Source organism: Drosophila pseudoobscura, chromosome X (genome assembly GCF_009870125.1).
Source record: "Drosophila pseudoobscura strain MV-25-SWS-2005 chromosome X, UCI_Dpse_MV25, whole genome shotgun sequence".
NCBI classification, from domain to species: Eukaryota; Metazoa; Arthropoda; class Insecta; order Diptera; family Drosophilidae; genus Drosophila; species Drosophila pseudoobscura.
The window spans coordinates 50,246,126-51,376,798 of record NC_046683.1 but is presented as its reverse complement, the minus strand read 5'-3'; the positions used below and the strand labels follow the sequence as shown (position 1 = coordinate 51,376,798).

General features: G+C 45.8%; 81 protein-coding genes, 3 long non-coding RNA genes and 5 other non-coding genes across 175 annotated transcripts; 46 read left to right on the top strand and 43 right to left on the bottom strand.

Annotated features, from left to right (window-relative positions):
- Positions 1-25,984: 25,984 nt before the first annotated feature.
- Positions 25,985-59,439, bottom strand: LOC26532124 (uncharacterized). Of its 2 annotated transcripts, none has more exons than XM_033383090.1 (3): positions 58,651-59,439; positions 38,810-38,861; positions 25,985-27,004 (listed from the first exon to the last, which is right to left on the bottom strand). In XM_033383090.1, the coding sequence occupies exons 1-3, from the start codon at positions 58,660-58,662 to the stop codon at positions 26,709-26,711; spliced, it is 360 nt and encodes a 119-aa protein (XP_033238981.1). In that variant the 5' UTR covers positions 58,663-59,439; the 3' UTR covers positions 25,985-26,708. The 2 variants fall into 2 exon arrangements, with proteins under 2 accessions (XP_033238981.1, XP_033238982.1); XM_033383091.1 differs by lacking the exon at positions 58,651-59,439 and adding an exon at positions 53,700-53,798.
- Positions 59,440-112,908: 53,469 nt separating this feature from the next.
- Or67d (Odorant receptor 67d) lies at positions 112,909-114,454 on the bottom strand. 2 transcript variants are annotated; one of them, XM_001353734.4, is made up of 3 exons: positions 113,531-114,412; positions 113,279-113,468; positions 112,909-113,223 (listed from the first exon to the last, which is right to left on the bottom strand). In XM_001353734.4, exons 1-3 carry the CDS (start codon positions 114,289-114,291, stop codon positions 113,002-113,004), a joined length of 1,173 nt encoding a protein of 390 aa, XP_001353770.3. In that variant the 5' UTR covers positions 114,292-114,412; the 3' UTR covers positions 112,909-113,001. The 2 variants fall into 2 exon arrangements, with proteins under 2 accessions (XP_001353770.3, XP_015043125.2); XM_015187639.2 differs by having other exon boundaries at positions 113,279-114,454.
- A 23,885-nt stretch (positions 114,455-138,339) lies between these two features.
- Or67c (Odorant receptor 67c) lies at positions 138,340-140,382 on the top strand. The gene is made up of 4 exons (XM_001353733.4): positions 138,340-139,306; positions 139,374-139,572; positions 139,630-139,785; positions 139,850-140,382. Exons 1-4 carry the CDS (start codon positions 138,501-138,503, stop codon positions 139,907-139,909), a joined length of 1,221 nt encoding a protein of 406 aa, XP_001353769.3. The 5' UTR covers positions 138,340-138,500; the 3' UTR covers positions 139,910-140,382.
- Positions 140,383-160,652: 20,270 nt separating this feature from the next.
- Positions 160,653-164,668, top strand: LOC4813862 (phospholipid scramblase 1-like). Of its 3 annotated transcripts, none has more exons than XM_001353732.4 (5): positions 160,653-161,022; positions 161,472-161,763; positions 163,111-163,601; positions 163,672-163,830; positions 164,109-164,668. In XM_001353732.4, exons 1-5 carry the CDS (start codon positions 160,852-160,854, stop codon positions 164,166-164,168), a joined length of 1,173 nt encoding a protein of 390 aa, XP_001353768.3. In that variant the 5' UTR covers positions 160,653-160,851; the 3' UTR covers positions 164,169-164,668. The 3 variants fall into 3 exon arrangements, with proteins under 3 accessions (XP_001353768.3, XP_015043123.2, XP_015043124.1); XM_015187637.2 differs by lacking the exon at positions 160,653-161,022 and adding an exon at positions 161,262-161,408; XM_015187638.2 differs by lacking the exons at positions 160,653-161,022; positions 161,472-161,763 and adding an exon at positions 162,309-162,679.
- A 200-nt stretch (positions 164,669-164,868) lies between these two features.
- On the top strand, positions 164,869-166,511 carry LOC117184413 (phospholipid scramblase 1-like). Its single transcript, XM_033381633.1, has 3 exons — positions 164,869-165,444; positions 165,515-165,673; positions 165,952-166,511. The coding sequence occupies exons 1-3, from the start codon at positions 164,884-164,886 to the stop codon at positions 166,009-166,011; spliced, it is 780 nt and encodes a 259-aa protein (XP_033237524.1). The 5' UTR covers positions 164,869-164,883; the 3' UTR covers positions 166,012-166,511.
- Positions 166,512-166,644: 133 nt separating this feature from the next.
- On the top strand, positions 166,645-167,797 carry LOC6900669 (phospholipid scramblase 1-like). The gene is made up of 3 exons (XM_002134999.3): positions 166,645-167,287; positions 167,350-167,508; positions 167,564-167,797. The coding sequence occupies exons 1-3, from the start codon at positions 166,727-166,729 to the stop codon at positions 167,585-167,587; spliced, it is 744 nt and encodes a 247-aa protein (XP_002135035.1). The 5' UTR covers positions 166,645-166,726; the 3' UTR covers positions 167,588-167,797.
- A 1,137-nt stretch (positions 167,798-168,934) lies between these two features.
- Positions 168,935-170,928, top strand: LOC4813861 (insulin-like growth factor-binding protein complex acid labile subunit). The gene is made up of 2 exons (XM_001353731.4): positions 168,935-169,822; positions 169,900-170,928. The coding sequence occupies exons 1-2, from the start codon at positions 169,046-169,048 to the stop codon at positions 170,887-170,889; spliced, it is 1,767 nt and encodes a 588-aa protein (XP_001353767.3). The 5' UTR covers positions 168,935-169,045; the 3' UTR covers positions 170,890-170,928.
- Positions 170,929-185,622: 14,694 nt separating this feature from the next.
- On the top strand, positions 185,623-197,642 carry ect (ectodermal). Of its 8 annotated transcripts, none has more exons than XM_001353730.4 (8): positions 185,623-185,810; positions 191,047-191,300; positions 191,505-191,678; positions 191,738-192,007; positions 192,485-192,583; positions 196,005-196,233; positions 196,504-197,206; positions 197,297-197,642. In XM_001353730.4, exons 2-8 carry the CDS (start codon positions 191,072-191,074, stop codon positions 197,444-197,446), a joined length of 1,854 nt encoding a protein of 617 aa, XP_001353766.4. In that variant the 5' UTR covers positions 185,623-185,810; positions 191,047-191,071; the 3' UTR covers positions 197,447-197,642. The 8 variants fall into 8 exon arrangements, with proteins under 8 accessions (XP_001353766.4, XP_033237518.1, XP_033237520.1 ...); XM_033381627.1 differs by having other exon boundaries at positions 185,624-185,810; positions 191,529-191,678; XM_033381623.1 differs by lacking the exon at positions 185,623-185,810 and adding an exon at positions 185,861-186,036.
- Positions 197,643-202,765: 5,123 nt separating this feature from the next.
- dpr10 (defective proboscis extension response 10) lies at positions 202,766-245,199 on the top strand. 4 transcript variants are annotated; one of them, XM_001353727.4, is made up of 8 exons: positions 202,766-202,930; positions 207,347-207,531; positions 235,757-235,980; positions 237,490-237,700; positions 238,643-238,780; positions 241,653-241,780; positions 242,374-242,542; positions 242,938-245,199. In XM_001353727.4, exons 2-8 carry the CDS (start codon positions 207,492-207,494, stop codon positions 243,273-243,275), a joined length of 1,248 nt encoding a protein of 415 aa, XP_001353763.4. In that variant the 5' UTR covers positions 202,766-202,930; positions 207,347-207,491; the 3' UTR covers positions 243,276-245,199. The 4 variants fall into 4 exon arrangements, with proteins under 4 accessions (XP_001353763.4, XP_015043120.2, XP_015043121.2 ...); XM_015187635.2 differs by lacking the exon at positions 202,766-202,930 and adding an exon at positions 203,011-203,027; XM_015187634.2 differs by lacking the exon at positions 238,643-238,780 and having other exon boundaries at positions 202,773-202,930.
- LOC4812795 (antigen 5 like allergen Cul n 1) lies at positions 223,527-225,068 on the top strand. Its single transcript, XM_001353729.4, has 3 exons — positions 223,527-223,729; positions 223,788-224,200; positions 224,258-225,068. The coding sequence occupies exons 1-3, from the start codon at positions 223,553-223,555 to the stop codon at positions 224,526-224,528; spliced, it is 861 nt and encodes a 286-aa protein (XP_001353765.3). The 5' UTR covers positions 223,527-223,552; the 3' UTR covers positions 224,529-225,068.
- On the bottom strand, positions 239,429-240,548 carry LOC4813362 (venom allergen 3 homolog). The gene is made up of 2 exons (XM_001353728.4): positions 240,177-240,548; positions 239,429-240,116 (listed from the first exon to the last, which is right to left on the bottom strand). Exons 1-2 carry the CDS (start codon positions 240,300-240,302, stop codon positions 239,502-239,504), a joined length of 741 nt encoding a protein of 246 aa, XP_001353764.3. The 5' UTR covers positions 240,303-240,548; the 3' UTR covers positions 239,429-239,501.
- Positions 245,200-246,353: 1,154 nt separating the features above from the next.
- LOC6900668 (uncharacterized) lies at positions 246,354-247,543 on the bottom strand. The gene is made up of 2 exons (XM_002134998.3): positions 247,352-247,543; positions 246,354-247,292 (listed from the first exon to the last, which is right to left on the bottom strand). Exon 2 carries the CDS (start codon positions 247,280-247,282, stop codon positions 246,458-246,460), a length of 825 nt encoding a protein of 274 aa, XP_002135034.2. The 5' UTR covers positions 247,283-247,292; positions 247,352-247,543; the 3' UTR covers positions 246,354-246,457.
- A 262-nt stretch (positions 247,544-247,805) lies between these two features.
- Positions 247,806-248,744, top strand: LOC6900667 (ubiquitin-conjugating enzyme E2-22 kDa-like). The gene is made up of 3 exons (XM_002134997.3): positions 247,806-248,059; positions 248,125-248,280; positions 248,346-248,744. The coding sequence occupies exons 1-3, from the start codon at positions 247,997-247,999 to the stop codon at positions 248,733-248,735; spliced, it is 609 nt and encodes a 202-aa protein (XP_002135033.2). The 5' UTR covers positions 247,806-247,996; the 3' UTR covers positions 248,736-248,744.
- Positions 248,745-269,089: 20,345 nt separating this feature from the next.
- LOC6900639 (antigen 5 like allergen Cul n 1-like) lies at positions 269,090-270,215 on the bottom strand. Its single transcript, XM_002134976.3, has 3 exons — positions 269,979-270,215; positions 269,499-269,917; positions 269,090-269,416 (listed from the first exon to the last, which is right to left on the bottom strand). The coding sequence occupies exons 1-3, from the start codon at positions 270,198-270,200 to the stop codon at positions 269,191-269,193; spliced, it is 867 nt and encodes a 288-aa protein (XP_002135012.2). The 5' UTR covers positions 270,201-270,215; the 3' UTR covers positions 269,090-269,190.
- Positions 270,216-298,203: 27,988 nt separating this feature from the next.
- LOC6900640 (uncharacterized) lies at positions 298,204-300,359 on the top strand. Its single transcript, XM_002134977.3, has 2 exons — positions 298,204-298,637; positions 298,735-300,359. Exons 1-2 carry the CDS (start codon positions 298,341-298,343, stop codon positions 299,854-299,856), a joined length of 1,419 nt encoding a protein of 472 aa, XP_002135013.2. The 5' UTR covers positions 298,204-298,340; the 3' UTR covers positions 299,857-300,359.
- A 124-nt stretch (positions 300,360-300,483) lies between these two features.
- LOC6900641 (uncharacterized) lies at positions 300,484-302,627 on the top strand. Its single transcript, XM_002134978.3, has 3 exons — positions 300,484-300,905; positions 301,133-301,305; positions 301,370-302,627. Exons 1-3 carry the CDS (start codon positions 300,524-300,526, stop codon positions 302,498-302,500), a joined length of 1,686 nt encoding a protein of 561 aa, XP_002135014.2. The 5' UTR covers positions 300,484-300,523; the 3' UTR covers positions 302,501-302,627.
- Positions 302,628-302,760: 133 nt separating this feature from the next.
- LOC4813121 (uncharacterized) lies at positions 302,761-305,201 on the top strand. 2 transcript variants are annotated; one of them, XM_001353670.4, is made up of 3 exons: positions 302,761-303,302; positions 303,572-303,744; positions 303,812-305,201. In XM_001353670.4, exons 1-3 carry the CDS (start codon positions 303,146-303,148, stop codon positions 304,952-304,954), a joined length of 1,473 nt encoding a protein of 490 aa, XP_001353706.2. In that variant the 5' UTR covers positions 302,761-303,145; the 3' UTR covers positions 304,955-305,201. The 2 variants fall into 2 exon arrangements, with proteins under 2 accessions (XP_001353706.2, XP_015043061.2); XM_015187575.2 differs by lacking the exon at positions 302,761-303,302 and adding an exon at positions 303,321-303,497.
- A 140-nt stretch (positions 305,202-305,341) lies between these two features.
- LOC6900642 (ATP-binding cassette sub-family A member 3) lies at positions 305,342-311,092 on the bottom strand. The gene is made up of 2 exons (XM_002134979.3): positions 305,532-311,092; positions 305,342-305,478 (listed from the first exon to the last, which is right to left on the bottom strand). Exons 1-2 carry the CDS (start codon positions 310,690-310,692, stop codon positions 305,453-305,455), a joined length of 5,187 nt encoding a protein of 1,728 aa, XP_002135015.3. The 5' UTR covers positions 310,693-311,092; the 3' UTR covers positions 305,342-305,452.
- A 171-nt stretch (positions 311,093-311,263) lies between these two features.
- Positions 311,264-314,089, top strand: LOC4813848 (uncharacterized). Its single transcript, XM_001353671.4, has 3 exons — positions 311,264-311,743; positions 311,814-311,995; positions 312,518-314,089. The coding sequence occupies exons 1-3, from the start codon at positions 311,650-311,652 to the stop codon at positions 313,685-313,687; spliced, it is 1,446 nt and encodes a 481-aa protein (XP_001353707.2). The 5' UTR covers positions 311,264-311,649; the 3' UTR covers positions 313,688-314,089.
- Positions 314,090-368,809: 54,720 nt separating this feature from the next.
- dpr6 (defective proboscis extension response 6) lies at positions 368,810-473,035 on the bottom strand. Of its 6 annotated transcripts, none has more exons than XR_004470601.1 (10): positions 471,439-473,035; positions 439,720-440,311; positions 409,046-409,287; positions 405,692-405,902; positions 405,021-405,148; positions 400,395-400,563; positions 375,558-375,987; positions 370,757-370,835; positions 369,399-370,503; positions 368,810-369,338 (listed from the first exon to the last, which is right to left on the bottom strand). XR_004470601.1 is itself a non-coding variant. In XM_033384889.1 (7 exons), the coding sequence occupies exons 2-7, from the start codon at positions 439,787-439,789 to the stop codon at positions 375,689-375,691; spliced, it is 1,119 nt and encodes a 372-aa protein (XP_033240780.1). In that variant the 5' UTR covers positions 439,790-440,311; positions 471,439-473,035; the 3' UTR covers positions 374,179-375,688. The 6 variants fall into 6 exon arrangements, 2 of the variants coding, with proteins under 2 accessions (XP_033240780.1, XP_002135016.2); XR_004470602.1 differs by having other exon boundaries at positions 375,562-375,987; XR_001453175.2 differs by lacking the exons at positions 368,810-369,338; positions 369,399-370,503; positions 370,757-370,835 and adding an exon at positions 374,179-375,057.
- A 601-nt stretch (positions 473,036-473,636) lies between these two features.
- On the bottom strand, positions 473,637-475,348 carry vnc (GNAT family N-acetyltransferase vnc). The gene is made up of 2 exons (XM_015187582.2): positions 475,246-475,348; positions 473,637-474,588 (listed from the first exon to the last, which is right to left on the bottom strand). Exon 2 carries the CDS (start codon positions 474,367-474,369, stop codon positions 473,764-473,766), a length of 606 nt encoding a protein of 201 aa, XP_015043068.1. The 5' UTR covers positions 474,370-474,588; positions 475,246-475,348; the 3' UTR covers positions 473,637-473,763.
- On the bottom strand, positions 473,652-474,973 carry LOC4813911 (small integral membrane protein 13). Its single transcript, XM_015187583.2, has 2 exons — positions 474,703-474,973; positions 473,652-474,588 (listed from the first exon to the last, which is right to left on the bottom strand). Exons 1-2 carry the CDS (start codon positions 474,779-474,781, stop codon positions 474,443-474,445), a joined length of 225 nt encoding a protein of 74 aa, XP_015043069.1. The 5' UTR covers positions 474,782-474,973; the 3' UTR covers positions 473,652-474,442.
- On the top strand, positions 475,300-476,322 carry LOC4812800 (uncharacterized). Of its 2 annotated transcripts, none has more exons than XM_001353673.4 (3): positions 475,300-475,386; positions 475,447-475,764; positions 475,828-476,322. In XM_001353673.4, exons 2-3 carry the CDS (start codon positions 475,456-475,458, stop codon positions 476,230-476,232), a joined length of 714 nt encoding a protein of 237 aa, XP_001353709.2. In that variant the 5' UTR covers positions 475,300-475,386; positions 475,447-475,455; the 3' UTR covers positions 476,233-476,322. The 2 variants fall into 2 exon arrangements, with proteins under 2 accessions (XP_001353709.2, XP_033240781.1); XM_033384890.1 differs by having other exon boundaries at positions 475,342-475,391.
- Positions 476,323-476,334: 12 nt separating this feature from the next.
- Dronc (Death regulator Nedd2-like caspase) lies at positions 476,335-478,561 on the bottom strand. The gene is made up of 2 exons (XM_001353674.4): positions 477,681-478,561; positions 476,335-477,618 (listed from the first exon to the last, which is right to left on the bottom strand). The coding sequence occupies exons 1-2, from the start codon at positions 478,140-478,142 to the stop codon at positions 476,707-476,709; spliced, it is 1,374 nt and encodes a 457-aa protein (XP_001353710.1). The 5' UTR covers positions 478,143-478,561; the 3' UTR covers positions 476,335-476,706.
- A 78-nt stretch (positions 478,562-478,639) lies between these two features.
- LOC4813383 (uncharacterized) lies at positions 478,640-479,909 on the top strand. 3 transcript variants are annotated; one of them, XM_001353675.4, is made up of 4 exons: positions 478,640-479,052; positions 479,120-479,330; positions 479,388-479,481; positions 479,539-479,865. In XM_001353675.4, the coding sequence occupies exons 1-4, from the start codon at positions 478,881-478,883 to the stop codon at positions 479,677-479,679; spliced, it is 618 nt and encodes a 205-aa protein (XP_001353711.4). In that variant the 5' UTR covers positions 478,640-478,880; the 3' UTR covers positions 479,680-479,865. The 3 variants fall into 3 exon arrangements, with proteins under 3 accessions (XP_001353711.4, XP_033240779.1, XP_015043070.2); XM_015187584.2 differs by having other exon boundaries at positions 478,643-479,052; positions 479,542-479,909; XM_033384888.1 differs by lacking the exon at positions 479,539-479,865 and having other exon boundaries at positions 479,120-479,334.
- bma (SCY1-like protein bma) lies at positions 479,699-536,963 on the bottom strand. 12 transcript variants are annotated; one of them, XM_033384883.1, is made up of 20 exons: positions 536,810-536,963; positions 511,801-511,883; positions 500,604-501,732; positions 500,402-500,527; positions 500,228-500,326; positions 498,867-499,031; positions 498,684-498,804; positions 498,463-498,558; positions 498,259-498,404; positions 497,703-497,833; positions 495,337-495,451; positions 494,682-494,827; positions 493,433-493,586; positions 493,010-493,186; positions 492,840-492,912; positions 492,363-492,499; positions 492,087-492,300; positions 490,425-490,678; positions 489,509-489,571; positions 479,780-486,206 (listed from the first exon to the last, which is right to left on the bottom strand). In XM_033384883.1, the coding sequence occupies exons 3-20, from the start codon at positions 500,784-500,786 to the stop codon at positions 485,889-485,891; spliced, it is 2,718 nt and encodes a 905-aa protein (XP_033240774.1). In that variant the 5' UTR covers positions 500,787-501,732; positions 511,801-511,883; positions 536,810-536,963; the 3' UTR covers positions 479,780-485,888. The 12 variants fall into 12 exon arrangements, with proteins under 12 accessions (XP_015043077.1, XP_015043073.1, XP_015043079.1 ...); XM_033384884.1 differs by lacking the exon at positions 536,810-536,963 and adding an exon at positions 533,238-533,440; XM_033384882.1 differs by lacking the exon at positions 536,810-536,963 and adding an exon at positions 512,325-512,506.
- A 1,853-nt stretch (positions 536,964-538,816) lies between these two features.
- Positions 538,817-541,592, bottom strand: nudE (Nuclear distribution protein nudE). 2 transcript variants are annotated; one of them, XM_033384376.1, is made up of 6 exons: positions 541,457-541,592; positions 541,236-541,389; positions 540,882-541,155; positions 540,555-540,818; positions 540,058-540,149; positions 538,817-539,429 (listed from the first exon to the last, which is right to left on the bottom strand). In XM_033384376.1, exons 1-6 carry the CDS (start codon positions 541,534-541,536, stop codon positions 539,301-539,303), a joined length of 993 nt encoding a protein of 330 aa, XP_033240267.1. In that variant the 5' UTR covers positions 541,537-541,592; the 3' UTR covers positions 538,817-539,300. The 2 variants fall into 2 exon arrangements, with proteins under 2 accessions (XP_033240267.1, XP_033240266.1); XM_033384375.1 differs by lacking the exon at positions 538,817-539,429 and adding an exon at positions 539,512-539,895.
- On the bottom strand, positions 541,578-542,901 carry LOC4813586 (uncharacterized). The gene is made up of 2 exons (XM_033384377.1): positions 542,182-542,901; positions 541,578-541,757 (listed from the first exon to the last, which is right to left on the bottom strand). The coding sequence occupies exon 1, from the start codon at positions 542,820-542,822 to the stop codon at positions 542,388-542,390; it is 435 nt and encodes a 144-aa protein (XP_033240268.1). The 5' UTR covers positions 542,823-542,901; the 3' UTR covers positions 541,578-541,757; positions 542,182-542,387.
- A 112-nt stretch (positions 542,902-543,013) lies between these two features.
- Positions 543,014-546,648, top strand: LOC4813276 (type 1 phosphatidylinositol 4,5-bisphosphate 4-phosphatase). Of its 4 annotated transcripts, none has more exons than XM_015187597.2 (6): positions 543,014-543,155; positions 543,489-543,753; positions 544,885-545,066; positions 545,129-545,338; positions 545,409-545,573; positions 545,644-546,648. In XM_015187597.2, the coding sequence occupies exons 2-6, from the start codon at positions 543,627-543,629 to the stop codon at positions 545,758-545,760; spliced, it is 801 nt and encodes a 266-aa protein (XP_015043083.1). In that variant the 5' UTR covers positions 543,014-543,155; positions 543,489-543,626; the 3' UTR covers positions 545,761-546,648. The 4 variants fall into 4 exon arrangements, with proteins under 4 accessions (XP_015043083.1, XP_015043082.1, XP_015043084.1 ...); XM_015187596.2 differs by lacking the exon at positions 543,014-543,155 and adding an exon at positions 543,227-543,331; XM_015187598.2 differs by lacking the exon at positions 543,014-543,155 and adding an exon at positions 543,343-543,358.
- Positions 546,649-546,921: 273 nt separating this feature from the next.
- Positions 546,922-547,941, top strand: LOC4813140 (uncharacterized). Its single transcript, XM_001353680.4, has 3 exons — positions 546,922-547,461; positions 547,521-547,657; positions 547,710-547,941. Exons 1-3 carry the CDS (start codon positions 547,390-547,392, stop codon positions 547,852-547,854), a joined length of 354 nt encoding a protein of 117 aa, XP_001353716.1. The 5' UTR covers positions 546,922-547,389; the 3' UTR covers positions 547,855-547,941.
- CalpB (Calpain-B) lies at positions 547,932-551,986 on the bottom strand. The gene is made up of 2 exons (XM_001353681.4): positions 550,552-551,986; positions 547,932-550,487 (listed from the first exon to the last, which is right to left on the bottom strand). Exons 1-2 carry the CDS (start codon positions 551,783-551,785, stop codon positions 548,926-548,928), a joined length of 2,796 nt encoding a protein of 931 aa, XP_001353717.2. The 5' UTR covers positions 551,786-551,986; the 3' UTR covers positions 547,932-548,925.
- Positions 551,987-552,527: 541 nt separating this feature from the next.
- On the top strand, positions 552,528-556,675 carry Taf2 (TATA-box binding protein associated factor 2). Its single transcript, XM_033384373.1, has 6 exons — positions 552,528-552,694; positions 552,758-552,812; positions 552,868-554,633; positions 554,690-555,102; positions 555,153-555,363; positions 555,419-556,675. Exons 1-6 carry the CDS (start codon positions 552,645-552,647, stop codon positions 556,575-556,577), a joined length of 3,654 nt encoding a protein of 1,217 aa, XP_033240264.1. The 5' UTR covers positions 552,528-552,644; the 3' UTR covers positions 556,578-556,675.
- Positions 556,676-556,778: 103 nt separating this feature from the next.
- On the bottom strand, positions 556,779-562,616 carry LOC4812759 (mediator of RNA polymerase II transcription subunit 15). The gene is made up of 4 exons (XM_015187599.2): positions 562,085-562,616; positions 561,500-561,792; positions 560,370-560,731; positions 556,779-558,929 (listed from the first exon to the last, which is right to left on the bottom strand). The coding sequence occupies exons 2-4, from the start codon at positions 561,534-561,536 to the stop codon at positions 556,812-556,814; spliced, it is 2,517 nt and encodes an 838-aa protein (XP_015043085.2). The 5' UTR covers positions 561,537-561,792; positions 562,085-562,616; the 3' UTR covers positions 556,779-556,811.
- A 6,753-nt stretch (positions 562,617-569,369) lies between these two features.
- Positions 569,370-574,455, bottom strand: Ciz1 (Ciz1 zinc finger protein). Its single transcript, XM_033382380.1, has 8 exons — positions 574,283-574,455; positions 573,769-574,074; positions 573,632-573,682; positions 572,290-572,714; positions 571,122-571,788; positions 570,716-571,039; positions 570,021-570,649; positions 569,370-569,958 (listed from the first exon to the last, which is right to left on the bottom strand). The coding sequence occupies exons 2-8, from the start codon at positions 574,066-574,068 to the stop codon at positions 569,601-569,603; spliced, it is 2,754 nt and encodes a 917-aa protein (XP_033238271.1). The 5' UTR covers positions 574,069-574,074; positions 574,283-574,455; the 3' UTR covers positions 569,370-569,600.
- Positions 574,456-575,651: 1,196 nt separating this feature from the next.
- Positions 575,652-576,958, bottom strand: LOC4813009 (uncharacterized Golgi apparatus membrane protein-like protein CG5021). 4 transcript variants are annotated; one of them, XM_015187600.2, is made up of 4 exons: positions 576,802-576,958; positions 576,576-576,658; positions 576,281-576,515; positions 575,652-576,232 (listed from the first exon to the last, which is right to left on the bottom strand). In XM_015187600.2, exons 1-4 carry the CDS (start codon positions 576,814-576,816, stop codon positions 575,903-575,905), a joined length of 663 nt encoding a protein of 220 aa, XP_015043086.1. In that variant the 5' UTR covers positions 576,817-576,958; the 3' UTR covers positions 575,652-575,902. The 4 variants fall into 4 exon arrangements, with proteins under 4 accessions (XP_015043086.1, XP_001353721.1, XP_015043087.1 ...); XM_001353685.3 differs by having other exon boundaries at positions 575,652-576,217; XM_015187601.2 differs by having other exon boundaries at positions 576,793-576,953.
- A 123-nt stretch (positions 576,959-577,081) lies between these two features.
- LOC4812871 (spermine oxidase-like) lies at positions 577,082-579,202 on the top strand. The gene has a single exon (XM_001353686.4). It carries the CDS (start codon positions 577,733-577,735, stop codon positions 579,146-579,148), a length of 1,416 nt encoding a protein of 471 aa, XP_001353722.3. The 5' UTR covers positions 577,082-577,732; the 3' UTR covers positions 579,149-579,202.
- A 229-nt stretch (positions 579,203-579,431) lies between these two features.
- Positions 579,432-580,265, top strand: LOC4812872 (transmembrane protein 60). 2 transcript variants are annotated; one of them, XM_015187603.2, is made up of 2 exons: positions 579,432-579,522; positions 579,748-580,265. In XM_015187603.2, the coding sequence occupies exon 2, from the start codon at positions 579,797-579,799 to the stop codon at positions 580,190-580,192; it is 396 nt and encodes a 131-aa protein (XP_015043089.1). In that variant the 5' UTR covers positions 579,432-579,522; positions 579,748-579,796; the 3' UTR covers positions 580,193-580,265. The 2 variants fall into 2 exon arrangements, with proteins under 2 accessions (XP_015043089.1, XP_001353723.2); XM_001353687.4 differs by having other exon boundaries at positions 579,475-579,683.
- LOC4813511 (proline-rich protein PRCC) lies at positions 580,201-581,798 on the bottom strand. Its single transcript, XM_001353688.4, has one exon. The coding sequence runs from the start codon at positions 581,691-581,693 to the stop codon at positions 580,254-580,256; it is 1,440 nt and encodes a 479-aa protein (XP_001353724.2). The 5' UTR covers positions 581,694-581,798; the 3' UTR covers positions 580,201-580,253.
- A 117-nt stretch (positions 581,799-581,915) lies between these two features.
- On the top strand, positions 581,916-582,856 carry Bro (Brother). The gene is made up of 2 exons (XM_002134984.3): positions 581,916-582,010; positions 582,066-582,856. The coding sequence occupies exon 2, from the start codon at positions 582,083-582,085 to the stop codon at positions 582,722-582,724; it is 642 nt and encodes a 213-aa protein (XP_002135020.2). The 5' UTR covers positions 581,916-582,010; positions 582,066-582,082; the 3' UTR covers positions 582,725-582,856.
- A 158-nt stretch (positions 582,857-583,014) lies between these two features.
- LOC4813444 (transmembrane protein 35A) lies at positions 583,015-585,920 on the top strand. Its single transcript, XM_033382708.1, has 3 exons — positions 583,015-583,752; positions 584,978-585,116; positions 585,178-585,920. The coding sequence occupies exons 1-3, from the start codon at positions 583,633-583,635 to the stop codon at positions 585,396-585,398; spliced, it is 480 nt and encodes a 159-aa protein (XP_033238599.1). The 5' UTR covers positions 583,015-583,632; the 3' UTR covers positions 585,399-585,920.
- Vta1 (vesicle trafficking 1) lies at positions 585,916-587,335 on the bottom strand. Its single transcript, XM_001353690.4, has 4 exons — positions 587,122-587,335; positions 587,000-587,061; positions 586,773-586,923; positions 585,916-586,711 (listed from the first exon to the last, which is right to left on the bottom strand). Exons 1-4 carry the CDS (start codon positions 587,229-587,231, stop codon positions 586,072-586,074), a joined length of 963 nt encoding a protein of 320 aa, XP_001353726.1. The 5' UTR covers positions 587,232-587,335; the 3' UTR covers positions 585,916-586,071.
- A 237-nt stretch (positions 587,336-587,572) lies between these two features.
- LOC4813016 (peroxisomal membrane protein 2) lies at positions 587,573-588,956 on the top strand. Of its 2 annotated transcripts, none has more exons than XM_001353691.3 (4): positions 587,573-587,721; positions 587,838-587,943; positions 588,027-588,285; positions 588,342-588,956. In XM_001353691.3, the coding sequence occupies exons 2-4, from the start codon at positions 587,855-587,857 to the stop codon at positions 588,564-588,566; spliced, it is 573 nt and encodes a 190-aa protein (XP_001353727.1). In that variant the 5' UTR covers positions 587,573-587,721; positions 587,838-587,854; the 3' UTR covers positions 588,567-588,956. The 2 variants fall into 2 exon arrangements, with proteins under 2 accessions (XP_001353727.1, XP_015043091.1); XM_015187605.2 differs by having other exon boundaries at positions 587,590-587,664.
- Srrm234 (Serine-arginine repetitive matrix 2/3/4) lies at positions 588,952-600,855 on the bottom strand. Of its 8 annotated transcripts, none has more exons than XM_015187609.2 (11): positions 600,677-600,855; positions 600,282-600,589; positions 599,539-599,639; positions 597,197-597,935; positions 596,717-597,094; positions 596,579-596,641; positions 595,101-595,263; positions 593,485-593,555; positions 590,353-593,424; positions 590,075-590,284; positions 588,952-589,512 (listed from the first exon to the last, which is right to left on the bottom strand). In XM_015187609.2, exons 2-11 carry the CDS (start codon positions 600,518-600,520, stop codon positions 589,332-589,334), a joined length of 5,217 nt encoding a protein of 1,738 aa, XP_015043095.2. In that variant the 5' UTR covers positions 600,521-600,589; positions 600,677-600,855; the 3' UTR covers positions 588,952-589,331. The 8 variants fall into 8 exon arrangements, with proteins under 8 accessions (XP_015043095.2, XP_015043093.2, XP_002135021.3 ...); XM_015187607.2 differs by lacking the exon at positions 597,197-597,935 and adding an exon at positions 593,851-593,880 and having other exon boundaries at positions 599,538-599,639; positions 600,677-600,854; XM_002134985.3 differs by lacking the exon at positions 597,197-597,935 and having other exon boundaries at positions 590,353-590,546; positions 591,594-593,424; positions 599,538-599,639; positions 600,677-600,853.
- Positions 600,856-601,144: 289 nt separating this feature from the next.
- On the top strand, positions 601,145-602,539 carry LOC4813762 (telomere length and silencing protein 1 homolog). Its single transcript, XM_001353692.4, has 3 exons — positions 601,145-601,382; positions 601,435-602,048; positions 602,107-602,539. Exons 1-3 carry the CDS (start codon positions 601,261-601,263, stop codon positions 602,259-602,261), a joined length of 891 nt encoding a protein of 296 aa, XP_001353728.1. The 5' UTR covers positions 601,145-601,260; the 3' UTR covers positions 602,262-602,539.
- On the bottom strand, positions 602,424-602,519 carry LOC6900650 (small nucleolar RNA Me28S-Am2634). Its single transcript, XR_053228.2, has one exon. It is a non-coding gene; the product is annotated as a small nucleolar RNA Me28S-Am2634 (small nucleolar RNA).
- A 116-nt stretch (positions 602,540-602,655) lies between the features above and the next one.
- On the bottom strand, positions 602,656-602,751 carry LOC6900651 (small nucleolar RNA Me28S-Am2634). The gene has a single exon (XR_053229.2). It is a non-coding gene; the product is annotated as a small nucleolar RNA Me28S-Am2634 (small nucleolar RNA).
- Positions 602,752-602,880: 129 nt separating this feature from the next.
- Positions 602,881-602,976, bottom strand: LOC6900652 (small nucleolar RNA Me28S-Am2634). Its single transcript, XR_053230.2, has one exon. It is a non-coding gene; the product is annotated as a small nucleolar RNA Me28S-Am2634 (small nucleolar RNA).
- Positions 602,977-603,197: 221 nt separating this feature from the next.
- Positions 603,198-604,696, bottom strand: RpL23A (ribosomal protein L23A). The gene is made up of 3 exons (XM_001353693.4): positions 604,564-604,696; positions 603,809-604,188; positions 603,198-603,735 (listed from the first exon to the last, which is right to left on the bottom strand). Exons 1-3 carry the CDS (start codon positions 604,592-604,594, stop codon positions 603,346-603,348), a joined length of 801 nt encoding a protein of 266 aa, XP_001353729.2. The 5' UTR covers positions 604,595-604,696; the 3' UTR covers positions 603,198-603,345.
- A 432-nt stretch (positions 604,697-605,128) lies between these two features.
- RabX5 (RAS oncogene family member RabX5) lies at positions 605,129-606,456 on the bottom strand. Its single transcript, XM_001353694.4, has 6 exons — positions 606,039-606,456; positions 605,876-605,977; positions 605,753-605,817; positions 605,568-605,701; positions 605,281-605,506; positions 605,129-605,225 (listed from the first exon to the last, which is right to left on the bottom strand). The coding sequence occupies exons 1-6, from the start codon at positions 606,314-606,316 to the stop codon at positions 605,167-605,169; spliced, it is 864 nt and encodes a 287-aa protein (XP_001353730.3). The 5' UTR covers positions 606,317-606,456; the 3' UTR covers positions 605,129-605,166.
- A 78-nt stretch (positions 606,457-606,534) lies between these two features.
- LOC4813751 (WD repeat-containing protein 78) lies at positions 606,535-609,212 on the bottom strand. The gene is made up of 5 exons (XM_001353695.4): positions 609,062-609,212; positions 608,616-608,915; positions 607,115-608,565; positions 606,842-607,057; positions 606,535-606,781 (listed from the first exon to the last, which is right to left on the bottom strand). The coding sequence occupies exons 2-5, from the start codon at positions 608,796-608,798 to the stop codon at positions 606,556-606,558; spliced, it is 2,076 nt and encodes a 691-aa protein (XP_001353731.3). The 5' UTR covers positions 608,799-608,915; positions 609,062-609,212; the 3' UTR covers positions 606,535-606,555.
- Positions 609,213-609,241: 29 nt separating this feature from the next.
- LOC4813165 (uncharacterized) lies at positions 609,242-656,854 on the top strand. 2 transcript variants are annotated; one of them, XR_001453181.2, is made up of 6 exons: positions 609,242-609,459; positions 609,552-609,886; positions 609,966-610,489; positions 610,548-610,652; positions 639,027-639,083; positions 653,709-653,785. XR_001453181.2 is itself a non-coding variant. In XM_001353698.4 (4 exons), exons 1-4 carry the CDS (start codon positions 611,868-611,870, stop codon positions 656,454-656,456), a joined length of 2,931 nt encoding a protein of 976 aa, XP_001353734.4. In that variant the 5' UTR covers positions 611,075-611,867; the 3' UTR covers positions 656,457-656,854. The 2 variants fall into 2 exon arrangements, 1 of the variants encoding a protein (XP_001353734.4); XM_001353698.4 differs by lacking the exons at positions 609,242-609,459; positions 609,552-609,886; positions 609,966-610,489; positions 610,548-610,652 and adding exons at positions 611,075-612,060; positions 654,286-656,854 and having other exon boundaries at positions 653,709-654,218.
- LOC4813914 (uncharacterized) lies at positions 634,699-636,663 on the top strand. Its single transcript, XM_001353696.4, has 2 exons — positions 634,699-634,863; positions 634,936-636,663. Exons 1-2 carry the CDS (start codon positions 634,714-634,716, stop codon positions 636,496-636,498), a joined length of 1,713 nt encoding a protein of 570 aa, XP_001353732.3. The 5' UTR covers positions 634,699-634,713; the 3' UTR covers positions 636,499-636,663.
- On the bottom strand, positions 642,211-643,226 carry LOC4813164 (glycine-rich cell wall structural protein 1.8). The gene is made up of 2 exons (XM_001353697.4): positions 642,973-643,226; positions 642,211-642,794 (listed from the first exon to the last, which is right to left on the bottom strand). The coding sequence occupies exons 1-2, from the start codon at positions 642,979-642,981 to the stop codon at positions 642,243-642,245; spliced, it is 561 nt and encodes a 186-aa protein (XP_001353733.3). The 5' UTR covers positions 642,982-643,226; the 3' UTR covers positions 642,211-642,242.
- Positions 656,855-666,441: 9,587 nt separating the features above from the next.
- sif (still life) lies at positions 666,442-761,835 on the bottom strand. Of its 17 annotated transcripts, XM_033383700.1 has the most exons (34): positions 761,704-761,835; positions 760,931-761,124; positions 760,738-760,856; positions 758,762-758,785; positions 755,968-756,166; positions 755,456-755,617; positions 755,074-755,381; positions 754,635-755,002; positions 754,103-754,566; positions 753,363-753,419; positions 753,009-753,177; positions 752,699-752,950; positions 752,503-752,632; positions 717,203-717,348; positions 716,066-716,345; positions 714,771-714,902; positions 702,620-702,802; positions 701,214-701,414; positions 697,683-697,910; positions 696,137-696,323; positions 691,611-691,725; positions 689,662-689,813; positions 685,396-685,586; positions 681,896-682,066; positions 680,743-680,937; positions 680,565-680,673; positions 678,417-678,596; positions 678,191-678,328; positions 677,963-678,120; positions 677,522-677,905; positions 677,227-677,446; positions 676,826-677,114; positions 676,591-676,694; positions 666,442-669,672 (listed from the first exon to the last, which is right to left on the bottom strand). In XM_033383700.1, the coding sequence occupies exons 1-34, from the start codon at positions 761,808-761,810 to the stop codon at positions 669,587-669,589; spliced, it is 6,402 nt and encodes a 2,133-aa protein (XP_033239591.1). In that variant the 5' UTR covers positions 761,811-761,835; the 3' UTR covers positions 666,442-669,586. The 17 variants fall into 17 exon arrangements, with proteins under 17 accessions (XP_033239591.1, XP_033239592.1, XP_033239593.1 ...); XM_033383701.1 differs by lacking the exon at positions 753,363-753,419; XM_033383702.1 differs by lacking the exon at positions 753,363-753,419 and having other exon boundaries at positions 681,896-682,039.
- Positions 761,836-761,909: 74 nt separating this feature from the next.
- LOC26534338 (uncharacterized) lies at positions 761,910-766,087 on the bottom strand. Its single transcript, XM_015187615.2, has 3 exons — positions 765,863-766,087; positions 763,789-764,778; positions 761,910-762,026 (listed from the first exon to the last, which is right to left on the bottom strand). The coding sequence occupies exons 2-3, from the start codon at positions 763,852-763,854 to the stop codon at positions 761,928-761,930; spliced, it is 165 nt and encodes a 54-aa protein (XP_015043101.1). The 5' UTR covers positions 763,855-764,778; positions 765,863-766,087; the 3' UTR covers positions 761,910-761,927.
- Positions 766,088-768,408: 2,321 nt separating this feature from the next.
- Sse (extra spindle pole bodies like 1, separase) lies at positions 768,409-771,023 on the top strand. Its single transcript, XM_001353701.4, has 7 exons — positions 768,409-768,613; positions 768,684-768,879; positions 768,939-769,410; positions 769,463-769,822; positions 769,895-770,193; positions 770,254-770,579; positions 770,651-771,023. Exons 1-7 carry the CDS (start codon positions 768,541-768,543, stop codon positions 770,836-770,838), a joined length of 1,914 nt encoding a protein of 637 aa, XP_001353737.3. The 5' UTR covers positions 768,409-768,540; the 3' UTR covers positions 770,839-771,023.
- A 2,528-nt stretch (positions 771,024-773,551) lies between these two features.
- Positions 773,552-776,572, bottom strand: lin-28 (protein lin-28 homolog). Its single transcript, XM_001353702.4, has 5 exons — positions 776,110-776,572; positions 774,503-774,621; positions 774,293-774,441; positions 774,060-774,210; positions 773,552-773,987 (listed from the first exon to the last, which is right to left on the bottom strand). Exons 1-5 carry the CDS (start codon positions 776,210-776,212, stop codon positions 773,931-773,933), a joined length of 579 nt encoding a protein of 192 aa, XP_001353738.3. The 5' UTR covers positions 776,213-776,572; the 3' UTR covers positions 773,552-773,930.
- A 5,218-nt stretch (positions 776,573-781,790) lies between these two features.
- On the bottom strand, positions 781,791-802,825 carry Blimp-1 (PR domain zinc finger protein 1). 5 transcript variants are annotated; one of them, XM_033383708.1, is made up of 6 exons: positions 802,216-802,825; positions 787,392-787,948; positions 787,195-787,311; positions 786,810-786,848; positions 783,831-786,483; positions 781,791-783,761 (listed from the first exon to the last, which is right to left on the bottom strand). In XM_033383708.1, the coding sequence occupies exons 2-6, from the start codon at positions 787,827-787,829 to the stop codon at positions 783,265-783,267; spliced, it is 3,744 nt and encodes a 1,247-aa protein (XP_033239599.1). In that variant the 5' UTR covers positions 787,830-787,948; positions 802,216-802,825; the 3' UTR covers positions 781,791-783,264. The 5 variants fall into 5 exon arrangements, with proteins under 5 accessions (XP_033239599.1, XP_033239600.1, XP_015043107.2 ...); XM_033383709.1 differs by lacking the exon at positions 802,216-802,825 and adding an exon at positions 796,676-797,262; XM_015187621.2 differs by lacking the exon at positions 802,216-802,825 and adding an exon at positions 788,278-788,295.
- On the top strand, positions 789,197-789,572 carry LOC117184799 (uncharacterized). Its single transcript, XR_004470273.1, has 2 exons — positions 789,197-789,313; positions 789,426-789,572. It is a non-coding gene; the product is annotated as an uncharacterized lncRNA (long non-coding RNA).
- A 714-nt stretch (positions 802,826-803,539) lies between the features above and the next one.
- Positions 803,540-829,892, bottom strand: LOC117184502 (uncharacterized). Its single transcript, XR_004469900.1, has 4 exons — positions 829,765-829,892; positions 821,809-821,940; positions 804,285-804,327; positions 803,540-804,134 (listed from the first exon to the last, which is right to left on the bottom strand). It is a non-coding gene; the product is annotated as an uncharacterized lncRNA (long non-coding RNA).
- A 53-nt stretch (positions 829,893-829,945) lies between these two features.
- On the top strand, positions 829,946-831,142 carry Eaf6 (chromatin modification-related protein EAF6/MEAF6). Of its 2 annotated transcripts, none has more exons than XM_001353703.4 (4): positions 829,946-830,220; positions 830,280-830,493; positions 830,550-830,681; positions 830,843-831,142. In XM_001353703.4, exons 1-4 carry the CDS (start codon positions 830,074-830,076, stop codon positions 831,037-831,039), a joined length of 690 nt encoding a protein of 229 aa, XP_001353739.1. In that variant the 5' UTR covers positions 829,946-830,073; the 3' UTR covers positions 831,040-831,142. The 2 variants fall into 2 exon arrangements, with proteins under 2 accessions (XP_001353739.1, XP_033238344.1); XM_033382453.1 differs by having other exon boundaries at positions 829,947-830,220; positions 830,550-830,778; positions 830,843-830,931.
- A 762-nt stretch (positions 831,143-831,904) lies between these two features.
- Positions 831,905-835,033, top strand: TM9SF3 (transmembrane 9 superfamily protein member 3). Its single transcript, XM_001353704.4, has 5 exons — positions 831,905-832,216; positions 832,291-832,848; positions 832,906-833,639; positions 833,706-833,936; positions 833,997-835,033. Exons 1-5 carry the CDS (start codon positions 832,109-832,111, stop codon positions 834,139-834,141), a joined length of 1,776 nt encoding a protein of 591 aa, XP_001353740.2. The 5' UTR covers positions 831,905-832,108; the 3' UTR covers positions 834,142-835,033.
- Positions 835,034-836,136: 1,103 nt separating this feature from the next.
- Positions 836,137-837,300, top strand: LOC4813329 (collagen alpha-2(I) chain). The gene is made up of 2 exons (XM_001353705.4): positions 836,137-836,248; positions 836,317-837,300. Exons 1-2 carry the CDS (start codon positions 836,149-836,151, stop codon positions 837,237-837,239), a joined length of 1,023 nt encoding a protein of 340 aa, XP_001353741.3. The 5' UTR covers positions 836,137-836,148; the 3' UTR covers positions 837,240-837,300.
- Positions 837,301-838,292: 992 nt separating this feature from the next.
- On the bottom strand, positions 838,293-840,194 carry Alp9 (Alkaline phosphatase 9). The gene has a single exon (XM_001353706.4). The coding sequence runs from the start codon at positions 840,076-840,078 to the stop codon at positions 838,510-838,512; it is 1,569 nt and encodes a 522-aa protein (XP_001353742.3). The 5' UTR covers positions 840,079-840,194; the 3' UTR covers positions 838,293-838,509.
- A 212-nt stretch (positions 840,195-840,406) lies between these two features.
- On the top strand, positions 840,407-842,973 carry Alp10 (Alkaline phosphatase 10). Its single transcript, XM_001353707.3, has 3 exons — positions 840,407-840,559; positions 841,251-842,401; positions 842,474-842,973. Exons 1-3 carry the CDS (start codon positions 840,442-840,444, stop codon positions 842,816-842,818), a joined length of 1,614 nt encoding a protein of 537 aa, XP_001353743.2. The 5' UTR covers positions 840,407-840,441; the 3' UTR covers positions 842,819-842,973.
- Positions 842,974-843,265: 292 nt separating this feature from the next.
- Positions 843,266-845,221, top strand: spo (spook). The gene has a single exon (XM_001353708.3). The coding sequence runs from the start codon at positions 843,277-843,279 to the stop codon at positions 844,903-844,905; it is 1,629 nt and encodes a 542-aa protein (XP_001353744.3). The 5' UTR covers positions 843,266-843,276; the 3' UTR covers positions 844,906-845,221.
- A 147-nt stretch (positions 845,222-845,368) lies between these two features.
- l(3)psg2 (lethal (3) persistent salivary gland 2) lies at positions 845,369-852,023 on the bottom strand. The gene is made up of 3 exons (XM_002134991.3): positions 850,897-852,023; positions 846,903-850,835; positions 845,369-846,794 (listed from the first exon to the last, which is right to left on the bottom strand). Exons 1-3 carry the CDS (start codon positions 851,706-851,708, stop codon positions 845,762-845,764), a joined length of 5,778 nt encoding a protein of 1,925 aa, XP_002135027.2. The 5' UTR covers positions 851,709-852,023; the 3' UTR covers positions 845,369-845,761.
- An 8,207-nt stretch (positions 852,024-860,230) lies between these two features.
- Msr-110 lies at positions 860,231-871,519 on the top strand. 2 transcript variants are annotated; one of them, XM_001353709.4, is made up of 7 exons: positions 860,231-860,489; positions 860,680-860,785; positions 862,606-862,632; positions 863,868-864,065; positions 869,204-869,451; positions 869,519-870,813; positions 870,891-871,519. In XM_001353709.4, the coding sequence occupies exons 2-7, from the start codon at positions 860,690-860,692 to the stop codon at positions 870,911-870,913; spliced, it is 1,887 nt and encodes a 628-aa protein (XP_001353745.3). In that variant the 5' UTR covers positions 860,231-860,489; positions 860,680-860,689; the 3' UTR covers positions 870,914-871,519. The 2 variants fall into 2 exon arrangements, with proteins under 2 accessions (XP_001353745.3, XP_015043108.2); XM_015187622.2 differs by lacking the exon at positions 862,606-862,632 and having other exon boundaries at positions 870,891-871,004.
- Positions 871,520-873,065: 1,546 nt separating this feature from the next.
- bc10 (BLCAP apoptosis inducing factor bc10) lies at positions 873,066-874,682 on the bottom strand. The gene is made up of 2 exons (XM_001353710.4): positions 874,480-874,682; positions 873,066-874,352 (listed from the first exon to the last, which is right to left on the bottom strand). The coding sequence occupies exon 2, from the start codon at positions 874,239-874,241 to the stop codon at positions 874,002-874,004; it is 240 nt and encodes a 79-aa protein (XP_001353746.1). The 5' UTR covers positions 874,242-874,352; positions 874,480-874,682; the 3' UTR covers positions 873,066-874,001.
- A 460-nt stretch (positions 874,683-875,142) lies between these two features.
- On the bottom strand, positions 875,143-876,432 carry Sras (Ras converting CAAX endopeptidase Sras). Its single transcript, XM_001353711.4, has 2 exons — positions 875,917-876,432; positions 875,143-875,855 (listed from the first exon to the last, which is right to left on the bottom strand). Exons 1-2 carry the CDS (start codon positions 876,332-876,334, stop codon positions 875,353-875,355), a joined length of 921 nt encoding a protein of 306 aa, XP_001353747.4. The 5' UTR covers positions 876,335-876,432; the 3' UTR covers positions 875,143-875,352.
- A 65-nt stretch (positions 876,433-876,497) lies between these two features.
- ScsbetaG (Succinyl-coenzyme A synthetase beta subunit, GDP-forming) lies at positions 876,498-878,277 on the top strand. The gene is made up of 4 exons (XM_001353712.3): positions 876,498-876,691; positions 876,776-876,923; positions 876,992-877,091; positions 877,191-878,277. Exons 1-4 carry the CDS (start codon positions 876,641-876,643, stop codon positions 878,158-878,160), a joined length of 1,269 nt encoding a protein of 422 aa, XP_001353748.1. The 5' UTR covers positions 876,498-876,640; the 3' UTR covers positions 878,161-878,277.
- Positions 878,278-878,477: 200 nt separating this feature from the next.
- sinu (claudin family member sinuous) lies at positions 878,478-880,223 on the top strand. The gene is made up of 2 exons (XM_001353713.4): positions 878,478-879,327; positions 879,396-880,223. The coding sequence occupies exon 1, from the start codon at positions 878,578-878,580 to the stop codon at positions 879,319-879,321; it is 744 nt and encodes a 247-aa protein (XP_001353749.2). The 5' UTR covers positions 878,478-878,577; the 3' UTR covers positions 879,322-879,327; positions 879,396-880,223.
- A 10,315-nt stretch (positions 880,224-890,538) lies between these two features.
- frm (farmer) lies at positions 890,539-903,955 on the top strand. Of its 10 annotated transcripts, none has more exons than XM_033382979.1 (14): positions 890,549-890,637; positions 890,876-891,021; positions 897,255-897,387; positions 898,699-899,030; positions 899,105-899,333; positions 899,396-899,989; positions 901,104-901,109; positions 901,273-901,422; positions 901,489-901,542; positions 901,629-901,670; positions 901,731-901,841; positions 901,910-902,107; positions 902,404-902,458; positions 902,805-902,872. In XM_033382979.1, the coding sequence occupies exons 2-13, from the start codon at positions 890,998-891,000 to the stop codon at positions 902,427-902,429; spliced, it is 1,899 nt and encodes a 632-aa protein (XP_033238870.1). In that variant the 5' UTR covers positions 890,549-890,637; positions 890,876-890,997; the 3' UTR covers positions 902,430-902,458; positions 902,805-902,872. The 10 variants fall into 10 exon arrangements, with proteins under 10 accessions (XP_033238863.1, XP_033238870.1, XP_015043109.1 ...); XM_001353714.4 differs by having other exon boundaries at positions 890,566-890,665; positions 901,104-901,142; positions 901,216-901,422; XM_033382975.1 differs by having other exon boundaries at positions 890,567-890,665; positions 901,104-901,142; positions 901,216-901,422; positions 901,910-902,458; positions 902,805-903,098.
- LOC117184602 (uncharacterized) lies at positions 891,316-960,678 on the bottom strand. Its single transcript, XR_004470008.1, has 4 exons — positions 960,443-960,678; positions 959,328-959,350; positions 959,145-959,198; positions 891,316-891,372 (listed from the first exon to the last, which is right to left on the bottom strand). It is a non-coding gene; the product is annotated as an uncharacterized lncRNA (long non-coding RNA).
- Positions 907,708-909,418, top strand: LOC26532264 (prisilkin-39). 2 transcript variants are annotated; one of them, XM_015187626.2, is made up of 4 exons: positions 907,708-907,886; positions 907,955-908,066; positions 908,134-908,436; positions 908,996-909,418. In XM_015187626.2, the coding sequence occupies exons 1-4, from the start codon at positions 907,863-907,865 to the stop codon at positions 909,016-909,018; spliced, it is 462 nt and encodes a 153-aa protein (XP_015043112.1). In that variant the 5' UTR covers positions 907,708-907,862; the 3' UTR covers positions 909,019-909,418. The 2 variants fall into 2 exon arrangements, with proteins under 2 accessions (XP_015043112.1, XP_015043111.2); XM_015187625.2 differs by lacking the exon at positions 908,996-909,418 and having other exon boundaries at positions 908,134-908,739.
- On the top strand, positions 915,689-934,891 carry Lkr (Leucokinin receptor). Its single transcript, XM_002134992.4, is given in 8 exon segments — positions 915,689-915,870; positions 928,120-928,358; positions 928,833-929,035; positions 931,261-931,409; positions 931,482-931,603; positions 931,678-931,904; positions 932,011-932,202; positions 933,855-934,891. Coding segments are annotated over 7 exon segments (1,650 nt in total). The 5' UTR covers positions 915,689-915,870; positions 928,120-928,285; the 3' UTR covers positions 934,539-934,891.
- LOC4813293 (fatty acyl-CoA reductase wat) lies at positions 937,986-948,050 on the top strand. 2 transcript variants are annotated; one of them, XM_015187627.2, is made up of 11 exons: positions 937,986-938,063; positions 938,135-938,604; positions 938,759-938,887; positions 940,744-940,863; positions 941,816-941,914; positions 942,446-942,602; positions 943,653-943,842; positions 945,309-945,452; positions 945,931-946,050; positions 947,396-947,659; positions 947,873-948,050. In XM_015187627.2, the coding sequence occupies exons 1-11, from the start codon at positions 938,039-938,041 to the stop codon at positions 947,982-947,984; spliced, it is 1,830 nt and encodes a 609-aa protein (XP_015043113.2). In that variant the 5' UTR covers positions 937,986-938,038; the 3' UTR covers positions 947,985-948,050. The 2 variants fall into 2 exon arrangements, with proteins under 2 accessions (XP_015043113.2, XP_033238871.1); XM_033382980.1 differs by lacking the exons at positions 937,986-938,063; positions 938,135-938,604; positions 938,759-938,887 and adding an exon at positions 939,479-939,620 and having other exon boundaries at positions 947,873-948,046.
- Positions 960,679-971,950: 11,272 nt separating the features above from the next.
- On the bottom strand, positions 971,951-976,109 carry LOC4813711 (mucin-5AC). Of its 2 annotated transcripts, XM_033384107.1 has the most exons (3): positions 976,022-976,109; positions 972,509-975,962; positions 971,951-972,457 (listed from the first exon to the last, which is right to left on the bottom strand). In XM_033384107.1, the coding sequence occupies exons 1-3, from the start codon at positions 976,026-976,028 to the stop codon at positions 971,998-972,000; spliced, it is 3,921 nt and encodes a 1,306-aa protein (XP_033239998.1). In that variant the 5' UTR covers positions 976,029-976,109; the 3' UTR covers positions 971,951-971,997. The 2 variants fall into 2 exon arrangements, with proteins under 2 accessions (XP_033239998.1, XP_033239997.1); XM_033384106.1 differs by having other exon boundaries at positions 971,951-975,962.
- Positions 976,110-1,017,571: 41,462 nt separating this feature from the next.
- DIP-delta (Dpr-interacting protein delta) lies at positions 1,017,572-1,036,185 on the bottom strand. The gene is made up of 12 exons (XM_002134996.3): positions 1,036,113-1,036,185; positions 1,029,193-1,029,349; positions 1,027,207-1,027,313; positions 1,025,731-1,025,935; positions 1,025,500-1,025,661; positions 1,025,219-1,025,347; positions 1,023,108-1,023,198; positions 1,022,163-1,022,246; positions 1,021,750-1,021,859; positions 1,019,426-1,019,488; positions 1,018,022-1,018,318; positions 1,017,572-1,017,908 (listed from the first exon to the last, which is right to left on the bottom strand). The coding sequence occupies exons 2-12, from the start codon at positions 1,029,305-1,029,307 to the stop codon at positions 1,017,832-1,017,834; spliced, it is 1,440 nt and encodes a 479-aa protein (XP_002135032.2). The 5' UTR covers positions 1,029,308-1,029,349; positions 1,036,113-1,036,185; the 3' UTR covers positions 1,017,572-1,017,831.
- A 30,971-nt stretch (positions 1,036,186-1,067,156) lies between these two features.
- Positions 1,067,157-1,067,817, top strand: LOC6900662 (uncharacterized). The gene has a single exon (XM_002134994.3). The coding sequence runs from the start codon at positions 1,067,254-1,067,256 to the stop codon at positions 1,067,767-1,067,769; it is 516 nt and encodes a 171-aa protein (XP_002135030.2). The 5' UTR covers positions 1,067,157-1,067,253; the 3' UTR covers positions 1,067,770-1,067,817.
- A 2,837-nt stretch (positions 1,067,818-1,070,654) lies between these two features.
- Positions 1,070,655-1,074,107, bottom strand: Ir64a (Ionotropic receptor 64a). Its single transcript, XM_001353717.4, has 7 exons — positions 1,073,520-1,074,107; positions 1,073,139-1,073,398; positions 1,072,602-1,072,758; positions 1,071,259-1,072,531; positions 1,071,040-1,071,202; positions 1,070,881-1,070,983; positions 1,070,655-1,070,823 (listed from the first exon to the last, which is right to left on the bottom strand). The coding sequence occupies exons 1-7, from the start codon at positions 1,074,105-1,074,107 to the stop codon at positions 1,070,695-1,070,697; spliced, it is 2,673 nt and encodes an 890-aa protein (XP_001353753.3). The 3' UTR covers positions 1,070,655-1,070,694.
- Positions 1,074,108-1,104,517: 30,410 nt separating this feature from the next.
- Pfdn4 (prefoldin subunit 4) lies at positions 1,104,518-1,105,307 on the top strand. The gene is made up of 2 exons (XM_001353718.4): positions 1,104,518-1,104,740; positions 1,104,850-1,105,307. Exons 1-2 carry the CDS (start codon positions 1,104,696-1,104,698, stop codon positions 1,105,219-1,105,221), a joined length of 417 nt encoding a protein of 138 aa, XP_001353754.1. The 5' UTR covers positions 1,104,518-1,104,695; the 3' UTR covers positions 1,105,222-1,105,307.
- Positions 1,105,267-1,106,215, bottom strand: Membrin (golgi SNAP receptor complex member 2). The gene is made up of 2 exons (XM_001353719.4): positions 1,105,916-1,106,215; positions 1,105,267-1,105,856 (listed from the first exon to the last, which is right to left on the bottom strand). The coding sequence occupies exons 1-2, from the start codon at positions 1,106,050-1,106,052 to the stop codon at positions 1,105,343-1,105,345; spliced, it is 651 nt and encodes a 216-aa protein (XP_001353755.1). The 5' UTR covers positions 1,106,053-1,106,215; the 3' UTR covers positions 1,105,267-1,105,342.
- A 527-nt stretch (positions 1,106,216-1,106,742) lies between these two features.
- Positions 1,106,743-1,109,640, top strand: Uev1A (Ubiquitin-conjugating enzyme variant 1A). The gene is made up of 4 exons (XM_001353720.4): positions 1,106,743-1,106,890; positions 1,107,956-1,108,098; positions 1,108,947-1,109,072; positions 1,109,164-1,109,640. The coding sequence occupies exons 1-4, from the start codon at positions 1,106,803-1,106,805 to the stop codon at positions 1,109,302-1,109,304; spliced, it is 498 nt and encodes a 165-aa protein (XP_001353756.2). The 5' UTR covers positions 1,106,743-1,106,802; the 3' UTR covers positions 1,109,305-1,109,640.
- A 1,654-nt stretch (positions 1,109,641-1,111,294) lies between these two features.
- Cyt-c1 (Cytochrome c1) lies at positions 1,111,295-1,113,229 on the bottom strand. Its single transcript, XM_001353721.4, has 6 exons — positions 1,113,032-1,113,229; positions 1,112,672-1,112,719; positions 1,112,407-1,112,555; positions 1,112,183-1,112,315; positions 1,111,811-1,112,104; positions 1,111,295-1,111,735 (listed from the first exon to the last, which is right to left on the bottom strand). Exons 1-6 carry the CDS (start codon positions 1,113,101-1,113,103, stop codon positions 1,111,508-1,111,510), a joined length of 924 nt encoding a protein of 307 aa, XP_001353757.2. The 5' UTR covers positions 1,113,104-1,113,229; the 3' UTR covers positions 1,111,295-1,111,507.
- A 1,261-nt stretch (positions 1,113,230-1,114,490) lies between these two features.
- Klp64D (kinesin-like protein 64D) lies at positions 1,114,491-1,117,092 on the top strand. Its single transcript, XM_001353722.4, has one exon. It carries the CDS (start codon positions 1,114,670-1,114,672, stop codon positions 1,116,710-1,116,712), a length of 2,043 nt encoding a protein of 680 aa, XP_001353758.2. The 5' UTR covers positions 1,114,491-1,114,669; the 3' UTR covers positions 1,116,713-1,117,092.
- Positions 1,117,093-1,117,559: 467 nt separating this feature from the next.
- Positions 1,117,560-1,117,632, top strand: TRNAV-UAC (transfer RNA valine (anticodon UAC)). The gene has a single exon. It is a non-coding gene; the product is annotated as a tRNA-Val (tRNA).
- Positions 1,117,633-1,117,850: 218 nt separating this feature from the next.
- On the bottom strand, positions 1,117,851-1,117,923 carry TRNAV-UAC (transfer RNA valine (anticodon UAC)). Its single transcript has one exon. It is a non-coding gene; the product is annotated as a tRNA-Val (tRNA).
- Positions 1,117,924-1,119,310: 1,387 nt separating this feature from the next.
- On the top strand, positions 1,119,311-1,130,364 carry lama (lamina ancestor). 2 transcript variants are annotated; one of them, XM_015187629.2, is made up of 5 exons: positions 1,119,311-1,120,022; positions 1,126,115-1,126,171; positions 1,127,419-1,128,091; positions 1,128,154-1,128,270; positions 1,128,332-1,130,364. In XM_015187629.2, the coding sequence occupies exons 3-5, from the start codon at positions 1,127,832-1,127,834 to the stop codon at positions 1,129,941-1,129,943; spliced, it is 1,989 nt and encodes a 662-aa protein (XP_015043115.2). In that variant the 5' UTR covers positions 1,119,311-1,120,022; positions 1,126,115-1,126,171; positions 1,127,419-1,127,831; the 3' UTR covers positions 1,129,944-1,130,364. The 2 variants fall into 2 exon arrangements, with proteins under 2 accessions (XP_015043115.2, XP_001353759.3); XM_001353723.4 differs by lacking the exon at positions 1,119,311-1,120,022 and adding an exon at positions 1,122,559-1,122,805.
- Positions 1,130,365-1,130,673: the final 309 nt, after the last annotated feature.

Genomic DNA, 1,130,673 nt, shown 5'->3' with positions numbered 1-1,130,673 from the left:
TTAAATTTTTCTATACAAATTATAATCGTTACGGTCCCTGCTATAGTATATTATATTTATTATTATTATTATATTATTTTATTATATATTATCTTACATATGTACATATATTATAACAAAAAGGCTTGGAATCGGAAAGCGAGTGAGCCATTGGTTGGTAGTGAGCTTATTATATACTATGTACTACATATGTATTTTGTATTATATTATATATTTTGAATATGTTGAGTTTTGTTTTAATTTATTTTTTTTTTCTTTTTTATTATGCGGGACTGTTACTATAGTAAGTTTGAATTTTATTTTAAATTTTTTAACTAAAATAAAATAAAAATAATATAAAATTCTTAAATTTCATTTCTATTGAAATAATTAAAAATCAGCAAACAAAAAATTGTATTATTATTTTACAAAGCCTTTAATAATTGAAAAAATAAAAAATTATAGCTGTTATTTCCCATTTATTAAGAAAAAGAAAATCAGAAATAATTGTTATTTTTGATTTTTTCAATAAAAATTGGGAAACAGATGTTTTTGTTTTTTTTTTCTGATATTTCTAAAAATTAAATGAATTAAAATATAAATTTTGGTGCCGTAGCAGGCTCGTACTTCCATCAGAATAATTTATTTAGGCACATTTTGCGGTCCCTGTTGTTGTGGAATAATGTGGATGGATAATAGATCGCCTTTTTCTTCGAAAACATAAAGAAAATGCCGACCTTCTTTGAACATTAAATCTTTAAACCTTAAGGCCAAACAGAATGTCTTTTAATCGGAATTTCCTGTGTCGCGGGGTGTTTCTTCCTTCGATTCTCCCAAAATTCGACTTGAACTTTTTTTTTGCCCTGTGGGCGTTTTTGTTGCATTAATCAACATTATCCGACTGTTTTTGTTTTGTTTTTGTTTTTGTTGTATTTTCTCGATAGCAAAAACAACGCACAAAAAAACTCTTTGTCCCCAAACAAAAAAAAGGCGATTTCTTATGGCCTACGGCTGCTGTTTCTGATGTTGTTTTGGCCAAAATTAAAACAGCAATTAAATGGCCAAAAGCCAAACCAACAACAACAACAACAGCCGCACGGCAATCAATGTGCTGTGCCACCCCGCGCACCCCGCGCACCCCGCGTACCCCCCGCACCCCGCGCCCCGGCCGCATGGGCAAATGAGTTGCAACTCGAAATTCAATTAGCTAACAAAATTCCATTTCGGACCACAGCCTGGACACGGGACACACGGAGCACCCCCCCTCTCTGCTGGTCCCCCCCTTGGCAGACACAGAAACAACAACCAAAAACTTATAAACACTTTGTTGCTCCTTCCAATCCCCCCCCTGTAATCTGCTGTGTGCGTGGCTGCCACTGATCCTGGCCCAGGGGCAACCCTTTCACAGGAGGGGGGGTGGGGGTGGGGAGCGGGGCATCAACGCAGTTGCGTCAACAGAATTTTGGGGTTTTCGCAAAATTGAATTAGATGCAGCAGACCGTGTGTTTGGTCGAGGGAACGAGGGAGACCGAGAGAGACATTCTCTCTCTCACTCACTCTCTCTCTATCGCTCTCTCCGCCCAGAGCTGCTGTCAATATTAACTGCATTATTGAGCATTGCGGCATGCCACAAACATGTAATTGAATTTCACCCTTGCACCTCTGTCTCTTCCTGGCCAAGGGGTCGGGTCGGGGGCGGATGTCCAGTGTCCACTTCCCATCCCCCTCCCCCCCACACTTCCGTCTGTTCATCACTCATCGTGCGACTGGGCTCCATGTTTTTCTTGTTCAGCCCCTGAAGGGGGGTGTGGTGTGGGGGGGGCCTTATAAATATGAAGCTTCTGCATACGCACAATTTAATTGCTCATTGCATGCATATTTGCCTGTGGTTTTTCACGCTAAATTTCGAGCAAATTTCCCTTGGAAACCCCAGCTAGAGAGAGGGGGGGGGGGGGGGAGGTTTGAGGAGGACCATGTGGAGTGCTGGTTACTTTCGGTTTTGATGGAAAGAAAGAAATCAAAGAAAACATGGAACAAATGAAGGCCAAAGGAAGGAAGAGCCATCCAAAAATGCTACAAATTGAAGGGAAATCTGGGAATATATTAGGGACACTAAGGAAGGAAAAGAAGGTCCTCTAGAAGGCATTTAAAAAACAGGGAAATAGAGGAATATATTGGGGATTCTAATGGAGGAGCAATCCGAAAAGAAGGCTCTCAAAAAGCATTCAAAAACCATGGAAATGGAGGAATAAATAGGGGAAAAGAAGGCTCTCTAGAAAGCATTTAAAACCCACGAAAATAGAGGAATATCTTGGGGAAAAGAAGGCTATCTAGAAAGCATTTAAAACCCACGAAAATAGAGGAATAAATCGGGTATATAATGGAGGAAAAGATGGCTCTCTAGAAGGCATACAAAAACCATGAAAATAGAGGAATATATTGGGGTTTCTAATGGAGGAGCAATCGGGAAAGGAAGTTCTCTAGAAGGCATACAAAAACCATGGAAATGGAGGAATAAATAAGAGATTCTAAGGGATTAGCAATCCGAAGAGAAAGCTCTATAAAAAACCATGGAAATAGAGGAATAAATCGGGGATATAATGGGGGAAAAGAAGGCTCTCTAGAAAGCATTTAAAACCCATGAAAGTAGATGAATAAATCGGGGATTCTGATGGAGGAGCATTCCGAAAAGGAGGCTCTGTGGAAGTCATTCAAACCCCATGAAAATAGAGGTAAAAATCGGGGAATAAATAGGCGAAAAGAAGGCGGAAAACCCACGAAAAAGGAGCGCTCCATCGATGATCTAATGGGGGTTTCCCTTGGCCTAGTCCCGCCTGTAACCCAAAACCAGAATAAAATCCTTCCCTTTTAGACTTGTGCATTGCATTTCTGTGGATCTCTGAGCGCCTTTCCTTCGGCTATCAAGAGTGCGCTTATCAGTGGCTGACTGCCAGGGGGGTGGGGGAGGGGGAGGGGGACTGGGGGTACTGCTGGCTGCCTCATTGTTGATTTTATTATAATGATTGGCATTGCAATTGTTTCGAGTCTTTGCAGTCCATTAAGTCATCAATTAAAATATATAGAAAATTAAAACAACAACAAAAAAAAAGAATGAATAAATGTTGAATGCATTTTGTTTTTCTTAAATGTGTCACTGCCACACACACAGAGGGGGGGTGGAGAGGGGGGGGGAGGGCAGGCAATTGATAAGCACGTGTTGGGGGTTCAAATTGTGGGGTCAATGAGGAAGTCATCTTGAAATCTATCTGTCGTCGGATTCTATTGTTTGGAAGGCAGCTGCAAAATGCAAGGCCAAAGCGTAATTTATATTTGCCGATAATGCAACGACGGCTCTCCATTTGACAGACTTAATGACTTAATTTTAATTTGCAGCAGGCAAATAATCAATTTGGCAACTGTTTGTGCAATGTCTGAGGCTTGATGACGGACGACTGGCTCTCTCGTGTGTCACTACTGTTTGCGGACAGCAGGGGGGCGGTTGGGGGGCAGAAAAAGAAACGAAAAGTGAGCTTGCAACAAATGTTGCTCAAGTAAAGTGTTTGCTTTTGCCCCAACCCCGCGCCAGGGCCCGCTCCAGGGCCCGTTCTAAGTGCAAAGGCACAGACACGCCCTGGGGCCTGCCACACAACTGTACGGCCGTATGTGCCGCTGATAGCAAAACGCATCGATAACAGCCGAGAGAGAGAGAGAGACAGAGGCAGGGGAGGAGGCGGAGGAGGAGGCAGAGGAGGAGGCAGAGGCGGAGGCGGAGGCACAGGAGGAGGCAGAGGCAGCGACAGAGCCAGAGACAGAGGCCATTGGACTGCTGCTGGATGACGATGATGTTGTCGAAGCCATTCCACACACACTGATAACATTTGGCAAATGCAAACGTCCGAATGGCAAACGTCGAACCTCGAACCTCGAACGTCGAACGGCAGCAAACGCGTATTAAAAATGCCCAAAGAGCATTGCCCAACGGCCCATCAGCTGGGGGTGCAATGCCCCCGAGAGATCTGTCTCCCTTGCAGCATGTTGCATGAACAGTGTACACTGTCCATTCATTTGGCCTGGCAAACATTTGCATTGGCCCATTCTCGGTCAATATAGACAGATTTCCATGCAAATTTAATACGCAAACATTTCGGGACGGGGGCACCGGGGAGGGGGGCGGGGCGTTGCCAGCAAAATCTCATCTGTGCTATTGATGATACCCATAAGGATGGCAGAGGGGAGGGGGGAGTAGCCTGCTTCCACCTGCTGCATGCTGCCTGCTGTTACTTGCGCATTTCGCTCTGAAGCTGCCCCTGGATGCGGCTGCCGGTGGAGCCAATCGGTTAGGCAATCAATTATTGGCCCGTAAGCGGGCTGTCCCCTCCCCATGCCCCCCGCCCCCCTCTCTAATCTTGCATCTCGCTAACGGATGTGCAAAAGCGCGCTGCCAATTTAAAATACAAACAACTTTAGCTTTTGGCTTTGGCTTTGGCTTTGGCTATGCATCCGTTTCCGCTGCCACAGCAAGGAGTGGGTATTCTCTAGAGACTAGCAGAGGGGGAGGGAGGGAGGGAGAGAGGGGTCGGAATCTCTGCTTTGTTGCCCGATCTAGAGACGTTTTTGGGGCTCAACTTTTTCGGAGTTTCCCCCGCGGTTTCATGAGCCTACAAATCCCTGGTGTTTCGCCCTGTATTCTAGGCCCTGGTTAAACGGCTAGTGGAAGATTGTGCATTGATCTGAGCTTCATTTCGGCCCTTAATAGCAGGGCCAAGGTGCAGCTTCCCTGCTGCTGGGACGTGGCCTTGCTGCCTGTCCATGGATAGCCAGATTTCGCCCACTGGCTGTGCCTCCAGGCCTTCCTATCTGCCTGCCTCCCCAATCAAGCCCTTGCCGTTGGAGCCTGGCACCTGTCCCTGCCCCCTAGAGCTGGTCAAGGACCTCAGAATGGATCAGATGAGACCTTGGACGACGGTCAATAGCCAGAAGAAAATGTAACTGCCAAGGGAAGTGGCGCCAAGATTTTTGTATATTTTTATTGTATTTTATTTGAATTTATTTGCTGGAAATTTTGATTCGTCCCTGCATAAAAGAGTCAATTGGCTGCAATGCCAGGCCTCGGCTTCGGCTGCCATTTATGCGATCGCATGAGTTAGTAATCAGAGATCAGTCGGCGGCCAGGACGGTGTCTGGGCCATGCCCTTGGAGGCCAAAATAGGAGGCCACCGATAGAGAAAGGCACGGCTTTGGCCTGTATCTGAAAATGGAGACTTGTTCTCGATCGAAAAACCTTGCCAGCACAGAATTTTCATATAAATTGAACAACTTTCAAGCAACAAATGATTGAAAACTCTTGCCACAGGCGATGGTTGTAGGGACTGGCCTGTTGGGCACCACTTAAAGGACTATTAGCCAACTGTTTCCTCTGGAACGAAGGCCCTCCATTCGACCGAAAATCAATTAACGCATTTCATTTGGCTCGAATGCCTAACGAGAGACGAACACCAGGTCCAGGACCAGCTCCAGGTCGAGGTCCTGCCTACACCCTCTCTCCCTCTCTCTCTCACACGCATTTAAATAATGTTTCGTGTGAACATTAAAAAAAATTTGAGAAAATACTGGAAAAAACAAAAAAAAAACGAGTGGAGACGGAGGAAAAACGGTTACAGGGACCAGCCCCTACTTGACACCAGACGAGACGAGACGAAACGAGAGGAAACGAAATGAAAGGATCCCTGGGACCACCGCAGAGCGTTTGCCAACTTCCGGAGTGGCATGTCCGGGTCCTGGCGTCCCCGTCGTCCCCGACGTCCCGTACTCTGCAAATTAAATGCAATGACAAATGCACTCCGTCAAATTGAAAAGGGATTTCTCTTATTAATTATGACGCCGCCGCAGAGGCAGCCACAGCCGCAGCAGCAGCAGCAGCAACAGCAACAGCAGCGAAAGGGTTGATGACAACATGTCGCGAAAGGGTGACAGGGGAATGGGATGGGGCAGGGGCAGGGGCAGTGGCAGGGGCAGGGGCAGGGGCAGTGGCAGGGGCAGGGGCAGGGGCCCAGCCAACTGTCGATTTTAACTGCCCAAAGGGATGAGGGGATGGCTCTCTCTCTCTCTCTCTCTGTGTGTGTGTGTGCGCCGCAATGCACATTTAAATACAAAAAAAAAAAACGACAAAAAAATAATAATAACTCTGCGGTTGGCCGCAACATGGCCGCCTTTTGTTTTTTGTATTCCTTCTTGTTTTATGCATTTTTATTATTATTTTTTTTTTAATATTTTTCTTCTTCTTTTTATTCTTGCAAGCGCCTGCGCGAATTGCTTAACCAAAAGCACACGCCTCTCCCCGCCCCCTTTAATTAAGTCAAAGAGAATTAACAGTGGGGGGCGGCAGGAGGGGCATCGATCAGGCACCCCCCCGTGAAGAGCAGAAATGTGGTCCTCGATTTTTATTTTAATTTCCAACTTTTTCCAAATTTTTGCCATCGAAATGGGGACAAAACTTCACGAAAAGACGATTATTTGAGGGCATTTAATTATTTAAAACATTTTCATTTCTTTGAAACGATTAAAGCAAAACCAAACGATGTTCTGGCCAAAGCCTTAGCCTCCAATGGCTCCAGCCAACCCCAAAAAAACCTTCCATGGATGACCTTTGGGGGAGCTTAAGGCAAAAGATTGCTTGGCTATAGCCAAAAAAGCGATCATTGTATCAATGAATCAATTGATTCAACAATTTGCTGCGGCAACACTGGTGGATTCCATAGGCAGACACCAAAAATCATGGAATCTCTTGGAATTCGAAACTAAAGAATGATTTTTCCTTGCTCTAATACTACAAATATTTAAAATAAATTTAAATCGAAATTATGCAATTTAAAAAAAAGGTGACCAAGGACAATTTTAAGGCCTAAAAAAGTTTTAAAATTATAAAATCAAAATAATATAGATTAAACAACAAAATACAATGAAAAATTGTATAAAAATTATTTTTTTTTAAATTGTAAATCCTCAAAAAATTAATGTAATGTAAATCAAAATAATGAAACTTAAAAAAAAGTTCAAAGAATAAAAATTGAAAAAAAAAATTAAATTAAATTTATGAAACCCCAAAAAATAGTTCAAAGATAAAAAATTAAATAAAAAAATTTGAAAGCCTAACATATTTATTAAATTATATAGTTAAATCCAAATTATGAAACTTAAAAAAAAAACCTTCACTAAAGAAAAATTTGAAAAAATTTTAAGTCTATCGTTTAGTACTTTTTTGCATTCCTTAAAATATTTAAATCAAAATCACAAAACTTAAAAAAAAATTTCACTAAACAAAATTTGGAAAAAACAAGAAAATAATGCTCTATGTTTATTTTTGATTTGTATTTTTTTTGAGAGTTTGTGAACAAAATGTTGTATGTACATATTTCCGTATCTTATGGAACGAAATTCTGATAGAAGTGTACATTCTGCTTTTTTGGCTATTTTGAATATTCCCAGAAAGGATAAAATATAATTTCAATATACATATTTTTTGTATTTAAGAATAAAATTTAGAAGAAAACAAATTAGAAATGCAAGTCCGAAAAAAAGGAGTGTACCAATAATAATAGAATAAAGACATGGGAAATATGCGAAGCGCTCTTCTATATTGTATATTCCATGTCATGGAAGATCTCTGGATGCCTCTGGATAAGCCCCAACTGTCAGTAGATACATTTTTCTAGCTGCAGCGCTGTAGATTTTTGGGTTTCACTTGAGTTTTTCAATCTCCAGCGAAGAGCAAAGTCGTACGAATAATGTTTGCTGCATTTTGAATGCCACTTGATCTTCACAGATACACAGATGCACAGATGCACAGATACACAGATACATAGATACACAGATACACATTTTATTTGCCACTCTGTCAGAGATGTCATGTCAAATGTAATTAAGCGATTATACATTCGAATTTATTTTCGTTTTTCTTGGACCTTGGGGCCCCTCCCCTCCCCTCCCCTCCCGTCCCGTCTCTGCCTCCTGCCTCTGGTCTCTGGTGAAAGATGAAAGTCTTTTTTAAGCCACTTTGACAGCATAATTAAGCTACCCATCTCGCTCTGGCACTGTTATCTTTCCTCTTTGTGGAAAATGCCTTTTCGTTGAATTTCTTCTCCAAAATTATCCAAATGAAGCTCTGATCTCAATGGAAAAACCCTCAAAACCATTTCCACCAACGAAATGGCCTGTCCGAGGATCCATCAAGACTTTATCGGGGTTTTCAACACGTCCCTGCCCTCCAGCCCTCCTGCCCTTCTGCCCCCTACGATAATTATGCTAATTTTTGGTTGGTTGCCACGTTTTTCGCTCAGTGCATAATTGCTATATTAGCAAAAGGCAGCAGACCAGGCAGCACCTACCTTCTCCCTCCCTCCCTCGCTCTCCCTCTCCCCCCTCCCTCCCTCCCTCGCTCTCCCCTCTCCCCCTGCGGTTGTCCAAAAGTACATTTTGTTGCCGTGTTTTTGCCACTGTGTCGTGCCTGTGTTCCGTCCGTTCGTTGAGTGCCAGTGCCCACAGACCTCGTCCATGTCCATTTTCATTTCCATTTCCATCCACTTCAAAATGTTTTGGGTGTCAAATTGATAATCGCGTGAGTTGTTATCACAACAACACAAACACACACACGAGGGGCAGGGTGCAGGGGGGCAGGGGGGGCAAAAGTGCATTAGCTACACGTCGGCACATTTTCGAAGAAGGCAGCAGGAAGCCCAGAGGTAGAGCTTATTGGGGTTGCTGACCAGGCGGGACCAGCCAGGATGAAGGACCCCCGGTTCTTGTAAGTGCCCGAAAAATATAGTTATTGCAAAAGAGAGGCCGAGGCAAGGGGCAGGGGGCAGGGTGCAGGGGGCAGGGGGCAGGAGGTACTTATGTTTACCGTTTGTTCGCATAATTTGATATCAGAGAATGTATATCGGAACCCATTGAAGCGCACCCCGAAATGTTGTGGCACGTTGAAGGTGCAAACAAGCCAGCCAGCCAGCCAGCCGTAGGGATGATGGATCGAAAACTGTAGATAAAGCGCAATTACATGCGATTATCATGAAATATGTAGCGAAAATTATGAAATGTATAATTTACAGTTAGCCCAAAAACAACCCACACACACACACACACACATCGTGCACCATGCACCATGCCCCATGCAACGAGGCGATGCACTTTCCGCCGTAAGCCCTGTGCTGTCGTTCGGTTGCTTGTTTTCTTTGTTTGTTTGTTTGTTTGTTTGTTTGTTTGCTTGTCGCCGTGTCTTGGGGTGTGTGCCAAACCATAAAAATGTTGTTAAACACACCGATGGAGAGACGAGAACCCGATGGAGAATGGAGTGCCTTTGGGGGGCGGGGCGGGGGGCGGTGGGGCGGAAGGAAAGTGGCCTGGCCCCGTGCGTGTATGTCGTGTCGTTCTCTCTACCTCTAGCTCTCCCTCTCTCCCTCTCTCTCTGCATAAAAAGCAAACAAAATTGATTTGAAAATTGCACGAGACAGTGCATGCACTCACTCACGTCTTCTCTCTCTCTCTCTCCCTCTCCCTCTCCCTCTCTCTCTGCACTCGCTGGACAACATGTCAAAGCTTTGGCGATGATGTCACAGCTAGTATATACCCTGCAGTGGGCTGTGCTTAGACTTGGGGCACAATTGGAGCTGGGAATCAAACGAAATCCATAGAAATCAACCCAAAGATGCACTGGCAAGGCCCCCAAAAGGGCTTCATTCTGCCTCCAAGATGCCTTTCGGGCTGTTCTGTCGCTTAGCACATCATACCCTCGCCCCCTGTCGCCGCAAATACCACGGTATCCGAGCATTGAGCACACATAATGACAACGACAGGCGACAAGAGCCACACAACATTTTTTGGGGGGGCGACTCGAACCACCTATGAAAACTATGAAACATGCGCGAAAATCACTAGTTGCAATTACTCCACACCTCCACCCCCCCCCCATACCTGCCCCGCCCACAGCTTTTACCGCCTTTCTTTGCCACACTTTATGATTCTGTCGTTCGTCGCTCGTTGTATGTTGATTTTTTGGCTTAAATGTTTTGGCCGTTGTAAAAATGTAAACTAAAGTGCAAATAACGGCAGTGCCCTCGGTAACGGCAGCAATCTATCATGTGATAATAAGCACCCCCCCTAGACCTAGCCCTGAGTGGCGGGGGGGCAGAAGTTCGGTCAAGATATGGGGGCTAGAACACTGGAGACTCTGTTGTGGCCATCTGAGCGCATCTATCGAGGAGATCCAACGAAATCATAAAACAAAATGTCTGAGAAGTCTCGCTACCCATTCATGCCCGCCTCTCTCTCTCTGCCTGTCTCCCTCTCTCATCCAGTGAACTGCCAATGATCTGGTAATCTAAGCAACATTGTTGCCTTACACAGCTATTTATAGAAGGAGAGAGGGAGAGAGGGAGAGCGGGAGAGAGCCCTGGAGAGCGGGATCTTCTGCTGGAGCTCGTATTGCACTCATTTTATTGATATTTGATAACATTGTCATGCCATTGCCTGTCTCTCTCTCTCTGTCTGTCTCTCTCTCTCTCGCTCTCTGTCATTCCCTTGACTTGGAATTCGATGCGCTAATCGGCTTAAGGGGCACAGCTCTCTGGCTCTGTCTCTGGCTGCTAAATGGATTTGAGTGTTTTAATTAGCAAAAGAAAATGCTGCAAATTGTCGGGCATTGCATTCCATTCCGACTGTCCGACAGTTTAATGGTCTTCCATTCCATTCTTTAAGCTCTGACCGAACGCTTTTGGATACATTTTTTGGCTCAACATTTTTTTACCCGGCGACCCCCTGTTAATGCATTTTCCTTTTTGGCATTGCCGTTGGGAAATAAATCATGAGAGAGAAACAACAAAAAAAACACAAGAACAGTGTGTGCCCCTGTGCCCTGGGGCAAATAAATCATTTGTGGACTTTTTATGTGATTATTATATAAAACATAAAACATTTAGAACCGTTCCGATGTTATCAACAGCTGCCCAAGGGGCACGGCACGTATTCATATTCATATTCACATTCACATTGTGTTTAGTTTTTTTTATTTCAAAATTTCATTTATATACGTGACATTCTTGGCCAAAACTAAGAAGCAACAGCTGCAACGACGCCTCGTCTTGGAACTATTAAGCCAAACAGCCACCAAAGATACATAATTTCATAATATGTATCCACGAAATGATATTCGTTGAGCTCCCGAACTGCCAAATGACATGTTCAATAAAAGTTGATGCCAGACACAAATCTTATACGCTCAGAGATCTGTTTTCTGAGTGCTTGAATCATCAAAGGCCATCGTCATTTCAGAAAGGAATCCATACTCTCTCTCTCTCTCTGTCTCTCCCCATCTCTGAGGCTGCCCCGCATTTCCTTTTGGAAAATCTGTGTAAATGAATTTTTGGCTTGATAATAAAATTTTCATTTTTTTTCTGTGATTAATTGTGTTTTAAAATACAAAATGCAATTTAAAAAAAAAAAACAAAATTCTGATTATTTTAATTTGTTAATTCATTTTATTTGAATTGATTTTATAATAATATAATTTTATATTATTATAAATTTTATTATATAAATATTATTATTATATACATAAATACAATATATTTTATATATAATTTTATTTATTTCCGCTGCGATATGATAGAATTAAGGCCTAAAAAATGTTTAATTATTCTTTTTTTTTTCTAGTTGTAGTTTTTTTTTTGTTTTAGAAATCTGGTATTTCTTCAAAGGTTTTTTCTTTTTTTTACCCAATTTAAGTATGTTGCATCTGGTTGCATTTCTGTGATTATCTTTAATTATTTTAATATTTTACTTATTTTTATTTAAAATATTTTAATTTTTTATTTTTAATCTATCTGTGAATTGAACCGACTTTTTATGATAGATTTGAGACCTTAAAAATGTTAAATCATTCTTTTTTTTCTAGGTGTAGTTTTTCTTTTTTTTTTAAATCTGTTATTTTTTTTAAAGGTGTTGGTTCCCTTTTTTTACTTAATTTAATCATCTTACATCTGGTTGCATATCTGTGATAATTTGTATTTTAAAATGTATCTTAACAAAAAGTCTCTGTTTATTTCAACTTTTTAGTTCATTTTATTTTAAATATTTTTTTAATTTATTAAATCTTTTTTCTTTCTTTTTAAAACATTTTTATTCTAAAATTTATCATAAAAAAACAACCTCTGATTATTTTAATTTTTTTTAGTTATTTTATTTTAAATATTTTTTTAATCTAAAAGATTACACATCTAAAATATTACACAAACCCACGATTTATGATAGATTTGGATCTTTAAAAATTATGAATAATTCTTCTTTTTTTTCTAGGCGTAGTTTCTTTTTTTAATATTTAAAATCAGGTATTTTTTTACAGGTTTTTTATAATTTTAATTTTTTATTTTTTTATTTTTTCAATCTGTGAATTGAACCGACTTTTTAAGCCTTAACACTGTTAAATTTTTGTTTCTAGGTGTAGTTTTTTTATGTTGTTTTAAAAATCTGGTATATTTTTACAGGTTTTTCTTTTTTTCTTACATTTATTTGTATTGAACTCTCTCTCCCCTATCACAGATTGTCGCTTTCTGCTTTCACTCCTTCTATAGATCATCTCTAATCTAACGAAAACATTCGTCCGAACTTCGAGTAGAAATGTTTCATCCATTAAACATTATTTTTTTTGTTTGTGTGTCAAATAATTTGAACCTGACCTTCATGATGATTTCACAGCCTCTCATTTGTAGAGTTAGCTTGTAAAATGGTCTATTAAATATACATTAAAAAGCAGCCGTCCACCCGTACCCCCGTCCACCCGTCCACACTCGTATATGGGACGTACGATCATGTCGTGGTTGAGTGCGGGGGCAGGCTTAAAAGTTTGCCAAAAACAAAAAAAAAAGAGGCAGCGAGAGACCCCAAGGCGAATGCGACTGCCTTGAACAGCCAAACAAACACACAACACAAACAAAAAAGAAGCTCTACAACGAGTAAAAAAAAGAGTGACTAATTTTGTTGGTCCAATGATTGATGGAAGTCCCCCACTCCGCTGCTCCACCGCTCCACCCGCTCTCTTTGCGTTGATTGAGCTTGCTTTGTGGACGAATAGATGGAAACATTTGAGCTATTTTCGGTGGGGTTTTTGGATCCTGCAGGTAATCCTTGAGAGTGGCCAAGAAGTGGAACACCTGGCCTCTGGGGCCACGAGTGCAATGTTTTTGGGGGGCGGAGGGGGGGTGGGGAGGGGCTGCATAAGCAGATCACGTTCCGTACACTGTGCTTTGTTGTGGCGTGTCTTTGGCTTGACAGGTTTCTCGACTGGTTTTCGGTATTGTACGGGTATCTGTCCGTTTCTGTGCGAACATGTCAAGGTATCTCATCGCATCGCATCGCATCCTCATTATGCACACACACACACAGAGATACACACACAAGCACAGCCATAAATCATAATTGTTTGAATCAGACATTTTTTGTTGTCAATCTTCTGGCAGTAGCGTCATAATTTATAATCAATTTGCCTTTAAAAAAAAATAAAAAATAAAATTTAAAAAAATAACTAACTCTCTTGTCGTCGCCTCTACATACTCGTACATACATATATTTATTAAATTCGTTTTTATATATAATTCTTTTTTCTTTTTTGTTTTTTTTGTTTTCTTCCTTTTGCTGTCTTTATAGACATTTCAATGAATAATGTTTTCGTTTGTTGGCGAATTTATTTCGCTGTTTTCTGTTGTTGTTGTTGTTGTCTGTTTGCTATATTTCTTGGCTGTTCAAATTCAATTTTTTGTTGTTTTTTTTTGTTTTTTCTTTTTTTGCTTTTTGTTGAAGTGTTCATTTTGTTGTCATGTTGTTTCTATGCGCCTTGCTGAAGTGATTTAGTGCGTTCATATTGCCAACAAAATCTTCCGGTTATATTTTAGGATGGGGGCAAATCCACACACACACAGAAAGCAGTGGAGTGGAGCCAGAGGAGGAGTAGGGGGGGAGACTCTCAATTCGAAAAGAGTTAAGATTTTCAGCTGAAGAAAGAAAAGTGAGGAAATAGCAATGAAAATTCTCAAATGCGATGATATTCTGGATTCCGAATGAATATTTCGCACTTATTCGATCTCAATTCCATTCCATGGCTGTTCTACTTCCGCCAGAGCTTCAAAGCTTGAGGGCCTTCCCCCCGTAAAGATCTGCATAAACTTTTGCCTCTTTGAATACCTGGCTTTCACCCTGGAAATTCTCTCTTTCGCTGGCAGGCCTTACCTCATCTCGAGTCCCACACTAGAACCCCTCCCAGTGCCCCACTGTTACCAGGTGCCGTAGGCTCCCTGCCTACCAAAATTAGCCAACGCCAGTCATAAATTAAACGAAACCCACCAACAAATCGAATGAATAAAACACAAAAACAACAACAAACACAAAAACACAATCGCAAGTGTTTGCTATTTTATTAATTTCTTTTTTTTGAAATATTTCTTTGTGAAATGTCTTTATAGTCGAGTGTTATCTGATTGAACAATTAATTAGTATGGATTTCCACACCCCTCCCAGCCCCCTCCTCCCCCCCATACTTAGTCACATTTTTTTTAACATAGATAAGGATCTAAAGCCTTCAACTTGAAATTAATTCGAAATTTTTCAATATAAAAATTGTGAACATCTTTTTTTTTTTTTTTTTTGGTGGGGGGGGGGGGGGGTGCGATGATGCGAACAGCAGGCACTATATCAGCGACAGTGAACTTTTCCAGACACGTGTCTAGATAGAAACTAAGAAAAAATATATATATAGAACAGAAATATACAAAAATTTGAAACTGGAAACATTAAGTCATCGATTGCTCTCTGTTTCGTTGTGTTATACTGCTAAGTGGTCCAACAACTTGTCAATTTGATATCAAATTAAATACTCAACAAAAATGCTAATCAGTGAGGGTTTCTTGTAGGGGAAAATTGTAGGGCACAGAGCTGTTTGCCACATAAGAAAATATAATGAGGCAGCCAACAAAAAAAAACTCTAAAGGAAAGAATAAACAACAAACATGGTAGTAGGCGCAAAAAAAAAAAACAACTATAGAAAAAAAAGACCAAAATTTTCGTTAGGTGTGGCATTTCAAATGGTTCGACGCCTCTCAAAAGCGTTTGCCGCTTGGCTGGCTCTGCCTTCCCCCCTCTGGCCGTCCCTCTGGCCCCTTTGGAGGAGGAGAGTCTCTCCATCTCCATCTCCATCTCAGACTTCAACTTAAGGAAAGACTTGGATTATGAACGACTGAAATATGCAAATTTATCTACAAGTCTCCTCCACATATGAGAGGCCCCTCGTTTTATAGAAATTTATACAGCATATATATATTCTCTGTGTGTGTGTGTGTTGAATTTGCATAAAAAGGGTTGAGTAGCTGAAGATTAACTGGCAAACGACAACAACTGCAGAGGGGGGTAACAAGGGGGGGGGGAGGGGGGACCATTAACTTATCTTCAAAATACAAATCCAACGAAAGTATTAATTATTAATGGTAGAATTAATTATACAAAAGTAACAAAAACAAAAACAACGGCAATAAGAACTGTAAATGTGTGTTGTTTTTTTTTTTTTTTTTTAAATTTGAGTATTTAAAATAAATGCCACAACTAATTATAATACAAGTTCCAAACGATGGAGGGAAAGACAGATGATGGGGCCACAAGACGAACGCCATAAAAGGCCAAAGGAAAGACATACCCAGCGAGATCAAGGGCCAGAGGGGGATCCTCTGTCCCCTCATTAAAACTAGAATGTATCTATCGTAGCTGCCCTCCAGAGGGCAACCAGCCACAAATGCCCTTATGGATATTACTCTATAGATTCCTGATCGCTCTGTCCAGCGACAAGGAGAGAGCGGGAGAATCTCGTCCAGACCACAGACATCGAGGGCCCACACACCTGTTGTTGTGCAGGACTTTACTTCCTGGTTCTCGGTCGCTCGGGGGTTCATTGGCATTTGAGGAGTCACATGTGGCTCACGTCCTGCCTGGCGGTCCCTGCTGCCGCAGGAGGGGCGGGGGGGGGGGCTCCTCTTCTCTCGCTTAGCCAGAGACAAAAGACGTTTGAGGTTGATGACACCATAGAGGTTGGCCGTTTTACAGTTGCCTGAACTAGTTGCTGCGGCACGTGGCCAGAACCGAAAAAAAAGGGGCGCAACTCTGGGCGAGTCTCTGGGCAGCTGGCCAGGTCTCCTTCTCGTCGCCTCGTTTGCCAAATCATAAAAATATTTATGTAAATTAATCATTTAAACGCAAGCCACTGGAGACTGGAGACTCGAGACTGGAGACTAGAGACTCGAGACTGGAGACTGTAGACTCTTCTGCTGCTTGGGAATGCTCAACACGCGCTCTCCTCGCCTTGCCAAATGGCCAAAAACCACACTATACTACAAAATACAAATTATGGCTCATGGGATTAGCATAAATTGTTGCCGGGGGGCCTGGAGGGGGCTTCGAGGGGCTGTGTTTTTATTTTCTTGCCTGTCCAACGTCTAACGTCTATCGTCTATGGTTTTGTCGTCAGTTTGGCTGCCAATCCAACGAATTCGGATCGGATCGGTGGCTTATATGGTCTCCGGCTCTGGCTCTGTCTCTGTCTCTGATAAGCTCTCCTTTTGGCCATGCCAAACATGGCCGGCAGCAGCACGCATTCCAGCCTCATATTTATGTCAAAATCCATCAAAGCTTATGTCCACCGTATCTATGGGTGGAGACGGGGGACGGAGGGGGGGACACCAAACAATGCCACGCAAATCCGACAGTGAAATAACTCAAAGAAATAAGCACAGATACAAAGATACAAAGATACAATGTTGCGACTTAAGAACTGAACTCAAAAATTAATACATTTCAATGAATAACAAATGATTTAAATGATTTGTTTAGAGTGTCGTTCCGCTCTACAGCATACACTCGCCTTTCCATGTGTGTGTGTGTGTGTAGGTGTGTAGGTGTGTGTGTGTGTGTGTGGGTTGTGGGGTGAAAAACTTGTTTCTAGATCGTGTGGCAACCAGCAGCATTTCCTGCTGCCGCTGCCGCTGTAACGATCTTCGATGTGAGTCAACTTCCGACGTGACAAGAGTCACGGGCCCCACGGCACTCGCATACACACTAGAACTAACTTAATCGATTGCAAAAAATTGTTTCTTGTAAATAATTTCCACGGTTGACGTCAGCGTTAATTGTACAACAAATCTATGGCACGACTCTGCCTCCATCTCCATCTCCACCTCCATCTCCATCTCCATCGCCGACTCTGAATCACTCGCGAATGCACGTGGCTGATTTATTAGATTTTTGTATCTATCTATCTATCTATCTGTATTTTATCTGTGTGTTCTGTATGTGGTATATGACCATAAATGACAGAGCTATACCTTAAACCCATAGAAGGGTGCGGGTTGGGGTCTAACCTTTAGTTCTCCAGGCCTTGACCGCCGCCGAGAGTGCTGAGAGCCGTACGGAGACAACCCTCTTGATAATTAGCATATTTTGCACCGATATGGGTCAGCCTCGAGAACTGGGTTGGGTCTACAGGGCTGGGGGAGAGGTGCCACCGGGTGCCTCATATCAAATGAGATCATCCCACGGGGACGGGGACGGGGTTCCGGGCATGGACAGAAGTGTTCTACCTTCTCTGGAAGGATCTACCTGTGGAGAAATCATAGATCGCACAAGGCCCTTGAATTGCTCTCCTCTCCATCTTGTGTCTATCCCTCGTTTATCAATCTATTTGGAAGCCCAGGCCCAAAAGGTGCCCCTATAGATACTGCCCTGGAACCTACAGTTGTCTCTGTCTATCGGAATCGTTGTCAGAGTGGTCCGAGTGGGCACCCCCCTCCCTCCCCAGCCCCCCTTCCCCCCCATCGACGGCTTAGTCAGCAGTTTGGAGTCGTGTCAATGCGATTGGCATTTAACGAGCTTCATAGCTTATAGGGTTAACATTTTGGCATAAGTACATTTAGTACACACCCAGTTTCCAGCAGTTTTCCTATGGCTACGGCTACGGCTACGGCTAGCTGTGTGTGTGTGTGTGTGTGTATCTGTGTCGCCCATCTCTTGGCTGGGCCTGGGCCTGGGTCTGGGCTCACTGGCTATCCCCTGGCTATCGTATCTCTCACTATTGTGAGGTACTTGTCATTTAGTTTACTATTTACTGTCACGCTTTTGAGTGCCCCCCCTCTGCCCCTCTCCCCCACCCCCCTGGTACTGGCGACTGTTTTCGGGGCTTGGCCAACCTGGGAAGGGCCCCCAACGGGAGCGGGGGGTTTGGGCAGAGAATTCAACCATCAATCAATGCATAAATTAAGGCTTTCTGCCAAGAAAATTTATACCTCAACTGCTTCCATTTTCTACATAATTAAAAGCAAACAAAAGAACTTTTTTTAACCCAAAAAAAAAAAAAAGCATTTGGGATTTGTTTCGTTTTATTAACACAAATAATAACATTTTTCAATCTATTTTAACAGAGTTTTCGCTGTGTGTTGTTTTTGTGCCAAAATACATACAAAAGTATTCCATAAATAATACATATATTTCTATAAATATAAATTAAACCTTAAAACAAGTGTTTCATAACATTTCCATGAGAAAATAAATAAATAAATACAAATATTGTGTGTTTGCATCGCAAACAAAATTGTGCGCGTCTGCCACGCGTTTCTGGGGCGATTTGAGTGCGTTTTAAAACGCACTTGGTGATAAATGTTTCTTCTTTTTTTTGTAGAATTACAGATATTTAACTGTAGGTTGTATCTGTATCTGTAGACCTGACAGTACAGCCTTGGAGGTGGTTTCTGGGGCGATTTGAGTGCGTTTTAAAACGCACTTGGTGTTTTAATGATGATTTTTGTTGTTGTAGAATTATAGATATCTATCTGTAGGTTGTATCTGTATCTGTAGACCTGGCAGTACAGCCTTGGAGGTGGTTTCTTCTTTGAAAGTCTCGGAGTTTAGAGATTTTCTTTAGTGGATTTCTCCTCTGCTTTCTCTGTTGATTTGCGTTTGTTTTTCTTGTCTTACCAAATCCCTAACATTATTATTTCCTGCCCAGCAATTGGCCAAAATGTACATTGTGGCACCCCCCATATTTTCTGGCCATTGTTTGTCAAACATCCAGGCCTCGTTGTCTGCCCCACGCCCCTGCCCCACGCCCCTGCCGCTGTTGCTGCCGCCAACAGTGTCAGTTCCAGTTGTCCATTTTCCCCTTGGCCTGGGAGTCTGTTCGGTTCGGCTGGCGACAAAAACAGCGCGTCAAAAGCAAACATTTTGCGCGGCACAGTTTTGATTTATGAGCTGAAATTAAATTAACTGCAACAGAGGCAACAGTGGCAGTGGCAGTGTTGGAACCGAAAGGAATTTAAAGCGTTGAAATGTGTAGAGCCACAGAATAATGCAATGTCCAAGACCTGAAATGCTGTCCCGCATGTGGCAGGCCGTTTGGGCCACCGGCAAGAGGCAAATGCTCGTCTGCAGCACATTTGTCGGGCCATAAGGAAGCCCTTCGCTCCACTCCACTGGGCGCTCCTCTGGGCGCTCCATTCGATTCCATTCCAGTCCATTCCACTCCCCATTTCGCACGATAAAGTAAATATATATTTAATTTTTGTTGTTCCCCCCGTCTGCTCTCTCCTCTGAAGCTGCTGATAAAATTATCATTGTGGCGCGATGTGGTGTGTGTCAGGCGTTATTATTTTTTATATTCGCCCTCCGCTTATCGGCCATAGCAAAGAAATAAAAAAAATTGTATGCACTTCTTCTACTATCAGGCGCGGCCGCAACAACACCCATCCAGAGCGAGAGAGAGAGCAGGAGAGAGCGTGAGAGAGAGAGAGAAGAGACCTCGGAATTGGTTTCGGTTCCACACAGTTTGGCATTTTGTGCAATGGCAGTACGCGAGTATATTGTATCTATATGGGTCTCCGTATCTACTCCTCGCTGCAGATATCTCTTGTCCAGAGTGCGTGCCCCTGCAACAATTGGGGGGTGTGGAAGGTCTGGCTGCTGTCCACGATGATGATGATGATGATTATATAGGAGGTACGAGTAGGTTGTGTGCATCGAGCTGGCAGTTGTTTTCGGGCTTTCGTTTGTCTGCGGAATGTCAGATTCTTCCACGAAAAAAGGCCCCAAAACAGTTGAAGGTCTTTCGGCTTTAAGAAGAATGCTCTTTCGAATGGTTTTCCCTGCCTCTAACCCAAAACTGGTCCGAAAAACTCTACAAATTATCAGATCTTTTCAGGTACTTTTAGGTACTCTCTAAAATGTGGAATATTTGAGGCTATTTTCCTTTCAGAAAGATGGAAAACATATCGTACTCTGGCCAGTTAGTTCTGGAATATCTTGTTAGTGGATAAATCATTTAGCTACCGATTATCCCAGCCTCTAACTTTGCCAATTAAAACCTCAGCCAATCGGAATCGCCATTTGCCATTCGCGAGAGGCCAATTACCAGAGCCCGTCCAAGGGTTAGGGTTTCAAATACACACACAGATACACACACACACAGATACTCACACACACAGATACAGATACGCTGCGAGCGCTATCTGCACTTGTGGCAATTAATTGAAATTGATGTTTTAGTTAAGATTAGCGTTTAACATTCGTTAATTTATGACAAATACTCCTCAAGTGGCTCCGTGGCACCTCGGCCCCTCGGCCCGTCCCCATTCCCAGGAACCCCATGCTTCCATATCTTATCGGGTAATGTATCTGTATCTGATGCTTGGCTTTTGGTCAGCTATTTATTTTTTTGGTGTATTTCTCTTGGAAAAGTCGAACACGATATCTGTAAAATTCTTCTTCGATTGCTGAGGCACGTAATTTCTGTATAAAAAAAAAATACAAAAAACAACAAAGATTTCCCAACGTTGACTACCGTTTCTCGCGCGTTTCTGGCGCGTTTTTGGCCGTTCTACGCGTTTCTGGCGCGTTTTTGGCCGCTCGACGCGTTTCTGGCGCGTTTTTTTGCCTTTCGACGCGTTTCTGGCGCGTTTTTGGCCGCTCGACGCGTTTCTGGCGCGTCTTTACTGCTTTTTAAACAGCACTTGATGAAAAAATATCACAAATAAAAAAATATCTCCGATTGGACATTTTTAACGATTCTCAAGGATTTTTTTAGCCTTTATTTAGTCATTTAGGATTTATACATGGATATTTCTCGTTCACTTTTATCAATTTTTGTGTGCAGCGTTTGCAGGCGTTTTAAAACGCCTTTTGTTTGTTTTTCGTTGTCTTTTGGTCTTCCAAGAGCACGGTATGAAGTTCCTACGAGTTTATAATATGAACGTAGGAACTCTATACCTCGCTGATGGCAAAAACCAGGTAAAAAAATACACACATCTTCTCCTCCGTTCGCCGTGCTCCGCCCTTGCCGCCCCCCCAAAAGGGACGGCGCGCAAAAAAAAACTTGAAACGCGGCAGAAACAGCAAAAAAAAGAGAGAATATTTAAAAAAAAAAAACCACGCCACATACCAGCTTCAAAAATTCCAACTCTTTTTTTTCGTTTGTTTTGTTGTTTTCGGGGAGACTTCTGGGCAGCAGCGGGGCCTGGCGCGGGGGGCAACTCTAGCCGCGGGGCAACTCTAGATGATTGTTGATGATGATCGTTTGCGCGGCTGTCACCGTCTGCTGCCTTGTCAGCGTTTTCTCTGCGGTTTTTATTCTCTATCTTTTTATTTGTTTGTTTTTTTGTTGTAAGCGCGTTTTTTGCGCGATTTTATTGAATTGAAGTAATTTTCATTATCAAAAAAAAATATTCAAAAAAAATTTCCATGGAAATTATTGAATTTTCTTGTATTCTTTGGCTTTTTCAAAGGGTTTTCAAACTGATTTTAGAAAAAACAAAAAAAATATTTATTTTCGATTTTTCGTAATGTTTATTTCATGTGATTTTTCAATTTTTCCTTCGTTATGTTTTGCTTATTTTTTTTGAACACGAAAATTGTTTTCCATTTAGCACAGGAAGGCGCAAATTTTAAAACAATTTGCAATTTACGAATTGTTTGTGTTTAAGTCACGCGAAGCACACGGAGCGTTTATAAACGCTAGTAGCGGCGCGCTGGAGCTAATACAACGGACTAATTCAACGGACTTTTTTGAATTGAGAAGAAAATTCGACGAGCTGATGTTGTTGACGGTTCCGCGGCCGAGTTCAGTTTGTGAGATACATCGCTCAATGTGTGGAGATACATTTCGGTCGGCTACTGCATTCAGGTCTGGCCGCCTCATGTTGCCGGCGAACATGTTGCCGGGCCACAGGCCACAGGCCAAGGCGGCGCAGCCAATGCCAGCAGCGCATCCGAAGGTGGTGAAATCCACCCCGATTCTCAACATGCCGTGAATGTTGCCGGCGGCCTGGCAACATCCATGGCATATTGTTGATCGACAACGCTGAGGTGAGGCGCTTGGTGTCTGGAAATGTTGCCGGGGCCGTTGTTTCTTGTGCTTGTGGCCGTGGTGGGTTTCGTTCGGTGGTGGGTTTTGTCGTTTTTTGTGGCTTTGTCGCCCTGTCACCCGGCCAGAGCGAGCGGTGAAAGCTGTTTCTGCCGCCGCGCTGCTCTGCTGACGCTCTTGCACTCTGCGTGGGCGCCGCTGCCGCTGCTGTTGCCGCTGCCGCGTTGCCAACTCAATTAATATCACAAACAAAAAAGTGGCTTTTAATTAATGAAACAATTAAAAAGTTGACCAAAAAACAAAAACAACAACAACAACAAGAAAAAACGGATCATTTCAAGGCCAAAACAGCAACAACGCCTGCTCGTCGTCGGAGCAGCGAAGTTCGATGATCTGTTTACGGCGTGATGTATCTCTCAGATAGTATTGTATTTATCTAGTAAAGCGCGCTTTTGTTGTTGTTCTTTGCCGTGTATTTACCGTAAGACGACGACTGAAGGCCGTCTTTTGAAGAAGAGCCAGAGGAAACACACAAAAGAAGCGACGAAAAGCAGCAATAAACGTAGGGAAAGAACAAGATTCTCGGCAACACTGAAAGCAGGATAGGAAGAACAGCGAAAGAGCATGAAAAAAGAAAAAAAAACAGGAGAACAGAATAGAACCAGAAAATACCAGAAATCAAAGTGAACAAAGAAGGAAATGCAACTGAAAGCAGAATCCAAAAGCAAAGAGAAATACAAGTTTACCAACCCCCCCACCCCACCCCCCACGCCCGTGCCCTAAACGTAGATCTTTGAAATATACACGTATGAGGGGATCTCTGAGGTTACCATCCATCGATAAGACGGAATGAATTCCATTCATATTCGTATTCGTATTCGTCATCGTTTCGCCCCAATATCCATTTCGGTTTCTGATTAGAACTTTGGCGCGACAACCGACACATATTTGGCGTTCGTTTTTGTTTTTATAGCTTGTCGTGTGATTAGTACCTGAAAACGCGCTACCCTGCCCTGCCCTGCCCTGCCCTGCCCTGCCCTCTTTCGTTGGCGATTTGTGGCACGTGCAGGGTCAAAAATCTACCAAAATGTTACTCAGATCTCAGGGTATAAGGGGGGGCCCCCCCCTCATATCTGTGCTGCACCTGATGGATCCCTTGGCATTCCGCAACTTGTTTATGCATCGCTTTGTTCATAAATAATCGCCAAGTGCAATCGAATATCAAATTTGTGTTTATTTTGGGGCCATACGAAAGGCTCTTGACTCTGTTGGGGCTTTGTGTGGCTTTCCGCTTGAAAAAAGGCATCATAAAACGTTAACAATAACAAAAGGCGGCCAACAAAAGCGTCCGACAGGGACGGCAACAACCTGTTTCCAAGCAGCTTCTGCTTCTGCTTCTGCTTTTGTTAATGTTTTTTTTTCTCTCTCTCTCTCTCTCTCTCTCTCTCTCTCCCTCTCTCTGATTTTCGCTTGGTTGAGTTGCCATTTGATTTCGGTGCGTTTTTTGAAGGTCAGCTTTTGGTTTATTTTGTGTTTTTTTTGTGTGCTTTTTTTCATGCATTCTCTCTCTCTCTCTCTCTCTCTGTGTGTGTGTGTGTGTGTGTGTGTGGGGTTTAATGAGCCATTCGCATGGGAAGATGCTTAACGGTTTGAGCCCAGAATTGTATCTGCATACAAAACGTGTGTGTAGCCGAGCGCCCGAGCGCCCGAGCGGATCGAAAAGTACAAAAACATGTCCAACAAATGCCGCAACAAGCAACAGAACAGGAAAATATTGAAACATGCCATGGGAAGGGCAGTAGAAACAAATATTTTGCGGCCAAAAGACCTCAGAAATACCCCTTACCTAAATGGTTTTCAAAAGAGCTGAGCGTTGATTAGAAAGTGATGATTTTTGGGCCAAAACCAATGCGATTTTAGCGAATTTTTTGTTCACACTTCACATACAATCTATCTCTCTATACCCCCAAAGTACAGGGTATTTCAAAGTAAAAAAAAAGAAAGAAAATTCATAAGAAAAATGTGTCAAAGACCAAAGACAAAGACAAATGCGGCATGTCCATGTCGGTACATGAGCAGCGATTAGCAGCGACAACAACAGAGCGATTTCTGCGCAGTCATAGCCAGGAGAGGAGCCACAGCTTTGGGGAACGATGGACACAAGAAGAGCCGAAGATAAGAGAGGGACGGACGGACGGACGGACGGATGGATGACAAAGAGAGGCGATGATGCAATCGGCATTTAATTAACAAGCAACAAAGTTCTTGCTTTGGCTCGGTGTACCCCGCCTTTTGTGGCAGGTTCTCTTGACCAAAAGCCAACGGGCAGAGAGATGAACATAAATTTCAAATTTATGACTGCCACTTGAGAGCCACACACACACACAAACACACACGGAACGTACACCTTGACAGGGCCCATAGATTTACGGAGAGGCCCCCCTCCCCTCCCCCCGCACCACGACACATCAACAGTTTTTTTTTTCTTTAAAAATTATAATTTTTCCCTTCGTTTCATTCAAATAAATCTTCTTTTTTTTTTTTTGGGCCTACACACATGCCACGCCCTGTGGCATGGGCTAGATATATGTATGTATTTCTACGTTTTATCCATGAATTTCAATGATATTTCTGTCTATAAATCAGTGGAAACCTAGCCCTGATTTGGTTGGGGGGTGCGGGGGGGCACGGGGGGGGGGGGGGGCAGCATTCATATTCATATTCACACTTGCCACGCATTCACCTTATCTTTCGCTGAAAGATGTGTGTCAGCAGCCCCAGCAACTTTTTGGGGCTGCCACGAAACTTTTTGGCACAGTTTTCTCTCTTTTTTTTTTTTACTCCCCTGTGTGTTTTTTTTTGGGGTGCCGCCCGCCACACACGGCGACGCCTACAATCATGTGTGTGTGAAGGACAAACATGGCTGTCCTGAGAACCACCACAGGGCCAGGACACAGACATGTGGGAGAGAAAAGTTATGAACTACCCAGAAAACAACAAAAAGCGGAAAACGGAACAGCCACACACACACACACACACACGTACATACCAGTGGTTGAGTGAGAGAGAGAGAGAGAGAGAGAGCGGGGTGACTCTTTCGCTTTCGCTCTTCTTTCCTGTTGGTTTTTTTTTTGTACTTATTGATTATTGTTTTCGTGGCGAGCGTCATGAATGGGCTAAAATACGCGGAAAACTGGCTAGTGCCAAGAGTGATTAAGCCACAAAGGGGGGGCAGGGGGGTGGGCAGGGGGCAGGGGGGCACTAAGTCTCAATTCCAATGAATTCAGCGGGAGAGAAAGGTTTTATAAGCTAATGGGAGGGGGGAAATCTTTGTGCCTACTAACTAAACTGAGGAGGCATTCCGCCCCGCCCCTGCCCCTGCCCCCGCCCCCGCCCCGCCATGCGTGGCTGACTTTCCACATTGCGTGCCTACTTAACATTCAGATGTTTTGTTGGGGGTTTGTTGTTCGCCTTTGCAGAGGGAAATGTCTCATAAATATGATTTATACGAAAATATATATTATATATCTGTATATATTTCTAATTGCGTGTTTTGTGTAAATCCGATATAGAAAGAGGATTTTTTCTTGTTTTTTTTCGCTTTGAAGAGGTGTCTCTTCGCCGCCGCCACTCGAAATCGTGGAGCCCAAGTGCAGTATTAACAAAACTGCAAAGCCAACGTAAACACTTGCCACCAAAAAAAAGAGTCCCCCCCCACCCCCCGCTCGCCCTTCTGCCCGGCCAGGCCCGCGCCCAATGGATTTGTGGATCAATCGAGCATGTCAATCATACGACGGGGACGGACAAAAGGCAGATTGAAAATAAATTCATTTGTCAGAGAGCGGGGAGAAAAAAGGGGTTTGGTTTTGCCTCCACCTCCTCCTCCACCTCCTCCTCTGCCGCTGCTCTGTTTGCTTTGCAATTGAAAGTCAATTGAGCAGAGTTTTTGGAGGTATGGCAGGGCTTTTTTTGGAGCGGGGGGGCGAGGGGGGTAGGTCTGAGGCTGCTTCCTTTGAGTCTCAGTCTGAGTCTGAGTCTGGGGTACCGTTCCGTTCCGTTCCGTTTCGTTTCGTTTCGTTCCTTCATGTAAATGCAAATTCACGCAGTGCCTGGCGGCGGCCACAAGGCAACAGCTGCCCCAACCCTTTGGCTGCTGCTGCTGTTGCATTTCCCCTCTTCCTTTTGTTGCTGTCATGCATTTTAGCAATTTGCAAATTTACAAGTTCTACATATGAGCGAAAGAGAGGGGGATAGAGAGAGGGGGACAGAGAGAAGGAGAAGCGCGTGCATGTTTAATATCAAATTATGAAGCGGCTTTTACCCTCTTCCGCTTTGGAGGCAGGGGCCGTGCCACATCTCTGGCAGCGCGATTTGTGATTGTGCAGTGCACTCCCCTACCCCCCTCCCTCCCTCCCTCTCTCTCCCGCTCTGTGAAGTGCCTTGGCAACATTTGTATGCAAATTGCTTTTGGCGAGTGCATGTGCAACATGTTGCCTTTGTGCCTGCCTTCCTCCAGTCTTCCTGCCGCCTGCCGCTTGCCGCCTGCTGCCTGCTGCCTGCCTCCGGCTCTCTGTCTGACTTCCATTTGGTTTCGACTGCCTGCAAATAAAGAACGCATTGAGTTTTTATTAGTTTTTGATGATGCTCATAAAACGACGCGACGGCCAAACGATGATAAAAATCAGTTTGCTAAGTAAAGTGAGGCATTTACAGAGAGAGAGAGAGGGAGGGAAAGAGAGAGTGCGGGTTGGGTGTGGTTCGCTCTGTGTGGGGGAGGGGGGGGGACGGGGGTCTGTGCCACAAGAGGAAGAGTTGAATTGATTGTTCAAATGTAAGCGTTGCTAAAATGCAATAAAAATAAAGTGAGGCAAACTGCTGAGCCGCTGCTCCACCTCCTTGTTGCCCCCTCCAGCCTCCTGCCTCCTGCCTCCTGCCGCCTGCCCCTTGCCTCCTGCCTCTTGCCATTTGATGGCGTTGACAAGTGGCGTGGATGGAGATGCGGGGATTTTATTGGCTCTGGGGAGTTTATCTTTTGTGAGTCGATGAACCTGTAGCCTTGTGTGTGTGTGTGTGTGTGTGTGTGTGTGTGTGTGTGTGTGTGTATCGGGGGCCCAATACCTGGCAGGGGGCCTCGCTGGTCTTCCCGGTTCAAAGCCAACTGACCCCCAGAGCCCATAAAAACAACACAAAAAACAGAAAACCAACCCGAAATGCATTCCTTGGGAATCGAACTTTTGATTAGGCAAATCATTCCCCCCCCTACGCCCCCCTACGCCCCCTCCTCTACATAATGATAATGACTCGCCAGGCAGGATCCAGACGTGGACTGCATGTCACACATCATAATAATTACGACTATTGATGGAGAGAGAGAGAGAGAGGGAGAGAGGGAGGGATAGAGAGGAGGCCTCTTTCCCGGCAAACAATTACGTTAATAGTTGCCGCCGTAAGAACTATAACATTTAATGGACTTTTAGCTAAATTAACAAAACCAACAAAACAAAAAAAAAGGGCCTGGAACTGGCCTGGAACTTGCCTGGAACTGGCCTGGAACTGGCCTGGAATCGCCAGCAGAGGGCTAATCGCTGACCAGACGCGCCCCTCATCTGTCCGTCTAATGACACAACATTTCATTAAAAAACAACAAAAAATAGTAATAATAAAAAAAAAAAGCGAAACCCCAAACGAACAGTTGTAGATACTGTATCTGGCGTAGTGGCGCAGTTTTGTTGTCGCGCTTGTTACCACATTTAGTGGCAGCTTGTTGGGGGCTTTCGATTGTCGATCGTCGCTTATCGGCCGGTGGGATCTCGCTGTTAAAAACGTATTTAATTTTTCTATCGCACATTGAACGAAGTCTGGGATACACTTTAGGTGGGGGATTTCGGGGCATCCAAAGGGTATTTCCCCCCCTCCCCCCGTCCCGCATCGTACTCGATCTCTTGTGCAGATCTCTTATCAAAAATTGTGTGTGTTTTTAGAGCAATTTTCCCACCAAATTGAAACCCGTTTGGCTGCCCCCCACCCCACCCCCTGTTGTGTGTATCTGGCAGATACAATTTTAGCCAGTTTGTGCCGTCAATCATGTGTCAAATGGCGAAGCCATCAACAATATTGAATTTCTAGCCGCAAGGAAAACTAATTAAATTACGGCCAACGAAGCGATTTTCCAACAGCCACTAAAAGTAGCTCTGCTAATTATGATGATGCTGATGATGATGATGAGGTTGTTGCAGTTGCAGTTGCAAGCTAATTTTAAACAAGTTGAAGTTTTGTCCGTGTGCCGCTGTGTAATATATTTTAATTTATGCTCCGTTGCCAATACTTTTGGCTCTGCGCCGCTCTGTGGCTCTGTGGCTCTGTGGCATGCTGCAAAATTGCGCGTAAATAAACATTAATTTTGATTTAATGAATTAAATACGCTGAGGGTTCGGCGGTGCATGCCCCAACACTTTGAGTGCATTTTCCACATATAAAGACATCAGCTTCGGTGGGACAGAGACAGCGACAGCGACAAGCGCCCCACCGAATACTTGGGCCCCCCCCACTGACAGAAAATCGGGTATTGAAATGCGAAAAAATTTTAACACCAAAGAAGTAGGGCCTTTGGGTTTTCTCCCAGTGTAATGACTCATCGCGGCACTAGTGCTTTTACGCTTTTTGCTCATTTTGCGGTTTGTGTGTCCGTGTGTGCGTGTGTGTGTGTGTGTGTGTGCTGCCTTGGCACAATAAATAAATATGTAAGAGGTTTCCTTGGTCGATTATGCGCATAGTGCAAGTGTTTGCCACACACTCACGGGCATTGCTCGACTCGTTGCCCATACATATGTATATGTACATACAATGTATCTATATCTATATCTATATATATACCTATATCTATAGATACAATGCATTACAAAAGTGCAAAATGCACAGAAATGCACAACCAGAAAGTTGTTTGTCATTCATAGAAAGTCCCATTGCAGTTCCATTGAGAAATTGAGCTGAAAATTGCACAGATAGCCGCACAATGTATCTCACAGATGCACACACACACATATGTAGGAGTGCTGGTGGAGACAGCTGGAAAACTGATTCCTTTTTCACATATTAAATATGGGTTTTTTTTTTATTTTATAATTATTATTATTTTTTTTTAAATTTATTTTATTGCTTTTTTATTTTTATCATTAATTTATTTGTTCTCTTTATTTTAATATTTCTTTATTATTATTCTTTAGGTTATATTCATTTGTTATTATTTTTGATTTTTATTTATCATTTGTTTATATTTTTTATTTTTATTTATCAATTATTATTATTTTTTCTCTCTTTAATAATTCATTTTTTTTTTTAATTTTTTATTATTAGATATTCTTTTATTTAACTTACTAGTAATTTTCTTATTTGTATTACTCATTTATTATTATTTATTTTTATTGTTCATTTATTATTATTTTTGATTTTTTAGGATTCATTTATTATTATTTTTATAATTCTTTTATTATTTTTTTTTTTTGTATTTAATTTATTCAAATTTTTTAATTTTTTTAGTATATTTATTTCTATTTTGTTTTATAATCATTGGCTATTTTATTTTTATTTTTATAATTCATTTATTTTTTTTTTTTTTTTTTGAGAATTCATTTATTATTATTTCTTTATTTTTATAGTAAATTAATTATTATTTTTATTTTTATAATCCATTTATTAAAATTTTTTTTATTTTTCATTATTGTCTTTGTATTTTTCTAATTCATTTATTACTATTTCCTAACTTTTCTAATTAACTTATTATTCTTTATTTTAATAGTTTATTTTTAATTTTTTTTGTATTTTTGTAATTTAGTTATTATTGGATTATGCCTTGGCCCAGCGGTACATGCATTTACAGCTGTTAAGCAGTGGCTTTCGGTCTAGAAAGCAGTGCACTAAGCTGTAAATTATTTGGTTTATTTATTTAGAAAGCAGTGCCTGAATCTACATAGGCTTAGGCTCAAAAGCAGTGCTCTAATCTCCACAACAGTGCATTCTGAGAGGCAGTAATAATCGCCCTCTGCCTCTCCCTCTGCCTCTGCCTAAGCTCTTTTTCCCTAAGCTCCCTTTGATGAATCGCTCAAGCGAGCAGACTTTCGAATGACATTAAGATTTGATAAGCACATAACAGGGAAAACACTCCACACACCACACTCCATGCTCCATGCTCTGCTCTGAAAAGTGTTCCAGCAGTCTGCTCATTAAACCCAGTGTGGCAGCAGCGGCAGCAGGAGCCCCAACCTGCCACATAATTGAATATGCAACCGAAAACTATGTACAATTAAATTAAGCCGAGCTTTGTTGTTATGGCTGCTGCTGCCGGTGCTGCTGTTGCTGCTGTTTGTGGGCTTATCGGGCCATGCATCGCCTGTTGCCACTGGCTGGTGCCTGTTGCACTTGCTGGCTCTGCTGCTTGCAGGTATTTCCTGTCAGAGTGAGATTTTGCATAAATAATTTTTGATAATCAAAGTTTGCGACGGGCACATAAATTTAATTAGCGGCATATGTTGCATTTAATTAAGCAGTAAGCACGGTGAGTGGCAGCAGAGGCGGAGGCAGAGGCGGAGGCGGGAGGGCGGGAGAGCCCGGAGAGTGCGTCTCTAACTTTTGTTTGTATCTGTAGCCGTGGCCGTATCTGTATCTGTGTGGCTTTAATTAAAATTCACACGATGTGAAATGCTCATTTCGTAGGCCAACTGCGTGCCTCGGTGCCTCCGTTGACTCCGCTGACTCCGCTGCATTGCCATTATTGCAACGCTCTCGTACGGATACGTACGTACTCGCATTTGTATCTTTTGCCTCTCATTTTATTTTGTTGCTGCATTATTATTATAATTTTTGTTCGTTTCGTTGTTGCTGCGCGTTGCATTGGATTGCATAAGCAGCTGCAGCCTGTTGCTGGCCTTTTTTTTATTTTTCTTTATATATTTTTTTTCTAATGCAAACGCATCGCAGGCGCTGCCTATGTGGCATGCATAATTAGCAGGCCGCTGCCGCTGCATTGGGAATGTTTCATTTTCATTTTTATTCATATTACCCCACAATAAATTTGTAATCAAAAGATACAAACGGATGGGGCCCCTCCATCTCGTTCTTCTTGCCGCTTTAATGAGCCATTAAGCTTTAGATTTCTGTGTTTAGATACGCCCCCCACCCCTCGGCCGCTGCACATTTCCACGAATCGAATTAAGTTATTAGTTATGCTTTGGGTCTGGCTGGGGCTGGGGCAGGGGCAGGGGCACAGAACAGAAAGATACGGCGATTAGATCAAAGATACATTTCTGAAATGATTTCCTTGTAGTTTCAACCCAAAAGATGGCTATCTGTGACTCCCGAAAGCTAAAAGATACTCTACCAAAATGTATCTGTATCTGGTAGGCATTTTTTTAGTAGATATTTTCATACCAAAAACTTCATTGAAGCAGATTTAACCGCTACCCCATTTAGATACAATATCTGACTGGCCCTAGGAACTCCCCCCCCCCCCCCCCCCCCCCCAATCTGTCAATCAGTCGCGAGAACTCCATTAAAATTTTTTTTGGGCGGCTAATTTCTATGCGCTGGAAAGTTTGTTGTTGCATGTGGCAAGGTTTGGATAATAAAATCATCAAACGACAAAACATGAATGGTTTAACAAATATCAGTTAGACGAAAAGTCAACAAACAAACTGTGGAGCAGCGAGAGAGAGAGAGAGAGACCCGGGCAGACGGTTAGACGGCTACTGACGTTGCCATATGTGACGTTGTAGCTGTATCTGTATCTGTATCTGTATCTGTATCTGTATCTGTGAGTGTGGAAAGTCATGCAAACTAACTGAGTGACAGACAGACAGACAGACAGGCAGATAGACAGACTGGCTGACTGATAGATAGACGGACAGAACCAGAGCAGAGGCAGAGGCAGAGGCAGAGGCAGAGGCAGAGGCAGAGGCAGAGGCAGTGACAGAGGCAGTGGCAGGCCGAGAGAGATAGTGATAGCCAGAGAGAGGCAGGAGCGGCCGAGGAGGGGCACTTTCCACAGACAACAGACAAACAAATAATAATAAAATAATAATTGTTTGTCAACATTCGTTTAGCATGTGGTCGGAGGGCGGGGGGCGAGTGCGAGAGAAGAGAAGAGAACCCGAACAAAACAACAAGAAAAAAGAGATACTAAACATACAAAAGGGGAGGAGGAGGAGAAGGGAGGAAGGTAGGGCGGGGGGTAAATGGGAAAAAGGGGTGTGTAGTTGTTACAATTGACAATTGTCTACAATTTTGGCATGAAATGTCATATAGAAAAGAACCAAGAGGGGGGGGGGGCCAGGGAGGGGCAGGGGGGCACGGAATAGTTTCCATTTAAACTGCGTTTTGTGGTTAGGGCCAGTGTGGAGGTGAATGCCACATGGAATGTTGAACGGTTGTACGGCATGGGCCGGACGAGGCTTCGTTTCTTTTGGGATCCGTCATGTTGGACATTTTTTTTTAGCTTGCAACTGGCATTCAGCACGTCATTTGCTTATTCAATTTCATGACACGATGTCGTCACACACACGTACACACGTACACACGTACACACGCACACACATCATGCAACATGCTCGTGCATCGTGTGTCTCTGTGTGTTGCGTGCCTCACACGGCAAACCACCGCACTCGCAGCGTAATCATTCCTCAACCTACAACCCCACGACGACTCCACCGAATACTCTGCGATAATTGATGATAAATGTTGTATAATTTGACAGCGCAGAGAGAGAGAGAGGGAGGGCGAGCGGGGAAAGCGGGAAAACCCAAAGGAAAGGACAACAAAAAAAAAAAAGAAAGAAAAACACCAACTAGTGCCATGCCAGCAATTATCGCTTTAAAAGCATTTCCGACAAAAAAAAAGGAAGAAAATAAATGTGGAAAATAGTATCCCTAGTTGAAGGCACATTTCGATTTCGATTCTGCATATTAGAAGGCATTTCAGGGGCGTGGCCGGGTCGGTTTGGGGCGTAATGATGGGAATAATATGCATATGCGATGGGCGGTGGCAGGGGCAGGGCGAGGGGCAGGGGCAGGACCAGGGGCCAGGGGCAGGGCCACACAGAGACAGTGCGTTACTGTATACCCAAGCCGCGTGGAAGTCGATATTTTTTAATTTTATAACATAATAATTTATAAAAAAAAAATAAATATAATAATAAAAAAAAAAATCTTATTATATAATTTAATTTTATAATTAAACCTTATTTTGTTTTTTTTTGCGTGGAAAATTTGATTTTTTCGTTGCTTATAATAAATTATAAAACAAAATAAAATAAATTATTTCACATAGTTTGTAATTTAATTATTATTTTGGTTTTTTTTTGGTGGGAAATTCAATTAATTCCTTGCATGTATTATTTTTCATGCTTAATATAATAAATTATGAAAAATAAATTAAATTAAATTATAATATAATAAGGTTTAATAAATAAAATTTTTTTTATTTTTTGTTTCCCATATATTTTTTTTTCGTAATATTATAAAATATATAAAAAACAAAAAATTCTAAAATAACATATTTTTATAATTAAGCACTGTTCTGTTGTTTTTGGTGCGAAATGTTCTGTTTTGCTTACATTTCTTTTTCGCTTAATATAAAATAAAATAAATTATATTATAACATTTTTTTTTTATAATTAAACACTATTTTGTTGTTTTTGGTGTTGCTTTCAAATGATTTTTCATGAATTTTCAATCGAAAAAACTTGAAAACCTTGCGATTCCCCCACTTGACAGTTCCGAAACGCACTGTCCGCTGGCGGGGTTTGGGTCAAGGGGTTGGGGGAGGAGAATACGAAGAAGAAGAAGAAGAAGGAGCTCCCCCTATCAATGAGTTATTATTAAAATTACGCATACGCGATGTTCCATTGATTCAATTTTGCTTTTTGTTTCTGGTTCTGTTTTTTTTTTCTTTCTATTCAAATTTAAAAATACTTTTTTCGTGGCAAGCAGAGAGTGAGAGGGAGAGAGGGAGAGAGGGAGAGCAAGTGTCGATGAGTAATTGCCTCATAAAAATTATGTGGAAATTAATTTTTCAGTGTTTTATTTTCTATGCAACGTGCCTATGCGTGCCTCTCCCACTTGTATCTGTATCTCCACGCTGTATCTTTTCGCTTTCCCGCTGTATCTGTTGGCTCCCCTTCTGTTCTGTGGGGGGCTATATTTAAATGTGGCCTACCCGAAAATATTGAAATATGAATGCAGCAGTCCGCGTCCACTGCAGAAGGCACTTGTCGTTGCCTTTCCACCTGCCAAAAAATGCTCGCTTGACACTTTTAGCCCTGCCTCCCCCCGCCCACCCCGCGCATACTCCCCCTGAATCCCCCTCGCCACCGCTAATGGTATTTTTGGATCTGTTGGGGATCTCTCTGCCTCCCTCTCTCTCCCTCCCTCTCTTTCTCTGCCTTCAAAGTCGTCCGCGTGTTATGTATTAAAATTAGTATGCAATATTTTTGTGTTTTAAAATAAAACGAAGCAACGAAGCAAGCAAATGTCGTGCTGATCGAAGTGTGGGATACCCTGGAGGAGGCTGGAGGGTCTGTGCCGCCATGGAGGTGGTTGTCGGTGTTTTTTGTTGGTGTTTGAAGAATCATTGGACCCCCAAATGCCAGGGTATGCGCACAAACAGGCGAGAAATTCATGTTGCGCTTTTGCCCCCTTTCAGAGCACCCCCCACACCCCCTCCCCACCCCACCAGCAAGAGGCTGTGTGTGTGTGTGTGCTTTGAGTTTATTTTTGAAGTGTTGAAAATAAACCGTAAATAATCGCGTCGCTCGGTCGGACGAAGGCAGCAGCTTTACAATCAATTCACTTGCACACAGAACACTCTCTCATCCAGATATACATATACCCTCACCCATACCCTCACCCTCACCCATACCCTCACCCATATCTATATCTGTATATATATGGCTGTATACAGGCTCATAAGTATCCAAAGTTTATATTTATAACAAGTTGCTTGCACCCGTTCCAACGCAGCAGCAGTGGCAAAGGCGAGGCAACAAATTTCAAAATTATTGGTAATAAAAATCCACCTTCCACATGCTCTGGGTGCTGCCATCCCGCCCCCCTGCCATTCCCTGCCATTCCCCCCCCTGCAGTACGTGTATGCATCATAAAATCTGAATATTAGAGAAATGAATGAATTATAAGTATAAATATGCACGGGTTTTGGTTGTTGGCGTTTAAGTGATCACAAAACAGACATTTAAATGGCTCATCTGGTTCTGGTTGTGGCTTCCCACCACGGGGGGGTACCTGCTGCTGCCCATAAACGTTGGCTCTGGACGATTAAACCCAAAGATGGGCTTTAAATTCTTGTAATTAGGCCTCCATTAAGTCGCCCAAGTGGATGCAAAGCATTAACAATCGAAAGAGCTAATGAGAGCCATCGGGGGGAAATGCCTTCCAACTACTAAAATGAACTTAAAGATCGTAGAAAGATCTGCCAAATGGAATTGGTGACCCCGAAGATTGGCTGGTGACCCCGACACCCACCAGAGACCCTTTCGTGCGCTGTCCCTGAGGCACAGAGCCATGACGTTTTCAAGAACTGCCAACCCATTTGGATTCTGGAGTGTTTCCCCCCGCCCCCCTCCCCCCTACAGCTCTACAGCTCTGTACACATGTACAGTTGGCCGGTTTTTGGTTGGGCCTTGGCTTTGGCTTTGGGCATTCATTTGTTGTTCTTTTTTTCTTTTATGACAAATTGTCACGAGTGCATTGATGCAAAAAACTTAAATGAAGCGACATGCTGTTGAAATGTCTGAATCCGCCCCTGGGCCGGGCACAGTCCGAGCAGATACGGGATACGGGAGGGACACAGGCACATTGCGTGCACTTGCAGATACTTGAGCAGTGTCTGTCTCTGTATCTGTATCTTTTGTCTGCTGCTGAAAACTAATATGGTTTTTTTTTGTTTTTTTTTTGGGACCTCTTTCTGTGTGTCCTTAAGCCCGCATCAAGGCCTAATATAACCCCCGAGAGAGGGGTGGGGGGCTGCTGCCACTGCTCCTCTCGGATTACCAGAAAGCAATTGAAAACCGAGAGCTTCTGCTGTGTGTTTCGGTTTATAAATTGTCCCCAAAAAACGAGAACCTGGGTTCTTCTTTTTTTTTTTTGTATTTTGTTATACCGTTAGAATGGAGTCTTGTGCTCTTTTGTCTGGCCTGGCATTTGTGGGTCTTCCTGGAAACGTAAGCAATATGCTGCCAGAGGAGGGGGGGGGGGGCATGTGGCATGGCTGGCAATTAAATGTGCAACGAAAACTAGAAGCAAACGAGAGGCAAAACGCAAAACTCTTTGTTGCAAATAATTCAATTAGCACTCTTTCGGCTTTCGGCTTTCGTTTTGAGTTTCATTTCGTTTCGTTTCGTTTCATAAATGTATTACTTGTATCTGTAATTTTCCTTCCCCCCCCCCCCACACTCCTCCAACTTTCTGTGTGTATATATATTTTTTTTTTAATTAATGTGCAGTTATCATGCAACGCGATTAACAGTCAAGTGTTGTGTGGCAGGAGAGGCAGAGAGAGAGGCACAGAGGGAGAGCGGTTGCAACTTGTTTGTCGGGGGCCCCCCCTCCCCCCGCTCCCCACTCCTGCCTGTCACTGACTCTGTTCTTGTTGTTGTTATCTGCCAGGAATGCTAATTATAAGATTAGCGCCGCGGCCCAATCTATGCTCTACAGTGCAGAGTATATTATATGTATTTTCCCTGCCACACTGCCACTGCCACACTGCCACTGCCGCACTGCCACTGGCACACAGTGATGTTGATGTTGATGTTGTTATTGCCCCCATGCCCCTGGCCAGAGTATCTGTATCTTTGTATCTCCATCAGCGGCACTTGGGGTGATAGCGGACACGCACACGACAACGGACACACTTGACAACATTGTCATTGGGTGGAGTGTGTGAAACGTGTGGAGCGGAGTGCAGTGCAGTGGAGGCTGCACTAGATGCAAATGTAGATTATTTTTGTTTTTTTTTGGTATTTGTGGATGTGTTTTTCCAACTCCAAACCAAAGATGATCGAAGTTTTAGAGATTTCCTTAAAGTTGTCGATTTTTGGATATAAAAACTATGCATTGTGGCTCTTGGAACACCTGATTTGCTGTGGGGTCTTATTGGTAGTCTGAATTATGGGATTTATGCATAGATTTCTTGGCTTTTTCTTGGTTTCTTTGCGTTTACTGCTGTTGAAAAGCCACGTCACGAAATGTTACCAGTGCAGCCGTTAGCAGAGGCCTGTTAACTTAACAGCCGAACGCTAACAGTGATCGTCCGTCGCGACGTGATTAAGCGACGAAGTCGTGCAGAAACGAAGGTGGGCCGATCCGCAAGCTGTGCCGACGTTGCGCTGCTGCTGCTGCTGCGCTACACCCCCCCGCACCCCGCCAGGTTTCCTTGGCTTGGTCTGCAAGCAGTGCCAGGCTCTAAGCAGTGCCACTCCAAGGCGTTTATTCCTAGTGAAAAAAGCGATTAAATCATCTAGCTACCGTTCGTCATTTCTATCTATAGACCTTCACCTCGCATCTTCATCAAACACACTGCATTTTGTTTCTAAAAACAAATAGTTTTTAATATTTTTAGCCTTTGTTATCAGCAGCAGCAGCAGCAGCATCGTGAGCATTGCTTAAGGTCTACATCATCATCAGAAGCAAAAGCAGCAGCTCAGGCCGCAAAAAACTATGCGTCAGACACACAGATACACACACACACACACAGGCACAGTGGAGAGAGCCGCCACCACACTCGGTGGCTGGCGTATCTGTCGTGTGCATCTCTTGAACTATCAATTTAAATGTCAGTTTAATTTTTGTAGAATTTTTCATTTCGTGGACTTCGTGCATGAAAACTATAAAAATGTTTTCATTGTTTTTTTTTTGTTGTTGTTCCCTTCCCCTACCCCTACCCCGTTGCCCTTGCCCTTTTCAGGAGCATAGACCCTGCCGCTGCCATAAGGTGTACGACATAAGCATATATTCTATAGTCGTGTGTGTGTTTTCGGGGCTAAGGCCTAGGGCTAAGGGGGGTCTAAGGCCTGGTTCTGGTTTTTGGTTTTTGGTTTTCGGTTCTGATTCCAACTTCAATTCTCCTTTCGAGTCGTGTTTTTGTTGGGGCTATGGGGCTGCCTTTCAACATTTGACAGCAGCTGTCAAAAAACGAAACTTGAAAGCGAACCGACCCAAAGACCCTGAGCCCAGGCCCAGGCCCAGGCCCAAAACCGAAGACCCAAGACCAATCTGGAGCCCAGTCCTCAAAAGATTCAAAGTAAAAGTTGCAATATGTTTGTTTTTCAAGTAGTTTCTGTTTCTGTTTCGGGATTGGGGTTTGGGGTTTGCCTTTTTTGGCCAAGTTTTCAAAGTTGCTTACCCGTTCCCCTCGCGCTTGCTGCCGCCTCGTTTGCCGCCTCGTTTTGCCCCTCCTGCAAAATATAGAGAAAGAAGTGAAAACATTGAGATATGTACAATCCAAGACACAATTATAATTTAAGTTTTTGTTTTTGTTTTTGTTTTTGGTAGTAATTGCATTGCCACCGTTTTTGCAGGGGCTCGAAAATCGCGAATCGATGCGATAATTGGTTGTGATGGGCCGCACAATGGCTGAGTATTAACTTGTTTACAATTAAAGTGTCATTAAGTCATTATCTATTGTGCGAAAACGGAGACCCCCTACCCCTACCCTCTGGTAGGAGTTTTTTTGCGACACGAGTCGGGGCGCGGGGCTGCGGGGTCCTGTATCCTCTCTTCAAATGTGGCAAAAGTCAATATGGGTGTGTGCGAAAGCAACCCTTGTCTTGGGCACCGTTCCTGCCTGCAGTTGTTGCTGTTGCTGTTGCTGTTGCCATTTCAAATTGCCAATTATCGATGAATTTGCAGAAAACCCAAACAGACAGAGCCACAGAGGGGTGCGGCATCAGCTTAAGCGGCTCTCGTGTCTGCTGTGTGTCCTGTGCTCCCTCCTCGTCCTCCTCTGGGACTCGATATATTTCGCTAGTTCTTTGTATTCGCATTAGGGTGGGGTCTGCTCTGGTCTGTGTGTGTGTGCAACATTATGCAAATCAAATGTGCCACATATCCATGTCGATTGCATTATTATTGCTGCAATTCAGCAGGCACTTTGCCCTGTCATTTGGCTGTTTGAACACCTGGAACACACCGAAATCCTTCTCTATTTTTTTTGTTTTTGGTGAAGATCTACAGATTGCTTTTTGGGAAAACAAGTTTTTCCCTCTACGGCAGCTGTCGCTGTCGTCCCGAGCGAGGGCCACGCCCTAAGATTTACATATGACTGCGCCTGTCAAAAGCAGAGAGAGACTCCCGAAATAATCAAAGAAAACCCGTGATAAGAAAAGGAGAAAAAAATTATTGAAATCTTTTTCTTAATAGATTTTTGCTTGAAAGGGCAGCAAAGGGAAGCGAATTGAAAGGGAAGGGACCAGGACCAGGACCAGGACCCAGACCCTAAGCAAACAGGCGGCAAATCCTTTCGATTTTTTCGTTTTTTTTTTTTTTTTTAGAAATTAATTCAGCAGTAAATACAATTTACAGAGAGAGCGGAGCCGGCTGCTATTTAACATTCAAATTACAAATCCCAGAAAGGGTTCGCAGGGAACAAATGACCCCCCACCACCACCAAAGGGAGCGCCCCTTCGCTCATTGACTTCAGCCGCTCGAGCTGCCACCGCTGCTGCCTCTGAAGAGGACGATGATGAGGATGACGAGGATGAGGTCCTGTCTGTGCTGTGTTCTCCGTTTGGGTTGCATCCCATTTGCATATCGGTAGGGACGTGTATCTTTCGCGGATGCGTGAGAAAATCGAGTCGATGATTATCAACAGTTATGCGCATATTTAATCGCCCGAACGGAATGTCCTGTTGGCTAAGTCGCGGCTAAGTTCAACGGCAAATAACCAACCAAATGGAGATTCTATTTTTCGATTCTGTTTAAATATTTGTACAGCTTTTCGAGTGAGTGACAAGCCGCAAGGTTCACGTTTCCCCGACACAGCTGCCTGTGACCTCCTTTGACCCCCCCCCTGATTAGATGTGGCACGTAATTAGGCGTGGCAGCCTTAGCCCATTAAAAACACAGCACAACAGACAAAAAACCAAGAAAAAAGAAAAGGATCAAATGGTCTGGTCCCTGCCTGGCATCTAATTTTGGTTTTCCCGCTGTGTGGTGCCCCCATCCCTGCCCTTTGGGGCGTTGTGCATGCCCCAACGCGTTGATGAATGTGGCACAGAACATGGGGAAAACCTCAGCGAAGCCCGAGCTGGATTCCAGACCAAAAGTTGCCTCGTTTGCCTGTGCTTGTGGCATGTTTTGGCTTGTATTTTGGCGTTGCTCTTAGCCCTGGCATTAATCAGGCTGGTGGTGCGTCTGACACTGTCATACGACCAGCACGGGGGGGGGGGGGGGGGGGGGGGGGGGCAGAGGGATCTACTTATTATTTCACTGTAATTAATAAAGATTAAACGCTGTGACACGACGCTCCACAGACGGCAAACTGAAAAGGGGCAAGCCCCCCCACCCCCACCCCCCTCTGCTAGTGCAACTTGTGTCTAGTTTCTGCTGTGTAATTTTGCTCCTGCCTCTAGCCAAGATTAATGGCTTACTCTGTGGAAAGTTTCAAGAAAATTTCAATGAAAATATTTGCCTTTTGTTGGGGCCATCCCCCCTCTTTGCCATCCCCCCCCCCTCTGGAAATCGAAAAATCAAGACAATCGACACCAGATGATCCTCCAAATGGAACTAAACATCAACATCAAATCGTATTATGTTCTTTCTGTTTTGGGGATCGGTTTCCAGTGGCTTGTCGCCGCGTAGCATTTGCATAAACAGACTAATAAACATAAACTATGATTAATGCATGCCATATATCACTCAATGAATGCCAGAATTTGGGTCATTCGAGTATCACAGTGCACTTGTGTGCGTGTGCGTCGAGAGGGTGCATCGGCGAAGGCCTGGCCTGGCCTGGATCTCGTACTTATGGTTAATTGCACTGGTAATTAATAATGTTATTTATTAGACAAACATACAGACGGACGGACAGACGGACGGATGGACGCCTTGGATGACCTCACACGAAAAGACTTCTGTGCTGGTGCCTCCTCCTCCTCCCCACTGGATGTGTGTGTGTGTCATTAAGTAAATTAAGCAAATAAACATATGCCCCGGACCCAAAATGACAGACGACAGGCTACGGGAGGGGGGGTTGGGGAAAGAGTCAAACAAATAGAGAGTGGAGAGCGAGCGAGAGGGGTGGAGAGACTTTTCGGGCATAATTAATTGCCCGTCCAGCCGTTAGCCTTGTTGAAGCTACCCCCGGGTCTAAAGTCGGACCAAAACAGACAGCTGCTGGCCCAACCCGGCCCGTCCTTTTATCTGTATCTGAAAGCGCGTTAGTTTTTGCGCCCTTTAACTTCTGGCTAAGTGAGTGACCAGCCCGGCCCCCGACCGAGTGGCTCTCTCTCTTCCTTTCGGCCGGGCCATCGTTTTGTGCATTTCAACGCCTTCATTTGCATGCGTTTTATGGCTTAATAGGCCCCTTTGCTGGCCTTTGCCGGCCTTTGCCTTTGCCTCTTATCTGTGGCAAATTTTCAGTCAATAGATTCCCTGATAAGCCCCCGTACAACATTTGCATTTCATTTGCGCCCCAAGGTGCGGCGGCCAAAAGCCGGCCAAGGGTCTGGCGGCTCTCCGAAAAAAACCAAAAAAACAAAAACCAAAAAACCAGTTGGAAATTCTTGAATTTTTGGCCTGGAGGGCCAGAGCACACAGCACCACAAAAAGGTAGAAAGTTGTGTGTCTCTTGTTGCTTGTGTGGCAGAAGTGGCAGCTTCCGCGTATCCGTCCTGGGGGCATGTCTGTAGCGGCACCTCATCAAGGGGATCGCGACCACGTTCAGTGCCCCGCAAATTGAGACACAACGCAGCGTCGTCGTCCGAGAACACACATTTAATTTACTTTTATTGAACTATCACGATTTATTGAAAATTGTACACCGATTGTTCTTTTTCCTGCCCCTCTCTTTACGCTCTTCTCGGGCTGTGGGCCATACCCAGTACCAAGAATGCTGCCAGGGGTATGCAGCGGTCCGAAGGAGGCATAAAAAGCCTGCATATATCTTCAGGATTCTTCAGGGAGGAAGAAAGCGGAAGTGCGGAAGCAAGTGGGATTGCAATCGAATCATTTTGATGGCCAAAACTTATTTGAACACCTGGCTTTCAGCCCAATAGCCTCGGATCTCAATCGTTGCCACATTTTAAACATATTTCGTTGTTATTTCTATCAATTGAGGCAGTACCTTTTTTTTACACCCTAGGGATATATTTTTTTATGACCATTTTTGAGGAAAAATGCCTTCCGTTTCGAATTTTCTCGAACAACTTTTTAAAATTTAATTTTATATTTTGTTTTTTTTTCTATTTTTTTAATAAAATTAAATTTCATAATTATTTCTATCAATTGGAGCAGTATTTATTTTTTTACTCCCTAGGGATATTTTTTTGTTTATCAATTAGGCTAGAAAAATGACTTCTGTTTCGAAATTTCTTGATAAAACTTTTTTAAATTTAATTTTATAATTTAAATTTTATAAATATTTCTATCAGTTTGATCAGTATTTATTTTTTTACTCATTAGGGATATTCTTTGTATAACAATTTAATTAGAAAAATTGCATCTGCTTAGAATTTTCTTGATACATTTTTTTAAATTTAATTTTATTAAATTATATTTCATAATTATTTCCATTAATTGGGTCATTATTTATTTTTTTACTCCGTAGGGATATTTTTTTTTATAACAATTTAAGTTGAAAAAAATGCCTTCCGTTTCGAATTTTCTCGAACAATTAAAAAAAAAAATGAATTTTGTAGTCCCTTTCTAGGGTATTCCCCGGGTCCAGGCCAGCCGCTTTCTTCTGTTTGGCACTTGTTCGCTTTCGAACTGGTTTCGAAAAACCATTATTATTTATTGAACTTTTGTGCCTCGCTCAAAAGCGAAATTAATTCGAAAATTTTAATACAATTAAAGGAATTTATTTTCGGGGTGATCTTAACTTCCCGAACGATCAGTAATGGCCATAAAAATCATAAAAAATAATCGATTCGCCACAGTCATAACCAGAGACCAGAGACCAGTCCCATATGCACTTGGCCGTTAACAGGCTTTTGGTTTTTATGGCCTTAGTGGCATTTCAGCAACAGAAAAAAAAAACAAACTCATTACCAATTATGCTAATCAGTGGAGAGAGAGAGGGAGGGACACAACAGGTTGCAGAGCGATCTGTGGCGATCGATCAAAGAATAAATGGAATTACTCGATGGATAGATCTGCGAGATATGTATCTCAGCAATCGCAATCGCATTCGCATTCGAAAGAGTTTTTCTGTAATCGATACTGTTTTGCATATTTATAAGCATTTTCTATATGGCCACACGATCCGATCCACGATCTGTTCAGCGCTCACTGTCTACAGTTTATGTTAATTGCATTCGCATTCGCAAACGCCATCGCTCTATGAAATTAATACATTTTATCGCCTGCTCAATCGCCGCGAACTTGTAGCTCACATGTTGGCTGTAAATTAAGTTGACAACTTGGCCAGAGAGCCAGAGCCAGAGCCAGAGCTCCCAGATGGGAATATCTACCCCCTTTCAAATGTATCTAAATGCAGAAGAAACTCTTCGGGCTGGCAGTGGCTTTCAAAGCCAGGCCGCGGCCCTCCGTCAAGTGGGGGGACGCCCAATGCCTATAGATACACCCATCCATATCCATATCCATATCCCTACTCGTATCGTATGTGTGTGGATATGTTTGCTTTCTGTCCGTCACTTGGGTACACTTTACAGCGCAAATAGTGGGGGGGGGACAAAAGCAAAGCCACTGCCATTAGCTTTTGGGGCAACTCCCCACTCCCCACTCCCCCCGCGTTTTGCCAGTGTTTACGCCAGAGTCTTCTCTATTATTTAGCAAATATTTAGAATATTTGAGCAACGGCTAGGCAGCGGTCCAACCACTTGACCACTTTGGCTACTGCCACGCGCTTTGGCAAACAGAAAATCATGTTTGGCGTTGGCTAAGAGGTACACACGAGTGGATATCCAACGGATCTATGGATCCAGGGCGGGGTAGTAGTGGGGGATGGCCTGCATGTCAAAGTTTTTCCTTTCAAAGTTTCTTGTGTGTGTGTGTGGCACAACTTTCTATAAATATGGACATGACTTTGGCCAACAGTTTTTGACCAACATCATCATCATCATCGTCATCGTCATGATCATCATCATGGTCATGATAGCGGTCGTTAAAGCCACCTGCTGTCCGCCAGGTCTGTCTGGGCTGCCGTTTTGGCCTTTAACCTCTACGAAAGGGGGCGGAAGGGGGGTTGGCTGGGGCATCGTCTTGAATTTTTTTGGCTGCTATCTGCATACACAGCCGATGCGCCGACTGTTGTTAACAAGCTTGTTAATAAATTACCAACAAAATGGCCATAAAATGTGCCAGGCATAAATCATGGCCTCCGCAATCTGTTCCTGCTCCCCTCCCACCCCTTGCTACCTCCCCCCCGCATACATAAATAAATAATAGCACAAGTGTGGACACAGCGACAGCCCCAGCCAAACGAAATTAGCAACCACAGATACAGATACTCGGATACATATTGGAAAAAATACAAAAAAATCAAATCTGAAATTGAATGCCGCACACAAAATTTTTTTTTTTTTTTTTAGAAAAAATTCAAATGAATCAAAAAGGCACTCCAAAAAGCCACAGCAAACGCCAGAAGCAGTCGCTGCATAAATCAGCTCAATTAGTGGGGTATTATATAAAGCTGATCCACCAACGACAGGGGGGGGGGGGGGGAGAATGGCGACTGGGAGGCTGGGAAATGAAGGGTTCTCTAGTCGAGGAGGAGACAGAGCAGGTGCCAGATCACTCGAGGGATATATCTATTATAAAAGGCCCATTGAAAGGCTGAAAGAACTTCCTGGTGATGGGCTGCCCTTCCTCGAAAGCTACAGAAGAACCCCCCACTCTCTCTCTCTCTCTCTCTCTTCCTCCTGAACGATCCGTGGTGGAGAGGGCACCCCAGAAGGCATCGGCATCGGCATCGACACAGCACATCATTATGGTGGCATGGCTTGGTCTTGGGCTTTGGCTTTTGGCTCAATTTTATGGCTGCGGCTCATTTCGTGTCATAAAAAAGCATTTTCAACACATTTTTTAACGACAAGTGCCCCGGCCCCCCTTCCCCAGTCCAGGCAAGAATAATGGTGTGTGTGGGGGGGGGGGGAAACATTTGCAGCTTTTGTGGCCCAAAGGCGTTGGCGTTTGCCATAAACCAGAAGAAAGAAAAAGCGGGGCAGCAGAGCTGCGCATAGGGGACGTGGCTGAGGGCTGGTGGCGCAGGGGGGGAGGGGCAGCAGCAACATAATGAACAAATTATAATAATCATATGGGGGGATATACATACAAGAAAAAAAAGCGATCGCAACAATTCAAATGTCACAGAGTCAACGATCAACGATCAACGATCAACGATCAACGCTATATAGACGGCTATATACACATCTGATTTGGCTAGTTGGCTGTGCTTAAATTAGTGAAAATTACTTTTGAATTTATAATGCCGCGATGTGAGGCAACAACCAGCGGAACACCGAAACGCCAGAAACGCCAGAAACGCCAGAAACGCCAGAAACACCGAAAACACAAAACAGACGCCATGTCATGTCAGATCATTAAGAAAATATGGTCAAAAATGTTTCAATTAAAAGCGAAAAAAAAAAACCAAAACCAAAACCAAAACGAAACGATATAGAAACAGCAGCCAGCAAAACTCAAACTGAAAGGAAACTCAACAAAAATTGTAGGCGGACAAGTTTCGTTTTTCGTTTTGGCCATAAATTGTGTGTAGGCCACTTTACTGTCAAGTCATTAACGGCAATGGCCATAGCAATAGCAACAATCAGGCATGTGAATCATTAGCAACAAAAGTCAAGAGTATAAACCATAGAAAACACTGCGGATCTCAACAACTTGTTGTAGAGTTTTTTTTTCTCTCTTTCTCTCTATTTTTTATAGCCTTAAATCGGTTTGGTACGAGTACTCTTCGTTGGGGATCGATCTATTCCTTCATTTAATGACTTGTCGTTTATGATTACCATTTAATATAACATATAATTTATTTAAAAAATATATAAATTTCTTTAAAAATAAAAAAAATTGTATTTTTCTTTCAGAATATGCTGTAAAATATATATCAATGGTAAGTGCAACAAATAACTCATTTTTGGAATTAAATTTGATTTGAATTTCATATATTTAAATTTTAAAATGAGGGCTTTCGCATGATTTAGTTCGAGGCGGTTTAAGTCGCCTCACAGTGATTCAACTTGGTTGGAAATCGCTTCAAATTTGCTACCAGGCTGTGGAAATCGCTTCAAATTTGCTACCAGGCTGTGGAAATCGCTTTAAATTTGCTACCAGTCTGTGGAAATCGCTTTAAATTTGCTACCAGGCTGTGGAAATCGCTTCAAATTTGCTACCAGCCTGTGGAAATCGCTTGAAATTCGCTGCCAAGCTGTTAAAATCGCTTCATATCTGTTGGCAAGCTGTTAAAATCGCTTCAAATCTGTTGCCAAGCTGTTAAAATCGCTTCAACTCTGTTGCCAAGCTGTTAAAATCGCTTAAAATTTGCTACCAGGCTGTTGAAATCGCTTGAAATGTTCTGCCAAGCTGTTGAAATCGCTTGAAATTCGCCTAGGCGCGCGGCCAAAGCCGCTCCAAATGTGGTTTGGCTGGCGGCAAAAGTCGCTCGAGAGTTTCTTCAAGGTTAGACCTGTAATTGACTTATCAACCCACACGTTCTTTATTCGTTTTTTATTCAACTGCTCAAACATTTTTCTCTTTTTTATGCACGCTGCTAAAACGGCTTAAAAACAATGTTTAAGGCGATGCTAAAACCGCTTAAATGGCAGCTGTTAAAACCGCTTTTGTAGAGTGCGGATTGCAGCACAATCGCGTTATGTAAGCTCAAATGCGAGTCTATGATCTGACCAATACTTTGTATGGCCCATTCCCATTCCCAATTCCCAATTCCATTCCCATTCATTCCTTCCCGAACTGAAGTCAAAAACCGCGCGCGCTGTTAAAACCGCCTGCAAAGGCAGCCCGTTGGCCCCCCATCAAAAAGTTTTTGTTTGCTCTGTTGCTTTGTGGCCCCGTCATGGCCCAATGGCTTGTATGAGGGCATCCGACACCCACAACGATGCCAGAGAGCTATGGCCATAATGGAAAAATAAATCTTCAATCTTTGGGGCACACACAGCAACAGCAACAGCAGAAGTTACAAAGCGATGGAGAACCGCGTTTGAAAAGGCGTTAGATTCGTTGCGGGCGCGCGCGATCTGTTGTATATCTGTATATCTGTTGTTGTTGGTGTTGTCTTTTCTGTTCAGTTGCGCACATCAAAGCGTCAAAAGCCGCTAAACAAAATGCCCACAACAGAAAGAGGCACAGAAAAAAAAGAGGCACACATAACAAATGCCTAATTGTCTTGGCGGCACTCGTAAAACCTACAAAATTATTACGGGCTCTGCAGAGAACTCAGACAGACAGACAGACAGACAGTCGTAGAAGTACGCAGAAAAGAAACAAACGCGCCACTTCACAGGTTCCTCTAGCACTCCTCAACAACTGTTTTTTTTTCTTTCTGTTGGCCCGAAAGGGAACTTGGGTTGGGGATTGCGATTGGTATTTTTATTCGGCTGTGGATGGCCATTCACGATGACGGCGACAAAAGTGCCAAAGGGTAAAACTAATGACAGTTTAATTTACTCCCATTGCGATTGCGATGAAGTGTAACGACTCTCAAAACTCAATTAGGTTTTTAAGGCGGCCTACTTTTCTCTATCTTCCACTCTTCCACTCCATCTCCGTCTCCACTCCACTCCATCTCCATCTCTATCTGGTTCAGGTAGTTTTGTCTTGGCCAAATGCTGCTCTAATACCGAAATAGACTAGGCCGTAGATGTGGTCCGTGCAGGTGCAACATATATGGGACTTAAAAACGCATAATTTGTAGGCTTTATGAGCCGTTCTATCAGTGTATCTCCTCTACTCTCTCCCTCTCTCTCGCCCTCTCTCTGTCTCTCAATTAATTCGCTTAGTTTATGTTTATGACATCGGCTCTACGCATATTTCTGGGCAATAATTTATGATAAGCCCGGGTCCGGGTAGGCCTGCGAAACTCCTTTTTGGGGCCGCCTCGCTGTTCACCGCTTATTCTTTATTATAATGAACTTTTACGCAATGCGTATCTCATAGATACAAGCGACTGGCTAAAGGTTAGCCCTCTCACTCCTTTTCGACACGGAATTTATGTTATTAGCCTCGTAATTTCATCGGATATTATTGCATTGCATTTATGTTTTCGTAGGCGATGCGCCTAATGAGTTTTTCGCTTCTTGCGCGCTGCGCGCTCTTCATCTTCCGCCAAAACACTGTTTGGGTTGTTCTTCTTGAAATTTATGCATTGCCATTGTTTTCTCTCCACCGCACAAGAGAGCTCCAGAGCAGAGCAGATTGGTGTGCGCCAGTGGGCGTGCAGCGGAATCGGCTTTTGGCTGCAACGCCCAGCGCACACACAGTTTGTTGTCAATTGTGTGGGCCGTCGAGGCAAGTGCCTCGCTAGAAGGCTTGGGCACCAGCTGAAGGATGCCTTTTGCGCTGTGAGCAAGCTAATTGGGCTGTGGGGTACAGCCAACGCTGTGCAAGATGCAATCCAGAGTAGATGCTGCAGTGGGAGATGCAGTGTGGAGTAGAAGATACAGCTGGGAAGGGAATATAGAGTGAAAGATACAGCTGGTAGCTCAATGTGGAGTAGAAGATACAGCTAGAGATTCAGCGTATGCTATGTGGAGTAGAAGATACAACTGGGAAGGGAATATAGAGTGAAAGATACAGCTGGAAGTTCAATGTGTAGTAGAAGATACAGCTAGAGCTTCAATGTATGCAATGTGGAGTAGAAGATACAACTGCGAAGGGAATATAGAGCGAAAGATATAGCTGGAAGTTCAATGTGGAGTAGAAGATACAGCTAGAGATTCAGGGTATGCTATGTGGAGTAGAAGATACAACTGGGATGGAAATAAAGACTGAAAGATACTGCTGGAAGTTCAATGTGGAGTAGAAGATACAGCTAGAGATTCAGGGTATGCAATGCTGAGTAGAAGATACAACTGGGAAGGGAATATAGAGTGAAAGATACAGCTGGAAGTTCAATTTGGAGTAGAAGATACAGCTAGAGATTCAGGGTATTTACTGCAGAGTAGAAGATACAACTGGGAAGGGAATATAGAGTGAAAGATACAGCTGGAAGTTCAATGTGGAGTAGAAGATACAGCTAGAGATTCAGGGTATTTACTGCAGAGTAGAAGATACAACTGGGAAGGGAATATAGAGTGGAAGATACAGCTGGAAGTTCAATGTGGAGTAGAAGATACAGCAATAGAGGCAATATGCAGTAAAAGATACATCTAGAAGTCGTTGAGTGAAGGATACAACTGGAAATGCAATATATACTAAAAGATACAACTAGAAAAGTGAATAAACAGTGTAAGATACACTTGAAAAATACAATAGAAACAATCCACAGAAGGAAATAGACATTCTGCGGGTGTGTCCACCACAAGATACAGTATCTTTTAAGTGCTAAACCACTCGCGATAGCTGAAACCATCTTCCCCTAGCGCACATCGACCGCAAGCCCCTAACTATCCTTTCACTATCCATCAACCGCGATCCTCAAAAGTCAACCACAAAAGCAACACCAATCCATCAAAAGCCTCAAACTCGAGGCTCAGGCTGCAACGAGGCTGTCATGCTCCAATTTTGAATGCTTTTCAATGGCACCTTGATAGACAGAGAGGTGGAGCGAGCGAGAGCGAGGGACAGCGAGAGGCACACTCTAAGGATCGCTCCTTTGAGTTGTTCAAAGGCAGCGCCGGCGGCAGCGGCAGCGGCGACTCCTGGCCCGCTGCCTTTCACCTTGAATGGCTCTGGCCGTGGCCCTGGCCAGACAATGGGCAACGGCGTGGTGTCGTGGTGCAAAGCGATTCGAAATTCAATTAGAAGAGGCACAAACGACAGACAAAGGCTCCAGCCGAACCGATACGATACGATCCGATGGCATTCTAACTAAATAGCATTCACCTGTCCGAACGGAATAACTTCACACACAAAAAGATACTCGTCAGATACAAAGATACAAAGAGTATATGCATGGAGCAGCAGCTGTCAATATGTTGGCGCCAAACAAGAATTTCTGTTTTGTGGCTCTCTGTGGCTCTGTGGCTCTGCGGCTCTGTGGCTGTTGTGTGGAGAGAAGAGCCGGAGATCCATGGCCATCCATTAAATGCCTACCGTCAAATCATAATTCATTTTTCCCCCCTACCCAGCCCTGCCTCTCGGAGACCCGATATTCTTCAGCTATTAGGCGGCGGCCACTCCTAGACACGCAGCCGCAGGGCAGAGACCATAAAAGAGGGTCTTCTTCTGTCAAAAGGGAGGGGCAAAGGCAGAGGCCGAGGCAGTGGCCGAGGCAGTGGCAGCTGTGGGTAGAGGCTAGGCACAGGTAGGACTGGCTGGCTGCGGCAATCTCGGGTCTCTGGGAATTTGCACCTTGCGCAACGGATCCTCACTTATTCGGTTGCACAGCCCCCAGCTATGGGAATACCTCTACGGCCGCCTCTCTTGGCATCTTCTGGAGTTCATTGATACTTTGTTGCCGGGTGCTGCGGCTCAGGTGCTCAGGTGCTCGGGTGCTCGGGTGCTCAATCAAATGCAATTAACAGCAGAAATCTGTAGGGAGCGGTAGATGGGATGCCCCGTAGATACTCGAACGGAACGGAACGGAAGTTCGTTGCTTGTTGTGGCTATTGAAATGTCAGCCTCGGTTACTTTCGTGTATCTTTTCGCTATGTCTCATATGATTTGCATGGGCCAAATTGGCATTGCCAGATTCAGATACAGCCACATGCTACAGATACGTTGCAAATGCCAAAAAAAGAGAGACAGAGACAGAGAGAGGGCTAAAACCTGCACGAATATGCCAAAAACTTTATTAGCCCGTTGACGCAAATTAACGGCGACGGCTTCCATTTCGCATTCGCATTCGCATTCGCAAAGCGTCAAAACGGTCGTTCGCTGATGTGGTGGTGCCACAGATGCAGATGCAGATAGAAAATGCTGCCAGCTAAATAATTTGTAAATGTCAGAGCATTTTGACAGTTTGCGGTGATGTTTTTCAAATTACAAAATTTACAAAAACAGCAGCAGCAAAAAAAACACCACACACACACACACACACACACAGAAAATCCACATTTTAGATACATTTTTATACCCAAATCAGTAACATTTTAGCCGCAAGCCTGAGGATTATTTTCTCTGCTTTTTTTGGTTTTTGCCAAAGGCTTTGAAATTTTTTTTTTTTGAAGGTTTAATTAAAAATGAAGTTTTTCTCCTTTTTTATTTTGGGAATTTTTTTTGGCAAATATTTTGCAGGAAGAAAATTGTATATTTTTGTTTATTTTTATGGTCCGACTTTATGGCTGCCGTCCCGGAGGCAGGGATCGCCGTCGAAAACGTGAACGACTTACGGGGCACATAAAGAGGCCTCCAAACTCCCAGCCAGGTGGGGTTTTAACGATCCACAGACAGGTGGGGGGGACAGGGGGGCAGAGGAGGGGAGATTCTGCGGTCACTTTCACCCGACAAGCGACCAGGCCAGAGCTTGGGCTTTTAATTTAATTAGCCAATCAAATGGTGGTCGGGTGTGGCCCTAAACGAGCGGCTGAAACTAGACTAGACCTGGCTTACAGCCGGCACACAGGCAGGCGTGTGGGCGAAAATTGACTTTCGATGGTGGCGATTAGAGGGCGAGAGAGAGAGAAGGGTTGCCAAATGGCTAACAAATGCGATAATAGTTGGCCAAGAGTCAATGGCTAGACAGACGGTAAAAAAAAAAAAAAAAACAACAAACCCCAATCCAAACAGATACATGGAAGAGGAACAGATACAGATACAGATACAACAAAACAAACTGAAATTGGAAGAAAATTACACTAAATTGGCTTCAATTATTGTATTAATTTGGGTTCCGTGTTTCTTTCCGGCTTATCCCTTGCCCGGCCTCGGCCTCTTCCTCTGCCTCTTCCTCCTGCTCTTCTTGGCCTCTTCATTTTCGGGCCATGTTGCAGTTTCTCTGTTGTTTGGCTTTGGCTTTGGTTTTGGTTTTCGTTTCGGTTTCAGTTTCTGGTTTTCTTGCCTTTTCTGGCCCTGACAGCTCTGATGTCCATCCATCCGTCCATCCGTCCATCCGTCCGTCTGTCTGATCTGCGAGCAAACATTTTGTTTTTCTAACTTGCTTTTGGCATCTTGATGAGCCACTTCTCTTGGCCACGTTTGCTTAGTTGAGTTATTTCAAAATGAAATTATATTAGACAGAGTCCAGTCCTCAAAAGGTACGCCATTCGCCTGCTCCCCTGCTCCCCTGCTCCCCTCTCCCCTGCTCCCCTGTCCATTGTCCACTTTAATTTTGCTGCTGCTGTTGTTGTCGTGCAGGAAACCTCTACTTGGGCTCTTGGCCAAAAGGAAACTGACGATTATAGTTCGTAAACCTCGTAGATCTACGAGTACGAGTACGAGTACTCGCATGTGGCAGCGTTTGGGACTGGGTCTGGGACTGGGACTGGGATTGGGATTGGGCTCTAGGGCTGGCGCATGTGTGGATGAAGTTTTGCAGCAGCCGGAAGAACATTCAACGCTTCTTGGGAGACAGCAGCTGCTTCTCCTATCATTAACATTATTATTACTATTTTTATTATATTTATCGTTGGGGTCTAGAACTGGCCTTGGAAAGCTACTTCTTCTTGTGAATATCTCACTGAATTCTCTGCCCAAAAAAAAAAACCTCAACTCATCGCCAAATATCGCCCTGAAATGCCTACAAATTTTCCCCAAAACTAAAACTAAAATATTCTTCTTTTTTCCGCATATTTTATTGTATGTTTCAAATTTTTGTTTGATCTTCAAATATATATAAAAGAACAAAGACATTTTTTTTTTTAAATATACAAAAATTTCTGTTCCTAAAAACATATAATATTTTGTATATTTCGTGGTAAATTTTCTTGGCTTTCTTAACATTTTCCTGCTTATTTTCCCGCAATTAAAAATTAAAAACTCACCCAGAAATAAAGGCCGCAGCACCAGTACGAACAAACACACACACACACTGAGCTTTTCCACTGGCGGAAAATCGTTTTTCATTTAGCTAAATTTTCTTCTCTAATTTTTTCTGTTGTTGTTTTTGTTTTTTGGGCTTCACTGTTTGTTAAAAAAAAAAAACAAAACTGTTTTTTGCCGTCGCTAGTGGAAAATGTTTTTTTTTTTTAAATTTTTTTGCGCGTTTCTCCAAAGAATCTCTTGGGTGGAGGGGAGGGGAAAAAGATTCCTGTTGCAAGTACTGTTTCTTGTTTGGTTTTTTTTTTTTGTTTTTTTGTTGTTGGTGGGGGCAACCCGTGCGGCACAGAGGCCGAAATGCGAATGCCGCAATTGGCAAACTGGCGGCTGAAAAAGCCACTCGACTCGACGCGACGCGCCGCGACTCCGGCACTCGGCAAAAGCGGCAAAAGCGGAAAAAGCGGCAGCAGCGGCATCGGCATCGGCAGCTTTGTAGGCCTTGTATTTTTGCAGTCGGCTGCTCCCTCTCTCTCTCTCTCTCTCTCTCTCTGGGGTTCGCCCTCTCTCTTTTTCTGGTGTGCAATTTTTGTGCCGAGCCAAGCAGCTGCTGTTGCAGTCAACATGTTGCTGCGCTGCGCTGCTCTGCGGTGCTGCGGTGTGGTGTGTGCTTTTTGTGGCTTTGTAGCCCACCACTGAAGAAAACCCACCACACCTACGCCGCTCTGTGTGTGTGTGCACGTGTTTTGGCCAAGGATTTCCAGGCAGGCCCTAGAACGGTCTGCTGTGGGCTTGTCCCCTGACTGACATTTCCTTTTGGATGCGCCTACGTGCCACCACACACGGGCATATGGGAGGGGGGGGTGCTTGGAGGTGATCGAACGTGACATTTTGCCCCACTCAAGTTTTTGCGCATGACAGAACATGCAAAAGCAGCAACGGAGGGGCACAATGGCGGGGAAACCGAGCCGAGCCGAACCGAGTCGTCATTTGAGTGAGTTTTTCCCCCCCTCCCACACCCTCCCCGCCCCCTTCGAGTGCGAATCGTGTGGCTTTCCCACAATTGTTTCGTGTGGGTGTGGGTATGGGAATATGCAACAATTTGTGTGCTGCCGCAGCCATCAAAAGTGATTGTCAATCAGCTTGGAAAAACACCTGAAGATCGTCGGCCAGCGGCGGCAGGTAAAAACGGGATGCCCGGAAGGGATTGCGGCTCTAACAAGCCAAAAGGTCACGCCCTCTAATCGCAGGGCTCACACGGCAAACACTTGTTCGATTCCCGCTTATCTTTATGACATAATCCAACAGCTGACCACAGAATATCCTATCGGGTACGGTTTTCATTACGATTTCCCCTCCCCCCCAACAGATTTTTCCCACTCAACTCGAGGGGCAATTTAGGGACACATGTTCCACAACAGAAGGGGGGCAAGTGGCAGAGACAGACAGATGCAGATACCACAGATACAAGATACAGCGAGGAAGGGTAAGGGCTGCTTCGGCTGCTGCTGGCAGCATATTTATTACATCATAAGAAGCTGAAGAAGAAAGAAATAAAGAAAAAAAAGGGTAAAGCAGCAATCAGAGAATCAGAGAATCACAGAAGGAACTCTCTCAGCGGTTGCCGGCAAAAACCGAAAGTGCCAAGGGGCCCTCCTGCTGCCAGAAGGCAGCCAGTAGCGTAGCCTATAGACCTACATATCCACACACAGGGTCAACCGATAACAACAGGATAAGAAGGAGGGCAGAGGCAGGGCAGGGGCAGAGGCAGAGGCAGGGGCAGAGGCAGGGGCAGAGGCAGAGGCAGGGGCAGGGGCAGAGGCAGGAAAGTAGACGGGGGCAAGGGCTCGTCATTGTTTCGCTTTCATTCAGATTCAGATTCGGATTGGGATTCAGAGATTCCCCAGATACGAAAGGAAGCCAGGGGCAGGCAGCAGCAATAAATCAAAGACACATAAAGTTGAATGCACCAAACGAGGCTTCAGTCCCCAGTCCCCGGCAGAGGCATCGGCAGAGGTAAAGGCGGATGCAAAAGTCGTCACCATTTCGGTTCTTTGGCTGAGACGACAGCGCGGACCTTGAGAACCCCTTTGGCTTTGGTCCTACCTCAATGCTGAGATCTTGAAAAACAAATCTGTATCTGCAAAAGGAAATGGCCAAAAGGGTAGCACAGCGGCCGGTGGGGGAGCGGACCCCACCGCACAGACAAAGACAAAATGCTGCTTAAGTTTTTTGTTTCCCCCTTTTTCGGCCAGGGACTATCATCAGCCAAGCCATAAGGGTAAGTTCTCAGCCAGCAGTTGGACAAGAGGAAGCTGTAAAAAGGGTTTTTTTCAGGGGCAGGGGCAGGGGCAGGAGTGGGGCAGGAGTGGGGGGGAATACTGGGCATAATTTGCTTAAGAAAACTTTTCCAATTTATAAATGACAAACACAAAAACGACACAAAAAAAAAGAGTGCTCGGGCATAATGAGGAAAACTTGGAAATGAACGGCATGGGGGGGGGGGATGGAGGGGTGGGGGAAAAGTATTTTCTCTTTTTCTAATTAAAGTGCTGAAGATTTGCATAAAAGGAGCTTGGCCGAAAGGACGAGGCAAACGTTTAAGCATTAATCAAAAAATCAGCTGAAAATTAAAAGCAAAAGACGGAGCACAAAGCAAGCAGCAAAGGACCAAAGGACCCAAGGACCAGAGGACCAAAAAAGGATGAAAATTTGCTGATGAAGCGATGTCCGAACTGAAAGGATTGTCTGGAGCACCAGGGAGAAGGTGGGCGTTAAAGCCCAAAAAAGGAGCCAAGGCAAGGGGGTAGCAGAGAGAGAGAGAGAGAGGCTTTGGTGGCTATCCTTGGAGAAGATACAACCTCCCTGCAGCACCATAAATATACTCGTACTCGTGCACCGCCTGCAACGCATTTCACTTGTTGTTTATACACGAAATGAACATTTCATTCCCTCAGTTATTTGCCTGGTTTTCTCTCTGTTTTTTCTTCTTTTTTTTGGTCGGTTGTGTTTTAATGATGAAACATTTCATTTGCCCGGGGAGTGGAGGGGGTAGGGGGGGGGGCCGTCAGTCCAGTTTCCAGAATCAACAGCGTGTCGTGTCGAAGCTGCCAATCTGCACTTCAGTCCTCGCTGTCTGCCACAGCCACAGCCGCAGCCACAGCCACAGCCACAAGGCACCACAACCGCACGTAGATCTCCACTGACAATGACTGAGAAGGAAGGAGGAGGAGTTGGGGAGAATGGGGATGCGGAAAGGAGGTCTCTTTCTCCCTCTGTCTCTGTCTCTGTCTCTGTTGATGATGTGAATGCGGAATTCTCTCAGTGGGTCGGCGGTTGTTTAAGTGGTCCTTGATAAGCGTCTGCCAGCTTAAAACCATAATGCGCTTTACCAACAGCCCTGCCAGATACACAGATACACAGCCCCGCCTCTGTGCGCCCCACACACACACATCTCTGATGAAATATCAATATTGAAGCACTGCCAGAGGGAAATTTTAATTCGATATTCGTGAGAGAGGCGCTGTGGCGGTGTGGCGGTGTGGGGGCCTTTGCATTTACTGTTATTTCAGTTAGTGGAAGCGTTAAAAATGCCACTGATTTCTTTTTGAAATATATGAGACAGGTGCAAGAGATTGTCGGAACGTTTTGTTGCGCGATAAAAAAAAAATAATCAAATAAAATAATTTGCAAATGCGTAAACCGATATATATGTACCGATATATATGCACACACACACACCGCCCCACATTAATTACAAAATTATATTTATTTTATGAGCTCTTAACGTTATGATTCAATTAAGCAGCATTCAGGAGCCGTCGTCCAGTGCCGTATAGATTTCATAAAGAACTTCAACTTTAATGGAAATACACTTTTTACGCCACTGGAAATCAGTTTTTTTTGTTTTATGGCCCATTCGATCGAGTGTCTATATGGAATTATTATAATTGCACTCCCACACGCTTACGGCAGGCGAATAAATTTAATTACGATTATTAATTAAATCAGATCATAACAAAAAAAAGGCACAAAAAACAATCAAGAGATATTTGTTCTTGTGGTGCGACAGAGGGGGTTTCTGTGGGGTCTATGACTATTTTATGGACGTCTATGGATGGAAGCCATGAAGTGTACAATTTTTTTGGGTTCATAAAAGTCTTTAGGGAATATTGAAATATTTATTTATTTCATTTTAATTATTTAAATAGTGGAAATGGTTGGAAGCCATGAATTGTAGAATTTTTTTGGGTTTTTGGGGAATATTCAAATATTTATTTATTTCATTTTAATTATTTAATTTAATTTAATTAAAATTTTTAATTAAAAAATGGATTGAGTTTTGCAAATGAATGGAAGCCATGAATTGTGGAATTTTGTTGGGCTCATGAAAGTCTTAAGGGAATATTCAGATATTTATTTGTTTAATATTAATTAATTAATTTAATTTAATTTAAATTTTAAATAATGATTTAGTTTTCGAAATAGATGGGAGCCATCAATTGTGGAATTTTTTTGGGTTCATGAAAGACTTAAGGGAATATTGAAATATGTATTTATTTTATATTAATTATTTAATTTAATTCAATTAAAATTTTAAATAATGGAAAGTGTTTCTGTTGGATCTAAAACTGTTTTATGGAAAAGCATGGAAGCCATGCATCATAAAAGTCTTAAAGAAATATTCAATTATTTTTTTTTGTTAAATTAAATATTTAATTTGATTTAATTAAAATTCTAAATAATTTTAAAACCTTTTCTAGGCGTGCAATAATTAAAAAAAAAATACTTAAATCTAGCACTAGGACTTTTTTGATGGCAATTTTCAAAATTGTATGATATTCGGGCTGTTTGAACACCTGGCCTTCGGTAAAGCGGGTTTTGAAATACCCAAAAACCATACATTTCCGTACATTTATTATTTGCAGTGCGTTTAAATATGAAAAGAGCAGAACTTACTTGTTGAAGCATCTCGAAATTTGTCCAGTTGATTATTTATTTAGTTGGGTGTTGTTTTTGTTCGTGGTCCAAAGAGAAAGTTGTTTCCGTTGTTGGTTTTGATATTTATATTGTGTGTTTTAAACGTATATTTATAACGATATAACTACAAAAAAAATGCCACTTCCACACACAAGAGTGGAAAAGTGGAAAACTTCATGACACACGTTAAAAAAAAAACAACAACAACCAACACAGAGGCACTTTGGACTGTTTACAGTTAGCAGCTAACAAGTTGGATCTCTCTCTCGCTCTCACTCGCTCTCTCAGACACAGCACACAGTCCGCTGTCCGCAGTCCGCTGTCCGCAGTCCCCAGTCCCCAGTGGCCAGTCGCCAGTCGGAGCTGCAGTCCCCAGTTCCAGTCCACAGGCAGACAATAAAATTTGCGCCATAAATCAATTTCAAGTTGCAAAGTCGTCGTCGTTCCACCTCTGACTGGACAACCGGGAACCGACGACGAGAACTGGACCTGGGAACCACAACAGAACAGACAACAGACTGAACAGAACCAAACAGAAACAGAAACAGAACTCAGAACTCAGATCTGATCCACTGGCTGGGCCAGTCTGCCGATGACTAAGATTTATTTTGTGGGCAACTGCTGGGAGCTGGGAGCTGGGAGCTTTGGGTTCTGGCAACAGCGGCTGCTGGCGTGATACTGCACAAGGCCGGCTGGCAGGATGAACCACGGAGCCTGGCGCTGGCACTGGCACTGGCACTGGCACTGCCAGTGGGCACTGCCTCTCCTCCCTTGTCCTTTGTCCTGGCCAGAGATGGACCGTGCCACACACACAAAAAGGGGGTGGCATTGGCCATGGCAGTGGCACACACAAACGCACACATACCCACCCCCCTCAGACATACATATGCAAATTAACGGGAGTTGAAAATAAAAATGGAGCAGCCAGCAGCATCAACCGCAGCAGCGGAGCAGCGGGGCAGAGGAGCAGCGGAGCAGCGACAGCGAAGCCAGCGCCAACAGCGACTGCAATTTTTTCTAATGAAGCGCGGTTGTTTTTTTTTCCCTAAAGCGGGGAAATGCTTTTTGGAGTTTTCTCTGTTGTAATTTCGAAATGGAGTCGAAAATTGAGCAAATCCTCCACGCAAACCGCAGAGTGGAAAAAAAAGGAGAGATACACCTAGCAACAGCAGGGAAAACCACCCTCACACCAGATAGACCCCCCTCCCCTTCCTTCCCCCCCTTCGCGCTTAGAGGCACAACCGTCTACCCCTATGGCAAGAGGCACAGCCCCTACCCCTCCTCCAGCCTATATACAATTTATGTGCGCAAATCGCGAGGCGCAAAAAAAAATCAAGAGAAAAATCAACGTTTTGTGATGTGCCGCATGCCACATGCCACATGCCACCCCCTGCAAAATGAGGGTGAAACGTGGATGCGACTCCCCACAGAAACCGCCGGCATTTGAGGGCTAAAATACAACAACAACAACAACAACAACAAAGAAGCGGCAGAAGAAGAAGCGGAAACAGCGACTGAAGCAGCGGCAGCGGCGGCGGTGGCAGCGGCAGCAAAAAAAAAATGCTGCTAAAAATCCAATATGGCTACAATTTGCTGAGCAACAGACAGAGACAGCCACAGGGGGAGAGCCAGCTAGCGAGCGAGCGAGAGCGAGAGAGAGAGAGCGAGCCAGTGCGAGCGGGAAAAAAGTTGTGTTCTTTTTTTTTCCGCCTGGCAACGCAGCGAAACGAACTAAGTAGTGGGCGGGGATGGGCGGGGATGGGCCGGGAGGGTGGCTGGCTGGCTGAGTGGGTGTCGTGTCGTGTCGTGTCGGTGTCGGTGGGTAGAAAAGAAAGAAAAAAAAAACTCCGCCCCCTTTTCAAGACAAGCGTCTGCGCGCGAAGGTGTAGGCAGAGGCAGAGGCAGTGGCAGTGGCAGAGGCAGAGCCAGACGCTGGCAGAGCGCCAGGCAGGGCAGATTTTGCTCTCACTCAGCGGGCGCCTTCTCTCTCTCTCTCTCTCTCTTTCTGACTATTAGTCATACCTCTCTTTCTCTCTCTCTATCTCTCTCTCTCTCTCTCTATAGCTGTCTCTCTCGCTCGCTCTCTTTGGCCGGGCAGAATGAGTAATTAAATGCTTATTAACGGTTCGCTGAGCTTTTTTCCATCGATATAATTAAACTCAGATTCTGAGTGCAAAATACCAACCCACTCAACCACTCTTTCCCCCCCACCGCCACCCCCCCCAGGGCTTCTATGCGATGCATTTTCCAGTTGTTTTTGCTGCGGCTTTTATCTGTGCAGTTTTTCCCGTCATTAAGGCATTCATTTTCTTTTTTACATCTACACATCTTCTTCTTGCTTTCCCAGTGTGTGTGTGTTGCACATTTTTTTGACGCCATTTTGGAAAATGCAATTGTGTTTTGCCCGGGTAGGGGAGGGGATAGGGGTTAAGGTGTGGTGTCATGCCCTGCAGCAGAATTTTGATGGGCCACGCTTTGATTAATTGGCTTCCAACTTGGCCTTATGTCGGTGGGCGGCTACACCCTCGAAGCCCTCGAAACCCTCGAAAGTTCGACAAACTAAAGGCCCCCCCAAAAACGATAAACATTTTATAGCCAGACCCCAAAAAAAAAAAAAAAAAACTATCTTTTGGTCTTTAATTTCAGGCAATTAAAATTCGTTTCGATTTTTATTGTCACAGACATTCGGACAAAATGTAATAATTAACCAAACCGAATAGTTTTCTGCAGCAATTCAAATCGATTTATAACGCTTCAAAAACGAGCAAAAACAAAACGCATAAAACGTTTTTTTGGGCCGAAAATTGAATGCACGCCCATTTTGGCGGCTCATTAAAATGTGATTAAATTGGATGTCTTTTGTCTCGTATTGGAAATAGTTTTAATTTAATTTTTTTGGCAGGGCGCTAAGCCCTATCAGTGCTCATTAATTGAGTAATACAATTTAAAGGGCCAAAATGTATACAGTATTTATCCTCGACTCACCTTGAAACCTTTTTGCCATGCCGCAGGATCCTTCGGGCTGGAACAGAGCACTTAATTTGGCCAAAAGAATGCCGCCTCATTGAGGGCAACAAAAAACAACAAAAAAAAAACCAACAAAAAAACGTGACTCATTTTCAATTGTACTTTTTGGCCCAAATGGCATTGCCACTGCACACGGATTTACATTAAAACGCACACAAACAAAAAGATACTCGTAAACACAAGCCCCAGGACGGAGATTCAGATACATTTTGAGAGATTGGGTGGGGTGGGTGGCATGTCAGCGATACCCAGAATTAAGGCATCCTTTCGGTCCGTGTCCCGGTGGCAATCCTTTCAATGACGCACCACACGCACCGCACACCGCCACCGCACACCCCCCAGTCTCCCCCTCTCCGCCGCTGGCGGGCTTCCTCTCCTCTGTTCGGGGCAAGCGACACGCGGCAACTGTCGATGGCGTCGCGGAAAACGCATCAATTCTGACCAAGGCCCGGGACCCGGACTCGGACTCAGACCCGGACCCAGGCCCGGGACCCGCACCGGAACCGAGACTTGAAGGGAAACAAGACAAAAGCCGAAAGCTGCGTGCCATAATTCTGCTGCTGCCTCCCTGCCTCGGCGGAAACTTGTTCAATTTGGTTAGACGAAAGGGTTGAGAGAGACAGAGAGAGAGAGTGAGAGTTTGAGTGAGTGGACAGCGAAAGAGAGAGCGGAGCGGAGTGGCGTGGCGTGGCGTGCGAGAGAGAGTGAGCGTGTTGCCTGTTACGCAGTTTGTTTGGCGGGGCGGGGGGGAGGTTGTGTGTGCTGTCGAGGCACTTCCAAAACACAAACACAAAACGCGCCACGCACAACAGCAACAAAGAAACACACACTGAGAGAAATGCTTAAAGGGTTCCACACGGGGCAAGGCGGAGAAGGTCCCAGGGGCTCCATCGAGAGATGAATGCTGATCAAAAGACGGCCTAAAAGATCTGCCTAATGCTTTTCACATCAAAATTGTATGTGGATAGCCCGTATGTAAGCTCTAAACTATTTTCCAGGCCTTATGGCAGATATCTTTTAATAAAATATGATAATTCTATAATTCTTTTTATTATTATTATTATTATTTGAATTATTATTATTATTTGTATTATTATTATTATTATTTGTATTATTATTATTATTATTATTTGTATTTTTATTAATATTATTATTATTTGTATTATTATTATTATTTATATTATTATTATTACTATTTTTATTATTATCAGGTATCTTTTAACAAAATATGATTAAACTATAATTCTTTTTATTATTTGTATTATTAGTATTTGTATTATTATTATATGTATTTATTTATTATTTATTTATTTATTACTTATATTATTATTATTATTTGTATTATTATTATTATTATTCATATTATTATTATTTATATTATACTTTTTATTATTATTATACTATATTATATTGTACTTTATTATATTATATTTTAAAATATTTTATATGCCCATTTTCGACGATAAATCACAATTTTTTATGATCTTTTTGCTTTTCCCGAAGAAAAATGCCTACCAAAAATTGCCGAAAATTCTCTCTTTTTTTATAATTATTATTTTCATATGCATTTTCTTGGCGTGTAGCACTTTGAGCTTTGTTTTTGTGTTTGAGGCTCGCTGTAAAAGTGCGTCATGCCCGGCCAAAGAGTACTCTTCGTGGCTAATGTGTCTGTGTGTGTGTGTGTGCGTGTGTGTGTGTGTTCTTGAGTGTGTTCTAGTGTGAGTGAGTGGAGTGTGGTCAGCCTAGAAGTGTCAAACGTTTAAAGGGGTTACAAAAGGTAAGGGTTGTTAGAGAGAGAGAGAGTGGGGAGGGGGGGGAGGAAACTAGAAGAGGAAACACCAAAGTGCCAGGCAGATGGATAGATGACTGGATGAATGGTTGGACAGCCGACAGCCGACAGCGCAGTCAACTGTATCAAAACTCGATCAAGTTTTTAGATAGCAACCGAAAAACAAAAAAAAAACACAGAAAGGAGATGGAACGATGATCGGTGTTTAGGGGATACCTCTAAATGGTTTGGTTTGGTAGTTCTCTGAAGCTCTATAGAAATGATCTGCCTCGTGTCATGGCCCCCTCTAAACATACCCCCCCTCCCCATTTTCGGAGTCCATAAACAGGAACGGAACCCGTTCTGCGAGCAAGACACCATTTCTGGCAGGGTTTGGTCAACCATTCCAAGGGTTAACTAAGCTAAGGGTTGGGTTTTTGGCTTAGCGGCTAAGGGGGTGTTCTGGGCCTGGGCATTCGACTAGAAAGGTGGTCGTGGTTGTTGTGAGGTCAGCACAGGCCTCGTTTCCCGCCGCCCTCCCCTCCAACGCGAACGCAAGCACGAGCAACGAGCACGAACACGAACGCAAAAAGCGGGGCAATGCTTCGGCCTTTCACTCAATTGGCGATGTTTACGCTCAGGTGCGCTCTCATTGTTCCATGGGCCGTGGCTCCGCCCACATTTCGTATTGTGCCTGCGCTGTGCGATGTTTCGAGTGAGCCGACGGCCGCCTGAGTGGAATCGTCGTTGCCCCTCGCCGGCGATGTGGCGATGTTTCCCCTTGGCGGCTGTTCCCAGGTCCTTTTTTGCCTGCGATTGCATTAGAAGATGCGATGAAAAGTGGATAAAATCTCCGCTAAGGCAGTGATTTTGTTGTTGTTGTTGTTGGGTTGCTGTCCACGCTAAGGAAATCGCCATCAACCCCTCCATGATTAAACGTATAAATATCACTTTAAGCATTTGTCTTTATTATCTGGAAAACAGGCAATAACCCTGATATCCCCCCACCCCCCTTCCCAGTCAAACCCCAACACGTCGCGGCCATAAAACTGTCCGAAGGCGTCTTAAAATCTCAGACAGCGGGGCCTCCTGGCTGGGCGCATAGTTTAATTTGAAAACTGCTTTGTAATTGCTGTGCAAAATTAACATAATTGATGTGCGTGCCCCGTGCCCCATAGACAGACATCAGCGATGCTAATCCCATTCCTGCCCATTCCACGGCTAACCGTAAAAGTATCTTCTCTGTCTGGATACATTGATTGGCGTACAAAGACGCAGCAGGTGGCAGATACAAGACCTAGACGCGGAGCCGCAGAGCCGCAGAGCCACAGTTGCCGCAGGAGCAGACTCGCGTCGAGTCTCATTGATTTTCATTTACTTTCGCAATCCTCTCGCTGCGGATGCCCCTGCCGCTTGTTTATTTTTCAGCTGCCAAATCCAATAAACATTCTACAAATCGCAGCATTTTCGAATCTGCAGCATCATTGCCGTTTAATTGATTTTCATTTGCCGCGTGCCCCCTGCCCCCTGACCCCTGCCACAGCCCAAACAAATTGGAATTGCAACGGGGGATTCCGATTGGAATTTAACCGGCGGCAGGCTGCAGGCAACCCCCAAAAAGGATTTTTTCCACCCAAGTAGCGACATCTATAAGGCCCGTCCTTCGCCTCCTGGCGGCCAAAATTCTCAAATTATGATTTATATTTGAAGGACATTAGAATGCGGTGGCATATGGTTCGGATCTTGGCTAGGGAAAGCACCGTGGTGCAAAAGTTGAGATACTTTTTCAATAAAAACATATTTTTCGTGTTGTGCTTTTTATACGTTTTATTTTTTTGTTTATTTTGAATAGCTTTAGGAGTGAATATTTATAGGTTATACAAATTTTGTTTAAGGCTAGTTGTTGTATTTATTTTCTTCACTACATAATTGTATCTTTTATGTGATAATTTATAAAAAACAAATTTATTTTATTACAACAAAAAAAAAAATATTAAAATAATTCCCAATTTTTTTTCTATACATTAAATATCTGTTATTCTATAATTTAAATATTTCTATTAAATTTATAATCACTAAAAAAAGAGGTTAAAAACAAATTAAAGTAATTCTAATATTGTATCTATAGATTTCGTTTAAAATTTCTCAGTAAAAGAAGGCCTCAAGGAGCTTTGGCAGTGGATTTATGTGGCTTATTGGCAGTCTCCCAGAACGAGGCGGCATTTAACAAATTAGTTTTGAGGTCTTTAATTTTAAAATACAAAAGTATCTTATTTAAAAAAAAAGAAATTAAAATAGTTCACAATTTTTTTCTATTCCATAATTAAAACATTTTTTCTCTATGGATTTGGTATTCAATTTCTCGGTAAAAAAGGCTTCAAGGAGCGTTGGCAGTCCCCCAGAAAGGGGGGCATTCAACAAATTAATTTTGAAATAATTTCTCTTAAATTTAAAATCAATAAAGACAGAAGTCTTTTCGTTTAAAATACAAATTTATCTTACAAAAAAAAAATTGTGATAATTTTATTATTATAAATTAAATTTATCTTATTATATAGTTAAATATATTTTCTCCATGGATTTGGTATTTAATTTCTCAGTAAGTTTTAAAATAAAATATCTATTTAGATACAATAATAATTTAATAATAATTCAAATATATTTTCTCCATGGATTTCGTACACAATTTCTCAGTAAAAGAGTCCTCAAGGAGCACCACAGAGCGGGGCGGCATTAAACGAATTAATTTTGCAAAAATGTCTCTTAAGTTTAAAATAACACAGAGAGGTCTCTGCTGTACGGGCTTTAGTTTATTTGGAAAAGTCTTTAATATGAATAATTATAAAACTGTTTTTTTTTTGTCTATTGAACTCTGGCAGGCATCGGATCCTGTTGATCCTGTTAACCCCTCCCCCCCTCCGCCCAACGCCCTTAAATATGAGCATATTCTGCATCTGGTTATTCATAACTTAACGGTTCATTGCCACAAAATGCGCGCTCCCTCTTTTTCCCTTTTGTTTTCCTACCCCCCACCCCTCTGCCGGGGCCGTGGCTTTTGCATTTACCGTTAATCAAGTTGATGCGAAAATCCGCCAAGAACAAATGAACCGTTATCAATTACGTAACGGGCCGCACATCCTTCGGGAGCGCACAGTTTCGCAATTAAAAACTCGCAATGCAAATGCCAGGCGATGCTCGCAGATAGACAGCCACGAAGGGGGTTGAAGTACAGCGTGGGGAGTGGGCCAGAGCCAGAGCCAGGGCCAGGGCCAGGAAGGTCCTCTCTAAGATGCAGGCAAAGAGGTTGTTGAACCTCCGTGCGGGCTGGGAAGGGTCCCTTCTCAAAGGGTTCCTCTAGGGTAGGAATTCGATCTGCTCTGCGACTGTTTCGTGGGGTTGTAAGACGCATCCCGGCCACATCTGCACTTAAGATACACTCTTTAAAGATACACTGTTTGACGTTCGTTGATGGACAGCCCTCCAAGAGCACGGTATTAAGTTCCTACGACTTTGGATACGGCACGTAGGAACTCTATACCTCGCTGATGGTAAAGAGGCTTCGCTTTAGATACTTTTCGCACTGCACTTCCTGGTTGTTCGACTTAAGCTGCAATTAGAGCCATAAACGGATTATGTTTTGCCCACAGATTATTGGCCATGGCTCAATGATGAAATTGGTTTTTGCCAATACTTTGGGCAAATATCCCCAAAAAGGAGCGTCTGGCTGGCTGGCTGGCTGGCTGTCTGGCTGGCGCTCCTTCCTCTCGCCGGTAGTCTTAAAATTTTATGTTTGCACATTAGCTGGCGCCCGTCGTGGGGTTCTGCAGAAAAAAAGGGAAAGGCCAGGGCCAGGGCAAGGAAGAGTGTTAGTAGAAGTGGCAGATACTTAGATACTTACTTGCATTAGCCCGAAATGAAGACAATTTTGCAGCATTCAGCAGCCTTGAGAGATACTTGTACGTGTATCTGAAGCCTGTGCCATAGATACTTGGTCACACCCTACGTGCACGGCCTGCGGCACGCTAATTACCGCACTAGAACGCTGAAAAACTAATCAACTTGATTGATTTATCTGACAGAACGGCAAAGGTTGACATTCGAGGGGGGAGGCGGCAGCGAAGGCGACTCTTTCACGCCCACAAAAAACCACTTGACTGCACACAAATTATCATTTGAATTATATGCAAAATAAATGCATTTGATTGCCGTTGCTGTGGCTGTGTATCTGTTGGATACAGATACAGCCAGCACCATGATTTGCATTTCGGTTTTAGACTTTTGTTTGTTTCTACCCCCCCGCCTCCTCTCTCTCTTGGCTGCCATTTGCCATTTGTCTGGCTGAGACGTAAATCAATTTGGTTTTGCCTTTGCCTGTGTGTGTGTCCGTGTGTGTGTGTGTGTGTGTGTGTGTGTGTGTCTAAGGTAGCAGCAGCACCGCTCTCTAGAGGGAAATGTTTGCCCGCCCGCTGTGCCAACAGCAAAAGATATTCAATATGTTTGCCTTAGCCTTACCCCCGCCGCCCCCCCCCGCACCCCACCTGAAGCTCCCTGGCTTCCCTTTTGGACTGCAGCTGCTGCTGTGGCTGGCTGGCTGCCTCCTTGGCCATAATGGCGCCATAACTTTGGGCCCAGCGTCCGTCCAGTACATAAACTGCCCAGAGTCCTGAGCTGATTAGCATCGCCAGAGCTACTGCCACCGGCCAGCAGTCCTCAGACCTCAGTCGTCAGTCCTCAGTCGTCAGTCCTCAATCCTCAGTCCTCAGTCGTCAGTCCTCAGTCGAGTCTTTGATTGACAGTTTGCATATATAGTCGTACACAAAAGCCAAAAGCAAACGAAAACTCGCACATAAATCGCTGGCAACTTTCGGCCGCAGAACTGCACAACTGCAGGCCCAGGGAGCATCGTCTCTCTCTCTGGGTTTTATGCTCTTCGTGGGGATTGACAGTTTTATCGCTGGCTCTGAAGTGTTGACATTCGGCCAGGCCTAATGGTGATCATGATTAGCCGAGTGGTTTATGAGCTGGCATAAACGGAGGAGAGAGCTTAATGAAATCGAGAATTTATTAGCAAATCCATAAAAGATTGATCTTCAGCTTTGAGCTGAACATTCCCCCCCCCCAGGGCAGATTGCCACCCACCCAGCCACCCAACCACCCAACCACCCACCCACCCAACCACCCACCCACCTTGTGGTGCAATTTCTCACTTAGCAAAGAATTAATTAAAACGACTGTAGAAATCTCCAGCGCCGCAACGAAAAATTAATTAAAGCAACTAAATTAAAATGTATCAAGTTTTCGGAGGGACCACGCCCAGCCAGCGGCAAATGTGTGACGCCCCTTTTTGGAATGGCTTTCGAGGAACGTGAAGTGAAATTTTGATGCAATTTTCAAGGGGGCTTGCAAGGGGGGCGGGGTGGGGTTGGGGCAGTGAAGATCGGTGGGAATACAATGTATATATAATTTAATTGTTATTGTTGTTGCTGTTGTTGTTGTTGCTGTTGCTGTTTCGGATGTCCAGTCGAGTTTTTGGGCCCGGGTCCTCCTGTGGACCAGTTTTGTCGCTGCCCACGTCTCTGGGGAGGGGACTGGATGATGGATGTGCGCCCGGCTGCCGGACAGATAAGCTCTGTGTGGAGGGAGGGAGAGGGGTTGGAGAGGGGGGGAAACTTAATTAATTCATATGCATTGAACTTTAATCAAGCGCCAGACGCCTGCCTGCCAGCCTGCCTGCCTGCCTGCCTGCCAACTGGCCACGGACTCGCAAAAAAAAGTGAAGGCCTGACCATGGAGGCGCCAGAGCCAGTCCACACGCTTCAGATACAGATACTCGCTGCCACAGCTCACCTGCTGCGAGTTTTAGATACCTGTGCTATTAGTGTAAACGTGCAGTTTTATGTTATGGCAAATTGCCGTTGACAGTGGCCAGCCAGCCAGCCAGCCAGCCGGCCAGCCAGCCGCAAGAGTTATATGTCTGCTGGCCAACCAATCTGTGAGATACATTCTATAATTGTTTTTCTTTTTCGGGGCTCTCTCTCGCTCTCTAGGTGATGCAATGATGTCCCACAGAGGCCCCTTTCCATTCGAGATACACCTGCATATGCATACACAACCATGGATGTATCTGTAGATGCATGTATCTTTCGCACATCTCTCAAAATTGTAGACATTTTCATTACGTGGTCATTACCCCGTTGCAGGCCATTACTATTATGTTGGATTTTATTGCTTTATAAGCGCATTTTAATTTTTGCCTTTCGCCGCAAAAGCCACAAAATTTATATGTATCTCGGGCCGGCTCAGAGAGCCTAGAGCCTCCGACTCGGACTCGGACTCGGACTGGTCGGGTCGTAAAAAATGCATGGCACATACGATGCGAGATGATGACCGAACACTGGCCGCAAAAGGGGAGTGGATGGGCGGCGGAGGGGGGGACTGTGGGGACAGCTCGTATCATGTGCCATGTCCGTTGTCAACGCCATCGTCCGAGACGTCGACATTCGATGTCTGGTGTCTCTTGGCCACGTCAAATGTGTCTTTTGTGAAAGGCAACCAAATTACGACGATGCAGATACATTTGTATCTGAATGGATATGGATGATGCTCTCTTGCCACGTTTGCAATTTGCAATGAAAGGAAAGGCAACGCTGCACTATGTGGCTCTGTCCAGCAATTATTAGCAGCCTCCTTGGCTACCGTCTCTCCCCGCTCCCCTCTCCCCTCTCGCCACTCGTCTCGGCCTGCCTTTGACGCTGATTGATTGCGTTGGTAACTAATCTGTACATTTATTGAGTTATCTGCTTGGAATTTTTAATTTTTCACCACCAGGGCACCCCCCTTCCCCCCCCCTGAACGGCTGTTCCGCGCTTTTGCCAATTAAAAGCAAACGGTTTTCTGCAACGCAATTAAATGGCATTTAACGGCCAGAGCCAAATCGCTTCCTCATAGGCAGAGTGCCAGCCCCAGCCTCAGTTCCAGCCCCAGCCTCAGTTCCAGTCCCATTCCAATCCCAAAAACATAAATACTCTCGCACTGATTCCTCCTCCTCGATGGCCGAGGGTCTAACCCGTTTTTTCTTATTTTTTTTTCGCGGTTTCGGTTTCGGTTTTCGGTTCCGGTTCGGAACATGTTGTGGCAGCATTTGGACACTGAACATGGCCACGCAGCACGCAGCTTATCAATCGTGCCACTGGCATTCAGGTCCTACAAGTTTGCTATTAATTTGTGGCACTCTCCCTCCCCAACGTCGTCGTGCCGTGCCCCATCTGCTTTGCATTTCAGCAGCTGCCTTGTTGAGCTGTCAGCCGTGGCTGGAAGCGCCTTACCGACTGGTTGGCTCTCTCTCTCTAGAGCCGGGACTGGCACTGGCACTGCCTCTTTCGGCGCTTGGTTATTAATGAAGTCAATCAGCAATTTTGACAGAAATTTATCTATAAGCGTCGGCATTCTGCCAGGCAACATGTTGCACGGCTCGTCTCTCACTCGCTTTAGAGCCTGCAACTGCAGGCCTGCATGTTGCTAATTTTGTGCGGCACGGCACGGCACGGCACCCCAACCCCACCCCACTCGGGGACGTGTTTGGCCAGCGTCTAACTGTAGTTTGTTTATCTTATTTATTTAATTTTTTGCCTAATGTTAATTCGGAACCTGTTTAATTACCCAACTAGAAGTTGCTGCCACAATTTCAATTAAAGTGCGCCGCATGTGGGGCCAGGGCACAGGCGAACCAAGCGTAAATATCACTAGATAGTATTTCCACTGATTTTAGATACTTTTTCAAGCAGGTCCTATCGGTTATGCCATGAATTTTATGCGTAATAGTATCTAAAGATAGTTTTGTATATATTTAGATAGTTTTCGAAGGAGATTTGGGTATGGGATGGCATTTTGTATAGCTATAGATACTTTTTGAAGGAAACCTATAAGAAATAGTATCTACAGATGGTTCTTTATATATTTAGATACTTTTTGAAAGAGATTTGGATATGGGATGGCATTTTGTATAGCTATAGATACTTTTTGAAGGAAACCTGTATGAAATAGTATCTACAGATAGTTTTGTATATGATTAGATACTTTTCGAAGGAAATTTGAATATGAGATGGCATTTTGTATAGCTATAGATACTTTTTGAAGGAAACCTATTAAAAATAGTATCTACAGATAGTTCTGTATATATTTAGATACTTTTTAAAGGCGATTTAGATATGAGATGGCATTTCGTATCATTACATATACTTTTTACAGGAAACCTATAAGAAATAGTATCTACAGATGGTTTTTTATATATTTAGATACTTTTCAAAGCAGATTGGGATATGGGATGGCATTTCGTATATTTATAGATACTTTTTGAAGGAAACTTACAAGAAATAGTATCTACAGATACCCAAGTATTGATTAAAAGATGCAGATAGGTCTTTAGATACTTTTTGAAGAAGAATCAAGGTATTCCATACATCTTTAGATACTTTTTCCATTTCTATGAATGATGTGCAAAAGTATCTCAAGCAGTGTACTTACACATTGTTCGTAGCACCTTTAGATACTTTGGCCACTGGCCATGTGTAGATACCCCATTTGAAAGCTGAGTATCTGCAAGATTCTTTCCAGTTTCCGCTTAATTGAAATTTTTTGCATATTCTTTTTTGTGGATTCCCGCAATTTGTATCTTTCTCTGCGGCTGCTTCTAACTGTTCATTTAACTATTGCCATTTGTTCCCCTCTCCCCAAGCCCCTCCTTCCCCCCCTTCCCCCCCTTTTAATGAGCTAAATCAATTAACAGTTCACTTTTCTCCCCACTTGCTGGCCAAATTAATATTGATATCTTTTTGGTGGCCAAGGAAGTTGTTTGTGGCCATCGCCAATCGAGTTTGAATAATTAATTGCGACTGGCTCTCGCCTCTTGACTGGGCTTACAATGTTGCCAGCTCGCCGAGAAGCAACAACAAGAAAGAGAGTGAGAATTATCGGCACTTAATTGATGGCTAAATGAATGCAAACGGAGTGGCAGTTGCCCGATGGCCACGATAGGGAGATCTAGATCTAGCAGACTGGACCATTGATCACAGAGATGGCTGATCTGTTATCTACTGGGCGTAGATTCGGGCAGATACTTGGCTCCTATGATCACCGATTAGTCAAGGCAAATATCTGTTCTCTGTGATAGATACATTTCCCAGATACTGCCAGCAACAGGCATCCCTCCTCTCTCTCTCTCTCTCTCTCTCTCAGCATTTGTTTTGCTTTTCCTTCGACTCTGACCTTCCTCTTTTTTGCACCCACTAATTTTACGCCGTACCCCCCCGCCACCCAGAAAAAGTTTGCTTTTCTGCTTCCTAATTTCACTTTTCACAGGCAACGCGTTTTTTTTTTCATTTTCCTTTGCTTTTCTTTTGATTTTTCTTCGAGGGAGCAGCAGCCCAGGGAAACTTTTTAATGTCGCGCGCGGCTGCTGGATGCCACTGGATGCCACTGGATGCTGCAGCTAATTTAGCCCCAAGGAGTGGAGTGCGAGAAAGGGTCGGGCGGGGCCGGCGGGGGCGGGGTGGCAGCTTGGGCGCTCAGACATGGCCTGGCAGTGTCTTTGGCTTCATTTTCGCGCGAAAACCTCCTTGAGGTTTTTCCGTTCTCCTCCGCCTTCAACGTTCGTTCATTTCCTTTTGCAATGAAATTAAAAACAGCAAGGAGTCGTCCTTGCACACACACACACACACACAGGGAGAGAGAGCCGGAGAGCGACTGCCAGACGAGCAGGCGATGCCGGCAAAAGTTTTGCCGGGGAACCTAAATGAAAATGAGTAAAGTTCTCTCACCCACAGAGCCGCACGGAGGACCTCCTCTGGCGTCTCTCGTTGTTGATTATGCACTTCGTCCTCATCGTCATCATCGTCGTCTGCCTTTTGCTTATTAACCCACTTTCGTCTGCTCTCTCTCTCTCTCTCTCTATCCCTCTCTGTCTTTTGGCCTGGCCCACAGCTGCCGGCTGTTTCTATTTCACATCTTGCTCTCGCTCCCTCTCTTTCTCTCTCTCTCTCTCTGTGTGTGTGTGTGGGGGGGCTATGACGCTTTTTTTTGTGTCCTTGTTTTAATTTTAATTTTTGTTTGGTTCGCTTTTCCTTGTTCATGTCTGGGACTGGGTCTGGCTCTGGCTCTGGCCGTGGCTCTGGGACTGGGACTGGGTCTGTGGCTTCTTGGCCTTTTTGGTGACGTCGTCGTCGTCGTCGCTCTTCCTCCTACACTTTTGGTGTCGTCATCGTTTTTTTGTGCCTGTGCCTGTGCCTTTGTTTCTAGGTCAAGAACACAACTTTTTCTGCTTCCTTTAGGCCTCTGTGGAAAGGAAGAAGGCGTTTGACATTGAAATTTTAATTGAAATCAAAAGGGAAACAGGAATGCCATGCAAAACCATTGAATCTTCAGGGGTTATGGTGTTAATTGAGGGCAAAGGATCTATCTGGTGGAGGTATACAGAAGGAAAGTATCTGGAATGGTGAGTACAACGCCCCAGAAGCGAAGCGAGCACATAAGATGGCGGCTAGATATAGATATACATGGAAGAACGAACCGCTTAGATGCGCAGATACGCGGATACGCAGATACGTAGATACTTTTGTGCTTAGCTGCCGCCTCTGGTGGATGCCTCCTGCGGATGCCCAACTGTCATGCAAATGACATCACGCACTATAGTCATCAATTTTGCTGAACATCAGAGGGAGCAGGGGGGCGGGGGGGAAGGGGGCAGGGGGGCAGAGTGGCAGTGTGGCAGAAAGCTGCAAAGCAAATCCCTCGAAGCCCAAAAAAAGTGGGAAAGCGTCGAGGAAAACCCCCAAAGCTCCAGCATGGGGGGATAGAGGGGATAGAGGGGTTGGGGGGGGGGGGGGGGGATGTCTGTGTCGTGTGTTTGAGAGTTTGAAATATTCGCAATTGCGAATCCTGTCGTATTTGTCACAGGATATAGTACATATATATATACTCTAGATATATATATATACTCTCTAAAGGGGGGGGGGGGGGGTGGGAGGGGAGGCAAAGGCAGCCAGGAGACATTATTATGATGGAATCCTATTTGTTACAAAGCATGCACGGTGCCGAGCCGCCGCCTCCTTCGAGTCAGTGCCAATGACAGACAGCCAGAGACAGTTCGGTATATCTCATCCCCAGGACGAGAGTGTCCTGGCGCAGAGTAAATTATGCTAATGTCAAAATAATGCATATTCAATGGGGATGTGGGGCCGCTATGTGTGTGGGTGGAAAGTTTGATTTCTTCAGCCATCTTTAGATTGATTTTTCCACTGGATTTTCCCTGTCTCTGTGTGTGTGTGTGTGTGTGCAAGGGAAAATCTTTATAAATCACATTTATGCTCCAGCTTCAAGTGCCAAAACTAATGATGGAAATAAATTCAGGAAAGCGCAGGACCAGAACAAGGACAATGCCGACTGCCACAACCAGAAGCTGAACCCGAACCAGAGCCAGAGTCAGCCGCCGTCTCGCGTCTCGCTCTCTCTCGCGGAAATTGTGTACACAGGAAGGGGGGGAAAGTGGGGGAGGGGGGCGGGGGGCATGGGTGTTAAGGAGCACTCTGGTTGGGGCTGTGGTTCGCCGGGGACGCACTCAACTGTGTGCGCGGGCAATTTTTGGCTGCTTTTGACGCCAGGCCAATATGCAGTAAATCTGCCAGAATGTGCCTCTAGATTTTGGCATCAGCGTCAGTGCCCCCCTCCCCCCCACCCCTGCTCCTTGGTTCCGTGCCACGAAATGGGTTACATATTTTATGCTTAATATTTTGCATTTTATTCCGCTGATGGAGAGCGGGTACTGTACTTGAGATGGAGCCAGAGCCGGCAATGGAGCCCTTGTAATGTTTCCTTTGTGTAAAAATTGAAAATTCTTTTCCTTTGGCCAACAACAATTGTTTGTTATAGTTTTTTTTTCCGGTGCCTCTCGGAGTGCACTCCCCGGATGGAGGATTAGGTATTTGTGGCATTGCTTTGCTTTGCCTTTTCGATGAGATCTCTGGGAAAGCTTTGCTTTCACCGCTAGAATTAGAAAATCAATAATACAATTTTCTTCTCTCTATTTTTGGCTTATCAACCCTCCCCACACACACACACGCACACACACGCACACCCAGAGAGAAACCCATGTGCTGCTGCAACCCTAACTTGCAACAGAACTTGAGGTTAATTTGCATATTGTGTGTCCTCCCTTGGCTCCGTGCCCCTGCCCCCCCCCTGCCCCTCACTGGACCCGTTTTCAGTGGATGCAAAAATTGCAAAATTGCAGAATGTAAAAATGTAAAATGTCGAATGCGTTGCAGAACTAATAAAAGGCAAAAAAGGATGCGGGAAAGCAGTGACTGCGACTGCGACTGGTAGGGGGAAGGGGGGGCTGGGTGGAAATTTATGCAAATTTTCTTATTTGGTCCAACACTCTCCGGCACGAAACGAAACGAATCCGATCCGAACAGTGCCCTGCCACTGACTCGATGCTTGTTATTGATTTGCAAAAATAAAAACTTGTCCGACGTTAATTTGCATAATCTGTACCCGTACCCCGTACCCTGTGCCCCCCTCCAGCCCTGCCGCTGGGTCCCTGGGTACTGGCTTGTTAAAGGATTTGCCAAAACCTTTCACTCTCTACCTCCCTCCCTCCTTCCCCTCCCTCCCTCTCTGTCTCTCTCTGAATGCATTGTTGACTTTGACAGACAGACACATCTCTCCATCTATCTGTGGCCGTGTGTGTGTGTGTGTATCTGTGTGTTTAGTCAAGCAAATATTTTGCCAATGAGTGGAGTCTCTCTGAGAAAAGGAAAAACCAAGTGAAAATATTTGAAAATTGGTTTTGTCGGGGCGCACCTGACAAAGGAAAACATTCAACGAGCTCCTCTCGCCAGCCTCTCGCCAAGGTGTGGCAGACGTGGCCACGTCCTCTTCGAGGAGTATCTCCATGGATGTGTGTCTGTGTCTATCTGTCTGGCTATAATTCAATTCCCTTCAAAATCCACGACAGTTGAACAGAAACATGCGATGAACGGGGGGTTGTGGGGGGGATGGGTGTCTTCTGTCCTCTTGTCAGTTATTTTCCAACATTTTGATATGTACTTTTCCTGAAAAGGATTACCAAGGAGCCCAGAAAAGAAAGCAGAAACCAGCGACAGCCGCAGATACAATATTTGGTTTATTTCTCTGTCTCTCAGTTTTCTTCCTTTTTGGGAGTTTTTTTTTTTTGCACATGCCAATATGGAAACGCCATGGCCAGGACTCACCCTCACACTCAGCCACCACCCCACGCGCTGCAGCCCACCCCACAGCTCCCCCGTGTGTGTGTCCCACGCTCACCCTCACCCTCGCTGTGTGTGTGTGTGTATCTGTGCTGTTGTTTGTATATGTATTTGTATTTGTACAGCAACCATCAAACATTTGCTCATGTGTCTCTCGCCCGTCGAGCAGGCGAAAACCTGCCAAAAAAAAAAAAATTTAAGCATGTGTGTGCAAAAGAAAATGGCAGTCCACACACATGGACCCTCTGTGTGTGTGTGTGTGTGTGTGTGTGCGGTTTCTGGGGTGTAGATAGATGGTAGATGGTGGCAATTTCTCCATTTAGATGCAGCGGCAAAAAACGTTTTAGATTTTGAACTATGGTACAAACCCAACCCCCACCCACACACCCACCCCCAACACAACCCCCCCTGGTATGTGTGTGTCATAAATGGCTTTGGCTGTGTCCTTGTTTTTTGTGGGCCTTATCTAAAACGATTTCACATCGCGATTGATGTCGAAATGCGTGGCAGACAAATCGATTGGTGGATTGGGGGATATTTCAAAGGAATTTCTAGATGAAAGCAGCCAGAATTGCAATGAAGCCTAGAGGACTCTGTAGAGGGGAATTCCCCACCCCCCTCCCCCCTGAAAGCCCCGTCTTGTTAGTAAGTGTTTCCGCTACTGAGCTCATAATTGGCAACCGGTAGACACCCCTTGCCCCTCGAGCACTCAAACAATCCTCCAGATTCCGTGCTCGAATCAATTCCCTAATTGACAGCCGAGCTGTTTTGCTGTTTTGCTGTTTTGCCGCCGTGTGCAACATGATTTGCAAATAATGCACTTGAATTTGCATAAAGAATTTGCCAAAAAAAAAAGAAAAATATGCAAATTAGCCGCTGCGCCGTGATCGATGGGCATTGCAATTAAATCCAATCATGCAGCTGCCAGCAGCTAAAAAAAAGGAGTACCCCTCAGGTAAGAGCCCGTAAAAAAAGAAAAAAAAGCTCATTTGCATGAAAAAAGGAGAAACGAGATCATAGAAAGCGAAAGGGGTTCCCTACCCTCAGATACTCATTAGCATAAACACCCGAAAAAAAACACACACACACACACACACACACAGGCAGAGACAGAGACCGAGAAGAGCGAATTGTGATGCTGTTCTAACAGCTGCCGGCCGGCTCCAGGTTCAACGAACCGCCAGGACACGGCGCCCATTTGTCTCACTAACCCAAATTAAAATTATGTTAATGAATGGCAGGACGAGCACGGAGAGCCAGAGGCAGCGGCCAAATCACGGCCAAGGACAACCACGGCGCGTCCTGCGCTTCTCATTTGAGTAATGAGCGAAACAGGAAGCAGCAGCAGCATCGTATCGTGGTACTTGCTTTTCTGCTGCTCTGTCGTCCTGCTGCTCCTGTTACTTCGCCTTCGTCCTTCACCGCTCATTAATTTTGTGCCCCCTCGTCCTCGCAATATTTCTTTTTTTTTTTTGCATATTTCCGCTGCCGCGCGCTCTGCGCTCTGCCTTCATTTCCGCAGCACAAATTTTTGCTGGATTCCTCTTGGGGGTTTAATTTTCATCGTCTCGCCGTGCGCTGTGTTTCATTTTTCATTTTGGACCGCGCTCATTTGATGACGTCACAAGAGTGGAGAGAGCAGAGACAGAGAGAGACGGCGAGAGAGAGACGGCGAGAGAGCGACTGAAGAGAGAGCGAGAAATCTGGCCGATGAGAGACCGTCGAGAGACTCTCTGGGGCATGCCTCTTGGCATAATTAAGTTTTTAATTTATGCAATTATTTTGCCGGCTGTGTGTCCTTTTCCTCTGTTGTTTTCGTAATGTAGGCCAGGATTCTCTACTGCCGGATGTGATGTTATTTTGGCGCGTCGCCTCTGCGGAAACGGTTGTGTGTGCGGCGGCAGGACGATCGAGGCTTAAATAGGATCCTTAAAATACCATCTACAGAGCAGCCCCTTATCGTTCACTGTTTTCCCCCAATAACTCGACTCGGTGACACTTTTTTTTCTTTCTTTTTTGTATGCCCGTGCTGTGATTTCGTATATAAAACATTCAAACTTCGAGTTTTCTTATGGAAAGTCATTGAATCACTCGCAAAAAATTGCTGGGAACTGCTGGAAAAAGCCGCGTTTTATAGAAAGCCAAAAGTAACCGTTTAAAAAAAAAAAGGAGCCAAAATATATTATATCTGAGTTTCTGTGATCCACAAAAGATATCTAAGAATGTGCCAGACAAAACCAGATATTTTAATTGAATAAAGAAAGAATTCAAGAAAATAATCAACTAGAAAATAACATAAACTTTTGAATGTAATATAAAATTCGTTGGAAGAAAAAATTCAATTTTAATATTGAAATAAATATTTGAAAGAAAGAATTCATTTTAAATATTAAAATAGATATTTGGACGAAAAGAGAAACTTCATTTTCAATGTTAAAATAATAAATCCACGGAAGAAAAAATACATTTTTAATATTGAAATAAATATTTCGAAAAAATAAATAATTTTCAGTACTGTAGAAAATATATTTAGAAGAAAAATTGCATTTTCAATATTAAAATATATATTTGGAAGAAATAATTAATTTTCAGCATTACAAAAATAAATATTTGGAAGGAAAAATTCAAATGGAAAAATTCCAAATAGAAGAATCAATTCATTTTCAATATTAAAACAATAAATAAATCAATGAAATAATTCATTTCTTATATTAAAATAAATATTTGGAAGAACAAATTCATTTTCGATATTAAAACAATAAATAAATTACAGAAAAAATGCATTTTCATTATTAAAACAACAACAATTTCAACAATAAATAAATGGAAGAAAAAATTCATTTTGAATATTCAAACAAATATTTGGAATATTTACATATGAAAAAATAAATAAGTGTAAGAAAAATTAATTTTCAATATTAAAACCAATGCTGGCTCTTCACAGAAAAAAAACAATCCACAAGAGGTGTTTTTTTTTCTGCGATCCACAAAAACCACAAACAAAAATTACACCAGATTTTTAAATTTAATAAAGAAAACGCTTTTAACTCCTCAGGAAAGAACATAGATTCTATTTTAATAATTGAGTTACTTCTGGCTTTTAAATTCCAGCATTTTTCCAGTTGAACAAAGGGCTTAAAACCCCCCAAGTTGGGGCCACAGTATCAAAAAAAAATAGCACAAAAAAGATAACTGATTTGAAATCTCAGTAAAGTATAAAAATGTCCATAACTTTCGAAACAAAACTTGAAAAAACTTGCAAAAAAAATACTTGATTATTTCACAGAAATTTGAGTTGTTCTTTTTCGTAGAAGTTTGTTCGTTTTTACTCACTTTTGATCACTTTATTCAAACACTTACCTCAAGGAGTTGTTTATAGGAAAGAAGACAAAAAAAAAAATATATATATGTTCAACATTTCATTGGCTGCACAGTCGGATCGCATTTATGATTGTTTGATTGGATCTCTTTTGGTTCAAGTTCACTTTTTTGATGGCAAAAAATAGAAAAAATAATAGATGTTTGGAGCTGGATGGCTGGATGGCTGGATGGATCCATTGGCGCACAACCGCACCGAGACGCGTCACGTTAAGGAATGATTTCGACTTTGACTCCAATAAGATACTTTGGCTTCAAGTTCCGTTCCGTTCGGTTCTGTTCTGAGTTCGCGATTCGCTTTCTTATCACACGCGCGCACGAATTGGAGTAATCAGGAGGCCGCAGTGGCAGTGGCAGTGGCAGTGGCAGCGACAGTGGCAGCGGCAGCAGCGCAAGAGCAGAGCCAAGACAAAGTCCATGTCCAAGTGCAAGTCGAAGACCCGAAGAGGGCCAAGACCGTGTGGAAGGCCAGAAGGCGAGGACGCACCAGCCACCAGCCGGGCGCACGGCCCAACTGCTACTGCCCACAAAGTTCTTTGCTGGCAGTTGTTTTTGTGGTCCGTTCAAGACACACACCCTCACACACACACTGGCATGTACGTTGCACGTCCATTGGAAGCACTCGAGTGGAAATGCCACCCCCAAATGGTCGACAACGACGTCAAGTGCTGGCAGCAGCGGCGGCAGCAGCAGCGGCGGCAGCAGCAGCGGCAGCGGCAGCAGAGCGGCAGTCCTGTCCCTTTTTGCCTGAAGTTCAAGTTGCGGCGCCTGCGCACTTGTGCCCGCTCTGCACTCGCTCTCTCTTTCTCTCGCTGTCTCTCTCTCGCTCGGTATGGCCCTCTCATTCGTGCAGAGTCTCTCTGGGTTCTGTCTATCTCTTTCTATCAATTGCTACCCTCAGGTGTTGGGCGGGCGATGGGGGGACGGGGGGCGAGGGGTGCCCAAACGATTGCAGTCTGCTTCCAGGCGTGTCAGCCATGGGAATAGCGGAATACCAAAGGAGGAAAAGTGCGTAAAATGTGCTACACCTCGTCGTCGGGGAGGGGTGGGGTGGTGAGGGGGGTGAGGGGGGGAGGGGATACTCTTGGCCATTTGTTGAGCAGCACTGCCTTTAAGGCCTTCTCAATAGTTGCAGAGATGCCTCATCGTTGGCCTTATCAGGCAGCTGCCAGCCACGCATTTTGTCAAACACAACGCGGGGGGGGGGGGGGGGGGGCAGAGAGCAGCAGGGGGTTGGGGCAGGGAGTGGGGGGTGGCAGCGACTCAAGTAGAAATGCTTATACGCTGGGGATTTGAGCTTTACAAGCGTAACAAAATATGTAAAAAGAAATAAAGAAAATCCCCCCCTGGCAGGAGGGAGGAGGAGCCGCAACCCCCCACCCCCTCCCCCCACACACACCCACACCCACACCCACACACACATATACGTATTAGATAAATGTATCTGTGTGCTGTGCTGGCGTATCTATGAAGTTCCTTCCGTTTGCCGCAGACATTTGCGCAGCCCAAGTGTTTCCCCCCCCCACTCGTCCTCCCCCCCTCGTTCCCCCCTCTGTTATTCCCGTTGTTGATGAATGATAGATGGATTATGATTTTGTTTGGCGTAAATTGAATTTCGCTTATTTTTCAAACCCATACTGAGAGGCACAACACCCGCTAGCCGGTAGCCCTTAGCCCCGCTCCTGATTCCTGGCCAAATATTTAACTACAACTTTAAACAGTTTCCAGCGGAGGGAGGTTTGGTCCTGGTTGTGGTGCTGGTTCTGGTCCTGGCCTCCTGGCTTCAAGCTCTCTCGAACTTTTTGTGCGATTCGTTTCGTTTCTGCATTCATTTGGCAGCGGAAATCAAGTTAACGAAGTAAAAATGTAAAATGCAGCATCGACATGCCAACAAGGAAATGTCCTCTGGCAAAGGCGTAGGGCAGGCGCAGGGGGGTGTCAAGCCCAAATCGATAATGGAGACATCTGCAGCAGCAGCGGCAGCGGCAATAACAAACAAACCAATCATCGAGGCAAAAGCCAAAAGAGTTGAAGGCTTTAACAGGAGAGATGAGTGGTCCAGGGGGGAGGGGGGGGGAGGGGGGGCCGAGACAATCTATCCATAATTTCTGTTCAACAACAGACAGCCTTTACATTTGTCCTTGCCTGGCCAGAGTCCTTCAGCTGCAGCTTGAATCCTTTAGCCGTGCAACTTTTGAACCTTTAAACAGAGCAGAAAATTCAATCTCTGACCAGACGCTGGCCCCTCCAGTCCCCCCTCCCCCCCCCCCGGTTACCGCCGCTGCATGCAACATATTTTCATGGATCAGCTGCAGCTTCAATTCAAAGAGAAAGAGAGAGAGGGCTGTGATTTGGCTGCCATGGCTGTCAGAGCCTCCTCGCCTGCTGCCATGCTTATGGCCAAAGCTTTTGTTATGCCGCACACACACACACACACACATACAGCTGCATGCCACATGCCACATGCCACATATCCGAACAACTACTTGTACAGCCACTATATAAAAAAGTTGAAAATCTGCCAGGGGGTTGGGACTTTTATAAGCAGCAAATTTTTATACCCCCCTCGCCCCGCCCCCTCCGCCGCCGCCCCTCATCCGTTGGCTTACAATTCGCATGCGTCATAACTCAATAACCAGGCAGGGCCAGGGCCAAGGGGGGGGAGGGGGTGAGTGGAAGGAGGAGGATTTAAGGCGGTGGAGTGGGGGGGAGGGAGGGATTCGGGGGTTCTTAGCAAAACTGTAAGCTAACTGTAATCCTAATGAAACTACAACACATTGAAGCGCACACACACACACACACACACACACACAGGGACACACACAGGGACACACATAATGTGTGGCAGTCTGCATTTGCATGCAACAATTTGGCCAAAAGAAAATCGGGCAAAAGAGAAACGAGAGACAGAGAGAGACAGAGCCAGAACGAAGCTCAAGATACACTTTCAGAATCGAAAAATATAAATCTTTGTAGCCCCAGACGCTGGCTGGTGTCAGGCGGCGGTGCATGCCCCACGCAAAGGGCATCAAAAACTACAGAGAAAAGCGAGTGGCGGTGGGGAGGGGCGGGCTATGAGGAAAACTTCTGCCGAGAGTTGAAGGCAATCCTTGTCGTTTCTCGTCATCCTCAACTCGTCTGTCCGTACTGGAATTTATTATAAGATCCTTTTCTTCATATATGAATGCAGGAAAACTTGTAGTTGCCTCCGAATGTTGTTGCCTGCCTGCCTGGCAGCAACATGAATATTTTCTACAACATCAAGAACGGCATTTCAAGTTATTTGGCTTTCTGCAAAATATACGAGCATGTATATATTTTTTATTATAATTTTCCCTGCTAGTTGGCTCCCACACATGCTCCAAAGGGGGGGGTGCGGAGGGGCACGGGTTGCCAAAGGAATTTTCATAAAGGCAGAAGCAGCGGTAGAGGCAGCGGCAGCATTCCTCCTGAGCAGCGACTAATGACCATCGCAAAAAGCTAATCAAAGTGGAAAGGGGGGGCAGGGGGACTGGGGGAGGGGCTGGGGCACTTCCCCTGTCATTAATCTGCCACACTTGCGGCGGCAGCGGCGGCAGGCGTACCCCCAAAAAAGGTAACATTAATTTCCTCTGCTTAGGAGGCCGATGAGGCTGATCCGATAGCTTTAGCTGATTGCACATAAATGACAAAAAAAAAAAACCAAACCGCGCGCCTCCCAAAAAAAAAAAAAAAAACATATAATACTCTTCGATTCCTTCTGCATTACGCATACGCCGCGTGGGGCTAAGCGTGGGGGGGGCTCTGCTCTGTTTGATGTCATACGGATACGCATGGAATCTATGTTTGTGTGTGTGTGTGTTGCTTTATGATGACATGCCCCAAACATTTATGAAAAATGCTAATTTAAATCCAAGTCTTGAGCGCTCGCTACAGTGGTGTGAGTATATCGGGGAGCGGGGGGAGCGGGGAGCGGGGAAAGGACTTTAAACCAAGCTAGATCTACCTCAAGAATCGAGCTTGTAAGACATTAAAGAGCCACTTCGTGGCCCCCCCTTCGTTCATTCGGCTGTTGAACGACTTTTGCACCACTGTGTGGTGGTGTGTAAACGCCTCTTCATCAGCATAACTCCGCCATGCATGACACAGAACCATGTTTCTGCTCAAAGATATTCTCAGACCAGGCTGAATGACCAGCCAAGGGGCTGGTGGGGCGGGGCGGGGGGGCCACACCTTTAATGCATGTCCATGGACGTCGACGTCGACGTGGACTTTGGAAAATGGCTACAGAACAGGAAATTAACCAGTGGAAAGCCGAATGGATCTCAATCTTCTCCTAACTGTTGCCCAGAATCTTGCAAAGGGGAAATTAGCTGCGAAACGATGCTTAACGAATGCCCAAAATTGGAAATTGAAATGTGATTGGAGCTAGAGGAAGGGAGGGGGAGGGGGAGGGCTGGCAGAGGCCCTTTATTGTAATTTGCTAAAGTATTTGTGGAATATGAATTGCGAGCATTTGCATAAACGAAATGTGTATGTAAATGTCCTCGAATGGGGGGCAGATATACTCGTATTCGTATTCGTATTCGTATTCCTATTCGTACGCGTAATGCCAATCAATCACCCCAAAAAAAAAACGAGAAGAAGAAGACGAAACCCACACATACACATACGGCAGCTCCTCCCACACACACACACGCACACACAAAACCAATAAACTAAATTCGCAGAAGAACCAAAAAAAAAAAAAAAAAAAGGAAGAACGCAAAAAGAAAGCAGAAATCGTCAACAACATACATGATGTCGAAGCACTAAGGGTAAGGGGTGTGTGTGTGTGTCTGTGTGTGTGTGTGTGTTCCAACCCTTATCCTTGGCAGGATATTACATGCTTCAACAATGTTGTAGCATTCCCAATAACAGCAACAAAAGCAACAAGAACAAGAACAAGACCAAGAACAGAGGCAGGGAGGCAAGGAGGGCAAGGAGGCAGGGCGGGCGGCAGGGGGGCGACCGAGGCAGAGCTCTGCTGAGCATTCCTGCCGAAAATGAAATTCTGTTTTGCATTTTATGTCGACATCTCCTGAACCCAAAAACGAAAAACGAAAAAACGAAAAACGAAAAACAACCAACGATGGCTGCGACGATTAAGATACCCTCAAGGATGCGTTATCCTTTATTTGTGGCCGGCTATGTGCGGCTCTGTGCGGCGCAGAGGCAAGCTACCTCCTGGCGAAAGGGTATCCAAAAGAAGCAGCAGCCACAAGGACACACACACACACACACACAGGCACCGAAAAAAAAGGAGAAGAAAAAAAACAAAAATGAAATCTAAACAAAATGCGTTCGAGCGTGTGTGTTCAATTACAATGTGTGTGATTGCTTGGCTGGCGGGGAGCGGGGGGAGGGGGGAGCGAGGGGGCACAGAACCTCGCCCCCACACACACACACACACACACACACACGCGTTGGCATAAAAATTTACAATGCGAAATAAGCAAGCGAAACGAACACAAAACGCTTTTTATTCCTTCCTTTTTGGGCATGCTGGCTCCAGGACCTCCAGGACCTTAGCAAAGGGGCATCCTTATGCAAATACAAGCCAGAGCCAGAGCCAGAGGGTCGAGGGTCGTTGTCGCTGTCGCCTGTCGCTCTGTCGTCCTCTCGACACTGGAACATAAAAATAAAAAATAATAACAATACAATATTTTTTGATGACAGCCGCTGCCGCCTTCGCCTCCCCTCGGTCCGGTCTGGTTTTTGGGCCCCATAAAAGAAAGGTTTAATCGATGAGAGATGGAACTCTCATTTTTAAGTGTAAATTGTGGGGACTTGCCCCTCCCCCCCTCTGGAGTTTATGGTGGGGCGTGCTTTATGGATTGGGGATTATATGGTGATGGGATATAAATATGATGGCAGAGCTGTAAGTGGCTAAAAGTTCCAATCAAAAACCCAGTCGAAATGTCCATAGAATTTCGTGATTTGTCGAAAAAAAACCTCTAAAAAAATTCAATAAATTAAAAACCAAAAAAAAAAGAATTCCCTAGAAATGAAATTCTTTCTCTTTCCCCAAAAATGCAACAATATAAATAATTATTTTTGCATACAGAATGTAAAGCAAACAACACACACACAGGCAGCGGAAAAAGGTGAAAGGTGAAAGGTGAAAGGGGAAAGGAGGTTGCGATGCACGGCGAATGCCAGAAGAATAAGAAACGATTCACATTTGAATAACAATCATCATCATGCGAGGTATTTCAATTGACTATAACATAAGCAGTGGGTGGAGGGGTAGGGGTAGGTAGGGGGGTAGGGGGTACGGGGTAGGGGCTGATATTGAGAGGAGAAATCACAAAGAATTCATAATAAGCATCATTGTCAGTGACAGCGAGCGGGAAATGAATAAAAATCAAAGTACTACCAAGGAGCCCCAGACAAAAGGTGAAAGGGGTGAAAGAAAGGGGGGGTGGCGCTGAGGGGGAGTACATGTATATGCTGGAATGTCGCACAGGATGCGTGTTTATTCTATGGCTATATATGTGCGCACGTAAAAGGGAGTGCCTGCCATCTGCATGCGAGGATGCGAGGATGCGAGGATACGAGGATGAATTTTGAATGACAATTTCCAAGCAGCCCGGGCCCAGGATCCACTCTCAAGCCCCACCATTCATTGTTCGCTTATTGAAGAGAAATTTCCCGTGCAGCGGGAAACGGAACGAGCCACTTGAAGCCGCCAGGCAGGCAGGCAGGCAGGCAGGCAGGCGGGCAGGCAGGATGTGCTTCAGTGCGACACAAGGACCTATAGTTGTGATGCGCCTTTGACAAATTGTGGCAGGCAGCCGGCACCCGGCACCCGTCATCCATTGGCATTTCATTTTCTGTCGCCCTGCCACCAGTTGCTGCTCATAATTGATTTCATTTAACGGGAGGCAACAAGTTGCCAAAAAAAACACCGAAGAAGACCTCCCTCGAACACACACAGAGAGAGAGAGAGAGAGAGAGAGTACCCCCCCCCCCCCCATGCCCCCCTGCTCGACTGAAAGTAAAAACAAATTAAGCTCTCGACGTCGACAGCGAAATAATTGGGGGAATTCCCCACAAAACGCCCCAGACAGCAGCAGCAGACACTTTGACATAATTTCCCGCAGCAGCAGCAGACGGTGGGGGCAGGGGGGGGAGGGGCGCCCAGGCACAAGGACACGACCATAACCAACCCCAACAAAGTTTTAATTAATTGCGCTCGACACACACACAGACACACACACACACAAGGAAAAGCGGGAAAACCCAAGGCAAATGAAAATGAGTCAAGTTGGGAAAAGTTGGCAGCACCCACACGAAAAAAAAGAAAAGCAGGGAAAAAAAACAACACACAGAAATTGTTCATTTTCACGTACACAAATTGGGGTGCTTGCGCGGGGAGGGGGGGGGGGGCATGGGAGGACTGGCAAAGACACAGAACCCAAGAGAGAGAGAGAGAGAGCGGGTGGGTGGCTGCTAAATGGTGGGTCCTTGGGTGTACAGGGGCTTGGGGCTCCCGTGAACAATGCGGCTTAATTTCATTATGCGGCTGCCTCTTACTTGTGGCGCCTCCCGAGGTTGTACTGGCATTTAAAGGGTCTTCAATTGGAGATCTTTCACACGACGAGGTCAAAAGGTGGCATAATTGTTGCTTCCTTTTAAGGCAGAAAGTCCTTCCTGAGGAGAGGATCAGTTACCTCCAATTTGGTGGGGAAGAAGTGGGGAAAATCAGAGGCCTTGGAGGGTTTTCTTAACCTGCCCTTCCACAAGATCATCTATGGCACAGGTATGGCTATTTTTTGGGGTCAAAAGGTGGCATAATTGTTGCTTCCTTTAAGGCATAAAGTCTTTCCTTCGAAAGACTTAAAACCCGCCCTTAACCATGCCCTTCCACACGACCATCTATGGCCAAAAGGTGCCATAATTGTCGGGCATAAAGTCTTTCCTGAAGATAGAATCACACAATCCAATACACCCCCAATTTGGTATGGAAAAATGGGGACCCTTGAAGGGTTTTCTTAACCTGCCCTTTCACACGATCTATGGCACAGGTATGGCTATTGTTTCTGGTCAAAAGGTGCCATAATTGTAGGGCATAACGTCTTTCCTGAGTCACCAAATACACCTCAAATACACCTTTTGTGGGAAAATCACAGGCCTTGGGGGCCCCCCCTCTCTTCGGGGCTTCTGTGAAGTGCATTTCCATAAACTTTTACCTCCGCACACTTTCACTTTTTGGGCGAAAAAACTTTTGGCGTAACCGAAAAAGAAAACGCAATCGAGAGGGATTTTCTTGGGGTTCAGAACTTCCAGCAGCCGTTCAATTATCGAATGTAAGGCATAAAATCCTCAATCAAATTCATGATGCGTGAAGACAAAGGACAGAAAGCGTTTCGAATTCGCTTCAGGTAGCCAAGGAAATGATATCATACTGATAGATAGATGGATAGATGGATGGATGGATGGGTCGGAGGGACTGAAGCGGATGCGGATGCGGGCCCGAGATTTTTGTATGCAGATGAGAGCAGAGATCCCACATCAGCAATTTGAGCATGAAATGTGTATTGAAAGTTTCTCGCCATCGCTCTCTCTCTCTCTCTCCCTCTCTCTCTCTCTCTCTCTCTCGATAAAGTCTAATTAAGTGCAACCCAGAAACAGGAGCAGGCCACACCGCAAAAAAAACACTCGAAGCACAAAGTTGAATGTTTGTTCAACGGAAAGTCAGGTATTCCCCTACCCCCCCTCCTCCCTAGAGGAGATACACGGAGATCTACCCCTATTGTCAGAGTGTAAGCAAACACAGGACACAACCGGAGTGGAGGATGTGCTCTCGAAAACCCTTTATGCCTCATTGTCTGCTGTGGCATCCGAAGGCGATTTATTGCCGATTTGCCTTTGCCCCTTTTTTTTGGGAATATGGAAAGTGCTCTTTGGCCAAAGCATTTATCTGTGATCTCTAACCCTTTGTGTGTGTGTGACCCTCCTTGCTGGCTTTCTGGGTATTATTATAAATTTGCCTTTTAATTTACGTTACGCCGATTTCAGACAATACAATGCCCCAGGCTCTATGAATATTCATAATGCCCGAAAAAACCGACTGACAATCCGCATGTTAATGGGCTGGCATATGTTTCCCCCTTCCCCTTCCCCCTCTTCTATGATCCCTTTATAAATCTAGGGGTTAGAGTGCACTCCTATCTTTTTCAATTGCATAAAAATTGTTGATTTATGCGAATTTGTGACTTGGTTTTTACGAGTGTTTAGAATGCCAATATATCTTTATGTCGCACAACACATTTACATGCTGTTACGATGGCTATGGCTATGGCAGGGGGTTAAAGCAACAAGGTTGCCCCAGGATATGCCAAATAGATCTTGAAGTGCCTAGATCTTTTGTGGGCTGCAGTCCTGGTCCCAAGACCCTGAGCAATATTCCAAGCCCTTAAGCTAACGGCCAGGCAGCGCCCATCAATCAAACGACAGAAAGGTATTTGCAAATTTGTCACTTGGATAAGCCTTGAGGCCGAAACTTGCGAAGCCAGAGGCGGTGGCGCAGTCCAGGAGGATGCAGAAGGCTCCGTGTGGCACGATTGATGTGGGCATTACGTGACCAGCCGGCGAAAAGGGGTATGTATATATGTATGTACCTCTTGCTGGGTAATTTATGCGCCGGCGTAAACGCCTCAACGAGGGGCAACCCGGCAACCCGTCGCCAGGGAGGAGGCTGCTCGACGAGGTATCGGAGTACCTGGCAGACAACCCTCTCGCCGTCTCCGTCTCTCTGCTGATCTGGGCTGAATAAATTACAATTTATGCGCGATTTGCATGACTGTTACTCCCAGCTGTTGTCCCAGGATCCTCCGCCTCAGTTTGTGCGTGAAGCTCGAGCGTGCGGGTCGCTGGTAGACTCATAGATGGCCACCGAGTGCCACTCGTCAGATATGAAGATATGGGAAAGTGAATTCATGTGCGTTTTTCTTCGTTTTTTTTGGGGCACGCATGCGTGACTTCTTTACGGTCAAGTGGCTGCAGTTCTGGGGGGGGATGGGGGGTGGTGGCCACTTCACATGTGAGCCCCTCTCGAGCTCAAGTTAATAATACGAAAGAAATCACTTTGCCGCTTTTGTGCATTGTTAAAAGTTTTTAAGCCGCGCCTCAAACACACAGTGAGGGGCTCTCCGGTTCTCCGGTTCTCCGGCTCTCCATGCACCTCCTCATGTGTGGCAAACAAAGTTATTTGTGGTAGCGCTTTTGTGGTGCTATCCCCCCCGCACCACGTACCCCCCCTCTGAAGAGGTAGCTCCTCTGTTCTGGGCGCCTGCAAACTTTGCTGTTTGCAAAAAAGTTTTCTTTTTTTTTTTTTCCTTGCATTTTTCTTTCTTTGTTGGATCAGCGGTGGGGCAAAGGAGGGGCGAAGGGGGAAGGGGGGAACAGCCGCCGCCGTTGCGTAAAACTTTTCACTTTGACTCGACTTTATTGTATTTCTAATACTTTGCTTTTCAGCCAAGTTAGTGGCTCCGCACAGAAGCAGCTCCGGCAGCAGGCAGCCGCCAGTCGGCAGTCGGCAGCATGTGAACAATGTAAGCGGCCAACGGTTGCCAAACTGTAAGCGTCCATAAAAATGTTTGGTCTTTGGCTACTTGAAGAGATCTCTCCCCCCTCCTCCCCCCGCCAGTTCACTGGAGTTCAAGTGGAGGGAACCCCCCCTTCGCCCGCCCCGGCAGATTGTAGACAATTGAAAATTTTACATTTTATGACGCTGCGCAATTTGTGGCATGGCTGATGCAAAGACTTTGGCAAATTCTTGATGCCAGTCGATGGGTGGGAGCAAAACAAAAAAAGTTTCCAAAGGGGCGGTGGGGCGGTGGGGCGTGGGGGGGGTCGGCATCTATAGGTAAAAACATGACAAGCTAAAAATGATAGTTGTATGGTTATTGGTGGTCTCAAGTTTGCCAACAGTTGGGCATCAAATTTATGGCTGGGGCCCCCCACCGACGTTCTCATCGAACATCCTGTGCCCAAAAGACAGACAAAGACAGACTCCCTGACAGAAATTACCTTGTTTATGGGCTTAGGAGTAAGTTCTTCGCCCAGATCCCGCCCCCCCCCCCCCCCCCCCCCCGCCGGAAGGACAAAGCTCATTTGGAAAGCCTTTTGTCGCAGGAGCCCATTAAATGTTGGGGCCAGCAATTTGCCAAGCAGAAAACAGAAACAGAAGCCCGAAACCCCGAAAGCCCAAAGCCCGAACCAGTAACAGAAATAGGATGTGCTCTGCTGTCGTGTCCTGGCTGCTGGTGCCTGGTGCCTGGTGCTTGGTTCCTGCAGACTGCCAAATAAAATGTGATGAATTGTATGTAATTTGGATGGAGAACGAATGGCATTTGCATGCGAGAACCCCCCCTCCCCCTTTTTGAGGCAAGGACAAAATGGCAAACTGTCAGTTTGGAGTTTTTTCCCTCTTCTTGCCCCTGGCCCTGCCTCTGCCCCTGCCACTGGCTCTGCTGAAACTGTGTGTGCGGCACTCACATCTCATTAATTTGTGATTGATACGGTGACTCTCCCCATCCCCATCCCCACCCTCTGAAAGCTCTGACAGTGTGTTTGTGCGTAAAGCGTCACAAATGAAATTGAAGTGTGTTTGTGATCCCATTACAAATAAGTAAAGGGAGCCTTCTGCCTTCTGCTGGCAGGCAATGGGATGGGGTTGGGGTTGGGGTTGGGGGGATGGCAGGGGGGAGTACACATTTGATGGATTTGCATGTGCTGTGACACAAGTCACTAAAATATCTTATTACACTCACACACACACACACACACACACACACACACACACACAGAGAGAGAGAGAGAGAGATACGAGTGATGGCGGCTACACATGTGTGCACTCCAAAAAATACAACCAACAAAAAAATGAGAATCGAATGGAAATAACACACAAAACAGATCAAAAGATTTATTCGTATAATATCAATGGGGTTTTAAAGACAAATAACAACTTAAGGGAATACTTCCGAATACTGAGCCGGAACCGGGATCTACTAATACACCTACACCTACACTCAATACTGTTTTTAAATGTTTTAAATTTCAAATGTTTCAAGTTTTAAATGTTTTTAATTGTTTTAAATTTAAAAAAGTTTTAAATTTTGAATGTTTTAATTTTAAATGTTTTTAATCGTTTTAAATTTTAAATGTTTCAAGTTTCAAATGTTTTTAATTGGTTTAAGTTTTAAATGTTTTTAATTGTTTTTAATCGTTTTAAATTTCAAATGTTTTAACTTTTAAATGTTTTTAATTGTTTTAAATTGTAAGTGTTTTAATTTTAAATGTTTTAAGCTTTAAATGTTGTTAGTTGTTTTAAATTTTAAACGCTTTAATTTTAAATGTTTTTAATTGTTTTACATTTAAAAGTTTTAAGTTTTAAATGTTTTTAATTCTCTTAAATTTCAAATGTTTTTAATTGTTTTAAATTTTAAATGTTTTCAATTGTTTTAAATTTAAAAAAGTTTTAAATTTTGAATGCTTTAAATTTAAATGTTTTAAGTCTTAAATGTTTTAAATTTCAAATGTTTTAAATTTAAAATGTTTTTAATTGTTTTAAATTTAAAATTTTTTCAATTTTTTTACACGATTTTGAAATAACGCGGTTTGAAAAACAAATATTTTAAATTTTTTTGTACAATTTTAATTCATTTAACATGAATCAAAATCCCAAAATGCAAATAAAAACTATAAGAAACAAAAAAAATGTTTGAAGCCAGATTTCTACTGCTTTAGTGCTAAGCCACGCTGTGAGAGAGTGTGTGTAAAAGGACACGAATATTCGACGTCTGCTCCATTACCCTCCGACTTCTGTAGCTGTGTGTTTTCTCTCAGTGTAGTTGCTTCTGGGTTTTGGCAGCCATTTTTTATTGAGAAAAAAAAAGAAAAACACACCCGTGTACGTATGTAGGCCGCATAAACAAACAGGACCATGGGCATGGACTTTTCTCGTACCCCCGCCCCCCGCCCCCCGCCCCCGCCCCGCGCCCTGTGGCCTGCCCTTCTGGTCCCCCTAGATTTTGCCCTCTGACGAAATTGTCTTCCATTTATTTTTCAACTTCGATTTTTGGCTGTCGCGCTTTTCGTTTCGTTTTTTTTTTTGCAAATTGACACCCTCACACACACACGACACACACACACGACACACACACACATGTGGGAGAGCTTGTTAGTGTTGTTGTTGTTGTTGTTATGTCTATCCGACTGTCAAGCTGCGGCGACGGCGACGGCGACTCTGACTCCTTCAGCAGCTTCATCAATGCCGCGGCGACCTACGTCGTCGCATACGCCGGAAGCGTGAAAATCTACAGCAACAACAAAAAGAGAAAGGAAAACGGGCAAAAGTTCACAAATGGAAAATTACGGGTGCACACGTGCACGCACACACACACGCACACACACGCATGCCGGGGAAAAGCCCACCCCCTGACCAACGATTTCCCAAAAAAAAAACCCCACCCGTCATTCCCTCGTTTGTCATTTCAGGTTGTTTTATTCAATTTCAAGGCAAAAGAAAATTCGCCAAAAAAAAAGAGAGAGGGCGGGAAAGAGAGGGGTGGCATGGAGTGAAGGGAGGACGAGAGAGAGAGAGAAAAAAAAACTCTTTGAAAATACAACGCACGCTGAATGTCATGTGATATGTCACACATGTAGCACGAACGACTGCCACTGCCACGCCTTCCCACCCCCCTCCCCCCCAGCAACCACTACCTTATCGGCTGCCATATTAATGTACTGGAAATTTGCCATTTTTCCTTATTTTTTTCGGTGCTGGTTGGGGTGGGGGCGGGGAGAGGAGGAGGATGCCCCAAAGAAGCTTTTCATTTAGTTGTCGAATGTTCTTTAATCTCATTTAGAGCGAAGAGACGGCTTCCAGGGAAATAAAACCCATTAGGCATAAATATCAGTTGAAATATATATATAGGAGGGGGGAGGGGTGGGGCACCGACACTCGTGAAACCTTAAGCCATTCAATGCCAACGATGCGTGTCCTTTACAGTCGATTCTAATCAGGCAGCAAAAAGGCAACAAAACGAAGAGAAGAATTTTCATTCCCGTTCGAAGATTTGATGCACTTGAATGAGTTTCATTCACCAGCTCCGGCCCCCCTGCCCCCTCCCCCCTTGGAGTCAAGGGTCAATGGCGGTGGGCGGGTCCTTTTGTCATTGGCCTTTTTTTTCTTGGTTCGAATTTTTGTGCTTTGACTTTTTGGGGCTCTCTGCGAGATTGAATGGAATGCATTGTCCTGGTTTTGGTTAAGACGATTGATTGTCCTTATCGGGGCTGAGGCGGCAGCAAATATCAAGATATTTAAGTAATTAAATGAGCAGCCATGTGTGGCAAGAGCCCGTCGGAGGAGATTTCAGTGATGGGAGAGCTAAAGCGCCTCTTTTGGGGCTTGAAACAACACAAAAAAGGGGCTCCCCCCTTTCCCTTAATCCCGGCCACCCTCCCGCACGTAGCCCCATTAATTTCTTTTGCCATTTTAATTTCGCTTTCATTTTGGGCGACGCTGCAAGGCCAAATGCAACAGCAATAGGTGGGGGCCACAGGGAGAAGCAGATGGTAGAGAGAAAATGAGAAAAGAAAGAAGAAAACTGTTGCATTAAAAGCGTGGGGGTGGGGGAGGGGGGGGAGGCGTCACCCGGCTACGTCATGGCTGCGGCGCCCCCGTGATGCTGCCGCCGCCACTGCCGCGATGTGAAAATGAGGCAAGTTCGTAGTTAGTCCGTCATCGTTCGCTGCTCCTTGCTGCTGGGCTCCGCTTGTTTCATTTCATTTATTTCAGCCTGGAACCGGCGCTCTTCCCACCTCCCCCTACCCCACCCCCTCCGCCTCCTGTTGCGGGGGGCCCGGCTGGGACTATAATTTCCATTCGCCCATTAAAAATGCTCCTCTTCGGCATTGGCATCCTCGTCGTTGGCGCGGCATTCGTTTAGTCTGTGTTTTTTTTGTTGTTTTTTGGGGAGCCGCAAGAGAGCGCGCCAGCGATGCCACCGACGCGCCAAATGAATGGGAATGAATGAAACTGAAAATGAAAATGAATAAATGATAATGAGAGCCGTTCGCAGCAGCAGCAGCAGCAGCAGCAGCTGATGAGAGGCAGAGAGGGAGACCGAGAGCAAGAGAGAGAGAGAAAGAGAGAGAAAGGAGAGGCTGTGCTGCTGCTGCTGCTGCGCTGCTTCGCTGATGAGATAATGGCTGCGGTGTCTCTGTGTTTTTACTTTTCCTCTGCTTTTCCTCCCACTCCCCCACCCCCCACCCCCCCACGCGCTAACGAGGCAAATGTTTTAAATGTGGGTTTCAAGGTCAAGGTCTGCTCTGCCGCTGTCTCTCTCTCTCTCTCTCTCTCTCTATCGCTGCGTTCATTAAGCGCCTGTCGGGCAGAGGCTGTGGCGCGGCTGCTGATTAGCATAATGAAGGGGGTCGGGTCGGTCATTGAACCCAGGACGAAACAGGACGAGACAGGACGTTCGAGAGGCTGTGGAGCCACAGGTGGCTCTTTGTCGGTATTTTTAATCACTTTTTCGTGGCTCTTTGCCTTTGCCTACTTCCAGGCGCATTTTTCAGTCGGAATTCTCGAAGGAAACATTTGATAAAATTGCAAAACGAAGCACCCAGAGACGGGGGGGTGGGTGTGGGGGAGAGGTGTGGCGCGGGGCGGGGTAGGACAGTCACTGAGTGGCAGCGTCGAACGTCGAACGACGACGCACATCAAAATATGCAAATTGGAATTTCAGAAATACAGCAATATTGTTGAAGCTCCCTCCAGCCCCAAAACCCACCCCCACCCCCACTCCACCCCCCCCTGGATACACACACACATAAAATACATATATATTTCTATATAGTTAACCCGATTTTGGGGCCCTGCGGCAGCTGACTGCGACGTCAACGTCAACGTCACCGTCGTAGTGTCTGCCATTATTCGCCTTTAGTCCTGTGCACGCTGCTTCGCTGCCTGCCGCTGCCTGCTGCTGCCTGCAGAGACGTCGACCAGTGCGCATGCGTCGCCAGGCTGCCGTCTCGCTTGCACTTGTGCCCGCCCGCCTGGAGTGCCGCCTCTCGCTGCCGCCGAAAGAGAGAGAGGAGAGCCCGCCTGCCTGCCTGCCCGCCTTTCAACCCCCATTCGGAGTAGCAGCGCAATGGCTGTTCCATTCCCGGCCGTTCCCTGCCCTGCACTGGATAATTGAGTAGCGACGGGGGAACGTTTTGGCATTTGGTACGGCGAAATTAACGCCCGGAAAATGAAAATGAGAAAACAAAGACACACGAAAAATTACCCAAAATGAAGTTTTCCAGGCAGCGACGCGGCGACGGCGACGGCGGCGGCAGCAGCAGGTTCGGGGGTTCAATGGCAGTGCCGGGCTGCTCTCGGAATATTTAATGACGTAATGCGACGTCGGCGTCGGCGTCGCTGCCAGCAATTAAGCAACAGTTAAATTAAACGGGTTTCTAGTTCAAGGACACGACCCAGCGACGACGACGACGTGCCGGCATAACAACAAAAGCAGCAACAACGGCGGGAGGCAGGAGGCAGGAGGCAGGCGGCTGTGGGTGGGTTGGGCTGCTCTGCTTTTAATTGTGGTGCTTCCTGGGGTGGGGAGGGGAGGGGGGCAGCCCTGTCTGTCCTTGAGAATGGTTTGCATGGGCTGCAGCTTGGGGCAGGTTGGGGTGGATTTATCTCAAAGATTGGGCGATACACAATTATTGCAGCTCCTTCAGGAGTGGCTTATAGAAGTTCTTAAACGATTTCGTATGTGATTTGGGTTCTTCAAGGGGTTCTGGGAGCTTGGGAGGTTGCTCAAAGGGTAGTTCTATAAAAACTAAGCCCTTTGAAAGCCGAAAACCCTAAGAAGCAGCCCTTAACTGCTGTTTTTATATGAAAATTGAAGGAAAGAACGACCTAAAGTAAAACCAAATTATATGGAAATATATTTAACGTTTTTGTTTACCAATAAAATATACAATTAAACAACAAAATAGAGCCAAAACTTGTTTCAAATTATTCCAACAACACTTTCCAGTCGCCCCGCCCCCCTGGCCCCCTTCCGTGCATTGGCTTTCCCACAACAATTAGCTCAGTCCAGTGGCATTCGCTCTCTTCGCTCTCTCTCTCTCTCTCTCCACTCATTCATTCTCTTTCGCTCAATTTGCGAGCCGGCAACACGTGCTTTGGGCCGGCAACGTCATGACGCTCATTTTCATTTGCGCGATTTTCATTTTCATTCATTGCGGCCCCCACACCAGCACAGAACACGGCACAGCTGTCTCCACCCGCCCCCGCACCCCCGCCCCCCCTCTCTCACTCTCTGTCTCTCTTTCTCTTGCCAGGTCTCTGCCCACTCTCTGCTGGCTAATGACGATGGAAAAACAGCAACAGCTGATGTTGTCGCCTGTACATTTTTCTTTTTAATTTTTGCGCCAATTTTGGTTTTGCGCGCTTTTCCTTGGCAGCTTCGCGGGCGCTAAAAGTGTGCAGTTTTCCCGCTTAATTGTGGCGATGGCAGGACAGAAGGACTATCGATTGAAAGGAAAGGAGTAGCAGCGGCAGGGGGAGTGGCAGGGGGGGGAGTGGTGGTGGCAGTGGAAGCCCCACTGTGGAAGGCCCTGAACAATCGCAACATAAAAACGTAAAAACGTATAAGTATGCATAAAGGAATTTTCCTTTTCTAAGACATTTTTTTCCCGGGCAGGGGGGCAGGGGGCAGGGGTGGGGTGGGGATTGGGGTAGAGAATGTCTTACATATATTTTTATGAGATAAAATAGAAAATTTTGTTATCAGGCAGCAGCGGCAAAAGGGATATAAAGCAGCAGAAGCACACAGATACACACACACACACATGAGTACAAAGGCCCCACTTGAAATGGCAGCCATCCAGGCAGCCCCCCTGTCCCCCATCCCCCCTGTCCCCCTTGAACCACACTGGAGTTGCCAGTGCCAACGGAAAATGTCTTCGGGTTGAGTGCTTTTCCGGAGAAAATGTAATTTTCTCATGGCAGGCAACGGCAACGGCAGCGGCAGCGGCAGCTCGTTTTCCTTTCGCCTTTCACTCTGTCTCTCTGTCTCTGCGCCTCTCTCTCTCTGTGCCTCTCTCTCTCTCCTCGCTTTCTGTTCGTTCCTCGTCGAACGTGGCACGATTGAAGTGTCGGTTGGGTACCTAGGCGAAAAAGGAAACTTAAAGGATGCTCCCCACCGTCACACAGCAGCTTTCCTTCTCCCCCCCCTCTGGTGCTCTGCTCTCTCCGTCTTGACAGTTTCCTGTTGCCCTTTTTCGCCAGCGCCTTGCAAATTGCTCACGCTTGCCAAGTGTGTGTGTGTGGGTGTGGGTGTGCACTGAGAGAAATTTCACTGAACAATAGAGAACACAGTTCCCTGTGGTGCCAGCCCCCTGGCTCCAGGAAGGCTCCTGATACCTCTCGTCTTTCGCTCAGTGTACAAGTGTCTACATGGCATTGTCCTGACTGCTGGCTGGCTGGCTGGCTGGCTGGCTGGCTGCTGTTCCTGCTGATGCTGATGCTGATGCTGCCGTTGCTGTTACTGTCTTTGTCATTATCCTTTTGGGGTATTGCGACGTGTCAAAGCAACAACATCAGAAGGGAGCACCAGCTAAAGCTCCAGCTCCCGGCGCCCCACCTCTCGACCGTGTATGCAGTAGCATCCATCAATTTGATGGATAAATATATGCAAATTGTGTATTAGCTGTCCTTGTTGGTTGTTCTTGTTGCTGTAGCCGCTGCTGTTGTTATCCTTTAGCAAACAGACACACACACACACACACACACACACCCACGGACACATCAATAGTCGTCGTTGGCCCCCACGCCCCGCCCCACGCCCCACGGGGATGGCATGGAAATGAATTTGGCACACGTGTAGTTGAGCACTTCTCTCGCAGCCCACACCTTTCCCCCCCTCACCACCCCCCCTGCCCTGTGTGTGTGTGCATTTGAGTTGTGCTCCCCCCCGCCCTGCCCTGCATCTCGAATGCTGGATGCTGGTTCAATAAATCATCCTAACTGCCTGTCGAAATGGAATTTCTCAAGAGCAACTCAAAGGCAGGCGGCGGGGGGTGGGGAGGGCCAAAAGAGATCCAAGGTACTGTCAGCCTTCAGTCGTCCTTCCTTCCCGTGGAAACTTCACGCTAATTGAATTACCCTGCAGCCGCCTCGGGGGACATTCACACGATCTGGAAAATGGGAAAACGCAGCCAGCCCTTTCACTTTTTTTTTCACCTTTTTCCTGCCAGCGCTCGGGCTATGCAAATTCCTTGAGAGGGTTGCAAAAGGGTTCGTTTCCTCGAAAGGAACTTGTGATTTATATGCAAAAATCATCGAGGACAATGCAGCCGAGGATCGCCGGAGAGTGGGGCATCGACAAAAAAAAAAAAAACAAAAAACGATCAAATGTCGCGGCTCGCTGTTGTTGTCATTGTTGCCTCATTTGCATTCGAATGCCGCCGCATGGGAAGCCGAGCCGAGCCGAGCCGAGAACCTGAATCCTGAGTCCTGAATCCTGAGGCTGTGTGTGGCAGAAACCTGGTGGCAGATGCAGCCCGAATCTGCGACACGTCAAACTGTGAAAATTAATATTTTTGCTCGTTTCGGGCCACGCCGCCGATGACGTTGCGCAAAAATTATGCAAATTTATTTTCGCACCACAAAAGATGACACAAAAGAAGTTGTAACAGTTTTTCCTGCAAGGTGTGAAAGGGGTTTTTCTTTTGTTTAATTAACAGACAAAGAAAGGGCGGCCGGGGAAGGTCCTCCACGTATCGATCGATCATCAAGGGTGCGAAATGCTGAATTATGCGCCACAGAAAGCGAGAGCTGACGGATATGAAACTCTACAGTGAATACAAGTGTGAATGCGGAATGAATGAAACGGGATTTTAAATGTGGAATATGTCTCTCAAGGACAGCCACTAGATCTGAAATTCTCGAATTCCTGAGACCAGTATAAAGTATATATTTTCAAGATTTTTTTTATTTATTTTTTATTTCTAAAATTATCTAAGATTTAATTAATAATATATAATCGTATCTATAAAAATATGCACCTTTTGGATCTATCCTATCAGTATCCCTTTTCAGTAAATAAAATTAATTTTTTATTATGTATTTATTTAAAAAATTAATTAAATTATTTCAAATTACAAACAATATGATTGTGCGGACTAAGCCCTAATTTAAAGTGTGTACTAGCTCCATCTCTGTACCTCCTTTGCGGTCACTTCATTGTCCATCCTTAGGGTACGGAATGTTCCCAATCTATTATTTTTGTCTCCAGATTGGCTCGCTTGCCGCCAAATATTTAATTGCTAAGCATCTTCGGCCACCCTCCCACATACAATACAATTTATGGCGTATTTTAAACGTAATATTAAACAATTTTGGGCAGCGAAAAAGCTCTTTGTTTCAGCGCCATTCAAAATATTTTAGTGCGTAATTTCTCTCTATTATTCTCTCTAATACTCGAAAACGTATTACCCTAAGTTTTTATGTATAATAAAATGGAAAATTGAATAAAATATGCAACAAAAAATCGACTAAAATGTTGCCCTTTCAAATGGAATTCACAGGCGCCATCTATGGCGCAACTAGCGAACCGCCAAGACGCCCCTGCTAATGCCAAGCAGTGCTCTGCAGGATGCTGCAGTGCGCAAGCAGTGCTCAAGCAGTACCGCCACGAAAAGGAGGGATGAAATGGAATAAATGTGCAAATACCACGCTAAATATTTAATGTAAACCATTCGGGCAATTATCATTTTGAATTTATGAAAGCGAAATATCAGATAATACAAAAATTAATTTCAATAAATTGCCAGCCAGCGGCAGGGTGGAGCAGGGGGATGCGAACTCTGTGATAAATTGTGCGAATACCTTGCGAACATATTTCAATTCTGTACTGGCGGCAATTATTAAAAAGCAATTAATAAACGTGCGACGGCAGCAAGTAGCACTCTGCACTGTGCAACTGCAACTGGGCCCCCAAAATGCCTATTCATAATTATGTGGCAGGAAGCAGAGGCAGTGCCGAGTGCCCAGTGCCCAGTGCCAGCGACAGCGACTCTTTGCCTCTCTGCCAATGAATTATGTTGTAAATGCCGGGAATAGCCAGCTGACCAGAGTCCAGGCCCAGTCCCGGGCCCAGTCCCAGTCCCAGGCCCAGTGTGGACCCGGGGTCCGTTGTAATTTCAATGGTTAATGAGAGAATACCGCAAACTTGGGGCAGCTGCTACCGCATTTGCGCTTGGCCAGAGCTGCGCATTAATTTCGAAATAAACGCTCTTAATGCCAGGCACTGCACGGGGAAGGCACCGGCCTGTATCGTTCGATATTGGCTTCGATTTGATGATGGCTCGTTAATTTGCGTTAACGATCGCCGGGCCTCTCCTGCAGCAAAACAAACAACGAAAGCATCGAATGGTTCGGATCGGATCGGATCGGATCGGATAGGCTTTGGCTTCGGTCTTTCAGTCTTTCAGTCCTTCAGTCCGGTCCAACAAATTATCTCCTCTTTTATGGCTATGGATCGGGGGTACTCCAACGGGATAATCGCCAGTGTAAACACGCATCAGTTTGCGTGCCAAAGACACGAAACCTTCAATCAGCCCCTCTGATCCGATCAACTGACCAACTGGCTGACTTGAGGCCAGAGCCAGGGCCAGGGCCAGAGCCAGGGTTAGGGACAGGGCCAGGAGCCGGCGTTAGGATTCGCACTGTTAAGCAAACAAAGTGGACGGATGGATGGATGGAAACCCTCTGACAGGGAGGGTAACACTTGCAGAATGCTGTTCTGTTCTCTCCTCGATTCCAGCATTCATTCGCCTCAAATTAAATGTAATTATTGTGGAGGCTCTTGCCTGGGCTTTTATGTACTTGGCGCTTCTTTGGCCGCACTGCGCAAAAGTGAAAGTCCCCTATCGAGAACTGGTTCTCAGAGCAGGTTCTGTGGCCCCAAACCAGGGTTCTTGAATGTAACTTCTTCCCAGAGATGGCCAGGGCGTTGCTCTGCATGTCCCCAGCGAATTAGCATCGTAATACCCATCGAGTATCCCTACTTTAATGGCCGCACATTGTTGTGTTCGGGTTCTAATTACAATGCTTACACACACACACACACACACACACGCGCGGCATATCGTTATGTCTTCATAAAGATGCCAATCATGGCTAAAAGCAGGCCTGTGAGCCATGCCATGCCATGTAAACTGGGCCAACACCAGCCCCGCCATTAACTAGCGCTAATAACAGCGCACTGGCCCCCCAAAATAAAACAAAAAACAAAAAACAAACCGAAACAGCCAGCCACCATGTAATGCATGTGATTATAATTATTTTTAAATATATTGTGCACTGGCGACACTTTGCATGATTTTCTGCTCGACTGAATGATTAAGTCGGTGGATGGGAGGGGTAGGGGTAGGGCTATGGGGATTGTGTGTGCACTCAATGGCCCTCGATGCAGACGTCGCTGGGCCAAACGATCTGTTAATAAACACCTTCCCAGGCTCAGTGGAAGTCCCATTCCCGAACCCAAACCCGAACCTGAATGGATGCATTCATTTGAGTGCCGCCGCCGCCGCCGCTGCAACTTCCACTTGGGGTCTCTGTGGGTCTCTCTGCTCTGCTCTGCTCTGCCCACATACTTCAGATGTATATGCATTATTTTAATGACAGGGCCCCGCTCTCTACTTGTGACGCACGCCTCAGACATTAAGCACGACAACGAGGACGACAACGGCAACGACAACGACAACGATGATGACAGGCAGCAGCAGCAGGAGAAAACAACTCTGAGTCGCCGCCGAATATGTGAAGGACAACATCGCTGGGGTAATTGCAGGGCGACATTCACAATTCACCAACGATAAGGGCAGGGGATGGGGCATGGGGATGGGGTATGGGTATGGGGAGGCCTGCTGCAACCTCAAGAAGGAGCCTGATCGAAAATGAGGCAGGCTGCAAAGCAAGAGCCCATGCAAATTACACTTGCAACCGGCAGTTGTTGATTTTTGCTTAATGAGTTTGTAGTTGAGTGTAATAAGGGGTTGAGAGCAGGCACCCCCCCCCCTTCCCCTCTTCCCTCCCCGCTTTGGCCTATATACATTACACCTCGAATTATCGAAAGAAAAAGGGTTTTGGGCTGTACAGTTTGAGAGCAACTGTGGCCACCGAACGCCAGGGGGCGCTGCCTTAGGGGTTGCTTGCCAGCGATTGGAAGATCAATAGCTGATTGGAAACTCACGGGGTGGCAATCAAATCGAAGGCAGAGCTCCTTTAATTGATAGACTATCTGTCTGACCCCTGACCTCATACAATTTCATGCCTCAATTGGGTCCAGACAGAGAGTCCCCGCCCCCACCCCCCCCCCGCGTGGAAGCTCCCATTTCGAAAAGCCATTAAATCGCCTCACAGCCCCCCACACGCCACACGAGTGAACAAACAAAAACTAACCAGCGCCAGAACCAGTAACCCCGACGACCCCCGACGACCCCTCGGGCCAAGGGACAACCCTTTCTTTGCACACGGGCCAGAGCCGAGTCCCTCATCCCCCCCCACCCCTTGTGCGCTCTGTTCTCCTGTCAAATCGTCATGATTTAATGAAAAAATCAAGTGAAAAAAAACTTATTTGCATAGGGATATAATTTAGCATTAAACGGGCTGTGGAGGAAAAAAACCAAAAAAAAAAAAAAGGATTTTCAAGCGAGATTTTGCTTTTTTTTTACTCTCCTTTATTATTCCTGTTTGTGTGTGTGTGTGTGTGTGATAGGAAATGGCTCATTCCTATCTCTGTTTGTCTGAGATTAATATGCCGTGCATCTGTCGGTTTGTTTCTGTGTCGTCTGTCGTTTGGAACCGGAGCCAGAGCCAGAGCCAGAGCCATAGGCAGAGCCAGAGCCAGAGCTAGAGCTAGAGCTGGAGGGGATTGTCCCATAGATCTCTCTTCCTCTTACCCCCTCTCTATCTATCTGTTTGGCCTGTCAGTTGGTTTTCTGTTTATCGCTTTCCGCTGCTGCCTTCTTTTTTTTTTCCTCGTTTCTCGGGTTTTTTGTTTTTTGAATGATGGTTGAAAATTAGCATGGATACGATTTCACTTTTTCTCTGTGGCTCATTCGCTCGTTTTTTCCCCCTTTTTTGTGTTTTTTGTTGGATTTTGGGTTAGTTGTTTGCTGTAATCGATAGGATTGGGTTTCGCGCGGGTTAACGAAGCGCAAAAGTGCTTTTTTGGCTGGTTAGATGCGAGATCTCTATGAGGACGGCAGGCGGGCAGCAGGAGCAAATACTATCGGGGTTATAGTTAGGGCTCCAAGATGGATTGAAAGTGTATTTGGAGCTGTGCCAGAAGATACATATGTGTTGAGACCTTAAAAGAATTCCAGGCCTTGTATGTGATCTTACAAGGAGGTAGGAGGCACAAAATTGTGTGCTAGACCCAGGCAAAGGATACATCGTGGCGATTTCACATCAGGGTTTTTTTCGGGTATATATTGGTTAAATGTTTCTCCCATTTGTGTGTTGGAATCGTGCTTTGTTTACATCAGAGAATGTGTACAATAATGTGTTATATGTGGAAATTGGAAATTTGTATACAGATATTATATTCTCCTCTAAAACTTCGGTATTTATGCCACTTTATGTCTTAATCATGTTCATAAGGTAACAGAATTTATAGTAGATCTATGAATGCCTCATTAAACTCGGAGAAAGAAGCCTTGAAATTCGAGTTTAAAATGTATGCGAATAGATTTCCATCCAGATAGAAAATGTTGATACATATAAAAGTGCTTTGAGTATTTGTATTTGAAAGAATTTAATATACATGTACAAATGTAAATATAAATATATTAAATTATTATAATTAAGTAAACAAGTAGAGAGCGGGGCCCTGTCATTAAAATTATAATAAATTATAAATAAATAAATGTATTTATTAATAAATGAATAAAATTAATATGAATATAAAATATTGAATATATAAATATGAATATATAATAATTTAATATAATATAATATATATAAATAAATACATATATCATATTTAAATTAAGTATTTTCCCATCCAGATGAATTAATATTATTATTATTTTGAAAAAATGATAATAGCTAGTTAAAACAAAATATTAACTAAAGCTGGAGCTATAGCTACTGAGGCCCTAAGCTCTCTAGGGTTAGATTGTGTTTATAAAATTTGAAAATGGGTTATAGATTGTGAACGATCTTTGCGGTTACATATAAATGTTTCCCACAAATTTAAGTTTATATTTTTATTTTAAAACGTTTTATATTTTAATTAAATATGGGCCGCATTAATAAGACTTTTTAATACATTTATATTTAAATCAAAGTGAATTCTATTTGATTTCATTTTAGATTTTTATTTAAAAAGTACATATAATTAATTTCAGTAAATTTTTCCATATTTTGATTAAATATTTGCTTATCAAAATTATATATAAATATTTCCCACAAATTTATTATTATTATTTATTATTTGTTTATATTAAATAAAAATACTTTAATAAATTTATATTTAAATCAAAGTGAATTCAATTTTATTTCATATGAGATGTTTATTTAAAAATTGAATTTTTTAATTTGAGTATATTTTGTATTACAAAACTGCCTATTTAAACATAATAGAGGTGTGTTTCTTTTCGCTATGCCATTTTTTACTGCGTTTGGGTATACATATTATACGCAACAAATTTCTAAACCTAATCTTTCAATTTTGTCATTTAAGGGGGCTCCTTTTGCCCCTGAATTTATTTATTATATACATACCCTTGAGATTAGTTACCAGGCCTTTTTCTCGTTTCCAATCAATTCCCATTGTCCATTTCTATGGCCACAAATCTGCTCTAAACCTCGACTCCAAAGTTCCATTTTATCTAGAAGCCGTGGAAGGCATTGGCAAGCCTAAGCCGCCGACTGATGTATTTATTACCAACTTAAATTGCCTTCTAATTACAGATGACGCCTTTACATTAGCATTTCCAAGGGGGCCCTTATCTCACCTGTCGAAGCGGGGCAACCACCCTCTGGGCAGTCCTCCCCCCGCACGGCGCACAGCGCACAGCGCACCCCCATCTTCGTTTTGGGGTAAAAATAACATGAAATGGCCTGGCATTTACATAAGAAATTGGCTTGTAAAATTAATCCGCAATAAGCTTCTTTCTCAGACGAGTTTTTCAGTTCAGAAATTACCGTATTAGAAAGCAATTAGCTTTTGAATATCTCGCGCCCACTCAAGACAATGGGCCTGGGCGTGGGGGCGTGACGGGATACCCAGAGAGAGAGATAGAGACAGAGAGAGAGAGAGAGAGGGAGCGACTCTGTCTGCTGCTGCTGCCCTGCTCTGGAGACTGGAAATTAAATTTCCGTCAAGGCGACGACGCTGACGTTTTGCCGCCGATTGGAAATTAAATTTGCCGAGGCTCTGGGCCAAATCAAATATGGCCAAATCAGCAGCGATGTTGGCTGATAAACAAACGCGCTCGGAAGCCATTAAAAATTATCATTTGCGCATATTGATTAGGGACCCCAGAGCCAGTCCCCAGTCCCAGTCCCCAGTCCCAGTGCCAGTCCCCAGTCCCAGTCGAAGCTCCTGAGACATTGGATTAGGCCCAGCATCGATGAGGCCCAGGCGGTGGAGTGTGGGCTGTGGGGTGGTAGGTTGGTCCGGTGGCAGTTGTTTTTTTCCCGTTTATAGAAAACAAATATCGATTCCATCCCTTAAGCTTTGGCACCCACATCGCCTTACCCTCAATGGCGGCCAAACAAAGGAAATGAACACGCAAAAAAAAAAAAGAAAAAAAAAACCACCCACCCACAGAGGCAAAGATTCCACCCCTCGAGCAGGCTGTGCCGTGCCGTGGCGTCTCCCCTGCCGCCTGACAGCGCCAGACGATGACGATGACAAGGAGAAGTTGACTCTGGCAGGACTTGGTCTCTTGGCTATGGCTGTGCTCATCCAGGCGGCGGGCGGCGGGCGGAGGGCGGAGAGCAACCATTAAAATTTCGAAAATCCATCATTGGAAAAATGGTCGAAAAAAAAGCACCGTACACATCGGGAAAAGCAACAACAGCAACAACCACTTCCGTGGCCATGTTTTTTTTTTTGGTTTTTTTTTTTTGGGTGCTTTGTTGAGGGTGTACGAGGGCGAGAGTGTTCGATGCTCGATGCTCCGATGCTCGATGCTTCGATGTCGATTTAATTTTTCAATATTCATAAATTTTTGTGTGTGCCCTGCTTAAAGCTAATGTGGCACGTTGCTTGGGCCGCCGATTGTGTGGCACCATGTGGAAAACCGTCGGTGGAAAATCCACGGTGTAGCAGGCGATTTGCCGTCGGCGTGTGGGGTCCGGCCAAAAAAGTGATTTGATTTTCTAATTTGCAACGAATTTGGGTGCCCCCCACCCCGGCCACATGTCTGGGCCCACTCTCGTCTCATCTCCGGCCCTGGGGGAGAGGGGGGGGGGGGGGGGGGGGGGGGGGGGGGGGGGCAGCGAGCGATTCCGGCTAGAGGGCAGCCATGTAAACACAAATCCAATCAAATAAACGAAATTAAGTGCCACGTTGATTGGAGGCAAATCTGTTTTTTCTCTCTCTTTTTTTTTCTTCAGCCTCAATGATGACAATCAAGCGCGCAAATCAAAATCAAAATCAAAATCCAAGCCAAAAAATTACAGACGGAACCCCCAACCCCCGCCCCCTGAGCCGTGCAGAAATATTTCTGCAAATGCTGCAAAAGCGAAGAGACGGATCGAAATGAATATTACTTTTCGTTTCTTTTTTCCATCCAACGAAAAGTAAGAAAAATGCCACACAAATTTGCATTAGGCACCTGTAATTTCCCGAGTCCTGCGGGAGATCCTGGCCTCCCCCAGGCACCGCGGCATAGTCTTATCCCCAAAGGCAACGCCAGATGTAAGAGGGGGTGGTGGAGGGGAGGGGGGGGGGGGGAGTATTTTGATTGTTATTTGTGGGGACAGTAAAAAAGCCAACAATGTGCGGTGCCTGGCCAACTGTTGTTGTGGCCAAGAGCCCACGCAAAGAGGCGGCCACAGGCAGGGGAGGGGCGGGCAGGGAACTGCGGCTTTTATTATAAGTTTGAAGGTAGCCCACGGAGAGATACCAATCCAAGGAGAACTGTGCTCGTGTGGGGGCCAGATTGAAATGTGAAATATTTTTAAAAACCAATTTCGCTGAGCCTCTCGTGAAGCCCCGTTTTGCCCGTTTTTTTTGCCATAAAGAAAATTGTTTTTATGAAAACAAAAGGCACCCCAAAGAGATTCCCGTGGCAACCCACAAATGAAATGAAATGAAATGAAAGAAATTTCCAAATAATTGTTTGCCTTTCTCTAACCTCCCCCTTCCCCCCCCCTGCAAACCAGTCATCAGTCATTAGGAGAGAGTGAGTGCGGCTTAGTCCTGCTGCTGTCATAACTTCACCTCATAATTAGAAGGGGGGAGGGGAGGGGGGCGAGGGAATTGGCACACTTTTTGGCCAAACGCAACCCTCGACCCAGCCCCGATTGCCAGACAAAAGAAAGGCGAAAGGTGAAAGTGAAATGGCAAACAGCTCGGCAAACAACAAAGGGAATTAGCAAACATGACAGTGATAATGCAGCAGTGACAAAAGACACCGAGACAACGAGAGAGAGAACAAGAGAGAATAAGAGAACGACCCCTGAAAATCGATTCGATTTTGCGACTTAATTGCTTTGACATTTGACTCTGGCAATTTTTGTGCAGATTTGAGGATGGCAAATCGATAGGGGGTTGATCGGATCGGTTCGGATCGGATCGGATTGGCAGGGTGTTTAGGGGGATAATAGTTTGAGGGTTTTTTGGCAAATTGTCTGGGCGTTGATTGATTCCAAATTGATGGAAGACCCAGGAAAAACCTGTTGATGCTTTTGTGCAAAAAAATTCTCCATACTGGATGCTTGCTGTGGTGCGGCACCAGCTGCCAGTCGAAGGATCCTCCGGGTACTCGGAGACTATAATTTTCAGCCTGGGAGTTTCTCACGGGCCTTTTCACTTGCATTATGCATGAGATTTCAGGGACACAGAGAGAGGAAGAACGTGCCTCTAGCGGCAGTGTCGCGTCTTTTGTGTCCTCCTCGAAGAGCCTGCGTGACAGGAAGCAAATGTCCTGTTGTGTCACTCATATGCAAATTGCCAGAGCAGGGCAGAGCAGGGCATCCTTTTTTCTTTTTCTTTTTTGTTACCCTCTCGGCATCATCATCTGCGTCTTATTAATTAGAATAATAATTAATAAGGCAACTCCTCGACGGCGCTGCACGTGCAACGTGCCAAAGGAACAGGAAAAACGTCTCGCAGAGTGGCCTCAACCTCAACGGGCAGCAGGAGGACGGAAGGAAGGATGGAAGGATGGCATAAATTAGTTCAAGGGATACGTGGCAGGAGTACCTGTGTGCCCGAGAGCCGAGAGCCGAGAGCCAAACCAATTAAATTACAAGCAAAACAGCAAATGATGCGTACTTAAACACGTCGACGTGATGTGAATCGGGAAAGAGGAACAGCCAGGAACAGGACTCGAACAGGACTCGAAAGTGTAACCAAATATGATTTTCCACGACGGGCCCAGCGGCGAGTCAAGGGGTTAATGGAAAACTCAATTTGAATTTGCATATAATTTCTATTTAATTTTAAGAGTTTTTCTACCACTGCCACTCGTACGGCCACTGCCACTGCCTGGGGTGGCACGGGGCAGCTGTCGAGTCACGAGTCACCTCTCTGTCTTTGAGTTCCAGCTTTTTGGCCAATTAATAGACAACATTTTTACTTTGACTACAATGCTTTTTTCCACCAAAAAAAAAAACCGAGAGTGAAAGAGGAAAAAAAGAGAAAACCTTTCAGTGTGCACACTTCCTGGACAGACAACCACAACAGCAACAAAAAGGACGCATCCGCATCCTGTTCCAGCTGCCGATACTCCTGCCACAGCCGCTGCCACAGTCACTGCCACTGCCACTGCCACAGCCACTGCCGCTGCCACTGCCGCGCTGCGTATGCAAATTTTGTCGGTTCTAACCTTTTTTTGTCCAATGTTTTTTTTGTTGTTGTTTCTTTCCCTGCTTTCCCTGCTTTCCCCTGGTGCTGGCGTTTTGTTGTCTCCGACAATATGTAACTGACACTTGAAGGGGTGTTAGAGCACCGTTTCGATGTCGAAGCCACGATAAAAACCCAGAAATCCAGTCAATGGGAAACAATCTCTAATGTAAAAACTCCATTAGGCAGTTCCTGTATGCCGCTGCCAAAAGTTGTCGCCCGTTTGATGATTCTGCTCAATGTAAGCCCCTGATTTATGATCTCCCCGGCACATTCAGGCCGCAAAAATATACACTACAAAGCTCTTCTCAAAAAATAAAACCCAAACACACAAATTTTCTTCCAAAAAATATAGATAAAAAAAAACGAAACGAAACGCAACGAAAGTAAAGAAAAGGAAAGAAATCATCAGCACGTGGCTGAGCCAAATTGATATGCGCCATTAGGGTGGCTGGAGAAAGTGATTAGAGTGGGAGCCATAGAGAAATGTGCTGGGAGAAAGAGAGACAGCGCGAGAGAAATGCTGAGTGAGTGGGTGGCAAAAAGAAAAGCCTGTTCTGGACTTGAGACACGTGTGTGTGTGTGTGTGTTTAAAAACTGTACAAAAATTTAGAAAACAAAAAAAAAAACGTTTTGCTTACAACGAATTTCGATTGCACTGCAATTTGGCTGAAAATTCAATCAAAAAATTATTTCCTCAATCAAAAATATTTTGCATTTTCTAATTTTGCACCTTTTTACCGTTTCAGATCGATCCCAAAAAGGGTAAGTAAATCTCATGTTTACACCATTTCCTGTTGAATGAAGCCCCCAGAACAGGAGGTCCTTCGAGAAAGGACGACTCATGCCGACTTTCTTGAGAGGTTTCGAGAGGCTGGACTCTGGGCTGTGGGCTGTGGGCTGTGGGCGGAGGCACCTTATCCATAAGCAATGATGAATAACGGTGCTTACGCTTCGGACATTTGATTAATGATGCGTTTACCGACCTCCAGCCCGTCTCCGCCTTCGGCTCTGCCTCCCCAGCCATAGTCCTGCGTCCTGCGCCCGCGCACTCAATTTTCAACGCCATTTTTTTGTGGATTCTTGGGAGATGAATACCAGAGGAGGGCGGAGGAGGGCGGTGTGGCGGCAAGACACTATTTCGGAGAATTTCCAGTGCGTTTCAGCGGTGCGCGCGAGAGGTTTTTCTTTTTGTTCTTTATGTCCTTCCCACAGCCCCCTCCTCCCCCCTCGGCCACCCGGACATAACTTTATTTTATTAGCACTACGTGGCAATCTGCTGGATTTGTGCGGCATTAAAAGACGATTTTTACAACTTACCAGCGATGCTTTTTCATACGCTTTTTCCCTCATTTACTTGGGGCTCTGGTCCTTTACTATCCCATCCTTCATAGAGTCTGCGGCGGGAGGAGCCATCATCATTTTTTTTTTTTGTGGTGCCATAAAGAGCCGGCTGTTTATTAAATTCTTGCTGAGAAGTTCATTAGACAAAAAGCAAAAATTAATCAGCGGCTTTTGCACGGTCCAGGGGAAGCCTGAGGGTTGGGCGGCTGCATGGTCTGCAGAGGGGCACTGCTTCGGGTATCCACAGGATCTGTGTAATCTATTTTCTGGCCTCCAATCAAAGCATCTATTAATAGTCTTAACAGTAGGGCAGGGCATTATTTTTCCTTAAATACAAATTTATTAAAAAAAAGGGATTTTTCAAAAGGTTTTATTTTGTTTAAAAACAAATAATTTTAAACGAACTAAAAAAAAAAGAACCAATATTCCAGAGATTTTTTACAGCGTTTTATTTGTAATTTTTTTTTCTTTAAAAATGAACAATCATATTATTTGCTTAATACAACCTATGACCTCAGGGAGAGTGCATTTAATAAACGATTTAAGAGCTGCCACGGCTCCTGCTTGGTCCAGGGGCAGCATGTGGGTTTGGGGCTCTATAGATGCTGTGGCAGGCAGCCTTTTTTCTGCAAACCAAGCGGCATGGACGCGGCATGGACTGCAGAGGACTGTGCCTCCAATCAAAGCATCAATAAATATTCATAACAGTACAGGGCATAATTTTTTCAAAAATACAAATTTATCTTAAAATATAACAAAAATAAATACAATTTTCCTGAGATTTCTCAAAGGGTTTTAATTTATTTTCATTATTTCTTAAAAAATGAATAATTACCGACATAATTTTGTCTAAAATTCAAATTTATCTTTTCTAAAAAAAAGAACAAAGGGCTTTATTTTATTTTAATTTTTTTTTTAACAATGAATAATCATACGTTAATATGAATTTTTCTAAAATTCTAATTTATCTTATAAAAAAAAAAACTATATTCCTGAGATTTTTCAAAGAGCTTTATTTTATTTTAATTTCTTAATGAAATATGAATAATCACATTAACGACATAATTTTTTCTAAAAATCAAATTATCTTTTCTAAAAAAAAAAATATTCCAGAGTTTTTTCAAAAGGATTTTATTTTATTTTAATTTCTTTTAAAATTAATACCCATATTAACAACCTTTTTCTAATTTTTCTAAAATACAAAGTTATCTTTTCTAAAAAAAAAAAGAAAAATTTACAAAGATTTTTCAAAAGGATTTTATTTTATTATATTTTAATTTCTTTAACAATGAATAATAATATAATTTGCTGCCTATAACCTATGACCTCAGAGAGGGTGCATTTAAGTCCCAAAACGGACCGCTTTCCATGAAATTTGTCCAGCCAAACATCTCGTTGTGCCTCGAATCTAGCTCTCGTAGCCGAGATACGTGATCAGCATCATGCTGAAGCTGTAGATGCCTTTGGTCAGCTGCAGGGCCGTGCTCATGGACAGCGGCATCACGTCGGCGGCGGTGAGGGAGATCTCGTGCTGCGACTTGGCCAGCATGAGGATGACCAGCCTCTGCTCCTTGACGGGCAGCTCGTACCACAGACAGTTTGCGTAGATCTCCTTGCTGAAGTCCTCGTTCTGCCAGCAGAATAAAGTTCGAATCGAGGTCGGAAAGGGGGTCGGAGCCACTCACCGAAGTCTCCACGATGGTGCCGAGGCCACAGAAGGAGTACATGACTATGAAGGAGTACACCAGATAGATGGGGGCTGCGGGCCAGGCGCCAATGAAGATGCAGGATATGGTGCAGAGGATACTCACGCAGTTGGTGGACAGCTGGACGAACAAAACGATCCTGTAGATGCGCTCCGTGTCCCGCAGAATGCTAGACGGGAAGGGGGAACGAGTTGAGGGAGAATGCAGCCAAAAAGTGTGACCCAGACCCACCTCACGTACTGCTGATGCCAGGCGAGCAGATCCCACAGGAGTGTGCGCATCCTTTGGTAGTCCTGGCGCTGCACAGCCACCTCGTTGAACTCCCTGAGCTTCGCGCTGAAGATGTCCTTCAGCGTGGGCACGTTGCTGATGAACAGGAACAGAAACATGTCGCCGCCAAAGTTGCCGAATCCGCCCATCGACAAGAGCATCACGTGTATCGAGATGAGCACCAGATAGCCCCCGTCCGTGCTCTCGTCGATCCACGGCACCCGGAACTGCATCACCAGCAGCTTCTTGTGGTGGAGGATCAGATGGAAGAACGGGTAGGCGATCAGCCCGCCCACCAGCACGACGTACACCCACATGAAGGACATGAGCATGTGCCACGTGGTCTTGATGCGCCTCTCCAGGCACCTGCCGTAGTCGCCGCCCCGCCGCGCGTACTCCCTGTAGATGGCCTCGTACGTGGCCTGGATTTGGCGCACCACCGACGCCATCCGGGCGGTGACCAGCAGCTTGGCGAGGCCCTGCACGGCGGACCCCACCAGGGCGAAGGCCTGCAGTATGACGGTGAGGTCGCCGTCCAGCACAACGCCCACGTACACCGTGTACCCGGTGCAGCCGAAGAAGAACAGTATCGCCCCGATCACCGCGTACGTGAGCCACCACATGCGATAGTCCTCGGCAATGACGTCGTTGCCGCACAGGCCCACGCAGAAGCGAATGGCCCGGTTGATCTTGCAGTAGCGCTCGAAGGGTCCCTCGGACATGGTCTCTCCAAAGAGTTTTCCTTTCTAACAGACTGGTGCTGGGATTATGGGACTTCTCTCGAGGAAACCACCTTTTATAGGCCATCATTTATGACGGTTTTGACAACTTAATGAAGACAATTAGCCAAGCAATCGATTCATCGATTGAAGGCCATACGTGATGTGTGTCTCTCATCCCGCCCCCGCCCCCCCTCCCCTCTGGCGCTTCTTCCATCAGTTTCGAGCGACTTTATGCATGAACACATCTGACACACCCCCCGCCCCCCCTGAGTTGGAAAATCTCCACGCAATTGATTTAATATAAAATTTTTTAATAAAAAAGAACCCAAAAAACAAAAAAAACGAATGAAAAACAAAGAATGTAAACGAGAAAAGCGAGTGGCAGAGACAGAGAGAAGAGAAAAATTTATATCTATTTACAGAGCGCACGGGGCCCGGACCCGGAGTCCTTGTGTCCGTGTCCTTAGCGCGGAAATTTCGGAGCAGGAAGCAGGAAGTGCCCGTGGGAGAGTGCAGGGGGGCGGCAGGGGGGGCGGCTGAAGCGATGTGTAAGCGCCTAAGCTTTGGGCCAACAACTAATAAAGGCCATCAACAACAGTTCAAACAGCAACGGCAGCGGCAGCGGCGGGGAACAATGGGCCCAAACATCAGAAAAATAAAGAAAAACGAACGCGCACTCAAGTGAATATTTTTTCCCATTTTCCTCCTTGCATTTTCGGTTGAGTTTTTCGCTTTGAAGTTTTGACATTTCATAAAGCAGCCAGAAATTTCCTCCACATTCGAGGCCTTTATTTTATTTTATTTCGGATTTTTTTATACGCATTTTTTTTTTTTTTCGATCGAAAATCCAGGCAAACAAAAAGTAGAAAGCCCACCCCTGAAGGAAGGTGTGGCCTGTGGAAGGACGAAAAAAAAAAAACGACCCTCACAGGCCTACCCCTGAGACGGAGACGGAGCCACCCCGCCTGCGAGGCGGCTTCCCAGGGAAAAACGGCGGCTTAAAGTAGCCAAGGCAACGATTTAAAGACGCTGCCGGGGAGTACCCCCGGACGGGAGCACGGACACGGGCATTAGCTGGCCCACAAAATTACTTGCTCGTTAGTTTTCCAGGTGGCCCGCCTCTCGCTCCTCGCTCTCTCCCTCTCTCCCTGGTTCAACCCCCATGGCCCAGCCCTGCTCTCTCCCTCTGGCCGAGCAGAGAGAGAAAGAGACAGAGACAGAGAAGGTGGGCCGTCCGCAGGCCTCCGCAGGCTTCCAGTGGAACTTCCAGTGGAAGGAAAGTGCGTAAACGTTATGCAGCCGCCGAGCGGCAGGCGGCGCCACCGTGCCCCGTCCGTGGCTCCTTTTCTTGTTTGTCTCTAATTATATTTTAATTTGCACAATCTTCTGTTCCTGTTATTATTTCTGTTCACGGCAATTGCCTCAAAGTGTTTGCACTTCTCATCCGCTGCGCTCCACGACGCTCCACGCCGCTCCTCTGCCCCGCTCCACTCCGCTCCACTCCACTCCGGAAAAGTGCCAGGCGAACATTTTAATTGCAATTATTCCAAGGAGGGGCTGGGGGGGCGGCTACGTCCTTGCCGCAGGGCGTTGTGTTTGGCACGTAGCCGGGCCGCAGCTCCCTTTTGAATGGACACTAATTATTCCCGGCCGTGCCACGAGAAATTCATGTCAAATCTTGGCCCACGACTTTCGGGTAGGTAATTACATCTGGGGTTTGGAATGGAAGGAAATTGAGCGAGTGCACAAATTTGGAATTTTAAACAGTCCACAGGACACGGGACACAGTCCACAGGACACGGGACACACGGATACGGACCCGGACAAGGCTTCGGGTCAGCTTAAAGACTCTCTGGTGGCCGTACCCCGTTCTGAAGGAAGCCGGAGGATGCCGGCCAACGAAAACAAGTCACGTACAGCCCAGCTCATTTCCTGTGCCACAAAAGGTGTCAAACGGATGTAGGCAACGTGCCGCGTATGCTCAATGTCCTGCCCGGAGCCGGAATGGCCACGGCAATGGGAATGGGAATGGGCTCCTTCCTGCCCCGAATTTTGGATGCGTTATCAAAAAAGGGCAAGCCGCGCCCCAATTTCAAGCGAACTTTAAACGTTTCTTAATTGTTAAACCGCCTCGGGGTGGCCGCCCACCGCCCAGACGAAACACACAAAAAAAAATACTGCCAAAAGACAAGAAAAACAAGGACCAGAAGGACCAGAAGGAAAACACACAGAGAGAGAGAGCTCTGGGAAATGCGCTGGAAGCAAACGCACGCCATGTTAATTAATTTGCCAGGACAGGACATCCGCCAGGAGCAGGCAGTGGGCATGGGGCACAGGGGCACTGGGGAGTGGGGAGTGGGGAGCATGTTTATTTTATGCCGTCGCGCTTAAGTGGTAAGCCCCATTAACAACTGCCTGTCGTTTGCCCGGAAAATAATGGCGTTAGATCATCATCGTCGCCGTCGCCGTTGCCGTCGCCTTGGCCCAGACTTTTTTTTTGTTCCTGGTCCCCCCTCCCCGTCTCCGTTCTGGTCGTCATTTGAGCGGAGAAAGCTTTCAGCGTAAATTGTTGGAAATTAAGAAATGCTCTCTCCCCCCGCCACTCTGACCCCCCCCCCCCCCCTCGTTTTGTCCACCCACCAGGATGTTTTCTTGCGTTTCGTTTCCTTCCTTCTCATATTTCATGGCTGTAGCCGGGGTTCTGTTCTCTGTTGTTTTATGGCCGCCATTTGCTGGTGGTCCTGGCCGTGGTCCTGGTCCTGGCCATTGTTAATGTCCTGGCAACCGCAAATGGCGCCACCCATGTCCTGGGTGTCCTGTTTTTCCTGCCTCTGTTTTCCTTTAATTTAGTGAACGTCGTAGCCGGAGTCCAACAATAATTAGATGTAACGGATATTGTAATTGGTGTTAAATTGCGTCAGAGGCCGTGTTAATGTTTGTCATGCCTCTGGCCCCCACAATTGGGGCGGACGGGAGGCGGGGGGGACCTCTGCGATTACTGTGTGGGCGATGCCGGTTTGTTTTCCCATCACGGATTTGCCCGTCGTTTGGCAGAGAGAACTTCACACGGCAAGGACTCAAGACGAACTGCGAGTCCTACCTGGGGATCCTGCGAGAGAAAGAAAGACCCTGTGCCTTGCGCCCAATTAGCATGACAATGGAACGATCTGAGCGAGGGCTGCCAAGGCGAAAGGGTTAACGCAAAAGCACAAGATCCAGTTTCCTGGCAGGATATGATGATTGAAACGCTTATGCCACAGATTTGATTTGAATATGAAAAGCAGGTCTCAAAAGAGCAGCAACAGCAGCGGCAGCGGCAGCGGGCATCGCGTGTGAAACTATTTTTGGGAAAAATTCAATTTACGGCCAGACAGGGGCCACAAAGGAGCTGAAAGTTGGGTCCTGGCCACGACCGCCGCTTTACACTCTCCGAAGCAAATTCCTGGCCATAAATCACATGAGATAATTTGCATAAGTTGGCAGCACTGCACAGACAGAGCCAGAGTTTATGGCCTTTTCGCTTGGTCCGCTCCAGAGCCCCGCCCCCGGCCCTGGCCCTGCCCCGCCCCTCGGGTGGGTCTCTAATCAAATTAGCAACAGTTAACCCGGAAGTGCGAAAATCCGCAAGCACTTTTCCAACCTCCTTGTTGATGTTTTGCTCCCCCGTGCGGCATTGTTTGCCGTGTTTTGTTTATTTGTTGGCTTTGTTGCAACATCCCGGGGATCTCTGCCGCTGCATTGTGCGCTGCGGTGCGGTGCATTTATTTCGATTTGATTGTTGCGATCACACAGCGGGAACACAGTCCCCCCCTGCCCCCCCCCCCTCCCCGTCGTCGGTGGGATTTTTGCATTTCGGATAATTTTGCATTTTGCATTTTTGAAATTTGCATTTGAATGATGCTCGCGTGTGCGTTGCATGAATCATTCATGCTGCCTCTTCGGCCTCCGCCTCTGCCTCTGTCTCTGCCTCCGCCTCTGCCTTGATGATGATTCAAGTATCGATTTGCATTGATTTGCATTTCAATTGCAGTTTTTCGACACTTTACAATGGATTATGCTGCTGCGGCCGCTGCTGCAATGTGATTTATTTATGGGCCGGGGACGGGGAGGGGGAGGGGGTCCAGGCCAGGCATTACATATCAAGTGATTTGGCTTCTCTTCCATTTGTTGTCAATTGTTGCTGTTTTGATAATGAAGCTTTGTTTTTCATAGTCCTTGAGCCAGAAGCCTGCCTTAAAGCTGTCCCCAAAACCCCCTCCCTCCCCTCTACCCCCCGTTTCGAGTGCAATAAATCATCGCGGAAATTACAAAACAATATGCAGCACACACACAAAATCTGCTGCAACATTTTGTGCGCTTTGGCTGCGGGTTGGTCCTGTCGTATATTCATTTTTTTATTTTTTTATGCCAGACTCTTTCGAGCATATTGCTGGGAAAATTCCCAAAACGCATCCGCGGGTCCACCCAGCCAGCATACAATTCCACTAACAAGTGGCTGCAACAAAAACCGAGGAAAATAAAATAGGGAAATTCAGCTGCCAGAGCCACGACCTTTGGCATACCCTTTGGAGGGTTCCAAAGGGGGTTTTGGAGCGCTTTAAAGGGGGGTCTCTGGGGTCCCTCAAAGAGGGGGACTAGCAGGCTGGAAGACACCAAAATCTAAGGACCTTGCCCCTGAATGTGGCACCTCCAGGTGTGCAGGGCCCTCTCCTAGGGTACACATACTCGTCTGCACAATAAATAGAGAATTTCTAAAACGGTTAGAAGGGCATGGACCGACCCACAGCAAATCCGTTGAATATTGGGTATGCAAATACATTTTTTTCCTTACCTACAGAGCCACCCTGTCCGTGCCCCGTGCCCCCTGTCCCTACCCTCACCCGCGTTACCCTCATATGATGCTGTGCCAGCATTTTGTTGCAGATCAGCGCTCGGCGACGGCGACGCGTCATGTCAGGATGAGTTCCGATGCGCCTCGAGCCGAGGAAAAACTGCGCCAGAGAGAGAGAAAAATTACAATGGAGGCACAAAAATGTTGAGCTGGCATTGCAAACCCACCTTAAAGGACACTAAAGGACCCTCTAAACGTGGCCATAGAGCTATGGGCTTACAATTAGTGACCTCCAAACGCATCGAAAGAGGCTAAAAACAGAGTAATTTATGAAATGGGGATAATGGTGAGGGATCAGCATTTCGTATGATAAATATAAAAAGATATCCCCTGCCCCCCTGGCAAACCCTCAGGAGGAGGGCGAACGAATGGTAGTAAAAAAAAAAATTTGACAGTTTCCGAAAAAAGAAAAAAAAGAAAAACACTGCCCTGGCCACGTGTACAGCTGGCCAGAGGACTCCCCCAAGAGATCCTGGACCGACCACGAACATTTACAAAAGGCGTGCAAAATTTATAGAGGCACGCATTAAAAAATCCGCCGGGGCACGCTCGACTAACTGCTGGCAAACGCGCCCACGGCGCTGCCCCAGCCCCCCACCCCCCAAGACCGCAGTGTCCTGCCAGTGTCCCCCCCCCCACAGCTATGAATAAGCGACAGGACAATATATTTACGCAACTTCTTATGCTGCTGGCTGCTGGCTGCTGGCCTTCCTGGGTGGTTGGTTGCCGGGTTGTTGCTTTTTCGAAAACAGAACTCAAGTGCTGTCGTTGTCCTCCTCCCCCCCCCCCCCCGCTCACCCCTCCCTTCTCGCTCTGTTTGCAGCATCTTGCCCCATTCGTTTGTGGCAGTTATCTTTTGGGTTCCTGCTGGGGCGAAAAGAAATGAAATTGTTTACTCCACTGTCATATGCACGTGAGGCAATGTTGGTGGCGGCAGGGTCCCAGTTCCCAGCTCCCTGTCCTCCTCCTCCTCCTCCTCTCCTGTGGCTATCAAAAAATGAGAACTTTTTCCAGCTTTCTCTCTGTGTGTGTGTGGGTTTTCTTTTCGGGCGAAAAACTCAACGTAATAATTCTTTTCCGCTTGGATAAGACGCGGAGGGCGGCACTGGGGCGGCACTGGGGGATCCTTGCCTCGTAATTGTGCGCAATTTCAGTCGGACATGTCCTCTGTCTTGAGTCCTTGAGCTTAACTGTCGCTCTGTCTCTCTCTCTCTCTCTCTCTCTCTCTCTCTCTGTGTGCAGCGCCATTTTCTGTTTTGGTCTCTCCCCCGCCCCACACACATGCCACACATGCCCACACTGGCCCGCCCTCTGGTGCCACCATCATTCATGGGGCTTATTAAGGGACCAAGTAAAAATAAACATCACAGTCCATTTAACCGATTTTCAGGGCCCACAGCGGATCATAAAATAAATATTTATATTCATAACAATGTCCTTCGGACGCTGTGCGAGAACCATCTTGATGATGAGCAAACAAACGAAAAGCGTGAGCATTTTTAATTTTACAAAAACCCTCCATCGAAGGGGGGAGGAGGCCACGAGGGGGAGGGTACTCCGACACAGTCGCTCATTAAACCTAAACCGCGTATTAGCAGGCCGTAAATACAGGATGTGTGTGCCCTCGGATGGGATCTGTGGCTGGTTCTTAAATATGATAAATGCCGCGTATTGCCTTACAATTGGATTTAGGCCAGAGACAGAGACAGAGACAGAGCTCCCCCCAAAGACAATAAATTAGTGGCGGACACACAACGATAATTGCACACATGCAGCGCTGCACAACAGCACAAAGGCCGAGACCCCATAATTATTGGCCAGAGGGACACGGGGGGACACGGGGGAGAAAAGTTTTTGCCAAATTTATACAAATTCCTGGCTGGAAGGGGTTAGGGGAGTGGGGCTGGCGCAGCTAGTGGAACGTGTTTCCAGACCAATTACTACGGGGGGCGAGGGGGGGCGGGGGGCGAGGGGCTCTGCATCATTATTATGGGCAGCGTGGCACCGCAATTATGTCGTCCAATTAATATCAACACAGCGGGAATCGGGAGTCCACTTCGAGTCCACTTGGAGTCCACTCGGAGAGTCCAGTGAATGCATTTTATGCATAAGCTATTTATGAAATTTATTGTCTTAAATGTTCAACCCCCCTGTTCCCCCCCCCCACGCGACCACCCCGGGGGGGCTAGGCCTGCTGCCAGTTCAAATCGATTTCGATTTCGCTGGCTAAAGAGACACCAGGGCGGTGCCCCAGAGAGAGAGACAAACATCCATCAAGCTGTCAATATGGCCATACATATGCAATTGGAGCCCAATGCCGATCGCCGATCGCCGGCCACAAGGTGTCTGCATAATTATGAGCCGTAACTGCGGGCCAGCCAAAAACTTGCTAAATTTATTATAATTTCCACACTTTCGGGCCACCGTTTTTTAGGCCCCGGTCACGTCTTGTGTGTCAGTGTCATTACATTGATAGACCTGGCAACGCAGCTGCCACTGCCGCAGGACCAGCACCAGCAGCAGGACCTCTGCTCGAAGCTCGAACTCGAGCCTTTTAATTAACAATAAAGTTGAAATTTTTATTACGCAAATGCAGCTCTTTAATCCCGCTGGGGCCCGTGGCTGGGGGAGGGGGGGGGGGGGGGGGCAACTAGTTTTTCCATCGAGTCGTGACGTTTTATTAAATTACGCATTCAGCTCGTTTCGCACACAATGAATCTGCAGCTGCAACTGCAACTGTGCCACAGATCGCAGCCGGGATAAGCTTATCCTAGGCTCCCGTTCTGCGGCTTTTGTGGCTGCCACTTATCGCCGTCCCCCCCCGGTCCCCCCTGTCCCCTAATTGAATTTACAAGTAACCGAAAATGGGTGGAGTGCAGACACAGACACTCGCTGGCCTTTCTCTCATCTTATTAACATGTTAAGCCGCACATTGTAATTCATATTTATATAAAATACCTGGCTATAGTACATACAGAGGGTTCCTTGGCATGGTCCTGGTCCTTGGCACAGCCCTCGGGTGTCAACGGCGACATCCTGATGGATTACAGGCAAATTACTGCCAGCTTTGCCATAAATTTCGATGGGCTTTTAATGAATTTAATGGGCCGCGACATGCGGCAGGATCTGCAGCGTTGAAAGGATCGGATCGGAGCTGGTTAGCCAGATCGCCAAAGATATACACTCGTGGCCGGTACTGTACCCGCCTCAACCGGAAAGCCTCGGCCATTAACAATGATAGATTTTGCTTTTAGTTGTGGCCCTGTTCTTGTTTTTTTGTGTTTTTTTTGTGTTTTTGCATTCGAAAACCCGTGATAATTATGCCTGAAAATGCATTTAGCATTAAGTTAATTATTTTCCATTCCATTCGAAGCCCCAGAAGCGGGTCTGGGGACTGACTTTATGGCCGGCTTGCACGCACTTGTCGGGGCGGCCAGATAGTGGCCGTTGATAAGGGCGAAAGCCCTCAAAGTGCTCTCGTATCTAGTTTGATAGCAGTGCCAGTGGCAGCGGCAGCGGCAGCGGCAGTTGCAACAATGTTGCATGTCCGGATAGGTTCTGGCTGTATCGCCTAATTATGGGCGGACTATCGCTCATCAAATATGCAGTTGGCAGAACAGCAACAGAAAGATATACGATTGCAAATCATGAAACGAGAATGGGAGTGGGGACGAGGGGGGACGGGGGGTGGAGGGGTGCCCTGCAATTAGCACGTTGTATTCCCGATCGGATAAATTGAATTTGCTAACCGACTGCCCCCCAGACCCCTCACCGCCCCCCCCACGCAAGCGAAAACCCAACACGAGGTGAGTTTTCTTCACCTGTGCCGCTCGCTCTCGCTCTCGCCCTCTCTCGCTCTCGCCAACAAATCGATATGCGGGGCACATCCACATCCACATCTATGCAGCGTCCCCATCCTCTGGCCTCTGATAGCATGACGACATGGCAAGGCGCACAGGAAACCGAGCATGGGGCAGGCCAGACGCGACACCGACGAAGACCCATAACCATAACCAGGACCAGGACCAGGACCACGACCACGACCAGGACTGGGCCGAAACCCAAACCCAAACCCAGTCTCAGAGCCAGAGCCAGTCCAATCCCCAACTGCGGGGCACACACTGGCGGCAGCAACTGCTGACTGGCAACGTTAAAACCGGTAAATCTTCATAGAGTTTGCTGCGTGTGTTGCCCTGCCCGGCCCTGCCCTGTCCTGTCCTGCCTTGTCCTGTCCTGCCTTGTCCTGCGATGTTTTCGCTCTGCCATGTCGCAAGAAGGAGAGCCAGCGGCCACGTTGGTTCTTCGATGGGGTTTGTGCCTTTTCAAAGGACAAGGCAAGGGACACATGTGGCAGTCGATCCATGAAATGGGGGAGAATGCTGGGAGAATCCTCGAAGTTGAGATGGAAGTATATTTGCGGTATTTAAGGGTATTTTTGATACATTTTCTGGTATATTCCGATATCAGGTTAGTATTAAAAATGAGCTCAGAGCAAGGCATCATTGTGGGACGTGCTGCACCATCGAGTGCCCCCTGTGGCACCACCAGAAGGCTGTTACGCGGGGATCCCAGGCAAAACGCAGCCCTCCTGCCGCCCCAACCACCGTGGGGCGTGTCTCGCAGGCAGATTCCAACAAAATCCACCCAAGAAATAGATATTGGGGCTTTTATATGCAAGACAAGGCCTAGATTCTGAAGAGAGCGCCTCAGAATGGGCCCCAGGCAGGCGCCCACAGCAAACCAAAGATCTCGGGACCTTCGATCCTGTTTTGTTTGGGATCTCCTTGGTGTTGTATATCGCATTCTCTCGCCCCGTTGTAGGGCATCCGAAGTGTCCTGGCAATTCAGTGTGGCTTTGCTTCTTGTTTGCCATCGCAGGCAGACAACATTGCCGCTGCCATGTGCCGACGATGAGGGTTTATTTCATGCTTACTTTGGCTTTCTTTGCCAGCCCCAGCCCCCCTCAATGCTAAGCCCAGATCCTCAAAACATCCCCCACCTTAAAACCACCCCCCATACCATTCGTTAAGGGAGGGGCAGGGAGGGGTTGGGGGGGATTCTCTGGTTTGCTACTTTTGCACATTCTTTTCAATTTCAGCGGCGACTTTCGGGGGGGAAGGAGGGGTGGTTAGGGGAGAGGAGGGTTGGCCGAGGCATTTTCTTTTGCAAAACTTTTGCAATTTTCTATTAAAGCAATACACACATGGATGTGTGTGTGTGTGTGGTGGTGGTGGTTTGTTCTTTCTATATATATGTGTGTGCGTGTGTGTGTGTGTGTGTGTGCGTGGGTTTTTCCTATTTTCCATATAAAATGGTAAATTTTCTTTATGTGGCCTTTGTTAGTTTTTCCACCCATGCGAAATGCTTTCATACCGTCATTCCCCTGCACCCCCCCGCACCCCCGCACCCCGGCACCCCCTTCCTCCCTTTCAACTCTCGCATTTATTCAGGAAATTCTGCAAATGTATTTACAAGGAGCTCTTCTACGGCCGTGCCGCCGCCATGTTTGTTCGTTCGCAACCTCAAAACTTTCTATACGCATTTTCCCCAAATTGCGTGGCATTTTCATCTTTTCGAAAAACCGACAAGTTTTTTGGCTTTTGAAAGGCATTCGAAGAGATAGCACTGGCTCTCTCTCTCTCTCTCTCTCTCTCGCTCGCTTTTTGCTGTGGCATTTGCTTTTAGCTGAATTTCCCAATTGGTTTCCGCCACTGGATCTTAAAGCTTTAACTCCAGGACGGGATGGCTGGCTGGACGGGATGGCTGGCGCCTGTGCGCTCGCCCGTTGGCGTGTGCCTAATCAGGCAGCGTGTCCAAAGCTCGTTCATGCCTCAATGATGACATAAGCTTAACACTTGAGCGCCGCACGCAGCAGCAATCGGTGGAGGGGGGTGGGGGGCGAACAACACTTCAAAGGTTCGATGCACCCGCCGGCGGGTGGGGGAGGGGGGTGGAATGGGGCCAATCGAGTGCATCAAAATGTGTAAAAATATACTCGTGTTCTTGAAATCATCGATCCCGAACAGCAGGCCATCAATCCTCATTGTTTTCCAGACATTTCCTGGAATATTTTCTACTCCAGTTTCCCATTTCCCCCGTCTAAGCCTTGGACCCCGTCGTGCAACCTTTTGTGGCCATCAATCTTATCTATATCGTATCTTTAGCCAAAACCACATCCTATCTCCAGCCCAAAGCCCTCTTTAGCAGCTTTTGTCTTTCCATTCTCTCTCTCTCTCTGTCTCTCTCTGGCCCCACATTTGGGGCACACACAGGTGGAGCGTTGGAGACAATGTTGGGCGGCACAGGACTCTAATGTGCAGCCCGTTTCGAGCCATTTTCTATTTTTATGTGCGCACAAAACTGTAAAAACAGAGTCTGGGCAAAATAAAAACTGGGAAAAGTTGGTTGCCCCGTGGGGGGAGGGGGAGGGATGGTGGGGCACCATAACGGTGGCCATAACAACACGGGGGCCAGAACGAGGGCCAGCGAGACCAACGAACGACCAAGTTAACTGCATTTTAACGCGCTTTTCAATTTGGAACGGATATAATTTATAGACGACTGACTGGCGCGCCCCGCTTATGTGTCCCGGCTCCGAGTCCCGGGTCCCGGGTCCGAGGCGGATGCGGAGACGGCAGTCTGTTTGCTTGAAAATTGAACCTTGCGCTTGACTGCCTCCACTGAGGGATCCTCACAGCCTCGCTGGGGCTCTATCTGCCCTGGCATATTTATCTAGATTTTGTTTTGGCCTCCAACCCCGGCCCCGGCCCCGCCCCCGCCCCGGCCCCGCCTGCCAGGCTGTTAATGTGCAAAATTTAATAATAACGGCGGCGGTTAAAGAGTTTAATGCAAATGCAATTTAATGCAAGTTTTCCTGTGCCCCATTTGGACAGGTCCTCCTGTCGCTCCTCCCTGGAGTCTGTTCTTAAAGGCACTCCTGTGAGGGCGGGGGAGAGGGCGGGGGCGGGGGCAACGGCGACTATTTTCTGGCCAAATTTGTCTATGACTGCAAGTGACTGCCTGTCTGCCACTCGTCTTCGTCTTGGTCCAACCGTTGCTGCCACCGTTCCAGCCCCTTGCTGTCCCCTTGCTGTCCCTTTCCTGCCCCTTTCTAGCCCCGTTCCTGGCCCTTTCTAGCCACCTTGCTGCCCCCTTTCCAGCCCCTTTGCTGTCCCCTTGCTGTCCCTTTCCTGCCCCTTTCTAGCCCCGTTCCTGGCCCTTTCTAGCCACCTTGCTGCCCCCTTTCCAGCCCCTTTGCCTGTCCCCTTGCTGTCCCCTTTCCTGCCCTCTTCCTGCCCCTTTCTACCCCCTTTCTAGCCCCCTTCCTGCCCCTTTCTAGCCCCCTTCCTGGCCCTTTCCAGCCCCTTTGCTGTCCCCTTGCTGCACCTTTCCTGCCTCTTTCTAGCCCCCTTGCTGCCCCCTTTCCAGCCCCTTTCTAGCCCCCTTCCTGCCTCTTTCTAGCCCCCATTGCTGTCCCCTTTCCTGCCCTTTTCCAGCCCCTTTCTAGCCCCCTGTCCTGCCCCCCTTGCCATCCTCTGCTGATGTTGAACTTTTTCCACGCTTTTCTGGCGTTCCTTGGTTGTTTTTTTTTCGGCTGTCCTGTCCAGCAACGCGAACATTTTCCACTCCTTTGCAGCCACTGTCTGCGTGCTTAAATTGAACAATAACCCTAAGTTGTCGTCCTCGAAATAATATTTTCTGTGCTCTCCCATGTTGATTTCTCTCATACAAAATGTGCGTCTGCCTCGCTCGCTCTCTCTCCCTGCTGCTCTGTCTGTCTCTTTCTCTTTCTCTACCTTTCTTATTCACTCGGCGAACAACAGCGAAAATCGCAAAGCAATCAAATAAAATTTGAATAAAAGATTTTTGTCTGCCGTTGATTTGCGAAAATCTACGAACAACAACGCGACTGGCGGGGGGGAGGGGGAGGAGATGGGAGGCGTTACAACTGAAAATGAGGGGCGGCAACTTGTGAGTTCTTCCCTTTGAGGGGGGGCGGGGGGGGGGGGGGGGGGGGGGGGGGGGGGGGGGGTGCCTCATATATGTGTGTCTGGCAGGTTTTTACCAGGAAAATGTGAGTACAGTTTTGGCCAAATTTTATTCAAATAAAGGCCAAGGAAAGCGTCTTCCGAAGGCGTTCAAGAGGCGGGCAGGGGAAGCCTTGAATGAAGTTTTATTTATAGTTTTCGCTGGACTTTAGTTAGGAGCCCAATTGGTGGCTAATTCCGTTCCCTTTTATTGGAATAAAGTGCACTGAAAAATACTCTTTTTTCCACTTTTTAAAGCAAATTCTTTTAGCCACCAGTTGCCGTCCCCCGAATTTGTGGCCGAAACATGACCCTGAACCGAGGCGGAATTTATGTTGACATTGACCTTGACCAAAATATACTTGAAATGCAAATTAGTGGAGACCCAGAGACCCAGACCCAGACCCAGTCCCAGTCCCAGACCCGAACCCAGTCCCGAACCCAAATAAAAAACAAAAACTCATTATAAAGCGACCCAAAACAGAAGACACCGAACCCCGGCCGCACCCCGCCCCTGGGAAACCCCTGGGAACTTTGGTCTAATTTCATTTCATACCAAATTACACCCCCTCCCCCCCCTCACCCTCCTACTGCCCCCAAAACGATGACGTCACCAAGGCGAAGAAGAAATACGGAAGCCAGGAGCCAAAACCTAATTAGCCACTTGCTGTCGTCGCCCTCCTCTCCCCCCCCGCCGCCCTGCCATCATTTTCAGTGTCACCCCCCCCACCCCCCAGCCAAGGCTGACCCAAAGAAGGGACCAACTGTCCTTTGGCCAAAAGGAAAAGGCGGCGAAGAGAAAAAAAGTTTATTAACACGCGAAAAAGGCCACAAAGAGAGAGAGAGAGGGAGGGAGAGGGGGGATATTTACGCATTGCGCAGAGGAGGAGGATGGTGGGTGTGTGGGGGGGGGTGTGGGGAGGGGGGATGACCTCGTTACGAAAGTGTTGAAAATGCCGCTGACCGCAAATTGAGGCTGCGATGCGCTGCGGCCCGGGGGTCAAAGTTTGCTGCAAGTGTCGGCCGCTAATATAATTAACACTCTCTCCCTCTCTCTCTTTCTCTCTCTCTCTCTCTGTGGCACTCTCTTTGCCAACCGCTCTCTTGCTCTCCCTCTCTCTCTCTCTCTCTCTCTCTCTGTGTGTGCCTCTCTCGTTCTCTCTTTCTCGCCACCGTGGAGGCAGAGCAATTTGCCGTCACTTGGAACAGGCGCCCAGCAAACGCCAGAAGAAGGCAAAAGTTTTTAATTAAATTCTGCTGCCGAGGCTGGAGGCGTGGCTAGACGTGGCTGTGTGGCTGTGTATCTGTGTGCGCTGTCCTTGCCCCTGAGCCGGGCTGTAGGTGTGAATGGGCCACAGAGTTGGCTGCCAAGAAGGTGGCAGGCGAACAGGAACCGAACCTGGAAATTATCCAAGGAGAAGGCAAGGGCCTGCGAGAGAGAGAGAGAGAGACCTCTTGAGAGCTCCTGAGATGGATCATCTCTCTGTAGATGGACAGCCCAAAGGCGTTTCAAGGAGCAAAAAGTACAGACTTAATCCACACACGTCTCTGGGCATCAATTACAAGAGCAACAGTGGCCGTAAACCCCATAATAATCCGCCACTTGACTCGGGACGCTTCTGTAACACGCAATTACCATTCATACGAGAGGGAGAGGGGTGGGGAGAGGGGCAGGGGCAGGGCAGGGCAGGGCTGCAATTAAAATGGCAAAATGGCAATCCCTCCAGGCAGGCCTGACACACGGACAATGCAAATTAGCACTTATGCCGTTCGATTATTGCCAATTGCCAATTGCCAATTGCCAATCGATTGGCGGCGGCAGGGGCCACACAAAACCGATGTCCTGTGCGGCAGGAGGCCCGTCCTTGGGCCCTACCCTCTCGAGGGTATCTGTTGCGAGGCATTTGCATAATTTGCATATAATTCTCTGTCGCACAGTTAGAAAAATATCCGCATGACAAAAGGCAGGACTGGAGGACAGCGAAAGGGTTCGCTCTTGCGGCGTGTGAAAATTTCAAGACAGCTGCCACGAATGCCGCTCCTTCACACACCTTCGGAGCCCAACCTTCGATTATCCTTCGACTGCAGTCTATAAATATCCAGGCCCTGGCATTGACAGGCTCCGCTGCGGCGGTTAAAACTTTTCCACGCGGTCAAAGTTTTCACGCAGCGACAGCTTAAAACAATAAAAAGTAGTCCCCCCCTGGAAAAACAGGGCAAGGGGCAAGGGGCAGGAAGCAAGGGGCAGGGGGACCGGGGGCAATGGGGCAAACAAAGTTAGCGAATCATTTGGCATTTTGCGACAACTTGCCGAAGCATTTAAAGTTTTGGCTGCCACGCAAAATGAACTCCGTGGCGGAAAATGACACCCAAGACGGTCCGAAACGGGTCAAAGGGGGATATGGCCAGGTCTAGGGACCAGAAGTGATCCCCAATGAGTGGAAAGCAGCTTTAGAAAGGAGAAGAACGGGCCTGGACTGGCTGAAGAAAGCCTTTGGGCTAGCTCGGGGCCGCCACAGCTGGAAGCCGCAGCCAGAGGCAACCTGTAGGCCCCAACCGCTGCACCACTGCACCGCTGCACCACAGTTGAGCAAATTTCAATTTCAGGCATCATAAACTCGCGTCGAGAATTGCCGAAATTGAAATGGGCCCGAGACAAAGGCACATATCGGTTGGTTGGCTCGCCGATTCGGATGCCAATTAACACGCCATAAAACCGGGAGTCGACTCGAGTGGACTCGAGTGGAGTGGAGCTACGGCAAACGGTAGCGCATTGCAATTAGCCAGGCTAATTAAGTCGCGCCCATGAATAGGTAGGAGCCGAAAACGTGGCTTATAATGAGCCAATTTGCATGTTTAAGAGCCGCATTAAGGCATTAAGGCATTAAGCATTAAGGCATTAAGGCATTCAGTGCCTCTTCCACTGTCAAACAGCCTTCCATTGCATTCCAGGGCCCCCCCTCCAGGGATGGCCTATAAATTTCGGCACTCGGCCATGTCCAAATATGTGGCTGCCACATGCAACCCCCATGTGAGGGACGATTCCTTTCCCTTGCAGACATTCGTTTGGCCAAAACGAAAGCAGGGGTCGAGGGGCAGGGGGCAGGGGGGCAGGGACCAGTCACATTTGGGCCAGTGGCTATTTGGCCAGCCATTTGTCTGCCGCAGACACAGCGATGACGACGGGGCGTGCATTTTGTTTGCCGAGAAACCCAAAAAAAAAAGGGAAACGGCAATGGTTTTTGGGGGGGGGGGGGGGGGGGAGGGGGAAGCCAACTTATGATTAATTGCCCCTTGCAGGCGCCGGTCCAACCTCCATTTGAAGACCCAACCTCCAAGACCCAAGAACTTCACTTGTTAATGCAACAAAAAAATTAACGCAAATTATTTCAACGCATGCTGCAAATGATGGCCTCCCCGGGGGCGTGACGGTGGGGCAAAGAACCGTATTTAGTTGGTAATTAAAATTGATGCCAGAGAGGGGAAAGCGAACAACAAAAAAAGAGAAGAGGTCTTTAAAGACGATCAGCAGATTAAATGCTTAAAAGCTGAAAAGCCACAACGCAAGATGCCTCAAATGATTGGCTCCCCCGTGCCCCCCCGTGCCCCACGTGCCCCCCCGTTCGGTGGCCAATTGAATCATCATTATTGGAACCATTGAGGGCCTCGCTCCCACTTCAGATCGCTGAATGGACCTGCACTTCAGTCGGCAAGCTGGTTACTAATTCTTTTGCAATTGTATCTACGGGATATCCCATCCAGAGCTGCCACTTGTAGTTGTATCTATGCTTGAAGCAGCGGCAGCTCCCAATCAACCGCACTAATGAAGCCCATTCAAAGTGCAATGATATACTATACTCGTATCTAACCAGCAGCCCCCCCAGCACCCCCCCTACTAAGGCTTGGCGTCGATTTTAATGGGCGCGAATATTAATGACATTTCCATTGCATTTGGCCAGGCCAAAAGAAGCAGCAAGGGGGAGAGAGAGAGAGCGAGAGAGAGCTGGAATACTCTTGTCAGCATAATTATGAGCCAGCCCCTCCCTCCGCCCCCCTCCGCCCCCCCCTTCTGGCGATGAATGTCTATCCAGCCAGCCATCCATCTATCTATCTATCTCCTGCTGCTGCGATTTTTCTGTAATTATTTGAATACCCTGGAGGGAGGGAGGGGGGGGGGGGGGGCTGAGGGGTGCCAAGGCTCCTTCGAACAGGGTATCAAATGTGGCCAGGTTTGTTTTCCATATTTTCAATATGGTGGGGGCGTGGCAGCGGCCATGCGAAACCCTCTTTTGGGCAGCGTTTCGCGCCAAAGTTAAAGTGCAGCTGTGGCTGTGGCAGGGGCTGTGGCTGTGGCAGTGGCTGCCTCTGTGTTGCATGCTTCAATGCATATCCACTTGCCGAGCAACCAACCAAGAGCTCGAGGGGCAGTGGCAAAATGGAGTTGTTGTTGCTGCCGCGGCCGCCGCTGCCGCTGTTGTGGCAATACCTTGAAGTACGAGAATTATTTTCGCTTTTCTTTATTTCCATGTTGCCATAATTGCGTCGTCGTCCCCCCAGTCCCCTCTCCCTGCCCCTCTCCCTGCCCTTAGCCTGCTGCAATTCTTTCATCAAAGTGCGCCTCATCAGCGTGGAAAAAAAACTGCTCCCCATCTGAGAGGGGGGTGGGGGGCGCAGAGGGAAACCTCTTCATACACTTCTCTCTCTCCCACCCTCTCTCCCTCTCTCTTTCTGGCTCGCTTTTCCGCGCGGTAATTAAAGCAAACTGTGAATTTTTTTCGGCGCTTTTCAGAGCTGTAATTAAAAATGGCAAAAGTTTTGTTTTTGTTTTTGTTTTTTTGCTTTTTTTTCCCTCGCCTTTTGTTGCATGCAACAGCGGCAGCCAGCGCCCTGTGTGTGTGTGTGTGTGTGGGAAAAAAACCGCGTCAAAAGCAACGGAAATGCAATGGAACGGACTCTCGACCCCCCTGCCCCCCCCCCGGAGTCCTTTGCTCCAGGGCCCTTGTCTGAGGAGGGGCCTTGGCTGGGTTTTCCATCTCCACTTGCTTCACATTTGTGCAGTTTCTCTCCCTGGCATTGATATGGCAAAAGTTGTTGGATTGCTGTTGTTTCATTGGCGCTATGGGATTGGGTGGGGTTCCGTCTAGTTATGACCGCAAAATCAGCTTAAAGCCAAAGGGGGGGCCCACAAGGGCTTGAAGCGGGCGACTTTAAGGCAAGACAATAGAGGCCTCCCAGGCCGCATCAATCAATACCCTTTCGCCATCATTTACATCCAATCAGTCGGTGTGGCGACACTTGTTAAGAAACCTCTCACCTCCCAGGAGTCAAACGAAGCCAGAGCCCAAAAAGCCAAACCGTCAATCAGCGGAGCCCAAAAGGAAAACGGCTCTGACTGCCAACTAGCCATAAATATGAGTGCGAGTGCGGGTTCGGGCCGAAATACAAATTAAATTAAGCAACGAGGAAGCGGGAGAGGGGAGATGGGTGAGGGGAGATGGGAGACGGGAGACAGAAGACTGGAGACTGGAGACAAAAGGCAGACGCAGACGCAGACTTGCAGCAATTTACAGAAAAACTGCCAACAAATCAAATTGCCATAAAACCCAGGAAAAAGGAGCGGCAGGAGATCTCAATGCTCTCTGGCCAGGCCAATTCCCGCGTTGACAATTGCGGTGGCGGTGGAGGAGGCGGCGGTGGCGATGGCGGTTGGCGGTTGGCTGCTGAGTAAATAATTTCGTCTTGGCCATAAAAAGGCTGACAAAGAGCCAGGAGGGGGAGGGGGAGGGGGGGAGCAGGGAGCAGGCCAGTGGATCAGGCCTGTCAATTGCTTGGGAGATTGATGCCCCTGGATAATAGCGACGCGAACAATTTGCGGACGACAACACGCCACAATCTCAGAGCCAGAGGCTCAGCGGCTCAGCGGCTCAGAGGCAGACTCCAGCGGTGGTCCCTGCCACAGAGAAAAAGAGACAACTGAATGACAACTCTTTAGCCTGTCTCCACCGGAGAGAGACGACTCTCCCCGCCACTCTCCTTGGCGACGCGGTAACGGGATTTCTTGAGCAAGTTATTTGCCCAAAAATGGTCAACGACCGGCGGCAAAACGGACGAAGTGTTGACGTGGCTCAGACGGGTGACAACGGCGCATGCGTGACACCCCCAGAGACAGGGAGACCGCCAGAGGTGTGGGGGGGGGGGGGGGGGGCAATTACAGAGAGACGCAGCAGCCACAGATGGAGCTGGGGCAAAGGAACAATTGGGGAATGTTGTCGTGTCGCTGGAACTGATATGGTAAACAATCCAATGGCAATCCTCCTGGACTCCTCGACTCCGACTTGGACTTGGACTTGCGACAAATTTCCCATCTGTCCCCAGCTCAATTAGCCATCAAGATCGGGGGCTGGCTGGCTGGCTCCATCGTCTCTTCGGTGTGGAACAGCTGCAGCTAGACAGACCTAGACAAAGGCCGCATTGTTCTTGCCACAGGATGCAATAAAACGCAGTCAAAGCAGGTGCATGCCCCATTCCCATTCCCATCTGTAGCTTGAACTCTTGCCCCATCCTTCTCTCCCGTCTCTCACCCCCCCCCATTTCCCATCAAATGCTGGGGCCAGGGCCAGGGCGTTCTCTCAACATGTTGCCAAGTCATTAACTTGAGCCTGTTTCTGGCTCCTTTGTTGCCTGTTTGTGATTGCACCAGGGCTATGGCGGGGGGGCGGCAACAAAAGGCGGCCAGGACATGGACATGGACATGGATATGTCGCTGCTGTTGCCTGTTGTTGCGCCTTGAGCGTTTAGGCCATTTGAAAATTGCAGCAACAGCAGCAGGGTTGCAAGCCGTGGAGCCACCACTTTGGCCAGCCCTCTTGCCTCATACCATCTCTGTCCCTGTCCCTGTCTCTGTCCCTCTCGCCGTCTCGTTCTGTTCGTGCCACCAGCGGCAGCGCCATTGTCTCGTCTCTGTATGCGTTTCTTGCTCATGTGCGAATTTTTTATGGCTTAAAGAAAACAACCCCCAAGTGGCACCCCGAGTGGCAGACACACACACGTGTGTGTGTGTGTGTGTGTGTGTGTGTGTGTGTGTGTGGCAATGTCAACTGGGGCGTCTACAAGCTGCTAAGTGCACTTGCCCAGCATTTCTTTTTCTTTGCCACATCTAATGGGCGTGTGTGGGGGGTGGGGCATGGGGGAGGCGGGGATTGAATGAATACATAATGCCCTGCACTTGAGGCGGACGTCGTCTCCGACTCTTCTTTCCCTTTTGCGACAAAAGCAAGCGGCTAATTCAGATGCCAGCCCCCCCCCCCCATGCCTCTGAATCCCCTCCTCCAGGGCCCGTGTCCGTCAGATAAATGCATTCTCTAAATGTTGCAAAAACCCAGGCCACTCTCACTCTCTTACGTGCAACCCTTCTACTCCTCCTTGGGGTGCTTGTCCTTGTGCGTGTGTGTGTGTGTGTGTGTGTGTGCCTTCCGTTGCCAGTCGGCCGGAAAGTAATTAAAATCTGCGCTTAAGTGCAGCTCTTCAAAATGCAGGCTGCAACAAAAAAACACAAAAATTCACAAGAAATGGAAACAGTAGAAGGAAAGCCAGTGGTTGGGTGGGGAGGGGGTGTGGTGGGCTGGTGGGTGGTAGGGGGGGGTGCAGCGCTTTCTTAAATCCGCCAGAAAATAGTGAATAATTTTGAACGAACTAAAGCCCTGCCACTGGGGAGGCGACCTCTGGAGTCTAGGAAATCTAAACGCCGAAAATAGAAAACATAGACAATAGAGAACATCGAAAATATCCTTGATAGTCTTTCAGCGGCCCACCAGCGCCATCTGTGCGGCCGAAAAACCGTTCCCACCGCCTTAGCACGGACACACCTCCACTGGGAACAGTCCGTGGGAACATCGCACCACCACCACAAACCAGGGGCGATGGAGTGCTCGTCGCATGCGATGAGAACATCGCATGAGTGGCGGCTCAAGTGCTACCCCTGCGGAGTGAAACTCAAGTGCTACCCCTCCCGAAAAGAACTCAACTCAAGAGCGAACGGAGGGGCAACACCGAACAGCCCTGCGCCTCAGTCCTTGCCGTGGCACTGAGGCCGTCTATGTATTAGCCATCCTGACAGCTGTGCTAATTAATCGAAAAGTTGCAATTGAACAGAGGAATAAATGAATAAAGAATTGCCATTGTGCGGGGGTGGGGGGAGTACATAGGAAGTGCGCAGGAGAGTGTCCCGTCCCCCCCCAAAGGGAACTTGTTCTGCCTTCAGACTGTATTCAAAATTGAATAATACAGATTTTATAGCCTTATTACACGTCAAGTGCAAGGGAAAATGATAATAATATTGTATATAATATTATGATATTAGGATTTTCATGGGAACATCTTAAAAGATGTGAACTTCAGGAACAGGTTAAGGTCCAGATCAGGGCCGATGAGCAAGCCCCTCAATGGTTCAGCTGGTGTCTGACCCCTGATCGAATTTTAGCGCATGATAATGGGGCTTTTCTTTGTCCATAGCACCAATCAGCACTTTCGGATGAGCGGACTATTCGACTGAGAGACGAGACAAAGTAGATCAAAACATTCTTGATTTTGTTTACATTTTCTATGGGATATTTGGACAATATTTGGTCTTAAAAAAAAACTAAAAGCCCGACTAAAAAATGGCGGGTAGTGGCAGGAATATGAAAAATACTTCACCACCATTTCGCTTACATACTAAATATACAAAAATAATTATATATGTATAAATTGGACGAGCCGTTTTGGGAGGAGTTCCAACACATCCACCGTGACACGAGATTTCTATATATTAAAATATTAAGATATCATTTAATAACTTTAGCCAAAGATTTATTTAATTTATTTTGTATTCATTCCCAGCGCTACAGCTTAAACTTTGAATCATTATATATTATAATTATTATTTTATTATATATTAAAATGATTTACTTAAATCAAAGACTTGGCCATAAATATTTAACATTTTTATGATATATTTTCAAAAGTTTACATTACATTCCTGCTAATTTAAATTTCTTTTATTGGGGTTTTCCATTTTTAGAAATTATTTTCTAATATTATTTGTATTGATTTGAGTTCTAGGCCATAAGTTCTTGTTGCTGCCAGGTAAATCGTTTCTAATATTTGCAATATTTATTTAATTTATTTTTATTCATTTATTTTTTAATTATTATAATTATTATTATTATTATTTTATTATATATTAAAATTATTTACTTAAATCAAAGACTTGGCCATAAATATTTAACATTTTTATGATATATTATTGACCTGCTAATTTAAATTTCTTTTATTGGGTTTTTTAATTTTTTGTAATTTTTAGAAATTATTTTCTAATATTATTTGTACTGAATTCTTAAAAATGTTTGCTCCCGAGCAAATCCTTTGAGTCCTGGATTTTCGCTGCCAGGTAAATCGTTTCTAAACGTTGAAAAATTTATTTAATTTATTATTTGTTCATTTATTTATTATTTATTATAATTATTATTATTAATAATACATTCAAATTACTAACTTAAATCAAAGACTCAGCCCATAACATTTAAAATTTTTTATGATATATTTTTACAAGCTTACATAATATTTCTGCTATTTTACATTTCTTTTATTGGGTTTTTTTTAATTTTTTGTAATGCTTAGAAATTATTTTCTAATATTATTTGTATTGATTTCTTAAAAACTCTTTCCTCCGAGCAAACCCTTTGAGTCCTGGGCCATAAGTTGTTTTTGCTGCCAGGTAAATCGTTTCTAATCTTTGAAATATTTATTTAATCTATTTTTATTCATTTATTTTTTATTTATTATAATTATTATTATTAATAATACATTCAAACTATTTACTTAAATTAAAGACTCAGTCATTATCATTTAAAATTTGTATGATATATTTCTATAAGCTTACATTATATTCCTGCTATTTTACATTTCTTTTATTGGGTTTTTCAATATTTTGTAATTTCTATAAATTATTTTCTAATATTATTTGTATTGATTTCTGAAAAACTCTTTTCTCCCGAGCAAATTCTTTGAGTCCGTTTTTTTTGCTGCCAGGTAAATCGTTTCAAAACTTTGAAAAATCATTGAAAGAAATCACAAAACCCTAAAATATGAATTCCAACTTTCTTTACATAATTCAAGCGTTTGAAGCGACAAATTATTGTAATGCCCGTGGACCTGTGGATATCTGGATTAATTTCAATTTTATTTCCTTGGCGAAGGCGAAGTGCTCCCTCGGCGGAGAAATGCCAAAGAGTTTTCAATATGTTGCAAACATTTTCTACATTTCCAAAAAGTTTTTCCTGCCAGCCGCACGCCGCAGCTGGCGGGGGCAAAAGTTGCCAGTGGCAAGAACGAAAAAAAAACCCCAACCGAGCCCAGAGAAAATCTTCACCATCGTCCGTATCCGTATCCCGTATCCCGTATCCTGCATTCGCTTCGGGCACAAGCTCAATTCTCAAATGCAAGCTGCAAATGAGCAAAAAATTGTCAGTCCACCAGGAGGGGGGGAGCCGGGGGACTGGGGAAAACTGGGGGAAAACTGTGAAAATTGAAATGAAAATTACCCATTGTGGCAGAAGCAACAGCAGCAGCGGCAGCGGCAGCGGCATTTCAATTTGAGCTGCCATTTTGCACGTGCCCCGAGAAGGATTCCTTGGCTTCCTTGCTTCCTTCGCCTCTTCCTTGTCCGGTCCTGCCGGGCTGCCTAGGCACTGCCCCACCCCCCACCCATAATCTTGGCCAAATGCCGTCGTCGACGTCTTGCACTTTATTCATGGCCCTGGTCCACGTCCGACTTTATTAGTTATTTTCCGCTCAATTTGTGTTCTCTGGGAGGCAGGATAACAAGAAAAATTATTTTCATTTCATTCAACACATTCATGATGGCCCCCAAGAATGTCCTTCGCGGAGCTACCACCACACCTTTTGCCGCCTTTAGCGCCCGGACAGAGACATCTTTTGTTGCAATTCACGTTGATTAGCGCCCGATGAAGGTCGCAGTCCGTGCACGCCACCTCCTCCGCCTCCAATCCCGGCCTGGGAACCCACTCAGCTGCCGGCTGGGATTGGAAAAGTTGACGGCTAATTACATTGGCAGTCGGTAGCTGTTTGAAAAGTTTACGCACAATTATCAACACTCTTCGAGGCGCCGCATGATGGGGCACAAAAACTTAACAGACACGCCCCAAAAGTCCCAGCCATATAAATGGAGCCGACGGCGCGTAACCACAAATAGTTCCTGACCAGCTTTTAACGTGGAAAACTTCACCGAAAAGATGACCGGCCAAGAACAGGAGCCGGACACGGCCCGAACCTTTAAGGACATGATGAGGGTGCCGGTTCAGTTTTACCGGACCATTGGCGAGGACATCTACGCCCATCGGTCGACCAGTGCGTGGAGATCGCTGCTGCTCAAGGTCTACCTGTACGGGGGCTTCATCAACTTCAATCTGCTGGTGATCGGGGAGCTGGTGTTCTTCTACAAGTCCATACAGGACTTCGAGACCGTCCGCCTGGCCATTGCCGTGGCGCCGTGCATCGGCTTCTCCCTGGTGTCCGACTTCAAGCAGTTCGCGATGGCCTACTACAAGGGCACCCTGGTGCGGCTGCTCGACGAGCTGGAGGAGATGCACCCGAAGACCCTCGAGCGGCAGCGCGCCTACCGGATGCCCGACTTTGAGCGCACCATGAAGCGGGTGATCAGCATCTTCACGTTCCTGTGCCTGGCCTACACCACCACCTTCTCGTTCTACCCGGCCCTCAAGGCCTCCGTGAAGTTCAACCTGCTCGGCTACGAGACCTTCGACCGCAACTTCGGCTTCCTCATCTGGTTCCCCTTCGACGCGACCAGCAGCAATCTGGTCTACTGGATCGTCTACTGGGACATTGCCCACGGGGCGTACCTGGCCGGCATCGCCTTCCTCTGCGCCGATCTGCTGCTGATCGTGGTCATCACCCAGATCTGCATGCACTTCGACTACGTCTCCAGGCGGCTGGAGGAGCACCCCTGCGAGCCGGGCAGGGACAGGGAGAACATCGAGTTCCTCGTCTGGATCGTCCGCTACCACAACAAGTGCCTCACGTGAGTGTGCCCCCCTTCCCCCCAATGGTCCTGCGTCCTCTGATTATCCCTGACTATCGCCGGACAGCCTCTGCGAGCACGTGAACAATCTGTACAGCTTCTCGCTGCTGCTCAACTTCCTGATGGCCTCCATGCAGATCTGCTTCATTGCCTTTCAGGTCACCGAGTCCACCGTCGAGGTGATCATCATCTACTGCATATTCCTGATGACCTCGATGGTGCAGGTGTTTCTGGTCTGCTACTACGGCGACACCTTGATCGCAACGGTGGGCTCTGCTCCTCGTGGTCTTGCCTTCCCTCGGTACTGATCCTCTTCTTTCTAGAGCCTGCGAGTGGGCGACGCTGCCTACAATCAGAGGTGGTTTCAGTGCAGCAAAACCTACTGCCAAATGCTCAAGATGCTGATCATGCGCAGCCAGAGGCCGGCCTCGATCAGGCCGCCCACATTCCCCCCCATCTCTCTGGTCACCTACATGAAGGTGAGGCCGTGAGGCTTATGGCTTATGCACATCAGTTTTGTGAGCTCTTCTTGGTTCTATTTAGGTCATCAGCATGTCGTATCAGTTCTTTGCCCTGCTGAGGACCACCTACAATGCCAATTGAAGGGCGGCGACCTGCCGGACCCCCGGAGCCCTGGAGCCCCACCTGCCCTTCGTCAATCGGTCAGATCACAGCAAGATTCGAACGTAATGATGCCCTTCGACACGCTTTGATAATATTTAATTAAAAATCGCATTTAAAATTAATAAGCTTAAATGGAAACCAATAGCGCCTGGCCGAGCACAAACCGAATGCCGGCAAATCCCGCACAGCACGGACTCCAGGTTTTTTTCAAAAGGAATATTACATCACCAACAACAAAATCAACAAAAAATCAACCAAAAAACTGTTATGCAAAGGACCTCCCCCCACCCCGCCATAGAGCCTCCATCCATCTGGTGGTGCTCCATTGGCCTCTCCCCAAGAGCGACCTGGTAATAAAAGGAACAACATAAAACGCAATCACAATCATCGACAATAATCTGGCAGCAGCAACAACCAAAAAAATCAAAAAAAAAAATACAAAAAAAACATGAAAAAGCATGAGAAAAAAAAAGCAGAGAAATGCTTATTATAAAATTTCACAGTTTTTCAATGAGCAAAAATGAAGGCAAACACAGGAGGAGATTCCAGTGGGAGTGTGGGCGTGTGGGGGGGAGGGGGGCGGGGCGGGGCGGCTGAGGGTGGTGTGTGCTGTGCTGTGGTGTGGCAGGAATGGCAATGGCTTTTCAAAATCATAATGGCAGCTAGTAACAAGAGTTTTGTGTACAAACAGATGGGGAGGGGGGAGGGGGGTGGTACAAAAAATATTCCACCGATCGTTGGGGAGAGGGGGAGCAGAGGAGTCCTCGGGAGCTGGCAAATACCACGTCAGCAGGGGCTCTGGCCCGGTCCCCTCCCCCCCCTCCTAGGACTCCGATGTGCACGTCACGCGCGACCACTTATAAAAACCTTGGCCACCCAGCACAGCCCCCCTCACCCTCACCCCACGCCCATCCGGAGCTGGCCCCCGCTCTCTGGCTCGTTGCATTTTCCCTTAACAGGCCGTTAGTCGTTATTATTTTGGTCCATTGACGCTGCGGGCCAGGGCTATATACACAAGTAGCAGAAGGAGCAGGAGCCGTGGCAGTGGCAGTGGCAGGAGGCACGTGGAACGAGTCCTGTTCACTATGTACATAATAATGGCTCCTGCATATATAGAAGAGCAGAGCAGAGCAGAGCAGAACAAGGCCAGAACAGGGAAGGCCAGTGCCAGGCAGTGCCAGGCAGAGTCCACATTATGTACGAGTGCCACCCCCGAGAAGCAGTGCCAGGAGGAGGGAGCAGGGACCAGGGAGCAGGCAGCAGGCAGTCGTAGTCGTAGCCATAGCCGGACCCGGGCACAGCCACCCTCATTGACGTTGATGTCCCGTATTGGAATCGCGTTCGTTTCGTTTCGTTTCGTCCTGGTCCTTGTCCTCATCATCATCAGGATGCTGGCCGGAGGAGGAGGAGGACGAGGAGGAGGAGGAGGTGGAGGGGGAGGGGCTTTTCAGTGGAAGCGCACTCTCGACAAGGCACCACCGGGAGGGCAATTTTTATAATTTTAGTCTCGTTTGCTTTGAATTTATTTTTTATTTTCCTTTTTTCTCCCATTCCCATTGCCATTCCCATTTTCCTCTTCTTCTTCGGTGGGACAGACTCCTCCCCCTTTTGTACGGGCCACTGGCTGGGGGGTGGATTGGATGCTGTTTTTTTCTTCTTTTTTTTTGCCCTGTTTTTGCGCTGTTTCTTCTACGGCTGCTGCTGCTGCTGCCTGTTTCTTTTCTAACATTTCTTCTCAGCGAGAGAGAGAAAGAGAGAGCGTAATGGAAAGTGTGACAGGCAGAGGGAGAAGGAGAGCTGCTCAGGTTCACACAGATTTATTTATGGCCTTTGTATTGGTTTTAGTTGACGCTTTTCCTACCCCCTCGCCCACACACACACACACACACACACGCACACACACTACCAATACAAAATGGCGTTGACGGTATTGATTTTTGATTTATGGCCGATTTGCTTTATTTATGCACAGAATGTGCCCCCCCCTGTAAAGGACTAATGGAATGAGCCAATGATTAGTTACAGTCAGAGGCAACTGTACTTATGTAGGCCCGTGCCTCCAACTCCGTAGTCCTGCCTGAAGCCATAGCAACATTCACGCCTCCTCAAAGGCTTTCGATCATTAGGAATCCCTCCTTCAGGCAGGCACGGATCACCTCGATGACTCAAAACATAACAAGGAGCTCGTAAGCCTTCCACTGCGCACTTTTGGGTTTTTTTTGCACTGAAAAAAATTATTTATAGTCATTTTTTTCAGTGTAAATCAAGAAGATGGCGAAGCAAAACACCAGCAGATTTTTTGTATTTCTTTCTAGTTTTTTCTACCAGAAAAATCAAATAAAGAATGAGCGCGAGAAAAAACCAAAATTACGGATCCGAGACGGCTTCGTTCCGATTCCAATCGATCGAAGCGGCCCATGGACTCGATTTGGTAAGTGGATCTGCCAGCGCCGCGATAAAAAAATGCCTTTTATTCTTAGAATGTAGCGAAAATTCTTGAATTTTAATCACGGAATAAATGGAATTTTCTTTGCCTTGCGAAACGCCTCTTTTCCACAGTAGCCCATCGTCGGTGTTTTATCGAATCTGTTGTCGAATCGGCGTCCACTCCATTTGCTGCTCATATTTCCTGTCGCATTTTACTCCGAGTCCGGGTCCGGGTCCGGGTCCGGGTCGGTCCCCGGGCAAACATTTCGTTCCGCTCGTTTTCGGGATTGGCCGAGAAGGAGGCGGCAAAAAATGCCGTGGGCACACGAACAACGCAAAATACGTGAAGAAATCTTTTTATTTCGCCCATCATTTGCGCTCATCAGCTTTTAATTTTATGCTCTTCCTTGCGACGGAGGGTCCTGGACCTTCCACATAGCTGTCTCGTAAGATGGCGTGGTCGAGCTGCAGTCCCCCCTGTCCCCTCCAGTCCTCTGACTCTGACTCTGGCCCCCGTGGCAACCAACGCTAATGAGATCCAAGCGGAGAGCTCAGGCAACTTTCCATTACGTCGAGTTTTTCCAGGATTTTTCTTTTATTTTTTCCTTTTTCTTTTTTTTTGTGTTTTGTTCTTGCTGTTTCGCTTTTTCTTCTTCTTGTGTTTCATTTTGAAGCTTTGTGCGATGGCTGGCCCTCCTCCTGGCCGTGCCCCTGCCCCTGCCCCTGCCCCTGAGGGACAACAAATGTCCTTTTGGCTTGTTAAGAAAATGTCGCTCTCTAATGCCCGGGACAAGGAGTGGCTGGCTCGGCAGAGGCCCACAAGGAATGGGGAATGGGGAATGGACGCCACGACTGACTAGTCGTCGTCGTCGTCGTCGTCGTTGGCGTTGATGTTGCCGCTGCCGTCGCGCTCTTAAATTAGAAAAATGTAAATTTATTTTAATTAAGATAAATAAGTAACAAAATGTTTTATGGAAATTACGTTAGCGGAGCGTAGACAAGAGGGCGGCGGTCGGCGTGCGGACTGGGGATTCGTTTTGGCCATTACTGGCCAAGAGGCGACACACTCCAGCAGGACGCAGGACAACTGCTTTAGCATGCAAATACACATAATCAGCAGGCAGCAGGCAGCGGGCAGGAGGCAGGAGGCAGGAGGCAGCAGGCAAACAACCACAGCCCTGGCGATTGTTAGAGGTCCTTCGCAGGACTCTGCCACTTGAAATGAAAGCACCAGCACCGCCATCTTTTTTTTTTTTATGGCTCTGCTGCAAAAGTTCGCCTGCTGTTTGCTGTTTTTATTAACCCCCAATCGATGACTGATTCTCCATTATTTGCATTGATTAAAATGTACACATACTTCTGACCGCCACTGTTATCGGGCTCGGGCTCGGGTCGATGTTGAAACTTTTAATTGAACGAACCCCAAACCCCCCGCCATCCCCCGCCCCAGCTCGAAAGCTCAACAATTAATAAAATATTTTTTGCCCTGTTGTTGGGCAAATTAATCAGTGAAAAATATATGGAAATTTATAGTGGAAAAAGTTTGAAAAATGGCCCTTAAAGCAGGGCCTTCGAGCCCCGATCCACATCATTAGGGCCTTTGGGCCTGGCTTTATACTTTCTTGGACATTCGGACTCGCGTCTCGGTCTTTCTCTTAGCTTAATGGTTTAAATATTTACTCGTAATTAAAATTCAGCTCCATGCACATCACATCAAGTGCATAATCACAGGGCAGAGCAGAGCAGAGCCCAAGCCGGGCAAGGCCATTGAGACAAGTTGGGCTGCTGCCACGTGCAGGAGGAGGAGGAGGAGAGGAGAAGCAGGAGTTGGAGCTGAAGCTGAAGCTGAAGCTGGCATTAGCCGTGGGGCAGAGTAAGCAACTGAAGATTATGTCGCCCCCAAAGTAAATGAAACTTATGCACAAATTACACAAGTCAGTTGACGGGCATCCACAAGGCTCGCAGCGCCAGGCCCCCCCCCCCCCTGCCCCCTCTGTGGCTGTAACGACTATATACACTCGAGGCGCCGTCATCGTCGTCGTCATCGCTGGGGCTCACTCTGCTCATAATTAAAACTCGTGCTGAATGAAATCCCATAAAATGAATTAAACATTTTAAGGCTATTTAGGGCGAGGGGGACGGTAGGTGTAAGCGCCAGTGGGTGGGTCAGTGGGGGGGGGGGGGTTATATTGAGGGATATGGCTCTTGGGACAATTGCAGCGTTAAATGAAATATTAATGGCATGACTGTCGGCAGGGATCTGAGAAGCAGACGGCCACCTTCTTTGGCTCTAATAAAGCGTTGCCTCCCTGTGAATCCTGGCGGCTGGGGTGCCCCACCCCCCACCCTCCTGCTGCTGCTGCAGGTGGAGAAGCAGGGGGCAGCTTTTAATGATATACTCTTTTTTTCTCCTTTTTTCTCCTTTTTTTGTGTTGTGTTGTGCAACTTGTGCCCGCACACACACACACACACGAAAGAGTTTTTCAAGTGCATCATTATTTGTTGCAAATGGAGGCTGGCACAACCAAGTGGGTGGTGGCTCCGTTACGAGGGGTGCCAGGGGGGGGTCCTGTGCAAATTCAATGCGCTGCATTTTTAATCCCAACGCAAGGTTTTTCTCTCCTTTTCAATGCCTCAACTCAAGTGGATGCCACACCCACCGCTGCTGCAGTCGCCCGCCTCTCTGTTCTGCACTTCATATGCAAACATTTATGATGACGGTGGCCTGGCAGGGGGGAGGGGGGGGCAGCGACTGTACAAAGGTAGTCCGCCCAGCCTTTGTTTCCACTGGCTGCATGTGTGTGAGTGTGAGTGTGTGTTTGTGCCGCTTGTCGAGTGCAGGCCGCATAATGGGATGTCTGATGAAGCTCTTAGTCGGCATAATTACTTTTTTTCCACATTTTTACAGCTTGCTTTTTTTTTGAGAGTCAGCAAAGCAAATGATACTCTCTCGCCAGACCACCCAAAAGCCGCAGAACCGGCAGAACCGACTGAAATGATGGGATATCAATCGGTATATGGCTAGAACGGAACCGACGATGGACTAGGTCAAAGGTGTCGGGCGGAGGGGCTTTCCTCGAAGAGATCTCCAGCTGGATCTCGAGGAACGATTGGGCAACAGCAGGCGGTGCCCGACCACCACTTGAATGCCAATTAAAAAATGTGTAAATAATTTCTACAACAATTACGGGGCCAAACAAAAGGTCTGAAAGGGGCCTTCGAATGGCACGAATGTAAGGCAAACCTGTAGCCAGGACGCGGAGCGGAGCGACACGAATTTATGGCCACTGCATTAGCATATCAGGGTTAAGGATTGTCGAGTGCCCAGACCCGAGAATCCCGAGAACGTCTCTCAGAGTAAGAAAAAACGACAAGAGGCTCGAAGGCAATCATAAGCATAAATCGTGGGAAACAACGGCGGGCAATATTCAAATTAGATGGAATGTCACTGCACAGGACACAACATCCCGAACTCGAACTCGAACCCGAACCTTAGCGGAGCTCCGGCACAGGCACAGGATAATGCGGCATTAGAAACTAAGGCAACAGTTTTGTCAACGCATTTCCCTCAAAAAAAAAGGGTGAAAGATGAATGTGGAATAATGAATGCTGAATGGGAGAATGGTAGAATAGAATGGGAGAATGGAGAGAATGGTGTATGATGATTGTGTTCTCACAATGTGGCGATCATCTCTCTGTTTTTGTGATTTTGAGGGTCCACGATCGGGCCAAGGATGATGCTGCGGCTCGTCTTTTCATGCTATCCCGCCAGACCCCTTTCCTTACCTTCCCTTTACCCTATTTCCACCCAATTTTAATTGAATTTTTACCTGAATTTACCCGAAACTTGTCTGTAATTTGCCGAGCTTGCCAGCTGCATCCCAATTCCAATCCCAATCCCAAGCCCATCGCGGATCTAATTTATATGCATTCCCGTTGGCTCTCTCTATGGATATTTATATTTCAAATGGTTTAAATATTTTCATAAAAAATACCACAATATTTCGCTGAGGAAACTGGTTTAACCGGTTCCCTATCATTTACGCTTAGCCCTTTCCTATGGGAATCTTCATAGACGCGTATTGGGTGAAATATTACTAAAAATGAGCCCAGCAACAAAAGGAGATGGTTACGTTGGGAAATTGAAAGGACTAGGACTAGGACTAGGACTGGGACTGGGACTGGGACTAGGACTAGGACTAGGACTAGGACTAGGACTAGGACTAGGACTGGGACTAGGACAAGGACTGGGACTAGGACTGAGCGTGTATTGGGAGGACATATAGCGGCTGTTAGAGGCATGTCCTGGACCTCTACATGGAATACAAAGCCTCTCTACATCTGAACCTTCTGCCCAGCCATAGAATATCTAGCTTCTAACTTTTCTAGCAGATATTTTTGCAGCCCCTAAAGTCCAGGGAAACTTTTTTCCATCTCAAGCGAAACTTTCTCGGCGGCAGCTGTGCGCAGGACGAGGACGAGGACGACCATTTTTCGAGCAACTTAATTTACGCTGAAATCCATTTGACTTTATCTGACATTCCAATCAAGTCGTCTAAAAATTTGTTACAAAAAAAAGAAAAAAAAAAAACGAAAACAAAGAATATTATAATAAAATGCTGGAGAGAAAAAAAAAAGGAGAACAGAAACTTCCCAACAGTCACGTCGTACAACTTTTGCTACAAATTTTTTCTAGATTTTTTTTAATTTTTTTTTTTTTTTTTTTGGTTTTTGTTGAGGCGTTGATGAGGAGTGCCCTAACTGGGATGCTGATGATGATCGTGGGGTGGCACTCTGCTAATGGGCAATGGACCACCCCTCGCCTGGCCTCGCCTCGCCGCTGCCACGTACAAAAATAATTCAATTGTTCGTGCCACACAGAAAGCGACGCGGAAAAATTAAAATAGTGTGGCAGCGCCAGAACGACACAGCCAAAAGATACAAAAAAAAAAAAACAAAAAAAACAACAGAAAATGCCGAAAAAAAAAACGCGCTCCCTGACAACAATATTGTGTTGCGTATTATGGTCTATATGGATGGGTATTTCTGTGTGTGTGCAGTCAAAGCGAGCGTTATATGCTGCCGGAATTGGGTTTCCTTCTGCTCTTCTCCCCCCTCCCCCTCGTCCCCGTCCCCGTCCCCGTCCATTCGGCATCCTCGTTACGCACATAATTTCCGGTGAGTTTTTATTAAAACTTTTTTTGTTTTTTTTTTTTTTTTTGGCTCTTTGGAATCACATGCTGACATATTCTCTTTCAACAATGAAGGACCCAAAAAATGAAGCAAAAAATTTGTAATTTTATAGTCAAACTGTAACATTTTTTTTGGATGGTACTGTTCCCTGGCAACAAAATGAAATTAAAATAAAAAAAAAAATAAAAAAAAAAACGCACTCTCGCTTCATGCTCTATAAATTTTAATGTAAATGGATTTTCCTTTGTTGCTGTTTTGCTTAAAAGCGCATTGCCACTGACAAGCTGTCGGTTGCATTTAGTGTTATAAATTTTAACTCAACGAAATAACCGGAAGAAAAAAAAACACTGATTTTTCATGCTTGAGTTTGTCGAGTGGCATTCGGGCTTAGGGGAATATCCACGAAAGAGCGTGCACCAGGCCAGTCGGGATCATGGGAGAGGAGCAATCATAAGTAAGCTGTTACTTTGAGGCTTAGAGGGCAAATGGGAGGAGATCTTGTTGAGTTCTGTACAGTCCTCCAAGCTCCTAGGCTCTGTCCGACGCTTCCCCTTCATCTCTTTTCGTGTCTAGAAGTCCGCTCTTGATAACAGAGCTTCCAGAGGGAAGCCTAACCCTTTGAAGTGTGTGTCTAAGGCAAGGCAGTCTCTTAAAGATCAATATCTAAAGGAAATTGGTAATATCAAAGCTGTTCTTAGTATTTTATTGATAGAGGGGACCCCCCCACTACGCCCACTATTAAGATCTCTACACCTTTACACCTCTCCCACTGCACAGACCTCATTTGTTTACCCAATATTCGGCTGATTAATGAACCTGGGGCACGCCAATTTTCCAGACGAATTCGTTCTCGTAGAACGAACAACTTCATCAGCATCTATCAAAACTTTCCACTAACTTAAAACCGCATTAATCTCTCGCTTGTTGCCATCTGATGAGGGAACATCAATCAAATAGATCCGTAAAACAGGCCACCGGCAACAGGCAGCAGCAACTCTCTCTGTGCAACAGACAACAGACGGAATCCCTGTGTTTTTTTTTTTTTTGCAAATTTATTGACATACAAATGGGATTTTGACGGTACCGTCAAGAGTCAATAAAGCAGAATCCGAACGAGAGAATCCTCAACGAGCCACAACCGAAAATTGTCAGATTCAAGTGCTTGAGCAAATTTCACAATAAATAAAAGTCGAGTCACCGAGTGGACGGACGACAAAAAAGTAAGCCTATTAACCTTTTTCTCCTCCACCCGGGGGGAACAATGGGATAACAAAGGTCGAAAGGCATACAACAGGAGAAAAAAAACTGTGAGGGGTTGCACCCCTGCTGACGTTCACCCCTCACAAAGGACCCAGGAACCAGGGAACCAGAGCCAGGACGGGACGGGATGGGACTCGGGATCGATCAATGCTCACTTTGCTGGTGTTGTTCGTGCTCCGGTTACGGCCACAGTTGCTGCTGATCGATTGTGCGGTTGTCATTGATTGGGATATTGATTGTTGATACTCTCATTATGGCACCGCCGGAGAAAGGCGTTCATTGAGCGGGGTTAATGAGAGGGGTTCTCGCCCCGAGGGAAGCGCCTCAATTTGCTGCACATAATTGCATTGTCTGTGTCTGTGTGTGTGTCTGTGTTGCATACCCAACCGCTTCCCCAAGTAATTATTTTAATACTTTAATTTGCCACCTGAGTTCATTGGCGCCTCTTAGGGGGCTTCCTTCTGCCGCTGTTGACCCTTTTGTGTGGCTCCCCAGACGCGAATGCTAAATGGAAATGCCGCAGACGCAGCCAAACCAACCAGAAGAAGTTCGTTTCGGCCAGAAAGCTCCAATGGGGGGAGGCCAAAACCAAGCAGAGAAAAAACACAAAAAAAACCTGGAAATAAAAGTACAGTCACCAAAGAGCCCGTCCTCCTGCGCTGTGGCCCACGGCTGGGCCACCTCGCTTCCACCTCCGCCTTGGTCCATTTCATCTGTGGCTCATCCGTGAGTCCTGGTGGCAGTCTCCGTTTCAGGGATTTCATTAAAAAATGCCTCAGCACTTCCATTTGCCATTGCCACATTTGCAAAAACCGCAGAGAAACGCCGAGAAGGCGAGAGAAGCACGGAATGGAAGCACAGCGACAGATCCCATGGCAATGCCTTTAAACTGAATGTTAAATTCCATTTGGCTTTCCCTCGCACTAATATTTCTTCATTATGCTTCATATTTGAGGGCGGCGAAAATATTTTCCAGTTAATAAAATTATTTGACGCCTTCTCCCCCCTCCCGTCTCCATCTCCGAGCTCCATCACCAACCGCCGGCGGCCAATCCAGTGTCCGCTTAGAAAACTATTATTTTTCACACAAAGTACAATATGGACTCGCCAGGGTTTCCTTATTAAATTTTCTATGCCCCACCCCACCCATCCGGGCGGCAGGACCTGGTAGGAATCCGCGTCACGCCATGCCACGCCATGCCACGCCATACCGTGCCACGCTCGTGTAATTCCTTCAAGGGAAATCTTTTCAATTACAATTCGTGCAGATGGTTGCGTTTCCTTGGCATTCCTTTTATTTTTTATTTTTTTTCCCCCTTTTCCCCCTTTTTCCTTCCATTTTTTGTCTCCTCTTTTTCCCTGCATTTTCCTACGTTTTTTCCTTTTCTTTGCTTATTTTTTTTGTTGTTGCTGGTTTGCTTTTTACGCCTCGCAGCAAAAGAGTCAGAGAGGCGCAGAGTCGCCGAGTCGCCGAGTCGCAGAGCCGCACAGTCGGGAGGAGGCAGCATCAGACAGTGGCAATTTCTTTTCATTTCGTGTGTCTCCTGTTGACAAACTGCTGTGCCGTTGCCGCTGGGGTCCCTCGAGTGGCGCTGCGACATTATAAGGATGCTTAAAGCTTGGTCCCTGCCATGCCCTGAACCCCCCCCCCCCCTCCCCTCTCCTGCATTTGCTTACTTCAAAAGGTGAGGCTGCCACAGGGCGGTGCCTTGTAGTTAATTAGTGTGTGGTGCGCACTTCTAATTGCATGTGACAGATGCTGCTGACTTCCACTCTGCCCCATCCAACCGACGCAGAGCCGACCCGACGCTACGCAGAGCGGGGCAAACAGTCGTCTCGGGCTCTTTACGACTTCATAAACCAGGTCCATGCCACCATGCCACCATGCCACCATGCCCGGCCAGAGCGATCCACAAAGAGCTCTCAGCACTCTCCCATCCATAATTCGATTGCAGATTGCCGTTGCGAGTGGAACTCCAACTGGAAACCCTGCCACGGTGGCCGGATCTGGAGCGGCCTGCCCTGGTCTGGTGCCGCAAGGTGCCTCGTAAGTTATGCCAATGGCTACAAATTGGAAAGCCATTTCAGCGCTAATGAAGATCCACCCATTGCTTGTAGCGCCATCGGGTATATAAAAAAGAAGAGGAAGGCCCAGGAATGCGCAGGGACTCCTCGATGGAGCTGCCAGGAGGCTGTCCGCTGATTACAAAGGGATCATAAGTTAAAGAAACATCCGACTTATATCCAAGCCAAGCCAAGCCCCTCCCCCCTTCTGAACCCCCTCCAACAGGCAGGCAATTAAAAATTTGTTTATTGCCGACATTGATTGAACAGATTCCCTAATGGAAGCGGCCCGTCCCGGCCGCCTTGGATCCACTTTGTCTAGCCCCCTCTGCCACACCCACTGTGGGGAAACGCCCACCGCTTATCGATTGGCTGGGGCCACACGCCTTCGATTCTGGGGGGGAAATATTTTCACATGATTTGTGCATCGATTAACATTTTGTGAGCATTCGAAATGGCATAAACAAAAACAAACAAAAAAGGAGGGAATGAGTTGCCCGATTTTGTCATGTTTGCTGACAAATTACAGATGAAAATTTATTTACAAGCGAGACCCCTGCAAAGCCCCCGACATAATCCGCTTAAATGTGTTGCAGGGTAGAGCTTTGGCCATAAATTCCAGTGCATTGTTTCATGTCACTAAATCATATCAACAGCAACAATTTATGCAAACCCACACAGAGATCGCAGCGGATCGTATCGGATCGGATTGGATCGGTGGGGGCCCAGAACAACGTTCCCCAATCGTTTGGGTGGACCAATTAAAATGCAAGAATTGTTAATGCGCGACATTAAAATTCATTATTATTACATACGTTTATTACATGCCAAGCCACTGTGGCCTTCTACCCCTCCCCGGGCCCCCGCCCGCCCCCGTCTGCAACTCATCTGACTGTGGCAGCCACATGCAAATGCCTGGCGAAAACGCTTTGAGCCATTTAGGCAGCTCAGACGTGATTGCAGAGGCGCGAAGGAGTGCTTGGGAGAGGCAAAGGTGTTGAGTGGCCCAGAGGCGTCTACCCAAAAGGGGGTGCCACATCGGCTTCCCTTGGACTACGAACCACGGACCCCTGGACACCCCTGGACCGATCAGCACCTGAATGCGAGAATAGAGAACGTCACACGCCTGCCTTCTATTTATGGTCCAACTCCTACCGTCTGTCAAACGCGTCAAAGACCAGCCCCAGCACAGTTTGTAATTAATTGACAATAATTTCAGTTATTTCTTGTGTCAGTTCTATGGATATATCTCTGTGCTCTGTGCTCCGTGGCTGCTGGGGCTGCTGGGCAAGAGTTCTAACTGAGGCATGTCGTCGTCTACCTTCATTTAGTGTCATTAAAATTGAAAAATGCCCCAACATGTCTGGCCGCATGTTTGTTCATGCCCACCAACCCGGCTGGCCAGCAAACCAAAGCCAAAACCAAACCGTACCAAAGACAACTCGTTATAATTTATGGACAGACGGAATCTTGCGGCAACTTTTTCTGCAATTGTTAGTCGTATTATGCTTATTGAGTTGTTAACAAAAGTTGTTTTTGCCGGCCAGCTGTCGGTCGACCACGGCCATGCTGAGGCGCGATAGTCTGTGAAAACCCCAGAAGGGCACGGCAGATCGATCAACCCTAACTAAGCAAAGCTGACCCCTGACCCCCCTGTGCGGATTGCGAGATGGCGATAGGAGAGACTAGATAGCGACAGCTGCACCCTCAGCCTCAGCCTCACGTTCGCGGACCGGACCAGGACGAGGACCAGGACCACGACCAGGACCTTACAGTTGGTTGCACAACAAAAGCTGCTGCCCGGTGTGGGCCTTAACCCTTTTGCCACTGATCTCCTACCTTCCTTAACCCCTACCCCTAGCCCTAGCCCTTGCCCTACCCCTTGCCCTGGCCCTCTACCCTCACTCTGGCTGGACCAGAGACCAGAGAGCAGGCAGCAGGCAGCCGAAAATTTCAACTGAAAACATTTTTAATATGCACGCATGGTGGCCCCGTGGTTCCCAGTACCCCCACCCCCAATCCCCCCCACCCCGTTTGATTTGCAGTTCATTCCGAGATGCTGCTCGTACTGGTCCGCGTCCTCGTCCTCGTCCCGGTCCTCGTCCCTGTCCTCGTCCCCGTCCTCGTCCGGCTAGACAGCTGCCCCGTCCGGATGGCTACTCAACCGCCCTTCCCCGGCCGGTTCCCTCTCTCATCCAGTAATTACACAGGGCATTTGGTTTTGCTTTTGTTTCGCGTTGGTTTTTTTTTTTTTTTTTGGTATTTCAGCATGCACATCCTGGCATCCATCCCGTAAAAGGATGAAGGCGCGCACTTAAATAAGCAATTACCGTGTAGCGGCGACCAGCCATCAGCCACCAGCCACCAGCAGCATCCTGTCAAAGTCCTGCCCAAAGTCCTGCCAAAGGGTTGAGCCTCAGCCACTCGGCGCGGACAAAGCGCCGAAAAACAAGGGGGTTCGACGAAATAAACCAAACCGAAAACGCAACCGAAACCGAAACCGAAAGAAAGAGGCACAGAAAAAAATAAAAATATAGCCCAGCCCCGAGCCCAGCACCAGTTCCGGTGCCGCTGTCGGCTCTGATTTAAATCTTTGGCCCTGACATGTGGCGTCCAGACAAGGTCCCGCCAAACCCGTTCGTGGCTCTTCTGGCAGCGCGAAAATCGATAAGAGTTCTCTTTAAAAACGGTCAGACATCCCGACATCCAGACATCCCGACAAGTTCAAGTTCAACACTTGATAATTAATTTGCCAGCAGCCCCGAGACGGAGACGGCGACGGCGACGGAGAGCCGCCCTGAGCGAAGTGCGTGCCTGAGTCATTAGCATAAGCCCCACTCCACCCCACTCCAACCCCACTCCAACCCCACTCCACGTCCTGTTCTGGCCGAAAGGGTCACCAGGACCCGGGCACGGGCCCGGGCCCGAGTCGGGGTCATTGTGCTTTTAATTAGAAAACGTTTCACAGAGCAAGCGGTGGCAAGCGGTGGCCAGCGGGGAGGTAGAAAAGGCCAAATGAAAACTCATTAAGATTTTTGTATATAACCCTTTTTCTTCCTCTTGTTGACCCAGTTTTTCCAGGAGCAGGTCTGACCTTCTTTCCGCCGGCCGCTGCCCGGCCAGTGTCCGGGCAGATCGTAATTAAGCAATTAAGCTAGAAAACACTTTCACCCTTTTGTCCACGCCTGCCCCACTCCCCCCCATCGCCGCTTCGCCGCTTCGGAGTCGGTGTCACGCAGCCGTTACTGACCCACGGCAAGGTGAAGTAGCTTGGGGAATCATCACGCATTCAGGATTTGGGTTCGAGTTTGATTCTGTGGCAGGTGGTATGTTGTGCCTCTACCTCTCGACCACTGCCACTGCAGTCGTATCTGTGTCTGGTTCTGTTGCTGAATTTCCTGTCATTCGTTTTGGGTAATCACGACATCGTGATTGCATTTGGCATATGCACACATGGACACTGAAGTCCCAGCTCCCCTTCCGTTCTGCGTGCACTCTGTACGCGAGGGTCATCCATCTGGTCAATCGGTCCCCAACTGGTCATTGACCAAATGCAGTCGCAGTCGCAGTCGCAGTCGCTGTTGCAGGCTGCAGGTTGCAGGTTGCACGTTGCCCCAGGCTGCTTCTTGACACATTTTTTTTGTTGTTTTTTGTTGTCTGCTGCTGGGGTTGGGGTTGGGGCTGGGCATGGGTTCCCACGCCTCACTGACCCGACGTAATGGGGATTTTGTTGAGGGGATTTCGTATGTGGAGACCGACCGAATCCAGATGCCAAATACATTTTAAGCTCAAATAAGCTGAATGCTTGCTAGTAATAATTTTGTAAATAATAAGAGTAAATAGGGAACATAAAATATAGAAATACCTAGCAATAATAGTGGAAAAGGCGGGCGGTAATCAGCCATTACATATGTGAGCTTATGATTTATGATGATTTTTTTCTTCTTTTTTCACACACCTACGCAACATCAGCTGTTATACCCAGCTCTCCTCCTTCAGAGCGGAGCACACTGCACGAGGAAGGGTGCGTGTGTGTGAGAGAGAGAGAGAGAGGGATAGAGCTGCATTTGTTCATTCTGGCTACAATAATGATTCGATCTGATCCAGATTTAGCCATCTGTTAGACATGGTCTTTCTCCATGATTCTGTGATTTTGGTGGCCGCAGATTTTCGTTCTTTGTGGGGTCGAAAAGGGGTTTGATATCACACGAGTCTGGATACAAAGTCTTCTAGTCTCTGAGAACTAGACGAACTATATAGAACTATAGACATAGCTATATCGACTCTCCTCTTGAGGCTGATAAATAATACTTTGTGGGTTTAAACCCTAGAAAATTCTGGTATTCTCTAGTGCTTTGCCACCTGCCGAACAACAGGAAGCCTATCCCAGTGAATATCCCTCCGAATTTTTGTTTATAACATTCACCAATCGTCGAATTTGTATTCTTTAATGGTTCCATCAACTTTCTTGATCCGAAAGACCGTCGATCAGAGGCATGCGATTTCTTTCCGACTTAGTTTTATTTAGCTTCTTTTCGTTATTCGTAGCCCCTACTAATACCATCGACTGATGGCTCTATTGCCAGCCTGTTCATGGACCCCGAAAAGAGCAGATGTTTTCATGTCGTTGGCCGCGTGCCAAAGGGGTTTTGATCGATCGGGACATTAGATGGAATCTTGAAAACTTGATTTATTGTCGCCGTTCGCACACATCGGCGATAGCTGCCTGGCCTCAGCCGAGGGACAAGCACATAAATTAGATCAGCTCTGCGATAGCCAAAAGCAGCCTTTGGTCCTTTCGTTCCGAAAGGAAGTCTCGGCCCGGCTAATGAGTCAGCAGCCTTCGGTGCGATTCTTCGGTGCGCCGTGGGTAGCCTCTTGAATGATTCATATTGGGAAGCCCCACATGTCTATGTTTGCCGTTGATTTTTGGTGCATTTTTGCCCAAGCCAACACATGGATACACATGTATCTATATGCTCCTTCTCTGCTGGTGGCTTTGTTACAAAGCCATCTAATTGAATGTGCTAAACGTGTGCGCCACCAGCCAGCCAGCCAGCCAGCCATCCTGCTCCCCAGAGATGCATGAATATCGCGTTATATGGCGCATTAGGCGCTCATTTTATCATTCCTTTCCATGACCCTGGAGCGGCTTCAGCGACTTAATCTGCTCCAGGACCTTGCCCAGGTTCAGGGTTGGCGTCCTTTCTGCGGGAGCCCTGCTGATGATTATTCGCCTTGCATTTGTATCGGTAATTACAATAGTGTGTGTGTGTGTGCCTGTGTGTGTGTGTGTGTGTGTGTTTGAGTGAGTGACGTCTGTTGGCTGTCCAGGACCCCGGCTCTGCCACGGGGTGGATTCTGCTCGCAATTTTTTTCTATACACACATTTTTTTTAGCATTTTTTGTGCTGTTCGCCCTCCCTCTCTCTCTCTCTCTCTCTCTGTCGCACTGCCGCAGCAGCAAGAACAGCGTCTCACCCTGGCAGAACACCCGCCCCGCCCTCCGCCAGGGAGTGGATTTTTTTCTCCATATCTGTTTTGCGTTTTGCGTTTTGCGTCGGAAACCGCCATTTTTATGCGCTAACTACGCCGCCCTCTCGCCCTCTCGCCCTCCGCCCGCTAGTTCGCTCTCCCTCGCACTCCCTCCCCGACGCGTTTCACCCAGCCTCACATTAGAAAAAAATGTGGGCTGGTTGTATGTATGTGAGTGTGTGCGTGTGTGTGTGTGGCATACAAAATGGTCTTTTTTTTCTGTCGTGTAAAATATGCTTGAAATTTATTTCCTCTTAATAATACAGGGAAAACCCGAGTTAAACAAGCAAATCATACAAAAGGGTAATGATTAAATAAATAAAATGCATTGTCTTAAAGTGGAAAATACTTTAAACCTTTAGCCTTGCTGTTCCGACAGTTAAAGTCTAGAAAATTACACGCGTTTCTTACATTTTTTTTATATATAATGTGGAGCAGGAATCGGACTTACACTCGGGCATCCTTTTCCTGAACTGGCTGGCTGGCAAAGTCATGTGGGGAAAGCGTAACGTGTGTCCAACCATATAACATATCTGCTGCTGATGCCTGAATATCCTTCCTGAAGCACGTGCAGAGGCCATGCATGATGGATGGCAGCAGCTTGGTCCGTGGTGTATTCGGTTCATTTCGAGAGATAGTTTTAGTAGTATTGATCCTCTGTTTCGAGCCCTGGTAGTTGCCTTTGGTTCAGCATGTTTTTTCTGGTCTCATTTTGATTGTCATTCAGCGGTCGGTTATGGCTAAAGCTGGAAAGCAAGTCTATGTCGAGTCCCAAACGGAAATATGCTGGGGGAGTTGCCTAGTCAAAAATTTAAACAAAAATATGTAATGCTTTCTGGTACGTTTTATATAAGGACATCGAAAAAGATCCAAGGGATTCTATGGTGGTAGGTATGTTATACAACTACACGCAGCCCAATCTACAAGCCAGACTTCTCACTAAAAGGCCAAGAAATAGAAGATTCAAAAGACTGTCTAATAAAATACAGTAGAGTCCGGTTATAATGACACTCGTTATACCCGAATGAAGCTCTAACCGAAAGGAGAACAAAAAAGTTGTATTTCTTTATTTTATGGTTGCCATGTTCGTAATAGGTTTTTAAAAAGAACAAATTAATTTTTTTATTCAAAAAAATGTAACAAATTTAATTAAATAAAATTTTTTGTTTCATAAAAACTTGTATACATATATGTACATAATTCATAATATAATAAGATTAATTTCTGTGTGTGGTAGATATATAATAAAATAAAAACGAGGGGGAACGTTGGGACTTTTATACCCGGTACTCACATATGAGTAGTCTATACATATGTATGTGAGCATTTTTATTTAATATACGATTTAATTTTTTGCCAAACAAAATCTCATAAAAATCTGTCGAGCCGTTTGGGAGATTGTATACAAGATTTTATTGTTTCCATTTTTCTGTACATTTTGTATTTACATCTGTCTCTTATTTTCTATTCTCACACCAATATCAGCCGTTTTATCTCGCCGGAGGGCCCACACTGCACGAGGAAGAGTGCGAGAGAGAGAGAGTGAGAGAGGGAGGACTGGCGCTGGGGATTGCGTAGCCACTGCAATTTTATTTCTTCATTCTGGCTATAATAAAGATCCGATCTGATCCGCGATTAGGCCATTCCCGACGATTCTACGATTGGTTTTCTCGTATCTTCAAATTGTGGATGCAATATATTTCAGTCTTTTGTGCCTTTTCGTTAGTTTGATATCAAAGGTGTCTGGATACAACATTTTGTTGATCCAGCTTTTATAGTCACGGAGAACTAGGCGTCAAACTAGACGGACAGATGGACGGACGGAAAGACGGGCAGACGGAAATGGCTATATCGTCTTGGCTCTTGATGAAGATGAAAAATATATGTACTTTATGGGGCCGGAAAGGCTTCTTCTTCTTTGTGTTAAACACAACCCAATAGTATTAAGACCCGTTAAAAAGCCCCAAAAGCCTAAAATCTTTATTTAAAATTTCAAAACAGCGATTTTGTGTCTTTGCGCACTTACAATACAGCTGATGATTGAATGACGTTTCATAGTATAGGAATGGCTATACCCAAAATTATATCGAGCCAAAGTTAAAGTTTTCTACTATTTTTTATGTTTCTTAAACTTAGAAATTTTTTGTTTTTAAATTTTTGTTGTATTGTGAGTTCTTATTTTGTGACTTTAGTTACCAACAAAATAATAAACAAATCATTAAAGTTTTTGAAAGAATGCCGAAGGTATCTAGCATTAAAATTTTCCAAAGAATGACAGTTTTTTCTATTAAATCACACCATTTTATATTACAATAAGCAATGCTTTTATATACTTGTTGAAAAATTTGGAATTGGTTTATTAACTAACAAAAAATATTCACAATTCCCACAATATCATCGGTTGGACAAAACAGCTTTGATTTGACTTACAAAAATAGCAAAAATACAAAAATAATTGTTTGGAATATTTCGTAACCGTTATACTACATACATATGTATGTATATAAGTGACTATCTAGGCAGCTTACAGCAACAAGGCCATCTAGAGCAGCCTCGCACTAAAAACAGCCAAAAAAGCGATGCCCCGCAGGTACACGCAGGATCAAAATTCGTAAAAAGTGAGCTTTTTTTTGGTTATGTAAAAATTCAATTAAGCTAAAAATGAAATATAAAATGTTTATCTGCAGTGAAATTGACCATTAAAAAAGTTGTATCGATCAAGAAATAAGTCAAGAAATAAGTTCAAATTGTACATTTTACATGGGCAAATATGCAATGGCAACAGAGTTCAAATTTGACAAGGTATAGTAAAGCTTCTAGCCAACCCAGCCCCATGTGCTTGTGCAGTTTAAATTTTGGAAGATTTTCCTTTTAAAGGCGGTTTATTTCATGAAAAAGAATTCATTCGTTCAGAAGTTATAAGTTTAGAAAGCTGAAATGGTCGAATGTCCCACTGTGCGTGGTAGTCGAGGATGTAGAGTTGCCGGACTAGTCGAGTTCGTAAGTGTTGCCAGACCAGCGAGTGATTTGTGGTTGCAGTGGCCATATGACATTAGACTTTAGAACATAACTAGTGGTCTTGGTTCCTTATTCTCCACCTAGGTTTTTCCCATCTTTCATGACAAGTGCGAGCAAAATTCAAAGAGATTGTATTAACTAAAAAATCAATTCGTGCCTTATGACATAAGACTTTGCCGACTGACTAACTCTGAAAACAGAGCGGTAGAAATATATGGCTCTCCAGTACAGCTGGGAGCACTGCTGCCGTTCGATTGTTACATTTTTCAGATCCAATTTTACTAGCTGGCTGGCTGGCTGTGTGTGTTGGAAAACATGATTTTGTCACAAATAGGACCACAGTTCATCGCCTGATAGCCGGAAGAGGTGTCTAGGTGTCTGGCTACGACCACTAATTTTGCGCTCCTTCTCTCATTTCATCTCTCTCTTTGCAGCAAAGTATAATGTCATAACACCATGGGAGGCTGGGCTGCGATCCGGGCTGCCAGACGTATTTGACGCCTAGCGCCATCTATGGGCCAATAGCAACAACATAGCGGCGTCACCTGTTATCCGCGAGCAAAGAGCAAAAAGAATAATCGATAACACAAAATTGCAACCACAGCGGTGCGCGGCAGATTTTAAATTTTGAAGCAGGAAGGCAACATCTCGCTCTCACACTCTTCCTCGTGCAGTGTGTTGTGTGCCATGCCCCTCCCGGCGAAGGAAAGAGAGTTATAACGGCTGGTGTGACAGTGAGAGAGAGAGAGAGATGTTGCGAAAAAAATGGAAAAGATAAAATATTTTAAAATTCTAATAAAATAGGTGGAAACGGGATAAACGGAGTGCAATAATTCCTCTCTTTCTTTCCGTGTTTTTTTTCAGCCGATACATAAGACTGAAAGAGAGAGAGAGTGCGCGATGCGGCAGTCATCGGCTACGATTATCATGTGAAAAAATGATTCATCAATCGGACAAAATTATGTGTTAAGGCCCCTAGCCCTCCTAATTAGCTAATAATACTAAAACGAATATCAAAATCGATGAATTCGATTTCCCGACCAGTGGATATTAAAATACACTCAACGAAAATTAGCAAAGTTCAAGTGAAAGACATATCGTGGATGGAGTACTAATTTTTCGCGGTTTTCGCTGTTCACCAGTTTAAATACAGGGGCAGTTGAGTGGTTATATTTTGGTATATTTTTATCGGTATATTTTGAAAATATACTTTGGTATATTTGACCGATAAATCGACAGGTCGATAATGATAACAACAGCCAGCTGATCGAATAATCTCGCAATTAAAAACGAAGAAAGTGCGTGCAAAACAAAAGCAAAATAAAGCAGCGTTGTTTGCGAATTCGTGTGGGGCGTGGCAAGGAAAACGCCGCAGTCGGGCAGCAAGAACAACGCACAAGGAGAGCATCAGAGGAGACGGAGACAATGCACAGCAACGTGAACCAGGGGGGCTACGTGCCGCCGGGATTCGGGGCTGGATACCAGCCAAACGCACCGCCAGCCGAGGGCTACGGCTATCCTCCGCCAGCGGCCCCGAATCATCCGTACGCACCATCGCCGCACCACCAGCCGCCGGGACAGCCGCCAATGAACTACGTGAGTCATGACACGGGCCGTCCGTCCCCAGAGACCGACTAGGGGGCGTTGCAGCAGCGACAAGTACACATCCATGACGTCATACCTCAGGAATCTTCAGTATCAATCATTGCTTGTCGTTTGTAACTATTAACACAGCTATTAGCCAATCTGCACGGGGCTGGCTTATCAAGCGGAAGCGTTCTACACTTAGTTTTTGTGATTATACAAAAGTTATTGGTCAGAAAGCAGCGGAACGGTGAAGAGAAAGGTTCGAAGTCGAGCCCCAGCAGAAACAAGAAACGGGATTAACACATTTCATTTGCTTTTGTTGATTCCCCCGATCCTAAGCGAATAGAACTTGATAAGCGGAACAAATTATTAATAGATTTTACGAACGGAACAAAGTACTCCGCAGAACGCCCACCCATTGAACATTCCTCACTCGACTCTACTCTTTGTGTTTGCAGGGTTTTGTGCCGGGCCAGCAGCCACAGGGTTACGCTCCAGTGCCACAGATGCCGCCCTACGGAGAGGCACCACCCTATGGGGCAGGACAGCCGCCATATATGGGCGGAGGCGGAGGCGGAGGAGGACCTTCGCCGCAGCAGTCCTTCGGCTATCCCCCCGGGCCGGCGGGACCTCCCCAGCACTTTGGATATCCACCGGGTCCGGCCGGAGCACCGCAGCAGCCGATTGTCACGCAGCCAGGAATGCCGCCCGCTCAGCCGCAGCCGGGCATGGGACCCGGAATGGGCGGAGGCAAGTTATCAATACAGCCGCATCTCTGTTTGTTTACGTGCCGTGTCAATGCACCGCCACTCGCGATACTGTCCAATCAGCTAGAGTAACGTTAACGTTCTCCGGGGCCGCATCCAATGAACCCATCATCCAGAATCGCAGCAGAAAGCCGCTCGTGGATGTTGAGGTGGGGAATCGGGGCAGAACAAAGTGTTCGATCTAACACTAAACTGAAAAACCGAAATATGCCGTGGGTAAATATTTGCCTAGCCCCGAGAGATTCGGCGGGCTCTTGTGCTTATCAGGTCCATAGATGAGATGCGTTTGCCTGCCGTCATTGTCAGAGTGTTCTTTGCTCTTCTGATGTCCGTCCGAAACTCGACGGCTCCGTGCGGAGCCCGACGCTTATCGGGAAGCCTTAATTGGACCAATAAAGTAACACAAAGCGGCATTTAAAACGCTCGACTATGTAGACTACGTTGATTTTCCGCACACACAAACGCACACACAGCCTCGGTAGATGTCAACTTGTGTGCTCGGACGGTGCCAGACGCCTCAGTTCATCTCTGTACAGCTTTGCAAGTGGTCGTCATTCAATCGCGTTCGCCATGTCAACCGCAGGAGAATCAGTCGCAGTCGGAGTCGCAGTCCCTGCCCCAGGTGCTGCCTCAAATTACATTTCCACATTGGATTTGAGCGGCGAGCATGGGGAGCAGAGAGGCGCCGGTGTTAGCGGCGGCTCAAAGGTGATACGCCTCATCTGGCACACGATCTACAGCAAGTACACTCACCTCTGCTCCAGATCGCAGACGCTCAAGCAGCTGGTCTGCCGAGAGGCGAACAAGCCGCTGCCCAAGAAGCTGCGACACACGATGCGTCTGAACAAGTCCGCCAAGCGAAAGGGCTACGACTACTACATAAGCGAAGAGGACAGAAGGTGAGCTGGATGGAACCACCCAGTACAGTACCCAGTACTCCTTCTTTGGGCGACTCTTGGGACCAGAACTAGTTAAAATCAATCAATTAGAACCCATTCAGGCTTCTCGTGCGATGTGTTGCTCTAATGATGAAATTCGAGGTTTAACGGGGGGGAGAGCACATGAGATTTTGCCATAAAGCTTATCTTCTTCGCAGAGATTAGATACAAAAGCCGTGATACGTGCCTTGAAGTCGAACAATGGGCCATGCACTGGGGCTGGGCCCTCCCTCTGAGGCCTTCAATTAGTAAGGCCAGCAATTGTGTGGCGACATTGACCAATTGACACACTGGCAACGAGATAAACAAGATGTGCCTTTTGTGCGCGTTGATTCAATTTAGGACGTAAGATTACGCGAAGACCAACTCTAATTGATTCCGAACTGTTCTAGGCGACTGGATGAGTATACCAGCCGGAATTCCGAACTGTCCGCGCGGATTGGAATACCTTACGACTATCGACCAGCTTTTGGTTAAGCAGAAGGTGGAGCTGCTCGAGGCCTTCACCGGCTTCGAGACCAACAACAAGTTCTCCATCAAGAACGCGCTTGGCCAGAAGGTGTACTACGCGGTGGAGGACAACGACTGCTGCACGCGCAACTGCTGCGGTCCGTCGCGACCCTTCGAAATGAAGGTGTTCGACAACTACCGCCAGGAGGTCATCCACATGCACCGTCCGCTGGCCTGTTCGGCCTGCTGCTTCCCCTGCTGCCTGCAGAGCATTGAGGTCTCGGCGCCGCCCGGTAACGTCATTGGCACCATCGAGCAGGAGTGGTCCATCTGCTCGCCCTCGTTCCGCATCCTCAACCACATCGGGGACACAGTGCTGCGCATTGAGGGCCCCTTGTGCACCTACTCCCTCTGCGGCGACGTGGAGTTCAATGTGGGTTTGATTTTCCATTGGGTTTACTGAACACTTTCTTTACTCGAATTCGAATTGCTCCCCTCCTCAGGTGGTGTCGCTGACTGGCGAGAAAATTGGCAAGATCTCGAAGCAGTGGTCTGGACTGGCGCGTGAGATCTTCACGGATGCCGACTTCTTCGGCATCAGCTTCCCCCTGGACCTGGATGTGCGCATGAAGGCGGTCCTCCTCGGCGCCACATTCTTGATTGTAAGTAGTTCCGTTGCTGACGCTGAGGCTTGCCGCTCTAATCGATGAAATGGGCTTGCCACAACTCAGTTGTACAGCGTTCACTTTTGTCGGCCTAAGATTGCGAAGCGGTTGCGACGCAGGCTTCGTTGGTGCTGAGGTAAGGTCGTTGTGCGCCCAGCCCGATCCAGTCCAAGTCCAGCTTTGTTCGATTAGGCTAGCCCCGCTCCGCTCCGCGTTGCAACCGATCAACCGATCAGACTTACTAATGTGAATCTTTCCCTGCCTTTGCCCCCCAGGATGCAATGTTCTTTGAGAAGTCCGGCAACCGAGAGACCGACGGACCCGGCATGCTCTAACAATCTGAGGCCTGCTGTTGCAGTGGTCTCTGCACCGCGTACTAGTCCGCTGATGGCCAAAGCTGACGACTCTCTACCAAATGCTTAAAAATGAAAATGGAATACAAATACTGGAATCTTTGTTAATGCTAAGGACACGCTCAGGTGTCCTCCGAATGGACATTGCCGGGATGGATATTCGTATCTACTACGCTTAAGTAACACGTTGGCATTTTCGCTCCTTTGCCACAGCCGCAATATTCAACGAATAACTGCTTCCTTTATAAATTTTTTGTACCTCTACAACGATGCACAGTGAAACAGGGAACTCCCACGTGAACCATGTACTTTAATCCGTACACTGAGTGTCTTATACATAATATATCTAACACATAAAACAAACAAGTATGCAATACAATAATCTACCTTGATGTTACGTTTAAGTTTTCAGAAGATATTCATATATTTATGTATTCAAATGTATTACTCGGATTGGTTTAATAAAACAAAACCAAAGTCAACAGAGTGCTACCCTTGGACATAGGATATAGTAGTGCGTGACGTATTCGTGAGAGCGGAAGGCTCGTGGACTGTGTATTGAGTCATTGTCGTATCGCCCTGCCCATAATATCTGCACTTATTTATCGCACTTGTATTATTTTTAAGTCGGACTTGTGTGTCCCGGAACTGTCCAGCAGAACGCAGCCATCAGTAGCCAGCGAGAGGTTGAGGAATCATGTCAAGCACCAGATTTGGACGACCCTACGGATCGGTGGATGCCATCGTCAATCAGCCGGGAATTCTGGAATCGCGACCTGGAAGGAATCCGCAGAACCCCAATGCACCATACGGACTGGACTACCTGACAATTGTGGACCAGCTCTTGGTCAAACAGAAAGTGGAACTAACCGAAGTCTTAACCGGCTTTGAGACCAGCAATAAGTACACCATCCTCAACGCATCCGGCCAGAAGGTGTTCTACGCGGTGGAGGATAGCGACTGCTGCACCCGCAACTGCTGCGCCACCTCGCGGCCCTTCCACCTGAGGATCCTGGACAACTCGCCTCGGGAGATCATCCACATGCACCGTCCGCTGGCCTGTTCGGCCTGCTGCTTCCCCTGCTGCCTGCAGAGCATTGAGGTCTCGGCGCCGCCCGGTAACGTCATTGGCACCATCGAGCAGGAGTGGTCCATCTGCTCGCCCTCGTTCCGCATCCTCAACCACATCGGGGACACAGTGCTGCGCATTGAGGGCCCCTTGTGCACCTACTCCCTCTGCGGCGACGTGGAGTTCAATGTGGGTTTGATTTTCCATTGGGTTTACTGAACACTTTCTTTACTCGAATTCGAATTGCTCCCCTCCTCAGGTGGTGTCGCTGACTGGCGAGAAAATTGGCAAGATCTCGAAGCAGTGGTCTGGACTGGCGCGTGAGATCTTCACGGATGCCGACTTCTTCGGCATCAGCTTCCCCCTGGACTTGGATGTGCGCATGAAGGCGGTCCTCCTCGGCGCCACATTCTTGATTGTAAGTAGTTCCGTTGCTGACGCTGAGGCTTGCCGCTCTAATCGATGAAATGGGCTTGCCACAACTCAGTTGTACAGCGTTCACTTTTGTCGGCCTAAGATTGCAAAGCGGTTGCGACGCAGGCTTCGTTGGTGCTGAGGTAAGGTCGTTGTGCGCCCAGCCCGATCCAGTCCAAGTCCAGCTTTGTTCGATTAGGCTAGCCCCGCTCCGCTCCGCGTTGCAACCGATCAACCGATCAGACTTACTAATGTGAATCTTTCCCTGCCTTTGCCCCCCAGGATGCAATGTTCTTTGAGAAGTCCGGCAACCGAGAGACCGACGGACCCGGCATGCTCTAACAATCTGAGGCCTGCTGTTGCAGTGGTCTCTGCACCGCGTACTAGTCCGCTGATGGCCAAAGCTGACGACTCTCTACCAAATGCTTAAAAATGAAAATGGAATAAAAATACTGGAACCTTTGTTAATGCTAAGGACACGCTCAGGTGTCCTCCGAATGGACATTGCCGGGATGGATATTCGTATCTACTACGCTTAAGTAACACGTTGGCATTTTCGCTCCTTTGCCACAGCCGCAATATTCAACGAATAACTGCTTCCTTTATAAATTTTTTGTACCTCTACAACGATGCACAGTGAAACAGGGAACTCCCACGTGAACCATGTACTTTAATCCGTACACTGAGTGTCTTATACATAATATATCTAACACATAAAACAAACAAGTATGCAATACAATAATCTACCTTGATGTTACGTTTAAGTTTTCAGAAGATATTCATATATTTATGTATTCAAATGTATTACTCGGATTGGTTTAATAAAACAAAACCAAAGTCAACAGAGTGCTACCCTTGGACATAGGATATAGTAGTGCGTGATGTATTCGTAAGAGCGGAAGGCTCGTGGACTGTGTATTGAGTCATTGTCGTATCGCCCTGCCCGTAATATCTGCACTTATTTATCGCACTTGTATTATTTTTAAGTCGGACTTGTGTGTCCCGGAACTGTCCAGCAGAAATCAACCATCAGTAGCCAGCGAGAGGTTGAGGAATCATGTCAAGCAGCAGATTTGGACGACCCTACGGATCGGTGGATGCCATCGTCAATCAGCCGGGAATTCTGGAATCGCGCCCTGGAAGGAATCCGCAGAACCCCAATGCACCATACGGACTGGACTACCTGACAATTGTGGACCAGCTCTTGGTCAAGCAGAAAGTGGAACTAACCGAAGTCTTAACCGGCTTTGAGACCAGCAATAAGTACACCATCCTCAACGCATCCGGCCAGAAGGTGTTCTACGCGGTGGAGGATAGCGACTGCTGCACCCGCAACTGCTGCGCCACCTCACGGCCCTTCCACCTGAGGATCCTGGACAACTCGCCTCGGGAGATCATCCACATGCACCGACCGCTGGCCTGCTCGGCCTGCTGCTTCCCCTGCTGCCTGCAGAGCATTGAGGTCTTTGCGCCGCCCGGTAACGTCATTGGCACCATCGAGCAGGAGTGGTCCGTGGGGTGGCCCTCGTTCCGCATACTCAATCACTTGGGCGAAAAGGTCTACCGCATCGAGGGTCCGCTCTGCACGCGTTCCCTGTGGGGCAACGTGGACTTTCATGTAAGCAGCGACTAGTTGGGGGCACTCTCATTTCATTTTCTACTCATGGCTATGTTCTGCAGGTGGTGTCCCTGACTGGCGCAAAGGTGGGCAGGATCTCCAAGCAGTGGTCGGGTCTGGTGCGTGAGTTCTTCACGGACGCCGACTTCTTCGGCATCAGCTTTCCCAGGGAGCTGGATGTGCGCATGAAGGCGGTCCTCCTCGGCGCCACATTCCTGATTGTGAGTATTAACGTACCCCCAAACGATGTGGTTAACCCATTTTGTTTCTTCACAGGATGCCATGTTCTTTGAACATTAATTGAGAGCCGATAATCGGTTGAGTCAGCTTATCGCCTTTTCAAGGAACAAATCATGAAAAACCCCATAATATTCTTGAAACCCCATTTGTCAGCATGGGGAGAAAATAATCTCAGCTGTGGTCACCATAGGTTTATCTAAGCTTTTGTCCTCCCCTCTTTGCCACTTCTCACTCATGTTGTATAACCCAATAAAACAACGAATGGAAACTGGCTGTTCGTTGGCATCCTGAATGCTCCTGCTGCGAACCGAAACGGGAGCTCATCGCAAGGTAGCCCATGAATCGACCTACAACCTTATAGCGGATTTGGAGCCAAATGCCTTCAAGGGCTTAAGGGCAAATTGAACTGAAGTCGATCGATTCTCATTGCCAGCTAGACTTATAGGAATGCTTATGATAGCCCTTTTGATCGTTGCAGGAACTTGACGATTCCATAGATTTGGCAACGTAGGCGCCTGGCCAGAAGCCACAGCTACGCGGGCCTAGAAACGAATAGAACAGGGCGCCTTAAACGATGCTCTGCTAGACGCCAATGAAGCCTTGCAGAGCGGTCCAGAGCGGCGTCCATGCAGAGCCGTCCAGAGCAGCGCATCCTGTGTTCTGTGGTGCCTTGGCTTCTTGTGATCGGAAGCAAATCCTTGAACACCCCCAGCCATGTGAAGATATTAGTTATTAGTTTTCTACGCTATTTGTGGGTCGATCTAGACATGCGCTGGCTGGCTGTGATCGGAAATATGTTCCTGATTTTATGGATTTATTGCCGCAATTGTGTGAACTTCAATCACGAGAGGCACGAGATGATTGAAATCAAAAACGACAACCAAAAACGCAACCAGGAAACAAAATATTGAATCACGAAATAATTTTGAAGCAAACCTTAAATTTTAATGTCTGTCTTAAGAGGTAGTTCCAATTTCCGAGAGCCTTATTTTGCATACGGTGCGGTCTTTAGTGCTCGACTGACTTCCAGTTTTGGAATTTGTGAGACTTATGGTCTTCATTGGCTTCGAACGACCTACTGCTGTATCTCCTGGGCGGATAGCAGCATCCAGAGTTGCCTTCAGATTAAGGCGTAGCCAGGAGGACAAATCGATCCACTCTAATGTACATATAAGGAAATGACACAAAAATTATTTCTTGGCCTACGTCAGACTTAAAAAATGTATGAAGAGGATCGTGGGGCTCGAAAACCGTGAAAAAGTGTACGTTTATTTTTCTGATGTCAGAAAATAGGAAGATTCTGCCTATCGAAAAGACATGCCACGCCCCGATCGTTAGCTGTATATATTAATTATTGTAAATAAAATAGCTAGAGCGCTAGAACTCCGCCATGCTCATCCGACCTGAGCGGGGCAGGCCTCGTCGCCGTCGGGACGGGAGATGGGAGAATGAGAATGGAATAGAGTCCACTTGCGGATCAGTGACCTCTGGACGGTTGCTCTCTGCTCTCCTCCTTGCATGGGCTGCACTTGCTCGCCAATGGAAACCGGCTTATCGCTGGCATTCTGCCTGGCCCAAACCGAACTGAAACGGGTTTGCGCTGGATGGATTGCAAATAAACACAAAGCCAAGAACTCCGTTCGGAGCAACATCAGTTTAGTACTCAGAATGCCGGCGTTGAAGCTTCTGCTTGCGCTGCTCCTGATTTGCTTCGAGGCGACAGCCAAGGATCTGCAGGAGTGCGAAGATCTAGGGCTGGGCAGTCACATCTGCCGCGAAATCGAAAGCCTCCAACAGCTCAATGGATACGTGCAGGATGATTGGCGGAGCGTAAAGGTGGTCAACGAGCACACCGGCATCGAGGGCGACGATCCCAGGGCATTGCCAGCCCTGTGCCTCTCCAGGCTACTGCACTTGGATCTGTCGGAGTCGGGTGGCCTGACGCTGGGCGAGAGGGGTCTGCGAGATCTCAGGCAGCTGGAACGGCTCAACCTGACCCGCTGCCAGCTGGAAGAGCTCAAGGAGGAGCACTTTCCCAAGAACTCATCGCTGCGCAACTTGGACGTGAGCTTCAACGACATACGGCTCATCACGGGGAAGCTGATGAACCGACTGCCAAATCTGGTGTACGCCAACTTCTCCAACAACCTGATAGCGGAGGTGGAGCCGAATGCCTTCAGGGGCTTGAAGGAGCTGCAGTTTCTCGACCTGACCACCAATGAGCAGGTGAACGTGACCCTGGGGGAGAACGCGAACCTTCGCTACCTCTCCATCGGCAACAACAACGTGAGAGATGTAAGTAGACGCCAAGAACAAAGCACTGCAGAAGCTGTCTGGAGCTGGAGTATCTTTATCGTTTTTCGTTCGTGTAGTTCCTTTGGCGCCGGCTGCGGGGACTGCCCAACCTGGAGGAGCTGCATCTGGACAGCAATTGGCTGGAGAACCTCGACATGGGCCTCTTCCTGGCACTGCCACGGCTGCGCTTGCTCAACGTGTCCAACAACAACCTTTGTGAGATCAAGGGAAGCCTTTTCACGGGTCCCAGCGGACGAGCTCCCCTCGTGCTGCTCGACTATAGCTCCAACAATGTGAGAGTCCTGGAGGATTCAGTGTTCGCCAAGCTGGGCAACCTCAGGACGCTCAATCTGTGGCTAAACCAAATCAGCAAGACCCACCCGAGGGCCTTCCAGGGCCTGAGCGCCCTCGAGTCCCTCCAACTGCAGGGCAACAAAATCTCGGCCCTGCCCGATGAAGTATTCTCGAATCTGACGGCCTTGCAACGACTCGACTTGAGCAGGAATAGCATTAGGCAGCTGGGAGCCAGGGTCTTTGGAGGCTCCCTTTTAGGACGCCTCACCCATCTGGATCTGAGCAGAAATAGTATCGTGGAGCTCCATCCGCTGTCCCTCTCCGCCCTGCCCCATCTGCGAGAGCTGCGCCTCAGCGGCAACAAGCTGACGGCCCTGGACGTGCGCATGTTCGCCCCCCTGCGGCGCCTGCAGGTGCTCGCCATCGGCGAGAATCGACTGGAGCAGATCGAGGAAGACATGCTGGAGACTTTTGAGCACCTCTCCCGCCTGGACATCAACAATAACCGCCTCAGCTTTCTGCCACCGCTCCAGACAGCCCAGTATCTGCTGCGGCTGCGGCACATCAGCATCGAGGGGAATCCCTGGCAGTGCCTGTGCCTGGACGAGATCACCGCCTGGCTGGACAAGCGCCAGGTGAGCTACGCCCGGCCCAGCAGTGCCTACTACAGTGGCCGTAAGCCGCTCTGCGTGGTCACACCCGTCGAGCAGTGCCTCCGGGACTTGAAGGCAGTGCGCGCGCACGGCGTCATCGAGAGCTACGAGCAGATTTGAGCTGCCAAACGGGAGCAGCAATAAATCAATATCACTAAATGTCGCTGGAGTTCTGTTCGGTTGTGGGTTCTGCCTGGCTGCCTTCCTGACGGGTGGGCTTTAGAGGATAGAGGATGGGGGATGGTGGATGGTGGAGAGAAACCTTCGTAAATCACAGACAATTGGATGACCATGAGGGCAAAACTTTAGCTAGCCAAAGTATTTGGCCAACTGTCGTAAAACAATAAAACGGAAGGCGGCCGCAAAGCATCAGAGGGGGGAAGGGGATGGGCAGCAGCGCAGCAGAGCAGCAGAGATTTTCAAATACTTAACACCACTTAAGCGAACAGTTGGACATTGACAATGGGGAGATTGGGAATTCCCAGTGGGGGCGGTGGGGGGCGGTGTGAGGATTAGAGGCTGGTAGCCTGATAGTCCGGGAAAGGTGACCGCTTTGGCCGTGATTGTTGAGCGTAATTTAGCGCAAGAATTTTTATTAAAATTCTCAATTTGTTTGCAGTCAAACTTTTTGTTGCCCGGCCACACGGGCCATGGCTGAATGAATTGATTGATTGATGGACCAAATGGGAGAAATTTGTCCATGCAATGGGAAATAAATAACGATTGGTTGGACAATCAGAGAGAGTTATGAATGCAGTTCGAAGACTAAGAACTTCATTAAACCAAAAGTTTGAAATGCTGAAAGCCGAACGTCACAAATCGGCAAAGCAGCTTAAAGGGCAACAGAAAATCCTCATTCCCTGTATTCTGCCATTCAGGAAATTTGCATTCAGAGGGTGTCTGGGGAATCGCAGCATTCGCAAGCAAATTAGTAGTTCAACTTCTGGGTATTCATGGAGGCAAGTTTATGCCGGCATAGGCATGCCAGGCATTCACACTCGACCAGGTGACAAAGGGCCAGAGACAATGGGCCAAGCCGAGGGGCGCCAGAACATGTGCAGTCAATACGGCAATTACAGCAATACAAGGTAGGACGACGACGGTATGCACAAGCGACCAATTTTCCTGCTCGACAGGCGTAATAAAAGTTCAACTCGGGCAGAAATGAACCAAGTTAAAGGCTGGACTCCATTGGCAGGTAGCCCCAATACAAGAAGAGCTCACATAATTTAATTACATTTTTGGGTTACAATTTTCCCCTGTCCCGTTGTTGTTGTTGTCGATGAATCAGGTTTCCGGTCAAAGGTGAAAGGTGGTCGACAGCTTCTGCCCCTCAGTTGCACGTACGCTGTCCTATGAATTTTGTCATCGACAGTGGGACAGTGGGACAGAGGGACAGCGGGACAGCGGTACAGAGCGTCCCTTCAATTAATTTTGAAACAAACTTTGGCCATGGTCGGGCTTTTGTTTGCTCAATTTGATAACCGAAATGGCAGGAGTTTCTTGCCTGTCCTGTCCTGTGCTGTCCTGTCCCCTGTGTACTCGTATCTGTGTGTGGTCCTGACAAACTTGTTGCTCCGCTCAAACACAGACACGTTGCCGGATCCGTACCCGTACCCGTACCCGGACCTGGCAGACCCTCAAACATTGAACCCTTATCAACATGAAATGACGCGCCGCTGAGGTGTCAAAGACATTCTGGCCATCAATTTTTACCCGTCCCCCCGTCCGCAGTCCCCGAGACCCACCTGGCGTATGCGTGATATTTCAATATACAATACATCAAAATTAAATTTTGATTTCTCAACGCATTCTCTGGTGGTTTTATAATGCCGGAATGCTGCATGGGGCCCAGCACTTTGCATTCCTCATTTTGTTCGGTTAATTACGTTCATGGCTAATTGCATTTCTGTGGTTTAAATGGCCGCAAAATTTGTTAACAAAATATTTGCAGAAAAACACACACATTTTTGCACAATTAGCTCGGTCATTGTATATTTTATTTCGTGCCTGCACTTGTGTGTGCGCTATCTATGCATATTCATTTTTCCCACCAAATCCCCAAAAACTGAACAGAACGGAACGGAACGAGACGAGACAGGATAGGACAGGACAGGACACGATGCGGTTGCGACTGCACTTCAAATTACAACATTTTTGCGGTTCTCTGAATTTGTAATTCCATCTACAGTTGCAGTTGCAGTGGCAGTTGCACTTGCAGTTGCAACTTTAGTTGCTGCCAAATGCAATTAGCAAGAACGAAGAGGTCCTAATTAATGGAGATGTTTCTTGTGGATTGTAGCTCAAAGCTCATACGATGGGAAGGCCATTGCAGATTCGTTCAGATCGGATCGTTTCAGATTCCTGAATCATCACCTCATACAATATGTCCACCAGGTCTGGCCAGAATCGAGGCCATCGGCCTGCTCTTCCGCTGAACTTGACTGGCAGTGCTGGTCGGAGTGCCCGTACAAAGTCAGAGCATGCTACGGGATCGTGCTTAATGAAAATGCCTGCCCAAAACGCCACAAAGTATGCAGCGGCAGCGGCAGCAACAATGTTGCCGCCTGCCATAGAAGATATTGCTCCATCAGCGTGCACACACCTCATATTTGGCCCAGGCCCCAAGGCACAAAATTCCCTGTTGCTAATGATTTTTAATAGCCAAATTGCATGAGCTGACTGCCAGAGACCCGAGGCTGCACCAGGTCACAGCTGCCACAGCTGCCACAGCCGCCAGAGCCGCCACAGCCGGCGAGATGGCTCTTAAAAACGTATTTGTGGCATACTGACATGCTCGTACATACATACCACCCGATGCGGTCAATAAAATATGCAAAGTGAGGATGTTTGGTCCCTGGGCCTCGGGGCCTCGGGGAGTGTCGTGTCCATCGAGCAGGCCTTAAAAAACAAATTAGTGGCGCTTACTCAACAAGATTGAGTGGTTCTTGTATCGCAGTCATCGTCATCGTTTCGCCCATGCGGTGGAGCAGGGCAACCCGTCGAATGATTGGCTCTCCAATACCCCCATCGCATTCTGCGAGACCAACGGCTCTGCTCCTTGATTACGCACTGCAGGAAGGAGAACCTGAACTTAATTAATGAAAGAGCTCCAGGCAGCTGCCTCCTCCACCTTGCTCTGTCTCTGGCTCTGGCTGTGGCACTGGCTTTGGATCTCATCTTACATCTATTTGTAGGGCATAGATACTCGTGCGAGCTGATGAATATTTATGCGAAAAGAAATGGGCAAAAGTATAGAGCAGAATCACCAGAGAATGGCCATTTCATGGCCCCCACCGATGACGCGGCAAATCAACAGCTGAGCATAATTTTTGGTTAATAAAAACGTGTAATAATTTGCTCTGTGGCAGACACATGTGCCACCCACCCCATGTGGTGGGGCGGGGGGAATGGTGTGTGGCAAATGAAATTATGTAAATGTGACAGCAGCAACAGAGCAACCGACGCTAGATGTATCTGCAACTGAATTTTGTATCTTTTGTGGGTGTCGCCGGCGGTTGACCCACGTACACAATGGCATTGGGGGCAGGGCTGGGGCGCGGGCGGTGCCCTGGCCATGCCCAAACATGGCTTAATGTTGATTAGATGCATTAAACATGCGAAAGCCCAAAAACCCGCATGCCACAAACTGTTGCCTGCATTGCGGGGCAGGGCGTACAATAAACGGCAGCATAAAATAGATATTCCCATTGCATATTTACATGTGTGCGACGTGTCCCGTGCCCCGTGCCCCGTTCCCCGTGCCCCATGCGAGGGGCAATGAAATTAGCGCAACGTTTTAACTTTTGCGCGGCAATTGAATAACTTTAATTGGTAATAAAGCCGTGGTCCATGGAGCCGGAAATTGCGGAATTACTGCGCCCAAAACAGCAACTCCCAGAGCCAATCGGCAGCTGGCATTTGGGGAATGGGGAATGGGGAAAACTCTTGCCACTGGGCATGCCCGCTAGCTGTTTACGATCCGTGCACCATCGAGTCGAGGCCAACTTTAATAGTAAATAAGAACAATAACAACCGCCGCAGGAGCAGCTGCGAAGCGCCACAAAGTTTCTGCCACACGCAAAAAAGGACACAAAACAAAAAACATCGCAGTGGCAAGACCAGAAAAGAAAAGTTCGAAAACACTTTACTTTGATGACCGTCCAAGTCTTTGGCTCTCAACGTGGACGCTGTCGCCATGGCTGCCAGTTGCCGGCTGCCGGTTGCCATTCAAATGGCTCGCTTCGCTCTACTCTCACCCGGGGGACAGCGAGAACTTTTTAATGACTCCTGTCCCGGCCTGAAAGGTGAACATATTGTTAACAGCTGGCTGTCTACTGTAGGGCCCATCCGCCATCCGCCATCCGCCATCAGCCATCAGGTGACACGCACATTGCCCCAGGGGCAGACCTACTACTGCCCCTACTACTGGTGACCCCGACCTGTTGTGGTCGCCTGTCGCCTGCAAGGTGAGAAGGCCCATAAACTGAGAATTCTTAATATGTAAGCTCTCTGGAAGAGAAGAGTATTGAGCTGTCTCTATAAATGAAAGACGGCCAAATCATTTTAGAGTCGATGGCTAGGCGAAATCATTATTGATTTCCCGATTGGGTGGCCAGGCTTATCTGCAAAAGGGTGAGCACCGAGTGCCACTTGGGGCGCTTTGACAAAAAGTTTCTTTTGTACATATTATTTATGCCCGGTTCCAGCCTGCGGCTCAGCCTGGAGAGGTCCCTTCAATATGCCTACTTCCTTCCCCCCACCCCCCTTTGGGTTCTGGTCCGATTTTTTTGTGTTGTTATTGCTCTTTTATTTGTAATGGCAGACTTCGTTTCGCTTTCGCTTTGGCTTTGGCTCTGGCTCTGGCCTGTTCTTTATACTTTTTAATTTATGTAACAGCTGTTGCTTCCACGTAAATGTCAAATGCATTCGCGGGGGGGCGGCTGCTGGGCTGGGGGGAGGGGGTGGGAAGTCAAAGCCCAGAACTCATAATGTGTTAAGTTTTCGCTTGTCGAGTGAGTGGCTCGTGCTCGAGTTGTTGGCAAACAGTCTGCCCCAGCCCCCCCCTGCTGCTAGAGCTCTCCCGAATCAACTTCGCCACTTCAAGTGGCACAGAAAGTTTGCACCAAAAGAGGCCAGCAAACTAATTATTTAGTTTCCTTCCGTGCCGTTCCATTCCGTTTTCCGTTTTGGGAAGAAAACCGAACGGCAAACGGCAAACGGCAAAGCGGCAAAACGGCAAACGGTAAATGCCAAACGGCGAACGCCAAACGTCAGCCAAATATCAATAAAAACTCCAATCGAGATCTATTTCAATTAACTTGTTAAAAAACTTTTTAATTAACGGCATTGCAGACTCTGAAGCAGCCTGGCAACGCCACCAGCTCCACCATCTCTCCACCGTCTCTCCGGGCTAGTTTCCTTTCTCCTCCTTTCCGCTTGAATTTATTGCTGCGCCTAATTGGGCAGCAACATCCCCAACCCAACCCAGCGAGGACGAAGGACGTCCCATCCGTGGGGGCTGGGGCCCTGTGATATGTAAATGTTTATAAATCAAGCTGCGACTGTTGTCCGTGACAAGTGGTCGACTGTTTGGACACTTCAAATAAATAAATAAGCAAAGAGCGCCGTGCCGGCGCTATAACATGTTTATGCCGACCTGACCCCATTGTGCGGTTAGTTCAACATTCAACATTCAGCATTCAACAATCCATTTTCCAATTCCCTTTTTCTATTTTCGCCCTCCTTTTTCACCCTTGCCCTGACTATTTGTTTAGCATAGTTTCGTCGGGCCGGCCCCAAAGGCAGCAGGCAGGAGGAAGGAACCCTCATCAAAATTGTCTGAGAGTTTTTCTTGCCCGACACCTTGTGATTTAGAAAGCCGCAACATATGAAACCAAAGCCTTGGACTTGGTGATTTATACGATTCGGTCTGATTTACTGCCACAGAGGCCATTAGAGGAGTGCGGAGGAGCCATCGTCCTCGAGTGGACACTCGATTTGCTGCTGTCGACAATTACATTGTCTAGACCAAGGCGACTGTCAAAACTCGATGCTCTGGCCATACTTTGGCCATTCTTCGGTTTCGGCTGCTGCTGCTGCTGGCTCTGAGGCCCAGTCAATGTCTCCAAGTTGATTATAGAAATGACAAAAGCAGAAAAGCGCCAAAGAAAAGCACCAAAGAAAAGCAAAGCAAAGCAAAACAAAACACAGCAAAACAAATGTCTACGGATCGAGTTTTTTAGCGCTTGATAAATTACTGCGAGGAGCTTAAGGCTATTAATAAGATAAATGAGCGGCAATAAGTGGAGATGGCACTTCGATTCCATGCCGTGCCGTGCCACGCCATGCGCTCTTCCTTCCTTCCGCTGCACAATGCGGCGTATGCGTAATTACCATTTCATATGCATTAAGAGCCGCTTCAATCACACGCCACACGGAGCACGGAGCATGGAGCACCCCCTCCCCCCCGTTCAAGGAGAGTCCTGGAATCGGAGTATGATGAGCAGTAGCTGGGAGCTGCCGCCGGAGGAGCTGGAGGAGCAGTAGGTGGCTCTGGCAAACCAAACCAAATCCGATGGATGTCATTAAGCGCATTTGAAAAATCATCAACAAAGCGTTGACAGTGTTGCCAGCTCGGCCAACGATGGACGCCAAATGGTAATGGAAGCATTGTTAGCGGCAGCAGGCGAGGGTGTGGGAGGGTGTGGGGTAGCGGGCAGCGCGAAGCGGGGATGGATAAAAAATGTACCAATAAATTGAAATACGATCAATAATAATTATGATTGGGGGCCCCAGACAGCGTGAATACACAGAATAATTGCGTTTCCATGCAATTGCTCAATTCCATAAGGAGCAGCTGCCTATCGGGCACAATGGGGCGATTATCGCTAAGTGAACGGAACGGGGCTCCAGAAATAATCATCCAAGAATGGCCCGACACAAAGTGGATTTTGCATTCAAGTGCTCATCGCGGCGATAAGTGGAGGGGAGTGGAGTCTATGACCTTGCTGCCAGCATTTCTCAACACTCAACGATAAGGAAATAGTCAGGAAGCAGCCTGAAGAGGAGCCTTTGGGATTATCTCTTTGCCTGCAATCGATCTATGGAACTCCATAGATAAACTCCTGCTATCGCTATCAATGTTTTAAAGTAATAAACACTGTTTTCAAACAATTACCAACGCTTTCTATTCAAACAATTATCTTTAATGCCCATTTTGTCATAAATCCATTCATCTATTGTTATATCCCACAGAGTGCCGACCGCAAATCCCCATCGATGTTCCCATTGTGCCAGCCCCCAGTCCTTTTCCTGCCACAGCGGCAGCACCTCGTCCTCCCACTGCCGCCGAGAGCCACCGAGAGCCGCCGACAATGGCAGCGTTTAAAAAAACATTAGTTCAACTGGCCAGCAGAAAGTTCAACTGGCATTCATAGGGAAGAAGCTCAAGTTTATGCCTAACGAGAGAGGGAGAGCAGAGGAGAGGAGAGGAAAGGAGTGCCCAGCCCAAGGACTCGGGTCCAAGGTCTCCATCCCTCAGCGCCACAGCGCCTCAGCTCCTCTTTGAGTGAAAGCTATCCTAACCGAGTGACCGACCGCAAATTTCCCCTGCTTGCCGTGCAGTTCGTCACAATGGAAATCCAATTTAATTTTACTGATTCTGCACTTTGCACAAATCGAAGGGCCCCCGACGATGGTCTCATCGTTAAAGATGCGGTCCAGCCGCAGCCGCAGCCGAAGCCGCAAGTCCCCAGCCACAAAGAGGGCTGCACTTCTTGAAGGGACGAGTGGGAGGATTGGGGGCTCCATTTCACAGATGCCGCAGGACATGCATATATGCAGGGATCAGGGCCCGGGCAGGGACATCTAATTATTGTTTACCGTGCTTAAACACCGGGAAAATTCAATTGAATTCAAAATAAAATGCGACGAAAATCGAATTTGCCTCCGGAAGTTTGGGTTCCTTTCAGACATGCCCAAAACCAGACTCCGACTCCCACTCCGACTTCGACTCGGGCTCGGACTCAGGACTCAGGACAGGGAAACAAACAAATCCTCAAAAAGATTTCAGCTTAGCCCCCAGGCAATAAGCAACCAAAGAAGCGTAAAGAAAAAGACCTAAGAAAGACACCAGGTAAAAGAGAATCAAATAGAGTCCTACTCGAATGGAAGGAGCGGGCAGCGCCAGCGTCAGCGTCAGCCCTGACAAGGTTAGGCCGTGTCCTGGCCCGGTTCACCAAACGTCAAGTCAATATGTATTTGACATTTGATTTCCGACATTTGCCTGGGCCAAGACCAAGACCTTTCGCTTCCTCAACGTCTAACTCTGGTTCTGGCTGTGGCTCTGTCGCTGGTTCTGCTTCCACTTTCCCTTCGCTTGGGGAAATGCAGCTGACCAGAACCAGAGTCATCCAATTAGAAGAAAACACCGAAATGAACACAGGCCAAGCAGCTGTCAGTCCCATCGAGCATACATTTGCATTTGCATTTACGAATGCAAATTAAATTTCTCGCTCGAAATAAAAATCTGGCTCGGCTTCGGTCCGGTCCGGTACCCTCTGGTTCTTACCTTTGCCTGTAGGGCCTGTAGGGCTCTGTGTGGGTGTGGCCTCCACCCAAACATTTCTGGGTAAACATTTACCTTATTAACAGCGCGGCACAGCCCGAGGGGCTGGCAGACATCGAGTGGTCTGCCTCTGCCGCCTAAAATAATGCCACAAAAAGCAACTTATGCTAATGCCGCTGTGCCCGCCGCCTGGCTCTTCTCTCGCTGCCCGCTGGGTGTTAATTCAAATGACATTATTTAATGCCCAGCACACGCAAGACCCGAAGCTAAAGCCAGATCCAAAGGCAAACCCAGAGCCACAGCCAGAGCCACAGCCAGAGCCACAGCCAGAGCCACAGCCAGCTTCAAATGTGTCAAAAGAAAGTGACTTTAATTAAACGTGTATGTTTAACGCCTTGCATAATTCAATGGAGCACGACGAATTTCTACCATTGCGCAATGTGCCGACAGCCGAGTCACGTTTTCTCACCGAGATTGTAATTGTAGCATCAACAATGCCCCCAAACTATGGCAATTTTAATGACACCGAGCGTATAGCAATTAAAAGTCCATCAGCGCACATCAACAATGCACTGCCGAAAGGGAAAGGGGCGGAGCCACACGGCAATAGGATGGATAATCGAAAAATTGACATGTTCTCGCACCGAATTTGCATATTTATTAAATTTTCTGATTGAATTTGATAAGCCAGAGCACAGGCTTACGGAGAAAAGGGCCCTGATTTATCGATTCCGGATACCATGCCTCCCCCTAAACTTGTGGTTTCATTAGCAAAAACACAGACGTTCGCATTGATTTGTGTCTGCCACATCGTGACTAAATTGGTTGTTCAAATAAAAACATTAAATTAGTCAGCAAGTTCCACAAGTTTCACATTCCCATGCATTCCGGGGCCGGGACAGTCTGCCTGTCCGTACGTCATGGTGGCTGTCAAATCTGCAACTTTATTTCGAGGGCGCTGTATGACTCAGCGCGGCGGGGGGGGGCTTTTCAGGGGGATTTCCCCGCCAACTTTAATGGCTAGACAGGAGATGACAGATACGAATGAAACTTTTGCCAGCGTTGCTGAAATTATTCCACAGAGGGGGCGGGATATCAATGGATGCCAATCGAATGTTTGTGCAATTAAAGTTTTGGGCGCATCGGATTGTAATTTGGCATGGATTCGTTTTGGCCTCTATCAGAAACGACATTGATTTCCCTCTCTGGGCCTCTAGGCCCATTCGACACGTCTATTTGACAGTTTTATGAGCGTAAATGGTGTTTTGTAAGTGTGGCCACGCCCCTTACTGGCCCCTTACTGGCCGTTCAACGCCTCCTTAAAGTGTCAATTAAGCCAAGAAGAGGCCTCAGTCAATAACCAATACATGAGTGATCTCTGTGCCCCTGTGTCCGTGTGTGTGTTAGCCATAAATAAATTATAAAATTGCTGGGAGGCAACAACAAGAGCAATCGGGTCTATTTGCTATTTGCTCCGAGTGTAGTTGTTGTTCTCTCTATTTGTCGTTGATTTCGTGCTTCCCTTTTCGCTGTTGTTGTTTTTGTTGTTGTTGGTCTTTGAGGCCGCCTCATGCCCCAGGTCTCCCCTCCTTCAACCCAGTACAGTTGTGGCCGTTATCGTCGTCTCAGTGAAAGAAAGAGAAAGTGCCCGAAGCCAGTTTGTTGTTGTTTTTATTGTTTTTTTTTTTTGTTGGTATATTTTTCCATCGTCGTGGTTTTTTTTCTGTTCGAATTGTTTTCGATGTGTTGCCGATGCTGGATGGTGGATCGCCTGCCGGGAGGCGTTGGGGGGGACAGCAAAGAATGTCAATTTCTGGCCATAATGTGCCTCAGACTTTTGCTTTTCTTTGAAGCTGTAAAACGAGGCACACACACACACACACTCGCGTATGAGTGGCAGCTTTCCCTTCCTGTGCGAGAGCCGCTCTCTGCCTGCCACTTGTTTTAGGCCTTGGCTATTGGCCCTAACCAAAGAAGCACACAGACGGTTACGGGGTAAAGACAAGAAATAGAAGCAGAGTTGAAAAGTAAAACTAGGCATAAACAGCTCATTAGATGGCCTTTTAATGAAGCAGCCTAGCCGTTGACAACTTTTTCTTTCTGGTTTGATTTAATTTGAGTTGATTTGGGCCTTGGATAGAACCAGCCTCATCTGCATATCAATGTCTGCTGGCTACAGCCCCGGCATGGGTCTCGGACTCCAGCTCGGACTTTCGCTAATTGAAAGACAAGCGCGGCTGTTCTCTCTGCAGTCGCTCCGTCATTGCAGTGCGACACAATTAAGCCAGGTAGACTCCGCTTGGCCCAACCTCAAAAGCGACGGGGAAAGACTCCATGAAATGGCAGGGAGGGGCTGGCGCAGGGAGGGGCGGGCGGAGGGGCGGGGGGAAAAAAAACTCTTCTTCAGTTGCTGGTCGCGCACTTCGAGTCACAAATTTAGAAAACCTTTTGAGGGCACTTTCATTTACCATTTCTTCTGTTGCTGTCGTTGCTGTTGTTGTTGTTGTTGTTGTTGTTGCTGTTGTGGCTGCCGCTTCTGTTGTTGCTGTTGATTTTTTCGCTTGTATTGAAATTGCTTTGGTTGTCTTGGCTTTCGTTCGATGGATGCGTTCGCCCATTGAATGCGAAATGAGAGTGGAGCCGGACAAAAGGCGGCAGCCAACGGTGGCAGGAACTCGGCCCGAGTCGCAGTCGCAGTCGGTGGCGGAGTCGGTGGCGGAGGCGGAGTCGGGGCTTTAACGGTCAGGAGAGCTGCCTATTGTGTGCGGCCGCTGTACGTGAATGAATTCATAAAGAAATAAAGCCAAAAAGCAGCAGGAGCAGCCGCGGCGCGAGGCAGCATGAAAAATTGAATGTAATGCGGCAAATGAAATTCAACAGCGTCAAACGCAAACGCAAATCCAAATCCCAATCCCAATACCAATACCAACAAACCCCCATGCCGAATCCATATTGGCCTCTGCATTTATTCAGTTTAAACAAAATGAAATTGTCCGCACGCATTTTGCATATAATCAGACGGACGGACACCGGACGGACACCGGACACCGGACGCCACGCCACGGAATTGACGCTGGAGTTGGCACTTACAACAGCAGTGTTAGCGACTAACTATAAGCTGATTTTTGAAAATCGATTAGTTGACGGCCGCCGCACGCAATGAATGCGGAAATGGGGGAGTGGATGTGGCACCTTTCCACTCTGCCGCCCCTCCGCCCCCTCTATCACTGTCATTTTATTGACAGTCGGCGCGTGTGAACAGCAGCCTCCACCCCCACGCCTTCTTCCTCCTCTGGGGCCAAAAAAAAGTGCCTGTCTTGATTATTCCAGGCACACAGAGACGCTTTCATGCATAATCTCACCCACCGACAACAACTACACCAAAAATTACAAGAATAAATACTACAACAATTATACCAACACACACACACACACACACACACACACACCAGCACACACACACCCGCACACATGGAAGGAAAATGGAGAAAAGTCGTAAAGGTTTTGCTGTTACACGTCCATCGTGTGGGTTGTTGTTGTAGTGGCTGAAAACACCCAAAAGAAAAGCGAAATTTTCGTGGAGACATTGACTTGGCAGCGACAAAACGTTGGTAATCAAATAATTTCATGCCTTTAATTGTCTACCTCCGGAAGGGGCAAGGGGGCAGAGAGAGAGAGAGTGCCAGAGGTGCGGCAGAGAGGCGGGGGGGGGAGTTGGGTTAGTGAGGATAATTGGATTGGTTAAATGAGCAGCGGAACAATAATGAGCGTTAAGTGAACAATGTTCGTGCAATGGAAGGTGGAAGGAGCCGGGATGAGGGGCTCTCGAGCGACGAAGGAGCTCCAAGGGCCATACAGATGAACGCCAGTTAACGCGAAATGGAAATGGATATTCGGATAAGGTTAAATGCGAATGGAAATAAGCACGGACTGTGAAATGATGAGTGCCAGGGAAGTGGAAACTCTTTCGAAAATCGAATGAATATCCAGTGATACGAGTACTAACAACGATCCTGAACTTTTCTGTTTCTTTAATGAAACTATATCCCAAGCACCACTTAAACGTTTGACATGCATTATTAATGGCCGAAACGAGCCCCCCCCCCCCTCTGACAGGCGGGAAGAAAACTCTCAATTAGAGTTTGCCAATCGCTGGCAAAGATTTTCAGCGGGTGGCCCATTTAGCAGAGCCAAACAACAACAAGCAACAGCAAGCCAAGGAAAATTAATAAACCGGAAAAACTTTTGGTAGCCCCCCATCCCCCCCACTCCTCCACTAAGTGGTTGCGGGAACAAGTTGAGCAAAAATTAATTAGTCAAATGGAGTAAGGGAAGCAGACTCCTTAGCAGATTTGTTTATGAAAATATTTGGGGGGGGGGGGGAGCGGTGGGGATTCTCATTATTCTGGCAAGAGCGGGGGCATCCCGTCAGTGTCAAGTGTTGATTTGATTGGGTTCTCCCCCCCCCCCGAACTAGTTTTCCACCTGAGTGACCCCCCGGCTGCGCCCCGCCCCGCCCCGCCCCGCCACCGCCACCCAAATGTCAGAGTGTATTAAGCCATTAAAATGCTAAATTATATGCTTTTGTGAACTTGCCTTCGCCCCGGCGCAACTCTTTCATGCCCTTTGACTTTCGACTTTTGCGCTTCAAAAATAGTTAAAGTTTAGCCGAGCGAAGATGTTTGTTTGTTTTGTTGTTGCCTTGAATGAAAGTTTTTTGTTTTTCAGCTTTTTTTTTTGTTTTCGAATCTTTATTTGTTCAGTGAGCAGAGCTTCTTGGTTTTTTGTTGTTTTTTTTGGCACATTACATAAAATTTCGTAACATTCTGCGGCACTATGGCACTATCGCCGAGAGCCGAGACTCTGGAGACTCGGTTTCGGTCTCGGTCTCGGTCTGGGCTCTGCTGTGCTGTGCTGTGCTGGAACTTGAAGAAAACTCCACTGACCTGTTAACAGAAATGCTTTGCAGAGACTTACTTTGTGCCAAAGGCAAAGGCAAAGGCAGAGCCAACAACAACAACAACAACAACTTGCGAAGAAAGTTATAGACAGGCAGCTACACGGCCAAGACAGCTTGACTACAGTAAAAACAACTTTTGCCCAACTGCAAGAAGCAGCAGCAGCGGCAGCACCAGATACAAACGAGTAGAACACGTTTTACTGTTGGAAGCGTCGCTGCCGGCTTCGACATCAGAGTCCGCTGTCAACCAATTTTCATGGGAAAGCTCTGACTTTGACTCCGAGAGCAGTCCAGTGACTGTCAATTTTCTTCGTCCCGGACATTGAAAATGAAACGCCAGTCAGGGCAAATCACATTAACTACGAGTATACCTCAATTTATCAGCGATTATAAAAAACTACCTATTTTCCTGGCTCTTTTTATTGGTCTTTTGTGTCTTTCCGATTGCGATTTCACTTTGATTTGTTGCTGTTCGGTGGCAGCACAGAAATTAGCACTTGGGGAATGCTCACTGGCACACTCGCACACTCGCACACCTGTATCCATCGCATACGTAGCCGCTAATATATTTATGTAAATATATATCCATAATATGCGAATTGAACGGATCGAGGCCAGGAGGCGACTGCGGAATGGGGTTAGGGTGCGGAACGATGACTGAATAAAGTCAATATAGCACATCCAATACGAGTATGTGATGAATTTCAGGTAGAATATACAAAATGTGTACCAGTATTGGTATGGGTTGATATTCCTTCTAGACAGAAGCGGGAAGAACCATCTCCCGACTAGAGTATGCCCCTATACCTAATGAAATGTCACTGGCATATCTTTAAAATGGAGAAATGGAAAATAGCACAGCTTTTCCTCAATCATCCAGTGTGTGGGGGACCTTCCTTGACTCCACTGTAAGTGGCACAAAGCCCAAATAAAACCGAATTAAGTTTATGGCTTACATTATCAAAACGAAATCAATTAGGCTACTGCACTCTTTCCCCATAGACCAGTCCCAGTCCCAGACCCTCCCTGCCATCCCATTCCGTTCATGGGGCTCGGTCGGTCGTCTTAGATCATAATTTATGAGCGCTCGAGAAGTTGTCAGAGAGCCGCTGACATGCCGCTAACTGTTATAGCCGGCCCTGGCCGCTTAGTGTGCCAAATACTTTCCCGCGGACACCGCCTCAAATGAATTGAAGATTCAAGTCAAGAGTGTGAGAAATGGATAGATGGCTGGACAGTTGGAGAGAAGAGTGCCGCAAGAAAGCAATGAAATGTAACTGAAACGAGCTTCGGGCCGAGCTTCAGCTTCTGCTTCAGCTTCAGCTTCGGGCCAAGCTCTGGTGGCGCCTCTGCAAGGCAGTTGGTAAGCGGAGACCGGAGCCAGTGATCAGTTAAAGACGCTCAGTCGTGCGAGACAGTTGTGTGCGCGGCGGTGTGAAAATTGAACGAAGCTCGAGCCCAGAATTCACAATCGAATCGGAGATATACTTCCCCCCATAAAGCCATAAACAGGTAAAGAGCGACTGCGCTGCGGCAGAGCCGTAACAAAAAGAAAGTCTGTCCAAGAATCACGTAGTCGAGGGAGGGCCTCAAAACCATCCAAGAAGCGATCCAACCACGACAGTCTTCATTCGCAACTCGAGGAGTGCGCAACGGTGCAAACTTGCTGTTATCGGTTGTTATCGTGTGTGTGTGTGTGTACCGACTATCGATAGTTTATCGCTTGTACTTAGTCAAGGTTAGCACTTGGATAAAAGCTGGGAGGATACTCGGCAACTGGGATCCATTCCATCCCCACAATTGACTTAGAACTTGGATACAAAACTGAGAGGACCTTTTGGTACCATTATTTTTTTTTTTATGTTGAGGATTTATTTTTTTGTTGTAATTTTTACTGTGAAAGCTGAGATACAAATCAGCCTGTTCGATCTACTCCGTGTGCCCTGTCCCTCGAGGCGGTGCTCCGCCTTTCGTGGTGCTGTCTGTGTGAAATCTAAAATCTTGGATGCAAAGTTTCTATCGCCGGCGAACGGGAATCTCCATCTCCCTTGAAGCGGCCGAACGACCCATAAAGCCTGGCCTAGCCTGGCCTGTCCTGGCCTGGCCTTGCCACGGGAACCAGAAACGTCTTCGGCAAGAACTTTTAATTGATTTTCAACTACAAAAAGCAACTTGCACTTGGAAGCGGACTCTTAACTGGCTTGGTCATAAATTGTATCTGCAGCAATTTAGAGCGCCTTCCATCCATTCCCCGCTTTTTATGTGCTCTATTTTCACATGTGCTGCTGCTGTTCTTGATGTTTGGGGGTTCTGCGGTCAGCAGAGAGCCAAACCAAGCCAAACCAAACCAAACCAAACCGAACTGAACCAAACCGAGCCGAAAGAGAAGCCAGTTGAGTAATCATCTCTCATGGCTCTCAGGTTTCTTCTTCCAAGCTGACCTACATACGGAACGACTCGAAGCAGTTAATTTAAGTGTTTCCTGGCCAGCATCAACAGCAGCAGCAGCAGCAACAACAGCAACAGCAGTGGCAGTGGCAGCGGCAGCAGCAGCAACAGCAGCATCAACCAGTTCCAGCCAAGTTATAGTTTACACTGTTTACACTGGCCAGCACTTTGCTGCCAAACAAAACACACTCAAGGCGGCGGAGTCGGGGACAGGGGAGTCCAGCAAGGACAAGCTATTAACAGAGGAATTCTGCTGTACTCAGAGCAGTACCAGCAGAGCATTGGCTGGCGAAATTTGAGTGGCCCACGACTCCTGCTCCAATTCATTTTCCACTTTTCCACACATTCCTCAACAGTTTTTCTTTTTTTGTGCTTTTTTGTTTTGTTTTGTTTGGTGTTGCATATACCTCAGAAACGGGTATACAAACATTGTCCAGGAGCTTGCATCGGTGAGAAAACGATCTATATATAAACTGGATCCGAAATGCGCAGAAACGATCGATTGAAGCTACGTCCTTGTGAAAATACCCTAGTCCCTGCCAAATTCGCTCAACATGGGACTATATTACCAATCTGCAGGGTATCTCTGTCTTCGGATCCCGTAATTACGCCTCTCTTCCTTATTCTTTTCGTTTGTGGCCCAGAAGCTAGTTCACGACACAAAATGGTGCAGTTTATGCAGCATGTCAGTCATGGCTAGAGCCTGTCCCGTCCATTACCTTTCGCTTTGGAGGGATGGGTGGGTGGTCCCGGTCTCGGTCCCGGTCCCGGTCCCGGCCACAAAGCCTGCTTAGTGGCTGTGCTGCCAGGTGACGGTGACGCGACGATAACAAAGTCCTAATTCATGTGACGTGCGAATGCATGCGAAAGAGGGCCCAAAGCGGGCGCTCGAGGAGAGCCATGCGAAGAAGTTTTGCGTAGACAGTGGAGACACCAACGAAACGAACCAACGAACCACTGCCAAGGGTACGACGCGTCGTCTACTCATGCCGCGATTGAAAATCTCTAGAAAATCTCCTTGCCTTGAAGTCGCTTACTGCATTTTGGCGGCGCTGCAGTGGAGTGTGTGGCACGTGTAAAGCTTATTTTTTCTATTTTACCTCTTGGTGGCATTGTCTTGGAAAATTAACTGCCACGCAGGAGGACATGCAGGAGTTTCAGCAGCCGGCAGTCCCCTCGAAACATATGAGACAATGGCCGGGTGTGGTCTGGTGGTCTGGTGGCCTCGTGGCCACCATGCAAATCCTGTCTGCACGTGTCCTTTTGTTGGGGCCCTGCATATTTATTGATATGACGCTGATATGACAATGCGGATGGAGACGGCCCCACAGATGGGGGCGGGGGGACCTCATCAAGTGGCAGCTGCCTCGCTTCAGGCATTGCCTTCAATAGATTCTCCCCCTATTCCTCTGCCTCTCCATCTCCCTCTCCCGCCCGCTCTTGCCGCTGGCTCTGAGTGGAGCTTAAGTAATTTTTGCTGCCTGTGTGACGTGCAAGTGCACAGCAAACACTCCACAGACCCGTCACACATACACCCTTCTCCAGAGCCCTCTGTTGCCCCGTCTATGGCTCCCAACTTGCAACCTATCATCTCCATCAGCATCACGCACATGAATATTAATGTAAAATGCACACACGGTTAGCTGCGTTTTTCTATGGGGGGCATTCAAATATATAGTGGGAGCAGCGTTCCATATGAGTTAGTCCCTACAATAGACAGCAGCGGTAGCAGCAACAGCAACAGCAGCAACAACGACAAGAGGAGCACAAAGATAAAGGCAGAAGAAGAGAGTAGATATAGAAGAACTAGATGAAGAAGAAGTACGAACAAGTGTGGGGAGTGTGGGGAGAGCCAAGTAGTTGCCAAAGCTAAGGAACAGATAGGTTGCTTGCTCCCCCCCTCTCTATCCCCATCTCCATCCCCATCTCTATCTCTTTCTCTTGCTCTTGCTCCCACTCATGCTTGTCAGAAGTTTTGCATTGCATTGTTGCTCTGTTCCTCTTCCCCACTTTAACTCTTCCTATTCTTCTGGCTCTGCTTACCCCTGCCCACCCCCCTCCCCCCTCTTGTTCTTCCCATTCTTGTTGCTGCGGCATGACGCGTGAAATGCTCAGAGTTCGGTGGGAAAAATGGTAGATAAAAGCGCATTGTAAGGGGTGGTGGGTACTGGTGCTGGAGGTGTCAAGGCGGCGGCAGAGGGCAGCGGGCAGGGTGTGCAGGAGCATAGGAGGAGACTTAGTGGGAAAAAGTAAATGCAATTTCCCCAAGACTTCAATAGGCAGGAGTTTATAAGTACTTCGAAACAGTAGAAGCGAGGAGAGATGGGTGCGGGGGGGCGTCCTACAGTGGATGCAACCAAAGTGATACCAAAACTTTATGAATATGCACAAGAGTGTGTGTGCCTTGTGTGTGTGTGTGTCTGTGTGTGTTTGTGTGGTTGAGGAAAATTGAAAGTGGGAAAACTATTTTGCGTCATTGAGCTAAAAGAACGAAGTTTCACGGCTCCTTATCCTTAATCCCTATTAAAACGAAGCCTTAAGCCCTCCAAGTGGTACCATAAAACAATTCAAGTTAATAAGCGAATATTGGGGAATAATTGGCCTCTCTGTTTCCTGGATTTCCATCACTCATTTGCTCTTGACAACACCCACTGTGCCTGGGTCTGGGTCTGGGTATGGCTTACCAAACGCTTTGCCCAGGTTGTCTATCATCATATTTAGTCTAAGAAGCTTGGCCCACGCCAACTCCCAACTCCCAACTCCCACCTCCTGCCTGCGGCATTGGTATTTAATAAACACCGCTCAAGAGCTGCGCTCCGTAAAACTTTTAATTAAGCAGAGCCCCAGAGTCGGCTCCTCTTCGGCGTGGCATCTTTCATCTGCCGCCTGGCAACCTCCGAGTCTTGGGGCATTGGGGCATTCGGACGCCATAAAACTGCGACTTCGACGGCTTATCAGAGCCAGAGTCATCACCAAGGCCCTAAGACCCGTTAACCAATCCCCACTCGGAGTCGAGGCTGTCAAGTCAGTCAAGTCAGTCAAGTTGCCGCTGTGGATGATGTTGATGATGTTGCCGCTGTGGATGATGTTGCTGCTTGCAGTTGGCCAGTAGGTCACTGGGTTTTCACTTTAGTTTATGGCCACTCTGCCGTTTGCTTATCAGCACCGGACTCGATTTACAGAAAACGTTTTACCCATTTTTCAATAAGCGGCAGCGGCAGCGGCAGCGGCAACAACAGTTGCTGCTGCAACAAATCGTTGCGGCCGGCGAACAAGTTTTGGGAAAACGTGGCGTCGTCGCCACAGTCGGCGTCGCTTTCACTTGGCCAAGAGCTAAGGCTGCAACAGCCACACTTGACACTGCGACAATGGCAACGAAAGCAACAAGCAGCGAATGGGTCGAGGCTGCTGATGCCCTTGCTCGTGTATGGCAGCACCACAGGTCCGTGGTCTTATTGCTTCAATTGACTGTTCCCTTGGCAGTAATCCGATCTCCATGGAACTCATACTACCCTCTGCGCCAGGGTATACAAGCAGCGGCAACAACTACGACAATGGCAACAATTGCTGCTGCTGCCGCTGCCGCTGCTGCTGCGGTTGTTGGTTATAGCCGTTGGCTGTTGGCCGTGCTGATTGTCATGACTAAAAAGCCACCAAAAGCAACAGCAGCAGCAACAATGGCAACAATGAAATCTTCAAGCCGAAACGGGGAATACCCTGCGTGGCTAAGGACTTCCTTTGGCCATTGTTCTGCTGGGGCCAACACCATGGCGAAACGGTGCGGCCCGATCTGGTGTACAGTCGTCGCTGCCTTTACCTGCCACTGTGGCGGCTTCCTCAACGGCGCCTGGAGCTGTACAAAGAGGTGTGGTTGCTGCTGCTGCTGCCGCTGCCGCTGTATGTCAAGTGCCAGAAAATGGACATGTGGACACTGCCGGCGGCAACTTTGAGGCGTAGCTCAAAAACATGTTTACATTCGCACTCCAACTTACACACACACAGATACACACATACACATACAGACGCAGACGCAGAGACTCTCTTTTGTCTGCTTTCTTTGCGGGCTGACTGGCTGACTGGCTGGCTTATTGACTGAATGGCCAACCAACAACTGTCCGCTGTTTGGCAGTTGACTTTGCTCACTAAATATGTAATTTTCGATGGCATGAAAAAGAAAGTGTTGCCTCCTGCAACCAGTTAGTCGTCGATTGGGGTCAGCCGCAGCAAAAGTAAAAGTTCTCCGTTGCAAAGAAAACTGATTTCTCATGCCCATCCATCCGTGTGCTTCGACTCCTTGCAGATTTGAAAAGAAACCCCAAGACAGAATGAAGTTCGTTATATTGCTGTGCGTGCTGAGTGCGCTGCTCCTCCAGATCGAGGCCTCGCCGGTGCAGCTGCTGTCCAGGAGCGAGCGGGCGGTGGCCCGCCAGCAGGCGGTCAACAACGATGTGGCCCCGGCCGCGGCCCCGGCCAGCGACGATGACGACGAAGATGATGACGAGGACGACGATGATGATGAGCCGGATCTAGGAGATCTGATCGATGACGATGACGGTATGTAGAGGATAGAATCAGTTGTGTTTTAAGAAGTACGCACCCAGCACCAGCACCAGCACCACCAACAACAAATGAACCACTGAGCAAATGAAATGCACTCTGAACTGCCACCACCGCATGCAATGTGATGTGATCGATCTTGTCCAGCCCTATTAACGAGAATTTTTTGACTCTTCTGGTCCCTTCCCTTGGGTAACATAGTTCTTTTGATTTCGGGACTTTCAGATGATGATGAGGAGGAGGACGATGACGACGAGGAGGAGGACGACACGCCACAGGGACAGGCTGCCCCAGCGGCCACGGCCAGCGATGATGACGAGGAGGATGACGATGACGATGATTATCTGGACAGGCTGTTCGACGACATCCTGGGAGGTGAGTGTGTGCCCCTCTTGCCCTGTTGACAATCCACATAAGCGCCTGCCCGCCCCCAGATGATGATGATGAGGACGACGATGACGAGGTCGCTCCCGCTGCCAGTGCCCAGCAGAGCTCCGTTGCCGCTTCGCCAGCCCAGGCCTTGGAGGAAGTGGCTCCCGCCGCCTCCTCGGTCAGCTCCGGCATCTCCGATGGCGTCGATCTGCCCGCCGAGTCCGGCAACGCTGTAGAGGCCGCCGCCTCCGGCAACGCCGCCGAGGACATTTCCGCAGCCGCAGCGGCAGCCCCCGCCACGGCAGCCTCCGGCAGCAGCAGCAACAACGAAGGTGAACAAAATGTTTTTTACGATGAAGATGCACTTGTAGATGGTATTAGTGGTGGCACAACTAGTTTAAGTAGCACCCATGCAATTGACGAACAACAGAAACAAACAAACGCACAAGAACTGCAACAGCAACTGCAACAGCAACTGCAACAGCAACAGCAACAGCTGCAACATGCCACACAGTCCGCAGCGATCGGCCAAACATCATCACAGCATCAGCATCACAGTACAAGCACAGTCACGCAGAACACTCTAACCAACAGTATCCATAAAATTAATAACAACCAAATAGTCGCCGGACCAGCGGCCCTGGGGAAGCCCGCACCGGGGGCTGATCCCGGGCCTGTTGCTACCGGCGGCGCCACCGACAACGATGACGACGCTGACGACGCGGACGACGACGACGAGTACGATGAGGACGATGAGGAAGATGATGATGATATTGATGATGGAGTCGATGAAATTGGTGAAATTGCAGGTATAGCCGGCGACGACGACGAGGAGGCCGACGATGATGAGGACGACGACGATGATGATATCATTGGGGACGATATCATCGAGGCCCGGCGCGAAGCACGTGAGTCCAAGCCCAAGTCAGCAACAGCCTCAAAAACAGCCAAAGTCAAGAAATCTACAAGTCCCTCGAAGAAGACCAAAAAAGAGCTCAAGCATTAACAACAACTAAAAACCATTCAAGAATTGCTAAAAAAACCACAAAACAAAACAAAAAACAAAACAAAAACCGAAAACAAAAAACAAATAACAAAAACCAACAACTAAAGACAGGGACCAACAACTACAACAACAACGATGAATGACAATCGAAAGCCCCAACAAGGAAAGTGAATTTTCCAATAATTTCCGGGGTAGGACTCGATCCGGACAACAGATCTTTGCCTGCACTGACTATCCACACGCACACACACGTCCCGTCCCGTCCCGTTCTGTCCCCAGCAATCCCTAGCAAGTCCAACATAATTTCTAATTTATTTAAACTGAGTTAAGTACAGAAACACATCCTCGAAAGGAGATGATTGAGAGTTTGGTGCTAGTCAAACTATCTGCAAAAAGAGAACAAAATGCAAATGCAAATGCAACCTTTTCAAGCTGCACGCTGCACGCTGCACAATTGTCCACACCTCCTATCAAAAGTATATGTACATCCCACACCCACACCGCAATGAAACGCACCTTTTTTTTTGAGTTATTTACGCACGGACTGTTTTCACCTGACTAAGATTTGCAAGAGCAACTGTACCGCACCAAAAACACAACACAACAGCAACATGTTTAATGCCCAAGCACAAAATGGTTGGAAAAGAGAAGACAAAGAAGATGATGATGGAAATGATGATAAGGAAGACGAAGAAGAAGACGAAGAAGATGAAGAAGAAGAAGGAGAAGGCGCTGATGATGAAGAATCCATTGAATCCATTGAATCCATTGAGTCCTGAGAAGAAGCAGAGCAGGAGCAGTAGCAGTAGCCTGGGGGGAGCTGTGGCCACAGAGAGAGACAACCATTAACCATTAAGGGCTGCTCTCAGACCGCTCCTGCTCTCTTTCCCACTCTAACCCTGCCCACATATCTACTATCTATCTCTCTCTCCCACACACACACCCCAAACACACACACCCACACACACACACTTATAGCTAAATTGATGTAAAACAGCAATAAGAATTGTTCACTTAGTGTAATTTATTTATTTTTAGTTGTAATTAAACACCATAATTTCTCAGATTCGATTCGGAATTAATTATCATGATGTCAAACACATATCTATCTCACTCTGTATCCCTCTTACCAATGTCTATCCTTCTCCCTCTCTCTCTCTCTCTCTATCTATCTATCTCTCTCTGTCTCTTGCACACACAAAAACACACAAGCACTATCGCTATCTTGCTTTCACACTTTTTGGCTTACAATTTAATATTTTTGGAACGAAAAAAGTAATTGTAATATTTCTGGCTTTTCCTCGCTCTCTCTTTTTCGGCTCGCATAATTTTCCAAACGTAAATAACGCAAAATTTTTTGTAAAGTAAAAAATTAACAAAAAAAAAAAAGAAAAAAACCAACAGGAAAAAATTGTAGCTAAAAGTTGAACGCTTGAAAGGCAGCGCAAAATTTTACAGAAAAGAAAAGAACCATAGAAAAATGTTAAACTTTGCGTTTTAGGTCATTTAATTTGTAATTTATTATTTATTTATTTATTTATTTATTATTTATTGTAAAAAACAACTCAACAAAAAACCACAAATCAAGCAAGAAGAAGACGAAAGAACACAACACAAAAATTTGCTTAAATAAATTTGCGAAAATGAAATTAATTGTATAATTCTTTTGTGCGGAATCCTTTGGAGGAGAGTACTTTCAAGCGTTACCTTAGGCGAGGCTATCGGTACTGTCACTGTCACTGTCACTGTCTCTGTCACTGTCACTGTCTCTTTCTCTATCTGTATCTGTATCTGTATCTGAATCTGTACCTGTACATGTCCCTCTCTCACACATACACTCCTATCATTAGCCCTGCTGCTGCTCCGTCATTACCGTAATGCTCGGTACTATCTATTCCGCACTTGTATCATCCATCCCGCTTGTCTACCGCTGCTGCTGTAACATTCGCTCTAATTAGTTCGACTCCGTCTCCCTGCTGCTCTCCCTTGTTCTCTCCTCATTGTGCATCCCCACCACCTAACCACCCCATCTGCCCCCATCCGTAAGCCTCTGCTTCGCTTCCACTCACACGGCCTTGCGACACGCCCACAAAATTATCTATTTTAGAAAATGTCGTTTTAAATTTAAAATTTTTGTGCTTCAATTAACAAGCACAGAAAAGGGCAAATGCTGAAACTATATAAGCCACACTCTGTCGCGTGGGCCGAGTGGGTGTGAGGGCGAGTACTTAACAGACTCACTGCTTTGGAGGGGCTGGCACGGAGCCGGTTTGGGGGGGGGGGGGAGGACCAGGGCTAACATGCAAAAAGTACATTAGTACCTCATCATGCCCGACGTTGGTCGAGTTTCCGATTATATCCGCCCGTGGATGGCGGCTCGAGGGATGGTGGCCTTTGTGGAACAGTCATTGCCGGGTGATGGGTCATGCGATAAGCAGGTGAAAGACAAGGATTAGGTCTGCCCTGAGAGGGGATATTTCTGGAATAATTGCATGCCTCCTCGGTGTCACAAATATGAATAGCGGACCCACAGTCTAAAGGAAATGTAGGGAAAGTCTTCATTAAAGAACTACTATATCAACTTCAAACTAAAAATAGTTGCTTCTTGCGGAATTTTCTCTCCAAATCGTATTTCAGAAATGTCTTTTCTTAGATGAAAATGTATGACAAATCCTTAATTAAGGAATGATAAAGTATCCATGATTATTTTCCATTAGGCCGTGCGATGAATTATTATTGGGGGGGAGAATTGCAATCAATCGCTGAGCCCATCCCTGGCAAAGAGCTATAATTATTTTAATCTGGATGGGAGGTGGAGGCCTGCCTGGTTCTGGCTTCAATGTCAATGTTTTTTTTTGTCCCTTTGTACATTATTTGCTAATCCCACCATACTAATAAACACAACCCCCCCACACCACACACACACACACACGAAGTAGTTCCGAATAATCAGTGTCCCTGGGTGTGTCTGTGTGTGTTGCTGTGGTTAGGACAAACATCAGCTTATGCCCACACAGATACACTCACACTCTCGCACTTGAATGTAATTAGAGGCTGAAAACATAATGAAAAGCCTACACACACACACATACACAGAGACACACACAGCATCACTGAAAAGGAAAAACCACAAAAGCTCCCCCTCTTCACAAACGACCTTTGTCCCCGCCCTGTCCTCAAATTGAACTTTCATTGTGTAAGCCGATCCGAACTAATGTGAATTCCTCTCCGCTCCTGCCACCTCCGTACCCCTGCTGACCCCCGCTGACCCCCGCTGACCACCGCTGACCCATGCTGACCCCTGCTGACGCTGGCTGCTGCAGGTGACCTCAAGAACAACGTCATCGACATGTCTACGGATGCGTTCCAGGCGCGGCACAACCACTTCATCGATGCCATCTTCTCGCGTATCAATCGCATTGTATCCGACAATTACGATCCCTTCGTGGTGCGCCTGGCCGGACGCTCGGCCCCGACCACCGCGGGCAGTGCCACAACGGTGAAGGCCACCAACAAGAACAAGGCCAACAAGGCCGGCGGACACAAGAAACTGTAAGTGACAGGCAGAAGAAAACCATCTTAATAGTTACTTCCAAAAAAAAAGTCCCCAGAAATAATATCTGAATCTGATACGAGTATATTTTCCTATATCTTTTCAAAATTTTAACAAAAGTTTGCGAAAAGTCCGGATTGTATCCGCTTAAGTACTTGGGGCAGTTTTAGAAGTAACTCGATTTTCGTAGATTTAAGGAACATTCTCTCGTTTGAGTGCACTCCAGAATCAGAGTGAATTGATGCAAATTTTGTGAAATTTTCTTGCAGCAAGAACACACGCTCCGAGCCAAGGGCCAGCGGCAGCGTCAGAGGCAGTGGAAACAATCAGGCAAAGGAGGAGGACGCCGGCAAATTGCAGGAGCAATTGATGCAATTACAGTCCGAGCTGGCCATCAAAGCCATCGAAAAGAAGCCCGTTGCCTCTGACCAGGCCACAGCCTCTGCTGCCCCTGCCAGTGCCACTGCCACAGCCACAGCCACTGCCACTGATTCCGATTCACCAAAAGCGGAAGTGCGAACCGTGTCCGGAGGCAAAAGCGGCCAAAAGAAGTCCACTTCCACGAACGCGGCAGGCGGCTCCACCCAGAGCCACAAGCACAGTACCAACAAAAAGGCCTCGGGTACGACGGCAGTGAAATCTGGTAACTACAATCAGCCCGCGGGTGCCAGCAAGGCCGGAGATGTCGAGAAGCTGCAGAAGGCCGAGGGCAGTCTCTCGGGGCTGGCCTCCCTCAAGCGGGTGGGAAACGTGAAGGTGATTAGCGATGCGGAGGGACGAAACTCCACGATTAAGGCCAAGTTCACGCTGGGTCCGCTGATCCTGCGCGTGGAGAAGTCCTTCAAGCGCGGCAGCGTGAGGAGCGTGAAGAGCGCCACGGCCAGGACCAACGAGATGATCGGACGCATCAAGTTCAGTGTGGTGGACGATCGGGCCACCCTCATGTCCATCAAGGTGCAGCAGCCCAAGCAGGTGGGTCGCGCAGCGCAGCGCAGCGTCGCATCGCGTCCGCTATGATTGGCCTTTGTCCAATTAACCTTTGACTTCTGCTGTGTGTTCCAGGTGGAGGTGGAGAGCAAGGACAATCACGATAGAACACGCGAGTTCGTGTGGCGCCGCACGCCAAAAATCGCCAAATTGGTCAACGAGAAGCTCAAATTGGCCGCCGAATCGCTGTTTGCGCCGCAGGGCGTTGAGGTTGTACGGCTCTAAAGGACTTAAAGGATAGCGCGATGTGCTCCTTGTCCTTCTTTTACTGCTTTCTTCTCAGCTATCTAAATTGTAATTTTTTTTTGTAATCCTGGTTGGCCGCCGTGGCCAGACACGGATAGACTACGCTCTAGTGTAATGTGCCTAATTTATTTATTTATTTATTTAATTTATTAAACTATCTATTTATCGTCCAGCCTATCGATAATAAAGCAACTCTGACTATGCAAACCTTTGCATTGACTGTACTTGCTGTAAATTTTGGCTGGAAAATCACCCAAAATATTTCTCATCTATTTAGTAGGTATTTATTATTTATCCACTTGCCAGTCTCCACAATCTTTTGAGCCAACTGTTTTTAATTTCGGTTGGAAATTGGAAACTGGAGAAAATTAATGGAAGTCCCCCAAGGAGCGAACAAATTATATTTGTCCAGCTCCCAAAATGACAAACAATCTACTCGAATTATTTCATTATTAACTTTTTGTACCAATTCTCTCTCTCTCTGTCCGATAACAACGTGCAACTCTGTCTACATCTTGCCGCAACTACCTATGTACATACGTACGTACGAGTATACAGCCTGATTTGCCATTTAGGAGAAGCCCTTGCTAACCCATTAAACCCAATTTAGTTGGCAATTATCCAAGATCTGCTGGAGGGGCATGCAACGTAAAAGGAATCTCAGGAATCTCGCTCAGAAAATGACTAAAAATATTGTCCTATTCTGAAAATGCTTTCCCCCAATTGCCTGGCCCAGTAATACCCGATGCCCGCCCCTCTACACCCGGCCCCTCCTCGCCGCATTGTCTGTAAATAAAGGTGCAGCAATGTCGCCCCCCAGTGGCAGCTGCAGCGACAGTCCCGGTCCCGTACCTATCTGTGTCAGGTCGCTTGCAGTTTTCATTAATGTTGCAGGCTGCATGGGGCACGGGTGGGCAGCAGTGAGGGAGTCCGGTTAGAGGGCGGACTGCAACAGGATCCTTCCAACAAAGTAAATATGAGTGCGTTGTATATTGTGTTGCAACCCAAGGCGGAAGGACATGCAATTTGTTGTTGTTTGCCTTTGTTGTTACACTATCTGTCTCCCTCCCTCTCTCGCTCTCTCACTCTCTCTGTCGCTTTCTCTTTCTGGTTATGCCCGCCCTGCATGCTGTTTGTTTTGTCTTGTCCTGTCTGAGGGGAGACTGGGGCTGGGAGCTGGATATGGGGCTCGTTGCTGCTCTTTGTTGCACCTAAATTGACAACAATATCGTTTCATTTGCTCACTGAAGTGAACTCATCAGTGCCCCCAGTCCTATATGGCCGTCCAAACCTGCAACCTACCCTCCCCAAGACACACACCCACACACACACACACCCACACACACACACACCACACTTTGGCACTTGAAGTTTTTGCCAGCTGCCGCTTGATTATATTGGCTAGGACCGAGGACACTCCGGACAATGTGTTCGGATTTTAAGTTTAGACGGATTTACTCCCGATTCCTGATTCCCGCTGCTGATTGCTGATGCATGGACCACTCCACCATGCTCAAAAAAAAAAAAAAAAAAAAAAGAAGAAGAAGAATAAACCAAGTTGCAACAATTTAAACAAATTCAATTGTCCAGGGAGGGAGGGAAGGGGCGGGCAGACTGATTTGCACTTTTGCCTGCTGTTTCCCCAGGCCCAGGCCGAGGCCCAGGCCCAGGCCCAAGCCAAAGCCCGAAAAAACGAATACAAAACTGACAACAAAAAATGTAACAATTTTTGCCAACTGAAAATTCTTGAGCTTAAAATTTGCATTTGTTATTACTTCGTCGGTTTGCAGTTGCAATTGTTGAATATGCAACAATGCCCCAGAACAGAGTCCGCCTCACGGCCCCGAGCGGCGAGCCCCTGCATCAAGGCTATAACTCGGTTACCAGATTTAATTCCAAGCCAGATCCTGATTGTAATACAAAGTGGGCGGAATGACGCCCAACTGTTTAGCCAGGGGAGAAGACAGGAACAGAAATAGAACATTTTCATAAATCATAAAATGTTCACTCAACAAATGAACTACATTTCGTGGAGGTCGCTCAGCTGCGAAGACACGCTTGTGGGGTCCGGCAAGAGGGCCAACCAGAAGATGGATTGTCGATGCATTGGCATTCATTGGTGGGACTTTGACTTGTTTGGGCTCTCCTCCATTTCAGGGGATCAATCATACGAGCTAGACTTTGAATTGAAGTGAAAAACGGAGGAGGAGGAATACACAAATGGCCTGTGCCCGAGTGCTCTAAAAAAAGACTAGAGATAAGGGGTTTTATTAACCCAAAGCAGGCTACAGAAGACCACATTCAGGCACATTCGAGCTCTGTTTATTTGCCGTTGAAATTTCCCATAAGCGAACAGAAGTCAGAGACCATTCTGTTGGAATTCGTACGATGAAAACTCCACCCTTGATGTTCTCAAGTCCACAGCTCTCATCGAGTATTCTTTACATGTTCCCTAGAGTATTCCCAGTTCTGTGCTTTGAAGTAGTAGAAAGATTTCCTGCAACAATATTTTCTATGCCACTAAATTGGAAAGTTTTGGTTTTTGGAATTCCATAAAGTTTCGTATGGCCAGAAAGGCTTTACAGGGCGACTGGCGCTCATTAGACTGGAGCCTGCTCTCACCTAGAACTTGACCCACCACCACCCAACCAGCCAACCAGCCCAACCAGCCCACCAGTGACCTCCACCCTGAAGACCAATACTCTCAGACATACACGCCTCGGACAATATGTGTGGAAAGTTGATAGCTGGGAAAAGGCTGTGTGTGGTGTGGGAGCAGGCTTGATAGGAGCCGTGTGGAAACTTTTCTGCAACACTGTGTGGCGGGTGGGCATTACAAGTGGAGGCTGGGGCCCAAGGTCGGCGGGTGGCTGGACGTACGGTAATCGGCTTGTTTAATTAGCTCTCTAAGCCGCACCTGGATGGGCATTAGCGGGTCTGTCGGAATAAGATTCTCTGATTGAAAGTGTCCTGGTCGCGGCTTGCCACAAAAGCGACAACTAATTGCCACATAATCAACAACAGACCCACCAGCAGTGCCACCAGCCGCGAAGTAACCGCAACAACGAGTGACAACTATTGGGGGAGTACACTGAGAGAAAATGAAATCAATTCTTACTTATAATCTTTTCTCAATACAAATACAAATGCTTCCCTTGATGGTCTAGTTGCCATGACGTTCACAATTTTGGTACATTTTTGGCCAAGTATACGATGGGATAGGGTGATGGGGGAGATGGGGCGGAGATGTAGGAGGCCCTGCCCATCCGATTTTGAGCACTTGCGCTTTTTACCAACTCAATTTACGCTAATTACTGCCTTTCGCTTCAGCGATAACTGCTGTTAGCCGCCCCCCCGCTACTTCCATAACCCATAACCCTCCCTGGGGAGCAGGGAGCAGGGAGCAGGGATACGGGATCTGGGATCTGTTATCTCTGGTTTTTGGAAAACGGAACGAGCCGGAGCGGGAGCGGGAACGGCCAGACCAGCACCCGTCGCCCATCTGCGGCAAATTTCCATACGCCACGAGAATTTATATTGTCATTAGCTCTTTTTATGCAAACTTCTTTCCGCTCGCTGAGTGTATTTTATTGAAATTTCTGCCTGCTGGCCACATTACTGAATTCGCCGTTGAAAGAAACAAAGAGAACAAGAGAATGATTTTCAAATTAAATATATTTTCAGTGCATGCGCGCTCTTCGCTTAAGCTGCCTGCCGGCTCTCTTTGGCACTGACCTAAAGGCGGCCGCTTCGCGTGGGCTAGTGTCTGAGGCAGTGATAAGGTGAGTGTTTATGATTGTTAAGATATTTCTGGTGGTTTGAGCTTTGAGGGAACTAGCTTTACGATGGATATTTCCATCGCCATTACTCCATCGTTTTCCCATTTTCCTTTTCTCACCTTCCAATTCTGTTCATTATTTTCCGATTCCGATTAGTCGCGTCTATAAGGCGTATCTTAAGTGCTTACCATAAACATTAATTTACCCCTTAAGTGGGTATGTCATTAAGTCAATTTTTATTAAGCGCCAAGCTATAATTATACCCCATTAGGTCTTTCTACCTGTCTCCACTAATATATTTATTACCGATTCGTAAAACTATTTCAAACATTTTATTGCTAGACCTTTAATGTTAGACCTTGAAAGAGAGCATTTACAATCTAAATATAAAGAGAACACACAAAAGCAAAAGAGAGGAAAAGGAAGCCATGGGGCATTTATTAAAGGTGAGGACATGTTGCTTCACTCTCATTTTTCTTTTTTTTTTTATTCGAGAGAATGATCAAATTTATGAAAGATTACAAAACGAAACTCGAAAGGATTGCGCACACAACAGTTGAAAGGGGACAAAGAGGAGCCGAAGGGGGAGCAGAAAGAGGAGCCGAAGGAGGAGCAGAAAGAGGAGCAGAAAGAGGAGCCGAAGGAGGAACCGAAGGAGGAACCGAAGGAGCCGAAGGAGGAGCAGAAAGAGGAGAAAAAAGAGGAGCAGAAGGAGGAGTAGAAAGAGGAACGGAAGGAGGAGCAGAAAGAGGAACAAGAAGCTTTCAAAAATTTGACCTTAGAAGGGCTGGGTGCGCACACTGTCGGCTGATTTGAAAGATGATCTGATTGCTATATGTCCGTCTGTTTATTTTAAACTATTCTTTGAGTTATTTTATGACTACATTGGTCGCAATCTGGCGTGTCTATATAACAAGTTGTTTCAAAAAGAACTTCTTTGTTTTGTAAGATAATCACCCCAAATTGGACCACTATGGGTACCATATAGCTGCCACATTATAACATATGTTCGCACTAGCTGATAAAAACAAATATGCTTGATCCATCAAAAACAAAAAACCCAACTAGTCTGGGCGAGTTTTCGATGTTTTCAGCACAGCTAATACGGCAGTGTGCACACTTTTGGTTTGTTCTTTGTTTTTTGTGAGCTTCTAAATCATTTTTCTTCTCCGCCTTCGGCTACAGTACGAGAGCGGGCGGCCGAAGAGTGGAAACGTTACACCTTGCATGAATACACCTTTGAAATATGCTTAGAATGGCAACAAAAGAGAGGCCCCCTCCTCATAGAAACATAAGAGAGGCACTTTACCAGGCAACGAAAGAGAGTGCGGGCCTCACCGGGCGGCGAGCTCGGCAAGAGCTCGGCTCAGTGTTGGCGCTTCGGCATGCCCACTACCAGCCACCCACACGAAGCGGAGCCGAGGCATCTGCTCGGTGCTTTTGATAAAGGCTCGTGTGCGCTCGGTCGCCCCTCCTTCGGCTGGCCGCTGCTGTCGCATTCTTCTGCCTGCTGCTGCTGCTTGGGCCTCCGCCACGGACGAGGGCCCCAAATCAGTTTCAGTTTTAGCGCGACATTCAACGTAGTACGCGGGCGAAGGCGGCGCCCCACAACGCGATAATTATTGAGAATCACGAACCCAACTTCAAGACCGAGGAATTCCCCAACGAAAAAGTTTATGAAAATGTAATGCCCAAAAAACGTGAGACGCGAAAGTATCCAACCATCGCCAGATGTGCATATAAGTGTGATTTTTTTTTTTTTTTTTTGTCTTGTCATAAACGTAATTACTTAAAATATCTACAAATATAAAAAATATGAAAGTATATTGAATATATATACATATTTATATAGGACCAGACTTGCGGGACTCATTGTGTGAATGTGTGTGTGTGTGTGTGTGTGTGTCAGAGAAGGAAGGAGCCCAAAATTGGGTCGTAAATTTTGGAAAACGTGTGAAAACGCAGGAAAAGCCTCGTTGCCTCATTGCCTTATTGCCTTATTGCCGGCAGACCCCCCAAACAACAAAAAATTGAATGACCTTTTGTCGCTTTTGTCGCTGTTTTTGTTCCAGTTATTGTGGCTGTTATTTCTGTCGAGCAGTTAAGTTAAAATGCGCTCAGCACGCGAATACTGTGACTTTATGACATCGTCTCAAAAATTATGTACGATTTCGTTTCGAAAGAAAACCAAGAGAGAAACACCCAAAAATTGGTGCGTGTCAGCTGTGGCAGGCGACAAAAGACCAACAGACCAAGAGACCAAGAGACCAAGAGACCGACAATCAACAGAAGGAGAGCCGCAGCCAAACAAATTATAAAAGTGTTAAACGCCCACACAACGACCTCCAGCCCCGCCCCCTTTCTATCCGACCAACACCCCTCTCATTAGCATGCAGCAAATTAAGTTGTTTTATATTTAGCCAAAAGAAAGAGACGGAGAGCCGGAGAAGCCCCCCAAAACACTCGAAAAAGAACCCAAATATAAATTAACAAATTGGAACAACAAGAAAAACAAGAACCAAAACCAAATCTTTGATCTGTTGGCTCCCCGCCCCCCACCCAGAAAAACACGAAAAGCGCGCGTCAAAACAGAAATTGGTGGCCGTCCCAAATAGTATATCGAACATTAATATATGTATTTTCCCCCCGTGTAATACAATATTTGCCCAACAGAAACGAAAAAAGAATGTGACAAAAATTAATAGAAAACACATAAAATATTAAGGCAATGCACAGTGAGAAAAACTATAGTGATTGTCTGGCAGTGCCCAGACATACAATATACAGTGATTTAAATGAATGCAAAAGCTCTCAAGACTAGAACTTTAGCCGAGTGAAAAGAGTGACTAATGAGCTCAACAGATCCTTGCTCCTCCCTTTATTTTCGTGCCTCTCAAATAAGGTATGGGCTCTCCGCCTTGATACTTGATTGTTTTTTTCTCTGTGCTTAAAAGTGAGCAACGGAAATGGAGGGAAACTTATGTTCTTGCGGGGCTGGAGGTCTGGTGCTGGTGTCTGCCTCTGATGCTGTTTGCCGAGCACACTGCGTATGCGCAATGCGCCAAATGGAAGAACTACAATATTTGTATTCAAAATATCTTCGTGTCTGCCTTTCTAAAGAAAATGAACTTTTGTTTCGACTGGCAAAAAAGGAAAAACTTTCGCTGGTAAAGTTTTCCCCCCCACACACAGTCGGCTGTTGCAGGAAAAACACTTGAGGCAAGGCGAATGAAAATAAGAACAGTGGAAATTGTCAAGTGTCAAGTGCTTTCAAGGCCTTCTTCTTTATCTGTTTGTTTCACAGAAATGCTGAGAAAGTCCTAAGACTGTAATGGGATTTATGTCTTGATAAAAACTTGTTTATAAAGCAGCTGCTTTTTGCTTTCATGGTGGGATTGGATTGGCGTGGCTCAAGGCGGAATCAATGATCAACGAATTCATTTGGATACTGTTTGTCTTAACTCGTTTCTTCAGCCCATTTTGCACATTTGTGGAACAGGAAACCGCATTGAGATTTAGTTGTATCTGTATTTGGATCTCTGATTATTTGCGCCACCTTTGCTATAAATATTGTTTAAGTTTTGCCCCAAAAACCAAACAAAATAACCCGACGCAAACATTTCTCGATGAAATATTCATACCCAAGGAATTTACTGCCACACAATGGGGAAAACAGGAGGAGAGCAGAGGGAATAAGAGCAGAGGGAATGCTATGGGTGAACCCGGAACTTAAGTTGCTTCCTAATCACAGATACTAAGCATTAGAGCAGACACACATACACATACACACTCACACACTGCCTCAAGGACGAGGGCAACAAAGTGCAGACGTTTACAATTAAAGAGAGAGAGGGACACCAGAGGATGCTCGACTTCAGCTCCTGCCTGGAAGCCTAGGGCAGCATTTAGCACACAGAAGAGAGACGGGTGGAAGAAAGAGATAGAGCTATACCAGTTGGATAGAGAAGGGGATAACAAGAGACTGCAGCAGTTGAGTGCGTTAACACTTTTAAGAGACATTGCTGACGTTGCTGGGGAGTCTGGAAATGTGCCTCAACTTCTGTCTTGGAAACCTGCCACTCCTTCACCACCCCTCACCCCTCACCCCTCACCCCACTCTAATTCCATTACGGAAGCAACAGTGACAAGTGGCTGGGGTCCTCGGCCAAGGGCCCGGAGACCAGGACACCAGGACATCAGGAGACCAGGAGACAATCTGTCAGCAGCAGCAACTCCTGATTGAAGCCACACAGGAGATGGCCCTGGCATGGGATTCCACAGGATCTAGAAATTGGACTTTTACCTCTGCTTGCTCCCCCGCTCATTAGTTTCCCCCCTACCCCCTCCCCTACTCTTCAGAGGGGAAGTTTGCAATTAATTAAGTTTTAATTAATTTCCAACAGCCGACGAAGTGGCGCCAGCGGAAAAAGTGTACTGCTGGAAAAAGAATTTTTCCCAGAGGCGTGTGAAAAAGGCGATTCCTCAGCAAATGTTTAACAAATTAGAAGCCAGGGAAATGGTAAAGTTAAACTAAAGTTTTTCCCGTTTTTCCCAGCTACCGGGGGGCGGGCATGGGAATTGGGGGACAGCAAATTGATTGATGCCAAAGTGGTTGGCCCGCTGGATGGATGGATAGATGGATGGACGGATGGATGGATGGAGGTGGGCGTCCAGAAATAGCCAGAGACATAGGTAGAGGCGTGACAGGATATGGCTTGCTGTTGTACATTTTCCCATTTTCCCATTACCCTCTTTTCTTATTCGAGAGCCTCATAATTTTGTCGGAATTTATTTTCGGACCCCCAAAAGCCCAAACAAGGATACATGCGATCTGGACTCATGAAATATGCAGCGGACATGACATGAACCCCGAAACCAATTCCAGTTTATGCATTAAAAATTATGAATTCTATGATGGAAAAAACTTTACTATTTTCCCATTTTTTAGGGTTGAGTCGTAGGCGTTGACCCCGGCCAACCTGCTGTCTAATTTGTAGTGTAAACTTTGGAGCCCAAGGGAGAGCTTGGTGTGGGAAAAGTAGGTGAAGGTGATAGGAAAATTCCTGCAGCTGGCAGAGTACTCAGAGACTGCATTACATCCTTATAGCCACCAAAGCCCATGTCAGCGATAGAAGAATGGGGCATTAATCTCCCACCCTTCAGCCTGCCACTCTAATCTGCCACTCTGCCACTCAATTTTCATTTAATTTTGACACTCTCCTTAGGATGATTTGCCGTCTGAATTGGTCGCAAAATCAACCTGAATAAACACAGACGGAGTCTAAGAAATGCCATACGTTTTCGGGGCCAGAATCTTTCATATATATATATATATGTATGTGTGTATATGGTACATACATATAAAGTCCCTGTAACAAAGATTACAACCTACTCATCAGCCATTCAATCGATAATTGTTGCTTTTGGTTTAGTTTTTGTGGCCTTAAGACGATTTTCCAGGCTTCCTTGAAACAGGAAATTGCATTTCCTGCCCAGAGTTATGTAAGAGCTTTCGTTTTGCAACAAAAGAGGCTGCACATACGATCAGAATCTGGCTTATCAAAACAAATTTAATCAATTTATGTTCCCATAACATGGGAAAATCCCCAGTTAAGGCTCAATGAAAGTCCATTTTTGGGTGGGTTCCAGGCTAAAAAGGAAAAAACGAAAATTCCGGTCAGGCAAATGCGAAATGTAGGGGGAAACAAACAAACAAAAAAATAGTATTCCGGCCTAGGACCGGGGCTGTCCCAGCGAAAAACGAAAAGAGCAAACACAATTGCAACATCAACAGCAACAAGGACACGGGGCATGGCAACGGCAACGGCAGCGGCAGCGGCAGCAAGGACAATACTGCAACAAAAAGTTCAACAAACGAACGTTAAAGGATTAAATTGTCTGCCATTGATATTAAGTGTTTTAAATGTCATTGCAAGTGTTTAATTCATGAGCGAGAAGAAGAGAAAAAAACGAGAGGGACAGAGAGGGAGAAACAGAGGGGCAGATAGGGCCACGCGAAAGAGACAATGCGAGCGTATCGCGGGCTTGTTGTGTGCGAAAAATAGGAATAAAACCCAATATATTGTCGTATCTTCCCCAGAGATTGCCATAGATCAAAACCTGAACAGAAACACAACGAAAGTGCGAATTGATAGCACCACCGAGCAGACCTGATAAAGCGGAATAGAAGAGGAGGCCAGAGCCACAGACTTGAAAGAGAAGAAACATAAAAGGGTCATCGCAAAATGCTGACCCTGTGGACGGCGCTCTTCTGCTGCCTAACGGGTAAGTTGATCTCTCCAAGCACTTTACTTATTTATGAACAAGATTATTAAAAGTATTTAATGCTAAGTTTAAAATGATTTTAACGAGCTCCGACCACTAGATGGTTTCACAATCGCGGATGATGCGGGTTCTGGGAGGTCTGGAGCGTTGCCTTTCGTGTCGTCCCTTCGCCTATGGGAAATTTATACAGCGTAGCGTGGCACCGTTCGACGAATCAGAGTAAATTAAATCGAACGTGCTTAAGGATACTGCGAATACAATTTAAGTTAATTGAAACTGAGATTTCTTTAGGATTACTCTAAGAACAAGGCCTACTCGTGCGCTCGTGCACAAGCCACATCCACCTTTCTGCTGTTGTTCTGCTCGCTTTTGGAGGTGGGATTGGGGAATGGCATAGGTAAAGCGCTCCTCCGTACCTATCCCATATCCTGTTTAAGCATGCATAAGATTATCAGCGATATATGTGTGGGCGTACAGAGGGTATGTTGCCGCAAATCACCCTCCTCAAGGTTATTATTGTTGCTGGCTGGCACAGCGATGAATCCTTTTAAAAACATTTGTGGTTCAGGCTGCGAAAATCCTGATTTATGTTTCTGCCTGCTGCGTTGTCCTTGCAGTCAGTCCTCCTGCTCTGCTCTGCTCTGTTCTGTTCGCAGCAGGAGCAGTAGGGGAGAGGGGGCGAGGGGGAGAAGGAGACTGGAGAGAAAGGAGCCAAAGCAAACAAATGCGGTCGCTGGCTGGCTCGCTTGGGGTCGCCTTTGGGGCATATCGCATAACAGCGGCGGCAGCTCCAATGAGGAATGTGCCCGGCCAGGGGTTGACAGGCCGAGGGTCGTGTCGTGTCACTGCACTTTAAATTTTAAACGGAGCCAAAGCCCAGCACAATACAGCCCACAAATTGCTCTCTACACATAATTATGCATAATTGAAAAGTGTAATTATGGCCGGGACTGGCACTGGCACTGGCACTGGGAGTGGAACTAGAACTGGAACTGGGACCTACTCTCTCTTTCTCTCCTTCTGTGACTTTATGAGCCGCAAACTGTAAGCTCAATCAAGCGAGCCCGCAACAGGCAAAGGAACACAGATCTTGGGGAACCAGACACCGCACCACCGCCCACCCAGCAACCCACTCAAGCGCAATGTTTATGACTCGCAAGTCCTTTTAATTGCCACCGCCTGCTGCAGGCTTGAGTGGAAGCCAAGACCGAAGAAAGAGAGCCAGGCAGGAGTCCAAGAAACAGCGCCGTGGAGGCAATGAGGCCAAGGTAGGGGTAATGCCCTGCCACAGACAGACTTGCTCGAAGGAGTATCTGCAAGGAATTGCCTTGCCCAGTTTACTCGCCTGCAAAATGGCAAAAGAGAACGAATTTTCATTGTCAGAAATAGGCATATCCCCCCCCTCCAATACTCTGAATAATAAACGTCACTTCCTATATTAATTAAATTGCATTCATGAATCCTCAAATTTGTATTAAAAACAGCAATCAACTTTGTACGACTATCTACCCTCAATTAACTATACGATTAATACAATTAATTATCGATATCTCACGCAAATTATCAGATATGCATTTAATGCTAGTAGATTTCATTATAACGATTGCTTCTATACTCTTTTCCAATTTCCAAATGAAAAGGATTGTTCTCATTCAATAGACTATAACTCATCCTTTGATTACAGAAAACTTGCATATACTCGTATGTATCTATCGTCAAGTTTTTCACTCTGCAAAGAAGTTTGGTAATTTTCATAAGAACTTGTCCCTTCTGCTGCCTAGGAGGTCTGCAAATAATTTACAGCATTCACGGCGATAAATTATCGGTGAGGTAATCAACGCTTTCTGTGTAAGCAAAAACGCTATCGAACGTGGGCTACACTGACTTTCAGCTTGTCCTTTCCTTTCTCACTCTCTGGCTGCCATTACACAGAGAGAAACAATTTGTCTTCAGGCCATACAACGAGTGATAAGTCACATTTCAAGAAAATTTTTCGGGCAGCCTATTTTCCATACTTCACTTATTTCAAACCCCAATATTTTACCATTATATACCTAAACACTTGTGTTCCTCTTCTCTCAGTGCAGCCTATTCCAGTGTCCTTTGGTTCTGTGTGTGTGTGTGTGTGTTTTCCTGCCTGCCAGTGCTGCCATGTGTTTTTATTGCATTAATTTTTATGGTCGCTTACTTTTGTTGTTCTTTGTTTCAGGTTGTATTTTGCTGTAGTTGTTGTTGTTGTTGTTGTTGCTGCTGTTGCTGTTGTTTCTCATTCTCGCACAATTGTTGTATTTGTTGTTGTTGGCGCTGGCACTGCTGCTGGCGTTACCGTTGACTGCTTTTGTTTTACTTTGCTGCTGCGTATGCCCCAAAGTAATAAAGCGAATTGGTTTTCTTCAAATAATTTCCATTTTAAATCCAGTTGGCAAATCCAGCACAGTGCCATCCCCATCTCCACGCCCCACGCCCCATGCCCGCGCCCCCGTCCGTCGCTTTTGGGGATTGTTGTTCTTAGTTTTTTTGTTGTTGTGGGCGCTAAGGAAAAGTGGCTTCATTTTCCCGCATAAAATTGTTGCCAGAGAGTTGTGGGCCCCGAGATTTGTTGTCGTTTGCCTAAAAGTGGCATGTGGCATGGGGAATAGGGGGCATGGGCCAAGTGCGGCATTTGCAATTGTTTCTTTTACGCTTATCCTTTGCCTCAGCCTCAGCCTCAGTCTCAGCCTTAGCTTTTCTTCTCCTTATACTTATACTGAGTGATTTCCTGTCCCTCTGCTTGTACTGCTTGATTTCCTCCCCTCCTGCCTAGGCTCCGTGGTTCCTTTCTTGATTTCCTTCCTTCCTCTCTTCTTATTACGCTTGATTTGCTTAGCTGGTGGGGATCCTGGAGCCAGGCTCCTGGCCGACTGTCACTTGTCAAAGTAGGCCTCAAAATTTAATTGAAATTTAGTGTAAACACAATGACAGGCAGTCGATTATCCTGCTTTCGAGATCTCCCTGCCGCTGAATCCTCTCTTTGTTGCTCCGGCTTCCACTTCCTGTTCGAAGCACATCGCCCTGGTATATATTTCCCGGTCTAAATCCTTTTGCGCGCAAATCCTGTCAACTTTTGGCCTGACTTTCCAATTTGCCAGCGTTTCGCCCCTTGTATATGTCAAAAAAATTGGGAGCCCGCTTGCCTCCTGTCCGCCTCTCGCCTCTCGCCGCTCGCCGCCCGCCTCTCGCCGCCCGCCTCTCGCCGCTCGCCTCTCGCCGCCCGCCTCTCGCTTCCTTGCAACAAAACATTTCACACGTGTCACTGAGCATGGAGTTGTTGCCTGTCAAGATGCCACAACCCTAGAATCCCCATATACACCTCTCCCCCTCCGCCTTCCCGATAACCCTGCTGCTGCCAAGACAACCAGCAACAACAGCGCAGTGTTGCCAACGCTGCATTAACAGACACACACACACCACACTACCGCCACCATCCATACCTCATTCCCCCCACAATTTGTTTGCCTATTTGCTTTGTGCATATGGAATTGAAATGGCAAACAGGAACGGGTCTGAAGTGGGGCAGAGAGAGCGAAAGAAAAATTACGTTGACACAGTGAAACACGCATACACACACACACACACGCCCGCCCCCTCCCACACACACACACACACACACTAGTGCCATCAGCGATTGGCCCTAAGCAGCCTCATCATTTCGCTCTGCCCCCCTTTTGGGCTGTCTGTCCCCCTCACACTCTGATGAGTGCAGCAACAGTTTAATGCAATCATTCGTTGTCTCTCTTCGGCGTGATGATTCGCAGGCCATGACCTTTCAACATTGCTTCTGAGCTTTTGCCTTGGAAACGGTGGCCATCTTTTTGCCGGAAGACACTCTAAATGGAGCAGGAGGTTAGCTTTTTACAGACTTACCGATCGGACATTTCAATCGCAGTATTAACATAACATATTATAATTTCTGAAGGCCTGGTCTGAAATACCATCAACAGATAGAAAGGCTTGCACAGCCAGTTTGCAGTGCGAAACCTGAAGGTTTGGTTCGTTTCCTTTGGAAATGATCCCGCAAGCAGTTGCTCGACTAAGCCTGAAGCTCTGGTTCAAGCAGTGCACCGCTGAGACCTGAACGTATGGTTTCTTTTTCATCAAGCAGTGCCGCTTAAACCTGAAGGTTTTGTCCACTTCCCTTGAATCGCTCTGGCAAGCAGTTGATCCACAAAACATAAATATTTGTGTAATGTGCTAGTGTGTAAAACTCAATCAGGTGTGCAAAGCGATGAGTGTATATGTATGTAAATTTAATAGTTTTAATTTTCTGGACTGGAAACTGTGGTGCTCCCATCCTTCTTTCTTCACATTTGGATTTATCCGTATGTTTTCGTATTTTTAGTCGTAAATTATATTGGAAAGCACACTTAAGCTTTCCTGCCAGCCCACATGCTATGTGGTCTGCCGCAGTACAGCCCTAATCCCGAAAATCAATAGAGTATTAAGTGTGATTAAAACGATTTTTGAATAATTTAAATATTAAATAAAAACAATTTCTAGTATTACACTCAACTGAGATTAAAACGTCTAAAGGGTTTTTAAGCCTTGGAAATCCATTTAATTTAGTTAAAACTTTTTCTGGCTGTAGCAAAAACATTACCGTTCGAAAGTACAGAAGCAACTGTTGAAAAAATGAGAACCCGTTTAAGCGAATAGGCTTAACCTTCGGAAAAAAAACCTCGTGAGGGAAAAAACATTTCCATCTGATATGCAACGTGCGCCAACAATTGGTAATTAACGAGCTGGCCACAAGTTTTTCTTGATGCTGGCAATGCTTTCTCGGGTTCCATCTTCTCCCAAGGGGGGCGCCCGCCCTCGGCATGGCCAAGTCGAATTTGTAATCCGAGGCGTTGATTGCCACTTTTAACCCTTTTTTTGTTGCTGAAAAATTCTTGGACTTCTTGTGTTTCCCTTTTGCGGAATGGGGCAGTTCATTTGAATTGTTTTTGTTGGGCTGCCGTTTGGAACCCTTGTAATAGGGTTGCCTATTTTCAATTTCTCTCTGTTCATTTCTTTATTTTGCTTATCAGAGAACATTCTCCACAAAGGCAAAAAACGAAGACATAACAGTGCAGGGGGGAAAAAATAAGAGCAGAACAAATTGTTTACGGATGTGTTTGTGTCCTTCTGCGGGGCACGATTCTGGGGCAAAGGAAACCCCCAAACCGAAAGAGGATGTAGCAGAAATTCATAACAAACTACATTTCATGGCATTGTGTCTCCTTATTCCCTGCATCGGTGTGTATCTGTGTGTGTTGTGCTGAGGAAATTCACTTGACTTTTGGCTACATTTTTTCCCCCTGGTTGGCAAGGCTAAGGCTTCTTCTTGGTCTCCACGTCCTTCTCCTGGTCTTGTTGTGTCTGAGGGCATAAATAAGCTTTGGGCCAGACTTGCTGCAGTTGTCGCCGCTTGGCTGCCGCTTGACTGCGCTTTGGGCCAACAATGGTCGATGTTGCCAATATCCAAACCTACACATCCTCATATATACCCCCATGTACAGACATACATACATACATGCACACTCGTATGTCTGCTTGTCTTTGGTACTTATTTATGGCTATTTGTCGGTGGAGTTGGCCAACATTCTGATGCCATATTTATACGTATGCAACTTCTTGTGCATATCCCGTAAAAAGCTTACAACTTTAAAGTCCACAGATTTTGCGAATAAACAGGCGAAAGTCACGAAAAGAAAACACACAAATTTCCACAACTTTTCACCGGAAGTTTACGTTAGTGAAGTTAACTTTTCCTTTGGCTGCCACTCTTGAAAGTCCATTTCTTTGGGGAGTTTATAATCTTGGAAACTTAACTTAATATGGTGATTAAACCCAAAGTGTTGAATAAATAACCCATTTTTCAATTGCATTCTACATGTACTCGTGCATCTATATGTGTGTATGTATGTGTAGAATTTATTCATATTTGCATATTTTCTGTCGCCACAGTTCGGAGTTTTCTCAATATTGTTTGAGCCTCTTGTGGCCTTGGCCCGTTCAATGGCCACTCAAGTCAATTGTTGACATAATTGCCCAACGGCAGACAGACTTCTGGGAGAGCAGCTTTTCTGCTCAGCTCTGCTCTGCTCTGCTCTGCTCTGATTTCCTCCCTTTAATCTGGCTCAGTTTTATTATTTCGCTAAATTGATTTTGAATTTAGTTCAATGTTTATGGTCAAATGATTTCATTTTTGTGTCACCAATCGAGCGGGTGGGAGGGCAGGGCGCCCACCCTGGCCAGAGGTGAGGCCTTTACTATCCGGATTGGGGCTTCAATTTTTGCCCTTTGTCTAGCTTATAAATCATTTGTGCGGCGATGCGTAAGCGGACACCCCTAAGAGCCTTAAGACCCCTGCCTCCCCTACCGCCCCCCCCCCCCCCCCCCCCTCGAGGAGGATAAGCTGGAGGCCCAAAAATAAATATGTATGTGAAACGAGGTAAAAATGAAAAGCGATGCCCCGAAAGTAATCCCCAATCGATTTTCCGGGAGGCAAAAAAAAAAAAAAAGATGAGAAGCGAGACTCATTGAATGAGTTTCCGTTCGCTCGCTCGCTCGCTCGTTCGTTCGCCATTTGGCGACTTTGAGGAAGGTTCTGTTCCCTTGTCGATTTGCATATGCTTTCAGGGAACGGGATGGGGCGGTCTGGTCTGGTCTGGTCTGGCCTGGTCTGCTCTGGTCTGGTCTCGTGTATATTGTGGAGTGTAAAGTGTCGGTGAATACGTTATACACATACATTTTTTATTTATTTCATATCCATTAAGTTCAAAGCGAAAGATGTGTCCGGACAGGCGGCAATGGCACCGACAACGGAACCGTCTAATGTATTGGCTTCTACTTTGGTTCGGTTCGGGTCTGGGTTCGGAGTCTGTGGTGCCATCCTCTGGGTAACATTCCGCCCCGTCCTCCCATCCCCATTGATTGCCCCACTGTGCCGGAGCCTGGGCCGTGGCCGGGGCCGGGGCCGGAGCGACGTTGAAATTTCAATTACTCAAGCAAAATGATAAATGAACTTGTAGCCGCAAATTTTTGCCCTGCCTTTTGTCTCGGTTCCCCTCTAACCTGCGCACTCTACTCCCCAACAGCCGCAAACTCCTTTTCTAACCAAAAGCCATTATGGGAACAGCCCACTAAGTGTGTGGGCGTGGCAGAGATGTATATATGCATGTACATATGTGTGGCATGTGCAACTTTAGCTAGTTTCTCGACTATTTGACAGTTTTTCTCACTACCCGGACAGGGACAGTGCCCCACAAAACTTTAGCAACACTAAGCCCAAGCAACGCAACGAAATACATAAACTTTCATAATTAGCATAAAGGGCTATTAACTAAATGCTTTGCATAGAAGACTGCGAGGAGAACATATCCTAAACAGCGATCGTAACAGCGTTCCACTAGGAAATTCCTTCTTTCTAAAGATTAAAACCGTAAGTCGGTCCTCTATTTTCCCCATCTTTCTTCTCGCATTCATGTATTTTTGTAACGCACTGTATGCAGAGGCTTGATTCGCTGGGATGGAGTGAAGCGTGAAGAGCGGAGAGCGAGAAGCGTGGAGCGAAGGAGAGAAGTGCTAAGGCCTTGTGTTTGCACTCAAGTTTATTTTAATAATATTCTTTTGGCTTGGAGCTCGAGCTCGAGAGCTGTCGTGCCTGGTCCCGTTACAGCTACAGTTGCACTTAGTTAGCAGCTGAAATGTGGAAATCGTTTCGGATCTCGCAGAATGTGCATAAATACATGCTCGAGGATTGAGTTAATTAAATAGGACGCCCAGAGCCGTCATGACAACTGGTACTAAAACGACTTCATTAGTGCCAAAACACTCACTCTCTCACTCACTACTGGATTGCTCCACTCACATGCACTCACATCCACTCACAATAACACTCCAAACACGCCCTTGGGTACGCATTCTCGTTCTCCTCCATCGGCAACGGTACAGTGCCTGCAACAACAAAAAGCTTGGCGCTCATCAATAATCAGGTGTTGCTTTGTTCGGTGTTTGCTGCCTAGAATGTCAGCCATGCAGAGACGTGTCCGTCCGCCCAGCATGGCACTGTAAACCCGTATCGACATCTGTTTAATTGCATTTCATTCATTGCTAAGCAGAGAGCTGTACGGCAGTGGCGGGGGGTAAGAGCGCGACACTCGTAAAGGGAGACGAGAGAGTGTCGGTAATGCTGTGAAGTTTTATTTCACTTCAATGCCAGCCGTGGCCGCCCTCCAACCGTGGAATTGAAGGGAAAAGTAAAAGAGAAAAACAAAAAATTAACAACGAGGAATGCTGGGGCATTTGTTTCATCTGCGTTTGTCCAGAGTAAGTACATGAAATGAGCGTTTTGAATTGTATTTACATTGGGCATTATGAGAGTATGAAGTTCCCTCTGCATTTTTCACCTTTAAGCTCGTCAGAAAACCAATATACCCCACGAGCACCGCGCACAAAGAGAATAACAGAGAGGCAAAGCCAAAATGCAATGCCAAGTGGCTGTTTGATGGCGAGCGAGAGCGGGCTGATGGTGTGGGAGACTGAAGTGTGGGCGTCAAGAGTGTGGGGAGCAGAGCAGCAGAGAGTGAGATGCTGGCAGAGCAGAGACAGAGAGGAGCGCCCAAACAATGGCTGCAATGAGCGAAACAAGTGGGAAAAAGAACAACTTAAGCCCTTGGCTTTTGTTAGTTTTTGCTTTCGCATTCATTTCGGGGTAAAATAACGAGCATGAAATGAACAGATTCGTATGCAAAAAGTTCGTGCCACGACAAGCAGTGGGCAATGTATCCTTGGTTAAGTAAATTATAGATAGCTTGCTCTACGAATGTTTATTTATTGCTAACAAGTCGTTATCTTCGACCACTGTGCTGGTTTCACTTTACTGCCACTCCACTCCACTCCACTCTCTTGTTTGTTACTCTCTTTACTTTGTTAAGTACTTGGGGCGGGGGGTGGGAGCGATTCCAATCGCTTTCGCCTCTTTGGCCTGCGGTGCCATCGACGCCGTCGGCGATGGTAAAAATTGAGACGTCACCAACCACCGCCAACGCAGCAAACGGCATGGAATGGCACAAAAAAAAGGAGAGAGCGAGGTGGGGAGCGCAAGTTGAAATGGGAAAAAGAGTAAACTCCGTTAATTGAATTGTGCGCTGCACAGCTTCAATTGCAGGCGGAAAAGGGATGGGTAGATTCCAGCTGTCAAATGGAGAGTGCCAGAGGGGACAAAGAGACAGATCCCATTAGGCGGGGGTGGCAGGGGGGTGGAAGGGGGGCAGGGAGCGCCATTTGGAGCTTACGTTTCGGGTTCTATTTTAAGCGTTTTGGTTTTTGGCACGTTTTTCGTTTTATCTTCCTCTACCACAGATACACACACACACACACGCACACACAACACCCTGCATCCGCTTGACTAAATGTGGAATCCAAAAACATGTTATGTAAACACTTATAACCGCACATCTGCTGCTCCCACTGCTGGCGTTCCCTTTACAGGGGCTTTATTAACACAAATATTAATTTTTGCGGCGCTCCATGTGGCATGTTTGTTTACATTGACGCCACTGTTACGCTATACCCTACCTCAGACACCCTTTCCCCCTGTGCTCTTGAATATCATTAGGGCTCCGCACCGCCTGGGCCACCAGAACAACGCACTTGAATTTGCATGAAACAAAGAGAGTGTCCCCTAAAATTATGTTCCCACCCAACACCCAACAGCATTCGTTAACCTTTGTGCACCCCTATTCAGACCTTGACTATGGCTTCATTTCTGGACACCTCCTTTGAATAACTTAGGTCCAAGAACTTTTGAGGCCTCGTCATGAGGGGAGAGGGCGCGTGCACTGCTGAAGGAAGATGAACTATGTCCATCGTATCATCCCATCCCATTCCATTCCATCTCAAAACTGAGATCTGAGATCTGGGCTATTGCACCTGACCTGTAACCCAGTTCTTCAAGGCTTCACGGTACGGCGCGGAACGGAACCGGGCACGGGAACGGGCACGGGCACCGGCATGGGAGCTGGAAAGTGGATGTGGATGTGCGGACTGATGGGAAGCGAAGCTGCCCCAGAGGCTCAAGCGAATATTCGAGAGACCATTCGGGGTGCATTAACTTTGTGGAAAAGTTTGCGGGCGAACAAGCGAAACTATGGAAACTTTTCCCTTTGCGGTCACATTCTGATCTCAAGCGGAATCAAAGGGTTTGTCTTCAATGCGTGGAAAACTTTGGATATAGTGAAATTCTGCTCTAAACTATTTTCATTCCTGCTCGTAAGAGGATTTTTATAGTTTAAGTTAAGCTTCACTTTGTTTTGCGGTCCGGTCCAAGTGTCATGTGAGGCGGAATCAAATCAAAGGTTTCTTTTTGTCTCTGATTTGAGGATAGTTCACGGAATCTCTTACCGCACAGAGGAATCTTTTTATGGTTTAATTCTACAAGAACCCCATCTTAAAATAGTTTCCCAATCACAAATATTTCACACTTCCTGTAGAGTAATGCCACCTTTTGTTGCTAAAGGAAAACCCAAGCTTGTTGGTTAGAGTATACGAGAACGCCACACCACACCACACTGTGGCCACTGTGGCCACTGTGGTCGAGGATATTATGCTCCAGTGACTGCTGTTGGCATTGCGAAGATGTTGATTCTTGAGAATTGTATTGTGCCAGCATCCGCATCCTGGCGGGCGTCCAGGGAGCGGCGGCGGGAAGCAATACAAACTGCAGCAGCAAGTCGTCTCGGCAGACGGAATGCGGCAATTGCACGCCTCGCTGCTGCCAGTGTGGCCGTATTCCGTTCTCCCACCTCAGCCCAATTTCCCCAACCCATCCGAGAGCTGAGCAAATATTTTCTTAATTAGTTGCTGCCGAGGAAGGTTCTGGCTCGCACAAAAAAAACCCAACAGAAACCATGCAAAGGGAGTGCGGAAACCGGGAGGGAAGGGAGTGCTGCCGACTTGGTCAGTTGTCAAGTGTGAAAAATTGCAGCTCAAATTGTGGTACAAAATGGCTGCGAGCTTTCGTTCAGCGCTCGTTAAAAGTCACGCAGGGGTTTACGAGTTTAAACAACAACGGGACCGGGAAAAATGTTTTTAAATTTATGCGTATGAAAACAGAAATTATATTAATTGCAATTGCAGCGGCAAGGACGGTAGCGGGATGAGGGAGGCGTGAGAAGGGAGTAGGGAGTAGGGATTGCTGTGAGTGTTGAGAAACATGAAAATGCAACAACAGCAACAACAGCGTAATCATCATCAGGGGGTTAGGGGCAGGACGTTGATGTTTGCATCGCAAACAGCAACAAAAAAAAAAAAAAATAAAAATTGCAAACAATTTGCATGTCAAAAGTGCGTCTCGAGTTGGCAACACCCGGAACGGCCATTGCGGATGCCTCCTAGGAGCCACACCGCCCCGCCCCACCCCAGAGCAGAGCTCTGCTCTCTCCTATCACCATACCAAAGCTGCCCCTCCCTATTCCCATGCCAGAGCTACTCCTACACTGAGAGCACTCTCCTCCGGCTCTGGCGCTGGCTCTGGCGCTGGCTCTGGCACTGGCTGTGGCCCTCAACAGCGTTGTTTGGCAAGCAATTGGGGAATTTACTTTTGCTCAGCTCTGGTCGCGCACTCTCCACTCTCTCTCCCTGGAAACTTGCAATCAACATAACAATTATGCGAGAAGCGCGGAGGAGGAGTGGGAGGTATTTGCGGGTGTGGCCATGTCGGATTTTATAGTCAAGAATATTTATAAAATATACTCGTACACACAGAGCGGATTTTGCACCCCACAGCCATATGGCGTTTATGGTGCAGACAAATTTAAAGATCACGCAGCTAATTATGTCGGGATCTAGCAGGCGGACACATGTTCGGGGATGGCACTCGCCCGGGAGAGGGGCATATGGGAGGGAGCATTGTCTGGTCGCCCCGACATTCTGCCGAAATCAGATAAGCAGTGGCAGGGCGCTGCGATTGACAAAGCGTATTTAATGAGCAGACTCCTCCCCGGCCCCGCCCCAGCCCCAGCCGCAGTTGCCACCACCTCCGCCCTCGCTGTGGCACCACCCAAGTGGTGGCACAGGGGCTCCTGCGAAAATCACAAAATCAGTTGGCAAGAAATCACAGCAGACACGGTAGACAACCAGAGGAGGGGTGACACAGAGGAGGGGGGGGGGATGCTCTAGGAAAAACCGCGGCGACAACATCAGCAACAACGAGGCAACAACGACAACGAAAACGACAACGACAACGACGACATCATGCTGGCAATGTCTGTTAGGGGATTGTGTTTTTGGGAAGGAGATTGCTGTGTTCGTGTGCGTGTGTGTGTGTGTGTGTGGCATGTTGGAATGGCAACAAGAAGCAGCTTGTGGCATATGCCACCGATGCGTGTCATCAACTGTCTGTCTGTCTGTTTGTTGCATATCGAGGGGGGGGGGGGGGGGGGGGGGGGAGGGGAAGACACAAACACCGAAATTGTTTAGGCTGCTGCCGCTCCTGCTGCTTAAGGTAGGATAATGACATCAATATGCTTGACGACACTCCACACGGATCTTGGGCGACCTTGAACCTAGCTTTCGAGTGGCGTGGGGAGAAAGAAAAACTGATGTCGTGTGCCAGAGTGAAGTGAGGGAGGGAAAAACCGGTAAGTGCTGATGGGGAAATGTCTTCTATCTATTTATTATCCATCCATACGCAGGAGAGGCCTCATTAGCAGTCTTTACCTCTACCCAATGGGTGGGGGCGGAGGCGAAGCAGAGGGCCCTCTTTCAAGTGGTGTTTCGGTGCCCATGCCCATACCTGGCCAAAAATCTCTAGGGAATTCGGACCATTTACGGTTTTGGCACAACTTCACGGCCAAAGTGTCGGTCAGGGGGAAAGAGTAGTTGAAACACTTGCTGCCTGCCGCCTTCAGAGCCGCAACCGCCAGAGTTTTTCATTAGTGCAAGTGCCGCACAGCTGCATGTCACACGAAGGCACACACTCGCACACACACACACACACACACACAGACACACACACATGGCAGAACGACTCCCAGCACGTTTCAGGCATTGCGGAACGTGCCAAAAAGCATTGCATAAGCGCAGGCGGACAACAAAATCAAAAGAGGAAAAAAGAAGCGCAGAAAATGTTGAGGAGGAAAAACAAAAAAACAAAAAAAGCAAAAAAGCTAAAAAAAAATGAAACGTAAATAGAGAAAAGTCGAGGACAATATTTTTGCAAGGCAAGGCAAACAAATCTGAGCCACAATCTCGCATAGAAAATGGCATTGGAAATGCGTTTAGCAATCATCTCACGACTCGGCAGGCAGTCGACAGGACACTCGCCCGCCTTCCAGTGCATTGCGCATACGCCACGTTCACGTTCACGTTCATGTTGCATTTGTCGGTCTGGTTATGGGCAAGGGGCAAGGGGCAAGGGGCAAGGAGCATGGGGACACGGGCATCGGGCATCGGGCATCGGGCATCGGTCTGCCTGCCAGTCTGCCGGGCGTGTGTTAATAATGCGTGACACAAACTGGAGCTCCAAGTGAGACTCCCTTCGATGTGACATTCGAATTGAGTGGAGACGGCACATTTTAAGTGACAGCTTGCAGCATGCCCCAAGTCGAGTCCGAGACTCCGAGAGTGGAGGAGCTGAGAATTGACTTGAGAACTGTCTTTGTCTGTCACTCTACCCCGTCACGAGTGCCGGGCCGGGGAGAAGGGCACATCACCGAGTCGATTGGAGACTATTTATAAGAACTAAATTACCATCCGATTAACGGGTATGCCCTGGTCGAAACCTTTTCGTAGCACACTTGTCATTGTTTTATTGACACGCCGCACACACTCCGAAAAGGGATAACGGGGAGGGGAGCCCTTAACATTTAAATTGCAGCTTAAAATATTCAAAATAAATGTTTCAAAGTGCCAAAAGGAAGGAAAGTTCTGTTCATTCCCCCCCTACCACCCCTTTTTGCAATCTACGTGTGTGTGTGTGTGTGTGTGAAAATTTCAATTTCCTGCTGCGGTGGCAACACTCTCGCACACACAACCCCCCCAGCATGCCACCAATTTCTGCCAATCAAAAGAAACCCCGCAATCGATGGGCGGACTGAATAAATTCTGGTGTGCAAGGAAATTAAACCAAATTGAAATTGTTTCGCACATAAAATTCCCTTTAAGGCGTTCAAGGACCACCTCGTGTTTGGGCTCGGAGCTGGCGCTGGCTCTGGCGCTGGGGGCCTTAAGCCCTGGGAAAGTTTTAATTTGCAATTGACATTTAGCAAGTACTTGGCTGTCGCTTTCTTAAGCCCGGCTCAAACGCAGCAAAAGGGTGCAGCTGGGGTGCAAAATAGGGTACAAAAATAATTACAAAGTGCAATTATTAGCCTCGGATGCGGATGCGGGATGCGGATCTTAAGAAGACAGCACGAACGCTGGCAAGGCAAGGCAAGGCAAATCCAATTAAGTGAAAAGCAAGTGTAAGCCGATACTTTACCTGCTCTGGCATCCCCTTTTTCCTCTCCGTTTCCCAACCCCCCCCCTGTAGTTAACTGTAGCTAGCTGCTGACCTTCTCCTGTTTGTGGCCCCACCACACCACACCCCTCCCCATCCCAGACCCATCCCCTTTGGGCTATTGGATTTAGCCATGCCTCTCGTTCGTTCGAAGGCAGCTGCTCTCCACTCTCCGTGCTCCGTTTGTCTCCTTTCATTTTGCGCTTTTGCCCCTGTCATTTTCTGTCTATTTTCTTCCTCCTTGAGAGCATAAAATGAAATTGGCCAACAAGAGCAGCAACAACGGTAATAGTAATAATAAATAATAATGCTTAAATGTGTTTGCTAAAAGGGAGAAAGAAATCTTTTGTTGGACCAGGATCCAGAGGCCTGCCAGCCGCTTCGACTCGGACTTGGACTCGGACTCGGCTTACTTTTGTCTCCTGTGAACTGTCACTGCGTGTTGCACTCACAATGCGGATGGCAGGAGAGACGAGAAATGGTTGCACTGAAAGAGAATGAGATATTATGAGGGTCAAGGGTTGCTGGAGGAGTGTTTGTCAAGCAAAATGGTAGAGACGTAATCCTTTTCTTCATTCCTCGTCCCTTGAAGGACCCTCTTTTGGTTGCTGCCGCAAGTTTTCATACAGCCCTCGTTTGGGGCTCCGTTCCGCCTGTAATGAAAGTGAAAAACTGTTGCACCACCCACAAAAACAACGCCTGCAACAGCCAACAGTTTGCTGCCGAGGAGAAAACTATTTCAATTGAGGTAGAAAATGAACGGCAAGGACACGGCGGCATTCTCTCCCTCTGGTTTTTCTCGTATTTTCTTTTCTCCTTTCCTTTCCTTTCCTTCCCTTTCCTCTCCATGCCTTTGCTTTTCGTTTTCGTTCACGTTTTTTTTTTGTGCCTGCCTGCCTCCTTTTCTTTTGGATCTCTCTGTGAATAGCTGGAGCCGAGATTCCCCGTCTCTGCTCTCCGGTTTGTTTTCAGTTTAAATTGCACTATGAAAGGAATTTTTCACATTTAAGGATTCGTTTTCATTTGGCTTCTCTCTGCTTTTTTGGATAGAGGATGCGTCTGGGTGTGGGGGCAACTAGGATAATATGTCAAGTGGCATAAGTCTGTGGATGGAAGGAGGACGGACACGACTGTGGGGACGGAGAGGACGGGAGGCTGTGTACGTACCTATTTAGCTGCCAATGGCATTGATAGTCTTTGCAAGCAAGTGTCATCCCAGTCGCCAATCCCATTCGAAATCCCCTCTCCACAATGGATGGCCATTGCTGTGTTTGCTATTTGTGTGCTGTCGGGGCTTAGACCCACTCTCTCTCTCTTTCTCTCTCTCTCTCTCTCTCTAGCTTTTTCTCTCTCCCTGGGTGATTCAGGCTGCTAAAACAGCTGGGCCAAGTGTCCGATTGAAAAGCAGTTGTCCAATCCACTGCCCAATCCCAATATCCGCTCCGTGTATAAAAGGGGAAATCAAGTGGCAAACTGGCAGTCAAAGACTGAGCCAGCAGCATGTCCGTAGCTTTGGGTTTGTCATTTATTCTCTGTGGGCTGTGCCTCCTTCAAGGCGTCCACTCCCAGTCGCAGGCCAACAGCAGCAGCAGCAGCAGCACTGGCAGCACCATCGACTACTGCCAGCCGGGCTTGTGTCCCCAAATGAAGAAGCACATTGCCTGCAGGAACAATGGAGTAAGCCCTATATGCTCCGATGAATCAGGGAAGATCGTCCTCAAAAATCTTCTTTCAGAATTTCGGCAGCCAGTGTCCGATCAACGCCACAGAACTGATCAACATAACCAATTATCAGGGCCTGATCCTCAGCGAGCACAACGCTCTGCGCAATGTGCTCGCCGGCGGAAAGGTCCACGCTCTGCTGCCCATGCCCGATCGCATGGCCTCACTGCAGTGGCACCCCGAGTTGGAGTACCTTGCCACAGTCAGTGTCAAGCATTGTGCCCTGCTCCGCGACCCCTGCATCAACACGAGGCAGTTTCCGCAGGCCGGACAGAATCTGGCCCTGATCCATCTGAACTTCTCCCTTCCGGAGGAGAACCGCACGGATGAGGTGTTGATCAAGGAGTCCATCGCGGAATGGTGGTCGCAGAGTGCCAATGTGACCGCAGACCGAGTCCAGAAGTTCCCCAGGGCCAAACAGGGAGTGTGGGTGATCCCAAAAAACGGATCTTAACTTGGGCTGATACGCTTCCCTTCCCTCAGTTTCATTCGTAACTTCGCTGTGATGGCCCGCGACAACAACACCTTCGTGGGCTGTGCCGCCCTGCGGTTCGTCCGTCGCAAGGTGGAGCCCGACTTCCTGATGGCCTGCAACTATGCCAGCAACTATGCGGTGGATCATCCCATCTACAGGGAGAAGGCCCTCGGCTGCCAGGCGGGCACCGATCCCAAGTACCCCCCTTTGTGCCGCACTGGGGAGCAGTACCTCGAAGCAGCGCCCATGGAGAACACCACCCGCCATTCGTTTGGCTAAAAATATGGGTGGAACGGGATGGATATTGGGGATGGTGTTGTGGTACACACTCACAGTCTATTTAACATGTTGATTTGTGTCAGAGTACGTGGTGGTCATATATCATCACTCTGGCAGACACCTGCACCATCCACCATCCCCCATCCCCCATTCCCGCATCCCCCATGCCTATACCTATGTATATCCATCTGTAGCCATTCGGCAGACCTATCCCCACCACCACGACCATCATCACCATCTTCATCAGCATCTAAAATATGATACGCGTTGTTTGGGGGCACAGCGCACAAGCGATGCGACAAGGAGACAAGTTGGCATCTAATTTTAACGTCAATATACAAAATGTAAGAACGTGTCTTCATCAGCTCGTAATACACCCATCCTGCTGCTGGGCCCCCGCCAGCCGCCCCCACACTCTCTAAGTGCCTATTAATAATGTTGGGCCCCTGCAAAAAAGAAAAAAGAAAAAAAAGAAAATGTATTTTTTTCCCTGCTTTATATATTTTTAGTGGCGTCTCTCTGCTGGTTCTATGCGTTTAATATGCCGTAACTTTGTCAAATCTGAGGCTCATTAAAGCGCCGAAAAGAGAAAAATGGCACCGTTTTTTGCCGCCCGTTGTCGCCATAATTAATTTCATCCTAATGCCGGGCCTCATCCATTGTGACTTAATTAAAACTCAACTGGAATTAGTAACAGTGCAAACGTTTTCCTCTCAAAAATATGCACACCGCCCCATATATATTTATTGCTAATTATGTTTTGTAAATTCCTCTTGTTCATTTTGACACAATATGAAAATCACGTATGAAAATCACTCTTCTCTTGCTGTTGTTGTTGTGGTTTTTGTTGCTGTTGTTTTTGTTGTTGTTGCTGCTGGCCCTCATTAAAAGCGTGTAAAACTAACAGGGCCAACAAATTTTGTGCTGCTCATAAAATCATGAATGCGAGGAGCATAAATAAAGTGAAATATAAAATTATATGAGCTGTGAGAGTCCCATAAATTATGGACATGCCATGGAACATGACCAGGACGTCGACCATTACCAGGAGGGGCAACTTTTTGTTCGCTCCCTGGATGGACGGGTCGCTCTCAGTTTTCGCCGGTTGATTTTTAATTGCAGGGGTTGGGATATTCGGGATAGTTTTGGTAATTGGTTTATTAGAGAATACATTTTAAGCTTGATCCATTGTTGGATATTGTGTCCAGTGCAGTGTCACATGGAAGAGTGCATTTTCATGCGCATGATTTATTTGCAGAGTTATTAATCCAGCCAATGTTTATTTGAATTTCCCAATTTGCCTTTTCTTAAATATTTAATGTATTCCAAATATTTCTCTATAATTTGTCAGTGAAATCACAAATACATTTGTGCAATGAAAAATGTCTTTCTCTGTTCAGTTTTTTCCATTAGCAAATTGTTGAAATTCGTTGAAAGCATCATTAAAAAGTTCAAGCTAGAAATCAACATGATTTAGGACCTTTGAGATATTTTTTCACCAAATATAAAATGGATAAAATATCTAATGAATATTTATATTTAGCTAATTTGTAACTAAAGTACGAAGAGTACTTTATAAATAAACTCTTTTAAGTGCTCTGATATTATGATGTTAATGGCTGTCCATCGGGCTGTGGCTGGGGCTGTGTCCCTGAACGCTTCACAAATTTGATTGTTGAGATGATTGAATGATTTTGCGGCATAGTGAAGCGAAATGTCCAAAATGAATGGCCGAAACATGGAATCTGCGGTTGAATTTTAAACAAGTTAATGCGATATTAGTTGCAAACGAGCATAAATTATGCGGAGCGTGCTCAAAGATATTGCCCCACGGGTGCCAGATTTAGTGTTGGGCCATTCTGAATGTTTAATGAGCACTCAGATGTGTCAACAGGCTAAATGGAAATTTATTTAATTATGATTCATAAGTCACAAAGCGGCTTACAGCTGGCAAAAACATGCGGAATGTGAAAAGTGGCCCCTGTCATGGCCGGCCGTGCTTCTTCTCGGTCTTGGGATTCCTCCATTTCCCCGTTTCCCCGTTGCCCCGTTTCCCTGCCCATTCTTCGTCCCATTCTTCGGCCGAATGTTTGAAGTGGTTCGCTGTGGCATGCAAAAGAGGACTCCGACTCGGACTTGTTCCATGCGTAGGTCTCGGACATGGCCACATCCAAAAAGGCAATCAAAAGTTTGTTGGCAAAACAAAACGGGACTGAAAAACAAAAAAAAAACAAAAAAAATTGACAAAGCAAAACTTTTGATTTATGCAATTTGCGCTAAAAATACAAATCCATTTGATGACATTTGCGTGGATCCCCGGAATGGGGCGGATGGGGAAATAAAATTTGGCCAACAATTCCAATAAAATGGCAAAGTAGGCTTTGATTTATTTGTCCTTGACGCTGGATTGCTGGGGTGGGAAGGGGATGCGATACGCTGCGATATGTTGTGGCACTGAGAATTCCCCGAACACGAGACTTGGCCAGGGCTCTTTGCCAGCAAATGTCAACCTCCATACATGGGAGCATAATAAATGGAGCTTCGGGCAAAACTTTAGCCCGATCCGAGCTTGGGGTCTCGTCTGTCTGTCTGTCTGTCTGTCAACCCAAATGCAAATGACCGACAAATATGCCCCAGCCGAACATCAGATGTAAGCAGATACATACATATATACACATATTCGTATAACCGCAGGCCATGGGCACTTTGGCCGCAAATTTCCACACAATTTATGAATGTTTGCCCCTCCAAGAGAGGGGGGGGGGGGGGGGGGGGGGGGAGCGAGGAGAGATGGCCGAGGCGTCTCCCATTGCCGGATCATTTATTTTATAGTCCGTCGCTTTAAGTTATTTTTCTTCATTATTTTTTATGGGGCCAAGAGTGAGCGGAGTTGGCCAAACAAAACAATTGCCAAAGGCATTTGACAATCAGCGCCCCCGATATGTACATAGAATCGCATATTCCACATCACACATACGTCGCGTTGGCCAGACCAGAACCGAGCAGACCTTAAGTTCATTTCCAGGGACTCGACGGCGCAGTTCATTAGCGATCCTAGAGCCCAGAGCCCAGAGAAACTTGCCTTATTAATCCTCCGATGGGAGATGGGCCTCACCAAAAGACAAAAGGATATGGCTATGGCCCGTTGTCATTAGGGTTCGTCCTGCTCTTTCGGCATAAACACCAAATTAAGTTTTACTGTTTCATTTATTTTTGGCACTATATATAGTATATATACGTATGTGTGTGTGTGTTGGTTTTGGTTTGTTTTTCTTGTGGCACTATTTACTTTTATGGCCTCAGCTATGACGGGACCACGGACCATCCCATAAGCCCTGTGGTCTGTGTAATTTTAGCTGCCTCGTATTGGCATTTGATTGTTTGTAATGAGCTGCTCGGAGCTGCTTATGTGCGGGTCATCAACGGAATGAATAATACATTGATCTCAACAGCCAGATAGCATGAATCACGCCGCAGAGGTTCTCTGTCAGGCCGTCGAGAATATGGGAGTGATTAGGGTTATGCCAGGGGAATCACTAAGAGAATCAGTAAATGACGGTTAGCTGGTATACAATCTCAACTTTAATCTGGCCATAAACTTTATAAACTTTTGATAACACACTTTATTTGCCCCAAAAATGGCAGACTTTCTAACCCAATAAATATTAAAACATTCTTAATGGATTTTTCTCCTGTTTCGTTTTTTGTATGCATATCCCCACATACTAGCATATACGAAACATATTCATTATTTATGTGCTCCAATTGATTATGAATTCATTTCAATTGTACGATGAATTTTCAATCCATATGGCTGGAGCTGGGAAAGCAGGAAAACCGGCTGTGTTGGGGGGTGTCTGATATATTTCGATTAATTCCTGATTTAATTGTTTCTTTTGAAATGCGATTCCACTTGATTTAATTTGTTTGTGTATGTTATTTTATTTGCTGTTTGTGCAGTTCATTTGTGCATGCAATTTTTGTTAATTTTTACCCACAAACCATCCGCACTTCAGTGGGAGGGATGCCTGGGATGTGAGTGGCTTGACAGTGGGTTCCGAGTGGGTCCCGAGGGGGGGTCGGGGCATACTTTTCATCTCTAAGCCAAATAATCAAACAAGTTCAATGCTCGCCTTTACTTTTTCTTTGTTGCACTGCCCCCCACCACACGGCCAATTGTGCGGCAAACATAATTCAATTAACGCCTGACCAATGGATGCTGCCGCAACACACACACAGAAATATCAGGAGGCGATTAATGGGAAGATGGGGCCATGGAGCCATGGAGCCATGGAGCCATGGGGCCGTTGGGCCATGGGGCGATTGGGTGGCAAAGTGGCCGGAAAGTGGTGGTCTACAATTTGTGCAATTTCCGCCTCTGAACAACATCAAACAGAAAAATCTCTCTATGGAAGAGTGAAAAAATGGGAAACTTTTCGCCTCGTTTGATGTGTGAATTGCGCAAATATTTTCACTAAAAAAAAAAAAAAAACCCCCCCCGGAACCCCAGGACCCCCTCTGAACATTTATCATGTTTACATATTCATTTATAAGCGGTTTTTTTATGGGCACTTGTTAAATGAAAAACAAACAGACAATAAACAGACAAAAAACAGCGAATATATTTTCATTTAATGCGATTAGCGGGCCTCAGCTCGGATCGGATACGGATCATCGGCATTTATTAGTCGGCAGTCGACGGTGGACGGTGGACAGTCTACGGTGGACGGTCGACGGTGGTCGGTGGACAGTCGGCAGTCGCCTTAATTGAAAGCGCAACAGTATTTGGCGGGGAACAACATTAATTGACAGTTGATTCGCATGTCGGGGCAGTGTTTCCTTTTCATTTTCATATTCAATTAATTTTCAATTTATGGCCATTTAATAGTTGTCGTCTGGCGCTCGGGCTCGGGCAGAATCTAATTAGCATTTTCAGCCACGCCCCGCATGCAAGCCGGCTGCCTGACATGCCTGAATAGCAATAATTGCTTAAATAAACACCACGACAAATAAACATTAATAAACATCAGCGGGAGTACAGCTGAAATATGAATTATGGCAAGCCCAAGTCTCTGTGGCATGCAACGAAGCGCACACGAATAACACTGCCCCCCCCCACCCTCAAGGAAACAGCAGTCACAGAAGCGCAATGGTGGGGGGGCATTCCCCATTTGCATGTTGGGCTGATGGTCATTCACTTTGCCGTTTGGTTGCTAGAGGCAGTGCGTTTCACAAATATAACAACGAACAAGGCACAGGCGTACAGGCGTACAGACAGCCTTTAGGCCAGTCTTTTGATTGGAGCGAAGAGAAGGCTCAAGTCGTACAGTTGTGCCACGCACTGTAGTGGCCATGTGCGCAAATAGACAATGCGTGACGTTCCGCCGTCCTATTCCGGCGGCGGCTCCTCTTGCGTGGTGGGGTGGGGCCCTCCGTCCGCGTACACCGTACACCGTACAACGGACTTTAACATGGCAATTATGCATTTTTAATCAGATGACAATAATGCTTCCCGGAAAGGCTTATACTATTGATTTTTTGCCATCAACCAATTGACATATATACCAAGGGTGAACCCCGGTGAACTCTCCTTGGGCATCGAGTATTCTAATAAGCCAATTCAAACAGGGCGATGGCGGATAATCAAATCGGACAAATTGTAAAGAATCATTTTCATTTCAGCACCAGCACCAGCTCCAGCACCAGCACCAGCTCCAGTCTCCACTCTCCGGCTACATTTGCATGCAAATTCAGAGACTATATTAAGATCTGAATTCGATATGCCACAATTCAAATACACATACACTCTAATATATGTATATGTATGGGTATAGGTATATACTCGCATAGAAATGCTCCTAACAATATCTGACTGCTCAAGATACTCTCCGACATTGTTGTGTGTGTGTGTGTGTGTGTGGGGCCGTGGGTGGAGTGGAACGGGGGCACAACTTACAGAACTTCTTCAATTACAATTTGATTTGCAAATGACACAGAGGGAAACATGGCAAGAAATTGAAGTGGAAAACTTTCCGAGTCAAGAATTGTCAGAGACGAAGGAAAAACGACATGAAAAAGTTCTTGCAAAATGTGACAAGTTTCAAGCGGAATTAAATGTTTGTTAAAGGTTTCAAACTGATTAAAAATGAGTGAAAGCATTCCGCTGAAATATACAGTATTTTACCAGGAGTCAGACACCAAGTCCACGCGGTCCACCCGGTCCCATAATCATTCCCATCAACAGCTCTCTTCAGGCAATTGAATCCTTTAAGCCGCACAGTTTTTTTTTGTTTTTTTTTTTTATACCGGCAATAAAATGTTGCAACATTAAAAGGGCGGGTGCACATAAATAAAAAAGTTGCTGGGTATACGTAAAAAATTGGGTTAAAAATTAACTACACCAAATTTAAATCAACTTCAGAGGAGGTGGAGCGGGGCCTGGAGGGGCTGAGTGCCTATCAGCGAATCCTTCGGCGGCTGTTCGGCCGTTGGGAGTCGTAAAAAATCGACTCGTTGGGCAGCCTGCCCGGCGACTCCTGTCCGGCGCTGTCCCATCCGGCCGGAGAGGAGCTCTCGATGCCTGCCTGCCAGCCGTAAATAAAGCCCCGCAAACATTAATAACTCCCATTGGGTGTGTTAACAAGCAATGACCAAAGAGGGCCATCCCCTTCCGTCCCGACCGTCTCTTCCGTCCCTGCCGCTCGTACCGCTCCTACCGTGGCAGGGTCTCTGGTCTGGTCTGGGATTTCGGATTCATTTTTGTTGTCGCTGCTTCCCCACACTCTCCGGCTCTCATTCTCTCTTTCTCCTTTGTTGCCAATGTGCATAAATTGCAGTAAAAATGGCGCACAAAATTTTACATTTTGTGGCTGAAAAACGATGTGCAACAAAAGGGAACAAAACGAAAATAAGTAACACGGGAAGGAAAAATTGCGCATACGCCAGGTGCACCCCCGTCCGCTCCGACCAGCAGGCAAACATAAAATGGTTGAATGATGGGAGCCATGGAACAGGGAAACGGGGAAAACGGGGGAAACGGGGAAAACGAGGAAAACTGGTAGCAACCCAGGAAAGAGGGTAATGCATGTAAGACAATCATTTTGACAAGCACTCTCTGCCAGTGTTGCCACCGCGCTGGGCCTGAGCCAGAGCCAGAGCTGAGCCCCTCTTTGCACCATTCTTGCCCTCGGGCTGTGTTACGTTACTCATTGGCCCCGTCGCTCGCCTGGCTGCCTTCTGATTACTATGCACTTTGATACTTATCTTTAATTGAGGTAACATTCTGCATGCAAAAAGCGAAAACGAAAGGCTCTAGCCTGAACAAAAGCGCCTTGTCTTGTCTGCCACGCTCCGCTGGGCACACTTTTCATATCCTCCTCCTGTCTCCTGTCTCCTGTGTGTGTTTGTGTGTGTCTGTCTGTCGGGCAATGGTTTTGGTTAAACTTTGAGTGGGTTTCAGTGTTGGTTGGGCGAAGGTACTGAGTGCTGAATACCGAGTACGGAGAGTGCTTTGTATGGGGGAAACATCAATTACAGGAGATGAGGCAGATTCCGCTAGCTACTGAAAAAAGGATACTCGTGTGTGTGTGTGTGTGTGTGAGTTGGGATCTGGATAAGCAGGAGGGTTTTATTATTTTTGATAGCCAGAAGCCGAAAACGCTTACCCAAAAGATCGTTGAACAATCAAGATGTGACCAATATTTTCATTCCCTCCGTGAGTTCTCTCTTTAGTCTCTTCAGTCTCTGGTGGATCTACTCCTAAGTGGTGGTTTAGCTTCCACACAAAGATCATTTATCCACCAGGGCACTGCCCTCAAGCAGCACTGCCCATTAATCAGCTTTCGTTGCGATACGCATTAATAGCTTGCTCTGGATGGATCCATCGTCTCCCAGTAAGCTCTTAGTCCGTTTTCCAGGGCAATAAAATTATATTCAATTTTCCCCGGGAGCCCAGTGTTTATGCGTTGGTCTCTTCAATATTTAACGACCAGGAACAGGAGCCCGCAGGAGTAGTTCGGCTTGGTTTCAATTAATCGTTAACCCTTTCAGGCTCTGCTCACATCATTGTGGAGTTGTGGAGCTTCTGCGGCTGCCCAGCGTTTGCTTTATAAATATTTAAGACTATTAAGCAGACAACGCAGGCAATGGGAGTCCACAGTCCACACACACACAGAGAGAGAGGAGAGAAGAGGAGAGGAATGGCATGCGTAGTCCTGGCCACATTTAAACATGCAGCCAGCAGTAAGCGTTTTATGGCCATTGTTTCCTCTGAGCTTTGAGCCAAGTCTCTACCTCTCTGTACCGCCCATCAGTGGGGTGGACTGTAATCGTTATCGTAATCGTTATCGTGGGCACCTGGCCCAAGTCCGGGGTCCAATTGTTTTGCCGTTAGAAGCAGCAGCACTGCAGCACTTGTCTGCGGCGGATGCCAAGGCTAATTTTGCGTAAAATGAGAGCAGAAAGCCCCAGAGCCGCCGCAGTACTCGAATCATTCATTATGGGAGGGGGGCGGGCCACGGCCCACAGGACTCGTTGCATGTGCATATGCAAATGAACAATGAGTGGATAGCACTGGCAGGAGGGCGCTATGAGCACTGGGGGTCTGTGTTCTAGGTCCTGTGTCCCGTGTCCCTCGTACCTCGTCCCTCGTCCCGTGTCCTGTGGTGGCTCGGGGCCAGTGCACCCGCAAAGCGAATCAATCATAAATTGTCAACAGCTCCAATCCACTTCCCGGTGCGGTACGGGTCGTATACGTGCTATTGCCAGGCATTGTGGCTGTACCCCAAGGAGCACTAATTGATTTATTGCCCGGAATTAATTCAGTCCCCGAACATTAATATTTATTGCACAAGTGACTTCGATTGTGACCCGGCCAGGGGATTTTCTCTCCATTGCAGCACCTTGACCTTTTAGCGGAATTTGTCATGAATCCCGAACCAATGCCGCACTCTGAATAATTCTCGGATCTCGGATCTCGGTTCAGATTTTGCCTTGGGGGGTTTTTTGTTCGCCTTTAAATTGCTTCTATGAATAAATGAGTTGCCCCCCAGACAGAGGGCCGGCAGAGGGCCAGCACAAAAGCGCCCTGGCTAACGAGTCCGTACAAACAATCTGCACATTGCTCTGTTGGTGGACGGGGGCCGCTGGTCGGGGGGATGGGCGATGGTGGACGGAGGTCTTACCATCAGGTATTTGCAGTTTCAGTTTTATAAAAGCAATACGCATATCGTATGCGCGCCATGCCAATGCTGTGCTGTGCTGGGCTGGGCTGTGCTGTGCTGGGCTGGGCTGGGCTGGGCTGGGCTGGGCTGGGCTGGGCTGTGCTGGTATTTGCATTCACTTTCCTGCATTATTTGCCTCCGACTGGGAAACCCATCAAAGGCGCTTCAGTCGTGCTTCGGGCTGCAGGCTGCCGGCTGCCCCACTGCATCTCCCTTTAAGGTCTCTCTGTGGCAGCCACAACTTCGTTTGGCCAAGCGACATTCCGGTTTGAAACGCAAAATTTGTTGAGTTTCCATCAGCTTCTCGAAATGAGCTTTGAGTAGAGTAAGTAATGCCATTATACGAGTAGGTGGCTATTGAATGCATCCTTCCCGCCCTTCACCCGCTTCCACTCCTGCTCTGTGTGCTGCTGCGGCTTGTGGCATGGATGCTTTTGGCTTTCAGGTTTCTCCGAATACTGCAAATACTTATTTCAATTATAGGAAAATTTGTGGTTATTCTAAAGAATTTTTCCCACATGGAATTGTGGGATGTTTTTTGGCTTTTTTTGTCCCCCCCCCCCCAGGGAACACAGATTTTCCCTGTACGAGTACGTATATGTACGATATATTTCAATAGAATTTCTAAGCTGTTTTTTCTGTGATTTCATTTGTGAATTTTTTTTGGGTTTTTTTTTTGTTTTTCACACACGCACCCAGTATTATTTCAGCTCCAAAAATCGTTGACTGCTAAACAGTTCCCCGTTCCCCGTTCCCCGTTCAACACCCCTCCCCACCCCCTTCATTCATTTTGGTAAATGGCAAAGTTTTATGAACAGCGCCGTTTGGGAGTCAGTTTAGGTTGTTGTTTGTTTTGTTTTGTTTTTGTTTTGGATTTTGTTTCTGCGATTCCTTTTAGGCGGAAATGAAATTTTTGCAGTTTTACAGTTTAACAATTTTGCTGTTGCTGTTGCTGTTGCTGTTGGAAAAAGGGTTTGTGTTCCTTTTATATGGCCACCCACTGACTGGTTTGAGTGTGGGCTATAAAAGCTTTCTGCTTTCTGCCATTCTGCAAATGCTGACGACGACGAAGTCATAGAAAGTCGTCGTCGCGTCGAGTAATTAGAAAATTAACCCCAGCCAGCCGGCCATAAATGAAAATGTAACAACAACTGGCACTGCCACTGCCACAGCCACTAGCACAGCACTGGGGAGTGGGAATGGGAACAACAGAAACAACTAAGGGAACAACCCACCAAGAGCACTGGCAGCCACTCCACATGGTCCACACTCTGCGAATCAGCCAGCCATGGGCCGCTCGAGCAACTCTCCGCGCTCCAGGGTCCGCATTGAATGAAAAGTGTAACTAAAAGACCAAAAAAAAAAGGAAGAAAATATAAGTATGAAGGCTGCCAGAGACAATACGACCCTCAGATACCCTCCATTTGGAGGGAAAGTTTCAAGAAACGATAACCCCAATGATTCTATCCTACTGCCACGAGATTTACTTATAATTAAGGCTTTTATTTTATTAGAAATTTTAATACTCATCGGCATTCGGTAGAAGGGATAGAAGTGCTGCCGTTGCATACTTCTGGAAAACTCCAATATACCCCTTTTTCAGTGGCATTTAGAGGATATAAAAACGAGGGGTATCAACATCTCTCTCTCTCAGACCCCTTTCAGGCCAAGTGCTATGTGGTGTCATCGCTTTAATTAAACTACGTGGAACATGTTAAGGTGCAGTTCGTTGGCATTTTCATTTTTCTGTGCCACATTTGGATTTTTTGCCCTTTCGTAGGTTTTTTTTTTTGTTTTTTTTCGGCCACACTTAAGCTCAGACAAATGTGAGTGAGTGGTGGAGGGTAGGAGGGTAGGAGGGAGGAGAGGGCGGTCCTTGTGGCGTCACCAGCTAGCAAGCAGGTGCTTGCCACATTAGAGCCAGCCATTTGCTATGACTTGTGCTGAGCACTAGCACTTGCCACACACCATTGTGCTCACGCTCCCATTTATCACTCTCTTCTGCAGGACTGGCCCTGTGCTACCAGAGACAATCTGTGAGCAGCAACAACAACAACCACAACCACAACAATGCCGAGTCGAAGCCCACGCACATGCCGCCATCGCATTATCCGCACGGCCACAAGTGGAACGAGCCGTACTTTGATCAGACCATGCCCAGGAACATCACATCGCTGGTGGGCAAGTCCGCATATCTCGGCTGTCGCGTCAAGCATCTGGGCAACAAGACGGTGAGTAGTCCTGCGGAATGGACGGAGACGGAAACGGAAACACTTGGTATTAATAATAATCTTGATTTTTATTTACATTTAATAAACAAAGAGACTCAGTCGGCATCCAAGGGCCAGGGGTCAGGGGTCAGGCGGCCTGGCCACAAGTGTGCCAAATATGCCACCACATATCCACTTAGATGGTCGAGATAGTCGTCGGGAGACTGTCCGACAGACTGGGCGGTCGGAGGGGAGTATGCTTATTAAATTTGGTGCCAGTTTATTATGTAATACGTGACAACAGCAGACAGCAGCTGGCAGGCCTGCCACGCACTCGCCACACATGGGCCACGCATAGGAAGAGGGGGCCATCTCCGATAGCGGTGGCGATGGCGATGGCGTCACTCGATTCGCTTGCCCCAATTAAAGTCTCGTCTTCCAGCCCCAGGGCGCGGCACTTTAAGTTCGGGTGTTGCATTTCAGCAATCGAAATTCAAAAGTGGTTGCCATAACAAACGGGTGGCCGGGGGCAGCCTCCTCCTATATCCTGTTTCAATATGCCGCAGCGCCGGGACAGACACAATGCGGAAATACTTCCAACGCACTTGCCAAATTTTGCCTCCGTCCGGGAGGACGTTTTTTCCACTGGCAGCCCACTACGTGCATGGGATGGGGCATGAGAAAGTTTTCAGGTGTTGGCAAGCCGAAACGCTGTGGCAACGTTGATTACGTTAAGCGATTTAGCTCCAGTCATGGCTGAGGCCGGGTCATAGATTTCCACATAGCCAAATCCGCTTCCGCAATCAGTAAACTACACACGGTCGGCCGGGCAAACGGAGAGTGAACGGAGAGGGGGCTCGGTTTTGGCCAACAGTAAATTTATGGCCAGACTGGGCACAAGTTTGCTCTGCTCCTACTTTTTTGGGTTCCCTATTTTTTTGTGCTGTTATTGCAGAATTAGATAGAGAGACGGACGGACGGACGGACGGACAGACAGACGGTGGCCAGAAGTGGAATGGAACTGCACAGATGGATGCCACAAGGCAACACAGTTGGCTGACTCTCTGACGCAGTCTCTCCCCAGACCCCCCCCACCCCCCTCCGACCGTGTGGTGTGTGCTATTGGTTAGACAGTTAGCCGTATAAACAAGGAAAGGAGCCAAAACCTGGACTCCACCGAAAAAAAGCCAGCAAAAGGAATCCAACTCAAAAATTGTGTACAGGCATAAAATGTAGTGGGGCAATGTCGACTGAATGTCGAAATGAAGAGGCGGCAGCCTCTAAGAGAGGAAACACGCTGCAAGGACACAGAGACAGAGACAGACACAGAGAGTCACCCCGAGTATCATTTTCCGGGTCTGTCATGCGTTTCGCACACTAATTTCAGCTTGTATGAAAATTTCTAGATTGTGAGCTGCATAAATTTTGCGGCTTGGAGCAGCCCGAGAACAAATTATAACAAAAACCGGAGACAGCTTTTGGCCCCGTCCGTATTAATGGGGTTTTTGTTTCATTCTGTTCGGTTCTTAGGTGGCCTGGATACGACATCGGGACCTGCACATACTCACCGTGGGCACCTACACCTATACGACGGATCAGCGCTTCCAGACCTCCTATCATCGGGACATCGACGAGTGGACACTGCAGATCAAGTATGCCCAGCAGAGGGATGTCGGCATCTACGAGTGCCAGATATCGACGCAGCCAGTGCGTAGCTATTCGGTCAACCTGAACATTGTGGGTGAGTACCGTCACAGTCCATCCATCCATCAAGCTCTATACGAGTATACGGCTGTACGGGTGTACGGGTGTACGAGTATATATCCAACCGTTGGAGTGTCGCTTTCGGGTTGAGCCTTCCAGCCTTTGGATCTGCTGCTGCATATTTCAGTTTGGCTTCCGCCAGAGCTGTACACTGCGTATACGTAATATACGAGGATACGAATACAACAATCCATGCCTGTGGCATCGGGTGGGGGGTTCGGTCGGGGGTGGTTTGGGGAATTTCACATATTTGCGAGTATCTCTTTTTTTCGCATATTCATGCAATTTGCAAGAGTGTAAATTATGCAGACCTGGCAATCGTCGAAAAACAGGATACAAAAAATACAACAAAAAAATACAACAAATAAAAAAAATTCAGGCGGACACCATTTGCCCCTCGGAATATGTGGGGAAATTTTCGAAATGCTTTCGGGAAGATTGATGGAGTGAAAGCCGATGCGAAGAGCCAACTGGCTTAAGCCCAGCCACAAATGGATATTGACAGGAATAAAGGAATACCGAAATAAAGGTGGAAAAAGCCATAAATTCATATGGAAAAACATTCTCCTTAATCCTTAGGCCATATTTCTATTTAATTTTATATTGTGCAATAAACACACAATCTGATATATGTTTGAAGCAGGCTTGCAATTATAATTTGATGAAAATAAAACAGAAAAACAACAAAGTACAATTACTGAACTTTCTAGCAATAATTATAATGGACAGTGGGCGAGAGTTCTATTTGTGACTTCGGGCTCCGGTAAAAAATATTTAAGTTAATTAGTTTACCATTTTGTTATAATTTATTCACTGATTTATATTTGTGTTTCTATTTTTATTACACCACCATTTGTTTGTTTGTTTGTTTTCCTTTCGTTTCGTTTGTGCGGATATTTTTGGTTACCGATTGCCCCAGATCTGATTGATGCCGAGACCAGCAACATGATGCAGCAGTACTACAACGACGACGCCTTCTATATAGCCGCCGATCGGGTCTATCAATCCAGCGATGACGAGTTCGCGGGCATGTTTGGGCCCATCCAGACAGTAGCCGGTTTGTTCTGAAAATTCATATTCGCCTACTGACAAAACTCCAACCGTAAGCCAAGCCACGGAGTAAGCCCGGACGCAGACACAGACACGGACACCCACCCGTCGGATAGATGGAGAGATAGACAGCACGGACAGAAAGGAGACCGAAAGTGTGGGGATAAAAAGCGATTCTAAGGGGAGGGGACTGGGAGAGCTTGGAAGTGCTTGAGGGCTGCCATGCATGCATATTATTTTTTAATATTTTACAACATTTTTCGTGCTCAGGTTGTGGGACAGAGTGAAAGTGAAGGAAGCCAGCCGGATTGGTTAGGTGTGGTTCCTGGGAAAACGAGGAAATGGGGAATGGAAGACTGTTTCGGGAACGGGAACGGGCATGAGGATGGGCGATGGGGATGGGCGATGGGGGACGGGGGACGGGGAGTCAAGTGCTGTGTGCGCCTTGAGCGAACATTTTTCTGGCTCATGACGGAACAAATTGCTTTCCAACCAGCTTTTGCCAACTAACTTTTGCCAGCTTGTTACTGCTACTCCTCTTATTATTTTGCACCTTTTTCGCAGTTTTTCCTCACTCTGTTTTTACGTTTTACGGTGTTTTTAGGGTGTTTTTTTTTTTGTTTTTTTTTTCTTTTTGCGAAAACTATTTGCCCACTATTTTGATTGCCCAAGTGGCTGGCACATTTAATTATACTCAGAGCGTTTGCAGTATTTATTCTGGCAGGCTTCTAGTCATTTTTGGGTACCGTGCTGCAGAGGTTCGTGTGGCGGCTGCTCCTGCCACCGGGGCAGCGCCTCTCATTGAAGTGGCCCGTCGCGTAGAGGTTCTGGTGGCGGGGGGGACCCCAGTCGTAGTAGCATATCAGGACGAATCGAACCTGCCGATTGTCGTAGCTCTGGCCAGCGGCACAGCCCATGTAGGCGGCGCGATCGGTGATGATGTTGCGTATCGCCTTGGGCGCCGACTCCGTGTTAATGCTCTTCAGTAGGTAGACCTCGTGCAGCCACTGTTCGGTGAGGAAGGTCATCTGGCGCATGTTCGAGGTGAGGCGCTCGGAACGCGGCTGCAGATCCTCGCCGTAGCTGAATGCGGGCTCGGAGAAGTCGTCGGTGGCCACACACAGGTTGTGCAGCTCCCGCAGGCAGCTCTTCAGATGGTACTCGGCCACCAGCGCCAGATAGATGTCCCACACCATCTCCGGCATGTGCTGGGCCCTTGGCAGCCCGCTCACTTCCCCGCCCGCCACCCTCTGGCGGTACATGTTGTGCATCGCCACCAGATACCGACGGTACATCTCCATGTTGACTACGGTGTGTTCCCGCAGACAGCTTGGATCGAATTTCTGAGTGAGAGAGAGATAGCTGAAAGGCCATAGATTAGACGCCCACCTTGAGCGGCTTACCATGCTGTTGTTGCAGCCCAAATGAGCCATTCCCCGGCAGGCCTCAATCCCGCAGAAGTCTATGGCCAGGCAGCACCTCAGCCAGAGCCCGAGACTCAGGAGAACCAACTGCAACTCTTGCTTCATGGCTTTGCGGCACTGCCAAATGTTTGTAGAGGGCTTGAAACCTACCTGGCTAAATAGGCTTAAAGCATCTGCAACAAGTGGCTTGTGTTGGGTGAAACAGCAGGTATCAGGTGTTGAGTTTTCTGTTCCATGAGCGGAATTTCGGAAGCAGTTTCAAGACGAAACTACGCAACGAAAAACAGGTATTTTGTTGTTTTTTTTTCGTATGAAACAAAAATATACAGATTGCTTAGTGTCGAAAGATTTTAATTGTTGAAATGAGCTGGGATGAGCCTGAGAAATACTTGCGGTTAGAGAGAGCTAGATTTTAAGAGGGCAACATCCAAGAACAGTGTTCTCTTCGCTCAGTTGCTTCTCTTAAATCCTAACATTTAACATCTTTAACATTCGACCTTAACAGAGAAATGGAGTGGGACATGAGTGGGCCAGTTTTGTATGCTCCAAAAATGCACATATTTAAATGAATTCAAACAAAGTTGGACTTAAATAGAAAATACAAAATAAATTGGTGGGAAGTCTATTTAATATTGTACATTTTTAAATCTTTAAGTCCGCACACAGAATAATTTTAGAATTGTAAAGCAAACTTTCTCTATTAACGTCTGACTAACATTTTATGACTTTGGAGGCTCATAACTGTCCAAAGGGTAGTATCCTGTTTGCCCCTATATGAAAGGTCGCTTGATTGGCATTTAAATCAGAAAACTCCTCACGGGGGTAGCACGAATGTTGAACGAGTGTTGAACGAATGTTGAACGAATGTTGAACGAATGTTGGGCGATAAAGAGGAATCACAGAAATGTATTCGTAAACAGAATGGGTGCCCGGCCATTTCCCATTATCCTATCCTCCCACCCACCCATGACGGGGCCCGTAATCGATTATTTAACGTACTGACTTTGACTGGCAGAACATTTCCTCCTCAACTATGAAAATTTCCATGCAACAACTGTGGCCCAGCCAACTGGTCTGCTGATGGGCTGCAGCCTGGAGCGGCACTTGTCACTGGTCAAATGCAGCTCAAACACAGGCTGGGCAATTTCTAGCACTGGCCATGGCATGGCCTTGGGCATGGGCATGGGCTTGGGCATGGGCTTGGGCATGGCCGTGGCAGTGGGCGGGAATTTCACAACTCGTCAGAGGCAAGAGGGGCAACGAGCGAGAGCTGTGAACGGAGCTGATTAGGCAACGTAACCCAATGATTGGCAGAGCTCAAGTGGTAGGCTTTGCCGGCAAAGGGGTCTGCAGGGGCAGCATTCTGATGCAGGGCATAATGAATGGCATAACTGCAAAATGTACGCTAATTTCAATGTTTCGTTTCGTTTCGTCATGCTTCTCTCCCGCACACAGTGCCAACGGCCACCATTCTGGGAGGACCCGATCTGTACGTGGACAAGGGCAGCACCATAAATCTTACATGCATCATCAAGTTCAGCCCAGAGCCGCCGACCCATATCTTTTGGTATCACCAGGACAAGGTAAGTAGCGCCGCCACGCCACTCCACTCCTCGCCACTCATCGCCACACCACAGCAAACCACTCCCTTGAAATCAATTTACAGGGAAAGCGCCCACAGAACGAACGAAAAACCAATTTAAGGTTTTCCTTTTTGGTGCCAAATTATCTTGCAATAATTGAGTTTGGTGCGCCGTAAAAGCGCAAGTACAAGGGCAAGGGCAAGAGGGATCGGGATCGGGATCGAGAAGGACGCCCCGCCCCGCCGTGCCACGCCCAGCCAATTGCTGGGGGATAAACGTTTTAAACTTTTATGAGCTCCGGGCTGGCACCTCTTTGGGGTGTGGATACGGCGCTGGGGGGCGATGGGTGGAGTGCGAGTTTGTTCGCGTTTGTTTACGCGTCGTATACGCAACGTATTTAATTTTGGCTTTTATGATTATGAGAAAACATGCTTTTGCATTTAGGCTATACGCCATACCCCATGCCCCATCGCCACACACTTCCACATTCCCTCATTTCCCCGCTCGCTGCCACACTTTGAAAATAACTTTTCAGCAAGGGAACATTTTGTTTAATATTCTTGCACCTCTCCACCGCTCTATACCGTCCGCAGGTGCTTAGCGAGGAGACTGGCGGAGGACGTCTGAAATTCAAGACCATCAAATCGGAGGAGACCAAATCCATTCTGCTCATTTACGATGCGGACCTGCTCCACTCGGGAAAGTACTCCTGTTATCCATCCAACTCGGAGATAGCCAGCATACGCGTCCATGTCCTGCAGGGTGAGTGTGGGCCACCGTGGGCCGTTTCCGGTTTCAGTTTTTGGTTTCCGGCTCTCTCTCTCTCTCTCGCTCTCTCTCTCAGAGACCGACTTTAAGACCGCCTTAATTTGATGCCAAAGCCTGATAATGTGAATTATTTATTCATGCTTCTGCTTGACCTCGATTTGTATGCATTAAAAGTTGCATCTTTCTCCGGCTCTGGCTCTGGCTCTGGTTCTGGCTCCGGCTTTGGCTCTGGCTCCGTCTCTTCTTGTGGCGAAACTTTATGCAATTTATGAACTAGCCACAAGAGCACGAGAGAACAGGCCTTTTCGACTACAAATTTGTTACTCATTCAAGTTTTATCTTCTCTTCTTTTCTGTTCTTTTCTGTTCTGTTCTGTTCTCTTTGGACAGGCGAACGCCCCGAGGCCATGCAAACGAATGCGGCGCCGGCCGCCGTCGCCCTGGCCTGCTGGTCCTGCCACACGGCCCAGGCCACTCAGGCGGTCAAAGTAATTAGCACAATGGTCGCGGCATTTGTATTGTTGGAGGCATGCTCCTCGCTGCTGCTCCAGGGCGGAGGTGGACCAGGTGCTGCCGGCGGAGGAGGTCGTGCCAAGGAGAGACCCGGCCGCGACCCAGAGTTTCCGAGCACAAGCTGCTGCCCCGCTGGTGCTGGCCAGGAGAATGCCATTCCCATGATGACGCCCGCCGGCGGCCCTGTCAATAGTGGCAGCAGGAATGCACGGTGATAAATTAATGTCGCTCCGTTGGAATTCCACCGCCAATGCAGCAGCGCCCGCCCCTAAATGAGGCAGAGAGCTGCAGCAGAAATGATTTATAGCAGCCACAGCAGGGGCCGGCAGGAGCAGCAGAAGGAGCCGTTTTCCGTTTCCCTCGAAAGTTCTTCAGAGTTGAGCTGCATGTAATACCTTTAAGAACGACACAAAAAACCCCCCCACTAATTATGCTAATGATGAAAAGATGTTGCAACTGCTTCTTCTCCTGCTCCTGCGGCTCCTGCTCCTCCTAAGTTGTAAGTAAGAGTGTTTCTAATTAAGTGTGCAAGGATCTAGTTAGCCGAGCAGGAATTTTTTTTTGGCTGGGCCGCAGCCTTGTACATAAGACCCGGGCAGAAGCTTGGCTAAACGCAGAGACCAGCTTAGACTAGAGCTAGGTTCCGATTCCGGTTCCGGTTCAGGTTCGGGTTCGGACGCGGGTTCAGGTGCAGTTCAGCCCAGTTTGTTCAAGGAATACGAGTACTACACATACTAGACACTAGATACTACCTATACATAGAGACATTATTGCGTAGCGAAAACTTTACTCAGATCGTTGTAAATACTAAAGGGATTTCTTGTGTTTCTTGGGTGTACCCTGTATAGCGTAGACGTAGTCCTTAAGCAGTGTAAATAGTTAGGAATACCATACCATACAATACAATACAATACAATAGAATATTTTTATGTGGACTTTGTCAGAGGTTCCTAAACTACAATTTGTTGTTTTTTTTTTGTTTAGAATTTTCGTAAGTTAGGCAAATGTACGGACACTCGGAGAAGAGTTTTCCGTTTGGGGCATTCTTTGGCTTTTTTAATAATCTATGGGGACATCAAAATTGTATGGGAAATTCCTGCCAAAAGCTAGCTTCACTTTGAAGTAGGACCTTCCGAGGCTAACAATTTATTTAAGAGTTTTCCTACGGCCAAGGATATGCAGGGACTCGTTTGGGGCTAGTGCCAGTCATGTGGGAAGTTCCTGTTCCCGTTACCAATTCCTGCAATGGGTTCCTTGCCCTTCTCCACCGCTCCACCCCTCCCCCCCTCCAGCACTCTCTGTCGTCGTCTTGGCCAACTCCAGCAATATTTAGAGCTTCTATTTCAGCATGTCCGGTTGCATATTCTCAGCCCCTGCCCGAACTGCCGAGTCACTGCCGCCGAGCACTCTTGTCGGTTGAATATTTGCATTTCCATTTCTTGAAGGAGCGAGTAAGTGACTGGCTGAGTGAGTGAGTCCCCTTCATGCCTGTGTATGTGTTGTATGTACGTGTGGCCCACATTTAAAAGTCCACTAAAGGCCACTGTGACACTGCTCGGCCACCGTTCATTGAGGAGTCATGGCCCGAAAAACGGAAACGGGCCCGAATTTATCCGATCAAAATTGTAAATAACATGCATATACCATATATGAATAAACTATAAACCTGTACTCAACAATTTATGTGGTAGTCATACATACACACACAGCAACACACACACTATATATACAGATAATGCATTCATATATAGTACATATATGTAATACGTATATACATATATATGGATATTAATAATGTTAACCGAACGCATGCAAAATTAGTCGCGACATGTAAATGAATGTTTAATGGGTAAAATTAATGTTGCTATAAACGGGACAGCGGAATATACCATACAAAATAATTGCAATTAAGCAAATAAAATAATGTTTAAGCGTAAAACTAGCCAGTAATAAACACACACACACACACAGAAAAACAGAAAATCAGAAAACAAAAAAACAAACTTTGTTGACCTTTGTTGCAAACAAAAATGGCAACGCATTATAAAGGTTATGAAATTGTTTTTAATTTTTAAGCAGCGTAGCTACGCAACTATGGAAATCGGTATGGAAATTTCAATAAAGATTTTTTTTTGGGTATTACCATTTAATGATAAATATGTGTATCACATAGGCATACACAGTGCCCTCCCCCACACCCCCACACAGCCCCACTCCTCCCCCTCTCCGTTTGATGTGCGGTTTGGAATTGGGATGGAGCTCTGCTCTGCTCTGCTCTGCGCCGTGATGGCCTCCCGCCGGGCTGGGAGTCCGGGAAAGATTTATGCAAATATTTTCCATTGCTATTCATGCATTTGGCCAAAAAATTTTAATGGCCCACACAGACAATGGAACGTGAGTGCCTGCCTACTGGGAGATTGCAAGTTTCTCTCTTTTCGGGGGGGCGGCATTTTCCATTTTTCAGCCTAATAAAGCCGCAATGCAAACGGCAAGAAGAAAAGTGTAAGCCAGGAAAGGCAAAGCCAAAGGAATGGAAAGGAATGGGCATTAAGTGCCTGGCAGGATGGCTGTCTGGCCGTCCGGCCGTCTGGCTGTCCTTGCTGATGGGATGGCCTGGCTGGCAGGACTAGGCCATGTGTGCGCTATCCTGTCGCAGGACTCTGTTTGCCGTTTTGGTAAGACATCAAAAGCCGTTAACATAAAAGTTTATTATATGACAAGTAAGTACATATATTTCTCTCTCTCGCCATATCCGAGTATGTGCATATGTTCGCTCTCCCTCTCTCTCCCTCTGTGTTGGCCAAGGCAAATAACGGTAATATCATGCCAAAAAGTTTAATAGCGCACAACGCGTCACCCAGCCCCAGCCCCGGCCCCAGCCCCATTGCTCCATTCCTCCATTCCTCACCTCTTCCCGCCACCCATCAAACCGAATTGAGTGGAAAGCGTAAGAAGCGCATAAGGCGCATAAGGCACATGAGCCGGAAAGTTGTTACCCCCCTTCTGCCGCACAGAGAAGGTATTGCCGTCATCATGAGACGATGACGATGATGATGATGGTGATTGGAACACCCGTATTCTGTGCTGTGTGCAAGATGTATGTACCGCATGCCACCGAGGATCTGTGGAGTCAATGGAGACCCAGAAGAAAGACACTTTTGGTACGAGTGGATCAGAATTGGATTGCTAAATCGGAGGCGGATGTTGCAGGGACCACTCTCAATACCGATTACTAACGTTTTACCGGCTAGCTCTAGCACTACCACCACTACCATCCACTTTTCATCCATAAATAAGCACCGGCCTTGCCAGATTTCAGTTTATTTGGGCCTGCACGGGGATTAGCGTATTGACGGGCAGTAGAGCAACAAATGGGGCAGTGGTCGTGGGCGTGGTCTTACTTGACCAACTTGGAATGTCCTTCTGCCTTCTCACAGCCAGTGGTGTTGTACTTCTCGACCTCGGCCAGGTAGACGGACCAGAAGTCCTTTGGATCCACCTTCTTCTTGGCGCGATCTTGCAGCTTGGGCACCCGGCCGGTCTTCAGGACCTTGCCACCACGACGACGTCCCACGCAGAGGGGCGGTGGCGCTGGGGCGCCGACCGCCGTAGCGACAATGTAGGGAGCGACTGCACTACTCTCCCGGGCGATAGTGCTCTGTTCCTCTTGCATTTTCTTGAAAATATCCAAGAAAGACCCATCGTTGGCGAAGTAGGAGCCGCTCTTCCCCGCCTTGGTGGTGGCCGACATTTTCGGGTCCTTGGCCAAGGTCGACCGCAGCTTCTTCAGCCTCTCCTGTGTCTCCCGATGAATGCGGTCTCGGGCGCACGGAACAGACGACCCGCCTCTGCCTAGTCCAATCCCTGGCTGGCTCTGGGGGTCATCCTGCTGTGCGGCGCTCGGCTGCTGGGAACGGGGCCGCCAACTGATGCTCTGAAGGCGAGGGCCTTCGCCTGGATCTGGCGAATCCGAGCGACGACTCTGGTTGGTGCGTCTGGAGAGGTCACAGTCGCGGTGGTGGTCACGCTCCTTGGAACGATCTCTGGACCTCCCTCTATGGCCGTGACGTCGGAGCTCATCTGATCGTTCCGGGGATCTTCCGGCCCGATTGCGGAAGCTGCTGCCATTATACTGCCATTTGAGGGAGGAGCCGGGTCCGCGCGTGTACAGCACCTGCTGCGCACGCTTTTCCTTCTTGTGCTCAGCGAGGCGACAGGACATTTCGTGGGATCTGGAATGCGAAAAAGTGCCACGCCCTCTCTCTGTGTCTCTAACCCTTCAAGTACTTACAATATTCAGTTCAAAATTTTCAATCAGTCGACGAGGCTCTAGGTTGTTGCTTCTGCACTTATTTGTTTTTCTTGAAAAATAGTCACAAAGACGTGTTTTTCAAAGACTACTGTATTTGGGTTTGGGCACAATTGAACCAAAACCCTTTGTCACGAGATTCGTAAGCACGATTCTCGAGGACTCTAGGGGTGCACCCAGAAGAAAGGCTATCCGTATACATGGATGGATGTACATATCATGATCTCCATTTATAGCCACAGTCTGGGACTCTAGGAGCGAGGCTTAACGGCTGGCGTTGATGTGAGAAGAGTGAGAGCGGGTCAGATGTTGAGGAAACATATGAAATATTATAAAATTCGCATATAATAGATCCTTCGGTGGCAAGGGGCAGTCATTGGCTCCGAGACCGGTCCCGGCGGATAAAATACATACGATATATGCTGAGTCAGAGTATCGGGTAGAACTTAGAGCACATCATGCCCGCCTCCTTGTGCATTCAATTTAACACCAAATCGACAACAAAAGAATAAAACGTCAGTTGTGAAACAGTACAGAAAGTCAGTCACACAATTGTCGTCGGACAAAAATATAAACAAATACAAAATCCTAGAAACTGCGCTGGGAACACATAGATCTACATACATCATGCCGAATAGAGCTGAAACTCGCGTCAGGAAAGAGTTCGAGCAATTTATTGGCTTCGAGGAGGTAAGTGGGGCGATCAGAACATGGAGTCCCATGACCTAACACAATTCCTTGCCTCTCTCGGACAGATCGGCGGCCAGTGCTCGATAAAAATCGAAGTCGTCAACGGGCAGTGGTCATGGCTGCGGGGCGAGATAACCGGGCCCGCCGACACGCCCTACGAGGGCGGGAATTTTGTACTGGACATTAAAGTGCCGAATACATTTCCGTTCAATCCGCCGAAGGTAGGTGTCCCTAAAGCAGCCCTGGGCCGCAGGTAAATGACTAAAACAATCCGCTCTCGTCGCAGGTGCGCTTCCTCACGCGCGTCTGGCACCCGAACGTCTCTTCGGAGACTGGCGCCTTCAGCGAGCGCTTACTCAACGACAGCTGGGGGGTGGCGACCTCGCTGCGCGCCTTTCTGCTGTCCTTGCAGGTGTGGCTGTCCGCTGCCGAGCCGGATTACATAGAGGACAGGGAGGTGGGGCTCCAGTTCAAGGAACACCAGGATGTGTTTCAGCTTACCGCCAAGCACTGGACCAATGCATACGCAGGCGGCTCCCACACCGTTCCCGGCTGTGACGCGAAGATCCAAGACCTCAGGGAGCTGAACACGAGCATCGACGAGCATTGCGCGCGCCTGATCCTCTCTAAGGAGAACTGGGACTTGGAGAAGGCCGCCGATAGCATGTTCGGCTAACACTTCAGTACTGGCACTAACCATACAGTATACTGTATGGTTAGTGGTACTGGCCAGCAAGTCAAGCCATACTTTGGTCATCGGCCAGATGCAACACGACACGACACGAATTGGCAGCAGAAGCGCCGGCACGAAATTGATTTGATATGTTACTTACACCACACCTACAATATTCTGTTCACGCTGTACGCATCAGCCATTAATGAAGCAAATCGATTTCGTCTCATTTCGTTTTTGTTGTGTTTTTGTTTGTTTGAATTGTACAGTTGGTCGCCGTGTCTGCTGCCAGAGCTTGAGCAGCGAGCTAACAGCGGCAGAACAAATTCTCTTACGGCTTAACAGGGGCATGTTAATTTAGCAGCGAGCTAACAGAGAGAGAACACTATGTTGAGAGCAGGGCCTGACCTACATCAACTTTCGCTTTCGTTTCTTGCTGTGAGATAAAGAGAAGAAGTCGAGCCAGCCGATCTGCAAGCTGAGCTTTGACTCTCCTACGCTGCACTGCTGCTGCCCTCTCACGCGCCAACGCATGCTATTTCTACACTACGCTCTATCAGCTTTCGCTCTCATTCTCCGAAGAAGCTTTGAGACGCCCACGCAGCTTCACTCTTATCGCAGCTTTCAGTCCAGTCTGTCCCCCTCGCGCGGCACATTAAAAGCGGTCGTCTAAAAGGCGTGTCTAAGTTTCGCATTATTTTTTCTTTTTCAACAAGTCAGTGAAATCAATCGGTTCTAGATTCCAAACCGCGACATGATCCATCATGTAAGCTCTCGCTAAACGCACCATTTAATTCAGTTTTGTTGCGGTTCTTTTTGTTTTTGTGCGTTTGAATGTTTTTTCGCTAAGAGTGAAAGCGAGAGCGAGAGTGACTGAAAGAGGTGCCAGGCGAAAAGATGCGCAAGGCACAAAGGGCAAAAAGTGAGTGTAAGTGCGAGTGAAAAACGGCCTCAAAGCGAAAGGCAAAAACGACGTCCGATTTCTGGGCAGAGCTTTGGGCCTGCAAGCAAGGCTTAACAAAAAACGAAACAGAAGGTAAGAGTATTTCTTTTTTTCAAGATGCTTAATGCTCAAATGTGGCCCTGTCTTAGACATGTTTTCGAACAATTTTTGAAGCGAAGCTCAACAACCGTCTGAGCCCCCACTTGGGGAAACTGAGTTCCCCGAAAAGTTCATGCCCGCCAGCAATTGTCGAATATTCCCTTTAATTGCGCATTGCTCGGGACACAGCTGTCGTCGGATGAAAGCGAGAATGCCCGAGGAATGTGGCACACGGCTGTGTCCGAGCACCGGGCGGGTCCTGGGGCCGGGGCAATCGAGAAAAGGGAAAATAAATTATCATCATTGGTGACATTTTCATTTGTCAACGTAATTCTCTTTGTGTCGCATTCCTTCCGCTGCCTAAAAACGCCCTACGCGCACCCTGTAGCACCCATCCTTGCAGGACAAACATGATGGAAAAAAAAAACTCCGGCAATTTGGCGAGGAATTTCACTTTTCTTTGACGGGCGAAAAAAGAAAAAGAAAAAAAAACACGCAAAACAGAGACAGAGAATGACACGTTTCGCTTTTATTGGGGATGCCAGGATTGCCTGGCTGCCGTTATGGCCGGGTACATTTTTAATGTGAAAATATGATTTGATTTTGCCCCTCCGCTCCTCCGCTCCGCCTCAGATTGTAGCCTGTACCTTATAGCGGCGGAGCACTGCAATTTATGTATATTTGCCTGGTTCTCTGCTGCTTTCTCTGCTGCTTTCTCCGGTGCTTTCGCGCACTTTGAGTACTCGCATGATTTTGCTCATATTGGGCATAAATCACGCGTCTAAGGCTTCAAATGCAAAATAACCGACACACAAGTACAAGTGTACACGTGTGTACACGTGTGTGCGGACTTGTATCTGTGTGAAAATCCAGTACATAATTTATTGACATGACTGCGACGTCTGGCAGGGCCAAAGCCACGGCAGGTATTGCCGAATTCTGTCCTCCAGCTGCCAAATGGAATACTGTACATTATTTTACCGATTCCTCCCCCCCATACCCTCCCCCATACCGTCCCCCCCATACATGTCACAGACACCTCTCTCTGTCTCTGTCTCTGTCCCTCTCGCAGTCTCTTTTCTCTCCTCCGCTGCGTGCTTGTGACGCTGTCAAAGCGAGTGCCAGTGGGGCCGCTTTGATGGCCAATTTAAATGGCAGCAAAGTGAGTTGTTAAATGCATTCCAGTGCTGCATCTCGCATTGATTGGTGGGCTTTGGTTCGGTCTTAAGTAGCATAGAAATGACAGCGCTCTTTGACAATCGGACGACTTCAAAGAGCGACTTAGTGGCCTGAAACTTCCGAAACAGACACTCGCAGACTCGCTAAATATATTATAGATGCCATTGTTGAGCCATCCTGCCCCTGATCCCCACAAAGAGTTGCAGTTTCTCCCCACCGCCCCCCCCTCATGCAGCGAGAAATAATTGAGTTGAATAATTTCCTCATTTTCCTCATTTTTCTCCGTAACCAGCAAAAGGCAGCATCGAAATTTATTTGCTTTATTATTTACAGATGTAATGAAATTTCTGCGGTTACTCATGCGATCCACCGGGGGGGATGGGGGGTGGGGGGGTGTAGCTATTCCCTTGGAAATTATTTTGGCGCCAATTTTTCAGCCAAATTTCCCCCATTTTTGGCCTTTAAAAATAGCAAATTAATTATATTTCACGCTGGAAAAAAACAACAAAAACAACAGCAATTTTTGTGTGTACTTTGGCTCATAATTAAATTTTCCTCTGGTGCGTGAGGGGGATGCTATCCATGCGTGTGTGTGTGTGTGTGTGTGTGTGCGTGTGGTTTGAGGTTAGGGCAGTAATACGGCTTTGATTATGAAATCGGTTTAAGCGGGTTTCCTGTTGTCTGTTTTTCCTGTATATTGTAAACACATTTTTGTTTTATTTTTTTTTGGGTTTTGTTTTCCCTTTTTAAAAGGGTATTACGAGAGGAGAGTCGATCGGCTGGCTGCCATGGAGAAAGTGTAGCCGAAAAGCCATGCCCGTGTCCCTGCTTCTATGATTGGTGGAGCGCCCTTTGTGCCTTTTGACTATGTGCCACATTGTTGTTTGTTTGCCGGGGCTGGTGCCGGGTCCGGGGCTGGTGCCGGGTCCGGGGCTGGTGCTGTCTTCATAAATGAATATCCAGGACTCGACAAATTTGTTGCTCACTTTTTGCACACTTTGTGCTGTCAGTTTTGTGGTCAACACCACTCCTTCTTCCTTCTTCCCTCTTCCCTCTTCATGTACATACATATATCCGCCTCCACCCCCGCCCCCGCCCCACTCCTGCCCCCGTAATGCAATTTGTCATTTTCAATTTCTGCTCCCTCTGCCTCCTGGCCTTTGTTTCAAATGGAATTTTTGGCATTTCGTTCACATAAATTAGGCATGACTGTCGGGGTCCGTCTGTCCGCCCGTCTGTCCGTCCGTCCGTATGTCCTTTGTTGTTGTTTGCTGTTGCACTCAAATTGCTGTGTAAATAATTATTTTTCCAATTTCGTTTAGATGCAAATTGTTTATTTGTGAAATCTTTTTCAATTCCAGTTGTGTGGCCAGAGCTCGTCCCGGGCAGAGTCCTGTCCTGATTTGAATGTCCTCTCAGACACTTGCAGCTCTCAGACCTCAGCTAGCCGTCAATTTAAGTGGATTTGTCGACTTTGTCGAGTGTCTTGGCCGATAAACCCAGCCCGAAATGACCTCAAATGCAATTACTGGCCTGCAAGTGCTCCCCGCACTCCCCGCACTCCCCGCACTCCCTGCACTCCCCGCACGCCCTGCACTGCCTTCTGCCTCGGATTGCTTAGAGTCCACCTTCCACAACAAACAGTGGAATATTATAGCATGCCCATCAGTTTTAATCAAGGGATTATGCGAGATTTCCGAGCCTCAAACTATATTTATTTTTTGTCCATTCGATGAACGTTGCGTCGTTTGTAAGCCCCAAGGGCCCCCCTCCCCCCGTCCCCCCCTTGGCCCTTTCCCACCCCGTCCTGTGTGCATGCATTTAATGCCATTTAAGCTGGACTCTTTCCAGGTCTCCTCCACTCCTCGTCCGGGGTCCTGGACGGTATCCAATTTCTGGGCACTTAACTGAAATACATTTTTATGGACATTCCCTGGCAGTGGAGGAGGGCTGGGGGGGGCAACTGTGGCCGGCCAAGGTGGGTCCCCATCCTTTTGTCCTTTTTTTTGTCATTGCAAACTCGCGCGCTTCTCCTTCCTTGCGTTGCGACATTTCGCACATCCTTGTGACTGCATAATTTTGCTGTACGTTTGCCGTGCTGAAATATTCTCATCTTTCGTTTGTATTTTGCATGATTTACTCAGATTTCATTCCGCCATTGCTGTCTCTCTCTCTCTCTCTCTATCACCCCCTCTATCTTTCTCCCTTTGTTTCGACAGCCATCTCCAGTATGTGTGTGTGTGTGTGTGTGTGTGCCGACTGCTTTTGTAGTTTTATCACACACTTGACCCATAAATCAAACATGTGTAAATGTTTTCACTTTATATGCGCACTAGTACACACACACACACACACACCACACACACACACACAGACAAACATCAAATACTTTGCACTCTCCCCCACTATCCATAGAATCCTCGAGACGAGACTCTATGCATGGCACTCCATGGATTGAGTAGAGCAAGGTCCTCGTCCTCGTCCTCGTCCTCGGCTTGGTCCTCGGCTTGCCTCCTCCGCCTCGTGCGTGTAAACGAAGTAGAAAAGCGTGTAAAATATGCCTCAAATAGCCCCGACTCCATTCTCACATATTGTCTGCCCCACCGCCTGTCCCCCCCCTTGTCCCCCCTGCCTGGCGTGAATCCCTTTTGATGGGCCACTGACATTTTTTGGCGGCCTGTCATTCCATTTTCTGTGTGAATTTTTATTGGCTTAGTGAAGCAAGATTTCCGCCATAAATTTCGAATGTATTATTTTTTGTATACACACACACACTCGCACACACACACACACACACGCAGAGCATGTGTGGCAGCAAACATTTCAATGTTTTCCCAATGCCAAACGTTTCGATAATTGCTTCAAATGTTTGGCTGTGAAATGACATCAAATTAAATTCTCTCTAATACCCCGACTGGCAGATACCCTATACCCGGGTGTGTTTCTGTCTCATTTTGCCCTGCTGGACGTGTACAGGGTAGCAAAGTGCAAAGTGCACAAATTTTGGACAAAAAAATCGCTCAAGGGCATTTGTTGCATGCCCCAATTTGTTGTTTTTGGCCAATAACATTGATGATGTTTGCGGGAAGGCTGGCAATTGCATTTATCACTCAACTAAATGAAATTACGGCGTGGTTTGAGGCCACGCCCCCCGCCCGCCCCCCGCCTCCAGGGGAATGACAGAAACAAAATGTTTGCATATCAATAATTCGGGGGCAGCTGCCACACATTTTGGTCAGCCACGAGGATAGAATGTTGCCTTCGTTTAAGTGCAAAATTCACACTTTTGCAGTGTCCAGGGCCTGGCCTGGCCTCCCCCTCAGTCCCTGCAGAAGATGACCTCCTTGTGGCAGCAATCGAGAGTGCAACCAGGGGGCAGGGGCAGGGGCAAGGGCGAGAGAGAACTTTTTCCATTTAACGCTTGAAAGCCTTTTTTAAAATGTAATTTTTTGCCTAATTAGCAACAAACAACGAGACAGCCTCTGCCTCCTCTTGGCCATGGCTACCAGTGGCTTCTTCAGGGGTCCCTTTGGCCCTGATCTGTCACTGTTTTGCCGGCTTTGTCTGGCTAGGGCACACGGCTGGCTCAGCCCAAATCTAATTTGCGCCTTAGCAGCTGCTCAGCGACAGACGACAGCGACAGACGACAGACGACCTTGAAGCTGGAGCGCCTTTAGCCGATCCGACGCTGGGCCGGTGGCGGCATTAACGACAATTCGCAGACAGGCTGACGGCCTAAAAGGCGGCTTAAAGCCATTCAGGCTGATGGATTGCAAAGGTTTGGGCCTGCCCCTGCCGCAGTCCCTGCCCCTGCCCCTCTGGCCATGTTTTGCTTTCATCATCCTTTTCTGGGACGGGCTGGGGCTGGGCCTAGGGCTGGGGCTGGGGCAACAACGAAATATAAATGAGAATTTCACATTCGCACGTAAACAACACATTGACTAGGGGGCGTGGCTAATCCACATTCAGCTTGCCGGAGCATGTAGGGCCGCTCTCCTGTAGGTTCTACTGCTACACTGCCAGAAAATACCCCATCGATGTGGGCGACGGCCCCAAGGAGATCCTCCATTCTGCTGGACGTTCGTCCAGTGCAGGGCTCCCTGGTCGCCCCCTGGTTCGGGTCTAATAAAAGTAAACATTTCTTTCCGCGTGACTAAATACCTTTCACTTACTGTCGCCGGGAGAGGCCGCCCCTTCCCCGTGCCCCGCTCCACCGTGCCCCATCGGGCGGCACACTTGACTCGACGCTTGGCCCCTTTTATTAATCGCGTGTCGAGGCGCGTCATGCGTCGGCAATATGGAATAGAATTTTCTTCGTTTCCCCCCCCCCCCCCCCACCCTTCTTTTATTATTGTGCACAAGTTCCGTTTCACCTCTGACCCACCTCCAACCCCCGCCCCCCGCCGCCCCCTGGTGCGCTGTAGCTGCTGCTGAGCTAATTAAAAATTATAATTAATTGCATTTTCTGGGCGCACAAGTCACTTCTGTGCTAGAGAGGGATAGAGATAGAGTGTGTGTGTGTGTCTTGAGGGTGTGCCCAGCATATCTTGGGGAATTCATCTAAGTTCCTGGCAGACGCATTAAGCTTATTAAATTCGTTTAGACCTGGCTAACGCAACGCCAACCGTCAACAACGGCCAGAAACGGAATTTGTTCTTCTCCCCCATACACCCACACACCCCCCCACACGTGTGTGTGTGCCTCTGCATTAAGTTATTAAATGCAAGAAAATAAAAGAGAAGGCAACGAAACGCCATTTAACTTTGTAAGCCAAGATGCTAAGCGGCGATTAGTCGGCGATGTCCTCGTTATGCTAACTGCTTATTAAAAAATATATAATTACAAGCCTGATGAGACGAGACATCCCCACTAGCCCGACCCGGCTGTGCCCTGGATCCCGGCTCTCTTGTAAATTCCCGTAAACATAATTTGTGGCTGCTGCCGCTTTCGCCGGAGCATAACTCATTTTACCTGCCATTCGAGAGGGCGGAGGGCGCAGGGCGGAGGGCGGAGGGCGTAATTAATCGGATATAGCGACAACCGAATTAATGAGTGCCAGCAGCCGGGTCCTGGGCAGGGGGGGGCGGTGCAGGGACAACAAAACCCAGATGCATGGCAGAAAGAATACAAATTCCAGCCAAAGGGTTGCGAAAGTCGCCTCCCCCCACCCCCCTCCCCCCCGCAAGTCGCACTCGCATTAATGTGTGCTGTCAGCATTTAAATAAAATATAACAGCACATAAATGCTGGGCAGAAAAACGTGGCAGTTTGCGAATGATTTATGCCACCGAAGTTTGCTGATCAATGGCAAATAATAAATTAAAACTACTTTAATTGCACATTACTCGTGGCCCGGACACTGCGGTCCCCTGCCCCCTGCCCCCCTGCCCCCATTGAAGCCATTGAAATATATGAGCCGCAATTTACAATACGAAAAGCGACAGATGTCCCCGACAGGACCTGCACGCCGCTAAGACTCGGCCGAGAAACGCTTCTCTATTCCACACGTGGCTGGAGAGGATTACCTGTGATGCCAGAGGGGGATTCATTCCCCCATTCACCTTTGGCGGGGGAAATCGCTGACAAAGGGGCCACCCCCCATCCCCCATCTCCCATCATCGTCTCTGAATCATCATCGTCTCTGGACGAATGGCCAGAAAAGTGCTTACAAAGTTATTTTCCTTTTGCTTCCGTGTTAATTATTTCCGTTGGGGATGTAACTTTTATTTATTGGTGAGAGGGGTGGGGAAGGGGGGGCGGGGGGGGAGTGTCGTAAATTATGCAAGATACTCTTGTTCAAATTTGACACAAATTGTGTTTAATTAAAATTTACAACCCGATGGCTCAAATCGTTGCCGATGCGGACACCTCCAAGGCCGTAACTTTGCCAAAAACTTTCCGAGTCGATCAATCTTTGAGTGGGGGGGTGGGCGTACGGGGGCGTGTCCACATGCTCATAGAAGCCCTCGAGGAAGAACGACTTCCCTTGGAGCACCATCGTGAGCACTTCGTCAATTATTCGGGCATTCTTTTGACGTTGTGTCGCATAAATAAGTGAACGGAAACGATAGGACATTAAATGAGAATTCAAGAGAGAAATCAATTCGACGGACTGACAACAACCTTTGTATATTATTAAAATTTTGAAATGTTTTATTACCTTTTGCCCCCTCTCGGGGTCCTGCCTCTGTGCCTCTTCGTCTGAATAAATCATGAACAGCTGTTGCTCTTGCTGATGCCTGATTGATTTGCTTACAATTTACATTTGGCCAGAATGGGATTTGTTGGCAGTCGAGAAACATCTGAAAGAACAAACAAAATGCTGTGAAATTGCCTTAGCCATTTGCCAACTAATTGACGTTGATCGACAGTTGCCATTTATATAGAAATATATATGTATGTATATGTATATAAATATAATATTTATTCGATTGCTCCCACGGCACGGCCGGCGCCTCCAGCTGACGGCTGCGCCCGGCTCTCGCTCCTTGGCAATCATTTATTCATTCATTAATTTGTGTTTGTTTTATGTTAATTTATTTATTACACTCCACCCCCGCCAGCGCCCGCCAGCCCCCGCCGTCAAATTAAAGGTGAGCCAATTACGAATGCGAGGGCCAGGGCCAGGTCCACAGTCGGAGTCGAAGTCGGACCCGGTTCGAGCCATTCATGTGCGCATAAATAAGTTCCTCGGGGATGGAATGGAATTATGGGCTCTTATGTGCCCCGATATTCATTTGCGGCACTTAACAAGTTGCCTTTTGATTGGCACACGCAATGAATGTATTTTTATTCACAGTTAATTTGCGTAATTATGGCAAAGACAAAGCAGCCCAGAGCCCCCCCTCCGACGACGAAATAAAAGTACTGCTCATTCGCAAGTTATGGAATTTAAGCCGTCAACTTATCACTTGAAGATTTTCTTGTGCTCTGCCGCTGCCACTGCCGCTGCCGCTGCCTCTGCCTCTGCCTGCTCTTTGTATTGTATTTTAATTAAGGCACGTAGACCAGAATGGAGGCTTGGGGCATGCGGCATTCGGCATTCGGCATGGGTTGCATGCAGCAATTAAAGCCAAATAATGGCAACCAGCAATGCATACAAAAAATGGAAACGAATGGCCAACAGCGAGCTAACAAGGCGACAACAGCGACGATGGCCATCGCCATCGCCTGCCGATATTGCGTATACGCCGCATTGTGCCGGCCTGGCGGGGCCCCATCTTTCTCCCATTATATAACACTTTACCTCTGGCCCTCTGGCTGTCCGGCTGTCCCTGTTTTTCGTGCACGACTGGACACGCGCAAAGGTCGCGATTGAGGAAAACGAAAAAGAAACGCAGAAATTTACGCAATTTCTTCGACAGCCTGGCCCTGGCCCTGGTCCTTGTCCTGGTGCCTGGCTCATGAAATGGGAACTCAAGTCGAAGACATTTCTACTGGAATACCGGGAATATTTGACCCACTTTTTGGGTGAGTTTTTGAGAAATTATGACACAAAGGAGGCGGCATTTATTTCCAAATTCAAAGCAGAATTAAGCGGCAGTTCTTTTAATATTTTGTCCTGCAGTTCCCCCAGCTCCCCAGTTTCCCAGTCTATATGGATCCGATATGGTCTCCATGGAGATGGAACTTTCTGGGGCAGAACTTTGATTTGGTTTCTCTCTTCAGGCCAGCCCAAAGGAGTGAGAGTATCTCATCTGTAGCCTTGGTTAATTATGCTAATTTATGCAAACAATCAGGGTGCAATAGGCAGACAAGTGACAGCAGCAGCAACAGCAGCAGCAGCAGTAGCAACACGGCCACACGGCAACGTGGCAACACGGCAACGTGGCACAACGGAGCAGAGGGTGTGCCTCTGGGGCCAAATGGGCACAGATAACATGCAAATAAAGACTTACACAGACACAAAGAGAAAGTGCGACACATGCAGAACAATTGACTTGAGCTAAACAAAAAGATACAAGATACACACGCAGACACACACGCACACACACACGCACACGCACAAAGCAAACACAGACACAGACACAGAGACGGGATACACTTGCAAGGCATTGTTTTACGACTGCCAACAAAAGCTTCAAATTTAACTTCTTTCCCATGCATTCATACGCCGTGTATCTCGTGTGTGTATCTGTATCTGTGTCTGTGTCTGTATCTGTGTCTGTTGTGTGTTGTGTGTTTCTGTTTTGTGTCTGTTTTGTATTGTGTATCTGTTTGTATGTTAAGCGACTTGTTTTACAATGCCAATGATAACACACACACACACATTGAAGTACAGCCCAGCGAACATCTTGATAAGCCCAACACAAGTGCCGTCTCTGCCTCCTACATTGTATCTGCGGCTTGTCTGACATTTTGTAATTGAAATTTTGTTGCAGCCTACTTCCAGGCGTCGGCCCTGCTCTCGTGCTGTCGTGCTGGCGCGCTGCAGCCATTACGCATACGCCACGCTGGGCACTCAAAGAAATTAAACTATTTGCCAGCGCGCCTAAATAACCTGTACAGCCCCCGCCTGTCTGGCCCGCCTCTGGTGTTATTTGGCAAGCACGGTGGCGGAAAGAATCCAAAGCGTCATATTTTAAATAAAAAATATATACATGTACATATATTCTCGTGCACACGCCGAGGCATGACATTGGCTTCATTACACGCCGACAGTGTGCAACAAAAGTCGGGTGCGGGGATGCCAAGGAGATCGCCGAGCCTCTGCCGAGTCTGCCTTCCTTCTGGCAACATAACTTCGTTGGGCCTCGGGTCGGCCGCTGCCCGCTTGCCGTCGATCCCTCAGTCTCTGCTGGACTTTGTGCCGGCCTCTGCCCGCTTGACGCCGACTTCGACCTCTGCTTGACGGCCTCTGCCCGCTTGACTTCGTGCCGGCCACTGTCTCTGCTTGGCTTCGGGTTGGCCTCTGTCCGCTTGACGCCGACTTCGACCTGTGCTTGACTTCGTGACTGCCTCTGCCCGCTGGACTTCGTGCCGGCTACTGTCTCTGCTTGACTTCGTGCCGGCCTCTGCCAGCTTGCCGTCGATGTCTCTGTCTCTGCATGACTTTGTGCCGGCCTCTGCCCGCTTGCCGTCGATCTCTCTGTCTTTGCTTGACTTCGGGTTGGCCTCTGCCCGCTTGCCGTCGATCTCTCTGTCTCTACTTGACTTCGTGCCGGCCTCTGTCTCTGCTTGACTTCGTGCCGGCCTCTGCCAGCTTGCCGTCGATCTCTCTGTCTCTGCTTGACTTCGTGCCGGCCTCTGCCCGCTTAACATGGGTACATGCTAGGCCTCTCTGTCGGCATCTCTTCGCTTCTGAATCTCGGCTTCGCTTTGGTTCGGCCCGCTCTTCGGGGTCCTGCTGTTGCGTCTCTGCTTCGCTGCTGCTGATCCTCTGCCGGCTTGGTCGGTCCCGTTGCCTCGTCGGGGCATGGGCCTGTTCAATTTGTACCCTCTGAGGTCCTCCCACTAATCCCGACTTTGTTGTCCAGTGTGGAATTTGCACAGCCACGTTGTCGGTCGTGTGTGCAGTCTGTTGGCCAGATTTCCAGGCGCACACAAGACAACTTGTTGCCCTGACAGCCCAGTAGACGGGAACATGGTCCGTATGCATGTGTGTGTGTGTGTGTGTGTGTGAGTTTTGAACTCAAGGTCAACAGTGGCGTATACTAAAGTGCAAATTTGTTTTATTTTCCTGGGCAGGCAGCAGGCATGAAAAATAGATGAAGCCGGCCGGTGGAAACGAAAGACAGGCCAAACGGAAAATGGCCCCACAGAGACAGCGACAGAGAGTGGAGACAGAGAGTGGAGACTGGAGACCGAAAACAGCGACAGAGAGAGCAGAGGCCGCAAAGGCCGCAGAGACGGGGAAAATTTCATTGAACCTAATCAGTTTTGAGGCCAAAATAAGGTTCGGCCGTGGCACGTGGCAGCGCAGCGTTGCCGGACGGCCAATGGCCAATGGCCAATGGTCTGAGGCCACTAATCCCATAAATAATGCAAGGACCAGGCAAACCGAGCTGGACAGATGGGAATGGAATGGCAGTGAACGGAGAGGAATGACGACGGCTCGACTCTGGCTCAAAGATGCGGCCGGGCCAATCGTTTCAAGGACATAAATTCACGCAAATGTTTCAATCAATTTTGCGCTGCTCGGGCACAATACTCGAACAAATTCAATTTGACCCACAAATTGCTGGCACAGCCCAAAAGGGCTTCCTCGCAGGAGCAGGCGGAGCAGGAGGAGCCCCAGGAGCAGGAGCAGAAGGTCCCCCTCATGTTGTTATTGAGCCATCTTTATGCGATTACACAAACAACAAAGCAGCGCTGTGGCAGGACGACAGTGCGACAGTAAGAGTACAGTGCACGACATAACTGGATAGCATTGAGCGGGAACGGAACAGGACAGGGCAGAGCAGGACAGGGCGGGACAGGGCGGGACAGTGTCCCAGGATAGAATACACAAAGGACGGGACGAGCCTCGCACTAAAAAGGGACAGCGCAACGGAAATGTCTAACGATTGAACAAAACGGAAGGCAACGAGGCGAAACCGGAAGGGGGGGTTGAATGGAGGGGTCGATGGTGGAGAGGGAGAGCTGGCGGTAATAAATGACATGACAGGCATCGAGGAAAATTCCTTTGAGTAAGCCATAGGGCCATCGACTGACTGGCCCAGGAGCAGTGCACTGGAGACTCCTGCCAGACTCATAAACGCTTACCTAATGCAAATGGGCCATGGCCTGCTCGAAAGGGGGTGCCGTGAGGGGGGAGGGGGCGTGGGTGGAGGCAAGATCTGGATGTGTTGCAGCATTTGCTCATTAAAAACTGACTAAATTGAGTTGTGTGTTTGTGTGTGTGAGCCACGCTTCCCCCGAAAAAAAAGGAAGAACGAGGAAGAACCCACAGCCCAACAGTCTGTGGGGTAATACGCTTAGAAAAGGGGACAAGAGAGGGGCAGCAGGGGACGCAACTGGGATTGGGGGCAGACAATCTACTGGATACAAGTTGCGACTGCCACTTGCAAATGCCTGCCAAGGATTTATAATGTTGTCCTCGTCCTCGAGGCGCGCTCGAGTTGCCGTTAAGTGCACGAGTTAACCTCATTTTATACCGTCTCCTTGGTCTCCTTGGTCTCCTTGGTCCTGCGCTTTCTGTCTCTCCTCCTGCTTGGCCACAAGACAGCGACGGGGACAGCGACAGTCCCAGACGAGAGATGAAAGCCGCTAGAAGGGAATCTGTAGAACCAACTCCTTATGGGATAATCTGCGGGGGAACAAATTATCTGAATATACTTAATGTTCAAGCGATTTGCTAATCAGGCGAGAGGCGAGAGGCCAGAGCCAATCAATTATGATGTACGCCATATTAGCGGGGCTGGCAGGGTATCTGTGGATCGTTGGTGTGGCCTCCAAGTGCTCCCCTTCTTCTGTGACCTAGTGCCAGGGCACAGACAACGGGCTACAGAGGACTACGGACTACGGACTACGGACTGCGGACTACGGACTACAGACTCCACGTGCAGTGCAATTTATTGAATCAACGCGCGTGGCATAAACAATGGCCCAGCCAGGCCCGAGATAATGGGGCGTGCCGCTGCCTAAATATAGAACACAATCGCCGCGTCGCTTCCTTATTGCAGTTGCGGCCCATTGTGCGGGTCCTGGGGAAATCGGGAGCCGCAGCGCCGCCGCAAAGAAGCAAAGACAGTGCAACACATTAGCCGGCCTTTGTCTTTGTTTGAGAAGCTGCAACAATGCAGTGGAGGGAATGCCCTCAAGAGTGGCAGAGGGCAGGGGACGGGGGCCTGCTGCAGCCTGCCGCAAAGCCTTTGTGTGGCAACCATTGTTGCACCTACTCGACGACACCTTCTATCCCTTTCTCGGCCGATGCCAGGACTCATTTCAAATATTTTGTTAAGAGCAATTCGCTCTCGAAGCTCGAACCTCGAACCCTGCTGGCTATTTGCCCCGAATGCAATTAAAAAACTACATTTCCATTGGCATTTTCCATTTAAATGGGGAAAAACTCAATAGCTGCGAGACAGACGACACAGAGAGAAAGAGAGAGAGAGGGAGACAGAGAGGGAGAGATATTAATAAATTGTTCTTTGGCCCTGCAAAATGAGCAATAATCAAACAGAGAGAGGGAGAGGGAGAGCAGCAGTAAAAAATGCATAATTGCCGGCCAAGTAATGGGAGAAGAACAAAGGAAAAGTTTCCTCCTCAGCGGAGTGGAGCGGAGCGAAACGAGTGGAGAGGAGGAAAAAACTGCTATCACTGCGTGTGGACTGGGCGAAAAAAATATATTAAATTTCTCTCTCTCTCTTCTGCTTTTTCAATTAAACTTTTCAAGTATTCCGCGATTCTGTATCTTTGGCCAACAAGCTGATTAAAAGTTGAACCCGGCCCAAGTCCACCCGGAAGACAGGAGCCGTGCCTGCCTTCCACCTGCTGCTGGCCAAAAACCAGTTGCCAATTATCGCCAGATATTGACCGTATTAGAATGGCAATTAGGCGGTGGATTAGGGCGGGGGATAATCTGTCTTAGTTCTGAATTGCTGTTTACTTTGAAGGCCGTAATCATCATTCGAGCTCTGTTTCGATTGCGATTGGAAGTGCTTTCGGTTTTCGGCCAGCCAATCGGATTGTGGGTCGTTTTCTATCAAATTCCCTGCAGCATCTTACGGCTGGCCATCAACAGCTCATCTATCCTGTGGCCTTCGTTCTACGCCAACACTTTCCAGTTGATGGCCCCGCGCTCGCCCTCTGCTCTGGCCCGGCCATTGAATAACCATTTGTGCTGCTGTTTTCGCCAGCATTATGAATTGATTGCTTGCAGGTGCCTGGCCATGCAGCTGACCGCACCAGATATCAATAACTATCTAAGGCAAATCCTCCACTCCTCCATCCTCCACACACGAGAGCCCCACACACACAAGCCATTTTTCATGTTCACTCCTCGACTCTTGCAAGGCTCCTCGCTCCAGCTTCTAGAGATGGCACTGGGACTCGGTGCCAGTCCATGCCGTGAGTGTTCCGTGACAGTCGAGCAGCTGTTTCCCGCCTGCTTCTGGCCGCTGCACTGCTTGCTGGTTATCGTTTTCTTATCCTCCCTGCGTGGCCACGTGCCATCTCCATCCAGCTTTTTCTGTGTTGCTCTGTGTAAATTGTATGTATATCCAAAAACAATATTTATATCTATCTCTTTGGCGTGTGCGTGCCCTGCCCTCCCCTCCCCTCCCCTCCCCTCCCTTCCCGTGCCCTTCCGTTGGGGTGTATGCTTTTTTCTATGCATCATCAAAACTTAGTAAATTAAAATGGTCAGCGAGGCGTTTTTTTTTTGTTTGTTTCGGCAGCATTTATTTTCAATTTGTGTGGCATGCTTTTAGTCGACCACGTTTCAGGTTCCACGCTCCACTCTCCACTCTCCGCTCTCCACTCTCTCCCCGTCCGCACGCTCCCTTTTCGACCCATGTTTTCCATTTAGTTTAGGTTTTAGCCACAATTTTGGATTGGAAACAGTTTGCTGTTCTTGTTTTTTTGTGCCCGTCCGCTGCCTTTGTGTTTGGAATATTGATTAAATTGAGCTGCCGATCAGGAATGCGAGGCGAAAGCGATTGCATTGCATTACAGGCTGATTGCACAAATAAAAGCTTAAACAATTGCCCATTTGGCCGGGGCGAAAGGTTAAACTCCCGGCCATTTATTAACACACACGTGCCGAGAATTTGTTTATCCAGGAGTGGGGGGGGGGCGGTGGCGGTGGCGGTGGCGCTTAGCAATTTGTTCGTTTGGCGGTTCTTCGGTTAATTGAAACAAGTATTCGCCGGGGCTCACAGGAGCCCCAACACTGGCTTAATCATCCGTTTAACCGAAAGCTCTACGGCGTGCGAGAGGTAGGGGGAGGAGGAGGAGGAGGAGGGTGTTCTCATTTATGCTTACCGCTTTCTGGCCCCCCCAGCCAGCCCCCAGCCATCCCCTAAGCCATAGAGCGTTCGCGTTTTGGAAGCTGTGGAAGCGCCTTCCCATTTTGCGGCGTGTCTCGGGTGCTCCATTAAAAATGCATTTATCATTTGGCATTTTTGGAAAAGCTTCCTTCCTTTTCAGGCACAGACACAGACCCGGACCCGGCCCCGTCCCCGTCTTCATCCCCGTCCCAGAGCCGGCAAGCAACTGACACCTTGTATCAGGATGCTCATCCTTTCGGCCGGAGCCCGTCCGTGGGAGAGCACTTTAAGTTGTTTGTTTTTAAAACTGAGCACAAATTGTATTTGTTGCGAGAAACTTTTACTTTGGCCAAGAAATATGCACGAATTTAGTTTTTGCGGCAAAGTGAAAAGCGCACACTATTCGACCATGGCTTGGGGAATGGGGCATGCGGCATGCGGCATGGGGCAGTGCAACTTGGGGCATGTTTAAGCGCTAAACTGTTACTTCCACATGCTCGACTCGACTCGACTCGACTCGAACGAGGATGGAGAATGGAGAATGGGGAAAGAGGTCGCCAAACTGGCTCCAGCTGGCCATCGATGTGTTGGGTTTTAGCCAAGAGCCGAGACAAAAGGCCCGTTCCCAGAGTGTTCATAAAAATCCAACCCGACAGCCTGCCCCTCCCAAGGAACTAGGTCAGCCATAGACACACACACACACAGACACACACACACTCACACACACACATTGTAAAGTGCTGGGAACAACATGGCAGGTGGAAGTTGTCGAGGTGTGAGTGAGAGTGCGAGTGCGAGTGTTCGGCGGGGCTTCCCATTCATGTTTAGCCGCAATGCAGCGCCTGCATAAATTTCATTAGATTTTAGCCCCGGGGCGCACTCCGCTCCACACTCCACTGGGGTCTTTTGTTTCCATCTTCTATGTCAAATCAATTGGCCTTCAGTTCGATGCCATAAAGCGGGGCAAGACCACGGGCGCGGACACGGCGGGGGGCTGGAGGTGGAGGTGGAGGTGGAGGTGGGGCGTGGGACTGGTGCCACATCTGAAGCACATACTCGTAAATGGCTTCCTAATGAAGTCATAAAGTGCCCGGGCAAAAAGGCAGCTAGATGTCCGCCATTAAACGCACCTTGAGCCAAGGCCAAGAGCGGAGGGAGAGCGGAGGGAGAGCGGAGAGAGCGGATGGTGGCTAAAGCCAGTTCGCCGAGAAGTATGCTAATAAACGTAAACCGTGCTCCATTACCAGAACGGGATACGGGATACGGGATGTTGGAGGTAATAAAAATGAAAATAAGTTTGCAAGTGGCCAGCGCCAGGGGCAGCATGGATTTGGGATACCCTGGCACCCTGGCATCGATCGTTTCGAAGGCTGGGATAAAACGTGATAGATATACAGTATACATATATATATTATGATATATTACAAATTATATTTGTGTTTTTTTTTTATGTAAATAAATTTTAAAAATTAAATGAGGTTATTAAAATGAATTAAAAGTATTGAAATTAAAAATTTAATTTTGTGTAAATATTTTCTGTTCAAATAAATTTGAATTCATTAATTAATATTCATTTTAATTATTAATATTAATTATTTGTAATTATTGCCTGCCAGATTGCCAGAATCAATCCAAGAAACCTTCGCTTCTAGGGAACTCTTAGGATAAAGTGATCTCCTTTTTCGTAGTAAATTCCTCCAAGTTCCATTTGTAGACCACAGATACTGCCAATCTTTACCCATCCTCCATGGTGCCTCCAGTCTAAAGGACTCTCTTCTACCTTCTAGCCCATGGCTTTGGGGCATACAAAAAGCAGAGTCGGCATCTACCTTTAGGGATTGAGAAATGCAAAGAGGAACCGCGAGAGCCTGAACACACATACTCGCACATAAATCGAACATGCGAGCAGAACCTTTACGTGCTGACAATGATAATGACTTTGGATATAAGCGATGAGCGAAGAGAAAGCGAGAGAAAGTCCCGCAAGTAATTAGGAAAATCCGACTGAAAGATACCCACTACTCGGGGATTGTCTGCAGGAGACAGGAGCAGTCTCCAAGATCTCCACGATCATTGCACACGGAGGTATGGTATGTACGCGTGTGTGTATCTGTGGAGTGCACGAATAAGATATACCCTGGCGCTCAATGAGAACTGTCTGTCTGGCAGCTCCACTGAAAGAAAGAAGTGCATCGAAAACGCTTTGCACGCTAATGCACCATTATCAGAAGGTCGCCCCCGCACCCCTTCCCACCACCCCTTTCAGAGACCGTAAATCTTCACTTGCATCTGTGGACTTGAAAGGCTTTAATAGATATTTATGGGCGGCGAGGTCGATGATGCATTCACCGTGGAGCCAAACATTTGCTCTAGATCCCCCCAGCCTGGAGAGGGGGTCTCTCCATATGTTTGCATTGATAAATTGTTGCCAGAGTTGTTCTTCAGCCCCCCGAAAAGGGAAAAGGGAAAAGGCTTTAAGTTCAAGTGAAAACAAACGGAAAATGGAGAGCGGAAAAGGAGAGCGCGGAACGCGGAGTTGGACGTTGAACGGTGAACCAAAGCAAAACAAATTGTGGCAAAACAAAAACTGCAAACTACATGAACAATTTGGCATGCAATGCGAGAGGAAAACGACCAAAAAGTAAAACCAGAAAAATACCGCCAGGGACACCGTCTGGATGTATATAGTTTTTTTTTTTTGGGTTTTTTTGTGGGTTTTTTTTTTTGGGGTTCTTGTGTTTTAGCCCGCTTGTTGCATTTTTTTTTTGGGTTACAGGAAACCTTAAAAACGAGCAGCGCTTCAAATTTATGTGCTGCGGAAGTGGCGACTTTTAGTTTTTTGCTCGCCAGGTGTCAGACATGCGAATGGGGAGGGTGGAGAGTGGAGAGCTCCCTCCGGGTGGCGGGGGGGAGGGGCACTAGGATAGGATAGATAGGCACTTGGGTGGAGGGGCATCGCCTCCACTTGGTGGCCGGTTAAATGAAATCCAAGCTGCTGCCGAGTCCAGGGCCAAAGTCGATTTCCCCCGATTTCCCCGGTCTCCTTCGATCCCCCCCCCGATTCGCCATCGCACACAGTCTCATGCATTTCAATCAAATGAAGTCGCATGAAATAATGGAATGGGAAATACCATACAGACGCAGCAGAGACAGAGAGAGTGCTAATCGGATTGCTTTTCAGTGGCATGCAATATGGGAGAGAGAGAGTGGAGAAACCTGCGATTGTTGGCCGGGGGCCGGGGGGGGGGTGCTAATGAATACCATTCTGCTGGCTGTGTGGGGGGGTGGGGGTGGGGTCAAGCTCCCACGTTTTAATTAACTATCTCGCATCAGCTGTCCTGTGTGGCAGCACCTCCAGCATCGAGCATCCGACATCCAGAATCGCGTTAAGAAAACATGTGTTCGCTCTCCTGGATTCCGCTTAACCCCTCGACAAATGCTCCTCCCCCTTCACCGCCTCCAGTGATAGTTAGTTTTTATGTTATTGTACACCAACGGCTTCCACTCGAAGAGGGGCGGACGGGGCATTGGAAGCTGGACTACAACTCGCACATCCAGTGCCGGTTAATGACCCAAACGACACTCGATGGGGCATTAAATACTCGTAGCAATCCGAAACAAGCCATCAAGTTTATGGAGAAATAAAATTAAATTAAATGAGCTTAGACCGGAGTGCCGTAGATGGAGCCGTACCCTTCGCTGTAGCTGGAGGTGGAGCCAGAGACATCCCCTAATCAACTCGTTTACACTCTTGCCAATTTGCAGAGCTGCGGAAACGGAGATCCACTAATGAAGGGGGTTTGCTCGATGCAATGCATAATTTTGCTATTGGAAGAGGATCCGCTGTGTCGCGGATAAATATTGGTTGAGGAATGGCCCTCCCGCGGGTGTTCAGTTCAGTTCTTTGTGTCCTGGCCTGGCCTGGCCCTGTCCTGGCCTGGCCCTGTCCTGGCCCCCGCTTTTGTGCAGGTAATTGCTCTGCCATCAACGCTTCCTGTCCCGCCATCGGAGCCTCGGGGACAGGAAATTTGCAGAAATTCCATTTTGATGGAGCGCGGGCCCCGCTTGAATTTGTGCATGCACCACAGCGCCATAGCTCCATAGCTCCATAGCTCTCCGCCATAACGCATTCGGGGTTGGCAAATGGGAGAGGGGAGTGGGTAGAGGGGAGGGGGGAAATGGTAACTGGCAATGGGACAAAAGGTGTGTTGTTACGATGCGGATATTTATTGGTAGAGGGAGTTAACGATTATTTGTCAGATAAACATGGAACGCCGCCCGGATGGCACGGATGGCAGGGATGGGATTCAAGTGAAGACCTCGTTGGTGGAGCACAGGGCGGGGTACTGCTTGTTGCGGCCCGTGAGGCAGCCTTCGGTGCGGATGCGATAGATCGGCTGGCCGCACACCGGATCCCTGGCGTAGTTGCAGGTCAGCTTGAAGTGGGTCAGGCCCTTGGTCACATACCGGTCGCCAGCGCAGCCCACATGCGAGTTGCTCTCCATGGCCATGACCGCAAAGTGTCGGTGGAGTCTGTCGGAAATATCGGAAAGGAGGCATGAGGAAAGAGGCCAGAGGGCACAGGGCAGAGGGCACAGGCCAGAGGTCCACTTACTGCTGCCGCTTCGGGTCGCACGGATAGTGCTCCATATCCGCTGCGGTCATGTTGGCGTGCTCGCCCCACCAAGTGCGCACCCCGATGCCGAGCAGCTCCGGATACAGCCGCTCGAGCAGCTCATCCTCGACGCGGTGCGTCATGTTGAACACAATGATGTTCTGGCCGGAGCGGGTGAAGTTCTGCGTGTTGCGGCAGTCGTCGTGCTTGGCCTGGCACATGCGCGCATTGTAGCCGGCCAGCGTGGCCAGCTCCTCGTTCCACTGCATCACCACCATGCGGGCGGAGCGCGGCAGCGAGGAGTTCTTCCCGCTGGCCACCCGCTGGCGCTGCTCGTTGTGCAGCCGGAGGATCAGGTCCGCGTGGACGGTGAGGTTCACCATCTTGGGCTCCGCCGTCAGGCAGGATTTGTGATAGGGCTGTGGGGGGTGGATTTGTATTCGGTTCTCCCCCGGAATTAATGCTCCCCCGGCCACTCACCGTGGTGTACTTCTCGCAGGCCACATGGCTCCTGCCGCGCGCACACATCTGCGGCTTGCAGTACGGATTCTCGGGTCCTGTGGGCAGCGCCAGGATCTGATTGTTTCCCGCTGCTGCTGCTCCGGGTAGGGACCCAGGCAGGGACCCGGGCTGGGCCTGCTGGGCCTCGGCGGCCAGAAGAAGGGCAGCCGTAAGGCTGAGTAGCGAAAATAGTCGGTTCATGGTCGATGGCGGACTGTGCTGCAGAGCCCTGAACGGGGCTCCCTTATAACAGAGCGAAGGCCCAGGTAGAATGGACCGCACGGCCGTGGAATTCCTCTAGAACAGCTGGCAGTTGGTTTGCCCCAAAATCGCTAGTCGCTAGTCGCTAATCCAAAATTCTTTCTCTCGCGTGGCATTGAACAGATGTACAATGCTTGGCGAATGCCTCAATGCAAGCCCCTAATTGTCGGTGATATTGCACAGCCAGCCGCTGTGCTTTCCCCCCTTCTACCACCCTTCCGCCACCCCTTCCACCTCCCATTTGTTTATCTACTCAGTTGGCCACAAAATTGGCCACGAAAGTTGTGGCTGCCTGGCAGCCCGGCAGTCTGCTACCAAAAATGGCTGTCATCATCATTGTCGCTGTCGCGTTTAACAGCTGAGTGCCCTCAGCACGCTGACTCACTCTCACTCCCACGCCGGATGGATGGCTGGCTGGCTGGCTGGCTGGCTGGCTGTCTGGCTGTCAATGGCATTCGCATTAGGCCACAATAAGTGGCATTTCATGGGACTCGGCCCCCACAAACGGACTTGAAAAGCCTAATAACTCAATACCGCTCAATTGATTACGGCCAAGACGCTGGCCAGCTGAGACATCTCCTCCTTGGCTGCTAATTGCCTGACAACTGGGGCTCCTCCTGATTTGCGTGTGCGCGTACGTGGGCGATACGTGGCTCATAATTGGCCCGGGAATACACCGAATCCAGTCGAACAGAACTTAATTACAGCTGCCTCTGGTGATGCCGGCTCTGCTGCCGGCGGCTCTGCTGCTGCTCGTTTAAGCCCTCGCCTTTGCTCGCTTTGGTCTAGATCCGAAAGATGAATGCCTGAATTATGCATAATTATTCATGCCATATATCGGGGCAAGTATCGGGGACCAGGGCCCGCGCGCGTGCACATGTCAAGTGGGGAAACTCCAGAGTCCGGAGTCCCGAGTCCGGAGTCCCGAGTCCGCTGTACGGACGTCTGTCTTGTTTAGTAGGTTGTAAATTTTAATGCAAAAGAGCAACATTTTTTGTGATTTATTGTTTTTCCGGAGAGCAGTCCACGAGACCGGGGCCATGCATTAAAGAGCAGACGAGGGGCCAGCCTCTGGCCGGATCGGGACGACTTCCTAGATGTGGCCGACACGCGTGCACCTGTTGCCGGGGCCGGCCGCAAAGTCAGTTTGTTTTGCCGGAAATTTATGGCCCAAGACGTGGCCAAAGCCAAATACTCGTACAACATTTTTTTTCGTGGCCCGCATATAATTTATTTTTAATAGAGAGACAACTTTCTTTTTGGTTTTTTATGGACCGGCCCCATAAATATCCATTTCCCATCAAAGAGGACACGAGAGCACGGCAGCTCGAGAGCACGGAACAGGAACAGGAACAGAAGGAGCTCTGGCCATCAGGATGGAGACCGATTCAATTATGTAAGCACTTTGCACTTAAAATGTCATTATCTGGGGGGCAGAAGGATGCCGCTCGGCTGCACCCCGCGATCCACCAGATCCATTGTGTCCTCCTCGCTGTATCTGTATCTGTATCTGTATCTGAACGAATGCATCTGTGTGCGTGCATTTCCTCTTGGAATTTGCTTTAGCTGCTGTCAGAATTTTGCAATTGAATAATCAAATTGAATGGCCACAATTATCTGTGCCTCCGTGTGTGCCCATGTGTGTGCCCCTGTGTGTGTGTGTGTGTGGGCTAGTTGATTTATTGGCCAGGCCAAAGCCACAGCACAGCTCGCCATAACTCAAATACACGCCGCCCCTTGGACCACAAATATTTGCTAATGAATTTTGAGGCGCCAACAAGCTCGGGCTCCGGGGCTGGACCCGATGCGGGCTCTGGTGCCCATGGAGCCGTGTCAAAGGATTGCCGGCCATCAATATGCGCATAAAGTTCAATATTGCCACGCAATTCGCCCGAATCCCGCCAACAATAATCCTTAATTTTATGCAAATCTCGTCAAAGTACTCGGCTCTTCCTTAAGCAGCTCCAAACCCCCCAAAAACCAGCAACCCCAACCAGCAACCAGCAACCCGCAACCCGCAACCATCAACCCCTACAAGTCGCCAGCTTAGTTTTCGCAATCCTCTCTTTACTTTTTTGTTGGTGAAAAAGGGAAAACTTTTTAAGCGCCAACGTGGAAAACTTGTCCGTGTCTTGCATGCCAAGAAAAATGTGTCAACTGCGCGAAGGAACTCGCCGAAAACTCAATCCCCGAAGCCACGAGTCCGGGCTCGAGGCCGGGCCGTTCCTGTCCGGGCCGCGTCGGTCCGTAGTCGTAAACATAAAATGGAATCCAGCGCATTGCGCTCCCTTATCGCCTCTCAACTGCCAACCCAATTTAAGTTAATTAAGTTGTTACATTTCTGATCTAACACACAAATCGCAAAACAACTGAAATCTAGCTTCTCTGTCTGTCCGCCTGTCCGTCCGTCCATCCGTCCGTCCGTCCGTCCGCCTGCCTGCCCGTCTTTTCTGTCTTAAAGCCATAAAACACTTTCGGAGGCCAAATTCAAAGCAGGAGGAGACTTATTCATTTGCATTGCCGCGAGAATCATAAAAAATTAAATGGGATGCATGTTTCCAGCGAAGCCCAACGAATGTGGAATACCCTTGAGGACCAGGGGAACGATCGAGGGCTCCACAAAAGACTAAACTGTATTTGAATTATTGTCGTAGAACCCAACTCTCTGGCGGGATATCCTTTTGTTTGCACTGAGCTTCCTTGAGGATTATATCCTGTTGGCTGGCCTCAGGATGCCGTCTAGATTTTCGCTTAATTAGCCATCAATTAGCGTTCGAAGTCCTTGAAGAGGGTAAGTCCTCGAACGACTTTTAATTATAACAAAAATTTAACACGAATTCGTTTTAAACTTTTGTTTTGTTACAGGACGGGATGGGGCGGGATGGGATGGGATGGGGCGGCACCCCCCCCACAAGTGCAGCGGAATCAGCATACCCCATTGCCCCCCAGAGTATAATTATGCAAACGTTTTATTATGTTGTGCTCTTGCATATGTATGGGTGTGTGTGTGTGTCCATACACGGGTTTTTTAATTCTTTTGAGTTGGCATTTTTAAAGCCGCACAAAAATATGCAGAATTTTTTTTGCTGGCCGTCTTTGTTGCTGCCAGCGCGCGGCGACGGGGTGTGTGGGCTGGTGTTGCTGTTGCTGTTGGTTGTGCATTGTGTTGACACATAAATTTTAGGCAAACACTGGCTGCACACAGATACACGCGCACACATGCACAGAGCGGTGCACTCGTGGTTTATTTGGGTGAAGGCCACGAGCAACGCGGCAGCAACCCAAAGGCAGCCACAGCAGCAATAACACAACGGCAATGGCAGCGGCAGCGGCAGCGGCACCACAACGGGGCAAATCTCAGAATTAAATGCAATTTAGTGCAGCAAAGTGGCAGCCCACACACACACACACACACACACGCGCACTTGGTTACATGGAGGGGGATGGTGGGGGGGGAGCCAACAGAAATGTGGCAAAAATTTGAGCAAACTTTTTCGCAACTTGTTAAGCATTTGAATGGCAGCAATGCCATCAAAAATTACCCAATTCATTTCTGGCACACTCCACTCGTAACATGTCAATTTGTATTGGGGAAAAGCCCAGCCCAGCCCAGCCCAGCCCAGCCCAGCCCAGCCCAGCCCAGCTCAGGGGAAAGTGAAGGTGAAAGTGGAAACTGGAAAGAAGGTAACCATCGAATGGGGAAGCAATGGGCGATGCTTGAGATTTTGGTGCCTGGAGAGGCACAGAACTTCCAGCGACAAGTAAACAAAATGTCCCCAGCTTAGACGCCACTTACGAATGCCATTAGGCCCAGGGGAAGCACGGAGAGACGGAAAAAAAAGGGCTAGGAATGCCAAATAGAAAATACCAAATACTCGCACCGATGACGATGCCGATGCCGATAAAGCCTTCAAAGATTGGGAATGTCGAGGCAAATGTGTTGTAAGCCCAAAGATTTCTTTTATAAAAATGTTGAATTTGCGAGGCATGGCCTTTGATTTTGTTGCCACATTTGAATGTTAAGTGGGGAGACGATTTGTCAGGGGTGGAAGCCCCTGAACAGCTGAACAAGATGTCTGTCTGTCTGTCTGTCTGTCTGTCTGCCAAGGAAGTTGCCTGGCTTCGGCTTGAGTAATCTGTCTCCCATCCGTCTCCGTCTCCATCTCCATCTCCGTCTCCGTCTCCATCTCTGCTGGAAAGGCAGACCCGAACAGAACAAATTGAAAATGCAAATCTTTGGCAGAAAGAGCTCAAAAGTGCAGAGCAAACAACAACATCATCCGGAGATTGGGAACTTGGCGGAAAGTGCATAAATTGTTGCATACTTAACGGCGCAGCGCCATAATAATTGCAAAGCATTTGTAAGCACCTGGCTAAAACTTTCCCCCAAGAGAGATTTCCTCCTCACTTCTTTTCCTGCTGATGAGCTGTGCAAATTTGCCCCCCCGCCCCCCCTCCACCCGCTACAACGGCAGCTAATTGGCTAAATAAGGCGTCTTAAGCATTGCCGAGCTCCATGGAAATTACGCATACGCCATGGCGACGCAGAGCAACTGTAAAATAATTGTTTATTTATTGCCGAGCTCCCGCTCTGTTCAGTTCCGTTGGCGGCCAGGTCCGGCTCCACGTTCTTTGCGGCTCTTTTGTGTGCGGCCACATTTTTATTGCCTTTTCATCTTCTTGTTTGTTTTGGCTTTCGACTTTAATGCGGCCTAATCTTTGCCGTTTGCCAAAAAATGTTGCCCCAAGGAGCGTTACGCAAATGAATTGCATCATGATTGCCCGGAGCCACAAAGGATGGGGGGCAGGGTGTGGCGGTGCGGGGCGTCTCGGTTAGGTGTGCAGCATAAATTTCAAGAAAATATTGTCAAACCAAAGAAAGTTTTGTTCGGTCGGGGACTGTGGGCCCGGGCAAACTTTCGAAAGTGTTCTGGCAATTGATTTCCTGCCAGATTCGGTTGGGGTTTCCCCTTTTTCGAAAGTGGGCCACATTAAAGTTGATGAAATCCTTTCTGGGAACACCAATGCAATCTCTCTCCCTGGGGCAAACACACACCCACACACACACACACACACACACACATACAGACATTGTTACCTGATGGTTATTAGCCGGAGCATTGTTATGGCCAACATTGTCGCCGGTGTCGTGGCCATAATATCCCCGGCTCGGGCGTGTTGTTTATAATGTGGACTCTGCTGTGGCCTACAGCTGGGTCTGGGCCTCGGCCTGGGCCTGGGCCTGGGTTCCAGGGACTATTAGTTATTTTATGGCCTGCTCGATGCTATCAGGCGGCTTCAATGCATAATTTTGCACTCAATTATAATGGACGCCTTCGCTGAGGGAGTGGGCTGTGCGGAGGCGGCCCGTGCGGGTGTTGGTAGATGAAGTACTTCATTTCTGAGGAGCCGTCGAGCCGTCGAGCCAAAGACGACGACGGAGGCAAAATAGTTTGTCATCTGCTCCAAGGCGGGCACAAAATTATCATTAATTACGTGTAATCAAGGGATCAATCTGCGGATTGCTTTGTGGGTGGCAATCCCACCCCCACACCCGCCACCCCCCACCGCCCAGCCACCGACTGGGTCAAGTGTGTGTCTGTCGGACTCTGAGAGCGTATTGGGGTTAAGTGAGGGCATATTAAAAAACATTTCAAGCGTTTTATTGCCACACCAGAAATGAGCTCAGCAATGACGCTGTGTCGACGATGATGTTGCACGTTAAAGTTGCAACTCCAAAGCTGGCGGTAAAGGTAACTTTTGCCTGCAGCTCGCGCGGATGATTGAAACTTTTTCGATTTCGAGCTCATAACGGACATAACTTTGTGCGGAATTAGCATAATTATTGTGCCATAAAACGGGTATTTGCCAATGGCTGCCAGAATGGCATCCCCCCCATCTCTCCCATCCCCCTCTCCCCCTCACACTTCTCTCTATATGGAAATGTCCCTTTTAGCAGCTGCAGGGGGGAAAATGGAAATTTGTTTCCCGCGTTCGGGGAATTGGATTGATTCCTGGGTGAAATTGGAATTCATTTCGGATCTCTCCGCTCTCCGCTCTCCTCTCACCACTCTCTCGGCGAGCTCCAACCTATGCATTCTGCCACCGCAAAGCCCTCAAAGCAATTTTATTACCCCCACAAGATGGAAAAGAACTTTCGGCTGACATATTAGTTGGAGCTGCTGCTGCAGCCGCAAAGCCGCAGCCGGGCAGGACGGACTGGTCGCTCCCCGCACTGTTTTGTTGCAACACTTCTGTCTAACCGAAATTGTCAGTCTTGCTGCGGCTCCCACTGACTGCTGCTCTCGTTTTTTGGCCGCCCGCCCCAAAGTCCATAAGCCTGGCCAGGAGCATCTGTGTCCTCTAAGCCGCATGTGTGTGTGCGAGTGTGTGTGTGTGTGTGTGTGCGAGAGGCGAGAGCTCTCATAGATTTTAGCGCATCTGGCTGGGCCCTTTTTTATAGCATTAGGACATGGACTGCTGTACAAGTGTCTGCGGCCAGTTGGGACACTTTTATTGCACAGCATGCGACCAGAAGATAGTTTGCGGTGGATTTTGTGGCCTGGAGGGGCCTGAGGGGGGGGGGGGGAGACTCTGGCATGGAGACGCTTTTATCTACTCCTGAGGACGCGGGAATGGGGGGGGGAGTCGTTTGCGTATGACCAAAATGGCCAAAAACCAAAGCATAAGAAACCATGAACCCATGTGCTGAATTGTTAAGCATTAAGGGGCATGCGGCATGCGGCATGTGGCATGTGGAGTGTGGAGAGTGGAATGTGGAATGAAACCATTTCGGAGATTGCGCCGCGACTCACCATAAATGTCAGTCACAGCTTGACCTTGAGCCACCCCGAAGTCATTCCGGATTTGTAACTTGAGCCACGCGACACGCTGGGGCCGTAGTCGGAGCCAGAGCCAGAGCCCGGGCCGGAGTCAGAGTCATCAGCATGCCAGGCAGCCGGAATCCATCAACGAAGCATAAACTATGGGCGAGACTCTGTAGACAAGTGCCAGATAAATGTTGGCAAATAAAGAAAATAGAAAATACGAATACGAGTACGAGCCAGTGGCAGAGTCCTGGAAGTAGTCCTGAGGCGGATACAAAGTGGGGCAAGTGGAGAAAGTGGGGCAAGTGGAGCACTAAAGTTGCGATGATAAAACACTTTGGCCTAGACATTTGGTCTAAATGTTAATTGAATCTCTCGAACAGATTTGCCAGATTATTCGAATCGAGGCCAAATGAAACCCGAGCGAATCCTGGCCAAGCAGAGCTTAGGACCACGTGAATGATTGGGCTGCAAGACCGAACGAATCATGAGTTGAGGTAGCCACATCTAGCCACCACTTGGGGCCAAAGCCCAGGCCTCTGCAGCGCCCGCAAAGCCAAGGACAAGTGCGGCAGCAGCAACTGGAAAAGACAGACCAAGACAGACGGAGTCCTTCGCCCCGTGGCAGTTGCAAGTGGCAGTCTCTGGCGCATGTTTTAAGCTAAACGACTTGGATTTAAAAATAAATTGAGGTCAACTGAGAGACACCAAAAACAATGTTGCTTCGGCATCGTCGCGCCACGGCGTGCTCGAGCCGCCGGAGCTCGTGCTCGTGCAACGCCTTTTTGTTGCTGGATGAAAGGGAATGCGCTTTTAGTGCAGTTGGCTGGAATCGTAAAACGAAATTCGGCGTACATAATGGTAATTGCGTGTTTTTTTCCACTCTAATTACGAGTTATATGCATTCACACTAGCACAATGCCACACACACACACACACACACACAGAGAGAGAGACAGACGGAGTCACATTCGCATCCGTGAGTTGAATGCGGCCCATGAAACGCCAACCTAAATATCCGGGCCTCGACTCCGTTGTCGTCGTCGGTGCAGTCGTTGCAGCCCCATAGTCGCATAAAAAAAGGAATTAAAAGAAAAATGCATATAAAGTGTTGCATTTGGCTCGCACGGCTTTCGTCCCCCCGTCACCCCGTAACCCCCCCGCTCTCTGCTTTTCTTCGCCGACTTTCCTACACTGCTCTTTCAACCTTTTTTTCACACCCAGGCACTGCTCTGCTCTGTGCGCTGTGCTCTGTGCTCTCTGCTCTGCTAATTAAAAACAGCACATAGTGCCATTAAAGCCAAAAGTTCACTTCGTATGCCATTTTTTCCGGGTCAGGATAAGAGACAGACAGATCGCAGAGCAAGACGCTGACACAGAGAGAGGGAGAGGGAGAGCGAGAGAGGGGGAGGGGGAGAAAAGAAAGATGGGGCGCACTGCATATGCGCTATTTGTACGGAGATTATCTCATTATGTTTGCGGTTTTAGTTGCACTGCCACTTTTTGGCCATAGGCTGTACGACATGGCGTATAATTAATTGCGTAATGAGCACGCCTGCCAGCCGCACACTCGGCGGCAGCTGCCTCAAGGATTCTCTGTCTCAGCGCGGCAGGGCTGGGCAGGGCAGGGCAGGACAGGGCGGGGCAGGGCACGGCACGGCACTCAACGCCCACGACGACTCATTGTCCTTTTGGTGCCTCCTTCTACTCGCAGCAGTGCTGCTCCTTTGTCTGCCCTTTGTTTGGGCCCGGCTATCTTAAGCACCTTGTCTGTGGCCTCATAACGGCCAGAACAGCCCGAACAGCCAGAACAGCCGGAACGACACTTCAAAACAAACAATTATCATCAGGCTGCAGTTGTGCACGGGTTCGCTCTCTGTTCGCTCTGTTATTTGTTTCTGTTTTTGTTCTTATTTGCCGCTTATCACGCCGCCATTAAAAAATTGTTTGCTCTTCCTTTGAGCCTCGGCAAACATAACGAACGATTTACACAATTGCAAACAAGCATATTTGCCAGCAACAGTAACCGAGCGGAGAGCGGAGACCGAAGAGCGGAGAGCAGTGAAAATATTTATGGATGGATAAGTTTGTTGCGCAGCCGGAAGGGTGGCTTCGATCCTGCCCCAAATATGCACCATAGGGGGACAGAAGGGGGCCCCAGGGAACACCCAAGAAATTATAGAGCACCGATCGATTGGCCCAGCGATGAAGGGTCCCCTGTTAAGCTCTCCGATTCCCGCAGGGTGTGCCCCCACTACAGGGTATTCCTCGGTGCCAGGCACTCGGCTCTGATCTGCTCGAGGGGATTATTTACAGCATGACAAAATAATTACAAATATACATTTTTTGCGCAGCTGCTTTTATGCTTTTGTGCATGCTGCGATTGAGTGGCACAAAGGTGGAGAGTCCATAAAAAATGTATCAGCTTGCGGCAGGGTGCTTCACTCGGCAAAACCGAGAAAAAAACGCACAGCAATGCCGGAGCACACCATAGACCGAGGCACGTCTCGGGGCCTCGGCTCGCTGCAAAACAGCTCCTTGAGCTCCAGAGCCGCCGCTCGTGGGCCACCCTACTGGGCCAGGCCTGTACTCCCCCGTGTGCAGGCATGTATGCGTTTATCAACACCATACATATCCATACATACACACAAATAGGTGGAAATTAAATTGGTTGCGTGTCAATATTTGCACAGGACACACACACACACACAGCAATGCTTGAATAAATAAAAGCAAAATATTTTATGGCAAATGAATTAATTTCAGTAGTTTGCATTTGCAATGCGTTTTCACACTCGCCTCTTAATTTTCACCCATTTCCTAGCCTTTTTTGCAGGATTCATCTCTTAGGATTTTGCTGGCGAAATCAATGCGAATGGAGCGCTCAGATGCAGCATCTGATTGCTGGTTTTTTGGCTGCCGCCTGTCAGCCGGCCGTAATAAATATAATTATAATTTAAATGTAGTTTTATGTGTGGGAAAAAAACAGAGGAGTCCGCAAACAATGCGGCAAACACGAAGGGGACACTGGCTCAAGCCGTGCCCCGAAATGATTCAGGCCTGAATGGAGCATGGAGCATGGAACAGGGGATACTCGTAGTAAATTATCTTCTGCTTTTTTGTAGGTTTAATTTCGCATATAATATATATGGTTTTATGGCTACAATTCCTATACAACAGGGGCTGCAAAACCACGACCTACATTACGCTGTGGTTCCCCCAGTCGGACCCCCCAGAACCCCAACCGCCAAGACCAAAGCCTGACAATAGTTTATGGCACAAGTGTTAAATATTTTTGTTTGGCACGCCAATGCCCCGAGCGGAACTCACACAAGCTCCCACACCCCGCCCACGCCCCACACCACGCCCCTGCCGCGCAGCCCTCCCTGGCAACAATTACAACAAAGACGGCATCGAAATAAATGTAGAAATGTAGAAATTATTAAATACGAGCCATTCCACCAGCCATTCCTGCCATTCCAGCCGTTCGAATCGATTCCGGCCTATCGATCTAACAGTATTCTTCTCTTGTTTTCGGGGAGCTTGGCTGGCGTTTTACAATAAATAACCCCAGGCCGGACCAGGGCGGGGGGCTGCTCGTAAATTAGAGTCCCTTCATATTGCCAGCCGCTTTAAATGCCCTCAAAGGATTGGGGGGGCGGGGAGGGAGGCCCTCCAACTTGCGAAACGCCTACAATTTAATTCAATTTCAGCAAGTTTTTTTCAACTATTTTTAACTTTTGCACTTGGGCGGCGTCTCTGCCGCGGGAGCACAACAAGGAGTGGCAGGGAGCGGCAGGGAGCGAAGGGTAAAAAACGTGAGGAAAAAGGTAAACCAAATTATAATGCTTAACCTTTAAGCCTGCCTCGGATTGCGTGCTAAGTTCTCTTGGTTACTTAACTTGGCCAAGTTGTTCTTGGTCTACTCCTGCCTCTGCCTCTGCCTCTGCCCCTGTCTCCGCCTCCGTCTCCTCCTCCGCCTGCGCCTGCGGCTCCACTCTGGGGCTCTTATTCGCTCTTGATGCCCTGTAGACGACTTCCTTGCCAGGGGTGTTATTATGTTGTTCGCCTCGAATGCAACACGGAGAAGGGGCGTGGCTACGGCCGGGCCAGACACCAGCCAAGGATTCCTAGGATTACTGCTGAAAAGATAATGACGGTGCGGCGGCTCTTCTTTTGGGTAAACAACAATTATACAATAACAAGGTTTTCGTCAAGATAATTGCGGCTTTTCTCAAGTGGATGTCACTGGATCACTATCCCACGGGTACGAGTATTACTTCTCTCTCGCTTGCTCACTCGTTCCCCTTCCAAGGTACGAGTCTACGCCTGGATTGCCATTCGCTGCCAAGGCCATCGTATCCACATTAGCATATTTCTGATAGCTTGGGGTGCCCTCCAGCCCCGCTCGTCTGCAGCGTATCCCATGGTCGAGGTCAGAGCCAGCTTCCTGCCACAACATCCTCTGCCACTTCAAGCTGTGCGCTTGTTTGCACCTACGCCGACCCGGCCCTGCCCGGCCTTCCAGCGTTTTTTTCTCCGCTCCGTCCTCTCTGTCCCGTTCCGTTGCTCTGCATTTCAGCCGTGGGCCGTTGTTGGCTTAAGCCATGCCAGCTGTTAACGACCTTTGCCGGTTGAAGCTCGTTTGTTGGCCAACTCGTGGGGCGGGACTGGCTCCGCGCCGGAACGGAACGGAAGGGGGAAGCGCGCCCGGAGCGGGGCGTAAAACTGCAATTGCGCTGCGAACTTTATGGAAACGACTCCGGTGAAGAGCCAACCCCGGCAAGGGGGCTGCGGAGTGAGTGTCCTGGGCGCTGTGTGCACACGAGTGTATATAAGTTTTCTAAATTTATTACAATTCGCGCGCAAACTGAAAGCTATAATTTTCGAGCGGTTTCTGGCGACCACGCCTCGAATGTCGAATGTTGAATGTCGAATGTTGAATGTCGATTTTTGATATTTGCGTTTGGCACGCAACACGATTTAAACTTTTTCCGCCGCTCTCTCCGGGCGGACGCCTTGCTAAAAATATCCATAAATCAATTTGAGTTGATTCCCAGAGTCGCGAGGGCTGGGGACAACCTCAGCCCTGATATCCACACCTTCCCCCCGCCACAGCAGGCGTCCCGCTGAGTGTCTCGTTTAAATTGAAAGATGGGTGGAGCGGCACCGTGCCCGTCCCCATCCCGGCATTAGTTTGCATAAATTTCACAGACAGTCCTTGGCTTGCTTGGGATTCGAAAGAGGCTTTGGAGGAGTCCTTCGATATTTGCTTGGTCAATATTTTCCACTGCGGCCCCTGAACACTTGATGCATATGCCTCCCACAATTAATTGCAGTTTTCGAAGCTCCAGTTGAAGCTGCAGCTGCTGCTGCAGTGGCATATCCGGCTCAGTCCGTCTCCATCAGTGTCGCCGTCCTGTCAAAAGATTTAACAGTTTAATGAGGTTTTGTGCAGTGCTCACATCTGCTGGCGAATTCATCTTTCCACATGTGTATTTATTGTATTTACTTGATGCTGTTGCGGTCACCAGTAGCAGCAGGAGCAGCAGCCGGGACCGTGCCCGTGCCCGAGCCCGTGTCCTTTTTGCCAGCCATCCATCCATCGATCCACCCAACCAGCCGTACCATCCATCCATCCATCCATTCATCCTTTGCAACCCGTTGCCGCTCCCTTTCCCGCTCCCCCTCCCGCTCCCGTTCCTGGGTCCATTCCCGTGTCCGTTGCTGAATGCCATCCGTCCTCTGTCGTCCGTCGTCGCATGTCAATGCTGCTGGGCATTGTTGACAATAGGATTTATATTTCAACAGTCTCGTTGTCCACTCTCCCCCACAGGCCCCTCCCCTCCCCCACACATGGCCAACTTTTTCCCATTAACATATTGATTTTTATGGCTCGCAAATTTACGAGTTTCTGCTGGGAATGGGGCACGGGGCACGGGGTACGGGGCATGGCCCTCGGCCGCTTTTTCTCTCTCTCTCGCTGTGTTTTTTTTTTGCCGTTTTCGCTGACGTGTATAAAAGGTTTTAAAAGTAACGCCATTAATTTCTGTAATGCCTCAGGAAACACTCTAACATTAATTTGCAAAAGTTCAGAGGCGAATATATCAAGTGCCCCTTCCAGGGAGAGCAAACATTCCCGATGGAAATTGTTCGAATGCAGGATTTTCACAAACTACAGAAGGACATCTCTGTCCACTGAGCCCACGGAGTTCAAAGCACTCATTCAGGGATAACCCCTGACGGATGTACGCGTATAGTTTCAGGGTATGTCGATTTTTCTAATGAAATTCCCCGCCACGTATGCAAATCAGGCATATTATTTACAGTCGCTTTGCAAGACCAATAAATAGGCAAATAGTTTGATAGAAAGCCGGCAACGACAACAGCCATAATAAATCCATCCGAATAGATAAGTTTGCACAATCCGCCACACACACTCGCACTGCGATGTGCCACAGACTGGCAAATATTGATGTTTTGCTTTGAAATTGAGTCGGGGACACGGCCGCGGGGCGGGCGCGGGACGGGCGCGGCATATAAGCCAGAACTATTGCGTGGAACGCCTGCGAAACTCATCATCCGACAAGCCAACAAATCACCTCAAGAGAGCACATTTGCTTTGATGATAATATTTGATCCGGCCTGCAATTAAAAAAACTACCGAAACCTCAAAATCACCTTGAACTTCGTCTTCGACGGGGGGGGGCGAGTGGGGGCTACTGGGGGCGACTGGGGTCTAGAGCAAATATTTGCCAACAATTATTTGTGCCAGGCGTGAGGCGGGGGCTCTCCCTGAGCTTCTTGGTTTCTGGTTTATTTGGCTCTTAAATAAATTACATGGCAATGCCCTTCAAAATTTTGCGATGATAAACACGTTCAAACCGTTCCGAACCGCATAAAACCTTTACAATTACTTATAAATTTAAGGCATTTATAACATGCTTAATGAATTTCCAGCTGGAGGAGCTGGTCCTGGGTCTGCTCCTGGTCCTTGCTGGTTGCTGCTTGCTGGCTGCTGCTTGCTGGCTGCTGGCTGCTCCTTGCTGGCTTGCTGCCTGCCCTGGCAATGTTTTCGTTGAATTATGATGCTTTTAAAATGTAATTTATTTTTTTAAATAAACACCGAACGCGCTGCTTTCGCCGTCTTGCTGCCGCCTTTCCCTTTCCCTCTTCCGCGCTGATGTTGCTTCCACTTGCTTCCACTTGCTGCTGCTGTGTGCCAGCAATCTGAAATGAATTTAATTTAATTTTATTATTTCAGTCAGAATTGCCTCGACGGCGGCATCTTCGCGCTGCTCAGCTTATAATTTCGTTGATTTTTATTATCCTTTTTTTTGTGATTTGGCCCATAATTTGTTATGGCTTCTTAAGTGGTGGAAAGTGGAAATCGATCAATGGTCCGCCGACAAAGAGAGACGATTGCCGAGTATATACAGTTTTTCATTCAATAAATATCGATGGAATGCATGCTTCAAGTTTTGAATGCAGAAAGAAAGAAGGGAAACTCCCAAAAGTTTGTTTCCCCCCAAACCAATTTATCGATATGGTCATTACCGAAGGCTGAAGTTGGCAACATCTTCACATGTGGAGTGTCTTGGCTGGAATTGCATATGGCCGGAACCAGAACTTTGTGCAATCAAATTGGGCAAACAGGCAAGAGCCGGAGCAACGTCGAAGTCGTACTTCAAGAACTCAAGTCGTGCATATTTATCAAAACATTCTCGATATACATATACCATATACATATACCAGTATATGTATAGGGTGGAGGGGGGTATAGGGGTATGGGAAAAAATTGCACGTGCATGCCAAATGCAAACACGGGGAAATTGCTGGCACTGAAGAGACCCCCACACAGCACACACACACACACACACACTCAGACAGAGTCTTGGCCAAGTTAAGAAGTGAAGGAGAGTTGTGTGGAGGGCCCCTCCATCTGGCGCTGACGTTGCCAGGCGCTTCAGAAATGTGTAAAATATTTTGCACATCACAGAATATGGCACGCGGCAAAGTGCAGCAAACAATATTTATTATAGGAAATATGATGTGAATATACTCCGCCTCGAATCACACATACATATATGTATACATACCATATACATACATACATAAAGAGAGAGAGAGAGAGAGAGCCATCGTCTCCTTGCCGCCTCGCTTTGATTAATGCCTGCAATGGGGACAACATGGCGTATGCGTAATGTGGCAATGAGATACAAATCAAATGATGGCCCAGGCAGCATTAATGGCCAACTATTAAACTAATCGCTTTTGTTGCCTTCCGACTGGCAATTATCCATCCCCCCCTCCCCTTTGCACCCTTAACTGCTTACTCGCAGCCCCCCCGCCCACCGCGAGCCCGAAAATCAAGCCATAAAAGGAAACAAAAGAAACGGAAGCGAAAAAAGTCCTCCCGGCCAAAATGTCGATCTCTCAGCGGAGGAGGGCGGCAAGTGGCAAGTGGCAAGGTCCGGGGCTCAAGCAATTTTACACCTGTCAGCAAATAAAACGTTGATACACAAATAGAAAAATCCGTCTAAGTGGCAAAATTATTGTTGAAGGCACAAAGCGAAAGCGTATAAAAAAGGGACAGCCGGCAAAGAGAAGATCCAACAGAATCGCTGCCCCCTTGTTGCTCCCGCTTTTGGCCTTGTTCAAGACAAATGCCGGCCAACAACAAAGGGCCAACTCATTGTTGTTGCTCTTGATTCACCTTTCTGGCAGTAGCCCTCCCCTATGCCTCTCTCTCGCTCTCTCTCTCGCCCTTTAACACCCTCCTCTTGTCTCTTTCTTTCTCGTTTTTTTTTTTCGTGCTGCTTTGTGCTAAATAAACATTTATAAAAACAGCCAAAAGTTTTATTCGCTGATGCTGCTTCTGTTGCCACTTTTTGGTCCTTTCTGTGTGCTCTCGCCTCTCTTCGCCCCTCAACGCGGGCCCAGAATTTCATTTTGAATTTCCTCTGAACATTTCACGGGACTTTGACGCGTGGCGAAAGTTTATTTCTATATATTTTTATATGGTACCCAGCCAAAAGGTACGCGCACTCCGAGTATATTTGATAAGCGACTGACTTGGTCGCTAAAACAGACTGAAAAGGACTGCCCGGTGAGATTTTGATATCTCAACTAGTCGGGGACGGCTAAAAGGGCTCCACAGTGGTCCTAATTAGTACCATTTTGTGCCAGATATATGTGTACAGATTTGTATCGGGATTTGTCTTGGAAGCGCAGCTTCGTTCCAGGCCGTAGAGGACTGTGGCCTTGATCGGCCTTCCACTCTACTCCTCTCCTCCGGCCTTGGCCTGCGTTTGGGCTCCGTATTTGGTAAATGAATTCCCTAAATATATGAGTACAGGGCATCTGGCAAGCAGCTATAACTCGAGAGCTAACATTTCATTCCCGTTTTAGCTGTGTTCCATTTTAAAATTGTTGCTGCAGCGAGTGCGTGGGCGGGCACTTTGATGGGGCACAAACGGCATGGGGAGTACGAGTACTACCATAAAGCCATAAACCGCCGCAAGTCAAACATCTTGCCAGAGAGAGAGAGGCAGGGTGAGAGGGAGAGAGGGACAGAGAGATCTGTGTCGCTCTGGGATAGATAAGGAATTGCTGTTTAGGCCAGAGACATGCATTCGGGCCCGGTTGATAGATGGCAGCCGCATTGTTTGCTTTAAGACTTGGCTTGGCGATGACTTGGCTCCGATAATGGCTTATGAATGCCCGGGCAATTGCGTCATGTAAACTAGGATGGTGGGCGTGGTGGCCAGACGCGTGACGCCTCCTTCGTCGTTCCTCGTTCGTCGTTCGTCCCTCGTCCCATGTCCTGCCTCTAGCCGCCTGGCGCGCCCTCAACATGTGCCGGAGCGAGCCATCAAGAGGCGATGATACGCCCACTGTGTGTAAGTGCAACGTTGTAGACTGCAGCACGCTGCAAGGCGTTGAACAACATGACGCGCTGCGATAGTACTCGTGTGCTTGTTGTGCCACGTCTGGGCAGTGCTCGGCCCTGTTGGGCAGTGCTGGGCAGTGCTGGGCTTTCCTCGATAAGCATAGGGTGTGTGTGGGGGCATGGGGCTCTCAATGATGTTATTTCTTTACGTGTGTGTGTGTGTGTGTGTGTGTGTGTGTGTGTGGGTGTCTGTACATTCCCAAGTTGATGTCTAATTTAACGCTATCGTAAAGTTGCCAGCGTTTGCTTTCTATCATCCATCTGGCTCTGCTCTCTCTCTACACGCTCCGGCAGTGGCTGTCAATGTGTCAGCCAGTCCAAAATCGAGACTTGTGCGGGCTGAAATGGTTGAAAAACACATGTAACTGCAAATCGGTATCGTCATCGCCATCGTCATCCGTTGTTGTTGCATTTCGTTCTTGTCCTCCCTGTCCTCCCTGTCGTCCCTGCCTTGTGTATCCTGCCAGGACAGGACATTGTTTCGGTAGTTGGTAGATGTGTGAATGGCTGCAGGGGGACGAGTGGTGTGGTGTGAAGAGGAAGTGTAAGTAAAATGTACATACATAATGGTGATCCTGGCTCTGGGTGCAGTGCCAAAGGAGGTCGTATAAATGCTAATTAGTGTGGCAACTCTGTAATCTATCGTTTCATGTTCTGCTTATCGAAGCGTCTGCAAATCGAAAATCCACTCATGGTGCCACTGCAATCATAATGGAGATGGGCAGCGAGAGACTAGAGAAGGCAGGTCCTTTTTATACCCGGTCCCGTATATTCGATTGGGGGTGAAAAAGGATGTGGGCAACAGCCAAAGGCAGAGTCGATACAGCCATAGCGGTTTGTCCGTCTGTCCCAGAGTCTATAAGAGCTAGAGATACGAAATCTTGTAGCCAGACTCCTGTAATATCGGATTGCCCCCTTCCGCACCACAGAACTATAGGAAACACCATACCTACTAGATGGCCAGGATCAGTTCCGATTATGATTATAACCAGAATGAAACATTCTTCCACGCGCCTACCTGTTCCCTCTCCCTCTCTTTCGCAAGCTCTTCCTCGTGCAGTGTGCGCGCTCTGCAGGAGGAGAGCCATGCTGACTGAGTATCGGGTATACCTTTTTCTCTCCTTTTCCCTGCCTTTGGTTCAGCTCTCCTAATGTGATCAGCCTTGCTCTGCCTCAAGCACCAGCTAATGGAAGCCTGCTTCTAGTTGCTTCATCAATCTCTGATCAATCTTCTAGCAATTAAGCCAATAACCAATTACTTTGTGCAATAAATCTTGGCAAACACTCCCAGTCCCAAGAGTTGGGGCATAATGGCCAGTAAAAAACACATCTAGTGACAAAAGGCACTGTTGAGCCGCTCACAATCCGCTTACACTCGTATGAACTGTATCCCAATTGACCCAACTTTCGTGCCAGGGCTGGCAAGTCAATCCATCACTGGGGAAACCTGCTCCTAACCCGCACGAAAGTCCCTCAAAAATGTGTCGCTCCCGCCCCCGTTCCCGGCCCCGCTCCCGGCCCGGGCAACATTTGTCATCAGCTCAATAATTGTCAACAGACAACAGAACGAATTTACATGTGACAATGTTTGAATGCGAGAGAGAGTAGAGCCGTCCCGTGCTCGGACTAATGTGCTGCCAAGTGTCTGGAAATGTTGTTCCATTTATAAAGAAACAAACTCAATTTAATTTGCCATAAAGTTGACAGGGCCTGATACCGGAGTGCAGGGGAGTCGAGGCGTGCGACGTGGCTGCCATTTGAACTGTACGAATAGAAATATACAAAGGCTTAACACTGGGAGAACTGCTAATCTGGCCGACGAACAGGTCCCAACCGACGGGAAGACCAACCCACCGACCCACCGACGCACCGACTGACCCTTTTTCGGACCCAAGTCTCGCTTGACCCTTTTCGGTGCGAATCTGCATATTCCAGTGTTAATCCTACTTGGGAATTTATAAAATAAATTATTTACTTGACGAGGCCTCCATCCAAATGAAGAAAAAATAAATATCCAGCTTAAGGAAGGAATGAAAAATTACCAAAGCACCAGTTCCATCTCCGTCTCCGTCTCCAGATGAAGGATGAAGGATGAAAGGGATGAGGCACACACATAGTTTCCAGCCTATTGTGGCGCTACAACTGTCGCCAGGTGGCTTTAGGGGAGGAGGGGGGAGGGCGTCTGTGTGGGTTTCTGGGTGTGTGGCAGGTCCAGACCCTGCTGACGTGGCACAAAATGAATTGCACTTGATTGTGGCAGCTCGTGGCGAGGCAAGTCGTTGCGCGGGGCGGGTGTGGGGCAACGCAGGTGGAATTGCCAGTGCAAAGTGCATCGTTAGCCAAAATTTACGTGGCACGTTAACACCCGGACTGCCAAAAACAAGCCAGCCCCGGCACAAGGTGTGCTCAACAATCGTCCCTCGTTCCTCGACCTCGTCGTCGCCCTCGTCCTCGCCATCGCCCTTGCCATCGTCCTCTCAGCTCTAGCTCTACTTCCATTTCCACCTGCAGGTCGCTCTTGAAATTTATGCTCGTGAATTATGAATGGAAATGGCGTCTTGGCCCGCACATCTACGAATCCGGGTGTTTTACCAGCCATCCAGCCAGCCAGCCCTTTCTTGTTTTTTTTTTGTTGGAATTTATTTAATAGTCAGCTGCAGAAAATGTTCTCGACGGTTGCTGTTTTGCTTTTATTATTATAAATTCATATGCGTTGTCGATTAATTTTCATTTTTCCCCCATTTCTCATGTGCGCTCCGCTCCCCTCTCTCCCGCCTTGTGTCCCATTACTTATGCTGTTTTTAATTTGCTAGGTTCAATGCACGTGCCACAGCCCGAAACGAATCCTTTGCACACACGAACACGACTACAAACTACAACCCTTTTCCCCATTCCCCACGACTTTTGTTGATTTTATTTAACCTTATCCCAACTCAGGGCCTTGCAAGGGGCGGGGACAGGGACAGGGACAAGGACCGAGGGACAAGCTATCTCGAAATATGATTGCTGTGGAATATACAAATATACATTGTCTGATTGTTTAATGCTCGGCAAAAAGTCTGCCCAGGAGTATCAAAGGGAGCGTTGATGGAGCTCTGATGAGTTCCTTGAAGTGCGAGCACGAAATCTCCTTCAGTGCACAGTGCAAGATGCATGCATCGCTGTTAATGAACGCACTGAGCTGCACTGATGATCAGCCGACTGGTGTGGTATCAGGGAAGGGACCCATTATTCCCCAGAGACCTATCAGTGGCGACACCCCTGAATGATTCTGATTTGCGGGCAAATCGATTTTCAATTGCATTCTATTTCGGGGCCGGGACGCATTGTAAATGATTATACTCGACGAGTATTGCTCTCGGATGGAGGGCAATTTTCCATTTGGCTTTCTGTTTTCATTCGAGCAATCAAATAAAAAGATCCCAATGTAAGCCTTTTTTTGGCAGACAATCCGCATAAGAGGGCGCCTAAATTGGCATTCCCTCTTGGAATACAAAAACAATTTTTGTTTCCTCTTTTATTTCGCTTTCGTTTTTTGTTTTTTCTTTTTTCTCTTTTTGCTCCGAATATTTTCCTTTATTTGAGGAATATTTTCTCTTTGCCTGGGCGAATTGGCTTCTGTTTTGGCAAGCGGATCTTAATATGGTCTTCGACCCCCCACTCCCACTCCCACTCCCCGGAACCCTCTCGCTGTGTCCTCTCCGTTTGCTGTCTGTTGCTGCTGTGGACACGGAATTATGGGATGTCTGATATGGTGATGTGATTCTTCATTAGATTTATCGGACTGCAGACGTGGCTGGTGGATGGCACCGTCTCTGCCGGAAGGATACAGGCATTATCATATTGAGTTCCTTTCACAGCTCGACAGCAAATAAACACGCAACACACAGCAGTCGACAGGCAGCAGGCGGCGGACGAAGGCGGACGGAGGCGGACGGAGGCGGACGGCGGACGGCCCTCCCTGCAGGCTCTTCAAATGAAAAGTCATAAAAAAGCACAAAGGATAATGCGTTTTTAATGGCAATGAGTTTGGCTTTTGTGCTTGTCGGGCATAAAAAACACACAAAGAGAACAAAAAGAAGCCAACTGAAATGAAAATCCTCGTGAAAAATCCTCGAAAAAATGAAACAGAAAATTTGTTTTGGAAATGCACAAAAGTCGGCTGGAAGCCCGAAGTTTATTTAATTAATTTTTTTTCTTTAGCAGTCGACCAAGAAAAAATATTATGCCCGTATGTAGGTGAGTATTTTTTGCATGTGGCAGGAAGCTGGGAGCATCCTTTTTCAGGCCATCCCGGCCCACCCCCACATAGCCCCCACATACCCCCCACATGCTCGCACGCGTACGTGTTGATTAAGCGCATTCACTTGACTTTATTAACGAGGCGAAAAAGGCTGTGGGAAAAGTTGCTGCCGACTTCTGGCTGGATACGGCCCAGGACTGCGCCAGGGAACGGGAACAGGAACAGGAGCAGGACCAGAACAGGGACCGGGACTGGGACTGGGACCGGGACCGGGACCGCTAAGCCGCGTACAGGCCCAGTTTCTGCTACAGTCATTCATCTAGGGAGACAGGCAGGCAGGCAGCAGGCAGGCAGGCAAGCGAGTACACGTTTAATTTTTGTATAATTATTCAAATTTACGTTGAAAACTTGCCGCGCTGTGCCAGCCACAGACTCGCTTCGTAAGAGACAGAGTGGGAGTGGGAGTGGTGCTCCGGCAATAAGTACGTTGGCATCCCGGGAACGTGACTACTCATAAGCCATTAGACAACCAGGCACCGATGACCTGAGACTCAGTTTCGTATCTCCATCTCCCCAGCAGGCCGTAATCCCCAAAGGCGCTCCTGGTGCGTACGAGAGCTGGTTGTCATTCCTTGCAGCTCAGCGGCGGCGGTGACCAGACGCAGATTGTCGCTGGTAATGGTTGACTAATTGAGACCGGCAACGGACAATGGGGCACGGGGCACGGGCCACTGCGAACTGCCGTCGAGATTGAAGGGGGAGCGAGTCGATGTCGACGTCGAGTTCAGGTTCCGTCAAGTCGGGTACCAGTGATTTAGAGCGCGCTTAGCAGTTCGGACATGTGTCGTCCCTGTGGTTGCTAATGAGCTGCAAATCGGGGGGCCTTGTGTACGTGCAGGAGTCCTTTTTGACGCTCACCTTCGGGGCAGCACACACACACACACTCACGCACGGACTGCGCGTAAGGCGGGCCTTGAATGTCCATTGACTGGCTATCGAATCTTAACCCCTCCATGCGCGGGGTCTAGGCTTTGCTTTTGAGTACCCGATGGCTTGGCAATGAACTAAATTATGTAGTGGTTCAAGCTTTAAGCGAAACCTGTTCATAATTCTGTAGCTGAATGGTGAACCAGTTCCGAAAAGGATACTCCCCCACGGAACAATCAACTAAATCACAATTTAAGCCGCACAGCATTTGTAATTTATGAAGCAATTTATGTACAAAATCGTACACACATAAATACGTCCACGAATAGGGATTTGTGCGGGCGTATACGTAATAAATATGCATATCCTCCTCTGAAGTGCTTTCTGTTTAAGCTGGAAGCTTTTTATTCTACCTCACTCAACTAATTAAAAGTTTTATTCAATAATTTAAGCATTTGCGAGGCATTTATGACCGCTCTCATGGCCACACAATTACCAAATGTCTGCAACTATTTAGGGACAATTTTTATTGCCTACCCCCGAAGGGGAGCGGCCGGAGGGAAAGCGGAGGAAAGTGGGGAGCGGAAAGCGAGCGGAAACAGCAAATTAAATCATTCTCTAAAATGTAATTGTGCCAATGGCAATTTAGTTGGGATCTAATTTTAGTTTTTCGGCTACAAACACCGAAAACCCGAAACTGTTGACGGACGACTTTTCGGTGGCCCCATCCGTGCTTTCGGCTTTCGCCTTTCGCATTTGGCATTTCAGTTTTCCCTTTTCCACGCCCGCAGTGGGCGGCATTGGCCAGAGAGCCGCAGACACACAAACACCGCCACCCTCCACCCCCACACCCTCACACCGTTATGCAAATGGAACGCAATGAAAGAAAATCAATTAACTAAAACAAACACGCGGTGATGTAAGCAACAACAATGGCTCAATGGCTCGATGGCTCGATGGCCAGATACCATTCCTCCGATCCTGTCAAACGCTCGATTCGGGTTTGGTTTGAAAATTAATTAAAGCTCATTTGATGCAATCTTTCAGCGGGCCTAATCACTCTGCGTCTCGTTGGCCTTGGCCAAAATTCAGTTTGCCCGACCAGTAATTAGACCCCGTAAACGTCAAGCATCACGGCCCGGCATGGCCCAAACCGAGCCCAAACCGAGCCCAAACCGAACCCAAACCGAAACCGGGCCAGTCCCGTCCCGTCCCGTCCGGAATCCACATGCGTATAAAAATTCCACAGGATGTGTGAAGGGATGATGGGATTGTGGGCTGTATTTCTGTATTTCGGGGGAGAATACAGCTATGTGGGGCATGACTGTCATTTGCTTTATGCACATGCCGAGGAAATATTCATGATTGCAGTTAACAAGGACAATAATGATTGATTTATGTGTGTGGCCTGCTGCCCGCTGCCCACTGCCGCTGCCCGCTGCCGGGCCATGGCCATTAGTGGCGGGGCAGCAGCCAGCCAGCAGCCAGCAGTGCGGGCTGCTGCAGGTTTATGGCAGGTGTGGAGGCGGCTGATCCAGTTAACAGCCCTGGGATAAAAGTTGCTATGATTCCTGCTCGCAGTCATCCCAATCCGGCATAAAACTTTGAGTGGCTCGTTAAAAGTGTAAGCCAACTAAGATGTGCCAAATGAACGCTGCCGAGTGCCTGGCAGGGGGTTTCCGGCGAAAACATAACATTTAATTAGATTACGCATATGAGCGCGTAAAATGCCGCTGGAAACGAAACTCGTTTACATTTTGTACGAGTAAGAGTACAAGTATCTCTGGGTATCTCTGGGTCTCTGGGTCTCTGGGTGTTAAGTTTATCAACCTTTATTGCCGCAAGTTTTGTTATTGCTTATGCAAATTAGTGGTTGGCCGAGGCTTGAGCTTGAGTCGCGTTAATTATACATGGATAGTCCTGGGAGGTTTTATTTAACTAGATCCCGTCTCTATTTCGGTCTGACCCCCATTGACCTCTGCTCAGTGACCAGAAATCCGTCGATAAATATTCATTTATTTGATATTATCTTAATTATTCAAACACAAACTGTTTTCAATTAATAAACGAAAACCTTAGCTTTTTGGTTGCGGAATCGCTTCATAATTAAATCGGACCATGGCCAGAGCCCGATAAAATTGCGATGGCCATCAGGACAGGTGGAATACGAGGCTCAAAAATAGCCCAAAATAAATATCCAGCGTAATGCAATTTTAATTGCACAAAATGTGTCGCTTAGTTGCTTCTCTGCCGCACGATACATATGTGTGTATATAAACAGGACTCATAATTTGCGGCAGGGGGAATGGAATCCTTTTTTGGGGCCTCGTCTGCCCTGCCCTGCCCTGCCCCGGCCTGGTCTGGCCTGCCATGTCGTTTGCCACAATCGATGTCGTTTATCTTCTGATTTGTTGCCAAACGAAGCAAAACAAATCACTTGCTCGAACGGCTGCTCCATCTAACAACTAAATTTCAGACATACCGTAGCGAGAAGGTCCTGCCAAAGAAGCTGCAGCCTGTACTCCTGGGTCCCTGGGTCCCTCTCCCATTCCTCTGGCGACGGGATTTCTCTACCGCTCCTGGGGCCTCGTTCCAGCTGCTGTTGCGAATGAATTGTAGCCATTTTTCAGACATCTTTGGCAGACTCGTGACGTCCGACGTTGCACGGCTCGGCCCAGAAAACAAGCAGGAAAAAAGGAGAATATGGAACCCAGAGAGCTGGGAATTTGTGACGCCTTCGTCGTGTGTTAACAATGAAAGTATGCCGCATGCCATGTCCCGCCCATAAGACAGCGCCTTCCGCCAACAAAAGGTACAAATGTCGCCGGAACGGAATTTATTGGCGTGCATTAACCGACACAAGGACTCCACTCTCCGGGATATGCGCCATATATTAATATAAGAGCCTCGAATGTGTGTACGCACACAGATACTGCCACAATTGTTTTGTCTTTCTGGCTCTCCGGCTCTCCGGCTAAAGTGCACATTTGTTGGCTTTCTTTATGCTCGCATGCCCCAGAAGTTAATCAGGATTTGTGGCCCATCCCCATCCCCATCGCCATCCCCTCCCACGAGCTCTGACTCTGATAAATTAATTTGTGCGTTGACTGGCTTGGCATTTTATTGAAATTTGCATAAACATAATTTCCGAAAGGTTGCCAGTAAATCCTCACAGAACAAACACTGCAAAATAAACTAACAATAGACGGTCCGAGGCACACACTTGATGAGAACAATAAGAGCCGAAGCAACATGCAGTATTGGCCCAAGAAAAACTCTATTATTTCAGTACATTAACTTTGGATTTATTGTTTATGGCAGCAGCAGGAGCGGTGGGGGCACAGACTTGGGCAGTGGCAGTGGCAGGGGCAGGGCTTCAAACGTCGATGGCCTCTAAGTGAAAGTTTGGCGAACAAATATCGAGTGAAAAGTTGGCTAAAACTAACCGAAACCTTCTTCAAGCCAACTGAAACGTGACTCTCTTCAGGGAGGGCCTTGTCCTTGGACGGAGTTTGTCTGCCTCTAAGCATGCAACACTAATTGAAAGAGCTTTGTTTCACGTTTGCATACCGGCCGGTGTGTAACAGTATTTTGAGTGGGTGTGTGGGTGTATGGGTGTGGCGCAGCCACATCATGAGGCTGTCATAATGTGCATTTTAAATTACGTATGCACACGCGGCGTATGCGCAATATGACGAGCACCAGCCGCAAATTTCCTTGCCACATATGTGACACTGAGACGCTTCCCACCGTCTGCCCTGCTCCCCACCCCCCCTTTATTTTATAGAAAGAGCCCCCACTTGGCCTTTGTTTTTGGCCAAGTTTATGTTTGAAAATTTTCGCTGCCATTTTGCCGTTCTTTTCTTATGTTTCGTTCTGCCGCCCCAAGCTCGTAAATCTTTGAGGAAGTGAGCAAAAAGAAGAAGACAAAAAAATGGAAAATTGCCCATTTTGTGTGTTGGTATGTGTGCGGGATGGCTGGTCATAAAATGGAAAAAGATCAATATAACATTTATTTATATTTTCGCTTGAGTGGCCATAAAAATGCCAGCCCCCCCACCCATACCACCACCCACACCCACACCCCATTCAAATGATCATTTCTGGCGGCGCTCTAATTAATATGTGGGTGGAAAGTCGCAAAAACGAAAAGGAAAAATACTTAGGCTGGAAATACTTCAAAGACCGCCCAGGGGATTTATGGCCTGCAGCCGGCAGGCCGGAAGTGTCACTTGGCAACTTTCCTCGGATTGTGTCGAGACAAGCCAACTTCACAGCTCCAAAGGCCCCGAAGGCGTTGAACAAGCTCCAAGCACTTCAACTCCCTGCACCCTGCTCCCTGCTCCCTGCTCCCTGCGTCCTGCGTCGTGCGTCCTGCGACTGTTTGTGTCTGTATTTATGTAGCGATAAAATTAAATTTATTTTAACGCCAGCCGAAGGTGCAGATGGGGAGTGCGGGGCGTGGCATGTGCGCACATAGTCAAACATTATCGCCAACTTGGTTGCAAGTTGGCGAAACTTCGATGCCGACCAGCGTTTGTCTATCCGTCCCCGTCCCCGTCTCCGTCCCCGTCCCCGTCCCTGGGCAGGAAATCGCTGGAATCGGTTGGCCCAAAGTCTGCCACAGGCGGAGACCAGGAAAAGCACCTGCGATAAAAGTTTCTGCGCCATTTTCCACTTTCCCCCCTAACGTTTCTGTATGTGTGTCGGTCTGTGTCTGTGTCTGCGTCTGTGTCTGTGTCTCTGGCTGTGTCTGAGTGTTGTTCGCTGGCATTTTTGGGCATACGCATGAGTCCTTCGCCACACCTAATGCAGACCATAAACAAGCCACCATTTGCAATGCCATTGCCAATGGTCCTGCCACGGGCTTAATCTGCTAACAGAAGTTAATATTGCCCTGCCGCAATGCAGTGGCAGGCGAACGGAGAGTGGTGCCGGCCCAAGTTCCTTCCCCCTTTTTCTGGCCACTCGGCAAATTCTCGTTCTGGCAGACCGTAAACTCAAAAAGGGAAACTGCATGCAAATGCTGGCAGGAGATTGGATCTGGCATGAGAAATATTAATATAAATCCAAGCTCAGCTCCGTGGAGCTCTGCGGAGGGGGGAATCGGTATATAAGCAAAGGATAGCAATATCAGATACAAAATTTAATCGGAAAATCGAATGGAATGCCGACTGCTGAATGCTGAAAATAAACTAATAAAATCGTGTATTCAACTGAAAATATAGAGCAAACATTGTATAGGTTAAAGGTCAACTCTCTTACACGATGGTCAAACTTTAACATTTAACAGTAGATATTGTCGCAGGGGATGCCGAGTTCTGAGTCTGAGAGCCTTCTTTTGGAGTCTCTGGATCTTCTCGCGACTACTGTGGCTAGCTGTGCCCCAAATGGAGTTCCCATAAGTCCATGGATTTGTGGATTAGGGGTTTGACGCGCAGCTTCGAGGTTGATTTATTGCCCAAGAGCCATAGGTATTTTGTTGGATTTGTGTGGCCTCCAGGTGAGTCTTCTGTCAAGCCGCAGTGAGACTGGGGACTTGTGGGGATGCCAATCGGCCTTCCAATGAGTTGGATTCCATGGAGTTTCTCCTATCTGCGGGTATTCAATTAGTTCAAGTGCTCTTGGAGCTTTTATTCGTTTTCCATTTAACCAAATAGTCACAAAATATGCCACTATCTTCCATGGCACACGTAATCTTATCTGATCAATGCGTTTAGATGTTTTACAAGAACCCGTTACCCGTTACCCGTTTCCCGTTACCTGTAACCGAGAACCTGAACCACTCATAGATTGTGTAAGAGAGCAACGAGGCGGAAAAAAAGCCCGAACTTTGATTAGCTATCGCTAAAATAGGGGGTATTTTCGTAGGTAACTTTCGATGATTTATGCCAGCCCAAATCATATTAATTAATACTCTGGGTCTTCGGCGGGGGCGGGGGCGGGTCGAGCATATTGATTTGTGCCATTTCGTTTGATGGGCGCCCCTGCGGATGGGTTTATGGTTATAGCTGTGGTGGGGCTACTGGATATGGTCATGGATACGCGATAAGCTGATAGGCAGGAGGCATTCTCCAGGGATCGTTATAAATAGGAGCCCATGGGTCGGCCGCCTCGTAGACAACTCGAGAATGGCGACGGATAAGTATGCGCCACCGGATCAGCATTCGTGCACAGCTCCGGACAGCAGCTGGCTGAGTCGAGGCCACAAGAACCAGCCGCAGTGGAATGCCCTCGGCGCGGTGTCGTTCATCCTGATTTCGGGGGGCATGAGCCTGGCCTGGGGAGCCGGCTTTGCCGTCCATTCCGCCCATCGCGAAGAGCTGCTGATGACGTCCCACATGGAGGTCTCGTGGTATGCGGCTGCCACCGTTGGGGCAGTACTCGGGGCACTCTGCACCCATCGCCTACCCCTGCAGCCCGTCTATGTGAGTAGATTGGAGCGGATCGAGTGGAGGGAGAAGGAGAATGGGAGTGAGAATGAGAACGAGAATGGGAGAGGAAATCATCTCTCTGACTTCGCAGATATTCGGATCCTGCCTGGTGCTGGTCTCGGGCATACTCTTCCTGGCCTGCCACGAGTGCCCGGCGGCCATCATCACAGCCCGCTACCTGGACGGACTGGCCAATGGGCTGGTGTTTGTCCCAGCCATGGCAACGGTGGGGGAGATCTCTGTGCGCGGCATGCGCGGACTGCTGGCCTCCACGGTGGAGCAGCTGAGCTGCAACACTGGCATCCTGATGCAGCTGCTGTACACGGCCGTGTGGCAGGTCGACTGGAACGTGACGATTGCGGCCGACCAGGTGCACGGAGTGCTCAGCATTGTCTACGGCGTGGTAGCCCTTGCTCTGGCCTCGACGCTGTGCGTAGAGTCTCCGGTCAACCTGCTGCTCCGCTCCGATGAGCAGCAGGCGGTGGCAGCTCTGCGGCACCTCCAACGACCCTACATGGTCACAAGTGAGACCCTGATCCAGCTGGACGAGCACAAGCACTATGTGGCCACCAATCGAGAGATGAGCTGGTGGCAGAGCGTCCGGATGGGACTGCCCCCGCTCCTCAAGCTACTGGCCCTTCGATCCCTCAATGCCCTCTGCCTGACGCTGGTCGTGTGGAGTGCCCTCTACGAGACGGCCGTCCAGGTGGCGACCCACTATCAGGCCTGGCCCTATGTGATATTCGGTGTGATGCGGTGGTGTGGCTGCTTCTGCGTGCTTCTCCTCGTGGACACCACAGGCCGCAAGAAGCCCACGTTGTTTGGCTGCTTTTCCTGCGGTTCCTTCGCCCTCGCCTTTGCCACCCTGTTTGGGCGCACTCCGCACATGATAACGGCCCTCGCGCTGCTGTTCAGCCTGCAGTTCTTTGCTGGATTGGGGCAAACAGCGTCGGCGGTGTATCTCACGGAGGCCTTTCCCCTAGCCGTAAAGCCCCACTATGTGGCCGTGGTCTATGTCATAGAACTCTTCCTGCGACTCATCTTCTGCAGCTTCGCGCCTAGTCCTGCTGGAATTGTTGCCTACTTCTATGTCCTAGGAGGTCTTTCCATAGCATTTTTCTTCCTGAGCATCTTCTGCCTGCCGGAGACGAGGCTCACGACGCTGTCGGAGGCCCAGCACAAGTTTAGCAAGTGGTTTAACAAGGATTTCTAGGATCTAACATATATACTTGCCAAACAAAAATGTGGTTTTATTGGTTAAAGAAAATGCCAAAAATGCTACAAAATAAATAATAATAATAAAAAATAAAATACTACTCCATAGTTTGGTAATAGTGTACAATTATGAATAAATAACATATGAAAATAATAATAATAATACAAATACTAATAATAAGGTCCCATATCCCTTGTGTAAATCACCCAATTGATTAGTTATAGAGTTACCCCGAACCAAATGATTCAGCTGCGATTGTGGATGGCAACAAAAACACAGCTGGGGAAGCACACGATCCGCATCTCGGACGGCCCACCACTTGACGGTGCCGATGGCTTCTCTCCAGCCAACAAAATAGGTGGCATTTGATAGGGGAAAATAGTACAGTACACCATAATTCACGAACACATCGGTAAGAGTGCTTATCGGCCGGCAGAATGGCAGAACGATTCGGTCTCTAATACCGTTTGGGTGTCTTATCAATGCCATTTGAACGATAAGCCCAGGTCCCTCCAACCGACCATCAGTTGGACCAGGCCCAGTCGCAAAAAGCCACAAAAATCACTTGCCCTGGCATTCGGTCAATCAGTTTGGAATCGAGCCCCAACACGGTCGGTTGTATCCTCGAAAAAGAAGCCGAAAAAGAGCCCCACCGAGGAACATAATGCAAAACGATAAGTTCGCGGCTCCGCCAGCAGGCTTTTCCTCGGCCCCGCCGGCAGGATACCCCCCACAGGAATACCCACCACAGGGATACCCACAACAGGGATACCCCCCACAGGGATACCCAGCACAGGGATACCCACAACAGGGATACCCCCCGCAGGGATATCCCCAGCCCGGCTTCATACAGCAGGGAAACCCACCACAGTACTACGGTGCACCACCCGGACAGGGACCACCGCCACCGAACCATCACTATGGCTCGGTGCCGCCCCCGGCTCCAACTCTGCCACCACAGGACGCACCAGCTACTGTTGTGCCCCCCCAGGGCTGCTTCAGTCGCGGCCAAACGAACAAGCCCCAATCGAATGCTGTGGGAGCTGGTGAGTAGCTCTGGGAATTAGTCATCTGCTCTGCAATGGAAATCCGATAAGATAGCCTTGAATGGGGGGCGGGGCCTATATTCATGGAATTGATTAAGAACCAGTGACGTCATCAGGCCAGACAAATTATATCATTTTGATGGGTCTTAATAGATTCCCATCTCATAGTACCTTTTTGTACTAGATAGACATGAAATGTATGCAAAATTCTGTTCTTCCACTTTCAGCTGGTCTGATCTTTGTCTCGGGTGGAATGAACATTGCGTGGTCCATCGGGTTCCGTGGTGCTCTCTTCTACCATGCCACAACTCACGACTATATTGCCTGGTTCATTGCCGCCATTATTGGAGCAGTTATCAGCTGCTTAATCCCCAACAAGGTGCCCAGGAAGTATATCTTGGTAAGTGAATACAACGCCTGCCTCTTGCCAATCTGTCAATCTCCTTGATCCTTTCCACGTGCAGCTAGTCGGGGCGCTTTTGGTGACGGTTGGAGGCATTGAGATGGCCGCCATTCGATCGAATGGCGGTGCAGTTCTAGCCGGCTCCTACCTGGATGGAATAGGCAATGGACTGGTGTTTGCTCCTTTCATGGCCCTGGCCGGTGAGGTGTCCGTTCCGTACATGCGCGGCCTGGTCACGGCGAGCCTCGAGCAGATGTGCTTCGGCATCGGCATCTTTCTGCAGATCATCTATACCAGCACATGGGCCTCATCTGGTTTCTACTATTCGTCCAGTGGCTTTTCGCCCGAGAATCTAAAGGGAATCCTGAGCGCCGTATATGGTGGGCTATCCCTACTCCTGGGCGCATTGCTGTGCATTGAATCGCCGGTCCAGATGCTGGCAAGGGGCGACGAGCCAGGCGCTATCGATACCCTCCGCCGGCTCCAGCGACCCTACACCCTCACGAACGCCACCTACGAACAGCTGGCTGAGCACAAGCGATATCTGGCCGAAAACCGGGACCTATCCATGTCCCAGAGCATTGTCCAGGCCCTGCCCGCCTTCCTCCGACTGACCTATTTGCGCGCCATGAATGCCCTCAGCATATCCAGCATTGTAGTCTTGGTCCTGATCATTGCCATCCTTGCGAACCGAGGATCGTCGACTGGCTGGCTGGTTGGGTTCGCCGTCTGCCGCTGGGCGGGCAACTTTATTTCCACCTTCATCATGGAGAGCGTGGGCCGCAAGAAGCCGCTTCTGCTGGGCTTGCTCGGCTGCAGCTGTCTCGGCTTTGCCATTGGTTCCAAGTACAGCTTCTACTATGGCATGGGCGGAATGGCCGTCATGATGCTGATATTCCAGGTCTTCGCCGGCCTCGCCTTCGTCTCCACCTCGCCCTACCTGTCGGAGGCCTATCCGCTGGCGGTCAAGCAGTACTTCATCGCGTTCACCTTCATCGCTGAGATGCTCGTCTTCATCATCGTCGGGTCGGCTCACTTTAATATCTACGATGGGGGCAACTACTTCTATGCCGTCGGTGGCATGTATCTGTTCGCCTTCCTGGCTGGCATTTTCTGCCTGCCAGAGACCCGATTGACCACGCTGCGCGGCGCTCAGCAGCAGTTCAGCGGATTCATCAATAGGAGTTTCTAACAGAAAACACACACAAGCTGTTTGCTTCTTGATGGGAGATACAGCCAGCGGTTTGCACGATCTTACCTTAGGTATTAGTCGAACCAAAGATAATAAATATTTATAGCCCCTCACGAGCGTACGAGTACTTGCAGCCTTGTGTTTTTTTTTTGTGTGTTTTTTGTGGTTGGCTATCGCAAAACAGATAACATTTCTGGACTGTCAAAACATAGAATTGGACTGTCACAAATGTCATTAATTTATTGAGTGTGAATTGTGTATTTGCCTCTCTTTTTTTTGTACATGTCCATAGAGTGCGTCAAGGAAATTTGTAAAGAAATTTTTACCTGGAAAAGAGAACTGGGAAAACCAAAGCAAACTGCAACACATGCTTCGGTCTCACCCTCGCGCCACGCCGCTCCGCTCCGCTTCGAGCCGAATGCAAACAATCAGCGATAGGAAAATCGCGCTCTGATAGCGATATCAACCACAGCTAACAATCCGAAATTCGAAGCGCTTACTTATCAATCGGTAGACGATAAGATTAGTGTGTCATCGATGGTTAAACCAGACGGAAACAAGCTCAACATACCCACCTGGTAGAACTCGACCCCGGAGCACATAGTCTTGTGCGGACGCGCGGCCACAGCGGTCGACACCATCGTCATGCAGACAGAGAGACCACCGCCAGCAAGTGGCTTTCTGCCCATACCCACGGCCCATAGTCCGGAGGTGAAGCGGGAAGTGATACAGCAGGCAGGACAGGGAACCTGCTGCAACCAGGATCGGCGCAATCAACCACAGGCGAATGCCATTGGAGCTGGTAATCTTACGACTTACGTTACGAATAATTGAACAGCAAGCATAGGCCTTGGCCACCAGTGTGAATCATCTGTGAGTCAGGGTTCAACAGAATGAATACGAGTACTGTGGGGGAAGAGGGACTACTTACCTTGAATGCTAGAAACTCTACAGCACTTTCCACACCCTTTTAGGCCAGGAACTAGTATAGCCACAAGTAACAATACACACGTGCTTATTATTCTATATCGGAAGCTGATTGTTTGTATATATATATACATTATTTTGCAGCTGCCTTGATCTTCCTCTCTGGCGGACTGCACATCGCCTGGAGCATTGGATTCGACAGTCTATTGGAGCTGGAGGTCAGTTCGCACCTGCGCATCAGTTGGTTCATTGCGGCCATTGTCGGAGCCCTGGTGGGTGGCTTCTTTAGCCGCCGATTCACCTACAAGCAGCTCATGGTATGCTAAGAACGATATTCCAGAAGAAAACGCTTACCATTACCAAACGATTCCATTCGCCACACAGCAAACGTGCGCAATGCTTACGGTCATTGGAGGAACTGTGATGGGGGCCAGGCGGTTCAATGTCAGGGCCATGCTCGTGGCGAGATATTTGAACGGATTCGGCAATGGTCTGGCCCTGGCTCCCACACTGGCCATGGCCGGGGAGCTGTCCGTGTACTACAAGCGAGGAACAACGGCCTCGGCCGGCGAGCAATGGCCCACCACTTTGGGGATCTTTGTGCAGATCGTGTGCAGCGCCAGCTGGGACACGGAGAGCGAGTTCACGGTGGAGCAGTTCCAGGGCGTACTCAGCGCCATCCTGGGCGTGATTGCCATATGCATGGCCTGGCTGCTGACAATCGAATCGCCCGTGGATCTGCTGGGCTGGGGTGACGACCAGGGAGCCATCGATGCTTTGAGCCGTCTACATCGTCCCAGAGCCGTCACCGCTGAAACCTATGATCAGATGGACAATCATCACACCTATCTGACCCACAACCAGCCGATGCGAGGGCTAAGAGCCTGGACGGAGGCCCTGCCCGCCCTGCTGCACCTCTGCCTGATGCGGGGACTGTACGCTATTAGCTCCAGCATGCTGGTAGCCTTCACCCTGAGCTGCACAAGCACCATTGTCTATCCCGGTAGCTCGGGGCCCTTTGTGCTCTTCGGCATCCTGCGACTGGTGGGCAGCTTCACGAGCGCCTTCGCCTTGGACACGCTTGGCCGCAAGATCCCCTTGCTGCTGGGCCTGGTAATGGCTGGTGGACTGGCGGTCGGAGTGGCCAGTAGGTTTGTGGGGAGCGAGCTGGTGCGGGTCAAGGACATGAGGATGGCCCTCTGGCTGCTGCTCCTGTACCAGCTGTTTGCGGGCTTTGGCTTTGGCCCGAGCTCGGCCTACCTATCGGAGGCCTTTCCTCGGAGTGTGAAGCGGCAGTGCATTGCCCTGGCCTACGTGGCGGAGATGATCATCCAGCTGGGCATTTGTCGCATCGATCTCAGCAGGCACATCGACAGCATTGACAATATCGCTGCCTTTTTCTTCAGCCTTGCTGCTCTGCTGCTGGCGGAGTTTCTGTGCAGCATCTGGTGCATGCCAGAGACCAAGCTGACGACTCTGCTACAGGCGCAGATAAAGTTCCGGAACTTTGTGGTCTCGCAAGCCTGAAAGTAGGCTACTCTCACACATCACACAATAAGACTACCTACCGCCCACCCCCTAGATATAGCTGAAAATAAATCTGTAATCTATATAGTAAGAACCAGTGGTCGGTCCACACTTGTTCTTGTCTTATCGCCAGCATGAGCTCGCTCTCTCGCTCCCTCGCTCCCTCTCTCTTGCCGACATTCTGTCGATCAGCATGAAGAGCTAATTTTAATTTGATTTCGGGGATCCCACTTGTCAGATAAGCGCAGCGTAGGCAAACGTTTATCTGCGAACTCCAATTAAGTCGGCTATCATATATCTTAGATAAGATTTGGGCTCGTAAAGAAATGTTTGGCTGCAATTTAGATTGAAAACTAAGACTGTCTACCCTCTGGCATTACCGTCATCAATTATAATCATTCTACAATCAACGTTCTCCTAGCAGCTTTAATAGGCTAATATTTACACATGTATAAGCTCACAAAAGTAATTCACAAGAGCGTCAATCAGGTCAACAAATCACTTCTCAGCTTCACCAGAAGTATCTGTAGGATTGAGGGGAGATTTTAGAATATCGATTATCATTTCTCTGCCTCACCATTTGGGGCGCCAGCACCAGGCTGACCTCGTTTCAGTGCAAAATCTAAGAATATTTCCTCCAGTCTCGTCTGTATTATTAAATAGTCCTCTATGTATAGTTTTTCTCTATTATTTTCGATCAGTCGAAATAGATTCGACCACATTAATTTCTTCAGGGGAATATAGTACGTGAGCATCCCACTGCAGGTTTCCTTGAGAACTGCGTCCGGTATTTCTTTTGAAATAAAGCTTTTTAGTTTTAAAATTCGATGGGGCGCATCTGTTTCTTTGATTATGCTAATTTCATCGCTTCTTTTATTATTGCTGTTCGCTATTTCCCGTGCTTCATCGCTTCCATTTGCTGATAGCTCTGAGCTGGACGAGCTTCTGTTGGAAAGCTTCACCTTAATCTTCAGTATGAGTCCCTTTGAGTATCTATTCTTTAGGTTTTGCACAGATCCTATGCACTTAAATTGTCCATCCACCATAATGGCTAGGCGCGTGCACAGCGTTTCGCACTCATCCATACTGTGCGATGTCAATACAATGGACTTTCCCGATGTCCGTATATGCGCTAGTCTCCTCCATATCTGTCGCCGAGCTGCAGGGTCCATGCCACTGGTCGGCTCATCCAAGTACAGTATTGAAGGATTTCCAATGATCGATATTGCAGCACTTAGTTTCCGCTTATTGCCTCCGCTGTAGTGTTTGGCTAATTTGTCTATGTGCTCATGGAACCCGAAGTACACCGCGAGGGACGAACAGATATCTCGAACATGCCGGCGTTGAACGCCTTGCAGTAAGCAATAAATACGCAGTGTCTGGCGGCCGGTCAAATCATCAAACAATGCATCAAACTGCGGACAATAGCCGATTTTTTCGTAGACCCTATGCAATTTTGTGCACAAGTTTCTGCCTTCTACGAAAGCCCTTCCCGCAGTTATTCGCGCATCGCCTGTGAGCATCCGAAATGTTGTGGTCTTTCCAGCACCGTTGATTCCCAGCAGTCCAAAACATTCGGCGTGTGTCACATAGAACGAGAGATCCTTTACAACGAAGTACTTTCCATAGCGCTTGCTAATGCCATCCACCAGAAGAGGCATCTTTTTCCGCTGGGAGAGTGTCATGTTTTTAATAAAGAAATTCTCCTTCTTGACATCCTCGTTATCGAAATTGGATTGGTCTTTCGTTCGTCGACGTTTTCCAATCGAACACAACAATTTAAAGGGCGCACAGCCAGCCCCACAAGTACACATCTTGGCATCAACAATCATAAGTAACAACAGTAGAAACGTAGCTACCGCAGATAGATACACGATCTCCGGCAACACTCCGGGGTGGCGCCAATCAAAGTACCCGGAAATATTACAGCACACTGGAACAGTGCGACAGCGGACGGTTCTCGGTAGCTTACGAACCGCAGCAAAGTTGCATCCACGCCGAATATTAAATCCAATATGAATGTGATGAATAGCACTCGCCAAGCAGTAGTGGGGGAAAACTCGGAAGTACCAGGCCAGTTGGACGGCTATGTGCTTCAGTTGAAATGCGTCAAATGATAGGGCCAGAACTAGCATGAACAAGCCGGTGCCAGTGAGGGTGGTGGCGATGACGGTCCGTGTGAAGCCCGTAGCTCCATCGGAGAAAAAACTGGACAAGGTGTAGCTGAGAGGCAGTGCTGCTAGGCCAAATAATAACAGAACGGAATAGTATAGGCTCAAATCGGAAACTGTTGAATATCCAGGCTCTTGAAAAGCGGCTATTGTGACGATGGCCATTAGAGCAGACACAGCGAATATGGCGTAGTCCCACAGCAACTGGCTAATCCAGTAGGCAAACGCATCCACGCCACTCAGGAATTGCATTAGTTTGGCTCGCGTCTCCCGCTCTTTTATTATCGGAATCACGTAAAGGGCAGTGATGATGCTCATGCATAGACCCAGGTTTATGGCTATTTCGGCACCCAACCGCTGTCCTTTGTTCAGACGCAGGGTCAGTGTTTGATTGTTGTAGGGCAACGGGGCATTGGTTACCCCTGTTTTAGCCTGCTTTCCAAGGAGCTCAACTGCAATCGCATTGTGCAGTAAATTGAGCGTTAATGGCGCCGTATGCAAAGGCTTATTATTTAGCCAGACGGTCAGGCCTTCGTTTCCGATGGTCACCCCTGCCAAGTACTGGAAATCGACTCGACGCATCTGGTTCTTTCCAACTCCCAAAATGTACTCTTCAACGCTTGCACCGCTGGTATTTATCAACTTGTATCCCAGGCCGTAAGTTGACAGGTGCTCCGCATAGGTGGAGGCCAACGATGGCACTGACGATGGTTTATTCGCTTCGCCATGAAATACAACGTAGGCCTTGGGATACTGATGGAGTGAAATTTTCATTTCAGGCAGCTCATAGTAAATACGACCGCCTTTTGAATTCAGTATGGTTAGGGACATGATTAGTACGGGGAGAAACACTTGCATTAGCACTATCCAGTAGTTACGTTTAGTGATTAGGGCCTTTTTCAAAAGGAGTGCCTGCCAGCGCATACAGCAGCGAGTGTGCCAGCGCTCTTCTTTCATTTCCATATCAGAAAACAAGCCATCGAATCCCTCCTCCTTTTGTGGCTGAGCAGCAGGGTCGGAGTCTTCTGCCTGTGGACGCTCCGATATGTTGCTGACTCGCATGAACACGTCTTCTAAAGTGGTTACACTCACGCCATATCCATCCAGTTTCAATTGGTTCGACTGCTGCTCTAGAGCATTCAACAAATCTGGGTATTTTTTGGAGTATTTGCTGGGCAAAAGATACGCTATTTCGCTCCCAAACTCGCTTTCTAGCTCAACGGTTGGCAAATGTTTATTCAGCAGCTGTGTGACCTCTACAACGTTGCAACTCTGTTGCTTCACACAGATTAGCCGGTATCCGATGCCGTAACGTTTCTTGAGAAAAAATGATGTGCCGTAACACTCTAGCTTACCGTCGCAAAGAATGGCAATACGATCTCCCAGCACATCCGCCTCGTCCATATAATGTGTGGTCAGCAGTACAGTGCGGCCAATCTTTTCGGCCTGCAGGAGCTCCCAAAGACTCCGACGTCCGGCTGCGTCGACGCCAGCACTGGCCTCGTCGCACAGCACTATGCTTGTGTTGCCGCAGAGCGCACAGCACAGAGACAGTTTCCGCTTCATGCCACCGGACAGCTTATCGGCGGCAATGCGTGACTTGTCCTCCAACTCCATTAATCGCATGTACTTGCTCACTTCCCAATTAACGGCAGTAGATCCGCGCACACCTTTTAGTTTGCTGAAAAACTTAATGTGGTCTCGCACAGTCATGTTGTTGAAGAGTATATTTTGCTGCGGGCATATGCCCAATGATCTGCGTGCTGATGCCAGTTGGTGGCGAATGTCATAGCCGTTTAGGAATGCTGTTCCATCCGATGGTTGAATTATCCCAGTAAGCATGTGGATTGTTGTAGTTTTTCCCGCACCATTCTGCCCAAGTAATACTGTAATTTCATTCCGATACATTTTCAGATTTAGTCCTTTGACAGCTTTATGTTTCCCGTAGTTTTTCTGGAGGTTGCACAGCTGAATTCCAATATATTTACTTCTCCTACTCAAACTGGTTGGACTTAAAGGTAAAAGACTTGTATTATCCGAGTGACCCAGAAGTTCGGACCAAAACTTTCGCCGAAAGGGATAATACCATCGACGAGCTACCCCAGAGTCTCCAGCGTATATTTGTTCCACATATAGGCAAACTGTCAGATAGATTAGTCCGCCAAGTGTAAGCATAAAAACCACATAAATCAGCGATAGACTGTCATCCAAAGAGACAGGCTGGAACATATTATTCCAGCGAGCTCCCTCCCCTCTGCCTTCCCAGGCCATTATCACATGGAAACCGAATCCCAAAGCTGTATTTGACATCAGGAGGCATAGTATAAGCTTCGTCGCCAGGTTCAAGCGTTCATAGTAGTAGAACGAAAACGAATAAGGTATATAGGTAAGGAACCACAAAATACTGGTAGCTGCTGCCGATGTACTGGCCTTGGAAATGAAAACAGCAATCATAAAACAGAAGCATATGCTCGCAAACACATATGTGTGAAGGAACACCAGCAGGGGAATCCAATGAGAATATGTAAGAATGGCGACTGATTTGTAATACCTTCCAAGGAGCAGGCACATCAGAAGTAGCACCACCACCATGAGCATGACATAACTTTTGACAAACCATGCTAGCCAATGAATCCAGTTGTGGACGCCCATCAGTTTCATGATATCCTTCAGCTGAAGTTCCTTCTCGTTGGTCACTTGCTTCGCCACAAACGAGCAGGGATAAATGAAGCTCAGCAGAATAATAAAGGACAGCAGCTGTTGCAGGCCACTCAAGAGCGGATCGTGGATGTACGATCTGTAAGGAAACCTCTGAAGTTGTATTTGCGGCAGCTCTTCCTCCTTTCGGCCAGTGCTCAGTTGCAGCCACGACATTGTTAGCGCATGCTGCAGTGGTAGGAACCCCTCCACGATATATCCAACGGGCACACCCCCATCGCTGGCGTTAATGTTACGAGGCCCACTCATATCGTAGTTTGGAAACAGGTTGTTGGTCCGCCACGTCTCCACAAATGGCCCATACATGGTGCGCAGCTCGCTGGGAAATCGAATTCTATAATTGAACGAATATGAATATCCCCTGTCATTCTGTGCACTTGTCGTCTCACTCTCGAACTCCACACCAGCCAAGTAGTTGTGCGTTATTAAATCATATTCCATGTGCGAGGCGGTATCATACGATCGCCAGCTCAAAAGCCTTAGCCGCATTGTCGCAGCAGTAATGATGGCCCGATTAACCGAGCTATCTGGAGTATAGCAAAGGATGTTTTTGGGAATATTCAGTGATCCGTTATCGTGCATAATTAGGTTTCCATGTATAACTGATTTCTTAAATAGATTCATATCCGAAATAGATACTGGTGGGTACCTAACCACTGGCATTGATACGGGCTCCACCAGCACACGCAGCGTAACAATGAGGAGGAGAAATAGTACTGGAAGAGCCAGGGCGAACATTAGTTGAATTTTCTGGTTCCATTGAAGAGTCCAATTCTTCCACAGGAGCAGCTTCAGCTTCTGCCAATCTCCAATTGGCTCATTGTTGTAGGAATCTTGTGGTAGGCTCATTGATATTACTTTGAAATTCTACACACACCCAAACTGAAATCAATAATGCCCTGGCATAAATTTCAAAGTAATATTTGTGATCTGAACCCAGAAATGTATGTAGACTTCCATCTGCACGACATCTAACAGCATATAAAATAGTGCGCATTAAATGTACTTTATCCATATGTCCACATATGTATAAACAAGAAGAACATCTCATTGAGACCCCCCCATTTCGTAGCTTCGCAGGCTTCGTTCCATGCCAACTAGTCCCCCACTGCACTGCTTTGAGCTCACCTCACTGTCAATTCATACAAGCCCCTCTCCCGTATCGCAGTCAATAAATTTTATTGACTTTTCTGTCCACCCCAGGCCATAAACCAATACTTTTATGAATAAAAACTCGCAGCAGTAGTATGTACATACATATATGTACATATGTACATATATTCAAATTTAATTAATTTATTTATATCCAGTAATCAAACTGATAAGAGGGCTGACAAAAAGAGTTCTATGCTTGTGCTTATCTTATCAGCCGAACGCGTTCTCCGCCAGCGGCCGCATCGAGCACAGCACCTCGCTCAATGACTGCTCGCCCGATGCTCTTTCATATATCAAGTCGCGTCGGAGCAGTCGGTCAAGTTGTTTGTGCCGTCTCCGTTTTCCGTTCATTGTGCGGTCCGGCCAGAGCGAGACCTCAGACCAACCTCTGGAGTGGCCCCAAGTGATCGACAGAAAAGTGCAGACAGCGAACAGCGGACAACGGACAGCAAAATATAAAAATGAAAATGACAAATTGGTGAAGGCAACAGAGCGGCGATTTCCAATGAAAAGAATGCCAAGTAAACAAATAACAAATCAATCGCAGAACCCTTACAAATAACATATATATAAAAAGAACTCAAGCATTGCGGAACCTCTGAAGAAGTTTTTGATTGTGTTACGTAGAGCCCGCTGTGCTCAAAAGCCACTATGCCAATGCTGCCGACCATCGAGGAGGAGGGAAAGCTGTCCTGGCTGCGCCTCATGTGGCGCTATCGTCTCCAGTTCCAGTCCATGGCTGCGGGTAAAAGCCAAGATAGTCCCAGTCCCATACGAGATCAGTAAATCACACTATATTCGTCTATATCTGACAGCTTCGATTGTTTTTGTGGGCTCTGGCATGCGTCTGGCCTGGTCCATCTTCGACACACCCGCTGGCAAGTTCCTTAACAACAACAACACACAGAATCTGATGATGAGCTGGTTCATTGGCGCCGCCTTGGGGGCCCTGCTGGCCGCCTTCTTTGTGCAGCGTGTCACCAAAAATGTGGCCTATGTGAGTACGGGGACGAATACTACGTATGTACAATGTACTCCCACTTCTACACCAACTCTATTTTCTCTGGTCTGTTGTATCTCCTGCTACTCGTACTGATACTGTAGCCATTAGCACTCTGCCATTAGGCGGCTTATCAATCCAATAAACTGATAAAGTGATCGCGTTCAACCTGCATTGGTCATTAAGTGGCGATAGTCTCAATGCGAGGGCTGATCGATCAATATTTTTGGCTTTTCCCAAATGGAAATTACTGGAAAAAATATAATAATTATAATAAAAGACTTCAAAAATCCCAAAAATGTTCACATAAGCCACTATTACTATGTATGTCTGCTAGATAATATAGTAGTTCCAATGTACTCAACGAGGTTCGGGAATATGAGACTCAGTATGGCCACATACTCGTATGTATCTCTAAAATTTCGCAACAGACAGGCCGACAGACATTTGGGGGGACGGAGGATACAGGACACATCTTAATCAACATCCTCATCCGTTTCCTTTATTTTGTTTCCCCAGACATCCAGTGGCTTCCTGTTGCTCATGGCCGGCGTTCTGAATCTGGCACTGCCTCAGCACTTTGGAGCGGCCTGCTACAGCAGTGTGAGTGTGGGTGCCGCCTACGGGCTGACACAGATACAGGCCCTGGTCACCGGATCGGAGGTGGCCCACAAGTCCATACGCGGCATGCTCCTGAGCTGCGAGCGCATCTTCCTCTGGCTGGGGGTCTGTGTCCAGGTCTTCTACACGCGGGTCTGGTACAATCTGGAGCCGCTCCAGCGCGGGTATGCCATGCACATTGATCAGCTGCACGGCATACTGTTGGGCGCCTTGGGACTGGCGGCCGTCGTACTGGCACTGGCCCATCGGCTGGAGTCGCCGCTGCTGCTGCTGCACCAGGAACGCGACATGGCCGTGGGGGATACCCTGAAGCAGCTGAACGGCCAGTCCGCCACGGAGCTGGTGCGCCTGCGTGAGGACTGCCACCAGCTGCACAATGCCCGCGATTGGGAGCAGTTTGTGGAGGAGCCGGAGGAGATCCCGGGCTGGCATCGCTGCGCGCGGCGCGTGCTGCCGCTTCTAAAGGTGCTGCTACTGCGCTGCTTTGCCACCTTGGCCCTGTCCCTGTCCTTCAACCGGGCTTTCCTGGTCGTGAGCTGGCACGGCCTGGAGTGCGACATGAACTGTCTCTATTGGCTGGCGTTCGCTGGTCTGGTGGGCAGTTTGGGTGGAGCCTTCCTCGTGGACACTCAGGGACGTCGTAAGCTTTGCTCCCTCTCCCTGTTCATAGCTGGCATCATCATTGTCATGGTGGGCGGCGTCTTCGAGCATCTGGAGTCCGTGAAGAAGACCTTCTACGACATCAATCTGCAGGCCATTGCCTTGCTTATGCTTCTCTTCGAGCTGATTGTGTCGGGCGGGGTGGCGGTCCCGGCTCTCATCTATACGGCGGAGGCGTTCAGCATTGCCCACAAGGCGCGCTGCCTGGCCGGCATTCTGGTCTGCGAGCAGCTGCTGCAGTTGGGCCTGCTGCTGGCCGCCTTCCACCATTGTCTGACTGACTCCATCCTGTTCTTCACCATCGGCGCCCTCAGCTTCTTCTTCGGACTGCTCGTGTACATGCTGATGCCCGAGACGAGGCACTTGACGCTCTACGAGTGCCTGCTCAAGTTCAAGAAAGTTCCTTAAACTGAACCCGTATCCTTAAGGGCTTACACCTATTCGTATCCTTATCCCTAAGTGATTCTCTGTTATCTATGTTTATGCCCAATGTGTATGTGTGTGTGCTTGTTCGTGTCTGCATCTGTATCTCTCCCTTTGTATCTCTTAAGTTGCATTAACAGCTATTTATTGTAGCCCCAGGTCCTTTATTCAACTATCAACTACCTTGTATCCGCGAGCCAAGTTCCCAGGGAAGCTCTACTTTAAATTTGAGCTTCTTGCCACAAGCTTGCCAGTGCTTTCGGTGTCGTTTCCTAAGCGAAGCACCTCCCACTTATCACACTCTCTCACAGGATCTACTGATGAGTGGGTGCTTCGTTAGCTGGAACTTATCTTTAATTGTAATAAATTGATGTATTGCATATCTGACTTGATGTTTTTTGAACATTTCAAAAACAGTTCTCTCGCATATAAATTAGCTTCGAAGCTATACTTTCCGTTTTACACAATCTCTCAACCTCCATAGAGTCTACACCTATTCTACACACGACATTTTACTTCTGCCACCACAGATGCCCACTTTGGTTCCAGGAAAAACTAAAGCTTTTCATAAGCTTTTCTGCCATAATCACTGTGGCGCTGTTACCGCTATTTTTCCAGAGCTTTCACTGGAAGGCGGCCCCAAATAACCCATTGTTTCGGCCGGCCGCGTAAACAATGAGTAAAAGCTTTCCTCTCATTCATAAAAGTTCCCACGTTCCTGCAACATTTTAGCCGACAATTTACCCTTTCACGGATTGCCTCCAATGGGGATTCCACACACTCTTAGAGACTGAGAGTGAAATGGATAGAATCATGGGAAGAGAAAACGAGGGAGAGAGAGGGAGAGCTGATTAATATGGTGTGTGATGAATATGCTCCCCAAATCTCCCCGAATCGGGAGGAAGCTACCCGCTGCTTCGAGTCAGCCGCAAAACCAACGCCAACCTAAATTGAGGCAACTCCCCAGCTTGCCATCTAATGATGTGGAAAATCCGCTATGCTCCCTGCCACACAGAAACTTATTGATATGCACTTTTTGTGCTCTAAATTTTTGGCTTAGACAGCCACAGCACTCTGGTCTGCCATATCCCAAAGTGCTGCCTTTGACCGACTACTTACGGAGCTGTGTATTCTGTGTGTGTGTGGGGGCTGTCTCTTGGTTGCTGTGGTTGCTTTGTTACCCAATTGTATTTGACCCACAATTAGCCATCTTCGGGCCAGCTCATGCCGGCCATTCAATAACATGCGGCCGACACGAGGAGCCACATCGTCAACAACACAAGCCGCCACATTGACCCTTGGGGTTGGCCAAATTGGCTAAATGAAGCGGCGTGAATCGAGTTTAAAGTTATTTAATTTTTAATTGAGTTAATTAGTGGGCAAGGGGCACAGAAATTTCTTTGTTTATGCAGCAACAACAGCGAAAATATAATAACAGCAAAAAGAACGGTACGCCCTTTGCCCTCTCTGAGGGCTTGGAACATTTTCCTGCGGTTTCCGTTTCCATGGAAGCCATTGAAAAGTTTACGTTTCAGCTAATTATGAAAACAAAAAATCTCCATAAGGGTCTCTAAAGCATTGATTGCTCTATTCCCAGTTGGTCTCTTCATATCAGATTTGGATCGGAGGCAGATCCGGTTGAAGATGGCTTACTCTCTCTACGATTCCCGGACCAGAAGCTGTCATATCCAATTTAAGATGGTTGAAAAAGGCTTTACTTCCCTGATGATAAATACTTACAATAGTCCCTGCTTAGAGGGTAGTCCCTGCTCAGAAAAAAGCCAACCGACTCCAGCGTTCCTTTGTCATAAGCACCGCTTATCCCCGAAAGTTGTCACTAGAAACAGTTGCACAGTTTCCAGTGCAAAGAAAATGAACTTACTCTCAAAGGAACGAACGCCTTAACAGCAAAAACACGCTTCAAAAACCCAAAAACGTAGCTTTGAGCATTTGAAAGAGAGAAAACACCCAAAGGCCAACGTCTCAGCCACACACTCGTGCTCGCATGTGGAAAGTGTGAAGGGAGTTTGGAGCCAGAGAGGGTCCCTCAAAAGGGAGCACTGTGTCATGGTGTTGTTACCCTTGCCAGCAGTTTCAATTAACTGAAATTGAAAACGACAATCGTAACCATTAACGGCAGTGCGATGCCATGCTGTGAGACCCTTGGGGGCGTGGGAACAACAATTGCAATGCAAATCGCTTTGGTGCAGCAAAGAAAACACGTTGACGAGCAGAAGTCAAGAAACAGAAATTCCACAAGCCAAGAAAAACAGGTTAGGAAAGGGACCGAGAAAGAAAGAGAAGGCAATTTGGGAGACGGAGGGGGGGGGGGGGGGCGCAGGCGGAGGCGGAAGGCACGAGCATGCCGCCGTCGTAAATGAAAAAAGCAAACAAACGTAAAATTTTATTTGTGCGCAATTTTCTATAAATTTTCATCGATTGCCATTGGGATATTGGCGACATTTGCGTTTGGCATTTTGCTGCGTCCTTCACACACACACTCCTTACAGCTCAGAAGGAGCTCCTTTGGCCTTGCCTTTGGGTCCATTCCTCCATCCCTCCATCCCGCCGTCCGTCTGCCATAACTTCGGCTGCACTTGGAATTATGCTATGTTGTTGTGGCCACGCCCACCCCCTCCTCTCCGCACGAAATTGAAAACGCATGTGGGTCCGTGGGTGGATGGGATTACTCGTATAGAAGTTTCCAATCAACAACGAATGAAGTTTCCATAATGGCAAATAAATTATGTTCTTCTCACACTCGGGTCCGGTGGAGTGGAGCCCGGAAATGGCAGCTCCCCGCATCGGAAGACCGGTAAGCAGCTCTAGCTGGCAGGCAGCATCAAATTAATGTCTCAGCTTGCCACAAAATGGCCGACGTGGCGCAATTTATGATGCCAGAAGACAACTCTAAAGTGGCCCCCGCCACAGCCCGCTGGAGTCCGCTGCGGTGTGACAATAAAACGGCTTCAAATTGCCATAAAAACGAGCAACCAGAGAGGGGGAAACCGACAAAACCCAAATCCAAACTGGCCGCCAAGTCAGGGACCACAAAGCAATGTTTCTTTTGGCCATACACATAAACGTATAAAAGTGAAATAATAAATAAGCCCGTAAGCCATCAAAGAAAGAACGACTTTCGGGGAACAGAAACCGTAAAGGGTTGCGATCATAAACACACAAAGTCCGAGCCATTGTCACAGGCCGGGCATCCATTCCATGAGCCACCGCTAATCAATTGGGCCAGTGCGAGTGCGGAGTCAAACTTTGAACCATCATTTCGGGGAAGATCCAAAAGTTGACAAACTAATTGGAAATTAAAGCGAACAACTGACACGAGGCATCTCTGACATATTATTAAATGAAGATTGCCAGAGTCTTCTTTGGATTTCAGCATGTTGTGTTTGTTTCTTACTTGTCAGAAAGTAAATTGACACTTTTTCATTTCATTTGTTGCTGTCTGGGTGGAGTGGAGTGGAGAGGAGTTCTTTGAGCTCTGCGCCGAAAACTTTCTTTGGCCCTAACAAGCCTATAAAGTTTCTTCCTTTCCGGCAGATTTTTCGGGACACAACTTTCTGCTTAAATTGAAAGGCTCAAACCCAAACCCAATCCCAATCCCAAGCCCGAGCCAAACCCCTGCAAAAGTTGATCAAAAATTAAAGAGAACTTTCGGCAGGCAGTTGACTTTGCAGTCGCTCGCTGCAGGCTCCAGGCTCCCGGCTCTCGGCTCCCGGCACCCGGCTCCAAGTACATGCAGATAGACTGGCCCCGGGTAGAGGATGGCCAGGATGATGGCACACAAAGCGCATTAAATTTAATTAGCTCACATAAATTTTTGGTTCGAGGTCTGGCACTGACTCTGATTCGGATTTGGGTTCGGATTCAGATCTGGGATTCTGTGTTCTGGTGTGGCTCACTCGAGCTGACATTTTTAATGCCAGCGGAGCTGGTTGCAGCAGTGGCAGTGGCAAATGAAGTCTTTGCGTCTTTCTCTCTCCCCATTGCTCCTCTGGCAGTCCAGGGCTTTCATGACTTATGCAAGTTTTGACGACAGGTGCACGCGTCTGTGACTCGGTGAGTGTGAGTGTGAGTGTGTGTATGTGTTCGTGTTAAATCAACTGTCGCTTCCTCTTGGAAAAGTTTGTCCTGGCAGGACAGTCCCTGGGCAGGCAGGGAGCCGGGGCAAGAGCCAGTTGAATTCAAGTTATGATAGCTGCTGCCTGCGTTTCAACATTTTACTCAACAGCTAACTGCGCTGAAAATGTCACTGGAGAAAATAAATCGAGAAAGCGTGACGGAAAGAAGCAGAGTACGAGTGAATAGCGAATAGCACACGCATCCGTACATCCGTGTACGAAAACACTCGTACTTTTATAGCAATTACACAGAATGTTTAAAGATACAAAAAACGCAGAGTAAAGCATTTATTGAAACAGAAGTACGAGGATAAGTGTACATATTTATATATGCAGCTATGTATACATGTAGTGGGCTGAAGCGCGTATGGTTATTTCTTTTAATAATCAAAAAGTTCTTTGAATAATCCTGCAGGAATCCCTGATATTCACAATTTCCATGATGCTTTGAGCTAAGGTTTTACGAAGCTCTGACAAAAAAAAAAAAACAAACAAGAATGGATAATTATTTCCAATTTAATGAGGAGGTTTAAGCCTGGAGTTCGATCATAGCCGCTCCCCGCATTCTTTATTTTTGTGTGCGTGCAACTGTTGCTAATTAAATTCTCTTTTTATTTCGCAGATTATTAACGCAGCGAAAAATGGGAGCCAGTGGGAGCGGTTCCCTCCGCCATTTTCTGTTCTGTTATTGCTGCTGCTGCTGCTGCTGGTGAGTATCATTTATGCCGTGCAATTAACGCTATTAAAAATCAGTGAGCGCTAATTAACTGCGGCATATATTTGTGTATTTTGCATGATTGACTTGTGCGTTATTTATGGCTGATTTTTCAACATTCGACTCTTTTTTCTGGCCCACTTGCTCTTGCGGTTGAATGGAGTTCATCAGCGCCTTTGAACCACCTTTGAACCGCCTTTGAAGGCATTTATTCATTTCCATTCTCCTTGAAACAATTGGCTTCCCTTTTGTTGAGCCGAGCTCCAACAGGCTTTGAAATGCGGTTGAGGTTAAGGAAGTTCTGATAGTGTCTGCCAGGCCATTGACAACTGCTGTATGGTGCAACGTGCAACGTGCAACCTGCAGCCTGCAGCCTGCAACCTGCAAGAGCTTCGTGTCTTTTCACCGTTATTTGACTTAACTGACAGCGGAAACGGGGTTTCCCATTTCCGCGAGTGGAGATGGGGCTTCGGTTCCCTTCGGCGTGTTTCTGTTCTGTTTACAAAATAAGCGAAAGCACTGCCTGCACTTAATTTATTTCCAACAAAAGGGCGAAGAAACTTTCACGCAAGTGCAACTCTTCTTTACGCGCTCTCCTTTACCCAAATACCGGTCTCCCTTTCAGTCTTTCAGTCTGCCTGCCTGTGTGTCTGTCTGTCCGTGACTTCTTTCTTTTCTTTTTGTTGCATCTCGCCACTTTGCTTGTTTTCAACACATACTCGAATTCGAGCAGCTTACAACGCGCATTTGGCGACCGCAAACACGAGAGCCGGAAGTTGGGGCAGCCACAAGGGGTTAACAATGGGTTGGGTCGGGTTGGAGGTAGTGGGTGGATTGGGCTGGAAGACTGGCAGATTTGTTTGTGTTATAGCAATGAAATGAAGACATTTGCATATCGGCAACTTCATCAGAGTGGATAGATGATGCGACGCTGAAAAATATCAAAGATTTGCGGAGCTCCTTCACCTGTGTTGGTTACGATACAGAGAACGACCCCTGACATCTCCGGGCCTAAAATGTAATCAAATCAAATGTGTCACCAGCAGAAACTCACACGCCCACGCAGAGGCGGAGAAAGCTGTTTTCAGGGTCTAATTTTGCATAGAAATCGCAGGCAAGAAATAATCAAATGCAAATATGTGCTCAAGAATCAATTTGAGTGCAATCAGCGGAAGGCAAAAGTAGGTGGGCTACAAGTGGATGGATTTCTGGCTGAGGCTGAGGGGTCCAAGAAACTGCCTCCTATCTATCAGACCCATTCATTATTACCAACAATATTTATTTGACCATCTTGTCATTGACTTCTGCTTGCCCATTGACTTGTTGTGGGGCACATATGTACGCCGTGCATATGTATGCATGTGAGGCAGGAATGCCAGAACCCACAGTCCACAGCACGGAGCCCGGAGCCCGGAGCCCAGTGGGGCATCTCGAAATTAGCACCTAAAATGTCCTTAAGTGAATTGAATGAAACTGATTTATGGTCGCACTTAATGTAAATGTGTAGCCATGTGCCCAGAGCCGAGGCCACAGTCAGAATCAGAGTGGGGAATAGCAATCGGAGGCCCCTATGGTACTATCTATCCATGTGTCTATCTATCTATCTATCTATCTATCTTTCTATCTATCTAGTTAGTTGTTTGTTTATGCAGCACGCACATATGCACATATGTATTGTACGATGTATGTGGGAAGCGAGAGTAGGAGAGGGCCCGGGGTGTGCCTGCACCGACATTTGCTTAAGCAGGCGTGTGAAAATGTACCATTAGCAATGCCATATATTCTCCATCCAGCTATGATATAACTTGTTGGCCAGCCTCTTCGGCCGCATGTGCAGCTACGTGTGTTTGTCTGTGTGTGTGTGTGGGTATTTGTGTGATAATTGGTGTAAATGCCACAAAGCAGAATCAGAATCAGAGCCTAGTCGAGCCGAGCCAAGCCGTGCGCCCAACTCGGACGCTCCATATGCAGCTACATAACTTATGGCACTGCCAGCCATTAATTTGAGTGTATGGAGAATTGCCAGTCCAGAGGACAGCGCGCGGAGGGGTAGGATGGGCGGTAGGTGGAAAGGGGGAAGCGTTGCATAGCCACAGGCGCACGTGCGTGACCTGCTCTCTCACTTTTCCATTTGCGTTCGCTCCTACTGTTACTTTTACTGGGCCCCCATATATCGTATTTTATTTTAATTTGTTCAACAAAAGGCAACGGGAAGGCGAAAGTTTGCTGCCATCTTCGTCATCATCACGATCGCTTCATTTGCCTCATTCAATCTGGTACACGTTCCTTTTTGGCCATATTGAGAGAGAGATGGCAAATCACAATGGCCTGACGGCCTGACCAAAACAATATGCAAACAATTTCCACGGTTACATGACCGAAATACACAAAATTTCCTCGTCCAGAGCCGCACTTATGGTCACGTGCGATTATGGGTATACAAAAATATATATATGAATATATATATTTATTCATTTCGATATATGTACATGTATGTACGAATGGCCGATGACCAGACCCTAAAGCCCAGACAAGAAGAAGAACATGAAAAGAAGCTAAAAAAAAGGGGAAAAGGAAATATTCTGGCAAAGGAAACCGGGTAAAAAAGCTCTCGCCATGGCCCTTTTTCAATATGCCAATAGATACATGCACAAATACAGTGAGCACTCAATAGAGTAGAAACCCTAAGGCCCGAAGCTGATTGAATTTAATTCTGTAGATACATACATACATACATGTACATATGCATTAATGCACAATTATGTGAATTAACTTATAAAAACCTGGATACTAAAAAGTGCTGGATACGTACAAATTTGTTATACCCGATACTCAAAATGAGTATAGGGGTATATTAGATTTGCGGTAAAAATGGATGTGTGTAACGTCCAGGAGAAATCGTTTCCGGCCCCATAAAGTATATGATCAAGAATATATCAGCATCAATAGCCGAGTCGAATTTGTGGCATCCACAATTTCAAAGATACGAGAAAACAGAAAATGCAGAATCGTAGAAGATGACTATATCTTCTAGAGAGCAAAATCTGAACCAGATCGTATAATTATTAAAGCCAGAATCAAGAAAACAATTTCATTCTCTCTCGCGCTGTCTCTCTTTAACACACAGGTTTCATGGTCGGCTTTGCCCATTGCAAAATGTGAGTTCAAGGATCTCAGAGACTGTAAGAGCTAGAGAATCCAAATTGGGTATCCACACTCCCTTCTGTGATATCGGACCTTGACAAGTTAGTTTCAAAATTACGACACACCCCCAAAATTTCGCCCCCGCAAAGGACGAAAATCTGGGGCATCCACAAATCTCAGAGACTATTGAGGCTAGAGTATCCAAATTTGGTATTCACACTCCTGTTAGATCTCACTATAAAACGTATATTTCAAAATTTCGTTGCCGTTTACATTTTAAGAGTTTTATTTTAAGCAAAAATATAATAAATGTTTTGATCCAAAAATAATAATTATTCAATAAAAATCAAGAAAAGTAATAATAATAATAATTATTCAATAAAAATCAAAAAAATAATTATTTAATAAAAATTATTATTATTATTATTTTTGATTTGTATTGTATAATAATTATTACACCCAATACTCAAAATGAGTAATATGTCACTACTAAAATTGTCGTGTCCTTTAATATTAGCGGCCTCTGCCGGAGGAGAGCCATACTGACTAAGGTTCGGGTATAAATGTAGAGTTGCGGTCGCCGCAGCAACTCACTTCGTTCCCCCCCGTTTTTTCTGTGGCAAATGCATTATGTTGGTCGCTTAATTTTACAGAGGGCTACAGAAAAGTATCCAGCACTCAGGTATTTTAATTTGTTTGTTGGAAAAAGTTTACCACTCTTTTGGGCAGGAAGGACGCTCCAAGCCCATTTGTGCGCCTAACCCTTTTTTATTGGTCTTGTCTCTGGAGTTGATCGAGGGTTTATTTTCGTTACTTTTCGCCGGCCGGTCAAAAGTAAGTCAAACAGCCAAGAAGTTGTCCGTCACGCTGATGATGGTCGTGTCACCAATAAGTGGCATGTGCGTACGTCGGAGTGTGTGCTGTATGGGACTGGGCCACGTGCGTCTGCGATTCCGTTGGGTTGATTGATGATAGCCATGGGAGATGGCCAAAAAATGCCAAATCTATAAGTTGACAAGACAATTATTTCGTAGTTCGTGGCGTTTCCTTTCGGAAGAACCAAACACGATAGGATACAATCATTTTAGGCAAATTGAGACATTATCTATGCCGATATGAATGTGTGTATATGGTATTAATTCCGACTGAACTCCATTCAGGACCCAATAGAACATTAGACCCATCCGTTTTCAACTTGGAACATTAAATTAAATTTATTCATTTAATTTATCACGTAATTTCTTAAATTTATCATTGTAATCATTGCCCCTTACGCGATTACGTGTACTTCTCCATCCACGTGTTTTTACAAAAGTCCTTGGGTTAAATCTGAATACTTTAAGGAATAAATATATAATTACTACTTCTGTTCTCTTAATGGATATTTGTGCAAAAGCAAACTTGTGTCGAACTTTGTAAGACTCATTTTAAATTAATTCCTATTTCATTTATTCATTCATTTCAGTTTGGAAGCATTCCGGTTATTCAATTTGAAATGAATATGCGCGCCAAAGGAACTTCATTGCCACGAATGGCAACTCCATTTTACTTACACTTGTGTGTGTGACAACCACGGTTGTGTACGACTCGTGATACAATTTTATCGGACTGTGGCAGCCACTGGCTGTCCTGCTGCGGCCATAGCTGTAATACCGCTGCTGTGTCACTGAGTCGACAATGTGGCGTCCCGTCCGCTGCAACAGGGACCCCCGCTGGAAACAATGACTCCGAATCAAACGCTGGGATTTAGCTTCGATACGCGTAAGTGAATCAGATTTATAATTGTGGATATATTTTAAAATCTATCTTCCTTCACAGATGACCTATGTACCATACGCTTTGCCGCAAACCGAGTCGTGTCTGATTTCTCCTGCCATACGGAGTCCTATCAAAGCATCTCAGCCACACAGAATCGTTGTGTGTATCTGTGCAATATTCGAACTCAACAAGCCATCGTCATCCTTCGAACTAGCCATCGACAACAAGGCCTTTGACTATGACAACCAAGGGAGGGACTACGCGGGCTACTAGACTCTAGAAAGGTCTCGTTTCTTTTAAGTTTAAGGATATACGCGTATATATATTTAGATAGTAAATACAAATCTTTTCCACTTGTTTTTTTATTTATACTAAGCTAAGTTTTTATCAATCAAACTATTAAAAAAGAGTCCTTGCTGTGCCCCTTATCCTGGAAACTATCCCGATTATCCCTATCGGTTCACAAATAGCGAAGAAAACTAAATGGTTTTTATCGCGGAAAATGTCCCTGATCCTTGATAAGGACTCCATCAAATCAATTTCGATCAGAGGAAACAGGCTATATGTATATGTAAGGGGAAAATACCCCTGATGCTGGGTCCTTGACAAGGACTCCATCAGATCAGGAACAATTTTCCGAACACAGGAAGCCGTCGCACACCCAGATCTGCCCAAAAATAACGGAGAAAACGTACTGGCCTGTAATTTATTTTTTGAAAATGTAGTTCAAGAAATCGCCGAGGGGCGCCACCGTACAAAAAACAAAAACTCGCGTCAAATGGCAAAATCTGGATGGGATACCAGGCGAAGAGAATCAGCAGCAAGCAACTTTATAAAATGCAAAAAAGTGGTGCATACTTATGGGGGCTACACAATTTTTAAAAAAAATTCAGCGACCTTCTGCTGATTTCTGTTCGCCTGGTATCCCAGCCATTTGACGCGGTCGGCTGCCGCATTGCAGAGATATAGCGTGCTGAAGAAACCAGTATTTGAGTGATATGCAGGTACAAATCTTCGGAAGGCTATATCTCAGGCAAATAGGGCCAGATCGGGGAAGGACCTACTTTGCCAGGACCGCGGGGATCCAGCCTGTCGAACGGCGTCAAAACCTCGACCACGAAAATGAGGCCGATTTTTGGCAAATTGGATGATGTAACCATCATGATTTTTTGCGAAAATCGTGATGGAATGGATGTCCTTTTTTCTGGTGCCAATCGGTAGGCAGGACTCTCGCGGTCGCGAAATGGCATGCCACGCCCCGATCGGCTGCCGCATTGCAGAGATATAGCGTGCTGAAGAAACCAGTATTTGAATAATGTGCAGATACAAATCTTCGGACGGCTATATCTCAGGCAAATAGGGCCAGATCGGGGAAGGACCTACTTTGCCAGGACCGCGGGGATTCGTATCCCGGCAGGGCAGAAGCGGTCCCCTTGAATGATCCGAACACAACAAGCCATCGTCATCCTTCGACCTGGCCATCGACAACAAAGACTTTCCCTATGGCAACCAAGGGAGTGGCTACGCGTGCTACTAGACTCTAGATAGTTTAAATTTAAGGATATACACGTACATATATTTAGATAGTAGATACAAATGTTTTCCACTTGTTTTTTATTTATACTAAGCTAAGTTTTTATCAATAAAACTATTAAAAAATAGTCCTTGCTGTGTTCTTTATCCTGGAAACTATCCCGATTATCCCTATCGGTTCACAAATAGCGGAGAAAACCAAATAGTTTGTATTGCGAAAAATGTCCTTGTTCCTTGATAAGGACTCCATCAAATCAGGGACATCTTTTCGATCACAGAAAACAGGATATATATTTCTGGAGAAAATATCCTTGATCCTTGGTCCTTGATAAGGACTCCATTAAATCGGGGACATTTTTTCGATTACAGAAAGCCGTCGCACGTCCCGATCGGGCCCCAAATAGCCGAGAAAACTAAATATGTATGTTTGGGGTCGTTGGAGTCCTTATCGAAGGATCAAGGACATTTGTCTGATCACGTGGGGCCATGGAAAGCCCCGATCGGGGCACAGATAACGGAGAAAACAAAATATATATGTCTGGAGAAAATATCCTTGATCCTTAGTCCTTGATAAGGACTGCATTAGATCAAGGATGCTATTCCGAACACAGGGAACAATCGCTCGTCCCGATCGGGCCACAAATAAGGGCAAAAACAAATAATATATGCCTGGAGAAAATATCCTTGATCCTTGGTCCTTGATAAGGACTTCAATAGATCAAGGATGTTATTCCGAACGCAGGAAGCCATCGCACGCCCAGATCGGCCCACACATAACGGAGAAAACGAACTGGCCTGTAATATATTTTTGAAAATGTAGTTCAAGAAATCGCCGAACGGGCGCCACCGTACGAACAGAAATCAGCAGCAAGCAACTTTAGAAAATGAAAAAGTGGTGCATACTTATAGGGGCTACAAAATTTTTAAAAAAATTCAGCGACCTTCTACTGATTTCTGTTCGCCTGGTATCCCATCCAGATTTTGGCCATTTGACGCGAGTTTTTCTTTTTTGTACGGTGGCGCCCCTCTCGGCGATGTCTTGAACTACATTTTCAAAAATAAATTACAGGCCAGTTTCGTTTTCTCCGTTATTTGTGGGCCGATCTGGGCGTGCGACGACTTCCTGTGCTCGGAAAAATGTCCCTGATTTAATGGTCCTTTTCAAGGACCAAGGATATCAAGGATCAAAAATACTAATTTTCTTCGCTATTTATGGCCCGATCTGGGCGTGCGACAGCTTCCCGTGTTCGGAAAATTGTTCCTGATGTGATGGAGTCTTTGTGAAGGACCAAGGATCAAGGATATTTTCTCCAGACATATATATCTTGGTTTCTTCCTTACTTGTGGTCCGATTCAGACGTGCGATGGCTTCCAGCTTTCGGAATAACATCCTTGATCTATTGAAGTCCTTATCAAGGACCAAGGATCAAGGATATTTTCTCCAGGCATATATTATTTGTTTTTTCCCTTACTTGTGGCCCGATCGGGTTGAGCGATTGCTCCCTCTGCTTGGAATAGCGTCCTTGATCTAATGCAGTCCTTGTCAAGGACCAAGGATCAAGGATATTTTCTCCAGACATATATATTTTGTTTTCTCCGTTATCTGTGCCCCGATCGGGGCTTTCCATGGCCCCACGTGATCAGACAAATGTCCTTGATCCTTCGATAAGGACTCCAACGACCTCAAACATACATATTTAGTTTTCTCGGCTATTTGGGGCCCGATCGGGACGTGCGACGGCTTTCTGTAGTCGAAAAAATGTCCCCGATTTAATGGAGTCCTTATCAAGGACCAAGGACCAAGGATCAAGGATATTTTCTCCAGAAATATATATCCTGTTTTCTGTGATCGAAAAGATGTCCCTGATTTGATGGAGTCCTTATCAAGGATCAAGGACATTTTCTGCAATACAAACTATTTGGTTTTCTCCGCTATTTGTGAACCGATCGGGATGATCGGGATAGTTTCCAGGATAAAGAACACAGCAAGGACCATTTTTTAATAGTTTTATTGATAAAAACTTAGCTTAGTATAAATAATAAACAAGTGGAAAAGATTTGTATCTACTATCTAAATATACATATGTACGCGTATATCCTTAAACTTAAAAGAAACGATATCTATCTGGAGTCTAGTAGCCCGCGTAGCTCCTCCCTTGATTGCCATAGGGAAAGTCCTTGTTGTCGATGGCCAAGTCGAAGGATGACGATGGCTTGTTGAGTTCGAATATTGCACAGATACACACAACGATTCTGTGTGGCTGAGATGCTTTGATAGGACTCCGTATGGCAGGAGAAATCAGACACGACTCGGTTTGCGGCAAAGCGTATGGTACATAGTAGGTCATCTGTGAAGGAAGATAGATTTTAAAATATATCCACAATTATCAATCTGATTCACTTACGCGTATCGAAGCTAAATCCCAGCGTTTGATTCGGAGTCATTGTTTCCAGCGGGGGTCCCTGTTGCAGCGGACGGGACGCCACATTGTCGACTCAGTGACACAGCAGCGGTATTACAGCTATGGCCGCAGCAGGACAGCCAGTGGCTGCCACAGTCCAGCCAGGCGCACATCCTTTGGAACTCCCGAGAGGACGAGGCAGGTGCCAATCGGTAGGCAGGACTCTCGCGGTCACGAAATGGCATGCCACGCCCCGATCGGCTGCCGCATTGCAGAGATATAGCGTGCTGAAGAAACCAGTATTTGAGTGATATGCAGATACAAATCTTCGGACGGCCATATCTCAGGCAACTAGGGCCAGATCGGGGAAGGACCTACTTTGCCAGGACCGCGGGGATCCAGCCTGTCGAACGGCGTCAAAACCTCGACCACGAAAATGAGGCCGATTTTTGGCAAATTGGATGATGTAACCATCATGATTTTTTGCGAAAATCGTGATGGAATGGATGTCCTTTTTTCTGGTGCCAATCGGTAGGCAGGACTCTCGCGGTCACAAATTGACATGCCACGCCCCGATCGGCTGCCGCATTGCAGAAATATAGCGTGCTGAAGAAACCAGTATTTGAATAATGTGCAGATACAAATCTTCGGACGGCTATATCTCAGGCAAATAGGGCCAGATCGGGGAAGGACCTAGTCTCCCAGGATCGTGGGGATCCAGCCTGTCGATTGGCACCAAAATCTCGACCACGAAAATGAGGCCGATTTTTGGCAAATTGGATGATGTAACCATCATGATTTTTTGCGAAAATCGTGATGGAATGGATGTCCTTTTTTCTGGTGCCAATCGGTAGGCAGGACTCTCGCGGTCACAAATTGACATGCCACGCCCCGATCGGCTGCCGCATTGCAGAAATATAGCGTGCTGAAGAAACCAGTATTTGAATAATGTGCAGATACAAATCTTCGGACGGCTATATCTCAGCTAAATAGGGCCTGATCGGCGAAGGACCTAGTCTCCCAGGATCGTGGGGATCCAGCCTGTCGATTGGTACCAAAATCTCGACCACGAAAATGAGGCCGATTTTTGGCAAATTGGATGATGTAACCATCATGATTTTTTGCGAAAATCGTGATGGAATGGATGTCCTTTTTTCTGGTGCCAATCGGTAGGCAGGACTCTCGCGGTCACGAAATGGCATGCCACGCCCCGATCGGCTGCCGCATTGCAGAGATATAGCGTGCTGAAGAAACCAGTATTTTAAAAAAGTGCAGATACAAATCTTCGGACGGCTATATCTCAGGCAAATAGGGCCAGATCGGGGAAGGACCTACTTTGCCAGGACCGCGGGGATCCAGCCTGTCGAACGGCGTCAAAATCTCGACCACGAAAATGAGGCCGATTTTTGGCAAATTGGATGATGTAACCATCATGATTTTTTGCGAAAATCGTGATGGAATGGATGTCCTTTTTTCTGGTGCCAATCGGTAGGCAGGACTCTCGCGGTCACAAATTGACATGCCACGCCCCGATCGGCTGCCGCATTGCAGAAATATAGCGTGCTGAAGAAACCAGTATTTGAATAATGTGCAGATACAAATCTTCGGACGGCTATATCTCAGGCAAATAGGGCCAGATCGGGGAAGGACCTAGTCTCCCAGGATCGTGGGGATCCAGCCTGTCGATTGGCACCAAAATCTCGACCACGAAAATGAGGCCGATTTTTGGCAAATTGGATGATGTAACCATCATGATTTTTTGCGAAAATCGTGATGGAATGGATGTCCTTTTTTCTGGTGCCAATCGGTAGGCAGGACTCTCGCGGTCACGAAATGGCATGCCACGCCCCGATCGGCTGCCGCATTGCAGAGATATAGCGTGCTGAAGAAACCAGTATTTTAAAAAAGTGCAGATACAAATCTTCGGACGGCTATATCTCAGGCAAATAGGGCCAGATCGGGGAAGGACCTACTTTGCCAGGACCGCGGGGATCCAGCCTGTCGAACGGCGTCAAAATCTCGACCACGAAAATGAGGCCGATTTTTGGCAAATTGGATGATGTAACCATCATGATTTTTTGCGAAAATCGTGATGGAATGGATGTCCTTTTTTCTGGTGCCAATCGGTAGGCAGGACTCTCGCGGTCACGAAATGGCATGCCACGCCCCGATCGGCTGCCGCATTGCAGAGATATAGCGTGCTGAAGAAACCAGTATTTTAATAATGTGCAGATACAAATCTTCGGACGGCTATATCTCAGGCAAATAGGGCCAGATCGGGGAAGGACCTACTTTGCCAGGACCGCGGGGATCCAGCCTGTCGAACGGCGTCAAAATCTCGACCACGAAAATGAGGCCGATTTTTGGCAAATTGGATGATGTAACCATCATGATTTTTTGCGAAAATCGTGATGGAATGGATGTCCTTTTTTCTGGTGCCAATCGGTAGGCAGGACTCTCGCGGTCACAAATTGACATGCCACGCCCCGATCGGCTGCCGCATTGCAGAAATATAGCGTGCTGAAGAAACCAGTATTTGAGTGATATGCAGATACAAATCTTCAGAAGGCTATATCTCAGCTAAATAGGGCCTGATCGGCGAAGGACCTACTTTGCCAGGACCGCGGGGATCCAGCCTGTCGAACGGCGTCAAAATCTCGACCACGAAAATGAGGCCGATTTTTGGCAAATTGGATGATGTAACCATCATGATTTTTTGCGAAAATCGTGATGGAATGGATGTCCTTTTTTCTGGTGCCAATCGGTAGGCAGGACTCTCGTGGTCTCGAAATGGCATGCCACGCCCCGATCGGCTGCCGCATTGCAGAAATATAGCGTGCTGAAGAAACCAGTATTTTAATAATGTGCAGATACAAATCTTCGGACGGCTATATCTCAGGCAAATAGGGCCAGATCGGGGAAGGACCTACTTTGCCAGGACCGCGGGGATCCAGCCTGTCGAACGGCGTCAAAATCTCGACCACGAAAATGAGGCCGATTTTTGGCAAATTGGATGATGTAACCATCATGATTTTTTGCGAAAATCGTGATGGAATGGATGTCCTTTTTTCTGGTGCCAATCGGTAGGCAGGACTCTCGTGGTCACGAAATGGCATGCCACGCCCCGATCGGCTGCCGCATTGCAGAAATATAGCGTGCTGAAGAAACCAGTATTTTAATAATGTGCAGATACAAATCTTCGGACGGCTATATCTCAGGCAAATAGGGCCAGATCGGGGAAGGACCTACTTTGCCAGGACCGCGGGGATCCAGCCTGTCGAACGGCGTCAAAATCTCGACCACGAAAATGAGGCCGATTTTTGGCAAATTGGATGATGTAACCATCATGATTTTTTGCGAAAATCGTGATGGAATGGATGTCCTTTTTTCTGGTGCCAATCGGTAGGCAGGACTCTCGCGGTCACGAAATGGCATGCCACGCCCCGATCGGCTGCCGCATTGCAGAGATATAGCGTGCTGAAGAAACCAGTATTTGAGTGATATGCAGATACAAATCTTCAGAAGGCTATATCTCAGCTAAATAGGGCCTGATCGGCGAAGGACCTACTTTGCCAGGACCGCGGGGATCCAGCCTGTCGAACGGCGTCAAAACCTCGACCACGAAAATGAGGCCGATTTTTGGCAAATTGGATGATGTAACCATCATGATTTTTTGCGAAAATCGTGATGGAATGGATGTCCTTTTTTCTGGTGCCAATCGGTAGGCAGGACTCTCGCGGTCTCGAAATGGCATGCCACGCCCCGATCGGCTGCCGCATTGCAGAGATATAGCGTGCTGAAGAAACCAGTATTTGAATAATGTGCAGATACAAATCTTCGGACGGCTATATCTCAGGCAAATAGGGCCAGATCGGGGAAGGACCTACTTTGCCAGGACCGCGGGGATCCAGCCTGTCGAACGGCGTCAAAATCTCGACCACGAAAATGAGGCCGATTTTTGGCAAATTGGATGATGTAACCATCATGATTTTTTGCGAAAATCGTGATGGAATGGATGTCCTTTTTTCTGGTGCCAATCGGTAGGCAGGACTCTCGCGGTCTCGAAATGGCATGCCACGCCCCGATCGGCTGCCGCATTGCAGAGATATAGCGTGCTGAAGAAACCAGTATTTGAATAATGTGCAGATACAAATCTTCGGACGGCTATATCTCAGGCAAATAGGGCCAGATCGGGGAAGGACCTTCTTTGCCAGGACCGCGGGGATCCAGCCTGTCGAACGGCGTCAAAACCTCGACCACGAAAATGAGGCCGATTTTTGGCAAATTGGATGATGTAACCATCATGATTTTTTGCGAAAATCGTGATGGAATGGATGTCCTTTTTTCTGGTGCCAATCGGTAGGCAGGACTCTCGCGGTCACAAATTGACATGCCACGCCCCGATCGGCTGCCGCATTGCAGAAATATAGCGTGCTGAAGAAACCAGTATTTGAGTGATATGCAGATACAAATCTTCAGAAGGCTATATCTCAGCTAAATAGGGCCTGATCGGCGAAGGACCTACTTTGCCAGGACCGCGGGGATCCAGCCTGTCGAACGGCGTCAAAACCTCGACCACGAAAATGAGGCCGATTTTTGGCAAATTGGATGATGTAACCATCATGATTTTTTGCGAAAATCGTGATGGAATGGATGTCCTTTTTTCTGGTGCCAATCGGTAGGCAGGACTCTCGCGGTCACAAATTGACATGCCACGCCCCGATCGGCTGCCGCATTGCAGAAATATAGCGTGCTGAAGAAACCAGTATTTGAGTGATATGCAGATACAAATCTTCAGAAGGCCATATCTCAGCTAAATAGGGCCTGATCGGCGAAGGACCTACTTTGCCAGGACCGCGGGGATCCAGCCTGTCGAACGGCGTCAAAACCTCGACCACGAAAATGAGGCCGATTTTTGGCAAATTGGATGATGTAACCATCATGATTTTTTGCGAAAATCGTGATGGAATGGATGTCCTTTTTTCTGGTGCCAATCGGTAGGCAGGACTCTCGCGGTCACGAAATGGCATGCCACGCCCCGATCGGCTGCCGCATTGCAGAGATATAGCGTGCTGAAGAAACCAGTATTTGAGTGATATGCAGATACAAATCTTCAGAAGGCCATATCTCAGCTAAATAGGGCCTGATCGGCGAAGGACCTACTTTGCCAGGACCGCGGGGATCCAGCCTGTCGAACGGCGTCAAAACCTCGACCACGAAAATGAGGCCGATTTTTGGCAAATTGGATGATGTAACCATCATGATTTTTTGCGAAAATCGTGATGGAATGGATGTCCTTTTTTCTGGTGCCAATCGGTAGGCAGGACTCTCGCGGTCACAAATTGACATGCCACGCCCCGATCGGCTGCCGCATTGCAGAAATATAGCGTGCTGAAGAAACCAGTATTTGAGTGATATGCAGATACAAATCTTCAGAAGGCCATATCTCAGCTAAATAGGGCCTGATCGGCGAAGGACCTACTTTGCCAGGACCGCGGGGATCCAGCCTGTCGAACGGCGTCAAAACCTCGACCACGAAAATGAGGCCGATTTTTGGCAAATTGGATGATGTAACCATCATGATTTTTTGCGAAAATCGTGATGGAATGGATGTCCTTTTTTCTGGTGCCAATCGGTAGGCAGGACTCTCGCGGTCTCGAAATGGCATGCCACGCCCCGATCGGCTGCCGCATTGCAGAGATATAGCGTGCTGAAGAAACCAGTATTTGAATAATGTGCAGATACAAATCTTCGGACGGCTATATCTCAGGCAAATAGGGCCAGATCGGGGAAGGACCTACTTTGCCAGGTCCGCGGGGATCCAGCCTGTCGAACGGCGTCAAAATCTCGACCACGAAAATGAGGCCGATTTTTGGCAAATTGGATGATGTAACCATCATGATTTTTTGCGAAAATCGTGATGGAATGGATGTCCTTTTTTCTGGTGCCAATCGGTAGGCAGGACTCTCGCGGTCTCGAAATGGCATGCCACGCCCCGATCGGCTGCCGCATTGCAGAGATATAGCGTGCTGAAGAAACCAGTATTTGAATAATGTGCAGATACAAATCTTCGGACGGCTATATCTCAGGCAAATAGGGCCAGATCGGGGAAGGACCTTCTTTGCCAGGACCGCGGGGATCCAGCCTGTCGAACGGCGTCAAAACCTCGACCACGAAAATGAGGCCGATTTTTGGCAAATTGGATGATGTAACCATCATGATTTTTTGCGAAAATCGTGATGGAATGGATGTCCTTTTTTCTGGTGCCAATCGGTAGGCAGGACTCTCGCGGTCACAAATTGACATGCCACGCCCCGATCGGCTGCCGCATTGCAGAAATATAGCGTGCTGAAGAAACCAGTATTTGAGTGATATGCAGATACAAATCTTCAGAAGGCTATATCTCAGCTAAATAGGGCCTGATCGGCGAAGGACCTACTTTGCCAGGACCGCGGGGATCCAGCCTGTCGAACGGCGTCAAAACCTCGACCACGAAAATGAGGCCGATTTTTGGCAAATTGGATGATGTAACCATCATGATTTTTTGCGAAAATCGTGATGGAATGGATGTCCTTTTTTCTGGTGCCAATCGGTAGGCAGGACTCTCGCGGTCACAAATTGACATGCCACGCCCCGATCGGCTGCCGCATTGCAGAAATATAGCGTGCTGAAGAAACCAGTATTTGAGTGATATGCAGATACAAATCTTCAGAAGGCCATATCTCAGCTAAATAGGGCCTGATCGGCGAAGGACCTACTTTGCCAGGACCGCGGGGATCCAGCCTGTCGAACGGCGTCAAAACCTCGACCACGAAAATGAGGCCGATTTTTGGCAAATTGGATGATGTAACCATCATGATTTTTTGCGAAAATCGTGATGGAATGGATGTCCTTTTTTCTGGTGCCAATCGGTAGGCAGGACTCTCGCGGTCACAAATTGACATGCCACGCCCCGATCGGCTGCCGCATTGCAGAAATATAGCGTGCTGAAGAAACCAGTATTTGAGTGATATGCAGATACAAATCTTCAGAAGGCTATATCTCAGCTAAATAGGGCCTGATCGGCGAAGGACCTACTTTGCCAGGACCGCGGGGATCCAGCCTGTCGAACGGCGTCAAAACCTCGACCACGAAAATGAGGCCGATTTTTGGCAAATTGGATGATGTAACCATCATGATTTTTTGCGAAAATCGTGATGGAATGGATGTCCTTTTTTCTGGTGCCAATCGGTAGGCAGGACTCTCGCGGTCACAAATTGACATGCCACGCCCCGATCGGCTGCCGCATTGCAGAAATATAGCGTGCTGAAGAAACCAGTATTTGAGTGATATGCAGATACAAATCTTCAGAAGGCCATATCTCAGCTAAATAGGGCCTGATCGGCGAAGGACCTACTTTGCCAGGACCGCGGGGATCCAGCCTGTCGAACGGCGTCAAAACCTCGACCACGAAAATGAGGCCGATTTTTGGCAAATTGGATGATGTAACCATCATGATTTTTTGCGAAAATCGTGATGGAATGGATGTCCTTTTTTCTGGTGCCAATCGGTAGGCAGGACTCTCGCGGTCTCGAAATGGCATGCCACGCCCCGATCGGCTGCCGCATTGCAGAGATATAGCGTGCTGAAGAAACCAGTATTTGAATAATGTGCAGATACAAATCTTCGGACGGCTATATCTCAGGCAAATAGGGCCAGATCGGGGAAGGACCTACTTTGCCAGGACCGCGGGGATCCAGCCTGTCGAACGGCGTCAAAATCTCGACCACGAAAATGAGGCCGATTTTTGGCAAATTGGATGATGTAACCATCATGATTTTTTGCGAAAATCGTGATGGAATGGATGTCCTTTTTTCTGGTGCCAATCGGTAGGCAGGACTCTCGCGGTCTCGAAATGGCATGCCACGCCCCGATCGGCTGCCGCATTGCAGAGATATAGCGTGCTGAAGAAACCAGTATTTGAATAATGTGCAGATACAAATCTTCGGACGGCTATATCTCAGGCAAATAGGGCCAGATCGGGGAAGGACCTTCTTTGCCAGGACCGCGGGGATCCAGCCTGTCGAACGGCGTCAAAACCTCGACCACGAAAATGAGGCCGATTTTTGGCAAATTGGATGATGTAACCATCATGATTTTTTGCGAAAATCGTGATGGAATGGATGTCCTTTTTTCTGGTGCCAATCGGTAGGCAGGACTCTCGCGGTCACAAATTGACATGCCACGCCCCGATCGGCTGCCGCATTGCAGAAATATAGCGTGCTGAAGAAACCAGTATTTGAGTGATATGCAGATACAAATCTTCAGAAGGCTATATCTCAGCTAAATAGGGCCTGATCGGCGAAGGACCTACTTTGCCAGGACCGCGGGGATCCAGCCTGTCGAACGGCGTCAAAACCTCGACCACGAAAATGAGGCCGATTTTTGGCAAATTGGATGATGTAACCATCATGATTTTTTGCGAAAATCGTGATGGAATGGATGTCCTTTTTTCTGGTGCCAATCGGTAGGCAGGACTCTCGCGGTCACAAATTGACATGCCACGCCCCGATCGGCTGCCGCATTGCAGAAATATAGCGTGCTGAAGAAACCAGTATTTGAGTGATATGCAGATACAAATCTTCAGAAGGCCATATCTCAGCTAAATAGGGCCTGATCGGCGAAGGACCTACTTTGCCAGGACCGCGGGGATCCAGCCTGTCGAACGGCGTCAAAACCTCGACCACGAAAATGAGGCCGATTTTTGGCAAATTGGATGATGTAACCATCATGATTTTTTGCGAAAATCGTGATGGAATGGATGTCCTTTTTTCTGGTGCCAATCGGTAGGCAGGACTCTCGCGGTCACGAAATGGCATGCCACGCCCCGATCGGCTGCCGCATTGCAGAGATATAGCGTGCTGAAGAAACCAGTATTTGAGTGATATGCAGATACAAATCTTCAGAAGGCCATATCTCAGCTAAATAGGGCCTGATCGGCGAAGGACCTACTTTGCCAGGACCGCGGGGATCCAGCCTGTCGAACGGCGTCAAAACCTCGACCACGAAAATGAGGCCGATTTTTGGCAAATTGGATGATGTAACCATCATGATTTTTTGCGAAAATCGTGATGGAATGGATGTCCTTTTTTCTGGTGCCAATCGGTAGGCAGGACTCTCGCGGTCACAAATTGACATGCCACGCCCCGATCGGCTGCCGCATTGCAGAAATATAGCGTGCTGAAGAAACCAGTATTTGAGTGATATGCAGATACAAATCTTCAGAAGGCCATATCTCAGCTAAATAGGGCCTGATCGGCGAAGGACCTACTTTGCCAGGACCGCGGGGATCCAGCCTGTCGAACGGCGTCAAAACCTCGACCACGAAAATGAGGCCGATTTTTGGCAAATTGGATGATGTAACCATCATGATTTTTTGCGAAAATCGTGATGGAATGGATGTCTTTTTTTCTGGTGCCAATCGGTAGGCAGGACTCTCGCGGTCTCGAAATGGCATGCCACGCCCCGATCGGCTGCCGCATTGCAGAGATATAGCGTGCTGAAGAAACCAGTATTTGAATAATGTGCAGATACAAATCTTCAGAAGGCCATATCTCAGCTAAATAGGGCCTGATCGGCGAAGGACCTACTTTGCCAGGACCGCGGGGATCCAGCCTGTCGAACGGCGTCAAAACCTCGACCACGAAAATGAGGCCGATTTTTGGCAAATTGGATGATGTAACCATCATGATTTTTTGCGAAAATCGTGATGGAATGGATGTCCTTTTTTCTGGTGCCAATCGGTAGGCAGGACTCTCGCGGTCACGAAATGGCATGCCACGCCCCGATCGGCTGCCGCATTGCAGAGATATAGCGTGCTGAAGAAACCAGTATTTGAGTGATATGCAGATACAAATCTTCAGAAGGCTATATCTCAGCTAAATAGGGCCTGATCGGCGAAGGACCTACTTTGCCAGGACCGCGGGGATCCAGCCTGTCGAACGGCGTCAAAACCTCGACCACGAAAATGAGGCCGATTTTTGGCAAATTGGATGATGTAACCATCATGATTTTTTGCGAAAATCGTGATGGAATGGATGTCCTTTTTTCTGGTGCCAATCGGTAGGCAGGACTCTCGCGGTCTCGAAATGGCATGCCACGCCCCGATCGGCTGCCGCATTGCAGAGATATAGCGTGCTGAAGAAACCAGTATTTGAATAATGTGCAGATACAAATCTTCGGACGGCTATATCTCAGGCAAATAGGGCCAGATCGGGGAAGGACCTTCTTTGCCAGGACCGCGGGGATCCAGCCTGTCGAACGGCGTCAAAATCTCGACCACGAAAATGAGGCCGATTTTTGGCAAATTGGATGATGTAACCATCATGATTTTTTGCGAAAATCGTGATGGAATGGATGTCCTTTTTTCTGGTGCCAATCGGTAGGCAGGACTCTCGCGGTCACGAAATGGCATGCCACGCCCCGATCGGCTGCCGCATTGCAGAGATATAGCGTGCTGAAGAAACCAGTATTTGAATAATGTGCAGATACAAATCTTCGGACGGCTATATCTCAGGCAAATAGGGCCAGATCGGGGAAGGACCTACTTTGCCAGGACCGCGGGGATCCAGCCTGTCGAACGGCGTCAAAATCTCGACCACGAAAATGAGGCCGATTTTTGGCAAATTGGATGATGTAACCATCATGATTTTTTGCGAAAATCGTGATGGAATGGATGTCCTTTTTTCTGGTGCCAATCGGTAGGCAGGACTCTCGCGGTCACGAAATGGCATGCCACGCCCCGATCGGCTGCCGCATTGCAGAAATATAGCGTGCTGAAGAAACCAGTATTTGAGTGATATGCAGATACAAATCTTCAGAAGGCTATATCTCAGCTAAATAGGGCCTGATCGGCGAAGGACCTACTTTGCCAGGACCGCGGGGATCCAGCCTGTCGAACGGCGTCAAAATCTCGACCACGAAAATGAGGCCGATTTTTGGCAAATTGGATGATGTAACCATCATGATTTTTTGCGAAAATCGTGATGGAATGGATGTCCTTTTTTCTGGTGCCAATCGGTAGGCAGGACTCTCGCGGTCACGAAATGGCATGCCACGCCCCGATCGGCTGCCGCATTGCAGAGATATAGCGTGCTGAAGAAACCAGTATTTGAATAATGTGCAGATACAAATCTTCGGACGGCTATATCTCAGGCAAATAGGGCCAGATCGGGGAAGGACCTACTTTGCCAGGACCGCGGGGATCCAGCCTGTCGAACGGCGTCAAAATCTCGACCACGAAAATGAGGCCGATTTTTGGCAAATTGGATGATGTAACCATCATGATTTTTTGCGAAAATCGTGATGGAATGGATGTCCTTTTTTCTGGTGCCAATCGGTAGGCAGGACTCTCGCGGTCACGAAATGGCATGCCACGCCCCGATCGGCTGCCGCATTGCAGAGATATAGCGTGCTGAAGAAACCAGTATTTGAATAATGTGCAGATACAAATCTTCGGACGGCTATATCTCAGGCAAATAGGGCCAGATCGGGGAAGGACCTACTTTGCCAGGACCGCGGGGATCCAGCCTGTCGAACGGCGTCAAAATCTCGACCACGAAAATGAGGCCGATTTTTGGCAAATTGGATGATGTAACCATCATGATTTTTTGCGAAAATCGTGATGGAATGGATGTCTTTTTTTCTGGTGCCAATCGGTAGGCAGGACTCTCGCGGTCTCGAAATGGCATGACACGCCCCGATCGGCTGCCGCATTGCAGAGATATAGCGTGCTGAAGAAACCAGTATTTGAATAATGTGCAGATACAAATCTTCGGACGGCTATATCTCAGGCAAATAGGGCCAGATCGGGGAAGGACCTTCTTTGCCAGGACCGCGGGGATCCAGCCTGTCGAACGGCGTCAAAACCTCGACCACGAAAATGAGGCCGATTTTTGGCAAATTGGATGATGTAACCATCATGATTTTTTGCGAAAATCGTGATGGAATGGATGTCCTTTTTTCTGGTGCCAATCGGTAGGCAGGACTCTCGCGGTCACAAATTGACATGCCACGCCCCGATCGGCTGCCGCATTGCAGAAATATAGCGTGCTGAAGAAACCAGTATTTGAGTGATATGCAGATACAAATCTTCAGAAGGCTATATCTCAGCTAAATAGGGCCTGATCGGCGAAGGACCTACTTTGCCAGGACCGCGGGGATCCAGCCTGTCGAACGGCGTCAAAACCTCGACCACGAAAATGAGGCCGATTTTTGGCAAATTGGATGATGTAACCATCATGATTTTTTGCGAAAATCGTGATGGAATGGATGTCTTTTTTTCTGGTGCCAATCGGTAGGCAGGACTCTCGCGGTCTCGAAATGGCATGACACGCCCCGATCGGCTGCCGCATTGCAGAGATATAGCGTGCTGAAGAAACCAGTATTTGAATAATGTGCAGATACAAATCTTCGGACGGCTATATCTCAGGCAAATAGGGCCAGATCGGGGAAGGACCTACTTTGCCAGGACCGCGGGGATCCAGCCTGTCGAACGGCGTCAAAATCTCGACCACGAAAATGAGGCCGATTTTTGGCAAATTGGATGATGTAACCATCATGATTTTTTGCGAAAATCGTGATGGAATGGATGTCCTTTTTTCTGGTGCCAATCGGTAGGCAGGACTCTCGCGGTCACGAAATGGCATGCCACGCCCCGATCGGCTGCCGCATTGCAGAGATATAGCGTGCTGAAGAAACCAGTATTTGAATAATGTGCAGATACAAATCTTCGGACGGCTATATCTCAGGCAAATAGGGCCAGATCGGGGAAGGACCTACTTTGCCAGGACCGCGGGGATCCAGCCTGTCGAACGGCGTCAAAATCTCGACCACGAAAATGAGGCCGATTTTTGGCAAATTGGATGATGTAACCATCATGATTTTTTGCGAAAATCGTGATGGAATGGATGTCCTTTTTTCTGGTGCCAATCGGTAGGCAGGACTCTCGCGGTCACAAATTGACATGCCACGCCCCGATCGGCTGCCGCATTGCAGAAATATAGCGTGCTGAAGAAACCAGTATTTGAGTGATATGCAGATACAAATCTTCAGAAGGCTATATCTCAGCTAAATAGGGCCTGATCGGCGAAGGACCTACTTTGCCAGGACCGCGGGGATCCAGCCTGTCGAACGGCGTCAAAACCTCGACCACGAAAATGAGGCCGATTTTTGGCAAATTGGATGATGTAACCATCATGATTTTTTGCGAAAATCGTGATGGAATGGATGTCCTTTTTTCTGGTGCCAATCGGTAGGCAGGACTCTCGCGGTCACAAATTGACATGCCACGCCCCGATCGGCTGCCGCATTGCAGAAATATAGCGTGCTGAAGAAACCAGTATTTGAGTGATATGCAGATACAAATCTTCAGAAGGCTATATCTCAGCTAAATAGGGCCTGATCGGCGAAGGACCTACTTTGCCAGGACCGCGGGGATCCAGCCTGTCGAACGGCGTCAAAACCTCGACCACGAAAATGAGGCCGATTTTTGGCAAATTGGATGATGTAACCATCATGATTTTTTGCGAAAATCGTGATGGAATGGATGTCCTTTTTTCTGGTGCCAATCGGTAGGCAGGACTCTCGCGGTCACGAAATGGCATGCCACGCCCCGATCGGCTGCCGCATTGCAGAGATATAGCGTGCTGAAGAAACCAGTATTTGAGTGATATGCAGATACAAATCTTCAGAAGGCCATATCTCAGCTAAATAGGGCCTGATCGGCGAAGGACCTACTTTGCCAGGACCGCGGGGATCCAGCCTGTCGAACGGCGTCAAAACCTCGACCACGAAAATGAGGCCGATTTTTGGCAAATTGGATGATGTAACCATCATGATTTTTTGCGAAAATCGTGATGGAATGGATGTCCTTTTTTCTGGTGCCAATCGGTAGGCAGGACTCTCGCGGTCACGAAATGGCATGCCACGCCCCGATCGGCTGCCGCATTGCAGAGATATAGCGTGCTGAAGAAACCAGTATTTGAGTGATATGCAGATACAAATCTTCAGAAGGCTATATCTCAGCTAAATAGGGCCTGATCGGCGAAGGACCTACTTTGCCAGGACCGCGGGGATCCAGCCTGTCGAACGGCGTCAAAACCTCGACCACGAAAATGAGGCCGATTTTTGGCAAATTGGATGATGTAACCATCATGATTTTTTGCGAAAATCGTGATGGAATGGATGTCCTTTTTTCTGGTGCCAATCGGTAGGCAGGACTCTCGCGGTCTCGAAATGGCATGCCACGCCCCGATCGGCTGCCGCATTGCAGAGATATAGCGTGCTGAAGAAACCAGTATTTGAATAATGTGCAGATACAAATCTTCGGACGGCTATATCTCAGGCAAATAGGGCCAGATCGGGGAAGGACCTACTTTGCCAGGACCGCGGGGATCCAGCCTGTCGAACGGCGTCAAAATCTCGACCACGAAAATGAGGCCGATTTTTGGCAAATTGGATGATGTAACCATCATGATTTTTTGCGAAAATCGTGATGGAATGGATGTCCTTTTTTCTGGTGCCAATCGGTAGGCAGGACTCTCGCGGTCACGAAATGGCATGCCACGCCCCGATCGGCTGCCGCATTGCAGAAATATAGCGTGCTGAAGAAACCAGTATTTGAGTGATATGCAGATACAAATCTTCAGAAGGCTATATCTCAGCTAAATAGGGCCTGATCGGCGAAGGACCTACTTTGCCAGGACCGCGGGGATCCAGCCTGTCGAACGGCGTCAAAATCTCGACCACGAAAATGAGGCCGATTTTTGGCAAATTGGATGATGTAACCATCATGATTTTTTGCGAAAATCGTGATGGAATGGATGTCCTTTTTTCTGGTGCCAATCGGTAGGCAGGACTCTCGCGGTCACGAAATGGCATGCCACGCCCCGATCGGCTGCCGCATTGCAGAGATATAGCGTGCTGAAGAAACCAGTATTTGAGTGATATGCAGATACAAATCTTCAGAAGGCTATATCTCAGCTAAATAGGGCCTGATCGGCGAGGGACCTACTTTGCCAGGACCGCGGGGATCCAGCCTGTCGAACGGCGTCAAAACCTCGACCACGAAAATGAGGCCGATTTTTGGCAAATTGGATGATGTAACCATCATGATTTTTTGCGAAAATCGTGATGGAATGGATGTCCTTTTTTCTGGTGCCAATCGGTAGGCAGGACTCTCGCGGTCACAAATTGACATGCCACGCCCCGATCGGCTGCCGCATTGCAGAAATATAGCGTGCTGAAGAAACCAGTATTTGAATAATGTGCAGATACAAATCTTCGGACGGCTATATCTCAGGCAAATAGGGCCAGATCGGGGAAGGACCTAGTCTCCCAGGATCGTGGGGATCCAGCCTGTCGATTGGCACCAAAATCTCGACCACGAAAATGAGGCCGATTTTTGGCAAATTGGATGATGTAACCATCATGATTTTTTGCGAAAATCGTGATGGAATGGATGTCTTTTTTTCTGGTGCCAATCGGTAGGCAGGACTCTCGCGGTCTCGAAATGGCATGCCACGCCCCGATCGGCTGCCGCATTGCAGAGATATAGCGTGCTGAAGAAACCAGTATTTGAATAATGTGCAGATACAAATCTTCGGACGGCTATATCTCAGGCAAATAGGGCCAGATCGGGGAAGGACCTACTTTGCCAGGACCGCGGGGATCCAGCCTGTCGAACGGCGTCAAAATCTCGACCACGAAAATGAGGCCGATTTTTGGCAAATTGGATGATGTAACCATCATGATATTTTGCGAAAATCGTGATGGAATGGATGTCCTTTTTTCTGGTGCCAATCGGTAGGCAGGACTCTCGCGGTCACAAATTGACATGCCACGCCCCGATCGGCTGCCGCATTGCAGAAATATAGCGTGCTGAAGAAACCAGTATTTGAGTGATATGCAGATACAAATCTTCAGAAGGCCATATCTCAGCTAAATAGGGCCTGATCGGCGAAGGACCTACTTTGCCAGGACCGCGGGGATCCAGCCTGTCGAACGGCGTCAAAATCTCGACCACGAAAATGAGGCCGATTTTTGGCAAATTGGATGATGTAACCATCATGATTTTTTGCGAAAATCGTGATGGAATGGATGTCCTTTTTTCTGGTGCCAATCGGTAGGCAGGACTCTCGCGGTCTCGAAATGGCATGCCACGCCCCGATCGGCTGCCGCATTGCAGAGATATAGCGTGCTGAAGAAACCAGTATTTGAATAATGTGCAGATACAAATCTTCGGACGGCTATATCTCAGGCAAATAGGGCCAGATCGGGGAAGGACCTAGTCTCCCAGGATCGTGGGGATCCAGCCTGTCGATTGGCACCAAAATCTCGACCACGAAAATGAGGCCGATTTTTGGCAAATTGGATGATGTAACCATCATGATTTTTTGCGAAAATCGTGATGGAATGGATGTCCTTTTTTCTGGTGCCAATCGGTAGGCAGGACTCTCGCGGTCACAAATTGACATGCCACGCCCCGATCGGCTGCCGCATTGCAGAAATATAGCGTGCTGAAGAAACCAGTATTTGAATAATGTGCAGATACAAATCTTCGGACGGCTATATCTCAGGCAAATAGGGCCAGATCGGGGAAGGACCTACTTTGCCAGGACCGCGGGGATCCAGCCTGTCGAACGGCGTCAAAATCTCGACCACGAAAATGAGGCCGATTTTTGGCAAATTGGATGATGTAACCATCATGATTTTTTGCGAAAATCGTGATGGAATGGATGTCCTTTTTTCTGGTGCCAATCGGTAGGCAGGACTCTCGCGGTCTCGAAATGGCATGCCACGCCCCGATCGGCTGCCGCATTGCAGAGATATAGCGTGCTGAAGAAACCAGTATTTGAATAATGTGCAGATACAAATCTTCGGACGGCTATATCTCAGGCAAATAGGGCCAGATCGGGGAAGGACCTACTTTGCCAGGACCGCGGGGATCCAGCCTGTCGAACGGCGTCAAAATCTCGACCACGAAAATGAGGCCGATTTTTGGCAAATTGGATGATGTAACCATCATGATTTTTTGCGAAAATCGTGATGGAATGGATGTCCTTTTTTCTGGTGCCAATCGGTAGGCAGGACTCTCGCGGTCACAAATTGACATGCCACGCCCCGATCGGCTGCCGCATTGCAGAAATATAGCGTGCTGAAGAAACCAGTATTTGAATAATGTGCAGATACAAATCTTCGGACGGCTATATCTCAGGCAAATAGGGCCAGATCGGGGAAGGACCTACTTTGCCAGGACCGCGGGGATCCAGCCTGTCGAACGGCGTCAAAATCTCGACCACGAAAATGAGGCCGATTTTTGGCAAATTGGATGATGTAACCATCATGATTTTTTGCGAAAATCGTGATGGAATGGATGTCCTTTTTTCTGGTGCCAATCGGTAGGCAGGACTCTCGCGGTCTCGAAATGGCATGCCACGCCCCGATCGGCTGCCGCATTGCAGAGATATAGCGTGCTGAAGAAACCAGTATTTGAATAATGTGCAGATACAAATCTTCGGACGGCTATATCTCAGGCAAATAGGGCCAGATCGGGGAAGGACCTACTTTGCCAGGACCGCGGGGATCCAGCCTGTCGAACGGCGTCAAAATCTCGACCACGAAAATGAGGCCGATTTTTGGCAAATTGGATGATGTAACCATCATGATTTTTTGCGAAAATCGTGATGGAATGGATGTCCTTTTTTCTGGTGCCAATCGGTAGGCAGGACTCTCGCGGTCACAAATTGACATGCCACGCCCCGATCGGCTGCCGCATTGCAGAAATATAGCGTGCTGAAGAAACCAGTATTTGAGTGATATGCAGATACAAATCTTCAGAAGGCCATATCTCAGCTAAATAGGGCCTGATCGGCGAAGGACCTACTTTGCCAGGACCGCGGGGATCCAGCCTGTCGAACGGCGTCAAAACCTCGACCACGAAAATGAGGCCGATTTTTGGCAAATTGGATGATGTAACCATCATGATTTTTTGCGAAAATCGTGATGGAATGGATGTCCTTTTTTCTGGTGCCAATCGGTAGGCAGGACTCTCGCGGTCACAAATTGACATGCCACGCCCCGATCGGCTGCCGCATTGCAGAAATATAGCGTGCTGAAGAAACCAGTATTTGAGTGATATGCAGATACAAATCTTCAGAAGGCCATATCTCAGCTAAATAGGGCCTGATCGGCGAAGGACCTACTTTGCCAGGACCGCGGGGATCCAGCCTGTCGAACGGCGTCAAAACCTCGACCACGAAAATGAGGCCGATTTTTGGCAAATTGGATGATGTAACCATCATGATTTTTTGCGAAAATCGTGATGGAATGGATGTCCTTTTTTCTGGTGCCAATCGGTAGGCAGGACTCTCGCGGTCACAAATTGACATGCCACGCCCCGATCGGCTGCCGCATTGCAGAAATATAGCGTGCTGAAGAAACCAGTATTTGAATAATGTGCAGATACAAATCTTCGGACGGCTATATCTCAGGCAAATAGGGCCAGATCGGGGAAGGACCTACTTTGCCAGGACCGCGGGGATCCAGCCTGTCGAACGGCGTCAAAATCTCGACCACGAAAATGAGGCCGATTTTTGGCAAATTGGATGATGTAACCATCATGATTTTTTGCGAAAATCGTGATGGAATGGATGTCCTTTTTTCTGGTGCCAATCGGTAGGCAGGACTCTCGCGGTCTCGAAATGGCATGCCACGCCCCGATCGGCTGCCGCATTGCAGAGATATAGCGTGCTGAAGAAACCAGTATTTGAATAATGTGCAGATACAAATCTTCGGACGGCTATATCTCAGGCAAATAGGGCCAGATCGGGGAAGGACCTACTTTGCCAGGACCGCGGGGATCCAGCCTGTCGAACGGCGTCAAAATCTCGACCACGAAAATGAGGCCGATTTTTGGCAAATTGGATGATGTAACCATCATGATTTTTTGCGAAAATCGTGATGGAATGGATGTCCTTTTTTCTGGTGCCAATCGGTAGGCAGGACTCTCGCGGTCACAAATTGACATGCCACGCCCCGATCGGCTGCCGCATTGCAGAAATATAGCGTGCTGAAGAAACCAGTATTTGAGTGATATGCAGATACAAATCTTCAGAAGGCCATATCTCAGCTAAATAGGGCCTGATCGGCGAAGGACCTACTTTGCCAGGACCGCGGGGATCCAGCCTGTCGAACGGCGTCAAAACCTCGACCACGAAAATGAGGCCGATTTTTGGCAAATTGGATGATGTAACCATCATGATTTTTTGCGAAAATCGTGATGGAATGGATGTCCTTTTTTCTGGTGCCAATCGGTAGGCAGGACTCTCGCGGTCACGAAATGGCATGCCACGCCCCGATCGGCTGCCGCATTGCAGAAATATAGCGTGCTGAAGAAACCAGTATTTGAGTGATATGCAGATACAAATCTTCAGAAGGCTATATCTCAGCTAAATAGGGCCTGATCGGCGAAGGACCTACTTTGCCAGGACCGCGGGGATCCAGCCTGTCGAACGGCGTCAAAATCTCGACCACGAAAATGAGGCCGATTTTTGGCAAATTGGATGATGTAACCATCATGATTTTTTGCGAAAATCGTGATGGAATGGATGTCCTTTTTTCTGGTGCCAATCGGTAGGCAGGACTCTCGCGGTCACAAATTGACATGCCACGCCCCGATCGGCTGCCGCATTGCAGAAATATAGCGTGCTGAAGAAACCAGTATTTGAGTGATATGCAGATACAAATCTTCAGAAGGCCATATCTCAGCTAAATAGGGCCTGATCGGCGAAGGACCTACTTTGCCAGGACCGCGGGGATCCAGCCTGTCGAACGGCGTCAAAACCTCGACCACGAAAATGAGGTCGATTTTTGGCAAATTGGATGATGTAACCATCATGATTTTTTGCGAAAATCGTGATGGAATGGATGTCCTTTTTTCTGGTGCCAATCGGTAGGCAGGACTCTCGCGGTCACAAATTGACATGCCACGCCCCGATCGGCTGCCGCATTGCAGAAATATAGCGTGCTGAAGAAACCAGTATTTGAGTGATATGCAGATACAAATCTTCAGAAGGCTATATCTCAGCTAAATAGGGCCTGATCGGCGAAGGACCTACTTTGCCAGGACCGCGGGGATCCAGCCTGTCGAACGGCGTCAAAACCTCGACCACGAAAATGAGGCCGATTTTTGGCAAATTGGATGATGTAACCATCATGATTTTTTGCGAAAATCGTGATGGAATGGATGTCCTTTTTTCTGGTGCCAATCGGTAGGCAGGACTCTCGCGGTCACGAAATGGCATGCCACGCCCCGATCGGCTGCCGCATTGCAGAAATATAGCGTGCTGAAGAAACCAGTATTTGAGTGATATGCAGATACAAATCTTCAGAAGGCTATATCTCAGCTAAATAGGGCCTGATCGGCGAAGGACCTACTTTGCCAGGACCGCGGGGATCCAGCCTGTCGAACGGCGTCAAAATCTCGACCACGAAAATGAGGCCGATTTTTGGCAAATTGGATGATGTAACCATCATGATTTTTTGCGAAAATCGTGATGGAATGGATGTCCTTTTTTCTGGTGCCAATCGGTAGGCAGGACTCTCGCGGTCACGAAATGGCATGCCACGCCCCGATCGGCTGCCGCATTGCAGAGATATAGCGTGCTGAAGAAACCAGTATTTGAGTGATATGCAGATACAAATCTTCAGAAGGCTATATCTCAGCTAAATAGGGCCTGATCGGCGAAGGACCTACTTTGCCAGGACCGCGGGGATCCAGCCTGTCGAACGGCGTCAAAATCTCGACCACGAAAATGAGGCCGATTTTTAGCAAATTGGATGATGTAACCATCATGATTTTTTGCGAAAATCGTGATGGAATGGATGTCCTTTTTTCTGGTGCCAATCGGTAGGCAGGACTCTCGCGGTCACAAATTGACATGCCACGCCCCGATCGGCTGCCGCATTGCAGAAATATAGCGTGCTGAAGAAACCAGTATTTGAGTGATATGCAGATACAAATCTTCAGAAGGCCATATCTCAGCTAAATAGGGCCTGATCGGCGAAGGACCTACTTTGCCAGGACCGCGGGGATCCAGCCTGTCGAACGGCGTCAAAACCTCGACCACGAAAATGAGGCCGATTTTTGGCAAATTGGATGATGTAACCATCATGATTTTTTGCGAAAATCGTGATGGAATGGATGTCCTTTTTTCTGGTGCCAATCGGTAGGCAGGACTCTCGCGGTCACGAAATGGCATGCCACGCCCCGATCGGCTGCCGCATTGCAGAGATATAGCGTGCTGAAGAAACCAGTATTTGAGTGATATGCAGATACAAATCTTCAGAAGGCTATATCTCAGCTAAATAGGGCCTGATCGGCGAAGGACCTACTTTGCCAGGACCGCGGGGATCCAGCCTGTCGAACGGCGTCAAAACCTCGACCACGAAAATGAGGCCGATTTTTGGCAAATTGGATGATGTAACCATCATGATTTTTTGCGAAAATCGTGATGGAATGGATGTCCTTTTTTCTGGTGCCAATCGGTAGGCAGGACTCTCGCGGTCTCGAAATGGCATGCCACGCCCCGATCGGCTGCCGCATTGCAGAGATATAGCGTGCTGAAGAAACCAGTATTTGAATAATGTGCAGATACAAATCTTCGGACGGCTATATCTCAGGCAAATAGGGCCAGATCGGGGAAGGACCTACTTTGCCAGGACCGCGGGGATCCAGCCTGTCGAACGGCGTCAAAATCTCGACCACGAAAATGAGGCCGATTTTTGGCAAATTGGATGATGTAACCATCATGATTTTTTGCGAAAATCGTGATGGAATGGATGTCCTTTTTTCTGGTGCCAATCGGTAGGCAGGACTCTCGCGGTCACGAAATGGCATGCCACGCCCCGATCGGCTGCCGCATTGCAGAGATATAGCGTGCTGAAGAAACCAGTATTTGAGTGATATGCAGATACAAATCTTCAGAAGGCTATATCTCAGCTAAATAGGGCCTGATCGGCGAAGGACCTACTTTGCCAGGACCGCGGGGATCCAGCCTGTCGAACGGCGTCAAAACCTCGACCACGAAAATGAGGCCGATTTTTGGCAAATTGGATGATGTAACCATCATGATATTTTGCGAAAATCGTGATGGAATGGATGTCCTTTTTTCTGGTGCCAATCGGTTGGCAGGACTCTCGCGGTCACAAATTGACATGCCACGCCCCGATCGGCTGCCGCATTGCAGAAATATAGCGTGCTGAAGAAACCAGTATTTGAATAATGTGCAGATACAAATCTTCGGACGGCTATATCTCAGGCAAATAGGGCCAGATCGGGGAAGGACCTACTTTGCCAGGACCGCGGGGATCCAGCCTGTCGAACGGCGTCAAAATCTCGACCACGAAAATGAGGCCGATTTTTGGCAAATTGGATGATGTAACCATCATGATTTTTTGCGAAAATCGTGATGGAATGGATGTCCTTTTTTCTGATGCCAATCGGTAGGCAGGACTCTCGCGGTCTCGAAATGGCATGCCACGCCCCGATCGGCTGCCGCATTGCAGAGATATAGCGTGCTGAAGAAACCAGTATTTGAATAATGTGCAGATACAAATCTTCGGACGGCTATATCTCAGGCAAATAGGGCCAGATCGGGGAAGGACCTACTTTGCCAGGACCGCGGGGATCCAGCCTGTCGAACGGCGTCAAAATCTCGACCACGAAAATGAGGCCGATTTTTGGCAAATTGGATGATGTAACCATCATGATTTTTTGCGAAAATCGTGATGGAATGGATGTCCTTTTTTCTGGTGCCAATCGGTAGGCAGGACTCTCGCGGTCACAAATTGACATGCCACGCCCCGATCGGCTGCCGCATTGCAGAAATATAGCGTGCTGAAGAAACCAGTATTTGAATAATGTGCAGATACAAATCTTCGGACGGCTATATCTCAGGCAAATAGGGCCAGATCGGGGAAGGACCTACTTTGCCAGGACCGCGGGGATCCAGCCTGTCGAACGGCGTCAAAATCTCGACCACGAAAATGAGGCCGATTTTTGGCAAATTGGATGATGTAACCATCATGATTTTTTGCGAAAATCGTGATGGAATGGATGTCCTTTTTTCTGGTGCCAATCGGTAGGCAGGACTCTCGCGGTCTCGAAATGGCATGCCACGCCCCGATCGGCTGCCGCATTGCAGAGATATAGCGTGCTGAAGAAACCAGTATTTGAATAATGTGCAGATACAAATCTTCGGACGGCTATATCTCAGGCAAATAGGGCCAGATCGGGGAAGGACCTACTTTGCCAGGACCGCGGGGATCCAGCCTGTCGAACGGCGTCAAAATCTCGACCACGAAAATGAGGCCGATTTTTAGCAAATTGGATGATGTAACCATCATGATTTTTTGCGAAAATCGTGATGGAATGGATGTCCTTTTTTCTGGTGCCAATCGGTAGGCAGGACTCTCGCGGTCACAAATTGACATGCCACGCCCCGATCGGCTGCCGCATTGCAGAAATATAGCGTGCTGAAGAAACCAGTATTTGAGTGATATGCAGATACAAATCTTCAGAAGGCCATATCTCAGCTAAATAGGGCCTGATCGGCGAAGGACCTACTTTGCCAGGACCGCGGGGATCCAGCCTGTCGAACGGCGTCAAAACCTCGACCACGAAAATGAGGTCGATTTTTGGCAAATTGGATGATGTAACCATCATGATTTTTTGCGAAAATCGTGATGGAATGGATGTCCTTTTTTCTGGTGCCAATCGGTAGGCAGGACTCTCGCGGTCACAAATTGACATGCCACGCCCCGATCGGCTGCCGCATTGCAGAAATATAGCGTGCTGAAGAAACCAGTATTTGAGTGATATGCAGATACAAATCTTCAGAAGGCTATATCTCAGCTAAATAGGGCCTGATCGGCGAAGGACCTACTTTGCCAGGACCGCGGGGATCCAGCCTGTCGAACGGCGTCAAAACCTCGACCACGAAAATGAGGCCGATTTTTGGCAAATTGGATGATGTAACCATCATGATTTTTTGCGAAAATCGTGATGGAATGGATGTCCTTTTTTCTGGTGCCAATCGGTAGGCAGGACTCTCGCGGTCACGAAATGGCATGCCACGCCCCGATCGGCTGCCGCATTGCAGAGATATAGCGTGCTGAAGAAACCAGTATTTGAGTGATATGCAGATACAAATCTTCAGAAGGCTATATCTCAGCTAAATAGGGCCTGATCGGCGAAGGACCTACTTTGCCAGGACCGCGGGGATCCAGCCTGTCGAACGGCGTCAAAACCTCGACCACGAAAATGAGGCCGATTTTTGGCAAATTGGATGATGTAACCATCATGATTTTTTGCGAAAATCGTGATGGAATGGATGTCCTTTTTTCTGGTGCCAATCGGTAGGCAGGACTCTCGCGGTCTCGAAATGGCATGCCACGCCCCGATCGGCTGCCGCATTGCAGAGATATAGCGTGCTGAAGAAACCAGTATTTGAATAATGTGCAGATACAAATCTTCAGAAGGCTATATCTCAGCTAAATAGGGCCTGATCGGCGAAGGACCTACTTTGCCAGGACCGCGGGGATCCAGCCTGTCGAACGGCGTCAAAACCTCGACCACGAAAATGAGGCCGATTTTTGGCAAATTGGATGATGTAACCATCATGATTTTTTGCGAAAATCGTGATGGAATGGATGTCCTTTTTTCTGGTGCCAATCGGTAGGCAGGACTCTCGCGGTCTCGAAATGGCATGCCACGCCCCGATCGGCTGCCGCATTGCAGAGATATAGCGTGCTGAAGAAACCAGTATTTGAATAATGTGCAGATACAAATCTTCGGACGGCTATATCTCAGGCAAATAGGGCCAGATCGGGGAAGGACCTACTTTGCCAGGACCGCGGGGATCCAGCCTGTCGAACGGCGTCAAAATCTCGACCACGAAAATGAGGCCGATTTTTAGCAAATTGGATGATGTAACCATCATGATTTTTTGCGAAAATCGTGATGGAATGGATGTCCTTTTTTCTGGTGCCAATCGGTAGGCAGGACTCTCGCGGTCACAAATTGACATGCCACGCCCCGATCGGCTGCCGCATTGCAGAAATATAGCGTGCTGAAGAAACCAGTATTTGAGTGATATGCAGATACAAATCTTCAGAAGGCTATATCTCAGCTAAATAGGGCCTGATCGGCGAAGGACCTACTTTGCCAGGACCGCGGGGATCCAGCCTGTCGAACGGCGTCAAAACCTCGACCACGAAAATGAGGCCGATTTTTGGCAAATTGGATGATGTAACCATCATGATTTTTTGCGAAAATCGTGATGGAATGGATGTCCTTTTTTCTGGTGCCAATCGGTAGGCAGGACTCTCGCGGTCACGAAATGGCATGCCACGCCCCGATCGGCTGCCGCATTGCAGAGATATAGCGTGCTGAAGAAACCAGTATTTGAATAATGTGCAGATACAAATCTTCAGAAGGCTATATCTCAGCTAAATAGGGCCTGATCGGCGAAGGACCTACTTTGCCAGGACCGCGGGGATCCAGCCTGTCGAACGGCGTCAAAATCTCGACCACGAAAATGAGGCCGATTTTTGGCAAATTGGATGATGTAACCATCATGATTTTTTGCGAAAATCGTGATGGAATGGATGTCCTTTTTTCTGGTGCCAATCGGTAGGCAGGACTCTCGCGGTCACGAAATGGCATGCCACGCCCCGATCGGCTGCCGCATTGCAGAGATATAGCGTGCTGAAGAAACCAGTATTTGAATAATGTGCAGATACAAATCTTCAGAAGGCTATATCTCAGCTAAATAGGGCCTGATCGGCGAAGGACCTACTTTGCCAGGACCGCGGGGATCCAGCCTGTCGAACGGCGTCAAAATCTCGACCACGAAAATGAGGCCGATTTTTGGCAAATTGGATGATGTAACCATCATGATTTTTTGCGAAAATCGTGATGGAATGGATGTCCTTTTTTCTGGTGCCAATCGGTAGGCAGGACTCTCGCGGTCTCGAAATGGCATGCCACGCCCCGATCGGCTGCCGCATTGCAGAGATATAGCGTGCTGAAGAAACCAGTATTTGAATAATGTGCAGATACAAATCTTCGGACGGCTATATCTCAGGCAAATAGGGCCAGATCGGGGAAGGACCTACTTTGCCAGGACCGCGGGGATCCAGCCTGTCGAACGGCGTCAAAATCTCGACCACGAAAATGAGGCCGATTTTTGGCAAATTGGATGATGTAACCATCATGATTTTTTGCGAAAATCGTGATGGAATGGATGTCCTTTTTTCTGGTGCCAATCGGTAGGCAGGACTCTCGCGGTCACAAATTGACATGCCACGCCCCGATCGGCTGCCGCATTGCAGAAATATAGCGTGCTGAAGAAACCAGTATTTGAATAATGTGCAGATACAAATCTTCGGACGGCTATATCTCAGGCAAATAGGGCCAGATCGGGGAAGGACCTACTTTGCCAGGACCGCGGGGATCCAGCCTGTCGAACGGCGTCAAAATCTCGACCACGAAAATGAGGCCGATTTTTAGCAAATTGGATGATGTAACCATCATGATTTTTTGCGAAAATCGTGATGGAATGGATGTCCTTTTTTCTGGTGCCAATCGGTAGGCAGGACTCTCGCGGTCACAAATTGACATGCCACGCCCCGATCGGCTGCCGCATTGCAGAAATATAGCGTGCTGAAGAAACCAGTATTTGAGTGATATGCAGATACAAATCTTCAGAAGGCCATATCTCAGCTAAACAGGGCCTGATCGGCGAAGGACCTACTTTGCCAGGACCGCGGGGATCCAGCCTGTCGAACGGCGTCAAAACCTCGACCACGAAAATGAGGTCGATTTTTGGCAAATTGGATGATGTAACCATCATGATTTTTTGCGAAAATCGTGATGGAATGGATGTCCTTTTTTCTGGTGCCAATCGGTAGGCAGGACTCTCGCGGTCACAAATTGACATGCCACGCCCCGATCGGCTGCCGCATTGCAGAAATATAGCGTGCTGAAGAAACCAGTATTTGAGTGATATGCAGATACAAATCTTCAGAAGGCTATATCTCAGCTAAATAGGGCCTGATCGGCGAAGGACCTACTTTGCCAGGACCGCGGGGATCCAGCCTGTCGAACGGCGTCAAAACCTCGACCACGAAAATGAGGCCGATTTTTGGCAAATTGGATGATGTAACCATCATGATTTTTTGCGAAAATCGTGATGGAATGGATGTCCTTTTTTCTGGTGCCAATCGGTAGGCAGGACTCTCGCGGTCACGAAATGGCATGCCACGCCCCGATCGGCTGCCGCATTGCAGAAATATAGCGTGCTGAAGAAACCAGTATTTGAGTGATATGCAGATACAAATCTTCAGAAGGCTATATCTCAGCTAAATAGGGCCTGATCGGCGAAGGACCTACTTTGCCAGGACCGCGGGGATCCAGCCTGTCGAACGGCGTCAAAATCTCGACCACGAAAATGAGGCCGATTTTTGGCAAATTGGATGATGTAACCATCATGATTTTTTGCGAAAATCGTGATGGAATGGATGTCCTTTTTTCTGGTGCCAATCGGTAGGCAGGACTCTCGCGGTCACGAAATGGCATGCCACGCCCCGATCGGCTGCCGCATTGCAGAGATATAGCGTGCTGAAGAAACCAGTATTTGAGTGATATGCAGATACAAATCTTCAGAAGGCTATATCTCAGCTAAATAGGGCCTGATCGGCGAAGGACCTACTTTGCCAGGACCGCGGGGATCCAGCCTGTCGAACGGCGTCAAAACCTCGACCACGAAAATGAGGCCGATTTTTGGCAAATTGGATGATGTAACCATCATGATTTTTTGCGAAAATCGTGATGGAATGGATGTCCTTTTTTCTGGTGCCAATCGGTAGGCAGGACTCTCGCGGTCTCGAAATGGCATGCCACGCCCCGATCGGCTGCCGCATTGCAGAGATATAGCGTGCTGAAGAAACCAGTATTTGAATAATGTGCAGATACAAATCTTCAGAAGGCTATATCTCAGCTAAATAGGGCCTGATCGGCGAAGGACCTACTTTGCCAGGACCGCGGGGATCCAGCCTGTCGAACGGCGTCAAAACCTCGACCACGAAAATGAGGCCGATTTTTGGCAAATTGGATGATGTAACCATCATGATTTTTTGCGAAAATCGTGATGGAATGGATGTCCTTTTTTCTGGTGCCAATCGGTAGGCAGGACTCTCGCGGTCTCGAAATGGCATGCCACGCCCCGATCGGCTGCCGCATTGCAGAGATATAGCGTGCTGAAGAAACCAGTATTTGAATAATGTGCAGATACAAATCTTCGGACGGCTATATCTCAGGCAAATAGGGCCAGATCGGGGAAGGACCTACTTTGCCAGGACCGCGGGGATCCAGCCTGTCGAACGGCGTCAAAATCTCGACCACGAAAATGAGGCCGATTTTTAGCAAATTGGATGATGTAACCATCATGATTTTTTGCGAAAATCGTGATGGAATGGATGTCCTTTTTTCTGGTGCCAATCGGTAGGCAGGACTCTCGCGGTCACGAAATGGCATGCCACGCCCCGATCGGCTGCCGCATTGCAGAGATATAGCGTGCTGAAGAAACCAGTATTTGAATAATGTGCAGATACAAATCTTCAGAAGGCTATATCTCAGCTAAATAGGGCCTGATCGGCGAAGGACCTACTTTGCCAGGACCGCGGGGATCCAGCCTGTCGAACGGCGTCAAAACCTCGACCACGAAAATGAGGCCGATTTTTGGCAAATTGGATGATGTAACCATCATGATTTTTTGCGAAAATCGTGATGGAATGGATGTCCTTTTTTCTGGTGCCAATCGGTAGGCAGGACTCTCGCGGTCTCGAAATGGCATGCCACGCCCCGATCGGCTGCCGCATTGCAGAGATATAGCGTGCTGAAGAAACCAGTATTTGAATAATGTGCAGATACAAATCTTCGGACGGCTATATCTCAGGCAAATAGGGCCAGATCGGGGAAGGACCTACTTTGCCAGGACCGCGGGGATCCAGCCTGTCGAACGGCGTCAAAATCTCGACCACGAAAATGAGGCCGATTTTTGGCAAATTGGATGATGTAACCATCATGATTTTTTGCGAAAATCGTGATGGAATGGATGTCCTTTTTTCTGGTGCCAATCGGTAGGCAGGACTCTCGCGGTCACGAAATGGCATGCCACGCCCCGATCGGCTGCCGCATTGCAGAGATATAGCGTGCTGAAGAAACCAGTATTTGAATAATGTGCAGATACAAATCTTCAGAAGGCTATATCTCAGCTAAATAGGGCCTGATCGGCGAAGGACCTACTTTGCCAGGACCGCGGGGATCCAGCCTGTCGAACGGCGTCAAAACCTCGACCACGAAAATGAGGCCGATTTTTGGCAAATTGGATGATGTAACCATCATGATTTTTTGCGAAAATCGTGATGGAATGGATGTCCTTTTTTCTGGTGCCAATCGGTAGGCAGGACTCTCGCGGTCTCGAAATGGCATGCCACGCCCCGATCGGCTGCCGCATTGCAGAGATATAGCGTGCTGAAGAAACCAGTATTTGAATAATGTGCAGATACAAATCTTCGGACGGCTATATCTCAGGCAAATAGGGCCAGATCGGGGAAGGACCTACTTTGCCAGGACCGCGGGGATCCAGCCTGTCGAACGGCGTCAAAATCTCGACCACGAAAATGAGGCCGATTTTTAGCAAATTGGATGATGTAACCATCATGATTTTTTGCGAAAATCGTGATGGAATGGATGTCCTTTTTTCTGGTGCCAATCGGTAGGCAGGACTCTCGCGGTCACGAAATGGCATGCCACGCCCCGATCGGCTGCCGCATTGCAGAGATATAGCGTGCTGAAGAAACCAGTATTTGAATAATGTGCAGATACAAATCTTCAGAAGGCTATATCTCAGCTAAATAGGGCCTGATCGGCGAAGGACCTACTTTGCCAGGACCGCGGGGGATCCAGCCTGTCGAACGGCGTCAAAACCTCGACCACGAAAATGAGGCCGATTTTTGGCAAATTGGATGATGTAACCATCATGATTTTTTGCGAAAATCGTGATGGAATGGATGTCCTTTTTTCTGGTGCCAATCGGTAGGCAGGACTCTCGCGGTCTCGAAATGGCATGCCACGCCCCGATCGGCTGCCGCATTGCAGAGATATAGCGTGCTGAAGAAACCAGTATTTGAATAATGTGCAGATACAAATCTTCGGACGGCTATATCTCAGGCAAATAGGGCCAGATCGGGGAAGGACCTACTTTGCCAGGACCGCGGGGATCCAGCCTGTCGAACGGCGTCAAAATCTCGACCACGAAAATGAGGCCGATTTTTGGCAAATTGGATGATGTAACCATCATGATTTTTTGCGAAAATCGTGATGGAATGGATGTCCTTTTTTCTGGTGCCAATCGGTAGGCAGGACTCTCGCGGTCACAAATTGACATGCCACGCCCCGATCGGCTGCCGCATTGCAGAGATATAGCGTGCTGAAGAAACCAGTATTTGAGTGATATGCAGATACAAATCTTCAGAAGGCTATATCTCAGCTAAATAGGGCCTGATCGGCGAAGGACCTACTTTGCCAGGACCGCGGGGGATCCAGCCTGTCGAACGGCGTCAAAACCTCGACCACGAAAATGAGGCCGATTTTTGGCAAATTGGATGATGTAACCATCATGATTTTTTGCGAAAATCGTGATGGAATGGATGTCCTTTTTTCTGGTGCCAATCGGTAGGCAGGACTCTCGCGGTCTCGAAATGGCATGCCACGCCCCGATCGGCTGCCGCATTGCAGAGATATAGCGTGCTGAAGAAACCAGTATTTGAATAATGTGCAGATACAAATCTTCGGACGGCTATATCTCAGGCAAATAGGGCCAGATCGGGGAAGGACCTACTTTGCCAGGACCGCGGGGATCCAGCCTGTCGAACGGCGTCAAAATCTCGACCACGAAAATGAGGCCGATTTTTGGCAAATTGGATGATGTAACCATCATGATTTTTTGCGAAAATCGTGATGGAATGGATGTCCTTTTTTCTGGTGCCAATCGGTAGGCAGGACTCTCGCGGTCACGAAATGGCATGCCACGCCCCGATCGGCTGCCGCATTGCAGAGATATAGCGTGCTGAAGAAACCAGTATTTGAATAATGTGCAGATACAAATCTTCGGACGGCTATATCTCAGGCAAATAGGGCCAGATCGGGGAAGGACCTACTTTGCCAGGACCGCGGGGATCCAGCCTGTCGAACGGCGTCAAAACCTCGACCACGAAAATGAGGCCGATTTTTGGCAAATTGGATGATGTAACCATCATGATTTTTTGCGAAAATCGTGATGGAATGGATGTCCTTTTTTCTGGTGCCAATCGGTAGGCAGGACTCTCGCGGTCACAAATTGACATGCCACGCCCCGATCGGCTGCCGCATTGCAGAAATATAGCGTGCTGAAGAAACCAGTATTTGAATAATGTGCAGATACAAATCTTCGGACGGCTATATCTCAGCTAAATAGGGCCTGATCGGCGAAGGACCTAGTCTCCCAGGATCGTGGAGATCCAGCCTGTCGATTGGTACCAAAATCTCGACCACGAAAATGAGGCCGATTTTTGGCAAATTGGATGATGTAACCATCATGATTTTTTGCGAAAATCGTGATGGAATGGATGTCCTTTTTTCTGGTGCCAATCGGTAGGCAGGACTCTCGCGGTCACGAAATGGCATGCCACGCTCCGATCGGCTGCCGCATTGCAGAGATATAGCGTGCTGAAGAAACCAGTATTTGAGTGATATGCAGATACAAATCTTCAGAAGGCTATATCTCAGCTAAATAGGGCCTGATCGGCGAAGGACCTACTTTGCCAGGACCGCGGGGATCCAGCCTGTCGAACGGCGTCAAAACCTCGACCACGAAAATGAGGCCGATTTTTGGCAAATTGGATGATGTAACCATCATGATTTTTTGCGAAAATCGTGATGGAATGGATGTCCTTTTTTCTGGTGCCAATCGGTAGGCAGGACTCTCGCGGTCACAAATTGACATGCCACGCCCCGATCGGCTGCCGCATTGCAGAAATATAGCGTGCTGAAGAAACCAGTATTTGAATAATGTGCAGATACAAATCTTCGGACGGCTATATCTCAGCTAAATAGGGCCTGATCGGCGAAGGACCTAGTCTCCCAGGATCGTGGAGATCCAGCCTGTCGATTGGTACCAAAATCTCGACCACGAAAATGAGGCCGATTTTTGGCAAATTGGATGATGTAACCATCATGATTTTTTGCGAAAATCGTGATGGAATGGATGTCCTTTTTTCTGGTGCCAATCGGTAGGCAGGACTCTCGCGGTCACGAAATGGCATGCCACGCTCCGATCGGCTGCCGCATTGCAGAGATATAGCGTGCTGAAGAAACCAGTATTTGAATAATGTGCAGATACAAATCTTCGGACGGCTATATCTCAGCTAAATAGGGCCTGATCGGCGAAGGACCTAGTCTCCCAGGATCGTGGAGATCCAGCCTGTCGATTGGTACCAAAATCTCGACCACGAAAATGAGGCCGATTTTTGGCAAATTGGATGATGTAACCATCATGATTTTTTGCGAAAATCGTGATGGAATGGATGTCCTTTTTTCTGGTGCCAATCGGTAGGCAGGACTCTCGCGGTCACAAATTGACATGCCACGCCCCGATCGGCTGCCGCATTGCAGAAATATAGCGTGCTGAAGAAACCAGTATTTGAGTGATATGCAGATACAAATCTTCAGAAGGCTATATCTCAGCTAAATAGGGCCTGATCGGCGAAGGACCTACTTTGCCAGGACCGCGGGGATCCAGCCTGTCGAACGGCGTCAAAATCTCGACCACGAAAATGAGGCCGATTTTTGGCAAATTGGATGATGTAACCATCATGATTTTTTGCGAAAATCGTGATGGAATGGATGTCCTTTTTTCTGGTGCCAATCGGTAGGCAGGACTCTCGCGGTCACGAAATGGCATGCCACGCTCCGATCGGCTGCCGCATTGCAGAGATATAGCGTGCTGAAGAAACCAGTATTTGAGTGATATGCAGATACAAATCTTCAGAAGGCTATATCTCAGCTAAATAGGGCCTGATCGGCGAAGGACCTACTTTGCCAGGACCGCGGGGATCCAGCCTGTCGAACGGCGTCAAAACCTCGACCACGAAAATGAGGCCGATTTTTGGCAAATTGGATGATGTAACCATCATGATTTTTTGCGAAAATCGTGATGGAATGGATGTCCTTTTTTCTGGTGCCAATCGGTAGGCAGGACTCTCGCGGTCACAAATTGACATGCCACGCCCCGATCGGCTGCCGCATTGCAGAAATATAGCGTGCTGAAGAAACCAGTATTTGAATAATGTGCAGATACAAATCTTCGGACGGCTATATCTCAGCTAAATAGGGCCTGATCGGCGAAGGACCTACTTTGCCAGGACCGCGGGGATCCAGCCTGTCGAACGGCGTCAAAACCTCGACCACGAAAATGAGGCCGATTTTTGGCAAATTGGATGATGTAACCATCATGATTTTTTGCGAAAATCGTGATGGAATGGATGTCCTTTTTTCTGGTGCCAATCGGTAGGCAGGACTCTCGCGGTCACGAAATGGCATGCCACGCCCCGATCGGCTGCCGCATTGCAGAGATATAGCGTGCTGAAGAAACCAGTATTTGAATAATGTGCAGATACAAATCTTCGGACGGCTATATCTCAGGCAAATAGGGCCAGATCGGGGAAGGACCTACTTTGCCAGGACCGCGGGGATCCAGCCTGTCGAACGGCGTCAAAACCTCGACCACGAAAATGAGGCCGATTTTTGGCAAATTGGATGATGTAACCATCATGATTTTTTGCGAAAATCGTGATGGAATGGATGTCCTTTTTTCTGGTGCCAATCGGTAGGCAGGACTCTCGCGGTCACAAATTGACATGCCACGCCCCGATCGGCTGCCGCATTGCAGAAATATAGCGTGCTGAAGAAACCAGTATTTGAATAATGTGCAGATACAAATCTTCGGACGGCTATATCTCAGCTAAATAGGGCCTGATCGGCGAAGGACCTAGTCTCCCAGGATCGTGGAGATCCAGCCTGTCGATTGGTACCAAAATCTCGACCACGAAAATGAGGCCGATTTTTGGCAAATTGGATGATGTAACCATCATGATTTTTTGCGAAAATCGTGATGGAATGGATGTCCTTTTTTCTGGTGCCAATCGGTAGGCAGGACTCTCGCGGTCACGAAATGGCATGCCACGCTCCGATCGGCTGCCGCATTGCAGAGATATAGCGTGCTGAAGAAACCAGTATTTGAGTGATATGCAGATACAAATCTTCAGAAGGCTATATCTCAGCTAAATAGGGCCTGATCGGCGAAGGACCTACTTTGCCAGGACCGCGGGGATCCAGCCTGTCGAACGGCGTCAAAACCTCGACCACGAAAATGAGGCCGATTTTTGGCAAATTGGATGATGTAACCATCATGATTTTTTGCGAAAATCGTGATGGAATGGATGTCCTTTTTTCTGGTGCCAATCGGTAGGCAGGACTCTCGCGGTCACAAATTGACATGCCACGCCCCGATCGGCTGCCGCATTGCAGAAATATAGCGTGCTGAAGAAACCAGTATTTGAGTGATATGCAGATACAAATCTTCAGAAGGCTATATCTCAGCTAAATAGGGCCTGATCGGCGAAGGACCTAGTCTCCCAGGATCGTGGAGATCCAGCCTGTCGATTGGTACCAAAATCTCGACCACGAAAATGAGGCCGATTTTTGGCAAATTGGATGATGTAACCATCATGATTTTTTGCGAAAATCGTGATGGAATGGATGTCCTTTTTTCTGGTGCCAATCGGTAGGCAGGACTCTCGCGGTCACGAAATGGCATGCCACGCTCCGATCGGCTGCCGCATTGCAGAGATATAGCGTGCTGAAGAAACCAGTATTTGAGTGATATGCAGATACAAATCTTCAGAAGGCTATATCTCAGCTAAATAGGGCCTGATCGGCGAAGGACCTACTTTGCCAGGACCGCGGGGATCCAGCCTGTCGAACGGCGTCAAAACCTCGACCACGAAAATGAGGCCGATTTTTGGCAAATTGGATGATGTAACCATCATGATTTTTTGCGAAAATCGTGATGGAATGGATGTCCTTTTTTCTGGTGCCAATCGGTAGGCAGGACTCTCGCGGTCACAAATTGACATGCCACGCCCCGATCGGCTGCCGCATTGCAGAAATATAGCGTGCTGAAGAAACCAGTATTTGAGTGATATGCAGATACAAATCTTCAGAAGGCTATATCTCAGCTAAATAGGGCCTGATCGGCGAAGGACCTACTTTGCCAGGACCGCGGGGATCCAGCCTGTCGAACGGCGTCAAAACCTCGACCACGAAAATGAGGCCGATTTTTGGCAAATTGGATGATGTAACCATCATGATTTTTTGCGAAAATCGTGATGGAATGGATGTCCTTTTTTCTGGTGCCAATCGGTAGGCAGGACTCTCGCGGTCACAAATTGACATGCCACGCCCCGATCGGCTGCCGCATTGCAGAAATATAGCGTGCTGAAGAAACCAGTATTTGAGTGATATGCAGATACAAATCTTCAGAAGGCTATATCTCAGCTAAATAGGGCCTGATCGGCGAAGGACCTACTTTGCCAGGACCGCGGGGATCCAGCCTGTCGAACGGCGTCAAAATCTCGACCACGAAAATGAGGCCGATTTTTGGCAAATTGGATGATGTAACCATCATGATTTTTTGCGAAAATCGTGATGGAATGGATGTCCTTTTTTCTGGTGCCAATCGGTAGGCAGGACTCTCGCGGTCACGAAATGGCATGCCACGCTCCGATCGGCTGCCGCATTGCAGAGATATAGCGTGCTGAAGAAACCAGTATTTGAATAATGTGCAGATACAAATCTTCGGACGGCTATATCTCAGCTAAATAGGGCCTGATCGGCGAAGGACCTAGTCTCCCAGGATCGTGGAGATCCAGCCTGTCGATTGGTACCAAAATCTCGACCACGAAAATGAGGCCGATTTTTGGCAAATTGGATGATGTAACCATCATGATTTTTTGCGAAAATCGTGATGGAATGGATGTCCTTTTTTCTGGTGCCAATCGGTAGGCAGGACTCTCGCGGTCACAAATTGACATGCCACGCCCCGATCGGCTGCCGCATTGCAGAAATATAGCGTGCTGAAGAAACCAGTATTTGAGTGATATGCAGATACAAATCTTCAGAAGGCTATATCTCAGCTAAACAGGGCCTGATCGGCGAAGGACCTACTTTGCCAGGACCGCGGGGATCCAGCCTGTCGAGCGGCGTCAAAATCTCGAGGAGGCCAACAGATGGTCTTATTATTGCCATAGTTGGTCCGTTGGAGCTCAACCACAAAGGGTGCATGGGTCCTTAGGCTCCTTGCAGGCCTACTCAAGCCAAACCTACTAAGCAAGTCAGGGCAGTCTATGTTACCCACTACGAGGTTATAGATTTATACGTAAGCAGAAATGGTCCTTCGATTCTCGAGGGAGGAGAGATGAACGAGGCGAAATCTGCGCACTTTCTGGATTAGATCCCAGGCTCTTCGGCTCTGGCGTTCGGCTTACGCCGCATCATCATGAGCCAGCCATGGCACTCATTAATACGCCGCCGAATCAAACGATGGGCTACAGCTTCAAAACGCGTAAGTGAATTAGTGAATTATATAATTGTGGACACATTTTAAAAAATATCTTCCTTCACAGAGGACTTATTTATGTACCCTTGGCTTTGCCATTAACAGAGTCGTTTCCGACTTCCCACCTCCAAAAGTCGTTCTATTCAAGCATTACCGCGGCGTATTCGAGACAGACCGAGTCCAATCCCAGCCAGACAGAATCGTATCCCGGCAGGGCAGAAGCGGTCCCCTTGAATGATCCGAACACAACAAGCCATCGTCATCCTTCGACCTGGCCATCGACAACAAAGACTTTCCCTATGGCAACCAAGGGAGTGGCTACGCGGGCTACTAGACTCTAGATAGTTTAAGTTTAAGGATATACACGTACATATATTTAGATAGTAGATACGAATCTTTTCCACTTGTTTTTTATTTATACTAAGCTAAGTTTTTATCAATAAAACTATTAAAAAATAGTCCTTGCTGTGTTCTTTATCCTGGAAACTATCCCGATCATCCCGATCGGTTCACAAATAGCGGAGAAAACCAAATAGTTTGTATTGCAGAAAATGTCCTTGATCCTTGATAAGGACTCCATCAAATCAGGGACATCTTTTCGATCACAGAAAACAGGATATATATTTCTGGAGAAAATATCCTTGATCCTTGGTCCTTGATAAGGACTCCATTAAATGGGGGACATTTTTTCGACTACAGAAAGCCGTCGCACGTCCCGATCGGGCCCCAAATAGCCGAGAAAACTAAATATGTATGTTTGAGGTCGTAGGAGTCCTTATCGAAGGATCAAGGACATTTGTCTGATCACGTGGGGCCATGGAAAGCCCCGATCGGGGCACAGATAACGGAGAAAAGAAATATATATGTCTGGAGAAAATAACCTTGATCCTTGGTCCTTGATAAGGACTGCATTAGATCAAGGATGCTATTCCGAGCACAGGGAGCAATCGCTCATCCCGATCGGGCCACAAGTAAGGGAAAAAACAAATAATATATGCCTGGAGAAAATATCCTTGATCCTTGGTCCTTGATAAGGACTTCTATAGATCAAGGATTTTATTCCGAACGCAGGAAGCCATCGCACGCCCAGATCGGCCCACACATAGCGGAGAAAACGAACTGACCTGTAATATATTTTTGAAAATGTAGTTCAAGAAATCGCCGAACGGGCGCCACCGTACAAAAAAGAAAAACTCGCGTCAAATGGCCAAAATCTGGATGGGATACCAGGCGAACAGAAATCAGCAGCAAGCAACTTTAGAAAATGAAAAAAGTGGTGCATACTTATAGGGGCTACAAAATTTTTAAAAAAATTCAGCGACCTTCTACTGATTTCTGTTCGCCTGGTATCCCATCCAGATTTTGGCCATCTGACGCGAGTTTTTCTTTTTTGTACGGTGGCGCCCCTCTCGGCGATGTCTTGAACTACATTTTCAAAAATAAATTACAGGCCAGTTTCGTTTTCTCCGTTATTTGTGGGCCGATCTGGGCGTGCGACGACTTCCTGTGCTCGGAAAAATGTCCCTGATTTAATGGTCCTTTTCAAGGACCAAGGATATCAAGGATCAAAAATACTAATTTTCTTCGCTATTTATGGCCCGATCTGGGCGTGCGACAGCTTCCCGTGTTCGGAAAATTGTTCCTGATGTGATGGAGTCTTTGTGAAGGACCAAGGATCAAGGATATTTTCTCCAGACATATATATCTTGGTTTCTTCCTTACTTGTGGTCCGATTCAGACGTGCGATGGCTTCCAGCTTTCGGAATAACATCCTTGATCTATTGAAGTCCTTATCAAGGACCAAGGATCAAGGATATTTTCTCCAGGCATATATTATTTGTTTTTTCCCTTACTTGTGGCCCGATCGGGTTGAGCGATTGCTCCCTCTGCTTGGAATAGCATCCTTGATCTAATGCAGTCCTTGTCAAGGACCAAGGATCAAGGATATTTTCTCCAGACATATATATTTTGTTTTCTCCGTTATCTGTGCCCCGATCGGGGCTTTCCATGGCCCCACGTGATCAGACAAATGTCCTTGATCCTTCGATAAGGACTCCAACGACCTCAAACATACATATTTAGTTTTCTCGGCTATTTTTGGCCCGATCGGGACGTGCGACGGCTTTCTGTAGTCGAAAAAATGTCCCCGATTTAATGGAGTCCTTATCAAGGACCAAGGACCAAGGATCAAGGATATTTTCTCCAGAAATATATATCCTGTTTTCTGTGATCGAAAAGATGTCCCTGATTTGATGGAGTCCTTATCAAGGATCAAGGACATTTTCTGCAATACAAACTATTTGGTTTTCTCCGCTATTTGTGAACCGATCGGGATGATCGGGATAGTTTCCAGGATAAAGAACACAGCAAGGACCATTTTTTAATAGTTTTATTGATAAAAACTTAGCTTAGTATAAATAAAAAACAAGTGGAAAAGATTTGTATCTACTATCTAAATATACATATGTACGCGTATATCCTTAAACTTAAAAGAAACGATATCTATCTGGAGTCTAGTAGCCCGCGTAGCTCCTCCCTTGATTGCCATAGGGAAAGTCCTTGTTGTCGATGGCCAAGTCGAAGGATGACGATGGCTTGTTGAATTCGAATCTTGCACAGATACACACAACGATTCTGTGTGGCTGAGATAGGACTCCGTATGGCAGGAGAAATCAGACACGACTCGGTTTGCGGCAAAGCGTATGGTACATAGTAGGTCATCTGTGAAGGAAGATAGATTTTAAAATATATCCACAATTATAAATCTGATTCACTTACGCGTATCGAAGCTAAATCCCAGCGTTTGATTCGGAGTCATTGTCTAGGGCGGGCGTGAGCCAACAATTCCGCCGCCGATCACTGGTCCCTGTTGCAGCGGACGGAACGCCACATTGTCGACTCAGTGACACAGCAGCGGTATTACAGCTGTGGCCGCAGCAGGACAGCCAGTGGCTGCCACAGTCCAGCCAGGCGCACATCCTTTGGAACTCCCGAGAGGACGAGGAGCTACGGCGGAATCACGCGCGTAGGAGGTACCGATGGTGAGCGGTCTGGAGAGGCGGAAAATCAGAATGGGCCATGGCAGTAGCAAGATGCAAAGGCCACAGCCTCCCGCGACAGGAATCATGTGCCGAGGGGCGCACAGCATCGTTGTCCCTTGCGCAGGAGCCGGCGGGGAGTTCGCGATGTCGGCCGGTCATCGAGCGCACACTCGCTCATATGAACCAGAAGATCAGAAGGGTGAAGCCGCTGGTAAACGACGGCGGGCGTATCGGTGTCCGCGGGCACGGGAGAGGTATTCCTGGACACCGGAGGTGGCGATCAGCTAAAATGAGAGGAAGAGTTAAATAAAGTAGATGAATAAATAATAGCTTTACAACTTTACCTGGTGGGGTAAGAGGGGGGCGATCGCGGCGTAGCAGTTTGTAGTCAGAGAGGGTCTCGACCAACTGAAGGGAATAAAAAAATAAAAGAAGAAGAACCAAGGATAAATAGTCAATGGAAAAAATTAATAAGGTGGAAGACAAGGAAAACTTACCCGATCAAAGCCGATGAGGTAAAGCATGGTGCAGGAGGGAAGACGATGTCGGTAATGTATGAACATGCGAAGCACGCTCAATACGTCATAAAAAGTACCACCTGATGGGGCGATGCACGCGCTCGTGGATGCAGTATCGATCCGGCAACACCCAAACGGGTAAGGCCCCCGGAGGACGACTGGTTCAAACAGAGGGCGCGCGCGCCAACTTACTCAAAGTGCTAAAAGTCCCTAGAGCGGCGCAGGACACGTAAAAGTGGAGGTTAAAGCCTCGGGCCGCTTATCCGGGGAAATATATCATGAAATATGCTCCCAAAAGGAATAAACAATTGAGTTTGCGACATGATTGGTGTATGAGCTGGCACATCTACATATATACAGTATGGCAAGTCCCACCATGTAGCAAATTTGTAGCAACAAGCGCTTAGCAACATTTGGTTCATTTTCGAAAACTTGCGCAACATTGGTGAACATTTCGCAACATATTGAAAAATATTTTACTCTTTCACCGATATCCCTTTTTTAACACTCTCTTGTGCGCCTGTAGATATCATACGATAAAACTTTTCTCTCTCTTATAAAACCAAAACAACCAAATTATCTTATCCTGCTGGTTCGCACACACAAGTGTATGTAAAATAGAGCTGCCATATCTTGTCATTTTATTCCATTGGCGCCAATATTAATTTCAAATCTAATTCCGAAATATGACCACACGTCACGTTACAAAGAACAGAAGTGGGTTTTCAGGTTGGGGTACAAAATTGCAAGACAGCGAATAGAGTAGGATTATGTGTAGAACATTTATTTCGCATATGTATGTATATATGAAATATTCAGTGTTAGTTTTCCAAGTTAATAATTATAAAAATCTTTCCTGTTTTTTGTATTTAAAGACGATCAGGGATTTGAAGTACTTTACGCTACCAAATTCCGGGCTAATAATTAGCCGAGAATCGGCCAATTTTCGTGGAATGCTTTTCGATAGTTCAATACGTTAGAACAACTTTGAGGAAAAGCTTTTATCATCATTCTTATAGGAGATACAAAAATAACGCTCTGATTTGAATAGGTTCTGTAATCAACGGTAATGAAAACTAAAACTACTTAAACTAAGCTTTCAATATCTGGACAAAAGTATATGGAAGTGACGTTTAAGGTTTTTTGGCATGGTGGACATTTTAGCGGAATTGCCCTTATACAGGGTGTATATCTGGTGTCACCGCGTATGTCTATATGTATATCTTTTCTCTTTCTTTCTCTCTTCTTTCTGTAGTGGATAAGTTTGATACATATAGCTTCGGCTGTATTCGTAGAAACTGAATAAGGTTCAAGGTTTCAGGCTGATTTCATCAGGATGTTGTCGGGAGTAAGCTTCTCGCCACTAGTTGCCGGAAGTGGAAGGAAGTTCATGCTCGCACAAGTCCTGCACATGTGGGACGACCTGCTATCACTGATGCTGCAAGTGGTTGGGCTCCTGTTGTGTCAACGGCGCCGCTTCATTTGGAGACGACAACAAGTGGCTCTCAGACTCGCATTGAAATCATCCATCCGACCAGAGTAAGCCCACTCAACGCTAAGTGCGTTGATTGCTGCTGAAGGCGAGCAAATATGCCATAAGTTCATAGTTCATAGTTCATAGTCATACTTACGAGTCTGGCACTAAGCCTTATTTAGAGAGCGCCATCATTTATCATGCCACGTATCGCATATCTCGTATCATCGCTATACCGCCGTGTCGCCCGTCTCTGCATTATGACGGGCCTGACAACAATAACCACTTGAGAGTCAAACAAAAATTTCCTGCCATCCAAACACTCACTGAATGGGCCACGACCAGGAATGCGACAAGGATTGGGTGCTGGAACCAAGACTATTGAAGCGTGTCGGGGTGCGGGCGAGGTCAGCTCGAGTTGTTTTGTCAAAGTGCTTGAATGGCTTGTGAACATTTTGTGCAGGATTTTCTCGATTGGCGGGTGAGTTTGAGTGCAGCTGGCTGCAGGATTAGATTCCAGTTGGAGTTTAAAGTTTTTGCGACATCTGTTCGGAGTCCAGTCCCCTTTTGCTTTATTCCGCTTTAGTCATGTAATGCACGAAAAGTGCTAGCAAATATTTGCCCCATCTGTCCGTTGCGATTCATAAATTATGGAAACATTGCATTTATCGCCGCTTCAAGGGTCGTCCTGAATGCAGAATGTGTTCATATTGATATCACGCATACGCCGTGTGTTCCATTAGAATTGAGCATCGGCGGGCGCGCCGGTCTGGCAAAATGAAATGCATTCATAACATTGGCGATAATTTTTACAAATTATAGTTGCAATTACAAGTGGCCCACTCACACAAAAGCACAGGCAGCGCTCCCCAGGGCTGCTGGTTGTGGCAATTGTTGCCAGAATTTATTTCTATTGTCGACCTAGCGAAAACAATTATCTGGGAATGGAGTGCAAATATGCAAACAGAAATATTTTGGTTAAATTTTCGAGTATTTCTACTCTCCCTTACTCTACCTCTACCCTTACCCATACCACTACCCTTATTACTTTTTACTTTCTGCTCTCGTGCCACTCCCCACTACGAGTATTTCTGCTTTGTTGGCCGCAAAAGTGGCGAGCATTAAATGAGATTGGCCCAATAAGTGAGCCACATTTTACTTCAACCACCCAGCGCCACTGCTAGTGGCAATGCCAGTGCCATTGCCATTTCTCCGCTCTGTAGTGCACCGCCCACCGCAGCATTGTTGAATTTCTGGTTTGGCTGCAAAGTGATTTACGCAATTAAAATAATTTCATTCAAATGGTCTATAATTCAACTGGCATTTTCTGCGGTCGCTGTAGCGGCCAGTTTATGCCTGGCCTGCCACACTGGCCGTGACCACGCCCTCAGAATGCAAACACCCGTTGACAATGCAGGCACCAGAAAATGCCATTATGTGGATATATGTACATATTGGAGGACATAATGCCTATACGCATTTAGATGCCCTACAAATATAGCATCGAATACATACATAGATCCTATAGCAGCTTCCATCGGTTGATCTCGGTAAATAGGAATCGTTTCTCAGATATACATATGTTGTAATTGCTCTGCAAATAATTAAAAAATGAATCAATATTTCATTTATATAATGCGTTTCGAAAGCAAAGGGTTTATCGTTGATTATACTTATTATAAATCACAAAAGTTTCCATTGAACAATTGATTAATATATATTTGTTATTTATTTGATATATTTACATACATATGTACATATGTATGTATTCCGATGGATTTTTGCAATTTAATAGAGTCGTATGTTGTGAAAAGTCTTTTCCGGATATCCCAATAAATCAGCATGATTTCCATTATATCTTTAATGGAGTTTCTCTACCGCTTATCGTTTTCCTTGGAATCACTCTCTTTATTCGTCAATATCCGGGAAATTTCCGGGAAACGATGCTACTCATTTCCAGCTTGTATTCGTCGGATACAAAACTCATAGCCGTCCGTGCAAGGTTCATACCCAACAGTCTCTTCCCACCCGCTGATGCATGCATTTGTCATTCGAGGAATTCTATGTGGATTACATGTAGATGCCATCTAAATTTACAGTCAAATTAGCGGGAAAATGCTCAAAAAGAATGCGGACGAACGCGTGTGTGTGAAATGTTTTGTCGAATGGAAATGTGAAAGCGAAAATTTGAGGTCTGTGGCACGGTGCGGGATTAAAGTCCATTCAAAACTGACTTTGAATGCTCCGCTGAGCTCAAATCGATATCAAGGACTTCCCCTAGCTTCTGCTCTTTCGGTTTCTGTTGCTGTTCTTGTTCCTGCGGCCTGTGGGGCAGGCAACAAATGTGTCTAATGCCATGCCATTAAGTAGAATCTATCAGGCCAAATTACATGCCCATGTCCGGGTTGGTCCAGGACCAGATCCGGGCATACAACAACAGCTTGGCACTGCGGTTGCTTAGACAACCAAAAATTTGCATACTCGTAAGCAGCGCGCATCAATTTGGACTCAAGCGAGCGTATAAATATTTTTATGCCAACGCAGTGGCAAATGGCCTTCAGGATCAGCCTCCCCGCCTGTGCCTCAACCGCTGTGTCCTCCCGATTCTCAGCCTTGTTCCTTTTCCCATCTAACTTCATAGCAGGTTTCGTTCAATTGGGCTTCTGATTATGATTGGACTGGGTCTTTGTGACCGCAGCGTCGCAATATTGTTATTTTTTCGAATTCGGAGAAAATCTGGGTGTTTGTAGCCCATTATAATAGAACTAAAGTTGCACTCCTGTGTTTAGCAGCAGTCAGCAGCTACCCTGAAAGGCACTTGTTAATTAATGAGCTGAGACCAAAACGCACATCGATTGCCACTTGACTGCGGTTGCGGTGCATGGACTGTCAAAGTTCACAGCTCGCGGAATGGTTGATGAGCTGACAATTTCGATACAGAACGAAACATAAGTAATTAGATATAGGTAGACCCTCAGTGGGTATTAACTGACATATAAACATTTGGGAATGTACACAAGTGGAAACTAATAACTTAAACTAACTAAACCGAAAAGAATGGATCTAAATATGTAGAAAGTATTTGTGGGAACATGAAATGCGTGGAATCATGTGGTATCATGCAAAGAATGTATTTAACAATACAATAAGGAGTGAATTTAAGTTACCTGTGTCCTTTCACTTCATTTGAGCTGAGAGCAATTAGAGACTGAAGTTCTTTGTTTTTATAATACGTCGCAAGGACATCAAATGCAAATTGTTTTATAACTCACATCCGTACAAATACTTACTCTTTCCCTACCCTGCCCATGCCCTATGCCCGGGAGAAATCTGTTCGGGTCGCATAAGCTACGACTGTCCATAGCTGTTCTATGGTTTTTCCTTCTCTTGTTTTAAGCCTTTTCGATTTATTTGCTGACCCAGTTTTCAACGCCTGCCCCAGGACCGGAGTCCCTACATATACTGCTCTTCTGGCGAAGCTGTCCATAATCCGGCGATTACATGTGACACACGCATACGTTGCAGCTTATTTTTCATTTCTTGGAGCTGTCGTTGAGTGTTGGAGCACCAGAATGGAGCATGGGGCATGAGGCATGGGGCATGGAGGAGGCAGATCCACCTTTCCAGAGCCAGCTGTTGTATTCCCTTGTAGTTTGCATAAATAATTCAACAGTTCATAGCGGAGCGAAGCCATAGCCTCACACTTTCAGAGGATCCCATCAGGAGGGGCTAAGCCCCCGAATAAAAACGCCACGATTGGTTTAATTTAAAAAAAAAAATTTAATCGTATCTCATTTCGCTGATGTTCTGTTGGTTGTTGTTTTTTGAGGCCATACAATACTCTGGCGACAAACAACAGTTGTGTTCTTTAGTTATTATTGCTATTTGTTTATTATTGTAATGCTTTGCTATGTTTTTATATGATGTCATACTCGTATATATGTATGTATATGCACGTGCCTGACTTCCTGCACTCGCAAAAACACCCAATCGACTAGTCTGCCGCTTAGTTCAATTCGTAGTTAATTCAACAGTTAAAAGTAGTGGGGTTTATCTTCGTTTTATACAGTTCAATTGCTTTATTAAAACTATTCAACTATGCAGTATGGTATGCCATTGGCTAATGCATAGTTTTCGGCTCTCACTAATTAACTTTAATATACAGGAATTACTTAGTTGACGGCCTATGATTATATAGATTTATGTACTGCACTTGAAATGTTTACGGCAAATGGCTGCGGGCTTATGGCATTACCATTTCTGAATTACAAATTGGCTGGCATATGTATTTATTCACACTTAACTTAAATCTCTATGTATAGCTACATATAGTATGTATGTGTATGCGTATATTTTTGATTGGTTAGCTGCAGCTTCAGATGGATTTGCAAGTCCCTAAAATCTCCAATAGACTCGCTAAATGACACGACAACTGTGATACTTGTAGGATTGTAGAACGGGCTTTGGGCTGGTATTTAAAAATGTATTTCGGGGGTTTTGCTAAGTTCGATTATTGAGGCAGACAAACAGATAGACAGACAGACAGACTGACACGAAAGAAGTCCTGTCAAGTGGAAGATCTGCTCTATTGATCAGTTTTCCTGTGTTCTTTTCCGATAAATCCATCCTGTACATCTGCTTCACTGTCCAGCTGGCATGTGGTTGAATGTACAGAAACATTTTTGATACAATTTGGCCGATTACACACACATAAAATCGGCTTACGACTAACATTATTTTTACAGCTTAACAGAAATTAATATAATTTGTTCTGCCTTTCACCGGCCGCAGAAAACACAATGGAAATGGAAATAATTTGAAATTATGTTTCATTATAAAAAGGACATGGGGGAAATCACATCAGCCGCGTACATTTTAATTGGCCAAACGATCTCATAGGTTTTTATGGGGTCACTTTTGAGTTGGTTATTGCTTGATTTGGCTAACAAATGTTATTTGATTTATCCCCTGTTTGGGGAGGGAAAATGTTGTTTTTTAATTATAGCAATTATGAAAGATATTATATGTCAATTGTGTTTTTATAGAAACTTTTTAATACCACAAATCGAAAATGTTTTTTTTGCACTTTTCACATACAATCAGTTTATGCAATTTGATCGGAGGACCAGGGGATTATTGTTACGCGTAATGGCGTACTTACACACATATATGCCGGCATTTGTGTCATTCAATGTAATTAAATTTTTCGAAAAATATGAAAAATTACTACTAAAAGAATTGTCCTGTCAACGCTATGAGGGGTCGTTTAATAGAGCCATAACAATTTTGCAATTAAAGTTGTGTTTAAAACGAGGAAACGGAAACCAAACTAACTTTTGTGGAAGAAAATATTGGGAATAGAAATATTGACCAACACTCTCATAGATTGAGCTTTTCACCTAAAATCAAATGTTTTTACCTCACTGTGGAGCCTCAATTATTTAATAGTAACACTAAGTGCCGTGGCAATAAGAAATAAATAAATGGTTTATATTTTTATTTTCTTTTGTGGGGGAAAATCGAATTTACATTTGGTTTGGTGGAAAATTGCGCAGTGCAAATATTTGCATGATATTGATATGGCAATCAGTTTGAAAGTTTTATGGCTCGATGCTGCTGCTGCTGCTGCTGCTGTTGCTGTCTGCCGCCAGCTGCCTGGTTACGTTTTTATCTAATTATGGAATGTGGAGCTGCTGCATTATATTTGATTATTCATTAATTTATTAAAAAGAGTCCTCGCCGCTGGCCAAAGAGATTACTCATTCCTATCATATTCGTACTTAGTGATACATTCTGTTTGCCTCTCTGCATTTATGCTGCAATTACGTTTAAGTTTGTTATTTACACACTCGCTATGGTTAGTTTTGATTTCTTTTTTTGTTTAAATATACACATTAAACAGTAATCTATTTGCTTACACACATATTTATATAGACGATTACAATGCTTTACAATGGCGGGGGCAATGGAAAGGGTTGGAATCAATACCATCGTTCGGTTGGCTAATAATATTTTAATTAACAGATTTTAATGAAGGTCGAAACGTATGGGGGAAGTTGGAAGAACGACTTCGGAGCTTTCTCCGGAAGGTGTATGTGCCATGGAATGTAGATTACACTGGCTATCAAACAGGTTTTATAGTTTTCATTACTCCTATGCTCAACCAATCACTACGCCATTGTGCCACATTGTGCAGCAAATACTGAGTGCTGCAGTTACCACTCCCCACATTGAGTACTAGTTTAAAACTGACACACTTATGACTGAATAGCAAACACTCAAATGCCCATTCACTCGGACACTCTCTTATACTCACTCACACACTAACACATTTCATGTGTCTCCTTAAATTACACTAGATAGTTGTGGTTGTTGCTGCTGTCGCATTTACTGCTTCTGCTGCTGCTGCTGTTGTTGCTGCTGTCCGCCTGTGTCGCCTCCATTCGATCATCTGTGACAGTGGCGTTTGACCTGGACCTGGGCCTGGGTGTTGGCGTGGCTTGCGGCTTGGCGGCAGCTGGCGACCGCAGGGCAGCGTTTCCTCGATGTGGCAGTTGTGCTTTCACTGGATGCACTTGCTATTGCTGTTGCTAACCCTGGCAACGGAGATGGCAGTGCGGCTGTGCACTGCTTACTGTAGCACAGGACGAGGCCCAGCAGCAGGACAATTGTCAGCCAATTGACCTGACAACCGGATGAGCCTGTTTGCATTGCCTCCGGATGTTCACCTGAAATTATGGCCCGAACTAATTTCAACTTTATTGCATTGTCTTGAGCTTACATGTTAAATTTGTACTTGAACAATAAGACACATACAGATAAACAGAGAGATACAGAGATGGAGGTAAATAAAAGCTACTTATACACGAGTACGAGTACGAGTACGTGTACGTGTACGACTCCGAGTAGAAGTACGAGTGCGAGCAAGAGTTCAAGGAGGACTCCGAGTACGAGGTTGTTTGAGTCAGCCTCCCGTAACAGACACAGAATTGACCGTCTTCATCTCCATCCTCTCGACCGTCTTTATTTGTTGCGCTCTGTTTGGCTCCTGAACAGGGAACATGTTTGTGCATAAATATTTAATTAATGCTGCAGTGTTTGTTCGATGCTCGAGAGGAGCCAGGGGAAATCCTTAGACATCTGTGATTCCCACAACCCGCCCGCCGCCCATGCTCCACAAAGCCCGGTGTCAGTCGAAGCGTATGAAATATTTAAACATCAAACTGCCGGCCACCAAATAATTAGCTAATTTCTCCGAAGCTCCGAGCTGCTGGTCAGGGGTCATTAATAAATTGATTGCCCGATAGGATGAATAATCTGTCCTGCCATTCGCTATTCCCCATGTATCGGTGTAACACCAGATTGCTTTATTGCTTAATTGCCGAAATCAAGTGGCAATGTTACACACTCTGACGGACAGGACACACTCGTTGAGTGGTCGGTCCATTGGCACTCCGTCTCAACGGTGCTGCACGCGAGCGCGAGGTCAGGCAGACGTATGCCATATAGATCAAACAAAACAGAAAAGAACGGTACAGTCGGGAGTTCCAACTACGAAGTATCCAATATGAGGGATCCTTTGAGTTTTAATTTAATTTATCGCAATGGGAGTGAGGAGACACGGCACAAGCATGGCTATAGATCGGTGGAACCCCTGAACCCTTGAAGCACTTAATACCGCGTTTAAAATGCGAGTAGAGACAATATACCCTGATAAGTGCTCTCCAAGTACCACTACCGTGTACCGTGTAAAACAATTGTGCCACCTCCCACAACACCTTGACGGACCTCAGCACAAGGACGTGTATCAATTACATCTGTATGCACATGCCCTTCTGCCATCTGCCATCCGCCCTGCTGGGTCCTCGTAATTGATTGAGTAGCATTTTTCAAGCAATTAACTTGGGTACTCCACTCGTCACCGCACAATGTGCAAACAAACAGCTTAGATTTAGTGGATGTGTTGATTCCCACTGATGTAATACACGGCGTATGCTGAGAGGGGGTTGCATGTGCTGGGAACTCTGCTGTACATACATATGTATGTATATATGAAAGATGTTAACAGATGGTCTGCTCTCCATTCAAATTGTGTGGCTGCGGTTCGAGATGTTGCACAACAAGATGGCCAATAAATTTGGATGCCGCATTTCTCTATCTCCATCTATCTATCTATATATTTCAGGGGTATTACCATATCGCGCATACGCAATGGGGACCAGCGTGGGAAGCAGCAGCAATAGGCAGTGTGCCAAAAGACAATGTATTTGTTGACAGCACAGGAATTATTAATAACGTACGTGGCCCACATAATTCATCATCATGGGGGACAGACCGTGAAGCTCTCTCGCATGACCCTGGAGGAGTCGGCTCTGCCCTGCTCTACCCTGCCCTGGTGTGCTCTGCTCTACTACCCCCAACGGGTCCATAGCTTAAATATCTTTGTGGGCTAAGGCTGTGAAAACACAAGTCAGAAGCCGGCTTAGCCAAACAAAGGCGAATTAAGTGCACAGACGATGGGCGGAGGAGCAGGAGCAGGAGCAGGCGGTCCGAAAGAAGAAGGAAGTAAAGTGTGTAAGACGGAGGGAGGAATCACAAAAAAAAATGGAAACTGAAATATGCAAAATTAGCGCTGATGGATTTTCAGGAAGGAAACCGGTCATGGGGCTTGGCAAGAGGCGGCCGGAAGAAACTAAGCAACTACCAAGCTCCAGACACACTCCTACACACATACACACACAGAGACGAACAGAGATAGAAAGCAGGAGAGCGTGGGACAAATATAAGCTGATGGAAGAAGGACGAAGCTTGCTTGCTGCAGCAGCCTCTGAGCTTCATGCACGTAGTTTTTGAGTGTTTTTACGAGCAGCTTTGCATACTTTGGCAGTATTTTTACATTTTGTTGAACGCGTTTTGTTTGCGCCGGATGGAGGGCGAGATGGAGAGCTGTGGCAGCCACTTGGTCCGTGCCACTTGCACCCTGGAAGTGCAATTGAAGAGCGACATAAAGCAGCGATTTGACTGCGGCTAAGCGCCATTCAATTAGGCCACAATTGCCTCGCTTCCGGGCTTCCGGGCTTCCATGCATACAGGCTTACAGGCTTCCTGCTTCCTCTCTGACACCGCACTTTAAAAAGACTTCTTTAAGAAGCCCAAATCAATCACACAGTTCATTAACAGCGATTGTTTCGTGCTCAATTGAGCCGGTAAATGTTAAATAATTCCCATTATCAAGTGCAAACAAGTTCGAAGTAGCACAAAAATGTTGATTGCCATTAATTTGTGATTTACTCCCGCTGCTCTGACTCCTCCTCCTCCTGCTGGAGATTGTACTTGAAGTGCGACTCGAGCAACAACATGCCAAGAAGGAGAAAACCAATCCCACTTAACACTAAGAGGTTCTCAAGTGTCCTGAGCTATTTGAATCGATTCTTGGAAAACAGCACCAGCAGGGGAGAGGAAATGTTTGGTACGTGGAAAATGTGGTTGTTCAAGTAAACGAAACCATATTTTAATAATCAAAGGTAGCCTATTCTTAAGATGTTTTTTGAGAAAAGAAGAATCTCTCAAAATCTTCGCAGTGGCATATAGCTTTACTGTGCATTCCTTGACCATCTCTAGCCATTCCTTCCTTTGAAAGCATTCCCTTCTATTCCCCATAAAATGTCTTTGTTCGCTTCTGCATTGCTTCTCCCTAGGAATCAACGTTGACTGGCTTCTTGGTCAAGCAAGAGTTCGACTAATCTATTCAGAAATGTTTATGCCATGGCAGCCAACTCATGGTGCTATATTTTTCAACGAATATTTTCACAGGCGATGCGCTTGTCCGCCCAATGGACTGGTCGGAAATGGGTTAAATGGCCTTGCTGGCCGCGGGTCCGATGCGAGCAGCACTGAACAGCTGAACAGCTCCCCCGTTTGGTCTATTGTTCCACTCTGCGTGCTTTTCAATTATGCATTAAACTATCGCATACACATCGCAGCGGATATAAAAACGCTTTGCCGCTGCTGCTTGACACTGTGCACATCCGGTTGGGCCGTGATAAGCATTTTACGGGCTTTATCGCGGCGCATGCAACGTCCGAAATGGGTTGCCCGAGGGCTGGGGCTGGGAGCTGGGGGCTGGGGGCAAGCAGTCGTCTGCCTGGCTGCCTCGGGCTGCCTCAGGCTGCCTCGGACTGCCTGTCCTGCCTGTTGAGGTGGCACGGCATTCCGAGGAGTCGACCACTTTTTATTTTCCACTTTGCTGCAAGTTTATAAATAAAATGTGCATATGTGACACTCGCGCACGCAATGGTGGCAGTTACAGGGGCTGGAACCAAATACCAGCGCGCGAACAAAAACCGGAAGCCATGCATCGCAGTCGACTCTGCTCCGGCATCATCCACCGCATCCACACCATCCTTCACCCGGCTTTGGTATTGTTTTTGCCACACGTTGCGGCTTGCTAAAAGTTGTGCCTCGCCTTCCACGCTTGTTTTTCATTCCGCGCTGACATTTACGTTGCTGTCATTAATTTTAAGCTGCCTGCTTTTTGGTTTGGGGCTCCAGCCCTTGCACCTGCTCCAGCTCCTGCCCTGTCCAAATTACAAGTTAACCGGCTGAAAGAACTCAAGCTCCAACTTCATATCCAACTCCAACTCCCATTTACATTTGCATTTGCATTCGGCATTCAGGATTCACCTACGCTCTGCCAGCGTGTGGCGGAAAATTGTTGGGAAAATCGAGCAGAAACTTTTCAGCATTTCAGTGTTTTTTATATACAACGCCAGCATTTGGATTAAGGCCCTTGCAGGGAACACTTAAAAGATTTATTCGAGCTCATTTTGGTGATATTTAATTACGGTAAATACGCAAATATAAGGTTCAATGCATACATACGAGACCTGATTACCAGACAAACTCAAAAGTCTATTAACAGCCGCTCTGCTTACCATTCTGTCATATTCGTGCTTTGACATTCTCAAAGATGTTAATGACAGAACGTCAATTAAGAATCCCAACAGATTTATTTATCAACAGCTAAAATACAACTAATTTGATTGAACAAAAGTTGAATATTGAACAACAGTTCGTGCACTTATCATCGACAGTCCTCTGCCAAAAGGAAAGGGCCCTTAAACTATAAGAACATTCACCCGAACTCCTGCAGGTATAAAACATCCTTCTGTTTGCACAAAACTTTCGGTTGAAGCTCTCGCCAAAATCTGGCTTAATCAGTTAGAACGCCTGTCTAAGCCCTATAATAGTCGTCGTCGCCGTCGTCGTAGTCTTCGTCTTCATCGTCGCCGTCGCCGTCGCACAGTGTCGCAGCATTTCGCATTCAAAATGCAATTTAAAAGTTTTCATTTTCATTTTATTAAACATATACAAACAGATATACTTATGTATATATCTGAACCAATTCCCTTTTATTTTTCTTGTACATTTCCTTTTGATTTTATTTGGCACAAAACTATTTGAAAAGTTTTGAATTTAATGCGCAAATACGTATTATGTGCCCCTCCATCTGTCAGGAGATCTCTACGCTCCTCTCCGACTATCTGCCTGTCTGTCTGCCTGTCTGCCCTGACTGTCGTCCGGCATTTGTCTGACTGTAATACATTCTAACAATATTGTCGTTTGTCGCAGAGTCTCGTTTCGTTTGGTTTCGTTTCGTTTCGTTGGCAAAGTTTGTGCACTGCCTGGCTGAAATAATAATTGAATGTCACTTGAACGACAAGTTGTGCTCGGGCGGCTGGTACTGGTACTGGCACTGGTACTGGCTCTGGCACTGGGACTGGGGATCGGGATTTGGTTTGGGCTGAATCTGAGGCTGAGGCTGAGAGCTCGGCCGAGGCAGCCGCCGAGCAAACTACCAAACAATTTTGTCAAAGTGACAAAATGCCGTACGGAGGCTGCCAGCTATCCGGCTATCCTTCTATCCTCCAGCTAGCCAAAAAACTTGTTTTCACAGGCTTAGCCAAGTCTCTATATATGTATTTTATCAGCGGTTTTGCTGGCTTTTTCGACTTTGTTGAGCTGCAAGTGAATTCTCGAAACGGGGTTGGGTGGCGTTTTGGGGGCTGGTTGGGAGGAGTTTTGAGAAATTCAATTGAATTTTGAGCAGCTCAAGGGGAATTTTTAATTGAGCGCAGACAAATCTTTCGCCCAGAGCAGACCGCACACATAGTTTCGTTAGTTGTAGCCAAAATCCAAAGCCAAACCCAAAGCGAAAGCCAATGCCAAAGTCGTAGCCAAAGCCAAAGCCAGAGCCAGAGCCAGGCCAAAAATCTAAGCCGAAGCCAAAAAAGCTGTAACCACATTTTAGGTCCCCGAAAGCGACTCATATAAATCACGAATGAATTAAGTGTGGCCTGACCTGTTACCATACTCTTGGAGCTCCCTTTGTAGCTTTTTGTGTTCGGTGTTTTCCTGCCCGTCTTTTCCTTTCCTTTCCTTTCCATTCCATTCCATTCCTTTTCCTTTGATAAACTTGAGACGTGCGCCCTTGTCCGTGGGTGTGCACACACACTCACACACACACACACATGTGTGTGGGTGTCCGAGTGACTGTTTTCGTAAGTCAGAGCCAACAACATGGGGAGCGGAATAGCTGTGGTTCTGGCCAGGATGCCCTTTGCCGTTCGTCATTTGAGTCATTGCGGTCAAGGCATTCGCCCCATTCGCAGCATTTTTCCCCCACTCTGTCCCTCTGTCCCTCTTTCTCTCTCTGTCTCTGTTTCTGTCTTGGCTTTAATACTCGTCTGTGGCAGTGGCTGTGCTGTTTTAATGCTTTATTTGCACGTGTTGACGTTTATCTCGGTCCACACAGATACAATACTCGCATATCCTTTTGCGAACATTGGATTATCGGGGCCAAAAAAGTTTACCCGCCAAAAGCCGAAATGGAAATGTGGCCTGAACTTGGTGGCCCCAAAGGAGATTACCCAACAAATTGTCCTGCTAATGCGACGCTCGCAAAAGGAGGACAAAATCAAAGAGTGTAAAAATGAATTCCCAAGGAAAACTAGCTTAGAAGGACATTGCACATCCTTCAATGCAAAAGTTTCTCCTATAATGAAATTAATTGAATGTCTCAACCACAACCGATCCCCCGTACTACGTTCTGGCCCACGCAATTTGGCAACTGTTTGCTGATTTGTTGAAACGTTGATGCACATTAGGCCACGTTTCTCTTTCGAACTAAGGGCTGTGGGTGGGTGTGTGTATGTGTGTGTTTGTGTCCTTGACGACGCCTTGCCTTAGTCTTTGCCACTGCCAGAACGACTTGGATTGGGATTGGGATTGGGACGCACACATGTGGCCAGCAAATGAAAGTTTGTCTATGCAGCGCCCCAACGCCTCTTAGCCCAGTCGGTGCGGGCATGTCAGGCTGTGGGATGTGGGGTGTGGGGTGTAGGGTGAGTGTGTGTGTTGACCTATCAGTTTACGTGCCATTTAGCACTCAATTAAATTCGTACAGCGCAAACACACAGGAAACACCCGAGAGGGAGCAACCGAAGCAAGAACATTTAAGTAAATGTGCGCTCATCAGCAGGGTGAGAGAAGAACGGAGAACGTAGCACGGAGCACGGAGCACAAACCCAAGGATATAGAGAGCAGGGCATTGAAGTAAAGAAGGATTTGCAGTGGCAGTCCAATCATTGGCCGCCCTGGCTTCCTTCTCCCTTCTCCCTACTCCCGTCTTCCACTTCCTGTTCCTCTTCCTGTGTGTGCTCTCCTCTCCGACTATTAATCAAAGCACTGAACATTCGTTGAAAGCAATTTATTTCGTTATCGAATGGATGGATGGGCTAAAAATTATGCAAGCAAAGCGAAATAAAGAACTTCTGCAGTACTTTCTGCAGTCTCATGTTGCATCCTCGAGAGTGGTCTCTCAATTCAGCCTTGGACAGGCTTCAGCCTCAGAAGAAGCCGTCTGTCAACCTCAGAGTGTGCTGTTTGCTCTAATTAAATGTGTGAGAATGTGTTCCCTCATCCTGCGCCGGAATCCTTCCTCACATGGAACATAATTCATATTTATCGATCCAGCGACCCACTCAAATATTTTACTATTTAAATTGAGATTGCTGCCAGCTGTTTGCCGACTCTGGCCGGGAAATAAATGAGTTTCGGTTTAGTTTCAATTGGTTTCAATTTTTGTGCAGCCTTAAGATGACACGTGCTGTTAAGTGCTCACACTCTCAGTTACACACTCGACCATTTCCTGATTTATCTGCTCGGTTTTTATCAAACTACGGCCAGACACGGGCCGATTCCAGCCGGGTCCAGCCGAGTCCTCCCTCCGTTTGCACGTCAGGAATTGCGTATACGCAACGCTGTACAGGCTGTACAGGCTGTTCAGGCTGGAGGCACAGTATTTGTATGGGCCTATTGATTTTGCGACGCTTGATTAAACAGCGACAGCAACCGCTCAAATCTGAACGCGCTTTGCAATTGAGTTTCATCCTCGTGGCCATTACGAGTGTAACAAGCAGCCGGCAATCCAATTACGATTCCGTTTCTGGGCCACAAACGTAGGCCGACTCTGGATCCGACTCCTGCTGATTGGCTGTCTGAGTGAGTGACTCACTGACTGACTAACTGATTGGCTGGCTGAGTGCCTTAATGATTGCCAAATTAGCCAAAAGTGCACTTAGCATTAAGTCGGACCGAGCCTCCCTTGTAGGACTCGCCAGATTACCCAATTTGATTTGTTAACTGATTTTCACGCAGATTATAAATATTCTCCCATTCTTTTATCGAATCCAATTTGAATACACCACTGTTCAAGGCCCTCTGCCGTTCATGGGAGGGAACCCGATCCGAGCGACCTCTCATAATGGGACATTTTACAGGAATTTAGAATTCAAGTCCTTGGCCAAGAGCCACCAGCAACGTCCTGGCACTGTGGATTTGCTGCCCACTTAAATTTTGGTTAAAGTTTATGCTGTCAATGTGCGCACCATTGAAACCTGAAACTGTGACAATTTCGGGGCCAAGAACTTTACCGTTTGCCGTAACAATATGTTGTGGGCGGGCCCTCCGTCCTCCGTCTATCCCGTCCTCTATCTCTTCGTCTTCCTCTCTATATGAGAACGTTGTGAAAACTTTGCCAACTGGGAGAAGAGTACGCCCGAACGTACGTACTGTGGATATGCTCGTATCGTGGCTATGTTGAACATGCCGCATGCCGCATGCAGCATTTACCTGTGTGCGTGCAGCCTCAAGTGCTCCATAAGTAGTCCTGTTGTATCCGGTATCTATCTCTAGCCAATCCACCGCCGTACCCAGTCTCCACCACCCCCTCAATGTGCGAGTGCGGGTGCGGGTGCGTTTAGTTACAGGATCTTGTGGTAAGTAAAGCATTGCAGCCTCGAGTCACATGCCACACGCAAACGAACAGGAGTACGTACACACCCACACACACAAACACACACATATAGGTGTGCAAGAAAAAACCAGGCAGCTAACCCACAAGTTGCACAAGTTGCATTCTGGGTCATCTTTGGACTGGCCGCCGCTGGGGAGGAGCCCGTCCTGGTCTTGGTCCTGCTCCTGCTCCTGCTTCTGGTCCTGGCCATGGCCAAACAGCGTGAAAAGGAGAAGGTGGATGTGGCATGGCATACTCATACTCCACACGAGCATCGCTGCGGTGCACCTCAAATATTATTACCAGCATTCTTACTGATATTGCCATGGCCATGTACAAGACTGGAGCACTCTGCACACGGCTCCACCTGCTGCCACTTGCATGCCAACTGGACATGTATTAGGGACAACTTCCACTCGTTATCGTTGGCCAGGCCCCAGCCAAAGTGGTGGTCGGGGCACCACGATTATGGCATCAGGGATTGGAATGTTGTCTGATCAAACTTCTTTCAAGGACTTGCTTATATAATTGAATTGTGTTTTCTGGAAGGAAACTTGTCCTCCGAAAAAGGGTGGCTCAGCTTAAAGAGCTAGCACGATGGAATATCTTCTTCAAAAGTAGTCAAGAAATAGCTTTGGGCTTCATTGGGTATCTGGTATTCAAGGCTTCTGCTTTTCCCCTGAATTCTGTTTGATTTGGACTTCCAAGGATGGAACGGATATTTTCGAATTGATTAAACGATTATAAGGAACCGTAATTTAATCGTAACATTAAATTTCCTTTGTGGGAATACTTTTTGATTCGCCTTGATTCCGACTGGGATTCTTGCTGTTGTCGCTCTCGCAATTATGACATTCAGAAAGCTGGCTACTTATGGCGGTCAAGCAGCGCAAAAGACACACAAAATGGAGAGCACCCGCAGAGCTGATGATGATGACGATGATGATGAGGTTGAAGGAAACGCGTAAAACTGCCAAGAAGGAGAGGAAATTTAATCCAAATTCCAGCAAACGAGTCGAAAATGTGTCCCGCACTTGAGGGTGGAAAGTTCTGTAGTTAAAGTGCCGGTAAAATGATGACATATTTACAGTTGTGGCAACAAATGTGGGCTGGAGGGGGAGGCAAAAATGCAGCAACATAATGAAATATTACGCATACTGGTATGTGTGTGCAATGCAAAATGTTGGAATACAATTACGAACAATAAGTCTGCATATAATGCAATATGCAATCGTAGGAGTGCACGTATATACATATGTACATACGTACATAATTACTTGTATGTGTGGCATAAGGTATTTACTAGTACATATCGCATACACAAAGAAACGTGCACATTTTTATTTAATTTTGTTGCAGCTCCATTTGTTTGTTGTTTTCTGAAGCGCTCTTGAAACTTTGTGCAGCGCACGCAGCCGAGCGCTTAATTTGCAACATTTCTTTGTCACAAGCACAAGAACAAGAACATGCAACAGCAACAGAAACAGCACCAGCAACAACAACAACAGCAGCAGTGGCAGGAACAACGCCAATATGTTGTTGCTGGCACGCCTGGAAGGCGGCAACGGCAGCGGCAGAAGCAGAAGCAGCGGCAATGGCAACGAGGACGACGACAACGACAGCTCGCACATTGTAAATAAGATGTAATAATTTTAAAACGTAAAAACCTAACAAAAAGGAGCAAAATCGTTGGCCAGATGCTGAGGCGGGGGGAGGCAAGGCCTTTTGTATACATGTCTGGGCGCAAAAAAACCCCCAAGAGGAGGAAAAGGTTTGGTCCACGTCGAAGCCACCAATACCCTCTCAGGGAGGTTACCCTCTCCGATATTAGCCACAAAGTAGGCCCAATTTAAGATCACTTTCAGGAATATCATTGACGATATTCTTTCCTAGGGGCACAAATAAATTCTTAAGCTTTTCAAGCATCTTTACTTTCTTCGGACTGTCTGCTCTCTATCCATAGTTAAAGGACTTTTTGCTAGGGTAGGCAAAAGAAAGACAAACCTATTAGGCCACGAGGGGAAGAAGGGCTCGGTGATGGTGTCGTCATCATTGGAACACAAAAACACACACACACATACACAATGCATGTTGCAATTGACAGCAGAATGGCAGGCAGAAGGCGCAGCTGCTCTCGGTTCTCGCCCCCGTGCCACATATACTCGTAGTATAGCAAGAAAAGCAAGGCAAGGCGGTAGCCACTCTTCATTCCCCCATCCCCCGTCACCACTCCCCTCGCATGTCACAGCCCCCGCAGTCAGTCGGAAGAGCAGCGCAGCTGCTGCTCATGCCCAAAAAACCGTTCCGTAATTAAGTGCTGCCGGCAGCTCATGTGTTTGTGTGTGGCAGCGAGAGTGGGTAATGAGAGACCCCCAGAATAGTGGGCGTGGTCATGTGTCCTGACCCACAAGCAAAGATCCTGCTTAGCCATTTGTTCTCCTATTTAGTTGGCGTTTTTCCTCAGCCTCGAGTGCCATATATTTTCAACTTTAAATTGGAAATTCCTTGAGCAAATACTACGACTATTGCCACTACTTCTGCCATGCAGCAGGCAGCTCGTTTCATTATCATCCCAGCTGGATTTTTCTGCTTAAAAAGTGTAAGTAGTATCTTTGCTTTCTCAAATTGAAGGGCCAAAACAAATTGGAATTGCAACTTTGAATGGGCTAAGCCCGCCGGGAAGGCCAACAGGCAGACCAACAGGCTCTCGGTCTCAGTCTCACAGCGAGACCTGCGCTGACATTTCGATACCAGCTGACAGAATCCCGGAGAAAAAGTTGGCCAGTTGGCCAGAAAAGAGAAACGTCTCTGGAAAATAGGGACAAACTTGGCAGCGATAAGCGGCTAAGCGGAAGACAATTGGAATACGGCCAAGAAGCCCCCTTGGCGCTGTCCGGACTTACAAATCGGTTTCACCTTTTCTTGCACACAAATCGCAGCAAACTTTTCGTGTCGCATTCTGTCGGGCATTTTCTCTGTAAAATATTGACAATTGATTCGAGGATAGAAGAAGGACCTTTCATTTGATATCTGCTTCTCTTTCAAATCTCTTAGCACGGTAGCCGTTTTGTGTGTTTCCTTGCACATTGAAAGATAATACTACATTATTCACTCGACAGGATTCCGCCGTAGGGTCAACTTATGAGCTGAAAACACTTTGGGTATATTGGAACCAACCACCACGAATAAATGTGGAGAAACCCGATCAGATCGGAGACGATCAGATGATGAAATTAACAAGAAGGTTAAGGATAGTCTGCCTCGTAGTAAGGAGAACTTTCGCGAGGATCAGCACATGGCCGAGTTGCATGTTAACACACCGTACAGGCGATGCTTTTGATCACTCGGTTCGTTTTGTAAAATAAAGCTGGTCATAGAGTTAGTACGGTTCGTATGGGACCAACGCTGCTATGGCTCTCTGCGATTGTCTTAAAATCTATGCCACACTTTAGCCAAATTAAGCTAAAAGGAAGCTCCGCAAAGTACTCGGCTTATATGTATGTATGTATGTATGCATGTACACTGGCATCCCTGTATGAGTGTGTGTGTGTGTGTGTTCCATTTAGTTGAAAAGTAAGCACCGCCCACGCAGGCACACGGACAAAAGCGAAAGAAATGAACATTTGAACAAACGAGGAAAAAGTGTGCAGAGGTTTTTTAGTTAGTGCCGAGCGTTTATTTTCAATTTGCTAGCGAATTATTCCCCCGCACACCCATACACCCATACACCCACACACTCGCATGCACACACACAGACGTGTGTGGGCCAGGTCCTGCTCTTAGCCATTGTTTTAGCCAGCAGCTATATTTTAAGGTTATTTTCCAGTGGTAAAGCCCGAGTCCTCTTCGCGGCCTTTTCGCTGCTCGCCTGCTCCTTGGCGGGGCGCAACTGGCTGCTGGCGGGGCGTTAAGCAGCTTAGCCGGAGCGCTGCCAGCCGACATAAATTAAAATGGCCGACGTTGCTTTCTGTTTGTTTCCGTTTTCTGCTGCATCCGCATCCGCACAAACGAACGCACAGACACATAGACAGTCACACCTTTGCCCTGGCTTTGTCCCTTTGTCCCCCTGATCCTCCGTCCCTCTTCCATTTGTTCATTTGCGTGGCAAACAAATCGCTCGAGCGGCAACAAATTGAGTTTCTTTATGATGTCCCATTTGTGTGTCGTGTGTCGTGGACCGTGTGCAGGTGTGCGGATCACTCTACCCCAAATACTCGTATGGGTGTGTGTGTTTCGGGACAGTTTCCCAAATGATTTTTCATCTCGCCTTTTTAGCTTAGCGGCGCCCTGTCTGCCGCCTGACTTCTGTTTGCCCGCCCGGCAAATAATTTCTTATATCAATCACAATTAATTATGCAAGTTGGGTGGCGTGGCGCAATGTGATATACCTTTACATGACGTACGCTCCGACATTTTTCCTAATTAGATTATTCCGGACACCCCATCGCCCCCGGGACGCAATGTGTAATTTCACGCTGGCAATAACTGATGCGGTTGGCTCTGCTCCATTCCTAGATGCTATTCCTGATGCTATTACTGTAATGCATGCTAGAGGGCTTTCGGGGTCGGCAACGCATCAGCAACACCCGAGAGTAAATTGTTGCTCTTGCAGGAAGGCGATCCTGGCCAAGGCAGAAAGAGGAGGAATTTCCATTACGTGCGAAAAGGGAATCCAAATAATTAGGGTTTCCATCCGGCAACGAACAGGGGATACCTTGTAAAGTAACTGAAGAAGACGTTTATTTTTGGCCTGCAAGATCTAAGGATTCCACTAACAGTCTGTTTTTAGCTTCCTCTGCGTGGACTTCTTCCAAGACCAATGCCTTAATGTCAATCAATCGATGAGACTATGAAATGCAGTTTACTTTGTAGAACTTCATATACGGAATATCTAGCACTTCAGCTCTAGTGGAGAAGGAATATGTACGTACATGTATCACTCGGCTTCCCACTGCCCGTTGCATGACAGGCGCTCTGGCCAATTACACCCTTGATACCCATTGGGTTTGCATTATAAAAAAGGTACGAAGGATAGCGGCGGCAACATCCAGCGCGTAATGAAGTGAAAATTGTCCTTAAGCATCAATTTGCAGCAGCGACAGCCGTGGCAAGGACGACGGAGGACCACGAGGAGGGCCCTGCTGCTGTTGCGGCTGGCGGTGTACCCTTATAATTTGATGCTTGCCGATGCGCGATAAATATAATTTGTTGCACGTCATGTGTATTAACTTTTTGCAGACACTGTTCTGTCACTTACCCCGAATGACATCAGCGCACACGGGCACAGAGGGCTAGGGATAGTGGTGCTGGCTCTGGCAGTGGCAGTGGCAGTGGCATTGGGGCGTGCCCGCGTTCTGGGACTTGGCGGCGTTTCCATTATGCAGCCATTTGCACACTCTATCGCCTTCCATTTGCCCCCTTGGGCGTGCGAATGTGTGTCTGTGTATGTGTGTGCTGACCACGCCCACAAATTGTAATTAAAATTGCATAGCAAAATTGATTATGTATATAATAGTGCTATTTTTTTTGTGTGTTATGATGCTCCGCAGAGGGGGAGGGCAGGGCAGGAGGAGCGTCGGGTATCTGTACTTGGGCATAAGCAATTTCCAGCTGGTCCCCAAAGTTCGCCAAGTGGAAATTTTTAATTAAAAGCAAATGCTTTTGAGTTTGAGTAAATTTCTGAATCAGAGTCCCGGGACGCTTGCGGCGCAAGATTGCGGCAGAGATTGCTCTGCCTTTTGGACCGGTTTTTTTTCGGCGCTGGGGGCAACCTTCAATTAGGCAAAACTGACCGCCAAAAGTTAGCTATCACCTTGACGATTTTCTGGCTGTGTGTGGATGAGTCTTTGAGGGTGCATCCACTACCACTACCAGCTAGCAGTCATAGAGCTGTCGGATCATGGTTTTCAATCTGGAAAAGACTCCAGTTTGCCGGCGGGCGGAGGCAGCATGATAAGCCAAAAAACATAAGCATTTGTTGGGGCAACGCAACGGTGCAGGCCTGCTTCCCGGGCAGCCCTTTTCATCCTGCCACACGTCATATTCCGTTTCGTGCGAGATGAAAATACACAGCCGAAAAAAATGGAGTGACGCGCCACTCTGCATGTTTCAATTTTGAATGTGCTGCTCGCTCTTCCCCTGGCCATTTTTTCCGACTCAGCAGCAGAAAAAACACCAATGCAGTGCACTGCACTCAAAACGAAATAAATAAAATCCTCTGCTGGCATCAACAAATAAAGGGTGGGGATGGTACGGTAAGGCATGGTATGGCATGGTATGGGGGGAGTGTCAGTCCTGGTAATAGACAGATGAATACGGCCAGTGGGGCAGCATAGGGCTGAATAAATCCGGTAACAACTGCAAGCGTTCACATTTCATTTTGGTTACTTTTTTCAGCGAATCAAAGGGCAAACAATGGACGGCCTGGCCCCTTTTTGATTATAGACAAACAAAGTCGTAATTATGTGCTGTAATAAATTCGTGAAAATTGGCCGGATAAAGCGGTTTCTAAATGAAACCCAGGGTATAATGAGAGAAAATACATATATTCAATGAGAAGCAAACGAAAGTCTGATCTATTATGGCTGATCTAAACTTTGAGAGCATTCGTCACCACAGGAAGCTGGACACAAAAGATGGCATTCTTTGAACAACAAATTGAAATACTAATTTTCAAAGAAAGATACTCAAACAAAAGCCCCCAATTAATAAACGTCACTTAAAGATTAATTCTTATTGTCTTCTTGTCAGTATTATAACTTCAATATTTATCTGTGCTCGGTTTTGCTATTTATTGCCTGCCAAATTGGCCAAACCCCTGGGCATGGTACAAAATATTAAATAAATATCTGTCTGCATGGGGCACAAGGTTTGTTTTCAATAAAAGTGAATATTGGGGAGCGGGCTGATCAGGGTTCCATAATTGAATTGCCGGCATAATTGATGTTTAATTAATAAACCAAATGCAATTTTTGGCACCACCAACCCACAGTACGGAGCAATCATAGGCATGTCTGGCAGCCAAATTGCCATTTAGCTACTACCAGGTACTACTACCTTCATACATAAACGTATGTATGTATGTATGTATGTATGTATGTACATATGATGCACAGACAGAGCGACATAATCCGTACGGACTCTCGCTTCGTTTGAAATAATCAAAGCAACCAACAAATGAATATGTCACCTGGGCCAAAAGCCACACCCCCAAGTCCCCCCTCACACAGCAAGAGAGCAGATGTCTGCGCCCCGGCAGTGGACTTTGAAGACAGTTGGGCAATAAGCCAAAGGCAAGAGGCAAAGGCAAAGCCCACACCGGCAATATCATCATCATGAACTACAGGACACTGCCGTTGGACGACTGGTAGCAAATTGAGGCAACCCCACACGTGGCAACACAACTACATAAACAGCCCAGCACACATACCTGTACGGCACACTCGTAAAGAGGGAATGAAATTAAAGTTTATACCGTGGAACGTTCATGAATTTGCTGTTTATGAAATACCTTTACCTTTATTCCTATTAGTGCCAGGAAATCTCATTAGATATGAACTAAATAGACGTAAGCACCCACTGTGATGGCTTAGCTCTGTTAATACTCTTACTCTCACTCTGTCACTGCCACAGCTGGGGGTTATTATGCTTCCACTGGCACAGAGAGGGAATTTCGTAAAAGAATCGCCGCATAAATGCACACAAACACATCATGGCGGAGCGGGGGAATGGCATATTGAGCAGAGCGCTTAGTGGCCAACGGAAATGCTCTGGCAAGCGGAAGTGGAGGAAGTCCACTGGCCAGGACAGGCCCAGCCCGGGCACAGTCTAGGATTCCGGGAGAATCAACCTGCGGCTCTGGGGCCCCGCATTAGCCAGTCAGACGGCAGTCGAGTCGAGTCGAGTCGAGTCCATGGCAATGACATTTACTATACACTTCAGCTCACTTGATGCTCGACTGAATGATTGATGCCTTTTATTCGTTTTCACAATTTTCGCAAAAACTTGATTTTCAAATCACATTCGTTAAAATCCCCAGAGCGACCCCGGACCACGGCACCACGGCACCACGACCGGGACCGGGACCAGGACCCGTATCCGTACACGAACGATTCAATGGCAATGGCAATGGCAATGGCAAAGGGAATTAGAATGGCAATGGGAATGTCATGGGTATTGGCCAAAGCAAGAGGGAATGGCAATGGAAATGGCACTGGGAATGTGTCGAGGATTCGACATTAATGCCAAAGCCAACATTATGCGAGTGTGCGCCACATAGCTCTAGCTCCCGTCTCACCAGAACCAGTGCCATCATTCCACATCCCCACAGACCCACAGTCAAGTTGACAATCTTGTCGTTGTTGTGGCTCTTGTTGGTCTTGTTGCTGCCTCATGTCATGTGACAAATTTGGAAATGGCAAAATACAGGATGAAAAATGCTCTGACCGAAACGCTTACCCCCCGATAATCGACTTTTTCACCGATTTCGTTCTTTGTTTTTTGGTTCTATCCACCGTCTGAAGCCGGGTCTCAGTTGTCATAATTGAGTTTGTGATGTTCCCAATTGGAATTTGAGTGCACGGTCACCAACATAAAAATACAGACAGAACTCGTCTGCTACTTATACACATCCCACACAATGCAGCACACACACACACACACACACGCAAACACATGTGGGATACACATGGATGCCGCACAGCGGGACACCGACCAGTACTCAGAGACTGGGATTTGGATTCGGAACAGGACAGAACCGAAATTGAAAATGAAAATTTAATTAAATTTTGATATCCGTTTTGGCCATAAATGAGTTCAGCTCTAATTTTTGCAGCCAGTTTGGCGAGTGTCCTCGATCGGTATGGGATCCATGGCCAGTTGGGTCGCATTAAAATTTGATTTCAATTGAAAATTCAAATGGGTTGCAAGGGGTTGCAAGGGCAGAGTGCCACACCACACCAGTAGCAGCAGCAGCAGCAGATGCATTGATAGAAAGCCAATAAGAGTATGCAGGGATGACTTTAGCCTGGCCAGGACACACGGCATCCGCATCCACATCCACATCCTTTGAGATTAGCCAAAGCAGATTGGCAGACGTTGACTATGTTGCTGCTGTTGCTGCTGTATCTGTTGATGTTGTTGTTGTTGTTGCTGTGGCTGTTGCTTTTTCCATGATTATACTTTTGCCCAGTGACCTGTGTGCAGGGCAGGAGTGGTTTGACTTTCGATTAGATACGAGTACTCATATGCTTTGTATGCTTCCCCAACTACTATGTATGTATGTCCTGCCGTATGTTTCATTATCCAGGTTATTTCAGGGCATTGCTGTTAATTGAATCTGTTCAAGTGCAGAAAATGCCTTAACATCCATTTGTATCGCCGCCTTCATCCCTCAGTGGCTTCAGTACTCTACTCGTAAATTTCTATTTCATTTATGGACCTAATCATAGCACAGTCTTTTGCCATATTTTGATGTATTTGCAAAGAGTCTTCGGAGAGCGATTAACATAAATAATTAGATTCGGGTCAAACCGGGCAGCAATAACGAGGCACAGAGGCAGCCAAGTGAACACTTTCAGCTTAATAGTGCAGCGACTTAGGCTGACCCCAAAGTAAACATAAGCCCACTCACACTAGAACAGACATATGTACATGTGTGCCTATAGGCTGGACATGAGGATATATATCCGAACACACCCCTCCAACACCCACACCCACACACCCACACAAAGGGGGAGGAGAACAATACGTTTTTCCATGAAATTAGCTTTTGGCATAAATCTTTCGTAAATATTCGAGGGAGCAGGAGCAGCAGTGGAGGCTCGGGCTTTGGCCAGCAGCAGGATCAGGACCCAGACGCGGCCAGGTGTGTCGCCTTTGTGTGGGTGTCTATCTGTGCGTTTGCGTTTGCGTCTGTGTGTGGGTGTATGTGTATTTGTGAGCTAAGCAGCCGTAGTTTACACGCCTATAGCCATGCTGCCCCCCTCCGTCCCTCCGCTCCGCTGACACTCTTGAGAGTGTGCGTGTGGCCTGCGGTTGTTGCGGCTGCATCTGACCACTGACCCCCACCACCCACTGATATCCACTGCCACACTTTTGTCCCTCCCCCTCTCGGATATTTCTCGGTTCCCGGGCAACGAAATTAATCTCGTAAAATGTGCCAAAGTAAAAATGCAAAAACAAAATGAAGGCAAACAAAGGAACAAAAACAAAGGCATTTGGGCCTAGAGAGGAATCGGAAGTGGCGTTCTTTAGGAGCTCGCGGGGTCGGGCGTGGGGTGTGGTGAGAGTAACTATGGCACCCATATCCCACTACCCCCTCTCACATAAGTATATGTTTTACATATGTACACATATGCACGAGTATGTGTGTCAGGACAAAGTTACGTATGTTGCTGCTGCTGCTGCTCATGTAATTTATCAGTAAATTAAGCAATTTATTTTATTTATTCCATTACGTAAATCATGCAATTTGTACCCGATTTCGTCATAGGTCGAAGGCCACACAACGAATATTTTGTGCCAACGGCAGCGATTTCTGGCCAGGATTTACGAAGCATCATCTCTCCTCTCGCACACATCTCTCCACAATCTCCAATACCCAATCCACAATCTGCAATCCCCAATCCCCGACTTGTTTTTACCTACACGCTTTGGTAATTTTATTAAAATCACTTCGAGTGGCAGCCGGGAGATTTGGGAATTTGGTTTTTGGGGACTCAGGCACGCAGCGCTCCCATAAAAGCAAACATAATGAGCCTCACAAAGCACACAGACACGGGCACGGACACACAGACACTAGTCGTACGAGGCACGCACACACTCCACTAGCAGTGTGCCACATATGCGTCAAAAGTTGGGCTAGAAAATGTATGAATCTAATAAACAAAAGCCGTATATTATTAGCTGCGGATTTGTTTGCTCCTCTGCCCGATCCGCTCCCTCCCCGGCGAAGGTCGTTGCGAAGGAGTTATACCCCGGGCACACTTATGAGCTAGCTCAATGTCCTCCCGGACCCACCGACTGCTCCCTCCTGGCCGGCTTTGGCTTTGGCTTCGGCTTCGCCGCTGGCTTTGCTTGTGGCTAAGTCTGGAATCGTTCGAGGACTGGCTGCTGCCTGTGGTTGGGAGCATCTTCGTCATCGTCCCCGGCTTTGCTTCCTTGTTGAACATGGCACAAATTATGTTAGTCGGCAATCTCTGAGGATTGACTATGCATGAACTGAAGGCAGTGAGAGTGTAAGAGCCACTGCAGGGAAGCGCAGGGGAAGATGTGCGTACACACGGAAATGTTATCATAAGTTATGGCTAAAGTTTTTCCAGGCAATAGTTTTCGGATCTCGAGCACTGGGGGAAACCGTTGGCTAAATAAGCGACGAAGAAACATTAAGAAAACAGAGCCCCAACTCGCCTTTACATTTCTCTTGGTGTACTTTACTGGCGCCTATCAACAGACAGGCATCATTGCCATTTAAATACACACATTTGGCCTGTGCAATTTGCTGTAGCTTGTATTAAATTCTGTAGCCGGAAGACCACACCACACACGAACCAGTGAACCATTGAACCAGCGAGAGAGAGTCGCACAAGCGACACCGACTGCTGGACGACCCAGGACGAAAAAGGAAGTGTTGTACTTGTACCTCTAATGTACAAACTAATGGCACAGGAGCTGGATATGGAGCTAAGGCTGGTGGGTAGGTGGGTAGGTGGCTAGGTGGCCAAGTAGGATGGCCATACGAATAGGTGGACAGTTTGCTGGATACTCCGTGTGCTGGGCACACACCAACGACGACAGTTGTACACGTACACACGATTAGAGGCGCATACCTGAGGGCTGGTCCAGCGAATCGGACCCGGAACAGAAGCTGGACCTAGGATCAGGTGTCCTGCACCCACTCTATCTCTCCCGCTCCCCCACCGGAGCAGCGCACATACAAACGCGCAAACAATGAGACGAAATTTTTGCGCTGCTCCTCCGGCGGGCATCCTTAAGGCGAAATGTAATTTCCTGTGACAAAATACAAAGCTAATCTGCAGCACACACCGTTGCCGGGCGAAGAGGAGCAGAGCGGTGGGGCGGGACGAAACTTGACTATGGGATTTCGGTGTGTTTGTGTGTGCCGGCAGGACATCGCAGCGACTTCGACTTCGACTTCGATGTCAATACGTGCAGCGAGCCAGAGGATTAGGAAGCCATAGATAGAAGCCATAGCCCCATTCTTCCGGAAAGCAGTAAAGCAGGTCAAGGCTTTAACTTCTCACACTTTCCCGTGATCTTCCCTGCGTCCTGCGTCCTGCGACCTGCGACCTGCGACCTGGGACCTGCGTCTCGTTTGCCATTTGATGAGCATCGAGTGGCAGCGAGGCATCGAGTCAGCCACGCCACAGGACACACGAGTGGCAGTACAACAAAAGAGCTACACAAATGGCCAGGGAAACTTCAGCTGACAAAAATAAATCGAAACTAGAACTTTTCAATCCCATCGCCTCTCCGGTGCGGATCAGCTGGCAGGACATTTGTCGTGGCAGGATTCCGTTTGATTTCTCAAGTGTAAACTGCGAAGGATGCGCCGTTGCCGCCGCTCTGCTGCTCTGCCCCGCTGCCGCTCTGCCTGTCGTCCAAATATCACTATGCCCGGCCACGAGTCACCTGCCATCCTTCTCCAGTAGCATCCACCAATAATTGAATGGTGCTTGCTCTAGATGGAAACACGCACCACATTTTGCAAAGTTTCATTACGGCGCCGGCAGCCAGGGTCCTGTTCGCAAACGCATCCAAATCATAGCCAGAAAATAGGGCAAACAACCTCCTTACGCATTCCAGCCAAGCCCTGGCCCTGGCCCAGGCAGAGCCCGGTCCGAGACCTGATTTATCCTATTGTCACCTGATTGACAGTCACATCGAGAACAATGGGCTCCAAAAAGCTCGGGTTTTGGGCATGAACATTCTAATAAGGATGAGTGTCCATTCTGAATTTGCTTTTGACGGCTGTTCGTTACAGCAATTCCCTGATGGCCAACAGACATCTCAAAATATTGGAAACGAGAGAGGGCAACGGAGAGGGATATCTCAGTAATGTAGCAGTGCGTTCCGTTCACCTGATTGGGACCTGCAGACCACTGCACGATACTCGTGCCATCAGGTACTACTATAGCCAACGATGCTATAGATGCGATGCACAACTGGCAGCAGCAACCCACAGCAATGCTGGTGGAAAGCAGGACGAGGAATACCATACATAGCTTGGCACGGACCAGCAATGAGCAATGAGCAATGAGCAGCAATGGACAATTGACGGGCCAACAAGTTGCCCTCCAGCCGCCATGCCCAATCTCCCTCGCTCATCGAGTGTCTGTCTGTCCCAGGCAAATTCCAGGCTGCGTTTGGCCTTGCCTGTCACAACATGGAGGGAGGGAGGCAACATTTTGATGCCCTTGTTTTTGCCATTAAAGCTTCAGTTCAAGTGGCCTCCGACTCCAGTACGGACACATTGTTGCCAAAAACCGAGCGAAGGTCGAATTTTAGTTCGAAATTCAATCCAATCTGTATGGATTAGCTGATTGTTAGCCAGATTTCACTTTGCTAAAGCCGCAGTGTTTCTCGAACAGGACAGGACAGGACACCACATACATGTGTATCCGAAGGACACCGTACCGCAGAAAACCAACAAAAACACAGCTAGCGCCCCTCCCCCCCATTTCAGATTTTTAATCCGCTTTGGCAACAGCTTTTCAATAACCTTAATGGATTTGCCATTATGCTTAAAAGAACAAAAAACGCAACTTTTTAAGGCCAAATTTGTGTTTTAAATACTATTGTTGCACAGAAATAATATTTCGAAGATCAACATTAATCCACGCAATTGAATAATCAGATTTTCAACTAAAAGGAAATATACCGAAAATCTCCGTCTAATCTCAGATCGCTCCCATTTATGTTCTCATATCGTTTGGGGATCGAGCTGCTGTAACTAACGATCTCTTCAAATCAATGGTCCGCTAAGGTACACGGTAATTAAGGTATCTATCGAACAGAGGCCTATCTATCGATGCTCTTATCTGAAACTCTCATTTTAAATGTAAATCCTAGCAATAATAGTATATTCCTTGAAAATCCCAAAAAGTTTAAAGTTTCGATACGCACTTTATACGGCTCCACATTCCTCTCGCGGCTTATCGCTCCCCACCCCCCAGCGTCCGTTTAGAGGATACGGCAGAGTGAAAACTCGTATATTCCGTGACCATTTTGTGTGTTTTTGCAGGGCGTCACGGCCTTTGGTTCGCTGTTGCTTCATTATTTTGTTTGTTAACCTTCTATGGCCTCCATACCCACCAACCCCACCCTGTTTCCTTCTGAAGCACCTGTATGCTGCAGCACCTTTATCTCTCTTCCCTTCTCTTTGTACTCTCCTCTTTGCTGTTTTCTATTTCTATGCATTCATGCATAATGGCGGGCAAACGTTTACAATGGCAACAGCATGGATTTCCGCACGTTACCATTTGCGGTCCATTTGCGGCAGTCGAGAGGGGGGGCTGCAGGCAGCAGGCAACAGGGAACAGGGAGCAAGGGTCACCGAGCTGCTGTTAGCATGATTGAAAAACGTGTCCCCTTCATTTCCGTATCCTGCTGGCTCTGCCGCATGCCACCATTCTCATTCTACTGTTCCACCAGTTCTATCAGAGTTAAAATTGTATAGCGGCTGCTGCTCTTGCTGCTCTCCCTATTGTTGCTGTTGTCCTTCTATCCCTTACAATTACGTAATTTATTTTAACTGTGTCAAATCCACGCCGATCGACAGCGATTATGCTGGCAAATTGCAGCAATTCCTCTGCCTCTGCCAGTGCCGGTGCCAGTGCCAGTGCCACTGCCTCCGGCTGTGCCCACAAGTCCCGCCTGCAATTTGTAAATGTCGCCGGCATCCGTCTTTGTTTGCGCCGAGTGCGTAGTGGGATTGAATGTGGGTCTGGGAGAGAGAAACAGAGAGAGAGAGAGTGGGATCTGAGAGCAGTAGTAGGAGCCCAGGTCTGGTGCCACTCACTTGACTGCAATTAACCGCAGTGTGCTAATTAATTTGCTCATAATTGATGCGATTATGTGTTTCATTTGTGGCCCCAACACGATACAAATGACCCAAAAGCCCCGTGGGTCACATCCAAACTTCAACCGTAAATGGAACAGGAGTTCATTTTAGGAATTGCTGTTCCGACCGAGCGCTGTCCTGGTGGAAATCAAGCGAATCTAAACGGCCCAGTCGAGCGGCAGTTCCTGCACAATTTATTAATGGTAAAAGAGTCACGGGCATCCTGCCTGCAGGCGGAAATGAGCCAAAATTGCAATCGGAAGTGGCTTTCGGCTCGGTTTCGCATCGGTTCGTTTCAGATTCGGATTCGGGTTTTGGGGTTCGCTTTCAGTGGGTCAAGGCGGTGGTGGTCAGTGGTGGATCTGCATTGCATCGAGCCTCGGTCCACTAGCATTTGACTTCATAAACTTTATCCCGCTGGGCAGCATCCTGTCACGGATACATGTATGCAGATGCAGATGGAGATGCAAAAAGGCTGCCAGGACATTTGACAATTTTCCGCAGAGCCCAATCAAAACGGCATCGCAGAGCATAGATGCCTGGCGGACCCATTGGCTTGTTGATTTACGAGGGGAGTGGGGGAAATGTTAACACTGCTACAAAACACACGTACCACTGCATGGTGGCTTGCACTCGTATCTACATATGTTTATACGACAGGCAACACTTTTTGCCCATCAATTTGCGTTACGGAAGAGGTGGGGGCTTGTACTTACCATTTAGGACATGGACACGCACGCTGGCCACATCTGCGTTGGAAGGAGCACAGGAGTATTTGCCCGAATCGGCCAGATCTGCATTCTGTATGAGCAGAAATGAGGTTGTCACATCGCCCTTTTCGGTAATTACCGACACGCCGCCTCTTGATGAATCATAATTAATGACCTGCAAGTGTAAGAGGGGGTTCCATGAGTACGGTATCGGTGGGAGTTCTGTGTACCAGGAGGGGTGTTAGAGGTCTGTATAGGTCTGTGCAATTTCCATGGGAGTACGGGTACACATAATGACAAAACAATGAGGGGGCGACAACAAATTTCTTGCTGCTCGTTAAATGGCAGAACCATCATTCCATTCCCCCTCTGCACATCGCACTCCAATTCACAAATTTCCCAGATCTCAATGCATTTTTTGGAATACTTTAAAGGCAGGTGAAGCCCACTAGGAAAATAACACATCAATTTGAGGGGGAGATATTTCAAGACTGATTCCAAGTGTCGTTTTTCCAATTAGTGCCCAAAAAAATATTGAGTAAAATCGAAAAGAAATCATGGAAAAATGTCATTTAATATCTCTTTGACTTGCGCTCCTCGTTCCTCGCATCAATGTGTAAAATATTAATTTAAATGGCAAAATAATTGATGGTGTAGAAGTTCTTAATACATGAGACACGGCAACAGCTGCCATTGAGTGATGCCACAAATGGGGCTGTTGCAAATTGTGATTTTAATTGGAGTTTGATGACTGCTCTCCTGATTAAAGGTTATCTCTGGGATAGGCCGTGGCATCAAAGAACCTGACGAAGGACAAAATTCATGCAAATCAAGTGGGGCTCGATTCCTGCGACCCATTATGATTATTACTTTCCCTCGTTCGATTATCGATTTGTGCAGATTGGTAGAGCCTGTCAAGGACTGCCGCTAACAGCAGCTGAATGCATATTAAGTTCCGGCAAAACAAATATCAGAATAATTTGCCAATACAGAAGAGCAAGAGCAAGAGCAAGAGCAGGACCCAGAGCACCAGGCAGAGCTCTGCAGAGCAGAGGCCAAAGTTCAGCACGGCAAGGAGCAGGCGGAGAATTGATATTAACACATAATGCCGCTGACAGGGCAAAGACATTGGCAGTACCAAAGAAAATCAGCCAGAACAAGAGAAAGAACTACTACGGAAATGAGATGCCTGACAACCCTTGGCCCCGGGGTATGGTTCAGGCTCTTCTCCTGCTCCTGCTCCTGCTCCTGGCCATGGCCATAGCCATAGCCCTTGCGCAGATTGTCTGCATTGGAGGGGCGCGCATAATTTGCCTTCTAATCTCCACTAATCGACAACATTTGCGATAGCATGAGGCATGAAAGAAAAGTTAGCGTCACTGATAATGATGACGATGGCTAAATAGATATAGACATCAACAACTATGTACGTACATAGAAGAGGAAGTGGGGTAAGCTGTACCGCTTGATACCGATTATTTTTCTAATATTTATATTGGAACAATGCCTGTCTATGGATAGTCTAATTCATGGCAGCTCTGCGCACTCCTTTCCTATTCATCCGTAAGCCATATTCCACTAAAATGGCGGAGCATTCAGACAAGTTTATTCAGATAAATACGGGCCCTGCCTTTTTGATCCCAGAGGCCAGTGTACTCGCTCCCGCACAATGGGTATCAGTCAAGAAAACAATGAAAATGACACAAACTTTGTCGCAGAAACTTTGGCGAGTGAAAAGTTTGCCTATCAGCAGGGACACGATATCCACGATATCCACGATATCCACGATATCCACAATACTAGTGCCCCTCCATTACTGCTGACTCCTGCATAAATATCATATTTGTATTATAATATTTATCCATTCGGCACAAATTAGTTAATGACTGAAGGGCGGTGGGTGGGGGTTGGGGACGAGGGCAGACAGTCAGCGAATCGGAATGAATGCGAATCTGCAGTTTGTCATTTTATAAATTGAAAAAACATTTTGCCACAGAGAGTGCTTTTAAAATTCATGCCGTGCCGTTTGCAATTTTCATGACAACTGCAGCTGGTTCTTCCATGGTGGGATGGGACTGTCGATGGCACTGGGATTGATATTGGGACTGGGATTGGGATTGGATACGACTTGCCAGACCGCCAGACTGCCTCAGCAACGGCAACAACAACAGAGACAGAGATAACACACAAAAGATACACAGAAAGTGGGAAAATGTGCCACAACACAATGGCAAAAAGTGAATAAAATATTTGTGTAAAATGTTTGTAGCTCATTGGAAATGCGCATATATCCGATTTATGTGGCACTTTCAACGCAATAATCGCCCGCATATTTCGAGCATAAAAGCGAACAACAACAGAGGCCTTGCCTTGCCTTGCCGTGCCGTTCCGTGCCGTAAAAGGCCTCAACGCGTGCTGCCCACCAAAAAGTACATAAAAGTCACTTGAAGGCGGCGACTGACATTGAAATGCGAGAGCCGATGGTGAGAGAGAAGATTGAAATTCCACTCGAACGAGAGAATATTGAAACTGAAGAAGCTCTGGGCTGAGGAGGGCTCGTTGGCCCAAGAGCTTGCCAAGTCTGAGCTCAGCCTCGAGTGGATGCCGCCGGTTCCTGCCGGCTGCTAGGGTAACGATGCCAAATATTTCAAGAGATTAGAGACTGTCCAAGTCGTGGGCACATCCAGCACACACACACACATCCGACACGCTGTGCCATGCCACGTATGCCACGATTGGAATTACCTTTCAAAGCGATGCCTTCGTGGCAGGAAGTAGGAAGCAGGACCTGGGCAATGGTGACGGCAATGGCGATAGCGATGGCGATGGCGAAAATATGTAACACGTTAATTACAATTAGCGAGCGGAAGTGCGAGCAAAAAGTATTGCCAACATTTCAGCGGCAAGAAAAACTCTGCGGCCAGCCAGGAGAGCGTGAGCAGGGGGAGGACGGTGAGGGTCCCTGAAAGGTGGACGCAGCAGGGAGACGGAAGCATGCCGCATGGAGTGAAGTGGAGTAGAGTGCAGTGCATCAACTGAGTTTATCCATCCATTAAACTAATTAACAGCAAATTTGCATGGATCGTAAATAATCCGTGTGCAGAGCAGAGCAGAGCAAAGCAGAGCACGGTACGGCACAGCACGGCACGGTACGGTTGAACAGGACTTTACAAAGCCTGCAGCAAGGACGCCACACACAGCGGCAAGGACAGCGAAAGGGACACGGACAGGTGGCCAAGTGCACACGATTGCGGCAGAGCTGCGCTGCAAGGATTTTAATTAGAAAATTCCAGGAATACATTAAAATGCGCCAAGTGGCTGGCAAGAAGAAGTGAGCAGTCCTCGAGGATCCCCAGCAGGAGTGCGAGCAGCGGGATTTGTGCGCTCCGCATTTAGCATGTTGCCACCAAGTTTATACGGGTTTTCCATCTTTTTTTTGCACCTCTGCTCTTCTGCTTTTTTGTTGATATTTTGTTTGGCTTTTGCATTGCAATTAGCGTGTCGTGCAACTGTTACGGACGCGGATGCGGATGCGGATGCGGACTGGAGCTTTGCAATTAGCCGGCAGTGGGATTCTCCTGCTTAACTGAGCTTGGAACAACAGAGCTAATTGGCAGATGCAGATGCTGATGCTGATGCTGATGCAGATGGAAGCCACCGGATGGCAATCGGAAAGGACAATGACAATGAAAATCCTAAGCGCAAAGAGCGATAATGCCGCCACCTGATGATGGCCTGGCCCCAAAATCCTCCGCTTAATTTCTCCCAGCTTAGCGCTCTCTCTCTCTCTCCTCCTTAACCGCTCAGCCTCTTCTTTTTGCTGTCACCCGCGGCGGTAATTTAAACATAACCTGTCCGCCGAAACGCCATTGACCCAGTTCCTTATCCCCATCGCATTTGCATTTGCATGTGTGAAGGACGAGAACGCAGGCAGGACGCCGGATACGCGAGCGATACGCGTTGATTCACTCATTAAAATAACAACAGCTGACGTTTAAATAACGCGGACGGCTCTTGCCGTAAGCCACAGAGAGACCAGCTCTGATGAGGGTCCACACACAAGTGGAGGCAGAAGGCGGCGAGAGGGCTGGGAGGCGAAATTCGGCTGTCACCACATGGCCACCACATATGAGCAATGCAGAGCAAACACAGATTGAAGTTTTCGATTATGGCATTCGTTTGCTTATTGGATTGTAAATTTCCATCGGTGATTGGAACAGCGATTGCATCATCGAAGAGTGATTGAAGGAAAAGATCTATGGAGTACCAAATGGATGGAGCTACCAAAGATACAAAGATATGAGGGGATAAATTGTTTGTTGAATTGTTTAATGATTAGACAAGGTAGACAATAAATAAAGTGGTCTGCATCTCTTCCGTTTTCACGAGCTCGATAATAATTTACTTTACCGATCGACAAGGAAAACCCTGGGAAATGTGTGAAATTTAAAAAGGAAAGATTTTTCTTGTTTGTCAAATGGCTAATTGTTGGCGCGTCCGATAATTATTGTTATCCCCCATGGGGCCATAGGCGTTATTCTGGGGAAGAGAGGACAGAGCCCTCTCAGTATCCATGGAGCACTGAAAGGTAGGGAATGGTGGGAATGGAATGTAACAATAAACTTTAATTACCTCCTCGTGATGATACCAGAAGATGTAGGCCGGTGGTTCGGGGCTGAACTTTACAGTGCAAGTGAGATTTATGGTGCTGCCTTTATCAACGTGAAGGTCAGGTCCTCCCAGGATGGTAGCCGTTGGCACTGTCGGCGCGGAATGGAGACACCGAAAAAAGATAGAGACCGAGAGGTGGAAAGAAAAAAGAGAAAAGAAGTGCATGAAAAACGCTGTTAAAATGGGGAGCAGGAGCGGGGAACAAACAGGAGCAGGAGCTGTAGGAGCGGTAGGAGCTGTTGGAGCTGTGGGAGGTCGACTGGGTTGGCACTGTGGAATAATAAACTACGAGATAAAATGGAATTATTGTCGTATAAAAACCAAGCCCTCGACGTTTCATCGACATCGCCTTGGCCCGTGGCCCCCTGCTCCGTTTGCCGTGCGTGCTGCTCACTCGTTTTCTCTGTGTGTAATTTATTTGTTCAACAACTTCGTTTTTCACTCCCTGTCCTTATGGCCGTCTCTTTTTTTTTCAACGAGTGTCCTTTGTTATTTGCGACGACAAATGGTTGATTTTTTATGAAGCTCTGAGGCTGAGGATGAGCATGAGGTTGAAGTCGAAACCGAAGCTGACACCCAGAGCGCACCATTGGAGAGGTGTCTCCGAAGACATGCCATGCCGCTGTACTTACCGACAACATTCAGACGGACGAAATAACTGCGAACCGGCTGCGTCGATATCTGGCACTCGTACATGCCCGCATCCCGCTTCTGGGCCCACTTTATCTGCAGCGTCCAGTCGTCGGTGTCCTGGTGGTGGGTGGCCTGAAACCGCTGATCGGAGGTGTAGGTGTACGAGCCGACAGTCAGTATATGTATATCGCGGTGCCGTATCCACGATACCTGCAATGGGGAGGGAAGAGAACAGAACGCAGAGAGAGTCATCAAACAGGGGAATCACAGGTGGGGCTATAATCCAAGTATTAAGTGAGACACGAATGCGGAATACCCTCACGGGTAAGGTATGGCAAGGATCGAGCCTGTCGAATCGGGGATAGCTGATGTACTCGTCTTCCCCGGACATTCCCAACAAAAGGCGTCATTAAAAATGCAGCAATTGAAAATAAACAAACTGCCGACGCAGTGTCATCAAAATCGAATAAAATGTCAAGGTTTACAGAGATTAAATCGCGATGCACGAAAAAAGGGTGAACAATAAAAAACGTTTGCATCTGTGGGGGGGAGGGGGAGGGGGCTGTGGGACGCTGGGACTACGTGACGTATGAGCAACGTGCCACGTTCTGCCTGATTCTGAGTCTGTTGGGAATCCTTTCTTTGACTGGCCGAATCTCTGGATACTGACTGAGGAAATCTGTTGCTGCTGTGGATCGTGCTCGAGATGTTTTGGCTTTGCTTAATTATCGCAAACTTTTTAAGTAGTTTGCGGTGCACAGAGAGATAACTTTGTAAGCTGCCACGCAGGCACACCAGACTCTGTGCGGCCACCGCCACGCCCACCTAACGCAGGCTTATGTAAACTTATTAAGTCAAATGTAAATGCAAAATTATCGCACTTGACAGCCACACCAGACCAACCTCCCCACCATACACGTACAGAGGGAGGGAGGGAGGGAGTGGTCTAGGGAAAAGCACCGAAATGATGCGTGTGTGCGTGCGTTTAATTATACGAAATTCTGTTGCATACTTTCAAGGGCCGGCTCCAACAATGACGATGAGACTAGAAAAGGAAGACGGGGCCTGGGCTGGGCTGGGCTGGGGGCAAGTTTTGTGAACTGCATATGGGGTGCACTGAGTACTGGGGGGAGAACGGGGGAGTGCATTCAGTGCAGGGGTACGAGGGGAGTGCATAAAAGTGAGAAAAACATGTCGCTCGCACTTTTGACAACACACAGTCGCTCTCGTGGCGACAACGACAGCCCTGCCATTAAACAAACATTTTACGCAACAAATTAAAGCGTAATTAACAAGTGCACGCTGTGCTGCATGTGGCGATGTAATGGAGCCACCCCTGGGCACTGCAGCACTGCAGCACTGCCATCACTGCCTCCCATTGCATATTAGCAGCCACACTCCTCTGGAGCAATGCCTGGCCATATGAACAGCAACTACGACATCCACAACAGCCATTCCAGCAGTAGGAGTAGGAGAAGCGTAGCAGCAGCAGCAGCAGCAGCAGCAGCAACAACAGCTCGACATTCCGTTTCAAGTTGCAAGTCCATGCCCAGTCGGGGGGTGGCGGGGGGTGGCAGAAGCCACAGAGGAAGTACAGAGGGGTAATGGGAGGTGGCGCCCAACTTTTGGGACCGTGCAACTCGGACTGTGAGCCAAGTGCTGTTGACGCGTGCGGCGAGAGCAATTTCATGAAATTGTTTAAATAATTTCGCGCTCAAATGCAATTGAAAGTGCTGCAGGGCGGCAGCAGAAGGTAGCAGGGCGGCAGCAGAAGGCAGCAGGGCAGTGGCAGTGGCAAAGGAAGGGACGTTGCCGAGCGTTCAAAAAGGCCCGCCCACTTGAGGTTGAACATTTGATGTATGTGTTAGCCACTATGTGTGTGGGTGTGTATGCCACTAGCAGGAGCTGTGAGGACTGCTGCCACTAGTCCCTCTTTTGTTTGGCAAGAAATTAAAAGTTGCGCCTGCAAACGGCATCCTGTAGCGGCTTCCACATCCCCCCTCCACATCCGCCATCCTCCATATCTGCAGCCCCATCTCCAGCAGGATCCACTTCCTGTCCTGCGAGAGCTGCTGCCAGTGCCGCCACTGCTGGTGCATTTGTGTCAAGTACTCGCGAGCGTGTTGAAAGTTTGTTGGTTTTCGGCATTTGAGCAGCGCCGACGCATCCTCCCACTATAACTGGTTTGTTTTTTCAGCGAATAACTAGAGAGAATCTATATGCAAATGGGATTGGACGGGGTCGGGGTCCAGTTCCTGGCAATGGTACTGGTACTGAAGCTGGTCCCTCCTGGGGCCAGGAATGCCGCTATCCCCTCATTAATCGTCTCGGGCTGTCTAATTATTCATAAACCTATCTGTTGGGCATATTAAAAAAGTTAGGCCCCTCCGCCTCCACAGACACTCTTATCGCAATTATACATTTCATTAAACACATTTAGCAGGACGAGAAGGATCCACGATTCTAGAAGTGACACAAATTGCCCTCCCACTGGCATCGGTCCGGGTGTATGCCACATTCCCCCAAATTAAATGCTACCGAATATATACACAAAATTGAAAATGTTTCCCCTTACCCGGAACATATGCAAATATTTGTGATTCCTTCGCCTTCGCCTTCGTCTCTGTCTCTGTCTCTGTTTGTGACAGCGGGAACTGAAGATTAAGCTGAAGGAGCAGCAGGTTGCCTCCGGCTGCCCTTTTGTCTTTGTGCCACACAGAGAGGAGTCCTCCATTCCAGAGACAGTGGGACAGGGCCAGGGCCAGGGGCACGAGCACAATTAAAACAGATAAACAAAGGAAACAATAGCAAAACAACAACAGCCAAAAATTAACAAAAAACAAAAAACCGAAAGAAAAAAAAAAACGAAATTACTAAATTTCCTTCCAACGACAAAAAACAACTTAATGCCAAGTCGAAAGTCGCCTCTCGGCTTGCCCTCGCCGCAAAAGGAAAACAGACACAAAGTGCGGAGCGGCAGGGGATGGGAGCGGTGGAGCGGTGGAGCGGTGGAGCGGCGGAGCGGCGGAGGAGGTTGTAGAACTAATTAAAAATTTCGCCGTCATGCTAGGGGAATTACATTTTTGGTCTACGCGTCTGCGACCAGGTTAGGAAATCAGCCAAGAAATCAACGGACGGAGCAACGGACGGAGCAGCCAGGGAAAAAATTATTCCGCGCATGGAGAATAAACGAAAGTTGGGCACAGCACAAAACTTTAATGGCAAAAGGCGACTCCTCGTTGGCGTCACGCACGACAGCAAACTTTTCGACACGAGTACGCTGTTAACCCCGGCAAACCCCACGTAACCCCTACCCAAGGACACTCGTGGCAATCTTTAAGCCAAAAACTCACCGTTTTGTTGGCCAAATTGCGCACACGGCAGCTGAGATAGGCGTTCTTGCCCATGAGGGCGGTGACATTGCGCGGCGTCGAGGGATCGAAATATGGCTCCATCCATTTGGGATGCGTGTAAGCGACAGTGGGCGCGGTGGGTAGGAGCATGGCTGCCTGGGCCCTGTCTGTCGTTGTCATCATCATCTCTTCCAGCGAGTTGTAGCCCTCGATGGGGCCCTGCACGCCGCCATTTGTCATATCTGCAACGAGGGAGAGAGAGGAAGAAAGAAAGCGAGGAAAACGAAATGAATTTCAGTGTGAAAAAGTCAAAAGCTGCAAATAGACACAAATGCTTCTAAACCCATGAATATGCATAGGGACGGAGATAGGGAAGGGGTTAGGGATAGAGATAGAGATAGAGAGCTTTTATCTTTGTGCGGTGCACCACAAAAAATATTAAAAAGAATCCCCAAAAGTGCAGCTGTTGGAAAGAAATTTTGTGTTGCATGCAACACTCATCCACACACACACACACACACACATACACTTACTGCAAATGCCTGCAAATGGTTGCCCACACACAAAATGACATTTGCATTCATTCAGAATGAGTAACACTCATGGAGGCAGTCGTCATAGCATGGGGTCGATGGTCCATGGCCCATGGTCCATCCATCTACACATCCATCTACCAGCCACGCACAAAATTTTGCTCATGAAGAGCATACTGCGGTCGAAAGGTGAAAGGCGCAAGTGGCCCCTGGCAATGGTATTAGGTTCTTTGTAAGCCTTTACTCTCAATTGGAATGACGGCCAGCCAAGGTCCACGCAAATGCGTTTTTAAGGCCCTGCCACAGTGGAACGGGGCTCTGCTCTGCGAGAGTATGGGAAATGTTCCCTAAATTTTTGCAATACGCAGAGATGGAAACATTTGTGACATTTTAGCTGAAACTTGGCTCTTATTTCCTTATTTCTCTGATGGTATTATGATATTCTTGGGAAGATTTATGAAGCGTTTGGTTTGTCAGCTCATGGAGCACTGTGCGTGGAGGCTGCAGCTGGGGTCTGCCTCTGCTCTGACGCTGCCCCTCGCCTTGGCTGTGGGTCTGCCGGCTCCTGGCCATCGCAACCTTCGAGCGAGTGAAGTGTTTGCGGTTGGCAAGTACAAGTGCATACACACACCACACCACACCACACAGACGTACGCATGGCAGGCGGAATTGTGTCACTGCTCACGCACACAGACACACAGGCAGACGCACACGGCAACCGCAAGTCTCCATTTCTTGCCACAGACCCAACCCTTTTCACTGTCGAGCTCATGGTTATGCAAAATATTTGCACTCAAATCATATTTCAAGGATTAAAACTTGCATTCATTCGAAAACGGTTTTTCCACATGCACGCCCCCCATTAAACCCCCACACACCCACACCGGGGCAGGGCAGGACAAGGCAGGGCAGGGCAGGGCACGCCCACAACTTCAGCTTCATTAAACAAAGGGTCCGTGCCGCCCAGGCACTCCCTTCGTGCCGTGCCCCCTGCTGTAACGCCACGCATTTGCATGCATGAGAGACGGCGGGACAATGAGGGAGGCGGAGAAGGAGAAGGAGAGTCTTAAGCTCAATATGCTTAATGTCGCCTGGAGCTGGGTGCTGGGTGCTGGGAAATTTGAGCGAATGTGGCATTTAATTTAAACTGCTCCAGTGCAATTGGCATCTGCTGCCCCACCAGAGTGACGCACACGACCGACTGTCTGACGGCAACCGTTTGGCGTCCTCACGAGTATGGCTGCATCTATCTGTCTTTGTGGCTCCCCCTCGCTTAGTGGCATGTTAACTGAACCCTGATCGAGTTAATGTCGCTTTTGTTCCCAGGAAAGGAGCTACATTTCCATACGGAATGCGGGATGCAGGATGAAGGATGCAATTTGTGGTGCTTAATGCACGAGAATTATTATTGAGTAAAGACACATTTGAGGTTAAATTTCATTACCTCATTTCCCTTTCTTATATAATTTAACAGTACCTACCCATTTCTTTGGCTTTGCTCTCCTCAAGGGCTTCTTTTTAAATATTTCCTGTACTTTAATGTTTTCCAATTAAAAACCACATCTGAGGCACTCCTTTTAAAGTCACATCAAGGCAACCGATTCTATGGAAAGTCAGCCTTTAAGGACGGCCTATGAAGAAAAACCAATTCAATTGCCGCACACACTGAATGTGCCTCATTTGGGGGCTCATGGGAACACTGCAGCATGTGTGTAGGTGTCCCTTCCTCTGACGCCCAGTGTCTCCATGTGTGTGTGTGTGTGTGTGGAGGCGTGTGGGTTGCTTCTGGCTTAATCATTGGACGGGCTAGGCCCAGGCGGGAGATCCACCATCAACTCCATCTCCTGCAGCCGCTGCTGCCCCCCTTCCACATTCTGCCACACAATGACTTTGCATATTTGCCCTTAATTTTCGACACCGTTGACGAGCCGCGTGGAGCAATTAAGAAAACTTTTGCAATTTTCACGCTTTTGTTTTGGCATTCATTTTTTCCTTCCCCCATTTTTGTTTTTTTCTCTCTTCGTCCATAAAAGGGTGTGGAGCCCCAGGCCTCGTGGCACGGCCCGACTGAAATGATGCGTAATGTGCAACACTTTGAACCGGCAGCTCAATGAATTTCGCTATCCTCCCTGAATCCTTCTGCCGCCCGTAATTGCCTGCTTATTTTGGTTTGCCGTTCAGCGGGGGGTTTAAGTGAGGGGATGGGGTTCCAGAGAGGGGGAAATTGTGTGCCCCAGGGTTACAGAGAGGCGCCCGACGCACTTAATTGTGTTTAATGGCATTGAATTTCATAGTAAATATCGTTACATTTCGTTACATTTCGTTGCCTTCTGCCATGCTCAGTAATTAACAAGAGAGAACGCTTTGGTGGAGTGTCGCGACTATTATATACCTAGTATTCAGTTTTTAGAGATCTTTAGAGGCTCTTCAGAGCCGCTAAGTTGTTTGTTCTTTATTTAAAGAGAACAAAATTGTTACGGTCTCTTCTCTGGCATTCTCAAAGATACAGCTTGGCCCAGTATTTATGTTTTTTCTGAAACTTATTTGCGCCTTCCATACTCCTTCAGTACAGGGTATAAGAATCAACATTGGAAAGGAATTGAGTTACCCTCCATCTCCCCTTCTCTGTATGTCTTTCGCTCTCTCCTTCTATGTTCGTTCGTCTTCACATTTCCACGTCTTTCTGCGTCTTCTTCAACTGCTTTATCCCACCACTCATTTGAGATGACGAGGGCCAATTGGTAGCTGGGTTTTTGGGGTTTTGGACGTGGCCTGCCACTGGCTCCGTGAATAATGATGCCTTTTGACATTGTCTAAGCGATTTAATGCGTGGAATCGTGAGTTGGCTGGAAATCAAATGAGCATTGAGACGATGATGCTCCTCCGCGAATATGCATGTTCCATGGCTGGCTGCCACTCGACCGTCGCTCAACCGCTCAACCACTCAACCACTCAGTCACTCTTTTATTTATGTCGAGAGCATGGGTGCAATTGGGGGGCCGTGCAGCCTGTTTTGTGGCAGCCCCTTGCCTCTTTCACTGCTCCTGGCCGTCATCGCCTGCGGCCGGGGCGTCTTAATTAAGCTTAAATGATGCTGCAAAATTTATTTCATCTCGCACCCCGAACAGGAGGAGCAAAAGCAAAAACCGGACCGGGAGCGGGAGCGGGAGCAGGAGCAGCCGCCAGAAGGATAAAAGCAGAGGCATCTTCTATACGCATGCCATGCATATAAATTATCCACGCAAATTACAGGGCACGAAAATTGAAATTGAGTGTGGAGGTGTGTGTGTTCGTGTGTGTGTGTGTGTGTCTCGGTGGTGGTGCGTGGCAATCGCAGCAACTCCTTGATAACACCGTCATATTTACGCCTCCGCCCCCATCTCCACCTCCACCCCTCCACACATAATAATTTTTAATGCTGTTCATTAATTAGCGTCAATCGAGTGCAGCTTAATTGCTCGCATGATTACACCCGAAGAAGTGAAAGAAATACTCCTACTCGTACTCGTACTGAAACAACTGAAAGTGGAGCATAATGAAAGGCCAGGCCTGGCCTGGCCTGGCCTCGCCACGCCCCGGCGAGAGCTGTGCTTTCCGCATTCTTCAGATGCATATTTATGTACGAGCGGAGTGTGCGTGTCGATCCAATTAATAAGCAATAAGAGATTTACGAGTGGTCCAATTTCTCGTGATTATCATTATGCAAATTACACGGGAAAAAAAAATAAACACCTCTTTGGGGAGCCCATTGTGTTTTTCATGAGCATATGGACGTCTACTTGTGACCATTTTAAGGGTATTCAGGAAGAAAATTGAGTATTAATTCCTGACAATAAAGATAACGCAAAGATTCTATTTATCTTTGTTTTTCACTCTGCCATAATCAGTTTTTTGAAGTCAGAAATTCCAATTTCAATCAAAATTCGCAACTTCCAAAGGGATGCGATTCCCCCCAAAAAAGTATGCTATGAAATTATTGCAAACTTTTCTCATCTCAAAAGAAAATAGTTTTCATATTAGATGGTTACGTTTAATTTGTTTTGTCATATACAAACTATATAATAACACACGGGCTCACACGCACACACACACATACACACACGCACACACACACACACACACACAGATTTGCGGCTGTCGAGGGCAATTTAAGAGCTTAGACTCGTGTTTTGCCTTTGCCGCCTGTTATCTTCAACCTTGATTGACAACATTTTTGTGCAACGCTTTGGCTGTCGTTGTTTTTGTGATTGGCGTTGTTTTCGTTGTTGCTGCTGCTGCTGCTGCTGCCGTTGTTCTCGTTTTCGTTGTTGCTGGGACTTGCTTGTCTTTGCACAGCCACTTCGTCTGACAAAACATGCGATACGACACGACAACAGGAACAGGCGGCAGCAAGAGAGGAAAAGAGCCCCGAAGTTACAGATACCCTAGACGATCCATCGCTCATACGGTAGCTGCCCTTATTTACCGCTTTCGGAAGAAGGGCGGGATTACCTCACTGTAAGCTGTGGAGAGCCTATCCTCTTTGCCGCCCCAAGAAAAAAGAGCGGTCTGCGAAAATGTTAACTCCGAAAGCTGTCCGAGCTGAGGGATTATTGTTGTTGAAAAAGAAACATCTTTATGGGTCTCGAAGTTCCACCTTTTTCTGTTCAAACACCTGCTGGAAACCATCATACCATCTCTTAGGGTACAGCAAACACCAGAACACAAACACACACACATACTAAAGCATAATTCTTGTTATGAAATATTCGTAAAATTTCGTACAAAGTACAAGCAAATGGCATGTGAGTAAGTTAAAAGAGCTATGTCTCTCTCTCTCTCTCTCTCTCACACACTATCCATCTGTCTCCGTCTCCTTTTGCTTCTCTTTCTTATCCCCCTACACGGCCCCCTCACTCTCTGTGTGTGCGCTTGTGTTTTGAGGCATTGAAAGCCAAAAGCATAAAGTGAAGTTTATACAAGGAGTTTGGCTGCTTCGTTGAGTTTTGGGTTGAGTTCGGGCCTGGGATGTGGCTCTGGTACTCGTGCTGGTCCTGGTCCTGGTTCTGGCATGGCTTATCACCTCTGGCATGGGTTGAAGCTTATAATGAAGCATTGTTTGCAGCTCAAAGTTTGGCCAGAGCGAGTAGAACCAACAACAACGGGCATCAGGCATCAGGCATCAGGCATCAACAGAAAGACCTGATCCAGGGAATATGCGAGTATTATCCACAGCCAGGCTGTGCCATGCAGCGGGAGGCCTGAGTAGATATTAAAACAATATTTGCCGTAACCAAAGTTGGACGCATAAATGTATGTCCCTGTCCCTACTTACACACCCAATCTTAGCCAGAACACACTCGGTGAGCAGCACTTATGTACATGGGAATTTGAATGGTAGTTTGGCTCTGCTCTGGTCTTTGGCCTCTGGTCTCGGGTCTCGGGTCCCGGGTCCCGGGTTCTTGGCCAACAATTTGCCTGGTGAGTGCTTGATTAGAGGCAGCCACATTGCCGTCTGTTATTGCTGGCCGTTTTCCACAATGTCGTCTTGATTTTATTAATGATCATCATAGATTTTCCAATCAGAATGTGTAATGCCTTTTCGGCCCTAATGGGGGGCCCACAGCACATGCCCCGAACGGCTGCAGCGGTCCCTTTTTGCTCACCATCTCATCTCTTTCTGAGAGCTCAGTTTTTGGGTTTTCGTGTGAAAGAAATCTATTCAATGACTTGGAAAAAGGGTCAGCCACGGCCTTGGGCCTTTGACTGTGGGTCCTAGACCAAGGGTGTGCTGTGCCTAAGCCTGACTGACAGTCAAAATGTCACTGGGCCATGGATTTCTCTCGATTGAGGGTGCCCCCCGAGCAACGCTGTAGAATTTTAATTGCGTGTGTTAATTTTTGGGTTCGTTCATTCAATTTAAATTTATGGTTCTCACATAAATTGAAGTGGGCCGGCACCGGGCCAGTGGGCCAGTGGGGCAGTGGACCAGACGGCAATTTAAGGCACAATTTATTATCACTGCGGAGGTCGAAGGCAGAGAAAAGTCGCCCCGGCTCCTCCTCATCGATTGGATTGGCCAGGTGTTGTGTGGTCCTCGCATTATACATTCAACTTAATCAATCAGCTGCTGGGCAGCATCTTGATGAATGTCGGTTGAGGATTCTGGGTTTTTTGCTTCGTCCTGGAATCGGGAGCTGGAGCAGGACGCTGCTGCTGCTGCTGCTGCTGCTGTTGCCCCAAACAACCGCAATGTAGAAATTTTAATTGAAGCCATGCAAGTGGCATGTCACAACACTCTGCAAAACCGCAAAAGGCAAACTGTATGGCAATTGCTTTTGTTGCCTTCATTGGTGGCACTACTGCTGCTGCCTGCTGCTGCTGTTGCAGCAATAAAATATTAAATTCAAATGAAAACACAATAGATTTGCTTTGTTCCGGAATTGTTGTTTCTTTTATCGTTTTCACCATTGAATTATTCAGCTAAGAACAGTGGAACCAACAAGACTTACCGACAACTTCCATCCTCCGCACTGGAGCCATTGGAAGTGCAGAAATGTTAGCTTATACACTTGTCCGATGGGATCAGATAGGGTATCAGTGGATGGACTGCTTGAATCTCCGTTTGGGGGTCACTTTTAAGCACATTTCACTCCACTGTTTCGCAGGACAGCTGCTGCACGAGTGCACGAGAGCAGGAGAGCAGGAGAGCACGAGCTGTGCTTCACAACCGCATGGCAAAGTGTAAACACACTTATAATAAATCATTTTTAAATAATTTACAATCTGGGCAAATGGCCGACCAGCAAACATGAGCACCGGCATCAATGTGCAACACCCCCCCGCCCACCACATCAGCCAAAAGGGGAGGGGAGGGGTGGGCTCGGGCCATCCAACCAAAAAGCTATGAAAAAACTGTCGCTTTTTTCTGGTCTTTGGGCCCGAGTAATGGCTCAGCAAAAGCTTCACTTTTGGCCATCACGAATTCGATGGCAGAGCCACAAAACGTGCACTGCACTGTGCGGGTGGATTGGGGCTTTAAGAACTGGCCCAGACAGCCCTTTTTTTTAGCTATTCCGTATGCATGTAAGTGTGGCATGAACGGAAAGAGCTGGGGAAGGGGTTTAGCGCTAGGGCCAGGTCCAGGGCTTGGCGACGGACATGTTTGCCGAACGCGTGTTGCCTGCCAAAGCGAGACAGGAAGGCAGAGAGACAGAGAGACAGAGAGACCGACAGACTGAGCTCTGGCTTCAGCTTCAAGTTTGATTGAGTGCTCCTCTGGCTGATGGCCGCATTTCGAATCGAGTTAAACGTAGCAAATGACTTAAAAGTGCCAACTATGCGATGCTTAGCCATGTCCCTGTCGCTGCCTTCGCCCATCCCCTCCATCCCCCCCCCCCCCATTTCCATCTCCATCTCGAGCTCCAGCTCCGTCATGCTGCATGCCACATGGGACGGGTGGGAGGGGGATCTGTGCAGTGACAGTTATTCACTTACATAGTGGCACTTAGTTATAGACGAATGTATGGCAGCAGGAGGAGGGCCATTGAGCGAACGTGCACAATCATTGCGTCAGTCACGTTTTGAATTGAAGAAAATTCATCAGACAATTTCGAATGCGACTGTGAGACACGAGAACAGGTCCTTCCTGCACCCGCTCCTTCTCCACTCAAACACTCAAACACTCACCGCTCTCAGCTTCTTTTGGGTTTTGGGCTGAAGTGGAGGCCCCTGGCAATTTGTATTCCGTTGAGTGGGTCTTACCTCAGAGATACACCAAATTGATTGAATTAAATTGCGATTTTTATGCGTGCATGATTGCATTGAGGAGCCATTTCTCTTTCTCTTTCTGTATCTGTGCCTGTCTCTGTCTCTCTCCCTTCCTGCGTGCAACACTTTCACTCTTCTGCGGCTCGTCATGTTTTATTGTTTGCAATTTTCAATTTATAGTTCCTGCCATTTTTATATATTTTCCAGATGTTTCTTGATGGTTTATTGTGCGCATCAAATGCATTGAAATGGCAGCTTTTAACCGCTTTATGGGGGTGCTTTTGAGCGCGAATGATTTGCACATACTCGCACGACTCGTTGCCGGCAAATTGAATAGTTTCGAATAATTTATGAACGATTCCTTTATGCGCTATGAATATGCGGAAAAACGCGTGATTCTTGGCCAAAAGGGCGAACAGCTGGTTGCCAACGATCAACGAGCCGGTTGATTAAATCCATTACCAAATGCAATTAATATTTGTAATTAAACGAACCACTACGCCTCGGACGACTATGAAAATGTAATTCTTGAGCTAACAATTACCCAAGAATAACAGAGGACCTGCTCCATCCACGACGCAGGTCTGTGGCTAATTTTCTGCCTGGCTAATTCCGTGTACCCACATGGCACTCATGGCGGTGGAGGTACACGTTCGACGCTCGACTCCAGTGAGGACCCTCTGCCCTCTGCCAGGAGTCCCATCTGCAATCCACACAATCCACGTACAGCTAAGCCACTTTTTCTCTCCCCGGGCGATAAGTCAGCGGCAAACAAGGACTCCTGCTCCTGTCTGATAATATTGTAACTGTAATTCAATCGGAGTCAGGTGCACTGGACTCTCACGGGGAGAAAAAGTTAAAGTGAATGGCAAACAAAGAAAATAAAAGTCCACAATGCAGTGGTAATTACAAGTCAAGTCGAATCGCGTGGCATTGGAGTGGGAGTCGATTCTTATATGCGCTTCCGCTGCCACAGCCACTGGCACTGCCACTTCCACTCCCTCTCAGCCAGTAGTCGGATCTGATACGAGGCGGCTGGCTGCTGGCCATCGATGACGTGGAGCAGCTGTTGGTGCTGCAGTGCCAGGCACGCGCTGGAATAGGGCTTCAGGAGCAGCCAGAACTCTCCTACCATGTGTGTGCATTCACAGTGAGCGGCCCCCGAAATCACAACAGCTCCTCCTCCCTGGGGCCTTGGCATTTAACTGGCTGCCTGGCTGCCAGGCTGCCTGGCTGCCTGGATGGCTGGGCCTGGGCCCTGCCCCGCGGGACATTCTGTAGAGCGAGCACAAGTACGAAAACGAGTATGTGAAATACATTTTTTCCCCCTCAATCCTTTGTTTTCCCTGCCTTTTGGTTCACATTTTTCTTCACCTGACTTCGTGCAGGACTTCCCTTTTGTGTTGTGTGTTATAAATTTTAAAAGTACACACACGTGCTCACGTACGGGTTTTCCTGTACGGAAGATAGCAGGCCCTTGCCGCTGCTGGCTGGCTGCTGCTGCTGTTGCTCGTGGGGCTATCTCCTGGGGGCAACTCAAAGTGGAAATGTTTGCCTTATTAGTACATTCAGCAGTAAAAATGTGTTAATCTATAAACGTGTGTGCGCCTCGCTGCCCAAAAAGGTCTCTATCTCTCTCGCTACCTCTCTGTCGGTGCGGCGTGCGGCGTGCGGCGTGGTGTGGCAGTATCACTATATTATTTTACATGGTCCGCGAGAATAGGAAGCGGCCAGATTTCTGGGGTTCACTCGCTCGCTCGCTTGCTCGCAGTTCTTTAATGAATTTATCGCGTGTCGGGACCACGTTCCACATATGTATGTAGCTGCGCCTCGTATGCCCCGACGGCCGTTAAGCATGCGGCAAGTACAAGGACACGCAGACACTACTGCTCCCCACTCGGAACACCCCACCCCACTACATCATCTACGTCCTGGCTGCTTCATTAAAACTATGTGCTTTTAATGTTTACTGCCTGGGCAGATACGGGAGATGGCTGATACTGCTCCTCTGGCTGTCTGTCTGTGGGTCTCTCTGTCTGGCTGGCTGTCAGTCCCGACAGGTGCCATAGCCATGCCCAGGCTCAGGCTCAGGCAAATGTTGATGATGATGTTGCTGTTGGAGGACAAGGAGCCGCTGCCACTTTGAGCCTCCTGCCATGTAAAACATTAAAATTTGACAGCTTTTAATGGGAAGAGCGGCTGTGGCAGTGGCAGTGGCAGTGGGAGTGCAGAGGCATCACAGCTGGCTGAATATTTCCGCGCTTCCTGCTGATGACGGCTTTTAATCGCTCCCTGCATAACTGATTACCGTGCAGCCCGGCCCTGCTCAGCAATCTGCTCGGATATAAATCATCCTGCAACAAGAAATGCCACTTGGCATGCATCCAACAAGGGGAAGGAGCAGGCGGATCAGGACTAGTGGCAGTGGCAGTGGAACCCCTGGCACTTTGGCAGGCGAATTATTGTTTTCCAATTAATAAATGTCAATTACGTTGGAAGTTCGAAGGGGAGCACAAACAAGGTCAGCGACCAGGCGACCAGGCGACCGGGCGGCCAGGCGACACTTGCAACAAAGCAAACCCTCAAGCCAGCAATCAGGGTTTATGCGAGGCGCAGACTCATGAACTAGCTGAAAATATGGTCACATTTAAAGCGGAGTAATATCCATAACTCATAAGAGTATAAGCCGGAAGAGCCATTTGTTCTCCGAGCTGTAATCAATGGACTCCATAAAATGTGCGAGTATATTCATATTTCTCTGATCCACTGCCTGTAGATACGAGCATGCCCGTGTATGTATCCCATCCATAAACGTACTGTAACTCGCACAGTGACTGCAATATGTTCTGTACACTTGACCGCAACTGGGAGCAGCCTTCGGACCAATGCTTCTCTGTTCTGTTCTGTTCTGCCCTGCTCTGTCCTGTTCTGTTCGGATGCTGCTGCTGCTGCTGCTGCTGTCATCTTAAATAAACGACATGGCTGCCAGGGGCTTAGCCCGAAAGGCTGTGTCCTGCCACTTTCTGCCCATCTGTCCACCCATTCTGGCCCTACCCCCTTCCACCTTCCCCCTTCCCACCTCCCTTGGTGCACCCTATTCGTGTGCCAGTATGTGTGTCAAGCGTGTGCCTCTTGCAATGAAGCATAATGGACGCTGTAATGGCCCCAAAATGTGCGTGTGTGTCTCTGCCTGCCGCATCTGTGTGCGTGTTGATGCAGCATATGTAAATGCAATTTGCAACATTCTTGCACAGTTTTATGAATTGACAATGATTTCATTTTCGGTTTTGTTTGGCAGTCAGGCGGCAGCAAACTTGTCCCCGTTTGTGTCAGTGCGTAAACTTATGCCACCGAGTGTGTGCCTGCCATGCTGTAGCCGTAGAAATTGCGTATTTTTATTTACTTTATACCACCAGCAGGCAGCAGCAGCCACAGCAGCAGCACACATCCATCCATCTATCCATCTATCCAGCCATCCATCCAACCATCCCTGTTCTTGGCCCAATCCTTGGCCATAATTGCATTCTCACAATTTTTGCCATGCTTTTCCTTTGCTTTGATTACAGTTCGGATTCCTATACGTACGAGACGTACGTAGACGTAGGAGCATTCGTGTTCCGTGTCCGTGTCCATGTCCGTGTCTGTGTCCGTGTATTCGTGTATTCGTGTACAGTCGTATTTCGCATCCGTATCCGTGTGCGTGTTGCAATTGCAGTTGCAGTTGCACTTGTTGTAATTGCAATTTACGTTTGTGTTTGTGTACCAGGAGCGGTGGCTTTCGGGGTGCGACGGGTGCGGAGGTGTCCTTTTCTTTCGCTTTTAGCGTTCACTTCGGATTTGGATTTGGTTTACGTGCGGGTCTTGCGCCACAGAGGGAGTGCGAGCTGCTCCTTGAACATTTCCGACTTAAATTATCACCAACTATGAGCCGGCAGCTGCAAATTTGCGAGAATTTGTGGTGCTGTGCAAACTTTTGTGCGGATCCCAAAGCCAAAGGAGTGGGAGTGGGAGTCTGGCAGACAGAAGCAGCCGGAATCCAGAAGCCAGCACGTAGCCACCGCAGCAGCATCAGCATCAGCATCCGAGGGGCATATACGTACACACATAGGGATTTGGTTTTGGCTTCGCTTTCGGGTTTGCTGTTGTGCGTTCCCCACTTTTTGGGGCAGCGCCTTTTCATATGGCACCTACCTCTCCGGTTCCTGCTTCGACTCCCGCTGCCGCCCCTGCCTCTGCAAATGTTATGCAATCACACTAATGTGCAGCTTGTGGCCAACATAGTGCTGCACAAACTTGTTGTAAATATGCCTCTGATACGAATACGAATACGGGTACGAGTACGAGTACAGGTAACCGACAGACGCCGGACAACGACCTGATCCACAGACATCCTAGCGGCCAAACAGCCAGACAAGCAGGCAACGCCAGCCACAGCAAAGATGCACGAGGGCTTTTTATTAACGGTTGCCACAGCAGCAACAACGACCGGCGGGAAACCGCCGTGACCGCGAACAGGGCCTGAGAGCCTGGACCACGCTGCGTATGCGCAGCGACAAACAGTTTATTATCCACTTGCGAAATAATTAATGGCACTAAAACGCGCCGCAATCCACTCTCCTGACCTAAGGAAAATCTTTGATAATTTCATTACTACAAGGATTGGGATGAATTCTTTGGAAAATGAGGAGTGTTTTTGTGGCCTTCCTATGTTCTAATGAAAAAGCAGGAATATGATGAAATTTCCATGAGATTATATTGCATCAAAGTCAAAGAATGAAAAAACAATAGCAAATTTTCCTGGAAAATTCTATCCAGATGCACAAATTTAAAAGACGAGAAACAATGGAGGGCATTACTTTAACAATAGGAATATGGAATACGCATACATAATTAAGCCAGCCAATATCCGTTGATGTGGAAGGCACTCGTACGCCTTTGGGCGTGGCTCGCATATTTTCTTTCAATTATGCGCAATTTGCCTGTTGAGTAAATAAATCTTGGCCATGTGGGTGGCTCAGTGGAGCGTACACACCCGAAAACTTGTCCAATGCCATAGCGCACTCAAGGGAGTGCAGAATTTCCCGGCCTTCATTCGCCCACTTTTCCCCTTTTCCCCATTTCCCCATGCATATGCCATGAAATATATTATATATGTGGCAGGGGGGGGGTATGTGTAGGTATAGGTATGGGTGTGGGCATGCATGTGCACACAGATGACGTCCGTATAGCCTGTTAAATCATCATGAAAATTTTAAAACCTGCACACACTTCATTGGCCAGGCCTTGGAGCAGAAGGGGGACCGATCTGGCCAACTTTTCCGCTTTAAAATGCATGAAACTGTGCCCCAGCCCCCATCTCAGGGAAAGGCAAACAAATGCTGCAACCTTAATGGCCTGCTCCTACTCCTGCCCCACCGACCACCGCCCATCGCCCCTCCCCCAATTCCCATTCCCATTCGCAGCCAATCCACTCCACTCCACTCTCCAGGACCAGGACCAGTATCAGGACTGTCCTGCTCCTCCCCTTCGTCCGCCACCCCCTATGCATTCGACTAAAGGCGTAAGTTATATGCACATTAATTTGCCCCGGCAGCAGCCAAAAGCATTTGTCTTGCCATACGTTAGGATGGGGCCAGCAACGGCAATGGGAGATCTCTCCTAGAGGAGCCTGTAGCCTGTAGCCTGCCCCATCATTGCGGACTGGGGAGGAGGCCGACACGGAGACCGAGACCAAGACCTTCACTAGGTTGTCGCCTGTTCCCCTGTCGCCATTACGCGCACGCACAATGGCGCTAATAAATTAAAAACGAAAGCTAATTTCTGTAATTGCGCACACAACGAGTCAACATCCAGCAAAAACACAATGTCTCTCGGAGAAGCGGCAAATGTTTTTTGCACCATCTACACAGATACAGCTTTGGCCCCATCTCCGGCTCCCAGTCGTGCTCCTGCTCCTGCTCCTGCTCCTATTCTTGCTCTTACTTTTCAGGGCGCAATAATGACGGCAAAATGTCATTGTCAATTGGGGTTAGAAGCTCCTGCTTCTGCTGCCACTTAAGGCACCGAGATTTACGCACTATTGCCGCTTCGCTCCATTTGACAGGGAGTATTTTACCCCCCCTTTCCTGCTGCTCCTTTCCATGCCAGCTGTGATTTTTTCAGTAATTAAATTGTGTTATAGGGCACTGCCACTGCCACTGGCACTGGAACTGCCACTGCCACTGTCTTGTTTCGAGTCTCAAGTTGTTCTCCAACGCGGGCATGGGTAAGCGTAAGCTCCTGCTCGAGTGGCAGCTCCTAAGTAGTTGGATGGGGCATAAGTAACTTACACGTAATTAGCTGCATATTTTATGAAAATTCCATCTCTCGAATGTCCCTCCTTGGTAGCACTCGAATCGGTTGGGTCCTGTCCTTGTCTCTAGCAGCGTTTCTTAACAAATAGCGACAACAAAGGAACTCGAGAAGCTCAGACCCAGAGGGAGAGCAGACCCAAACCCAGACCCCCACCAACACCCCCACCCCCACCCACACCAACACCCACACCCAGTCCTTAGAGCACATGTATCAAATAAATATTTGACTTACATTTCAAGTTTTGCCAACAATTTTCCTTTCGTTCGCAAAATTGCAAAAACTAGGCACTCAAACAAAGAAATATTTGCCTTGTGGTGCGTTTGGAAATTCGTAAATTAAATATTCTCTTTAAATTTAATCAAATTTTGTGCCTTAAATTTGTATAGATACGAGTTTTCCCTTTTGGGGGAGAACAAATTTAAGAATATAAATGGTGAAAACCACATCAATTATCACAGGATAAACGCTTCATTCCGGGTGAATCCAATGTGCCATTGATTGCCGGAGATTTGCCTTAAATCGGACATAAATATGGAGCCAGGAAATAACATATTTCAATATTTTCCGAAAAAACCAACAGCGTTTAGTAAAACATACATCTAAAGCCTCGAAACTCTGAGACTAATACTCGTTGTGTGTATTCCAATTCGAATTCAATTTGGAATTGTGTTTGTGATGAAAATAAATTATATTTGTATGCCATTAGAAAAGGCAAAAGGATTCCATTTTTGTGATTTGACATCTGTGCAAATGTGGATTTTATTCCATTTATTCTAGACTTTTACGTGCCATCCACCTTAATGGCTTGAATCGAATTTAAAGTTGTGCACAACCGAATCTCAATTGTGCTATTCTCGTTGTTATTTCATTAGCAGGGGAGTCAGTAAATAGATAGAGAGACACAACTCCCAGTGCATGTAGATTTGCAGCTTAAGCCAATCATCCAGATACTCCCCCAGGCACCCAGCTCCAGGCTCCAGGATACTCCGCAAACACTTGAATGGGTGCATCGGCTTATCGCAGCCAATGGCAGGCCTGTCTTAACTACGTGGTACAGCTGTCAGCTGCCATAACAAGACCCATTCGGAACACGTGTAATCGCCGCTTAATCAAGATGCATGGCGGGATCGTGCCGTGGCAGGAGGAGTGCGCAACTAATTGCATACAAGGCATACAAGGCATACAAGCCATGCAAGGCTCAGTGCAGCGTGGCAGGCCCGTTCAGTGAGTTATGAAGTTGTAATTGAATATACTAATTATTAACAACTGGAAGGCTGCCGCTGCCGCTGCTGCTGATGCTGCCAGCTTTTGTGGCGTTTATGGGATTCGCATTCCAATTATTCTGCAGTGACTGGACTGCATTGGAATTGTGACCACAACGGAGCAGGATACCACCGCACATTGCTCTGCAGCTACTGCTGCTGGTCAGATCTCCCGTCGGTTGGTTTCGGCTGAGGTTTCGCTTTCGGCATTCGGCATTCGGCTTTGCAATTTTGCTTCCTTCAACAGGCTCGAGTCTCGTAAACATCTCAATTTTCAGGCGTTTTATCTAAGCGCCCACTTAAATGCTGAGAATTAGGCGAGTCCTGGCATCGTATTGCGACTATGAGATACTCGGTACACAGATTCCATAAATTGAAGAGAACTTTATCCTGGCAGAGAAAATATATAGTTTTGGCTGCCTTCTGGGCTCGTTAGATATACCCCTAGACTGCACGTTTGCTGGGTATAAAAATTAGGCATATAAATTTGCTCATTTCACGCTGTTTTGGGGCTCGAGGCAGCTCGTTAACCTCGTACATCCACCTCGCTCCACCTCCTGTTGCAAATAAACAGCCGCAAAAGGCGAAATTCTAAACGAAAGAGCAGTCCAGAACGGAACAGAACGGAACGGAACGATACGGAACGGAACAGACCTGCAAAAAGACCCGGAGGCATGTTTCACTCGTAAATATATAGACCTAGGCAGCGCAGCCCCAAAGAAAACTAATATTCATTAAATATTTGAGCAGCAGCAGAGGAGTGGAAGGGACGGCACGGGACGGGGCGGGGACGGGATGGAATGGCGTGGGCTGGGCTGGGTTCCAGGGTGCAGGCATTTTACGTTTGAGTGCTCCGAGAAATTTATTTGAAAGATTAATATCTGCAAATTGCAGAACAGTTTGCATACAATATTTAGTTGATGCCCCCCCTCCGTGCCGCTGCCACGATGCCTGACTGCCACAACACGCCCTCCCTCAACCGAAAATATGCATTTGCAATTGCAATTGCATTAAATTAAGTTTTCCAGAAATATTCAGCGTAGCCACACTTTTCCTACGGCAGCTGCTGCTGCTCTCCTGCTTATGATTTTTCAGCTACCTGCGGAATGTGAATTTTCCATGAATGCACTTTCCAGGATTACATGCCACAATATACGTATACAAAAATATATGTATTTATGAGGGGAAGTGTAGGGGGAATGGGGATGGGGAATGGGTAAATGGGAATCCCTTCATCAATCTACCCAGAGAGGTGGCAGATCCTGTAGGCGTTCGTCGTTTCACTCACATTTCGTTGCTTTCGCTGCGACCTCGAGGACAACAATTTGATTTGAATGCGTAATCGAAACGTATTGTGAGGATGGCAAATGCGAAGCTCGCGGATGATATGCAAACCACACGCACGCACACAAACAGAGACATGTATATCCCCAACACCACACATACACATAGATACAGATTCCCGTAAACGAATACGAATACGAATACGAATACGCGCACAGAACGCTGACAGCGCGCACGGCTGGCGTGGCAAATATTTTTGCTGCGATTTCGGAACGTGCAAGAATAATCGTTTGAAATTCAATTGATGACATGATTTGGCAGCCGGGGAACAGTCATCGCACAGGTGAACAGTTGAGCAGGTGAACAGGTGAACAGTTGAACAGGTGAGGCCTCGCATCACCTGGCTGCGGCTGCGGCTGGCGCGGCTGCTGCGGCGACGTCGACGGCGACGGCAGAGGCGTGGCTCTGGAAACGTTTTTCATCAATCTTAGTGGAAATTGCAATTTTGTGGCGCATCGCATATTCGATTGCGAAAGCATAAGTGTGTGCGAGAAGAGAGGCGGAGAGGAGAAGTGGCGCCCCAACCCACGCCCCGCCCCCGCCCCCAGCAGGAGGTAAAAACAAAACGGTAGCATCAGCATGCACCATGCACCAGACAGGCAGACAGGCAACCTGGTTGTGTTCGTCATTGGTTCTCCTTGTTTGCCGGTTGCAAAACAAAAACAGTTCTGCCACAAAAGTTTCCTCCTGTCGTCGTTGCATTTAGAATCATCGGCATCTTTGGCCAGTGTACGTCTGTGTACGCCAGTGCCATGTGGCAGAGCATTTTAAATGCTCGAAAACAATTTCAGGGAGTCGAACAGTCGATGAGGTAGAGGCATCCTGTGTCCTATGTTCAAGAACTGATGTCTAATTGAAGGAACGTCTACTCATTACAGGAGATGAAAGCCTGATCCAAAGATGTCTGCCACACACACACACACACACACACATCATGTCCATGCTACCCTGCAATTCGAAAAAAGGCAAGCCACAGCCAACTCACACAAAAAACGAATAGGGAGAATGCAGAGGAGAATGCTCTAAAAATCGACATTCAAAAATGAAACGAAACGTGAGAAGACTGCTGCTTCTCATTCTCTGCCTCACACAGATACTGCACACATCGCCAGAGATATGCATGCAGCTGTGTGTATGTTAGCTATGCGTGTGTGTGTGAGTGTGTGTATGCTCTGCATGAATTGCAATTGTGGTTGAAAGCATTTGCATGTCACTCGTTTGCATTGTGTGCACCTGTATTGGCGTTGTCAACGCGTCCGCGATGCGCCCTCCGTCCCTCCGCCCTTCCTGACCCCACAGCTGGCCCAACCAGCTGCCAGCCACCGCCCATTGTTACCTTTTGAACAGTTTCCAGTGGCACATATTTAATGCTGCTGCATGCTGGCGTTCTATATGCAGGAGAATGTGCCAAGAATATGCCGGAGACCGACCAGCCATGCCGATCGTCCATTGTTGTGTGGCCCAAAAGACGATGCGAAAATGAATTGGCAATGTTGTGAGTGCGGCACCATATTGCGCATACCGTGTGCCACGTGTGTGCCTTTCTTCGCGGCAGCCATAAAAGCCATAGCCGGGAGAGCGATTGATGGCAGTGGGGAGACGAGACCCAAACCTAAGCCCAAGCCCAAGCCCGAGCCCAAGCCCCAGCCCAAACTCAACCGGAAGCTGACATCAACACAGCCACCAGCCAACAGGCAACAAGCAACAGAAGAATTAAGTAAGCAAAAACTTAACCCAAAACGAAACGTGGGGGAGCAGCGGCAGCAGCGGCAGCTGTTCGGAGCAGCTCGCTCGGGCGGAAGGCAAATAAAATACGAGTATAATGCAATAAAATAATATATGGGCAGAGGTAAGACAATATGCCAACGCTCGCAAGTCAAACACTTTCCGGGGAAGAGGAGCTGGAGGGAGCGGTTAAGGTTCAAGTTGTTGCAACACAGAAAATTTGCACATTGCATACGATTTGCATTGCACATCATCCGTTCCGCTCTGGCTGAAAATCACAAGAATATCATGAAGCGACGACCGAGTCGGGAAACGATGTGGGGGGAAAGCGGGAGCACTCCTTCGACAAGTTTTAAATATGGAAATAAGCAACAAAAGTTGCCAGTTTGCCTCATTTTTCCCCTGGTTTTCCCTTGGTTTTCCCTCGGTTTTCCCTAGGTTTTCCCTCGGTTTGCCTCAGTTACGGCAGGGTACGATGACTAAAGTTCCTGGCTCATCCTCATCCAGCGTTCGACAAGTCAACTGAAAGTTAGCCCAACGCCCGAGCTAGCAAAATTGAGCATTTAGTTGGAGTTTAAATTAAGGAATTGTGTAGATTGTGTAGGAGGAGATATTAACCCAAGCTACGGAGCACAAAAAGGCTGTATACCTGGTAGAATTTTTAGCCAAAATACTGTGGCATTTCTCTATGGACATTAAGCAGAAAAGGGAATTCCCCTATTGAAAAATTGCCGATCTAAATCCGTGAGAATATTTCTCAGTTATTTGATGTCACAGCTCGCTGTCGACGCAGTTTCGTATTGCATTTTTCCAATAAACTTTGAATATTGGATCAAATGTCATCAAAATTGTATGTTTGAATGTCAAAGCTAAATGGTATCCGTTTTTTTATTTTCCGTATTCCGCTTTTCCGTTTTCCGCCAACTGCAACGCGAAACATTTTTGGGGCATGCTGCAGCAGCTTTCAAATTGAATTAGAGGCATGATGAAAATACAATGCCCCCACGCGTCACGAGGCAACAGTTGCTCAAGTTTGTTCCGCACAACTTTGAAGCCAGCCTGTGGCCGATGTAGGGAAGAGTTACAAAGAGATCTCAACATCCCATGCCATGCCATGCCATGCCACGCCATGCCATGCTGCTGGCTGGCTGCCACACAAAGCAAAATGCAGTCATCGCGAACTGAAATTAATTAAGAGCATGTCTAAACCCAACTGCCACGGCACTCGTCATCGCCATTGCCATTGCCAGTAGAGGCAGCGCCGGGTAGCATCTCGGGGAGCCCAGAGCGGGAACCATCTCCTGCCAGTGACTCCAGTGCCATCATCGTCGCTCTTCAGGTTTGCGCACTGCTGGATTTGGTTTTCCCGGGAATCGCGAACGCACAAAGACAAAGCCTTCAACACATGTCGGATGCCAAAGCAAATTAGAGGGAACGCTTAAGCCCCAGGACTTGTCTGAGTCCCTGCCCCCCCTGGTTGAACCCTGGGCGGCCAGGCTCCTGCCGTTTGGGGGCGTTGAATTTATGAGACTTTAAACAAAAATCGCTATAGCCATAAAAAATCGTCTCGCCGCACATAATTTTTCAGTAGTTTGCCCCTCGGAATCGCATCGAATCGCCTCGAATCGCTTTCGGTTGTGTATTGGGGGCTCCCCCATCATTTGCGTGTTCTATCTGGGCGATCTTAAATGCAAATAAAGAGACCAGGCAAATTGTATTTATTTATCGCTTATTTTCTTGCAGGTCCTGTGTCCTGCGTCCTGTGTCCTGTGTCCTGCTTTCTTCGAACCGAAAAAAGGGACAAATATTTGCCAATGTCAGAGCGCCGCAAAGTATGCAAAACAGCTTTGACTAACACCTACACAGCAGACCAGCGGCACAGAGCACTGGGCCACGGCTGTTGACATTGCTTTATCTTCGCTCTCACACACACACACACACACACACTGTGATGCACAGCCCTACACCCACACAATGCCCCTCAATGGCACAAGTGTAAAAAAGTGTGCGTGCCTGTATGAGGGTCATGATGATGACAATTGTGCAAAAAGCATTTCACTGGCCAACCAAACAAAGTGGAAAACCAAAAGAAAAATTGCTCAACAACATTCGAGGAGGACGGACGGGAGGACGGACACACGGACAGACGTACGGACGGACAATAAATGCTGCAGACAAATCCAAATCTTATCAACTACACTGACAGTTTGGTTGGCTGTTGTTCCGTTCCCCTTTGGCCGGGGATAAGGTCCCAGGGTCCTCGGGTTCCCCTCTCATGCCAAGACACCATTCAGTATCCAGTCTTTGGCTCTGGTTTTGAGTAGGGATATCTGGCGGATAAGAGAAACAAAGCTCCTGGAAATACACACACAATTTAGTGTTCAATTGTGTCTCCTTGCGACGTTGTCCTGGGTATTAGCTGGGTCTAATCCCTGCTCTCTGCCGCACTTACACTTGTGCGCTCTTCTATTATGCATGTGAAGACAATGCTCAGGCTCGGGCCTTGTTTGCACCGGACATGCATGCATCAGAGCTGCCTCTCATTCACCCGCCCACTCATTCACTCATTCACTCACTCACACACTCATTCAGTCATTCATTCATGCGCTCATTCATTTGCACATTTATATGTTCTGTATGTGAGGCATTTTCATAGAATTGTATTTTCTTTCTTTCGTTTCGTTTCGCCTACCTCGGTCCCGCTTTTGGGATATTTACGCTCCATTGTTTGTCGCTCAGGCGGAAGCATAAAATTGTTTGCTAGATAACAGTGCCAGACATTCAGAGAAAGGGACTCGAACGCCCAGAGATAGAGAGACACAGAGACACAGAGCGAGAGAAACAGAGAGAACGAGAGACATCATTGAGTAAAATGGTTTCCCTATCCCAAGGCCCTGCCACTGCTTTTCCATTGAAACTTATTTTTATAGCAGCAGCAATGTGAAATAATCACGTTCGAATTGTTGCAAGTTCCCCCCCCATGCACCCTTGCAACCCCCGCAGCTAATCCAAAGACGATTGTTGCCGCCAGCAGGTAAACGCTCAGCGCAAATGTAGAATATACATAGTTTCGGGGAAACTTTAAACTTGTTGTTCAGTCTTTGGCTTATTTTCGGGGGTTTATCTCTGCTCTTTTGGCCCTTTTCGCTCTTTACGCTGTCAGATGTCTGACGGTGACGCCGTCGAGTCTGGCTGTGCGGCACTTTCAAATTTATGGTTCATTGAATTCGCATGAAAAACAGTCAGACAGATCGAGGGGCAGTCGGGCGGCGACGGGGGGGATAGTCGGCTAAATGGAAAAACCAAAACAACAACAACAAAAAATAATAAGAATTGATTTTTTTTTGTGCTTTTTCCCGAACAACAGAAACATCAGCAGCAGTCGGGAAATGGGCACTGACATTCGGTGAATCTCTCAACATATTTCAAAGACTCAAATGGCAAACAGCAGTGGCAGTAGCCAGTAGCCAGTAGCCAAGAGAACTTGCATCAACAATAATAAAAAGCCAGAAGCCGCAACAATCAGCGAGAAAGAGAAGCCACTCAATGCCATCCTCCCTGAATGCAGCGGAAAATCATTAAGGTAAGGGAAAATACGCGTCTCAAAGGGAAAACTAGTGCAATAAAGCAGAACGTGTGACAACAACGTTCAAAGCAAACGGCAACAGGCGAAAGGCGAATGGCGAATGGCGAATGGCGAATGAAAATGGAATTTGATATGGCAACAGAAAGCGGAAAATCCGAATAAATAAAGCCAAATGAAGTCTTAAAATAATTGAATCGGGTAAAACGATGCTCAAATCAAAGCCATCAAAGATATACTTGGATAGAGAGGATGGGGAGAGCGCTCCACTTCCAAGAGATGGCCAATGTGTTCGGGTTCCTTAGTAATAATCAGTAGATCTTCTTTATAATTAACATTCTTTGATATTTAAGCGGACCAATCAAAAACAATGAATCTCCAAGTTTTCTGTAATTAAAAGGGAAATTGCGATTTTCCAGCATTTCCTCCCAAACACCTCTACCAATCGAAAATGGAGGAAAAAACAAGCCAAGTTTAGCCAAGGCCAGGATACGGCCAAAATGCGAGTCCTGTCGCCTGCCATTAGCGGAAATGCATTGTTTGTGTGTTGCAACTCGCTAGCAGAGTGTGGGGGGAGGGTGGAGGCAAGTGCTAAGCATTCGAGGCAAAGAACTTGTGGCACAAAGGGCACTCACAGCCCGACAACTCCATTCCCCTGTCAGTTCACGCTGTTGGCTCTTGGCAGCGAGTTTTTCCCGGACACTTTTCTCGCTCCCGCCCATCCGGGCATCCACCCATCGACACGATGTACTCAGAGAGCGCCACGCCGTACAAGGACTTTCTTGGGGCATCAATGCGAAAGGACTGTGCCATAAATTTGGCCCCAACGAAGCAGCACTCGAGCAGCACTGGAGTGCAACAGCAACGATTGACACACAAAGAGTCCAGTTCACAGATCTCGTGAAAATTGTACTCCCGTATTTCCATTTGATTATTTATTTACACTCTACGCAAAATGCGTTTTCCCTTCTTCCTCCCCTGGCCCCCGTTTAGAGGTGCTCCTCGAGTAAGATACTGGCAGCGCAGAAGCTGCCACTTGCAACATCTACCGCTTCGGCCGCTGCCTTTTCTGCAGACAAGTTACAATTACAGGCGCCAGAACGGAACAAATTTCATTATATTTGCAATTTCCACCACCCCCGCCCCCGCCCCCGGCCCCAAAGAGAGTGGCAGAAGTCAGACACAAGAAAAACAATCAACTTTCCCGGGAAGTTTCTTCCCCGGCAGTGATTGACAGGAGAACCTTTGAGCCATTGAGTTTTTTGGGTTGGTTAAATGGAAAATAACGAATTAAGCCCGCGATAGGCAGAGCGAGAGAGAGGGAAAGAGAGAGGATAGAGAGAGAGAGAGACACCTGTGCAAATATTTGCCATTTAATTGAATTTTCCAAATATATAAAAATATCAACTTAAGAAATTCAATTGGAAATGCTGCAGGCAGACTGCCGTCTAGGTCGCCACCTATCTCGTGCCTCTCGATATGTGGGGCACGACGATGTGTGGGGCTGTGTGGCACGTTCTGTATAGATTACATCCTCAAGGCTACGAAAAAGAAATCCACACAAAAATTAATTCAATTTAATTTGAAATTAAATTTACAACATTTTGTAGCAAACACAATTTTGGTCGTTTTTTGTTCTCCGTGCAACTTTTTTCTGGCCATAACTTTTGGGAGCTGAGCTGCAAGTTTGTCAAGTGGGAAGCGGCAAGTGGCAAGTGGCAAGCGGCAAGCGGAACGGAACAGAACGAATAATAGCAGCCCGGCACTCGACATCAAAATTAATAAAGCGAAACTTTATTTGCAACTGCAAATTAAGTAACTAACTCGGCCAAAAGCATTATGGCCAAATTACTTTTTATGAGTTCATTTCCTTTTCAATAGTACGACGGGAAAAAAGCGAACGGACGCAGGATAGCAGGGATATTGGATTGGAAAAGCGATGGCAAAAAATGTGCTTGCCGCTTTCTCTCTCTCTGCCGCACAAATAAAAAGCCACTCACTTCAATGAATCGACAAAACTTCAGAGAGCGAACCAGCGGCCAATACAACTCAGCAAAATGTTGGCCAAAACGCCGGAGATGGCCGGGTGGTTCGTTGCCCTTTGGGGCGTGGGGCGTGGCACAATGGTCAGCAAAATGTGGTCTGCCTCGGCTGTCAAGTACCTGGATGATGTTTAGCTAAGCGCCAAGCGTACGGTGCGTTGCGTTGCGTTGCGATGCTTTGAGTGGTTGCCCCACAGCCACGGCCGCAGTCAGAGTTAGAGCCTGTATCCAGAGCACAGGGCACGGAGCACAGAGCACGGGGCACAGAGCCCGTAGCCCAGAGCCCAGTGCCTCGCCAATGATGAAATTACAACATTAGCAAACTAATCGCAGCCACTTTAGATGCCAGCAACGTTCTCTTCTGCCTGTGCCTCTGCCTCGGCCTCTGCCGCTGCCGCTGCCTCTGCCATGTGTGTGTGTGTGTGTGTGGGGGGGGGAGGGGGCTTGGGCCAACACGAAGCAATATAAATGTCTGGGAAAACAGTACGGGAAAGAACGAATGAAAAGCAAACAGCAACAGAGTTGGTTCAGGCCCTGGTACGGCGGCTGCTCGCTCGAAATAAAAGCAATTTCAAGCGTGCTGCTGGCCGACGCTCGAATGAAATTAAATAAAATGAAATTCATCAATAAATCTACAGAGACTCAGACTCTGGTTCTCCGGTAGGTTGCGGACACGGGCACGGGCACACGCACAGGAGCCACAGGCGGCACAGGAGGCACAGGAGTGCCAGCCATAAATGGCAAGGGCCCGTGAGTCAGTCAGCCACATCATCGAATGTTTTAGTTGCGGAAATTGTTTGTATTGCCACGGAAATTCTTCTCGGTTAACAGGCCTAAATGAGGGGCATCAACTCGGGACTCTGAAACCACTGAAAGTTCAATGAATAAATTCTCAATTGTTGCTGCCGCACAAGTGCGCCTCATGAGGCAGCGTGTAAAGTGCACTCGTGGGAATCCAGACAGCGGCAAAGGATGTTCAGGCCTCGGATTCCACACACACACACGCTCCCCCGCCGCCCCCCGAAAGTTTCCTTGTTGTTTCGGGTGTGTTTTCCTCACGTAGTGGTAGCCCCAAAAGATACACAATATACTCCACCGCCCACCCTCCCCGCCCCACATGAGTGTGTTTGTGCGACGTAATCACTGCTCATCAAATTTACACTGGGGAAAAAGCCATCTATCCATCAGTCCTCCTTCTATTGATTAAATTGATTAGTTTTTTATGTTATTTCGGGCCCTGCCACATTGTTTCCACGAGGGTCCTTTTGTTTTGTTTTTTTATGTGGGCCAACCTTTTTGTTGTTCTTTGGCTCGTTGGTCGGGGGTTTTTTCGGGGATTCAGCAGGAACCCGGCGCCCGTTATGTTTAATTGCTGCTCACCGTAAACTTTAACTAGACCTATAAACGGGGACTAATAGACGCCATCAAGTCGTTTGCATGATTTATGCCCTTCTTCGGGCCACAGCTCCTTGTACGTTTCGCCAGGACGTTAACAATCTATACACAGGATACATAAAAAAAAACTGTAAAAGCCATGGCAGCAGGACTCTCGCCCGTGTGTGGGCCATAAACTGATGCAGTAATTGAGGCGGGACAGTAGAATCCTACTCCGAGTCCCCCGATGGCCGCTTAATCAATACCCAAATCGTAGAAGCGAAAGAGCAATAAGCAAATGGCACTGCAATATATAAATATTTGACGTGTGAGAACGTTTGCCCCATGAATTGGGCCAGAAGGACAAGCACAAGAGGCAGGAGGCACAGGAGGCACAAGAGGCAGGAGGCTGGAGTGGGTCTTTTGGCAGCCAAGTGAGTTGTTTAGCAGGCGACATAACAATTGCAGATTTAGTGAAATTGCTTTTACTTGGAATACGGAGTACGGAGCATGGAGTGGAGTGGAGTGGAGTGTCGCACGGAGTGGAGTGTCGCACGGAGTGTCGTCTTCTACTCGCCATAGATGGATCTCAATGGCTGTTTGCGAAGGATGCGTGTGTCCTCGTCAACGTGTTGTAATCAAATGGAATTTGACGTTGGAATTGCGCAAATTGCGCTTTTATGTAGGCTGTCGATTTGTTCTCACGTTCTCTCTCGCTCTCTGGGCTTTGCCACCTCCACTCTGTACAGTAGAGCCTGCCTAAGCAGTAAGCAGCAAGCAGTATCTATACCTTTGAGTATCTGTTGAATGATGGATGCCGACAAGATTTGATTGGGTTTAATGGCTTGATACACGAAAATAGCAAATGATGAGTATGGTGGGAACAAAGTCCGTGTAGTGGGCTCCACTGTACTGCTCTGCCACGAAACGCCTGTGCAGCACATCTGTCAAATGGTTATTCCGCCTTTGTTCTAGAGGGAGGACCCACTCCTACCCAAAAATTAGCGCCCAGCCTTTCAAATTGAAAACGTGAACCATGCGGTTCATTGGTAATTCATTTATGCGCCACATTTGCTATGCCATGCCCTGCCATGCCACTTGGTCTTATAGTCCTGTGTGTGTGTGTGTGTGTGTATCCTGACGACTGGTCGTAGACCCTGGGACTGGTCTTGGGCTCGTTGTGAGCTGCAGGTGTTTCGCATAAGAAATGGCCCCGATGCCCGTCGATAGCAGGCCCCGGCATTGGATGTAATTTATACTTTTCGCCAGCCGCTCGAAGCTCCGACAGTGGGCCTGGGCACAGGACCCAGGACGAGGACGAGGACCACGCACGACTTGACGTCATGATAATGTATCGAATTCATTTTCCAGCTATTTTGCTTGCTGTAGGTGAGGAGCCTTGTCTGGAGGAGCCGTGGGGCATTTTGTTTGCCAAATATCACAAAACGCTTTCGACACATTCCCCATTCATACTCAATTACCTACGTGGCTCTCCACCGCCAGGGAGACGGAGGACAGAGCTCTGTTTTTATGGCCAGGTGGACGTTGCCAAGTTTCGCTGAGAGTCCTCTGGTAGATCCTCCTCCTGCTGCTGCTGCTCCTGCTGCTGCTCCTGCTGCTGATTCTGTGTGTGTTTTCATGTTCTGTTTGAGTTGTTGGCCCTGCCAGCCGTTCAATGACTTGGCCAGAACGCAAAGTTTGTTGTAAATATTTGACCAGTGGCCAAACGCCATCATTGCTCGGTCCCTCGTTTACCCTGCCGCCCCCCCTCCCCCTTACCCTTTCACTGGCATCCTGCCTGCACTCTTTCGGGCCAATGCATTTATTTATTTGATTTCTTTTTGCAGCAACGCAAACGCAAACGCAGCAGCAAACACAGACCGAAAGTTTTCCCCAAATATTATTCACGAGAGTACAGGCAATTTCTATGCAGAGTCCTGTGTAGAAAATATTCATATTAAAACATGTGAGGCAATGACTTCTGTGAAGTGTTGCCACACTTGCCACCAGCGACTCAACTTTTTTGTATAATTTACAGCGCATCGAAAATGGAAATTGGAATCGGAATTGCGACTGATTTGAAGTGTGGGGCCCCAATGGACCCAATATAGCCAATGTAACCAATGGGCCACGGGTCAAAGCTAAATAAATACTGCGGCCTTTTCCACTAAATCAATCATAATCAATATTTAAATTGGCCAAACATTGAATGCGCGCAAAGGGAAATAATTGATTAGTGGCAACCGTTTCCGGTACATCTCTGCGGAAACGCGCATAGAGAGGCCGTCGGTGGCCATCCCCCCAGTGCCCCCACTAGCAGGTGGCATTCGATGCCACAAAACACGAAAATGCACTTAGAAAGAAATGTCGGGGCGCAGCACCAGCGGCAGCGGCAGCATCAGCGGCAGTTAGCAGGCCTGCAAATTGATTGATTGATTGACGGCTGGAGTGATCGAGCGTGAACCGATTAGTTCGATTCTAATCGAAAGCGATACTGATTTCGCTTGTCGCAGCCCATTGTCCGGATGTCTATTTCGATGCTGCTCCGAGGCCAAATTCTCGCTAAAAATACAAAAGCCATCGCCAAATTGTATCTGAAATGTTAGGCAAGGGTCAACCTCTTGAAGGATTATCCGCATCTATCCAACTATCTGTGTAATCCCAAAGCTTTTCATGAAACAGTGGGATGTTTAGGGAAGGGATGTGGGGCTCCAGAGAAAGCTTTTCCAGCAGATTCTTCCAGCTTCCATCCTTGTCCTTCGGCCTTGGCCCAGTAGTTGAGATCCTTGGTGGACAGACGATACCGCGATTGGTCAACTTATTTTCCATCGACATATCGCCGTAATTCAATTGAAAATATTGTGCATGTCGGATGCAGAAGTCAGCGCCAAATGTCAAGCGACAAAATCACTAAAAAATTGCCACCATTTGGATGTTTGCTTGTGTGGATTTTTTTCCTTTTTTTGCTTGTTATTTGTACACTTCTCTGTGAAAGGGTAGTACCGTTTTGGATCCTGGACATACCATAGCAAATAATTCGACAAGGCTGCTCGTACAGCCCTCAAAATACTGTCTACGGAACACCCATTCCCATAGCTACCCAAAGAACAATCAATATGGAAGGGTATCCCCATGGTCGGTTACTCGTAGCTTCCTCTCTCTAGATTGCGTTGGCTTCTGTGTGCTGTTGTTGTTGCTGTTGTTGGTGCTGTGGCAGGTTTGGTTCGGCATCGCTTTGGCATTGTCGTCAATGTTTATTTGGGCGAGGTTTAATTATTTTTACGCCCACCTGGCAGTGGCACGCCCTGAGCGGAAATTGCATAGTGTCGCTATCGTTGGCTGTCGTCGTTGTTGCTGTCACGAGTTGCCGCCTTTTTGTTTTATTTTAATTGAATTTTGAAATATGTCCTCGCTGTCGATCCTCTTCCTGTCTATCCGCCTGCCACACCACCCACATTTTGCTCCCGTTTTTTTTCCGTTTGTTTTCTTTTTTTAGCCAGTGTTTTTCTTCATTGTTTTTAATTGTATTTTTGCTCATGTTTCATTCGGCTCTTCGGTATGTATTTGCTGCACCAAAAATGCAATTAATTCGAGCACTTTTTGAGCTTTACTATAGACCCTTCCGCTTCCCCTTTCCCTGCCCATCAATGCCTTCCCTTCGCATCTCATCCGCCGACAATTATTTGTTGCCATTGCTGTAATAAATTGTCGACGCTTTAAAAAATAAATCAAATGCATTAAGGGCTCTGTGTCTCCCTTTGACAATTGTTAATTAAATCAGTTTTTGGTTTTGGCAATGGCCATGGCCATGGCAATGGCCTTCAGGCGTGGGAATTAAATAGTGCCATTCCTGTGGCGCACGTGCCGTATACATAATTTGTTTCATTTGCCTTCTGCTGCACAAATATTTATGTTGCATGTTGTCATTGGCCGCAAGTCAAAGCACCATTTCCCCCAAAGGCCCATTAGACAGAAGGCCAGGCCTGCACTTGATGCCGCTACCAAATGTTGAAAGATTTCCGGGCTGCCTCCAGAGGCGAGAGAGAGATAAGCCATTGTGAGGCGTTTGCTGGGAGGACAACTTGTGGAGTGTTTCTCCTTTGGCCCAAAGTGGCTGCTCGTCGAGAAGTAGCATAATATGAAATTGCTTTTAGATGAAACATGTTTTTAGCCACAAAAATAGAACAAAAACACACAAAAAAAAACTACTACCCCATGAAAAGACTGCTCTGCCAGGGTGAAAGTATTTGAAAGGAAAGCCGATTGAAGTTTCCTGCCAAGCTCTTCAACTTTCAACAACAGTTTATTGAGTTTTTCCTCATGCCACACACGCACACACACACACACACACACACACACACACGCAATTGTTCATTTATTTAGCACACACACTTTTGTGTGTGTTCGAGGGCATATTTCGAGGAGAATCCAGCTTTCATTTCGGCCAAGGCTTTCGGCCACACAATATTGTTTCGGGCCATAACTTTTGTGCGGCGAAGAGTTTTGCACAAAACTAATTGTTAATTGAAACAAAATGCAGTCCGGTCCACAAATGCAAACGGGAACGGGAGCGGGAATGGGAATGGGAACGGACAATTATGTGGCATGGAAAGGCAGAGAGGCACAAACAACAGCCAACAATTAACTGCGGCAACAATATAAAGGGGAAACTTTGGTTGGGCAAGCCGAGGCAGATGCCGCTACTTACCGCTCATCACAATAACGACGAGGAGCATCGCCCAGGCCACGCAGATGCTGTGCGCCATGTGGAGTGGCATGGCGATGGCCACGCTTCTGGATGATGGCGGCGACAGGAACAACAAGCGGAAATGCAGTAAGCCTGGACGAAGGCCTGGTCCTGGCCGAAGGCTGCCGATTGGGGGGTGGGCTAGCTTTATTTCTTTTTGTTCTTCTCGTCTCTCGTCTCTCGCTGTGTCTGTGTCTGTGCCTGCGTCTGGCTCTGTGGCTCTGTTTCTGTTGCTGTTTCTGCGTCTGTGTCTGTGTTTTTGTCTATGCCGGCAGCAATAACCAAGTTAGCAGCATCATCATTGGGTTGGAGGCGAAACCAGAGCCAGAACCAGAAGCAGAAGCAGCGGCTGCAGCTGCAGCAACGTCATTATCGGGCCTCCCGGCTCCGGTTTTCTCTATTAACTTGGCCAATTGCCAGGGACCCAGACAGGGCAGACAAAGACTGGATGCTGGATGTTGGATGTTGGATGCTGGATGCTTGTCGTTTGGCTTTTCCTATTTGCCGCCTCTGTTTTATGGCCAGGCTCGTCCTCCGCTGCACGAATTGTGGCCTGTAAAGAGCAGAAAAGAGGGAGAGAACGAGTGCTGTTAGTGGACTGACGCGAAAGTTATGGCAACTGACAAATCTGGCTAAATGAAGGATGGTGGCGGGGCGAACTGCTCGAGAACTGCTTTCTCAAAGTCAAATGCACTCATTGGCTGTCTCCTGCAGCGCCCGTCAACCGTTCGGTGCAACAAAATCCAGAAGCGACAACGGAAAGAACAAAACGATAATGGAGCCATGCCGCCTGCATAATGATGGCCCGTACAGTGGAGCCCGATGGCAGGGACAATGGAGAGACCCAGAGACATCTCTCTGAATGCCTGAAACTGAAGCAACAATCAAATGCAAATACAATGCGCTTGTGGCTCTATATTTTCGTGAGCAAACAGATTTGATTCACAAACGAAATAGAAATCGATTTGCGGGAGGCTTTGTTTTCATCAAGCCAAGCCAATAAATAAAAAACAAAAACACAGAAAATTCAAATAATTCTAAAGTCAAAAGCCTTTAGAATTGTGGAGCAAAGCTTAAAGTGGTTTAAAGATTTTGCCCAAAAAGAATACAACGATTTCCTGTGAACACAATTGAATATCAATCTGCTGATTAAACCTTTCAAAAGTGCAGTTTTTTCTATCCATAATATAAATCCAATATATCTGGTAATAGTTCTCTCTCTCTCTCCACAGCTCATCGCTCCGCCCGGGGCTCCCTTTTTGGTTATAATTTTCAATTTTCCTCAAAATTTCTACTCTACTCCGCCATGTGCTCAATCTCTGGCTGAAACTCTGGGAATTTAATTTGCTAAATATAATTCTTGTTCAGCTTTCGGCTGCCGACTGCCGCCAGCCGCCTGGTGTCTACCGTCTGGCGACTGGTGACGGGGGACTGAAAAGTTTAAACAGTAATTAAGTTAATTGCCTGTCTGCCACTGCCACTGCCACTGGCACTGGCACTGCTCCGCCTGCCACCCTCCTTGACATCCTATTGAATGTGGAAACGCACTATGATGATCGATTCGATAGGCATTTAATGCCAGAATAATGACAGCAGGCGGCACATCTGTATATTGCGCATACGCCGCGTGTGCACACGTGCAGCCAAAAGGAAATTTCGATAAAAATTGTTCCGGCATTCGTTGCCATTATTCCAATGAAGGGATTCATAATTCTAATGCATGGATATTTCTCTTGCTCATGCAAATTACGAGTACAACGGAAAGGAAGAGGAATATACTCGTACACTGCCCTCGGAACGGAAACGGAAGCGAACAGGCAGCAGCAGCAGCCAGACACCCATTTTTTGCTATTATTGTTAGCTATTGGTTACACCCTCTCCTTGCCACACTTCCTGCGGCAGACTTCAGACTTTGGAAAGCAATTTGCCACGCACTGTCAGTGGAGTTGAACGCAGTGTGGAACGTTTCTAATTTTCAGCTACGAGAAGAATTTATGCAATAAAAAAAAAAGAGAAAAAAAGGAACGAAGGCCTTGGCCAAACATTGCCGAAAAAAGCCAGAGAGGGAGAGAGATATCAGGCAGAATTTACATAAATACAGCACACATTCACACGCACACACACACACAGGCACACATACATTCACAGATGGGAGGAGGCATGTAAATGTAAATGTAAATGTAAATGGTATCAAACAAAGATTTGCTTTTACTTTAACGTGTCTCTGGTGCTGCAGTGAAAGTGCTGCTGGTTCGTTCCTTCCGCCATTGCCTTCCATTGCCAGCCTCCCCCGGCCTCGCCGTCAGCAGTCCTTAGCCTCCTTCCCCGTCATCATAATCATTAAAAATGTTTGTGCACAACTCGGAGGATCCTTTGCCAATGCGAATGCAAATGCAAATGAAAACGTATATATGTATGTATCGCGAATACTCGTATTCGTAATAAGCAGAAGGGTCGTTGGAGCAATCTTTTGCGATAACTACTGCTAAATATTAGTATGTATTTCATGAATAAAACAAAAGGCACTTCCGAAGAGGTAGCCAGGCAAGGCAGTGAGGTAGGAGGCAGCGAGGATTCCTCGTTTGCTCGGTAAACACAGCATTCAAGCAAGTTCGAACTCCAGCAACGTGTGAGCCCCAAGCGAATTGTAACCTTTCTCGGTAAGAACTTTTCAATTGCCAAAACAAATAACTGAATGAAGAGAAATATTTCTCGATAGAAAACATTTTGCGGTATACCCACACATACATACAGACATAAATGGCAAACTTTGCTCGAAAATGAATTTCAAAAGATAGTTGGAGGCCATTTGGCATCAATCTGTCTGCTGCATTCAGCAATGTGATTAGATATGCATAAAATATATTTCATTTGTGATGCGTAAATAGCACAAAAACACACCATTTTCAGACATGATTGATTTCACAGGGATATCGCACTCATTAGTTATTCAAAAACGATTCAGTGGAGGAGGCCCCTAGTTCCCACGAGCTCTAGAGGAAGTAATCGTTTTGATTTCTGAACTGTGGGCAATGGAATGCCTAGGAGTTGTCGTTCACTTAATCCATTGGATTAGGAATGCCCCTAAATTATGAATCATTTTTCTTTGCGTCTTTGCGTCTTTGAGTCTTTCCCTCGCTTGTAATTACTGCCAGGCAGGCAACCGCCACAACAAACCTCCACAACCAAACGAAATCGGGACCAAAATGTATATAACATTATAAAGCAATTTGCAGTAAATCACCCAAAGCGACGCGCGTGTTTATAAATCACAAGCAGCTCCCGAGTCCTTGCCGCAAAGTTCCCATCCAGTTATTTTTGTTTGTGTTGTTTTTTTTTTTGGTTTTTGGTTTTTTGGGGGCCTCTCTTTGTATCCCGCTGCTAGCAAACCAAAATCGAAATGAATAATTAATATGTCGCGCCTGCTGCAGAGGACGCAGGCCAGACGCAGACATCTTCCATCACGGGAGCACAGCGAGAGGGCCCAAAACAGCCAACAAATGAGGAGAAAGTCCAGGCGTGAGACTCAGCGGTGGATACTCTTCCAGGGCTCTGTCGTGTCGTTTCAGAAACAAAGGAGTCTCTGGTTCTGTTATGGCCCTCAGCAAAGACTAGAATCTACTGTGGGTTCCACGCTGAAATCTACTACTGAAGTCTACGGCGATTCATAGAACCATCTTTCCCTCATGAAGGGTAAACACTTTTCGTTGGTCTGAAGCTGGCAAAACCACAAAAGCAACAACAGCAAGGACCACACAGTGGCAGCAAAATCAGCTCACATGAGGCCCGGCGGCGTCTGAGGATCCGTATCCGTATTCGTATCCGTGTGGCCAAAGCCAACGACGAGACAGAAGCCGGAGCAAAAACGCTAGCAGAGATTGACAAATTTGCCAGAGCAAATGAAATGCTTGACTCGACTGCGTCTCGAAGACTGCTAAATTTTTCATTTATGACAATGTTTACGTAATTCGACAGCCAAAACAATTTACCCGGCTCTCCCCTCGGGGTAGCCTCCATCTGCTATTCCGCTGCCACTCTCTGGCTCCTCCATTTGGGAGGCCAAGCTCGTACGCAAATGGGCGCTCATTTATTGTCATTCCTCTGGAACGGAACAGAGTTTCCCCTGCCCCAGAGCCCCACAGCCCCACAGCCCGACAGCCCCCTGCCTGGCTGTTGTCTTTTGTGGTAGAATGAGGTGACAGGACAGTGAGGGCAGAGAGTGAGGAGATTCATGCCACCGTGTGGCAGTTACGGGCTGCAGCAATGGCTTTTAAACCGTTTTAAATGGCCAACGATTTGTTTGAATGTTGTGACATAAAACTGCAATCTATGGCCCATTTCTGGGCCGGTTGGCCACAAGGTGAGCGAGCGGAGGGGGGCGGCCTGCTTAAATAGCTGCTCCGTGGAGCTCCGGCAGACTGCCGGTAAGTCTTCAGTCCATTAGGGAAAGTATCCTGCTGAAAGGGAATAAGTGTCGGCAAAGGAAAGGAATGCTCCTGGCCCGGCTCCGGCTCCTCCTCCGGCTCCTGTCTCTCAATAATCAAAGATCTTGGACAAATTGTGACTAACTGCTGGAAGGATTGGGGCTAAAGGGGGGCTGAAATAAGGCACAACGTGCCATTAGAGGATTGCAAAAGTGAAAACAACAAATGGGGGAAATAGCACTTGATTAGAGTTTAGTTGAGGGAAATTAGCCAAAGGAGAAGCACTTTATTTTGTTCATTGAAAAAGAGGTGGCAGGACCTTTGCAGCTGTCTAATGCTTCAAAAGGAAACATCATAAATATAAATAAATAAACAAAAATATAAAAAAAACCCAAAAATAAATACAATATATATTTGATTTGTAGGAAATCAATTTAATTTAAATATGGAAATATTTAATACTGAATATGAAATATATTTCAATCAAATATTTGCATATTAATGCGCAAATGCAGGGGAAAAAATTCCCCACTCTCGGAGCAAATCTTTTTGTATACAATATTTTCTCTAGGTGTATCTGAAATTGTGAGAAAACAAATCACTGCTCAAATCGGTAGCCAAAATCCATCTGAAGGCAATTCCAGGCTTCATTTGCATTCCCATAAAGTAAAATACAGCCTCATCCATCAGATAAAATCCTTGTTTGGGCAATTTCCCACTCGACTGGCGGCTGGCGACTGGCGACTGGCGACTCGTTATCCCTCGTCAAACTTTATGATAATGATAATTATGCAAATGAAGCACTGCTGCTCCTAATTGAAAGCCCAACAGCCGAGAGGGAGAGAGAGACGACCTTGACATCCAGTCATTAGTCAAACCATTGCAACAATTGACCCCCAAAAAAAGAAGAACAAAAGCCAACAAAATATAGTATGAGAAAATTATTGTTTTGTGCAATTGTTTGGAGGCGGATCCTGGAGGCCGAAAAAGCCTTGCGCTTCACGGCATATTAAGCAAAATGAATAAATTACAATTGCAAATAGGCAATTTCCTTCACTTCCTTCCTTTTGACATTTCACTCTGTGCAGCAAACAGTGAAGCAGTGCCTGCTGGCAAATGGGGCGTGGCTGGTCGAGTCCTTATCGTACTTCTGCCTGTTGTTTCCTGCTTGGGCAGGGGGACTGCTGCTGGCTGTCAACTTTTGGCGAATGGAAGTGAGTTTTTGGTCTAATTTGCAATTTTGTTTAATTGTTTTGTGGCTTTCGGATTTTGACATGATTCCACCTCGGCCTCCCTCCCTCTACCACCCACCTTTCCAGTTGGCGTGCGGAAGGATCGTAACTGCTGCCTGCCTTGGCTGTGTGTGTGTGTGTGTTTTGTTTTTGTGCTTTTGTGTATTTTGTGGTTTGGTTTTTAGTTTGGGTCATCGTCAAATGAATGAAATCACGCACCAGCAAGCCACCCCCCACCGCCCCATTTAATCCACCTCTCTCCTGTCCTCTAGCGCCTTCCGCTTTTGGTGGTTTCCGCTCGAGCACATCCAACATCCAGCGACCATGTCTTGCCCGAAATTATAATAAAAGGTTTCCATTGCGACCAGTCCCGTCCAGCGAAAATATGCGGCACTGCCTTTGTCATGCCACTGCCGCTGCCACAGCCGCTGCCCTTGGCTTTTGAGCAATTAAAGTCAACCGAATAGACAAAGGATAGATATCCGCATGCAAATTGCGGCATGACTGAAAGTGATAGTGAAAAGTGGATCCTAATTTGAATACGTGTATGCGCAGCGAATGAAAACGCGCTATGAAATGTTAATTTATCCATTGGAACAAGAGTTGAGAGGCCATGAATGAATTCATCCTTTAAACCTTTAAGAAATCGCCCCTCCCCCCTGCCTACCCCATCTAATGTTCAATATATTTACGTATTCATTTCCAATTAAATGCAGCTTAAAGAGTATCCATTCCAATGCCAAGTGCTGCTCCCAGGCAGACGTCTGACGACAGTCTCTTCGAAGGAGGGAAGTAATCGGGCGAACCGACTTTTGGCCCAGTAATGAGAGCCAGCCAAGCACAAAGTGAACGGCATTGTCGAAGGGCGTGGCGCCCACTCCTCGACTGCTCCACTCCTCCACTCTGGGCCAAATTAGCTGTGCGAAAGCGAGTGCCTTGCACTTACGTTTTGTCTGTGTACTTTTCAAAATTGGCTTTCACACGCCATTTGCATTTAATTGCAGAGGAGAGCCCAGCAGGCCAGATCACAGGAAAGGACATACAAAAAGGAGCAGCAAAAAGGGCCACAGCAGTGGCAGCAGAGGGAGCAGCAGTGGGAGCAGCGAGAGCCTTCTGCCTTTCGTGTTGGCCTTGTTAACAAGCACATTTGCCTAAAACTGCGTACACAAGGCGGGAAATTTAATTTGCCAAATCAAATATTATTGTTAATACCAATCTGCAGTTGTCCTGCGCCGATAAGTGGCAATTTGGCCATAATGGGCATTAAAGTTTACCCCCATTTTCGGGGCTAGGGAAAGTGGCTTAAAGCCATCTGCCATCCGCCATCTATCCTCATCATCTGTGCTCTGTGCTGTGTCCTGAGTGTGGTGGCTTCATCATCATCATCGTCATCATCGTGATGATCATCTCGCGTTCTATTTATTGTCAATAAAGTCTTTGCAAACAACAAAATGCGACACAGAAAATATTGTAAGTGTGCATTGAATGCCATCTAAATGTCTATATGCGATACATTTTATATGTATTTTCTAGATTGAATTGGAAAGTCACATCCCCACCCCCTACCCGCCACATTACCCCACGTCAGGCCATTCTTATTCCCATTCCTCTCTCTCTGTCCCCGTCCCCGTACCCGTCCCCATTCGCATCTCTCTATGCCACTTCAATTGAAAATTGTCTGCGTGGCAAAAGTGAAATGCTTCAACAGAATAGCGGAAAACCAAGAGAAAGAGAGAGAGAGAATCACAGAGAATCGGAATCAGAATCGGAATCGGCAGCGGCGTCTCCTTCAGTGATTGTCCGGGAAGTTCCACTACGATACTCCTTGTGCTGGCTTCTCCTGTGCTCCCAAACTCGATTCCGATTCCAATGTCGATTCCAGTGGCGATGCCGATGCCAATGCCGGTGCCGCTGCCATTGATGTTTTGCTGCGCACTCGAGTGTGTTTTCTTTGGTAATGGAATTTATTAATATTTCATTGTGTGGGCCCGTGAAAGATGGAGGCTTGCTTGCTAGCTCTTGGATGTTGGATGTTGGCTGTTGGATGCCGAAGGATCGAAGCCTTGCTGGCTGGCTTTAAGGAATGTCAACAATTGCCAGCACTTGGAATGCCTCTGTCGCAGCTCCAGCCTCTGTCCCAGCTCCAGCCTCAAACCCAGCCCCAGCCCCAGCCCCAGCCTCAGACCTAGCCCCAGCTTTAGCCGCAAGCAGTCATTCATTCCGAACGCCTCTCTTCACTTGCGAGTATTTCAACATTTTTTTCTTCTCCAAAAACTTGTACGCCGTGTTAAGTACATTTTGAGGTTTCCATTAATGTAACAGAAAAAGAGAGAAAGAGAGAGAGGGATTTGAATGTTCAACAAGAAAGGCCTTTCTATGAAGAGTTTCCCCGATCGAATTTGCATCGAAACTGTTTGCCAGAACACTCTCCTGCACTGTGCACTGTGCCCTGTACTGATTGCATGGTTATTTATCAAAGTTTCAATGCAATTTCTCCATGTCCGATATGTGTTCACGGCTGATTTGCCTAATTGCTGCTCCTGATGCTTCTGCTGCTGATGCTGATGGTAGGGAGGGACATTAGCCATACATTTTCCAAATGACTGGCATTCCAGGGAATGAATGCACAGCCACACGTAGTACAAAAACACTTGAAGCAATCTCTACGCCCGAAGTGGTCTGCTCCGGTCTGCTCCGGTCTGGTCTCAGTCCGGAACTTCAAGTCCGAGTCCGGTGTCAGCCGCAGCCATGCATAATTCATGTGTAGAGTAAAAGTTTCTCCTCCCTTCCGCCGCCCCCCTCCCCCCCTTGAATAGTATTCTTGTTGACCAACAAAGCGCATAATGCAACTTTCCAATGTGCTGTGAGTGGGTCTGGGATGGGGGGCTGTGAGTGGGGGGCTTGGGTGGAAAATGAAGTGGGTGGGGCTTCCCATAATCATTTCAAATTCCACAACAAACAGCAAAAATCAAATTTGAAAACTCGTAAGAAATCTTTGCACGCCATGCACTAAACCAACTCTTCCGTTTCCCACTCCCCTCTGCTTGTGGCACCTCCTCCTGCACCCCACTTTGTGGCAGTTTCTCATCTTCTTGCAGCCATAAACTTTTCAGCCATGGCCAGAACCAAGCACCAAGCAAGCACCAAGAATCAAGAACCCAGAGCCCGGAATGGAATACGAATTTTTTGGCACAAGACACACAAGAAAAAAACGAGAGAAAAAAGAATGAGATATGAAAGGGGAGGGGGAGAGGCAGAGTGGGAGGTGTGGGAGAAAAGAAAAACGAAAAACTCTTGTGATTTCAGCAATCAGAGAAGGGGCGTGGGCGTGGCATCGCAGCAGCATTTCGAACAATATGAAAATAATAAAAAACAGTTACATAAATCAAAAATGATAAGGAAAAACAGTGCATAAAACTTTCGACCAAGAAACGGGACTGCAACGCGAATCGGGGGAGGAGGCATCGACATGCTGCAGCCTTTTCCTTGGCGGAACTCCTGCTTCTGCTCCTTCGAATCCTTCTACGATCCAAAGACTTCCCCCGCACCGCCAAAGTGAAGGAAACGGATTGCGATGCAAAACACCAAGGAGAAAATCGAAAGTTGAGCTCCATCTAAAAGGAGGAAATCAACCCGAACAACAGGAAGCACAGTCCCTCCGTCCCTCAGTCCCTCCGTCCCACAGTCCCTCAAACGCTCAATCGCTCTGTTTTCTCTCTCTCTCTCTCTCTCCCTCTGCTCTTTGCTCTCTCTCTATTTGTTCCCCCTTTTTGATGGAAAAGGTGAAAAATGCGTGTCAATTTTTTCCTATTTACTCAGCTTTCCCATTTCCCCTCCCTCTCGGAAAAATTGCATTGGCAGGAGCTGTATTATTCCGCCTGCAACATGGGCAAAAAAACAAACCGTAAAACGCGTTTTTAGTTGCTACATTTTCCAAGAAGATTTTTCTTGCAATTCTAAAGGTCTACAAATATTGAAATATTTTCTAAAATTTTAAAAAGTCAAATACAAAATATGAAAGACTTTAAATTAAATAAAAAACTACAGTAAAAAAATATATAAAAATAAATAAGAAATACAGTTGTAATCAAACAGAGTTTGGGTATTAAAATTATATAGATTCTTAGAAGTACAGTAGAGTCCGGCTATAACGACTCTGCTTATAGCGTCCGTCCGGTCATAGCGACGAAAATTCAATGACTTGGTTGGTCCCCACACCATCTTATATGAAAGGGCCTTCGCTCAGAAGGTCTCCGATTTTAGCGACAAACCGCCTATACGATAGCGACGATATTTTTCACAATTCAACCGGCTATTGCCACAGCGAAATAATGACAAAAAAATTAAGCATTAAGCGACGCTGTTAGAAATCTGTGTATTTATCAATTATCGGCACCCATTTCAAAAGAAGAACTGGATGAATATGTTCTTATTGACAATGATTTGGCGATTTAGGGCTGCAGAAATTTTGTATAGATTCCATTCAAATTTTAATGACGAGAGCTTAATGCCCAGCTGTGCGCGATTGTTTTTATATATCAAAAACAATCAAAAATTACTGATTATTTAAAATAAGAATAAAAAGAAAAACCCCACATAGAAATTAATCTTGTTATATTATGAATTATGTATTTGCTATTGTTTAAATAAATGTGTTATTGAATTAAATTTGTTACATTTTTTTTTCTTTTTAAAAACCTATTACGAACGTGGCAATCATAGAATAGAGAAGTTAGAGCGTCTTCCGGGTATAACGACGTAAAATCGTCGCTTCCTTGAGTGTCCTTATAACCGGACTCTACTGTAATATATGAAAAGTTCTCCTCCACACAACTCACTTATGTCTGGAATAAGAATTATATCCTTGAAGAGATAATACGTAAGCACATATATCTGCTTATATATTCCGTTGTTGTTCCTTATGGTTTCTCCAAGTGTATCCCATCTTCGTGGCTGCCTTGTCTACTTGACAACTTCTTGTTTGTTTTATTTCATCATTGCGTAGGCGTTTGGGCGTGTCGACTGCATTATTATATCTTGGAACATGCCCCTGGGCGCACCCTGCCCCACTCCCCACTCCCCAATCCGCCACTTGGCAATCTAATATCTCTCGCTTAGGACAGAGATCGAACTGGAGCTGGAAGTGGAAGTGGAAGTGGAACTGCAACTGACACTGCAGGCGGGTCAGAGCGGGGTCCTGGCTTATTTATATTGCAGCGGGGCCACGCCACCCTCTAAGCCGGCCGCAACAACCCACTGGTGTGCTAAGGATCCCCCAGGGCAGGGTGCTAAGAGCAGTGATGGCCCACTCCTTTTTCCAGCACCCCACTGTGGTGGTGCTGGCGGTGCTGAGGATTCAGTGATAGTGATTTGTTGTCCTGCCAGCAGACTGTGCATACAAAATTACTGACGACGTTGTCGTACGGCACATCCCGTTCCGCTCCGTTCGGATGGCAGTTAATGTGAAAAATGTGTTGAAAATCACATTCATGCATAGATTTTTCCACACCCTCTCTGACCCGCTCGCACCCACGCTCACGCCCTCTCCTCACTCTTTGGGTAGCATTTTTCCCCCAAGTAGATTTGTTGGCATCCACATCCACATCCACATCCACTCGCTCTGGCCATATTGATTTAGTTGCCCTTTGACTGTGGAGGGGAATTGGAAATGGGAAAACTGATGGAAATGGAGGGTACTGCTAGGGTACTGCTAGGGACTTGCTAGGGAAATGGTTGGTGGGTAGCAGGGCGGAGGGTTCGGGCGGCTGGCAAAAACAAATCAACATTGGGGGCCTGGTTGACTTAAAGCCGACACAAAGCTGCTGTGAAATGCAATTAAGCCAACGCCTCCGAGTCTGACTGGGCCACAAGCCACAAAGCCAAGTTCCAACGAGAACCGAGAACCGAGTGCCGAGTGCCGAGTGGCGAGTGCCGAGAACCGAGAACCGAGCCCTGGATGAGTGGCTAACCGTTGGCCAAATATTTGCCCAGACTCGGCGGGGCAGGCAATCAGTGTGTGCGAGAAGAAGAAGTGCTTCTGGCACTGGCTCTCGGTCTGTTTCTCTTAATGGACCACATTAGACACAAAATAAGAGCACATTTGTGGCATTCGCAAAAAGGTAAACTAGCTCACACATGGACACACGCATACGTACAAACATATACATACATATGTATGTACATATGCCCGCACTCATAAATGTGCAATTTATGGACAATAATTGCCAATAACAGCCCCACAGCTGTCGTCGAGACGTCGGACCACATTTCGTCCCCGAGTCTCTCTGGCCATAATAAAATCCTCAGCACATATTGAATGAGCTCTACTTTGTCCTGTTTACGATGTGGAATGTGGAGTGTAGAGTGTGGATGCTGCTGCTTTCATTTGCATTGCAACATATATTAGACGCTTTCCTCAATTTGCTGCCCCAAGAGCTCCTACTGAGAACTCTAAGAAGCAGTGTGAGCGGTCCAGAACAGACCGTCTCTCTGCTCTCTGTGAGCATTATTCACTGTGGATTTGGGTCTCGCTTAGACTCTGATTTATTCCTGGAAATTGTTAATATGGATGGGTAGAACATTTGCAACGCATTTCCCGAGTGAAATATCGTGAATCTAGGAATCAAAATCAATTTGAAAGTGCTAAAACTTCTCTGATCGTTTTAAAATTAAGGCCACAGTTGCCAGAGGAAGTTCTCCTTGGTGGCATTGAACCTTTTGGCATTGAGTCTTCCATCTTCTTTCAAAATAACTTTTAAATTGTAAAGACAAGGTGTTTCTGAAGCCGAGTACCGCATGAAAACATCGATAATTACGCTTTAATTCGAATTATTATTCCCGATAATCAAAATGAGGTGAAAACGGATATGTGTAACGTCCAGAAGGAAGCGCTTCCGACCCCATAAAGTGTATATATTCTTGATCAGCATCCATAGCCGAGTCGATTGAGCCATGTCTGTCTGTCCGTCTGTCCGTCCCTATGAGCACCTAGATCTCAAAGACTATAAGAGCTAGAGCAACGACGTTTTGTATCCACACTTCTGTGATATGTCACTGTTACAAGTACATTTCAAAACTTCGCCCCGCCCACTTCCGCCCCACAAAGGGCGAAAATCTATGGCATCCACCATATCAAAGATACGAAAAAATCCAAAAACGCAGAATCGTAGAGAATGATTATATCTTCTAGACTGCAGAATCTGAGCCAGATCGTATTATTATTATAGCCAGAATGAAGAAACCAATTTCATTTTTTCTCGCTCTGTCTCTCTCTAACACACACGTTTCATGGTCGGCTTGGCATATCGCAAAAAGTGAGCACCTAGATCTCAAAGACTATAAGAGCTAGAGCAACCAAATCTGGTATCCACACTGCTGTGATATGGAACCTGCACAAGTGTATTTCAAAATTTCGCCCCACCCCTTTCGGCAACCACAAAGAACGAAAATCCATGGCATCCACAATATTGAAGATACGAGAATTGTAAAAACGCACAACCATAGAGGATGACCGTATCTATGAGATCATTTCGGATCATTCTTATAGCCAAAAGGAAGAAATCAATTTGCAGTGGCTACGCAGCGCCCGATGACATGCTCAGACATGTTCAGACACGTTTTCTTTGTCGTGGTGGTTAATATTAGCGATGTCTGCCGGAGGACTGACTAAGTACCGGGTATAAATGTCCACAACGTCCCCCTCGTCGGCATCTGTAACTAAAACACCATCGGCATTATTTGAAACTGTCTGGCAACTAATTGATTGGCATTTACTGGCCCTCCCATTCTGGGGGAAGCATTCGTATTGATTGCATTTAAATAACTTTCCATTCGCTTAAATTTGCCATCGAAATCGAAGTCGATAAAATATGATCTTTAAGCGTTAAGCATCGAATGCCTTCAATTACCTCGTATTTCTCTTTTGCTTCAATTAATTATTCAAAATCAAAAGCCTGATTAAGTTACGTTTTGATTACCATTTTAGTCCCATTAGCACAGACAACAAGACAGAACCGAACCGAAGAGAACTCTCTGGGGAAGCAAAACTTTATGATTTCCACAGGCCGTAGGTGGAAGGAATCTGGCTAATTAATCTTTCGACGCTCAAATCAAGAGGTCCTCTTCTCCATTACGTTTTGCATTTGCAGGGATTCTGGTAATTGAATTTGGGAGCCACAGCACACCGCCGGCCGCCAGCCTTCTTTTGTGGGTCAAGCGAAAGGGGAAAGTTGAAATCAATCAGCCAGAATGAATTCCAGCAATTTGCAAATGGTTTATTTATGGATACTCGCAACATTTGTATCTGTTCGCTAACCGCAGATGCAACCGCACAAGATTCCGCATCCTCATTCTCATCGCTCTCGCTCTCGCTCTTGATCTCCTTTCCTTTCCTTCGTTTGGGCCCTGCCATGGACGTGTGTGTAATGGCCTTAACGCGTGTGCGGGGGGGGAGGGCACTTTGCAGCGGCTTTAATGGCAATTTAAAATGTCGGAAAGCCGCAAATTTCCGTTATTCATATAAAATTAAACGCAAATACATGCCAGGGAAAGTGGGAGAGTGGGAGGCCATTTGCACAGGCCCTCACACTTGGGCAAACAATGCCCCACACACACACACACATATCGCTGTCGGTCGCTTTCTCCCGTCGCGAGTGGAGGAGAGCGAGGAAATTAATTTCCGACAGAAGTCACACAGCAATGGCATCGAGCAAAGGCACCGTTTCGACCATGATAATTAAGCCCATGCAGGCCCCATCCCCAACCCCAACCCCAGCCCCCTACACCCCCTACCGCCCATATATATTGGCCACACGCCTGACGTCTGGCTGTTTGCCTTGAAGACGGCCACTCACGGCCAGGCGGCCGCATGGCCGCATCGCCACATCGCCGCATCGGGAAAGGATGTCGGCCGCGAGGCATCCACACCAGAAACTGTAGCCGCTGACAAACGTGCCCGACAACGGACAACGGCCAGAGGACCAGGCCTCAACAGACAGCCGACAGCCGACAGCAGACAGCAGACAGAGGACCAGGACGAAGACCAAGACCACGACCAAGCAAGACCAAGGGACCCACCGACAGGAGACAGGAAATGCCTGTGGCCGTGGGCTAACTTGGGGCGCAGCTGTCATCGCGATGCGATAAATTTTGGAGGCCAATGCCGGGCGGCGACATAAATCAGCCCAAAGATTTATGGCGATTTGCGCAGCTCTGGCATCCCCGATAAAGAGCACCCAAGAATGCCTGCCCCCAGCCCCTGCCCCTGGTCCCTGGTCCCTGGTCCACCGAGGCAGCGGAATGATCGGGTAGCGACTGTTGCTCCACCGAATGCCACAGCATAGTTCATAACAAGCGAGAGTTTTTCAGAGCTCAATAGTGGTCATAATGATACCTTGTAGATGGGAGATAATTAGGGGGAAAAGTAGGGAACAGAATGGCAGTCTTGGCACCAAGAAACAAACACATTCTGTTGGGTATTCGATCATCCTTTGTTCATGAGAGAGGCCAACCTTTACAGGGCATTCCGCTAATCCAGACAGCAATACAAAAGGCGACACAAAGTTAACAAGGGACCTGCCAGTCTATCCGCCTGTCTTTCTGTCTACCCGCCTGTCTCAGCCTCTTTAATACTTTCCATTTCCGCATTCTTAGTGATTATCACACTGGGACCCATTTCCCGGCAAAATATCAGGCAAATTGAAAAGGGTAAGAATGTCCAGTCGACTTCATTCCGCTGCTGCGATATCCCATGACATTGCTCGGGAGGGAAGCACCCCGATAAGATGACCAACGCGACGTGGATGTGGGTCAGCAGAGAGCGAGACAAGGAGCCTGGACAAATTCATTAGGCGCCGGAAATCGTTCAGCCGCCCGGCCATCGTAAAAGCCGTGCCGGGACTCCCCTAAAGCCTTCCCGAATGTCTCAATTTACATTTCGAACATATTTTCATTAGCGCTGAGGCCAGATGCGAGTATTGAGGGACTGACCCCGTCTGACCATCTCATTTCATTTAAAAATAAGAAATTTCGTAATATTAAAAGACTGAAGAGAGAGAGGCTCATGCCAATGGCATTCTCTCATTCCCATTCCCATTCTCGCGCTTCCTTGGCGGCCAATATTAAAAATAAAGTCCATCACTTACAGTCGCCTTCATATTTATGCGACCGCCCGTCGACGGGGCCCAATCGAAAGAGAGAGAGAGAGAGAGAGAGAGAGGGGGAAAAAGAGCCTTGGTAACCGCATCTCTGGCCGTCTCTTTGGAGGGCAGGGAATCATAAAAGTTAAGCGGGAGACCAGTGAGTGGCAAATGTTGTGCTGTACACTGTACACAGTGAGGCACACAATAGGGATAGTCATTCACTCTGTCCGCCTTTCATTCATTCAGTCATTCACTCATTCATTCGCTGAGTCAATGGAAGCGTCGAGTCTCTCCGTGGAGGCCTCAAGATGAAAGTGAAAGTTAAGAGGCCCTTTAAAAGTTTTCCTTTTTTTATGACTTATAGCGCGCACTCCTCGTAGGCGATGCGATGCGCCACGAAACAGGAGAAAAACACCAGAGTCCTGTTTTGTGGGTGTGTGCGTGAGGCTATCATTATTATTCTTTTCTGTGTGCCAGAGCATAAATATAAATAGCAACTTTCAAATTCGGCACCGCGCGAGACACTGAGAGAGAGAGAGAGGGAGAGAATGCTTCCTATGCAGGACCGCCCACGGTGCGTATGAGTAATGCCTAGTGAAAGAGTGTCCTCCGCTCTTTGGCCGAGTATATGTTGATGTGTGTCACATTATGGCCATTCCGAGTGGGAGCCAGATCTGATGGTTATGCCCACGGCTGTTGGCTGTTCCTCCTCCTCCCCCTCCACCCCCTCCTCCTCCTCCTTGCTCTGCTGCTGCTCGTAAATCTTTCCGAGAACTGAGAGCCAAAAGCCAGGGGGATATCTTTGGTACAATATTTGCTGACATGACAACCCAGAAAACATACTCTCGGGCGGAGAGAGAGACACAGAGAAGGTGATAATGACAGTTTAGGCATTCATTACACGTGTTGCTGATAAGGCGCCTGGGCACACCACACGGCCAGGTGGGCGGCATCGGGGGCGCCACCCAGAAATAACAGCAACAACAGCGGCGGAGGCAACAAAAATTGACATGACGCCGCTGATAAAAGTCAACAATATAAATTAATAAAGCTGCAAGGCGCAAGGCGCGAGACGCGAGAAGCGAAAAGCGAGAAGCGCGCGAGTGAGAGGCCCCCAGGGATCCTGTTCAATGTCCTGCGTGTTTGCCATAATAATATATTTCATTTCGAATCAACAAGCCAAGACAGGGACAAGGCAGCCAGCAGGCAGGCAGGTAGGCAGGACGCAGGCCACAGGCCGCAGGACCCAGGGACAGCAGCCGAGAAAAGAAAGCAACACGAGCTGCTGGAAGAGATATATTCATATATTTTAAAATATGCACATTATGAGCCGAAAGTAAGCTGATATTTATGCTAATGAACCCGACGACAGTTGCCCCTGGACGAGGCCATTCATTTTCTTGGCCAAGACAGTGCGAGACACACAGAAAGGAACAGCAGCAGCAGCAGCTATCAGCAGCAGCTATCAGCCTCAAAGCAATTACTATAATTGCTTACTCCCCCACACACTCCCGCACACACACACACACACACAGAGAAGACACACACTCACATCAATATTCATTTAATACGCGCACACATGCAAAAACTTTCTTTTTGTTTGACTTTGACTCTGGCTCGAACTTTTTTGCCATCAAATCAGAAAAATCAAAGCAACACGTGTCCTGCCATCCAAGGAGACTCTCAGCGAATCATCAAAGGGCAACATTAATAAGAGCTCAAGAGCTCGAAGAGCCTTCCACCTTCAAGGCGCTTCGCGGTCGCAAATTCTAATTAAAATTTTTCACAAAATACTCGTCTTTTGCACATTTGTAAAATCTGTAAATATCTGCGAGGGGGGCCAGGCCAGGGCCTATTCAATCATCTGTTGATTGCGACAAACGACAAACGAATCAACAGCAGCAAGGAAGTGGAAACTTTGGATGAATCAGAGGAATCTTCGGGATGGGATCTGGAACCCAAAGCAAACTTCCGGCCACGGAAAACTTCGGGGCAGCAGCCAGAAGGAAAACCAAAGTAATCTCCAGGATGGTTCGCAGCCAAATCAGCGGAAAGTAAACTTCATTAACATTTCAATATTTCCCTCATTTTCATTCAGTTTTCTCCCACTCCCCGCACCCCCCACCCCCCAATGTCCTCCAATGCTGTTTCCCATTTTCAATTTTACTGATTTTTCACATTATTTATTCAGATTTTGCGCCTGTTGCTGTCATTGCTCTTTCGGCTGCTCTTCTTTTTTTCTTTTTCTTTTTTTTTTGGTTTTTTTTTTGGGTTCACTCCAGAGTTTTGCTCATTTTCCGTGTACCTGGGCGCACACATTCATTAGGCGAATGACTTCCAGTCAACATCAATTGTGCCACGTGCCACGCCCATCATTACCCCCGAAACCAGACAGAAAACAAAAAAAACACAAAGGAATTACAATTCCAATTGCGATTCCGATTCGAATTCCGATTCGATTCTCATGAACGGCTAAGCACAAATTCTGAGGCAGTAGCTGCCAAAAGGATGTGCCATGTCCTTTGTGGCCGAGTCCTGCCAGAGGGCAAGCAAAATACTTTTAAATACTACAAAAATATACGAGTATATATAAACACATGTGTGGAATATAGCAATAGTAGGAGCTGTCGATGGAGAAAATTTAAGTTTTTACCATAAAAAATTTCCCTAAATAAAATATTAAATTTCGAAATTTATGTAGTAATTTTTGACTGCAGGAATCCCGCAATAGTCTTCCAGAATCTGTAATACCTAGAATAATCTTAGGAACAAAAAGTATAGTTCCATGGCCGGAAATCAGCGTTTAGCAGGCACTAAATGCCAAGAATAAAATGAAATGTTCCACAAACATTAAAGGATGCTCAAGACAATCGGAGTTTTCATTATCATCCCGTGCTTTATTGTAGCCTGCTACCCCCGGCTCTCCCCCCCCGAAAAAACGCGCACAATTAAAGCATAATTCATGGCCAACGGCTGCTTAGTGCTCTTTATGCTCCCCAATGGCTCCCCAGAGAGCATTTGTAGCTGCAGAACAATCACGAGAGCAGGAGAGGAGTAGAGCAGGAGAGCAGTAGAGCAGCAGAGGGACAGAGACAGAGAGGTAAGCAATGGCAAGTCGACTTTAATTTGTGTCGTGTGCTTCCATGGATGAGAGATGCGGAATGAACTGGCGACTGACTCTCTACCTCTCGCTCTCCCTCTCTCCCTCTCCCTCTCTTATGGCATGCAACGCCTTGGGCAATGCCAATCCACAATCCACAGAATCCTCATCATGCTGCATGTGCCCCATTCGGTTGTAACATTTGTGGGAATATAAAAAAATATGATAACTATACGTGTGGCACATACATATATATATATATATATTCGAGAGCTCTGTACATGCAACATTTATATGCGCATTGAAACCGAAGTTGAGTAAAAATGTAAACAAAATTTTTGTTGCTGTGATGGGAACATGTATGGCTTTTTATGAAGAGCAAGCCTTTTGGCCAGAAAGCAGGCCAAATGGCCAGCAGCAGCAGTGCCAGTGCCAGTGCCAAACAAGTAGCCCAATCCGGAATGGGGGGGGGGGGCCTGGGAGCCCGTGTCCGCGTCCGTGTCCGGCAGAACGGCAGACAAATGCACTGGGGTGCCACAAACAGACAGGCAGACGGTAGACGCGCCGACTGACCCACTGACTGGCCAAGGCAGTATCTGTGTTTGTGTGGAACAGCATAACGAGGAGCTTAAATAATTAATATTACTCATACGCAGCGATGTCCGTGGAAAAAAATAACGATAGGGTATGGGGCACGGGGCACAGGGCCTGTTCTTTCTCTTCTGTTTATAGTACGAGTACGAGTACGAGCACGAGTATAAATCATAAAACGTGCACTCAGCGCGCATATTAAATCCATCGGGCTAATGAACACTGAAACTGATTGATGAACGCCTGAGTCGAGACGAGACGAGACGCTGCTACCAGCCGACGCAACTCCTTCTCCGATCTTCTTGCATCTGTATCTGTATCTGTTGCTGTTGGCTGTTGGCTGTTTCGTGTAAACTTCAATTAATAACAGAAAAGCGCGCAAAAGTTTCACTTTGCCATCAGCATTAACATTTTGCATTCATTCATTAGGAGCCAAAGTTTACGCCGATGATAAATTGTGGAAATTTTTGGCGGAAAACTGAAGCCATCACCGGGTGGATGGGAGGGGGAGGGGGGGTAGAGGAAATCAAACTTCTTCACTAATTCATTTTCGTTTCGGGGGAAAATGGAAAATGGAAAAATATGTGAACCTTTTTAAGGGCTCCTCCAAGACCTTTCCTAATCAAGATGAACAGCGGATCCCGAGAACTTTTGGGGGGGTTTACATACGTCACTGCATGGAGACACCCCCCCTCCTGGTGTGGAGGCTTTGAACGATGGTCGTCCGAATTATCCCTTTTTTATCTTCTTTGGGTACAAAATAGTCGGAATCATTGTTAATCAGGGTGAAGCATCAACAGTTTGCAGGCCCGTCTTGCCCTTTCCCCGCCCCTCTGGCATTGCTTGGGTATCAAATAGTCGAACCCCCCCGTTGGGGCACACACTCCGTCTTGTTTTCCAGCCATCTTTTGTTGTTCTTCTCCGGGTCTTTGGGGACAGAACAGAGCATAATTTGAATTATTAATTAGCGCGTAATTAGTCGGGTTTTGATGCCGCATCTTTGTGCCGGTTTTGTCCGTTCTGACCACGTCTTGCGGCCATAATTTTAATGCACGCCCCAAGCCTTTGATCTTCCCGGGGATTCTACGTCTTTTGATTACCTAATTCATTTACCTCTCTGCCCGACACCAAAAGTTGTCCCTCTGTGAAATGCATAGAAATTTATCAGCCAAAAAATAACTCATTATGTGTCAAAAGCGTCCTTGCCCCAGAGCCCGAGCCCAAGCCCAACACCTCCCCCCCCCCTTGACCCAAATTAAGAGCGGAACTCAAATCTGAAAGTTTTGCTTTATATTAGCTGCCACTCCGCCACACTCCTGCATTCGGCCATGGCTCGTTGCAAAGGCCAACAACCGCGCGCGCGTCTGTCCGCGCAATTAAAGCCAAGCCGGCCCCGTCCTGCTGCTCCTGCTCCTGCTCCTGCTCCTCTGCCAGTGGCTTATCAAGTGAAGCCCGAGCACTCGAGTGCCGAGAACTCAAACAACATAAAATGACAGCAGTCTTGTTTATTTTTATTCAACGTTCAGTTCAGTTCAGCTCCGTTCTCTTCTCCTCTGTTCTGTTCAACTGCTGTGCTTAAAATAGTCAAAAAGTTTTAATGACTTTATCCTCGACTAAGCGACAGCAGAGAAATGGAAAAAAGAATTCATAAAATTAGCCACAATCTTTTGAGGACTGCGCGACACATATTGTAAAGCGTAAAATGTAAAATGGAAGCCGAATAAACTCGAAATTGTATACAAATTAAAGGGAAATATGTGTGTGCCACAGCGCGAAAAGTTGTTAAAAGTCAATTCGCATTTTCATAGAATTTTTGATAAGGCCCCTGCCCCACCCAACCACACAGCCCCCTGCCCCTTGCCCCCTGCCCCTTGCCACTGCTAGTTTTTGCCCAAAATCGCATAAAATTACGTCAATAAAAAAAGGTAAGCAAACAGTGTTTCCCATTTATATGCATACACGAGAGGGTCCGCTTACCGCTTAGCACTCACCACTCACCTTTCACCTCTCACGGAAGAATATACTATGTAGATTTGTGGGGGGGTGGTCGAGTGGGGGGTGGGGGGGAGCCCGCCTGCTGGCATTTTATCGAGCAAACTTTTCGACATATAATTCACACCAGCTGCTAATTTAAGCGCCCGAATTAATGACCCGGGCATAAAATCCTGCGAGTCCTACACGAGACTTTGGACCGAAGCAGGTCCCCGCAGGGTGCATGGCTCGTGGGTCAAATGTCAGCCAGATTTAGTCATAAAAATCTTTATAATTGATGGCTCTTCCAGGCACTGTAACCTCGAGTGGTTCAATGACAGTAATTCGGATTCGGGAAGCATTTGTTTTTAGTTTTAGATTCCAATCATGGGCTTATATAATAATCAACTCAAACCCTGAGATCTCTGGTTTAGCCCTGCTTTGCCCTCGAAACTTCTTTGGTAAAATATTATTCCATTTCGAGTCGCATTTTCATTGGGCAAGTTTTTATGCCTTCGCTTAAGTAACTTTTGCCGCATTCGACTGCGGCACAATATCTAAAGTTTCCCCCAATTATGAGTTCAATTATAAGTCCCTCCGGGGAAAAGTCCAAGCCCTCCTGAGAGACGGGGCCGGCGATTGTCCACTTTCAGTTGCCGTTTCGTTTTGCATTAACAAACGGAAACTGTTTAATTTTTGGTCAAAACATTTGCTCCGCTTGATGGCCCTATAAAAGAGCAACCAGAAACGAATTTGTATTTTCACGCTCGCCCCCGCCCCACCATTCTACAGCCTGCCTGGGGGCCCGAGGCTGAAAGAGGGGGCTTTCCCCTCCCCCTTTTGGTGTCCCTTTTATCCACGCGTAACTTTGACGTTTGGTCTGTCAAAGTTTTGTGGAGCACTGGCCACCGACTGGGGCTGTCTTTCCCTGTTCGTCGGATCTCTCTCCGGCCATCGTATGATTAAATCACAGCCCCACAAACTGCATTAAAAAAGTTATAGAAAAAACAACGGATAAGCAAGCGAAATCCCCAGTAAATAAAATTGCATTATGTGTAGTACTTCGTTTATATCGTATTTTTTTATTTTTTATTATTATTTTTTTTTTGTTGTTCGCTTTCGAGCGGCAAATACTGTTGTTTGTCTTTAGTTTTTGACTTAGTTTATTATTGTTTTGTTGCATGGCAATTTTTAATAGTTGTGTGCACGAGTATGTGTTCTGTAAATACAGGCCAAAAAAAAAATAAGAAATAAAAAATAAAAAAATATATCAGCATTCCCTGGGGGGCGAAAAGCGCAAATAAAATTCAAATGAAATTTGTGCTAATAAAATTCAGTTACAAAGTTTTTCGGCAATGGCATAGCAAAAATATGACTTCGAAAAAGCGGACCCGTGGACCGCCGTGAAATGTCCTATTTACACAGTCAAAACACACACACACACACACTAAAGGGGGGAGGGGTGGGGTGTGTAGGGGTGTGTAGGGGTGTGTAGGGGCGTTGCATAAATTAGGACGAACCCCCGCAATACATCGCATTTGACATTTGACCCGCTTGACCGGAGAGCATCAGCCACAAAATTGGCAACTGCCATCCGCAGATGGTTTTTCCCATTCAACCATTTACCCGACCAGGCTGCCATTTTGCCAGTTACGATTTTAACATTTTACCATTTTATACCATTTTGTAGCATTTATCGGTGTGGACGATGGATGCTGGATGCTGGATGCTGGATGGTACTCCCTGTCTAAGTGAATTTTCACGCCGCCATGGCCATTGTCGCCACTGTGTGTGTGTGTGTGTGGGTGTGTGTGTGTGTGTGCCACGTGGCTTAATTGAGAGGATTTAAGCGGTGTCCCACATGCGGAATTCTCCGCCGCTTGCTGGCTGCCACTACACTATTCCAAGGTCTGGCAATCTCTTTATTGAAAAGAATAGAACTTACGGACTTGCAATTAGATAAATCAAGGCAGGTAAACAAGGCAAAAGGGAAGGGGGAGAGTGAAAGCCAATGCCTCTGCCTATTTTCTTATGTTTTTTTCGAGGCTCTTCCCGGATTGGTAGCACTTACTCCACTATTTGTTGGCAGTACTCTTTTTCTTTCATTGGCCATCTATCACTGGCCGATACTTAAACAAGCTTCAATCAATTTAGAGTGTTTCCTTAAATTTCTTGAAGGATACGTGCCAGTTGTGATCCATCGTTGATCCATCTCAAACGCAGATTAGGCAAACATTATGCCACTCGGGCGGGGCCACTCGAATGGCTGCTTGACCCAATGGGTCGTCTAGGCCCCATTAAAAATCTCTAGTGGCGGCGCCGCCTCGAGCGACATTATGTCCATGTTGGGGTACATCTTCTGCCAAGGAGGCACTCGCTTACAGCCGCCGTCTAGGCCGTGGCGTGGCCCCATCTCTCGGCTCTCGCATCCGCATTAATTTGCGCCCATTGTGCGAGTGTTCTAGATCCTTGGTGGCTCCTGCGAGGACTCCTATATCTCTCGCTTTTGTTTTGCATTGTCACGCAAAGTGTTGCTTACAGGGCGGCGGGGGTTCCCCCCCACTCGTCCCCCACTCGTCCCCCACTCGTCACCCACTCGATGTTATCGCGCATCAACAAGGCATAATAAGGAGGGCACGCGCTTACCCACTTGGCTAAGACAAAGATGCTACCCTCTCGCTCTCACACCCTGCCTCCCCCACGGTGCCACGGTGGGGCATTTGCACCCAGCTTGACTTTTTTTAATATCCCTGATATTTGCGCCTGTTATCATTCGATGGGTGCTGCCGCTGCCGCTGCTGCTGTCTGATGCTTGATGCCTCTGGGCTCTGTGCCTCCTGCTGTGTCTAGTTGTTCGGTGCCGCCCCAACTCCTGTGTGGCACGCCCCCTAGCTGCCGCTGCCGCTGCTGCTGCTGCTTCTCTTGTTATTCATGTCGTCATTTCCTATTGTCGTCGTTGCTGTAATTGTTGTTGCCATTCTGGTTTCCATCGCTCGTCCTACATGCGCGCCCAGCAACTTGTTTTCATTTTACGCTTGCCTGCCGCTTTTCAGCCATCCCTTGGTCCTGGTCCTGGTCGTGGTCCTGGTCCTGGTCCTTGCTCCTGCGCCAGCTACTGCTCTGCCACCCAGCTGCTGTTGTCATTTTGTACAATTTTGCGCTCTGATTTTTAAATATAATCCAAAAGCAACGCTTCCTACTGCTGCTCCTCCTCCTCCTCCTGCACCTCCTCCTTCTGCTGCTCGTCCTTCTGCTCCTCCCCCTTCCGTATCCGTATCTGTATCTGTATCTGTGTCTCTGGCTGTGAATTGTTGGGTGGCTCCAAGTCACGCGATATCGCGAAATCCGCTTTAGCGGAAATCTAATTGCACATCATCTCTCTCTCTAGCTTCCTTTCCCTGTGCCCCCCACCCCACTCTTTCCCCCCTCCGCCACCCCCCTCTGGTCTTGGATGCTGGCTGTGGCCGTAGGCTGATTTTAACATAATGCTTTTTTAAATGCAAAGTTACAAAAACACTCGCTTGTTGCCCGCTGCTCCGGCGGCCCCACAGCGACCTGCCACAGTCCACAGTCCACAGTCCTGCCCCTTGCCACTGCCACTGCCCCTTGCCACTGCCCCTTTCTCCTGCTTGCTATGTATTAGCACATTTTATGGCAGCGTCCGCCGCCATCCTCCAGCATCGCATTAGCATAAAGCAGACACAAAAGGCAAAAAAAAAAAAAAACCAAAAAAGGGAAACGAAATAAAACAAGTTGAAATTATTTTGTGTCCTTTGTTGGGGAGGCTCGACTCTGGGATACCCCGCCCACCCCCGAAAAAGCGCACACTATACACCCATCAATCCCTAGGCATAGCCCCACCAAAAACATATATATTTCCCAGCATGTACAAATATATATATATATCTTTGGTACTATTTCCATGTTAATTACAGACTGAATTTTCCTTAATTGCCAGGGGATTATCATTCAAGTGTAATTAAGACTTCATCATCATCATCATCATATTTATTTGGCGAAAACTCTTTGTAAATGTAGAGCAATGACAGCTTAATGCTTAATGGTATTTATTTAATAAACAGCTTGAAAGATTTCCAAGTCCGAAGAGATCTGATTTGTGTGTTTCAAAAGCTTACGGATGATAAAACTGATAAGGGATCTCGCTCTTGGGAGATTTTTCGAACCCTGCTTAAATACGTTAAACAAAAAAAACCCCCCTCTTCAGAGGTTTACAGGGTATTAACGCCCTTGCGAGCACACACAAAGAGAGAAAAATATACTATATATATTTATAAATTAATTTGCGGTCGCGCTGACATTTGACTTTTGCTCATGTGGTGGCCCAAACAGCCGCGTGTCCAGCGGGCAGGCTTTCTTTTAATTAATGAAAATATTTGGGCGGCAGAAAGGACACCCGCAAAACCAGAAGCCAGGCCCGATCCGGCCCAAAGCAAAGCAAAGCTAATGCATTCTCCGGTATGTGGCGCCTACATGACAGGCACTAATGCATGTTGGCCAAATATTTGGCCCTAATCAAATTGCAGTCAATAGCCCGATAAACACTATTGACAACGCATTTCCATAAGCCCAACACACACCTCCCAATCGCACGGACACGTGGATCCAGATTCCGTTTTCATTTACAGATTTCCACCGTGGCCGTGTGGGGTTTTTGTCGTTTGTCGAGCAAACAAATATTCGGACGTCGGCCAACAGAGGCCATCGGAGAGACAGAGAAAACTAAATTTTAATTAACTGCCAGCGGGGGAAAAAGGATTTCGCCCGATGCTTTTCCACTGGCAAAGTGTCAATAAGTCGTGTGTCCACGTCCAAACATCCAAACATCCATCCATTCGCCCCCCAAAAAACAAATACGAGTGCGAATCAGAATCAGAATCAGAATGCGAATGCGAAAGCCCCACAGCGGCGGAACAGAATACGTTTTGATCTCAGGCGCGATTGCGGAGCAATTTACTTTTTCCCGGAAAAGTTGGCAACTTATTTAAGGTTTCGACAGGTTGAAGAACGTCGCTGGAGCGGGGTTGCCACACTTCCTTGCCGCTTCCTTGCCACACCACACACAGCGGGGGGGCTGCCATATGCGCAATATTCTCGCCAATTGAGCATTTGATTTGACTGCCAAAACGGTGCCGCGAACTGCCTTTGACAGCAGGCGGCAGGAGGCAGGAGGCAGGAGGCAAGCCGTAGTTTTGAGAGCTATCGAATAAGGAATAGACACAGGATGAACCAGGATGAGCCAGGAGACGGGAGGCTGTGGCAAAAGAGGCGTCGCTGTAGAAGAAGCGCCAAAAGGAAAAAAAGGTTTCAATGTGGCAGTTTTGTTTTTTGTTTTCTGGCTGCCTCAACGCCATTTCCATTTACGTTGTTTACTCTCTCTCTCTCTCTCTCTCTTTTCAGGTCTGGCCAAGAAGAGGGTTTTGGGCCTGCTGTTGCCAAAAGGCAAACGACACCCGCCGCTTGATAGGATGCGATGTGCGGGTCATATAATGGCCAGAGACACAGACACAGACCCTTTCCCCGCCGTCGCATAGGTGAGAGAGAGAGAGTGCCTGCACGGCGAGAATATCTGCAAAGACGACCAGTATTTCAGTCGATCTCCAGACAAAGATAACGATAATCCTGGAAAACAAATTATTGATTCAAACATGGCATCGGTTTCTGGGAAAAAGCAGCGTTTAATGGGATGTCAGATGGAAAGATTACCCCGAGAGATTGTTCTACACTCAAAGAAAGGGGAGATTGCCTGGAAATATATTTTCTCTTTTGGGTTTCTCTACTTTTTGTTGCCCCTGCACTTCTCTCAGTGTAGTCGAGTGTGGCACCTGTAACGGTGGCGATAACCAAAGCTCTCTGCTTGTTTTGTGCGCGTTGCGTGTTTATTTTTTTCACCTTAGCCGCCCACTACCCCCCTCCCATGTCCATCCCCTTCCCCTCCTCTGTACCCTATCCACTCGTTACATCTTTTTTGTGTCACTTTTTGCCATCTGTGTGGGTGTGAATTTTAGTGTGAGAGTGTATTAAAGAAACATCTGGAGCCCCGTCTCCTCGGGGCAACGCCTTCTTTTGCTTAAATTTAATTTAAAGGATCATAGAGAAGGCCCACTCCCCCGAAGGGAGCGTTGAGCCAATGCAAACAGAATCTGTAAGCTGGCCCATAAATATGGTAGGGCGTGGGCGTGGGCCTGGGCCTGGGCGTGGCTGCTGCAGCGCAACATTGACACAGCATCAAAAATTAGCGTGACGGAGCCTTAATGGTGACCCGAAGTTCGGGGAGGCACAATGGAGGCCAGGCCGTGGGCTTTTGTTGGTCAACAGTCGAGGTTCCTTAGACGGTTAGTCACGAGGAGTAGAGGAGTGGGCTCCCAACTAGGGACTACACCCTTTTGTTGAGCGCCCTCAACCCGCCCCGCCCCGCCCCGCGCCGCCCCGCGCCGCCCCGCGCCGACCTTTGTCACAGATTCGACGACGCGCGACCCTCGGCTATTGAGATTTCACTTGAAATTAACATAATTCCTTCTTTTCAGTTTTCAGTTTTCCATTTTCCATTCCCCATTTCCCATTTTCTATTGCTTTTTTCTATTTCTATTGCTTTCTGGGGTCCCCACGATCGTAATAGAACGTAATGTAATGGTCTTTGTGTGTGTGTGTGTGTGTTTTTGATGATGATTATTATAAGTTTCATTTCGTTTTCATTTTTCCCTTTTTTTTTGTTTTTTATTGCTCAAAAACCTGAGTCCTGGGCGTTCGGACTTTGTCCATTAACCCAAAATGAGGTGCAATTGAAAATAATAATACCGGGGACCCCCAACGGGGATCACACTTTTGTCCATCCCCCTCCCCCCAAAAAACTTTCATTCTTACAGCCGGAGAGAGGCAGGAGCAGGGGCTGGGGCAGAGGCAAGGCCCGTCGCTGATTGTTTCGAAAAGATTTAGATTTCGGGACACCGTACAGGGGATCCCCATTCATTGGGCGGGGGAGGAAGGTGTGGGGGGGGGGAAGGGAAATCATAAATCTTTTTAATTTCATTGATCAACTTTTGGCCGAGAAAAGTTTTTGGGGCCAACACCCGGAGAAAGTTTCTCGCACTTGACTCTGTCCCTCAGGATATACAATATTCCCGACTGACATTTAAATCGATGAGAGATAAATACAAAAACTTAAACTTCCAATTCATTGCGGCCGAAATTATGTGACGCCTTATTTTGGGGGCTCTTTGGGCAACCATTTTTTCTCGATTCGGGCTGGGGCTTGGGCTCGGGCAGGGCCATACAAAATCATATTTAATGGGGAAACAGGAGCAGGCATGGAGCAGGCGGAGGCGCTACGCCACGCACGAGAGCATGTCGGAAGCGGCAAATAAATAAATGCCATTTGGGGATAGTTTTTTGTTTGGGGCCTGCTGCCTGATACACAGATAAGAGAGCTTATAAATTGAAATGGGACTGTGATTGGATGGAAATTAATGAGGCATATGCTACGCGTATGTGTCCCCCTCCAAAAACAGGCGGGGAGAGGGGCGCGGGTGCGGCTTAAAGAGGGCGTCGTGTGCCCTTAAAGAACATTGAACGGTATTCGACTTTAATTAACAGCCAGCTTTCGATTGAAAACTCCACCGGACACAGGACACCGGACACCGGACCTCCGCACTCCGCACGCATTCCCGCCGCGTGTGGCATGCAGCAGATTATAAATTCCCACACCTTGATAGCTTTGTTCATGGAAATGTAAATAAGCTGGCGGGAAACAGTGAGCGCCAACAGTATGCGAGGCTTTTGAATTTGCTGAAATAGTTGCGCGTGGGGCACGTGGAGGAGAGACTGCCCCACGATATTTCCTTGAACATCCTACCAGGATCCTACCTGTCGGTGTGCACTCGGAATGCAATAAATCTGTCAGAGAACGCCTTCATCAAAGGAGAGAAATCCCATTCAATTCGTCCTTTGAGAGATTCGATTTGATAAACACAATACACACAATGCGGGAAGGGACTGTGTTTTTCCAGCCCTTGAAGAAAAGTATTTTGCATTCTGGCATCATCCTCTGCTCTTTGCTCTTTGCCCTCTGCCCTTTGCTCTCTCTCTCTCCTTCTCGAGAGCGACTTGGTCTCGTCTCATTTAAGAGATATTTAATTTCAAGAAAATGAATTATAAATGCAATTTGAAATGGGAGATGATGTTTCGTTTCGCTCTGGCCTTTGCTTATGATGCATATCCCATCCTCTATCTCCTATCCTCTATCCTTTATCATCTCCGCTCTCCGCTCTTCTGGCGCTCTCCTACTCCGATGGCCTATGCAGAAAATTAATTACGCTGCTGAAAACTTCCATTCCTGAAGCTCTTGGTTGCGGATCCGGATGCCGATGGGGAAGCCAATGCGACCACAACACTGACCCAGTTGTTTAATTGAATTGAAGCCATAAACACTTGGATCCAGAGAGCCACAGCCACAGCCACAGCCACAGCCAGAACCAGAACCAGAACCAGCTGCAAAACCATCGCCAAAGCGACCGAGCGACCAAAGGCGAGTGAGAATGAAAAATTGCAATGGCCGATGGACGAATCGCTAAATAACTTTAATTAGTAGTGCGTTTCCGAGGCCATCAATCACTTTTGCCAGCGGATGCGGAAACACAAGGGGAAACGGAAATGCCAGCGGAAATGCCACGTGGCCCAATGCTAAGGAGCACTTTTGACAGCTGCTGCGCCGCCCTGTCCCCCCCTGTCCCCTCCCCTGTCCCGCCTGTCCTGTCCCTGTCGCTTATGCAGTGACACCAAAATTATTGTACACAGAAAAATTAAAGAAAAAGAAGCTGAGAATTAATCAAATTGCACATTTCATCAGAATGAAAACAACAAACAAGCGCAAATGTGCGACGGCCCCTCCGCCCCCCACACCCCCCGCTCCGTGCAATTCTTTGCCGATTTCCAGGGAAAAAAACAAAAAAAAAAGTTGTTGACATTTTCTGAGCCAACACGCAGCATCAACAGAAGCAACAAAAGCAGAGAAAAAGTAGTAAACACTTGACAAGAGGCAACAAAAAAAAGGAACAAAAAAAAAAGAAGACGGAGGAACGGCAGAGTAGAATACACCGACTTTGAGATACCCTACGCTACTTTGAATACAAATTAAGAATTAATAACACACTTGAGAAAGATCTGAACAGCAGAAAATGATTGAAAGGCGGGAATAAGAAGCATTGCTAAATGATTTGAGGAATATCTGGATAAAGAAATCCACCAACTTGGAGCCATATATCATTGAGGACATTGGGCACACCGCAGATGTTTGGTTTGGTTTCCTTTCGTTGGGAACATCCCAAAATCCGCTTCCTTCCGAGTGTTGCAAACATCTGCACAATATTAACATTCCCTTCCGCCTTACGAGTGCCCGGATGGATATACATCTACTCGTACTCGTAAAGACAACTGCAAAGGCAAGAAAGAGCGAGGCAACAGCAGCAAATGTTTGCTTAAAAATGATGCGAGTGCCAGGAGAAGAAGGAATTCGGTGGGTGGACATACATAGCTGCTGATGCTCCTCCTTCAGCTCCTTCTACTTCTGCTTCTGCTTCTGACAGTTGCAAGACGCGTTGACAGTGACAAAGACAATCATGATCCTTGGGCGGACGACGAACACGATGATGATGATGATGATGATGATGAGGATGATGATGACGCGGACGATGGTTATGAATGGCGATGGTGATGGTGCTGCTGATGAGAGGAGGCCAACATTTGGCATAATCCTGCTGACAAAATGTCATTACACCATCTACATAGTGAAGATGCCTTTTGAAGTTCCTTCAAAAACAGAAGGAGCGTCAGGGGCTTCCTCCTCGCAGCAGGGGGGGGGGGGGGGGGGGGGGGGGGCCAACAGAGTGTGGGGGGACACAATGACACCCCTGTGAGTGTATTTCCATATTGAAGAAGAGAAAAGTTTTTCAAGAATATTTATGAACAATTATTTGATTATTTCGAGAAGCCTTCGCTGTAGGAAGACCCTAGAAGATCTTCTATTGTTATATAGTAGTGGTAATGCTTTCACATATCCGTACAAAGGGGTCGTGAACTCTGTACGTGGCCAAACATTTTTACAATATCATAATACCCTTCTGGCCAAAGTGGAGAGGGGGCTTGTGGGGGCGTGGGGCATACAATCATATCACAACAATGTGTATATCATTCCTCTAATGTTGACTTACCGCGCGAGTGGTCCTGTTTTGGAGTAGTCCTTGTCCTGGGAGTCTGTTTCTGTTTCAGCAGTTTATCCACTTCCGCGTGTTTCCCCCTGTAGCCATAGACACAGGACACGGGGCACGGGACACGGATGCGGGCCTTGGATGTCGGATGGAAGTCACGCGAGAAGTCACTCCACACTCCACACAGTCACAGTCATTGACAAATGGCCAAAGAGTGAGTGAGCGAGACAGAGAAAACTTTTCACTTTTGTCTTTATTATATATTGTAGATGTGTGTGTGTGTCTGTGTGTGTGTGTGTGTTGCAGTCTGTTTTTTTTTGGGGGGTACTGGTACTCCCCCTTCTCCACTGCTCTTTCGTCGGTTGAGAATTGCAATGCTCCTCCTCTCCTCTCCCCTCCTCTGCTCTCCTCTGCTCTGCTCTCCTCTGCTCCGTTATGTTCTGCAAGTCTTAGGCTTCCACTGGTCTTTCGTTTCAGACTTCTGGCACTTTTTCTCCGCCTCTGGTCTTGGGCTTGCACTTCTGCTCCTCCCCTGGTTTAGGCTGCTTTCTCGCGTATTGGCCTAGTTTGTCTCGGCTTTCGGTGGGCCTGGGCCTGGGCCTGGGCCTGGACCGGCACTTGTCTAATGCTTTGTCTGCCAGACGGGGCGACGCTCTGTCTTTGCTGCGTCTCTGCCTGCACTTGAGGAACACTTCTCTTCTCCTTTCTCTGTTCTCTGTTCTCTGTGTCGTGTGTGTGTGAGTGTGTGTCTGAATGAGAGTGTGGTTGAATTAGCGGGGGATATAACAGGCCAAGACACGAACTTTTGACCCCGTTCCGACCATCATAGGCAACAATAACAGCTGCTTGCGAGAGGAGGCTTATCGGGGAAAGGGCTTTTACTTTTTTTGCGCGTCTGTGTTTGTGTGTGTGTGTGTGTGTGTGTGTTTTGTACTACTGGCCGGCTTTTGGATTTCCACTTTGTTTGCACATTCACCCAAAAAACAACACGGTACTAGGCTGGCTTACACAGTGTGTGTGCTTACAGTTATGGCGGTGACTTATAGTTTTTGCCTTTGTTTATTGATTACCATTACCCAGCGCCGGCAGCGGGGGGCTGTACGACGCAAATCACAAAAATCAAAGCAATAAACAGTAAGTTTCATGCAAATTGCGGTTTATTTTTATCAGGCTGTCACTTTCACGCACACAGAGCGGGTAACGAAGGCACGAGCTCTTCCAGTGTCGCACGCGCGCTCACACTCTCGCAGTAAAACAGTTTTGGTTTTTGTTTATAAGTTTGATTTCAATATTCTGTCGATTGTTTTTACTGTTTTGCGCACATTTCACAGCATCATCTTACGTTGTTTGCTCCAAGCTTCAGAGATTGCAAAAAAAAAAACACCCGCTGACGATACGTTTTGTTGTAGCGCCTCTCGCTTCACGAAATTGAATGCGTAGCTTCCGAGTGGAGCTGCAGTGGAGCCGGCCGAAACATGTTTCATCGTGTTCTCGAGTTTGGGGGCTAAACATTTTCACATTCACAGCTGTGCCTGGCTCCACGTGCGGCCGCCAGCTGTTGCAGCTCACGCCTGCGCTGTTAACAGAAATGCTAAATTTCTCTGCTCTACATGCAGCTGTTAACTCTGTTGTCTGCTATCTCCATTCTTTTTTGCTTTTAACGTTATTGCTTACAAAATAATGGCCCCCCTTAAGAAGATATTAGAATATCCGAAAAGAGACAGAGTGGAGCTTCAGTACAGCCGAAGGAAACATGTTTCGAAACGCCCGCCTAGAAATGTTGCTGGTGCTGCAAAATGTTGCTCGGTCACATGTGGCCAGAAAACTAGTGTTGCTGAGACAAGAGGCTGTGAATCAGCTGCTCCCAACCCACGCATGCGTTATTAAATTATAGATAAGGGAAATTTACTTGGCTTTCCAAAGCAGGGAAATTTATAAAGCTCTTTTCCGTTATGGCACTGGAAAGTTGGAAGGCCAGTCCTGGAAGAGTTTTTGTGCACCCAAAAGTTGGCGCGAAACTTAACACTTCAAAAAAGGGACGATTTCTTCTGCATGAACGCGGCTAAGGACCAAAGGACGGGTCGCTTTTCAGCCCGCATTCCTAACTTTTCATGTCCCGAAGTTTTTATGGGAAAAATTCCACACACACGACCTTTTTTTCCTCTTTTCAGGATGATCCCAAAAAACAAACTGAAGCGCGATTCTTTGTCATTATCTTTGTTAAATTTTAGTTACGTTTTATGTGTGTGTAGTGTGCTACAATTATTACAAAAACCTAATGCACAAAAATGCAAAAAAAAACTTCAAAACTCAGCAGCCGCACGTTCTTCAGCCACAATGACCATCGTGGCCGCCGTGATGATTGTGGCCTCCAGAGCCGATGGCTTTCAGGTGGGTTTTGTCAACGCCAGTCGTCTCGTCGTTGGCCCCATCCTTGGTGTTGGGCTTGTCGTCGTCGTCCTCGGCGAATTCGCTGAGGTCGCGACGCATGGCATAGGCGTCCTCCCCGTCCGCATAGTACTTGGGCTCCACCTCGATGATCTTGAACTTCAGTGAGTTGGTGTAAAGATTGAGCGCGGCTCGGTTGCTCTTGCGCACATGCAGCGACACGTACTGGGCGTTGAAGCATTCGACCATGGCCTGGGAGGCCTGGTTCATGAGCTTCTGGGCGAGGCCCAGGCGACGGTAGGAGCGCTTGACGGCCAGCGAAGTGATGTGGCCGTGGCGGCTCTCCTCGTTCGGCTCGGGCTCCTCCATTTTGGCCAGAACATAGCCCACAATGCCTCCCTTGTCGTCCTCGGCCACGTAGCTCAGCTGTGGCCAGGTGAGGCCGTGGTAGAAGTAGTACTTCATCTGATAGTTCTCGGGCAGACAGAGCAGGTTACAGTGCTGCATGGTCATCAGGTCCTCGGGCTTTGCACAGCGAATGTTCATGTTGAAGTTGTTGAAGATGTAAAAGGTTCTGGGACTGGAAATGGAACTAAAAGTGGAACTGGAACTGGGCGACTCAATCTCGGCGTGCCTTGCGTGCTCTTCCGTGCTGATGTTGCTGTTCCCAAACTACTTGCTGCTGCTCTTCTGGCTCTTCCTGACCCAGCAGTTCACGCACAAGACGAAATTTGGATAGAAATGCCTTCCAAATCAATAACCAGCCTGCAACGAGAGCAGAACAGGGTATTAGTCACGGTACAGGGTATTTCGAGGGACCCACATTTCCACAAAGTGCGTAATCATCGGCTGCCTGCTACTGCACTTGCTTCTGCTTACCCAACAAAATAATGGAAGCCACAATACTAATAGAAGCTAATACGGTGAGAATACAGCCCAGTGCCGTTTGCAGCGACATTCTTGCATGCAGTGCGCATTAAAAAAAGCAAAAAACTACAGGCTAAACTCCTAGTTCTTCGCGGGAATATTCACGTAAAAAAATGTTTATCACAATAGAAATCAGCTGTCGTGCATGTTGGATCGTTTTGCAGAACTGATGACCAGGGCAGCAACGACTAGTGGCAATAGAAAATATACCAAATTTTTACAAAAATTCAACAAATTTCGCAATAAGCGTTTTAAATGGACACTATTCGTTAAACTGGACTGGATTCGAACGCTTTTACTTTTAGTGCAACTGTTTTTCCAATGTTCTCATATGCCGCCACCTTTCGTTGCCACCAAAAGCCACATGGGGTTAGATTTTCGGCAATGCAAATTATTGGCACTCTCCGAGATTCCCGATAGGATACTCGACACTTTCAACAAAAAGCAGGATGCAGCAAATATATTCCCCTTGTATTAGTTTTATTTTATATCCACCTGACTTATTAATTTAATAAAATTCGCCGAGCACACTTTTGGAGCGCTGAACTACACCGGCACGAAAATATGTAGTGTTGTAAAGTGTAAAAAACTGTGCGTGTGTGTTGGTTTGGATGAACAGCTGTTTTCCGTAATTGGGTAAGGTAACACTTTTTCGCATATTCATTTAATTCACTCAAAACAATTTATTTACGTTAGTTGAGCAAAATGCAAGAGTTTTCGGCCAAGCGCAATGCACTCTTCGCGTGCCTCGACGACGCCAGCAAAGAGCTCAAGGGGACGGCCCTGGATCAGAGCAAGGCCAAGTCGTACACAGTGAATGCCCTCGAACAGCGAGCAGGAGGCGACGCCGGATGTGGACAGGTCATGCACTATCGCCATGGCCGCAGCATTGATTGTGGCACTGAGCCCGAGGTGGGCCAGCTGAAACGCATGAGGGGCAAAGAGAGTATATTCAAGAAGCCGGAAATGCCCATTGGACGCTGCCTGAAGCCCCGCAAGACACCCGACTACCAGGTGAGCAGCGGTCCATGCTCTCTCCATTAAGAGATTTTAACAAGATCGTGGTTCCTTTTCCAGATGAATCCCCACAAGTGGAAAAAGTATTCCCTAGAAGATGTGGACATATCCGATCAAAGCAACTCCAGCGCCGCCTTGTCTTTTCTGCGGCAAATGGATGCCCAACGCCAGACGGAAGCAGGCGACGATGCAGAGATGGACGCTGGAGGCAAGATTGAATTCAAAAAGAAGAGCAAACTGAATCGTAATCTCAAGAAGCTGGAAGCCGAAGAAGTGGCCGATGTGGAGCTGGACAAACCCCGGCTTAGGGGCTCCAAACTGGTGATGCCCGAATACATCATTGGCCAGAAGAAGCCGCAAAAGCAAACAAAATCGAAACCCAGCGACAATAAAATCCGTGCTGCTGGCAAACTGCAGCTGTCCCACTTGGCGGAAGAGGATGGTGATGATGATGATGTGGCTTAGGATTTACGTCAACTGTAGATATAGATTTAAACTTTACTTAATAGTCTTTACGTATAATGTAAATATATAGTATCCCAAACCGATGTCGTATCTAAATTGCGGTTTTGTATCCCAATATCTTCATCAAAAGATATGGGAATCGATCGAATTTTATTATGCAAATGTATGTATAATCAATTGAGGGGAGTGTATATTGCATCTAGAATTGTCATACTTTATGGTAACCACTTTGATCACTAATAACTATCACTAAAATTCCTTATCATACCTCTAAGGAGGTAAATACAAAATGTAAAAAGAGGGCTGAGTATTTGGACAAATAGAGAGACAGGACACAGTATTGAGGGTATTTAGCACACGAGAGCACAAGACACATAATCTAAAATACATAAATGCGACGAAACTTACATAGGATACATACAAGAAATGCAAATATTCAGTCAGGAATGCTTTCATTATATGCAATGGCAGTGGCTATTCCGTGTAGAAGCCGGGATTGAAGTAGAGTTTCTTATTAAAGCCGAGATTATCGAAGGAGCCCGTCTGCATGGAGCCCTTGCTGGTCCTCATGTGGCCCACCAGCTCGTTGGTCTTCTTCAGTATATCCTCCACGGGCGTGTTATGGGCGTGGTCGGCCATCATGTCGCAGAACGTCTGGATATACCAGCTGCCCGACTCGGCGTCACGATGGGTCACATAACCCGGGGTGCTGGCATAGCAGACCAGAGTGTCTGACAGGGATGGGACATTGGTATAGATGGAGGGTCTGCCCTCGGTCTCAACAACAGTCTCCTCCTGACGACTCAGACGGGAAGCCGCAGTGCCTATGGAGTCAAAGTGGTTAATGCGCTGCCCCAGATCGGCTTCTCTGCCCCGACAAAAGGGAAAGATCAACACCTTTGGCTTGTGCACCAAGTACGGGCTCACACTGGCCTGGAAATAGTTCTTGATCTTGTGGACATCCACCACCGAGCCGTCGCCAAACTCCACTTTATCCATTTCCCCGACACGCTCGCCGTGCGTCATCAGCACCATGACAAAGCACTCGGTCTGCTGTGCGTACTTCGACGAAGTGACCTTGCCGAGTGTGTCGAAGAACTGCTCCTGGTTCATGTTGTTGTAGGCGAATATCGTGAAGCCCATTTCCCTGAACAGGTGGATCAGCGAATCGCTGTCTACTTCGGCCCCGTTCCTCTTGCGCTCAGTATCCGGAAAGTCTATGATATTGATCATCAACAGCACGCCCCGATAATGCTGCGACTGCATGTTGTACGTGCCAACCACTTCGTCGGTATGGACTCTGTCCGACTTCTTGACATCACGCTTTTGTCCATCAACGGGCTCCGTGTAGGGGATTAGCGTTCCACCTGCTTCATTGTATTCTCTCTGAAAAGCATGTAAGTAATTGAATATAAGGGTCACAGAACGGGCAGAGTAGAGGAACACACCTTGCTGACACATGCACCATCTCTGTCCGCCGTCGCCGTCGGCGCTGGCGACGGGGTATCCACTATGTCGGCCGACTTGCGGGTGATCTTCCTCTCGTTGATGGATATGAAGGGGGAGCCGGAATTCTGCTCGGAAACATCCTCCAGCAGCTTCACCGCCTGAAGACTCCCCACATTGCGCAGGACAGTAATGAGCTGGTTGTAGGCCGCTGGACCACGCTTGGTTATCTTGATTAGGAGCCGCCTGTGCTGCTCCAGCTGGCTGTCCTCCTTGCTCATGTTAAAACCTGCGCCGCTGAGGTCTTCGACATTGCGCAGCATGTCGGGCGACAACAGGTTTATTCGAACACACTCCTCCCTGATGCGCGTATAGTTGGTGCATTTCACCAGCTCATCGAGGTGCTCGTTGATGTGATCGCGATGCTTTTGGAGCATTCCGATTTCTCGCCTCGAATGCTGCATCTTGGAAGCACTTATATGGAGGCGGTGTGAAGGACAGTGGGGAAAATTGATCGAATTGTTCTGGCAGTTTCAATCTCCAATTGGCAGTGATATTGGCAATGAGTCACCTTCGGAATGAGGAGGTCTTTCCGTCTTTCCGTGACTGGACGACTTTCGGACGAAGTTGCTGTTCTCGTTTCTTTGTCTTCGTATTCGCGCTCGCAGCAGCAAACTTCACAGCAACTCTCTTGCTGGCGTGTTCCTTATTTTTTCAAAAGCAAATTACTTAGCATATATTGAACTAAATTGCACCAATTATTAAAAAAAAAAAGAATACTATGCTATTTAAATAAAATTTCTTTTAAAACAAAAGGAATATGCCTGTGGCAGTAACTGAGCGCGCGATAAAGTGGTGGGGACACCAGAGTGACCGAGTATTTATCGTTAAAATATACCGTCCATCCTCAGAAATATACCAAAAACTACCGTCTCATTTTCAAAATATACCGTAAATATACTGACGAACTCAAGTTCTATTATACACATTCCTCGTTTTTGATATTCCGTCGAATATTATTGGCTATATTGAACATTTAGCTATGCCATCATTATTTTATCCAATTGTTGGATAAATTGTTTACTTGACTGGTTTATTTTAAATACTTTAAATAGGTCAAACAAATTAGTAGCGATTGACAACGCTTCAGCAACAGCTGATAGTGTTTTGATTCGGGAGCTCCGCGGCGCAACAATAATATAATGGAAAAAGATAAACCAAAGCCTCAAATGGAGAAATCTGTGAAGAAAAGAAAGTCCGCATTAACTAATCCCACGAAGCAGCGCGTTCTGAAGTTCTTGGAAAAGAAGGGTTTCTCGCCGGAGAACCTGAAGATGGCCACCGAAAATGTGAAAAATGCCGAGGCCATAATTGGTAAGAGCTTCCCAAACCAATCAAACAGCGCAACATAAGGCGAAAACTAATCCCAAACAAATCCTAGAGTACATGGTCAACAGCTGTCAAGATGCAGAGGCGAAGGTGAAGCACGAATGCGAGTCGCTCAGTTTCAACAACATCAACCAGTGGCTGGAGCTGATGAAGACCACGCAGCTGTCCGGGCGCTGCGAGTACGAAGCAGCCGCCGTTGTCAACTCCATACTACGCAACGAGCGGCTGCCATCGGAGGAAGATATGAATGGCATCGATTTGACGTAGGTACATGCCCAAAAACATATACGTACATTTGTGACTAACGAATGCCTTTATAGTGCGGCCTATAAATTCCTAAGCAATGCACTGATGGGAAAGCCACAGGAGAAAATGAGTGATACAACCAAAGCATTCCTGTCCAGAGAAGTTGAGGTATGACTCTGTCTTCCGTTCATTTAGACCAGATACAAATTAACATACTTCCCTCAGCAGCTGATAGCCGAGGCCAACACAGATGAATCGGACGAGGCGGCCCGAGACATGGGGCGGCGCTTGCACCACGGCATAGAGTACGACTATCAGGCACAGCCCCACAAGTGCAGCCTGGACCCGCTCTTCCAGGACGAATGACAAACATGAACGTTGTTGATTCATTTCCACACATTTATTAAACATTTAAATTCAATTTTTGTTTTATACACGTACACATACTCCTTGCACTTTTGTGGCTCCATTCCATCATTAAATCCATCTATCCCACATGATTATACATATGTATTCCTAACCATTGTACGAGTACGCATAGATATTAGATAATTACACCCATAATTAAGTACTTTACTATAAACAGTTGAAGCACATTTAAAATCTAGAATTCCTTTAGTACACAATTACTTCAAGTAGTGTAAGTACGAGTATATGAAAAAGAGCTGGGTCTTAACATGGCCTCAACATCGGGTCTAGCCAAACATTTATTGTGCATGATTGTTTTCAATTTCAATAAATCTTGTTGCCAATTTGTAAGTTCGTCATAGACTAGAGTTAGAATAGAGTTTTAGTTTTGGTTTTGCTTTTTGTTTTGCTTTGTTTTAAACTTTAAGAGGCATAAAAACAGTTGAGTGCTGCTTGACTCTCATAGCATCACAATAGATCACAAGAGACAGAGTTGGTTTTCCATTATATAGTTTAGAGGATAACCGAAGAGGATGATCATACACACAATCAGAGTTACATTCAAATATACGACAAATACAAATACATATACATATAATACCCTTTAATATTACCATTAGTGTTCTCATTAAACTTATGTATGTATGTATTTTCACACAATCAAATGCAATTCAATATTCAATAATGTACACATAATATAACTCTTAAGTGTTCAGTTCAGTCCAGTTTGAGCTTTTAGTTTTCCCCTTTTTTTTTGGATTGTTTTTGTTTAGTTTAAATTAATTAAAATTAAGTTAATCTAATTTATGTATACATATGATTAAGTCCTAGTAAACCGTAAACCATATCGATATGCCTTGTCTAAGATCCGTAGATCGAACGTTAAAATCAATAAAAATCAAAACTCAGACTCAACAAAAAGCAACAGAGACTTCAAATTCAGGTGCACAAGCTCGAATCCCCCAAAAAAGAGTGGAGGATCGGGCAAACATAACGACAACAACAACATAACAGATGATGGACAACAGAATGATTTGAATTATCAAAATGAAAAGCATGTCGTGTCGGTAGAATTTTGATTGTCCCGTTCCCGTTCGTGTCGTTCAGAGCATAGTAGTACTACATACGAGTATATACGATATAAAGTTATATAAGTTCTAGCGTGTTCTGTGTAGAGTTCGTCTTGGTTACCTTCTCTCTTGTATACATATATAAATTCATATTTGGTTTTCCATCTCGATTCCGCTAAAGCTACCACAACAATGATAATTGTAATGTATTCATTTATGAGTACTATGAAGATTCAAGAGTTTACCATTTACCATTAATATATATATGCACTATACATATTTGTAGTTGCTGATTTATCAATGCCCTGCCCAACGATACAAATTGACTATAGATTTGGGATTCAGACAAAATTTGTTCAGGTTTTGGTTCTGTTTCAGGCTCGGGTTTCGGTTTCATGGTTGTGGCGGAGTGGACATTTCGTATTTTTTTTGTTGTTGTTTTTGTTTTTGTTCTGGATATCGTGTAGTATTTACCTTAGTAGTAGTTTTGGGGTGCGGACAGAGTGTACGAGTATTATGTATTGTATTTTATGGAATTCATGATTTGATGTACAGAGATTCATTACTTGAAAGCGTGAGATAAATTGGGTCACGATTCTGGATTATAAATAAACTCTTCTGTTTCTCCCTTTCCCTTTTAACATGGTTATTTATGCACGTACATATGTATGTATTGTATATTCATTTTGATTGCTTCTGCTGTAAAGCTCTGAGATAAGTTTGATTTTGCTTGTGCCGATTTTTAGGTACACTCCTAGGTACACGATTTATTTTTTATACGAATACGAGTATATATGTATGTATGTACGAGTATGTATGTATTAATATCTGTGAGGTTTTTTATATATGTGTGTATGTATGTATGTATAAGCGATATGACCTGATGTCGCCCTTCAAAAGAGAAGGTCTAAATATACGAAATAATTAAGATCTGAAGGAAATTCTTGGCAATTCTTATGAATAATATTGCATTGGAGAGATTTTGTTTTGGAAAAGCGCATCTCATCGGTGGTCCGAAGTTCCATCTGTCTGAGGCTGAGATGTTGATGCTAAATGATTTGGCTTGATTATTCATGTTCTCTAAATAATTCGAAAAATATTCATATGTTATAGGTATGTAGGTAGTATTTGTATGACACATAAAGGAAGTGGCTAAGTACTTTTGCCTATCATAAACATATTGTATAATAAGTATGATAAATATATCCAAGTATTGTTAGAGTTTCTACGAATTGATTGCATTTGGCATTGTGTTTTTTCTTTGTAGGGGTTCTCTATGGCATCAAAATGTACTCGTGAGTGTGTGTTGTGTTGTGTTTCATTTTGTTTGATTGTGTTTGACACTCATCATTTTTCATTTCATCATTTGGATAAATTATTTTAAAATTGGTTTTCCTTGGTGATATTCTTGGTACGAGTATTTTCGATTATAAGATTACGAGCATTGTTGCGCTCTTTGGTCACATCAAATTGGATTTTGGCTAGTAATAACATTTAGAGTTTCGAGTGAAATACATATTTAAGCTTGCCTTGCTCTTGGTTTACGTTTACAATTTAATATCTGTATAACGCTAATATAAGTTGATTACTGGACCGAAATTGCATTGAAAAGTAATTAGATTCTTTTGAATGGTATTTATCTGTTTCTGTTTTCGTTTCTTTAGTTACGTCCGGAGAATAGTTGATACTGTAATAGAGTTGTTGCAAGATAATTAGGCCATCAATCTGGTTGTTTCACACGATTTTTAAAATACATATTACGGTGCTATTGGTATTTTTATTTGGGGATTATTATCTATCTACGGATACGGATACGTATATGGGTACGAAAACGGGGCAAATACGATTAAGATGGGATCAGTTGCTGCTAGTCTCACATACATACCGATCCGTTAAAGTTACGGATACGGATGCGGATGTTACGATATTACGGGTTTTACGAATTACAGGAAAATACACCAACAAATTGTAGACAGGGAGAGAGAAACTGGGGAGCATTATTACACATATGATAGTTATTATTATATTATTACAATTATATATTTAAAAAAAAAATTTAGATAGACATAGACATCAGTTTTAAGGGATAATTGGAGGGTTGGGTCATGCACTCGATCGGCTCGGGGATCCTTTGCTGGATATCTGGATCTTCTGGGATCTGTTGGGTTAAACTTTTTTCATACGAGTACAATGCAAACTACGGACATCTATCTAAGAGCAGTTTAAACTCTTTTTAGTACTTATGTGTGTGTGTGTGTGTGTATGTTTGCGTGTGTGTGTGTGTTTGGCTCTCACTGGATGGATGGATTAATGGATGGATGTGTTGTGGGTCTGATGAGTGTCTACAGAACTACTACTAAGGTACAATTGTGGATGAGTGTGGGCATTAGTGTGGACTGCAGTGAGCTTTGGAGGGGGCGGGTGGGGTGGGAGTATCTACTGGGGAGACCTTTCCTCCAGGCGACTTACATTCAACCACAAATATGGGTTCGTTTAGTAGTTACTCTTGGCGATCTCTTTTTGTTGATAGTAGATCTTTTTAGATCTTTGTCGCAGACTCAGAAAGCGAGAACTTTTGAACTCTTAAGGCACATTTCGAAGTAATAATAATCATAATTATAAGTACAACTTACAGTAGGAATGAAACAGCGAAAGCAAAATAAAAACCAAAAAAAACAAACTCAAATCTGAAGTGCTAGGTATAGATACAGCGGGTTGGTGGGATTTTTGGGGACGGCGGGGTTGTATTGTTTTTATATATGGGGGAACAACACTGACTGTGCAACAAAGGCGAAGCATTAGCATTAGATATACAATACAATTAACAGTTACAATAAATTCGCAATGTCTTAATAGTAATAGTAGAGTAGTAGTTGAAATACAAATACAAATGCGTATCAACAGCTGGTAAGTCGGTTGATAGATTTGGTATAGATTTATAGATCAGATTCATATAGGTTCGTAGCTTTATAGTTGGTAGCAGCCCTCTAAAGCCTTCAGTGTCAGTCAATCAATCAAGTATATATACAATCAAGTAAATATGTATATATATATATATATATATATATATGTATATATATGTATATCATACAATATCTCTATCTTCAGCTGCTGCTATCTTCAGCTTGGTTCGGTTCGGTTCGGTTTTAGTTGGCTTTTTCAGCTTCGATATTTTCGATAGTTTCTCTCCTTTTGTTGTTGTATTTCCGAAATATTTATTGTGCAGTTCAGATGGGCAGAAAGTAAAATGGCAAGTCAAGTAGTACAAATACAATACACATAGGAGCAGAACACCACAATTATGCAATAGTCATAGCCCCGAGGGACGATCGTCCCCAGGTAAAAGCAGGAACAACCACAAACTGAAAGTACAGATACATATATTCCATATAAATAGCATGCATTTTTAACTGGTCGTTTATTTGTATCTTGACTATCTTTTACTTCAGTTTAAGTTCTAGGATAGTTCTGTATCGCTTCACCAATTATACATATAAAGGTCATACCCGTAGCAAAGGTTCAAGTTTCTCTTCTAGTCTCAGCCATATTTACATATGTACATTGATCTCAGCTCAGTTTTGAATATAGTTTTAGTAGTATCTTGAGTCTTTGCATATGGGCTTGGATTGAGCTTCAAATATTAAATATTTGATCAAATTTGGGCACATTGCCTGGAATCTCCTTAACTACTCAAGTAGGGCGTTATGAAATAAATGGCAAGCAAACAACTCATGCAAAATGCAAAAAAAAAACAATGGAAACTAAACAAAAATAGTATTCAAATACCAAAAGAAAAAGAGGGAAATACTAAAATTAAAAAAATAAATACCGATGTATCCTAATGGAAATCAGCTCTTAAAACTTATTGGTTGGTCCTTAAAGTTGTACGACTATCATATAGTATAACTTTCGCCTTATGAGAATGGCTGACCGGGTGAGTGGGTGAGCGGGTGGGGAGGGCGGGGCGTGTATTTAATTCCAACATTAATCCGATAAATTCATACTTATGGGGACTTATGATCTAATCATCGAAACTGACTATGTGATTTCTTTTCAAATACGTTTACCAGGACGACAATGATAAGGTATACTATTAAAAAAAAAAACATTAACATCACGTTCCGCACATAAAAACTAACATACACACTGTACTTGAATAAATATCGGATATTGGCACTAGTGTGCATGTTTGTTGGTGAGGACTTGGAGCTCTCTCAATTTTTTTTTTAGTTTTTTTCGAACTAAAATAGATAATCGATCTTCGACAGATCGAAATGTCTTTGGAAGATGGTTTTAGGTGTTCTTGTTGTCTTTGTTAAAAAATAAATGTAGAGGTAGAGAGACAGGGACAGGTACAGGTACAGGTAAGAGGTACGATCATATACGATATCATAATCAACAATCAATAGAAATAACAATAATAATAATGATAATATTAAGTTTCCAATTGGGCTATGTGGTACGTATAGATATAACTTTGTTACGACTTCGGATATGTTTCCAACATTAACATTTATGGTACATACAAATATATAGGACTTGAATAAATTCTTCAAAAAAACAGCTTTACTCGTTCTATGTATATATGTATGTATATATATAGAGTATGTAAGTAAATATATAATTGATATAATTATTTTGTTTTGTTTTGTTTTTGGTTTACTTTTAGCATCAACTGTATGTAATTATTACGTATGTATGTCTAGGCCATAGTAGGTCTCATAGTAGTATGGTAGGTACATTCATTCATTAATATTGTAGGTAATGCAATGTAATTTAATTGATTGTTTGCTTCATTTTACCCTCTGCCCCCACTTGCAAATACAACGTTTTATTCGATTTTGCTTTGCTTTCGATCTATAACATTATTTCCATTCAGTTTTCGATTCAGTTCTTAGAGATTCAAAACTTTGGCGGTGGTTTAAGATTAAAATTCATGTTCTGCAGCTGTGCAGCTGTGTAGCGCACATTGTTGAGATTCTGATTGTAATTGTAGCCGTAATGGTAGCTGCTGCTGTTGCTGGCGCTTGGATTGACGTACCCGAATCTGAGCGAATCGGCGGGGGGCTGGGCCCCGCCGATTTCGTTCAGGTTATATTATTGACTGAATGTGATATTGAGTGACGGACACTTTCGGACGTTGGTGTGGCTGTGGCTGATGCTGTTGCGCGCGCCATTCACCCGCAACAGCGGCACCGGACTAACCGTGCCGGATACGGAAGTTAATTGTCTTACCATGCCGGATCCCAGCTGCTGCAGTATGCCCGATCCAGAGCCGAGAGGACCCGATGATAGAACCGTCGACTGTCGGCGCGACCTTATCGACTGCATGCTCGACGACAACAAGAACGGAACACTGCTCGAGGTGTTCGGCATGGAGCCACCCTGTTTTTGGGAGTACAATAAAGGAGATTTCTTTGGAAGATTAGTCAAGGCTTGTCATATGTAATCGTCTATCTGGATTGGATTGGTGGATGCGATTTGGTCATACTTATACATAATTCGGTTATTATTGAATATTTTTTGTGCTATGTACAAAGTATTCGATGTGCGTGGGTGTGTGAGTGTCAGTGTCAGTGTCAGTGTTAGTTTGAGTCTCTCGAACCCAAGGCATTATTCATGAGTGGCTCTGACAGAGAAGAAGTATACATTTAGCTGATTGTGCAACAAACAAACAATCAAACAAACCAACAAACCAACGAAGCAACAAACAACAAAACGAAACGAAAGCAAAGATTTTTGGCAAAGTCGAAAGTCAAACTCGAAACTCAATCAATCGACAGACAGACATGAGAATGTTTTGATCCAAAAAACATTGATACAAACGAATATAAACGAATATAAGCGGTACGAGAATACTTATAGAATGGGTATAGATATATGGACATAGTATGTATGTATGTATTTACATATGCGAATGAATATACATACACTCCAAATTATTCAAGTACTCAAATCAGATTTGGTCTCGTCGTCGAAATGGGGTGGTGGCTTGTGGGGTTTGGAGCTGGGAGTTGGGGGCTGGATAAGGGGCCGCATCAAATGAAATCAAATTACATTAACATAAAATTTAATATCAGCATACTTCTGAGTGTGTGTGTGTGTGAGTATGAGTGTGTGTGTATGTGTGTGTGTGTGTATGTGCGTGTCTAGACCTTAAATAGTTGAAAGGCAGAATAAGAGAGTGTATGCGAAGGAGACCGTGATGGAAAATTCAAAGAAAATTAAATTGAAAATCCGAAATTATGAAACGTGTACTCACGATCATGCTCCGTGCAAGCTGCGAATTTTTTAATTTTATTTTATACGTATAATCGATTTTATTTTATTTTTTTTTGTATTTGTTCGTGTTCGTACATGAAATGAAGAACGGAAAGTACATTCATGAAAAAAACGCAGCCTTTTAACGCATATGTACATATGTATTGATTGTATCTGTATCTGTGCCTGTGTCCGTGTCTGTGCCTGTATCTGTATCTGGGCCTGGGCCTGGAGCGTGTCTGTGTGTGTGTGTTTTTGGCTGGTAAAAGGAACAACCCGGGGTTAAACATGATTCCACTGCGCTGCTGTTCAAAGATTCAGCAACAGCAACAGCAACGAAAATGCACAACAAAAATCTGGCTTTTATTTTCTTTTCGTTTTTATCAAGACATACCAATACACATATGCATATATAATACGTATAGTGTCCATGTGTACATATGTGTGTCTGTGTGTGTCGGTGTACATATCTCTTGAGTTTTTGTTATTTTGTTTTCCTGGATAAAAACGCAACATGAACAGAGGGAAATGGGAAGGAAACCAAATTAACATTGAGCACGATCAGGACATTTAATGAATAAGTAGGTAGGTATACGAGTATTTAGAACAGTATAGTAAAGTATCGCATAATAGATATATGTATAAACATAAGCTGCAGTTGTTTATTCTGTTGTATTGGCTACTGATGGCGGGTCCTCCATTTAGTCTTCATGGCTTCACCGTCGTTTAATGGCCCTTCGATGTTAGCCATAAGAATAGAGACGAGTTAATTAGCTTAACTTTGGTCATTTAAGAGATAGATCCTTTTGAATGAAAGTCCTATCGGATATCAAAGTTGTTTCTCCCCCGAACACTTTATATATATTTGTAATTAATCCATCATCAAAAAAATGCTTTTTCTGAAATTCAATATTCAATTGGACCTCGGTAGCTATGAAATAAACGCTTCTTTCAAGTTTCAAAGTTTCCACGACTTTCAACACATTATTTGTTACGAAGCCCCAGAAATTTCGGCGCTTACATTTTTGCATTGATGATTTTTCCGTTCTCAAATTTGATTAGACTCTCCACTTCATAACATTTACATCTTTGAACATCGATATTCAGATACTTTCCATTACATTTTCGTGTAGGCCTCTCTTTAACACGCACACTTGGAACACAAAATGTAATAAGTAAGTAGGAAAAGAATGTAACATGAACACCAAAAAACAAGAAAAATTGTATAGAATCGACTCTATTATGTACACAATACGGGTTATTAGCATAAGCTTCCATTTGGCCTGGCTGGAGGCGGGGCAAGACCCAGAGATAGAGAGAGATGTACAAAGAGATGCAGACACAGCTCTCAAGAACAGAACTCTTGAATCGCTGTGCAGGAGCAACACAAAAAACAAACCAGAATTTAACGAAAACGATGAAGAACAAGTTAAAGATAGGAGACATAAACAGAAACAGTAACACATACAGTATGTAGCAACAGCGCAGCAAAATGCATAGAAGGGCGAACAAAAATCAAAATGGAGGGAAAATTAAAAACAACATAGGACCACAGAATATGGAAACAAAATCCATTCAAATAACAGCACAAGAACGAGTACGGATACGGATACGAGAACAGCAACGAGAGAGATTCAGACAGCAAGTCAAATTCATATTCAAACTCAATTTTCAGTCTCAAAAAACACATCAAAAGAGACGCAGCGAGTGACGCTTGCGAGTGAGCGAGTAAGCGAACGAGTCGAGTAGGCGAGCAAACGAGTAGAAACTGGTTGGAAACGGTTAGAAACGAAAACGATCCAAGGTGCACCAACTACCTTTGGCATGGATGGAGGGATGGACAGAAACAAGAACGAGAACAAGAACCGTTGCAAGCTTGAACGAGTGTGTATGTTTTTTTGTTGTTGCTTGTAATGTTTGTGTGTCTGTGTGTATTTAGAGAGAGACAGCGGGACAGAGTTGAGTTTTGTTGAGTGCGTTTAGGAGACGACAACGATAACAGTACAACGAGACAGACAACAACGAGACAAGGCAAAGTCAATTTCGATGCTGGCTGGATGCTGCCCACAACTCGCACAAGAACATTATACGATCCGAATACGATTAGGTCTAACCATGTCTAGACTTTGACCTATACCCTTGCAGAGGCTATGCGTTTGGCTTAAGGTATGTAAGGAGAAAGCTGAAATGACTGTTTGATGGGTGAGTCAGTTTATCTTTCATTTATTTTTTAGATGTATCTTTTAAGATATAACATATCATAGGACTTCAGTACTATAGTACTTTAGTGGAACAGATTCCCGTTCAAAAGACATTGCAAAGAAAAATTCGTTATACAACATGAACGGCAATACCCAACAATTTCAAGCCCAGCAAAGGTATAGCATCTTCGACGTGGTCGAAGCGGTGAGTTTTCGACATAGTAGATGACAGATTGCTGTGTTTTTTTGACTTACAACATATACCGAAGTCGAGGGCACCGATAGACTCGATCCAGAGCTACCGCGGGCACCACCGTACTAAATGTTTTAGAGAGTGGAGATCGAATGACCCCGATGAGGAGGACAACGTTATTTTGTTCATTTTGTGTGCCACACGTGTGGTGGGGGGTTTTTTTTTTTTGTTTTTTTGTGTGGGGAGAGTGGAGATAAGAGATAAGAGAGCGTGTGTTAGAGCTTTTGTTGAATGTTGACTTCATAGCGGTGGGGCTTTTGGAGGGTAGTGGGGATAATGAGATAATCAATTACATAACCACATTCATAAAAAATCAAACTGGGAAATGAAACGGAACTGAGAAGGAAACTTAAAAGTGAAACTGAAATGAGAACGGAATGTTTCTTGTCTGGTTTTGTGGCAATGTTTGCTTCAAGCAGCTTGTGGTGGCAACTGTTAACTGTTAACGGTAACTGTAATTGTAGACTGAAATTAAACACGCTAAACGCTACGCTAGGCGCTATAGCTATATGGCTATAAGGCTATATGGCTATATGGCTATGATATCGCTATTTGGATATAGTAGTAGTTATAGTTCAACTGGATATATGATGACACATGGGCTGCTGAAAGAGCCAAACGAAACGAAGGGCGGACTCAAACGAAATTCCAATAAAAGATGATAAAAGTGACTTTGTGTGGCCCTTTGTGGCCGCCGAAAGTCAATTGAAAGGGAAGAGGCCCGAAATGAAACAACGAAAGTGAAAAGCCACAACAAACAATGGCAATGGCGGCCACAAAATGAACGACAAACAAGAATGAAAATTCAAAAAAGGAAAACGGAAAGCAACAAATGAAAACCGAATTTCGAAAACGAACAAAAAACTGGTACTGGATCTGAAGGCTCGCCCAGTGGCGTGGCAGACACAAACAACTTACAGTTGGCGGCGACAAATTGATGGCGGAGCCCCGGCGCTCCTGTGGCCCAATGCTTGAGTGGCGTCGCGTCGGTAGGCCGCTGCCCGGCGTGCCGCCCGGCGATGAGGCGCACGAGGGCGCGATGCGGATCTTGGGTGTCATCAGCGTGTTGTCCGAGAGCCGTCGATTGGGGAACACGTTCCCAACGCGCAGGAAATTGCTATCCGGCGACGATGGCGAGCAGCCGAACCACCAGCCACCCAGCATTCCAGACCCTGCCGCAGAAACAGAGACAAAAGGTAAATTTACATCCACATACATTGAAGGAATAGAGAGAGAGAAAGAGAGAGCGAGAGAGAGGGATAGCACAAGAGAGATATACAATTACGTGTTCGCTGACAGGGCCAGCATTCGGTGTTCTGAGCCCAGCTAATTAAGTCTAATAATGTTCGCGGTCGAGGCCTGAAAACAGAGGCACGTAGCCGTAGCCCCACGCACTCACTACCAAAAAACCACCAAACCCCAGAACGACCCATCATTTCAGAGCTGCTCCACCCATCCACAATCCTTCCGTTGGCTGGTTCTGTCACTGTCAAGGACATTCGCACATTTTGCGGTTGCGGCCGCTGCATATGACTCTTGTTGGCTCCCTAACCAGACCCTGACACCTGGCATCTCCACCCCCGCCCCCCTCCCCGTGCACGTCTCCGTGGCTTCTGGTTATGCCACCAGGCGAGGCACATTTTGTGGCAATACATGGGCGTAAGTTATTAACTTGAATATCAAGTTTATCCATTCACTTTGTAGTTTATTGGGGTGGCTTGTTGCGAAGATGAGTAGAGTTTTCCGCAGTTATAAAGTATATGCAAAATGTTTGTATTCATATTCATAAAGAGTATACTCGTATAGAGCTCTTCTGGCTTTAAGACATAGCTACTGCAAACAGGAGTAACCTGTCTTTAAACATGGATGCCTCATAGTCTTAGGTTTAAGCGTAAACGCTTAGTTACTTATGAATACAAAGAATACCATCTATTCTCAGAAAAATGCAACCATTTGTAAATGTTGGCCCTTTTGTGCTGTCTTTTGAGAACCACAAACGGACTGGCTCTGTTTGTTTGCCAAAGACAGAGACGCCCCCCATAGAGAAGAAGACTCTCAACTTTTCAATACGCAGCAGGCTGACATGTGGACAGCTGACATGGGGGCGGTCAGGGCCAGGGCCAAGCTTACATTTCTGGCAAATTGTTAGTTGCCAAGAAACTGCAGGAAGATGAGTGGAGAGTACAGGGTGGTGCAGGGCCAGGGCCATGGCCAGGGCCAGGGCCGAGTCGTGTCATGTCTACACGCGATTAAGGCCATCATAATAAATCATCATTAGGGCAAAGGTTCATTAGGCGCCTGCACTGCTGATACACCGGATAATACCTGGCCGCGGGCGCAGCTTTTAATTTTCATTTTGGTTATTATAAAATTATCATTTTCCTAATAATACAATTAAAGGCTCCGCACAATGGCCACACAATGGACAGAGAGAGATAGAAATGAGAGAATTAGGGCTTCCGTCACGTTCGATAGGTATCAAATTTGAAATCACGACTAAAATTTCCAATTATAAATGACCGGAGGCCGCATAATTAAGGATGTACATATTACTGGTACTGCCACAGCCCCACCACTTACCGCCAGAGTTCTTACGGGCCATGTCCTCGGCACTAGAGGTCTTGCGCTGATCTATGCGCAGGTTGGGGATGTTGAAGGGCGGCGCGTTCATGTTGTCCGTTGAGAATTGGTGGCGCAGTGTCCGGTGTCGCTCGGGCGAGGCCATCGACAGGTTGTCCAGCTTCAATTTATTCCGCTGCTGTCGATCGATGGCCTCCAGCATCTGCTGCAGTACCTGACATAAGGGAGGAACAGAGTGCTAGTCTGAAAAAATTCTAGAGCATTCAGGGGACTTACTTCAAGCAGATAGCAATAGTGTTCGAAATTGAGTGCCGGATTTACGGTGTGCGGTATGAGCAGAGGCAGCACGTTGGTGGCCATGGTCTCCACGCTCAGGCCGTATGATTTGTCCACAAACAGCTTATGATAGATGCCTGTGGAATCGAAGAGCAACAGAGACTCTTGTGATAAGCTCTTGGCTCTCCAACAGTGCGTTTCAGGATTTGCGGCTTATTCCATTCGCAGTTCCGTACAATCCCGAAACGCACTGTTGGCATATGTTTGCATCCACATATTCGCAATCGCATAGATACAATCGAATATTCATGTATGAGTGTGTTTGTGTGGGTTGTATCTGTGAGAGGCCAGCAAGCTCGCAAATTGAGTTTTATGCAAGTTAATTAGTTTTTGGCTATCGGCGATGGGCAAAAACAATGCGGACTGTTGTTTTTGTCTGTGAAATTGAACGAGAAGGCATTGTCTGGGTCAACTTACGCACAGTACGCATGATGATATCCGGATCGGGTATGCGTATATTGGCCAGCAGCGGTAGGACCTCCTCCATGACCTGCACACAAATTACACAGACGATTTATCGAACTCAGTTGGGGCTTAAAACTGAAAAAAGAAAAACAAAACAAAAAAGGGTGCAGCACAGCACTCACCTGTGCCCGCTCCATGCGGTCCATTACTCGCTCAATGCACATGAGCACATTCTGCACTATCTTCGGATCAGTAATGTTCTTCTCGAATACCAATTTGACCTTGGGCAGGACCATGCGGCGAATGGAGAGCTCATCGATGCTGTCAAAGACATTGGCCACAGCCACAACGGCGGCACTCTAAAGCAGAAAGAAACCACAAAACAACGATATGGAAATTCATGAACATGACTAGCGAACGCCCCCCCAGGCTCTTTCTATGGCCTGAGTCGCAGTTAATTAAGAAATTGCTGGTGTGCTGTGCGAGTGCCTCGTAATTACACAACGAGCTCTGTCAACCCATTTCCATTCTCCGGCAGCCGGCAGCCGTCTGTCTTTCTCTCTGTCAAAACTCATTTGCATAGCCCAAGAAAGCAGAGCACTCACCTGCACTTGTATCGTGGATCCGTCGAAGGAGCAGAATAGCATCGGCATTATGTCTGTGGTAACATCCTCCGGCTTCGTCTTCTCAATAATCAAATGCAAATTCTCAAGTATCGTAACGCTTGCCTGAATGGATTTCGGTGTATTGTAGACGATTCTGAAAGGCGACAGACAGCCAGAGAGACAGAGAGCGATACGCCACAGATGTGATTAGATAAAAGTTGTCCCTGACTTATGGCCGGATTGTAGGAAGAAACGAATTACTAAAAATAAACGCATTAGTCCGTGTCCGTTCCGTGCCGTGTCCTTTGTGGTTGTGTCGTGTGGAAAACTTTTTCGGCAGGGTGTCAATAAGCGCCTTACAAGTGGCCAGAAACTTTGCCAGCAACTTTCCAGCAAAGTGCGAATATAGTGAGCGCGAACCGGAGCTCTCCGGGATCTCCGGGCTTTGTGTGTTTCACTAATTTATGCACGGCTGCCACAAAAGGTGAGAGCACCCTCCCACGGCATAGTAGTTGAGCTGGGAAAGTTTGCAGCTTCCACTTGAGCTCTATAAATTACAATATGAACTGTCGTGTCCTCCCAGCTCCGGCCGCCCTACTGAGCGCAATAAAATGTCATGAAAATTAAATAACAGAAAAAGTGTCCGAAAAGTTTTTCAATTGTTTAAGCAAACAGTTGTGGGAGATCTCCAGGATCCTGGTATACGGAAAGGGAAACCAAGACGAAGACGAAGACGAAAAATGGAGAGAAAGAGAAACTCCGGAAGCTGCCCTAACAATGAGAGCACTACTTACCGCCGGACTTTATATGAATGAATATGAATAGGTGTAATGAATACATTTACGGTTACTCTTATTTGAATGAATGAATCTTCACTTCGATTGGGTACTTATCGGATATAATAAAGGATAATAACAGCGCGTTAGTTGATGAAGAGCTTTCGAAACACGAATTTAATCAGTCCATTCTCTATTTCCCATATCAAGTAATAATTTGTCAGGTTTTTAGTTTAGTTTATAGAACATTTTATATATAAACAGCTAGTTCAAGATAGTTTAAATATTTCCGCCACCATCATGGTGACCCCCTAACATCTAGTCACCGATCTTATACAAATTCCTATTCTACTTTCATCTCTAACCTGCAGCTCAAGTCCCAGTTTCCCATTAGGGTCTGCTCTCAGCTAAATTTCCTTTCCATTCACAAGTTTCAAAACTATTCACTATTACTATACAAAGGTATTACTTACTTCATTGTGGCGGACATCAAAGCATCGTACTCGAAGTGCGTGGCTTCCTGGACAAAGAGCATGACGGGCTGCAGGACTGCGGCCAGGACCTCGTTATTGTTGATCTCCGACTTGAGCATTGGCCAAATGGTCTGCCACCAAAGTTTCTGAAGACGGAGAGAAAGAGAGAGAGAGAAAAAAGGTGCATAAAAGTGAGAGAACAGACACAGTCATTAACTAGTCTATGGCATTTCAATTGCCGATGGTAAGCTGTCATTAACGGTGTCGGACAATGGCCAAAGCCCTTCCACCTTCCGCTTCAGGCTCCATTGTTGTCCGGGTTCCTGTTCCGTGCCTGTTGTTGATGGCTTGACACCCCACGGCCCCGCTCTGTGCTCGGAGCCAGAAAAACAAAAGGACACTCGTTTGCAGCAACATTTTTGTCCAACTGTCATAAAACGGCCCGTAATTCACAAATTGTTTGGCCGTAAAGCGCACAACGTGGCGCCGTGGTAAATGATTAATGCGCTGTCTGTTCCCTACTCCACTGGACTCCTCTTCCCAAACCAAATACCAAAAAGAAGTAAAATATAGAAAACCCAAAAATGGCTGCATCCGTTTCCGGTTAGAGCCCTGAGAGACAGAGACAGACACAGAAACAGTGACGGAGACTTACACGTGGTATCACCGGCATGGCCTCTATCAAGGTGGTCTTGTAGAACTGGGACTTCTGCTGCGTGTCCTTCATGTTGACCACGTCCAGGAACTTGAGAGCATTTATAGCCGGATCGCTGTGGAAGATGCAAAAGAACCTTAAGTCGCAAGTATCGTATCAAATTAAATTAAATTTCACCATCTGCCTGTCAGTTTGGGTAAATATGGTACGAGTGCAAGTACTCTTGAATAAAATCGCACGTATTTCAAACGAATATTTAACGCATTTTATATAATCTCTTTAAAGTGCTTAATTGCAGTTTTTCGCTACGAATTGGATTAGTGGCTAAATGGTAGGCAATTAAATGTAAAACTCGAATATTCAATTCATCAACAGACAAATTAAAACACACCGAATATTAACTAAACGAAATATTTATGTATCTCGGCAGGGACTTCAATTAAAATATTAAGCCCCATTCCGCCCGGTCACACCCTCGGGGCCACGGAGTGCGGTGGCGCTGCCACAACTTTCTGAATACTCAGAATTTTAAATACTCGTACTTTTCATTGTTATGTAAATGCGAATTGCTGAAATTTAATTGCCAAAAAGTGTTTACTTTCGACCACATTCTGTGAATACCAAACCCCTTTATTGGTCTAAGTCTGTTATCTGTGGCGGAGCAGGCCAAGAGGGTCCTTGGCTGGGAAATTGCTCAGAAAATGAGAAATACAGTTGTATTGTTTGCCGCTGAGCAGAAAGTTGCATTGACAAATCCGCACGGTGCGCTTTGATAAACAATGAAACTAATTCGAATTACGTATGCGCCGTGTTGCACGCGGCAACAGATGCTGTCCGGCTTACTTGCCTTCTTGTCGACTTAATCAGCGCAACCAACCAAGCAAAATCATATTTCAAGTATATCCATCTACCTAAGAGTCGGTGAGTCGCGGAGTCTCGGAGCCGCGGAGTCACGGAGTCGGGGCGAAACTCTGTGGCAGAGTAAGTAAGGAAAGTTAGCTTGCCACTGATTGCCAAGACACTCGAGACATTTGCATACGCAGCTAAAAACGCGGAAAATGTTGACAACATTTAAATTAACTTCAAAGTGCTGCCACCAACCTGGCTGACAGACTGACTGCCTGGCCAACAGGGAGGAAGGAGGAAGATGGGGGAATGGGAAGACGCTCGAGATGGGAGAGGCAGTGGCAGAGCGGCACTGGAGATGGTGATGCCGATAGAGCGGAAGAGCCGAAGGGAAAGTGATGGAAGTGGAGCAGCACGCTGTTGCTGTCCCTGTTGCTGCTTCTGTCAGCGTGTTTAGAGTCGCACAAAGATGGGTGTAACGCGAGGTATATCAGACTGAAGGTCTACCATGCAACGTACACTTTCACTGCACTTTAAATATACATATACAAGATATTGTTAGAAACACCAAAACCGTTTCCTTCTTGCAGGTATTTTTTCCAAGGAAAGTGGTTCTATCATAGAGGATTTAGCCTTGATAAAATGTTTCTACTTTGAGGCCACTTCTTTTATTTTCCTTCCTTTCACATTTCCATTATCAAATCTTTATTTTAGATTGTATGCGGTATCCACTCGCTGGGGCGCCTCATGGAATCGTCATCTGTGTTCGCTGTACTGCCATTGCCACTTCAGCTATGCCCCATCTCCCCCAGCGACCAGCATCATCTTTGGCTTTGTTTGTCTAAGCGCGGCACGCCTGCACGGCCGGACTCCTACTCCCTCCGCAGATCTCTCCAGGAGGCAGGAGGCAAACAGCTGCTGTCGTCATAAATCCCAGAGTCAGGCAGGCAGGCAGGCAGGCAGGGAGGCAGCAAGACAGGAAGGCAGGTCCTAGGAGATGCCTCCAACTGCCACTTGAATTCCACTACTAGAGCACAATCAGCTGAAAAGCTTCCACTCCAGCTCTGACCTTCATTCATCTCCCTTTCAGCTCCGCGTAGAACATTCGCCGCGCTACCATTCATCTCTTCCACTTCCGTGTGGGACCTTCTCGGAGCTTCCAGCCTCCATTCACTTTGCATTGTGTATGTCTTTCAGGTCTGATTACCGTTTTCATTTGGCAAACAGACGTAATTAAAGCGTATGTGTGTCTTCGTTGCTTGAATGGTTGATGTTGGTGCAAAAAAAAAGTGAAACCTTCAATTGAATTTCAGCTACAAATTGGCTTAGAGATTGCGTGTCCCACCACCACATCAAACCACACATATTCAGGTAAATGTGTGTGTGTGTGCTTTCAGCAGGTGTCAATTACATTTAAAACTCAACAAAAAAAAACTTTGTGTGAAAAAACTACACAAATTGCTATTACTCTGACGACTGTTGTACGCTTTAGCTGAAAGTTAATTAATTTATCCACTCACATGAAGTACTTGATCAACTGCAGAAGCTGGGCGGTGGGCCGGGCCGTTGCATCCCGACTGGCCATGCGCGAAGTGGCCTCCTGCAGGGCAATGGGCAGACGAGGCATCAACTTGTGGACCATATCATCCAACTGTTAGGGACAGCAGAGGGAAAAGGGGGGAAAAGTATAAGCATAACCGAAATAAACTTGGCCACAACATTAGAAACCACTTGAGGACAAGTCCAATGCCCCAGACAGGACGAAAAGTTTTAATGACAAACGCCTGGGGGGGCTACGGCTACGGCTACAGCTACAGCTACAGCTTCTGTTTGCTCCGCTCCGTCACCTGTCCGCACAAGTGGCAAAATAATTAGAGTTTCAAGTGGACTTTTTGATTACATTTGCATTTGACAAAGCTGCGAATCTAATTACAGCAGGCAAACAAGCCAAACTCGAAAGAGCCCACAGACCAGAATCCACAGCCCAGAAGCAGCCAAGCGGAGCGATTCTGGAAACTTTTTATCCAACCAATTGGCACTTGTCCTTCGATGTAGATCCCTCTGCTATTTACGCACCGTTTCCATTTGCTTGGCATAGTTGGAGGTGGAGTTTCCGGCCTGTATCAGGGGCCTGCCATTGTTGAATACAGCACAGATCACCATTCCCAATGAGAACATATCGCTGAGCAGACTGCACTTGGACGTTGACTGTGTTTCGGGTGCTAAAATATATCACAATATACAAATTATCGAAGATACAAATGAATGATGCGAATTTACCCATAAAATCCAGATTCGGCTGGGCCATCTTTGATACCCTGTTACTCCACGGCGGACACGGAATTGAGCTATTCAAATCAGTCTCATTCATTCTTTCTGCAATGCGAATATGAATACAAATTGCCATTCCGCCCCACACACCCGTCAGTTCAATTCATTTCAATTTGGCCTATGGACAGTGGCCACAATATACTACCACGAGTAGTGGTAGTGGTACTCACCCACATACTCCATGCCAGCTAGCTTCCATATACCGCGTTTAGTTATTAGTACAGAGGATGGACACACATTTCGATGAATTACGTGACCGGAATAGTGAAGATACGCCAGGGCCTCCGTCAGCTGCAGGACAACATACAGCATACAATATCCGAGCGAAGGCCACACTCCCACCTGCCACTCACCTGAAGAAAGCCGTATTTGAGTTCCATGTCCAAGAAGCTGTATTCCTTTGCATGAGCGGGCCGCTGCGGCTGGACGCCCGCCGGCCCCTGTGTCTGGGCCGGACCCACTCCGGCGCCCGCTCCACCAGCAGCTGCCACATTCGCATTGTCATAGGTCTTCGACTCCTGCACGAGCAGACGGATAGACAGACGGGCAATAAAGAGTTAGTGCCTAATCCCGGTCTGAGCTCGTCGTAACGTTGCCTTTTCGTTGGGATCACTCTTTGGAGCCCGACCAAATGGCAACCTTCGAATCATAACTTAAAAATTTCCATTGCATTTGATGATAAGCCACTTAAACTCGCTCTCTCGCTCTCCCCCTCTCTCTCTGTTTGTTTTTTCCAACCTTTGATTTGCTTTTCCAATTTTTCATTGGTTCTGTGAGGGGCAATTTGTTTGTGCTCTGTGTTTTACCTTTGGCAATTTTCAAAGTAATTCAACTGGAATTGACTTTCCTTGAGACTGAAAAACTATTCGAAAGGTACTGTTCTGCTCTTTGGGTAATTGTTTTGTGTTTTGTGCTGTGTGTTGTATGTTGCTGTTTCTGTAAGAAATTTTGTTGTGTGCACCTCAATACACTTTCGAGCAGGAGTACAGGTACAGTGCGTTTCAAAGATATACGAATAACAAAACTATACTGATAGGGGATATTTCTTGACTACTAACTTTATCCTTTTATTGATTAAATTTGTATAAAAACTATACCCAAGCGAATCAACATTATTATATCCCATTATTTAGATACACTTTAGATGATTTCTATATCTATATCTATAACGGAACGTACTGTCCGAGCGTATCAACGTCAGAGCTGGGCGGCCCCAAACCGAAGCTCTTTATTGACTCAATCCTGGCAGCGTAAACTTTCTCATAGACATAGTAACACGCAAACGCACCCAGTGTAATTCGATTTAGTTGTGTGAGTGTGCTGGCTGGCTGGATGGTTGGCTGGCTGGCGTTTGTGTTCCTGTCATGCATACCCAGTAGTTCTGCCTCATTCTCTGGTGAAGAAGGCACTGGGCTGAAAGTCAAACTATGCACTTGACTTTACGCTGCAGAGAAACTTTAACAAAACACTGAAGGGGCCAGGGAAAGAGCCAGGGAAAGAGCTGGGGAAAGAGCCAGGACCAGAGCCACAGCAGAAACAACAATCAACATAGAACAATCTTAGCCGTTCCCTCCCTTGTGGGAGTAGCAGCAGGGAGGAACAGGCAGGACTGACTACCTTTAGGCCTCGATCCAAGCGACAAACACACAAATTGCATGTCCGTGTCGGTGTCAGAAACCCACAACTGAAACCGAAAACTAAAACTCAAACTCACATGGAAGGCCAGCACATTCGAGAGGCTGGCAAAGATGGGCTCCGAGGCGAAGGCCAGGGTGTCCGCACTCTCCTCTACGGTGTGATAGATCTGGAGTATCTGTAGAAAGAGAGTACCAGAAAGGAGACCTTCGAAAAAGTAATTATCGATGGGGGAGACAGGGCCGGCACTCACTCTGGGATGGCGAAAGCGTTCTAGTGTCTTCACCGAGCTCTTGAGCAGCTCGGTTATGGTCTCCTTGCGACGCGGCTTGTGCAGCTTCTCCGCAACCTTTTTCTCGAAAATAAACACCGAGCATTCCTGCCAGAAAGAAACACGGGGAGCATTTCCATTTGTGGCAAGTAGTTTTCGTGCTTTTGGGTATTGGGAAACTCACCTTGTTGTCGCTTTTGCGGTACGCATCGTGTATGCGCCAGGCCAACTCTGGCCCGGCACAAGCCACCGGCTTGCCAATCTCAAAGTACTGCGTAATGGGATTGCCATCGGCGACACTCTGCGACGTGGTGGCTGCGGCCACGTTGGTGCTTTTGAATTTGGCAAACATTGTGCCAGCGGGCATACCATCGATTAGCTTCGAGAATACATTCGAGAAGCTGCCCTGTCGCTTCGGGCCCGGCTGTACGGGCGCGCTGCCGATGGTTGGGGCAGATCCGGCCCCTCCTCCAGCAACTGATGGATCCCCGAGTGTTGCACCTGGTACACTCGCGGGGGATGATGATGATGAAAGAGATGATAGACGTCCGCGTTGTCCAGCTCCAGCTCCTGTTCCTAATCCCACACCTGAGGCAGCGCCCACACCCACACCGCCCACACCGCTACCGATACCGACTCCAACGCCGACGCCCAATGCCACTCCATTAAATGTGTCGCATTTCGTTTGAATCACCGCCGCATCGCCAAGGCCGAGTCCATTCACGACACCACCACCACCGCCGGGGTAGAGAGACCCTCGCTTGAGAAGACTCACGTGCGGAGAGGGCGGGCCCCCGATGGAGGAGACCTTGCTGCGCTCCGCTAGGCTTATGTCGAGCACCGTGCTGGCGCTCCGCTGCCGTGACGCAATCGTTCCCGGTCCCGCTCCCAGACCCACACCGACAGCAGCCACACCTCCGCCCAGACCTCCGCCTCCAAACTGCTGCTGCTGGCCAGCCCTGGCTGGTGAACCCGCTGCCACCGCTGCCGCTGCCACTGCACCTGAACCTGGACCACCACCACCCACTCCAACTCCGACTCCCACACCCCCTCCTACGCCCGCTCCTGGTCCTGGTCCCACTCCTGCCGCTGCACCGCCAGCCGGTGCTATTCCGATAGCGCTGCCACTGCGACCGCGTTGCACCTCCTCGACACTATCCAAACGAGAGAAAATTCTGGCCGCCGTTGTTGCCGTTGTCTTGGATGTCTGCCCAGCCGCCAATCAGGAGTCGCGTTTCCGCTTCCTTTCGCTGGCCTACGTAACAGTCGCTTGGTCGTCTCCTTGGAGCGCTGCTTTCCTTTCAAGTTCGTGGCTGCAATGAGAGCAGGGGGAGCAGAAATATATATAAATTTCACTGTAATTGCGGCCACTTCACAGTACTCATCCGCCAACCGGCTACCGGGTTGTCCCGACAACGGAGTCATGAGCCGGAGCTGGAGCCGGAGCCCGGCTGAAAGCTCGAAACCCTCATTGCACTTAATGCGCTTATGGGCGCCGACTCGACCCGACCTTTGTGTTCCATTCATACGTTCATTAAGTGCCAGCAAAGCGAGGGTTAAACTCGTTTGCTAGAATCCCCCCTAATAGCCAAAAGCCCAACAGTATTATACATTTACTGCGAATCACCTTCAGAAGGGAAATCCCAGATGCATTTTCACAACAATCTCTGTGCTTTAATATAAAAATAAACTAATAGTTGGTGTACATTTAAATTTGGAACTACCTCTCCCCGGGGATCTCAAATCGAAACATTCATTCGATACCATCCGATGTAGAAACTAACGGAGGAAGAAATGGGCGAATACATCAAGAGTTTTGGTAATCAGCTTTTAGTCAGTATTCTAGAATTCTTTAAATAGATACTGACTTTAGCTCGCTTTACTCTCACATACTAGAAGGAGAGATAGTTTACCTCAGCCAATAGTCGTAAATACATATCTCCCAGCTCAACTAAAACCAAGTAGAATTAAATATGGACAATCAGGCAGGCAAAACTTTTCGATTTACTTTTGATAAATTTCCGTGTTTGCCAAACGCAAAACTTTTTTAGTTTTCAAAACGGAAACATTTTCCTGGTCGAAATGAGAAGTAAACGGCTTTTTATGCGAAACAAATCGCAATTTTAAAGGGGAAAAATATCTATAAATAGGACCTATTGACCCAACTTCCCATATTTTTTTGAAATAATTGGACATCACAGACGATTTTTCACTAAATTGTGCGCTTAACAGGACATGTGAAAATGGAAGCACCTGAAAACGGAACGTTTCGGCTGTAAGCGCAGAAATGCGAAAGTCACTGAAAGCCGGAGCCTCCCTGAATGAATAATTTATTTTCAATAAAATTCAATTATTTTCCCCTTCTGCTGCCCTCTGCTGCCTAAATGAATTTAATAATTCATGCTTCCCCCGAAAATCAGAATTCACATGCATAGTATATGCAGAAAATTATAGAAATTTTTGATAATAATGCAAAAACAAACATGATAATAAGGTAATAATTAATTGCCTATTTTAATTTGATTTTTTTTTGTTGTTTCATAGCCTGATAACTCAGATTGAACGTGCGGGAATTTGTGGCAAGGTTTTTGCTTTGTGTGATTAAATGAATATTTAAATATTTAATAAAGCTAATTAAAAAGCACTTAAGGATAGCTAGTAGACATCTTTCCATTAATAATTTAATAATTGTAATACGAATCAAAGGTATATTTATTACTACACAAATATTTAAATCAATACAGTACCCAAATACGAGTAATATCGAGTATCTGTGCTCGTTTTGTTTGTTTTTTATGGCAGCATCCACCAATTAGAAGCTCCATAAGAGACAATGTGTGTGGGTTTTGTTTTTGCTAAAGCTCTTTTATCAAATGGACTGCAGAAATCCTGCAATCAAACGAACACACAGATGGCTGCCCGCAATCGGATAGTTTTTGCAATAAATTGATATCAGAATAATGATTACATGACTCGCTGCACTCAAAGCATTGTTTTAACAGACAGATTTGTTTATAAAGAAAACTTCGTTCTAGCTTGTTATACAATTCTATTGAATTGTTGCCTTGCAACTGAACAATTAAAAAGTTAAATGAGTTTGGGCCCCCAACGCCAGGCCATTCAATACGGATATCTCGGTGTCTGTCTGCTTGTGGGAATGTTTGATCAAAAGAGAGGTGACGGAAACTTTTTATTCATTTATGATAATACACTTAGCACATAATCTCTTTATTAATTACTGCATATAGCGACGGCAGAGAGGCAAATGCTGGGTAAAGAAACAAAAATCTGGCGGAAAATGCTTAAATGAAATTGCATAAATTTGTACTTCTAGACGTACTTCAGCAATTGGCCAAATGGAAACATGATGCAATTTGACTTGCAAAACATGTGTCAAATTCCCTGTTCATGCCACGAGGCACGTCGCATGCTTGCTGCATTTCCCATTCCCCATTCCCCCAGACTCCGTAGGAGTCTGCCTGCTATTTTCGCTTGGTATACATTCTTTGTGCACTGAATTATTCAATGGAGGTAAACATTTTGGCAAGAGGCACCCAACGGTCGGAAAGCCAGCAAATCGACTTGAGACGTCTTACAGTCAGAGTCAAAGGAAGTCTAAGGGATGCGTGGGGGATGGGGCGGACAAACGAGGGTACATACATTTTCCAGTAAACGTAAAACTATTTAGTGAAAACATTTACCTTTTGGCTTTTTCCTGCCTTTTCCCAGACACAGGACAGGGACTAGGGCGACCCAAGGTTCTGGGCAAAGTAGCGTGAAATTTGTACGTTAAATAAATTGTGTTGATGGTAAACAAATAAAATATGAGAGCCGAGAAACTTGGCCGCATTGTGTGCTTAATGGTGTCTGTACTCAAACGGAACAAAGTTCCAACTGTGTAGAGGAGTCGGCAGCAGACGGACGGACTGAAAGACGAATGGCGACACAGGACAGGGACCGATGATGGCTAACAGACAGCCAGAATGGCAGCAAGAAAGCAGCAGGCCGAGGGCACGGTAAAATACCGATTGGCGGTGGCAACTTTCTAGGTCAGCATTTTGCAATCGAGGACAAACAAGCTTAAATATTTAAGACGGTTAAGCGAGGCGAACGAATGCGATTCGGTTTTATGGTATTCCGTTTGTAATCTACTCGCAAAAGTCCAGGGAATTTTATTTTGAATTGAATCATTTAGTGGGTTGGTGGTTGGCTTTCTCAAAAAACTCTAAAAGAAATTTATGCCAGTGGAATCTAGAATTTATTAGGTATGGTATGGTATGTTCTATAAAAACTAGTAAGCATAAATAAATCATTCAATTAACGGAGTTTGCTAACCAATAAAAGGGTGGACAGATCTTGTTTACTTGATTAATACAATATGTTCAATACATAAAATGAATACTAAATAAACAAACAACAAAAAACAACAAGCAAACAAAAGTGTATAAATTCATGTATTATCTCCAGGCATTTAATGAAAACTGAATAAATGTAATTAAATCGCAGCTGCCGAAACAATGGCAAATCCATACATTCTGTCTGTCTGTTGGTGTATCGTGAATGAAATTCATTTAATTTATTCCAACTCGAGAGGATTCCCATTTAAAATGCAGGCTTATAAAATGCGATGAAACTCACATTAAACGAGAAGCTGGCATACCCGTATTGATTCTTCATTATTCCACTTTCGCGCCGTACGAGTCCCCACTTTCATCAGCGGAAAATGCGAGCTTTTAATGGTAGTGGCTTATCCATTGACCTGCTATTAAATTCCTAATAAATTTCATTGAAAAAGTTAGCGGACAAATTCGCTGTTAATTACAATTTGAATTTTATAAAGGCTCGCTCGCACACCTAAGAGCAGGTGGTGGACAGTGCGGGCCTTGGGGTGGAAAGCTGTTAATGCGAGCAGCTCGTGGCCGGGACACGTGGACATGTGGCACGGGCCGGTTTTATTGATCGCGACATGAGCATGAACACGGAGATAAATGCGGATGCGGATGCGGATGAGAAAGTGGACGCGGACACGGAGGAGGATTTAGGGCACGGACTAAAGCATCGAAAATTAATTGATAAAAGTGTGTCGTAAACACAGAGACCATAGAAAACATATATTCGATGGCAGAGACTATAAATACCCTTGCGGTCTCAGTGTTTGTATGATTATTTGATTCAGGCAAAGTAAAGAATTTGATTTAAAAACCAGCTTTTTCGGTGAAATTTTTTTGATTTTAATCAATTTAAGCTGTACAAATTCCTGGAGTTCACAAAAACTTTTCCTACTATGAAATCGATGTGGTTCTGCATATGTACTCGTTATTCCTGCAACAAAACAAACAACTATTCAAAATCGTAATACCCTCTGCATCTCTCCACAAGGAAGACTCCATCGAACGAAGCGAAAGGAAATCTGGGGAATGGCATAGAGCGAGAGAATTATTTTTGGCAACCAAGAAGCAGAGAGATTTGTGTGTTGTTGTTTTTTGTTGAATGTTATATTTTTGACAAAATGTGTCTGTATTTGTGCGCATTTAAGGTTCTGCTGAGCGTTAAATATATTTAGCCCAAAGTCAGACGAAGATGCGGCACAAAGGGCAGAACAAAAGGAAGCAACAGCAACAGCGGCAGCATGTTGCCAAGCAAAGCGCTGATTGAAGACAAATACACAACCACACACACACTCAGATGGAAGGACAGAAAGACAGGCAGGACAGAAACGAACAGACACAGTAGCCAAAACAAACACACGCACACGCACAGGCACAGGCACACAGATGTCTCAATTAGAAAAAAAGATATGACGGTCCCTTTAGCCATGGACAAACACACACACACACATGACAGCGGGGGTTGTGTGTGGCAGTTAGGGCCACTGTGACTGTGCCCCATCTTTTGTTTGCATTCTCCTCGTTTATACATAGTCCGCCTTGCTCGAGAGAGAGGGAGAGGGGGACAAAGGCCAGCGCTACAGATGTGTGTTGGTTGCGTGACACGAAAACAAAAAGACATGAAGCACTCATCGGCCAGACATTTCTGCTTAAAAGCACTGTGAAATAATAACTGTACAAATTTCCATAGCATACTTTCGAGCGTCATGCTGCTGCTCCTCCCACTCCGGCCCGAAAGCACATTTTTGGGATTGCAATCAGCATGGATAAACTGCCATTCGTCGGATGCCTTCGAGCAGGTGCATTTCCATAGTATACATTCGAGAGTGCCTCCTGTTGCAACTGCAGCAGCTGCTTACTTGCTAATTACGCCTCAGGAAGGTGGGTTCTCTCTGTTTCGAAATGGGCTAATAATCTTATACAACTGAGAGCACTCTTAACGGGGAATAGCAGGGACAGGGGGCAGAGTTCAATACTCCTGCCCTGTCATTGGTCTTGGGTCTCATCTCATCCCCCTACTCGGTGGGAATGGCCCCTCGAGCCAAATGCGCACATTTGCATATTACGTATACGGCACGTGAAACGTGCCCAGGGAGCAGAGCTGTTGCTTCTGCTGCGTCTCCTTCTGCGCCCCTGCTACTACTACTGCTGCTGCTGCTGCTGCTGTCACTGAGGCATTATGGGCTGCTTAATTAAATCTTTTGCGTAATTTGTTTAGTTATCCTCCATAGTATCCACTTGAAAATTGAATGGAACTGTGTGTGTGCGTGAGCGGGGCTAAGTGTCTGTCCTTAGTGGGAATGAGATCGAAACAAAAGCTGCTTAAGCATTTGCTTAAGTGTTGCAGACGAGCGATGGTAATTGAATTGTGGCTAACTGCAACTTCAATAGCAGCAGAAGCAGCCACAGCAACAACACAATTGTGGCATAATTATTGTATACAAGAGGCCGCCAAGGACCGTAAACTGTTGCCTCAGAACCCCAAAATCAAGTTATGAAGCTCATTTTAGAACAGCCACAGGCCGCCGAAGCACTAATTAGAAGCATTGTATCTATACGCTGAGGATTGCCAGAAGAAAAAATGAGATTTGGATAGATCCTTCTAACCCTTTCTAATTGGTAGGAAATTACAATTGTGGTTCTGGCTGTAGTACAAATAGCCAAACAGAAGATATCAAGTTGGTCTCGGATGCGTACTGTTGGCACACTTGTACGGACTACCGGGCTGGTATCCATTCGCATTAAGAAGAATGGGCAATTAGTTTGTCTCTGGCGAAGTGTTGCTACTGAGAGGCGATTCCTCTTTTGGTTGCCTTTGTTATTCTTCCGCGTGCGTGAGCACAATATGTTGCCATGTTTGGCTAGGCGGCTTGATTGCCAGGCCAATATGCGTAAAAGTCAGGCCTCACTGCGTTAATATGTTTGTTTGGGGGCCAGTGGCAGCGCCTGGACTGAATGCCTGGCTCCTGAGTAATCAGTTTTCAATAATGCCGCTTCATTCCGGTATTTAACAGCTTAAGCAACAGCAACAGCACCAGCACCCGCACTAGCAGCTCAGCTCTCTAGAACGAGCTGTCGAAGCATGGGCGAAACGCCTGTTTACACGGCGTTGAGACATCGAGCGCCACTCTGCAGATGGCATTCTGGATGGAAATTGAATTTGATTGCTTATTAGTGCACACGCAACATGAATTTTAATATGCCATGCCCCAGCATATGCCTGAAATCGCATTCATTTAGAGTCCAAATTAATTTTATTGTAGCCAGCATTCGCATTCAATGCGAAATTAAATCTAGCCTTTGGCGAACGCTTGGGTTTCGTTTTGTGTCGATATAATTAAAGCATTGACTCAAAAAAGATTTGATTTCATTGGTATTTAATTTGTTAAATTTATGAATAATTGTGGGGTTGAAATGAAGGTATGGCAAGAAGATATCTAGGCAGCAGGAGGTCTACTCAGGATATCAACGAAATTGAGAACTTGATATGCCTCACGATGCTCAGCCTCCAGCAGAATACGGAGCGATCCTTTTGTGAGGTTTGCCGAATAAATGTACGATTTGGAATGTTCTTACGTGTTAAATTGAATATTGAATTTTTATGTAAACCACAAGAGAATATAGAATTTGCTCTTCTACGTTTCCATCATTAGGAAGAAAGACAATTAGAAACGTTCTTTAGAATTCTACGAGTGTAAAATAGCAATATTAAAAAATATTAAACGATAATGAAAGTTTTCAGATGGAGATGAACTTTATGAAGACAAATTTTGCTCAACTTTTTGACACTCCTCGGAACAGACACGTATTCCCCACGCTCCACAAACACACAAAACCCAAAAACCAAATACCACATTTATGGTCGGCACGAGCCTAAAGAGACATTGTTTTTCTGAAAATTGCAATGCAATTTTCCGACTAGTGGCAAACCCCAACCACAGTTCATAATTTTCGCAAATAAATTGGACCAGCAATGCACAGAAATTCGAGGCAGCAGAAATATGTTTGCTAGTGCAAATGGAAGAACCATTTTTGATATTCAATTTTCGCTCCCCAGCCACCCCCATAGAGAGAAGGCAGCCTAATTAATATTGTGAAAACAGAGAGGAGAAGAGTCGTGTGGAGCAGAGGAATCAATCGCATATATTTTCCACAATTTTCCAGGAAAATTATGAATATCAGAAATGCAGTTTGCCAGGCGACAATGAAATGCAAATTGTTTCAGCGAACAATTTTTGGTAAATATATTTCTAGCAGCAACTTTGCGAGGCCATGTGTGCGTCGAAAACTAATCGAGCGGAATTTTCAGGGAAAATTGTGTTATTCGAGAGTAGGAGGAGTTTCTGAAGCTCTCATAGGGCAACATGGTGATTGTGTGTGCTCTTGCAGGAGACTAGCTCTCCTATGATTTTAATATGGTTAAAAACCTAACAAGGACTTTTACGTGACGGAAAAGCAGTCACCTGGGAGCAAGCTAAATGTTAGCTAACTGTTAGGCAAACGGCCTTACTGGCCCCCAGACGAGCAGTTAAATTTATCAATTAGTTAGCATACTTTTAAACTTGAATGAAAATTAAAGCATCAGACCTTGAAATCACATTTACAACGCTTTTTTCCTCAGTGCCTCCTAAAAACTTCCTTTAGAACTATGTTTCTAACCTCTCACCAGGCTAGGAATCATGCAAATTGTTCTTAATGAAGTTTAGAGTGGATTTTGTGAGAATTTTGTGTGTTTTTATTCGCTGTGTGAATAAAAACAAACTTTCTGACAGCAAAACCATTGTAAAAACGATAAACGCAGACGTGTAAAAAGGCCAAAACCGGTAAAAAAAAATGTGTGTGTTATCTTCGTCAACTCTGGCAGCACTCAATTATGTGCATAAATGCAGTACTAAAAAAAACCATGCACCCACAGTCACCCCCATAAATATACGTACACATACCAGACACCGACCTGGAAGCGAACAGCAGAACAGCAGAACACAAGAAGGACGAAAAAAGAACAGCAAACAAAAGCCTGCAGCCCCCGCCCCGCACAAACAACACCGAAAGAAGTATTGTACATGCACACACACATTGAATGCTAAAAGTTTTCCTCCACCACTGCAAGCCCGTCTACAATGCCCTGAATGACTTAATGGCATTTAGGGGGCAAAAGTAGAAATTATTTTAAATTGCAGAGTCCAGAACTGAGAGAACTTGCCGTTTCCCAGAGCAAAACAAATTACAAATTATGTCATTACGCGGGGTTTTCTTGCCGTTTTCTTTTTGTTCAAACAATTGCGTCTAAAAATAAAAACATAATTTAAGTTTCCTGTTGCTGCAGCAGGTATCCAAAATCACTCAAAATTGGCAACATGCTCAAGCTTCTCTCCTTCTCTCCTGCTCGTGCTCGAGCGCTCCAGTGCTCCAGCGCCCCACCGCTTTTTGCGTTCGCGTTCGCTTCTACTTATAACTTTTGATTTCAGGCGAAATTATAAGCCAGAAATTTGCATAAGTTTGAGGAGAAATTTTATGCCAGAGATGGCAACAACAAAACCTACGCCGAGTGGCTGATGCAAAAAATATTGCATTGAGGAAAGTCGTGGGAGGAAGTGGAACACTTTCCAGCAGATTGTTTTTCCTTTGGCACGCTTATTGAGTTGCATAATAATAATAGCACCCTCTTGCGCTTTGACCTAAATATTCCATTGAATGTTGTTGTTTTGAAGGATGCTCAGACTATCAAAGGACCCCTTTTTTTTCTAACCGATTAATTAAACACGAAAATGTTTATTTTGCATTGCTTTGTTGGCTATATTCTGCTTTAATATCTGGAATTCAACACAGCAATATTTGCATCGATGTCGCTCGAAGATTTTTCTATGTCAAAAGACCAAAGTATCATAAAGAAGTCATTGTAAAAATTTCATTCAATTCGATTCCATTTCCTTCTGCGATTCACAATTCTTTTGTTATTTTCTTTCTAACAAAATAATATGATATCAATCGATGCCAGTTCTATTGTGAGTCTATTCATAATACAAAAGTAATGTTTTCTTTCTTAAAAAAATATAGATAAATTATATATAGAAATTTTGTATTAAATTAAATATGAAATTTACTTATTATATATATAAATACATACACATGTACAGATATATCGAAAGAAAAATGCCAACATATTGAAATTATTAAATAAAATTAGTTCATCACAAAAAAAAATTGGATTTATAAGAAAAATGGGAGAAATATAGTCCCTTAATTAATGGAATTGGTCGTCTATGCTTTCATATACAGTTTATTGCAAGATTTTAATGGAAGGCACACACATTCATATAAGAATTTAAAAGTCAAAGTAAACCAAAAACCAAAATCAACAGATTAAAGCACTATTCTTGATATTTGAACTTTCCTTTGCACCAAAATCTTGTATTAAAATGTACCCTTAAGGCAGACAAATTAAAATGTTGTCAAAGAGATGGATTACTTAAAACCAAAGCTTAACAAGCGGAAAACTTAAGACTTTTCCTTTGGTATTACTCACATTTTTTGCTACACTCGGGCAAACTTTATACGTGTGAAAGAAATCTTAAGCAAAGTTTACTTTAAAGAAGGACAGACAAATAAATATTTATTATTCTTGACTTTATGAATTTTTCTTTCTGTATTTACAGAACTCTAAACCAATAGCTTTAAGCCCCTCCACAAGGTCATGGACTCTGCCCTTCAACAACGAAAAATACTGTCCATCAAACATCTGTCCTCGACATTCGCCCCAAAATCACTAATTAATTAACAGAGAGAGCAGCTTAACGATGGACCCACAAAATCCAGCAAATTCCTGCCAATGGTGGTACTTTTTAATTAGTTCCCATTATGGCAGAAGTTATGTGAGCGTTTAATGCATTTTGACAGTCGAAATCAAAAGACAAAAGTCAAAGCGGAATGCTTTCAGAAAATTTAAATGTTTTGAATGCGGTTTTCAGTGGAATTCGAGATTTGTTAACTCACCTGAAATGGCCAGGAATATGCCACACACCACAACAGGAACCACACGGATCACAATCCAAGCCCAGACCGACACCGACACTGAGCTGTGGCATATAAAAAATACATTCTCTCTTTTATGATGACATGGTACACGGTCGAAAGTTTGAAAAAGTTTTAGAAATTTCACATAATAAAGTTCCCAGAAATTTATCCTGCTCGATTTTTGAAGAGATTTATGCTCCACAAATTTGAGGAAAATAAAGTCACTTTTATCAAAAAAACAAAAAAAAGATTGGAATGAAAAGCTGGGAAATCCATTCACATTTTAAGCATACAAAAAATTAACGGCACATTTAACGGTCAACGCTCATGCGACTCTGAATGGCAGGCAGTCCGCCGTTTTTGGGTTCGGCACAAAAAAAAAGCGGCACCACGACAACGGCAGCATTTTCAAAATATTTAAACGCGTTTATAGGCAGCACATCTCCTTCGCTCTTTCACTCTATTCTGGAGTGAGGGGAGTACAGCATATGTGTGTATTATACCTGAAACTTCTCTCTCCTGTGTGCTTATAAGTGTGTGTATTTAGCTGACCGTTGCGATATGCCTTTTGGCTGATTTGTCGATTTCCCACTGAAGCTGAAGCAGAAGCTGAATCTAAATGCTCCCGTTCACAATCCTGGCACGTTCGCACGCCGTGAAGTCCCCAAACAGACTAAGTGCCGTGCCTGACTCCGGCGCGAGGCGATGCGACTTGTGCCGCCGCGAAGCAACAGCTAGAAAAAGTCCCAATCAAACGTAAAAATTTCCCTAAACTGTTGCGCAAAGAGGGGAAGCCCCGAAACCCGAAACCCGTAACCGAAGGACCCCGACCCCAGTAACAGTAGTCCCAGTCCCACAGTTTCAAAGCTAGATAGCCGCGCCGCACTCTCGTACATGTACTAAAAAAGAGGAGGCGGTGGCCAGTGCGCAGCCGCTATAAAGAGGGGCGACTCCAGGCCAAGAACAGCTGAGAAGCAACAGTTTGTTGTGGCAAGGGAAGGCGCGGGAGTCGGATCAGAGACAGGCAGCCAGCCGCCGGTTGCCAGAAGTGGGTCTCTCAGTCAATGTCACACTCGTGGAGTTTAATACTTGGAAGGGCATGTAAATGGGCTTTTCGTAGGGTGGTGGGGGGTGGGGGGAAGGAGCATGGTGGATTTTAGACCAAGACCAGGGCCAGGAGCAGGACGAATACGAGAACCGAGGCCGTTTGGCAGCTGATTTGACTTTCACGCTTGTTGCGCCTTCACCCTAAGCCTTAATGGTGGCTGGCATGCTGGTGGGTGTCGGTTGCCATTTGAAAAGTGCGTTCCGAAGCGGGGCAATTATGCCAAGCAGTCGGTGGCTATGAGCTTTCGCGTTGAAACGGAGCATCATGTGGCGACTGGACCAGGCGCTACCTCTCCTCTGCTGCAATTAGTATGCAGAGCAAGAACATTAACGCAATTTTATTTGCACATTAAGAAGAGCAGTATCAGCAGAAGCAACATCAGCAGCTGCGCCAGCAGGTGACCTCTGACCCGAGGCCCAGACGAACGTCGCGAACGTGACGCACATATATCAGGTGTATTTAATTAGTTGGCAATTTTTATTCCACACATGAACTCCCGCGTCCTGTCGCCAAAGTTTACTTTATCTTTCCGTTCATTGTTTCTCCACCGCCGGCGCGTGGCGGTCGGGACGTTAGTCAACACTGATTACTGTCTGCTTTTTTTGATGGCGATGACAAAGCAATGGGCGATAAATGCACGATCATACCGGGGGAAATCGATAAAGCAGGGCTGCATTTTGCTATTAAGGGTACTTCAATTTGCTGAGGGCACTTCATTTTGTTTGTGGCTTTTTTGTAGAATTGTTATATAGCCTCAAGGTAAGCATTTCATTTCTAAACGTAATTGAAAACTTTCACAGCCTTTCCGCACGGCTGGCCCTAATGAAGCTTAATAATTGAGCAAGCTATTAATAAATATTTGTTCAATTAGCAAAGTACTCACAGATGCACTGAAATTAATGGCAAGGCTAAATCGTAAGGTCATCTGGCAAAAGTGGCACCACCAGCAACAGCAACAGCAAAAGCAACAGCAACAGCAACAGGAGAAGCAACAGCAAAAGCAAAGCGAAACGAAGCGAAAGCACTTGCCACTTGCCCTGGCGCCCTAGCGCCCTGCCGCAGTTGATTGCGACGCTTCTTTATAAATAACGCCCCAGCAAGTATGCAGGATAAAATGTGAGCTGCGGCCCTTGAGTTGCATGCCCCCCACCCCCCACACACACACACACACACAGAGTTGTTTTCTCTCTATGGCATGATGGGTGGTCTGCCAGTCCCGTTCACATTTTCCCGTTCCCATAGCCGTGTGTTTGCTTTCTATGTTTTTCCTATGCTGTTTGCTTTGCGTTACACACAAGCAGCACCGACAGCATCAGCAACAGCTTTTGTGTTTATTCAAAGGCGAAGGAGGGGGCAGCTGGGGGCAGCAGGGGGGCCTGAAAACGGAAAACGGATAAACGGTCGTATGCCAGCGTGCTTCCAGCTTCCAGTTGCATTCGCGATGCCTAATGGCCTGCATCAATGCATCAGCTATTTATTCGCCAGCCATCTAGGCTATCAGACCTACGGGTGGTACCACAGGTGAAATAAATACAAATACATATGCACGACAATAAAGATCTCGTTTCAAAAAAAATAATACGAGTATATGGATATGTTTTGCTGGAAAAGTTCAAGTGCCGTGCCGCTTGATTGTTCGGTTTTTAATTCTGCGGCTTCTGCCGCTGAATTGATGTGAATATTTTATGGCTGCCCCCACAAACCAAATATATACATACATAAAATACAATGTAAGTAATGTGCGGAAATCAAAACTGAAAGCCCTGTCGAGCAGTCATTACATTTGTACGCACAACCACAGCAGCCGCAAAGAACAACAAATCATTTCCGTTTCCGCTTCTGCCTATAAAAACAAGTCAAGTCAGACATTTTTTGAATACATTTTGGTGCGCTCTTGCGGGCAGGGTTTGATTTAAATGATTTTTAAAATATTTACTTTGCCATCACTTTGAGCATTGAATTTTGCTGAAGTTTCATTTTTTGTTTAAGAATTTATGATATTTTCACTATCATCAGTAGGGGTATCAATGCATGAATGTACATTTTAGTTACAGAAGATTCAGCCCCCATTTAACGACCAGAAAGGGAACCTACGCATATGTATATATATGCATTTATGTGTATTGATGTATTGATTGATTTTGGTCCAATTCAAATATGAAGTGAACTAAATTATGCGTTCATACATGTACTGGCTGTGGGCGCTTTGGTTTGTTAGCAAAACAATTTGAAAATTTAGGTTGATTTCTGTGCTCGTACACAAAATTAATTGACCGAGTTTGCTTGGTCGCCCGTTTGTGGGGACAGGACAATTAGGTTTTGGGGCAATTCCATGCCGACATGCCCGACATGCCGGACATGCCGGACATGCACACCGACAGCGTACAGTGACCACAGAAGCCAGCTATGACGATGGACCGTTCTCCACCTCTCTTTTTCTGGTCATTAGTGTGGCATAATAACAATTACAACAGCAACAAGCGGTAGTAACAAAGCCATTTTACACTGGCCTACGCACAACGGCCTACACAATACACACAGATAGGGTAATACAAACATGAAAGTTAATTAAACCGAAAGCAGACTGACATGAATTTATATGGTCTAATAATATGCCACTATCCCGAGGGCGAAGGACCTCGCAGCAACAGCACCAGCATCCTCCCTCCCGTAGCCGCAAGCCACCCACAGATCTCTCCCACCACAGCTCTCCCTCTGTCTCAGCGCTTCTCTTGTCCTAGTAGGTCCTAGTAGATTTACATGGTCCTGTGTGGTGGGGACGGGGGGGGCGGATTACGCTTCGGTTAATAGCAGACAATAATTAAAAGTGACAAGTAAATTAGTTTCTGCCGTCAAACTGATTGTGAAAAGAATACACCGTCGGTCGGTGCAGGGGCTGATGGCAGTGCGTTTAGCAATTTTTATTAGCTACCAAACAACGGCTTCAGCAATCACCGTCTCGCTCCGTACGGCGGAAGCGATACGGCTAAGAGTTTCCGGTTTTGGGGATTCGCACCTGCCCCGGCAGGAGCATGCGTTGTGCGTTCAGCGATGGGCTTTTGGCGATGTTTTATTCATGCGACTATTAACAGATTTTATCACGCTACAAATATGCACTACAGGGCGTATGCATAATAAATTGCAGACACTGCCGGGCATTGTTCTCCACTGCTTCGGCCTCCTGCCTGCCACACTCTGCTTCGCCTTGGTTATTGCTGCAGCAGCTGCTCTCTCTCGCACGCCGCTGAATCTGTGCCGCATTTTGCGGCAATCTTTGGTCTCATTTTATGAGGGGACGCATTTTTATTTTATGACCTTGTTTATGCCTGTCACATGGCCCAAAGTCTTTAAAAACCAACCACAACTTTGATGAACTCGTAAAAACCACCAAAGAAACGAATAAGTGCCCACGAATTAGTTGTGCCCCAGAGGGTTTCGACTAATAGTTACTCAGCGATTGATTGTATGAATAATGAGAAGAAGTGAATAAGAATTGATTGAAATTGTCATAAAAAAAAGGCCTACACAATCATATATTCCCTGCGTTAATTGGTCTTCTATAGAAAAGAAAGAACTCTTAAGTTTCTCTTATATTATATACAGGTAGGCTCCGTTTTTCATTTACTTTTGCGGATTACGTTTTCAGCCAAAACGTTTCGTTTTCGTTTTAAGGTGTATAGAGAGTATAGAGTATAGAGTACTTCCCTGCAACTAAACTTCAATTAAACCGAAGATATTTCTTAGCATTCTCCAATGCTCTTCCATACATCCACCAAATAATATGTACAGACCATCTGAACATCTTACAGAACATCTGAAAATTCTCTGAAATTAATCTAGCACTCCAACAAGTAGCGTGTTCTGGTGGCCCTGCCCTCTGCTCCGAGGGACGTCTGTCTGCTGCTCCTGCTTCTGCTGCTATTCATGGTGCTGCTTCCGATGCCTCTTCATGAATGAGTGAATAAATTCCAAAAATGGATGTCAAAAAAGCGTCACAGAGAAATTAATGATGACTTTTATACGCGAGCAATTCATGGCATTTTTATAATAAACCCACACGCACATACATACAGCCGCACACACACAGATACATACACATCCATACGCACAAGATACCTTTAATTTGATTTCGAACGAAAAAGAAAGCGAACAAAAATGTGGAAAATATTTCTTTATATGAACGCATGAGGGAAATATTCAGAAAAAAATGGGATGACACATACAGGAAAGATGGAGAGAGGGAGAGAGGGAGGAAATGTATCCCAAAATCCTATATGTGCGTGTGTGGGTGTGCGTGTGTGTGTGGGTGAGTGGGTGTGTGAGGATTTTTTGTTGTGAGTTGGCGACTTTTAAAAAAGCTTTTTTATGCTCGTTTGCATATATATCCTGATTTTGATGCCATTCAAAGTCAGTTTAGCAGCCATCATTCGATTTATAAAGCATAATAAGACAATCGGACTAAATTCTACGCTATGCACCGGCTGAGACCTTCTCCTCGGGCCAACTTGTCAGCTTCTGTCGGTTTCTTGGCCAGCAGCAAAGTCTTTCGAAGTATTTGCGACACAAAAGTTTCTTTCTTTCTATCCCTATTTTAAAACTAAAAGCCAAACTAAACAAAAGACCAATGAGAAGTGTCACCCAGCAGCCGGAAATTTCTGTGGGAGAAGGCAGTGGATATAGCGGTCCTTGGTGAAGGTGACGTTGCGGTTGCAAAAGTTGTATTTTATTGGGATTGGAAAATTCCTGGAGTATAAATCATTTCCAAGAAATGCAATATTGCTTAGCAAAGTTTTGTGGTTCAGGTTTGACTAATAAGAAGAGGATTCATCGGGCTAGATTTATAATATCTGCATAAATATTAATAAATATGCTAACAAATATCCCACTTTTTATTGAATTATTCATGGCCTCAAATATTCAGAGCACACAAATGAGGTTATTTATTGGTGGCATTTCATTCATATAAAATTACATATTCGTAAAGAAAATTATCATAAAATAAAAGATAAATTCATTTATCGCTATTCGAGTAAAAATAAAGCAAAAGTTGAATTTATTTATAGCTACTCGTTATTCAATTGATTACATTTCCATTGCGTGGCTAATGAGATGTTTATTATTCACGGGAAATCAATTCAACAACAAGTAATTATTATTTGGCAGGAAAGTGGCAAATACCACTACCTTAAGTGGCTGAAAGTATTTTTCCTGGAATTGTAACTAACTTAGAATAACCATCATCTCTACAATTCATCGTAACTTTCACTGCTGAAACGTTGCATTTCTTTAGAAATAGGTTTTAAAGTCATTGATTACATTTTAGGTCAGATCAATTATCATACTCATGCTCGATGCTCGATGGAATTTCATTAGGCAGTAAGCCCCAGCTTAATAGCCTGCCTCATAATCCTAAATGAATCAACACCATCTACCAAATTTAAAGCCGCAATTGAGTTTAGACGACCAGCTACCGTACCCGTACCGGTACCCGTACCCGTACCCGTACCCGTACCCGTACCCGTATACCCGTAATCAAAGACAATCAATAAACTCATTTAACCTGATTAGATTAAGAACTTTTGTTTTGGTTGACAGACTTGAAAGGAAAGGATCGAAAGGAGAGCCGTCCTTCGTCCCTTTTCTTGTGTCAGTTTTCTATTTGGCCGGTGTCCTTCGAGCCGTGCCGTGCCCTCCTTCCTTGTGGCCAAGAGTGCAATCAATTGCAAATTGAAAATTCAATTTTCGTTAATCCGCTTAAGCTAACGTTGTGCCATACCTCGTCCGTTTCATAATTGAACATTTTCCCAGCAACTCATACATGTATGCCATGCCGTATGAATAGTGTGCATCTATGTGTGTGTGTGTGTGTGTGTGGGTGGGGGGAGGGAATGTGGCACACAAGTTTTCGGTTACCATGACGAGGTTTTTGCGGTTGCTGCTGTTGCAACTGCAAACATTTTTGCAGCCAACCAAAAACCAAAGCAAAGGCAAAAGCAAACGCCAACATATTCTATTCGGTTTCGGTTGTTTCCCCTCGCTGCGCGAAAAAATCTGCTCAGTTCATGTAAATGGAGCCCGAAGCATTTTTGGCAAAGGGTTTTGATCCTGGATGGCGTGGCGGCCATCGGAATTCTAGTGCAAATGTTGACATTAAATTGGCTTCTGTTTTCTGAGAAAAAAGTCAGAAAAATTACTTGGAAGATTAAATCTACAAAGGCATAAAGCTACAGGCGATTTTCTCTGTCCCCTGAGAGCCGTTCTATGCGCCATTCATTTCCTCTCCCTCTCATTCGTTAGAAAGGTACAAAAATTTCAATTTAATTGCAAGTTAAATGTACAAAGGGAGGATACGAATCTAGACAGTAATTCCCTGCTGCCTCCCATCAAGGTCAAGGCTTTTCTGCTTTTGCTGCCTCGAAACTCGTCTGGCGACCTTTCATATCTTACAAGTATATGTATAGAGTCTGAACTTTTAATTAGTCCGCTGGTCGGAACAACAGACCGGAAATTAAGAGAGTGAACTGTTTGTGGGTGAGAGCAGACAGTCACTATATCTGTGTTCCGTGTGGTGTGTCTAATGTCCAGTTTCCAGTGTCCAGTGTCCTGTGTGTTTTTATAAGCCCCCACACACGAGGCTGGGAATCCCGTCCAACACTGATGTCCTTTCCATGCAGGAAATACTTTAATACGAACTTCAATGGTAGAGGCAGGGGCAGAGGCGACGCCTAGCAGCCAGACCAGAACCAGTGCTCAAAAGGTTACCGTACCGCTTGCTCGCTGTTCATTTTGATGAGTGCATGGGGGGCGTTGCCGTGGGGACATCAGCTTTCATATGAAGTACATACTGTCTACTGCATGCGTGGACCGACTATTAATTAGCCTTTGTATTAAAGCAGCGCACAAACTGAAATGCATTTTTCACTGCCTGTTGCATCTCGTTTTCCTGCTGAAGCTGCTGCTGCCTGCTGCCTGCTGCTTGCTCCACGTTCTTGCCCCATGAATGTCCAAACGGATGTTTATCCGTTGAAAAATGCATAAAAACGAGAACTCCGATGCGTGCACGTATGCGAAGTGCATGCAAATGCTCTTGCAGCCAGGGGACGGAATGGGAGTCATTTTTGGGCAGTAAAAGGCATGTGAGAAGTGCTCGAATCGACTGTGCTGCACCGTGTGGTTAGCCAAGGGTTCTCAGAAAAAATTCAGAAATTCATGGACAGAGGAATGTATGTAGAAAATGATCCATGAGGGGCACACGAGATGAATATTTAAATTTGTAACGCAAGTTTTACTGGGGGAAAAACACTTTTTTGACGCACTGTACTCATATGTCAGGAGAGTAGTGGTGCACACACCTGTCGCCGCCATTGGTACTGTCACCCAGTTGCAACCAAATACACTCTCCAAATCCCAGGTGTTCCCTGTATAAAAGCAATAACAACAATATGCATATTGCAAGGATACCATCTGGTGCAGTGCAAGAACGAAAGAGAGAGAGGGAGATAGGAGGAGATGGCGAGAGTGATAGAGTGTGCAACAAGACTCCAGCCGCACAGGAAGCAGCGTAATCGCAGTTTGAGCTGCACTCGAGCAACATTTTGGGTGGTTTTGGCCACATCGTTAGTTCCGCACTTTGCTGTCTGCCACGTGCGGGGGTAGTACATCTGTGTGTGTGTCTGTGCGGGGGTGAGGCGTAGGTGTGGCACGTAGCTTGGATGGCCATGCAACTGCATTATTTGCAAACTTGCTACAGTGGCAGTCAACCATCTCCTGTGCCACAGATGAGCAGGCGGTTGTAAAAACTTCGCTCCGCAATATGCGACCCATCAAAAAGGAGCAGCAGCAGCATCCGTTCTCTGTCTCTGTCGCTGTTTCAACGTCTCTATCTTCCTCGCTTTCTCCGCATACACACACACACACATACATACATGCCTACATACATCCCACCTTTCTGTTCTTTACGCCTCACTTCTCTCTGTGCCACTAATTAGAGTCACGCAATGCGCAACGACATGCCACCGCTGCCTTTTGGGGGTCCTTTTATCTTACGTTTTAACTCGATTTCCGGCTTGATGCGCTTTTATTTGTGTCGATTGTCGGATGGCCGGAAATTAGTTTCGTTTATTCTTTGCTATGCCATATATTTTTGGGGTATATATCCCCTTTATTCCCTCTCTCTCTTTGCGTGTAGGTGTGTGTTTGTGTTTGTGTGTGTGTGTGTAGCCCACCAATTTCGACTATTTGCATGGCTGAAGGAGTTCAAGGAGAGAGTACGGCCTGCAATCAATTTACTGGAACTTGACTACGAATCGAAAGCTCCGCTGGGCCTGGCAGAGATGTGACCCATGGCCAGGCCATTTCCTCATATTTCTTTGGAAACTAGAGCAGACCAGCAGCAAAGCAAAGCCCAGAGCAGCACTTTGGTTAATGAAAACTTACAGCAGCTTCCCCTCACTTGCCTGCAATTACACAACAGAACAGAGCAGAGCAGAACAGAACAGAGTTTCCCTCAAAAGAATGCTGAGAAATGTATCCAAAAGCATTTACACTTTGTGGTCAATAACGAAAACCATTCAATTTAAGTTATTTTTGCGAACTCCAGAGATTTAAAATTTGAGTTGTCTTTGGAAACTTTTTTTATCTACCGCATTTGGAAAGCTGAGAGTGGGTCCCGAATTTACATTGGCATTCGACTCTCGTGCTGTGGCTATGGCAATTTGCGTCAAGCCACAAAAAGCGACGTCGACACTCGTCTTCGCTCTGTATTAAGGAGGAGAAGGACTTCGACGTAGCAGATGAAAGGGGTCGTCGTTGAGTCATCTCTGGGGGCCCACACGCAATGCCAATGGATTGTAAATGGAGGGCTGAGATTCGGTTTCGGCTTGTTAAAGTAGAAATAACAATTCCTAGAATTACAATAAAATTCAACGCAACAGCAACAATGGCAACAGGCTAAGTAGAGGCATTACCCTTTGGAAGCCAGCAGGGGCACCACCTCCGCCATGGCTGGCTGCCACTTGAAGCACTTTAAGCTGTTGCTGTCGTCTCAGTTGTCGGTCTTGGTTTCTGGGTCTTGGGTTCCAGGGTTTCAGCGTTTCTCGGCTCCTGCCGTACCGTACCGTACCGTACCGTGTCGTGTCGCTGCGTGGCCACCTCACACCAGTTCTAATACAACAACGAGATTAAATGTCCTGTCGTAGCGGGCTTAGGCACTAATCCTGGGTCGATTCCATTGAGCGCATGGCATGGCCAGAGATTTGCTGTTGCGAGCCTTCGGGAGCCTTTCCTGTAGCCAAGTGCAAAGTTGAATTGCCTGATGCCTGATGGCTGATGCCTTTATGTCTGTGATGTCTGCTCTCGGGTCTGCTGACTCTGTTTTGTGAATCAGAATAAACATTGGTTTTTGGTTGCCATTGCTGCTTATTGTGGAAGCAAACTGGCTCACTTCCTTGCCACAGTCACAGCCATCGCCATAGCGCCCCCTTGGAGTGTTGACGTCTGCACTTGTCCTCCTTCAGCGTCTGATGTTCCTGCACCCTTTCTCTCCCCTGCCACTGGCCAGCTTTGGAATAAGGCGTAGCTCCTCCTCCGCCTGCTTGCCTCTTGTCTCTCATGTCTGCATGCAATTCAATTTATTTTAGAGCGCCTCATACGATAAATGGAAAGCTCTGTGTTGTACACTCTGCGAAAAATTGTGCCCAAAAGCTGATTTCATTACTCAACTCATCTTGGCGGCAATTCAGGCTAAACGTTAATTTTGCAGAATTCAGCCACTAATAAAATTATATTAAATACGTATGTACATGCGCAGCAGAGTTTTAATTTTGTTTTCAGTAAAGGTTGTACAAAAGCAGTTGATTACATGACTGAGGAGAACCTTCAGACAGAGTAACGACAGGGGAACACCAAGACAGAAGGAACTCAAGGGAACTTTAAACCTAAGCTACGGACGAAGAGTGCAACAACAAAAAGAGGGAGACAGATTTTGACAGAAGTAACACACAACTATCAAATATTCACTATAGTATAATCGCGAAAAATACACCTGTTTAGGTATATTCAAATATTCACTATAGTATAATTGCGAAAAATATACCTGTTTAGGTATGAGCTGTGCAAAAACTGAATAAATTCGAGAACTAGCACCAGCAAGAAGAAGAAAATACTACACATGACTTATAGATTCTTCATTAATATTGTTCCAGCTTTTGTATTGCTACCCGTGAGAAGCGCATTAAACGGCCGTAAAACGTAGACAGAGGTAAATACGAGCATAGGCATCTCAGATAGCCAGAAATGGCCTATATCATTCAGGTTGGCGCCTTATAGAGTGTACTAACTGGTTTGCTAAATTGGAATATATTTGCCCAAGCAATGCATTTTCTCTCAGTGTAAGTCAGAGCAAGATTGAAGAGCCAGCCTCTGTGCTCTGAGCCTCTTTAAATTTCATTAAAGTTCTTTCACGGCCCGAGGTGCTAAGGTGACATAATTAAATTGCAGCCGTGGCCTGGCAATTAATTAAATGCCTCATTTATTAACGCTTTGTTAGGCAATATTTTCACAAATGACTACAAAAGCAAGGCAGAAAGAAAACTCGGAAAATTCAAGCAAAGACGAGGGCACACACAGACAGTGCCATAAAAGCCGCCACAGCACACGTACTCATCCACCCACCCATACACCGATAAAATCACACACACACACACACACACACAGACACAGACACAAACAGACACCCACACATACACAGGTACGCAAAGAGCTTCAGATAAATTTACGCATTACGCATACGCCACGTGGTTGGGCCCTGATTTATTTTTAACCTCAAAGCGTCATTCACAATAAAGATATTTTACGTTTATGACCCACAAAAATGGAAACTTTTACACTGAAAGCCATACGGCCGTCGCCGTTGACATCGCTCGTTGCTGCCACCGACCGCTTATGGTGACACCGCTGCGTATGCGCAACAATTTGCTAGGGGCGTTCACTTGTTGCGGTTGACCGGGCATAAACTCTATGGGACACAGACAGCTACTGCCCGACCCTCGACATGACTTGACACGCCCCCATCTAATCGACCAATTTTTGCGGGCCGTAATTTAATATGCGGTCGCAACTTTAACAGTCACGACACGTTGCCGCGGGCGAGTGCGAGGGCGAGGGCGAGGGCGCGGGTCCCCTATCCAATCTATTTATCCAGGCACACACCTGTGTCAACACGGGAGAGCTACAGTTCTTTAAAGGCCCTTCTTCGGCATCGACGTTGGCGTTGGCGTTGGCGTTGCCGTTGGCATCGGCATCGGGCTCGGCATTGGCATTCGATTCATTTGATTTGGCCACCTGACTACCTGACTGGTCTGCCGACCAGGGCTTATGCAAACAGGCAACAGACACTCGAGCAGCCAAAGCCTTTCAATGCGCGTCAACAATTTACATTGCCATTGCCCTCCCGATTTGTATACACTCGTACCCCCTTGTACCCCCCCGAACAGGTCCTCCGTACCCGTACCCTTACTCGTACACATAAAGATAAAAGACAATAAAGGAAAATCGAAATTACACTGACTGAAGACCGACGCAATCCCCGTATTTGGCCATAAAATCCTCGCAATCCAAAAGGTACGTCGATTTGACTATGGGGGTTAAGAGGCTTTAACATATTGTCAGTTATTGGATTGCTATACGCTTAAGAGAGGATACCTATTATGGGGGTCTAGAATGCAATGCTGGGGCTCGCTCTTTAGTTGTGGGATATATCTTATCAATAAATTGAGGACTAATCTAGATCTTAATCAAGAATCAATCTCTTATCAAAAGGGATTGCAGACCGAGAAAACCCCCTCGTACACTTCAAATTCAATATTCAAATATATTCAAATATTATACGCTGTTCCGAACCACTGTGCAATTGCTGTATACTTTACTTACCCTCCGGTGTACTATCTTTCACTTTTCCCTCACCTTTGTAACCGTCCCTACCTCTGACACAATCAATCAACGCGTCAAGGGTCCCCTTTAGAGCCCTCCGCAAAGCCTACCCCCTCTGGCAGATCCTTGTTGCCCAAGTTTACCTCATTGTCCTCCTGTCCCTGCGCCTTGGCACACAATAAATGCAAAATAAAGGTGTTTGGTCCTCTCGTTACGTGGCCGTTGAGTGGAGTCTGAAGCTGAAGCTGGGGCCAAAGAGGACAAAGCCCGGGTTCGCACAGCGATGAACCCCATTTGGGTGCCGGGGCAGGGCAAGGGGTTGAGTTCAGGTTCAACCAGAGACCTGCATAATATTACGACAAATGCTCAAAACTTTTCCAATAAGCAACAACTTTTCCATTGCAGCTGTATGCCACATACGCGTACCAGAACTAACACTACACATGTCCCAACGGATACATGTATACTATATGTAGATACAGCAGGACAGGACGGTAGCTGGGCGTGAAGCTCAAATAATTTGCATAGTTGTCGGTGAGTGGCACTTCTGCGCTCAGCACTGAAAAATATCATCGCGATATTCTGTGGAAATGGATGAAAGCTGATGTGAATCATCGCGAATTCCATATGAGGAATATACTCATATGCTGATAGAATGCTTTCTTTCAGTGCAGGGGCTTCACTTTCATCTGAAAAATTCATAACCCAATTGGTTGTGGCATACGATGCGTGGAGCGGACTATAAATAATCCGTTGGCGGACTGTCAGCGGGCATGAATATGATGTATCTAATTTGCACACAATTCAGGCCAGCACACACAGCGACAGCGACAGCGGCAGGAAGACAGGGCAGAGTGGTGGCACTTCTGCAGTGGGGGCGTCAATCATAAATAACGTTGGCAGTCATCGCCCTGCCTCATCCGGCATCATGCCACGCCACCAGTTGCAGTTAAAACTCATCCTCCACTGTCTGCTCTGCCTGTCTGTCCGTCTGTCTGTCTGTCTGTCTGTCTGTATGTTTGTCTGTGTGTCTGTGTGTCTGTCTGTCTATCCGTTTGCCTGTCTGCCTGTCATTTTATATCTCCGTCACACTCCAACTGTCGACAGTGCAACTAAAATGATTTGTCAACGCTGAGCTGAACAAAGCTGTCCGTCTGCCCGTCTGTTCTTCCCCTGGGGCTCCCTTGATTGTTATCCCCTTGCGAGTGCCAACAAAAACTTTCAAATGCTTTTGATAAAATATGTGAAAATAAATTTAAAACGTCAACAGAAAGAAATTCAGAGAGACGAAGGGCTGGTTTTAATTAACAAGTCACCTTTTCTGACAGAAAACAAATCATAAAATATTCCCTCTGGCTCAGTTTCGATTTCGTTTCACATATTTTTCAACTAACCAAAAAAAAACTCTAACCAACAGATGTGTAGATGTGCAGACCTCCAAAGGTTTCGATTAAAGAAGTAAAAAAACGATAGAATCATCAATTAAAGGCGAAAGTACACAGCTCTTAAACAATTGAACAACTCAACAATGGACCGCACAAAGCAACGAAGATGGATGATCCTTGTGGATGTGCTCTTTTGAGCATTCAACAGTGCATGCATACATTTTCTACCCACACAAAATGCCCGTAATCCCGAGGATGATACTTTTATTTATGAATGCAACTACTTTCACAGCTGGCAAAGCGTGCGACAGTGCAGTTTTATTGTCTCTTCGCAGAGTTTATTATAAGTGTTTATTTACCTTAGTCATTGATTCTTGTACAAATTCGTGGCAACTGCAATTAGTTGTGCTTGACCTACATATACTACATATAATACCAATATGTATGTTATATGTATGTATGTATATTCAATATTGCCATAGCAATTAATTTTATAAGCTTCTTTCATGCGATTACAGATTGCGGCCGACCTCATCTTGTGGGTGTGTGGTGGCTCAGAAATAGATTTAATATCAATGCAAGCAACCGGTTAACAATTGGACCACAGGCTGGGCAGCAGGAAAATCATTTTTTCCTGGCCACCTGGCCACCTGGCCATCTGGCCAATCCATGCATGCCAGCGAGGCAATTAAGGGTATTTACAGAAATTCTGTTGCCTTATTTATGGAAAATGGGAGGCTTAAGCCGCTGATGGACAGAGATTTCGTTCAACAAGCTCCCCGGCTCTGGTAATTGCAATTGATGGGCCATGCCGATGGCCTTGATGCCTGATTCCTGATGCCTGATGCTGTGGCTGTGGCTGTTGCTGCTGACGATGACGATGACATTATTAAATTGAAGATGTTGATCATTTATAAGGCACCACGTTTGCATATTTTATAATAAATGAAACGTGTGACAGCATGCTTAACTTTGCAGCCAGCGAACCGTTTCCCTTCATCATCTGTGGGTCGTGTCGACTCTGCCTCTGCCTCTCGCTCTCCGCTCTCCGCCTCTGCCTCTGCCACAGCAACAGCAACAGCAAGCAGTCACAGCCACAGCCCTTCATGCAATGCATACTCCCAGACTGTCTAGGGCGTGCATACTCGGGCCAGTACTCCTACAACATGTACTCGTATATGTGCCCCATATACACACATTAGTTTAATGGGACATTGCAACAGGGCACTGGGATGCCTGCCACATCGCAGCCTTGTCTTGTCTGTGGGATTGCGTGTGTCTTCCGCACTGCCTTCAGCCTGGGTGATTGTATGATGTGTCGAGTGTCTCGGAATACTCGGTATACCCTTATACAAATGCATGTAACATATATGTAGGTTAACCACGTTGTTGCTGATAGTCCCACTAGGTGCGAGGACAGGCTGTCTCTGAGGCTTGAATGTTTTTTTTCACTGATGAAAGCCAAAAATAACACAGAGGCAGAAATATGTTTACTTATTCTATTGTCCGAGTATTTATGAACGCAAGTTCTTTTTGATTTCATTTGGAAACGCCAAACACCCGAGTGGCATCCCAAAAAGGCATCAATTAATGATAGAATACAAATCAGTGTATTGATTATGTTTTGATTATTTTGATAGCGTAGGAGATTAGGTATCCCTCATTCGAATACTCAATTTGACACCTCACTAGCGTCCCGTAAACACATACACAAAAGGAGTGTCAGATATGGAGCTAGATTATAGTTTCACACCATCACCGCCCACATCCGGCCACCTCTGACCTCTGGGCGGAGGCCCAGACTCTTCCATCGATGATTAGTGTGCAGCAGTGTCAAGTGATGAGCGGTGACCATCACGTTCCTGTATTAACATGGCCATTGGTTATGATATGACTGTGTGTGTCCTGAGCGAGTACTCCATCCCCATTCAGGCACTGGGCAATGCTTCCACTCCAAGCAGGAAGAGGAATGAAGTCATAAAAGGCATTGGCCTGTGCAAAAGGATCCAATCCGTGCTAGGCGACTCACTCACACACACACACACATATACACAGGACTGAGCACAGGGAAAACAAATAAAAAAGGACACAAATCGTTGCCATATAATCAGGACCGAAAGATCAAAGCAAATGCCGGCGGCCAGGCGCTGCAACATCTGGTCACCCCCCGCCCTCCCCACCTTCCCAAAAAACAACAACAAAAAAACACTGAAGACAACCATAATGATGTTAATGGTAATGATAACGATGATTATGATGATGATGGCAATGGCGATGGCGATGGTGACGGGCAGCCATAATTAGGCTCTCGCCTGTCAGCGAACGAGTTTAAACCGTCAACTAAGCAAACTTTAAAGCCAACTTGGCAGTCCCACGGAAACGTCAGTCGTGGGGTGAAAATGGCGAAAGTGGAATGGTGGAATGGTGGAACGGTAAAACGGTGGGAGCCGGGAGTGTGGTTGGGAATTAGAAAAAGTTTTAATCAGGCAGAGCGATCCCACGGCCAGTTCAGTTAGCCTTGAGGCCCGTGACGAACTTTTTTAATGAGCAACGTTTTGCGGCTAATAAACATTTGCGTGCTCGTGCTCTGGTTCTGCTCTCCTCCTTCTGCTTTTGCTCCTGCTCCTGATCCATCCGTGTGCCGTTAGCAGTTGATGTTGCCATGACGCCATGTTTTTAATTGGCAGCCCAAAGGCCGGAGATGGAGATGGAGACGGGACCGGTCTGGCTCGGTCATTTGCCTTCCCTTGCTGAGCGCAAGTCGGCCAAAAGGCAATTGAATATTTTACTAAATTGCCACACACCCACACAAACACACACACACACACAGCAGCCAGCCAACAACAATGGGCACATTATATTGTGACAACAATTCATTATAAAATGCCGCCAAGGACAGGGCCAAGGACCAAGCGGCAGGCCATTGCCGAAAAGTTATGAGAAGCGTTGCGACCCATTTGACATGACGCATACGGCTGGTCAGCCAAAAAAAAAAACCAACTTTACGTTACTCTAAACAGAAATATACATACATGCACATACAGCTGCTATCTCCGTGTATATACCCTCGTTTGGTAAAGTTCAACACGATTAGCTTTCAGTTTGCCTTTAATTTTAGCAACAAATTGACTTCGATTTCTGCTCGAGCTCAAATCTATTTATATCGCGCATCAAAATAGATTATGTGGGAGGAGAGGGGGCTCACAGGGCAAAGGATTGACACGATAAAGTGCGTCAGCAATGACATTTACATTATGCGATTAGCACTTTGAATTCTGCGTTTTTTCTAAGTAACACAATTTCAAAAACATTTCACATTACCTATTCTATGGTTCATTATTAAGTAGCTTTTGTGAAGCATTTTTTGTTCTTATTCTATGTGCAAAATGTGACAACTATTTCGAATATTATCAAGAATACAGGTGACGTGTGGCATAGCCTGATATCTGCTAACGCTGAATAGCTGATCAAAACCGAAGCGAATCGAGCGTTTCTCGTAGTGGACAATTTTTCAAATTGATTCTTTTAATTTCTCACCTTTTAAGGGCATCAAGCCTGAAGCCTGAAGCCTGATGTGAAACTGAGTTTACTTTTCCCCCACCTTTTGTTGTCGCTAATACAAGTTTTCAGCATTCAAATTCACTTGCAAAAGTTTTCTCCCTTTTTTTTTGCTTGTCTACTTCTTCTTCTTCCTCCTTTTCCGCTTTCCTTTCGTTTTCGGGTGTGCCTTTGTTGGAAGAAACTTTTTCGTAGCATACTTTCCGGGGCGGACAGTCCTTTTTTCGTCTTTTTTTATTTTATTTTGATTTTGCCGCCGTCTCTTTTTGTTGTTGTTTTTCTTGTTGCTGTTGTTGTTGTTGTTGTGATTATTATTGTTACTTTTAGCAGACAGCAAATCAACAAAATTATGATAAACAGCTGCAGGTATAGACCGAACGTTAAACGAAAAACGACCCAAACGCAGAGGACCCAACGGCCGTCCAAGGAGCCCTCGAGAACGGAGCGCAACAGGACAGGAAAAAATGACAGCACGGTTGGCCGCCTGTCCCTTCTGAACCCTGGACCCAGACCGACTCCAAGCACCCACTCCGAGACCCAACAAAAAGCCCACCTCTTGTCTGGCTGTGTTTCTGGCATTAAGGGACTTTTTAGGCTCATCTCCAACGCATACAGTATTACTTTTTTTGTTGTTTCTTTTTTTTTTTTTTTGTATTATTTGTGGCCCGGCGAAGGGGAAATTTGCACGGAACGTACAAAATAAGATGAAAATAAAAATAAAGAATAAAATCAACTGAAATACATATTTGCACATGCTTACGGTGGCGTGTTAAAGCTTTTGATCTTTTCGTTCCTTCTTCACTTGCTGACTGCCTGGCGTTATTAACGCTACCATATACTACATGTATGGGGGGTGGGGGGAGGGGGGAGTTATGCTTATAAGGGTGCGGGACAAGTGGGTGCTGGAGCTCCAAGGTGACAGCTATTCCCCAGGCTGACGGTGGCTGACGGGGCTAACTGGCTGGCAACGGCGGTGCTGCTCCTTTGGAGATTTTGCATATTGCCAGGCAAATCGAGCCCCCCCCCCCGCTCAGTCCCCCACAACACGTCAAATTTCCCAACATTTTCACAGGAAGAGAAGGTGAAAAGCATTTCAGGTGGCAGCCGGGTAAATATTTGCATATTTGATATTTATGTAGCAACAACTTTATACATGATGTAGAGTTTCCATATCGATTTTGTTGCCACATTTTTAGTTATTTTCCTCGCACACACTTGTTGGCCCATGTTTGCACTGCTCTCCACTCTGCCATCCAAAAACAAAAGAAGGCGGATGCGAAGGCGGTTGCGGGGGCGTGCAGCAGGAGCAACAAGAGAGCTAAGTATCCGTTGTCACCGTGCTTGCCAGAGAGACCAAAAGACACCATGCGACTTAATATGCGAGTATATATAGTCTCTGAACTTTCTATAAATACCGAGTGGACTAATGAAATCAATGGGAAAAATACGGAAAATCTCTCGGAGTTGCCGACACAATAAATTTTGACCCGGGGCCAAATCGAAGCATACAAATTGTTGACGCACAATTCATTTGTGGCATGACTCCGAGGCAAGTGACAATTGTGCCACATTGTACACAAATAATTTATTGTTGTCGTTCCACTGTTTACATAAATAAACATGCTTTTGCATACTCGAAAAAGTACAGTGGCAAAAAAAAAACACAAATAAATTCTATTTATTTGCCATTTTGAATGGCATGATAAATGGTTCCAATATGCTCTCAAAGCTCCCATACCCAAGGACATGACATATCTGAGTAAACAGAAATGTACCTCAATGTTTGCTCTTATAATGGGAGTCCTTCAGCTGCCTCCTACGAGGATTTCTGTTTAAAAGCGGCAGGAACAGGGACAGGGACAGGGAGAGGAGACAGCCGCAACTTGCTCGAAGCTCATCTATCTTTCTGGCTTTTAAGCCAATTGACAGTTTCGGGCCATAAATAATTGTGGGCTGCCAGATTTGAAAACATTTGCGTGGCGCATTACCCAAATGTTAAATGTTAAATGTTTACTGCTCAAATATTCTCAATTTAAATGCTTTTAATTGGCTAAATTTCACTGGTATTCACTTGCCCAATCGATCAGCTCTAGCGGATTCTCAGAACTGTGGTCCAAAATAGCCAACGACCATACATGGAATTCTTTTTGTTATATGATGAATCCACAATTATGAATTCCAGGAATAAACGGAAGCACTGGCTTATCGATAGCTCTATATCAAATTCAATGCCAGCGAAATCATAACTTGCCAGCGCTTTCCATATCGCAAGGTAAGTTGAAGTCCTAAAACAAAGCAGAGCACTCGTCGAAGTCAATTAATTAAGTCAAAAGTCAAAGGACCTGCCGCTTCGTAGGGCTTTCCCCATTGTTTACCAGCTTTCCATTCAAATGTGAGCATAGGTGCTGCACTCCCCCGTTGAGCTTCGGCTTGTGCAAATGAAGGGTATGCAAAGATAGAAAAAATAATCTTTATTTGGAATGAGGACTTTCGAGCTGTTGAAAAATTGTGCATTTCGCATTTGCTCACACACTTTCTTTTGCATCTTGCTGACTGAGCCTTCGTCTGCTGTTCAGACCTATCCTTCTGTCAGGCACACTCTATTTAGTTCTATCTACTCTCACTCTCACAAGCGTCCTACGAAAACTGCCATTGTACTGGGTTCGGCTGCTGCTGCTGCTGATGCCTTTTCCTGTAATGTGCTGCTGTGTATCATATGTGCATCGCAAAATGAGTTATAAAAAGAAAAAAGTATTAAATTGAAAATAAGTGTATTCAGAGCAGCTTCTTCTCCTGCGCGCATGCAAATGTGCCTTTGCCAGGGATTGGTATGCTGGATTCAAGGCATTGAAGACGTATTCTAAAAGGTACAGGCACACACACACACACACACGTACACACACGGGAGTCCCTCCACTCATCCTGCAGGGCAACGGAAATGTAAGCGTTGTACACATATTGAATCCATAAATAAATCCTTAAGCAAAAATTGTAAATGTCGGATTAAGTGTATCTCGAGGGCAGATGACAGTATGGGTTATGTGTGTGTTCTCGCATAAATATATACAAAACGTACAAATATCAGAGAGTGGGGAATTACACTAAAAACTAAATGGCAAAAACAGTTTATATTTTCCCCACTGCTCCTCCGGGTGCCCCTCCTGCTCCTCCTGCTCCTGCTCTCCTGTTAAGTCGGATTCAGACGTGATTAGATCGAAACAAAGTTAATTCCCCATAGAGCAGTTTTATGGAATCAGCAAACAAACTCACACCCCCACCGACACCCACACCCACACTTACACCGTTAGTAATTACTGGAAACATTGTAATCCTCTTAACACTAGGATTCACACGTCGTGGCGTACACAAAGCGTGAGGACCCCCGCCAGCCCGCAGAAAAATCATAAAGCAGCGGGGCAATAAATTGTCATACTTACATCTTTTAGCGTGGCTGGAAATTGAAACACTGAACCAGACAGAGCAGAGGCACAAAAAAAAAACAAGACAGAAACTTCGCCAAATATGATATTGGGTATTGGGTGTACACTCTACAGGAGACTCGAATCTCTAAGACTCTCTAAGCTGAACAACACGAAATTCTTTACGTTAGACACGTGCACACACTGCCAAGTCCCCAAGAAGACTGAAGGAGTAGTCTCCGTGAAGCAGGAGCTGGAGCTGGAGAAAACGGTAGACTCACAAACGGAGTTCGGCGGCAGCACGAAGTTGCTCCCACCACCCCCCCATCCCCCAGAGCACCCAGCGGGAGGAGGTGTGATTGGGCGGAATAAAAAGACTGTTGCGCGCAGGGGAAATTCCCTCGATTCTTGTCTGTCTGCCTGTGAGCCTGGGGAAAATGTCCCTGGCGTGTGCTAAAATATCATCCATATCCATCCACCCATTGCCTACCCTGGGAGCCTTCAGAGCAACAGTTTGTTGGGCCATCAGGGTCATCCTTGTACGCATCCCTCGACATCTTGCGACACATGAGTACGCACCACGTACACATGTATGTGCGTATCAATAGCCCAAAAAATATTTGCATGCAATGAGCGGCAGCTGTGGGACGAGAGTTCGTGCACACTGGTGGCGGGTTAGATGCGTTGAAGCGTATGAGGAGCAGCAGTCCTCCCTCCGCCTCCGCCCCTGCCACCGCCACCGCCACCACCACCGCACTTTTGTCAATGTCAAAGTTGGTGGAGGGTTGCCCGACGAATTGGGTATCCAATGGAATGGACGGCTGCGGAGTGGGCAGAGCAACTAGTGGTTCTCATATTTCCACAGTAACAAATTTGTTTACGCTTAATTGGTCTACGCTTACATTGGATCAGGGACACCGGCCGCGCTTCCATCATCATCATCCATGGTCCCATCCGCCCCCATGGTCTCAAGGCTGCCAAACGGGCAGGCAGCAGTCAGGCTCCCGTTTATATACCCGTAAAAAGTTTTTCGTTATTCAAAAATTGGCTCTCAGCAGCCCCCGAAATGTATGGTTTATGATGCAGAGTATCATATAAAGTGAATTATGATTCAGTTTTGCATGAGGAGCGTCCTTGCTTTATACACTGAGAAGATCTAAATCTAGACACAGGGAGCAGGCTTTCATGACTAAGAAATATTGTAATATTTCCCTTATGAAATACAAATCTTGGGAATAACAGCATGATTGAAGATTTTTCCGAGAACTAGATCCAAAAACTACATTGAAGTTGCACATTTTACCTCGGCGTGTATTCAGTAAAAATGTCAGAATATCGATGCAAGATATTCTCCATCAATTGTCATGGCCTTTTGTACTGGAGAAATGAAACATTTGCATGATTTATATGAGCCCCCAACTGGTGGGCATTAAGGTAACGAAACCCGAAACCAGGTCGAGTTGTAAAAATGGACCTCAGAGATTTCGAGAGCACAGGCGTACTATGTCATATTCGAGCCTGTTCCCTTTTTTGTGCATGTGTGTGTGTGTGTGGGAGCATAAATCAGAATGGGAGCCGCCGCAGACAATGGCCATTTGGCCATTTGGCTTACTCTAAACAGACGCAGAGAGCGGCACAAAGGTGTCATGCCATGCATGGATGGCAGGATGGGCGGGTGTATTCTTTGGGTACGCATCTCGACGGTGTCATAAAAAACAGTTTACACATGGGTTCTGGCACATTTCGCTGGCCATTTTATAAGGCCACAGACAGCAATTCATTGAGCGCAACAACGAAATATATATGTGCCTCATATGTAGGTACATATCTACGAGTAGAAAACATACAAGTGATGGAAGGTGAAGGTGAAGGTGGAACACAAAGGTGATTCAATTAATTTAAGTGCAGGCCACTCAAATGCACCATTTAGTCATAGATCTAGAAGGAAACTTTCCATATTTATTATCTGAACCTAATTAAAAGTACATAAGCGCTGTTGGAACCAGACGCCACATCACAGAAGCAATCGGAAACCAAAGGGGATTCTATGCCATCAAACGAATCGAACGGCTAAAGGTCAATCGAATCCAATTCGACTCGATTTAATTAAATCTCTAAATGTGTCCTAATGATGTGCACTTGAGCTGCGGTCGGGGTCCGCAGATGGAGAAGAGGATGCGTGGAGGACCATAGTCAGTGCTAATTAAAAGCGCAGCTGATTGATGATTCGGCTTCAGTGCAGCACACAGATCCCTTCCAGTGCAATTCCTCGTATCGGGGGGGGGGCAATCAGGGGATAATCAAGTGAATTTCATTACCGCTCACACTTCAAATCGAGACCAAATTATTTATAGCAAATGTTCAATATAATGGCAACCGGAAGATGGCAACAGGAAGACGGCAACGGCAACGGCAACGGCAACAGCAACAGCAACGACAGCGACGGGAAGACAGTTCCTAACAAGCATCGACACGACCCTTAGGACATTTGGCCAGAAGTATGTGTGTGCTTCCTTTCTGTACATATACATATACCATACATATTTATTCCTGTCTTGAAGCAAATTGTTGATTTTTCTATACCCTTACATTACAAAATATTTTCTTTTGGGAATTGATCAGAATTTAACAAGAAAGCTTTGCTTAACCTTTTGGGAGACTAATTTACAGGCAGTAGAACTAAAAACTTAAAGAACGAATCCTGAAAAATCAAAGATCCGTTCGGTTTCCTTTCCTCCATTGTTATCTGGCCTTGGTGTTTATTTAAAGCTCATCCACAATTCAACCTCATAGCCAAAGATAGACAGACCATCTCCATCCGCTTACTGTTGCAGCCATCCAGGAGCTAGTGGAAGCCCCGGCAGGGTCCAGGTCCCTATTTGCTCATCCTCTGCAGATAGACAAACTCATTACTAAAAATGAGCCTCCTGCGGCGTTCAAACAAAGCAAGGACCAAACCTGTAAACGGGCCCCCTGGCTAGGTTTACGTACGTCTACTGCGAGTATGTGTGCGTCTGGTGGGGCCCCGCTTGTTGCTTGTTTATGCCAAAAATCATATACTCGCACACCACCCACCCACATATCGATTTTGTTTGATGTTTAGGCAGAGGACAGGACACACGGCCACACGGGAGCATGGCAGGACGGCCACGATAGTCATGGCCCTCGGACGCCCTCTTCAACCAAAGCAACAGAAACAAAGGCCTGTACAAGCATACACACGCAAACACACACAGTCGAACAACACACACGCAGACGCACACCTCATCATTATTTCCGTTTGTGGGCCATCCTACATTACGACGTCGCGCCGCGTATTTTAAATATTTAAAGAGCATAAATGCCGAAAATCCTGTGTGTTACGCGGTGGATACAGGGTCTAAAAGAGAGGGGAATTGGATTGCTTCTCAAATTAACTGAAAATGTACTCTAAAGAGTGGGCTCATATATAATTCCCTAGACAAATCGAATCAGAAATTATGCATTGCTTGCTTAATCAAAATAAATCGTATCTTCTAGGCTTAAATTACTGTAGTTACAGACTGAAATAATCCAGCATTTCAGTAATTTCTTCAGAAAGAGTCACTTACCCGAGCGAAAACTTGCAAAACTTTACGAGCAGGTAGGTTCGTTCTCTCGATTCACTTTCTCTTTCGATTCAATCTTATTAGTATTCTTACTCATGATGGAGTACAGGTGCATGCTGCTGCAGCTGATCGTGTATCCTATATATCGCTTTCATATACCAGGGATGGCGTATCAATACAAATGGGTATCGTCAAGAAAAGATCGATATTGATATTGAAAAAAATATCACACAGAATATCGTAGATATCGTATCTTTGTAAATATGGGATTGCCATGAATAAGCATGAATATCAATCAGCTCTATATTAATAAGTACATATAGCGCTCAAACGCAATCACCTCCCTGTCTTCTCTCAGGGAAACCCAAGTAGATGAGAAAATATTTTTTCAAATATCGGACAAAAATCGATGCATTCGACGAGTATCGTCATATCGTTTTTAATATGCAATACCGATATCGCCATATTTATATTGATCACACTAATGGGCGCGAAACAGGCTCAAAAGGAAATCATTTAAATCCGGACGAGTACCAAAGTAAACCCTGTTTTGTGGTCTTCCTCTTTAAGCCACTGTTTTGCTACAGTTTTTTACGAGCTCGTTCGCCCGCTTTATGGCAGAACAATGGCGTTTGTTTTCCGACCCGACTGAGTGGCTGTTTCGCGATGGTGTTTGACCCGCTTATTGCGATGCTTGTGTCGTGGTTCTGGTCTGATTGCTGTCTTTTGTGGAAGAGGCAGGTTTTATGCGCGTGACTAGCTAATTAGCTGCCAGGGATCGCCGCTCCCTGTGGGAGTCCATCAAGCGACAGTGGCTGGTAAAAAAGAAGACGAACTCCTTAATTTGCTCTTGGAGAAAAGCGCAACAGCAGGGACAGGACCACGACAGCCTTCAGCGCTCAGTCCCACACAAGCAACGCAGCGCAACGGTCTTGAAAAAGCGCGCAACAAAAGGGCCAGGACCACGACAGCCTTCAACGCAAGGAGCGCAGGGCAGCGCAATCCTGGCTTTGTGCCTGTTCACTTTTATTTCAAACAGCAATTGCATTGTGCCATTCCCAATCCGCTTACCCTGGGAATCCGCTCCCCCGACACTGCCCTATCCTGGTCCAGGGCAAACAATGCACTCAGGCAGCAGCTCCTGTTGCTCCAACAACACTTGTCCGTGGCTGGTAAGTGCTGTGCGTGCGTATGATAAAAGCTTGTAATATTTTTTTTTGTTTTGCATCTGTTGTCTTCCCGCTAGTCGTCCGGCCCTCATCTCATCCGCAGCTCCGTTCTGCAGATTTCTCGACTCACTTAATACCAGCACTCGACGCTAACCCGTGCTTACTTATACAAACCACAGCACTTTTATTAGCTTACCACTGACGGACCTTCCCGCCAGCAAGGTCGGCAAAGGATGCCCACACTCCGCTCACAGTATAATTTCCTGGGGTAAAGCTGCGCCAACCCGCACCAAAAATGTGTACTAAAATACCAATGGGTTATTTCCCCTTCAAAAGCTTTCTCTCTCTCTCTATCTCGTGGGGCAGCTTTCGGTTGTGGGAGCGGGCGCATCCGGTTGGCCTTGGCATAGGTATTGACGCACCGCTCCGTCCACCTTGATATGAACCAAATTTAATTAATTACACATGAGCATGGTGGAACAAGGCAATTAAAACTTTTGACAACGTTGACATTGACATTGAAATGCGCTAAAGGGAAATGCATCTGGCCATGGAACTTCTATTAAAACTAATTAGAATCATCTTTATTTGTGTACATTAGCATGTTCGTTGGATTTGTGGTTTGTGTATTGTTATTTTTATACATTTGCTTTTAACAGATTTTTGCCCTTTTACACATTTATATTCGCTCGTAAATATAAACAGAAAATAGCTCTGGGATAGATATAACTATAGTATAAGATAATTAATGTTTCGGCGACACAGCCAGGAACCAGAAGCAGCCGGGATGCTACCACAAGCAACGAAGCCGTGTCTAGTCAGAAGGGGGTTGTGGTTTGTCTTTTTTCCTAAACGCTACGAGTATTTGTTGTTTCGGGTTTTTTTGTTATCGTTGTCCACATGAAGCATAATACTTGGACAGAGCTTCTTATTCTTCGTGGGCCTGTGGGGATACCTTTCATCTTTCATCATCTTATTATCTAAACACATTGTATGCCTTCGCGTGGAACACCAACTCAAAGAGGGAACCGAACCGGACCTAGCTTAAGTATACTGTTTATTCTTAATTCGTACTAAGGCATTCTATAGGTTGATGGGCTTGAAAAGACAACATCAGTTGTTGTGTAATTTCGAATTTTTACAAGTCAAGTTATGTGAAATAAATAATAAACGAAGCGGCGGCAGCGGGTAAAAAATAATTGCCAACGATAACATTAACGTAACGTAAACGTAAAGCCAACTGAACAATATATTTCCCACTAAACTCTGGACTGGAGGTGGATGGTGATATTCATCGGTGATTGTGATGCTGATGGTGGCTGGGACTATTCCGCATCGAGCGAGAGGCAGGCCAGACCAGCCATTCCTGGATGGTTCGGCTGTTGGGAGGATCTTTGGCGCGGCTGCATGGGCGGTGCATGCTCGCGATATGTCTTCAGCTTCGTCTCCATCGCCTGCAAGACAACAGAATGGGCAGAGTGTTAGCCAATGTGGGACAATCACCAAGCAATTACAGTAACAACAAAACAAAAGATGTCCGTAAGGTAAAAAAAATAGTTTGTATTTATTAACCAAAGCAATTAATAAATGCAAGCGTCGAGCACTTAAAAGTAGCCTTAAATTCGATGCGCAATGTCAGAGCGGTAGCTCTGCGTCCGTAGAGTTGCGCATGCGTTCGGCAAAGCGTTTGAAAATGTTTGTGCCTAGGTTCAGACTGCTAGAGCTGCTGCTCGAACAGCCGCCATCGCTGACTGGCGTGGTCTGGGCGCTTGTCACAACGGAGCCGCTGCTGCCGCCAAAGGCACGACGAAACAGGCTCGAGTCGCTGGCCGATGGCGGCGGCGGCGACTGAAGCGTGGACGGGCGCTCGCAAATGCAGCGAAACTTTTCGCATTCAGGACATAACAAGGCCTTATCCCACTAAAAACATATGGAAAAACATTTAAACCAGGCGGGGAAAGAGTGCAGAGGATGGAAATAATAGAACAGAAAATGGAGAAGACTCTAAGGGCATGCTATATTAGTGTGATGTGTGATAGTGGTTGATATCAGTTATTGGTATTTGGTTTTGGAGGGACTTACGTTTAGTTTTCTTAACATGTCGGCCACAATGTTGAGCGCCGTTGTGCGGGAGCTGGCATTCATGGAATTGCCATTGATAAGGTTCTCGGGATCTGCAAGAGGAAGCACACATACACAGCAGGTTAGTTAATAGTAATACAGCGGTTCGGTTAGTTGGTCAACTAGGAGCTACAGACGCACACAAAACGCACAATTTGCCTACAAGAAATGTCTCAAACTTTCGTTACATTTGATTGGAGTCTTAATTTTAATTATTTACTATACAATTACAAATAAAAAAGGAACTTAAACGTGCTAACAAAATAAACAAAATGTGTTTTTGTGTACGATTGGTAAATAAAAATGAAACAATAAATTATAATGAAATGGAACATAAAACGATAATCACAATTAAATGCAAAATGGAAGGCGTAACTATTTCATAAGCTTGATATGGCGACTCGATTTGGATAACTTGAAGACGCGTTTGGTACGCTTTAAGGAAAGAAGTATCTTACTTTTAAGCGAATTTTGCTGATTATATTCGTTTTTATTGTTAACTAAACTGCCGTTGAGAGCGCTAACACTGACGCTGGTGACTTTTGTAGCAGCGGTGTTGTCGACATGTGGCGGCGTCACATCGCCGTTGGCCAAAATGCCATTAGGTAAAGAGGCGGATGAGTTCATGGTGCTGTTGGCAGCGGTGGTGCCTACTGCTGCGGTGTTGCTCGTGCCATTCGCTGGCGTGTAGCGTGTCTTCACATTGAGCTCTTGTTTGAGATCTGTAACAGATGGAAATGTAGTCCAGAGCCTGCAGTCTGTCTGCGTTATGCCTCTCGTCTTACCTCGCGTCTCATCCATTAGCCGTTGCAGCTTCTCTTGCAGCAGACCCTTTTCATCCACCTCCAACTCGAGCAGAGCATTCTTCTCATATGCTTGATCCAACATCTTTTCAAAGTTCTCTATGCTTTCGTTGAGTATGCGGTGGGCACGCTCCAGGTCGTCGTTTTTCTGCTCCAGTTGCCGCAGGTATACCTTCATGGAGTCGCGCTCCTTTTTCACTGTGTCTAACTGCTTCTCCATATTGGACATATCAATGCAGTTTGAGTCCAGCTTCAGCTGCGTAAAGTGAATATTATTATTAAGGGTTGTGGAGTCTGCAGGATACAATCGCCATCATACATTCAGTTATACTTTACCTTAAGGGAATCGTTTTCTTTCTCAAACATATTAAGCCTGGCTCTGAGATCTTTGATAATACTCTGTTTTTGCTCCAGAGTGGCGTCCATTTCTATTTCCATTTCGCGTGACTGTTCGACAAACTCATCGTACTCCTGTTTCACGTCTGTCCATCTGTAATCGGTGGACATGTAATTGATTAATGTGGCTCTTACCGTGGACTAAATATGGATGTACTTACTCTTTATGGTATTGTTTGGAGCGTTCTTTCCAATATCTGCACTCATCCTCGACGCTGTTGAACATTGGTGGGGCGTCCATATCTCCTGATTTGTCTGCGGATTTTATGGTGTGTACTTGACGGTGGCCAAAATCGGCTTGCAAATTCGTTCGTTCGAATACTTTTTACTTAAAAATTCTAATCAATACTAGGGCTATGGTTGGTCTAAGAGGGGAACATGTTTTGCAGCTAATTCCTTTTTAATTCATCTGATTAAAAATGCCAGAACACAGTTGTTGAATTTGAAGTCGGATGAAATGATCTGTAGGCAAACGGGAAAAATGTGAAAAATCAATTAGGAACAGGTGTTCTCGACGTTTTCGCTACCGCTGTGGCTCTGGCTACGACTGGCGCTGTGCTGTTTTAGTTGTTGGCTGGTGCCCTAAATGGCAGGCAGATAAACGTAAACGAACGAACCATGCTTTGCCCTCCACTAAACAAACATTTTGAGCGTCGCTGTGTCTGTTGACGTCGGCGCCCAGCAGTAGCAGCAGCAACAGCAGCCGTGGGTACAACAGCAACAACAATAGCAACAGCATCAAGCAAAGCTACGACGAAGTTTCCAATACAACAACGCGCAGTGTGAAAATGAAATCATCAAAGATTTTGGGAGGCCATTTAAGCCGTTGTTCGGGCAGCATTTAATGATATCTTATATCCTATGGCAGCTGAGAGGCTTTACTTACACTTTGCACTTAATTTTCCTACGTTTAATTTGTTTTATTTACATAAAATCGTGTAAATAGTTATGCTCGTAAAAATTGACCACTACTCCAAAATGCACCAACCAACCCTGGGCCTGAATCAGTGTTGTGCAACGCACGACACACCTTATTTGCCAGCCCTGCGCGCACATTTCAGTTTCAAATGTGGTGGTTTCCTTTTGCGTTGCTTATTCTTTGTATATTTTCTTTTTTGGTCGTTTTTTACGTTTGTATTGCTTTTTGATAAAGTCCAAATCAGTTTTTCCCAGTGGACGACCAACAAATTTAATTGATTTGTTCGCCGGTTCTTCGTTGCTCGTGTCAGATATGTGGAACTCGGATTCCGAACTGTCCTCAATGATGTGAGCGGGGCCTAATGTTATATCCCGGGCAGAGCTTGAATATCCCGAAATGGAAGCAGACTGATCCCCCACAACACGCATGGGTAGAGCTTGATAGTGGTAGGAAAAGCTGCGCACGGATCTGCGACGTAGTTTCCCGTATCTACTATTTTCGATGTCACCGGAGCTGCTGGTCTCATCGCTGTTGCTGTTCACTGTTTCATTAAGTTGTTCTGTGTCTTTGCAGTGAATTATGTTTGATTTATTAATATTTTCGGCCATTTGATTTATCAACGTGCCGCAGCCAGAGTTGTTTTGGTTCCGATCTGAGCTGGTGACGAACTAGTTTTTTGGTTATTGCATTTACCTTCTATATAATAATGCATTCCATACAGGGCAATGAGCCATTACTTGTAGGGTCTCTGTTTTGTTAGGCCATTAAGTACATATATTGATTATAATAAAAAAAAAAACACAATTCTGGGGACTGTTTTGTGTGCACCAGGGCTACAGAAAATGAATTCCTTTATGCAGCCCTGCTCCGTGAGTGCTGCCAGATCAAAAGACGAGTGTGGCCAGATCGAGTCGACAGCAGTGCATTTTCAACAAAATAAGGTAAAATATAGCAGGAATATGGCCAACAATTATTAAACAATTAGACAAATTAAACGACTTTCGACTATAACAAATGTAATCGTTGCACCCGCCCTATGTGGGTAGTGCAGTAAAGGTGCCGACAATTGATTATTGCGGCGCATGCCGAAGAGGGAGGATATTCAACAGAAACGAGTGTAAAAACCGAGGAAAACGAAAAACAAGTGACTGCAATCAAACAAAGAACAAATTGTGCACTGCACTTTGGTGCTGTGGTATATTTATTGCCTGCCTTTAGAGAATATGTGCGATATGTGATACTTTAATAAGCCGTGTACTCTTGTTTTTTTCCAGTTGTGGCGTTGCGTTACAGAAAAGAGTCAGCAACAACAAATACAACAGCGAGAACGGCAATTTGTGTCCAGCAGTAACGGGAGTTGTTCTTGTCACACGAAGAAAAAGTGCACCCTTCAGGAATCTCGATAATCCAGCATGGCCGACCCCGAAAGGCAGAGCTTGATCAACAAGGATGAATCGATCATGTACACCTCGTCCGCTGCCGTCGACGAGGGTGCCGAGAATCCTGGGAGCAGCACAGCCGCAGTCCCCAATGAGGATGGTGCGTACAAATGATTATTGACCCTGTGTAGGCCGCGAAGTACATTCAACTTGGTGTAAAATCCCCCCACAACCCGCATGTATCGATGTACTATACGGGTCTATTGGCGTGCGGGCTGTGTCGGTGCCGGTGTCGCTGTGCTCCGCTTCGCATTTGAAACCCAACAAGTGTGCGCTCTACTTATCCGCAACTGTGATTTGAAGTTGTCGCCGAAGCCTCCCAGTCTTGCATTTCATAGATTTTTCACACTTCCCCCAACTGAGTCATGGCCCTAGCCCACCGTGTCTATTAACGTAGACGTAGACGTGGGCGTGGGCGTGGGCGTGGGTATTGGTATCTGGTAGCATTTATTAGTAACACGACGCCAAAGCGCAGCCACTACTTTTGTTATTGTTTATGCTCCCCGTATCAGCAGAAAGCAGCGTTTCTCTACAGCTGTTTAATCAACATCGATTCGCGGGCAACAGCTTCGGGGGGCGCACTCCAGGCAGAAGCCAAATTTATGACTCATCGTCACTTGCGCCGCCTTATCGCTGAGCACAGCAAAACAGAAGAGACACAGCCCTGCCTCAGTTTTGTTGTACGCCAAGGAACCTGATCATTGGCTCATTGAGCGCCCCATTCATATCATTAAAGTCTCGACTCTCTTTTGCATACTCTTTTAAACGCGTTCAATTACGACTTGGTTGCATGGATGCGCTCACAAGTATTCTGCATTCCATAGATCCCGGGGAAAACGAGTATTCATAATTTGACTTTGATTTTTGTTTATTTTCTCGCTTTGTATAAGTTCGAACTTGTTTGAGCCACCCAATGGCTCATCCCAAGAGTCTAGGATGGGCTAGTGATTGCGGACAGGAGCTTTGCATTCATAGCACCAAAACATTGACCCATTTGTCTTTATCGCATCTTCCTCAACCTACACACTATCAAAAGACCAGTTCTCTCTTGCTCTGAGGCTGGGACTGGGGCTGGGGCTGGGGCTGACTGCAATGAAAGCAGAAAATGTAGCAGTTTAGCCTATAGGCCTCTGCTGGCGAGATGTATTTATTTTACACAAAAGGTCTAGGCTTTGTACGAGTATATATAAATGTTAATTTGCTGATCTTTTGGGTTTCATTGGAATCGCAGGCAATGGAGCACCGACTGCAGTGCCTTGTATTGGACCCGATGAGCTGCCACCGCCCTATCAGCAGAGTAGCAACACTGGAGGGGTGCCAATGGTCACCTGTCGCGTGTGTCAGCACATGATTGACATTACCACGAAGAGGGAGCAGCATGTGGTCAAGTGCACCCATTGCAATGAGGCGACTGTAAGTGACTAATAATTATTGAATGGATTAGTTAAGGTAATCGCTTACGCTATTGATCACAGCCCATTAGGAACGCTCCGCCGGGCAAGAAGTACGTACGCTGCCCGTGCAATTGTCTGTTAATCTGCAAGAGCTCTTCGCAGCGCATCGCTTGTCCCCGACCCAATTGCAAGCGAATCATTAACTTGGCCCCAAGTCCCGTCACCCCACCCGTGCCAACCATGCCGGGCATGTGTCGCGTCATCTGTGGTCACTGTTCGGACACGTTTTTGGTAAGCTGACAAGCAGCAATATCTCACATATCAGAGAGTAATGCCTATCCTATAATGTTTCTACCTGCAGTTTAACACCTATCACAATGCCCTGGCTCGCTGTCCGCATTGCAGAAAGGTCTCCTCGGTGGGTTCGCGCTTCGCCAACAGCCGCGGCGTTATGTTTGCCATTGTGGCGTTGCTGTTCCTTGTGGCGGGCATTGCCGTGACCATAGGCACAATCTCGTATGCATCGGTAAGTAAACCGTCCCAGAATTCAAGTCAGGCGACTCTTTACATAAACTTAAATCTTTGTTTGTTGACAGGCTCACGGCGGCATGTATATTCTCTATGTGGCATTGTTTGTAATCGCGGTGAGCATGTTGGCCCGATCCGCGTACTATTTCCGCCTTAAAGTGAGCGCCATTGATGGGCCCATGTAAGAGTCGCGTTGCGGTGCAAGAACAGAAGTGCATTGTTTTATTTTGATATATGTATATACATATATATATATTATGCATATATATCATTCCTTTTGATATTAAATGTAACCCGCAATCTAAACAAACAGCCAATAGCAGACGAAACAATGAACATTTCCCCAGGAACAGCATCAGCAGAAGCAGCAGTCCACAATCCCAGCCTCAAAAGGATTCTAAATGTTGAACAAATTTAATGAAAAGCTAGCTAAATTATTCGAGACGAAGCCAGCCCCCATATAAAGTGATTTCTAAAACCATATTTTTAGGACATTAAGACCCGTAACTAACTACACACTAATGAATATACTAAAAGCGAAATATTTCCAAAGTAAAAGTCAAGTGCTAAAGGGAAACCCAGAACAGAACTGTAGGCAGTCATTAGCTAGTAGATCATTGGAACAAAAACAATCTTTTAAACTCGTAAAGCTCACTTTTTATAGTTCTCGCTACTAAAGCTGTTCTCGCTACTCAGTTTTTAAAGATTTCGCTACTTCTCAAGCGTTTTTTTTTTGTGTACAGATGTGTTTTTTCAGTGTACATTTTTTTTCCTTTTCTGTTTTGTGCCTGTCCCCAGCAATTATTTGTTTCGGTATTTATTATCTAGAAATCATAAAACAAACGAAGCGCTTTGATCTATTTGTTGCCTCTTCTGCTAAGAATTTATCCAAAGCACTTTTTCTCGGTTTACGATAAATCAGAAGCAAAGAGTACTCTTTTTTTTGTTTTTAGGCCTAAAGATACTGCTAATGAAGGTACATGCAAACACCTACACCACACACCCCCACATTTATATACATACATAAATATAATTATAATAAACGAAACATAAATCTTCTTGGAAAAAAAAAATACAAAACAAAAAGAACAAGCAACGCAACGTGCAGCAACAACAATTTAGACAGCAAAATGCTAAACTGCGAAATTATATATATATTATATACGATTATATGATAAAAAGGAACGGTTTACTTTTGAAAAACAACATTTATATTTAGTACATTATTAATTAGCGTACATACACTGTAAATAAAATGAAATAAAACACACAAAAAAAAATCGAAATGTTAGTCGGGACCATATAGGAACCATTGCTTTCAAAAAGAGACTTCGACTATTATACTTTAATCCGGATCTCAATCTGTGACTCAACATTGACTCTCCGGCACTCCGACTACAAGTCTCCGTTCTCTGACTGACGCCACAGACCAGAGAGGGACCCATGGCCCAGGCTCCATCTTTGTGCTGCAGCACGTGATCACCGACCCACCCTATGGGATTGCCAATGTCAGTAGACAGCAAGAGGCGCCGAAACCTATGCACCATGTCCAGCGGATTGTGCAGCACCTCCAAAATAATCACCATTGAAACACATTTCCATGGCAACAGAGATATTATAACACAAGTACGCACGCTCTCGCTGGAGCGTTGTTTATCAAAAAAACAAACGAAAAATTGAAATATGTACACTCGTAAATGTGAATCTAGTACACTCACATTGACTTTTCGCTATCTGCCTTAAGGGACAAAAATCTCTCACAAATAGACTTGTATGCTAGTACTTTGAATTCGTTCTTTCCACCCAAATTAACCATGGCTGATGACGATGATAAACCCAAGAAGCATACCCTGGACACGCTATTTATAGTGTACTGCAACTATAAGGTATACCCCAATTATATATTTTGTATTTTTTGGCTTTCTGCATTACTATTGTGACGCAGGTTATTTCAACGGAGCTGGAGAACGAGGAGTTTGACTGCATTCTTCTCTCGCAAATCGATGCCTGGATAGAGCAGGCCAAGCTAATGCCTAATCCCATAACTCGAACACAGACTGGTCTCCTCTACATGCGCTATAAGTACGTATCCCCCACTCAATAATGGTATCCATCTTATGGAGGTCTCTCCTAGGAAGTGGCGGTTGGAGTTCGAGGACTTTGTTGAGCTGCTTACGCAATTGGCCTCCGAAAACGACCTGGTCTTTGACGAGTTCAAGCAGCTCCTAGTCGAAGCTGGTCCTCCGACCGGTGCCACCGATATCGTCATGGTCAAGTAGTTGTAATCGCAAATCTGCAGTTTATTTAAAAAAACATCAGCACACAACAACATCATTTAAAGACAATAACAATAAGATTACAAACAATATTTTTGGGTATTCTTTTCGTTAGTTTGTTCGCAAGTTTCCAAAGGCTTAGCCTCTTTCGAAGTTAGTTTTACATTTATCAAAAATATTACACATAGAAAAAAGTTTACATTCGATAGTTTGACATTTTGAGATTTCTAATCGGATCATTAATACAACTTTTCTGATGATTTCATTGATTAAATTTAACGATACTGGGCTTTGCTTATTCTCTTTAGGATTACAATGATTCGATGAGTAATTGAGTCGCTTCGTATTGCGCTCTCCAAACACTTCCCAACTTTTATTCAAGTATGTACATACATACATACGTAGTAACAAAAAGGGAGCATTGTTCGTCTCAGTTTATTACCTGAACAAACACGGCGGTTGTCGGTTCAGAGATTACAATATTAGAACAGATAAAAAATGTACATATATGGATTTTATATGTAGTATATATTGACTTAATTATAGAATATTTAATGGCTGTACGAGGATCTCGTAGCGTATGTAATGGATTAGTAATGCACATTTCAGTTTCAGTTTGTACTGGCAAATTTCCGGCTTTAAATGAGGTGCATAAAATGCCTAGAAGAATTTTGTATGTTTACTCTTAGTCATCCCTCCAGCAGACGTATTAAAAGCGCTCTATAAAGCGTCTAGTATATACAGTTTTTAATATATGAACGACTGTCTGTGTTGTATACAAAGCACCATTGGGTTTTGTGGCGTTTATCGTGTATCGCCACCTAGAGCTATTCCAAGGTCACTTCAATTACCGCACATTATTTCCGGTTTTGGTCGATTGATAAGATTCATTAGTTGGCATGGTGTATGACTGTATCTCAATCTGCAGGTTGTACAAGTAACGTCATGGTTCTGTAATTTCTCATGCAGCATCATGTGTAGAATGTGGATTAAGTAAATGTGGCACTTAGGATTAGATTAGTATCAATTGAAAGCGATTGTATTTGCAACTATTGTGGCCTGGCCTCCATTTGTCTATGAGTATATGGTGCGCTCGAGCCAATCGTCCAGGTTGAAGAAGGCCGTATCGGAATTGTCCGTGTCCCGTTCGCGGAACATCTCGATGAAGGTCCTCACTTTGATGGCACACATCAGGAAGTCATCGAACGGTATCTGTCCCTCATGGGAGCCGTAGCGATGCGCCAAGGCATTGAGTAGCCGGTTGTTCAGATGATAGCCAGCCGAATTGAGGGCTCCGCGCAAATGGAAGCCATCGATGCTGCCGGTACGCCGGGTGTCGTACAGCTTGAAGACGGCCCGCCACTTGGCAATGTCCGTCAGCAGAGCCTCGAACTCATCGAAACCCAGGCGGCCAGAGCGATCCTTGTCCAGCATGGCCACCATTGAGCGCACAGCATCCTTGGAGAAGCCATCAGTGCCCATCATAACATCGCGCATTGAGTGGTCCAGAATGCGCTTAAGCTCCTGCCAGTCCACCTCCTCGTCGCTTCCGGCCACGCTGTCGAAGAGGCGTCGCAGGGCGATGCGCTGAGGATCATCCTCTTCCTTGGGGGTGGGTGGCGGCAAAGCGGGAGCAATGCGATCGTCTGTATCTCCGAAGCCGACCTCATCGTCATTCTCCTCCATGTTATTCATTGTCTCGGAGAAGACGCGAATGATAAACTCTCCCTCCTCGTTCGGGTCGAAGGTCGAGGGCACGATCAGATAGTGTCCAGGCGGCAGCTTGAAGCGGGCGCACACCTCTCGCGTGTTGATGAAATGCGGAGAACGTGCCACCGAGGCGCGATACTTGAAGAAGTTCAGAGCCTGCGGCTTCACCTGAAGGTCGCGGTCCGTGAGATGGTAGATGGCAAAGCCAATGGTGAGGCAGTCGATGCCCACTTTGCGCTTGCTGCGACGATTCTTCTGCATCAGGGCCACAATGACTGTGCACTTACCGTCGTCATCCTCGTCGTCGGGATCCTCTAGCGAAATTACGTACTGCGGATTGTGCCAGAACGTCTCCAAGAAGTTGCGGCATCCGCCGGCCGTCACTCCCGAGGTCCATTCGCCCTCAAACATCGACATCTCCCACTTCCGGCGCGAACTGTTTTGTTGATCTTCCGTCAGCGAGTCCGGGTTTAAGTTGCAGATCTCCACACGATCAAAGTGATTCAGGAAATCCTGGAAGGACATCCAAAACTCGCCGTCGCGATCAAAGTTCAGACCAATCTCTTCCTTTACATGCTCTGGAATGAAACGCCACTCGGGCGAACTGTCACTCCACGGACCGCTCCACTCAGCGTCGTTGCCCCATGGATTCCTCATTCGGATCATTGGCATTTTGCCCTGGCGATTCGGCGTCGATATATCCATGAGGCAGACTTTGGTGATGGAGTACGCGTGTCCACGAATCAAACCCTCGCGTGTCTCGGCCTCCAGGACATGCGGATCCGGCTCCAGGGAGCAGCCCATCATCGAGCCACGTTCGGCGGCCTTCATCATGATGCTGAATAGATTTGGTGGAGCCTCCTTGATGTCGTACCATTCGGTAACGCCGCCGGTGAAGTCCTCCATTGCCTCGCAAGTGGTGCCACCTAGAAGTAGATAGTTTTGATGAAATAAATCCATACAACAGGGAGTTCTATGACTAGATGTTACCCTTGAGAGCCTCGTAGGAGCCATGTAGCTTGGCGTAGGCCTTCTCTAACAGGGCACTCCAGAATTCGTTCCTCTCCGTGGAGTGCATGTAGATCAGCTCGCCGTTGTAGGTAGGCAAGCGATCATCGATGACCACCTCCACCCATTTGCCGTACTGCCAAAACTTGAAGTGGAATATGCCGGCATAGTTTTCCTGGAAGCTCTGGTCCGGTGGGATGACGCGGAAAAACAACGTGGAGTCCTGAGTGAGATTCGCCGCAGCGGCCAAAAGCCAGCAATCTCCAAGCTCGCCCTGCTGGACGTCGAATCGTGAGTAGCCCTCTACAAAGAACTGGGGATCGCCCACAATGTCGCCCGGGCGAAGCCATTCAATGTAGCGATCGGGACGCTTGGAGAACATTAAGGAGGCATTGTTGGCCGGGAAGTCGGGATCCTCGAACATCGTCCCATTGATCACGCAGGAATCGCGGAGCGAGGCAAAGTCATCGCCTCGAATGCTTGTCTGCCGGGTGCTGGTAGCCTTGCGGCCCATCCAGAACATATTCTGATTCTCCGGCACCTTGACGCTGGTGAAGCTCAGCTCGGCAATTCCCACAGACGGCTCCTCCTCTTGTGTGGGCGCACTGGCTGGTGGCGGCGCTGTCGGGTAAGGCAAGGATGGGAACCCGCCAGCCTGCTGGGGAGCTGGACTTGTTGGCAGGGGGACGTAAGGCATTGGCATGCTCGGAAATGCAGTATTCGCATTTGGATACGGTGCCAGTGGAGCGGATGGATACGGAAGTCCAGGTTGTGGCATGCTCGGGTACGGCATCGACGAGGGATATGGTGCCAGGGGCGCAGATGGATACGGCAACGATGAAGATGCAGACGGTAAACTGGGATACAGACCGGCTCCTGCATATGGCGCGGCACCTGGATATGGTGCGGCACCTGGATATGGCGCGGCACTTGCATACGGGGCCGATGGTCCAGGCGTTGGCATGCTCATCCCGACGCTCATTCCCGGGTACGAGGCATTCTGTGAGTGACTCGCCTGCTGCTTTACAACATATGGCATGCCACCCACGGACTCGGATGAGGGGTATGGCAGCGAAGGGTAGAGCCCTGCCTTCGGCTTTGCGCTCTCCGAGTTCCCGCCGCTGACTTCATTCTTGCTGTAGCCCAAAGCTGCCAAATTGACAAGTCCAATGCCACTGGCATGATAATTCTTGGGGTAATTATCAATACCGTACATTATTTATTTTCAATGGATTCTCTGGTTTTTTCCTAATTATTTTATGCGTAGCACTCCTAGAAACCTACGAATTAGTGTCTCCAGGTGGTTAACTTCTCGTCGTCAAACTAAAACTGCTGACTCGGTTGGGAAATATACTTTTTGAATGGGGGAAAGATCCAAATTTAACTTTCTCGGTAAATGATTCATAATCTTTAACCCTTGAACAAACTGATTGTTTTTAACCGCGCAATTGTTGTTTTTCGCGGTTTTCCCCATATAGGTAACGAAGAGATATATAGTCCAATTAAGTGCAATTAATAAGGGCTAAGGACGCCATTTTATTTCAAAAAAATTTGATTTTTTGTATTATATATTTTATAAAATACGATAAAGTTTCGATGACGGACTTGATAAAATACATGAAACAGTATAAAGGTTAAACTGCACCTATTGGGCACCAATAGCATCCGAACGATTAACCCATTGTCGACCAGTGGGTATTTAGATACATACACGAATATTTTGAAACTTCAAGAATTTTAGCTCAGTTAAGTTGAAAGATATGGTGGTTGTTTTTGCAAGTAAAGAGGAAAGATGGGATGGATCTACAAGAAGAATTTACAAACATTTAAAACATTTTACGCGCTTTAGCTCAACCTGTTATCCTACTTAAATAAAGGGGGGTTAAGTGGGCTGAGTTCGTTTTTTCATCGGTATGATTTTAAAATGAGACGGTATATTTCGGTATATTTCTGAGGGTCGGGCCGTATATTTGGTCGATTGGTCTGCGATAGCGATAAGTCATAAGAATGCTGTGTTTTTAATAACAAACGAAAGTTTTTTTTTGTTTTCGGTTGGAATAAACTACGACTCTGCGATGGATGTGCAACCTGAGGTGCCTGAGGCACCGCTTCGCCCATTCAAATTATAAGTACCCTTTCAACGTTCCTCAAAATCAGCGTTTAATGTTTTTTCGTTCTACCGCAGCACGGCGCATCAGGTTGTGAGCCTCACGGGCATCAGTTTTGAGAGGCGCAATCTAATGGTAAGTACTAAACTTGCATTTATTTACAATATTTAATCAAATAATACGCTCATAGGGCATGGTGGAGCTGACCATAGTGCCGAACAGCGACAGCTTACGCCTTATTCGACTGAATGCCAAGCAGATGAGGATTTACAGTGTCGTCCTCAACGACGTGTGTCATGCCAAGTTCCATTACTTTGACCCCTTTATGAAAATTTGCGCAAAGGATCCCAAAACACGATCGCTCGAGCACTACCGCGAAGCACATTTGAACGCAGCCCAATTTACCGATCCGGATATAAACAATGGCGAGCTGTTTATTGAAGTGCCACCTGATGGATTTTCCCTCATTCAAGAGGGACGTGGCCTGCGCATAAGCATTGAGTTCTCATTGGAGAACCCCAAGAGCGGCGTGCACTTTGTCATTCCACGTGCGGACAAGGACGAGGAGAAGCTACTTAACTGCTCACACATGTTCACCAATTGCTATGAGAACTCCACTCGGTTGTGGTTTCCTTGCGTGGACAGCTTTGCCGATCCCTGCACTTGGAAACTGGAGTTCACGGTGGACAAGAATCTGACGGCTGTCTCGTGCGGAGAGCTGATAGAAGTCATAATGACGCCAGATTTGCGCAGGAAAACATTTCATTATACGGTGACAACGCCCGTGTGTGCTCCCAACATTGCCTTGGCTGTAGGCCCCTTCGAGATCTATGTCGATCCTCACATGCACGAGGTGACGCACTTCTGCCTGCCCGGAATGCTGCCCCTGCTGAAGAACACGGTGCGCTACTTGCACGAGGCGTTCGAGTTCTTCGAGGAGACCCTCTCCACTCGCTATCCCTTCTCCTGCTACAAACAGGTGTTTGTAGACGAGCTGGACACGGACATCAGTGCCTATGCGACGCTGAGCATAGCCTCAGTCAACCTTCTGCACTCCATAGCCATTATTGACCAGACGTACATCAGCCGCACATTCATGTCCCGCGCAGTGGCCGAACAATTCTTCGGCTGCTTCATCACCTCCCACCATTGGTCGGACACCTGGCTGGCGAAGGGAATAGCCGAGTACCTCTGTGGCCTGTATTCTCGCAAATGCTTTGGCAACAACGAGTACCGCGAGTGGGTGCAAACGGAACTGGCCCGAGTGGTCAAGTATGAGGAAAAGTACGGAGGCATCATTCTTGACTGTAGCCAGCCGCCCGCCCCATTGCCCGTGTCGAGCACAAATCCCTCGGCAGCTGCCAGCAAGCAGCAGGAGATTGTCCACTACTTTCCTATCAAGAGTCTCCACACGGTGTCGCCCAAGTATGTGGAGGCTATGCGTCGCAAGGCTCATCTTGTCATTCGGATGCTGGAGCACCGCATTGGACAGCAGCTACTCATACAGGTGTTCAACAAGCAGCTGGCCTTGGCGACGAATGCTGCCTCGACCAAAATCGGGGCTGGTCTCTGGTCCCAGCTGCTCATCTCCACCAATATCTTCATCAAAGCCATCTTCACTGTCACTGGCAAGGACATGTCCGTCTTTATGGATCAGTCGGTGCGCACTGGCGGCCATGCCAAGTTCTCCCTGTCCTCGGTATTCAATCGCAAGCGAAACACCATCGAGCTGGAGATTCGTCAGGACTTTGTCAATCATCGCGGGGTCAGGAAGTACAACGGTCCGTTGCTGGTTCAACTGCAGGAGCTGGATGGAACCTTTAAGCACACGCTGCAGATCGAGAACACTCTAGTCAAGGCGGATATTACCTGTCACTCGAAGAGCAGGCGAAACAAGAAAAAGAAGATTCCCCTCTCCACTGGCGAAGAGGTGGACATGGATCTCTCTGCCATGGAGTAAGTCTCAGCTAGATTTCCATACAATATGTATGCCTTATGCTTTGTGTATTTAGCGATTCGCCTGTGCTTTGGATACGCCTTGATCCGGAAATGATTCTGCTGCGGGACCTGATTATCGAGCAACCCGACTTTCAGTGGCAATACCAGCTGCGCCATGAGCGCGATGTTACGGCTCAGTTCCAGGCCATCCAGGCGCTCCAGCACTACCCGACAAATGCCACGCGACTTGCCCTCACCGACACCATTGAGAGCGATCGCTGCTTCTATAAGGTGCGGGTCCAGGCAGCGCACAGCCTTACCAAAGTTGCCAACCAGATGGTGGCCTCGTGGAGCGGTCCCCCCGCCATGCTGAATATATTCAGGAAGTTCTTTGGCTCCTTCAGTGCGCCACACATTATCAAGCTGAACAACTTTTCCAATTTTCAATTGTACTTTCTGCAAAAGGCGATTCCTGTGGCTATGGCAGGTGAGTATTGAGTCCTTCTTTGATCCTTAACTGATTCGGTTCCCTGGCAGGCCTGCGCACCTCGCATGGCATTTGTCCGCCAGAAGTGATGCGCTTTCTCTTCGATCTCTTCAAGTACAACGAGAACTCGCGCAATCACTACACGGATGCGTACTACAGAGCTGCTCTGGTGGAGGCGTTGGGCGAAACGCTGACACCCGTTGTCTCAGTGTCAATGCACGGTACACAGATCACCACCGACAGCCTGTCCACTGATGCCAAGTAAGAATCAATGCCACTCTTTAAAGATTCCATATAATTTTTTTATTCTCTTTAGGCTAGTGCTGGATGAGATGACTCGATTGCTGAACATGGAGAAGAGTCTGCCGTCGTATAAGTATGTCGTGTCCGTCTCCTGTTTGAAGGTCATTCGAAAGCTGCAAAAGTTTGGACATCTCCCGTCGCTGCCTAACTTCTACCACAGATATGCGGCATACGGTGTCTTTCTTGATCTGCGAATCGCTGCCATGGAATGCCTGGTGGACTTTGTGAAAGTTGATGGACGCAGCGAGGATCTGGACCATTTGATCAACCTGTTAGAGACTGATCCCGACCCGGCTGCACGGCATGCTTTGGCACAGCTGCTGATCGATAATCCACCCTTTACCCGTGAGATAAAAAAAAGCGCCTTGGACAACCCCAATCTGGTCGAACGCCTTTGGGAGAGAATAAACACCAAGGAGTATGGTAACACCAAACTGCGCTGCGATACCGTCGATCTATATTATGCGCTCTACGGCAGCAAGCGTCCCAACTGCCTTCAGGCCAGCGAGAATCAGAGCTTCTACAAAGACCTCCTCAAAGACGGTGCAAGCAGCGGACCTAGCTTTAAGAAGCACAGCGACTCCAAGCAATCCCAAGCGCTGACGGAGATAATGAAAACTGAGTCGCATGAACGGCATAAGCCCGCCATGGTCACCATCAAACGAACGGCCACAGAAGCGTTTGCGGTGGGCGATGAGATCATCAAGCTAGAGGTGGAGCATAGCGAGGTGGTGACAGTGGTAGACGATCCATCCCATACTCAGGCCTACGACAGTGAGACCAAAGTGAAAGCACTGCCAGCAGATGAAGGATCGGTTGACGGTCAAACGAGCAAGCGCATCAAGACGGAGATCTACGCCGAGGATGAAAATTCGATGACGGTACTCGACATGGCCGAGTCGACACGATACGAGAGCAGTTACGACGAAGGCAAGTTCAAGCCTAGCGATGGCCTCGTCAAGAAAAAAAAGAAGAAGGACAAGAAGAAGCACAAGCATAAACACAAACACAAGCACAGCAAGGACAAGGAGCGAGAGCGCAAAGACAAGGAAAAAGATAAACGCGATCCACAAATTTCCCGCCTGCAGACCAAGGAGACGGCCACTCCGGACACGCTCAGTTCGGCGGACAGCAGCAACAGTAACAGCAATTCGGGATTCGGCCCAAACTAAGTGAGGGACTCCGATCCCAAAAATCATAACCTTGAGTGTAAGAACAACTATTCTTGATCATGTTTGGAGTATCGAAAATAATATGTAATGTAATCGTCCTCGCGCTCTTTTGTTAGGTTTCCGTATTTTATTTTTTTTATAATTTAACATTGCGCAAGTGCTGAAACATTTTTACAATACTTATAAACTAGACAAGGACATTTTAACTAAAAAAAAAACAGGAAGCCGCTTGCCTCATTGAGCCTTCTGTGCTGTCTGCGGTCGCGCTTTCGCCTCTGGTGCGGCCGCCTTGGTCTCACTGCCCGCCACGGCCGTGTCCTGCTCATCTCTCGGACGTCGCTTCTGTAGGGCGTGGGCATGTGCATGCAGATGGGCTTGTTGTCCCTCGATGGGCTGCAAATAGGTGACGCTGCCACCGCCAATGCCCGTTGCCGTCTGCTGCTGTAGATCGCTGGCCGTGGGCGAGGAGATGATCTTCACCGACGGCTCCGAGGGGGCGGCCAACGAGCGATGATGGTGATGCTGCTGTTGCTGCTGTTGGGTGGCCAACTGGCGCGTGGCCAGTCGCATGAGGTGGGCATAGTCCACTGGAGGGTGATTGCGATACTCGGGATGATCCTTGACGTACTGCTCGTATGGGACGGGCACTGGCACTGGCACCGCCTTCACCGGGTATCCGGCATCGACCAGCGCCTGGAACTCGGCCTGGGTGAGGGGCTTTCCGTTAGGGGGCGGCAGATTCAGCTGCTTCACTTCGTCCAGCGTCCGCAACTTCTGGACCGGCGTGCCTGTGGGCGTAGCGCGGGATGGCGTCACGATTCCAGTGCCCTGCGAAACATAGATGCTGGACTGCGAAGGCGACGGCGAGGGATAGTCGGGCAGGGGAAGAGATGTGGGTGTCACTCCTAGGGTTCTCTGTGTATGCTTTATCGGATCCGGCGGACTGGGATAGAAGCTGGATGAAGCCGACTGCGGTGGCGGTGGTCCCTGACTGCGATCGTAGTCGGCATAGAGCAGAGCCTTCGAGGGTGCGGCTAGTTTATAGTGCTTGGAGCGAAGGTAGGGCTTTGGGTGGGGGGATGGCTTGGGACCGGCAGTGGGTGCCGCCTCCTGGTAGTAGTATTGCGAGGGCTGTGGTTGGTTGGCGGTCTGCGTAGGGTACACCACGGGTCCTAGCCTCTTGGGCTCTGAAAGGGGAGCGGCCTGAGTGGGATAGATGGGCGTGGGCTGCTGGTAGTTGCTGAACTTGAAGAGTGACGGGACGAAGGGCTGGTTGTTAGCGTCCAGCAGGGAGTTGGGGGTACTGGCCAGGTAGGCCTTGGGTTGGCGCAGAGCTGGATGCGAGGTGGGCGGCGGCGGATGCTGTAGGGGCAGCGGGTGGCGAGCCGATGGCTGCTGGTGGTTATAGGTCGGCTCATTACTGCTGTCGACATAGGCAAGGGCCGGTCCGGGCTTATTGGCAGCCAGCAGTTTCTCAATCTCACTTTCCAGCGAGGACTTGGCTAGCGGATGGTTGGGCAGGGTCTTGTAGCTGATCTGCGGTTGGTAGTAGGCAATCTGTGGGGGAAGACCGGAGATTAGTTGCTGCTGATGCGGTTGTCCCTGATGGTGGATGGGCTTGTGTAGATGACTGCGCTGGGCCTGCTGCTGCTGCTGCTGTTGCTGCTGTTGCTGCTGCTGGGCCACCTCCTCCTCCTCGAATTGCTGGGCCTGTGACAAGGGCAGATACTTGGGACCCCCTCGGGACTGGGATTGTGAATAGGCAGGCGACACAAGCTCCTGCTCGGCCACCAAACGATCGCGATAGCCGCCCAAGCCCAGAGACGGTTCCGCCTGCTGGAGCACCTTGTGGGTGGCCGCTGTGCTGTGGATGGACAATTGCTTGTGCTGCTGTTGTTGCGCCTGCTGCTGGGAATGCTGTTGCTGTTGCTGCTGCTGATGCTGCTGCTGTTGTTGACGCAGTTGCTCGTGGTAGGCTCTCGCCTGCAACTCTTCCTCCAGCAGTTTCAGGAACTGCTCCTCTGGTATGACCTGATATGGCTGCTGGGATTGGTGCTGGTGTTGATGCTGTTGGGGATGACCCTGCTGATGCTGGGGTGCGGGCAATGGTAGTGGTAGCTGGTAGGGACCCACTCCGGGATAGGGACGAGGGCGTTGCTGCAGCTGCGGCTGTGGCTGTGGCTGAATGGAAACGGCATAGCGCTGCTCCGCCTCCTGCTCCTGTTCCTCTTCAGCGACGGGTGTGGACGACTTCTTCGGGTTGCTGGCCGCACCCTTGCCTTGACCTGAGGCCCCCAGGGCCTTGGGCTGGTGATGGCGCATAATATCTTGCAGGTAGACATAATGCTGCACCTACAGTGGCAAGAAGAGAGAGAGATCGAGAGACGTGTAATTATGGATTTCCACTGTGGGCTGCTGTGGGTGTGTGAACAACCAACTTTCAGCCAGCGGCGGCCAATGTCAGCAGCTGTTTAATGTGGAGCCCACTGCCACCAATAACAACAACAACAGAGACTGCGGTGGCAGCCACATGGCAGGTGCTTCGCAGTCACAGACGTTGTGAGAATGGCGTGGCATCTAAAAAATATGTTTATATAACACTTGTGGCAAGAGTTTGGCAACGCCAACAACAACCGCAGCACCATGGCTAAATGCTGCAACAATCTGTGACCAACATAGGACACCAATAATTACACTGTGCAAAAAAAGGTTGTCATACATTTAACTTTGTCTGTGCGAATCATAAACAACTTTTGGATTAAATTTTCCCCCATGAAAAAAAAAACAAGGAGTTAAGCTTAAAATAGTTCGAATCTTTTTGAAACCTGCTGTACAGTGTTGCTAGCGTGTAATTCACATTATTGTGGCAAATATATTGTGCCGCACCGCCGGCAATTCAAGGCGCCACCACCACCACCACATTCAAGCCACAGAAAACTCAACTGGCGGAGCAGACCAAAAGTGGGGGTGATTATAACATTATGTCAACTTTCTTCCCACGACCACTCAAAGCTGCCGCGCCGCCATTGTTTCGCTGTCGCGAATGATGGAGCAGAAGAAACATAAGAAGAAGAAGAAGAAGAAGAGGAAGAAGAAGAAGCCACAGCAGAAGCAAAAGAAGTAGACGAAAAGGTGGAAATGGTTGCGGGTGGGAAATGGAAAGGGAATGGAATGGAATTCGTTATTTAACGCGTAATACAAAAAATAACATAATGTTGCAATTATGCATTTGTTACTGCGTTGCCTGTCGCCATGCCATGTCGTGACTTAGTTCTGCCGATTTCATTTATAATAATCATATTATTATTATTATTATATTTGCCAGGCCAGCGCATTTAATTTCTATACATTTTGTAATAGAAACATTGTCTTTGCCTAATTGTAATTGTCTTTGTCTATCGCAATTTGTTCCGAAAATAAACCTTTGGGCCACTGGGAGATATTGGTCAAGGTTTCTTGGCCTCGGCGAAAGGGAGAATTTGACAATTTATCTGGGGCTTGGGTCTTGGGGATTGTGACTGGGCGATTGGGGGACTGGGGGACTGGGACAAGCTGTGGCTTGATGTTGAGATGTTTACATCCGGCATTTTGCAAAGAATCGTGTAACTGCAACCGATTCCCAGTCACGATGCCAGGTCGTCCGATCTCCGATGTCTGATGTCTGATGGCCGCGGGGCCAAGCAGCGACATGATGAAACGCCCCTCGATTTGCAAAAAGCAAACAAACAAATGAACAGCGAAATCCCTCACAGCCAAAACCCCATCAATCAATCGATTGTGTTCCCCACTCACCTCTTGGCTCTGCTCCAGCAGTTGGGCGGCATGCGGCCGGGAGTTGGCCGCCGCAAAGTTCCGTAGCTGCGGCTCCTGGTGCCCCTCGTGCTGCTGATGCTGATGCGGGGCAATGGGTCGTATGATGAACTGATTCGGCTTCGTGCCGTAAATGGTCTCCTGCCCGTCCTCGGGATCGTCGGCTGCCGCTGGATCCGCACTGCGGTGATTGGGATAGAGGGGCGTCTCCTTGCTGCTCACCTGGCGCTTGTCCTTAGACGCCTCCGACTCCAGCGGCGTGGAGGCGGCGCTCTTGCTATCGCCGATGCTGCCGGTGCTGTCGCTCTTGGCGTTGGTTTCCAATGCCTGGGCGCAGAGGAGGCCTGTGTGGGAGGAGACAGAGGATAGGTAGGTGGAACAAGTGTGAATATCATGGAAATATTTAATATTATGGTTGATCTTTGACATTTACTGTGTTTTTAATGTGTATGTGGTTATGGATGTCATTAATTTCAAGATTAGACAATAGTTAAAGATACGAGTGATAATTTAGGTATAGTAGAGCATTAAGCATGTTTCTTTCTATTTATGTGTATCTCACGACAAGATTTATAGCAACCCGTTTATTCTTTATTCTATATATACATTTGCAGAATATTAATTTTGTAATCCTCCAAAGTTACCAGAACTTTCCATTGTTTGTCTTCAATCCTTATAAAAAAGCAGATAGTTTACTTATAAGGGAGGTTCATTAAAAGAATCTAATTCATTTTTATGAATAAACTTCAAAAATATTTCATTCCGTTGAAGAAATTGAGTGTCCCACACTGTCAAAAATATATGTCTTGAGCATTCTTGTACAACTTTCTTCAGGCCGTATAATCATAAGTTTAAAAAATAATTGTATAATTTCGATACAATTTGTACTTTTTACAGTAATAAAAAAACAAATGAAGTATTACGATTTGATAAGAAGTTTTCCTCAAGAACACTCAAGAAACTTTAATCCCTCTACGTATATATATATGTATGTACATGCCAACATTACTTATAGAATCCTTTAAGAATCTATTTCTATTATGCTCTAATGACAGGCAAGGGATATTTCGACTTCTACACCGATTCGTGGAAACGATCAATGGGGTACTCACCCAGCAAAAGTGTTAGGACCCATATTTGAATCCTCATGGTGTTGCAGCACTCCGACACAACTGCCACACCGCCAACAGCAACAACAAAAAAAAACAACAACAACAAAAAATAACAGGCCCTAGGCAATGCCAAAGAGACTAGTAATTGAATATCTGTATCTGGATCTGTCCGTTGGTTACTTTCACAGTCACTGGGGATATTTTGTCAGTTGTTGTTTTTCGGTTGTTTCCTTGTCAGGCAGTCAGGGGGTTACGATGGCTGCATCTGCTGCATCTGCATTGAGCATTGCCGGCTGCAACAAAAAACAAAAATAGAAAAACACGACACAGAGACGGCGATTATTATTTTTTTAGTTATATAATTGAAGATTCGACACAATCCAACATTGGCACCGAAACATTGCGAAACCGAAAGCGAAACTGAATTTGAATTTGCATCTGAATTGGAGTCTTGCGAGTAGTCTCAATCCAAAACTCAATTGGCACTCGTATCCCGTAATCCTTGGATGCGTCTTGCAACAGATTTTCTTTGGCGCGAATTTAGTAACGCTCCAAAGATGACGGATGGATGAATCGATGCTTTACCGTGTCTTTCCTGCAAGGAGAGTGAATCGAGTCGAGTCGAGTCTAGTCGGATGGGATTTAATGGATCGCGCGCGCTGCACGTTCAGCAACGAATCTTTGCCGTTGTGCGGCCAACACTTGTATTTATAAAACCCGTGGCCGAGACTCGTCTTGGCCGAGAGCCGAACCGAGTACTGCGGCCGACCTTTGCGGCTCGTCGTGCCGGGCCAGGCCAGATCAGCAAGCCAACCAGCCAGCCAGCCAGCCAGCCAGCCAGCCAGCCAACCATCCAGCACCAACACAAAGAGAAAGGTCTGTCTGCGGCCGCCACAACATCGTCTGCTGCTCCTCCACTTTGAATCGGAATCCGAAGCCGAGTCCAACTCCTATCCCAACTATCCGACTGCGTCTGCGATTCCGTTTTCAGGGGGCCAATTGAACGTTGACGGCTCTGTCGGTGGCTAACCGCTAGTTAACCGCCCGCCTAATGGCAAGGCTCGGGCATTTGACTGCCGCCTGGAAGCGCCCCAAAATGCTAACGTGACACTAAATTGCCCGCCCACCCTCTCTGCCACAGAGTATGACTCTGCACACACTCGTACGCCCAGAAGACGACGGCTGCCGGCCATGGCTATTTGGGCTGGTCGAGGCTAAAGGGCACTTTTATTTTGGCTTTGGTCTTACCTTTATCTGTGGCAGTGGCTGTGGCTATGGCTTTGGCTTCTAGTCGTATTGCCATTGCAAATTGGGCGCATTACTTTTAACAAGCGTTTTCGATTCGGATGCGAGTATCGATTTGCATTAGCATTGCATATTTAATATGCTTAAGCCCCAGCCCAGTCTTAGATCCAGCCCCTTTGAGCAAGTTCGCTGCTTAAGTCTTTCGTTTGACATTTGCAATTGCCGCACAGTGTGGCACAGTGTGCCAGCGACATGTGGAAAAGGGATCGATAGCGACCAACAAAAGGGGAAAAAGGAAACAAAATGTATTCCAGCACAAGCACCAAGTAAGGAACAGTCCCTTCTGAAGGAACATCCTCGAGTATGATGCCGTTTCTAGAGGTGGTCTGGAAGTCTCTTTGTTTGTTGGCAGGACTCGTACCACTGTGGTGGCAGTGTCGGGTGAGGATTGAGAATTAACATTTCAGCGCATGCGTGGGCAGCTACACTTAACCCCTGGCAGAGAGCTGGCAGCATCAATTTCGATCTCCGGCTGACGGACGGAGTCAAGTCGGTGGCCAATTTGGGCAATTGCCGTGCGAGTTAATTGAGGAGCTTACCTAATGCTAATGCCAGGCCACATCCACATCCACGTCCACGTCCATGGATTGGTCTCCTTTTGGGTTTGGGTTTGGGTTCGGTTTTGGTTTTGGTTTTGGTCTGGGTTTGGGTATGGGTTCGGATCTGCGTTGGTGGTGTCAAAGTTAACACGGTAGCTGTGAAATTTGGCGCTGAGGAAATCCGTGGAAATTGGCGATGCTGATGCAAGCTCCCCGGCTGCCATTTCCTCATCCTTAGCAAATTGATTAGGACAGTTTGGCTGCAAACTAACCAAATAAATAAGTTTATAATTAAGTGGAAGATTTGCGGCTGCAGCTTTTGTTTTGTTTTGTCTTTTTTTTTGCGCAACATTGATCAGAGTTGGTGCAACAACAGCAGCAGCAGCAGCAGCAGCGGTGGCGGCGGTGGCAGCAAGAGAGTTACTTATTATAAATTCTCCTGGTTGCCGCCGCTGCCACTGATGCTGCTTCTGTTGTTGTTATTTTGTTCACATTGTCATTTAGTTGTCTGCGTGCCGCTTGTGAAATTGTTGCATGGCATGCAAGTCAACAACTGCAGCAGCAGCAGAAACAGCAGACGATGCCATCAGCAGCAGCAGCAGCAACAAATGCAGTGGCAACATCTTCTTTTCTTTTACTACTATTTATTATTGTATTAGTTTCTGTTTTTTTTTTTTTTTTGCTGTCTTCAGCTGCTTTTAATTTCAAGTGCTTGTTGCTGCTGCTGCTTTTTGTTGAAGTTGCAACCAGAAATGCAACAGTTTCCAGTTGACTCCACTTAAATCAATGCTGATCATGACGTGGATGCTGATGATGATGACGACGATGGTGATGCTCTCAAGCTCCACTGGCAGTTCAGTTCACATTTTGGCATTTGCATTCAGCAATTCTACATCCACATTCACATTCACATTCGCTGCTGCAATTTTTTCCCTCCGACAGTTTTATGCTCCAAATTTTATGTGTATCAATTTATCGACTCGGACAGAGTCAACCTTAACATTTAGTTTATGCTTTTGATATACTCGGGAACTTGCATTCGGACTCGCAGTTGACCGAAAACATTTGCTGAGGTCTTAATTGGCAACTCTGTGGATACATTTTGACGTTTTTTTTACATGCCTCTACCTCATGTTGGTACCTCTGGCTCTGCCTCTGCCACTGCCACTGCCGCCGTTGTTAATGAAAAGTGGTTGGACAATGAAATTGCACAATCGAATCGTCTGTGGGGTGACCTGTGAAGATACCAAACCACACGCCACAGCAGAGCATTGCACAGCTACAAACAAAAAGAAAATGTATCGCCAGGCTGTAGTTAAAATTGCCATGGATAGCGCCATATGACAGGGTAAATGTTAATGCCAGTACTCAGTATAAATAATGTGTAATTTACCAGCGTCAGATGACAATTAAAATGCCATTCCGGTGAACTACACCACTCTTGCGACTATGCGGTAGCTCTCAGCCATAAGCATTTCGGATACACATATCCCCAGTTGATCTTACCTGCAATGGGATAATCAATACTCTGTTGAAGCCAAAAATACACTGCAAAGGATCTTGGCTATTTCAACTGTGCAACAAAGGGGTACAGTATTTAAAGGATTTTTTTGTTTGCACTCATACGTTTGACAGAGGTTTTTATGTAGCATGTACTTAATATAGTTGAGTGGACAAAAGAATAATATACCTCAAGGGGTATTCGTTATACGTTCGTTGTATAGACATTTATATATAGTCTTATATAGTCTAAAGGACAAGTTTATGGGACACACATTAAGATGGACACATACCAGCGATAACCCATGACTAAAAGCAATCTGCTTGCTGCCTAAAAAGTACTCAGATGACAAGAGACATTCGCTACCATTAAACCAGGTTATGACTGCAAATTCTTTACCTTATGCCCAACATGGCTCATAAACATCTGCTTGCCGAGCGCAAATAAATGTCTTCAACTGAGATATCCTATCGTATCTGTCCGTCTAGACGGCAGACACAGATTTGTATCTATCAATTACGTTTCCAGACCTCCCCTCTAGACCAGACCAGGCCAGACCAGACTAGACCGACTATAAACGTCAGAGTGAACAATTTATGAATCATAAAAAAAAAAAAAACTGTAGAGTAAATGGCGAAATGAAAATGAAAAGTGCATTCTAACTCATTTAAATACAATTAAACTGCTCCAAAATGGAAAACGCTTTTGGAACTACTCAAGCATAGGCCATACATATTTCGTGATCTGAACGAGCGACAATCCCTGTCCGTCTGGGGGTCCGTGTCCGGGTTGGGTCCCTCTCGGTTCCATTGAAGCGTGGCCCCCCCATGCAAACACCAAAATAATTTGCTAATGAGCTTGGCCAAAGTATAGCGTCCAGGACCACTCAACTGTAGAGGATTTCCATGAGATGGTAGATGGTAGATGGCAGAGGGGCTGGCTGAGATTACATGATCATGATGTCTGGGAAGGGGGAATCTTTGGTTTGCCTGACTTTTGACTTGCATTGTTATATGATTTTCGGCCTTTTCCTGGTTTTTAATATTGGAGAGCAGTCTCAAGTGTTTCGTATAATCGCAGCAAATACCTGGGCAGCATTTAATGACCAGCTTAAGCACTTCATGTGGATTTTCACCACCCCAGCGAACGCTTGTGTGTTAATTTGGACCAGCTCTAAATCCATATATCGGCTATAATGTCTGCTATCTGCTGTCTGCGGAGTGGTGTCGGCGGGGCAATAACTTAATGCTTTCCATTCACGCCAAGCCAGATACGATAATGAGGCAGGGGGCCAGTCAATTGATGTGAGTATACGCGATCGTGTCTATGGTTATGATCATTTCTATGAGAGGCGGCATCTCTCTACCGACTTGGCGACCTTGTGGGTATTAATGGACTCCTATATGTATACATATAATATATCGAGTCAGTGAATACTCGATCGCATCGATTGGGCAATTGGAGGAGTCGTCAAATGTCAGAGATCAGAGGGTGAAGAAAAGCTTTCTTTGACGTGTCGATTGTTACGCACTGATCAGATGACTCGCTCATTGTTTTCCCCACCATTCCGATTGCACCATAAATCGCAGACTTTAATGAATGAAATCGGGAAAGCGTTGCAATCATCAGGGGCCCCCCTCTACCACCCTACAATGCTCACTCGTACCCAAATCTCTGGTCGCGAACAATGAGCACACACGGACAATGACAGACTTATGAATGAGTGTTGAAAAATATTCATAAAATAAGAAAAAGAAGGAGAAACAAGATTTTCACACTAGTACCAAATCGTCGGAGCTGTAGTCGCAGGCAGCGAGGCATGTAAACCCGTAGCTTTCGTCGTTGGCGGCTGTCTTGGCTTGGCATTAGCCAAGTGGCTCTTGGCCCCCTGCCCCCTTCCGACTGACTCCACTGACACACCCGGATAACTTCATTTACATTTTGGGCGTGAGAAGAATATATACATATATATGTATGTATACGGCAATACAGAAGATCTGCTTCATCGGCTCAGGCTCTGGCTCGGCTCTGGCTCTGGCACACGGGTTGCCTTAATTAGATTATAACCTGCCGGCAGTTCCACATGCAGCGGTATCTGGTATCTGGTCCCAGAGATCTCCTCGTGGCTCATTTGAATTGCGTGCTAAAAATTGTTATCGCGCGGTTGCACAACACTACCGAAGCAAGGCGGAACTGGGTCCATCATCCATAAAGTGCATTTGCCTATTGTCCCAATTGGCCGCTTGGCCATGGCTACTGGCTTGGCCATAAGCAGCAGTACCACAATTAACTTGTCTTGTAAATGCTTGCGGTTGCGGCCAAGAACTGTGTGAAATTTTCACACATTACATTTGATTATTAGCAGCCATTGGAATTCCACAACTTCGGTTTGATAAGTAGTTCGGTAGTATGTCGCGACATGTTGCATAGCGAACCAGTCGGCAATCGACGTTAACAGTTATATTTTTTTCTACTTATAGTATTGCCAATTTCGCACAAAACACAAAGACAGCGACAAATCGCAGATTACTAATGCCCACAATCCACAATCAAATCATTACCAACATACATATATTTCTTTAATCTCGGCGCTTTTGTAAATGTATGCAAATTCCCGCGCCGGGTCTTTGAGTGCCAAGGCTCTTTACAAGAGAAAACAGACAGAAACAGAAACAGAAATAATCCCTGGGCCAAGCAAAAGACAAATAAACATATATTTAACGATGTGAAAATGTGCACAACAAAGCATTTTGGCCAAAGACCAGCAATTAGCCACGCACCCGCACATCGCACATCGGTCGGTTCTGCGATGGTTGGCCATGGGCAACATAAAATCCACTGGTATCCACTGGCATCCACTAGCATCCACTGACATTTCAATAGAACCGTCAAACGATTCCATTTAACACAATTTATGAGCTGCTTCTGATTCTTAGATTCCGCACACATAAGTATAACGAATGCGTCCAAGTGCTGGTGGCATTAACCAAATTGTGTGTCCGCTGATAACTGGATTCCGAGTCCCAGCGGCAAGCACACCACCTTGGCATTTAAAACCAAAGCAGTGGGCAAAAAAAGTGGCCAAGCAACAGGAAGATGGCAGACGCCACGGCAAAAAAAAACCAACACAAAATCAACCATTGCCGTTGAAAATTTCTTAATAGAAGCGCCGAAAAGCAAAAACGTAACTAAAAAGCTGCGGTCGGTCTCAGCATTGACTTGGAATCACAAATTAAATGTTAATAGTAATACCTAGGCAAAGGCTAAGGCAAAGGGGCAGAGGCAACAATGGATCGGAGCTTCGGCGCTTGAGGCAAAAACCGGATTTGTGGCAGACACAGACAGAACAATGTGCGCATAAATCTGGCGTCAAAACATGAATGCAATTTACCCGAACTGAATGAGCGATTGCCAGGGATTAGCTCCAGCTGGATAGAGGGGGCCTCATCTCACTTTAGCCAGTCCGGGATCTGGCAAAACCTGCTGCCGCTGTACCACTAACGTAATCGTAATCAAATCAAAACTTGACATTGTCTGACTCTGAGCCCCACTTAAGAGTGTGGTAGGTAGAAAGGAAGCAGCTGGGATCATTGGGAAGACCAAGACCGAAGACCTCTCACACGAACACGCATATAAAATGACAGATTGCATAATAACCGAAGCCACTCGCGTACGGGGGGATCTCGTCTCGCGGTTTCAAAATCCACTTCCACATAATCCTACGGAGACATGCAGTGAAAGTTAATTTGGCAAAAATATGTAGAAAAATTATGAAATGAAATGTATTTTCCTTTCGTTTGCCACTGCATTGGCATTGTCTTTTGCCACTGCCACACCGCCAAGTGGCAAGTAGCAAGCGGTTGGCGGTTACCGTTAGTGCGGCAAGCGGAAATGGTAACGAAAACGGAAAACGGCAGTGGGAGCAGACAGTGCAACGCTTGGGCCGCCCAATAGGTTAATAAATACATTTATACTCGTACATCCAATGGAATAAGGAAGAGGGCGAGCAGCATCACGCCAAAATCGACCACTCTCCAGACAAAGAGATAAGCGGTGGGTTATTCAATGTCAAGCCTCAGCTTAGCTTTCCGCTTACATTAAGAATGATTGGGGGAAACTAACACGGAATAGTTAAGCTACAGTAAACAGAAATGGGTCTCAATTACACTGCAGTCCCTATATGCAACAAAACGTTAGGCGGCAAGGGCTCCCCAGGCAAGGTCTGCAGCCATCGCTTAATCACATTTAGCGTGCGCCATTTCACGTTTGTGGGGATATCTCTCAGCTGAGGCTGACAATTACATGTAACCACCTTGAAGGGGGCAGCAAATTGGCGACCGAAAGGCATTTCGCTGCCATTGTTCGGGCCAGGTGGCAGGCAGGCGCACTTGTCCGCGATGCTGCCAGTTTAGAAAGGCCCAGCGCGAAACGGTCGAGTGGCACAGCGAAAGGTACCCCAAAAGTACTCCACATGCATGCTCCAATCCAATCGTCGAATAAGTACACGCCAGATATGTACAACAAGTTGGTTGATTTAGGTCTAGACATTTATTACACAGGCCGGGCTCGATTATATGACGATAAGAGCTCTTTCTTGCTGCTGTGCTGTATGTAATTTTCGTGAGCTAAAGTTTAGTTATATTTTAAATATGTTTTTTGTTGCAACCAAATCACTGGGTTTTGGTTGTTGTTGTTTTTGTTGGTACATTAATATTTTTTGTTACTATTGTTATTTTTGTTGGTGCTTGCTTCCAGCTTACTTGGAATCGGCTGCCGCATTGCTAGACTTGGTGGCAGCTTTGATGGCCGCCGCCGATGTGCGTTTCACATTGACCAAGACATTGCGCTTGGTTGAAGCCGGGCCTGGTTTGCCGACTTTGGCCGCAGCTGCCTTGGGCGGTGCTTTCTTGACCGGCTGTTTGACAGCAGGTGTCTTGGCTGGTGTGGATGTAGCAGAGCCTGCTGCTGCGCCGGCAGTGGCAGCGGTGGTCTTTTTCTCTGCAGACTTGACGACTGCTGGCGCATTTTCTTTCGGAGCGGCGGCCTTCTTCTCCTCCTCCTCCTCATCATCGCCATTTGCTTCCTCTTTGGCATCTTTAAGCTTGTTTTTTTCGCTGCAATTAGACAAGTTTTATATAATCTAGCAATTGAATTTAAAGACAACGGGAAAACATACCTTTCAATGTCAATGTTGAGGACAGATTCGTCCTCTTCTTCCTCCTCCTCGTGGCTCATCGGATCCACTTCGGCGAGCAGGTCACCCAAGTCCTTATCGACCTCTTCCCATAGATTCTCATCTTGGGGTTCATCGCCAATTTCAGCATCCCCATAGTCTTCGTCATCCTCCTCATCGATTTTGGGGTCCGCATCCATTTCTTCATCGACATCTGCCTCGTCATCGCCAGCCTTTTTGTCATCCTCGTTCTCATCATCCTTACGGTTCTTCTTTTCGGTTTCCTCCTTTTGACGCAAGAACGCCTTGACGTGGGAATGCTGCAGGCAATGCTTTTTGGTGTAATCCTCCAAAGAAACATCGTCCGTCTTATTGGAGTAATGATTGCAGAGGCCGCAATAGAAAGCCTCAATGGCCTTGATGGAGTCCGAGCCAATCATGCCACGCTTGCGCGTCTCCTCGTCAGTACTCTTCTGAGCGGTTTCAGCCTCCATTACCATAGCATCCACATCGGCATCCATCACGTCGACATCGGTCTCACCAACAGAGTCCACCGTAAGGAATTTATTTAAATCTATCTCACGCTCATCGACGCTATCGTCCGAGCCGGACTCATCGTTTCTGGCCTTGTTCTGCAAACAAAATTAAAAGATTGATCAGTATTTATGCTTGAAAGGGTTTTGGGACTATGAACTTACGCGGATATGCTCCAGGGAGCAACGATGATTCTCATAGAGCATGGCATTCTTGAATGCCAAGTGGCAGGAGCCGCAGTAGGGCATGAGGAACTTCTTGATGGTCTTGTGGTGCTCGGAGGCCTGATGCAGATTCTTTTGCTGGCGGTAGGCCAGGCGACAGAGGCGACAATACCGCGATTCGTGCTCCTCCTTGCTGTTCTCCTCGATCTCGCGCTGAGTGGTGCGCTGACGGGCGCGCATACGCTGTAGATCGGCGCGCTGGTTGAGGGCCACCTGGCGCATCGCGTTCTTGTGAGTGCGCGAGTTCAAGTGGTAGTTGTACTCCTGTGGTTGAATATATAGGGAATACGTCAATAAATGCTGGCAGCTGATCCACATTAGAATGTTTGGTGTAGGAGACACCCACCTTGAAGGTCACACACTTGCAGTTGCAGTGGACGCAAGTGAGCTTAATGAAGCTGCGCTTGCGGTTGTTGTGGTCATCGTCGCGATGGCGCGAGCTGCGATGGTCCTTGCTGTTTTCATCGTCACTGTCGTCCTTGTCTTTGCGTGAGCGCTCCTTCTTGCTGGGCGTCTTCTTTGACTTGGAGTCCTTAGTGTCCTTGGTGGCGTCGCCATCTTTATCCTTTTTCTTACCTGTCTTATCGGCTGTGCTGGATTTGGCCTTGTCTTCAGACTTGTCGCCATCGGCACTCTCATCTTCAGCCTTTACCTTGTCGTCGTCATCTGAGGCTTTGGCATTCTTGCTATCAGACTCATTCAAGGACTTCTCCTGATCATCATCGTCGTCGCGTTCATGATCATCATCGTCGCCGCCATCGGCGTCACTCTTGTCCTCGTTTGCCGACTTGCTGTTGCGCTTTTTGCCAGGTGACTTCTTATTCTTTTCGCCCTTCTTCTCACCATCGACGGCATCCTTCTCATCATCATCGTCGTCTTCGTCGACGTCTTCGTCATCGTCATTGTCTTTGCCTTTCTTCTTCTTGCTATTCTCAGCATCATCGTCCTCCTTGTCCTCATTGTCACTGGAATTATCGCTGCTATTCCCTCCCAGGCGTTGGCGGCGCAACGAGCTACATTGATTTGGGTGGAATGAATTCGAATTTGAAGTCATGTGCAGGTGGGAGGGAGGCGCAAATGCAAATGCAAATTTTTGTGTTTAGTACAGAATAAGCTGGGAATAAGCTAACAAATTACTATTCTTGTCATAGTGTCTGGTGTTGGTTGGTTGGTTGAATTGGTTGGTTGGTTGGTTGGTTGGTCATTATTTTTGCTTAGTACATTTCAATTTCAATTTCTACTAATCACACACAAACAATAATAATGTATACTTGTATACTTGTCTACGAAGAATGCGGGTGGCCCTCTTATCTCAATTGATCTCAATCTCAATCCAGCCAATGGCATCGCGTTATATTCAAATAGTTCTTTGGCTTTGGCATATTATTATCTTGGTCAATGGTCAATGATGCAAATTGGTACACACACAATTGATAAATTGAAGCTCCGTTTACGGATAAACTTTATCGTATATAACTCGGTTTTTGTTTTCTATTTTTCTTTTGTCTATTTACCTTTTCAGCTGTTGAATCTTAAGCAGGCGAGCCCGATCTTTCTGCTGTGCATAGAGCAACTGGCGGCGCATGGTGCGCAGATCATTGGACTCGTTGACGTTGCGGGTACGCACAACGCGCATGGCTCCAACCCGCATATTTCCACGTGTCATGCCGCCTCCACGCATGGACATTGAGCCGCGTGGGCGCGATATATAATTGGTGCCGGCCACACTACGCATCATACGCTTTGGCGGTCCCATTGACGACTCGCGCTGATTCCGGCTACCAGAGTTCGAGTCATCGCGCGGGCGATACGAGCTCGAGCTAGCGCTTCCGCCGGTGTTGCTGCGCTGATGGTAGTTGGACGATGAGGAGCCAACGTTCTGCGATGATGACGATGGGCGATCGCTGCGATCGTTTGACGAGGACGTGCGACGATAATCCTATTGACGATTGACGAGTAGGAAGGAGTGTAGGAGCATATTTTGTTTGATTTGGTTTTGTTTTTTTTTTTTGATGTGATATCGAATATAGGTAGATATTTATATAAACATTTATATACTTGTTGGATGATAAAGAACTGCTATTGTTATAGAAACTGTATTACTCTCTGATCTTATCTGATTTGTGGGTGGTTATCGCAACGATTATGCTGTTATATATCCTGCAGCGTGTAGGTGTGTGGTAGCATGATGAAGAAACTTTACACTCTTAGCTATTTTTTAGATTCGGATCGATACACAGACGCATATGCGTATATAGATAGATTATCTGTTGGCGGATTGATTATATTATTGATTATTTGGTATGGGGAGAGAATTGACTGCACTGCTGATGGTACGGTACAAGGCACAAGATAAAAGATTACAGATCAAAATCGCTTCAATCACATTTCTATACAGAAGTTATTGCTTTCAGATCGACAGTTTAGTGAGTGACTGAGTGGTAGGCAATATTTATCTGCAGCCTTTTGGCTGCACTCTCAAATCGATCGGTCGCTGGCCAAATATTTGCCTATTTGCCATGCGTTGCCTCGACGCTGCTGACTCTATGGACAACACAGATATATTGTTATATATATTTGATATATATATATATATAGTAAATAGAGCACTCGCTCTCGCGCTCCCAAAGTGCTTTTTCTGGCTACTTTGAGTTCCGTGCTGCTCGCTGTTTGGGATATGTTTTGCTTTAACGCTCGCTCAATAGAATCCCGCGTTTAAACTCCACAAACAGTGCTATAAATATTGGAAGAGTCATTAACATTACAGAGAACATGGCGGCGTACAACTTAATGCATAATGATAACCTCAGAAATTACGTGCGCTTAGCGTTTAGGAAATGTCAATATTTAACTTACGTCTATGCGCGGACGCTTGCTGCGCTCATCGCTGCGATCGCGTGATGAATCCTAGACACAATAAAAATAGAATGCCGAAAATAAATAGAATTTTCAAATGGAAATATGCTCGATAGCACTTCTGTTTCGTAACATACATTGTAGTTGCGCTTGTGGCTGGAGCTGGACTCGTAGCGCCCGCTGCTGCTCGAATTATGGTGGGTGAACTTGTCGCGGCTGCGGTTGTCATAGTTGCTATTGTTGCCGCCACCGCCTCCTCCTCCTCCACCGCTGTAGCGGTTGTTGTTGTTGTGGTAGTTGTTCTCGTAGCGTCCCCCGTTGGGGCGGTAGTTTCCCTGGGTACGTGTGTTCACGTAATTGCTCGAGTTGCGATTATTGTAATAGCCACCGCGTGTGTTACCACTTCCACGTGGAATGAATCCGCCGCGTCCACGCATTTTTCTCTGCAAATATAAACCAACCAAAAATTTAAGTCACTTTTTCCGGTTACGAACGTATGTATGTATGCACACATGCGTATGTAGAATTTGCCCAGCGCAGCACCCCATTCAGCAGTGCGCCGGCGGCGTCGCTTATGTGTGTGAACAAAAATCGATATTGCCGGTGCACTTTTTCTTGCGAAAATATTCAGTTGATTTTGCGGGTCCTTACCTTTTTTTTTATATTTTTCACAAGAGAAAATTGACTATTTATTAGCTTACAACTTGTTCCCCACTGAAATTACACGTTTCCTTTGATTTATCTCAAAATTTTCTCGCACTAACAGACTGAACGACTTGAAAATGGCGAAAATAGTGTGACCAGTAGATGGATGAAAAAACGAACATAACCCACATAGCCCCCTTTGTTTAAACTGGTGAACAACTTGAGCTGACGGGCGGGATATGGCACTGCATGTAATTTCTTCTTGCAGATCCATCCTATCCTTTCTTTTTACTTACCGAAAAACACTATACCGTTCTCCTGAACTGCGGAAAAATTCTTCAAAATTTATAATTTTCGTGGAGTGTATGTTGATCTGGTCGACAATGGGTTAATGTAACCTTTGCACTGACGGAAATTTGTCTGTTACTAGCTAGCTAGGACCCTCAGCCCTGAACACACGACTTTATCCGATTGAATCAATTTCCCTACAAGACTGGCCAATTTTAACGACCCACTTTTACTGGTTTGCTTATAAAACAATTTTAAACAAACAAGGGCAAGAAAAAAAGGGATTTTTTACATGTTAACTACACGATAACTACATATTTGATGCAAAGGAATTACATATTTATGGAGTATGAACATTTTGATACCCTATTTCATTTAAATTAATTTGTAAGGCTTTTTCCAATCTTATTTGAAACCTAAATAATAATGCATTTTTCTCAGATAGACATATATAAGTTTCATTCATGCATTTTACTGGATTTCTGTTTATATCTCGATCCCGATACATACTCTCGCTATCAGTAAGAAATACATTGGAACGTTTCTCTGAGATAGCTTTGAAAATTTAGAATTCATTGTTGGTTTTGCGGGTAGGGGGCTTGCATTTCGCTAATGGCTTTTTCAACAAATAACCGATTTTATTAAAATTTAAAAATATTTTATCTGTTTCCCTTTTCCGCTACATCTGTCTCTATCTTTCTCACGCTTCTCACACCAACATCAGCTGTGTTACTGTCTCGCTTCCCTCCACCATGAGAGGCGGTGCGCACTGCACGATTAAGAGCGAGAAAGAGAAAAAGAAAGAGTGAAAACTAATACATATATCTCTCAACTCTTCGAGTACCGGGTAACAAAAATGAATTTAGTGGACATTTTTGTTGATCTTTTTCGTTTAACTCTTATTTTATAAATTTTGTAGAAAATGTATTAACTAATAGAATAATAGTATACAATTATTCTAAACCGCATATAAAAATCAAGGATCATTTCAGATCATAAACAAAGAGGTTTTTTAATGGTGGGTTAAGGTGAACTTATTCAGGTCGACATTCCTTTTTATTCATTTAAAATAAATAGTCCGCAATAATTTTTCTAAGATTATTTGTAGAATTTAATACGATCAAACGTCCAGTTCACACACATGCATTTAGTTTACTCAAAGTAAAAGTAATAAAAGTTATAGTAAATTGCAGTATGGCTAAATTAAGTTATACAAATGTACACACACAGAGATACCATGCCAGGATAGTTCGTCTTGCAGTATGATAGCATCAAATTACTCTTTGGAATGCGCTGCAGCAAAAGTTGGCAAGTTGACTTCAACGTAGCATTCTGTGCTTAAACTATGCCCGTTGGACGCACATTTGTGGGAGGCTGGGCGGTACTGGGCTTGGTCATTATGTCCATGGCATTCTTGAAGAGCTGCGTCTTTACAAAGTCTGTGGCGGCACTGTTCAGATCCTTCCCAGCACCGTAGTTGCACTTGATGTAGCCATACAGGTTTGCAGCATTTAGGGCTATAGCAATCATGACCAGTAACAACCATTTGAATTTCAGTCCAAACAGGGCCATCAAAAAGAACAGGCCCCAGAAAACCGGGCAGAGTATCAATCCTAGCCAGAAAATGCGCTGCTCGTGCTTGTTGATGCGGCTCTGGTAAGATTCAGACTACGTTTCATTAGCAAGTGGTCCGAATTTCACGGCTGCGTGACTCACATTTTTTGACTCGAACACCCAGTGGGACACTCCATCGTCATCAACGTAATTCCACCAGCGCAGCCCAACGAGAAGTCTTCCGGAGATATTCTTCACCGTCCAGAAGTCGGCGGAGAGAAACAGCACAACAAAGACGAAGCTAGTAATGAAGGAGTCACTGAACCATCCACAGAACATGTAGATCACGATGGCTGCACCCCGGAAGAACAGGTGAAAGAAGGTGACGTATGGGTGCCTAGGGGCGCAGACAGTTTAGGACATTTCAGATATACAGTGTTGCGGCAGTTATGCTTACGTGTATTTTTCCCCCGCACGACTGGGATCGCGCATTTCATCCTCCTCGCCGAAGGGTATCGTGTCATCATCGAGAAGTGGCACCTGCGAACACGTTAATAAATTAGTTCTACTCTTTAAAAAGACACTTAAGTGTTAGAGGCAGAATCTCAGTTTGTCTGACGTTGTCGTTGGCAGACCTGAAAGCTTCGTGTTAGGGGTTAGTGCGGCATACATACATTTCTTACCGTAGCGGATGCCATGATTATGTTAAGGATTGACTAAATTGAATTCAATTGTATCAAAGCGTGGTAAGTTAATAAGTTATACGAGTTTTAATGCATTTTCTTTGCTTTTTGTTGTTGCTTTTGTGCCTGCGTATCAGATTATCAGATCGGATTTATCGATAAAATATACCTCAGAAATATACCGTCTCATTTTAAAAATATACTGTAAATATACTGTAAATATACTGACAAATTCAAGTTCTATTGTACATATTCCTCTTTTTTGATATTCCGTCGAATATTACCAGCTAAATAGATCTCTCAGACCTGCCCACATAATTTTAACCAATTGTTGAATCAATTTTTTACTTGACTGGCTTATTTTGAATACTTGCTTATAAAAAAAAGTTTAAGGAAAAACAGTCAGTTGTAAAAATGGTTGGCCTTTTTTATATAAGCCCCATGGAAGCGCCAGTGTAAAAAACCTCCGTTAATCAATTTTTGACAGGACTATTTTTTCTCGACATTTTTATAAAAATATAGATTTTGATGATCACGAATTAGTATTCTGTATTATTAGATCTGCTAGTATATGGTGATTAGTAGTTTGAGGTTACGTATAAAGGCTTATTTCCCGCGCAATCCCCTACACCAATCAATTACCCATGGGCAGGTTTTTGAACTTTGTCCTGATTATTATTTAAAGAGACTCGTTTTACAAAATAATCAATGAGAGTCGACTATTCGAAAAGCGCATATCAAATGTGTATGACTCGGCTTGTTGTACTCTATAGGTGCGTTGCAAAACAAGAATAAGTGCAACGAACAGTGAATAAAACCGCAATGGGAGCAAAGCATCGTCAGAATAGGCCGACAAAAGCCAGCCACAGCTCGAAAAATCAATCAGTATCTTGTCGATCGTCTTGGTAGCTTGTTGAATCCTGTTTAAGCCATGCGTCAGAGCCGAGAAACCGCCCGAATTTTAGTTGTTGGAGCAGGAGCCTCTGGTATAGCTTCCGCCACTCGTCTCCTGGAGAAGGGCTTTAATAACGTGCAGATCCTGGAGGCTGAGAGCCGGATTGGCGGTCGCATACACACCATTCCATTTTCTGAAAATGTTGTCGACCTGGGAGCCCAGTGGTGCCATGGAGAGAAGGGGAATGCCGTTCACGAGCTGGTCAAGGATCTCTATCTCCTCGAGCGGACTGGAGACTTATATAGTACGGTGCGGTGCGTACGATCCAACAAAGAGGAAGTACCTCAGGAGCTGGCTATCACCTTAAGAGGAATCGCTTCGAGCTCAGTACCAGACGGATCCAATCCGTACAAGGGGTCTGTGGGAGATTATCTGACACAAAGATATTGGAAGGAGATTGACACGCAGTTGCCGGTCGACCGCGTCCTGGCCAACGAGATGCTGGAAAGCTTCAAGAGATCCGAAAGTTCTTTCGAGGGCTCTGACAACTTGCTTGAAGTTTCGGGACGCGGACATTTGGAATTCGCCGAGTCTGAAGGTGATCAGCTGCTGAATTGGCGCGATCAAGGCTTCGAGAGATTCCTTCGACTTCTGATGAGCGCTAGTGATCAGCCCGATGACCTTGGAGTGCTCAAGGGACGTGTACATTTCGAGAAGAAGGTTACTGAGATCAACTGCGACTGTCCTTGCAATTTGAATGTTCAGTGCTCGGATGGAGAAACCTTCAACGCAGACCATGTCATTTGCACCGTCTCCCTGGGAGTACTGCAAGAGCAGCATGAGACGTTGTTTGTGCCTGCCCTGCCGGCAGCCAAGGTTAATGCGATTAAAAGCCTAAAACTGGGCACAGTGGACAAATTCTATATGGAGTTTGCGGCACCGCCGTTTCCAACTGATTGTGCGGGATTCTACTGTCTGTGGATAGAGCAGGATCTGCAGGAGCTACGCAGTTCGGAGCTCTTTTGGCTGGAGAGCATCAGCGGCTGTCATCGGGTCACCTATCAGCCTCGCCTGCTGGAGGCTTGGATTGCGGGTGAGCACGCCCGCCACATGGAGACTCTCAAGGAGGAAAAGGTGCTGGAGGGTCTGAGCTGGCTTTTCCGAAAATTTCTCAGCTTTGATGTGCCCCAACCTAACCGATTTGTGCGCACCCAATGGCATTCCAATCCCAACTTCCGTGGCAGTTATAGCTTTCGTACCACACTAGCCGATGAGCTGAATACTGGTCCCTGGGATCTGCAGACTCCTGTGATGAGTGACAATGGTCACCCAATATTGCTATTTGCGGGCGAGGCCTCGAGCAAAACTCACTATTCCACAGTACATGGTGCCGTTGAAGCTGGTTGGCGGGAGGCGGAAAGATTAAATGATTTTTACCAAGATATTTCTTAAGTTTAATAAAATTATTTAACAGCGTGAAAGTCTTTTAAATACTCCATTAACGTACATTACATATTTGTTACAGTTTGTGCATTTGGTTGTCCAAAGATGGAAGATAGCCGAGGTTGTCGAATGACAACGAAGTGTTCAAGAGATTCTTCGAATACATGTTGGATTAGATTACACGTTTCATAAGATAAATGTATTATAATTCTCTCGATTCGTTTTTGATTTTTATATTACATCGATGTGAGCGATATATGGCAGTATCGCAACTGGTTTCGTGGACAGGTGTCTCCATTACCATTTCATCCCTGTGTAGTTGCCGAGTAGCAAAATTTACTCTATTTTATGTGAAAATTTTGTTGTTAAATAATACAATGAAAGTGAGTACCTCAAAATTAGCCAGTCTCGTTAAAACCTTTCATGTACCGGATAAAATTGAGTGCTTTTATCTAAACCGAATATTAAAATCGAGGCATATCAAGATATCGAAAGATAGTTTCCGGTGTTCAACAGAACTCTTTCTCTGGCCGAATACAACAATGTAAACAAAATTTGTTTTAATATACATATGTATATATATATTTTGGAATATATATATCCAACAGCCCTATTCTTGACTATTTGGACCCAAGAAAGATGAGGTAAATTGAGGAAATGACACTGGCACACCGGGCACTCTTTACGTGGTTCATAGTACTCGTCTTCCTCATCCTATTATGCCTGCGTCTTGATCCGCGCACCACCTGGAACTGGTTTGTTACCTTTACGCCGCTGTGGTTCTTCGACTGCATTCTTATCATCTACGTGATCATAAAATTCATACGCAAGTGGCGGAATCTAAACCGCCTGACAGACCTGCTGCTTCTGTACAAATGGAACATAGGCGGTGTGCTGCTGACCATCACATCGCAGGTAATGATCTGCCTGACGTTGGAATATCCCCAGCAGATTCCCATCTACGTGACCATCGCCCCTTTAATACTGCTGCTGAGCACCGCAATTTTCTATGTAGGCAGCAGGCTCGGAAAGCGGGAGGGCTGGTTAAATTAAACCCCGGATTAGTGTACCATTAAATGTATTTTTTAAGTTAGCTCGTAAATAAAATGGAAATTCAGAAACCATATTTGCTTTGTGTGGCCCGTCGAGTTTGCCGGTTGGCTGACCACATTGCCTGGAGCTCGGCTTCGTTGGCCTTGGCCTTGTGCGCCAGGTAAGTGATTTGATGCTTCCGTCTGGTGCCGGCCACAGGCTCTTCGTCCGTTAGCACGCCCGTAGGCTGAAAAGTGGTGGAAGAGGCCAAGGCGGTGCGCATCCATTCCTCGCGGTCGGGCAGCACCTGCGACCCAGATATATCAATCACTTGTATGTCTTTAGTCTCCTTTCGACGGCGCTTGGCATTCTTGCCCACCAACGCATCCATGGCTTCCGGATCAAGCTGTTGTTCATGATAGCGCTTTTGTGCGTGCAGCATCTGTTCGTCTTGGAGTCGAGCAGCCTCTGCTTCTGCTGCCTCGGCCGCATCACGAGCGGCCATCTCGTCCAGGTATTTGCCGCTTGCCTCCACCATTTTGGCAGCCCGCTTGGCTACCAAGGCGCTGATTTCGTTGCTGCTCACCTCCGGAAGTTTCTGTTCTGTGTTTAGCGAGAAAAAGTCCCCAGAACCTTCGTCATCATCCTCATCACTATCGCTTACATTCACCAGAGCGGCTGAAGGCTTCTTTTGCTGGTTTTGGGCGACACTAGCCCCTTGGGTATTGGGTAAAGGCTTCTTAGCAGATGATTTCACGCCATCAACTCCTTCTGTATTGTGGGCAGCGCGGCGGTGCTTCACTGTATCCGGCACAAAGGCTGGAGCAGTAGCACGAGGCTGTGGCATTGTGCTCGTTGACTTTGGAGTAGTTGCGGTGTTCGTGGTAGGTTTTGCAGCCTCTGCTGATGAGGATTTTGCGAAATTACGCTCAGACTTTGCTTGTGGCAGTAGACTTAACAGTCCACATCCCTTGGGCATGTTGGGCTTGGTGTCTTTGTTCTTTAATTTCTCTGCCTTTTCCTTGTCCACATCCGAAAAGTCCCTCAGCGATGGTATGCTAATCTTAACACGCTCTTTGACTGGTGGAGGCGGAGGCTTTTCCAACGCATCGCCCTCGATTGGCACGGGCTTTTTGTGCAGGAATTCATCGTCCTTTTCCTCTATAAAGACTTTGCCTACCGCTGCTGCGCGTGGCATGGGCAGCTTGGCAAACGGGAGTGTCACCTGTTCGTTAACATCTTCCTCTTGAATCTCCTCAAAAGCCACTTTTGGCTTGGGTAGGGCTAGCGACAGTCGACCACTGGTGATTTTTAGCTGCTGCAAGGACGCCTCTTGTGGTACAAAGTCATCATCCTCGTCACTAATATGACCATTAAATAGCTTTTCTTTCACGGGCAGAGCGGCTGTTCCTGTTGTATTCGTCGTAGACTGCGGTTTTATCAGTTCCACTTGTGGCCCAGTGTTATCGTCTTCATTCTCGGACTCTTCATCGCTGCTGGCGGCATAAGCAACAAGAGACATGCTTATTTAATTTGTTAGTTTAATAACAAAATACAAAATGCAGCTGATTTGTATGCATAGAGCTGCCACCTGATCTGACATAGAATCGTTGCCACTTAGTTTTACTGTGGCGCTAACCAACACTGTTGTAAGGGCCGTTAAGCCATTTGTTTTCTTTAAAACTAGATGTATAAGTGCCACAATTATCTGCGATCTAACGCGTTTACCTGTTTGTATATTTACCTGTCGTATGCTTACCGCAGCTGCTCAATTGAATCATAAAATATTTCAGGTAGCGCACAATACAACCAAGTACCAAGCCATGGTCTTCTTATAGGGTATATATAATCATGAATATTTCCACAGAGTTCAGTCAATATTCTCTACTTGCAGAGTGCAGTAACAAGAAAATGCATCACCATCAAAATCTAGGAGACGCAGCTGCCATGCCGGGCATGCTTCCGCCATATGAAGCAATGGCGATGTACGAGCAACCCAAGCCCCGCTTCATCTTCAAAATGCCCCGAGTTGTGCCCGATCAGAAATCAAAGTACGATAGCGATGAGCTGTTCCGGCGTCTTTGTCGAGAGACCGAGGTTCGCTATACTGGATACAGGGAGCGTGCCATAGACGAGCGACGCATGAGATTTGTCAACGACTGCCGGAAGGGCTATGCGGAGCTCTCCTTTGTCACATCGGGCACCAACGTCCAGCTCTACTTCAATGCCAACCACAATCCCTATGCCCAGGACCAGGAGTGCGACTTTGAGCGGGAGCGCGGAAAAGTGCATCTCCGCTCTCATTTCATTATGAACGGAGTTTGTGTGCGCTTCCGCGGCTGGGTGGATCTGGATCGATTGGACGGCGTCGCCACACTGGAGTTTGACGAGGGGCGCGCCCTGCAGGAAGATGTCCAGCTGCGGGAACAGATCGAGAGCTACAACCAACGCATGAACGAATCGAAGCGCATCTATCCCGTACCTCACACGCCTCCCGAGGACCACATTCGGCGTGGCGGACCCGGGATGCCGGGTGGACCGATGGGATGGTAGGGATGCTAGGGGTTTGATTTCGAAATGCAATATAGCAAAATCGTTGGATGACCGATTTGTAAAATCACCTTCATTACCAGTAGATTAAGTAAAAATTTAAGTACCTTCTGAATATACATATTTCTCTTGTCATTTAATGATTGTTTTGCTTGTGCTCCTTAAGGGTTGTGTCGCTCTTACTGTGTCGGGGTAGCCGGGGTCTTCGGCCTTAATTACGACAGTTTTCCAACCAACCACCACCAGTGCCATTGCCACCACCCAACCTCCCAACCACCTAAACATACAGTCCAGCTGCCGTTCTCCCTGCTGCTGCTGCTGCTGCTGCTGAGAGGCAGAATCGCGTCGCCCTACTACTTGCGAGCACCGACCGAGCATGTGAGCATATCTATGTACTATATTGATTTTCTGACATTTTGCTTCGGATGCTGCCGAAATAAACTTTGCAACTGGTCCGCGCCTCAGTCTCTTTTCGAACGCGAGCGCGCCGTGCCGTTTGGACGAGGAACAGCAGCCGAGAAAACGCTCAGGAACGCCGCAGAAAAGGAATTCATAAAATTATACATACTACAAAAAGCGGTTTGCAAAACATTCAAATTTCTGCTTGAAATTGCTGTTGCTGTTGTACTTTTCCGTTCGGCACGAAAAAGCTGCGACGTGGGCTAAATTTAGCGACCGGTGTATTTTTTTAGGGTGCTGTTTGTACGAGTATATGGGATCCCAGTGAACTACGCCCCCCAACCCCTTCGAGAGGTGCGCGCGCGCCCCACACTTGCTGCCCTGTCCCCCTTGTGAATAATATATATTCGGGATACATACCTATATAAATATATTAAAGATAGGAAAAGCCATACCATCCACCAAGGGTGTTTACCGATAAATCGTTGGAGAGCAGAAGCAGACCGCACAAGATGCCCACATCCAACACGATTGTGCTGAAGAGCCTCTCCGTACTGCTCGGACTGTTCTTCATATTTGTCGGAACCCTGAAGCTGACGCCAGCCATCAGCAAGGATCTCTACAAGGATTTGGTGAGTGGAAAATCGATTCTAACGCTCTTCAGGGGTTGGGGTTCCATTTCCCTTAGGCGGCATGTGCGCTGCGGCTCATCGATTTTTCATTATATGTGGATGTACTTCCACTGGCCCTACTCCAGATCAAGCGATGCATTATAAAGTTCATCCCTATGTCTCTAAAAGAGCTCTTATATAAATGGAAATGCACTGAGAAGAAACTCATAATAGAATTCTACTTATAAATACGATTATGACTGTCTAATGGGCATTGAACTCGACCCAAATCAATGCCAAACTTTGGCATTCAAATTTTCATAAACACAATGTTCTTCAAAGATATTTCAAGAAATCTGAAAATATATGATTTTATTATCCAAATAGCTTTGTGGTTTGAGTAAAGATCTAAGCGTAACGCCTAATGAGAAAGATATTTGGCAGATTTCAGTCATGGAGGCCGAATAATATTTGAATTTTTGGAATTTAGAGGTTTGAGGAAATGCAAAATCTCTGTGAATATTTTCAATAATAACAATTCTCACCTTGCTATGTATACATACATATATGTATACATATAAATCATAGACTTCTGAAAGATTTATGGTATAGAAGTTGTTGCTTATTTATTTGTTTACCTTCTGTAAAAAAGTAAGCCCCACCCCCATAGTTATAATTTTCATTACTAAATTCTTTGCATGCCACAATGCAAACAATGCCTCAGAACTACCCCAAATGACGTTCACTCCCAAATAAAATTTAGGTACGTACATATGTATGTACATATATTCGGATTTTACTTATATATACTTACATATGTATGGTTGTATATCATGCATTTGTTTTTATACGAATGTTTTCGATTTGGCATTGCATTGGTCTCGCGCCATTTTACTTTCATTTCTCATGTCTTTTATCATTTTGTTTGGTAGGGTATGTTAATTTAGAAATATTTTCGTCTGAAGAATCTCTGTGGCAATTCCCAAACGTGTAATTACCTTCGTATTACCACAAACACTTGGCTTGGGGGGACAGCCGATGCCAAATAAAACACAATCATACATACTTACAAGCACACATGTTTCTATAAAAATTTGACAAAAAGAAAAGTTTGTTTTCATTTAAAAATAAACATGCTGCACTGCCTTCTGCTGGGCTGGTCGAAATATATGCCACTGAGGGGTTCGGTTCTAGGAATGATTAATTATATCCCCATGCTCATATTCTATTTCCCTCCCAATTTCAGCGCACAGAGTACGTTAAGTATGCGAAAGTATTTCCACTTACTGCCCTTTTTGGAGTGAAAATCCCCTCGAAATGGTATCGACGCACAATTGGCATTTTGGAGATCGTTTGCGGACTGGCCATGGCGCTGATTCCCTATCGTAAGTAGAGCAAAGAATGACACTAGAGAATACGTCACTAATATTTGTGTTTTTACCACAGATAAAGTCAAGAACGTAGCCAATGTAACGCTGCTGGTGCTGATGCTGCTGGGAATCTACCAGCACTGGATGGTCAGTGACCCGTTCGAGCGCTCTGGACCCGCGCTGGTGTTCACCTTCATGCTGGGGGGCCGACTGGTGGTTTGGTATCAGACTGCCCGCCTGCAGGATGAAATGGCGGCGGCCACTCAAGCACCAGCGAACGGCGTCAAGCAAGATTAGAGGCTGCCAGCGATTATAGCAATCATAGTATCATAGTCATTCACTGATTCATTGATCCAATCCACACATTCATTGCCACACACCTGTAAACAGCTTTTTTTGTAGCACTTTAAGTTGAATTCTAAAACGATTGGCGCACAATCTTCGGGTTAGAAATTCATTCACATCATCATTCTAGGGAAATCGAAATTCATGTTCATGTTTCACTTTGGTGCCAAACAATTATCATATGCAGAAATATTATATATATAGAATGGAAAACGATATTAACTAATAACTATATGAGTAATAGTAGAGCTACATTATAAAGACAATGACAAAGACCAGACGAGACGACTAGTTACACATTCAAGCATAAATCAAATCAAAATCAAGTTGTACTCGCACTCAAACTCCAACTTCGTCTCGGACACGGCAGCCAATATAGTCGAAATATAATTGAAATTACGGCGCATTCAATGGCGGCGCCATCCTTTTAGAAACAATTTTAATAAATTTGAACAACTCATATTTAAAATTAAATTTTCCAACGTCAGTCGTTTTAAATGTATTTGTAATTAATTAGCAACTCACAATTTCAGTGGAGATTATAGTTATGGGTATTATACTGGTCAAAAGTGCGTGCTCTAAGCTATAACATCAGTGCATTACATCTATATATGTGAGGGTCCTCTTACTCGGAGCCAGTGCTGAGCAGCTTCAATGCCTTCTGCAGGTTTTCAATGGCCGTAGTCACGTCGTCGTAGTTGAGGGCACTGCCCGCGTATTTGCAATACTTCTGCGCTGTGATCATCTGATCTGGAGTGATGTGTACGCCAACAGCCGGTACAATGGGCTGGTAAATGGTGGCAGCGATGGCCGGATTTGGCTGCGCTGTGGGCACGTATGGCTCAAAACCTCCTGGCTTTTCCTCATCGACCGGAGGACTGGGCAATTTGTTCGGATTATTAAGCACCTCCTCGGCAGTGGGAGGCGTTATATTGGATGTCGGTGACGACGGAGTGGGCGGTTGCACCGGTTCGGGCTGGAAGGCTGCGGCTTCATTTTCGGGTGGCGTGATTGCAGAGCTACTAGCCCCGCCATTACCGCCATTACCTCCAGGGGATAGATTGTCTTCAGCAAATTCAGCTTCGTCGTCGTCATCGGGCAGGGGACCGGGTATGGGTGTCTCGCCGTTCTTCAGGCAGTTGTGTATGTAGGCGGCTTTCCATTTGGCGTACTTGCGATTTTGCATTGCCTCCTCGCTCAGTTCCCCAAAGGTTTGCAGTATATCATAGAGCACACCGCTGGAGTAGAAGGCCTTTACTACATTTCTGAAAACGGAGAACGTTATTTTCCGTAACCGGGGTCAATTATGCAGGACTTGAAACTCACTTGCCAAAGTTCTCCTCACGGTCCTGTTTATCGGCGTAAAGAAACAATTTCAGAGCATAGTTTTCGATGTGTGCCTGGGCAGGCACTTCGTGGGTCAAGGCCTCGTTGTCGGCATGCTGCTTCTTCATGAGCTCCAACCAATCCATAATAGCTGCGAGCCGTAGGGAAACCCAAAACAAATACGGATGAGTCATAATTGCAATTTGCGTATTTGTGTTTTCGCTTACCCAGCAGAAGCTTTGTCTCCTCCCCGGTTTGCGTGGAGGCCTTTAGGCCTACTTGCAGAGCACTGCACAGTAGATGAAACAATTAATATTCGTTTTGTAAAAAAAAAAACAAAGGTACTCACTAAATTCTTGCCCAATAGGCGATCACAATGTCGCGATTGTCGTGCTCCTGGGCCAGCTTCAGGAAGTGCTGAATGGACTTTAGCGAAGGAGGACATGGTGGAAACTCCATCGCAATTTTAGCAGAGCAGACAATTAAACAAAGGATCGTACAAGTAAATCCTGTGTTATTTAGTTACAGTGGATGTGACTGTGGATCGATCAAATATACTGACAATATATATAGCTTATAAATATACCAAAATATATCGTCTCAATTTAAAAATATACCGTCAATATACTGACGAATTCAAGTTTTATTGTACATTGTGATATTCCGTCGAATATTAATAGCTAGATGGATCTCTCAGCCTTGCCAACATAATTGTATCCAATTAATGAACTTATTTTCTACTTGAATGATTTATTTTAAATTAAATACTTGCTTTTATTGGATCAATATCGATAGGTATCGATATTTCCTAGAACTTTTCTCATCGATTGGACACTATGCGATAGTTCCTGCAGTTTTATTAAAATAATTAATGCTAATAAAAAATCCACAGGTGCTTATCGTGGATTGACAGTCGATTAGTTACGCTCCACCACTTTGGTCTCCTTGGGTAATTTAGGCTGGGGTCTTAAACCGGTTATTTTTGTTATCAGCTCTTCGAGTTGCACTTTGCACTTTAGCCCGCGAAATCTGCATTATATGGAACGACTTCATTCTCAATTACAGACATAAGCAATAGCAAGATGTCCCTCTCGAAGCCACTTTTTTCGCTCTTTGGCACTTATCTGGAACAACTTTTCAATCATCCGGTTCGCACGAAGTCCATAACGGCGTGAGTACAACGCTTATCACCCTCTCCCCACCCGCCCGTAAACCATAAAGCACTTGACGTCTAACGGGGTCGACATGTTTCAGGTGTATTTTGGCCACCTCGGCCAATGTGACCTCGCAGCGTCTGGCCGGAGCCAAGAAATTGAACCAGAACAGCGCCTTCGCGTATGGACTGTTTGGCCTGCTCTTCGGTGGAAGTGTCCCCCACTACTTCTACCAGACCGTGGAGCGTCTCTTCAGTCATGACTTGCGCTTCAGGAAGTTCTTTTTGTTCTTGTCTGAACGACTAGTCTACGCCCCCATCTACCAGGCGCTTTCGCTCTACTTCTTGACACTGTTCGAGGTTCGTACTCTTCATCCTTAAAGGCGGTTTTCTTTATAACACCTGATATTTTCCAGGGCAACTCCCACGGCACCGCTGTTAAGAGTGTCGAAAAACTGTATTTGCCCCTGCTGAAGGCCAACTGGCAGTACTTGTCCTTGTTTGTGTACCTGAACTTTGCCTATGTGCCGCCCATGTTCCGTTCCATTAGTATGGCCATAATTTCCTTCATTTGGGTAGTTTACATTGCCAAGAAGCGTCGTCGCTTCGCGAATAAGCAGGCTGCTGACAAGTCGAAATAAACATTCCAGTGGGGACCCCAAGACTTTTCAACTATATTAATGTTTCTTTAGCTTTTTTTATGATTAAGTTACTTTCAACCGTGTTTACAAAGTCGAAAGTTTTATTTGATTTCCACGTCTTGCACTGGCTATTGCTTTAATTTAATATTCAGATTACCAACTAGATTACGATGGGCTTTATCTTCGTTGCGTTTAAACGAAGAGAGGCATAATGCTTTAGATTGCAAAAACTATTGCGAGTGGGTACGTTTGCGCGATTCGTGTGTGGGCTTAAGATAAGCAATAGCTACTGGCACAGACAGCCTTATCGCCTGGATATAGTAAAGCCCTTAATATTTGTATCTTTTACGTGCAAAAAATAAACGTATACAATTTACACAGATCATTCGAGATGGCAACAAATAATATATTTATTTAAAACTCAGCTTAAAATTAGCAAATAATTCGATTAGAGGCTTATAAACGAGTATTATTGGCATAATATCGTGGCTACTATATAATTTCGCTAGTAAATTCCGGGCACATGACTGCGAAATTAAATATCTAACTAAGTGTCGGGGGAATGCGTGTAAAACAAATGTCCTTCGGCATAACAACTATCTTATCCTAGTGGTTTCAGGAGTATGGTGCATGTGGCGACTATGAGTCTGACTAGTGCGATTCACTAGGAGTTCCTTTGCGACTAAAAGTCTGACTAGTGCGATACACTAGGTGTTCCTTCGCTCACGACTCGCCGCACATTTTGCGCAGCGAATCGGTTAACACTCAAAAGGCGGCCATCGAGGGGCTCCGACTGTTCCGCAGCGGAGTGCAGATGGGCGTGGCCGGTGTGCTGGCCCGACTGAAGCAGCTCGAGCAGCAGCTGGAGGCCTCTTCTGCCTCTGCAGCACCCCCTTCAGTGCCACCGGCTGCCTTGTGGTGGTAGGGAATGGGTCGCTTGCGAGCACTGTGAATATAGATCGGGATATATTAAAGCAGGTATTTCCTCAACTGAGATTAGGGGACTACTATGCTGATAACTCACCAACTGAAAATTGTAATCAACACAATAAAAATTCGCTAAAAATAAATTATAGAAATTATGTCCTAGGAAACAATAAGATATAAGAGATGACATGTTTTATTGGCGTGTGTACCACAAAATCAATAGATCTTGCGCTAAATACGAGAAATAATCAGAACAAAAATTTTACAAGCACACACAAATATATGTATTGCATTGAAAGGAAGAAATAAATTTGAAAATCAAACTATAAGTAGTTCCTGAGTCAGCTGGAAAAAAGAATAATCAAGATCAATTAAATAAAATCAGGTGCCGTGTTTAAACAAATTGGGAAATCGATGCAACACAAAGTTCAATGGAAAGCAACTAGCGTCTGGTGCTGGGCGGCGGCCGACGGCTACGGGAAATTAAGTAAATCAATTAAAATAATATATTAATATAAAAAATTTAAAAAAAATCAAAATGAATTGTATAAAAAATTTCGTGCTATTTTCATCTCAACTACCTCGTAATGCGGCGTCTGTCTAGAAAGCTGGGTGAGCCCCGACGCCGTGGTATAGATGGGGAACGTGAGCCAGACTGTGATGTGCCTGAGCCGCTGCTGGAGGAGCTGCCCGAGCTGCTTTGGGATGAGCAGCTGGAACGAGATGATTGCGAGCCAGAGCGGGACCTAGAACTGCGCGAGCCGCTGGCACTGCTGCTGGAGCTGGAGCGTCTGTGGGGATAGAAAAAAGAGTGTAAATTCATTGTGTGCCAAAAAACAACAGAGAGGGGGACACTTACGATCTTGAGCGACTACTGGAGTGATGATGATGATGACTGCCACTCGTGTGCCGCTTGCTGCGGCTGTGACTGCTGCGGCGTGAACGACTCCGACTTCGACGAGCTGCACTCTCCGCTGCAGCCACAGTGGCCGTGGACACCTTGGAGACGATGGCGTCCACCAGACTGCTGTCGGCGAGTGCAGCAACTAAGGGCTGTGGATCCAGAAGTTTGAATGGTTTTATTACAATTTTCGGTTTCTGTTGCTGGTGATGATGATGATAGCTTATACTATTGGCTGCCACGGCCGCAGCCGCTGCAGCCGCGTTGAAACTAATGCTACCGGTCCTCGCATGCTGGGGATGACTAAGCAAGGCCAGGCCCGCAGCAGGTCCGCCACCACCGCCCAGGCCCAAAAGGCCCCCAACGGCATGACGTCCATGATGCTGGCCGCCAGCGGCCAGCAAAGCCTGCTGCTGCCCAAGGCCGAAGAGACTAGGGTTATAAACAAGACCATGCGCCAGATGCTGCTGCTGGTGGTCGCGTCGACCGAGCAGAGCTTGCTGTTGCATGCTGTTCTGATGGTTCTTGCATATATTGTAATGGGTGGCCGTCAGCAGCGGACCGTGGTTAAGGCGGTTCGTTGTGCGGTTGTAGGTGCCCGGCGTGCCGGCCAGGAACGGCAGCATACCGGGATTGCTATTGGAATGAGGGACACCACCACCACATGCATGAATGTTGTTGTTGCTATTGTTGTTGTTAGTATTATGTCTACTGTTAGGGTTATTGTTCAGCGTTCGGTTGTGAAAGATTCGCTTCGTCTGGTGTGGGTGCGAATGCTGTTGCTGGTGTGGATGCTGGTGTTGATGCGACTGCTGCTGGTGCTGGTGCTGCTGCTGCTGCTGATGCTGCTGCTGCTGCTGTGGAGGCCTTTGATGGATCTTAGTTATCATGTTCGTTGCTGGTGGACTTTTAACGTCGCCATTGGCAGCCACTTGGGGCGCTTTGCAAATGGGCGGCGTCGTGGTGTCGTCTCTTTTTTGGTTTGGCTCCTCCACAGACTGATGCTGCTGCTGCGGCTTCTGCTCCTGTAGCTGCGGATGTGGCTGTGCCAGCGGTAGGATCACAGCCATGAGTGGCGGGGGTGTTGTCGTAGTCGTTGTCGTTGTCAATGGGTTAATCAAAGCGGTTACATTGTTAGCAACAAGGAATTCACTTAGCGAATTACGTTTAGTAGCCGTCACCAGTTCGTTGCCACTTACTTCACTGCCCTCCTTGGCAGAGTCCTTGCTGGCGTCTCCGTTCTTCTCCATAGTCTTGATCTTCTGCTTTGCCTTGGCGGCGATCCCCGACTTGAGCTGCTCCAGCATACGCAGCTCCTGCAGCTCCTCGCGCTCTTGCTTGCTCTGCTGGAACTCGTCAAGTGCTGCTGCATCCACATTGGAGCCACTCGCATCGGCATCGCTGCCGTCATCGCTCTGGGCCCTCAGGCGCACCACGGGCGCGGGCTTCGTTGTGGAAAGGTCGCGTGCCTTCGATGGCCGCTTCTTGTCTTGTATGATGTCCTGATAGCGCTCTGGATGTCGTTCTGCTGGCGAGTAGCGCAGTTCCGAAGAGCTTGAGCTGTGCGAGCGTCGCTTTGCTGGCTTCGGACTGGGTGTGGTCGCCTTTCCCTTTGGCTTGGGCTTTTGTGGAGTGCTTGAACGTTCACGCTTCACGCTGGTCTGGCGCGGGGTACGACGATCTCGCTTGGGGCTCCTCTCCTTCTTGATAGGATCGGGTGTTTTGCTGCGTCGTCGCAGTTTGCCAGGCTTGGGCTTGGGCGAAGGTGTCCGGGATGCAGACGAGCTGCTACTGGAGCTACCCGATGCCGAGCTAGAGCTGGAGACTGCCCGCTTGCGCTTGGTCTTCTCCAGTTCCACAATCACCGACTTGGTGCCCAGTATATCGTTGACAGTGTCTTCTGCAGCCTTAAAGGGATTGAATGCCGGTGGCGCAGCCTTCTTGGGTGGCACCTCTGGGGAATGACTGCGTCGGCTGTTCCCGACAACTGCGGCCGGCGACTGCTGCTTGCGGGAACGGGAAAGTGATCTAGAACTGCGAGTAGGCTTGCGATTATCGGTTGAATTTTTGGCCGAGGTCGATGGCGATCTCTGGCGCCGGGTACGTTCCTTAGAGACGGCTAGGTTTGGCACTCCCTGTCGCTCCTTGGATCGTTGACGGTCTTTTGATCGTTGTCGCTCCTTGGAACGCTTTTTCTCATTCGATTGTTGACCGCGATCCTTAGAACGTCGTCTTTCTTTGGAGCGCTGTCTCTCCTTTGATCTTTGTCGACCTTTGGACATATCTCTCTCCTTCGAGGGTGCCTTATCCACCGATCGTTTCCTCTCCTTTGATCGCTGGCGATCCTTTGATCTGTCGCGCTTGATTTCAACTACTGGTTTATCCTTTGATCGCGCCCTCTCCTTGGATCGCAGTCTCTCTTTCGAATAAAGTCTCGCCTTTGATCGCTGCCTCTCCTTTGACCTCTGTCTCTCTTTTGACCTCTGCCTATCCTTAGATCTCTGTCTATCCTTAGACTTTTGCCTCTCTTTAGAGCGTTGCCTTTCCTTTGAACGCTGTCTTTCTTTGGAGCGGATCCTCTCCTTCGATCGCTGTCTTTCCCTCGACCTCTGTCTCTCCTTCGATTTTGGTCGTTCCTTTGATCGCTGTCTTTCTTTCGAGCGTTGTCTTTCCTTCGAACGAAGTCTTTCCTTTGATCGCTGTCTTTCTTTTGATCGTTGCCTTTCTTTTGATCGAAGTCTCTCCTTAGAACGTTCGCGCTTTCTTTCCGGCTCTTTGCGAGGTGGAGTACGGGTGGTTGCCCCCCGTTCATTGGACTTGGGACGTCGACTGCGACTATCGCTACGCTCGCGCTTGTCCCTTCGACCGTCGGCCGATGATTCGTTGGGCCGCTTTAATTCCCTGCGACGTTCGCGGGACCTGCTCCGGAAGGGATTCTCCCGCGATGTGCCATTGTCTTCAGCTTTGGTAGCTGTTGGATCGCGGGATTTGCCCGACTTCTTGCCTTTGCGTTCATTACGCGACGGTGAGCTGAAAAATAAAATGTTCAAATTAGTTTAAAGTGATATGTTAGCACTTTTTTCAACATACTTGGAGGGCTCCGAGTCCGAGGAGCTGGCACGGGCCCGTGACTTCTTTTTCAGCTTCTTGTCGCGCTTTTTCTGCATAATAGAAAAGATAAGATCATTAATAATCGTTCGCTTGGTATTCGATCTTGCTAAGAGTCTAACTTTTAGCAATATATATTTAAAAGATCGAACGATCATTCATTATGGCGCATGATAGACATATGAAGTTTCGGTTTGGTGCAAAACATTTTCGCTCTTTTTTCTTGAATTTGTACAAATGTATTCTTGTTCATTTATCATTTATCAACATTTATCACTTCACACTAGTTATCATATGATTGTTGGAGTATTAGTATCTTAAGGAAAACAGTCAAATGAAAGTACTTACAAAACTACAAGAGAGCCATTGAAAGCTATCCTATATCAATGAAGCGCCAAGGGTTTTTATAAACAAAATATAAATTTCTTTTTCGTTTCTTCAAAATTTACTTAAACTAATTGGTTTTGGATTGTTGGTTAAAAAAAAAAAAACACAAGCTACGTTTAAATCAAAAGCGATACGAATTAATATTAAATACAAACAAAAAAAATACAGAGGCCATCCATAGTCTTGAAATTTCGAAGTAAAATATGAATAGAACATATTGGATTAAATCAGCGGTGGGCGGGCACGCTTTTCGAGTTTGGCAGTAGCGTTTCGCACACGGTGTGTATTTCGTTTTTGCATTCTCGGTAGCGAGTCTCAAACTTTTCACTTTGTCGAAAAATAATTCTCGGCGCAATAGGAAGGAAGTGCAAGCTCACCGCTGGATTAGATCGTTATGAGGATAGCCCCTCTCAAATAATTTTCGTCTAGCAATAATTGGAACAAAAAGGAAAAGAAAGAGAATCCATTGATTAAATAAATCATAGGGTTATACTAGATTGTGAATGCGTTTGAAGCCTTTTTACCTTTCGAAAATATTTTGGGTGATATTTCTGATTTGTATTTTTCTTTGTTCGATTACTAATTAAGTTGTATGCTTTAGTATTTATAGGATATACAATGTTAACGTTTTGTATGCAGGATTTATATGGTTCAGTAAGCACTGAGTGGTTATTTTTTGTCAATCGTTATTATTGAATGTTTCATTTTGGTGGAAAAAGAAGTAAATAAGCAAGAGAAGAAATGGCGCATGTTTAATATTTTGGTGAACAATTGAAACAACGAAACGAAAAGTCAAACAAGAGTTATCATCATATACAGGTAATAAATATTTGAATAAATATATATTGTATAGAGAGAGAGGCCAGTACTTCCATTTGGATTGTATTATTAATATTTTTTTTTTTTTTTTTTTGGTGGTGAGTCAGAAGTAATGATTGCTTGATTAGTCGGTATAAATATATGTTACATCATTAATGGGTTTAATTTGATTTTGAATGGAGAAATAGTTGGAGAAACAGCGTTAGAGGTAAGAGTTCATTAGAAGTGTTCATGAGATAGACAGGTAGTATATTAATGTATGGGATATATTGTATATTCTGTGAATCACAGTGACACATGCACGCCCTTCTTTCCACAGTTCTCTTCGCTCTTCGCTCTCCGCTAGCTCATTTTGATGTTAGTGGGTATCCTCAGACGGAGCTTATGCATACCTTGTCCTTCTTGGCTTTCTTGCGTGCGCTCTTTAGCTCACGATCGCGGTCGCGCTCCTCATCGCTGCTGCCCGCCGCCTCCTCGTCGCTGTCCTTGTCGGTTTCCTTGTCGGTGCAACTGGCGCTGTGCTTGCGCTTGCGGGACTTCTTCTTTTTGGACTTACTGCAAGTAGAATCGTAGTGGGGACAGGGGATTAGTAGATATCCTGGGTTGGTGGTGGGAGTGTGTGTTTTTCTTTGATAGTGACATTTTGTGCTGGCTACAACACACATTTATTTGGACGAGGCGTTATGGGGGAACCGGTGCACACAGCACAGCTCCAAGATACTGGTTTTTAGCAGCAAATGTTAAGAAATAGGTTTTACTTGTGGTTTAGTGCTTTACCTTCATCGAAAACTGCTCAAATTGCATTGTCTTAACATTAAAGAAGGTAATCATAATAATAGAAAGAAAGATGAGAAAGTAATTGGCTTTTAATTGTTGCGACACACAAAAATATTTCTTTGCATTCCTTAACAGAGAGAGAGATAGAGATAGACCTCTTAGACGTTATGGTATCGTATCGTATCATATTTTTTGTAATGTATAATATTGTATTCTAGTTTTCTTTTTTGTTCTTGTTTGTTCGCAATGCAGAGGTTGTTCTTTTGGCAACTAAAGTTTTGTTAAGAATTGTAGAATCGAATTATTACTTACCGCCGGGCAGATTTTTTTTTTGGGGGAAAATGTGAATGATGCAAAGATTGTGTGGGATTGGAGATTAGTATGGATTGGATGGTATGATATGGTTTGTGTGTTAGAGTGGGAATCGTGTTGTTAGCTATTAGTCGACCCATCATACATACATCAATAGTAAATCAGATCCCTGATAAATCTACTCACTCCCCGCTGCACACAGATTCAAATAAAAGATTGTCTTGGCAAATGTTAGGATATCGAAAGTAGTATATATTGCAGAGAGGCGCATTTGAAACACATTTCATTTTCATTTAATTTCACTTCATTGATTGGATTGATTTAATTGGTTCTTATGGTTCTGTGTGTGGTTGTGTGTGTGTGTGTGTGTGTCTGTGTGTGTGTTTAAGTGTAGGATCTCGTTTATAACTAAGTGTGTATTTCATTTGTACATAACTTTTCGCTTTTTTTTACTTTCTTTCTCATATGAGTCCCTTTTGTGGTTTCAAATGCAATGTAAAAGAAGGAGTAGAGACGAAAAACACAAAATGTATTAAGCAATTTGATAGTTTGATAGTTACAAAAGATTCTTTGGTTTTTATGTATTTTTTTTTTGTCACGCTCTAGGCACAAATTGTTTACAGTTTACTATGGACTATGTACGATAAGGATTAAAGGATAAACCGAAAAAGTTCATGACTGTAGAGTCCAACCAAGGAGCAACGAAAGAAACGACAAAACTAACACAGAGAGCTACAACTGTTTGAAGGCCGCAGGATCTGGGCTTCAGTCTATTGCTTACCTCTCTTTCTTGTGCTTCTTTGACTTCTTTTTCTTGTCCTTTTTGCGCTCAGGACTGGCAGAGCTAAGAAAAAGAACAGAAAAAGGGAAAAACCTGCCATTTAGTATCATCTTTTTTTGGATAATCTCCATCCCTTACCTTTCTCTGGCGCGCTTCTTGCGCTTCTTCTTGTCCGACTTTGAGACATGTTCGCGCTCATCGCCACTGGCGGCGGCAACATGGCCTTCTCCATCCCGCTCTCGCTCTCGGGATGGGGTACGGACCAAAGCATATCGCTTGCCCGTATCCTTGTCCTTGCCTGCAGCAGCTGCTGCAGCCGCTGCCGCCGCTGCCAGGCTTTCGCGCTGTGCGTCCAGTTCCTTTTGTAGAGCCACGCTTTTGGCCAGATCCTCTTTTGCTTTGCGATCGTTGTCGAAGCTGCTGCCCTCCACAAAGTAGCTGGATATGTTGAAGGCCTCGCGCAGCCTTGCGTTCTTTTGCTGCTGTGCCTCGGCTATCTGATGGGTGTCGCGAGCACTGCAATAAGAAACAACATGAGATTGCGTTAGTAAAATTCAGAACAGGCTATCAAGGCTCAAATCATGGGTTTTAAGTAAAGCTGTGCAAATAAGGTGCTACCTCGATGACACAGCACTGCCAGCACCGAGCAGTGTCTCCAGCAATGTGTTCGAGGAGTGCTTCAGCAGCTCGAGCAGTATCTGGCCATCGATATTGATCTTTGATGCGTTCGCGTTTGCGCTTCCGTTTCCCCACTGCGACGTGGACAGTGGCAAGTCCTGGTGCGTGGCAACAGCTGTTCGCTGGCTGGGTTCCGCGGCCGGCTCCGTCACTGCGGATTGGCAGGCGCAGGCGCAGTCAGGGTTCGACTTTCTGGGCATTCCTGGTCGCCTGGTTTTCTTGGCGCCGCTTGTTAACGCCGGCCGCAAGGGCTTGAACTTTTTCGCCACCGCCGCATAGTTCAGCGCAGCTGCGCCCGATGCCGTGTGGTGCGCCGTGAGTTGAAAGCTCTCGTACTTTGCCAAGTACTCCCGATTGTCGTGCTGGAAGTATTGGGCCTTGCACTTCCTGCCACCGTTTGCTGTCGGTAGGGAAACGCTTCCTGCTTGGGGGTGTGTGTGGGTGTGGGGACTGCCGAGGTGGCTGGCTGTGGCGGCTGCAGCTGTGATGGTGGTGGTGGTGGAGGCGGCACCAATTACGTGACCTGCGCGTTTCCGACGCTTGCGGCGTTTTCTCGCTTTCACCACTTGCAATGTGGTGGCTGTTGTTGTTGTTGTGGTTGCCACTGAGGCAGCAGCAGAAGCAGAAGCAGCTGAAGTTATCCCCACCGCCGACATAGCCGTGGAGGTGGTCGTATTGGTGTAGATTTCCGAGGAGAGCATTTTGGGTTTGTTTTTAGTTCAATTTTTGTTTTTATTTATATTTTAACTTTTTTTAATATTTATAAAATTTGAAAAAAATAGTTCTTTATAGTTTCCGTTTTATGATTATTCAAATATTAATTTCCACATTTAATTACGGAAGACAGTGGATTTTACCCGAATGTTAATTCGTCTATATTCGCGTTTAGTTTATTTAATATTTATATATATGATTACTTTTTTATAAATCCATGTATTTGGAAGACAGTGGACTGTTTAAACTCTTTGTATAGGTACAAAAATATATAAATTTTCATCGGTTATTGGAAGACGATGGATTAGCATTGGGTTTGGCTTCACATTCGTTTGATTTGACTACATTATGCCCCGCATTATCCGAATGCAAGTTCAATACATTTTTTGTTGTTGCTTATCGTTATGGAAGACGTCGGATAATTTTTAGGAGACATTGGATTAGCCTTAATATTACAAAACGATTCGCATAAGAATTGTATGCCTTGTTGGTTTACTCCGTTAGCCGCAACTGTTGGCTCTCTGCGCACTTCTTGACTCCACTTCACGACTTAGACGACTAATTAATTACTGGCTAGGTTTGGAAGACTTATTTAGTGATTTGTTGCATTTAGTTTGGCATCAGTGTGGCCTGTGGCTCTGCTCTGTCTCTTCGCTGCTATCGCCGCTGCCTTAACACCATATTGTAATGGGGCTCCACCTAACACTTGCAACAACCACTAGAATAGTACACACACAACGACATCCAACGACTTGAGCCCTTAATCCACGGCTGGGCATGAACACCAGTGACAGTGGGTTGCACTGCTGCTTTAGGGGTGGAAGACGACACCACCACCACCACCATCTGGCTGCCTTTTAGCTGCTGCATTTTGTTCTCCTTTTTATTGTATTTTCGTTACACTTGAAGGGCTGCCTCAGGTCATAGGAGGGGGTTCCCTAGTTTAGTGTCTCTATTTTATATTTTGGTTTTTTCCTATGGCTGCATCTCCGGCCAGACGGCGGCTTGTGGGTGGCTGATTATTTTTATTGATTTTTCCAGAGCTTGGAGTGAAAATTTCGCGATCTTTTCGGGCATCCTGTGGCGGCCTCTCTGCAGCATTGCCATTGCATGGGACCCCTTATCCTTGTGTTCTTGCCCAAGGACACTTGGTTGCTTGTCTTATTATTTATTCATTTAATAATATTTATCTATTTTAATTGGTATTTAATTATTCCTGAGCGGTGCAGCCATGTTGCTTTGGCTTTGGAAGACTCGAAGTGACTGAAAACGGGAGTGCGCATCCCCAAAATCTTTGCAGCAGCCTTTTCTCTATACCACTCCTCGAAGCCGATTGGCCAGCATGTCCCAGCAGCAGGGTTGAGTTGCTCATGTGGTGGGCGGCCGGCCACATGCTGTGCGCACCACCCAGTGGCGCAATGGCAGGGCGCACGTTGCCTGGCTGGGGGGGCCTACAGCTGTAGCTGGCCGAGATTGTGGCACGCGTTTTGTTTAACCGTTTATTGATTTGTCAACTAGGCCCACTTTTTGTTTAAATTACATAAGCCTGAATGGATATACTACTCACGCTACGCGTCCAAATTCATCCTTTGGTGCATCTGTCTTCCCTTGGCCCACTAACTTCTGACGGAACGAGTCCACTTGCGATTTGATGTCCTCCGGTGTGCGTCTGTTTGGATCATAAAGCAATACGTTATTATTCAGAAACTTTTCTCGTGTTTAAATTCTTAAAAAAGTACCTTGGAGAATACCTTACACCCAGATTGATAGATTGGCAGAATTTTTCAATGAATAACAAGGCTTTTGGGTATTATTTCGCTTATATTAGAGGCTGCACTACATTAAAAATTAAACTTTAATGGGAATTCTCAGATTGTTTGAAACGTTTGTCCGTGCGGCACGCGACACGCGGATGTCTTCTATTGAAATAATCTCTACAACTGAAATGCACTTTTTCACCACCAGGGCAGGCCATTGCCAGGCCCAGGCCCAGGCCTTGGGTAGGGTGTCGGAGCGGTCACCGGAAGAGCGCCGCAGTGCTCATATGTGACGCATGGTAGGGGTTGGTGGTTGCGCGAGTGCGTATGCGCGCTCGTGGCGAGAAAAACGAGACGTCGACGCTGCTACCAGGCGCAATCCGTAAACAGAGAAAATATTCAGAGAAAACAGCGGACACATAAACAGAAGTAGCAGCACCACCAGCGGCGGTAGGTTGGTCGCTTGCAGCGCAGTAAATGCGTTGGGGTCACCGGCATTATATAACTAGGGATTGCATTTACAAGGCCCTTACATGGAATATGGATCATCTTACCCCTGCTTCTCGAGTATCTCCTCGAATTCCAAGCACTTGACTTCGATCTTGCGCTTGCGGTCATGGTCAAGAATTTCCTTGTTTGGCGGACGATTCAGCTGGGCGTCCAACTTTTTGATGTCATCTTCGCTGCGATAGTCCTTGTCCTTTTTGCCCGGCCGAACGAATGCACAATTGCGCTGCACATGTCCGTTGGTACCGGAGCCGCGGGCGGTTGTCAAGCCAATGCCGTTGTACATGATGCCTCCGTGTAGCTATTTATCAATGCATCAATGTCCTCGAGGGGGGTACTTAGTGGTCCACCAATACTGCAGTTTGCAAAAAGACAAAATCGATTTTGGTTGCAATGTTGGCAATAACGTTGAGGCACACAGTCTATTGAAACAGCTACAAACCTCTCTTTTGTTCACTGCAACACATTCGGAAATACGTTCCGGCTTTATTAACTATTTTCTACAACTTGCGGCACAAAAAATAAAAATTATTCTTTGCGAAATTCCTTTGATAGATGCCGCTTTTTTTCGATATATGGAATGCACTGCAATGCTGCACGGACTTATCGATAACATATACCCCGTCAGACCCTCGGAAATATACCGATTCATTTTTAAAATATACTGTTAATATACTGACGAATTATCCGAGTTCCATCACACATAGATAGGTGACCCAGCCCTGCCCACATAACTTTATCCGATTAATGAATCATCGATTGAAATACGGCATGCATTTGAATTTTGCATACGAATATCATCTTTAATTCGGTCGATGGAAAATTTTCTGATCTGGGATATACCCGTAAAATCCCTTAAATATGGAGCAAATATACCATTATATACCAACATTATATGCTGCAACTATACTATCGATAACTAAACATATCAACTCGATATATTGGTAGCGATTATCGCGCACGCGACGTACAAGAAAATAAACAAATCGCATTTTCATAAAAATAAAACCATAAACAAATCAAAGAATGAGCGATGCGGCTGATGAAACGAAGACAGAGGGCGCGACGACAAAGGTCTTCTTTAAGAAGTCCTCACGCAAAAATCTACGCCAACGCAAAAACTCTGATGACGAGGAAAAGGAGGAAAAGTGAGTAAAATCAGCGAAAATGCTTTCGTTTTCAATGGCAATTTCTCCTCAGGCTAACGTTGGACGATATTAAGGAACGCCAACGTCTGCGTCATCGTCCAAATGGTGTTAGCCTTGTGGGTCTGGCCCTTGGCAAGAAAATCGCTCCGGAGGAGGAGTTGGCCATAAAGGATCCCTTCAATGTGAAATCTGGGGGCCTAGTCAACATGGCCACATTGAAATCTGGCAAAATGAAGGAAGCCGAGGATCCTTACGATGTGGGCATTGGCACACAGTTCTCTGCTGAGACGAACAAACGCGATGAAGACGAGGAGATGATGAAATATATTGAGCTAGAGCTGCAGAAGCGAAAGGGTGGTGGCACAGATGCCGCAGACAATGACGACGGTGATGTAAATAAATATCTAACACCCGAAGACGCGGCACTATATGCACTGCCTGACCACTTGCGGCAATCGTCCACGCACAGATCAGAGGAGATGTTGTCCAATCAAATGTTAAACGGCATTCCTGAGGTAGACCTGGGCATTCAGGCCAAGATCTGCAATATAGAGGCCACGGAGGATGCAAAACAGAAACTGCTGCAGGATGCAAAGAACAAGAAGGACGGACCGTCACAGTTTGTGCCCACGAACATGGCTGTCAACTTTATGCAACACAATCGATGTAAGTACGACCCTTTCTCATCCCATATCTTATGTACATCTCGTTTTATTAAATGCAGTCAATATCGAGGAGAACAGCGAACAGCGAAGACGCAAAAGGGAGGAGAGGGAGGGAAAAAAAACAGCACAGAACCACACAGGTCCCAATGGTGTGAAGCGTGCGACCGACGACTATCATTATGACAAGTTTAGGAAACAGTTCCGCAGATATTAAAAGTACAATGGTTTTAATTATAAGAAAATAGCTTGTTTTATTGTCAAATTAACTACAACTATATTTATATAGGAATACAAGCGGTGCGTGTTTCACCATCTGAAAAAAGAGAAAACAGCATTGATTAGTCATCAGATTTCTCGCAGGGTCTTTAAATAATGCACTAAACATATCAGTAAGAGACAAACTTATTTCAAAGCAACGAATGACTGAAGCTCAATGAGATTCCTACTCAAAAAATCATCACAATATACTAATTTACAGGATCATGAACTCTACACACCTTTTTGGGAAATATTCCAAGCAACCACATATGGGTAATCTGTAATATGTAGAGAATATTTCGATTAGATGGGATTTACAAAGAACAATTTAGTTTCAGTTTCGTATTACGAATAATATAATCAGTAAGAGATAAAGTTAATTTCATAGCAACGAATGACTGAAGCTCAGTGAGATTCCTACTCGAAAATCATCAAAGATAAAAATTTGTATAGGATAATAAATTCTACACACCTTCGGGAAACGATGACCTCCAAGGCTCCATTTTGAGACAACTGAAACAAATATGGAGAATATTTTGATTAGATGGGTACATGAACAAAAGCAATTTGGTATAACTATTGGTATAATCAGAAAGATAAATTGATTTCAAAGCAACGAATGACTGAAGCTCAGTGAGATTCCTACGAAAAATCATCAGAAAAAAAATATATAATCTGTTTCTAAGATTTCATATCCTTAGTAATTACCTTTTATGCTGGTGGCCCATCTTTTTCGCTCATAAGCAAAGAATCTGTAAAGAAATTAGATTATTAAAAATGGTATGTTTAAGCTTATGCTAACTCACGTTTAATGATGTGGCTCTTGGATGAATTCTGAAAATAATCGCTAAAAACAAAAAAAAAACCCACCCAGAATCAAGCAAGTTAATGGTTTCTTTTTGAGTGGTTTTTATTATACCCAGTCGACAACTTAGAAACGTTCATCCTCGCGCTCTGTCAGCTTAGTTATTATGTTGTTTATAGAAAGAATTCTATGTAGAAATGTAGAATGCGATGCACGTTCCCCACACTTTGCTTGTCTATATGATGCCGATCTTGTTGGCAATATCCAGAGCATCGTAGTCACGCGCCAGGCGCACATAAGCCTTCTTCTGACCATCGGGTCTGATCAGAACGTTCACCTTGGCTACCTTGATGTCATAGAGCTTGCGGACCGCAGCACGCACGTGGTTCTTGTTGGCGCGCAGGTGCGTGAGGAAGACCAGGGTGTTGTTGTCCTCAATCTTCTTCATGGCTGCTTCTGTGGTCAAGGGGTACTTGATGATATTGTAAGCATCCATGCGGTTCCTGGTGGGCACCGACTTCCTGGGGTACTTGGGGTTACGGGGCAGCTTCAAGGTCGTGGGACGACGGAAGTGCACGTTGGTGCGGACCTTGCGAGTGCGGGTACCGAAAGCGCCCTTGATGATCTACACGATTCAGTGACAAGCGGGGATTAGCCAGATTAGAGTAGGGAAAAGTAATTGTTCACAGCGAACTCACCTTCTTCTGGACCTTCTTGGCGTTCAGCAGAGCAACAGCCTTGGCCTTAGCAGTGCCCTTGGCGGGCTTAGCACCAACCTTGACTGCCTTCTTAGCCTTAGCGGCAGCGCGAGCCTTAGCCGAGAGCTTGGCCAGCACCGACTGTGGCTTCTTGCCTGCAGCCAGCTTCTTCTTGGCATCCTTGACCTTTGGCTTGGCCTTGGTTGCCACCTTCTTCACGGCTGTGGGCTTCTTGACAGCAGCGGTAGCTGGCTTCTTGACAGGAGCAGCCGCCTTCTTGGGAGCAGCAGCCGCGGGCTTGGCAGCAGCTGGTGCCTCCTTCTTGGCAGCAGCCGGGGCCGCAGCCTTCTTCTGCTCTGGCTTCTTATCGCCAGGCTTGGCTGCAAGCGGAACACCAAATCATATTGATTAGTAAACATCACGGAATGTGATACACACAAAGTTAGGTTAAGCCTGATCTATCACCACTGAAGCAAGCGTCGTCGTGGTCTATATTAAATTTCAACTGGGAATTTCACTTGAAAATAATGGTAAAAAAAAAATTGGCTTGATTGTAGCACTGGGCAAGCTCGCATATTATTGGCCGTGGTTGGACGCAGCCACACCGCACGTGGCGAATACATTTAAACTATTTTCTGCCTTAAATTCGTGATTTAATGCAATTTCTTTATTTCTGATTATTATCCATGCTTTAGCATTGCTTTTGGTGATAAATCCACACATTTTTAGCTGATTTTTATATGAAAAATCCTTACCGGATTTCTCAGTTGGCTTTTTGGGTGGCATTTCTACGAGAAAAAGAAATGAAAAGAACAACCGAGGGCCAGTTGTCAAAAAGCGGAAGCGTAATGTGACAGTAGAGTGGCCAGACCACTAAATATTTGCACTTGACAGCACTGAATGTTGCGCCTAACAGCACTCAAAATAGCGCTTTTACATACCAAAATGTTGTATTAATTAGAATAAGCAAAATATTCCTTTAATATTCCTTTAATTAGTTAATTATTCCTTTAACTAAAAGTTGCTATACAAAATTAGAAGCATAGCTCTTAAATAAATAACTTGAAGTCGAAGAAAAAGAGACAACACATTACGTTTGTGCGCGCAACAGCACTGAAGATAGCGCTTTACAGCACATTACGTTAATGTGTGCAATGACACTCAAGATAGCACTTTACAGCACATTACGTTTGTGCGCGCAACAGCCCTTAAGATAGTGCTTTACAGCACATTACGTTTGTGCGCGCAACAGCACCAAAACGACGTGCTGTTCAAATGAATGGCAAGGCTATCCACAAACAACAGTTTTTCTTCAAATAACTTTTATTTATTAACTCCTTAACTTAAAATTGTGAAGGCTAGCAAGCACATCCACTTTTTTGTCTTGAAAAGCGACTACTGAAATAGCTGCGTAAATCTGCAAGAACATTTTCGTAAGGCCAATGACTTGTGACTTCAATACAAAATATTACCAAATGTTTGCGATTTCACAGATGCCAGCGTCGCCTGTTCCTGTGTTGTGCCTTTGAGGGATCCTAGCTGCTGCTTCACTGCCTCCTCAAAGGCCAATGCAGCTATCCGTTGGAACAGCTCCGTCACCTTAAAGCCGGAACGCGCCGATACGGACCAATACTCCGCCTGAATTTCTGCGGCTGCGTTGCCCGCCAAGCGCTCCATACGCATGAATTCCTCCTTTGTCTTCGAGGTGAATGTGATTATTCTTTATCTATAATTGTGCATAGAAATGTAGTTCTCTCACCAAGAGATCTGCCTTTGTGCCCACTAGAAAGACCAATGGTCTCTGGCTTGTATTGTAGTTGAGTGCGCTGGCAAGCCATTTCTTGGCCGAATCCAGGGTATCGCGTCTCGACATGTCATAGGTCACGACAATCACTGAAGGATATTAGTTCTAAGAATCAATATATGATTATTTTCAGTACATACCTCTTGCATTGCGATAATAGGCGCCAGCAATACACTTGAAGCGCTCTTGTCCGGCCGTATCCCACCTGGAAACCAAGCAAAAATATAAATAAAGAAAGAGGAAGGTGTACTCTCCACACGTACATCTCCAGGCTGTAATTGTGGCCAAGTATATTAAAGTTCTCCAGCTCAAAATCCACACCAATTGTTGCCTTGTAATTGGACTGAAACTTGTCATAGCAGAAGCTAAGGGAGAACGAACCGAACGATTATTATCCTCTACGGGATGGTCTGATCCTGCTCTCACCGATTGGCTATGGCCGTTTTGCCAACGGAACAGTCGCCTACAAAGATGACCTTGCAGGGCCGGAACTTTGGCTTTCGTGGCAGCTCCAAATGATAGCGCACCTGTGGGGCAAAATCCTTCTCCCGGCTATGTGGCGTCTGTGCGGGACTGTAGGCCGGAGGCAGGTTTCGCAGTGTTGTCCGTGTATCGTGCATTGTGGCCGTGGGAGAAACGGGCAATTGCCGTAGTAGATGAGGCATTGTTAACGTTTCTATTTCAACTAAACAACGCGTCGACATCCGAAAGTCGGCGTCATCGACTGCGCCACAAAACCACAAACTTGGTCGTCGTTGTCGTCAGCGGGGGCGGCTTGAACTTGGTCGCTATGATATGCTCAAGGTACTCGAGGCTATCTTACACTCCGAGCTGTGTTTTGAATTGTAAATGCAGGTGTCTGATAAGAGCAACTAAAACCAGGCTTACTTGGTTCAAGGTGGCAGGCAATGGAACATTTTCAATTGGAACGCTTCTTTATTCATTAATATTTAAACGCCTTTGGCTGTTTGTTGCCAGCGGGATAGCCAAAGTAGCCGACACTCTTCACCTGCTGCTGGAGATCGGGTTCCATGGCCAGCGCCTTGAAGATGGCTCTCTTCAGCTGCTTGTACTGGAAGTGCGGGGGAAAAGGCATGTCCTCGAACGAAAGCATCAGCAGATTGCCGGCCTCGTTGCCCACCGCCAAAGAGCGACCACAGTGGGAAAACCTGAAAGATCATCAACAGATCAGCGAACAAATACGGACAAATCACTTCAAGAGCACCCACCGAAAGGTTGTGTAGTAGATGGTGGCATCTATCGTGGTCGAGGACACGGGCTTCAGGGTGCTGTTGCGCAAATCCCAAATGTCCACGGTGCTGCGGGTGAGCGATACCAGTATGGTGGAGTGGGTGCGACTCCAGCGGGCGCTGTGCACGGGCGAGAGATGGTGGCGCAATGTGATGACCGGCGAGAGAATGCCAGCCAGCCAAATCCGTATGCACCTGTGGGACAAACCAAATAAGTATAAGCGGAGAGCCCTTTAGAGATTCAGGCCTCACCAGTCGCTGCCGCAGGTGAGGTACATCTTGGGGGACCAAGGAGAGAACTCCATGCCCACGGCCGGGCCATTGTGCACCTGCCGCTGCTCCAGATGCTGCAGCGGATAGTTGGTGGAGTACTTGTAGAGGGTGCCCTCGTCAGTGAGGACATAGTAGATGTCTGCCTGCACCGGATCCAGTACCAGTTCCAGGCACTGCGGATGCCGATTGGCCTGCAGCGAGGCCGCCGGCACCGGACGATCGATCTTTAGGCCCTCCAGCTCGCCCTCGGCCCGCTGCAGACGCTGCTGTTCGAAGCCCAGCAAATGGGGACTGTTTATCAGGCGATACTTGGTGACGGCGCCAGCCCGGGATATGGCCAGGAAGGGTGTGATAACGGCCGGGCCACCTACATCGCCTGCTATTCGAATCCACCTGATGGCTGTCACTGGCTCAAAGTGGGGCGATGTGCTGCGGTGAGAAATGGCTAGCGGCGGCTGCTCCGGCTGCGAGATATTACGGACCTCGACGCTGCCATTATGCAGACCGATGGCCAGCAGTTGGGGAGCTGATGGGGAGAACTCCACGGTGACCACTGGCACCTCGTAGTTGAAGCAGCGTTCGGGGTTCACTGGATTCTTGATGTTCCACACGTAAACGTAGCCGCAACGCGGCAATCGGGACATATTGGCATGACTATATACGCCATAGGCCACGGCCATGATGTCGCCGTTGCTGGGGCAGAAGCTTACGTCGCTCACCGCTTGATGGACCCTAGGTAGCGGGGAGGGCGGACTCAGGCGCCACAGAAGACCCAACCGGTACTTGAACTTGACATCCTCAGCCAGCGGATCAGGCATGGCCATATTCCGGTATCGTCGCTGCTGCGGCTCGTACACATTGCTCGCCAGGATGCGCATGGTGAGCATTAGGGCCAGCTTGAAGTTGGGCATGCTGTTGATCGCTACAAACTGGTCCACGCCTCCCACGTGATATGTGGTGACCTCCATTTTCTGGGCGCCCTGCACCTGCACACTCGTGGTGGACGTTTCCAGGTCCTGGTACGTATCGAACATCTCAAAGTTGGACACATACGAGCCAATCTGCTCGGTTGTCAGGCGCTCCGTGTTCACCAGGCGCGACTTCTTCAGCGCCGTAATGGTTTGGGTGTCCGAGTCGACGGTGCGTCGCGACTTGTCCGTGCCCGCCAGCAGCTCCTCGTACCGCTGGTTATCCTCGAGCACCAGCCGGCCCTCTTCGGTGTCTGCTAGGGCCGTCATGCTGTGACGTTCGAACAGCACCACGGTGGGCGTCTTGCGCAGCAATACCTTGATGAAGGGCGTGGCAGGAGATTTGGCCGACTTGGGGGGCCTGTGAACAGAGCCAGAAACAGAGCCAGGAGTAAAGGTCTCTGGGATAGATGGTTGCTGCGGTTGCTTCGTCTCGCCCAGATGCAGCTTGTAGAGATTGATCTGAAATAGAGCAGCCTATGAGGCTATCCATCAGCGATTGATCCACTCACCCCCAGGGCAATGTCATCCAACGAGGCCCGCATCACGCACTTGGTGCGATACTCGGGCGTCCGCAGTTTCTGCATCTGCTGATGCTCCGCCGTGGAAGTCCTCATTATCGGATGGTTCCGGATCTCACGGCTCAGCTGCTCGAAATCCGCGGTGCGGTAATCCTTCTTCAGTGTGCGGGACATTTTTCGCTAATGCAGAGCTCATGCCGCCGGTGGTGGCTCATCCAATTGTTTGTGTGGATGATGACATGGCAACGCTTCGTTGCCACAACCACCACGCGCATATTGTCTGTTTTGTGCCTGTTGCAAAATGGAATTTCATTAGCCATATTACACATTACTGCATCTATCGGTGGTGCATCTATAAATATTTATAATACATATTTTCAAAAGCATGCAACAACGATGCATAATGGTAGGGAGGAAAGTTGCAGTGGGATGATTACCAAGACCGGAATACTCTAACCGAAACTCCATACAATATGATGTAGATATGCATTTAAGTGTGTGTCTAGATATCCATATTTGGGTATGGTAGATCTTTCGTCCCAATCCAATTCGAAATACAAATGTTTTTGTAAACAAATCGCCATTTTTAAGTGTGACCGTTTTGCACATTTCAGCCTTCCTCTTTCATAATCCATAGCGGCTGTTCCGCACGACTGCATTCGATCTATTGTGAATGGACACCTGAAAGCACAGCAATCAAAAACTATTTTTGAATTGCAATTTCGCAACAGAAACGCATACTCTCACGGAAGGGGGGGTAGAAAATATATAGTACACTGTGGATCATAGGGAATAAAAATTTGCAACAACCATCCAGCCAGTCTTTAACTAATACGTGAGTTTAAAATTGTTCTTTCAAAATGCCCGCTTCCTATCTTCTTGTTTCTTCCTTCCTTTTCTCTCCCCACTCGTTTCACATGGCTGCAGTCACAATAATAATACCATCTACTGTCTACTGTGAATGGACCACACAAATTTCCGCGCGAAGCTGAACGAAAAATTGTTAGTGCTATGACCTGTCGCAAGAAAAAACACACTCCACTCGAAAAAGAAGAGACCAAAAAGCAAGAAAAAACAATTCAAATGAAATTTGTATTCCAATTAGACGCGTTCCAAAGCAATTTGCCCGGACGAAGGCATTAGAAAAAGGGTCTTTAATTCCGCCACAGCGGCTGACAATGGCCAAAAGATGGAACAGAGGAAGAAGTACTTTGATGTGTGTCCAAATACACACATCCACACAGATCCGCATACTCATATCTGTAAGTAGAAGTCGAAAAAGAAGTTGTTTTATGTTAATTTGCTTTTATGCTTCGCTACGCTGATTCGCTTAATGAACAGACTGCGGCAGAAGCAGCGAACCGGCAGCGGTAAGCCAAGTGCAATATGTCAAATGGAGAGGAGAGGCAACCGTCCGCATGATGAGGAAGAAGTTTACTCCAGCATGGGGGCTCCGGGCTCCACTGTCCATTGCACGTTGATCAGCACAGCGGCAGCAGGCGGCAGGAACAACTCAGTCAACGCATCAAAGCGTTAAGCAATAAATGTGCAGGCGAACAAGAGCAACAAAAGCCAGAAACATTTCCCGACTGTCTTTCAGCTTTGCGTGCATTATGAACTTTGCACGAGCCAGCGATCACCTGTTGTTGTTACACATTTTTGGCCCACAGCCCAAGACGTCAGCAGAAGCAGCAGCTGCAGCAACAGTGCAGTCGGCGAAATTCACTGAACCGCCACCAACGCAACGCTGGCTTCGGTGTTGGTGCTGGTTTTGGCGTCGGCAGCGACTGCGACTTCTCTGTCGCCAGTGTGCACACACTGAATAAATCTGGAAATATTTGGATTGTGTTTTAATAATATTTGAGGTAAGTTTTAATTGGAAATAAGGTGAAAATAAAGAAAATTCCATTGTTTGACCCACAGCCAACCGACGCAGCATTTGTAGCAGCAAAAATGCAGATAGCCAGCAATGCAACGGTACCAGCGATGCTCTCTCTCTCTCTGCTACTTCACGGAATCTTTAAGGAGGTACGTCTTATTATCAATTTTTATTGTCAATTGCTGGAAATAATTGACAAATTCCAACGACATATTGTGGTCACCCTCCTAAACCCGTTCATAAAGTATCTTTTTACGAACATCTAATTGTCCCCAGCACGCCCTCCAAACACATAAAACTTTATGTCCATTCAGTGGTTCATCTCGATCTGGCCTATCAGATGTTGCCAAGCCCTTAAATAGCATTCTTGTTTATAGTTCATTCATTCATATCAGTTTTTACACCTGTTTTATGCCTCCACTGGCCCCAATGTGCGCTGGGCGACGTCGACAGTGACGCTGACGTGAACGCCAACGGCTACGCCGGCAGTCCGCAGTCGGCGCAACTGTTTGGTGTAACATATTTTCTTTTTATTTTTTTATTGTAGCACGGAGCTCCGCAGCAGAGCACGATAGTAGCAGGGCCCAGACGCGTTTAAGCCAAGCTCATATATATACTTTTTTTCGTAACAAAAACCGACTTTTTATTCGTTAATTAACCGTCGTGAGGGGCAGAAGTGTTTTGGCTTTGGCTCTGGCTCTGGGTCTACTCTGGCTCCGGGTGTTTGGGCGTGAAAATCGCTTAACGGAAGCTCTTGCGGAAACTTGCGGCGGGGACAGGTCCCACAATTGAGTCCACTGTCTCACCCGATGACACATGACACTTTGACTTTGACAAAAACAAATCGAAAACGCTGCTGCTAAAGAAGAAGTAGGGGAAAAACGAGAAACACCTGAGCTAATCGCTCCACATTGAGCATAACTTTCTTGAAACGCCGGCCGCTCTGTCGCTGCCACTGTCCGTGTGTCTGTGTGTGTGTGAGCGCAGTCATAATTTGTGTCGCGCACCACTTTCGGACGCCCAAGCTCGGTCTTGGTCTCGGTCTCGGCTCTGCCCTCGTCGACTGCAGACTGCAGTTACAGTTGCATTTGAACCCGGCGCGTGCTTGTGCTTGGACGACTTGTCGCCCGCTCCATTCTGTCCCATTCCCAGGGTGTGCAACACTAACAGACGACTCCCGGCGCAGTTAGTTTTTTTGGTTTTGTTTTTTTTTTTACTGCTTCCATCAGAGGGTGGCGCGTGCTCAGCGAATGACTCAAGAATGTGTCTAGTGCCGGTGGAACACTGAGTAATTCGAATTTTATGTTAATCAGTGCCGATCCGCGCTTCGATTTGCTTTTCATAATTAATGCGAGCTCTGTCAAATGTTAACAGCATTTCGCAATAATCAAAAAAAAAAAAAAAAGAAACACCCGCATAACCCTAAACGTGTTCACATAACGAAACTAATCAACGATCTTATCAATCGGACAACAAATTCAATCAGCAAAATGTTGTTTTGGAAGCGTCTTCGTCGTACCCCCAATGCTGCAACACTCACAGACGACTCTCGGCGCAGTAAGTTTTTTGTTTTTGGTTTCTGTTTCTGTTTTTTCCGTTTCCATATGAATGTGTAAGGCCACGCCCCCCGCCCACATGGCGCCCATCGGAAAGAATTGGGCAAGAAAGAAAAATTGATTTTTGGTTTGTCAGGTGGAATATCGGTTTTGGTTTCGAATATTTCTCGGCTTGGGCCACACGAAATCTCATCTCATTTGCATAATTTGCATCTTAAAAATTATTTCTGTTTCGGTTGCTGGTTTGTTGTTGCTTTTGACTGGTTTTTATTGATTTGATTTTGAGATTTTGTGATTCCCGTCTCCGTCTCCGAGCAGACCCATGTCCATGCCACTGGATCGGAGCCCATCCTCATCTTGAGTGTCGCCGCATAATAAATAACCAAGCAACATTTTATCACCTACAAAATACCTCAAACCTTAGGCCTGAAGCCTGAAGCCTCCTCAAAGCCAGACAAATACAAATGAGAGCGAGAGCTAGAGCAAGACCTAGCCCTATCCATTCCATTCCATTCACTGGAATGAATAATATCTTCTATCTGCTCATTATTCGAATTCTCACAGAACTGGCGCACATCTCGTCCGCTGCTAAAAAGATTTATGAATGGATATAATGTGTTTAACATAATTATGCATATCGCAGAGACTGCCAGAAGATAATATCTTACTATTCCTTTGCTCAGATATTGAAGGAGAAGTTTGGAAAGCTCCAGAGAGCTATCAAAGAAAAAATAGGCCTTTGGATAATCCATGTTTAGATATCCTCCTATCATTGCGCACTCCTTTCTGTGATCTGTTTTCCAACTCAGACCGCAATCAGGTGTCACCACAGATTTGTCCCAATGGCCAACGAGGTGTAGCGCCCAAGTGCCAGCGCCATTCCATCAGCAGATTCCTTCATTTTTTCAGATGTGGTTGCGCCTGCGCTTCTCCCATTTCATTTCTGCTCCATAACTTTCCACCTAAGTGCCGCCGACTATCTGTCTGAGCCGATGATGACGGTGGAGACTCTGCCGCTGCCTCTCCTCTGTCTCCCTGCGTCTGGCGATCACAGTTCTTGGGTTTTTATTTTGGTGAACATGACTTTGACTTGTGGTAATTTGATGTTAATGACAATCATCAGCCGAGGGACACAGACAGCACCAACAGCCAAAGTCGCAGCCGCAGCGTCAGCCGCAGCCACAGTCATAGCCAGAGCAGTGGTAAGACATCGACACCACCAACAAGTAAACAAGTAGAAGAACCCCTCCCCCAACTCCTTGGGCTCCAGAGCACGCTTAACACGATTCTGGAAGATCACCGAATCGTCTGCCTGCCTGCCTGCCTGACTGCCTGGCTGACAGCCAGAGAGACATTTTTATGTGCGTTCCGTTCCCAAAAGTCGTGGCCCATAATCGGCTTAGACATAGGTCGTCTCTCTCTCTCTCTCCTCCCTCTCTCACTCCTGTTGCGGTCTGGCGTTGACACTTTTGGCTATTGAGTCCATTTAGGCGTTCGTGTTATTAGTTCGTGGCCAGGGTCTTCTGTTTTTCCACTATCCACAATCCACAATCCACTCTCCCCTATCCCCCATTTCCTATAAACTAGCTTGTTTTATGGCTTTTGGTTGCTGCCCAGTGCGATATCAAAAAATGAGTTCAGCGTTTTGTTGTGACACTTTAATGGGTTTCAGGGAGAGGGAGAGCAACAGAGAACGAGAAACTATCTTCTGACCCTTTTTCAGATGGTTATCAATGTTACAAAATAGTTTTCGATTGTCTAGCTGAAATTCGTAGAGGTCTTTGAGTTGTAAATCGATTAATGCCACAGTTTCGTTAAAAAAATATTCCAATTCGCGAATGATCTAGTTTTGTATGTACTTTGGCCTCTATTCTTTTCCATAGCAACCTACCTACCTATGTTATGTGTCTGTTCGCTTATGGGAACTGTTCATCCAACGTTCACGCTTGACTGGCAATTCACCATTCACTTAAAATAGAACAGGAGACTTTCTGGCTGGTAAAGCAATACTTTAATTTTTCCCGAAAATCGTTTTTGAATTATCGGCATCTCTTTGGTATTTCATTAGAAAAGAAATCACGAATAGCTCGGGGTGAATGGTCCATTCTTCTTGCCATTCGAAACGAACGGTCTATTCGCTTAGCGGAAATTTTGAACAGCGAATCAGTTCGCAAATGTGACCTAGTGGACACAAGTGCCCCGCGCTCTTATGATGCATTCTATAAGTAAAAAACTATCTTTTATAAGTTGTTTAATTCCCATAAATTCCGTTTATAGATCTTTCACTTAACCCGCTCACTCACCCTCCCCATACACACACAAACACTCCACCACTTGCTGTGATTCCTGCACTCTCTCCCTCTGTACATTCCGCATATTGTCTGAGGGGGGGATTCGTGGTCGTCTTGAAAATCGTCTGCAAATTGCTCATAAATTACATGAAAAACCGTCGCAATGCCAAAAGCCTGCACCTACACCATCATTATCAGCTTGTAAATAAAAAGACTTTATCAATCGTTAAGCCCCAAGCGGAATATAACCGCCGCATGTCCAGGGCCAGGTTCCAGGGTCCAGGGTCCAGGGTCGTGGCAGACACAAGGGGCCGGACCGAGGAGCCGAGCAAAGATTTTGGCCCCGAAAGCCAACTCTCTCACCTAATAACATAAAAGTTATCTGCAAGGAAGAGAGCTCAAGGAGGTGGCAGAAGGCAGGACGAAGTGGGAGCTGGAGCTGGAGCCGGAGCTGAGGTTGAAGCTGGAAGATGAAGGTGGATCCCCCGAACCGAAGTACAAATATTTTTATTTATGATTTTACAGATCAGCATATTGCTCAATAATTTTACCGCAACACACAGCAACAAAATAACTTTAAAATTATGATTATCCCCAGCCCCCCCCCACCCACCAACCCACCGAAAACCCTTCTTCTTCTTCTGGCTCAGTATCCAGGCAGATGGATCGAATCCTCTCGCTTAAGTGCACCAATTTTGAAATTATTATTGCCGGCTGCGTATGCAGATAATCGTGACCTGATAGAAGGGCGGGGGGGAGCCCCGTTCCGTCGCAATAATTCAACCCAAAACCGAAATTCCATTGCAAAAAGTTCTCAAAGCGCTCTGTGATGTTCTTGTGTAGATGGTAGATGGCAGATGGTGCTTGTAGATTGCAGGATAACCGATGGAACATTTATTTAATTACTCTATTTGTGATAGTTTTGGGTCAAGATATCTGGGATAACTTGGTTGGGGCCCTAGGATCCATCTCTGGGTCGCCGGGTATTTGGGGCAGCGTTAATATTTTCCCATAAATTATTTGGGGGCTAAGAGAAAATTACTTTAAAATTTATGGGGCCCCGTGTGCCAGTGCTCGTACGGGGCAGCATCTTACACGCTGATTTGGCCCTTTTTTCGTTTTTGTTTTTGTTTTTTGGTTTCTTTTGCAATTTATGTGCCAGGCATGAGAACAGGTAAAGCGGCGACCTGGCGGTGGTGCTGTGCTGTTGGTGCTTTATGCCTTTTATACGTGGACTGCAATGATATCCACAGAATAACGTGTTTACCCCCCGTCCGTCCTGCAAGTGGGCGGACCTTGGAAAGTTCGCACGATTGATGATCGACTGACTCTCCTACTCCGTCTCCGACTCCAACTCCAACTCGAACTCCGAGTGCGAGTCGAATTCAGACTTGAACTTGGGTGAGCGACTGTCGGTCGTCGTCTGGCAGTTCCGATGACGCCGTCCTGTCACCGCACTGACATCGCCGTTTATGTAATTACACGCTCGCCGATCTACCGATCCGCCGATCCGTCCGATCCGCCCGATCCGCCGCACCGCGCCTATCACAAAGCGATCGCGATCGCACACACAGCTGCGAGTATATGTACATGTACGTCTCCTGCTACGGCTCCCCAGCTTGTAATTATTTTCTACTTAATCTTCATCACATGTGAAACATGTCGAAAAGTTAAGCGTACGGTATGGGTGCGTGGCATCCACCACACACACCCCACACAAACCCCACACACTCCACAGTCCACTCCCTCTCGCAGCGGGCGTTGCATTTCTTTGGATTTCACTTGCATTCGATTGGGATTGGTGGGCCTTGCATTTCTAATTGATAATAGCTTTCGGTAATTGCCTGTGAGCTGCGAAGAAAGATCTTGAAGAAGATGTTGTAGGGCAATCCAAAGAAATTTGAGATGGGCCAAGGTCTGCGATAGAACCAATATGTTGCAATCGGATCATTATTTTAGCCAAGGGAATTCTTTCTGTAATTCTCTCTCTAAATAAGAGCCTAAGACCCGAAAGAGATCTTCCAACAAAAGTAAACGTTTTCTTTTTTGTTCGTTTAACAAAGAAATTTCAAGTTAATAAACATTCAGTGACTCCAACAAAGACCCCATTACACATTGAAGAAATCACGTAATCGTCTGTAAATCACATGGAACAATCCCCACATCTGGTTATCAACCGCTGCTGTTCCCCCCGCTGGGCTGCTGCCGGCACGTTCGTTTCGGCCCTGACTCTGACTCTGGCTCTGACTCTGGCTCTGAATCTGGCTCTGACTCGGGTGAAAATGAAATGGTCAATGTGCGTGCAAAAGATCTTTCCGCAAGAGTTCCCCCACTCACACTCGCAGTCTCTTCTCTTCTCCCGCATTCTCACACTCTGTTTTTGTGTGTTCTCTTTTGTGGCCCTCGTCGTCGTCATCGTCGTCGTACGTGTAGGTGCACTGCATATCAGGTGTTTTGGGGTCTGGCATGCAGATGAATCCCAAAGGAGATCTCGTTCGCGTTTTGGGGGAAGTCAACCTCTGACCGAATTTCAAGCGATAATTATCGGCTGGCGTGCAAATATGCGGAAAGAATTCCTCCCCTCTTTTCCTGGGATTATTTTTGGGGCTGCTTTTTAAATGGAACTAATTAAATTTCGGCTCAGAAAGCGTTGAATTTCGTTGCGTTCGGGGAACACACACACACACACAGATACATAATTGGGGGGCTTGTAAATCAGTTCGGCCGCTCGGCAACGCCCCCACAACAAAACACACACACACACACTCGAAGCACCATTCGATGCTGCTCTAATATGCAGCCAAATTGGGGCACAAGCACTCGACACTCGACATTCGGCACTTGCCACTTGCCACTCGGCACTCCCCCCAGCACTCGCCTCACACACTTCGCACTGATTTAGTGTCATATAAAGTTGTAAGTGAAGATTATGTTACCAGAATTAATTGCTGCCAAGGTGGAGGTAACAAGGCACAGGAGAGAAAAGAGAGAGACTGTGCGTCCCCTTTCCAGTCTGGTTTTGTTCGGCCCTTCCTTCCGTTTGTCCCCTCGTTGACAGCACGTGCTTAAGTCTCCTCCGTCACCTTCTCAGAATATGCGGGGAGTGGAAAAGTGGAAGAGCGGAAGAGGGAAAGAGAGGAACAGAGGAAGAGAGGCAGAGGAGTTCCCCTTGGCTTGGTCTGGGATTTTGCTGGTAATTTTTATAATTTAATTGAAAAAATGACAGGTTTGCCCCGCAGTGGAGTGGTGGAGTGGCGGATTGGATCGTTGAAGCCTTAAAAATGCTGGAAATTGATGTGATATTGATTTTGTGCCCGCCGCCCATGCACCATACCAAGAACACCAAGCACTTTACGTGTATAAGGATGTAACTTCCTATGCGTGTGTGTACTTCATTTAAGTGTCGTTTGGCCGGGGCCTAACTTCTGGGGGATGGGCCGTAAATTGACTTTTTACTGCGACAGGAAGAGCAGGAGAAAAAGGGGGAGGGGGGAGGGGGTGGGAAGCAGGCACAGGTGTGCGACGGGCTGGGATTTCATGTCATGGCCAAAGGAGTTCCGGGCTTACACTCTGTAAATTGAGAAATTTATCTTGTGTTCTGTTTAGAGGTTTGCTTACAGTAATGATTAGTCCATTCGACCGTTATCAATAATATCTATCACTGCAACATGTGGGGCCTTTGTTGGACATGCTCTAGAGTTCGATGTCATTGCTTGCTCTCCCGTTTTGGATTCTTCTTCTGTTTGGGGGGATTCCGTTTGATGAACATTAGATAAATATTCCATATTTCTATGTATGCTGGCCGCCAAAGCAAACAGACTTTGGGTACATTTACATACATACATACATATATGTATGTACAGTGAATGATCGTATATCCGCACTAGGTAGGGGCTAAACAAAGGGTCTGCATAGAGGGCTTTCACTGTACTAACATATACACATACATATGTATGTATGCATGTATTTGTGTGCATGCCTGCTCTTGCATATGTATGTATTTGCGAACAGTAACTAAACCCAATCAAACAAATATTTGAGTTGCGTTTCACTGTGCAACTCTGTGCCCCCCTCCCATCCCCTCTACTACTCAACCTCCCACTTAAACCCCCCTCTCCACCCGCTCCACCCTCTCGTTCTCTTGTTCTTTTGCATTTCCTGCATGAGTTGATTTTATGAATATTTGCAGGAGCCACAACAACTAGAACCGCAGCAATTGCAGATTCAGAAGCAAGGTATATTTATTCCTACAGCTGCTGCTGCTCCTCCGCTCCTGCCTCTCCTGCTCCTGCTCTTCCACCTGCTGCGAGAAAGAGACAGTACTAGCCGCGACTTCAACATTGAATTAAATAATGCGGGGCGTTATTTAACCCACTGTGGATGAGTGAGAGTGTGTGTATGTGTGGTGAAAATGTTGCCATTTAAAGGGTCGCGTCGAGTGGCAAAAAGTGAAAAATAAACGGTACTTGGCTGACGGCTGCTTTCGCTCGACCTCTGCTACGCTACGCTCTCTCTCTCCCTCTCTATCCCGTTCTCCTTGTTGCCATTTATCTTTCGTTTTGCTTCGCACGAATGTAGGCAGCTTTAATTCCAGTCGCTACCGATTCCCGTCTCCAACTCACCCGCAACGAAGTCAATTTGGTTTAAATGTAGCATAACTCTCGGCTCTCGCAATGTACTCGTACACCTTGAGTGCCCCTCCTCTCCCTCTCCCTCCCGCACTCCCTCACCCTCTCTCGCTTTCCATCATAATTATGTATGAACGCAATTACAACCGCCTGTGGGTTGGGCGGTGTGCGGGGTGCGGTGTGCGGTGTGCCTGCCCTTTCACTGCATGCAGCAGTGCAGCACAAACATTGCTCGGAACAGGAATAGCGAATGTTGCGGATTTCGGTTTCCAGCTACAACGTGATGTAACAAAAAAAAAAAAACAATTACCATATGGCAGCAACAGCAGCTGGTGTCTTCCCGATTCCAGGGCTCCTCCCCTCTGCACCCCAGCACCCCACCACCTGCCGCCTTCCACTGTTATGTAATCCTTTTCGAGCCGTCAGCAAAGTTGTTGGCGAAATTGTTTAGATTTTTTCATACATGCATTTCGTATGCACCTTCCCCCCGCCGCATTCTCTATTCTATTTGGCTCTTACTTCCTCTTGCACTATCTTCGTTTTATTTGAATACCCTCTTCGAAGAGGGTACTTCCATTTTGAGCAGCTCAGAGATGCACTTCTATGCACGAGTATGTGGATATATTCTGGATCAAGATCTGAATCGGTAATCGAATCGAATCATAGGCCGCTCTTTTTGCTGCAATTTGGAACAACTACTATTAAAGGGTACCAAAGTCTTGGACAGACGAAAGTACATTTTGTTTCTTGTATTTTTGATAAGATTTTTGTTTTGTTTTGTTGCATTTCTGAGTGGTTCAGTGGAAGAGAAAGAAAGAAAGAATGTATGAAAAGCGAATTTTGTAGAATATTTGATGCGAGGTAAATGTGCAGTTTGCACTGAAAGAAATACATATATAACAGTTGTTTTCAATGTATGTATATGTATGTATGATATTTTTGCTGATAAATATTCGCCTTAACTGTGAACTCCGAGAGGGAGATGGGGAGTTAGGAGAAGGAAAGGAAGAGCGATAGAGAACCATTGGAGTGGCTTCTAATCCCCTCCATTGAAAGAGCACTGGTAGAGCCCTGGAGCCGCACACACAGAGTAACCCTAACGAAAAGGAGTGATAGAGATGGCCATATGACAGGGGAACTCAAAACAAAGGCAAAGGCGGAATCCAAAGAAGAGAAAATGCGAAACGCGTGCCTTGCTGGAGTTCCCTCTGTCTCTCTCTCTCTCTCTAGCGCTGAGGGGGAGGTAGCAATAACAGAAACAACAACGGAAAGGAGCAGAAGATGACGAGAAACTTGAGCGTCAAGCAGGCAGAAGCTTTAAGCCGCTAAATTGTATCGGATTACAGCAAATTCCAAGCCACGAAGCTGGAAATTCCTTACCCACAGGCGGCGGGCAATCCTCCCCAGCATGGATGTTACTACCTCGCTCAATCCCCCCCACTCCCCCACTCACGCACTGCAGTTGGTATGTTAATGAAGGTGCTTCACTCGACGGAGGGTCGGCGGCTGGCTGGTGTGGGTGTCGTCCTCGACAACTAAAAAAAAATGGCTGCAGGGCAACTGCATAGAAACGGATCAGAGACGCGAGAGAGAAAGAGAGAGAGAGAGCGAGAGAGAGAGTGGAGGAAGGCAGGCAGGATGACACACAAGTGCGGCCCGCTGAACCCGTGAACCCGCTACGGGGCTGATGGGAAAGTGGATAGGGAATAGGAATTATGAAAACCAGAACAACAGAGAAATCTTAACACAGTTTCCCCGCAACACGAACATTTAAACAAAGACAATCGATGGCCAGTAATCTCTCGAGAGAGCCGAAAAAAAAAACCCAAAACGTTGCAACGCGAAAGGGAGCCCACAGAAATTGCAGACAATTTGCCTAATTCGCGTTCATCGCTCTCTCACCCTCCCTCCCTCCCGGGCCCATCTTCTGCTTCTAAGAACAGGATGAGCATTCCGCATTCCGCACTCCGCACTCCGCATTCCCTTTCCCGTTTCAGGGGCAAAACAGCAACAAAAATTGCTGCGGTTTTGGCGGGGGCTTTGGCTTAGGTAACTGCAATTATTGTTTGCGGCTTTTCAATTGCCTTGCGAGCACCACTACCCCGTGCCACTCCCCGTTGGAGTCCCATCATCCATCCATCCATCCAACCCGAACCCAAACCCAAACCCAATCCCAGTTTCGGGTCGAGTCTGGGGCTGGGGCTGGGGCCGGGGCTGCCTTGCAGTCAGTCATCATAAGGTGAGAATATAATAGCGCAATCGTGAGATGCGTGACTGCAATTGCCCCTACGCCCGAGTCCGACTATGCACAGTGGGATGAATGCCAGCATTATCCAGTGATAATTTGTCGAAAAATTCAAGAATGATTAAAATGAGGAGATATTGTCAAAAGGCTGATTTGTGGAAAAAAAAAATGAAATGCCCTTGCAGATCGCCCCTTTGGCAGCTTAATCTATTGACACCCACAGTGCCTGTGTGAGTGACTGGGAATTCAGATCTGAGTCTTCGGGGCTCCAGCTGATAAGCAGCCCCCGAACAAACAAATAATAATGCACGATTTGTGGGCTGGGTCAGGGGCAGGGGCTGCGGCTGCGGCAGGGGCAGGGGCAGGGGCAGCGGACTGAGCGGAAACCGTGTGCGCTCTTTGATTGAGCAGCGCGCGCTCGCCGTTAACTAATTGAGCTTTATTGTGGGAGGGCGGGACTGGAAGTGGAATTGGAAGTGGAACTGGAACTGTAACTGGAACGCTGGGCCTTTATTCTCTGCCTTTTGCTGTTGTTGCTGTTGCTGTTGCGGTGCTCTTTTGCCGCAGACAACTTTCCTGGACACCCGCTCACTATCCCACGCTCGTCCCCAACTCTCTCTGAAGGAGGGAAAGGAAAGGGGAAGGGTCTCGTAGGACTGGGACCCTGTGTCTGCCATTTAATTAAAAATGAAAAGTTCTTGTTAAGAAAAGGTTCCGCAAAACATTTTGCGGAAAATTAAAAGTTTTCCCTTTTATTTGTTCCTGCCGCTTTTTTTTTTTTTTTTTTTTGGGAAGCGTCACATGTGAAGGAGCAGCACATTTGCGGTACAACACATATGTATGTACATTCGGAATTTTCGCCAGTTTTCAGCTGGGCAATTGTCTGAGAGGCTTTGTTTGTTTGTCAACTTTCGGAGGACGAGTGGGGGGCGGGGACAGGCCTTTAAGATTTATTTATTTGTAAAACAGAATTTCAGTCTTATTAAGGGGAACCTTTCTTGAGAGGATCAGCGATAGATGGTTCTTACTTTCATTTATCTCCTCTGACCATTCTCTATAGTTCCCTAGAGCTGCCATCCTGCGAGTTCCTTTGAATTATTTGTACTATAATAATGTTGTACATACTCCCATTCTTAGGGCAGACAATTTGCATAGTCAATCATTTTTCCATCATAATAATCCCAGTGGGGGCTACCATAGTTTACTGCACAAAACTTTCCCCCTTTCAGGGTTCAGAGTTCAAGCCATGTCCTCATTGCGCAACAGCCAAAGTCATAAAATCAAAATAAAAACTTTTTGTTCAATCCGTAGCACAGAGAGAGAGAGAGAGAGCAAGAGAGAGAGGAGAGGAGAGAGCGAAAAATCTGAAATATTAAAGCCAGGTCTATTAAACTTTTTTTTCGCCCTGGCAGACTGTGGGCCAACTTTTGCCATGTATAAAACATATGATTTTTGCTTGATGGCCCCGCGGGCCAATTTATGTGTAGAACAAATGGCTCTGGCACACAAAAGCAGGAAAGCAGGAAGGAGTCGGGACTAGGGACTCGGGACTCCGGACTCAGGACTCCTTTGCCTGCACTGGCTGCTCTTGCTGCTGCGTTACTCTAATAAAATAAACCTGAAGCCCCGCCAGTTGCCTGTGGGCTGTAAATTTGAGCGCCTCTGCGCCTCTCGTGCAGACATAAATTGTGTGTTAAATACATTTTATGCGTTTGCCAAGGACAGACGTGGTCTCCAGCCACACGGCCTCGAAAAGGAGGAGTGTCTTGGTTCCTGCCTTGGAAGAAAGTCAGTCATGCTGCAAACCTAATCAAGGCCGCTTCTTGCTCCTACTCCGACTCCGGCTCTGACTCTGACTGCGACGCCGACTCTGACTCCGGCTCCTGCCTCTATTCTTCCTCCCTGTTGACATGGCTCCGGGCTACGTTTTCTCCCGTTTTTGATGTATGGCCACAGCCGAAGTCAGTGGCAGATTCAGAGTCCGTACAACGTGTCGTATGCGTATTATTAACGCACGTAAGTCGCTTGCCTTTCCCCGTTCGTTCTCCGGCTCTTGCTGTTCTTGTTCCTGCTTCTGTCTGCCTGCCTGCTTGCTTGCCTGCCTGCTTGCTTGCCTGCCTCTTTGGTAATCCTTTTGCTGTTGCTAGCTTGCCTCCTTTGTTGTTGCCACGGCACCAGCTGAACACATACACATGTTTGTGTCACATTTGGACCCACACTCCTCGCACGCACTCCTCGTATTCCTCGGAAAATTCCCTCTAAATGGAACCCTTCTCGCCCACAAATGGTTGAGGGAGGGGTGGGGGCTGACGGTTTTGTGTTTGTGTTTGTCTGCTTGTTTGAGTCGCCTCCGTTTGGCATTTCCTTTGTATATTATAAAGAAATTTGTTGGGACTTGCTGTTGCTGCTGCTGCTGTTTCTGCTGCTGCGGCAGAGTGCTCCAGTATTGTGGGCGTGGTCGTGGTACCTTGTCGACTTTCAGCTACTCTACTGGAGAGCCTTTTCCTTGGCGTTTGCATACTTTTAGCGCATTCCATGGGTTCTGTTCTTGGCCGGAAATGCTTTTAGTTGTTCCTTGCTCCTTGCTTTTTGGGACATGGGACTTGTTTGCTCTCAGTCCTGGCTGCTGGCTGCTGGGTGCTGGCTGCTTCGTGCTTCGTATTCTGCTCCTGCCACGCCTTCGTCGCTTCTTTATTCCCGTTTAAATTCCATTTTAATTTGTTGTGTTTCGTTTCATTTTTCATGTTTTTCCACAACGTATTTAAAACATTTCGTTTTTTCTTTTGTTTTTTTTTTTTTCTTTTTTTGCCGGTGAGCTCAAGAGCGCTTAATTACCAGCATTTCTATGGCATCCTCTGGAAGGCACGGCGAGGAGTCCTTTGGATGTGGGGTCTTTGGGGCTGGCGCCAGGAGCTGTTGAAATGATTTTCGTTAATTTGGTTCGCTTTCGCCAGAGCGGAGCTGCTTGCAACAGTCACAGTCGACTCTTCCGGGGCGACTCGATTGTATTCCATTTTATTGCAATTCATTTGATTTCGTTTCATTTAATTTGATGAGGAAATGGAAACCAATTGTGGGGGGCCTGTGGGGGCGGTGCGGGCTGCGCTAGATCCGTTTTGTGGCCTGCGCTTCAATTTGTAAATTGTTGATTTTCATTTTTTTTTTTTTGCCACCAAGAACATTTCCGTTTTACTCTCTCAAAGCGAACTTAATGACTGCAGAGGTCTTTAATGGTGGTAAAAGATGATTAAAGTGTTCCATTAGGGAATGTTTTTTGGGGGGGAGAAAGGTAAGAATTGAACTGCAAATGGATACGGATATGGATACGTGGTTGGGTACACAGAATTTGGCACATATCTGGCAGAAGCAGCAATCGATCTTAAACCTACTCGTATAATAGGCAAAACTCCATCTGATCCTAGCTAGATTTTGTTTTGCGGCTGTTATTAGGTCTAATAACTGTATTGTTTTCTTCTTGAAATACTCACGCGTCGTGCAGCAGCGCCTCTCGGTCTGTTGGATGCGATTCTGCCTGGAATCCGCGTGGATCTTCGTCTATGGCTCCTTGTTGGTGCAGTCAAGTAATCCCATTGTAAGAGTCCATTAATATCAACTGCAATTAGTGTTGCCATTGAAACAAACCCAAATTGTTTATATTTTTCTTTGGAACACGGAGTATGGACTAGTCAGCTTGAACTCTTCTTTATTGATTGATAGATTTTAAAGCCTTGTCTTCAAGACACATAAGAGCTCTGCATGCTCTTGTCTGCGTATTACCTGGTTCTTCTTGATTTCCGCATTCAATTCCAGCAATTATCCAAGGCATATATTATTCAATGAGAGCATGGAAATTATTGTTCGACTGTAGGGCTGCATGCGTGGCAAATGTGTGGGAAAAACAGCCATCAAGTGTGGTAACAATAAAATAGTTTTTAGTTGGTTAAACACGAGCTACCGCAAAATGGATTCCATGGATGTCTGTGAGTGGGTGAGTGGGGGGTGGGGGGTTGCGCCGGACAAAAGCCTGCCGTTTGCCTGCCGCTTCAAGGAGCAGAGAAGTGGAAATGGATTCTTGTTGGAAATATTTTAATTGATTTTAAATATATAAAATATGCGTGTATTTTATTAAATATTCATTTGCAATGGGTTTCTGCCTGTCTGCCTTTTATTTGTGCAAATGAAAATGATTTCATTTTGGAATTTTCCACACACACACATTTACACTCATTTACACTCGCACTCTGTCCTTTTATTTTGTTGTTTTTGAGCATGGCAAAAACATTTGCATAATCGGCTTATTCCACTAATCAGCTAAGTAAATTATACAGAACCATTGATGCAATCAATACAGAGAGATTTATACAGATGTAGGTGTAGATGTAGATGTATCTCTGGCTGGCTAGATCCATTACAAAGAGTGGAAACACGCTTTGATGTTGCTGCCACTCGATGCGGCATTCATGGGAATCAATTGAATGCCCCTCAAAGCGCTCTCTAAACAATCCGCAACTACTTAGGATCCCCCCTTTATCCCCTTTGAATCGCCTCCCCATCCTTTGTATGAACAAAAGACAACAACGAAATAATCGCCAAAGAAGGAGTAGAAGGAGGGGCTGGGACCCCGGCATTAGAGATAGATGCCATGCCTTTGTGTCACTGCAATTGACAAAATAATCACTGCTACATGGCTGGGTTGCTGCAGCTTACAAAAGCCGCTTCTTCTGGCTCCTGGGTTCTGAGTTCTGGCTACCACAACACACATATTTTTCCCGCCTAAACGAACAAACGGGCAACACCAACAACAACATGTAGGAATTCTATAAATGAAATTCGGACTAAAAGATACCCCTCGAAGCGGTAGCTAAAGATAATCACTTTTCTTTGTTGATTTCTTTACAACAAGCTATACAAGTATATCTTTGAAATTACATATATCTTGATGATGGGATTACTTTAGAAGCACCATCAGTCGAAGATCGGCACGTAGTCCATGCAGAAGCTCATACCTCAAACCGAGGGGCGTTGCTACACGACGCGAGATTATTTTAAGTAGTACTTTTAGAACATAAAGTGGATGGTGGATTTCTATCATATTTGGGTTATTATGGACCTCATGTGGATGTATCAACGGTTAACAGTAGAATCTCCCCATATCCAGACAATCTCCAAACAATCGGCTGTATCCCTGCTAATTTCGCTTACAGGGTATCCAAAACACAAACAACAACACTATTAAACGTTTAGCAACATTTTCTCATGCGCACGTTTGTGGCATCCAAGCAACATTTGCCGCTGAGATGATGCTGCTTGCAACATGTGTACACCACGAGCATCGTTTTGGAGCTCCAGCTTCGGCCCTGGCTCTGGGGCTCTGGCTCTGGCGGCACTGTGGCTTCGGCTTTGGCTTTGGCTCTACATCTGCTGTTGCTAGTTGTTGTTCTTGTTGCTGCCTGCTGCTGCCTGCTGCCTCGTGGCTTCGTGTGGTCTTCGTGTGTGCGCTCGTGTGTGCGTTTCCACTACACATTTTCCGTGCGATTTTTCAACAGTTTGCAAAAAAGCAGTGTTTTTGCGCGCCGAACACGAGGCCTCAGCTCCAGCTTTCAGTCTGTGTTCGCTGTCTGTTGCTTGCGGTTCGACTTTAGCCAGCAACCGGGGCTCCCCAACAGCAGCAGCAGAGGCAGAAGCATTCCATTCCTCGATCCGTTGCATCCACACAGCGTGCGTTGAACATTTTTTTTGAGAATTGTTTTTAAATCAAAAGGAGCCACCTATCAGAGAAGAAGTTGGAAAAAAATATGAAATAAAACTACGAAAAAAAATAAAAAAATAAAATAAAACTTGTGAAAACAAAAAAATCATACAAACAAAAAAAAACACGTAGAACCGTACTCCTGGTACGTATTCCGGGGTAATCCCCCAAGCGGCTTTTCCCTACATATGTATGTGTGTGGGTGTGTGTTGTTTTTTGTTATTTTTTTGTTGTTTGTGTGTGTGTCTCAGAGCGGAAGTCGTTGCCGTCGCCATTGTTGTGGAGGGGAAAACCCCTCAAAAATAGAGCAGGGGCAGAGGCAGAGACAGAGTCAGAGGCAACAACGGAAGTGTGTTATTAGTGGCGCCTCAAAATTATATTTACTTACACAAAAAGTACTCCATCCGATGCGCCATCAGATTTATGAAGTAACAAAAGTTGGCGGCGCTCTCCACTCGAATTAGATTCATTAAAATTTATGCAAAAGTTTGCCTCCAAATATTCCATATGTCTGTGGCTGTGTGTACGAGTGGAGTGTTCTGTTGTGTGTGTGTGTCTGTGTGTGTGTTTGTGTGTGTCTTTTGTGGCAAAAGTTTTAATTGAAGAAAACTTATCGCCGCATAAATGCTGGCTACGCTATGGAAATGCTATGCTAATTGAAATATAACGTTTGCAACACTGTAACAACGGTTTATTTATCGAGTGCTAAAGAAGGGACGGGGAAAAGGGACAGATAAGGAAATAGAGCAGAAAGGGCGAGAGATAGAGGGAGCCAGGGAGCTTCCAAGTGAAGCAGTTTGGGTATTCCGTGGGTTAAACGGGGGTTCAAGTTTCGACTTGATCTTCCGATCTGAGCATAATTTCTCTATCATACAATTACTTTTACGCAAGCTGGTGGAAGCTGGGAGATGATTCCAAAATGAATAATTGAGGGACTCCCAAAAAGATCTATCAAAAATGAAGATCCCATTACAAAGGAGTGTGCCATTACTGACCTCATAATTTGTTTAGCAAGATATCCCACAGGGCGGTGTAACCTGAGATATAATTCAAGAAATTGAAATTGGTAGAGATACAACCCTCAGGTAAAGGATCGTCCATAAATTCCTATTGGCCGGTTAAAAAGAAGCAAGTACTTGTACATTCTAAAATATTTTTGGGATATATAGGAACGGATTAGCGGGTAAACCACAACCACAGCGTTCTTTAGTAATTCTGGCTGTAGATCTAGTAGTGTAAGATGGTTAAAATACAGATGAATGCACTAGAACTGCGGTACAGTGGGGCCAGGAACACATTATCCCTTAATCCTGTCGCTATTTACGATTAATCCTGCAATTACATGATTATTTAGTAGAGACCAGACCCCCTTTTGAACCATACCCCACCCACAATCCTTTTATACAATATTTGCTTTCAGAGACTGATGCTCTTGAATAAACATTCCTCTCGACGTGTATTACCATTCGATCCACCCCCTTGACAGTCAGTTTTATTCGAAAACAAAAAAAAACCAAAAAAACCTTCCCTCGTTAATCATTGAAGCCCATAAAACACATGGGGCTATAAAAGCGTCCGTTCGGTCTTTCGTTAATCTGAGCGCCTTTTAAACTTTTCTAACTCGTTATTAAAAACTTTTTTAATATCCTTGCGAAAAAGAAAAGCAGAAACTTCCGCATTGAGCGACGGCCCGACCGCATATCAAATTCAATAATCACTTAAAACTCATAAATATTTTGTTGGCTCTCTGACAGAGAAAATTCCACTTGCCACAGTTTGGGAAAAAAAAGCGAGTCGCCCTCTGTGGCTGCGGCATGGCCCTGACATCACGGGGGAGTGTGGAGTCTGCTGCTGTCAATGTCACTTCAATGATTAAAACTTCAACACAAATAAAAACGGGCAAAAGGATAGCGCGGACAGGCCAGGACCAAACCGAAACGAAACGAGCTGTACCGAGCCGAGCCCAAAGCACAACCCAATCATCCACCGACGCACTGACCCCCATACCACCTATACCACCCGTCAACCCATCAGCCCATCAGCCATCCCACCCATGATTCGGATTCTCCTTTTTTTTTTTTAATGAAAACATAAACATCTCCTTTACCCCGAAGTACCTCCTGCAATTTACTCTTCGCGCACTTCCTGTTTTCCTGCCGCCTGCCGCCTGGCGCCTTTGTTTTCTTTCTGCTGTGGTTCGTAATAAATTTTTAATTTTGCTTAATTGAAAATGGCCCCGCCTTCAGCAGCGGATTCAGCGAAAAGAAGGAACAAGAATAATGGGAAATAAAGAAAATATCGGAACTTAATATTGGAAAGTAAATTTAACAACTTGATTTCCATGCTGCCCCCAGAAAAGAGACTCCTGGAATGGGTTCTGAGTGCTGGCTATGGCTATGGCTATGGCTATGGCTGGGTATACTGTAACCTCTCATTGTCTGGTGGCTCGCACGTGCTCGGAGGGATCAGTAGAGAGCCACTGAGACACGTTCAAATGTCTCTTCATGGCAGCTCTGGAGTGTGTTTGTGTGTGTGTGTGTGTGCCACTCAAGTGTGGCGGGGGCAAGGTGCTAAAAGCTGTTCACATATTTATATAGCTGACTGTACCATATATGGGCAAACATTTAAACAAACAACAGCAGCAGACACTCCGCTTAGATGGGAGGGGCGGCGGGGGAGATTCTATGGGGGGAAAAAGAGCCACTGTACGGGTGCTAAAAATGGGTCACATTCTTGTCTCGTGCACGTTGCCCCATGAATGGCGTTCATTTTGTGGCGCCAAGGCATTGCAACTTGCACTGAGAGAAAGGAAAGGTTCTGCAAATAATGCAGAACGGGGTCTGATAACAATTGACAGCCGGTTCGAGGGGGGGGCTATGAAACGGAAGAAGGAGTAATGGAAGAGAAATGCAAGGAAATTGAATAAAAAGGCATGTGCTCTCAGAAGAAGTAGAAACAGTAAAGCTATGATAAATCCACAGGAAATCCTCTCTTGTTCGTAGCGACAGTAGATCTTTACGCTCATGGGAATGGGGGCCATCTCATAAACAGCTATCTTTCTCTCTCTCCTAAATCATCGAAATTCCCTCTTTTTATTGTTAGATGTTTTTGCTTTTCTCTAAGTGTCTGCGTCCGACACACAAAAGTAGCTCTCTCTCTCTAGGGGCCCTCTACAGAGGCTTCTCCCTCTCCATTGGCCCTCTCCCGCTGCAGGCTCGTTAACACTTTTCCCAGCAGCAGCAGCAGCAGCAGAAGCAGCTTATTTATTGCATATCAAGTGACGCCTCAATCCCAGGGCAGTCCATGCAACACCGCCACCAGAAGAAGAAGCAGAAGAAAGGGGCGCTGGTAGCCAACTGTCCGATGGGTCTGTCCGTCTCCATTCTCCATCGTTTCTGCCAGGCCAAATGATGTCGTCAACGTCGCTTCAGAAATGTTTTGGCATAAATTAAACAAGGCCGCCGCACTCTCGACTCCATTCCTCGGGCCTGGTTCCCGGGCATTGTCCAGATGGAGATGCAGGAGGAGAAGGAGGAAAACGAGGAGAAGGAGGGTGTTGCCCCATTGGGGGACCGTTCTCGTTCCCGTTCTCCTCCCTTCCCTTTCCTTCCGCTGTTTGCATTGCATTTTGTCACACGTGGAGAGCTCAAAAAGCGACGCCAATTTGTCTGAAATGTTTTGAATTCTAAGCGCTTCTGAAGAGGAGAACAGGACGATGACAGGGGGAGAAGGGAACTGCAGGAGGGGGAGGGATAGGGGGAGGTGGAGTATATATCAGGATGGGGGACTGGCTGATGATGGCCAGATCTTGATGGGGCATGCGGATGTGTTGCTGGCGTTGAATGCGGGATTCTGTGTGCCCTTTGTGTCGTCTGCCATATTTACCTAGTGGAGCGTACTCCTGGCTGAATGTGTGGCAGGTTGCAGGTTCCCTGAAGAGTCCCCGGGCTATTTGGCCAGCTCCAGCTCTACCGCATCCTCCGCTCTGACGTTTGATTTTTCCATTTTGGTACCACTACCCACCCCCCCACGGCGAGAGTCAATCAATCCATGCCCCCCCAGTTCCACTCTCACTCCCACTCCCTGTCTCTCTCCCTCTTCCGTGTGAATTATGTGGCGATAAAGTTGGTGCAGAACGGTGCAGGATTGGTGCACGGTGCAACTTGTTACCCATATTGTGTGGCAGCAGCATCAGCAGCAGCAGCAGCCTGAAAGCGAAACACCTGCTGCAGATGCCACAGTCTGTCCAGGGTCCAGGGCCAGCTCCAGGGTCTGTCGTCTCTCTGCGGACCACAGGACCCATAGCCATAGCCATAGCCATAGCCATAGCCAGGGCCAGGGCCGCGGCCAGGCCAGGCGGCTGGTCTCTTCCCTCACACACGCTGATCTTATCGCCGCTGCACTGCACACACCCTAAACGAAAGAGTTCGCCCCAAAAAAAGAGAACAAAACTTGAGTGGCTGGGGTGGGTGGTGCGAGGGGGAGACAAGGAGAACAGAAGAATTGCGCGACTTCTTCACTCCCCCTCAATTTCGTGGGCTGCTGTGCTACACCAACACCAATACCAACAACAAGACCAACAACAACACCAACACCAACACCAATGGCCAGCGATTATCTCTTCGCTGACTTCGACAATGATGATGATGACGATGATGTTGTTGTGCTTCTCTCACTAGCTGCGAGAATGATGGGGATGATGGGGATGATGATGATGAAGATGCTTTTATGCTCTCACTGACCATCACAACGATTATGGTGCTCTTATGCTCCTGAGCAGGGGCCCAATGAGCAGGATTTGCTATTTGAATAAGGTGGGGCAGAGTTGCCTTTCGCTCTTGTGTGCAACGAGGAAAGGAAACAGAAATTACGAGTTATTTCTGGCCATTCCTCACCCTATTTAAATACACCTTGCACGTGAGAATGATCATTATGATTTTGAGCTCCTCGCGCTGCCTTGGCCTTGGGCATTATGCTGACTGTCTCCACTTGCACCTCCTCCTTCTCCTCCTTCTCCTCTATCTCCTCGCTCTATCTTTCTCTTGGCGTTTCTGTTTTTGTCGCTGATTCGTTGCCCATTACCTCTAGCACCAGTTCTTATGTTTTTTTTTCCTTCGCTTTTGCTTTTGCTTTGGCCATTTGCTCCTGGCTCTCCTGCTCCGTGGGTCTCTCCTGGTTCTCTTCTCCCCCTTTTCCTGGGACTGGCAATGGGACTCGGCCAAGTCAAGGGCCTCGGCTCGCCTCATTGTCTGGCCACGATGCGGCTGGCCAAGAAGCCGGTGGATGTTGGCCCCGCTAATTTCACCTTTTCACAGATCTCCCTGCCTCCGTTGTCCCTCCACCTCTGTCGGGTTGCTCCTTTTGCAATGTTCGCTGTGGAGTTTGTGTGTGGGTTGCAGCTCAGGCGCATTCCTGGGCCACAGTTTCAACGTCTTCTGGTTCTTGAGAATTGAATTTTAACGATGGCATATGCCCTATGACGTTACGTTTGAGCTGAACTGATATTTTATACGTCCGATTAATCATATCACCGCAATGTTTTACTCTTAAATTGTTTTTGTAGTGGAAATAAATGACAATTCTAAAAATACTTGGCATAAGAAACGCTCTAAGCCCTCAAAATGCAAAAAAACTTCTCTAGAGTGTATTCAAAATTCCACATTAAGCATCACTTCACTTCCTCACTTTTGCTGCTGTCTTGGCTTGTGGGAGGCTCATGAAAAATTGAGCAAGTGCCGCACTTGCAATTTCAACAGCTCATCTGCCGCAGCGCCGACCAATTTCTTGCCCCAAACTCCAGTCTTCAGACTTCGACTCTCAGCTTCATCTTCAGCTTCAGCTTCGGCTCCGGCAGTGGGCTGCTGACAGACCTCGGAAATTGTGAAATCCTTGGGCTTTTGGATGGGTTCTGGGCCTTTGGCCCCTTGGTAGTTTTTTCAACCGGGGAGTGTCTTAAATTTTAGTTTTATTTTGCAGCAGAACAAACCAAAAGGAAACACTTTCCATTGCGGTTGGAATCCCAACAGCAAGGCAATTCCCCCTTGATTGTATTTTTGGGTGTGAATTATGCATAAATGAAAATTGGCAAACGAAACTGATTTAAAGTGTGGAAGAAAAACCATGGGAATCTGAAAGTTAATTGTGGAATTGAAAAAAGAGAGAAGCTCCGCACTTCCCCAATTGGTGGCTCAAGTTCCTCCACAGCTCACGATAGCCGTCGATACCTCCAATTATCGTTGACATTTGATCAGTCCAATTACTGGGGAAATGTCATCTTCAATAGGGAGATTCCTTCTTCCATTGAGGGCTCTTATTCCAAGATCGATTAGAACATTTGCAGTTCTGTCAATGACAAAAGCCACCTTCCTTCCTTTCTTCCTTCCTTCATCAAATGGTAGTCCTCCAAAAGTACGAATTCAATTACGTAGCTCAGCAGGAGACATCTCTCCATCCATCTGCATTTCTCTGTACGAAGAGAAATACCTCTTCTATGTCATGTCAATGACCAGGTTCTCAGAGCTCATCGCTTACTCACCTGGCGACCTGTCACCACCGACAGGAGCAGGAACGGGAATGGGAACGGGAACGGGAGCAGGGACTAGGACAGAGATAGGGACATCGACTACAGGGAGGCAAATGGGGCACAAAGACATAGTTCGAAAGATAAAGCTCTCTCCGGCATGAATATGCAGCTGATGTGCACTTTCCTCTCCTTTCCTTTCCATTCCTTTCCTATCCCTCCCATCCATCCATCTGTTCCATCCTTTGGTTTAGTCTATGCTATGGGTGCGCTTGCCTTAAGCTCCTGCTGCTCACATTCCTCACAGACGACAGTCTTTTGCACTTGCCCGTGCAGTTTGAATGCTCTACAAGAAGGCAGGCTATTATTGGTTTAGAGAGTAGTTTGTTAGATAAGGTGCTGCTTTTGAAAGTACTTCCATAAACTTTACCGAAAACTACTTTGAAGGCAAACTACTGGGCAAGGAATAGGTACTTTAAACCTTCTGAAAGAGCTGGGAAAATTTCCTAGATCTGAAGAAAATTCAACAGCTTATAAGTAGTCTAACAAGAATCTGCCTATGTCGGATTGAATTTCATATTGAAAATCCTTATATGTTTTTACAAAGGAAACTAAAAACCTTGATAGTCATAATCTTAAATCTTATCTGCATAATTCTACCAACATCTATATTATATAACTCTCATAGGAATGAGATCCCCGATGAGTCATTTAAGTAATCTACAAACCTCTGCACGCGACGTGTATTTTGTTTTTTCACTCTCGGGACCGAGCTTCAGTCCTGCTTGTGCACCCTGGCGCCGGTGGGCGATGAATAATTTTCGTAGGGTATCGAAACATTCGTCACTCCTTCCCCGATAGTTACTTCCGTTCTTGGCGTTGTTTTTGTTTTGGTTTTTGTTGAAGGAGGGAGTAAAAACATTGTAAAGCGAGTCATAGATTTCCGTTTGTGTGTGCCTCGGAAACAATGGCATTTTCATGTTGCACGTAAAACGAGAGAAAAATAAACCAAAACGGTGGCAGGAACAACAATTGATAACGACGCGTCGCTGCAAGAGACAAACGGAGGGCAGAGGACGATAGACACTCGCACAATATACTTTTAAGTGCAATTTCAATTCTACCATCGATATTGCACTGCCACTGCCACTGGCACTGGCCCTGGCGCCTTCTGCTAAGTGAACACAAAAAACGAATCACCACAGCGATACGAGTGGGAATATGGAAACCAAAGTGCCCCTAAAGATTGAGAATTTCGGTGGACTTCCTGTCAGAGATAAGCAGAGGGAAAGGTTCCGTTCCTCCCAGATTTGTATAAATAGTCGGGTAAACCTGAGGGAAAGACACAGTTCAACTGAAACCCTCAACATGGTAAGTAATCCACGAGAAAGAAAAGGTCTCTCCGGGTCTAACCATGGACTCTCTCCCCGACTTCTCCTCAAGCAATCTCTACGTCTACTGGTTATACTTTCTCTTCTGATGGCAACGGCTCGGGCCAGGATCATAGAGAGTGGAGCGGCGACTGAGCAGGAGATTGGTGCTTCCCCGGAAGCAGTCAAACCTGTGGAAGCAGTCAAACCCGTGGAAGTGGAGAAGCTAAAGGAAAACCAAGGCATTCAGGAGATTCAAGTGCCTGTCCAAGCAAACCAAGTGGTACAGGAGCGAAGCAAAGTGATCGAAGAGAACCAAGTGATCCAGGAAACTCCAGAAGCTAAGCCTGAAACCCACCAATCAGCTGGCAATGAAATACCCAAGGATCAGGCACCCATCGAGAAAGTGGAAGGCCAAAGCCACCAACAGGCAGAGCAACAGAAGGAACAGCCACAGAAGGGAGAGGCAGTGCAGCCGAAGGGACAGTCAGAGCAACACAAGGGACAAATTAAAGGTCGCGAGATCGAACTGGTCTTCGAGCAGCCCGGACAAACCCTGCTGCAGTACGAGAATGTGGGCCAGCTCCAAGGACAGCTACCCAATCTGGACAAGATCTTCAAGTATCCGGGAGCCCAGCAGCTGAATGCCAGCGATGTACAGTACGCGCATCTCTTCAACAAGTTCCAGACGGCCCCTAGGGTGGAGTTCGTGCCCACACTGAACACGACGGGCGCCAATGTCACACAGCACATACACAACCACACGCACTACTACCAGAACCAGAAGAAGCCATTCCCCTTCCTGCCCAATCTCTTCGAGAAGCAGGAGACGACCTATGTGAACCGCACCTCTCCCTCGGGCAACGTGACCTACGTGTACGAGGAGGGAAAGCCGTCGGGAGGAGGCGCCTTCCCATTCCCTGCACTGCCCAATCCCTTTACCGATTTCCCCAAGGTCGTGGGCCTCAGTCTGGTGCTGCTGCCGAATCCCTTCTACAAGGGACAGTCGTCCAGTGCCAATGATCCTTCTGTAAGTCCCACCGAACCCACGAAAGCATATAACTACTTTGAGAAGTTCCGCGGCTTTGCCGATGAGTCATCCTCCAATCAGCAGCAGAAGGCCGGAAACCGTTTCTACTTGATCTCCAATCCCCTGCTGAACCACGGCTCCGAGGAAGGTCGCGGCGAGAAGGTCCAGAACACGAATGTCCTGCTGCCAGTCAATCTGGCTGCCTTGCCGCTTCTGGTGCCTGCCCCAGAGACCAACCAGGAGACGGCACCCAAGCAGGAACCGACTGTGGGCCACATAAAGATCGAGGATCTGCTCAAGACATCCAAGTTCTATGTGGGACAGCCGCTGCAGTTCCAGCCGGTCAATGGCAATGGCATCGGCGTCGGCAGCGGTCAGAAGCAGACCCAGGATGCAGCCATTCGGCAGTTGATTCTCACACAATTCAACCAGCAACAGCAGCAGCTGCAACAACAACTGAAGCTGCCCCTTAAGGACGAACGTCGCTCACAGTCTGCTGCCGTCCCTGTGGAGGAGGGCGAGGAGAGCTCTGTCCTGTTTGCAGTGGAGATACCCAAACCCATCTACCGCTTCTTCAAGGGGATCTTCGGGGGATTCTCGGGCTAACTAAAAGAACTTCCAATGACCCACAGAAAACACCAAGCAACGACCAAGGAACCCTTCTAATACATAGATTTAATTATTTTTTTTTTTTTACTAAAAACTAAACCCCGCTCCTCATGGTATCCTTATGATTACCATCTCATCTTCATGCAAAATATTAAAAAATACCACTCAAAAAAATCAATAATCATTCCTTCAGGAAATTCTAAACTTAAACAATGCAAAGATTCTCCTTAAGAAGTGTCCCAGCCAGGTGTCTAATTAAATTGGAGAAAATCTTTAAATTAGATTTCCACCTGCTCTCAAGGAAACATCTTTAATTCAGGAACACATTAATGAGGTTTCCCCCCAGAAGAAAACTCATGCAAATATGATAAATGTGTGCATTTAGGAATCATTTTCCAGGCATCACTCTCCCCCCTCGTTCAGCTCCCCTCTTGTGGGGTGGTAGCGCACATATTAGGTTATCATCATAATCAAAATGTGAGAAAACCCATCCACAGATGGAGAGATGGAGCCATTATGCAAAATATATAAACACACTCGTACGTACATATATTCCACACAAATGCATTCATGACTCCTGGAGCAGACCTTGTCCCTGCTCTGCCCTGCCCTGCCCTGCCCTATCCCTTCGGATGTCAGTATTTTCATTTCATTTCGTTTGCTGAAAGAGAAGGACGCTCGGAATGCGGACGTATGTATCTGTGTGCATATGTACGTATATCCTTTTGCCGTTTGCCATTTTAATGAATACATAATTAGTCTTTTTGCCAAGTTTCCTTCCACTCGTTCCCTCTATCCTATCCTAGTATTGCTGCTGTTGCTATTGCTGCCACTGCTCCTGCTCCTCCTCCACCTCCTCCACCTACTTCTAGAGCTTCTGCTGCTGCTGTTGCACCTGTTCAAATCATTTCACATCTCTCTGAATTTAATGCTCATGCAGCGGCACGTTCTGACCATGGATGCTGCATGTGGCAGTGGTTCTCCTCCTCCTGCTCCTCCTGCTCCTGCTCCTTGCTCCTCCTTCTCCACATATTGGTTCACTTTATACTTTCATGCAATATGGAGATAATGTTTGCTCTTCGGGAGTGAGAGCAGCAGCAGCAGCATCAGGCACATAATTGCCAGGATTACGCTGGCTCATAAAGTTTTCGCCGAGCATTGTGCAATTGTGTTTGCCTTTCACTTCAATATCCTGGGGGAAAATCATAGAGAGAGAGAGAGAGAGAGATGTTTGGTTTATTTAATATTTAATTGATTTCATGGACTGTTTTTTCCATTAGCCCTGGCAAGATCCATTCTCCATTCCCCAACCCCCATTCTCCATTCTCAGGTGCTCCACAGTGGTCATTGTCCTGTGCAGCGTTCTGGAGCAGTAGCCCCAACCTAATTCCACCACGGATTGGTTCAGTATTTAAATAAATTCTCCATCGATTGGTACGTGCCACAGGACCGCAATAGCCGCGGCCTGCGGATCAGCCCCCACTTATCAGCATCATTTTCCGGCGGCTCCCACGCGGCGTATAGTTAATAATCTTCTCTCGATATAAAAGCCGACTTTAAACTGTGCGAAAGGGAAGCTGTGGAAAAAAGGGAAATAAATTAATAACTCAAGTTCATGTTGTAAGCCGCATCCCTTGCTGGGCAGGCAGGCAGGGCAGGCGGGGCAGGACTTGTGCCGAGGCCCCCAAGTTTATTACTCAAAGGAATTGGACAGCGCCCCAAAAGTAGCAGCGGCAGCGGATGCCCATAAATATATCATGAAATCAAAAACTTTGCCACAACTTCTGCCACTGCTACTGCTACTGCGTCTGCTTCTTCTTGTGCTGCCTGCCACTTTGTTGGCTGTTCTTTTTGATTGGGGCGCCACTTCGAACCACACTTTCTGACCCCCACCCGTAAGCTTGCGTGTAAACGTGTGGGCCAAAGTGCTGGCCACACGAACAGCACAGAACAGAACAGAACACAGGAACAACATCCCTCTCTTCAGCTGAAAAGCAGAGGAGTAATGCGTTTCCGTTTCCGGTCCCCAGATCCTTCCTGCTGCTCCGTGGTGCTCCTTGCTTGCCACTCAATTCAATAAAACTTGTGTCCATTTCATTTAAAATTCTCTATTCTATCTCCTCGGTGAAGGAGCAGCCAGGACTCTTTTGGACTCCTCCGCTCGTTCCTCCTCTGTGTTCTGGGTTCTGTGGGCTGTGGGTTGCCTGCTGCTCCATGGTCTCGCCTCGCAAATTAATGGTGTTAAAATTAGTGCCGTAGACGGAGCCCAGCCCGCATCATCCTTCTGGCCCCTGGCGGTAGAGGGAAACTTTGCCATTTGGCACTCTCTTCTATTTATTTAGTTGTCACTTTGTTGAAAATTATGCCTGCTGCCTGCCTGGTTGTTGCTTCTTCGCGCGACACGTGTAACTGGGGAGCAGGTTCTGCCCAGAAAACTCACCTTAAAGTTTTCATTCTGCCCAGAACTTTTGACTAACTTTTTTACACCCAACTTCTTACCTTCCTTCTTTCCTTCACTCTTTCAGGCTCGACTCAGGAACGTCGCTTTTTTGGTATCCTACGTTCGACCAAACGGAAAGAAGGTAAGTGGGGACTTCTGCTGGGGGGAGGGTAAAGAGAGGTAAAGAGATACCCGAAGAACCGTAAACCGTAAACCGAGAACGGAAAACCGAAAATTTGCCTAATGAAACCAATTAGGCAAACAGCAAAATGGCCAAAAATTGTGGCTGTCAAAAAATGGAATGAAAATGAAAAATCAAAGGCCAGACAAAGGGTAAACAAGCCGGCAGCCGCTGTGTGAGAAAAAGGGAGAGTGAAAATGGTGCAAATGTGAGGCAAAAGTGGGGATTGGCTCAATTACGGAATGAACACACAACAGAACGAGAAACAGACACAGACACAGAATCCCCGGAAAAGTTTGCGTTGATTGATGGATGATTTTGCATACACGAGTGTGTAAATGTTTTGTGGTACTTCCAACAAATGAGATATGTAGAAGATAAAACATTTACAATATTGTCCCATAATTGCAACAATTGATGGCCCTTGAAGTTGTACCGTTATTTAATGAAATAGCCAGGAAGGGTATCCAGATTTAGAGTAGATCATTCAGATGTGCCAATTCTGACGAGGATGGAGGATAGAATAGGCTGGAGTGTGGAGTGTGGAGTGTGGAGCGTGGAGTTTGTGCCATGCAGAAAGCCATTTGCCAAAATCAATACATTTATTTAGACCGCAGGCCAGAGAGCAGGCTGGCAGGCCAAAAGCCAAAGCGAAAAGCAAATCAAATACTCGTACACAAGAACACGAGAACGAGAACGAATGCGAATGCGAATGCGAGAACAAGCGACCCACAAATGTATTTAGCATTTGGTGGAGCATTTTCTAGTGCAGCCAAATATTGTAAAGGTAACTTGACCACCGGTTACTCCATCCTCCATCCTCCATGCCCCATGCTCCACTCTGCACTCTGCACTCCAGTCTCCATCTGCATCTCTGTGCCTACATTCGTGGCGACTGTAGCGACTGCCTATTTGGTTTTGGCCAAATCGTTTTACGCTTTGTTGCCGCCAGGCATTCGGGCCCCAGCCAGGATGCAAATATGTGCAAAGGCTTAACGTATCCAATAATGCCAGAGTAGAAGTGGGAGTAGCAGTAGGAGTAGGAGATGGAGATGGAGATGGAGCAGAATGCCAGGAGATGGAGCCACAGCCGGAGCTGATGGACAAAGCTCTGTGGAGCTCAACCCGTCATCATTGGACTCTGGTGGACGTAAGCAGCTCAGTCGCTCAGTTGTTTAGCTGCTCATCTATACGGTTGAATTTGATACCCTGCATAAGGCCTGTTCTTGGGGGTATAAGAGGCACGAGGAACGTAGCTGAGAGAAGAAATCTATTGGTTTTGGCCTTTTCTTCTTAGAATCCATATAGGCTAGTAAATAAATAGGAATGAGAAATGAGCTACAATCGATAATAACAATAGATATAGATGGAAATTACACTTAAAAATAATCAGAAATCGGTCAAAACTAGACATAATCGATACAAATTTGAGACGATGTATGAGACATATATATGAGAAATGGGAGGCAATCAAGCCCAAGAAATAATCGAGGGTATCCAATAGTCGTAATGGCATTCTATGGCATCATTGATGATGGAACTTTACCACGTGCCGGGTGGATTAGGTGCGGCTTAAAGCCTAACAACTTCATTTGATCTCTGAGGGCCATACAGCTCTCAGCTCTCTCTCCCTCTCGCTCCATCTCTCTCTCTGTCTCTGTCCCTCTCTCTCTCTCTGCTGTGTCCCCTTTGCTGTCTGAGTGCAACAATGTTGCTGCTGCTGCTGCTGTGGGTCTCTGTGGTGGTGCGATTTATATCGGTGGACTTAAATGTCATTACCAGCTAAATGCCTTTAAATAGCCCACATCCATATCCACTGACCAGTTGGCGCCAGTCAAAAGTGCCATGCGGCCCACCCGTCGAGCAGCCGTCGAGGCCCAAGCGGCAGCCGGATCGGGTTCGGATTCAGATTCAGATTCGGATTCGGTTCTCAATTGTGGCCCAGGGCCATAGACCGGGCCCGGACCCGGGCCCGGGTAGACGCATTTATCATTTCGACCCGTGACGCGCTGTCGCCTTCAATTACACGCAAATTATTTTGCGCTCAGCGAGCGGCACCTGTGTTTGGGGCTGGCAGTTTGCCTGCAACTGTGGGGCGGATGGAAGGGGGCGGGGCAGGGGTGGGGAGGTGCGTCTTCCCAGAAGAGTGATCAATCTGCCTTATGTCAAACGGTGGCTAACTGATGCCAGTGATGCTCCAGTTCAAACGGCATCCCAGGCAGCGATTAAAATTGATTGATCAATGGCCTAATACTCATCCTAATACAAGTACTAGTACTAACACGAAACGAGCACGCATGGAACGATCTATCAGAAGTGGACAACCAACTGGCAAGGTGTTATCTTCATCTTGATACCAGTTCTAAGAGCTACAGATAGAGCTTAAGATAGACAGAGATGAACAGTGAAAAATGCAGGAAGAGTATCGCCAGAATGCTGGCTACACGTTCAGAGCCCAAAGAAGAAATTCCTCAACTGCTCTTGCAGTATGTCCAAAGGTGTACACATTTAGGATACCATACCCACTCTAGGGCTAAGTCATGGATCATGTCTTCTGACTTTAGAACGGTTGAACAGATCAAAAGAATCAAACCTAAAGGACACCTGTCTCTCCGTAGCAAAAACTATTCCTTACCACTCGTTCTCGTACTTATATCGCATTCATTCATTCATTCGGTCGTTCGGTCGTTCGTTCGCTCGCTCATTGGGGAATCGTTTCACTTAATTGTCCACTAAAATATGCGCCCCGGGCCGCGCCGCTCTCGAGTCGAGAGCTATGCAAATACTTGACGTTGGCCTCGAGTGCCCGACGGACTGCAGTCCTCTCTTTGCACTCGCCCCTGCGACTCCTTCTGGTTCTCTAATTAAACAATACAAATGCGGATTCAAAGTGGGATTCGGCGGGCAGTCGGAGACAAAGACACAAATTGCGAGCTTCATGGCTGAGGCGGCAAGTTTTTGGGATTGGAATTCGGGGAACTTGGGGGCTGCTTCGTCAACAATTTTGTAATTACTTTGGAGCCGCATGCAAATACAGGAGCTGCTGCTGCTGCAGGAAGAGGAATCATTCGGGAGGAATTTTATAATTAATCGGCAATGTTTTCCCACACGTAACTTTATTCACAACCAGCCATCTCGAACATCTATGAACTCGTCCTGCTCCTCGTCAAAGTCCGCCGCCATGGCATCCAAGGCATCCTCCCGTTCGTCGTGGCGCGAGTAATGATTGAAAATCATGTCCCGATGCGCCGGCACCACCTTGCCGCTCTCGCATCCGTGCATATCCTCGTACGTGATTTCGCCATGACCCATGCCCCCCATGCCCCCCATGCCCCCCATGCCCCCCAAGCCGCCGACGCCGCCCATGTCATAGCTGCCATAGCCACCGCCAGTTCCGCCGCCGACGATTCCTCCCTTTCCGTGTGTGGAGTAGCCGAGCACTTTGTAGACGGTTTGCTTGATCCCTCCGCCGCCGCCGCCGCCACCGCCACCGTGGGAGCCGTGGAGCGCCTTGTAGACCGTGTGGGTGTGATGGTGGGTCTTCACCTTGACGGGCACATGGATGATGAGGCGGCGGTGAGCGATGCGGCGTGCCTCGAGCCCTGTGGCCGCCAGCAGCAGCAGCATCAGAGCCAAGATGTTCCCAACCAACGGAGGTCGCTGCTGGGTTGGCTGTTTCGACAGAGAAAGGAGCTTTAAGAGTGTGTTCTACATCTGCCGATATGAGTACAGGAGTACAGTGTACAGTGAAGGGTCAACGGCCATGGTCAACCCATGCAACCCATGGTTCCAGCAAAGTGCTCCTGTACTCCCTGTACAAGCAACGGTTTCGCTTTAAAAGCTGACTCACTTTGGCCATTCTGTATTTGTTTAGTGGGTCCTTTAGTTGGTCCTTTAATTAATCCTGCAAGCTTATCCCACTATCTGACCACCGATTGGAGCGCGTTCGCTTTTCACACTGTGTGGGCCGTCGGGGATCCGTGGGGCTTTTATACGAAATGTTCATGTAATCAGGTTCAGTGCACCATGGCCGCGGCATGTGGCGTACTTTGCGGTCTCCATCCATCCATCATTATCATCACCGTCGGGCAGCAGCAGCAGCAGCAGCAGCAACAGCAGCAGCAGGAGTGTCGATTTCCATGCAGCTTCCATGGGCCGCCGACATTTGCATGTGCACCACATTACAGCAGCACAGTCGCGTCCAGAGTTACGTGTGTCTAATTATTGCTTACATGAGGTGGCAGAGGGGGCGCGGCTACTGCTGCTGTTCATTCGTGCGCTCCGAAAAAGCCGGCAAAACAATTTTCGCCACAGCTTCTTCTCTGCATCAGTGTCGTACACCCTGCTGCCTAAACGGAAGCCGCAATTGGTGACTGGCGCTGTAAGCCGATGCAATGGTAATGCTCGACACTGGAATCTCACATGCCATACATCGGAATCCACTCAAATCCACTCGAATTCAATCCAATCCAATCCAATTTGATCCGATCCACCCTCCAATTCATTTTGTTCAACATTTTATGCAATGCCGCGAAATGCGGAAAAGACATAGATTCGCGCTCGCCTTTGTTTTCCACTTAACCATGATTACGTTAATTAGCTGCCAAGCCTGTGAGTGCTGCACAGCGGGGGCATACATATATGTATACATTTGTATGTGTGTAAAAGTATATTGCGTATTAACATATGCATTTCATTACGCTGCGATCGATTACATTTGCATTAATATGTTGGACAAGCGCTCACCTACTTCGTTATGGTTGCTAAATAAATGAACGTGGCTGTTAGATCGTAGCTGTCAACGTATTATGTGACCAGCAGTGTTTTCTCTCTTTCTATTCTGTTAATCTTTGGAAGAGAGCAGAGCCGTTCTGGCATCCGTTCGAGAGAAGGAGACAACTGTAGACGGCGAGCATCACAGTAAAGGGCCGAATATTGTGCCTGGGCTATGATCTTCGTTAATTTGTTGGTTCCACTTAATATTCATGCCAATTAAGTAATCCCCCGGATAACTGGCTATAACTACAGTTATAGCGAGATTATATGCACTTCACATGCCCCAACCCTCCATTATATGAATTTAATATCGCGCACACAATGTGCAGTCGTAAAAAGTACAGGCAAACATACGAAAACTTACGCAAAATACTGCATGAATCTGCAGAAGAGGGCCCAGAGAGGGCATACGTAGGCCAGCCATATGCCGTAGCTAATAAAATGTGGCCCCCCTCCGAAAGTTTATCCTTTGCCACCACTCCGGCTGGACAGATAAACTGCAGTAATAAGTAAACTCCGAAATGCGTTGTGGAAAACGTGCGCCATGAATCCCATAACTTTATGGCAATGGGCCACACACTCTAATTGTCCCAGAACATGGCCACGCTTCCAGTGAGCAGGCAGGAGAGAGTGCGGCCTGGACCTGTACAACAGCAAGAGCGTTGAGCCCTTTACTCTTTCTCCACCCACGCTTCCGCTGCTCCTTCCTCCTCTTCTATGCAAGGTTTTCTCTGGGTGGAGTAATAATTTTGATCAACTTTTATAAGCGGCATCGTCCTCAACGTGTGCGAAGTGGGCTGGGGCTGGGGCTGGGCATGGGGTGTGGCGAAGGACGTCTAACAGCTGCATGAGCCCCTGACTTGTTGTTGTTTTAGTTGTTATGCCTAGCCATAAACTGCATGCGAAATTACCAAAAGAGAACACACACATACACACCCACTCGCTCTCTCTCTATCTCGCTCTGTCTTATGTTCAAGGGGAGATACAGTCAAGGGCACAAAAAGTTGCCTCATTTACAGCAATCTGGTTGAGCAGGATTCATGGCGGAATGGTTGGTGTAGATTTCCAGGGTTCAGGGAGGAGGATGCTGCTAATAAAATGAGGCGCCCCAAAACAGAGTCGAGGCGCTAACAATCCACAGCGGACAGGACCATGACCAGGAACAGGGACAGGGACAGAACCTTGCTCCGGAAAGTCCCATGCCCGGCAGTGAAACTACGAGTAACCCAACCCCAACGCAAGCCAAGTCGTAAATCCTGCCTCCTCGGCACGGCTATTGCCAAAACACCATCCCCCCCCCCACCATCGGCAACCGGATGACCCCACCCCACTACTCTGTGCACTATCCCGAACCCGTATCCGGGGCTAAGCAAACTCGTAAATTTGAGGAAATTACAACATGAAAGTCCTGCCTGGCATAGCGCGACTCTAAATTAAATAAAAATACGCTGGGGCGAGGCTGTGGAAATAGGTAGAGCATGGCATGGGATAGGATGGGCTACAATGGCCAGGGACAAGGGCTCTGGTCGGTCAAAACTTTCTGCACCTGTTGGCCAAACTCTGTGCATGTGGCAGGAGCAGGAGCAGTAGCAGGGGCAGAAGCAGGACGAGGCTCAGCAATCCCAAAAACCCGGCGTTAATTAAAGCTGCAACATAAGCTCCCACTGGACGCGCTGATCCTAGGGCGCGTCGAGTGTGTGGAAGTGAATCATGGGCATGGGGGGGGGAATGGAGGGGTAAACATGGGCTGGGGGCACTTGGGAGTGCGCGAGGCACAGATTTGTGTGGCGAAAGCAAAACTTTTGCCATCCGCTCGAGATTTATGTCAAACTAAAGCACTTGATGGCAGAATAGTTGGCATTTAATGGCTGCATTATTGGAGTTTGTTTGGAAAGTGCCGTAACTAATGGGTCACGGATCTATGCGCTTGGCGGAGAGCAAATTCGGATGCGGAATGGGGCTTAATGCGAACAAATCGCCATTTATCAGAACGGGAACTTTTGAAGCCACTTGCCGGCTGCTGCGCACAGGTGAGAGTCCAGGTGTCTCCTGGAGTCAATCGGTTTTATGTTGTGGTGGCAGTTGCTCTCTTTAGAGATGGTATGGACTTACCATCCCGTTTTCCATCTGTTTATTTCCTTCCCTGATCATTTCCAAGCTCAGATCAAGCGATTGTTTGTTGTAGGGAAAAATCCGCAAGCTCCGAAGGAATCTAATCTCTGTCTGAAAATGAACATTCTACCGCATCTGCCATTTCGTTCGTCTTAGCCTCCTTCTCGCTTTGGTTATGGCTCTGGCTCTGACTCTGACTCTGGCTCTGCCTTTGGCCCCAAGTCAAATGTTGCGCACATCAAACGGTTGCCCATCAAAGCCACCTGTGCATATCGAAGTATCCCTACTTCCTACTCCCCAAAGAGTAGGCCTCCTCCACAGCCGCTCGTCTAAACTAACGACGAGGCCGGGCCTGTGTGTGGTGTGCTCCCAATAGAATGAGAATGGAGCCAAGCCCTAAGGAGAGGCTCTTTCAGCTCTCTGGCAGCAGCTATGCAAGGCAATAAATTTCGATTACATAATTTGTAAATTGTTATAACCCGGCGATGAAATTACCATGAAATCTTTCACAAAGCATTAAAAAATCTGCCACTTCTGGCTGGCGGTGGATTCTGCTCTGTTCTGGCCTGTTCGGTTCTCTTCTGTTCATAAACTTTTATGGTGTTTGACTGTGGAGCATCTGACAAAAACAATGAGCGTTTTGGGCGCGTTCAGCATGTTAGCCATGAAACGAGGCCTCCTCCTCCTCCTCCTCCTTCGTTTGGGCCTACATTTTGGCGGGGGCCTTGCACTTCCTGCTTGGGTGGCCGGTTACGCATCAGTGAGCGCAATTTCATAGATGATTTCTGTAAGGCTGCGATTAGTTTTTATGCCCCAGCCACCCATTTGAATCTGATTCTGATTCTCTGTGGCAGGAGGGGCGGGAGGTCCAGGACCAGCCTTGAAATATGTAAGAGTATCCTCCTTCCTCTTTAATTAATGGCAAATTGAAAGAGAATCGTTTATCTAGCACTTGTTATCAGCCCGAGAGCCCGAGATTCTTTTGGAGGCTGTCGGGCTATGGCGGCCATGCCGGCCATGTCGGCTATGGGCCATAAATCAACAGCCAATTACAATAAAAATTTATCATGCACAATAAAAGCGTGGCATGGCGGAAAAAATGACGCAGAAATAATTTACATGGCGCATTTTTCACATTTTTCACAATTTTCAGCAAAGGAATTTATAACAATGTCCCCAAAGGGACAACCCCCGATAGAAGCTCCCCGTTCTTTTTGGCGGAAAGAAAGAAATTTTAATAAAGCACGCGGGCGGCATGTCAAAGGGAGACAAAGGACCCTGATGCCGAAAAGCAAAAGCGAAAGCAAAACCAAAACCAAAACCCGACTCTGGCCACGATTCCGGTTCCTGCAACGACTTCTTGTCCTGGCTTCCCTCTCCCGCTTGGAGATCTGCGATTTGCGTTTGAGCTCCCACTGGATGACACTCGAAGACATATTTGCTGGAGGGGCCAAAGTGCACTTGCGCTCCATCTGCGGCGCTCCTTAAAGCCCTTCGTTCGGAGCGCGCGGTTCATCAACATCTTGGCCAGCAAATCAAAGTGCGTTGCGCGTATTTTCCTTTCCGGCCATGTTGGTGTAGGTCCGGATTTGGCAACGGCTTTGGCGTTGGCGTTGGCTTTGGCTTTGGGTTCGGGCTCTGGCTCGGAGTTCAAGGTTCGGTTCTTCGGTTGAGATATTCTACTCTCTCCCCCTTTTCTTTCGTTACCCGGCATTCGCGTATTTCAATTTACATTCCGCCCCCAGGACTTATTGCTTTTTTGCTTTGATGTTTCCCCCGTCCTTGTGCCTTCCAGCAGCTAGTGGCTTTTAATGGAGCTCTTATTTGGGGGTAGCCCATGTCCTTTGACGCTTATCTTGACGCCAGTCCAGGACGAAGCGGCATTTGTCTTTTGTTAACTCGATTTCGCCTTGGCCCGAGCCGAGAACAACAGAGGCAGAGGCAGAAGCACAAGCAGAAGTCCAGCCACTTGGCCATATGTTGGAGTGGCTAGAAGTGCTCCTAGTTGGTCAATGAGGCATAAATACGCACTTGCCCAACAATTCCTTGACTGTCCTTGGCCATGCGGCTGCTCTCCCTACCTCTCTATCTCTCTATCTCACTATCTGTCTGCTTTTTGAATTCCAGTCTAAGGAACAGGAGTCTTGCAAAGAAAAAAGCTGTCTCCGGCTCCAAGTTTTCCCTAAGAAATGGAAAATAACTGGCTTTTGTTTGGAACTTATGGAATCTAAGAGATAAACACATTTTGAAGCCTGAATTGGGGACTGAAAAGGGACGAAAAGACATGGATTGAGGCATGTGGCATGGCGAATGAAGTCTAACGAACAAACTTCATGAATTCTTTGCAAAATAAATCACACAAAATTAATGTCCTGTGTCCTGTGCTGAGCCTCGATGAAACCAACTTTTGATTCCTGGCACCTTGTCAATTGTGTGGCCACACCTTTTGCACAGCTTTCCACGTGGGTCGTCCAACCACATCATTTAAATTTATTAAGGCCATAAAATGATATTTTTGTGGGGCTATGGGGCTATGGGGCTGTGAGCAAACGATGCTACAAATGGGCTCATAAATATTTAAAACCGCTTAAGACACACGCACCAAAACCGAAACGAACCGAACTGAGCCGAGCCGAACCGAACCCCACACCAACAGCAGAAAAGCTAACAAACGTTTAATTTTATTGCCATGGCCAGAAACCTCAACCCCCCGCCCCCCATCCATAGAAACAGCCCACAGACACACAGATACACAGACGACAACAACAACAAAAAGGGCTGCTCCTTTGGGCAGTCATGAGCATAAAAAAAGTTAATTCATTTTTGATCGCGTTCGGGAATCGCACCTATTGAAATCTTTGAAATGTCTTGACCACCCAAAGCCGAACAGGGCATTAAAAAGTCATAAAAATAGGCTTAATAGACCCCACATCACTCGACACTCCACACTCCACACACAGTCGAGACTCCATGGCGATCCCAGGAGGAACATCCACACCACCTGAAACCCTGGCTAATTGAAAAGCTAAAAAACTGAAATTTGTGTAAATTATTTGTGGCATAAATTTTCCTATTTGATGGGCCAGTGCCAGTGCCAGTGCCCATCCCATCCCAGTGCCCAGTGGTTGCAGTGGCAAGGCATATGTTGGCACCTGGTGAAGCTCTCTGCCTCCAACTCCAACCCAACTCCAATCTTCGACTTGTCAACAAGGATTGGGAGTTGCCTTGGACACTGTGGGGACACTGGGGGGATAGCTGACAGTCATGGAAGTTTATGCTGGATTTTATGATTTCTGGCGGGACAGGTTTGGTTTGGTGGTCGATTTGATGGGCCTGATCATGCGACTGGCACTGGCGATGATGGTCATTAAAGATTTGATGATCCTCCAGAAGCATTTTAATTTGTTTTGGCACCTCAGCAAGGTCCCATTCGATTTGAAGCGAATCGAAGTTCAATTTTAATTAAATCTCAACGAAATCAGAGTTTTATTTATTTGTCTGCCTGACTGCCGGACTGTCCGTGGCGTTTTGTTAACCCATTAGCAGGCAGGCTGGAAGGCAGGCAGCAACGGCATCCGCAGCCGCCGCGGCATATGGCTGGCATAGCCATGGTCATAGCCGTTTTACAGTTGTTTGGCCTAAAGCAAAGACAGAGATAGACAGAGATCAAGTGAAAGAGAGAGGGAGAGGGAGGAGGAGGGAGAGCTGTATGTCTGTGGCGCTGCCATGTTTAGTGGCAATTAAAATGTTTTTATCTTATTAGTGCGTCTTATCTGCTGCTGCCATTTAAGATATATATGCGAGGGACGTGCGCGAAACGCCGTCCGAAAACAGTTATCGATTGTGCGGCATGCAGCATCTAGTATGTTACAGCCACAGCAGCAGAAAGAAAGAAACAAAGAAAGAGCGAATGAAAAGAGAGTGATGGAAGGCGAGGGGAGCAGTCTGTGCATTAGAGATCATCCTGGAGATCGAAGCTTCCCACACTTGGAGCTATTTTCAGGTTAACTTTTCACTTAATCGCAGAATTATCGCGGAATTTATCGATAGACATAGACATAGATAGGAAAAAACTGTTGTACGTCAGAACAGAGAGTGCGGAAACACAGAGAGCGTATAATATAAGAGTGTGACCCAAATACTCGTGTGTGACGTCAACCAAGAAACTCTTCAAAATTGGAAAGGCTTGCCACGCTGGGAAGAAACATTCTCTACCCCGAACAGTATATATATGGGTACTTACGGGATTTGGTACGCAAATCCCAACCAAATGATGAGCAGATCCCTAGACACAATCCCCAAAGAAACGACGAGCAACGAAGGGAAAGTGAGTGTGTTCACAACGCATTTATTCACTTTATTCATTTACTGAACACTATTAAAACTAAAACTATTAAACCTTAAATAAATAGAGCCTTAAGAGCCGCCCATATATTCTGGATCAGCACTCAATTACGTCTCAATTACGTTTCTTCTCATTCAGTTATGTGGATGCCTTCTTTGCATGCCGCTCTGCGGCGAGATGAGTGTTCCTGTGGCATCTCTTGACGCTCGTCATGTGGCACTTAATCACATGCAGCTCCAATCAATTCCGAGCGCCTTTTAAGCCAGCGGGGCACACACAAATCAAACAAAGTGATTTGCACGCCTCGACATTTCTCGATTGAATTATTATCACCAAAGTCGCATTGGGGACCCAGGCCTGAACTGGTGTCCAGGGGCCAGAAACAAGCGTCCAGTCAGCGAGTGACAGCTGTCGCTTCGACTGGTCCCCGGTCCCCATCCCGAGTCTCTAGTCTCTGGTCTCGACTTGGCCCGGCCACAATGCCCCAGTGGCCATGTTCATGTTGCAGCCAGCGACCAAACGACAGACCGGCCATATTTGCAACGGGCGGACCAACAAGTTGCAAAACAAATTTGTCAGAGTTTTATCCATTTTTGGGCAGGCGTTGCAACTTTGGATTTGTGATTTGTGATTTGTGCAATGGGTTGTCGTTGTTGCAGTTGCCAGTGCAGTTGTTATTGCTATTCCGATTGCTATTGCTGTTGCTGTTGCTGTTGCAGTTGTTGGAGTCGCTGGTTCCGGCGCAATGTTGTCATTAGCTAATTTGGCAGCCGTCTGCGTTTAATTAGAGGGCAGCCACAGAGCAGCACAGATGGAGCGCTGTAACTAAAACACTTTCGTTTTCTTTGCCTGCCACCCGGCCCCACCACTGTGCCATGCCCTCGCTGCAGCCACAGGTCCCCGCATGCCCATCCCGCTGCCTGCCAGAGATCACGTCTCACGTAGAGGCCATTAAAGGCCACAGCATCACGATCGAGTCGAAGCTGGAGCTGTGGCTGTGGCTGGAGTCGGAGTAGGAGTAGGAGTCGACGGACTGAATGACTTTGAGCCGGCCTGTCGTCACACCCCCATGTAATCCTCGCACGATCTCTGCGCTTGAACCTTTTTGATTAGGCTCGTGGTGGCGGTAGGCGAGTGGAACCAAGAACTGGCCAACTGACTGACAAACCCCTCAGCCCCTTAACTCCACCACTCTGCCACTCGTTCCACTGTTCCGTTGTGGAGGTCGTTAAAGTCGCTGCATCGCTGCTGCTGCTGTTGCTGCTGGGCCCGCAGATTTTGCCTGGTTTTCAGGGCTCAGGGCCTTGTCCTTTCTGCGCTTCATCAGGCCTTAGTTATGGATATGGGAGTCTACTCTATCCTTTCGAAGCGTGTTCACTACTTTGTAGGAGTTTCTCTAGACTTCAGAGGGGTTTTCGGATGAATTTCTGATCCCAGAATGGACCAGCATTACCTAAGAACAGTATTACCTAGATGTAATTCCCACCAGTGACTCCATGATCAGCACCTTGAAGTAATGCCGGAAGTCAGAATGGACGTAATAGTAGGGCCACATTGTCTGAATTCCAGCCACCTTTTGTTATCGTTGCCATTAGTTTTGGGTGTGAAAATGGGACCCATGAAGGCGTCACATACGGCGTCCAGTTCGCCACTTGAATAAATCCGATTTGAAAATGTGTTTGTAGCATTCCTTTAATATTTATTACATTCCCCGCAAATCATAATTATTTATTGGACTTCCACTTTGTCCATGTTTTAATTTGTGACAATTTGTTGGACTTTGAATTCCATTTGCAATTTCTCTGGCCATATTGGTGTATGATTGGTGTGTGATATAAATTTAACAGAACTCTATATATGGATAGGGTGTACGCTAGTGTCTTATGCGACGAGTATCCTGGCCTAAAAGTCGAGGTTTTCTCTTTCCATTGAACGTTGTGCGAATGGGCCGAAACAGAGCCAGGCAGAGAGCGAGAGAAGGGAAAGGGGTAGACTGGATGCTGCTCCAATCCAATATTTGGTATTTTTGAAATACCGTCACGTTTCCACATTTTACTACTCACTTGTGGCACGTTGTTGCCATTGAGCATATCAGTTTGGAATTTTATTGGCCACGCTTCTTCCTGCACCTTCCTTTCGGCCTTCTCCTTCTCCTCCTCCTCCTCCTCTCTCCTTCGTCTTGGCCATTTGGAGAGCCTCTCGCTGATCTTGGCCTTGATAGCCAGGCGGCCACAAACTATTGGCGTAGTCAGAAAGCGGCTTCCATTCCACTCTCCCGCCGGCTCCTGACATTTATATTGGCAAATATTTTAAATATTCCCCTCCCCCATATTCCGCTGTTCTCCCCTTTGCCCTTCACTGCTCTGCTGTGCTCTGCTCCCACGTGTGGGTGTTGTCCTCCCATGCCGCCGCTTCAGGCGTCGTCGTTATCGCCTCACAATGGTCTTTATGACTGGAATGAGATGTGGGAATAGTCGGACGGACAGGGCACATCATTGTTTTTTTGAATCGAAAGAATCTTTAATATAATTGGAATTTTTATTGTCATGTGAAGTATTGAAAGAAGGAGGATGGACGGGGAGGAGGATGATGAGGAGAGACAACACCAAGTGGCTGCTGCTTGTGGGCCCCGGATCACTCTCCATCTGTAGCGCGTGTCCAATCAACCCTTTTGCGGATATAACTATGGAAAACAGGTCTTAAACTAGGTACAACGAGGGGGAGCGTTGCGAGGCGCGGCAAAGCCCGCTGCTCCACTTGTTTACCCAGTACTCTGTCTATAAACAGTGCCGTACTCAAGTTTTGGCACAGCAATAGGCTTTCAGCTTTCTGCTTTTTAAGAGCTTTCGGCTCTTTCTAATAGGCACAATTTTATTGTAATGTTTTGTACAACATCTTAAACGAAAGAGGCTTGAAAGAAGTCGAACAAACGTTTAGCATTTAGCACTTGTTAATGAGCTATGTTCTTATAATTTAACCATATGGTAATTTATTTGGCTAAGGCCAAAGAGAGATGAGAAGGCCCAACCAGGGCCAATCGCAGACTGAAAGTATGGAAATTACAAATAGAGCTACCGACTTTCATAAGGTGTGTAGTTAAACAATTCAAAAGCGACAGACGGACGGACAGACAGCCATGTCAATATCGACTCTGTTATCGATGCTGATCAAGAATATATGTACTTTAAGGGGTCGGAAACGCCTCTTTCTGGGTGTTACACACATCACCTTCCATCACAAATCCAATATACCCCTATTTTCTGTGCATTCCCGGTAGACAGACAAAGGTATATTCCAACTTTCTGGGACTGAAAATGACACTGAGTATTCTCCATTTAACTTTCGCCCCACAGTTGCCACACCACCGCCGACCTACCGCCCGAATGGCGGTGATCCAATCGCCACGGATGCCCCGTCTGGGGATGGACATGGACACCCACTGGGCTATGAGGATGCCGTTACTATAGAGCTGCAGACGCAGGAGAACGACTACGTTTTGGAAGAGTCCAGCCGTCGAGTGCATTCCACGCCGCCGCCATTCTACTGCCCCCTGCCGCTGACACCGCCGCCCAGCTACACAGAGTGGCAGGGAACGGGACCGGGAACAGGAGCAAGGCCAGGTCCGCCGCAGCTGGCGGAGAATGCAGCGTCGCCCACGCGAGCAACAGCCAACGAAGCAGCAGCGCGACAGCAGCAGGCAAGACGTCGCCGACGACTGCGGGAATTGCAGCAGCAGGAATTGCGATTCGCCTCTAGTACCGACAGCTCCAGCAGCAGCGGATCCAGCAGCGACTGCGCGTTGGGCAGCGGCGGCAGCGCAGTTAGACGCCTGCGCCGACGCAGACGCAGCCGCGGGCTGAGGGGTAAGCACAGAAGAAAAGAGCCGCGGAGCTCCATCTAATACAAAATTTAATCCTTCAAACCCTGCAGATGCCTATTGTCCGGACCTTTTGCACGCCTGCGCCCTGATTCTCCAGCAGCCCGGAAGCAGCGACAGTTCTGTGGGCAACTTTACGGCCACGCCTCCACCGCCACCGCCAGCACCAGTGCCCGGGCAGGCAGAGGGTGAGGAGGACGAGGAGGGACTCGAGTACAGCTCAGACTATGTGGAGATCGACGAGCTGCTGCCACTAGTCGCTGCTGCCGTAGTGCCGAGAGCCAAAAGCACACCCCAACTGCAGCATGCTGTAGGACTAGGTCTCGACGACGACGCTATGGGTCAGAATCTGAGCCTGCGACGGCCTCGAATCTCACTCACCTGGGTCCTCCGGGAGCAGCAGCAGCCGCAGCCGGCGGCGCCAGATCAGACCCCGAACCAGGACTCCAACGAGGTCAAGTCCTCGGATCTGGGTGGCGACCAGAAAGAGAACGAACCGCTGCAGACATCCATCAGCAATGGAAATGGTTGTCAGACGAGAACGGAGCCAGTGCCCACGCAGCTGGATGTCACCAAGAAGCGGTACAGGGTCAAGCAGCTGCCGGGCGGAGCGGAGCCGCTCAATGGGTACGCCACCACGCCTACGGGGCACCAGGCACCGGGCAACGGTCATCTGGGCCAGCAAAAGTTCTTCAGCAACCAGAATCTGCTGGACTACAAGGAAAGGGCGGTTCCGCGTAGCCAGAGCCATGCGCAGGCCGGCGCTCCGGTGGCCGGCGCCTCCACCAAAGAGTTGCTCTTCGTGTGCACGCCCCAACGGGCGCCCAAGAGCGATGCGCACAGCGAGGCCCTGCTGCTGGCCCGGAAGCGGAACGAGATCCGCAAGAAGCTGGCCAGCCGGCTGCAGCAGGCGCGTTCCATGGGCGCTGGCGCCGCCTCCACCAACGCGGGAGAATCGTCCAACGGCCAGGCGAGAGCTTCGACAGTCACGACAGCGGACTCGCTGAAGTGCACCTACTCGGAGCCCAGCCTTGTGGCAGCCTCGGAAGGGGGCTGCGGAGTGGCAGGAGGAGCGATCCCTCCACAGCAGCGACGTCATCGTCACCGCAAGCGAAGGGACCGGAATAGGGTCCAGCGCTTCGGCTATGAGATTCACAACGTGGACGAGTTCCTGTCGCGCTGTTCGCTAGCCACACCGGGAAACATACCCGTGGTCCTGGCCACGGCCAGCACCCTGTACCAGACGCGGCCGGGTGGGTATCAGCTGGAGATTCCCCTGCCTTTGGGCATGGTCGTGAATGCTGTCTTCAAGAACCAGAACTGGCTGTACGTGCAGACACCGCATGCGGAGGAGGGCTACGTGGGCTATGCCTGCTGCCTGCCGCTGGGAATCCTCCCGCAGGCGGCTCGAAGCGGCTCCCGGCACACTCCATGCTGGGAATCCAACGCCGACGTCTTTCCCCGTCCCTGCGGTAATATGACCGACTCGGAGAAGGAGATTCGGATGCGCGGCGGCACCCGCTCCGATGGCGCTCGCACTCCACGCAGTTCAAAGCCCGTCGAGGAGCTGCTGCCCCTGAGCATCAACAACAACAACAACAGCATTAGCCAACATCAGGTGACCAAAGGTGGCAGCACGACCAGCTCCCTGTACGGGGAGCAGCACGTGGACAAGCTATATTTGCGAGCCGCCTCGCAGCCAAAGCTCGTGGAGAAGGCATACGCTCAGCTGCGCTCCACCAAGCAGGTGGGCTTGGCCTCCGGCTCAGCCTCGGTGCGGAGCGGAGCCTCTAACGACGAGTACGTCACGCTGCAGCAGCAGCAGAAGAACATCAAAAAGCAGCCGCATCTGCATGTGTCCCAGGCTCAGTCGCAGGCAGCGCGACGCGTCTCGAACGTCTCGTACATCACCAATGGCCACAATGGTCAGCATCTGCATCCAAAGACCCTTCCCCAGCAGCCGCCTCAGCAGCCGCAGCAGCAGCCAGCGGTGGCAACAGCACTGAGCGTGCTACGAAAGCAGCAGCACAACGGGCTACGTCAAACTCTAGTCGCCATCAACTCGGACTACGTCACGGAGAGCATCGCGGTGCACAAGGGGGAGATTGTGACGCTGTGCGAGTGCCGCGAATCTAAGGATCAGCGCCAGTGGTTCTATGTGAAGACGCGCGACGGTCGCGAGGGCTTCATACCGGCTGAGGTGGCCGGCCATGGCTACCTGTAGACCTCCCCAGCCCTTAGTTCACACCCAACCCACCTGTCAGCTCCCCCCAAAACAAGTCAAGCTCTACGTGTAACTCAATTAGCATTATATCCATCTTAAGAACATTAATCCACTACATTCGCGCTCCTTAGTACGCTTCTAGTTTGTACGAGTATCTTGTATGTGAATCGGCATTTGTATATGGTATTGTATATGTATGTTCGTGTGTATCCAGTGGGTTTCGTGTCCACGAGTATCTCTAGCCCTAGCCTAACGAGTAGACTATGTAATAGAAAACTTGCTAAACGAAAATCAAAGACGAGAGCGCAGAAGGAAACTATTTATATGATTATTGTACTTGATGCTTCTACTAAATAACATTAACACTGATATTTAAATATATTAATTCCAAAATCGTATGTGTTTCTGTCCCTGATTCTTGGTCTGTATTCTCTGCAAAGTACTGTTTGCATTGTTATACCCGATACTCAAAATGAGTATAGGTAGGTAGGTATATTAGATTTGTGGTGAAAGTGAATGTGTGTAACGTCCAGAAGGAAGCGTTTCCGACCCTATAAAGTATAAATATTCTTGATCAGCATCAGTAGCCGAGTCGATAGAGCCATGTTTGTTTGTCCGTCTGTCCGCCCCCATTCGACTGGCAGGACTCGCCCCATCACGAAAAGACATGCCGCACCCCGATCTGCCGTGTTGCAGAGCTATAGCGTACAGATGCATGGTGTGCAAATCCAAATCTTCGGAAGACTATATCTCAGCTAAATAGAGCCTGATCGGCGAAGGACCTAGTCTCCCAGGATCGTGGGGATCCAGCCTGTCGATTGGCACCAAAATCTCGACCACGAAAATGAGGCCGATTTTTGGCAAATTGGATGATGTAACCATCATGATTTTTGGCGAAAATCGTGAAGGAATGGATGTCCTTTTTTCTGGTGCCAATCGGTTGGCAGGACTCTCGCGGTCACGAAATGACATGCCACGCCTCGATCTGCTGCCGTTTAACAGAGATATAGCCTGCAGAAGAAACCAGTATTTGCATGGTGTGGAAATCCAAATCTTCGGAAGGCTATATCTCAGCTAAATAGGGCCAGATCGGCGAAGGACCTAGTCTCCCAGGATCGTGGGGATCCAGCCTGTCGATTGGCACCAAAATCTCGACCACGAAAATGAGGCCGATTTTTGGCAAATTGGATGATGTAACCATCATGATTTTTGGCGAAAATCGTGAAGGAATGGATGTCCTTTTTTCTGGTGCCAATCGGTTGGCATGACTCTCGCGGTCACGAAATGACATGCCGCGCCCCGATCGGCTGCCGTTTAACAGAGATATAGCCTGCAGAAGAAACCAGTATTTGAATGATGTGCAGATACAAATCTTCGGAAGGCTATATCTCAGCTAAATAGGGCCAGATCGGCGAAGGACCTAGTCTCCCAGGATCGTGGGGATCCAGCCTGTCGATTGGCACCAAAATCTCGACCACGAAAATGAGGCCGATTTTTGGCAAATTGGATGATGTAACCATCATGATTTTTGGCGAAAATCGTGATGGAATGGATGTCCTTTTTTCTGATGCCAATCGGTTGGCAGGACTCTCGGGCTCACGAAATGGCATGCCACGCCCCGATCGGCTGCCGCATTGCAGAGATATAGCGTGCCGAAGAAACCAGTATTTGAATAATGTGCAGATACAAATCTTCGGACGGCTATATCTCAGGCAAATAGGGCCAGATCGGGGAAGGACCTACTTTGCCAGGACCGCGGGGATCCAGCCTGTCGATTGGCACCAAAATCTCGACCACGAAAATGAGGCCGATTTTTGGCAAATTGGATGATGTAACCATCATGATTTTTGGCGAAAATCGTGAAGGAATGGATGTCCTTTTTTCTGGTGCCAATCGGTTGGCAGGACTCTCCCCATCACGAAATGACATGCCACGCCTCGATCTGCTGCCGTTTAACAGAGATATAGCCTGCAGAAAAAACTAGTATTTGCATGGTGTGCAGATACAAATCTTCGGAAGGCTATATCTCAGCTAAATAGGGCCAGATCGGCGAAGGACCTAGTCTCCCAGGATCGTGGGGATCCAGCCTGTCGATTGGCACCAAAATCTCGACCACGAAAATGAGGCCGATTTTTGGCAAATTGGATGATGTAACCATCATGATTTTTGGCGAAAATCGTGAAGGAATGGATGTCCTTTTTTCTGATGCCAATCGGTTGGCAGGACTCTCCCCATCACGAAATGACATGCCACGCCTCGATCTGCTGCCGTTTAACAGAGATATAGCCTGCAGAAAAAACTAGTATTTGCATGGTGTGCAGATACAAATCTTCGGAAGGCTATATCTCAGCTAAATAGGGCCAGATCGGCGAAGGACCTAGTCTCCCAGGATCGTGGGGATCCAGCCTGTCGATTGGCACCAAAATCTCGACCACGAAAATGAGGCCGATTTTTGGCGAAAATCGTGATGGAATGGATGTCGTTTTTTCTGGTGCCAATCGGTAGGCAGGACTCTCGGGCTCACGAAATGGCATGCCACGCCCCGATCGGCTGCCGCATTGCAGAGATATAGCGTGCCGAAGAAACCAGTATTTGAATAATGTGCAGATACAAATCTTCGGACGGCTATATCTCAGGCAAATAGGGCCAGATCGGGGAAGGACCTACTTTGCCAGGACCGCGGGGATCCAGCCTGTCGATTGGCACCAAAATCTCGACCACGAAAATGAGGCCGATTTTTGGCAAATTGGATGATGTAACCATCATGATTTTTGGCGAAAATCGTGAAGGAATGGATGTCCTTTTTTCTGGTGCCAATCGGTTGGCAGGACTCTCGCGGTCACGAAATGACATGCCACGCCTCGATCTGCTGCCGTTTAACAGAGATATAGCCTGCAGAAGAAACCAGTATTTGCATGGTGTGGAAATCCAAATCTTCGGAAGGCTATATCTCAGCTAAATAGGGCCAGATCGGCGAAGGACCTAGTCTCCCAGGATCGTGGGGATCCAGCCTGTCGATTGGCACCAAAATCTTGACCACGAAAATGAGGCCGATTTTTGGCAAATTGGATGATGTAACCATCATGATTTTTGGCGAAAATCGTGAAGGAATGGATGTCCTTTTTTCTGGTGCCAATCGGTTGGCAGGACTCTCGCGGTCACGAAATGACAGGCCACGCCTCGATCGGCTGCCGTATAGCTGAGATATAGCGTACAGAAGAAACCAGTATTTGCATGGTGTGCAGATACAAATCTTCGGAAGGCTATATCTCAGCTAAATAGGGCCAGATCGGCGAAGGACCTAGTCTCCCAGGATCGTGGGGATCCAGCCTGTCGATTGGCACCAAAATCTCGACCACGAAAATGAGGCCGATTTTTGGCAAATTGGATGATGTAACCATCATGATTTTTGGCGAAAATCGTGAAGGAATGGATGTCCTTTTTTCTGATGCCAATCGGTTGGCAGGACTCTCCCCATCACGAAATGACATGCCACGCCTCGATCTGCTGCCGTTTAACAGAGATATAGCCTGCAGAAGAAACCAGTATTTGCATGGTGTGGAAATCCAAATCTTCGGAAGGCTATATCTCAGCTAAATAGGGCCAGATCGGCGAAGGACCTAGTCTCCCAGGATCGTGGGGATCCAGCCTGTCGATTGGCACCAAAATCTCGACCACGAAAATGAGGCCGATTTTTGGCAAATTGGATGATGTAACCATCATGATTTTTGGCGAAAATCGTGAAGGAATGGATGTCCTTTTTTCTGGTGCCAATCGGTTGGCAGGACTCTCCCCATCACGAAATGACATGCCACGCCTCGATCTGCTGCCGTTTAACAGAGATATAGCCTGCAGAAGAAACCAGTATTTGCATGGTGTGGAAATCCAAATCTTCGGAAGGCTATATCTCAGCTAAATAGGGCCAGATCGGCGAAGGACCTAGTCTCCCAGGATCGTGGGGATCCAGCCTGTCGATTGGCACCAAAATCTTGACCACGAAAATGAGGCCGATTTTTGGCAAATTGGATGATGTAACCATCATGATTTTTGGCGAAAATCGTGAAGGAATGGATGTCCTTTTTTCTGGTGCCAATCGGTTGGCAGGACTCTCGCGGTCACGAAATGACATGCCACGCCTCGATCGGCTGCCGTATAGCTGAGATATAGCGTACAGAAGAAACCAGTATTTGCATGGTGTGCAGATACAAATCTTCGGAAGGCTATATCTCAGCTAAATAGGGCCAGATCGGCGAAGGACCTAGTCTCCCAGGATCGTGGGGATCCAGCCTGTCGATTGGCACCAAAATCTCGACCACGAAAATGAGGCCGATTTTTGGCAAATTGGATGATGTAACCATCATGATTTTTGGCGAAAATCGTGATGGAATGGATGTCGTTTTTTCTGGTGCCAATCGGTAGGCAGGACTCTCGGGCTCACGAAATGGCATGCCACGCCCCGATCGGCTGCCGCATTGCAGAGATATAGCGTGCCGAAGAAACCAGTATTTGAATAATGTGCAGATACAAATCTTCGGACGGCTATATCTCAGGCAAATAGGGCCAGATCGGGGAAGGACCTACTTTGCCAGGACCGCGGGGATCCAGCCTGTCGATTGGCACCAAAATCTCGACCACGAAAATGAGGCCGATTTTTGGCAAATTGGATGATGTAACCATCATGATTTTTGGCGAAAATCGTGAAGGAATGGATGTCCTTTTTTCTGGTGCCAATCGGTTGGCAGGACTCTCCCCATCACGAAATGACATGCCACGCCTCGATCTGCTGCCGTTTAACAGAGATATAGCCTGCAGAAAAAACTAGTATTTGCATGGTGTGCAGATACAAATCTTCGGAAGGCTATATCTCAGCTAAATAGGGCCAGATCGGCGAAGGACCTAGTCTCCCAGGATCGTGGGGATCCAGCCTGTCGATTGGCACCAAAATCTCGACCACGAAAATGAGGCCGATTTTTGGCAAATTGGATGATGTAACCATCATGATTTTTGGCGAAAATCGTGAAGGAATGGATGTCCTTTTTTCTGATGCCAATCGGTTGGCAGGACTCTCCCCATCACGAAATGACATGCCACGCCTCGATCTGCTGCCGTTTAACAGAGATATAGCCTGCAGAAAAAACTAGTATTTGCATGGTGTGCAGATACAAATCTTCGGAAGGCTATATCTCAGCTAAATAGGGCCAGATCGGCGAAGGACCTAGTCTCCCAGGATCGTGGGGATCCAGCCTGTCGATTGGCACCAAAATCTCGACCACGAAAATGAGGCCGATTTTTGGCAAATTGGATGATGTAACCATCATGATTTTTGGCGAAAATCGTGAAGGAATGGATGTCCTTTTTTCTGGTGCCAATCGGTTGGCAGGACTCTCGCGGTCACGAAATGACATGCCACGCCTCGATCTGCTGCCGTTTAACAGAGATATAGCCTGCAGAAGAAACCAGTATTTGCATGGTGTGGAAATCCAAATCTTCGGAAGGCTATATCTCAGCTAAATAGGGCCAGATCGGCGAAGGACCTAGTCTCCCAGGATCGTGGGGATCCAGCCTGTCGATTGGCACCAAAATCTCGAAGAGGCCAACAGATGGTCTTATTATTGCCATAGTTGGTCCGTTGGAGCTCAACCACAAAGGGTGCATGGGTCCTTAGGCTCCTTGCAGGCGGTCTCAAGGCAATCCTACTAAGCAAGTAAGGGCAATCTATGTTACCCACTACGAGGTTATAGAAATGGTCCTTCGATGCTCGAGGGAGGAGAGATGCACGAGGCGAAATCTGTGCACTTTCTGGATTAGATCCCAGGCTTTTCGGCTCTGGCGTTCGGCTACCGCCGCATCATCATGAACCAGCCATGACACCCGTTCATACGCCGCCAAATCAAACGATGGGCTACAGCTTCAAAACGCGTAAGTGAATCAGTATATAATTGTGGACATATTTTAAAATGTATCTTCCTTCACAGAGGACTTACATATTTACCCTTCGCTTTGCCATTAACCGAGTCGTTTCCGACTTCCCACCTCCAAAAGTCGTCCTATCCAAGCATTACCGAGGCGTATTCGAGACAGACCGAGTCCAATCCCAGCCAGACAGAATCGTATTCCAGCAGGGCATTCCTTGCAAGATCCGAACCCAACAAGCCATCGTCATCCTTCGACTTGGCCATCGACAACAAGGACTTTCCCTATGGCAACCAAGGGAGGGGCTACGCGGGCTAGTAGACTCTAGAAAGATCTCGTTTTTCTTAAGTTTAAGGATATACGCGTACATATACTTAGATAGTAGATACAAATCTTTTCCACTTGTTTTTTTATTTATACCAAGCTAAGTTTTTATCAATAAAACTATTAACAAATACTGCTTGCTGTGTCCTTTATCCTGGAAACTATCCCGATTATTCCGATCGGTTCACAAATAGCGGAGAAAACCAAATAGTTTTTATTGCGGAAAATGTCCTTGATCCTTGATAAGGACTCCATCAAATCAGGGACATCTTTTCGATCACAGAAAACAGGATATATATTTCTGGAGAAAATATCCTTGATCCTTGGTCCTTGAAAAGGACTCCATTCAATCAAGGACATTTTTTCGACCACAGAAAGCCGTCGCACTTCCCGATCGGGCCACAAATAACCGAGAAAACTAAATATGTATGATTGGAGCTGGTGGAGTCCTTACCGAAGGATCAAGGACATTTTTCTGGTCACGGCGGTGCATGGCACGCCCCGATCGGGCCAGAAATAAAAGAAAAAACAAGATATTATGTGTCTGGAGAAAATATCCTTGATCTTTGGTCCTTGATAAGGACTTCAATAGATCAAGGATGTAATTCCGAACGCAGTAAGCCATCGCACGTCCCGATCGGGCCACAAATAAGGAAGAAACCAAGATATATATGTTTGGAGAAAATATCCTTGATCCTTGGACCTTGACAAGGACTCCATCAGATCAGGAAAATCTTTCCAAGCACAGGAAGCTATCGCACGCCCAGATCGGGGCATAAATAACGGAGAAAATGAGTATTTTTGATCCTTGATATCCTTGGTCCTTGAAAAGGATTTCATAACATTAGGGACATTTTTCTGAGCACAGGAAGCCGTCCCTACGAGCCGACGCACTCCCAGATCGGGCCATAAATAGCGAAGAAAATTAATATTTTTGATCTTAATATCCTTGGTCCTTGAAAAGGACCTAATTAAATCAGGGATATTTTTCCGAGTACAGGAAGCCGTCGCACGCCCAGATCGGCCCACAAATAAGGAGAAAACGAAACTGGTCTGTAATTTATTTTTGAAAATGTAGTTCAAGAAATCGCCGAGAGGGGCGGCACCGTACAAAAAAGAAAAACTCGCGTCAAATGGCCAAAATCTGGATGGGATACCAGGCGAACAGAATCAGCAGCAAGCAACTTTAGAAAATGCAAAAAAGTGGTGCATACTTATGGGGGCTACAAAATTTTTTAAAAATTCAGCGACCTTCTGCTGATTTCTGTTCGCCTGGTATCCCATCCAGATTTTGGCCATTTGACGCGAGTTTTTCTTTTTTGTACGGTGGCGCCCCTCTCGGCGATTTCTTGAACTACATTTTCAAAAATAAATAACAGGCCAGTTTCGTTTTCTCCGTTATTTGTGGGCCGATCTGGGCGTGCGACGGCTTCCTGTACTCGGAAAAATATCCCTGATTTAATTAAGTCCTTTTTAAGGACCAAGGATATCAAGGATCAAAAATACTCATTTTGTCCGCTATTTATGGCCCGATCTAGGCGTGCGACGGCTGCCTGTGCTTGGAAAGATTTTCCTGATCTGATGGAGTCCATATCAAGGACCAAGGATCAAGGATATTTTTTCTAGACATATATATCTTGTTTTCTCCCTTACTTGTACCCCGATCGGGACGCACGATGGCTCCCTGTATTCCAAATAGCATCCTTGATCTAATGCAGTCCTTTTCAAGGACCAAGGATCAAGGATATTTTTTCCAGACATATATATCTTGTTTTCTAAGATTGAAAAAATGTCCCCGATTTGATGAAGTCCTTATAAAGGATCAAGGACATTTTACCCAATCAGAAATATTTAGTTTTCTCCACTATTTGTTAACCGATCTGGACGTGCCACGCCTTTTTGTGATCGGGATAATTTCCCGGATACAGGATAAAACAAGGATGATTTGTAAATGGTTTTATTCATCGAAACTTAACTTAGTATATATAAATAAACCAGTGGGAAACATTTGCATATATCTTAGGCCTAACAACAACGATATCTATCTTGGTTGCCATAGGGAACGTCCTTGTTGTCGATGACCAGGTCTAAGGTTGACGATGGCTTTTTAGGCTTCTATCCTGCTGGGATGCGATTCAGTTTGGCTGGGAGAGAACTCGGTCTGTCTCGAATACACCTCGGTCATGCTTGGATAGGACTCCGGTCTGGCGGGGGAAATAGGATACTACTCGGCTTGTTTCAAAGCGTTGCGTACATAAATTCTCTGTGAAGGAAGATATATTTTAAAATGTATTCACAATTATATACTGATTTACTTACGCGTCTCGAAGCTGAAGCCCACTGTTTGATTCGGCGACGAGTGAGTGGGTGGGTTGCTGAAATTTTTCCAGTGGTCATGAACAAACTATTACTCCGTCGACCACTGGTCCATGCTGCAGCCGACGGAACAGCACATTGCCGACTCAGCAACACAGCAGTGGCATCAGCCAGTGGCTGCCACAGTCCCACCAAGAGCACATCCCTTGAACCCCAGAGAGGACGAGGAACTACGGCGGAATCACCCAGCCCAAAGACCACAGCCTCGCGCGACAGGAAACATGTCCCGAGGGGCACATGGCATCGTAGCGCCGTGCGATGTCAGCCGGTCAGGCGTCTAGAATGGACAGTCGTCATCGAGACCACACTGGCTTATATGAACTGGAAGACCAAAAAGGCTACGTCGCTGGTAAACGATGTTGGCAATATCGGTGTCCGCGGGCACGCAAAAGGTATTCCATGCCACCGGACGGTGCGACCTGATAAAATGAAAGGAAGAGCTTAATAAAGTAGATGGATAAATAATACCTTATTAACTTTACCTGGCGGTTGTAAGAGGAGGCTATCGCGGCATAGCAGTTGGCCAGAGAGGGTATCGGACAATAGAGCTGGAGGGAATACAAAAATAAGAGAAGAACAACGAAAAAAAAAAACACAAGAAAAACTTACCCAGTCAAAGCCGATGAGGTAAAGCATGGAGGAAAAGGGCAGGTTGAAGCTTCTGGCCGCTAAAAACACGCAAAATACGTGAGAATGCGTGTGCACACCTGCCTGAATATCTAAATTTGAGTAAAAATTTTTATCTTACATTAGATATGACAAAATATTTAGCTGAATTTCGGGTATGCTGCCAACAAACTGCGCAAATCACAACATTTTACATACCACACTGACGCCCCCATCCGGAGAGCGGCAAAAGCTGGAAAGCTCTTAAACTACATTTTACATTTCACGTTCTGCAGACTAAACATGTTTAACAACATCTACAGCTGATACATCTGAGTATCGTACTGATTGTAGAATTGCGGACGTAGAGGCGAATAACAGCGTTCCGTCTTATATTTAAAGCCTGCTCAACAGCTATCAATGCGCAGCTTTCGCCGCTTTCCGGTTGCGGGCGCTAGTGAATAAGGACTCCATCAAATTAAGGATTTTCTTTCCAATACACTCATTGATTTGACAGAGTCGTTATTACAATTTCGTTTTCATTATTTCCATAGTTATACATACTTACTTACCTATCGTTATCATGCGCTATACAAATGTAGCTCGGTTATTTCTCCAGGTCTTCGATGTCCTTAGCAAGGCGCTTTACCTTTGGTACAATATTTTAAATCATAGGCAAACAGCCTCATATCGGCGAGGGACCAACTTTGCCAACATGAGGAAACGGCTACTCTCAAAAGGTTTGAATTAAAAAAATGCATCGGAATTTGGTATCGTTTTTAAATTTCACATTTTATTTTCTTTTGTTTTTCACTTCAAAAGGATTCGTAATTTAATCATTTGTCACACATTTTCACTATCCTTATTTCGAGTGTTAAGTTGCATTTGCAATTGTATAATCATTGTGTATTTTCTTTTTATTTTTCTTTTGCTGTTGCATATTTTTTTCTTATCTTTGTTTTTCTTGTTCAAAAAAAATTATTAACATCCATTGCACGTTTTTTGTTCTTGCTCTTGTTGCAGCTGCTAATTATGTTTTTTGTTCTTTGTTTTTTGTTTAATAAAAATTGAATTTGTATGCTGTTCATTGTTCATTTTGTTAATAACTACAATTTTTTTCAATGCTATTAAGTTCTTTTTCTTTGTATTGAATTTGGATTTCGTTTCGTGTCGTGTTGCTGACTTATAAATCGTAATAAATATGCAATTGTTACCCTCGTGTATCCCGCTGCCCTTGCACTTGGACTTGCCAAAAGTAAAGTGTGATAAGAGATAACTAACAATTATGCTCAAACAAGACAAATACCCGATAACAATTTTTTAAAAGAGATTCAGCGCATCGGCGTGCACGTGAACTTAATTAAATGAGTACATTGTTTGGCTGTCAAACATTCGTATAATAGAGACTATGTATATATATTTAAAAAAATGCTTTAAAAATAGTCAAATGCGTACAAAAAGTTTCACGCCATTTCGAATGTTGCCATCGCTCATCATTCGCCATCAAATGAGTTTCATAATTTTACTATTTCATTTCGCTAAAGTCTTCCAACCGACTGCCACGCCTCCTGCCGAGTTTTGTTCATTATCATTAATTGTATTATTTATCATTTAACCTCTGTCAAACTTATACAAACTGTAAAAATTATGTTAAAATGTTGTGATTTTGGTATTTGGTAATGTTCTCTTTGTTTGTCCTCTGTGTTCGACTGACACGCACCGATCGGTAGATCGATCAACGATGCACATTTATCAATTAGACTGTTGTATACGTTTTAGAATTTCTATTTACTCGACATCTTATAGCTTTCTATGGTCTGTAGTTTCAATTATCATTATTATTATTCTTCAATCATCGTTTAATTAAAGATTACATTTGTATATTTACTCGTAATTCAATTTGATTGGAAACCTAAAAAATGTTTTGATTATGTTTCGATTTGTTGCTACATGGTTCAATGGGTCTTGGGGTTTTCAAAATATGAATGAATTAACCTGTGAATGAGTGTGAGCAATGCCTGCAAGTACACTGAAAAACAAAACCATTGACAATCGCCACTTGTACGAATAGTGTACGTGTACCGGAGGAATAAACAAATGTTCAGCAATTGGGGAATTTCATTATATTCCTGAATCGAATTAACATCCAAGCTGCATTCACAACCAATTAATTATTATTTCCCATTTTTTGGTAGAATTTTCATTGAGTTTTGTATTACTTGTATTGTATGTTTTGTTAGTTATTCCTCTAAAATTCCTCCTACGAAAATTGAAAACCATATTGAGAGATAGAGAAATCAAACAAATGTTCAATTTAGATCTCGAAAATTGTGCATTTGTCTATGGAGTTTTTTTTTGGATTCGGGGTTTGCTTCTTTGCTTATCTATAACTCGGTTGTCATCGATACCCATTTTTCTCAAAGTGTTCGAAGTGAAGTTCTTAATTATTATTGTAATTCTGCTAGAGAGTGTCGTCTTCTTTTGGTTTGTGTTCGTTTTCTTGCTTTATGCTTATATATTCTTGTGGTATTATTCATGCTTTTGTATAGTTTATAATTTATTTTTTAATGCTTGCCCGCCTTAACGTGTTAGGTTGTCGTCTGCTTTGAGTTATTTTTGCTGCAATTAACGTTTAGTTTTCTTGTACGAGTACTGTGTCGATTGGGGTCGGGTCGGGTCTGTTGAGGGGCCTTGAGCGTAATTTGGGTGTTTGGAATTGTGTTGTGTCGCTTCGTGTTGTTATTAGTTTTCTTTTGTTAGTTTACCATTTAACATTTTGACTAAATTGTTGCTATTTTCTTTTCTTTCGTTACGTTTCGTTTTGTTTCGTTTACGTGTAGTATGCGGTTTTTGTATGGTATCTTTTGTGTTTTTTTCAGTGTACTTCCTACAGACTAAACATTTGCATCGCTGCTGTCATTTTCATTTTCATTTTCATTTTTAATTTTCCATTTACGATTACGAGTGTGTTGATTTGCTTCAGTGTGTGAGTGTGGGTGTTGCTTAATTGGCTAAAATTTCCATCTTTCTTTTATGCTTTTTTGCTTTTTAGCTTTTTGCTTTTGTTTAAGTTTGCATTTGACTTTGTTTTCTTGCTGCAATTCTCTTGCTTTTTATGTTTTTCGTTTGTGTTTGTGTTTAAGTTTTATAATTTAAATTCTCTAATCCTAAATACAATGTTTGCAATTGGTTTACGGTTTACTTCATCTTCATCTTCCTCAATAAATGTATTTAAATCGAAATTTACGTTCAAGTCTTTTTCAGCGACAAATGCATTTGAATTTGTTCTCATATTTCTTAATCATTTTTATTCTTAATTCTTATTAAATCTGCTCAAAATCCTTTGCTTTAATTATGCTTTTATTATATGTTTTGCACTTTAAATACAATCAATATAAATCAAAGTCTTCTTCATTTTTGTTTTACTTCTAAAAAAGATCTCTAAGTATCTTTTATGTGTGTGATTTCTATTCTTTTCTTTTCTTCTCTTCGTTAAAAACGTAAACGTAAAAATGACACAAAACTTCTTCGATGTTTTATCCTTTTAAAAAGAGAGGACACACAGAAACACAGAAACCGAAACCCAAGCATTTCTCAAGAGCCAACTTCCACTTCCACTTCCATTCAATTTATGGTCGCAATGCATCTTCATTTGGCGGAGGTACAGTTGTGCTTGAGAAATTCTTTGGGCTTGGGGTCTGCTCTGCTCTGCTCTGTTCTGTTCTGTTCTGCTTTGAACTTTGAACTGCTGCCTCTGCTGTTGCTGTTGCTGGCTGTTGCCTCACACTTGATTAGTTACTCGTAAAATTGAGAAATCGAACAAAGGAATTGAAGTTGTGAAGCTGTGAAGGCTTAAGAGCTCTTATGTTTGCTTAGCTTGATACTAAAGGTTTTGTTTTGCTTTTTCTGACTTAGTTTTTCACATCGTCTTTGCGGGTTGTTGACTGTGGATCTGTGCCTAAATTTATCATGTCTCGTGGTTTCCACACCGGGGACCCTACAATTAAATGAAAGAAAGGAAAAGATACAATGGAAACCATACATATATGAAAAATTATGAAATATTTTCGTTTTGGTTTTTGGTTTTTGCAGAACTTAATTTGTAGTTTCGTTTTCGGTTTTAGTTTTAGTTTTTAGTTTCTTTTTATATAGAAAATATAGAGAGAAAGAGTTAGAAACAGAGAGTGAGAGAAAGACAGACAGAGAGAGCGAGTGGGAGGAGGGGCATCTCCATTTGGTTATATACAATCGTGTCGAACACATTTTAATTAATAAATTTGCAGCCAATTAGTAGTCGGGGGTTATTCGTTTACTTCAAAAAAGCATGCAAGCAGCGCGACCAAAATACTCGACTTTGGGCGCACTTTTGGTTAGAAAAAATATAAGCAAAACTAATTATTGTTTAATGTAATGAGCACTACTTAAAAACGGGGTTTCGCTACTCAATATAGTTGGGGCGGACTGTTTTGGACTGGGCTGGGGCTGGGGCTGGGGTTGGGGCTGTGGGGGGATCAACACTAAGTTCAACAACTAATATTTGTGGGGTTAGGCTTAGTTTGAGTACAGTTGTGTTGGCTAAAATGTTGACATCGCTTGGTCTGGTATTTCCATTCATTTCGATTCTTTCTTTATTGTTTTTGTTTTGTTTTGGTTCTTTTTTTGCTTCTATAGATATAAACTAGGTAAATTTTTCGAATTTCTGATCAACAGTTTTGCATTTTATGCCAACATTTTCCTTTCTGTCTCTGAAGTTTTTTGTGTGTCTTGCTTGCGCGGGCGGGGGGCGGGGACTCCAATTCGTGATACAAATGATATAGAGAGATATACATATACACAGATATACATATGAAGGTGGAAAGGCGGAAGGGGGGAATGGGGGTAGTAATAATTTTGAAAATTGTGTTGGGATGAGCGGCCAAGCATTTCCCTAATTTCGAGATGAGTTTTTCAAATGCAAAAGTCAAAGAGAGCGTGATTCAAAATGATGAAAAAGATTGTGCAATGCGAATAGATGGGAGTTTCACAAAATTCAATTTATGTATATTTTATTATATTTTTGTTTAGTGGCACACAAAAAGTTCTGTTGGTACAGCAAACAGAAAATAAAATTTCTGGGCAAAAACTTTGTGTGGGTGGAGAAGGGGAGGACGAGGGTGTGGAAAAATGCCGAATAAATTGAGGAAAATAGTGATTTAATTGAAGGAGTAGTGGTGGAAGTGGTGGTAGTGGTGGAAGTTGTGGCAGGTCGAGTTGTGGGGGCACGTGTGTGTAACCATAAGACATATATATATAGTTGTATAAATATATAATTCGATTATAATGTACTTTTGCATTAGATATTAGCGCTCTTTCGGCAGTACAAGATTTGGTTTCAGATCTGTGGCACACTCTCGATACTTCGATGTCTATTTTGTTATTTGATTTTGTTAGTTTGTGATTTTTCTTTTGAGAAAATGCAAAACGTTCAAATTGGAAAAATAAAACTTGCAAAGTTCTTTTGTTGGTTTCAGTTTCAGTTTTAGTTTCAGTTCTGTTTCTGGTTTGTTAGTTTGTTAATTAGTTAATCAAGCGATGCCAACTAATAATATCAAGTGTTTTGTAACAGACACAACAGATACACAGATACACTATATGGATATATATTGTATGGATAAGAGATGCATCCACATCGAAATAGGCGGGAAAAGAAAACCTAGTACTAACTTAACATGCCTTCGCCTCGTCCTCGTCCTCGTTCCGACCTTGACTTCGACTTATATATAGTATGTATATATATGTATTTATGTATGTATCTAACTCAATTCAACTTTATTCAAACTTGTGTTTCATTAGATATCTGGGATTTTAGTTATCTTTGAGATAATTTGTGTGTGTGTCTGTGTGTTTTTGTGTGTGTGTGTATGTGTAAACAAAATGGAATATCACCCGATTAATTGTTTAAGGACTAATTCAATTCGACATTTCGACCGCTTTACTGCTTTCTGTCTTCTGTCGCCTAATTACAAATGAATATAGTTGCACTTACCTGCTAAGCAACTACAAAATAAATTTAAATGCATAACTAATTGAGGGAGAGGGGACTAGCTCACTGTCTCAGTATCTCAGGGGGTGACGAGTGACGAGTATCGAGTATATTTATGAGGGGGGATAGGCCAGGTAATCGCTGCATGAACTCGATTCGATTTCTGTCTCTCTGTCCTTCAAGGGTTGTACGGGTGTCTGTACGGGTACAGGATACGGGTGTACGTATTAGAGTATTGTATTTGTATTCATATAGTTAGTACTGTATGTTATGTATAGTATGTTGTATATTTCCCATATCTCGTTTCGTTTAATTGCATTTCAATTGCTTTAGTTGGAGTTGGAGTTTACTTTAGTTACGAGTTTTCCCATTATTATTAGTTATATTTATATTTGTTTTTGGTTTTAGTGTTAGTTTTTATGCATTTGATTTTGAAGTTGTAGCTCGTTCGCTCGCTCGTTTGTTGTTTATTTTTTGATTATTTGTTTTGTGGATTTCGGTGTTTGAACACCAACATTTCGCTGTCCGTTCGACAGTTTGTCTGTCTGTCTGTTTGTCTGTTTGTGTGTGCACACATGTATTACCGATTACCGATTACATTTGATATTTGTTTTAGCTTTTACTGTGGTACTGTCGCACACTGTTAAATGTCCTCCCGTTTGCGGTCTCCGCTTATTTCTATTTAGTTGCATTTACTTTTGTATTCTTATATACTCGTATTTCTGAGGATTCCCATTTAAACTGCTGTATATGCTGCTGTATATATGTATGTATATATATATGCCATATTCATGGTGTATATTTTTGAAAATGATTTTTCCCTTTTGATTTTGCTGCTGTGAAGCCCAGTGTAAACTGTAAACTGTAAATGTTTCTTGAAGCTTAAAACTATTTTGACTATGACTTTCATTAGTTTAGTAATTTTCTCCCTTTGAATTCTTGTGTTACAACAACCTGAAATTTGATCGTAATCATTTTGCTAGTCGAGTGTTTGTTTCGGGGGTTCGGGCAGGCAGGTTGAGAAAAGGTTATTCCTTTCACCTGGCCCCTGGAGATGGGCGGAAGGGAGTGTTTCGGATATACAATATAGTATGTTTGAGTATTTTCTGTAGCTACCTTTTGTATACATATACATATATAATACTGAACATTGAGGTACGACTTACGATTATCATTCTTGGAATACACATCGATTGCCTGGTATTCTGTTTATTGTATTTTCTGATTTAGTGAAATGTTAAAATGGAAATGCTGGAAAACAAACGAGTTCGAGTACGAGTACGAGTTGTACGGGCTGTACGAGTTGTACAAGTAGGAAAATGTGATTTGGTTTCGATTTGTATATGCATGTATATTTTTTTATATACTCTATAAAAAACCTATAAAAATCATACAAAAACCATATGCATATATGCAAATTATTTGTCACAACATTATTCTCACACACACTCGAAAATTTGTCTAACTAATTTTATTTTTTGTTTTCCGTGTAAATATTCCCGCTTTAGGTATACGTTTTGTTAGGTATTTATTCTGTTAACCCTATAGAATGTTGGCCAAAACCCCCGCATTGGGCCAGCTCAGTTGCAGTTGCAGTTTTGCAGTTTCCTTTCCTTTGCTTTCATTTAATTTTATTTCATTTCGCTTGAAGGGTAATTAAAATTTGTTGATTTCATTCGCAGATTCCACTCCTGGCTGCCGCAGGGCATCGTCTGCGGAAATGTTGCCAGTGACATAGTTTTCCCATCTATGTTCTCTCAGCTCTCTCTCTCTCTCTCTGCTCAACTAATAGTTTGTTGGTCGGCGACTTCCCTTTTCTTTCTCTTTTTTTACCCCTGTGTGGTACGTACATATATGTATGTATGTGTGGGTGTGCGAGTGCATATAGTTTTATTTTTCTTGCTTTCTGCTTCTTGTAATTTTCCCCCCATCTATGTTTCAAGTTGAGTTCAGTTTCAGTTTGCCAGTAAGTTGGGGATGCATGTCTCTTGGTAGTTTACTTGAGTGCGAGTATGAATTTCAACTTTAGTTTTAGTTTTTTTCTTTGCTGTTGCGTTCTCTGCGTTGTTTTGTTTTGTTCTGTTCTGTTGTTGTTTTCCTTCGTAATTACGGCACTTGAGTATTGTGTGTGCAACGCGGCGTATACGAAATATTTCTTCACGGCACCCCTTCGTGTGCCACATGGCGGAACTCCCGCCATTTTCTGTGTAAATCATGGTGAAATGCTCGGCGACTGCAGCTTAAATAATTAACTAGAAATGGTGGTGGCGCACACATTATGCAACCACCACCTCACCTGCATCATCCTCGGGCCTCCGGCCTCCAGCCTCCATGCTTCATCCTCCTTGGGTTTTGATTAGTTTTCGGTATGAACTACGGTACTCTAAAGAGTCAAAAAAATTGCGTTCGGATTGGGGTGACTTACATGCTAAACACTTACACAACGAGTACGAGTAGCGAGTAACGAGTGAATTTTGAGTTTTCTTTGCGAGTGTTTTTGGGTTATGCTTTCTTCGGTTATGCTTTGTAGATTGTATTTACTGTTGTATACTGTATATTGTATACTGTATGCTAGGTCTTTGATTTCAATCCCTTGTGTTGTTGAAGTTCGAGTACGAATACGAGTATTTCCGTTATTTGTTATGTTATGTTGCTTTTTGCATTGCTTTTACGTATATCTGAGCTGAGTTCGGTTAAAATTAGTTTTGTTGAGGCATTCGGGTTGTTGTTGCTGTTATCTTTGGTTGCATTCTGAGTGGATTCAAATAACTCTAGTCTAGATACGTTCCCTCCTCAGTCCTCTCTCTGTGCCAGCTCTGAGCGAGCTCTGTGCCTAGACGTGTATCTCGAAGTAGTCGTGACAGTCGACACATCCTCCGGACTCGCCGCCACCCATCTCTGGCACGAATCCTATCCCTCCCGTGGCCGTCGGCTGCGCACTGACAACCACCATGCCTCGGGGCGTTTTCTTCCGCGTGCGACTTTGCCGCACGCGGGACTTATGCTAGGAGGGTCTCTTCTGGTACAGACAGTCAATGCATGTGGTGTACTCGGGCGCCGAGGAGCTCAGCTGGTAGCCACCACCTCCACCCGCCTGCTGCTGCGGATCGTGAGAGCAGCCTCCTGTATAGCCAGAGGGTGGTCCGTAGCCACCTATCTCGGGAACATAGCTGACGTACTGCTGCGGCTGGTGCGGCGACTGGTGCAGCGGCACCGGCTGCCTGGGCACCGGATCGTAGATGGGCTGTGAGAAGGTGTTCTCCGCCGACTGGGATCGCAGTGGTCCAGAGCTGTAGACCACGTAGTTGCGGTCCGGAGACACCCCATACGCCCGTTGTCCATAGGAGCTGCTTGTCGTGGTGCTGTCACGGGATGTGGAGCGCTCCAGGGATTTGCTCAGGCGACTGCGTCCGCGCCCGCCTCCACCTCCACCTCCACCACCGCCTGCACTGGCATATCGTCCACTGGGCGCGGCGGCCACATAGTGATCGCTGCAGGTCTGGTTGTCGTAGACCGGATAGTACTGATATGTCTCCTGGGGACGCGGCTTGGTGCCCGTCTCGAAGCTTCCGTGGGCGGACATGCTGCGTTTGCGTCCGCCGTACGGCACATCCAGATTGTGATCGGATCCGCCGTGGCTGTCGAAGCTGCTGCGAGGCGAGTGCCGGAGACAGGTGCTGCCCCGGTCCGGGGAGAGATGGTCCAGGCTGCTGCGTGGCGAGATGTGCGGCGAGAGAGTCTCCACGCTGCACACATGCGATGGTCCCCCTTTCTTCAGGCAGCTGCGATCGGGACTCTTTGACTTGGCCGGACTGGAGGGTGGCTTCAGTATGCCAGGAGCCGGACTGGTGTGTTTCAGAATGCCACCTCCCTCTGAGGATCGCCGGGGACTTGGAGTGCGCCGGCCGCCGGAAATACGATCTTGGGAGTTGTCCCGCGAAGAGCAGACACTCAGCCGCTTTCCCTGATCGCTGAGACTCGTGCGCGGCGACTTGATCTTGATGATGCGCACCGGGGAGCTGCCCTGGGACTTGCATCGGTCTGGCGATATGTAGATACTTTGCCGCTTGCCGCTCTTCGGCTTCGAGGAGACGGGACGCTCCGGGGACTTTGCCTTGAATATCTTGTCTACCTTCTTGTCAATCACCACGATGTGGGAGGCCAAACCGGAACTGGTGGTGGCCTCCTCCTCGGTTTCATCGCCGGACCGCTCCGAGGGTCCTGTGGTGGTGCCCGTACTGTCCGACTCGGTTGCAGGGCGCGAGGGCGACTCAATGTCCACGATCACCGTCTGCTGGGTATTTTCCACGATGGTCTGCGGCTCTGGCGACAGACTGGAGTCATTTTGCTGCTGATCGGCCGCCTCTTCGCCCAGATCCTGCGGATCGAAGGCCTTCTCGCGCAGACCTGCCATGTAGGCCACAATGTCACAGGTACCATCCGCCAGATTCTCCTGCTCAAGGTCGCTGAGGTGCTTGTCCATGAAGCGAGCTGTGGCGTCTGTCTCGGTCGGTTCTCGGTCACGGTCGCGTCGTTGCTTATGCAAGGACTCCCTGGCCTGGCCCGCTGAATGGTGCTGGTGAACCACTGCCACCTGCTGCGAGGCGGCCAGACGCTCCGCCTCGCTCTCAAATATCTCGATCACCTCGATGTCCTGCTTGGGCGACTGTCGGGGCGACTGACGGGGCGACTGACGCGGGGACAGGTGTAGGGTCTGGTTCTGTGTCTGTATCTGATTCTGATTCTGATTCTGTGATTGGGTCTGGTTGGGGTCGGAACTGGCAAACAAGCTACCACTACTGCCTAGACTTATATTAAAGGAGGCCGCCACCTGGGCGGCATGCACCTCAGACTCCGACCTCGAGTCCGTCTCCGACTCGTCGCTGGGCTTACCTAGGTCCTTCATCAGCACTGGCTGGTAGCTGGCCGGTGGATGCGATGATTGTATCAGACGCGCCTGGCTCCCAGTGCTGCCCACTGAGAGTGTCGATGTGGTGCTACAGGATTCAGATGGGATTCAGGGCGAGAAACGAAGAAATGCAGAGAGCGTAAGGCGTAAGGGTCGAGCAATAATCTCGAGGAGCATTGGCTCTTGGATCTACGGGATCTACCGGATCCTTTCACTTACCTCAGCGTCAGATGATTGGGCGTGCGGCCCAGTGTGGCCTTGGGTCTGATTGTGCCCTGCTGTGAGTCCTCCTCCCCCTCCGATTTAGTACCCGGATCGATCCGCTCGATGTCGCTACTGTGGTGATGCAAGTGCGGCTGCCTGATCGGCGGCGGTGGTGGCTCCCTGGGATGTGGGTGTGGATGGGGATGTGGATGCGGATGGGTCTGCTGCTGCTGCTGCTGTTGTTGCTGCTGTTGCTGCTGCTGCTGCTGCTGCTGCTGGGGATCTATGGAGGAGTAAGCGATTTCTTTATGGCATGAATGTGTGAGATGAATCGGAAGATGGAGTGTAAGCGTAGTGACATTGTTAGCGAGCGAGTTAAAAAGCGGCCGGGAGTCCGATCGAACTGTCACACTCACCTGTCACATCGCCCACCGTCTTGCTGCGGCTGCGGAAGCCACTCGGCTGCATCGGCTGGCCATGGCTGTGGCCAGGGCCAAAGTGCACGCTCGGCGGCAGATCGTCGGCCTCCTGGCTGCCCGAAAGGTTGTCGTAGTCGATGTTGCCCGCCGAGTGCCGCTGAGAGCCGGACTTCTTCTTCGGTTTGCCCAGTGTGTGAGAGCCATGAACGATGGTAATCTGCGGAGTATAGTACGAGATCCCCTGGGAGATTAGAAGATCCATCCAGAGGAGTTGTCCCCCCCTTGAGTTTACCTGCTGCTTGGGCCGTTCCAGGGTCTGGGAGTTGCCCGCATAGCCGTGTCCGTGCCCGCTCATCCCTTGCGAGGAGTGGCCCGAAACGGAGCCGGAGCTCCCGCCAAAGTTCTTCATGGGAATTGACATGTTCCGCACGCTCTCGCGTATGATCTGGCGTATGGTCTTGAGGAAGGCGTTCCGGAAGTCCGCAGTGCTATTGGACAGCACGTAGACCTTCTCGGAGCGGCGCTGCAGCTGCGAGCGCAGATGGATGAGCTCCCACAGGAAGTGCGAGTCCATGTCCTTGGCCGAGCTGGCACGCACCTGAACCTCGGTAACAGGTATGAGCACTTGGTAGCGTATAATCTCTACCTCGTTGGTGGCATTCTTGCTCGAGACGCCCTATGAGAAAGATTGGTTATATCTGGAGGTTTTTTAACGGATTTCCGCTTCTCTTACCATCAATTTCTTCTTTTGTCGCAAGCGCTCCTTACAGAGGAACACAACCGCCGACTTGAACACAAAGCACATGGCATGCAACTCAAGTCCCTTCTTAATCTTGCCCAGAAAATCGGAGATATTGAGCCACTCGACACCGCCGTAGTACAGCAGGTCGCCTAAAAGAGCACAAAGATTTCCATTTTACAGTCTATATTCGAAGGTAATTCTTGAAGTTTAAGATCTCACCTGGACTCAAATCAATGGGCTGCTTGCAGGACTTTTGATGCTGCCTGAACAAGTGATCAAATATGGCGCCGTATTCTTCGTGGATGCGCTGCATTTCATTGATGTGCTCGGCCACCTTCTCCATGCCTTTGAGGGCCTCTGTAGAATGGGAAATAAATTAACGTTTTTCCATCTGTGTAAACGGTTTCATGTACATATGTACATACTCGTATGTACAAGGACTTACCGCACAGATGTACATGCTCGTCGGCCCGGGTATCGGTTAGATTGCGCATCTGCTGGAGCAGCAGCGGATACTTGAGAATGCGCTGAATGGGCTTGATCAGATACGACTCCAGGGTGCTGCTGTGCTGCTGCTTCGGATTGCGTGCCGCCAAGAACTCCTGCAGGGCATGATTGCCTTCATCTGGGTGTGGCACATGCGGATGCCGGTTCAAGAAGGTTGATGGCGAATGGTGGATGGTAGATGGCAGATGGTAGGGTAAAGAGATGCAAAATGGAAATGTAAATTGAGACATTTGCCAAATGATTCGATTTCAATGGACGTTCGTTCGAGTCGGTGTAATTAATTGCGACGTTGGCCCATTAAGGGACCGACGAGAACGGGGGTACAGAGGCAGCACAAGGATATGCAGTTACAGGGATAACAGCCAGGCAGGGCAAAGCAAGTCAAGGCAAGGCAAGGCAAGGCAAGGCAAGGCAAGGCATGGCATTGGCAACGTCACAACGTCGACAAGAAAATGTCATTAACTTGTTCTTATTGTCAGCCGAGCACTTTTTGATAAAGGCAACGTCAAAGCCCGTCTGTAACAGGAACAGGAGCAGCAGCAGGAGCAGGAGTAGGAGCCATAGTCGGAGCAGATTTACGTCTAATAGCGCCTGTCGCTGGCTGCTTGTCCTTCTGCCAGTCTGACAAGCCTCCTGCTGCTCCTGCTGCTCCAGCTGCACGTAACGAAGGCACTTAAGTGCACTTCTTGCTATAATTAATTATCCTTTCAACTTTTTGCATAAAATTTCATGCAACAGCCAGGCGCAGTACCACGTTCTCCCCGCCACTACTCCTCCTCTTCCTCCTCTACCTCATCCCCCACCCCTACGCCTCCCCCTCTCTTCTGTTAAGTGGATGATGGCTGCTGCTGCCTCACCTTTCTGGTTACCTTGACAACGGTCTGGAGCTCTGAAGCTTAGCTCATTGATTGCAAATATTGTGCATACGTTTTTACCTCCAACGCTTTTGATTAGCTCTTTCCAACAGCAGCCAATGCCAATCCACGGACACGGATACGGATACCAGGGATCCCATTTGCCTTAATCAATGTTGCCAGGATAGTTTCGAGTATGTGTGCGTTGTGTGCGTGACTAGTGTGGAGAAAGAGAGGGGAAGAATGCGAGTAGGATGTGCTTGCCACAGCCTGAAAGGCGTACCAGGTAGCGGGTGGGGTGGGGTGTGGTGTGGAGTGGTGTTCTCTGTTTGCTTGGGTGTTTTTAAGCTTGGACTAAGTCTAATTTAATTATGACATGTTGCTGCCTGCCACAGCCTCTTTCTATCAGCACAGAATAGCCTTTTATCCGCCTCACTGCAGCAGCAGGCTTTCTCTGTCTGTCTCCCTCTCTCTGTCTCGCTCTCACTCTGGCTCTGTTCCTGCTCCTTCAACAAGCAGCCTCTCTTTCTTTCTCCTGCCACACACACACACGCACACAGACACACACTGCCTCTGCTCCTGCTCTTGTGGCATAGTTTTGGGCCGCCATTTGTAAGCGTGTCATAATTCTACAAGTTTAATTAACAAAAGATACTTGACAGTTGCTGTTGCCGTTGCCGCTGCCGCTGCTGGTGCTGTTTGGTGACACTGCCTTGGCTTGAATATGAATATGCTGCCGCCCCCCCAATCTGGCACCATGGAGCCCGCCCTATGCCTTATTCTCCTTCTCCTGGTGGGCCGTTCCCCTCTCCCGCACATTTTTGTTGGTTGACATTTGCGGTTGTAATTATTCATTTAACTTGCAAATCATTTTAAAGTGAACGCCTCTCCGGGGCATGCCTCACAATTGAGGCGAATAGTTTGCCAATTGTTGCCGCTTTTGCGTTCAGGACTTCTGTTGTTTGACTTTTATAAGTTTCTTGCCTCAACTCCAACTCAAATAGACTTTGACGCTTGACGCTGATTGCAGTTGTTGGAGCTACAGTGCGTTTCGCCAGCATAAGACTCGGATATGCCTCAAGCATGCTAATTTTCACCCCTATCTTGGCATACTTACACCCCCTTTGACCCTTTTGACATACTATACATATATATCTACGGATACGCTCGTATGTAAATGGGGTCCCCGTCGAGCGTACAAGAGAATTTGATTTGTCTGGGGATATACTCACTCGGATGCAGGACCTTCTGCGCCTTGCTGTGACTCGCACAGAACGAGGAATACAGCTTGAAGTGATTCACATAGTACAGGAAGGCCGAGCCAATCGCAAAGAGCACATTCTATTGGGGAAAATCTCAAAGATATAGGACAGAGGACAGAGATGGCTAGCAACGACTGTCAGTACTCACCCTGAACTGTCCGCAGTGCTCGAACTTATTGAATTCCGGCTCTAGATCCAGGGACTCCTCGAGATTCTGGAGAAACTGTCGCTGGAATGTGACGATCTCGTGTATGTTGCCGAACAGCGCATTGATCTCGGCATTCGAGAGGAATGTCTCCCGCTTCATGGGCTCCAGATAGTGCTCCAGTAGATTGTTCAAGTGCTGCGCAGATTGTGATTGTGGATTGTCCAAAAGTGGATTACTCTTCTCGTTCAATAAATTACAAATTATACAAATACTACGAGTAGGAGACGCGGGGCAAATACTTTTGGAGGGACAAACAAAAATGCATAAATTAAATTAAAAAAGCAACGACCGTTGTCTGCCCCCCGTGTCGGGATCCTTCTGGAATCTGAGTCTGAGTCTGAGTCTGCGTCCGAGTCCTGCAGGCCACAACAATTCCCAGCGGAGTTGGCCAGCGGTTCTGCTCGGTTTGGCGGAGGAAACTTTTTAGTTTTGCAAACTGGCACAAAACATGAAACAAAAAAAAGCAAAAAAAAAACAAAAAAACCAAAAATGGAGGCTAGGACGGGCAGAAATACTGTAGCATCGCCACAGGCGCGCGCTTTCATTTGGAACAATACTTCCGGGCAGGCAACGAATGCGGAGGAGCAGCCACAGCCAGTGGCCAGTGGGCCATGAGGTTGGCTATGGACCAGTACCATTCCCAGTACCAGTAGCAGTCTATGCTCCGCAGATAAGACCCGGAGCCATCGCCATCGCCATCGCCATCGTCGTTGCCGTTGCCGTTGCCGCAGCGGCGCTTTACATAATTTCTAAATTATAATAATTATTTGTATGCTTCCTGGGCCCAGGACCCTGGCTTTGACGGTGGCTTAAAGCAAACAGTTGGTGGGCGCGGCATGGCAGCTCCGAATCAGGGAAACAAAGTCCGGGACACAGTTAAAGGATTAAAATTTGCATTTTTAATTGCAAGCGGGCTTTTGTTCCCCCTCCTATCCGCTCGCCTTTTGGCCTTCAGCCTTCAGACTCCTAATGAATACCCGACGACTGCGAACTGCGAACTGCGACTGCGACTGCGACTACCGCCGACCGTGTGGTCGATGGCCAGGATTTGGTTGATTCCCGGGGTGGAGTGCTGGGTGGATGGGGGACTTACCTTCACATAGGTGCGCTCGGTGTCCACCAGTTCCATGACGACTTTGCGTAGCTTCTCCGCATCGGTTAGCTGCCGTGATGGGGTCAATGCCGTTGTCGACACCGATGAGGTGACAGAGCCTGTGGGGCTCGATTTGCGTGTTTCCTGGGGTGAACGACAAAATCCGGTAACCTTAACATGGGGTTCATGTTGTCAGGTTCATGTTGTTGTTGTTGTTGTTGTTATAGTTGTTGTGTTGTGTGGTGTTTATAGTGTTTGATTGTTGGTTGTTGTTGTTGTTGTTGTTGCATGATGAGGAGAGAGTTGTTGTTGTCGTGAAACGAAAGGAGCAAACCCACACACAAAGAAAACACACAAAGGATTCGGAAAAAAGAAACGAAAAAGAGATGCGAGCGCATGAAAAAGGAGACACCAAATAAATGGCAATAAACAGAAAATGAAGTTAGCAAAATGACAGAAGATACAGATAGACAGACGATAGTTTATAATACCAGCAGCAGACTCGGGGCCAGGGCATTCGGGGCATTCAGGACATTCAAGGCATTCAGGGCATTCAGGGCATTCAAGGCGTTCAAGGCGTTCAGGGCAGGGGTGGCAGGTTCGTGGTTCATTCTTTTAGACGGGGAGGTGTTCTATGTGGAGGGTGCCACTTTTCAAGGAGACCCTAACTCTGAGACATCTGCGGTTCTAAATGACTGTCACGTCCTTGTCCAAGTTGTCTGTGTTCTGTTCTGTTCTGTGCTGTTCTGTGCTGCAGCAGAGCCCTGTCTCCCCTCCAACGCCTTTCCCCTTTCGGTTCTTGCAGCCTTTGGTGTGTGTTGCGGCTAAAGTGTTTTGTGGCCACTCTCTCGCTCCCTCCCTTTCCCCAGTTTGTGCTGGCTCTGCTCTCTGCTGTTGCGGTTACAAGCACATTTGGCACTGACAGTTGACGCTTGACGGTTGACATACAGAGGGTGTGGCACACACACATGCACATATACACATATAGTACATCTCTCAGGGGAGGCGCCTCTGCATCTGCCTTCATCCTGGCACCCACCCACCTCCTGCTTTTGCATAAAGATGGAGATGGAGATGTAGATGTAGAGCTGGCAACAGCGTCTTCTTCCATCAGAGCAGCATCTTCTACTTAAGCCATTCCCCTCTCGGTTTCTCGGCTTCTCGTCCTCTCTGTATCTCTTGACTTTTTCTCATATTTGTTTAGCTCTTCTTCTTGTGCCCCTACTTGTGGCACACACTTGTACACACAGAAAAAGTGTTAAATGGAGCATTCCTGATAAATTGACTGAGCAGCAGTGTGGCAACAGTGGCAGCAATGGCAGCCAGGAGTGGCAGCAAAACGAATTTGCATTGTAAATGCCTAAACAAACAGAATTCTAACCGAAAAAAGGTCTTGAACTTGAGTCAACAATGGGAGACACAGAACAGAGCGAGTCGGAAGGCGAAGCACTAGAAAGAGATGGCGGCACATATAAAGTGTCTAAGAATTGTTGGAAATAACTCGGATTACGTCCGGGGCAAATGGCATGCCATTCAACTATTTATGGCCTGATCCTCTATGCAGTTTATCTTCCAGCCGGCAGCCTGGAGCCGGGAGCCGAGAGCCGGCATCCAGCAGCCGTGACAGCGTGCGAAATCCGTTTGTCACGCTGCCATCACTAGGATATTCCAGTAATCTCTCTCTTTCCATCTCTTTCTGTTGTCTCCATCTGTGTCTTTCTCTTTCTTTTGCTTGGGAATTGCAGTTGTCATTGTTTGGCCTCGCATTGTGGAGACATTTCACTTTTATGCAGTTGCACTTTGTGTATTATTACTTCTCTCACTGTCGCTGCCTGCCTGCCCCACTGTGTTGCCTCCTCTCTCTCCACCGCTCCCCCTCCCTGCCTCTGTGTTGCAGTTGCAGCTTGTTCTTGTCTACTTTTAACTGTTTTATTGTTCTGCATTTTTGCGCTGCGATGCTGATTTGCATAAGCGACGCCGACCCAAAAGCCAACACAGACGACGACGAGGACGACGACGGCGAGGCCCCAAGGGTGGGCGGCCTGGCCTCCAGGTGGAAGCTTATGGACTCAGGTGGTAGGACACCACTGGTGTGGCAGTTGCAGCTGCTGCTGCGGCGGCTCTTGTTGCCGTTGGCCTGGCCCAAAGATGAAAAATTTGAAAATGTCTTGAATTTCAGTCTAGGCCTCTGCCTCTGCCTCTCTGCCTCTCCGCCACTCTTTTCTCTCTCTTTGGTCTTCTCTGTGTGAAATGTCAACTTGAATTAAAAGGATTCCTTACATAACACGCCACCCGCTACCCACTGTTCCCTCGGTCCCCTCTGTTCCCACCGCGCCCCTCCCCTCCGCTCCGCTCCTCTCCGCTCAGTGTGTTTGTGTGTCACAGTGTTCAAGTATCATTAAATGAAGTGGGTTTCTGCCAGTTTCGAGCACACTTGGGGAAAGCATATCCAGAAAACAAAGTGCATTCTGTGGCATCTTTGCTTGTTGTTCTATCTGTCGGCCCTGTCCCTCTAGCACCGTCTAGCGCCGTCTAGCACAGCCCCCACCCGCCCATTTGGCCACAGACATATTCGTTGTGTTGTTCAGTTGTACATATACTATATAGTAGATATCCTTGATATTTTTATGCCAGGCACATTTCTATTTGTGACGTTTATTGTTCTGGCCCAGGACCGAGCCTCTTGACTGCTGCGGCGGGCGGCGCTTGACGGGCTACCGACTCAATAGGCCAAATTTGCCATGACATCTTGAGATGTGTCGAGACGACACACGACACACGACACACGCCTTGGCTCCACTCGGTCTTTTCTCTCTGTGGCTCGCCTTGGGGCCAACTCTGGTATCTCAGCTATCTCTGGTATCTCTGGTATCCCCATTACCATTCCCTTCGCCTGTCTTCCCTCTTCTTCTTTTATTCTTCGAGTACACGAGAGTACATCTCTCTCTCTTTTTGTGCAAATTTCAATTTGTGCACATTTCAATCACAAGTGCTCATTGGGGAGTGGCGGCACACAGCAGGAGGAGGAGGAAGTGGTTGGGTTAAGGCACCAACCGCCAAGCCACCATTCCCATTCACCATTCAGCACCTACCCCTTCCCATCTCCATCTCCATTACCCTCCCAATTCCTTTGGTAAGAGCCCCCTACCCCGTTGCCTTCGTCATGTTTGGCGCTCGTTTTAATAGTTTCCGTTTCCGCTTTGCGAGTTCAAAGCAATTTGATTTGCCTTCCAAGTGGCAAGTTCCTGTGGGATGCTGCTACTGCTGCAAGTAAGACTGAGGAGGAGTGGGCACTACTACTATGAGGGCTGGTGGTTGGGTGGGTGGGTGCTAGGGTGGTGCCAAAAGGGGACTCAACTGTGGTGCGGGGCAGGGTTACAAAGAGGGGTGGTGACGGGGAGGGTGGGGTCATGGCATCGAGAGAATTGTGTTTGCGTTTTTCCTTTATCCATATTTTTCTTTTGGGCTCCTTTTGCTTTCCCTCTTTTGCCCCTACTTACTTGCTCCGCGGTCTTCAGCAGATTCTCAATCTCAAAGCTGCTCGTTCGCGACGTGGGCTTGGCCACACCCAGTCCGCCGACGACCACACCGCCACCAGACGCCATTTGGGCGGCCACCATCTGGGGGTCCACGAAGGAGGGCGCCGGCGAGCTCTCCGCCTCCGGCGAGTACAGATCCTTGCCATTGCCATCTGCGAAACAAAAGCCAAAGATAACAAAATGCGGCGATTAAGTATTAAGTATTATTATACTTATCGCTATTATTATTCTTGTTATTACTACGAGTACGAGTACATATTGCTATTACTACTTTTTATCATTTTCATTTTGCTATTATTAGTTTTCCGCAGCCCATAATTAGTTGTGTGTCCCACTCCCCACCCCCCACTGCCACTGACACTGCCACTGGTCCTGGCTTTGCTATCGATTGAAATGTACATACAGGGTACATACATATGTACTATGTACATACACATATACCCAGTAGAGTTTGTACACGAAACAGAGAATTATAGGCTCGGGTCAGCGAGAGCTTTGTATCTCTTCGATCGCTTTTGATGGGACTTTCTTCTGCTCAATGCAAAGCTCTCTCTATAGCCGATTACGTATTGAATGCCAACAGAGCACTGAACTTTAAAATGGAATCCTTGATTGAGCTATCCTCTCGGGCAGTAGTCACTCATTGTACATTGAACCTGCAGTTAAGAATACTAGTAGGTATTCTCTGGGTCGCAATGAAGAACCATGGCATGCTTTTTCCTCGATTTCCGTTCGGTTAGTTGTTGCTTGTTAATTTTAAATTCCATGTTTCTGCATTAAAAAGCGCACTAAGGAATTTTAATACTGACGAAAATGGCACGCGTCCTGCTTCCGTCTCTACACCCCAGCCCGAGCCCGAGCCCCAGCCCATGCCAATGCCATTCCCTTACCATGGGACCGACCGGCTCAAAGCCAAAAGTAATAACGACAAAAAACAGCCAGAAGCAACAACCACAGCAGAAGCAACAGAAACAACAACAAGCCGTAATGATTATTGCTGCAATGTGTTTGCCACAACGTCCACACTCACACAGAACAGAGAGCGGGGGGAATGGGGAACGAGAGACGCTTTTAACCGAAAAAAATTTATGGCCCATACATACTGGTACTCGTACGGGGCCAAATCCCATATATGTACAGACGTATATATGTATATGTACATATAGGGGCTGCGAGTGAGTATATTTGTGTTTGTTCCATGTAGTTGGAAGTAGTTTTTGCCAGCGCCCAGGAAGCATTTAAGACCCATGTCCTTGAACACCCGCCTTGGTGTCTCGTTGTCGTCCTCTTCCTGCTGGAAGAGTGGTGTCTTGTCTTGTCTTTGCCTTCCGTGCATGCAAATTTTCGGTAGCAACAAATTTTATGAACATTTTCCTTACAAATTTGACACCACACCACGCCACACCACACCACGGCACACACCACACACGTGTTTGTGTTTGTGTTCGTGTAGGATACGAGGAGTATTGGAAATTGCCGTCTTATAAATTTCAGTTTGCGGTCTCCTTTTGCCAAATTGCACGTAGTCTTGCTGCTCCGGGTGCTTCGGGTGCTCCTGGTGCTGTGTCCTGTTCTGTTCCCTTTTCTGTTCCATGAGCTAGAGCTAATAACTTCTAGACGTGCCAAGCTGAATTTGTCGATGGCAAATAACTTTTTCAGTTTTAGTGGCTTTAAATAAAGAACGAGTACGAGTACGGGTACGAGTAGGAGGACTCGGACTGGGACTGGGACTGGGACTAAGACAAGGACCGTAGCTTGTTTATGGCAGGAGATACGCTTGAGGAGACCTCAAGTTGGGAAACTATTTTAACCCCTGACCCGTCAAGTGGAGGATACTGCATAAACAACTTGGCAAGAAGTCTCCTCTTGCATAGTTTCTTTTGGGGTTAATGATCCCTTGAACGGCCACCAACTTTTGCGGGATTTTTGATTCTGTTTCGAGGAGCAGTGCTGTGTGGCTCGTTCAGCGAGAAACTTTCATATTTTTGGTTATTCAATATTATTAATTGCTGCACTGACTTCAGGCTGGAATCAATGGATGCATTTTTGATTGGCAGAGAGAGGCGCGGAATGGATGAGCGGGGTAGAAGGGGGAAAGCGTTGCCTATGTTGGTAATTCAATAGCATTATTTGATTCAGACAGTAAAATCCCTTTGGGATTCGAACATTCATGTTGAATACTCCTGTTGGTTTTGGTCATTCAATTCCATTGACTGATTTTCACTGAATCAAACGGGACGGGATGGGAAGCCTGCTCAATATTTACTATCAAAAATGTGCTTAAAAATTGAATAATTGGAAATTGGAAAGGCTACATATAGGCCCAATTATTTACTATTCTTTGTATAGGATTCAGTTCATAAATTATTTTCATGGTACTAATGTTTCCCCAATGGTAACGAATCGACAATTATTTGGTGGCAAAATTAAAATAGAAAATCGCATTGAATTAAAGAGAATCCCTATAACACTCCGTATAATTTTGATGGTTTAATTGTCCGGATGGGGCATGATTCTGATTGCACGCGTTGCAGTGGAATCAATCAACAATTTCGGTCGAAAATTTAAGTACTGGAAGAAGAGAAAGGCTCTCTGTAATCAGTTCTACGCCCAGTCCCCTTCTCTCCTACGCCCCCTCCCCAGTCCCCCACTCTTTGATTGTTCCTTTTTATGTCCCCTTTAAGCTCTGTTCTCTGTTATTGCTTCTCCTACTGCTCCTGCTCATCTCATCTCCCGCTTTTCCCATATGTGTGTCAAAAAAAAGAAGGAATAAATATTAATACGCACACAACACACACACACACACACAAACACACACATGTATGGAGTCGTTTAATTTCTGCTACAATTTTTGTTTTGTTGCATGATTTTGTTTTATTTTAATTTCTTTTTTTTTAGTGTTTCGCTATGTGCCTTTTAATTGTTTGCCGCAACAACAAAAGTTTCATTTTGTGTACAACACACACGCCTGTTGTTCCTGTTGTTGTTGTTGTTGGTTCTCGTACTAGTTCCTGTTGTGGTTGTTGTTTTTGTTGTTGTTGCTGGTCTCGTACTCGTTGTTGTGTGGTTTTTTTTTCGCTATTGTTGCTGTTTTTTGTTCGGCATACCCTTTCATTCGAGAACCCACAAAAATGTTATCGTATCTTCACGAATGCAGCATATAAATCGGTACAGACGTTACAATCGGCTGCCTATATCCTACAGTTCCTACAGCTAAAAATCTTTAGATCGAGATACAAGTCTTGTAAACTCAGCGAGTCTCTCGTCGTTCTATCGTTAGAAATTCACCAAATATCGTTATTTAGATATAGTTGAAATGGCATACCTTCGATCTGCTAGGGTATCAACCACTTCTATTCTATTATTGCTGTTGAATTTTGTTGTAGTTTCGCTACCACTACCGCTACCGCTGCCACTGCTGTTGCCGTTGCGTTTGTTGGTTTTTAATTGTTTTGTGTTCTTAGCCACTTCGGCTTTTTGAGTGCAGTGGCTGTGTATCTGTGTGCGTGTGCTTGTGTGCTAGTGTGTGTGTGTGTGCGTGTGTGACTGCAGTTTGTAATCCTGTAATTATGTAGTTTTGTTGTTGCGAAACGACATGCCACCCACATCCTACAGCAGCCCCCCTCCAGCAACCTTTTCACTTTCTCTCCGTCTCTGTCTCTCAGCCGGTTTACTTATTGATGTAATTGTTGTTGCTACTACTATTTCTCTCCCTTATGAGCCCTCTCTTTCACACAATCACTCTCTCTCGTTCTCTCTTGTGCCAGTTGTATAAAGGCAGCATTAAATGTACAAAAAAAATATAAATTACTTTAATGAACTTTACAAATTCGCATGCGCACCCGGAAATGCGCTTTTTCGTTTCCGTTGCACAAACACACACACACACACATAACCGGAGAATATGTGAAAAATAGAGAGAAAGAGAGAGAGGAGGGGAGAGGAGAGGAGGGGCATGCACCTTACGTCAAGGCTCATGGCACACCGCGACCCCAGACACAGACACGGACACGGAACCGTAACCATAGCCGTGATTAGTATGCTTTTGTTGTAGCCAACCAAGCTGATGAATGTTGCGTTGCGGTTTTTATTTTTGCAACGTTTTTCCCCGTTCTTGTTCCCGTTTAAATGTTTTAAAACGACCGAATATCCCCACGCTGGATCCCCTTATACATATAGCAATAATGCTGTCTCTCTCGCTCTGTCTCTCGATGTTTGTGTACTTACTCCAACCGGGCGCCGGGACAATCAATCCAGTTATCATCTCCTCGCTCATCACGGGCGGATCTGTCGGCGGCGGTGGACACACCAGCGAATCAATCATATCGTCCGTCACACGCATGATCCCCACTAGATCTGGTGGCTCTGTGCGGGAAGACCTAAAGGAATCGATGCGGGGAAGAAGAACAAGAAGAAACAAAGAATATTAAAGAAGGGGCTTTTATTCTGGTATTTGAGTATTTGCATAATTTCGGTTTTTTGACCCTCGAAATCAAACAACCGAAACGTATAGAAACACCTGAAGTCGGACTCGTGATTGGGGATTGGGGGATTGGGGTTTCGGGGTTTGGGGATTGGGGATTGGCCGACGACGTGACCTTTTTCTGTGTCAGTGCGCGAAATTAGCAAAAGATGCGGAAAATGCTCGCAACGTGCATAATTTGAATGGAAAATGGTAGAAGAGGGAGGTGGTAGCTGAAGCGGTAGACTGGGAGACTGGGAGTCTGGCAGTCGCAGCCGGGGAACTGGGGGAGCAGCATTTGGTTCGGTTCCACAAACGCTTAGCACAAAAGCTTTCTGTTTTCGTTTTCCATAAAGAGAAGCTAATTAGGCTAGCTATCAAAATGCCGTTCGGCTGGGGCCAAAAGGTAGGTGATGCCTGCCAAGAGAGCTGTATATGGACCATGGACCAGGGACCATGTACCGGGGACCAGGGACCAGGAGCACGAGCAGGAATGGTGGGGTCGGGGACGGGGACGGGGACGGAGAGACCCGTGCTGGTCAACGAAACGGAACAAAGTGCCCCACGAACCAGAGAGAACGTGGCCTGGCAACGTGTTTGGGTTCGCCTCAACCCCATTTTCCTCGTCGTTTCCACAGTTTTCCAGCTGCGGCTTGAACTTGTTGTTGACTTTGCTGAAAAACTATAAAACCAAAAATGGTTCGAAAATGTACATGGAACATTTTTTGGGTTTAAACATCGTTGCTCCTCCCTTTTTTTTCTATTCTTTTGCTCTTCCTCGGCGTTTTTTTTTCGTTCCTTTTTTCTCAACTTTGTTTTTTTTTATTTTTTTCCCAATTGTTGCGAAACAATTTTTGCTTTTGGTTTAGTTTAAATTTTTTTTTTATGTTTTCGGAAGGGAGGGACGGGGTTGGGATGGGAACTTCTTTGGCTGTAACATCATCAAAAATTGGCAAAGCTTGTCGATTGTTGACATTTTGGGTGGGTTTTCCCAGGGGTGGGGCTTTTCCCCCGTCCGAAAAACTTGATGTGGTCTGCGGCAGAGCGGTTTGAGTGAGTGGTCCTCTGTGAGCAGAGGAAAAGATAGATACAACATAGATAGAAACCAGATTGCATGCAAAGGGTGTGTTTTAATTAACATCAGCAGCATCGGTAAATGGGATATTTTTAATTTGGAAATGGCTTTTAATGCAGATCATCCGTATGGCAGGTCGCGTCCCGTCTTTGTGTATAAATATAATTGAAATGAAATCAGCAGAGGCGTCCCCGTTCGCCCCAGAGAGCATCCCACTATACCACTTGATTGGCCATCAAAAAGGCCACAGCAGAGAGCAGACTCGTACAATGGGGAACAATGGCCGGGATATTACATTACCATTACACTCTGTCATGGCCCACGAGCATCATCAGACAGGCCGGCAGCCGCTGTCCCATCAAGCGAAAGGCCGTGGGCTAATTGACAGACAGAGCGGGAGGCAAAAGGACAAGCAACTAAAATAGTTAATTAATCCGTAAAACGAAAATTTAAACAATGGAGGCCAGAGGCCAGAAGCCATCCTCCCATAGATAACACCGTACTCCAGGACAATATATTGTGTGTTCATGGACACTCGCTATATACTCGTTGATCCATTCAGGTCGAACGAAAAAGCGAACCGAACCGAACCGAACAGATGTTTAACAGACCATAAACAAGGACTCTGTCATAACTTACCGCATCATCATGCTGAGCGATTGTTCCTCCTGCAGGACGCTCTCCAAGTACATCATATCTAGATCGGATACAATTGCCCCATTGATGACCATTATTTCGTCTCCTTTGATAATGCCTGCAATTGGATAGACAGCATTAGTGGATGCTACACAGATACAGCGACAGCGACAGCTACAGCCACAGCGACATCTACAGCTACAGCTACAATACGTGTATGAGTAGATGTTGCATGCAACTAGCGATTCTGTTGCAGGTATTGTTAGTTTTTGTCTCCGTTCTGTTCTCTGTTCTGTGTGGTTGAGGATACGCTTAGACAATAGAGAACCTGCGGAGGAGTTGGGGCTAGTCGGGGGCGACAGGTTCTAATGCCTCTGCAATCAAGGTGGGGTTCGGGCGGCAACGGGAATCAATGTCTGACAATTGTGTGGTTGCTGCCGCAGCAGCAGCTTCTGCTTCTGCTGCTGCTGCCGCTGCTGTGTGCGGACCACTGACATCTTTTATATAACAAACGATAAGCGGAATGTCTTCAGCTGCTGCTCCTGCTGCTTCTACTTCTTTTTATAAAACAATAACAACAAGAGCATTGTGGTTTTTTGCATTGTTCATACGCCACGTTATCCCAGAGTCATCTCTCTCTCCCTGTCTCTCCCACACACATAGTCCTCTCTCTCGCTCTCGCTCTCTGGTGCTTTGCGTTCGTTAGCATTTTCTACTTTGTCTGCAGGACTCGTCTCTCATATGTGTGTGCATGTGTGTGAGTGTGAGTGTTTGTGTGAGTTTTCTACAACATTTATTTTACCCATGGATGTTGGTTATTCTCCGCCAGGCTTCGACCTGTCTCACTTTCCTCCTACGCTCCCCACCTGCCCCACCGGCAGCACCAGCAGCACCAGAGAGCCATCTTCTTCCTGTTGACGACATGCATTCAAGTTGCAGTTGCAACATTACTTGTGTCGCTTATCATTGTTGGTGCAGCACCCAGCACCCAGAACCCAGAACCCAGCACCAGCGACAACATTTTCTTAAGGAAAAGTTCGATAGACAGATATGTACATATATTGCATGTGTGGTGGTGCGGTGCGGTGTGGTGTGGCATGCCCCGTGGCAGTATTTTATGCGTTACCTCTGGCTGGCTGGCTCACCTACGACGTCTACCATCTATATCTTCTCCCTTGAGACATCTCCTTCTGCATTTGTTACAATTTAAACGGATTTTTACATCTTAATGCTGCCATCGCATGACACATGCGATTTACCATATAGAATGCATACCATATATATATTTTATATATCTCTCTTGTACTTTTACTTGTATCTGAGGAATGGGGATTGGGGGGATTGGTGAATGGGGAACGGGGATTGTGGATTGTGGATGGGGATTATTTCTGGCTCTGGCAATAGACAAATTTTATTTATATTGCGGTGTTGCCTTATCCTTTGCGTTGCGCTCTGTTCCGTTCCGTTTCGTTCCCTTGTGGCATGGCATATGCACGGGTTGTCAACACGTTCGGTCCCTTTTTGCGGTTCGCTGGCTCCAAGACTCCAGAGAAGCTTGAGAAAATTGTTATTCCGTGTTTGCCAAATGCTTTGCCACGCTTGTTTCAACGCCAAAGTTGCGCCACTCGAACGGCTCAACTTTTGTGCACATACTGGCCCCAGGAACGAGACCCAGGACCGAGGACCGAGGACCCAGGACCCAAGACCCAAGACCCAATACCAGATGCATTTGGAAGCCAAGTCTTAAGACTTTAAGACTGCTGCTGCTGCTGTTGGGAGTCCACACCACATTTTCATCAAAGCCATCGCCTCTCTCTTCCTTCCTCTCTGTCTCCCTCTCTTTCTGTATCTTCAGTTCGTTACCATTCCACAATTAGCTGGGCAAAAGTGGCCAGAATTTTCCGCTTCTGTGCCACATTTGCATTTGAATACTGCGGTCAGGATTTGTTTTTGTTTTGCTCCAGCGTGGGGGCCAGGCCCCAACTTTTGTGCAATTTACTCCTCGTAAATGTTGTCTGGGTCCAAGCTTCGGGCTTTGTTCTGCGGTTGCTGCTTAAGAGCTGCGTCTTTCGACATGCTAATAGCCATTAAATTCAATTGTACTCAGCCACCGCTCTCCGCTCCTCTCCTCTCCACGCCACTCCACTCCACTCACCCTTTCTCCACTCGGTCCCTTCTCCTCAATCATCTCTATCTCCGGAGTGGAGAAGAGGGGCAGAGAAAGTTTCGTATTGCGTTCTGCGTTTTGCAAATGTAAATGCGAGTCCTGAGTCCTTAATTTATGCATACACACGCCACTACAATGAGTGCGGGGATATCCTCCCAGTGCGAGGGGAACACACAGAGGGGGAGAGGGATAGGGACTGAGCCGGAGATGGCTTAAAGCTTCACTTAAAGCTTGTTCAACACGTCGTACACGTAATGCTGCCCGAAAATGCTTTTTATGCAAAAACAAATTTCAGAAAGATCTGTATTTGATGCATGGGAAATCAGAGCTGAGACCTTCTGAAGGAAAGTTCCCTAGGAAAGCCGTCACCTATTGAGTTCCTAATCGTGCACAACCGTCGAACCGTCGTAATCCCAAAGGGGCACCAATTCGTTGGAACCATCTCAAACAAAGATCTCCCTCCGTGAACTTCGAGGAGTTCATTTTGGGGGAATCCCCCCACATTTAATTATGCAATTGTTTCAGGAAACGCCCCGTACCTGCCTCCCACGCCCCCCACACAGCTAATGCAACATTTGCTCAATCGGAAAACTCATTAGCACAAGTCTGCACCGACTGACGGCATTTCCCTTTCATTTTTTTTTTTTGCCTTTTCCGCGGTTGTTTTTTCCTGTTCCTTCCAGCGAATTTCGTGTGCATTGTTTCATGGATTTTTGATTCGTTGTCGCCTTCAGACCCAACCAAATGAGCGCCACTCTCGCACTTGCACTCGACGTGCTTAATGAGTTTTCTGCTGCTGCTGCTGCCACTGCCACTGCCACTGCTGATGCTGCCGCTGCTGCCACTGCTGCCACTGCCACTGCCACTGCTGGTGCTGCGGCAGCAGCAGGAGGAGCGAGAAATGTTCTTTCGGTTCATCACTTTGCCAAGTGCAGCATTGCAGTTTTCGTACCTGCCCCACAGCGAGTGGCGCGAGGGGGCAGGAAGGACGTCAGTTCCATAATTTAAGGCGCTGTTCTAGTGGCATTTCGACTACATCCACTTGACTCCATGTCCTCGTCGTCCTTCTCCTCGTGACGGCGAATGCAAATGCCAACTTAAGTTGATTTTAAGTGATAGAAAAACAACAGCAGGAGAAGGAACCTGAAGCTGAAGCAGCAGCAGGAGCAGGAGCCAGCTAAGATGTCGTTCGCTGCTCGCTGCGTTCTCTCTGTGCAAAACCCTTTAAGGACCCGCCGCCGCCACCGCCACCGCCGTTACCGACGCCGCAATGGCTTTCGGCTTCAGTGCTGGCTGCAGCCAAAGTACTAGTATCCCTGCCCACACCTGGCAAACATTTCGAGTGCGCTGCTCATCACCATCATCGTCATCGTGTCCTTTCTTTTCGCCGCTTTCCCCGCTTTCTCCCAGGCAAACAAGCGCTGACAGTTGACTTTTCGCATTGCACGCCCCGAGGAGCTGCCAGACAGGCTCTATACAATCCCGCCCCCTCCTCCTGCGCCTCCAGGTATCCAGGTATTCTCCTCCAGCCCGACTCAAACTCCACTTGACTCGACTCGACTCGACTCGGGCTCTGTTGTAGACCAAAGTGAGTTTGCTCAAGTTTCGCCTCCTCCTGCTGCTACTGCTCCTCCTCTTTTCTTCTCCACTCTTCTCTGGCGTTCTTTCTTTGCTATTTTATTTTCTTCTTTTTTTTTGACATAAAAGTGAAAAGCATTTAAATATAAAAGAAGCATACAACTACAGAAAAGAGCAGGCAGGCGAACAGCAGCAGCAGCGGCAGGCAGACAGCAGTGGGAGTAGCAGGGCACTTTATAATTTTCTTGGCAACATTGGGCCACATTGTTTCGCTTTGGGCGACCAGGTGAGTGGAGTCTCCAGAGAGAAAAAGAGAAAGAGGGCGGGGGCGGGGGAGAGGGGAGTTGTCATAGAGCAAGACAAAGAATGAATTTCATTTCCTTCGCCCGTTGCGTCACCTCAATGGCATAAATTAAATGCACGATTTCATCAACTGAATGCGGATCGCATCCTCAAACTAAATTCCCATCTTGTTTCGTCTCGTTATGTCTTTAATACGTCTCGTTTCTTCTTTTTTCTTCTCGTTTTTTAGCGTCTCGTGCGATATTCATCTCTTTTCGTACAAATTTGTTTAAATGAAATGTACTTTTTCATCAAATGAGGAGATTCTTCATGCTTAAACTTAATTCTCAGCCTGTTCCGTCCCGTTTTTTTTCTTTACTTCGTCTCGTTTCTATTTGTATTCATCTCGTTAATTATGGTCTCGTACGGCTTTCATCTCGTTTCGTCCAATATTTGTCTCGTTTTGTGGAATATTTTTGAAAATAAATAGTTCTGTACTTACCATTATGCATGGCTACACTCTTGTCCTCCACGCGACTAACATAGCAGCAGAGCTCGTCCTGACGCTCCGCATTTTCAATCAATTCCGCCTCCACGGAGAAGCCCCACATTTGCTCTAGGGTAGTACGCTGCAGCTCCACCTGGTACAAGATTTTCATGCAGACCTCTACGAATTCATGATTATGTAGCTGCAAAAGAGATGGCAAATGGAAAAAATGAGAAAGAGGGACCGAAGTTGAGTACCAAATTAGCCGAGTTATGCAAGCAATCAGGATGCAGGATGCTGTATGAAGGACGGAGGATGAGGAGGAGCAGAAGGAGAAGGAGGAGGAGGACACCACTCCATTGATGGAGTGGAGTTGCTGCGAGTTCTGTTCAAGTTGTTGTCGAAAATTTATTGAACTGCCACCAAGGCAACGAGCGAGAGAGAAAGAAACTTTTTCGTTTTGCCAGTTGCACATTTTTGCCATTTGCCAATTGCCAATCGCCAGTTGCCATGGCCAATAGTATTTACTGGCTTGTTGTTGAGGTCGAAGTTCAGATGGAGATGCAACTTCACCGGAGCGATGCAGGGAGAGAGTGAGAGAGAGAGCGGAAAGTTTTCACAGCCAGCGGCTGACTTGGCAGCTGGCTAAAGTCTCACCTAGCAGACGACTAATCGGGTGCCAAGTGGAGGGGAAAATGCCAACGGGAAAGTTTATAATTTATGGCATTATGCTTTCAGCATCGAAGCCCCCCACAGGGGGGCGTGGGTACGCGCTGAAAATATTTCGTACTTTGTTACAAGACAAAGTGCAGTCACACTTATTTCTCAGATGGAGCAATGGGTGTTTAATGATTACAGATGTTCCTTAAAAAGTAATAAGGGAACAGATTTCTGAGCAGTTGTCTGTTGTAAGTTGTATTCGAGGAACATATATGCCTAAATTTGGTATAGATTATGCCAAAATAAGGCATATTTTATCCCGAAATTAGGTATACAAAATCTACGATACTTTTGCACCAAAACGGTGTATATCTTGTGCCTAGGTTAGGTTTACCTTCTACCTAAATTTCGTACAATTGATGTACTTTACATATCACTTATTAAAGATTGGGATAAATTGACCATTTCTGGTCATCAAGTGCTTTCCCAAGATAAAGATATTCTCGCCGTTCGCTATAATCTTCATAAATTATGGATTTCTAGTGGCTCCTTGGCTCTTTGCTTCAGTCGCATTAAATTGAACATCAATCTTGGATTAAATGCTTCACACACTGCCATTCCATTCCCTTTCCTACACGATGCAATTTCCCATCGTAATTCAATAAGTTGAATCGAACTTGAAGGCGGAGTCGCTGCTGGTAGCACCACAGACATCGCAAAGGACCCCCCGCTGGCAATGTGTTCGTTATGGAGGGAGGAGCAGTTATGGTGAAGGAGAGGCAGAAGGAGACCTCCTTTCATGACTGCGACTGCGACTCTGTCTACCTGTCTGGCATTCCTGGCGTTCTGGTATTCTGGCATTCCTGGCATTCTGACTTTGATTATACGTATGTGTACTTACATAATTTTCAATCAGATCGTTGCGATGCGGCACAAAGTAATTGTGATCCTCCATGTCACGTCGCTTCTTGACGCGCACAAAGTGCTCCATGGGATTGAGGTTGCGACGGGCGCAGGCGCTGGCGAGGAATTCCTCGACAGACATCGCATCACGTAGATAAACTGTCGAGTAAGCATTGTCGGGCATTGCAACTTTGAAAGTTTTTTCCGGTTCGTCACGTGAATTCATCTGGAAAAAGGCAGAAAATTCGATTGGATAAACAGGAGGTAACACACACACGAACACGGACACGGCCGCAGATACAAATACAGATGCAGAACGTAGACGTAGACGTAGACGTAAGGGACGGACACACGTACAATGTCATTAAGCAGTCAGGCACAGACATTTTGCAAGGGACATACACACACACACACACCCTTAAACACCCACACACAAACAGACACAGATGCAGATACAAATATATTCACACGGAAGTGAAAATTGAAAAATAGCAAACACACATTTTCACCCGCAGTTGACGCTGACGCTGACGTTCGTCGCTGACGATGTTGCCTGTCCCACGCCTCCCCCCACCCCCGCACCACCCCTCAAACGTAATGAAAAATGTCGCCAGCAGCAGCATTACATCAGTCGAAGCAGTAGCAGTAGCAGTAGCAGCAGCAGGAGCCGCGAATTCTTCCTGCACCCGGACCACGGACCACGGACCACGACCTGGAGGAGGATCTCTCGTCCCTGGCCCCACTCCCCTCACACAATTTCGAAGAAAACTCAGTTAAAATGCTTAACAGTTTCCACAACGTCATCGTCATCCTCATCCGCATTCTCATCCTCGTCCAATGTTAACCCTATAATGGGGCTCCCATCTCCTGTTCCCATTCTGGCTCTGAGGCTCTGACTGCATCTGTAAACGAATCAGGTGGCCCAGCTGCCAGTTTTCGCCTGCTGGAAATTGCATTTGTATTGGCAGCCGCCATTGGCAATGGCCGCTCCGTTCCGTTCCGGTCTGGCGTTGGTAGTTGGCAGTTTCTCGTTGCAGCTGGTTTTGGACCAGGTAATACACTCGCACACACGCACACCACTTGCCGGAGACAATCGAATTAGTTTTGGCAGTTGCCACATCCACGGCCATAGCTTCGAGACAAATAAGAACTGCCGTCTGGCTGGCTGGCACACCCACCGTGCAAAAACGACCAGCCATCGTATACAAATTTTGCATATCGATTACGGGATCATTATACCAGGACCGAAAATACATCAAATTTATATTCATGAAAGTAAAGACCAAGGATACTCGTATGTGGAATACTGACGCAGAAGCTGCGGATGCTGTTCCTGTTGCATGAGAATGAAGGTCTTTTCTTGGGATATGCAAAGTACGAGTATCGTTTAAGGAATTCACTAAACACTAAGCCAATGGCTCAAATGGGAGCTAAAAATGTTATTGATAGGGTTTTCGTGGAAGCAATTGACCACAAAACCCCCAAACAAATTTCCATTCATGATCTATTTCTGATCTATACAGTCATCATATATAGGATTTTTTGGATGAAGCAGTCTCAAACAGCATTGCCAAAGAAAATCGGTTAGGCCTTGGCATATATATTGACCGATTGTACAGTTTTAAGGGCTTTTGTAATTTGCTTTTCGAATATCTAGATTGAAGTTTTGACACGAGTCTTGACAGTTTCGGAGAGTTTAAGCACTGCCACTCCTGCGTCTGTTGCCGCAAAGCGAGATCTCAGCGAAACGTTCCTGAGTCAAGTTAGGCTGAATTCCGTTTTCCTATAGTGTGTGTGTTTTTTTTTTTTTTTGCTTAAAAACCACTCCTCCCTCTTAAAAACATGGACATTCGACACTTTTTGTTGGTGTCTGATTAAGTTTTGATTTACTGCGAGGAGTACGGAATGGTTGCCAGGGCTAGGCACTTGATTCAATTTTAGTTGCACTCGGTCGTTTTGTATTTTTTATAGGTACATACGAGCATGTACATATATTTTTGATATATTTATTGGGTGCTGACGCAGTCGTACGAGTCGCAGCAGTATAACTGCCGATGATAATTTGCTTTGGTAAAGCTTTAATTTTATTTTCAATTTTTGAATTGCTGGTTGCAATGCACTTTGTGCTGCATTGCAGTTGACATGTTCCGTAAAATGGCAAAAATGAAATGCAGTCACGGGCAGAACCAGATAGAGCGAGGAGTTGAGAGGGGATACTAGGGGGAAACCAAATCAAATGCACATTTTTCAAATTCATTGAATTTTCAGCGCATTTACAACGAAATTTGCTGCTAGAAACGAATGGAAACCGAGTGGCAACAGCCAGCATCGTGTGGGTGTGGGTGTGTGAGTCGCTCTGTCGCTCCTCTCATTTATGTTATTTCATTTCATTTGTTTTTACATGAATATATGTATCTGTATGGATATACATATATACATATGGATGCCATGAAAGTAGCATTTTTCATCCTTTTTTCGTGAGTGGAAGGAAGGCAATTCTGCAGCGCTGGCAAATTTGATTGGAAATGAAGTGTGTGTGTGTGTGCGTGTGTGTGTGTGTGAGGTGGGAGGGGCAGTCAGTCAGTCAGTCAGTCAGTGAGAGGGTCCATTTCCCATGAAATCCGAGCCGTGCACAAGATTATTTTGTCAATAATCGAAATAAATTGAATTTATGAAATGAATTTCATTATGAACACACGATATACATATAGTACGTACTATATACTCGCACGATATATGCACAAATTGGTTATACTAATTGAAGTTTATCAAATAAGTATCCCAAGGATGAAATCTGTTGTGGACTTTCTCTTTGAGTGATTTGCGGCGGAATTGAATCAGAGTAGAATCATTTGGAGTTGATTTCTTCCTGATTTCAATTTGATGATGAGGTCATTAGGGTGATTGGGGGGAGAGGGAGAGTGCTAGATAGCCATTTGGCATTACTTTCGCCTGGAATTATTTACTTAAAAATATGCAAATATTTTTCTTTGGCCAAGTTTTCTCACTTTTCCATAAATTCCATTTCTTTCTCTTCTTCTTTCTTTTGTAATTTTTGATGGCCATTAAATGCAAATTATAAAAGCCAAAAAAAATATATATATGCAAAAACAACAAGTTCTAATGGACGATGAGGCTCCATTCGTCCATTCTCTTTGCGCGAGGACACACAGCACAGCACACATATATTTTTTGGTGGCCATCCACCATCCGCCATTCGCCACTCGCCACTCGAGGCATTAGCGCTCAATTTAGCTTTTAATGCCATTTCCGTTGCCTTAAATAAAAATTCAATTACTCAACCACACAGATACATAGAGACAAATGCACACGCACACATACATATAAAAAGACGGCTATAAACACAGGCCCGCACGGACACAGATACAAAGTCCTGAGTAGCGCCATAAATGCGTTTAAAATTGAAATAATTTTATTACGCATCCACATATATTGAAACCCACATTGATACCACCATAAACACACACACACAGATCCGCAGATACACAGATGGAAGGGCAGGACTCACCTGCATGGAGCGACGACTGGAGCCGCTATTCGATCGCGACAGCATTGGTGGCCGCCGCTTGGTGGCACCACGGCCCGCCAGCAGATTATTGAGCAGCGACGGGGAACGGGCGCAAATGAAGGCGTGGAACGAGGAGACCGTAAACACACCCAGTTTGTTAAGCGTATTCTTTGTTGGCCTGGACACGTGAGTGAGCAGCGACTGTGGATGGAAATAAATACAAGAATATTTAATATTAAAATACTTTGCAGCAAAATATACATATATAGAAAGGGGAGGATAGAAATTGAGTGTTTTAAATGCAAGTCAAAAGGTTGAGCTCTTAACGAGAGACCGACCACACGACTAATCTCATTTCCTCGGGCATTATCCTTGGACAGAAAAAAAAGAGTCGGCACCTCCTACTACGCAAATAATCCTTTGAGCGAGAGCTGAAGTGAAGTTGTGCTCTCTTCACAGGTGCTGATGGTCTGGTCTCCTCTGGTCTGCTCTGGTCTGAAGTTGTTTGCATTTTGTGGTTATTAATAATAAATAACGTTGCTTTTCATTGCACTTCCATTCACATGGGGTGTAGCACGTACCGCTATTCCTGCCATGGCTGCTCTTTTTCTAACCCTTTTCACTGAGTCAACCAGTCAGGCCAGTGCCTGTGCCTCAATCATCTCTCTCCATCTCTCTCTAAGCTTTCCCCCAGCTTTCCTTTAGTTGGTGGGGGGGAAACTTCCCTTCCTCTAAGCTCATTTAAGATGCTTAAACTTTGTTATGGAGATTAATTGTGCATGTTCGGGGTTTGATTTGCCTTAGATTTGGGTGGGGTAGTGGCGGCAGTGGGGGGGACAGCAGGACAGCAGACAGACAGGACACTACAGGCTTTGTGCGAATAGGTAGAGGTAATTATAGACAACTTGAACACGTAAAGGGTTTAGAAGAAAATTGTAAGCGGGTTTTCTCTGTGAATAGTGGGGAGTGCGGAGTGGGCATTATTGTTTTCGGGATTTTCGGCAGTTGGCTGTATTGTGCGGGTTTTAAGCCCTCAACGGGGCTGTGAAGCCTGATTTTGATGTTTGCACGATGGTTGCTGCTAATTTTGGGGGCGGAGGTCTGGGGTCTGGAGCTTAGGCCTGGTGTTTTGTTCCCGGCATTAGGCATTGATTAAGCAGAGAAGGTTCTTCAAAGGTATTTTTCGGCGGAAATACTCGTAAAGGAATTACTCAACCGCTGCCAAACGAGGAAGCCTATCTCATTTCCCTCTGGTCCACTCCCTCTCCTTGTCTCTCTCACGTTTTTTGGCTAAGCTGTGACCATAAACGGGGGCCAAAACCATTAATTGCTTGGGTGGCCTGGTTGGCCTGGTTGCCCAGGGCATGTGGTGGCAGGCAGACGGGCAGGCATGGGCCATAACTCACCTTTGGATTGGGCAACTCTCCGCTCTGCAGCGAGGCCATGTAGCAGCGCAAGCGGAACTGTTCGCAGTGCAGGCGCTCGAGATTTTCCTCCCACTGCAGTATCTGGCCCTGGATCTGATGACGTGTCTCCTGATCGGTGACAACTGATTGCTGCAACTCGGCCATGTGCTTCAGCTTGTGATCCTGCAAAGAGAACCAATGGAACGGTACAAAAATGTTAGAGCAAGCATATGCATATGGATATGGATATGGATATGTACGTGTATTTCTACCGTAAGAATGGGAGTGTGTGTGTGTGTGTGTGAGAATGTGAATGTGTGGTGTTGCAGTGCGGCACTCGTGTTGGGTTATGAAAGGCATTCGAGGCATGGGGCATCATTAGCATTTCATGGCAGCTTTGTTCCACTGCTGCAGGATCCACTGCTGCCTGCTGCCTGCTTCTGCTGCTGCCTCTGATGCGGTGGCTGCCATTTGACGAAAATACATAAATCACGCGTCATGTGCAGCTAAAATTTTCCCCATTTTCCCTTTTGCTGGTGGTGTTGCTGCTGCTGCTGTTGGCGCAATTCAAATATCTCTTGGATGCCCCGCTCCTATCCCCTGGCCCTTTCTATCAGCACGAGGACTGAAGTGCGTTGGCAATGCACCAAAAAACAAAAAAAAAAACAAAAAAAAAAAGGAAAAAGGGTTAGGAGCCATAGATCCACACAGAGGGAGATGCATATACATGGCCCTGTTTTCATTACAAATACCGTTTGACTTCCGCAGCAGCAGCAGTACTCGCTGGCTCTCTCTCTCTCTCTCTCTCTCTTTCGCCCATCAAAACCCATCGCACTGTTTGAACCCCACTTTCACGTGCATAGATTTCATGGAGCACGTGATTGTTTCATTTTGGGTTCCCCTTTCTCTTGCCACTCTTTCTCTCTCCCTCTCTTTCTCTCTATCGCTCTCTCTCTTTCTCGCTCATTTGGTGGCAGCATCAACAATGCCACATTGAATGTGAGCCAGTAAGCTGACAATTATTTGCAGATGCAGTTGGATGTTGCAGTTGCAGCTACCATTGCACCGTGTGCCGTGGGCGTGGCAACAACCTGAATAGGCACTTTCGATGTTCGACATTTTAATGAATGTGTACACATAAACAGGGACCTGGGATCCCTGCAGGAACGCACTGCTATAAAGGAGGTGGGGGGGGGGGAAACGCGAGTTTTGTACCTGTCTCTCTCTATCTCTAGCCATCTCTTTCTATTTGAGCTTCCGTGTGCGTGTGTGTGTGTGCGGTGTGGACTTTGAGCCTTTCCAATGTTTGTTTTACGTGGAAATAAATCAAAAGTTTTGTGCAATTTATTTGCACGTATTTCGTACGTATACTTGATACTACAATGGCCGTACGTGAGGGGCTACACAGTAGAGTGCAGGGTACAGAGTACAGAGTACAGTGTGCAAAGTACTATAAGTCCACAATCGATACTCGTGTCGCCCGACTTAATTCAATGACCATAATTTCAAGCTGAGAAGCATCCCATCTATCTATCCCCCGTTCGGTTGGGGGCTCTCAGAGTTGGGTAATTAATAAACCAAAATCCCATTATACACTACCCCGAAGTGGGGTCGACGAAGGAGGAGGAGCTGAGCGGAGCGGAGCGGTGCGGAGGCCTACTGCTGCTGTCAATGGCATTTGGCACTTGAGGAAAGCTGCTTATTTGACAAACACAAACCGGAAGGAAGGAAGGAACGGAAAGGAGGCAGAGGCAGAGTCAGAGGCAGCGGCAGCCTCAGACTCACAGGCAGCGGCAGCCAGTGATGTGGAGGCTACTTGTAATGGAGAAGGGTAATGCCACTACAGGACGAGGACGAGAGAGTATCTCCTTCCAGCACAGTTTTCTGATTATTTACAACACTAAACAGTGTGACAGTGTGTCTGGAAGGCTAGAAGCAGCAGCAGGCAGCCAGGCAACCAGGCAGGCAGCAGGCAGGCAACAGTTTGTCCTTGTCAAAGTAATATGCGGGGGCAGAGTTTGTCTGTCTGTCTGTCTGTCTCTGGTCTTTCTGGTGTCTCTGTGTCCCATAAATAGCTCTCTCTTTCTCTCTCACTCGTTGTCTCCGTTTCTGTCGCTCCCCTGCTTGACCATTAATCGCCTCGACCATTCTGTGTCCCTTGTTGTGTCGAGAGTCCTCTGGCAACGCATTTCGGGGGAGCTTCACTCCAAGGGTTAATGGCAATGTTAATGGACTTGTAATTGCCATGCAATTGGGAATGTAAATCACGCACAATAACTCCTGGTCAGTGATCCATAACCTGTGGCCAAGCCTTTCCCTTTTGGTAGCGAAATGTCCGCTGCACATGCATATGGGAATGGAAATGGAAAAGCGCTTGAACGCTTCGAAACCCTCTCGATTTGGTGTGTAGTCTGGGATTATACTTTTCCATTGAGTTGTATCTGTGAGGGTATCGTGCTCTCCTGCTTTCCTTAGTGTCTGTTTGCCTTTAATGCTTTCTATGAACTAAAGTTTGAGGTCTTTCTACATGGGTGGCCGCGCTCTCCTTCTCAACGTTGATTGCTATACTCTTGTTTAGCGGTGCAAAAACCACCATTCCATAGGCATTTTGGTTGGCTGCACTTCAGTCTTTGGCCTGGTCACGGTCTCTCGCTGCTGCTGCGGTTTCTGCTTGTTTTGACACATGTCACACGCTAAGTGACAGCCCCAGTCGCAGTCGCAGAATCATTCCCATTCCCCAGTCTTGAGTCTTGAGTCCTCGGTCCCCAGTCCCCATTCCCAATCCCCAGTCACAGTTCGAAGAGTAGCTATGGCTCTGTCTCTGTCTCTCTGTCTTTGGTTCTGGTGTCGTCTCCGGCTTGAGGTCTTCAGGCCACTCCACTCCGCTCCGGTCCAGTCCACTCCTATGCTGTCATCTCAATTCCCGTGAATTTTATTATTGGTCCACATAGTTGGATCCTCCGTATTACCCACTCCCCACTCCCACACTCTCTCCCTCCTGTCCTGTTCCTGTCTCTTCCTGGCGATGGGTTTTTGCGGTTCGCCCATTTAGTTGTCCTGTCCTCTTCTTTTCCCCCCACTGATTCTGGCTCTGTTCTTGTTCTTGTTTCTGCTTCTGTGTTTGTGTGTTTGTGTGTTTGTGTGCTTCTGTGTACTGTCCCCCTGTTGTCGTGTGGTCGTGTTCCTGCGGTCCTGCCGTTGTCTGTTGCGCTTTCATTAAGCGCCACTTGAGGATGCCTCCTCCTCGTGCTCCTCTTCCACCGATGACGACTCCCCATGCGACAATTTCTCTCTCTATCTCTATCTCTCAGCAGAAACAGAAACAGAAGCTCGAACTAGAGCTTCAGCTTCAGCTCCAGAGCTCCAGAGCTCCAGCTGCCATTGCCATTTGTTGCTGTGTTGATGTGCTGCTGTGCTGCTGATTCTACTGTTGTTGGTCTGCCATTTCCGCTTCCGCTGTGCAGAGTGCACACTGTACTACCACAGTAGATTTCTATTCGGTTCGGTTCGGTTCGGTTCATAGTTGAGAGTCTGGAGAGTTCATGGCTCTTTGGTTTCTCTATTTTCTCTCTAGTTTCTATGTGTGTGTGTGCTTGTGTGTGTTTACTCTCTGGAGTACAATTAAAAAATACATTTTATCATTGTTTTAGAGTTGTCTCGTTGTCATTCGCTTCGTGCATGACAGGCCAAAGATGCCTCAAATGTGGCAGCCACCACACAGCCAAACAAAACAACATGGAACAAACAACGTGGAAACAATGACTGAAATAATAATCATGCGCTGGCAGGCAGGAAAGGACTCCGCTCCTTTGCTCCGTTACTCCCTTACTCCTTTACTCGTGGCTGGTATGATATCAGTTTATTTTGTTTGCTGCTGCTAATGGCTTCAGTGTCCTTGCCACCATCCCAGCACAGCACCGCTCCGCACCGCACCGCACCGCTCCAGCCTTCCTTCGTAGAAGCACTGCCCCAGAGACACAATAACAATCAATTAACACAAGGAGTAAGCCACGGGGGCTGGGGGGCGGCATGGGAGTGGGTGTCCTGCCCCAAAGGATATTGAGGTATTCAATGGAGTCGCCTTGGCTGAAATGACTTTTGACATGGCTTGTGCATTAAATGGCTGCTCTCCATTGCAGTTCAAAAGTCAAAGAGAGACAGAGAGAGACACACAGAGAGAAAGGGCGGGGTCGGGTCAAAATCGCCCGTCACCCCTCATAACCACAGATGAGCATCAGCAGCAGCAGCAGCAAGGCAGAGTAGGGGGTGGTAGCTTTAGGCCATGTCCACAAAAGGCCTTCTGCTAAATTGTAGGGAGTACTCGCATGTATGTGGGCCTGCATAAATGCTGACCACAAAATGATGCCACATTATATAACGTGCGAGTGTGCTGCAGAGTGGCACCAAAAAAGGGTGAGGCAGGCGGGGGGCGAAGGGAGAAAAGGGAAGCTAAACCCCAAAAACCCCAGACCCCTAAACTGGCGCCTATATCTGTGGCCACAACCAGAACGGAGAGGATGAACCGTGGGCAGACGGATGGAACGGAGCGGACGGACGGCCGGACGGACCGACCGACCGACCGGTCGGCTGTTGACAATTGAATTGAATTTTCCGCCCATGACCACACAGACCACGCCCCCCTTTTGTCAGTGCCTACATAAAGCATATTTTTGCATCTGCATGCAGCAGGCATGAAGCAGCAACAACAGAAGACCGCCTCTGCTTCTGCCTCTGCATCCTCCTAACCCAGCAAAAACAAATCAAAAACCAAAGCAAACGCATGCTGCACGAGGCACAGTCGGAGGGGTGAGGTGCAAGGGGTATTAAGGGCTGGGTCCCCGGTTCCTGGTTCCATGTCCTGACCAGAGAGTCAGGACAGTGCCTGCAACCATATGCCAGACCCATTTCCTGTGCAACTTTCGGACCAAAAGTGGCAAAAATATTCGCACGTTTGGCCAAAAACAAAGCTTTGCCCCGCTAGTCTCTCTCTGCGATGGTGTGGCAGCGGAAGAGGGGGGATCTCGTAGGTGCTGGGCCATAGGTCATCACACACATACATATGTGGGTGTCCCCCCAGCACCCCCCCAGCGGCCCTTGTGCGTGCCTTTTGTGCCGGACTTCGGAGTTCAAACTCGTTTCTCATATTTCTTGCCATAAATTTTTACCATTTTGGCATTAGTTTATGAAATGCCACGCCCACGCCCATGCCCACACCTAAACCCTCTACCCTCTTTCATTGTGAGTGTGTGTGTGTGTGTGTCAGGTCAAAGTTTAGTCTTTTTTATTTTTGCCATTTCCCAAGGAAAACTCTGCACAAAAAACAAAAAAACAGAGAGAAAGGGAGAGAAACGGAGAGAGAGAGGGAAAGAGGGTGTTCGAGAACAAGTAAATTTGATGGTAATTATAAACTTTATGGTTTCATTAAAAAATATTTGAAACGAAGAAAATTCAACACAATACTAGGAATGTGATAAGGGAGGGAGCTGAGCTGAGCTGGGGAGGTGGCAAAACAATGGCTTTTCCCCTCCAACACACAGTGACGGAACTTTCTTGCCGGCTACATTTTGTGTGGCTTTAAGTTGGGGTCTAATTAAGTAAAGTTTTTGGCTCAAGTTTAAATTAACTAAATATGCATTTCATTATAATTTCGGGGTTTACACACATTTTCGGTTTATGGTTTATGGTTTATGGGCCATGGGCTATGGGTTATGTAACGTTATGGCAGCGAGAAAGAGTGAAACATGAGAGAATGTGTACACACTCGGCGTAAGAGATTGGAGTGCGATTGAGAGGGGTGGGGATTCAGATTGAGATTGAGAAATTGAGGAATTGAGGGGGGAGGGGGTTGGGTGGGAAAACCCTAGTAGTTGTGGCTGAATTTCAGTTTAATTATTATAAAATTAATTGCACACTTTAGGGCTTTCGCTGTAAGGGTGCTGTAAGGATGCTGTAAGGATGCTGAAAGATGTACGTAAGAGAGTTCTTCGGCCTGCACGTGCGTGTGTGTGTGTGTGTGTGTGTGTGTGTGTGTGCTGCGTGTTCGTATGCGTGAGTGCGTTTTGCCCTCAAGAGTAGGCAACGGAAAAGTTTAAAGGGAATTTTAATCTTAAATCACTGCCAGGCAAGGCAGCCTGCCTCTGCTGCTGCTGCTGCTTTCCAGCTGAGCAGTCAAGAAAAACAATTTTCATTTAGTCGAATGCTTTCATAAAGCGCAATTAAAATATTTGTACTGCACTCCCCCCCCTCCACGCTACTACTCGCCCCTTTTTTTATGCAGTTTTCCCCCCACAAAATTGCATTAAGCTTTCAATTCACGAACGATGCATCATTTAATTAGTGCAATTATTTAAAATCGATGGCTCTGCCACAACAAAAACGTTCTTGCCACACACAAAAAAAACTGCGGTGGTTGAGCACAAAAAAAAATGTTGAAAAAACTGCATAGAGAGTTGGAAAGTTTGGCAAAAAATAAAACAAAACCTTATAAAAACAACGTAGAATGTTAAAGCAAACAGCAATTTAACAGCAAGTAGGAAATGCTGATTTCCTCAGATCGAAGATTGTGATACTCTTACACGAAAAATATGCCCAGTATATTGTTCGGATGTGTCATTCATTCCTGGCGAATCCACGCCCTGCCTATAGTGTCACTTGATTTGATCGATCCTGATCGGGAATATGATACTGTCTATGGTCGAAAACGCTTACTTCTCTTCGTGGCAAGCATCTTCTAGCAGTATTAATGCTCTCTTGTTTGAGGGCATAGGAAAAACATCAGTTCAGTGGGAGAGCGCAACAGGGGATTGGAGATAGCGGGGCCTACAGTAGAGTTAGTTGGAATTGGTAGGCGTGACGGGTGGAGAGGTGGAGCAGAGTAGAGTAGAGTAGAGAGGCAACGACAGAGAGGGAGAAGAGGGAGGAGGGGGAGATAGAGCTGCTATTGAGCTGAAATGACAGCCGCCATTGCAAATTGAAAGCAGCAGAAGGCACGGACAGGGGTCCGTGGGGGGCGAGGGCAGAGGCAGCAAGTGAGCCTTGTTTAGACAGCGCCGCCATGGCAATTGCACACCAGGTGGTGAGGGTGATAGCGAGGGCGATGGCGAGGGTGAGGGGCATGAATAGGGGGAGGAACGTGCCTGTCGTAGGAGTCGTAATTAGAGCGTAAAAACCAGAGCGTACGAAAAACCAAACGCGCTCGGCAAGCTACTACTATTTTTTTTTCTGTTATTTTTTTACGGCTCTGCATTGTGTAAATGTGTCTGTGTAGCTGTGTGTGCAGATACGTATACACATATCTAAATAGATGTGTGTGTGTGTGTGTGACTGGTTTATGCGAAAAGAAAAATAGATAGCTAGAAAAAGAAAAAAGCAGCAGCAGTAGAGATGAGTAGAGACAGAGAGGAGGAGAGGAGAGGCGAGGCGAGGTGGGGCGACAAGCTAGAGAAAAGCTAAAGCAAACGAAGCGAAGTGCTGCCAAAACCTTCACCCTAGCACCCCCCTCGTGGCATACACTCTGCCGCACCCCTGCGCCCATGCCCCTCGTGACACATATATGATTATTTCCGAAAGGTGACAGCTATAAAAAAAACAACAACAACAGCACCAGCAGCAGCAGCACCAACAACTACAGTAACGGGGAGATCCCGTACAGGAGGGCCTATGAAGGCGGCAGTCAAGCATGTGGGCGGGGCATATCATACACAAAAGGAGAAGGCAAGAGAAGACAAGAGAAATAAAACGGAGAGAGGAGGCAGAAGGCAGAAGGCAAAAAAAAACGCCCGTATAGGGGCAGATGGGACAGACAGAGGAGAAACAACACTGTTGCTCTTTTCACACACACACACACACACGCACACACATAGAAAGAGAACGGGAACGGGAAGGGGAAGGAGGAGAGGGCACACACCCACAAATGGCGAAAGGGTAGTGTGGGAGGGCGGCATCCTCACATGGCGTCATAAAAAGCGCAAACAACAACCGAGAAGCTCGTTGCTGTGACACCTTTTCCCTGCTGCCTCTCAGTCTCCACAGTCTCCTCTTTTTTTTATCTTATTTTCTTTTAATTCCATTCAGGGCACTTCCTCCCCCCCACTGCCACTCCTTCCCCTCTTCGGGTTTTAGTTTTTTGCGTATTTTTCTAGCAAATTAATTAACAACAAATGCCGAATGCGAAATGCAGAATGCAAAACAGCATTTTATGGGACCACTCCTTAAACCTCTCATTTAATTAATATTCATCCAACAAGTTTTTTCGGCTAACTGTGGACCCCGCCTCCTTCAGAGTGGGAGACAGAGACAGAGAGAGGGAGAGGGAGTGGGGCAGGGGCAGGGGCACCCTCTTATGGCAATCTCGGACTTCCGCTCAATGGTTTTTTCCGCTCTGTTTTTGGCTTACTTTCTTTCTTCCTCTCGGTTCTTCTTTTTTCCCGGCAGTTGCGGAGGAGACAGCGCAAAAAAAAACGCAGCAGTTCAAGGAAGTAATTATGGTTTATCCAAAGGGACAGATAGTGGCAGACGAATGAGGGGAGAGGGGGAGTCGAGGACTCGCTCAAACTTCAACTTTGAGAGAAAATGAGAAAAGAAAAACTAAATTAAAAAAGGGCTCCAAGAAGTCAGCGGGCAGAGAGCGAGCGAGAGTGCGGGAAAGGAAGATGAAGAAGGATAAGGATAAGCAGGACGAAAGCAGCCACAGAAAAAACTATCAACAGAAATAGGAGCAAGATTTCCTTAGATAAGGTAGGGCACTCTCCTGCGAACTCTCCAGTTTGCAACTGAAACAAAATGGACAAATCATCAAGCCTCATGTCCCATGCCTCATCCTGTGCTAAGACTCCTCCGGGGCAGCAGTAGCCCTAGTAATCCACACAATGGTGGCATCAGCAGATTAAGAGATATGCACTATAGCAACATCGGAAGAGGGAAATTTTCGTTTGCATATTCCGAGCGCTTTCTAAAAAGGCAAGGATTCACCCTACTCCATAGACACCTTGGATGGCACCAGTAGAAGAAGAAGAAATGAAAGCCAGAGCAACAACACCACAGCGAAGAAAGATAAGACGAGACAGTCGGCAGAAACAAATAGCAGCAAGGTATATTTAATGTAAGGTATGGGCTATGCACTCGACTTTACTTGACACTAAGTCTCTCTCTTTATTTCTCTCTCCTTCCTATTGGTATCCAGTATGCGGATAATCAGATACAGTTTTAGGTTCCCTTAGACTGCCTCACCTTCGCCGGCATATATCTTGCACAGATATCAGCTTCATCTGAAACAGCAGCCGCGATAGTAATGAAAGCAGCGAAGCTGACAGCAGCAGCAGCAGGCAGCAGGCGGCAGGCGGGAGCAGTAGCAGCGGGAGAGGAGAGCGATGGCAGCGACAGAGACATAGACAGAGACGAATGAATCAAGTTTCAGTGAAGGACAGGGACGACGGACAACATAATTGTCTTTTGGAGTCCCTGCTAACTAACTAGCAACAACAGCATCAACATCAGCAGCAGCATCAGGAGCAGCAGAAGAGTGGAGTGGGGGAAAGAGAACAGGCAAAAAAGAGTAGCAAGACGAAGCTTGAAGAAGAGAAGGAAGAGTGAGTCAAAGCGAGACAACAACTGAAAATGACATGATGAAAAATAAATATACAAATAAAGTTTACTTTCTTCAAAACAAGAGTTGGCAGCGCTTTCGTTGGGCTTCCTACTCCATTTCCCTTACGCGCCCGCAGAGCGTTTCTGGACTATATCCATCTTCAATCTTCAATCCCCTCCCACCATAGCCCTCCACAGCCCGCCACAGCCCACCACGGCCCACCGTAACCCACCAGAGACTTCAGCCAGAGAGTATTTATCGTGGGGCAAGTGCAATTTCTTGTAGTTTCAGTTCGAGTTCAATTCTGTTTGCTTTTGCAATCTCGTATTCTTCTCTTTTTCTGCGTGGCCCTCTTTCGTCGTTGTTTTGCGTTTCCCTCACTTTGATTTGTTCGCCGTCTCTCTTCCTGGTAGGTATATATGTCCACCCCGCTCTCCCGCCACCATCCTTTTTCCAGCAAAGAAAAGTTTCCCTGTCGTCGTTGGGGAAGAGAAAATAAATTGCAGTGCAGGAAATTTTACGCTGTTTGCCGCGAAATTGATGGGGAATTGATTTGAAAGCAAATACATAAATAGTTGCAAGTGGTAGCACACACCCACACCCACACCGACACCCGCCCTGCCTCTCCTGTACCCTATACCCTATATCCTACCACCCCGCCCGACCCTTGTTCCCTAACAATGGCACAAATCTCGCGAGGAATCGCCTGAGACTGAGAAATTGGTTGGGAATGTTGACGGAAAATGCGATTGTTGTGTTCCATCTCTCTCTCTCTCTCTCTCCCTCTTTTTCTCTGACTCTGTCAATATCATTCTCCGTCTCTTTCGGTATTGACTTCCGCGATATTGAGAAATTGTTGTTGTCTCTAACGAAGATATCTATCTATCCGCGGGAATTTGTTTTTCCACTTGATTGCCTTAACCAATGAGTGGGAAAGTGGGGTCAGAAGGGAGCTCTGGAATCAGACGTGGTAGTATTCGTAAGGAAAGCAGAATAGCTGCAACTGATTTCCAAGCGAATTAGTGGTGGAGTTTTCATTCATTTCGAATGAAACTAAGTCATCGGTACGTCCCTGCTCCCAACTGCTCCGCGATTTTTGTTCTACATGCGAATCCCCGAGAATGCAAAAACAAAGTACACGACGTGTGCGATCTCGAGCCTCGCTCATAAGGATTGTCTTTTTCTGATGGTTGGTTGGACTGTTCCCAAGAACATGCCAGTAATGATGCAAAAAGCTGCTCCAGGGCTTTGCAGGGTTTAAAGGCAGTTTGAACTTTGTATTTGTATCGCCCTTCCACAAGCTACACCTCTCACCCAACTGAATGGCTATCATCCGCTGAAATCCGGCCCAAATTCTATTTAATATTCAAAATTTACAAGAATTTAATTCGATTACTCAGCCAAAGTGCAGTGCGTTGCATTGCTGAATGCTATTAAACCCTGCCCCCGTTAGCATTCAAGTTCTTGTCAAATTTAATTTCGTATCTATATATGTACATACATATGTACATATGTATGTTTGTGTGTACATACATACATATAAATCAATAAATACCTGTTCCTATTGAATGCCTTTTCAATATGCAATTCAGATGAAAAATTCCTTAAAACCACGATTGCGATTACTTTTTCCATTACACAAGACAGTGCGTTTCCTTATTGTAGGCGGGAGGGCAGGGAGGGCGGTATGCTTGGCTACTCCTTTAGTCAACAAAAGGCATTCTTTGGCTGTCGCTCCCCTTTGTCACCTTATCCCAATCAATAAATAACTATGCACTCGTACTCGTACTCGAAGTCGAAGTCGAACTCGTGTGGTATTTCACTTGGAAAATTCCACTGACATGCAAATAAATTACAGGACGTTTCAAGGCTATGCAACAGATTTGAAATAATCGCAATTCAATAAGTGGCTTCCATTCATATCTCGCATCTATTCATCCGCTGACTGCATTAATAAGACGATTATCCTCGTGCCACAATCATCTATGGAAATGTACATACATGTTTGGCTGCCTTGCATTACTGAAACGCAGCTTCGGAAGCTTCGACAGCCTGCCATGTTCTATTCATTCGCCGTTTCAGCCACTTGGCAAAATTGACTTAACTCTCAAGCAGCAACAAAGCCACAAGCCATGCCCCAGTCCCCAGACTCCACCCATCAGCATCAGCCTCAGCCTCAGCCTCATCCTCAGGATGGGAATCCGTCTTACATCTCACATCTGGAATCCAATCCAATCCCGAGCATATCTTTTAAACTACAACAAAATGCAACCGCAATCCAAACTTGTACTCGTGGCATGCCTCATCCACACATTCTCCAGGTGCTCCTGCGGCAGTAACCGCAACGCATACTTTCGCACGCTGCCTTCTGCATCCTGCATCCTGCCACAACAGCTCGAGCTGGAGCTCGGCGAGGAATCTCGCATAGTGTGTGTCTGTGTTGTTGAATGTATTTTGGGTTTTTGGAAATCCACTTACAAGTGGCACATAAATATATGCATGTATCCGTATGGTATAAGGTAGATGGTGTGTTCTGTGTTGTGTGTTGCGGGGGTATTTACTTACCGATTCAATGGCCTTCTCCAGTCGAAAGATCTCCTCCTGGAGGAGATGTAGTGTTCCCGTTTTGCCGCGATGACGTGCAAAGGCGGCAGCACAGGCGCTATGTATGCTGTTCACCCAGTTCTCGAGCTCCACCTGCGGAAAGGAAACGAAACGAATGGAAAGGAAACGGGGATTGGTTAAAGAGGAAACATTGTAACAAATTGCAGGACCAAATGCACCGCAAGCAATTTGACGTTGCTCCCCAGCGCCAAACGTCGAACTTCTGCCGTGGTTGCCCGTGGCCCCCGTGGCTCCCGTGGCTCCCGTGGCTCCCGTGGTACCCGGTACCACCCGGGTGTGTCACCCCCGTCATTGCTGTCGTTGGCTGACTATCAGTTATGCAAATTTAATGACAAATCACGTTGGCCCAGAGAGAGAGAGAGCGAGAGAGAATGCGGAGTGGGGAGGGGTAGAAAGAACGGAGGAGAGTTGGCAACCTGACAAACTGCCACAGAGAAAGAGAAAGAGAGATGTTAAGAGAGAAAGAGATGACGGGGTGGATGGAGCGTATGCCTTTGAGACATGTAACAGTTTAGGGCACAAGGATGCGGCTGCAACTGCGGCTGCTGCTGCTGCAGTTGCAGCTGCAGCTCCTGTTCAAGGCAATCTGCCAGTTGGCAGTCAGTCAACGCCGAGAGTTGCCTCATCCACACCTCAATCACATCTCACCCTCACCCTCCACTGACCATTTTGTGAGCCTTTTGCGGCTTGCGTCAGTTAACGCCTGCGTCAGCGTCGTTCGTCCTCGTCGTCGTCGTCGTCGTCGTCGTCGTCCATGCCCATGTCCTCGTCCTGTATCTGTAGCTGTATCTGTATCTGTGAGCCATGTATATCCATGTATATCTGGGGGCAGGGCATCTGTATGCATCTTCTGCTGCTGCTTTATGTGGCATACATTTTAGACTGGCGATTATGAGGAGACTGCGTCTGAGGCCTGTGTGGAAAGGCCGCGAGCGCTGAACTCGGGCTTGGGTCCGGGCCCGGGCCTTCCATCCATCTTTCCATCCTTGCACATCCTTGCGCAAACAAATTTCAGTTGCCAGTTGCCTTGCCGTTGCCTGGCCTTGCCTCATAGTTTTCCTTGAAGGACTTGTGTGCGCCATGGATATTGACTGCTCAAAATGAGAGCCTCAGGCGGTGGCATCCTCATCGTCATCCTCATCCCCATCCCCACCGTCATCGTCATCCTCCCAACACCCATTCAGCAACACCCTCTTCCTTCCCCCTTCCCCCTTCCCCTTCCTAGAAAGACTCACCTGACAGGGCGCCTGGAAGAGATAGGCATCTCCGAATGCCGTGCTCAGACAGAAGATGTAGTCACGCTTGGGATGCTCGGGTATCGGTTGCATAATTGCACCATCCACAATAATTAAATGCTTGGGCGCCGCCTCCACGCTCCGCCCCTCACGGGAGTCGCACGGATAGAATAGCAGGGTGGTGCCCTTCAGGCACACCCAATATCCCTTCCAGCCCCGCTTTCGTGCCAGTTCGATCTGATGCTTCTTGCGTAGTAACCATTTCTTCACCGATAGGAAGCTGTACTCATGGACGGAGAGAAGAGCGGGGATAGAGAGAGAGAAAGAGAGAGAGAGTTAGAGATTGGTTAAGTTGGGTAACAGCTTCAGCCTCAGCTTCAGCTTGAGCTTCCCCCCTCCCGTTGGGGGAATTGTAATCCTAGAGAGTGGCAGGGGCAGTGGGGGCAAAACTTCAACAGCTTCCAGCAGGGAATCTCCTTCATAACTCTTCGCACACTTTATCATAATAATGTTAATCCTCAGACTCATCTTTGTGCCCCTCCTCCCTCTACGGCTACCTTAATCACTGCGAAATTATATTCCTTGGTGACCCCCAAGGGATACCACACACACCCACGCACATACATAGAAAGAGACCTAGAGACCGAGGCAGGACTCTATCCTGGGGGTTATTTATGATGACTTGTTGGACGTGCTCTCCTGCTGCTGCTGCTGCTGCTCATGCTCCTGCTCCTGCTCCTCCTTTTGGTGGCTGCCACAAAGATTACATCAACTGGAGGAATAAGCACTGAAGGGAGGACTACACTAAGGGAAAGACTGGTATCTGGAAAGAGGTTTCTTTGAGGATTTCAGATATCTTGAAAGATTTCTTTCTACTTCTTTGTACTTCCAATTTATGTATTCCCCAAGATAACTTTAATTGCAGTTGAAATACGAATTTTTAGCTGAATATCACACTTATTTAGTGGAGGCACACGTGACTCGACATTATGATACCCCAAGGAAGGCCTACAATCTCGAAAAATATGCTTCAAGCTCTATTACAGAATTCGAAATAAATCTTCCTCCAAGACTAACTGAGAATGTATTCTTGACTTTTTAGATCCCTTTTCTTTGTTTTCGTTTAAATTCACTTACCCAGCTTTTCGTACAGCTCCCGTACAGTTGAAGGACGAGGCAGCGGTGCCAGTGGCCTTTGCTTTATATGGTGACGCCATGACACTTTCCCCATCATCTTCATCCGAAACGGCAGTAGTTAGGCTCATTCGATCATCGTCCGAAATCTGCAGAGGGGAGAAACATCAAAAGAAATAGCACATCAGTGACGACATGGAACACAGAATGAAGAAGAATGTCGACCAATTCGATTTTAATTAAGGCAAAGGCAAGGGCAAACTCAAAGGAGTGTCAGGAGAGACACCTCCACATCCATGACACATGTACGGGGTTTCCATTCGGCTCGGTAAGGTTCGTTTCGTTTCGGTTCGAGAAAATTCAATAAATCCAAGAAAAAATAATTGAAATAATTAAGTCATAATTAGCAGGCAGGCAGGCAGCCAGGCAAGCAGGCAGGCAGCCAGGCAGCCAACGCCAGACACAGAGCCCAGAAGAACAGCGAAGGATTCAGCTGTAAGTCCTGCAACGAAGCCATTTGAAACCAATAATGGCGGCTGCCCTGGGATCCATGTCTCTCACCCGTTGTTCTGGGTTGTTGCCTCTGGATGTGGCACTGGTTGTTGCTGTTGGCCGTTGGCTGTTGCTGTTGCTATTGCTGTTGTCAGTGCCGACAGCAACATTTGTTACGTATGTCGTCGATAAAGCAATTTGTCTTCTCTTCTCGCCTGCATTTTTAGTGGGAGAAGGAAAGAAGGCAAAAACAGCCAGGGACAGCGCCCCACCAGCCAGGACTCATAGCCAAAGATGGAGATAGGGCAGGACGAACAATTGACAAAATGGCAGACAGAAAGAGGAGGAAAAGCGAGTATCACAGATAGAGAGAATGAGGGGGAAATAAATGGCGAATGGCGAATGGCAAACTGTTACTTGGCAATGTTATTTCATCAAAAGCCGGGGTCGGACTCCTCGGCTCACTAACTGACTGAATGACTGAATGAATGACTCACCGACTGAATGACAAACGGGCCGACTCACCGACTGACTGACTGACTCTTGTTTGCCTTTAGCCTCTGCCAGTCCATCTCATTCTGCTCCTTCTCCTTCTCCCCGACTTCCTTCCGCTCTTCTCACAGCAGCAATTTTCCTGCCTTTGCAACAGGATGGAGACCTCTCACCCAAGCCTCGTCCTCGCCCCCGTCCTCGTTGTCGTCCCCGGTCCATGTGGGAATTCCAGACCAAGACTCCCGGCTACGTGTCCCGCGTGGCAATAAAAATTGGTTTGCCCATTCATTCGTTTCAATCGAAAGGAGAAATGTGGAATAAGGGCGGGGCAGGGGCAGGCCACATACCACCCAGCCACCAGGGAGGGGGAGGAGGAGGAGTAGGAGTAGGGCCAACTGTCGCTCACTTGCTTTTCATGCCACTTTTTATTTGAGTTCCCAAGGAAATCAATTTACAATGTGTTTATTCGTTTCGTCTCTCCTTTCATGGTGCTGGTCCTCTTAGTCCTGAAAACTGGTTCCCCTCTTCGACCTGCTGCTGCTGCTGGTCCTCCTTCTGGCCTGGCCTGGTTACTACGATACTTCATTCCTCCTCCGTAAAAGCCCCTCTTCTACATCTTCTCCGCTTACGTTTTTGGCAATTTTCAAACATTTTTGCTCATATGCATGTTTTACAAGTTATTTATTTGACTGCCTGCTCCCCAGGACACCCCGGGACACCCCAGGACACAGCAGGAGGGGCAGCAGTCAAGTGGCTTTTGCGTTCTGTGTTTGCATACACTCCGGACTCAGTCCCTCCCGGGGTGCTCTCGCTCTTGCTCTTGCTCCTTGCGTCTTTTGCCAGCCATGGGGTCATGTGTACTTAACCCACAATCAGACGACAAGGATGACGACGACGACGACGAGGACGAGGACGAGCACGAGCACGAGAAGGACGGAGACGTTGGCCAAGTTTAATCAAATTTTATATTAATCGAAGGAGTGCAAAGGCATGCAAATAACCAAAAAGAAAACCTGGATACTTGGGCAGCGGGGATGGCTTAGTGGGGGAGCCACGAGACAGATCAAAGTGGTTACATTTCGGATGGAGTCCGGAAGGGGGGAGAAGAGACTAACCAATCGATATCTGTGCGTGTCACTTTAAAAGGTTGGAGGATTTTCCACTCACCCCTACCCTCAGTTCGCCTCCCGCTCCCTCGATTTTCCCCAATTTAAAAGGAAACTTTTAATATTGAAAACTTCAAAAACAGAGGGATGTTCGCTCTATGCTCTCTCAAGGCAACAACCTGCCACAGGAGGGGGCACAGGCACAGGCCCAGGCATTGGCACTCCACCAAAATGAAATAGTTTCCGCTTGCTCAATGAAGTTTTCCATGAAAATCATCATCAGCCAAGCGGAAGCTGTCGAGCGGAACTGTTCAACTGTTTCAGGATGAGGCTGAGGAGGGGGGAAAATGTGGAATTTTCCTGTGGCATGTGGCATGCGGCATGTGGGAAAGGGAATCGAATCGAACGAATCGAATCGAATGTGTGTCTGTGTGTGTGTGTGAGGGCAGGAAGAGAAGGTGGGATTGGAGTAAGGATTGCAGTGAAAAACTCTCCATACTCGTAGATATTCATTTGATTTAAAGACTGACCCAGTAAAAGGCACTCGTACTCGACCATTACTCCTTTCAGAGAGCGAGAAAGAGAATCCAACAGAGAAACCTCTTTAGTAAATCAAATTTTGTGACTTTAACGTCATTTATCCTGAAAATGAATCCCTTAAGGAAGGAAATGGGAATCAAGGAACAGGGGGGAGCAGTGGGAACAGTGGGCAACAGGGGGCAGCAGGGGGAGCCAAATGTAAGCAGTGTCCATGGACGAGGATGAGGATGGACCGGGGGCCTAGGGTCTAAACTATGGGAATTATGTACCCTTTCACAACAGATTACTCTGCATACGAAATGCTGGCTGTCGCCCTGCCTGAATCCTCTTGGTCGCCGTTGCCCCAAATAAACCTGGTGAACGAGCGACCGAACGAACCCTCTCCCGAAAAGTGATTGCGTCCTGTGACCGTCCAAAGAGTTTGTCAAATGATTCATGAATTTTTAATTGGCCTCGCCCCCGTTCCCGGAGTAGTGTTTCTTGAATTTCATCAGTACCCAAAAACTGACAATGAGATTTACGGGGCCTACAACTCTCCCTAGCCGCTGCTCTCTCTTCGCTTCCCTTCCATTACTGGCAAGAGCCGCACGAATGGCACGAATGGTAGGCACTCACATGGGTCTAAGCCTAAATGGGCAGCCCAAAACACGAACGAGAAAGCGGCCCAAACAACAATCACACAAAAGATTAAATGCCAGCCAGTCAGTCATTCGTCCCTACACCTCCACCTCCATCTCCACCTCCTCGTGCGCTCCATCTGATTACTTTGGGGCCTAATACGCCATATCTCAGCATCAGTGCAAAATCAAAATTCAATTTACGCACAGACGAACCCTGAACGAGGCAGCACACAGCAGACACGCCCACTTAGGCAGCGGATGGGATGTGTTTCTGCTGCTGCTTCTGCTTCTCGAAAAAGCAGGTGGGACGGTGGTGTGGGGGGATTCCCAGGTGCTTTTCTGCTTTTCGGGGGAGGCCTTTCGTTACGATTTCTAATCAAGAATTGATTGTGATCCCTCGATGCGGCTGTCGTTCACGTTTCACCCATAATTATCAATGACTTTTGAATGTCAAATGTGAGAGAGCATCAGAGATGTCGTTGGCACAGCCATTGTCACCCCCCTCCACCCATCCAACCATCCACCCAAACACCCATTCACCGTTGATGTTTTTCCTTTTCTGCTGAAGCGAAAAATCTTTGTCATATGTCGCCTGTCGTCAAAAATTACAATATTTGATAGAGTGTTTATGCAGCGCGTCCTCCCTGTGTCCCCATAAGGTTAAGCACGGCTCCTCCCGGCTGGCTCATGTGGTATTCGTGGTGTTCTGTATCTGTGGCACGTCTTCGGCATTGCGATTAAGTGAGGCATTAAGGCAGCTCAAGCAAAGGAGACCGGCTGCCTCTGTGTCAGGGCAAAAGAAAGCTGTTTTTCTCCCCAAAATGAAATTGATTCAAAGACAAATCTGGAATGCAGTCGATTGAGACTACTCCTTCGTTAAGGATAACGAGGGGGCAAGGCTCTCAACGATAGATAGATAGATACGAGTGGGGTTCTGTCTTTTTAAGTTTCTTCTTTGCTGATGCTTTTGCCGTTGCACTGAGAGAAAATCAATTTGGAATTATCCTGCAAAGCATCATCCGCAGAGGGATGTCATTTGCAATTCGATTAAATCTGCAAAACTAATTGTCTGAAGGTGAAACCTGTTTAGCATTGAATCAATCAAAACTGACAGGCATAAATACGCGCTGGAGGTTTAGGGGATGCCGGGGATAATTGCCACCCCCAAATGGGAGGCTTGTTTTATATTCAGTTCGTGTGGCTACATAATAAGCTTTAATTTGATCAAAAGAATGAATGAGTCGTTAAATGAGCCTTTCACACACCCACAGCCACACCCGCACCCGCACACATTCGATTCCGCAGATACTTTTGTATCTTTAATCCAACGAATTTTATTCACGGACATACTTTCCCTTTATCTGCTTTCTATCTACTTCTATCGATCCTTAGCCATTAATTAATATGCACTTGGCCATTCCCCTAATCCTTGATTCCATTCAGGCTCCTCCACTCATTTGAATATCTGCTTCTGTTTGTAGTACGAGTATCTGTGTCTCTTGACCATCGTATCTTTTGTTTGTCAAGTCTAACCAAACGAAAGATACATGTAAACATGTATCTCTGTCGCTCTCTCAATGTATCTCTGGGCATTTCAATTAAGCTGTGGAGTTGTGTTACTCACAGTTTATACGCATAAAGACAGACCATCGGCAGGAGGATACCTGCTATCTCTATTGAACTATCTATCCGTCTATCTATTTATTTATTTATTTATTTATTTATTTATTTAATTAACAATTATCTGTTAATAATGGTACTTAGTTACTAAAGGCGGAAAAAGATAAGTTAAAAGTTAGCTAAATTTAAATGATTATAAATATTGCATGCAATTAGTTTAAGAGACAGTTCAGGGGATAGGGTTTGACAGAGGGAGTTATAATTATGGCATAAAACCCTAAAAGGTTCATGATCAGCATAATTAGATCTACATATGGGTAGACGGATAGGCCTAAAAGTACGGGTAGGTCTAGATGGAACGGCCAAGTCAATCTGACCCAAGAGAGTTTGGGAGTCAACAGTCCCAAGAAGGAGCTTGTGCACGAACATTACGCCATTGCATATTCTGCGATGGTGCAACGACGGCAGGTCAATAAGATTTAGCCTAGACCGGTAGGGTGGCAAGATTCTACCTGAGTCCCAGTTAAAGTTCCGAAGGGCAAAAATTAAAAATTGCTTTTGCACGGATTCAATAACAGCCTGCTGTTCTTTATACTGCGGGCTCCACACACAAGAACAATACTCCAATATAGGACGTACTAACGAGATGTACAGTTGTTTTGTAACGTACGGGTCGTCAAACTCCTTGGACCAACGCTTGATGAACGCTAAAACACCCTTAGCTTTATTTACAGTTGCAGCTATATGGGCGTTAAAACACATCTTATGATCAAAAAGGACTCCGAGGTCATTTGAACTCGAAATTCGTTCAAGGACATGATTTCCTAGAACATATGGGACAAAATGAGGAGCGCGACGATAAAATGTCATAAGTTTGCATTTGGAAAGGTTCAGAAAAAGAAGATTAGTTGAACACCACAATAGTAGTTCACTTAGATCAAGTTGAAGGCGTGTGTGCAAATACCAATCAGAGTAAGAAAGACAGATTTTGACATCATCAGCATACATTAGTGCAGTAGAGTATGTTATGACTTGAGGAAGGTCATTCACAAATAAAATGAACAGAAGCGGGCCCAGATGACTTCCCTGTGGCACACCTGAAGTAACATTTACAGTATTTGACAACACGTTAGAAAACAAAACACGTTGAGTGCGGTTAGAGAGATAGGACAAAATCCAATCTAGAAGATTCGTTGGGAACCCTAATAAAGAGAGCTTGTGAATAAGCAGAGCATGGTTCACAGAATCGAATGCCTTGCTGAAGTCAGTAAAAACTACATCCGTCTGCGAACCAATTTGAAAACCACGGTGGATTAGGTTAGAAAACTCAAGAAGGTTAGTCGATGTTGAACGATGTCTGAAAAAACCGTGTTGCGACGGAGATATCAGGCTGCAACAAAGATGTTGCAGTTGCCGGGTGACCAGGAACTCAAGAAGCTTAGGGATGGCGGAAAGCTTTGCGATACCACGATAGTTTTCAATGTTTGATCTTGAACCTTTTTTGTGAAGCGGAATGATATAGGACTCATTCCAAATTACTGGGAGACAAGACTGTTCCAAAGAGAGGTTGAAGAGAAAGGTCAAGGGTTTATAAAGGGACTGGGCACAGTGTTTTAAGATGCAACTTGGTACCTTATCTGGACCCGCAGAAAACGATATGTCCATAGATGACAAACCTTCCAGAACAACGCTTTCCTCGAAAAAGGGCAGAAAAATGCTGTTAGCTTGAGGTAGCTGGTACGGATACGGAGTGGATGCGTTGTAAATATGAGACGAGTACGTTGTTTGGAAAAAGTTAGCGAATAAATTTGCAATACCAACAGCAGAAGCTTCTGTTTTGTTCTGGTAATGAAGGGACGGAGGAAAAACGTTTGACTTGCGCTTAGAGTTAACGAATGAATAGAATTTTTTAGGATCACTACGAAAGTTTCTACTACATTGTGAAAGGTAATGATTATAACACTGACTATTGACGGCAAGGAACAGAGAGCGAGCGGAGGAGTATAGAGCTAAAGCCAACGTGGAGCCCGACTTCTGGTACTTTTTATAGAGCCGGGATTTATTATTTTTTAAGTATGATAAATACTTGGAGAACCAAGGAGGCTTGGACGATACAGGTACAGTGATATCAGGAACAAACGTATTTAGGGCGGAGTAAATAGAACTATAAAACGAGTCAACAGTTGCATCTATGTTCGGTAATGAATAAAGAAACGACCAATCAACACGCGAGAGATGTAGATCTAAATCGATAAAGTTTGTTTTGCGAAAACACTTTATGTGACAAGGAGCCATGGAACTGTCAACACATCCAGATTGTGTACACTCCAGTGATATCAACAAAGTTGGATGGTAAGGATCTTCAGGGAGAGATATTGGACTTGCTCTAGATACCGTAGCAAGAGAACCATCGTTAACAAAAACGAGGTCAAGAAGTCTGTCCCTCATGTTTTTAACGGCATTAATTTGGACAAGGGAACTATCCGTTAGCCCATTGATAAAGTCATTATGGCAATTGGGAAACAATAGGTTAGCGTCATCACAAGGCAGCCAAGAAAGAAATGGGAGGTTAAAGTCCCCCATGACAATAATTCGATCATGGCACCCTAATGCAGAAACAACAATATTAATTGCTGAGAGGTGGTGTAAGTAAAGCTCAGCATCAGACCTGGGAGGAATGTAAGAGCAGGTTAAATAGAAAAATGCGGAGCCAACACGAACTTTGACTGCAACAAATTCAATTCCGTGAATGTTATTAAATGGGAATAACTCAGATGAGAAAACAGATTTAACTGCAATCAGAACCCCACCTGCAAAAGATGGGCGGTCCATTCTATAAATAGTGTAACTATCAATGAAAATTTCATGATCATTGACAGAGGAGTTAAGCCAGGTTTCGGTAAACGCGATGGCATCGAAATCAAAGGACGCGCTATTAGTATGAATTTGACGCAATTTTCCCAGCAAACTGCGAACGTTCTGATAGTGCATGGAAAAATAGTACTTCAGTTTTTTGGAGCATGTTCAGTTATTCTAGGATTCGAGTTCGAATCTTTGAGAAGGAACTCATGCACAATTGTATGCTCAGGCCATATTGACGGTTTTAGAGAACTGGATAGTAAAGAATCAGGGAGAAGAATTTTAAATGATGATATGTTGCGCTTATGTTTAAATGTAAATTTAGTCACAACTATATCAACAGGCGAGGTGTTAAGTTTAGAGGAGAGATGTTGTTTAACATCCTCTGTTGTAGCCTCAGGAATAAGACGAGAAACAAATATTGCTTTCCGAGGGACCACTGCTCTAAGTTGAAGTCCCGAGCGAGATCGAGATGGTGGAGCCACTCCTAAAAGAGATCTCGGTCCAAGGGCAGAGGAATTGGCAGCAATGGATGTAGCAGGAATTGGAGCAGAAATTGGAGCAGGAATTGGAGCAGGAATTGGAACAGGAATTGGAGCAGGAATTGGAGCAGGAGTTGGCAAGACGTCGTCAGCAACCAGCACACCCGCACTAGGAGCACTCACCGCGTCAGAAATGACGGCCACATTGCTCGGTGTAAAGAACTCCGGAGCCACCGTTGGCGGATTTACAGACAACGGCGTGGCATGACTACACGGAAATGCTGCCGATGGATTAAGGTGGGAGGCAGGCGTACCAATCGGATTAGATTGCAAGAGATTGGTATCATTATGCGGAATTTTCCGTCTAGGCGATTCGCTCAAGAGTTTGAGCCCAAGAAACTGTGATTCAAGGGCAAGAAAATTCTCGTTGAGAGCAACAAATTGTTTCCGGACATCCAGAAACCCAGTTCGAGTCTGTCTCATAAATGTGCGCATTTCGGCCTCAATCTCCCGACAAGCCAGACATGACCAAGACAGGCCCATGCGTTTCGAGATTAGATCATTCAACCGGCCAAAATTTCCACCACCAGCACATTTTATGTGGGCAAAATTGTCGCACAGCCAGCAGCTAAGAAATGAATCACCAATGATAACACCACCGAATTCACATTTCTTTGCACTACAAACGATTGCCATTATTGACAGCAGTAGAATCACTGTGCACGAATAATAAAAGAGCGGAGTTAGATCGCAGGTAAAGTAGGAGAGCAGACAGCAGAGCGAGCCAGCAATCAGCTGCAGCAGCAATAATTCAAAACAGATGATCCAACGAAGTGCAGAAAACGAGCAGTAAACTCACCAAAGCAGAGACACAAAAGAAAAGTCCACAGAGAGGGAGACTATAAGCAATCCAGAGAGAGTGAGAGCAACAATGCGAGCAGCCCGCTTATGCTCACGAGAGAGTGTGGGCGATGCAAACGCTGATGCGCGAGAACAGTGCACACCGAAGAAGCGATAACGAAAAGCAGACTGAGCAAAAAAACAATAAAAAATTGCCTGCACGAGTCCGATGCGTTACGATTGCAATATTGAATTTATATTAAACACTTGTTTACTAACAAAACACTGGTGGTTAACACAAAGTAGAATCAAATTAAAGAGATGCGATAATATATCAAAACAAAGTCACAACAATGTTGTATGATATTTAGGCAAAGGGCGGAGAATGCGGGAGCAAGAAATAAACACAACCGGCTTAAGCAAGAGCTAGAAGCGAATTCTATATTCTATGTGTCCATGTATCTATATATCTGTACTCTTTTCCCAATGGTTTCTCTTCTTTATTCATCGCACAAATGGCCTTTTATCACTTTGAAGCACTGTCTGTGATTCATGCGTATTGCAATCAATGCCATTCATTACCCAAAAACTAAATACAGCACTTCAAAAGGATGGGTACGGCCATTTCTCTCTGTATCTGTGTATCTGAGTATATATGTATCTATGTATCTGTGCCTGTGTGCCTGTGTGTCTGTGTGTGCTAAGAGCTTTTCTTTTGGGAGATTGGGGTGGGGCTAATGCTTTAATTTATTGCTCCTTTTGTGGAAGGAGCCGCTGTGGAAGAACAGCTCGAGCGTGAAAAGGATGGGCTTTGGCTTTGATCAACGTTTTGTTAAGCAACCAACAAATTAAGGAAGAAGGAGTACCAAAGATTAGATGGTACTCTCATTCATTTCAAGAAACAAATCTGAAAGTCTTGAAAGATACATAATACTCTTTCCGATATGATGGATGGGTTTTTACCTTGCGAAGGAACATTTCGTTGCACTGCTTGGCCGTGCTGCGCCAATGGCGATGCCTGTATCGGGAGTTCCCCAGCTTGAGGGTCCCTTGCAGATCGGCCGCCTCCTCGACCACCCGACGGATGCACTGGTAGCGCAGGCGATTGCATCGATGGATAGGCTGCAGGGCCACCACACCGCCATGCTCTGGCTCCGATTCGGCGCCAGAGCGTACCTGATCCTCGTCATCGTCCACCCAGGCACTGAGGACACCCTCCACAAAGTTGTACAGCATCTGTATGTTGGCCTTCATCGGTGCCGAACCAGATGGCACTTGCTCCGTTTTGATGAGCTTCCGGTTCTGGCATACTTCCCGCAGAAGGTTCTCCCCAAAGTGCACCGTCTTGTGGCGCCTCCGACGCGAGTTGAGCGACGCCGCCGAGGCGGATTTCATCAGCTTCCCATTGATCGTCGCCCCATGATGGTGCACATAGGCCGTGGGCAGCGGCTGCACGAGACTGGTCATCGGCTCCAGCCATCCCAGATTCATGCCCATGGATAGTGCCCCATGGCTTGCCCCCGAACTGGCAGAGTCCCCGCGCTGTAGTGTGTTCGGCTGCGAGTTGCTGCGGTAGTGATGATGCGAAGGCGGCGATGGCAGTGGCCGCATCTCCAGGTCCTCGATGTGGTCCATCATCACAATAGGCGGCGCCGGTTCGATGTCGTCCAGGGTGGTCGGAGGCTGGGCGAGCTGTGTCCGCAGACGGTTGAAGTCGGCGGCACAGCGAGGCAGTGAGTTGCACTTGGCGGCATTGAGGCATTTGCGATTCTGGCAGCTGAGGAGCGGGGCGCAGCAGGAGCGGCACTCGTGGCAGATGACCAGTCGCCGCTCGACCCCTCCTGCTGATGCTGCTGTTGCTGCTGCTGCTGCCTGTGGCGGTGGCGGCGGCGGCGGTGTGGCCGTCGTCGATGGCGTTGTGGGCACATCGGAGCCCATTCCTCCTGCTCCCATCAGATGGGCGGGCACCGCATGGAGCTGCACTTGGGCCAGCTGCTGGTGGCGGGCAAGGTTCACCGAACTAGCGGACGAAGTGAGGCAGCGGCTGGACGGCGCCTGCGCCTGGGCCTGGGACTGGGACTGACACTCCAGGTAGCGGCAGTGGGGATCCGTGCAGATGGGCAGCAGCGGACAGTCGGGATCTGTGCAGGGGCCGGGCGATGGGGAGCGTGGCGCCCGCTCGGCGCTAGAGGACTTGCGTTTGTAGCCGCCTGAACGCTGGGCGGACATGTCCGAGACGGTGGCCGATCTCTGGGTCTGATGGCGACGCGATCGCTCTCTCTTCGAGCCGGAGACGGCGGGGTCCTTGGCCTTGGGCACATACTGATACCGCTCCTTGTGTGGCTTCGCGTAGAGGCGTTCCAGATGGGCGATGGATGGACCAGGACCGCCTCCTCCCACCACTTCGCTGGCGGAGTGTCGCAGCCGGCGCTCCCTGGACCGCTCCTCCCTTCGCTGGCAGAGAGGTGTGTGGGCCAGGGCCAGGCCACTGGGCACCGCATAGCCGCTGGGAATGTTCGGGGCCGGAAGCGGCGGTGGCGGCTGTTTGCCGAGCGACTGCAGCTTGTGCAGGGGATAGGCTATCCAGTCGGGGGGCTGCGAGAGCTGTTGGTGCGCCTCCTCCTCGCTGACCGCTCCACTGTGGCCCAGGGAGTGCCGCTTGCGATGGGAGCTGGCCGGAGCCATGGGCTCCTCCTGGGAATTGGACCTCGGGGCATCGCCCCCACTCCCGTTGCGACGATGATGGGAACGCCGCGGCTTGGCTGCACCGCTGGCCTGCATCTTCGTGAGCCACTCCACAATGTCCGTCTTCAGGAGAGAGAACTCGCACGGTCCGGAGCTCTGGCGGGACAGGGGCTTCTTCAGCAGCTCGGACAGAGCCTTGGCGTAGGCGGAGGAGGAGCTCTGGCCCTTGGCCGCATCCGAGGGCAGGCGTTCCCGTTTCCTGGGCAGGTGATCCAGCAGCCAGTCGGGCAGCTCGTCCTTCAGGACGGTGATCTCGCTGGGTCCGGAAGACGTGCGGGCCGGTGCCGCCGCCGCTGGCGAGGCCGTCTTCTGCAGCTTCAGCCACTCCATGGTCTCCTCTCGTACCTGTCCCCCTTCCGCGGAGCGGGCGGAGTGACGCTGCTGGGCCTTGCGGTCGAACCACTCAAGCTGTTCGGGCGCCTGCCGCAGGGCGCTCTTCGGCATGGTGGCCACCTCTTCGGCGCTCTTCTGGCGTCGCGGCGGCAGCTGCGGCTTCTGCTGCTCCATCCGCACGTGACTGTGACCGGAGGAAGGGGGTTCGGTGAGGCGCACCGAACCCTTGCGACGGATGCATTTCTGCTCCATGGTCTCCTCGTCGCGAGCACGCACTCTCCGCGTGATCTCGAAGATGTCGCCGTTGATCTGGTGATAGAACTTCTCCACCTCCACGCCCCGATCGAACTCCTCCTTGGCCGTGGGCTTCTGAGAGCGTGACGGGGGCCTGGGCGGCGGTGCGGCCCCCGCCTCCTCCATCTTCTTCTTCTCATCGCTCTCGTCGGAGGAGGCATTGAGCAGGGCCCCGGTCCCTGCCGCACCACCATCCACCACCCAACTTATCGAGCGCTCAGCGGTAACGGGAGGTGCTGCTCCCCCAGCTGCCGCCGTCTTTTCCGATTGCTTGAGCAGTCGATCCAGGGATCCGTGATGGGGCTTGATGGTCGGCCCCAGGGATCCTTCGCCGAGCGACTGGAGTCGACACTGGGCATTGCATATGCAGACGCCGCGCTTCTTGCTGCCAAAGCGGAAGAGCTGGCTAGCCAGTTGCGAGACATTCTCGCCGAGACCCAGCCCCAAGCCGCCGCCGGTGCTTTGCTGTCCCGCGGCGGCTCCACCCGCATCCCTTCCCGAGGCCGTTGTTGCGGATGTCAGGCGTCCTGGGTGCGTGACGGGTGTGATGTCGACGATCACGCAACAGCAGTGCAGCGAGAAGGTTTTCTTGGGATCGCCGTCGCTGTCCGCGCCGCCAGCACTGCCACCTGCACTTCCACTTCCACCTCCGCCTCCTCCGTTTCCGTTTCCTGTTCCGACTCCACCGCTGGCACCGACTCTGACGATTCCTCCTCCTCCGCCCTGTCCGTGTCCTTGTCCTCCTCCTCCTCCCCCGCTTCCGCCTCCTCCGCCAGGCCCGCCGCTGAGGGCCGCACCGACCGCTCCGTTGTTGTTGTCGCCGCTGTGTTCCCGCTCGTTGTTGTTTTGTTGGGCGGCCAGAATGAATCACAGGAGGAGCAGCAACAGCAACAGCAACGGCAACGGTAGCGGCAACGGTAACGGTAATCGGTATGCACAAACGGGCGGATAATACGGCTCGGATGGGTGGGGCTGCTGTTTCGTTTCTGCTACTCGTTGTCCCGACTCGCTGCTCTTCGATTCGTTACTCGTTACTCGTTACGGGGCTACTACTCCCGTTGTGGCCATGCAATGGAGGACGACGACACTCTCGCTCCATGGATGATGCACTACTCGCTCTCGCTATTATTTATGCACTTCTCTATTCATTTGGCGATTATTATTCATTTGATTAATTAAACTAAAAGCTCATTTTGTGGCAGAGTCATTTATTACAAACTGCTTTTCGGTAATTTATCTCTCCGCCGGACTCGCTCTATCCCTCTCATTCGCTCGCTCGCTCTCTCTCTCTCTCTCTCTGTCTCGGGGGACGCACACGGTACGGGGACTATGCGCGTCACACACACATTTATCTATAATTAATTATTTTTACTTGTTGCCTTTTTGCGGGCAGCAAAAAAGAAATCGTTTTACTATCAGTCCGTCGACTATCTGACTGTCTGTCTGTCTGCGTATGTGTGTGTGTGTTTGAGTGTTTAAGTGAGTGTGTGCTTCTGTGTGTATTTATTCGAGGATTTATTTAATTATATTTGTTTTGCTCTATAAATCACAAAGCGTTTTGCAGTGCCGTTCCCCCTATCACTGCCACTGCCACTGCCCTGTCATGTTACCATGTTTCTGTGGGGCAAACAAGTTGTAGTTTGTTCGCTTTTTTTTTGGGTTTCCTGACTTTTATTATTCCCTTTACGAGGGTACTCTACAGGATTTAAATTTCAGGAAACACTAAACGAGCGAATCGATAGTGGCACTCTGAGTGCAGTGGCTACTCCATGATTTGAATTCGAACAAAGAACGGGGTAGCTATAATTGGCAAGGAAACAGAGTTCACTAATATCTGCCTCCAAAAAAGTTAATATACAAAAAGAAAAAGCTAATTATATTTCATTTCATTTTTTTGTGAATTGAGGACGTTTTTTTATCTTTTTAATCGGAATGGAGGGTCCTATTATGAGAAAATACATCATGAGTAGTGGGTCAGATACTTGTTAGTTTTTCAACTCTCGAAAGGTTTAGGAAAGGTGATTTTTGCAGGACTTAAATTGGAGAGTCCTTTTACGGGAGTCTTTAGCACGAGGCAGAGAGTCCCAGAGTCTTTCTCGAAAAAAACACTCAATAAAGAAAGTCACACTCAAGATTTAACTTTAAATAAATGTCATGAAATATATTCGCAGATTCCCCGGATATTTGTTGACTCCCTCGAAATCCTCATAGTTCGTTTACACAAGCCAAGTCCCAAATCCCAGACAAATCCAGGACTGTCATCTGCTCTGCACATCTCTCCCTATCTATCCCTGTATCCATTTGCTTATCTATCCATCTGTCTATGCCTCGTACGAGCACACACCGTACGTGTCTCCTAGGCGTAGGCGCTTTAATTAGCATATACGTATTTATGTGTGTATGTATAAAGGCCATCCGAAAACATTGTTTCATGTTAAACAAGTCAGTTTTTTCCTTATTTTTTTTTGTGATACGGGAAGCTGCCTCTTCTGCTGCTGTCTTCGGTGTTATTTTAAAGTTGCTCTGCGAAAAGTTTTGCAGCTCGTGCGCAAATATTTTGTTTGTTATATTGCTAGCATAAATTTGTTGGCTATCTGCACGGACACAGACACGGACACGGACACAGATACAGACATGCAGAGAGGCAGAAGCAGGAGATGTGCATATATTTATAAGCGCATACATAAATACTTTTTGGGGGCTGGTGGCAGCAAATGCATAAATTTCATGTCTACATCTACATGGGGAGATATGACTCGGAAACAGGCTATGGCTATGGCTATGAGTATGGGCATGGCTCTGGCTCTGGCTCTGGCTCTGGCGCTGTCTCTTTCTCTCGCTCCGAGGATATCCCTACTGTTCCATGCCTCTGCTCTATGGAGATACCAATACTGTTCTTACTACTCTGCTCGTGCTCTACGGATGTCCCTACTATTCCAGCTACGGTCATGTTTGTGTTTATGCAAAGGAGTTTACGAAAGTTTTCTTCCTTCTTTTTTTGTTCCGTTTCATTCGGCTCCTGCCAAAAAGTTTGCTTGTTAAGTGAAAGGATTATATGATCCAGTTCTTCCATGGGGCCATGGGCCATGGGGCATGGGGCATGAGGCATGAGGCAAGGGGGTGGAAAAACTTAAAAATACACAAAAAAATAAAACAACAAAAGTTTTCTTATTTTCCTATTTTTATGCTCATGCTGCTGCTGCTGCTGCTGCATGCACCTAAGATGATGGCATACCCCATACATAGCTCACAGCACACAGCACACAACACAGAACTTGCCACAAACTTGAGTTGTGTTGATAGTTTTTATAGCCTACTTTTCTGGGACTTGCCACACAACACCCAGAGGAGGCATGGGCCGGGGCCGGGACCGGGCAGGGGCCTGGGCATGGGCATGTGGCAGCGAGAGAGTTGCGAATTAGTGTGTCTTAGAGACGGAGGCAGCACAAAACTTTTCGGGGCAGCTTGTCCCGTTTAGATTAGAGCCGTCGATAAGTTTCAAGTTTGCCGCATTGGCCATGTGTTTAGTTGGCAAAATGTGTGTGCGTGCCTGCAACACTCTCTCTCTGTGTGTGTGTTTGTGTGTGCGTGAGCGTGTGGCAAGGCTCAACTAGTTGGCAACTGATGGGCGGGGGGAACGGCCTCCTGATCCACCACTTGAAAAGGTGCTTGGGCGCATTTGTTTAGCGATTTTCGCTTGATTCGGCCAATAAAGTTAATTTCCTTCTCCCAGAAGAGAAAACTTTTTCCAACCCCCAGCCCCCACACCCCACACCCCACCCTCGAAATCTCGTGCTAAATGACATTTTTATATCGTTTCGATTGTTGTTTTCTGGGGGGGTTTGTGGGTCGGGGTCGGGGTCGGTGGTCCAAAAAGTTTCCCAAAATTGCAAAAGTCCCCGGGATTCCCAACTCAAAAATCTTGCACGTGGATTTCTATGCAGAGAGGGTCCTTAAGATGGGATCAGTGAGATAGTGGTAGCGCGGAACAGGTAGCGCGTTTATAAAGATATATATATCTGTTTTGGAACTTATGTGTACTTAAGATTCCTCTGCCTCTTTTGCTGATTTTATATCTTCGTTGCCCCCAAAAAGTAGGCAACAGTTTTCGGCTTTAAAAGCTCTTTAAAAAGTTTTAACTTTTCTTTGTGTGCGTGCGAGTGTGTGTGTACTTGATGGCTTATAAAGTATGTTTTTTGAAGGAGGATGAAGAATGTGGGAGGCGCACTGCAGAGTCAAAGATTTTATGGAGGATGTGGCTCAAATAAATTAGATTGCCTCTTAATACGAGGGTCAGCCACAGGCCACTTGGGCTCCTCTCTCTCTCTCAGACTTTTAGTTGAAATTATTTTTAATAGATTTATCCGAGCATCGGCTTGGAGTTTAATGTATTTAACACAGATACACACCCACTCCGAAAAGGGAGAGGCACTGGCCAGTAGCACCTATGGCCATAAATATAAATACGTTTAATGGTTACACCAAATGCTGTCCCTGTCCTGGGCTCTCTCTCTCTCCACCTCTCTTGTTCCGTCCCTTTCTCTCTACCTCTCCCTGTCTCTCTGTTGTGTGTGTGTGTGTTTTAGTATCTGTGTGAACTTCGACAGGCATGACGTTGATAATATCCTTGCACATGTATGACGTTGCTTCTGCTGCTGCTTCGGCTGGTTATCCTTGGTGGACAGAAGGCGCTGCCTGCCTGCCTCTGCCTTTGCCTTTGTCTCTGCATCTGCCACATGCGACAAAAACAACAACAACAACCATTGCTTGTTGATATTTTATTAGCCAGAAAAAAGGTCTCAAACACAACTAACGTTTGTTTTTGTTTTTTTCTGTTTGCGTGTTTTTGCCCCTCTGTGCCTCTGTGTTTCTTTGTTCGATTGCGATTTAAAAATGCTAAAAATATCCGGGCAATGTTGTTGCTGGTGGAGGCATGGGCACGGGCACGGGCATGGGCATGGGCAGGGGCATGCCACACTGGCAACAGCAAAAACAGAAAACAGGGCCAAAACAGGAGCAAAATAAGTCAACAATATAACATGGAATCTCGACACGACTCTCGCTCGCGTTTCAAGTTTTTCCATATATTTTTCTCGTTCTTTCTCTCTCCCCGGCCCCTTCTCTCTCGCTCTTTCCCTTTGTGTGTGTTTCTGTTGTTTTTGTTTCATGGTTTTTCCATTTTTTTCCTAGTATATGTTTTCGTTTTTTATTCGCGCCTCCACCTACGCCGCTCTCTGTACCACTCCTGCTCCTGCCTCTAAATACTGCCCTGGCTTCGCCTGTCTGTGGCTGTGTCTGTGTCTGTGACTGTGTCTGTGTCTGTGCGTGTCTCTGTGTGTGTTGTTATTGCTGTTGTGTGGGTAAATATGTGTTAAGTGCGTTGGTATTTGCTTCGTCCTTTCCCCACAATGCTGCACACCCAACCGAAAGGGTCGCCTCCGCCTCCCCCCTTCAGACACACACACACACACACACACATTCCTTTAGCGCCCATCATCACAGCTGCTCGGGGATTTTTCAGCACTTTTTTTTTGTGTGTTGTGGCGTCTCCGCTATGTTTTGTTTCTGCAACGCTGTGGCAAGTTTCTTAATTTTATTTTGACTGGTGGTTAATTTTGCATTTAATGCCACAAACGACAAAAGAATCACATCCAAAAAAAGATACAAAAAATATATCTCTATTTAGAGGCTTCACTTGGCATTGGCATCGGCATCGGCTGCGTTTTAGTTGAGAGATGGAGATGGGAATTTCCATCTATTTTTGGGCGGTTTTCCGCTTTTCTCATAATTTTCCTCGCGTATCTTTATTCCTATTTTTCGCCTTTTTTTGCGTTTAACTTGTGTGCTAAATTATATAGCCTGCGTCAATTTCAGCCTCTGCGTGTGCCACAGCGTCTCCTCTCTGCAAGTGTGTGTTCGGGTGTGTGTGTGTGTGTGTGCCACAATCTTGTACAAGCGTATATGCGTGCCCCTATCTATGTGTTTGTGTATGTGTGTGTGTTGCTGTTTTGTAATTTGATTTCTTTTTGCCGCCCGCCTCCTGCTGAGGCATCAGCCACACAGCTTCAACATCAGCCTTAGCCTCAGCCTCAGCCTCAGCTTCAGCTTCAGCTTCAATTCCTTTGCTTCGATGATGATGGTGATGATGATGCTGATACTGATGCTGACGCACTTTTCTTTTTTTCCTATCTTTCTTTCTTGTTTCTCTCTTTTTGTTGGTTACTTGTGTTCTGTGTTGTTGTTTTTGTTTTTGTTTTTGATTTTATTTGGATTTTGATTTGTTGGATTATTTTATTATTTTATTATTTATTATTTTTTTGGCTGGTTTTTGTTATTTGCTTTTCACTTGGCGCGGCACAGAAAAAATACACACAAAAATACAATACACAGTAGATGGCTGCGTAGATTTTCCTTTTCGCGGACTTGTGGAAAACTATCTGCGTCTGACTATTGCTGGACTGCGACTGTTCTGGCTGGACTCGTTCCTCGCATTACAGGAATCTGTATGGGCTGAAGGCGCTACCATGCACAGCTCGCAGCGACGTTCCCGTTCTGACTGATTTTCACCACGGACCAGCAGAGGAGCAGCATCAGCAGCAGCAGCAGCCAGAAGCCAGAAGCAGAGGCAGCAGCGGCATCGGCAGCAGAAGGAGCAGCACACACACAGAGAGAGCCAAAGCTCAGACTTCGGCTCTCTCTCACTCCCTCACTCCCGCACTCTCTCTTTTGTCGTGCTTCCAGCAGAGCCTGGCTCTGCTCTCTCGCCCCATTTCGGGTGTACAGCACAGCACTGACACGAAATAGGGTCACTTCGGGCCTGCCTCCCTTCGGATGAGCTTCAGCCTCGGCTTCAAGATTCGCCTTCGCGTGCTCTTTGGCGCTGCTTCCAACGCGAAATTGTTTATAACAGTTTCGTTACAATTCGTAAATTGTAATGCTTTTGGCCCTGGCTTCGCCTTTATTTACGTAATCAGCAAAAGCTTTTGCAGCATCACAGTTGTTCCCTCTCTCTCTGTCTCTAGGTCTATCTCTCTTTTTTTGGCGGGAGTCACATGGGCTGGTTGTGCGGTGAAAAGCTACGGCCCAAAGCTTTCAGCTCTTTGGGTCAGCTTTAAGAGAGCGAGCGACAGGGAGAGAGAGGGCCGAGAGAGCACGAGAGGGAGAGAGTAAGAGAGAGAGAGAGAGAGAGAGAGCTGTGAAATCTGTGGGATGCCCAAGCATAATTTACAAATCAGACGACGACAACGATGACGACGTCATCAAAACCAAAATGCAGTTATAATGCACTCAGCGGTTGGAGAGGGACAAGAGATATATCAGGAGAGAGGAGAGATATATAGAGCAGGAGGGAGACAGAAAGCTGGATAGTGGCTAGAGGATAGAGGATAGAGAGGGGCAGAGTGAGAGAGAGCAGAGGATGGAGAATGCTGGAGGTATACAACCCGTGTGACAGCTGCCAGAGGGCGAGGCACAATCTCAAAGGTGTTTAGTCAACATGAACAGCAAGCAAGCAAGCAGGCAGCAAGCAAGCAGCAAGCAGCAGCAACGACAGCAACGACAACCGACAGCAACAGCAACAGCAACAGCAACCTGGAGTTATGTGCGGTAGGTCGGCCGCAGCTAAAATTAAATTTATTCATTGTTGTCTTTGGGAGAGAGAGAGAGCCGTAGAGACCGACCCCCGAAGAACCAAAGAACCGAACGAACACTTACAGCAGATGCTTTAGCAGGCAGCTGTTTGTTGTTGCTGCTGCGGGCTGCGGGCTGCTGGCTGCTACTTCTGTGTGCACTCAGGATTTGGCTCTGGGGCGTATTAAAGCTTTTACAAATCGTAAGCATAATTTATTTTGTTACAACTTTCGAGGCAGAGCCTGTCCTGCCTGCCCCTGCCCATGCCCCTGCCCATGCCTGGAGGGGAGGCTGCTGGCTGCTGCCGGCTGGCGGCTTGCGACATTGTTGGGTTCTATTGTTGGGGAAAGAAGGATAATGGCATGGTTTTCCAGAGTACTTCTCGTAGAGTTTTTGGGATTAATTTGTAACAGCTTTTGTGGGCTGTGTCTGGGTGCTGCTGATGGCTACTGCTGCTGCAGTTGATTGAATGAGATAAAAAGCTTAAATATTTGATTATCATGAGGTAAACTTAATTATGTGGTTTATCTGTTGTCCTGCCAGCCCATAAGTTGGCTATAGTTTCTGTGCATTCCCCATTTAATGGCCCAGCCAACGCTCTGTTACTCTGTTGCTCTGGTGGCAGGGTCATAAATCCACAGACAGGCGTTAAATCGTACCCCCAAATGGCTCGCCATAAAGTCAACACCTCAAAAACTCAAATGTCACCCCAGACAACACCATCCAACATCCTCCCCGCCCATTCCCCTCACCCACCATATAGAGGCAATCACAACAGCACAAAATGCTTAAACACGCTCAAATAAGTCACATGGCCTGTGCCACGCCCACACACACACACACATACACACACGTAAACACACAGAAACAGAAACAGGCAGAAACACAGACACACACAGCCATAGACACACACGAACGAATCGTAAAATATAACGCATACGCAGCGTTGGCCCAGTCCTAGTCGCAGTCCCCAGTCCCCTGTCCCATGGATGCCACACAGCAATAAGAAAATGGCTGTGGAAATATGTTAATAATCTGATGTGAGAAGAGCCGCTGCCTGGCTAAATATTATACAAATACACATGCAACACACAGAGCGAGAGAGCGCGAGGCAGGCAGGAGGATGCAGCCAGCGGAAAAGTCGGAGCAGCACAAAAAAAAAGAAAGCAGAAAGCAGTGTAAAGCCTTGCAAATCTACATAAACTCGGTCAAGGACACTGCAGCTGATGCTGAACACTGAACACTGAATCCGACGGGCCTCTATGAGAAGATGGCAAGTACAGGGGGTTTTTGTGGATAGAGAGATGTGGATGTGGCATGCCACCCAAATTGCCTTTAAATTTAATTATTTTTCCTTTATGCGACGTCAGTGACAGGGACACTGAAGGATTGCTGTTTGGGCCAGGCATCACAGGCATCAGAGCCATCGCATGGGCATCCTTCTGCCAGCGACATTTAAATTTAGACGCACACACACACAAACACACAAATACAGTGGGCACAAAGGACGACCCAAAACATTCGGCTGCCGCAGCAGCATCCTTCGTTTCGCATCCATTTCGCTTGTAGATACGCAACCAGATAAGAAAAGTCACTTTTATGACGTCAGTAAACCATTTTAGACCGTTTTTCCTCCCCTCCCACCGCCCTCCATCCTCCCGCCCAGCATTCTCGCATGCTGTTTCGGAGCGCGCGCAAATGTCGGCCAAGCATCGGAACGAACAACAATAACAGAGCGCACGTCGAAAGGTCTTTCTCTTAGATTCCGACCAAACAAAAAAAAGCTCGCAATCTTTCAATTGCTCTCTATCTCTCTCTCTTCAGCCACTACTTATCTCTCTTTCTCTATCTCTCCAGCCACTATCTGTCTCCATCTCTGTTTCTGTCTCTGTCTCTGTCTATCTCTCTCTCGCTCTCTGTACGTGTGCCTGTTTGTGTGTTCGTTTCGTACCATCTATTACCATAAAATCAAATCACAACAATAACCATAACCATATAGCCCAAAGATTTAATAACTGTGATTGGGATTTGAAAAATGAATTTTCTTTCTCTCTGGGATTTTCGTTTCGCCGCAGTTTTAGGTGAGATTATTTAATGGTTTTTTCTCCAACCCCTACCCTGCTTCGCTTGTAAATGTAATTGAAGTGGAGGTAAACACAATCTTTTACGATTTTTTGTTCTTTGTTGTTTTTGGGTTGAAAATATTGAAAATTGTGTCTGGATTTGTGGTGTGAAGAAATGTTTATGGCGTACAAATCGAATGGAATGGCAGATGATAAAAGATTCAGATTCTCCATTCTCCATCCTGCATCCACCATCCAGCATCCACCATTCACCATCCCATCCATCCTATTCCAATTTGTTCGATGAAATTCAGTTACCGCAGGAAATCGGCATTTTCGAGCATTTTTATAATTTCCGGTCTTAAGACTCTCTCTCTCCCTTTCTGTTTCTCTCTCGCTCTCTCTCTCTCTCTCATCGTTTGTTGCTTAATTTCCGTCACCTACAAAAATAAATCAATTTGGTTGTCGGGTCCAGATGGATGGATGGATGGATGGATGGATGGATGCCCTATGGGGGGCATGGCATTCTTCCTCCCTTATTACAGAGCAGGGTGGTACAGAGCACCCTCTCTGCCTATACACCTCTCATAATTATCCCCAAAAAACTGTTGACATTGCCGCTTCAATTTGGTTTGATGTCAGTTCATTTTTGTTTACGGGGATACGCCGCCGCTCCTTTGGACGGACTGCTTCTGGGCCTGGCAGTTTCTAGGCCAAAGCTCTCCTGCGCCTGAAATGTGAGTGAGGGCCGAATGCCGAAAGCAAAAAACTGACAGCCTCCTGTCCAGCTTTCTCGCTCTTTCTCTTTCTCTTTTGTGTGTGTGTGTGGGGGATTTGGGTTTTTAATGGGGCTGGGGGGAAAAGCTTCTCTTGCGGCGGTTGGCGGCATTAAATACAGCCCAAAGTCTGTGTCGCGTCGCGTTGCGTCGCGTCGCGTCTCTCTCGCTCTGTCTCTCTGTGCGGGTCTGGGAGAAGTGTTTTGAAATCCAATTACCAGCGCAAATTTAATTTGTTGCTGCACTCGAGGAAAAAGTTGCCAACTTTCTCCCAGCAGCACCCGCCGCTGATAGGCTATGAAAATTGTTTAGCTGCAATTCCCTCCGTAAAGCCGTCTACGGGCGGGGGCGGTATATCAGTGCCGCCGACACCAGAGATTCCGGCTGGCCCGAGGGCGGCGGCGGCGGCAGCGACAGTGGCAGCACTGGCCATCGCATCATCAAGTGGTCACAGAAGAGAGCGGGCGAAACAGAAAGCTGGAGAAAGTCGGACGGAGAGAGAGATAGAGATAGAAAGAGAACAGGAACGGGAACGGGAAAGCGGGAGAGCCAGCGCGGGTGCAAAAGTTTAATTTGAAAAAGGTTTTTCATTTGTTTTTTTTTCGTTTTCGTTGAACTTTTGTTTTCCCTTTCTGGTTATATTTTGTTGTACTTTTTTTTGTAGGTTTGTTTTATTTTTATTAATTTTGTTTTCACTGTTGTTTTGGGGGCCTGCCCCTACCCGCGTTTCGGAGGTGTTGAATTATGAGGAAAGTTCATGAGACTGGGTCCTGGGAATGAAAATGGAAATGGAAATGGGGGTCTGCCTAGGTCTGCCCCAGGTTCTGATTCCCAACAATTTTATAAGCCAAATAAAGCCATGTTATGGCCGTAGGCGGTCTCAAGTCGCGCCTCGGTCGACCAGCACGTGGATTGTGCATGTCTGTGCATGCCTCTCGCTATATTTGTAGCGTGTAACGTTTACACTGTTTAGGTGTTTTTTTTAGGGCATTTTCCCCCAACACTTGTTGTGTTTCCTGGTTATTGCAGCTAATTGCCTAGATATTGGCCTGAATAGGTTTTTTGAAGACGCTACTCGCTCGTCTAGCACATGGACTGGCATGTATATTTTACAACTCGCTATGTTTGTAGCGTGTAGCGAGTACGGTTTGCTCCGTTTTTGAATTTTGTGGGGGGTTTTTAGCCCAACGCTTGTTATCCCAGCTAATTGCCTAGAAATTGGCCTGAATGATGGCGCAAAAGGCGGAATCACAAAATATGACTTGCCACATTTTTTTCGGGAGCATGGCCTGCTCTTTCGATTAACCTTTTTAATGCTCTTTGGTTCTGTGGCTCTTTGTCTCTTTTGGAGAGGGAGAAAGGGTGGGGCAGGGTCTTCCATTTGGTATGCAATATTCATAAAAAGGTCGCAATTTCATTTCGATAAATTTTTGCTGCTGGGGAATGGAATGGCACTATGAAGCACAGCGTCCTAGTCCTAGGTCCTAGGTCCCAGGTCCCAGGTCCCTTTTTCCTTCTTCTTTCCATTTCCATTGGGCCAACAATTTAGTCTGGCCAACAATTTTCTTTTTCCTTTTTTATTGTTGTCGATTATTGTTGAGTTTGCTGCTGCTTTTGCCGCTGCTGCTGCTGCTCCTCGTGCTCGTATTTGCCCAGTGCCCCGGCCTTCTATTGGCCTTTCACTCCACTCCTATCTGGGATCTCTCCTATCCATCGCCCAACCGACACTGAGAGAAATCCCTGACTTTTAATTCTAATCGAACTTGATTGGTGGGCTCAGTTCTGTCTCTGGCGTTTCTGCGACTGTAGCCTTGTGGCATCTCCAGCTCCAGCTACGGCCACGGCTCTGGCTCTGGCTCTGGCTCTGGCTCCGGCTCCAGCTGCTGCCACCTAATTGTTGGCAATGCGAAAACTGAGAACTTGTCTATGTAACTGGAGCGGGGTGCCTCTACCGCCGCTACTAGCTCTGCCCCGCTGCCACATTGCCTCTGGCTCTGCAGGCAAATAACAATTGCTCCACTGACAGGGGGCCTTATGGCCAGAAGGCTCTCCATTCTCCACGACCATGCGATTATAGGAGGCTGCCTGCCTCCCTGCCGCGTTTTGACCGGCAGCTTCGTGCAACTTGAAACTATCCTGGGCACTGAGAGGCGTGACTGCTGGCTGGCCACTGACTGCACAATGGGGCCATAATTTCAGAGGGAGAATCGTAGTCCGATTCTGAAACCAAATCCGAGTCAGAGTCCGAGACTGGACGCTTAAGCACAATGCCCCACTAAATTACAGTTAATGTTTATTTCTTTCTCCTTCCCATTGCCTCTTCTTTCTCTATGGAGATCCTCCTCTAAGAGACTCGTTCTATTTCGCTCTCTCCTTGGCTTTGTTTACACTTCTAATCTCTCTCTGTCTCTCTCACTCGCTGTTTGAACAGAGCGACAGAGAGAATCCTTAGAATAGACTGCTAGTTACTGCATTTCGATTGTATCTTTGACTGGCTCTCCTGTCCTGTCCTGGTCTGTCCTGTCCTGGTCTGTCCTGGCCTGTCCTGTCCTGTCCTGGCCGTGCTCCATGATGCTGCTCCTGCTCCTTCTCTTACTTTTCCATAGTCCTAGTCCTAGCTCTGGTTTTAGTTTTCCTTTTGTTTTATACCATTTTTCCTCTCGTTGCGTCCTTCCTCTTTTCGCTTTGGCTGTGGACAATGGTTTATTGAGTTATGGCTTGCATGCGGATATCCGCTCTTCTCTCTCTCCAATACACACACACACACACACACACACTTACAGCAAGAGACATGGTGTCTGCCACATTTATATAACTTTGCTTATTGGCTCCCCATTGAGGTGTCGCCCCGAGAGTTCGTTGCGGCATGGATTTCCCCTCCCAAAAACTATAAATTAGCAACATTTTCATGTTCCAACTCATAAACTATATAACATTTTCCATTGGAAATTTATGGTTTTCTTTACTTACCACCAACTAACGCACACTGCCCCGGAAAAGATTGGAAAATTGTGGAAAATGCTTACCTGCAAAGGAAAAACAAGGAGAAATTGATTGAGATTCTAGTGTGTTTGCTTATATAGTAAATATTGATGGGTATCAATGCATATTTTATTGGAATTAACACAATCACACACACACACACACAGAGATGCATACTACATGCTACATATAAGTTATTCAAGATATAAATATTTCAGATGAATTGCAATTTGATTCTAGCTACCAAAAGTTATGCAAATTTAATTTGCCGACCAAAAATCTGTGCCACAGCTGTGACAAAATTAAATTGCCACAAAATAAAGGCGAAACCAAAGTGCGAAATTGTAAATTTATTTTGCCCCTAAAGGATCTAAGGGATTCCTATAGCATTTTTTAACTAGACGGAATAAAGTAATTTCTTAACCATTTTTCGAACCTCTCCAGTGTCTAGAACGAATTACATTTTGAATAAAAATTATGCCGACAGGTCTGCTTCCTTCTCCTTGGAAAATCAAGAAAAAATCATCACATTCTTGAAGAAAATTCATCAGGAACATAACACAGTCAATCTCCCAAAGCCTCCTCCTATTTACTTACATATATTTTGTTCTTTTATATATTTTTTCTTTTTCATTATTATTTTTTTATATATACATATATATCTTTTTTTTTATTATTTTGTCGCCAAGTTTGCCTTTTCTTATTCAATTCTCGCACCCAGCCCAATCAGCGCCTTCACTGAACATTTTCCATAGTTTTTATTTGAGTTTTCTTTAGTTATTTTTCCCGTTCCTCTTCGACCCGGCCTGGTGGAGGAGCGCTCTCCCTCATTACGAACTTTTTTTCGGGGCTAACTCAATCTCGGGGCATTTCAATTTCAACTTAATTTCTCAACTTAAGGACCTAATCTGCCGCTGTCATTGTCCTTAATTGTTGGCCCAACAACAAAGCAAAAGCCAAGCAGCTAAATGGAATTCAAGTTTTTCGACGGAGGCGACTACTACTGGGTTTGGGGGCCAATTTAGTTGATGGCTTTATGCCGTCGCTGTGCCAGTCGTTGCTTTTCCTGCCATTTTCATAAACACCTCAAAGGACGTTTCCTTCCTGTCCTCAAAACCAACCGCTTGGAATCAGAGACAGAGCGAACATCGCTTTACTTATAAAAAATGCACAAAATGTAGTTGTAACATTTAATTATATTCATATCTTTAGCCCCATAACCCCCGCCCGTAATTCGAGCGGGGTACGCGGCAGTCGGCGGGAGGCTCCACGTACCAAGGGGCGCGGCATTTCTGCCAACTGTGCGAAAATTTACAAAATGCTGAACACATGCCAATTAAGGGGGAAAAACGAACGGAACGGAATGGAAAAGCCCACAGAGAGAGAGAGAGAGAGAGAGGGGGGGAGAGAGAGAGAAGAAAGGTGCCAAAATGAGGCCTGAGAAACTGCCGAAGCTGCCGCATGCCGCTGCTGCTTCTGCTTCAGCTTCTGTCGAGAGGTGAAGAAGGTCGAACCACCCTTTAGCCCGCTTCAACCCGCTCCCAGTTTGCACCCCTTTTGGGGTCACACCTGTTCCGCGGCGGGAGGTTGTGGGGGATTCTGGCAGCCTTAAAATGCGCGAATGCCAAAACGACATTTACATGTTACACACAAAGAAATGCGTGGCAGGTTCTCTGCGTTCTCTGTGGCAGGTTCTAGGGGTGTGTGCACTCATGTGAGCTCCACCCACTACCCCACTTTGCACTCCCCCTCCCCACCCCACCAACCATGTAGTTGTGCGTTTTTTGCACATTTTATTATTTTTTATGAGTGCGCGAGCATAATCTTTTGACATGGGAGGCAAACGGCAACGAAACGAAACGACAACGACATCGTTTGCCATTTCAGGAAGGAAGAAATCAAGGAGCGCGCGTGGAAAATCCAGGAAAAACCCCAGGAACCCCAAAAAATATATATATATACTAAAATGGAAAAAAAGGAAAGGGGAAAGGGGAAAGGAGAAGGGAGAAGGGAAAGAACCTACCAAAACACAGGGCAAATGGCTGCCAGGAAGCGGCTTTTTATTCGGTTAACTTGATTTGCACTTGAGAGCGAGACTCCTGCTACTGCCTTCTGCCTTGTGCTCCTCCTCCCGCCTCGAGTGTGTGTAGTGCCATATATCCTGGCTGATTCACCCAGGTAACCCTCATCCGGCCTCCCAATTGTTCATTGATGTTTCTTTTTAACTTTTCGGTATGATATCATCTTACGTGGTTTAGTTGGGGGATTTGTGCAATTGAAATGAATTCAGACCCCAACAGATATTGTACGAGTATATATAGATTTTTCGTTTGGTGTTTTGTTTTTTGTTTCTTATAATTTGCAAATCGCAAGAAAAACAAGCATTCAAGGGACGGGGAAAACTCCTTTTGCTGAAGTATGTGGGAGGAAAGTTTACATTTACTTTTTCTTCGTTTTCAAGGCTTGAAACTTCTGTCGAGTCCTTAAGAGTCCTGTAGGAGAGTGAAAAGTTGTGTAAGTGTTTTTAAATCCCTTTCAACGGAGCCCAGGCGGCGGCAGTCAGGCGTCGAGTGCATCTTTCACCAAGAGTCCTTGAAAGGCTCTAAACTGTGCTCCAAAATAGCTTTCTCTCTATCTGGATATCATCTGGTGTAGCCATGGACAATTAATGAGCCCTACACTCGACAGGATAATCAGGCACCAGTGCTTCTGGGGAAACTTTAAACCATTCAACCGGTCCTGCGGCTGCCGCGGGGAATATGCGCTTAAATTTCATAAGCCTGCTCGTGGAATCAGCTTTTGGCCACCGCAAAAAAAAAAAACCAAACACACACCCACACTCACAGAAAAAGGGGACACTCCTTCAGCTTTTGGCCATGTGTCGACGGCCACATATGCGGCACAGGGGCAGCAGCAGCCAAAAGAATTATCGAAAAATGAAAATGAATTCAAGGCAGCATCGCCATGGCCCTTCCCTCTCCCACTCATCTCCCCATCTAACGTATCTGTGGGATAGGATTCTCCCCGCCCTCTCTTTGAACTCGGTATTTTTTTCTGTGCGGGTGCGGCTTTTGTAACTTGGACAACTTTTGGCTCAAGGCTTTTAGCATTTCATAATGTCATTTGGCAGAGAAGATGGCAGCAGCAGCAGCAGCAAAAAATGGGGAATGAAATGGCACTGAAGACAGGCGTTGCCTGCAGTTTATACCTATACTTCATGGCAGATACGAACGAGTACCAATGTGGAAGGTGGGTATGGGCGGGATGTGTGGGCGATGCTCTGAATTTTAACCTGAAATCAAGAATATCAAGAAATCATTTCGGAAATACTATGCATTCATGGCTCCATTTCAATAGAATGAATGGTGGTCATATTTGTAAGGAATTCCCCACTCCTCCGACTTGTATCTCTTATTACGACTCCATCGAATGAAGTTGCATCCAGAAATGGTAGGCAGTTGTAGACGCCTAATGATTGCAATCTGCCATAAGCTTCATTCAATTTCCAGGCACACAATACAAATTCCATTCAGATGAAGGTATGGAGCATTGAAGCCACTAACGAGTCGAAGCTTAGTCTTTGCAAATATTGAAGAACACATACATAGATAATAGGTGATTTTGATTTTCGGTAGCCATTGGTAGCACATATTTATTAAAACAGCAGCATGCGTATCTTTTAGTTTGCTAGAATTTAGGCAGTACCCAGAAAGCCAGGGAACAATCAAGTAAGTAGCAGTAGCAGTAGAAGTAGCAGTAGAAATAGTAGTAGAAATAGTACTAAACGTATCATTGCTCGGGCGCTACCAACCAGATCGAGAAGTGTAATATTGTTGATTATTTTGTATAATTGTCTTTATATTTACAGCTAAGAAGAGCTTCACTGCAAGTCCAATCTATAACCAATAAAGAGAGCAATTCCCATCTATAACTCCACCATCCATCATCTAGATAAACTCAAGACCCATACGATCTCATATGTTTCCCACTGGCTGCCAAGTCGGGAGCAAAGTTCTGATGACAGTTCCTCCTCGCCTTTGGCCAGAGTATCAAAGCTGTCCAACTATTCGCAGAAGCAGCAGCAGAGGAGCAGAAGATGAAACTTAGTTCCAAAACTTTGTACTAGAAATACGTGGCAAGAAAAGAATAAAAACTGAGACTAAAACTGTTGGAGAAAGAACTCTCGGAGCTGGAGGCGAGAGGGTTTTGGAAAAGAACTCAGTTCGTTGGTCAGCGGCAAATAAGAAAACTGTTATTTTTGTGTCAAATACTTTGGCCAACTGTCCAACGTCCAACTTTCGCTGACAGCAGCAGACCTTCAGCGCCCCCTCCAAGTACGATTGCCAGTCGCTCTCCTCCTACTGCTGCCGCTGCCGCTGCTGGTGTGGCATCCACCTCCTGTGTCCCAGTCCAATCTTAATGCACTCGCTGCAAATTAATATTGCAGTTTTTCTTAGCCTCCGCTTTTTGCCCCCCTTTCCATAGTTTGAAGATGGAAAACTTTTTGCCGGAGAGAAGCTTGTAATACAAAAATTAGTTTCTTCACTTATTGAAATGTCAATGGAATGTCAAGCGTCCTCCTCCTCATCCTCATCCTAATCCTTATCCTCTTGCTCCTTCTCTTTGGCCAAATTGTAATTTCCACGTCTGGAGCATCTCTTGAGTTGAACCTTTTTCAACTTTTTTTTTTTGTTTTTTGTCCGCTGGCAGCTTTTCCTTTTTCATCATGGTCTCATGGTTTTTTTTTGGCCCCTGCTGTGCGTCAATTTGCTTGAAATGTTCTCGGTGCCAAATGATTTAGCGATCCACTTGCCCCACACCTGAGGGAGGGGAGGAGCAGGAGTCACACGAAAAAAGTTTGCAGCTTTTGTTTTTTGCCAGCCCCCCCACGACCACCAGGCCGACCAGTTCTTGCCCCAGTCTCAATCGCAGCCTCAGAGTCTCAGCTGTTTGGCAGTGCGCTCATCAATTTGCCCTAATGATATCAGCGGAAAAAACAGGGCAAAAAAGGTGCGAAAATGAAAATTAAACAAAATTAAAAAAGGGAATTCCCCGTTGGCTTTTGAAAGGAACGCCAACGGAACGGCGAACGGAACCGTCTATGATAAGAAAATAAAGCTAATGAGCAAAACAGGATGAAAAAAAAAAAGGAAAACGAAAACGAAAAGGGAGGAAAAGTGGAAGTGGAAGTGGCAGTGGAAGTGGTGGCCAAAGTGGCTTATGTGTTTACACAGTTTTTCTTTCCTAATCTCCCCCTGTTTCCTGTTCTTAGCCCCTAATGAATGTCAGCTTTTCTTACTTTGTTTTTCCTTTACCATCTTTCTGTTTTTTTTTTGTTTTTTTTGGATCCCTTTTGGTGTCAGTTGGGGAAAAACCACAAAGTCGCATAAATTAATGTCTTGCCACGCATTTAAAATGTGTTCAATGTTTTTCCTCCCTTCCGTTTGCCCCATGTCTCCGCTGCTCTTCTGCTTGTGGGGCGGTAATTAATCAATTTGATTGATCATTCGAATGGCCCCCCAAGCGGACGCCATTCTCTTGAAACAACATCCTCTTGAATGTCAATATTGTAAATATTTAAAGTACTTAAATTATGCAAGCTCATTAGGGCAATTGAGTTTGAATTCGAAATGCAAAAGTTGTAATCGATAGGTGGTGCGGTGCCCCTTAGGAGGAGAGGACAGGAGGGGAGGGGAGCGGAGCGGAGCGCAGCCCAGCGTAAAAAAGTTTTCCATTCAACTGGGGGGCAAAAAAGGAGAAAACTTTTGCCTGCCAAAGTGTCAGAAAAAGTTAGCATTGTGGAATGCACACACACAATGAGTGGAGTGGATGACAGTTTAGTCAAATTATATTATCAGCAAAAATTGTTTGGCCAGAAACTATGTGCATGCCAGTATTTTTTGGCGTTCAATTTTTCCGCCACAGATTTTTGCATATTTTCGTGCGACTAACGAGCGTCCATGGGGTGGTGTCCATGTCAATGATGACCTGCCTGCCCAATTTGTATCAAAAATGCACACAATTAAAAGAGGAAACACACTGTAGCCCTCTTGCCCACAGCCCATACAAGACTCTCCCATTACAGGGGGGCGCTGGAGTGATGGCGCGCAAGGAGCTTAACAGCCGCCTCTTGGCTCATTTCCACATTTCCACATCCTGTGAACAGCGCAAAGCTTTTAAATCCCCTGGCTGTACGTTCTTCAACAACGCAACTCTTGTGGCAAAGTGTTACTTAACAGAAGAGCTTTCACGAAGCTTTCAGCGGCATGTTAGTGCAGCAGGCAACCAGGCGGCAGCCAGGCATCAGCAGGGCGATTTACATTATTTAAACACTGTCCAGCGCTCTTAGCACTCGTCTTGTTTGCTCACAGCGCACAGAAAATACGGTGAAGACTGGCTGGGGAGGGACCAAAGCTAATGGCAAAAGCCTTTGGCTGGGAGCTTGGGGTTAGCGCTCTGCCAGCTCTCTACCTCGTTTTCCTAGATATTTACGTTAGCAAATGCATCTATCATCATTATAATCATTATTGTTTATCAATGGTTGTGTGGCTGGTGGCATGGTTTCCCTCTTTTGGGGGCAGGCAGGCAGCCATAGAAGCGACGCTGCTTCTGCTTCTGCTGCTGCTGTCGGCACCACCAAACACATTTGTAATACAAAACTTGTATCTGTCTGTGTGGCTTATCAAAACACAACATCTACGCACACACAGACACTCAAACACAAACACAAGCAAAAAAAAACACGCGAGAGACACTTTCTCTGAGGCACACTTTCTTTGAGGGGCACACAAACACACACACACACTCGTGGCAGGCAAAAGAAAACGTGGTTTCCTCTTAATCGCACTTTCCACTATATTGTGTGTGTTTTTCTCTGGTTTTCCCTTAGTTTTTCTATAATTGAAAGATTTGTTCGCATGTCACGCATACGCCATGTTGTTGTCGTCGCTTCATTGCTTGTGGCATTCGACAACACAAAATTACGCATACGCATTGTGTGCGTAGAGATTTTGCACTCAGCCATGGAGATGGGAAGTGGGGGTAAAGCGGGTCTTATTGGGGGGATTAACAAAGCGTTTAATCGCAGCTTGACACACACACACACGCACACACAAGGCGGGGGAGGGTTTCCTGTTTGTTTTTGGGCCATTTTTATGGACATTTACTTGCTTAACGTGCCTCTGGCTCTCCTCGTTGTTGTTTTTTTCTTTTATGGTTATTATTATGGCTGTTGCTGTTGCTGTTTCTGTTGTTGCTACAAATTTGTTGTTTCTGCTGCTGCTTCTGCTGCTAAGGATGCTGTTGAGGCTTTTGCTGCTGTCTTTCACGTTCTACAAAATTGCAATAAAGCGAATTTTTTCACACGTTGCATACTTTTAAGCGTCGCACACACACACACCACACACTCACACACACCGCTTACAAACATACATAGGGTTACACAGATTAGAGAGAGAGAGAAAATTGCAGTTACTGCCGCTACCGCTGCTGCTGCTGCCGCCGCTCTGTGGGTAGCTAGCTTCTGACTGTTCCTCGCTGGCTGGCTGGATGGCAGGCTGGCTGGTTGCCTGGCTGACTGAATTTTAAAACAATTTTTTATACAGAATTTTTCATTGTGGCCTCCTGTGCGGCGGGGGGTGGGCGGCAGTCGGCAGGATGCGGCTGCGGGTGCGGATTCTCGTTCGGAAACTTCTTGCTGCTGCAGTTCTCTGTTCCTCTTCTTTACATTATTTTTTGTGCAGGAGGTAGCAAGTTTTCCCACTGAACGAAACTTTATTTATTGCAATATTTTCGTAAGTTGCAAATCTGGCACGCACACACACAAACACAAACACACACATACGCACACGCTACGCACACACACACACAAACGTCAATCGACGAGGCACATGGAATTTCGAGTTGATTATAAAACGACAGAGCAAAAGTTGGCGCAACACTAGCAACACAGAGACAGCAGCGCAGCAATGACACACAGCAACCAAGCGGTGGCAAGCGGAGCGGAGCGCAGACGAAGCCGAAGCTGAATCCACAAGCACAGAAACAGAAGCAGAAGCAGTGACAACAGCAGTCGCAGCAGAGGCACGAAACAGAAGCAGCAGCGAGCAGCAGTACCAGCAGCCGAGTCCGAAGCTTTCGCAGCTGGAAGCCAGCCTGGAAATGCATTGCCGAAGCTGATGCGGAGAGGCTGCGAAGCTTAAAGCGCATGCGCCGCCGCAAGAGAGCTGTAAAAGTCGACTGGGATGGGAGAGAGTTTTCAAGCGTTACAGAGAGAGAGATGGAGAGAGAGAGTGTAAGAGTGTGAGAGTGCGAGAGTGCTAGGCTCTCTGGTTTATGTGTCAGTGTAACAATGGAACGAAGTCCATTACAATTAACAAATGAGCGAGCGAGCGACACTCCATCTCTCTTTCTCTCTCTGTCCATTTCCTAGACTCCTGTCAGAGAAGAGTCGCATTCGGACTCCCAGAGACACGAAGAAGGATGTGTAGGCTGCGGCTCATTAGTGTCAAGGCGATATATAAATTTGGCATTAACAAGACAAGATTTCTCAAGTATGCAATTAATATGCATATGCATATGCATGTGCCACTCTCGCCACTTGCCACGCCCCACCTTTTGCATGCAACGCTTAGCGGCCATCATCATCATTATCATCTTAATTCTAAGGAACTCTTCATCGTCGAATGAACCTCTGGCTAAGGATGGCTTTTGTGTTACAAAAAGAGAAAGTTTTTCTTTTCCGCCCATCATCCTGTTGTTTGCTTAGGAGTGTACGAGAATGCCGCCTCTGCTGCCTACTGGATACTGTATACTGGATACTGGATGCTGGATACTGGATTGGGGTGGGCTATGGACTGTGAGTTGTACTCTGTGTGGCAGTTTGTTTTTAATCAACGTGCAACTGGGTCAGCTTTGGGGCTGCAACTAAAAATATCATTTATGTTGCAGACAAATGCGCCAGTTGACTTTCCCTTCTTACGTTTTTTCGGCTTTGGATATATTTATACACTCGTACTCGTATAGGTATAGGATATATATATATATATATGTTAGAATATATATATATATTTTTACATTTAGAACTAACAGGGGCTCTTCTGTTAACAGTTCCAGGTAGAGGAGTTGCTTCTGCTGTTAGTCATGTTATGGCTCTGATGCTGTTGACCCAATTCCCTTGCCGCCTCGCTCTCTTTCTCTCTCTCTCTATAAATAGCAAAGATTGAAGGGTGGAGCCTCCCCCCATAGCCAGCATTGCGGCTTATGATGAATGTTCAGCATTTTGCAAGAGAAATTGCATTTTCAAAGTAAGGTAAATTACATTCAAGAGGCATGCAGTAGTAGCTCTCGGTTGCATTTCATTTCTGCGTCTCACACTCAAAAAAAAAAAGAGTATCCTCCCTGTAGCATCTTATAGAGAACAGTCACTCACCTCTGATGATGTTAAATAGCACATCCTCGAATCGGTGCTCTCAATCGAGGCCTGTTGTACAATTCCATAGCGTGACTCGCGATCGCTCAAATACTCCGATCGCAGACTATCCTGACGTATAAACTCGGCCCTATAACGCACAAATTCCCATTATAAATATTGATTTAACGTAAAGAAGATCTAGTAGAACACCCACCGTTGCTCTAGGGAATCGGCACGTGCACTCTTGTAGCCCGAATCGTTTAGACTGCTGTCCTGACGCAGCGATGGCAACGAGTCCCAGGGCGAACGCTTGTGTCCCCCAGTGCCTGGCATCTGCTGGGACATCATGCCATGGCCCGAACCAGACCCGATTGTGGAGCTGCCCGAACGCCAGCCATCCGAGTGGCGGAACCATTGGGCACGAGCCGATTCGCCAATGCAAGAGGCGCACCGCGAATTGGAGAAACTAAAGAACAAAGGAGAGTTAGAGTTGGTTCCGATTATATATAAATGTTACAGCATACCTAGCATTATGATCCGATAGATAGCCACGATCGCGTTCGCGCTCTCTCTCGCGTATCAATTCATTTCGGTCGCTGTAGTAACCATCACGATCGCGATCACGCTCCTTGTCGCGTATCGAAGACAAGGGTCGGTGTGGCGGCAATGGCAAGGTCGAAGATTTGGCATTGGCTGTAGATCGAAAGATATAGCAAACGATTAAACGGATTAATTGGATTCAAAGACCAAACTCGCAGAGATAAATCCTAATTGAAGGGCATTCAAAAATCTAAAGCTTTTTGGAACAGTTCGAGGAATGATAATAAGCTGTAGATATAGAGATCTCATCGTGCAAGAGTTGGAATGGAACTACTTACGCCTACGTAGTGGATATGGGCTGCGCTGGTTCGATCCGGGTAGGCTTTCAGCGAATTCTGATGATGGTTGTTTGATTGGTTTTTGATTGTTGTGGATGTTTGTGAGTAGAGGAGGCAATGAATGAGAGCATTTTTGTTTGTGTTATGGCAAGGGATAGCATTAGGTTTAGACATAGGTTTGAAAAGATTAAATTAACATGAATAAATTGATTATCAATAATAGAAAATGGAAAATAGCATGTAGAAACGATTCACATGGCAAAAAAAACAATATGGTTCTATATTCGAAATTCTATAATTCTCTAAGGGAGATTCCCACACTAACACACGCACACACACACCATCAACCACCTTTGGTTTGGTAAAGCCCTCCCTTCTAAAACATTCTGCAACTAATTCTCTTTCCCCTTTTGTAATCAGATTATCCGCACAAACCCTTCTCCATCGAAAACACCTGACATGATTAGGCCAATGACATGGGTTCTTCGAATTGGGAATTGTCGGCAAACAAACAGACAGATGGATTGACTGACTGACAGACAGACAGACGGATAGGCGGACGGGCAGACAGAAAATTTCGATTCAAAAGCTAATTAAGAGAGGAAATTCAATTAGAAAAACAAAACACAAACAGAATCGAACGTCAGCTACAGACAACAACAAGAACGAACAGAGGTAATGGTAATGTAAACCAAAACGAAGAAGAACGATGGAGAACACCACTACGAAACCCTGCTCACCAAGATTCTCCATGCTCTGGGAAAGCAGAGCCTCAAAGGTGTGCAGGCTATAGGACTCGGCGTCCATGCCCTTGGCCAGAGTATTCCTCAGATGCATCTCGTACTCCAGGAGCAGTCGCGAGGTGGGACTGCCCGGTGTGGGCGTCACATTGGGCGCCTGCTGATGATGATGCTGATGCCGTGAGGCACGCTGATGGGCAATCGCCTGCTGCAGCTGTTGATGATGCGCCTGCTGCTGCTGTTGCTGCTGCTGCTGTTGTTGCTGTTGTCCCGAGGACTGCTGCTGACCGTAAGACTGATCCTGATCGGAATTGCCATTACTGGAACTAGGAGTCGTGGCATAGCACTGATTATCGAACATCACGTTATCCGAGGGCGGCGAGCCCTCGATGCAGCTGCGCTCTCGCTCCAGCTCCAAATAGAGATTACGCGGCGGATAGCCGCGTCCAATTTCATGCGAAGATCTGTTGTGTACAAACAATGTGTTTCAGTTAGCATTCGAGGAGAGCATTTTCGAAGAACGGACACCCACCTTGAGCCGGAGAAGCGCGACGACTGACTGCTGGCCCGACCCATCGTGTTGTTGTTCATGACGTGATGACCACCGCCAACGCCCCCGCCCATTCCCATGCCCATGCCCATGCCCATGCTCATGCCGTGCTGGTGCATGTGCTGCGGTCCCAATGTCTGGGCCGCATTGGCATTATAGTAGTTGTAGCGGCGTCGGCCCATCTCGGGCGAGGTGACGGGCGACTCGGTGCTGGGCATCGGCTTCAGCATGCGCTTCAATGTGCTGGTGTCCACGTTCATGTCCTCCGTGCTCTTGGTCTTGCGACGTGTATTGTTGTTGATTACATTGTGCTGGTGCATGTCGTGCGAGTGTGCGTCGCGTGTCTGCAACTAGAGAAACAGGGGGAGAGAGGAGACCAATGAGTGGGTGAATAATGGCCAGATTTTGCGACAGAACATACCATATCATCGCCAAAGTCCTTGCTGCGTGTGCCCGTCGACTTGGAGGACGAGGTGCATGTGCCCACATTTTGATGGAGGCCGCCGCCCGCTTGGGTGCCCTCGCTCTTGGACATATCCATGTCCATCTGGCAGGCGGCCGTATCGTCGCTGCCCACCTGAGAGCCCACATGATTCTGGGTGCACATATCCGCATTGCCACCCGCATTGCCCACCCCGGTGACAATTACGCCCGGGGTATTGGTGTTGACCCCAGCATTGGCCACATCCAGTCGTTCCTGCTGTCCTTTCATCTGACGCTGCAAAGTGTCTGTGTGAAGGGAGAGAGGAAATCGTGGATATTAGAAGGAATTCTTTGGCATTCTTTGGCTTTGGTTGGCTTACCGCCTTGGCTTACTCCCGGCCCACCGCTGGCCACATTGTCGTACAGCGAGGTGCTGCTTACAGCACTGACCACCTTGCCGCTGCCACCCACCTGCTGCTGCTGCTGGCCATCGACATCGGTGATGCGGTGCGAGCCAACGTTGCGCGGCAATGTGGATGAACCTGCAATGAGGATGGCGGATGAGTTTTGATGGGTGTGGGGATGCGTGGTGGGAGGACAGGACTTGTCGCCTAATTGCTAAAGCTCTGAGTGTTCATTCATTCATTGATCTTCAGATCTTACAGGTTTTGTTTGCAGGGAAATCAAAAGAACAAACAGAGGAAATGAAACGTAAACTTTCGGGGGCCGGAAGAGAGAGAGAGAGCTGTTCATCATCGTGGTACACAGATGGTGCAGATGATGGATGTATTTGCTCTCTGGTGGACCTATCCCGGTATTTTTTGGAGGGCGGGGGGTTTTATAGTTTGTTTTTTTGTTTGTTTGTTGGTTGTGTTTGTTGTTTTGCTCTCACCTCTAACACGTGGATCGGTTCTCAGGCGCGCATACTGTTCGGCGGACATGCAGGTGCATTGGGGCTCCTGGCGGACGCGCGACGGCGACGCCGGTGTGCTGAGAGGCTTTCGCTTGGCCTTCACCTTGCCCTTGCCCGGCGGATCCAATTTCAGCGAGTACGACGACGAGGCCTTTCGTGAAAATTTGAAAGAAGGCGACTGTAAAACGTCGCACTATCATTAGGTTAGTTGATTGGGGATTACAAGGTTCTGTGTGTGCGGTTTTCTCTCTTCTCTTCGCTATCTCTCACTCTTTTTCTGTCTCTAATACCTCTCACTTTCTCATCCTCAGATCTTTGTGGAGATCTTTGTGGGCACAAGCTGGCGCCTGGCGAAACTTTCACTTTCTTGAGGTGTGTTTCTGTGTTTGTGTTCTTTTAGAAAACATATCTTACGAGATCTACTTGAAGAAGAATTATTTTTGGGGTGCAGAAAGAAGGTTTCGAAGCTTGAGCTTTGGGTGCTTAAAGCCTTGATCTACGGTTTAGGCATACAATATATATCTAGATAGTGAAAGCAGTTTTAGTAGTAATAGTAATAGTTTTAGTAGTAGTAGTAGTTGTAGTAGTACGAGTAGTAGAGTGTAGGACACAAACGAGCATTATATATGTACATATATTATATACTATAGATAGTTTATATAGTTCTGAAATTTGCTCCTAGAAGCTGTTGTTCTTCTCTTCTCCTCCTCTCGATGTTCAGCGCTCAGCGCCGCCTTAGTAACTGATTCGATAACTTTTGATCTAAACATTGACTTAGCCTAACATTGTTAACATTTGCTTTTGATTATTGGATACTCTTCAGAACTTCAAAATTGAACTTTGCTTTTTGGATTTCGTAATTTCTGTATTAACTTTAACATTTTATTGTAAGCCATGTGCGTGGTGTTGCTTGAATATTCGTATTCGTATTCGTATTCGATTCGTTTTTGTTTCGTTTTTGTTGGGTTTCAGAAACCTCCATGGAAGCGGTGCGCCTTCAAGGCGATAAATGATGCTCCAAGAATATACTATATATGTATATATCTAAATATATAACTCTGATTCTGTTACTGTTACTGTTTCTGTTTCTATGTTTCTATGTTTGCTGCTGCTTCTAGTATTTCTGATACTCATTCAAATCCTCACTGGAGTAAGATTGTTTTTGATTTTTGAAAATTGCATCGATTCGTAGTAAACCGCCCACTTGCATGGGATCTTCGGATCGGGAGGAGCGGAGGATGCGGATTGGCTGGACACGGGAGGACGACTCGGGATGGGGTTTCGGTTCGGATTAGGGCTCGTCGGAAACGGATTGTAGGGGATAGGTAACGGTATTGTAGTAGAGGATACGTGCGATTGTTTTAAAGCGTTTTGCGTTTTTCTTTTGCATTTTCCATTCCATGTACAAATTCCACAAAATTATTTACATTTCAATCATTGATCATCAATCAATTTGTATGGGTTTCGTTTTCATTTACATTTTTTGTTTCGTTTTTTTTTTGGTTTTTGCAGAAATTTTGGTTTTTTGGTTTATGGGCACACGTGAAATGCAAACGAATCGTGTTGAAAAATATATTTATACATACATAAATATATATTTAGAGATAGTTAAATAAAATTATTTGTTAGAGATAATAAAAGCATTTCGAAGGGGTGGGGCACGGGTAAAGAACGGATATATCATATCACATATATATATAGATATATATATATATATATATAGAATATGGATTTATCAGAGACACAGTCGGTGGGGTGTACATTCGGGGGTTTATTATAGAGGGTATTGTTGTTGTTGTTGTTATTGTTATTGTTGTAGTTGTTGTTGAGTTTTGGTTGGAGTTTTTTGTTGTTGGTTGGAGGTGTTGCGTGTTTTATTTTTATATATATTTGTTAACATTTTATCGATATTGATTTTCGGGACAGAAATATCCGTCGGTATTCATTTTTGGGTATCGTTTTGTGGTTTTTTTTTTGAAAATGTTTTCGAATTGGATGTTTCGTACGAAAATGAAATGCATCAAAAATGAAACATTTTTATTTGTATTTTGTTTTTTTTTTTTGGGTGGACATTATATATTTTTAGGGGGATATATTGTTTTGTTTTTGGCGTGTTTCGAGAATGATTTCGAAAAATGATTAGAAGAGAGAAAAAGAAATGAAAGAATATATAATATAAATACATTTAACAAATTTTAGTGTGTGTGTGTGTGTGTGTATGGCCGTGTGTGAGTGTGGTGTGTGTGTGTGTTTCGTGTCTGTCTGCGTTACATGTTCTCCGGATCGGATCGTTTCCGCTGTTGCATCTTCTTCATCGTATCTTGCACATGAATGAGGCACATACATATACACAAATGGTCCCAAAAAGTCTAACGACTTTTGGTCGGAGTCCCCCCCACAAACATCGAAAAAAACAACAACAAACTAAAATTATTGAGAGTGAAAAACGAGAGTGGAATCTGGGGTTGGGGTGGGTAGAGTGGGTTGGTGGGTGGGTAGACACATAGAGCAATAAAAGTTTACAACAAATACAACACTCAATATGTGTGTGTTTGGGTGTGATTCTGTGGTGTGATCTTATAGGTACATGCCCGACAAAGGGGTTTTCCTTGTGGATCTACTACGATAAACATATATCTTTAGCTGCGATCAAAAGACACATTGGGTGACAGAAAAAGAATTACGATATGTGTGTCTGTTTGTGTGCGTGTGTATGTGTGCGGTGGTGTGGGTGTGACACAGTGGAAAAGAAATAATATGAAGCGATACTAACGTATTTTTTTACAATGTAAGATACCTGCAACATATGATGCGCAAAGTAAGAAAAGAAAATGAAATCATTATTTAGACGCTAGTCCAGACAGTTTATGTTTGACTACTATTATATTATAGAATCTATTAATATTTATAGGCATATGTTGTATGTCGTGTATACATGTGTGTGTACAGAAATGTTGCTGGAGGTTCGTGTATGAACAGGAGTATGAATAATGACAATGGCTATTCCACGAGTCAGAAATTAAGTTTTTGAGTCGATAAGATATAAACTTTTTCCATCTTAGACATTTGTAAAGCCAGCATAAAGAAAAAGCCTTTTCTCCCAGTCTATCTTCTCCAGTTTGGCTTAACAGTAAGTCTTGAGTTTTCATATAACGCATTTACTCAAAGAGAGTGATCTCTCCCAGTCAGTCTGCAAGTCAGGCTTGACGTCGTCACCACATCTACTCTCTTTCGAGGACCATCCGTTTGGCAGTATGTATGCACACGTGCAGAACTTTACATTCTCTGAGAGCCGGGAGAGCATGGATGGTCCTCAGCACAGCGGACGATGTCACCTTATCACTAATTTCACCTTGCTCATGTAGAGCGCTCCACTTCTTGATCTTTTTCTTACTTTTCAGCTAGTTTTTCTTTGTTCTATCCTCTCTCACAGCGTTGTAGGGAGTTTTTTCTTCGTGAGAACAAATCCATTCAAAAAATGTGATATGTTAATCTGTTATTTTCTCTGATATTCAAGCGCTAACAGTTTGAAGTTTTAGTGTAGTTCAGCTTTAACTAACGGACAGTCGTAACGGACAGTATTACATAGGGTTTATTCCTAATTTGATGAACAAGTGAATTTCCTTCTATTTATTTTCTCTCTCTCAATTTCTGACAATCAAAGTGAGTGCATTTCTCAGTCTATGTGTTGTGTGTGTGTGTGTGTGTGGGGGTTTGTGCGTGTTCTTGTATGCATGTGTGTGTGAGTGTATCTCTACAATTTCTACTTTACTTTTGGCCAAATTCTTCAACGATTTCAACTAGAAACTAAGTAATTTTCAATTGGGGAATACCAAAAAAAAAAGAAAACCATTAACAAAACTCAATAAAAAAGGTGTTCGAATATTTTCCTCGCGTTGAAATTTGTTCTAATTATCGGAGTACAAGGAAATAGTTATGGTTTGTTTTTTGTGCGTGTGTGTCACAGAGGGAGAGATGGACAGTGACTGCTGCTGAGCGAATGAAGAGCTTGATTGTGATTTATTCTTTAGATTTATCGAGTGTCGTGTGGCACTGTGGAACCTTGAGTTTGATTATGGGATAAATTTATGTAAGCACGATTATAGACAGACAGATGTATGTATATGCAAAGCAAACATCATTATCATTATCAGCATCATTATCAGCATCATCATCATCATCATCATCATATCATATCATCTTCAACGTAGTTAATATCTTGGGCCGGCTGCCATCGCCATTCTCTCTGCTGTACGAGTAGTACGAGTACTGTATGTGTGTTTCATTGTCTGTGTAAGTTCGTTGGGTGTTCTCGGTTCTTTAGTTCTTTGGATTGATGGGTGAGTGGCTCAGATGGGGGGAGGGGGGTTCGATGACAGTGGTGGTTGGTGGCTGGTGGTTGGGGAGATGCTTTGGTTGTAGTTTTAGTTAGTACGAGTAGTAGAGTGCTTGAGCTGGCGGGGGCATGATTAGCCAGAGACGAAGGGTGGGTGGCCACGGGGGCCCTGCCCCAGGCCATTGTTTTAGTGTTGTATTTAGTGGGGTGGTGGCTGAGGTTTTTCGGTATATTTCGGTATCGGTATCAGTTGAGGTTTTGATTTTTTTAATTCAATTTTTCTTATTTTTTTTCTCTTTTTTTGTATTTTTTTTTTCATTTTTTTTTTGCGCTTTTGTTGTCGTTGCTATGCAAAATGGTTTTGCTCGCTTTTTTGTTGTTTGTTTGTTGGCAGACTGTAAGAGAATACTTACACAGCACTCTCGGAACTGTTTGGCATCGATGGGCGATGTAAAGTTCAAGCCCCAAGTGTCATTTGTCATGGGATCCTTCCAGTAAACGAAGCACTCTGATGCCTGGCCAATGCGTGTACCTGTGTTTGTAGGGAGGAGCAAGCGGGAATTAGATGCTCATTCGGAGAGGGGAGGGCGGATGATGTGCACTCACCTGGCTGCACAAGTCTCACATCGAGTATCTTGTCCACCTGACTGTTGTACGCGGTGATGTGAAAGATGCACTCGGGCGAGTCCTGAATGCAGGTGATGTTCACAGGAACCAAATCTTCTGACACTTGTTGCCACTTAACGGTGCCGGCTCCGCTGGCTGATACATGGAAGACCTCTGCCCACAACCTGAACGAACTATTGTTGGTTAGAAATACAATTATCAAAGATTGATCAAGATTGATTGTAGAATTAATCCAATTTTAATTGTTTGGTAAGAGGAAAGTTTTTCAAAACAAAGAATCGCATTTGTAGTTGTTTGTTGTTTTAGTTATAGTTGTTGTAGTTATAGTTGTTGTTTTTGCAGTTGTTGTTGTTGTAGTTGTTGTCGTTGGAGGGAAGGAAGAGTTGAAGCAGGAGAACATTTGTTGTTGAGTTTTCGAAGTGGGTTTTTGTTTTTGGCCGCATTTTGTGTGTGTTTTGTTGTTGGATTATTGGATTAAGGTCGTAAGTTAGTTTGTTAGTAATTGTTTTTTTGTTTTGTTTTGTTTTTTTTGAGAAAGAAAGAAAAACCAGAAGAGAAACACAATTAGTTGGATTGGAAAAAAGTTGATCGAAAGAGCGGATTCAATTGTGGTTCTAGCTAATTGTTCAGTTTGTTGTTTGGTGTTTTGTTGTTTGATAGGCCCACATTCGGCAGTCAGAGAACTTAAACAGAGTCAAAGGAGAGTGGAGGGTACTCAGAGAGGAGGGGAGAGAGCCTCTATTAGAACGCACCTCAGTAGATGACCGTCGCGTCGTCGGGAACTCTGCCAGGGTGAATCCTCATAGCGATAGGCCTTGCGCATAAGCGGGGCACAGGAGCAGCTCAATTTGTTGCCCATGGCGCAGTTGGCGCAGCTGCCCGCAGATCCTACACAACAATATAGAAGATTATATTTGTTAACAGATAGAATAATGGCTATGTAAGAGTACTTACCTTTACCAGAGGCACCCCGATGTCACCACATTCCGCTCACGTCCGCCTGCGAGAGCGCCTGTCCGCGATTTAACGACTGCGATCGCTGATTGTGCCGATGGCCGTGGTAGCGACTTCCTCGCTGGAAAGATTAAACACATGAAATATGAGTAAATCTATCAAATATCTGTTATGTTTCTTCGGCTGTAATATTCGAAAAAACAGGTCTTTAAAGCAACCCACACGCCAACGCTTATTATTATCATCATCCACACATAACCGAGCGACCGCAGAGGCCGAGAGGTGCGAACGCCGCCGGTGCAGTCCACTCCCCCATCACTCCACTCGGCGGCCGCTGCACAGCTAAAAAGCTGTTGTGTAGGTGTCAAAAACAAAAGAAAATCCACAACGCAAACGGAACGATGTAAAGCGGAAAATGTGCTTTGAAGTTTTTGCTTTTGATTTCGTTCTCTGAAGTGCACATTGCAGATGCAAAATCTCTTTTTATGGGGGGATATAATTTCCACAGATATTCACTCTGTCTGCCCCATATGTCTGCCACATGGGGGAGATGGCTATAGCTGTGATTAAAAATACATATACAGCCGTATAAATGTATATATCTATTTATGTTTACATCATTGAAACGGGCGCGGAGACAGAGACACCTGTTTTATCGAATGGATGTTGGCCATTCAGTTGCCGGCTTCGCTTCCTATGTGGATTGGCTTACTCGGATTGCGGTTCACAGATTGCGGCTAAAAGAGATCTTGAAAACGCCAAAACAACATCACAAATGCACGCCACAGACTCAACTAAAAGACGCCGAAGAAAAATCAAAATCAAATCGTTTTCCATTCACACTCTCGCGGCGGCCCCAGTCGGCGGCTCTCGGGGCTCTCTCTTTTGGCGTCTCGTGAGCGCCTCCAACGCCCACACAGCCCGCATTCTGCTCAAGAGATCTCTCAGATCTCACAGATCTCTGCTGGGAGATATGTTCGGGGGCCCACAGAGTGATCATCAAGTGGACCACTAGACAACGACGACGACGACGACGACGACGACGACAATGGGAATGGGAATGCGAATGGGCATGGGCATGGGAATGAGAATGGGGAAAATGGTACCACATCTCTCTCTCTGTGTTTTCCCTCTCTGCGTGCCACTGGATGCACGTGTTGTTGTCAGAATGTATTTTTAAAATCAATCAAAAGGCGAAAACAAGAGCGGAGCTCTCAGCTCTCGCAGCACTCTCATGGGGAAATGCAATTGGGATTGAAGGTGACACACATTTCGGGGCGATGAGCGACACATCGAATTGGTTCATCAAACTGTTGACAATATTTGGCAAGTGATGGATATTTTTATAGGGGGGAAAGAGGGACATTCTCGTTAATTTAAGAATGGATAGTGAATGGGTACTACAATTCTTTGAAGAATAATTTTTAGGGAATAAGATGAAGAAAGGAGTACTTGAAAGAAGCAAATACTTGAACATTTGTGTATATTTCCATGGGTTATGCTGAAGTCCTAGAAAACTAACAATAAATGAACACTTCAACCATTTCTATGAAGCTATAATATGTTTAGTATACCCCTCGAGGTTCTAAAGATGCTAGTTTTTGACAAAAACGTAAGGATGGTATATAATTTGCGCATATTTTGGAGGTAAGGAAAAGCTGGAAGCAGAAGGCTCTTTTTAGATTGAAGAATTCTTAATGGGTTCTTGGGTGTCTGTAAAAATACGATTTTCAGCACACTTCCGAAAACCTCACAGCCGCCCTTGTACACATCATCATCTCGTATAACTCACTGGATTTTGACTGAAACTGTCTTTGATTTTTAAGGGGTTTTTTTGAATGGACAAGTAATTGCTATTTATTTGTCTGGAAACATATACACACCTCCACATGACCCCAGCCATCGGCGTTTAGTTTGGCGGCTGCCTCGACACTTTCCTTGGCGCCCATTGCTTTGTTTTAGTTTTTCTTTTTTTAGTTCACGTTTGGTTGGTTTTATGTTTTTTGTATGGAAATTGTTTCGCTTTTCGTTAAGTTTCGTTTGTTGGGGGGCTTTCTTTATGGTTAAGTGCTTTCTCGATGCAGAGAAAGACCGGGGGGAGGGAGGAGGGTGGGGGGCGACTCGAGGGTCGGGCAGATGTCAGATGTTATTTATTTTGAGGCCCAGCAGGGAGCCAGGGAGCGTTTGCGTTTTGGGGTCCTGGCTCTGGTACTGGATTCTGGCCAAGAGACTCCGCTCAATGTATAAATATTGAGCGGATTGACGTTGACGTCGTTCCTGCCGTCACACTCTCTCGCACAGACTCTCTCTTTTGCTCTCTCTCTCTCTCTCTCTCTATCACTTTGTCTCTCTGTGTTGATTGAACGGGAGAGAGAAAGGGATGCTGGTGGCTGGATGCCGTTGAAGGCGGCTTTCAATCGACTTTCGTCAAGTTGAACACGCTAACGTTGAAAGCAGTTAAATAATAGAACAGGAGCACCGCATCCAGCACCTTCCCCTGCGCCTTCTGCATGCGTGTGTTTGCTTCCAGAGTCCGCTTCTCTGGCTCCTTCAGCCTGGTATGTGGTTCCTCCTATATGACGCGTGTGGTCCTGCCTTCCGTGCGTCTCGTCTCGTCCCTCTGTGTGTGGCGTGTATTATTTATGCAGCAGAATGTTCTTGCTGCCGATGATTCTGCTGCTTCTGTTCCTTCTCTAGAGAGTTTTAGCTTTTTGTTTGCTTTTTATGGTTCGGCTTTTTTCCTTTATAATTTTTTTATGTGAATTTTTCACTTTTTTTGTGCTTTTAAACGGTGCGTATGGTTAATGTAGATTTCGCTTTAGTTTTTGGTAATTCTTTTGAGTGTTCTTTCAAGGGTTGTGCCTGCCTGGGATCTGGATGTTATAGTTAGGGTTTTGTTGTTTTATCCATCAGAGCTTTTCGATTTGGCAACGCCTTTCGGGGAGCACGACCACAAAAAAAAATGGTTACGTTTTTCGGTAATTTCGAGTTATTTCCGAATCAAAATACAGCTTTAATTAAAAATCACTATTCGCGGTTTAGTTCGAAATACATTTTTGTTTGATTTTTGTTATTTTATGCAAGAATTTAAGCTTTTTTCTTTTATTTTTTTCTTTAGTTTTGGCCACAACGACAGGGAGCAGGTTCGGTTCAGATGATGGCTCTGTGTATTTTTGTGCTCTGCCAAAATACCTACAAAACTTGACGAAACTCGAATGTTTTCACTTGACGAAACAGGAGGCTGGCAGAGCACAGCAGCAGCAAAACATAAGGGAGAGGAGCAGAGCTGAGAGATGGGAGAGCAAAGTAGAGCAGAGATGAGCGTCGAATTACAGCGACAGCCGAAAATTGCTCCCTCTCTTCCCCCTTTCACTCTCTCTTCCCCGCTCTGCTGCTGCTGGTACTGCTGCTGCTTATCCCGTTGTTGTTGCTGTACAACATATATTTTAATTTCGATTTCTTTCTTGCTTATCCTTTACTTAGTATTCCTCTTCCTCTTTGCGCTTCTCTTCTTCTCATCGCTAGGTATATGTGTGTACATGTCTGTGTGTGTGTGTGGTCTTAGCTTAGAGGTATGTGTAGTTTCCCCATCCCATCCCGTTCCGTTCCGTCCCCTCACCAATCCTCATCCTCCATGTCTTTCGGTCTTTGCCGTCTGTCTGTTCCGTCTTTTCTGTCCCTATGCGACTGTGTGTGTGTGTGTGTGTGTGTGCCTCTAAAAAAGTTGCATAAATCACCACACCTTAATTTACTTAAATGCCATTTCTTGCACTCCCCCACACCCCTCGTCGTTGTGACTTTAATTATGTTTGTTTTCATGCATTTCGGTTAAACTTTTATTTCATTCGGAAAATGCCTCGTGGGCGTTTTTTCCACCACAGTCCACAGTCCAAATGTGTGTGCTACACTTTTTTTTGGTTTGGTTTCTTGTTTTCTATTCCATGTTCACTTCCTTACAATTTCGTTATTATTTGAAATTTGATTTTAGGTTAGAATTTAAGTTTGTTAAGTGCGTTGCGTTTGGATTCTCGGTTTTTTCTATGAGGGGGGGTTTCGTTTTTAAAGCCTAAATAGTATTTTTCAAGCAGAGGCGCAGTGGAGAAAAAACGACCAGCGCCAGCCACAACCGTCGACTTCGAAATTCGTTTTGACTTTGCCAGGAGCAGCAGCAGCAGAACAGAAAGGAGCAGAGCAGAGCAGTGGCAGAGCAGCAAAGATGCTGTGACGTTAACAGCGACGCCAGCTGCGCTGCCTTGCTGCAACTGTTGGAATGTGTGCCACACATTTTTTCGGGGTGGCTTTGCTTTTGTTGTTGCTGCTCCTGCGGCGCTGCCCCTTCTCTGCTTTGCTTCGTGTTAGAACGCATTTTGTTACATTATTTTACATGCCGCTGCCGCTGCCACTGCCACTGCCGCTGCTGGATGCTGTGAAAGTTTTAGCCATTTTGCCTCGCTTTTAATGTCTCCCCAATGCATATGCATGTGTGGCATCTGAGCTTGTGTGTGTGTGTGTGTGTGTGTGTGTACTCGCCGTTCTCTCTTCGTGTGTGGGTGTGTGTGGGAGTGTGTGTTAATGTAATATTAATGTTATAATTTGCTAGGCGGAAACGACAATGTACGTGCCAGGCTTTAGGCCCATCAATAATGCAGCAAATTTAAAGGGTGGAGGGGTGGTGGCAAAAGGCGATGGGGCAAGAGGTGGTTAGAGGGTGGAGTAGAGTAGTAAGTGCGTGGTGCATGCCAATTTCCAATTAGACACAAAAAATTACAACACCAATAAGAACATCTGACTGGGGGGGTGGGTGGACCCCATCCACACTAACCCCCCTCTATGCAGGCCTTGCCCAACACTGGTTGGATGGCAGGTCGCAGCACGTTCAACATGCCACAAAGTAAAAGTGAAAAGCAACATCAAAATTAATAAGTAGAAAGGATGCTGAGTGGCGCTGCTGCGGGCTGCTGCCTCAGCGCCAGCGCTGGCCGAACAAAGTAGCAAGTGGGAGGAAGAGCGAGAGAGAGCGTAAGGATGATGAGAGAGCATCGCCTGTGCGTCGGCGCTGTTTCAATCACTCAACGAAAGCTTCGTCAAGTTGAGAAACAGCGGACCAGCTGCACAGCCTCCTCCAAGCATCCCCGACTCCATCGCACTCTACCCCACCTACCAATAACTGTTAATCCCGCTTGCATTAGAATATTATCAAATATTTAAACAATTTGCTAGCTAACGGTTCCATAGGGGAGGGGGCGTAGTGCAGGACCAGAATGGGAAGGGGATTGGTGGAGCAGGGTGTGCGTGCACCCACTTGCAGCGGCAGCCAGCCCACGCGCCGAAAACGCAGCCCACGCCAACGTGCCGTTATCTCTCACGAAAGACGTCATTACAAACTGCAGTTGGCAGCGACGCGACTGCAGTAGCAGCAGCATCAGCAGACCAAAAGGCGCGTCACGACATGCATTATAGGAACAACAAGAACAAGAAGAAGTCATGCCATAGCATAACGGAACACGGAATAAGAAGAAGAGCGGTAGCAAAACGGAACATCTAAAAGTTAAACGGTAAATGGCCGAAAGATGCTCCCGCTTCTGCTACTGCTGTTGTTGTTGGGTTTTCCTGCAATAATTGGCAATCTCTCTATTCCAGTGTGTGTGTGTGTGCGTGTGTGGCCTTTTTTGTTGTTGCGTAAGGCTTTATAGGGCAACCGGAGGGTGTGGTTGATGCGCAGTTTTCCTGCTCCAAAATTGTAATTCACCTTCTGCTCCCCCGTTGGAGTGTTGGCAACCCTAACATCTGTTCGTTAGCCACCTGCAATCTCTTCTGCACCTTGCTTTTTTATGAATGAACGCACGAGGCCCCACAGCAAGAACAACACCAACACCAATAACACGCAGAAGAGGGGAACCCAAGCACCAAGGCTTGTTACATGCGCAAAACTATATGTTAATTGATCAACAATTACCTGTAAACAACAGCAGTTACACCAGTCACACATATTTTAACGAAATCAATGCTTAATCAACAAATAATTTACATTTTCCGAAAATCTGTGGAGCACAGCACGATTTCGCGCGGCGGCTTGAAAAATGTTCTAAAAAATACCACTAGAATGTACTGGAGCTTTTGGTATTTTTAAGTGTTGCAAGTCGTTGCAGAAGCAGCCACTTTACAACACTCACACCATGTCCACTATCGCAACTATCGTAACTATCTCAACAGTCGCGGTGTCAATCGAAGTCAATTATTTAAAATAAGCCAGTCAAGTAGAGAATAGATTAATTAATTGGATACAATTTTGTGGGCATGGGTGAGAGATCTATCTAGCTAGTAATATTCCACAGAATATCAAAGTCGAGGAATAAGTATAATAGAACTTGAATTCGTCAGTATATTTACGGTATATTTTTTAAATAGATGGTATATTTTTGAGGGTCGGACGATATATGTGATCGATCGTAGTCTGTGGTCACACTTAGGGTATATTTTTAAAATAATATGGTATATTTCTGGGGGTCGGACGATAAATGTTATCGAACGTGGTCCGTGGTCACACTGATCGCGGTGCAACTTGTGGAATTCAGATGCCGAACGCCGCCAAAAAAATTTAAATAAACAATCCAATAAATACAAATTCCATTAATATGATTGAGACGGAGGCGGACGAGCACATGCTGCGAGGCATCAACAGCGCAGATGTGGGGCCCGAGGCGAAAGGTGAGTAAAGCAGTAGTTTTTATTTTTACAGACTTTCATGCCTTTTCTTTTGGGATGTTTTCCCGCGCAGAATACAATCTGCTGCGAGCGGACGAGGAGTACAGCAATGGAAATGTGGAGAACTCCATCTACTACCAGGTGAAGGCGCAGTTCCAATCCACGGACCTGAGATACATTACGGAGGCGGAGGACCTGGAGAATCAGCGGCCCAGCACCCAGGATCTGCTGCGTGAGGCCAGTGACAAGGAGAGAAAGGACTATAAAAGGTGGGGATCCACTAAAAGACACTTAATAAAAGCTATTGGCTAATCCATTTGCTAAACAGCAACCGATTCTTGCAGAACATTATCAAAAATCTGCAGAAAAAGGAGAGCCTAAGACCTAAAACACTGCCTTCGATAGAGCCCATAGAGCATCTGGACTTTCTAGAAGATGTGGATGATCCAGTGGCTGGCCTGGCGCGCATCACCGAGATCTGCAATAGCCTGCCCAGCGAATGGTGTGTCCTGCATCTCTGCAAGAGCTTTAATCCGGACACCACTTACTCGGTTTTCAACGAGATCTTTGCGTCCGATGGTTCCATCTACTTGTCCCTGCTACGACACTGCCGGAGCCCCGAACTGGGACCCATTTGTTTGCGATTCCACAACAGCGGCCTGGCGGAGGTCTTCAAGCAGTACAGCACCCTGGTGGACCGTTTCAGACGAGTGGTCACCGTGGATCCCCTGAATGTGAAGAGCAAGGAGGCCAAGCAGAAGTATTGGGAGGAGCTAAACGGCTTTGATGCTTTTCTACAGGTGAGTCTACAGGCAGACAGAGAACGGATGCGGTAAAATTTATATTTTATAGAAACTTCTCTCGGAATTCCGGGATATCATGTTGCCCTATTCCTTTGTATTCCTGGGCAAACGCTACGACTGCAGCGCAGTTGCAAAGCAAACTAAAGCTGTCTTCGACCGCGTGGACGAGTTCTGCGTGAACCGTCAGTGGAGCAATCATCAGCGAGTGTTGTTCTCCCAGGCGTCGCTGCATGCCAACCGACTGACCTCCACGGACATGAAACTGATTGCCTACGAAATAACCAGCAACGAGAATGAAACCCACATAGTCTACGATATGCTCAGGGTATTCGCCAGCGAATGGCAGCCGCTGGAAGACCGCCAAGTGCAAGTGGCCAAGAGTTTTCCCACCATTCTGGTGGTCGATGAGGTTTGTCTGTGTCCCCATCTAATCTGGGTTGCAATTAATTGTTTTGTCTGTTCTGTCTGTCTGTTTCCGCAGCGACTGGATCATCTGCATTGGGAGCAGCTGGCAACGACCCAGGAGTTTTCCCGCGTCAAATCGTTGCACTGCCTGTGGCGGCTATATCAATACCACAAGAAGAGCATCCGCCATGGCTACTACACCAGCAGCATCAAGCGTGGCATGTGCGTAATAAATCCTGGAGCGGACTTACCCAACTCTGGGAGGAGACTGAGGACCTTCTTCGAATACTGGCTCTCCCAATGGAGGCATCTGTTCGAGACGGTGCCCACCGAGCAGGTGATGCTCCAACAGGCCTACCAGGCCGATTGTTTTGTGTGAGAATCAACAAAGTCCTGAGCCTTTGTGTCGCCCCCATTCTAATCCTCTCCCCATAGTTATGCTGGTCATGGCTCTGGCTTGCAGTACATCAATGGACGTGCCATTTGTCGTGCCCGTGTCCGCAGTGTGGTATTTCTTTTTGGCTGCGATTCCACACGGATGCTGGGCACGGGTCTGTACAGCGCCCTTTATGGAGCCCATGATTATTACCAAGGCGCCCTGTGTCCCACCGTTGTGGGCACCCTGATGCCCGCACTTGATGGCAATATGGACAACGTCTCTGTGACGGTGCTCAGCCTTTGGCTGAGTCCCGGAAATAGCCAAGTGATGCCCTGGACCCACATCCACAAAATGTCCTGGAGCAAAAAGGGGATTATCAAAGGTTTGACGAGACACTTCTCCACTTCCACTGATATGGATATTGATTGACAAACATATTATTTGGTTTCGCAGCTTGCGGCGATGGTGAGGGGCCGCCGCCCACCATGGCAGAGCAGCCCAACTACCATTTGGGAAGCTTGAGCTCCATTCTGTCGCTGGTGCAACAGGGCAAGGTCGAGCCGCATGTCTACAATTGCTGCATTTACGTGTGTAGGGGTCTGCCCGCCTGGAATCTGGCCGTGGAACCGATGCCCTTCTAAATCCCTTCTAGTTTCAATTCGTATGCCAATCAATTAGAAAATTATCAAAAAATGATGTACGAGTATGTAAAAGAATCGTTGCTCAAGCCACTACTTCAGACGGTGCTCATTAGATTGCATAAAACATTATTTATAACACACTCAGAGTAATAACTTTAAGAATAAACCAAGTACAAGTATATTTATATTTTTAGACGAAATTCTTACCTTTCCTGCGGTCGGGTCGATTCCCGGTAGATTTGTGTGATGTCTGAGGTCTGCTTTTAGCACTTGAAACTTGAAGTTGTTCTTTTGCTTTTAAGTTAAGTTTGTAACTTTGTTTAGACTTTGTACATTGTGTGTTTTAGTTTGTTGGAACTTTAGACCGTTTAGAGATGTAGTATTTGTTTTTAATTTTGTAGTTTAAAAATTGATTTCCATGCCATAGAGACAGAGAGTGGGTGAATCTTATGCCTGTGCAGGAGTAAAGGATTATTCAAACAAATGTTAAGTGAAAGTGAGGGGTGCATAAAACAGAGAGATAGTTAAACGACGTGGAACATTGAGATTCGATAGAAAAAAAATATAGAATATGAGAAAAGATTTGCCCACACCCAAAGGGAAAAGGCTACTGAAACGCCCATCTATTTATTTACTCGCATTCGCACTCGCACTCGCACTCGCACTCGTGTGCTCTCTTTGCGACTCATCTCTGCTCATCGCGTGGCATCGCACCTCGTCCTCGTCCTCGGTTGCCTCGTGTTGCCCTTTTGGCACAGAGCTTTCTTTCAGGCGAAAGAGTTTCGCCCTCAACCTCCAGCATCGAATCTACTTGACCTACTAACGCTTGTCGCATTATGACACACATTCGTTAATTAGGCCCAGGCCCAGGACCAGGCCCAGCCCCAGTTCCAGCCCATCCCTAAAAGGGACCCACCTCTCCTCCCCTCTACACCCCTCATAACCGCACAAATAGATATCCCTGCAAATCATTGCTCATCGAATATGCGGCGTATGCGTAATATTTTTGTGTGGCCCCGATTTGCATGCCACACAACATTCCATTCCAATCCCCCGCCCCCCAATGCCAGCTAGCCACACAGCGCAGGCATGCCGTGCCCCTATTTATGGGGCTACTACAACATCTATCGATGTGGAGTGGAGTGGAGTGGAGGTGAAGTGTGGAGTGTCCTTCATGTTAATGTCTCAATGCCGTGCCCATGCAACGTGTCCCGATTTGTGTGTGTGTGTGTATGTGTGTGTGTTAAATCAAATTAGCAGCGGGAGCCAAGGTGCATGCCACACCTCCCCACCTCCAGGTTAGAGAGAGAAAACGAGAACTTGTAACATGACAGGAGACAGCGTCAGAATGAGGATATTACATAACAGGCGCTCCCCCAATGTAAATCTTGTTGTATATTCTCTGCGCCTGTGTGTGCCTGTGTGTGACTGTGTGTGTGTGACTGTGTGTGTGGCATGCCCCAAATGAATATGCGATGACGTTGACGTTGCTTTTGTTATTGTTTGGATGCTGTTTCCCTTTTGTTTCCTCTCTCTTTCTCTTATGCTGCTATTTCCTCTCTGTGTTTTGCTTTTTTTTGCCGTTTTTCATTCTATTGTTATTGTTCTTTTCATTGCGTTTTAGTGGCTTTTTTTTTGGATCCTTAAAACAATTATAATTACAAAATCATTATCCAAATCGTTTCTTTTGTTTGATTCTTAACCTTCAACTCTTTGCTTTTTTGTTGAGATTTCCCTTTTAGTTTTCCATTTTTTCATCTTTAGTTGAGATGATTTCCTTTTCGTTTTCCACTTTTTCTAGCATTTTAGCTATTCCTTTTATGCAAAAAAAAAATGTTACAAATTGTTTTTCATATATGTATTTTTGGGATTTTTGTTGTTGTTTGTTTAAAGGGGTTTTGTTGAAAATTTGTTGCTGAAACGCTTTGTTAACTTTTGTTGAAATTCTTTTAGTTGTCGAAGTTATTGTTTTTGTTTTTTTAATTTGTTTTTTTTTTGTATTTGCAGCAGGAGCTTTGATTGCCTGCTCCTGTTTTTTTGTATATTTAAATATATATTTGTATTATTTGTATAGTTTTATCCGCCGCGTTGCACACAACAATTCTCGGCCAGAGATCAACTGAGACTGGGCCACAAAAATCCCAGAGACCAGAGCCCTCGCACAAGCAGTTGCATCCTTTTTTGGGGGGGTCCTGTTCTGGCTTCCGCCTCTGCTGCTGCCTTCGAAGGACGCGCGGCCCAACAATGTTGCAAACTGATTTTGCGGCAACAACAACCGTTCAAGCCTCAACAAAAACAGCCAAAGGGCCCGCACACGAGAGAGAGCGAGAGAGAGCTTCAGTGAGAGAAAAAACTTTCACCTCTCGCGTGCGTGTCCCTGTCCATGTCCTCGCCTAATCTTTTTGTTGTTGTTGCCTCCCTTCCTCCCTCTGTTTCACTTTCAGTGACAGGGAGAGCGAGAGGGAGGGAGAGAGAGAGGGAGTGTCATAAGGGATTGGGATATATGGAAGCTTACAATGATTCTGCGTTTTCATGGAGATTTTGTTGCTGCCGGAAAAGCTTCAATGTTGCCGCCCGTCCACGTGACGACTTGGAGGACGTCCCCATCCTGCGAGAGCGAGAGAGCTTTCTTATCACAGCCCGCATAGAGCTTTTGGGGTTGAGGGAGGAAGAAAGCAAAAAATAATAGCAGGGAGTAGACTGACGAATGCCCTATCTTTATAGATCTAGAATTCGTTTAATGGAAAACCTCATAGAACTAAAAACTTACAGGATAATTAGAGGTAGATACAGTTACGTTTAGGATTAGGTTTAGGCTTAGGATTGGGGGGAAGGATTCCTTCGTTCCCCGTCTCTTGTATAATATCTAAATTCGCATATGAAAAAAAAAATTACTGCACTTAAACGTGTAGATAGATTTCCTTGTGTTGTGTGTGTTGTACGTTGGGTTTCTTTGATTTGATGCGTTTCTCCGTTCTGTCTCCTTTCCTTTCCTTTACTTTCCGTTTCTCGCTCAATTTTGCATTTTTTGTACTCTTCAAAGAAGTTTGTAACTTCCTGTGACACCCCACTAGGCCCTACCTAGCTCTCTCTCACCCTTCGGGGGCTTGCTCCGTGTCCTCCAGGCTTTTGCTGCTGCTGGTTTGTGTCTGCGACAAGAGAGATGTGGATGTGGCGTGAGCTTCGAGCGGGGCAGGACTCCCTTTTGGGGCAGGACTCACCACATTCCGATGGGGGCAATCGGCGTGCAGATGGTCCTCGCCGCGGCACCGATGGCAGCGCTTCGGCTGCGGCCCCAGAGCGCACTCGGAGGCGATATGATTGGCGAATTCGCCGCAATTATAGCAGCGCATGCGGCGAGTCCGACGATTGCTGAAAGAACCGGAACGGAACGAAATATGATTATGGTAACATATGTACATTTATGGCAAAGAAAAGTCGTCCGTAACCATACATGCGTGGTCGGTAGGTGCTGCCGTGGCACTCGTCCCCCGCGCGACCCGATACCCTGGTGGCCTCCAGGCCGCGGGCCGTGCGATGGCACTCGAACTCCACCTCCTCCTGCTCGCCAAGCGAACGAAATCCAGACATCTTGATGACACTCTAAAAAAACGGAATAAAAGAGAGTCAGGGGTATGGATTCTGTTGGAGAGAGAACACCCACCTGATGCACGAAGACCTCTTGGCCGCCATCGTTGGGGGTTAGGAAGCCCCAGCCCTTGGCCACATTGAACCATTTGCATTTGCCCAGGCGCACACAGCCGCATTCCTCGCCAGGATTCGCTAAGGATAGAAACGGAACGTATATTATGGGATTAGGTAACTTGAGTTCTTCTGCTCTCGCATTCGATATCCTGTCTGGGAATCCTTCGCGAAGGGTTTTTGTTATTCAAATGAGCCGCAGAGCAAAGAGGCAGCTGAAGAACTTGGGACCGAACCCGGTGTGTGTGGTGTGTGGTGTCTGTGTGTCCTTGCCCCATTTGCCGCGAGGCAAGTTCAGCTTAGATCTGTGTCTCTGTGTCTCTGCCTCTCACAAAACCTGTTTCGTTCGGAATATTTGGAAGCGACAGCGCGCGTATTCATTTCATTATCTAAGGCATGCCCTCATCTCGCTCGCACACGCATTCACGCACTCACGCACTCGCACACCCATTCATTTGAGTTCATTCATTCATTCATAAATGGTATTTACTTCGTTGTGTTCCCATTTCGTGTTGTGCTGCTTATCTTCTGGATAGGGATAGGGGGGGCCCCTTCTGTAGATACAGATACGCATTCTAATGCACATTCTCATGGTAGCTCTATCTCTCTATCCCTCTATGTCTCTCTCTTTCTCTCTCTCTTCCTACATTTCTGGGGTTATTGTTGTTGGCTTTTCTTGAAAGATTTTCCCTCACATTTCAATGGAATTCTTTGGTTAATGGAAATTATTTTGCCTCTGATAAGAAACCGTGGAGAAATCCTTGGGAAACCACCACCACATAGCTGATTATCCTTTTTATGGATTCCCATTCCTTTTCTTATAGGCAAAGATCCCACAAACTGGTTTTTTTTGTGTGTTCAATTCGGAGTAGAGTAGAGTAAATCTTCAGAAATCTATGCTCAAAGCAGGGAATCCCATCCTCAGGGCAGAGATCTATCTTCGGAGCAGATCTATGTATCCTTCCAGTTCACTCAAGCATATATGCTAAGCCTGTAGAAAGGGTGTGGGGAGGGGGGTAGGAGAGAGGGATGGAGGAGGGTTAGTATTTGTCCTTGATTGCCGTGGGCTGCGGACGGGGGGTGTTGCTGCGGCAAAAGTCGGTCATCGTTCGATCTGCCGAGGGGTTGAATGACACTTTCCCCCGTATCCCGTACCACGTACATTCCGTACATAGAATTTCCGCATTTGCCAATAAAAAATCGAAATCCGCGAATGGCAAAATCACAACAAAAACGTAAAAACACGAATCGACGAATAAAGAAACTGCGCAGTACATAAAAAACACAAAAGAGCAACAGAGAGGAGAGTGGAGAGAGAGAGAGAGAGAGAGAGAGAGGGTACCACGAGTGGGAGAATGAGAGCGAGCGATCATAGCCAATCAGCGAGGCGTTTGATAAGATTTCGTATTGAATTTTGGCTTTGGTTTTATTTTGGAAACAGACGAAAAATCTAAAAACAACGAAACTAGTTTGGTAGGGCGGGTGGTGGGGCTGGGTAGGTGGCATGGGCGAGGGGAGGGGTGGGGAGGTGACGGGTGGTCGGACATTCTGTAAATCGGGGGCACAGACCTGGCTGGGATGATGTTGTGGAGCTGTTGCTGCTGCTGCTGCTGCTGTTCGGGTCTCCTCCTGCATCGGGTTTCTGCTCGTCTGCCACTTGAATGTTTTCCATTTCAGTTTTCCTTCAGTTATTCCTTGGGGTTTTCTTGGTTTGTTGTTTTCTTTTGTGTTTCGTTTTACTCTTCTTAATTAGACTCTTGAAATTTTCACTTTTAATGCATGTTTTTTCCCCTGCATGTGTAGATACAGTTGTACGAGGTATCTGTCGTTGTAGTTGTTGCTTCAAATGTATCTGTATCTGTATCTTTTACCGAGCACGCACACTCACTTACACAGTTACACGGGTTTTCTTCAACGTTTCGTCTGTGTAATTATTTTCCAAGGGGGGGAAAAAAACGCTGCCGCTGCGCACGACGCACTTCGTCACACTGACTCCGCGTTGCCTTTCGACTATTTCTAGGAAGGTCGCGTCGCCGTCGCCGTTGCCGTTGCCGTTGCTGTCGCCGTCGCTGCCACCGCTGCCGCCGCAGGCCCGAAAAATGTTTAGGCTGTATCTTCAAAATACGTGTTCATGATTGTGTGCGTGTGCATATGGGTATGTGTGCGAGTGTGAGCGAGGAAAAACATCGAGCCGAGTCGAGTCGGGTCGGGTTGAGCGTGCGAGCATGGAACGTAAGCAAATGTATCTGCCAGATACTCTTACTCTACACAAAGCGATCCACAGAGGTGAGGGGAGCAAGCCAGAGAGGGGGAGAGAGAGAGAGAGAGCGAGAGAGAGAGAGAGAGGGAGTGAGCACGAGTATAAGAGATAGTGCGTGAGAGAGCGTGTAAAACTTGTGGATCTATGCGGAACCCCTAGCCGTATAAACATTTAGATGTATCTGTATCTATGACTCAAACACGCGTATAAGTGCGTAGATCAAGCGCTGACTTGAGGATCTTTTAGCACGCTTTTGATAGGCTCACGCTGGAACCCCATTCCACTCAGGATTTCCATAAAAAACAGCTCCTGATTGGTGAAAAATTGCATTAAAAAACTGCACAACCCTCGTTGTGCTGTTCCTGGCGCGTGCCAGGCAGCCACCCAGCCAGCCGTAAGGGATTCGGTTGCATTTCCACCACCAGGCTCACCCCCAAGGATCCTTGCAATGTGCAACATATTTGCGAATGCTGAGCCTGCCCCTGCCCAGCCCTGCTCTTTCTCTCCCCTCCCTTGCCTGCGACGATGTGTTATGCACGGAATTTATTGCGACACGTGCCTCGTGCCTCTGGCATGCCGAATCGAACCAATGCCATTGATGACAGCGGCAGCCCGAGAGGGCGGAAACTGTATTGTGAGTCCGAATACACATTTATGTGCACATACATATCTCGAACGGTTAAGGGAGGTGCCGCCTGGAAAACCCCCCCACCCCCTCCCACATCCATCCATCTATCCATCGGTTTATGAATTTCACAAAAATTAAACTGAAATTTCAGTAAAATTTGTGTTTCGAATTAAGAATTCGTTTTGGAAATAATTCTGGATACAATTTGGTAGCTCCTAACTAATAGAAAAGGTAATTTTTCTACCTAATAATCTAGTATGAAGCGGCAAATACATATCTTCTACGTGAATTTACAATGACTTCAATTCGTGAAAAAATCCCTTGAATCCATTAGTTTTTTTTTTCATAATTTTTAGAACTCTTTAATGTCTTCAATCGGAACTGAGGAAGTTGAAAATCTGTGCATATTTCCCCATTTATTACGAGTATGATTTTCCATGGAGACACTTAAAAAAAAAACAAATCAAACTCAACAACTTTTAAAGGTCATTTATTCTAACGAATAAGAAAATAAAAACTCAAGTTATGATCCCTGAAGTAAGATCCAGACAAATAAAAGGTAATGCTTCAGCTTCAATGGGAGCTCCAGCTCCCACTTTTTACTATTAAAGATCCATTTATTACAAAAATAGTCCCCTCCACTTATGAGAATTTTCCGCATTCCACATCTGATGAAGCATTCCCCCAAAAAAAGGAAACACATTGAGACCCAATTCGCATTCAAACTAGATCGAACACAACGCGAATGCCCAGCGAGGGGTCACCGAGGGTCAGTTAAATTTTTTTATCAGCGATAAATACATGGAAAAGAACCCAAACAAAGAGTCGAGAACAAGCCGTTGCACAGTCTGTAATCAATATTTTGCCACTGCTATTCTATCCGGTGCCATTCTGTGCCATGCTGTGGCTGTGGTCCAATCTCTAGGTCCAGTGGCCGGCCAGTGGTCTTCAATGCCGAGCTCGGACAAAGGGCCGCAACGAGAGCGAAAGTGCCCATTAGGGATGGCAGCAGAGCCACTCACATGCGCATAATTGGAACAGGATTAACAAGGCCAGGGCATCAGAATGAATGCATCAGAAGTTGGGGAAGTGCCGCAAGCCAGACGGCCATTGTCTGAGGAGGGTCCGAGGATCGGCTCGAGGCATTTCCGGACAGGCAACGGGCAACGGGCAGCGGGCAGCGGGCAGCAGGCACCAGTCAGCAGTCAGCAGGCAGTCGGGGAGCAACACACAATGGCCATGAAAATAATCCGCTTTAAATGGAAAACGTTGCCAAACAGTAATCAAAAGGTTTTGGTCATGGAAAATGAGGAAAATTCGTACCCAAATTCTATGCAAAATCATAGAAATGAAAGTGCGGCATAATGAGAGGGAGGCGGGGAGCCACAGCAAGGGAAGAGGGTAGGGTGGCTGCATATCCATGTGGCAGATCCACACAGCACGCGTTTGACCTAACCTGGCACCTCGTCTCCCTCCCTTAACCTCCCTCCCTAGACATCAATTTTTCCCTTTTTTCCCAGCGATAATCAGGGCATAGTTTTTTTGTTGCAAAAACTTTTCTTTTTTATCCATAAAACGTATACAATTTGCATGTTTCAGGGAGGGGGAGGGGAGGGGGAGGGGGCTTTGACATGTATGCATAACCATTGAAGTGCCCTACTTTCATCATTGATTGACATGTGATTGATGTTTCCATTTGCAGTGACAGCGTCAAAGAGAGGTCCTTTAGCCAGGATAAGCTCTGTTCGAAAAGAGCGAGATAGACAGGGTAGATGTGAGTCCTCATTTTAGTGGCACAATATTTTGCCAGCTTTAATTTTTTCTTATAGATTAAGTCATACTAAATCTAGAATGTTCTTATAAATATGATTTCATCATATGTTACTAACGTAACATGGGAGATATTTAAAGCTTTCTTTCTTACAGGATCTCATTGCCAAGAAATCGAAGACCTGGGAGATAGAGAGTCCCACAAAGATATAATATCTGCCCGTCTTCTGTCTTGTCTAATGTCAGTCTTAGTCTTTAATAGATGACAGCTTCAAAGATCTTAAAACTGAAGATATATGGTTCAAAATATCTTAATTAGACGAGCTTACCTTTATATATGCATCTTCCAAGATTCCTTAGTATTTAAGATCGACATATCGTATCTGAAAAAAACAGAGGAAGGGGAAACAGTTGTAGATATTTTGTCCAAAGAAAACTACTCCTAAAAGTATGCCTTTATTCTATGGTAGCCGCAAAGACGTATCGTTTAGAATAGAAGAAATTCGAATAAATTGTTTTTTTTTAGTATGAAATATTTTGTTTTTTTTTTATTATTATTTATTCATTCTTTTCGTACGTTTTTATTAATTGTGATTCTTTAGCGATATTTTATAGAGATATTTTATATAATTAATAGGAATTTAAGTTGCATTCAAATAATTAGATAATTCATTCGCTTTTTGCATTTGCGTTTTGTTTTTTTTTTTAGATGATGCGCAGCATATAATCGGCGTATAATTATGCATATAGTCAATTATTTCATTTATTGTGGTATTAGAGGGGATTGATATATATGTAGATAGATATACATATATCTTGAGGCTCTTTTAAATCAACATTTCCCAAAAATAGGGCCTTGTAACAGGAAACTAATCTTTCAATCTTCGTCTCGAATATTAAATTAACTTTCAATTTCTTCTAGGGGTTTTTACTTTACTTTTTGGAAATTCTTCTTTTGCTTTTTAATTGTTTATGAGAACCAATTTTGTACATTTTTTGTGTGTGGATGTTTTCGAGGGATAAGAGAGAGAGAAGAATATAGAATATAGAACATATAACAAAGGATCTACACGATAGATCTATATAGAGAGGGGCTGAATTATAGATAATTGTTAATTATATAGATACAATATTGAAATATTGATTTGCAATAAAGGTATACGATAGACTTATTGAATATATAATTGAATATATATTTGGATTTCGATTTCTAGAATTGAATCATTGAATCATTTGTGTGTGTCAGTGAGTGTTTGTGTGTGTGTGAGTGAGTTTTTGGGTGTTTGTGTGTGTGTGTGAGTGTGTATTCGACCTAAATCAGAGTCACTTATAACACTAAGAAGCAGTCATTTATTCTCCATTTAAATTTACGTTGTGTCGTCACGTTTTTCTTGAATCCTGAAACAGATTTCAATTACTGTACAATGTTTTGGGCGCTTAAACCATAGGCCATGGGTTCTCTATATGATAGTATATGTACGTACATACTGTACGTATATATGTATCTACGGCTACGTTTATGTATATCTAAATGTATGTATATGTGTGCCTCGTATATAAATATATATATCGTACTATATATTACAATGCTTGATCAAAAAAAGGTTCGGCTAAGTATATATCTATTTCGAAATGTCCTGGGGGTCCTGTCAGTTATATGTTTAAAGAGTATTTCTTGTATATATAGTAATTCATTCAGTCTCACAAATAGGAAAGTATTATGTATCGTCGCTCATTACTTTAAGAACTTGTTTCTGCAAAACAAAAAGATAAAAACAAGGAAATAAACCAAAAAAATAGTCGCTTTTTGTGGAAAAACTTGTTTCTGTAAAAAAATGTGAAACTATCAAGCTGAATATTGCACAAAATGGATTAAATGATTGCACAACCAACAACAAGAATGTTTGATAAAAAAAAACCAAAGTAGAAATAAAAAATCAATTTTGTTTGTTTTTGTTTTTGTTTTTTGTATAATTTTGATTATCTTCTTTTATATTTTCCATGTATGTAGGCTCTTCTCATATTTTCCGTGTTCTTTCAGTTTTCTTTAGAAATATATGTATGTATGCGTATATGTATATGCTTAGAAATCTTATAGATAGACTTATTGGCTAGTCTTATAACTATAGCTAGAACATCCTCATTTTCCTCATCTAACGGTCCCACTGTCGGAACGTTCTTCTTCCTTCTGTATCAAATACAAAAAAAAATACAAAAAACTTTTGCATAGTCTTAGTCTCAAATCCGCGGATGAATCCGCAAACATCTCCCCATAGCCCCATAATCCCCATAAGCCCCATAAACCCCCAAAACGTACCACGTCCACACATCCGTAGCACTTTACACTAGAAATACTTATTTCCTACGAATTGGTGTCTTTCCTTACAAATCGAAGCTTGGGTTCAGCTCGTTTATGTACAGTTCCTTAGCCACTACGTTAAGATATAGTTAGCCTAGGTATTTATACTTAATGCTAGTCAGCCTCATTAATATTATAAGCTTAGATTAGCTACAGATTTTATTCAGACAAAAAAAAAAGACTAATTGAGAGTGTAATACGAGCGAATATTTGGAATTTGTCTTTCACTTTCCGTTTTTTAGGGGGGGATTTTGGAAGAAAGTGGAGAGTGTGTTCAAGGCGCAAAGTAGGGGGAAGGGGAAATATCTCTAGATTTTTGTTTTACGCTAATAATGTGTATATATAGTGTATGGTATATATATAGTATATGTTTAATGTGGTCTACAATATAATTCATGTGTGTTTCAAAATACAAATACAATACAGTAAATGTAAATGTAAGTGTGGACAAATGGAAACAGTCAAAAGCACCGATTTTTCAGCTAAGTTTTCATATTTTTTCTTTGTTTTTTTTTTGTTTTGTTTTTTAGTTTTTTGTTTTGTTTAATCATAATAATGATAATGATAATGGATAATGGTTAAATCCCCTAGTGGTCTAAGTAATTATGGGCTTTACTTATTCAGCAGATCTCCGAAATAGGGTTTCACTCCTTCTATATACAGTTTTTGTTGCTTTTCTTTCTGTTGCTGTTTGTATATTTAATAAAATACATATAAATATATAGGTATATATATTTATATATTTAATAATGATATATTCATATATAAAATACGTATATATATTTAAGCTTTTTCAGATCTGTTCTGAATGGTTTTCTATCGCGGGTTTTTCTCAGTGCTAACGAAATTCAAATAAGGCAACTTGAATCTATGTGTATTTTATGTGTATGTATGTATATGTTATGTATGTATGGTTATGCTTCTATATCTATGTATCTGGTATCTGGTATCTATGTACGTTTAATGATCCATATAGTATATATGTATATCTATATAGTTTATAAGGTGCGCGCCTCAACAAACAATCAAAACAGAGAGATAAACAAAAGTGTGTATCCAATGGAAAATCAAATGAAAATTAAAATTCTGTAAATGCATTTCTCATTTAAAGTATTTTCTTTTTCTTTGCTTTGGGACCGATCTTTCTTTAGCTCCATTTATTCTCTCGATTAACAATCCAATTGAATGTATGTATATATATTGTGTTTGTGTGTGTGTGTGTTCTTTTTATGTATATAAAATATTTATCAAAAATAATATGCCTTTAGTTCTCTGAGAGGAGAAGAATTCATGGGGAAGGACGAGACTACACGATGTTTTTTCTTTTTTCTTTTTATGCCAATTGGTGAGATCTGGTTTTCATAGCGCGAAATGAGTTTTCAATTTCCAATTTTCAGGGCGGGAAAGGTGGGAGGGGCAAAGGGAGGATCATCTATATATAGTATATACAACTTATATAATAATACCATTACGTTTACATTGTGCTGCTCTGTCGCTTTATGTTCTCATGTTCTTCTGTTCTGTTCTGTTTTTTCTGTTTTTGTTTTTTTTGTTTCTGTTAGATGTGGGGATGCTCTTAACTCTATTTGATTCTACATAGAAACCAAATAAATAGCTTCTAAAAAAAAACAAAAAAAAATTTGATTTTATTGCACTTGGATTCCATCACTTCTCCTCTGCTCCCTTGGGGGGTGGGGACTCTCCCCCCTACGTGCACTCAATGATCATGGGCTGATTGGAGGACTCTATGACCGAGGGGCGGTTCTCCTGGGCCTGCACATGGGGCGCATGCATGTAGACTCCTCCGTTGTCCGGCAGCGGCTTCAGTCCCTTCAGGCTGCCTGCCTGAGGCGAGTGCTGCTGCTGCTGATGCGGATGTGGATGCGAGTGCGGATGCGGATGCTGATGCAGGTGTGGGGGCGTGGGACGTTGGTTGGGGGAGGCCTGCTGCTGCTGCCCCTGCTGCTGCTGCTGCAGATGATGGGGTGGCGGTGGTGGCAGCTGGCTGGCCGTGGTCAATAGCATTGGGGCAGGCCCCAGCATCATGTGTGGCGGTGGTGGCTGCTGCTGATGCTGTCCGGGTCCCTGCATGTGATTCCCCAAAGGAATAAGACGCGGTGGGGAGTGCCTCAGACTGGGATGGACCATATGCTGCTGCAGCTGCTCGTAGGCCTCACGGCTGTCCGGCTCGGGATGATCCTTGTCTGCAGATGATGAAGAAAACTATAGTTAGAGACGGTTCAAAGGGGAGGACTCTCTTATGCAGAACATACCCAAACACTCTGATGTGGCCGCCGCTGCCATGGCCAGCTCTTCCTCCAGATTGTTGGGCTTGCAGCTGGTGGTCTTCCAGTGGGTGCGCAGCCCCGAGGCACTGATGTACTTCTTGTCACAGCCCTGGCACACGTACGGCCGATCGTTGGTGTGCAGCCGCTTGTGCAGCTTCAGATGCACGAATTGCGTGAACTTCTGCGGACAGAGATCGCAGGCGTAGGGCTTCTGGCCGCTGTGGAGCCGGAGATGGGTCTTCAGGTTGGAGGTGCTCGAGAATCGCTTCTTGCAGATGTCGCACTGGTGCGGCTTCTCGCCCGTGTGCACCAGATGGTGCTTCTGCAGGTGCGCCAGCTGCGTGAAGCTCTTCGTGCAGACGTTGCACTTGAACGGCCGCTCCCCCGAGTGGGTGCGCAGGTGCACCTTCAGGTTGCTCAGCTGGCCGAAGGTCTTGCAGCACACGTTGCACTCGTAGTGCATCTTGCCGTCCTTCTTCTTCAGGGGATACGGCAGCGAGCGGTAGCCGCGCGAGGCCAGGGAATTGGGACTCAGGGGGGAGCCGCTCCGGGGACAGGAGTTGCCGTCGGGACTGAGGCTGCTGGGCGGGGAGATGCGCAGCGGGGAGAGGCGCTGCAGCGGTGTCAGTGGCTGCATCAGCGGGTGGTTCAGCATCTGGGTGCTGCTCTGCAGGAGATGCAGATTCGAGGCGGATCCTCCGCCGCTCGAGGCATTCGACTGGCGATCGAAGGGCGAATGGGAGCTGTGTGGCGGCGAGTGGAAGGTGGAGGTGGCCGCACTCCCGTAATGGTGGGGGTACCCCGGATAGCTGGGACTCGGCGAGTGGCCTCCGTGACCTCCGCCCTCGCCCTGACCCATGTAGGAGACGTGTCGCGAGGGCGAGAAGATCACGTTGTGGTGATGGTGCGACGGCGGCGGCGGCGAGCACTCCCCCTTGATGAGGGCACCCCGCGTCACTAGCTCCTGCTCTGCCACACCCACTCCAGCGGCTGACAGCTGCTCCTGTGGCTGTCCCAGGTTGGAGCTGGAGTCCGGACTCACTGCGTTTCCGTATCGCTGCGACTTCTTGTAGCTGTACGCCATCTCAGTGGGCGACGTGGGCGGCGGTGTGGCAGCGTTCGCCTGGCGGCAGGCATTGGCCGCTGCGGCAGCCGCCTCCAGGCGGTGCTGGCTCGTCAAGATCGTCTCGAGGATGCTGGAGGAGGGCTGTCCAAAGCGCACATACCGCTCGCCCGGGGGATCTGCCTCGTAGTAGGGCTTGCTCAGGGGCACAATGGTGCGGGTCTGTCCGTCAGAGTTGTGCTCGAGGACAATGACCGTGGAGGAGGCGGGCTGCTGATTGGATTGCTCTCTATCCCGTTCCCGTTCCCTCTCCCTCTCGCGCTCCCTTTCCAAATGCAACAAATGCTCATCCCCCAGATGGGTGGTGGTGCTCGGGGGACAGGCCGAGTCCTCCGAGTGGGCCACGTTGGCGTGCAGGTGGGCGTGCAGCTCCTCCTCCTCGTCGACGCCATGGGGCAGGGCATGCGACATCTGCTCGTCCACATCCTTGTGGATGGGCTCCTGTTTGACGCAGCTCTTGTTCTTGAACTCGTACTTCAGCGGCATCTTCACCTTGAACTTCCTGTACTCGTTCTTGTCCGTCTCGCAGGACATGGGCGTGGCAGCCATGCCAACCATGGCCTGGGGACTGTGGATGATGCTCGCGGTGACGCCCACAGTGGGCGGGGAGGTGCTCTGTGGCTTCTGGGCCTGGGCAATCACCGTCTCCTTGGGGGCAATGGCCTTCTTGGAGCAGTCGAGGACGTAGTTGTGCTCACTCTCGCTGTCGCTGGAGTCCTCTGGTGGCGTGAGGCCATCCTCGTGGCACTCGTTGCTGTGGTAGCCCTCATCCGAACGCACCGATCGCACGCTGCCATCCTGGGGCGTCAGCTGGTGGTCGAGGCCAGACAGAGGCGAGCCGGCGGTGTCCTTGTCGCTGCTGCTGGCCAGCGGTGAACGGTCCTGGCCAATGATCACGGAGGCATGTCGTCCGTGTTGAATGATGTGCGGATGGTGGGCGCCGCCACAGGATGTGGTGGACACGTGGGCGGGGGGACTGGCGCGACGACAGCAGGCTCCGGAGCCGGGACCAGTTGGCGGTGGGGCAGGCGGCAGGGCTTCCTGCGCGGAGGTGGCTCCCTGGGGTCCTGGCGCCGCCGGTAGATGGAGACCCATCACATAGGTGATGTGGCTGACGGCCACCTCGGCGGGTATTTCGGGTGCGGGCATGGAGTAGTGCGGTTTCTTGTGCGGCGGCATCTCATCGTGGTCCTGGTCCTGGTCCTGGTCCTCGAGTTCCTCCTCCACATCCTCCTCGAGATCCTCCTCGACGCTGGCCTGCTTGCAGGCCCCAAAAATGGTCCTCTCCGGGTCCACATCGTAGCCGAGGCGACTGGCGAAGTCCTTGCAGTACCAGACCATCAGCTCCTCGTTCGGCAGGATGTCGCGGGTGGTGTAGAAGTAGATGTTCTCCTGATGCTGGCACGCGACCAGATTCATCACGGACAAACTGTACGCAGAGGCCACATAGCGCATCCAATTGGACTGCGAACGATCCGACCCATCCAGATAGTAGTAGTCGTCGTCCTTGAAGATCTACAGAAGCATAAAGAATAGATACAGGAGAGAAGGCGGGTTAGAAAAGGATTTAGCAGGATCTAAACATGAAAGAAATGACAAGACACAAGAGAGACACACAGAACACACAGAGAACAAAACAAACTACAAAAGGAGACACAGAAAGAGGAATACAGAGTGAAAGAGTGATACAGAGAGTGAGAGAGAGAGAGAGAGAGAGAGAGAGTGCAGGCAGGATAGTAGATAGTTCTCGTGTTAGATAGAAAGAGAAAGTGCTCGGGAAAGGGGGCTGTTAGGGGGCAAGAAAGTAAGAAAAGAAAAGCATAAATCATGATTGGTGGTACCTTAATAATCCCATAGGTTATGTGGCGTGTTCCCTGCACCTGATTTTTTCGAACCACGAACCAAATATTGTTCCAAAAATGCCAACAAAATTAATTTTGATTTAATTTTTAGTTTTCGGTTTTTGTGTGTGTTTTTTTTTTGTGGGATGGTAATTTTTTCATATGAAATAAAAGTAAATTAAAGAGAAACGAAATGTTTTGGTTAGTCGCATATTTGATTCAATGGATTGGATGGAAATTTCGTTTGGTGATCGAGGGGTGTGTGGGTGGGTGGGTAAAGCATATGTTTATGATGATAGTCTTAAGGGGAAACCCATCGCAGAAAATGCAACTCAAGATCCAAAACCAAAGATCCAGTGTTTCCCAAGGATTGTGTAATGCTTACCCTCCAAAAATATCGCGCCTTATTCTTATCATTGGGATAGTTTGAGGTTGGAATGCCTTCGAAGGGGCCAAAGCGTGTGCCGCGTGGTATGACCCCACTGCTCCAAACTCCTTCAGTCTGCAAAAAGGAAATAGATCCCGAAACGGGAGGTTAGTTTTCACACTCTTCCGGGGAATTCCCTCTTTGCCGGATCCCACCTTAACATTTGGCGTTGAGTAGACCATCGATGACTTGAGTGTCAGACTCCGCGGCAGCGTCTTGTCCGCCCGATTGGGCAGTCCTCGCTCCGCCTGCACATCCGGCACTAGGTAGACGGCCAGACGCTCAAAGTCCTCCTCCCGCATACGCGTCACATCGTAGTCCTGGCTGCCATCGGGCGTTGGACTGCGACTACGACTGCGACTGCGCGCAGTCCTTCGCGTCGACAGTTTGTGGTGCGGATGGGGATGTGGGTGTGGATGTGGATGGGGATGGGGATGGACATGAGGATGATGATGTGACGCTGCCTTCATATTGTTGACAGCTCCTGCTCCTGTCTGTGGTTGGTGCTGCTGCTGTCCCTGCTGCTGCTGTTGCTGTTGCTGCTGCTGCTGCTGTTGCTGCTGCTGCTGATGATTGTGATGATGTCCATGCATTTTGACTACAGCTAAAATTGTTGCTCTCCTTTTTGTAAGGATTTATAGTAGATGGTCTAGTGGTTGTGTGTCTGTGTGTGTGTGTGGTGTGGCTGCTTATCCTGATAGTTTTACTTGATCTGCAAAGAAGAAAAGAGCAAAGGAAAAGCCATTTAGTTGGACTCGCAGTGGAATGATGTTTTATTTCCCGCCTATAAATAAATACTGCAACCTTTTGAGAGGCACCGGCACCCCCCTGAAAGCTCTCTCCACTCAAAAGTCTCTCACTCGATTTTGCAGTGTTGCATTCTGGCTGTGTTATCGGTAGAAAATGAAAAGCTAAAGCGTTCGTCGAGTGCCGAGTGGCAGGGAAATGGGTATGCTACGGGTGTGGAAGCGGGGTGTTTGCACAGTTCAAGATTACGGCCTTAATGGAGGTTACACGTTCACGTTCAGGGGCAGTTCTTACCCCTCCACCTGCTGCTGCCCTTCTTTGTGGCTTAGAAAATTCTTTCTTTACTTTCAACGAATATTATTCTGAAAATTCCTGGGAACGACACTCACTTCAAGTGATTTTCCTCATTTGGCTGCCATTGCTGTTGCTTTTGTTTTGTACTCTCGTTTCTTGAATATTCTTTTTATTACTTTTCAGGCATTTTATTTTATTTTATTTTATTTATTTTTGTTTAATTATTATTAATCTGCTAATTGGAAAGGGGTTGGTGTGTTTGGTTTATTGCTGCATTCTCTCACATTAATCCAGTTTTAATTCTTGATTTTTGTGTTGGACCCGCAAATTACGCGTCACTTTCGGTTTTTTTCCCCGTCTGTCTCTCTCTCGTTACGCATACGCCGTGTGGACGCCGCCGTTGCCGCAGCTGCTGCTGCTGCTGCCGCGTGGGCCCGCTCCTTTGGGGGGTATATTCTATGGCTATTCTCCTGCGTTCTCCAAGCATTTCTCATTGGCAACGCGGCATTCTAAATCCTATTTTGTTTTTTTTTTTGCCAACAAAATAAATGCAAACGCTCACGGAAAATGCGGCAACAATACGGAAATGAATGGCAAACGAACAACCAACAGCCAGAAGAACGGAAAGTACAAAAAAAAAAATTACAGGCAAATATGTAGTTTTGATTTTTTCTTCTTCTATTTTTCCTGTTTTTTTTTCTTTGTTTTTTTTTTTTTTTGCTAAGAAGAGAACGATGGGAAACGTTGACGCCGCCGACCGAGAGTTGTTCCTACTACTGACCCACATACAACCGGCATAGACCCCAAAAAAGCTCACATTAGCGGGCAGGCAGAAAGTGCACACACACAGGGATACATGCACACACACTGTGACAACCGCCGCGCCGGCATATTGCACTCACTCGAACTGCAGTGCACGACGAACCGAACGCATCTCAAAGATTCTCTCGCTCGGAAAGTTGTTGTTTTTTCTTCTTTCGCCGAGCAAAAGCTTTTTCGCTCTGCGCTGCTCTGCTCCCTGGGCTGCCTAACGCGGGTAGGTAGTGGTTGCTCGTCGGGTGGCTCGACATTTGGTGGTTGGGTGGTTGCTGCTGCGTCGATAATTCAAAAATGTTATGTCTCTTTTATTTCTGTCTATAAATTTTCAGCTGCGCAATCAGGAACTTATTGTGCAAGGCTATTGCCCTGCCCACCGCCCACTGGCCACTGGCCCTGACTCTGCGTCCCCTAGGAGTTATTTCTGGCTAATATTTGTTGCAAGATGTCTCTGATCTGAAGATGAGATAGTCGGTAAGGCATGATTGAATTTCAGTTGTTTACAGCATTTGATAAATGGATAGATTTTTTTTTAACCTAAATTCTGACTTGATTTCAACCTAATTGAATAGAAGAAATCCAGGAAGTAGGATCTCCCAATTATATAATGCACAAAAGATATGGACAGATGTTTGGAAACTTAAATAAAGAAGCCTGCTTTAAGAAACCAGGAAGTTTAAAATCACAACAATGAAACCTTGAAATTTCCCTTGAATGAATCATAGAATCAACAAACTGTAGGGAGAACCATTGAAAGTGGGCGATTTTCCCACCTATAGATCCTTGAGTGCACTAAAGCCACGTCTATTTACCAGGAAATTCCAGGGAATCTAATCAGAGAACTCTCTTATCGCTCTACCCTCCACTAAGTAGCGGTGCAATCACATAACCAGGAAGTCCCATGTGATGGTCGCTTTTGTACTCTGTACACGAGTATACGAGTATGTGGCGTGGAGGGTACAGTAGTGCAGTACTTGTAATTGTTGCAAAACTCACCCAGAAATATTCCCGTAAATATATATTCCCGTATATATGGTTCAACTCCCCCGTTAAGATCGCTAGGGAGCCCCGTATCTGTATCCCGTCCGCTCGTAGAACTGTACGCACGTAGAATGCGGTGCAACATAGCCGAGCCCCAGGCGATTGGCCAACGCTGCTCAACGATGGGCGACACGGATGCAAAAAAATTTTACCACAGAACTACGGGAGGAATCTCATGGGTGCATCTGTCGTTGCATCTGTATCTGTGTGTCTGTGTGTCTGTGCTGTTTTATTGTTTATAGATGCACTTGCACTTGCGAATAGCTGGCGAGTGCGGAAATGTGCGAAAACGATATTCGGAAAGTGTTTTTCTGTGGCACCTTTTGTGTGTGGGTTGGTTTTGTTGCCAGTTGCCCGTTGCCAGTTGGCGCCGTCAAAGCGAATGAAATATGCAGACAAGATGAGGAAGACTCGTCGAACGATGGTCTCGAGATACTTTCGATTTTAGACCAGAGATCTCACTGGCAAAGGGTTTTGCACTGGGCGGGCAGTGTAAAGCGGTGAAAGGGTGGAGCAGATGCAGATACAGATGCGTTTTGCCCCACTAGGAAGTCGACAAAAATCAACAAAATTCTCACTAGAATCAACAATTTCAGGGTGTCTCAGTGTGTGTATGTGTGTGTGTGTGTGTGTTTGTGTGTAGATAGCGCGCCAAAAAGCTTTTCGCTATCGCTGTGAAAATGAAAATAAACAGCTGCACATACACACAGATACACAGATATTAAGATACAGATACAGAGACACTGATACATACGAGTGTGGCGCTGCATTAGAAACAAAAAGTAAAAATCGCAGTGCGCTTTGCGTTTCTAATCATCGCACAATTGCATTTGAAGGACACACTCGGCCAGAGATACGCTACGAGAAGATAGAGAGAGACAGCCAGCGACAGGTTGTAACGAGCCGAAAGAGAGGGCACTAGTCGCGTCAAATTAAAAATAAATAACATAAAAATGTAAGCGAGCGAGAAAGAGGAAGAGCCGGAGGGAGAGGCAGAGGGAGAGAGAGAGCATTTGTCAACATTCAACTTGAACGCCGACGACCCATGCACCGCCCGAGCGCCTCGTCTCCTCTGTTCCGCTCCCAAGTGCATTTTTGATAAGCGATTCTCCACATTGCGCATACGCCCTGAATGACCGTCCGTTCGTCGGTGTGAGCGCCTCTTCCCTCTCTGCCAGTGCCATTGCCACTGCCACTGCCACTGCCTCTGCCTCTGCCTGATGCTACTGCTAATAATTCTAGCAGTTGGAAAAAACTTCCGCCCTGTCGCTTCTATGCTCCGTCTAATGCATCGAATGCATGCACGATCTTTATCAAATTGCAATGCGGGAAGCGTTGCAAAAGCGAACAGAACCGAACCCCAAATGAGGTCTGATTGGAATCGCATTCAAGGACAAACCGAACACTGCACTGCAACCGCATATGTACATATGTATATACTCGTATGCATATAGTATGCACGAGTATATATGGCACATACATATACATAGATGCATATATAACTGATAACTGCCGTCATAAATTAAATGTGTGCTCGTATGACCATCTCTTTCTGGCCAACTAGGAAATAAACATACGGACGGCTGCTAAGTAGTTTCAATGCATAAACAAATTTAACGATGTTTTTTCTTCAAGTGTAATGTAAATATTTATCATGGACCTGCTCGGACGTGGTTTCTACTCATAAATACTATTCCAAAGTGGGGGGTTTCTAATCCAAAATGGGTTTCTAGGGGGTGTTTTAGTTGGTTTCTTCTCGTAAATAGTGCTTCTAGGGGCTGTTATATTTATATATGGTGTTCCTCTATATGATATCAAAAGAGGAAACTAAATAGATGTTAAAAGCATTCTTGGATTATATTGCATTCATTAATGGATTATAATCGTAAATGGGGTTTCTAGGAATCAAATCTTTCGCTGGCTATCAAAGACGGAACCCAATGTTGTATGATTAGCCTTGATTTCAAGGGGCTTTTCTTAAAGGAATTCTTTTCCTGGTTGAACCTAAATATTGTCTTTTATATGGTTTATTTTTGTTGTTTCGAAGGCATTCTTTTCCTAAATATAGTTGAGGTGGAACCTGATCATTCCTGAAAGATTGGCAATGCCCTGCTATATGAAATGTTATGAAACCCCCCATTCGCTACACTTTCCTAACTGTCATTCCGAGATTCGTTTCACTTACATTCGGAGTACAAGTACATCTCTCTATAAGATGACTTTTCAGACATTCATTCACTCAATCAATCACTCTCGGTTATAGAGAAAGAGACAGGGACAGACACAGCCACAGCCACAGAGACATAGAGTGGGAGAGCGAGAGAAACAGAGAGAGAGAGAAAAGAACCCGGAAATGTAAAGTGTAAACGTAGAACAAGTCAAATACGAGGGGGAGGTGCAGCACAGGCAGCGGAGGGGAAGGTGCTAAAGGGGGGAAAGGGGAGGAATTCGCATTTAGTTTTATGTGCATGCAAAACGAAACGAAAAGCGAAAAACGAAACGAAAATTGCCAACGCAGTGGAGGAGGAGGAGGAGGGCAGGGCGAAGACGGGAGGGGCAGCTGATAAAATAAAATTGTGTGCTATTTTGTTTGTGTGTATCTGTCCCTCTCTTGCTCGCTCGGTTGCAGTTCGTCTACTTCTGCCCCCCTCCCTCCCCCCACGCCCTCTCTCTGTCGCTCTGTCTGCTGTAATAATAATTTGTGCGAGCTTTTTTTTTTTGCTGAAAGGGAATGGAAGGAAACGGGAACAGAACGCAGGAGGGTGGCGGTATGGCAGTAAGAGCATCATCGGCATCGTCATCATCATGTTGATGATCATCATTATGATCATCATAACCTTGAGTCACAAGACGAGAATGTGCATGCGAATTGAATGCAAAAAACTAACAAAAACACTCACTGTGTTACGCCGCACTCATCCGCATAGCAAACGTAACGTGTGAGGAGAGGGGGGAATGGGGAATGGGAAGAGCCACCGACACAGTGGGTGTATTCCACTGATTATCTAATCATACAAAATGTGCATTGAAATTAATATCCACATTTCAAGGACAATGGACAAAAGGTATGCCACATGCAGCAATGCAGGCAGGCGGTCGGGGGGCAGACATGTTTTTATGCTCAAATTCAAAACCGAGACAAATGTATCTATAACCATTACAAACAACCCCATCACCCATCACCCGTCACCCGTCCACCCACAATGCTCAACACCACCCACAGTGCCAGGCAGTCAACCCTTCTTCTGTAAAAGCTGTAAAAGTATTGTGTTGCGGTTTCGTTGCACTTTAACCTTGAAAATCTTTGTTACTTCAATTTGCGCATGTGCACGCCGAGTGCACTCTCCCATACAGAGAGGTGTAGAGAAAGAGAGAGAGTGATAGTGATAGAGATGGAATGAGAGAGAAAGGGGGGCTGACAGAATGCAGGAGAGAGTGTGTAGAAAAGTACAGGAGGAGTAGAAGTCTAGGGTCTACTGTCTAGGGTATGGGTTTGCCTTTCAATACTATCGATGCCTCACTGTACATACATATGTACTTCCACGGTGCAGTACAGTCAGTACACAAATTTCAGCGCAATTAAAAAGCCACAATAAAAGCGAAAGTATATTTAACTTTTGACAGCAAGAAAACCGCAACCAAAAATAATTAAAATAAATCTTAAAATATGCATTAATTTTTTGTTTTTTACTTGGAATTGAAAATAAAAGTAAAATTTCGTTGATTTTTGTGTGGTTTATTTTTTGCGGTTCTGTATCTGCCTTTGATATATGCCCTTTCCGAGGGTATCACTGGGTTAACAAGGGAATTTTCGATCTACAATTTATTTTTATGTGCTTCCTTTTTGTAAGTGCCAATAAATCAATGAGAATTGTTGTTTTTTTTTTGACGTTACGTTAAAATATATATATTTTATAGTTCCGCTATATCTGTTTTTTGTTGAAGCTTTCGTTTTGCCCTTGATTTAATCGTGGCACTGGGTAATGCGCTTTGACGTAGGTCTAAGTAATCATAAACCATAAATTAAGTGCCTATTCCTGGTACCTAGACCTTGGAATACCCCTCTGCTGCTAACACCCTCTTTCTCTCTCTCTCTCTCTCTCTCTCTCTCCGTCTCTGCATTCTTATCAATGCACTTTTATTTCGCATTTACTTTAAACTTTGCTTCGTTATCAGTTCTGCTGTCTTATTGCGCAGTGAAAGTTTTCCATTTGCATTCTTTGTTTATTTTACGTTTGTTCTTGTTTTTTTTGCTGCTATAATTAGTGTGTTTTTTTTTTTAATGGTTTTAGTTTGTTTTTTCTGTTTTTGTTTGGTTGATTGTAAAATTTTGTTTGTTTGCTTTGCTGTTTAATTGAAAATGATTAAAAATTGATATAGATGTATAATCGCGAATGGAACCTGAAGGGTGGGGATTGTATAAGAAAAAGATTGCCTGCTTTGGGGGTACCTCTATATCGATATCTGTGTCTGTATCGATAGTCTACAATCTAATCTACTCTTTGTACTCCTGGGAGGCCTCTAGGGGATCCTTCCTAGGCACGTTCACCTTAGGTTTTATTCAGAAAACTCCCCAACTAGATCGAAAATTTAATAGAAACAACAAATTAAGCTCAAGCGCCTCCACCATTGGGAGAAAGGCCAGAGTTCAACCCGTTGGGAGATTCTGCCATAGATTGCATCATCTGCCTCGTCAGGGTTAACGAACCCAAAGGTCAAATGCTTTTTACCCAGACTCAGTCGCAGTCGACGCCGACAGCGACGGGGGGCAGGGGCAGGGGCAGCGGCAGACGAAGGCAGTGCCAGTAGCGGAGTACGCTGAGGCAATGCAAATTCAAATGCAGCCAGAAATGAAAAATGGAGAAATGAAGAAATGGAGAAAAGGAAAAATGTTCCTCCGCGATGATGATGTCATGGCAACAAATGGGCGTAAAAGAATAATGCATTTATCCTGCGGCAGGATATTCCTAACCGAAGCCCCAGCGAAACTCCAGCCAAAAAGGCAGGAAGAGCAATTAAAAACCATAAAGAAACGAAAGATAGATACCTATAGGAGATCAGATCGCCAGCCACCAAATGTCTGGCGTTGCAAGCGGCTTAAAGGTATAATCCTGTGGGCGACACATTACCTTGACGACGACAGCGACAACGACAACGACAACGCAACGGCAACAACAAACACGACCTACGACAAAGCGATTGAAAATGCGCATAAATTCGACAAAGGACCAGACCGTGTCTGCTCGGGTGGAGTAGGAGTAGAAGTAGGAGTAGGAGTTGGGGGCGTATGAGTTGCAGGGGCATACAGATTGCCTGCCAGACCATGACAACAAAAAAAGTCAAAGTTGCAAAAAAAAAGAAAAAGAGAAAGAACTTTCCGAGCGAGAGATGGAAAGAGAAGGGGAGTGAAAGAGAGAAAAAATAAGGGCCAGACAACAGAAAAGGCGAACGACCCTTTTCAGGCATTTTTCAGACGCCAGACGACGCCATCGATGGGAGCCCTGGCTGTGGCTCTGCTGCTGTTACCTCCTATGTTGGGGCAGGGCCCTGCCACTGGCACTGGCACTGCTGCTGCTCCTGCTCTGCTCTGCTCTGCTCTGCTCTGCTCCTTTCAGCTCATTATCCTTTTCGCTTTTCATACATAAATCGCACTGGCGATAACTGCTGCTGGCACTGGCGTTCAATGAACTCCACTCTGCCGGGCACGTACGGTCGTCGGCTTTTCCTTGCAACAACAACAGGGGAAATCCGGGCGTATACACACCCAATACGGAAAGCGAAACACACACAGGACAACGACAGCAAAAGCTCTGCCGCTGCCACATGCAGCTACAGCAGCAGCAGCGACAGCGCCAGCACCAGGCAGCAGGCAGCAGACAGACGCAAAGCGAAGGTCCTGCCCAGCTTCGGGTTGGGCTCTGGGTTCCTTGGTCTTGACAGTGTGCAGAGTGGCAGTGGCAGCAGCAGCAGCAGCAGCAGCAGCCGGAGCAGCAACGTCGGAAAACTCGCAACGGCTGCGCTGCCACCGAGGGCAAGGACCCGGCGGTCGACTGCAGTCGAGACTCTTGTGCGCCGACGTCATCGCTGTCGTCTGCCCAGGCGCAGCGCAAGTTTCACTTTTAATTTTTTCCACCCATTCAGCATTCAGCAAAAGCCCAAAAGCGCCAGACAAGGCCATGCGAGCGAGCGAGACGACGGGCTGCTGTTTGTGTCTGGGGCCCAGGACAACGTTTTTCGGGAAGGGGTGCCAACAGGCGGGGGTACTGTTCCAAGGGTGGAGTGCATTACTGAACTCTCGAATGTGTGTGTGTGTGTGTGTGTGTGTTTGGCGAGAAGGTTGTTGAACTGCGTCGGCAGCGACGTTGCAAACTTTCACAATGTTGCCGCAGCAGCAGCGGCAGCGGCAGCAGCAGGACTCGTCCGTTGGGTTCGTGGTGGCCTAGGACATGGTCTCGGTGTCGGGCTGGGTCCGATTCGGGTTCGAGCCATTGGTCAAAAGCAAAAGTAGATTTTATGCAAAAGGATTTCTAATGCACTTTACCTTTTCTTTTCGTTTCTTTTCTGTTATTTCCTTTGTTTATTGCACAATCACAGTGCAGAGAATACTCGTAATCGTATTTCCGTTGCCGTTGCCTTTTCCTTTTCCTTCTCTCAGTCTCAGTGTGGTTTTTGGTGTCTCAGTCTTAGGTGTTGGCTCCCATGGGGCTGCTGCATTTTAAGCGCGACTTGAAGAAACTGACGATCGCAAAGTTATCCCGAAAATAGATGCGGTTAAAGTATAGAGGTCTACGCCAATGGACGTATGAACACATTGCACAGAACTGCATTGGTGGCATCGCACTGCGGCACTGCGGCCCTGAACTATATGGATACATGTGCTGGAGCTTATCTAGGAGCGCCTATTCTCTTAACTACACTTAAGCACTCTCCTCCTACTGTAAAAAAACATTTCCTTATTCTTCTTATTTTCTTGTTGCTGAACACATTTTGTGGTATGAATTTTCCTGCTACTTCTACTTCTATATGCACAGTGGGTGTTGTTGTTGTTGTTGTTTTAGTCGTTTGGTCCACGGAACTGCGCCACGGCTGTGCCAGACATGACCTGCCCAACGCGTTAACATCCCGAGTCAGGACTGAATCGAGCTCCGTGCGATGGTCGAGGCAACAGCAGTAGCAGCAGCGGCAGCAGCAGCCGCCAGTCGCTGCTGCAGTCAACGCAAGCAGAGACTGCGACGCCTGCAGAGTGCAGAGACAGTAAGCAGTGGGCAAGAGGGGGGGCGGTGTGTGTGGAAACGGGTCGAGGTATTGGCACTTGCACTTGGCACGGCCTGAACTCGCGCATTCGAAAACAATAGCAACAACCGAAGGGTGACAGCAGCAGCAGCAGCAGCCCCAGCAAGGGCGGCACTCGGCTTCGTGCTGCTTTCGTGCTCGTGCCGAAGCTTTGGTTCGATTCGATTCGGGTGCAAGTGCAGCCTTGCAGGGTTGGCTTTGTGCATGTTCAGGCACACCGGGGCGGGAGTAGAGAAGCTCTTGAAAGTAGCATAAAATATTGGGATAGGTCATAAAAAGGAGTTGTGTCTCTAACTAATTTTCTTTTACAAGTAAATATACCCTAATCCAGTAGATATACCCTTTGAGATCCTTATTATTTGTTGTGGAAATTTTGAAGTAATTTCTTTCAGTGCATTGCAGACTAACGAAAAGCTCTCCCATGCACTTGCACTCTCTCCCATAACGCATGCTCCCTGACTCTCTCCCATTGAGCCAAGGGATATCTTGCATTCTCGCTCACAAATTGACCATTGACAATGAACTAGAGCAAAAGCCGGAAATGTCTGGGCCATGGACATTAGGAGTATGCCAAAGCCAAGTCTTAAGAACCTCTTCGGAGTTAAAATCTTTGCTTAGAACTAGCCGAACCGACGACCGGGGGAGCAAATTAGTTGAGTTTTCCAGGCACGTTTTTAATGGCCAGCGACAAAGCACACACAAAAAGAACTGTAAAACCAAAAAGTAATAGCAAAAGTACAGCCCGAGAATGTACCGTTAGTTAATAAAAAGCCATTTTGTCATAGTCAAATTACGACTGGGGGCCCATAACCTCTCGGATGGAGCTGGGTGGAGCACGTATTACGTATGCAAGGCGCGTAAATGAGCATAATTTGATATCCAACAATCAAAAGAGAGGGGGACACGGAGAGAGAGAGAGGGAGAGAGAGGTAACTCCCCCTCTCCAAACACCATATTCAATGGGCATCAATGATCGGGCCGACGGTCTTTTATCGGCTCCGCAATGTCACAGTCAATGCACAGAAAAACAACAAAAATGTAAGAATTTACAGCTAAATACGATAGTGTGAAGCCAGCAACAGCAACAACAACGATGACACAGAACCTGTCGCCTGCAGCAACAACAACAGCAACAGCAACAGCAACAAAGTTCAACGTCAAGGGGACGGACTCTTCAAAACGCGGCTTTGACTTCGGCTTCCAACTCGAACTCGCACTCGAACTCGAATTCGAGCTCGGGCGCATGCGCTTGTGCTCTTCGTGTTCGTTCGTGTCTTGCATGTTGCGCTAGCTCGCTCTCTCTCGCTCGCCGACTGTCTCCCTCTCTCACTCTCTTCTCAGGTGTACGAGTATGTATGTGTGTGTGAGTGTGTGTATGCTTTGGTTATAACGCGCTTGAGTAGGTCGGTCATTGAACTTGTTTTCTTTTCATCTGCGTCTGTGCCGTCGCTGCTGCTGCTGCTGCTGCTGCTGGTGCTTCTACTTCTTTCATTCTTTTGGACTGGCCACACTTTCTTCCTGGTTTCGTGCGCTCTCTTTGCTGCTTGCCACCTGTGCGTGCGTTGGCGTGTTGGCGCGCACTCTTTTGAGAGACAGCGATCTCTCTCTTGCACGCTCTCTTAAGCTGGTTTCTTGGGAGGCTGGCGGCTGGCGGCTGCTGCTGGCTGCTCGGATGACTTGGCAGGTCTTGTGCCTGTGCGTGGCAGCAGCAGCAGCAGCAGTGGAAGCAAGTGGCAAGCAGCAGCAACAATTCTAATTGCAGGCAACAGGCAGAAAGCAAAAGGCAAGGCAGAGCTGGAACCGGGGATGGGGCCCAAGGTAAGACCAATGTCAATAACCCTGAGCTGGCCAAGAGTAAGAGTGATTTGATTCCCTTTTCATCGGGGGTCTTTGAGGAGGAAGAAGACTGCAGTGACTGCAGCAGAACCACAAGAAGAACACACTGCAACAGCAGAAGAGTGGGAGGGGGAAGCAGAACACGTTGAGAGCAAGAACCTCTGGAGCTGGAGCTGGAGCTGTAGATGGAGCTGGAGGCACGCCATGTGCCCATCCATGAGCATTTGCCAGTTGAACGCCCTTTTCACGGCAAATGATTCCCGATTCGCGATGCCTGTACCCCCATAGAGAGTGAGTGAGAGGGAAAGAGAGAGAGATAGAGAGAGAGGTGGAGGTGGAGGAAGGGGGGGCCTGTGTTGTTGCAACTTCAACCTGCCCCAAACCCAGCCCCTTGCCCAAGGATGATGCCCACAGAACAGAATATGTGGAAACTGAACTGGTTTCCCTCTCTCCTGTTCGTTGGTCTTTGGCGCTTTTGCTGCCACGGGATGGATGTCTCTTTCGCTGGCGTTGCGGCAGCAGCAGCGGCAGATTCACTTTTTGTTGGAGCTGCACCTCCAAAGGGGGATTCTCTAATTCTTAGCCTAGGTCCTTGGCCTCTGTCTCTCTCTCTCTCTCTCTCGCTCTCCCTGGCAGAAATAACTCCTTCTCTGAAATGAAAACGAAAACCCAAAGGAAGGCAAGTTTGTTGCCTAAGTCTTTTGTTTTGTGTGTGTGTGTTTGTGTGTGTGTGGGAAGAGCACGGAGGTGATGGGGAATAGAGAATGTGGCAGTCAATGAACTCTCGGCATGCGTGCCAAATAATAAAAAAGAGGAACAACAAAAAGAATTACAGCGGAAGAAAGATGAGGAATAGACAGCCGACCGCCCCACGCCCCACGCCCCATGCCCGACGCCCCACGCGTGTCATAGCTCATAGAATGTTAGAGCTTACGCCCCAACAACCGTCTCAAAAGCTCATTTAAATTGCAAAAATCCATCTGAACCGAGAGCTATAGAAGATAGCTCATAGCCGTCGATATATAACTCATTTGGTATTCGCCATTCGGAATCGGATTCAACAGATTGACGGCTCGGCTACTCGGCTACTCGGCCCCCGAGCAGGTGGTGGGCCCCTCAACAGCTGCAACAACAGAAGCCGCAGCCGCAGCCGCAGCAGCAGCTAATGACCTTGATATTGAAAGTATCTTTGAATTACAAATTCTAAACGAAATGAGGGGGTTAATGGTTTTTGGGGTGGGGGATCTGTTCATTCATCTCGTTTCGTTTCGATTTCATTTGCAATTTATTTGTTTATACAATATTTTATAGCTTTTATTTGTTATTGTTATTGTTGTTGTTGTTGCTATTGCTGTTGCTTCTGTTGGAGCGTGTTAGCGTGCCGATCGTCGGCTGTCGAGAGTCATTTAAAGTCAAAGTCAAGGTTTTTCTGCCTTACGTCGCCAATTATCTCTCTGTCTCTCCTATATAAACCTCTCTCTCTCTCTCTCCCTTTTGCTCTACTCATACTATATATATATATATATATATATATATATATTATATATCTCTTTCTCTGTCTCTCTCACCTACTCATATATGTCTCGTTGTGTAGCTCCTCTTCACTCTTTACCCCCCCATTTGTTGTTGTTTGTTTAAGCCCAAACAGGTTTTGTCTAATTATTTTTGTTTTTGCTGATGTGATTATTAAAAAACCTTATATATTCTCGTATGGAAAGACAGGAGGGGGCTGGATATACGTTTGTGTCTGTATAAAAGTTTTCTAATGAAATGCCAGTTCCCATCATCATCCCATTTCGAGCATTCTCTTCGTCGACGGACCCAAGAACCCACCAGCCGTCTGCTGCTTATGCCATTTTTCTAGCCTGTCTGTAATTAATCACTATTCTTCGGCATCGGCATCGGCTTCGGCGTCGCCTTAGCCTTCGCCTTGTTTTTTTGGGGCTTTTTGTTTGGAAACGTGTTTGCGCCCCCCAATGCGGTGTGGCGGATTATTATATAACATTTCTATCGAAATTTTCTGATTAACATAAATCGCAGTAACCGAAGACTTTCTTTGACGAACATCATGGTTAAAATTAAACACAAGTCATAAATTATGATTGTTCTAAGAGAGATGGTTCTCCCAGGGGCAGAGGGTCCCAGGGGTTGCAGTAGAAAATCAGGAATACAGCTCAACAGTAAATGAAGTGATTAAGATGTCAATAAAAAATGATGAATAAAGAAAAATTATCTAAGCATAAATTATAGGAGAAGTTTTTTGTGTGTAAAAAGTTCTAACTGGAAATTAGAAATTACCTAAGAATCATCTTTGCGAATATATTAGGTAAAAGATATTAAAGATGATATCCCAATCAATTTCTATAGGAAAGGAACTTTGGAAATGCATAAATTATAGACACATATTCCTGAAGATGCACTCACTTCTTATGTCATTTCTATAGGCTATGCATAGGCTATACCCACCCACAAATACCTCAAAGAGAAGAGAAAAGTACTTAAGTTTTTCCCCAAGCCCTGGCCAGTTATCCCATAAGAAAGCTTTTCTCTGCAGAACTTTCGGGAAGCCTCTTGGTCTTTCTATCTTTAGCTATCTTTTGGTTCAAACTTTATCCGATACAATCTAGTCATTAAAAGCCATCTTTTTATGGAATCTGTAAGAACAGAACCTAAACATTGATTAGACCATAAATGTGCTTGGCTTTGCAGAACTTTCGGAAGATGTTTCATAAAGTTATTCCCTTCGTTTCTTGGATCAAGGGGACAACCCACCATCTATAGTATCTATGTTCCATAAAATAGACCCGTAAAAACCTCTCGCTCAGCCATCGTTACCTTGTCAACCATATAGCTGGGAATATAACTTATGGATATGGAAAAGTGTGGCAAAAAACAAAGCAAAACATTGGCAATAAATCAATTAGATGTCGAAGTCTAAGTAGTAGTACTCACCATTTTCATTGTTTAATTGCATATCCGTTCCGTGATGCTGGAGCTGAAGCTGAGGCTGAAGCTGCTTGTGGATAGGGTGTCTGTTGCTGTTGTTGTGGATGCTGTTGGTGTGGCGGCTAAATTTAAATCCATTACGCAATAAATCCAATCCAATCCAAAAAGCGGTTCAAGTGTCAATTATGATCGACGCTTTGTAATCCTCATGATACCGATAAACATTGTTTGGATGTTTTGTTTGTGGGTGGGAATTGAACTAACTTAAAGATTTATGTAGATGGATATTTTTTTTTGGGGCAGTCTTATGTTTGGATGTCACTTGTTCTTAACTCTTTCTTCTTCCCTTTGATTGCACCGGGGAGAATTTGTTCAGGGTTTCACTTTGTTTCACTTGTAAAAATAAGTATCTTTCGACAATTTTAGAACGTTATTGAAATTGTATCTTCTGTCTTTAAAAAAAAAATAAAGCGTGCGGGTCTTACGAAACCATGTCTCGATCGTTTTGTTGCTTACGGGAAACTGAAACTACGGATGAGTCGCGGTGCGACTTCAATGTCGATGTCGTTAGAGGCTTCTGAGTGGCAGTGGCAGTGGCAGTGGCAGCGACTGAGGCAGCAGCAGCGACAGCGGTCGAGCAGACAGATAGACTTTTCAGACATTTCATTACACGATACACGCACACACCCATTCACCGCATACAAATACACTCTCTTTCTTCTTTCTCTTCTCAAACAGAAACACGCACACATGGAGGCAGTGGCAGAGGCAGAGGTAGAGAGAGATAGAGAGAGACAGAGACACAGAGAGGTAACAGCAGCCGCTCAGGTGTCTCAGGTTCTTGATCACCCATACAATTGCCCGAGAGAAGAGATCTCTCTTTGACTGGCTCGGCTCGGCACGGCACGGCACGGAAAGGCACGGCACGGCACGGCTCTCTCTGTCTGCCTGTCTCTCTATCTCCTCTCTTTCTTTGTGTGTGAGCGCGCAACAGGCCAGAACTTTCATTCAAGGTGAGCGCGCGCGCGCAGGTATCTCTTTGGCATTGGAACCAGCAGCAGCAGCAGCAGCAGAAGCAGCAGCACCACTACAGCCACAGCCACAGGCACAGCCACAGTTACAGCCACAGCCACAGCACTGCCGCTTGCTGCTCTTTTTCTTTTTCGCACAAAATAGTTCTAAACGTCTCTAACACACACACAAGGGAATGGGGGAACGGGGGATGGGGGAGGGCGGATGGGGGGTAGCAGTAAATTGAGCATGGGAGCGTAAAATTACAACAAGGCAGCGCCAGAGCAGAGCAGAGCACGGCCAGAGCAGAGCCTGGGGTCTCGGACGGTCGGACTCTTCTAACAAGTTTAGAATTCTGCGCAAGCCAAGCGCAACCGACCGACCCGCACACCGATCGGCCACTTGTTCTCGATTCTCTTAACCCGTTTCCAAAGCACTCTCCTGTCCGCTGTCCGCTCTCTCTCTCTCCCGCTCACTCTTTCACTCTCTTCGCCAGAAGTCAGCGGTGGTCAGTGGTCGATGGCAGCGGCTGTTGCATGTAATTGGTTTGTTTTTTTTTTGGCATATCAAATTTCATTAGGCTGGCTATATAATTGCATCCGAACAATTGGCCGCTTAAAAAGGGGAAGTGACAAGGCGACAACGAGAGATTTACAAGGTGCTTTTATGATGACTTTTTGTTCCTTTTATTTACTGCCACAAATCATGAAAGCCTATGCCAGCCACAAGGCATTTCGTTTTGAAGTTGAATCATTAAGAATTATTTTTTCTGTGTAGCAGATTATAGCATCTGCTACTGATCGGTTCATTTTGTATGATTGTTTTATATCCGAATTCTCTGCCGACTCAAAAAATGATCTCAGTCGTTAACCCAACACCAAAGTTCATGCACGAAGTACATACTATGTATGTCTCTAGTAAAAGTAAAAGCAAAAGCAAAAGCTTAACTTCAAACAAATCTCCAAAATAAACGGGATATGCTAGTCATGCAGTGACTCACTGCCGATTCATGATCTAATCGAAATCAATAAAATTGCGCTATAAATAATGTGTAAAGCACTTACCCAACGATCCAAACTTCTTCACAATCCCCAATAGTCATAAAACCTGCAAAAGGAACAAACAAATACAAATAAAAATGGAAATAGAAATAGAAACAATCTATTGGATGGATAATAAATGCCAAATCATGATAATACGCGGCGCACAAAAGACATTAACGAAAACTAATTGAAAAACGAGCATTTACATAACTAAAATGTAATTAACATGGACGCTGGTGAGGGGTGACGGGTGAGGGGTGAGGGGGGTGCGATCAATAATAAGACACGACGCCGAATCAACCTTGAACTTTACGCTTGAGAGGGAAAGACAAAGGGTGGCCACAGAGCCATAAGGCTTTAAGACAAAAGATACAGGTAGAGTGGAGAGTGGAGAGGCCTCCATGCGAATTAAGAGACAAATCCGCATCCGTTTTGGGGTGAAAAAAAGGCCTACAGACGGCCAGACGGATGGACAGACAGGCAGACGCTCATTAGCTTTGGCCACACTCCGTTTGGCACTACCATCATTCTCTATATATAACAATTGAAGCATTCAACAAAGTTCTCTTACAAAAACAAAACCCCAAAGAAACTTTGTAGCAACTGGGATTAGAACTTTTTGTTTTCGGTCATTAGAACCCAATTTTTTTTTGTTTTTTTTTTTCGTTGGTTCTTGCGGCTGAAAGCAAAAACTGTGAGCGATGGGGTCAATAAATTCTTAAATACCACACGAGCATCAGCATGAGCATGAGCATGAGCATAATTTTAATATTTAATATATCATCATTAATTTTGAGCTCTGTCCAAGAAAGGAGAGAACTTGAAAGTTTAAATAAAAGTGTTTTTTTGTTTTGCAAGAATATATTATATCATCATTAATTTGGAAAAAAGTATCCAAAGATGGAAAGAACTTTCAAGAGGAAAGAATCAATAAAAGTAGTTTTTGTAAGTATCTATTATCTCATCATTCAGGGGCTGTCTAAGGAAGGAACAAACTGGAAATCTTCCACAGTTTCAGGGATCTCCAAATAGAACTGACATTTCAGCATGATTATGCCATTCATTATATCATCCGCTCTAATCACGAAAGGAAAGAACTTTCAGAATAAATAAAAGTGTTTTTGCGTCTCGAAATTCCCCAAATCCATAACAAGTTCTAGTATATCGCATCTCTCCCCCAAAAAACTTCGACCATAATGGAAAGTAAATGGATAGGGAGGGTGAAATAAAATGGTAAGCATAATTTTTAAATAAATATAGAGTCGTTTAGGCCGAAAGCAGAAGACAGTCAACAACAAGTGCGTTTTAGGCCCGGCCAAAAACACAAATATATATTTTTTGGGGCCTCTGCCCCTGTGTTATTTAACACCCAAACACAGGCACAGACACACACGGATACGCCGGGGCCTACGCAGGGGCCCAAAAGCCGGCATCGACGCGCACACAGCTGTCCCCCGGCCCGGCCCGGCCCGGCCCGGCTTAATGGTGTCTTGGCCAACTCATCATCCATCCAGAGTCACAGTCAGTGCCACGGCCAGTGTCAGAGCCCGCGTTGTGCCCGCTTTTGATGGCTCTTTCTGGTGGCTCTCTCACATTTTTTGTTTTTTGTTTTTTTGGGCGCTACAATCATTTCTTTTCTTTACATTTCATTTCGTTTTTTTCGGTTAGCCAAGTTTATTTCAAGCTCACGCACACACGCACCGGCAGAACAAGTTCATTGACTTCTTACCAAAAAAAAAAAAACAAAAATTAAACAACAAAAAAAAAAGAAAAAGGGAAAGAAAAGAGAAAAAAAAAAACAAAATTTCGGTTGTATCTCTTTTTTGGGTTCTGCCGCCGCGGCTCTTTTTTTTGTTGGTTCTTCTTCGTGGCTGCTTTTGAGTTCTTGTTGTTTTCGTTTTTTATACATTTCGTTTTCATTGCTGGAGTTCATTGGCCAGGCCAGAACCACCACCAGCAGCAGCAGCAGCGAAAGAGCCAAAGAAGCTGCTGGCTATACACTTCCAAATAAATAAATGATGGTTGAAATGAAAAGGCAGTCCCCAGTTCTTTAAATGTATTTTATTTATTACATTTTTAGCTTGTTCTTTGTTTCATTTTTTAGCCAAAAAAGAAATTCTGATTTTTAACGATTTTATTTATGGATTTTCTGTTCCGTTGGCTTTGGTCTTCGCCTCAAGTTTGTCGCCTCAGTCTTTTGTCTTTTGTGTGTGGACTGTGGAGTGGCGTGGAGTGGCGGCGTGATTGATTACCGGGGGATTAGGCAATCATAATTCGTAAATTATTTTGCATGACACCACAAGAAAACGACTAGTTAATTTACGAGTGTATACATGTTCGATACATATGTATGTATTGGCTTTATCGGCACGCAAATCAAATTTCGGGAAAGATATCTGATCAAAGGTGGTTAAGAATAATTGGACAATGGTCTGAGGGTGGCGTAACTTCAATTTGATTTGCATTTGGCAGACTTCTAATGATATTTATTTGTATCTAATTGTTGGTAATTATGTTTCACTGAGGCAAGAGGTGGGGGGCTCTGAAGATCACTGACTAAATTTAGTTGCAACTAGTTTTGACTAGATTTTTTTGATTAAATATTTAGCTATTTTCAGAGAGAGACGAATTGCTTGCAATGGCTTGACTTTAGTTTAAGGAACTGCTGATCATTCCTGCTAAGAATAAAACAAATCTCTTCAATCAATCTTCAATCAAATGCTTTCGAAAGCAAAGTTCTTTCGAATGTCTCGGAAAGGATTGATCCTTGATCTTGACTTGAGTCAAGGAGCCCCGAAATCAATCTTAACCCAAATCTTGGCCAAGAATCTGATTGTTTGTTTGTTCGGCTGGTCACTCAACAAATTAAGGAGCTTTGCCACAGCACTCGTATTCGTATTCGTATTCGTATCTCTGCCACTTGCCACTTGTTGTCAGCTGCAGCAGCCGCCACAAAAAAAAACTCAGATCTGGCCATCAATTACCGCCAGTTTTTGGCCTCCCCAGTGGGTAAGTAGTTCAGCAGTTGCTGTTGATTATGTGTTGCAGCAGCTGCCACTCTGCCACTCTGCCACCGATCTCTGCCACTGCCACTGTGAGAACTTGACTCTGGGCCCACGCCAGAGCAGAGCAGAACCAAACCGTGTGGCGGCACCAACTATTTAACTGTTCGACGAGAGGCGGCCGCTCCAGAGAGTAAGGGGGTGCGAAAGGTGTTAAACACACGCGCGAATTTTGCGGTAAAAGCTCTCACCACACACCACACACCACACACACACACACATACATGCATAGATGCAGACAGACACAGATACTCATTGATAGACTCTGCCATTTGGCTCTGACTCTGGTCTGTCTCAGCTTCAGTCTCCGCCACAGTCTCCGTCTCCATCTCCATCTCTCCATCTCTCCGTCTCTCTGGCTGACTGTTGTTGACTGTTGCTGTTGTTATCTATGTGCCAAACCTGATTTACTTCATGATTATGTTTGAAAAATTAGGTTAGGAGCAATGAACTTGCCATTCGTCAGAGGCTGGAATGGCAACCGGCCAACGGGAGACGGCACGGGAGACGTGCACTGGAGGAGAATCGGAGACGGCGACAAAGTGAATGCTTTTCTCTGTTTACCCGTCAGTCGCTGTCCGTCTGTCCGTCTGTTTGTCTTAGCAATAGACACCTGTACAGGTCAAATTGCGGGCTGTCGCTCTCCAGAATCATTGCACTGGCCGGCAGAATGGACTTTGATTGGACTGATGTCGGTTTGGTCCGTCGGTGAATGCCATGCCAGCAAAAGGAAGCAATGGGAATCTGGAGAGGAGGAAATCTATTTGTAGTTGTAGCAAAAAGAAGCAAAAACGAAGCTCTCGTTTTGCGAATTAAACAGGATTTTTTTGTAGAAATTGTAATCGAAATTCTGAGGATTTCCAAACTCATAAAATCGAATAAATTCATTTATAATTTAATAAATTGTAACCCATGTTCAGAAGGATCACAAATGATCTTCAACCTACAAATTCTTAACAAAATACAAACATTTCCTTAATATTTGTAGAACCTGGGGAAAAACCGAATTGATTTCCATTCATCTTTATTAATTCTAATAAAAATTGTTGTCCATTCCCATCCGCAGCTTAAGGCCCCAAAAAGTATCTCAAGCAAAAGAAAAAAAACACCCGACGAAGCGACATCGAAGACTGTGAGAATCAATAACCAACTCCGCGACTCTGGCAGCTCCAGCTTTTGGCCAGGTCTCGGTCTTGGATCCAGCGACTGCTGAAGGAATTCACTCTTTTTCCGCAACGAAATGAAAAATGTGTGCTAAGCCAATGACCGACCGACAGAAGCAGCAGCAGCGGCGGCAGCGACAGCGGCGGCGGCAGCAGCAGCAGCAGCGGCAGCGCACACAAAGGCAAAGCTAACTGTTAACATAAATACGTGTGTACGTGGGGCATATTCGCAAATCGCGAAAAAGAAGCAAGGGGGCAGAATCAGAGGAAGGCGAAAGAGAAAGAGGAGGAGAAGGAGGCAGAAGAAAGGGGAAGAAAAGGGGAAGCGGGAAGAACAAGCTGAAGAAAGAGGTGGGATGGAAGTGGAAAGAATCGTGAATCGAGCACCAGCTACCTCTCTCTCTCTTTCTCTCTTTCTGGTTTCAAGTGTTTGTGTCAATTCCCCCCTCCCCATACACTCCCCCTTCCACTGGCATTACACTCCTTCCTGCAGCATACGCCAGAGATCTTTGCTGCCGCTGCCGCTGTCTTTGCTCTGTAGTTTGAGGCGGTATTTGGAGGCATGATTATGATTACTCCACCACCAACGACATTCGAGGCAGAACTCCGGCAAAAAGCAAAGCAAAAGCAGAGGCAAAAGCAAAAGCAAAAACCAGACAATAGACAACAATTCTTGAAATGTTCTACATTTTACTTAATACCAATTAAAAATTGTACGAGAGTTTATTTCTGCCCTGCCACATATTGTACTGCCAACGGTAAACGATGGGGGGCCGAGCCCCCTCCCCCTCAAAAAGGGAACTACTACACTAGAAAGATATAAGAGCTATGTTTATCCAGGGATACCTCTGGATTTTCAATGCAATCTTCTCGTTTAATCCAATCGAAAAGTGACAAAGACGTGTAAGATCACTCTCTTGTTCCCTTAGATCACTTTCCAGTTCCTTTCTTATTTCATACACCACTCCCGTTCCTTTCTATCCACACTCATTCAAATGTCGCCGAACATCCCACAAAACAATTCGAAATTATGCATATATCCCACTTGACTTAAGATCTTCATCTGTTAACAGATCTCATTGTTGTAGGCCATTTGTTATAGGGTATAATTTGCTCTGCATTGTCTGGCCATTGTACGAGAGTACACACATATCGCTGTATCGCTGTATCTCTGTATCTTTGTATCTTTGTATCTTTTCAAAGTTGTTTACTGACCAATTCCGTTCTGCTGCTGGTGCTGCTACCGATACCGCCTCTGGCATCGAAAAAGTTTAAAAAATTGTAACAATGAACTCTTAAGCTGTTGTCGCTCTTGTTTTCCGTTTGTGGACCTAATGCTGATTGATGGTCGGAACATATGCGAAATACGATTCGTATCTGTGTTTATGAGTGTGTGTGTGTTCATGTGTGTGTGTGTGTGTGAGAGTGACACGCCACTTGCATAATTATGAACCGTTAGAGCGGATTCGTAAGCACTTCTTGGGGTATCTGGTGTATCCTGTAAGAGGAGCGCTCCCACGATCCACGGATCCACGGATTCAAGTCGTAATTGCCACAGCCGCTGTTGCCGCTGTTGCCGCTGCTGCATGGAGTAACAGTAAACACGCAACAAAAGGATTTCCTACCCCTAGCAGCAGCACCACCACCACCAGAAGGAGCCTGTCTCAGGACCAGGATCACACCTGACGAAATCAAAAGCGTTCACAGTTATAAGGATGAGACATACGTATGAGGATCCCCCGATGCCGATGATGCCGATGATGCTGATGATGATAATCAGTGAATCAATGCCCTCGCATCTGTCAGGTTTTCCATTTCGATGGGGGTTGGAACAATGCATTTTCCCATTCCGCGCGAAAATTCTCGAGTTTTTTATGTGTTTTTTTTATGTGCCAGAGGGAACTGGCGTTCGTTTTTTAAGGGTTTCCTTTATGGTTCCTCTACCCAATAATTATGTAATTTTAGATTTGGGATAATAGACAAAAATACCGAAAGGAAAATGCCAATGGAAAGGGGAAGGGAAGTGTCAGTGTTGTGGGTTCTTCGAGGAGCCTTTTCGGTGAGCGTGTGGTGCTCTTTTCATTGAGAGATCACTTCGATTGCCATTTGAACGGAAACGATGACCTGGAAAAGCGCGCAGGACGCGGAAAAGGATGTACACTGACCCACTTAGTACAACAAAAATGGGAACGGAACTACTGATCCACTTTTACATCCAAAATGGGAACACCAATACCCAAATCAAAATCACAATCAAAAACAAAAAAACAAATGAGGAAGAAATCTCTCCGGCTTTATGGCATTTCCTCTGCTCATTTCCTTGAGTGTGGAAAATCTGTTTATGGTCCTGTCACAAAAAAAAAAAATGAAATTTCCACAAAAAATAAAAACACAATTTTTTATGCTTTCTTATGCCAGGACTCATAAAGATGATGGATTGTTGGGTCTTTACGAGGAAGGCGCATTTTCCACGGATCACAGTTTGCCACAAAAATTATGCAACATCTTGTCATGCGGACCAGGTACGACCCTGGACCCTAACCGTGACCCAGAGTCCGCGTTCCATTGTCCATTTCGAGCCCGAAAGAATCGAGAAAGACACGCGCATTTTTGGCATAAAGAACAGTTCAAGGACTTTGACTGCCTATAACTTTCTGCAACTGCCTCTGCCTCTGCCTCTCCCTCTCACTCTCTCTGGTTGCTTTTTTTTTAAGGCGGTGTTGCGGTCATAATTTTGCCCAAAAATCCCAGGTAGAAACTGTTTTGCGAAGGGACTTCTTCATTTGAGGGTTCCTCTGTTTGTGTGGAAACTGTTGTCAAATTTACTTGAAATATTCCAATATAATCTCCAAAGATAAACAAGATTATAATTGCTAATTTGTGTCTGCATTCATCCTGGCATGTTTCATCAGGTATTTGCACACAAATGATGTACAGCCTTATTCATCCACTGACGACACTCAGCGATGATTACTCATTCGAGTGGTTTCGACTCTCAAATAAGCTGTCAAAAGAAAAAGAGCCGATCCCCAATCCGCAATCCCACTGCCACTCTCGACTCTTTCCCCGAGTTCCGCATGCGCAATGATAATCCGCATTTGATTCCGTATAGGAGTCCGAATGAAGCACAAAAGAAAGCAAGACCGGGAGCAGCTCCCTCCAGACACAACAGAAAAAAACCCCAAACACCCTCCAAGTGAATATATACACACATGTGTACATGTGTGCACATGTATATTCATATAGCCGACACACCTTCTCAATCGAAATCAGCAGGTGGGCGGCTGGCAGCTACCGAAAGGGGGAGGGTTGGCGGCTGGCTGCTACCGAAGGGGGGAGCTTTGTGGTCCGCCATTTCTGTTTGCTCAACTCATTCGATCAATTCGACGTACGAGTACGTATAATTTAACAAATGCGAAAATAAGTAATTTGTAGCCTCATTGCCTCTCCATCGCGCCGGACCGAGCCGAACCGAACCGAGCCCTGATGACGTTCGTTCCCTGGCGATCGTCGCGACGACCGTGGAGCTTCATTCACCGTTCATTCGTTTTCCGTTTCTGTTCGCCAACCCCTCGCCCCACCGTTGAAGTACGCCTCGTTTGGGGCGCCAAATTCTTTGGCGCCATTTTGTCGATTATTGATTTTCAATCTATTAGTTCTTATCAATCGATCTTCATCATCGTTTATCTTCTTCCTGTTTGGGCCTACACTCTACAATCTACTGGTCCATATATGCTACTGATCTTCACTAGATGTTTCACCTGTTCCTTGGCTGTAAATCGTTCCCTACCCCACAGTTGCAGTGCTCCAAAAAGTTTAAACACCAGAATTTGCCCTCCCTAATAGTAGTTCTTCCTTTTAAGCCTTCATTAATGCAGCTCCTCGTTTAATCATCATCTAATCATTGTTCTTTCCTTTTCATAGGAAGATCGTATCCTCGGCTCCATATCGTTGATCCTCCCCATACGTGTCGCGCGTCATGCCGCTGCACTCCTCGGCGGGTTAGACGGAAGGAGAGCTGCAGATCTCCCCACTTGTTCATCCTATACTCATCCTTTGCTAATTCACCGGCTGCTATGCAGATCACTGAACATCACTTGACAACCTTTATCCCAGATCTGTTTGATCTTGCCTCATATCGTTTTACCTGCCTCCTTCATTGATCCTTTGCTCCACTTGACCATTCTGCCTTCCCAACTGTGTTGCGCACTTTTCCCTGCCCCATAGCTGTTGCTAAAGTTGCAGCTTCCCCAAAAAGGAGCCCAAAGGAGCCCAAATGCCATGCGTATGAGCTGGGGTGATTGGGGGGAGCTGTGGGGAGGGAATCAAAGTGATTCACTTCACTTTTCAACAGTAACGAAAACCAAGTCAAGAAGAGACAGTGCCCCAAAGAGAGATGAGAGCGAAAGAGAAAGAGAAACAGAAACAGAGAGAGAGAGTGACCAAGAGAAGCGACTAACAAAATCTGGACAATGCGTGGAGGAGGGGAATACTCATAAAAAAGCGCGTGCACGGGGCGGCGAGAGTGTTTCGGGCTCGGGGACCGACCAACCGACCGACCGCTGTCCGTGCGCGCTCTTTTCCATTTCATTTTCGGTTCTGGCCCGAAAAATGTATTAACGAACGAATCAAAAATCGAGAAGGTCAACAAACCCAGAGAGCCACGTTGCTGGGGAGAGATGGAGAAGGGAGAGGAGGGGCTGGCAGGGGAGCGGAGTGGAGTAGAGGAGGGGGAGTTCGTTCTGACCACTGACTGAGTGAGACTGTTGGTAACAGAGCACACGCATTGTTGTTGGTTGTATTTTGTTTCCATTATATTTTGTGCGTTCGTTGAACTCGGAGGTTTTTGCTTTTTTGTTTTTTTCGGCAGTTGAGCAATCGTTTTTATTTTATTTTGTTTCGTTTTTCTTTTCATTCCTTTCTGGCGTTTTCTTTAGTGCTCGTCTTTCAGGTTCCACGGGCGAAAGACTTAAGCAACAAACCTGGCCCAAAAAGTGGGCGCGCCTGGCCTCAATTTTTCCGCCGAATCTGTGTATCTGTGCCTGGGCAAGATTTGCCTACCGTGCAAGGACATCGGCAAAGGGGTTCAAAGGATTCCATTGAAAAGAGAAAGGCGACAACTAATGGGCCAGAAAGGAGTGGGAATGGGAGTGGGAGTGGTTAAAGCGAACCCTTTGACGGTTGATTTTATGGCTTTATGACCGTGTCCTTGCCGTAATTAAAGGATTGTTTAGACGGTAGCCGGACGACTGCTGCCATTTCCGCTATGGGAAATTTAGACTGAGAGCCGAGTGTGTCGGGGCTAGATCCTTTCACATCCTGTGAGCAACATATGCGTTACAATCGATTGTTCGGGGATTGTGTAAACATTCCAATTTCTCTCCTTCTTTCTCCGAGGGTTGGAATATCATTTTTCTCCATTTCACGCAATCAAATTGATTGAGGATCCACGCATTCCCCCATCCCCCCACCTCCCCCATCCATTGCCATCCTTTGGTTGAAATCCTTACAGCAGCAGGAGCACCTGACGCCGGCAGACCCTTTTCGAGACCCCGGCTATGTTCTAGCGGTACCTGCTTGGTACCCTGATGATGATATTCAAATAAAGCAATCTCATGTCCTGGCTGGAGAGAGCAGAAGAGGACCTTCATCAGTCCATGGTCTGCCGCATCAGGTAGCGCGCAACATTCCTTAATCCTTCCCTCAATCTCATTTTCAGCCGAATGAAAATATGTACGTCTTCGGCTGATTCTCCTCCAGTGAGTGTTTCTCAAGCGGATCAAAACGAAAGGATTACGGTAAAAATGTTGTTTTCTAACCATTCTTGGCCGTGTTTATTGTTCTATTGTTCCCACTGTTTGTTTGCCTGCTGTCTGCCGGCAGTGGAAGTGGGTGTACGAGCAGGAGAGGGGTACGCCATCGTAGAGTAGTTTGTAGGCGTCAGAGGCGGAACTGAACGTCGGAACGTTGGATATTGCTTCATTTCATTTGCTTTCCAGCCAAGTGAGAATTGCGAGAAATGGAAAGGAGCAGCAGCAGCAAGCAGCAGCCACAGGAAGAGGCAAGGCAAGAGGCAGAGGCAGAGGCCACATAGCGGTTGTTACCCTGTAGCCTGGAGAATGTGGGTACTATGATTTCGATCTGATCTTTGCCACGAAACTAGGGAATGGATTGATGATAAAATCACATGTATATGTTCTTAATCGGCATTAACAATCTTTATCTATGTCAGATTAAATACTTTTGGAAAATCGGAGCACATTATTCGCCAAACCATAGGTATACTACGAGCAAATCAATATAGGATAGGATCATATAGAAACAAGTTATACGATATACAAGAAAAAATGTCTCCTTTCTAAAAAGATAAAAGAGTGATGACCAAAAGATCATAAAAGTAATTCATAGGTATTTGTAGATAGATAGATAAATATGTAAATATATATGGATAGATAGCAATACATTTTTCAAATTGAATCGTTATATGGTGGTTTATAGAAATGATCTTCTATTTCGAAAGATCACCCCTGCTTATATACATTTATATATACTTTGATCCCATATTCTAGGGTATTCCGAAAGTCGACACCCTTAGCTAGCTTCTCTTTCTTGTTCGTACTTGTGTTGTTGTACCTCTTTCATTATTTAAATTTTATTTCTTGGCAAACAGGAAACTCGTTTCGATTCGTTTCGTGAGTCGCTGTCGCTGTTTGTGCCTCAGCATTATGTCAAAAAAAGGATGCATTGTCGGTGGCATTGCATAACTGTAAATGCAAAGCATAACTGTTCATGTAAATGTGTGCCCGTGTGCCCGTGTGCCGGTGTCTGTATTTGTGAGTGGGTTAGCAGTTGTCTATGAAGCAGCAGCAGATGAGAGGCAGCAGCAGCAGCTCCAGAGGATATCAAGTTGAGCAGCGGCATGGAATGATCCGAACGGATATCAATTATGACAACATGTTGAATGGAAATTCTACCTAGGGGTTGGGGGGCCCGTACAGAGCAGCTGACGCTGCAAAGGATTCCTTCGGAGCGGAGCAGCACCGTTAGGTCAGGTCCTGGCTTAGATTTTTTTACTGGGGTACTCACGGGAAGTGACGGTAATGGCAGCAAAAGAAGCGCAATTTGTTCTTTTTTTTGGGGGGGCTATGTAAATGTAAAGGACATCTGTTTGATGGGACACCCTTGAGGTAGAGCCAGAGGTTGGTTTTTGGAAGAGGGCTTAAGGGATTTACTTATTATATCTGCTATAGGTCATACTTATAAATCATAGATACAGGAATCTATGGTATAAAACTTAAAGATACCTTTACAATAATAATTTTCACAATTTCTGAATATTCCGAAACGCTTGATAATTCTTACAGAATATCCAATGCCTTAAAGGAATTAGGATCCCAAAAAGTACTTCTATAACTTTGGACAACTTTTAGACAGGTTTAAACATTCTTCATTCTCATTCATCTGTCATCAGATAGAACTCTTTTAACCAATCAATCAACTCAAATACTCGTTAAATCTACAAAAAGAAATACTGGGAACTATCCTTAACCCAAATCTGAGAACTCTCTTAACGATTCCATACCAAAATCTTTCACAACGGACCCTGTTGATGAATAAAACATATCGAAAACATAAATTTAACAGATGTGCAAATAGATCCATTACAAATACAAAGTAATAAAACTTGATCTGGTGATAACTCAATTTTATGCGACAAAAACTTACGACTTACAAAAGTCAAGGAAATTGAAATTACTTTGATCTCCAGACGAAAAAAAAAAAACGAGAAAGAGCGAAAAAAGTTTTGAAATAAATGCAAATGAAATTCAGCGCAAGTTCCACCCGAAACGATCTGTGATTAATGATTTGGGGCCTATCTAATTTCCAGCGATTTTTATGATAGGATGTTTTATGCTTTTGAAATAGCCATAAATCAAATTTCCATATCTCCACCGGATTCACCCCCCCCCCCCCGATTCCCCCATTCCGGGAGACCTCCGGGAGATCTATGTGCGGGGAACGCGTGTTATTCAAATTTATGCACGAATTCTCATAGAACAGAGACACAGCACACTCGGAGCCGGCCGCAGCAGAGAGTTCTTTGAACTTTTGGACTGCGACTATAACGATTATGTCTTCATAGTAGTAGGTTCAAAAAGCTAAGCTCTGGAGCTGAACCACGGGCTCAAGAAACGAAAACGAAATAACATCATCATGACATAAAAGCAAGCTACCAAAAAATACAACAAAAATAATGAAAAAACCAAAAAAAAAAAACTAACTAAAAACTCCGCCGACACTGACACCGACACAAAAGTTCATTCGCCTCACGAGTAGACAAATTAGAAAAATTAATACGCCGCTGAGTTTTCAAAGACCCCCGAAAGAACCTCTGCTGCTCACTCTCCCTACCATTCCCGAGAGATGCCTTTCCCCCACCGATAGACCGACAGAACGACACACCGACAGAGCGACAGACCGAAAAGAAGAACCCATCAAAAGTGCGTCCAAAATGTTGCTGTATTTCGTATATTTTTCTTTCGCCGTCTTTTCCATTTGCTTTTTATGTAAGCAGCGAGAATGTAACAAACTTTTGGTGGGTCTGGTCTGAACTTTTGGGTTTCTTTCGTGGGGGGCTCTATGTATATAAAGTTCTGTTCTGTGGCTCTTTTTGGGCAGTTCATTGACCAGCAGACAGCAGCCAGCAGACCAGCAGACAAAAGACAAAAGAACAGACCTACAAGACCAAAGACAAAGCCCGGCCAGAAGAGCCCCCAAATGGCAATCTAACCAAATGAACTTTAACACAAAAGCTAGGCAGTTATCCGGCTAGAACCAAAAATTACCCAACTTGGAGAAGGGCCAGAGGGAGAGTAAACAGTTAAAGAGAGTCAGAGAGAGAGAGAGATGGGTAGAGACTCAGTCGGTCATACTTTCAAATTGCAATAAAGAAGAGGAAGGGGGAAAAAAAACTGCAATCGGCAGACTGCACTCAGAAGAAAGAAACGAAACGAAACGCAAGAAAGAAGCGCAGAAAGAAAGCCTTTCTTTTTGCATTGGAAAAACTGGTTGCAAATGCTGCCATCAGATTGGGGGTGGGGTGTGGGGCAGGAGCGGGAGCGGGAGCTGGCGCTGCCGCTGGAGCTGGAGAAGGAGAAGGAGAGACACACACAGAGATTGGCAATGAAAGTATCTCGCGCTGTTTGGCCACACTCTCTTGGCCCGGCCAACAGCTTCTCGTGTGCGCCGCAGAAGAAAGAATTCTTCTACTTAGATTTTTGCGGAAATGTTCGTGTCGCTGTCTCTTTCTTTCTGCATCTACCTGTCTCTTTCTTCTGTGCAGTTCAAGCGAGTGCGTTGAACTTGGTCTCTGTATACAGAGAGAGAGACAGAGAGAGAGAGAGGGAGACAGAAGTGGAGTAGCAAAAGAGATGACAAATAATTAAATGGCAGGAAAAGAAGCAGCGACGCCAGCGGCAGGTTTCGTTACAGATTTCGGTTAAGCGATAAGGCCAGAACCAGAGCCACAGCCAGAGATCCAGAAGATCATCAAAAGGCTATTACAATTGCATATAATGGTGGTGGCTGCAACGCGCTGGGAATTCTAATGCATCCCATCCCTCTCCCACTCCCTGAGTCTCTCCCCGTGTGTCTCTCTAGGCTTGAACTCGATTCTTTCCTTGGATAAGAGCTGGAAAATTCCTAAATTGCACATTCTCTGAATGTCTGTCTTTGAAGTAGAACAAAACTGAGCAGAAATTATGGTGAGATAATCTAGGAAATGCAAAGGAAAAGTTGCCAAGTGAATGCTGGCACAGGCCAAGAAATCGAGGGGTCAGGAGAGCTTTGAGATGATCTCTAGGGATCAAAGAGGAACCAGAACTAAAAAACTATGAAGTTAAAAGCTTAGGTATCGAAGAATAGTTTGAAATATCGGTAACTAATAGATATGTCAACTCTCCTTTGTTTCAAAGCCTACCAAAGGCATCAAGTGCGCTCGAAGGGGATCTATTTTCAAAGCTTAATCTTCAAATGCTTTTAGCGTCGTAGGATATATACTGAACAGAGTGTGATTATGCTTCTCCACAGAAGTATAGGCACTAGATATTAAACATAAAGAGCCTGTCTAGGACTTACTACAGTGACCCCTACACAGTGGTTTTACATTTGTGACACCTTCTAGAAAAACAAACACCTCCCTGAAAAGAACCTCCACTAACCGCATCAGTGGCCCACTTAACCAGCGGGAGATTCCCCCACACGGACAGTCGAATTCCCCAGAATGTTGACGAAATCTATCATGTTAGTCTTCCAGTCGGAAGACTGGTCTCCGCCTGCAGTTCACTCACATTTGGCCCTAATCAAAACAGAACAAAACAAATGAGTCACAGATCTGGTTAACATGGTTGTTGCTGTCGCTGTTGCTGTTGCTGTTGCCGTTGATGTGGATGCCACATATTCATGGTCAAAATTTCCATGCCCAGTGAAAGAAGAAGGGGCATTCGTTGTTGTTTGCGATTACACTTTCGGTTAGCGGCTGGGGACTGAGGCTGAGGCTGAGGCAGAGAGTGAGACTGAGACTGAGTCAAGCCCGTTAGCCCAGTTCCTTATGCGCAATATTCCCCGCCAATTCCAATGAAAAGAAACTCTTTAAATGAGTCAGTCCTCCCAGTCCAGTCCAGTCCAGTGTTATCGCAAAAGCCCGATGATAATGATGATGTTCATGGCGGGCAGAAGCACCACCACCATAATGATGATGTTCCGCACAGAAGTCATTGACTTCATAAGGCCTCCCTCTGCCGCATGTTTACACGCCAAATTATTACAGATGAACAAAAATGAAGAACCAAAAACGAAGCTACAGCTCTGGATCCAACTCCGGACTCCACGACGGAGTTGAAGTTAAAATCTTGGGCAGGTTCAACGACCGTTTTTGTAACACGAACGAAACGAAAGAATGGTTCGGGGCTTGGAGCAGAGAGAACCTTCTTTTAGCCGCTTTCAGTGCTGCTGCTGCTGTTGCTGTTGTTGTTGTTGTTGCGAATAAGAACGCGAATATCAGGCAAAACAAAGCGAGCGACGATGGCCAACAACTTTCACCAATTTGTTTTGCTTTCGCAGTTCTGGAGACGACGACAACGACAGCACAACGCTGACAGGCAAACGAAAGACTTCGACGACAAACAATTGACAGACATGGCCCAAAGTCAATGAGCCAACGACGCGTTCCACTCCCACTCCCACTCCCAACCTGTATATTGGTGGCATTCACTGCAGAGTTCTATACGGATTATACATTGATATATTTATATATTCTGTGTCGTTTTTATTTATAATATTATTTGGTTGCGGCTTTAATAACTTTCCCATTAAAAGCTAATAAAGGCGCAGGCCACTTCCGGCAAGAGCGGGCTTCTGGCTTCTGGCTTCATTTGATTAGCAGACAAATAGAACGTCACGTTCTGGTCAAAACCCCCTCCCACCCGTCCCCTTTCTCTCTTTAGGTCTCCCACCCCCTCCACACACACACACACACACACACACAAACACACACCTTTTGCCCCCCTTTGCTAATCAAATGCCTCGTTCAATGTTCTGGAAGTCTCCTCGTCGTCGTCTCTGTCGTTTCAGCCTTCTCTCTCTCTCTTTCTAGCTCTTCCTCTTCGTCTTGGCTCATGCGTAGCGGTTAGCTTACGGTACTTTTCGTTTTCATTGCACGTCAGCAGCAGCAGCAGCAGCGGCAGCGTCAACAGCGAGCAGCGACAGCGACAGCAGCAGCCGAAGCCGAAGCCGCAGCCGCAGCAGAGCTGAGAATGTTTAGCCTAGATTCGAGCGCAGGTTCGTTGAACTGAACGATGACTTCGGCTCCGACTTGGACTTCGTGCGCGCGCCTTCGTTTCGTCTGCAGTGCTTCCTCTTCTTCATCCAGTCATTCTTATGCTACTGCTCTCTGCTTCGCCTTCTGCTGCTGCTGCTGTTGCTGCTGCTACTGCGGCTCCCTGGTTCTTCTCGCAAGTTCGTTGCCTAAGTCTTTTGTTTCGGGGCTCGTTTTTTGGGCGTGCAATCAAAAGCCCGCCGCTGGTTAAATCATATTAAATGAGCTTTGATTATGAAAAGAGCAGCAACAAAATTGTTAATCTAATTTTCATGGGAATGTAATATTTAACACAGGAAAACACACACGAAAATAGGAGCACCTGTAGAACCATACAAAATTACAAAGACAATGGAATAAAATACAAAACATAGAATATGGATAAAAATAGAACAGAAATACAAGAGTATTTAAAATAAAACATAATAAAATATAACTCAATTTATGTTTTTAATTTTTTTTTAATATTAATAATATAAATTAAATATTGTTGAATATGAATTCTATTGGACCACAATTATACAAAAAAATTTGAAGTCCCCTGCAAAATAGAATCCAATTTTTAAAATACGTAAACAATTTCCACAAAAGGAAAAAACTAACCAAAAACAAAAATAGTTTTTGAAAGGAAATAAAGAAAATTACGGCAAGGAATATATTCTTAAATACAATTAATTTCCCAAATGAAATTGAACAAAATATTGTTAAAAAATTAAAGATACTATTTTCGCTCATTGCAGGCAATAGAAATTCAGTAGCAAAAGTCAGCAAAGAAGAGAAAGAGTTCTGCAAAAAACAAAAAGGTAGAAGAAGAAAAGGCAGTAGAAGAGCAAAAAAAAGTTGTAGCAGTCGGGCCACAAATGCAGTTGCAGTCGAGGAGGAGGAAGAGGAGCAAGAAGGAGAGGAGAGGCAGCAGCTGAAGTCGAAGTAGAGGCAGAAGCAGAAGCAGAAGCAGTTAAAGCCAATGACCGCAAGTAACTTACATTTGAAAAATGTGTGCAAAAAGCACAGCGAAAGGAGACTTGCATACAGATGCACACACACACACACACACACACACACACAGAGTCGGAGAGAGAGGGAGGAAGACAAGACAGCGAAAGAGAAAGACAGAAAGACGCGGGAGAAAGAGCGGTGCAGATGCAGCAGAATATAACAGTACTCGGCGGTAGCTTCGCGATTCTTATGCTGCCCAAAGATGCAAACCGGTCCCCCCAAAGAAGCATTTTCCAAGAAAATTATCGAGGGAAAGGCGCAAAAAACACACACAAACAAACAAAAAAAAAAGCCACCAGAAAAACAGAGTTTTTCCAAGCCAAAGTTCTTTGGCTTTTGGGAAACATTCACCTCCCCATCTTGATGGAGGCAATTTCTGAAATGCAATTATGAAATACATTCCATTTAATTGGCTATTTATGAGACGAAAGACGCTGTTTCTGACTTACCCGTCACTCGCTTTTGATGGCCAATTGAGTGAATGTGGGAGGGCATATAAGAACGTACTCGAACGGCCACCGAACGGCCACCGATGGGGCCTATTGCGCTGTGTTTGGGTCATTCTGGTCAAGTCTTGTCAACTGAAAAAAAGAGCAGCGAACGAGTATTAGCGGTGCAGAGAATGTGTTTGGAGGGGAAAGGCACTAGAATGGAAAGGAAGCTGGGGGAAATTTAAGAACTACATATTAGAACGGATAGAAGATGTTTCGGCAACCGAGGTGCAAGATCTAGTAGGGGGTCAAGACAGAATTCAAGACAGCCCGATGCTTTCCCTTAAAGTTCTTTAATTTCTATTATCGAATTGGACTGTCTTTTTTTTTAGCGATAGATGGACTGGCTTTTCGAAATTTATAATGTTTTATCCATTCCTAAAAATGCTAATGAAATTGTAGATTATTTCCAGCCATCTTTAAGCAAAGATTTATCCCATTTTAAATCATTATTTGGCATTAATAAATAAGAAAATTGTAGCTAGATTTTCAAACCAAGAAAAAACCATTATCAAATCTTAGTCTACTCTGCCTACTCCCCGCGAATCTCTCAATTTTGTTCACCCTACATTCCAATCTCCCAGATTTAGATATAGATATTATCTAGCAGCATCCCAGCCCACATATCATTCTTATCTGGCCGGCAATCAGCCATCTTCATCGCCGCAGCATAACCTTCCCGGCACCGCAATTGATGTCAAAAATGCATTTTGTTAACCACAAAAAAACGTACAAAAATTGCAACTAATTGAAAATTGCTAGCCAAGAAATATCTTTCTTGGCCATAATCATACTCAATAGAAACTGCAGCTGGGAACGCTTCCCAAACAGCAACAGAGACCAAGAAAGAAAAAGAGTTCTAACCACAAAGAAATGGCAGCAGCAGCAGCGGCAACGGCAGCGGCAAGCAGCAAAAAATGTTGCACAAAAAAGAATTCCCAGTGACCTAATTTTTGTACTTGGATGCAGTTGTTGTTGGTGTTGTTGTTGTTTGTGGCAGCGTTAGCTTCCCATTGTTTTTGTTGTTGTTGTTGTTGGTGTTGCCTGGTGCTGCTGCGGTTCTCTTGTCCCGGAAGTTCTTTGCCTCATGCGCCCGATAGATCGAGGAACTTGCAGCTTGCAAATAACTGAAATTATGCCCCAGCCTTCTACTTCTTGCACCTCACCGCGTCCGCCACATCTGCCACCTCTTTCACTAGTTTTCCATCTTCCAAAGAAAAGAGCATTCAAATTATAGAGTACAGCCGGAGCGATTGGATCGATTCTTTTTTTTTTGGGGGGGAGGGTGGTGGGAGGTGGACTACTCTGAATTTTCATAGAACGTTTTGCCCGTGGGCGATTTTGGGCAACGAAAACTTTGTTCGAGTTTCCCATTGAGACGAATTTCCTTTGCCCCAGAGCCAAATATGGAAAATTGCCCAGTTTCCTCTCTCCCTTTTCTAGATCCCCACACTCCCTATTTCTCTACATTTCTCTCCCTCTCCCTATCTCTCTCCCTCTCTCTCTGTGTCTCGTTTGTTGCGTTCTCATCTGTCAATTGTTGCCCACTTTGTATGCTGTAACAGGAGCGTAATAAACACTCGCCTAACGGTGCTTTTCTCTATATATATTTGGTTTTTTTTTTTTTTTTTGCAACCAGAGAGTGTGTGCAACTGCCACAACAGCCACAGCAGCGGGAAATGCAGCAGCAAAAACAACGAGCACAGGCCAGAACGAATGACTGGAAAAGCCAGAGAACTGTTTGCTGTTCGCTCCGCTAAGTGAAATGCTGCACTGAAGTGCATTATAACCGTACATTTGCTCACTCACACACACACACACGCACACTCATGCACACTACACAGATACACAGATGCATGTGCTCTTAGTGGAGCTATGCAATTTTCCACTTTTTGCTTTTAACGTGGCTTGAATACGGATTCTGCTGCCTTGAGAAGAGGCCAAACGAAGCTGAGATTTACTTGGCTTGTGGGGCATTTCTTTTCTTCCTTTTTTTGGTAACTTTAATACCATAATAGATATAAAAGGTAGTATTTTGGAGGAATAACACCAATAAATATAGGAAAGAACTCTTCAAAAAAACGAAAAGAAAAGATCTGAGTGAGGGAACAAATTGTGGTAGCAGGGTTTTTCCAATCACTTGAGAATACTTGCAATCCAACTCTTAAGGGAGGAGTCCTCCCTGCTGGCTGGATTATAAAGTAAAGATCTTTGATCCCAAAGGTAGATAAATATGCCTAGATGAAAGGATTTTCCAGAACACTCAACAAACATAAATTCTATACATTTTATTTCCTTTATTCATCGAAAAATATTTCGCTCAAATCTACCACCAATTTTTGTTTGCGTGGCTTCTCTTGGCTAGAAGTTTGCCATAAAGTTTAGCGAATTTGATTTTGGACTGCAAGAGAAAGCAGTTTTTTTTCGCTTCTTTCTTTTTCTAGTTGCAACTGCAATTGCCACACCAATACCAAGACAGAGAGCGACCAAGAGACCGGAGAGTGCGCTGCGCATGCGCAGCTCTGTTAGAATGCAATTTTCTGTTTCGCTTCTCTTTCTCTCTGTGTCTGTCTATCTGTCTGTCTGCCTGTGTGTGTGTGTGTGTGTGTCTTTGTCTGTATCTGTGTTTGAACTTTGAAAAGTGGGTGAATGTACAGTAATGTTTGCTGCATGCTCAAATGCAATGCTGCAAGCCACAACAGCAACAACAAAACGTGGCAAATTCGTGACGTTCTGTCAGGGCCAAAATGGGCAAAAGAAAATCCAAAGGGAGAACAGGGGCCCAGGCCACAAGGGGAAATGATTTAGGGTTCTAGCCGATGGCATTTCTCGTACCCAGAAAGGTAATTGAATTTTTTTGCTGTTTGTACAAGTAAATCAATAAAATACGTGAATTATTGTAATCGAAGGAATACCCCCACCAAATAGCCACCAAATAGCGTTCTACATACGAGTTTTTTCAGCTAACCGAATGCGCATTTATTCGAGTTTTATAATAATTTAAAAAAAAGAATTAAAACATATTTAAACTAATCAAATTTAAATGAAGTATTCGTCGTTGTGGAAAATGGCGTTCAGAAAGAAAGGCTCTATAAATGTGGGATCCTAAACTGCTGGTTTTTAAAGAAAATAGTTAAAGACTATTCGGTTTTTAGGTTGGGAATTTAATATAATTAGTTGCAGATAAACTTAAGGGTAAAGGTCCACAAAATAATTCCTTGGAAGGGAGGAAAAATCTTGTAAAATTATATGATAATCAAATGATTTGCATATTTGTCTGTTTAATGGGAATTTCCACATAGAAGTTCCATTTGTTTAGATGTTCTTATAGATGATATGTATGTTGATGGGAAATAAACTTTAAAAGAACAAATTAAATTGAATAAATTCTTTACTAAGAGTAAACATCTTTCCACTAACTTAAACTTAAGTTTACATTCATATAAATATAATACAATAATACAATAAATACCATATTTCGATTTAGCTATACACAAGTATTTCTTTTACACCTATATTTCATCCAATATTTCTTTAGCCCCATTTTATAGGTGATTACCTTTTGGTGTTGTTGTTGCTGTTGCTGCTGCTGTTGCTGTTGCTGTTATTGCCGTGTGTTCCATCTGCTGTTGAAGGCCACGGTAATCTTGAACTGTTTTATAAATTGGCACACTTATGCAAAGTCAACGACTCGTCGCCGCCTGCTTTCCTCTCTCTCTCTCTCTCTCTGTCGCACTCTCTTCCTCTTGGTGCTGCCCCTCTATCCACATCACAGCACGAAGTGGCTGAAAAACAGTTAACTGACTTCGTCGCTCGTGGAGCTTCGTGTGGATAGCCGAAAGCCCAGCTCAAGCAAGCTCGCTCTGTCTGTGTATCTGCCAGAGTGTATGTGTGTGTCTCTGTGTGTGTGTGTGTGTGTGGAGTTGCATAACTTTCATGCCATCGCGCAGCCAGCATGAACGAAGCGCCACAAAAGTTCATTCGCCTCGTGCACTCCATTCCGTTTGGTCTTCCTCTACCAATCCTCTTCCTCCTCTTCCTCCTCCTCCTCCTCTTCCCACCTCTTTGGACTCTGCCTCTACCATCCATTGCCACCACGCTCTTTCCCTCTCGCTCTCTCGCATCTGTCTGGCTCTGGCTCGGGCTCTGGCTTTGGCTTTGGCTCTCCTTCTCTCCTGGTTTTTTTCTTTCATTCTTTTTCCGTCTTTCAGTTTGCTTTTCTCTTTTTTACTGAGCTGGGCTTTCGTTTGCTTTGGGAAAAAAGTTTTCTGTGTGTGTTTCTTGTTGTCTTGTCTCTTGAAAAAGGAATGTTTGTGACGTTTTTGGGTGAATGTTGCTTTTGGGTAGAAACAGAGAGAGAAAGAAAGAGCGGCAGTGAAAGAGGAGCTTCGATGGAGAGGCTGGAGAGATGTCGTCGTCGTCGATCTGTGTGCAGCATTGTTAAAGGTCAGTTCTCTTACCTAACTTTGATTGCATTTCTGTCTTCCTATCTCCCTCTCTTGTTTTTTGTTGGTTTTCTTGGGAATTTGTGTTTGATGTTGGTCAATACCGTTTTTTTTGTTTTTGTTTTTGGGCAAACAGTTAAAAGGGTTCGTTTGGTCAGTAAAAATGATTAGTTAACCAAGGTAGTAATACTCAAAAAGGTGCTAAAGGTACACAGCCGTACTCAAGTGGCTATTAGAAAATTGTAAGGAAAATGCTTAGCACACAGTAGAACATCAGGTAATACGAGTATGTAGAAATATTGGTGATCCTGATGAAAATCAATAGAGATACCGGTGTCCAGTGTGCTGCACTCCACAAAATATATTCAGAATATACACTATAGAAAATTCCCATTCCAAATCAGAAAAAAAGCACCCAACTAGCTAACAATTATTCATAATTTTCATCAATTTTCCTCAATTCCCTTGGGGCAAAGCCAAACCTTAACCCTCAACCAGCCAACACACAGTGTCAGGCTATCACGCCCGCCAAATGGGTTAAAACAATTAAAATAGATTACCGAACAAAAGGCATTCAACTCCATAGTGAATCTGGGGAAATGTATTGTTAATATGAGTGGTATGTGTTCGTTAGACTAACAATTACGATTTTCGTTGAAGCCCACACACAAATAGTTCTATAGCTGCCCCTTCGCCACTGCACTGGCACCCCCACCGCGCCCCCTCCCATCGCAAAACGAAATGCACGCGAGCGCGATGCACACGAACAACTACAATGATGATGGAAAAAAGCTTTCAAATTGTTTAGAACAAAATCGAAACGAAACGAAACGAAAAAAAAAAACTGCATGCGAGAGGCCCACACAGCAAATGCAAATTGTGACGCCCCACACACATGGGCTGCGATAGAAATACAGAGAGAGGGAGCGAGAGAGAGAGAGAGAGAGACAGCCCCCCATGATGGCCGCGACATTCAACTTGAACTTTTTGCGCACTCGCTCGCGCTCGCTCTCTCGCACACTCACAAGCACAAGCACAGAGCAGAGCGCGAGTGCATAGAAAATAATCAAGATCAAGTTTCTTCCGGCATTTTGCACAACAACAAAAACTAGAGCTTTGGCCAAACAGACAGAGAGAGAGAGAGGTAGAGAGAGCAGGCGAGCGAATGAGTGCGCTTGATTTAGAGTGCAAGAGCAAGAGAGTTTCGTGTAAAAGAGAGCAGCCCGCTAGTTTAAGAGAGCTTTGACTTAGCTTTTGTGCGAGCGTGCGAGTGTGTGAATGCTTTACGGCAAGTGCATTTTCTGTTGCTATCTCTTACTACGTGTATGATGTCACTGCTGGTGCCGGCGCTGCTTCCTCTGCCCTTGTCACCCGCCACCCACACAACCCATCCACAAAGGGTCGATAATGATTTGATTTCTTTCCCTGCTCTTCGATTAATGAATGCCATTATTAAGCTTCGATTTTTCTTATTTTTTGGGGGTCAATAATTTTCTGAATCAATTTGATAGATTCTTAATTTTCCTTTCCTTGCTTCAGTTTCAGTATGGACTTTTCTGTGGCCTGGCTTTTCCCGCTCTTTGCTTAAATCTAGCATTTTCTTTCCTTTTTGCTAAGCATTTTTAAGCAGTTTTCCATTTCTGTCCAAAATCTGGCAGACTCATTTTCACTCGGGAAAGCGCTGCTATATGTGAAATTCTTGGAAAAGTCGAAAACACACTTGCAACAGCAGCAGCAGCAGTAGCGGCAGCAACAACAGCGTCATCGTGGCAAGCATTGAACTCGATTTTGTTTTCATTGCCGCCTGAATTTCTAAAACGCAGCTAATTAGTCGAGAGTGTTGCCTCTGCCACTGCCTCTTCCTCAGCCACTGCAGTCGCTGCCGTTGCACTTGCAACGTTGTTGCTGCTTCTTTAGCTGTGTTCCACTTTTCTGGCAGTTTTCCACTTTTCCCCCAGCCAGTGGCGCGACTGCTGCCGTTGCTGCTGCTGCTGCTGCTGCTGCTGCCGCTGCCGCTGCCTACTGCAGATTTCACACGCGGCCAAGCAATTCATCATAAAAATTATTGTAAACTGGAGTCAATTGGCAAGAGCGGAAGGGTGGGTAGGGGAGGGGCGGGGCGGGTGTCACTGCCAAGATGTTAGCTTAAAACCGAAATGAAAATAAGTTTTTCCAAGTCCAAGTCCAAGACGAAGACCACGGCCCAGGCCGTAGCAATAGACGCCGCCGCGGCCGCGGCCGCGCCTTGTGTGTGTTTGTTTAAATAAAATGAAAGTTTTTTTTTTTGCTTTTGGCGAACGCGCGCGCCAATGTTTGACACACATAGAAGGCGGCAGTCTATCAGTTAGTCAGTTAGTCAGTCAGTCAGTCTATCAGTCGGTTAGTCCATCAGTGTTCAGTTCAGTTGGTCTTGTCTCTCAGTCTGTTAGTGGAACGTGGCAGCAGACTTTGTTTTAGTCAAAGACTTGCAACGGTCGTTGCCGTTTCGCTTTTGCTGTCTTTCCAGTGGTTTTTCTTTCCGTGGCATTATGATTTCATTTTCTAATCGAGTTCGTCTTCGTCTTCGGTTTGATATCGTTTTCCAAGCAGATTTCATTCCGCGTTGGTCAACAAAGAAAAGCGAGCGCGCGATGCGATGCGAAATAAAATCACGCATACGCCGCGTATGACGAAAGTGAAATAGGCAAGGCGCGAGCCATAAAACGAAGGCCCAAAACGAAGCCAAGTAAAAGAGAAACAGGGAGAGACAGAGAGCGAAAGGCCTACGCAGTGGGAAAGGTAAAGAGAGGACAGCGGGAAGCGGGAGAGAGAGCGGAGGCACAGCTAGAACGGTAGCTAGCGCTTCACTTTTTTTTTCGGCAGTTCAACAAACTTTGGGCACCAAAAGAAGAAGGGAACTTGGGTCAATAAACTACGAAAGCCGCCACCATGGAGATCGTTAGACGATGATGATGATGATGGTGGTGCTGAAGATGAACCCAGTCTTTTGTTTGGGAAATACGCATGCAAAGAAATGCCATAGAGCGAGGTCAATGGCAGAGAGGCGCCGGAAAAAGAAATTCAATGTAAAGTGGCGGCCGCATCGGCGGAAAATTGTAAATTAAATTATTTAGAAATACATTTATGTACATATGAAAACTTCGGGGAAATTACTTTGCAGGGCAAGAGAAAAACTATATCAATTCAAATTGATAGCTGCGAGAATTTATGCATTCAATTACACATTTTGAAGATTACGCATAATTCAATTTAATTTCTTCAAATTCAAATTTTAACCGCTTCATTGAATTTACACTTCAACTCCAGCAGATGGCGCCTGTGAGCAAAACATCGCCCTCTATGGACAAATGAATGTAACACTTCATATCGATATAGTGCAAATCGATATTTCCATCAAACACAAAACAAACGCAGATAATGTGCACCAGGTGACACCCAACCGCGAGCAAAAAATATATTAGGCACTTACTGTCGATGGACAATTTTGCTGATCTGAGATGGATTTGAAGGATTTACAAACAGTACCATTTTTTTTGCTGTTTAACTCAAGGTGTTATGTTCTGTGTAAATAGAGGGGGGCCTAGTGGGTTAAGTTCTTTTTTTTCATCAGTATATGTTCTAACTAAAACGGTATATTTTGGTATATTCTGAGGGTCAGACCGTACATTTCATTGATAATCTGCGGTCACACTGATCACCATCGCTATTGTTTACATGTGTGAACATTTTTACCTAATTTTACGAAAAATAACAAACAAAAATACAAAATAGGCACGAGATGAGTTCGCCAACAAATAAAAATGCCAGCGAAACGAACGGGAACAAGCCGAAAAAGTCGGGCAAAACAAACTCCAACGCCAAGGGTGGTACTCTGGACTCGCGCGGGGAATTGGCGGACCTCATAAAAAAGAAGGCCGAAACATCGGTGAGGCATGCACAAACACGGGTTTGTACAACAAATTATATCAATCTTGTGACCCACAGGAGCAACTGGCCAACCTGGAACGCCAGATATATGCCTTCGAGGGCTCTTATCTGGAGGACACGCAACTGTGCGGCAACATAATACGCGGCTGGGAACGCTACCTCACCTCCAACAAAGCCACCAACTCAAAGGCCGACAAACGCAATCGAAAGTTCAAGGAAGCCGAGCGCCTGTTCTCAAAATCCAGCATTACCTCAATGGCTATATGTAACCGTAAGTGGATAAAGCCTTTAAGAAAACAAATTCTACACATCTCTTCCTTCTGCCAGCCGAGCGTGCCAGTGAATCGGACTCCATAACGAATGAGGACTCCAGCGACAATCAGATCTCAATGAACCAGCATACGACCACAGCCCATGACGGGGCCACGACAATCAAAAGCACACCAAAAGATGAAAAGGGTAAGGTGGAGATGCTATCAGGTCCCGACGGGTTGCGATTCCTTTATGCATATTATTTTACATAAATTTAGTTTGTAAATAACACAAAAGAAAGAATGTATGTATGGCTGGGATATCCTGAAAAATGCTCTCATTAACGTGTCGCACTTTTATCCCCACAGATTCACCCTCGCATCGGAATGAGGGAAGTCTGTCTGCCAGTGGGGGAGGAGGGGGTACGGGTAGCAGCGGATCCGGAGGAACCAACAAAGATTTACTGGGTACACCCACTTCCACAACAAAAAGCAAACTCACGTCCAGCTCCAGTGCCACGGCGAAGAAGAGCGGACACATAAACAAGAAAATACGCCATCGATGATAAGGATGGCCTCACAACAGAGAGTTAACAAACCACTTAATGAGTTCAAACAGATTTGAAATTACTTTTTAATTACAATTAATAAAAGAAAAGCAGAATTAAATGGTTGTCTTTTCAATTAATTTGCTGCCACCTAACTTTGCTCAGTCTGGCCACACTGAATCGATGAAGGTACAGCTGGGTAGCTTCAGCTGACGGCCAAGTGACGTGTATTCTAGTTCCTGAACCAGAACTAGCTTGGAATTTTTTGTTTAAACCTTTTCTTATGAAAAATTCAATAAAAGGGAGTTGAATAATTAGCCATTCGTGTAGAATATTGACATTAGTCGGATACAATTATGTATTCAGGACAGAGGGTCCTAGCTATCTAGTAATATTCCACCGAATATCAAAATCGCGTAATATGATTCCTACCATTGTAGACCAGGGGGTATTCAAATACACTACACGAAGATAATAAAACCTGAAAAATTTAAGCGAAGTTCAGGTGAAAAATATTTTGGTCATTTAAGATGAATAAAAAGAGAATTTAATAACAGTACTATTTTCCGCGGTTTAACTCAAGGTGTTCGTGTTTAAATAGAGGAGGTTTAGTGGGTTAAGTAAGATTTTCATCGGTATATTTTGAAAATGAGAAGGTATATTTCGGTATATTTTTGAGGTCAGACGCTCATAATGAATGGGCTATAGAAAGGGGTATGGACAACAGGCAAAAACAGCCAAGGCAAATTGCAAGGTTCGTACGAACTTTCACCTCGCGTGTGAGGACAACATACCTTGAATACAAAATCGGCAAAGTACATTGGGAATATGGGGTGGATTTTACATAGCCTGCGTTGAATTTTCTGGGCCATTTTGCTTGTTGTACATACCCTCTTTTTCCTCCCATTATGTAGCAAATGTGTAGCTTTAACGAGAAATATTTTTCTGTCGGCAAAAATTATTGTTGAAACAAACATATTTGACATCATATCCTGTTGGGGGAACTCAACGACTTTTGGCACAGGAACAGCTCCTGCTGAACAAACCCTTCAATATCGACAACCAAACGCACGCACCTCTCGCCAGCATGGGTACGATGCCACAGCAGCTACGGTTCCGTGCAATTTGTTTATGTCTGCTCGTCGTCGGCAGCTGCTACGTGTCGCAGTCGCAAGCAGACGAGCACAATCACAAGGTGAGTTTGCATGCACCTGTGCTAACTGCTGACCGAACTGCATTCCGCATTCCGCAATCCGATTCCCATTCCAGTACAATGACAGAGAGGAAGTGGTCCTGTGGATGAACACGGTGGGGCCGTACCACAATCGCCAGGAGACGTATGCCTACTTCTCGCTGCCATTCTGCAGCGGTGGGAAGTCGTCCATTTCCCACTACCACGAGACGCTGAGCGAGGCTCTCCAGGGAGTGGAGCTGGAGTTCAGTGGCTACGAGATGGACTTCAAGACGGACGTGCAGCGATCCACCATCTGCATGGTGACGCTGGCGGACGAGAGCGTCAAGGCCTTCACCTATGCGGTGATGAATGAGTACTGGTACCAGATGTACATCGATGGCCTGCCCATCTGGGGCAAGGTGGGCGAACGGGACGATCGCGATGGCAAGTACTATATCTTCACGCACAAACGGTTCGACATTGGCTATAATGGCCAGCAGATTGTGGACATCACTCTGACGACGGATGGGCGGGAGGAACTAAAGCCAGGGGCACAGATCAATTTCTCGTATGAGGTCAACTGGAAGTCCAGCAAGGTGGAGTTCAAGAACCGCTTCGACAAGTATCTAGATCCCAACTTCTTCCAACACAGGGTGAGAAATACATGACATCATCCGCGCTGCTTTTTTTTACGCGTTCATTTCTTACAGATCCATTGGTTCAGCATCTTCAACAGCTTCATGATGGTCATCTTCCTAGTGGGCCTTGTGTCCATGATTCTGATGCGCACTCTGCGTAAGGATTATGCCCGCTACAGCAAGGATGAGGAGGTGGACGACATGGAGCGCGATCTGGGCGATGAGTATGGCTGGAAACAGGTCCATGGCGATGTCTTCCGTTCCCCACCCCACACGCTGCTCTTCTCTGCTTTGGTCGGAGCTGGCTATCAGCTCATCTCTGTTGTGTTTTGCGTCATCATGTTTGCCATTGTCGGCGAACTCTACACGGAACGTGGCTCCATGCTGTCCACGGCGATATTTGTGTATGCCGCCACCTCGCCCATAAATGGATACTTTGGCGGATCGCTCTATGCTCGTCTGGGTGGACGCCTTTGGATTAGACAGATGTTGGCCTCGGCCTTCACAGTGCCTGTGGCTGTTTGCGGTACGGCTTTCCTTATCAATTTCATTGCCATTGGTTACCATGCCTCCCGCGCCATTCCCTTTGGCACCATGGTGGCCGTCACGTGCATTTGCCTGTTCGTCATCCTGCCGCTGACCCTCGTGGGCACTGTGGTGGGCCGCAATCTAGATGGCCAGCCGGATTTCCCCTGTCGCGTGAATGCGGTGCCGCGACCCATTCCCGAAAAGAAGTGGTACATGGAACCGCTGATCATTGTGCTGCTTGGTGGGGTTCTTCCCTTTGGCTCTATTTTCATTGAGATGTAAGAAAAAACCTTCCGAATATCGCAGAGACATCCTGTAATCTTGTATATTTATCCATTTTTCAGGTACTTCATCTTCACCTCATTTTGGGCATACAAAATCTACTATGTCTATGGATTTATGTTGCTGGTCTTCACCATCCTGACCATTGTCACCGTCTGTGTGACGATTGTGTGCACGTACTTCCTGCTCAACGCAGAGGACTACCGATGGCAGTGGACGAGTTTCATGGCGGCGGGATCCACCTCCATTTATGTTTATGCCTACTCGTTTTACTATTTCTTCTTTAAAACCAAGTGAGTCTACCCTTTGGATTCTGGAATGAATATGGAATTCTAATCCCTTTTGCCTTTCAGAATGTTTGGCCTGTTCCAGACGGCGTTTTACTTCGGCTATATGGCCCTGTTTAGCGGCGCCTTGGGCATCATTTGTGGCACTGTCGGCTATGTTGGCACGAATCTGTTCGTGCGCAAAATTTATTCCAATGTGAAAATAGACTAGGATGAAGATCAGATGATCCGCCCAACCCCCAACCGCCCCCCCCCCCCCCCTCCCAGATCTGTATATCATCGGAAACAGTCTACTATTGTATTTACTTAGTAGAGCTTTAGTTAACAATATTCTGCGTGTTTTCTTTTGCTCCATTCGACCTCCCACGCTGTGTTGGCATCCCCTGTTTATTTCTGTTAGTTTCTCAGAGATCACTTCTCATGTTGGTGTGAAAATGAATGCCAGTCCGATGTATTCGCACCAAAGATTATATATTCAATTTATCTATGTATAGGCATGGCCATAGTACATATGTATACAATATCGCAACCGTTTGGTAATCATGTACAAAAATGGAACAACTTCAAATCAATTGTAAAAATGTATTGGATCCAAATTGAGAGTTTAGTTAGTTGCATTTAATGATGCCATAAAACAATGGCAATCAATTCGAAAACTAATCAATTTCGTCCACTTCATTTTGATCTAATCAATGCGATAAATTAAATCATTTATAAACATGTATAACTCTCTGTTGTTCATCAACTAACTCGCTCTCCAAAATAACACATCATCTTAACTGAACCTTATTCTAAATCTTAATATTCATCTACTTGTGTATCAAAATTAAAAGTATTTGATGTTCCACGAATTGTTTACAAGAAAAACCCTCCCACTTGAGATCTTTGGGTTCGAAAAATGTACTGTTCGGCTACGTGCTATGGCCTCTGTCTAAATACATATATTATTTAAATTGTATGCCTAGAAAACTTATCAAATCTATGCAATTGCAACAAAATGTGACTTGAATTTGTTTGCGCCAATTAAGTTTATGTACGATGCAGATGAAATGTGCTGATTAGCAATAGTCGATAATCTAATAAATAATAAATAATAAATTCAATATGAAAAGCCAAGATACCCCCCACAAAGCCTAGCTGCATCAGATGCTATCACCATCGTTGTTAATCAGCTCTCTTAATTTTTTTTAAAATATTTGTTGTTAATTTGCTCTCAAAAGCTTATCTGTCAATTTATTAGAGTGGAGGCGTAAGCGCCAATTTCTTATTCTTTTTTTGTTGTCTTTTTCGATTTGCAGGGAGGCAACAGAGGCATAGCTGGGGTAAGTACTTTTGGGATTATTCCATGACAGCGCCATTGATAAAGACATTTTTTGTGTGTTGGATTATCGATAGTATTTTGGGCATACTTCGAGTCCGTATAGGGCACGGCAGAGTGGGTTATGCTCTGACGATAGTCGGAGTTTCCTTTGTCTGTTCCGCTATCTGTGCCTCCCCGCCCTTATCTGAGCGCTCTGGAGGGGTCCAATGTCACATGGCGCTCCCTGGAAGTCTCCACTTATACATGGAGTGGACGCAGGAGTGGGGCACTAATGGCGCGTGTATTCTCGGGGGCCTTTGTGTAGTCAATGGTATGCTCCGACATGTCGGAACTGTAGCAGGGCAGGCAGAACCTTTTCATTTCCAGTCCAACAAGAACCAAAGATTCGTTTGGTAATTTATGCTAATTTTGATAAAACTATAACGGCGCTTGCTGGAATTTTCTGGAAAGTGTTGAAGCGTAAAAGAAAACGTATCGACTGAAGGGTTTAATGTGACACCAAGCGGTCCCCATCTCTGCCCACCTCCACATAAATGGTTTGATTTAAACAAATTTTACGACTTGATTGACATCAGATGCACTGCTGATGGTTCTGTACCAATGTATCCATTGGAATAGAACCCTGCTGACCCAGTTTGTGAGTCTCTAACGTGGCTTGGTCTCTGGCTAATGACGCTCGTATATACATATGTAGGCATGTAGCCAGCTTGTTGCATAAATTATCATAAATGTCAGAACCGATGGATGTTGATAGCGTTTTTCCATTTGATGTGCGGCCCATCTCCCTTTCGATGCTGTGAGCCAAGAACAGTTATGGCCGATAAAGGTGATGCGGGAAAATGTATTTTCCGATTTTATTTACATATTTAAATGTCCAGCCTCTGCGGCGGTTTGAAGATGAACCTTATAAAAGCCCGATTCCAGGTCATTGCTCAGATCAGTCTCTTCCGCAACGACAGCATGAGATCTTCTGTCCTCTTGGCTATCCTTCTTTTGGGTGAGTTTTGACAGACAACGGGCTGGACCGGACCGGGATTTATTTTACTAAACATCCTTCGCTTACAGGCATTTGCATTTGCTCAGGCGTTCAGGCTTCGCTGGTGAAATGCTCTTGTGATCCTGGTCCAGCTGGAGAGCGAGGCCCCCCGGGACCTCCGGGACCGCCTGGAGCTGGTTTCGGCAGTGGCGGTGGCGGTGGTGGTGGGATTGGGGGAGGACATGGTGGCGGCTTTTGGCCCTATCCACCCACGCCTCCTTTTACTCCGAATCTGCCGATCATTCCAGGACCGAGAGGTCTTCCCGGACCCCCTGGCCCGCCTGGATATTGCTTCCCGTGTCCGGCAGTGCCGCCACCGATCAGGGCTTACCCTCCTCCTCTGGGAGTTCCCGTGCCACCATTTTTGTCCACTCAGGTGGGAGGAGGCGGTGGAAATGCCGCCTCCGCTTTGACCTCTGCAGTGGGCAACATCATAGTGATTCCCTCGGGTGCGGGAACGGGATTAACGGGACGCGCACAGTTCTACCACATCTCGCCCGATGGCCAGGTGCTGCGGATCGATCCCCCAAAGGATGTTCCCAATGAACTCTTCGATTCCCTGGGTGCTTCAGCAACCAATCCAGCGCCACAGCCGCCTCAACCGCTCCAGCCCACGTCGGCCTCCTTGTCGGGCATAACGCCACCGCCCACCCAGGCCACGCCCGGGGAGCAGCAGCAGACCACCGTAACGCCCGAGGTCCTGGACGAGACTGTGTTCGCGGTCAGTGGCAATCGAGGCAAGGACTTCCTGCGCGGCAACTCCGAGGCCAGCGACTGGCGGCGGATCCTTCTGCTCGGCGAGCGTCCCACCGAGGCGCCCATCGCCCAGCACCATCCCAGCCAGCTCGGCAACAGCATGGAGAGCTTCCAGCGGGCTCTGGTCGAGCTGAAGGAGAAGTATGCCACGCTCATGCAGCCAAGGAGCGGCAATCGATACGCGGTCATTCTCTGAGACACAGGCAGCTCCCAAATAAGTTATAAATAAAGTACTGAATTTTTTTTTTACATTTAGATTGATCGGACCTCGTTTTTTTACCAGCCAGCTCTTTTTACTATGTTTAGATGCAGTTCTTGGAAATCCAATTGGCAAATCGAATTTCTTAGTAATGATACGATCCAAGAGCGGACTTTCTCTCCCATCAGGCATTTGAGTCTCAACCGTCACAAGGTCTCAAATTGAATTTCCCAGAAATGGCTGGGATACAAATACGATTTTTGTATCTGCAGCAATTATCAGATAGATAGGGCATATATTTTTGCGCAATATATTTTATATTGCCACATGATTTGGCGACTCTTGTCACTTGGCTTCTGGGAGATTAAGATTTCTATCAGACGTCCAGCTAGACGGGCTGTCAAAACAGCAGAAGTGATAGACGTCATCGTCATCGTTTGCTAAAATCAGAGTCCGCTTTCTTCTCTTTCGTCGTCATCAGATGCATTGCTCAGAACTTGAAAGAAACATTTCATGAGCAAAGATAAGCTCGTCAGATCAGACCGTATCTGGGTTCGTGTGTACTAGCATTGATAGGATTACTTGGGGCCCAACACATTGAATAGATCATGTGACGCTATGGGTTTTATTTGTCAGAGATTAGGAGAGCCCCTGACAGATACCACACTTTCTTCTGATACCTCTCTTCTATGACAATCCTTAGACCTTATACATCTAGGGTGTGTCAGAGATCCCGATCATAGCAGACACTACACACTTAATCCGCCCAAAGGTACAACTTTATACGTCATTAAATGGATTTCATCATACTGCCATCGATTAGTAAAGAACCTTTGACTGGGCAGAGAATATATTTTCAGTATTGAGACTAGGTACATAGGAACCTAGGAACTCTTTAAAGTTCGAAAATCTAGATATAGCATGACGGACAGGGGATTATATGAATATCCCAGAGGTAAAACCCTCAACGTCATGAAAGTCATGTGAAAATCTTTGAAACAGATAAGCAAATTCAAATATATTGATTATATATATATATATATATATATTTATATATATATATGTGGTATTTATTGATTGGAAATGATGTCTTATAGAATGTACAAATAATCCCCAATCTAATTTCGTTTCTTGAGCTCCTTTCAGGCGGAACGGGGCGTCAGGCGTCTATCAATCTTTTGAGTATTCATTGATATTGATGATGATAAAGCGGACGTGAGAATCGTCAAGTGGTCAATCCCTAATTAAGAGTCCTTCTGGCTGTCAATCAGTTGGTGGCAGTCTGGCAGGCGGTCAGCCCATCGCCCACACAGGCGGCAAAGGCCATCATGTGCGGAATGGTGTTCTGCTCGTACACTCCAGTGAAGAGGTGCGCCCACGGACCGGAGGCAAACACGGCCACGTCCTCGCCACCGTGCGTCTCCGACTCGAGTGGCACCATCGCTGGGAAGAGCTGATCAAAGTCCCCGGTGGCCAGGACGACGGGATCCTCCCGCTGGTGCGTCTCCGTGTTGTAGTAATAGTCGAAGCTCTTGCCATTGGCATAGCTGAGGGGCAGGTAGGGCTTATTATCGAGGCCGTTCGCCTTGGCCGATCCAAAGATGTCGCTGCCACGGGGCTGATACCCGGCCACGCTGAACGTGTGCGAGTGATCGGAGGTGACCACGATCAGGGTGTCCTCCGGGTTGGTGATCTCGCGGGCCCGCTTCACAGCCTTCGACAGTTCGGCGGTCTCGTCGAGGGCTATGCGCGCCATGGTATCGTGATGACTGATGTCGATCTTGCCGCCCTCCACAAAGAGGAAGTAGCCCTCCTCCTCGGTCTCCAGCACTTCGATGGCCTTCTCCGTCATCTCCTCGAGAGTCGGTTCGTTGTTCTCTGGATCGGCCAGCTGCTCCACATGATAGTGCATGTGGCCGCTGCTGAAGAGCCCCAGCAGACGACCCGTCTCTGTGGCATTCACTTTGAGCAGCTTCTTCTGGGTCTTCACGAAGGTGTTGCCAGCGTCCAGCGCCTCGAATTCCTCCACCAGATTGCGGCCATCGGTGCGGCGTCCCTTGTCGTAGAACTCGGGATCGTAGAAGTTCCTCTTGCCGCCGCCGAGCATCACCTTGAGCCGGCTGCCCACCTCCCCGTAGATCAGCTGCATGGCAATGTCCTGCAGTCCCTCGGCCTGCTCGCCGCAGCCCTCCTCCAGCAGGGCATTGTTCTCCCATTCGCGGTCCGCCGTGTGGGCATACACGCCCGAGGGCGAGGCATGGGTCACGCGCGTGGTGGTCACCAGTCCGGCCGCCTTTCCGCTGTCCATGGCCCACTTGCCCAGGGAGAACACATGATTGCTGGCATTGGCCATGGCCTGGCAGTCGCCACGCAGCACATGGCCGTTCACACCGATGGTTCCGTAGTTGGCCTTCACGCCGCACAGATAGGAAGTCGAGGTGCAGGCACTGTCCGGCACTATCTTGTCCACGGAGTAGACCTTCGAGAGGCCAGTGAAGGGGAACTCCTCGAAGGAGAGCTTCTGCTCCTCGCCGCCAATGTAGCTCCTGGCAGCAGCCAGCGTGGCCAGTCCCATGCCGTCGCCCAGGAAGAGTATGATGTTCTTGGCCCGGTTCGTGTTCCGCACATGGCTCAGCTTTTCCCGCAGCAGCTGCTTGCTGGCCGCGTGCCAGTACGCCTGGGTCGCCTCCTCACTGCTCGTCCTGGCACGGGCGCTCCTTGGCAGATGCGGATGCATGGACTCCTCGTCCTCTACGGGTGCCCTTTTGGGCACCGCTGCACCCAGCGCCAGGGTGATCAGGCCCAGGCCCACAAAGAACTTCAGAGTCAGAGTCATTTCTCTCTCCACGTTGCTTTCACTGCGTTAGCCAAGTGAATACTGTACTTTTCAGCACATAACAGGCCGCTATATAGCCCCCGATCCAGATCAGGTGCCGCTCGTGTGAGGAGTCGATAGGGCAGTGGCCAGGGGCTAGAATTTATGGCTCCTCCTTGGCCAGACCGTGATACTCACGTTTCCATTCGCCACTCGAGATAATCATTAATCGATGGCCACTTTAGATTCCACAAATCACAAAAACACAATCATATAATACACGTACTATACAGCAGTATTACAGTAACAAAGTGTGCAAAATCGGTGGCTATATAACCGATTCGATTCGGCTAATTTGGACAGTCTAACGGCAACCGTCTGAAGATGCAGAAAACTTTTGTGCCTCTCACATTGGGCTCTCTGGCGCTTGTGGTCGCGCTGGTCTCGTCCTCGGCGATCCCACCCAAAGTACGGGCCGGGCTATCCGAAGAGCAGGAGAATGGTAAGTGGCACCGTTCGTTCGTTAAACGTTACGAACCGAAAGCAATCGGTCGTCAACGATCATTCGTTGAAAACCCCAAAACGCGTATACTCCTATCTACGACCAATAGAAAACCAATGCCCCGCGATTGTGTTTTTGAAATCTTGTTCGCCCATTAAGATCGGAATCTTATCTGGAATCTAATTTTGAGTTACTTTCAAACGTAAATCATTTCCGATGTTAATTATTTCATAATCAGAAGCATCAAGTACTTGGATTTGGAGGTTAGCAGATGTAAAACGGGGAAATCTTCAATCCGAACGATGGGATCATAAATTGACACGGTTCGGAAGGTTATATGAATGCCAAAGAGCTAAAGTGTTATGGAAAGAAAGTCAAACTGAACTGATTAGATATCGATGGGATCAATATTTATGGCGGAAGAAAGAAAGTTGAAGAGTCTGGGGCACAAATAGAATAATAGCTTGGAATTGATTAGATCTGTACGGGATGTTCGAAGAAAGTCGAGAATTGGGTGGGGGACGGAAATCACGGCTGTCCTGGTTCGTTTGAATCAAAGGATTATATGATTATTGAAAACAGAAATGAAATCATAGACCATTACCATATTTATGAACCCTAATTATAGCTGATTAACCAACGATTAGATTTTAATACAAAGTTCAATAATTTTCGTTGATTGTAAAAATAGACCAACATCCCCGTCTGCTGCCATCACGCGACTTTGTGGCACTTGACGAGGAGCTGGAAACACGTTTCTGGCACGATAAGGCCCAGACCATTCTCGCCGATAAGCTGGCCACCCATGAAAAACTCAACGAGAACCGTGCCAAGAATGTGATTATGTTCCTCGGCGACGGCATGTCGGTGCACACGGTGGCGGCCACACGTGCCTTCCTCGGGGACAGCAACAAGCAGGTCTACTTCGAGAAGTTCCCCTACCTGGGACTCTCCAAGACATATGCCGTGGACGAGCGCACCCCGGACTCGGCCACCACGGCCACGGCCTACCTCTCGGGCGTCAAGGCCAACTACGGCACGATTGGCGTCAATGCCCAGGTGGAGCGAGCGGATTGTGTGCGAGGCGCCGACGCCAGCACCCACACCCAGAGCATTGGCCAGTGGGCCCAGGAGGCGGGCAAGTGGGCGGGACTGGTGACCACAGCACGCGTGACACATGCCTCCCCGGCTGGCGTCTACGCCCACACCGCGGAGCGGAACTGGGAGCACGACGGCCAGATCACCGACTACGGCTGCAGCACCGAAGTGAACACGGACATTGCCCGCCAGCTGGTGGAGTGGAACGTGGGCCGGGATCTGCGTGTGATTATGGGCGGCGGACGGGCCTATTTCCGGGATCAGCTGATGCACGACGAGGAGGGCAATTGGGGACTGCGCAACGATGGCCGTGATCTGATCAAGGACTGGCAGGAGGACAAGGCCAATCGCGGAGCGAAGGGCAACTATGTCTGGTCGCTGAAGGGCCTCAAGGAAACGGATCTCAACCAGACCGACTATCTGCTGGGTCTCTTCGACGCCTCCCATCTGCCCTACCACGGCGACCGGCAGCGCTCCCACTTGGAGTACGCGGAGCCCTCGCTCTCCGAAATGACAGAGTCGGCCATCAAGCTGCTGAGTCGCAACGATCAGGGCTACTTCCTGTTCGTGGAGAGCGGCAGGATCGACATGGCCCATCATGCCACGCTGGCCCACAAGGCGCTCGAGGATACCGCGGAGTTCGCGGCGGCCGTGAAGCTGGCCAGGGATCTAACAAATGAGGATGACACTCTGATTGTGGTCACATCGGATCACTCGCACACCATGTCCATAAATGGTTATCCTGTAAGCTGAGAGTTGCTTCAGTCAGGCGATCAATCTTCTAACCGGTCCTTCCTTCCCTTATTTCTCCTGTAGAGCCGCCGCCAGAACATCTTTTCATTGGCCCCCAATCAGGCGGACGACGAGCTGCCCTTCACCATTCTCTCGTATGCCAATGGCCCTGGCAGCGGCGCGAACACCTACAGCGCTGACAACGGACGCCTGGATCTCTCCCATGTGGACACAACGGCTGCGGATTTCCGTTTCCAGGCCACTGTTCCGCTGAGCAGCGAGACCCATGGCGCCGAGGATGTGGGCGTCTTCGCCTCGGGTCCCTTCGAGCATCTGTTCACCGGAAACTACGAGCAAAGCTCCATTCCAGCCATGATGGCCTATGCCGCCAACATGGGTCCCTTTTCGGAGGATAAACTCAAAGAGTAATTCCAAATAAAGTCTGACATAGAAAGAAGCAAAATAAGTACACCCACATAGAATATCTTAGTTTTACGGATCGTGCCCATAAGATCACAGAAAATAATAAAATAATAATAATTTGCACTTTAAATGTGGGAATAATCTTACCATAACAATAAAAACCCATCTAATCCCATTCCAGAGCTTCTTAAGCTGGTTTGTGTCCTTTTTTCGCCATGGTCCACAAGTAATAGCTGTAATAAATATGCACATTATCCTACTGGTTTATCCGTCCCTCTCTTATCAGTGTCTCGTTCAAGACGATACATGTTCTCCTTGCGAAAGGCAAAACAAACCCTTAGAGTTACAGGTAGTTCTGGCCCAAGGTTCCAGGTATGTCTGGAACATTCCCAGAGCCTTGAGAAGGACCCTAGACGTAGGTTACCTGTTGATTCGATGCGCTGGGCCATCAGCAGTTGCTGTTTATGTGTCGAAGTGGCAAGAACTACGCGAAAATGTCTGCAGTTTATTCGGTTTTGGCCATTTTACTGGCCATAATAATCACGTCTTACATTCGGATTCTATACAAATCGCGGCGACGCGTGTGCGTAGCCATAAGGAACGGGAAATCCTCTACGGAAAGTGAACAAATATATGAACAGGCCCCAGGGCCCAGACCCTGGCCGATCATTGGAAACCTGAATGTTCTCGATAAATACAGAGACAATCCCTTTGAGGGATTCACGGAGTTGGCCAAGAAATATGGCGACATTTACTCGCTGACCTTCGGACATACCCGCTGCCTGGTGGTCAACAATCTGGAGCTGATCCGCGAGGTCCTGAATCAGAATGGAAAGGTCGTCAGTGGACGACCGGACTTTCTGCGCTACCACAAGCTCTTTGGGGGCGAGAGGAGCAACTCCTTGGCCCTTTGCGACTGGTCGCAGCTCCAGCAGAAGCGCCGCAATATGGCCAGGCGCCACTGCTCTCCACGGGAATCCTCGTCGTTCTACATGCAAATGTCCCAGATCGGCTGCGAGGAAATGGAGCACTTTATCCGTGAGATAGACGCGAAGATGGTGCCCGGAGAACCCTTCGATGTGAAGACGTTTCTCCTGCGGGCCTGCGCCAATATGTTCAGCCAGTATATGTGCTCCCAGAGGTTCGACTACGACGATGAGGAGTTCCACAAGATTGTGCAGTACTTTGATGAGATCTTCTGGGAGATCAATCAGGGCCATCCGTTGGACTTTCTGCCCTGGCTCTACCCGTTCTATCGGCGCCACTTGAACAAAATCGTCCACTGGTCATCGACCATAAGGAGCTTCATCATGGATCGGATCATCAGTCACCGGGAGCTGGACATCGATGTGGATGAGCCGGACAGTGACTTCACAGACGCGCTGCTCAAGAGTCTGGTCGAGGACAAGGATGTCTCACGCAACACGATCATCTTTATGCTGGAGGACTTCATCGGCGGCCACTCGGCTGTGGGGAATCTGGTGATGCTGGCCCTGGCCTACATAGCCAAAAATCCGCAGGTGGGCAGACGGATACAGGACGAAGTGGATGCCGTATCTTCCAAGGGGCAGCGCAAAATCAATCTACTGGATATGCACCAGATGCCCTACACGATGGCTACGATCTTTGAGGTGCTGCGCTACTCTTCCTCTCCGATTGTCCCGCATGTGGCCACCGAGGATCTGGTGATCTCTGGCCATGGCGTCACCGCCGGCACCATTGTCTTCATCAACAACTATGTGCTCAACAGGAGTCGAGAGCACTGGGAGGACTCCCACCAGTTTGAGCCGCAAAGGTTTCTGGAGCCATCGACAGAAGGCAGAAGGGACTCCAGGGGTTCCGATTCGGGCATCGAAAGCGACCAGAAGGAGTTCCAGCTCCGCAAGAACATCCCCCACTTCCTGCCCTTCAGCATTGGCAAGAGGACATGCATTGGCCAGAATCTGGTCAGAGGATTCGGCTTCCTGCTCCTGGCCAACCTCCTGCAGGGCTACAACGTGTCCAGCGGGGATCCGACCACAATTAGGATAACTCCCGCCAGCCTGGCCTTGCCGGCCAGCTGTTTTCCCCTGCTGCTCACACGAAGGGCATAGAATGGCAGCCATCTAGGCAGTAAGAAGTATTTTTTTTTATATTTGGCTATATCTAAAAAAAAAAAAAGAAATAATGGCAGCAGCACATCCTTAAAGGGGGCCGCCGAAACTTAAGAGCTATTACGGTACTTAAAATCCTAAACGATCGACTACAGTGCCCACACAGTGCGGTAGCACGAGGACAGCAGTCCATCAGGTATCCTCAGCATTAAATCATAATTAACAACTAATTTGTATAATTAAGAAAAAATAAATAATCAATTGGAACGCATAAAAACTGCATATGTATAATAATTTGGGACTCCAAGGCGTGAAATGTTTGCTTTTTGGGACTATGGTTGCTCGGTTTATGCCGGAGATTCCCTGGGAACTACCTCTCTACTGCCGCACTGTGGCACTGTTAGTAAACGATTCGATTCGTTTCACCGACTCAATGCATCAATATAGTATATATATATATTTGTATATGATGTAATGTTTTTTGTTTTTTTTTTTTTAGTTTCTGCCGGTACACGTGGATTATTCCGATACACTCGTATATTTACAATTTGTGTTTTCTTTTAGAAATCATGAGACAAATAAATGTTTAGTGTCGGATCGTGCCTATCTTAGTCACTAAGAAATATGTTAAAAATCTTATATATAAATGCGTTTTGTTCACATGATAAGTCCGTAAAAAAAAAGTTTTAAAACAATTTTGAAAATGGGGGAAAAAATAGAGAAAACCTTTAGGAGGTTTGGGCTTACAGATAAAGAGGGGGTGGTTTTTGTATTAAAGATAGAATTATCTAAAATTATTTTCTATGAAATGAAGATCGAGGATCGGGCTGGGGGATGGCTCTGTGATGACTGGATGCTATTGGGTCTCCACCAGGAGCTGTGCCTCTTCCAAGGGCTCCTCTTTGATGTCCAGCTTCACTTCGTCCGCCCCGGGCGTGGAGCCGCCATCCAGATCTAGCGTCTTGGGCAGCGGTCCTATTTTTTGCAGTATATCCACTGGCATTATCTCCCGAATGGTGGGCACCGGCTGTACCGTGAACGTGGGCAGTGGCGGTGGCGTGAACACTGGCAGTGCCACAGTCATGGGAATGGGCAGCAGTCCGCTGGTCGGCGCTGGCATCATGGAAGCGGGCTGTGGATGCGGATGTGGATGCGGATGCTGATTCGGATAACTCTGGTACGGGTGGGCCCCCAGCACGGGTATGGGCATCGACACTGGCGGCGACGAGGGTGGCGGTCCACTCAGGAAGTAGGGCATCCCATTGTGCACGGGCACGGGCATGGGCATGGGCATCCCATCGTGCATGATCAGTGGCATCCGCATTGGCATTCGCATGGGCATTCTCGTCGGCATCCGCATCGGCATGCGCATGGGCATCGGCAGCTGCATTCGCGTTTGAGGCGGCGGGTGTTTGCTGAAGTACTCCTTGAGCATGGCCGCCTTGGTGGCGGGGTCTGCGTTCCGGGGCAGCAGGGGCGGGCGATGGCGCAGGAAGCCGTGCGGCAGCGGCGGCAGGCGACCCGTCTTCACCAGCATTTCAAAGTGCTTGCGATCGAAGCGGGGCACGGGCGGACGCAGGACGCGTGAGTGCGACACCACAATCTCACGCTTGAGCGGATCCAGGTGGAAGTAGCGCATCTTGGACTTCTTCTGCACGAGCACCGCCTTCTCCTGGTCTGGGGGCTTGGGCGTCACTGGTGGCGGTGGCGGTGGTGCGGCCAGTAGCTCATCCCGAAGGCGCTGCAGCCTGGCGGCAGCCTTGGCGCGTCGCTCCTGGTGCTGCTGTATGGCCCGGTCCACGGCGCGGATGACAATAACACGATCCTCGCTGTCGCTCTCATTGTTCGGCTTGACACTGTCCACAAAATTGACACGCTTCTTGGGTTTCCTGCGGGAGGGGGTTTACTGATTATAAATTTATTCCAAAGTGACTCTCTCTATCTCCCTCTCTCTTTCTATCTATCTCTCTCTATCTATCTCTATCTCTCTCTTTTACCTGTCTTCATCCTCGTCGATTGCCGTTGGCACGATTTCCAGGACATTTCCCTTCCGAACAGCCACCGACACCGCCACTGGAGGAGCAGCTGCATCTTTGGTCAGCTCAGGCTCAATCTTGGGCACCTTGGTTTCCAGCAGCTCACAAGGAGAAGCAGAGGCAGCAGCAGTTCCAGCAGCAGCCCCTGGTGGCACGTGAGCCTTGGGCAGTTCACGCAGGACCGGCGATGTCTCCATGACTGCGCCATACTCCCCGTAGACACCGGCGGGCATCTCCATTGCTTCGGTGAGCTGCGCGTAGGCCTGCTCCATGTGGTAGGCGGAGTCTATGTAGGCCGCATAGGTATCGTAGTCCTCGCCTCCGGCCTCTCCGTGCAGGAGCGACATGTTGTAGTAGTAGGCGGCCGCCTCTAGGTTCTGGTCCTCCCCAAAGTAGTCGGCAAAGTCCCTGTCCTCCCGTCGGCCGTCGAGGGGTGAGCGGGAACGCGATCTGGTGGATGACCGCGTTCTGGAGTGTGATCTTCTTCTGGCTGGCGAGCGGGAACGCGAGTGGGATGAGGACCAGCTGCGACGCATGGGCGGCGACGGGGGCCTGAACAGCAGCGGAGATCGCGACGATAGGCGCTCCCTCTCGCGGCTATACGAGCGCCGTCGATGCACTGGCGGTGAGCGGGGAGGCCGGGACTTCACTGGACCCGGCGACACGGAGACGCGGCGCCGGTTGCCTCCTCCCACCTTCTGGAAGCGGTTTCTGCTGCGCTTCGGACTCCTGCTACGGGTCCGACTACGACTCATGCTCTTGCTGTGGCTGCGCATACCGGTCGTCTTTTTTCCCAAGCGAATGCCCCGTCGGGGGGAGGGGGGACGCCAGCGGGGACGCGGGCTGCGTGAACGGGAAGAGTCCTTGCCCCGGCTGGAAACCCGCGCACTGCCGCGCCGAAAGGATCGCTCTCGGTTCCTGGAGGGCGATCTCGAACGAGTTCTCTCCCTGACCGAGCGCCTGCCTCCGCCTGGCGTCGTACTCCGTGGAATCCTGGGCCTGGTGCGCGTCGCCACGATGGTGGGCTTTACAATTGCTATCTCCTTGGGGCGCCTCAATTGGCTGGCGATCTGTGGGTGGTGCTGCCGTTGGCCCTCCTCCACTTTCACCTTCACGGCCTGCTGCTGCGCTGGGTGGGGGTGCTCCGTCTCGTCGTTGTCAAAGATGGCCGGCTTTCGGGTGAGCTTCATGGGCGACAGCGTCAGCTTGATGGCCTCCCGATTGTCATCGAAGATGCTGTTCACGGGAGTGGGGGAGCGTGGCTCCAGCTTCTCCTGCACCTCCTGCTGGGACTTGAGCTCCTGCTTGCGATACTTGTCCATGATGGCATTCCGCTGCATGAGGAACAGGGACTCCATCTTCAGCAGCTCCTCGGAGATCTCATCTCCCGAATCGTAGTTCTCGCGCATCATCTGAATCCTGGCCAGATTGTCCTCGAGGCTCTTCAGCTTGCGCAAATCTTTGCTCACGTTGTTCTTCTTTTGCTGCAGCTGCAGCTGTTGCTGCTGCTCCTTCTCTGGGGCATACTCTTGAGAGGCTTCGGAGGCCACAGAGATCAGGGCAGCCTCTTCCGAAAGGTGCCCTTCTGCCGCTTCCTGCTCCACAGCATTAGCATCAGCAGCAGCATCATTATCATCTTCCTCCTCCTCTTCCTCTTCATCGTCGTCGTCATCCGCTGAGCTGGACTCATCGTCATCGTCGGAGCTACTGCTGCTGGTCGACGAGTCGGAGCCGGAGGAGGTATCAGTCTCGGCAGTGGAATTGCTTAAGGAACTATTTTTGGAGGCTGTGGCTTCCGCCACCATCTGCCCCTCGCTGGACATATTAATACTATTCATGAACTTGTCATAGATGTTGACCAGATGCTCCTGGCTGGCACCGCCCAATGGAATGGCTGGTCCCTTCGGCCTTGGCGGCGGCGTGCTCTTGGCATTCCACAGATCATTCGTGTCGTCCTCATTCGAGTCGCCACTAATTGTTGCCTCATCCACCACGGCGGTGGACAGCGGGCGGACAGCAGCCGATGGTGGAGCAATGCTGGTGGCAGCAGCTGTCTTGGGCATACTGCTCAAGGAGTCATCGTTCTCCCAGTTGTCGATGTAGTCGTCGGTGTCGGGACTCTCTTGCTGCGACGTTTTGTCCGTGGCTGTGACTGTGGCGGTGGCTCTGGCTTGGGCTGCGGCAGGGGCTGTGGCTGGCGGTGGAGGAGCATTGGCTGCCACCGCACCATTCCGCACGAGAACCTCCCGCTCCGTGTCCAAAGGCGGCGTCGCATTCCGCTCCAGCTTGATGTGGCTCACATCAATCATTGGCATGGGCAGCGGTGTCGGGGAGATGTTCCTTTCAATCTTAATGCTGATTTCTTTGTACTCGTCGCTGTGTCGCTGATGGCCGGACTCCTTTTCCCGCGATTGACTGCGGTAGCTCCAGGCGCTGCCATTCCCCAGAGCACTGGCTGCTCGAGATGTTGATCTTCGCTCATTTAATACTGATTCCTGTTTCCTGAAGGGATTCCCACGGCGCGGCAGGACCTGGCCATGATCTGCTGTCTCCCAGTCGCTGCTGACTGCCTTCTGCGCCGCTGCTTTAATCTCCATTTGGGGCCCACTCTTGGGTGCTTCTTTCAGCTCCTTGTGCTCGTTGGTGCGGCGCAGCAGCTGCTCCTTGGTGGCCAGCAGGGCCTCCAAGTGCAGGTCATTGTCCTCGAGCAGGGCTCCAATGCGGCTGTAAATCTCGCTGGCCTTGAGCAGGGGAGCTGCCTTCGCGGTGGGTGCCACTGGTGGCATTGTCAGAGGCGGTGTCGTACTCCGATTGATGATTAAGGCAGGGCTGGGCACGTGGGCTATCTGAGGGACAGTTTGCTGTCTTGGCGGGGATTCGGCGAATATATCCAAACCTTTTGGCTTCTCATCGATGTCCACCGCTTCACTGGCAGCAGTCGGCGTCGGCGTCGGCGGCGGCAGCGGTGGCAGCGGCAGCCACAGTTGGCGCGGAGGCGTCAACGGTGGCGTCCTATCCTCACTCTCAGACGAACGATTCCTGCTTCGACTGCGCTTTTTGGTGCGCTCACGCTTCTTTTCCGTGGGATGTGACTTGTCCAAGCGGGGCTTCTCCCCCGAACGGTCCTTGGACCTGTCGTCCTTGGCGGTTTCTTTGGAACACTTTGCAGAGGATTTCTCCATAGAACCTGGCCGCGACTTGTTATCCTTCAAGGGCTCTCGACGCTTTTCAGCTGATTGTTCGTGCATTCCTTCTTTCGAGCGATGCTCTTTGGGCTGTTCCTTATTGTCCCTATGGGAAATCTCCTTTGGAAAATCTCTTGGCTTCTCTGCATGATTTGTATGCGACTCTTTGGAGCTCTCTTTCAAGTCCTTAGGTCGCTTCGCATTCTTTTTGTCATCTTTGGATCTTTCTCGAGTGGTTTCCTTCGACTTTTTCTCCTTGGATCTTTCTCTGTGCCTGTCCTTGGATCTCTCTCTGTGCCTATCTTTGGATCTGTCTCTGTTCTTTTCCTTGGGCATATACATATCTTTGGGATGTTCCTTGGATCTTTCTCTGGGCTTTTCTTTGGACACATCTCTGCGTCGATGCTTCTCCTTGGAACTTTTCCTATTCTTCTCATTGGGGGCTTCGGCACTCTTCTCCTTGGAAGTTTCGCTGTTCCTTTCCTTGGACCGTTCCCCGCCCTTCTCATTGGCTGCGTTTTCCTTGTGCTTATCCGCAGATCGGCCTTTCGATTGATCCCTCAGGCCATCGCTGGCAGGTTCTTTGGCCTTGAGTGGCGGTTTCTTGCCACTTGACTCCGCCTTCTCCTGGCAGGCCTTGTGCTTGGCAATGGAGCAGCCGGACACCACGTTAAAGTTGTACTGTATGGGAGGCTGCGTCGTCGTCCACCTGTGACAAATCAAACAGATCTTAAAACAAGATTTCTTTCGCAAATAATTCAAAGACATACTGTAATTCTGACATCAAGCGCTTGCAGAGTCCCGAGCTGACAGAGGGTCCTTGGGCGGGCGGCAGTGCTGGTCCATAGGATCCTGGGGGCGGGGCGCCACCCATATTGGGCGCACCCATACGGTTGGGGGGCCGGTTGAAGAAGGGAGGGCGCATGCGTAATCCGCCTCGCGGCATTCGCGGCATGAATCCCATGCGAGGATATTCGCAGAACGGCGGGCGCATGTGAAACCGCAGCGGGTTGTGGCCGAGAAATGGAGGGCCGACCGACGGGTCAGCCGGCGGCATGGCTGCAGCCGCTTCCTCGGCTTGCTTTTCCTTCCTGGCCTGCTGCACATCCTCCACGTTCCTCTGCTCCTCGCCCGAGGAGTCCGTGTCCGAGTACAAACCTTCGCTGTCATCGGGATCCTCTGAGGGCGGACGAGAAATTCCATTCTCCTGAGCCCGTGGCGTGTTGCCCTTGGCCTCCTTGCGCCTGATGCCGTCCCGCTCGAGGAGAGCCACCTTGCCGCCGTCCGTATCGATTTGTGCCAGCTTGCGCAATGTCTTGCTCTTCGCGTCCTTGGTCAGAACTTTCTTCAGCGCGGGACTGCTAGCGCCTCCGTGGATGAGGTGGGGCGGGGTTACCACCTCGCCCGGCTCCAGGCTGCTGGTGTCTCCATCTTGCAATTCATCGATTGCCCTTATATGATGCTGCTGCTGTGTCGGCGGGGGGTGCAGCTCCCTGGTAAGTCCACCAAGTGATGCTCCTCCTCCTCCTGCTCCTGCGTCGCCTCTTGGTACTGCTGCTGCATTTGCCGTCGTTAGTGACATACTTGCATCAATTTGTCGGTGGCCTCGAAACGTTTTTGTTTAGAACACGCTTTTTCTTTCAATGGCGGCGCCGCGTTGCTGTCACTGGTTGACAGTGAAAGCCGATATAGTTAAGGTACAATCAATTCGGCTGCGAATTACGGTCCGATGTCATCTATTTCAGCTCTCCAACCACCGCCGCAGGTTCCGGTTCATGTATGGAACTATATGTTTATGCCATTTTTTACTTCATTTTTTAATAACTCAGGTCGATGTTGATATAATCAGTGTGACCGCGGATTTATTGATAAAATATACGGTCTGACCCTTAAAAATATACCAAAATAACGTCACAAATTTCAAAATATACCCGTTAATATACTGACGAATTATTTGTTATTAAGATCCATTATGTTCCTCGTTCCTCCATCAAGGACTCTACGCCATGAACACATAGTTTTACATGATAATCTAATCAATTTTATATAAAAGGGCTCATTTTAAGTACCATCTTTATTGGAATCTTGGAAGGTCCACTTAATTTATTTCTTTACATGGTAACACCCGATAACTACACATTTGCTACACATTTGTGTGTAATTACCAAGAGCGACACCTACATGGGATATGTATGCGATTCAAAATTTGTTGGCCTTTTTTTCCTTTTTAGATTTTGATGGCAGAATTTAAGGATTCAATGCTTATCTCGAATTAGAACTTGATGTGGCCTGGGACATTGCTTTACATGGCATTTCTACACGGTTTCTACATTGCTGCATTGGACAAAATAGAAAAAATACCAAAAAATACACCAAATCCCCTGAAACGGCTCTCGATACTGGATACGAAAGGTGCGCGCCAAATATAAATTGTTTGAATGCGAATTTGCGCCTAACAGCACACAGTGTATCCACAAATCAATTTACATTACAAATTTGAATTAATTTCAAACTATTGTTTGTTCAGCAACGACTTTTACATGCATCACGAGTTTTCGCTAAACATAAACTGCGTGAAACGCAATCAAACATCGAAATGCAGTCGGGCAAAAGCAAACTCCACTTATTTCCGCTTCCTGCTGACGGCTGGGCGAGCGAGCGGGCGCACTCAAATGCGAAGTGCAAATAAATGACAAATTACAAATTACAATTACCGTTGGGCCTGCTGCACCCAAAGCACACATAAATATGTAACTCAAGCGAAACGGTGGAAAAGCCACCGCACAAAAGATTATGACATTGCCCAGAGGCTGAGCTGCCCGGGCGGGGGGTGGTGGGCGGGTGTCTGGCGAAAAGGTTGCCTATGGCTAATAAAACACACACAAAAAAAAAGAAGAGAGCGCCTCGAATTGACTTGGATGCTGCACTTTTTGTCCGCCCCGTCACGTCATGTGTCTATCTCCCTGCCTCCTATCCCCTGCCCCATCCCCTGCAAAGCTTTTCTTTCTTTGTGGATTTGCATGCAACTTTCTCCGACGGCTGCTGCTGCTGCTGCTGCTGCTGCCGCACGACAGCTGCTGGTGCGACTGCGCGGCAACCAGAGGCGAAAGGTGCAAATTAATTCGCGGCGCCCCACAATAACCTTCCTCACTGTGGCTCTGGCTCTGGCTCTGGTCTCCCTCATTATCGGTGTAATCTGTTGCTCCCCAAATGATTTTTCGTTTTCTTCTTCTCAGCTTTGTCACAAGTCAAGTCCCAAGAGAAAAAAGACGACTCTACTCCCGAAATGCGACTTGTTATCGCATTTTGAAAATCTTCACCCGCTAAGTGGATGTGCAATAAAAAACACTGCCACCATTGTTTGGGAAGATGTCGAAAAATCAACTGGGATGTCCCCGAACAAACGCCTCACTGCCTGACTGCCGGCCGCTGTGCGTACGGAACCAACCGCCCATTGTCTTCAGGCGGGGAGGGGGCTTTGACTTTGGTTTTTTTTTATATTTTTGGCGACCACGAGACATCTCGAATTTGGCACCTGGGTGTGAAAGCCTTGACGGTCTGTTGAGGGACTGCTTTGTCCTGAAATTGAGACGAAACCCAATGAATCCAAGGTGAAACAATAGGTTCAACATTCAACATTCAGAATAGTACTTCCATCCCACAAATGATTGATTCTTTCCCCTCGTTTACGACTTCTGGGGGAATGGAATGGTATCATCTATAAATTCTGTGCTTATTCAGTACCCAACTTCCTCTACTCCACAACAACGTAACTCTCTTGCCCATTAACATTTTTTTAATGCCGCATTTAGCCAAATATGTATGGTTACAAATGTGGTTAATTTTCCTATAAACCCGGTACACGTACATAGTATATATTTTCATGATCTGTGGTACGTATAGAGCAGGCAATTAATACCCGAGAAGCGTTAAAAGCGCAACGCTCGATGGACATTGAGGGCGGCGGCACGGCACTCTGTTTGTGGCTGTGACAAATGAGAGCGGTAAATTGTAAATGGTAAATGGTAAATGGTAGGATGGTAAATGCCACAGTAGATGCTAGATGGCAAGGTGGTAAATGCTGTTCGCCGGCCAGCCGCAGGTTCCAATCCAAAAAGCCCCCACCACAAAGCAATGACGACGAGTCATTGACATTCGCTGCGATCCAAGCTTGAACTAGAAAACTAACAAATCCGCCATTCAAGAAAAAAATACAAAAAAATGTGATAATTGCAATGGAATACACAATGTAAACCAAAAGAGGGCGGGGGAGATACAGAGACCGAGAGAGTGCTGAAAGGTAGCCGATAATAACTATACTCTAGGGTGGGTTTAGTGAAGGTTCTAGAGAGCATTATTATTCTCAAATGTATACATACTCTGGACAGAGATAAGACGACAAGGCATTCCAAATGGGTTGAGATTTGAGCTATGAAATTAGTTATTAAAGATCTTAAATCATCTGTAGATACATCTCCTATCTTTTGAGGACATTCTCTGATGGAATCAAAAGAAATACAACCAGAGTGAGGGTATAAGCAGAACCCAAAACTATTTCAAGCGCATACCCATACTAATATGCACATCCATACCGCCACACAGATATGGATAGATCGTTCAAAACAGAAGCGTCGCTAATTGACAATATTTAGAGAGACAGAGACAGGGAGAGAGAGACAGAAAAACAACAAACAAAACCGAAAAAAAACACGAATGATCTGAAGATCTTCCCCGTCAATTTACGGGCTGCTGGGCAGACAAAAACTTCTTTTGTTCCTATCCAAATTGGCTTAATTTTTATGGGCATGCTTTCATCACATGCTCAATGCTCGGTCCCCAGGATGTCCCAAAGAGAAAGAGAGAGGGGGAGAGGGAGAGAGAGAGAGAGGTGTGGAGGGTTCCAGTTGGGGTTTCTAACATTAAGGTGTTAATCGGCGGTCGCACGTTCGTTCCAATAGCCGGACACACAAAAAGTTAGCCAGCAAAAGCTGATGAATTCTTAGAACGCAGTTTCTCTGTGAAAAGATAGAGTCAGAGGGTAATATAATATAGAAACCAGATGGATAATAATACGACTAAGGGATACCTGTTCCTATGTACGATCTAAGATCTAGATCTACTTGCTGCCTGGTCCTATACGAGTATATGTATATATGTATGTTTAAAATGTACTTTGTATTGTACATATGTATGTACCTTTGTACGCTACGTGTACTCGTCGGGGTATAACAAAAATCAAATAAAATCCCCGTGGAAGTAATCTTTGAACAGTTGAAAATTCATTTGTAATTACTCGCCGCTTCGTTCAGTCTCCCGTGACCAAACTCCCAGCAAATGCGATTGAAATATATGTACTATGTATGAATGTACTTGCCGAGCGAGTAGGAAGTTGGTATCCCACTAATGAAGTAGGGAAAAATTTTATAATTAATGAAGTGAAAACTCAACTGAATTGAGTTTGAATTTATAGTCGAATCATATTAGAAAACTGCATACAATTTATTGAAGAATCTTAAAAGTATTACCAATGCAATTGGTAGAGGATAATGCTGAATCTTTATTCATTCGGGCACCGTTGAAAATTCAATTAATTAATATACATACATACGGTGTATGTATGATCGTTATTACCCTATCATTTTTGACTCTGATTTCCACTTGCAAACGCCTACCCGTCAATGTCCGCCCTGCCCATATGATTGTTTATATCGCTTTTGGTTTTCTTCGGATGTTCGTAACTTTATTTTTCTGGGTTTATTTTGGTTCGCTTGTTTACCTTTTTTTTTTTGGTTTTTGTTTGTTGCTTTTTCTATTTTTTTTCTATTTTTTTTATTGTTATTAGCTAATTTTAGCCAAAAGCCAAAATGGCGACGAGACGACGACAAGAGCTGCGCTAACGATCGAAAACTTTTGTGGTCTTTCGTTGTTGTGGATACACTTTTGTAGAGGGTATTACGATTCATAAAAGTTGTTCATGCACTAGGAATCAAAGTCCTTCTTTCGCTCTCTCTCTTGGTCCCGGTTTGTTACGGTTTCGAGGAGAGTTTTAAACCTCGTCTAAACGGTCTCCATCTGATTTAAAAACTTGTAGTCGTAATTTGTTATTACTCGTATGTATTTTGACAGGGCCCCTCTATGCACTTCTTATAAGCAGCCTTGTTTTTCGATATCTCTTTGTTATATAAAAAAGTTTTGGGGCGTCGTCAGACATATGTATTTCCCATATCGAGCTACCGAAGCGAGTGAGCCAGGGGTTGGTGCACGAGTGAAGCGAGTGTGCAGGGGGCCCTCCTTCTCGTTCATTCGCTATCTTTAACACTCAATCGTTGCACCTGTCTCTCTGCTTATATACGAGTATCTACATAGTTCTCTCTCTCACTATCTATCTCTTCGTTTGGTTCTTCCTTGGTCTTTTCTATAAATGAAAGATTTGGTATGCTGGAAATCCCTATATCATATGCCTACTATCGTAGCATCCCATCTGTGAGAGTATCAAAAGCTTCAACTACGAAACAAGCCTCATTTTTTGTGTTTTTTTTTGTTGTTGTGGCTATTATTTATGAGATTTTTTGTGATTTGTTTCGATTTTATTTTGCACATGCACAAACCTCAGTTATTAGGCAGCGGCGTCTCATTGTATCTTCGAGATACTCGCATGTATCTTTCGGTGTGTGTGTGTGTGTGTATCCGTTCGATGGCTGCATTGAATTTGCTTTTTGCTTTTTGTTTTTTGCTCGTTTTCAGTTTTTGTTTTCAGTTTTTTTTTTGCTGCTGCTGTTTCCATTTTACACAATTCCCAAGCCTAAGACCGGTGCCACGTCGCCGCTTGGTACCTCCTCAGAGGCCCCCCCACTCCGCCCCCTCCACCTCTGATCGTAGCGCCGGATCTCTACAGCAGTTCCAGCCGGTGCTGGAGTCGTAGTTGTATCTGTGGCCAAAGCCGGGTGCCAATTTGCGAGTCAAGCCTAGCGCATCTTTCAGCTCTAAGCAAGCTTGAGTAGAAATGTTTATAGTCGGTGCAAAACAAAAATCCCCACCAGATCGTAAAGCCTGAGAGCCCTTCCCTGAATGGTACGAATGGTTGAGATATACATATGTACATACATATCTATATATCTATTGCTAAAGCTTTCAAAACTCAAAACTTATCATCTGCCAGAGGGACAGACATTGTCGTAGATTTGCTAATTGAGACGATTCTACAAATGAGACAATACTTTACAGCCAGCTTGTGGCCATTAAATAAATTCCTAGTTATTTAATACATATTTTTAATAAATAATAATAAATAATTTCTTGATAAGAAAAAAACCCAGAGACATGGTGGAGGGTCATATATATGTAGATTCCTGGAATAAACTCGGACTAGACCTGGAATTGGAATTGGCTATTTCTAATGTGGTTTTTCTAGAAATTCCTAAACGATTCCTATTCTTATTCGTTGGTTCGAACGTAGGGCAGGTCATTTGGGTACGGAGACGAATGCGATTTGCATACAGATTTTTATATATATACATATATATTTTTTTTTTTTGCTGCTGCTGGGGGAATTCCAGTTGTTAAAGTTGTTTTCTTGAAGAACAAATGTCAGTCCATAATGGCAGCTGTTAAGCTATCCATGAAATTGAGATTCAAGCGTTCCCATTCCCATTTTCCCCCCTGTTTTTCAATGGAGGGAAATGAATGGAAAATCTGTGATGCAATGAGAAAACACAATCAAAAATGTAACTCTAATTAATAATTGGGGAAAAAGCCAGGCGCAAGTAAAATGAAAATGAAAGCCATGGGATTAGCTGGTTGGGAGGATGATCCCCAGACCCAGACACAGACACAGACAGACCCCAGGCCCATCAGCATCCCCTCTCTCTCTCTCTCTCTCTCTCTCTAGCTCTATCATTTGAAGGGGCGTTGCATAAACACAGACAAAGAAAAACACTCTTCTTTTTTTTTGTGTTCACTCCTATTGACTAATCACTTGGAGAGTTTGACCAGCTCTGTTGGTTCGTTGGCTTGTGACATTTTAATCATAAACCCAGAAAATTATGCAATTAACAGAGAAAGAGTCCGAAAAAAACAAAAAAAAAAATACAACTGATCTCTAGCTTACATAAGAGCTTGGGTCACCAAAAATAGATAATAAACGAGCATCTAGCATGATATAAACCCAGACAAAAACAGACAACACACCGAAAGAAAGAAGGAAAGACGAAAATCAAAACAAAACCAAAAACCAAAAACACAAAAACGGATTGGCCACAGGGCGTATAAGCAATGTCGGATAGGCATTATCATTATCAATTCGAAGTAAACTTTTGGAGACCCACCCGTAACCTTAGATTCGTTTTGAGAATTGTGTGTGCCCCCAAAGTGGATGCCGTGCCATGCCGCCAGAAATTATGAATAATCTAAGCACACAGCAGGCGGCCGGCAATCAAGATGAACGCCGTCTATATAGCATATATACTATACAATATAAATAGTATCTCTTATAATATGAGCACTACTCTGTATTGCCTCTGTATGGGGGCAGGGGAACAAGTGCATTGCATTTGGCCCCAGCTACAATTATTACAACAATGGACAAAAAAAAAACACACACACACACACAAAACAACAAAAATTAATGTTTTTCTTTTTCTTTTCGTAAGCAACAAAAACATCAAGTTTTAGTGCAAAAGCAACAAGAAAGAGTAGCTGCAACAGCAGCAGCAGCTGAAGCAGCTGAAGCAGCAGCGGTTCCAACAACTTTTAAAGTCGGGGAGTTATACGAGTTATACGAGATCTGTTTATATGCATGTGTGTGTGTGTGTGTGTGTGTGTGTGTGCGTGGATGTGTTGGCGGAGTACGAAGTACCTTTAATTTTTAGTGTGCCGAGCTTTTTGCCCATACCATACCCATACCCTACCCTACGGCTAAGGCATGTACGCTTCCATGGACCAATTGGTTCTGCTTGTCGCCCTTTAAATTGGATTAGCTGCAACTAATTGGGGGAATGTCGAACGAATTGTTTTGCCCATAGAAAGGTTTGAAAAACAACTGATGTTTTCAAATAAATATAACTATGCATATACAAAAAGTTCTACAAGTAGTTGTATAGAATACATATATGTATGTACCAGGCACTACGAGTTCCATTAAAATCATACAATATAATTATATTATTATATTCAATTTAGTTCTTCGTCACGGGAGTAGCTCTGCGACTACTGTCCGAATACAGGCGAGTACTTATTTTTCGATTTCTGAGCTTGGGGTATCATAGTTTTTTGTAGAACTTTGCTATAGAGGGCACAAGTTTTGATCCCACAAGAGGTTTGATTTTTTTTAAGCTCTGGGTTCTAATAAATTTTGCTAAAAACACACTAGAGTTTATTTCTGAGGAAAACTTCTGTGCCATAAAAGATAACAAAAGCAGCTTTGAAACGATCGATTTGTAGTGAGGAAAACTTCTGTGTTTTGTTAGTAAATTCAACTAAATTCTAGAAACATTTGTGCTGCAAATCTAATACTCGTTCATACATATGTCCATTAATATGCAATACCAGACACCATTTTCCAATTAATGGTAATCAGAAAACAGTTTTCTTAGCATGGAAAACGTTTGTGCAGGGGCTCGAAAATAATACGAACCGAGTATTGTGTTTACATTCCTATGAAATATGTATGATCATCTGTTTATGTCTGATAACGTTTTCATAGAACCAATCGATCTGATCTGGCAGGGTACAGCCAGAGTACCCGTCTCCCCCTCTCTCTCTCTCTCACTCGCTTTCTTGTTTCTGCTCTGCTCAAGCTCGACTGCAAAGCTCGCTTCCATGTGTGTGTGTGTGTGTGTGTTCGTAAGCCAGCTTTCGTGTGCTTTTTGTTGCTTTTTTTGTTTGTTTTACTTTTATTTTTCGTTTCGTTTCGTTTTTTTTTTCGTGTCGGTTCGTGTCTGTCTGCCGCTGATCTTGCAGCTGTCTCTGTCAGCGTCACTGCTGCTGCCGCCGCCTCTCTGCTCTACCTGTACGTGTTGTTTGTGTGACTGTGGGGCCTGCAGTCGCTGCCGCAGTCGGCGCGCCACTGCCGTTGGCGTCGAAAAATGTTTTAAATCTGGTAGAAAAATCTGAAACGAAACGCGTTTGTGGCTTCAGACGGCGAGTGGCAGTCGTACAGCAAAGACGTAGTATTCCGTTATCCTCAAAAGCCAGCTAAAAAGAAAAAAATATACCCACAATCGAAAAGTTGGTCAGACAACTTTTTCGCTCATCAAGAAATACCAACAAAAAACAAACAAAAAAAAACACAACACAACAACGCAGAAAAGTTCAACAAAAACTTCCTTTTACTTTTATTCGAATTTTTTTTGGAAAAATTTTCTATGTAAGTGAAGAGAAAAAATTACGAAAAGTGAAAATTGTGGAAAGAGAAACCTGTGCTCAAATGTGAACTAAAGGGAATGCATGTCCTTGGATTTGAATTTTTTTTCCCCCTACCACCAACCCTTCCTCCCCACAAACGAAAAGGATCCATTGCAAACCATTGAAATCTAATCAGATCCTCATATTTATAGTGATTTATAGATGACCGAGAAGGATACCGTCTCCATGGCTACCGTGCAAATGAAGCCCGACTATGCGGCCAGCGAGGTCTATAGCACCGCCAGTGAGCCGCCACCGGTAAGTACACACCGTACAGTAGAGCCCTTACCATCCAAATATGCATCTATCCCATCCCCCATCCCCCACCCTCCCGCTCCAACCCCTTTTAATTACGGAAAAAAAACGTGTCCCATTTTTTGCCCATTTTGATTGGCAATTATTTGCGCTATTTTTGGGCCGAGTTCGGCAGCCAAGTGGGTTCCAGGGTCAGACTTTTGCTGGTGGCACATCCGCCTGCGGACCACAGAGCGTATGCGCAATGCGAGGGTCTGCGTCTGCACGCAGCTGCAAACGTGAGCAGCATTTTCACCCAATCAGCCAGAGCGCCTATGCCTCAGAGCAGGAGGTGGATGTGGAGGTGGAGGTGGAGGAAAGCCTGCTGCATGCATAAGCAATTTGCTGCTGCAATCCCCTCTGTCTCTGCACTTAATGTGCAATTTTAAAAATTATTATTGTCTGGATTGTGCATGCAACGTGAGTGGCTTTGACAATTGCTGGTTGACATTTCCATGGGAGACACGCAGAGACCCAGCCACAGTCCATGCATCCATGTATCTGCAAGATACACCAGCAATCTGAAATCAGCAATCTGAAATCAGCAATCGCTGACGTTCTTCGAGACGAGGTGTGAATGGATCTGTGTACCCCCATTATGGTTAGACAAATAGAAAACCAGCTCAAATCGAAACACCAGACCCACAAGAGACCTCTAATAAGTCAGTCACGACGTTCGCTAATAATGATAAAAACAAAAACAAACCTAAACAAATACCAAGATATACTATTAGTACTCGTACTTTGAGTTGTTCAACCCGTTTTCCCAGCCATACTATATCTGTATATAGCTATATATAATAGTATATATTAGATTATTAGATCTCTCTCTCTCCCTGTCTCCCTGTCTCCCCTGTCTCTCTGTCTGTCTGTCGTTGTGTGTGGGTAAAAATGGAAAATTTACATAAATTGCATTTTTTCCATTTTTCATTTTTTCATTTGTTTGCATTTGGCATTCAACAGTCAGCATCCGCCTCAGCCATAAACAGATTTTTTTTTGCGGGGGCTGCCCCCTTTTCACAATCCCTACAGTGAAAGCCAACAGTTATCCAACAGACAGACAGACAGACCCTGATTGGAGTGCACTCTCTGTGTGTGGAGGTGAACTGAAGGACAGATTTGTTCAGGTGCTGAAAAACGAAAGGTTTTTGTGGGGTGGCAGTCCATTTGTGGGGGGTTTAAGGGAACGGAATGCATGGCCCCAACTCCCCAACGAGTGTAGCGGGGATTTACCAGACCAAATGCTTGGTTCTTCCCCGTTTTTCCTATCATTTTAAGATCTCAAAAAGCCCAGGGGCTCTCTCCCGCTGACCTTTCTAATAACTCAAAACAATCCACAGTGTCGTACCACCAATCATCAGTCAGGCCATCAATCAGGGCCTCAGTCACTCGATCACTTAGCCTTCAAAGAGCGACCCTTGGCCAAAGAGCTTTCCCTTTTCTGCATTGTTTGTTTTTCCATTCATATGTGCTAAGTATTGCTAAGCGTTTGTCCCCCCCTCCCCCTCCCCATCCACCATCCCCCCAACCACCATACCCTTCCCCGCTGTCCCCTACCTTACAGTGCAATCTCATTAACCTTTTTTTTCTCTCTGTATTTTTCTTGTTTTTATGTATCTTTCTGTGTGTGCTTGTGTGTGTGTGTGCTAACCACAAAAATCGTTTTGTGAATGCAAAAAAAAATCAAAACCGTGATTGACAATATGAAATTTTCCCTGTAACCCCCAAAAAACACACCAACAAAAAAAAAAAAAAACAAACCACACAACAAACACCAACCACAGATGGGATTTTTTAACTTTAATCATCAGGTTTGTCGTTCAAGTCTTTTGTCAGCACCGCAAAAAAAAAAAAAGAAAAAAATTAACCACCGATTAAAACCCCGCATTAGAGTACGATATGTAGAGTAGAGTGTCCGCTGACGATCGGATCCATTCACTTCCACTTCACTGCATGACGATGATCACTACTCCACTACTCCTACCACCCCCCACCCCCCTCGTAGCTCACTCACAAAATTCACTTTCGCAACTTGCATTTTGGGGCCACGCCACGCCATGCCAAGCCAAGCCACGCCACGCACGTAAAGGTGTTAAAAAAAAGCACACACTCATTGCACATTTCGCTGCACACACACACACACACACACACACACACACACATACTCACATTCGAAAGATACAAAACTGAAGATACATGTATACCCAACCCAAAAAGAGGGGCAGAGGCAGGAGGCATGGGCAGGGGCCTCACCTGACTGCACCTACAACCAAAGTGAAGTGGAAGACACTTCAAGAGTTTTCTCTTGGGCCTCCTCTTGGGCTTGGCATTTCCTCAATTTCTGCGGCGAACCTCGACTGCCCCTGCCTCTGCCCCTGCCTCTGCCACAGCCGAGAGTGCCGCCTCTTCCTGTTATGCAATCAACGTCAAACCCCAATGTTTTTCTTTCTTTTGTATATGTACACACTCGTACTCGATCTGTTGTTGATATTTGGTCTTCATGCTTTTTGCATTGACTTGTAAATTTTTGCACCTTAAGCAGAAAGTTCAATATTAGTCACAGCCGCAGAAAACCTCTGCTCAAAAACCAAACAAAAACCGCTGCTCAAAGTAAAGCAAATAAAAGATAAGCCCAAAACAAACAATAAATAAAAGATCTGCCCAAAGAAAAACAAATATTTGATATGATCTAACTGGCATTCACTGCCAGCTTTCCATTAACATTTGAAAGAAAAACACTTGAACACCATTTGTTCTTTATTTTCTTTTGCTGACTCAAATATTTTCCAAAAGTAAAATTCAAGTCTGCCCTTAAGTTCAAGGGGGAAACGTGATCGGAAGCGGCCCGGTTAAAGAGCAACATTTTGTAGAGTAAGGTCGCTTGACCCCCCAAAAAAAAACCAATACACACAGTGAGAGAGAGAGATAGAGGTCATAGACAAAACAGCACGTACTCGTACAATAAATCAAATTGCATACAAAATACAAAACATATACATTTCTCATGGCTAATCTTTTGGTTTTTCTGTGTGTTCTCTTTTTACAGGCCTACAAGCGTCAGGCGAATTCGGTGAAAATCGCCAAGATCACCGCCTTCACCGTCATCGTTTCGGCCTTTATCCTGGGCTCCTTCATTCTGGCCTCATCGTATCTGCAGGCCAAGGCCTCGTGCGACCAGGTCCAGGCCCTCGATTCGGTGCTGGAGAAGGAGCTGATGCTCGAGACCCTGCAACAGGTGGGAAAGGTAAGTCCAAATCCGATTCCAATCCAACCCTCTTTGTTTCCCCCTCAATGAACATCAGATGTATATCCTCCTTTCTGCCTCAATGATCATCAGATATACCGTACGTACATATCGTATCGTGTTTTGGAAAAATAATAGATCGGTTGGTTAATGATACGAGTAGCTCTTCGCTCTGCCACACACACGCCACAGATTGGTTGCACCAGCCACGTCCCCCCTCCCCTCCCCAGCAACCAATAAAAATATTCGAATATTAAATATAATTACCGGAAAATGTAGGTACAATCTCGTGATAGCCGAAAAACAGACAACAAAAATAAGTGTATTCCGTGTATAATTTCCCCTGAAAGCCATTTTTTTTTGGACTGCACGCGCTATTAGTTCCAAATTGGGTTGTAGAATTGTGACAGGCAGTGTACCGGTACCGGCACTAGAAATATGATGTATAATATGTAGAATATTTGGGCTGGAAATGGGAACTTAATGCCATTGAATTTTGTGAAATTTTTACAAGAAATTATGGATTTTTAGGGGGTTTTCTTTAGAGGTAAACCAGCCAAAAAAAAACCAAAAATGTCTGAGGCAGACATTGTGGGAAAAGTGTTTTTGCGTTGTAATTGTAATTTATACGCTTTAAACGTACCAATTTCTATGGTTATAAAAGCAAAAGACTTCCTATAGTTTATAAACCTTTCTCCATATATGGATGTGTGCCCACCGCTTCAATCAAAACTGATTGAATAAGCAATTTCATAAGACAATTGCGTGCTTCCTTGTGAAATTTCACCCATATAATGTTACATATGTACGAGTATATAACCGATTTAAACGAATGGCCATAACAAAAAAAAAAGAAAAAAAGTAACCATAAAATGGTTAGATTTATGGCCATAAAGATGGCTGATGACTGGGCAGGGCGCATAATTCAAATTTAATGACAATTCGCTAATCATTTTCCAAGTGATTGCCAAGTTAATTATGATGGCGACTGTGGAGGGGGACTGGGACTGCGGGGGGACTACCATCAATATTCAATTAGAGAATGGTAGCCAGTGGAAAGTTCACAAAAATTGAACAGCATTAGAGAGATCATAGATGTGGCTTCAATGGTGGTTTCAATACCCAAAGATGAGGATGAGGTTATTCAACCCGATTCGATCGGGGTCTGTGGCTTATGTAAACGAATGAGTGAGTGAGTGAGTGAGTGAGTGAGTGAATGAGTGAATGACTGAACGAATGCAACGATAAATTCAATCAAGCGAAATTCCCATAATTTGACGCTTAAGTGGACACCAAAATGGTGGAGCTTGCGACATAATAACCAGGAGAGGCAGCCACCACCATCCACCATCCCAACAACAACAACAGCAACAACAGCAACAACAGTAGCAGCAACAACAACAGCAACAGCGGAGCGGCAGACAATTGCGAATCAAATGCCAGACAAAGTGAAAGCAGCCAGCAGCCAGCAAACGGCTGCCAGGCAACAAAAAAATGTTGCAAGCAGGCCCCCACCATACACAAACCGTAATCCACTCAAGCGCGCCTCCTCTCTCAGGCAGCGGGCGTGTGGGCGCGGCAGCATATTGTGGTTGCTGCTGCTGCTGCTGAATGTGGATTCCCAAATGCCAGAGATCATCAGCTGTGGCAATAGCAGAAGCAGCCACAGACACAGCAGCCACAGCAGCCACAGACAGCCACTAGAGATGGCTCTGAAGATCGTGAAAGTCTGTACGATTTCCTTTAATGAAGCAGATGATTGCAAATTGTTCATGGCTTCAACTTTGAACAATCTTTAATAATTGGTAACGATATTTTTAGAGGATTCCAAAGGCTAGCTGGAAAGATGGTAGAGGGGACTGCAGATCTGACAACAGATTGAGAGGGGATAGATCTTAAAAAAGGAAACCAATCTAAGCATACGAATAGTTCCCCTGGTTATTTCTTTGAAGGTGTTCAGATCTATATAGATAGACTGTTCCTTAAGCTGTCTGTAATCCATTAACAATACTGCCACAGTGAATTTCTCAGCTGAAGAACTCTAAAGATTCCCAAATGAAACCCAAAAATGAGTCAGAGCTAGAGTTAAAGTCGAAATTGGTCAAAAACCTGTATGTGATTGCATTTTAATCATTTTCTGAGACCCGCTTTAGCACAGATTAGTCTTTGGACCATCGCTAGGGTATATATCATCTTAGATATGCAGAAAAGACTTGCATATTTATGATGTATCGTCTCTTGCCTAAGGCTGGGGCACACAAAACCCTCTTTGGTTGGGTTTCAGTGTGTGAATATCTGGCCCAGATGAAGATCAATCTTCTCACGTGGCCATCGCTCTTGCAACAGGCCTGGCCATAATGCAATTTGGCTGTCAGTTTGTTTTTTGGTTTTTTTTTTGGTTTTTGTTTTTGTTTTTGGTCTGGCGCCGCTGTGCACCAACTAAGCAAACAACCAGCGGCAGCCGAAGGCATCTGCAAAAGTCAACTACAGAAGACCAATGGACTGGCGACTGGGGACTGGGGACTCCCCTCTCCCCCCCTCCACTAGCCTCTTCCATTGTGGTTTTGGCCATAGTCTGCTGTTGACTGTTTGCCATTTAAGGCGAGTTGCGCGCTTAAGTCTTTCGTTTCTTTCGTATCTTTTGCTTCTCTGCTGGTTTTTTTTTTTTTTTTTTTTTTTGGGGACAAAGCAAATGGTTTTTGGCCTGACGATTATGTAAGACACACATACGGCGTACTTGTAGATACAGCTACAAAGAAACAAGTACTCGCAGCGACCATACAGAGCCACAAAGATACAAAGATATATGTATAAAGCTTGAAACGCAAGAGGGACAGGGAGAGGGAGAACAACTTATCATACGAGCTATGCAAATTGATTTTTGCGTTTTTTTATGGATGATTTCCCTAAAGAAATTACTGGAGTGCCTCTAGAATTTCAAATTGCAGGCTTGCGTCAGGCCCCGTCCCGTTCCGTTCCGTTCCGTCCGGACAGTCGTTGGGCTATAAATAAATCTTGTTTTTTTTGTTTTTTTTTGCACAACAAATGCCTACTGCCTGTCTGTCATTTTAATTGCACAAAGCATTCAATTTGTAATCATTTAATTGTCATCTTAATGCGCCTCTCGACAGTCCGTCCGTCCGTCCGTCTGTCCGTCCGTCCAACAGTCGATTCTCCACATGTCTCGTCTCGCATCTCCGTCTCGTGCGCCGCTGGCGTTTCCACACAAAAACAAATTAGGGGCAAACAAATGTTCTCTTTGTATTATAATAGATCTCTTATCTCGAGCCCCGCTGTTGGCCTTGAAAAACTAAAGCCAGCGATCGGTAGAGCAACAGCAACGGAAGAGGTTTAGACTGGATTTTGTTGACTGGTTTCGGCTCTGGCTCTGGCTCTGGCTCTGGCGCTGGCTCAGGCCTCTCGTTTTTGTTTGTTTTTTGCCAGTTTTTCAGGTACACATAGTCGTATATTTTTTAAAGTGAAATTTTCAGTTAGTGTGTCACCTGCCGCCTGCCACATGACTCAGGTTTTTGACTCAATTTCGCGATGAATCGATTCGAGTTTAATCTGCATTTTGGAGACAGGTTTACGGGACAGACAGACAGACAGACAGACAGAGACTGCTGTGGTTTTTCTGGGAAGCTGCTGTGAAAAGAGATTTCTTTGAACGAACGCCATTTGTGGCTGCGTTTAAAGTTTTGCCTCAAATAATTATCACTGTACTCATTTTGGGTTACTACTGAGAGTCTTTATGAGAGTCTGGAGACTTTAACCTTTGGTTTTATCTGTGAGATATAAAGTGGAGAACTTTGAGACCCATAATAGATGCAACTTTAAGCAGGTGAAAATATTTTAAAGCTAGAAAAATACACAGCTTAACGAATCACTTCATTTCTAGGAACTTCTGGGAGTGAGACATGTCAAGAAATACCCGAGTATTGTGCTTAGATATCGTTAAAAAGATTAAATCAAACCAATCTCTAGGGAGCTGGGCCTAGAACCTAAAAAGAACTTCTTTAAACACTCCCTAGAAAATCAGGAACTATATTAAGGCTGCAAACCAGACAAGAACTTGTATATAAGCTACTTATTCCAAAGATTTCAAAGAGAACTAATGGCCATTTATAGGGAATTCTACTCAAAGAACTTTATAGAATACCAAAGCAAACTTCCAGCTGTTTAAATCTACATAGAGGAAATCCATTGAGAGAGATCTCTTCAGTTCTATTTCAATGTCAACCTCTTTTTGTATTTTGTATTTTGTCAAGTACACGATGACCTGCAAAATAAGCGATCCACAAACCGGATATATAAGGCATTATCCATACCATAACACTTCGCCATCCCGCTCTATCTTTGGCTCTCTATAGAGTGTGCATCCCTCTCGTTTTCATGGTTTGGCATTAATGAGCTTCAAAATAAAATAAATTGTATTTTCATTGCTGTTTGTGTTTTGTGGCTGGGCGTGAAGTATGCTTAGCCACGTATCCCCCAGATACACACACACACACACACACACACACAGAGACACAGAGAGCCCCATAGACATAGACATTTGCTGGTGACTGTTGTGATTATGTAATTTCTGTTGCTGTTTTGTTTAGACTTCTCGAGAGCTTCATCGTCCAACAGACAACAAACAAGTTTATTTCGATGGCATTTTACTCTTGGTTTCAGTCGCAGTCGACTCTGACGAGAGTCCGTATGTAGGTTGGGGTCACATCTCCGCCAGGCAAATGACTCTGCCCCAATCGCAGCCACATCGGATCTCTCATTGTTTCGAGCACGAAGCGGCTGAAGCCCTGAAGCCCGGTGGTGGAAAACCGTCAAGAAAACTACTAGAAAATTGAAAAATTGAACAATTGCTGTTACAGTCGACAATTTTTGAGTAATTTTTTGTAACAATTTGAGGATGATATAAGATGATCTAAGACTTCCCTATTTGCCTATCCAATTTGAGGGGGAGATAATGAGTGTCTCTGGAAGATACACATCCGTACATCCGTACACAAAGAGCATGTCGAACCGTAGTGTATAATCTTTTCTGCTGGCTGTGTATTCCCTTATTATTTATAGATAAAGTAAAGAGTAAAGGTCGTCATCTAATAGTCCCCCTCTTTTATTTGGCATCTTTTCAGGAACTCCCCCGCGCTGAACCTCTCCTGGGCGGACCCAACTCTGCCGATGATTCTGAGCTGCAGGATCTCGACCAAGATATGCGCAAGTCGGCCAAGGAGGACTCTTTGGACAAGGACAACACCTCGGACAAGGACAACTCCTATTCGGAGAGCGATGAGACCGACGAGCTGCAGAAGTTGCCCGGCAAAATGCCGCTCGAGCTGGACTTGAGCGACCTGGCAGCCGCCATTCTGCGGAACAACAAGAAGTAGGTTTATCTTTTTTTTTTTTGTTGAGTCTTGAGTCTTTTTATGACCCCATGATCCTGTCTATAGATCCCGCATGAACTGCGTGGTGGAGCGCAAGCATGCCGAGGAGATTGTCGACTCGCCCTCGAAGACGGTGGCCCTGCCATTCGGCGTGAACCTGACGACAGATCCCAAGAAGGCCCGCATCACCGGGGAGCGCATTTCGATCTTCTGCGATGGCGGAGACGAGGCCAGTCGGGAGGAGAAGGAGGCCAAGCGGCAGCGGGAGGAGGAGGAGGACTCTGACGAGGATTCCGAGCCCCTGCGTCCCATGTTCATTCCATTCCAGCGCGTGCCCATTCCCTTCGGCCGCATGCCCGACCAGATGCCACTGACCCACATGCCCCAGCGCATGATGCCCCCGGCCATGCAGATGCACCAGCACCAGCAGCTGCCCCAGCAGCAGGGACCAATCATCATCCGCCAGCTGCCGCCCCCGTTCCAGCACCTGCCCATGCGTCCCCCCATGCCCCCGCAGGTGATGCAGGCCCCGCGCATGGAGTCCTCCGAGGAGCAGCAGCAGCAGCAGCAGCAGCCCAAGATCCAGACCCTGCGCATCCACATGCAGCAGCTGCCCTTCCGCGAGATCCACGTGGCCGACGATGTGCCCATGCAGATCCCCGCCCAGCACCGCGAGCAGCAGATGATCCAGCAGCAGCGCGAGATGCAGCAGCAGCGCGAGATCCAGCAGCAGCGCGAGATGCAGCAGCAGCGCGAGATGCAGCAGCACCGTGAGATGCAGCAGCAGCAGCAGCAGCAGCGCGAGATGCCACAGATCCAGATCCAGCACATGCCCCTGGGCATGGCCCTGCAGCGTGTGGGCATCACCGCCGATGATCTGCGCAGCATCCAGCGCATGGCCGAGGACCGCATCACCGACGAACTGCGTCGCCTGGCCGCCGAGGAGAACACCGACTCCAACGAGGGCAATGCCTCCAGCGAGGAGGATGAGCGCACTGACGTCTCGTCCAGCTCTTCGGAGCAGGCCACCACCGAATCCCAGTCCCAGACGCAGCCCCAGTCGCAGCCCGAGCAGCAGCAGCAGCCCGAGCAGCACCAGCAGGAGACCAGCGAGCAGCAGCAGCAGCAGCAACAGCAGCCGGAGCAGCAGCCCCAGATGCGCCTGCAGCGCCTGATCCTGCAGCCTCTGCCCGAGCAGCCACGTGATACCATGACCCCACCCATGCCCGATCAGCCACCACAGCTGCAGTTCGGCCGCATGGTCTATGGCCGCAGCCTGGCCCAGCCCGTGCGCATTCCCGTGCCCATGATGCAGGCGATCGAGGCAGGAGCCGCCGCCGAAGAGTCGCAGCGACCACACTGTGAGTTCATCCACCCCTTAGATCTTGCTGGATCCCTTGACTAAATGTTGTTTCCACTCTCTATATCCCTTCGACAGTCGTCCAGCCTCGTTCCGTTTAAGTAACAAGAAGACCACGCCTGTGATTGCTGCTCTGCGAATCGAATCTCGACGAGAAACCAAGGAGGAGTAGAAGGAGGAGCCAAGGAGTCAACCAAACCACCCCCCCACCCCCACGAATTCAATTTGTAGCAGCCTCTGTCCCCAATAAAAAAAAACCCCAAAAGTAAAGAAAAACATCAAGCAAGCAACAAAAGAAAGAAAGAAAAAAAAAACCAAAAGAAAAGATTTAAAGAGTTTTCCAAACATATTTTTTGTGGCCTTCTTCTATATGTCTCCCCCTCGTATATTTGTATATTTTATATATGATTTATATATATCCGATATATCTGATATATCCTTATGTATCTGCGTGTCTAACAAACAAACAAGCAAACATTCCACAATCCAAATCCAAAAAAAAAGAAGCAAATCTCCTGTGAATCTCCAAAATGTGAAATGAATGAAAATTGTGAAAGTTTTTCCAATGCAGTTTTTCTTTCAGTACTCTTTTTTTTTTTTGTTTTGAATTGTCTACAGTTTTGTTTTTCCCACACACAAACACTGCATACACACACACACACACATGAAAAAAAAAAATAAATCCGATGGAAATTTTTGTACATAAATTATTATCGTATTTTTAATGAATTAATTGTCTTGTGTAGTTGTTTAGTAAATTAAGAAAGAGCGTCTGCTGAGATCTGTTGCTGATCCGATTTGATCCGATCCCTTGATTTAATCAAATTCCAAAAAACAAAAAAACTAAGCAGCAAAAAAAAAACAAAACGATGTGAGAAATTTGTACATTTTATACACATAAATATATATACATATATATATATATAGACACAACCAAACACACACATACACACATTTTGAAGCGAATAAAATTGTGGATAATTGGAAATCAAAATGGGAATTTTGGTGGTTTTTTCTTTTGACCTTAGGAATAGCCAGAAACGAGAGTCAAGGTCTGCAAAAGTTTGGTTCGGGTTTGGACGTTCTTCAAAGAAAATGTCCGCCCGTAGAAATGTAGAACAATCAATTGGGAGTTTAAAAGTCAGTGGGGAATGGAGAAATACTCCTGAGCCTTCTCTGGAGTCTCTTCTCAAGACTGAAGCCTAAAGACGCGGCAAGGGGCGCGGCTCTATATTTATACCCGGTACTCAGAGATTATATATGGTACATGTGTGGGCTTATGCCGGAATCGGTATCGCATCGGATGCATGCTGTCTTTTGCTATCGCTCTCTCTTCAGGATCTTTTCATTTTGCTCGCACTTGTCATGGGATATGGCAAAACATAGAGAGAAAGAGAGGAACCACGACCTCTAGTTATGTTCTAACGTTAATGCTTTCACTCTGTATTGTATATGTTTCCATCTTTCTTTACAATTGTCCCACTCTCTCTCTCTCTCTCTCTATAAACTAGCAACAGTCGCTCCACTCCGCCAAGGGGCGCACATTGCACGAGGAAGAGTGTGTGTGTGAGAGAGAGAGAGAGAGCGCGAGAATGAGCAAGCACTTGGACGGGGTAGCGAATCGACTGCAATTTCACTGGCTATAATAATCCGATCTGATCGGCATGATTGATGTGGCTGCCACAGAATTTCGCTCTTTGTGTGATATCCCAGGAGTCTACAAACAAAATTTGATTGCTCTAGCTTCTTATAGTCTCCGAGAGCTAGGCGTCCAACAAGTCGAACAGACGGATCAAGAATAAATGTACTTAATGAGGTCCGATACGCTTCTTTCTGGGTGCTAAACACATCCACTTACACCACAAATGTAATACATCTAATAAATACAAAGGAAACACTGCGTATTATGGATGACAAAAAGGAATTTCAATAAAATATAAACGAGAAACAGGTTTAAACTATGGGATTCAGATAATATCATAAATCTTCTGCAATAAGGTTTGTGCTGTCAAAGCTCCTTAGTTTCCTAGTCCCTGATCGGATAGAGTATTATGGATGGAAATTAACATAGAAAAGAGCTGGAAACTGAGATTCTTCAGTAAGGTTTCTGAGCTCCAGTAGTAATCAACTTTTGATACATTTTTTTTAAAAGGTTCACAATTTCTCATCGAGCATCCGAACCCATCCCGGAGTGCCTCTTGTAGACTCCCACAATGTACTATTGTGGACAAAATACTTAAAAAACTAATAGCATCATTTATATATTTTATTTTCTATGTTTCTAGACTTGCTTTCTGTTTTCATTCGCGGCTCAAAATCATACAAATTCGCAAAAATCGAACAATATTTTTTTTTACATACTTTTTGTTGTTTTGTTAATCAGTTAAGAATATACATACATACATATATATATTTATCAGTTATATATAGTATACATATATAATAATCAGTGTGTAAGATATATCCGTATGTTTATATACAATTTGCATGTGCACACACGACGGGGGGCAACAGGGGGAACGAACAACCGATGTCAGTAGCAGCTTCCTTTGGCTCATACCAGTACTATCTTTACAATTATCCTTGTTTTTTGTATAATTAGCTTTAAGTGTATATATGTATATATAGTGTGTATGACTAATTTTAAGTTGCATTGACGAGTGGGGGGGGGGATGGGGCGGGTTACGTGATGTACAATACGTTTTTGTAGCGCTATTGGTAAAACCTTTCGAAATCAAATTCGTTTCGTCTAAGCCTTAAAAACAAATACAATTTTTTTGTTTCGCAAATGACTAACACTTAAAGAATGACAGATGTTTCTTGGTGGTGGGGGCTCAACAGTTGGGGAGCAATGTTTGGAATTTAAATAAAAACACACACAAAGAACAACATTCTATACTCCTTCTCTACACCGCCTGGTCGGACTCACTCACTCTTGTATCACCGATTTTTCAGTTTGTATTTTTGTGCAAATTATCCTCTCTCTAACTCCCTTCTCCGTCTCCTATATATCGTTTCTTTTTCGTTAGGATGTGTAAAGCTGTAACAACGCGAACGTAATTTCATGTTATAATAATTATTATTATGATTAGCACTCCTCCTACTCCTCTTGCACTCCACGCCAATTCCAATTCGTTGCCTACTACTACTGCCACCGCTACGATCTGGCTTTGGGCTTGTCGATCTTCTCTAGCCATTCTCACACTGATGCCCCTCACAGTTGCCCCAGAAGATGCAGTTGCCCACGCCGCTGTAGCAGATCAGGGAGACGGCGGTGAGAAACACCACGCTGCAGATGGTGCAGGGCTTTCGCTCCAGAAAGAATCCCACCAGATAGAGCACTATGAACATCACGTGCGTCTCCATCAGCGCTGGATTTGTGGGCTTTGGTATGAGGAGCACCGGCAGCAGGCATTGCAGGCAATACATCGTGTATCGTGTATGGAGGAGTGTGTGCGTGTCCCTTCCCTTCCGTTCCGTAACGTGATTCCCGTGTCTGGGTGCGTAGATAAGTGTTCCCGGCCAGAAGCGTTGACGTGGCTGCAACGCGTTGCATGAAAGAAAAGGAGGCGAGGCTTAGTTAAACGTTCTATAATTACTATCTCGACTGGTTGTCATGGGCACAAGCTACCCGAGACGTCAGCAGCAGCAGCAGCACACGACTTACAGAACTCTCTCTCTCTCTCTCGCGGATTCTCTCCAGGTGTCTGCTCGCCTATCCTTGGGTTGCACTCCGTGTTCGTCCTGCGTTGTTGGCTAATTAAGTCGCTCGTATTCTGTGCGTTTCTTTTTTTTATCGCATATTTGCTTGAATTCTCTAAACATTGTGTGGCAGTGTGACAGCGGCTTTATAGATAAAAAATACCGTCCGACCCCCCGGAAATATACCATCTCAATTTTGAAATATACCGTCAATATACTGACGAATTCTAGTTCTATTATACATATTCCTTGTTTTTGATATTCCGTCGAATCTTACTGGCTAGATAGATCTCTCAGCCCTGCCCACATAATTTTATCCTTTTGATTAATTAATTTTCTACAAGATTAACTACTTTTAAGTACCCCCATTTATTATTTGTTAGCTAAAACAAGGTTTAAACAAAAAAGTTCAACAAAAAACAGTCACGTCATTTAAAGACTTGTTGCTTTGCAACCGGCGTATGGCCATTTGAATATTTTTGAATAAAATATCGTGGAAATACCTTTTAAACAGAGACGGGCTAGTTTCTGCATTCATGAGAGCCTGTCCACAATCCTATATCCGTTGCGTTTTCTCGCAACTCCTATAAACCAGGGCTGTCGAGGGCGCACAAATTTGAATATTCTTTTGATTTATACATACTTTTAATTTGTTTAAATTGCACGGAAGACTTGCTGATATACATGTTTATATATAATGGGTGCAATGGATGCAGTCAGCATTTGGTTTGATATGCAATTAATATCTAAACATGATACATAAGTACAGATGAGCGTGTCATACTATGGCCACAGTCAGAAAACACAAAATAATTTAGCTATAAACACGACAATATTTCTACACATTCCAGTAGAGCGTGTTCCCATAGACGGATGGACTGGTGGCTATCGGCAGCAGTAGGATCCATCCCGCCAGGCCAGCTACATACAGAACGATGGCCAGTACTCGCCGCCACATATCCTGCTGCCAGAGATCCTGCAAGTCCGGCAGACCCATGTGATTGCAAAACGCATGGACGACGAACGGCGCCACTATATGGCCAGTGCGAGCAAACAGAAACGCCGAATAGAAGCCGAAGAGGGTGGTGTAGATGAACTGGAACAAACCGATCAGCAGGGCGGTGCTCAGCTCCACGCCCAGGCTCAGTCGCTCGGCGATGTGATGCAGATGGGCGACGCCAAAGAAGAGGGGCGTTATAAAGACAGCCGTCATGGGCGAAAAGCTCTGCAGGATCAGCGGCATCATGCAGGCCCGGAACACAAACTCCTCGCTGAGCGGTGCCATCACATGATTGCGCACCCACATGATGTTGTGGATGCAACCGCGCCAGTAGTCCAGATCTAAATGATAGAGCCGCAAAGGTCAATCCGGAATGGTTTCAGCAGGTTTCCCAGAACATACCAAAGTAGGATCCAATCGATTCGTTCTGGCAGTTGACAAAGATGGGTCCCGCGAACAGCAGCATTGTCAGGCCATAGGGAATCACCACAGCCTGCCACAATCCCTCCCAGCGAAAGCCGAGCAACTTCGCAAAGGGCTCGCTGCTGAGCAGCTCCGGCGACGAGAAGTACCACACAAAGAACGGGGCGAAGATCATCACCACCGAGACGCTGGTGAAGCGCCGCTTAATGGTCGCCGGATGGTCCCGATTGTGTTTCGTGTTCCACACGTAGAGGCTGCCCACATAGAGCAGGGACAAAACGAAGCAGCATGTCACTGAGGTGATGATGGGTATCTGCGGCAGTGGGTCCTGGCTGGGGAGGACTTCCAGCACAGGCTGTACTGTGGCTTTGGCTACCATCTCGCTCGCGTTAATCATATAAATACGGTTTATTCGTCATACTCTGTTCCCACAGAGAAAACGTGAAAAAAGTACACAAAAACAGCTGTTCCACGACCAGGGCTGCACTGGATAAATGTTAACAGTGTTCTGTTGCGGTAACAGCAGAGTTCCGCGATCTGGCAGCCTCGCGCACTTGTGTGATAAGCAAACGGCGGTGGCGGTGGCGGCGACGTTATTTAAACAATCGGGGCATAAAATATTCAGCAATAAAGTGCGCTGCGCCATAAAAATAAATTGAATTCAATTATCCGTCACAGCGAGTGCCTCTCAAGTGCAGCCAACATGTCGTTCCTGATGAAAGCAGCCGCCTGCACACGCCAGCTCGTTCATAAGGTTTCCCCGGCGCCCCAACATCTGTTACAGCCGCAAAGAAAAAGAGAGTTGACCTTTGTCTTCTTTGTTTATCCCCCGATGTAGAACCCGTTGTTGCTGCAGCAGCAGGTCCGTCAGCTGAATCTTTTGGAGTTCCAGAGCAAGGACCTGCTCCAGAAGTACGGCGTGGCCATCCAACAATTCAAGGTCTTGGATAACTCCAATTCCGATGCAGAGATTGTCAAGACTTTCGGTAAGCGGCAAGAACCGGTCAGAGTTTATGTAATCACTGCTTTAATTGATGTTAATTGTCACGTCCAGAGTGTCCCGAGTATGTGGTGAAGGCGCAGATACTGGCCGGCGGCCGTGGCAAGGGAACATTCGACAATGGCTTCAAGGGAGGCGTCCACATAACCTCAAAGTAAGATATAGAAGCGGCCACAGCGGCAGCACCAGACAGATAACACGATTAATTGACCTTTTTCCTCTCTACGTATTCGCAATTGTTTCGTTTTGGCAGCAAGAGCGATGTGCTTTCGCTGAGCAAACAGATGATCGGCCACCGACTGATAACCAAACAGACCCCGAAATCGGGAATTCTGGTCAACAAAGTGATGGTCGCTCGCAGCGTGAACATCACACGGGAGACTTATCTCTGCATCTTGCTGGACCGCGAGCACAACGGACCCGTGCTGATTGCCTCGCCCGCTGGGGGCATGGACATTGAGGCCGTGGCCGAGGAGACGCCCGAGAAGCTTCTGACTGTTCCGCTGGACATTGGCAAGCCCATACCAGAGGCCACGCTCATCAAGGTGGCCAAATTCCTGGAGTTCAAGGGCGACACTGTCCAGCGTTGCGCCGAGGAGATCCAGAAGCTGTACACTCTCTTCAAGGCCGTGGATGCCGTGCAGATTGAGATCAATCCACTGGCGGAGACGGACAAGGGCGAGGTCATCTCGGTGGATGCCAAGCTGAACTTTGACGACAATGCCCAGTTCCGGCAGAAGGATATCTTCGCCATGGACATCACCGAGGAGGAGGCCGATCCCCGTGAGGTCGAGGCGGCCAAGTACAACCTCAACTATGTGGCAATGGACGGCAACATTGGCTGCCTGGTGAATGGCGCCGGCCTGGCCATGGCCACCATGGACATCATCCAGCTGAATGGCGGCTCACCGGCCAACTTCTTAGACGTTGGCGGCGGCGTCAACGAGGCCCAGGTGGCCAAGGCCTTCGAGATCCTCACGGCCGATCCGAAAGTGAAGGGCATTCTGGTGAATGTCTTTGGAGGCATCGTCAACTGTGCCACCATTGCCAATGGCATTGTGGCTGCCTCCAAGAAGCTGAAGCTGAACGTGCCTCTGGTGGTCCGGCTGGAGGGCACGAATGTGGAGAAGGCCCGCGAGATCCTGAAGAACTCGGGACTGCCCATTCAGACGGCCAGTGATCTGGATGATGCCGCTCAAAAGTCGGTGGCTGCCTTGAATTAGAGATAAGGATGGCGCGATTTATGTCTTCCAGACGCACATTTAGCATTTACATTGGACAGGCCTTCTAGTTTTAAGTTTTATAACGAAGAATATAACCCAGATTATGTTTTTATTTTACAAAAATTAGTGCGTCGTGTAAAAGACGAGTCGTAGGGGGGGAAGGAGAGAGAGACCAACTTTTATATATTTGAAGATCTTTCCAAAACTTTTTACCAAATATTCCATTTACATTTAGTTGAGTGCGAAAAGTGTGCTGTTAAGCGCACATGTTAACAGAGTTTCAGATGGCAGCCCTGCTTTATCGATATCGATATATGAATATATTGTCAACATACCATCCCTAGTCCACACCCAAAGCCCAACAAACAAACATTCCATCGAAATCAGAGAAAATAATACAAAATTCCCATACAAAGAATGCAAAAGTCGTCTCATTTTGCACGCGAGGATTCCCAGGAGCATCTGCCCACCCACCTACACCATCAACAGCCCACCGTGAACATGAAGCGACGCACCCTCTCCGGCAGCTGTGGCGTTGGCGTCTTCATCTTTGCGTTCGCCTTCATCGCCATTGCCTTCGCCACGCCCAGTTGGCTGGTCAGCGATTACCGCATTACGGGCGCCAAGCTGGATCGCCTGGGCCTGTGGGTGCACTGCTTCCGTTCCCTGCCGGATGTCAACGACGACAGCCAGCGACGGTTCTTTGTGGGCTGTCGCTGGGTCTATGACCCATTTACCACGGGCTACGACGAGATACGTGGATTCCTGCTGCCAGCCTTCATGATTGCCACACAGTTCTTCTACACACTCGCCTTCATTGGCATGCTGCTCAGTGCCATTGGGGTGCTGGTGTTCTTCCTTTGCGCCGGACCCGACCAGAAGCACTTCATCACACTGATCCGATCGGTGGGCTATGTTCTGCTCGGCGCTGGCGTCTGTGCAGCCATTGCCGTCATTGTGTTTGCCGGCTTTGGCAATCGGAATGGCTGGATGCCGGAGCATGCCAACAACTGGTTCGGCTGGTCCTTCATCCTGGCCTGTGTGGGCTCCGTGCTGACCCTGGTGGCGGCCACATTATTCCTCAGCGAAGCGCATGTCCAGCAACGCAAGCGCCTGCAGTTCAAAGAGTCGCAGACTCGATTCGAGCTGGTCCGCGGATAGTTACGGGTAAGTGGCGTTTGGTTTGGCTGTATCTAAGCCATGGACACAGACGTTTAACCTTCTTTGTTTTTTAGCAAAAGCCACAGCAGCAGCAGCAGCATCAAGAGAAACAACATTCCGTCCCCACAACACAACACAAAAGTTCTACGAAGAATTCTCACCATAATAATTATATATAGTTTTTTTTTATACTTGGAAATGTTTATGCAATTGCCAGACGACGACGACACGACGACGACGACGACGACAACGACTACAGACAGTCGGAGAATACCCTATAACCCAGCATCACATCAGAAGAAACTTTCAGTTTTTGGTACTTATGAATCATCCATCCAATCCGACGACGACAAAAAAGAGTTCTAAACGAAGACTGAATGTATCCGAAATCTTCTTCCTTCTGCAGTATTTATGCAAGACGCTCAAAAAGTGACTCATTTATCTATGTAGAGTATATGACAATTTGCATATCAAGAACTTTTTCGCTCAATTAACACACAGACAGCCCGCCCGCCCTTTACCCCGTGCCGCCCCCGTGCCACATACATAGTACACTTTTTGAAAAGTCGCAGAGCTCTGGCTGAAACTAGCAACGAAATATTACACTCGTGCCTTAATTAGAGAAGCTTTTTTGGTATAGTTTATAGTGCTTAAAATACATATTACTATTAGATTTGACCACCTACCTGATCAACACAGACCTGCGACGACCAAAACATTCCAAAACCAAACCAAACCACCACCCCCCCGCCCCCCATTTGGATTGCATAAACTTCTGCTAAGAAAGTGCCTTAATTAAGGAACCATTTACCCAGACAAAAACCACAAGAAACCTAAGCGAAAACGTCCAATAATTTGTAAGAATAGAATCCCTTTTATACTCGAAATATGTATTTTTTTTTGAATAGAGATCTATAGATTAGTATTTGTCCAATCTCCAATCTCCAATGCACTGTTTTACATATGAATTTAGCAATGTATTAAACAAAAACAAAAACAAATACAACCTCCCCATATACAATAATAATATGTGTAACATTTTTGATGTACAAAGCGAATAAAGTTTTTATTGTATACAAAAAAGAAAAAAAAAAGAAAACAACAAATAATAATATGTAACAATATCTGAATGCATTTCGATGCGTGCGAGTTCAAGGCGGACGCCCAGAGAGCGAGGGATCCGAACAATGATTGCTTTTCCAAGCGGCTTTTGGCTGTCGGCTGTCGGCTGTCGGGCTGTTCCCATGGCGCTGCTTGTTTTGGGAAAACCAAAAGCTTTTGTCCCGTGTGCAGCTTCTGAGGCAATGCCTGGGATATGGATATGCATCGCTTGTCTGGAGTAACAATTGATATGGGCATCTGATTATGACGTGTGGCGGGCGGGGACGGAGAAGAGGATCTGTCTGTCAAGCCAAACGATTTTGAAGTCTGGTTTTCACGTCATTCAATTGGGAAATTTTAGTTGAAAAGCATCAAAATGAGAACAAAAGTGCAGGAAAGACAGTGAATCGATAGGGAGTTCTGTATTCATTTGAAAAGAATTCAATTGATACTCCCAGCATTGGCTACCAATGAATCCTAATCGCAATCCACAGCCAAAACCAATGTAAATCCCCTTTAGTTATGCTCATTACAGTCGTTTAAAATATAATATTTTAAAGGTCTCTCAATGGTCTGTCTGTGACAACCACTCCACTTGATTAATTGTTCATTTAACTCCCATGGAAATACAGTATTTGATCTTTTGAAGGCTCTTTTGGCCTTTCGAAAAACCCCGCAAAACAAAAGTATTAGATCATTTTGTCAACACATCTGGGCAGCGGGTTATTCGATCACTTAAAAACTCTTTTAAATGGGAACCATAACAAATTGAAATATATTAATATACCGCCGACTTATAAGGGAATAATTAAGAGAGAAATATCGACCACACACCCACATATTTGTGACCTGACTTGGCAATGACATTATGGAAAGGAAGCGACCGCCAGCGAGAGAGATGGAGAGAGAGAGAGAGAGATCTTTGTCAGAGTTCGTGAGGACTTGTTGAGGCGTGAAATCGGCCTGAAGATAGTTCGGATTGATGGATGGTTGGATGGTTTGATGGTTGGATGGGGATTCGCTACAGATCTGATTAGCACAAAACAAATTCAAAGCAAACCGGATGCCTGTCTCATGACTGACTGACTCAATCGCAGCCTTGGGGCTGTCCAGCTAAGATATGTGCTAAACGCGAATTTATTTACGGATTTTATTATGCCAATCCCCCCCCTCTAACCCCTACCCCACCCTCCCACGGTACTCTCGGTATGACCTCACATGCCGTTAAGAGGCATTGCCTGGCCGCTTAAATCAGTTATTACACGGAACGGATTAAGAACTATGCGGCTTAAACTAAACTTAAACTGTGTGTGAAAATTGTCGAGCCGTTTGCCCCCAGGCTTGATTGACACCGCATTTTGGAGCAGTCTTGTAATTAAATTTGATTTAAGATTCGTTATTTCATGGGGAATTAACATGAACAATCTTCCGAACTGTTCGAAATACGGAAGATTATAACACAACTATGTATGGGTAATAATATATATATATATATAAAGAGAAATAAATTTAAGCAAATAAATTAAAATTAAAAACAAAAAAAAAATATATATATAAAAACAGAAGATAGAATAAATTTTTGCTTAATTTCGTTTTCAAAGATGTTTCAAGATTTTCCATTTGCATAAAATGCGGCTATCCATCCACATACGATACGAGACGCTACGGTACAGTTGAGAACATGAATGCTATGCAAAGAACCAGAATCTAAAAAAGTTAATTTCCAAAAACGCGACAGAACCGATGGCTGGCTGGCTGGCTGCTTCATTAACAAAAGGCAATAGACCTGTTCTTAGGCACTGGCACTGGCACTGCTGACTGGCTGGCTGGCCACAGAGATTAATTGCCAACATTTTGCATAATATATTCAATCAAAATCGAACGTCAATGAACGCGTAACCAACCATCTACATTGAAATTGAAATTAAGAGTTAAGACTTTCGATGGTATTTTGATGATGAGAAAAACCTCAAATCGAAACCGAGAGTATGGCGGGTATGCGCCTGCGATTACGCAAAACTCTTAAAAATAAACTCTTTTATAATAAATAAGCAATGGTCCATTAGATTGATTATTGTTTGTGCCACACGCAAAGCAAACTTTCCTCTAAATATCCACTTATTGTCTTGTCTGGCGGCTGGTGGCTGGTGGTTGGTGGCTTCTGCTGGTAATCTATAAATATTGATTGAGTCTCTGCCGCGCGAAGGTCATTAAAAAGTTTATAGACATTTTTTGTTTGGGTCTCGTTTTGTTTGCCAAATAGAACGACATTCGAATAACAATTTACACAAATTGGTTCAGGAGAAGCAAAACCATTTGGAGCGACTACTGCTGGACTACTAAATTAACTTGTCCGCTTTAATCATCCGCCTAAAAGGTCCGCCACAGATCCGCCACAGATAGATCCTAAAGATCAGATCGGGAGAGTGGCATCTGGCCGGCTGACGTTTCCTAATTAATGGTTTATATTTATTTGAATTCTTGTTTTCTTGCTGTGGGTATTTTCAGAATGTGCTTTAAACGAGATTTAACAAGGATTTTGCTTGGGATTTCGATTTGGCAAGTTTTAATCCATTAATATATGCAACCCGCAAAAGCTGAAACATTTCTTTATGGCTAAAAGTTGAATGAATTTCAATTTCAAACGCCCGAAAGCGGACAGATTTCTTTGCCCATATTCCTGGCAAAGAAAGTTCTTGGCAAAAGACGAGTTTCGTTGGCTTGTGCTTTCTTTGAAAGTGAAAAGGAATTTCTAAAGATATTCTAAACAGTGTTTCCTTTCAATTTGTTAACCAAAAAATCCATCATCCAGTTATGTCAGACCACCCGTAGATTTTTGGAACACTCAAAGTCTCACCGTTGTGGAGGCATTGTATGTGCGTCAGCAAGTTCCTTGAACTTCACACAGAATAGCGCTTAAAATAGAACAACATTCTAGGCGGAGCAGAGGAGACGGTGGGGAGGGGAGGGGAGGGGAAGGGAAGGGAGAGTGGTGTGTCATTTAGTCTTAGTTTTTATAGAATATTATATCACACAGCAATAACATAACCAGTATCCCTCCACCATGACCATAATTCTGACCATCTTTATCGAGATATTATCATTTTAAATGGCCAAATGTCGAACTCAAACCCAAACCCAAACAAGTGGCCAATCCGGACACGCAACATTTTGGGGGACATAAAAATAGTGCTGATCCGCCTCATTAGATATGGTTTTTTGGGAGGAGCTACAGCCACAGCGTCAGCGTCAGCGACAGCGACAGCGATCATAACCATAACTTGTATGTAAAATACATTTCACAGCACTTTCAGATAAGAAACTTGTCTGGAATTATGAAAGAAAAGTCCTATTAACACTCCATCGAACCAATCGAAGCGATCCAACCAGTGTGGAACGAATTCGAATACTCTAATTCTAATTTATGCGCACACTCTGCTCAGAACACCTATATTATTATTATTTTTTTTTTTTTAGCCACCAAATAAACTTTGTTTTAGCGAAAAAAAGACGTCCGGCTGTGTGCTGTGTGCCAATCGTAAAAGTTCTAATAGTTCTTGATTTTTTGATGGTTTGGGTTTATTTTTTTTAGATTTTTGCAAAGGTTTTTGTTTTTGTTGTTGTTGATTATGTTCCGATATTAACTAAGTTTTTTGTGCTAATGGCGGTCCAAAAATGCGACTAATTGAATTATTTCTATGCTAATTCTTCTTGGCTTTTATTTTCGAAATGGATCGTAAAATTGTTGGTGTGACACCCGAGGAGCAGCTGTGCCCCGGGGCCGCTTAAATGTTGTTTAATTTTGAACTGATCTTTACTTTATTTTCAGATTTTCAGATTTTCAGATTAATGTTTGTTTTTATTTGTGCGAAGCCTCAATGCCACTGGTTTTAATTTTGCTTCAGTTTCGAATTCCATTCGAGGTGTCTCTAGCGGTTGGTAATTCCTGTAGACCAAAGATAATCTGTATAATCGTCTGTCGCTAAATCATCGTTGATATCATCGTATCTTAAAGAGTAGGTGTGGTGTTTAAGAGGTTTATTTCACTCTTCTTTTGTTTTGGAAGATATTGAACCCTCTTTGCAGCGGGTATGGTGGAATATTAGTTGGGGAATTTTAAAATACACACATGGCAGAGAACGATTAATAATCGATATCTGTGCGGCACAAAATAATTTAATCGATAAGTTTAAGAATGGTATAAATATTGATGTGTCACCTCACTTTTGTGACCTTTTAAGAGGTTTTAAAACCTTTCCTATTTGGTTTTTTTTTAAAGAAAAATAATTTGATCTCTTAAATTAATCATTTTCTATGAGATTAGCTAATTTTTATAAGCGTGACTTTATTGAATTATTTTTGTAAAATTTTTTAAACGAAAAATGGTCTAAAATCTGCACACCGGGAAGAGGTATTACTGAAAACCCCCATTTCCTGGCTTATCCTTTAGAAAAAATGAAATATTATTTTTTCTCCTTAATGGGCAATAAAAAAAAAACTGCAGATCTTCAGAGCGGGAAGAGGAATTGGCGACCATCTAGCCAAAGTTTTTATCTTTGTCCTAATCCCACAACCAACGCTTGCTATCTCCCTTGCACTAATCACCACTTGGAGAGTCAAAGATCTCCTCCCCAAGTTCAATTTCGTTTCAATTAACCAAGAGAGGGAGGGGGAGAGGGAGAGGAAGAGAGTCAAGTGAGAGTTTGGGTGACTGTCGGGTGACCCCGACCCCCGCCTTTGAATTGTGTCTTCATTTCGATTTTGTGGTCGTTGTTTGTGGTAGCTAAAGCCCTTTTGTTCCTTTGTCCCTTCCAGCAATCGGAAAATACAATCCCCAAGGGAAATAAAGTGTCAAAAGGCGACCGTTTGAAGAGACTTTCAAGCCGAAACCTATTAGATGTGGGCCTTCTCTTTAGCTGCCCACAAAATCAGCTAAAAGGTCTTGCGCCTTGGCTTTCAGTTTGAGCTTAATTTGGTTTCATAAATCAAACAAATGCCTCCGCTTATAAATTAATAAATATTTATAGTATTAATGCTCCGACTGGATTTTGAAACAATATTTAACATACTTGAGCGAATATTTGTGTCCAACATAAGCCCCGCTCGAGCATCTGCTCAAAGTGTATCTCGCACCCAAAAAAAGAAAAAACCCGAATCGAATCGAATCGAATTCGAGTCCCAAACGGAAGTACTATCTACCAATGGCCGAGGAAGTGGCTCGAAGACTCTCGTATGGTGTCGCAGCAAAAGTCTTTTGATTGATTGCAACAAGGTGAAGGAAATTTGTTTGCAGTTTTGTCCGAGGCATGTTCAGCCTTCATTCCACATCCCCAGCACCTGCCTGCAGCACCTGTATGGCCCCGCCCTCATCCATCTAAATTTTAGCTATAATTTCAGATACATGAAGTTTTTATGTATGTTCTCTCTCCAACCCCCCCGCCCTCTACCCAGCATCTCAAAGACTGGGCAACAATTTGTATGCAAATGATTTGTTTATGTCTGTTTGCAGCTGCTACTACCAACAACCTCTACCTTGGCCAACACAGAAACAGAAACAGAAAGAGAAACAAGTTCTGGGTGTCTGATATCATTGATAAGATGGCCAATGGCCAAGGGGATTATGCCACCGACAATTGCGGGCTGTCACTCCCGACACACACAGAGAGACAGACAGACAGACAGACAGGCAGGCGGACAGGCGGACAGGCGGTCTGGCAGACGAGGCTCTACTGTCATTTGTCTTTTGGCATTATCTTGAGTTTTAATTGGCAGCAAATTCTTTTTGGCTCAAGTGAAATTCTCACGAATTTGTGTGGTGGGCAGTGGAGCGGGTTACAGGAGCGGTTTTGAGGGCCTAAAGGGTTGGGCCCAACAGCGGGTCTAAAAATTTGTACAAATCGAATGAAATATTAAAATACAAATATTGGAAAACGCTTAATACGTGCGGCAGCGCCCCTCGGTCGTTGGTTATAAAGTATCTGCTGCCCGTTTCTACCCACTCCACTCCTGTTTAGAATCCCTAAATATTGTATAATAAATCTTAAAAAAAAAAACCCATAAATGATGGGGAGATTAGTAAATTCTTTAACAAGATACATATATTGAGATACCCTCAGTCCTCCACTGTTTCAGCCACAGAACACGTCATAGGCCTTTGGTGTGGTACTTTTTGATTAATACAAGACCTAACTAATGCATTTTTAATGAAACTCCGAATGACATCATTCGAAATTGGTGCGAATGGAGGCAGAAGTTCTACCAGAACTTCAAGAAGATATAATTGTATCTGCGTATCTAACCGTAACCGTATCTAACATTGTTGAAGCATGGCGAAAGGTTCCCAAAGAATTATGTGATACAATTAAATCGTAAATCGCAGCTCTCGGCTTGTTTAATTTATGGCTGCCCAAAACGATGTTCCAGCGGATGTAAATGTATCTGCGTATCTGCGCATCTGTGTGACGCATTCGGGGCATTCGGGCATTCGTTTCCCTTTCACTTGGAGGCCATTCATTGCACAAAACTTCTCCTTTCAGCAGCTGCAGCATGACATTAAAGGATTACGGACATTACTTGGGCGTTTTTTTTAATCAAGGCAAAAACCCAAAGCAACGCCCGGAAATGCCACAAAAAGAACACCATGAGAAATAAAAGAGAGCTGTGGTGAGGCAGGATTTCATAGTTGATTTCATCTCTGCGATCCCACAAGGGCAACGGGGCAGAGAGTCATTCAACTTGGGGTTACATAAGCTTTCAGCATCAGCACCGATGATGCGTGCAACCCGGAGTCGGAAGCAGCTGCAGCAGCAGCAAAGGGACACTGGCACTGCGTGTCTCTCCCGCACTGAAGGTCAACGAATGCCACATGCAACACCAGGGATCAAGGGACTTGCCCTGCGCGCATCCACATGACTCATTCGATGCGGTTGAACGATTTATGGAGTCCGATTAAACGCTTTTTGCATTCCCGCAGCCAGGCATCACCGACCGATTGCTTCTTGAGTCACAAGCCAAGTGACATTTGGTATTTACACAGCCCCAGCCCCAGCCCCAGCCCCAGCCCCAGCCCCAGCCCCAGCCCCAGCCCCTGCCTCCGGCCGCTGCTGCCTGCCACACTTTTCGGCGTCTCTGGTTTATGGTGGCGGTAGGCTTTCTAAATTTGGTCACAAAAAATGTTGGCCAATCTGCGTGGCTTTTAGCTGACTCGAATTCTGTTTTGTTCAATCATCTTTTGGGGGGTTCAAAATCGAACTTGAGATCTGAGATCTGAGATTTGAGGCTTGTTAAAAACATATCTTCTATTTCGATTTGTGGTCGGTTATTTCTGCCACTTTATGAATTTTGATTAACTCAAAATTTAACTTGTTTTGCGACTGATGATAGCTAAATATCTATTGGGTTTTCTGTGTGGTTTTGTTCTCCACAAAGGTCGTTTCCGAAACAGCCTCCGGTCGTGTATATTGTGTGGATTCGATGCGTGTGTGATGTGATGTGATCATAAATATGTGTGGGCGCTGAAAATTCGCAAAATCAGGCAAAACGTATACTATATTTAAATTCCGTTCGAGCTTAAATTTTGGCTTTAAATACAATTTAAATATAAATATACTATATAGCATTTCTTTGTCCCTTTTTTTTTGGCGGGGCCAAAAACACTTGACTCACTTTTGCTGCCGGCGTTGGCTTCTTTTTTTATTATCTCGAAATTATGCTTAATAATTTAGCACTCAATGAAACAGCTGTCAAAAATGCATTTACATATGAACTAAAGTTAAAACAGAGCTCGGCTAAAAAAGAAAAAATATCAGTTTTTAAATGGTTTACTTTTGAGCCACTTTGGGGCACAGTTCGAGGCTTGCAAATAATGCACGAAAAATACTTGAAATCATTTCAATAATGCTCTGAACATTCCAGGCTTTTTCAGGGTTAAAAATGCATGGAATTTCAAGAATATCCAGGGTATTTCTACCAAGGATTCAGCTTTCCCCTGAATAATAGTGGGGGAATGCCAGCTGAAATTTGGGCACCTCTAGATGGTTTGGTTTCCAAGCCTGGGATCAGGAGGACTCCTTAGATCCTTGAATGACTGGCTTTTAATGATGCAATCAATTCCCTACTGTGTAATATTTCTTCGCAAAAATATTCCCTATATCTCTGCCTGAACAGCCTCGAACGTGGGTCCCTGATCTGTATAGCCTTTGGCACATTATTTCTTTTAAAAAACCCACGTGCATGCAGATCTCGTACCAATCCCCAGCTGCGCTGCCTGCTGTGTCCCCCGCCCCCAGGGGCGATTTCTTTCTTCATTTAAATCGTTAACAATATATTGTAGTATATTCGATTCGACTCTTTCGCCTTGACTTAAGCATTGTCATTAAATTCATCCTGTTTTATGCGCCCCAGAGACGGTCCGAAGAAGAGGCCGATTAATTTCTGTGTCAATTGCTGTCCTCAAGAGCAGCCGAGAAACGTTTCCCGCAGCTAAAACCGTAAATTAATCCGCACAAAAGTGCGTTAAATGTCAGGCAGTTCGACGAGAAAACATTCGTAAGCCGCATCTAAGCGGATCATCAAACGGAAACGTGTCGGAAAAGGTGTCTCAATTATGGCCAAACGGATTACAAATATAGAAGTTGGGCAATTTCCTAGACTAGACGGCATTCTAAACATTAATCTCCTCTGTGGCTACTGTGTGTGGCTGTGAACGCCTCTGAGTTCATTTCAAAATATAGAAATATAGAAAATATACATTTATAGAAACACCATTGATCCATGATTAATTCTAATAATGATGGCCGCCTCTTGCATATCAAAGGAACGAACAAAATTAGTATACGGAAATCAATAGATTTCTCGTGCAGCCAGTCGTTTATGCTGTTTTTTTTTTCTTCTTTTGCGATAGCCAAAGCTTTAATTAAATCAATAAACCAACTAAATAGTAAGAGAACTATCAGAAAATAGCAACAAATATTGTATCTATCCATCCATCGATCCATAGCTGAAATATCACTTTTCGATTAGGAATAAACTTAAATCAAACTAAAACACGAAAAACTCGAATTTTCAATTAAAAAAAAAGAACTGAAAACGTTCTTCGGGACAAACAAAATACAAAACAATAAAACATCGAAAACTGAGAGAACAGAATAAAGGCAAAAAAATAAAAGAAGCAATCTTTAAATATTAATGAACCCCAACAAAAAAAAGAATAACCTGAAAGTGAACTTAAATTCTTAAGACACGCAAGCAGATCCTCCCCGAGAGAGAGAGGATCCCAAAGAGTCAGAGACAGAGAGAGAGAGAGAGTGTTGCTCGGAGAAGTGCGAGATTTATCAAGTATACGATCCGGTGTTCCGGCTGTGACTTAGTTCAAGCTCATCTCTCCTCGGCGCTTGGCCAAATAAATTAACAAAAGCCACGATTGTAAGCTTTGGGCATTGAATATGAGATACCCTTTCCTATGATTCCTCATGTGTATGATTTAGGCAAACCCTTTGGATCGTGTGTGGCACAGAAAACCTTGAAAATCAGATCAAAAAAGTAGGATCTTAACGAAGAATTACTCTACTTTTGGCTTGTATATTGCAGATTGGGAGAGATGTGCTGGTTCTTTGAGTCCATTTGTATCAAATTTGGTCTTTAATTTGTAATAAATAGTGCAAATATCTTTAGAGACCAATAATTGTATGTCAAAAAGTCTTGTTTCTCCCGGCATTAGGCAGTAGAGGCTTTGTAGTAGCTCTGAATCGGAAGCAGGACATGGAGTAGGTCTGGAGAAGACCTGCAGTAAGAGTCCCCATAGAAGCCAAGCGTTGATCTATCTATTATAAGTACCTACTCTACCGAGGGATATGTACCCATGCTAGAGATCCCTCTAGAGACTCAGATATTGATCCCATCATCTCAATCATAACACCCTCTTTACAGTGTATACAAATCATATGTTTAAAACCCGTTTCACTCACACACTCACGCACTTTAAGCCACAAACGCCAGCTCTGGCTCTGTCTCTGGCTCTGGCTCTGCCTCTGGAGTCGCGCTGCTGCTTTCAAGTACACTTTTTTGAGCGCGTCTTGAAATTCGATTTCAGTCTGTCTTTATTTTTTTTATTTGTGTTTCGTTTTTTTTTTTTTGCTTCGTTTTGCGTCTGCCTCTTGGTTTATATGGCTAAGACGCGATGCGTTCATCTTCAGTTCGTCCAGATCGGTCACCACGGTATGAGCTCTAGTTTAGGCTCCCCAAAGTAAATAAATACTCAAACGATCCCAAGAGATCTCACAAGATCCGTGATCATCTCACATGCAAAAAAAAAAAGAAAAAAAACACAAAGAATTTAACTAATTGCAAGGATAAACAAAAAAGAAATAAGGAAAAACTACAAAAAAAAAAAAAACTGTCTAGTGTGAAATCTGTGTTCAATAATGTAATGAATATTTCTTCCTTTTTTTTCAAGATTGGAAATTGGATAACTCAAGTTTATTCCATTTGTAAAATTTATAAAATACATAAATAAATATTTACTGGAGCGTTGCGTTGTGTCAAATAAAAAAAAACCCTTAAAAAATTCGTTGCAAAATGGCGCGTGCAGTTTGTTGCATGGTGAGTTTTTTTTTTTTTTTAATTATAATTTTTTTTTTATGTGTATGAAATATATTTTTTTAAATCTTTCAAAAGTTTTGGGTGTGTAAATGAAGGATATTTGGATATTCAAAGGAATGACTATATATATATTTTAAATTAAAAATTTTTGGAAATTTGTAGAATATTTTATCATTTTTTATTTTAAAAAAAAAGGAATTATAGTTTCAATATTTTTTTTTTGTGGATTTTTAGTCATTTTTCCACCCACATATATTCCAAAACAGTTAAAAAAATTATATCTTTGCTTACCTCTTTTTTTTTTAATAATCATTGAACTCCATTCCGTCTGTCCTCAACACTTGGCAATCGCTAAAATTAATAACAAACAAGAAAACCAAATAAATAGAGGGAAAAAAATGCGTCTGACTCGAATATTTGATTGCAAACAAACAAAAAGGCATACTATGCATGGCAACACCTACCAGCCGTAGAGTTTTGAAGGCTTCGAGAGCAAAACAGAATGCAGCAAAATGCGGCATAGTATTTGTAGAGCTCAATAGCTCACAAACGAATGATTCCGATTCCGATTTTCATTCCAGAAACGATGTCATTTGCTTGTATTACAAATTTATGAGCAGACAGACAACAAGTCCGGGTCAAATTTTGTTACTATTTTCGGTTTATTTGCACAAGTACGGAGTATTTGCCTGAATGCAACTTAGTGGAAGGGAAATGAATGGTTATAGTACGAGTACGAGCGAGTAGGGGGATAAATGAATGGCTTGTACGAATAGGAATAGCGTAATAGCAATGGCACTCACCGGGCCCGGCGTTTTACTAGGCAAACAAGCGACGAATACCGGCAATTTCGTAAGCGTTTCTCGATGAGTAGCCCTACTATTTGTTTTAGCCGCAACGCAAAACGTCTTGCCCATGTTTTTACCCAGTTTTTGTCATTGAAATCCAATCGATATTCGTAATTTGTTGAGCTTTTTGCATAGTAGGAGATGCGTCAATGGCCAAAAATGCGGCGACACAGCACAAAACAAAAAAAAAAAAAAAAAACAAGAAACCAAACAAAAGCGAATTTCTGGTCGAAAGTGAGAGATAAATTTGTATTAAATGATATTATCGGAAGGTATGCAAATGATTTTGAATCATTTGTTACTTTGGGATTTGGTGATTGTTGATTAGGGTGTTTATTCCAAGCCTTAGTTCCGTTTGAGAAAGTCATGATATTAAAAGTCAAGGACTTGCTTCATTAACAACCAACAAAAAAAAGAAACTATCCGAAAAGAGTGTTAATTTGTATGAGACCCCAGCAAATTCTTAGATAATATCCAACCAAAAGATGTTAATTGTCCCAAAAGATACAGATACCCCCAAAATGTATATATAAAGTGTCATAATGATGCCGCGATAGCATCTCCATTTCGCACTAGAAACCAAATTGTTTTTGGCTTTGGGTTTGTGTCACCTGCCAAATGGCCACCGCTAATGCCTGTCTCTCTTGCTCTCTCTCTGTCTCTGGGGTCCCTTGACCCCTTCTTTTGGGCTTGGGGGTTAAGCTGGTGGCTCACAGAATTTATCACGACAGCATGCGGCTTATTTCTGTCAGACACGTACGAAGAAAAAAAATGTGGTAGGAGTAAAAGATTGTTTATGCCCTGCGGCAACAAGCGTTGACAGGGGCCCATCGTCTCGTTTTGGCCCAGAATTCTGGGATTTCTTTGGCACTCGCACTCCCCCTCCAGAGCTGAAGATTGTTTGTGGAATTTTAAAGAGTGCGCGGAATTTTCATCTGCAATTTGAGAGGCAGAGATTTAATCCGATGGGACACAGTAGTAGGCAAGAAGTTGAGTTCGAGTCATAAAATGTACTCATGAGTGGAGTGTCTGGCATTCATAAACAGTTTGAAACAAATAAGGGGGATTCTTTCGGCTGTAAAAGAGAGTGTTGGGAGTGTTAAACATGTGGGACATTGCATGGATTAAGTTTACAGTTAGCGGAAGACCAAATAGAAGATTGAAGAACATAAAGAACTAAAGAAACCAGGGGTATGAAACTTGGAGAGCCCAACGGGAGAGCTATTTGTTGAAGAGCTGGACAAACCTTTCAACTTCCTCCCTGCTTCAAAGTTCTATTCTTGAACCCTTTACGTAAGAGTTCATGGAACTCTAAGCCACGTCCCATTCACTTTTATTGCCCATCCATTCTAGGCATTCTTTCTGCCAACTCTCCATCTTCATGGGTTTTTTTTTCTGCCCAACTTTCGATATTTAAAGACACCAAACAGATTGTGGTTTGTCTGACTCTAATTTATGAATCTCTTGGCTGATTTTAATATCAAAATCTATAGATATTTAGATATATAGAGAGTATAGTGTGTGTGCGTGTATCTTTAATGAAAAATCTAGAAATGCAAATGAGTTTTTTGGTGATTGCCAGACAGCGATTAGCAGAGACAAAGACTGTTGTGGGCAGAGGAGGAAGTCTTCGTTCGGTCTTTGGCTTGAACGAAAAATGTTATGCGAATGTGCCCACAAAATGCCAAAAGTTGAAAGTAAAAGTTTTTTGTTTTTTCTTCTTTTCGATTTAAAATTAATATGATGTCACTCCCGAAAGAGATGTACCCATGAAACGGTATTTATTTTTTAATGATTCCCATAAATCTGCCACGATTTGGAAAGGGGAAGGAAGTACACTCGTATATGTATGTACATTCCCATCATTGTTTGAGAGGGATTTGATCTGTCTGAGGAATGAACTCCATCAGCTTTTGGCTCTGCTCTGGTAGAATACTTCTAGACGCTGCTGCTAATTAAAGCCACATCAGGTTCGACCTGTTTAACAATCGAATTTTATCGATCGATTCAGATCTCTGGTGGGTTACAAAAGTTTGCCAAGTTCTAATAATTCTTTTGTTGTCTCTGATGATATTTGTTGCCGGGTAACAGGCTTGGGCGTTCATTAAAAATGTTTGTTTGACATTTTTTTTTTTTATTTTTTTTTATGCCTGGTTTATGGAAATATTTGATTTCACAAACACGAAAGAAATTTCACAATTTCATGCAGGCGCAGCCCAGCGCCGAACAATCGAACGAACGAAACTGCATCCCAAAAACTTGTGTCATCGATTAAGGTCAGAGATTCCCCTCGCGTCGCATAATCGGTTGCATTTTTTTTTTTTTTTATGATAGTTTATTAAACATATTTTTCTCGCTGTTCAATGCAATGGGCCCATGCCAGACTGACCTTGAATGCCAGAGAGTTTCGCCTCTAAAAACCGCCAAAGGGCAAAAAGCAGTCAAGAGTCTGGAGATGGAGATGTCTTAACCGGTTTCTGTGTTTTTGGAGCCCCCGGAATGATCATCATGAAAATGTTGTAGCTGAAATCATGTTAACAGAAAAACCAACATCTCTGGTGCGTGCAAATAAGTCGATTAATAAATTTTCAAGTTATGCAAAGCAACAAATGGCAAGAAAACTTGGCAAAAGATTCATTGGCTCATTGTAGAACGCTTGAAGCATGCACCATGCGGCATGCGTTCGTTCTCAAGGCGTAGAGTTCTGCGGCTTTTTGGGTCATGCCGCCACAGAGGAGCCACTTGTCTTCGAATGATCTATGTGAGCAACGCCTCGGACCTGACGGGCCACTTGATTTACTGCATTTGCGGCTCAAACCGAAGCCCAGACTGAAAATCAACTTAAAAGTAATACTCTCTTACCGACACTTCTTTTGTGTCTCTGTGGCCCACATTTTTCTGGCCTGGCCTGGCCTGGCGTTTGGTTTCTTAATTGATTGAAAATTGATTAGAGGCTTGGCAGCAGCCAGCCACAGCCCCCATTCACTCCATTGAAGCGTAGACAAATTATTTATAACAAATGGGTGTTTCAGTCTGCGGCCAAACCCAAAAAGAGGGATGCAAAACAGCAATATGCCATAGATCAGGGTGAAGTTTGAGTGTTACCTTGGAAGGAGCTAGGGGTCTGCAGGGCAGTGTTTCTTTCTTTCTCCTTCGGAAATACCTAAAGAACTCATTGGCCCTACTTTATAGACCTTTTAGGGGAACATATTCCAGCAATTTCTGATCAATTTTGTGTGGAATATATAGCCCTACTATACCTTCAGTGCCTCCCAATAGTCCCACCACGTGCAATCAATCATTTTGCCAACCCAGCCTGAACCGACTTGTAAGCCCCAAAGCCCCAAACTTTCAACACGTTAGTTCTCCAGACAAACTTTCGGGGGGTATGGGGGGGGGGATGGGCCCTGCTAAAAAATCAATAATCACATGAAAATTATGGAAAACTTTTGTAATACACAATCCCTCCCTGAGACACTCACTCAATGAATCATTGAACTCTTTGCCGAGGCTTGAACTTTATTTATTATGAAAAATGTGATGGGCCCTCCCTCCAGAGGCCCTCCCCTGCCGTATCGGTGGCTGGAAACGACCTCCGTTGTCAGCAGCTGTTTGATATTGAGGCATTATAAATTATAGTCATTTTATAGATATTTTTCATGGAGATATGGGAGCAGTCGATTTGGCAACAATTTAAACTTGAAGATATGCCAATCAAAAGACAGTTAACCGTACGCACCAATCCGATGCGATGCCACCAATTTGCATTAATGAGATTTCATATTTCGATGCCGTTTTCGATGGTCAAATAAATTTGTTTTTTATGAGAAATTTATTTGGTTTTGTTTGGTGTCTTTGGTTTCCTTCACATGGTTTGGTTTTCATTTTATTTGCCCCCACAATAGCGAAAACGAATAACAGAAATTATTGACCTTATCCGCAAAATCTATAGCGGGTGTTAACCATTGTTATCCAATATAATTAATATAGACATCTCTCTTTAACCTCAGATATGGGCAGATTAATGGAAATGGGCGTCAACGAAGTTTAAATGCCCTAAATAGTGGTGGATTATAAAAACCGTATGGAGAAATTCCTTCTACTTTGTAATGTTTCTCTGTCTCTCAAGCACAAAAGAAGACAAGAAGACAAAAACAACAACACATTCGCAGCCCAGTGCTCGTTTCTGCTCGTCTTTTGAGCAATGCACATTTTTTTTTCGTCTCCTTTTCAATGCTGATTTTCGTGGACTCCGCTCCGAGATAAGCTCGGTCTCGCACTCTCTCTTTCTAGCGCACACCCACTCCAACAGCGAGTGGCAGACGGTTGGGATTTGTGTTGTTGGGAGACACGTTCATTCGTGTTCGAATGCAAGCGCAAAATATTACAAATGCGATGATGTACGAGATTGTGTTTTTGTTTCGCATGGGGGGAAGAGACGCACAAACACACACGAAGAGATGGAGGCACATAATTAGAGGCTGATTGAAGAGGAGGCTCTCAATCGCAGTCTCAATCTATCAAAGATCATAAACCAATCGAACTATTATTGTATTTAGCATAATGTGAAGGTCTTTTCCTTCTACAATATTTAGGAAATATGACTGCCTTTTATGAATTCTAATAAAATAACTCGTTTCTGATAAGGAAATGGCCACAAATCCGGAACTGTGGAATGAATTAAATTAACTCAATGAAGAACGGAGAATCGATGCTAATCCAAGAACTATCAAAGCTCCCAACTAAACGCAGCATAACCCTAGTTACTAATGTGGCATAGATTCAATGATTATTCGACTGATTAGCGCGACTGCCACTCCAAAATGTCGACAAGTGCATTAAGAACTCGGCTAATTGTCCATTAAAGTGTCTGTCAGTGGGAGCCAAGTTTCAAGTTTCTTCTTGAACGTTCAGTCAGTCGGCAGAGTGGCTGACATTTTTCGCAGCGACTGTGACAAATCGAAGGAAATTAGCATATTTAAAATCAAGTTCCAGTTCTAGTCTTAAGCCAAAAAACCGTCCGTCAAAACGTTTTTTTTTGACGAGTGAAGCCACAAGCTACGAGGAATGTTGTGCTTTGATTATTTTATGCCTTTGACATTTTGGGGCATTTTTTGTATTTTTTTTTTTTTCTTTTTCTTGGGAACGAATCGAACCGGATCTAAATGGGGCTGCTGCGGGGATGGTACGAAACAGTAAAAACGAGCTCAAAACTTCCCAAACTTTTGTTGTTGTTGCCTGTTTGAGTCATCCAAAAAAAAAAAAAAACCGAACCAAAGCCGTAGTTAAGACATACATTTTAAAGAGTTTGTGGGCGTGCCTTGAATGTGACAAATCTTTTCAACAGCTGTTTCCATTAATCATTTTCTTTTGTGGCTTTTCCAGGTCGTCGCTTGCATCTTCTTGGTGCAATGCGTTTACTCTGCCAAATTCGATGCAGAGAATCGTCGTCTTATACTCGATATAAACGATCAAAAGACAACGAATCAACAATATTATTCCTCTAACTTTGACACAAGTAAGTGACGAACACGTTTCCCCTTCCCTTTACCATTGCGCCGCTGTCTATAACGTTGTAATAAGCTGCTTATAAAACCATTCCAAAGATCACATTCAATTCAAAAAAAAAAAAAAAAAAAAAAAACCAAAACATTAATTTATGTAAAGTATTTTCGTAGAACCTCCTTGTATTTGTATCTATCCTATAAAAAAAAAAACCCCACTATCCACCCATTCCATGCAGTTTAGTTAGTGTTTTTTTCATAGATAAAACCAATTTGTTAATGTAGTTGTTAGTACTAGTAGTACCTTAGTCTTAAGTATTTGTATACCCCCTACCCCACCCCACCAACCTACCTCTACCACTGCCCTCGTTCTTCATTAGAATGTCCTTTGTAGTATGTTCTTTTGTAGCAGCTTTACTAAAAATTTCACCCCAGTAGAAATCGTAGATTCAATTTGTAAATATATATATATATATACGCTCAATCAAATCAATCAATCAATCAAACAATCAAACAACCATCTATCTATATCTCTCTCTCCTCCTCTTTCTCTCTCTTTGTCTATATGTCTCTTTTCCTTCTCTATGCCACTATCTCTCTCTCTCTCTCTTTTACATACCTTTTCTTGTATGAAAAACATGAAATTTTAAATGAAAAAAAGCTTTGCATACTCATATCCTCCTCTCACAACAAAAAAAGAAACCCAACCAAAAAAAAACTAGTTAAAAAAAAAGTTTTTACAACAACAAAACTTCAACAAACAACAACAACAACTCAACAACAACAGCACACAAAAACACCAACATTTTCTATATACTATAATACTACCTATATACAAATATATATCTCATATATGGCTAGGATTATTCCAAAGGCAATATAATAATAAAATGTAACGAAGGACACCAAAAATGTTGCAGTGAGCATGGCAGCACTCTCTATCTTGCTCAAATCTGAGAGCCAACAAGAGCAAAGAGAGCCCTTTTGCTTGGACACTCTCGTGCCTTTCCTTCGGCATTTTATTATTAAAATGCCTTTGGATAAACGAAACCTTTGCAGCTTCCAGCGCCTTTTACGAAAGATTTCTAGGTTCAGAAGAGAGTTTAGGTAACAGATATCTGATAGCCAGGTCGATAGAGATTCCTAGGGATATCTATGCAACATTTTACAGGTTTTACAGGGTCACATACCAAATTCTCACAAACACAAACCACAAACCCAAAGTTATACCTTTAAAAACATTACTCTTTCAACAACAACAACAACAACCAACAAACAAACAAACAAACACCCACCTCAAAATTCGTAAACGATCGAAAAACTAGACGCCTATCGTTATGGCTATGATGTGGGAAAGACAGGGAACTTCCATCACGAGACCCGTGGACCCGATGGCGTCACCTATGGCTGCTACGGCCTGATCGATCCCTACCATCTGCTCCGTGCCACACACTATGTGGCCGACGCCCATGGCTATAGGACAGTAGAGCCGGAGAAGCCCGTCGAGACCTTCCCCCCACATCTGTACAATGAGACGGATGGTGGTCCCTCGGCGCCAGGAATTCTGCTGCAGTGGCACGAACTCTACTTCCCCATTGGATGCGGCAAGTTTGCCAACGGCGCCCAGTCGGGTGTGCCCTACTTTGTGGAGAATGATGTAAGGATGCAAAGGAGGAGGAAGAAAACACTCTCTCTCCAGATAAAATCCTCACTGATATATCGATCTTCTAGTATAAGAAAAAGGAGGGTAGCAAGGATGCCATACCCTCGTTCTCGGTGAACATTCCGGTACTGAAGGGCTCCGACCAGAAGAGTCTGCCCATCCACAAGCCAACGGGTCCGCTGGTGCCCCAGGGCACAGGGCTCTTCGGCACCGACAAGGGACACACGCATCGCGAGTATCCTGGGGATCAGGCGCCGTCCTTCCACTCTGTGAACACCCTGCTTCCGGGCAGCAACAGTGAGAACCGATCTCTGCGATCCCCTCCCGGCCACGGACTCTAGTCTTTCGTGTTCTTTTAGATGATGGCCAATACAAGCCGGATAGCAATCCTTATAACCATGTGGTTGGCTCCAACGGAGGCAACGGCGGCAATGGCGGCAATGGCGGCAGCGGCTCAGGAGGCGGCAATGGCGGCAATGGAGGATTCGGTGGCTTTGGACCCAACGGTCCTGGCGGTCCTGGCGGTCCAAACGGACCCAATGGACCCAAGGGGCCGTTTGGTCCCCCTGGACCCCCAGGACCCTTGGGCCCTGTCGGCGCGGGAGGCGGAGCCTCAGGAAAACCGGTATACAAGGATGGAGATCGCACAGGCCTCGGATCGGGTCAATATAATGCCAATGGCGACGCTACTGGTCCCGGCAGCGGCTCCGGTTTCGGCTCTGGCGATCGCTATAGCACTGGCAATGGCAACGGCGTCGGTGCTGGCGATCGCTATAGCACTGGCAATGGCAACGGCGTCGGTGCTGGCGATCGCTATAGCACGGGCAGTGGTGCTGCAGTCGGTACTGGAGTCGGTGCTGGCAGTGGCTATCGTCCTGGCGATGAGGGTACCTACACGAGCACCTACACGCACACCGATACCGGTTTTCCTGGGGCCATTGGATACGTATCAGGTTAGCCCTCCACCAACAACACATCCCCCATCCCCCCTTCCCACCCTGGAGATCAAAATTTGAACGATCTGTGGAGGATATAGCGAGGGGTCTTCTACTCACAACTGATATCTTCAAGGGCAAAACGATACCCGAAATGTTCGTTCAAATTTTGCTTCCTTCCAGGCTTTTCTCGTAGTTCTTTAAGCGATTCCCTTAACTTATGTTTATGTCTCTTTTTAGATGATAATTCTATTTAAATTTTAAACTATTTTAAGTTTACTTTCGTTTACTTTCAGCCAAAGATCAGCAATATATAAATATTCTTATTCATTTTCCTTGATTTTTTTTTTCTTGCAAATATTCAATATCCAGAAAGCACCCAACCACACACAATATACTATATGTTTAGGCGATATAGGGCACGATTTTTTTTTTTAGAGCACCTCTCTCTCTCTCTTTTAAATGAGCGCACAAATTCCACAAATATCCTTTCTATATATTTTATATGCACCCAAAACAAAAAAAAAAAAAAAGTTGAAAACGAAATGAAAAACACACACACAGACACACAGATATATGTGCGTATATTTATATCAATCATGCTTGCACCGATACACACACACACACAAACATTCAGACCACACACCTACACACACACACACACACATACACTGTCATATATTGTACAAATAATGCACCTGGAAAAAAAGAAAAAAATATGAAATGCTTGAGCAATGGAACACTAATGGAAAACTAACCCAAAGAACTCCTTTAATTCCTTAACCTCACTTATAATCGATATACTATCGATAGCCATTGATCGATCGATTTCTGGTCTAACACCCCCCATACGCTATATAGATGTTGATACTAACCAACCATTATCCTTGTTTATTTTTTGTTTGCCGCTTTTGTTGTTATGATTTTTCTTGTGGTGTCGGTAGTCCCCTCCTCTTATTGTATCCTTTTTTTTGTAGCACTTTTTTGTATCGTAATTTAGTTACTGATTACTGTAGTTAGTGATTAGTGTAGCTAGTAACTGTACTAGTAGTTAATTTGAATTGATACAAAACTTGTATGAAATGTTTACTAATCGAACGATTTCCACATCCCCCACGCTCTTCCTCTCCAGGCAACGGTAAATATAGAGGTGAAGATGGACGTTACAAAGGTAAGCCCCCCCATAGCGCCACAGATCCCTTGGAGTACCATATACTTATGCATCGTGTTTTCTTTTGGGTTAGGTATTAATGATGGCAAATATTATCACGATGATTCGGGCAAATATGTTCACGTTGAAGGCCCCACCGGTCCGCCAGCACCTCCGTATGTCCACATTGTTGGACCCGAGGGCGGCTACGGCGGCGAGGGCGGCAACGGCGGCAATGGCGACGGCGGCGGTGTAGGACCCAACGGTCCCAACGGCCCTGGAGGACCCAAGGGACCTGGAGGTAAGAAAAACGGGGAAGGGAAACCACTTAAAGGATGATTCTTAAATGTTTGATGACTTTTACCAGGCCCGAAAGGACCACCCGGCCCCAACGGACCACCCGGCCCACCTGGACCACCAGGTAGGAAAAGAATCCATAGTCCTTTAGGACCAACCTCTCCCTAGGAAAGTATTTTACATTTTCTTTTTCGATTCCATAAAATCCAGGACCTCCCGGACCCAATGGACCTACTAGACCCGGACCTAAAGGTAGGTCTCACATTTCCCTTAAAAAATGTAGTTCGAAACCTAAAGGAACCCTCTTTCTAGGACCCTTTGGACCTCCCGGCCCACCCGGACCTCAGGGGCCAACCAGGCCAGGACCATATGGACCTCCCGGCCCACCCGGCCCCACTCGTCCAGGACCACCAGGGCCACCGGGTAAGCCCCGCCCCACTTCCCAGCCTCAGAAAAGACAAAAACTAACTTGATCATTTTCTACACGCAAGGACCCCAACGCCCAGGACCTCCCGGCCCACCCGGACCCACTCGCCCTGGCCCACCCGGACCCGACCGCCCGGGACCACCCGGACCCGACCGCCCAGGACCACCGGGGCCACCACCACCAAACGGCAACCGTGTACCGCCCACCGATCCCAGGCATTCGGACAAGGAGACACCCGGATACCTGCCGCCAGATCAACCGGGTAAAATCTCGCTACCACCCCCACCATCCTACTCACAGACCATTAAGATCGAACCACCTCCGAAGTCACCCGTAATCAATTTCAAGCCCAATTACGAACAGAATAATGATTATGTGCAAAAGAAACCATCCACAAGCACAACCACAGCAAAGCCACCACTAACCTATATTCCTCCTTCTATCCCACAACCAAAAAAACCTCAACCACCACCACCTTCCCAACACCATGTTCCCGTTCCTGTTCCCAACGTTCCTGTTCCCGTTCCGCCATTCCAAACGACAACAACGATTGTACAGCCAAAGGTCCCGGCTATCATTATTGAGAAGGATAATAAGCCACCAGTAACAATCGGTAATATTGATATCCATACAGTACCACAGAGACCGCACAACGTTGTACCGCACACACCACCCGCACCGCCCACTCCAGCAGTGGTGACACGATACGAAACGACTCCACGAACGACTCCCAGACCCACTGTCTACCAGCCATCCACGCCCAGACCCTTCGAAAAGGTCTCCAGTCCACCCATACAATACCATACGCCACAGGTGCCCCAACAGCCACCGCCGTACAGACAACCCGTACCACAGACGCCGACGGTGACGACGCCACGACCACAACAGTCCTATGTTGTTGAACCAAAAGTAACGCCACGTCCCTCTCCACCATTGCATGTGCCTGCGTATCCGAACAGCGGCGACACCTGTGTCTGCAACGATAAGACGCACCACTCATCGAAAACCACTCAAAGCACCACAAGCACCCACTCCCACACTAGTAACAACTATCCCCAAAATCCTGCCTCTGTTGACTTTAACAAACAATTTTCCGGCTTCAATGGACAAGCGAACTTTGGCAGCATAATCAATGCCATGTCACTCACACAATTGCCCGTGATACCCCAAGCCCCGGGACAGCCGGCCTTCTATCCGCCGGATAAGATACCCAAGGGCGCCGTCATCGCTCTCATGCCGGTGGTGATCCTGCCACAGGAGTACTACTCGAATTGCGATGAGAATTCCATATACACAAGCGACAAGCAGCAGAACAGCATTGTCGATCCCTTCCCGCTGGGCGTGCAGCCAGCGGCCATACCGAATGCCTTCAGCCTGCATTCGGTGTTCACAGGCGGCGCCCCCAAGGATCAGTGCATGTGTCCCTGTTCCTGCACTCAGAATTTGCCCAGCAGATTGCACAAGAAACGCGAGACGAGCGAAAAGGAGGCCACGGAGGCGAAGGCCGAGGCCGAGGCGGAGGCGGAGGTCAAGGCTGCTGCCTCTGAGGAGGCAAAAGTAGAGATTCCAGTCGTTCCTGCTGCCTCTGAAGAGGTTAAGGTGGAGGCTAAGCCCATTCCTGCTGCCACTGAAGAGGCTCAAGAGGTTCTACCAGTACCAGCCGCCTCCGAAGAGATTCAAGTGGAGGTTAAGCCCGCTGCAGCAGCCTCTGAAGAACCCAAAGTAGAGGTAAAACCAGTTGCAGCCGCCTCTGAGGAGGTTAAAGTAGAGATTAAACCAGTGTCAGCCACCGCCGAAGAGCCAAAACCAGCTGCCTCTGAAGAAGCTAAGGTCCTGGCTGATCCACTGCCCGTGGTAAAGGTCAAGGAGACTAGCGACGACAAGATCAAGGTTGAGACTACGAACTAAGACAACGGCCCCGACGTCCTGACGATGAAAAAACCCTCTCCCAGATCCCGCTTTAAATCCCGCTCCAGAATCCTCCTCCAAACTCCTCCCAAAACTCCCCCAAAAAACTAATCCACTTTCCAGTCTTAGCGTCTAAGTGTTTTGAAGTTGAGAATCCATTGATGTGTTCGCTTTTTTCTTGTGTGTTAATCTGCCTGTCGAATTGTAGTCGAAAATATCTCGCACTTAAGAGAGCGATAATCGAAAATGTGAAAGAAGAAAACTGTAAGAAAAAAATTGTTTTGTGACATGTTGTTTATTATGCATTTTGTGTATTCTTTTTTTATTTTTTTTTTTTAATAATTTCATTTCGTTTTATTTCCTTATTTCTTTACCAACTTTAGTTTTTAGTTTATTTAATGTCTACTCTAATCACGATTGAGACGGAATATTGAATTGTTATATGTCAAAAAAGCAACTAAATGAAATTAAATAAAATTTAAGAAAAACAATTTAAAAACGTTTCTTACTGGGAGAGGGCAAGCGATGGAGAAAGAGAGAGAGATCCAGCTACGCTGGGAGAGAGCTAGTGACGGGAAGAAAGAGAGAGAGAGAGAGAGGTGATACGCCTACTCAGCTAAGCCACACTGGGAGGATGATAAAAGTGCCGTAGAGAGCACCATTGTGGATGATAAACCAATGATGTGGCGCCCCATAAGCTCATTCGACGTCCAATTTGCCAGGACGGTGGCTATAGATATTGGAATCGATTAGGGGAATAGTTTTGTGGTGGATGATGTGTGGATGTGATGTTTAGCGCCCAGAGAAAAGCGTTTCCGACCCCAAAAGTCGTCTGTCTCTCCGTCTTGTCTGCTGCCTAGTTCTCAGACTCTATTAGTGCTATAGCTTCCGAGAGTTTCGCCTCACCCAAAAATCTTTGGATAAAGATACGAAAACACCATATCTACCAGATGGCCGAATCTGGATTAGATCGGATCATTATTATAGCTAGAATGAACAAATCTATTTGCCGCCGCCCCCCGTCCACGCGTTCACAAATCTTTTGTCTCTCTCTCTCATGCATCTTCATCGTGCAAGGTGCATCCCCTGTCGGAGGAGAGCGAGATAGCAACACAGCTGATTTTGGTGTGAGAAACGTGCCAGAGAGAGACAACTGTGGCGCACAAATGGATCAATAAAAATTTAAATAAAAATATTTCAAAATTCGAAGTGCAGGACTTAATATGGTAGAGCTCTTTCTCTCTATGTTTTTGACCTCCTATGACAAGCGTCAGCCGAATCCCTTCCTAGCATTAGCCAACAAGCCGATACCAAAAGACAGAGACAGTCCGCGGCTCCGATATCAATACCAGCGTTAAGTACGGGTATAATAATATTTAAAACACATTGAACAAGTTACTTATAAGCTTAATTATAAACTGATTGAGTACCGGGTGTAAAAGTAGAGCCGCGGCCTTTGCTGCTAGAACAAAAACCCCTCCGACAGCGTCCAAATTCCGTACCGAATGAGTTACTAAATTTCCCAAAATTTGGATACAAATTGACAGATAATTCCCGACCGATTCTGCAATGGCAAGCCACTCAAAGATTCAAAATTATTCAAAGTAAAAAGTTGACGTTGAAGCTCTTAAAGGGGTAAATGTATATATATTTCTCTGGGAGTTCTCTCTCTCTCTCTCTTTCCCTCTCTCTCTATTTCACGTTGCATTGACGTCAGTGCACTAAGTGGCGCCATCCGTGGGCATTTCGTGGAACTTTATTCGAATGAAAACTTGAAAAAAAGAATCTCCTAAAAGTAGACTCCGACGTCCGAATATTTAAAGTAAAGTTTATTATTATAATGGTAAAATCTGGACTCTACTTCTGGGAAACCATTTTCCTGACTGAAACTTACCTCATTTCAAGTTTATGCCTGACTGGAGCGACTCGGGGCACGGTGTTGAATGCAAATTTGTTCTTGGCACAAGCAAAAGCCAGAGAAAGACTGCTTTTGGCTGGAATTCGCCAGCGTAAATCCGAAAATACTCTTAGTCCAGGGTCAGGGGCGAAATGCGTGGCGTATTAGATGCCAAGATACAAATTTAGAAAAATAAAACTTTATGGAAAACTAAGTGAGAATTATGTTCATCGATTCCCCGCTGCCCCAGAGCGTTTTCAAGGGTGCAATGCCCGAGTCTGCGGTGCTGATAGATGTTGCACGCATTTGTTGTAGGGTCGTCTCTTGGTCGAGGTTTTTGCTTGTTTCTCCCCTTTCGCTGCCAAATATCGAGAGAGTAATGGAAGTGGTATTTAAGGGGAGAAAATCAGGAGGAAAAATAGAAAGCGAAAGCCATAAACAGTGGCAATGGTGTGGCAGTCGTTGCTGTTGGAGTCCGTTCCGACTGCGCCACCTAGGATTAGGATTATAAAACGCCAAGTGCATGCTGCGTCCGAGCGAGACTCTGGCCAGAGAATGCAAAAGCAAAATAAGCTAAAATAAGCACCCCACACTCAGAATCGAATGCAAAATGAGATGTATGGGTTGGGATACAATTCAAACAATGAGAATACAACCTAATCATGCTCCAGTCCAGGGACAGCAGCAGCATGTGGGTCTTTATCTCAAGTTCTTAGGGCTTAGGTCCATTCTAGATCCTCCCGTTGGGCAGATGCGCTGGGTGGAGGGAGCCAGCACGTTTGGGTGGCCCCTCATCGCCAACAAGTGGGACGCAGAGGACTCTGACGATGTCTGCACAAGAGATCCAAGACAGGGGCTTTGTAGATCAGGACTTTATTTTCCAGGCTGAGCTTGTGGCCGCCCTCTTTCGAGGCTTGCTCTCAAGTTGGTTTCTGCTTCCAGACTCTTATTTCGGTGACCATCGTTGGCTGTAGTTCTTGTTTCTCCAATAACAACAAAAAAAAAGAAGATCTTTAAACCATTGTTTTGCCTTTGCGTAATATTTAGCCTTCGAATTGATGTGTAACCCAGTTTTTTGGGGGGGCTTTGGATGGATTTTACGACCATGTGACAAGTCAATAGCTGAAGATGTGTAATGCCCGCATGGTAACACCCTATATAGCATTTCACACATTGTTTCTTTTGCCCCTTTTTGAGGTTAGGCCACCTCTGCAGCTCTTAAGGGCCCAGCGGTGCGAGTACTGCAGAGTTTTATGAATGAAAAACTTCCACAATGATTATGAAATTTATATTCTGTTCGGTAATTATGCAAGACCCAGCCCGCACCGCACACCATTCAAGAGTCAAGTCTTTTAAATATTTGTGCAACAAACTTTCTGTGGATAATTGGAATTAAAGATATACTAAGCAAGCAAGAGCGGCCCACTTGAAAGAAATTCGATCTGTGAACTGTGGATAAACAAAGAGATAGAGAGAGAGCGAGAGAGATAGAGAGAGAGGATTATCGAAGCGGAGGTTGTTTCGTTTTGACTATTTGTGTTTGCTAAAGTTATCTGAAAGGTAAATAGCTCTACGAAAAATTAAACACGCACTGACTCCAAAATGAGGCATTTATTTTGTCACTTTGCGAATATTATTTTATAATGCCACATAATCGCACAAAAAGTGCCTAGAATTGAGTATCATTTGGGGTTGGAGTTGGGGTTGCGTTGCAGTTCTGTCTGTCTCTCAAACAGAAGTTCTCTCTGGGTATTTTTTTTTTTTTTAACGAAACGTTTTGGCCATGTTTACATGACGTATGAGTAATAATACTGAACTTGAGACAAACAACAAAACAAAACAACAAAAAGTGCGACAAGTGCGAGAGTTCGCGGTGGAAGGGGCTGGCGATGGGGCTGGGGCGGGGTGGGTGGGGGTGTTGGGAGCTCTTTGTTTGTCTCTGTGTGTCGGCGGTGTCGTTGCTGTATCTTTGTATCTCTGCTGGCGGGGGTACGGTAAGCGCGACTTGAAGTTTGAGGAACGTAGCAACTCAGCCGTAAAATGAAAAATATAAATTGGCCTCTCCGTCTGAGAAGCAGAATTATTTAACGTACAACTGTCGCTGCGAATAGACGTTGTCTTGCCTACCACTGGGCCTCTCCGAATCCAAAGAAGTTCCTTTACTTTCCTTTTTTTTTGTTGTTTGTTGTTGTTGCTGTTGCGTCCTACAAATATGTTCAAGATATTTATGCTAATGGTGAGTGTTTGGTGGTCCAATTTGCTGTTCATTTCCATAAACAAAAAAAAAAACCTGTTTTCTGGCAGTTTGCGTTGCTTGCAGGCGCCTGGAGCGTGAGCCTGCCCCCCGCCCAGGTGGGCGTGGGCACCACCAGGACAACGGGCGGAGATTTGGCCACGGCCGAGACCTCAGCAAAGTGTTAGTCTTCCATCGGTTAGAGGCATGCATGTGTATTTATACGCTATTGGACGCTCCTTTTTTTCAGTTTTGAATCTTTTTGGTGGCGGCTCTGGTGGATATCCAAACTATGGCTATAATTACCAGCGACCGACATATCCTGGCTACAATTATGGCTACAACAACAACGGATATTATGGCAATTCGGGCAGCTATTATCCCACTTCAGGAGGGAGCTATTATCCCACAACTAGCGGCAGCTATTATCCCACAACTGGAGGCAGTTATTATCCCACGACTGGCGGCTATCCGAGCACTGGCGGCAGCTATTATCCCACAACAAATATCCTGGGCTCTCAGGGAGGCTATGCCGGCTACGGCGGCTACGGAGGTAATGGCGGTTTGAGGCAATACTCGGGCTATTGGCAGCGCGACTATCAGGGCCAGAGGAATCGCGGCTATGGCTACTACGAGAACACAGATCGTTTGGGCCTGCCAGAGCATCGCCAGCAGACGCCAGATCGTTCTTATGGCTATGGTTCCTCCTCCTCGTATCGCGGCTATGACTAAGTATCTTTCTGTGATCATCCGTTTGTCGCTTTTGTTATTGCCTTTTGTTATGTATTTTAATCAACTTTTTTCTTCCTCTTCTACTCGTTCATCTCTCTCTCTCTCTCTTCTCTCTCATTTCATTCTATAACAATAAAACAGAATCTGCTACTAATTTAATTTTGCTTATAATTCATTTGTTGCCTTGTCGTTAAACATTCGAAATTACCAACGGATATGCCCAATTGCACATTCATTCATTCATTCATTCACTCATTCACTCATTCACTCATTCATTTGTTGCTTATCTCTCAGATACAGTGGCCGCTTAAAAGTATCTTATGGTTTTTATTTGTGCAACTCTTTTTAATGCCTCAAAATCCTCTACATTTATTTTTCAGGCTACAGACAGACTTACGGCTAAGACTTCTTCTTCAGATGTCACGCTTCGGCACACCCACACACACACACACACACACACACACAAGTATCGTAAAACTTTTATAAACAATTTATTAGGCAACATCTTGTGGCATGGAATTTTGCAACCCACATCTACGTCCACATTTTACTGGAGACTTCAGCTTCGTTTTTTTTTTAATGTTTTTTTTTATATATTTTAAGTAAAGTCATGTTTATGTTATCCCCCCACCCACCGCTCTCTACCCGCCCACTCGTAAATGCAGTGAAGCTCCAGTTTCCCTGGGAAAATGCATTCCACGAAGAGCTGCTCCTCCGGAGTTGCTGAGAGGCGTTCAGAGCAATTTGAGATAAGATAATAGATTTCTCTTGTTAAATAAAGCAATATTTTTGCAAAGAATTCACGGGTGTGTGTGTGTGTGTGTGTTTGTCGGTGTATCCTTGGGAAAATGAAGCTAAAAATAATATTTATAAATAATCTCAGCACCGAAGAAGGGTTAAAGCTACTAAATGTTGGACATACTCCATTAGCTTTTCCACAAGTTTGCTTTCAATTTGTTGTGGCAGCTAAACCAAAATGGAAAATGAAATGGTTATATTTTTCATGCATATTTTTGTTGAAATTCCAAACCTATTTATTGTGGAAAACATTGCCTTGAAGCAAATTCCTTGCGAAAAACTAGACAAAGAAAAAAAGGGAGGGAGGGTAAAAGTTTTCCTTTCAAAAATTTGTGGAAAATTGTCTAGGAAATCGTCAGAACAGACATTGAAAAGAATTCCACAGCAATTAAAATTTAGTTCATTTTATTTGGTAATTTTCCCTTACGGCAAAAAACAAACACATATGACAACACTCGGAAAAGAATTCCACATTCGTTTGCATTCATTTGCGATTTGCCATTCGTTTGGTAGTTGGTTCCATTCGAATGCGCAGCTCCCTTCCGTGCAGTCATAAAAAAAGCGAACAGCAGAAGCCCAAACAAAGATACAAAGCCTCTGAGATGCTAGAGATACGGCTACAGCTACATAATTTGATGATGTGCATAAAATTCCAATGAAAATAAAGAGTTTTGTTTGGGGGGCTACAAACCTTTGGACACCCTAGAAGAAGGGCATTCACAGATGCAAAGAGATATATAATTTTGTGATTGAAGGGCAAAAGAAGGTATACAAAATATATATCGAGTATATAGTATATATTATTATTATATTATTAGGAGAGCAATGCAATTGAAGGAGAAATTAAAAACACACTTGATAAACTCTTAAAAACAAAGAACATATATTGAAAAATAATAATAATAAAACTAATAGCAACAAAAATAATAGTAATAGTAAAAATAATAAAATTAAAAAAATAAATACAATAAAAAATAAAAAGAATAAAATTATTTAGGGAGAAATTAGAAATACACTTGATAAACTCTTAAAAAAGAGATATATTGAAAAATAATAATAATAAAAATAATAGTGATAAAAATAATAATGATAAAAATAATAATGCATAAAGATAAAAGTAATGCAAATAATAGTAATAATATAAATAATACAATTTTTAAAAATAAATAAAATAAGAAAAATAATAAAAAAAATAAAAAAAGAATAAATAAAACTTAAAAAACTATTGAAAAAAATTTTGTTTAAATTAAAAATAATAATATAAATAATAGTAAAAAAGCATAATAATAACAGTAAAAATAAATTAAATTATAATACTAAAATAAAAATATAACTAAAAAAATAAAATTAGTATTAGCGTTAATAATAAATATATTAGTCATAATACAAATATTAGTCATACTAAAAATGTTAGAGCAAGAAAATCATTCTGTTTCAATTAACATAGAGTAGAACAACTGTGGCGTTAGAAATAAATAAATAAAATAATTAAAATAATAAATGGGGATTAAAAACACAATTGTTGAGGCCAATCACGAATGGAAATATATATCTACAATTTGGTGGAGGAATAAAGGATAAAAAGGAATATTTTGCACAGCAAAAATCCTCCACCGAAAGAAAGACAGTCGCCAGGCGCTCCTCAAACACAGAACACCCTGTCATCCAGGGTGTACCAATTTCGTATGGAATATTTTCCCCTAGAATGTTTAGAATACAAGAAAAAAACAATAACAAGCGGCGATTCCGTAGGTCATTAAAGAACTGAATATTATGGCATCAAATGGAATTGAGCGCAGAAAAAAAAGAGTTCATTTTTTTGCGTCTTCTTCATCTTTGCTGGTGGTGTTTTTTATTCGAGTCTTAATTCATTTTTCAATGTTTGTTATTGCCCGCTGTACACGATACACGATACACGATGCTGTGCCCCACATTAAAGGCAAATAGAAATAATTAAAGAGCCCCGCGCGCGAAAAACTACAATAAATAAAACACCACTGAAAGCCGATAAAAATATTCGTATCTGCGGGAAATGGAATTATTTATTTGCCAAGCGGCTTCGGACTAAATGCCGCCTGCACTGCATCACGCGCTCAAAATCTAATGTTAACAACATTTTAATTAATAAAAGCCGAAACCCGGGGCTCCACAAACAACAACAAATAATGCAAAAATTATTGCATGTACGGAAAGCCGCCTCGTTGGGGACTCTGTGCAAATATTTGTATGGCATAATATACTATTTCTGTATTTAGGTCTGCGGGAAAAAAAAATACTAAAAAAATAACGAAAATAATAGCGTTTATTACATACTGGCCCTGCAAGGTATTCAGCTCCTTGGGCCCCTATCTGGGGATTTGTTCTACAGAAGATGATGGTAGGGGGGGTTTCTGGTGCAGGGACTCCTCCACAGGAACTGGTAGATCCAACGAAAGCAATCGAAATCTCCCTTAACCGTAAGGAGAACTTAATCCTTAATCAGATGCTCCAATGCAGGACCGATGAGGCTTTACTGGGGAGTCCACCATCTTCTAGAGGTGCACCTATTATCAGGCCCAGACCCTGTGGAATGCCAGACACCATTTCATAGCCATTTAAAGACTGTTGCAGGCCGACGAATATTTCAAGTGCAGTCCCAATTCCCAATAAAATTTCCAGAAAAGGCTGAAAGGCATCTCAACTTTTGGGAATTTCCCACAGCCAAACCTCAGCCCGACAGCTGCTTCCTGTCACGTACTATCTGCTGCTGAAAGTACGGGAAAACTAGGGGAGCACAGGGCAAAGGAAGGATTATGGCGAAAACTTGTTCATGGCACTCTATAATTTGCAGCTGCTGCACAGCAACTTTCACTGCCACAGCCCACCCCCGAGAGATCCGTGGTAATTGGTTGAACGAACTTGAGAACTTCTTAAGAAATAAAATGTATACGAATTCCGTTGTCATACGAACTGGTTAAAGGGGGAATGGTGTGTGCCTCGTCGTTATCCCAACAGCAAAAATTGAGCTGCCAGAAAAAACTTGACATTCGGCCAAATGAGGGGCTTATGTTTTTTTTTTTTTGTCTTTCACAGAAAGAGGGTCCGAAAATTGTGTGCCTTCAAATGATAATCCCCCCGTCGCAAGCATCAAGGGGTTAAGCGGCATTCAATGCGGAGAAACTGAATTTCCAATCAAATTTGTAGGCCTCCAAACCTGATGGATGGATGGAGCCATGAAAAATGGGGAAGTTCTGTGAAAGAAATGCCAACGCCCCTCTTCTATGGCGTCTATATGATGGCTCTCAGTCCATTAGCAGCACACACACCTTCTGAAACCAGTTGGGATCCTTGCGGACAGCTGTACCCTGCTACCGTGTCAAAGTCAAAGATACGAAGACACCTGCTAATCAACAATTAGCTGCTTCTTTACTAATTTTGTCTCTCGATTCGATACGATTCGATTCGATTCGCCAAGCAAGTTCCATTTATATGGCATGCTTAACCAATTAACACCCCCCAAAGGGGCGCCACGTGCTTGCGGGTCCCAGTGTTCCAAAGTCCAAAAAACGTCCGTGCAACAAAAGCGCAAAGGAAAAGATGATTTTGCTCTGCAGAATAAACTAATGATTGCCGCAGCACGTGCCACTGCCACATCGGAAGGAAGTCAGACAATAAATAAACAATGATTCAGAATCATTATCATATTTCCATTTTGTTTTGTTTTGTTTGATTTTCCCATTAACGGGAGAAAGACGCCTGGAATGGGAGTGTCTGCCTCCTGCCCTAATGGAATCGATTTAAAGGATGTAAATCAAAGCCAATTGCTTGTTAAAATTCGCTGTCTGCAGCGATGCGGAATGCATTTAATTATGGCCATAAAAAAAAAGGGAATCCAAACAAAAGTTACGTGAAAATCTTTCGGAAAATTATTCATGGGAAGTTTTATCGAGTCTCTCGACTTTCAGGAAGAGACTCACTTAACGAGTGAAATAATCAAAGAACAGACCCCCCCCCCCACCTCCACCCCCCATCCATAAATTTTTTGGGTTTATCGGAAGAAAATTGAAGTGTATACGGAAGACCCCGCCACGATGCGGGGGATATTTTCCCCCATAAAAATAAAGTCCAAACAGTTGAAACGTTGGAGCACAGGTGCAAGTGTCTCGACATTGGGATACCCTAAGGTATTCGGCCATCTGGACTCAAGAGCTCTTTGCTCAGCCATCAAGGGGTGTTCGAAGGCCAGGTGTTCTTCATTCTGGCTGTTATAAGGGTCCGATCCGCATTTCAGTACCTTTCAATTGGCTCACGGGTTGGGAGGCAGGCTCGCTAGGAGCCTGTCCAACTTAGGCCGGTTTCGGTCCGTAGTGATACCGTGTGGGCTCTTCCCTTTTCTGCTCCCATCCAGATACAACTTCCTGGTGGGAAGAAAAAAGAACCAGCTTCTGTCATACTCTTTGAGAACAGGACTCCAAATGATGGCTATACCCCCTTTGTGGTATACTCTAGTAGTACCGCCTAAAATAAAGTAATAATTGAATTAATTAAACAAAATTAACGGTGTGTTCTGTCCCCAAAGCCGAATACCAGTTTACCAGTTTCGAAGTTTTCTAGTCGCTTGATGGTAATGCGAAATTTAAGAGTTAAATTAGTTTGAATCTTTAATTCAATTCACATGGAAATGCTAATGGACGCCATGATGCCAGCGCCAGCGCCAGAGGAAGAGGCAGCGCCGGAGGCAGACCGCTGTTTGAATAACAATCTTAAGTGTTCTCCAGTAACAGTAACAGTATCTGTATCTGTATCTGCTGGATTACACATTTATAAACTATTTTGCATTCGTTAATTGATTGATGTTTGGCTAAACCTTTTTTTTTGTCTAAATATTCGAACATCGAACATCGAGTTCTCGGGTAATTGAAAGGCAATTTAATTGACTACATCACTGTGGCATGTTCTAGGGGCCATTGTGTGCCATTATGCACTGCAATAAAGGGGGGGTGCATAGATTAAAGCAGTTGGGAAAACATTTTCCTACGAATTACCCAAATGCTGCTTCAATTTGTCTGCTTTTTGTGTCGGTCAATGGCACACGTGTGTATTTCCAAATTCTTCTACGAGTATAAATTTGCCTCAATTTTCTTGTTATTTTTGGTCCTCACTCATTTGCCTTTGGGCCCTGTCTATGCGTTGGACATTCATTGTTCGTTTCGGTTACCAAATAATGTGTCAATGATGGACACATTGTGTTGCCAAGGTCCAGCCAGACCTTGTGCCGTGTCCCCGTCTGTGTGTGTGTGTGTGTGTGTGTGTGTGTGTGTCTGCTTTCAATGCCACTCTACCTAATATCCTGTGTCTGCCCGAATATTTTTGTGCCCCCAAAACCCCATGACTAATAGACGAATTTGTTTGTATCTACTTTGTTGAAAGGAAACTTTGATGTAACCTTTTTTTCCAGTTGAAACTTTAATTTTCGTCCAGTGTACAAGAATGTCTACTGTCTGTCTGCCACAAATTAAACACTTAATCACAAGTATTACGCCCAGCAGAGTGAGGTAGAGATTAGATACAGATCCTACTCGTAGTCGAGAGTCCATTAAAACCCCCCTAGACAAACACATTTGATCCAATATTAAATGGTAATTGCCGCAATCGAAACTTTCACTTATCACCGCATAATCAATGTTTTTTATTTTTTTTTCTTTTTTGTTCTGAACTAATCAGTAAGCAAATATCCCGCGCGATAAAACGGGAGACACGCCCAGACTCCCGGCCTGGCCTGGAAATTTGGTGTTTAGATTTTGTTGTTTTTTTTTTTGTTTTTTGGGCTGCACCTGAAATTTGTGTGTGCGGTGGCTCCCACTCCGCGCATACGTCAGAGTTCTTTCTTATAAAAACATATACAAAAAACGCGCCTGCCCCCCTTTGTATCTGTGTGGCTGTAGCTGTGCGTGTGCGTGTGCGTGTGCTTGGGGTTGGGGAATCAATGGGAAACCGGCACGAAAAGAAAACACAAATTAACAGGCACTGGAGCTGCCATCAGTTGGTTCCGTGAGCTTTCATCGTGCGGTTCTCGTGGCTCGCGATCGAAAATTATTATTTTTTTTTTCTGTGGCAAAGCTCCATCGAATTTCCATTTGTCATTCGACAGACGACATTGGCTGCAATTTACGCTTAAATTGATGATCAAATAAATGAGTGAAATGAGTGAAAAATAGTTTAATTTAAAAAAAAAAACATTCGAAAGTGTGAAACCAAAAAATATATATATAAATTTATATAATATATAAATTTGTGTGAGAGCTCTCTTGGCTGCTGGCCAAAAATCGAATTAGACACCGAGGAGGCCAGCCCACAGGACGGAAGGACTATCCGGACCGAAGGAAGGCGGAAATCACCAAATGAGAAATCCATTTATTAATTACGACACTATTTAAATCCAACGGAAAAGTAATTAAATTTTTCGTTCAAAAACCAAGTAAGAATCTTACGACTAACAGATACTCTATGTTTTGGGATGTATCTCAAAGATATTCTCTCTGTTTTCTGTTTTAGAATATTTATTTGAATACTTATTATTATTTTTATGAGATTTTGAAGCATTTTTGGGGTATATTATATATTTATTATACATATATTATATTATCTTAAGTTTTAAGTAAAAGTAAAGTTTTAAATATTATAAAAAAAATTGGGAAAACATATTGATTGAATCTCAAACATTTTCTAGATTGATTGGTACGAATTTCTATGTTTCATCGAGAAAGAAAAGAGTGAAGGAGAGCGTAGATGGGTAAATGGATAAGTAGATCTATGGGTTTCACTAGTGTACGACCATTAGAATTGAATTCTCTAGCTATAATGTAGCTTTACTTCCTGTAGATACGCATTGCACAAGTCGCGCGTCATGCAGCAGCCTTCCTCAGCCTCCCTTTCACTTTAAATCTATGACTACACTCAGAGATCCCATAAGAAATGGTTCTATAACTCCACCCTCTTTCATTTTAAAGCCTCGAAAGTACCTATAAACCCTTTTAGTCAACAAATACCTCGTATATCTGTGGATACTTTATATGAATGGACTTCGACAAATGGCAAAACACGCATTTTCATTACAATTAAGAGCATTACCATGCAACACAATGAGCATATTAAATACCAATCGACATGGGGAATGGTGAATGGGTGGGGGAGGTGGCCATCATTTAATTCTCGCATAAACAAACCCATAAAAAACCGTTTGAGTCTTTGCAATTTAAAGTCCATTTTGGTGGAATTTATCACCGAAGTGTATGGCCCTAATCAAGTGGGTGGACAGTGTACCCGCAGAGTGTTGTACCCCTTTGGAATACTCAGTTTTATATACCCGGTACTCAAAATGAGTAGAGGGGTGAAAATGGATGTGTGTAACATCCAGAAGGAAGCGTTTCCGACCGCATAAAGTATATATATTCTTGATCAGCATCAATAGCCGAGTCGATTGAGCCAAGTCTTTCTACGAGCGTCTAGCGCTCAGAGACTATAAAAGCTAGAGCAGCGACATTTCGTATCCAGACTTCTGTGATATGTCACTGTTACAAGTATATTTCAAAACTTCGCCCTGTCCACTACCGCCCCCACAAAGAGTGAAAATCTGTGGCATCCACAATTTCGAAGATACGAGAAAACAAAAATCGCAGAATCGTAGATCGTGACTATATCTTCTGGACTGCAAAATCTGAACCAGATCGTATAATTATTACAGCCAGAGTCAAGAAAACAATTTCATTTTTGCTCGCTCTGTCTCTCTCTAACACACACGTTTCATGGTCGGCTTTGCCTATCGCAAAAAGTGAGCGCCTGGATCTCGGAGACTATAAGAGCTAGAGCAACCAAATTTGGTATCCACACTCCTGTGATGTCGAGCCTGCACAAGTGTATTTCAAAATGTCGCCCCACCCCTGTCCGCCCCCGCAAATGACGAAAATGTGTGGCAAATGTGTGTATCGGGCATATATGTAGAGTTGCGGTCGCAGAAGCAACTAACAGCGTTCCTCCTCTTGTGTTTACTTGCGATGCCCAAATATTTTCATAGCGGATTCTTCCCGTGGGTCTTTGGCTCTTCTGCTTACCTGTTAAAAACCAAGGGGGAGGGGGCGTGGCGTGGCGGGGGTGAGACTGGAATTAAGTTGTGTAAATATTTCAGTTGAATTCAAACAAAGGAGCAAGCCAGAAGGAAGTAAATGCTAATTGGGCAAAGAGTAATATGGAGAAGAGAGCGAAAACAAATGGGGATTTCCCTGGCTTTCAAGATCTCATGCTGACAGACCATTTTCTTAGCTCATCTCAAAAGCCAGCCACGGGTATCCGAAACGTCGGCTGAAAGTAACCCAAAAGTCAGCTACAAGTAGCTCAAAAGAGAGCCAAAAGTATCTCGGAATAACACAGCCACGGGTATCAACAACAAAGGACTGGCAGGCAGGCAGCCAGGCAGGCAGGCAGTAGCTTCCGTTCAAATCTTATTTACTCACATTTTGCACCCTTTTCCCCTTTTGTTTGTATTGTCCACTGCGTTGCCAGAACAAGACCAATAACAAGAGAATTTCAATTAGACTTGTTCTCTGGGTGTTATTGCAGGTGCGACAGGAGTCCCTCAAGCTTGTGAAATTTCCCCAAAGACAAAGCCAAAAAACATAAAATAATAAACGAGATAACCACCTTGAAGGCTGCCCCCTGCCACCTGCCGCATGCCGCTGGCTCTGGCTCCTGCCTCTTGCCACCTTCTGGTGAAGGGCCTAGGGTAGGTAAATATAGAAATATTTTTCCCCACAAAGCAGCCAAAGGGGGAGCGAAAGAGGGGCAGTTGAGAGGTCTCAATGTAATTAAGTTTATAGTTCTGATATTAATAATAAATATTGAAGTCGCTCCAAGGAGGTTTTCACTGTACGTAGGCCATAAAATATTTAAATAAAACCCCTAAAACCCATACACACGCACGCAAAGGGTACACGCATTCAAATGGATTTTTCTTGTTATGATTTCCCCCCTTTTTTCTAGGACTTCTTTCTCCTTCGGCCGGGTATGTGTTGTGTGTTCCGTCTGCCTCTTGGTGGTGTTTTTTTGTCTGGTATTTCTGTTGTTTAATTGCTATAAAACCACTAATTGCTAGCCGAAACGATGGCCATGATGTGGATAATGATCTTGGCTGTCTTCGCTCTCGAGTGACTTTTTTCGCATCTCCTGCCATATCGCATAACAAAATTAATTACAATCATCCATCAGGGCTTGAAGGTATGAAAAGGATTGCATAACCTCCCTCTCTCTCTCTGTCTGACCCTCTCTACATAATTTATGCTGCCGTTTTGACCCCACAATGTCCAGGGGCTTCTCTTGGGCTCTTTAATTTATTTCAATTTCCACAGGCAATATTTATAGTCTACTTTTTTGGCTGAAAATAACTTTGAAAATGTATTTAAGGTAGCATTTGAAGCAAACAATGCCTGCTGTCTTTTGCCTTTGATGTTGGCCTGTGTCTCCTTTTTTTATGGTGTCTTTTTGCCAATATTTTGATATCGTTATTGTTCGGTAAAAAGCAAAACCCATTGTTCATTGGTGTTCTGCACCTGAACCTGCTCCTGCTTCTGCTTCTGCTTCTGCTGCTGCATCTGCACTGGATGCTCTCTCTCCGTACGGGGCTTAATTGTACCTTTGGGGATGGGAATTTCGCTCATTTTAAGGCAGCTTTCGGGCTTTGTTGCTCCCCTACCGATGGCAGGACAAAAGCAGAGGCAGAGCAGCTCCTTCGCTCCTTTGAAAAGGTCAGGGAACAGCTGGAATCTGTAATGGCAAATGGCTTGCCATTACACGAATGCTTGCCGAAAATTAGCTTCAACTTCAAATTGAATCGAAGGGGGGGGGGGAAGCCGGGCCTCGACATGAGATTGTTTTTTCGCGGGTCGCTGAACGTTGGCTCAACATTTTTTGTTTGGGTAATTACAGAGAATTTCCACTCAAAGATGTGTGTGAACCTTCAAGGGTTCTTAGGTTCGAAGGCAAAGGATTTCCGTTTGGAAAAGGTCAATGTTCTTAAATGATTTGCAAATGCATCGGAAAAAATCGAAATAAGGCGGCAAATTCTCTGACAAAGCGAATGGAATGTTAGAGGAACGGAGGAACAATGGTATTGGACCGCCAGTGATCTGCATACATATATAAAATCACCGATTAATCACGAAATGCTAGACAATGGTAGCATAACGGCCTGATGCCTGTTGCTGTGGCCAGGAATTATTCAGGCTTTCCGGAAAAGAGTGGAGGTGGAGATGGAGGGTAGCAGGAGGCATGTAATGGACTGGGGAGCGAGGAGCAAAGGAACCCTGCCCTGAGACTATGTGGGCGCCGAACATTCTTATGATTTCAACGGAATAATGGCCGGCAGCAATCCGCCGGAGTATTTCTCAAAGCTCTCCTGAAAAGGATTAAGTTTTCGGTGTATTAAGGGCACAAATTTGAAGATGCAGCTTTTCGCTTTACGCTTTTCCAGTGAAATTCTATTTTAAACTTTTGCTCTACTTTTCTGCCTGGAATTTTCCTCAACAGGCTGCTTCCGTCTGTCGTCCATTTGCTGATGATATGCTAATAATTTCACATGTTTTTCCAGTTGTTTTTCAACCGACTGTTGTTGACTTTTATTGAAAAAAAAAAATGTCCTTGTATTTTCACGCTTTTCACAAAGACAGCACAATGGGTGGCAGCAGCCACCCCAGTCTAAGCAGAGGAATGCAAATTTGAAGAGCCATTGAAGATGTCTGCGAAAAACCAACGGGGGAACACGGAAAGGAGGGTTGAAAGATATAGCTATTATTTGCAAATCTTTGTCGTTTTTCCACAGGCCAAAAGGAGGGAAACTTTTCAAGTCTATTTTTAGTTTCGTTTGAATTTTCAAGACTTTAAGAGGGGGAAAAACTTTCACTTGAATCCGGTGCAAATACTTTTGCTAATGAACACACAACTTGCCACTTTTCCAATGAAGTGAACAAAAAAAAAAAAAAAACATTTCGAATTAATTATAATAATAATTTTTTTTTTCGCATTACACATAATAGATAATAGATTCTTTGGGGTTTTTTCCATTTATCAAATTGTATCAATCCTCCAATTATTGGTGGTTTTAATTGTTTTACTCCGATAATTACAACGTTAAATATTTACGAGCATGGATGACCCCCAGACGACCCAATGCCGGGGCACCTGGGACTCTCGTTAGTGTCTTGATTTGTGGGATATATGTCCATTAGTTAGTTGTGGACTGTGACAGGTGAGTGACGGTTCTATAAATATTCATAGCATTCGTCCGACCAACAATTAGTTTCCATTGAATATTTGATATTTTGGCCACAAAAAGTATCGCTTTTTTCGTAGACAGACTTCTTGGGTTTCCCTCTGCCAACCCCCCACCCCCACCCACCCGATTATGCTGCCATGCTGTCATGCTACCTGATAAATTGATATTTTCCTTTGTGTCCTTCGTGCATGTGGGGGGGAGGGGTGTGGGGGGTTTCAAATGGTTCTCTTTTTGTGCATTTAAATCTGCTGATTAACTTGATTTAGGTCTGTCATTGCCATTGGCAGTGCAATGCCTGTCTGTCTGTCTGTCGGTCTATCTGTCTCCAGTGAGTGCTCCTTAAACACGTCCTCTGTCTGCTCCCTCGAGTGCCCCTCTGTCTGCTCCTCTGAGGCATAAACTGGGGCCTTGAACTGCACTTCAATTGCTTCATCAAGTGCCCGGTGATGCAAATAATAAATCCATCGCTTGATTTGCAAATCTCACAGCCAAAGGCCCTTCTCCCTCGCTCTCTCAACAGACTATCAAAAGGACTTTGCACATTTTGTTCCTGGAATTTTAATTGCATTTTCAATAATTTTCATGCGTGCCTGATTGGTATTTTTTTTTTTAATAATTTTGCCACACTTGGAATTCATTTGATTTGAAAATACATAAAACGCCAGCCAAAAGGAGTTCGAATGCGCGGGAGGGGGGTGGGGGGGAGGCAAAAGTCCCTGGGAATGGTCTGGAATGTCTGCAGCACAGCCCTCATGCTGGCATTCAAATGAAATCAATTTTTACAAGCACAAAATATGTTTCAATCCAATCATCCCCAACAGCCCACCCCCCCCGCCCCTGGAGGCAAGGCATTTGCACCTGTCCACGTGTGTCCAAAAGAATTATATCCAATGCCAGAGCCAGAGTTCCACCTAAGAGAAGGCCCAAATCGAATCCGAGTTGAGTTCCCCACACTTGGGGAACTAGACTAGTTGATACCCTTTCCCCCCCTGCCCAGCCCCAAAAGGAGGGGTCTATTGGTTGCCAGTTTGAGGTCTGCCTTTAAGGGTGTTGCCTGTAATGTACTCTGTTTAAGGCATTTACCCCGGTTTGCCTGTGACAGCAGGGCCATCCTCTTAATAAACTACCATCAAATGTTTCTATACGGAGGTATTTTGCAAATTTAGTTAGCAAAACCCTTTTTTTAAAGGGGTTTTTTCTTCTTTTAATGGTTTTAGAGCGTGAGAATGGGGCCTTGAGAGCGTGAAAAAGTGCTTTGAGAGGGCACAAAAGAGGGTGCTTTGAAAATGGTTTTGGAAAACGTGATCGGCTTAGAAAATCTAGGATGAAAGAAAGAAGAAAAAAAACTAAAAAAGGTTAAACCACATTCCCATTTAATGTATGCCATGTAATATGCCAAATATTTCGCAACATCATAGAGCATGCTAAATGGGAGCCGCCATCCCCGAGCCAATGAGCCGTGAGATGTATCCACTGAATTTTGATTTATGATCTCTGGGGAATGCTGTCACAGCTGAAATGCTTTGATTTGCTGACATCAATCAAAAAAACCGACATTCAAGATTATCTATATTCAATTTCCGGTTTCGGGAAGCGACCGGAAAGCGTATAAAAACTGACACTTTTACCGAAAACGTAATTTAATTACCATTGAAAGAGAACTTCCGTGGGTGAAAATGAAAGCCTAGATTACGCACGGGGAAAACTCCTGTTGGCAGGTGTCGGAAAACGCTTCAAGCTGATGACATGGCATGCCAGTCGAGCAGTAAACCGAGCAGGGAAATCCTCTCGTTAACCCAACAACAGCATCCGAGTACTCGGAATTTCTGTTACATTTGGCTTCGGTTTTGGGGGCCCTTGGAAATAAACCACTCTTTTAATTGGCTATTGGGGGGGAGGGGAGTTGGAAATTCATCATATTTGTATATTATTTTACACAATTTGTTGTTGCCGTTTTTCGGCAACCTGTTCGACGGTGAACAAGTTTGAAGTGCAACTTGTTGTGTTTTGAACAGACTTGAGTTTTTGCCTCGATTTTCCTTGGCATTTCCTTTCGGTTCGGCTCGCCAGCTCGTCGTGTGTGTCGCTCGTTTTGGGCGGTTCAACAGTTGTGCCATAGACACCAGACCAAACAGTTCATAGAGGATAGTCGTACGGCAAGGACTACATTAAGGAGCCACGCTTCACACGCTCGAAAGCGGGAAAGTGAAATTCTGAAATTCGAAAAACCTGAAGGTCGCGTCGGGATCACAAAACGGATTTTGTTCAGTGTTTTTTTTCAGCCCCGCGGGCTAAAACTAAGTAAAACCCAAATGAGCGCCAAATAGGGATAGGATTCATTTAACCGGAATACTTATTGGAAGGTGCGTGCGTGTCCTTGCTCATCGTCTGCCTACAGCACCGGCGGGTAACATTCACATTTATTACAATTACACATTAATACCCCACCCACACACACACCCAAAAACATTCGCCATTTCCTGGCTATTCCCATTTTCATGGTGTTTTTTTCATGTGTTTCTGGTGTTTTTTTTGTTTTTTTTATTATTGGATTACAATTGGGATTAGAGATGTGGTTTCGTGCTGTGTTGAGAAGTAATAAAAACAGAACATTAATTGGTTTAAGTACTAAGAACTATTGCTGGATGGACGGCAACGGGTGATGGGCGATCGGGCGAGAGGCTGTCAAAAATGAAGAGCAAAATTATGGACTGATTCATGACTTCTTCGTGAGAGTTTATCGAACCTGAGCCTGATCTTCACCCTCAAAAGAGCATGTAAATCCTTCAATCGTCAAGGCCACAAGGCAAGCCCCTGACCTGCTTTTGTTCCAGAGCTACCAATCAAGTTTTAGATTGGATTTATAGAGATCTGAAGGTAAGGGCTAGCTTTAAAAGATCCACAGAAAATACTAAAGAAAAGATTTCACGGGCTACTCACAAAAAGACTGGCAACAGGACTCCAGGACTTGTTCTGCCCACAAAATCTTTAAAGAAAAATAGCTCCATGGCTTTTGTTGGCAAAAAAACCCAATGGTGTTGCGTGTCTCTTCCCCCCGCCCCCAAGAGAAACACTTTGTGTCCTCGGCCCTGTTTCCGATGGTCAAAAAAATTTGTAAAAGATTTCATGCTTTGCTAATTTTCTAGGAAGGACCTGCAGCCACGCCTACATCACAAACGAATACCACGAAAGGGGGGGGGGGCACAAATTGACAGGACATTATGGGGCAAAGACAGGGGACAATGTCAAAAGAAGTGCGGCCGTAATGAGAGGCAGTTAACTTGTCCCTTTTGATGGATAGCAGGCAGGAAGGGAGCTCGGAAAAGGGGGAAAATTCCTGTGCGGTTGTGCATTCTTTGAGCCAGTTTTCAAGGAAGAATGGGCTGTGGCTTTTGTGGTTGCGGTCAACATCTTACTGCAATTTGCATTAATTATCCAATTATTATTTGTTTTTTAATGCATTTTTAATTGAATTTCCACTCGTCTGGTGTTTTTCCCACGCCGCTGATTATTTTCCACCTCTGCTGTTGCTTTTGCGGTCTAAAATACCTCAAGTGGCCAGCAATTTTGTAATAATTGAAAGTGTCCGCCGCACGGCAATTTTAAGTGGATTACAAATTAAAAGGTTTCGACCAGAAGGGTTCCACAGAAGCCAGTGGCAGGAAAATTCAGTTTGAAAATAACAGAAATGGCCAACGAACGAAAAGACAACAGAATGTCAAGGGAAAAACAATCAAACAAATTATGAAAAGCTCTCTTTTGCGGTCGAGCAAAACTGAAATGAGGAGCGGAATTCCGTTACCCACTGGGGGGGTCTCGACCAAATTTTAGATTCCGAAATAAGCAGGAATTTTTGAGAAATAATTTATACCTAACTTTGGTAACCTATCACAGAAAAGGTATAAATTGGGTATAAAAATAACATGGGTAAAAATGAGTCACAAATTAGGCATCATTTAGAGGATATCTCTTTTTTTTATTAATTCTATACATAAATATGGTATAATTATACCAAAATAAGGTATAATTAGTGCCCAAATTAGGTATAACTTGAAAAGGGATCTTATTTTGATTATTTAATGCAACAAATTATATTTTATTAAAAAACTAAAATGTTTGAATATTTTATATTATTTTACATTATATTAAATAGAATATTATTATATTATATATTATCATTATTATTATTATATTTTACTTTAAAAATTTTGTGGGCTTTATACCAATTTATACCAAAATTATTTATAATCAAATTCCATTTAATTTATGTATTTTCATATATATATATTTTTTTTTTTATAAAATCTGGAACTATTTTTGGTATAAAAAAACAGTTTCTGGTTATGTTTTACTCAATATACCTAAATGCTTAATTTATACCTCTCTTAGACACATTTAAGACCAGCAAAATACGTAATATTATAAGGCCCAAACAACTTTAAGCAACTTTTCGGGTAAAAATCCGTAAACAATATTTGTTAAGCTCATTTAATTTACGAGTACAAATGTCCCCGTCGTTCAGACATTAAATGTAATGCATTACCCATAAAGATTTCTAATTACAATGGAAGCCCAATAGCCGTGAGATTATTTATTTAAACAAACACTATCCCAAAAGACCTATCAAAGACCAGAAAGCGTAGCAATATACTCCTACTACTTGTCTATGTGCAGGCTTAGAGTCCAGAGTCCATTGGCATTGTAAACAAAGAGAAGCCTGGGAGACACGCTTAATTCTTGGCTACCCAAACACCCCCCGAAAACTGCCTACAGTTTGCTCTTTTATTGGACATCTCTCCCATGCCCATCCCCATGCCCAATCTTATTCTTCCTTCTTTATTTTTCATTATTTTTGCTGCCTTTTGTATTGTGATTTTTATGCACGGGGGACAGGACTGGGCCTGGGTCTGGGATAGGGACTGGCAGGCCCGTCTAAGCCTTGCCACATGATGTGGCTCGATTCCAGCTTATGGGTCGTATGTGTAATGCTTGTGTTATTTCAAACGAAAAGCCACCCAAGGGAAAGACATTTCCATATCACAACTGGCCCCCCGATGGTCCTTTGCCTCCGGTCTCTGACTTTTGATGGTTTTTTTTTTGCCCGATCTAATATGAAATTTTCACTTTGATGTACGATCTAATAGGATACACTTTTAATATCATTCGGCTGCTTGAGCATCCATAAAATGCTATTCAAAAATTTTCAATTTTGTTTTTTGATTCGATTCGAGGGGGCGGTAGGCCTTTCGTCCTCTCACCTGTGAAGCGAAGAGACGCGCGCGCACACGAGTGAAGTCAAGAGACTGTAAAATTCACAAATTAATTGTTGACATGAGCCCTGTTTCGGTTTTCTTTGTACTCGAGTGTTTTTAATGTTTTTAATTGGGTGGAAAAGCCTGAAAAATACTTAAAGGTGTCTTTTGAATGAGCCCGAAGTTGACCATCGAAAATCGAAGGCAATTTAAGCATCAAGACCCGCAAAAGAGCAAGAGACCCGCAACGTCTTTTGACGTTAATTAGAAAATCTGGCCCAGACTAATTGCATTTTCTGACAGGAGCGCCTAAACGGAGTGCCAAAGCTTTGTTTTTCCCTCTTCTACGCCACTGTGGTCTAGCCATGTCGGAGCCGAGCCATACATATTACCTTTGACGCTGATGCAGCGCCAGGAACAGAATGAGCTAGTGGCTGTGGTGGCAAAGCCCTGAACGGAACACCCCCACTCACAGCTCGACTTGTAGTTTTTTTTTACAGTGCAGATTGGATTAGGTCCTAAGCTGGCATATTATTTGCAGCTTCGGTTGAGCCACGGCAATGATACTAATTTAAGGATTTGAGTGGCTTTTGGGGTCTCGCTTTTGAAGAGACTTACTGAGCGAAATGCTAATTCCCAGGAAAGCAAGGCACGAAAACTCCCAACAAGGGCAATAGTTTCTACGAAAATATCACCACATACTCGTATGTACATGTATGTTTGAGGTGCAGCTACGAGAGAAATGTGGGACAATTTAAGCATGCTTTTAGTAAATTTGGTATTCGGGGTGTTAGGGTGGTGCCTGGAAAGAAAGGGGGTGAAAGTGTCTAGAGTAGAGGATGGATTTGGAGAGGTATAAACTTTGGAAAGGAAATTTCAAGCAGAGTCACTTAAGCCTTCACTTTATACAACTTTTAACTGAATTTTGTATAGTTTATACATTAATTTATACCAGTCTATACTTAAATTTTGGTCTAATTTATGTCGAAATTGAGTGCGTGTTAGTTATCATGACTTATATATACCAGAGCCAAGTATAATCCTAAAATTTAGGTATAATTTATGCCTAAAGTGACTATTTGATACCAAAACGTTGCACAACTTTTGCGAAAATGAGGGGTAAAATTACAAAAAAATAAAGGTATAAATTATGCATAAATCAGATAGAAGTTAGAAAAAATTTAAGGTTATTTTCAACTAACAATGTGTAGATCTAAGGATCAGAATAGGTATAATTTATGCCTAAACCTTGAATATATTAAACAAGATTATTATTGTGACTATGTGATACCAAAATGTTGCACAGCATTTGCGAAAATGTGGAATAAATTCTACAAAAATAAGGTATAAATTATGCCCAAATCAGGTATAAGGTAGAAAAGATCTAAGGTTATTTTTAACTAACAAAGTGTAGATTTAATGCCCAAATTAGGTATAATTTTTGCTAAAATTACAAAGATTGGAATATTATTTATAAGATATTAAAGTATTTGTACACCTCTCTTCTATAAGCCGCTTAAAATAATGCCTCATCGAACAGTTTCAACGCTTTCGTGCCGCACAGTCTGCCAATGTTTCGCCTACAACAATTCGGAATTCTGAATCGGAAATAAAACATCCATTTAGTTGCCCAATTAATTAACAAGTCTATCAACCATGATGTTGACTCTTTAGTGAATAAATTAACAAGTCGCCCGGCACAATGTTAACCAACCGATAAATGGTCAATAAAACCCAAATGAGACTCTCATTTTCGGTGGATTCATTGAACTTTCGGCGAGAGCCCGTTTTAGGACCACTCTAAAAATTGAAAACCAATGAAGCGGCGCTGGCGTCATTTTGCCATGAAAAAAACATCCAAATACTTTCGAAACGGCTCCCACATGAAACGTTGCGGGGGATGTGCACTTTCTTAATTATACAAAGTAAACCTTTCAACTGTTTAATAAAGCTGGCAGGTGATTCTACCTGAAAAATAACTCATACGCACCCCAGCCACCCACCCGGAGACTGGAGACTTGAAAACTCTTCGCGGCATGAGCCAGAAAGTTGAGATTACTTTTGTTTGGCATTTTTTAAGATGCATTTCCCCCACTGCTTTGAATATGGATGGTGTACGGTCTTTACTAGAGCTTTTTTTTCTTTTTTGCAGCCTGCAGCAATGATGATAAGAAATCCATAAAATGCATTCCACATCATAAATAATCCCAAGAGCAAAACGACAGCAACTAAGTTGAAGCTGACGTAGGGGATCAATATTTTCTTGGGGAAGCAAGAGATTACAACAAAAATAAAGAAAAAGGAGAAAACATAGTGTCATGGCCATGGAACTAATAGAGCAAGAGCCACGACTGGACTTCTTGCCGGGGGCCGAGGAGGAGGCGGAGTTCGGTAAGTAACTAACAAAATCGCAACATTAATCCCTCTGGGGCCCTTCACATGACGTGTCTCATCAATCAAAAGCATTGCCAGGTTTAACGTACTGTTTTGACAGGACGCCCCGTTGGCGAATAGTTCTTTGATCTTGCATTATTCATGGACCGGGGAGGGGACGGGGGCGATTACATCAAATGAATTACAGATGAGTGAAAGGTGACTAAAGGAAAGCAGCCGAAAAGCACCGCTACGTCCCAGATGAATATACGAGTAATATTGTACTGCAAATTTAATTTCCTCGAGTGTAAACCAAGTGGTTGACTAAGCTGACTGACAGATGACAGATGATACTTTTATTAATCCTCCCTGGGACTGTCTGCGACTGTTTGGGACATGCCAACCGATTAGGCGACAGGAAGCTGCCGTCCTTGCAACAATTTTCCTCTTCCTTTTCCACCAATTTTGTTGTTGTTTTGTTCTGTTTTGCAGAACGCCTGTACGCCGCACCCGCCGAGATTGTGGCACTGCTGTCCATCTTCTATGGCGGCATCAGCATTGTGGCCGTCATCGGGAACACCCTGGTCATCTGGGTGGTGGCCACCACCAGGCAGATGCGTACCGTAACGAATATGTATATTGCCAATCTGGCCTTTGCCGATGTGATAATAGGTCTCTTCTGCATACCATTTCAGGTGAGTTATGGGCCAGTGGCCCAATGGTTTATTGTTTAACCAATTAGCTGGATTTCATTTCGGGGCCAAAAACGGGGCATTCGTTTTCGAACTTGAATGAGGCGCACTCTCGCAGGGGCATAACATAAATCAAACAAGCAAATGACATTAGCAGGCTGACAGACAGATACACGGTACAAGGACCCACAGCAAGACCACAGGAATGGAATGGCACAATCGTGCATCAATTTAATTTCCGTTCATGTTTGGAATTAGAAAGAGCCTCTTCCGACTTCATGCCATCGTTCCACGACTCTCATTCTGCCAAACTATGCACGAGCCGGTATGATAATGGAATATTACCCAGTATTTGAAATTTTAATGCGATTTTTCGGTTTACGTGTTAATGGGATTAGTATTCATCGAATCAAGTGCTAAAAGCCAAATGGGTAAAACTTTTTTTTTGCCTAGCAATTGAAAGCAAATTACAATTTCATGTGTAACGAGTGTTTGATTTTGGGAGAAGGTCTGTTCTGTTTGGTCAGACAAGAGCTATTAGGTGGGAGTATTTATCCATCGATTGGGCTTGATTTTGTTTGCATGGAATGTGCAATAACTTGACCGACAAAACGTTGGAGATACTCGTACAGCAGCAGCTTGTGCACTGTTCGAGGGAAATAAAACTCATGCAAATATGTACGAATTTCGTATGCAAAAAGTAATTGCAAATTGTATTTACGAACTCATGGAGAATATTTACCATTTATTCAAATTTATTCAAAGCATGTTGTCAAGGCGATATTTTAAAGATAGTCCTGCCAAAGGAGACAAGAATATGAAGTTATTAAATAATACCTCAATGGAAAGCACTACAGACGGATCTAGGTCGAATTTAGACCAGATTTTAGGTACCCCTACATACATAACCTAAGTTCGCATTTACCCAAAATTTAAGGCATCATTTTGACTATCAATTAGGTCTAGTTTCGACTGAAATAAGGTGCATAATACAAATTGTATGTCTTCTCTTTTTAACATAAGTTTTTATTCGAATTTAGACCAGAATTTAGGTATAATTTACACCAAAAATTACGCTTTTCGACAAAAGTTTTTTTATAATTTATACCAAAACTTGGGTATAATTTGAACAGCAAAATGGGCACAATTTATACGAAAAATTGCGCCTTTTGACAACAAATTTATTATAGATTAGACCAGAGTTTGGGCGAAATATAAGGTATAACTTTTATCAAACTGTCAAAAATTGTTTTGTAATTTAGACCAGTACTTAGGTATTATTTATACCAAAAATTGTGCCTTTGGACAATATATTTTATATAATTTAGACCAGAACTTAGGTATAATTTATACAAAAAATTGGGCCTTTTGACAAAAAATGAATACAATTTAGACCAGAATTAAGGTAGAATTTATACCAAAAATTGTTCCTTTGGACAATATATTTTATATAATTTAGACCAGAACTTGGGTATAATTTATACCAAAAATTGGGCCTTTTGACAAAAAATGAATACAATTTAGACCAGAATTAAGACTTCATTTATACGAAAAATGGCGCCTTTTGAAAACTAAATTTATTATAATTTAGACCATTGAATAGATATAATTTATACCAAACTGGTGCTTTTCGGCAAAGTTTTATTAAAATTTAGACCAAAATTCTGGTAAAATTTATACAAAATTTGATCACCAACAATTAGGTATAATTAAGACCTATATATTTAGAGCTATTACCCAATATTTAGTATAATTTCGCGCAAAGTCAGGTATAATTTTAGGCATAAATTCATGGTACAAAATCCATTCTTATGAGCCCCAAACTGTTTCTTTGAGCTCCCCGCTTGACATTTCAGCACATTTTATGCAATTAATTTCCATTAATCTGGCAGAGACAACAGAAACGCCGCCAGCACAAGTGCCATTGATAGGATGAGCGAAACGATGGAAATTTTCTGGGGCACAGCGCGTGTCTCAAATATCCGTATTAACCACAAAAAGCCCTGTCACCCTGTCACCCACTCGCACAAATGATGGTACACACGAATAAGAGCAGAAAACAGCAGAGATTTGGGCCAACTGTTGAGAGCGAGAGCGAGAGAGAGAGAGAGGGAGCTGTTTGTTCGGGTCCAATGGCTCTATTAATGATGTTTGACCCTGAAACTGGGAGGGGGGGGGCCTTTTCTGTCTGATTAAATCATGGCTTGAATCTCCTTTTTCCATTACAGTTCCAGGCGGCTCTACTGCAGAGCTGGAACCTGCCCTGGTTCATGTGCAGCTTCTGTCCGTTCGTTCAGGCACTGAGCGTGAATGTCTCGGTGTTCACACTGACCGCAATTGCCATAGATCGACATCGGGCCATCATTAATCCACTTAGGTAAGTCTGTCTATAATATTTTGCTGGGGAGGAGAACGAGCCCTCATTAAAGACGGCCTCTTGCGCTTGCAGGGCACGTCCCACGAAGTTCATATCGAAGTTCATAATTGCCGGAATTTGGATGTTGGCTGTGCTCTTTGCCGTGCCCTTTGCCATTGCCTTTCGTGTGGAGGAGTTGACCGAAAGGTTTCGTGGTAAGTGCCAGTCAATTTGCATAGGTTAAACGAACTTATGACTCAATCTCCATTCACGTCACACACTCGGTTAGAAAACAATGAGACCTTCAATGTGACACGAAATTTTTGCATGAACAAGAATCTATCGGATGACCAGCTGCAGACATTTCGATATTCGCTGGTCTTTGTGCAGTATCTGGTTCCATTCTGTGTCATCAGCTTTGTTTACATCCAAATGGCAGTGAGATTGTGGGGCACGAGGGCCCCGGGCAATGCACAGGATTCACGGGACATAACACTGCTCAAAAACAAGAAGAAGGTAGGAGCACGGCATTGGATGCTGGAGCGTGACTCTAATTTCCTTTTCAATCTGTATCCACTGCCATCCACTCATCCACTCATCCACTCACCCTCTCTCATTGCAGGTCATCAAAATGCTGATTATCGTTGTGATTATCTTTGGTTTGTGCTGGCTCCCGCTGCAGCTCTATAATATTCTGTATGTGACGATTCCGGAAATCAACGACTACCATTTCATTAGCATCGTTTGGTTCTGCTGCGACTGGCTGGCAATGAGCAATAGCTGCTACAATCCCTTTATTTATGGCATCTACAATGTGAGTCCTGATTTGTGTGCTCTTCGTGTCCTGATTTGCATTTGTGTGTCCAGGCCCAGGGGCCGCTTGTTTAGGGCGGGTAAACGCCAGAGGGAATAGGCCATCAAATGCCACTAAAAGTTCAGTTTTCAGGCTTTGGCTTTAAGTGGGGTTAGCAATTGTCTGGGGTATGCCAGGGTTAAACATTCTTCTACAATGGGAAACGGCATGAAATAAAGTAATCACCCTTTTTTGGGAGATTTTTCATCGCTTGAGGTACAATTTAGACCAGGTTTTGGTTTAATTTATACCAGATTTAGGCCAAGCTGGTGTAAATATAATTAAGACAAGAATTAGGTATAATTAAGAACAAATATTTCTTCATTTTTATCATTTAAACTACAATAATTAAGACACTATTTATAATTTAAAAATTGACCAGATTTAGGCATAATTAAGACAATATTTAGGTACAAATTAAACAAGATTTAGTTCTAATTTAGGCCATATTTTGGCATATTTGTTATTTTTTTTGATTATTACTTTTATTATTAAAATTTAAATAATTTATAAACTTTTTGTATTATATATGTATATTTAGGCATAATTAAAACAATATTTAAGTATAATTTAAACAAAATTTATTTAGAATTAAGACCATTTTTTTCTATAATTGAAATTTCATTTATTAGAGTAAAAATTATTTACAATCCTAAACAAAAAATTATAATAAGTCTTAAAACTTCTTTAGGTATTTTTTAGCACAGTAATTATGTCTATTTCGACCACAATTAGGAATAAATTCAAAGAAAATATTCTCGATCATGGCCAAAAATTTTAAAATCGATTCTTTTCCACCCCAAAAGAGAGCTAAACCCTAAACTTAACAAACGAATGGAACGATCTTCCCATCATTTGAATTCAATTCGTAATTAAATAACGAACATTCTGCTGCAATTAAAGAGCTCCTCAAGCCCCGAACTTCCGTAATGAGAGTTTATCCCAATCAAAACCCGCATTCGAACTAATTTCAAATTATTTATTTCGAATTAAATTCCTTTTCATCTCAAAAATCGATTTCTCTTTGGCAGACGATTTTTCTTCTTGTTGTTTTTTTTCCGCCGATTTATTAGCATGCCATTCAACTTTTCTTATTTCCTCTTACTTTTTTTTTGTCAATTTTTCTTTGCGTGGAATGACAAAAATAAATTTGGTGGGAAAACGAAAAATACTTTGTCAAAGTTAATTAAAGCCACGTTCCACTGTAGCCCATAAACAAAACACCTACAGTCGTCTAAGCCGGAGAGGGGAGACGAAGTCGGAACCGCAGACATTCACAAATATCTTAGGCCCTAGGAAAACCAGCAGCCGTAAAAGGGAAAATACGAATGGAAAAACCCTGGGGCTCTGTTTGCTTCGACACTTAAATTGTGTGTGAAAGATAGATTGAGAGCTGGATCTACGAAAAGTCGTAAACTTTCGCCCCCTCCTGAAAACTTTTTTCAACAAATATTCTATTTTTACGGCCCCTCAAAAGGCAAATGGAGTGGATTGGAGTGGAGTGGAGTGCTTTCTTGGGCTCTTTTGGCTGTCATTCATTAGGCAATGAGGGTGCATGAGGCCCTGCTGATTTTCTGGTTTCTAATGAACTAAAACTTTGATTTAAATTGCAGGAGAAGTTCAAGCGGGAGTTCAACAAGCGATTCGCGGCCTGCTTCTGCAAGTTCCAGACCAGTCTCGATGCCCACGAGAGAACCTTCTCGATGCACACGCGGGCCAGCTCCATCAGGTCCACCTATGCCAACTCCTCGATGCGCATTCGCAGTAACCTGTTTGGCGGCGTCGCCGGTCGTGGCGGCGGGGGCTTCAACAATGGCACCAAAATCGGTTTGCATTTACCACGAAATGGGGCTCAGAGCGGCAACAATGCCAGCCTGCTGTGCAGCCAGAACAACAACGGAGGAGGAGGGGGAGGGGGAGGGGCAGGGGGAGGGGGAGGTGCATTAGGAGGAGGACACTACCATCATCAGAGTGTGGTTACCTTTGCCGGTCCCTCGGTACACGGTGCTCCCGGGGCCAGTGTCGGCGCCATGCCGCCATGGCGACGCAACAACTTCAAGCCCCTGCATCCGAACGTCATCGAGTGCGAGGATGATATGGCCCTCATGGAGCTGCCATCACACACGCCCCCCAGCGAGTAGCTAAACGGCAATGTGGACGCACGGCCGGACGGCAGAACCAGCTGCATTTGCGAGCAGGTAATTGGAGGAAAAACGGAATGCGATGGCTCCTGCATACTCAGCGAGGTGTCCCGCGTCCACTTGCCACAGCAGAAGGCTCTATGGGATCAGCTCTAGGATGGTTCGGTTGGTTTTATACTCTGGTAGGGATGATTAGGAAGATATTGGTATCTGTGATTTTTGTCTTAATGAAGTGTGATTGCGAATCCCCCGGATAAATGATGGCTCCAAGCGGATTTGTATCGATTGTGAGATGAGTGCGGCCCCTGTACAGTATTATAATTATGGAAGAAAGAACTTTTCAAACTACAGATACAATTAAATGTTCCTTAAAGCACTAAATATTGTATACCTACATACGAATGTAAAGATTGCTTGAAAAATCTTGTGTTTAAACCTTAAAGCTTTCACCAAATCAAATTTGAAACGAAATATGTACCAACTACGAAGAAGAGCTCGCAAATGGTCCCAAAAAAAAACAAAAAATACACCCGATTTTGTATACACATTTGCCAAAATTCTATAACACAAAAAAAAACATTTTTTTTTTTTTTTTTGGGATACAATTTTTTTTTGCGAGCTCTGATAATCACCTAACAACAATTAAGAGTAGCATTTAAAATAAATTATTGAAATCCGATTATATGTATCCCAATGTCTGTATATATGTATGTGTGAGTGTACCATATTTTTCATTAAAACAAAACAAAAAAAAAAAAAACCCACAAAAAAGAAAGGCTAATTAATGTAATTATTCTCGTATTAAATAACCAAAATGAAAACCAATAAACATTTCAAGTCATTAAGCAAACCAAAGATTAAAAAAAAAACGAGGGAGAACGTTGTGAGTTGCTGCGGACACCGCAACTCTACAGGTATACCCGATACTAAGTCAGTATGGCTCTCCTCCGGCAGACGCCGCTAATATTAAACGACACGACAAAAAGTGCGTGCGAGAGAGACAGAAAATCAGTCTGAGCGTGACGTCACGCGCTGCGTAGCCACTGCAAATTGATTTCTTGCTTTTGGCTACAAAAATGATCTGATCTGATCCCGCAACCTGATAGATATGATCATTATCTATGATTTAAAATTGTGGATGCCACAGATTTTCGTCCTTTGGGGGGCGGAAGGGGGTGAGTCGAAATTTTGAGATATACGTTTTATAGTGAGATCTAACAGGTGTGCGGATACCAAATTTGGTTACTCTAGCGTTAATAGTCTCTGAGATTTGTGGATGCCCCAGATTTTCGTCCTTTGCGGGGGCGGAAGGGGGTGTGGCGAAATTTTGAAACAAACTCGTCTCGGTCCGATATCTAAGGAGTGTGGATACCAAATTTGGTTGCTCTAGCTTTTATAGTCTCTGAGATCTAGGCGCTAATAGGGACGGACAGACGGACGGACGGACGGACAGACGGACCGACAGACAGACAGACATGGCTCAATCGACTCGGCTATTGATGCTGATCAAGAATATATATACTTAATGGGGTCGAAAACGATTCCTTCTCTACGTTACACATATCCACTTTTACCACAAATCTAATATACCCCAATACTCATTTTGAGTATCGGGTATAAAAATACAAAAAAAAATTGGGAATGTTGATTACGAATTATTACGCGATTATAATTATTTTTACTGCTGCAGCAGCGGGCGGTCATAAATTTGTGTAATGAAAAAACACCACAAATGGGCGGCAGTTTCCGATTCATTTTCTCCGGCATCGAAAGCTCTTTTCTAGTGGATTTTCTTTTATGGCGGAAATCTCTGATAAAGATCCTCTAAGAAAGTGTAGTTCCTCTTCTCGTAAGACGAAAGCTCTGTGCCGCCTGTGTGCAGCTTTTGGGCGCCTCAAAAGATGTCAAGCTTAGCGGAGACTCGAACCGGATACCGCGGACACTTGAAAGCTGAAGATGCTTCAAATAAAAGCTTTCGAACCCTTTGAAGGTGCCAAACACCGGAAATCTTGGGGTTTGTTTTTTCGCTAAGGTTTAAGCCTCAGGAGTTGGACTTTTTGGCGCGTGAAAAATGTCTTAAGATGAGCTTTTCTTTAGAGGATGGAAGTTTAAGGTGGAATTTCGAAGCAGGCACAAAGGTGTTTAAGCTTTATATTATCTCTAGATAGTCTTTCAAAGACACTATTGGAACATTGGAACATGCACAGTCGAGTGTCCATATATTTATCTTAAGAAAATTCTTTATAGGGAGATCGAAAACGCATGAGCTTTCGAGTAACGGGCGTAAAAACAAATCGTAGCAAAGAAAATCTTCGCTATAAGGAAATTCTTAATTCTTCTTACTGAAAATTTGACGAAATTACAGTTTTCTGGAAATAAATTTGTTGTATAGAAAACTTTGTTCGATCTCGGAGTAGGTACAGTCCTTTCAAGACCAAGTATTGTGCCCATATTTATGCCTAGAAATTTATATAGAATTTAGAGAACATTCCAGAGTTCTTCAGCCTTAAACGACTCTTTGTTTAATCCTCCACAGAATTCTTGAGTAAATTATGCCATAATCAAAAGATAAACATCTCCGCTTAGAACCCTTTCAATAATTCACTTAAAAATAGTCCTGACTATCGTAAAAAGTTTCCTTTGTGTCTCTATTGATTTCCCGTTTTAAATTCTTTAAATTTCTATGCCCCTTGCCCACTGTTATGGCCAACCAAACAAAGGCCAGACGCTGCATATTGCCAACAACGAATATATGAAAGGCAACAACAGCAACAGCCACAACTATGTCACGCAATGAGGTATTGTCTGTGTGTGTGTGTGTGTGCCTTCTGCTTGTGGCTCATTTTTCGCTGACAATCAAACAACATATGCTGTGCCACGAGAGGCAGCAGCAGGCGGCAGTGGCACGCGATGTACAAGAACCAACTGCGACTCACACGACGGAGGGGATAGGGATGGGAGAGTGGGAGGGTGGGAGTCACGCACTACTCCCACCCACCCACAGTTGCACCCTCACAGATACACACATGCACATACAGTCACACCTCTGGTTAGAAGGACACGATGGTCAGGCGTCACGGCTGCACGGCTGCACGGCGGCACAGTGTGTCCTCCTGTTGATAATTGAATAATTAACATTGTTTAAAATGTCCCTTGAACGAAAGGGACAGCGGGCTGGAAAGGGAAAGCCATATAGCGTGAGGTTTTGGCCCCAGACATATCCGCTGGTCGGGCCAGGTCATCGGGTCAAATGCAACCACAATGTCAGCCCACAAACACATTTAAAAATGGAACAAATGTCCCTCCAGTCGGAAGGGCAGGCGGTAGGGGGGTAGGGGGGTAGGAAGGTAGGGAGGATATAGCATATAGAATAATTGGGTTAGACCATGAGACCATGAGACCCTGAGACCGGGTGGTGGGATCTATCTGCTCTTGTGGCGGTGGCAAGGGTGGCAGTGGGGCAGGGGGGAGGACTCTCTGTGTGTCATATAATTGGACATATGCGGTGGGAAAATCTTTCATGATATATGACTGTCGTTTATTGATTAAAAGGGGAAAATACCCGTGCGAGGTTTATTTTTGAAAAGTTTTCAATGTGTTTCTTACCCTTGAAGTGAACGGATCATCAGGAGTCACAGAACCAGAACCAAAACGAAATGAACGAAACGAATCCTAGTAAAAGTGGGGCGATACCTTAACAATCCAATCACCAATCGCCACTGCAATACTCTTGAATCCTTTCTCGCTTTTAGCCATCCGCAAGGCCTTCTCCTCCACCAGCTCTTCGAGACGCAGCAGCAGCAGCAACAGCAGCAACAGCAGCAACAGCAGCAGCAATGTGGGGCCTTCTGTCCACGAGGAACATCAGTCAGAGGAGCTGGGAGTGGCACATCAGCCAGAGGAAGAGCAGGACCATCAGTCAGAGGAAGAGCCACTCTTCGAGGAGGCAGCCGCACAAGCCTCGAGCACCAGGACAAACAGTGCAGGAGATGATGGTCCCTCCACTGGTGGTGCTGCTGCTGGTGGCAGTGGCAGTGGCACACCCGTTACGGATTTCTATAGAGGCGCCACCGTACTCATTACGGGCGGTACGGGTTTCGTTGGCAAAGTGTTAACAGAGAAATTGCTTCGTTCGTTTGGATTGCGTAAAATTTACATGCTGATACGCAGCAAGGACAACATGAGCGTGCAGGAGCGTTTGCAGGGATTTTTCAATGAATCGGTAAGTGTCATCCTCACAGGATGCGGGAGACTGCCAGCCACGTCAGCTCTGGCAGGGATGTGGAAGGGGGGGCGGGGGGGTAGAGCAAGGACAATGCAACGATGTCGACTCACTCACCACTCACCCATCGTCTCTTCTTCTGCTGCTGCTACAGATATTCAATAGAATGCGCGAGGAGTCACCGCATTTGTTGGCGAAGGTGCATCCGATACGCGCTGATTACAGTGCCATCGACCTGGACATTGATGCCGCCGACCGAGCAATGCTCTCGTCTGAGGTCCAGGTAAGAGTAACATTCTCCTTCTCTTCCGCAGCCTCATCCTCATCCTCATCCTCATCCTCATCCTCATCCTGTGCCCCTGCCGCCATATCCTCCTATTTCTCCATTGCTCCTCCATTTCTCTCCGTTTCTACGGTTGTTGGCAATTCAATCAATGGACTTTTTGTGTGGAGCAACTTTTTCATGGGCTTTTGTTGTGTTTGCCTATCTGGATGGGTCCCCCGATTCCTGTCCTGGCACTCACTCGCTCTCTCTCTCTCTCTACACCCCCCTCTCCCACTCTCTCCCTCTCTCTGGTTTGTGCATTACGTATACGTAAAACGTTGCATGCCAAAGGCAGGCGCAATGTTTACGACAACAGCAGGCAGGCAGCCAGTCAGTTTATTTCTTTCGTTTCCCTCCTTTTGAATACCCAGCATTACGTCGGGTATATGTGTTTTGGGTAGTATCCATCAGAAACAACAGGGCTAGAGATCTCTGATGAAAATAACAAAAAATAGGCGGAGAGTTTCGCAAATATCTCTATAGAGGTAAATGCCGAAAGCCATCAGGATTGTTGCAGATTTTGGGTTTCACATTTGTCGAATCACAAGGAGAGTTCGTTATAAAGAAGTTCGACTGATGTATCTTTAGATAAATTAGCTACCGATATGCCGACAGATCATAGATCTTGGCATTCGTCAGACAACCTACAATGGAAACCCCACCGGTATAGCTCTTACAGATACATTTAAAGGTATAATTACAAATATTTTCCACATAAAAACCAAATAATTGTTTAAGAAACAACAAAAATCATAGATGATGGATTATCAGATAGAAAGATACTTCTTTGCGCTTGGATCGATCTGCATAACAGGTATCTTTCGGTCGATATATCGCTTATGGCCTGGCTCCTTGGGTTTTGCTTTTGTTGTTTCGTTGATCACAAGGGGAACACGATATATTTGTATACATATACATACATACATAGTATATACATATACATATATATATATATTGTACTTTTCAACAAAAATTGAAAACCCGCCGCCACGTAAAACTGTGAAAATGTGTAGAGAAGAGGAGTAGGGGGCCCCCCCCCCCACCGCCCTCCTTCTGATGCTGCTGCTCCTCCAGGACCTACTCCTGCTGTTCGGTTATAAAACACAATATATAAATAAATGAAAATTCCTGTGCATGCTTCAAGTGCTTGGCATGCGCGCTGGCCATTGTCCTGCCCTGTCCTGGCCTGTCCTGTCCTGGCCTGTCCTGACGGCCGGGCGCATCCGCATCCGTTGGTCGTCGCTTTTTATTTTTTGTTCCTCTATTTTTCGCTTTTCTTTTCTCTGTACTGTACGTTTTTTTTTATATTTTTTTTTGTATATTTGTGAAAACATTTTGCATACAAGTCACTCAGGACGAGGCACAGGACGGGGCCGAGGCCTGGTAGGGTCTGGCCTGGTCTGGTCTGGTCTGGTCTGCTTAGACCGACGCTTGCACTGTTTTAAAACTAAAATTGCTTTGTTGTCGATGTTCGATGCACGCGTCGCACTGCAGTTCCCATCCCGCCAGCAGGCGCTCCACTCTGCATCCGCATCCGCATCCGCATCCGCATCTGCATCTGGTGGATGTTGAGTGTTGCTGACTTTGAGGTTATCACAAAACGCAGGCCCCAACACATTCCTCGGCACAGCCAGAAATGGGGAAACCCCCCCCTGTTTGGTGCCTGCTTTGTATGCACATCACTTGTGCATTTTGCATGAGCATTTTCTTTTGTTCTTTTGCTTTCCACACCGAATTTTCTTTCAATTTTTAATATGCATTACAATTCCTGGGTCTTCTGGTTTACCTATCCATCTCTCCCACCCTCTCTCTAGATTGTATTCAATGTTGTGGCATCGGTGAAATTCAATGAAAAGCTAAGCGATGCCATTGATATAAATGTCTTGGGCACCAAGAAAATACTCGATTTGGCCATGGAAATGAAGCAGTTGAAGGTAAGGCAACAATTACGATATAACAATCACATAATTGCTATCAAAGAGATACGGGATTGTCAGTATTTTGAGAGAAATCATGGAGCAGAGAGTTTTTGCATATAATTCCAATAGATCTTTGGTCTAAAAAGGTATACTTGGGTTATATTTGTATTGGTTATAGGGTATTGGTGAATGCAAGTGATTAAAGAATCCTTAAGATATCGGAAAACATCGGAATTATGTGGAAATTAAGGAAAAAATTCAATAATTATATAAAAAAATTAAATAAATCTGTCAATTGATTTATTATAATTTTTGGTTATTATTTTAAACGTATATATTATTTATTTAATACTTTTTTATTATTTATTATTATTAATTTTTATTTTTTTATTATTAATTGTTATTTATTATTATTATTTATTTTTACTATTTATTATTTATTATTATTAATTATTATTATTATTTATTATTACTATTTATTATTATATATTATTTGTATATCCTTATAAGTCCTATACCTCTAGAGAAATGTTATATAAATGTGAGATTTGAGATGATAAAAGATAGAAAGGGAACCTTTATACATATTTGTGGGGATTCAATCAGGTTCTACGAACCCCAAATCTCCTTAAAGCTTGATTCCATTCCTTGCATATAAATAAACCAACAAAAAAAAAGAGATACAAATTTAAACAATATTCGCATTCAAGAAACCAAAATCTGTAATTCCCAATACAGAAATTTTTATATGAATTTTAATATTTACTGACGTTTCTCTCTCTCTCTCTCTCTCTCTCGCTCGCTCTCTTTCTTTCCCGTTGCCCGTTTTTAAACTGTTTCGTTGTTGGATATTTTACGGGGATTCGCGGGCAAACAATTTCCAACACAATTCAATCAACATTCGTTCGATTCCTGTCCTTCCTCCAACATCATTTACGGTTACGCCTACGCCCCTGGGTCCACACAGTCGTTTGTCCACATTTCGACACTGTACTGCAACTGCAATCGCAAATTTATCAACGAACAAGTGTACGAGAACGAAATTGGCTACGAAAAAATCATACAGGTACGTAATGCTACCCATACAAATATATGTCTGACGAAAATACCACAAAAACTTGTGCAAATTGGCCACAACGAAGTTTGGATACCCTACGTGGAAGTTTCAAGATTTCAAGAATACCCTATGGAGACTCCTACTCTACTCCTTAACGTTTCTAAGGCAGATATTTGTTTAATTTGGAACGGGAATCTATTATATCTATACAATAATTCTTTATTCAAAAATTAGCAAAAATATTCCATAAATGCTATAATTTCTTCATAAAATTCAACGATTTGTTTGGGAGATATACATATATTTTTTGTCTACCGTATGTGATTCTCTCAAATAAACTTTCATGGTGTCCAAAAAATTATTCGTTTACGGTTTATCCTTAAAATTACCCCAGAAATGGAAGCAGTTTTTTGTTATCTCTGCAAAGGGTATAGCCACCACTTGTGCATTCATAGGATATCATTTTTTTGAGATATTCGATATGAGTGTTATTTAAATTGAAAAATATATAACGCTTCTCTCTGGGGCTTTTTTTTGCAGATCTATCGCACGTTTGATGATGAAACGCTGGAGAAGATGCGCCACTGCCTAATTGGCCAAATGCCCAACACCTATACAATGACCAAGAAGTGTGCAGAGAATCTGGTGAATCATCGGGCACTCCACATGCCGGCGGGCATCTTTCGACCGCCCATAGGTGAGTGGGTGAGTGGGTGAGTGGGCGGTGGGCTCTGGGGGGAGGACTGCTTGTCTGGTATATTTATTGCGGTTTCAGACTTGACTTAACAAACTAATTGTCAGATAATTAGCACAAATACCCCTAGGGCATGTGCATGTGCAGACCACAAGGAAGTAGGAGGAAGTCCTGTTGCCAGGAGATACTCTAGGGCCTCCCCCCCCTCTCTCTCACTCTACTTTCACAAAAAAGGAATATTTAAAATTTTGTGAAAAATGGCCAACAGCATTGTCTTCGTTTGGGAGTTTCGATGCACAGAGAGAGAGAGAGTGGGGGGGAGGGCTTGGGATTTACCAGATAAATGCATGTGGAAAAAGTTTTTCTATCCTGAAACGCAACGTAACGTAACGAACGAAACGTAAGAACGGGTAGAGGAGGAGGAGGAGGAGGATGTCTGCCGATGCTCTCGAGGAACAAAGCACAAACAAATTTTCATTTATTTTAACACACAAAAATGCCAAAGCATCCTCCAGCAGCAGGAGCAGGAGCAGCCAGCCAGTGTCCTAAGCTGCCTCCTGTGCCCAGTGGAAACGAGGAAAGGCAATGGGAAAAAATGTGCAAAATATGGCAACAATTGATGGAAGATTGTATGCTCTAACCCTAAATAGAAATGGAACATTTACCTCTCCAAATGATGATTAATTTAACACATAAAAATCTATAGAATCAATAGATTCCTTCGGCTATGCTGCCAGACTTGTATACCCTCTCCAAAGTAGTGGAATATCAGTTAGCAAATGGCAAATAGACGAAAGGAAAGTTGTGTAAAAAAAAAAGAAAAATAGGAGGAAGCGGGCATGCGAGAGGGAGTGGCCATGGGGAATGGTTAAAAGGACTCTAGCCATACCGGTTCGAAACCATTATCGCTTTGACGTTGGCTAAAATCAACAACCAAAGTCCGGAGTGCAACTCCGATTCCGATTCGGACCCCTACCGCCCTCCCTACCGCCCTCCCTTCCTGCCGTTCCATTCCTTCGAACAAAGCAGCCATTAATTCTTATTTATTTGCAGTAATGTCAACGTACAAGGATCCATTTCCCGGCTGGACTGATAATTTGTACGGGCCATCAGGTTTATGCACTTGGTCTGCCCGGGGACTCGTCCGTTGCATTTACGGTACGGCCAAATGCAAGGCGAACATGGTGCCCGCCGATTATGTGGTGAATGCCATGATAGCAACCGCCTGGGATATAGCCAGAAGGTTAGTGCCACACACACACACACACACACAGACACACCCACACCCTGCCACAGACGGTGCTGCACGTAAAGCGGAAGCGGTGCCAAAGGATGTGTAAAAAGAGTTGTAAAAGAGTTCCCACCCGTAAGCTGATAGCATTCGGATGTTTGCGAAAAGCAAGTAAAAAAAAAAGAAAAGAAAAAAATAAAAAGAAAACAGAAAAGAAGGTGGAAAATTCGTAAATACCAAAGGCAGTGAAATTAAGGCGGGATAAGCCTTTGGGCAACAGATACATTGGCAAAGTATTCGGCGAGAGAAAGCGTGGTATCGCGATGAAGATTGGAAGCGCCAGTTCTTAAGCGGAGGATACGAGTCTATGGACTTGTTCTTTAAGCCGGAGATATCTCGAATGGCATCATAGTTGTTCTTTGAAAGTAGTGCTGTGTTTTGACATTAGACATTAGTTAAAAGTTGGGAAAAAGTTCCCATAGAACTAGTTCTTTATCTATATTAAGCACCAGATCTGTCTTTTATCCCTTTAAAATCCACATTTGAGCCACAAGAACTATATTTAAACCAGTCGGAATTGCTTTCTGTAGAGGTGCACGATCCGCAACATCAAGATACCCGGAATTCAGTTTGTCTCAATCTATATCTATAAAAGTATCTTCAAGTTCCATTTAATTGTAATAGAACTACATGCCTTTTTGGCGGATCAATAGCTTCTGGTAGGTGGAACTAGTTCAATTTTGTTAAAGCTTATTCAATTAATTCAGAATACTCAAGTACTTTCACTACCAAACATTGAACTAATTTCCAGTACGATCTTGTTTAATTCAACTTGTTCCGTGACTGAAAGTTGAACTAGTTCCACTACTGATATTTGAACTAGTGGCCATATTGAAAGTTGAACTAGTTTTAATACTGATAGTTGAACTAGTTCTACTAGTGAAAGTTGAACTAGTTCAATTAGTTCACTTGATGGCGCTTCTATCAAGGGGATTTCTTGAAAGCTTTGATATTTTCGCTAATGGTTGATTTTTATGAACTAGTTCATCTACTATAAGTTGGACTAGTTTCACTCGGGAAAGTTGAACTAGTTATACTAATGAAATTTTAACTAGTTCAATTCTTGAAAGCTTTGATATTTCACTAATGGTTCAATTTATGAACTAGTTCATCTATTACAAGATTAACTGGTTACAAAACTGAAAGTTTAACTAGTTTTACTACTCAAATTTAAACTAGTTCAATTAGTTCAGTGGAATGCACTTCTGGCAAATGAATTTCTTGAATGCTTTGAGCTAATGGTTCAGTGAACTACTTCTTCTGCTAAACTTCGCATTTTAACCCAACTGATACTTCCCACGATTTTAGCTCATTAAATTACTTATTTCCCCATCAAATCAGCAGAAAACGAGCACTTTTTCTTTATAGAAGTGATTCCTTTTAAAGTGGTTCCATAATCTCGTTTGCTTTCTTCGCAGATTCAAGATAAGTGCCACCGAAACGGACTCCAAGTCAGAGCTACCCGTCTACAACTACGTATCCGACGTGAACAACATTACCTGGGGCGAGTACATGCGACTGTCGCGCAATGGCTTTCACGAGCCCTTCGACAAGGCGCTTTGGTGAGGATACAGATACAGATTCACAGACACACAGAAAACGAAAAACCCTCTGCTCTAAAAACATTCCAACATTTATAAATGAAATATTCTTTATTGGATTTCTCCCACAAAAAAAAAAACCCAACGAAACGAAACGAAACATGAACGATGGCCGCATTGTATGGCATGTCTAATCCAATGCTTAAATATTGTTGGATTTTTGGCCGAATGGGATATTTATCTGGCCCCACCCTGCCGCTAATACCTTGAAACAACCAAAACGGAAACGAAACACCGAAACCCCGAAACACCGAACAAACCTTTCGAAAAAAACATGCGATTTAAACAATGTTGAACTCCCCACTGTTTTCGGGTGCGAACGAACTAAAACCAAATCGAACTGAAATGCCAAACGGTCGGAGAATGCTCTACCACATGCACATATCCTGGCCGGGCGTATACGAACGATATCCTTCGATCGACCGCATTATTGTCACAGGTGCTTCTCGTACGTTATAATACCATCGAAGCCTCTGCATTGTGCAATTGCATTTTTCTTGCACAATATCCCAGCTTATATTTTAGATTTAATTGCCATGGTCACCGGACAAAAGCGCATGTAAGTACACGCCCCGCCCCGCCCCAACCCAGCAGCGTCCGTTCCAGCTGGTCTCCACATCCACACGGATGGACCTATCCCATTCCATTAAATTCCATGCCATTCCAGCCCCTGCCTCACAGCCACATCGCCCTCTTGTTGCTCTTGCACGCCCACATATATTGAGAATATGTTCTCCAAGGTGGCAGTCATTGCCCATGTTTCCCTCTTGTTGCACGGCTGTCTCTCTCCCCATATCCCCAACTCCCCGTCTCCCTGTCCCTGTCCTTCCCCCCTCTTCTCTGTGCTGGTTTTGGGTGTTTTGCTACATTGAATGGATTTTAAATGGAACATGGAAAGGCAATTGAATGGCTGGGGCTGGTTAGGGTATACCTTACGGTAGATAGGGACTATGATATGGGGTTTGTTAGTGGATAGGGTGCTGCAGGTGCTAGAGGGCTTCCTAATTGGAATGATCTTATCCATCAAATATTAATTTAAATAATATTTTGTAGGTAAAGAATTCATTCTCAGACATTACGATTCCATTCAACGATCAATATTCCCAGATGTGTCTTCAACGATCTCCCTTCTTTGATTTTTTTACAATTACCTTTCCTCAATGATCTTTTTTCTTTTACCACCAATGATCTTTTTTGAATCGGGGAATCACGAATAATAGATCAATATAATTTTGTATTGAAAGGTATAAAAGCATGCCTTAAGATTTCATAATAATAGTGCCCCATCAATACTCTATTAATATCACAATATTTCGTTTAAATGTACTCCAAAAAATAATTTAAATTAAGGGTCAATAAGTGCTTAAAAATCACAAATAAAATAATTTGAAATTTCATTATTTTATGGAATATTTTCATATCAAATAAATACCACGAAATTAAATGCTTAACATTTGTTGGCACCTCCCTTCATGTTTATTCTTAAATCTCCGAAAGTGTATCTGCACTTCGTTCTTTACGTTTTTCCACCATTTCGAGTTCTTCCACCTTTGCAAGCTCCTTATGTCCTGCAAGCGTCCGACAACAAAACGTATACGTAATATTTAACAAATTGCAATTAGAGCGCATTAGCCTGAGCATTTTCTCCATTTATTTATGTAGCTGCAGAGCCAGAGCCAGTGCCAGAACCAGTGGCAGAGCCAGAACCAGTGGCAGAGCCAGAGCCAGAGCCAGTGGCAGTACCAGTGGCAGAGCCAGAACCAGTGGCAGAGCCAGTGCCAGTGCCAGAGCTCCTTCGTGAACTCTTGGGTCAACCAATTAGCAAATGTATTGACAGCAATTTCTACCATCTCTCAATCTCATCCCGTTGCATGTCTTTGTCTCTCTCTCTCTCTCTTTCGTAGCTATGTTAAGGCATATAGGAAAATCTCTCGCATCATCGATATGATGGCCTGGTTCGGTCTGAAGGAGTGGAAGTTCTCGCATCGGAATATTGACGAATTGAACGAGCTGTTGCCGAGAGGCGAGCGCACGGTGCTGCAGTTCAACATTGCCACGATTAATTGGAGCGAATATTTTCGCTCGTACCTCAGTGGCATCAGGCGCTACTTCTTTAAGGATAACGCTAACGATAATAAATTACAGCAGCGCAAAACTATTTATCGCAGGTGAGTCGCACGACTCCTCTTTGCTCTGTGAGAGAGAGAGCGAGAGAGAGAGAGAGACGGTTCGGTTCGGTTGGGTCCACTAAGTAGTTTTTAATTACACTTTTGTTTACGGCCTTTTTTGCATGCTCCTGCCTGCTGCTGCTGCTCCTCCGCCACCTCCTCCTTCTGCTGCTGCTTCTCCTCTTACAATTGGGACTCTTCACCTGGTCCTAGGATGCTCTTCCTGCACACGCTGCTGAAGACAACATTTGGCCTTTCATTAATTATGTGCATGCTCAAGATTTATCTCAGGATTTTCAAAATTATGCCAAAGATTGCACTTTGAGCACCTCGCGTTTCATTATAAATTATAATCAAACGATCCCAGCAGTTGTTTGCTGCTTGGCTCTTAATAAAATCATTTCTTAAAGCATCTCTTGACTTTTTCTCGGGCATCGCTCATACGCCGTGTGGTACTCCATTTACGGAATGCCACAAAACTTTTGACAACTTTTTTTTTTCTTCTCTGTCATAATTTTTTCGTTGACAGACGTTTTAGGGTGGCAGGAAGGGTGTTCCCCTCCCCCCGCTGCTGCTGCTCAGGTAAGTAAATGTAACCTTCCCTGAACTTTCTTTCTGAGGGGAGAGGGGGGATGGGCTAGGGGAGGGGGAGGGGGGACTTCCTACATATATTTTGTTGTCACGCTGAGGTCTCGTGAAATATGATGCAATTTCTGGTGCGATAAAGTTGCAAGGACGCCACGATCTGGAAGCGCATCAAAATGTGAGCTCTAGTATGTGTTGACTTTGAGTGCGGAGAGTGCGGGGTGTGCGGGGAGGGCGGAGGGCTTTTGTGGCCCCAAAGTTTGTGGATACTCTACCCAAGGATTACTGGAGAGTTGAGGCACAAATGAGCACTAAGAAATGAGTCTTTTTAAAGGAACTAGTTCGTTCCGAACTAAGTTCTTCTGGCTTTATTTGCATTTAAATATTGTATTCATTTACATAAAACCGATTAAACCAAAAATCAACCACTTGACTCGTTTTTGTCGAGGCACAGTTTCGGAATTTTTTAGTTTTTTGGTGAATTTTTAGCCGATTTCGAGTCAGAGTGTTACCATAGTATATCTGGCTACAAATTGCCCTGCCTCTGGCTCTGTTTGGGGTTGAAAGTCAGGTGTTCAAAGAGCCCAATCTTCAACTGGTTTTGTTCATTCCGTCTATAATAATGATCCGATCGCAACCAAATTTTGATGGTTATTTTTTATGATTCTGCGCTTAGGGATTTCTAAGATCTTCAATCAATGATTAGCAAAACAGAATTAAACCCTTTTTTTGACACCTCTGATGAGTTTACCTAGTTATAAGAGGTCCATTGGGGGAGCTTCTTTGGCCTTTGATGTATCTTCTTTGTACATTCCAAGATCTGCTATGGCCTTGAGCCCTTGAGGTAGGGCATTCCAGCACCCACTCAAGCAACGCGGTCCCGAAAACGCATTTCTCAAGTAGCTTCAACGCGCGAGAAAGAAAGAAGGAAAGAAAGAAGAAATATGGCCCAAGAAGTGAGCGTAAACAACATGACAAATACAAACACACACACACACACACACATACACACTCTCTCGGTCTCCCTCTCTCTCTCTTGCACTTACATACGTAAGTGGATATATAACGTATAACGGTATACATATATAATTTTAGTTAAAAGTTTTATTTCTCGCATATTTCATATTCTTGTGCGTTGGGAAAACTTTTTTCCACCTCTCGAGTATTTCCTTGTTTCATATTTCATCCCAAGGCAAAAAAAGGGACAGCAAAGGGACGTGTGGGCAGAAAGAGATAGCAAGAAAGCTGGCCAAAGAGAGCGAAAGAGAGGGCGCGGCGTCGTGCATTCATTATTGTGTAATATTTTTACATTATTTTATTATAAATCAACAAAATGCACTCAACGCCGTCGCGGCACACACACACAAACACACACACACTGACAGAAAAAGTTGCATCTACTCTGTGGCAGTGGCAGCAACGAAAGGCAGCGTGGCAGTGGCAACTTCTGCTGCTGACAGCAGAAACACATTAAACGTCATAAAATGCACAACGCAGCGAAAAGTGAAGGGAAAGCAGCAGCCTGCAGCCTGCAGCCTGCAGGGCCCCTCTCCCCCCCTCCCCCTCCCCCTCCCCGCCCTCTACTTGGCCTTTATAATTTATTTTTGCTTGAATTAATGCGGAATACTTTTTACCACTTGGCTGCACAGTTTTGGCTACCGCGCTACCTGATAGCGCACTGTGGGTCGTGGCCGGGGGCAGGGGGCAGGGGGCACGCTGTTCCCCTTCTGATAAGGTAAGTACCTTCTTGCTGGAGTACAAATCGAACCCGGGAATCGTCTCACATTTGGCTATCCGGTGGTTTCAGGGCCATTTCCTTGGAGCGGTTTCTTTTGCTTGTTTTCTCCATGAATTTCCCTCATATTTCTCCCAAGCTTTTGACAGCTTTTGTTGCATAATTAGTCTGGTCATGGCAGCAGCTCCGACATGGAAGGGATATGATGCCAACAACTGGACTCTGTGCGGGGGAAATGTGCAACATCATCAGCTGTCAAATGCCAGATGCAACATATTTATGCATGCCTCAGCGGAGAGCTGGGGCAAGTGCACGCGAGTGGTGATAATCAAGTCATCAGGCAACACAGCCACGGCCACAGCCACAGCCACATCCTTCTATTTTCCTGAACATCCTCTCATCAAGGAATGACCGCTCGCTCATGTGGCATCAAAGCCGGGGCAATGCGGCGTATGAGCAATATTCAAGAAGCAACAGGACACGCCCTGCTCTTGGCTCTTGGCACCCAAAAATCTGGTCATTTAAGGACTACAACGTGGCACGCGTCATGCGGCAGCGCCTCTCGGTTCGGCCGGAGATCCGGGCGTAAACAACTTGCGGCTTGCTTCTATATCGTATAGAATAGATAGGATTTACCTTAAACTATATCTTTCCTCGAAAGAATCAGAATTCGAAAAAGATATTTTTATTTATCAGGAATAATCCACAGAAATGTACAACCCACAGTAATATCTAGAGTAATCCTTACTTTTCCAGCAATATATTTTATTCTGGCAGGAATACCCTCAATATGCATGTATACCCTATAAAGATAGCTTCCAAAAAGGCAACCAGAAATGTATATTTTTGCATGTAAATTTGGTTCGTATAGATTTTTAATTTAAAATCAACCTATCCGGATGGACAGGCGCAGGCGGTAAAACAGGAAAAGCAGGTAAGCCCAAGCACCTGTGTCCAAGGGATCCACCAGCAGGTAAAATGGATCCCAGAAAGGCCATTAGTCGTTCGTCTGCTAGCCCCCGCCTAATGTCCTCTTGTCAAAGTCCACACTCAGCAGGCACCAGGCAGGAGGCAGGAGGCAGCAGGCACCAGACACCAGGCAGTAGCCAGACAGGAGGCAGGCATGTGGCTCTGGGACAGTCTGTGCATTGCAGAACGTAGCAAGCAATAAAGAAGATTTGTGTCGCCGTCCGCATTTTGTGGATACATTTTTGGGCCATCCCATCCCTTTGTACCGCATTCGTTTTTGCCTTTTTCTTGCAAATTTTGCAGAAAATCTCGGCCAGGAGAGTAGAAGTCAAGTTTGGTTTTGGGCTAATGACCACAGAATGGCTGCTGCTTGCAGTCAGTCGTCAGTCAGGACAGGACAGGACAGGACAGGGCACGGGAATGTAGGGACAGGCACAGAATGGTCTTTGTTGAGGGTCAATATGGAATAGCCTCTGGACTTCAGGTGATGACAAGGTCTCCTCGGACTCTCTCCTTCGGACTGCAAAATCGAATGAAATGAATGATGGCTTGAATACAAAATCATATTAGACAAGAAAACAAAACCAGGTGCGGATCAACAGGGATCCTTCCGATACCCTGGGACCTGGGACGAAGAGAAAGGGCTCTAGGACGAAGGATTAACTTCTATTTAGGTTCGTACAAATTTTTAATAAATGGCGAAAAATTCAAATATATTTTTTTATACCGAAAATTCACATTATAAATATTATATTTTTTTTTCGATATAGGGTTATTTTTTCGTGTATTATTTTGTTAAATAATGAAATTTTAAAGATAGGATCAATGAAAAGTCTTTTTTTTCAATATTAAATCGATTATTTTCAATACAATTATAGATATTTGTTTCGATATAAATTTGAAAAAAAAAACAAATTTGAAAAATATCCTAGATATAAATTCCGATTGATTTTAAAGAAAATATTATCTGTACATTTCCAATACTCGTTAAATATTATATATTCATCGATATAGGGACACATTTTGAATATTATTTTGTTTAATAATGCAATTTTGTAGATAGAACCAATGGAAAGTCTTGTTTTTCGATATTAAATCGATAACTTTTGATAACAATTTCCCATAAAATTTCAGATATTTTTTCTATCTAAATTTGATAAATTACAAATATCAAAAAATATCATCGATAAAAAATTCAATTGATTTTAAAGAAAATATCGATACATTTCTAATACGCGATTAAATATTATATTTTCCTCTATATAGGGATATATTTTTAATACTATTTTGTTGAGTAATGTCATTTTATGGTTAGAAGCAATGGATATTAAAACGATAACGATAAAATATTTCGATAACTATTTCAATAAATATGTATCATAAAATTTCAGATAATAGTTTTAATATTAATTTAGAATAATAAAATAATAAAAATGTTAAAAATATTCCCGGCAACAATTCCGATTGATTTCAAAGAAAATATTCTCGATAAATTTCTAATATTCTAATTTAATCACAGATATTCTCCCACAAAAACTATCTTAAAGATGTTGATCCTGTCTCGGATGAATACTAGGCCTAATCTATAATTTCCAGGCCCTTAAGAGGCACCTCTCTGGCACACTTGAGCCGAATAAAAGTGAAACTTTTAAGTGCCATTTCCATGGATCAAGGGGCTTTTCCCCAAAGAACTGCTGGGAAAACCTCCCAAATGAAGGGCACAATTGAGTAAAACGGCGATGGAGAATGGAGCAATCATCGTGCAACTGAAATTAAATCAATCATTGACTTTAATCATCTGGCGGCAATGAAATGAAATTCCTCTTTTTCTCATTTCAATTAACATTCTGCAACATGTGGCAGGGCTTACAGCGGACGGGGCAGTGCATTTCCCTCAAACATTTATCGATTCCGGCCAGAACGGACGCCCCATTAAATTTCGCTGGACGGCAACTTTCAACAGTTGCTCCCCAAAGATTACCGCAAATGCACAATGGGAAAAATAATCATAATTGCATATAAAATGTTAATGGGCAATGGACCACGAGACGCCCCCGACAAATGTTTGGGCCAGTTGCCAGACTTTCCCTCTGGAAAACCGAACGCCAACCCCCCCACCCGGAAAAAAATGGAAAACTTTTTAATACACCAAAGGACACATTTGGGCTCCTATTTCCCCCCACCTCCTCTCGGCACTCACGATGTGTGCGCCGCAAAATGCAAAAACAATTACGGCAAAACTTTGTTGCCTGGAAAAACAAGAGCTGTGGGGGTGGGGGGAGCCGGGCGACCCCCCCCCACCCAAATGTGGGAAATTTTGTGCCCCAAAACTTTGTGATGTTTTCTTTTTTGCTTCGCTGGGCCTTTGCTTGTTGCTTTTTATTGGTTATTTGTTGGCATCTCTGCGCTTTTCCTTTTTCCGTTTTTCCTTTCATGTTTTCATTGCCTCAAAAACAGTAGGCAGCGCAGCGCAGGGCGGGGCAGGGGACAGAGGGGGCTAGATGGGGCAGCAACACTTAAATTTACATAATTTCCGCTCCAAGACTCCAAAATGTGGAGTCTGCCCTGTGAAAGCTTTTTGGCGAGGATCAGCTGCTGCTGTTCCTCCTGGTCAGAGGTCCTCCTCCTGGCGGCCGTGTAAACTTTTTCTCCCATGATTTTTTCGGCTTTCCATTTTTTTTTTTTGTTTTGTGGAAAAGCGCGGAAATGTTGGCAATATTTTAACGCTTCTATTTTAGTTGAATTTTCTCCCGTGTGCTATTTTTTTTTTGTCGGTTTTTCTCCTTGTTTTTGCGGTAAACCAACGCGCAGCCGACTTTTTGGCCTTTGGCAAGTGCCCTGGGGGGAGCGGGGGCGGGGGCGGGGCGGGGACGGGGGCAAGTGGCCGTACACCAAGGGAAAACTTTATAGACGCTTAGCAATTATGGCCAGTGGCCAGTGGGGAGTCCTTCGAGTGCTATGCGTATGATAAACTCTCTCTCTCTCTCCCTCTCGCTCTCTGTGTGAAAAGGGAAAGGTTGAAGGCTCCATCGATTTGTTTCGAGTGCTCTGCCGCTTGACGGCTAGAAATAGGTTGAAAAACTAGGCGGAAATTTCCACCAAAAGTGGAAATTATTTACCCAAAATATGGGCTATTTGGTAGAGTGTTTGCACTGCCATAAAATTTACAAGCTTTTCCTTTGCGATTTTCAAAATAAAAATTGTTTTAACCGATAAATTAATCAATTTTCTATAAGCGGGACTTTATTGCACTATTTTTCAGAATTTTTTAAACGAAAATTGGTCTAAAACTTGTCCTTATGATCCATGTTCTTCTAGTATCGTCATAAACTTAAAGAACGATCTATATAGATTCTGCCAAGTCTTTTCTAAGTCTTTTTTTTAAAGAGTTATCATTTTTTACTAGCTCTTTTTCAAGATGTTCCTTAAATCAAAGAAAAATCTCAGCTTTTTAGATCGTTATCTTATCTTTGGAGCATCTTTGGTTTTTCCTTTTATTTCCCCTGCCATATATCCGCAATGAAATTCAGTAGAAAATCTCATTAGCCAATCCTTTGCTCCGTCTAAAAATCACATAAAAAATCGTATTATTTCTATCCAATCTATCCTTCGACAAAAGTTTTGCAGGCAAGCTTTTTTCATTGCAATATTCTTTGCTATGCAATTATTTGCAGTCATATTTTCCCCTGCCTGTCGCTTTTCCCCCGTGCACCTACAAAAGAAAGACAAACAATGGGAAAAGCGTTTGGCAGGAAGCGTTATGGGAAAATTGGAATTTAATTAAAAATTTCCACTGACAGTTCATCCATCCAGCTCATTATCCTGTCAAACAGACTGAGGGATTGATAGGGAAAAAAGGAAGCAAGGAAAATGGAAAAATGTTAACACCAAAACTTAATTGAATTCATGCGAAATCAAATCGAATCCCAGGGAAAGACCGAATGGACAAAGTGCTAATTTTATTACATGGATTTCATCGTTTTCCTTATGCTCCAAGGGGGAATCCCCCGCCATTTCGCTTATAAAAAAAGGAATTACTTTTTCTGCAGCTTTTTCCTGGGGTTTTCCTTCAATGGTTATCCCTTCCGTAGCCTCATTTAATGACAATTAACGTTTTTCTAATGGCTTGCAATTACGGGGAATCCTCCGGCTTTAAGCAAAGATTTATGCCCCACAGGGGGAGCCACTTGCCAGCCACCTACCGCCACCAGAGGGCGTTCGCTTCTCACAATGTTGGCCTTATTATTACATTGTTTATGATACCCCCCCTCCCCATTGGCCCCTTGTTCATGGCTTGTTTTACAAGCCCCCATCGTCTCGGCCATGTTTACTTGTGGCCCTCTGCCTGGACCCCATTTGCGGTCGCCCATTTGCCATTCTCCTTCAAGTTCCTGCTTCAAGTCATATTTCCTTATTATCTGGATGGGCTGCGGGGCGTGGGGGGGCTGTTGTGTTTTTTGCGGTTGACCTTACGCCAAAAAAAAAAAAGGAAGAAGAAAATGGGAATTATTAATAGCCTCCTCGTCCATTTGCAGCTAAGTGGCCCAAATTGTGTGTTTGTTTATATCATTCCAAAGAATCTTAAAGATTTTCTTTGAAGGCTTTCCCTTTTTGGGCCAGTGGAAAGTCGGGCAGCGGTTGGGGGCTGCGCCACAGTTTATGGGGCGCATTGAACCTTGAACCTTTGTTAATGACGCTTGAGGTTCCATAAAAATAATCAAGAGGCAAAGCGGAGTTATGACCGAGCCAAAGGGGGCTTGCAGGCTTACAGTGCGTTCAATTATTGTAAGTTCTTTGGTTCTTTGGAGTACTTTTTAGAGCTTTAGGATTCCTGCATCCTAAATGATCAAATATTGCAATTTTTGGCCTTTTTATTATCGATAGTTCGATAATTATTAGGCTATTATTATCCCAGCAGTAAACTATCGAAAGGATGTACTTTTTGCCTGGTTTGTTCCATTATTTATATGATTTCTATTATCATAAAGCTTTGGATAATCGAAAATATATCGACCGTTCGATTAATTATTGTCTTTGCTCGATTATTTGATCGATACTAGTGTCTGGTGCTTCGATAACAATAATTTTTCTCTTCCTATTTAATAGTTTCCTGGTATTAAAAGGTAATTTCTGTTTCCATATCCTGTACCTTTTTGGTTTTTACCCCTTCTTTGTTATTAATTCCTTGGTTGTTAATTAATAAATTTGCTTTCCCTGGTATTAAGTATAATCTTACACGTTTTCCACTAATTGATCTGCCTCTTTGCATCGGCCACCTTGCCCTTTAAGGCACTGGAGAGCATTGCTCTTCTTCGGTTTCTTTTATCTGGCCAATAGCTCACCTTTTATCCAACTGTGTGGCACACACCTTGCGTAACTTTCTCGTCTGCTCCTCTCCTCTGGCTGGCTTTATTTTCTCCCTCGCTTTGCCCCTCTTTGTCGAGTTCTCGTTCGTTTCTCCATTGCATTAATTACCGCACACTTGGGGGAACAGCTGGCGAGTGGGTGGCAAAATCTGTGGCTGTGCAAAATTGCACTTCAAAATGAGAGCAGGAAAAGCTTCTTCTGCGTCCACGTTCCACGTTCCACCTGCTGTTCTGCTGTTGCATCTCCTGCTCCTTGTGAGCGCTTATATTTCCAGTGCTCCTTCCCCTTCCCCTCCCGCTGGTTCCTGATCCTCTGCTGTCCTCCTCCCCTTGGTCGCTGTCGTAAAGTGTTTGCACGTGAGTTTTGTGGGCGCCAACATGCGCTGATTGAGAGTTCTACCCACCCCCCTCAACGCTGCCTCATGCCACACACTCTCTGTGCCACACATTGGGGTAAAGGATAAATGAAGGACGATGCTTAGGATCTGACGTCGGTAAAAGAGAGAGCAACACTCTTCTGCCAGCCACCGTTTCCTTTTTTTCCTCCCCCTCCCCCTCTCCCTCCCCGCCATCGTTCTCTCTCTTTTTTTTCTGTTGAGGTTTTTCCCGTTGAAGTGTTGTTGAAGCGCTTTGGCAAATATTTGATTTTAATTTTTCCAATTAATTGGTTTTCCATCAAAAATTGAACACGCCTCTCTGTACGGCCCCATCATCCTTGTGCATCCTTGTGCATCCTGTAACCAGCATCCTGTACCTGCATTTGCCATATAAAAAATGAACTATTTTTTTCCCCCACCCCCCACCCTCCGACAAGGCTGGCAGCGTATAGGGCTCTCCTGTTGTGGACGGAGAAAGTCTACACACAAAAAAGTTTTCCCTGCCAACCGCAAACAGCGAGGAGGGGCTGGCGACTAGAGGGCGTGGCAAATGTCAACTACAAGAAAATTGTCACTAATGAGTGGTAAAAAGAGCGAACGGAAGAGTCAAGAGAGTCCGTCCAGTGGTCCTGGGACCACCAAAGGCTTTTGTTTGCATAGGCCCAAAGAACAGGAAATGAGCAGCCAAGTCGCCAGGGAAGCGCCAGAGTGGCCCCCCTTTATGGTGAGAGAGAGAGCGAGTAGATGATGGCCTAGGAGGAGCCTCTGCTGGATGGTCCACTGTGTACAGTCAATATTGGCAAATGTGTCAGTTGCAGTCTGTGGCGGGTCTGTCTCTATGGGAGTTGACGGTTTTCCAACGGGTTTTCCTGTGGCTTATGAGGCAGCAGCAGCAGCAGCGGCAGCGGCAGCGGCGGCAAAAAGCCAACACGCGGGCAAGGGATAATGAAAACCACGACAAAAGCACAAAAGTTGCACAACGGAGACAAGTAGCCAGAGGAGGGTCGTTTGTCGGAGGAGAAGGAGATTCAGAAAATGCCACATACCACCCACACACACACACACACATACCAGGCGACATTTACATGCAAATTATGTACAAAGGAAAACAAGAAACAAAAATCGAGCAAAAATAAGGGGCAGCAGGTTAAGGGTTAAACGTTAAAGCTGGCCGGAGAGATGCCCTTCCTTTCGACAAAGCGATAAAGGATAAAGGTCTAGGTCGATCGTTTGCTCGTATTTCCTTTTAAAACCCCTAAACCATATACCCTCTACCACTGTCATGGAGAGACAAAATATACTACCCCACGTTAAGGGTATTCTGGGTGGAGAAGAAAAAATAAAAAAAATAAAACGAAGCCCTGCCCCGGAACTCTTGTGTTTCGTGTTAATGAGATAAGCATGCAAATGCGCTAATAGAATGAGCTGCTGCCGCCGCTGCTCCCGATCCTGCCGCCATCCACCCAAGCCTGCTACAGTTTTTCCAGCAAAGAGGGGCGGGCGGGGCGCACGAAGAGCAGTCAATTAACAAGGCACTGCTGCTGCAGGTGGTGGGATGCTGGTGGCAGGACTCGAGAGTGGAGTGGAGTTAAGGAGCCTCCTACTGCTGCTCCTGCTCCTGCTCGGCTCCACCGTTCATCATCGTTTATCTTAATAAACCGCGCACTCAGTCAGACATTAAGCTATGCGAAAAACCAAAAAGCAGCCAAAAGTCCTTTGGAAAATTGCTTAATTTGCAGTTGGCACTCGGGCAGGAGTCGAGCAGCAAGGATTCCCAGTCAGAAAGAAATCAGATTCAGTCCAAAGGGGGGGCATGAAGGGTGTGGCAGATTCAGTGCAGCGTTAACGCTAACGTGGAACTGCGGCACGTAAAAATGTTGATAAAACGCACAAAAGCCAGTTGATGATTTCAATTTATATTTCCAAGTGGAACTCATCTTTAGTCCGGGCATCAGCGAATCAGCGTCAGAGGCAGATGTGGGGACGGGGACGGGGAGGGGGAGGTGGCAGTAACTGCTGCTGTTACTGTAACTGCTTCCCACCCACACCCCCAACTCCCCCCCCAACATGTAGCGAATTTGCTGAAGCATATCACGTGCAACATAATTTTTCCAAGCGACTTGCCACTTGCAAGGAGTAGCAGCAGCAACGGAGAGACGTGTGTGTGTGGGGGGGGAGGTAGAGTGAGCGGGAGAGGAATGGCTTGGCGACTGACATGAATCCTCTGCGTCATGCCTCACCCCTCACTGCGTGCCCCCCCCCCCCCGTCTCAAACATCAGATTGGGGATGTGTGGCATTATGAGCGTGAAGTAGACTAAATAAATTACATTTAAGTGCGAAAGGTGTTACGCACAGAACGAACAAAATTCAGCCAAAAGCCAGACTAAAGAGGGATATACCCATGTTTCAACCGATTTTGGATAACCATATTTGCTTTAATATTAAGACTTACCGAAGGATTTCCACTAGATTTCGTCAGCATAAGCCAGCCTTCAATCGTTTGATCCTGTACAAGGGATTAGAAAACAGTTAGATATACATTTTGGCTAAAATATCAGAGAAAAACTCTACTGAAGAAGGCAATCCAGGGGCAAATTGTGAGCAAAACTTCCATAGAACTTTCAAGAAGACCCACCATTATTCAGTGTTGGATAAAATCTAAAAAGTAAAGGAGAAAAAAGAAAATCTCAAGATCAATAAGCATAAAATTCAATTTTCAACTTGAGCAAAAACTTTCCTCAAGAAGGAAATTCGGCAATTTTCTACAAGACTAAACACCTGCGACACCTTTGGCAAGAAATGGTTAAAAAAATAAACGCTAATAACCATAAAATAAGTGTGAAAAATACCTTTAAATATGAGCTGCCTCTTACCATCTTTAAAGTTCTTATAGATGCGTGCCACCCCCAAGGCCGCCTACAACTTCTGCTTGAAGTTGGGGGTGGGAGGGGGGGGGGGGGGGAAATGCATTTGGTTCTTTGGAAAAGTTTTTGGCAAGCAAATGGAGCAGGAAACAGCTGTCCCTTTCATATCTTTTGCATATCAAAAGTATCGACAGAGAGGGAAGTAGAAGGAGACAGCAGGCGCACGGAGTCACATGCCCAATCTGTTGTTCTCCCACTCCAACTCCCACTCCCACTCCCACCCTATCTATCGGCTGCACTCTCCTGCAGCATTCCAGTTAGTAAGTGAAGTATATGCAAAGTTTGTCTAGTGCAAGCGAGATGGCTAGACACACTGCTTGAAATTACATTTTTGGTGCTCTCTTTAGGTACTTGCTAAACGAGGAAAACAGTGGCTGTATGGAATAGGCATAATTGTACATAATCGGGGATGAGTGCATTCAAATGATTATGAAATGTGGTGAAAAGCTGATGTCCAACGCTCATGGGATTTCCACACAATAAATCCAGCCTGGTTTAGCCAGTGCTTAATGCCTGAAATCACCATATCTCCGCTCTGCTTTAACATACACTGCATATGAGTGTATGTGTGTGTGTGTATGTGTGCGTTGGTCTGTTTGCATAGACGAGTGCAAAGTTACATTCAATTTATATGCACTTGCTGCCAAAAGTTTACACCCGAAAAAAGTTTCCGCTCAACGAAAACTAAACATTTTGTTATCGCCCTGATAATGGACTCGCTCGGCGGCAGAGGCTCTTCTCCCAAGCAGCGATTGCTGCTGCTTCTGCTGCTGCTGGCGCCGCTGCAGACATAACCTCACCGCCCACACATAGACATGGGACTTACCAACGGTACATTTTATGCGCCTGCACTCCCTTCAGACGGCAAAGTTTATTGCTTCAGCAACAATTGAATTGCTTGCGCCAATTTGAGACAATTTTTCACTATTGAAGTGCAGTTTGAAGACTAAACTCACACACACACACTGCCACAGAACATGCAAAAAAAAACACTTTCACAGAACACCCGCAAACAACAAAAACCGAAAAACGCACAGAGAACTGATATTTACATACACTTTCTTGCTTGTACAATGCACTGATCGAACACGGCGGCTTCAAAAATGAATTGAACACACTTTAAAAATAAAACAAATCAAACAATAAAAACGCGCAATTTTTGCATCGTTCCGCGGTCTTTCTTCTTCTTTACGATCAAAAGCGCGGTCCAAGGGCTGGATCGCTCTCTGCTCGTGCCGACTAAGAATATCGATAGCTCCCCAGCCGGTATCGATACTGAATAATTACACAATTTTCGCAGTAATTAAGCGTAGGAAGTATAAAGAAAGAAAAACAATAATATAACAAGCATTTGTATATAAGATTAGTATGTTTTTATTGGTTTTTGCAACTGATCGTATCGCTTGTTCTGTAGTCGATACTTTGAAGGTCACAGAAAAAAGCTAATTGCTATAAAAAGGCACGCATGCCAGCCCTGCGGGGGAGGAAGAAAAAAAAAACAGAAAATCGTGCGCGCATTAAAAACGAACATTAAAAGTGATTAAAACCAGTGTAATCCGTACTCTTTTCAATTAAAAGACAACTCTTTGAATTTCGAAATGGCCGTCCAATGTCCGGAACGATCAAAAAACGGGAGTTCTAACGCTTATCCTTGACTTATTAACTTTGCCGCCGGCACTTGCAAGAAAATTTCAAAAGAAATTTAAGAACAATAAGAACAACAAAGAGTGCATCGATTATGGCGCTCGGTCTCCGGGGCGGACATCAAAATTAATAATCTCAGTCTCTCGGCTATGCAATGAAAAAAATGCCAAGAAATATAAGGACGCAGACGAGCTCCTCAGACCAAAAAAAAAAAGAAGCAGAGCCTCTGCTTTGAAGCCTCAGCTGCAAGACGGTGGCAGTGCAGCCGGCGGCGCAGCAGCCAAAGAGGAACATGGATAGATAGAGAGAGAGAGAAACACGCTTCATCATCAGAAGCTGCAGCTGCAGAAGCATCATCAGCAGCAGTAGTGGACTCCTCATCAGCGGGAGCGTGAACATCATCAGCGTGGCTCTCTACTGCCCCTGCGGCCATAGCTGCAGACTTCGCTTTCCCCCCGCTCCGCTTATGAAATCACAGCTTGTGCGAAGGGTGAAAGAAGGAACAGCAAGGAGAAGAGTGGAATTTAAGTAGCAAAAACAATGAAGCATGAAAAATGTTGTTATTGCATTTGAATGGATCTCTCTCTCTCTCTCTCTCTATCTGTCAGCAGCGAGTGGGGGAGAGAGCAGCGTAATAACCATTGACCAAGTTGCATGTAATACGCGTACCTCGTACCTGTTGAGGGACAAAGAGAATGGCGAATAGAGTAAGTGAAAGGGGGAATCTTCTGCGTTGCGGTTTGCAGCGTGAATAGCGGTAGTTCTGTCCGCTTTGTGTGGGTAAAAGCAACGGCGAAATAGTGTGGGAAGGAGACGCGAGAGAGCGATGGAATAAGTGGCGTAGCCAAAGCATGGTGCATAAAAGTAAGGTAAGGGCATGCGTGCGACTTTTATTTTCTTCAAGCTGAAAATGAATTTACTTACTTCGCACTCTCGCTCGATTTTGTGGGACACTGTGACTGTGCCGCAACTGAAACCCAAATGGACAATGCCTCACCTTTAATTAATGCACCTTGTTGATGGCCGCTTGCATACCGAAGCGAAGTACAGATAGGAAGAGTAGCGGTACTTCTCGTCATGGTTGAAAAAGAGGATGACAGGAGGAGAGTGCAGCATTGCCGGAGCCGGAGCCGGAGCAGAGCTGCTCTCTTTGGCGGCGCTGCTTACATATTACTCATGTATGCCCCAGGCAGCGCAAGGGAAGGGAGTGTGTTGGAGTTCGGTGTGGTGTCTGCGGGGGTAGTGGACGGAGTGCAGCAGCATGCAGCAGCTTTTGTTCTTTTTGCTGCCCCTTGGCTGGTGCGCTGTACTTTTTTAATAAATTATAAATTTCTGCAAATATATTTGCAAGCAGGGATTACATTTATCCCATAGCTATTCCTCTTTACACATCTCCATTCTTCTGTACCACCCCGCCCCGCCCCGCACCGCCCCTGGCTTCTTTGCATTTCACAAGTTTTTGCCCAAGCCCCAAGTGTGTGGCTGTCCCTCTCTTCCGCACTCTCTCTCTCTCTCTGCCACTTTCCCGTTTATGTCCTGCACCGTCCCTCTCTCGTCCGCTCGTCCTCTCTTCATTTTCATGTGTACTTTTGTATGCACTTTAGAATTTTGTATTCCATGCTTAAGTCACGTTTCGCACATTTGTTAAGGGAAGTTCTTAAGGCGATTGCAATACCACCCTCCCACCATCGCTCCCTCCCTCCCACTCTCTCTCTCTCTCTCTCGCTCTTGCTCTGACACAGTGAAGAGTCTTAAAATTAACTGTAGAATGCGGTTTCAAGCGGTGCAGGGGTGGGGCCAGAAGTATAAGGAAAGATGAAACAAACATATTTTTTTAATCCATCACAGAGGTTCTTATATAACTCGTTTTCTCTTCTCTCCCAAACAGTAAAAATATGAAGAAAGCGGATAAACAGAAAGGGAAGAAGGAAACCCACCCACGAAATCTCGCAGAAAGAGGAAGAAAGGGGAAGAAAAATCCCCGACACCGAACCCAGTAAATTTCCAGCAAAAAAGGGTGAGGAAAGGGAAAGAAATGTCAAAAGAAAAAGGAAAGTAAAACGAGTACCCCCTATAGAGGATTTGTACAAGAATTGATTGTAATGGAACCCCCCACAGAAGGTGCGTAAATTTCCAAAATTGTATGTTAACCTTAAAAATTCTTTTAAAAAAACCAACAATTTTATTTTCTACCCGAAATTCAAAAATTTTCATTTTTAAATTCCTTAAATTCTTGACAATAAAAATGTCATTTTATAAATGATATATGGGTGGGCACGGCCACCGCCTACACGCACACACACACACTCCTAGAAAAGTTTTGCTCCGGCTTAAAAATCACGTAGTACATTTTCTTTTCGGGGGAAAAAAACTTGAGCCGCTTCCCAATAATTCGTCGCGAATGAGGAATATGGGTAACAGAGGTACAGGGGAGAGCTCTCCTTCCGCTCCTTCCAGTCCTTCCTTGCCGAATCTTTTACCGTTTCTTTGCTGCATATTAATTTTAAATTTGTAGCATACTTTCCAGCATTTGGGGAAGTGTGTGTGTGTGCATGCATATGTATGTGTGTGTGTTTTGTATTAAGAGAACCATAAATTTTCAGCTTTGCTGACAGTTTTCATATTTGACTTTTCCCATGCATGGAACCCAAAAAAAAAAAAAAAAAAATGTCTGGGGAGCCCCCCACCTGCATTCCTATGCGAAGGTGTGGGTTCCAGGTAAAGCCCGACAGTGGGAGAGAGTGGGAAATGTTTTGCATATGAAATGAAAGTATTTTTGGTATTCCTGTATGTTTTGTGGACGGTAGATGGGGGATCTGATTGATTTATTGCAGCTGGTGAAGCTTTTACGGTATACAGTCGGACTCTTAATGGTAGCCAGGGTCTCTTGGAAGGGGAACAAAATTTGAATAATTATAAATTTTCGCCAAAGGAAAGGCGTTCAGGAAACCTGTCCAAAAGGAGATCAAAATTTAAGATCCATTTGAAGCGATTTCACTGTACCATCGTCTGTCCCATTAGCCAAACAATCTATGAAATGTATTTATCGGTAAGTGACAAAAGAATGTCCTTGCCATTCTTTCCAAATTGACAAGCCAAAAACTCACGACAGTGCATTTTCATTCCGTTTTCCGCATCTCAATCAGCTGCACATTCAATCACGAAAAAAAAAAAACACCCACAAACAGACGCACCAATATTTACAGATATTTATTTACTCCTTTTTTCGCATTGAATTACATTTCCATTGAGTTTTCCCCCCAAGCTTTTTTGACAGCACGAAGTGAAAACTTTTCCAGGCTGCAGGTCCCAGAAAACTTTTTTACGCTATTTCCGGCGTAACGACATTTTTTGGCCAAATTGTGTGTGAAATTGAATTGCAATTGTCAATAATTCGTTGCCAAAAATCTATACATATATACCATGCACCTCCGTATACGGACGGATTGAAGAAGGAAAACTGATTCGGGGAAAAGTTGAGAGTGCGTGGTGCAAGGCGATTACCAAAAGTTCTTCCTTCCCCAAAAGTTGTTAACTTTTCTGCTGCTGTCGAGGTGCTCGTGAGCTCTAATTAAAAGCAGTTTTCCGCATGGATGGGGATAGTTGCCTCAACTTGATCGAATGCGAATCGATTGACAGACAAGCCCAGCCAGATGGATGGGGTGATTGACAGTTTCTTGTACATTTGCAAGTTTCGGTGCCATTCGAAATGTGTTTCAACAATGCAAAAGTTGGATCTAAATCATTTTTTCCTGCCGCCACACACTGCTGCAGTAATAAAAACCAATGACGTGTATAAAATTTATTTATTTTTTATGTGCTCACAACTAATGTCACGCACCCAACTAAAAAAAAAACTCAAAAGAGAAGAGAAAACCAGAAACACATTGAACACTCTCTGGCAGTGGCAGTGGCAGAGGCAGAGTCCTTGGTCCTTGGTCCTTGGTCCAGGGGCAGCTGCAACAACGCTTCGTGCCTATCCAAAGTGGCACGTACCCAAAAGTTCCGCAAAGCAATTTTTGAGCAATTTTTACCAATTGATATCGAAGGGTATGATGTTTCAGTGGATAACAATGTAACAGGTGCCGAAAACTAGTTTGCAAAATTCTTAAGTATCGTTGGAAGTTTCTGTCTGCTGTTCGTAGGGGTAGATCTGGGGTAATATGAGAGCTAGAGCTGTCCAAACTTCATTAAAGATAGTCTCAAGTGAAAACGATTCGAGCTGGGAGTCGATTAAATTTTGGCTCTAGATCTATAGATAGAAGTTTTGGAGTTCTTTTTACCACATTTTTTCGTTTTATTTTTTTTTTTAATTATTAATAGAAATCTCTTAAACTATGATCTAAAATGATTGTTTTTGATGGAACGATTTCATTTATTATTACTTTACAAATTTGTCTATTTTTTTCGATGTCGGTTGAGTCTTCGTGAGTCTGATTTTTAATTAAATTTTTTTCATAACAAATACAAAAATGCGATCAGAAGGGATCTCTGTAGTCTCTGTGTTATTTCTTCTATAATATTATTATTTTTTTATTTATATATGTACATATGTATTATTATTATTTATATACTATTATTTTGTTTATATTATTATTGTTTATTTATTTGTATATTATTATTATTTTTTATTTATTATATGTGTATTATATTGATTTATTCATATATTATTACTATGTATTTATTTTGTTTTTTTGCTTGTTTGTCTTGTTTTTTCCTCTATTTTTTTAAATTATTGTAATATTATTAATTTATTTAAATTTGGTTTAATTTAATTACCAGCCAAACAAATATTATTCTTAGAAAAAAACCTCTCCTCATTTTTAGAAGGTATCTTCAGTGTCGTTACCCTCTAACCATATTATTCCCACACATTTTTTATTCTAAACATATGGGGAAAATCAAACGTTTGTGTGGCTCTCCGACGGTGTCTGCGTGTGTGAGTGTGTGTTCGTTTAAGAGTGTGAGTGTGTCTGGTACAGTGTTGTCATAAATTTTCGAAAATGGTGGAGCGAGAGAGAGAGAGAGAAGGAGAGGGAGAGAGCGCACTACATGAGGGTAAAAACTGACTTTGGTTTTTCTTTTTTGGCCGCAACATTTGACACCTGCTACGAATGAGTGGGCCTGCTCCGCTCCACCCTGCCCTATGGCATCATGCCTCATGAATCCTGTTTCTCTTCCTGTTTCCATTTTATTGTTTGCTTAAATATTTACACAATGAAAACGAAACATTTTCCACGACTACTGTGTGTGTGTGTGTGTGCGTTTGCGGTACGTTGTAACCTCCTTAACTTACCAATGTGTTGTGTTTTTTTTTTTTTCGTTTTCCTTGGCTTAGAGGCCTCTGATTTATGTTCATTTGCTTGTACCTCTATGTATTTATGATATTCCATATTGCACTCAATTACCAATTATGAGCTGTTAGGGTTTTATGTCGGTGATAAATGGAACATTTTTCTCCTTGCCTCAATTAAAGTTGCAATCAGTAAAGGGGCTACCCAAAAATGTGTTAGAGAAACTGGCTTCGACAGCCGACAGCCGACAGCCGACAGGCGACAGGCGGACACTTTTGCCAATTTGAATATTTCATGACATTTGTCACTCCTGCCTGCATGCAACAGACAGTCGTTTCCTGTTTACAGCAACGACTCTCAGACCTCTCAGAATCCCCGATGTGGATGACACAGCCAACTTTGGACTCTTTTTTTTTTTTTTGGCCCAGCTTCTCCTCCCAGCTATGAATCGCGTTTTCCTCCAGCTAACTTCTATATTTTTCCAGGTAATCGTTGGGTATTTTGGAAAGCACTTAAGTTCCCACAGAGTGTATGGATGGATATCTAAAAATAGTGGCATTATCTACCAATGTGCTTAAAATTATTATAATAATATGTTTCCAGTTCTTAAAAGTAGAGCCTTTTCTACCTCTTTCTCTCCTTAAGGCTGGGTTTCTATTTCGCAGAGAATTTCCTAGGCCACATCTCGAAAAGCTCGTAGCTTCCTTACATTCAAAGATAAATCCAATTTGAAAAATTCTCCACTGAATACCAGGTATTGTCGGGTCTAGAGCATTCTCCTTCGCTTTTTTTTTTGTTGCGTATTCAGCATGTCAACTGCGAAAACTCAATTTACCTAAGTAAATAAACGGAATATGAATGTTTAATTTGTTTTATAGATATTAAATAAACACACGACTCGGCGTAGACATGGAACACACATCACATGCCATGGAAAAAACTTTGACTTCAGAAAATAAAGTTCGTTACAGAAGGAAAACGAGAGAGGGCCAATTTTGAGTGAAGAAACAGAGAACAGAAGAGCAGAGAGCTGAGAACAGAAGGAACTCCCTGACTTGTAATAACACAAAAAATTTGCAGTTTCCCAAGAACTTTGAGGAATGGAAATTCTTTAAGAAAAACTAGGCGAAACCCCCCCACCCGAAGGCAATTATGGTTTGCAGTTTGCTTTTAATCTTTTCTCTCTTTTGAAATCTATAAATAAAAAAAAAAGATTTAATTAAAATAGCACCAGAAGAGAGCGAGAGCAAGAAGTGCAAAGGGAAATCAATTTAATTAAACTTACACTCACTGTCGCTTTCTCCCACTCACTTTCTTTCGGCTCTTGATGGACTTTCTTTCTGTGTCCTGTTCCGCTTTTGAGCAAAGACAAAGGAAGGTTTTTGTATGCAAACAAACAAGAAACAAACAAAAAACAAAAAAGTCAGAAATAAAACAAAAAAAAAAGAAAGAAAGAAATAAAGCAAATGAAAAGGTAAACAGTTCAGAATTTCGCATTTAATTAAAATTGTTGTCACTTGGACACAGTGGACAGTGCGTTGCGTGAGTTTAAGAGCAGATCCACTCAAAAGAAGATGGTTATGGATATGGGAATGATTCATTCCTAAGGGTATAATCTAATATGATAGCTCCTATATCGATATGTCTATATTAAAAGTGATTATCCTTCTTAGTGAACGGTTGGCTGCAATCCTAGTCACTTCCATATATATATTGATAGATCTAACGTTTCCTTAGATCTTTCGATTCCTTAGATTGCTTCGATTTATGAACCCCTTCGATAACCAGGTCAATTCAATAACCAATGGAATTTCAAATAACAATTACAATTTGAAGCTCCTTTGTTCGAATGAAACGCACTGTATAAGCAGACAAATGTACCACACGCTGATTTTTAATTAAGCCACAAGCCCCTTACCACATGCGGCGTGTACGCAGTGTCGCCTTTAATTTGCTCTTCACATCCATCCTTAACAGACTCCCCAGGACTCTCTGGCACGATTGCCACGATTGCCACGCTTGCCACACGCCCTCCTTTTCAGCCTCTCCCTTCAGTTCATAAAATTTTATGCGTGACTCATGATTTTTGTGTGTTGGATCTCTGTTTTTTTTTCTCTCTCTCTCCGTTGACTTGTTTACACGCATCCCTGACAAATAATGATGAGTCGCTGCCTTTTATGAATATGAATGTTGCGGATGGTTGGGATGGTTGGAAGGAATTGTGGCTGGGCCATAAAAACCTAAACGTCTGCGTCGGAGGCGTTAAATTTGTGAGAATTTTGTTTTTATATGACCGGATCGTGTTATGACAACGCTTACAAGTTGTTATCACACGCAAGAGATGGGCTGTGGGCTTGGATTTTGGGATAAGTGGATGGATTTGTCACGGGATGGTCATATAGGCATGAGGATATGATGTACTGGTTACAGGTGAAACAAAGTTGCACGGAATTCAAAGAAAGTTGCTCAAGGAAGTTGGTCAAGTATCTTATGATTTTATTCAGAAATGAGTTGAGTTTTAGATGAACAAAGTTGGGATACAAATCATAAGTTTTGAGGAAAATGGATCTCACATGATAAAACTTTCAGATTTAACTAGAAGATTGCTGATTAATCTGTACCTTTTTTTTTGATTCAGTATTTTTGGGGAACAATATTGTGTTGAAACGTTTTAATATAAAGAATTTTTAGAAAAAGTATTTATAGATGCAGTGCTTATTAAATGCAGACGTTTTTGGTACCGAAATTCATAGGGACATTAGTTGGATATACAGTATTTTTTAGGTATAACTAAATAAAAAATAATCCATTATTTTGTAAGTGCAGTATTTTTTGGTTAATTCGCTTTTAGGTACAGTATTAATAAGTTCATTACTTTTAGATGCAAGATATTTTAGAAACGGTATTTTTTAGGTACAGAATTTGCAGATATAGTATATTTAGGTTTTTTACACATTGTATTTTTGATGTAGTATTTTTAAAATACATTAGTTTCAGGTAGAGAACAGTATTTTAGGTACAATGTGCACCCAAATAAAGAATACTGTTATTTGTTAAGTTCAGTATTTTTAGATGTAGTGTTTGTAGTGCAGTATTTTAAGCTCCCTACTTCTACGTACAGTATATTTTAGGTACCGAATTTGTAGAGGAAATATTTTTAGGATTTTAGGCGCTATATCATTAGATGCAGTATTTTTTAAGTACATTAGTTTCAGGCAGAGATTTTTCTAGGAACTGTATTTTGGAGGTATATTGGTTTAAGGTACAATGTGCGCCCAAATAAAGAATATTGTTATTTCCAAGCTCCCTTTTTCTAGGTACAGTATATTTTAGATGCAGTATCTTTTAGATAACATCAAACCATTTGTGGAAATAAGGCGCTTACACCGTTCCAATTACTTGCTGAAACACGCAGTGCCTTGCTTTACGAATGTACACAGAATTTTATTTGAATCAAGGCAACTAGTTCGCAGTTCACTGAACCTTAAACTGAATTACCAACTAACTGAATTTTAAGGCCCCACCAGCCCCTGCAGCAGATGAAGCTCCAAAGTCCAGAGAAACTGTAGTTTACAAAACAGTACAAGTGCGAGTGCGAGTGCGAGTGCAGTCCGGTTCGGTTCGGTTGAGTGGAGTTTCCCCTAACTGGCCATAACATTTGATTATGTTTTCATAAATTTTCATAAACCCCTCTTTTCCGGTTTTGCATAAGCTTTTTATAAAATTTCCACTCGAAATGTAAATATTGCAAATGTTACCAATTTTCACGATGAATTTTTCCTATAGTATATACAAAAATGCCATTTAATATGGATACACAGCAGGCTGCAAACAGAAGAGAAAAAGGCCAAAAACTTTCTGTCTGGGGCATGCAACATGGCGGCATTCTCGCGGGAACTATAAAATACATTTTACATAAATGGATGATGGGTATTGCACATTAATATGCGCCAGCAGAAAACTTTCATAAGCTAAAACCCAAAAGCCTTAATGGAGAGAGAGAGAGGAGGCGAACGAGGAGATATACCCACATGTGCCGAGTGCCGTCTCTGTGATGCGTTCTGCTCAGAATTTTGATAATTGCTAGTTATCCTTGCATATCGTTGGGTGTCAAAAGTTGAGCCAGAAGTTTTCTTGCCATCCATTAGGTTGACTTGAGGCCCGAAAACAATGGCAATTAGTGCAGCAAAATGTCTTACCTATATTAAGTTTCAAGTGTTGTTTATGCCCTCTCAAACTACGACTATAAAATTTACTGGCAATCTTGGCACAGATTAAGCATACGTCAAGTGGTACATTTATGAGTTTAGTTTTTTGGCTACTGGCACTACTGGTACGTCCTTTTGGCAGCTAACACACTTGGCAGCGACTCAGCGAAATTGTTTTTTTATAGCCAATCAACAGATAATTTATGGCGCTCCACTGGAAATCCCATTTAAATTCTATAAGTCGTAGGCTTATCTTCAATTAAATGGTTTTCAGGTTCATGTGACTTGTTGCTGAATTTGGTAAACCCCTGATTACCCCACAGCCCCCCTAAGAAAACACCCAAGAAGAACAAATCCTTGTTGGGTTTCGTTACAAATCACTTGAAAGAGAGCGAGAGAGAAAGCGTGCAGGGAGCGCTCCTTGTCTATCGATTGAAGTGCGACAAATGGAACGCATTAAGTTAACATTATTGCCAAACAATTTGCTCGAATTGTGTTCATTTTGTGTCGTTACTGTCATTGCCTTCTCCCATACATAACTTGCCGCCTCGCACTCGCCGTCCTCGATTTGGCTTCCTTCTTTTCTTCCTTTTTCCCATCGCCATCGCCTTCGCCTTGTCCTTGTTATCCCCGTCCCCCCTAGAAGTTGTACGAGTATTCCCCTCAGATAATTCCTTGGCAATTGTGTTTTCATGTGGCCAACCCCAAATCTGATTAGACGAGGAGTTCTTTGTGCCTCAGAGGAGGGGATGCGAGTGAGTATCAAACTACGATAAATGGCTGAAACTTGTAAGCAAAAGAATATTACTCGTACTCGTATGTAGAATTGTCGTGGGGGAGAAATTGCTTTTAGCCTGTTGCTAAAAATATGCCATATCCCTCGTGCTCGTGCTTGTGCTTGTGCTTCTGCATTTGTGGGTCTTCCAGGACTTGGCTTCCACTTACACAATGCCAATCGGCTTGTTCCCTGTCACGGGAATTGCCTGTTAAGTGGTAAATTATCTACGTTTCCGTTGCCACTCTCTCTCTTTTTTTTTTTTGTGACAAATTACAGAAAAGGGTTTACGTGTAATTGATAGCAGTAACATTCAAAAAATAGGCAGTATCCAAAGCCCTAAAAGTGTACCCTAAGTGGTTGAGCATTTGGACACTTAGACAATTGATTTTTTATGGAAAAAAAGCTACCAATTTCACATAAAAGCATGGTTATTCTTTATTGAACTTACTCATATTATTTATGCTCTTTTATAAATGCAACTTTGAGTGGGAATTGATGTACATTGCAGCAGCCTGTCATCAAAGAAGGTTCCCGGATCGCAATCCACCGCATAAGGAATGGGATAATCACACACGACATATCGCATGCAATCGTTGGGATAAGGCAAAAGAGTTCCCAGAGGATAGCCACAGCAAATGTTGGGAGTGTAGGGATCCAAAGTAGTTGGCTCCTTGGGGGTGGTCGAGGGTTCTGGCGTACTGGACTCTGTTGTGGAAGGTTCCTTGGTTGTAGACTCCGTTGTAGATTCCGTTGTGGACACTGTGGTTGAAGGTTCCTCAGTTGTAGACACTGTTGTGGAAGGTTCAGTTGTTGTAGATTTCGTTGTAGAATCGGTTGTTGAAGGTTCAGTCGTTGTAGAAGGTTCAGCTGTTGTAGATTTCGTTGTAGAATCGGTTGTTGAAGGCTCAGTTGTGGTCGACTCTGTTGTTGAAGACTCAGTAGTAGAATCTGTTGTCGATTCCGTTGTAGACTCTGTTGTTGAAGGTTCTTTAGTTGTAGACTCTGTCGTGGAAACTGTTGTAGACTCTGTTGTTGTAGACTCTGTTGTTGAAGGTTCTTTAGTTGTAGAATCTGTTGTTGAAGACTCAGTTGTAGAATCTGTTGTCGATTCCGTTGTAGACTGTGTTGTTGAGGGTTCTTTAGTTGTAGACTCTGTCGTGGAAACTGTTGTAGACTCTGTTGTGGTAGACTCTGTTGTTGAAGGTTCTTTAGTTGTAGAATCTGTTGTTGAGGACTCAGTAGTAGAATCCGTTGTAGACTGCGTTGTAGACTCCGTTGTAGACTCTGTTGTTGAGGGTTCCTTAGTTGTAGACTCTGTCGTAGAAACTGTTGTCGAAGACTCCGTTGTAGACACTGTTGTTGAAGGTTCAGTTGTTGTGGACTCTGTTGTTGGCTCAGTTGTTGTAGATTTCGTTGTAGAATCTGTTGTTGAAGGTTCTTTTGTTGTAGAGTCCGTTATTGAAGGTTCTTTAGTAGTAGAATCCGTTGTAGATTCAGTTGTTGAAGCTTCTGAAGTCGTAGTAGTTGGTATTGCAGGTGTTGTCACACTCGGACTACAATTTGCCAAATCGGGATCCATGCACTGCAATTCCGTGGGACTAAACTCCAAACCCTCGGGACAATCAAAGCCCACAGGAATCGGGTATTGACACATGATAAATTTGCTACAGTTGTTGGGATACGGCACCAAAGAGTCGTCCGTTTTGCCCTCGCAAACTCCACCAGACGGTTTGGGCGTTGTGGTTGTTGGGGAATCTGAGGTGGTTGTTCCAGGCTCAGTGGAAGAAGAATCTGGTTCTGTGGTGGTGATTGCAGCAGTAGATGATTCCGTAGAGGAATCCGTAGAAGAGAAGGTCGAAGAATCTGTGGAGGATTCAGTAGAAGAATCTGTGGAAGATTCTGTTGTTGATTCTGTAGAAGAGACAGTGGAGGATTCAGTAGATGATTCCGTGGATGATGCTGTGGAAGAATCTGTTGAAGAATCCCCTTCTGTTGTCTTTGTCGATGGTATCGATGGCGTCGTCGATCCCGAAGGGTTGGTCGTGGTTGTAACCGAACAACCGGCCAGAGAAGCGTCCACACACTCCCCCAGCGCGACACTGAACTCATCCCCCTCTTCGCAGTCGAAGGCCGTGGCTATTGGGCGATCGCATTTGATGTACTTGGTGCAATCGTTAGGATATGGCACCAAAGCACCATCCGCCACATCGTCGCAGGGACCCTTCTGCGGTGGCGGTCTGGTCACGGCTGTGCTGGTGGTCGGTTCGCTGGTGGTGGACGTGGTCGAAGTGTAGTCCCAGCGACAGGCATCCGATGGAACATCTGTTCCGCACTTGCCGCTTATGGGATCATAGTACTCCCCGCAGTTGCAGACGTCCATCATGTAGATGTAGTCGTCTACACAGCGGATGAACCACTGACAGTTGTCCGGATACGGGAAGGTATCGCGACTGCTGTTTGTGCACATCGTTGGCTCCAGCGGCGCTTGGGTTATCCCTGGGGATAGCGTTGTAGTGCTGGCATCCTGATCGCAGTCGCTCTCCTCCCAGCTGGCGCAGTTCTGGAGCTTCGAACTGAAGTAGGATCCCGCGGGGCAGTAGAAGGCAATGGGTATGGGGGAGACGCAGACGATGTACTTGTTGCAATCCTTGGGATAGGCGATATTTTCACCTTCATCCCGGCCACCGCAAATGCCACCCGGTGGCGCTTGAGTTGTGGTCGTTGCCGCCGGGGTCGATGGTTCCTCTGTTGTCGTTGTTGGAGTGGTTACCTTCTGGGTGGTTGTGGTTGCTGCCGTTGTTGTGGTTGCTTGTCCCTCTTGGCAGGCCGTTGGTGAGACATTGGGCCCACAATTCATTGTGTTGGGGTCAAAGTAGCTGCCATAAATGCAGTCTGTCAGGAACCATTGTCCACCTCCCAAACACAAATAGTACTTAGAGCAGTCCTGGGGATACGCGAAGGAGGCTCCCAGACTCTGCCCCTCACAGAGCTCTTCGGGCCCCAGAGTTGTGGCCTTTGTTGTTGTTGTTGTAGGCGTGGGCGTTGTCGCCTCGGTGGTTGTTGTCGTGGGTATCGGTGTGGTGGTGCGATCCCCATAGCACAAGACATCATCAGCCTCATCGCAGATGAGTAAATCCGGATTAAAGAGCGTCAATGGAGGACACTGACCCATCTCCACCTGATCGTCCTTGCAGATAAGGAACTGCGAACAGTTGCCGGCATATGGCAATCGAGTGCCATCGGGAACACCGCGACATTCGTTGGGATTCACATCGGGGGGCAGTCCCGGCGTTGTGCTTGTGGCTGCCTCTGTGGTGGCAGTGGTGCTCTCCGTCGTAGAAACATCCACAGAAGTTGTGGTGCTCGAAGGAGTCGTGGAAGACGGTGGAGCAGTGGGATAAGGCAGTGGATCGCAGTACACTGAATCGGGAGTATCGCAAATGTGGAGCCATGGATTGAACAACTTATCCGATATGCAGTAGTCCAAGTCCGTGCAGCCATTGCGGCACAAGAGGTACGCACTGCAATTGTAGGGATACTCGTAGAAGCCATTGCCCAAGGGCTGGCAGTAATCCTCCTCCACGAACTCTGGTGTGGGTCCGCACTCTACATCGTCCGCTTCTGTGGTGGAAGTGGGGGCCAACTCTGTTGTGGTGGGCGTGGCCGTGGGCAACGGCTCCTCCTCGCATTCGGTTGTCTCGGGGGTATCGCAGATGAACAGCCACGGATTGAAGACCTTGTCCTCGATGCAATACTTGAGGACGGGCCAGCCATGGGTGCAGTTGATATACGCCTGGCAATCGTACGGATAAGGATGCACCGAGCCATCCGATTGATGCCTACAGAAATCATCGGAAATGCCAGGCGGTGCTGATGGCGGGTCCCAGCTGGAAGTGGGCGTGATGCAGGGAACGTCCGTCACTTTTGGAGTCGTTGGGTATTCGGTGACTTTTGGCGTGCTCAATGTCGTTGGGTGTTCGGTGACTTTTGGCGTGCTCAATGTCGTTGGGTGTTCGGTGACTTTTGGAGTACTCAAAGTCGTTGATTCGGTGGTAATAACCGGCGTAATTCTCGTTGTTCCATCCGTCGGTTCCGGCGTTTCAATCGTGTAGTAGACACAATCCACCGACTGCGGATAGTTGCATATCTGTGAGGCATTATCCCACCAGAGCTCTGCCGGACACAGCTTGACCGTGGGATACAGACAATCGCAGACGAGAAACAGACTACAGTTATCCGGATACGGCACCAGGGCGCCAAACTCTTTGCCCTCGCACATGACCTGGTTCTCGTATCGCTGCTCATTGTCGCAGGTCTTGTGGCGCGGTTCCGCCTGTGACATGGCCACACCTCCATTGAATTGCCAGCTCCAGACGAGAGCTACCATCAGCAGGAGCCATGTCAAGAGATTGACTTTATTAACTACAAAAAAGCGAACTAGGAATATTTAAAGGTTTTTCAAATATTTAAGATGATTTTACCCAGCATTAGAATCGATTTATATTAATTTGTTGTCCCAAAATGTTTTCATTTCCTTTAGTTTATTCTTCAACGCTTGCTTCCACACTAAACTCTTCATTCATTGGAATGTTTTTCTACAGTTTGAGGTCTTCTACTGATATGATATTGATAGCATATTAATGACAGCTTGATTAGATTTAATTAGAAATTCAATGAATTTCATTGGAAATTGATTCAGTTCCGATGAATATCAGAAGAATACACGCGCATTGACCAAAAGTGTTTTGGGACATTGATGAATTGCCTTGGGAGCAACGAATTTCGAGTGTGTTATCTATGGGCCGGACGTTAAATAAATTAAGAGTAGGCGCTTCCACAAGCGATTTACGAGTTTGCTTTATCTATGCTAAAGGGTATTTTCTGAGTGTAATCTTGGGAATATAAGTGCTATAAGAACTAGACAAAAACTAGACTGGAACACTCAAACAAATTGACAAATATTGTCTACTTGTATGCCCAATCTTTAAGGTTTTAACTATTATAAGTGTCACTTTTATCCCATATATCGTGCGCCACGAAAAAGAAGCTCTCAGTTGTACAAGACTCTACTGTAGATCACTCTCGCCCACAAAATTACAATAGATTTGAATGAACTTTTTGGTAGGGGGTTTTTGAAATTGAATATACGAGTATTCAAATCTAATCTACTGGTCGATGGTGTTTCCAGTGAAAAACTTATCCGCATAGACAATTGCTTCCTGCCTTCTCGCATTATCTGAACTTTAAAGTACACTTGACTTTCGTCAAAGTACTTTATATGTTTTATATTTTGAACAACCAATTTATATTTGATGTCTGAAAATGCTCCTCAAATGCCTTGCGCATTTCGCATTTTCCATTTTATATTCTTTCAGTTCAAAGGTAAATCATTTGTTGTCCTTGTACGTCCTATAGCCTCCTTCCTGCTGACATGTGTGTGTGTGCTGCTGGGGGGTGGGTCCTGGTGGGAGTTATTGCCCTTGTTATTACACTTATTGTTCTTGTTCGGAGTCGCTGTCGGCGGGACTTTAATGAGACAACGTGACCTTTCTCTCTCTCACTCTCTCTCTCGTGCTCTGTGCTCTGTGTGCAGTTCGTGTCACAATTTATGATCGGCACTCGACGGCGTAAATTACACAAATAAAAGTGCGCCAATAAACATAAATGAAGCTAGAAGTTTAATGCGCAACAAGCCATTAAAATTAAGCGACAAAACATGAGCAGCACACGAAAAAAAATTGGCATAAAAAAAACCTTTGCCCGGAAAAGTTCGAGCTAAAGGCAAGAGTTTTACCAAAGGCTGCAGCTGCTGCTCCTTGAAGGACTTTCAATTTGTGCGGCAAATTACTTAAAAGCATAAAAATCTATTTGGCTGAAAGATGTTTTTATGCCATCGAGGAAAAGTCCTGCACCACCACCCGCCCTCTGGGTTGACACAACCGCCCAGGAACTATGGGTAAGTAAAGTGCTGCTGCTGCTGCTGGCTGCTGTCTGCAAGGCCAAAAGCCTTTTAAAATAAATATGAAATTAAATGCAAGAAAAAGGCAAAACTATATCAAAGTTTATTTTATTTTAGTGAAATTTTGTAAATCGTTTCTGGTGGCAAATAATAAAGTATCTGGTAAAGGGAATTATCCAATCGAAAAATATCTCTTCTTTCGATTCATTCGGTATTCAATGGCAAAAATCATTCAATCCAACTGTGGCTGCCTTTATACTCTTAAGTATCCCCCGAATTTACGTGAGGCAAACTTCAGATGCAGTATCTTTGAGATACATATACCCGCAATCAAATTCCTCCAGAGTCGTCAGAGCTCCTTTGGTGGGGACAATTTTTCAGCTTGATCTGTTGGCTGCTGTCAAGCGTTTGATCTGCAACAGATTGAACTATCAATTATGCCCCAGCAGACGTGACCAGCCCCTGACATGTGCCACATGCCACTTGCCGCACACACAGCCACGCACAGACGCTGTGCGACGGGGGAGGACTGAGGCCAACCATCAGGTGGCAATGTTAAAACGGACGTTTAGTTACAGCTGAGCACCTGCCCGCCTGCCTGCCTGCCTGGCTGCCTCTCAAAGGGGACGCGGGCTTTGGGGCATGCCCCAAACGTGTCCTACATGCAAGACGGAAAAGCTCCTCGGAACTGGGGGCGGTTTTTCCTGCCCCTATCCTTGGTGGCCCCGCTTTGTTTGTGTTGCATGAAATTGACCCGGTGCGTGTGTCGCCAGCGACGAGGCAGGACTCTCAATGCCATGGATGGGTTTATGCAGGCGTGCGACTTGATTCATGACGGACTCTCGAGCTCGTCCAGAGATTTACTTTGTTTAAGATGCGAAAAACAAGTGGAAAACGCTTTAGGCAGGAGTTTGACTCTACAGATACCTATATATACCCTCAGAACTCCTCAAGAAATGTACTTTTAATCTGATGAACAGTGGATCGATTAGTGCTGAAGAGTATTTTCTTGAATCTGCTGGTAATACTGATACTATACTTTTGTGGATTACTAGATAATATCTGTGCTCTTTGCTCTCAAATATCCGATAGAAATGTTGACTAATTTCCACCCACTCGACATGCCCTTATATCCTCCTCGATTACCCTGTACAAAAAAAGCCGAAAAAGAAGTTCCACAAAAATGCAATCAAGTAGCAACCAATCTTTGCCCCCAGAACTAACGCAAGGACTCAAAGTCACAGAGCAAACAAACAGAACAGAGCAGAGCAGAGCCGAGCAGAGTAGAGCAGTAAAGAACAGAACAGGAGAAACCAAAAGCAAAGGATTCCACATAATATGCATGTGCATCCTCTTGGGCTCCGAAGCCAAAGGACCTTTGCCATTGTGCTCTGTTTGGCACTACCCTGTTTTTTTTTCTCCTTCTTTTTTTCTATACTGTTAATTAAAATCCAATGAGTCCGTAGCATCCAGGACCTTCTTTTAGTTTCGTTTACGTTTGGCTTTAGCCCGAATCTGCATTGACCCCCCGTCCCCCTCCTACTCTTCCCGAAAGAAAGTATGTCTAGTTTTTGATTCTCTTCTTTTTTTGTTTGGCTGTGTTCTGGTGAGTTTTTAATTGCACACATTTTTCGCAACGTTCCTTGATAAGAATTCGTGCACCTTTCCCCCCTTTTTCTCTCTACAATCATCAGTAAAATTACTAAAAATATTTTTTTCAAACCATTTTGAGGGAATGCTTATGTTGCGATTCATTTTTCTAATGAAAATATTTGTACATGGCTGAGATGGAATACAAATTGAGAGAGCTGGAATGGGGGGGAGGGGGGGGGGGGGGGGAGAGATGGTGAGGAAAAACCAGGGACAGCACACAGAGAGGTCTATTATTTGTTTACTTTTTTTTATTTTTATTAAAATTCATAAACTAATCGAGTATAGGTGGAATATTTTCCAAATTGATGGAAGGAATATACTGAAAAAATAAAAAATATTTATTCAAAAATGAATTCCTGTGAAGTTTTTAGTGAATCGTATTGGAAAAATACAAGAAGAAAATGGGTGAAAAGGGTGAACATATATATTGGTAGAAATTGAAAGAAATTTGGTAAGTCAGGGTCTTGTTTGATATTTCTAAAGGATTGATGGGCTTTAGTTGATGAAAAGGAGAAAGTAATTGATAAGAAAAAGAGAGAATATTTATATAAGAGAGACATTTCTTAATTGATGGATGAATAAAACATGGATTGATTGATATTGCTAAGAAATTGTGTGAGTGGACGCATCCTTCTAATTTCTAATAATTTGGACATATTTTTTGCAGAAAACTAAGTTCTTTCCAGCCATCAAAACACCCTTTAAATATTATAAATATTTGAACTCTAGTCGTATGTATTTTTAAAAGATATTTCAAGCAACCTTAAGATTTGTGAATACAAAGTTTTCCTGACCTATTCGCAAAGCATCAACCTAATGATTTTTTAATAGATCCTCATGCCGCATGCCTCATGCCTCATGCTTATAATGAACCTCCGCCACATGCACTAACATATGTTGCCCCATTAGACCTCTAAAGCATATAAATCTCTCTCTCTCTCTCAATCTCCTGTGCGTTTTGTAGAGTTTCGGCGCCTGCGTTGGAGAGTTTGCACTTCGGCTTCGACTTCGAATTGGCCAAAACACGACCACCGAAGAGGTGCTTCTGTTCTTGGCCAAATAACGAAACAGTTGCTGTTCAGCTTAGGCCGAAGGCAAAAGTCTTTTCTGCAAAAGGAATTCCTTGAAGGTTTTTTTTTTCTTTCTGGAATTTAACGTAAATTTCGATACGAATATCGGATAGACAGTCGGACAAATGCAGCTGCCATTAATATTATCTAGCGAGATATAAACAGTGTTTTCCTTTTTCCTGCATTGAAAGGAAAATTTACATATTTCTAGGTGTGAAAATCAGGTCTCGACTGTTTTGAGGGGGGGAAAAATTGCGGCATTTCGTGTGAAAATGCAATTAGAAACCCGGAGCAGGCCGAAACATATTAATTGCCACAAGGAAAGGCCCCCCCCCAACGTTTGGGGCAATTTTTTAATTGAGCAAGTACATGAAAAGTAAACAAAAAGCATACAAAGGATGCACTTCCCACTTCCCCACTTGGCCAGGACACAGATTAGCTGTGTGTGCCGCATGCAGCATGTGGAATGGGTGGGGCATGGGGCATGGGGCACCAGGCAACATGCAAATGCCAGCCATGATTTATGCCAGAGTCAGAGTTAGAGAGCCAGGGATCGTGCCGGTGCTGGTGCTGGTGCCAGTGCCGTTGCTGTTGCTGTTGTTGGGGCTGTGTGCCAGCCAGTTATGCACTCGAGGCATTTGTTGCATGCTGTCGGTGTGGGGAGGGGGCAGTGGCTGCCGTTGGGTGGCAAAGTGAAGTGGCAGGATACACGGTGTCGGATGTGCATTCTTTGGCCTAGCCTGTGGGGCTCCTCACTGTGTTGCTGCTGCTCTTGCTCCTGCTCCTGCTGATGATAATGACGATGATTGTTGTTGTTAGCTGGGAAAATAAAACAAAGACCTGGCTATGCCACACAGGAAGCTGTGGGACAGCTCTCTCGCACTCTCGTCCGTGCCCCAATCACACTTCATTCCACATTTTCCCTTTTCATTATGTTAAATTAAACCGAGAGCCGGGGCCGGAGCCGGAGCCGGAACCAGAGCCCGGAACCCGGACTTCACCTTGGGTTTTGGGCCACTCCATTCATCACTCTCGCTCGTTCGGATTGAAGGCTTCTTGGTTGACACACAAGACGAAAAAAAGAAAAGGAGGAGAGGTGGAGAGGGGAACACCAGGAGCACCACGCAGGGGGAAAAACGCTGGAAAATGCGCTGTGGGAAATGTGTGAAATTTCCCAGCTGCAGTTGCAGCAGCAGCAAAAACTGTTAAAACTTTTTGGCAAGCCAGTTCTCAGCCTCGTTCTATGCTGCTCTGCTCTGCTCTGGTCTGCTCCTCGACTCGACTCCATCGTTGGTTAAAAATTTAAATTTTCATTTTCTGCAGCAAATTGAGGGGCAAACCGAAAAAACAAACACAAAAAATACAGCCTTCAGTCTGCTTTTGGGAGTAAAGGAGCTGTAGATACTCTTTCAGATCTACAGATCTATCGATTCCATGGAAAGTTCACCCGAAACGATTAGATCTTAGAATCTAAGAACTAAGAATCGTCTTGCTATTGGTACTATTCTGCCTATAGCTGGTATATGCTACAGTGATCCCATTATTATCTTTTAATGGGGCCAAAACTTTGAAAAGGTTAGTCACCATTCTCAAGGCTTTATGCCGGCGAATTTCCCTTGAAATAAATTCCCTTTCGAACCTGTCAAATGTCTCTTCCAAGTCGTTGTACCCCATGGGCAGAGTAGAAACTCGTAGGAAAGCAAACGCGTACTTTTTCCCACGGAAAGTTCTTTGTTTTTACCACAAAAGTAGACTCGTTTTCTCTATCTCTTTCACTGTGTCTCTCCATATCTCTCTCTCTCTCTCTCTATGTCTCCTTTAATTTCTCCGTCTCTTTCTCTGGCGTCTTTCTTGTTGCTGTTGTTGCCCCACAGAGTTTCAAGTGCGAATTGTATTCTGCTTTTGTCGCATTTGCGGTTTTGTTTTGTTTTGTGGCAGTAGTGGGGCCGAGTGGGGCCGAGTGGGGCCGAGTGGTGTGGTGTTGCAGCTAAAAGAAGCAGGTAAAGTGTACTAAATGTTGCCACCCACCGTGCTACTCCCAACGCCCACCCCCCCTCCCCTTTCCCACATTTTGGATAGAGTCTTTATCTATTCGTGTGCCAGCGCCACCAGGTTATTTCTGTAGGCAGTTCTTACCTTCAAGTGTGCACTTCATGCGCCTGCTTCCTGCCTGAATGCCTGCCGCAAGCGAATTTTTTTTCGGTTTCAATTTATGAGGCAACTGTGGCGGCGAGCACGGCGGTGAGTGGGCGCCTGGTGTGTGGCAGTGGGGGGGGAGGGATAACGAAATGAAGTGCACTTGCAGCTCCTTCAAACTCCACTTGACTCGAGCAGGCCCCAAAACGACAAACGACAAACGACAACGATGGCGACGAGAGTCGAGTCGACTCTGTTTTTGTGGCCTTACCGCAGAAGCCTTTTGCCTCCCCATCCCCCCCACCGCACCACCTCTCCACCGTGCCACCAGCGGCATGTCATTTACAGTTTTTCGTCGTCTGTGCCTGTAAATGTTTTATTTGAGTATTATTACTTCTACTCTTTAACCCAGAACAATGCCTGCAAAAACTGAGTGAAAAAGTGCCCGGAAAAAATGAGAGTGGCAGCCAAAATTGTTCAACACTAATGGAGTGAGTGTTGGTTAAGGGGGTTCCTGAAAGGGAATTATTGAAATGAAATTAACCGCAAGGTAAATCAATAGATGAAAGAGTACAAATTTAACTTTTATTCGTATGTAATGATAAATTATGGCATATCTAAGACCTAAATGAGGTTTGGAAAAGCTGATCCCTTCGATATTACTTGATTATTATCTAATCTACAATCAAATGAGTACATTTTTCAAATAATACTTCATAACAGCTACAGGATCACCTTTCCCAAGTGCGGCTCCTAATTTGCCCTGCCCTTTTAATTATATTCTTATGTGAAATAATTTTCATTTTTAATCTGATTATGAAAATTGTTTATTAACACTTTCGTTTCGTTGAATTTATAAACAAATTGGCTAATTTGTTTGTGGCAGATTAGAAAACAATTTGCATATGCTAAAAAAATAAAACCCGCAAATAAAAACTAATTAACGATTTACAATTATTCAATTAAGATTTGGCTTCTGATTTTTAAATTTTGTTCATTAAAAAAAACTTAAACTTTGCCTTTAAAAATATTTCAGGTCAATGCCACATCGTTCACTAATCCTTGTTAGCTTGTCTGCTTTGAGGTTTTTCCTGGCTTTTCTTTTTCGTTTTGGTTTTGGTTTTTTTTTTTTTGGTTGGCCGGAAAATGCCCGTATGCCACACACCACACCCACTTTTGCCATTGCCACCTGCCCCATTTGCTGATGGTGCAGACGATGGCGTTGGAGCGTGATGAGTGCTGTTGTGGTTTGTTGCCACTTCTATTTAAACTTTTATTGCTGTTCACTTTGCCAAAAAGGTCAGCTCCAGGTCCAGCTTCAGCTCCAGCTCCACTCCACAGTTTGGGATTGGCGGGTGATTGGGGACTCCGACTGGGTCCCAGTTGGGCTTTTGGGGTTGAGAGATGGCCAGGTCACGACCCCATCCCCAGACACTCTGACCCTCACTCGAGAGGGTGTGTGAATATTAATGCCCTAATACTTTATTTTGCACAGCTTCATGGTTTTTAGTTTTTACTCGTACATGATGCCCGTGAACGCGATTTGCTATGCTCTCAGACCATTTAGGCAAATGTTTATGATTTTGATTATTCAGTTTTTACCCCGCTTTCCTGCTTTGTGGAGTGTAAAAAAAGGTTTTTCGTTGATTAAAGTTGAACTGGGAGCTTTCGTGGAAGGAGTGGCAGTTTGGATGGTGGTTGGACATTAAACCACAGATGCAGAATGTAAATAAGCATATTTTGCTATCAAAATGGTGACCCCGAGCATACAAATATTTAACTTTACTCGGAATTTAAGTAACTTTGAGTCGAAAATGTAACTTTAAAATGATAATTGCCTTAATCGAATTAGCTTCCACAAAATTTATTATCGTTAGATATATTCCAGGAAAGTGGTGACCCCGATCATAAAGGGGACAGGATTTACTGCAGAATTAGAGACACTTAAACACTTTATCTGTCGGTCAGAAGGAAAATTAATATTATTTATCATTCATTATTCATTTTGACTTACTATGATTGGTATATACTGATTTAAATGATTATCCATATAGCCTTTAAGTTATAATTGAAATCCTTTGGTCCCCTTGCGCATTTCGAATTAAATTTATAATTTCTCTGGCATCTCAAACAAACGATTTTTGCGATAATATTCAATAATTCACATAGCGAATAAACCTGCACTTTCTTTATTATTTGCCAAGTCAATTAAAATTTAAATACAGGTGTAAACAAGAGTCGGGCTTTCCACTGGAGTCCACCCAGCACCACCTTTGCTTACATACATACATACACAAGTACATATGTTGTTGTTTAATTTGTCCACAAACAAAAAGGAAATTTTTAATTAAATATGTATTTGCCAGCATTGAAATTTAATCGCATTCCATTTGGCTGGCTTAATACGAAACGCAGACACCCCGCCAGTCAATGGCAAGAGAACCGACGGCCACAGGAGGACAGCGTCGAAGAATCTCCTCCAATTAAACGGCATTATTTTGTGTGCGTTGTGTGAAATTTTATGACTCAATTTAAAGTTTGTAATTTGACGAGTTTACTGCTTCTTTTTTTTTTTGTGGGGGGAGGGCGGCGGCTGGAAATGATTGCCTCGAGATGATAATTGAACTTTTTTAATGACAGACAAACAATTTCGGGCCAATGGTCATTTTGATTTTACAAATTTATTGCCCTACTGGGGATTAATGCATTTAAATTAAAACTTCTACCGCCGCTCTGCTCTGCCACGTTTTTCCGAGCATGAGGCACGGCACGGGTATTGCCATTTTAATTGATTTTAATAGGTGGCCGAAACGAGTCGTTTCGCTTTCGATTGCCAGGACATCGAGTGCATCATTAATCGGCATAAAGTTGACATGAATATATATTGTCCTTGGAGTGGAAGGGGTATATGAAATTTAAGGCCAGATTTGTGACGGGCAGAGCTATAGAGTGTATCCATAAATGGGATAAATATTACAGACAGATCAAGGAATCTAGAAAGTTCGTATCAAAGGGGGGCGGTGGTTTTTAGGACATCAGGATATCCTCTAGTCGTACTACATGGACTATATATATTTATATTGTTTGTTTCCATTTAAATGTATGCCAATAACACACACTGTCTCTCTCTCTCACACACACACTATCTCTCTGCCTCTCTCTCTCTCACACACACACACTATCTCTCTGCCTCTCTCTCTCTCTCTCTCTCTCTCTCTCTGTGTGTGTGTTTTGCATTGTTTCGTGTTAATTGGAATATGCGGGATTGTTCAGTCACTGCCTGCCACCTGCTAAATAAATAAACTCGTTGCATTTTATACATTTTTGTACAAATAAGCATATAGTAGTGCAAGATATATGTAAATATGTTTGATATGTGATACAAAATTTACTCAGACAACAAACGGGGCCAGCGAAAGCATTTTGCTTAATTGAAATGAAATTCATACAGATTTCACTGCCCAAAATGTTTAATCCCCAATCCCAATATGCCGAAAAAGTAATGATCATTTTGTTTTTGGTATCTTTCTGTGCGCTTTTTGCTTTCGTTGCACAAAATTCCATTCTGTTGAATGGGGAAAACTACGCCCCACCCCCCACCCACACCCCGGAAACACTGTGTGTTTCCATGCTCATTATAGATAGAGTTAATTGAATTAATTTTCAATCAAGGGAAAATGGTGAACATTGAGCAGGGAATACATTTGGCTAATTGGCTCTTAAAGATTTCTGCTGATTTTCCCATTTTATACGCATACGCATACGGAACAGCCTCTATCTCTTTGGAATCTGTTTAATTTAATTATGTGATTACCAAAAAAAAAAAAAAACACAAAAAAGGTAGAAGAAAGGCTAAATGGTTTTTGGAGGGCTTGCGTAATGCTAGAGGCACTAAATGGTTAGCACATTATATAGTTAAATATGCACTAATTATTTATAATGTCACATGGCGGTGGGAGACCCTAAATGTGCCTCTGGTCTTGCCAAAAAACTTGTAAAAGCACTTGAGTGGGTGGGTTAATGAGTTTTTCCTACTCCTCCTCCTCGAAGGGACTTTGCAGGACTAGGGATAGGGATAGGGATACGGATATAGGAGTTCTCAAATGCATTTGCTATTTGCATTGACCTGCATGTTTGCTGCTGCTAATTTGATTAACACTCAACGAAAACGCTACCAAATCCCAGGCCAGTGTCAACATCTGTTCTCCAACTTGAGATTTCAGTTCAAATATTATTTGATATCCTGCGGTAGAAGTGGCAGAAGGAGTGCCAGTGGCAGTGGCAACATTCATTCATTCATTGTTTGCCCTGCTTTCGGATTCAACTTTTGATTTCTGAAGAGGACTGCAGCAGGCAGTAGGAAACCCCTCCCCCCCCCCCCCCCCCCCCCCACCAAGAGTTGGTGGCACGAACTCTGCCTGTGTGTGGGTGTCTTGTCACTAGAGGCATTGTTGTAAGAACTCCTCTTCCTCCGACTCCTACTCTCTAAATATATGTAGTATATATTCCTACAAGTGTTGGCTTGTTTTGAATGTTAATATTTGCACATTCAATTCAAGCAACTGGCAAGTGACAATTTATTCGCTTTTGTTGCCTGTTGGTTTCCATTTCGTTGAAATTTACTGACACTTCCTCTCTCCGCACTCTCGTAAGTGGACCGACTAAATGCCATTTGCTCTTTTTTAACCCCGAGCTATTTTTAGTTGAACTTTTCGACTTGGAAGGACAATAGAAGTTGCTTAAAGTTGGCAGAGATTTTATTTGACCATGGTTTCGGGGAGGACTAACTGTCGGTCACTTTCGTTTGCTAAATGTTTCTTTTTTTTCCGTCGGAGGGCAAGAGAAATTACTGTACATTTGTAGAGTAAAAATAGATATATTTCTCTTCTGTTTCGGTAGATTTTAAATATAAAAAGTACGTTATATATTATGGATAAATAAATGGAATCTTTAAATATGAAAAATGTGCCAAATCTTATTAAAATAAGAATAAACTTTCAGCAGTTATAAATCTTTAAAAATTAAATAGATACTCCCCAAAAACGTAACTTAAAAAAAAAAATTAAATTCCATGTAATTTATGCTTGTTTTTCTTGCTTATTTTTTTTTAATGATTAAAAATGTGCAAAATCTGATTAAAACGAGAATAAACTTTCAGCAGTTATAAATATTTAAAAATTAAATAGATACTCCCTAAAACTGTAATTAAACAAAAAATTAAATTCCATGCAATTTATGCTATTTTTTCTTGTTTTTTTTTTAATAAATTAAATAAACTTTCCACAGCTACAAATAGTTAAAAATTCGCAACTTTCCCATACAAAATGTATTGAATTTTAAGTGATTTATTCGATTAAAAATCGTATGCCTTAGACGTGTATCTTTTTCCCCTTTGGCAGATCGATCTAGAACAAATAAAACACTGGCAACATTCCATGTAATTGGTGCTCTTTTTTTTGATGGCAGAGATTTTCTGAATTGGTCAATGAATTGAATTGAAGGACAATTTGAGCCTTAAGCTGCGCACAAAGAATCCCTTAACACACAATCAAGCACTTTGGCCGCACACAAATCCTTGTTCAGACACACTCACACTCTTTGCAGCACTCATATTATTCAGTCATTCAGTGAGTCGGTCAGTCAGTGAGTGAGTGAGTAAGAGTGTCATTCTGCGAGTTGGTAATTCATTCAGACTGTCATTCAAGCCTTAATTGCGGACAAAAGTTGGCTTGTGCTTCAGCTCCCAAGCTCAAGCTCTCTCCCGTTGACATTTGTTCGTTAATTAAACCTTTTTGTGGGTCTCTCTGCCACTGGCACCGGCACCGACAGCGCCTGCCCCCCCACCGGCTGGCAACTGTGCAACAAGCAAATTGATTTATCTTCTCGACACCTTCTCGGAGCCAAAGTCTGTCAAGTTTTGCTTCTGGCAACGGCACAGGCACCGCCACCGGCACCGCACTGCCACCAGCACTGGCACTGCCACCGGCACCTATGTATGTATGTAGGTTGTTCTGCCTTTTAATGGTAAAACTTTTTCACTTAACGTTTACTCATAAATTGATTTTTACTTTTTAACGACCTGCTCTCTCCTCACCCAAGAGAGAAAAGGGGCAAAGACACAGGTCACGCCCACACATTCACATTCAAGTTCCTGGGGCAGGAGACGGACACGGACACGGACACGGAGACGAAGACGAAGACGAAGACTCCTCTTCTAATGTGTGTCTGGAAGTCAGGAACTTAGTTGCTTGTCACATTATCAGCTTACACTTGGAATTTTCAATTAGTCGAAGTGAGAAGTCGGTCTGGGACACTGCACCAGCGTGTCCTAGGGGTCAAGTTTTCCTTCGTTTTTGGGCGATACGGGGTGGTGGCGGTGGTGGTGATACCAGAGGACAAGACGTGTTTGGTAAACAAATTATGTGTTAATTTTGGTTGTGGAAAGTATTCGTATCCTCCTGCTTGTACGATGTCCTTTGATGTTGTTGTTTAATTATGACTTCCGGCTGGTAATCAATGTGCAAATTTTCTGAGCATGTCCAGGCATTCGAGAACAGCTTTTCCTCGTTTTGTTCTCATCATCATCATCATCATCATCGTTGTCCTTGTCCCCGCCACAAAGTTTTGATGCGGCAACTGCAGAATTTATGCAACCTCCAGGACCTTCCTTCCACTTTGTCCTTTCTCATATCTTTTGGCCCTCTTTTGGGGGGGGGGGGGGGAGGGCGAACTGGGGGCAAACTTGTGCGCAATTACATGAACATTTTGTGGCTGCACATATGAAATATGCATGCAATTTTGAATTTGCCATTCATTTAAATGTTTTCTTGATTACATTTTACGCCAGCGAGAGCCAGGTCCAGGTCCAGAGCCAGGGCCAAACACACAACAAAAACAAGGGCACCCCGAAGACAAAAGGCTCTTTCTCAAATAACATTATGAAACATTTTCATTGTCTTCAGTTGGATTCTGTTTGTGTGTTTTGTGTGGGTTAAGGCTGTGGTTAAGTTCTACGGATGCATTTAAATGAGCAGCAATGCCTTGAGGTTGAACGCTAAGGCAACCAAAAGACATGCTAAGGAATTAAGTTCCTGCGAATGAAGACCAGTTGCAACTGGAAATGGTACTCTAGGAATTATATTGTATACAATAGATTTCAAAGAAAGGCCGCATATTAGTGGAAGATGTTTTTCTTTCACATATTACCCAAAGATATGCCTAAAAAAATTTCAAAAATACGGCCGGCAAAAGGCTCAAATATTTGTTTTAAAAAATTCAAACCGTAAAAAGTTAAAAGTGGAGAATTTTCTAACTAAAAACAAAACCCTTGAAGATTGCACATATTTTCTAGAATATTTATTTATGCTTTATAAGGCAAAACTATCTTTAATTTATTAAGAATAATTAATATATGGATTTTATACGTTCCATACTTAATCTAAATATAAGTATTAGTTTTTTTGGAAATATATAATTTATCGAAAAATGTATGAATATTTTTAAATTAGAGTTGAAATATATTTAATTTAAATTAAAATATGTATATTTTTCTATCAATGTGCAAACAATTTTTTTTTTTACAATTTTACTCGGAAAAAATCTATTGGTATATTTTTACATCCAAATATAAATATTCGAATAGTAGGGATTTTTTTTTTAAATATGTATATATATATATATTTTTGTTCTTTATTTTATTTGAATATAAGTTTTTAGTGGTTTTATATTTTTAAGTAAATAAATTAATCTTAATAATAATAGTTAATAGAAATATATAAATAAACAAATATAAATAACTGCAAGGAAAAACTCATAAAAAAAACCACAAAAAATATGAATCTTAAGAGAACTAGATCGAATGATCGATGGCTATCCCATCATACCCTTAGCACAGCGGGGTAACCCTTATTGATTCTCTCCTTGTCGCTTTTGCTGCATAAATACTTGATAAAATATTTAACTGCAGCCGAAACAGTAATTACATTTTGTTGCAACATATTTGTACTTTCAATGCCACTTTCTTCGGTTTCCCCCCCACCCCCGCTAGGAAACTTGTCAGTCAATCAATCAATTGTGCCTCACTTACTTCTTTTAGACTTTTCCGCCAGCTTTTCCCCAGCTTTATTCTTTGTGTGTCTCTCTCTCTCTGTCTTTCTGTCTCTCTCACTCGCTCTCTTTCGCGTTGTTTGATGGCAAGTTTTTCCGTGTCTGGCGAAAAGTTAGCCGTCAGCAAAGCAGCGGCACCGAGAGACAGAGACAACCCCAAAGGAGACTCTGGGAAAATTGAAAGTTTTGATTTATAATCTGGAAAGTTTTTCACTTGCTTTCACCCGTCGTGAAGTTGGAGACTCAAGCACGCCCTCTGCCCCGCAGCCAGCCATCTATCTATCTAACGCCATTCAAGTGCATAAATATTTTTTATTCAATAGTAATCTCTTCCGTGGGGCAGGGCAGGGCGGGGCGGGGCACACGAACGTTGCAATCAGATTAAAAGCATTTTTCGGTGGCCTAGAGGCCAAGGCCTGTGGCAAAAGGATTCCATTCCCCATCAGACCACATTATTGGGCAATCAATAAATTTATAATAATTGCCGCTGGCAACGAAGAAACTATTCCCGAAGTTGCCTCTCACTCGCGCTCTTGACTTTCGCATGGAAGGATTCATATTTATGACAAGAAAGTTTCGCTCTTTCGGTGGCTCCATAAATAGTGCTGTGGGAGATAAAAGGATGATGTTGTCCCCACCCACAGGGGAGTGAAGTGAAGTCTATTGTGTGCAATCGACAGGCACAGACACTGGCAATGGCACTGGCACTGGCTCTCTGATGCTAGTCCTGAGATGCCTTCCACGACTACTGACGTTGGCAGTTTTTGTGCCTGAGAGATACGATACGCTACGATACGATACGATATGTCTGTGGCTTGTGTCAGAAAATCAATAGTTTTGACATCGAATGAAGGCTCATTATTTTGCATATATAATCAAAATCATGGCAAAGTAGATTGCACAGAAATTGCAGAGCAGAGCCCTCGCCCAAAACCGAAATGATTCCCCCTGACAAACCATTGATTGATGGAAAAGAAAATCGGAAGAAAACCTTATTTAACCAATTGTTTTGGGGCCTTTTCCGTGTGTTCCCCCCCACCCCCATGAGGAAGCAGTTTTCTGAGCAGTTCTGATTGTTTCAGCTGTTTTATGCCAGTGGGTCAGCGATAAATCTTCTCCGCTCGGATTTCACATATGCGATTCCGTTTTTCCCGAAATTTAGATTTATTTCATTTGGCAGCAAAGTCAAAAGAAAAGAAAACATTTGCAAAACTTTTGACATATTTCACAGAGAGAGAGGCCAGGCCGCAAGACAAATGCGTTTTTAATGTCAATAAATTGTTGACTGGCAAAATTTCAACAAAATAAAGATACAATACATCCCACACGTGAGTGATGCAATACAAAAAAGGTAGACCAATGTTAAGATTCTACCAATTTCACAAAATACACAAAAAACTCCGTGAAAAACGGTATAGTAAAATATAGCAAAAACACACTTTTGAAAAAAAAAAATAATTAAATTAAATTGTATACACATGGATTCAAACATAAATGTATGGAAAAGAATTTTTAATACCTCCCAAAAATAAAAAAAAAATATAAAACAGAAATATATTTATATATGTAATATGTAAATATTTTTATCTTATATATAAATAAATAAAATATTAAATAAGCAGGAATATATTTTATATAAATAAGAAAATATTTAATTTAAATATGAAATAAATTTAATTTAAATATAAAAATATTTATAAAATATCTCTCTATAAAATATATGTAGCTATGATATGCGCGAAGCTAGGATTCTCTTATTTATTTGTATGTTATATATTTTTTTTATTTAATTAACAATAGTCGGCTATTTATCAAATATTTTCATGTGAATGGCAAATTTTAAGTGAAAACACAGAATTTTTCTATTTTTGTAAATCTAAGTTTAAATATTTAAATGTCAGGGCTTTTTTCTCTTTGCATTTGTACTCGTATTTTTCAACAATTATCTCTAAATTGTGCCACAATCTCCAAGGGGGTGGCATGCAGCATGCAGCATGCAGTATGCAGGAGGGAATGGTATCCATGTAAATGTCACTTTAGTTGTTTGTTATCGAAGTTTTGGGCTGTCAGAGAAACAACAGCAGGGGAAAATGTTGAAATTGTTGTGTAGTCGGTTCGCACAGATAATAAATCATTTTAGGGCAAGGGCAGGGGAATTGGGACCCCCCCCTCGCAACTCTTTAAACAGAAATCTCTAAAAACAAACCCCAAAACTCCAGCATAAAGTACAATGGTTTTCCTTGTGGGAAATAGTTTTCCACACAGCACTTTATGTGTGGGAATAGCTGCAGCCTGCACTCTGCCACATTTGTCCGGCATTTTCATGTGGCTCATCAGAGAGGGATACACAGGACACACGGAGAGTCGCCCGCGCCCCTCGTGCCGTCATAAATCTCATTCTTTAGCTGCAGTCTGATTCCAGACAAACAATGAAATTAAAAACATATTTCCTGCTCATCCTTGTCGGGCACCACGCTCAGGATTTAGATTCAATTAAAGTGTCAACGGGATTGGGACCAGGACTCCGACTCCGACTTGGACTCGGGTTGCAGGGGGGGCAGGGACTGGTGAGCCACAGACATGCCCATGCCCCACTTGTCCTTGGCCTGTCGCCACTCACCTGCCAGCAGCCTGCCACAGGAGAGACAGACAGGAACAGGACACTTGCAATGTTTTTCATGTCGAGCGGCGGGCATTAAATTCGAATTAGCAGGTGGAACAGAGAGCAATCTTTCGCTCCCTGCCAGACCGCAGCCACGAATATGCTAAACACTTGATGAAAAATTCGATTTTAACACCGCACAGGATTTATTGATGCCCAAAGGAGGAGCAAGGACAGGGTAAACTGAGGGCGAACTGTCGGCCGAAAACCGCAAAGGCCATCGACTTTGGGCCATCGAAAGGCAACAAAGTGAAAATTAGGCCGCGAGGAAGTGGCAGATGGCGACCGCAATGTCTGTCAAGGGGAAGGACAGCCGCGGACAGCGTTGGGACATGGAACAAGGACACCTGTGGCTTTTCGCCTGGCAATAAATCAATTTACCCTGACGTCTTGACACCGTGTCTAATGGCAGGGGAGGAGCAGGACTCCTCCTCGTCCGTGATGTTTGTCGAGGGACTTGGCTCTTGTTTGACTCTTCTGTGTGTTTGCTCGACATTTGCATTGTTCCGAGTGGCATTTCCCCTGGAAAAACATCGAGCTCCAGGCTCCCAGGCCCCCAGGCGGGGAGGGGAAATGGTGCCAAAACTGGTTTCATTTGCACCGCCAGATGGGGCAATCTTCAAGTGAACAAATCCTTAAAGTTTCCCCCAGCCAAAGGGGTGTCTCCCACGCATCCTCTGCTGCTGCCACATCCCTTTAAGGTCAGCGGATGGTGACCCACAACAGAGCCACTGAAGTGGAGTCCTCTCCCTGCGAAAACCTGTCAATTTCAATGAACTTTCACCCTCTCACACTCCTCCGTCTGTCCGGGTGTCTGTCTGTCGCTGTATCGGATTCTGGCTGCTGTGGCCCGAAAATCTTCAGCTTGAATCAGGGCCAACAGAGCGAATCGTTTGCTCCGCTCAAAGTCAGACAAAGTGCGAAAAAGATTCGTGGGGAGAGTGGAATGAGACACCTTTCCGTCTCTCTCTCTCTCTCTCTCTTTCTGGCTCTCCACTTGGCCCCTGTCTGACCCTTTCCCGCCGATTAAAAACGGAGTTTAAAGCCGTCCCCCACTCTCCCGCTCTGAAGGATTTGCAATTTGAATTTGAATTTGGAATTCGGATGCCTCCTCTCCCGGGGGACAGATACTGGACACAGGATCCACTGCCAATGAATGCCAGCAGCAGGCGGCAGGCGGCAGGAGGCAGGCGGAATGAAGCACTCGCCTCGGCATTAGCCAGCCTCGATTTATGGCCCCCACTTGGCCATCCTAAACATCCTGCATACCCACTGCCCAGTCCCCACTCTCCACTCCCCTGAAATCCCTCGAATTGTCCGAGTTTCCAGCACATCCTTTGTCCGGGAATCCCCCGCTGAATCATCCTCCACGCGTACTCCTGGCGGGTAGGAGTGCATTTTGGGGCAAGTAATGAGCCGCTGAGAGTCTTGAGCTTTGAATAGCCCCCACTCCGCTCCGCTCCGCCCCGTCCCATTCCAATCTCTCATCGCAGTCCATCCTGCAGCCGTCCGTCCGCCTGCCGTTCCGCAGTCAATGCAGATTCATGGCGGGGCTCTGCTCTTCTGCAATTGACATTTATCGCCGTTGCCTGAGCAGCAGACAATGCTCTGAAGGGTTGGATAATGCCACATGCCCCATGCCCCATGCCACAGGGGTGGGGGCGGACTCTTTCGGGGAACTTAACAACTCATTAACACGCTCCCCGACAACAATTGCTGTCACGGCCATCGGCCATTGGATCGGCCCTTAAAATGCGGTAATTCACGTGTATCGCACAATTATTCGCTCATTTATCGAATGACGAATAATGAATAACGAATAAAGCCACGACCCATGTCAAGTCTAATTGAATCGGAGATGGAGCATCCATTAGAGGGGGGAGGCATTCAATGCCCTGGAAGGAGATCCGACGGAGGAGTACAGCACCAGAGATAATCTCTCCATTGTCTTGGCCATTCAATTGATTGTGGGAATGTGAGAGAGGGAGAGAGAGAGAGAGAGGAGTAAACTTCATTAGAGAGCCACAATCCACACTAAGTCTCCTCAATCTTCCTCCTTCGTCTCCTCCTCCTGCTGCTGCTGGGAACTCTTTAAATGCTCCCATTATGGTCGCAAATTATGCAAAATGAAAACAGAATCCCCCACTGAAGGTGTGCCTCTCCATCAGTCGTCAAGCCTGACCCTCTGGGCCGCACATGTGGCCGGCCGCCTGGCCGAAGACAACCCAATCCGTTCTGACACGATTCCAGTGGTGCTCCATCTCAGAATCATTCCCTGACTTCTCCTCTGTCTCTGTCCCTGTCCCTGCCCTGTCCCAGCCCTGTGCCCGACTCGACCTCGACAATTTTTGAATAACTAATGAAGGTGCCTGTTAAACGGGAAAACAACACTAACAGCAACATCAGCAGCATCAGAATCAGCATCAGCATCCTCCGAGAGGCGGCAGCAACAATAAAACAATAACTGGGGAAACATGAGGAATGGAATTCTTCTGTCCCTCCGTCCCTCCGTCCGTCCGTCCCGTGTGCTGCTGGCTGGACGGGATGGCCTGCCTGAGTGCCTCGGAGGGAGTCCTGGCCTGAATATGAAATTCGGATTCAACGCAACATCCAACTGTCGACATTCATCTTGCCAACTGTCTGTCTGGCATTAGAAGGAGTCGGCTCTGTCCCTCAGTCCGTCTGGCCCTCTGCCCGGAGTCCTCTCCGTCCGGGACTTATGCATCATTGTCAAAATATTAACAGCTGGCACATTCCAAGTCCGATCTCCCCCAGTCCCCCCGCTTCCCTCCTCGTGCTCACATGAGCACTTAAGCCCCATCCGAGGCGAAGGCCGAGTCCAAGGCTGGTGCTGGTGCTGATTCGGATTCAGATTCCGATGAAAAATAGAAATGGAAATTTAAGTATTTTGAGATACATTTTGTTTGGCCAACAAATGGATTTGCGACTGGCCGGGAGATGGACAAACGGGTCAAATCCTTTCTGATTCGGACTCGCTTTCGTCTGAGCACTGAAAAGTGTCAAGAAGTTGGCCTCCCTCTGCCCACTGACCACTGACCACTGACCGCTGACCCCTGACCCGATCTTGGAGTACATAAATCCTTGGGGAGGATGGACTCTGACTGGACTCTGACGGGAGAGGATGTTTACGCAGTTGCAGAGATCCAGAGATGGCATAAATAATGCCAGAAACTTATAAATCCACACGAATGCGAGGGGTGGTGGGAGGAGGGCCCTGCCGCTCTCCAGGGAAACTCATTAGAGCGGAAGAGCAGGAGGCAGGGCAAAGACAATGCAACGATGTCCCTCCTGGAGAGTGCAGTGTCATGGAATATCGATTTCCGTCGAGGCTGCAACAGACAGAAGTCGGCGGGGGGATATGGAAAGGGGAGGGGAAGGAGGGAGGAGAGGAGGGAGGCGACTGTGAATGACTTTTGTCTGGTGTTTGGTGTTTTTCGGAGGGTGCATGCATCAGAGGGGGAATATCTGGATAAATTTGCCTTCGGAGTAGATTAAAATCAAATATTAATACTCTTCGACGTGATTCAATCGGATCGGATCGGATCGGGGGTATATATGTATGCATATACAGGCTAAATGAATGGGAAGGGACTCTGTTGACTTTTCCGAGAGCAAATAGGGAAATTTAGACAGGGAAAATCATTCAGTTTGCTCTCCGACTCCGCCTGCCAGTGAGACGGGGTGGATGGGGGGGAATCACAGCGAAAAAAGTGTCACTTAGTCGCTCGCAAATGAAGATACATGCCCCCTCCATCGTTCCACTACCCTCCCCAGTGGACAGCATGCCCCAAATAGCTGCCTGCCTCCAAATAGAGTCGTCTCCGTTTCCATTCCATTCCATCCCTCATCCCCCGTACTCTCCCCTGCCGTGCCATGCCATTCCCCCCGCTTCCTCGTTAGTCTGCGTCGAGGCGGGAAATAAAAACCTTTTTTGGTATTCAAATGTTATTTTTGGCGCAACATTTGTGGAATGCCGGCACCCCCCGTCCCCCCCGTCCCTGCCAGCGGGGGTAAGGAAGAAAAACGTGTGAAAAGCGGAAGTGTTTTCCTCGTTGTCACTGAGTTTGGGAATGGAAAACGCTTTGAGCGGCGACCGCAGGAATGAACTTTTGTTTCCTTCTGCAGGAAGGGGATTCCTTTGCGGAAAACACTTGGGTTGATTTTCCCCCAGGATATTGTATGTCCGTGTATACGTGTGTATCCTGGCAGGCCAGTTGAGTGCCTCTCTGATTGATGGAAATCCCTCGGAGGAGGAGGAAGAGGAAGTGTGGAATGGGGAATGGGGACTGCTCCCTCGGTTGCAGCTCCTAATTTCATTGTTCATTGATGACCCAACGTGCACCTGCGGATCCCCACTCTGCCTCCTTCCTGTCCGCCCACACACACCACACACACACACACACACATCCTGGAGGATACATGTGTGTGTGTGGCATCCAGCATTATGCGACGATTCCTGGCACTGGAGCGAGCCCCAACAATAATTTCGATTACAGAAATGGAGGGACGAAATTCGAGGCGGCCGCAGATGCAATTCAATATTAATCGATTGTGTTTGGGTAATCGGGGAGGCCTGTGTGCTGCCACGCCCACACACCTGCATGCGAGAGTGAGACAATCAACGGCGGGGGGAAGCAGCGGGGCCGCGTCTCAAATGCGCCCTCCAGGAGGGGGAGGAGCAGCAGGGGACGGGTGTTGTTTTCGTGTCACTTGCGTAATTAATTGTAAATAATTGTGCAAATGTCACTCGCCATTTATTTATTTGCCAAAGTCATCTCGGATGACCCCCCAGCGATGAGGAGGGATCTCCACTCCCACTCCCTGTCCCACTCCCAGTCCCACTCCCTGTCCAACCCTTGAGTTTCCAACTCATTTGTATGCGGCACAGCCTCGGGAATGGTCAATATTGGAGATACTATCTAGGGGATATCGGACCCTCCGCTACGCTGGGGCTACTCCCGGGCAGAAAGAAGAGCTATTAGGATGCCTTCCGTTGGCCGCTTCCGTTGCAGCATTCCGCATACGCCGCGTGGTCCGTCTCCGTCTCCGTCCCATCTATAATTGCTGCGGTTCGACAGCCAGGAGCTGTGTGTCTCAGCGTCTTTTCCCCGATATTTGCATGTCAAACGCGTGCTAATTTCAAATTACTGCGACACTCCGGCACTGTCGCGCACCTTCCCTTCTGTGTATCTGCTCCCTGCTCCATTCTCCCTCTGCTCCACCTCCCCCTCTCCCTGAACGCATTATTTATGACTTGTACGCTTTCTGCGTCATTTTATAAACATTTTCGAAACATGTTGGCCAGAAGGAGAGTTCCCTCTCGCTCTCCCTCTCCCCCTCGCTGGAGAAGGCGGAGCAGGAGGCTGCTGCATAAAGTGTATAAAAATAAAGAAGGGACTTTATGTTTTATTTATGAGAGCCACGCACACAAAAAGTTTACATGGGACTCCACAATGCGTGTCGCCTTTTAATGTGACCAGAGCGAAGGCGGCAGAAGAGGCATCTTCAGAGAGAAAGAGTGCGGCTGCCGCTGCTGCTGTGGCAAGATGATGATTACCTCTGGAGGGGAGCACTATTAGGGCTGATCGAATCGATACTCTGGCATGCAGATACGCCTGAAATGCCTCATTATACCCGCGGGCGGATGCCATGAGTCCGTGAAAGGGTCAAGCGTCGAGTGCAGGCGCCTCCAGTCAAGTCAAGATCCCCGAGCAGCTTAAGCAAACCACAAGCCGCAAATCGCCGTTTAAATATTAATACATCAATCCACTTAATATGCGAGTTTCAACCATCGAATGATGTAATAAATATAAAAAGGAAAGGAAAGCGGCCAAGGGGCCAGACACTGGGGGAACAGCAGAACAGGCAGCAGGGAAAAGGATATAAAGATGATGCCCATATGCTGATGTTATAAATCCTTCCTTGACTCCTGAGCTGCTCCATCGCTGCAGCTGCCAATACTCGTATCCGTATCCGTATCTGTGTCCTGGCGGGGGAACGGATGCCAGAGCGAGTCCTCTCTCATCCACTCTTCAGTTTATGATGAGTTTTCTGTTGATGGATGCACGGGGGCTCACACACACACAAACACACCATAAAGGGACCACAAAGAGCAGGCTCCATTAAAGTTACAGCCGGACTTCAATGGATATTCATAATGTCGTGGCTTATCTTTCTCGTACAAGTACTGCCCCCATATAATCATATGCCCTGTGACTGACTTTCTCCAGTCCTACCTCAATTATTGACCTTTCTCTTTTATGTTTTCTCCATGCTGCTCTCTCTTTTCAACTGCTTGTTGCTTTCTAATTCGGTGACATTTGCTTAGCCAATGAAATTGTAGTCTTTTTTGTCCCTTTACTGCCTGCCCTCCTCCTTTGTTATGGTACTTTTTTCGCCGCTCACAAATGTGTGTTTTCGGCCTAAATCATCAACAGAATTATTGTTTTGGTTCTTTGAGAGTTCAGAAGTCTACAAAACTGAGAGAAAACTCCCACGCAGGCGCTGCCCAAGGCCCTCTCTTAAACGATGGAAAAGCGAGAACCCAACGAAGCCGAAGCCGAAGCCGAAAGACGAATCTCTGCCGAATGGAGTTGCTTTCAGTTGGTTTCGGACCACGAACGGTATTGGTGGGGCCACCAGAAACTATTATTTTTATTTTTTCAAAAAACTCAACATTTCTGCATGGGAATTTTCGTAATTAGTAGAGGGTCAAATCTTTTTGGGGACTTTGATGTAATGAAAGTTTTCGCTTTAAGTTGCAATTTGCTTCAATATTTCTCTCCTTGAGATGCCACAGACTCTACCACTCCTCAGCCCCTACTTTACTTCTGCCTTTGGCTCCAGTCTCCTTGTTTCTGGCTGCTTTTGGGGGCTCCTTTCGACTCGACTCTGTGGCTGAAAGCTGCTGACCATTATTTATGTTAGATTTATGCAACATTTTCCCTGCTGACATTGCATTTTCCCCAGGCACCCCAGAGACCTGGGCACTTGAGTGTGTGAAAAAGGTGTGATTGAATGAACAGTAGTTGAATTAAATTTAAATTTTATAAATAAGCAACTTTGACTCTGTTTTAGGGCTTAGAAATACTTAAAATTTAAGGAATAAAACTCAACACGATTTTAATGGAAATTTCAACCAGACTGGAGCCTGCCTGTCACACAGATCCTTTTGCTGCAGATGCTCCACCATTTTGTATAGTTGACGGCACAGCTCGTTGCCATAATTTACTCAACTGTTGTCTCAGTCGGATGAAAACTGAATTTAATGCATTTTCCTAGGCACTTTTTAAGTCTGCCAACGTCGCCACCGCCATCGCCACCGCCATCGCCATCGCCATCGTCTTCTTTGCTGAAACCATATTTTCCCACTCTACAGGCTTTTCCTCCCCCCCGCTCTACTCTGACTCTAGACTACCGTTTTCCCCCCCTCTATTCTGCCGTTTTCCCCCCCTCTACACTGCCGTTTTACCCCCCTCTACTCTAGCGTTTTCCCCTCCTCTACTCTAGCGTTTTCCCCCCCTCTACTCTAGCGTTTTCCCCCCCTCTACTCTACCGTTTACCCCACTCCCAATCTGTTGTCGCCTTTTTTTCCACTTTTCCACTCTGCAATGCAATGCAATGCAATGCGTTTTGGTGTGGGACTTGGACGAAGAATTTCCATTCTTTACTGAAGGAAATGACATCCATCGCGCCCGGCCATATTCTTCTTTCAGCTACCTTTTGAATAATTTACATTTTGTGCTTCTCCGGGCATTGTCTCGAAATTTCTCTTGCCGCGGCCTCACCATCTATATCTATCCATCCAGTGCTTCTTGTGGTTGAAGGGAGCGGATGGTGGTTGAGGGGGGAGGGGGCGAGAAGGTTAACTGTAGTGCAAATAATAGTTAATTATAATTCAAGTACTTTCCGGTATGATAATCCTCTTAAGTTCTACAAATTGATCTACAGGAATCTAAAGGAAGAGAATATTCGCTTTTTGAATTTTGTGGAATGTAGACAGAATCAATTTACTGTAATACGATTTGACAGTATGATTAGGAATATAATTAACCGATAAATGTGCATAAATAAGAGTGAAATTTCCATTCAAGAACTTCTTTTAAAAATTAAAGTTGAATTTCCGTTTTTTAAATGTTCATCCATCAATTTGAAAAAAACTCCATCAATGGTGTTCAATCAGCCACACACACACACACACACACAGCAGAATAACGGCATCAACAGCAGAAAAAGAGTGCACTCCTCTTCCATCAATCTTTTGGCCAAAGGACAAAAATTTCATCAAAAGAAAAAAATACACACACGTAGACAAAAAATTGTGCGAATGAATTATTTTCGTTAATGAAACAGCAACCGAAATACTGTGCTCATACTTTTAAATCAATTAATTCGGAAATAAATACAAAAAAAATATGAATTAACTCTGAAAAAAAGACAAAAAATAAATTGAATGAAAGATATCCATCGCGACACCACCGCTCAAAGGAGAATTAAATAATAAAACAAGTATTTTATGTATTAAAAAAAAAATAATCATAATAATAGGCTTAAAGTATAAAATTCCATTATAATGGTTGGACACAAAAGATTTGCAAACGGGAATATAATCAAAGGGACTTGGAGGGAAATCATTTAAGGCTTGTCTTATGGTATTTCCAAGCTGTTTTATAGCCCTGTCTCGCACTGTACCGCTTGCCAGCCTTTAAAGATCCACGGCAATGTATGGAAAAAAGGCTGGCTTTAAATTGGTTCTTTGACACATTTAATAAATAGAAAAATATCATATGAATTATGCGAGAAATTTGCATTTTACTTTTGTTCACTATATGTATGTCTCTCTCTCTCTCTCTCTCTCTCTCTCTCGTTCTATCCTTTATGTGTATCTGTTTCTTTCTTGCTGTCTGCTTTGATGGGTCCTTGTTGCCGCTCTATGACGATGTGTACGACTTGTCCTTATTGCCAATCTATATGCAAGCCCCTCATCTTCATCATCATGACGATGGTCTCGCTGCTCTCGGACCCTGTCCCTTTTGATACTTTTACTCTTTCGCTTTCGTTCTTTTTACCAACAGTTTGCCATGCGTTTTGACTTTTAGTGCTTTTTATATTTTTTGATAAAGTGTTGCCAATTTAACCGACAGCCATTTGCAGTCGCCAACACACACACACACACACACACACACATAGCACGCGCAGACGAGACGCTGAGACACAGACACTGTGGCAGGCAGGCAGCAAGCAGCCTTTCTGTTTGATTGCCCCGTTCCGCAGTCGGGCATTTTCCCTCAGCCACTTATGGTTTTTATTTTAGTTGAATGCCTGCGAAAGGCAGCCAGAAAAAAACCCCCCCCCCCCCCCCCCCCCACACCATAGCAGAGAATATATTGAACGTCTGGAAGTTCCAGAGGATTGCGTGGGGGGTGGGGTGGGGGGCTCTTGGGGCCGTGTTTATTGTATTCCCATCGGCAGACCTTTTTGCGGCTTTAAAGGGGTCGCATAATCAGCAATTGATAATGTGGCCAGAGACCATAATTGACTCAAGTTCAAAGGAGCGACTCGTTCTTACCACCACTTAAAGATAGACTGGCGAAATGCGCTTAAATCATCCAATACCAATACACCCGCTCTCTGTATATCGCTATCTTCCGAGGGGTGGGAGGGGGAGTAATCTTAATTTGTGTTTTATCATTCGTGAAATTGAAAGAGGCCGAAACAAAGTGGAAACAACTTGGACAGGTGTAATTATGGCCCATCGCAAGCTCCCACAGAGCACAGGCACAGAGAGCACAGTACACTACTGTACACAGTACGGTCGGGCTCTCCGTCAATATCTTCAATTAAACTTTCCCTTCAGCATAATTAATTTGGAATAGCAAGAGCCAAGGAGGTGGCCCCGGACTCGAGGAGTCGAAGGCTTGACAGGTAAATCGCTTTAACATCTTTGGCGGGCGGATGCTTTAAATTTCTGTTGCTGACCTTTCACCTTATGACCTCTTCACAGATTCCTGAACCCCTGGCTCTGACTAAATCAATTTGTACGCTTTTAATTAAATTCAAATCATCAGAGATCTGAGGTGAGTCGAAGGATTTTGTGTGATGGGAATGCATGATATTTGAATAGATTAGTGGGGGACCGGCATAGACATTGATGAAGTGCGGCCAAGACGAAAGACGAGCGCTGTCAATGGAGGTGTTGGATATATAGATGATTATACAATAGAACCTAGAAATGGACTCGTGTTAGTGCAGCTCTTAGGCGATCACTAGATCAATAAAATATCGACACTATCTCTCCTCCTTGTTCTCTCTCTCTTACAATGTGGCTTAGCAGCAAAGAGTTACTCAAAGTAAGCGAACCACTTCCTTATCTCTCTCCCAGTGTGGCTCAGTAGTAAGGAGGCTCAAACAGAGTCCTCTCCCAGGACCTCTCTCCACGGGCCTCGTCTGAGAAGCTTCCAAAAGATTTTTCCTCCTTTTTCCCAAAAAATACCCTTAAGGAATACCATTGTATAATGGAATATCGATATTTTTGATCCTCAATTAGATATTATTCAAAAAGTCATCGTTTAGTGATGCTTAATGTACTAGATCATAAATTTTCAGAAAATTCTTATTGATTTACCATATTGTGGATGAAAATTGATATATTAAATCTAATGTCAGCCATAAAACTGATTTCTCGTCGATAAAATACAAATGAAATCTCTCCTCAAATATTATTCATGCGTTTAAAACTACTCTTCCACAGCTTTAGGCAAACAAATGCCATATTTGGTGTTGGCTCGAATGCATAATTCACATCCATACACAAAATGCCCAATCTAAACATTAGGCATCGTCATAGGTCCGGTCCGGTCCGGCCAACGAGTATCCAACAATTTATTTACAATAAATAACTATTTAACGACTATTTTCGAAGCAAATCACTTCACTGGCTTTACAAATAGATCGTTATTGCCAATACGTACGAGTTTATACGGGGCTCACTGTGAACAGAATAAACACACACACACTCAAACAGTGGGAGAGAAAAGTCCTTGGACAAACATCAAACGAAACGATGATGCAAATGCTGCAACCCAATCGAAATGTGAGAGAAAGGCCGCAGGGGCTAGTGGGTGTGGCACTGAGACTGGGAGTGGGTTAGATGGTGTTAGTTAGAGGTGGGTGGTGGGGGGTGGGGGGGCTAGTGGGGGACTCCGATCCATGACGGAAATTGGAAATTTCACACTTGATGATGGTCCACAAATTGGTCAACAGCCGTCGCCAATACAAACAGAGAACAACAGGCGGCTGTCAGCCATTGGCATTAGTTGATGTTGCCACTGCCTGCCGCCTGCCGCCTACCGCCTGGTGCCTGCCGCCTACCGACTGCCGCTAACTGCAACAAAAAGAAAATAAAATTGACTGGTTCGTATTGGACATGGAGATAGATGAACAATTGGTCCAGAAAAAGGTAGCCTGACATTTTGTGGTCACTGATTGTGAGACTTTAGCCATTGGCCATATACGGAATCAAATAACAGTTACGACCAGAACAGAACAGAACAGAATAGAACAGAACAGACCATGTCCATGTCCATTGTTGCTGGATTTGATTTCCCCCCCCCCTCTGAAACCACACAAACGTTCTACCCCCACCCACCACTTTCTTTCCCTACATTTCATCAGGTTTCTTTGTTCTTTTTTGTTCCATTCTGGAGTTGTCATTTTGATAGCTGCTGCGGTTTTTGGGAAGCGTTTAATAGAATAATTGGTAACGGTTTGGATGTCAGGAAAACATAGAACGCTGATTGAACTATTGGAAGCCCTGGTTACGAGTATTTACACTGAAAGTGGTCTAGGGGGGGTTTTTTTTTTGCAGTCTAGTGGGACTTGTCCTTTGGGAACACACAAATAGTGCATTTTTGGTTGCACTCCAAAGCAAGAAATAGATCAATCGAAAGGCTTTTTTATATAGAATTTGAAAATTTCATTTATTTCATTGAGTTTTTGTAGAGGACTTTTATTAGATTTTCTTTCCTTTGGGAACACAATTATATACATGGTTTTTTTACCAATGAAAGGAAATACTTATTGAATTCGCTAAACCAATATTGTTTTTTAGGGATATACAATATTTATGGAGCTCTTCCTGCCGCTGCTTTGAGCAGAAACCAATCAAAATCTAAGCCAGATAATATCAAAATGTACATATATGCCCTGTAACCCTTCGTCTAACAATTAATATAAACAAGTGGACATGTCTCGACCGTTGTCTAACCGTGGCTCAAGGATCCTGTGTCTCAGTTCTGTGTCTGTGGCCTGCTATTGTTTTTTCCTTTTTGTAAATAAATATTTATAGGCCTTTTAAATGGCGATTTGTGTGTGGGGACTTTGGTCTGTACATCGATTTGTGGGCGCAGACGTTTTACTAATTTACTTAAAATAGAAGTGGAACACACAGAACGTACGAGTACACCCACCACATGCTGGGCATGCAAATTCTTTATCAATTTTATTTCAATTCAAGTTTTAAATTCAATTTAGGCCCCCAACAGGGAGGGCGGTGAGGGGGGGTTCTCGGCTGCATGCATATGGCAGGGGCTTTAACTTAATCTGATTGTAATACGATACACTTTACAGTTTCCACTGATAAAAATCAGCACCCACATCATCTCCACTCCACTCCGCTCCGCACCACACGCTCTGCCCCATCGCGCCATTGAGACGAGACAGACACAGTCGCACCCCGCACCCCGCACGTCTCCTACCAACCTTCTCCATCAACGCAGCTGTTGCTTCCATTGTTGTTGGTCTTTGGGTTCTCTGTGTGCGGCGGGAATGCGGGGAGGGGGGGGGGGGGCCTTCGAGGCGGAGGATTCGCGCGTACAAATCAAATAAATTATCTGAGGATTTACAGTAATAAAGTAGTAGATAAACCAAACCGAGCAGCACAGAGCACAGCGCGAAGGGTGGTGGTGGTGGAAGGGGAGGAGGGGGGGGGGGGACGTCTTGGGGTCCCTGGCCAAATGGAAATTCAGTTCAGGGTTCACTAAGTCCGAAATGAGTTGTTAATGGTGGGAGGGAGGAGGGAGGAGAAGTTCCCGACTGTTCTTGGGGTTTTTGTGGCGGAAGAAGTGGAATGGGAGAGTCCTCCGGTGGAGATGATTCCAAAGGAACCTAACGATATTTAGTCGATACTTCCTTCTTTATATTTTTCGAATTTTTACACTTTTAGATCCCTAATGAGGGGGTGAGGGGCACCTCGGTGTAGAGGACTAAAGATATAGATACAGCGAGAGATGGGTGTGGGTACCAGGCGATGCTCGGCCTTGGGCTGCATGTAGAAAGCTGCACAGTCCTATCTATCGAAGCATTGATCTGCCCTCAAACCCCCTCTCACTCGCTCCAGCCACTTACTCAGGTTTCGACTTACATGCTCTTCGGTGTCTGGGCCCAACGTGGAAAGATCTTTCGCTTCACAGAGACTCGGGTCGAACCCTTTGCTGCCGTTGGGATCACTGTACTTGGAGACTATATGGAGACTTGATTCCTCTTTCTTCTTTCTCTAACTCGGCCGAGGCCCTTCAAACCCTTTACTGGAATGAAAAGGGGGAATGGCACTCTGCAATCCGCTCCTTTTCAGTGCACCACCGCAGCACCACAGCTAAGTACTCCCCACCACCAATTTACCGATTCCTCTTCTGTGGATACGACCTAATGGCTTGCTGGCCAACAGAAGAAAGAAAGATCCAGAACAGGAAACTCTCGGGAGACGTGGTGTCAACTTTCTCTTCTCTTTGCCACTCAGTAGACTGACATTCGCGCTTGACAGCTGTCCACCCCGGGGGCGCCTTGACACCCTAGACACTGTGGCCGATACCTCCCCTGGCCCATTACCGGTCATTGATCCCGCACCTCAGGTGGACCGATCGGCGGCGCAAGACAGCTAAATCTGTTATCATGCAGACTGGCCCTTGACTATGGCCTCCCCTTCGCATTAGAGCCGCCTACATTTAGGCAGCATCATTAGAGTGCTTTTCATTATGTGAGTGTGTGGGCAGGAGGGCCATCAGGACGTCAAGGGGTGCCACGCGGCAAGCAGTAGAACGCGGCCAAGAATACCAAGTGGTATTGGCAGAAAGTGTGTGAAAAAATGAGCAATAAATTTTACCGAAAATGATATCTATGTTTATAAATATTTCTACAAAGCTTGTGCTTTTGTAGCTCTAAAGAAACCATTGTAATTCCTTTCCCTTGCTGTTTGATATCCTTTTCGAGATCGTCTACAATACTTACTTTGCTCAAGTTCTCATGGGTGGCGCAAATAAACGAATTTCTATATCGTACCCAATGTGTAGTTCCTTTCCTTAGAAGCTTCTCCTCTCTTACATTGATGCCAATCACTGTGAATACCTTCCTTTTCCTATATGCTTACCATTTTGCTGTCTAAACATACCCGAAAACCTTATCAAACCTTGACCATGCCTTTCCAAATCAACTCAAATGACAGCAAACAAAAATCTCGGGGAAAAGGAACAGAATCTCATTTTCATTCCGTGCAACTTAATGACAATGACCGACAATTGTTGTTGTGCGACAATCTTGGAGTGCCAGGACTACGCCCAGGACCACCGCCCGGGACAACCCCCTTAGTTATACCCTGTCTGTCTGGCATCAAATGTCTTTATCTTTTGCGTGGCCGTTAACGCCGCTTAAAGTCAAATACAGCCACTCAGGGCCACAGCCGAGCCACAGAAGTCGAACGGGGGGGGGGGGGGGGGGGGGGGGGGCGGAGGTGGGGGCACAGAGAAAAAGAGAGTGATAGAGGGAGAGAGACAGGGAGAGAGAAGAGTCAACAAACGTGTTTAGCAAACACCAACAACCAAAGATATATATAGAAGAGACGTCAGGACATGGGGTAGTGGGTAGCGTGCAGCCGCCGCACACACACACACACACACACAAACACACACACAAACACAGATACAAATGTAAATGTCGTAATGGAGATTGTGTTTGGGAAATAACCGCGCTGCGTCAACAGTATTTATTTTATTGACATTTGTATGCCAAGCATCCTATTCCACTCCTCCGCCCTCCTTTTGCAGTCTGCCTCCGCACCGAACAGACAATGAAAAGCTATTCTCTGTTTTTCGGCGACACCAAAACCAACCTGACAAAGTCCTCTACACAGACAGACAGACAGACAGAGAGAGAGCGAAAGAGAGTTTCAGCGTCAATCAGAAGACGGGGCAGGGGGGTCTTTTCCCTGGGAAAATGAGCGCGTAAAAGTTTATGAGCCGGCATCATCATCATCATCATCATCCTGTATCCTGGCAGAGGAGCGGGCTGGCAAAGAGCATCAAGTGATTTGCTATTGTTTGGCTATGAAAAAGTTTTCAACTTGCATTAGAGCACAACTTGAAAAACAGAGTCCCATCGCCCATCGCCCATCGCCCTGGATTGGGACCAGTCCCCTGGTGACCCCGACGAAAAAAGCCAAGTAAAAAGATTAAAACAAAACGGAATGCTGGACGGCCAAAACGGCGGCCAACTTGTCAAAGTCAATGCCAGTTCTCTAGTGGCGAAGATGGCCTTAAATAATACAATAAGTAATGGACTCTTCCCAGGACGATTGCGTGGGTTGCAGCATGGCATAGGAAATGATTGGCATTTGTTTGCCGCCCACGACAAAGAACCTCCAGGGAGAAGGTCCATCTGCCTCCAAGAGGACCCAAGGAATTCTGCCTCCAATAAAAGGGAAACCAGCTTCGCTGCCAATAGGAGGGAATCCTGCCACCAAAAGAAGGGAATCCTGCTTAAAAGAAATACCATTTACTCGTCTAATCAATGCCACAACACACAACACTTCACTCCATTCCAAACTGGATTAAAATAAATGCTCGAGAAGCGCTTCAAAATGTATATATTTGCTTGCTGGGGAATAAAGAACAGAGAAAAACCCAACTTTAATGAATAGAAATGTACGAAAAATGTCTGATTATGACTAAAGAAAAAGCTTGGGAGACCCTTAATCAAAACTTGATTACTCCCAAATACCCTAAACACTTAATTTCCATTGCCATTCCCCAAGGATCTTTGGCCAACTTATTCAGAGAAATGCACAAAAATTTCAAACAAGAAAAGACGAGAGAGAGAGGGAGAGGGGAGGGGAAATCTGGGAGAAGAAATCACAGATTAGTAGAGCAAGGAAATGCTGTCAAAATAATTTGTGAAGAACATCAAACTAAAAGTTATTTACGAACAACACAGGATTTTGTCGCCTCCAGGACGATATACCATCTCTCCAACTCTCCAACTCTCTGCAACTCTCCATCGCCCGTGACCTATCTTCTATCCCATGGTCTGTTTGTGCATCTTTTCCTCATGTATATTTCATGCAATATCCTGTTGAATATTTAAATTTGTGGACACAATTTCCGTAGCCAATGGCTTTGACAATGGAATCATTAAGCTCAAGATACTGCACTGGAAATTCCTGACCCCGGGACAGACAGTCCCGGAGTCTGGTGTCCGGAGCAGTATAGATAAGCATGCCTGACTGAACAGCAGGACCTTCTTCCTGTTGGATTTAAGACACAACTTAAAGACACACATATCCCAGGGACCACTGATTGCCGTGCAGTGCCGTGCAGTGCATTTCATTTCAGTTTGTCGTTTCATTTTTCGTCTCCTTAATTGCGGCTTTAGTTGTTCGGCTGGACATAATTTATCAGGCAGTAGCAGTCAGACACGCCGCACGCCACACGCCGCAACAAATTGACAATTAAATAGAGAGAGAAAAATGTGTGTGAGAATGGGAGTCGAAAAACTTGATTAAAATTTACCAAGGCAACGGGGTAACAGAGCCAGGGATGGGTCACAGGCCACGTCACGTGCGCCAGAGGCAGCTGTTGCACACTGTGGTCATCCCTGGCCACCCCCCAGGTCCCCCAATCACCCCAACCTGCGAGGACTGCGAGGCAGCCAATATATGGCAGTCCAGACACACAGAGTAGAGCGTTGCCGCGTACGTGACCAACTGCAAAGCTGTCAAAAGTTGTGAAAATTAAAAAATAAACTCAAACAAATATGCGCCAAAGAAAACGAAGAAGAAGGGAGGGCGAGCTCTTTCGCCACAGCCGAAAGGAATGTCTCTGTTACGGAGTACTTTGTGGCAGCTTAAAGACGGGAAATATTGAATTTATTAACCAGAAAATGGGGACGAAAATGTGGTTCCACATGAAAATAAATAGTTACCATTCATTTCACGATGAAAAGTTAATAATTCTCAAGGGATGAATAGAAAAAAAATACAAAAAAAAACCTACATTTATGTCAACTATGTCGTCCCTTCCATTGATGTCAGGATGGAGTGGAGTTGTGGAGAACCATCAGCTTTTGCTCTCTTTTGATTGTATGGTGCTGACATTTCGGATGACCGCAATGTTCTCATAAAAACTGCAATGATGTCAATGCCCCCGTCCCGTACACAACGGGGGAAACCCAAAAAACATCCAACAACAAAGTTTCAGCGCGCTGCAGCGGCCACATCAATGAGTGTCGTGTCCCCACATAATGCCACAAATTTTTAGAAATGCCAAAAACAGATCCCCCGCACTGCACTGTGTACAGTGCACACTCGAAGTCACTCGTCCATCGGAGTGGAGCGGAGTGGAGCGAAGCGATCCGAACCGAACCGTCAGTGTCATACGGCCATCAAAGTCCGTTCGCGAAACAATGTACGATGTAATTTTTATGCAACAAACACAAATTTCTCTGGGGTGCACTATGGAAAACTGACAGATGACAGAGTCTCCCCCCCTCCCCACACACACCAAAAATGGGAAGAAAAATATATAGAAAACAAAAAGAGGGAGAGAGAGCGAGAGAGAGAGATGGTATGTAAATCTCTCCTTATAAGAGTCTGTACTAAATGGAATAATTTTAAGCATCAATTTGCGGGAGAAAAACTGTTTATTGGAGGGGCACAAAAAAACAAAACAAAAATTTATATATGTATATAGAGAGAGGGAGAGAACGGACCCAAAAACTAACTTTGAAAAGTTGAACTCAAACTCAAACTCGAACTCGGGAACTGGCACTGGCACTGGCACTGGAGGGCACAAAAGTTTCGATTTTGTAATGATTTTCGTAGTTGATAAACTTTGACAACTTTGAATAGATCCGGCAACTGAATAAAAGGCACAAATTTACAGCCAAAATGATGGATACGTTGATGGGGCGGAAATCGCTTAAATTGAGATGAATCGTTGGGGTACAAAAATATATCCAAATTAAAAGAGTTCCAAGGAGAGATTTTGAGTTTGAAATAGCAGGAAATTTTATAAGTTAATTTTGATAAATAAGTTAGAGTCGTCTCTAAAACTAGATATCAATCGTATTTAAATGTTACAAAAAGTAGTCCTGTAATCTGCAGATTTTCAGCTATAAGCCAAGATTTAATTAAAGCACTTTCGCCCGCCCATCATCATTAAGGCTCTCTTAACCTGGCTGCTCCCTCAATTAAAGTTGTAGACACAGGCAGGGAGACACACAGAATGTAAAAACCGCTTCGAAGCAGCAAAATATTTCCCATGAACACAGCCGAATATCCTGGCAACTTTCATCTGCTGCCCCAAACCCAAACCCAGGCCACATCCTCCTCAGACGCCATTGAATGCTAACCAAAGTGTTGCACTTACTACATTTAAATGAAATTAAACATATTTCCTGCAGCAACAAAGCCAGAGACAGAACCCCAGACAGACAGACAGAAGCGGGCACAGAATTAATTTGTTGAATGCGTTCTCAAACGGCGCCCCAGCCAAAGGGAAGGCAAGGGAAAGGGTTCGGCTCGTCGCGTATTTGTAAGATGAAAGTTTTGCGCTTGAAGCTTATCTTAAGTGTGCGCCACGCTTTGCCACTCAACTATTTATACCGTGTAATAGGAGATTATGTGTAAGGGTATATACTAATGTCGGGCAGATGGAGGCATTTTCCACCTACATTCCAACAAATGAAGATCTAGCAATGACAGCACTAGAAATGTTAAGCAACATGTTTCTTATATTTATTCCAAGATAGATCCCTTTTAAAGGGCATCCGTTTAGTCGTAATCTTGACTCTGCCGCTCTCCCGCTGTGGCCTGACGCCAAAAGGATGAGAGATGAAATGAGAGGTTGAAGCTGTAGGCAAAAACTTTGCCGACAAATGTGGTTTCCTGTTCTATTTGTCTCTCTCACTCTCTCTGTCGCTCTCTCTCTCTCTCTCTCTCTCTCTGTCTCTCTTTATCGCTTCGCGGAATGTATGTGGCTGTAAGTGGCGTCTGAATCTTCGTCTCGCCGTGGCATAATTTTCGCGCTTTTGTGCGCATAATTTAAATGACTTTTGAAAAGTTTCCTCAAGTGGGCGCAAAGCAGGCATTTCAGATAAGAGTGCAAGGTGTCTCGTTGCCTCTGTAAGCCATAATTATGATAATGTTAGTGCGCCCAAGTGGTTTCCCCCCCCTCCCTTCAGATGTGAGAGGCGAAACTTTTGACTTGAACACAAAATAAAATATTACGTATACGCATGGCGTACGACAGTGAAACGTTTTGTCATTCTGTTTGTTGGTGAAGGCAGGAGGCCGAGGAGGGGGGCGGGGCGGGGGTTGAGGGTATGCGTGCGTGTCGAGGTTAATTGCTAAACGTCAACGTTCAGCCTCTGCTGAAATCTATGCAAATAACATTAAATTATTAAACATTTTTCTTGCCACGGGCAGCCGGCCAGCCAGCCAGACCCAGCGAAAGTGTTTAGCATATTTTATGTTAAATTTGTTTGCGTGACTCAAACAATTAGCAGACGCACATCGAGGTTTTCGGCGGCGGTCTGCTGCCGAGGCACTGAAAGAAATATATGGGAGACATTTATCCTTAAAGAAAAATAGGTTTTAAAGTGTGTTAGCCTTGAAAACGATTCCAACAGGGGCCAGAGATCTTACCTTTTGCCTCACACCATATCTGAAACGGAACTGCAACGAATGAATAACCCAAAGAGCTTTCATAGGATCAAGAAAAGAGACTCATCCCCATCTAAGGAAAAAACATGCTTGACTTTCAAAATAATCATTTATTTTAACCATTTATATGTATATCTTATCTTTGCCTTTGGAATAAACGATTTCCAAGGAAACCTAAACATTTGTTGATGGTTTCCAACTATCATTTGATTTCTTCCAGTGTACATGTGTGGCTAACGCTTCGGTGTATGTGTTTTTGCTATTGCTGTAAATAAACGCGCTCATTAACGTGCTTTTTATTTCGGCTTTTGGCCAAAATGGTCGAGGATTTGCCATTGCCTACGTCCGCATCCGCATCCACATCCGCGTCCGCGTCCTCGTCCAACCGCCGAATGTCAAACCCCGAAAAACAGGAAAATTTGCATAAATGCAAAGCCAAATGCCAAATGCCGCAACCAAATGCCAAAAACCAAAAGCCCAAACCAGGGCATTTTTCCGTCTAATTGAGAGGCCAGGATTAAATGCAAATGATTAAATGAAACAACTGTAATTTATGTTCATTTACTGCCTCCCTCCCCATCGCCCTCTCTCCCCTTCTGCTGGGCTTTGCTTTTGTTGTTGCTGTGGTATCAATCAACCCAAAGTTTTATTGTTTAATTATTATCGCATAATCATATATGTAACTGCTTATAAACAAACATTAGTTTATCAATCTTATATATAATTTGGTTTAATATTAGGTTATTTTCATTCGAGCTGCGTTTTATTTTACAATAGTTTAGCGTTCGTTTACCTCAGGGGGAACTGAAAATTCAAGGAATACTTTTATTTATTTATTTTTTTTTTTTTTGAGGAACTGGTCCGCTTTTATTTCGTAGGAGAAATATCCTCAAAATTAGCTAGAAAATTAATTAACCATTTCTTGTAAACAAATCTTAAAGTCCAGGACTTTGTTTTAGCCAGAAATGTGTAAATTTTTTCAAATCTATTTCCATTTCCCCCTAATAGATGGTTGGTTTTTTCTCCATTCTCGTACTTACATATTTTACACTATGCTTCATAGGAAAACACATCCGTACTTGTTTCGTTCTCTGTTTCTTTGCAAAAAAAAAAGCTTAAACATACATATTCGAATGCTATATCGGATTCGAGTTCGAGTTCGAATTCGGTTTGGATTTACTCTTTTAAATACAGGCAACGAACAATTTAATTTAATTACTCTGTATAGGCGCATATATATATATATATTTATATATGTATACTATATATCTTTATAAATTTTGCTTTTATTCATAATTATTGTTTTTTAATTAAATTAAGTATTTACGATTATTTTTCTATTTTTAGAACTTGTTTTTTCTTATTCCCTTTTTTTTGTTGCTAATTTCTTTTGAATTATTTACTGCCTGATTTATTATTTAAGTACTTTTTAACATATTTACACACAACAAAAAAATAGGGGTCAACATTTATATACATCAATTAGTCGGTGAGGGCATATATCCTATATCAAAAAAATATTAGGTGTTATTTACAAATAAAACAGTACAAAAAAATATATGAAATATTAATTAGCAAAATTAGCCAGAAAAAACAAAAGCGAAATAATGAAATATTTGAATAAGGGACTGGGTCCTCCTCCATTTGATTAGGGAAAATTCTCTGCAAATATTGAAATATTTACAACTGTTGGAAAATCGACGACTCCCTGGAGGAACTGCTAACGTATCCTTGGCCTGCAATCTTTTCAGCCTGCATTTATAATACTTAATTAGCTGCATTGTTCGCGTTAACTGCACAAGTGACCTTATTTTTCACATCCACAGCTCTACACTTTACCCTCTCCCCCAGTCGACCTTAATAAAAGAGGGTGGGGGTAGGGGAAATTAAATAAAATACATTAATTTCGTTATTGTTGTGAGCCCCGTCCCGTCAACAGCACACAAACACAGACACACACACACACACACAATGTTGATTATCAATATTTTAAACACTGAATGCGCTTTTGCTTCTTTTCGGCATTAACTTTGTTAATAAAACGAAGGGAGAGAGTTTTTCCAGTCCTGAATGTGGAGAAGGCCAATTTTCCATGCGGTTTTCGCCATCGTTCATTATGTTTATGTCAATGCAAACTTGATGCAACACGCGTTGAAATATTAAAATCGTGCAGCGGCAAGGCAAGAGGCACAAGCAGCAGCAGTGGCAGTGGCAGTGGCAGTAGCAGTGGCAACAACATGGCATAAATACAGTAAATTGGCAGGCCTTTAACCTGGCCCACACCCCTGACTGTTGCCCCCCTACACCCCCCATCCCGCCATCCGCCTTTTCCGTGCATGAACCTATATGCAAATGTGCCATATATCTTCTGGCCTTAATGTCATTTTTCTTTGCCGTCGATAGCGCTTCTGTCTGTCTGTTTGTCTTCCTGCCCATCTCTCTCACTCTTTCACTCACTTGGCCATGGCCCACTCACTCACTCACTCACTCACTCCTTGGGCACTCCCTGGCATGAGTTATGGCCAATAAATTGGACATGTTAACTGTGTGTCATTGTGCGGGGCCAGGAGACCACAGGCCATGCAATTTTATGCTGAAATTAATTGCAAGTATTTCGCACAGATGAAGCGCAGAGAAAGACAGACAGACAGACAGAGAGAGAGAGAGAGAGAGAGAGAGAGAGAAAAGAAGTGAGAAACGAAGAAGAAAGCAAAAAACAAGGGGAAAAGGACTGGCGAGAGACAGACAGGAGACACATGGCAACGGGTCGTATGAGTAATAATATAATTAGCATGCACATTTATTAAAAAATGATGAAAGTGCACAAAAGCAAGCGACGAACGTTGACGTGCGATGCGACCGATGCGGGTGATGGGGCCGATGGGGCCGATGACGCTGACGAGGCCGAAAACCAGGAAACCCAGAAGCCAGAAAAGCCAGGAAAGGCAGGAAACGAAATCACGATGCAATGCAAAATTATTATTGCAAATTTTAACCATAGAACAGGAGATCCGGGGTGCAGTCAGGCAGTCCGGCAGCCATGCATCACGCGTGTAAGCGAATCACAGAAGGTAGATCGTAAAAATTAATGACATTTTCAAGGCGTTTTAATGCCCACCGACCGAACACATGGCTACAACATTTTAAGCCCTTCCCTTCTTCTGGCACCATGACCACCAATGGACCATTTCATGGGGACACACACACACACACACACACACACACACATACATACATACGAATTGGGTTTGCTTCCGATGGGCGTTGGACTGGACTGGAGGCGTGTCCCGTGTGCGACTCTTTTTCTTTCATTAAATAAATTGGATTTTTTTCCCGAGAAGAAGTTGAAAAGTTGCGACACGAATTTCCAGCAGAGTTTTTCGGAAAAGCAAGAAAAGCCATTTGGATTAGATGCTGAAATATTCGGGAGGGATACCAAGGAATTGGCAAAACAAAAATTCAGTTAAATGTTGGAGATTTACGGAGGAGTTTGGCTTGAAGAAACTTTGAAAATTCACCAAAAAAAAATTGAAAGAGAAAAACTGTTATTTTGATTTAAAATAGATTTGAGAAATCAAGAGCAGAACTATATAAATATAAAATATGATAAAAAATTTGAGCAAAAATCTATCAAAATGCATTTAACAGAGAAATATCTGCCAAAAAATATATATATATCGCAAAAATTTGATAAATATAAACAAGACCACTTTATAAAACTATTCATGTGAGAGTTGTATAAATTTCAGATATGTTTAATTCCAAAAAAATAAATAAAAAACCAAAACCAGACTGTTGTTCGTCTGTGTCTGATATGAACATTTTGTACAGCGTTTGGTACGAGTATTTTAGTGTTTGTTCAGTGTCTGTGATATGTGTGTGTGTGTAGTCGTAGGTGTGTCTGTGTGTTGCCAAAAAAGAAACAAACAAAATAGAAACTCTCAATTAAAAGCAACAAATTCCTTTTGGAAATTGGCCAAATAGAAACCAGATGTGTTTTGGTTTTGGCCAAAAATGCATTTTTAATAAACATAATTCGGCTCTAAGGGGAGGAGCTTTTCGCTTTTGTGGCACACAAAAAGAAAATCCGATTTAAGCCCCAAAATCCAAAACAAAATACAGAGACTTTTTCTTAACAATTTGCTGCTAAATGTTTACGATTTCTATATTTAATTCTGCTTTCTCGGCATCTGCTTTTCAGTTTATATATATATATATATACTATATAGGTTTTATATTATACAAGTAGATTTTCATCTCAGTTTTTTGTTTTTTGCGTTTCCTTTTTCGGGATATCTTAAGCTTTAGGATCCCCCATCGTTTTATAAGTATTTTACATACAATGAGCATTTTATTGTTTTTGCAAAAAAATTTCATACGTTTTTCTTTTCGTTTTTTTTTTTTTTGTTTTCTGTTTTTTTTTTTTTGCTTTTCGTTTTTTTTGTTTTTTGTTTTTTTTTTTGATTATTTTACAAATTCTTATAGCTTTGAAGTGAGCCAAGTTTTTGAAGCATTATTTCTTATTGATATTTTTTTTCCAATTTTGATATACTTTTCCAGCTATGAAATATGTTTATAGACCTAGGCTTAACCCCTTCTCCCCCGTAGATAGATTGATAGATAGACAGACTATAGACCCCACCCCTTTGGCTGCATTTTGTAAATGCTTATTGGGTAACTGAAAGGATTTATTGATTTCAGAGCACGATGATTGCCAGATAGATGGCTGTGCCCAACGTTGTTAGCCAGCAGCTTTGTGGAGGCATCAGTCCAGCTAAGGTCGTTAGTGGAGGGGTAGATTGTGGGGTGGGGTGGGGTGGGGGATAAATAACATCATCATTCTGAAGGAGATGGGAAGAGCAAAGAGCTGAACAAAAAGCTACTTACCCACTGATGATGAATACTCATTCGGTGGTCGCTCCGTGTAGAACATGCTCTTGCCTATCGCCAGTGAGCCCTTGGAGCTGCCCCCCAATGCGGAGAGGCTATTGCCCGATGCACCGCCGCCGGGCAGGGCTGAGGTCTGCATGGAGGTCGATGACGATGACGAGGCCGCCGAGGCACTGCCACCCGAGCCCGATGAGGAGGAGGCAGAGCCAGGATATAAATCGTTCTTCATGGCATATCCAACATCCGTTTGTAGGGATTTCGTTGTATCGTTGCGTGATGAGGGTATGATATTGTCTGTATATAATGAACAGAATTATATACTGCATATATATATGTGTGTATAGAGTGTGCTACTATTTGTGGGTCACTATCGTCGAATCGTACAAGTCTTTTGCGGTCTCTTAAACAAAACTTAACCCTAACCTGACATGCTTTTCAAGTTAAATTGCGTGGAAATCTTGGCTTGCGATACAAAAAAACAAAAAAAAAACACACACACACACGAGGCCACAAACAATGGCATCCTTTGTTGTCCTGACTCCGGGATTAGGTTCCGTTGCATTGCTCTCGCGCTTTGCTCTGCTCTGCTCTGCTCTACTCTGGTATGGTCTGCTCTGCTCTCTGCCCGCCAGTCACTTTAAATAAAATATGTTTGGTCTTTTGCTCTGCCCCCGGCTTCGGCTTCGGCATCCAGCATCCAGCTCTGGTTCCAGCTTCAGCTTCAGCGTCTGCGGCAGTGTTTCAAATGTGTTTCCAACCTAATGCCCCCGAAAATCCTTTCGCCCGCCCTCCACCTACTCCTCAGCATAATCCCCGGCATATTGCTTTGCCAGAGAATGGAGTCGGAGTCGGAGCCAGGAGCCAGAAGCACACAGAGGCAGCAGCAGCAGCAGCAGCGACACGGACTCCGGGATCCGGAGGACAGGAGACTTGAAAGTGTGTGTACTTTTCTGCTCGACTTGAATTTCAACAAGAGTGGGGATCGGGATGGGGATGGGGATGTGGGACTGGGCGAGGGAGCGAGAAAAAAACCCCACCCCATCGCTGAAATAGTCAAAAGTGCTTTACTTTATTTTTTTGTTGTGGGTGTGTCCCAGCCCCCCAGACCCACCAGTCCCCAGATCACAGTCGCAGTCCCCAGCTCCTGCTTGTGGATCTGTCTGGCTTAGCTGCTACTTTCGCAGTTTTGTTTGTGGCTCGCCGTATCCTGTATCCTGTATCCTTCCCCTTACGTATCTATTTGTGTATCTCTGTGTGTATCCCCTGTGTGTGTGTGTGCGGGCTGGTGTGACTTTCACGCTCAACACTGAATGTGTTAAGCACCAAATACGGAGCAGCACATCGACCCCCTCCGGTCTCCCCCTGCCCGCCCCCCCCCATCTTGACAGATACTATACTTACTCTCCCTGGACTCGACGGTGGTGTGGGTCACCTGCTTGGATGGTGTGGATGGCAAAGGTATTTCTGCAAATGGAATTGAATAACATTGCATAATTAATAATTAGAGTAGTGCCTTTTCTACAAACAAAAAATTGCAGGAGCAAAAGAAAAAAAACATACTTATAGCAAATGGTTTTTCATTACACGTTGTGGCTGTGTGTGTGGTTGCTTGTGGCTGGTTTTCTGTGTCAAGAGGCGGTGCTGTGGCGGTGGGGGAGGGGTGGTAGGTGGCTCTCTAGTGGTAAGGTCAACCACACTAAGACTCGGCTCGCTGAGAGTTTTAACTGAACTCGACGTTGGTTCAAAGTTTGTATAAACGCAACGAAAAGTGGTGCCTACTTTTGAGGGTCAGCCATACAAATACGGTTGAACTTCCATAACTCGAACGTCTGCAACTGGATTTGCTAAGTTTCGAGCTAAAACGGGTGCCAACAGAGTTAAGGCAGTCTCAATCAACTGAAGCCTCCATTTGTCGACCGCTTTCTTTGGATAATAGTGGTTCAACTTACATACACATGAGGGGGCGCGAGTGTTAACTATACCATACTTATGTGGGATTGAAATAAAACGGAAATCGCCTATCGATGAGCGCAAAAATATTGCTAATTGACTGTAAGATTCTTACGATATGAAATCGGTTGCCAATGGGCTTTAGATCTAAGCAAACTATTTCAATTTCCAAAACAAAAACCGCTTTTTATTAAAAGTATTATTGGACAAATTTTTGAATTAAAAACTATCTAAAGCAAAAAGTTGCGAAAACCGGAGCATAGCTGTTTGACTAAAAAGGAAACTAAAGTAATTTATTTTCTTTTGGAATGAATGAAGTGGTCTACTTTTAAGGTTTTTTATGAAAAGAATTGAGAGAAGTGCATACTACACGTGGAGAATAAATACCTAAGATAGTAATATTTACACTTAGTTTTTTTTTTAAATTTAAAGCAAAAGAAGATATTCTCCAAAAGTGAAAATTCTAAAAGAAAAGTTTTTACATCGTAAATAGATATCTGATTTAAAATAAATATATTTTATGTAAAAAATTGTATGAACATTTATTCATATTGAAAAATATATATTTCTTATTTAAAAAAAAATATATATATTTCATAATTAAATTAAATAAGAATTAAAAGTAAAATTTCATTCACTTAAATTTGAGCATTATTATACAAATATTTGATTTAAATAAATTTAAAATATTTAAGATAAATTTATATCAACAAAAATGTGAATATAATGAATTTAAGTATTTAAATTGTATTTATTTTTGCTAAAAATTTAATACTAAATATATGCGCGCATTTTATGTGTTTATGAGCTGTAAAAGTCAATTTAATTTAATTTGTATTTAAAAACCTTATATCTAATTTAAATATGGGTGTGTTCTGTTTTTCTTTTTACTATGCCATTTTTCTCCGAGTGTAAAACACAGTATAAAGTACAAAATGAAATTTTTGCTTTGTTTTAAGGGAAAACCCACTCGTTCAGCAAAGAGCACATCTATAAGGTTTCCAATGTCGGAGATGGAGAACAAAATTGATTAAAATTAAACCTAAACTAACCTAAACTACATCCCGATAGAGAGATAGAGAGAACCCCATCAAAACCAAGTTCAACTTGTGCTTCGATAACCTTTTGCCCCCTCATCTTTTCACCATTTGCCAAAGCACAAAATTGTAAACAGTAAAAGCAGAAGTAGAAGTTGGAAAAAACCACCCGAAAACATGAAACTGCATAAAAAATAAATATAGTATAAATGCAGCTATCCAACACTCCTCCCGCATGAGGATGGCAGCAGCAGAGCTCCTTGGGCGATACAAAGTCAAACAATTCCGAAATTCACCTTTATTTTCCGTTTACGTTTATGGTGAATGTGTCTCCATGTTGTTGTGGGGGCCATGTTACCGAGCAATAAGCTTCATGGGGAAGGGTGGGGGTGGGGGAATGATGATAGGTGCAAGAAAGGCAGGAAGGAGCTGTAGGTGGAGTCAAGGACAGAGGGGCAGATAGGGCCAGACACCAGCCACCGCTCGTTTAGTTTTACGCTCCAGAGGACAACATAGAGAGAGACAGAGAGAAAGAGAGACAGAGAGGGAGATATGTGGGATATTCCGGGTCTATAGGTAAAAGCTTTTGGCAAAATTGTGCCACAAAGGGCGCACGATATTGCATTTCTCTCTCTCTCGCTCTCTAGCTATCTTAACCTCTCTACCTGTGTGAGTGTATCTGTGTGTGTGTGTTTGCTGTAACTAGTGCACTTAAGCTACCAATACAGATGCACTTACCGTAAACACGTATGGAGCCTTCCGTTTCCCCCAGTGAGTTCTTCGAGATGCATCGATAGTTGCCAAAGTCACCATATTGTAGGTTCCTTATCGTCAGTTTCATGTGGGCGCTGCAAAAAGGTCCGAAAACACACACAGACCAGAACAGAACAGAACAGAACAGAGTGAAACGGATACGTTAGCCATAAGGTTAGAGACTTCCACTTCCCCATCCCCCCATCCACCCATACGCCCCCCGATCCGTCTTTGACTTTTACCCGAAACTTTTTGAGCAGCGTGCAACTTGTGTGCAAGCGCAAGTGCAAATGCCTGATAAATATTTAACCACAGAATCTTAGATGTTTTATTTATATTAGAGGTGCACTGTACTGGCACTGCACTGTACCTTGTGCCTTGGCACTGTTTTCACTTACCGATAGGAGTTCTCCGTATAGTCGGTTTTGTACTTCTTGCTGGGCAATACCATCACCGAATTGTACACCCAATAGATGATGGCCCTGTTGGTGGTAAACGTGAACGTTTTCAATATTTTAGTTCGTTTCGGTGCGGTTTAAATTCAAAAATTCACTTTGCACATGACAAAAACAGAATGGAAAAAACTAATCAAATTCTCAAATTAAAGTAAATATTTTAACAAAATCAAAAGAGAAATCGAGTGATCAAAACTCAATAGAGACACAGACACCCACGACACACACACACCCACACACACGACACACACGAATGCACAAGAAACTGCAATCAGGTGCAATGTAAAATCAAATGAAAATGGCAGGGAAAATAAAGTTTTCAAAGAACGAAGGCTCAAATACCCTAAAATAAATTTTGAATTAAGTTTTTACATGAATTTTTATGCACAAAAATCGTAAATTATGCTTCAAAAATTGAGTTTATTTAGAGAACATTTGACCTTGAATATAAAGAAGGAAGGACAAATAGAGTCAAAATCTATGGGCTTAAGGTGTACATCTGTGGGGTGAATTTTTTTTTTGAGAAATTAATATTTTATATAGAAAATCATACTTTAAATAAATAGATATATGCAAATAAAAATAAATGGAAAAAGGGCCTTATATTATATTCTAAAAATATTCAAATAATACAAACTAATAAAGTTCCTGCACAAAATAAAAATGTACCCCAAAAAATAGAGTATACCAGAAGTAAAAAACACAAAATAAACCTGGAAAATCCAGAGAGAGCGAGAGAGACGCAGTCACAAATTTCTAAACAACATTTAACAGGAAAAAATACAGGAAAAAAATCCAGAAAAAAAATCTCAAAAATAAAAACAGTCAAAGAAAATCGAAATGCAAAGAGAAAAAGGGAAAAAGGAGGGGGAGATAGAGGAAACTCACTTGGGATGCGCCTCCGTGTGGCAATCGATGGTTACATCTGTGCCGGATGGAGCGCCAACAAGTTGATTCGGCACCCAAATCATAGGCGAAACTGCAGATACAGATACAGATACACATACAGATAAAAATACAAATTGAGATAGAGATAGAGATGCAAAAGACTGTGTGTGTGTGGGGGAAAAGTTGGGGGCGAAATGTAAATGGCAGTAGATCAGTGGGGTGCGGCATGGAGGGGGGGGGGGGGGGCGGTTGGCAGATGATTGGGTGTGCCACAGGATACAGGTGTCGTTGCAAAGCTTATGCCACACGCATAAGCAGCAGCATTACGCCTGTTCAATGTTTGTCTCCATCGTTCTTTCTGTCTCTCTGTCTGTCTGTCTGTCTGTCCGTCTGTCTGTCTCTCTGTCTTTTGGTCCATCTGTCTGCCAGCTTAAAATGAAAGTGCAATGACAAAGCTGAAAAAATTGAGTCTAGAAAGAGGCAACGCAACGTGGTTAAACACACACACACACACACAGCCGTACAAGTAGAGCAATATACAATGTGGCTAAGACAACACGTCAGCAGAATTGAGCGATGAGAGGGGGTTAGGGGCCCGAAAGAGAGTGGAAAAAAAAATGAAGTTTCGCAGGAAGTACGTGCTCTGGACGGGTTTGTCACTGAAAATTTGTATTGGATGGATGATTGGAAGGGGCCAGAACGGGGGTTTCCTGAGTGGTAAATGGAATTTTTTCCTAGTTGGAGACTGCTCTTTTCTTAAAGCATCTATAGATCCTTATATACGAATATTCATAGTTCAAATCCCTGATGTTTTAAACCCACTGAAATTTCCACTATTTCGCAATAATTCACTGGAAACTTAAGCAAAGATTTGCCCCTTCAATCCGCCCCGTGGGAAATCCATTTATTCTCCATTCTGGCACTGATCCCCAGTCCCTTGTGCTCTGTCTCAATATATCTGGCATTTCATCTCACTTAACACAAAATACATACTCGTATACGCTTAGCTACCTTTTTTCAACCACCGCCAGACGCCCACTAGAAACAACCTCAACGAAATTATATATTAGGTTGCTCATTTTCAAACAACCAAAGCCTCCGATTCCTGCGACTGAAACCAAACTCTAGAATTCCTCTTTAACCACTCTCGTCCTTCGCCTGTGCTATGCCCTGTGTGTCCTGTGCTGTGTGTGTGTGTGTTCTTTCCAAACGAGATTGTTGGAAATTTTAAACGCTTCTAACAATACGCCTACCTGCAATACGACGACGACAGAGACTCTCCTTCTGCCACCCGAAAGCGGTAGAGGAATGGGGATGGGGGAGGGGGTGCTCACGCACAAAACCGTTCATAATAAAATAGAGAGAAAAAAGCACACTCACACACACACATACACAGGGACAGAAAAACGCCGTGAAAGTCATACGTGCAACGCCGGCAAGTGACTTTATTGCAGGTACGTGACGTGAATTATTGTCAGTGCAGGAGGAGCAAGAGGAGCACAAGGAGCAGAAGCACACCGGCTGAAACTCGTTAGGATTAACAAGCGTTTACTGGCGCACGGCGTGCAATGGCAGCAGCAGGAGCAGCGTAACTTTTACGCCCATCGCAGGTCTCCCAGATACACACACACACATACATGATAGATATATACATATAACTGGTGTATATCTGGTGTATATATACAGAGAATATAGGTATATATCAGCTGCATTAGATGGCGGCAGCTTAGCTGCTGCGTTTGTCACTCATTGCGCGGAGCAACGGAGCAACGAGCGTGCAGTTAAATTGATGAGCAGCCGGGTACAACAGCAGACGATGCCTGGCTGGCTGGCTGGATGGATGGATGGATGGTTGAGATGGGATGTGGCTCCAGGATGGATGGCATGGGATGAGTGTACGGCTAGAAGGATAGGTACGGAATGGGATACCTGGCCTGGATGAATGGCCGCCTACGCTCCGGTAAGTGCGCGCGCGTGTTTCAACTAAACTGACAAAGGCAGCAGCAAACTGTGGACAAATATAATACACGACTACGAGTACGAACACACGGATAGTTTTTGGACTGTGTCTGTCTGTCTGTCTGTCTGTCTCTGTCTTTGAGAATACTTACACTCCACATCCAGGATAATGCGCTTGGACACCGATGGCGGTACACCATTTGTGGCTATGCAGAGATAGGCCCCCATCTCATTGCGACTCACTTTGGTCAGCGGCAGAATATCGCCATCATAGACGAGCACTATTTTAGAGAAAATTGGAATTAGAGCATATATGTTTCATGGATCCAAAGATAGCAGAGGGAAGAGGAATGAGTCTTGGAGTTGATGGGAAGATGATTGCCTCTTCCTGCAATCTTCCATCATTCTGGCAGTCTCCAAGCTTTCGATTTACCTTTTTTCTTCTTCTCGACGGCTATTTCTTCGCCATCTTCGCGGCGCCAAATGATTTTGGGCGTTGGAAAGCCATCGGCACGACATGTCATGTTGATATTTTGATTCTCGCGCACTGCCACCGATGACGGTGTGCTCTCAATGTCCAGTATGTTGGGTGGCACTGCAAAAGAGGATACAGTTACAGACACAGCTAAACAATGGATGGGGGGGGGGGGGGAGCACTACTTACCCACCACCTGTAGATAGCCCACTTGGCTGATCATGGGATTCGTGTTGACCTGGCACATGTAGTAGCCGCGATCATCCTGGTGGGCCTGATTCACGTGCAACAGCCACGTGTTGTCCGTGTAGGTGATGCTGTAGCGTGGTATACGCGATATCACATGCCGATGGATGGTCAATATCATTTGCCTGTCGATGTGTATCCAAGCCACCTACAAAACGATTCAAATCCATAATCGATTTTTGGTCAATTTCCCTCCAAATAATGTCATGAGCACACACACACACACAGAGGCTCTGGTCCTTCTTCGAGGAAGATCTAAGGAGTGGGACGCTTGAGGACGCTGTCATTATAAATGAACGTCATGTCGTGTGACGCAGGGACCGACCCGGGGATAAAGCCAACTTGACAGCTGTTTCCGCATTTTTAATACACTTTTCTTTCAGCTTTTGGTCTTGGTCTTTCTCGGCACTTTCCTTGGACTTTCTTTCACACATACTCACACACACAAGAGGGAGAGAAAGAGAAAGGGATTCCTCATGCTGCAAGGATTTTTGCCCAGCTGCAAACTTTTCAAATTTACTCTCTCTGCCTCTTCTCCAGCCATCAGTGACAGGAATGAGTTTCTCATTTCTCTCGCTCTTTCTTGGCCCTCGCATGTCCTGGCCAATGTTGACAAAAGTCCAATAAGAGCCAGGCAGCAGAAAGGACCCCTGGTCCTGGGGACAGTGTTTTATATGAAGTTGATATGGCGAGTAAATATTTGTGATTTGTTATGAGCTCTCGCTGTGCCAGCAGCATCAGCAGCAGCAGCTGAGGGAGATAAATGATAAGTGATTTTCTAGTCATTTTCCTTGGGGTTCGAGAGGCCAGAAGAATGGAAAATGGAGATTGAATTCAAAGTCAAAGGCCTGACTGAAGTGTATCTTTAGCTTATATGGGATCACATTCCAATCCCACAGATTGTTGCCTTGGGCACCCGACAGTCTGACAGTCAAACAGTCTGACTTGCATCGAAAAGTGAGTGTGGGTTCAATTGCCATCGAATATATTCGTAGTTATTAATTAGAGATGTCTAAATCTATCTGTAAACTACCAGTAAATATGGCTGTAATTTTCCATGTAAACTGTCTGGAAATATATCTCTAATTTGAGTGGAAGCCTCCATCGAATGTGAGTGTAAAATAGCCCTTGAATTAAAGATACGAGTAAGATTTCCCCCACCCCATGCAGGCCCGTCTGTCAATGGACCCTGGTAGGCATTCAGCCCAAAGACTGTCTCGCTGTCTGTCTGCTCCGACATTCGCCTTCGTTTCGTTTCGTTTCGTTTCGTTTTGGTCTTTGGGCCATTTATGAAATTGATTTCTGACAGTGTCCGTCGTTGGCTCGAAAACTGCTTCATCAAATGGCCAACCAGGGCACTCATTTTACGCACAATTTATGGCAACTTCACCACGGTCCATATCAGCCGTCTGTACTCACCTTATAGCCACCCAAATGCTCGACGACACAGGGCAGATTGGCATCACGGCCCACGGCCACGGTGACGTTTGGTATCGGCTGTGCGAAGCGTGGCTCATCCATCATGACTGCGAATAAAAAGAGGAGAGGCGAGAAGCCACAGGCCGGAAAAGTCTGTTAGTTAATGAGTGTTAGATAGATAGATAGTCTCATTAAAAGGATGCATTCATTGGGCTACGACGAAGCTTAGATGAGCTTTGAGATTGTTTTGAAAGTTTTTTGTGCATAAAGATTATAATTAGAAAGATTTATTGGGCAGTAAATTAAGTAAACTTTTTGGAAATAAATCTCTTATCTTTCTATAATCCTAAATCGGTTTAAATCTTGAATATAAGTATTCCTTGCAAAAACTCTGGACCATTTCCCTTTGCTCTCAAATAATCCGTAATCCTGTAAGCTTCTCTACAAATAATACCTTAATATATCCAAAAATATGAACCATTTTCGTACGACACCGACAGCGGTGTTTCTGTAGACCATAACAAAGTCATTAAAGCCCAACGGAGTGTGTGCAGGGTAATAAAAATAAAGGAGTGCAAATGTTGATGGAGGAGCAATAGCAGCTGTTGCCGGAAATCCCTGACCCACAGGCCAAATATAATCAACAGCAGGAGCACCATGGACAGAAGGAGCACCAGGAGTACCAGAAGGAGGAGCAACAGAGGCAACCGCAGCGTCATTATGAAATAATTAAACAAAGCAATTTTTTATCTGGCCAAAGAGCGGGGGCACTGGCACTGGCACTGGCACTAGCACTGGCACTGGCACTAGCAGTGGCAGTGGCAACGACTATGGCAGCACGTAGCACGCCTGTTGAGGCGTCCTCGGTGCGAATGCTGATGGTGGTGCACCTCCTGTCGCGTCCTCCTGTTGGAATATGAAACTTTTGTTTCACTCTGTTTTTCCTTTTCCTTGTTTTTTTTCTTTTTCTATGCATTCATTTCGTGTTCGTGCTTCTGCTTTTGCCGCGGAAGTGGCGCACAAAAGCAAAAGCAAAAGCAAAAAAAAAAAAAACACGGTCTACCTCCTGGCTGCTGTTGCCTGTTATCTGCGTCATGCAGCCGGAGCACCGTGTGTCCCCATGCACCCCTCCCCCCCTGCACCCCCTTGCATCTCGCTACCGCTCCAGTAGGCACCAGCATTGCACCTGTCTCACGGTTCACGGCTTTGGCCAGGCCAGAGGAAAACAGAGAACAGTCCTGGCCAGGCCGTGTGTTTGGTGCGTTGCCATCGTTTTGAGGTCTCATTTTCTTAATTAAATTATGACCAGATCTGACAGGCTTAACACTGCGAAAAAACACGTAGTCGGTGGCATGAACACCGAAAAAAGGCATATGGACACATTTTCGTGGGAATTTCGAGAGGAAATTATGATACAACGCTACAACTGGATTTGGGCATGTTCATTAAAAGAACTGACTATCGGAGGATATTGCGTTACCTAAAGATGTGGACATAGGCTGAAAACGAAATGTTTTCGGACACAAAATTAAACCAGTGCATTAACCACCTACGCAGTGCTCTAAAATTCCATCAGAAACACTGAGACATTCCCTAGTCAACATTAAGCTGTGGTACCACAACCTTGACCAATACTGACTACCTTTTAGCAACACTGAAACATCTAAGACATTCGACTTTGCTTTATGGGAAAAGCATGCAGTGAAAGGGAGAGAGATATAGCTGGGATGTCCAGTGAAGCTGGGAGCAGCACTGCGGCAGCAAAGATCGCTGGCTGTCTGTGTTGCAAAACATCATTTTGTCACACATAAAGCTTAGTTCATCGACTCAGAGTCGGCAATGAGCAGTAGTTTTGCGTTGTATCTCTTTTTCCTAATGTCTAATGTCATAAGGCTATTACCAACACTGACTACCTTTTACCAACACTGAAAAACTGAAACAAGCAAACATATTAATTCAAAAATAATATCATCAATTACGACTTACCGTGCGTCACCAGATTTGTCATGTAGATGACAAACATAATCCGTCGATTCGTGAATCGACTGGGGAATATATTTAAGGCTATAAGCAGCAATTTAATTACTGTTAAAATGAACATTTCGTCTCTCTCTCTTTTTATTCGTTTTTTATAGAGTGTTTCCTTTAGATTATTGTTTAAATGATGTAAATAGAATTGGTGGAATTTTTTACACAATTTGTAGTTGGTATTTTTTGGTTAAATTTCATTAAATGGGTTTTTGTTGTCGTTTTTTTTTTCTTTAACTATTTCGTTGCTTTTGCCGTTTGGTTGTATTTAATTTTTATTTGGTTTTTTTTGCTCTTTGGCTTTTCGTGTATGTTTTTTTTTCCTTTTTTGGATTTAAAACATTTATTTGATTTGCGTAATTTAATTTGCACACACAAGTGAACACCAACACCAACACCAGCACCAACACCAACACCAACACCAGTACGAATATACGGACACTCCGGCAATTCAAATTTCATTTAGCGTAAAGCTTTAAAAATCGCTTAATTCACTTGACGCGTCGGATTGCATTTGTTGCTGTTGCCGTTGCCGTTGCTGTTGTTTTTTTTTTGCTGCAGACGAAACAATGAAATTGAATATAAAAATGCAGCCAACACACATGTGTGGGCGGGGCGGGGCGGGCTGGGGCGGTGAAGGGCGTGACGGGGCGGGATGGGGCCAGGCAGCAGAGGAACGCCGATTTCCAGGGATTATGGCATTTATTATTATTATGGCACTCGGACTGGAATTTCGCGTTGCGATTGTTGTTGCCAGGGCTTTGCAATGTTGTATGTTGACTACGACTTGCAACAACAGAAACAACAGCAATAAAGGCTACCTTTCTAGAGTCGAATCGTTCGATACCCTTGAGTAGAACTGCAAACATTCGCATCTGAAAATGTCTCTCAGCAATGAATGTTGGCAAATTTCTTTGGAAAGAAGAAAGTTTAGCATTACTTTTCCATCAGTATTTTCTAGGAAGCTGCAAAACCCGTAAATGAACCTTCAATTAAGACTTTTTTTCAACAGATCTTTGACCTTTGACAGCTCTAACATAACAGCGATCCAATCTTAGCGGTTCAAACCTAATTTTGAAGCTCATTCAGACCACATATCTATACGTATCTATGTATCTTCTTACCCTTACTTTTCTGCATAGCAAACATCTACTCAAAATCATCATATCCACCTTCAACCTGTACAAACAATGGGAATACGCATTGCAGTAGTGTCTATAGAGGAGCCTAAAGGGGTCCATGACTGGGGTCCATGGCTGGACATTTGGGTTCCTGTTGGCTGTTGCCTGTCTGGCTGTACCGTCGTTTGTATGTATTTGGCTGTTGGTTGTTTTCGGTTCTCGGTGCTCGGTTTGCCAAGTTCATTTGGCTGGGCTCCCTGCAACATTTATTATTAATAGCACTTTATTCCGGTCAGTTGTCGTCGTCTATATGTATTTATGGATATATAGCCATTGCCACTGCCACTGCCACTGCCACTGCCCCCACATATGTATGAATGCGTTTCATTGATGTTACTATTTTATGGCCCCTGGAAATGCGTTGTTGTAGTAGCTGCAGGACGGATGGTGGATGGCCTATGGCCGCCAGTAAAGGCTGTGTCATTGTAACTGTTACTGTTATGGTCACCGTCACCGTCACCGTGACCATTACTTTTATTATTACTCTTTTTAGCGGTGTACTATATGGCATATATATGACATCATTGCATTGCATTTTAATTTCTGGATGCGTTTTTATTTGGTTTTGACCCAAGGAATACCCTCAGAAATCAGTAGGAAATCATTAGAAGGAGGTAGAGAATTTCTTGTGAATACCTATCTATTGAAATATATTAATTTATGATATTTAAAATGTTTAAATTCCGAACAGCTCCATGATATTTATATTTTTTTTTATCAAAAAATTCCACTAGTTTAATAAATAATAATTATACAAATCCATCTAACTCGTTAAGTACAACTTGGAATGCTCTATCAAATATTATAAAAAAAGCGAGTGAGCCGGGGGTTGGCAGGACCCGTGCCCTCTATTTTTTAACGAATATTCCGCAGAACCTCAACTAATTATCATTGATTCTTGCAGATTTTGCCCAAGGAGCGCCCCAGCAACATTCAGGTATGAAAAACCAGTAAGAAAATCTCTCCGAATACCCCTCAACATGCCAGAGTATCCTGTGTCTCCTTTGGACTTCCCCTAGCATTCAGTGCAATGCATCGGTTAGACTCTGGCAGCTCTTACTGCACTTGGTCGCCGGTCCAATGGCAATTTTGTGAAATGATTTATGAATGAACATTCCATATCAGCTTCCTGCGCTTGCCAGGGCTCTCTTTACAACTCTCAACTCTGCTCTGCCACCGCTCACTCACTCAAAACTCACAACTCAGTTGACGCTTCGATATTGGTATTAATATTTGATTCGCTTGGGAAGGCTCTACCTGCTTTTATTGCGTTGCCAAATACTCGCACAATCTGACTGAAGGCATAAATATTAATGTGTATGCATTTATTCAGATGGTTTTTTTTTATATACATACATACATACAAGTTTCTTCTTGTTTTATTCGTTTTTGAAAGTAGTTAAAACTGTCGGTTGTCGGAATGAATGTCGTAACATTTTCCCGTTCAATCAAATGCTGGACAAAAAACCCAACCATTTTCGTGATATATCCCAATCCCATTTATAAAAAAGTAGTTCCATACCCTCTTCAAAAGAGGTTTTACGAGATATTATTACATGTGTATGTTGTTGGGTTGGTTGCTATTTTCTATTCCCATTTTCTTGTGAAAGAGTATTTGATGTTCGACTTTTTAGTCTTTATTATTTTCGTTATATTTATTTTCCAGTGTAAAGTTCGTAAAGTGCCAGATGGCTTCAAAATAGCCAGTATTTAATATATAATTGCCCATTTTGATGTGCTACCACAAAAAATTGAATCAATATAAATTATTCAAAATCTGAATCTTAAAATGGAACGTTTTTTCATTCCTGAACTGTGGTTAAGGCATCCTACATTTTGTCCTTAATTATATATTTTTCTATGGTAATCACCTAACATTCAACAATTAAAGAAATTAATTAAAAATGCATTTAGTTTTAAATTTTGTTCAGTTTTTTTTCCCCCTGTTTTAATTAAAATATGACTTTCGATGTCATTATATGTTAATTTCTGTTTATAAATAACACCATACAGGGATAACAAAATCAATTAAAATGACCTCGAAATGGATATCAGAACATTAACATGTGGCCCCCCCCGCAATCAGAAAAAGGATATACAAATCCCCGACACACATGTGGCAGTGGGGGCGTGTCTCTTGTCCTGCGTACGTCTGTGCCACGCACACAAAAATAGGCGTTTTGTTGCCTTGCTTTTGACATTTTATTGCGGACAACAGGACAACAGTTTTCCAACGGGGTATCTGGGTGGATGGGTGGTTAGGGGCGGGGAGGGGGGGTCGTCCTGCCTCCCAGATCAGTTCAGTTCAGGGCTCGAAGTAATTAGGTTGAAATTACAAATTATGGGGTTCATGTACCAGATTATTACGACAGAAATCAGAGAGAGAAATGCGTCCATGCTATGGCTATGGCTATGGCCATGGCTGGGAGTACAATTCGGGGGCAAATTACGGTCGAAAATTGGGAAACAAATTTTCTATTTTGGACAAGAACGTAACAAACGGCAGCCAGGACCAGCACCAGGACCAGCACGAGGACCAGAAGCGAGAGCAAGAGCTCGTTAAAAAGCACTTAGGGGCACACAAAAATCAAGGGGGGGGAAACAGAGAAAAGGTCGGTGGCAGTTGTTGTTTTGGGGGGAGTGGAAGGGAAGGGGCGGCATATGTGGGGTTGGGGGGTAATTATGATGCAATCAGTCGACTCGAGAGTCCAGAGAAATCACAACTTAACCAGCCTGACATGTATAAATAGAAGTTAAGTCTCGTTTCCGCTTGAAATACTCACACAAAGAGGTGGCTGGCCGATTCTCCGGTCTGTTCAAGCTGCGCCGCTGTGACAAGTGAAATTTTGTGGCAATGGCAGCGCGAATTGCAATGGAATCGCCGGAAAAAGCTGAAGACTGAACCAAGCACCCAAGAAGACAAAACCATAAAAGACAGCCTCAATTGCATACTCAAGCGGGGAAGAGGAGATGGAGATGGCGATGGAGATGGAATACAATGTAAATTATGCTTGGAGGTAGCAAAAGAAATGGCATTCATGGTGCTGGAAGGACTGCTGTTGGGGCTGTCATCTCCTCTTGTCTCCATCGCCATCGCCATCTCCATCTCTCTCTCTGTGTCTGTGGCATTTTCATCGGGAACGGGAAGGGGGAGCCAACAGCGAGCCCAGTGTCTGCCAGTCAGCTGAGCAATGCCATGAGATCTGACAGCCAGCGCAAATGGAATTGTTTGCAGATGTCTGCGCGGGTCTGGCAGGGCGGGGGCGAAGAGGGTAGCGTGGCAGGAGACATTTCAGCGTCATGACATGAAATGCGGCAAGAAAATGCATTAAATTTTCGCTTTCGGTTTTCCATTCCCAGATTCTTTTGCCCCGCACAAAACAAACGAATCTTTTTTCCCCACACACACACACACACACACACACACTTTGCATTAATAAACCACAAAAATAATAGGGAGAAAAGGATTTGATAATTTTACATTCATTGTGGAGCAGCCACAGCAGCAGCAGCATCCTTGAAGAGCTAATTAGTAAATGTTTTTGTTTCCTCTCTACTTATTATCCTTTGTTCCACCGACAAAAAAATATACATATAGAAGAGAAGAGGGAAGAGGAGAGAGGAGAGGAGAGAAGGTGCCCCCAAGCAGTTGGCTGCTTCGGAATGGAACCAATTCTAAGGGGAAATAGCACTTAATGAGCTTGAGGGCTAAGAGCACACCCACCTCCCACCACCGCCCCTAAGAAGTGGTATTCTCTTGTGGTCCATTTTTTGGTAACCAAGTGCTTTTCTATTTGGTTTCTGTGTATTTTGTAGATGGCCTTTCTTGGTAAAGTAGAATATGGAATATGTGGTAATAATAATGAAGGTTCTCTACACGTTGAACGCATTTTGTTGTTCCAGTAATTAATTAAGAATTAAATAAAGTAAGAATAGAATGAAAGATGCAACAAACCCTTAAAAATCCTTTCGAATCGTGGCACCCTTTAACCAGCTGATTATTACCGATCCTTGGGCAGTCCAGGGTAGGCTAAGAAGATCTATCGGAATAGGTATTATAGGTACCCCCATTAAATACAACGATGTGTGGCACTTAAGATTCCTACATTTATATTTTAAAACCTTTTGCGACAAATCACTGTTTTGAAACACTTTTACTTAAAAAGTTCCATTATCTTTCCGAAAGAACTATCCACAAATTTTCATCAACCTTTTAGTCCAATTACAGATATCCGTTGGCTATCTCTTAATTTATTTATAGCTTGATAAATCTTTCAGCACATCCACATCTTTTACTACATGTCTCCACTCTCTCCCTCATTCTCTTTTCTATCCTTTTCATCTATAAATCTCTCTGCAACCTGGCCATAAATTTGCCTATCCATCTCAACTATTTTTTATAAATTTACTCGTATATCTAGCAACCATCGCTGCTCTAGCCTTTAGCCTCTAACCGATATCTACTCCATTGTATTCTTTCCGTTCAGACCCAATTAGAGTTCATTTTCCAACCCTAAGCAAATTGGATCGTCTGGCAGCGATTACATTTCAGATTTATGCGCCCTCACAAAACTGTCAATCCCTGAAGCTAAACAGGGTCTTGTCGATGCAAAAACAATTGATTTATTAATGCACTCGATAGGAATAACACTCGCCCTGGCATCCCATCTATCTATAGCTGCTCGCATGCATGCGCCAAGAGCAATGAACCGGAAAGATGATGATGTTTGTCCTGGCATAACGAGGCAAATGATGGAAGGACGAGAGCGGAGAGATTGAAATGGAGATGGAGATGGAGATGAAGATGAAGACGAAGATGGAGCAAAATGCCGCGAGTCTGGGGTTTGCTTTTAGTCCCATGGCTTGAGGAGTAATTCCTTTACAAGCTGAAGGATATTAAAAACAAGAGCAAAGGAGCCACCGAAGCTGCTGCTACTCGTACTGCTGCTGCTGCTGATGTTTCAGCAGGAAGCAGGAGAGAATGTTGCATAAACTTAACATAAATAATGGAAGCAATATTTCAGTTGCAGGAGTCTAGCAGCAGCACACTCTGGCGGAGTGCACCATCAGCATCAGGGGCGGGCAGCAGCAACAGCAGCAGCAGCAGCCCAAGTAGCAACAAATGAAGTTTGGATGACTTGCAGCACTGCTGGCTGATTGCCGTGAAATTTATGTGGCACAGGGATGAGTGAGCAACCGGTTCGGCTCGGTTCTGCTCTGCCGTCTACCGTCTTCTCCGCTTCTCTGCTTCTCAGTTTCAACTGTATTTTTAATGAATTTTCCCTCCAAACCCCCTTTCGGTGGAATGCAAATTGCATATAAAAATACAGCAACAACACAAAAAAAAAAAAATAGGGAAAAACTCCACTGTTTCTTTGGTCCTTTTCCATACTCATTTCTTTCTCCTACGGTGGCTCGCTGCAGGTGAGCGAATTATTTAACGATCCGACCGCAGAATTTATTGTCGCCTGCTGTTTGCGGTTTAAATAATTTTCATGACCGCCACACACAGCACGGAACACACAGAAAAAAAAAAATATTCAAATAAAATATTGTTAATTGTTGCACACTTTTGTCGGTAATTGAAATATCATTTTAATTGCTTTTGATTTATTCGAGCGACAGCTGAGGCTGTCAACAGCACCAGACCAACGTTTATTTGAGAGTAGCAGCGTGGCCACAGAGCTCTTCGGTTACTTGATTTATTTATGCCTAGGGTCTTCCTTTTCAGTGGAAAGTCTCGCGGTACTGACAACCACTTCCGGTGCAGGTTCGAGTGAAACTGAGTTCCGAGCCATCCTCGCTTCACTGGCAAAAAGCCTGGAAGCTTCGTGGCTCTCGGTGTGTGTTCGTGTCTCCAAACTTCGGATTCGTTCGCACCGCTTCGCTTCGGCTTTCGCCTTTTGGCTGCTCGTTTTCGGCATTCGGCATTCGGCTGCCGGTTCGGCTTTCTCCAACTTTCGAACTCGTTGGCGGTGGGTGGCGCAGGCGTCTGTCTCCACTTTTCGAACGAAACACGTGCTCGGTCGCTGCGAAATGGAATTTGTCGGCGAAAAAGGAATTCAAATCAAAACAACATTTTGTTTTGCGCCTTTTTTCTCTTTCTCTCTCTGTCTCTCTGCCGTTTTCTTTTTTCGAACTTACTCGCGACAAAAATGAGAGAAAAAAAAAACAAACGAGGAACAACAACAACAACTTATACGCAACGCATAAATCTCATTGGCCAAGAATGAGTGTAAGCCAAAATTAATTCCATCTGGCGACCGGCAAATGCTGTTCCTGCTTGGCTCTGGCCGTGGCTGTGGCTGTGGCTCGGGGGCTGCGGTTTCGCTTTTGGGGCCTACAACATTAAGGGTTGACTTGAACTAGAATGTGGCGGGATGGATGGAACGAAACGGGTTGCATTTGAAGGATATATTCAAAGGGAAATTAACGTGCATTTTCGGGCAGGTTCTTGTAGTCAAGAAAACTATAGTTACTGCCTTCTTTGGTGCTTAGAATCTACAGTAGTGCACAAAGAATATTAGCTTAAGCTTTTCGTCTATCGAGAGCCCAATATTGGCCATTAATCTATAAATTATAGCCAGTGTTGCAGCTGTAGAGCAAGTCCCCATTGTCCACTGTACCATATTGTCATCTCCAATTGCGATCCGATCCCTAGACAAAACAAGACCGAGCTAGGGTGAATTCCCAATCAACACAGAAGAGCGAGCGCACAATTGAGAGCCCAAAACAAGAACGAGCGAGTGCGAATTATTCCGAGGCAGATCGGCGAGAGAGACGGCAGAAGAGCCTCGAACGACGATCAATTTCGGATTGGATTTAATCACTTTTAATACAACTTTACTCGCATTAATGAGGTCCAGGGTTTTCCAGGACGGCAGGTTTTATTACAATCAGTCTGTATTTATGAATATTATGTAGGATTCGTTATGATTATGGCTTAAGTGAGACTTTGGCATCGATCGTTGAGGCTGTGTTCTCTCCGCTCTTTATGCGACAGCCGCTACTAATCCCTCTCTCTGTTAATTGCTCTGTTATCTCTACAGACTCTGTTGCTCTCTCTGGCATACACCCGAGATATATTCTCACGCTCGTCAGCAGTCTATTCAACCGCTCGTTCGCGTCTTCATCTCTCACCTTGCTTTCCTTCTTCCATTCGCTTTCGCTCTCTCGATCTGTCGAGCCTCGGTCGAAGCTTCGTTTGTTTTAGGACCCGACATGGAATAGTTCTTCCATTCGAATCGAGTCTTGAAACGAGCCCCGTCTTCAAACCAGCACCGTGCCGAATCGAGCTGACTCTTAAATTGATTCGTCGTGCCCTCGTCTTGCACCAAACTCGAACCTTTCGCTATCTTTTGAGCTGAACAATCACCGACCTTTACTAAATATATATATCGGACACTACGCTACTGAAAGAGCTCCAGTAGAGCTCCAAGTAGACCAACAGGAATGGCCTCTTATCCATCCATCTTCTGACTATCAGAAGATTGAATTACTATATCATATAAATTATGTAGTTAACAAAAAAAACATTGGGGATTTATGGTTCAGAAATGACTATTTAAGAATAAAATATATTGTTGAATATTTTTTTCAGCTTAACTGCATATTTTCAAACATAAATCTTTTTTCGCTTTAGTTTTTCATATCCTTAAATTCGGCTTGCGTAAGAATGTCATTTGCAGAAATTGTGGGCGCTGGCACGCCCTCTGACTGCCTGTCATAGTCGGATCTTTTTGGCTATGCTTGTGCAATCATAACGCACAAGTGCACTCTCACACACACACGCACACGCACACAGTCCCACACACAAAGCCAGACAGACAGACGGACAGATAGACAGACACTTGGGGAAAATCGTTACACAATCTTTGGCCCAGGGAAATATTCTATTTCCACCAAACCCCAAATCCCACCCCAAACCCAAAAACAGCACCAGCGTCCGATGATTTCTTAAGTTTTAATGCAAAATTGTACTTTGATATCAAGGCTTGTTCTGGTTTGGTTTCGGATCCTGTTGCTGTGGCTGCTGTTGCTCCTTGTGGGAGACCCATTCCGGAGAGAGCATGCCCATTGCCTTCATGTCGGAAATCCAAGTTGATGTTTTCTTTATAAGTTGCTCAAGTAAACAAGGAGCGCACTTCCTTTGTGCCCAGGACCCTCCCGCCACTGCGATTCCAGGAAGTGCGCGCTTATGCCAAGAATTTGTTTTGTCTTTCGAGTATTACAATCTTGTTTGCCTTTCTGGCATATTGCGGTTGACTTTTGCCAGCCAGACAGAGGCCAACAGAGGGCGAGTGGGTGGAGGCGGAGGCGGAAGAGACAGGAGGTAGAAGCTGCCCCCTGCCCCACCAAAAAACCAAAAAAAATATGAATATCCATTGAAGTTCGGCTGTAACTTTAATGGAGCCTGCTCTTTGTGGTCCCTTTATGGTGTGTTTGTGTGTGTGTGAGCCCCCGTGCATCCATCAACAGAAAACTCATCATAAACTGAAGAGTGGATGAGAGAGGACTCGCTCTGGCATCCGTTCCCCCGCCAGGACACAGATACGGATACGGATACGAGTATTGGCAGCTGCAGCGATGGAGCAGCTCAGGAGTCAAGGAAGGATTTATAACATCAGCATATGGGCATCATCTTTATATCCTTTCCCCTGCTGCCTGTTCCCCCAGTGTCTGGCCCCTTGGCCGCTTTCCTTTCCTTTTTATATTTATTACATCATTCGATGGTTGAAACTCGCATATTAAGTGGATTGATGTATTAATATTTAAACGGCGATTTGCGGCTTGTGGTTTGCTTAAGCTGCTCGGGGATCTTGACTTGACTGGAGGCGCCTGCACTCGACCCTTGACCCTTTCACGGACTCATGGCATCCGCCCGCGGGTATAATGAGGCATTTCAGGCGTATCTGCATGCCCGAGTATCGATTCGATCAGCCCTAATAGTGCTCTCCTCCAGAGGTAATCATCATCTTGCCACACTCTTCCGCAGCGGCAGCGGCAGCCGCAGCCGCACTCTTTCTCTCTGAAGATGCCTCTTCTTCCGCCTTCGCTCTGGTCACATTAAAAGGCGACACGCATTGTGGAGTCCCATGTAAACTTTTTGTGTGCGTGGCTCTCATAAATAAAACATAAAGTCCCTTCTTTATTTTTATACACTTTATGCAGCAGCCTCCTGCTCCGCCTTCTCCAGCGAGGGGGCGAGAGGGAACTTTCCTTCTGGCCAACATGTTTCGAAAATGTTTATAAAATGACGCAGAAAGCGTACAAGTCATAAATAATGCGTTCAGGGAGAGGGGGGAGGGGAGGTGGAGCAGAGGGAGAAGGGAGCAGATACACAGGAGGGAAGGTGCGCGACAGTGCCGGAGTGTCGCAGTAATTTGAAATTAGCACGCGTTTGACATGCAAATATCGGGGACAAGACGCTGAGACACACAGCTCCTGGCTGTCGAACCGCAGCAATTATAGATGGGACGGAGACGGAGTCGGAGTGGGAGACGGAGACGGACCACGCGGCGTATGCGGAATGCTGCAACGGAAGCGGCCAACGGAAGGCATCCTAATAGCTCTTCTTTCTGCCCGGGAGTAGCCCCAGCGTAGCGGAGGGTCCGATATCCCCTAGATAGTATCTCCAATATTGACCATTCCCGAGGCTGTGCCGCATACAAATGAGTTGGAAACTCAAGGGTTGGACAGGGAGTGGGAGTGGAGATCCCTCCTCATCGCTGGGGGGTCATCCGAGATGACTTTGGCAAATAAATAAATGGCGAGTGACATTTGCACAATTATTTACAATTAATTACGCAAGTGACACGAAAACAACACCCGTCCCCTGCTGCTCCTCCCCCTCCTGGGCGGCGCATTTGAGACGCGGCCCCGCTGCTTCCCCCTGCTTCCCCCTGCTTACCACGCTGTTGATTATCTCACTCTCGCATGCAGGTGTGTGGGCGTGGCAGCACACAGGCCTCCCCGATTACCCAAGCACAATCGATTAATATTGAATTGCATCTGCGGCCGCCTCGAATTTCGGCCCTCCATTTCTGTAATCGAAATTATTGTTGGGGCTCGCTCCAGTGCCAGGAATCGTCGCATAATGCTGGATGCCACACACACATGTATACTCCAGGATGTGTGTGTGTGTGGTGTGTGTGTGTGGGTGGACAGGAAGGAGGCAGAGTGGGGATCCGCAGGTGCACGTTGGGTCATCAATGAACAATGAAATTAGGAGCTGCAACCGAGGGAGCAGTCCCCATTCCCCATTCCCCACTTCCTCTTCCTCGGAGGGATTTCCATCAATCAGAGAGGCACTCAACTGGCCTGCCAGGATACACACGTATACATGGACATACAATATCCTGGGGGAAAATCAACCCAAGTGTTTTCCGCAAAGGAATCCCCTTCCTGCAGAAGGAAACAAAAGTTCATTCCTGCGGTCGCCGCTCAAAGCGTTTTCCATTCCCAAACTCAGTGACAACGAGGAAAACACTTCCGCTTTTCACACGTTTTTCTTCCTTACCCCCGCTGGCAGGGACGGGGGGGACGGGAGGTGCCGGCATTCCACAAATGTTGCGCCAAAAATAACATTTGAATACCAAAAAAGGTTTTTATTTCCCGCCTCGACGCAGACTAACGAGGAAACGGGGGGAATGTCATGGCACGGCAGGGGAGAGTACGGGGGATGAAGGATGGTACGGGATGGAATGGAATGGAAACGGCAACGGAGACGACTCTATTTGGTGGCAGGCAGCTATTTGGGGCATGCTGTCCACTGGGGAGGGTAGTGGAACGATGGCGGGGGAATGTATCTTCATTTGCGAGCGACTAAGTGACACTTTTTTCGCTGTGATTCCCCCCTCCACCCCGTCTCTCTGGCAGGCGGAGACGGAGAGCAAACTGAATGATTTTCCCCGTCTAAATTTCGCTATTTGCTCTCGGAAAAGTCAACAGAGTCCCTTCCCATTCATTTACCGTGTATATGCATACATATATACCCCCGATCCGATCCGATCCGATTGAATCACGTCGAAGAGTATTAATATTTGATTTTAATCTACTCCGAAGGCAAATTTATCCAGATATTCCCCCTCTGATGCATGCACCCTCCGAAAAACACCAAACACCAGACAAAAGTCATTCACAGTCGCCTCCCTCCTCTCCTCCTCCCTCCGCTTTCCATATCCCCCCGCCGACTTCTGTCTGTTGCAGCATCGACGGAAATCGATATTCCATGACACTGCACTCTCCAGGAGGGACATCGTTGCATTGTCTTTGCCCTGCCTCCTGCTCTTCCGCTCTAATGAGTTTCCCTGGAGAGCGGCAGGGCCCTCCTCCCAGCACCCCTCGCATTCGTGTGGATTTATAAGTTTCTGGCATTATTTATGCCATCTCTGGATCTCTGCAACTGCGTAAACATCCTCTCCCGTCAGAGTCCAGTCAGAGTCCATCCTCCCCAAGGATTTATGTACTCCAAGATCGGGTCAGGGGTCAGTGGTAAGCGGTCAGTGGTCAGTGGACAGAGGGAGGCCAACTTCTTGACACTTTTCAGTGCTCAGACGAAAGCGAGTCCGAATCAGAAAGGATTTGACCCGTTTGTCCATCTCCCGGCCAGTCGCAAATCCATTTGTTGGCCAAACAAAATGTATCTCAAAATACTTAAATTTCCATTTCTATTTTTCATCGGAATCTGAATCCGAATCAGCATCAGCACCAGCCTTGGACTCGGCCTTCGCCTCGGATGGGGCTTAAGTGCTCATGTGAGCACGAGGAGGGAAGCGGGGGGACTGGGGGGAGATCGGACTTGGAATGTGCCAGCTGTTAATATTTTGACAATGATGCATAAGTCCCGGACGGAGAGGACTCCGGGCAGAGGGCCAGACGGAAAGACGGACTGAGGGACAGAGCCGACTCCTTCTAATGCCAGACAGACAGTTGGCAAGATGAATGTCGACAGTTGGATGTTGCGTTGAATCCGAATTTCATATTCAGGCCAGGACTCCCTCCGAGGCACTCAGGCAGGCCATCCCGTCCAGCCAGCAGCACACGGGACGGACGGACGGACGGACGGACGGAGGGACAGAGAGACAGAAGCATTCCATTCCTCATGTTTCCCCAGTTATTGTTTTATTGTTGCTGCCGCCTCTCGGAGGATGCTGATGCTGATTCTGATGCTGCTGATGTTGCTGTTAGTGTTGTTTTCCCGTTTAACAGGCACCTTCATTAGTTATTCAAAAATTGTCGAGGTCGAGTCGGGCACAGGGCTGGGACAGGGCAGGGACAGGGACAGGGACAGAGACAGAGGAGAAGTCAGGGAATGATTCTGAGATGGAGCACCACTGGAATCGTGTCAGAACGGATTGGGTTGTCTTCGGCCAGGCGGCCGGCCACATGTGCGTCCCAGAGGGTCAGGCTTGACGACTGATGGAGAGGCACACCTTCAGTGGGGGATTCTGTTTTCATTTTGCATAATTTGCGACCATAATGGGAGCATTTAAAGAGTTCCCAGCAGCAGCAGGAGCAGGAGGAGGAAGATTGAGGAGACTTAGTGTGGATTGCGGCTCTCTAATGAAGTTTACTCCTCTCTCTCTCTCACATTCCCACAATCAATTGAATGGCCAAGACAATGGAGAGATTATCCCTGGTGCTGTACTCCTCCGTCGGATCTCCTTCCACGGCATTGAATGCCTCCCCCCTCTAATGGATGCTCCATCTCCGATTCAATTAGACTTGACATGGGTCGTGGCTTTATTCGTTATTCATTATTCGTCATTCGATAAATGAGCGAATAATTGTGCGATACACGTGAATTACCGCATTTTAAGGGCCGATCCAATGGCCGATGGCCGTGACAGCAATTGTTGTCGGGGAGCGTGTTAATGAGTTGTTAAGTTCCCCGAAAGAGTCCGCCCCCACCCCTGCCCCACGTGCCCTCCTCTGTGGCATGGGGCATGGGGCATGAGGCATGTGGCATTATCCAACCCTTCAGAGCATTGTCTGCTGCTCAGGCAACGGCGATAAATGTCAATTGCAGAAGAGCAGAGCCCCGCCATGAATCTGCATTGACTGCGGAACGGCAGGCGGACGGACGGCTGCAGGATGGACTGCGATGAGAGATTGGAATGGGACGGGGCGGAGCGGAGCGGAGTGGGGGCTATTCAAAGCTCAAGACTCTCAGCGGCTCATTACTTGCCCCAAAAAGCACTCCTACCCGCCAGGAGTACGCGTGGAGGATGATTCAGCGAGGGATTCCCGGACAAAGGATGTGCTGGAAACTCGGACCATTCGAGGGATTGCAGGGGAGTGGGGAGTGGGGAGTGGGGACTGGGCAGTTGGTATGCAGGATGTTTAGGATGGCCAAGTGGGGGCCATAAATCGAGGCTGGCTAATGCCGAGGCGAGTGCTTCATTCCGCCTGCCGCCTGCCGCCTGCTGCTGGCATTCATTGGCAGTGGATCCTGTGTCCAGTATCTGTCCCCCGGGAGAGGAGGCATCCGAATTCCAAATTCAAATTCAAATTGCAAATCGTTCAGAGCGGGAGAGTGGGGGACGGCTTTAAACTCCGTTTTTAATCGGCGGGAAAGGGTCAGACAGGGGCCAAGTGGAGAGCCAGAGAGCCAGAAAGAGAGAGACAGAAAGGTGTCTCATTCCACTCTCCCCACGAATCTTTTTCGCACTTTGTCTGACTTTGAGCGGAGCAAACGATTCGCTCTGTTGGCCCTGATTCAAGCTGAAGATTTTCGGGCCACAGCAGCCAGAATCCGATACAGCGACAGACAGACAGAGGAGTGTGAGAGGGTGAAAGTTCATTGAAATTGACAGGTTTTCGCAGGGAGAGATCTCCACTTCAGTGGCTCTGCTGTGGGTCACCATCCGCTGACCTTAAAGGGATGTGGCAGCAGCAGAGGATGTGTGGGAGACACCCCTTTGGCTGGGGGAAACTTTAAGGAGTTGTTCGCTTGAAGATTGCCCCATCTGATGGTGCAAATGAAACCAGTTTTGGCACCATTTCCCCTCCCCGCCTGGTAGCCTGGAGCTCGATGTTTTTCCAGGGGAAATGCCACTCGGAACAATGCAAATGTCGAGCAAACACACAGAAGAGTCAAACAAGAGCCAAGTCCCTCGACAAACATCACGGACGAGGAGTAGTCCTGCTCCTCCCCTGCCATTAGACACGGTGTCAAGACGTCAGGGTAAATTGATTTATTGCCAGGCGAAAAGCCACAGGTGTCCTTGTTCCATGTCCCAACGCTGTCCGCGGCTGTCCTTCCCCTTGACAGACATTGCGGTCGCCATCTGCCACTTCCTCGCGGCCTAATTTTCACTTTGTTGCCTTTCGATGGCCCAAAGTCGATGGCCTTTGCGGTTTTCGGCTGACAGTTCGCCCTCAGTTTACCCTGTCCTTGCTCCTCCTTTGGGCATCAATAAATCCTGTGCGGCGTTAAAATCGAATTTTTCATCAAGTGTTTAGCATATTCGTGGCTGCGGTCTGGCAGGGAGCGAAAGATTGCTCTCTGTTCCACCTGCTAATTCGAATTTAATGTCCGCCGCTCGACATGAAAAACATTGCAAGTGTCCTGTTCCTGTCTGTCTCTCCTGTGGCAGGTGAGTGGCGACAGGCCAAGGACAAGTGGGGTAGAGTGGGGCATGGGCAGGGGCATGTCTGTGGCTCACCAGTCCCTGCCCCAACCCGAGTCCAAGTCCGAGTCGGAGTCCTGGTCCCAATCCCGTTGACACTTTAATTGAATCTAAATCCTGAGCGTGGTGCCCGACAAGGATGAGCAGGAAATATGTTTTTAATTTCATTGTTTGTCTGGAATCAGACTGAAGCTAAAGAATGAGATTTATGACGGCACAAGGGGCGCGGGCGACTCTCCGTGTGTCCTGTGTATCCCTCTCTGATGAGCCACATGAAAATGCCGGACAAATGTGGCAGAGTGCAGGCTGCAGCTATTCCCACACATAAAGTGCTGTGTGGAAAACTATTTCCATAGCCCGCCCACAATGGAAACCATTGAAACTTGTACTTTATGCTGGAGTTTTGGGGTTAATTTTTAGAGCTCTCATATCGGATGGTCGGTGGCGGATGGAAGGTTAGGGGGAGGGAGCGGCATCGATAACATCGAATGCATAATTTATGGACATTAAAAAGGCATTTGTCTTGCGGCCGAGAGTGAAATATGTCAAAAGTTTTGCGGCAATGGCGACGGGCGACGAGCGGCGGGCGGCATTCACGGTTCGAATGTATTTGCATTCACATTCGCATTTCAAATAAATCTAAATTTGCCCAAAAGGTTCGCACATGTGAAATCAGCGCGCGGAAGATTTATCGCACGTCCGGCCATATAGAACAGATGTCCACTCCCCCCCCCCCCCCAAAAAAAAAAATACAAACAAAGGAAACGAACAACTTAAGCTATTCGTAGTGTGTGTGTGTGTGTGTGTGTGTGTGTGTGTGTATGTCATGGGGCCATAGCCGTGGGTCATACACTGCGTATGAGCAATATTAATTATGGATTCCACTGTAGTTTCCTTCTTCCCCTTTCTCTCTCATGTTTTGTATGCTTTTAGAGGGAATGATGATTTTCCGTAGCTATTTTTTTTTTTTTGGCGCAATGCTCATGTGTATCTTTTATCTTTTGGCAGAGCAATCTTCAAGTGTACCCAATGCTTCGGCCACCAAAGTTAACCTGTTGTTCGCTTCGCTTTTATCCTGTATTATTATTATTATGGCATGCATTTTGCAGTGAAATATTGTGTTCGCCTTGAACGTTCTTCTTACTTTGAACCCCTGAACTTTCCCATACTCTCCCACCCCCCGCCATTCACTGCTTCTGCCTCGCTTTTCTTGGGCTGGAGTTGAGGCAATTCATTAACAAAATGAATGATTGCCGAAGCACCGGGCATGCCCCACCCTCTGCTGTTCCCTGTATTGTACTGACATGCACATGTAAATTGATGTTCTTGCTGTTATTGTTTATTGATGTATGCAAAGGAGGCAGGAGCAGCGGCAGCTACGAAAGAAGTACTCAAGGAACAACAGGAGCAGGGGCAAAAGCAAAAGCAGGAACAGGATCAGAATACAGCACAAGCTTACACTTCCTTACACTTTCCCATACCGCACCGTACCATTTACTCACCTGCCTGCCAACCCCCCCTCCCACCGTGATGGCGGGAAATTTTCATTTTTCAATCTCTTTCGGTTTGAGATGAAGACGGGCGGCTTACGCCCGGAGCCCGGGGGATATTCTGCATTTGGCAAAGAGCTGATAATTAATTGCCCGATGGGTACATAGATATCGATTACTGCGCTGGCAACTTGATATTCTCGCAGCTTTTCATGGAATTTTCTCATGATTTACGAGCTTAATGGGCTTTAATCGATTGTATATGCAAGTGGAAAGAACCCAGAGCCGAGCGAATGGTCAGCATTTATTCTATATTCTATACACAAATAATGTAAAACATTGCTCAAGTGATATTTTGTTATCGATAAATGTCATCGAACCTCATGCAACTCTGTAAATACTTGCTTGAGCGGTGGTAAAAAATGAGAAATAACACACATAAATCAGATTAACACAGCAATAACTTCAAAAGTATTATACACACACTCCCCCGCCCCCAAACCAGAAATTCTGTGGCAACTTTATAGTTTACTTAATTTCCGTTTTACGAGCAAACTTTGTTTAACTTTAATGCGACAAACATATTACATAATTTGCGAGGAGAGAGCAGCATCGCAGGGTGGAGACAGACAAACTTATGAGAAGTTTGTGACACCCAGAGCTTAGCCTGTCAGGGAAGGGTATCCATCCTTGCACACATCTTGGATACGCATGTAAAGTGATTACTCAAGGAGAGGGGAAGACGTGCGAAAAGTCGTTAGAAGCAGCAAAAGAAATCAATTCATGAGTGAAGGTTAAGTGAAAAAGTTTTACCATTAAAACTGACAAGGTGACGGAGTACTCACAATCAACACTGCCAAAGGGCAATCAACTTTATAAAGGGGTTCAAAACAAATAAACCCCCCAAAAAAAACACACACACACACACACACATAAGTATACATATGAAGATGGAAGATAATAAATCAATTTCTGAAATTTAAATCCTGCAGGCAAATATTAAATTAAGTTTTTGTTTGGATTCGCCAGCAAAATGTAAGTGACATTCAAATGTGAAACCAGAAACCGAAAAACTGTCTCCGCATATTCTTGGACAGACTTTTGGGTGCCGCAGGACATGTGAGATCTCTGTGTGTGTGTGTGTGGAGAGGACTGGACTGCAGCTCATAAATCACTGTTGGAAAAGCTTTGGAAATTTTTCCCACACACACACACACACATACCATATACATGTACGATAGTGTATGTATTTATGTATGTGAAAGTTAATTAAATGAAAATCTCTTTTTTGTGGGTCAAGTCAACACAGTTTCTCATGTCTCGTGTGTGCATTTTTGGGGCTGAATAAATTGTTCGCTGGCAGATAATGTCACTGATTCTGCACACACACACACACACACACACACACACAAACACACACACACACAGACCGGCAGATCAGCTGCGCCTTATTTAACCCTTTAATGATTGAATACAATAAAAAAAAGGTTATTTAAATGTTTAATTCCAATAGCGGTATAAATATTTCCTGTTTGTTTTCCTCCCTTTCTTTTTTTTCTTTTTTTGTATATGGATATTTTTTAACGAGCTGCGGTTTCATTTCCCTTCTGTCACCGCAAAATATATTTTAATTTAATATTATTGATGCCAAGGCCTTTTCCCTTTTGTTGATATGATTTAAAGTGCACTCAAAGCTATGTCCCAAATCGATTGATTTTTATCGATTGATGTGTAATTATATGAAAATTATGGTGTTTTTTTTTTGCTGTTGTTTGTTGACGCTTTGAAGGGATTTTTTCTTTTAATTATAATATAATGATTAACTCTAATGGAATGGGGAAACTAAAAACATAAAACTAATAATTATCGAGCTTTATCAGGATGATATTTGGTAGATAGAAACTATCCCCATGATCTGTGGGCTTTGCAGAGTATTAATATAATATTTGGGTAAAACTATTGAGCTCTTTTAATAGCTCTTGAGATTGAACAAAAAGTCGAGCATTTATTAGTAAGCAAGAGCGAAAGTACGTACACATGGTGGTTGTATGACGATCGGCACAAGACGGTTACCAGTGCATATCGGCCATGAAATTTAGCGTTCGTTCTTTTTTGAGAGGTGGTCCGCTCCCGCAACGCGCTCTCTTTTCGGGTCTTATTTTTCTCAGTATAACAGCTAACTTCGTTCTTCTCTCTCGCATCAAACATGGCGTCAGAGCGCTCTTCGTGTTGATGAGCGTGAAATAAGACCCGACAGAGAGTTAGCGGATCACCTTGTATAAATGCAACCAAACGAAACGACAATTTCTACAGTGAGCAGGGCACTTAGCGAACAATTAAAGGGATTTATTTATTTATTGAACACATATGGAGCTGGAAAATTGAACAATTTGTAAATTTAATTGTTTTAAACCCCCAAAATCGATTGTGGAATCTCGATTCCACTATAGACAAAGCGGCAAAGCAAAGTAGATGCAATTTGTTGTTGCTTAAAGCGCAGGAAAAGCTTCGAGTTCGTGTTGGAAGCTCGTATCTCCCTCACTTGCTCTAAAGCGGAAAATCCCTGCACTTGACTGCCAACGGAAATCCCCAACAACAGCAACAGCAACAGCAAGGGGGTCAGAGAACATCAATAACCCCCACTGCAGGGGGGGGCGAGAAGGCAGGCCACGTATTTATCAGATTAAGATACAAACACATGATCGAGTGAGCGGCAGGGGGGGGATGGGGGACGGCAGACGCAGCAGACTAGCAGGAGAGTAGCTTCTAATGCTGCGGTTGCAACACAAACTGGGGTCTGACCGCGACGCTCCTGCTTCTGGCTGGTGCTCCAACTCCTACTCCTGCTCCAACTCCTTGGGATGTTTACGTGGATTGGTTCGAACTAAATGCTTGTGCGGTTTGAAGCACTCTCCGATGCCTGCCTGCCTGCCAGCCAGCCTGCGGCTGCCTAATGAACGGCGACATTAAATAAAATGTCGGTCAATTGTCGTCAGACAAGATGTGTGCCTGCACTCCAGACAGACAAACAGACGGACAGGAGGACAGACGGACAGGAGGACAGACGGACAGGAGGACAGACGGACAGGAGGACAGACGGACAGGAAGTTGTGGGCCAGAATATATATCCCGAGCTATTTGTGCGGTAATTGATTTTCCAAATAGCGGCAGTTAGGGTCTTTTTATGCGGCCAACAGAAAACTTTCGGTTCGGTTGGGCGAAAACTTGTTAATGTTTGAGGAGCACTGTCTGCAACTGCAACGAGAGAGGCGGATAAAAGTTTTGAGCAACAGCTGCAACAAGAGGAGGAGCTCTACACGCAACAAGCTGTAAGCAACGGCCAACAGATTGGAGCTGTTTTCGGGAAGTGGGTAGTACCCTAACCAAGCGAATGGCTTTGGACACATCAGCCAAGAAGTTAGGGTAATGAAGCAGTCTGCGAGAGCAGAGCCTTGTCTGATCGAACAGGCTAGAGCTTAGTGTTTTGTGTTCGCTCAAGCATTAAGTTCGATGCGGATAAGTTGGCTGTAGTCAAAGATCGAACATAAGTTGATGTTGCAGCTCCACCATGCCGGCTGCTCCACAGAGAAAATGTGCAACAGCTACAGTGCCTTCTGGTGGACTCGGCTCTAAGCATTTGTAAGCAAAGGAAAATGCTGCACAAGGCAACCATTTAGCTGGAGCTTCTGCATCGAACATGCTGCTCTCAGAAAACATAGTTTAAAGTGTTAAAGCCAGGTTTACCCGCCACCACCGCCACCGCCGACCTTGGCCGACGCTGCCGAAAATTCCTTGTCAGGCTGTGGCCTGCCTAAGGGCAGATCAATATTTGACAGGCATTTAACACGGGGCGGCTTTAAAAAGAAAATCGAAATATGGACAAAAAGAGGAAAGGAGATAAATATAGAGAGAGAGAGAGAGAGAGAGAGAGAGAGAGAGGGAGAGAGAGAGACGGTAGAAATAATTCAAAGCGACGCGCGCATTAAATATTAACAATTTAATCTACTCGATGGGTGTGTGTGTGTGTATCCGTCTCCCTCTCTCTTTCCCTCTCCCTCTCTCTCTCTCTCTCTCCCTGTCTCTATTGCTCTTTTTCTCCTGCTGTTTGTGTGTGTGGGTTTGGTCATAAAGATAGCAAACTTATATAATATCCTCCGACCGAAACACTCACGGACTTTTGTGCGCTGCATGCTAAACAGTTTTTGAGAACGGCAAAAACTTGCCAATTGAAAAATAAAACAAACCAGAAAGGACATAAAAACCCCAAAACAGAAAGTGGGAGGGGTGGTCGAAGACAGGGAGTGGTACGGACAAGAAAAAGACTGGGAGAGGCGCGGGAGACAGAGGAGAGAGAGAGAGAGCTGTATGTATCTATCGTATGTTTAGGGAACTGTTGATAGAAGGAGAGCTATGCCGGGCGAGCACGCGAGTCGCGTGGGACATAAATTGCCAAAGAAACATTCTAGAACACGCCCATTTGCAAAATAATTATACGCCTAAGACCAAAGACCAAATACCGGATGGCTGGGGGGGGGACGGGTGAGGGAAACACCAAAGAGCAGCAACAGCAGCAGCGGCCACAAATTAAATCAACAAGCAGAACGCCCCTCCCCTCCCCTCCCCTACCCTCCACCCCAAACAAAAAAACACCAACAACAGCAGCAGCTAGAAATATGAAGCATTAATATTCACGCCCATGTTAAAAGCACATAGATAGGCGTGGCATGCCAGGCACTTCCGCACTGGAAGTTATGTTCTGGCCGCCACAAAATGTTGCACATAATTTTCAAGCGAAACCCATTAAATCAACCAATAGACAATTGTACTGGGCGGTGGGCGGTGGGCGGCAGGAATGGGCACAGTGGAATGTCCTTAAGCACAACCAGATCCAGATAGAGAAGATTGATCCGAAATATCTCTGGTAGAAAAAACATTTAAGGCTGCAAATAAAATTCGGATCCTGTGATAAACGCCGCAAGCCACAAAAACACAACAAAAACCGAAGCGAATCGTCTGGCAGCTAATTGAAAACATTAAATTCTCACTTTTTGGCTTACCCCCAAAAATGTTTTTTGTTTGTTTTTGGCCTGTTGTTTTTCGACTCAACCTCAACCCGAAGCCATTGGGTTCTGATTTTTATTGTTATTTTTGCCTGGCCCGGCCTGTCCTGTCCTGCCCGCCCGTTGAACTTTTCACCCCGAAGGTGTTTTGTCTTCCTGCTAAAAAGTTGGAACACTGAGCAGGGTATTTGTATATGGTTGTTCTTGCTGTTGTTTGCCGGTTATCTGGCTTATAGGAATGGGGGGGCGGTGGGGGAGGTCCTTGCTGTTGTTCTAAGGTTTGTTGTGCCCGAGCCGCCTTAACTTTCGGGGTTTATCTTCGCTGCACTGACCCACAAACACATAAATTCGGGGCCAAAAGTGGGCGAACACAAAATTGTATTTAAATTATTTTTGCTTAAATAACAAAAGAAGGTGGGTAAGCGCTTTTTAAAATTAAATAGATCTACTCCCAGATATGTTTGAAATTGTTTTCTATCCCCATCAATTATGTTCTTATTTTTAGCTGTTGTTTTTTTTTTGCCTTTTGGGGTAAACATATGTATTGGAACATTAAGGTAATTGATGTGGTATCCACAGCGAAACTTTTGTGTTGCTCTGAAATTGATCAATTGTAAATCATTTATCAATTGTTCAGCTCCGTGGGAGGGCGGGTGGCGGGCGGCGCGGGGGGAAATTTTAATTGCTGGCGATAACCAAAACCAAAGCAATCAACTTGATGTTCCCCCAAATGATGGCTTGATGATTTCCATCGCCCAAATGTTGACAAGATTTTGTGCGGGGAGGGGTCTAATGTGAATTTGGGTCTTGGGATGGATCCCTCGACAAATCTGCGGCAAAGTAAAGCAATTTGCCTGGCATCTTCCTCTCTCTATCTACACACACACACACAAACACTTGGTGCCGTGTCAGCTAAACGGATTTTCGTTGGCATCATATAACAGCCGCCACCCTCCACCCTCCACCCCTCGCTGAGATGCCAGCCAGCCGCTTCCTTTCAGTGGAGAATGCGAGAAGGGGAGAAAGTGTGAAAAGAAATGCGAAACGGATGTGAGTTATGTGTGTGAGGAAGCAAATCATTTCCCTTCCAGCAATTGACTCAAATTGTTTGCCAATAATGTTAAATTTACGCTGGGGAAAGGCGGGAAAGACGCAAAAGGGCGTCACAAGATAGCACTCGAATTGAGTGCTGAGTCCCCTCAATCCCTCAAGCTTTAATTACGCAACAAGTTGGCCTCAAGATAAGATCCTGCTGACAAGGACCGTTTCACACGATATCCCGACCAAAGCCAGCGGCAATAAGGGCGTTAATTTTTATGGCTAGCCCCAGCGTTGAGCCCCAAAAGCCGACTACTTAGCCCTGAACTGAATCAATTAGCTGGTCTTTCCGGGGGCATTCGTTCTCAGCATAGGGCTCTTCGAAGATTTCGATATTCAGAGGGGTTTTGCGCATAAGGTTTTGTTCGCACTTCAAATTCCAAAGTCTCTTGCTCGCACTCTCTCTCTCTCTGGACACTCTCTGGGCGGAAACTTTCTAATTTCATCAAATTCACAACCAAAATTGCGTGCATAATTTTATTATTTTGAAAGCACTCCAACGAACTTTATCTAAACATGCAGGAACACCCCTTCTGCACCCCTTCTGCACCCCCCCGTTCTACAATTTTGAGGCTTTTGGCCAAAAAGTTGTTTCGAAACAGCAATTAAAATAAATTACATTTTGCGATTTTAATTGCGTCTAATTGCAGGTAAAAGCCAGCAAATAAGTTCAAGCACAAAACTTAAGGGTGGAGTTGGATAGGTGCGAGTACGAGTGGGTGGTGGAGGGGGAGGGGCAGGGGCAGGGTGATTCGTGGCAAAATGAATTTCCACAGTTGTCAGTTGTTATGAGAGCTGCCACGGCAACAAAAACTTTCCTCGATGGCACTCACAAATGGACAATGCAACAATATTTGGAGAGAGACAGCGACAGTGACGGCAACGGCGACGGCGAGCGACAAAAAGATAAAATGGGAAAGCAAAATAAATGACAATCAGCGTCCACGCAGCGTATACGTAATTGTCAGAATCAAACTTTTATGAGTGACAATTTTGACAATGGTTTTTGGTCCGAAAAGGCGGCGAGGAGGAGTGTTCCGTGAGTGCCAGACCATATGAGAGTTCAAAGTTTATAACAATGTGCATAAATGATAATGCGAAGTGCAGAATGGTATCGGTGTTATTGCATTTCGTCAGCAATGTATTAGGAATGTATGCGAAATTATAACAAGATCCAACAGAATGCAAAAAAAGAAAAGAAAAAACAATTTCAAATACATTTATGGCCTGGGGTTGTTTCACAATTACCTTAACTTTTTATTGAATAACTCTTGAAGAAGTCAAGCAGTCATGGCCCACACATCCCATCGCCTTTGCTGTTTATTTGCGTAACCAAATTGAGTTTTCACAGTCAGAGATGAGTATCTGGTTGAGTCCTCCAGGAAAGACCTGCGCCTAAGGGATGAATAAATAAACGAGCATGTGAAGCTTAAAACTGAACACAAACCCAAGGCACAAGACGCAAACACAAACACAAACAAAAACACAAACACATTTGACAAATGATATTTATGGCATTTAAAGATGTGTTTGATGTTGGGGAATCTTGGAAGGGGGTTATTATGTCAACCGATCTCTTAGACATAACTCAACTGAAAGTGTGACATTTATGCATACTACGAATGCGTGCTGTGATGTGCTGTGCAGTGTGCTCTGCTCTGCTCTGCTGTGTGTCCTGGCTGGCTGGCTGTCATCATTAGTTTACTTTTGCCTCCGACACTCGTGTGTCATCGGAGCTGACAAAATGCTCTTCACTTTGCTGCCTCTTTCAGGTGCAAAGTAGCAGAAAGATTGAAGAAGGCAGCCAGCCAGCCAGCCAGCCAGCATCCAGCCTGTAAGTGGAATGCATTTTTCAAGCATTTTTCTTGCAACTTAAAGCAGAACCCAGAGAATTATCCCAAATGAAATTCCATTCAGAAAAACAATGCAAAAAACAGAGAGAAAAGAAGACCGATCAAAAGGTAACCCCAAGGCAAACATACAAACCACAAATGAAATAAGTAAGAGCGAAGAACGAAGAACGAAGAAAGGAAAAATGGAATCTTCATCAATATGAATGGAATTTCAATTTACTCCAAAAACCACCTTCTGTGGGTGTGGCCAATGCCAACCGAAGGCAACCTTTTCCACATACAAATTGCAGTTCAATTTCTATATTTTTGAGAAATTTCCAAACATTTATTTACTGCGTTGGCATTTGGCAGGATTGCTGGGATGAATTGTAAGTTCTAGAAATTACATTCTGGCCAAGACCGGATGATAATAGCCATTATTTGGAGGCTGCTCGAAGCTGCTCCTCTCCATTGCATTTTGGGTCACGTTCAGGTCGTTTTGGGGATAAACTCAATCGGTTTTCGCCTGCACCCTTTATGGCATAGCTTAGGGCCACTTGAAATTCTCTATTTTAAAAATATATAATAGACATTTTTTACACACACAAAAAACAAAAAAAAAAACAATTACCCAGAGAAGGGAAGGCCAAAGTTATGGCTTATTTGTTCAAGTCTTTACTTTAGCCAGAACGGAACCGAACCGGACAGGACCCGGACACGGACACGGACCCGGACCCGATCCGACCCATCATTACCCTCGAGGGTGGTGGCTGCTGTGCTCATCATGTTTTCCAGTGCCATGAACAAACAACCAGCGGATAGGATAGGAAAATGCAGAAAAATGCAGTGGAAGAAAAAAACACTTAAATTTACATAATTTCCAGTCCACATCACTGGCGATGAAGGAGCCCGGGGCGGATTTCCACCTAGCTTTTGGCCCTTTTTCGTTTGGGCGGTTCATTCAAGTGAAAGTGGCTGCAGTTGTTTGCTATCTACAAACAGACATATATATTTATATAGAAACAGAGCAGAGCAGAACAGCTGTTGGCTATTGAAAACAATCAGCAAACTAAAACTATAATTGCTTAGAAATTGAAAGATGCCTGGCGTGTGTACGCAATGCCAGAAGGCAGCAGACTGCAAAAACAAAAAAAATTGTGTCAAGTGCAGCAGCAGGGACCTGGCAAAGTGGTCCAGATCGAGCAAGACCACGCCTTTGTGAGCAGTCAAGAGTTAAAAGGGACAACAACATTTGCATGCAAATGGGCGATCCAGTGGGCGGAAAAGGATGCTGCGGAAGGGCCGCCCAGCCGAATGTCAAACGGCAGCCAGTGCCACTGCGGACTGCTACGTGCTGCCCATGGCCTGGCAAATGAACTTGTTTGGTGGCTAATGAGATAAGCATGCAAATGCTAAGGCTAAAATAACAACAAACCAAAAAGGCGAAAAGATAGAGCCAAACAGAAACAGAAAGCAGACTCGGAACAAGAAAAGAAAGTGCGACTGCTAGGCCGAAACGTTTGATGCCCTTCAAAAGATGTTGGGTACGAAAATATTCAAGGTTTTCATACAGAACGGGGTGGGACAGCTCTCTCCCAATGTAGGAACAACGTCTCATAGCTCATCATACCCCATGCGACTCAGGGTACAATAAACTCCGTCTAGTCCTGTCAGTAACATTAAACAGGACGACTCAATTAACTGGCATTTCCACGACAACTTCTTCAGAGAATAAAAAAAAAACCACACAAAGAGAAACATGAGTTAAAGAGAAAAAGGAGTAGAAAATAACTCGTAGATAATCGCAATTGCAGTTGAATGAAGTCCAATGCTGAATATCTTTCGGAAAACTCTCAAAACACCAAAACATTTGCGCATGAATAATGTTTTGTGTGACAAAGTTTTTCTTTTCGATGGAAAGTTTTTGTTTTGTTGGCTCTAAAATATTTATCTGGCCTTTAGCTTCCTGGTCTATCTAAAAAAAAACTATGCCAAAAGCAAAGTTCAAGTGGCATTCAAGTTGGCATGTTTCGTGCACATTATGGATATAATTATTTAAAAGATTATTAGATGTTGTTTGGCGGCGCCCCTTGAAAGACCCCAATGTCAACAAGTTTTATGTGGCGTTCAGCCTTAATTGTTTGCCAGCACGCAAAAGGGCAAACGGGAAACCTTTAAGTATCTTTAATGTAGAAATCGAAATGATTTATGCGGCGGGTAGAGGATGGAGTCCGAGGGAAACACACCATTTTTTCCCAGGGCACATATTGTGGCACAAAGTGGCTGGGAGAGGGGAGTGGCCACATTGCGTATGCGTAATCTTGCACTTGCTGGGATCCTTGAAACCGCTCTCTCTGTCCCATAAAGATGTAAAAACATTTTGTTATATTTTTTGTTGTTGCTTGGCCCTGCTTTCACCCAAGCTTTCATTCTTTCGTTCTTGCTGTCGTTGATGCTCTTTTTTATGACAAGCAAATACATGCAAATCTAGAATTTTACAAACGATAAACGCCTTGAGGCAAGCTGCTGCTGCTGCTGCTGCTGCTACTCCTGGGTCTCTCTCATTCTGCCCTTATGCCACATACAATTGATGCCATTTTATGGTTCATGTGTGTGTGTTTTGTGTGTCGGGAAAATCCTACTAATGCCGCCATGCGTATGCGTACGCATTCGATTCTCATTTTTCTTTCGTTTTCCCAGGCACAAATCAAACACTGGGAAAGGAAACCTATCCCCAAAGTGTGTTACGCAAAAATATAACAAACAAAAAAAAAAAAAGAGAAAAAAAGCATAGGGAAAAGGGAAAAGGAAACCTTCGAACCTTGTGCTGCCCAAATCTGTCCCAAAAATATATTTAAAAGTGGTTGAAAGTGGTAGAAACCTCTCCAACGAGCCTACAAATAGACGATTTTCATGTCCGTGTTCATGTCAATTCCAATTACAGGCCAAAATCACAAGCTGACACAATTACAAGCTCAGTGGGAGAGAGAGAGAGAGCGAGAGAGATGGAGAAGAAATCCTAACCGCAAGACATGTTTTTAGCCAGCCCCCATTTTAGCCTCCTTATAAGCACACCTCGAAGATGAATCTATGCACAGAAGGATGAAAAATTCAAGTGAGAATGATAGGCGACTATGGGGATATCCATTAAGTGGAAATGGTGCCAATTGGAGATATAGATATTCTTTTATGGAAATGGTCTGAAACTAAGAAACAATTACAAGTACATCCCGAGTCCATCCTGGCATAGTGGACATACGAACACACAAAACTATGGACTCCACACGTAAGTGGTACAAAAAGATACAGTAAACATCTGTTGTCCTTCAAGGAGCGAACTATTGCTCTGAGCAGGATAAGGAATATGCTTTGGCTGGAGCTGGAGCTGGAGCTTGAGCTAGGGCTTGGTCCTGGGACTTGGGGTGTCCCTTGGGCAGAGACTGAGATGGTAACCAAGCAACAGCTGCATTTGAAATGAAAAGCATTTGTTTCTGACACAACTCGTCTTCGCCTGTGGCCTCCCTCTCTCTCCTCCTCACTATCTCGATCTCTTACTGGCTCTGGTTGTGGCTCCATCTCTAGGTTAGTTTATGCCCTACAAAGGCTGCAGGGTTGCTGGGTTGCAGGGGGTAGGTGGGAGAGTCCATTGGGAGAGAGCTCGGGACAGAATGCGCTCACTCATTATGTTGATTATCCCAAGCGGCGGGGGATCTCCCAAGGAATATGAATTGAAATAAATGCGCTTACGGCTTGCTTTCGCCTTTCGGCCAAAAGATTTCCATTAGAAATGTGATAAATATTCTCTATCAAGAGGAGAACTAACAAAAACACACACAAAAAAGCAATGGTACAACCGCACCATTAACCCCTTCTTTGTGGTGGCTTAAAAAAGGGACACCGACGCAGACACAGAGACATGCTCGTACAGTGGACATGAAATGTTGTACAATTTTTTGTCCGCTTGACCTTTCCAGCCAGCCAGTGGGATTTATGGCCTTTCCCCCTTTGGGTCATCTAATGCCACTTTCATATATGGCCAACATTTGCCACTACTTTCTCCGCCCGTCTATCTCTCTTGCTCTCTCCCATCTATGTATCTGGCAGAGCTTCTGGCCAATTGATGAGCCACAAAGCCAACAAGCATGAAATGAAGTCCAACTCCACTTTGCCACTCATTCCCTCATTCCCCCTCCCTTTGCCCAATTCATTCTGTGGTTAATGTGATAAATCAATTTTATGCGAAAATCACAGAGCATAAATTTATTTAACTAGCCCATAAGTCATGGCCTGTTCCGGGCACTGGCCCACACCCGCATACCCCCACACCCCCACACGCCCACACTTTGGGCCATGTTTTATCAATTAATTTTCACTGGAATATACTCGTATCTGATGGAGATTTGGGTCTGGATTTGGGATGCGGATTGGGTAATCAAATTAAGCCTAGACCTAAGAGGAAGGCTGGAAAACTTCTCAATGTAAAACTTTCTCCAAGAGATTAAGTATTTAGTCGGTTTAGTTTATATAAATTTATAGCTTTAGTTTGTATAGATTTTATAAATATTTTATCCTATTTTTGCTTGATTTTTGTCCTTAATTTTGGAGTGCATTTTTCCACTTAATGTGGAATTTATTAATTTATATTTATTTATACATGTATTTATTAGGATTTCATAGATATTTTTCCGTACTTTTTGTACGATTCTTTTTCTAAACTTTTGAGTGAAATTGCCTTTTGGAATATTATTTTATTTCATTATTTTTTGAGCCTCAAAACCAAACTCAAAATAAAAAGAAAAAAAAAAGAAAGGGAATGGAAAAGGTTGGGACCTAAAAATTATACAACGGGTCGTATGCTTAATGAGCATTTAAAATTCATTTAGACTTTTCACCTTTTATCTCTGTGTGCACAATGAATAAAATTAAATTTAATCCGCGGCCAGTCGTCGTCGTCGTCTACTGGTCTTGATAAAATATTTTTTACCAACTCTCTCTCTCTCTCTCTTTCTCTTTCTCTCTCTTTCTCAGTGGCCTCTCTGGCATTCTCTGGCCGGCTGGTTCTGTACGTTCCTCTACCTCTTTTCATCTTAATTTGAATATCTGAATTGTTAAGTGGACTGTCGGAATGATGGACCTGTATAGATGAGGAGCAGCGTAGCGCCAACCTTTTAATTAAATTTAATTGCCAAATGCCAGAACCCAAAAGAAGTTGGAAAAACTGCGAGAGTTTCTTGTTTTTTTTTTTTTGATGAAGTCAACTCGAAGGCGGCTAACATCCACCCTCTCCCCCTCCGCCAAAATTGATATGTTGGAAGCAGTTTAAGTGGAAATTCTATGAGCAGGAGGGGAGGGTGTACAATGTGCGATTACCACAGTTGAGTAGAGTCCTCAGCAGCAGCACTTTCAGCTAATGCATTAATTTATCACACTCATCCCCTTCCATACGCACACGCACTCAAAACACAGCTCGGGTGGAAAATCCAGGTGCCAGAGACAGAGCGGCCACGTAACCAAGGGCAGAAAGAAGCTTTTGCATTTCAATGAAAGCATTTGTAAAATATTACTGCATACTTTGAGGGGCCCCTCCACATGAGATAGAGCGAGATAGAGCCAGAGAGAGGGAGGGAGAGTGGAAGAGTGGAAGAGCCGCCGCCAGATAGGACTACAGACAGACAGAAGTGTGTGTTGGTTGTGTCGCACTCAAGTCACGTTTGCCAACTGGCAAAAGCTTCAACAAATGTTAAGCTCAAGATTTATTGAGCTACTTAAGTTGCTGTTGATGATGTTGCATGCCTCTCCTATCTCTCTCTCTACCCCAACCCACGTCCAATGGAAAAAAAAGGTTAACAGTCGGCACTCGTCTGTAAAAAAACATAAAGGAGTAGGAGTAAAGGTATATACATATATATATATAGATGCCACACATCGAACAAGACATAAAAGGTTAATATTTCCATTGAAAAGTATTTCTGAAAAACATTCCCATAAACATCTCGTCTAAGACTCGCCTAATGAGAACACCACAGTAATATTTCGATCATTATGGAGAGCAGGAGGTGGATGCGTGTGCCACCTTGCCACCTTGCCACCAAGAAGCGAAACGTTTTGCCCATAAATAATGCCTTCGAGTGGCTTCAAGCATATATGTATGTATAAAAATTGTATAAAATGAACATCAAGTGGCTGGCTGCTGCGTGCCAAACATTTCGAAATGAGCTTCAGGTAATTTCTGGCAAGCGGGGGTGGCGGGCCAATGCAGGTGGCTGTGGGTAGCCCCGGACCAGACTAATGGCCACCTCTGGTACGGCACTGTCTAATGCGTTTCATATGCAAATACACAATCCGAAAAACAAAAACAAAAAATAATGCTTATCTCTGGGAGCACAAGGGGGGAGAAATGGGATGGGAAAATGGGGAAATGGGAACATGGCGTATGAGCAATGTGCCACATATGTTCACAATTTGTTGTCCATCTTCCAACCTGCCCTCATGCTCTCTCGTTCTTTTTCTCGATTTGTTTTTTGCTGTTTTTTTGTTTGTTTATTTTTTGAAACATTTTTTACAATTCAATTGAATTGTGGCAAACTGTCCAGAAACATGTTTCGGGGTAGATGTAACTATTTTTTTCCCCCCCTGTTCTGAGAGGCGCCCCCTCCCCTCTGCCTCGGGCAAATTTGAATTGTCCAAAATTGTAACGAGCTTTTCTGTAGAAGCGTTTCCAGTGCCCCATTCAGTCTCGGGTGCAACGGCAACGGCAACGGCAACCCTTTCCAGTGGCCATTTCGCTGACATAAACTGCATTGAAATGTCATAAAAATTGAAACACGTTCCTCGTACTGTTGCTCCCCGTTTCCTCATTCTGCGCCAGCGGATCCTGCTGTTCCTGCTGCATCTCCTGCTCTTGGCCTGACATTGAATGGCAGTTCTGCCCCTCCCCACCCCCCCTGTTACATTGTTGTTGTCGGTTTTTGGTTTTGGCCTGCTGCTTTGCATACAAATAACGGTAATCTTTAGCTAACCATGCCACTGGGCATCCACCCTACACCCAGTGCCAGTGCCAGTGCCAGTACCATATCCATGCTCATCCTTACTCCTATATCTCTCTTTCCCTGCCACTGGGCTCTGCCACTGACGAGGTCCCGACTTTGTCCATTTCGCTGATGCTGCAGTTTTGCACTTTACACGTGGCCCGAATGCCTGGCAGGAGGTCGCGCTGCGGGCCATCACGTGTGGGCAGAGCACAGCAGGGTTAGAGCCACTCTCTCTCTCTCTCGCTCTCCAAAAGGGATATTATGAAAATTTATTGTTTTACGTGCGAGTAATTTTGTGCAATTTTTGAAAGACTGCACCGAAAAGGTTGTTCTGCTGCAAATCAATGCGAGGGCAGGCCGGAGGTGTAGGAGGAGGAGGCGCCACTTTCCTGGAAACCCCTGCAGTTAATTATGGCACGAAAACCTCGGGCTCGGATGAGGCTCCTCCTCCTCCTCCTCTTTTCCTCGGAAAAATAGCACCCAAATGCATTTAATCTGGTATCGAAATTACATTTGGCCCGGCGACTGGTTTCGTTTGGTTTCGTTTGGTTTATTGTTGACTTAACATGGACCATTCGCCTGTCCTGCTGTCCTCTGACAATGAGCATTCTTTCTCACTCTCTCTCTCTCAGTGGCTCTCTGGGTAGAAGGGTATTATGATTTTGAACAGATGTTGGCCATGCAGAGAAAGATGTCATTTCTGTCTTCAATCTGCTAGGGTATCAAATGCTTCGTTCCCGCTAATATCCTTTGTTTCCTGTTGTATTTATTAGTTAAACCCACAGGCAAAGTACAAAGCGCTTTTGTTCAACAAATGACAATGCAAATAACAAAAGAATGGCACTGCCAGAAGCGGCAGGAGGCAGGACTCTGAGAGAGTGAGAGAGTCTTGTTTATTATGCAGCAATTACCATGGGGGCGTACGAGTATGGTACGTGTTAAGCGTAGGCACAAGATAAATATTTTCCCTTCAACAATATTTGCTCTGCCTGCCACTCATCTCTCCCACCCAAACAATCTCCGATGGCCGACGCACAGCAGCAGCAGCAGGGACACAGCAAAAAACTTTGCCATAAGCAGTGGCAGTGGCAGAGCCAGTGGCTGTGGCAGGGGCACAGCACAAAAACATAATCGTGGAATTATCATTACAGATTTGCAGCTTTTGTTCCTTCATTTCGTATTCCCATTGGTGGTCATCCAAGAAGCCGAACTGAGCTGTGAGTGCCCTGCCGTGCCCCATCTGTATCTTTGTATCTGTGTATCTGTATCTTTTTAATGCCCACGAGTCGCATTTGAGTTGTTGGGCTGGGAAAAGTTTGTGCCCTGCTTTCGGTTCATTTGAATATTGTATAACTTAATGCAAACATAAACCTTTTCTCTTTTTTTTTTTGGCCATTTACCAAGAAAACTGTGCCTGTCTTGGTCAGCACGATACGGCAAAAAGAGTAGTTTAAAGCTTAGAGAGTGCTTTGCGATAAGGAAAAACATGTTGATCCTCTTTTGCAGTTCGTTTATGTACATTTTTAGGGATTTTCGCTTCTAGAAATTCCAAAATAATAACGAAAGCCACCTCTAAATTATTCAGATTTGTAAAGATTATAACCAGTTATCGTAGATTTGTTTGTAATAGATATTTTTACAGGATTTTTAAAGATTTTTTCTATATTTTTAGATGTTGAAATTTTAAGGATTTAAAGGACACCCAAAATAAATGCATTTTGGTCTAAAACTTGAGCTAAACAGAATTTTATTTATTTTTTTCTTTTATTGAAATCCATTTGAAACATTAAAAGGTATAATTTTTTCACCATTTATAATTTTTAAAATATTGACAAAAATTCCTTTGAGGCTAATTTTGATAAAACGGAATTTTTTTTTAAAAATTCTGCATTCTGTGAGAAATATATTTACATAAAGAAATGACTATCGATGGGCACCGGTCTCACTTTAATTCGATAAAGAGAAATGGCAATATAGAGAACATAACCCATCCGCCCCATTGAGGCATTACTGTCTTTGAAGGGATAGTAAATCCAAAGATTGTGTTTTAAATGTGGAGCACACAAACCTCTTTTTCCAAACCTCTTTTTTTTCATATTTCCAAAGTTATCCCTAGGTAACCGCTAGCTGTGGCCTTCTGCAGGCTTTCGCCTCCTTTGTGACTCACAACCACCATCCTCCAGGAAGCACTCTTTTTCAGAAATCAGGAAATATCCGATAATTGCACTCAGTGCGTTTTTGCACCAATTTGTGTCTCATTTTTTTCCAGTAGCAATTGAATTTCAAAGTGGATTACAATAATTCGCTTGTCGATGGTGGGATGCCGGGATGCAGGGATGATGGGTTGAGAGGGAGGAGAGGGAGGAGGGGAATCCATTCAGAGAGTAGGAGTCGCTGTCTGAGTGCAGCCAGCAATGTTGAGTGTGGAGTGTAGATAGAGTGGCGCACTGAATTAGTGCGCTTTGTGTCATTAAGTCTCGTTTCAAGTTGGAAACCTTTTTGCGTGAAGCGTGGAGAGGGGAATATCGAATGGGGGGGGGGGGATGGGGAAATGTAGAAATGTGGAAATGGGTAGCCGGCAATCAAGTGAACGCATTCATCAGCAGCCAAAGGACGCAAACTATCCACTCCATTGGCCCCTCCGTCCTCCAGTAACCCTTTCCCCAAAGCCCTTTTCAATTTCGAACATTTTACGGCAGTGGGGTTTCTCCGTTTCTATTTATTTCTTTTTTTTTTGCTTTTTTTTTTTGTTTCCCCTCCCTCCCCACTCAGCTAGTACGCTCGTAAACCCCTTTCTGCCTTTGTGCGGCTTATCAAAAGTGCTCGGTCGTCACAGTCGTCACTCGCAGAGGCAGCAGCAGCTTCTTTTGCTGTTATTTTATGCGCAAAAGGCCAAAACACACAAATTCTTTTTCTCTTTTTGAGCCAGTAAAGAGAACGTTTAAGCCCTAAAACGTTTTTCCGGCGGCGACGGCTACGGCGGCGGCTCAGAAAAAAGAACTCGAAATTTATCCGCTTGAGACGACGATATTTTTTTGCCTGATAAGGGTGAAGGGGATTAATATTTTGAAAGTAGTTTTCCATTAAATTTTCCCATTGCCTTGACCTCCATTTTTCGGGAAACAAAATTTTTAAAATATTTATGGTAAATTTCGAGTCATATACCATATGCCATACAATTTATTTAAGTTTCCCCCAGAAATGGATAAAGGGGCGAGGGGAAGGAGTATGGGGAAGTCAACTTCCCTTTTAGAAGATTGATGACTTCCAGGACCGAGGACCGAGGACGGAGGAGGAGGAGAAGGACGAGCCACAGGTGTGAGTGTAAGTGTGAGTGCTCTCCATATTCCGTATTTATGATGAATTACCTGAGTCAGCTGGTCTATCCGGTCTCCATTAGATTACTTTCCATCATGTCACGCTCACTTTCCTGGCTGTCAATAAGCAAATGGCAGCGATAAATCCTCCTACCCTCCTCCTCCACCTCGTCCTCCTTCTCGTTCTGCTCCTTTGACAAAATAGATACGAAATATATTCATGGATTACATTGTAAGTGGTAGCTCTCAAGCTCCATCCCCCTACCCCCTAAACGTTGACATTTTAATTGAAATTTATTGGTCTTAAAGCAGCTTATTGTTGGGCATTCATTCGGAATGGAATGTCCATTCAACACCTGACAACCGAAGGGAGGAGAGAGCGGATATGGCAAATAAATTAAATATTCTATGGAGGTAAATCGAATTCCATTCTTGAGCGCCTGACAAATCCCCCTTTCCGAGTCGATAGACAACTCAAGAAAATGCAACACAGAACTGAATCGACATCGACATCGACATCGACTGGAGGAGCTATAAACTTGTACGATTATAAATCAAAACTTTCCATTTTCTTTTCTTTTCTTTTAGTTTTTTTCTCTTAGCAGCCGGTTTGCTGCCGCTTCTGCTGCTCCTGCTCCTGCTGCTCCTTGGGAAACTTCCGGTGCCATCGGCTAGACAGAGAAGAAAATTCGACTTGGCGTGGATGGGTGACGGAGGGGCGGGGTGCAGGCAGGGGGCGGATAAACTTTGCACAGATGAAAAGAGCGCAACTTGAAAGCGAATAAACGACAATTGATCGATTCAAAAGTTCTGAGAAAATGCAAATAATGCGTATTAATGATGTTCCCTGCTGTCCCTGTCTCTATTCCCTGGGAGCAGCATCCTCTCTGACTTTTGTCTGAAAGTTGACCATTGACTAAAACATTTTGTTCTGTTTTTCCCTCTTAAATTTCCATGAAATTTAAAATACAATTTTCATTGAAATATGCCCGCTCCATGGCACTATATTTATTATCACTTAAATTGTGTTCAATGGTTTTTTCAACCTAATGCATTTGTACATTAGTTAACAATTCCATAACTAACTTTTTTCCACCTGCCATTGCAGGTATTTACAGGTATACCTGCAACTAAAACAACAACCGTACTTACATAAACTGCATACGGAAAAAAAAAATGTGAAGATACATACATACATATATAAAAAGATAGTTGGGCAACTGGCCAAACCGCCAGCACAGCACAAAAATAAACAAAAAAACAAAAAAAATAATCATAAATTATAGTTGTCAACTATTATGAGGGCACAAAAAATACATATAACATACAACAAAACCAAATGCCATTAAAGTTTACAACTTGTTCGGGGAATTGGTTGGCGGACAAATAAAAAACAACAAAAAAGAACAGTTGCAGAAACATTAAATAACAAGCGAACTATGAATAGACCTCAATTATAGGAGGAGCCATTGAGTTGCCTGAATAATTTATCCATTGGACATTCACATACTCGTACATACATACATCTATTAATTAAGCTGCCACGTAATTGCTGTTGACTGAACTATGGTATCCCAAACTATCTGTGTGTGGGTCTTGGGGGGGGTTCTCATTGTGATTAAGTGGAGAAAGGTAAGAATCAGGGGGAATCCTTTGTTGTACCTATAGAAAATTCATATTCAAAAAATGAATTCAATTCTCTCTCTCTCTCTACTTGTTGAAGGGAATAAAAACAATCAATTCAATTCAAGTAGAACCACCCCGAGAAGCCAAACACTACCCACCTCATAAAAGAGAATCTGTTTGGTGACACTCGAAATTAGCCACGTGGCATGGCAGGCTGCCACCAGTAGCCTCTTTCCTCACGCCCTGCCCGCAGGATATGTGTCACACACACTCACATTCCGGTGTATAACCTGCTGTGTATGCCTGGAATGATAATGAGAATCCAGAAAACCAGAAAAATTCCCCAAATTCTGGCCAAACACTCGTATGCTTCAGCTCATTTTGGTACAAGCAAAAAGCTTAATTAGCCCAGGTAAAGGTTTTATGAAATGTTTAGGGAAATGTTAGAAAAAACACACAGGGTCCATCACTGGGAAGTGCCATGGCGATGGCTGGACTCCTCCAGATGGCACAGGGAGATGGCTACTTACACGCCAAGTGGTAATTGGATATCAAACGTCTACAAAACGGGACTTCATATCTAACACCCACTGAAAATTCCTAAAAGAAATTCCAAGAGAAACAACAAAAAAATTGAGAAAAACAACCGTTGAGTTTCCGGTGTGTGTGGAAATAAATTTTGTTTCGAAATTTTTAGTATTTCAAAATCTAGATTCGGCACGAAACAAAATTCGAAAGTTCTAAAAGAATAATGGAGTACGGAATTGAATTTTTTGCCCTTGCCCTGTACACTTGTGCCCTCATGCTGAGCTGCATCGCTGGATATGTCCGTAGAACTTGGCCGAACATGGGCCGCTTGTACCAGAACCAAGTGATGCCTGCGGTGTTCGGAGCTAAGATGACACTCACAGAGCTTAAATACTTCAATGCGACGCAGACAGATGGCCGGACTATAGTGGCATTCGAGCGCAAGATCTACCATGTCAAGGGCGATTCGGAGTGTGTTTCGGTCAGCAGCCTCCGCCATGTGGCTGTGACGGAGTTTTGCGGGGAAAAACTCTTAGAAGCGAGGCATTCTTGTATCGGCATCGCAATCGATCGTCTGGGCAAGCCCTTGCTCGTTGAAAACAAAAGAAACTTGCAGAATGAAGATATCTTGACCGATCAAATAATATTGGATTGCTTCAAAGAAAGATGCAAAACTAAATCCAATGAATACGTAATTCAGAACGCTTTAAATTCAGCTCAAACGCCGACATACTTCTAGATTAATAAAATCACAAATAAATTTCGGAAATCGAAATTAATAGATTAATACAATTACAAAAAGGTGACTTTTTTTGGGTACCCCTTGAATACAGAATCATCACGAATGATTCACGAAAAACATGGCAATCGAATCATTACTTATTATAGCCATAAACCCTATTAATACCTAAAGGAATGCGCTTTTGAGGGCATACTTTTGGAGGGGGAACCCCAGTTGTATCGTTGATCTTTTTTACTTCGAATCTGAATGCTTTTCCTCTTCTATGTACCGCTTCCTTCAATCTGTTTTCCATATCTGATTAAAATGAATGGCGCAATGATCAAATGTTTTCATTGTAAATAATACGCAAAGGTTTTCCCCAGAAATCTCTCGAGACTTTTCTAGATTCTGGTGCATGTATTTCTGTTCCCTAGAAATTCAATTGGCAAATTTACGTACGTTTATTCATTAAAATTCCCCGAAATTCCGAGAAAAACCTTTCAAATTTAACCGGCAATGTCAGATTGGGCAGAGTGTTTCCATTATAAATCGGTGTGAGGGTGGATCTATTGGTGTAAAGGGCGTCTTTCAAACACTATTATGTGCTTGGTCTCAATTTAAGACCCCAATATACGCGGAGTAAAAGAACTGCTTTGATTGAATGCCAAGTGTTTGAGCCCCCAAGACAGACTTGCAATCGATACGATGTATGCCGTAACTACTCGTATATTATTATTATTATCAAAAAGAAAGATAAAAATAAAGAAGGTGGAAAATAAACTTCATAATCAGGCACTCAATTATCCGCTAAGTTTTCGCTAATTGGTTGGCTTAAAGTCAAGTCGAGGGCAGGTCCTTACTCGCTAACCCCAACCCCAACCCCACCCCCCACCAGCCTCCTCTTGCAAGCAATCTGCTAGCCATTGCAGCTGTCACTTTTGAAAAGTTGCTCTCTGTCGGTGGATCTCTCTCTCTCTCTCTCTTTCTCTGCTGGATGCTGTAGCAATATTTTGGCGCATAATTCCCGCCCTGTGCTGCTGTACATAAAATTTAATTAAGACGCATAAAGTTTTTCACACTTTGACACAAGCCCCAAAGCATATGCTCTGCTCTGCTCTGGTCTGCTCTGCTCTCTCGTCTCGTCTCGTCTCTGCCTGTTTCGTCTCGCTGCTGCCCAATCTCGTGGCCCGATCTTGGCTCTGCCATCCGCCGTCTTTGGGGGGAGGAAACTACTTTAGTTTGGCTTTGCGCGGAAACTTTTTGGTTCTGGCCAGACCAGAAGCAGGCTGGGCCAGGGCCTGGGACAGGCGACGGAGTGGGACCAGAAAGGAGCATAATTTCACTACTAGTGCCAACACACTGGCAAAGCGGGCAAAATTACGCGCCCTGCTGAGCGCTTTTGTTAATTATGCCAGACTCCTGCAGGTCCCCTGGCAGGCGATGCTCGACTGTTGCCACTGCCACTGCCACAGCCACTGCCACTGCCACTCTTTTGTTGCTTATTTTTCTTTGGCAACCGCCAAAGTTTTGTTGCACAATTTGCTGCTTAAACAAAGCCAAAACAATTTAATTGTCACAGTCGAAAATTGCATCTTATGGCGCTTCATCCCCACCCCAACCCAACCCACCCCGCCCTCGCTGCCAATGGAGATACACAGATAAATAACCAAAGTGTATGTATCTATATAGTGCATATATTGTAGGATTAAGCCCGATCCGAATCGAAAGACATATGTCTTGAAAACTTTTTCAATCAGCCATGTTTCATTGGGGAATCCTGAGAAAAGTCACTTAATTTTTTTCGGGGTGCTCGGGTGTCTAATGAGAGCACAGGATAGATAGGACATTCAATGAAAATGTTGACAACTTTTGGCAGCGGTTCGAGCAGATTTTCCACGACTTGTAATTGATTTCCCTCCACCCTGGCCGCGACTTGATGATTGTTGCGGCTTTGGCTTTGGCATTTCCTAGGCGCGGACACTTTCTTGAAGGGGGGCGGGGAGGCGGTGAAGAAAACAAGTCCTTTCAAATTTAACAAACAGAAAGAAAGAAAAGAAATGCCTAAGAGCGTCACTTTGGCAAAGAGCCAAAATAACACACAGAAGAACAGAAGAACCCAGGGACAAGAACAAGAACAGGAACTTTTGTGTGCGCTGACAAGAAGCCTGCTCTGTTCTGTTCTGTGTGTCCTTCCTCTTCCTAAAAGGCACAAATAGTTGCAACAAACACACACACACAAAAAAAAAGGGGAAATATGAAAAAAGTAAAGTAGCAGCGCAGAGGAGCAACAGGGGTGGGGGGGGGATAGAAACTATGTTACTGAAACTACTGGAAAAACTTGTTATCTTAATGGATATTTTGTAGTTCGTTTGTGGTTAAAATTGACTCGCTCCAAGGCAGCCAAGGCACTTTCCTGCCACCAAAAAAAAAAGAAGAAGCAACGAAGCAACAATTTGGGCATATTGTTGCATTATCTGTCGCCGGGTTTGTCGACTCTCGTCTTGGGAGGGAAAGCCCCAGGAACCGCAATAAATTCTAATTCAATTAATTCCGCAATTAAATCAGTGCCCAATCCTAGTCCTGTCTGTCGCTCTAAGTGGATTACACGCAGGACTCGTGTAAGGCCCTGACGAATACTCAAGCAAGCCAAAAAAAAAAAAAAGTTTAAATTTAATTATGCAATCGATGCTGTCGAGAATTTCCTTTGCTCTTCCCTTCCGTGCCAAATCGAACTTAATTGAATTAAACTTTTACCTTTTGACACATTCCCCCCCCCCCCCCCCCCCCCTCCCTTTTGTGGGCGGCGGTGGCTAATGAAACGGAAATCGCGGCGCATCCAAAATGAATTGAAAACTTCCTTGGGGCGGGGCAAAATTAGTTCCACTTGAACTCAGAGGCCAGAGGTTAACCTTGCACTTTATTCAACAAAATCTCAAGTATCGCTCAACTGAACTTTATTATGATGCGGCTGTGCCACTTGGAGTAGAGGATCTCCGTGCCCAGAATCATGAGGGTTATGCCATAGCTGAAGAGGAGTATCAACAGAGCAGAGCTAACGGTGTCCATATCGACCTGTCAATGGGGGGAATGAGTATATCTTAGAGGTCTCACAAGTGGATCTTAGCTCACGTGCAAATCAGAGGTTTCGATTTTCTTCACACACGGCGGTTTCCTCGAGTGCCACACGTTGAAGTGATATGTGAGGATGCCCGTCTCTGTGACACGTCGCAGGCTGGAAGACCAATTGATACAGCTCCTTATAGTGCTGCTCTCTTTGGCTCCACTTACCCATAAGAGATGACCTTTCTCATGGGGGAATTCTTTTGCATAATGCAGACCGTCTTCTGCGGGGGAAACATACTGACTTCCGTCAGATCGCATATATCCTGTTCGCTAAAGGTCTCCGCAATGATCTTATAGGCAGCCGCCACATCCACATGAAAGGCAAAGCCTAGAAGAGGACCCATATTCTTCGTGAGGATTGACAGAAGTTTGACCTTGACTTACGTTCATTTTTGACCCTGTACAAACCCGTTTCAGGATCCATCCAATTGCTGGCCGAGTTATCCTTGGCATGGGCACCCGTCTCATGGCTATGGACTATATCTCGATAGGTTTTGGCTGGATCTACTGGAGGAGCAGCAGGTCCTGCTGCTGCTGCTGTTGGTGGTGTTGGATCTGCCGGCTCATCTTCATCGGCCTCGTTCTCTTTGGTGGTGGGGACACTGGTGATCTTCTTTGCATACAACTCCATGGAAACTGGATCTTTGGTGTTCAAAAAGTAGTCCCTATTGTACAGTATATCCTCCATGCCCACTCGCAGAGAGCTGTGCACCAGATCGCTCAGAGTCTTGATGGTTTTCGGCTTCTCCATGAGCAGGGTGCCCACAATACTGGCCGAATAGAACTGATAGATGCAGAAGGAGAACAGCAGACTGGTGATCACAATGCACCGCCCCGACACAAAGCTGGTGGAGAAGCCCAGTCCCTGCTGGCAGATGATGCCCACAAAGAACAGCACCGACTCCAAGAACAGGCCCACGCGCTCGGGTGCCTGCCGCTTGGCCTTGCGCTCCTTCACATAATTATTGAGCTTCAGGTAGCAGCGCTGCCAGAGGGTCACCGGATCAATTGTGGTGGGGTTTTCCACTTTGTTTGGTGCCTCCGAATCATCTACCACATCTGCCACCTCTGCCACGGACAAAGCGGTCACTGGACGCACAGTGGCCTCCAATTCCTGCTGCTGCTGCTGTTGCTGTTGCGCATGATGATGATGGCGTGGTGGTGCCCCTCCCTTGGGTTTGATCAGCGCTGCACCATCGTGTGGCACCAGTTTCCACTCAATGGTGGTGAGAAGCCACAGAATACAAACTGTCACCACGCCACAGACCATAATCAGGACCCAGACATCGTTGGTGAAGGGCTGCAGGAACACAATGCGATCCTTTTGCGTGTTCCGTGGATGGCGAAAGATGAAGCACGGCCGACTCGACCAACTACGGCCGGCCACATCGATCCACTTGTGCCGCTCCAGCCAATAGAATATCGGCGCCCCACCGATGTCCGTTTCGTTGCGTATGAGAGCCCCAATCATGCCATCGAACCGGCCGTTCTTCACATAGCCCCACGAGGTGGTCCGCGACAGGACAAAAGTCCAGTTGAACATGTCTCGGACGGCCATCAGGAGATTGAAGTTGAAGCGATTCATCGTATCGATGTGGCCCGACACCGTGTGCGTTAGGTAGTACATCAGAGTGCCCGTCATGTTCTTGTTGGTCACCTGCCGGTTAGATAGTCGGGATATCAGCCGCCCAAAACGAGCAACGATAAATCGCCACCGTCCTACGCACCACAACCATGCAACGGACTCGGGCATGCTGCATATTCATGCGACGCCGCACCGTCGATGTCCTCCGATACCAGGTCTGCAATCGAACACCCTCTGACGGCGTGAAGCTGCCAATTTCCGTTCGATTGACACGTCCGCCATAGTTCAGGCCGGGGTTCCTAAAGCGAAAGTCCGAACGGGGCCTGGGAGTCAACACTCCCAGGGGTTATGGGAATTAGTCTGTCCTGGAGGAGGCGGTAGGGGCAGGGAGGGACAGTGAGGCAGTGATGATGCGATGATTGCTTGATTTGGAAACCAGACAGATGCGTGACCTCTGATGGTGCACCATGATGGTGGATGTCAGGAACTTTTGAGGGGACAGATTTTTGAGGCTCCCCGAAAGTGTGCGAAACTGCCGGAAAGGTCTTTTGGGATGATGGCTCCGTTCTAATGAGGGCTTGTGCTTGATCTACGTATATGTCGAGCGAGGCTAACAGACTTCTGCTGCTGGATGATTCTGATGATAAGGTATCCTTGAGGAGTCTCCCCGGCCACTCACCACACATCATATAGCGTATAGTTGGCTGCCTCTGACAGTCGCTTGGCCAGTATCAGCTCTGTGTTCATGTACAGGTTGAGGCCCTCCATAAAGTCCTCGATAGTTGGCAGGCGGAGGTCTTCTTCGTCCTTGGTCCTTTGCAGTTGCTTGGCTTGCAGCTGCAGATGCTCGTCAGCTCCTCCTTCCAGCCTGTTGAACAGCGCAAAATCCTCTATCAATAGCCAGTGAAACTTGTCGCTGTAGAGCCGCTTGGCGGAAGCCTTTGAAATAATTTCACTTGAGCACTTAATAAGGCTGACGGGCAGATGAGAGCCGCCTAGAGCAGGGCTCCGCCACCGCTCCTCCTCCTCCTGTCTTGTTATCTTGCTCAAAGTATCTTACCAAATCGAGTAAGCGACGACTCTGGGCGCCGCATGCCAGATCCACAGCCACAATTTGCCTAAGGGCATCCACCGACAGAACACTGTCCAACCACTCGGCATTGCTTTGGGCCTGGCTCTGCGACTGAGCAAAACCGAAACCAAAACCAGGCCCGGCTCCTGGTCCTGGTCCTGGTCGCCCTTGCACCCTGCCACCGCGCCTGGGGTCATTGCTGCTGCTGGCAGAGCCGCCTCCCGTTTGTTGGAGCACATCGAGCCGCACAATCCGCACAAAGAGCTGGCTACGGTAGAGGCTCTTAATCAGCTGCGCATTCTTGGCAGCGAATGCCGCACGCAGCTCCTCTTCATTCCCAGAGCTGGTCTCCGGATTGCGGCACGTGAAGTAGGTTAACCGGGGTATATGCCGGTACTGCAGGCAGAACTGCAGGAGAAGGCTGCTCTGCAGCACCGAAGTGCGCAACGGCTCCGCCACCTCCAATTCCCTGTCTAGTTCCAGCTGCCGGCGGATGGGAATGGGGCTGGAGGACTCCCTGGCCCTGATGGAGATGGAGAGCGGCAGAAGGAACAGCAGCAGAATCAACCAATGCATCGCGTATTGTTGTCGACTGACATTGGAATTCCTTTTGGGCAGTGCTTTATATAAGGCTGGAAGGGGTTTTGAGCGGTATTCCATTACATTATTCATTCGGACGTTGGCTTTGACATTTGGCGGCTGTCAGAAATTCAATTGGCCCATAAATCGCTCATTGGAATTTGGAATTTCACTTTTCTTGTCAACTGACACCGGTCGTCGTCTATATTCAATTTCATTCAATTACATTTCATAATTCATGAGCCACGCCCTATGGCGGCCATATATGGCGGCGGCTAAGGCTGTGGCTATGGCTCCTGATTCTGATTCAAAATCTGATTCCGACTCTGGCCCTTGCCCATGAATATGCATAAAGGATGCGGAATCCGAATGAGGGTCGCATGTGTGTGTGTGTGTGTGTGTGTCTCAATCTACTCGAACCCCAAACCATTGTCCTTTGTGTCCTTTGGGTCTACCCACCGCTTTGTTGCGTGCGAGTGTGTGTGTGTGTCCCCATGTCATAAATTCGGACAGTTTGTCACTTTAATTGGATTTCCATGCCACAAAACGAAACAAAAGCAAGATTTATCCAAACACAAAACAAAACAAAAAATTGCCTCAAAATTGAATTACAACGAGGCAGAGCCAAGGCCTTGCCCCCTCCCCCTCCCAGCCACAATCACAGCGAAAAGTAGAGAACTTTTTTTAAAAGAAAAATCCTATATGGCAACAGGTTAAAATAAACGCTATTATATATGTATGTATTTATGGGATCTGCGGGGGCGGATCCTTTCTAATTTCATTATCTTTGAACCAAAAAAAACTCCCCTCAAATAATATTAAGACACATTTAATTTTATTTATTCCAGCAAAAGCCGCCATTTTTGGTTGAAAATTTAAACATAATTTTCACTGGAGTTTGCCCATTTTCGTTTTATTTCCATTTCCATTTTACCTTTGCTTTGCTGCTTAGCTTATGACTAATGCCAACTTCTGTTTGTTTTTTGCTGTTGTTGTTGTTGTTGTTGCCCTTTCTGACTTTCAGGTTTTTCCTGTTCCTGTTTTTCATTTCAAATTTTTGCGGTCAAGCGTCGTAGTGGCCCCCGCAGAACAAAGTCATATTTCCTTATTATCTGTGCCACCCTCGTAATACCTACCCCCCCGCCCCACAGTCCTGGACGGGGGGAAAAAAAATAGAATTATTAATGGCATTGTCCATTTGCTGCTAAGTGGCGCAAATTACATTTTTGTTTATTTTTCTCCTCGACGGACTCCTCCTTTGGCCTTGGGGGGCGGCAGAGCCTTGAAGGAGCAGGCGGCTGCTTCTTTCTTCTTTTTCGGTTTCCATACTTTTTTTCTTTTTGGTTTATTGTTTCCTCGACCACAATATATTTTGGTGTATGGCTTTTGGCGTTCGTTGAAATCCTTAATTGTACTTGGCTCTGAACGCGTTGGGGCGCATGGCTTTAATGGGCTTCAACTTGAGGTCTGCTTTTGTTGGGGAGTGGGAAGGGGGGGGATGGATGCTTCACTTACCTTTGGCCATTATTTAGTTGGTCCTTAACAGGGGCAGGAAGAGCAGCAGCAGAGGATCCTTCAGCAGCAGTCAAGCAGCATTTTGGGGGGGGGTGGGTGCTGGGGGGCATTTCGGGCATTCTTTGAAGCTCACTCCTCACTGCACAGCAGTGCGTATGCGTAATATTTTCCAAGTGCTTTTCCGTAAGCGGATTGTAGAATTTTCGAAGATCTTATGCTCGCAGAGAAGTCCTTGCCAGTTTCTGTTTATATTTTTTGTGCAGGAAAGTACGAAGCAAAGCCTGCCTTCGCTTTAATTCAATTAAATATGCTTGCACCTGCCATAAGAGCTTAGGGCTTACAAAAGATGGTCGAACGGTCGGTCGGACTGCAGTGCTTTCCGATTGCGAAAAGGATGTCCTTCAGTGGGATGCCTAGGCGTTCACTTCCCTTTTGGTGCTCGGTGGAAAGTGCAACTAAATTGTAAAACTGTAAAACTGTAAAACTCTCCATAATGAGTGGATCAAGAGTGGGCACGTTTGCCTTGGCCTAACCAGAGTGGCCAATAAAAAGCGACAGCGACAGCGACACAAACGACAGGCGACAGGCGACAGAGAGGACCATTTTCAAACAAGAAGTTTGTCCCTCAACCAAAGAAAGTTTTCATAAAGGCCGACCCTCTCCAGCCCACCCATCCCTGGAGGCCCACTCTTTTTGCGTGCACTGAATATTGGCCAAAGTGTCAACGGCAGTGCCAACTGTGGGCCCACATTCTAACCCCCTCTCCCTCTCTCTCTCTCTCTCGCTCTCAGTCGCTTGGTTTATGAGACCAGTCAGCCCAAAAGCCGCCTTTGTCCGTTGGAAGCAAAAGCCAAGTCCAGGACAAAACCGCAACAAAGGCGTGCAAAAGAGCAAAATGAACAGGCGGCAAGCAGTCCAGGATCAGGAGGGCAGGAGGACACCACTGGAGAGAGAGTGCAGGAGACAGTGCGGGGCGGGTGGCTAGGGAAGTGGCCTACCAACGACATTTGCATGCAAATGATGCAGCACAAGGCAGCTTCCAAGGCAGCTCCAGCCGTCAGCAGGAGGCTGTGGGACATGTACCTGCAGCCAGAGAAATGCAACCCAGAACCCAGAGCCCAGGACCTAGAACCGAAGTCCAAAGTCCGAGTCGAGTCAGCAAATGAACTTGTTTTGTGCTAATGAGATCAGCATGCAAATGCGCCAACTAAGGAGCGGAAATTGCAATGCAAGAAGTGTAGGGATAATGGGTCGTCGTGCCCACTTACAGCTCCGCCACTCGTCGGCATTGAATGCTTTCGCTTTTGGATTCCAGGCACACACACACACGCACGCACGCAAATGGTTCGGGGGGGTGGGGGAGCGGAATATTATGACAAGTCACATTAATCAAGGACCTCCAAGCAAAGCCCTCGCTCCGCCTGATGATGATTTCCATTCAACTCAATGAACACTCGAGGGAGCAGGGAGAAGGCAGAGAGAAGCCATCACAGTAGCAGGTTAATGGTAATATTTCTTACAGTTGAGCAACTCTCATGCATATGTTGCATGCAATTCAAATAATTTCTTTTTTTCTGCTACACTTACAGAAAAAGGAGGCCATGAAGATGTTTGGACACAGCTATAAATACACGATAAATACATAGATAAGACTCTGATTATCTGAAGAGCGCTATCTAGAGTGTATCTTAGCTACACTTACAGAAAAAGGAGGCCATGAAGATATTTGGACACAGAACAAAGGAAGAAAGAGAGCTATAAATGCCTAAATAAGACTCTGATTATCTGAGGAGCGCTATCTACAGTGTATCTTGAGCCTCTTCAGCCTTCGAATCGCATCCTTGTCTTAGCCCAGCCTTACGCTTTCACTTTCCGAGGACTTTCACACTTTCCCTTTGCTTTTTTGCGACATTTTCGCAGCCGTTGATGATGGAGTTGACAAATTTCACTGGCATTCCGCGACGCCGCGCTGGCAACAAATATTAATAAGTATAGGGGAAAGCTTTTATCCTTGAAACGTAGCTCTCAGGCGGCATCAACAAAAAACCCCAAAAAAATTCCAGCTGCATTTGTGCCCTGGAGATACGACTACGAATACGAGAATATTCCTTTGTTTTTGTTGGTTTGTTGGCTTTTTTGTTTTTCGGTGTGCAGCCGACTTGACAGACAGTTGTGACATTTTGTTGTTACGCAAAAAGCCGAAAGCTGAATGCTGGGGCTGGGGCTGGGGCTCTTTACTTTCTGTCAAGCGATTCCACGAATGCCATTTAAAGAGAAAATCCAATTGAAAATGCAACAAAATACAAAAATATATCAGAGAATAGTGGAAAACCAAGCTATCCTTGAGAGGGAGAAATACTTGGAAGAAGATGAAAGATTATAGATGAATTAGAGCCATAATATTACGAGTTTATAGCTCAGGCACCCCTACCCCTACGGCCCGAGGGCGCATCACCTTCATTGAATGTCTTTATCTTTTCTCGTCTTTCCTTTCTTTGTGGCACTTTTCCAGTAACAAACTTTCTTTGATCTTAATATTTCCTTTCTTTTCTTGCTGGCTGACATTGCTCTCATTCTGCTGGCCCTGCACCATGCCCCTGCCCCTGTCCCTGCCTCTGCCCCTGCCCCATGCCCTTGCACCATTCACAGTCATAACTATAATAGCATTAAATAAATCAGACTCCAATCTTGGAACTGCTGTTTTTGCCCCTGATTCCCTTCTGGTTTTCCACTTTAGCCTTTTCTCTCCTTTTCCCCCTGCTGGGTACGGGGGGTGGGGGCGTAAAAAGTTGCCGGTTTCAACTGAAAGACGCGTTGAGTGCATTCCGTTGATTTATAATAAAAATAATGTTTAAAACATATTACATCATAATGAAAGAGGGCGACGAATCGGTTCGGGGAGAGTGAGACAGAGAGAAAGAGAGACAGAGAAGGAGTACTGGACAAGGCGGTACGAGGAAAAGCGCTGGGAAAACGCTTCGTAAACAAGTTTCGAGTGAAATAATAAAATGCGCTTTTTATGCATTTCCCACCCCTCCCCTGGGCCTTTTGGCTCTCAGCTTTCAGCCAGGGCTCCTCCACCCCCTCCCAGCCCTCACCAATCTCGCCCTGCATTCTCAGGCACCTTTTGTATAATGCGTGTTATGTAATAGTTTACTCTGCCTCTCCGCACCCCTGTGCCACCGCCCCTGCCCACCACCCCGTTCTCTACCTTTGCTGCAAGCTGTCGCTGTCGTCGTCGTCGTCGTCCTCGTCCGCTGCTCGCTTCTCGGCAAACTTGAAAGCGTTAAAAAATTCCCACCATATTTTCCTTTTCTTCCCCCCCTCCCCACGCCCCTTGTTTTTTCTTCGTATACCGATTATTTGTGGCAAATAAAGGTGTATTTGTTTATGCAACAGGCACCAGAAAAGCAGCGTTTGCCACACCGTCTTATAATTTCCATAATTTCACAAGGAAATTAGTTCTGCTCGATTATCCTGTGGCCTGATGACCAATTACAGGATAGCATTAGGTCGTAATGCAGACTGTAGAACTCTCATGGGTTTGCTTTTGTTGCAACATAAAACTTTTCATCCAAAGCGACATCCTCGTCGGCTGCACCACTTAACCGGGGAAATGCTGGTGAGGGGCTGTGTGAAAAGCAGTGAAATGCAGGTGGCGACGGAGCTAAGAAGTGTCCGGAGAGGGCGGCGGCGGGGCATATCTCAAGCCTGTGCATGAAATGCTCAACAAAAATAAGCGTGGCCGTAAAAGCAGCCACAAACTTTCACCAAAACAATTTTGACACCTGAACCTGAACCATTTTACCGTGTTGACAACGGACCCCTGGAACCCGTACCCCGTACCCCCTACCCGGTACCCCTAACCGGATCCGGGCATGTTAATTCCACGCAGACTATGCGAGAACGTCTTGTGACAAAAGGCAAACAAAAGTTTTCCATCTCCAGAACTCTTCCCTAGAAAACAGAAAACAGAAAAAAAGGAAAACGTAGAAAAACTTTTAAGAACTCGGAGCGGAAAAAACAGTGTCTTGGGTTAAATGTGGCACATGAATGAAGAGGGTAGTGAGTGGCAGAGTGGCAGGGTAGCAGGGTGGCAGGGTCACAGAGGTGGAGAGGTGGAGAGGGCTATGCATAAATGTGATTTAAATGGTTTTTGATTTGTTGGAGCTGTGTGGAGTGCTTTAGGCTATAGCGAAAGTAGATCTTTAATTGAGATCCAAACGAGACTTGAGCCAAGACAAAAGGAGTTACTAGCGGAATAGAATATCTTTCGAGATTCATAGGAAAGAGTTCCTTGGGCCTATAATCTGATCGAAACTACAGCGTTTTTTCTTGGGAGTGCCTAAAATATTTAATATTTGATGAAAATACTTTCCAAAAAGGCAGACAGACAGGTTCTTTAAACTTTATAAACTTTCGATAAATTAATATCTTATTCCTCCAGCAAATGTTTAACGTCTTGAATTGTAGCCCTAACCCAGAATGTTAACATGATATTTATTATAGAAAATACACGTTTTTGATGGACATAAATTCTCAGTTTTCCAGCAAAAGACAAACACTTCAATCCAATGGAAGACCCCGAAGTCTCCACTCACATGAGAAAGACAGAGACAGAGAGAGAGAGAGTATAGCAAACGAACCGTATAAGTAAACACAGAGACAAGGAGAGAGAGAGAGAGAGAGAAACTGAAAGACAGGTAAGCGAAAGCACGACCTAGAACCAGGCACGCAACATATTTGCAAGAGTCGCCCATCCATTCCCTTGGCTTTGCTTTAAGGAGCACACACTCGTGTGTGTTCCCGGGGCCAAAACCAAAGCAAACTTGAGGCGAGGCGAGGCAAAGTCGCACCGTGACCCAGTTTAAGACACATTACCCCCGCCAGCCCCCCCTGGGAGAGGGTAGAGTGTAGGAAAAGCGCTTCAATCAACAGCTCAGACACATATGCTACGCTGGATTGTTATGGAAATCCATAAATAAAAGCGCACAGACACATGTTTACACGCTCATCAATTTTTGTGCCAGGCAAAAAACCCCAGGAATAGGACTTCTCCTCCTCTAGGAGCGAGAGAGAGGGAGAGGGAGAGACTGGAAGCCCCAGTCAAGTGTCAGGCGTGAACGTTTGTTAATCTCAAACATGGCCGAGTGTTGACAATAATTCAAGACACGTACCTGCAATAAACCTTACCGAAAGCAGTCCATAAACTCGCAGACAGACAGAGAGACAGACAGACAGACAGGCATATATCTTCTGGCTGCGTTTTATGACCTCCCCGAAAACTTGAAGCCAGTGCCGCCTGAAGTCGGGCTTCAAAATTAACTCCAGGACTTTCGGCAGCAGAGACTGCGGCCTCATTTGCTTCTCCGAGCACAGACAAATTAAATGAACTTTGTCTAAACATTTTCTATTAATAGGAGGCAGCTCTCTCCCCGACCCTTCCCTTCCCCTCCCTTCCTGACGAATCCTTACAGGCTGACAAAATAATAATGTGCGTGACCAGGACTCATTGAAATTTCACAGGCGCGATTCGTGTTGACATTTCGTAGGGGCTGGAGGTGGAGGTGGAGGTGGAGGAGGGGCTTGTAGATTAAGTTATAAACAAATACGAATGCGACGGCTGCTAATGAAGTGTTGTCCGGCTTTTCGCCTCTGGCAACGTAATGTCAACAAGTTTATTGTGTGAAGCTGTTTATGGGGGTGCCGGGGTGCTATTCGGGGGAGGGGGGCAGGGGCAACATTGTCCAACACGCAAACCAAATTAAGTCATACTCGTAAAATGGAAAAGGCAAAAAAATAACCAAAAAAGGAAAGATGACTGGTCGAGCAGATCGAAACATTTTATACCCTTACAGAAGTGTTAAGGTACTGTAGAGGGTGCCAGTCGACTACCCTCTCTTTAGCCAGATCTCTCATCTGCAAGGGTGGTAAAAAAAAGGCCAAAAACAATCCATAGTTCTAGCCAAGAAAACCGAAAGACATTTGCAAACAAATGTTTACACTCCTTTCTCGCTCTCTACCGTTCGCCCTCTCGTTCTGTCTCAATAGCCTATACATATATGTCTCTCTTTTTGTGGTCCATTCGATTTGCATAATTTGTCAGAGCAAACATAACACAATGTAATACAATGTGGCACCCGCACACACATTGCGTATGCGTAATCTGGCACTTCTAGTGCCAAAAAAAATGAGAGAGAGGAAGCGGCATTTTTTTGTTCTGTTCGCACTTCGACATGCAAATCGAGGAAGAGAAAGGAAAACGATAAACGCCTCGAAAGGAGACCTAACAAAAAAAAAAAGGAAACCCCAAACAAGCAGAGGAAACAACAATCCTTGGGTCACACAGGCAGAAGACCAAATCCTGCTAATACCCCCAGTCCCAACCCCCCTCCCCCTCCCCTGGTACCGACCAAAACGATTCCCCGCCCAAAACCGAAGCAAATGCATAACGTTTGTTGCCAAATCCGTCCTTTATGCCGAAATCAAACAACAACAAACGGAATGGAAACGAAAGTAAAGAATGAGGGGAGCAAAGCCAAAGCCCCAAAAGGGAATCGAGAATCAAGAGATGAGGTGGAAGCACCGTTTTATGGTTATCGCCCGAAACGTTGGGTTATGTTTTATGGTTAGCCCCAAAAAACCCAACACAGAGGGACAGGCACCACACAACACTTGCGGCATGCATTGGGAAATTAAAGTCGGATCAACAGAACTATAGCCAAACAGTAGGCCGGGCGAGGGAGAGGGATGTGCAAGGGCAGGACAAGCAATGGAAAGATTTAAGGTGGATAAATTAGCAATTAATGACTGGACCTGTCAGGGGTCAGGGAGAGGCCTATCTGAGGATTCCCTTCAAAAGCTGGGCTTTGCATTTGCTTAACTTTGGCATGAAAATGATCCCTATCAACGCTCGCTTTAAGTTCAATGACAATTATCATCAACTGAAGGATACTTGACGCACACAGATACACCCAACCACAGACGCACCACAACCCACCCACACCGCCACCCACACCGCCATCCACACCAAAGCCCCACCCACCCACACCCACCCACACACACACGGACACAACAAGTGTCACTTTGAACGACAAACAGAATCTCTACACAGAGAAGCACAGTGGCATCCATCCTCTCATCAAGCATATCCTCCTCATCAACGACACCCCCGCCCAGCACGAGAGCTGCGTTGTCGGCAGTATTTATTTTTATTGACAACCTACACCCCCCGCCGTGGACACCCGCCTCTGACCCCAACCAGCATAGCGACCCCTCAACAGAACCCAAAAATGCAGAAGAAAAAAAAAACAAAAAAAGGAAAGGAAAGGAAAAGGAAAGCAGAAAGCGAGACCGCGACTGAAGAGGAAAAGACCCTGTGAAAAGTAAGGAGCGCGATTTACGTGACGAGACCGCGGCGGCCATTTAATGCTGCCCCTGACCCGCCACCAGACCCCGCCCTGGGCCCCCGTCCTCGCCATCCCCTTGCCCCGTCGTGTGCCAAGGAAAAACTCGGAAAAACGCGGCAAGCACAAAGAAAATGCCATTTTCCATGTTGGTCATAATGAATGCGTAAAAGTTTATTGCGCCAGTGGGGTATGAGATTGAAATGGAAATGGAGGGGAGCAGTGGTGGATGCGGGGGATGGGGGAATGATGATGGCAGGTGAGGCTATGAGGGAATGGCAAAAGAGACCCCTCTCGACAGGTGTAAGTGCCACCCAGCACCCCCCTCCCCCCACCCGCACAAACAGCCAAATGATTTATTTTTATTCAAAGACCTTCACAGAGAAAGAGAGAGAGAAAGAAGGGGAGACCATTGTCGCGCTCAATCAGCTCAAGATGGATGAAAGGGATTCCCGCAGGACGTAGGAGGAATGATCGGGCAATCCTCCTGTAACGTAATCCTCTTCCTGAGCGCTGTTTTCAGTCTCAAACTAATTGAAACTGATGCAATTTGAAAGATCTGGTCCCCAGAAAAGTCCACACTGAGCTCATTCCCAGCAACATCTTCGATTTGAATCATTATAATCCAAATCTGATGGAGATTCTCTCAGGAGATGAAGAAAGTCCGACATTGGACATCAGCTAATGAAGAAAGATGCCTCAACTAAGGCAGAACGACGCCCCAACTAATGCAGAATGATGTCTCAGCTCAAATTCCAAGAAGATCTTCCCAATCTCTCCGCTCCCATAGTTCCATCACTCGGTACCAATCATTAAAATGCAATTATCTTCATCATCCTGCGGTCTTGAAGTATTTTTCGATTAGAATTCCCCCCCCCCCAACCATTAGGTAAAGCACCGAAAATTTCCTCCTCGTCCACTGAATGTAATTATATTCCTGATAATATCTAAGGAAATAGCCAGGGCTCCCTCTAATTTCAGCTTTCAACATTCAATTATTCAAATGAGGATTCATCCACACACACACACACACTGACAGAGGCCACAATTTATGCGACATTCATTCCTCCTGCACTCCGCCCCTTCCAAAACCAATTTGCATTATTTAGTCCAGCCAAAAAATAGCTGGCAAACAGGAGAGGCGGCCCGGTGGGGGGTTCAGGAAGGTCAAAAGTTGTCCACTATCCGAAACCGAGAGACAATTGAGCCCCCAGGACCACATCAGAGGGAAACAATTAAAAGCCAGGACATCGAATGCTCCAGAGGTCAAGAACAAATAAAAATTGTGCAGCAACAGCAGAATGGCAAGGCAAGTAAAGGAAAACGAAGCAAATGGAACAAATACAAATAGAAATACAAATACGAATAGTATGTACCACTAAAATGGTAGTGGCAACTACAAGATGGAGGAGACGTCTCCACCTGATCGAAGATACGAAGCATCTGACAAATGGCAAATGATAAAAATACCGTCGGTAAATGTAAATAGAAACTGAAACTCTGTGGACACTGGGCAAACCCCTGGTTGGTGGCCCTGGAAGGAGTGCTGTGGCCCTGACAATAGTTGCCTTGGACTGGCACTGGCCCTGGCCCTGTCACTGGTACGGGTACTGGGACCGAGGACTGGAACCGAGGACTGTTGCTGCGGGCCGTTTTGCTGGCCAATTGAACATTTCGGAAATTGGAAATTTCTCACTTGATGATGGTCCGCAAATTGGCCCACAATGAAGACACATTCGTGCGTGAGGATATCGAAGGGGGGACAGATGCCAGAGAGGGGAGGCGACTAGAACTAGGGGATGTGGTTTCGCCTTTAGCTCTAGGTCTTCTTCAATCTATCTATCCTTCCGCCCTTCGTGTGTGTGCGTATGTGTGTCTCATTACACTCGGTACTTGTAGGGTATCACAAGGGTATATTGTACTCCAGAGATAGCATATGGCAGACAGTGGAAGGTGTTTGAAAAATTAGCAATCAAAAAACTTAAAGAAATAAATTTCCTATAAATTTCATCGCCTCTTTCTCTTCTTTGTGGGTTTAATGGATATGTTCTAGCCGAAATGTAGATGGAATGGAAATGGATTCCTGGAGTTTGGTTCTTTGCTTGGGCCCATAGCCCGCAGCTTCTCCACACACACACACACACACACACACACACACGCACGCACACCATCTCCAAACAGTTCTCTGTGTCGATTCTCCCGGTTCTCGGTTCTCAGTTTGATTTCATTGTCACTTCTGCCATTTGGGCAGATGAGGGATTTGGCCCCAATGTTCGTTTGATTTCCCCAGCGTGAGCAATGGACTTGAAACGGGTTTCCCAGGCCCAACCCCCCGCCCAAGCCCCAACCCCAACGCCTACACCGTTTTACCCACCTGCCGTCCTCTCATAAAGTGTTTATGAGTGTTTGTCTGTGGTTCCTTTGAGCCTCTCTTAGTTGTGTGTGTGTGTGTGTGTGTAGCAGACACTTTTTATGTCCTGCCACACAGTTGGCGAGCCCTTTGTCCTGCCTGGCTCATAATTTACAAGGTGTTAAGGCGACAATTTGTGTGCTGGCACTTGAGAGGAGACTCGAAATGAGTTTTCCTTAGCCAATTCTTCCTTGGCCAACTCCGATTAGGCCAAGCGTCTAATGAAACACACACAAACGGCTGGGGCTTGCTCTTGAGCTCCACATTAATAAATGGCCAGGGCTTTATTTTTTCCATATAACTTATATATTTTATGCTATTTCTGCAAAAGGTCAAACGAAAAGGGGAAGGGGACGGAGAAGGAGAAGAAGAAGGAAACATTTGCTGACATCCGCCTCTGTTGGTTTCCTCTTCGAGGAAAAAGCATTTCCTTGTCAATAAAAAGCCTCTTTCCGGTGAAACCATCAACATCATCAGCATCAACATTTATGGCCACTGATGTAAATTGAAAGCGAATTGGCTGGCATGGCAACATTTTCAGCATTTACTTGTGAAAGCCACAAAACTTTTAAATCACAGATAGAAGATAAACTTGTGCATTAATGCCCTCTACCCCATCGGGAATTGTGTAGAAAGTTTTGCCTGCCCTTCAAAAAATATTTGTCAACATTTATTCGTTGCTCTGCATAGTTTATTACAAGAGACTCCCGCCTCAAAGATATTTTCAATCAAAACAATAGCATCAACATCAACATCATCATCATCAGGAGCAGGAGCAGTAGCAGGAGCAGTATCAGGAGCAGGAGCAGGAGCACCAGCAGATACTCGCACTTTTTCGCCAAGGCGTTAGATGCTTTGCATAGCTTATGGGAAAGACATTCCACAAACAGAACAAGGACCCACACAGCAAAATGCAGGGGAGCCCTCACGGAAGGATGCAGGTTACAATGCCGCGAGCGATGGGTAAATTTCCACAGCATTGTTAGCGGCTTTTGAGGCATTGAGAAGCATGCATACCTGAGAACAGGTGGGGGAGGGGGGGGTAAAAACTGTAAAAACTGTGGCAGCATTCAGGGTGGGACATGCAGAAGTAGATGTGGAAAATGGAAAATGGAAAATGGAAGATGCTGCTGTGGCAACTGTCGACAAAATGACGAACGGAAATCGTCACCGCAATGATGTCTAAGAAGCGTGAATTGTGTGTGTGTCTGTCTGTCGTTTCTTACACACTTCTTTGGTACTCGTATGCCCCTATATCCCCCCACCCCCACATTTGTACACCATTGCGTATGTGTGTTAGTGGGGTAGCAGCAAAACATCTGGCAAAGGGGCATGTTTTGCATTTGCCAAGAGAGAGAGAGAGAGAGAGTGCGGGTCCCCTCCCCCCCTCCGCCCCAAAAGCCATATGGCCTGAATTAAACATTTTTCCGTATGAAAATTTATGCAAAAACTTGCCTGCGCTCAACTGTCTACTATTTGCCATAAATCGCATGAACAAACTATGGAACTTTTTATTTGTCTCGTCCTCTGCATGGAAATTCAATTAAAGTGACAAACTGTCCAAAAATTTTGACATGGGAGCAGTAGAGCAGGCACCAGCAACAGTAACACACAAAAATCCCATGAATGCCCAATGGACAATCAACAGAAAAAAGGTAGGAAAAAAAAAATGGAAAAGAAAGGGAAAAGAAAAACGAAAAGCTGAAAAATCAGAGAGAAAGAGACTTACATGCATATTCATATTTGTTAGGGAAATCTGAGGGAAAATGACACACACACACACACACCCACACACACAGACACACAGAGTGGAGAGAGGTCCAAGGTTTCAGTCCCAGGCTCATGAATTATGAGTTCGTAATTGAATGAAATTGATTTGAGTGAAATGAATGGCATGAAAAGTGAAATTTTTGCCAAAGATTACCAGAGTCTGTATATACTATAGGACTCTACCACAGACAATAAAACAAGACATGGAAAAGGTCCACAAATCAAGGATCGACATCGATTATATTCCACTTTCGGGGGGCATCGTCATCAGCATTAAGCATACGTACTGTTGGCCCACCCGTTGGACAATTTCAAGTTTTATTTATGAGCTAATTCCCTCAGATGCCATCCGATGGCCATCTGTTTGCTGGCAAATAAAGATATATCCAAGCATTTTCCACTGGCCATTTGCCAGTTGGCCAAACAAGCAAGCAACCAACCAACCAACAGAGAGATGTGATTTGGCAGCAGAGACAGAGATCTCTCTCTCTCTCCCACCGACTCTCCCTCTGCCTCAAAGTTCAATTTGCAAACAAATGTGGAGCCATCAAAATGCTGATTTAGTGAGCAATCAGTGACAGCTGCAGTGTGGAATGGCTTTTAAATATCGAGGCCAACAAGTCGAACCGACAAAATGTCCATCTTTGAAACAATCTTTGCATGCAAATGACAACGCCAGCCAGCCAGCCATCCAGCCATCGAGCCATCAAGCCATTGTACTGGTCAACATCATTAGAGGGCAACAACGTTTTGCACTCATTTGCACTCCTCCCCGAGTAAAGGCAGTGGGACTCAATCAGCTGAGTGCGCCCAGCCCCCTCGCCACCCCCATGCCGACCCCAAACAGCTCACAGTTCATTTGTGGAGCGGGGAGTGCTTGGCATTTTTTAGATACGACTGCCGCCACGCACAGAAATTCCAGCCAGGTGTTCGGGCCGCCCCTCCCCCCTCCCCGCTCCCCCCTGGGCACCAAACTTCGTTTGATCTGGAACAGATTGAACAATCAATTACGTGCCGCCAGACACGCCCACTCCGCACTCCAAACTCCAGATTGAGGTGAAGGCAAAGGGCAGATGGTGGGCCGGGGAGGGGATTGATTCTCTGAGTGGCATGAAGAAAAACGCGCATACGTGCCGTTGTCCAGGTCCTTCTGCTGCCGCTGCTGGTGCAGGTCGTCCAGGTTCGTCGCTGTTGCATGAAATTGACCCGCGATGCCGGGAGTTATAAATGCAAGGTGTATATACGATATGTTTCTGTGTGTGTGTGCATCAGTGGTTGGGAGTGCGAACAAAGTGGAGAGTGGATAGAGAGATGAAAGCAAAGTCGCAGTCGCAGTCACAGTCACAGTCTCGTAGTCGATCCCATAGCTATGAGAAATGCAAGAAATCAACCAAAAACGAACGTGCGATGCATACAAAAGCTGTCTCTGGGACTCCGAACGGATTGTTTTCTTTATGTGTGTTTGTGTGTGTGTGAGTGACAAACCCCTCCCACCCCCCCACCTCCCATCGCACTCACAATTTTCCTTTACCTCTCTTTCTCTCCCCTTTTGGCAAGTGAAAAATGTAATCAAGTTGAGGCGAAAAATTTCCACATGTAAACGGCTATGAATGTGCCGTCCGCCTGGCTGCCTGGCTGCCTGCCTGCATCCATCCATCCGCTGCGATTGTCCAAGGAAGCAGAACAACAATCCTGCTGCTGCAACAAATAGAGATTGAACCAGAACGAACGTAAGCAAAGTGTTTGCTCTTTTATTAATATAAAAATTGGGAACAAACCCATTTGCATAGAGAGACAAGAGCCTTGCGGGTTCTCCAATGAGGATACATTTCCCGAAACTTCCTCAACTTCTCACATATGTACATATGTATGAATCGACCAAAGTGTCATTATTCATTCGCTAGCACTTATGGCCGGGTCAGAATCTCAATAAAAATTGTAACAACTGTCGAAATAAATGGTTTAAGTTACTGTTTGCTTTCGGGGAGGGTGAGGGGTGCCTCTGGAGAGCGTTAAGACAACAATAATGTAATATCATTGCTATTACATATATTTATACACGATTATAACGTACACATCAGCCGTACATGTGTCGTGTGTGGATTTGTATGCATTAGAAGGAGGAGCAGGAGCAGCGGCAGAGGGAGGAGGAGGAGGAGGAGCAGCGGTAGTAGGAGGAGGAGGAGGAGTAGCAACAGCAGGCTGAGGCGTGTGTAAATATTTCATATTATTTATCCCCAGAGAGAATTGTCTGTTTTTGTGTGTGGCATTAAATATGCAAAGGCAGCGCTTTATACGAATGACTGACCGACCCCCGGGCCCCACGGTGTCCCTGGGCCAGCAGCCACTGAATGGACTGACAGGCCCTCACCACCTCTTGACCATAGGGCTCTGCAAAACGAATGAATGGCAAAATGTTCAAATGCTTGGACAGCTGCCTGTAAATGCGTAGCCAGCAAAAATCATCATACAGATTCCTACTCACATTCGCATTCACGTTGTTTTTCTCTAATACTGTGCCGGGGATTATCAAAGATGTAGCCCGGTTTTCCAAATGAAATGAAATTTTATGAGCCACAAAAGTCACACTCTGCAGGACCTACACACACACACAAGCACACACACACATAGACCTTGAGAGGTAAACAAAATTTAATGTTTTCAATTAGCTGTCAGAAATCGTTGCATACTCCTCCACACGGAGGCCGCACGCCACTGCCCAGCCCCCCTCCCCCATCAGAACCGCACAATCAGCAACCCTTAAACATCGACAAAGAGCCCGCCACGATAATGGGGCTGGGGTTTCGGTGTTGGGGGCTGGTTGGCATTTCAGGGGTTTGACTGGTAAACAATTTGCTACCAAAAGGAATGGGAATCGAGCGTTGATTGTATGGGCCTCGGAGCCTCAGTGCCTAAGAGTATCGTCCTTGTCCCCGTCCTCGTCCCCGTCCTCCTGCTCGTCCATGGTGTCTGTGAATAATTTCGGCATTATTGCCTGTGCTTAATTCAAATGAAATTAATTTCGCCAGGTAAACTTCATGCAGGCGGCCAGCCAGAACCAGCACCGACACCCGGACAAGGATTCACGACTAAGGCTCAGGCACAGGCTCAGGCTCAGGTTCAGGACTCTGGCTCATTGTTTTTGGGTGATTTAATGCCCCGTAGATGTGTGCCGTTTGCTCGCTGGAGTGTGTGTGTGTGTGCGGGTAAATGAATTCATCCCTTGGGCAACATTTTATGGCATAATTTGAGGCGTCAGGAAGTACGTCGTCCTGGTCCGCTGGTCCGCTGGTCCTCGGTCCGCCCGTCCGTCTGGCCCCAAAAGGTCAGTGCCCATTGCCCATTGATCCTCCTCCTTCTCCCTCACGTGGGGCGCGTGGTTGGGTTTGAATGTTAATGTCTCATATTTTATTTTCCATCGAGGTTTAGCTTTTAATATGATTGTGGGGGCGTTGCTGGTGTTGGTGTGGGTGTGGGTGTGGGGTGGTGCTTGTTGATTTTTCGGGTCTTGGAGCGTATAATTATTGCCAACTTGTGGGCTGCTTTGATGCTTTAATCCTCGGTTTGCCAGACATGTTTCGCTTGCCAAGTTCCGGTGTGGATTCCTCTCCAGTAAACTGTTCCGCTGACTCCAAGGAATACCGTTTTTTTTCGTCTTTTTTTTTAACACGAATGGAATGTACTCCTCCTTGAACAATTTTGGCTACACCCCCGACCCCCTCCTTGACGCCAAAGAAGGAGAAGTGCTCTCTGCAAGGGAGTACCCATCCTTGATGAGCTCTAAGAGCTCTCTGTTTCTCCGCTGGATTTGCAAGTGAGCTATAAAATATATGTTTCGTTGCTCTAAACACGTTCTTAGCATTCAGGAGTGTCTGAGTCTCGACTCCGCCAAGCCCTCCCCTGTTTTGTCTGCCAGCTCTATCTGTCGGTTTGTCTGATTTTCCAGATATTTTGCTATTTTTTATTGCCCCAGTAGCCCCCCTAGAGGACGCCGAAGGAGGCCCGTCTGGCCCAGAGAGAAAGAGAGTCTGTAGAGGATGGCAGTGCCTTCCTACCTCTCGGCATTCAGTAGATTAAAGTGTTAATATTTAATGCAACCGATTTGTTCGACTTGAGTTATTATTATGGTCCTGCGAAGGCGCGGGGATGAAGCACCTCAAACCTAACCCTTTTTGTGGAGCTCCCCTTTAAGTTTCCTCTTTAAAGTTTCGGCCAACAGATCAGGGCTTATTAAGCAGTCAAAAGTTTTCTGCCAAAACTAAACTATGCCATAACAGGCACCCACTTTATTATTCAACCAAAATTTATCCGAAAATAAAGTTGTTGTTCAATGGGGTTTTTGCCAGCACTTGAAGTACATATTGTGGTATCTGCTGGATACATTTTTGCCCTTTGGCTTGCCAAGTTTTTGTCTCGCACAAGTTTTGCTTGGTTCTTCGTGGTTTAATTGGTTTTTGCCAATTATTGACGTGTAAAATGAGCTTTCAATTGAGTTCTGAATGTGTGAAAATAATTACGAAGCCATACCAAAAAATGATGTGAAAAAAATGCCATTCAAATTAAATGGCAGGAAAATCATGAAACAAAACTTTTTTGTTGCTGCGTGCCCTTGCGGAATGAATGAATGAATTCAATTAAAATGTGCGCTGCAACTCTTTAATCTGATCAACCTATTAGGCAGTAATTAAAAATAATACACCAACAAAAAATTAGACAGCCGAAACAGAAGGAAGCCAAGGAGGAGGACGAGAACGAGGGTTGGGGTGCCACAAGTCGTTTCCTGGGGGGGGTACTGCCTATTGCAATTAAGTTGGAACGTGTATTTAACGACATCGAAATGAACTACCAAAAACAGACACAGATCTGAACAGAGCTTGGGAAAGATAACGAGTATCTCATTATCATTCTGTGCACACTCTTACGAGGGGTACGGGGCTCCCCTTCTCCACACACCACACACGTGACACGGGTGGAGGTGGCAGTTCGGGTATAGAGAGGGGACAAAAGATTGACATAATGACAATGAAACGCCCAAATGATTGGCTTTGCCTAAAAACACACCCACACACACAGGCACTGTCACACTAAAGCAAAGAGGGAATAGAAAGAGAGGACACATAGTACACGAAGCTGGCAATTATGGCAGCCAGAAGGATAATTCGAAACAGAAGGGCAACGTTAGAGCTTCATGAAGTGGCTTTAAAGAGTAAACCCTGGAAAAAGCATTTATGCCAGAGCCAACACACACGCCAGAGCCGTAGCCATACCCACACATACACACACACACACATGCAGAATTTCATTAAAGTTAATAATAATCATAATAATCCCCTGCTGTGCGTGTGTGTCCTGGTCCTAGTTCCTGGTTGCTGGTTCCTGCCGCACATGGTGTCCTCCGTGTGTGCTCCTGCCGGCCCGGCCCCTGAACGAACTTGGGCTCAAGTTCTCAAACACTTAATGAGGCATTCAAAACAATTATGTGTTGGTCTACTCTCTCTCTCTTTTTCTCTCTTTCTATAGCTACTCTGCTATCTCGTTCTATGGCTCTGCTGGCATCTCTCTCTCTCTCTCTGTTGCTCTGCCTAATCTGTTGTTACACGATGGGGATTCTACCGAAGCGGATTGTGGCAGAAAGAACACGTGCCATTCTCGTGTGAACGAGACACAAGATTCCACTGCATTGCATGGCAAAAAAAAAGCGTCGGCAGAATATTTGTCGTGTAACAACCGGCTTATTATTGCTATCTCTATCTCTATGTATCTTTCTGCACTGCTTTCTCTATTTGTGTGCCTTGCATTTGACATTATTAATATTTAAGACGTTGTGTCTGGACTCCTGGACTGCTGGACCCCTTTTTCTTGTTCTTGTGGTTGTTGTGTGCGAGAAAATCAGTTTAATAAATTTATGCATAGCCCGAGGCGGTCCATGCCTGAACACACAAGAAATACTACGAAAAGGTAAATGAAATTTTCTTATATAATTTAATTAAAGTTTTGCCCTTTCCAGGAAAGAGCACCCACACGCACACACACGCACGCACGCACAGATGAATGTACATATGTATGGCTCTGTATAAGTGAAAGAGTCCTTGTCAGCAGCTGTTCTTCTGGTCCTGCATCACTCATGGTTTTGTGCCACCGAAGATTGAGTGCTGGCAAGGACACAACGGCGAGGGGCGACAGGCAGCAGGCGGCAGGCGGCAGACAATGCCACAAGTGTGCCTGGCACGATGTCTTGAATGTTAATATTTGCACTTTCAATTTGCACTCAGAGACAGAGACACAGGGATACAGGGACACTGCTACACAGATACCTTTACAAAGGACAGCAACGTGCGAGTCCTTGAGCCGCTTTCTTTGTTACAAATGCCCATTGAAGCTGCAATTATTTGAGCATTTTCCTGCACTTCCTGCCATTTAATATGAATTACATTTAAAATTCTCATGCATTTCATTTGCTGTTGGTTTTCCCTTCCTTTTTTCTCTCTCTCTCTCTCTCGGTTTTCCTCTCGGTTTCTCTGGTTTGTGTATGGCGACATTTTTGCTGAACAACAAAAGAGCTTCGAAAATTGCTTGCCCCATTGTGTTTTGCCACCACACACACATATCCTTTTGGTTTGTTTTTTTTTTATATTATTTTTTTCATTTTGGATTTTGAGACTGTGGCAACAATGGGACTAAAACTGGAATTAAATCGCTGTGGCCACTAAAATAGTCTTTTGTGTTTATGTGTGTGTGTGTGGGGGGGGGGGGGGGACGGGGGATGGGTCGTTAAGCGATTGTTTTGGATTCAAGACCATCATTTTCTAATTGCTAAAATATATACTCAAATTTATTTAGAGAATATTCCATTATTTCATGCCCCAGAAGCGTATCTGTATCTGTGCGTGCCCTTCTGCTTGTATCTTGAATCCATCTTCGTGGCAAAAACTTATTAAACTTCAAATATTTATTAAGCATTAGGAAAAGTGTTTTTGCTTCTTAGAAATTCTTCAACAATCTCAAGTTTCTCATCAGAGATTTTTGGGGTTTAAATTAAATATGCAAAAGCTCTCGAGCAAAGTGTCCTTAAAGTTTACACACGGATTTAGTTGGGGGATTTTGTGGGTTTACAGAAAAACCAACACAGGACAAACCCTTTTCCGGCCCCTGAGTCCTGGACTCTGGCCGGCGGCTCCATCTGTTTGTGTTGATGTTCTTTGGGGGATTTATACACCCATTTGAGGCTTTGGCAGTCATTTAAAGTCCCTCCCTCTCTGAGCATTTGTGTATAGGTTTTAGAGGGGTTTTTCTTGTCAGTGTTGTTGCTGTTTTTGTTGTTGTTGTTGTTTGGTCATGTCGGCTAACCGAGCAAATCGTTTGAGTTGGTCAGGGCCAAGTGTCAAAGTTTTAACGCATCCCAAAACCCTTGCGGGCAGGGACGGGGCGGGTCCGGTGCCGGGGAGGGACAAACCGAACCAAACCCATCCACACACACATATTAATAATGAAAAATCATTTCGGTATTGTCCGTTCTGGGGGTTCTGCAAATGACTCTTATTTGCATTGAACAATTTTACTTGTGACAACAGCAATTCATTTGGCCATGGTATAGATCTTAATTGGAGTGGAATTGAAAGGCAGGGGCATCCTCTGGAAAGACAATGCAGAATGAGGATTATACACTACAGACAGCAGCACACACACAGATTGCCGACTCTGAATCTGAATCTGAATCTGAGTCTCACTCGGACTCGGACTCGGACTCTGACTCTGACATTTGTAGGTTGTAAGTAGTCGTTGTCCAAGTGGAGCTTCATGTACAACAAGTTGGAGGGCTATAGATTGCCATAACGACTAAAGATTACCCGCTTGTATGTGGAACTAACCAGACTTTACATTCCAGTCGTGGTGTACCCTCCTTTGGGGATATTCTAATGGGTACCAAAAACATAAGGCGCCCGACCGAGTCCATTGTCTTGTCTGCAGCGAGTCTATCTTTCTATCTATCTATCTATCTATCTATCTGTCTGTCTGTCTATCTGTCTGTCTAACTGTGTGGCTAACTATCTATCGATGCTGCAGCTTCAACTGCAATTGCAGTCATCCATTCGGCAGCTTCCCCTTGGTTCCTTGGCTGCTTGGCTGCTTGGTCCATGCAGCATCCTCCCCCTTGCTGATTTAATTTATGACCCAACTGCGTTCTGGTCGCCTCGCCATTTCAGATAAATGCGTCTGTACTTTCGACAATATGGACCATTGGACCATTATTGCACAGGATCCTGGCCCTACCCCCCTCTCTCTCTCTCTAACCGTTTTGGGGGTCGAGTGTGGCACTCGCTCTCTCTCTCTGTCTCTGCCTCTCTATACCCACAAGGGGTCCGGTCTCATATGTTGCACTCGAACAAAAGTCTGCGGTTAAATTTACACATGCTGACCGCACATGCTGACCACAAGGTAAAACCCGATCCGCTTCGTCCGCAGTCGCCCGATGACGAAGTAGATAAGAATAATTTATGGTGATGCCCCTTCAGATACATTGCTTTGTGTGTGCATGAGTATGTGTGCAACATGCGAAAATTAGACATGCAGACAAATTTATTGGTCTCAACAAATCTTCATTCATTTTATTCCCAGTTGTGTGTTTTTTGCCGAGTCTTTCGCCTGGAATTCTCTCTGTTGAGCTCTATTAAATTATTGTTTACAAAGTCCTCCTTTGCAGCAGGACCCTGCAGTTGACACTAAGAATGAAATGTGCATAAATTCGGAATGAATGAATGCAGCTGAATAATATATGCCATATACGGACGGACGTGTGTCTGTAGGGGGGGTCAAAGGGTTAGGGCTCAAGACTTGACTTGTCTTCTCATGGCATTAACTTTGTTGTTAATTATGTATTCTCTGGGTTCATTGATGGATTCGTATCAGAAATTCTTGGAAAGGCCTTTCATTTGAAGTTGAAATTCCGTTTCTTCTGCCATTTTTATATGTGCATTCTCTTGATTCCACATTTAATGCCATTCATTCTCCAGATAGCAAACATTTCACCAACTTTCTGTTAGCCTTTTCCCCACTCTCTCTCTCCCTCTCTCTCTCTCTCTTTCTCTGTCTTTCTCTCTGTCTCTCTTTATTTTCTTTTGAGTGCTTTCAGCTGATGTTAGCTGTTTTGGCATTTTAATTTAAATGCCAGGCGAAATTATTATTATTTCCATTGCATAAATGTAGAATGTTGCCAGCCTGCTCCTGCTCCAGCTCCTGCCCCAGCCGAGCTCCCTCGCTGCCTTAAGACTTGATGATAGTTGGGGATGACTCTCATGCTCTCATTCCCTCTGTCTCACATTCTTTCTCTGCATAAATCTGGCACTCTCCCTCTCTCTCTCTCTCTTCTCCCTGTGTGTGTGTGTGGCAGTAGCAGCTATGAAAATAATTTTAATAGCATTTAATTTACGCAAATTCCATTAAAAGCTTTTCACTTTTCACTTTACCCCATAATCTGATTATTTTGTGCGTTGTTTCGCAATTCTCTCGTTTTCTCTCTCTCTCTCTCTCGCAGTACAGTTTTTTGCCAGCTGACAAATGTATTCTCACCGCGAGATTCTCCAAAGCGCACAGATATAAGCCAGTGCAGATAAATGCAATTAGTTACATTATCAAAAAAAAACAAGATGGAGTGTAATTAATAATAAGGGGAAAATTATTACGGGCCACATGCAAAGGGAAGTCGGACAAGACTTGAGTAATGAGGCTGGCCGGCTCTGAGGTTCATAAACCTGGCTGGTCAAAAGCCAACCGCAGACAAGTGGAACAAAGGCCAAGGCAAAGGGCGAGGGCGATGGCGAGGGCGATGGCGAGGGCGATGGCGAGGGCGATGGCGAGGGCGATGGCGAGGGCGATAGGGCAAATCCCCTTCGAGAAAAGGGCCAACAAATGTGCGGTAAAGCGATTGTGTTTGCCCCAGTACCTGCCACAATGACTCCGTGGGTGGGACACAGGGCGAAAGTTCAACATTTTGTGGCAACTTTAACCGGCAAATATTGACACGCTCTGAAGTGTGGAAGAGTCGAAGAGTGGGAGAACGTCTCCCACATGTCTCTAAAGTGATATGTAAATTATTTAGAATATCCTCATTATTTTATTCATATTGTTGCATTTCCCCTACTTGCAGCTTAAGCTGCTGCAGCTCTCCCCCCTCCCCCCCAACTCCCACTTCCGCTATGTATCGATAGATAGACAGTTAGGGGATGGGGGGGGGTTGGAATTTATACGATTTTTATCTCTGTATTTTCAAATATATTTGAACAGCGCGCAAATTAAATGCAAACAGAATCCACACACACACACAGACACACACACACACACACACACACTCACTCAATGCAATGCAATGCACATTCTAAAGCCAAAACAAATCTGTGCAGATTTTACCCTGTTTTTTCAGTTGTTGTTGTTCTTATTGCTTTTTATGGAGTTTGTTTTTGGATCAAAGAGCGTAATTGAAAAGTGTTTGCCAGGGCCAAAGCCTTTGATACAGCCCGACATCACATCATGTGCATAAGGGCAAGCCAAAATGAGTTTCGAAAAACTAGAGGAAAATATAAATCGAAAAATAAGGAGATGTCCAATCCATTGATTCGGGATTTACGGGGTTGAAACAAAAGGAATTTTTAGGTATATAAAGCTATGCATGGTTTCCATATGGATTCGTGTTTTGTGTCATCTTAACGGATTTCCCTTCATTAGACACTTCACTGATTGCCAAAAGATCACAAACAATTCCCAATTATTGTAATCCACTTCAAATTCAATCAAAACTTTAACTTCTCCCCGCTCTCCCTTCCCTTCCCTTCCCCTCTCTCTCAGTCTCCATCTCTTCCTATTTTAATGGCTGAACTGCATCAGAAAAGTCATGGAAATCGTAGCAATTATCCGGCAGCCAGCACCCCACCATCCCACCAGGCTCTCCCAATATTCACATTTTCTGATCCCACCAGAAAGGCACAGACGTCGTCCCACAGAAATGTTACAAAAAAGAAATACCAGTAGCGATAGCAGGGGAGACATAGACAGAGTCAAAGAGAAAGCGAGAGGGAGCAAAAAAAGAGGAAATAATATTTACTTTTGCCATGACAATGTCGTTTCAGTGTCTCCAACGTGGCAAACTTTTTGATGGTGTGCCCAGTGCCGCAGTGGCAGTGCCACAGTCCATTCCAGATTATCTAAGGCCCAGTCAGGGGTGGGGAGGACCAGGGGCATAGTCGGGACTAGAGGCAGAAACAGGGATAGGAATAGGGATAGGGATGGGGATGGGGAATGGGGGATTCTGTGGATTGGGTAGCGTGGCATGTCTCTGGCAACGGCCTGGTATTATTGGCTTCTGATTGGGGATTATGTTTTTAATTGACAAACTTGAATAGCTAACGACGTTGTCAGCAACATGGAAGAAGAACAATCGCCATGAAAAAAAGTGCCGACAAACGAATGCATAACAAGCAGGGCACCCCATAGACAGAGAGAGAGGGGGAGAGAGGGAGAACGATGACTGGAAAGAGATAGTCATTGGGATAGAGAAAGAGATAGAGATGGAGATGGAGCTGGAGATTGGATATGTAAGCGTTGCCGGGATGACATTACATGGCATTGGGGGCACAGACAAGAGCTGCCTGTGCGGTGCCTCGAGTAGATTGCCTTTGAGGCACTCTCAATGCATCTGATTGCAGCTGGAAAATGCAAATTATGATCTGGCTTGATGACAACGAAGGAGTAAGTCAAAATATGCTAAGACCATGGAATGGCAATCAGCATGCAAGTGGTGGCATATATGTATGAAGAAAATCTATTCAGATATTTCTTATGCAATTCCATGAACCAAAAATCAATCAAAATCAAATGAAAATTACATTATGCCGCCTCCTGTTCTCTCGCATTAAAATCGAATCATGTTTGATAAAGTAATGTTTCAAAAAAGGATCATCGATATGCCTGCCACTGAAGGGGTTTTGCACACACACACACACACACGTGAATTCTGTTGACAATATTTACCTCAAACAATTACGTAATTAACAAAAGGTGTTGGCCAAGTTCTGCACAGCAGTTAACACACTCTAATCGGATTATGGCCATAAAACACCCACACACAAAAACACCAACACCAACACCAACACTAACACAGAGCGCCGCACCAGGCCACACCACCAATGAATCCCGGGACAAGTCTCATGCACACATGCACTGGGAGCCCAACAACAACTAAGCCAACAAAACAAATTGGATAAACATTACGACAATTTGAACAATAATTCTGATTACAGAATTTGCTCCATCCCCTCCCCCCGAATCCTCACCGGTCCATCCTTGTTCTGTGTGGGATCCACTCTGGAAATTTGTGCAGCCGCAGATGCAATTAAATGCAAATCGATTTTGTTTGTTATTTGGGGGCGGTCGTTTAGTATACGAGTCACGCCCACATCCACACTCACAGCCACAGCCACACCCACAGCCTATAGCCTATAGCCCCACCCCCAAAAGCTATGTATATATATGGTGGATGTGCTATAAAATGCAGGCGATGAGCTTTCCCTAGGCTGAAGGTTGCAGTTGAGTGACCGACCCGACCCGATCCGACCCAATCTGACCCGTTTCCTCACATGCATTTATGATTTGTGTGTCTGTGTCAGAGGCTGTCAAACGGATTGCGACTGAGAGAATGCTCGAAACTAATTTCAGTAATTAATTGAAAATAATTGCGGCAAACAGGCTTGTATTACAACTAATTTATCGAATTTATACAGCACCAAAAGCGGGACTACCAGGGAAGAGGCGACCCTCACATTGATTTAGACCTTTGGCGCAGTCTTTCAAAAATTGCACAAAATTACTCGCACGTAAAACAATAAATTTTCATAATATCCCTTTTGGAGTAGCCCCGGCCCACACGTGTTGGGCGCGACCCTGACAGGCAGGCAGGCATGCAGGCAGGCAGGCAGGCAGGCATTCGGGCCACGTGTAAAGTGCAAAACTGCAGCATCAGCGAAATGGAGCTCCAAGTTGGGACCTCGTCAGAGCCAGAGCCAAAGCCAGAGCCCAGAGCACAGTGGCAGGGAAAGAGAGATATAGGAGTAAGGATAGGCATGGATATGGTACTGGCACTGGCACTGGGTGTAGGGTGGAGCCCAGTGGCATGGTTAGCTAAAGATTACCGTTATTTGTATGCAAAGCAGCAGGCCAAAACCGACAACAACAATGTAACAGGGAGGGAGGGGAGGGGGGGCAGAACTGCCATTCAATGTCAGGCCAAGAGCAGGAGATGCTGCAGCAGCACGAGCAGCAGGATCCGCTGCGGCAGGATGAGGAAACGGGGAGCAACAGAACGAGGAACGTGTTTCAATTTTTATGACATTTCAATGCAGTTTGTGTCAGCGAAACGGGTTCAAAATGGCCAACGGAAAGGGTTGCGAGGAACACTGAAAAACTCGTTACAATTTTGACAATTCAAATTTTTGCCCGAGGCGGACCCCCCCTTAGACCAAGGAAGAAACATGTTTCTGGACAGTTTGCCACAATTCAATTGAATTGTAAAAATGTTTCACAAAATATAGAAAACAAGAAACGGAAAAGAAAGCGAACAAGAATAAACGATTGCGGTGGAAAGTATTTGTAGATAGATTGCGCATACGCCATGTGGTGTCTGAAGTTGCTCTGAAGTTGTGAGGTCCAGTTCTGGCTAAGGAATTTCTTTCCTTTTGATTTGCATATCAAAGGAGCAGGGAACAGAGTTCACCTGGATTCCACTTATTATTTATGAATTGAACATCCTTCTGGCGATTGTGGTGGCGGAGAGTAAGAGTTTTTTTATGGTTTATTTATGAGCAGACTCCCTTTCGGATGGGATACCCTTTTGTGGGGACTCGCTCTGGCATACCCTTTTGTGTGGCATGTCGTAAACATTCATTGGTTAATTCTCAACAGACTTTCGAGTGATTAGAGACAGACAAATGGCTTTTGTTGCGAGCGGTTTACAATTAACCAAAGGCTGCACTCAATTACATTCGCTTAGCCCAACAAAGAATCTGTTACGACTGATGTTGAAAGCCCCCCCCCCCCCCCCCCCCCCCACACACACACACAATGGATAGTCGACCAATAAAGACAACTTTGTTGGCCAGCCAGCCCGAGTGCAGTGGCACAATGAGGCCTCATACCGCCGCCTGGTTAATGGCATAATTTAATGACACTTCCTACATCATTAACAAGCAACACAATTTCTGATCCATAAACTTTCCGCTCGCGCGCTCATTAAAAGAACATTAACAAATGTCGTTGCTGGCTCCACATCCAGTTGCCGTATCACTCATCGGGTTAATCATACGACTGTACACTCGTATGGGTATAACCCATTATCATTCATTTCTAGATTATATATTGCACCTGTCGAGAGGCCAAAACAAAACTCAAATGGCGCCTCATCAAGGCACAGGACTTAAGTGTACCCATAAATCCTTTCGGAGCCTCTCAACAGAAGAACAGGGTCGAGTCGTCTGCATCGTCTGAGTCGTCGAGTCGTCTCTTCGAGAACGTGACTTTCTCTTATGTGGAGGACAACAGGACTGCCGCCACTGAGTGGAGTGATAAATTAACGCATTAAAGCGGAGGCTCAGAGCTCCAATGGCATGGCATTTCATGGCATGGCAAGGCATGGTCTGGCTCGATGTCCTACTGCTTTTAATAACACAAATTGCAATCGAATCCAAAATAAAGAGGAACGAAAACGGAATGCGAAATGAGACACCAGAAAACGTTAACTCAATTTGTTGAGAGAGTGGCTGTATAGAGGGGGCGGCGGGGACAAACTTAAAGCCTTGCATATATAAGCGAAGACTTCCCATTAAATATTAACAATTGTTAAGGACAGCGTCCACTCCACTCCACTCCACTCCACTCCACTCCACTCCATAGAGAAAATTGTATGTAGACCACTCCGGAGGTAGATAGAGCAATGGTTAGACATCCGCAAATAGTCGCTGGGATCAGAAATTGTTGGCAAAATTCCACACTACGAGATATACTGCTATGAACTACAGATACAGATACAGATACAGATACAAATAGTTGCCATCATCAAACAGTATCATTTACCGGGACCGATACGGATGCCTGCCACTGTCTCAATGTCTCACTGTCCGCTTTTTTGCTGGCCAAATATCGTGTGCACCTGTGTGCAATGAAATCGAAATCAAAGAACACATACCATCCATCCAGCAAAATGGGCAAACAATGAAATAGTTGGTTGGGCAAATGTACGAGTAAATAAACCAACCGTACGTATACGAAATATATCAATACACCCCCGAACTAAGCAAAGTTTAACTACCTCTGGCAACAACAGCCCGGCCCGGCCCGGCCCAGCCCCTTGCTGCAGCTTGCTGCGGGTTGCAACAGAGAGAATGTTTGGCAAAAAAGTGATATAGCGAGAACTAAGCGAAGAAGAGCAAAGATATATGTATGTATGTAGTGAGAAAATATAAGAGAGGAATGTCTGCCCGCAGCAGTAGCAGGGAGCAGGAAGCAGGAAGCAGGGAGCAGGGAACGGGAAACCTACAACCAACCAACCAACCAACAGCTGAAGCTTCTGTTGGTATGGGTTGCCTGCCTCCGTCTGTTGCTGCCTCAATGGCTGCCTGGTTTAGTGGCAAACTGATTGACGCCATGTCTTTTGATTTCCCTCGTGTGGGCCTCATCAACGCACTTGAGGAGTAGACCCCACCATCATGAGGAAGCGTATGAGCTGAGATCCTTTTTCCACTGGGCGTGCCCCATATGTGACACTCAATGTGGCATCATTTGATGACCCGAAACTAGGTCGATGCGCAATGGGAAGCGATTGGTAATGGGAAAGAGAAGAACCAAAAAATAATTGAGATAGTTTGTTTGTAGAGGATTTCCAGTTTAAAGATCTTTAATTTCTACCCAAAATTGTGGATATTTTAGAACCTATTTTTCCGTTCTAAATACCAAAGATTAAAATTCATTATCCTAAAAATCCCTTGTGCATTTATTCCACAATTAAATCCACAAAATTGAGCCTTTAATTCGCTAAAACCCAAAAATTGAATACCAATAATTTATTAGTTCTACAGCCATTTTATGATTATTTAACACACAAATTTGGCAAATAAATTCTGCCCCAAATCAACAGAAACGATTTTAATTTAAATACAGCCATTTTTCGTTGAACGAAATTTCCATGGAAACATGAAAATAGCCCCACAGCCGCCACCTTTTTTGTGTGTCTGTGTTTGTGTGATAATCTGATTGTAATGCAAAACTGATAAACTGATGAAATTTAGCAGATACAGAGATGCAAAGATGGAAATCAACGTGCAACTTGTTGCAGCAGAAGGTTCGTCTTTCTCTCTCTCTCTCTTTTAAATCTCGACTGAAATTGCATTGGATCCCGATGCAAATTCAATAAATTAGGCCTTAATTTACATACAAACGGGCAAAACAGAATTGTAGGCCAGAAGTGACTTTCCATACCATCTGTTTGCAGAAATGGAAATATTTGCCTTTGCCTTAAACCAAAATGATTCCAATTTGTAAAATGACAATGCCCAGAGGGATTTTCGCTTTTCGAGGGCGGCGGAGCGGAGGAGCGGAAAAGCAAATCCGCAGCAAACTAAACCAAAGTCGTCTCCAGGATATTAACACTCTCTCTTCTGTCCCGCCTCGCATTTAATGTCTAATTGCATTTGCATATTCTGATAATATTCCAAAAGGGAAATGAAAGTGGCAAATGCATTTTCCGTTCTCCGTTCTCCTCATCCGAGATATTCCATTTTCCCACCCATCGGGCTTGGTGGTGGTATGGTATGGAGTGGAGGCGGGAGGTGTTAACGCGATTCTCCTAAGCTGCCAACGGAAATTTAATTGCATTCAAGTGAGAGAAGAAATTCCCTTTAATTATTGCGATTAACCATAATTATTTATTAGTTTTTGCGTAATTTGCAACATGTGCAGACAATTAGTGGTCGAATCGAATCGAATGATTGGCCAGCCAAGGAAGCCATAACATGGCTAATCAGTTTTGTGTTTGGATTGATTCGGGCCCAAATCAATTTCGTAAATAAATGGAATATTAGCTACACAGGAAATGGACGTAATGAATGCCATCTCAGAGAGATAATAGCAGGCATGTTTAATAGTTTCGATATTTTCGTATAATTTTTTTTGTTTTTTTTTAATATTCTTTAATTTATTTTTGTATGTAAAACCTGTATAAATTTAGTACACGCTAACTACATCCTTTTTTACTTTGACGCGTGGCTCCACCTACAGGCGCCACTTAAAAGCGGCCATAAATGGAACCATTTTTAAGAGTGTTCGCTAACGGCCTCCAGTTTCCACGTTAGCCAACACCCAAACTACAAAAAGTAAAATCTAGCCAAACAGCAACTGTTTGTAAAATTCTTTAAATTATTTGTAAAATCTACAATAAAGCAATATAAAATGGCCGCTAAAGTAGCAAGCACTGCGAACAAGGTGTTCCAGAACGTAAGTGCCAGTGAATCATCCGCTGGAGCTGCCCAAACAGCTGGCGGCGACAAGTAACCTCACTTTGCGGTGACTCCTACACATCTTTTCCATCGTTCCCAACCCATAGCACGATGATGTACACATTTCCTTCGAGGATCAGCAGCGCATCAATCGCTTTGCCAAGCACAATGCTCGCATGGATGACCTCAAGGTAGAGCTGGACGTGAAGAAGAACGAGCTGAAGTGCGTGGAGGAGGCATTAGACGAGATTGAGCTGTTCGACGAGGACGAAGACATTCCCTTCATGGTGGGAGAGGTATTTCTGTCACACAAGTTGGGCAAGACGCAGGAGCTGCTGGCAGAGACCAAGGATATGGTCATTAAAGAGATTGCCAGCATTGAGGCTAAGGCCAAGGCAATCAAAGTGGAAATGGACGAGCTGAAGGCGCATCTCTACCAGCGCTTCGGTAGTAACATCTCGCTGGAGAACGACGACTAGGCGCAGCCCCACACCCAGTCTTCAATTGAAAACAATTCTCTGGCATTTACCATTTACAAAATAGAGTACATTTAATTTAAACTCAACGAATGCGAATGCTCTTTCTTCCCCTTTCCTTTCACTACAGCACTAAGAAGTATATAATCAGTCCGATGATCAGTAACGTGACCAGCATTCCCCCCAGAAATATCTTTCGATCCTCCACCAGCCTGCGCTCTATCAGCTTCATTGTATGATTGGACAGACCCAGAGTGCTCCCAATGGCCTGGATGCGCTTGTGAGCTCCGCCCAGTGTCATGCGCTGCGATATGAGACTCTCGAGTATGCCACTGCCCGACGAGATCATGTCGTCCACTCCTCTGTGAGCACTACCCAGCTGCGTATGGTGCTGCAGATCGTAGTCCAGCTGCAGGCACGTCTCCTCCGGTTGCGTGCTGTTGGCACTGAACCGATGGTTCAGCAGCTGCTCACGCTCCGAGATCTCCTGCTCCCGGCGTTGCCGGCGGTCCTTGGCATGCTGCAGCGATGTCTGCAGGTGTCTGAGGTCGTACTTGAGCTGATCCACGCGTAGCTTCGAACTCTGACGCTGCGATGGCGGCACCTTGAAGAGCAGCACATCCAGCCGGTCGCAATTGCTGGTGGATGTGGCGAAATTATAGCGGGGGGTCTATGCAATAGGACTCAAATGACTCACGAATTGGCTTGCGTTATTTTCAATTGAATTGAGTTTTCCACGTCAAGCGCCTCCTGGGTACTAATTTGGCCGAGCCGCTGAAAGGCATGCTCGATTTCCTTGACGGTGTTATTCGTTTGATGGTACAGGGATTCCATGGCGAATGTTATAGTGCTCCTGCATTAATAGAGTGCCACCTGGTTGCCAATTAATTAATAATTTGTATGGAAATGTACTCGTTCATTTAAAAAGCTGACGCGTTGCAGTTTGCGGCAGAGCAGCTGTCACGCGTTCTGGTATATTTGCGCATGTTTGTTTTGGTATTTAACGCGTTGCCTTTGCCAGGGGACATATTTATTTATTGTACTCGATCTATTTGAATTATTGCTTCGAATTGCTCAAGCACAAATCGAACCTTAATTTTGGTAGAAAATTGCTTTTCCTTTGGGGCCTTTTATATACAATTAGCGTACTATTTTAGTTTTAGTAAGTTTTTTTCATGTATTTGGTATATTTTTGCCAACGTTTAGCCCGTTGTGGACCAGTAGGTATAAAAATACACTACACAAAAATAATGAAGCTGAAACAATTTTATTGCAGTTTAGTTGAAAGATATCGTGCTCGTTTTTTTTTTAGTAAAGGGAAAGGATGGATTTTTAAAATGAATTTGCATGAAACATTATTTTCCTCGCTTTAACTCAAGTTTTACACCGGCTTAAATAGAAGGCGGCTAAGTGGGTTAAGTTCATCCAATCCTGATAAATGAAACGTGAGCACGCGCGAATTACTGACATCGAGTAAAAGGAAAGTTACCAGTCGTCGTTTTTAGGCATTTTTGAATCTGAGTATCGAGCTTAAATCAGCTGAGAAAAACCTTTTATGGATTTTAGAAATCAGTATTTCATTGCATGTCAATGTTTTTATACGGCCACACTGATTTTCTTGCCGTCACACTGTTAACATCCACAATGGCGAATACATCAAGTACCGGCGTTGGTAAGAAAATAATTGTTAAAATAACTATTTGCAAAGGAATAAACCCATCAAGCACGTGCGAAAATATACTGGCAATATGTGAGCCACATTTCTGACGCGTTAAAATCGGTTTTTCTGGCGAAAGAAGCGAAAAAACGCCACCCTGTCGCCGTCTCTGCGGCCAGGGCCGTGTGAAAATGGAAAAGAAAGCAGAGGCAAAAACAGGCACTGCGAAAGCCGATAAAAGACAGGCCGCGAGTGCGGTGTGATTATAATTTCTTATTGGATTGATCAGGGCCAGCCACGCCGCTCTGTCTGGTGCTCAAAACTCCAGTTCAAATGCAAGAATTGCAGTAATTTCGCTTCGTGACTTGACAGTTTCGGTCGACGACACCCCCCTCTTGCCCGTCGTCGCCGCTTGCCCTTTGCTGTGTTCCTTTTTACTTGTTTTTTTCTTCCTCTTCCGCACCGCACTCTGGCGTTCCGTGCGTTTTTCACTCTGTCGCTGCTGCTGCTGCTTCTGCTGCTGGCCAATCTGCTTCTTTTTTAATTAAATTAGCTGCAAATTTCATTTGCTTGAAATTGTTTTTGCAAATGCAAAAATTATGTCTGCAATTTGGGTGGGGTGGGATGGGGTGGTAGCCGGACCTGACTAGTTTCTCCCACCACACCCTTCCTCTATTGGGATATGATTTTATTTCGTGTTTAGTCTCTTTATAATTTTTTTCTTTGCTCTGCACCCTTCAAACATACGAAAATGCGTGCAAAGAGTCACACGGGCGAAAAGAAAAACAACGCAAAGAGCAAACAACAACAGCAGCGGTAGCAGTAGCAGCAGCAGCAGCAGTAGTAGTAGCAGCAGCAGCAGCAGCAGCACGTCCCCATATGACCCCGACCGTAGGTGGCGGGGTGAGCGCAGGGCATAGCCATAGGAAGGGAAGCAGAAAACACGCTGCTGGAACGTCGTCGATTGACGACGGACGGCGGTGTTGTGTGTGGGCCATCATTTTGAGTTATTTGCAAAAAGTTTTCAATGGAAATTTATTATGTCATCGATTTGATTCGAGCTCTTGTTCTTTCTTGCAGTGGTGCCACGAAATTTCCGCTTACTGGAGGAGCTGGATCAGGGCCAGAAGGGTGTAGGCGATGGCACCATCTCGTGGGGTCTGGAGAACGACGATGATATGACGCTCACCTACTGGATCGGCATGATCATTGGTCCGCCTAGAGTAAGTGTCCTTCCTCCTGCACACGACCGAAAGATTGGTTCCGATTGGAACCATTTTCATGTTGGATACGTCACTTGATAAGACCCATGCACGGACGCTTCTTATCAGTTCTTTCGGTTGGATTATTGAAATTTTATCATTTTGATTGCGTAAATTGCGAGAGTGTAATGAACGTTAGCAAATTTCATATTTTCCGTCTGATTAATGTCCTCAATGAGTAGAGAATCTGTACATATTAGCTATGTAGCTGGTAGGAGTAGCTCTATATCAATAAGAAAGAGAGCGACAGATGTTGTAAAAGTCACTGGAAGAAGACAATGCGATCTATTATCTGTTATGGACTCAGTAAAGATAAAGTATGCCAAGGATATAGATTGTATAGATTCCCAGAAATATTCCCCTTCCAAATGATAAATAATTCACTCTCAGAAAGGAATAGTTCAAGAGATCTTACATACAACTATCTAAAAGTCGTTAGAGTCGCGTTTAGAGCATTTAATATATGAAATTGCAATCGCTGTTTGGGATCTCCTACACTTTGCAACTCAAGGCTATACAAACACGATCCTTCTGCTTAGTTTCAACTCATAAATATGCAATAAATATTTGTACAGTCGTGGAATGTTGCGCGCGCCATTGCATGATTCATCGGGAGACCTCTCCAAAGCAGAGCAGAGCAGAGTCTGGCTGCAATAAGGCTAAGGGGACGGGGGCTGGGCTGACGGCTGACTCATCGACACTTGCCATGACCGTAATTACAAACCGTTTTAAGAGTTGAATGGATTTGTTTATAGTGGAGAGCAGAGCTCACTTGCTAACTTGGGAATTGGATAATCTTTTGCTTGCAGACACCATTTGAGAATCGAATGTATTCACTAAAGATTGAGTGCAACGAACGCTATCCGGATGAGCCGCCCACGCTAAGATTTTTAACTAAAGTTAATATTAATTGCATTAACCAGAACAATGGCGTGGTAAGTGAAAACACAAAACACAATTGCAATTGCAATTGCAATTACAATCAATTATACTATACTGAATAATAAATGAATGGAATTCCCACAGGTTGATCATAGATCAGTGCCCATGTTGGCCCGCTGGAGTCGTGATTACACTATAAAAACGATGCTGCAGGAAATCCGTAGGATTATGACCATGAAAGAGAACCTGAAGCTGGCACAGCCGCCAGAAGGAAGCTGTTTTTAGTCGACAACATCCAGCAAACAACACCAACAGCAACCCCGGCAGATGCAGAAACAACCAGAGCCAGAGCCCCCACAGACACACTCACAGCAGAGCAACACCAGCAAACAATATCAGCCGGAATCTATACAGCCATGAATCTATACAGAAGCAAGCTGTGTGTGGCATGTGGCATGCGCCTCTGAGCTGCGGCAGCCGCGGAGATGATTGAGAAGATGATGAATGAGAAGCGAGTGGTTATGTGGCCCGTTGATGCTTGCAGCAACGGCAACCAAAAACCAATTGCAAGTTATACTATAAGTAACAAGATCAGCAAAGCAAACAAACACGTCACTATAATGGTCGTCGTCGTCGTCCCTTCCGTCATAAACTACTGTCATCATGTGTTTGGTTACTTTACTTCTACACCCCCAGCCAGCCACCCAGCCAGCCGGCCAGCGAGACCCCACAGCAGCAACAACAACAACAACAACGATCCTCCCTTCTTAGCTAAGAAACAAAAACCACAACAGAACCACAAAACCAGCAACAAGTAGAACACACAACAACAACAACAAAAAGCCTACGAAAAACGAACCGAAATTCAGTTTATTATTTAATTACTTCACTCACGCGCATACACAGAGTTTTGCAACAAAATAAATACAAAAGGAGAGGAAAGTAAATCCGTAAAAAAGTAAGCGTAAACGTAAACGTAAACTAATCGAAAAGCAGAGAAATGAAAAGAAAAGAGAAGAGATGAGAAACAGGCAGGCAGGCGCATGCATTTCTAAAACGAGAGATGGATGAGCAGCAGCCCGGGTTCTTTGAGAGGAGATGCGTAATTATTGTTTTTTGCCTAAACTAAAAATTTATTAATTATATACATAAAACAAAATATATATATTAATTTAAATAAAACAAGAAACAACAACCAATCGACGAGAACTTTCTGTAGAGCAATCCGAAAGAGGATCTCGAAAATCAATCATTTTGAGTTGATTTGAGTTTTGAATTTGAAAGTAGTAGTATCGTCTGCCACCCACTCGAGTGGGTGGGGGTCGAGAGAAAACACCATTTTAATATCTTTTATATATATATATTTATATATATATATATACGAGTATATCGAAAGACACAACAACCACAAACAGACACACACACACACTATAAACTGATGAGAAAATCGAGCGGAACGATGATTAATATAATACTTTAATTTAAGCTTCTAAACAAAACAATTAATAATCCAATAAAAGAATGCTCCAAAACCCCTGAATATTGGTACAGATCCGTTGAGATTTTTTGCGAGTCTCTTATTCGAGATTCTTCAACAAATGACAACTGATCCAGCCAAGGATCTTATTAATTATTAGTGATCTTTATACGCTGAGTGAATGTTAACTAAAGTTATATTTCTGCATTTTACAGAGCCAGAAAACTAAGATGCGGTCTTCGTTTGCAAAACCTGTCTATAAAATTGGCAAGGGCTGACTAAAAATTGGGAAACGCTAAAAATGCATGAATAAATGGTAAGCTGGATCATCTTCTACTTATGATAGTTCGATCAGCAATGCGATCAGTCAGTCAGCTACGACAAAACCGCCAATAACTCGCAATTTCCTTATCATATTCCTGCCGACTAGTTGCAAATCTAGGCAGATTTATGCATGAGTGCAGCGGGAGAAGGAAATCTGTTCCCAAATTGTCTGCATTCACAGAACCCTTTAAAGACTGATCCAAAGCTCCTCTCTCTCCTCTCCAATGATCCCAAACTCCTGCCCTCTATAATTATCTCTGTTTATTTGTCAATTTTATATTTTGTTTAAATACATTATTTGAATTATAGCTTCTATACACAATCAATGTAATATTATCATCCGTGAATTCATTTTGCTAGGTTTCCTGCTGCTGTTTTACTTTAACTTTAATCTTTAATCCCCATTCAATCTTGTCGGTCCGTCCGTCCGTCCGTTCTCTGATCCTGGCGATCCCAATTTGTTTTTAGCTATTCTTTTGTTTTTGGATTGACGCAGATCGAATAGTTGTTGTGGATTCGGTTTGGGCGGTAGGGAGAACACTGATTTGCTAGTGTGGTTGACGACGATGGAGTTGATGTTGGGTTTCTTTGTGTGCTCTTTTGCTTAAAATTGATTTATCTTTATTAGTCGGGTAAAGCCGAGATAACACTGCAATTCTTCAGACCACAAATCAAATTCAAACATTTCTACTTCTCCTTGGGCACGAACACGATCTTTCGCGACTTGAGCGAGGACCACTTGTGTCGCTTAATGTAATACGAGATGGCAGTCAAGAAGCCGAGAATGGCAATTACTTTGATCAGCATCTGCTTGCGATCGTCGTGCTCCGGCTCCGAAGTCCACTTGAGGAACGTGGCCACATCCTTGGCCAATTGACTCTGTGTTGGCGGTGTGCCATCCTCGTACTCAATGACCTACGAAACAAAATATAAATTGGTTTCGATTTAGATCTGTCTCCCATCCTTTTCCACTGCTGCGGCTACACTCACCTCGTTGTACAACACCTGGGCCATGGAAATGGCGCCGCCTGGGAAGTACGGATTGAAGTACTGGCCCTCGCGCAGCAATATGCCGGCTGGTGCATCATGGTAGCCGGTCAGCAGCGAGAAGATATAGTCCTCGCCACCCTTGCGTGCCGACACGATGTAGCTCAGATCCGGTGGATAGGCACCGTTGTTAGCAGCACGCGCCGCCTCCTCGTTGGGGTACGGCGACGGGAAGTAGTCCGACAGTTTGCCGGGACGGTTGTAGAAGTTGCCGGTATCATCGGGACCATCCCTGACCTGCACAGGAATATACAGGATGTAGCCAATTGTAAATCTCTCTCTCTCTCTCTCTCTCTCTTTTCTGCGATTTCTTACCGTGATCTGCTCGGCCTCGGCCTTTGCCTCAGCTTCGGTGTGGCTGACGCCAACCAAATTGCGGTAGGCAATATATTGCATCGAATGGCAGGCGGAGCACACCTGCTTGTACACCTCATAGCCGCGACGCACACTGAAAATGGGGACAGAGAATCCACATGTTTAGTAAAGAAAGTCCCCGAAAGAAGAATGTAATCTCTAGTAAACTCTGGCAAAGTTGTTACCTCTGGTGGTCCAGCGAGGAGAAGAGGCCCTTGTGGTTCCATGGCTGGGCAGGGGAATGCACCGTGCCGTCGGAGGCATCCACGGACTGCTCCAAAGCGAACAAGAGAGCACCAACGCCGCCGGTAATGGCACCCACAGCGCCGATCAGCTGTTCGCGACACGCAAACAGAAGCAAGGGGCAGAGAGAGTAAACGCGTTTTGAGGTTAGGTCCGTTCGGCTATTATGAAATGCTCTGCGGGTCGGATTGGTGACTCGGGACTTACCTTCTTGTTGCTGTTGGCCCAGCTGCTGGCCGAGGAGAGGTTCTTGGCCTGCAAGGAGAGAACAATCGATTAGGCATTCGCCCAGGCAAAAGTCAGAGGTATACGATTTTTCGCACAGAGTTACATAATTGGGTGGTCTGTGGGCGACCTCTCACTGCACTTGGGCCAAAGGCAATTTCTTATCACAGATGGGAAGCACTTTTTCGTTCGATTTGCGTACCCACAATTGCCTTTCAACCGTTTGCTTAGAAATTAAGGGGAAATCTTGCCATTTGACATCACTTTTTGGGGGCTGTGTCGTCCCCACTGGCTCGGGGGCCGTGAAAATTTGGTCCCATGGCTGTGCGCTTGGCGTATTACCTGCTGCAGATTCAGCGCTGGCGTGGACTTTAGCAGTCGCAGGCCATGGAATCTTCGCAATGTCGCTGCCATGGTGGCCGGAGTACAATTTTCTGCGTCGTCTGGTCGTGTAAGGAAACTCTAAGGGCAGCGCCAATCTATCTATTCCACTGGCACTGGTTTCTATCGTCGCTCTCTCGCAGATGTTTACTCGCTATTGATCGACCTCGGGTCTCGCTCGCGAATGGATGCGTTGGCGTGGGAATTCATCGTATTCCCACGGTGGTTTTTGGTATTTTTTTTTTCGGTGATTATTTAATTTAATAAATCTAAACGTTTTTTAATTTTGAATTTAATACATTTTTCTTGCAACCTGTTGCATTGTATAATTTTTCTAATTAGATTTCCACTTGATCATTGTTGTCATGAGTAACTTCAAGTAGCCATTTTGTATTAATTTCTTACGTTCTTATGCTTCCATTCCCCTCATTCTTTTGTAGGACTTATTTCTTACGTTCCTACGCTTCTTTCCCCTCTTCTGTGGGATTTATTTCTTACGTTCCTACGTTTCCTTTCCCCTCAATCGTCTGTACGATTTATTTCTTACGTTCCTGCGATTCCTTTCCACTCATTATTTTATAGGAGAAGTTATTTTTAAAAGTTTGAAGCGGAGATATGGAATGCTAAATCATTTCTTTGATTTCTATCTTGTCAATGGGATTTACTTTAGTTATATTGTGGGTTTTTTTAAATTAAAAAACGGCTAGCCAAAATAAAACATGCTATCGTTAGTTTCCCCATTTATTTGGTATTTTATCAAATTAAGTATTTCGTTAAAAAGTAACGATGTCCAATCGATAACAGAAATGGTTATGCAAACAAAAACAAGAGCGTATCAACCAGGGTGACTATATATCATTTCATCTCTCCAATTGTTCTTCCGGGCATCACATGAAGACTTTCCTAAATTTATTCCACTGGTTTGCATTCATATCCTCGTCACTCCTTTCAAAAAATCGCACTTTGGCGCGCAGCTCTAACGACTCTCCAGTCAACTGGTTCCAAATGTGTAGTAACCATGTAGTTACAATGTAAAAACTGGCCATTTTTGTTGACCTCTGTTTAAATCCTATTTTATAAACAATCCAATGAAAGGGAGTCCTGAAAATTAGACAATCTTGTTGAACATGAGTTTATCAATCTGATGAAATTATGTATTCAGAGCTGAGGGTTCTAGCTACCAAGAAATAATTAAACCGAACATCAAAGTCGATGAACATGATTTCCCTTCATGGACAGCGATAGATTAACCCATTGTCGACCAGTCGGTATTGAAATGCACTTCACGAAAATTATGAATCTTATAGAATTTAAGCGCAGTTTAGGTGAAAGATATCGGAGTATTTTTTTTGTAAGTAAAGAGGAAATATAGGATGGATCTATAAGAAGTCTTATTTTCCGCGGTTTAATTCAAGGTGTTCTGCGTTTAAATAGAGGGGGCTTATGCGGGCTAAGATAAATCTGCGGTCAATAGCAACGGTGGGCATAAACAAATGCTAAGAAAATCCATTCTAATCGATTCCCAGTAATTGCGGTTAGCAGAAAAGGTTGCTCACTGCCGACAGATATTGGGAAAAAATCAAGAGAAAGTCATACACCATGCCACAGGAGGAAACGGCAGCAACAACGGCACCGCCGCAGCAACAGCTCGATGACGAAATCGAAAATGTCCGTGTGGTGGTGCGGACGAGGCCCATGGATAAGAATGAGCTGACTGCTGGAGCCCTGAGTGCGATATCCGTGGATAAGATCAACCGGGCCATCACCGTAATGAAGCCCAACGCGACAGCCAATGAGCCGCCCAAGACGTACTACTTCGACAACGTCTTCGATGGCAGCTCCAATCAGCTGGACCTCTATGTGGACACGGCGCGGCCCATTGTGGACAAGGTGCTGGAGGGATACAATGGCACGATCCTGGCCTATGGCCAGACGGGCACCGGCAAGACGTACACAATGTCGGGGAATCCAGACTCGCCCCAAACAAAGGGAATTATACCCAATGCTTTTGCCCACATCTTTGGACACATAGCCAAGGCCCGAGAGAATCAAAAGTTCCTGGTGCGCGTTAGCTACATGGAAATCTACAACGAAGAGGTCCGGGATCTTCTCGGCAAGGATGTGAGCAAGAGTCTCGAGGTGAAAGAGCGGCCCGACATCGGGGTCTTTGTCAAGGATCTCAGCGGCTATGTGGTGCACAATGCGGACGATCTGGAGAATATCATGCGATTGGGCAATAAGAATCGTGCCGTGGGAGCCACCAAAATGAACCAAGAGTCCTCTCGGTCCCATGCTATCTTCTCCATCACAGTGGAGCGGAGCGAGTTGGGCGAAGGCGGTGTCCAGCATGTGCGCATGGGCAAACTCCAATTGGTGGATCTGGCCGGATCGGAGAGGCAGTCGAAGACTCAGGCCAGTGGGCAGCGCTTGAAGGAGGCCACCAAGATCAATCTTTCACTTTCGGTGCTGGGCAACGTCATCAGCGCTTTGGTGGATGGCAAGAGCACGCACATTCCATACAGGAACTCAAAGCTGACGCGACTGCTGCAGGACTCCCTGGGAGGCAACTCCAAGACCGTGATGTGTGCCACCATTAGTCCAGCGGACAGCAACTATATGGAGACTATTTCCACGCTGCGCTATGCGAGCCGTGCCAAGAACATTCAGAATCGTATGCATATAAATGAGGAGCCAAAGGACGCCCTGCTGCGCCACTTCCAGGAGGAGATTGCCCGCCTGCGCAAGCAGCTGGAGGAGGGCACCCTCGAGGAGGAACCGCCGAGCTCTGAGGAGGAGGAGGACACCGCCGACGACGAGCTCGAGGCTCCGCTGGAGATCGAAATGGAGTCCTCTACTGTACAGGTGGCCGAGAAGAAGCCGAAAAAGAAACGCGAGAAGACCGACGAGGAGAAAGAGGAGCTGGCCCAGCGAAAGGACGAACATCTGCGCGAGATCGAGCATGCCAAGAGCGAGCAGGAGCAGCTGCGCAACAAACTGGTGTCCCTTGAGGGAAAGATCCTGATGGGTGGCGAGAATCTCCTGGAGAAGGCCCAGACGCAGGAGAAGCTGCTGGAGCAATCCATTGCCGAGCTGGACGAGCGCGAAAAGACCGAGGAACAGCTGCGGGAAACGCTGCAGAAAAAGGCCACCGAACGCATCGACATCGAGGAGCGCTACTCCACGCTTCAGGATGCCAGCACAGGGATAACCAAGAAGATCCACCGTGTGATGCAGATGCTGATGGGCGTCAAGTCGGAGCTGGCCGACCAGCAGCAGGAGCACCAGCGCGAGAAGGAGGGCATCTACGAGAACATCCGCAGCCTGTCCCGGGAGCTGGCCCTCTGCGAGCTGGTCCTCAACTCGTACGTGCCCAAGGAGTACCAGTCAATGATCAACCAGTACACGCACTGGAACGAGGACATTGGCGAGTGGCAGCTCAAGTGCGTCGCCTACACGGGCAACAACATGCGCAAGCATATCTCGGCCCACAAGTCCAGCGGCAAGGAGCCAGAGTTTGTCGATCTCTCACACGTCTATCTCAGCTACAACACAGACGGCGTCTCCAATCCCATGCGCCAATCCAAGTCGGCCCGGCCGCGCACCTCGGGTGTGCCCCGCCCCACGACAGCTCGACGATACTGAAGCCACACCAGTTCCGGTTCCAGTCTCAATCTCGCTCCCACTCCCAATGGTCCATTGCTAGTCCAAGTCCAGGTTTTAGCCGGGCTACGTGCCCAGTTTTGGTTTCTTTTGTTGCTGCTCTTACTTTTCTACGGCTTGAAGTTCATTTGCTCAGAGAATTTCCGTTTATAGTCTTTAGTTTTTGTTGAATTATTTTTTAGGCCATACTTTTAGGTTGAACAACGGTGCAATATGTCTACAATTAACATTAATTTATAATTTATTTTATGATACGACTAAGCAGGAACAAGATTTTACACCTAGGCACAAATCATGCATAAGAAAGATATTATTGATGTGCTTTTGGCTTTTAAATAAATAGCAATATTATACTCAAAATATTTTAAAGAAAGTTAGAACTCTTTTCGGATGTGGAACCGCTGGCTCTTACTTGCCCTGACGTGCATTGATGGAGCTGTTCAACTGGTCCTGCGGCAAAAAGATATTGAGCACGTAGGAGAATCAGCAGTCTGCTGTTAGAATATTTTTGCTTGCTCAATCGATTTCAGATGTGAAAGGCAAGCCAATCTGTACAACGTCAATGGCCTGTTCTCCCATACATGCGATTCCTGTAGAGCTCCTCGATTTTGATCAGCCTATGCTACATTTCAATACACGTTTTGGACATGTAAAATATAAAATCCTGTTCGCTGTTAACAAGTCTTCTAATGTTTGCAACAGCATTTCAGTGACACCAACAATGGGATATTAGAAAATAATTTCCTTTTTTCTCAGCAGCAAAACATGCAACGAATTCGTTCGCCGCTGTTGCTACACAAAACTGAAATTTGGCCAACAGCGTACAGCTGGTTCCATAGTGTAGCGGTTATCACGTCTGCTTTACACGCAGAAGGTCTCCGGTTCGATCCCGGATGGAACCAGGTGGTTTCTTTTTAATTTAATTGTTTAGTTTTAGTTTTGTTAGTCCCCAATATGTACTTTCTATAATATGGGTGGTTTATTCCGGCCCATGTTGCTTTAGCTTTTTAAAAAATCTGTGCATTCTGTATACAAATTAATTAAATAAAATGAATATAAATTAATCTTAATTTAAAATAATAATAATTTAAAATAATTGTGGAAAAAGTTAATTTCCTTCTGGTTCCATCCGGGATCGAACCGGAGACCTTCTGCGTGTAAAGCAGACGTGATAACCGCTACACTATGGAACCAGCTGACGTCTGCATTTCAGAACTCCTACACAAGCCAAGGCCCTAAGAATGCGACACAATTAACAGAACATTGGTATTTTGAACGATTGTGGAAACTGGGTTCGTTCTGTCGATCGTTAAGAAATTAAAATAACCAAGGAATTTGCGCATTAGCATATTCACTTAAGGGAATTCCTTTTTACTCGAGTGATAAATAATAATTTAATAGCTTAAAAAAAACCTTTCTTTCTGTTGTGCTGTTGTCAGGTCAGCCATTTGTTTGGCTGTAATTTCTTCCGCTCAGGTGGTACATCGGTACGGAGTTTGCTCGGGGCAAGGCGGCATTATGTGCATTAAAAATTGAGGCACAAACGCAATCGAACCGAAATAAGTAACTTACTATTGTAAGAGAGCTGTTTCCTGGTAATTAATGCCTTACCTTTGTAAAAATAAACCATGTGTGCATGCACAGGTAGCGGCTCAACAAACATGCAGAGATAAGAGTGGGTATGGCTGTATTACTGTACTGTACGTTTCCGTTACGGTGTATTTGCTTGCGACTTTGAGTGGGATTTTCGCGTTTTAGACCACCTAATAACTTGACAATTCCCCCCCCCCCCTCCGCCCCCCCACACCATGACTGTTATCTCTTATCGCGGCACGTTTTGTTTGCTCTTTCCGATTGTGATTCGTCTGATGGGAGGTTTTGGGGGGCGTGACTACACGTTCGGAGTTTCAGATTCGAGTCGTTGCTAGCGGAATATTCTCTCTCTCTCTCTCTGACGTCACGAATAACTGTTTAATTTACATATGCATGAACAAATCAATTCGCTACGATCGAAAGGGATAGAGAGAGAGAGCGAGAGAGTGCAAAGATGAAGAGCGTTCAGAAGAGAGCATCGTAAGATAAAGTTGGAGAGATTTATTGAGCCATTGAGTGAAACGTTTGAGAGTCATACACTGTGCTACAAGAGCGGAGTAGAGTGGGTAATTGTATAAAATGTAAATAATTAAATACTTGGCCTCTTCACATCTCACATGTGTATGTATGGTAGAGAAAGGTCACCAAAAAGATAGAAAACGTAATAAGAGCATCCGGATCGGACAACTGTTGATATCGCGTCTCCCAAGGGAGACCAAAGCGGTACCTCAACCACAACGGACCGAAACCGGCCGGCGCGACAGGTCCAAGCGTGTCCCAACTGACTAACCCATCCCTCTTCACAGTGTAGTTGAGTGTGAAATAGAGAACTGCATCGAGCCGGCTTCTCCCCCTCACATATTCATAGAAAGAATCCCAATCTCGTTAAGTAGTGTAGTCTCGCACATTCTGCTGGCATACCACTCAAACTCTCACGCCGCACAAAATCAAGCAAGCAATCAAGTTCTCTCTTTTCTTACTTCTCTTTGAGTCGGAAACAATCCACGATGATCGTTCGGGGCCGATTGTTCGGCGTGCGTTTATTTCTCTTTTACTCATCGCCGCAATCGGAAGGAAAAATACATAGGTGCTTTTATTTCGTACATTTTTGTAATTTGTGTGTTTTATCGTGTTCAGCGTGTACGAGTCTTTATTGTTACTGTACAATTGTACAACTGCCGACGGCTAAAAATACGTACAAAAAAGAGTAGCAGCCCGCTTTCGGAGTGTAACTAAAAAAGCGCCACGTTCTCGCGTTCTACAAAACTCTCCCCTACCCGCTACTTATACACACTATATATAATTAATTTAAAACAAAGCCGCATAGCAACAACAATCCCAGCAAATTCAATGAAATAAAACTATAATTTCAAGCAAAATCAACGTGGATTTGTTATAAACCAAACGAGTGCGGATCGTCCGACGGCAAAAAAAGCGAGAGAAATCGGGAAAAAGTTATATCTCCCACCAGTGCTTTTCCAATGTAGCCCTTCACGCTTGATTAACACGAGAGCGTTGTGTGACAATATAGCAGTTTTTCGTGTTAAATACCCAAATATCGTACAAAGTGGCCGACTATAGCAAATATCCAAAGAATTCTCCTCCTCCATACCACACATTTCCCAGCAGCAGCCAAAGCGAATTTCACTTAAGTGCTAGCGCAAAATTTGCCTGAGTCACGAGCCATTTCAATTTTCCGGTAAGTTGTCCTCGATCTCGATATCGAATATATGTATATATGCACAGATATACCCAGAAAATACTGTTGCCATCGAGTGTTAAGTGTTAGTGTTAACAGTGCCATTTGTAAGGCTCAAAGTAATTGATTATTGACCTCGTAATATTAACATTCAGACAATCAGGAAAGGCGACGCGCAATATCTGTTTACTGGCAAAAAATAAGAAGAAGAAAAAACCGAAATAGGGTCAACATCTGATGAGAGAGGAGACGATCGGCAGATGAGACGACACAGTACTATATAGGGGTGACTCTCTCTCTCTCTCTCTCTCTCTCTTTTTAACCACCACGCTTCCGAGGATGGATTCTTGGTACTCTTATCTGTGGTTCACGGGGTAAATCCCAAATGGCCATTGTCTATTTTTAGTACATGTTGCCATTCGCATACCCATTCCCATTCCCATTTCCATCACCATTCCATTCCATTGATTATAAAATGTCCGATACCGACTAGACCTTGTACCTGCCCTCCGATGTGAGTCATTTGTTGAATAACATTTTCCAAGATACGAGTCCGACGTGCGACATGCGGAACAGGACAAGATCACATGGGTGTTGGGCAGATCGTTGACATGGGTGAAGACCCCGGACAAACAGCATACAGACACATCTCCCGCTTGATCTGCTCTCTCGGTGAAGTTTGCCAAATAAACATGCCATATAAATGGCCAAGACGCAGGGCATCCAAAAATACTCTGTACTTGATGTATTTACGTAGATTCTCTGTCTGTCTTTCTGTCGGGGTTTAAGTGTCTTTTCCGCTGAAAGATCCCTTATCTGAAGCTAGATAACATATGGTTTTGCACATGATACTACCAGTCAAGTCCAGTCAAACAATATCAAAATTTGTGACAGTTTAGTTCAGGTCTTACCTCGCAGCGGTTCACACAGATTGTGCACTAAGCAAAGATTCAAGAGAGTTCCCAACCCAATCCAACCCAAAATGAAAACCTTGCAGACCGACGATCAAGTGTTTTTTTATTTCAGCCAATAAAAGTAAGAGTTCAACCTCAAAAGCCAATGTCCTAGAATACAAAACTCCAAAAACCAAAAAAAATAATAAACAAAAAAAACCCAAACGAAGCCAAGACAAAAAACTTCTCAAATTACCTCCAAAATCGGTTGAAAGGGGAGCTAAAGAAACGTCTCTCTGCCTAGCAACACGATGTTCGAGTTGAAGTTGAAATTCTGTAGACTGTAGACTGGAGACTGGAGACTGGGCATTCGCGGCAGTGTCGCTTCTCAGGCTTCTCCCTTGTCCCCTTCTCCCCTAGAACCCTCGGCGTCTGGGGACCAAAACAAATAAAAAGCAATAAAAACTATTAAAGCAACAACATGAGGCACACATCCAGAGTTGCTGAGAGGCAGGTCTTTCCAAGAAGTGCCCCGGCAGGCAGCCCCATTGTGCGACAGACAAATGAGGTCAAAATCCTTGAGGTTCTTGTCCTTCCTGGCTTAGGCCTGGTCGCCGGGACTGTGGGATATCTGTGGAACAGGAATGTTTCGTGCTGCAGAACAGGAAAGAGAAAAAGTATAAATAGAAGGAGAACCAAGACTGTAGATCGCTTAGCTCCTACATATCTTTCCCTCTATGTGGATCTGCACTGTGTGTGTCTTTGTTTGTGTGTGTGTTTGTGCTTTGATATTGACCGACAATTGTCAATCAATTGCTGCTTAGGTAAGGCTAGAAACAACGAGAGAATTATATGTATATTGCAAATACATATAAATGTAGCAGATTAATCAAGGTTTTTCCCATTCCCATTCCCATTCCCATTCTCATTCCCACTGTGCCTGGGACTTATGTAAATGTCTGGTACACAGAACTTGTCGCCATTTCAATTTCAATTCATTTCAATTGAGAGCAGTCCAAGAATTTGATTGACCCCACAACACAGACAGAGGCAGAGACAGAGACAGACAGACACATACTCTTATCAATTTATGAGAGGCAAAGAAAGTGAAAAGCGAGGCAGGCAGGCAGGCATACATTTTCATGGGAAAACTCAAGTTGCACTCCTCGACAATTGCGCGCTGATGAAAATGATGCAGGGGCCGCTCAATTAAATGTCAATTCTAATTGTAAAATTGTAAAATTCGAAAACTGCAGCCAAGCGGAAACAGGCCCCAGAAGTCGGTCAACAACAAGTGCAAAGTGCATCTCGTTCATGACCCCCAAACGGGCACTTCTTTGCTAGAGTTATCTCTTCTTTCAAGCACCTGTCTACGAACCATGTCTACGTACATATCTCTCCCTTGGTTCCCTCTCTCTCTCTCTCTCTCTGGTGTGGCGGTGGTGGTGGTTGGTGGCGGCCAAGTTCAATAGAACTTTTGATCGCTGAAACAACGCAAAAAACTGCACGAAGACGGCACGATTTTCCCCTCGCATTCGTTTTCGCATTCGCATTTGCCATTCGGTGGGTGCTTCGTGGCAAGAAAAACCCGAAACCCGAAAGAGCCGAAGAAAAGCCCGAAAAAGCGCCCCCGTTCGACATTTTCGGTGGGAACGTCAAGGCATACGGATCGGTACGAGATCAGATCCATATTCAGAGAGCGAAAGAAAGATCACCTTTGACGCAAAACGAGGATTCCATTTAAACGTATATTCGGTGCAGATTTTTCCGGTTTAACGGCACTTGAACGAATCGAAGAATTTCCCCATCAAGTCTTAAAGTCGCGCGCACTTGACGAATTTCCAGATAATTGCAGTTAATTGGAACGCCAAATAGATTTATTTTTTTTTGGTGAGTGTGGGATCAAAACTTAAGAGGTTTCTGGTGCCGGAACCCCCCATTTCTAATAAAGAGGTAAACGAACCTGTCATTCTGTTGGGGGGTGCTTCCATAACTGGTTTCGGTCGCATCAAAGCCGATTAGTGAGCGTGTGTTCTTAAGAATTATAATATAATTACCTGACAAACGAAAGAGAGGAAATTACAAAACAGTGTAAAGTAAAGGCCAAAAGAAACAGTGTAATATCGGAGTGTGGCAAGGCAAAAAAGAACAAAGAAACGATTCGAAAAGCTCCTAATAAATAACTATAAAAATGGCTTAAAAAGGCTAAAAAAAAAACCAGAAAACAAAAGCGATTCTCTGCAATGTTTACAAACTTAAATGCAGAAACAAACAAATGGAATACGAAATGAAAGAAAAAAACACACTTAAATAAAAATCAAATCTCCCTAAAGGTCTTCACAATGGATTATATCACTTCGATTGCAAAACTTTTCCCAGGGGAAATAGTCTATTCCTTTGCTGATTCTCTGATAATTTGCAAATACAATATTGTATTAATTAAGAGTTTCCCGCTAATTCCACCCGATAGATAATCATCATCCATGCATATGTATGTGCATGTAGGTAGTGGCCAGATTCTGATTAAATTAAATGTCTGATCATTCATTGAATCGTTAGCATTCGATTAGGGAATGTGCTCCGAACGGAATATACATATATTTGTATTATTACGCTTCAGGTTCCAGGCCTTCCAGAGCTGCTGTTAAGCTGTCAATCACGTTTGCTTGTCTGGAATTGGCTTGAATCGAAGACCACGGTCCCAGTGTCCCGGTGTCCCAGTGTCCCAGTGTCCACGTGTTTGATACGAATCAGAATGTGAATATGATTCCGATTCGAGGGTAGGGGAGTCGAGTCTACGTTCCAGACGTCGCGACGCTTTAAGTCAATGTTTCGTCTGGCCATCCATCCATACTCTAAACACTTGTCTCTCCGTCTGATTGCGGATTCTGTTAGCTCTGAAAATTTGTGCCATATCCACAAAAGATACAGTATCTCCCCATGTGCTGCTGATCTGCTGGCGTCTGATATTACAGAACCATAGCGCGGGGGAGGGGAATTTGCATAGCTGACTCTGGACTTTGGTGCTTTGTGAGGCATCCGTTTACTCGGAATGGAGGGGCTTATCATATCTGTGGCGACGCGTGGCAGCAGCCGAGTAAGCAGTTTTTTCTGTTAGCCAAATTGATTGGGCCATTCAAAAGCTCTAAAACCTGGCCACTGCCCATTTATTTATGCATAGTCGACGTTTCATTTTTTTATTTTGGTTATTCATTGAGACATTCCCACGATTGGAGACCCTCACGGTAGAGGGTAGATTTGTGTATTTCCTGTATCACTCACGTGGCACGTGAAGACACGTACCGTATTACCGCATGCCACATGTGGCGCTGCGCTGGAAGTTCTAGGAAATAGTATGATTTTGCTTTTTACTGCAGACTTAATATAAAGAAAATGAAAAGCACCTATTTCTGTTGTTTATTTAGTTTATAAATTTTGGAAAAGAGATGTGGGATTTAATTTATGGCCCCAGCAATCACAAGATCCCAACAATTATGATGAAGAGAGACAACACTCGTTTGAATTTATTATATACATATATGTACCTACTCTAGGCATAAATTCCCCTTACAAATTGTGGGAATTATCTTATCTGCGGCGCTCCACTGACTCTTCCCAGACTACCGATTGATTGAACTGGCGTTCTTAATATGCCAAAAGCTAGACATGCAGATATCTACATAAATATTTCCACTCATAAATAAGTATGTATGGGACATACCCGGCCTAATCTTATCAATATTTAGTCCCCCTTAGTGACAGTTTCAGTGGCAGTCGGTAAACGATAGACAGGGTAAACTATTTGCTCTAGACTATAGTTTGATTGAACACCATCTAGTTCAGTAGCTCAGTGGTTCTGCAGCTAAGGCTGGAATACAGAACTGAAGTACCTCTAGCGTACTCTGAGGTATAGACTGAAACAAAAAAAAAAAGACAACTGTGTTTAAACAGCGATAATGATGTTAATCGGGGCTTAAGCAAGTTAAGTGAGCCGCAAAAGACGTCAGTGGGATGCTCTATCGCTTGTATTTTTACGCTACCATTGCTATTTTAGACAGCTTTGTGTTTTTTTTAGAGGCTTTCTAGAGCGATATAGCGGTATACTGCTAATTTCTGACGTCAGTCCCGTGACGGAGTGTACCCTGCACCCAACGTGCGGATAGAGCAGATCTCTGGGTGCCATACCTTCTGGTATCTGCATGATATCCATCCGTATTGACAGCCCCTGGCCTTCTCAGAGGGCAAGACAATTAAGTCTGCTCTGGATTATACCTTTAATATTATTGTTTTTTCAATAAATATAAACTTGTTCCATTGATATTCGGGCGATTGATGTCCGTCCGTCTTGGGGCTGCTGCCATTTTCACTTCAAACTTGATTGCTGTTTATTTTCACAGACTGAAGACTGAAATGGTAATGGAAATGGTAATGGAACATTAATTTTTGTTTCTGTTTCGCTTTTCCTTCTCCCTCTTCCTCTTCCTCTCCTTCACCTTTTCCTTTAAATTGCAATGAAATTGTTTACATTCCTCTCTATCTCTCTCTGCGCCACCCCAATGTCTTCCAGGAAAATGACTCACTGGGAGAGAGACACATAGATCTAGGGATTACTTCATTCAAAGTCAGGTGATGGAACGAGAATCAGTTTGAATAACCAAAAACCAGTGGAAGGGTTTAGTTGCTGTTGCCAAGTTATTAAACTACGACTTATTCTAGTCCAGAGTACAGAAAAATGATTGATTTGGAACCTCCCATTGGAACTTTCTACGCCACCCCACCCTGTCATTCATTTGGGGTTTACGACTCAATATCCATAATGCCTTCATTGGCTACGATGACTCCCACAGAGAGGGAGAGACCACCAATCAATTAGCATGGTGGTCATATATCATATCAAATGACTGCCGCGATCAACATTTTATGACACAAACAAAATTCAGGGCACAACGCGTGCTCGTGTCCAGCTCTGACCCAAAAGCAAACAGAGACTGTGGGACTGTGGGACTTTGCGACTCTGGGACTACGGGGAGCCTCCTTTGTGGGTCCTATCGGCGGACATGAGACAAATCACGCGACCAATTGGATAAATAAACAAAGAACCCAAAGATCGCCAACTGCTGAGCCATTAAAGGCGCCTTTGTTTAATATACCAGACGCCCAGACTAATCTTAATCTCTCCCGTTTTTCCTTCCATTGCAGTTCTTCAAATGGGTTGACTTGTGACATTGCAGCTTCCTGGACCCGGGATATAAAAAGGTAAGAAAGCCACCACAAGATCACTCGATGCCCTCTGTTTACATGTTTGCATGCGGACTATATGATTTACATTCGGTCTAAACAATTACATCTAGTATGTGGATGGATATCCATTTATTTGGGGTAGAAACCATTCCATTCGATTTCGTAAATATTTGCGCCTTCGGTCATTTCCGTTGTGTGCAAAAAGCAAAAAGGAAAAATCAAAAATCAAAAAACCAGATACCAGAAAGCAGAAACGTATTATGCGATATAGTACTCGTAATAGCCATCAATATAAATGTTTAATTGTATTTACCCGATGACTGACTGATGCTATAATACTATTAGATTTTCTTGAAGAAAATTTGCACAAGGAATGCGCCTGCTACACGTGCCAGACGAATGATATTGTTTTGATTTTGGTTTTTGCTTTTGTTTTGGTTTTGATATTGCTTTTAGTTTCGAATCAAATTTTTTTTTGGAATTTTCCCCCCACAATGAGATTATACTTTGCGGATTGGGCTTTGGCTGTGAATGCTAATAGAATTTCGAGTCCATTATTTAAAGATGGCCAAAGTAATTTGCCAATTGCCTTTTGCCGTTTTGCAATTAGAATGTTGTTTATTAACTTGCCCGTGGGACAAAGACACAACCCCTACTACCAGATAGGCTAAATAAACTTGCTTTAAACACTTTTCTCTGTGTGTGGCACGATCTTGTGGATACTTTTATGATAGGGGTTGTGGGGGAGCCGCAGATGTTCTGCTTATCTTCGAGCAACACTCTCTTAACCAATTTAGACCCAGTCCAGCAGTAGCTGCTGTTCTTTTGCCATAAAGCAAGTACCATTCCGGCCATAAAATTAATTTATTAGTTTTACAAATGCTTTAAATTTGTTTACCCATGGAATGGAATTTCATTTGCAAAAAAACCAGAGGGAAAGTGTGAAATAAACATAGATGGGATCAGATCATCTTTGAGTAGAAGTAGAAGAAAGTGGATAAAGATGAATACAATACATGTTTAAACTGGTTCAAGGGTAACGTAAAGGGAATCTCTTATACGAGTACGAGTGGGTAATAATTCTGGATGAGCAGATCATCGAAAATCTTCCAAAATTGTTTATTATGCAAAATGGGGCGAGAGATATTGGGCGCTGAATAAATATTTAGAATAAATGGACAGCTGAATGGGCGGAATTTCCCGAATTTAAATAAATATGATTTTTGCGTGTTCTAATCGAAAACTGATCTGTTTTGTTACAGGGATACAACTTGAACCTCAAAAGACATAGCCCAAGAGAACATCAAAACATCCATATCCATATCCAAATCCATCCATAGGACATCCAACAATAGACCCAATTGAACATATTTGGAATCTCTCTGCAACACCAATGAACCACTCGGCCGCATCGCTTTACAGCGTGGCCACCATCAACAGCACCTGCTCCTGCTCCTACTCCTGCTCCAGCTCCAGCTCCTGCATCCCCCATCACACTGGCCAGCTGATCCGTCAACGCTTTGGCCACTCGTACGCTGCACGGGCCGATCTCAATTATAGCAAGGAACACTGATACGCTGATACGCTGATCCGATCCCCAACCGAAGCGATTCAGCCCGTGATCTGTATATAGCCTTTTCTTTGGATTCAAATCAGCCTCACGACGGCCGGAACAATGCTTAAAGTTGTAGGTGCATCATGGCAGAAAACACGGATAGGGACCTACATACTCATCGGAGCTGGATTACTGGTAATCGGTGCCTTCTTCATCGGCTACATGGATCGACCGGAGTATGACGGAACCTACTGTGCGACTGCGTTCTGGACCAAGCAGGTGGGCTTCCAAATCGAGAACTGGAAGCAGCAGAACGATCTGGTCAACATACCCAAGGGTGTGGCCAGGATATGCTACAAGGACTCGGTCTACGAGAATGGGTATGATCTACGACTAGAGTACATTATTCAATTGATAAATACTCATGGATATCCTCCTTTAGTTGGGCACAAATTGAGGTGGAGACACAGCGATCGTATCCGGATTGGGTGCAGGCCTATGCGGCGGGTATATTGGAGGGTTCCCTCACCTGGAAGAACATCTACAATCAGTGGGCCAAGTAAGACCATTCAATTGGATCAAGCAAGATCAATGGATTGTAATAGATTCCCTTTCTTTAGTACAATTTCCTCATCCTGTGACCGAGATGAGAGCACCCAGAAGTTCTGCGAGTGGCTAAGGGATCTGCTCACGACCAACTTTGAGCATCTGAAGAAGCAGGCGGCCATCAGGGCCGATCACGATCACTACTGGCATCAGTTGCATCTGTTCTTCAATCAGCTGGAGGGCCTGGAGACGGGCTACATTCGAGGCGCCACGCGTGCCCGCTCGGACCTGGAGGAGGAGATACCTTTGTCCGATTTCCTGCTGATGAATGCCGCCGCCGACATACAGGACCTGAAGATCTACTACGAGAACTATGTGCTGCCCAACAACACGGTGCAGGAGGAGGAGGCCAGTGATCAGCCCAAGAACTTCTTTCTGCCCAGCGCATCGATGCTGACGCGGATCATCCAGCAGGAACAGTCCCCGCAGACGCTGCAGCTGCTCTTTGGCCACAGCACCGCGGGCAGCTACTCCTCAATGCTGAGGATACAGAAGCGCTACAAGTTCCACTACCACTTCTCGCCCAATCAGAGGAGCAACACTGTGCCCGGAGCGGACATCACCTTCACCGGATACCCGGGCATACTCGGCTCCACCGATGACTTCTATGTGATCAAGGGCCGGCAGGTGCAGGCCATAGTCGGAGGCGTGGGCATCAAGAACGAGAATCTGCAGCTTTGGAAGTCGGTGGACACCAAGGATGTGGTGCCGTTGGTGGCTCGAGTCATGGCCGCCAATCGCATTGCCCAGAATAGACGCACCTGGGCCAGGGCCATGGCCAGGCATCCCGCAACCGGCGCCAAGCAATGGATCACCGTGGACCTGAATAAACTGGGAGCACAGGATAATCTCTACCATGCTTTGGACACCGATGACAAGCACGATGACGCCCCTGTGCCGCTGAATGACAAGGACAAGGCGGCGATTCAGTCGCGTCACGATCAGCTGAAGGACATGGTCTGGATTGCCGAGCAGCTGCCGGGTCGCATGCCCAGTCGGGATGTCACCCAGAGCTTCCTTGTGGCTGGCAACTCCTCGTGGCTGGCCAATGGGGTGCCCTACCTCAAGGAGACCCTGGAGGCCAGCGGCGTCAACTACAGTGACGACCAGCAGCTGTCTGCCGCCGATGAGGCGGAGCTGACGAACCTGGAGTCGGTGGACAAGTACCTGCGCACCCACGGCTTTCGTGGCGATCTCCTTGGCGGCGAGGAGTCGATTGCCTATGGCAACATCGACCTCAAGCTCTTCTCCTACAATGCGCGGCTGGGCATGAGCGACTACCATGCCTTTGCCGGTCCCATTTTTCTGCGACTGCAGCATGTCCAGCCGAGGGCCCTCGAGGAGGACAACCAGGAGGAGCCGCAGGATCAAGGTGGTCAGGGTGTGCCCTCCTCCATTGGCGATGAGCGTCTGAGTGTGACCATCGATGATGCGGCCAGCCTGGCCGAAATGGAGCTCATCACGGAACGGCGTCCGGTGCGGAATGATATGCGAGCCATCGCCATGCGACGGATCGGCAGTGGACCCTTCAAGTGGTCCGACATGAATCCCCTCGAGGACGGTGGCCACGAGGGCCATCCCGATGAGTGGAACTTCGACAAGGTGTCCCCCAAGTGGGCGTGGTAAGCGCTTTCCGAATACAATCTGCGGAGAAGGTGCAACCCCAAACCCACAGTAGAATTAAATCGAATTTCCCAAAGTCTCAACGCCCCATTTCCCCCATCCATCCATCCCGTTCAATCCAAATCCAAATCCCGAATCCCTCTAGATTCAGTAATAAGTGTCTCCCCATCGTATCGTCCTGTGTGTTCCTAGCTGGTAATACAAGTTTATCCAAGTATCTTACGTCCATAGTCATATAGTGAGTGTCTACTGTACTTATCTGTGCATGTACTTTGGGTCCAATCCGTCAATTGTTGTCTTCCACATTTCATGTACATACATACGCGTCTACATCTATTTTTTTTTTCGTAGAAATTTTTTTAATTTAAATACAAAATTGTAACAATATTTTTTAGCAGAAAATTTTTTGTACTTTAGTAACTTTTTAAAAAAGAAAAATATATGAGAAAGAAAACACTGAAAATGCAATATTTTTTTTATACACGTGAAATTCCAAGAATATATAAAAGTATACACTGAAAATACAATGTAAAAATATTATTTTTTTTGCAATAGGAATTCAAAGTTCCGTTAGCTACGTCGGGAACCATTTGAACCATATTCGACTTTCGCGTAGCCTGGACAGCAATTCGTCGGTACGTCCTCCAAGATTCACATCGTTTAGCAAGGAGATAAACCATTCGAAGTATATCCAAAAAAGACGTCCGACATTCAAAAGGTGCTTGCAAATTCG

Excerpts from the sequence above, each read along its gene's own strand:
- LOC4813383 (XM_001353675.4), top strand. The coding sequence starts at position 478,881 with ATGGAAAAAGATAAACCAAAGCCTCAAATGGAGAAATCTGTGAAGAAA. Across the intron at positions 479,053-479,119 it reads AAATGCCGAGGCCATAATTG|AGTACATGGTCAACAGCTGT; the intron begins GTAAGAGCTTCC and ends AACAAATCCTAG. Across the intron at positions 479,482-479,538 it reads TCCTGTCCAGAGAAGTTGAG|CAGCTGATAGCCGAGGCCAA; the intron begins GTATGACTCTGT and ends TACTTCCCTCAG.
- dpr10 (XM_001353727.4), top strand. The coding sequence starts at position 207,492 with ATGCTGACCCTGTGGACGGCGCTCTTCTGCTGCCTAACGG. Across the intron at positions 207,532-235,756 it reads GCTCTTCTGCTGCCTAACGG|GACTGGCCCTGTGCTACCAG; the intron begins GTAAGTTGATCT and ends TCTCTTCTGCAG. Across the intron at positions 235,981-237,489 it reads AGCATCTGGGCAACAAGACG|GTGGCCTGGATACGACATCG; the intron begins GTGAGTAGTCCT and ends TTCGGTTCTTAG.
- Alp9 (XM_001353706.4), bottom strand. The coding sequence starts at position 840,078 with ATGACTCTGACTCTGAAGTTCTTTGTGGGCCTGGGCCTGATCACCCTG.
- LOC4812795 (XM_001353729.4), top strand. The coding sequence starts at position 223,553 with ATGTCCGTAGCTTTGGGTTTGTCATTTATTCTCTGTGGGCTGTGCCTC. Across the intron at positions 223,730-223,787 it reads TTGCCTGCAGGAACAATGGA|AATTTCGGCAGCCAGTGTCC; the intron begins GTAAGCCCTATA and ends ATCTTCTTTCAG. Across the intron at positions 224,201-224,257 it reads CCCAGGGCCAAACAGGGAGT|TTTCATTCGTAACTTCGCTG; the intron begins GTGGGTGATCCC and ends CCCTTCCCTCAG.
- LOC4813861 (XM_001353731.4), top strand. The coding sequence starts at position 169,046 with ATGGGCTGCACTTGCTCGCCAATGGAAACCGGCTTATCGCTGGCATTC. Across the intron at positions 169,823-169,899 it reads GCAACAACAACGTGAGAGAT|TTCCTTTGGCGCCGGCTGCG; the intron begins GTAAGTAGACGC and ends TCGTTCGTGTAG.
- lama (XM_015187629.2), top strand. The coding sequence starts at position 1,127,832 with ATGCTTAAAGTTGTAGGTGCATCATGGCAGAAAACACGGATAGGGACC. Across the intron at positions 1,128,092-1,128,153 it reads GACTCGGTCTACGAGAATGG|TTGGGCACAAATTGAGGTGG; the intron begins GTATGATCTACG and ends ATCCTCCTTTAG. Across the intron at positions 1,128,271-1,128,331 it reads ATCTACAATCAGTGGGCCAA|TACAATTTCCTCATCCTGTG; the intron begins GTAAGACCATTC and ends CCCTTTCTTTAG.
- LOC4813009 (XM_015187601.2), bottom strand. The coding sequence starts at position 576,816 with ATGGCATCCGCTACGGTAAGAAAT. Across the intron at positions 576,659-576,792 it reads CATCCGCTACGGTAAGAAAT|GTGCCACTTCTCGATGATGA; the intron begins GTATGTATGCCG and ends ACGTGTTCGCAG. Across the intron at positions 576,516-576,575 it reads CGTGCGGGGGAAAAATACAC|GCACCCATACGTCACCTTCT; the intron begins GTAAGCATAACT and ends CTGCGCCCCTAG.
- LOC4812759 (XM_015187599.2), bottom strand. The coding sequence starts at position 561,536 with ATGAGGATTCAAATATGGGTCCTAACACTTTTGCTGG. Across the intron at positions 560,732-561,499 it reads GGTCCTAACACTTTTGCTGG|GCCTCCTCTGCGCCCAGGCA; the intron begins GTGAGTACCCCA and ends CCTCCCACACAG. Across the intron at positions 558,930-560,369 it reads TGCTGGAGCAGAGCCAAGAG|GTGCAGCATTATGTCTACCT; the intron begins GTGAGTGGGGAA and ends TTGCCACTGTAG.
- Cyt-c1 (XM_001353721.4), bottom strand. The coding sequence starts at position 1,113,103 with ATGGCAGCGACATTGCGAAGATTCCATGGCCTGCGACTGCTAAAGTCC. Across the intron at positions 1,112,720-1,113,031 it reads CAGCGCTGAATCTGCAGCAG|GCCAAGAACCTCTCCTCGGC; the intron begins GTAATACGCCAA and ends CTCTCCTTGCAG. Across the intron at positions 1,112,105-1,112,182 it reads CCGAGGCCGAGCAGATCACG|GTCAGGGATGGTCCCGATGA; the intron begins GTAAGAAATCGC and ends ATTCCTGTGCAG.
- spo (XM_001353708.3), top strand. The coding sequence starts at position 843,277 with ATGTGTCGAAGTGGCAAGAACTACGCGAAAATGTCTGCAGTTTATTCG.
- dpr6 (XM_033384889.1), bottom strand. The coding sequence starts at position 439,789 with ATGCCACTCCACATGGCGCACAGCATCTGCGTGGCCTGGGCGATGCTC. Across the intron at positions 409,288-439,719 it reads CGTCGTTATTGTGATGAGCG|ATATGACAAATGGCGGCGTG; the intron begins GTAAGTAGCGGC and ends CCCTCGTTGCAG. Across the intron at positions 400,564-405,020 it reads TCTGGTATCATCACGAGGAG|GTCATTAATTATGATTCATC; the intron begins GTAATTAAAGTT and ends TTACACTTGCAG.
- LOC4813329 (XM_001353705.4), top strand. The coding sequence starts at position 836,149 with ATGAACCTTATAAAAGCCCGATTCCAGGTCATTGCTCAGATCAGTCTC. Across the intron at positions 836,249-836,316 it reads CTTGGCTATCCTTCTTTTGG|GCATTTGCATTTGCTCAGGC; the intron begins GTGAGTTTTGAC and ends CTTCGCTTACAG.
- nudE (XM_033384375.1), bottom strand. The coding sequence starts at position 541,536 with ATGGACGCCCCACCAATGTTCAACAGCGTCGAGGATGAGTGCAGATAT. Across the intron at positions 540,819-540,881 it reads GCTAATGGATGAGACGCGAG|ATCTCAAACAAGAGCTCAAT; the intron begins GTAAGACGAGAG and ends CATCTGTTACAG. Across the intron at positions 540,150-540,554 it reads TCAGCAAAATTCGCTTAAAA|ATCCCGAGAACCTTATCAAT; the intron begins GTAAGATACTTC and ends TTCCTCTTGCAG.
- LOC4813586 (XM_033384377.1), bottom strand. The coding sequence starts at position 542,822 with ATGGCCGAAAATATTAATAAATCAAACATAATTCACTGCAAAGACACA.
- TM9SF3 (XM_001353704.4), top strand. The coding sequence starts at position 832,109 with ATGGGTACGATGCCACAGCAGCTACGGTTCCGTGCAATTTGTTTATGT. Across the intron at positions 832,849-832,905 it reads CCAACTTCTTCCAACACAGG|ATCCATTGGTTCAGCATCTT; the intron begins GTGAGAAATACA and ends CATTTCTTACAG. Across the intron at positions 833,937-833,996 it reads TATTTCTTCTTTAAAACCAA|AATGTTTGGCCTGTTCCAGA; the intron begins GTGAGTCTACCC and ends TTTGCCTTTCAG.
- LOC4813140 (XM_001353680.4), top strand. The coding sequence starts at position 547,390 with ATGGCTGATGACGATGATAAACCCAAGAAGCATACCCTGGACACGCTA. Across the intron at positions 547,462-547,520 it reads TAGTGTACTGCAACTATAAG|GTTATTTCAACGGAGCTGGA; the intron begins GTATACCCCAAT and ends ATTGTGACGCAG. Across the intron at positions 547,658-547,709 it reads CTCCTCTACATGCGCTATAA|GAAGTGGCGGTTGGAGTTCG; the intron begins GTACGTATCCCC and ends GGTCTCTCCTAG.
- DIP-delta (XM_002134996.3), bottom strand. The coding sequence starts at position 1,029,307 with ATGTTCATTTTAACAGTAATTAAATTGCTGCTTATAGCCTTAAATATA. Across the intron at positions 1,025,936-1,027,206 it reads AGCATTTGGGTGGCTATAAG|GTGGCTTGGATACACATCGA; the intron begins GTGAGTACAGAC and ends ATCGTTTTGTAG. Across the intron at positions 1,017,909-1,018,021 it reads TGAGTATTCATCATCAGTGG|CTGGACTGATGCCTCCACAA; the intron begins GTAAGTAGCTTT and ends TAACGACCTTAG.
- LOC4813762 (XM_001353692.4), top strand. The coding sequence starts at position 601,261 with ATGAGCGATGCGGCTGATGAAACGAAGACAGAGGGCGCGACGACAAAG. Across the intron at positions 601,383-601,434 it reads GACGAGGAAAAGGAGGAAAA|GCTAACGTTGGACGATATTA; the intron begins GTGAGTAAAATC and ends ATTTCTCCTCAG. Across the intron at positions 602,049-602,106 it reads CTTTATGCAACACAATCGAT|TCAATATCGAGGAGAACAGC; the intron begins GTAAGTACGACC and ends TATTAAATGCAG.
- Eaf6 (XM_001353703.4), top strand. The coding sequence starts at position 830,074 with ATGAGTTCGCCAACAAATAAAAATGCCAGCGAAACGAACGGGAACAAG. Across the intron at positions 830,494-830,549 it reads CTCAATGGCTATATGTAACC|CCGAGCGTGCCAGTGAATCG; the intron begins GTAAGTGGATAA and ends TCCTTCTGCCAG. Across the intron at positions 830,682-830,842 it reads CACACCAAAAGATGAAAAGG|ATTCACCCTCGCATCGGAAT; the intron begins GTAAGGTGGAGA and ends TTATCCCCACAG.
- LOC6900642 (XM_002134979.3), bottom strand. The coding sequence starts at position 310,692 with ATGAGCCTACCACAAGATTCCTACAACAATGAGCCAATTGGAGATTGG. Across the intron at positions 305,479-305,531 it reads TGGTGCTGGCGCCCCAAATG|ATACTTCTGGTGAAGCTGAG; the intron begins GTGAGGCAGAGA and ends TCAATCCTACAG.
- LOC4813165 (XM_001353698.4), top strand. The coding sequence starts at position 611,868 with ATGTTAACAGCATTTCGCAATAATCAAAAAAAAAAAAAAAAGAAACAC. Across the intron at positions 639,084-653,708 it reads TTCGACCAAACGGAAAGAAG|TTGCCACACCACCGCCGACC; the intron begins GTAAGTGGGGAC and ends TTCGCCCCACAG. Across the intron at positions 654,219-654,285 it reads ACGCAGCCGCGGGCTGAGGG|ATGCCTATTGTCCGGACCTT; the intron begins GTAAGCACAGAA and ends CAAACCCTGCAG.
- LOC6900641 (XM_002134978.3), top strand. The coding sequence starts at position 300,524 with ATGCAAAACGATAAGTTCGCGGCTCCGCCAGCAGGCTTTTCCTCGGCC. Across the intron at positions 300,906-301,132 it reads ATCGAATGCTGTGGGAGCTG|CTGGTCTGATCTTTGTCTCG; the intron begins GTGAGTAGCTCT and ends TTCCACTTTCAG. Across the intron at positions 301,306-301,369 it reads TGCCCAGGAAGTATATCTTG|CTAGTCGGGGCGCTTTTGGT; the intron begins GTAAGTGAATAC and ends TTCCACGTGCAG.
- LOC26534338 (XM_015187615.2), bottom strand. The coding sequence starts at position 763,854 with ATGGGCGCCAAGGAAAGTGTCGAGGCAGCCGCCAAACTAAACGCCGAT. Across the intron at positions 762,027-763,788 it reads ATGGCTGGGGTCATGTGGAG|CGAGGAAGTCGCTACCACGG; the intron begins GTGTGTATATGT and ends TAATCTTTCCAG.
- LOC4812872 (XM_015187603.2), top strand. The coding sequence starts at position 579,797 with ATGACACTGGCACACCGGGCACTCTTTACGTGGTTCATAGTACTCGTC.
- Vta1 (XM_001353690.4), bottom strand. The coding sequence starts at position 587,231 with ATGGAGTTTCCACCATGTCCTCCTTCGCTAAAGTCCATTCAGCACTTC. Across the intron at positions 587,062-587,121 it reads GCCTATTGGGCAAGAATTTA|TGCTCTGCAAGTAGGCCTAA; the intron begins GTGAGTACCTTT and ends TCTACTGTGCAG. Across the intron at positions 586,924-586,999 it reads GGAGACAAAGCTTCTGCTGG|CTATTATGGATTGGTTGGAG; the intron begins GTAAGCGAAAAC and ends TACGGCTCGCAG.
- LOC4813848 (XM_001353671.4), top strand. The coding sequence starts at position 311,650 with ATGCCAATGCTGCCGACCATCGAGGAGGAGGGAAAGCTGTCCTGGCTG. Across the intron at positions 311,744-311,813 it reads GTTCCAGTCCATGGCTGCGG|CTTCGATTGTTTTTGTGGGC; the intron begins GTAAAAGCCAAG and ends TATATCTGACAG. Across the intron at positions 311,996-312,517 it reads TCACCAAAAATGTGGCCTAT|ACATCCAGTGGCTTCCTGTT; the intron begins GTGAGTACGGGG and ends TTGTTTCCCCAG.
- Klp64D (XM_001353722.4), top strand. The coding sequence starts at position 1,114,670 with ATGCCACAGGAGGAAACGGCAGCAACAACGGCACCGCCGCAGCAACAG.
- ect (XM_001353730.4), top strand. The coding sequence starts at position 191,072 with ATGAAGTTCGTTATATTGCTGTGCGTGCTGAGTGCGCTGCTCCTCCAG. Across the intron at positions 192,008-192,484 it reads CAGCAGCAGCAACAACGAAG|GTATAGCCGGCGACGACGAC; the intron begins GTGAACAAAATG and ends GTGAAATTGCAG. Across the intron at positions 192,584-196,004 it reads CGAGGCCCGGCGCGAAGCAC|GTGACCTCAAGAACAACGTC; the intron begins GTGAGTCCAAGC and ends TGGCTGCTGCAG.
- LOC4813914 (XM_001353696.4), top strand. The coding sequence starts at position 634,714 with ATGGAAACCAAAGTGCCCCTAAAGATTGAGAATTTCGGTGGACTTCCT. Across the intron at positions 634,864-634,935 it reads CAACTGAAACCCTCAACATG|CAATCTCTACGTCTACTGGT; the intron begins GTAAGTAATCCA and ends CTTCTCCTCAAG.
- LOC4813016 (XM_001353691.3), top strand. The coding sequence starts at position 587,855 with ATGTCCCTCTCGAAGCCACTTTTTTCGCTCTTTGGCACTTATCTGGAA. Across the intron at positions 587,944-588,026 it reads CGCACGAAGTCCATAACGGC|GTGTATTTTGGCCACCTCGG; the intron begins GTGAGTACAACG and ends GACATGTTTCAG. Across the intron at positions 588,286-588,341 it reads ACTTCTTGACACTGTTCGAG|GGCAACTCCCACGGCACCGC; the intron begins GTTCGTACTCTT and ends GATATTTTCCAG.
- RabX5 (XM_001353694.4), bottom strand. The coding sequence starts at position 606,316 with ATGTCGACGCGTTGTTTAGTTGAAATAGAAACGTTAACAATGCCTCAT. Across the intron at positions 605,702-605,752 it reads CTATTATCGCAATGCAAGAG|TGATTGTCGTGACCTATGAC; the intron begins GTATGTACTGAA and ends AATATCCTTCAG. Across the intron at positions 605,507-605,567 it reads GCACAAAGGCAGATCTCTTG|ACAAAGGAGGAATTCATGCG; the intron begins GTGAGAGAACTA and ends TTCACCTCGAAG.
- frm (XM_033382972.1), top strand. The coding sequence starts at position 890,998 with ATGGCGCGTGCAGTTTGTTGCATG. Across the intron at positions 899,990-901,103 it reads GGCCATTGGATACGTATCAG|GCAACGGTAAATATAGAGGT; the intron begins GTTAGCCCTCCA and ends CTTCCTCTCCAG. Across the intron at positions 901,143-901,215 it reads TGAAGATGGACGTTACAAAG|GTATTAATGATGGCAAATAT; the intron begins GTAAGCCCCCCC and ends CTTTTGGGTTAG.
- sif (XM_033383691.1), bottom strand. The coding sequence starts at position 729,748 with ATGGAGGAGGCGGGGGCCGCACCGCCGCCCAGGCCCCCGTCACGCTCT. Across the intron at positions 697,911-701,213 it reads CCAGTCGTCGCTCCATGCAG|ATGAATTCACGTGACGAACC; the intron begins GTGAGTCCTGCC and ends GCCTTTTTCCAG. Across the intron at positions 689,814-691,610 it reads TCGCTCAGCATGATGATGCG|GTCTTCCCGCACAGAGCCAC; the intron begins GTAAGTTATGAC and ends CGATTCCTTTAG.
- LOC4813911 (XM_015187583.2), bottom strand. The coding sequence starts at position 474,781 with ATGTCGCTGCAAACGGCACTGGGCTGTATTCTCACCGTATTAGCTTCT. Across the intron at positions 474,589-474,702 it reads GGCTTCCATTATTTTGTTGG|GCTGGTTATTGATTTGGAAG; the intron begins GTAAGCAGAAGC and ends CTCTCGTTGCAG.
- bc10 (XM_001353710.4), bottom strand. The coding sequence starts at position 874,241 with ATGTATTGCCTGCAATGCCTGCTGCCGGTGCTCCTCATACCAAAGCCC.
- CalpB (XM_001353681.4), bottom strand. The coding sequence starts at position 551,785 with ATGTACGGTATTGATAATTACCCCAAGAATTATCATGCCAGTGGCATT. Across the intron at positions 550,488-550,551 it reads CTCCTACGAGGCTCTCAAGG|GTGGCACCACTTGCGAGGCA; the intron begins GTAACATCTAGT and ends ATCTACTTCTAG.
- LOC4813511 (XM_001353688.4), bottom strand. The coding sequence starts at position 581,693 with ATGTCTCTTGTTGCTTATGCCGCCAGCAGCGATGAAGAGTCCGAGAAT.
- Alp10 (XM_001353707.3), top strand. The coding sequence starts at position 840,442 with ATGCAGAAAACTTTTGTGCCTCTCACATTGGGCTCTCTGGCGCTTGTG. Across the intron at positions 840,560-841,250 it reads ATCCGAAGAGCAGGAGAATG|ACCAACATCCCCGTCTGCTG; the intron begins GTAAGTGGCACC and ends TTGTAAAAATAG. Across the intron at positions 842,402-842,473 it reads TGTCCATAAATGGTTATCCT|AGCCGCCGCCAGAACATCTT; the intron begins GTAAGCTGAGAG and ends TTTCTCCTGTAG.
- LOC4813362 (XM_001353728.4), bottom strand. The coding sequence starts at position 240,302 with ATGAAGCAAGAGTTGCAGTTGGTTCTCCTGAGTCTCGGGCTCTGGCTG. Across the intron at positions 240,117-240,176 it reads TGGGCTGCAACAACAGCATG|AAATTCGATCCAAGCTGTCT; the intron begins GTAAGCCGCTCA and ends TCTCTCACTCAG.
- LOC6900667 (XM_002134997.3), top strand. The coding sequence starts at position 247,997 with ATGCCGAATAGAGCTGAAACTCGCGTCAGGAAAGAGTTCGAGCAATTT. Across the intron at positions 248,060-248,124 it reads AATTTATTGGCTTCGAGGAG|ATCGGCGGCCAGTGCTCGAT; the intron begins GTAAGTGGGGCG and ends TCTCTCGGACAG. Across the intron at positions 248,281-248,345 it reads TTCCGTTCAATCCGCCGAAG|GTGCGCTTCCTCACGCGCGT; the intron begins GTAGGTGTCCCT and ends CTCTCGTCGCAG.
- Srrm234 (XM_015187609.2), bottom strand. The coding sequence starts at position 600,520 with ATGTACAACGGCATTGGCTTGACAACCGCCCGCGGCTCCGGTACCAAC. Across the intron at positions 597,936-599,538 it reads GGATGAATTTGGACGCGTAG|CCAATACGACCACCTCCACG; the intron begins CGTGAGTAGTAT and ends CGGAAATCTACA. Across the intron at positions 597,095-597,196 it reads GGCAGTGCTGTGTCATCGAG|TGCTCGCGACACCCATCAGA; the intron begins GTAGCACCTTAT and ends TTCTTATTGCAG.
- LOC6900662 (XM_002134994.3), top strand. The coding sequence starts at position 1,067,254 with ATGGAGTACGGAATTGAATTTTTTGCCCTTGCCCTGTACACTTGTGCC.
- RpL23A (XM_001353693.4), bottom strand. The coding sequence starts at position 604,594 with ATGCCACCCAAAAAGCCAACTGAGAAATCCG. Across the intron at positions 604,189-604,563 it reads AAAGCCAACTGAGAAATCCG|CCAAGCCTGGCGATAAGAAG; the intron begins GTAAGGATTTTT and ends TTCCGCTTGCAG. Across the intron at positions 603,736-603,808 it reads CCAAGAAGGTCCAGAAGAAG|ATCATCAAGGGCGCTTTCGG; the intron begins GTGAGTTCGCTG and ends TGAATCGTGTAG.
- LOC4813444 (XM_033382708.1), top strand. The coding sequence starts at position 583,633 with ATGCCCACATCCAACACGATTGTGCTGAAGAGCCTCTCCGTACTGCTC. Across the intron at positions 583,753-584,977 it reads AGGATCTCTACAAGGATTTG|CGCACAGAGTACGTTAAGTA; the intron begins GTGAGTGGAAAA and ends TCCCAATTTCAG. Across the intron at positions 585,117-585,177 it reads CATGGCGCTGATTCCCTATC|ATAAAGTCAAGAACGTAGCC; the intron begins GTAAGTAGAGCA and ends TTTTTACCACAG.
- LOC4813862 (XM_001353732.4), top strand. The coding sequence starts at position 160,852 with ATGCACAGCAACGTGAACCAGGGGGGCTACGTGCCGCCGGGATTCGGG. Across the intron at positions 161,023-161,471 it reads GACAGCCGCCAATGAACTAC|GGTTTTGTGCCGGGCCAGCA; the intron begins GTGAGTCATGAC and ends TTGTGTTTGCAG. Across the intron at positions 163,602-163,671 it reads GCGGCGACGTGGAGTTCAAT|GTGGTGTCGCTGACTGGCGA; the intron begins GTGGGTTTGATT and ends TCCCCTCCTCAG.
- sinu (XM_001353713.4), top strand. The coding sequence starts at position 878,578 with ATGCAAAAGTCGTCTCATTTTGCACGCGAGGATTCCCAGGAGCATCTG.
- LOC6900669 (XM_002134999.3), top strand. The coding sequence starts at position 166,727 with ATGTCAAGCAGCAGATTTGGACGACCCTACGGATCGGTGGATGCCATC. Across the intron at positions 167,288-167,349 it reads GGGGCAACGTGGACTTTCAT|GTGGTGTCCCTGACTGGCGC; the intron begins GTAAGCAGCGAC and ends TATGTTCTGCAG. Across the intron at positions 167,509-167,563 it reads TCGGCGCCACATTCCTGATT|GATGCCATGTTCTTTGAACA; the intron begins GTGAGTATTAAC and ends GTTTCTTCACAG.
- LOC4812871 (XM_001353686.4), top strand. The coding sequence starts at position 577,733 with ATGCGTCAGAGCCGAGAAACCGCCCGAATTTTAGTTGTTGGAGCAGGA.
- vnc (XM_015187582.2), bottom strand. The coding sequence starts at position 474,369 with ATGAACATTCGCTGTGCAAAGCCCGAGGACCTGATGACCATGCAGCAC.
- LOC6900639 (XM_002134976.3), bottom strand. The coding sequence starts at position 270,200 with ATGAACCGACTATTTTCGCTACTCAGCCTTACGGCTGCCCTTCTTCTG. Across the intron at positions 269,918-269,978 it reads CCTGCGAGAAGTACACCACG|CCCTATCACAAATCCTGCCT; the intron begins GTGAGTGGCCGG and ends CACCCCCCACAG. Across the intron at positions 269,417-269,498 it reads TGCGACCCGAAGCGGCAGCA|ACTCCACCGACACTTTGCGG; the intron begins GTAAGTGGACCT and ends TATTTCCGACAG.
- Or67d (XM_015187639.2), bottom strand. The coding sequence starts at position 114,379 with ATGATGGCCTATAAAAGGTGGTTTCCTCGAGAGAAGTCCCATAATCCC. Across the intron at positions 113,224-113,278 it reads GCACCATCGTGGAGACTTCG|AACGAGGACTTCAGCAAGGA; the intron begins GTGAGTGGCTCC and ends TTCTGCTGGCAG.
- Uev1A (XM_001353720.4), top strand. The coding sequence starts at position 1,106,803 with ATGTCAATGTTTTTATACGGCCACACTGATTTTCTTGCCGTCACACTG. Across the intron at positions 1,106,891-1,107,955 it reads TACATCAAGTACCGGCGTTG|TGGTGCCACGAAATTTCCGC; the intron begins GTAAGAAAATAA and ends TCTTTCTTGCAG. Across the intron at positions 1,108,099-1,108,946 it reads TGATCATTGGTCCGCCTAGA|ACACCATTTGAGAATCGAAT; the intron begins GTAAGTGTCCTT and ends TTTTGCTTGCAG.
- Dronc (XM_001353674.4), bottom strand. The coding sequence starts at position 478,142 with ATGCAGCATTCGAGGCGAGAAATCGGAATGCTCCAAAAGCATCGCGAT. Across the intron at positions 477,619-477,680 it reads ATGGTGCATGTGTCAGCAAG|AGAGAATACAATGAAGCAGG; the intron begins GTGTGTTCCTCT and ends CATGCTTTTCAG.
- lin-28 (XM_001353702.4), bottom strand. The coding sequence starts at position 776,212 with ATGGAAAACATTCAAGTGGCAGACGAGCAGAAACCCGATGCAGGAGGA. Across the intron at positions 774,622-776,109 it reads CACAACATCATCCCAGCCAG|CGAATCCTGGCGAGGAATGC; the intron begins GTCTGTGCCCCC and ends TTCTATCCTTAG. Across the intron at positions 774,211-774,292 it reads AGCACCTACCGACCACGCAT|CAATCGTCGGACTCGCCGCA; the intron begins GTATGGTTACGG and ends CGGTTCTTTCAG.
- Sras (XM_001353711.4), bottom strand. The coding sequence starts at position 876,334 with ATGATTAACGCGAGCGAGATGGTAGCCAAAGCCACAGTACAGCCTGTG. Across the intron at positions 875,856-875,916 it reads ATCGATTGGATCCTACTTTG|ATCTGGACTACTGGCGCGGT; the intron begins GTATGTTCTGGG and ends TCTATCATTTAG.
- LOC4812800 (XM_001353673.4), top strand. The coding sequence starts at position 475,456 with ATGCAAGAGTTTTCGGCCAAGCGCAATGCACTCTTCGCGTGCCTCGAC. Across the intron at positions 475,765-475,827 it reads GCAAGACACCCGACTACCAG|ATGAATCCCCACAAGTGGAA; the intron begins GTGAGCAGCGGT and ends TTCCTTTTCCAG.
- LOC6900668 (XM_002134998.3), bottom strand. The coding sequence starts at position 247,282 with ATGTCCTGTCGCCTCGCTGAGCACAAGAAGGAAAAGCGTGCGCAGCAG.
- Membrin (XM_001353719.4), bottom strand. The coding sequence starts at position 1,106,052 with ATGGAATCCCTGTACCATCAAACGAATAACACCGTCAAGGAAATCGAG. Across the intron at positions 1,105,857-1,105,915 it reads AAAATAACGCAAGCCAATTC|CAATTGCGACCGGCTGGATG; the intron begins GTGAGTCATTTG and ends CACATCCACCAG.
- ScsbetaG (XM_001353712.3), top strand. The coding sequence starts at position 876,641 with ATGTCGTTCCTGATGAAAGCAGCCGCCTGCACACGCCAGCTCGTTCAT. Across the intron at positions 876,692-876,775 it reads CACGCCAGCTCGTTCATAAG|AACCCGTTGTTGCTGCAGCA; the intron begins GTTTCCCCGGCG and ends CCCCCGATGTAG. Across the intron at positions 876,924-876,991 it reads AGAGATTGTCAAGACTTTCG|AGTGTCCCGAGTATGTGGTG; the intron begins GTAAGCGGCAAG and ends TGTCACGTCCAG.
- Ir64a (XM_001353717.4), bottom strand. The coding sequence starts at position 1,074,107 with ATGCATTGGTTGATTCTGCTGCTGTTCCTTCTGCCGCTCTCCATCTCC. Across the intron at positions 1,073,399-1,073,519 it reads GTCGTCGCTTACTCGATTTG|GCTTCCGCCAAGCGGCTCTA; the intron begins GTAAGATACTTT and ends ATTATTTCAAAG. Across the intron at positions 1,070,824-1,070,880 it reads TCGAAACCTCTGATTTGCAC|GTCGATATGGACACCGTTAG; the intron begins GTGAGCTAAGAT and ends CCCCATTGACAG.
- LOC4813751 (XM_001353695.4), bottom strand. The coding sequence starts at position 608,798 with ATGTCCCGCACACTGAAGAAGGATTACCGCACCGCGGATTTCGAGCAG. Across the intron at positions 608,566-608,615 it reads TGGATGACATTGCCCTGGGG|ATCAATCTCTACAAGCTGCA; the intron begins GTGAGTGGATCA and ends GCTCTATTTCAG. Across the intron at positions 607,058-607,114 it reads CTCACCTGCGGCAGCGACTG|GTGCATACGGATTTGGCTGG; the intron begins GTGAGGCCTGAA and ends TTTGTCCCACAG.
- Ciz1 (XM_033382380.1), bottom strand. The coding sequence starts at position 574,068 with ATGCGTGGACGCGGCGGATTCATTCCACGTGGAAGTGGTAACACACGC. Across the intron at positions 573,683-573,768 it reads GCCACAAGCGCAACTACAAT|GATTCATCACGCGATCGCAG; the intron begins GTATGTTACGAA and ends TATTGTGTCTAG. Across the intron at positions 569,959-570,020 it reads CTCAACATTGACATTGAAAG|CGAAAAAAACAAGCTTAAAG; the intron begins GTATGTTTTCCC and ends GTCTAATTGCAG.
- bma (XM_033384883.1), bottom strand. The coding sequence starts at position 500,786 with ATGCCCGCTGGCACAATGTTTGCCAAATTCAAAAGCACCAACGTGGCC. Across the intron at positions 492,913-493,009 it reads ACCGCATGGAGCGGGCACAG|GTCATGGAGGAGGTCCTACC; the intron begins GTGAGTGCTGTG and ends ATTTGTGTGCAG. Across the intron at positions 486,207-489,508 it reads CCTCGACTTCGGTATATGTT|AAATCTCCTTTATTGTACTC; the intron begins GTAAGTCAAAAA and ends AATCTTCCAAAG.
- LOC26532264 (XM_015187625.2), top strand. The coding sequence starts at position 907,863 with ATGTTCAAGATATTTATGCTAATG. Across the intron at positions 907,887-907,954 it reads TCAAGATATTTATGCTAATG|TTTGCGTTGCTTGCAGGCGC; the intron begins GTGAGTGTTTGG and ends GTTTTCTGGCAG. Across the intron at positions 908,067-908,133 it reads GGCCGAGACCTCAGCAAAGT|TTTTGAATCTTTTTGGTGGC; the intron begins GTTAGTCTTCCA and ends CCTTTTTTTCAG.
- LOC4813121 (XM_001353670.4), top strand. The coding sequence starts at position 303,146 with ATGCAGACAGAGAGACCACCGCCAGCAAGTGGCTTTCTGCCCATACCC. Across the intron at positions 303,303-303,571 it reads GGCGAATGCCATTGGAGCTG|CTGCCTTGATCTTCCTCTCT; the intron begins GTAATCTTACGA and ends ATTATTTTGCAG. Across the intron at positions 303,745-303,811 it reads TCACCTACAAGCAGCTCATG|CAAACGTGCGCAATGCTTAC; the intron begins GTATGCTAAGAA and ends TTCGCCACACAG.
- LOC4813276 (XM_015187597.2), top strand. The coding sequence starts at position 543,627 with ATGGCCGACCCCGAAAGGCAGAGCTTGATCAACAAGGATGAATCGATC. Across the intron at positions 545,067-545,128 it reads CCCATTGCAATGAGGCGACT|CCCATTAGGAACGCTCCGCC; the intron begins GTAAGTGACTAA and ends TATTGATCACAG. Across the intron at positions 545,339-545,408 it reads ACTGTTCGGACACGTTTTTG|TTTAACACCTATCACAATGC; the intron begins GTAAGCTGACAA and ends TTCTACCTGCAG.
- Bro (XM_002134984.3), top strand. The coding sequence starts at position 582,083 with ATGCATCACCATCAAAATCTAGGAGACGCAGCTGCCATGCCGGGCATG.
- Pfdn4 (XM_001353718.4), top strand. The coding sequence starts at position 1,104,696 with ATGGCCGCTAAAGTAGCAAGCACTGCGAACAAGGTGTTCCAGAAC. Across the intron at positions 1,104,741-1,104,849 it reads CGAACAAGGTGTTCCAGAAC|CACGATGATGTACACATTTC; the intron begins GTAAGTGCCAGT and ends CCCAACCCATAG.
- Taf2 (XM_033384373.1), top strand. The coding sequence starts at position 552,645 with ATGGATGTGCAACCTGAGGTGCCTGAGGCACCGCTTCGCCCATTCAAA. Across the intron at positions 552,695-552,757 it reads CCGCTTCGCCCATTCAAATT|GGCGCATCAGGTTGTGAGCC; the intron begins ATAAGTACCCTT and ends CTACCGCAGCAC. Across the intron at positions 555,364-555,418 it reads AGCCTGTCCACTGATGCCAA|GCTAGTGCTGGATGAGATGA; the intron begins GTAAGAATCAAT and ends TATTCTCTTTAG.
- LOC4813293 (XM_015187627.2), top strand. The coding sequence starts at position 938,039 with ATGAACGAAACGAATCCTAGTAAAA. Across the intron at positions 938,888-940,743 it reads TGCTCTCGTCTGAGGTCCAG|ATTGTATTCAATGTTGTGGC; the intron begins GTAAGAGTAACA and ends CCCTCTCTCTAG. Across the intron at positions 940,864-941,815 it reads TGGAAATGAAGCAGTTGAAG|TCGTTTGTCCACATTTCGAC; the intron begins GTAAGGCAACAA and ends GGGTCCACACAG.
- Or67c (XM_001353733.4), top strand. The coding sequence starts at position 138,501 with ATGACCGGCCAAGAACAGGAGCCGGACACGGCCCGAACCTTTAAGGAC. Across the intron at positions 139,573-139,629 it reads GCGACACCTTGATCGCAACG|AGCCTGCGAGTGGGCGACGC; the intron begins GTGGGCTCTGCT and ends TCTTCTTTCTAG. Across the intron at positions 139,786-139,849 it reads CTCTGGTCACCTACATGAAG|GTCATCAGCATGTCGTATCA; the intron begins GTGAGGCCGTGA and ends GGTTCTATTTAG.
- LOC26532124 (XM_033383090.1), bottom strand. Across the intron at positions 27,005-38,809 it reads AGCAAGCGCGAGGGGAACGG|GCAGTCGAAACCAAATGGAA; the intron begins GTAAGCAACTTT and ends CTTTATTTGCAG.
- Blimp-1 (XM_033383708.1), bottom strand. The coding sequence starts at position 787,829 with ATGCATGGACATCATCACAATCATCAGCAGCAGCAGCAACAGCAGCAG. Across the intron at positions 787,312-787,391 it reads ACTCAACGCCAAATGTTAAG|ACTGAAGGAGTTTGGAGCAG; the intron begins GTGGGATCCGGC and ends TCCTTTTTGCAG. Across the intron at positions 786,484-786,809 it reads TAACCTATGGGATTATTAAG|ATCTTCAAGGACGACGACTA; the intron begins GTACCACCAATC and ends ATGCTTCTGTAG.
- Sse (XM_001353701.4), top strand. The coding sequence starts at position 768,541 with ATGATTGAGACGGAGGCGGACGAGCACATGCTGCGAGGCATCAACAGC. Across the intron at positions 768,614-768,683 it reads TGTGGGGCCCGAGGCGAAAG|AATACAATCTGCTGCGAGCG; the intron begins GTGAGTAAAGCA and ends TTTCCCGCGCAG. Across the intron at positions 770,194-770,253 it reads TACCAGGCCGATTGTTTTGT|TTATGCTGGTCATGGCTCTG; the intron begins GTGAGAATCAAC and ends CTCTCCCCATAG.
- LOC6900640 (XM_002134977.3), top strand. The coding sequence starts at position 298,341 with ATGGCGACGGATAAGTATGCGCCACCGGATCAGCATTCGTGCACAGCT. Across the intron at positions 298,638-298,734 it reads TACCCCTGCAGCCCGTCTAT|ATATTCGGATCCTGCCTGGT; the intron begins GTGAGTAGATTG and ends CTGACTTCGCAG.
- LOC117184413 (XM_033381633.1), top strand. The coding sequence starts at position 164,884 with ATGTCAAGCACCAGATTTGGACGACCCTACGGATCGGTGGATGCCATC. Across the intron at positions 165,445-165,514 it reads GCGGCGACGTGGAGTTCAAT|GTGGTGTCGCTGACTGGCGA; the intron begins GTGGGTTTGATT and ends TCCCCTCCTCAG. Across the intron at positions 165,674-165,951 it reads TCGGCGCCACATTCTTGATT|GATGCAATGTTCTTTGAGAA; the intron begins GTAAGTAGTTCC and ends TTTGCCCCCCAG.
- Msr-110 (XM_001353709.4), top strand. The coding sequence starts at position 860,690 with ATGACCGAGAAGGATACCGTCTCCATGGCTACCGTGCAAATGAAGCCC. Across the intron at positions 864,066-869,203 it reads CCCTGCAACAGGTGGGAAAG|GAACTCCCCCGCGCTGAACC; the intron begins GTAAGTCCAAAT and ends GCATCTTTTCAG. Across the intron at positions 869,452-869,518 it reads ATTCTGCGGAACAACAAGAA|ATCCCGCATGAACTGCGTGG; the intron begins GTAGGTTTATCT and ends TCCTGTCTATAG.